Here is a 1153217-nt window from a genome sequence, read left to right as displayed (position 1 = left end):
CATTTCTAAAAGCCTGGAACAAAAGAGCCAGTTGAGATTTGCTGAGTAGTTTCAAGACAGCCATTAAATATAAATATTTTTTAAAACAATTTACTCTTCCTAATGCTTTTAGAGCAGCGTGTGGGAACAGAGTCTAAGTGCAGCATCTTACTGCATTGGAAAGGACATGATGAAGGTTACTGGGCTCCAGATTTAACTCTTCCATCTCTTAATTGTGCAGAACAGTTTCTAACCTATATAAACTACGTGAGTTTGTAAAAAACTTACCCACCTTTCCTGGTGGTGACAATTAAAGTTTGTATTTTTAAAGCAACTAGTGCCAAGGATACACATTTTTCACATTTCTATGGAAACAGTTTAATGGTGAATTTAAGTTTCCATTCTTAAAATTAAAACTTGCAGCAGAAATGAAAATTTCGTTCTTTTGAACCTGTAGATGGAAAAGGGACTTGCTTTGTGGGGCTGTGTATGTATAAATGATACTTCTACATTTGGAGTTTTAGTAGCCATAGGTAGGATTAATTTGATCTAACTTAAGACATTTGAGTCTGCATCAAGCACTTTAGGCTGCTTCTACTGTCAACAAAGAAAAAAGGCCCATCCATACTGTGATTCACATGGTCTGGCTTAGGTGTCTATTTAAGGATGAGATGGATGAGCCCTCATGATTTGGCTATGTGGAACTTCAGAAAAAATGTGTTTGCTGGGAGGTCATCCCATGTTGATCACCATGGATTGATACTAAGGCTCCTTTCATCCAGTATTGTCATCAATAACACATCCTCAGCAAATCTGCAGGTTCTGCAAAACTGGGGCAATGGCTGGCACCCCAAATGGCCTGGCTTCAATCCAAACCAGCCATGATCTAAGGAGAAATGCAAGTTTCTTCACCTGGGAAGAATAACCAGTACAAGATACCAGTACAGGGAGGAGTGGACTGGCAGGGCACATTCCTGCTGGAAATGGGCTCACAGGGGATGCCTGGCTGAATCCAAACCAGCAGTGCACTCTTGTCACAGAGCAGACCAAACACACACTGAGCACTACTCACAGACCAGCACATGGAAGGCTATTTTGCTCTTCTCTGCTCAGCTCTGGTGAGGCCATATTTAGGATACAGTCCAGTTTTGGCACAACCAGTACAAAAGGGATGTGGATAAACTGGAATTGGTCCACTGGAGGGGTGCCAAACTGGTTACCCAGAGAACATGACCTACAGGGAGGGTGGAGGAAGCAGGGCCTGTGCAGTTTGGCACAGAGAAGTCTAAGTATGGTCAAACTGTAGCCTGTGACTGCTTGAATAGAGTTACAGAGATAATGGAGCTAAACTTTCTCAATAATGCCAAATAATGTAACAAGGGGTAATGGCCAGAAAGTGCTGCTTCAAGGCTCAGATTGGACATTAATAAAAAATTAACCTGGAGGGTTGTAACTGATTACCCAGGGGAGCAGCTGAATCCCTTTTGTTGGAGGTTGTCAAGTCTGTAAATCCGTGGCTGAATTGCTCCAGTGCTGGTAAAAGCCCAGCTATGAGAACAAGGATGGACTTCCCAACTAACACATCCATTATGATACGTACTACCATCATCTCTGGAATGTGTCCAAGCCCTTCAATTCTCTATTAATAACAATACATAGCAATTCCCATCCAGAACTACAGGGGGGAGGTTCTGAACAGGGTGATCTGAGCTCTCTCTCAGTCCCTGTGACTCCCTATGCAACCTGAGACACCTTAAACTGATTTTTGCAGCACAGTTACTTCTAAAACCACAGATTAAATTCACTGCTCAGAAAAACCATTGTCTTTGAATTTTCTTAACATTTATTACATACTTAGAGTAAATTTATTGTGTCTGGCATATGTAAGAAGAGAAATTTAACTTTCAGTAAGAACAAAAATATGGTTCCCAAAGGCAACTGTGTGAAGAATCATAAAGCATAGCTAAGGTTTGTTTAGAGACAGGGCTCATTTCTTCTCCTGAGAGTGTGACCAGACAGGCTTACGCTTCTGAACAAAGGCTTCGATACCTTCCTGCCCATCTCTCAAAGTCAAATTATCTACCATGACCTTAGTAGTCATTTTGTAGGCAGTGTCGAGGTCCTGGGTTATCTGTCTGTAAAAGGTGGCTTTCCCCAAGGCCAGGACAGATTTGCTGCTTTCACATATCTTCTGAGAGATTTTCATGGTCTCCTCTTCCAGCTTGTCTTCTGGTACCACCTTGCTGACAAGCCCGTGCATTAATGCTTCTTGGGCAGAGAGAGGTTCACCAGTGAAAAGCATCTCCAGTGCCACCTGAACAAGAAAGAATACTGTGTTAAATCAACCTAACTGCCTTAGTGCTTTGCTTTGTTTGGGGTATTTCAGCCTCCTCCTTCAAGTCAGTCTTTTCACAAATGATTTAAATCTTTTGGTCTTTTGAACTGCCAAGGACCTGTTAAGAGGTCTCAGCAAAGAGAAGGACTGGTCTAAAGCTGATCTCTTCCAGCCTGCCTGCTGATTCCAGCTGTCCTAGGCTGACACCTCTGGGTTTCTCTTCAAAAGCCCACAATCTCTGGTGATTGCTGTACAAATTAAGAGAGAGGTGGATCATCTACAATGTCAAATGACTGAACTTGGTATTTTAAGCTGGGCGTATGTGCGGTTTTTGAAAACACCTGTCCTAGTTTTAAGTTTAGTATGAGTGGTTTTAAATATGGACTTTTTATAGCCACATTATTTCAGTCTCCTGCTGCTTTCAGCATCTGGTGCTTGAGGTTTGAAACTAAAAAATCCCCCAAATACTCAGTGACTATTCAATGTTATGTATCAATAAAGATGGTTTTCTAAGACTCATGATGCAATTGACCAATGCTTGAATCATAAGAGCTGATTATCCTCATTAGCATCTTTGCTCTGCTACAAACAATGGCAGCACTCCTTTTGTTAAAAGGTAAAAATCATCAATCCTGGGAACTGTAGGGAATGTTCTTACTGCTTTGAAAAGTGGCACAGAGAAAAGTATATCCCACACATTTTAGAAAGGTGATCCTACAGCCCAGAAATACTAATTCAGAAGCAGCTACAACTGCACACAAGAGCACACTTGGAGAAATCCCCCATGGGCTCTATTTGAACAGGATGTCCTTGCAGATGGGAAATTTCAAGCTGAAGCTCTTATCCAGCAGTGGGATGTGGGCAGTTCAGTCACTGCATCTCAGCAAAGCCCTGCTGGGCTTGGGCTGTCTGTCTGCATGAATCCAATTGGATCAGAACTTAAAATTTCTTTTCTCAGTTACGGAAGCTTTACAGATTGTACTGTTTTTTATGTACAGAGAGATGTGCAGCCACAATCAGTAGGACATAAAACAGGAAGACAGTATAGGAGGGTTTTAGGTGCTATTTAAAGCATCTTGATCTACAGCCAGGCAGATCCTGCTGGCAGTGAAATGTCACTGCCTGGCAAGAATTGATGCCTCGGTGGGACTGTTATCCTGAACTTGCAGGGGTTTCCTCCTCAGGGGAGAACATCATTGGCTAAAGCCCCGAGCTGTCTGTTGGAAAGGAAAGGGACTGCTGAGCTGGTGGGCAGCTGGGACGAGCTCGTGCTGCTTGGAATCACATCAGTAGGAAGCTGCCTTTCCTAAACAGAGTTCACCCTTTATTATTTTTCCCAGTCCCAAGAGTTATGGAGATGCCTTTTGAAATAAAGTACTTTGAATGTTGTACCGCAGGAAAATAAAGTTCAGGAAATGGAACTAAAACTTCCAACAAGGGAATCTACTTCTTGCAAAATTACAAAGAGTATCTGGGAAGGAAGCCTACCTTCCTTGGAAGAGATCTGCCCAAGGCCACAGCTGGTGTGGAGCAGAACAGCCCAATGTTTACTCCAGGAGTAGCAAACTGAGATTTCTCACTTGCCACCGCGATGTCACAGCTTGCCACGAGCTGGCAGCCTGCTGCTGTAGCCAAGCCGTTTACTTTGGCAATCACTGGCACTGGAAGTTTCTGGATTAAAGTCATAACCTGCATGCACAAAAGACAGTGGTCAGTATGGAAATTCAGGAAGACCCGATCCTGTTTGGGAAGCCATCAGAAGTACCTTCCTCTCTATTCATCAAAAACCCCCCAAACTGTTGGATCTTGGCTCCTTTCTGATGAACAGATGACGAAGGGCCCTTCAGCTGTAGCTTTCACACATGGCATTTACAGCATTCCTTAAATATGGGCTTGGCAATGTCTTAGAGATCATTAGTACTGGAGGAACTAGAACTAAAGGTTTCAAAGGACTTTCTGTTGTCACACTGAGCAGGATCAGGGGTCAAATTCTAGCACCACCACAATCAAAAGGGATTTTGCCATTCTCTCCAAATGCTCCAGGGTTCACTTTAACTTCCCCACCTCCCTGACCTGGGTCTTTAACAAGAACTTGGACAACCAGTGAATCAGATCTTACTTTCACATTGTCTACTTGATGTATAGGCTGATCCTGAGCTTTTAACTAAATGCTGGGAAGGAACATTTGATCACAAGTGATTTGAAGGTGGTTATCCCTAGACTTCTAGGAAAGACATTGCCCAAATACTCAGCTGCAAGGAACACTGACTCAATTAGGAACATACCCTGACTCTGCACATTGTTGGAGATATGCACATTTGTGTTCTAGCCCTTCTATTTACATGTAAAGAAATCCAGGGAAAACATTAATTTCACCAGAATCAGGCACTAAAATAGCAGGGCAGTAAAAATCAAGGAATCTGAAGGAATCTGTAGGAACAGTCTCTGCTTTAGCAAGCGGAGGACCAATGCTGTCCCTCCTTAAACCAATGCTTGCTCTTAACACCAGCCAAAGGCAGAGGCACTCAAAAAGAACTGCTTACCTCTGCACATAATTCAAATACTTGGGCATGATGCTTCACATCATCTTCACTTGACAGTTCCTTTAAATCATGGCCCGAACAAAATACAGGTCCTTCAGCTGCAAAGAATTTCAGGAAAAGTCAGTCTGAATTAATGAAGAAACCAGGGGTAGCAGTGTATCAACATCCCAGCTAAAGGGATGTCAATGACATGTCAATGTTCAAAAAGAAGTTTGGGGAGGGAGTTGTAAACAAAATTCCAAAAGATTACCTTCTGGGTTTTCTGGTAACTTTAAATTGCTGCAGTGCAACATTTAAGCACAATAACACCCATTATCACTTTTCAAGATCTCATTTTACTTCCATTCCACTTAACTCAGTTAGAAATAATGCACTTCACACCTTTGAGCCCAGTTTTGTGTAAGGACATTCAAAACAGCTCCTCGCTACAACGATAACTTGTCAGCTGGAGCAAGGTTGGAGGGCTCTGCTCTCAGACTGATAAATACACTTAGTCCCTATTTATTGTACCCAGAATTAATTATTAACTTTTGCTAAATAAGCATCAATATTTTTTCTGCCATGGTGTTGTAGGTCACAATGGAAAAAGAAAGAAAAAAGGCTATTTTGCTACAGGAGAACCAGAAGGGTTGTTGGGTGTTTTCTCCACTGCTAAACTGACATCCAGAGAACCCCCAAAAGTATGTCTAGGGTTTGGGCAGCAAAAGAGGAGGTTTCTGTGGAACTAAGCTTTGGATTTGCTAAGATCAGAACACTCTATACAGGTACACAATCTTTACAACAGTTTTCCTTTGTCCTGAGAATAGCTGCCATTAGAATGAACCAATGTGATGCTTTTCAATCCCTCAGAACTTCTCAGATATTTGTATGGATGTGACATTTCCAGCTACACCTATGCAGACCAAACCTCACCTATGGATTTCTTATGGATCAGATTATTGAGACACAACCTATCCAGAAATAACCACACAATTAACATCAGTCAGCTCATGGGGTTGGCAATATATATCTGGAGATTAACTACATCTGCATTTGAACCTCATTGAAGAATCCAGGGCAAAGTCTGTGTTAAAGGCCCAAAGTGTTCGCTGAGGAATCTTTTATTTTCTTGAAATTTCTTCTTTTGCACTTTATTCAGCAGGGGAATTAGAAATAAACAAGAACATGCAATTTCTAAAAAACCAAACACAATTGTGCTCACAAACTCCCAGAGCACTGTCTTCCCAAAGGAGAACCTTCAGTGTTTCGCAAAATTTGTCACTGCTGTTTGAAATGAGGAATATGTATATTTAAACTCACCCCTGTGAAATCAGCTCACTTCCACTCTTGTGTGTGTGCCCTTACACACACAGTTTTCCCCTATGTATAGGAAACAGCATCATCCTAAATTAACAAACCAATTCCTCTGAGATGTTTGGGAGGGAGGCAGAGGAAGATTATCTTAAAATAGCAGATGAAAAAAAGATGGTTTAAGTACAGCTCAAGTTTCATGATCTTTAAGGACTCTACGGGTTAATACATAAATGGAAGGAAACTAACAGGCTCTGAGAGAGGCTGTTTTACATCCGTGGGTTATGGGTGTCTGTGGTATTGATACTACGGTCTCTCCTTCACTGGAGTGTTTTAAAAATAGTTCTGACAAACCATTGGCAACGACAACGAGGCTGATCCTGGCTCAGAGTAGGGAAACAGAGCACCCGACTGGCAGAAACCCTGGTTTTTACTACAGCCTATACCTGTGAACGAAGGCAACAAATGTCATCCTAGCTCTGCCCGTTCCTGCACAAAACCCCTTTCTGGGAATGTTAAATGCTTTACTTCGCTAACTTTTAGAACTTTTGTTTGACTTTTGTTCTGTTTAAAGTATTCTTTACGTACAGTTTTAAACCACTCAACCCTAACCTGCCGATTGTTTTTACAAAGGGAAGCAACTCACCGAGTGTAAACACCCCCATAGCCCAACTGAAATGCTGACATTTTGAAACGTGTTAATACTTAGACATGTCGGCCCAAATCAAAAGCATAACAAACCCCAAGTCAGTCGCTAATGCTGTGTTAGGAATGAGGAACTAAGTACAGGAGCGGGGAAGCTGGGGTGAGTACACAGGATCAGCGTGACAGGGAGGTCTGCCGGGGGCCGGCAGCCCCAGGAGACCACGGGAGCATTAGGGAAACACGCAGCTCCCTTTCCGCCCCGTTTCCTGTAATTCGGACCGAGGCTGGGGGTTTCAGCTCCGCGTTCCCCGGTGTGTGCCCCGCGCCCGCCCGGCCGGGTGCCGCCGTACCCGCGATGACGATGACGCGGAGCTCCCGGCTCTTGACGTCGTGCAGCAGGTCCCGCCGCAGGCTCTGCAGCATGGGCAGCGACAGCGCGTTTCCGCCGCCGCGGGTTGTTCAGGACGATGGTGCTGCAAAACCCGTGAGACACAGCGGGGTTACGGTCACCGAGCTCCGAACGCGGCCGCGTCCCGGAGCCCCCGGCGCCCCCGCTCACCGCACGCCCCCCGCCTGCCGCAGCTCCGTCAGCGGCTCCTGCCCGGCTCCCGCGGTCGCGGCGCTGCTGAAGGCGGCCGTGAGGTGCCTCCGCAGCCGGCACAGCCCCGCCGCCATCGCTGCGGGGTCGGGACGCGCCGGGCGGGGGCGGAGCTCCGCGGCACCGGGGCTGGCGACGCGGCCCGGGCCTGACCCTGAGCCGCCGGTGCTGCCGGCTCACAGAATGGATTTGGTCGGAAAAGACCGCTGAGATCGTCGAGTCTGATTTATGACCGAACACCAGTTTGTCAACCAGACCATGGCACTGAGTGCCACGTCCAGACTTTCCTTAAATACCTCCAAGGACAGTGACTCCACCACCTCCCCGGGCAGCCCATTCCAATGTCTAATCACACTTTCTGTGAAGAAATTCTTCCCAATGTGCGACCCAAACCTCTTCTGTCACAGCTTAAGACCGTATTCTCTCTGTCGCTGGTTGTCTGGGAGCAGAGCCCGACCCCCACCTGGCTGCACCCTCCTGTCAGGGAGTTGTAGAGAGTGAAAAGGTCCATCTGAGCCTCCTTTTCTCCAGGCTGAGCCCCCCCAGCTCCCTCAGCTGCTCCTCATCAGACTTGTGCTCCAAACCCTTCCCCAGCTCCATTTCCCTTCTCTGGACACACTCCAGTACCTCAATGTCCTTCCTGAACTGAGGGGCCAGAACTGGACACAGCACTCGAGGTGTGGCCTCAGCAGTGCCCAGTACAGGGGAAGAATCACTTCCCTGGTGCTGCTGGACACACTGTTCCTGGTCCAGACCATCCACACAGAGCCTCCCTCGGTCCCGCTCTCAGACCTGACTCCTGTGCTGGAAGGCCTGGGTGGGCAGTGGTATCATTAATGAGTAGCTGGGGTGTTGGAGAGCACTCGAAAATGTTGACTTTTGTGATATTTCTTCAGATTCCACCAAGCATTTTCATCTATGACCATAGGATGGAGATTAGGACTGTGCTGAGTGAACTTGTCAGTGGCACTGGGGTGGGATCTATCATGACAGGACAGCAGTGTCATGCAGAGAAAATGACATCACTTTCAGGCTGAGAGTAACTAGCATGAGATGAAATTCAGTTCTACAGGGCTTGGAGTCTACTTGGGAACTAATAAATTGATAGTTTATTCACTGGGAGCTCATAATATGGAAATTGTTATGGGAAAGGCCTTCTTTGTTCTAATTGGTTCTGCAGAGTCAGTCTGTAGTCCATATGATGCATTCAAAAAGAAAAAAAAAAGGCAAATGTGATTTTAGGAGGTGATTTGGTGATTTTAAACTTCAAATGTGATTTTAGAATTCAGAGTATTTTAGGGGCATACAGGTACATTCACAGCTCATCTTGAATTATTGCTTATGCTTCTGGTCACCTGTGTTCCAAAAATCAAGCTAGAAGAGGGGCAGCCATGTGGATGAGGCAGCTGATGAACAATCTCATCTGCCAGGAGATGCTCACAAGCCCAAGGACCAAGCAGCCTTGTTCCACAAGATACAGGTGCCCTAAAGTGGAATAGATTTAAATCCAGCATACACTCTTGTAAATGTAAATCTGTGCTCTTGCTTCCTGATCCCCCTGTTCTTGTGAGTTGTTGCAAAGTACTTGTAGGTTCCCAGATGTGTCTCCAGTTTTCATCAGTGTCTGTTGAACCCCTACAGCTTTTTTGACTGTAGTGACAATTGAGGCTTTTCAGTTGTGATCATCAGCCTCATGAACCACTTGAGTTTTGTGATTAATAACATATTTACTTACACAGATAGTGCATTCCCACACCAAGCTGTTACTTTCTGTTTACCGATTTGATGTTGCCTAGCACAATGACCCCTCAGATTCCTGGGCTTTGTGGCTCTGCTGTAAGAGCAACTGTGGATTTCTGTACATTTATGTACACTTTCCAGTGTTGAAGGTCACTGTTAGACCTGAGAGCTAATTCTGCTCTGGGCTTTCCCCACCTGACCATTTTCTTTTTCTCATGGTTGTTTGTACCTCATGGTCAATTCACTAAAAAATTCTTCCAAAATTTAGTAAGTGGTAGGAATCTGTAGCAAGGAAAAAAAGAAACATTTAGAAGCAAATGAGATCATCTTATATAGATCTCAGCAGTTTTCAAAGTCCCTGGTTGGTGTGGCAAAGGCCAGCACACCAAGAACACAACTTGTGTGCTTGCTCTGGGAGGAGTTCCCAATCCCCTGAAACTTTGACCACTTACCTCTTTCAAACTTGTGAATACAACCTGATTATTTTTCTTCCAGCTCCTTCTCCTTCTCCATCTGCTTGTCCTTTTTCTGTCCATCTCAGAGGAAAGAATTTTTTTGTGGTTTTCTCCAAAAAGCTTATTTTTTATATAGTGTTTCCAGCTCCCTGGAAATTCAGCTCTTTTTAACTTTGATTGACAACCTCATGTTTCCTTTCACACCCACCCCCATTACAGATTGTTTTTTGGCTGCAGCTTCCCCAATGCATTTAGCAGACCTGCTGCTGCCTTCTCTGAAAAAGTATGGAACAAACTTTCCGATTTCAGGCAGATTTCCTTTTTATAGCATTTGCCAGCAGCAGCATTGTGGTTACGGCTGAGCTCACACTTTCAACTGGAGCCAGCCAGAAGCCAGGATTGCAGGTACCAGACAGGGCTTTTCTAATCCTTAGCTGTATTGATCCTCATAAAATATAAAAAGGGAAGTGACAAAGAACATGACGCAACTTCATCCTTAGATCATTCCAGAAACTATCAGGGTATCACACTGTGCAGGAAAGGATGTTTTGAGATTCAGGTGTGCTTAGGTGCTGTAAAGCCCTCTGTGCTCTCCATTGTGATGTTGCTAGGTACCATGCATGGACAATAAAGATACAGGATCCCTTCCTTTATGAAGCACAGGTATTTATTTGGGTCTTTATTTCCTTGGCTTTCAGCAAGCCCAGATGGGATATGCATCTTCCAGGAGCACCTGCTGCTATAAATAGCAGGTCAGCCCAGGGCAAAGGCAGACCTTGTTGGGATGCAGCTGAAAACACATCCACATCCACACATGTAAATTAGTAAATATATCCATAAAGACATTTCTATTAATTGGAATGCTATGATGAAAACTTGGGACTATTTTATGGAACATGAGGTAAACATATCCTTAGCAGAGTTTCATGCAAATTATCTCTTGTCAAACGTTGGCATTCCCAGAGGATCTTGTGACCTGATTTTCAACACCGCTGAAGGCATTCAAATCCCACAGGGAGCCAGGGGGCTTTGGCACCTTTAGAACTCAAAGACTGCTTAATTCTGGTCAGGTGTGTAGTAGTTCCAGGCTAACAGGGAGAGCAGGGTCCTGTTCTTGCACCCAGGCCAAGGAAAATAATTTATTTCCCTGCTTTGTAAATTCTGCTAGCAAAGAGATAGCCTAGTGCATCATGGTTTCTCTGATGTGGAACCCTCCAGGACTGACTAAAGAAAAGATGAGAAAAGATTTTGCATTTTTGTCCCCATTTAGCCAGGATTCTGAGCTGAGTTCCAGCACCACAGGATGGGTGCTGTCTGTGTAACATTTTTTCTGTGTCCTTAGACAATTTATGTTTTCTATATTGCTATTAAGATAGAAATAGCAAAGAAACTTCAGGACAATGTGTTATTGTGCTGGGATTTTCTAAGGGCATGAAGCCTCTCTACTCTGTCCAAACCTGGAATTCCCATGACTTTGCAACCAAACCTCCTTTGAGTCCTAGCCCTGGGGTTTTTTTCTTTGAAAAGTCAGAGAAAAGTAAGTTATATATGTCTTCTCTTTATAGAGGCTCTAATTACTTGAAGTAGTAATTAAAAATCAGTTACAGAATTAATGTATAGGAGACTATCAGAATTTTTAGCATGTACTTTAAGAGAACGTTACATTTTTTAAAAAAATATTGATTATTCTGCTAAGAGAAAGGATTTGAATCCAGTTTTCACTCCATGATTACTACTGAGAATTTTCATCAGCCTGTGAACCAGGCTAGTCCCCTGCCAGTCAGGCCCAGATCAGGTCCTTACCTGGCAGTACTGCTGCCTCCTGCCTTTACATTTAGCATTCCTTCAGCAAACAATCCAGTGTCCTGTTTGCTCTTGACATTAAACAGAAAGCTCCCGTGTCACTTCTGCTGCAATGTTTTGCAGTTACTGCTCAGAGCTGTTTCCCAGACACTGTGTGGCAGCACTGCTCCGTGTAATGGGTGCTGTTTATTTTCCCTTCTGCTTGTGAACCAGGTGATTGACCAAAGCCCTTTTGTCACTACACCCATTCCTGCTCCTCTTCATTTGCTTTCTCTTACCCTCCCCACACTCATCTTTTGTCTTGCACTGTCCTCACTTTTAAAGTGATTTCTATTTCCCCAGCGTTAACATTAGATTTTTTTTGTATGTGAGATTCTTAAGATGTGAACAATGACCAGAATTATAAAATATGTGAGACTATAACAGGCTTGGAAACAAGGTGATATTCTTTCCTTCCCTCAGAGGATCTAACCTTAGGTCCCCAGTTTAGATACTTAAGTCTGCAAGGCTCCCTACACAATCAATAGAGACCCTGTATCCCCTGCAGGGCTGGTCAGTATCTAAATTAGCTGCCTGCTCCCAGTGTCTCTCCAGGCTCCTCCTGCCCTCCATTCATTGCACCAGTGTTGGGGTTTAACCCCAACTGGCGACTCAGCCCCGCTCATTCACTTCCCCCAGCAGGATCAGGGAGAGAGTCAGAAGAGTAAAAGTGAGGAAACTCATGGGTTGACATAAAGACACTTCATCTGGTAAAGCAAAAATGGTGCACACAGGCAAAGGAATTCATTCCCTACTTCCCATGGACAGTTGGGTGTTCAGCCATCCCCAGGACTGCAGAGCTCTGTCAAATGTAACAGTGAGTTGGGAAGACAAAAGCCACCACCCAAAATGTCCCCCCCTTCCTTCCCCCAGATTTATATGCTGATCATGGCTCGGAATGGTCTGGGGTATCTCTGGGGTCACTTGGGGTCAGCTGTCCTGGCTGTGTCCCCTCCCAACTTCTTGTGCACCCCAGCCTCCTCACTGGTGGGGTGGGGCGAAGAGCATGAAAGGCCTTGACTGTGTGTAAGCCCTGCCCAGCAATAACTAAAACATTCCTGATCTATCAACACTGATTCCAATACAAATCCAGACCAGCCCCATGCAGGATACTGTGAAGAAAACCAACTCTGTCCCAGCCCAAATGATCTCAGTAGGGAACCAAGGCAAACTGGTCTGATGCCTCTTGCAGGGGATGTGAACTTTGCCCTCACTCACATGGAAAGGTACAATACTGACCTCAGCCCAAGGACCTCATTGGAAGAAGGGAGTACCAGAATGTTCTCACCCTGATGATTCTCTAACTGCATCTTAGGATGCACTTCCAGATGTCAGTGTCTCTCTGCTATGGTTGCAGACAAAATCGTTGCTGCGAATGGTGAGGTAACTTGTGTCTGCTGTTTGGGGCCAAGAGCAAAAGTTTGCCTAAAGTTGTCCATACTTGGCAACAGACACTATTGTGGCCTGGCTTTGCTCCAAGTCCCTTCTGCAAATGACCACACCACAAAATTGCACCCTCTACCCAGCTTGTCCCTGCCTCTGCCAGTTACTACTTTACTGTAGCAAAATACACTGAATTTTCTGGACTCTTCTGCTTCACCTGTTTCCTGCCCCCTGACCAAGTTTCAGCTTGTTTCATTTTCTTTTAATCCTTTTCATCTCATTACAACCACCATATTAGAACCAGGGAAAATGCTCATTTTCCAGTTAAACTGGATTTTTATCCAATAAGAAAACCAGAATCTTACAAATGAGCACAAGAATGACAGAATCCTAATAGTTGTTCCTTGGCACCACCAACATCAGAGGTGCACAGGGATGACACAGACAATAACATCCACCTTGGGAAGAAAAGTTTACAAAGTCCCAGAAAAAATTAGTTCAGTCAGAAGCTGAAGCCAGTCATGTCCACACCAGACTGGCGCAGGAGGAAGAGGAGGAGGAGGAGGCTTTTATGCGTCCTTGCAACATTTCTTGCAAGGGGCTTGGCACAGAATGCTGCTCATTACCAGGTTGGTGGTGACTTACATATCTTAATGGTGTATATTTTACCTTATCTTACATCTTGTCTCCCCTGTGCTGTGTCAGACATGGCAGCCAGGAGGCAGGACAAGGAGTCATCAGGAAAGCTGCCAACTGCTCATGTGCATTTTCTTTATGGAAGGAAATGCCAGGCAGCAGGTTGGGCTCAGACCATCCAGCTGGCCCCGATACTCTCACCATGCACTTTCATCTTATCAAGGCCACACATGTTAAATTCACAGTGTGTTGGCACAAAGGAAAGGGCGATGGCCTGATCCAACACAGCTGTCTGATACAGTGGAGAAACATCCTGTAACTCTCTGTGTCAAAGTGCTCGTGGTTCCTGTTTCCAAGCAGAGGAAGCAGTAATACATAATGAGCACAGAAAATTATTCTGTGTTTAGGAAATACGCACAAATTGAAAGGGGCATTTTTATAATAAAGAATTATTTTAGTTTTGAAGGAAAAAGAAAAAGCTTCAGGAAATTATGTCTGCCAGTCCCCTGGATCTGTCAAAGAGATTGGAAGAGATGTTAAAAGTTGCAGGAAAATTATTGCTGAGCAGAACAAAAAGACAGAAATGAGTGCTTGCCCTGAGGAAGAGGCTGCAGCACAGGCTCAGTGATGCTCTCTCTGGTGTGACCTCCTGACCAATCCGTGGGCACGCGTGTGCCAATGGATACACGGCGCTCAGAGCCAGCCCTGTTCTCACCCAGCCAGGAGCTATGGGCTGTGGAAGGGAGCTGAGACATGGGGTGTTTGTGCCACACAGAGACACTGAGAGACAGGATTTACATATGTGGGGAACTTCAGGTTACTGTGACAGTACATGACAGAATTAAAATTAGCTGTCAACAGTGTTTACTAGTCCTGTAGTTGAAGAAAGAACCGAGTTGACTGGATAAAAATCCCTAACACTCCATGTTGCCTGCCCTCCCACTTTGCCTCTGTTCCTTTAGTCCTCTTGACCGTTCCCTAAGCAGATGTACTGCCGTGGGAAGAGTGCGGGCTTTTGGCAGTCTTGGCACAGACAAAGCAGTGCCCAGTGAACTCTGTGCCTCTTCTCTAATTTGAGGTGGTAATTTGTGTCTCCAGTCGCTGTCCAGCCATCGGTGAGTTTAGGAGAGGTGGATACTTAAGATCACTGAGAACCCCAGCCTGCTGTTAAATGTAGCAGGAGACAGACAGTCTGATCACATTTCCACAGGAAACCAGGCTAAAATAACCTTCACGATCATGTTAAACTCCTACATTTAAAATTACACCATTGTTTTCATGAACAGCCTCCTGCACAACGGCAACACTACAGTGAACTAGAGATTTTCATCATTATCCATCTGTTTTATTGAGAGCTGAACCAATTAGTACTGGAAAGGTTCTTAATATGGCAACGGACTTACCAATTATCAATGAATATTTCAATGAACTAATCCCATTAGTGAATTTTTAGAGTTTCATTTATTTTAAACAGCTGACTGACTTGATTATCTTTGTTTTTATTTTCAGTTTTTCACTCCACTTGTACGAGAAATTTAGGCTTGGGCTTCACAAGACAGCAGGAGAGACATGCATGCTGATTTTCCCCTCTCTTCTCATCAGAGGCAAGGAAATCAAATGCTTCCTCAATTTACATCCTGCTTAATCCCTCTGACATTAATTTACTTAAATCTGGGTACATGATTTGTTCAATTAGATCTGAACAGTATGCAAAATACGAGGGTTTGGTTAGGTCTCTTTGAAATAATGTAGTTTAATTTATCACTTATTTTTAAACATGACCACCTGCATTTCTCCTTCATCAGTGTTTATATGTGTAGTTTTGGAGGAGGCAAAAGAAGGCCATTCCTAAGTAGTAAATTCATTTAAATTTGGACTTCGGTGGTCCTTGTGGGTCCCTTTGAACTCAGGATATGCTACGATTTTTTTTTAAATTTCTTCTTGTTTCAGGAGTACCTTTTGTGCTTGGCATGTTAAGCTCTAGGAACCTGGGTGCCTCAGCTGGCACTACTATTCCCAGCAGGAAACCTTCAGGGAGATGAACAGCATGTATTTGGACATCTGAGACAAATGAAATATGATTATATGAATTAATTGTGGCTGTGAAGTTTTTCAAGTTCTTCACGTTTTTCATGAACATACAGATTTGGTTGTTGACAGTGGCACAATGTTTCATTTGAATTGCTGAGGATGGAAGAGTTTCTGACTTTGCAAGGCACCCCAAGACACAGCTGAATCCCAGTTCTATTTGAAGCTGGTGGCTGGGTTCTTATGGATTTCACTGTCATCAGGATTCCATCTGCCGGTTTGCTGGACCTGGCACAGCAATTCACCAGCACTGACGCTAGTGGCAACTCATGACAGTTCATGAAGACCTACTTTCAGCTTTGGGATATGCAGTGCCATCCAAACTGGGTTGGAACTAGATGATCTTTAAGGTCCTTTCCAACCAACTCATTCTGTGATTCTGTGATAATATCATCTGTGCAATCTCAGAGCCATGGAAGTACAAAAAGGAATTCAGACAGCATGTTGGATCCCCAATGCTCCCAAAATTACAGAGGTACATAATTGCACAGCTTTTTGATACTGGAAGACCAACTACTTTTCTTCAGTGCACATTAGCACTAATCAGTTGTCTACATCTGGACCAATCTATAGAAGTGAAATTACAGAGACATTAAGAAGGTAAATCATGTTTATTACACCAGCGCCTAAGGCTGAGAAAGTACAAGGCTATCCCCAGAAGACACTGTACTCCCTGCTCCAAAAAAAGCTCAGAGCTGGAGAAAAGCAGCTGAATGTGTTTGTAAAGTGCAGGTTGCAATTTGAGAGCAAGCACGTAGGCTATGCAGTACCTTGGTCATGTAAGAGTCAGTTTGAGAACAAAAACAGAAAGAAGAGAGAAATGAGAAGAGACACTGAAAAGAGGATTGTTGGAGTAACAGTCCCAGGAGTGGAATGAAGCTGATGTAAGAGATTCTGAGCACAGGGGCTGGAACAACCAACCAGTGAACATGGGTGACTGTTGAGCCAGCACTGCAGAGTGGGGGTGGCTGTCACTCCTGCCTTGGCAGCTGCTTTCATGGCTTGCTTCTTCCCCATCTGAGACCTGGTTCCCCAAGAAATGGGGATTGCTCTCAGTATAGGTGTGAGCCAGAGCATCTATAGTTAATTTCTTTTTTCTGAACTTCCTTTTAAAGCAGATTTAAGGAGTAAAACAGACAGAGTACACAGAGGGACATTTGCAATATTATGTTGAAAATATTGCCCCAGATCTCAAGTTTAGGAACTAAAGGTGGGTATCCACATGCTAAACTGGAGCAAGTCTAATGCTGGTTTTAATGCTGCTCACAGCCTCATTGATGAGATGTTTTGATGCCCTCTTGTTTCTTCACTATATCAGCTCTAGGCCACCTCAGGATCTGACCTGTGCTGAGGGAGTTCTCCTGTAACACACTGAGCTCTCTGTCAGTTTCTTCCATCTGCTCGAGCAGGGATTAGAATTTGTCTCGAGGAAACCCCATTTTCTTTTTATAGCTTCACACTGATTCACCATGGGAAGGGGTTCAGTTATGAGGAATGTTGCAGGCTCTGAAGTACATCCTGCTCAGCTGCACACCTACAGCTTCCACTCATTTGTAAAAAAAGACTAACATGCATCCAAGGGGGTAATTTGGTTCTGTTCCTGTTATTAGACCTGCATGACTTGACATTACTCTGTCAAGTCATAGAAATAGATTCAGGCTTTTGGACACCTGTTATTATCATTAGAAGACTTTATTACTCTTTGTAGGAAGAGGCAGGCTTTAGATGAAGAATAATTCTCCTCTCCATATCCTCAAGTTCTACTGTTCCCTTTCCAGTTATGTTCAAACATGACAGCTGGAACAAAAAAACCAGTCTCCTTTCTTTGTATATGCAGGTAATTTGTAGCTGCATTCTGTCCAAGATTACAACTATACCAAAAAATGTGGAGGTTTTTTTGACCTATTTCTTTGATCCAATTCCCATCCCCCAAAAGGAAATCAAGCAATGTCCAATCCTGCAACAAAACCCATAAAGAACAAGGTATTATTTTGATACAGTTTTAAAAAGTGTACTAACTTAAAAACTTTAGGTGCAGCTGATCCAGCTGAGGGTAGGAGAATGCATAGGTAGGAGTGGATGAGCCCATCTCAGTGTCCCTTCCAGTTATGTTTCCTATGATAATATGATTGGGAAGAGGATATTATCAGCAATATCTAGTGTGAACACAGGAGCAGATTTGGAGTGCTGCCTGATTGCAAGGTATTTGTCTGACACGCATTGTCATTGTATGACAATGCTTTAATAAGCATTGAAAACATGCAGTTACATGGCCCATCTCTGGCAAAAATAGACTGTCTAATGTTTTGTGCTCTGTATAAATGCCAAGTGTTTAACACATGGACACACACTGCTACCACCTGAAAACACTACAATCTGTAAATCCTCGATGCTTATTTGCAACAGAAATACCAAGAATCTCTCAGTTTAAAGATTCTTTAAGAATCTTTAATCTAAACACTTTCTTATGAGTATGGATGAACAAAGTGTGTTTTTTCTACTCAAAAATAGATAACAACTTTATAATCCTGAAAAGGACTAATAAGTCTGATCTTTTTCTACAAATGCAGATCCTGTTCTGGCATCTGATCAGCTGAGTAGGAGGTAAGTATATATTTAAAGACTCAATACCACACAGACAGAGCAGATTCCTGTTTGGTTTTTGTACTGGTTTATATTCAGTTCTCAGTGCACTTGAGATTATATTTTCCAAACACTTCTCTCCATTTACTTCATCAAAGTCATTCAAATCTGGATTTTAAACCTGTGTTTCTAGCAAGTTGTCTGGAAGCAGATTCATTTACCTAATGTAAAGGTTAGACTCAGCACGCAGATTAAGACACCTAAATTTAGGTGTCTGCACGTAGGTGCTGACCTGTGAGGTGGCTGTGGAAGCTCCGGCGCGGCCAGGAGGCACCGGGGCTTGTTAGCTTGAGAGGGCTCCAGACTAACTCACTGGTGATCAGATCTGAGCAAGGACTTATGGAGCAATTTTCCAGTGTAATCAATGAAAGTCTGGACAGTGGGGCTTAGGGTGGCATCAATCCAGTCACCTTTAAGTATTGTATAATGAGCTGTCTTGTGCCCTCCAGCCCTTTGAGTGCCCTCCAGCCCCCAGAATGGGAGCCCTGACACCTGGTTTACACACAGGCACATACACTGTTGACACAGGGACCTTAACCTAAGGTTAAGTGAGATCCATCCCACCCAAAGGGGATGCCAGAGGAAGGGATCCTCTCTGCTGACTTCTTGCAGGAGTTGGGCCGTAGAACAGAGCTCAGAGCTCTGGATAAGCAGTCTCACAAAACCAGTGGTTAGATTACACCTGTGGCCCCGTTCATCTAAGGCTTGCCTGGAGCCTCTGCACATACCAGGCTTTTCCCAGCTCTCCCAGAAAATCTAGACAAGAATTAAAAATGATTTCTTTATGGACAATAAGGGTATGGGGCAGGGGGGTGACCAATGATTCCTTCTTCCCATGGAAAAGAGCTGGGGGTGACTGATGCAGGACACAACATGACTGTGCTTCTCTATCTCATTGCAGATGTTCCAGAACAAAGTTATCAAGAAAAGGCTGATGCAGGTTGTGTGACACATTTTCTTGACTACATGGGAAGTCCAGGATGTATTTCAGGTGATGCATTTTGTGTCATTTAATTAACTGATACTGTAGCTATGTTTGCCCTGCCAGAGGACTTCTAAACTCTTTGTACCAACTAACTTTAGTTGAGATACAATACAATGGACTTACTCCTTTTTCTGCATTTTCCCAAATTCAGATTTCACCCTTTATCTTAACTGAGGCAGCAGCAGCACCATGTATTTTCCATTACCTCCTCCCCTGCTTCTAATAAAAATTCAACTATGGGTCAAATCCTTGGCTGGAAAGAGCCTATACAGACCAGGATCTGCTGTGTATAAAAAAGTTACAAAAACAGGATGTGTTTTATTTGACTGGAGTGTACTTAATGGTCAGGGGTCGTTTTCATTTAAGACACATTTTTTCTCATGGTTTTCAAATGTATTTTGTTTCTTAAATGACAGCAAGAATAAAATGCATTTTTCCCAGCATTTTTTCTTAAGGATCTCAAGGCACTTTGCTGGCAGTAAGTTGCTACATATTGCAGCTTCCCTACAGAGTGAATATGTCACTGCTGGCCTTATCTGCTTTCTCAGCTTTCAGGCTTATTTCCCTCCAGTGGGAGGGAAGACCCTGGGTGCTTTCCAATCTAGAATTATTAAGAGGACAGAAACAGCATATATTTTTATGTACTTTTTTTTCCCCTTTCTTTTTGTTACTTGTATTTTTCTTCATTTGTCTTCCCAAACTGAAAACTTGGTAATGAATTCTTCTTTTATTTCACTGGCATACTATTCTTCTCCCTTGTATTTAACTACTCCCCAGCAAGTCTCCGGTTTGCCCTGTTCCATTCATTCCCTCTGGAAGGGTTTTCAAGTTTTGAAAGTTCACTTCAGGAAGATTTCATAATAAGAACTTAAGGAAAAGAATATAATCTTGCTTTAAAACACTTCCTTCCTCTGTTTTGCTGATAGATTATAACAATTCACAATATCATCTGGCCAGCAACTGCTACAGAACTTATTTCATTTTTTAAACTGTATTTGTTTCTTTTGGTTGTGGAGCCCATAACACAAGGTTTCCCCTTCTGCTGTTCTGTGATCAGACCCAGAGTACAACATGAGATCAAGACGTGCCCAAATGTCTGGAATTGGGCAAGAAATACCCTTGGCAAATGATCTATAGACTTACATGGAATTAGAACGTGAATCCTGTGGTGGAGGGCAAAATGCAGGCCTGCATTTTCCAGGTTGATACATTTTCTAAAATCACAGGAAAATCTGAAGAGAAATCTGACCTTCCCCTTCTTAGGGGGATTTCGTAGAAAATTCTTAAACTCATAGATTGAATTCAAAAGGAGAAAAAAACCTGTTTTATGAATCCAGTTTACACATAACTCAGAATAACGGAAATAGAACTGGACAAGACATTTTGAAGAACTTTCTACAATCCCAGTTTTGAGGAATCTCACAGAACAGTTTATGAAGTTGGGTAGTGCTCAAGTTCAAGTTTAGGAAGGACAGCCTCCATCCCAAAACCTAACTGACAAATGAAACATATTTCAGCTCTAAATTTGATCACACATGGGTTGGGAGCATTAGTGGTGATACAGAGGGGAAGTAGAGCCTGCCCCCAGATCACCTGCAAGCACTCAGTGAATGAGGGGAGTGAGACCTCAGGGTTTCTTGGTCCTCCCTCCAAGCACATTTGGAGCACTTGTGAGAGTATTAGACTTTCAATACATAATTTGAGGCTTGATTCAGTGTGGATCACAAGGTGGTGCAATTTCCGTGAAACTACTGCTTCTTATCCGACAGCTGCTCATTTAATTCACTTGTGTAATTTTGAAAGAATGTGAAAATGAATTACTCAAAGCAATCTCTAGTGACTATGAATGTTCTTACAGCCCTTACCAGAAGGTGATTATGGTGTAAATGTACAGAGCACTCAGCAGACAGATTCACTGTCTGTCCCATGAGCAGCTGCCAATCTTCAGGGTCAGTGCTGCCCCAGGCACAACCTTGCTAACCAGCATCATGATTGATATTGCCTTTTTGATACAGATCTCTTGATCACCAGCTTTTTCATATAAGCTGTGGCCAGACAATAAAAGGCAAAGGCCAGTGTCACATTAATGACAGAGGGCATAAAGTTCTTAGAATTTATTTTTAGTTCACCAAACCATTCTAGTCCTGAGGTTTAGATTATTTAAAGCAAACACTACTGTATACCCAACACATGATATTTTCTCACATGTTGCCTCAGTTCCACATGCTCATGTCACTTCCATGTGAACTACAGCATATTGCAAAGCTGTGCCGTATTCTTTTAATTTTTAGACTGAAGGATTTCAAATGGAACCTAACATAATTAGATTACATGTAATCTCTTCCCATTTTGATCCTATTCTCAAGAGTGTTTGCAAAGGAGCTTACTTGAGTCTTAAATGCACAACTTGAAATCACTCTGACGGAGATGAATGAGAGCAGCATGCTCTTAGGAAAACATCCTGATGTGCAGGACAAAGCCTTGTGGCTTTATTCAGTGAAGTAGGTGTCTCCATTGGCAGTGTCTGCTTCAAAATCCTCAACACACAATTTTTTAAACTTCTTCACAAAACCTGTAACAAGTTGATTCAGAGTCTCCCCTTATCCATTTGTCTCCCGAATCAACACAGACTCCTATTAATACCTGCTTGTCTTGGGGCTTCCACAGAGCTGTGTAGCTTCTATTCAGGTGTCAGCCATCGAGATAAACTGCAGTTCAGAAGGGTTTTCAAACAGCCATCACCTTCCTGGGAGTACATTAAAAGAGATTATGCATTGCCAGACAGCAAGGCTTGTCAGGTCAGGGCAAAACAACATTTTAAGCCGACTGGCTCATATATCTCAAGGTATGTGTGTCCTTGCACAAATTCACTTTCCCCTCAACCCAGTATTTAAGAAAATCCACCTTTCATGATGTTGATCGAGATGAAGTGTGGTCAGATTGAATCCTGCTTATTATCTTGAGGTTACAAAAGGAGAAATATCTCTGGATGTGATAGTAAATTACTGGACTGTAAGGAAACTTTGAGGAAAACAGCCTGTTATTTGGTAGTTGGTGCCTCACCTTTCAGAAAGCTCTTCCTTGCATAAAAAGGATAAAGCATGTTTACACTTCAAAGGTGTTTGCTGAAAGTTTGGGAAGCTTCATCCTGCTTTACAGCCTCAAGCTGGCTTTCTTTGCCAAAGCTGAGGGGTGCCTTTATTAGTGCTGGTGGCTGTGTACAGGGACCTTGGCTTCCCTACAGGATGAAACGGGGCACCTGGTGTAAACACCAGCCTCAGCAGGATCTATGAGCACACCTTCTTCACCGGCCAGGAATGTGAGTAACCTCGTGTCCCTGTGTTTGGGGAGCCTGGCCCTGGGAAACGCAGCAATGGCCCTTCCCTGAGAAATGAACTCTGTTCCTTATGGGTGTGAAACAGCTTGAGGGAGCCTGGCCACCCTCTCGTTGTCTTGTTTCACTCTACGGTTGCCATATGGGCTTGGTTAGGGAAAAGATAAGCACGATAGGACTACCATGTCCCTGGCAAGCTATTCCTGCAGTTAAGGCTTCATAGGAAACCTTCACGCTGCTTTACCCTGAACAGGAGGCTGACCGAACACAGATGGCTCAAGGCAGAGGGGGAAGAACGTGCTTGAATGCAAAGTCCAAGTTGCATCCCCCACTTCACGTTGTGCTACATAAATTCTACATGAAGCGGAGCTGGGAAAAGACCCTAAATATCACATTGCTGAAAAAAAATTATTTTGTTCTTTCACAAGCAGCTTTACCTGAACGAACTGAATATATTTCTGCTCCATCAGTCATTCACACTTCTCTTTCTGCTGGTTTCAGCAGCAAATGGAAAAGGTCATAAAGATTTAACTTTTGCACTACATTAGACAAGTAATTACACCTTTTGCAGGATATACTATCACAGCACAGAGTATCGACACATTTTATTACAGGCTTCCATTTTCATTCGCTTGTAACTTCATGAAAATAATTCCCTTTGAGGCTTTTAGATTTGTTTGTGTCTAAAAAATTATTCTATTTCTGTTAACTCTGAGCTGCTTTTGACATTCTGGTGGTTATGAGTGAGTGATAATAAACTTTAATTGTGACTGTGCTCTGAGCGCTGACTCTAAATACTGTCATGAGATTCCTGGTTCCTTGTCTTACTGTAACTCTACATCAGATCTGCACTTTACAAAAATGTATCTTTCAGCTGCTCTCCTGGAAAATCACAATAAGGCGCACAAAAGATGAAGCTGATGTTTTGTTTTGTTGAGCATCATTGCCAATAAGACCTAATAGTCTGTCTTATATCTTCTTTTTCTTCTCCTGTTTTATGTTCTACTTTTCCTTGATTTGAAAGCTGTATGATTTGATTATAGCTTTTCCCTCTCTTTCACCAAATCCCTTTGCATCCTCCTGCGGGAGCAGGATGAAATCCTGTTAACAAGAATCTAAAACTCAGGTTCAGAAAAATATCCCGATTCATGTTCTAAAGCCCATCCCGTGCTTCAGTTTAGATACAGCCACACGTGCCTTCTTCAGCCAGGCTTTCTGGATTTTGCATTTGCTGTGGACAGCCAATCGTGCATTGTTTGTGTACTCAACATAGAAAAGGATATCTGGAAAGTTCTATGACATGGGATATACAGGTAAGTGACACATTTTTGGTGTTGTGATATTTTTCAGTTCACTGAAAAACTACTTGGTATTAAGACCTTTAAAAAAAGAAGTTTTGTACTGTGTAAGTGTATTAAATGTTGCTCTGTGTGTAGTTTTCATAGATAAAGAATACTGAAAGATAAATCAACATATAAAAGGAGAGAGAGAAAGAAATGAGAGAATATTGAAATAACAGAATAAGACAGAAGGAGGTGAATGGGAAAAGGCAAGAAAATGCTAGAGGAGACAGAAAATTTGGGAAAAAAGGAAGGAGAATTAAGAAAATCTGTCTTGACAGACAGAGGGGACAGAAATAGCCCCTTTCATCAGGCAGCAAGCACTGCACACATTCAAGTCTGATTCCCATGGCAGGAGCCACCAAAAGCAGGAAGAGAGGCCTGAATGGGTGAAACCTGAACCTCAACAAACCAACAGAGCTTGTGGACAATGGGACTGGCTGAGGGCAAGCGAACAATCCCAACCGAAAGGAAAACAGTCCTTTAGGCAGCCAGAAATAGTGAAGCAAAGGGCAAACCCTCCTGCTCCAAGTCCCACCCGACTCCTGCTTTTAACACAGCCCTTCCTATGTAATGCAGTGTCTCCATGGGGCTGATGTTCCCACGTAAGTGCAGGCAAACCTCTGCCTAAATCATCAGTTCTGCAAAGCTCCTGGAAATGTCGATGACACTATCAGGGCAAGGGATGGGCTGGAAGTAACACCTGAAACCCACCACTTTCATTTTGGGGAAAATAAACGAAAGCAAACCCAGCAGGTGGTATAGCAGATAAGTGCATTCAAGCTTATAAAATACTGAAGTTTTGGAGCAGCTTTTTTGGGAATAAAGAAGTCGCAGAGCTGCTCTGGTCTATTAAAATAAAGGCTTGTGGTCTTCCTAGAGACTGATAAAGGATTTAATCACTCTGGATCAGCTGTAAATTGTGCTATCTGATCTGTGTTTAATGAATGAAAATGGGAGGAATTTACTACTCATATTGCAAATTTACTCCTGGTTGTAATGTTGATCCCTTGTTCTGCACCTTTTGTACAGCTCCAGGGCCTGGAGTTGTTACTCAGAGGCACATGGCACTAAGTGGGTGTCTTATCCAGCTTGTGGGACACCACCTCAGAGCTCCTGGTGCCCCTTGGAGCTCTCTGTTCCCCACAGGCACCAGGGACTCTCCTCCTCTCACTTGGCTGCGGGTGTTGCCCTGGAGTTGTGTGCAGCTCTACATGTTCAAGTCATGAAGTTGTCCTGCTGTGTTGTCCCAAGGACTCCAAAAATAACTTTTCTTGTAGAAAGAAGGAACAATTAAATGTTTTACTTTACTTCCCTTGGCTGGGGCACGGAGGGAATTTGGAGCATAGGGAAAGGGCCTGTCTGGGACCATGCTGCTGGGAAGCATTTGGGCAGCCTCTCTCTTGCCTTGGGGAGCACAGAGAGAGTTTGGGATCATCATCCTGTCCTCATTCAGGACTGGGATGTCCCGTACTCCAGGAGGAACAGGGGAGGTTCTCCATTTCCATTCTGTGATGTGAAGCTGTGTTCTGTTCAACTCCATTTCTAAATCCTGCTTGTTTTCCAGGTTCCTGATGTTCTTAGACAACGGCTACATGTTGGACATTGAGGACAATCTGTTGGCTACGTGAATGATCCCTGTCCCTCCTGGCCTGGAGAGGTTTGGACATAACATCATCCCTTCTCTTGTGCCTGGGGGCTTGCTCACAGGAAACTGGAGTGGCATTTATCCTCTAAGAGCTTCCTGTGGTAGTCATTCCTCCTCTCAACTCACATACCCATGCAGCTAGGCCAGAGGTGAGTTTTCTGTCCCAGCTCCTCATGTCTTCTCCATGCAGGTAAAACCACAGGTTACCTCACAGAGTGTCCCCTCTCTCTCGAGCAGGAGCCTGCTCCTAATAGCAGAGACTCTGGTCTGTACCGGATAGGGCAAGGAAAATTTCCTTTTTAAGCTCTTCTAAAAGTTTCTGGTGGCCCTCTTTAATTTCCTTTTTTAAATTCCAGAAATCCTCTTTCAGTCTTTCCATGGATGAGATGTAGGCCCACAATGGGGCGGAGATAGTTTCTTCGTATATCTGGAGTCTGCCAAACCAGAATGCCCACTTTTTTTTCTCCCTTCTTCCATGCCAACATTCCTAATGACTTGGCACATGACCACATGTTTTGTCTGCACTGGACGCTGTCTGGATTATTAGGGAATCACTTGTTATCTGAAAAGATTATCTCCAGCACAGCTAATTCTCTCAGGCACTGGGTACATTCCTCCATAGTGTTCCACTTGTCTTGGTGCACTGAAAAGTCTTCCTTGCAAAGGTATCTTTCCCTCACACTTGACAAGAATTGCCTCCAGAGGCTGAGAGTTCCTGTTCTTTTCCTGATCCTCTGGCCAATATCTGCATCCCAGGACAGGGATCCCAGTTACTTGGCTTCATTACCATCCAGTGCCACACTGTCGACCGCGATAAGTCTTGCCAAATACTCAAGGATTTAAGTGGAAATAATCTTGAAAGAAATAATTAAAATCCCTTCCAAAGGGAGGAAGTTTTGGAAATTATATCACTTTCTTAATTAATTTTTTCTAAGTAATTGTTTTAATCAATCAAAAGCAGTGTATTAGTCTTAAGCAGTGTCATTTTCCGCTTTAGCCAGCACGTCACTAAGTTTCTTTTGACAGACTTATTGTTAGATCGCCAAAACTTTACGTTTTGCTAAACTAACCCTGATAACCTTCAATGAACAAAGGAAAGGATCCAAAGGACACCCAGGATCCAAAATTTATGGCCGTCCAAGGACATACTGGAGTAACCAGAAGACACTAACAAAGACATGACAGTCTGAGCACTGTTGACTCTACTGGGGAAAAACTGGTAAAAGGGCTGAAAAATGTGGACTGATTAGCACAAGAAGCAAGAAACCAATAACTAATAGAGTAGCAATTAATGGAGAGAATTATGCAATTTAGAACCAGCAAATGTTAACTTGTTTGCTAAAAATGTGTGAGTGAAAAGTTTTGGAGTTATCTGGAGTTATCTGGAGTTATTTGCTATGCACTCCAGCTGGGAATAAAGTAATGCCTGCCCCCCAGTGCTACAAAGTAAAAGTTTGCGAGTTTGATTGCTCCCGATGTTTTTGGTGTCATACTGAGGAGCCCAGAACTGGACACAGGAGAATGGGTGCCCATACTGAGGACCTTGGTGGCTCATGCAGCACAGCCAAGGAGTTTCTCAGCGACACGAGGCCTGTTTGGTGTTTTCCCCCCGTTTTTCCCCACAGGAGCTCGCAGCCCCGGCCAGCCACCTCGTCCCGAGCCCAAGATGGCGGCCGCGATGGGTCAGCCCTGTGGGAGGGGCGGGGACGGGGAGGGTTTCCATAGCGGCGGTGTCACATCGGGGCACTTCCTGGTCGGAGGCCGCCAGTCCCGGGGCAGCGAGTAGGGACGCGCCGCTGGGGAAGGCGGCGGAGGGAGGGAGGGAGGGAGGCCCCGGCAAGAGGAGGAAGCCGAGCAAAGGTAGGGGCACGCCGGGACTTTGCTCCGGCCATTGTGTGGCCCCGGGGTGGCCGGCTGGACCCGTCCATTGCGGGGGTGCGCGGGGGCCGCGGGTGTGTGTGGAGGTGCCGTGCCGGAGCCTCCATTGAAGCGGGCGGGTGCCTCCGGGCTGCGGGGAGGCGGGCACTACCATCCTCCCCCGGGGGGGGGTGCGCACCCCTCGCTGGGCCGGGGAGGTGGAAGTGGCGGGAGCCGGCTCCCGCAGGGTGCTGGGGTGCTTGGATTGTTCCATTCCCAGCGGAGGGGTGTGTGCGTTTTTGGAGGTCCCCTGCTCTTTCTGCTGGGGAGGGGTCGGCGCGTGGGGGCTGCGGAGGGTGCGGGACGCGGCGGAGCCGGGAGTGCTGGGGGACCCCGGGGGAAGCCCTGTGGAGATGCCCTTGGTGCCATTGTATGGTTGCAGTGAGGTCTGGCGGCGTGAGGGGCCGCAGTCAGAGTGGGGCTGGGGGGGCCTGTGTGTGTGGGTGTGTGCTTGAGGGAGTCACGGCTGTAGGTCGGACACTTGGGGCCTCCTTGAGGCCCCCCTTTTCTGTCCACGTGGGAGGCGGCAGTGCCGCCCTAGTCGGGAGTAGGGAGGATTTCGATGGCTGAACCCTTTAATGTGACTTTTTGGCATCGCTGCTCCCTCTGTACCTGCTCCCTCCTCTGTTTTTGGTAATACTTCAGGTATGTGGTGGGAAGTGCCAGGCTGGCAGCGGTGGGCTGGGGCAGAGGGCGTCCTCCAGGCTGTACTCAGCCCTGGGTCTCCATGACCCTCTCCCAGTCCTCCGTCTCCGCTGGGACTGCCAGTAAAGAGCCAGTTATTATCAGGTGTTTCAGGTTCTTTCTGTGGCGTGGATGGCTGCCTGTAGAGAATCACAGAAGCCACTGAACTGCCAGCTGAACGAGAGTCAAGTGGTGACTTAAAAGTCACTGTCTCCAAACTCCTTTACCAGTTGTTCACCCGCATATGCTCTAGAATAACTTTCTTTGTGCCATTTGCTGCTTGGAGGAGGCAGCTGCACTGAAAGCTGGCTGTGAGGGGAGCTGGTTCTCAGCTTTCACTGAATTACAGTGGAGTGAAAACAAATCCACATCTGCCCTGTTCACAACAAATGTATCTTGTGGAGGATCATTTCAGTTAGGATAATTATATTAAATAATTGTTTTCTATGGTTTTCTAGCTTGCTGCGTGCCGTGCCAATCTAGAGCTGCTGTGTAACAGTCGAAACTCCAACTCTGCCAGGCGTGTGTGTATTAAACGCAGCGGCCAATCAGCAATGCCTGAAACTAAAGGCGATTTGCCTCAACGCTTTGTAGTGTAAATATTCCTGCTATGAACAAAGGAGGGTGTGTCGTTGAGCTTGTTTCATTTGTACTTCCATGTGCTTCCTCATCTGTGGCCAGTCAGTGATTCTGTGTAGGTTCTGAAACAGTGGCAATTTCACTTTGTTGTGAATTGTGCATTTGTGCTGTCTTGGGCCTTTTGCTGAGCTGGGATGCTCAGAAGCTTGGTGCTATATTAGGGGGTCTTGTTATGTTCTTTTTAATAGCTGTGCTCTGAAGTGACTTAGTTTTGCTCCTTTTTAACTTTTGTTGTTTCTGATTATAACTTTAAAGTTAATTCAGCTGAGATGCAGTGTAAAATAAGTATTTAGTAGAACTGCCTTTTAACCAGCTGTTCCTCTGCCCTCTGATTATACAGCACAGAAACCACCAATTTCGGACTTAGTGTTTTGCCAGCCAGCTATCTGTGCAACTCTAAAACACAGTGCTTCTGAAATCTCTGTTTTCTGTGAGGGGCCGTAACGTTTGGTTTAAAGAAGACGGTAAATGGCACTAAAATACTGATTTGTGCAAGGCAGGCTGTCTTTAGACTGTTTTATCTTTGTGTATTTAAGCAGTGCAGTTGCATGCTGCTCCTGTGATTCCTGGTTCTTGGGAACTGAGGGTATAAATTCTTAATGTTAACTCCTTAGCATCTAAGTTAAACAGATACTACAATAACACACACAGAGGCTAGACGTGAACCTTTAATTGCCAACTTAAAGGAAAATCTTTTCTGCGGGTAGAGTCATACTGCATAGAGTTACAATATGCTGTAATTTGCTTGCAATCTGGCTCCTGCTCATTACCCTGAAACAGAGTATTGGGTAAAAAAAGAGACCTGGCACCAGCTATGGAAACAGGTAATTGAATATATTATGAGTGTGTGTGAATTTGGAGTTGCAAAGAGCTTCACTCGCTGCAGGTATTCCTTTCAAGTCTCAGCTAAAATGCCAGTAGTTTCACAGCTACTGAAGGTGATACACCCAAGAGTGAGTAGATGTGTGTCAGTAGAGGAAACATGGGATGGAATACAAGGGTTAGCTCTTCATGAAAAGACAAAGATCAAAGGTATGTGCGGGTGGGTTGGTGGTTGGGGTTTTTTTTTATTATAGCCTTGTTGATTGCAAGGGAAAGCAGAGAGGGTGTCAGGCACTGTTTTGAATTAAAAGTTTTTCCAAGATGGTGTCTTTCAGAAAGACACTCAACAAGTAATTTACTCTTTCTGTTTTGTAGTAGTTGGTAGCGTTTCTGTACAGGAGAGAACCCTGCAAGCATTGAAATAAACCAGGCTGGCTGAGAAAACAAAGTGGAAACAGTTTGGTTCCTAACACACGTCCCTAGGAAAAAGTGTTGGTATTGCAATGCAATAGAACGCAGGGACTGTCTGGTATTTGGTAGTGTTGAGTTTCAATACTGCTTGCTATTGCTATAATCAAAATTACAGATGAAAGACAAAACTTTGCGCTTTTTAAAAAAGTTATTTACAAGGGAAATGACATAAAACACACACGTAGTGTTATTTCAAAGAACAACCGACTGAATTTACCAGAAGTCTGCACTGTTTGGTAAAAGATGCTAGCAATGGCTAAACAAAATATTTGGACACTGAAGGCAATACAGGAGTAGCACTTTATGGCTGGGAGTTGGAGGGCAGGTTGCTGTGGTGCGCTGGAACATTCACTTTTCACACGTTTAGGTGGAACAGAGCCTCTGTATCATCCCCATCTCATTTCCTCAGTGTTACGTGACAAGGTTTTTATAAGCGATGAGGGTGCATAATTAAGCTATTATTAGCCTTAAGTGGTTTTCAGAGCTGCTGTTTTGTTTTTTCCTAATGAACAGCCTTTTCCTGTACATAGACACAAAATGTCATGTAACACGATGTCTCAGGGGTAAAGTATTGTTAGTTCATATTTACAAAACTAAGGTGAGATAATGCCTTTGGAAAATCAAGTTGAATGGGAGACTCTGGTCTTCCAGTTGATGATGCATAAGATTCCAGAAGAATTTGGGCCCAAAGGTAGTGTGAAGCTGTGGTCAAAAGTGCTTTGGACCTGGTTTGAGGTCTCTCTGATCCAGTTGATATTCTTAACATAATAGGTGTTATTAGCCCAGTAAATAATTAAATATCATGAAAGTTATACGTGCTAATTTTGACACCAGTAATCAAGAGGAAGCTGACAAGACTGCAGTTCTAATGATATGTTTTAACAGACACTTCATTTTTGATTTGGCTGTGTGTGCTTAAATATTTAATTTAGCAGACGTTCCTGGAAAGTTGACAGGACCTGCAGTTAAACTGTTCTTCTTCACTGATTATTGCAGCTCATGGCTTTGTGTTCATCTCTGCTCATTTAGAATGTTTGTGTGTGGATTTTTTCAGCTGTTTTCTTCCTCTACTGAGTCGCTTCCCTGTTTTACTTTTTCAGTGCAAAAAAGTTGGTTGTAATTTTCAGTCCACAGCTTTACCAAAGGCTTCCTTTTGGCAGCTGGATTTCTTTTTTTTTGTGGTGTGTGTGGTTTTGATGTTTATTTTATGTTTTTTTAAAATTGTTTTAGCAGTTGATAAAGGAACCTTTTTGGGCTGTCCTGTGGTTGTTCCTGTACTACTTTGCTGTGTGCTGTAGATCTGTGAATGTTATGTGAAGTAATAATTTAGGAAAAGTTGCATCTCTTCTCATGTGTTTTTGCATTTTGCTTTGCTTTTTTTTAAGCATGAAGAGATCAGGAGAGTTGAGACTTGAAATCTGAGTCAGCACAAGATATTATCTGGCTGGATTAGCACAGGTGGTGTGGTTCAGCAGGTTCTAATTGGTTTTGAAAAATGGAAATTTATCACATAATATTCCTTAATTTACAGATAGTCTCTATTTGTGCAGGTATTAGATGAAAACTGTTCATAGCTTAGTAGATATGTTGGATTTCTTCTTTTCATCTCAGCTGTGAGATGAAGTTGCTTTTGCTTAACTGTTCTATCAGACTTGTATAAACTTGCTTTTAGCAGCAGGAGGGAGATTATATAATAAATTTTTCAAAATGTACTTGCTGTGCTGTCATTGTTGGAGATTAAGTCCTCTGTATTTGTCTTTAGGGAGGGCCAGGCATATTGTTAGTGAATCCATATCTGCCCTAGTTGGGTATCCTTTTTTGAAATCTATGAGGAACTGATGGAACTGTAGGTTTATAGTTGCTGGAAAGGGTAACTTTTTCAAGTTTTTTTTCTGAGGAGGAAGTGTTGGATGTCCATGCCAACCTGTGCTTGTTTAGTAATCTCAATTGCATTTCAAAGAGTGTTTTTCTGCATCCTCTTGCTAGCTGAGATTGCTGAAGGAAAATACTACTTTGGAATTTTCAGTTACTATACCCATATTATAGTCTTGTACTTACTAAGTTTTTAACTGTTCCCAAGAGATAACAAACATTATTTTTTATTGCACATTTTTTGTGGCACATAAACACACAAGTTTATAATGTGATCGTTAGAAGAAGATGCACATTTTGAGTCAATAAACTGCAAAATATATCCATAAGCAGTAAAGCTCCTCAGTCATAGCAAACATATCTTTGTGTTCCTTCTTTTTTTAACAAAGAGGATGAAAAAACAGTAGGAAAGACTGTTTATATGTGAACATATATTCCAGTGATTTGAAGTTGAAAAAATTATTTGTATTTTTATTTTTCTCCCACCTTCAGGACATGTATACCTCTGAGAAACCTTCTCCAACAAAATACCTTGCTTCAAGACCTGTCTTGGATTATATACAAAGAAGTTTCCAGTCATGAGTAAGTAGATATCTTTCTTTCAGAAGCCCCCCCTCTCCCCCCCTTAGTTTGCAGTTTAAAAGAACTGTTCTTCTGTAGAAGGTTTTGGGAGGTGGTTTTTCCTCAAAAACATTCATACTGAGTTTTATGTCTTCAGTCCTGTAAAAATAAGCGAATAAAACTGAGATTTGGCAGATGCCATTTGTAATCTGCAATCTTTCGATCGATGTGTGCTCTGTAAGACTTCTCTGTTTGTAGTCTGGTCTCATTTTCAAGAAGTTGAGTTCTGTAACAAGCTGATGTTTGTTTTATTCAGTATAAATAAAACATGTAACTCTGAGGGGAAAATGCCTTGGGTTTGCTAAGAACTCCAAAATTTGTGACTGCCTGGTGAATTAAAATAACTGGTAAAAATCCAACATAAAATGAATGGACTTCATTTTATAGGAAAAAAATAAATATCTTACTCAAATTCCAGTATAGAGATTTGATCCCAAAGGAATTTTGGCATGTATTGGAATGATCTGAGCCATAGAAAACTGTGACTTAGTATCTGTTACGGTGGAAAAAACCAGATGAAAGACACCGGAAGTTTTGATTTAGGTCATATCTGATGAGTAAGATAACCTCTTTTTAGTGAGCTCTTTTGAGTATTTAAAGGTCTCATAAGTTTTGCAAATGTGAGACTTCCTAATGCACCTTTTGTCAGCAATGTTACTTGGCCTTGCCTCATGTAGAAATAAGGATAAAACTTCATTTGCACAGGAACTGTATTTATAATGTACTCAACTTCAACACAATTGTACTGAATGTGCTGAAGAAAAAGCATCTTGTTTGCAGGATAATTATATCCTGTGTTAGTAAAATAAGACCATTTGAGTTTCTGGGAGGAAGTGAGTAAAGAAAATTGTTGGTTAAATTTCTTGTCAAACTAAATGAAAAATGATTGTTCTTGACAGCTGGAAATAAAAAAGAATGATGAAGGACATGCTTGCTAAATGCCGCAGAGGAAAAATTACACCAAAAAAAGGACTGAAAGAATTGCTGAACTATAGGGTTCATGCTAGTGTAGATAGAACTATTTTAGTTTTTATACAGATGTGTCTCTACGTTCTTTCATATTGCTGCTCACACTTGTTTACTTTCTGATGTTTAAACCTATTCGCTGTATTGCGTAGAGGACAATTTTCCAGGCAGTTATTCAAATACCGGAATATCCTGATTTGTCAAACACTGTTTATGAATCTTCATTTGTTTTACAGAGTTTTTCATGTGATGTCATTACTTTATGTAGAGTCTTAAACATAACAAATAACTGACTCATAGTTGCTTTGTTAGGTGTGACTTCAGGATGCTGCTGTGGTGATGTTGGTTTTACAGGCAGAGCAAAACACTCTGGGTTTTGGTCAGATTTTGAGCTGATTCCAGACTGGAGGGCTCAGCTGTTCATTAGGAAGAATGAAGACCCTTATTCAAATGCAAGACAAAGTTTTGGCAGTACTTTTTGTGGTGGTGAGAAACGATGTTCTTCAATGCAGGATGCTGCATTCCTGTGGTAGAGTGGATGCTTAAGGCTGTGCTAAGTGATGGGCTTCAAGGGCACAACACAAAGTGCCACTTAAAAAAAAATATGGTTTAGAGAAGATTAGATGTTTTATATTTGGCTGATGTTGAATTTCTTAGTTTATGGTTTACTTGAGAGAAACTTGAACTATAAGCACAGTCCTTAGTTTTATGCTTCTCTTTTCTAAATAGCTCAGTCAATAAGGTATGTATCATGTCTTACAAAGCTGCATTTATTTGCATAGTTCTGTACATGTGAGCTTATCCATAAAATCTGTGGGCACCTGGAATAGCTAGATGTATTAAAAATGGTGGGAGTCTCTAGTATTCCTAACTTGTGCATCACCTAGTATTATTCAAACCAAAAACCTATCTAATATGAGGTAATCTCAGCCTTCAGAAGGCCAGTAAAAACTCCAGAATGCTGTTATGTGCAGGCTACATTATCAAATCCTACTCATTATTTTCTTGTGATGTACTTGATGCAATATATATTTCATTGCTCTTTGTGAAGGGCTGTGCTAGACTCTTAAGTCTTAAAATGATTAAAAATGTGTTTTCTAATATTGGTCCTAAATTTATTCACAGGCAGATCATATCTATTTGGGCTTTTTGCCAACTTTATTCACTAGCTTAAGTAATTTTTACCATATAATATTTGTCGTTTACCATATAAATTCAGTTACATAAAGCTTATTATTTTATTGATATAGCTCGTAGAAGTAAGTCTGTTAATATCCTAATACTTATGAAGCACACACATGCTTATTTTTAAGCCAATGATCAGTTTTGGTTTGGTTTTTTTTGAAAGTGAATGAAAGAACTACTTTTTTTGTTTAACTTTTTAAATAGTTACCAGGTGTGTAAGTGCATGGTTTGGACCTTGTTGTACTGGATCTTCCCCTGTGTTGGGGAAGAGCATTGACAGAATTTCAGAGTTCACTGTTCGTGGTGATAGTTTGTTGTAGGCCAGTACAAAAAATCTGTTAAAACGGAGGCTTTTATTTCTGTGGAATGGCTTTATAAATGTCTGTTTTCATAAATAAGTGTAAGACAGATTTGTATTTGAAATTGTGCTTTTTGATTGTGTGTCTTACAGGACACTGAGGTAATATCCTTAAAGGGTTTGTAATAGTATTAAGTGTAGCTAAGTGAAGTTGATTATTGATTTGTTTTGTATTTAAAGATAACTTTTCAGAGAAATCCTGGTGGATTGCAACCTGCCTAGAATGTCCCACCACAGAAAGAGTTGGTTTAATTTGCATTTTCTCCAGATACTAACATTTAGTGGCCAGAAAATGTATAGTGTCGTGATAAGTTCTTAATATTATAAACTCAGCTCTTTATTTTTGGGAATTTTCCTGTGCTTTTCTCCTTTGAGGAGAGGTCAGTACAGTGAAATCATTTGAACTGCTGCAGTGAAACTAAATGTTAGTGCACACTATTGCAACAAGCTGCTGACATCTTAATTTTTTTCCCCTTAAATGTATAAGATGCAGTGCCAACTTATAATACAGAATATTTTTTCCCTGACTTTGTCTTTCTGCTTTTGTTGTGTTTCATACACACAAAAAACGTAATGCTGGCTGCAGTTGGAAGCTCACCTGCTTCTCTGTGCTTCACTCTCATCAATTCAGATTTGCTTTCTGTTTGACTTGAGTGTAGGAACTCATTTTGTGTGTTTTGAGAGATGCTGTGCAATGTAATCTTACATTCTGCAAATGGTTGGTGTGGCTTGGTAATGATGGGGGAAGTTTTTGCTTCACCAGTTCAAATCAAGCCCACAATGGTGTGATTAAAGGCTGCTTCTCTTTTATGGTTGGTTACATACCTTGACCTCTCATTACAGCTCTGACTTTCTAGTTCGTGTTCACAGAGGAACCTTATGGCTTTGAGATTTCTAAAAAAATAGATTTTTTTTTTCTTTCCTTCTGTGTTCTTGTAGTGTATGTAAAGAAATATTTTTGGCTGTCGATTTCCCTGTTCATGAACCATGAACTTGGGAATTAGAACAAATGTTAAGGTCAGCCATAACAGATAAAGATGCAGTGCTGTAGTGACTGCCTCAAGGCCAGGTTGGATGGGGCTTGGAGCAACCTGGTCTATTGAAAGGTGTCCCTGCCCATGGCAGGGAGTTGGAACTGGATGATCTTAAGGTCCCTTCCAACCCAAACCATTCTACATATTATTATTTCTGTGCTTGCAGCTGAGGAAAGTGTTCTAGGCATCTGTAAAGCTTCCTGTGCTAAGGAAAGTCTGAGAGTTAAAGCTGGCTCAGTTTTCCCCCCTCAACCCTGATCTCCCCTCCTGGTGTGTCAGAAGGAATCTGTAGTGAACTGAGGACCAAGTCAAACTGTTCATAAATACTGGGAAATAGACTTTTTGTTTGTTTTACCTGAAGTGTAGGTGACTGTGCACTTTATGTGTTGTGGGTGAAGTGTTGCAAATCATTTTAAAGCTGAATGATTTGGTTTAAGAGGCTTTGTAGTCATCACTTCTTTGCAGTGAGCTGAGATTGAAGGAAAGAAAGGAAGAAGTCTAGATTCTGGTTCACTGAGACAACTGCATGCTGGGGAAGGAAAGCTTAGAAGTAACCAAAATACTTCTACAATATATAATAATGAGTAGGTAAAGGGTGTCAGATTATGTTACACGCTAAGTTTTTGTTTTATTTTTGAATCATGAACCCTGAAAGCCATTCATAAAATGCAAGTTTGAAGCTACAGTTTGTGAAGTGTTTTCACAATTGTTGTTGTGATTTCACAGCACAATTGTCTTCTAATCCTTATAAATACTGTGACTTGAGAAATAGAGAAGAAGCTATTGTGTCTCCTGGGTTATCTTTCCTGAAACTTGAAGTAGTAATTCTCTATGAAAAACTGAAGCTCTGAATAATAAAGAATTGTAGAATACAGGGGATAAAGAGCCATAATACATATTTGAAAAAGGTTGCTTTGAAGACTTCTGATATGTTCATAAAAATTTTTAACAGATAAATAATAGTAACCCCCCTGCAACTCAGCTGTGTGAAAAAGAAGGAAACCCACAAGGCTCTTAAATAGTAAAACTACTGTATATTAGTGACCCCCTAAAAATTGCTTCATTGATAATATCAGTATTTATTTAATGTTTTCTCCTTTTTTATTGAAGCTGTCAAGGGAATTTACCACTGTAACTGTAGTGACAGATGAGAATTTGGATCAGTAGTAGTACACTATTAACTTTTTTTACAGTGGGATGTTGAAACATGAAAAATACATGTTGTTGTTTGGCTCTGGAATCTTGTAGTAGAACTTGCCACTCAGTCTTGTTTCACTGTTCCTCCTCTGTGTTTTCTTAACTTTTCAGATCTGTTTTCTTGGGGTACTGCCCCTTTGCTGCTCTATCTCTTCTTTATGTAGTGCAGCTTGTACAGGGTGAGACTGTCAGCAACTGAGCTGGAGATAATTTTCTGACTCAAAATACAGATTCAGAGGTTAGAATTAATGGGTTACAGAAACTTGTATGGTTCGACAAGGAAGTTTTGAATGAAGTCTCATTAGAAAGATCTGGGCTGTAGGAGCCAAGGCTGAACTCAGGGTCTTAAAACTTCATGACCTCTTTAAAATGTTGCCCATGCCGGTAATGGGGGCGGTGTCCTTTGCCTGCCTGAATTCCTGCATTCTTCCTTGCTACAGGAGCATTCATGGGGCTGATTGGAATTAGGTGGGGTCCCTAAGCTCTTGCCTAGGTAGCTGTGTCCATGGGTGCACTGCTGCCATGCAGGGAGAGCAGTGCAAGGGTGGGGGTCAGTGATCCGTGGGTGAGACTCTGGTAAATGCTGTTTTTCCCTTGCTGGAAGTGTGTATGGAACTATAGCTTAAGTTGTTCAGGAATGTAGTAATCTTGGGCTTCCTCTACGCTAAGCAAGGAGAGGCATCTCCAGAGGACTAATCAGATCTTGGATGACCCAGTTTCTCACCAATACTGTAATTAAACTGCTCCTCTGAATACACAGGGTGCATGAATAGCAATAAAATCTAAACCCAAATACTTTGCACAGAACTGATGCATCACATGGGGGAAATGCAGGCATGTTAGTAGAAACTTACTTGTTGTTTTAATATTCACATTTTATTATGTCGGATTTCTTATTTATTCAATTGACGTAATGATGCAGCTTCTCAGACCCTGTGGATTTTTTTTTTTGCTCATAGTACAGCTATTTAAATATATCAGAACACAAATGAAAGGTTCTTGAAATTCATCTGTATTTAAACAGATTTTAAATTAATTTTCAAATTTGTTTTCTAATCCTTCCTTTATTTTTGGTCACTTTTTAGGATATTTAGGGCTGGTAAGTTGTTGCTTCCCGTGCACTTAAAATTTATTTTTTGATCAAAGAGGCAGATAAGCAGTTTTTGAATTTTATTCTGTCATGTATTTACTTGAATGAAGTAAGTCTTCAATTTTTATAGTCAGAAGTAAAGCTGCATCTTTGCAGGAGGTTGCATTTACCAAAAAATACATTAATCACATCCAGAAGCTGTGTTTGCAGGTTTTAGAGTCAAGTTCAGTAGTGTCCCTTTTTATAGGGCCTTGCTAACAAAGAGGTATTGTATAATATTTACTGTTTAAATTAGTTAATGTATAGTAGAGCTAAATTTGTAAAATTCTTTGCATACATTTCAGATACATTTACTGAACGTTTTTTAAAAGGTGTTATTTTTAAATTTATTTTTCCATAAAGGGAACTTCAAATCTATCTTCTTTCATTTGGGCTTTTTCCTGGCAGGTTGATGTGGCTTCTCTAAATAAGTTAGTGCAACATGACACCTACTTTTAAAGAGATGTAATTTCTGTTTGTAGACCAAGATGTTGGCACTGGCCAGAAACTATTGTTAATTTTGAGCTGACAGGAGAACTGTGGCAGGAAAATTGCTATCATTAATGTTGTTGGAATTCCAGTCTTTTTGTATACACACACAGTTTCCCAAATGTGTCCTTTTTAGGCACTTCACGTTTATTCTGCCACGTTTGTACTGGAAATTAAGGTTGGATTATTTACTTTATGATATGCTAGCTGTGTGTGTCCAGAACAACAAGGATGATAGAAAGATGGTTATGATAATAATTTATGTATATTTAAACATGCATTACATGTTTTGTTTGTGATATATATTTTATGTAATTATTTTCTCTTTATATTATAAATTATATATCTACATAAAATATATTAAAAATTCTTTTATTTATGTGTTTATAAATAAAAGAGAGTCATCTTTTAACATTTGTCTGCCTCAGTGTTTTGATTGATGGCCAGTAAGGAGTGCTGAATTATTATGACTAATTGGCATACACAGGAGTACATGCCTTTGGCATGATAATATTCTCCCATTAAATAGTTTTTTATTTAAACCTTAGTCTTTGGGCCTCTCTCTGTGCTCCCTTATTAGAACATTGCACAATGATGCCTTTATCGTGGGTCTTTGGTGCTCCTGCAGCAGAAGGAGTGAGTAGCACAAGAACACTGTAACCTTGTTCTCTGGAGTGAGTATCAAGTATCTGCCACTATGTAAGCAATTCATATTTCTGGGATCCTATTCATCCTCTGATAAGTTGAGGGTGGTATTCAAGTACATTTCAAACGGGGAAGGATGCAGAAATTCCCAACTAAAACAGAGATGAAAAGCACCAGTTACAAATGTAGATGTTTGGGTGGGCACCCCCTTCTCTGCATAAGGCGCTGAGTAGTCACAGAACAATGTTGCAGTTACTGCAGGAGGACTTAGAGAGGCTGCAGCTTTAAGCTCCCTAATGGTGGTGTTATTTCCTGTTGAATCAAAGAATTCACAAAACAGCTGAATCAGAGGAAGGATTAGAAATGGACTACAAGAAGAACTTTCCCAACAGCAGTGTTAGGTGAGGTGTTCACAGGACTTTCCTTGCCTGTCGTGAGTAACGTTGATTCTCACTTTCCATACAAATGATTGAATAATATGCACCACTGCAGAGGAAAAGTGGAGCACTGCTGCTCATTGGTGTAACTTTATCACAGATAAGAAAAATAATTGAGCTGTAGTCTCATTTTATGTTGTTATTCATGTTTATATTCAAGAAACAAAACATCTGATTTAGAAGATGTGTGGTTATTTTAAGCTAAATTGACTGGGTTTCTAGAAAAACTATTCTGACATGCTTTACCCAACTTCTGATAGGAAACAACTTCTTTGTTTTGTAACACAGTTGGAAAATATTTGGGGTTGTTGCCAGAAGTGGGGTTATGCAAATAATGTCAGCAAGATTATTGGCTCCATATTTGTTTAAGTTTATGATCTTTTCTTTACTTAAACTATCCAGCCTGTTATCCTTTCTCTGTTTACAAGGATGGTTGCAGATGTTTGTGGTAACAAAGCAGCTGCACTTAGGTGATACCCTATCAATCAGCTGATTTCAAGGCTTGTGTTAGCTCTCATTGCAAAGGACCCTCTCCCCTATAATTAAGATACTTTAATTCCTAAAATTATGCGGGGGACTGGCAAGATAGCACTGGAATTTTTTCAAGGCTGTTGGTAAACCTGGACGTATCCTGCTCAAAATTTCTGAAGCAAGCACAAAGCTGTGTAGTACTCCCAAGTTCTTCTGGTTTGGGAATTTGGTGTGATATGTTGTTTTCTTTATTTTTCTTCCTTTGTTTCCCAGTTTTATTTTGTGTAAAATAATGGTCTCCAGAACGGAAGGCATACCAACACGCTGTAGAACCTCAGTGCTTTTGGCCAGGGCAGTCATTAATCTAACAGATCACTAATGTAAAAGGGCACTTTGTTTTAATAAAGCACTTTGGTTTGCCATAGGAGAGGATTCTTGAATGTGGTCTTTCTGTTTTAGCCTTGAAAAGCTCTTTGAAAACCTGCCTAATTCTGTGGTGGAGTGCTGAAAGCCTTACTCAGAGCTCTTTTGAGCCCAAGTCAGACTTGCCAGAATTTTTAGGGACATAGGGAAGTAAGTCTCTCACCAGAATGTTCTCTTGGGTTCAACATAAAGCTTTTTACTTCTCTTTTTTTCTTTTTTTTTAGTAGACTTTTGTACAGCATTATACGAGGAGTTTTATTTTGTGATGCTACTGTGTCCAAGTTGTACCAACAGTACAATGGCATAACCTTCCTTCCCTGCACTCCCCCAAATTTAGGTTTGGAGGTGACACTTGAGGGCTGCAGGTCTGAGTTCTTGAAATGATGCTGTGCTACAGCTGTGCTTGTGTTCAGGCTGTTTGACAGACCCTGCTTGCCTTGTGAGCTTCAGAGCAGTTACAGTTCATATTATTTTATATTTGGTTGCAAAATAGACCAGCTTTTAGCTTCCTCTCCTCCCCAGTTGCAGCAAATTACTGTAAGAATGTTTGAAGGATGTCAGGGTTGGTCTTGGAGGACAGGAGAAAAGAAAGCTGGTCTATTGCTAGATGTAAAAAGATGAGGCACAAATTGAAAAGTGACAATTCTGCTTTTTATTTCCTCTTCCTCCCCTGCGCCCCCCCCCCCCTTTCCTATGTCAGAAGCAGTGACAAAAATATTTGTAGGTATTGCTTTAAGTATGTAGTAGGAAAGTTTTCTTTTTAGAGCAAAGGCTAATGAGTCACTTTTAGTGACATTTCAATATTTATTTATTCCTCATGCATTAACACAAATTGAAAGAAATAATATTTATGTGAAACTCACTATAAGGCTCTTGAGTGGTTTTTTCCCCTCTTCTTAATGCAATCAATCATTAAGTGGAACATCCATTTAGGAGAACTAACACAATCTGTATTTTTGTTTAACACTGTACATTCACTGGACTTACAGGATGATTTAGCAAGGCCAGGTTACCTGGGTGTCATTATGTGACACTTAACTGGTCAAGTTCAAGGATAAATCCACTGCAAGGGGGGGATGATGGCACTACTTCTGTTCCTTTAGCATTGGTGTAGTGCCAGTGGGAGTTAAAATGCTGGGCTACAGTGCCTGAATGTAATACTGGGTAGAGTGATGACCCTTCTTCTCTGGACCACGGCAGTTGTTGGCTGAAACTTTGCATGATTTTAAATTCTCTACAGCTACAGAGAACATAGAGAACAGTTAATACACTACAGTTTTCCATCTGCCAAAACTGGTACAATGTTCATAGGTTCCTCTGTTCTTGCTCATGGAATAAGTAGGTAAGGCATTCTTCATTTGGATAAAGTGATTGTCTTAAAGTGAAGCTGACAAAAGAAGTCTCAGATGCCCAGGTGTTTCCACCATTTTTTCATTGATGAGGAAATAGGAGAACTCTTCAATAGTGGAAACGTGTATGTTTTTATGGGAAATAGGATTGCATATGAAGGAAGTGGGACCTGCTTGTTACAAATTTGCACTAAATAAATCCAGTTGTAAGAACAGAGGCAAAACAGAGATAAAGGTAGCCACAACCAGCCACTTAGTCAGAAAACATCTCAAATACAGCTCTAGCATTAACCTTAAGTAGTCACAGTTAGCATGATTGTCGTGTTCAAGTGCTAAGCTTGAATTTTTAAAGTACGTTATTTAAAATCTGCTTTGAAAGACTGCATTTTCTGAGTGAATGTAGAAGGAGAGCAGGAGGCAGAAGTCTAAAAGTGAACAGCTAATGGTGTTTCCCATTAGAACACAATTGCATGAAGCAAACAGACCCAGGTACGCTTCCTTTTAAAGGAGGGTGGGTCCCTTCTGCTCTGTGTGACCTTTGGGTTAATGTCCATTGGCTACTTTCGAAATGTTGAATTTGTTCTTCCTTTGAATGTGTCTCTTCATAATAGTTTTTTCATTACTAAGGCAGGCTGCATTTGTGGGATTAGATGCTACCTTAGTGTTAGATTAGCCTATTACAGAGTATTCAAGAACTTGTTTTAAAAGTGTTGATTTTTCTTGCAGTGACAGAAAGCCACACCACTTACTCTTTGCTGCACAAACTATGCCTGCAAATACATGGGCTTAGTAAAAGTAGTGTGTATTTTTTGCAGTGGACTAATAAGGTTTGATGTTCTTCCTGGTGCCTCTGTACAGCTGCATTTTATTACTTAGATTAAATATCAGTGTAGAAGTATACATGCAGTGAAGGATTTAATCACACTAACAAATAGCAGTGCATACAATTTTCTAGTTTTTCTTTGCCTCAGGGAGGTACAAGATTATTAGTCCCATTTATATCCTCTTCAAAAGGAAGCCAAGTAAGGATTTAAATTAAAAGCAAAGTTTTTATTTTTCTTCTTTCTTTGAATTGAACACACATTCACTTTTATCAGTCTTTGCCTGATTAAACTAATGAATGTACTTTGACTTCAGTATTAGCACATGTAGGATAGTAATAGTTTTGATTTTTGTTTAATATTGCAAATCTGAAAAAAAGTCTTTAATGACTAGTGTGGCTTCTTTCTGTGTGCTTAGGTTTGACAGAACATTTAATAATATCCTTTATCTTAAGATAAATTAGTTGATTAGCACTACAGCCATGACCCAAATCCAGGCAGTGTAAAATTGCTGCATATTCTGTTTGAAATGCTGCAAGTGCAGGAAATCCTGCATATTGTTGATGAATATATATTTAAAGTAGTTTTTGTTATGTAATTGCAACTTCATTAATGTCTGATTTCTTTTTGAGACTTCTAGTATGGAACTTTTTTTTTGCAGAAAAATCTTCATTTGTACCTAAAGCTGTATGAAAACTTGTCATCTAATATGAGGAAGACGAAGAAATTCTGTGGGGTGTGTGCATTCACTGAGATGAGATCTTGTACTACCATCCTCTTTCTTCCTCCTGTTTAAAAAAACCCGACCAAACCTTATTTTATCAATTATTTGAAATTGACTACTTAGCTACAACCTTTTTTGGTTGGTGGTGGAATTCCATATGCTTTGTTGGTGCTTTCTTGACTGGTTCATGAGCCTTAAGTGACCATTTGGCCTTTGAAGGGCATGGTGTGAGGGGGAGGAGAAAGCAATGGAATTACTTTGAAGATTCATAATAAGAATCTGTGATTCTATTCTTACTCATTTTCATAACACTTTGTAGCTTGCTTAACACAATCCTAATCACATAGACCCAAAAGACATGAGTCTGTTCCTCTGTATGTAAGGAATTCTGCACTGCAGCCTGAGCTATTCCTTTTGCCACATCTTTATGGGTTAAATATCTAAGAGCTTCTGGAACCCTTTGAACTGTTGCTAAGCTGTGTAGTTTAGATGCACTTGTATGTCTAAATCTGGTGGTACAGTTCTACAGAAAATATGTGAGCAAAGACAAAGCAGTACCCTTACTTTTCTCATGGAGGTGACAGGTATAAAACACATTTATTGGGAAGAAAAAACCAAATTGTACATCTATACATGCTTTTTTCCTTTTTGTAGATTTTTTTTTTGGTGGGGGGGGAGAGTGCATCAAGACTTATGTGAACACAAATTTCTGATACTGATCTCCATTAGTGTCTGGTGTCTGTTATCAGGGTGATAAAAGTGATCTACATGGGCAGTTCCCTTGCCTTCATTGTGGCTCTCTGGGAAACTTGCTGTCTATCTTGTTACAGTCTAGATCTGCTTGCAGAATGTGTTGTAGCAAGAGCTGAGGGGATGAAAACTGATGCAAGAAGGGTAACTGAGAGCAATTGAGCAGGGATGGGATTGTGCAATGTGTAGTTTTCCTTCACTGTGTGCAGTAAGGTCTGTAGAATGTGGCCCTGTGTTTTTCTGTCTTCTCTATTTCCCAGTTACAGAATTTGTTTTTCTATTTTGGGTTTATAGGTTTTTTTTCCTGGAATAGGTAGAATTAATTTCATTGACCATTTATTGAAGTTTTCCATCATCTGAATTTAATGAACAGCTTTCTTGTATGTTTAAAGTGTAAAGAAAAACAGACTTCAAAAATAAAACTTTACTTTTCCAGCCTTTAGATCAAGCTACTTTCTGCTCCCAAGAAGATGCCTTCTAAATAAAGCTCATAAATCTGCATCAGTTTCTTTTAAAAACTGCAGCCATAGTTTCATGCTTTAAAATTGGTAGCAAACCTGCTAGAAATGAAGAAAAAAATATTCCTAAGTGGATGCAAATTCTGTTGGATTAAGCAGTTACTGACTCTGAAGGACCATTGAGAAGATGGTGAGGATGTTTATTTATTTTTATGGATGCTTTGCAAAATGCATAGCCAAAAGCAGTTATTTTTGAAAAATGAACCCCTGAACAATAAATGGAGTTGTATCACTGGTGCAAACATTTTTACAAGAGAGGCTATCACAATTTCACATAGGAATTGTTAAGAGTTGTTGAGAATTTTTAGATTTTCTTTTTTTTTTTTTTTTGCCTGTTTCGTGCTTCAATGAATGATCTGTAGAAAATAATGAAGATTAAGAATTTAAAGTTTCAGAGATTTATGGGGACAGTTAATTATTGATCTGGAACTCTAGAAGTCTCTTCCAACTACAATAGATTATTTAAAACTTAATGAAAACTGTAGGCTTCAGTTCAGAGATTGGAAAATTAATTCAAAATATTAGTGAGAAACAATAGATATCCTACTTTATAGCAGCTGTAGTAATAATTTGTATTATGATATATTGCCTGTCTTAGAGCTCAATACCTAATTGTTTTCAGAAAATAATTTGAAGACCTGTTGTGACAGGAAAAGTTAGAGTATTATAAAACAATGTTTCTGTGGATAGTTGAGGTATTTGCCTTAGCTACTGGATAGACTTTATCTGAATTTATTGTTTTTGCAAAAAATAAGCTGGTTTTTTTGTAAGGGACTATATAAATGTTCTTATAATATACTCTTCCTTCTATTCGATATTTAAAGAATCTTTTCCCAGCTAATATGCTTGATGTGTATCTCCTTAATCCTTTTGTCTATTCTTGAAAACTTTTGTCCTGCATGTGAGGTAGTTAATCCTGATGGGAAAGTCATCTTCATTTTCTGAGCCCCTTTGCTAAGATGGGAGGGACGATGAAGCAGTTGTGCCATGTGTGATTTCTGAAACTGCAGCTTTTAAAGCAAACATTCCAATGAGTCATTAAGAGCAGCTGCCCTCCCTTTGGATGGCACTGGAGTTTTTACAGCCCGTTACAGACAGCCCGGCTGGGACAGCCCTGCTGACTCCTACCGTGCTGGAACACCTTCCGGGTGTTACAGCCTAGAAAGGAGGGTCCAAAGTGCAAATGCACCCTGCTCTTTTGTGAATCCTTTTCTTCTTCCTCTAATGTCTTTGCTCTATCGCAGAACTGGAGACACCAGAAGAAGTGTTTCGTGTATTTATTTGCTTTCTAGAGGACTTACGGCTTGATCCTGCTCCCATTGAAACATTAGTGACAGCACTGCCCTGGGCTGGGACCTTCCTGGCCATTTTGTTGTGGGCTCTCCATTCCCTGGGGTGTCAGGCCTGAAAGCTTGGCATCTTAACCACGTGTGGAGTCTAGCAGATAGGGAAAAGGACATAGTTCTGGCTATGGGGAACACAGGGTAGAGTAATGAAGCCAGACCTGCACAGGTTTCTGCAGAGATGTGGGCAATAATCTGTGTGCGGAATTCTGGACAGTTCAGGTTGGTATGAGATGGAAAAAGAACAGTGACAGTAACTATATTTCAGCTCAAATGTGTGTGGGGCTATTGTTCCTATGAATGAAAGCCCTCAAGCCATTGCAGTGGGTTGGGGTTTTTTTCTGTTAGTAGCTTGTAAATCTTTCTGTAAATGAGGACGCAACAAGCAGGCGCTTTTTGGGGTAGCTGCAGTGCTGCCTGGGAAAACCCCGAGGGTTCTTGATGGTTTTTTAATAGCCTAGACAGAATGCTGTGAATGTATAAACATTACAGATTAGAAGAAGAGAGTGAAAGAGAAAATATTAAGTCTTCCTCAGACTTAAATTCTGATCTTCCCCACCTCCTGTCAAATACCTTTGACAAATACCCACTGAGCCATCCTTCTGCAGCATCATTTGTGCTGTAAATGTGTTATCTCTTGGCAATATGGTTCATGAAAAAGAACTGCTTCCAAAGATCAGTTAATTATAATTATGTTAACAGAAGCATTTTTATTCTGAATTATGATAGCTGACTAACCAGGATGCAGGTCATTTTTTTATTATGCTTAGGAGAGATCAAGGGCTGTACACAGTGATCCATCCCATCCTGTTAACTGCTCCTTCCAATACCAGTGTATTTCATCAGGTTGATAACATGTGCATGATTTCTGTATTCCCTACAATTTTGAAGTCAAGGAAGAAAAGCAAAATCCAAGAACATCATCAAGCACATATTGCTTAGCAAGCTTGCTGTTGAAGAGGAAAAACGCTTGGCAGAGATCCATGTTGTATGCATTGAATATGTAGCATTACTTTTTTTTTTCCTCAAACAGAATCTTCTCAAATTGTTACACTAAATTTATGACATGGTTTCTTTGTGGTTCACCTTGTGTATCTGTGTCAGAATTGCAGTGAACTTCCATCTGGTGTATCCTTGCCCACAGTGGGTGTTGTGTCAGGATGTGTGGTCTGAGAGGTGGCAGTTGCAGAGACAGATTGTATGGAAGTATCAGTTGGTTCAGTATCAGTCAAAGATAAGAGTGAACTATAACCAAGTTCTGACTCATGAATAAGATATGAAATTACACAATTTAACTAGTTAGTGTGGTTTATTTCTAGAAGTCTTTTTGGTATTGCCTCTATCCTAAAGCACGTTTAGTGTTACTGTCTGGGTGTATGAATTGATTTGAGGAAAGACAAATAGCAGCCACCAAGCTTATTGTTAATTCTTCAAGGTTTCAGTGATTTGTTGAAATTTCTTGTTTATCATGCCTGCTTCAGACTTGCACCATTTTCTTTACATTCCATGTGGAATTTTGTTTACATTTTCCTGAATTAATTTTAAGGCTTTACTTGTTTTTTCAGTTTTTTTTTCTACATGCCAATTGTCACAACAAAGAAGAGAGGGGAAACTACTGTGCATACCAACTTTGGAAACTGTTTCATGTTGAGGAAGGCAGGTGTGGGTGAAAATGACTTTCCATCCTGAAGTTCTTCTGTGTCTCTCTTTAAAAGGGAGGACAGGGACCTGTACCAGCAGGATAAGGGACAGTTGGGAAGAAAAAGGAATGACTTCCTTTTTGCAGTAGGGAATAGGTACTGAAGTGCTTAATTTCTTAATTTTAAAATAATTTTTGACAAAAGTAAGTGCAAGTCATGCCTTCTAGTCCTTTCTTCTTTGCTGCCTCTGCTCAACTGTTAATCTTTGTCAGTCCACCATCCTCTCTTTGTTCCAGCACTTGAGAATGTTGCTGTAGAAATTAGATAATCAAGTTCATTTAAAAATCTGTTGTAGGATCTGCAAGGTATATTCTGGCTTTGGAAGGCCAAGTGGATGTCATTAGTGAATATGTTATTCAACCTTACTCTCTTTTTTTTCCTTCCTTTTTCCTCCTGCCCATAATATGTTTATATAAGGACCATTGAAAGTTTAGTAGTTCTGTAGTAGTTGTGTTTTGTTCACCATGATTTTAGAAGTCAGTTTTTTAGAGAAAATTTGCAATGTAGTATAGTTGCAAGTAATGATACTCCTTTAGTTTTATACCTCTGACTTGAAAGTTGTTTGATTACCCAACTAAATAAAGAACAAACACATCATGGTAAGATAATCACGGAAAAAGTTCTTCCAACAGCAGTTTTGAGCACTGGATTATTAAATAACGGACCTCCAGGTAAACCTTACTGCACAACCCTGCATTTTACATCTTATTTAAATGTTCTGAAATTATAGTTGTTCTGGAAGGGGCTGCTTGTAGTAATCGTCTCCAAACCTCTCTAGGTATAAAGTTATTGGTCTTAAACCTGGAATTTAACTTTAGGTCCAGGAGTTAGAAATTACTCTTAATATAGAAAAGTTGAGGATTCTGTCTGTAGCATTTTGAAGAATCCTTTTTCAGGGAGGGGTCAGTCATAGTTGCACAGTGTGTCTACAAGCTTCCTCTTGGGTGGACGCTTGAATGTTTGCAGAATGGGAGAAGAAATTGGACAGCTTGGCAGGGAGAAGAATTTTACTTGTCTTTGTTTTGCCTAACCAACTATGATAGAACTTTGAGTTGCTCTTCCTTCTGGCAGAGATTAATGGGCAGGCTGTGAATGAGACTGACATAACAGACATAGTTTGTCTTTCCTGTGCTCTGTGTGAGTCAAGAGACTGACATGGATGTGGATAAATATGCCAGTTAACCTTAAAATCTGAAATGCTTGTGATGAGCAGCTGGAAATGGAAGAATGGAAAGAGATGACCTCTTCCCCCCCTCCCAATCTAGCACTTAAGCAATGGGAACAGAAGGTCTAAAGGCCGGAACATGTGGCCTGTGGTTTGTTTTAATGTTATGGTTTTCAGAACATGTAGTTGGCTTCCTAAATTGATCTTGGTGTGTGCAAGGCCTCGCAGGGCTGTGTAGGAATTTGGTTTTCTGAAGTGTTCACTGAGCCTCTTCAGGCCTGACAGTTATTTAAAGTGATCACATAAAACATGATTCCTCATGTTTATTTTTTTGGGGGTTAGCTCTGCAGAGGCTTTGACAAAAGGCACTTCTGAAGGGCCTTTGTACATTTTCCAAATACCATTAAAAATTTTGCAGGGCACATAAAGCAATCTGTCTGCCTAAAATTACCTGACAGAAGTAATGACAATACCTTTGCTGAAATAGTTCTCTGGGCCTCTGGTGGTGGGTGAGAGAATGCCTGAAATACTCCCAGGATTTTCGGCGTGCCTCCCAGTGTGTGAGAATTCCTGTCACGTACAAGGGTGTCAGAGGTTTCTGTTCGAGGGGGGGGAAAGGAACCCAGTGACTGTCTTTAGCAGGAGCTTGCTTGTGCCTGATGGAGTTTTTGCAGGGTGGGTTTAATTTTAGTTCTGTCGGTGGGTCTGACGCTGGCTCTGCACTGCACCGGAGTCTTTCTTTAAGCATTATGTGAAATTTCATGAATTGAAACCGACTTGAAAAGAGGATGCAAGCCACACTTCTTAGTTACTGAGCCGAGGGGAGCATGCTGCATCTGTCAGCAGTCATTTCAAGGGGAATTTTTTTTCTTTAGCTACTTTGTGAACATTTCCTTTAAACTTTATTTAGAGAAATCGGTATGCGTTCTCTGCAGTAAATAACTCTAAAATGTTCTGCAGAAATACATTTAGGACTGCTTGTGGTTTTTTGCCTCCTTGTGCTGAAGTCACTTTAAATCCATCACCTCAGCCTGTAGAGTCATCAGGCAGAAATCTTCCTGTGAAGGTAGATGAGTTCTTCCTGCATCAGTTTTGCTTGAGCATACTGAAGACAGCAATGTAATAAGGTGTAGTAATGAAACCTGTTGGAATTTTAGAGGAGCACCTTGTTCCTTTGATCTTGCTAACGAGCAATGATTCAAGTGCTACAGATTGTAAAGGATCTGGTGTCGCCAGCAAGACGGAGAACAGATGCTGCCAGGAAAGGTAAGAGCAGCTCTGGGGTATATTCAGTGTTCTCAGTAACTTGCTGTGAATCAGAAATATTTTGGAGTTTGGTTGTACTTAAATTGCATACTTGATACTTAAAAATGTTCTTTGTTGTAGCATGTACAGCTGCCATAATTTGGCGTAGAACTATATTAAGCCTAATTATTATCGTTTTTGCAACTGCAGCTTTCCCAAAGAGAGCCCCAGTGACGTTTATGGTGATAACTGAGTTTGTCGGCATCTGTGACTGTTACTGTTGTACTAAAGATTGCCCCTTTTTTCTGTTTTTGTGGTAAAAGCATTTTTGTTGTCAGGAGAGCTCAGGTTGTGAAAGTAGCAGCTGTATTCTGTGTAATCCCATCAAAATAGTTTTTAGAGTCTTAATGCTCTAAATGAGAATAAGAGCAAAAATAGGCTTGTGGAAATAACGAGACTGGAAGTACACAGCTGCACTGCTGGTTAGGTTTTACAATTAGATTATTTCTAGATTACAATTAACTTCAAAATCCAAAATGCCTCTTGCAAGTTTACAAAAAACGGCTTGAGATAATCAATGATTGTTTGAAATTATTGATGTTAAATGCTGTTCTTGTTTACTTCAGTGTGTTGAACATTTGTTTTTTCTTTGCTAAAGTAGTGCCATCCTTTGTGGTATCTGGCACATGTATCTAATTAGGAACTGATTAAACACTTATTTTGTCTTTCACATCTTAATTATTTGCAACTGCTAAATACTGGGTTTGTAGAAGAACTAAATAATTTGTGGGGATAACTTAAAAATTTAATTCCTTTCTTATTAGAAGTAATTTTCTAGGACCAGTTTATTTTGTATTGAATAGGTTATGAATAATTTAAGATTTACGGCATTTGCCTGTTACTGTGTCATTTTTCTGCCCTTATGTGTAATGTGTGGCTATAGGCAAGTACCTTTATTTCCAACCACTCATCAATAACACGAGGCTGCTCTAATTGTAACAAGTCAGTTAATGAAACACCTCTGTAAGTAAACAAAAGGAGTGAAGGTAGAACTGGGCTCAGCTGTTACCCTTTTATACTGAAAGAAAAAAAGGCAAGCTTCCTAATTACTTCCTTAGATTCTGCAGTGATTGGTTGAACATCCTCTCCAAGAGTTGTATAATTTCATCCCAGTGAATTACTTGACCTCAGCACTGCTCACTGTTCATTTTTGATTTGTGCTGCTCCCAGAGAAGGACGAAGGGGCAGAAGTTCTGCTTGTCTGTTTTGCACGTACCTCACTAGCCAGGCAGGACTTTTATAGAACTGCTGTAAGAACTGTTCAAAAAGATGTAACACCAAAACCCTTAAAAATACTTATTTTTAGGAACAGATTCAATGGAATTGAAAGGGAAAGCTTTGAAAAACATGAGGAAATACTCTTTCTCAGTTCTAAAGCTTTGAGGGTTTTTTTCCTGTTTTTTTTTACTCCCTTGTTAAAAAGCATTAATTTTGGTCATTGTTTGGGTGGTATCTCAAGCTGCTACTAACTGAGCTAATTAGCTGCTAGCTCTTCTAGAAGCTGGTATTGCATTTTGACAAGCAATATTAAGATCTTAACATTAAAAACCATTCAAGTATTCTGAAGAAAACATTTACAAAAGCTGCAAAATGCTGACAGTTTTTGGTGATAAATACAGTAATTTGAGTAGACATTAGGTTTTTTTCTTCACACCATGCAACATTAGGCATCTGGTGTACGTGAAGGGCTGTATTCTGCAGAAATGACTAATTCTCAGTATTGTTTTCAGTAAAGAGAAAAATGGACTGTAAAAGACTAGGAAGCCCACTGTGAATGTGAGGTGAATCCACTGAGACTTGGGGGATGATGTGTGAAGTGTTTATGTTTACCAAAGTGTTTTCAAATTGGTGTTACTAAACTGTAAAGATTTTAAATCCCACTCCTCAAGTGCATCCTCCTCTTTCCCTTGAAAAAGTGTTTTAGTTAGAATATAATTTCTTGGGGGGTAAATGTTACAAAGGAGCACAGTGTATTAATTGCATATTTCATATATAGTATCAAGTTAAAAACTTCTTTAAGACTGAAGGTCCTAACCATGTAACTTTTTATAAGTAGTACATAAGGTTGGGGGGGAAAGGATTCTTCTACCCTCCAATTTTCCCAAGATTTATTTTCAGACTGAGGCTTAGAAGCACAGTTAATAGCCAAGAGAGTGTCTTTTTGCATCCATCATTCTACATCAGAAGCTTGTTATAAGGCCTGCAGTAAGCACAGCTACTATGGAGATGAAAATTCAATCCCTGCAGAAGAAATTCCTGCAGAATGCCATTTAAAAGAACCCCATTACCAATGCTTCATGGGTTGAAATGTGGATTTAATGGGGTAGCTCAACAGTCTGACAGAATTGTGGAATTTAATTTTGCTTTTTCATGGGCTAGTCTGTTTTCATTGTGGCTGTGACCTATGCCACAAGTTAAATTAAATTTAATTTTCTGTATCATAAGAGGTTGATAAATAGGTGGTTTACAAGACTAAATCCTTCAAAGAGTTAGGCAGTGTGAGCATGGGTATCCACCTTGTCTCCCAGTGCAAGACCTGCGATTCTGGTTTTGTCTTCAGTCTGACTGTTGAGGCTAACATCAGAAAATCCTCCAGTAGGCCTGGGAGGCTTGCTTAGTGACCACATGAAGTGAGCTGAACAGTGTGTTTTGATTTATAATGTCTCACATTTCCATACTTTTTTAAATCTTGTGCTGTTTAAAAATTGAATTACTCAATTTTTTTAGGAAAAACGTTCTATGATTGTTTTCCATAGTCTTCTAATTGCAGTGAAGCTGAGTGTGTAGAGTTTATTGTTTGAATTTTTGGGAAACTAAAGGAAACTCCAGACCCTTACCATATTTAGATAATATCCGATTCGTTAGAGGAAAAAATTACCATTAGTCATTTATTGTCAGAGGGTAACACTTTACGTGCTCTGTAAGTTTGAAGGTGAATGTGAAGTTGTGAAGAAATTTTAAAAGTTGCCATTATTTTATTTGTGAAATTGAAAGTCTGTGTTGAATAAAATGATAAATCATGCCAGTATAAAATTCTCTTGACAGGCATTCTAATTCGAAGCCAAACATTTAATGAGATGTGAAACCTTCCTGAATTTTAAAAATAGTTCAAATGTTACTTTTCCTAGAGAAATCCATGTAGAATATAAATGTACTAATTATTTTCTTTTTTTCCATCACTAAAATCGTGGTTGAAATCCAAGTTGTTTAAAATTAATGAAGAAATACTCATGTTTACTTCTTTCCTCCCTTCTTCCTCTTACAGATGGCTACAGCAGAACTTAATTGGCAACATCACCTTGATGTTAGGGTATAAAAAGAGATGTTGTATTAAAACACTTCTAGCAGATGGGACAACTAAATTGAAATCACAGAATTAAAAAGGAATGCAGTATTTCAGTGTGAGAGAGAAATCTGAGAGAAAACTTTGGTTTGATACTAGCTTTTTTTTTTTTTATGGAATGCAAGAGGAGGCATATGTTTGGTCACTGCACTGTTTGGGCCTACGAGATGTGTAAATTTTGGACCAGTCAAGGATAACTACATTTAAATTCTCCAGCAGTAAATGACACTTGGGAAGTTACTGCCTGGATTCACTGCAGACAGTACTGTGGTGGTACCTTGTATTTCAGACTTAGACTTGACAAAAAATGGGCAGTGTTTTTTCGGTTTGTTTCTCTGGGCATGGACTAAGATGATTAGTTGCAAGATGGAGAAAATAGAATAAAGGTCCCACATAAAGTAGTTGTGGTGTTTTCTCTTTACCTTTGGTGATAGTAGGGGAAAAGTGTGCTCAAATCAAATGCATTCCCTTGAGGCATCTAGGGAAATATGGGAAACTTTCTTCAATCCCTTGGTTTTTCTGTTTGTTGTAACAACTTTGCATGGAAGGCTGAGAGTTTTACCCCTTACGGGAGGCTCCAGGGTTACCCGAATTTCTTATTTTATTTCTTCATATAATACTGTTATAATCCAGGTTGAGTATTTTAACTGGTAAGTGCTGGATTCGAAGTAAAGGTTTCTCTAGACTCATAGACCTGTCCTTGAATTACTTCAGTTTTTAAAGGAGACTGGCTGGAAGAGCCAAGTTAATAAAAGTTAACGAGCTCTTCAGTGAGCTGCAAGCAGGGAGTTAAATGTCTTTTTTTTTTTTTTTTTGGTCATTAAATATGAAATTCTGCCCGCAGCAGTCAAGATAATGTATTGTAGTCTGCAGCTCATCAGTACATGTACACAGCTTCAATTCATAATTTACCGTGGCTAAGTTTCTACCAGTGTGACAAAATGTAACTGTATTTCAGCAGTTCTTCTCACATTATTTGTGTTAAAGTTTCAGCCGTGGTTTCACAAATAATTAGTGCCAACACAAATGACTGCTCCTGCCTTGTCTCTGCTGCTCACTTCTCGTCTTCATCCCAGTTCAAATCCCCACAGTGCTTCACCTGCATTTGTGTAGCCATGCAGTGGTTTGGAGTGGGAAATGGTACTTTTTGTTCTTGTTGAGTTCCTGTAACCTTGATCAGTTTAACTAATCCAGCTGCTGGTGCAGTTGCATAGAGGTGCTTGTGAGCTCCAAGGAGGAGCCAGCAGTGGGGTGTGACTGAATCCATGGGGACAACCTTCTTTCAGTGTTCCCACTGGGTGAGGCTAGTGCAAAATGCTGGTGGGACTTCCTTCTGCTGGAATGTGAGGAATTCACCTCAGGATGATACAGACACAAGCAAATAATAATACAGTTGGATCACTGCACAGCTGGACACAGTGACTCATCTAGAGTGTTTTTACCTAAAAGACTCTCTTTCTGTGGCTGGCATTTGCTATGTCTCACTTTAAGTAGTCGTAACTTGCATGGGATACACATACATTGTGGCTTTTTCTGTTGAATTCATTATCCTGACATTTTATTGCCTTTGTACTTTGTTTGAAATTTTATTTTTCTCCTTTGTGTGATGCCCATTGCAGTGATTAAGAAAGGTCCTGGTACTGCTTCGCCATATGTAGCTGTTAATGGCTTACTTTAGTGTCTGTGTGGTTATTAGGTAGGTAGCATCATTAAACAAAGTCTGTAGATGTTGGATCTTGGGAATTGGTCTGTGGCATAACAAAATTAATACAGATAGCTAGAATTCATTTACCTATGGAGGAACTACAGAGATAAGAAGCACTACTTGTTCTCTATTTGTGCAGTAATGTTAGTCACCTGAAGTGAGCTAATTTACAAGCAGGTAAGCACAGAAGAGGCAACTCATCTTCAGCTTCCTACCATGATTTGTTATTCCACTGTGTCTTGGGGTTATTTTTGGGAAGGTGTGTCCCTAAACCCATGAATTCTCAACCGTAATATTCTCAATATTCCTGAAGTAAATTTTAGCGTTCTTATTTGTAGCACATGGGAAATGTGGGAGCTTAACATAAAATATTCCTATACAAGTAGGTTTGAAAAAGGAGGAAAAGTAGGGAACAGTGCAGTTAGAGCAATAGGGAAGAGCACAACAGGTTTGCAGTGATGTTTCTGCTAGATGGGACAGAAATTCAGTTCTGTGTACATCAGCACAGCTGTTCTGGCATCACTGAAACTGATCTGACTTGCTGTGTGTGGTGTGCGGGGATCTGCAAACTCTGGCCTGGTTTCACTGCAGCAGGAGGGACCTGGCAGCTGGGTGGAAGGGGCAACTGTAAACAAAGTGAATCTGTTAGGTTCCTTGAAAGAAGAGGACAGTTAATGATTCATTCAAGTTTTTGCTTAACGTTTGGGAAGATTAATGGGTTCCATGGTTTTGAGCTCGAGCTGGTAGGGTGAGTATATTTGGCTTTCTGGTTTCAGTGATACTCCAGCTGTGACAATGATTCTGTGTTGCCTGAGGCGTTTGTCCACTATGTTTGCAGTAGAGCCAAGATCTCAAGCCTGGATCTGAACATGGCAAAAAGGTGTTTGTGTCCTGTGCCTTTCCTTCTCTACTGGCTCTTGTGCTTCTATCAATGTGTGAATTTTACAAATAAGACATTTTAGTTTTCGTTTGGAGACTTCTGAGAGAAGGTTGGGAAGTTCTGCCTGAAGGATCTAGAAAAACAAGCTTCATTCTCTGTTTTCCATTTTCATAATTCAGGCAAACGTATTTTTCTGATCTTGATTTTTGGTAGGATGGCAATTGTGCATATGCTGTTTCAAGCATGTACAACTTTTTTCTTATTATTGACTGTCAAAGGGTAATGCTGATGTTATTTTACATGAGCAAGTAGTAACATCATGTGCTGTTGAGATGTGCACACTTCAAGCAATGAGGGATCATCTAATTTTTTTTAATGCATTAAATTCTTAAGTTTTCAGTTTTTTATCCTCATGCTTATGGAATTTGGAATCCAATCTTAAATATGAATGCTAATGTCCATGTTTGTTAGTTAGGAAGCTTGCACAGAATTTATTTAAAAAGCTTAAAAAGGTTACAGTTTTGTTTGTTAAATTGCAGTGGATACGATTAAGCAATGGTGCAGAGATAAATGCTAATAACTTTGCCCGTTTGTTTTCAGTAACTTAAAATGTGGTGAATATTTCAAAGTGACGGGGTCCCAGCTGGACATTTTCTACAACAGATAATTATAGCAGTTGGGTGGCTTAGACAGTGCTTTGGTGTATATTGACATTTCACAACTTCCCTGGACATCTTATCTGGCTTCTTCAAAGTATTTTTGTCCTGTTGAGCTTTTAGATCTTTTGGTACAGCTTGTAGGGAAAGCATCCAGCTTTCTCTAATAAGCTATCAAAGCAATTTTTTTTTTAGTTAATCTTGTCTAACAGCAAATAAAAATATTGGTTTTTCAGTGGATTAGTTTCCACTATTTCGTCCTTCTGGTTGTAAGTCCAAGCAGTTTCTTCTAAAGGAAATTATCTTTCAGCATTAGTATTAAACTATCCATAAAAATGTTAATTTGAACTGAATTTCCAGATCAAACAGAAAACTTAATTCATGTCAGTTAATTAAATTCTTGGTGGAAATGAGAAAATAAGTACACAGATGCCCAAGACTGCTGCTGTCTCCTTGCTAATAAAGAAGCTAACAAAGCATTTTTAGCAGTACCTGGAGGGGGCAGGTCCTTGGTGAAAATTACTTCCTCAAGGAACAGAGTCTACTCCCTTCTGTATCATGTCCCAGGTGATGCAGGTTTTTCCCCCTGCTGTTATTTTCTATAGCATTATTACATATCAACACACTCAAACAAATGAAAGGAAGTAGATGTGCAGGCACTTGATTGTGCACACTTCTCTCCAGGAGAAGGGCATGACCCCTGTGTCAGGTGTCATGGTCACTTTACTCTGCCCCCCAAAAATAAATCTTGGGACCTGCCAGCCATGAGGGCTCCATGTGTGCAAGTGGGCTTTGGCGTAAAATGAGTCTGGGCTGACTGGCCACAGCTCCTGTGAGCAGGTTCTGTCCATGTGGGAAATCTCATCGGTATTCAGCTCGTGGACTTTGGATACTCTTGTTTGCCTGATACCACTGCTGCATTGAAGGTGTTCTCTACCGCCACTGGGAACAGCTCAAGTGCACACTTAACATGGAATTTCCAGTTTGAGCAATAACTCTGCAAGATAGGATTTAACTGTTCCTTTAGTCTCAGGGTGTTCGGAAGACCTTGAGGGGTTTGTAGCTTTTACGCCAGGTATCATCCTGACGCACACGGTTGAAACCGTACATCCTTGGGGAGTGAAAGGTGTGTGCTGCAGTTGATATTTTTCCCTCCCTTCCCACTGTGTGTGTGTGGTAATTGGTTTTGTTGTTTGTTTGGTGTGTTGTTTTTTCTTTTTTTAACAGTGATTTTTTTGTCTGGCACTGTTGTGCTTTCTGAACAGCACATTATCACAATCTGGATGCTCCACTCCTATGGCACATTAGCCATAGGACTATTACAGTCTAATGCAGATAGTAATGAAATGTAAGTGGAATACTAGGAAAAGCAATCTCCTTATTTCCCTGTGCTTTAATTCATCATTGAAAAATAGGTTTCTATTAAAGGATTTAAAAATCAAATATCTCTTTCTTAGCATTCATGTTATAGTGGTGTGATGGCTGCAGGCACCAGTTATATCTGAACATGAAGCGTTCAAATGTAACCTTTCTGCTTATTATTTTTCTAAAAGCAAATAGCAGAGTCCTGTAAATCTTGTGGGCAAATCAGATTGCACAAAACTTTCTGCATTTATTGACTGGAAAATATTTTTATTACCTGGAAACTGAAGGGGAAATCAGTTGTTTTTTCTTTGCCTAGTTTTTCGATGAGACTGTTTTGTTTTTTTGAGATTTACCTAATATACCAAGCAAGATGAATATGTAAGCATTTGGAGGGGAATATGAATGTGAATAGGCAAGTTTCACCATATCACTATGTGTGAATTTTTTCCCCACAGTATTTTGACTACGGGGGACTCGCCAAGCCCTTTTTTATCTGCAGTTAGTCAGAAGTATCTTACAGAGGTTAAGGCTGAGTTTCAGGCTTATTTTTTAGAAATAGATCCTTCAGAGTTTTAATTAGTAATTTTGGTTTACTGATTCCTGTCACATTTAGAATGGAAGTGAAGCTTTTGTTGCTAAACCTCATTTTTGAGTGGGAAAGGTTATAGTGCAATTCATAGGTCTCAACTGGAATGTGAGAAATTGCCTTGATCTGAGACTTCCTCTTGCTGACAGAAAAGGAAATACTGTTTGTGCTAATGAAGGGACTTTGGTAACTTGAATATGCTGTGATCTCGCCTGGAGAAATATTTTCTGTTTCATTTAAAGTCACATTGTTTGGATTGGTGGAACAATTCTTCATCACTTTCAAGTGTTGGGTGTTTCTGGGATGCTTCCAGGGCTCCCCAGTGTGCAATATACTGTTGATTTCAGGCGTTGCACTTTGCTGTATGATATATAAATGGCTGCACCATTGCTCTGTGTCCTAATTTTTCTCCTTCTATAAAGGAAAAACCTGACTAATCCTTTCCTTTTTCTGATGACAGCTGTACATTGAAAAGACTTTTAAATGTTTTGAAAAATTTTCCCATCTATGCTGCAGCTGCATCAAGTCTTGAAGCCACCGTGTCACATCACTGGGTAAAAGAAAATGTTGTGTTCGCAGACTGTAGTGTGGATCACACATTGCACAAATCAAAGATATGTTTTTGTCAATTCTGTGCTGTGAATTAGTACCCTGGCTAGGTTTTGAAGTACGTGGGATGAATGCTAGTCTGGAGCTTGCCAAATCTATAGGTGAAAAAAAATAAGCTATGCAGACTCCAATTCCCACTTACTGTTTAGTTTATAGGCGTTGGAATGACCTTCTAATCTGTGCAGTGATAATTGCCTGTTTTACATAATGTGTAAAACTTTGCAGAGGAGTATTTGTAGTGATGGAACACGTATTAAAAATCATTGTCTGGCAACTAATAAGAATGTAAAGCCATTCTATAAATAGTGCAGATAAGCTCTTATAGGAGGAATGAGCAAATATACTTAGGCAAATCAAAGGACAATTGTGCTGAGGCCCGGGCTGGGCATTTAACATAGCAGTGGCTCATGGACTATGTCCATGCTGGCAGGGAGCGTGGCATTGGAGGCAGAGATGGAGAGAGGAAAGCTGGGAATTCAGCATTCCTCTGCATTTGGCAGTTTTTTCCAAAGTAGATCAAACCTTGACCTTATCCTTTGGGTAGACTGTAACTTGGAGGTAGGAGTGCATCTCCCAGATAGTTGAACCTGGAAGGAATCCAGCTTTGCATACTTCTAAGTTGCTTCCCAGCACAAACTGGAGAACAGTAAATAGAGATGATCTGGAGCTTTGCGGCAAAGCGCTCTTCCAATTTAGACTAAAATGCTATTTATAGGATTGCGTGGAACATCAGGAGTCTTTTATCCCAGATTTATGATCTTGGCATTGGATAGAATAGCCTAATGAGGTTTTTCTTGGAAATAACTGGAATTTCTGGTAGGCTTGGTATTTCAGGGGCAGAAAGGGGATCAAGAGATTGTGTACCAAAGCATTGAAGACTGACATTTATGACTTGGGTTTTTATATGCTCTGCATCTTGAGATTAAGTGCTAAGTTAAAGGCAGAGTTTCTGTATTGGGCTTACAGGGCAAGGTTTTGGTAGCTGGGGCTGCAGAGGTGGCCTGTGTGAGAAGAGGCCAGGGACTGCCCCCTGAGTTGGACACAGCCAGACCCAGCTTGCTCCAAAACAGCCCCATCCTTGGCCAAAGCTGAGCTCATCAGTGAAGCTGCTGGCACCTCTGAGATAGGATAGTTAAGAGATGCTAAAAACCACAGTGCAGCAGTTGTGAGAGAGGAGAGAGAGAAAAATATGTGGGGAATCAACTCTGCAGACCCCAAGGTCAGTGGAGGAGCAGGAGGAGGTGTTTAAGCACCAGAGCAGAGATTTCATTGGCAGCTTCTGGAGAACACCATGGTGAGGCAGCTGTGCCCCTGCAGCCCATGGAGGTCCACGGAGGGAGCAGAGACCTACCTGCAGCCCCTGGAGTCCCCACACTGAGCATGAGGATGTGCCCTGAAGGAAGTTGCAGCCTGTGGAGAGCCCATGCTGGAGCAGAAACTACAGCCCTGGAAGAAGAGCCCACGCCAGGAGCAGGTTTTCTGGCAGGAACAGCAGCTCATGGGAAAGGCCCACCCTGGAACAGTTTGTGAAGGACTGTATCCCTTCAGAGGGGGACCCCATGCTGGAGAATGAGAACAAGTGTCAGGATTAAGGAGCAGCAAAAAACAAGTGTTACGGACTGACCTATACTATTTTTAATTGCCAGTAAATTAGTTTCCCCACGCCAAGTAGGTTTTTCTCATGAGGGTAATTTGTGAGTGACCTCCCTGTTTATCTTGATCCATCAGCTTTTTCTTCTTTTCTTCTCCCCCTCTCCTGTTGAGTAGGAGGAGTGAGAGCTGGTCAGTGGGCACCCGGCAGCCAGCCAAGGGTCAATCCACTACAGCAACATGGAAGATGTGGACAGACTTAAACTTTACAGGCCTCAGTTCCTGCAAGTTCTCCCCAGTCCAGGTTCCCTGAAGCTGCTGGTGATGGCAGCCTGAGCAAACTCAGCAGCTGGGCTTTTCTGCCGTGGGGTGCAGTGCACTCACATGATGTTGTTTATCAGCTCTGCCCAGAGCAGTAACTTCCAGCAGGGCTGGAGACAAAGAGCAAAGTTGTGGTCAACAAGCACTGTAAATCCAGGACTGGATGTCTGATTGATGTCCTCCTGCATTTTCCTTTATGCCCCCTTAATGCACTCCTAGGTAAAATCTGTCCGTGTTAAAAAAAATTTAAAAAATTAATAAGCTTTGTAACATTTCCAGATACTGGTGTGTAGCAATTGGTTTTGAAACAGTATTTATTGGTATGCCAGTGGACTTTTTTTGAGCAATTTTGGCTTGTGTTAGAAATTCTAAAGTAATTGCTACCATTAGGAAACCTCAACAAATAATCCCTTGCATCCTAGCTATAATATAATTTCAAGATCTAAGGAGCTTGGAGAAGAGATAATCGAATTAGAACTAATAATACACTTGAATGTGAGGTGATTGCAGGGGGCAGGTGGACAAGGGGAAACAACATTTATTTGACGTATCTGAATCATTCCTGCTTCTGTAGAATTGTCATTTAATAGTTTGGTCTGGGCTTTGTTTATTTGACTAAGCTGCCCTGGAAATTTCTGATTCCTTTTTAACTTAAAGCAACTTTTCTGCAATATCTTTTATTTTTCCTCTCAAACCTATTTTTACCAGCCTTTTATCTCTTATGCAGCTTTTATTAGTTGAGCTCAGATTTCTGATTAGTAGGAAAACATTTGTTTCCAATTAAAAACTAAAAAAAAAAAAGACGTCTTAGAGCTTCATAGTTGGGAATAATTTATATTAATACAAAGACATTACAGAATTGCTGAACACTATTTCAGGCCTTTTATAACTTTAAATTATTTTTTTCCTCCACAATTAAAAATCCTGCAGATGAGCTTTTTTCCCAAGCATTCTTCATTCTGAGCCAAATGTGAAAAGTCCTTCAATTAAAATTTGGGCTAAATCCTTCAGTCTTACGTGAAAGGCTGTAAATATTTGATATTGTATTTATATGAGCTAAGAAGCTTGAACTTAAAATACTGATGGCTGAATGATTTATCAGGGAACTGCCTGATATTGGACTAGTAATGACATACCATTTCACTGAGTTTGTGGTGTAAGAAGTAAGAAATTTGCCTTGCTTGCCCTGAAGGGGCCGTGTAGCAGCTGTATCAGGCAGTCACACCGTCCCAGTAGCTTATAAATATGGCAGTTCCCTGTGTCATGTCCTCATATCCTTATAACTTGGAACTACCTAAAAGGGGACTATGAAGTTTTTAAAAATAAGCTAATTTATACTGTATTTGTATTCCTTTTGTGCTGATAAGTTTTTCACAACTCTCAGTTCTGTGTTGGAGAATAACTGTGCTGTTCAAAGTTACTTGGAGTTCATAGACCCTTCACACTAACTTGTGCCATAGCCTGTTCCTCTCCAACTTCTTCTGTTTCTTCTTTGTCTTTCCAAGAATGTGCAGTTGCTTTACATCCATATTCTGCCTCCATGAATTTTCCTTTAGGTTTTTCTTTTTAAACTTTTTTTTTTTCTTTCATTTCAGCATTGCTTGTGTAAGCAGAGAGATACCAAATAGTGCTGATGTAATATACAGGTGTGAAGGAGGAAAACAGGTGCAAGATGGTGGGAAAATTGGTACTCAGATTTGATGGAATGTTGTAATCCCATACCCTTTACTGATGATCATCCCTGCATGCTTTAACTTGACAGCTAGATGTATTCTAGCAATTTTATACATCACCCTCTTAGAATGTCATTCCTTACCTAAAACATCACACTTCCTCCCCACCTCCACCCCTGCTTTCTGTATCCTCTTTTCTTGTTGTTTGCATTTGTACTGTCATTAGGTGTGACTTCTGAATTGTCGCTGCTCTGCTTCTCAGGTCTCAGAAGGTGTTACATTACCGGAAAACAATTACACAGGTCACTGCCTCGCTGTGTGTCAGGGTGAAGGTTGCAGTGTCCAAGCAGTGCTTGGGCTGTACTTCTATCAGCCCTGGAGCTCTGAGTGCTGCAGCCTTCACCTGCATCCATAGCATCGGAATAGATTTGGACTTCTCAAGCAGGGGGAGCCTCTCACTGTATTTCACTCAAAGGTTTTTTTTATTTATTTAGCAAAGCCTGATCAGCTGAGTTGCAAATCTGTGTTTTTGTCTTGTGCCTTTGCTTAAAATCCTGTTTGCTTATCTGAAAAAAAAGTGACGTAGTCTGGGTTGGAGCTGGTGATTCAGTGAAACATCACCTGGGCTCAATAGCACCTGAAGAATAATGACTGTTTGTGGTACTGTTTTAATTGAGAGAGAACTTCCCCAGGGCATGCAGCTGACTCATTTTTCAGGGAAACCTGTCAACAACGTGTCTGAGGTGGCCTGACTGTTACCCTGGGATTAAGCAGCCTCTTGTACCTCACGAACAAAGTACTCTTTGATGCTTTTGTTTTTCTACATTTATGGCACATGTTACCACAGTAATGTGAACCACTGTTCCTGTTGTCAATGCTTAGGTTTTGTGAGCTCTTCCAAGGAAAACAGTGGGTGTTGGAAATAGAGTATGCGTGAGTAATTATATAGTGTTCAATAGTTACACCCCTGGAGTTTTCTCTGCCAGGGAATAAAGTGAGCTAGAGAAGAAGAAATTGTAGAAATTCTGCTCACTGTTTACGTGGAGTAAAGTTTGTACTGATGACTAATGCACCCTAAAAGCTGCTGTCTTTAGTGTGGATTATAGTAAAACAAACTTAAGTTGAAAATGATACTTCTTTTTTTTCCCCAGCCTTAAGGGAGACTGAGTTGTTTGTAAATTCTTTCAAGAACTTGCTGTCATAACAAGTTTGTCGTTAAACAGTTGCAGAAAACTCTTAAAACAGGAGAAATATTTGGTACTTTCATTCACTTTCAGACTTGTGTGACAGCAGATGACAGCTTTACTTCTGCTGATGAGGTAAGCGTTGATGAGAGGCTGTTGAATTTTCATCCAGTTTGAAGCCCTTGGAGTGATAGCTCCTTATCCTTCCAAAGTTCTGTAATTGAAGGAACATTCATTATGTTCATCCTCTTCATTTCCCATCCCATTGCTAGACCTTTTGGGAATACCTTTGCAGAGGTGGTTTTGGTTTACTGCATAACAGTTCCTTGCTTCAGGAAGAGGCTTTGTCTGTGTTTGTAGTAACATCAGAAATGCAAAGTTGTCATTTTAACATGTGCTGAAGAAATGTCTTCAGTGGTAAGAGGGAACCACAATTCATAACCAAAATGTTTTCTCCCTTGCAAGTAATTTTGGGTTTAACTTCACTGATTAAAATTTCACTGATGAATTTGCTGAACTTTCATGTGAGGTCAACGGATTTCAGAATGAGCATTACACCTCATGGGAAGGTTTCCTGCCTGACCACTGTGTCTATCTCTCCCAAGTCAAAAAGAGGATTTAAAGGCCATGTAAGCATATGTAGAGCTTTGACCTCTACGTTTTCTCTCTGCAGCTGCTGGTTTTAGTTAGAGCTCCAAGCTGTTGGCTTGTGAAGGTTGTGATGTTTGGTTCATGCCTGGGTAACCAGTCAGCCTGGTTGCTCCTGGTCTGTCCAAGCTGCACAAAAGGAGAACTCGAACCCTCCCCAAAGTGCTGAATATCTTCATTGCTTGTCTACAGGCACAGCAGACAGTGGGTGGATCTGTGTTTAAATCCCAGCTGGTGCTGTTCCTCCTTCTCTCTGATGGAGGGGACAGCTCATGTCTGCGCTAGGGGAGGGTTCTGCAGTGGGTCTGCTTTTCCCAGGGAACAGGACCCTGTTTGCCAGATGCAGCTCTACAAGCTCAACCAAGTCGTGACTCTTCCTGTGGATTTTGATTCTGTGAGGGATATGAAATTCGCAGAGGTTGAAAGTGATCTACTGGGAGTGAAATAGGTTATATGGGCTGACTGGAATCCATAAAAGGCTTTATTTGTGTATTGTCCTAGAGCTAATGCTTGTAACCTGGAATAGGGATTTCCAAAGTATTGCGTCAGTGTAGATGAAGTAGATTTTCTCAGTGTACTTCGTTTAAAACTGCTTTTTTAAATTTCAGGTAATTTTCTGCTGAGATATGAGAATCTGTGACAAATAGATTTTTCTGGGTTACGGGTGGTTTTCGTTTGGTTTGGCTTTTTTCTTTAACAGAGTGTAGTGGTTATAAAGCAGATCTTCATTAGTAGGTTCAGTGCATTATTGACTTCAGCATAAACAAATGGATTTTTTTGCTTGATGCCTGTGTATAAGGCTTAGACTAGAATTAACCTCATGTTTGTTTTGCAGTAGGAACTTGTTAAGGCATTCACAGCATGTGTCTGTAGTTCTTCCTTTTGCATTGGTACTGAAATAAAAGTACTGACTTTGAGAGAAGTAGCATTGAAAACTTGATGGTGGGTTTGTGTCACTGAAGTACCTCAGTGTTCATCTTCCTCTAAGCCAATAAAAAGAAAGTGTTACTGATAGGCCTGTTAATGCACTGATTATTAAAGTTACTGTTTCTGTGCAACAGCAGTATAAATTAATAACTGTCATGTCAACACTGGATATTTGTAAAACGTTTTCAGAGTATCCACAGAATGAGCCAAATGGTGTCTCTTGCTGTGCTCTCTTACTTGAAGGACATTTATAATCTCTTTGGAAAATTCTGATTAGCCTGTACTGTCCTTTAAAATCAACTATTCAAACAAATGCCTTTTCATTTTTCTTTTGTGGTCCTTTTCTGCTATGGGTTTGTGCCTGCCTCTCAGTGGTGCTGACATCTCAGTGTTGTCTGTACTTAACTGGTGTCAGAGGTTGGGGAAAAAGAAAACCCTGACCTTTCTTGTCACAATGCCCTAAGTTTTAGGGATAGATTACATCTAAAATCTACTTCAGTGTTTCCTCTAGCAAAAAAAATAAAGGTGATGGATATAACGAAGGCAGAAGGTTTTTCTGACTGGTGCAGTGTTCTGTAGATAAACAGCCAGAAAGTTTCTGATCTTTTTTCTTCCCTCCTTTTCCTCTGCTTTGGGGTGGTTTATCCAATCTCTGAAGTTGTTTTATATTGACAAAGGTTTTAACTGATGCAAACTAGATGGAAGCAAACAAATTCATACTGGTATTGCTAATTAGCAGTATGAACGTGACCTGATTGTGATTTGGTGGGTATGGCACTGGGATTTACTGCAGCCACTCTGCTGGGTTTTCCCTCAGCTTGGGGCTGGGACCAGGCACACAGGACAGCCTTGGAAGCCCTAATTCCTGTTTTGCATGGGAAATGCCATGGCTGTTTACTTTGTTTTGTTTACCAGCCCTCAATCAGCGAAACTGAAAACAACAGAACCTTTTTGTCTACCACTAACTTCCTTTTCTCGAAGCAAAGATGAAGAAACTTCCCCTGTTTCTGCTGCCCTTCGACAAACTTGTTTACCCTTCATCTGGTTGTCTCTTACTCTTCCAGCCTTTCCTATTACTGCTTTACAAATATAAAAAACATGGATCTATTGCTGCCTGACACTTAAGATGATTTCAAATGTTCAGAGGGGATTTCAGCATTTTTCCCCTCTTAAATGTCATTTTCGTTTTTAATTAAATGAATGACAGATATTGTAACTAGTCAGTTATTCAGGTTTTTTTTTCAAAGCAGCTCTGTGCTGTGTAGACATGACTGATACAAGCAGGCAGGTATCTGAATTTGCCTTGATGTCTTTCTGTGGACTTACTCAAACTTACCACAGAGCCACCAAGAGAAGGTTTAGTGTCATATGAGCTTCTTGGTGCCATTCAGGCTTTTCAGAGGATTCCTTTAGAGGATCCTCTTTGTACTTAAGGTATTACTGCAGTTAAAATCTTATTTTCTTAAAGATGAATAGCTCAGAGACAGAGTAATTGAAGAAAGCTATTCAGCTATGGTGAACTGAGCTGTAGTGTGTAACTCAGTTTTTTTTTTTTTTTTTTTTGTGAAATGCTTTAAGTATGTTAAGATGATAATTAAAGTCAAACAGAGAAAGGCCTTGCAGCTCCTCTCACTGTTACTGTGAATTTTGATGGTTCCTTCAGTGTATCCCAGTGGTAGATGGAGGGATGCCTGAGATCCACACTCTTAGGTATGGATCACAACAGTCTGTCCAACAGCCTGTAGTAAGTAGTGTAACTCATGTAACATGCTGTTGCTGGAATAAAGCAATAAATGCTTTTTCATCCTGCCACAACTTCCACAATATCCAAGGTTCTATTTTCTTGCTGTGTATGGGGGTGAAACTGAACTTAAAGTATGAAAATGAATCCCGAGGTCTCCCCGTGCAGAGGCTGTGCCCAGAAAGGCAGAGCAGTAGCTCAGCACCTGGGAGGCTCAGGTTCAGGTGTGAACAGAGGCAGCAGGGAGGTTTTCTCACGCTTGTGGGCAAGGACTCATCCCTGTGTGCTTCATGCTGTGTCTTCCAGGAGAAGGCAGAAAAGTAGACTGGTAGTACATGTGCAGCTGGGGAGTAGAAGCTGGTGGTTTCAGCAGCTGCTCATCAGTTGCTTGTTTGTGAACGCTTCCTTTTCCATCTCATGCATGGGCCAGCGAGGTTTGGGTAGTGCCTGTTCAGCTGAGCAACAACTCGGTGCCAGCCCTGAGGCTGTGGGCACTGGGCAGGTCGGGGGAGCTGCTGCTCCCGTCCCCATGATGCTGTTCAAGTTCTACTCCTGCCACCTTGAGTCAGAGCTGGTGTTTTTCTGAGCTGGCTTGGAGCTCTTGAGTCTTGTTAAGTGGCAGAATAGCATCTATTACAAAAACAAACCCTCCTTTTCTTCCTGTTGTAATCAGTTAAATCGGCTGTGTAATTAAATGATGAGCTGGACTGTGGGTATGTCAGTGTATTCAAAGGTCATCTGTGTAGAAGAACAAACCTTTTTATTTTAGCCGGTATAAAATGATACCAATATAGATGAAATTTTATAACTAGAGAACTGTTGTAGCTTCTCTAGCCCTACAGAAGAAATGAACTGGTTCCTCAAAAACTAAAAGAGCTGCCTCCTTTTAAAAAACTTTATCTGGAGTCTGTATGAGTGTTGTCTTGGTGATGTTTTAAACTGGGAATAGACTTCACATCATTAATGCTGAATTTTAAAATATAAGTATTGTTTGCTTCATTAGTTTTGACTAATGCAGAGAGAAAAATGATTAATCAGGAGACTTAACATAATTAGTGCAGTGTGGCAACTGACTATTTAAATATAAGCCTGTTAACGTGGGAAGAATAGCTCTTGTTATGAAATGTTCTGCTTTGTGTCAGAATCTAAAATATTAGAACCATTTTACTCTTCAAATTGATACTGCAAATCTTACTGCTGTGAAAACATTCATATTCTAGCGCTACTTATGATGTTCAAAACAGGAAATCTGAAATTATGTTGGAAATAATGTCAGAATTTCAGAGAATTTTTTAGTGGTCTTTTGATTTATGTTGCTGGGGAAAAAAAAAGATTTTTATATGTCATCCTGATATACGGCATTGGGAAAACGAAGAAGAAATTTATTGCAGAGAACTGCTATGTTCAATTTTACTGAAGGATCGTTTTGCTTGTTGTGTTTAGTAGCCTGTCATGGTTAAAAGAAGTATGAGCAGCGTCAGTGCACAGAAGGGATATTTTGGTTTTCAAAAGCCTCTGGGAACTGCAAGCATAATATACTTTTAAAGTACCAGGGATCAAAAAAAAGACATTTCCAGCTAAATTTGCTTATAAAATCATAACCAGTACCTGAAAAGCCATTGATGTGAAAGGATGCCTTGACTTAATGTTAGGTTGAGGGTCAAATTCCTGAAATACTCCTGCTTTTTATCTGTCAATACTGCTTCTGAGGTCAAGTGTCTGATCTTACCATTCAATGCAGCAGCTGATTTGCAGCATATTTTATTAAGACATAATTGTAAAGGCTAGGGCTGGTGCTGGGAAAGGTCATGGATTTCAGGAGAAGTGTGGGAGTAATACTCATGAGCCATAGAAGAAACAGATTATATGTTACAGCGGGATCAGTTCTAGCCACAGTAGGAGTTCTGAGAAATGTAATCTTTTGGTGGAAGACCATAAAATGATTTCCATGTAGTAGAAAACCTCCTGTGTTTTTCCATGAAGGCTGTGTCTCTGCTGTTCCATGGCTGCTGGCTTATAACGTGTTACAGACACAAGGCTTGCTGTGTCCCCTGGAACAGCAGGATGCAGATCTGCTCCCATCACCCATGGAACAGCTGCTTGGAGGGCTGACATGACTGAGCTCAGTGCAGTGTTTGCATCTCCTGAAAGACAAACGTGTAGGTGAGCGACCACTTCATTGTGGCCACAATGCTGCTTTTTCATAACAGGGAGAAAACAGAAAAGTTGTAATGAAAAGGCCAGACACCAGCTACACCCTTGGGAAGAGGAGAACAAAGGATGACTTAAGCTTAGACATAAGACATTAGCTAGTTGTGGCACAAGTCAGACCAGTCTTTACATACTGGCAAGCCACGAATTATACCCAGCCTGAGTTTTTACATTTAAGTCTACTAAGAGCTGCCATAAATGTTTCAGGTTGTGTTGACAGAGTTCTGGCCAGGAGGGTGGGTTGTGCGTTGGTTTTGTCCTCTTTTCCTTTCAAGAAAGGAGTATTGTTCAAAATTGGGCATACCCTTTTCAGTGTAGCTTGCTGCAAATTGGCAATTATGGTTTCTTCTGGCTTTGCAGCTGATTATGTTAACCTTCATTAAATTAATTATCTTCTGGCCCATGACTGCACACACAACACTTAGTAAAATGGAATTACAGTAGAACCCTGCCAGCTCTTGTCACTCCACTTTGTAACCCTTGTGGGAGCTTGCATAAGGCTCAGTAGTGAGGTGATGACATGAGCATTCCAACTGCAGCTTCCAGCTGGTTAGGTGTAGGCATTGCTGATGGAGTGATCTAATTTTAAGGTGTACTTACTTATATGAAACACACAGAAAAACAAATTGCAAATTAGGACTAAGTAAATGGCCAAGCTGTATTTTATTGGAATATGTTCTTCTTCTGTTTTATTGCTGGTTTGTTCTGAGTTTTCTGCTTTCATTGCTCCATTGATTAAAGGTGTTAGTAAGGCTATGTTATTAAAAATAAAATGATAGACATATTGCAATAACTGATTAATATTGGTAGACTTTCTGTAAGTCCTTTAGTCCATCATTGCTTAAAAGCAAGACAGAGTATTTGATTTAAATTCTATGCAATACATAGACTCCTAAATTCCCATTTCATGTTTTGACACAGGCTTCCTCTGTGGAATATCGCTTAGCAGGGCTGCCTGGTTTTCCCTGCTCTTGCTTTGAGTCCTTTGGGGATCACTTTAAAATTGATTTGAGTGGGGTTTTAGTAGCAGTTAATTATACTAATTTCTGAAGTGACCATTTTCCATTGGTGACTGTGCAGTGTCTCATAGGGGATGTTGCAAAACTGCAAGAGTTCTGCCATAGTGAAACTTGATTTTTCATTAAGATGAGAGTTCCGTCACATTTCTTCAGGGAAGTTAAATCTTTACTTTCCTATTTTTTACCCATTTCTCATGTAAAACTACAATTGGGTCTACTTTGAATGCTAGTATTAGGGGGAGAGTGCATGTGTGTTGCTGTTGCAATGGGCTTTTTTGGTGCAATATATCGATTTTCATATGCATAGTGCAATATATTGTTTTTCAAAGAGTTTTACTCTATCTTTTGGCTTTTTTCTTTTCTTTGAAATGGAGAGAAATTTCAGTTAAGCCAAAACAGCTTTTCTCTGTGTAAGTCTATTTGAAAACACTCGCAAAACCAGACATGCTAAACTTGAGAGCTATAAGAGAAATACCAGTATAGATATCTCTAGTATAGCTATAGTGTGTCTATCTATCTATCTATCTATCTATCTATCTATCTATCTATCTATCTATCTATCTACACCTGTCAGTAATATGGCTTATTGCTGCCTGGGTGTAGTGTGTGGTAGAAGAGCAGCAGTGATACTAAAAAGCAGGTTGTTTTCAAGTGGTGAAGGGGTGAGAGAGTTAACCTGTAAAAAGTGCTTGTGTTCACTCTGTGTGAGTTCTTTTCATCCTCACCACAAATACGCTCACAGATAAGGAAACAGAAAGTAGTTGGTTTTACAAAACCAGTTCAGTAGTTCTGTTATGAGCAAAGTGGAAGATTATTTCTGTGTAGCAAGAGGATTGCTGTTGTGTGTGTCAGCAGTCAGAAAATGCTGCCTTTGAGGGAAATGTACCTGGTGGTGGACATGGCACTGGCTTAGTCTAAACTCATACTGATTCCAGAGACCAAACTATTGACACCTGGGCTTGGGTGGGATCCATGAGCAGTAATCAGTGGTAAAGACAAAGGAGCTGCTGCTCATTTCCAGGCTTGGTGCTTTGCCGGACGATATGGGGAGGAAGGATAAAACAATTGAAGGAACTGTTCCTTTTTCAGTCTCTGGGGGAAAAAAGAATTGTCTGACACACTTGATCAGATCTCCTGTTCCTGGCATTTTAACACTTCTCTGAGTGCAAGAAAACCACAAAAGGGTTGAGGCTGGAAGAGACCTCTGAAGTCATCTGGTCCAACCCCCTGCTCAAGCAGGGCTGTGCAGAGCTGGTTGCCCAAGACCACGCCCAGCTTATGAATATCTCCAAGGATGGAGATTCCACAGCTTCCCTGGGTAACCTGTGCCAGTGCCACTGGTCGTCTTTCAGCTGGCTTCACAAAGTGTCTGGTAGTGTATGTGCCCTGACTTGCTTAGGTTAGGATATGGAGCTGGCTGGTTCTGGCTGCAGGCATCATCAGCAGAATGTCTGTGTGAGAGAGCATGTGTGAGGGCTAAAGTCTGTTCAGGAGAATGGCTTCGTGTGTTTGTCCTGGAATATTTGGTATGGGGATCTGGTTTTCAGGATGCAGATGATTTCTACCAATTTTACTCCTGAATTTTTGCACTTTTACCGTCAAAAGCATTCTTGCCAATTCCTGATGTCCTGGATGTTTCAGGTCCCCAATATATCTTGAGCAATAAAGGAGTTTTGATAAGAAAATAATGTAAAATCTCCATCCTGCATGTAGGGAATGCCAGTTACAGAAATCTAAACTGTATTTTTAGAGTTACCTAATTTCATGGTTTCTTAGGTAATAAGTCAGAAAGAGGGTACTTCAAGCCCCATTTCAAGTAAGTCCTTTCAGTAAGATGCTTTTCCTGCAGCACTTGGAAAACACCATTAAGAATTCTTGCCCAAGAGTATAACAGTGATGTGTTACAGGAGCCCTGGCCTCTGAGGCTGTTTGTTCAAATCCTTTTGTTTATTATGAGCTGGAATGCAGGGCTGTGGGCTGGGCTGGAGAACACCAGCGTGGTGCCTTCGTGACACTTGGCATTAACAAATGGCATCTTTGTTTGAGTCCCTGCAGCTCATGGAGCTGTAGAGGGGCTGTGTCTGGAGAAAGGAGCACGTGTCAAGTGGCTCAGTTGTGTGGAACAAATGCAGCAAGTGGAGGAGGAGAACTTTTCCCCTGGTCATTTTTGATAAACTGATTTAGAATATGGTCTAGAAGCAAAGAAACCATATTTAGTCTTCATGAAGACTAAAACAGAGCTCTACAAGGACTGGGAAGAAAATGACAGTCTAAAGACTGGTAAAGTGTTGTGTAAAATTTTATGTACTGGTCTTTAATTGTTTATATTGTGCTGTTTTACTTCTGTCTTATTTCAAATTAGTGATAACTGAGTTTTAAATACTTCATACTGTTTAAAGTATGTAGTTATGTGTAATGGGGAAGAAATGTAGCTCGGTTAACTTCTGGAAATACGTACTTCTGAGGAAGTGTTGCTGTGTAAAAGGGATTGCTTTTCTAACTAACTAGTTCACTTGTTGTTAGAAGTTCTCTGTTTTAGAAGTTCTCTGCATGAAGAGAAAGAGAAAGTATAATAAATGATGCTTAATGCCTTTTGTTCAGAGCAGGTTTAGTATCGATGGGCAGGCATTTACCAAGATTCTTCCTTTTGAACATCGTGTACCCAGAACAAAATACAATTAGGTGTACGTCATGGCTTTTATTTCGTTGTTTATGGGAATGAACTGGAAGGAAAATAAACAGCCTGAGTATTTAAGGGACTTTCTGCTATGACCAGAGACTTTGTTTATTGCTCTGATGTGTGCTTTGAATGTGTAGATGCGTAGCAGCTGGTGGTAGTGCCTGCAGACAGGAGTTTGTGCCAGTGCATTTCTTTGTGCAATGGAACGTGTAATGTGCAAACAAGCAAGAATTTTAGTAAAGTAATGGGAAACAAATTAACATCTTTAAATTTTTGGGTGGTTTTTAGAGTGCTCTGCAGTTGGAGAGACAGCGATGGTGGGTGAAAGGAGAAAAACAGGGAGAAATCTCTTTTCAGAATTTGGGATAAGGTTGCACAGGATGCTCTTAGTATATTGAGCCTCAGCCCCATGGAAAGAGGCATTGCTTCTGGGGGTGCTGGTCCACAGTGTCTGAACACGAGCCAGTGTGGGCCCAGTCGGCCAGGAAGGCCGATGGCATCCTGGGCTGTACCAGCAATAGTGTGGCCAACAGGACCAGGGCTGTGATAGCCCCTCTGTACTCAACACTGATGAGGCCACACTTTGAATCCTGGAATCAGTTTTGGCCCCTTTATGACAAGAAGGACATTTTGGTGTTGGAGCATGTCCAGAGAAGGGAATGGAGCTGTGACACGGGCTGGAGCTCAAGTCCTATGAAGAGTGACTGAGGGAGCTGGGGATGTTTATCCTGGGAAAAAGGAGGCTCAAGGGGTAAACTTACTGCTCTCTACAAGTCCCTGACAGGAGGCTGTAGCCAGGTGGGGGTCAGGCTCCTCTCCCAGGTAACAAATGACAGAATGAGATGAAATAACTTCAGATTGCATCGGGTTGGTTTAGACTGGACATTAGGAAAGATTTATTTCCCAAAAGGGTTGTCAAGCACTGGAACAGGCTGCACAGGGAAGTGGTGGATTCACCATCCCTGGAGGTATTTAAAAGATAGGTAGATGTGGCACTTGGGGGCATTGTTTTGTGGTCGGCTTGGCAGCGATGGGGTAATGGTTGGACTCAATGATCTTAAAAGTCTTTTCCAACCTAAACAAATCTATGATTCTTCTTAAATTTATGGCACATCTGTAAGAGGCAGTTTATTATGCTGCTGCTGATACATGAGCACTGCAGTGTATCTCGTACCTTCCTCGAGCGTAGGGAACTCTCTGAGGCTCTTGGTGGTACTCATTTCATACTACCTCGATGAGGGAGCTAGTCCTTGGCTGTTGTTACCTTTTCCAGGTGAGATACTGTCTAGTCATTTTTTAGACTGTTTTGGAGAGATTATCTCTAGTGAGTGTGAGTAACCCCAAAGACCATTTCTGTAAGACATATGACAACTTTTGCAGGGACTGGAGATAATGTGCTCAGTGGATTGCACATGGTGATCACTTTAAAAAAAGCTGTGCCTTACTGGTTTGCAGTTCTGTATCTGAACAGGATTAGGAGCCATGTAGGATTAGACAAACAATTCAAAATACAGATACTTAGTAAACCTTGTAGAGCAGCGGCTTTTCTTTCTGTGGGAAAGACCAGTGTTTTACTGTCTTCTGGCTGTTTCTCCCTTGGCAGCAGCTCAGTTCTGCCAGGCTGTGATAAAAGCCAGGTGTAACTATGGGCTCTGTGTTAGCCACCCCAGCCAGGAGTAGCCAAGGTGCTGCCAGGCTGTCACAGGCTGTTCAGCTCCTCTTTGACTGCTGGAAACACAAGGGATAGTGCTGCCGGTTTGTGCTCCTTTTTTTGGAAAACTGAATTACTGCAGGGACTGCAAGAGGGATCCTCAGTGTTTAGCTCAGTGATTTAAGTGAATACTAAATTACATTATTGTCAATTTTTTTCCCCTTACTTTCTCCCTACCCCGACCTACAGATTTTAGGTGGATTATAGGGGGTCTTTGGGTCGAGATTCTCTGGTGTCTGTGGGTGCCTACATAGACACCTGCTGTTCCTCCCTGGGGAACAGGAGGGAGAAGATGGCACGAAAGCAAGAGTAAGGGGCAGGATCCTTCAGAAGTTTTGCTAATAGTCAGAATTTAACTTTTACATCTATTTGTAGGCCACAACCTTGTTTTTTTTTCACTAGTGTTTATTTTTACTTGAATCCGTTGTTTTGCTGTTAAATGTCACTTATAGCAGTTGGTCTCTTCCAGGTAGTCTAGCATTAACAGAGCATAGTGTTACGTGTTTTTAGTTTGCATTATGTCTGTTGTTCCTGAGGAGATTCAGGACACTTGGAAATCTTCACGATGAGAGCAGCCATTGGAATAATCTCCCCAGGGAAGTGGTGAATCCCCAAAGATTGGACACTTTAAATTCAGCTGAATAGGGTGCCTGGACCATTTTGTCTAGACTCTGCTTTTGCCAAGAAAGCTTGGACTTAGATGGTCCTTGAGGTCCCTTCCAACTTGTCATTCTATGATTGCTGCTGGGCAGAGTTTTAACCATACTGCTTATGCCTTGTAAGCCTGACTGATTTTTGGGGGGACTTGAAAGTGCTGTTCAGCATCCCATCATTGAGAGATTTTATCATCAGGTCATTGCTAATATATTTCCCTATTTTTTAGTTCAAATCAGTTCTCCATACTACTTAATTGACTATATATTAATGTCAACTTCAACTTAGATGGCATTGTTTCCTGTATAATCTGTAATGCTAACTTTTAATTAGTAAATTTAATCATACTTGTGTTGTATCTTTAACTGCTTTCACTGAGATAACACAGAATAGAACTGATAAGACTTTAGGATAGCAGTTACTTGTCTTCAATTTCATAGTGATGTATTTTCGTGCCGAAGACTTTTTCTTGTTCCCATATTTAGCTTTTACTTTATCAGGAATCACTGTGTAATTTCTAAGTTGGAGATATTTAAATATTTCCTCTTATAAGAAAAATCATGTTTAATGCTTATCTCCCAAAATATAACCTCTTGTCCCTATCTCAGGCTGTTTTCTGGGGTTTCAGTATTGATGGATTAGTGAAGTATTGAACTATCTCAGTGCAGCTGGAAGGTTAAGATGATTCTGGCAGAAAGCAAAGAGGATTACTTTAAAGGCAATGAATATGATAATTTACACACTAAATGTAATTGAATTGTCATGAGACACAGAACATGCCAAATTTTGATTCACACATTGCTTATGCAGAGGAAGGGATGGTAAGCCATGGCCACGTTTTCAGCATAAATCAGGAACTTGCTTTCTGGTGCAAATACAGTTTGGCATTCTTTTAAGCAAAAGTTCAAACTGTTTTTGAGCTTACACTGTTATTCTATCTGCGTTGTTGAAGATCTGTGCATGTCCTTTTGAGCACATTTTAAAATAAAAATATAAGCCATTTTTAGTTAAAAAAATGTATTGACTACATACTATGTGAATGTACTGACTATTGTGTATTACAGTATTGTCCACTTATGTTCAGCCACTCTTTCACTCTTTCTCAAATTAAATCTAATCTCTCTTTGCCTGAAAGTTAGTGATAGGACTTTTTCCCTATTTCTTGAAGCTCAGCAGCAGGTGTACTTCAAACAAGGGAGCTTTTCCCCCACATCTGTCCATTGGAGAAGTGGAGATTAGGGTCAAGTAGTACTTAAATTTGCTGAAGGAATGTCAGGTTTCTAAGGAAGTTAAAAGTTTACTTTTTAAAAACCCGTAATTGGTCTTCTGTAAAGACTTGTTATAAGCACAGATCTGTCTTACAAAAGAAAACACAATTTAATTTTGGTTACAGTTCCTTTATCTTCTCACTTTGAAAGTAAAACCAGGGTTCATCCACTGCTTTTTGTCACTGTTGATTTGGTAGCTTTAGTGGACATTGTCAGTTTAGTAGACATGCTATGCCAGCTAGTAAAGATTAGGAGCCAGATTGTTGTAGTTGTGCTGGAGGAGGAGATAGTGCTGAAATGTCCTGGCAGTGGTGTGAAGTTGTGTCTGTGCCCTTTCGTGTGACGAGGCTGGGGAGGGGCTCTGGAGGGCTGCGGGGGGGTGTGGGAGCTGTGCCTTGATCAGAGCTCCCGTGGGCAGCCGGGGTCACAGAGCCCTGCAGTGGCTGTAAAGCTGGGTCAGGGAAAGCACACCTGTGACCAAACTGCTTTGTGTCTTGAGTCCTCTTCAGGCTTAGGAATAAATGTGGATTTGGCACCTGAAAGCAGGGGAGGAGGAGCAGTGTTCTGCTTGGACAAACCAAAATATGAGCAATGTGAAATGATTCTACTTACCTTACAGGGAGGAAATTATTTATCCGTGTGGTGGCTCAGAGATGTAAAGCTTCCAAATATAGCAGATTGAATTATTTATTTATTTTTTTTCCCCCTCCCTCAAATAACTGTGTAAGTACATGTGTGCTGGTTCTGCCACACACTGGAAGAAATGACAGAGCTCTGTGTCCTTGCTAATAAACAGGGGTAATATGATTGGGAAATGATGCTGGCCAGGAAAAGGGGACCAGGTGAGGGTAACAAAGTGTGACTTCTGGGGATCATAAATGAAAGATTTATAGAAGCAGCCAGATTTTCCCCTAGGGGAAGCTTGGGACAAGCAGTGCTGTTGTCTGAATGCTGGTGCTTGTCTGTGGTGGGTCTTGTGTCTGTGGTGGGTCACACTGAGGTTCTCTTTGCGTTCCCCTGGAGAAACTTGGAGTGAAAGCAAGCAGAGACCATGCTAAATCTCTAACAGATGTCTTAGAAGGCCACCTTGGCACAACTTCTTGTCTAAATGTTGAGAAATATGTAGGCAAACTTTATTAAAGGAACACTAGGTTTGAACAAATAATTGTGTTAATGTCATACGGTAGAAAACTGTAATATCTGATCTGTTTTTCTATTTCATGGCCCAGATGGTTGGTATGTACAATTCTTGAAGTTCGTTATGTTGCCATGAACTAGACAGTGAAGAAAAACACATGCTTGGAGTTATTTTTGTAACAGTGTTAGGTTGAAATATATTTTAAACCTTTTAAAATCCTTGCTTTATCTGAAGTTCATTGCTTTTTAATAATCAAAAGAAATCAACTCTTGAATCTTTCACAAACTTACTAATTAAGGCTGATTTACCTCATTGGTTTGATATAATTACATTTGGGATACTGAAGTACATTCTGTTGTTGGGTATTCAAACAAACAACTTTTCCTTTCTTGGTGCTCTCTGGTCCTGTCCATTTTCTAGAGATAGTCTCTGCTCAGGGAACAGGACTTACCAAAACTTGAACTCCACTCATGTACTAAGTGCTGCATCTGCAGTGTCCTCATGTTTAATGCTTACTCACACATTGTTTTTCTTCTTGCCTGTCAGCCTTCCTGTTGTCATATCCTTACACTTCTTCCAGCTCGGGGTTGCCCAAGGTACAGTTCTGACACTGTAACACCCCCCTTCCCTGTTTTCTGAGAAATAAGTTTTAGGCAATTTCTAAGAAGAAGCCATGCAGTATTTCTTCAGTATTCTAATACCTCTACAAATCCTGTAAATAGTTCACACATTTGTTTTAAGCCAGCAGTGAATGTTTCAGCTTTCTCTGACTATTAGAATGTGGAATTCCCAGTTCTAGTGGCTTTCAGTACTTTCTTCAGTCCTTCATTTAGTGGGTTGTGCAGAATTATTTTTTTACTGTATTTAATATCTGCATTGGTGGAAAATCAGAAATATTCTCAACCAGCAATTAAGATGCTGTGCAGTAACTGTACTTTGCTTTGAGCAGTATTCAAGACATGCACCAAGGTCATATTTTGCTTTGACACAATAGTTTTGGCATTTCTCCATTGAAGTAGTCTCCCTGAAGTTGAAGTTTATTTTCCAAGTATTTGGCTGCAGTTCTTTGTTCACAAGGGAGAAAATCTGAACAGCATTATTTTAATTCCTCTACAGGTGCAGATGCTGAGCAGGATGCTGCTATCAAACTTGCCCAGGAACGAGCAGAAATAGTTGCCAAGTATGACAGAGTAAGTGAACTTGTTAATAATTTAAAAGACATTTTGTAATGAATTTTAGTAATATGTCTGTTTAAAAACTGAATCATTATTCCAGCTAGCTGTTGTTCAAAATACTCTGTTGGGTACTAATCTGATGTTTAATGACACACTGGCCTCTGGGTGAATTAAATTCTCCCTCCATGGGGGATATTCTGGGTAATGACTCAATCAACTAATTTTTCAGGTGCATAGCAAGTTACTTTGGGACTATTTCAGGGAGTGTATTGTATGAGAAATAGTGAAAGTGGGGTGTTTGAGGATGCTCAGTGTATCTATTAGATCAGAAAGACTCTCATTTTACTTTTTATTTATTTAGTATTTGGTTATAGTAGTAGAAACACTGAAATCATTGCAGAAAAAGTAAAAGATGAGTGAGTTGTATGGCTTCTAATATTGTTATGGAGAACTAATGAAATGCCCTGGTCATGTTATGTTTGTTCTTGGACCCCTTGTCAGGACAAGCCTGGCACAGAGTATACCTAGATTGCTTACACTGTAGTCAGGTATTTTTGTACCACTTACAGACTTTTAAGTGTCATTGGAGAACTGAGCAATACTTGTGTTTGTAGAGATCATGAAATGTTTTATTTGCCAGACTTGGTGGTGTTTGCACAGTGTGTGCAGGTGAGTGAGTGGATCACCTTGGAATAAAGAAAACACGCTCCTGTCTGGCTAGCTGACACCACACGCCCCTCAAAGCTGCTCTGTCACTGCCATCCTCAGCTGGGCAGGGGAGAGAAAATAGAACAAAAGGCTTGTGAGTTGGGATAAGGTTAGGGGAGAGATCCTTCACCAATGACTGTCATGGGCAAAGCAGACCTGACCTGAGGAAATCTGTTTAATTTATTACCAATCAAATCAGAGTAGGATAATAAGAAAACAAAAACTGAGTCTAAAACATTTTATCTCTTCCCCTCCCTTCTTCCTGGGCTTAACTTTGTTCCCAATTTTCTCTACCTCCTCCACCCGAGCAGCGCAGGAGGATGGGGAACGGGGGCTGTGGTCAGTTCATCCCACGTTGTTTCTGTGGCTCCTTCCTGCTTGGGGGTTTGTCTCCTTAAACTCTTGCCTTTTTCCAGTGTGGGGTCCTTCCCACAGGCTGAAGTTCTCCATGAACTTCTCCAGTGTGGGTCCTTCCCATGGGTTGCAGTTCCTCATGAGCTGTTCCAGCACTGGTCCCTCTCACAAGGTCAGGCCTTCAGGCACAGGTGCTCCAGTGCGAGTTCCCCATGGGGTCACAAGTCCTGCCACCAAACCTGCTCCAGTGATGGGCTGGGCTGTGAGCAGCAGCAGGTCCATTTTGGAGCTGGCTGACTTTGTCTCTGTTGGATGTGGGGGAGGTGTCCAGCGGCTTCTCAGAGAAACCCCTGGAGCCCCCTGCTACTAAAACCTGGCCCCACAAACCCAATACACTTTGTGTTCTGAGTGGTGGCCTGATTTTGTACCCAGTAACCTGTGTGTATAGCCCATACCAGATGTAGATAGGGCTGAAATGGAGTTAAACTTCTGCAAACCTTTTGCAAGATTGGCAATTGGAATAGAAGAGTGGGACATGAATGAAGGCATCACTGAGAGAAAACTCAGTGCTGCATTGTTTGACTGCTGCTGCAAGTCAGCATGGACGTTAATTCAGGACTGTCTGCAGGATGTGCTCTTGCAAGTGATTGTTCAGGAAAGATGGACTTTGAAAATGGAATGAGTAGAAGGCACTCTGTGGGGACCTTGATGGATTATTGTGGAGTTTAACAACAGGTGTGGGATTACTATGACTCTGGTTGAAATGTATTCTGTGTACAGCAGTGACCAAAAGAGATTTCCTGTGATGAAAATACTGTTCATAAGGGCTGGGAGAGGTGTGCCGCTCTCCTTTTTCCTGGCTGGTCAGTTTAGGACTGGTGTTCTCCTCCCCCTCCTCTAACTTCCTGCCACCATGTCCCAAAGGTTATGCTTTGAGTGGTTAAATGCTGTCTTAATTGTATTAATTTATTGTGTCATAAAACATCATTTGGCTTTTTATTTTTTCCTTTCCCTTTAGGGACGTGAGGGTGCTCAGATTGAACCGTGGGAAGATGCTGACTACCGTCTTTACAAAGTCACAGACAGATTTGGGTTTCTACAGTAAGTAGCAAGCTTGGAAAGAAAATAAGATTAAAAGTTTGCTACTATTAATATTCAGGCTCTTTATTGTATTACCTATTTGGTTAAAGTATTATTATGCCTTTTAATAGATATTTTGGCAATTGCTGTGTAAGTGTTACTGCTGGCTAATCTTTCACTGTGCTTTTCAGTTCAGTTTCTATCTGTTTTTTTATTTCTGTAATTTGATCCTGCATAGGGAACGGAATTCCTATTTTTAAAACAGGAATAGTTTAGTTTTAAAATACTCGGGAATGAAAATTGATAGTCTACAAAAAAGATATTTCAAGCTGAATTGCAGATAAATTTTGGTTGTAAATAACTTAGTTGGATGTAAACAAACTTGAAGTTCTTGGGTTTATAAAACTTTTGTTAAAATTTTTATTTTTAAAAAGATCCTAACATATTACGGTTACTCAGTGGTTGTATACAAGCAACAGTTTATCTCAGTCCTTCAAAGATCTTTTAGCTGTATATATTTTTTAACCTTACTGAAATATCTGCTGATTTGGGACCTAATGTTGAATCTCAACTTTAAGTCAGAAAATGCCAGAGTCCAGATGCAGTTCCCCTATAGGTGCCTCCATTGTAACATAATCTGTGCCTTTTTGGCAAATAGAAGATTAGAGCATTAAATTGTATTAGGGTTTTTGTGTTTGGCAAATGTAAATATCCAGCTTGCACAAACTGAACACAAGCTGACTTGCTGCTTTTGATAATATTAGGGCTCTCTGATGTTCTTGATGTTTGACATTTTGTTTGAATACATGAAATGCAGTTTAAATCCAGAAAAATCAGTGATAAGTGGAAAACTCAGTAATACCCATGTAATTTATAGTACTGGGAAGGGGGGATGTGTATGTTCTGGTTTTTGCGGCTTTTTCCCCCTCTCTTCTTTCCTTTTTGCAATGTTAGTGTTTTTACAAGCTGTCAGTTAAAAAGTCATCTTTACCTGCTTGTGCATCATTGGGGTGAGTTAATCTGATGTGTGACATTCAGAGAGATGTGTTTTACACACAGAGGTCCTTGTGTTGGTAAACCACAGCTGCAGCACAACTGCCTGGTGGTGTAGCTGCAGTTGTAGCACTCCTAATGGAGAATGGATGTCAGAGTTACTTTTATTTCTTGGGCAGAAGTAATGGAAGCCACTGCAGGGTTCACCTCAGACTTTGGTATCCTTGAGAACTCCTGAACTTTCCCTGTTACTTGTATTGTGATACTTGAATTTTTATGTGTAAGCTATAGAAGATTGTTACTCAAGTCCTCTCCAGTTGCTGCTGCTGTCAGTCATTACCCCAGACCTCTTCCCCAGGAACATCTTTATGCACCAACACAGAATTAATTCTCTGTATAATAGTCAACTTCAAGGGATGAAAGCCAAAATATTTAAATTACATAAAGACTGCACATGTTAGCAGCGTATGCAGATAATCTGTTCACTAATTGTGCCTATTTGTAGCTTGTCCATGTCTTGTTACAGGGCAGATTTCACCTGGGAGTGTTCTCAAGGCTGCTTTATGATTAAGATAAATTCATTGCAAATGATATTTTTATTTTCCTGAGAAGCAAAGTCTCTCCTAATAGAAGAAATATCATTAGAATAAACATACCAACTGTTTTGCCCTGAAATGACAATTTATACTGCACTATAGATTTTAACTATGGTCTGGGTCATCTGTGCTGTCATACTGGGCCTGCTGTGTCTGAAAGAAACGTCTGTTCTATGAGAGTTTGACATGCAGCAGGACGTACCAAAAGCCTCAAAAGGTTATCATCCCTGAGAGCCACAATTCCTTATGACCTATCAGGTGTTTACAGTATAAATTAGCAAACAGGCTGATGCACATTGAAAACAAAAAATCTGGGGGCAGTACCAAATTTACAGTGCCATAGTTAATGTCTGCAGGGATTTGTAATCTTGCTTGTATTGACATCTTAAAATAAGATAACTAAGTAGCTGAGAGATGTCTTTTGTATCAGAAGGGTGCTGGGTGTGAGGAACCAGACAGAAAATTAGGGCTTGTTTTCTCAAGTACAGTAGGCTTTGATTACTCTCAGTAGTTTTCTCTTTCTCCTTGTCTGTGTCCTGTTTGCAGCTTTCCTTGGCTTTGTGAAGGGGCATTCAAAGTTCAGTTGATTGCTGATAGGGCAGAAAAGATAATTTTGAGGGAATGAAACACTCAGGCTGCCTGTGTAACTTGCTACTGGGTAGAAGATGGGAGAATGTAAAGACTAGAGACATTAAAAGAGTAGTTTTGGTCTAGATCTGCAATTTTTCTGGTGTCCCAGTGTCCTTGTTTGTGTGTTAAAGTGGGAATTTGTAAACTTGAGGAACCTGAAGACACAACACTTCTATTGTCTTCCTGCCATACCTGTAGAAGTGGGCTCAGGTTCTCTTCAGAGAACAGACTGAGAAGTGGAGGGAAAGTACCTTTTTATTTAACAGTGGAGAAATGGGATTGTGATTGGAAACAGATTTGACATTTGCCTTCAAGTAAAATAGGTCACTTTAACCTTCTTATAAGACTCTCCGTTGATGTATCTGGCATCATTGAGTGGTTCTAAGTGTTGTAGTATTTATTGTTTACAATAGTTAGAATCATCTTTACCCAATACTGTCTTAAATTTATAGTAGCTGCTGCCTTCAGAACACAATTTGTTGCAGTACTTTATTTTGCAGTTCTGCAAATGAATGTGAATGTTGTAGTTAACTTTGGATATTAAAAAGAAATTGGTGTGGACAAGTTATTAAGACAGCTATTTAAAACAACAACAAAAAATAGCTGAGTTAATACCTAATGAATTTAGGGAACAAGAAAGTATGTTCAGTGAGAAGTACCAGAGCATTATAATAACGAGACATTTGAAATGAGTTAAGGGAAGTTTTAGGGGGAAGTTGGATGTGGGACAAAGGTTTTCAGCAAAGCTAAGCTGTGAAATAACCTGTGGGGAGCCCAAGGGGACTGTCTCCTGAAATGTTTAACACCAAAGTGTACAAAAAAAAATACAGTCATGAGGAGTTTGTTCAGTGGCATTGACTAAATTGTAGGAGCTATGAGCTACTCTGCTGAAAACATAAATTGTACAGTAGAGGCATGCAGGAACCAGGAAGAGTGAAACTCTCGTTACTGGCTAAAACGTAGAAAATTTGGCCTTTACCAACTACTGTTGTTGCAAGGCTATAAGGAACTGGTGGGTTGTTGTTTATTTAAGCCATGTGGTGTTGCAGGCAAAGCAGACTCAACTTGGGGATTTTTTTTTCATAACTTACTGCCAAATAACATGACATTCTGCTTGCTGATTTGGATGCTGGGTAGGAACACTCCAAACCATAACACTCTAACAGGCACCTGGAGGAAACACCTGTCTCCCCTCTGCCTCCAGGACAAATTTCCCTTGCTTTTTGTCATGGTTACCCTTGGATCACCCCAGTTCCTTTGGTGACGTGGCAGGCAGTGCAGGAGCTCCTGCACACAATTTCTTTCTGCTGCTCCTGGCTTCTTACTTATTTTCACCTACTGCTCCTTGTCTTACATGTCTTGCCCCACCCGGGCATGGTGTGCCTCCCCACTGGGAGTACGTCTCCAGTCATGCTCTCAGCATCCCCTTCCACATGTCTCTTCTGTCTCTCCAGTTAGTATTGTTCCTCTTAATTAATACAGACTTTTTTCTGCCAAGTGCTGTTGGTCTTCCTCAGTGACACCTGGTATACATGGAATAGTATATTGAATTAATACATCAATTAAGTAAATTAAATATTCCTATTACATGGAATAGCCTATTAAAACTTCACTCTTCACTTTTGTAATATTTCTTTCAGAGAATCCCATGTCAGGGAGCTTGTCTTAGTCATGACCACAAGTATTGACAGAGCAGACCAGCATATTTTATACAAGTGCAGTGTGGTTACCAATAAACCTAAAAATGTTTAAAGGGAAAAAAAAGTCACTAATATCCCTTCCCCAGAAAACCTCAGTCATGGTCCTTATTCAGTGCAATTTATTTTGCAGTAAAAATCCTGCTGCTGATTTCATGTGACAGTGCAGGAATGCTGAGTAGTCAGGCTGATATGAAAAGTGCCATTCAGTTTTAAAAGGAACATTTTTTCCTCTGAAGTCTAGCACCAGTGTCTGTATATACAATCTGCCACTGTTTTGATAAGATTAGATATTCTTTTCTAGAAAGTGCAGGAGATGGGTGCTTCGTGCTGTGCCTGTAGCTGATGGAAGTCTAGCAAACCATCTCGGGGGACTCCTGGCAGGCTCAGATAAGCCTTAGCCTGTAATAGATGACTTTTGCAATCAAGCATTTTAGGAATGGGAGAAATGCCGAAGATCTCTTCACAGATAGTCATAAAAAACCCCTGTTTTGGCTGTTTTTGGAAATGAAAAAGGCAGAATGTGTTTGATATTCATAAAAAACAAGGGGTTTGTTTGCTCAGTTTTTTATTGTTTCTTTTTTTTCTTCTTCTTGGATATGTTGTATCTTTTTGGTCAGCATTATGTGAATTTTGACCCTGCACCCCCCAAAAAAGCAGTTCCTCTCTGTCCTATCTTGGAACCTGGCTAAATTTTAAAGCAAATGTCGTCAGTATTTTTACTGTGGACTCTTCTCTTGTCAGCCCTTTTCTTTACCTTGTGGATACTTCTACTTGCATTTTTTCTAGCAGTCATTGATAAGGGAATAATTTCAGGGAAAAAAAGCTAAAGGAGTTTCTGAGTGTCTTGAAGCTCATAGCAGGCATTCCAGTAATGCCTCGGGATCTGGGATTTCCCCCTTCTCCTTCCTTGAATTCTTTAGTTGATTTTGGTGCTACTTTGGAATGGTTAAAAAAGCTACTAGAATAAATACCTTATTCCTTGGGTGGTGACAAGTTCCCTACTACACAACTAAGAATGTTTTAAAAGGTATTTTATTTTTTCAAACTGACAGTTTATGTAATATCTATATTGATTTGTCTATTTAGAAGTGACAATTTTATGAGTTATTTTTATAGCTAAAAAGTTATTAAAGGTCTTAAGACAGTAAAAGAAAGCAAGAAATTCAAATGACAGTCAATATTTTTATAAGTAAATAAGAATTTAAGCTTTAACTGACTGTCATCAAAGCACGTACTTAAAGATGTATTTTTCTTGAATATATCCTTGTATTTATTTTTTGTGAAACTCTCCAGTTATCTACAAGGGCAAAACAGCTTTATTCCCTCCCCTTCCTCCCTGCCCCACATAATGTTAAGGTTGAGCATTGTCTGATTGAAGTTTGCAAAACAGCCCAAACTTTGTGCGTGATCCTGAAGTAGGGTAGAAGCTGAGAACAGCATTTTGCAATTGTGAAGGTCAACACCAGTTTAAAGAGCTGATCCTCTTTGGAGCCTTTCAACACCAGGCCAAAAGTCAGAGCAGGATAAGCCAGACGGCCTCGGTGTCTTCCTAGGATGGCACAGAAAGCTAACATTTGAGCCAATCTGAACAGCATCTTCCTGCACTTAGGTCACCACACTAGTGGTCAATGCACTCCAGGTCCTGAGAGGCTTTGTACTGAAATCCGTAACGCATTAAACAACATCCCCCCTGAGGAAGAAACATCAGCAAGGTTCATTTGTTTGGTACCTGTTGGAACTACTGATTTCAGCCCTTCAATCAGATGGTGGCCACGCAGAAGTATTTAAAAAAAATAAAATGTCCCACACTTTTCATTTTTAGCTGGCAATTAGAATTTACATTATGTGGTCTTATATAAGCATCTTTGTGTGTGTATATTCTTGGTGATTCTTTTATATTTCTCTCTCTGTACAATCACCCATCTGTGAGGGAGGTGTTCAGTTTTCTTTTATAACAGAACTGTTCAAGGCCACAGTTTTGTTTTTCTAAGTAAAATAAAAATAATACTGGTTTTTGGAATTTGGGGCAGGTACAGCTCAAGTCCTCATTGGGAAATCTGGATTCTGACTTAAATACTCTGAATAATATATTGTGGAAAGTGTTTTAAGTGTTCACACCTTAACAGTTATGAAATAGAAAGGGCAGAAGAAACTGCAATTTATTTACTGCAACTTTACAAGAACTTTTTCCTTTCCATTGTTCCCTGATGAATGCCAGTCACGGAATTGTTCTTGTAACTTTGTTGATGAGCTGTGAAAATCAATGCAGCCATGACATGATTCAAAAAATTAAAAAATACTTTTATTTCTTCAGCCTGCACTGTAGGAGTTCTTTTCAGACTTTGTTATTATCAAGGTTTGTGTTAACTTCCAGTAATAATTGTTATCTTATAGCAGTAACCAGTATTGTCAGATTTTGTGTTCTGACTTGGGTGATTCAGTTTAAACATGTTTTTCCTTTTACTGCCTGCTCAGTAAATGGAAACTGGGGATGTATATTTACTGTGGCAGATGCTCTTACGGTGATAAATATTCCAGGATCAGCATAGTGAGATTGGGCAGACTGGAGGTTTATTTTGCAAGGTTGTTTATGTGGGTTTTTATCCCCTAGGGAATAAAGAGTGGTACAATAGAAGTACTAGTGGTAGAAAATACAGATGTGTTCTGCCTCTCACCCCATTCATGAGGCTCTCTCCAAAATTTAGGTTAGATTCTTGTGCTACTCTTGCAGTGTAGCTCTGTTCTGATTCTGATGGAATTGTACCAGTTCACAGCAGCTGAGAATGTGACTCATACCCTTAGTCTTTATCCCATGAGCCTGTTAAAGCAGTGAACATGTTTTGAGAATAGTTTGCTAATGATGGAGATTATCACATTGCCAGAGGCGCTTTTCAAATACCAGAATTTATTATTTCTTTTGCTGAGATAGAGACCTACCTGCTCTTCTCCATCAAACTTCACTCTTTAAAAAAACCTGCATTTTTATTAGCTCTAATGCATTTCTACAGCATGCTCCAGAAACGAATTAGGGGAGCAAGAAAAGGGAGAGCTCAGTCAAGGATTGAGCTACTCCCATTAAATGCCTCCAAATAAAACTATTGATTACTTTTTTCCTCCAGTGTTATTATTTTACCCTGAACTTTTTGATAGGGAGCAATATGATGAGCAACCGCTTATCCCCTCTTGGATTCTATTTCTTGGTAATTTGTATGTAGCCTTGCTGGAAAATAGTCTTTATCTCTGAAGTATTCTGTGTGCATTCCTTAATATTTTTTTCCATGTGCCTGTTGAACCACATGTCCATAAGCAATAACTCTTGCACAGCACTCCCTGCTGATTTGGGTGGGTACACGAGTGAGTTCTCTCCAGATAAGAGCTGTAAGGACAGGTCTCTGAGGGTTCTTGGCAGCAGCAGAAGTTATGCTGAGATTTTTGGGTAATAGCAGTTAAAAAAAGAAGCATGGTTAATGTAATTTGGTAATAATCAAAGTAGCATTCAAAAAATAGGGATTTTATATAATTTTAGTTTCAAGTTTTTAGTAGGAGAGACATAGAATCATCAGGGTTGGAAGAAACAAGCTCATTAAGTCCATCAGTACACCCAGCACCATCACTGTAACCCCATAACCACTAAACCACATCAGCCAGTGCCAGATCCAGAAGCCTCTTAAACACCTCCAGGGATGGTGACTCCACCGCCTCCCTGGGCAACCTTTTCCAATGCCTGACCACCCTAAGAGTGAAAAATTTTTTTCTAATACCTGATCTGATCTCCTCTGTCTCAGCTTAAGGCCATTTCCTTTTAAGGCCATTAAGTCTGCATCGGAGTTTAAGGAAGGAGCTCCAAGGCTGCTGGAAGAGTTGCAAAGTTACTGTTCACAGTGACATGGAGCCACAATTTGTAATTTTCTAGGCACAGTAAATATTGCCAAACATGTTAAGTGATGTGGTGATGTGCTAAAATGGCAATGAAATGTTTATTCTTAAGAGTTCAATTATAAATGTGAATCTTACTGCATTTTATTTATCCTGGTCATTCAGCAGGGACTTGCTGTCATTTTCCTCTTCTCAGCTTTGTGAGACAGGGTCAGACCCTCTTGTCGGGAGAGTGGCTAAACTCTTCCCTCCCTCGGGAAGAAGTGTGCCAAATTCAGCCTCTTTCAGCTGCCAAAGTCAAATACTTATTAAAAAAAAAAGTTCAGATCTCTCTTTTTAAAGAAAAGTTGTGTTTCTCTTCTCTTTCTCCTAAATATATGAATCTGCCTCATTTTGACTGTCTAGAAATTTTATGTGGCATTATAAAGATTTACCATGGGAACTCCACTGAATTCTCTTCTCTTCACTGGAGTTTTGCTTTATGTGTCATGGATTCTGCCTTCAAATATGTGATAACACTTGCCTTGACTGATTTTGCTGTGAAATATTCATTGCTAATCATACTGAGGAACTGCTGTTAAAAAAAACCCCAACCACAAATCTCAGCTCTATTTAACATTCTTTCCTTTTGCCCTAATATACCCTGAGGATATTATCTTTATTTAAGGAGAGAAGTGGTAGTTTTCTTGGGTTAGTAATTGAGATTCAGAATGCTTTTTTTAGGTCCATCTTCCTAGCATTAGACAAATCCTTTCTTTTTTTTTTTTTTTTTTCCTTTGCATGCTTCCACAGGAACTACTTGTAAAATAATATTTTAATTGTATTTCTGTCTGACAAAACCTGTTTTGAAAACACAGCAAACCCACTGTTTTCCAGTTATGGAATTCCTGATAAGTTGAAATGAATCCCTGCTTGCTATGCCGTTGTGAAGTGGTGAGGCTGTGTCAGAGACCAGGGTAGATGGGTAATTGTATTTAAACATCCCTGACAGTGGAAGAGTACATTGGACCTGCTGTAAAATTTCCTTAGTCCTGTCCATTCTGACTGAGTTAACAGCTCTGCTTCCTTGATGGACAATGAACATTTTTCTCTGAATCTGTCTGCGCTCGTGGTAGTGGTTGTGTTGTGACTCTTCTCTTTGCATTAATGCATTTGAACTTGTGTTCAAAAGCATGAGCTGTCCGTGGCAATTTGCAGTATTTTCTTCCTTAAAGCGAGGTCTTATTTTGCAAGAGTATGTGGTCAGAAGTGTTGCTTTAGAAGGTGTTTTGGTTACCACCAGGAACTCTTCAGTGCCTTTGTTGTTCACTTTTTCTCAGGCTTGCTACTTTCACAAGTATTCTTTGTCAGCCTGATGGTGAAGATCGGCTGTTTATTCAAAGCTGTTTCAGGAAAATTGTCTAAACCAGACCTAGCAAAGGGAGAGGAATCAGCTTCTCTCAGCTAGTCACCTGTGAGCTTTACAGCTGTATATATTTGCGCATCACTTGTGTATTTAGTGGTAGGACTTCACCAGGAGGAGGAAGTGCCTTGAAGTTACGTGTCTAGAAGTTACCAATGAATTTTTCTGTGACTTGGACTGTGAATTTAATTTTTTTTGCAACTGTATTTAAGATGATGTTCTCTTTTATTTTTTGTCTTCCCTTTCCCCTTGTCTTATCGTGGTGATCTAGTGTGTGGTTCTTCTCTTATATTCCCTTCATGCAGGTCCTTCCTGTGGAAGGAAGAAGTGTTCTGTTGTTATTTTCTGTAACTCAGAATGGTATGGTCTTGTTTTTCCTTCCTTAAACTGTATCACAGTGTTAACCCGTTTCTTTGGCTTGGCTTTATTCTAAGCTTATTCTTAGGACTAGAGTTGAAATTTGAATTTTATATCCATTCTTTCAGCTGAGGTAGTCCAGGCTGTCAGTTCAGCAATCCTCTGCAGATACAGAAGGAAATGAGGTGAATGCAATCCTGCAGATTTGATGGCAAACACAAAAATAAGCTGCAGGATAGTTCTGCCAACTGAGGACAAATAATGTGTTTTTTTGTTAACAGCTGCTGCTACTTGATTTGAGTAAAAGATCACCCACTGTGTACTAGGAATTCATAAAGTACTTCCTTTTATGAAAAGAGCTATTAGGTAGCAGAACTGAAAAAAATGATTGAGTACGTTAATATAGTTTAATTTATACAACGTTCATAAAGCGATATGCAGTGGTTTTGAGTTACTGCTTAAGCTTTAAAACATACATATTTAGCATAATCATTATTACCTCATATATTTCCTACTAAATTTTGCATTTATAGAAGATTAAAGTAACTGAATGTAGGAAATGGCCGGAGTGTGTTTCATTGGCACAGATTAAGGATGCTAAAAGGGGGGACAGTTTGTAGAAGTGCAAAGATGCTGCTACTCTAGACCCAGTGAAGGACCCACCAAAATGGGATTCGAGACCACTGACGTTTATTTCCTGAAAGAAGCAAGTGTAGGTACATAATGCTGTGAGCTTCAGCAGTGAGCAAGTATGTATTGCTGGAACAATACCATCTTAGTTAATTTATGTTGGAATAAGCTTTGCATAGTGCAGGAATTTTAATGCAGATGAAGCTGCCAACATGCAAACCATGGATCGCTGTTAATTTATGGTGTAAGTGATCTGCACGGGAAGTAACCTTCAAGCAGTACTTCAAAGCAGGAGATATGTGTTTAAGGAGAAAATCCTAGGTGTTTTAGACATTTATCAAATGTAAATTAGAAGCAAGGCATTCTCTTTCATTTTGCCTTTTAGACTCTAGAGAATTTTAAGGTAGCTTAGACTAATTTTTTTCTTTATAAAAACGAGATTCTGAGAAGACATTTTTAACCTCAGTGTTCATTTATGTACAATTAAAGTGATACCAAAAAATCACTAGAAATGCTGATGTGCTCAATTAAGCATATTATAGATTTCTCAAAGGTTTTCTAATTCCAAGCTGGGGAAACTTTCAAGTTTGCGTATAGAACATACCTTTTCACTAAAAACACAGGAAAACACATATTTTTAGCATTTGGCAGTGAAAACACAGTTCTATGTTTTTTTTCTATGAATTTCTTGATAATTTTTCATAGTGGCAGTAAAAATTTTACAGCAAAGTCATCTTCTCCCATGCAGCAGAGTACTTTACTAAAAAGTCACCATTTTGAGATTTAGTTGATTTTGATAAAACTTTTGATTTTATTTTATCTCATCTCTCAGAGTGTGCATTGCTTGAGACTTTCTGGACAGGAGCTACATGTTCATAGCACTGTGCTGTGCAAATTGGCAGCGACATCCACAGAATCCACAAATAACAATTGCAAATAAAACCTAGTCACAAAATCACATGTGGTCCAACCTTTTGCCAGCATTAAATTCTTTCTTGCAGCATGTTTCCTGGTAATTATATTGTGGAATATCACATTGGCTTATCCCATATGTTAATTAATTGCTTTGGCTTGCTTATGAATTTTAATAAAACTTCTGAAAGCTGTTTTTTAATCTGCTGTAGTCACTACCCCCATACTGTGCAGAGGTTGTTTGGTGAAAATTCCAAGTGGATGATTACAGTAGCAGAGCTCCAATTATTTTGAGAGAGAGACTCAATGAAATTTGTGAGTTTGTAAGTAAATTGTGAAATACAAAGAAGGAAGCGAGCCACAGAATTTTGTATGTGAAAAACAACAGCTTTCTTACCTTCTCCTTAATATTTTCAGAAATCTTTCCCATATATTATTGGCTTTGAAAATAACACTTTTGCTTTAATTTCCTTTCAAAAGCTGGAAGATTAAAGCAATATTCATAGTCAGGATTCCTCTGAAAATTATGTTGAAGGTGTGATTCTGTTGCAAAGCATTGTTGTACACATCCATAATACCACATATTGCCCAGACAGCTTTATGTGCCGTGTATCAGACACTGAGGGGGAGGCAGACCTAATACAACACCTTGTTGTGTGTTTATTGCTGTAGAATTGGTTTCCCAGTGTGAATATACTCATTTTTTTGTGTCTAGTAAAGCCATAGATTCCTACAACTCACTCCTGACAAATCACACAATTTAAAACTGTACCTATTTGGGAAGATTTTACTTTTTCCTAATACATCTGAATACTGTAATGGTGGAAGTTGTTACTCAGCAACCTGAGTTTCTTGAGTTTCATGTTGTACAGCAAGACAACTCCATTTTTACTAAAGCTCTTTGTGTTCAGACCTGTCAAGTGAATTCTTCCCCTCATACCTTACCTGTGCATGATCACTCTTAAGAATTTATTTCACATCAGTTTTGGTTTTGACTTTTATACCTTACTAATGTCTGTGGATGTTTCACTCAAAAATTTCTTGATCATGAAAGCTTCAAAATGATACAAATGACTGGTTCTTAATTTTTTTTTTTATATTGCCTTTAAAGTAAGTCTCCTGGGTAATAGCAAGTATGTTTTCCTCATGGATTAAAAAACAGTGCATCACAAATGATAAGCTGAATGCACAGCATTTGTTTCTTTATGGTTAACTCAGTGAGACCATGAAGATCAGTGTTCTGCAAAAAACTTATCCTATGTTATATTTAAAATGTGACACCAGATATGATTTCAAAATACTTTTCATTTAAAATGAAACTCTGTGCGGTGGTACAAGGTGATGCTATTGCACTTAGAGTACTTTGAGGAGAGCATGAGAAAATTACTGAGGATAGTGTGAGAAAACTTTTTGTATAGGCACTGCTTTACAGGTTTTATGAAGATTAAACTTTTTTAGTGGTTGTTTTACACTGAGTTCAGTAATACAGAAATATTGAATGTAATTGACTTTTTTATTAGATGACTTGTGTATATCACAGTTATTCCCACAAATGTTTCCTAATAATGAGCCTCAAAGTTCTTCACAGTGCCCTGGCCAGTTGTGTCTGGGTTAGACAGACTAGAGCCAAGTAGAGAGGGTTTTTAAGCAAGTGCTGTGTTCTGAAATAGAAATTGAGAAATAAAAGTACTGTGTAGCAAAAGATTTTGAACATTACAATTCTTTGGGTAATTAAGCTTTGTAGTATTTCTGGTCTTCTTGTGGTCAATTTTTGTCACTTATTTTTTTCCCAGTGAAAATTTGGTTGTCAGGCCTTGTCCAGCTTGTGACTATGAAGAAATTAATCGATCCTCTGGAATTCAGAATTCTGGGGTGATTGGTATACCAAGGTTACTGATCATTGCACTAAATACCTTCCACCCTCAACTGAAGCTGCAAAGGACAGAGGAGGCTTTACATTTCTTAAACTTAAGCCGAACTAGAAACAGGAAAATTCGGTGATTTGAATCAGCAGGGAACATACTTGGGATTTAAATACAAATGTAGGAAAGGAATAAATCTGTTGAGTGTCTAATACAAGAAAGTCTTTCCTTGTGTTTGTATTGAAAAAATACATCGAAGTGCTGTTTAAAGATGACTGATTTAAACAGCAGCAGTGGGTAGGGGACTGTAAGCTTGTTAAGTCTTAGACTTTTCAATTTATTTCAACTACCACTGTTACTCTGGGAGGCTAATTACAACACATACTGTAATGGTCAAAGCCATAGATCTGCATATTTAATGTTCTGAAGTGACAGATATTTATGCATTTGACATAGTTTCTTTTTTTAAGTTTTCTTGAAACATTCACAAAAACCTGTGTTAGTCATTGTAGTAGGTTTAAAGATGTGAGATCCATTCATCCCTTACAATGCAATAAAAAAAAGGCATTTTCAATCAAGTCCAATAAATGAACTCTTGTGTCTTTGAACTTAGAGACCTTTTCACCAGAAAGTGGAAGTAGTTCAGCCTGAAAGATGGGAAGATGGCTTTGGGCTGGTGCTGCAGATCACCACCAGTGAGGACCAAGGGTGGATATCAAGTTCCAGTCAAACCTTGGAATCCAGTATTCACTTTCTTCTAGTGAGAGGTCTTTGAGGAGCCTCCTAGTAGAATGACTATCAGGCAGCTTACCGCAGTTGTGATTTGATCTTGCAGTGTTTTGCAGCTCCTAGACGTGTGGACAGTATCTTCAGTCCTCTCTCTTAGTGCTCGATCTCCAGAGCCGCTTGGCAGTGACAGGCAGAGCCCTGAGCTGCTGTTGGGATCCTGTATGGCTGCAGCTGGGAGCTCTTGTCTTGATGGCAAGGCACAGGCCAGGTGTGGTGATTCTTAATTCCTGTCTCGTTCAACAGCTGACTTTACCTAGTTCAGATTTTACTTTAGTGTGGACAGGAGAGTGTTAAGATCTTTTTTCTGCTAAGTGAGACCTTATATTCATGACTTCAGTTAAAAGCATCCCTGTGACTCCTCTTTTGGATATCCAGGATTGTATGGTTCCAAGATAATGATGTTAATCACTTCTGTTCTCTCTGTATCCCCTAAATGCATATTACTTGAGCTATTAAAGGAAAACAGTCATCTTAGGGCAGGATATGGCTATCTTATGTTAATATTGTTTACTACTTCCCATTTTTATTTGGTGAAGTATGCAGATAAACACCATGGAGAAATGCAAGTTTACATAGACTGCGAATGGTTGGAGAAGATTAATTTTTAAAAGAAATAATTAAGGTGTAACAATATTAGATTGGCTGGGCTGGGAAAGGAAGGGGAAGATGCATCATTATAAAGAAAAAATAGAAGGTACAATAAAGTAACAGATTCGTAGACATCAATTGATTTTGTGTCTGTTCCTACCTAATAATAAAAAAACCTCTTAAGATTCTTCTGCATAGAAAACACGTACACTAAATGGAACTGTATTTATTTAAAATACCTTAGGGGCTTGAGAGAGTTTGTGTGCCTGCTCTTCCTCTTCTTCAATCCTTGCAGGGTAGATTTTAATATTTACACATATGAGTATATGGGCATAGTTGGTGCCATCTCGTTAGTGGAGAGGGAGATCTCCAGGAACAACTGCGTGTCCAGCGAGTTACTGAGCAGCCCAGGGCCATTCATTTGGCTTCTGCGCTGTTTGCCTGGTGCTCAGCATCATCTTGGGGAATAAAAACATGGGGCTGCCTTAATGTGCTGCTGTGGAATTTCAGTGTAGCTCTGTCGTATTAGAGCAGAGCTGTACAGCTCAAAAAATAACGAGCAATGTGGGCATAAATTTGATGTTGGATTAATTTAGTGTCTGCTTCCCAGGACGTGAGGGCTGCCTTTTCCTGCTCAGGAGGTTCAGCCTGCCTTTTCGTTGTGCATTGATGGTAACTCCCAAAATTAGCAGTGAGCAATTGCTAAATTGCTAAATAAATCACTAAAACTCCTTCTCCCTTTGTGAAAAATAGGATTTGATTAATCTTTCATGTGATCAGCTTCCATGCCAGTGTGCAGATAAGCTGTCAAGTGGTACCAGTTCAGCAGAGGAGCTGCTGTGGCCAGTGTGAGTCTGCGGGGATGCGGAGCTGTCAGATCCTTGCCTTTCACGCTGCAGGCAGCACTGGAGGAAAAAGGGTTTGTTGTGTGCACAGCCAGCTGCTGGTGTGACCTCGTAGGGCTGTGAAGAATGAGGCTGCTGTGGGAGGCTCGTGGAGGGTAGGCAGGGCCTGCAACTGTCACTAAAGAATTGGAAATTTTAAGTGATGTGAGAAGGCCTAGCAGTCTTTGTACATCAAACCAGACAACAACCACCCCAAGCAGATTGTATTAAACTGAATTTTTTCTTCCTCTTTGCTTTTTCTTTCCGCTTCAAATAAGCTGAATTTCTAGGTGATATTTGGCATACAAAGAGCCTTCTTTCAGTTACTTGATTTAGTTATATGAGACTGTGCACAATACTGTATAATTTTGTTAACATTTACAAATAGCACTGACTAGAGGTTATTTCTAGTGTGTTAGATGTTGATCAGGAGTTTTTTTGATTTTGATGTTCACCAAGAGAACTTTCAGGTATTAGTTAAGTGCTTCTAAATGAAGGAATTATGGTTTTTGCAATGCTGCTCAAAAGCAACAGTCTTTTGGTTTTAAAATTAATTTCTGGGCTGTGGGCTGGAAACTTTGACTTGTGTTTGGTCTCTGTGAAGGTGTTGATGGGAGCAAGTTTTTCCATTGGATTAGGTGGTTCAAATGTATTTCTTTATTCTGTATTTTTTATTCAAATATACCTTCTGAATCTGAAACAGCATCTTATAAATGAAATGAGATTGAATACAATTCAAGCACTTTGCATCAGAGTGTTGTTACACTGACTGAAGCATTAACTTCTGTAGCCTTCCCCAAGGTCACCCTTGCACAGAGTGGATGCAGGTCTAAAATACTGGGGTTTAATGGCCTCGCTATAAAAAGCTGTAATGATGTAGGTATGAGGGTTTTTTTCATAATACCAAGACTCAGTAGGAATTTTAAAAAGTATTTCCAGTGTTTCCTGTGTTGTAGTCCCTTTTAAACATGGTTTTATTGGGTGTGTTATTTTATCAGACCTCTATAGCAGAAGGGAGTTGCTTCTCACAGTCGAGCTGCTGTGTTTTCAGAAGCTGCAGGGGAAGGCAGGCTCACTTGGCATAAAGATGGTCCAGTTACTTTTGAGAGGAAAAACACAAATTTCTTTGATAAGAAAAACAGAGGTCGCAGAATGAAACGAAGGTAATGGAAAGTCTGATGATCTATCTGGTCAAAGGTTGCTTTTCAAGCTTTCAATTCCTAAACTGCCTTTTAGGCTTAGGGTAAGAAGTAAAAAGACTTTAAATTTTAGTATTAATTAGGTACCTAGTAACAAAACAGATTTTTTTTTTTTCTGCTACTTCTTCCTGGTTACTTAGAGTGAGTTCTCTAGTTTTGAGAAAATGTGAGTTAGCTCTCCTAAGTCAAGCAAAGTCTCAGAGCCTTTCCTTGAGCACAGTGGTAAAGGAGGAAGTACTTTTTTTTTTTTTAAATTTGTAAATCAGCTAACAATAGTATGGTCAAATAAAACAAAAATCGTTTGGATTTCAGTTCAGTAATACAGCAGAGGTGCTTTTACAGAAGAAAAAAAAAGTTTTCTTAAGCTATGCAATGTTTTTTGTAAGTTATGCAACTACTTTGATTTAAAATCCTAGTTCTGTACTTAAAAATATTAGTTCTTCTTTACAGTTCAAAATTCTTGTTCACTTGTTAGTACAAATTGCTGCTGTAAATGGTGACTTGTAAGAACCTATGCAGAAATGATTTTGTGCCAAGATTAATCAAGACTAATATAAACTTTATCTTTGTTTTCAGTCCAGAGGAGCTTCCTGTCCATGATGCGGTGATAGAAAAGGTAAGTCCACTGTCCTCCAGCTTTTGTTACTAGGAAGTAAACATTTACAGATTTACAGCTTTTAACAATATAAATCATTGTGAAATGATTTGGTGAATCGTTTTAGTGATTTGCATTTCCAAAGAAGCACATTCTAAGTCCCCTAAGAGCTGTATCCTTGAGGCCACATTAACTCGCCCACAGATCCCTTGGGGCCCACTCATTCTTACATTTGCTCCTGTCAATGAGATGTGAATATTCCTTGCCCATCATATGACCTAGTGAAGGAAATGGAGCTACTTAAGAGCTCACAGCCGGCTCTGCCCTGAAAGAGTGAGAGCTGTGGTCCTGTGCCAGGAGCTGCCATCAGCTGTGCTGGGGGATGGATGATGTGAGCGAGGTGGTGGCACTGGCACTGAGGTGTGCACTGCTGTCCTGAGGAGCGTGGGGTGCTTTGCTGCTTTGGGAAATGGTGACGAGTATCCTGCTGCCACTACAGTGTGGTGACCTCCCTTGTAATGCTGAATTGCTGAGCAGGGTGTGTTCTGGACATGCAGGTCCTGCTGGCAGCTGGAGCATGTCCTAGTCCAAAAATCCTGCTGCTGCTGGAGGGTACTGGAGAAGTAGTTTGACAACTGATGTGTTGGGAATGTGGAAAGCAATAAAAATAATGGGGAACTGAATTTCTGCCTGTCTGGGCCTAGTTACTGTTGGTATTTCCCCTTGGTCAGTTGGGTCTGTTGCTTTCTCCAAGACCAAATCAGATCAGAAAACTCAAGATAAAATATTTAAAGCTGTAAGTTTAAGTTAGCCCTCTTGGGTGCATAAATCAGTAGAATACATGGAAAAAGGATGGAATGACTTATTCCAAGGCAGCTCAGCTCCTTGAGTGTTAAGAGCAGCAGTGCTTTGGAAAATTAATTATTTTGAGCTTCATTTATATACTGAAGCTAGTAAGAGATGCTTACTCTAAAAGAATAGAACTTGTAAGTCTCTTTTGTTTTGCCTTGGTTTATGTGTGGTTTTGCATACACAGCCTGAAATAGTTGCATTTTCCTGCCATGTTTCATTACATTTAATAACACAGTGAGTGTATGTATAATTTCATTTCCATCAGAAGGACACAGCAGGGGGGTGAGTCTCTCAGCAGAAATATTAGGCAGCTTGCAGCTACTATGGTAAATGTATTTTGAAGCTCTGATTCACTGTGGCTTTGTAGTTAGCCTTAAATTATTGGTGGAAATAGTGTCTCAGTTCTCTGTCCCAAATTTTGTTTGTGCTGTCTTAAAGTGTCAGCACAGAAACTGTATTTATGGAGTCAGTTTTAAATTGCAAGTCTAGTGTGTTTTTATAATCATCCAGTGATGCTCCTGCATGAGACTCCTGGTTACACTCCTGATGGTATCCTGACCTCTGCTGGTCTGGGCTTTATCTGGCTTCTGTCAGCAGGGTTTGAATCTTTGCAGTTTTCGAGATTACCATTCATAAGGATTACTGTGTTATGTTAATGCAGGCTAAGATTATGAGCTTTTGGTACAATGGCTTTTGAAGTCGCTTACTTGGCAGAAGTATTTATGCTTTCCTTTTTCCTTGTGAATTTTAAAAAATATTCCTAACTCAAGTTTTCATTTCATTTGCAACTTATGTAGAAGGTTGATATCCTTGTGAATTTGGAGTCTGGTCTTCAGATAAAAACAAACTTATGCTGGAATTGGCTGGGATTTCTGTGTGTTTTTGTGTGTGTGTATTTTTGGTCATAATACCTTTACTGTGCATTAATAGTTATAATTAAGGATTTTGGTGCTTCATTACTTTGCTGCACATTTGATGCCTTAAATGTATCAAATCAGTGTCCTTCGTTATGAACTACTTAACCTTGAGATGAATCATACAGCACATCTCAGCTAAAACAAGGGGAGGAAAGATTTTCTGGAGGAAAGGAGTCAGAGAACTGACCTCAGGAAATCTGGAGTCTGTGTCTGACTCTGATTTTGAAGGTCTATGAAATGTCTCTAAGTCATTTTCAGTTTGTTAAGTTTTGTAATTTGATTTGATTTGGTTTACTTGATCATAAATTCTCTGGGGGACAGTGTAGCATGTTCTGGTTTTTTCTGAAGCTTCTGCTGAAGCACGCTTTAAGCCTCAGCCCCTGGCACACGTGCTCTCTGGGAAGGTGGAGTGCTGCGCACGAGAGGGATGCTTGCCAACTATTTTTGCTTTCACTAGTGCATTGTTTACTGACATGAGTAGGAAACCAACTCTGCTTCAATTAGGGATTCTGTTACTCTCAATGGCAAAAATGCTTCAAAGTGTAAAATGTACTCAGAAGACAGATAAATAGGTTTTTTTTTTTTTTTTTGGTGACATCTACATGGAACTTGTCTGAAGGAGCAGCAGCAGCGTCCATCTGCTCTGCAATGAGCTGCCTCAGATCTGTCTGTGTTTTCAGTGTTGTACCTGTTAGACATGAAAGTGAACATAATTCAGGCAGGGAAAGAAGTAGCTAAAAGTTTTCAACAACTGAACACAGAAATAATTGCTATTTTGACTACAGTAGCATCACTTGAGAACGGGGATAAATTGACACAAAGACATAAAAGCTTGAACAAACATACAATTGAAGTGAGCTTCTGACTCAAAAGACCAAAAATCTTGAAAGCAGATCAAACATACAAACAAAAAGACTATGGAAACAGAAAGGGTTTTATTTTTCTTACCAATTATCTGAAGAACTTGTTGAGGGCAGAGACCTTTCCTGACTTCCTGTTATTCCTGCAGTCTAAACTGTGCCTAGAGAACAGCTGCTTTAAGAGATGTTGAAAATGCTGATTCCTTAAAGGGGTTGCAAGTGTGAAGGAGAATCAGAAACAGTGTTGTGATATCTGGGAAGCAATAGTTTTTCTAGCCTTCCCCTCTAACATAACTCTTAAGAGACGTCTTTTAAATTTTTTTTTAAAAGGCAAGTATTTGAGATAATACCTCAGTACAGCCAGAACCTGAACAGGAATGTGGGCAGTTGATTGCAACATGAGTAGTTAGATAAGGTTGAAAGAGTAGAGGCACTTCTTTTCCCCGTAACATTTTTATACTTGTGTCAGGCTTATATCATTTGAATTTAAACAAAAATAACTTGAAAGCCCAAACCAACTTATTTCCTGGATGTTTTGTGGACCTATCATATAGTTGGGGTGGACCTAAACATCATGAAGTTATACTTCTGCTAATGCAAGGCTTTGGGATCCTGGATTAAAGAGGTTCAGGAAGTTAAAGAAGCCCACTTTATTACATTGATAGCTGAGAAAGAATGAACAAATTCTGATGGGGAAAAGCTAGAACTAAAATTAGGATTCTGTTGGGACAGTAAGTAGTAATTTTCTTTTATATTTTCCCCCAACATTTTGGATGCAATTGACTTTATAAATAGTTAATGAAAGTATTAATAACTTTTCAGTATCCTGCGGAGCTTTAAAATTAAACTTTTACATTGTTACGAGATTGAATCACTAGCCATGTGAATATCCTTCCTGTCTTTATTAATCCCTGGATTTGAAGTTGGAGGTAAGGGGGCTGTCCTTTACAATAAAACTAAATTCTTCCTTGTATTCAGCTTTGAAGAGAAAGCAATAGCCACGCACGTACATTTTTCTGCTTTAACCTTTCCAGTCTGGATCTTCCACTCCAAAGCTTTATGAGAGAGTTGAAGTAGTCTCATTAAAAAATTTAAAAACACACAGCTAACTATTAACTTTGCAGTATAATCAGAGACACTTTCCAAAATGTAAAACTGAGCTGTAAAAATAATTGCAAAAAGTCATCATTGGAGCTAACAAAATACAGATTTTTTACCATGTCGTGCCAAAGCACCTTGAAATTCTGTGGACTAAGATGGCTGATTCCAAGTTGTTGTTTGGTTCCCAAATTTGAGAAGTTGATAGCAACTGTTGCATATTTTTATAGACAGAAGGGCAATCTCTAAGGTAGTAGCTGTACATGCTAGACTACTTAATGTAACTTCTTATTTTGAGAAGATGGGGTTTGTTTTGGTTTGATTCTCATTCTGTCACCTTGTTACTGAAATATTCTTGTCAGTAATAAAATTTGAGCAAATAGATCTTCAGAAGAAATCCTGATGTTAAGTTACCTGGTAATTCAGGTGAAAATATGCCAAGGAGGAGAATTGTGGCAAGGATTTCTAGCTTTTAATGTCTAGAATTAAAGCTTATTCCCATTTCTGCTCCTGCAGTGTCACTCTTGCATGCACTTCTTTTTGTTCCTTTTTAACTTTGTGCCTTTTAAGAAGGGATGGTTTGTGTGATCATCAGCAAACAGAAGCTAATTATGTTTAGGGCAAGTCTGGGTAAAGAAGATAATTTCAGAGACAAGTAACTTTTAAGTAGCTTGCAGCAGAAATTATTTGCCCGATTACTGAGTCTGAAAACAAATTGAAGTTTTTTTTTTTTTTTTAACTTGCCCAATGTATAAAGAAGAAACTTCTAGAAATCTTGTCCTCTTAACTTCCTCCTACGAAATACATTTCTTCCATAGTGCTGAAAATAAGAGTTTCTGCTTGGTTTTTGGTTGGCTGGTTTTGTGGATGTCTTAAATGAACTGGTGTTACTCTTTGCTGTTCTCAGATGACTGAATAAAAAGTTCATAATGCTCTGTTAAACTTTTTCTTGTTATTTTGAGAAAAACATAAATAACTTTAAATGCATTCATTTTGGAGATACTAAAATTCTCTAATTCCTTTTCAGCAAAAGCACCTTGAAATTGAAAGGACTACAAAATGGCTTAAGATGTTGAAAAGCTGGGAAAAATACAAGAATAGTGAAAAGGTAAAATTCTGCATGCCTTTGTCATTGGCTGTCACTTCTGAAAGAATGTATACCCTGAAATTAGATTGCCTGTGTTTGATAGCTGAAAGAAACCCAAACCCCACACTGAAAGAATAAGGTTTTTTGTTCTTCCAAAATGCAATAATACCTAATAACCCAAGAGGAATTACCCAAAAAAATTGGTGCTCAAAAGAGAGGAATTTTGTTCAGTGTGTTCATGTGTGCAAAATAATCTGTAGACAGAGTGGGTTATGTCAGATGTGCCATTAAGTGCTAAGTACTTTTACTTGTCTTAAAAGCAAGGTAGGGGCTTCCATGTGAACAGTTTATTTGCTGGAATTGTAGTCTTGGTCATCTTAAAATTACGGAAGAATTTTGGCTGGAAAAACCTTTCTGGAGAGGCTGTATTCCCAGCACTGGGTTCTGGGGGGGGTTTCATAGCTGGTCTTGTGGCTGTTCGGTGGATAATGCACAGAATCCCAAATTCAGATTCCTTCTTCTCTTCAACACAGCTTAAGACTTGCATTTTCTTTTGGGGGTACTTTTGATGCAGCTGATCCACCTGCACTGTGCAGAGGAGCAAGGACAGCTGTTACACATCCCAGGTTCCTGCCTGGATGACTGGCCTGGAATGTCACCTTACTGGCCTTCTGCTTAAGTAAATTATCTGTGTAAAGTTGAGACCTTTGAAGAGAGATATTGAGACCAGAATACTTGTTAGCCTGATGAGCAGAGAGCTGAGATGCTACAAGGAAAGTAGAGGGAGAAATTTACTTGGCATGTCCCCTGCTCATCCTGTCTGCTCACTACCTGCATTTTTTAGACTGGTGGCTGTATCTTGCACTTTGCTTTTGTTAAAAACCAAAGCCAGTGGTTGATCTCTTTCAGGGTATAGCTCAGAATCTAGAAAGTCCACTTCCTCGAAATATGATATGAATGCATGAAAAATAATTATTTGTTCTCAAAGTTTTTCTTACTATCCTACTTTCTGTCCTGCCATTTTCTCTGGGAGGAGAAACTAGGGGTCTTAACACTTGTGACTTTGTTTTCTTAATGTGGCAGTAAGGAGATTTTAAGATGAAATATGTTCCCACGTCAAAGGGACAATAAAAAAACCTCTGTAACAGCTACTTTGCAAAGAGAGTGTTAAATATGACCTTTGAGGTAACACAATAACCACGTGTCATCTAAGCAGCAGTGGTTGTACTCTTCAGCCATTGGTGACATCAGTCCAGGAGACACTGACTTAAATAAATAAGCCTCCCTTCACCGGGCATGCAGAAGATATAGCAGATCAGCTGAGCAGAAAGAGTTTCAGTTCATGTAACAAATTATACACTGAACTATAAATAGTGGCTGAAATAATTCAATATGTTCATAAAGGGATGAACTTTGCTTGAGGCTAGGAAAAATTTTCACTCATTGTTGAACTCTGGTGGAGCACATGAGATTTAAAAAACAAGGGTGTTTTCCTTATTCTCTCTCACATCTTATGTGGTAAGTGAACCAGAACATACAGAATAAAGAATCAGCTGCCTCCTCCTCCTGAGCATCCAGTGGAATGCAGACATTATTTGTCACTTCTCTTTATGGAAAACCTGCCCATGTTCTTAAAGACAGTTTTTATCTGGAAGTGTGTTGGAAGAATGCACCAGCTTTCCATGCTCACATTCTTGAAGCATGGAAGGAGTAGTTGCAGGAACAGTTCATGACTCTTGTGTTCTGTCTTCACTTGACTGCATAAAGTGGTTAATGCTAGAAGAACAAATGGCTAAAGAAAATGAACAGTCTGTGTGTTACAAGACTCACTTCACCTGACACTGCCGTGATTTCTGTGCAGTCAGGCTGCTCCTGAAATCAGTATTCTTTAGAAACAGCACTGAAGGGAACATTGCAGCAACAACAACAGTAATAATGTTGTAGGATTATAGATTATAATTGTAGTGATGGCTTGGTTTTGGAAAATGGCATATTTGAGATACGCTTGTGCTCTTAGATAGGAAGGGAGACTCAGACAAAGTGATGGTCTCAGGTATACAACAGGTATGTACAAAATACAGGGTTTTGGACAGGCTGTTTGTGTGAGCCTTCATAATATACAGCTAAGGGAATTTTTCCTTGAAGGAATCTGTTCATACTGTACACATACTGTAAATGAATCCATATATTTGATTCCATTATCCCAAACTGTCAAATGTTTAATTGAAAACTACAGTTTTCATTCAGTACTCTTGCAGGCCTGCCTATAGGCTGCTTCTCAACTTTTTTCTTCTGTCATAACTTCACAAAGAGAATTAATGAGAAAACATTAACACACTGGTGGTGTGTGTGTGCATTTGAGATGCTTCAGTTTACATCTTCCCCTGATCTTCACTGTTGAAGAATATCTCAAGAAAGAGATGAAGCCTCTGGGAACTTCGCACTGTTTTCCGGTTAGAATGCTTGTGCTTAAACCTTCTAAAAAAGAGGGGGTGGGGAATAGAGATTAGGAATGTATACCATGAGGAACTGGGAAAAGATGGAAGAATTGTCATATTGAGACCAGAAATATGCCAGGCTCTGCCATGTTTGAGTAATAGTTTAGAGGTAATGAAACACGCCATAATAAAGTGAGCCCATGTACAGCTCTATAACAATGTAGAATCACAGAATGATAGGATGGTCTGAGGTGGAAGGGACCTTAATGATCATTGAGTTCCAGCCACCTGCCATACACAAAGGACACCTTCCACTAGACTCTGTTCCTCAGAGCCCCATCCAGCCCGGCCTTGAACACTTCCAGGGATGGGGCAGCCACAGCTTCTCTGGGCAACCTGTGCCAGGGTCTCACCACCCTCACAGGGAAGAATTTTTTCCTTACATAGGATGCCCTTGATGTCCCTGGCCAGATTTAGTCTCACCAGGGTTTTAGCTCTCTAACCTGCTTCCTGGCGGCTTGAACGGTCTCTCTGTATTCCTCCAAACTGCCTGTCCTTGCTTCCCCCCCCGTAGGCTTCCTTTTTCTGTTTGAGATTGTCCAGGAGCTCCTGTTCATTCACAAAGGCCTCCTGATGCTTTTGTCTGACTTGCTCTTTGTGTATAAAACTCCTTGATTCCTGTGTGGTTATTTAGGCGTCTCTTTCAGTGGAGTTGTCATGGTTCTTATAGATACCACTCTGAAGTGTGTAACTGCCCTTGTGTCTTTGCATGATTGATATTTGTCAAAACAAAGCTTTCATCTCCCCATCAGTTATTTCTTATGCAGGAAGTGGCACAGAGCAGCAAAGTTTGTGTTTCAGTGTGGTCCTTCTCTAGTTTATGCTTTTATTTCCTATTTGTATTCTACTGCTTAGTGGTTCAGGGTACAATCAACCATCCACAGATAGTAAATCTTTCCTGGCTTAGTATGATCATAACTTTCAGGAAAGATTAAATAAAACTGTTACATGCTGTATTCCCATTTGAGTATTTCCACCAAAGTATTTCTGTCTTTCCCTGTTTGCCTTCATCTATCTGTGATTGAAGTTGCCTAAATTGAAGGGGAAAGGAAGAAGAGAAACAATCAGGGTGGCTGCCATTTCCAGCTGTTCTGGCTGTGTTCACACACAGTATAATAATCAAGTCTCCAGGTCGTTTGGAATCTGAACACAGAGCCTTAATGAAGAACCCTCTTTGCATTCCTGAGATTTTTGAATGAGATGGAACAACTCCTCTATTTGCACTTTTTCTTGTTTTATGCAACCGACAGAAGCTGAAGAACCTCTAAAGGCAGCAGGCTTTATAAATATATTTTCTTTTCATTATAAATATACTTTCTTGTGAGACTTCAGATTTTAATTCTTACGCTTCTCATCACTGATGCTTTTTGAGGTGGCAGAGTCCCTCTGCTGCTTGTGCAGCTCTTCCTGACGCAGCTGAGAAAGTTTTATTTTCAAGAAAACCAGCTTTATATCTTGCAGGAGCAATGATGCCAGTTGCCACTCTTCAGGCCAGTGCTGTGTGACAGTGGCCTCATTTCTTGTCCAGAAACCAGTTGGGTTATGAGGTGGAGATATTGGGGCTGGACAAAGGGAGGGGAGGCTGTATGTTTTCCAGGTGTTTTTTGCATGTTGGACATTATGGACCTCATTGAGACTATACTAATTTTTTTTTTTGTCTTCTTGCTTTACAAGGGTTTTAGTTAATTCTGTATATTCAGTGTATTTAGAGGTCCAATTTGTTTTTGCATGAGAAGCTCCTTTGAATTCCTGGGTGATAGGGCCTCATTTAGTGTCAGTTTCTCCTACCTACTTCAGGATCAACAATATTACTAATAATTGCAAGAGTTTGACTGCTGTCCTTGGCTGAATATCAGCTTAGATGTGATACAGAACTTAAACCTGTATTTTTATGTATATTTATATATTTTGTTTTGAGCTGTTACCTTAAGGAAGCTTTAATTTTAAATAATTTGTTAAAAATTAACTCAATATTTCATCTTCCCTGAAGCAGATGAAAAAAGTAACCTCCTGAATTTTCTATTTTCTGTTTTAATTATTAATTCAGAGATAGCAGAAAAGTAGATGAGAGCTCTGCAAGTGTATAGACCCAACCAGCATTTCTCAGCAGATTTTTAACCTGGTATTACATAAGGATATAAAAGACAGCAGAGGGCACTAGAATGGTACTTATGGTAAAGACATTCAGCTAGCTAATAATCAGTTTGTTCATTTATCTTTTCTTTAACTGTTTGGTGACTGAATGATTATCAGAAATTAATTTTGCAGTGAAGTGTGTGTGGGTTCCCTCCCACAGTCCCCAAGATGCAGCACAGCCGTGTCATTTTCGCAAAGCTGCAGCATTGCACAGGGTCACTGAAAGGTTGGGGTTGGAAGGGGCCTCTGAGGTCACCTGGTCCAGCCTCCTGCTCGAGCAGGGCCACCTCCAGCTGCCCAGGACCATGTCCTGATGGCCTTTGAGTATGTCCAAGGTTGGAGACACCACAGCCTGACGGGATGACCTGTGCCAGTGCTCCATCACCCTCAGAGTGAAAAAATCTTTCCTGAAGTTCAGAGGGAATCTCCAGTGTTTCAGTTTATGCCCGTTCCCTCTGGTTGTCACTGGGTACCACTGAACAGAGCCTGGCTCTGTCCTTTTTGCACCCTTCCTTCATCGTTATGCAAAAGACAAATTGATAAGATCCCCCTGAGCCTTCTCTGCTCCTGGCTGAACAGTCCCAGCCCTCTCAGCCTCTCCTCATGGCAGAGATGGTCTCATCATCTCTGTAGCCCTTTGCAATGTGTCCATGTCCGTCTCGTGTTGAGGAGCCCACAACTGGACTCACCAGTGCTGAGTACAGGGAAAGGATCACCTCCCTCAACATGCTGGGAATACTTTTGTCTGATGCAGCCCAGGATATCATTGGTCATCTGCTTCAAGGGCACTGCACTGGCTGCTGCTCAACTTGGTGTCCACCAGGACTCCCAGGTCCTCTTCTTCTGAGCTGCTTTCCAGCTGGTGACCCCTAGAATGTTCTGGTGTCTGGGGCTGTTCCTTCCCAGGTGCAGGACTTTGAACCTCTCCTTGTTGAACTCTGAGAGGCTCCTGGCAGCCCATTTCTTCAGCTTGTTGACATCACTCTGGATGGCAGCACAACCCTCTTGGTGTATCAGCCACTCCTCTTAGTTTTCCATTGTGTATGAAATTTTTCACACTTGTTTCCATGTTCTTCTTTGTGCAGTGGAACCTGTGCCATGACTGAGTGACATTTCTCTCCTCTGTATCAGCTAGTGAAAGTTTTCGGTCTAGTGTTCTGCTGAGTCTGTAGGCAGGATCTAGTAATGACTTGGGATGACTGAGAGCTTTCCTCTGCCTCAATAAAAGAATAGTTGGAACAGCAGAGTCAGCTGAACACAGATGTAAAATGGTTTGCAAGAAGCTGTGAATGTTATTTGGGTTTATTCTGTCAGGTGGTGCCTCTCTGTCCTTTCTGCTCTTTTAAAAGTTATATTTGCAACTCATTTTTCAAACTTTTCTGTGAAAAGCACTTCCACAGTTCTGTGTCTCAGTTTTTACTTCCTCCTTTAAGGGCTCTTCTAGCATTTGGCTGTTTCAATCTAGGCAGTGCAGGAGATGGGAAAATTGTAAATGCCAAGGACTCCTCTGAAACTGGAGGTTCTTCTCCTTCAGTTTTATTTTCCAAAAAGCCCCTGAACATCTTCACACTTTGGATGGATGGTTTGAATTGTTTTAATTCTGTTTGAATAAGAAGCTATTATTATAAAAGCTTATTTCTGGCCTTTTGTATCCACCTGACCTTCTCTCAAAATACTAATTTATTCAACAGTAGTCTTGAGAGTTTATTCTTCAACCAGTTGTCTTCATTAATAATCTTTTGCTCTTGGAGACATTTGCAAATGAGTTAAAAAATTATAATTAGCTGAAAAAAGTGTTTGTTGTGAAGGTGCTCTGTTGCTGTACATGGGTCTGAGGAATAAATAGTACTACCGATCACTGAGGACATAGATCACTGCGTTTTTTTCCCCTAGTTTTCCTCCAGATTTCCAGAAAAGATCCTGCAAATTTGGCTCATTTTGCTTTCCAGTAGACAGGCTAATCTCTTCCTAGGATGACTCCACTGCAGTTGGGGATGTCTGGCTTTCAAAAGACTTGAATTATTTCCCACAAACAGTTACCCTTGTGTCTGGGTTGACACACACTGGAATTCTGTGACCTGAGCTCAGGGTATCCATCTGTAGAGAAGGCTGCTTTGGAGCTCTGTATGTTCTTCTTCACCTTCACAGAAGAAACTGCACTGGCCCAGCTGTGCTCGCACTACAAGTGTTGCTGCTTTAGCATTCTTAGTATTAAGGCAGCAAATTTTTCTTTATGAAGCACAACATTTTTTTTGTGGACAGTCTTCAGGATGGCTGCTGTATTTTATACAAGTTTATAATTTTCATTTGAAAAAGGAGCAAGGGAAGAAACTCATAACCTTACTTGTGCAAGAGTTACAGATTCTGCAATCCAGACACAAATCCTTGCTGGAATTAAAGACACCTTTAAAGAGCCAATATATTCCAAATGGCAGGAGGTTTGGAAATATACTGCAAAGAGGGGTTCATTAATTTTCCAAAACTGGAGATGTGAAATAACGTGAAAAGAAGAAAAATCCTGTCTTTGAGGAGGACATTGCTTTTGAAATATTTCTTACTGCAAGCATAACTTTTTTATAAAAATGTTTAAAGGAAGTGGTAGCTTTTTCAACTGAGATTTTTAAGGTCTGACTTTCATTGTAGGATAAACACTAAGGAAGAATTGGAGAGCAATTGTGTGTGGTTTGTTCTCTTTTGAATCTAATTGTCTCCCTGTGTAATCATTAAAATAATGGTAAAAACATAACTTCAGAAGGATTCATTTTCTTTGCCAGGGTTGCCTTTTTTATTTCCCTTGTCTTAGGTATGTCTCCAAAAGATGGTAACACCTTTTTGTGTTTTTTGTTGGTTTTTTTTGGAAATGTTTTAATATGCATGTAGGAGACTGATTATTAGTTTAGAAATAGAGTCTGAGATCTGTTAGCTTTAGAAATGGCACATTCTGATTTTTTGTGATCTCAACAGTTTGTCTCCTTGCATAACATACATTTCAGCACTCTGTTGCAGTTTTACAAGTATTCAAAAATCAGTTCTGCATTTGGTTTTTTACTGATAATTTTTAAAGCTTTGTGATTTTGCTGCTTGCCTTTTGCTATTTCTATTTATAGACCATAATTACAGTGAGTTATTTGTGGCTTACCCTGAAATAGTGTTGCTAGGAATCTGATTTTTGGGATCTAAATCACAAAATTTGCTCGGCAAAGGTGATACAATTTTGACAGACCTTCCTACATGCAAAAGTCCTGACTTGAAAACGCCACCTGGGAAGGTTTGGCCTGTGTATCCATTTAGTCCCTGTGCCTCTGGATTCCGTCAAGAGGTCCCAAATGGCATTGCTGGACATGTTCCTCAAAACACATTGGAACACTTCGTCACCAGCAGGTCATCCCTTTCTTAGGGCAGTTGGTGTAATTGCATTTTTCTCTTTAGCATGTTGTGCATCACTATTCCTTTTATTCAGAGCATTGTGAATTGTGCTGCATTTTTATCTTCTTTTCTCTTTTTGCAGTTTCATAGGAGAATTTATAAAGGGATCCCACTGCAGTTCAGAGGGCAAGTCTGGTCTTTGCTGCTTGATGTTCCTAAGATGAAAGAAGAAATGAAAGACTTCTATAATGTGAGTTTGTAGAATTTCTACTTAATTAAAAAATACCAGATACTAAAACTACAGGCTTTATTAAGCCTTTGCTGTTATGCAGTGTTAAAAAAATAAATTAGAAATTACATTGCACTCTATTGCTTGTTTCAGCTAGGAGAAAGGCTGTGTATTCAAAAGCTGAGCTGAGACTGAGTGTGAATAGATGAGGAATCTTATGGAAGAAGATTGGTGTTGGGATTGGTGTTATCTAAATTTTGGTGTCTGTTACCTTCCTCATATTTCTCACTCTTTAGTCTAACAGGCTGCTCTTTCAGACTATTATATTTTTTGTAAATTCCTCGGTAAGAGTAGTGGGAGATCCAAAGTAAAACAGAGTTAATGCTGATTAATGTCGTTGCAGGGAAGAATGCAAAGTAAAACTAGAAGCATTTAAAAATAGGTGAAATAATCTTCAGAAATTATTAGTGTCATCTAATGCTCAATACAAAACAAAGACGTGTTTGTAGTTCAGATACAGAAGTAGAAAGAGTTTCTTCCATCACTATCTGATTTATTTGCGATATACTCATCTTGCTGCTCTCTATTTTCCTGTTTCCTGAAATTATATTAACACTGCTCACTGCAAATGTCACAAACTGCACACCCTAAATTTAGAAGAATAATACACATTTGTTGTAGGTCAAATACCTTCTTTCAGTTCTCTTTGCAGGGGAAAGACCAGTTCTTAACCTTCTGTCCTTCCTGTTTCTCAAATTTTTGGTACCTTTCTGTTCTCTCACACGTGAAGCTGCCACGACTGCAAGGGCTCAGGGTGCTTCTTTTCCTATATTCCATCAAACCATAGGTGTTTAAAAAACAGAAATTTTCCTTTTGCTGCCTTTCTGGTCTGTCTGGGGGGGACAGATCATTCTGGGTGTTTAGTTTAAATTATATTGAAAGGTGCACATAGCTGAGATGTGGTTAGTGTTATGTTGGTTCAGTGACTTACAAGTTATTCCTCATGTGCCTAAAGCTTCTGGTTGTGTTCAAACAGACTTGATGCATGTTACTGTTCCCTGTTTGATCCCTTTGTTATTATTCTTTTTGTCTTTACTCTTCTTTTTTTGCAACCAGAGTCTGTAGAGTTTTGCCTTTTGTGGTATTCTCTGATAGACAGAAGTAATGTTCTGAAAATACCATATTGAATCCAGAGGCTTGCAAACTCAACTTTTACGGACAGAAGTGAGAGTAAATGAATGAGTGTCAAGAGAAAATCATTTTAAGTGCAAAAAATAAGGTGTCAGTCTAAACCTGTGCAGGCTTCATAAGTATTCAGTTACAAAAATGGATTTAATTATAAAACACTAAAGCAAGTGCTAAAGTAGACGTACTCTACAGCTAAATTAGATTAGAACAGAAAAACAGAGGAAATTACTATAGAAATGTCCATTATCTGTACTTAGGTAATAAATGGCAGCTATGTAGCTGTTACTTCTGCTAGAGAAAACGACAGGAAAAGTATGAAAACCACACTAAATCACTTGCTTAAAGTCTAGTCTAGAGCACTTGGCATCTCAGGTTCTTGTTCCTGAGTAGCAAAATTAATTTTCTGTCTTTCTCTAGTGCTGTGCCTGCTTGAGAAATGGCAATAAGAAATTCGAAATGCTGAAACAACCTTAAATATGGGCAGTGAAAAATTGTGTTATGGGATTGGTCTTTCTACATCTTTTCTCTGTGGCTGCTTCTGAGTCACAGAATTTGTACATGTATAAGCTTATTTTGGGAGTTAAAACCGTTAATCTCATGAGTTGCTATTCTGTATTGTTTTAAATCGCGTGATGGCAATTACTTTAATATAGCTGTACAGTCAAGCAGATTTCTGCTATTTTAGAGTTCACAACTTTAAACTTAAATTCTGTTCTTTACCGTGTTCCCAGAAATTGAAGTGTCAAGCACGAGGGTCGTCGCCAGATATCCGGCAAATTGACCTTGATGTAAACCGGACGTACAGAGACCACATCATGTTTCGGGACAGATACGGTGTAAAGTAAGTAAACTTTCACCTTCCCAGAGATTTTAGACTTTCTTTGGATTTCGTGTTCTTCTTCTCCCAGTGTCTGATTCAGAACCAAATAAAGCAGTATTTTTGTATGTGAGCATTTAATTATTTAGAACTGTAGGCCGTAATGCTTTTGAATTTCTTCAGAATGTTTTGTTATTTTTTGCTGCCACTAGATGAGGAATATTAGGCAGCTGTCATCTTTAAAAATGCTTAATAGTGAAAAAAGTGAGGATACAAACATCAGTATTGTTGCTTGTTTGCAGCATCAGCACCCTGCTGAGAAGAAGAGGGTATTTTTCCCCTTCTGTTTCTGTATTAGTTCAGGTTTTAATCTCCTTTTCTTGCCAAGGCAGATTTTATGGTAGTCTGCTGTTCTCAAAAAGCAGTACTCAGAGCTGTGGACTTCGATGTGATAATAAAAGTAACATTTTCTTTCATTGTTATTCTAGATGTTTTGTGGAAAAGTTCTAAATCGGGGAATTTCTGTGATGGCTGTAAGGAAAGAGCACAGAGCGGAGATTCCCAAGCTGAGACTATTCATGCAGCCAGTGCAGTTCAGATCCATTTGTGCAGGGCTGTCAGTGCCTGTGCTGCTCGGGCCTCTCTTTGTTCTGTGCACACATTTTAGATGTCAGCAGAAGCTCGTTGCCTCATCAGTTTGGGGTTAACACAAACAGAGCCATCTCCAGTCCCTGTGGCTGTTGTAACCATGCCCTCAGAGTCCACAGGAAAGCCTTTGGCTGCCTAAAGCAATTTCACACTTGGAATAGATCTCAGAATTACTGTACATATATTATGCATTTCCAGCAATGCCTCAATGAAAAATTCAGAAATCATTTCACATAGCAGTGAAATAAAGTCCCCTGGGTAAGTCAATAGCTTGTTTGACTTTTAAGCAGACTGTATGTCTTTGAAGGGTCATTCTTTTACAGGTCTTTAGTGCTACCATCAAGTGTAAATAATACTAAAATCACCATTATTCTGTGTATGTAACTGTGAATGAGATAGAGCTCCTATGCTCAGTTTCATATGGTCATCTGAGGGTACAGGAGGTTCCTATGTACATTGGGGGCCTGTTTGTTTGTCCTTGTAAAATGAGGCTCAGCTTAATGGCTAGTACCTTCTTTGGTTACTGAAGAATGGCTAAACTTCAATTCTGCAAGAGGGTAAACCAAAATGCCATAATGTAGATGTTTGGTAAAATTCTCCAAGTATAAATCCTCTTCCCAAAAGAAAATAAGCAGCTTCTGGTTTATGCTGTTTTTTAGCCTGCTAGTACATCTTTCCATTCATTGATTAGTAACAGGAAGAAAATTTCTCTGGATAGAAAAAGGACAATGTGAAAAACTCAGCTTGTAGATGAAAGTAGGTGTTCAGGTATCCAGATTCTCTCCTGAACAGGTGACAAAAAGTAGCTGTGAGTTTAAAAGTTGATTATGAGAGCTCTCCACCATTACTTTCATATACCACTTGGAAAGATCAGAGTTGTGCTGGTTGGTTTGTTGTTGTTTGGGGTTTTTTGTCTGGCTACCTTCACAGGTTAGACTGTTTTACAGAAAGCGAAGGACCTCTACAAAGCTCTTGGTAATTCTGAAGTATCCAGAGATCAACAGAGGGCTGAGCACAAGATGCTGAGCCAGAGTTAATATTGTCTTCAGTTTGACAGTAGCAGTCACTAGAGCAGACTCTAATTTTGGTGCCAAGATTAAGACACCTTTGTGGCTGCTTTGTGTATTTCACATCTTCACTTCTACATCTCTGTTTGGAATCAGTAACAGCTGTTAGTGTTCTGCAAGCACAGAAATCAGGTTTAGGGCGTTTAAATTTTGGCATTCACAATAAATCAGTGTTTGAAATGTCACCCATGCAATGATTCACTTTACCTGTCTGTAAAAATGATGATGTGCCATCACTCTCTTCTAAAGTATTATTGATACTTTTTGAAACATTTCAACATGTAAAACATCTTAAAGGTGCTAATTATGAAATTGGCTTGAAATCAGAAGCACTTATCATTGTGAAGTGTGGTTTATCCTGGTCTTTAGTGCTAGACAGGTTAAATTGGGAAAACGTGTTTCCAAAATCCAGTTCACTACTTCTATGTTTTTCTGTTTTTACAAAAGATAATACTATAATTTTTTTCATTTTCTGCTCTTATTTCTTCAGGCAACAATCTTTGTTCCATGTTTTAGCTGCATATTCCATATATAATACGGTAAGTTGTGTTCCTTCACAGTTAAATCTGGTTCTCTGAATGTGCTGTAAGATAACTTGTATTGCTTTTTCCCTAAAAAACCAACAGACGTTTCAGAGACCTTTGGAGGTACACAGAAATAAATGATTTGTTGATGTGTTTTGAGCTGAAGTTAAAATGAAGCATCTCAGGAGTTTTATTGGACAGACTGAACTGTGCTTACAATTTGGCTGAAGCCAAGGATTGTGTCTAATTAAAATAATGAATTTGTGTTGTGCTGGAGTGTTATGTGACTGATGTTTCCCCCCATTATTTTATCTGCCTCCCTTTCATTTGAATGATGGGGAGGAAAATACTGCAGAAAGATGCATGTTGGAGTCCACAGGTGTGTTTCATAACCTGAAAGGTTCTAAAAATTTGAAATTAGTTTAAAAGGTTGCATCTTCTTTACATAAGCCCTTTGTCTTGGCTGCAGTCCTGGATGGGGATTTATTAGAGTGGGCTTTCCAGACTATTTCATAAGGGTTAGAAGCTTATGTATTTTGCAATGTCTTTTGGCTGTATGCTAAAAATAGAAGAAAAAGAAACGCCATCGTGTCCACGTTTAACTGTGGTTTTAATGCACTGTCCCCTCATTCCTTGGGCCCATTTTGAGCATTTCTGTATATCTTCCATTTTGTATCCATCAGCAACTCTCTAGAAGTCAATATAAAATATATTAGCTTTAGAAGAGGAAAGAGAAATTAAGCAGTTATTTGAATTAAATACTGGTTTGTTTGGATTTTTTCAAAATCTAAACCTTTCTGTCTGGCCTTTTATGCCTTCTATAAAACACTGGACTTGTATTTTCAAGTTGCATGAATAATTATGTTTCAAATCAATCATTAAACTGTAATGATGAGAATATTATAGTGAAGTTTTTATTTCGCACTTCTGTTGTTGTATTTTTCCTCTTAATGTGTAGCAGTTCTAATGCTTTGGTTTTATCCCTAGAGCAAAGTTGTGCTAAGAATTTGGAAACCTGAAAAAACTTACTCAACAATTAAGTAATTTTCCATACATATACTTTATTGATGGGGTTATCTGAACAGCTGAATGATAGTGACAGCTGGTTCCTGCCATAAAATTCAAAATTAATAGCAGAGGAAGTACTCAAGTTCAGTTTTGGAACAATAAATTTTTTCTTTGGGTTTATTAGAGTTGCTTGCTATTGGGCTGCTAAACTTGAGCAAGTTTATAGTTACAGGTCACTCTTGAAAAATCCTGCGGTTATCAGATGGTGCCCTGACTGTAAACCAGAACAAAGCCAGATACTCTCACCCTCCACAGAACCCCCCAAATCACAGCTAAATGAGAAACGCATCCATTGGACAATAAGATGATACAGTAACTTGAAAATATTAGTATTGACAAAGGATTTTGTTCATCAGTAGTGAGTTCTAATGAGCAATCAATACTTCCAAGTTATTTTTCAGTTGGAGGGTTGTGCATCATCCCTTCTACCTGCCAATAGTTTTAATGTTTAAATATGAAGTGTGTTTGGTGGGAAGCTTTGCCATCAGGACAGGCATCATCTTTCCTCCAGTACCCCAAGGAAAAGCTAAAAGCTTATGGCTATGAGGCTTTTGTTTCCAGCATTTTAATATTTCCACTGTATGGTTTTCAGGAAGTTGGATACTGTCAGGGAATGAGCCAGATCACAGCTTTGCTCCTGATGTACATGAATGAAGAAGATGCCTTCTGGGCCTTGGTGAAACTTCTCTCTGGTCCAAAGCACGCTATGCATGGTATGGAGTTTCATGTCAGTATATTTAGGTTTCAGCCTGTCCTATTTAAGCTGTAAATTATTTGAAAATGGAACTATGCTGTTCTGATTGGTCAAAAATAAGACATAATGGGAGTTTTATACTTGAGGGAGGTATTGCATGTTACTGGAGCTCTCATCCGTAAGAGTAAGTAATGGTTTTTATATGTGATATCTTTCAAATAGTTCTTAATGAAAATCAGATGGTTTCCTCTTCTCTTATTCTCTCAGGGAATGTAACCAATTGAAAGCTGGTTATGTAGACATCTATATAGTAATAAAATAGTAGTGGAAACCTAATAGAGAATGTGTTAAATAATATTGCAGCTGTGCTATCATTTGGCAGGACAGGAATCTGCAGTAAAAAATGGACTTGTGTCTAGGCATGAACTTCAGGCTTCTCAGTTTTATCTCTGCCTCACACAGAATTTCCTGCTCTCTTGGTAATGTTGTTCTTATGTTATTGGTAGTTCTCTCTTTCCATGCCAGATTTATTATGATCTATGCATATTACATGGCTGTTGGTATGGAGCAAGCCCAGGAATTCCAAAACCTTTGTGATGTTACAGTTGTGGTGATTCACAAAAGCTGTGGTTCTTGGAAGGCTGCAAAAGTAAATGCCATCCAGAACTTGGGGTTTTAGCAAATTTCCAGCAAGCTCTAGCTGCTTTTCCCTGCTGAAGAATTTCTCATTCTGTGATATCTTCCTTCCCAGGCTTTTCAGTGTTCCTGAATGTTCTCCACCCCCAAAACAAAGGGATGGTTTGTTAGTTTGCTGTTTACAGTTCTGCAAAGCTATCAGCACTGGGGAAGGAAAAAAAGTGTTATCTGATGTCAGTGTCATAAATGAAATTTTGAATTCGTCAAATGTCAAAATATTTTCTTAGAGCTTTACACAATAAACACAGACTAAAAGCATCTTGCAAAAAATCTATAGATTTCAGAATAATCCAAACCTGTGCAACTGCAACAGTGTAGAATACTGAGCTTCTCAAAGCTCACAGAAAATTCTAGGTGTTTTGGGGGAAGTAAGTCAAAATCAGCTCCCTATTTACCAAATCGTGTGCATGGTAAACAAAGATGTGATGAACAAGAGGGTGAACACAGGCAGATTTGTTGCTTGAGATATTGCAAACCTCTCTCTTCCCCTCCTTCATTCCTATCACACACCTGCCAAGTGACTTGAGAGGGAAGGAGGGAGCTTTGAGTTAGCCCAAGGCTTGATGAGCTCCTCCACAGGGCATATGAACCATCATGCCACAGCTTTATTATACACATTGAAACTGTCTTGGCAGCTCCTGTTAGGCAAGTTTGCATTTATAAATATGCTGATAAAACTTTAATTATAACTCATGTGTTGCCAATTTATCATTTATTAAATGTTGCCAACTAGTCTAAGGTTCTTCCTTCAACATGTTGGACCAGATAATCTCCAGAAGTCCCATGCAACCTGGATTTCCTGTGATTCTTAGAATGTATCTGTTTTAAATCAGTTTATGTCACTGTGCAGCTGTAAATATCACTGCAGATTGTGGAAAGAAAACTTTAAAACTGAGTTAACTGATGTCATATTACAGTTTGCGCTTTCTGTGTTCTTTGGAGAAACTAGCTTAAAGCACTGTTGGTCAACTCTTTAAAGCTTAAGTAATTTCAATTCCAATTTGCCAATATCTGTGAAGAAAAACTTTTCTAATTGCACTTGATGCCACAGACCATCAGATGGTTCTTTGAAATGGGCATCTCCCTATGGAAATCATGGGAGTGGGCTGAGTAATTCAATTAGAATCATATTGGCAAGATTAGGATGGTTGAAAGCTCCTCCCCACAGACAAGGTTTTTCATGTGTTTTTCACTTTTACCTGTGATATGGCAACCTGGAATACTTTCTGGGTGCAGCCCATTAGCCAGACTAATTTCTAATATAACACCACTTGAAATCAAGAGATGAATTTGGTCTCTGGGGTATTTCATATTGTATGTGAAGTCTCTAAATGATAAAAATACAGACACCTGACCCTGAAAATTACCTGTTTTTTTTGGAAGCTCTTTCCATTGATCTTTTCTACAGTCTTAGAAATTCAGCATAACGAGTTGGTGTATATAAACGTGAAAGAGCAACCTTCCATGGAAAAAGAACCTTTATTGTTACTGTTGATGGCTAATTAGCTTTGATGTAGTCATTCACTGTTTACAGTAAGAAAGAAACCAAATGCCTTGCCTGTGTTATTGAAATTTCCTAATATGCAACCTGACATTTAAGTATTGTAGAATTTGCATTTGTATCTATAAAATACTAAACCTGTGTGATTCTGAGGTAGTAAATCTTGTGTTTTAGTGACTGTGCACTGAGTTACACAATTGGTAACTAGAAAGACTTTGCTTTTGGGTTTGGAACTTCTTTAGTCATTTTTTTTTTTTAAGTGGCATGGCTGCTATGGGTCTATACTTGTTCTTCCAGTTTTCATACTGCTTAAAAGATATTTGGGGTTTTTTAATAACCTTTTTCATCCTAAGAATAGGGAACTGCCGTACTAGATCTATATAACCCAGTGTCTGTCTGTGATTCTTGCCTTGTGTTATGTGTTTGCTCTGGGCCATTTTTTAACTCTGCTGATACCTCAGTTGGAAGGGGATCTTAGAGCTTTCCTTTTCCATGTATGATCACTAAACCTATTAGATAGGGTTTTTTATGCCCATTGTTTCAGTTGTATGAGTTTACAGTCTTTACTTATATAATAATGATGTCTTGCTGGAATATCCCTCTTGTCTTTTTTTTATGGTCTTTTCTTCAATGCAGACAGTTCTACTAGATACCTATGCTGTTTGCCCTTCTATCATGAATTTTCTGGCCTATAATTTCAATTTTAGTGGGTGTGGGTTGTGATTCTTTGTTTTGTTTTCTTTTAAAGAATAATTATAAATACGGTTTTCACATGATCTTACATTGGGTTGGCTAATGTAGCACTGATGGATCTGCTGTCACTTGTCATTCTGATCTGATAATAGTCACTAAGTCACACATCTAGTAATAGTCACTACTATTGATTGTAGCTATTTAGGCAGGAGGATGTGCATATCTGTATGGAAACATCAAAATATTGTTATGAATATCTGTTCAGATTCAGTGGTCTTATAGAAGGATAATGTTCTTGGAGTCTTAATGCCTTTTTTAATGTAATTTTTATAGTACAAATGCTTGTTAAATGGTCAACTTCTTTTCTTAGGTTTTTTTATTCCTGGTTTTCCAAAACTGTTGAGGTTTCAGGAACATCATGACAAAATACTGAAGAAGTTTTTGTCCAAACTTAAGCAGCATTTGGTAAGTATTTATTTCACTATACAAGCAACGCTGCTTTACAGCTTTCTGCCTTGTTTCAGTTCAGGTGAACCCACTAGATCAAGAATACTCAAACCTCAGGAAAAAATGAAAAGCTTTAAGAAGCAGATATGCTGTTGTTTTCATTATAGACAAAGTTATGGTGCACCTTGGCAGACTTACGGTAAAACTGGATCCTAAGAGTGAGTAGTTTGGATGTCTGTCTCACTCTGGACCTCTGAGTTAAGGACAATGTGTGGTTCTTCTATTTGGCCTTGTGTGAGCTGCTGTAAGCGAGCTGATGCTAGAACATTTTATCAAGGGCTTTTTGTGTGTTTAGCTTTGTGGTTCATCTCTGGACAGAGGTGACTTTTATGAACAACCAGTTTTAATCTCTGTTTAAAAAAGAGCCTTTATAAGAGGGGTTAGTGGTTCTTTTAAAATACTTCTATTTTCATGAAGCTAAATGCAGAGTTTTATCTTTTCTAATACTCTTAAATAGAAAATAATATGCCTTTTTTTTTTTTTTCCTAATATTGGCTATATTTATTCTAAGATGTAAATTATTTTTCTTATGGGAGAAAAATGTCCTTCCAGTAGTCATTAAGAATTTCCTTTCACACTACATTGGTACTGCCAGAATTCATCTCCAGTTCTTAAAAGGTAGTGTTAGAGATGCTCACTTGCAACATCTTTTTCCTCATCTCTTTGTGTGTCACTAAAATGAGTCAATGTTAACTCCTGAAAGACAAAAGTAAAGCCTGCACATAAACCAAAGGGATTTGGCCCGTTGCTTATTCAGTGTTTGTATAACTAAGTTCTTAAATTTGGTCCATAATTTTTGGAAAAGCTGAATCTGGCAAGCATAGAATATGATGTTATCCCACAGTTAAATTCAGGATTTCTTAATTTCTCAGCTTTTCCTTCAACTTTTCCTCTAACTGTGCAAAGGACTTTGAAGAGCTCCATGAAGCTGCAGAGAAGCTTTACCAATCTTTGAATGGGTGTCATACCACGTGGATTATCAGTGCTCTAGGGGAAATTAGGCCCCTTAATTCAGAAATAAAATTCCATATCAGCCTACATCCTGTTTTTGAGGCCCAGTGGTCAAAGAATTTGGTTGTTTTACAATCATTTCTGGTGCATATATATTTTTGTAACAAAGTCCTTTCAGCCTTTGGCATAAATTGGCAGCCTTGCTACAGAGAGATGAAAGACTTAATGGACCTAGTGCCTGAACTTGGGTTGCTCCAGAATATTGATTTATTTTCTTGAGAGAGGATTTTATCCTCTGCTACCTCTGTCCCAAGAACATGATAAAAGTCTAGGATGTATTAATACTTCTGCATTTCCAAGTGCATGTTCTTCAGGTGGTGAAATTGATGAAGAAAAGCTATAAAAACCAGAATTGCATCTATTGGATTGAAGTAACAATGTCTTATATAGTTTAATTAATTCTTTATTGACCATTGCCTACATTGGCCTCACGGGGAAAATGTTTTTTCATGGTCAGTTCAATTCATTACTTGAATTTTTGAAAATATTTTTCAACTTCTTTGTTGTGTTGTTTGCAGGACTCCCAGGATATGCCCACCAGCTTTTACACAACCAAGTGGTTTTTCCAGTGTTTTCTTGATCGTGTGAGTGTGTTTTTCTTTCTGTTGCAGTTTTTAATTGTGACTTGGGGCAGACTGTTTTCACAGCATTGCCTGATTCTGTCATTGCAGACTCCCTTTACATTAAGCCTCAGGATATGGGATATCTACATACTTGAAGGAGAGAGGATTCTCACTGCTATGTCTTACACAATTCTGAAACTGCACAGAAGTAAGAAATTCCTCAAACATTTGAAACCTAAACAGACGTTCAGCTAGTTTTGATCTGATTTTGTGTAGTTTGACCTTAATGTGTGAACATCTTAGTTTCCCATTTGCCTTATGCTGCTTCTGAGGGATATTTTTCATTCCTTACGCACAAAAAGTTAAAAATCTTTGCTTTATTAATGTATGTATGTTGTGGATCGGCCTTGGCTGGATCCAGGTGCCCACCAAGCTGCTCTATCCCTCCCCTCCTCCAGCAGGATTGGGGGAAGGAGAAAGCAAGATGGACCTTTCTAGACACCAGTGTGCAGCACAGTACTGTGAGGGCAGCTGTGGGGAAAATTAATTCCATCTCAGCTGGGTCCAATGCAGTGTGATTGTCAAAGAAAAGTATTTATTAGTGTCAAAAAGTTATTTGGACCTGAAATGAGTTGTACTGCTGACTAAACAGTGGCGTGAAGTGTGGTAGTTCCATGGTCTGGAAATGGCTTGTTAGCCCTCACAGGATTTAAATTAATTAAAAAAGCACACAAAGAATCCAGAGTGTGCCACTAAATGCTGAAAATCTACCAGCAAATACCTCAGCAACGAGGAATCACCAGTCTATGTGGTGATACCATTGTTCGTCCAAGAATGTAATTAAAATCCAGAATTTCTCTAGTCTGCCTGTGTGACCTTCTCCTTCATCTCTTGACTTCAGGTGAGGTAAAAATCGAGATTTTGGATAGAACTGTCTAAAGCATCTATGCTTGGTTCACCAAAGTGACTTAGCATCCTAAGTTCCAAAGGACCCAAAAAGCTTTTGAAGGTGGATGTTGGCTTCTAAATAGACTTGAGCATTTCTATGGATGATAACTTATAGCTCGAGTTTGAGACACTCTTCCTGTGGGATTTTGGTTTTCTGAGTGAAGTCATTTGACTCTCTGTAAATGCAGAGAGGTCTTCATGGGGCCTGCAGAATCAATGTTGTAATTTCCTTGCTAGTTTATCCTTCTTGAACTGTGGTGATGCTACCTCACTGTCTCACTGGGGTGTTCCCATGAGCTTGTTTACAAACTGCTTTGAAAAATGGAAAAGGTTACTTTTTACATTACTGCACTTGAGAAAGCTAAACATTAGCTTAAACATAAAGCTTAGCATTTTGGTTTTTCTTTATTTGCAAATAGACGTCTACCTGGAAGTTTTTTGTTATTCTCCACTCTTTTAATGGGAAGGCCTGAGGAAAAAGTCTGAGTGTGGATTTGCTTGCTTAGCAAGTACACAGCAACTTCCTCCATGATCAAACACAGAGAACCTCACAGCAACAGAGGAGATGAGAAGCTGGCAGAAGACAGATTCTGATTTGTTTTCCAGTTTCTTGTCTACCCTCAAAAATGTGGATGGTATAGCTATCCAGTCAAAGTGTCATTGTGGAATACATGCCAAGAGCATTTTTATTACAGCACCAAAACATTTTTTTGTGATTTCCATATTAAAATTATACATTCTGAAACTTTGGATGACATACAAATGATGAAAAAAGTGACATAGGTATGCAGTTACAGCCTTGCAATCCACATGACCTTACTGCTGTAAGAGAAAGAAAAATAGTCTGATAACTGTAAAATGACTTTCAAAATGTGACCTGAATTTTCAGAGAGCCTGAAGCAACAGTTCTGAAGTGAGCTGCCATCATCATTTCATTGGGAGTTAATTCAGTTCTGAATGAGGGTACTGTAAACAGTGATTTTTAAAATGTTCTTCTGCTTTTCAGAGCTCCTAATAAGAGAGATGATGTATATTGTACTGATCTACAGCAGTGTTTGTAAGTTGAGGATGCAGGCTGACAAATAAAGACCTGAAGCTGCTGGAGATGAGAAGGCTGAAGGAGGATGACTTGTAGTTAGTTTTCTGCAGATGCCCCGTTTTGGAAAGCACTGTTCTAAGTAGAGAATAACGTGTAGAAAGGATTTCCATGGTGACTTGCAAGTGAATTTTTAATGTATTTTTAGATCTCTGGTTGTTGAAATCTGTTATCTGCCTAATTAACAAGTGTTTTTCATTCTGCTTTGAAAACAAAAGCACCTAATGACTAAAGTACATTTTTGAGTGTTCATTATCAAGATATCTTAATGTATTATGTACTATTTTCTCCTTATATAGAGCATCTGATGAAATTACAAATGGAAGAGCTTGTAGAATTTCTGCAGGAGTCTTTAGCCAAGGATTTCTTCTATGAAGATGACTTTGTAATAGAGCAGCTCCAAAATTCTATATCAGAATTGAAACGAGCAAAGCTGGATTTACCAGTAGCTGGTAAGAAACTTGCACATATGCAGAGTTAGATATTTGCAACTCTTCACACATTGTTAGTTTTTTAAATGTTAATTCATGCTGTTGAAAACTGCGCAAATATTTTCCTCTCCATCACTGCATAAATTTGGGGAGTTTTTACCCAAAAATATTTTACAGTGTAAAATCAGCACTTTTCCTTTCATGAATTTCCTCTTCTTTTGGTGTTTTGTTTACTGGTTTTAAGCTAATAGCAAAGCACTTTGAAAAATACCATGTACTGGTAATTTTATTAACTTGAATTTATAAAACCTTTCAGATACAGGATTAAATACCAAGGTTTCAAAGTGTCTGAAACACTACATTGCCTGAGAATCCAGACTGTTTTGTAGATTGATTAGATATGGACCAAACTTCAGGTCAAATAGCTTCTTCTGTTAGTCAAATCCTGATTTTTAATTTCTTGTAAGAGATAGACCTTCTGGGTGTTTAATTGAATAGTTTTCTTTGTTTCTTCTTAGTGTTTGTACTTTTTGGTTACAGATAAGAGATGGTTGTTTCATGTGGCCCTACTTATGAAATGTATGGGATCTCTTCTTCCTCTTAAGATTCTATTCTCTTTTCTATCCCTATCTCCATAGTCTTTAATTAGAATTTTTCTTGTGATTACTCAGAGCCCTTTTACTTTATCCTTGCTAACTGTAGGAAAGTATGTGACAAAATGTTTTTTTAAAAATTACAAACATGGCAGAATTTACCTTGAATTAACTTAATAAAGCTGCTATGGTTAGCTTTCAGAAGTTAAGAAGTGTCAGAATAAAGATTGCCTGTGTAGCATTGTTGTGATAATTTATTCTTTCATTAATGAACTTAATTTTTCTGTTTCTGTAGATATTATTTATTGCACACAGTATTGGGCTGTGTCAGAACTACTCATCACAAGTAAATACCTGTTTCATCTGGTTCTTAGCAGATCTGTTCCTATGGAGTACAAACACTTTCCGTATATTTGTTTCTTCTTTTGGTTCTTGTCAGCGTTTCCATTTCTCTTGCTCCATATTCCTGTGTTTTACCCTCTTCCTGAATTTCTGTACAATCTGTCCAGCAGAATTTCTTCCAGCCACAGTAGGTGTAAGTCTTTCACCTTTTAATCAGTTGCTTCCCCTTTCTCACCACAGCATTCCTGTTCTACCTTCTCTCCATCTTTTTTTCCCCAAGTTAAGTTTCAATCTTGACTTTCTCTTCAGAAGAAGTTGCTCTTTGTCACTGCTCTTCAGCCACGTGCTGTCTCAGGCATCTTGTCACAGTGGTGACAAATATGAGCAGCTGTGTCCTTTAACATCAGCTCCACACCACCACGTTACATAGATCACAGGAGTCCTGTCTCTTAAATCTTAAATACAGAGGTCTCCATGGTTGTGTTTCAGCAGTGAGGGGGTTATCCCAACAACTTCAGTTGTTTGTAGATGCGTAGACTTTTTTATGGATGTTTTAAAGTACATTTCATCAGTGAAAAGTTCCACTTGAAACTGTGGTAGGGGAAGAATTGGGAAAGATTTCTGTAGTTTGCTACTTGATAGAGTTAGTTTATCTTCCAGCCTAGAAAATCATGTGCATGTAGGTTGTGTTGAGCTTCTCTGTGGAAAATACAGAATTTACTGGAAATTTTCTTGATTCAGAAGGCAGAAAGTGTGTTCCTAACTTATTTATGTTTTAAGGCCTTTGTTTTGGTAGAACATAAAATGCCTTCAGATGGAAGTTTGTTTGAGAATACTGTGGATTATCACAGAAAATTCAAGGACGATTGAGGTGACGTAAGTTACCCACCTTGTGACAGAAAATGTGAGACTCAAGGAGTCTTCTTGTGGCTACCAACAGCAAGGAATGGTGACTGTGTCTTCTTGCTGAGACACTTTGGCAGTGGGATACAGTTGTTTGATTTCATACTGTGCACACTTAGGTGTAACTTCTGATATGGTGAGCTGACAGGATGCTAATTGTTTTGAGCCACATTGGTTCTTAATTTTGGTAGCTAAAGCAACATTGGTAACAAAATGTCTTTGTGTGTTGGTTTTTTTTCCCCTCAGCATGAATGAGGGAAGTTTAATTTTAAAAAACAGGAAGACGAAAGCCAAAGTAAAGTGTATTTTGATGCTGGAATTGAGCTTTTTCCTTTTTGATTTCAAACTAGCCTGGACAAGCCTTTCTGTGTGGTATGTTTTTGCTAGGGGTAGAAGGGAACATTACTTAACCTTACACAGAATAAAAATAAAATGCCTTCATCCTAATCCTTGGGAATCTAGCTGATTTGTCTGCTCTTATCTCTGCTTGAGTGAGGCTGCCTCATTCGTTCTTCATAGGAACTTCATAAGCCTTTGGTTTTATTTTATTTTTTAGAATTTTCTGCACTCTCTTAATCTTGGTTTTATTAATCACTGTCTTCAAGCAATATTCTTTTACAGGTTCTGAACATTCTCTAGACATTCAGCTTTGCTCATGTGTTGTGGCAGGTTGATCCTGGTAGGATACTGTGTGCTGTCCTCAGCTGGGCAGAGGAGACAAAACAAAACAAGACTTCTGGATCAAGATAAGAATAGGGAGGGATCGATCACTCAGCACTTACCATCCTGGGCAGAACAGACTTGACTTGAGGAAATGAATTGAATTTATCATGAATTAAATCAAAGTAGGATAGTGAGAAATAAAATCTTTAAAAAAACCTTCCCCCACTCTTCCCTTCTTCATGGGTTCAACTTCACTCTCATTTTTTTTTCTACCTCCTCCTCCCCAGCAGCACAGGGAGGGGCAGGGAATTAGAGTTGTGATCAGTTCATCGTTTCTGCTGCTTCTTTCTCCCGAGGTGAGGACTCCCTCACACTTCCCTTTCTCCAGCTTGGGGTCCCTCCCACAGGCTGCCAAAACCTGGCCATGTAAACTCCATAGAGATGTCTGGCTCTACTGTCTTTACTACCTCGAGTCTTACTGTTTTTCTCCTAATTTAATCTAAAACATATGAAACTATTATATGTGGTACAGACACAAAAAACACTAGCCTGCTCATTTAAGTATTCACTGTAGCCTGAGAAAATAATGTTTATTTTGGTTTTCTCAGCTGAAATCAAAGCACTGCTTCCTGTCTTGTACGTTTTTTATTTTTTTCACTGAGCAAGAATTATACCTTTAAGAACTAAAGTAAAAATGCATGTTAGGAAAAAAGAAAAAAAATCTTCATCTTGCAATTGCATCAGTATCAGTCATCCAGGAATAGCAGTGAGCTAATTAAGCTCAGTGGAATTTTCCATCTGGCATCCTTTGTTAGGCTGTATAGATTTTCCTGCCCTAGTAGGGTAAGCTGCAGTAGGATATTAAAAGAGGTAATAACTTTCGTGTTACTTTAAAGTGGATGTCTGTTTATGTCTGATGTAGCTTTCTCTGGCTCACTTCCTCCATGGCTTCTCTCACTGAATTAAGGAGCTCCTTGTTCCCTTCAGAGCAGAGAAGGAAGGGACTTGTTTAACATTTTCTCACTGATAAAGCCCCTAAAATGCTCAGCCAGAAAACATGGGTGTTAAGGGGATCTTGCTAATTTTGGATGTCAGTAAGCTGCTTTTGTCAATACCAGGGCTGTTTAGCATAAAGAAAACCATGGATTTTTCCTGCTTTCTGTGCTGATTTCTAGTTGAGCGCTGACCAGCGTAGGGTAGCCCATACTTTGCAACTGTAGCCTCCAGAGGATGGCTTGGAACTCCAGTGCTTTTCCTACAGGAACCCAAGGTGGGTTTCCTCTCTTCCTGTGATTCTGGAGATGGGGGGCTGTGTGATAAGCACACCTCTTACTGGGAAGCTGTGGTTGTTGAGACCTTGGAGAAGGGAGGCTGTGACAGCTGTACATAGAAACTGTCCTTGAAGGTACTTCTCTGACACACCCTCAAAAAGAAGAAAAGGCATTTGGTATTTTCTGGGTTGTTGCCTGGAACATGATGAAAGGTGTCCACATCATGGCTGGTTCTTGAACAGCTCTCTCACCTACATCTGTGTGACTTTACATATTCTTCTGGAGCCAGATCCAGTGTAGATTCAACAGTCTCTTCCTTAATTCAAGGATGATGTTAAGACCATAATGAGAAGAACTTTCTTGGTATACACCACTGATTTCCAAAATTCCTCGATGCAAATTCTTTCCTTGTCTGTTATTTAAAACAGCAGCTAAATTCTATAAATGCTCACAAGATATGGATAGAATTTCCAGCTTTGCTGTAATTTTTTCCTGTAGGACTACATGAATAATGCAATGCTTAATAAACAATATTTATATATGGATAGATTTTTATAGTGTCTGACTTTAATAAACAGAAGTGCTTACCAGTGAAAGTTCCATATTAAAAATATGTTGCTGAAAACAGTTTATTAATCCAGTGCTTTGTAAACAAGACAGCCAGGGCCACCTTCAAGTCTTGAAGCCCCTCAGGTATGTTCTTGAGACAATTTCTCACCTGTGTTTTAATATAAGGTGTCCTGAAAAGGGAAGGGCAGAGGGGTCCTGAGTTGGATTTTTAGCACTGGAAGTTTAATAGACTTTACAGCAGCTGAAAGCCTTAAATCAGAGATAAAGGTCTTGTACCTTAATTTTAAAGCAATATTGGCAAATTTGGAATCTGCGTGTGTCTTTGTGATTAACACCAGCTTTAAACTGCAGTTCTTGTAGTTTTCCCAATCTTTTCTGTATTCAGGGAAAACTAGTAAAGTTTGAATCTTGCATTTGCCATAAATTTTTAAATGTTTATCTGATATTTATCTTTGAAGTTAAATGTTATTAAATTTATTATCAGTATCTTTTATTTACTTACCTATTTTACATAGTCTTCGGTGATAGTGGAGAAATGTATTATACTACCTTAGTAATCTATTAAATATCGTCTGGTCTCTCCTGTTAATGAGCCTTTTGACAGCCAAAACAATAGAAATACGTAGTTCAGCTTGACTTTCCTGTTTCTGATGGTGTCTTTCTTTTGGTTGTGTTTTGTTTCAGAGGAATTTTGGATTTTTCTCTTGTACTTCAAGAATACACAAGTAGCTATTTCAGACAATGCACTTCATGTTTTAATCAACTAAACTATTTTTTCTGCCTTGTTTCTTGTGTGATGCAGCTATTTTACAAGACTGTGAACTAAAATAATATGTGGAATTATACTAATATAGTTTGTATGTATCCTCAGCAGTTTTAGATGTTGGCTTTGCATCATTTAAAAATCTTTACTGTTTAAAACGTGCATGATCTTTAAACACGTGATCCAGATGGTTGTGTTGGTGGTCATTTCTAGTATTGCTGTTTAAAACTGACTTTTCAAGGAAGTATATTTTCTGGAAGAAATGTGGAATTAGGAATGTAAAGCACAGTGGCTAATTTTACAAATTTCTTTTTTTGCAAGGGCACCTTACAGACATGCAGCTGATCACCTGTATCTTCTGGCTGATGACTAAATCTGTTGAAATTTCTGTTGTTTATCTGAATGCAGATGTTCATAAAATAAGTTCTCCTTACTGTCAGTACTACTAAAGTGACACAGCATCAGAGAGGCAAAGAGTGCTTTTTGTTCTCCCTTCAAGTTGTCCAGCAGTATTTCATTTAGCAACTCCTTTGCCAGTGATAGAGGAGGACCAGAGGTTGACTTTCAGACAGCAGCTTGAGCTTCTAGTGCAGGCACTTAAATTTCTTTAAAATTCTCCTGGACTTGTAAACCGAAGAAGATGGGATGTCACTGGTGGAAAATAAACACAAAATTTCAAGATGTCATTTTAAGAGTTGTTTTTATGACCATTACCATCCTTGAAAATTGTGTTAGAACAGTCAAAGTGCATGTATTCTGGTGCTGAAATTAAGGACTAGACTGTTATTCACCGGAGAGAGCACTTAAAGCACTTTACTCCAATTACATGTCTGCTACTCGATGCATGAGGCTGTTAGTGCCTCCTGAAGCAATTATATGTAAAAGTCTTGTAGTGGAGTTCGACTTCCACTGGGTGGTGGCCAAGGCTTGTTTGAGCAGGAGGAAGTCAGGAGGCAAACTTTCTTTTATATGACTTGTATTTCTTACCTTTTGGGGAACAGTCAGATCTGCTCATATTTGCTTTGCTCCTTTTCATGTCAGGGAATATGTTTGCCAACAACAAGCATTTGATTGTTCTTGTTTTGCTTAAATTGTCTTTCTCCACTTCCATTACTCTCCTTCCTCATCCATTTTTCACCCTATTTCCTTTGTTGTTTGCTTATTTTATGCTATACTGCATAGAAGCCAACTAAACCACTGCCTTTCTTTTAAAGGAAAAATAGAAAATCTATAGTTCCTGCTCTGTAAATTCTGATACAAGCTATTATATTGCTTATCTTTGGGAAAAGCCAGTAACTAAACTGTCTAGAAACCTACTCTGTTGAAGGAAGGAAGGAGAGAAGATGAGAGTAGAGATATCCATATCTCACAGGAATACTGGCAACTTGGGAAAAATCTCATTGCCCAGATCACTTCAGAGGACAAAGGGACATTTGGATGATTGTAGAGGTCAAAACAGTCACAGCTGAACTAGACAGCTGTGTCTTAACAACTAGTTTTAAAAAGCTTTCAATTCTTGTATGTAAACATCACAGATCGTATAGAAAAGCACTTGTCCCAAAAGTACTTCTTGTAGAAATCAGCAGTTTCTCCATTTCTGTGTCAGACAGATATATCCAGACAGTGAATTAACTCAGATCTTGGATCAACAACACAAACAGGTATTCAATTGAATTTCCTTGAAAACACCCAAATAAAATTTCTCCGTGTTCAGATCTGAGGAGTTGGAACAGTGAGTTTAGTTGAAGTAGTAAAGGAGATGGTTGAGAATTGTATGTGAGGCTTTAGGCAGATTTGGAGTGGAAAAATGGTAGATAAAAGAAATGTGGCTTGAAGGAATTGGTGCTTTTGCATGCTTGTCTGGCAAGCTGTTTGTGCACCTCTTCAGGTAGAGATGTTTGTTGTGACTTGGTTTCTTTTGTTTGCATTTGCATTATGGTTTCTTTTCCTCAGCTTTTTGCTTTTACCACCTTTTTTTCTTTCTTTCTTGCCAGCATGCAGCATCATGGGTTTCTTGCTGTTACTGCTGATAGTGGATGGCTTAAAGTATTCCCAACACAGTTGGCATGCTATTTGTGCATTGGAAGAGTGTCCCATTGTAGTCATGTGCATCGTGGTAATTTTGGTTATCCTCTACTTGTTTATTTTGTGAACTTTTTTGAACTTCTTATTTTTTTTTTTTAAGTATTTATTAGTTTCACTGGAATTGGCAACTGTTTGCATGTGTGTGTGTATGGGCATTTAGGTATGATTTGTACATTTAAATTAGAATTAAGTAGCCATTTTTCAGTTTCAAAAAAATTTCCTTTAAAAGGCGACTGGTTTGCAGGATGTCTTTTTGGTGGAGCGTAATAGATCCTTACACAATTCTTTCCCTCCCAGCACTTTTTATGGCAGAAGGTGATCAGTGCTGGAGCACCTTTGAACCAGAACAAGGCCTGTTCTGGTAGCCTTAATTCCTAAGTTGATACCTCCAGCAGTGTGGCCTTGCTTAGTTCCACAAGCAGATGTGGGTGACTGAGCAACCAGTGCCACTTGTTTGTGTCCAAGGTCAAGTTAAACCGAGTTCTGTGGTAGCCCTGTGGTTAAGGTTCAACCTGTATTTCTTCTTTTCCCCACTGAGCCTCCTTCCACACATTCTCATTGTTCTGTATTTTGTTTTCCCTGAAAGCACTAAGCTCTGGTGTTACCAGCCTATAAACATGGTATCATGCTGTTAAAATGCAGAGGCTTTCTTCTAAATGAGCTGTTGCCTTGCACCACTTTCCTTGTTGCTCAGGATTTGAATTAGTGTTGAATTCTAACAATTTCACTACAGACATGGCAAGATTTCTCTGGTAATTTTACGGCTGTAATTTGTGTTACAGGATACATCATCTGGACCATGCAGCCCACATATGCCTGCTTGTAGGGTGTTCCTTTACCCTGAAATGAGAAGGAAAGGTGGTGCAAAGCAGCCTTGGTAGAATTCAATAAAAATGGCTGCAGTATTCTCACTTGGGTTTATTAGAGCTTAATTGTAATTAGGAAACCTTAAGTGTGTGAAATTAAAAACCAAAAACTCACACAAACCCCACCTTTATTGTGCAACCAAGTGTATTTAAAGGATCTCCTATTGCTCTGTAGGCATTTCTTAGAGTAAAAGCTGGGAGAAAAGAAATCAGTTCATGCTTTTGATGACCCTGGGCAAATGAAGGAAGCATTGCAGCTACCAGAGGAACTGGTCTTCAGATTTTTATATATATGATTAGAATATTTTAACTTCAAGTGTGGAAGAAAGTAAACACTTTTTCTAAAACATGTCTTGCATACAAGGACAGAAATTAAATAATTTAGAGATGTTGCAGAGCCATTTTCTTGTGCTGTTGCATAACTGCTTTGGATCTCCTGGAGGCTATAAACGGATTAGCAGCCTATAAAGATTAGTTTTGTATGATTTAGGTGGCAGGTTTTTGGTATATATTTTGTACATACCAGAGTATTTTTTCTTAATTCAGACTTCATGCTATTTTCACATTCAAGATTAGTAAGACTGAAAGCACTGCAATCTATGGTTTGAATATCAGGAATATTTATTATGTGCAAAATGCACTTTTATTTAGGAGACAAGATCTTCAGCTTTGCCTAACCCTGTATTTGAGGATGCAGATGGAATTAAGTGATACAAATGCCTCTTGCCAAACAGAATCAAGTTCAGAAAGTGAACTCCTATTCATAAAGACTAAAGGACAATTTTGGAGAGGCTGGTGCAGCAGTCAGTGTATTGAGGAGCTGTTAAATCACCCTTTTATACAGCATCCATGCAACTCTTTCCTTTGTCCCCTCATCTGTTCTTCCAGTGGTGGAACACTCCCTTGCTGGGGAGTGCGGATCTGAGAGCCCTGTTCCAGATTTTAGCCTCATCTGGGAATAGTGGGGGGGCCCATATGGAAAGAGGCCAAACATCAGACTTAAAATTTCAGAGCTGCTCATTGGAGCCTAATGCTGAGGTTAGGCCCCACCATGTGCTATATGTGAAGTGAGGTTTCTGAAGTTATTTCTGAAGCAAAGGGTAGGTTTCCATATGATCTTTGGCTCTTAGGCAGAAAAATCAAGAAAAGACTAGTTTAGTTGTTTGGCAAAGCCAGGCTATTTCTATTAAGTGCTTTTATTTAGTTACCTTGTTGTGACACACAGCACTGTTGTGTTCCTCTCTGCTGTCTTCCTGCTATGGCCTGGCTGGCTCAAACTCTGAGTTTTCATTTAGTTTATACAGCAACTGATCTGTGCTGGTAGTTTGTTATGCTGTTATAATAAATAACAGTGACCTTGGCTGCTGGCTTTCCTCAGTGTATCTGTATCATGAGCCACTCATCAAAGATTGAGCTCCTGCTCATGCCTGTATAAATGAACATAGCTCACTTGTAACCACAGCACTTGTCAGGGAGAGACATTTGTGTGTATTCACTCCTGTGAACCCTTGTAGACAAACAAAAAGAATTTAAATTACAAATAGCTACAAAGTGAGGTGCTAACTCTGATTATTTTACCAACAGCCATTTTATGTAATTTATTTTGCATAGCACTTAAGTAAGGGTAGCCATTCTGTTTTCCTCCTTACAGCAGAGCTTCTGCTGTACAAATAGGTACACAGTGAGTAGGATTTGTTTGGTAATGCTGACTTTAAAACTTTTTTTTTTTTTTTAAATGCTGAACATCAAATGAATTAAATCTAGATTAATACATTTAATGGGAAGTGCATGACCTTTTCTTCTTATAATGGGAAAGTAATGGATTACACAATTAAATAAGTTATATGCAAGTAGATATGACAAAAGACTTTGGCTGCAATTATGAAGGGCGTTGACTGCTAAGGAGAAGGACTGCAGTAGAAGATTTGATGGGAGTTGTTCTGTGAGCAGCATCGAGTGCCATGAAACGCTTCTTTATTGTTTCTGTATGTCAGTGTGGGTTGCTATGGGTCCCCACACAGTTGATGTTTACCACTGGCTGTTACAATGTATTGAGCTCCAGTCTGGGAGAACTTTCCATTCATGTCCTTGTCCTGTAAATGATGTCCTTGTGTTTGGCAAAACCTGGTCACGGAACACTCAATTGAAACCATGACGTAGCTGGTATTGGTGTCAGCTGCTTCAGTTGTTCTGTATTGATAAAAAGCTGAACTGAAAAAAAAATTCTGTGTCTAGAGCCTTTTACTGGAGGTTTTTAATACTGAGGATGAAATTTTTAGGCAGGGAGGGTTTTAGGAGGAATAAGGTCTTAATTGTGCAGATGTTAATGAGGAGCTCCACCTAAAAACTGAAGTGAGAGACAGTTCAAAGATGTCATCTGGGAACTTTGTGCATGTGAGGGAGGAGCTGATAGTGTAGCTTGCTAGAGGTGAACATGAAAAGGTGAATGAATGGAGAACAGTCAGTTGGGAGAGGGATATTGGGAAGGATTTTTAAAGTGGACAAAGTAGTTTGCTTAATGTGACAGTGTGAGGAGGCTTCCATACAGAGTAGGTATTGTAACCAGCATGTCATCTAGAAAAATGGGGGTTTTTTCAGCAGTGTCATGACAGAGCAAAAGCTTGGTAAGATTGCATGAGCTGTAGGAAGGAAAAACTGGTTGGGATAAGAGGTTAAAGAAAATCTCTGTTTGATGTCAGTGTACAGAAGAACCTTTGAGGTGTCCAGCAGAATGGTGACCCAGAGAGAGGCCCAGTTAAGTTGTAGTTATTTTTGCTTACATGACCAAAAGGTCAAAGAAGGTTTCTGCGCAAAGGTGAATTTATGTTATTATTGTTCTTGTTTTAGGTAAAGAAGATGAATTTCCAAAGAAGCCATTGGGGCAGATTCCATCAGGACCTCAGCCTTCTGTGCTTAACTCCACTCCAGTGCTTAATGGACAGAACAGTACTGGTACACAAGCAGCAAGAAGGACAGAGAGAAGACCATCCACAGAAGAAGAACCAGAAAGTTCACCAAATGACCGAAAAAGAAACATTTCTGTGGAAAAGAAACCTTCCTTAAAACAGCAAAAGATTCAACCAATAGAGACACAAAACAGTTTGCCTAAGAGTGAGGTAGATACCAGAAAAAAGCCTCCACCAACAGAGCCAGACAATTCGAGTCTATACAATAATGCAGCTGCTAATCAAAATTCTAATGCTACTTCCAATACAAGAAGGGAATTTGTACCTAAGTGGAATAAACCGTCTGATATCAAAATAATGGAAAAGACAATGCAACTTACTGCAGAGGTGAAAGGGAAGCCAGTAAACCATTTGGTTTTGGGCCCACCACCAAGTCCTGGAGAAATGCAGCCTTTGAATGTAAAGCAAAAGGTGAGGGTTTTGGATGCTGATGAAGGTAAGCGAGGGTCTAATGCATCTCAGTACGACAATGTTTCAGATGATGAAACTGAGAATGAGAATGTTGTTGAAGAGATGCTTGAGAGAGTTCATCCACAGAGTCCTAGGCAGGTAGCATTTTCTAACAGTCCAAGAAAGCAAATAGAAAAAATACCAGCTCCTTTAAAAATACCCAATAATTACACCTTCACTTCACAACCCAGATCTCCAAAATACGCATCTCAGTCTGATGGCCCACCTCATGGACTGAATGTAAAACAGCCACTGCCAGGTTATAGTAATCCCCCTACTTACTATGGGAATTCTCCAAAGCATGTTTCCAATATAGGCAGTACAAGTTCTGCACCTCTGCATTACCACGGGAATCGACCCAGCCCCTCTGGAAGGCCATACCCTCCTTTTATATCAGTCGATTATTCCCCAAATAAACTGCAAATGAATTCCTATCCTGCCAGTCGCCAAAATCCTCTTTCACCAGCCCCTGCTCAGACAGAAGTTGCTCCTGTCGATGCTTATACCAGCAACTCGAGGTCCTCCCCAGGTGTCAAGTTCATAATCCCTCCAGCAGATTATTTACCAGAGGAGAGAAAGTGGCCAGACGCCACCTTCATCTACAGACACGAACTCTACAGGCAGCCCTGGAGCCAAGACCTTAACAAAGGCCACTTGGATAATTTCCAGAAATACCAGCATTTTCAGTCAACACCTTTACAAGACCACAGTCTTCCTGCTGTTTCTGTGGATAGTCCAGTAAGATACAGGACTTCCCCAGCCTTTGAAGAGAATGGTTCCCCACAGTACCAATATTCCAGCCCGTCAGCTCAAGCCCAACACTATCGGAACAGAACTGATGGATTGTCTATGCATGAATCTGTGCTTCTCTGAGAATCTGGCTGAGCTTAGTAAAATGGCAAGAACCAAAACCAGTTGAACAGTACTGTGTTACCACCTCAGTTCTCTGAAATGTGGATGGTTCATGTCAGTTCAAAAATAATGACACTATTTCAGAGATGTTTCAGACTTCGGTTGAAGGCTGGTGGAGTTCTTGGACTTGCATGGAAGCTACTGGAAGTGATCTAATGCACATAGACATAGCAATAAGCTCATATATGTCATGTGGTTCATGCTGTCATCGCTCCTTACATTTAAATAACTTGTGTTACAATCCTTCTGCCTAAAATCTGTAACACGCTGAAAAGTTTTATTTTGACTGACATTGTTAATGCACTGTATGGATTGTGTGTGTGCGCCTGTGTGAGTGTGCACTTACAGTACACAAACTCATATGGAAAAGAGCTAAAGAGTTTAAATGTAAATGCATTTAACTTTGGGCAAAGCTCGTGAAGTACTTTTATTTCATATTAATTTTTCTTTGTAATTTATTTGAGAAGCCATTCATTTTGAATGGGAATTTCTGTCATTTTTATACAGCTGCCTCAGCATCCCAGTATCTGTTCTGGGCAGGAGAGATGCTTTGGGATTATTAATTTAATCATATGTGAGAGTTAATTTCCTCTCCTTTGACTACTGTTTGTCATTTTCCTCAGCAGGAAGGAGCAGGCAGGCAAAAGCAAAAAGCCAAAAATGTCTCTCTAATCTGGCTAAGAAATGGTGCTTAAATTCAGGGCAGTGTTTAGGGGTTTTTAAGGTGCATCGAAAGTGGAGAACTTGTACCTTCTCACCCAAATCTACCTTCAGAATGTCATTCTATATGCAAAATACTGGAGCACAGTGAGACTAATGCCAGGTACAGAAATGGTGCTGCGCCCTTCACTTTTTGCCATGCTGTGCTGTCAGACTAAAACTGGTTGCAGGGCCAAATCTCACAGGTATCAGAGAATTGCACAGCTCCTTGACACCTCTGTGAAGTGCATGCAGGAGTCTGAGCTTTGCTCCAGGCTTGATATTCCCCAAGCTGTGTGAGTATGCAATGTCCCCTCTCTTAAGCTTTGTCGAGTGGATTCTGTTGTGTTTTTGCCCTTTTCCCCCCCAAATTGCCGGCGGGTTCGTGTCTGTGCTGGGCCCTGTGCTGCTGTGGTGTCGGGCTGCTCGCACTGCGCGGTGTTTTACACTAAAATGACGCTGACTGTTGTTAACAGGAACCTTAAACTCCTGCTAATATAAGTAATTCTAATTAGTGTTTGCAGCCTTTTCTACTTTGTGTTGTCCTTTCTTTGACTGTGAATTGGGGGTGGAATTAAAAGCAGGTGAAGTGGCACATGTAGGATGTAGTCCTGTGAGCTGCAGGACGCGCTGACCTCTCACGGGGAGCTGAGGCAGAGGAGGGTCTCTCCAGAAGAGGTCCTTGGAGTGCTGAACTGAGAGATTTCTCTAATACTGAAGTACTAAACATTGGTATCAACGCCAGTTTGGTATGGTTTGGAAGGTTGTCCTGTTCCCTTTTGTTTTGTAAGGTTTGTTAACTGAAAACATAGAAATGGATATTTTTTTTTTTTTTCCTTTAAAGAATGAGCTTTAGTGCCTATTATTGCTGCAGGTTGGCTCTGTAAGTTTTAAGGTACAGAAGTAAAACAATTTTTACAAGTGGAAGTAACATTTACTTAGTTTGTTTCAAAACTTTATTTTTTGTGTATATAACGTGTCTGATGTAATTTTTAATAACTGGGCAATTTTATGGTTTAAAAATTGCAAATGGCAGTGAAGTAACTGTAGCCAAGCACTACACTGAAATCCTGAACTAAAATTGTGAAGATAAATATGACTTGGGCTTACTTTAGTTCTGATTGCTTACAGCAGCTTAGAAATGTATGTATATAATATTGTGGCTAAGTGTAATAATCTCAGTGTTTAATGATGGTTCTGTAATTCATAACGAGGCTGTACAATTTATTTGTGCAAACAACATGAGGCTCCAAAATATGTATCAGCATTAGTAAATACTGTAGATTTTTATATATAAAATATATACACACTATTTTCTTATTTCATCTGCAACAGTTTTATAACTGTGTACCCTATTTTGATGTGACTGTATTTTTAACATGTTAAAATAATAATAATTAAGCTTATGTTGTTTTGTCTTTATTCTTAATTATTTGATTAGCTCCAAACTGGACTTTTTCTATTCTCAGCACAAATAATTGCTTTTCATAAATGAATCATGTATATATATGATGTAGCCTATTTAATTTGTACATGTTTATTTTTATACTGAGCAGTCTGGATACAATCTATATAGTGCTTTTGCATTATTGCAGAAGTGGCAAGATCATTGATTGTAGTTTATTACACTGCTAAACCTTAGCCTATCATTTGCAAAAGCTAGGAGCATAAACTATGATCATAATTTACTGGGTTTTTTTGTTCTAATAATCTCACCCAATATCAGTTTGAAAGAGAATTATTGGCATGAGGAATTTGCAAAGTTGCATTGATCAAGGTGCAAAATAATAGTCTGACTGTGGCTTCCATCTCTCACTTGTTTGGAGGATGTTGTTGAGTTTTTTTTTTAAAAAAAGACAACCCGACCATGTGTCATCTGTTCGTAGTACAAAATACATTTTTATTTTTATTTTCATTTAACTGGACAAACCAGGCTCAAGGTACAGCCAGACTTGAGTCTGTCATTCATACCAGTAACAAAACCCACTTGATGGAGAGTGAAGTGAGACACAGCTGTGCCAGTGCCTTGCTGATGGAGGGAATCATCTCAGTGTCATGGATTAGATATCCTCATAAGAGCTTTGCTGTCACTGTTTTCTTTGATCTGAAGACAGTGGAGTGGTAAGTATCAACATAAAATACTTGAGACCTTTTTTTTCTTCATATGGTTTCATAATTTTCCAAGATCTCTGCTTTGAGGTGTATAAACTGTAGGTTTCTTGTCCAAGTTAGTTGTCACGGCTTTCCTTGTGGTTGGTGAGACAAATTCAGCATAGGGATTTGGAGAATTAACACAGAAGAACACAGAAGACTAAGTAAGGAGACATGTCTAACTTCTGTATGGCAAAAATTTAGTGAAATTAAGCTAATTAGGATTTAAGAGGAAAAGAAAGGACCTTGAGTATATGTTGTGGTCTTCTGTGGTTGTTTTTCCTTTCACTCAGATGCTGTGCTAGATTGGATCTAATGACCTCAGTGCTGGACTGAAGTGTTTCAGTCTTGTGCAGTGCAAATTGTTGTGGCCATGGAAGAAGGACAGGAAGGATCAAGGTGCTCTTAACCGTTTTGGTGAGTGGGATGTGATTGCATGATCCAGCTGCTTGCTTACCTGTATAACCAGGACATGTTCATGCACTGCAAGTGAAGACAGAAGCCATCCCTGCTCCTTCTTCCTCAGCTGATGCAGAGGAAGATTCTGGCATCAGATTTGGTGATGAATCGGAATCTAAACACCCACTTGCTTGGGGACCTAAGGAAGAGAATCTGACCTCAGGAAAATTACCTTTCCTTCTCCCCAGATCCATCTGTGGCCAGTCTGTAATGCTTTAGGGAAGGCAGCACTGAGGAAAGAGAAAACCTGTTTAGCCAGAAGTCTATTAAGGAGAATATTCCCTCCTAATCCTGTTGACGACTTCCTAAAGCCTTAAAGCTTCAAAATGATCAGACTTGTGTGGACATGCCTGTTTTTCTCAGGGCCAAGATGGCCAGTTACCTCTGTTATATCTGTCAGCAGGATGAATCCCTTGTTGTAAAAGTAACTGTTCTGTTCTCACTACCAGTAGAAGTTTCAAGACAAATAGTGAGAGATTTTTAGAAATCATGGAGGATGCAGAAGAGAAGTATCTTATTGCTAGTCAAAGATACACCATTGTAATAAACCACAGAATAATTCCAAAATTAGATGCAAACAGTAAACAACATTGAAATGTCAAAAGACAGAACAGCCTTCCAGTGTGGGGAAGCAAATCCAAAGCTTCCCTGAGGTACATACACATTTTCCAGGGAGATTTTTCTCAAGAATCCTATCCTGAATTTCACATCATCCTCAATATGACTTTGAAATGGACTTGCAAATTGCAGACTTTTTTTTTAATCTCCCCCTTGGGTAGCATTACACTGCATGCACAAAGAAGAATACTATTTAAAATATGCCATCAAACGCCCACCACTTCATTTCCAACAGAGAACATTCCACTTTCAATACTTCAGTGAGAGGAAAATATAATCTTTTTTGTAGTCCTTTAAATACTGCATTTTTGTAAAGTTCTGTACACGTAGCATAGTTACAGTTTAACAGCTGCTTAACCAAGTATCATTCAGGCTCCTCTTTAGATGGCATGAAGCTACTGCATAATTTTCTGCAGTTTCTTTTTTCTTTTGGGTAATATTAAGACAGTCCAAATGCTTTTAGTGGCAGAGTTGCAATGAGGAGATGCCTAGGCCAACAATTGAAATTGGAAATACAATTGCAGTCATTTCAGACTAGCCTGTAAGTGGTTGCCAGATCTGGAGGAAGACACCATTTTCTGGGTTCTTCATGCCAAGAGAACTTCTTACTACAGCAGGGAACACGTAGGCCCCTCTCCTGAGCGATTTGATTCTCTCTGCTCACACCAACTGCTTTTCTTCGTGCTTATGGAGTTAATATGTTAGTAGAAAATCAATGGTACCTTTAGAGTGAATAATCAGAAAACAAAGATATCTTGTTCTGACTTTTCCTCCTTTTTTTTGTTTGTTTTGCTGATTTTATTGTCAGCCTTGTCAAGGTGAGCTGTGCATGATGTGATTCTTCTGTCTTCTTTCTCTGATAGTGTGCCAACATGTGTTTTTCAGAGCCTTTGTGATGCCTTTTTGCTGCTGTTTCTGCTGTTTATATCAGAGGTTATTGCTTGCCTCTTCAGCTTTTCCTTTGTAGATTATATGTGCAAATTAAGGGGGAAAAAAAATTATATTCTCAGTATTGCAGTTGGTCAGAAATTCTCCAGTAAGGTTTATTCCTGACAGAAAGCAATTTAATTTGGCCATTGGTGGAGGATGCTGTAGGGTGGAGGCTCTTCTACAAGCCTCTACAATCTGAAGGCTGAGGTTGCTTCTGCTTGGAGTCAAGCACCAAAAGCCATATTACACACAGGCCAAGGAAGCGTTTTTTTGCAAAATGCTGTGTTCTGCCACAGAAACATGCCAGCTTAGACTGGCAGGAGGTCAGCTGTAGCTCCAAAATGTTTGATTTGGTTAAGTAAATAACCCCTTGTTTCCTGGCAATACATTGCTTTTGTCAGATTTTTCTGCTGGAAATGAGGCAAAGAATTGAAGCCTGGCCTGAGAACGGGGGGTGCCTGAGCACCTCTCCTTAATTAGGAGAACTTAAGTTGGCTTTTGGTTCAAACCATCCACTTTAATTGTATTTGCAAGTTCAACAGTATCTTTTAGAATAATTTGTGCTATTGTCCCTTAGGAAAAAACAGATCTCACTTGGGTTTTTTCAGTAATAAAAGGTCTGTTAGATTACTTCATCTGATCTTTGCTTTCATTTTAAGCTTCCCTGTTCCCATATTTCCCCAAGGAAAACTCAGATCTGGGAATGACACCTTAGGTAGTCATCTCCAGTGCTACCTACCATCAGGTGGATTGGATTGTATTTTCAGGCATGTTGGCACCCAGCTATGAAAACTGGGGTTTTGCAGCCCAGGTAGGTGGAAGAGTTTTACTGGCGGAAGGCCCCCCTTGAACCCAGCAGCAGTGTGTGTTTTATAGTAAAACTCACACAACTCTGCAGCAGAAGGGCTAGTTCAAACATGGTGATGCTTAACTGCCTTAAACCTTTGGGAGTGGAGTTCAGTACAAAGCCTGTTTCTAGCAACACCTGGGTTTTCTTCTGAAGTTTCACAGGATCATGGAAGGAAATTCGTTACTCAAGCAAACTGGGTACTGTGTTTATATTAAAGTGGTTTTAAAACAGCCCTCTTGGCCTCAGTATTCCTTAGAACCAACTCACCCTATCAACCTTTCAGTCTCCAGAGTGACTGCATTAGAAGATCTTTCTTTGATGTCAAATAATGCTCAAGATGTTGAATATCCTTCATTTGTTCATTTGTTCACAGTGCTGTCCCTTTTTGTTCCCTAGGTTTTACAGTGTCAGATTTTTCCATCAGAGTTTTTTCAGTTCCAGTAGAGATGTCCACTTGTTTGCTTCTCCAGTGAATGAGTTTTCTTTCAGTTCTCATGTCAGCCTGTCACGAGCTTCATGCTCTGTGTCAATTCATTGCATTCTCCAGTCCATCTCAAAGGCTGGCTGCAAGTTGCAGTGCTGTCACTTTGCTTTGGAGAAAACACTGAAAAAGGGACAAGTACATGATTTGGAGATCATAAAACAGAAATTACGAGTGTAAAAGCCAATCACAAGCACTTTAGAAAGGCCTATCTGGTGGTTGTGCTGTGAGCAGCACCTGTATCATCATAAGTGATAGAGGTGCTTTTTTATTACCCCGTTAATTGGAAGGGCTGGGATGATCAGTGGCTGTGCTGAGCTCTTTCCCCCAGTGATACCTGGCTTGTGTGGGAGGTTGTGTCCATGATTTGACAATTTGATGCTGGTCAGCACAAAGGAGCAAGCCAGCCTTTATTGGATGGCTGAGCACAGAACTTTGTAAATATTTCACCACATACAGTGACTACAGAAGGAACAGTCTCTCCTTGCCATAGAATGAGTACACTGACAGCTATAGAAAGTAATTTGTGGCTGCTGGAGTTGTGCAGAGCTATACCTCCACTTTTTTGATGCTGCACATTGTGATTTTGCTGTGTAATTTGTAAAACTGCAGCATTTACCTCTGTTGTGGTCTTTGCCATGCCGGTGCATCCAGGTGGGGAGCATCCATTCTGCCTGCTCCCATTGCTTTCCTGGTGTGCTCAGTTTCTGTTGGGCATACGAAGTCTGACAGGGGAAGAAATGAACCCCTTGTCTGCTCTTAAGTATTCGTGGCCCCTCCTGGGTGATGGTTGCAGGGTTTATTTGGTTTGAGACCAAGCTTAGGAATATATTCAGTTTTCACATCTCCTGGTCCTCCCTGCTCTGTCCAAATTATGCCAAATGCTAAAGGAGAGGCAAAAATCATGAATTCTGGACTTAAACATCTGTGGACTTGACCTGCTGGAAGTTCTGCAGCTCTGTCTGCCTCACACAGAGAAAAGTTCTGGTAGCGAACTTCAGGCAAGGAACAAAATAGTTCTGCTCTTTAAATGCCATTATAAAACCCCATGATTTCCATGACTGGGTGGGGTGTCATGCTGGGCACACATTTATCATTGTAAATGTTATGTCTGAAAGGCTTTGAAATGCTTTCAGAACGTGTGATTTTGGGCACATAAGCAGATCACTTTTATTACAACCTTCATGTAACACTCAATAGGGTTGGTCAGGTGATGTTTTTCCCTGTTCATTTAAGTGGTTTCTTACAGAGGGCTTTGAGTTCCAGAATAAGGTTCTCTGCAACCCTGATAATTACTTTATTATTAACTGGAAGGCCAGACTCCCTTGTCTACCTCCCCTTTTAGAAGTGAATCATGTTCTGATATTAAAATGACCCTAAGCTGAGATCTCAAATTTCCTTTCCAGCTGGACTAATGGGGCTTGTAGGAGGGAAGCCAAACTTCATGACTGCTAATTATCCTCGGATCGGATTAATAAAGGAAAATTACTTAACTACCCATCCAAAGATGGAGAGTTAGCTGTACCTTTGAAAAGACTTGTCAGCTGCTAACAAGGGAGTTGAACTGGATTTGCCTTTTTAAAAGATAACTTGGGTATATCCACTGAGTACTGTATGCAGAAGGATTCACCCTTGTGTGAACTGTCTGCTGGAAGGGCTCAGCAAAATCTTAGCTGACAAGTTGACCACCTCAGTAGGTGTCTCTGGAGCTAAACCAAGGACTGTGTTTCCATCTGTGAGCCTAACCCATAACCTGTGGAGGTCATTTGGGGTTTATCAGTAATTTTTAAGGGGTTTATCTTCAGAAAAGGAAGGTGAGCTGGCTGAACTTCTGTCTTGCAATTCTTTAAGCAATAGAGTAGGAGTCAAGTGCTGTGGGGTTGGAATTGTTTCTGGCCATAAAAAAACCCACAATGCTCATGCAGTGCTGAAGGAGCACTCTCCATGATGGTGCTCCTGTGAGGGAATTGCATTTAATTATTTTAAATTACTGGAGCAGGCCAAAGAGTTGTGTCCAACCTCTCAAGTGACTTAGTACTCACTATTCTTCACAGAATTTGAGGAGCCAATGTCCATGTCACTTAGAAAGGAAAAGAACTCTCTTTATATCCTTGGCATCTAACAGATGCTTAGTTTTACTGTTAGCATAGCTGAGCTACTTTATAAAACCTTCTCAGCCTGCATCTTCTGTCTGACACTTCATTGATAGTGGTGTTTATACGAAAAACCTGCAGCCCTTTTATTTTTATCTCCTGTGTTAATGATGGGGATGCTTAGGGAGAAATTCCTCCTGCTTTTTCGCCTTTGCTGTGAAAAAATAATAAATGCTTGTCAGCCTAATAAGATTTAAAGTGCCTCCCCTGCTCTGCAACATTTAATTCCTGAGGTGTCTTTGTAACTGCACTTTGTTGTGCTGAACAGAATTTCTCAAATATTTTCCATCTGATCATTTTGTGATAAGTGTAGTCTGACCTTTCGGACTTATTTTTGGCTCAAGGCATTGTTTTTTCAGTCACTGTCTGCTTCCTTTCTCTCCTAACTAGGAGCTGAATAGACCTGGAGGATGCTGGTGGTGCTTTGAGGTGGGTACACCTGAACCTCTCACTGCAGAGAGCTAACAAAAGAAAATGAGAATGGCTCTTTGAATTCAAAAAGCTTTATTAGAATGTCAGCTAGAATACTTAATTATCTTAATTAGAATTCAAAGCGATGAAGAGCATTCTTAAATATTTAAGCGCTCTCTGCCCTTGTCCATTAAGTCTCTTCCTGTGTGCAGATCTTTTCTTTCAATTCTTAAGTCAACCCAGCCATGTTTTTGGGGGGAGTATTGCAAGCTCTGAGCTGCCCCTCTCATCCACAGTGTTGTCCCCATGGGATGTTCACTCCCTGCCCCTCTCAGCAGGTTTTTAATCTCTGACGAGTCTTTCATTGCCGAGTTTCTGCTCTTGGCCCCTTCTGCTGCCAGCCTACCCTCTGCCCGTGGAGCTCTGTCCTGTGCAGGCTTGGGCACAGCCAGGCCAGGAACCTTCACCCTCTGCTGACTGAGCCCTGCCCACCCCAGTTTTTCTCTCCTTGACCATGGGAACTGAGAAACCATCTGGCACAGAACCACAGCAAAGGCTGGGGCAGATTAGGATGGGTCTTGCCTGGTACCTGCCCAGCCTTCCCTGCTTCTTGCTTGCAGCTGGAGAGTTCCTTCTATCCTGGGGAAGAAATCCTTCCACAGCAGATCAGCCCTATAAGACTGTAAATACAGAGTGCACAAGCCCACTGAGCTCAGCAGAACTGGGATGTTTATATGTGAGAGAATTTTCCATAAGCAAAGTGAAAAACCCGTCAGTCTTTGCATGTTTGGTGCCTGAGATTAAAAATTTTGGGCAGGTCTTCATAACTGTTACTGATACATTTCATGCTGGCTTGGCACTGTACAAACAGCTCTTCCTGTGTCTGATTTCCATTTTTCTTTTAAATTACATTTCTTTAATCTTTAATTTCACTCAGAGGTTTGTTTGCTTTGTTGCATACACAGATGTGGGATGATGCTTTTATGTCTTCTCAGAAGTATTGAACTAAGTTGGTTCTTTCTGAGTTCCTGTGTAGGATACCAAATATTTTCCTCTCTTCAATATAGATGAACCTGTCGCTCTGCAATACATTTATTAATTCACAATGAAAACCTATTTTTTTGTTATTATTTTTATGGGAGTCTTTTCTGTAAAGATGTTGTTTAAAAGTATGTATTTGAAATGAGGCTTTTATTGTAGCTGCTCCAAGAGGACCCTCACAGCCTTGACATCTGAAGTCTTCCAGAAGAAGCTAAGTGCGCTGTGTTTGAAGTGGCAGCATAATGCAAAGATGTAGCAGGAGGGAAGTCTATTGTATTAATTCTAACAAACTTCAAGGAACTTATTATATCTATGAAAGTTATTCATATCTTTGGTTCAGAGGTCTCAGATATAAAGGAGCACTGAAATCAAGGACAAAGATGCCAACAAAGGCTTGTGGAAGATGGAGGACCCAGACCTCCTATGAAAGTGAGACAACTTCTCCTGGGATTCTTTCAGAGAAATAACAATAATAACAATAATAAAAAGCCACTCAGCAGCATCTCTGAACACAAAGGCTGAACAAGTCTCTGTCCTGTGAGACTGAAAGGATTATTCAATAGGTAATTAAACATAGTCAAGGACAGTTGTCATATGAGGTAGAATCTGTGTTTGTGGCTTTGGTTGCTGGCTCAGGTCATCACTTGTCCCTAGACAGGCAGGATCAGGCTGTGAATGCCCATTATATATAGAGAGACATTATTGACCTGCCTTGCCTGTGAGTTTGGGGTTTTTTAGCAGTATTTGATGTGGGTTTTATGAGTGACAGAAACTTTCAAGAATACATCTATTATTTGACTGTAAAAATGGGAACAAATAAAGGGAGCTTAGCCATCTTCCTGTTCTCTACTTCTAGATTAATCTTAAAACTTACAGCTGAAGAGCCTAAATATTGTTTAGAAGAATAAATTTCCAGTGTAGAGTGGATTTACAAAGGCACTGGCTTCCAAAGAGCATTTGCTGTCTTGTCTTTGCAAACTATTGAAAATTTAACTGATGCTGTTTGACTGGTCACTATGCTTCATATCACATGTCTTTACAGGTTTTTAAATTATTTTTTAATGCCATATTCAAATACTTTGGCTCAATAAGTGTGTTAATATGAAGCACCCATGAAACTAAGCTTTTGCTCCCAAGCAAAGATCAGTGGAATCGAGACCTCTATGACAGACAAGAATTTGTAATGCTTTGGTTTCCAATTCTTTGTTGAAGTCTTCTTGGTTCCCAGAAGGATTTCTTTGTGTTTAGTTATGCTTGAATCAATTTGTCTGTATTGTGATCTTTCAAAAAAACCCAAATCCAAAAGCCAAAGCAACAACAAAAAAACCCCATCCCCAAACCCAGCTTCTTATGTAAAACTAATTTCTGATCATGTACTGCTATCCCATCTGTTTGTCATCTACAGAAATTTTCACATGAGCATCTAGAACATAGATAAAATATTAAATAATATTGAGCTAAGAGTTAGTCCCTGGGGAAATCTGCTGGGAAAAGCCCCACCAGTTCCTATCTCCCACTAATGTGATTACATGAAGTTGCCTTTTGATATCAGTGTTTACAATTTTAACATTAATGTCCAACAATAAAGCTGTGCCTGACACTTGGGATTTCTTTGTTTCAAGTTGCCTTCTTTATTATGCTGAATTCTTGAAGTTTATAAAGTTTTCATTGAATTTTGTACTCTCCATTATTATTTGTCTGTATTTTCAACCCGACTGAAACTCTTTGCCATTTCCTGCTCTGCTTTTAATCTTTTTTATTTTTACTGAAGTATTTGTACTTTTAACTATATGGATTTTTTGCAGATCACAACTTTTCATATGCCTGCTGGGTTTGGGTTTTTTTTTTTTTTTTTTTTGCTGTCAGGTGAAAGACCTTAATTTTTTTCCCCAGAAACTCTGTATTCTGTTAGGTAGCCACAGGCTATGTCCACAGTGCTGGCTCATGATAGATTAACTTTCCTTTCTCTACATCATACAGTGATTTTTGTAGAGTACTTCACTCTGTTGTCTCATCATATCTGGTTGTGTGCTCAGATGTCAGTGTTTTACTGATTATAACCCTGAGTATTCAAAGACCTCAGAGTCTGAGTCAGAATGTCCTGGAGGACTGAGCCATGGGGTGGGCACTTGCCCCTGAGGAGCTGAATTAAAACCTGATCATGATTTTGAGAGGAAAACAGCATTAAATACATTTCCTGTGCACCTGGGTAGAAGGTGTCTTTTCTGGCTGGTAGAGATATATAGAGATGTTATAGATGAGATACATGAAAAAATTGTCTATTTCTTTACCTATTACAGGTGTAAATATTTTAAAGACAATATTCAGGTGTATGGCTCAGCTAGCATTTGTCTGGAAGGAATGTCTTGCATAACATTTTGCATAATAATTATTTACACCCTCCTTCAGAGCTGGGAATCCACCTGCACTTGCCATTTGAGTGCACAGACAGTGCTAACAATAGTTGTGCCAGGAAGCTTTTCCTACCCTCATCATATTGCCAAAGGATTTATTATCCTTTACAGCCAATACTTCATGGACTTGTGTTATGAATGTTTGTTGTTTAGAATTTGTCACTGAGGAAAGGCCAATTCCAGATGTGACACTCTGGATTTGTGATGTCGTGCAAAGCTCAAGTTATTTTTCATAATTATTAATATTGCTTTGGTGACAGTCCAAAGGGGAGTTGTATCTGCTCATCTCCAGATGACCCTGTGGAGATGAGCAACATTCGTAATGATTTTGGTCAGTGGCTTCTTAGCTGCTCTGAGTAATTTCAGAGCCCAGCCAAGGGATTTACCTTTCCAGAAACAGATCCCACCCGCAGAAACTGTCTGAGCATGAGGGATCTGGAAGGACTGGCTGTTCCATCAGTGTGTCCAGAGTTTCCACCACAGGAATCAGTACAGCCTGTCTGTGAACTGGGAAGACACCCCGGGTGGTGACATATAAAAAGGACGCAGAGCATTCCCTTTCTTTCAGAACATCTCTCTCTCCTGCTGGCATTGGGTGATGCATTATAAAGAGGTTGTGGGGTTTGGGTCAGAAGTTTTTCTGAAATATTATTGAATATATTTCACTGGATGAATTCAAATCAAAACAAGAGCCCAAAAAAACAACTGAAAAAAACAAACCAGATGCTTTTCTCTTTTTTTTTAATATGAACTTTAAAAATTTCTTTTGTTCTGAGTCACTGAAGGCTTTGGATTTGCTATTTTTTGGGCAAGGGAGGGTCAGAGGACATGGACACAGACACGCAGCTGGAGGATTTTAATTTTTAGCACTAACCTTAAATATTACCAAGTTCAATAAAACCTTTTCAGTGGGAATTGCAGAATTTAAATGGGGCTTGTAGACCTGCAGCTGAGCAGGCTTCACCTTTGCTGATGGAAACAGCTGTGGTTTGCTCCTGCTCCTAAATGAACTCTGAAAAGTAAATATTTCCATGGGGCAATCCAAAAAAAAGGCTTCTTGAGGGGGGAGAGAAATTGTCTAGATGCTCTTTTAGGAAGACTGGGTGATGTTTTAGCTACTGGGATACAAAACCTTTAGGATCAGATAGCACCCACCTCTGGAGAACAGACTTGTTTGCCTGACTTGACCTCTGCACACATATCACCTGCTGACCATTGCACTCCTTTGGAAGTACCTGACAGACAGCCCCTTTCCCAGAGGCCCTGAAGATTGGAGCAGATGGAGAATCTGTGGTATTTGTGGCATAAGAAGAAAAGCAGGTGTTGCTGCAGGTCTTAGAGTGGGAAACATACCTGGAGTACTCCAGTATCCCAGGGAAACCCTGTATAAATTAATGGGGGGTTGAAGAATACCATGTGGGTGAGGAAGAATTGTTTGCTTTGGAGGTTACAGAACATTTAAAGCTTCCTCCTACCCCAAGCTCCTGGTATTTGTTGTCTTGCAGGAGAAAGTCCTGGGAAGAATATGCTTTAATACTGCCAAGGTAGGGTGATGCCTTTTCCTGGTCTTAAAATCAAGAGTCATACACGGTTAGAAGAGGAAAAAGGATTTTACCTTGGTATTTATTTTAAGGATCCTTAGGTGCACACGGCCAGGTCATGTGTATCGAAATGCACCCCGCTGAATATGCCCCCAAAGATCGGGTATAACATTATAGGTTTTACTAATTAGCAGATCTATCAAAGATTCTCCAATGAGAGGCTCAAGTGAGCCCCCCTCCCCAAGGAACCTTCCCCTGGATGGTTCTATCTTGGTTTACGGAATATGTTCTGGAGAGGACCTTGGGGTCTGGGGCACGCTGATCCCTAGCTACGAAGCTTCTAAAATGTTTAATTTCTCAGCTTGACAAACAAGTCCAAGAATGAAGGCAAAAAGCACTAAGAATACAGGAGCTGTAAAAAGGTATAACAGGGGTATAAAAGAAAAGGCAAAAACTCTTCATGGCATCAAGGGGAAGACACCTGGATGGTTTCTTCAGGCTCTGTCCCTGAGGACAAGCCACAGAGTCAGGACAGCAATGTGAGTCCTCTCCTGTGCCAGCAGAATGATGGAGGAGGAGGAAAAAGGCTGTTCTGGCTTGCCAGTGGGGAGGAGGAGTAGGAGTATTTGCAGTGTGTGTGTGCTTAGGCATGCAGCAAACCTGGAGTGGCTCAGTGGAGCCGTGTTGGGAGCCACAGGCTTGTCCCAAGGCAGGCTGCTTTGGGAAAACATCTTCCCTGCAAGCACAACCACTCCACCAGGAGCTGGAGGAAAGCTGGAGGACACGCAGCAGTCAAACCACCTGCCCAACAAACAGAAGGAAGAATCTGGCACTGGATGTGATGGACAGCCCAGGAAAGGGAGAACCTGTGATTCCCCTGACCCATTTGATCTTCAGATCTTTGAGAGGATTTTCCTTTGAAGACATTCACCCTAATGTTTATATTTGCTGTCACCTCATGTTTCTGCTTATGATTATTCACAGCAGCTCAAGGGTGACTCCAGCGAGACCCCTGGGTCTGTGGTCACTTCCCTCAGGAGATGTTCCTGCTCTTGGAGGCAGCTTTATGGTTCTTGGGGAGCTCAGCTATCTCTAGAGCAGCTCACTGGGGGCCCAGGTGCTTTCTGCTCCTGCTCTGTCAGCAGGGATTTGAGGAGATGGGTTTTTTCCCTGGTGAAATAGATTGACTATGTTTGACATTTAAATTGTCATCCAGAATTAACTTGCCACTGAGATAACAGGAGGATGGAGCAGCTTTCTCTTCCAACTATTCCCCCCTCCCTGGATTTTCCTCCAGAGATTTCACTGTCTCCTCTCTATCCTTCTCCCTCTCCAACTTTGCATCGAGCCAGACCAAAAGAGCAGCAATTCCTATATGAACATTCAATTAGTCCCATATTTAAATCTTGTCACTGTGACCTAGTGAATTATGCAAGGGGCTGCATACCAGAAATCAATTGAGCTCTAATTCCCAGCCCTGGCACCAGATCTCTCAGCATATTGCTATAGGCAAGTTATTTCAGCACATTTTCTCTCTCCATTTCTTCCCTATAAATTGCACATGCTAACATTAGGTGATGCAGTGGCATCATAGATGTGCTGAGATATTTGGGTAGAGGAATTACAGCAGCACATCCCCCTCTTACATTGTGTGCCCAGGTCTTTGAATCAGATGTTTATTTAAAAATGCATCCATAGCAAAACATTTGCCAAACACAGGATGATTCAGGCTTTGTCTAACTTCTATTAAAGATAGAAGGTCTGGGGAAAATCTTTCGAATTATCACATGAAAGACAGTTTAAGATGAAGAGAAGGTTACAAGAGAGTAAAATGCACAGTATTTTCTATCCCAAAATGCTAAGTTATCACTTACATGCAGTCCGGCACAATGGCAATTCAGAACCACAGGGGTCCTTATCTCCCATGGCTCATGCAGAAATTATTGCATATGTTGTCATCACGAACAGACTGATTCCAGTGTGAGAGGATGCATCAGCAAGAAGGGTGGCATCACATGCAGGGCCTTAGGATTTTTGTGAAGTTTTTTTCCACCTTGATTGAAATGTTTTTAAGAATGGCTTTGTAAAAAGCCAGCGCCAAGTCTGCAGTGCTCTTCAGTGATGAATTCGTAATGCGAAGGAAATTTAAGTATGATAGAGAAAAAAAAGGTATGATAGCAGTTTACAAGCCTTTCACGTTGGTTTCGTAGAAACATTACCGGAGTACTTTGTCTCCTATTGCTCCTCTTGCTACCAACCTGGTTCTTCCCATCACACTGCACTCACAAGTTAATCGCTGCACTTTGGAGTTGTTATCCACTAATGGAGGAACACAAGTGATATGTGGCAGAAACTTAAATGTTATTTATATAAAAAAGTACTGGAAAAAAATCTGCTTGTGATCAGTGTTTCCTGAATGGTTTAAAATGTCATCTGAGACAAAGTTCTGTTCAGCTGTTCTCCAGTGTGGTATTTTCGTGGTGCAGCATTTGTAAGGCGTGGGAGAGCCAAAAAGTGAACTCATGAAAGGCAAAGTCTTTAAGCTGCTTAGGTGGCTGTATGAAGTGTCTTGAAAAAAACACAGGGCAAGGAGGGAAGAATAAATTATGTGGTTTAAATGTCCTTAATTTTAATTAAAGATGGTAGCAGTGAAATTGGAAATGTATTTAGCCTGATAACTTCCCTTTAAAGAAGCATCCTTGGTGTGGCTTCCGGGGATCCAAGTTCACTGTCCACATTGCTGAAACCTCTTTGTGTCACACAGACCTTGTCTGAAATCAGCAGTTTATTCTTGGCTTCTACAGCTTTTGGCCTCTTTATGCCATCTTAATGCTACCTTGGTGAAGTCAAGCTGTTTGCACATCCTTTTCCTCCAGCCCTTAGTGGAAACTTTCATATGAATGTAAAATCATTTGCTGTGAGGTGATTCATTGGTAGGATATGTAATGCTCTCATTGGTCTCTGAATGTTTCAGCCAACTGATAAATAATCAAGAACCTTGAATGTTCTTTTCTGTCTGTCTGTCTCCTCAGAGTGCTTTGTTTGACCCTCAGTAATTTATGGTGAGTGCATTAAAGCCAATCACTGTAATGTCACAGACATGAATTACCACAGTATATTTTGTCATTTGGTGGCTTTTTCAATGCCAGATGACAGGCTTATCCCAGTGCAGGGTGTGTTTGGGCTTGTTGTTGTTTTGATCCTCTGCATTTTTAAGTGTCCTGATTAAATAGTGAGACTGAACAAAAAAATCAAAGTTTTAAACGTTCTTCCAAAGTCCAAGTGCCATTCACAATGAGGGCTTTTTGGGTTATTGCTGGGTGGCTATAACCCCTTTATCATTTCCAACCTTGTAATTTTAAATCCAAACGTTTTGACCTTGATACCTTTGTTATTGTTTTCTGATTGCCCAGGTGAATGCAATGTATGTCTGTGGAGCCAGGTCCTTGAGGAATAGTTCTGCAAATGGTGATTTTCTCCTGGAAGGTCAATCACAGAGTCTCAGCCTAGGTTGGCCTCTCCTCCTTTTGCCTCCTGGCAGTGCTTGCATGCCAAATGATTGCACTCTTGAACCGTGAACTCCAAGGCCTGTGCTCCCACTGCTGCTTGGCAGGAAGAAGTGATTTTCTGTATGGAATTAAAGAGCCTCCTCTCTTCCTCTGATTTAAAAAATCATTTTAAAAAGACTTTTCCACCCCACATCTTCTGAGGTTAGTGCTACACCCTGCAAGGCTGGCAGCTTCTGAAAACAATTAGAAAGAGACCCTTGAAGGCAGAATCTGGACAATCTTGCAAGAGACATAATTTTAATCTCATAGAAAGTCTTGGCACACTGGGTGAAAACAGGCTTTGTCCCTGGGATGAGAAATGATTAAAGCCAAATTCTATCTTGCAGCGATTATGGAACAGGCTAAAATACAACGCAAGGCATGGCTAAATTGGTTGTCTTAATCCATGGTCTATTAGACTCTAAAATATCTCTCTGAATGGGGGAAGGAGAAATCATCCTTTTGGGTGTCATCTGCACACATGTCATGAGCACCCTGACCTGACTTTTATCCCCAGGATTCTCTTCTTCCTCCGGCTTGACTTTGGCCCACTGCCCTTCCTGGCATCTGTGGCTGTCCAGCACCTGCTCCTGCCTCCACACACACACACACTTTTCACTTCCCACTTGCTTCTCTTGTGCAGCCTCTCCCTTTGCAGGCAGATGGCTTTGGGCAGGACATCCCACCCTCCTGTCTCCCCACGGGATGCTGCCTTATAATCTGGCTACACACCTACACGCTGCTGCCTCTTTTGGCAACCTTTCACAAAGCTCTTCAAGGACAAAACCCCCAAAATACAAGAGATAATCCTAAACAGGGAAGTCCCCCTTCCTCTCATTTAATCTCATCCTCACTATACATCAGAGCGAATACAAACCATTGTACAGTAATTTTAACCTCTGTTCAATTTCTGCCAAGCCTCATTGGTTTGAGCTGGCCAGCCCCCAAAGAGGGGGCACTGTGAAGAGCAGGGCGTTTCACACAGGGATCACACTTTATTTCTGAAGCAGCAGCAAATCATGTTGCTCCTGGTTTTCATCAGTATCATTAGCCAAAACTATGGAATTTTGCAAAGCTGACTCAGGAGAGAAAGCACTGGAGATTGCTGGCACAGTATGTATTTACATATTAAGTGTACAGGGTCAGTTCCTAGGTGCCCAAGCAGAACCAAACACAAGAAATGTTCCTGATTAAAACTCCAGACCTCTCTTGTCAGCACTGCAACCCCAACCTCATACACTAGGTTCCTTTCCACACCTGAGAGTTGAGTGATGAAGGATTTGGGCTCCCTTAGCTGCCAGGCTCAGGTTTTATCCACCTCGTCCTGCAAAAATACTTCCTAGACACCCAGAAAACACCTTCATCTGCTGTTCTTCATCCTCAAGAAGACTCAAACATGCCTTGGTTTCAGGTGAGGACATGCCTTTGTGTTGGCTGCAGGTTTGTTTGGACGGCAGTAATGAGTGCATGCAAATCTGGGCAGTGCGGGGCATTTAATGTGCTTTATAAAACCATAAATCACTTAAAATGGGAACAAGGGAGCTGTTTTTCTAGCAGAGGACTTGACTGGCCCTTCTAAGTGGTAGTCTGTGCTTCAGTCTGTCGTTCAGCCCAAAGCCATCTCTGCTTCACAGCTCACTCTGCAGAAGTGGAGGTGAAATAAGGAGCAGAGGTACCAAAGGGCATTTGATCTGATGCAAGTCTGTGTCCAAATTTTGAATGTGTTGGGTGGTTTTTTTGTGGTTGTTGGAGTTTTTGTTTTGTTTTCATTTTTGTGTTTGTGGTTTGTTTAGGTTTTGTTTTTTCTAAGACAAGCCCACATACAGATCTTGGTCACTGAGATCTGTAGCAGTAACTACATGGGGACAAGCACGATCTGGAGCTTTGCTGTTGTGGCTGTACCAGTTTAATGTGGTCTGGCGCCCTGATTCAGGAGCTGTGGTGTTTAGAAGTCACTTGGCAATCAGTGGGTTAGTTTTCGTCATCTTTGTGCCCGACAAGGGTGTGAGTGAGGAGGAGATGTGGCAATGAGATAAGAAGAAGCTTTTAATTCATTTCATAGGTGACCTAAACTCAGCCCCTGTGGCCATCATGTCAATCCCACAGTCTTGTCTGATAGATTACTGATGTAAGTGATGGTGACACATGTATTTATCGAATGTCCTTCTCTGTGGCTTCAGGAAGGACATCTCAGGGGGAGAAAAAAGTTACTTGGAGATTTAGTGATACTTGTCATCAGTTCTGTTTTCCATGAACTCTGGTTTATCCTAGCACTGGCAGAGCATCTGACAGCACGTGCCACAGAAACACAACGTATTTATTCTGTGAGGATCAGACATCTCTTCTGCTGCTGAGGCAGCAAATGTGCAGAATTGGTACATGCCTTACTGAAAATAATGAAAAATGTAGACGTGGTGCCTGTACAGAGATTGGAAATCCCAAGCCTTTGTGCAGGGGCAGAGCTTTTATCAGGGCTGCACAATCGTGTGCTCACGCTCTCTCTCTCCAGCTTTAGATTTCCTCCTGTGCTGCAGCAGTTTTGGGAGGGGAGGTGATGTGTCCCATCTCCTGCTCTGAAAGAGGTGTCTGAGCTCCTGGGTCATGACAGAAAATCTGTGCAAAGCATCCTCCCCTGTGCTTCATACCTAAGGAAAAGCTGAGATTGATCAGGGAACTTAAGCACAGAAAGACCTAATTTGCAGATCCCAACAGGCATGTACATGACATAGATGCAAACCTGTGCAGTCCTGCTGAGATGACAACATTTCTGAGTGCAGCAGCAAAACTCCCGATAGCTGGGTAATTACAGTGGCAAAAATTATATGTTAGTGGCCCTTTAGGAGCCTCAGGTGATAAATGTTCTGTGGATTGCACTCCCACATTTGAGTGCCCACACTTTGTCCAGGCATCCTGGGGTTCCTCGTGCTGTCAGTGACACCTTGGGCATGGTGCGTGCAGGCTGCTTTAGTTCTGAATTAACTTCTCCAAAGTAATCCCAGTTTTCCTGTCTCCTTTCCACAGGTCGGCCCAAGCTCAGCAGTGACTCAGCAGCACACCTGCCCTCACACACGTGACTGAACAGCTCCTGCTGTTTCATCTCCAGCACTGCTACTTCCTAAAGTTAGAAGCAAATAAAAGTCATGCTTCACGAAAAATAAACCTTTATAATTTAGGTCTCCAGCACCACCTGGTCTTCCATCCTCTCCCCTAACCTCTTCCTGGATAACATTTCCCATGCTGATTGTATTAGTGTAGCATGGAGTGAAGTACAGTCAAAGGCTAATCTTTTCGTGATTGAATATTAGATTCCTCATTTCAAGAGGCTCTTACAAACAGCTTTTTTGTCAGACTGATGGAAGATGGCAAGGATGGAACAGGACTTGAGGGAAAAGTACATGTCTCTTCCCAAGAGTTTTATTCTCTTTTCCTTCATAGCTTTTACATTATGGCAAATAGTATAATTTAGAGTTGTAATTTCAAGAAAGATGTTCATTACTGAGAAGGCAGCTTGACCAAATCTTCCTCAGAAGGCACTTAATTGACAGTGTTTAGGTCTGACAACACACCTGAGGTGGGCTGCCAGCAATTCATCTTTGAAGCAAAAGAAAAGGAACAGAAGGACAAAACGGACAAAAAGAAAAAACCTGGAGGTGCAGGACCTAAAATGGAGTAAACATGCAACTGAATAATACTGATCCTGTGCTTCCTGAACCATCTTTGGAAGTGCATAAAATTACATATTAAAATCCATTAATTGCTAATTTTTGCAGGGTGAAAATCCAGGACAAACACTGCTTCTCCCCAGGCAAAGCCAGTCCTTTACCCCTTATGCAGAAGATGGGATCTTTCCAAGGGACTGGTCCTTCCCATTCCGATCTTAAAACAACCCTCTGCTGTTTTTTCTTTTAATCACTTTTAATAGCTCTACAAATTTCTCTCCTCTTCCTACTCCCAAAAGAAAATGTTTGCATGCAGGGTAGAAAGGGTGGTGTCCAGAAGGGATCTGGCAGTTAAAACTTACACTGATTCAAGTAAATATAACAACACATAATACCTTTCTCCAACCACCACCCAGTTCTGGAAGGTCTGACTCTGATTATGTCTCTCCTTGCACTTTGTGAATCCTCTATATCAACATGTTTGCTGCTGCTCAGCTTCAGCAGTTGTGCTTTTTATGTTAGATAAAAGCAGAAAAAGATACACTCTGAATCCTGGTTATTTTTGTTTATCATGGGAGGGAGGATTAAAGATAAAGGTTCAGAACTGCCCTCTCCCAGAAAAGTGACTTGGTTTTGCTTGTGCTGCTGTCTAGAAAATAATGTGGGACTTGGGGTGTTCATGGGAATATTGGGCCAAATAGTTGGCAGAGCAAAGGGTCTCTGCTTTGTCACCTCACAGTTAAAGCCCTTGCTGTGGATTTGGCAGGTGAAGGGGGGAGGGACCAAAATGTCTTCTGTTGTTGGTGTGCCAGTTGTGTTTGTGTTTAACATAGGTTTTAACACTGACATCCAGGAGAAAAGGAGGTTTCTGTCCAAAGGCCCTGAGGAGATGGAGCTGCTTCCCTGCAAGCCTGGGTGAGGAGCCTCCAGGAGAGGTGAGCTCGCAGATGTGTCCCAGTGTGCAGCATCCTCTGTGAGCTTGCACTGACCTGCCTTTCTGCTCTGCGTGTGTGCTTTTTTGTGGGGGTGCCCTGATCCCTCCCTGTCAGCTGGAGGCAAGGCAGCTTCTGGATTTGCTCCCTGAAGTACAAAAGTCTCAAAACAAAACACGATGTCACCTAATTGCGAGAGCTGAAATTATTTATGGACCTGGCCTTTGGAGTCAGAGCCTCAAACTTCTTTAATTACCTTTGGGGATCTGTGCACAGGATACCATGGTGATGAGAATAATATTTGGAATTCAAGTCTTGTCTAGTGTGCTTTAGCAGCTGGAATGGGCAAGCAGCTGATTATGACCATAACAGCAATAATGCCAAAACCCTGCATGCACAGAGTTTGGAGCATTGGCTTTTTAATCAGATGCATAAAACTCTGGTTATCTTTCTTAAGCTCTTCTGGAAACAAAATTTGGAAGGAAATCTCCTGTTCAATATTCAATGTCCCTATGTAATGTAAATCTTTACCTATAAAGCTCTTCACCAAAGGAGGAAAGACTAGAATGTAAATTGTTGTCCTGATATTGCTATCTGGAGCATTAATATACATCCACTAAAAACCAAAAACTGAGCATGCAAATTATTCCCACTACAGATCCATACCAACATTGCTGAAATTTGTCTGAATCTACCACTGCTTGATTCAAACTTTCTAAAATCTCTGGGGACAACTTAAATGTTTAAGGTGATTTGTTTCTCCAGGGAAGCCATCCAGATTCATTAGCAGACCATGGCAATTGTCAGAACTGATGATATCTGGAGGCAGTTGCTGTGTTCCCACTCACCTCTAAGGATCCACTGAGGCACAGCTACACAGGGCTCTCCATAGGATGATGTAAGACTTGGAACCACAGACAGCCCACATTCAGCCAGATCATAACAAAAATCTATCAGTCCCAGCCACGTGGGATTCATCTGAGCAAACAAACTGGTTGTCTAGTCTTGCTTTGGCACCACAGGGAAATTGGCACATTCAAGGCATGATTCATCCTGCCCTGAAGCTGATATCTAAAATAAGTCAGCTGAGCACGCTGTAAAAGTGCCTGTTTCCCTTCATGGTTACAAAGGATGGGAGGCTCAGTGAGGCACAGATGTCTCCAGTGTGGATGTTTTGAATTAGGCAAGATGAATCCTGTCTTATGCTGTATTTTTAAAAAATGCCTTGTGTGATGGATGCTCAGGTCTCAAATTGGAAGTACAAGTTCAATTAAAAAGCATAGTGTCCTCTAGGGCCCTCGAAGAAATGCCTTTGCTCTGAGTTCAACCCTGACCCAAAGCCCTGATATATCTTTTCCCAGTATTTAGTGACTATAACTTGACAGACAGTTCACTGTTTAGTCCTCTCTATCACTTTCCTTTAGCAGCTGAATTCAAAGATTTAATGGATATTTTTGGAGTTTACTCACATAACTCTAAAATTGTTCGGACCAGGTAGCACAGACATTTCCCCCTTCTTCCACAAAGAGTTGTAGGACTTGTAACAATGAAAACATGACTTTGCCCCAGGTTGCTGTTTTCTTCCTTTTATTTTTTCCTTTGTCTTGTATCATCCATAACACTGTGATTGTGCCACAGCTCAGAGGAGAAGTTTTTTTGAGTAGTTTGGAACATCTTGAACTTTGATTTCTAATCAATTTGCACTAACAGCTATGGAAACCAGTATAACAAGCCAGGCCTTTTCTGTCTCTTTCTCCTTCTTACATTTGGAAAAATAAATCTGAGCAGCAATGTGAGCCTTGTATAATTACTCTTCCATTTGTATTTCTAGACTTGTCAATCTGGCAAGCGTCACAGAGCAGGATTAAAAGCTTTCTCCTTCTCTCTCAATCAGAGATTTCATTTGCTTCCATGTTTTGCAGTAAATATAATCAGTTCAGCAGGAGATGGTTTTGTTCTCTTCAGTGATGTCTTCCTTGTCGAGGGAATTCTTATTAGCAGCCCAGCTGGGAAGTCATTTGACAGGAGCCCCCAACACCGAGTGCCATTGCAGCTGTAGGCAGAGTGATCGGGGCTGGAGTCCCTGTGGGGCACCTGCAAGTGTGTCTCCCCAGCAGGAAACCCAAAGATTTCTACTCCTCCATTTCTGGTTGGGGTTTAGGGGCTCCAAACGAGGGTTGGAGTCAGACCTCCAGGTGGGAGCAGGGTGATGCCATATATCAGTTGCTGCCAAGAGCAAACTGTGCAGATTAACCTTAACTCCTGCTTAGTCCCAAACATGGGGTCTCTGGGAAGCTCCTCCAACCAGACACAGTCCACAGCCAGGGACACGGGGAGTTTTGCTCTTTTCCCCTGGGATTGGTCCCAGTTTGGTGGGAGGGGAGGTGCTGGAGCATGGCAAGGCTTGGCTGTGGGATGGGGGGGCCTGGACTGAGGGCTGTCAGTGTGGATAGCGAATTATTTAACTCACTGTAGAGGAGAGAAATAAAGGAATTTTTGATTAGTGAAGAATTGTACTGTGGGCATTTAGATATCTCTAAGTTTAGACAGCAGCAGAGCAGAGAATTTAAATATTGCTTTCTGTGCATTTAAGCACCTGAATTCCACTGGCACCCCACTTAGTTTGTCTTTGTCCTTTTTTTCACCCTGACTTGCAAGCTCTGTGCCTTGATTTCCAACACATAAACATAACACAAAATACAATAAAAAGAAATTGGAAACACTTTGGTTAAGCCTTGATGACAGCTGGTATGTAAATGCAAAGACTTCAGACGGTTTCTCAGTACAGAGCAACCCTTAGCACTTTGTTGTTTATAACTTTTGCATGGTCAGACCCATGGATATGCCAGTGGTTCGGTGCTTTCACTGATTGCTTCATTTCTCAGCATCTGAATTCGAGAACAATATCTGGTTTCATGTAGTGTAAGTCCTTTGCCAATTAAGCAAAAAAAGCAAATCTACCCCTAAACCCCAAGGATTTGTTTTTTCCCCTTATATCTTTTCCAACAAGTTTAATCCCTTTATAAGGACAAGGTTGTGTATTTTTTACTTACTGACTTTGCAAAAGTCAACCTAAGAGTTGATATTTCTATTCTTTCCTGTTGTCATGACTAATAAATATTCTGTGGTGGGGCCTGAGCTGACAGTTGTGATGAAGAGATGGGGTGGCACAGAAATACTTGATCCTCTGTGGCTGTGCTGACAGCTGGTGTGGGCTGGCACGGCTCCAGTGGAGATCTGGCCCCTGGTCCTGGATTCGTACAGGGAATCCATCTGCAAAGGCAGAAGCCATTTTACAAACTGCATTTTCCCTTCAGCCTGACAGGTTTTAATAGCTGATATCAGGGTGCTGTTGCACCATAGAAGGTATTGTAGAAACTCATAATTAAGAGCAGCCTCGCTTCATAAAGCTCTTAATTTAAGCCAAGAACAAATGGACATCAGAGGATGCAAGGGAAAAGCAGTCTGGTTTTGCAAGCAGGTGAGGTTTTCAGCGCTGTGCTGCTGGTATCCGAAGGAGAACGGTCGAAGCGAGGAGCTCGGGAGCGCTCCTCTCCTGACAAGCGAGGAGCGGCTGCTGATGCAGCCGGGCAGCCAGCATCCATCCCGCCCAGCGAGGCCGCAAAGCTGTTGCACAGCCCCTCGCCAGCCAAGAGCAGAGCGAGCCAAGCGCCAGCCCGGGAGCCAAGCGTGGCGATCCAGCTGCCGCTTTCGGGGAGGGGACGCGGGGCTGGGCGCCTTGGCCGGGTTGGCAGCGGAGCCGGCAGCCTTGGCCAAGCTGTGCCCCCCGGAGTGCGCGGCCGCCGGCAGCGCTTCTGAGGCTCGGAGATAAAGAGGTTGTGCCGGGACCGCTTTCCACACAGCAATTAACAGGAAGAGACCGCACCGAGCAAATATTCCAATTGCCGATCCAGGAGGTGCCAATATATTTTGCCGTTCCGCGATTGTGTTCTGGAGGCGGCAGCAGGGCTGCTACACTGAAGGGTCTGTTCAGTTGGCATTTCTACTATAAACCTAATTTTTTAGGGGTTATAATTCGGCCGTTTTTAATTAACGAGGGGATTAAAGTTGGCACACGGGCACTCAAGCACTGTTTGTTGCTGGTTTAATTTATTTTTTTCTAATCCAATCTGTTAGGCCCATCTCAAATAATATTCTTTGTTTCCACTTGCTGGGATTGACTTTAAAGACCTTTAAAGATCTCTGTGCATATGTGTGTGCCTATATGTATGCATAAGAGAAAAGAGATTTATCAAGGTGAAGAACCACATCAGAGAGGGTGAGCAGGTTGCTGAAAGATCCCACATTCCCAAAGCTACCATAACTCATAGCAGTGATGGGCTGGAACAGGGAATGCAGAAGCAGTTGCAAATTTTTTTGCTGAATTTTGCAGAATGTTGTCCACTTGGGACATGCAAAAACTTTTTTCCAAACTTGGGCATCATTTTTATTCACTATACTTTGATAAATAAGTATCAGTATTGCACAGCTTCAAAAAGAACCAGGCAGCTTGCTGGTAAGTCACTACTAGAATACATAAAGCCATGTAAATACAATGATACTGTAAGTAATGTAAATAGATGATGTTATTCTAAATCCAAAAAGTTATAGGGCCATAAACCTCTCAACATTAGAAAAATTTATTCCAGTTCTCTATTATCCCAGCCACTGGAAATTTTTTTCCTCATATTTAAACTGAATCTCCCTCTTACCTTAATCCTATTAATTGTCCTATATCCCCTGGACCTGGAAAACAGTCTGTCCCTTGCCTTTTTGCAGCATGCTTTTCATGTGCCAGAAGGCCATCGCCTCTTGCTCGTCCTTGCTTCTTGGGGCTTTCCAGCTTTCCCAACACAGCCTCTGAAAATCTGTCTATCTTTTAAAAAAACTGTGTCTCACTTCTTTATACCTGGTCCAGCCTTCCTGGGAGTGATGAAGATTTTGTGTGAAGTTTCAGCAGAGCCCTTGCTGCTGTCCCTTCAAGCTCAGCAACACTACGCCTGTCTGTCCTTCTGCTCTTTCACAGATGTTTTCTCAAGCATCATCCACAGATGACCACGACACATGGAGTATGCTATTGGACTTTCCAGGAGGAATGGCACTATCTCTGCTTTTGTTCAAGTGCTTCACACAAAGACCCAGTGGGAAGGGTCTGCAGCTGGCTGCATTTGAACCCTCGAGCTGGTGCCTGGTAGGTCCTTTGTTGCTCATGAGACCAGAGCTCTGTGGTGAGTAGAGGGATAAGAGTGAAGTTTAAATCCCTTGCACTCTACACTGCTCTAGCAAAAAGCCTGCTGGCCATGTGAACAACACTTGCATGGTTGATAGAGCCCGTTCTTCACAACACAGACATCCTTTGCTCTTACCAAAAGTCATATTCTAGATCAGCAAGTCTGCAGGTTTGTCCCAGCTTTGGCCACAGTGTCTGGGCAGGCCCAGGAGTCACTGAGCTGGTTTGGTAATCACCATGAACTACTTCCATCTGTCTGTGATGCCTGTCAGTTTGTTGGCCAGGGGCCATCCCAGCTGATGTCCATCTTCATCCTGTGGCTGCTCTCCCATCTTGGTAGATGGACCAAATGAAAATCCTTCATACAAATCAGATGGGTAACAAAGGATGGGTTGTCCTTTTAGTTCAGGAACTTAGGGTGGGTTTCAGCTTGGAGTGACACCTACATTAGGTCTCTCTGTATATGCTGAAGTCTTTAGTTCTCATTATTTTCAGTGGAGATGAAGCTGATCTAGAGAGCAGCACAGTCACGGTGTGACTCCATTCAGAGGTGACACAACACCCAGAAGTCCAGAGCACTGTCCAATAAATGTTGCTGCCTTCTGCTCTCTGAATGGGAAAATTCCTTGTGAAGCTTTGGTTCCTCTCTCCAATTCTTCTCTCCTGGTGGCAACTGGGTGGGAGGTGAAGGGCAAGAGTGGGGTGTTCCTTTCCTGTGAGGGCTATTTCTGATTTGGGGATTTGAGGAAGGGTGTTTTTGGAGGAAGTGTGGCAGTTTGCACAGCCTGGGGGTTGTTTGTCTCCTATGAATGCTCTGGCCCGGAGCAGTGAGGCCACAGTTTGAAGGGGTGCAGCAATCACTGCTCCCCAGTGTGATGGGTTTGTCACGCAGGGTAGTGCTGCTCCTGGGGTGTGTGTGTTTGTCAGTTGAAATTTTTCTGCAATTTTCTTGACAGGAGTGTTGAGTGACATGTATTCCCTCAGGAGATATTTCCATGTTTTTATTATTCTTCAGGCTTCTGTGACATTTCCCAAGTCCAGTTGTTGGAGCCTCAGGTTTGATAATCTGCACAAGGTGCCAGCAGGGATAATTTGGTCCTTCAGCAGCAATTATGTTGACTTCTGCAGCTCATGGTATGCACAGTTTGGGAGTGGGTTTCTCATGTAAAACCTTAAAACCCACAGTGGAAACCTGTGCTACTGGGTGCTCAGTGACACCAGGTCTGGCACAACTTTTCATTCCTGTGAATCCCAACAATGGCTTGAAAATGAAGATTAAAAAGAAAATGAAAACTGCTTTTGCCTTCATTTTGGGTAGAGGTACATACAGGACTGAAATTTTCAAGCTTTCAGTGATACACAAAGTACAAAAACAATTCCAGGAATGCTGGCCAGTGGGAAAAGCACCACTTACTGTGAGTTTCTTGGTAAAATCATGACAGTTGACAACACCAAGCAGCAAACAAAAGCTAGATAAAACAAACTGCTCTTCTGAGTAAGTTATCACTGCTTGCACTTCTCTGGACTGAATATTGACATGTTTTAGAAATATCTGGTTGGCTGTGAAAGTTTACTTGTCCCTGGACTTTAGATGTCTCTGATGACCCTGGTTTATAGTGAAGGGTTGTCGATGGATAGTTCATGGAGTTGTTCCATCTTTATCACGGTGAAAAGAGGGGATGTCATGGTTTATCCCCAGCTTCTTGGGGTTTAGCCCCAGCTAAGTACCTCACAGTTGCTCATCCACTCCCACCCCCTGCCCCAATGGGGAGAAAAATCGGAAAAAAAGTAAAACTCATGGATTGCAATAAGAAGAGTTTAATAATTGAAACAAAGTAAAACATAATAATAACAACATTTATAATGACAGTGATAATGACAGTAATGAAGAGGAGAGAGAGAGAGGAATAAAATATAAAAAAGTGATGCAAAACACAATTGCTCACCACTCACTGGCTGATGTCCAGCCTGTCCCCAAACAGCTGTTGGACACCCCTGGCCAACTCTCCCCCAGTTTATATAATGAGCATGGTGTCCTGTGGTATGGAATATCCCTTTGGCCAGCCTGGGCCAGCTGTCCTGGCCGTGCACCTCCTCACTGGCAGAGCCTGGGAAACTGAAAAGTCCTTGACTTAGAGTAAATTCTACTTAGCAACAACTGGAGCATCAGTGTCTTACCAACATTATTCTCATCCTAAATCCCAAACACAGCACTGTACCAGATACTAGGAAGAAAATTAACTCTATCCCAGATGAAACCAGGAGAAGCCACCTTTTTTTTTTTTGTTGGTTTGTTTTTGGTTTTTTTTTCAGCCTGAAAGTGCATCTACACCAATGGTTTGATTTTCAAGTTGCCCTGGGCCATCTGTGCTGTGCCCATGGGTGCAGCTGCATTTGTGTAGGTTCATTCCCCAGCTTGTTTCCCCCTACATACAGCTCTGAGGGTAGTTTGCTCCAGGAACTGCTTCTCACTTCTTCTCTTGACTCCACCGAGATTGGTCCTCTCTGCCCTTGCATCCCTCTATAACGCACCCTGAGGTAATTTTGAATATTTTCAGTAAATTGGGGTGGGATTAAATTAAGTTCTTCCTATTTCTGGCCAGAGGAAGAATGACTGATACAGGTACCTGAGATGTGCCACCAACCACTTTGGAAAAAGATAAAACCTACCTTATCTGTTATTGTTGCTTTTGTTATTATTATTATACTGAGAACCCACTGAGGCCGTCTTATTATGTTGTTAAAGTCAACGTTTCCCCTCTGCGCTTCATTCTCCAACTTGGAAAAAATACAGAATTTTTTGATAAAGTTATGCTGATAATACTGCTAATTAGTTTCTCATCTTTAAAAAATATGACTGCAGGCAATTGGAGCAATCTCTTTGTTGCAGGACACTATAGGCTGAAATGTCTGGATGCTTGATATCCTCTGCAGGGCTCTCACAACATGCTAATTTGTCCTTGCAGCAGAGTTCATTTTTATAGGTCTTTGCCACTCTATTTTGCAAATCCATTATGTCAAAATAGGATCAGTCATATGTGCACAAGATGCAGGCCTCCACCAACACATATAGAGATGTTTGTGTGCATGTTCACCCACAAAATATGTTAAAAAAATAAATCCACAGATATGTGTGTATGCAGATATTTATGTACACACACTGATCTATTTATATTTCATATTATTTAGTGAAATAAAATGTTTAATGAAATTAAATATGAATTTTTTATAATTATCTATAATATGTGCATACACATGAAATTTGACATCTATTTAAGAACTCAGCATGTGAAAGGCTAATTTAACTTGTAGGGCTCAGCTCTTCTAGGGAACATTTCACTCTCATTTCACTTAAAATATATAGTTTACAGCCTCCATTCAACACATACAGACTGCAAGCTTAAGTTGTATGCTTGCCTATGCATTTCCTAGCACTTCCATCTGAACACTCATTATCATTTACTTTCAATAACTATCATCTGTCATTTTTAAAAGTTGCATAATAATGTGGTTGGTTCATATGAAAAGTGATGTTTGCTCTAAATTTGGCTATGATTTTGACATTGCTGTTAATATTTTTTTGTAAGCTTGACACCCACAAGCTGAAAAGACAGGTGGTAAGTTTATTTTTTTAAACTTCCATTTCAACACCTCCCCCCACAATTAAAAAAACAAAAAGTCACATGGAACATTTCCAACACATTCACTGGAATTTCTATATTCCTTCTCAGAAAAATTTCACTGAGAAAAAGGAGAAAGGCTGAGTTTTTTACCCCTTTGGATTAAAAAATTGTACTTTTCAGTTGCTGAGAATTAAAAATATTCCTTATCCAATGAAAACCATCAGCTGAAAGATTATTTCTTCCCTGGTCCTGATGTATGTCCTGGCTTCTCCTTTTTGCTGAGCCTGTGCATCATTATACAAAATCAGTTTTTTTTCCTCTCTCCTTCTCCAGATGCTGGAGCACAGTAACAGAAGGGGCTCATGGTGTTGCATCTTCACACAGCTGAGAAATGGGAATATCTTGTTCTGAGCAGCACCTTGTGGCTCCCAGAGCTGCCAGGAGCTACAAGTGAAATGTTCCAAACACAGAGTCATGTGGCAAATATCCCAAACATGAAGTTCTGTGCCAAAAAATAAAAAAAAATTCATTTTGAAATGGCTGAACTGGGTGGTTTTTGCCTCCATCTTTTTGAATTTTGAAAATAGTACATGGAAAGTAATTTCCAGTGTTTGAATACGTGGCTTTAGAGCATTTTCAAGAACACGCTTTGGAAAAGGAGCCATGACATCTTCCATTAAGAACAACTCCAACAGGGATTTTGAAAACTTTTTTAAAATTCAGTTTGTTTAAAGTTTTCTTTCTCTCTCCTGCCTTTGTCTTGGTTACTCTCCTGAAGAGCCAGCTGTGGCAGAAGGAAAAGTTTTGCATATCTTTTCCTTCTTGTTTTCCAAGAAACTTACAAGCTGGTTGTGAATCACACTGAAAATGATTCTGTTTTCATTAATGGAGCCAAAGCTAACAATCCTAAATGATGTTCCTTCTAGGACTGTCCTGGCCAAGAACAAACAAGCTTTCCTATTTAGTTCAGTCCCTGCTCAAAAGTAGTTTCTGATCACATGGGAGCTTTTTTATCATTCTGATGGTATTGCTTCTATTTGGAATCTTCAAATTTTTTATGACAGCTGAAAATTAGTAAATCTCAGAGAAGGAAACATTAAACACTTGTGAGCTTTGGGGGTGCTCTTTTTCTTATTTTTTTTTTCCCCCTCCTTCTTCTGATTCCAAAATCTTTACTGGATTCTACTCAAAACTGTTATATCTTGTTTGCCCTTTTGAGGGTGCAAACTGTTCCCTTCTCCAAGCCCATGGTCTTGTGGTAGGTGTGAGGATGTGTGGGCAGGAATCTGGGGCTGGAGGGGGTTAATTTCTGTGGGGCCATGGTGAGTTCAGCAAAGGTTGGTTGTGACCTGGAGCAGTTGCCAGCTCTTCTGTCACAGATGTACAGAGAGTTGGTTGTGACATTTTTCAACTGTCAGGGAGTACATTATCCCAAATACCACAGGTAATTGCTCTTAGGCTTTGTTGGTTTTTTTTTTTTTTTTTTGCCACCAGTTTTCTGTTGTAAGGATAAGGATAGGGATAAGGAAGAGCTGGTGCTGTACCCACATTGCCCTGGACCCAAGATGAGCTGTGAGGGTTGGGCATGTTTTTCCCAAAGCCTGAGACTGCCTGAACACATGGGAGCTGCAGGAATGTGTCCCTTATTCAGGGGCACATTTGCACAGCTTGTTGGTGATGTGATGAGTGGTGTCCCGGTTGCCCAGCAGTGGAAAACATGGGAGCATGTTGAGTTTCAGGATCACTGGGCTGGCTTTGGATGAGAAAGGACATGAACATTTGAATGCAGGGCACGCTGGAGAGGCTGTGAGTGGATAGTGATGGGAAGGATGACTTTAGGGAGGGCTGGGTTGGATAATAAACGGTGAGGCTGCCAGTAGCAGAGACAAAAGGGGTTTTTGGATGAAAAGGCAATTATTTAATCAAAGGGGAAGTGGAGGGGAATAAATACGAGGGGAATGACAGACTGGTGCTCTGGAGTTGCCTCCCTCTGACTGGTTGGACTCTGACCGCCTGCCCTACCTGTCAGCTACTGTCTCACACTGGCTGCCCTGCTGCCTCCACTGCTCCTGCCTTTATTTCACCCAGTGGATTCTTGTCTTTAGATTGACTGGTTGGTTGGCTGTTCTTCAGATCACCTTCTCCATCAGTTCCCCCTCTCCAGCTTGTCATCACATTCATTATTTTCAGCCCCCACCGCCTCTGCTGCTTTTCTCCTGAGATGTTTCACTGGCCCTGGTTAGCCCTGAATTGCCAAATCCTGACTCAGCTTTCACCAGACAACCATGTTTTATATCTTTACTGGCTAATCATGTCCCATCCTTACATCCATTGTGGCTGGGGATGGGTGGGCAGGCACTGAAGGCCACCCTGGTTCCCCACAGGCACGGGAGGCTGGTTTGTGCTGAAACCCATCCCAGCTGTTCATCTTGGCCTTTCATTTTCACTCTGATACAGCTACAAGGACAAACCAACATCTCCTGGCCTCCATCAGTTGGGATGGCCTCTCCTCTGAGATCCTTAAAGGCCGCTCTTTGTACCTCAAGGCCAGCCTGGTATAAAAGCCTTAGCCAACTAAATCCATGATTTGACTTTAACTAAGCCCCCCTCTGTCCTCCTCTCCCAGTCTTGCTGAACTGGGGGCCGAGCCCACCTCTCTTCTGAAACAAAGGAAATGGGCAACATCACAACGAGGGGAAGTCTACTGCAAATGATGGAAAACCTCTTCTAACAATCATTTGCATTTTTTCCAGGCATGAACCCCCCACCTTGGGCTCACAGGCAGCCCAGCACCCTGTGCCTTGTCTCACTCACCATGGCCCTTGCACCACTGTGGGGCTGATTCCTGTGCCAGGCTGGGTGTCCCAACGTGCCTGCAGACCTTCTTGGGCTCAGCTGGAGAGGGAGATGGGAATGTTATTTTTCCCTTATGTTGAGGAGTCTCTTTCACCTCTGACTAGTTCCCTTTTGCAGCAGATTCTGTACATGAGGCTTCATCAGAGGATAAAAATTGATGCCTCCCAGCATATCTCCCACTCATGTACTCTGTAGCTGAGAGCTTCCTTGCTGGGTGATGTGGCAGAGAGCCTGGGCAAGACAGAGCATCCTTTCCCAGTGATGGGGGCCACCCTGGGCAGCCCACAGCCACCACCAGCGTCTTGGGGTCTCGTCTTGGACCTGTCCTCCAAACAACTGCTACTTGTTGGTTATGCAGAGCAGGTAATTTTTGCATATCTATTAACAGCTAGAGGAAGGGCAGGAGATGCTTTCATCACTGAAGAGTGATGTGCTGTTTCTCCAGAGGGTTCCCTTGTGCAACACACAGAGGCTCAGGATTGGCTGACCTCCTTGTGAGCCCAGAGCAGGATGTTCAAAGGTCCAGGAAATCCTGGCCGAAGGGCTCAAGCTGTGATGTTTGATTATGTTCAGAGGGAACTTAACATATTTAAACTGATCCTGCCATGCACTTTCTCACAGATAAGAGGCCTCTTCCCTGGGCAATGGGTGCATGGGGTGGTTGGGTATTGCCTGGACCACTAAAGGTGTTTTTGCCCAACTGCTTTCAGGCAGCAGGAGCTCTGCTGTGCTGGCTGAAAGCTGCCTAGCAAAGGATGTCTTTAATCTGTGCCACGTTAACCATGGCCACGGAGCTTTGTTTTGTCAGGGCATGAATGGATGATATCAGGGCAGCCCACAGAACCATGCACTCAGTGGAGTCAGGTCTATCTGCAAGGCTGAGGGAGAAACAAGTCCTCCAGCTCCCAGACTTGCATAATGGCTTTTACTTCTCTAAAGAAAATAGGCTGTATTTGCCAGGAAACTCACCTGAGCTACCTTTTAGGTGAAGGAATGAATGCCAAACACATTAAATACAAATCATTTGCTCATCTCTGGAAGTGTTCAAATCCAGGTTGGATGAGGCTTTGAGCAGCCTGGTCTAGTGGAAGGTGTCTCTGCCCATGGCAGGGGGTTGGAACTGGAGGATCTTTAAGGTCCCTTCCAACCCAAACCATTCTGTGATTCTATTTTCATTCTAAGTCTGAGCCAATTATAATCATACAAAAGAATGAAGCATCAGGAATTAGAGCCTTACCTTCATGCCTGGCCATGCAAGGTACCAGCTGAGAGTCCTTTGCAACTGAAAGCAAGGAAAAAACATCATAAGGTGGGATTCCGTAAGAGACACACCAGAGTGGGATTTGTGAGACCTGGACTAGCTGGTTGGTCTTTGCCATCTGTTTCCACTCTTTGCCTGACTCATCTCTTTGGGCTTCAGGTTCTTTGGCACATGGGATATCTCTTCCCATCCATCTTCAGAGAGTCTTGGGGCTCATCTCTGGGCTGTTGGTGTTATAAGCAGCATTTCCACTACACTGAAAATACTGCAAGTCCAAGAGTATTTTCAGAAATTGATTGAATCTAGAAACAAACTACATTTCCCAATATTTAATCTGAACTTGGTGAAAACATTTTGCTTTGAACTGTTCCTAACTGGAAGAGGTCAGTCCTTTTAAAACGTCTATTTTTTATTTTACTTAAAAATTTCATGTAAAAATAATTTTCACGTTAGGGAAGCTGCTTCTCTTTAATGTAAACTTCCATTTCTGTTGCACTGTGACCCTGGCACAGCCAAGCTGCTTTTCTCTGTGGCTGCAGATGGCTGGGTGGCAGATGTGCTCTCATCTGACAAGTGGCTGGATTTTAGTAAGGGAGTGAGAGATCCCCAGTAGCCATTAAAGTCAACGTTCATCACCAGTTACTTTATTCTAGTGGCTTAGAGAGTGCAATTTTAATTTCTTGAAGAAGAAACTGCTGTAATTCTGTGTCTCCTCTGTCATATGAGAGTGCGCTGGAGCTTTCATTAATCGCTGTAAGCTGCTGAGAGATCATAAGCAGGAAAGTGCTTGAAAGAGCAAAACAATCTAAACATCACAAATTTCAACAAGAAAAACTTAAAATCACTGTAAAAATCAACTTCAGAATTGAAAGTTATAATTATTTTATACTTCTTGTAACTGAGAACTTATGGATGGAAAGAAGAGCAGATTCAGCCTCTGAGGGCTCATGGCATTTGCTTGATTGCTCTCTCAGCTCAAGCCAATGTCATCTAAAATGTACCATCAAGAAGACATCAAAAGGGGCATTCTAATCAAAAGTGACCAAATCCAAGTTCAAAAATTACATCTGAATTCACATTTCAGCTCTGGGCAGCAATACTGTAAAACATCACGGTGATGGGACTTGGAAGATCCCTCCTGATGCTCAGTTTTTGTCTGGAAAAGACCTTTTAGAGGTTTCACTTCCATATTGAAGACAAAATGGGGGTGGAAATCTGAGTTTGCTTAAATTACCTAAGAATCCTTTCTTGGTCTTACTTCTCCTTCAGGATGTGGTTTCTAGTTCCAGAACAGCAACAGATGGTGAGGAAAACAGACCAGCCATAGGAGAATGGGAAACAGCACTACAGGAACTATACCCTTTATAACACCCATAAAGAGAGCCTTTATGCTGCAAGGCCCCTAGGAGAGGGACATGTCATGCCTGTTATTTATCTACTTGACCAGGACATTGACTTTTTTTACTACAGGAGTCATTTTCAGATTGTTCCTAAGAAATCAGGAGGCTGTAGGCAGCACTGGATCTCCTGATCTGAAGGGTCTTTTTCCAGAAGAAAACTGAGGATAATATCTGGAGGCTCTCCTTTCAAGACCCCATGGCCAAAATCCCAATGGGAGAAGTTGGGCAATGTTTGTGGTTTTTTGGTGGCCTTTTCTTTTTTTTTTTTTTTTTTAATTTCCTGCCCCTTGCTTAAATATGTTGTTATTTGGAAGAATCTGCTAAATGGGCCTGTGCAAAACCCCCCCTTGGATTCAGCTCCCGTGGTGTTGCTGAGTGCCAGGCACCAAGCACAAAGTGCACCATTTGTGCTGTGTCATCAGCTTCCTCTGTTGCTGGGGATTATTGCTTCTCCATGGCTGGATGCTTCTATCTTTTAAAGCAGAACAATCAGGAATAAAGAATGTCAAATGAGAAATGAACTATGAAGGACAAATATTTCAATTCCTGCGCAAACAACCTGTCCTTGCTAGCCCTAGATGATGGTCTGTGAGCAAAAAAAGAAAAAAAAAGAAGAAAAACACATTATCCAAGTACCTGGATAAGCACACCGATTTCATGTTTATTTATGAAAAAGAAAGGCAACTCCTGGCCTGCAATCCTCAAAAGGATCATTGTCTTATCTAATTTGGTCTCCTCTGTAGGAAGCCTATTGTTTCCACCCTGTTTCCTGCTTGAAGTTTTGTCAGGTTTCCACTTCCCATCATGGCTGGTTCAACCATGCAAATGAATTCCTACAACTCTGCATGACATATCAGTTATTAAAGATTATGCTGGCAGGTCAGAAGAACTTAGAAGATCATGTGTGGCAGGGTGTAAGCCTGAGCACAGGATCTGTGCCATCCGCTTGGTGGAGGTGGCCTGTCCTGTAAAGACTGAAGCCTTTTCAAAGGCTGCAGGTCAGTCAGCCCTGATCACCAAAAACTTTGAAAGTCTTTGTCTCCTTGCTTTGGAGTGCCTGATGACAAGTCAATAGAGGAGATAAAAAGATCTGTCTGGGTCTCTGCCTAATTAAGAATTTACTGCTGCATCATATGCACTAAGTGCCAATGAGGGCGAACACAACATGTGTTTAGTTTATGACATTGGTTTTCTTTGTCATATATGAATACCCAGAAAATAGCTTAAAAAAAGATGAAGCAGTGATGCTATGAATAATTAAATCACACTGAACTAGAGGCTGGTAGCTATGTGGCACTGCTTCTGTTGAACTGGGTTTGGTCATTTGTGATTTGTAAATGCAAATATTGCTGACTCTGGGAGTCCTTTGTAAAGAGACCTGTTGCTTTTTTTGTGACTGAAAGAATAATACAGATAGATTTTGAACAGCTGGACTAAAACAGTTTTACCTGGCTCCCACGCACAGAACGATGCTTCTGAAAGTTGCACTGCAGGCTCACATTTGAATGAGACTCTATTCTGGGAACAGAACAAACTAATTTCTCATTTTGCCATTTATTAGCCAATTGTGTGAAACCATTTTTCATATTTTAATTCACTCTGCATTAGCAGGGTGTTCATCTTTCTGACCCTCAGGCCACATTTTGCCTTACTACTTTCACCTCTTCAAAGAAAGGAGTTACTAGTAAAATCTACCTCTCCTCTGAAAATGGGGGACACAGAGAAGGCAAGTTCCCACCTCGGTGAGCCTGGATGCTTTGTGTGTCTGGGGAAGCACATGCTGTTTTTCCTGCCCTCAGCCCTGGTGTACTAACAGAACTCAGCAACTGGAGCCTTTTCTCTCTTCTGCATTATCTGAAAGGAGTGATCATTAATTTCTAATTGTAGTACACACGGTGTAATCCCACTGCTGTCAGGCTGTGCTCTTGCTTACCCATGTGTAACCTCCAGGAGACACTTTATCACTCTTGATGGATGACCCTGGAATAGCTCATCTTGACTTTCAGATCCTAAGCTGCATTTACAGCCCTGGAAGATGAGAATCTGGAGGAGAAACATTTTGCTAGTAAACAGAGCAAATGAACATACAATAAACCTCTGAGACACAGTAATCCCAGAAACCCATGACATTGTTAGTAATGGGTCCCTTTCAAAGTGAAGCCACACTTCATGCCCCAAAGCCTCCAGAATTATGTTTGGGTAAACCGTAGACATCACATTCCTTGGAGGGCAATAGCTTGTATCTTCCATTTCTCTGATGCAACCTATTTTTTTTCCCTTTATCAGAGATGGATGTGGTTCCCTTAAGAATCCTCATTTAAGTAGCTTCAATCTTTTTTCCGCTTTACACCTATTGATCTTCTGGGCAGGATGGGCACTCTGGTTAGTGGAAAATTTTAGGGTTTTGCAGTCAGTTTTTACTCTCAGGAAGGATCGTAGAATGACAGAATGGTTTGGGTTGGAGCGGACTTTAAAGATCACCGAGTTCTAACCCCCCTGCCACGGGCAGGGACACCTGCTGCTGGACCAGGTTGCTCCAAGCCCTGATGGAGCTTTGTGTGCTTGGGTTCCTGGCTTTAATGGCCAGTGTAAGGTTTTGAGCTGTTTTATGGCATCCCTGGTAAGCGCTCCAACAGCACTGGGGAGCTGCTGATCTGCAGTGAGTTCTCTCACACTCAGTTTGATCTTAGAAACCAAATCCCAGCTCAACCACCATGGCTCAGGTTCACAAAGCATGTGGGATGCCCCCTCCCTGCATGCCGCAGGGCACGCACCCAGGAGCTGCCTAGTCCTTCCTTGGGAGGAGGCACATCAGCATTGCAGAATCCATCCAATGTTTGGGGCTGCAGGGCCCACATCCCATTTGAGGGAGTGGGGTGGGATCTACTGCTGCTGCTGAGTCTTGTGCCTGGAGTTTACAGTTGTGATATCAGGACACTGTTGTAATTTTCAGTTTAGCAGTTTTCAGTGCTTTAATAGACTGTATTTCTGAAAATTTGCCTTCCTGATCTACAAGTGTTATTGATTATAATGTGTTGGATTGCAGCTGGAACAGTAATATACTCATAATGGATTTAAATTTTTTTTATTTTTTATTTTTTAACCAGACTTGGGGGTTAAGTGGATACTACATTATTCCATTGTTATAGCTACAATATTATTTTTCTTTAACCAGGATTGTTTATTATGCAGGCACTGAAGCACATATGTGGAACAAATGAATCTGATATCAAATTAATGCTCCGATCAGGTTCCCCCCCCTTCCCTCTTTAGTTGCCATAACAATCTGTGATCTTGAAGCAACAATAAAATTAGAATTGCATTAAAGGTGTTTACATCATGTACACTCTGTATCCCATTATTGTTTTTCACTGTAATAAAAGCATTGAGTGTTTGCTTTGGAATAGAACACCATTACATCTCTTGCCTTGCCACGTCTCACACTGCTTTTTGCAGCCAAAACTTGTTTGTTTTTTTTTGTTTTGAGAACAGAGAAGGTTATTCTGGGCTGGAACTTCTGGGGGAGGGATGATTATGTTTTTTAAGATAATGTTCATCTTTTACTTGTAGGATGTAATTTTGGGTGTGCTACCTTGGGATTTCAGAACTTCAAAGAATTGCATCTCTGCTTTTAAATGTGTGGCAAATCTCCACCCTGATGGTTGTGGAAAGTACATCTTCTAGTGGAAAGTATGTCTTCTAGCTCTTCACCTTACTGACAAAAAGCAAATTAAAGGAAGAAGATTTTGTCAGCCTGTGTGTGTGTGTGGGTCACATGCGTGAGTACCGATGTATGTATGAATTAACTTCCCGTCCTCACGACTGCACAAGCTTCTGCCCCTGGGGACAGAATGAAAGGAAAAACATGACAGATGTTAGTCATATTGCCTGGTGCATGTCTTGAAAGTGCTCTGGTAGTTCAGCTATGAGCATTATGGAAAAACATTTATGGAATAAAGAGGCTGTTATCTCCAGATCTCGGCTGTACTGGGCATCACGGAGCTCCTTTACTGCTGCTCCTATCCAGTTTGGCACATTATTCCTTGCTGTGACACCTTTCTGTGTAGCCTTTGTAGATAATCCTTGTGATAAAGCTTCCTTCAGAAAAATGGAAGTTTTTAATTTTTAAATACATAACGTGATCACCTTATGCTAAGGCTGGACTTGAATAGAAATACCATGAGAAGATTTTCCTTCTCCACCTGCTAAGCCTGCTGTTCTCAGATGAAAACCACCCTTTGACTTTTTTTTTTTTTGCACGTTTATCCTCTGTTAGGAACACAGGATCCATCTATTTATGAACATTGTATGTGATTATTTCCCTGATTAATCTGAATATAAGATGTACAGCAACCAGCTAATTCTAAAGCCTTTCCTGGTGGCCCTAACACACCTTTGAATCCTTTATTTCAGATTCTATACGACACAGAGGAGAATTCCTACACTGGGCACAGGGATTTGGGGGGGGGGGGGGGTGGGCAGGATAAAAGAAAATAAAATGACATGTAGAATGAGAGAGGAATGTAGTTAGCTGTCATAAATCTCTGGAGACAAGATCTCTCCAGAGCTGGATTCATCTGGTGATCCCCTCACTGACTTCAGTCCTAAAGATCAAAGAGTGGTGGATTAAGTAGCATGTATTCTGCACTGATGTGCTGCTGTTTGCAGTGATGTGCTGCTGGGGATTAGCGAGGCAGGAATCACCTAAATAAAAGATCACAGCACCACAGTGCAATTCTGACTGGAAAGGACCTTGTGAGGTCCTAGTTCAACCTGCTGCTCAAGGCTGGGCCAGCTTCCCTGTTAGCTCAGCTTGCTTCAGGGCCATGCGTACTTGAATTTTGAAAGTCTCCAAGGACAAGGATCTCACCTCCTCTCATGACTCCTGTTCCAGAGCTTAACTCCTTTCATAGTGAACTTTTCCTTCCTTGTATCTAATTGGAACTGTCCTTCCTGCAAATTCTCATGCCTGTCCTGTCCATGTAGCTTTCTGTCCTTTTGTTGTAGGCTCCTGAGAAACATCTGTCTCTATCTACTTTAGGCTGTTGAATGAAGCTGTAAGATCCCACCTTCCCCTGCTTCCCCTGAAGCTGTCTCTCCTCCAGGATGAACAAACTCTCTGTCCCAGTATCACCACACACATCATGTGCTCTGGCTCCCTCAGCATCTCGGACAATAACCAAACTGGACTCACTCCAACCAGCTGATCACTCTCTTGGTGGCCCACAATTGTCCCCAGGGCTCCAGATGTGATCTCACAAGCACCAAATAAAAGTGAATAATCAATTCCCCTGACCCGCTAATGTTGCAAAGGAGATACTCCGGGCTACTGATACTGCAGAGCCTTTTGAAGCTGCTGCCAGCTGTCAGTGCCAGTGACCTGTATAAATGATGGCCTTAGGCCTGTTCTCACTTTATAAAGTTCATGCTGATGCGGAAAAAAAGTCATTAATTGTTTCAAAAGAATCCAAAGACTAAGTGATACCATCTGGGGGCTTTTACTCTTTACTGTGAACTGTCAGGATGAGGGCTAAGGTTTCTCCCAGCAGCTGGGAGTTTCCAGCTGCCAGTGACACTTCTTGGTCTGCTATGGTGACAGTCACTATGACCATACTCGTTGGCTGCAGGGGCTGCTGCCAGGGTAACTCAACAGAGTCACTTGGCTTTTGGGCAATGGTGACTCACTGTAGGTTCTGGAAATAGTATTGGACCAGCTCTCCCACATGTTCCTACCAGGCTTTGCACCCTCAGGCATCTTCTTATCCCTTGGTCTGGGGCTCTGACCTCACCCTCAGCATCATGTTGTAAAGAGAGAATAGGAACAGTCTGAAATAGGAATGGGGGGCCCTTGCCCCACTAATGTTTGAGGGCTATGAGGCATCCCATAGGAAACCTGAATCAAGTTGCTGACCAATGCTCACACTGGCCTCTGTGCTCAGGCAGTTGGGATATGGAGCAGTCTGCATCAGCTGCTCTTGGCAAGGGGAAGGGAAATGGATGGGCTTTGCTGTGGGCACTGGTGTAGTAGAGTGGCCAAGAGAGGTACTTTTAATTTTCATTAATGTGGCTGCTCAAATGTTTTTACAAATGTTGTCCTCAAGCTTTTCTTGGTATTGGTACTGGTGACTAGGAAGAGCCAGCTGGGGCTAGGAAAGGAGACAGGAGAGCAGAGGATGCCTTGTGCTGGCTCTTGGTTTGTGACCACACAGGGAACGTGCTCATGCTGTGTTGCACAGCAGAGGTGCCTCCACGGTACCTCCAATGTGACAGGGTGTAGCCCTGTCAGTGTCGCTCTGTGCCCAAGAAAAATCTTATCGGCCTTGCTTTGGAGAATGGAGATCCTTGTAGATGTGCCTATATTGTCTCCAAGACCTCAAATTTTGTTCTTGTGTGACAGATCCAGCTCCTCGGAGGTGGTGTGCTGGGTCACCTTGCCATCTCTCAGGGCATGGCAGACACATGTGACTATCAAACCTGTGAGCTTCCACATTTTAGAGCAATCCACGTCATGAGCATTTATTGTTTTGAGAAATCACAGTAAGCCCACACTGACTACTTGATTACTTTGTTCTTCTGATGACCCAAACCACAAGGTTTGATGCAACATTTTGACATACTGAGAGCTGTACTTGTGCCTTCCTTTGGGTGACCTCGAGCAGCTCTGAGGGTACTCCAGTGATTTGTAACATGCCTTCTAGTTGAGGGCATGTATTTATTATGTTACAACAAATGAATGATTAATAGTTGCCATAGTGATAATGAGACCTTGAAGTCTTTGAGCACTACAGAGTCAAATGCAAGCCTTGGCACATCTTTGCTGCAAAGCATTCGTGGTGGGGTCTTGCAAATAGAGGCTCAGGAACCACCATCACTTAACACTAACACCCTACGGAGAAAAACATTAAAAAAAAAAATCATATGCTTATTGAGAAATGCAAAAAAAAAAATATGGGAAAGACTCAGTTTAAGTTTCTCACTGTAAAAAGACATTAAATATTTTCACAGAATCTACTTTTTCTGTTTTTTTTAAAAATTCAATTGAAACCCACTGCTTTTTACTGTTAATCTTCCCCTTCTTCTTTCCCCTGGCACAACTTTGCTCACCGAAATGTTACATGGACAAAATATCTGCATTCCAAGATCCTGCCAAAGCTTCTCTTTAATTCTGGGTACATAAAAATTTCTCCAGAAATTTACTCACCAGCCACCAATAAGAAGTTTTTCAGGGATAAAGAATTTCTCCCACTGTTATTTCTTGATATTCTGTGAAGGAAAATGGCATTCAGACATCCGTGGGACACTGAGGTATATAAGCAGCTGCTGAAGATTACAGCTGTTTGTTCAAGCCCAGGTTGGCCACAAGCCCCTCTGTATTGAACAGCTTGTGCTGCACAGTGCAATGGCCAAAGAGGAGCTTGTTAGTGACGGCAGCTTGTGAAGTTAACCTGGGTGATGTGTTCTGGCAGTCTCAAACTGCTTCTCTAAAAATGGCAGTGTGCAGGAAGAACTTTGGCTCGGTTATCCCCTACTGGATCCTGTCACTTTGCTGCAACATTTAGCCTGGAAGTGAAGGATCAGCAGAAGTATAAATAAAATTTTGAGGGTCAGTGTGGCAAAGCCTTCTGCTTCTACAGGATGCCTCCTGAAATAATTTCCAAATAAGACTTTCATAACACACAGGGAAAAACAGAGACCAGACTTGGTGGCCATTAACTACTAGAAGAACAAATTAAATGAGAGGGAAGGATTCTGAAACTACTGGGATGCACAGAAGTTTTGTGTGGCTTGCTGGTACACTGAGAAATTCCAGCTGAGGATCTGGAAGAGGAGTCAACTGATTTATCCAGGAGACAAAGAGCAAGGCAGGAGGTGTTGTGCCAAACTAAAGAACATACACAATATTGTTTGGCATCAATATGCAGCCATTACCCTCTGAGACAAAGTAGAAGTGGTGAGAAACCTTCTCCCTGTGTCACTTCTGCATCCCCCTGGTCTCTTTGGGGCTTTTCCAGCTCTGAAGCATCAGGATTCTGTACTGTAAAATTGATGTAAAATTGTCTTCCTTGCTTCCTTGGCCTGTGGTTGTGGGAATCTGAAGTTGTTGTCAGCTATTTGGAGCACTGGAGTTTTAAAGACACAATCTGTGCCTGGGGATACCAGGAAGTCCTCACCTCAATATTGGAACGGGTTTTCCAGGGAAGTGATGGAGTCACCATTCCTGGAAGTGTTAAAAAACTGGGTAGTTGTGCCCTTCACAATATGTTTTAGTGGGCAAGGTGGTATTCAGTTGAAGGTTGGACTTGACCTTGGAGGTCTTTTCCCACCTTAATGATTCTATGATTCTATGAAAATAATCCTGGCACACATAAACAATAAGTTTGCATGCTATTCCTGAGCTGTAAAATTTTCCAAGAAAAGGGCAAAACGACCACTTCAGTGAGAAGGTTTTTGTACAAGTTTTTGTTCAATTAGCACAACTTGATTTATTGCTAGCTGAACCCTCAAACAGCCTGTAATTACAGACCCACAACTGCATAGTAGGAAGATTATGAAGGTTAAACATATCAAGTCTTTGCATGAGAAGGAAGTGATCAATGAGAAAAAAAAATAGGAGAGTTAATGAGAGATAAAAGGATTCAGGAGTGTGGCAGATCAGTTTGTGCCAGGACACTCTGTAATGAAAGGAGACAGCCCAGCAAATGAAAGCAGAAAACCTTGATTTTGCTCAGAGTGCCATTAGAAACTTAGATGTAGTCTTCACAAATAAATCTCATTTTAAGGGCTAGTGCTCTTTCTTTTCTGTCCCAAATTTACCTGCTGTGTTAATGCAGTGTCCTCTCACATTCGTTGTTGAAAATTAATTACTCAAGTAATAAGGAGATATAAAAAAATCTCTTCAAACAGGTCATAAAAGGAGTTGTTTGTGCTAAAGGAAGTTGCCCACTGCATTTTAAGTTTGCAGCATGAATAAATCTCTTTGTGTTCTCGTTTCAGTGCTTTTGCACACACTGTGTCCAACCATTGTGCCTAGAAGGGATAGGCAAATGTAGTCTTTTGGGTTGGCTAACCTTGTCCCAGAGGGATTCCTCTTAAAGACCATTTTCTGCTCCTTGCAATCTTAAATCCCATGGGAGGAGAAACTTCCTGTGCTGCCTCAGAGGCAGGCTTGCCCTCTATTACATTTCACTTTAAGGAAATATTTTCCTGATCTTCAGCCTTTATGTCTCACTTGCTTAATTCCTTCCCACTGCACCTAGTTATATTCCCTTGTACAATCCTAAATAATTAATCACCTCCTTCATTCATTTCAAACACTTGTTGAATACAGAGCAGAGACCAGGAATTACTCGTAGGAAGAAAAGGAATGGGAACTAGATGAGAGAGGACAAGTTGAGAGGCAAGGAATGGAGAAAGAACAATGCTCCAAGCATAAAATCCAAGCTGCTGGTAAAAGGGATACAGGAGAGCTGCAGTGCCCCATGGCTGATTCATGCTGCTTACTTTTGCATATTAATTTGGAAAGGCATAACACAGTTCCTCCTGGGGTCTTGAAGTGCTGTGCTCAGAAGAAGGTACCCTTTGATGCCTGTCAGTTTGAAACAGCAGCAGTGCACAGGCAGTTCCCCAGGCATGGCTGGGCAACTGAATGTGAAACAGTGGTGAATGCACCATGAACATAAACCCTGCAGCCATCTGGGTGCCTGAAAAGCCTTCAGCAGTGAAAACTGCCCAGGTTAATGCAGTCCTACATTTATGCTGAAGCAGAATTCAGGAGAACTTCCAGCACTGATGGTAATGCTCCTCACAAACTTGCTTTCCCAAGGACATAAGCAGATTTTGCTGCCCAAAATCCAGATTGAAGGGTTGTGTTTTGATTTTTTAATTTATTTATTTCCTTATACCTTGAAAGCTGAAGATCACAAATTTCTAGGCAAGCGCTGGAGTGCGTTCCTAGGGCACAAGGGCCCCTTATCTGCAGAAGGCATGGCCCAGAGCACTGTGTCTATCCCAGTCAGGATGCTAAAGCCATGTCTCTGCACCAGGATCCCTTCCTCATCCTCCTTCAGCAGAGAACAGCAGTTTCTTCCAGTGCATAATCGGTCAGGCTGAGGTCTGCCCTACATGTGGTGATACCTCTCCAACATTCCCAGTGTACAGGGATGCTCAAACAACCAAGAACTTCAGTTAACTGATCCGGAGGGCTGGCCATGCTAGGGCTCTTATGTTGCAGTAGGCATTTTGGCACCAATTACCCCAGGCTGAACTCCACAGCCCTGGGACTGTAGGTAGGAACATGTCTGTACTTTGACAAGGACGTGAAGAGCAGTCAGCAAACAGGGAGATGGCCAACTGTTAACAGAACACAGTAAGGCTAAAGGAGCTGAAGAAAATGAGTCTGGAGGAGAAGGGGGCACTCTGAACCCTCCTGCTAATCCTGTTTGCTCTCCATGCAAAGCCACGATCCAGCTGGTTGATGATGTTTCTATGAGTTGTGAACTTTTTATTTATTCACACCTGGGAACATGACCTCTCATCCAGGAGCTCTGTTCCACCAAGAGCGAATTTATGGCTGGCATCTGTTCCTGCAGGAGGCGCAGGAGGTGATTCATGGCAAAGAAATTACATTCTGACCCAGTGACAAGCCATTTTGCTGAGATGTTGAAGATATAAACAGTCAGGCTGTGGCACAATCACGGATACAATTTCAGTAGTTGTGGTAGCACTTACACTGCCCAGCCCACCCCCCAGCCCCACTGCTGATGTTCAGAATTTGGCTGCAGCTGTAACTGGAAGCAGGAACAATAAAAGGGAGACACATGGGCTGGGATGGGACTGTGCTAGAGTTTTCTTTTTATTGGAAAGTATATTTTGGCATAAAGGAAAGATGTCTAGTAAGCAAGCATTCCCAGTCATGAAGAAGGTGCTTGGAACGGGATAGAGAAGTGGGACATCTCACATGGGAATTTGTGATAGTATTTACTGTGTAAGGCCCATGAAGATGACCATGGGCAGGCTGGGAAGATGGTGTTTGCAAAAAAAAAAAAAAAAGAAAAAAATTAACTATCAGCAGATTTGCCTATGCCACCTAATTTTCTAGGCTTGTATGGCCACTGTTTGGGACAGGAACCTGGGATGTGGGAACGGGAGGAGAAAGAGTCCTCCATGACCTCTCTGTCTCCTTGCACATACACTGGTCAAGGTCTTTGCACCTTTCTAGCCAGCAGGATCTCAGTCCCTGACTGAGTGGTGCTGTTATTCCCCCTTTCCCCACCCACAAGTTTGCTGGAAACCCGAGGTTTGCTGAGAGTGTGTGGGGGAAAGGTGAACTGCAAGAAAAGCCAGGTTCAGGACAGGAGAGCAGGAGGCCCAAAACCTTGTGCCACATGTTGTGCTCATGCCTGTGGAAAAGAAGAATGTTTTTAGCTGCCTGCAGCAGACTGACAGTGGCTGACAAGGAAATGGATGGTTGTGTGGATTCCTGTTACTTGAAAGCACAAGGATCTTGGCCATCCTGGCAGAGCTGCAGCAACAGCTTTGTCATTATTGTGGACATACACAAGCACTGGTAGGTCTTTGGAGCAGTGAAGCATTGCCTGAGAGTGTTTCACAGCAGGGTGGTGAGCAGATATCACAGTTCTGATGCACAGGTACTCAGAATGGCCTGTGTGACTAGTTACATGTGCCTGCTAGAGAATAACCAGTTTCCTTTATTAGCACCTTGTGGAGTTTGTTGTTTATTTTATTTTCATTTTAAAGTGAAGGGAGAGGGGAGTGGGTGAGCTACCATAGTGTGCTCTCCTCAGCCTCGACTGGCCTTAGATTCACCCACATGTAGAAAGAGAAGTGCACCGAGGGTAAGTGCAACATTCACATTTCACACCACTCCATGTCCCATCCTAGGAATTTTGCAGAGGACCCAAAATTGATGAGGGATGACCAAGGATGGGGCTGTCACTCAGAGCAAGCTCAGCAGGCTGGAGGAGAGGGCCAGCAGGAAATGTGTGAAATTCAAGGACAAATGCAGAGACCTGCACCCAGGAACGAAGAGGGGCTTGCAGTGGTAAAGGCTGTGAATGGGGCAGGCTGGGGCTGTGAATGGGCAGGCTGGGGAGGAGCTCTGCTGGAAGGGACGAGGTGTCAGTGTGTGTCCTCGTGGGAGGTCACCACAAGCCAGCAGTGAGCCCTGGCAGCAAACCAAGCCAACATCCTGGGCTGCATGGAGAGCAGCAGAACCAGGACAGTGAGGGAAGTGATGATCACCCTCCCACCCCACAAAAAACCTACCTACTAAGTCATGTGCTATACCACATCTAGATACTGCATCTAATTTCTGGTGCCTCCAGTGCATACAAATAATGGACAAGCTGGAGGGAGTTCAAGGGAGGGCCACCAGCATGGCTGGGCAGGCTCAAGCTGTCACCTGCCAGCAGAGGCTGAGGGAGCTGGGCTTGTTCAGCCTGGAGCAGAGACAGCTTGGGGGCACCTAAGAGCAGCACACTACCCTGGTATCTTTGGGGAACTTCTCAAGAAGTTTTAGGAGGGCTTTTTGCAGTGGCATCTGGCAGGGGTGAGAGGCAAGCGGCATGAGTTGCAACAAGAGAGGTTCAGGCTGGATATCAGGTAAGACATGTTCACCATGAGGACAGTCAAATAGTGCAACAGCTTGCCCAGTGAGTCTGTGAAGTTTCCTGCTTTTTATTTTGTTATTCGTTTGAACAGAAGGATCCATGGTCTGGGGGTATGGGATGCTAAAGTGTGTGGCACGGTTACACCAGGATCAGAGACCCAAGTATCACTAATTACGTGATACTTTTGCCACATCCAAAAGAAATGTAAGCGATCACTTCCTAGGGATCCTCAAGGCCAAAAGCTGAATAGGATGAAACTAATGCCAGAGGTGCTCTATGGATCACGTAAGAACAAGTCCTCAGGGGTCTGGCTTTCCTGTCAGAGGGATATTCTGCATACATCTATCCCCTAAAAAGCAGTTCCAGTGCAGCTGGTGTTTTTATTGGTGTGGTACAATTCCCACTTAGGGCCTATGGGACATCACCTGGGGCTCATTTGTTAATAATAGGATTCACTGAATTTCACCTTCAGCTGTCTACAAATTAGACCCCTAGAGCTCAATTTTTCTTTAATAAATGCAGGAATCAATGCCATTTGAGTTCCCCTGGAGTATCCAACATGGCCCAGGTTTAGGAAAGTGAATATAGGCCTTAAAGTGGGATTCAGCTCACAGACTCATCCCTCTAAGCTTAGGGATCCTTAGCTGAGTATCTGGATGCACCAGACTCCTATGCCTGTACTATTTAGAGCCCTTGAAATGGCCTAGGAGAGCTGGAGATCACAAATGCCCTATTCATCCTGCATCATGTCTGCAAGCCCTTGGAATCATAGAATTGTTTAGGTTTGAAAAGACCCTTAAGATCATCGAGTCCAGCCATCAATCCACCACCGCCCTTCTTTGCAGTGGCTGCAGCTAAGCAGTCAGCAGGGTATCCTTGGGTACTGGGGGCAATACTTGAAATCTCTACTGAGAAAACTCCATTTTGCTCCTCGTCCTCTTATAGCCACTGGAATGTCAGCAACACCTCCAGACAGCTCCCTCACTGCCTGGTCTTTAGCACACTACTTCAGGTGGGAATAATTCTCTGCAGGATGCATTTTGTTACCCTGAGTAGTGGAGATGGCTACAGGGTAAAGCAGCAGCTCTTGTCTCCTGGACTGAGGTTGAGGTTCCTGAGCAGATGCATTGGTATCTCAACAGCTCTGTGGCCTGTGTCAAAGACACCTATGTGGCATCACCATGGGCTGAAACATGTAGCACGTTTCAGCACAGCACCTTCCTCTGTTATTGCTGCTGCAGCATCAGGTCTGTTTGATTAAGGTTTATTCTGATTTCCAAATGACCTGTCTTCTCTAATAGGCCCCAGGTATCCCCCACTCCTCAGGTGCCACTGACTCTTCTCTGCTGTCTCCTTCAAAGCCACAAGGCTTGAACTCACATGTGCAACAACGAAAGCAGCTGTATCTATTCAGAGGAGGATGGTAATGAAAGGGTATTTTACCTTCACGCATGCTTCCTATTGACCTTTAAATAATATATCACATGTAAACAAACATGCACTGCCTTGTGGTTCCACACTAAATAGGCAGCTCTACCTGAGTGAGAAGGACAGGACAACTGCAAAAATTTCTTTAGGTATGTTTATTTTATCATTGAACTTAGGCTTTTGGAGATGGGAAAACTTCTAGTCATGCTGCAGAAAGAGAGGTGATATCTAAAATTCTCCTTTTTCACATACCTACATGCCAAGAGAAGGATAAAAGGGTTTCTGGTAATCCAACTCTGTAACAGTCTACTTAGCTACCATTTTATAAAGCTGGGGCTGAGAAGAGGACAGAGAGCTCTCATCCACTGACATGGACCTTCAGGAATATTTAAGCACACCAGCAGAATCCCAGATGGGCTGGGAAATGTGACATTCTCATGCACTGATAAAAGACAAGAAGCATGGCCCAGCCCATGGTTGGCTAGTTTGACATTACTCTGGCAAAATAATGGACATATTCATATGGGTGTAAAGACATTAAAAATGAGGTAAACAATTAATGCCAATCAACATGTTTTTTAAGGGAGAAAGGGTTGTCAAACTGGATTTCATTATTTGATGTGATTGTAGGTTTTGGCTGATAAAAGTAATTGCAAAGATGGAATATATTCTGACTTTTGTATATTTGACAGCACAACACATTCTGATTAAAAAATTAGCATTCTACCCTATCAATACAAGGCACATAAAATGGATTGAGAATGGGTTGACATGTCAACAAAGAAGCTGTCAAAGGAGACTCACTGTAGGAGAGTGTTTTTTTTTGGAGGAGGTCTGAATGCTATTGAGTATTTTCACTAATGACTTGGAAGTAAATATCAAAACTGCTGATGGCATTGGAAAATGTTGGAGAGGACTAGAAGTTGCACAGAAGTGCTCTCAGTGTGATTGTAAGGGAGCTTTTGAGTGGAAGAACAGGCAAGCAGGCCACACACACAGGAACCTGGAGTGCAATGCATCCCAGAGGGATTTCAGCATCCTAAAGGAGCAGCCCCAAATAATTCTGCCAATATGGTGTTTTGTGGCTTTTGCATGTTATTTTTGCAGGGACTGATGCAATCCCTGACTGTGTCATTCAGAGGAGTGGAGTAGGGATGAAATTTTTAATTTCTGCATGTTGCACCTCTTGATGTCGAAATAATGTTATCTGGCTCTGGTAACCAACCCAAATTTATAAAGACTGTTGGAAAAAAAAAGAAAAAGTTGCAGAAATAGAGCACACGAATTATTCAGGGAGTGAAAAACCACAATTGTGTGTAGATGCTTCCAGAGCATGATATGTTTATTTTATGAACGAGGGATGAAAAGCAACTTGAGACCTGCTTATGAGTGCCTCATAATGGCAGATGCAGAAGGGCTCTTTAATGTAGCAGAACTGAGCAGAGTCAAAACCTGCTGCGGTGGTTAAGTCCGCTTTACACCCCCCAAGTTACCCTAAGAGTGATCTCTCCCTACAACACTGTGCTAGAAAGTTCTCCCTTTGTCTAGATTCTGTTGGTCACTGGCCCTCTCCCCCCTCCCATCCCTTTTCCCATTGGCCCCTGTTATGTCTCTCATCCTTGCTTCTGCCCCTGAGCCCTCAGACCATTGGTTTTGGATGCTCTGCCCGCCTTTGGGAACTCTCAGGATAAAACCACGTGTGGGTTCTGTTCTTGGTTCTTTGTCCCTGCTCCCTTCGGGTGTGTTGGTTCCATTGAGCGCCTCGGCAGTGCAGGCAGAGAACCCCTCTCACCTCTGTGTCTCCGGTTCGTGCCCAGGCTGTGTGTGGGTGTGAGCGGCTGTTCGTGACCACCTGTGAAGGTGAGATCGTGTGCTCGCGTGGGTGCTGGCAGCGCCGCCTGAGCGCTCCACGAGGGACCCCATAGGAATAAATGCAGCACTGATCTGCTGGAGCCCTCATTCAATAAATACCTACAGAGAAAACATCTGCAGAAGCACCTGCAGGGATTCAGCAGATCGTGCACCTCTGGGAGGTGGTGGACTTCTGCCCAAGGTCCCAGTGCCTTCAGATTAAAACTGAAATATTTTGGTTGTGTATTTGTTGATCAAACATGGGGTGAGGGAGGAACTTTGACCTACATGTGTAAGGTGAGATTTGGTGATTCACTGGTCCCTTCTATCTCTCTACTGAAAGCCATGGAGCTGTGAGGCTGATAGTTGAAGGAGATGACAGACCCACCAGTTTCTTTCCTACAGGGCTTCATCTCTGTTCTTCCTCCTGCCTCTTTCCAAATTCCCTCCCTCCGTCCCCTCTGTGGCCTCCAACCTGAGGCACTATGCAACGCTGAGTGAAATTTCTCAAGTTGTTGGTCGGAGGGACAGGAGATAATGCTGAAAATTTTGCCTGATGTGTTCTCAGGCAGGTTTTCAGAAAGGAAAATGCCAGAAAAACTTTGTGCCAGAAGTCAGCCCACTTTTCAAACTGACACTGTCTCCTTTTGCTGGCAACTCAGGAATTTATGCATGTCCTGTGAGTGAGATGTCCCCAGAGCAGCCGGGGAGGCTGGGACATCACTCCCTGAAGTGCCGTCTTGAGGAAACAAATCTCTAAGATTCAAATGCTCCTTTGTTTATGAAATAAAGTCCACCAGACCTATTGCCAATTGTTTATGCTAAAGAGCACACTCCCATTAATGCTAATGGTGCTTTGGAGCATAAATCCTTGCTAATTGATATAGGAATGTATCCCAGAAGAGTTTACTTTACTGCTGATTTAGCTGATAGATATAAATGTGTGAGAGGGAAATATTAGCATTCATGTAAAACAATTAGGTTATCAACAGGGGCAAATGATTCAGAAAATGACTGCAACTTTCCAGTTCCCTTTAATGGAAAAAAAAAGGAAGTCTGCTAATGAGGAAAATCAGAGGGAATACAAATATGAGCTAATCACTGTGGTTACTTAATATTTGTGTTACATCAGCAGCCCTCGAAAACCAGGGCAGGGTTCTCACCTGAGCTCTGTGCTGATGTGGGATGGACAAGACCATCCTGCTGCCCACCAAGGCCAATCTTCCCTGTGACCTCTCTGGTGGAGCAGTATTTTTGGCTTACAAGGCTGACGCACCCGGCCACTAGATGTTGACCTCAGTAACATTTACTAAATATGCATGAATAGAATGATACAAGCAGCAGATAGATTTCCACAATTTAATTTTTTTTTCAGATAATATAATGGCATATGAAAAGTGAGGCAGTAATGCAGTTCAAAAGAAAAAAAAGAAAGCAACCCCTCTCCCTCCCCTCCCCTCATTCTCCTGGATCTTTCTGCCAAAGGCTGACATTATTGAAAGTTTGATAAATACAAGAATTATGGGCATTTCCACAAAAATCAGATTGTTTAAAATCTACAATTTTGTGGCAAATGTACAGCCATTGAAGGAATAATTTTTTTCAGCATACTCAACAGTTTTACCTATTCGATTCCCATTTAGTTCATGGGTTTTGATGTGAGAACGATTTTTTTAAGAGAAGGCTCAGATACAGGAAATGTACAGTAAGCCACACATCTTCCCCAAAAAGATGCTTTGACCTCCAGTGTGGAATCTGTGGCATTTTGAGCATATGGGTTTTAATTTTTTACTCTAAACCTATCTCGAATCAGGAGGAAAAAAAGTCATATACCAAAAAGTACAGTATTGTATTGTTTTATGGCATTTTCTGATTCACATAGCTATTTTTTGATTTTAGTGCAAAACGAAACTCATCTGCTTATGCAATACAGAAAGAGATAAAAATTTCTGCATTTTAGAATCTTTTGTTGCAAGTCACTGAATGGCAAGACTTTTTCTCCCCACAGATTTCAGAAAGCCTAATTTTCAAAGTCTCCATTATTAATTAAATATCAAGCGAATTAGTTAACATTTGCCTGGGCATGGTTAAAGACCATGCACCCAGGAAGATTTCATATAACAAAAAGTGCCCAACCCTAGAAACATTTCTTTTTTCCATTTAATGCTCATAAAATTTTACAGACAACAGAATCCTTTCTTAAGCTTTATTTAAGAAATCGAATACTATTATAGTTCAATATATATAAGACACATCCAGTATTGTGTTCCTGATAGCAAGTGCATAGATTTTGTTAAGATATCATTTTTATATTTAATTTTTTTTATTTGTTACTCAGTAGCACGTTTCATGATCACACGAAGGGATATTCCCAGTGATTTTGCTAAGAGCATGAGAGAAAAAACAGAACACAGCAAAGTAGTGAAACTACAACAGAGATGAGGAACAAAAACGATCAGGCAAACTATCAGTACAGTCGATTCCTGATAAGTGAATAATCTGATTGCTTGGTCACAATGCTTTATTCACTTATCAGGAATGATTCACACTACATTTTGTTAAAATGTTTTCCTTAGCCTAATACCTAAGAGTCACACTGGGCAAAGGCACACACACTCTGGCAGGCTATTCTTTAATCAGCAAGTCTTGTGACAGTTTGGTAATTTCCCATGGCGATACACATACAGCTAACAAAGAGACATTTTGCTAACACTGCAAGGTGCCTTACATAATTGAAATTAAAAGCATGTGTTTAAGCAGGACAAACTGTTCAGCTGCATTGCTTTAAGGAACTCATTTTTCCCCCACTGTTGAAATTAAAAAAAAAAAAAAGAAAGAAAGAAAACCCTGTATCTTTCAGCCCTGAGTATTTAAAAGAAACCTAACTGCAGTATAAGTCTTTTTTTTTCAGCTGTATTTTTGGAAGAAAAGACCCTTCACAAAGCTCTAGTTTCTTTCCTAAGACCAAGTTTGGAGGAAAAAAAAGAGAAAAGTAAAAAAGAAAATATCCACAGCAAGCTAAAAAAACCCAAAGAGCAATTCTGATTCATCCATCATGCAAGTCAAGACTTACTTAATTGAATCCACTGGTGTCAAAATTATCCAAATCGAGATGATAAAATCTAGAGGTGTCAAAGACCCAGGATATAGTCTGACCATCAGGTTCTGCTTTCCTGCCTTGGCTTTCTGCTACAGGCTCCCGTGGTTTTAGATTAAACCTAGAGCTGTTTGGACCCCTGACAACAGACCCTGTGGGACGGCACTGGAGCTTGCTGGGGGCTCCAGACTCATCACTTGTTTGCTTCTCATGGAAACGGAAAAGTGAAAAAAAGAAAAAAAAAAAATTTAGAAAAATAGATCGAGCAGTAACAACCAGGCCAACTCACAAGCCACCAGAAAATTTCAAAACTCTTCCAAACGCAGGAACCAACATTGCTGCTGACACCACACGGATACACCCAGTGCGCCAGGACCTTGTCGGACGGTATTGATGGGGCTGTGTGTGTGTGTGTGTGAGCCAAAGCCAGAGCGCCAGAAAGACCAGGGGAGAGGAGACAAAAGGGAGGAGTGTCGTTTGGGTCTCATAAGAGCACTTTTAAGTGGTCTTTGATTCCTGAGCATTACAGAAAGTGGGACAAAGGAAAGGGATGGGGGCGTATGGCTTGAATTCCAGAGAGCACTTGCCAGTGCTTCTCTCTCCTCCTTAGGTTTGGTTTGCTTGGTTTTGTTTTTTTTTTTTTCCCCCTCTCCAAATTGTAGGCTTAGTATCTGCAATCAGAGGAGAGAAGAGACTTTCTGTAAACCAGAACAACATAGATTTTTCTTTTGCAGCTTTTATTTCATCGTGGTAGACACCGGTTGGGGGAGAGCAGAGAGATTCTTGTGAGGAGGAAAAAATTATAGGAAATGAAAGAATAAAAAAGTGAAGAGCCAACTGTAAAAAATAATGAGAAAAAAAGTGCTATGGTATTTCTTTAGTCCCTTTTGAGATTTGTGTAATACTATCAGCCAATGCTGAGAATGATCTGCTTTGTAAGCCCACAGCAAAAATATCACCCATTGGAACAACGGGGGATCTTTTTCCATCATTTATTTCTCCTTCTTTTTATTTTTATCTTTTTTTTTTTTTTTTTACTTCCACTGGCTTTAGTAGAAAGTTTTCCTGTGCTCACTTGGATTTTGTTATATTTTTAAAAGAATTATATGTATAACTGCACATAACAAGCTTGATCACCTGGTAGGATTTTGCAGGCTCTCCCAGCCCTAGTTAAGACGTGATTAGTTTCTAGGGAGAGTTTGAGTAACGCCATATGCCATCAGATTACTGTGCAGTTTGGAAGAAATCCCAAGGCTATATCCTCCTCTTCTTGAATGTTTCATATGCTTCTGTGAAGTAGTGGCAGAGTATTATTTTTTTTTTTTAACAACTAGGAAGAAATGATCTCCATAATCCACACTTTCCAGACTGACTGAAATGTCACAGCAAAAAAAAAAAATCTTTTCCGGTGGCTTCTGTGTGTTTGTGTGCAGAAGGTTTTGCAGTTTGAAGGCTAACAAAAACTACCTTTAATAGGACTTTGCAGGAAACTCATTTAAAATGCTTCCTGCTCCAAGAGATTATCCAAGTGATAAGGCATGACTAGGGGGAGGAAGAGAGGAAAAAAAAAAAAAATCAAAGAAACCAGAACATGTCTAAAATGTACAAATCCTCTTTTGCCCCCCAATCAGCTATTCACTTAGGTGGAATCGACTGTATCTTTTGTACACAACCAACAAATAGAGAAAAAAAAAAACAGGCACGTGAAACAGTGAGGTGTGCAGATGTATTACCAACACAGAATGACCACCAACAATACAACACACAAAGTAGAGAGACAAGTATTAGGAAAATGGTTTAATATTGGAGACAGAAGCAAAAAACTGCATCACACAATAACATACGTTACAAAAATAAGTCTGACTGTTTCAACTACACGGTTATGTTCACAATGAGGACAGAAGAATCAGAAAAAACTCTGATCTAAACAGCAAAAAAGCAAACCCCTAACGTTTTAACTAATACATTTATCCACGCAAAGTGACCGAGTACTCCTAATTCTAATTACCTTATTGTGTAACTGCACGATACAGAATAAAAAGTGAAACTTACCGCTTTTGTTAAGACAAAATTCTAAACACTAGATATAAGCAAAGGGAAAAAAAGAAATCAAGCCAAAGTTTTGAATTCTCGAAACAAAACCAACTCTCTTTCTACCATCCAGAAATCAAACTTGAAAATCAGTCATGATCGAGGGGGCCCACGAGAGTAAGCCACAAAAATTTCCATTTGTTTTTTAATCTCCAGTATAAAAAGTTCCACTGGTACAAAATGCATAAGTACAATCAAGTTGTAGAAATAGGAAAGCCTGCTTTTTTTTTTTGCTTTTTTTTGTTCTTTTTTTTTTTTTGGCTCAAATTCCATCAAACAACAAAATCCAAATGCATCAATAAAACAGAAACAATACTCAAATGGTCTTACAGTTTCCACTAGATTGCATTAACTTTGGCTTTTCTCAGACAATAGTTAAAAACTAGTTTGTAATTCTAAACAAAATGATAGTATTATTAATCTACAAACAACAATTCCCACAGCACGAAAAAAACACAAATACATAGGTTTGTTTTTTTTTTTTTTTGTATGACATTATCCAAAAAGGTAATGAAACTACAGGATATTTTTTTCCTTTTGTTAATTAGCACTTAAGATAATAAAAACAGAAACAGTAAAATGATTTCAGAGTAGCACAAGCCAAGGAACTGTAACCCCTATGGTGAAAGAAAGATGAACTTGTTACTCCTTTGAGGACTGCCATTTCATTGCAATTAGCTAATTTGTTTGAAAAAACAACTAGTCTAGTCTTTTGATTAGAATTTTGTAAAGCAATTTCCCTTGTTTTACTTCCTCTCTTATTAGGCCCTTGCACCCTTGCAGCTTTTTCCTTTCATTATTTTGAAAGAGAACTGGTAGATAATTTGCCTCCCAGAAGGCATATGTTTGGGTATTTGGTTTTGTATTTGAATTTTATTTATTTATTTATTTATTTATTTATTTTCCCAGAGATGGACACTTTTTCTAAGCAATGACTCATCTCAGTTGACTGGAAGTACAGAAACATTGCTCCTCTCCCACTGCTAAGCCAATGTCCCGTGGAGTAATTCAGGGCAGCCTGGTGCCGAGTTACACTGCCCAAGGACCAGAGGCATCACCGCTCTAACTGGACTGGAAAACCCACAGGACACATCAGGGCATCTACAAAAGCTTTGGAAATTTAGACGGTGGGTACAATGAGAAAAATTAGTGAAACAGTCTCTAAACAATCCAAATGATGATCTCATATTATATATATATATGTACATATATATAATATAACGTACGTGAGATGATACTTTGAATACGCACAATTGCTGCAAGTAGTACAAAATAGCCCTCAAAGGGTGTAGGAAGGCCCCAGCAGTAGTAAAAACATGAGAAAAGTATAGATCATTTATTTATAAGTGCATGTGCTATAAGAAGGAAACTTTTTTTGCATCACTAGAGGCTAGTCCTTTCCATCCCAGGGCTCTACATAAAGAAGCATTTAAGTTGGGGATGAGAGACAAGAGTGCACCAGCTGATGTTGCTTATATAGGGCTTAATTTTTAATTTTAGGTGGCTTCAGATATAACCAGATAGAACTAGGAAGTGGAAGAAGGTATGGCACTTTATGACCTGTAGCAGTTACTGCTGCTCACACACATTGGATTGGCAATGAATTCTCTAAACCGGTGGCAAAGAACCGAATTGGGTTGTTGGTCACTGTTTGTGTGGTAGAAACGCAACCTAATCAGACTTACAAGGCAGTGAAAAGGGCTACCAGCATTTCTTTTCTGGTTCCTTACAAAGAGCTTCCTCCAGCAAACACCCACATCAGTCACACAGATATTCCCATGGACCACTGGTACGAGTAAAGTTACTCCTCTCTGTACGAGTGTCTGCAGGAGTAAGCCAATATATTGCCGTGACAAATAATGGCAAATAACACCAAACATTACAGTGTATGTAAACTTTATCCATAAAAAGTAGTTTAACTGCAGTGCACACTGAATTTTCACCCAGGAAGATCTAGTGCATCTGATTTAAGCAAAAGTTCATTTATTTAAATTACAAAAATATTATTAATCTTTTTTATTTTTTTTCTCCTCAAGATTTTCAAATGGTGGATTGACCGCTCCTGGCTGGGAGTGGCTCACACAATAGATAATTAAAGAATTGTTTTCTTTTTCTTTTATTAATACTGAATAGCATATTCCAGCAGCATATTAAAAGCTCTTTAAGAAAAGACAAAATCCCCAAAATCTAAAAAGGAAAACCACAAGTTAATTACGGTTTTAAATAATTTTAGTTATAGATACAGAAGAAATTTAGACAGCAGTAAAATATTTTTGTCCTTCAGATCTGCCCTGTGCATTGTTCTGATTTCAACCATGTATTAAATAAACCACAAAAAACTAAGTATATATATATTTATAGATATAGATATATATATAAAAATAAACAGCAAAATGGTGAATGTATAAAAGGTATTAACACTCAAGACAGCTCTGGGTGGAAAGGGTTAAAAGTTCAAAACTTTCTCACCTTAGAGGTTTCCATACAATATGAAGAAAATACATAGTGAGGTTTGCTTTCACAGCATTGATGTGTGCAGAGTGGTTAAAAAAGTGAAACATGGGCACTTATACAATGTTTTACAAAAAACATCAAAGAGAAATAACAAACAATAACAATTTCAGGCAACAAGACCACAGGATAGCAAGTTAACAAACTTTTTAACCTCTTTTTTTCTTTAAATATTAGGGATTTATACAAAACACATAATAAAATACCCATGTTATCAAATTACTTCACACAAGAAACACACTGAAGCTCTAGGAAGAAAGTACCTTTGGAATTTGGCACTATAGTTTCACTGATTTTTTTTTCTTTAAAAGAAAAACCGATCACATTTTGCTGAACACAAACACACCTAAATTGTTCACAATAAAAAAATGACATCAATGCGTCACAAGCCAACACAAACTTATTCTGGAATATTTTTTCATTTTCACATGAAATTTTTTTTTTTTAAGCAAACAACTTTTTTTTGTGTTTTTTTTTTTGAATCTTCTTTTTGTTCTTGTTGTTCAAGTAAACCAATTTTAAACTTGTCTTTTTATAAACATAGAACACTTAAGACCATAAGACTCATGATGAAACCACAACTTAATTCACAGAAGCACCAACGTAACACATTTTACAGTAACCTTTCTTCTGTACATTGAAACAGTATAAAATATAGGTAATTTCATGTGCATTAAACCATGGATTGTCTAACTGTGAGTCAGTTCAGCAAAAGGTGACACAAGTAGGTAGCATTTGCCCTAAAACAGGGTAAATATTTTCTTATACTAATCTACAAAAAGTGGTTCTATATATATACTTTAATGAGAAAGTGAGCCACCTAAAATGGCCTTATCAAAAAACTTTACACTGCCTGAAAAATGTAAAAACTATTACAGACCTCTAGAGACTTAAAATCAGACAGTTTTATTTCTCAAACTGTTTTGGAAGTAGTCTGTTAGAAACCAACATTCTGTGCCTCTGGACACATATTGCTATTGTCACCAGTGACCAGGCAGAATGCCAATCCCTGTATAATACTTTCAAGTCTGTTTTTTTTTTTTATTTTTTTTTTACGAAATGAAAAAAAACCAACCAAGAAAAAAAAACCCAAAACAAAAAAAACCCAAACAAAACAAAAACTCCAAGGAAAGAAGAAAACCAAAAACCAAAACTAAAAAAACAAAAAAGGAAAGAAAGAAAAAACATTTTGCCACAGGTTGTTTTTAAATCCTATCATTAATTTATCTAATAATAAATTTCAGTCTTGCATGAATGCAGCAATGTTTTTTCACATTGACTTCCCAGAATTCATAGCTAGATGAGGTCACATGCAAATTTCAAAGGTCAAACTAGGTCAGTAGGAGAACCAAATATGATGTGAGGTCAGAAAGACATCAGAAACAATGACGGGACGATGAAACTTTTTTTTTTTGAGACGCCACAGGGACATGCTAGGCAAACGATGGGCTAACGGGCATGGAGATGTCTAGGGAAAAAACAAGGAAGAGGAAAAAAAGTTACACAGAATCTATGCAGCACAAACAAAATCACTTTTATGGGTGCAGGAGAAAACTAATGCAAATCTTTTATCAGTAGAGCCTATGAGCCGTTCACATAATTTGCATTAACTTACAATACTTGTCAACAAGAACACAATGGAAACCCAAAAGAATCCATCTGAAAGGAGTCAGAGAGAATGGATTCCTCTTTGGGAAGAAAAGAGAGGAAAGAACCAGTTTCTACAAATGTAACAGAAAGGTACAGGGAGAGGGGGGGAAACAGGGTCAGACAACTGAACTTTAAACTAGGTAATGGAAACTACGAACAAAATAACCAGACAAATACAAACAAGAGGATAAAAGCATGAACTGTAAAGGGTGGAGGGTTCAACAGTGAAAAAGCGCCCATTCTTGGCACAATTACTCTAGAGACTACTTCAAAGGATCTAGCTAGCATAGAGAGCTGCTCTTTAGGTATCCAATAAGTTAACAATAGGCAATAAATAAATTCCATTATTTCTGAGGCAGTAAAAATTTTGTATAAAAATAGAAATGCTTTTTACAAATAAAATTTACAGGCCTGTGGCTTTCTTTTTTTTTATTATTATTAAATTTATCTCTCAAGAAACATCAAGTATTGTCACTCATTTTATTTTATTTTTTTTTATTTTAAACCCTGTAGCTTTAGAAACAGATCTCTAAATCTTTTTTACATTAATCCTTTCCAAAAAAACAAGAACTTAAAAAAAAAATGAAATATAAAGACGACCAGTGTAAAATCAGACTAATATATAACAATACGTTGATTTGAACCGAAAAAAAATCAGATCTTCTCAAAAAACAAGTTGATGTAGTGGAAAGACTTGTTTCAATTTTTGTTGCAAAATAAGTGCTTCAACTGGCATGAGGCCATTTTGTTTAACCTATAAACTGCTGGTGCCACCCTGGTAAAATACGATCCATCCATAGAAAACAACTTTTATTGTGTGCTAATGGCACCAGGGTTCACAGAGTTAAATTGCACATTTTTTTGTGTGTGTGTGTGCTGTTTGGAATTTCAAGACATTTGTTTTTGTTTCAAAAAGGAGATAAATTATGCTGCAAAACAAAATACAGTAACACAACTCAGTAATTACTTGGCAAGGAAATGGGAGCCAAGTGTAATAAGGACAAGTGGGGAGATGGAAGTGGTAACTGTAAAAATAACTGTCTCTTGGTGAAGGTTGGCTCTATGTTCTTTCTTAACCCCCCTGCAGAGGACAGGTTTGCTCATGGGACTTACCCTAAGAAAGCTAAAATAAGAGCAGTAAGCATCTGGGGTTAAGATCAGTAAGGTTTGCTGTCATTTTTGGAGCGTTTCAGCTGAACCTTCAAGCGTTTCATGCCAATCTGAAAGCCGTTCATAGCCTGGATAGCAGCTTGTGCAGAGACTGGATTGTCATAGCTAACAAAACCTGCAAGACACAGAACAGAGGCGGGAAAGAAAGTCAGCTCTAGGTTAGAACAAATGTCAGAAGGCATTTTGTTAGAATTTTATGATTGCTATTTATTCGACACATTTACCTCGCTTTCAATTAGTTCTTTGATCACATTTCATATCCCATTTCCTCTCCTGTTTCCTTTTGCCTTCCTCTTTACCTTCATAATATTTCTTTACTAGCTGGGATGCAGTTGGCCAGTTTTGGTGCAATGCAGTTTCCATTCTGTTATTTATCTACCTACCTTCGAGACTGAAGATATTTATTACTGTGACACTTTTCAGTGTAGTTTCTACATACCTCCCACTCTATTAGGAAGTGCTATTTAGGCCAGTCTGCAAAAGGGAAGTGAAAACAGCAAGCCTGGTTACAGAATCAACCCCCAAACTGCTTAAACCCACTGGCAGACCTGGGTGTGAGTTCATGTGTGTTATGGAACACTCATCTCCTTGAACTTGGCCTAGGATAGTTTCAACATTAATATTTTGTAATTTTACAGCTCCTTCCAGTTCAAGATCTCAGGGTACCCTAGTGTTAGTTAATTCAGTCTCTTGGTCCTAAAGGGGTACGCAAACATCAAAATTAAGCAGTATCAAAGAGACAATGGCAGGGCTTGATGAGAACTCCAGATCTTCTGCTCCTCGGTTGTGAGCACTAACTAGGAGGATGATGCTTGCTTGGGTAATTCAGAATGGCTGGCCTGGCTCAGATTTCTTTTCCCTGGGAGACTGAAAATGTTCTGTTCATAATATACTCGAATCTCCCTGATTCTGGAAGCTCAGAGTTCATTTTCATATCTGGGCCTCCCACTTGTAATTGCAAAGCTTGCCTAACTGCTGCTCTGCCTCAGCTCGGGCTAATTATTACTGTACTCAGCCTGCTGTTACGCATCTGCTTTGAAATGCTCCCTCTTCTTTCCACTTGAATTTGCCTTAACACGTATCCCTTCACTCTCCTAAAGCATGGATGCCACACACTTTGTCTTCAGTCATAACACACAGGCTTCTTAGTGCTTCTCTTTCACCAACCAGCTTTATTCATTTGTGCTTAGTGTCTGTATACTTTTTGGACTCATAACCTCTTTTTACCATTACTTTAACCTATCCTTTTCTGGTTCTTGCACTGCTACCCTCTTCCAGTTGCAGTTTCAGAGTGTTATTACACCTTCCCCACTGAAAAAAATCCTCCCCCCTTATCAAGGTATCCTTGTCCAGCTGCTCTCCTTCATAGACCATCCCTGTGGCTTCACCTTAAATCAACTTCACCAAACTATTTAAGTTAAGACTCTTCTCTGACAACTCAGGCTAAGTTCTGTTCCTTCCACTCAAAACCACCTCTCACTTAAATCTCAGCAGACCTTCTCCTGGCCAAAGCCAATATGCTCTCTCCATTTTGTTCTGTGGTTGGTTATTTGTTACCACCTTAAGGGATAATAAATGTTCCTCCATACCTTCCTTGGTTTTAGTAACTTGTCACTTCCTCACTTTCTCCCCTAGATCATTCCCTCTTAGTTATTGCCAAATCCTTCCTTCCTTCCTTCCTTCCTTCCTTCCTTCCTTCCTTCCTTCCTTCCTTCCTTCCTTCCTTCCTTCCTTCCTTCCTTCCTTCCTTCCTTCCTTCCTTCCTTCCTTTCCTTCCTTTCCTTCCTTTCCTTCCTTCCGAATTCCTTCCGAATTCCTTCCTTCCGAATTCCTTCCGAATTCCTTCCTTCCGAATTCCTTCCTTCCTCTCTTCCTCTCTTCCTCCCTTCCTCCCATTGTTTGCTAGGAGATCCTGTCTGTTCACATGACTCCAATCATTATCTTAGGTCTACTTCTTGTAGATCTTGTAGACAAGATCATTATCTTGTGTCTCCTTCTATCAGGTCTAGGATTCCCTCAGGGATAGAAAAGGGAGCTACCACGAACTGGAAGGCAGCTGTAGCACTGTCCAGGCAAATGCTCCGCAGCTGAGATGTAGTTACTCCTACCTACCTTGACAATTCAGCATTTCCCTCTACAGCTTCCCTGAGCTTCACTTTATTGTCCTAAGTGCATTCAGAACAGTCTACTGCTATGAACTGCTCATCACTGTAGTTCCTTTCCTTCTTACCTAATTTTACCCACCTGGAAGTTAAGCAAGTGATCTAAACTGGTCACTTAGATGGCACCTGTGGATGGTGAATGAAGAGAAGGAAGCACACCCAGAGGTGGCTTTTCCACCCATCATCCATGTCACCAAATTAGACACCTCCAATGATGGTAGAAGGACAATTAGCTCAGGCTATGCTTACCTTACCTTCCAGGGAGGTGAGACCAGTTACCTCATTCTGTATCTCTTTAACAGCTTCCTTGACTCAGACAGCAATTCAAAGATATAACCTCTGTGCTGCATCGCTGGAATCAGCCCCTATCATTCAATTGTTATTCTGATTCACAATTTGTCTCTTTACACTGAATGCAATACCTACATTAGCTTGTTACGCTCTCATCTTCTTCCTTATTGATAACCTTCATTTATAAAGCTTACTGAGGAATCTGGCATTTCTTCTCTTTATTTGTATTTTTCTGATTGGACCCATTCATCACTTTTTGTCTGAATTTTAAACCACAGGTTGCATGAGGTTGGGATGATGTTTCTTATCAATTCTCAACCCTGTCAAGACAATTCTGATTTTTGTTTTAGATCTTTGGGTATCTCTATAATCAGGATAAATATTTTTAATCATTTGAGTAGCAATTTTGCTGTAAGGCCAGCTGCATTTCTGCACTGATGTAACTGGGTCCCCCCTCCTCTGCCTTACTTTTACATACCTAATTTTTCTTATTCTAAGGTTTATGAAAGGCAAGAGATAAGCTTGAAGACTGAAACCCTTTGTCTGCTGAATCAACTAAATCTCATGGAGCCCATGAGAACTCATGGAAGAGCACTTCCAGATGTAAACAGACTGTCCTGTCATCCTCATCACCCTTTAATACTTCGAGCATTCATTTTGGGTTGGACAAGAAATGAAAACATGCCAAAGTCCTTTTTTTTGCAAAGAAAAGGAATTTTTCATTTTGAGAAGCAGTTTTACATAGAGATTCATCACTGTATATCACTGCCTTGTGACTCACTCAGAATGAACTTTCCCTTCCTATGTCTGCCAGTGGACAGACTTGGACAATTTTTATACTTTTTGGATGTTCAACCTGTTCTCCTCTGTAATTTGACTTCCTCCTCCTTTGGGCAGGAGATTGGAAACTCCAGAGTGGGAAGCCCTAAGCATGCGCAAACTATTACTATTACTATGACTATTAATATTACTATTACTATTGGCAAAAAGACCAAACCAAACCAACAACTAAAAAACCCAAACCCAAACTGTACCATTAATGATTAACTGACCATTAATGATTCAGCAGAGAAATGGGTTCTTCAGCAGCACTATTGTCCTAGGTTTTGGGTGGGAGGACAGAGAAAATAATAAAGCTTTTTGAAACACAAATATGGCACCAAAACAACAAATAGACGATTCTTGCTAATAAAGCTGAGGAGGTACATACAGAGTATGCCAGTACATTAAGCTAGCAGGACTAATTCTGGCTTTGCCTGTGATTTGCAACATCATGAAGTAGTCATCCACCGAATCAGAAAACTCAGCTTCATCTGCCACTTCTACTTTTTATTTTTAAAGCAGAGCTCCCTCCCTGGATGCAGTGTATCTGGGAAGGAAGAATGAGAAATGGAAATAGCTGCCTAAAACTAAAAATACAGAGGATTCCTCCATCGATTGGGTGTTGACACCTCCATTTTCCCTCAAAGAAGATAACCTTGGTGTATCACTCTAAGTTAGGCAATGGTGTCCCACAAACCCAGGCAAATGTGTAAGAAGGTAATCAAAGAGTAAAAGAAAATGCACAAAATGCAAGTGAGGGAAATGAGCTGATTTGAATTGAGCCACCTGCCCAAACTAATTTACATTCTTTCAGCAGTCACCACAATTGCTGCATTTCGATTAATGTAGCTTGATTTGACATTTCATCAAGATTCCTGGAGACCTCAACAACGATTTTGTAACCCCAACATACTAACAGAACTGGCTCCAGATCAATGGGGAGTCCATTTCAACTCCACTTTTCAAATTTGCAGGAGCCTCAGGGACTGCTTTAACCCATTGTAGAAACAGGCTGGACTATACAGGTCTAGATATGAATAATTTTTTGTTAAGCCCAAAGAGGTGAATGCTTCAAAAATGAACTGAAAGACTGTGGGAAAATGCAGAAAGAATGTCACATTCTTTCTATGAACGGAATCAACTTTCTAAGTGTACTATCCAATCCTCTTTTGTCATATATACAGTTGCATTCCTTTACTCTGGGAAAGAATTGCCACTTTTAAGGAAGCGCCAATATTTTATGTCAACCCTTATAAAACTCATGCTTAAGAGATTCTTTCCTCCTCCTAGAACCAACCCGTGTCTTGTATAAGACCATAATTATTAGAACAACGTTTTAAAAGTTTGCCACTCGCTTACATTCTCTGCTCCATTTCATCAAAGCACTGAACTGGTGCATCTCTGCTATTCCAAAGACATCAGCCTTCTTAATCAACCCGAAAACTATTTTTATACCAACATGTCATCTCCTCCTCTGCTGTGATCTAATTTTCTGACAGCTCAAAGTATTCTCTGGGAAACTTGACACCGATCTTGTGAGGCTCCCTTCATCTCTGCCCTAAGGTAAGGGAGATGCCACCTTCCATAACACACTGGAACCCATCCACAACAGCTGGAGCTGCATATCTAGACATCAACTGTCTGCAAAATATTCTGAACTACGTGTACACACCATTCAGTCACTAATTGCAAAATCTTGTACTTAATTCAGAAGAAAGAAATTCCTGTAATGTAGAAGTAATGGGTTAAACATAGAGCTTTTTAAAGTGGCTCAGCTATACAATAGAGAATAATTAGGTATCCATAATAAGGCAATTTAATAGTATACTAAATGACATTCCCCCACATAGGGCATAATTAGTTTCATGTACTTGACACATTCATGCGAGATGTCAGACTGGAAGATTATTATTGTTTTTTTTTCATATCCAATTTTTAGTTAGAAGTAGTTTGTCTGTGTATCTTCCTGCTCATTTGAGGATTAACCGTCCATTATTTTTGGAATGAGTTTCCAGTATGACATTTCTCACATTGCTGTTAATTTTCTTTCCTGGCCCCTTTTCAGTACAGTGCATGTGGTTTTTACTATTTGATTTATTAAATTTGACATACCAAAGCACTTGCTCAAATTGGTCTGTTTGTCAATGAAGACTTTAGCAGAGATAACATTTCCAAAAGGCATGAACATCTGCAGAATGTCCTGGTCTCCAAACTCCTGGGGGAGGTGGTAAATAAAGAGGTTTGCCCCTTCTGGACCTTTAGGAAAATAAAATAAATAAATAAAAAAAAGGAAGTATGAAAACAGCTATTACAAGTGCTACATTTAATCTGTTTTTCCATAATACTTACTGAAGCTGATGGTCAGAAAGCATTTCACTTTCCCACTTTGAAGGAACAAAAGCAAGTGGATCATCAAAGCAGCACAGCTGAAATGCAGCTCTTTAGAGCATCCCATCTTGAAAAGTATTTACTTTGAGAAGTGTTTATTTCATAACTCTACTACAGAAGTAATTAAATTCATTCTATTTCTTCAATTTACATGAGTGTCTTTCAGTATAATTAGGGGTAGGAAAGCAGGTACAAAATGTATTGGCTCTCAAAATACTCCAAGAACTCCACAAGGAGTCCTCTGCTGCTTCCAACACCTGCATGAGTTTGTCAGTTTAATTCCAGTTGCAGGAACTTATGGAAATGGATTGAGGTGAGCTCAGATTTGAGTACCACAGATTTAAACTCAAAGGGCAAAAAAATGATGGAGATAGGAATAAAAATAATAAGACAAAGCACACCTTGTGACTTGGAAGTCAGTGAAGTCAGCGAGAAAAAGACATTCAGAATTAAATTTGTACTGACTCATTTCAAAACGAGCTTTTTTTTTTTTTTTTTTAAATATGAACTCCCCACAGAAAGCTCTGTCTCCTGGAAGAAGCTTTGTAAAGTAAGTCTTTTAAAATAGATCAAAATTAAGTAGTTGGGTTGAAATTAAAGTGGCTTTACACTAAGTTCAGTTTGCAAAGAAAGGTGTAAACTCAAAGGTGCTTTGAATATTTTTCTTACAGACAAAATTTGAGATATGTATTATTAAATTTGTAGGTTAAAACATGCATCCTAGCACTAATAGGTTAATTTTTTCCCCTAGCTCAATTCCGCCTTTACAGCAACACACTGGAAATGAACAATGGATGCCAGGAAGAGTGTGAGATATGATGGAGCCAGACATGGCCTTCCCATGCCGGCTCCAGCAGCATAAGTGGTACACAAATGGAACAAGCATTTCTGCTAAAAACACACCTAGAATAGCCTGATTAAGTACTCCCTTGCTTAATGGAACATAAGCGTGCCTCAGATGTGATGTCCTTGGTTTTCTGGACAGGAAGAGGAAAGCGCTCATCAGATTTACAGAGTTCCTTCTGCAACAGAGCCTCACCTCTCCCACACAGAATCAGGCTGGCTGCTCTGAAGCAAAAGGTAGCAAAGTTTGCCCAAAAGGAGGGGATAAATGAATTAGGTAAAAAAAAAAAAAAAAAAAAAAAATTGGGGAGGAGGGGGAAAAAAAAGATGAAAAAAACTTGTGACCTGGAACTTTTTTCTCCTTGTCACAAGTAAACTATCATTTTCAGCAAATAATATTCTTTAAAAGTAGGGAAAAAATACTAAATAATATTTAAGAACATATGCACAAGGCAGTTCATTGTGCTTCAGAATTTAATATTTATACAGCATTTTTCTCTGGTACTTGTTTGTCCTCAACCACTCCAGACTCTTCACCATTCCATCAGAAATCATGGTAAGAGACAAAACATTGCTGTTGGTATTCAGTAGTGGAATTCACTCAATTGAACTTAACTGCTTACTAACAGATACAAATGTAACAAAAATACTGTATTTTAAAAAGGATGATGCCAATTCATAAAAATAAAAAATAAACCTAAAGCTGATTTGAATGCTTCTGAACAGGAAAAAAATTAAATAGTTAGAAAAAAAATCAAACTCTCCTTCACTATGTATTTTGCAATGACACCAAAACAACAATTTTTTTCTGGTGTCAAATAGTCTATTGTCACTGAGCAAAAGGCCTGAGGTGAACGATAAATGCAGAAAACAAAAAAATATAGAAAAAAGATTTAAAAAAAATCCCCCTTTCATTTTAAATAATCCAAGCTGTTAGCAGCAAATGAAGAAAAGACTTCAGAGAAAATATACATTTTAACTCCAGTGTTCCTATACAATAACCAATTGGAGGAATGCCAAATTTGTCTTCCTAGGAAACACATCCCATAACAGTACCAGATACCATTTCAAAAGAGGATAAAAAAGATTTCTCTTGAGGATATTATACTAGGTTTATTTCCAAAGCTGATCCTTGGCAAGAACAGTAGTGACAACATAGATACAGTCTTAGAAAGCATGCAGTATTTTCCTGTCTTTGTAGAATTAGCTGGAAATTAGGATGAGAGAAAGCAATGAAAAGAGAAGCAACCCCCCAAAAATGCCTGGGAAGTATGAAGGGGAACGGAAGAGGGGAAAAGGGTAACCTCCTTTTTCCTAAACACCTTGTAATTAGTATTCATTTATTCTTAGCAATAACTTCCTGATGTTTATTTGCTGTTGGTGTGGGGAGAGGGGGGGCAATCATTCACTTAGCTGCTTCCCCACAAGACCCACAATTAAGCAAAGAACCACTCAAAGTGAAAACGGATCTTGTCATTAGCTCAAAACCTTAAACTTAATCAGATTAACTCCACTATGACAGAAAATGGAAATCAGAAGACAAAATTGCATCCACAGAGGGATGATTTTTGTTAGCAGCACCTTTTTATATGGGAGTTGGTAAATGCTTTTCTATAAGGAAGGATGGGTGGCAAAGTATAACTTGAAGGACAGACGGTTGAAAAGTGAAACACATTAGAGGTTAAAGAAGGTGACAGTGCTAAGCAGGAGAAAACTGGAGGAAAAAGAAATCACAGATTAGACTGCTCGAGGCCTTCCACGAAGCCTCCATGAGGAAGCGGACGCGTGGCACCGCTTGGCCTGGGCTTGCTGGCGAGGGCGCTTACCTTCCTTCTGGCTGCCCGCGGCGCTCTGCTGCTGCAGCAAGCTCTGGCTGTAGAGGGTGGGCAGCGCAGCGGCCGCGTACTGCTGGATTCCTGAGTAGGCCTGGGTGAGCGCGTCCATCGTGCCGGCCGTGCCGTTCGTCAGGCCTGTTGCGCCGAGTCCTCCGTTCAGGGCCGCCATACCTGAGAGCATTTGAGCAACTTTACAAAAAACCCAACAATAGAGAAAAGAAATTGCACTTGTTCATTAGTGCTTTCCGAAAGTTGTTGGTATTATACGACACTGACAACGACAGCAGTGCATGCAGCTCGGCACTTCACCAAATGGGACTGAGGACAAAGAAACACGACTTTGGCATCAGGATCACTTCAGCACAAGGGTTGCACAGTCAAATGGACTCGCATGCAGCCTGCTACTGGCAAGTACTACAGCTCCGCGCTCCTGAGAGCCTCTGTGCTCATCCTCCTTGACACCTGTGCTTCTGCTGTGAGTGTCTGAGGCTGGCAGTGTGGGACCTATTTGACCAGTATCCTTGCGAGCTGGCCACTGGCAAAAGCAGTCTGCGAGGAAACCCACTCTCTCTGACCAGGGTCTTCAGCATGACCACACCATATCAGAAGTGTTTTGCTTATACAGAGTGAGCAGAGAACCCTGATTAACTGCATTTTAAAACAGGTCTTTTTCAACCTAAATGATTCTATAATAACCCTCTGTACAATTACAGGCTTTGTCCCTTAGGCTGTGGTAGAAAGATGGACTGCGATGCTCCTTGCTTCCACCCTCCTCCTCTAGTCACTCCAGTCACTCCACAAGAGATGAACAGCAGCACATCCAGAGTGACTAAAAATACTTCATCCAGACATCTTTCATGAAGAAACAAAAGCATTTGTTCCTAGCAACGTTTTTCTTCACACAGGAAGCAGAGTCACTTTTTTTTAAGTTACAGCAATTCTACATCCTGATAAGTAACAGAGTAATTTAACTGGGATGGCTGTTAAAGAGGAAATTTCAGATGGGATTGCTAGCTGTGCAGAAAATGGCATCCCTCATCCATGCAAAGAGTGTTGTCTGCATAAGAAGTTGTACTACTCTGATTCGATCGTGGACAAACTCCTGAGTTACAGCTTCCCTCCATTGCTTCTATTTCTCAGCATGGCTCTTACATGAGTTATGTTGAAGTTAACAGTGCTAGCATATCTTTCAGACATTCCAAAAAAGTAAATTTTCTGCTGGAAGTTGAAAGCATGGCAGGGTTCAGAGCCCTGTTCATCTTCCACATGCCCAGCTTGTGTCAACCTGAGCAGTGACAGCCCATCAGGACTGAGAGTCAGGCCATGTTTTCTGCACAATTAGCTATCCCAGTTCCCCAGTTTCCAGGTGAACAGCTCACAAACAACTTAAAGGGCTTAATCAGGCCCCTCAAGGTACAGAAGACAAGTCACTAGAAAAATGGGGGGGGGCACCCGGAATCACCAGCAATAATTTCTTAGACATTGTGTAATGTTTTGATTGGTAAAATGGTGGATGAAGATGTGACTGGTGGTGTCATATTAACACCCCAAAGCAACAGTAAAGAGGAGAGGGCTTAATTTCGGAGCAATAATAAGGGTTGGTATGTAAATTGTGGAAAAGTGGGAAATTTAAGCAGAGTACACTTTATAGTAAATTAATAATGAAATCTATTAGACTGGGAAACAATCTTCAAGGAAGATGGCAGAAACCTTATCACATGAGTAATTTAGAAATAGGAAGAATACTGCAGGGAATTATCCAGCATTGACAGAGGAGGATAAAGATGATGACCCCAGTATCCTTCCACCTCTTATGTAGATTTGAAAAGCCTATTCCTATGAGTCTCCAATAATCAGGACAATCGTTCAAGTGGCACCTTTTAGGCTCCACCAGGGTCTGTGCCAATTAAGAGAATTGTACTGCATAAATTATACCTTTTGATCTTACTATAATTTGTGTGACTAAACACTTGACAGAGATGTGATATTCTTAGCCTTTCCTTAATAAAATGTCTCACTCTGAAGACTTCTCTTTCGCCTCCACCCCACTTCAGAGCATTGCTGTACCCTGATGGGAGGTACTGGCTGCCACTGCTTTGAACAAAAATCTCTGTCAGAGCTCAACAGACCTGGGTATTTCTTGTATAATGGTTCCATTATAAAACTATATTGGGTTTGTGTGGTAGTGGGGGCGATACAGGGGTGGTTTCTGTGAGAAGCTGCTGGAAGCCTCCCCTGTGTCCTACGGAGCCAATGCCAGATGGACCCATCACTGCCCAAGGCTGAGCCCATCAGTGACAGTGGTAGCACCTCTGGGGTAACATGGTTAAGAAGGAGAAAAAACCCTGTGCAATGGCAACTGCAGCTAGAGAAGAGAGGAGTGAGAATGTGTGAGAGAAACAGCTCTGCAGACACCAAAGTCAGTGGAGAAGGAGGGGCAGGAGCTGCTCCAGGCACCGGAGATGAGATTCCCCTGCAGCCCCTGGTGCAGCCCACGATGAGGCAGCTGTGCCCTGCAGCACATGGGGGTCCATGGGGAGCAGAGATCCACCTGCAGCCCCTGGAGGAGCCCACACCAGAGCATGTGGATGCCCAAAGAAGGCTGTGACCCCATGGGAAAGCAGTGCTCCTGGCAGGACCTGTGGAGACATGACTGCACTGGAGTAGGTTTGCTGTCAATACTTGTTACCCTGTGGGGGACCCACTCTGGAGCAGCCTGCTCCTGAAGGAAACACTATGGAACAGACCCACACTGGAGCAATTTGTGCAGTGCTGCAGCCTGTGGAAAGGGATCCACATTGAAGGACCTGGTGAAGAACTCCCTCCTGTGGGAGGGACCCCATGATGGAGCAGAGGAACAGCGTGAGGAGTTCAACCCTGAGGAGGAAGGAGCTGCAGGAACAATGTGTGATGAACTGACTGCAACCCCCATTCCCCTCCTCCTGCACCAGTGGGGAACAGGAGGTGGAGAATTCAGGAATAAAGTGAAGCCTGGAGGAAGGTAGGAGTGGGGAGAAGGTGTTTCTAAGATTTGGTTTCATTTCTCATTATTCTACTCTGATTTGATTGGTAATGAATTAATTTGCTCAAGTCAGGAATGTTCTGTCTGTGATGGTAGCTGGTAAGTGATCTCTCTCTGCCCTTATCTCAACTCACAAGCCTTTAGTTATATTTTCTCTCCCCTGCCCAGTTCAGGAGGGGGAGTGATAGAGTGGCATTCAAAATATTATAATAACATGAATAATAATAACAACAACAACAATATCAATAATAATTTTTATAATAAAGGGTGTATAATATACAATATATTATATATTAGATATTACTACGACTAATTTGATCCTGAGGCTGACCTTAGTCTCCTCTGATGTTTTTGAACTTAGGTTTGTCACTGCTTGCATGGGTGTACACACAGGACTGGTTAAAGTAAAGGCTCCTGATAAAGCAGCTTGTATCTCTCTTTTTATTAGAGTGTTGAAATAACTTGATCACAGAGGTAGCATTCGGATACCATGTTGTGTTTCGTGAGTCATCGGCCTATTAGATAAACATGCTTTGTGTTGCAGTGGGCAGCATCCTCCCCCTCCTTTCCCCTGGAATCAATAGCACCTTCCCACCAAGTGATTCCAGATCAGCCATCAGCCACACAAGCCAGCCCACGGCACTGCTCCTGGGAAGGGCACAGCTACTGCTGCCACAGCCCACGTGTGGCATACACCTCCCTCCCGAGCAAAACAGAGCTTCAGAAAGCACCCGACGCTTTCTCTGTTCTTACATTTTTATGAAATCTGCAAGGCCCAGCTGCTGTTACACATCTTTGCCATCTCTTTATTATCTCTAGCAGTGCACCTCAGTCTCACACTGAACTCTGGTCCCTTCCTCCCTTCTGTGAAATAACCTTTTGGAGCCTCTCATCTATGGCCTTCTACTTTTCTGAGTGTCTCTACATAATACAGAAGCAACAAAGCTTGGCAAGTCTAAAGGTCTCTCAAAGTGCTTTTCAAGCACCTTCAAATCTGTCATGAATAGTTTTATCTCTGTTTTACAGATGTAAATAAGGGGACAGAAAGGCTAAGTGACTGCCCTGGGGTCACACACAAATATTGTGTCATAGTTGTCCAGTATCCTGAAATTATGGTCTTCCTTCATAATTGCAAATAATAGCTTCCTTCCTCTTCAGTAATTTTTCCTCATAATTCATTTCTTTTTGTTACTTAGAATTCTTAAATTTACATGCTCAAAGCAGACAGTCTAATGTTTTAGCATTTAAAGTTTTAGGTGCTTCAAGAACAACCAAGAGAAGACTGAATCCCCACCCTTAGGTACAATTGCTGCCAAAACCTTGGAGACAGTTAAACTTACCATGCTCCACTTTATTTAAGGCCTCCAGACATCTTTTTAAAATGCTTCTCTCTACAATGACGGCACTATCAGCCTCCATAGTCCAGCTTCTTTTCACAGACCCAGACAAGATGGAGAAAACAGATGAAAGTCTTCTACTGAGCTCAGCATGGAAGACATTCTCCATGTGATTCTCACATGCAGAGACATGGCTTAGGCAAAAGAGCATCTCTTTGAACCTCTATTTAAATCAATGCCCAAGCCCAGTTCCACCTTCTGATTAATTTTTGGGTAAAGCTCTGCTTGACTTGTGCTTTGGATTTTCTAATTCCCCAATTAGAAGGATGTCCCTCAATTCCCAGTTTGCTGCACAGTTACTTCAGGAATGTCCATGTCTGGTGAATACTTTTTACTAGCCTGCTTATGACCATGGCATAAGCCATGTCAGCATGAAACATCAGACTTATTAAATGTGAGGTTTCCCAAAGGCAATCTCCCAGGTGGGTTTGAGTGTGAATAACTGAATCAGACATGGTCATCATGAAAAACCTCAGTCTGTCATTAAAATAGACAGGGGAAATTATTGTAATTTGAGCAATGCTGCACTATCATCAGTATCGTGAATACCAGAAAGTGATGATCAGTATCACCCTTTTGAGAGAAACAAGTGTCCTAATGCTGAGCTGTGTCATGGGGAAGCAGTTTCCCCTCTTTAGCTCTCTCTCATGTATGCATATACATAGACAGACATACCCACGCACATTTTGTAAGCACTATACACATATCCATAAAAACATCCATGAAGAAGATTTGGGATTGCAGTCACTGTCAGTACAAGTCCATGGAAGCAATGGTGACTTAAAGCAAACTGAAATTTGGTACCAGATTGTGAATACATCATTAATAGTTCAAATGACACATGCAGATAAGTTTCCACACACATCACCTCAAAATACTTGCTGAGAAAATGTAAACTCTTTGCTTGCAGCCTAGAAAGGAGTGCTAAAAGGAGTGCAACAGAAGGGCTCCCACGCAAAGAGCTCACAGGATTCACTCTTGCTTGGTCTTGATGAAGGGGTACATTATGTTGGAGTGCTCCAGTGTGTCTGGGTTCTTAGTACTTGTGGGAGAGGAGGAGTGGGATGCCATATTTTGCTCTTGATAATATGACCTTTTATAAACCAACTGAAGCACGATGACTGTTAATCAGAAAGGACATTTAATGATGTCTTACTCATGACAGGGTTGATCTCTTACTACAAGAGCTCATGAGAGGAGAGGAGGTAAGTTAGCTTTCCATGCATGCCATGTCCAGTGGCTTGCTTTGACACTAATGGAATAATAAGAAAGGAAACTAACATTTGCCATTTTGGGACCTAATACTCACTTTTCCGCAGCTGTCCTTGAGCTGTATTTACAAAGAGGTTGTTTTGTGTGAAATGCACGTCCTTGCCAGAAGCAAGTCCTGTTTTACACGAGACCCCATGCAACCATTCAACATTCTACATGGACATCCATAAGCCCCCTTCCTTCCCAGCTCCCAACAATGCCAACCAGAGATCACAGAACAAAAAGATTGTGTGAGCAGCCAAGTAACAGTGACAGAAAGGACATCATGCAGAGCATCAGAGTGAGCAAGAGATACTGAGGAGGACATCCATTCCTGAGGGTGCATTATGATGGGTCATGGACTGGCAATGACCAAATAGATTCCTTGCATTGCAAAAGGAAATGCAAGGAGCAACAGCAGCTAAAGAAAAAAAAGAAGAAGGGGGGAAAAATGCAGCTGGGCAAATCTTTTCGATTACAGGCAAAGGTGAAGTCATCATAGCAGAAACAATTAAAAAAAAAAATCCTCCTTCTTCAAGAAAATCTTCACCAAGGCTAAGAGCAAGGAAGAATATTCTAACAACTACTGGCATCTACTTAGCTGGAGATGTCAGGGTTTGTTAAGATGTCATAGGATAAGTGTGTGTGCTCTGACTTTACAGGTGACTGACTGCATGTTCTCCTATACTTGCCAATTAAAAGCCAAAGACTTGCCTTCATTTTTAAAGCATGTTGCTCTCAAGTCAATTAGATAATTCTTACAGACGTTTTAAAGGACTGCCTCCATGGCAAACATCTTTCTTAGCACTACTTTTCTGAGTGAGGTTTTGTACAATGGGGTGATACACCTGTTGTCAGACTCCCTCAATGAAAATGGAGCCTCTCCTATAACCTAGACAACCCAAAGCCCTGGTGACAATTCTTTTACCTTCTATATGTATTGCAAGAAGAGGAGTCTTTATGCAGGGACCCAAGGAAATTCACTTTGCAGAGCAAACTGTGTGAAACTAAAAGACTCCAGGACTACGTATGTACCATGAATGGAACTGGATCAACGTGACCCCCTTATTTGGGGTAGAGATTAAAAATCATATTATCACTTTACAATTGATAGTTTTTGTGGCATGATTATTGGGGAAGGCTGTCCACCACAGCAATAAATACTCACTGTTTACGGTACCTGCTAGTGCATTAATATTATTCAGTCCAACAGTGGCTCCAGCCAGTCCTTGGAGAGTACCCAGAGAAGTCAAAGAATTCATGGCCGCACCAGCTGTGGAATTAGCAGTTGATGCAGCCACTGAAAGGAAAAAGAAAACAAAGCAAAATTGAGGCCATAGTTTGTTTATTTTACTTAATCACAGAACAGCTTACAATAATGCAGAGCACAACAACAGGGCTACTTGCAAGGAGAAGGAAAAAAGAAAATGAGACCAACAAGACCAACCTTGCTCAAGGCATTAATAGTGTGATTGTTCATGGAAAGTGTTGATGAGTCTAGAACTATAAATACTAGATCACAAAATTCAGTATTGTACTATTATTTGCAAATATAATGCCAAACCAGTATGTGTGGGATCAGACACTTTCTCAAAAGTTTGTCAATCAACCTAGCAACCCAGGCCAATCAGCTAACCAGGCTTTTGGGATTTTGCCACACACCTCAAAGTCCATCATTGAACAAACAAGAATTCCTCAGTAATTTTGTCATACAACAGCTTACTGTTTTGGGCCCCAAATGTTCTAAGAGTAAGCTTAATTATTCTAAGTGAAGACACTAAGCTCTAGGACATTGTATGAATTTCATTTAAAGACCTGAAGATCAGAATGACCAGGCAAATACAAAATGTAACTACCATCCATTTTATTGGAGGCTTTTATCCTGGCCTTTGTACATAGCTAGTCATGTATATGCACCCCCATGACACTGCATGTATCCCCAAAAGCTCTGCCAGAGGGGCAAAGGTAGAGAAAATGTCCTTGATGCTACAATGTCAAGGGAATGAGGAAGGTGGGTGAGATGAATCCATCTAAATTATGTGTTTAGGGAGAGAAAGAGACTCACTCTCTTGTCATAAGAAAGTAATAAAGAGTCATAATTTGGGATAGGTTGGGTGAACTAGAAATACCTGTCTGTCTCAAAGAGAGCCTTGAATAACCAGTGTAGATTAAACACTTAACTCACAGGTAGGTAAAGTTATACCAGATGAATCACACTCATAAAAGCTGCAGAAGCAATTAAGTTTTTAGCTTGTCTCCTGAGCCCTACTTTCGTGTATCAGTCATAAAGCCTTCTTTTTTTTTTTCTGTTATAAAGTTGCATTATCTTATGAAAAGCGAACATTTAAAGTCAGAGTTTTGTTGATGATGTACTGGAGGCACATCACATCTACACCATGCTTTTTTTGCTCCTATTCATTACCTAGCTATAAAATGGTTAAGACCACTTTTATCTTGATGTTTTTTTGGGCTGTCAAACACATCAGATTACTCAGTGAACCCTCAAGAAAGTGAAGTCTCTTGAGCTGACAGGATCCAGTAAGGAAAGTATGAGGTAACTTTTTCACTCTGTGGGTAAATCTTGAAGCTCTAACCTACAAATAACCTGCCTTTGCAACATTAAGACCCACCAAAGGCAAATTTTCAGACTCTTGGGGCCTCAAAGTACAAAGAACACTCTTGCTGTGGGGGAAGAGAGATTTCCAGACTCTGTTATACATTCCTTGTGTCTTAGCATCTGTGATGTTCACTTGAATAATTTTATATGTTGCAAATAGAAGCAGCTTTGATTATTCAATCTGTGCCCACAAAGCAATAAGAATCCAATAATGTCTTTGATTAAAAAAAGTAATAAAAGACAAGTAAAAAACCCCACTTTTGTCAGATAATATGGGCACCAACAGAAAGATATGAAAAAAATAAAGTGAATTCCCTTTGACCAACACTGGTCTGTGTTTCTGTCAACGTTCATTAGCAAATAATTTAAATGACGTATATAAAACTCAAATCTGAAGGATCTGATTGGTTTTGACTGGACTAAATTCCATCAATTTTCTGTTTCAGAGGATCATTACCATTTTCTCTTGAGGAAACATATATTTAAGAAATGAGAGAAATGGGGACTAGGAAACTGCCTGTAAATTACATTAATGCTGGGGGCAAGTAACTGCTGTGAACAAGAGCCATATGCTTATGGATTGCCAACACATCTGTTGGAGAAGGCAAAAAAAATCTGCTTAAAACCTTCCCTCTTGTGCAGCCCACAGTGAATTGTGGGGACTCTCACCATTGGCTGCTCAAACACATGCTCCAGGGATGGTCAGTATCTGGGGCCAACATCTCTTTTCTTCTTTTTTCTCTATTCCCTCAGACAAATAAAGAGCAGGTGCCTCAGTGCTTCTCCCATTTCAAGCTGCAATGCAGATTATCTAGTTTGCCTGAATAAAGACTTGGCACTTACTCCCTGTACAATACTAGTTGCAGCCCTAAAGCACCTAAGGAACCAGTATTATGTTGTTGTGGTATTCCTTCTGCTTAGCAATGATCTGCCTCACAGATGCAGCGGGACAATGCTCTTTCCTCTTTGGCTTAATATTTCTTCAAGGAGAAAGAGACAGAACACATTGTGTGGTTTCCACTATCTTATTGAACAGGGGGTGAACAGAAATGAAGGGACCTCCTTTTTTTAGGGTGCTTGGAGAGATCAAGCACCTTCTGCATGAAGTTTCCTGAGACACTCCACACTGATTGACTGAGACCTGCATCTCTGAAATGAAGACAAAGGCAGTGATGAGCTAAAATATTACCGTAAAAGGGCTACAAAAGGTCCAAGATATTAAGAGGTGAAAATTTCTAACAAAATTCTATATAAAACCAACAGATGAAACAATGGTATGCCTTGTCCCCAAAACTGAAGGAAGATGAAACAAAAGTTAAAAGATCCTACAAGACAAGTGTGAAGGCTTAGACCAGCTGAAAGTTTTACTTGATGTACTCCCAGAATACATGGAAATCCATCTAGAGACAAGGACTATGCTTCTCCTGTCCTTTGCCATTTTCTAGTTCCTTTCAACTAAAAAACTGTAACATATATTAAACTGAAGGGAAAGAAGAAAAATCACATGCCTTGTGGTAACAGCAAATGACTGCACTACTTTGGGGGAACCTGTATAACTCTCTTGTGTCAGCAAAACTCTCAGGCTCCACAAATACTCAGAGTAATGGCAAAGGAAGAATAATTCACTGTCGGAATACTTTCTATATTTATGTCTTTTAGTTGTCCAGAAGACAAAAATAGATTGGCTACCTACATAATTTATAAATTGGGTTTTACAGGTTCCTCTGACAACAAATAAATGAAAAAAAAAAAAAAAAAAATCACAACTCTCTCTAGCCTCCACACCAGAAAATTCACAGAATCACAGAATATACTGAGTTGGAAGGGATCCACAATGATCATCGAGTCTAACTCCTGGCCCTGCACAGGACCATCCCCAAGCATCCCACCATGTGCCTGGGACCATTGTTCAAATGCTTCTTGAACTCTTGCTTCTTGAATGCTGTGACCACTTCCTTGGGGAGCCTGTTCCAGTGCCCAACCACCCTCTGGGTGAAGAACCTTTCTCTAATATCAAACCTAAGCCTCCCCTGGCACAACTTCAGGCCATTCCTTCGGGTCCTGTCACTGGGCACCACAGAGAACAGATCAGTGCCTGCCCCTCCTCTTACTGTGCTTCCTATGTTTAACTGATGAAATTTTTGCTATCAGCTTCAAGCTTCAAGCCAAGAAACTTCGCTTCTGGTTAATATATTCTTTGACAGAGTTGTTTTTCATACAAAGAAGACATTTTTATTTGGAGTGGTTGCTCTACACAATACAGATATTTGTGTTTAACTAGAAATGTTGCACTCATGGAGATTTTTAAGGCTGGAAGGAGCTGGCATTTTCAAATGTTCTCAAAACATTTAATTCTGCCTGTAAATGATTATAACACCTTTTAGGTCAGTGAAATTTTTTTTTTTTTAAACAGAAATATGAACTAGCAATGAGCCATTTCTCTTTTAAATTTTAATTTAAATAACACTTCAACACAATTCTTAAAACTATGCCAACCTAGAAAAACAACAGGAATCAGCATAGAAACTTTTGGCCATTCTTTTGGCTAGCTTATGTCAATAGAGTCATAATGATTTACATCACCTGGATTTGCTTCAGCTGGAAAACTAGATTCAGGGTAACAGCATCTAGGAAAGGCAATGATGTGTAAATATTTCTTTGGCTTTGCTACACACACTGTGGATGGAATTAATTTCCCCACCTTTGGCAGCCTTGTTGTTAGTTTAAGCTAGTCTAGTAAAAACTAGACTGTCTCTGAGATTTAAAGACCTCCAATTCAGACACCCTACATTTAGATTTCTATTTCAGGTTGGACTGAATTGCCCTAAAGAGCATGCAGCTGAGCTCAACTACCAGATGCTACTGATGCCTTTCCCAGTTTTCCCTCAAACTTCTTGTGCTGCCCTGGATAAAGCAATCGCTATGATTTTTGTTGCAAGACTTTCTGCTTCTTCACAGTTGCTGCCTTGTCTCATAGAAGGGTGTATCTTGGAGGCACAGGCACATTTTTGTCAGGCCTATTCACTTCCTGCACCTCAGACCAAGGAGTGCCCTTGGTAGAGCTCCTTGGTATACTGAAACCACAGACCTGTGTTTGTCTGTGGTACAGCCTTGGGCAAATCCCACCCCTCTCATGTCTCAGGGGAAATTTATAAAATGAGTAATTGAATCAGAGAATGGTTTAAATTGGAAGGCATCTTTAAAGATGAGCAGTGAGTGATCTTCAACTAGAGCAGGTTGCTCAAAGCCCCGTCCAACCTGACTATGACTGTTCACAGGGATATGGCATCCACCACCTCTCTGGGCAACCTGTGCCAGTGGCTCACCACCCTCAAAACAAAAACTTCTTCCTTGTATATAGTCTAAATCTACCCTCTTTTAGTTTAAAAGCATCGCTCCTTGTCCTATTTCTACAGACTCTGCTAAAAGGTTTGTCATGATCTTTCTTGCAGGCCCACTTTAAGTACTGAAAGGCTGCAATAGTCTCCCCAGAGCCTTCTCTTCTCCAGGCTGAACAACCCTAATTCCCTCAGCCTTTCCTCATAGGAGAGGTGCTGCAGCCCTCTGATCATCTTCAGGAATCCTCTTCCCTCAGTGGAGGTCAGGGTCTGGTAGGGCTGCCTGAGGATGAAGTACTAGATAAGCCACCCTCTCACTGTTGCACAATCACACATGTGCCACTATGATTTAGGAGAGACATGGTTTGCAGTGTGTAGTCAACCTCATTCTTTCCTTAATTTTTTTGGTAAATATCTAAGTAAAAAAAGAATTCCAATGACTTCTCAGCAAAGTCCTATACCACAAAAAACCCCCAAATCTCTTGTAAGGAAACTCCCTGCTATATGTGCTAGCTTGGCACTATTTATGGGCAGTGTAAACTGTGCACTTCTCCATTCCTCTCCACCTTGTCCTGTTCCCTTCCTCCTCTTCCAACATGGGCATACTGTCTGGAAATGATAAACAAACTGCAAGTCTTGGAGTAAGATATTAAGCACATGAGGCATTACAAACATTTTAAGTGAAGTTTCTTATTGGAAACATTATTTTGGTTTCAGGGCAGGACTAACAGAGAGAATGGGCAAAGAAAAGCAAGGGCAGCTTCAGGTCTTTGCAGGCATGGAGAGTTGCTGTACACCTTGCCAACCCCATCCATGTGAAGAACAGCTATAATGTTTCTGGAGGACAACCAGACTTCTGGTGCTGCAGGGCTTCAGGGCAGCTCCAAGACTGGCTTAACTACGCTAGGACTTTGCACACAGAGATCCACAATTGTAACTGTGTCAGCCCTGCTGACAGCTTTGCTTTAGGCAGCCCTTGGTTACACTTCACAATTGCCTGTCACTACAAATGCATGGCACAACAGGAAGCTCAGTGTTTACTCTGATATCAGCCACTTTCTTATCACCACTCACCTGTGAGGCTCAACTTTGTTCTTGTTGTTTTACTTAATGGAGAGTTTAAATAACTTGGTGTTCAAAGTACTTCTTTTGCTCCAGTTAAGACGAAGTAGTAGTGCAGCAGGGATCAATACTGCCCACAAATTTTAGGTTCAGCATCTCTGTGACTTTAAGCATGAGAAGTTGAAGAGAAAACATGTTCTCTTTTGGGAGACACTCATGTCAGATCTTCATTGGCAGTTGTCTAAGTCCAGAATCCTCTTCCTCGTACCAAATTTGGGTGTATTTTTGGTTTTCTGCTGCCTTCCTAAGCTCACTGACTCCAAGGGCCAGATAAAATGGATCTGACTTACACTGGTGCTGACTAAATAGCTGCCATTCAGAGGGATTCAGATGGGCAGAACTGGGCAACATGAACCTTATGAAATTTAATAAGGATAGATGCAAAGTCCTGCACCTGGGGAGGAATAATTCCTTTCAATAACACAGCAGGGGATGGATGGGCTGGGTAGAAGCTGTACTGAAAAGGACCTGTGGGAGTCTTGGTGGGAGGTGACATGAGCCAACAGCATGCACTGGCAGCAAAGAAAGCAAACAGCATCCTGGACTGTGGAATATGAGATGAGCCAGGAGATCCAAGTTTCCTCTTTACTCAGAGCTTGTTAAATCACATCTAAATACTACATGCAGATTTGGGCTCCTTATTGCAAGGAGAACATTGATCAGGTGGAGGAAGTTCAGTGGAAGGCCAGCAAGGTGGTCAGGGGCTCCAGCACTCATCCTGTAATGAGCTGGGCTTGTTCAGGCTGGAGAAGACATGGCTCCAGGTGAAGCTAAAGCAGCCTCCCAGTGCTTAAAAGGAGGTCTACCATCTACTAGATAGAGCAATAGTACATGGTGGGAAGAGGAGAAGTACATTGAAACAAGGGAGGTTCAGTTCAGATAGAATTAAAAACATTTATACTGTGAGGATTGTCAAGCACTGAAACAGATTACCCAGACTGCTCCGTCCATGTCCTTGGACATTTTTAAGATTGCTTTGGATCAAGCCCTGAGCAACCTGATCTCACAGGAGCAGGGAGTTGGGCTACAGACATCCCGACTGACCTTCCAACCTCAATTATTCTATGGGAATTAGAGCATTGTAGGAGAAAAGTAGAGAAAGTCAGCTCACACTGAGACAGAATGAAAGAAGGCTGAAGAATGAAGATGTGTTGAAAACTGAACAGTAGAACTGGCTTCTGTTCTTGGGTCTGTTTACAGAAACAGAGGTTGACATTGAATATTCCACTTAATTCTCATCTGGGGTTTTGATTCTAGGCTGCCACAACTACACTGTGTGGCCAAGGTTTCCAGGGCCCAATCTGCATCTAACAAAAGGAAGTTCTGACCTTGGGTTTTGCCTTGAGGTCTTAGATTCCTCTTAGATTCAGCAGTGTGCAACAGAAAATAAAATCACAGTAGAAGAACGTAAAGAAAGGATATAAAGAAATTATATGAAGACAGTAAAGGCAGTAAAAAAAAGAAAAGACAAAACAATATTTCTAACAGCTCCTCAGTCAGTGACAGAAAAAAATTGTAAGTTTATAAGAGAATTATAAGGACAAAAGAAAAAGAAATATTAAACCCAAAGTAGAAATCTTTATTTCTTAATTTTAGCCAGCTGAATTTAAAATCTTTGTTTAGTAGACAAAATCTCTTGGGTAAACAAAATATGCCTTTGTCCCTTTCTTAGTCCAAGAGGGATAATAAAGCTAAGAGACAACACTGGATTTAAGGATAATCAGATTAAGGCTGCGTTCTCTGTTTTCTTTCTAATCTTTTGTTGCAAAAACCAATGATGTTTGGAACTGTGTCTTGAGAACTGTATCTAAACATGAGGAACACCTGCTGGCCTGACTGAAAGACTAAAGATATTGGGCAAAGTTTAGTTGTGTTGGACAAAGTCTGTGCAAAGCTCCCGAATTTGGTTTATAATATCTTAGTTTGGGGGTGGTACTCTCTCAAACAGAGATGAATGGCACGTAGCTGGGAGTCCAACCTGGAATTAGGAGGGATTCTGGACAGATCTGATCTTATACATTTAAGGTCAATTGATTAAGGTGTGTTCTCTTTATGTAGCACTGACACCAACTGGTTGTTTTGAAGAGATGGAGGCCCCAGAGTTTTCTCCTAAACACACAAATGAAATGTCTTATAGAAAAGGGGAATGATTCAAATATAGTAATGCTGGAGCTTATGAAATGAGAATTATAAACATGGTGTGGGGGAGAAGTAGGCAAGTCAATCATGGTGTCCATGTGACATTGCTCTCAGGAAATTGCAGTGGTGTTTCTGGCTAAAATGAGCACATTCTATGGGCTCTGACTGCAGAAGGAACACTTTAAAGGGGAAGAATAATTAAGCAATGATAGAGGCATCATCATTATTAGATAATCACAACCCAGAGGCATTAGAAAACGTTGAGTGTCTCTAATCCCATGGGGTCTAATTATTCTGTGATAATAACCACACCTCCAAGTTTTAATTTATTCTTATGGAGAATCTAGAGGGGGAGGGGGAAAAACAGGGACATTTTAATATTTTTGCTAGAAGAAGATGTAGTTGGCCTTTCACTAAGGCTCATAAGTATTCTAATTTAACTAGCATGTGTGACTGGCATTAAATTGTCTGCCCTTTGCAGTGATCTCCAGCCAATCGAAGTATTCACCCTCGCACAAAGTGGTGTTGTCCCTGTTGCTAGCAGGCGCTATTCCTCAGGGCAAATTTTGGCAAAGGTGAGATAGATTTTCCTGGTCTGGAGAGGTGTATTTTCCATCTGACAAACGCATTGCCATTGGTATGGAGAAAGAAGTAAAAACTTGCACATTTACTGGTATCTTGGAAGTGCTGTCTGACATGTCAAAAAGGAAGATTCTAGTAAGTTTAAGTGCTCTGCTTTTAAGTGCTCTGCTCTTGGATAGGATAAAATAAAAGTGACAGATGCACTCCAGGGAAAGAGCACCAGAAAAGCAAGAGAGCAGGAAAGAGTCAGGGGAAACAAGAATGACAATATAGAAAGACATATACCAATATTACAGCCTTTCTCTAATAAGTCAGTGTCCCTCTGCTTCTTCATTACTCACAGGTGAACTGTGCCCATGAAAGATTGTCCGTATCTTCTCAAGGAACAGGGAAAGAAAAGCAGCAGTGAGCAAAGGAGGAAGGGAGAGAGCCATGCACTCAACACCTGGTCTTTTTTTAAAACTGTGTGCATGCATGTGCAAATGAGAGCAAACATGACAGAGAAGCGAGAGGAAGAGGAGAGGAAGGAGTCTTTCCCCATGGTGATCCTTCTGGTTCTGGCTTGCTGCAAACAGCTTTATATTTTACAAAGTCCTTTGTGAACATTGACTTATACAAGAATGAAAAAACCAGAAAATATGAAGAGGTGAACCAATTAATTCAAATTCTTTGCAAATTCAGAAGCCAAGGTCTTCAACAATGGAAGAATAACTTTAGGCTCATAAATCCATACTATTCAGCACTGCATGGGTTTTTGAGAGCTAAGAAAGCTTGGGAGAAGTGAAAATCAGGGACACTCACTTTAATCACTTATTTATGTTAACACCTAACTTGACATTTATGATTGTCATGAAATCACAGTATCTACACCACAGACCTTCCACAGCAGTGCAAAGAAGGAGGAGAAAACAGAGCATATGAAAGTACTATAGGTATGGCAGACAAACTTATTAGCTGGTTATTTTTGTAGTTTTCTAGTCCTCTGTTCCCTAACTTTCCTCCAAACCTATCTATCTAGCAGAAGGGATTTTAACAAACAAGGGTTTATTGATTGTGAATCTAGGCTGGTTTTGTGAATCTTGGTGTTTAAGGGCACATTTTCCTATGAGATTTTGAAGATGGAGAGAGAGAGAGAGTAAAAAGCAAGTTAATATTCTGGGCCAATTCCACACTGATGCTTCTGTTTTGTTGAAATGCATTGCTCAATGAAGACCATCCACCTCTAGAGTAAACTACAAATTGTACCTCAATACTGTGCCTGCAACGTTGTGCATTCTCCCCAGCACACCACAATGATGAATCGCCTTTGGTTTTGGGTGGGAAGTACTTTAGGGAGGCTCGGGAATATAATAATAATGCACAGTGGACTGGCTTGAGTTAAACTTCATAGCTGACCATCAGATATTTGCAACTCTAACTGAAATCGAACCAAAATGAATCACCACAATATGAAGGAAACAAAGAAGAATTACTGAGCACTTACGACTCTGTTTTACTCGGTGGGGCCAAGGGCTGTGGCTGTGCTCATTGAAGCACCACTGAGTTCGCATCAAAGCCATTTCTACAGGGAACTTCCAGCTGTGCTCTCATGTTTATTACAGCTATCTCACACAATTTGGAGCAGGCTATTGTTCCGAGACGCATGCCCTGATGCTGAAATGACCTCCATGTGGAGCCACTTCAGAATACAGCCACTTATAAATCACTTTCCAAAGAATTTCTGACCTAAAATCAAGAAGGCTCTACTTGAGGCCAGGGTCTCCCGCCTGGAGTACAGGTTCCTTCACACTGCTCCCGGTGTGCCTACAACATATTTGACACACTTTCAGCACTAAGCATTGACAAACAACACGCAGTAGCATCTCTCCATTAAACAAAAAGGAAAAAAACGAGTGTCAGCAGAGTCCAAGGCTATCATTCAAAGTAAGCAATGTTTTTGTTCTGCAAGTGCTTACCACATGCATATATGCCAATTCAGATTCTAGTACACAGGAGAGGATGGTCTGATTCATCTTCTTTTTCAACTCTCTCATATATCTGTCTTAAGATCAGGTAAACAGTCCTTGGGAAGTGTTTGTCTTTCCATTGCAAGAAGATATTTCTGAAAGACTTGTTTCCTTCAGACAGTTAGGAGTCCTATCCATGGTATTTTAGAATAGAGATGAGCTAAACTATATATTGAAAATTTGAGTTGCAAAGGAGTTATGAATCCTGAAGGTGCAATTATTTCCATGGCAGATGTGTTTCTAAGTGGGGTGTGCAAGCACAGCCTTATTGCAATAGCACATCCACAAAATGCAGTTGTTCACCCCTGGGAGCTGCAGAACTCAAGGATTATCTTGCCTCATGTAAAATTACTCAGCCAGGTCCTTTCCAGAACATTTGTAAAGTCATATTTAGTTCACTGTGACACTAGTTCTTTTCATCCATATTGCACATTTTTGTTCTGCAAACAGCAAAGGCAGTTGAGGATTTACTTTACTTGGTTTTAAACACATGCAGTTGTTGGAGATATTTTTGTTTGGCCATTGCATAAAATAATTCAGTAGCCACATATTTGAGCAACTAATTCTTTTGAGAGAATGTTGAAACAATTAGGTTAAGACATTAATAAATAGACTAAAAATAAGGGTTTTTTATATTATTATTTTTTTACTATTAATTCTAATTATTCTGCCTTAGGGAAACAGACCAGGAGTATCCATGGACACATGCACAATCCAGTACAATTGAAGGAACAGTGTTGGCAGTATCGAAAGCTCCTTCAAATGCATGAGTTTTTCTAAGATTTACATTATTTCCAGGGTATTATGAACTGCAGCATTATCTGGGTTTGTAACTTCTTGTAGGATATATTACATGTAAGCTCACATATCCACCTGTGTAGGCAAGCTGATACTATCATCTTTCTTTAGTAGAAAGCAACCCTGAATGAACTTCGAATAGTGCTTCCAACAGAAAGAAAAACAGCTCCTTTTTACAAACTGGGATTCTTGTAGCTTGAAATAGAGATTAAGAGTGGGGTAGAGAGACGCTTACAAAATATAATGTATTATACGTGTTATTTGTATACTGCAAGGAAAGTAAATCCTGAAATGTGCTAAGGCAATGGATTTAATACTTTAGGAAGATGATAATGTAATAATGTTTAAAAAACAAACATGTCTCCTGTTGAATTAGATCCTACTAATCCATGGTTTAGTACTGTCTGCTGCTTCCTAAAAGAAAAAAACAAACCTAAAAGAATTAACTAGCACAATGCTTGACTGAAAATATCCACATGTTTCTGTCCTTTGGTATTTATGGAATTCTGAGGAAACACCTGGAGATTTCTGTGACAAAAATTCATAAATTGATAATGTTGATTCTAAAAAAGATAAGAAGCTGTGCCAAAATGACTTCTGCAGTTGTCAGGCAGCCTCACACTGCTTCACAAAGCAGTTCTGCCCACCCTGAGCCCATTCAGTGCCTGAACCTCCCTGAGATCCTTCAGGCTGCACTGATGCACCTACTCAGAAACCCTTCTGAGAGGAGAATGTACAAAGACCTGTTACATTTTAAGGGACCAATGTGCAACCAGGTCGTCCCAGCAAACTGATGGCCTGTCTGCTGCCATCAGCATCCTTCAGGTTATCACTGGCTCATTTTTCCAATGAGGAGACCAGGGAGAGACAATGCTGTTCCAGGGGAGCTCCATATGAATCCATCACCTCTTCTTTTACTGTACTGGGACTCTGGGAGATTCTTAGCCACAATTCCCACTCTATTCGTCTTTAATTATTTAAGACATCTTGAAGCATTATTAAAAATACAAATATAGGTCAAAATACATATTTTTGGCTCCAACTTGTGCTTGCATGCCTGCTTAATGGTGACCTAATTATCAGATGGGCTTAGTACCAATATATCTCTCCAGGAAGCAGCATAATCTCTGGGCACTAAGAGTGGTCAAAATCAATTCACTTATTTAGGAGCCTAACCACAGACTCAGAAACTTAACACCATGTGGGTAAGATCAGCTGACACACAACAGTTCAGAAATATACTTGTCCTGTCACAAATCTCCTTGAACTATGCAGTCCAATAACAGGCACAGGGAAGTGGGTGTGCTAAGGCAAGATTTTCTTCCATAGCTTCCTTGAAAACATATTCTTTTAAAATATTGGTGCTGAGATCAGGGTTAAGGCATTGAAATTCTCTGTCCTCCAAGCACTAAGGCAACAATGCTAATTATATAACTAGACTTAAATACAAAATTTAAAACCACACGCTTGTGTTGTTTAAGTGTGTGTACTGTACATACACTGTATTTTAAAATATTTATTTAAGCTATATCTTATTTTTATCAACTGTATCTTTATCCTAAAAACAGTGAAAATGATACTAGGGAAGTTTTCTATGTTCTTCAAAACTAATAAAGCTTATTTTAAATGATTTTACAATAATGGAACATGCATTAATTCCACATGAAATAGCACAAAAATAATCAATTTGTACTGCAGAACGACAAGTGCCATTCTGCATTTTAAACCGATCTTTTCCTACATGAAACATTACTTCAATTCAGTCTTTAGCAAACTGTCAGACCTTCCTACACACCTACTGGTAGGGTTATTTTTGGATCATCCTGGAAGCAAATCACAACTATCTCAGTGGGTGTACTGGCCTCTAACAAAATGTCACAGTGGCAGCCTTGCGCCACTGATTGGAGAAAAATGTATTGTACTGAAGCGAACAAAAAGCAAATCTTCTAAGAATGGATATTTGAACATTCTTCACTGCTTCTCAGCTGAAGCATCTTGTATATTCTGTAAAAACTCTACCTTTTCAACAATTGTGCTCACAACATGAACACCTTCACCTAACAAAGACAATCTTCATACTAGATTAGGGGGCAGAGAAAATAATGAGCCACGGATGATAGCTATAAGTTATAATTCTCTGCTTTGAGCAGAGGGAAAGAATGAATTAATTCTTACAGGAAAGGCAGAGTAATCTTTTTTCTTTTTCAGTTTATTCTATACTTCACAGTCTTCCTTTTTTAGGGACTGTTATTCTTCAATGTCAGCATCTGTCTGAAAATGAGTATTTTTAGACCTTTGTGCCTAGGAGAAATTCTTTTCTTAAACATTAAGAGTTAATGGCTGAATACTGATATACTATGACAAAAGCGGTGCTGGATTTTAAGAGGTCATTAAAGGAAAAAAGTCTCACTTTCTCACTTTCTACCCTATCAGTATTTTTTTTTCCAAAATATTTCCTCTCAGGTTTACATAGCAGATAAACCTAAAGAGTTTTTTACTGAAGCATGAATAGCTAGTTCAGCTGTGTGAATAAATAATAGTTTAGAGAATCAAATAATCATGAAAATTTCATGGAAAATGAAGGCTCCTAAGTCTGAAACTGAATTAGCTTCTGGTTTAGCAATTCTATCCCCCCACAGCTCAGAAACTATATTGTGTATGTTCATGCAGATAAATTTGTATATATAATTAGATGTTTCGTCTCTTCATTTACACATAGTAGGGCTTTCCTAGTGGTTACTGAAAAAAACATTTATGTGTGAATTTGAAGAAACAAAATTGAAATGAGCTCACAGTAGCTGTGGAATCTCCATCCTTGGAGATACTCAGACCTTCACTGGGCATGGCTTTCACCAACCTGCTCTGAGTGGTCCACATTTTACAGTGCTGTATTAGCCTTGTACCACCCAGGACAGTCAGAATACACATTATTACCCTAGGGAAAATAAGGGTAGTGGGTCAACTGAGGGAAATTAAATGTCAGACAGTGTTAGAGACAGATACTTTGATCTTGAGCTTATATGTCCCTCCTTCACACTCACCTCCAGGCATTCCCACCACCCACTGAACGAACCCTGAATGAATCTCTAATCTCTCCAGGCCCTGGAATAGCAGCCTCCCTGTGAGCTCTTTGCTCGGTGATCCATTTACAGGATGTGTCACGGATAGTCTCTGGAGGAGAGAATAAGGTTCCTGACACTAGCTGGGATTCATCCTGCCCAAATTGGGATATTTACAGTGATTACAGCTGAGGTAGTCCCTCCAGAATCCCCTCCCAGTTAACAAGAAATGCAAACATCCAGGTCCCCACCCAAGGGAACTGAGACAAACTGGATGAGACAAACCTAGAGTCAGGTAAAAGCTACCCCAGCCCAAATCCTTGTGTTATGGAATACTACAGGTACCTGCCTTTAAAACAGTATGAAATGCTACTGGTACCTGTCTTTAAAACAGAAAAAAGTATCCTAAGCAAGTGAAATGGAAATAAAGTGAAGAATTAATTAACTAAATAGAGGTGATTAAAGTAAATAAAGGAAACAATTATCATATCAAAATAAAAGACAAGAAAGATGATTAAATGAGTCTTCAAAAGACCCATGAGAAACTTGTGAAAGACAAATATGCATTTACCTGGTTTTTAGTCTTTCATGATTTCATTTTAATTTTTATTCACTACCATCTGATAATTGCAAGAAACAGTTACTTTAACCATAGGCAATTTAAACCATTTTAATTTTTTTTCCAGGGCCAAGAGACAAAAGAACCTATTTATTGCCTGAGGGGATTTTCACTAAAATGAAAGCTTAATCTTTCATGTTTTTTTAAGCAAAGGCTTTTAAAAAATCATTTCTAACAATGCTGTAGGGAGACACTTCCATGGGTATGCAAAATTGAAATTATAAATTTACAATTATAAAAAAATTAATAGTTTGGGGGATTGCATTGTCTCTGTTCTTTCTGAATGAATACTCTTTCAAGCTTAAGAGAAACTATTTAGCACATGGAGGAGAATGAGTGTCCTTAGACTCTCTTGTGGTCAAAGCTATTTAGTCAGAATGTATGAGAGAAAGATCATTGGAGTTTAATTTGTTTGGAAAGCCTCAAATATCAGCTGTCCTGCTGGCTCCTCACTTCATGGCCTATTTTTCTGTGTGGCCAATGCACTGAAGTTGGCCTGACCACTGTCTCCTCTGTACTAGCATGGTGCACTGACGGTTCCTAAACCTTATCTATGTAAATTAACCTTCATGTTGAATTTTAACTGAAACAACCATCTTTTGGGCCCTTATGACACATGTTTACAAAGGACAGAACAAGAGCTCTTGGTCAAAGATTGATTCAGGGAAGATCTTCAGGGGAGAGATATCTGGGTAGAAACATGGATATGATTTACGTGGCTGCCATGGTTCAAGGCATACTGGAAGTACACACTTATGCCCATCTCCATTCTGTTAAAGGCAGTATTTTGCCTTTAACAACAGCAAGAAAAGGATTAAGCATCTACCTTTGCACTGCCCCAAATTTGGGCTGTTTTTCTCAACTAAGAAATATTAATTTAATGCATTATCTGGAGAGACACAAACATTTCTTCCTGGGCTTAGCACAGGCTTTGAAATCAGACAAAATAATTTACACTTATGAAACACAACAACTGAAGTGTTTTTTTAAAGGAAAACTAGACCAAAAAAATACCCTTAAGGCCTCCAAACATCCACACATTGAAAGGCAGACTTAAATGTTTTCTGCCAACATATTTCAAGTTTTAGTGGAAACACTTTGAGCTACTATGAAAAGCTTTATCAAACTAAATTCATTTTCCATGGAGCAGAGAAGAATCATTGAAGATATTATTCAGGTTTACAAAATCTGTAATAGGGTGGAGAATGTGGAACCAGATAAGGAAGGTTAAACTGAAGAACATTTTAACAAGGCTGGATTTTAGGTTGGTTGTGCAACATAAATAGGTCAGTGGACCTACTAGAGATTTTTCAAGCTGTCTAATATTAGAAACACTTGTGTACAGATGCCATCTATAAGACTTTCAAAGACAACTGGCATTCTGAACACACTATTTGAAAGGGTAAAGGTCCAGAATTTTTTGAAAATAACACAAGTTCAATGTGCTAGCCAAAATCATTAATCTCTTTGGAAAAACCCTTGGTATCTGCTCTACCATACCACCTGAGCAATAGGAAGCTCTAGTTACCCCAAAGATATATCTGCCCAGCCCAGTGGAAGCAGCTGTCTACCACGGGCCTCTGCAGACCTGGACATCAGATAAAACAACCTTCTAGGTACTCAAGGAGCCTCAAGATCAGGTTAAAGGGGAACAGCAGGTCAGACAGGCTGGATAAGAAGACTGTGTTGGAGAGGGAAAGAGAGAAATGTGGGCCTTAAGGTTGAATCCAAGTTCTGTGTGTACATGGCAAAACAAAGTGCATGACAGGAACATTCTGGTGCCACTTTGCAGCAGAGCAGCAAAGAAAAAAGGGAGTTAATTTCCAGCCCCCCTGCACCACAGTGCAGTGCACTGAGTTGCCCTGAGAAATCTTGTCAGTATGGGTCAAGATATGTTTTGTGTGTCTTGGAAGAACAAGGCTGCTCAAACATTTATCAGCTAAACTGCAGAGATATCACAGAGCATGCATGAAATGCAACATTTCTGCTTCTATAGATGGGTGGCATTTAGACAGGTGTAACATGGAAACACTGACACTGGGAATAGCCTTTTGCAAAGTGTTAAGTCCCAGCACCAGGACAGAGGGAAGAGATTGTTCAAGTTTGAAAGAAATACATCAGCAAGTCAAAATTATTTTCACCCAATCTGCTTCTCAGAGATGTTGCTAATGAACATTATTTTTAGGTAGAGATGAGGCTCATGCCACAAACCAGGAAATTCTGCGCAAACTTAGTATTAGCCAAGCTTCTTTCCATTTAACCTCCGTCGCAAACAAACAATAAAACTGTAATATAATGGGAGCCCTGGACAGCGCTAACACCCAGCACCACACGGTCCCAGTTCTACTGTGCAGTGAAGACTGTTTTCCTTACTGATGAGCTCAAACCATTTGCCATGAATTACTTTTTCATGGGGGATAAATACACACTTAAACAAGATTAAACACAAATGTTCTTTAGTGGTGTCTAAAAATAATATGAATGTTTTTTAGAACAGCAATAAACACACTTTATGATGCAAATAATTACACCCTACAGCCTTTATGTAACAATAAGTGGCCGGATTCACTACTCAGCTACATCACTGTAAACCCAGAGTAACTACACTGAATCAATATTTCTCTCTGTGGATTCTGGTGATCCTGAAGTGTTACCTAAGTCTGAATTTGCCCCAGTTTGTCTCTAAGGTTTTGCAGACATCAGACATGCATGGCTGGAAGTCCACATGGTGGTGATGGAGGTACCTCCACCTCTTATCCTGTCCCTTTTCCCCCCATAAATCTTGCTTCTATTTAGTGTAATGAAGCCAGAATCTGGCTGTGTATTCCTTGTGCATCTGATATCACTTCTGTAACTGTGTACTCAGGACCAGAAGAAAGCTCAACTGAGATCCAGGAAGAGAAGGAAAAAATAAAAAGGACTTTACAAAAATTCATGAAGGGTAAAGGCAATACGTGCATGTGCTGGGAACCAAGCGTCAGTATCTTGGGGATTAAAAAGAACCACCTCAGCTGATTTTCCTTTGGATGGGAAGAATTTGGTCATGTTCTGAATTTTTTGTGAAAAGTTAATTTTATCTTCAGTTTCCCATGCAAGTGTAATTTTCATGCAGAGTTCTGTAAGATGGGTCTGTTAGGCTTTAATGGCCCCTGAAATGAATCTGGAATGGTGAACATGTCCACATTGGACCACTTAAAAAAGCAGTTATTTGCTTAAAAATAACACCAACAAAAATGTATTCAGCTTTTAAAGGTTCTTCACGATTTACATGAGCACGGAACATAAGACATAACATGGAATCAGCATTTTAACAACCATCTTCCCCTTGACTCCCATGTTTGTGAGTTGGAAGCAGGCACTCTGCTCTTACCGGGACTTGTGAGGGCTCCCAGAGCACCAGTCGTTGTGGAGAGAGGGTTTGCATTGGTGGTGGTAGCTGAGGTCTGGGCGGCAGCTGCTGCGGCTGCTAAAGTTGCCAAGTTCTGTAACTGTAAAGCGTTCATGCCTATGCGGAGAAGCAATAGGATTAATTAAGACAGGTAATCATCATCATCATAATCATAATCATCAAAAAGTGCTGTTATCAATGATCATGGAGCTTGGGGTGTACCTTGCCAATAAACTCAATTCTTTTCACTCCCAAGACATCTGTAATCTGGAACCACCTCTTACAGTTCCTGAAGAGTATCTCTCATCTCTCTACCTTGGAGTTGAGAGAATTTACCAAAGACACCAGCCTATACTTCAGGAAAATTAAACCTGGTTTGTGCCTCTTCTAAGGGAAGAGTAGAATTAAAAGTCATTTAAACTCTGTGTGAAGCCCAGGCACAATATTATTTCCTGACACAATGGGGGATGTAAAGAAGATAGCTAGCATTTAAAACACATTCAGGACAGGGTCATATAATTGGGATGAATAAAATTTGTTTCCCATGTCTCCTCTGAATATAACTACTAAGGTTACACTGTGCAGTAGCCAGTAATTGTGCTCAATTTCCTTTTGATGGTTAATTTCTAAAAACATGTATGAACTAAGTACATCAAATTAGTATCAGCCTGACCACAGAGCCATCATTGAGATAGGGATTTTCAGGCTGTAGCTCTGGACTATGATATCAAGTCTACTGAGTCATCTGTCACTTCATTATTTTACAAGATGTGGGGGAGATACACTGTCATTTTAGTGAGAGCCTTAAAGAAATGGAGGCATTTAAATAGCAAAGGTTTAATTTAGATGGCAAGCAAAAAAGGACAAACAATAAAGAGGCTTTTGTGAAGTGAAAAAAAGATGATTAAGGAACAGCCAATGGCATAGATTTGCTTAAATCAGAGGGACAGAACTTGGTCTCTCCAGAGGAATTCAAAAGAACATTCCTTTTACCTTGGACTAGATAAAGTACTTGGGAACTGACTCTAAGGTGAAATAGTGCAGTAACAGCTAAAGTGCAGATATAAGATGGGTGCTAGCATTAACCAGACTGGATCCTTCTCAGGATCTCCTGAGTAAGACCAGCTATCCCCAGGAGTGATGTTCAGACTGGGCATTTACACAAGGACGTGAGAAACATGGTTTGGAAGGCAGTGAGAGATCATACTTCAGGTTTGGACATATGAAGGAGCTCTGTGAGGGCTTGAGCCCTCAATAGAGTTGAAAAAGTGCAAAAATGCAAAAGACTAAAAGAGTTTTATTATGTTCTTGTAGTCCTGAAAGTACAAGTACACTCACAAAAGGTTAGGTAGGAAGAGCAATACCTTTTCTAGACTTAATGATAGAGCTGGGAAGACTGCATGAGTGTTGGGGAATACTCAAGAAGAGCTTGAATGCCTAGAAACTTGTCTGATTTTCTCTGAATGTTAGTTTGCTAACAAGAGATATTACTTCTCCCTGCACACTTTGTATCTCAAACAGGGGAGCTTAACAACAACTTAGAGAAAATGAAAACAAGAGAGTTTAAATAAAATACTTGGTAAGTATGTTTAAGAAGAAAAAAATTGCAATGAATGAGATGGTATTTTCTTGGAATTCAGAACTCCTTCAGCAATGGAGAGTGATATTACTTTCAAACACATGCATTGCAGACTCGGGTTAGTACAATCAACAATCTCCATAAAGAGGAATTCATACTGTCACAGCATTAGGCACTGTGAAATGAACCTTGATATAAGCATCTATTTGTGAAAAAAGCCCCAAATTTAAACACGGCATGTTCCAACAGGCAGGTCAGGCCTCAGGTGAGCACTGAATCTGACTGAGGTTCTAATGTTGATGTCTTGGTCAATGCCCAGATTCAGTTCAGATGCTGGCGTTTTTGAAAATGTGACGCAATTACAGTGGTGGGTATTAAGATTTTAGTTGATCCAAGATACACCAATTCATAGCCTGGAGCCAGAACAACACACTTGGAGAAATTACGTGACCAAGAAAGCTCTTTAAGGTTTCTTTTGGAGGCTAAAGACCATCTTAAGGGATAAGGGTTTTCTCAAACACTACCAATCCAAACTATTTTGCAAGACACAGTTCAGGTAGAAATTCAGGTATGCAAACAACATTGTTTTATTTTTTTAAACTACTCATCTGACTTAATTGTTTGCCTTGAGTGTATTTCAAGATTTTGGGGATGAAGAAGACTTAAGCTGGGACCCAACTCTTTGAGAACAAAGCAGTCAGTAGTTCTCAAACTGAAATAGGGAATTAATTTTCATCCTGGCCTGATATTGGTCCTCAATTATCATTTACCTTTGTGTTTCATAAGGAGCATAAGCAATTCAGCAAAGAATATCCAGAAAACATTGCTGGTCTTCACTGAGGCTGTATTTCATGCCGTCTGTAACAAGGACTTGGGAAAGCAGTGGGTTGCTCTCCTCCAGAGGATTGGCTTTCTATCACCCACTCTTTAGTTACTCATCAAAAGGATCAGTCATAACCAGCTTATATTTCCTCTGTGTGGAGGTTTCTTTGGACTTTTAAATGGAATACATGGTAGGATTAAATACTTGTGGTGAATACAGAAGGGTTCTAGAGGAGAGCCTAGGCCAGACAAGGTCAACAGGCAGCAGAGCAAACAACTGCTCTCTGTACTTATGAATCGCCCTTGCACCTCTGTGGATGCAAAACAAATACTATCATTGCCTCATCCCACAAAAACTTTTTTTTTTTTAATAGTGGGACATTTTCTATATAAGCACAGGAGGAACCCATCAATTTGGCAAATGAGTTTCAATGCCCAAAGAAGATGAACGAACAAGAACTTGGTGGTGATGAAGTTGTCTCCCCATTCAGTTTGTTTTACGGTAGAGGTGACTGTAAGACACTGGCCACAAAACAGCCTGCAGATTTTACAGGGTGTCAGCTTGGGTCTCTGCAGGACAAAAAACTGCTGACTGTTGTCACACTTGAGTAAGAGAAGGACAGCAAAGACCCCCACTGAATTGAGCACTCAAATGTGACTGTCAGCAAGAGCTCATGGGACACACTGTCACCCAGCATGCTCTAGAGCCCATTTTGTCAACAGTTTTATCACTTAATATGCATCCTCTTTAGGATCCTCTGTCTGCTCAAATATCTGAAAAATAAGTCCTGTAATCACTGTTTCACGTTCCCCAGGCATTTTACCATTTCTGCTCTTCCCAGAAGATGGTTTCTCCCATCAATTTGTCAGGAGTGTCAACATCCCACTCGCTTGGACAAACTTGGAGGAAGGAAACCAAATGCTCTGAAGTCCAGACCCCAAAAGTACTTTGCTTTCAAATGGGGATTTTTGGTTCAATTGAACCTCAGCTGAGGTACAGTTCTGCAGTTCTGTGGGATGAATCTGCCCTCTCATTCTCTCCCCTTTCACACACTCTCTTCACACATTTCACATCCTACAGTTTTTTCAAAACTCCCAAATCCCGCAACAGAGCTGGACGGCAAATGAATAGATGGATTTTATTTGAAAGTGCTGCTCACTCAGCAAATGCACCTCTCTCTGAAGAAAAATGCAAATTGCTTAACGCTGAGGAACAGCCTCATAGGCAGAGCTGCACATGAAAAATGAAAATCCTCCTGTAGGGAAAAAAACCCCCCTTGTGGGTAAGGAATAACTCTTGATCTTCATGATGGAGACAATGTTGGGAATTAAAGGGAAATGATTAAAAACTTCAGAATCACAATACAGTTTGATTCCATTTTTAATAACATGTATTTACCAATGTGCTATCAGCTTGGCAAATATTCAAGATCGCAAGGAAATTCAACTTTCATTTTGTTATTTGGCAGATTAAAAAAACAATTAAATTATGTACAAAACAGATGCACAGTATGCCTTGCTTGAAACTTAAGATTTAAAAAAAAATTATTTATAAGGATAGGGGCATGAAAATTTAATTTAATGTTCACCTTAGGTAATTTTGTGTCTTATTGTTCACAGCAATTACCATAAATCTACATATCAATAAGCGAGAACAGATGTCAGTTGTTACAAGTGCTTGCCAATCAGGCCTGTTAAAAAGTGACAGATGGATGGTGATAGAACATTCTCATAAGGCCTATTAGCACATTCACAGGAAATTTTTGTAGTGCTGCACAGTCACAGATGCAGTTCTGTGAAAACACGGGGAAATTTGAGAGCACGAGATTTACATTTTACAACTTCTTGTGCTGCCTCTGACACAAACTTTCATACAATGAAGTAATTTGCCTCGTTTCAGTCACTTCAGCTTTTCTCCTGTGATAACTGTAAATTTGGAATTATTGGATATTTGTAGAGGAGGGAACGGAGTCACAAGCCGTTCCTGAAGACTTCTTAGGCCTCATCAGCTCTTGGGTTTCTAAAACCATAATATAATCATATTAGGAAATAGCTGAGATTTGCTCACTGAACAAATTCCTAAAAAAGGAAGGCACCAGCTACATTTAGAGGCACCGTATGCATGGAGAGTTTCAAAGTCAGTGGTGATTATCAGAGCCAAATCTGATAGCTCATAAGCAGTTCCCACTGACTTGACTTCCTTTGCTTTGGAAATTTTATCCTTCTCAATTATTACGATTTATTCCATCTGAATTAAATCCTGGCTGCAGCTTAAAAAATGTGGATGAAGGTAAAATTTATCATCCCCAAGCTAAAAAGCAACTATTTGCTAACACTGACATCAGCCATTTTGGATGCTGATGGTAAAATGTGTGGAAAGGTGTGGAGGGTGAGGCTATTCCAGCAATATTCTAAGAATTAAAATAGACAGGAGAGCTAAGTGCTACCTCCATCAATCCATACATATTCTGTGTATACTTTTAGAAAGCTGCTTAGCTGAATGGTGCTTGAGGTACCCTGACCAGTTACTGTTTGATTGAGCAAAGCCCTTAAAACAACTTTTAAGTCCACAGTTGATTCTGCTCTGTTTTTTAAGAGTATGTGCTTAAATCTGACCAGAGGTTCACAGAATCATAGAATGGTTTGAGTTGGAAGGGACCTTAAAGATCACCTAATTCCAATCCCCCTCAAGTCATGTTTTGACTTATGTAGGATTTCAGCCCATTTTCAGGTTATACATGCTCTAAACACATCCTGGCAAGAAGGATGCTTTTGTTAATGGAAACTTCTTCAGTCCTAGTTGGAAGGATTCATCTGATCAAACTTCGTCCAAAAAAAAGTTACTCACTCAGGCTCGTGCTATAGTCAAAGAAGAGAGAGGGGATAACGAAATCATCTGATCCTAAAAGAGAATCATAGAACCATTGACTCATAGAACATTTGAGTTGGAAAGGACCATAAAGACCATCTAGTTCCAACCCCCCTGCTATGGGCAGGGACACTTTCCATTAGTCCAGGTTGCTCCAAGCCCTGTCCAACCTGGCCTTGAACATTTCCAGGGATGGAGCATTCACAGCTCTCTGGGTCAGGGCCTCACCAACCTCACAGGGAAGGACTTCTTCCTAATATACATAATATTTTCCTAATATCCATAAAATAGATTAACCTCAGCCTTGGCAGGATGCATCGTTACCTGGGAGTGACTCCCTCTTCACTGACATTGCAGGGAGATGGGATGCCTGCTTTCCAAACTGCTGGGGTTCAGTTGGATGAATTCCATCCACACAGGGGCCAAGGCAAAAAAAAGCCCCCTCGCCCTCCATTTACTGGTTATGGAAAGCCCACACAGAACTACAGATCTTGTGCCCTGACTTGGCCAAACATCCATGTCATGCACTTTTACCACCTGAATAAGCACGTCTCCCCAACTGCTTAGCACTGCTTTTTCCTCTCAAGGTGCCTCTCCTTCTCTGAGAAGGAGCAACGTGTGGATTGTGAACAGGCTCACTTGCTGCAAACTCTGTCTCTCCAAAAATGCTAGAGTTGTTTAATTTATTAGTTAAAAGAAGAAGAAAAAAAACTAATTTTGTGTGTTAAAATAACTAGGACTTTCAATGGAATTAGTGTTACAAAAGCTGAATGTTTTTGGTCCCTGAGGTCAGCATTTTCAAAACTAGTAGTTATCTTTAAGAAACAGCTATCTCCCTTGAGCTGGAAACAGTTTCTCAGTGACCTTTACTTTTAATATGATATCCCTAAAGAGGTCATAGCAGGAGAAATCCTCCTTCTGTATGGCTTTGCTGGAATGAAGCCATCCAAGAGTCAGAGGATATAAAGGATCCTTTGGCCAATGCAAAAGTATAGAGCTTTTGTGCAGATGGTCCCGGCTTCCAACTGGTCCCTCCAGATCCAACGAGCCAATCCAACAATTAGACGAAAATATTCAGAAAGCAGAACCTCACAGACTTTCTCTCATCCATCTGCTCCTACAGACTCTGCAACAGGAGGAAATATGGCTTGGGTAGCCGAAGAAGGGTGGAATGGATTGAACAGGGCTCAGAAAAGGCCAGAAGTTCAACCCCAAACACAACCAAACTGTGAGAGAACTTGGACAGGACTGCAAAAAATATATACATTGGAAAAATATTGAAAGTCCCAGCTGCAGAGGGCTTAGGGATCTGAAAGACAAAGAAGAAAAGCCAGACCCATGGCTTCTCCTCCTGTTTAACTTCAGAAAGCAAGGTACACTGTCTATTCAATGAAATTAAGAGAAACCCTTTGTGTCTTTTATAAGTACTGTACATTTTTTTATGTCTTGAATGGTTACACATATGGAAACATTGTTGTATGAACCAATATTTGTTCCTGCCAAAACATTTGACATTAATGGACAATAGAAAATCTTCCTTGACCGTATATTGTTTAAATATTGAAAACATTGAAATATTTTCTACAATCATCCTAGCAATAGTAAATCTCCTGTTTACACCATCTGTGTAGTAATTCCTGAGCTCTTAAACAGGCAGGTTGGCTCAAATAACTGCAGCCTTTAGGACCTGCTCCAGCACCAGCCAAATTCAATGCAAACATTCAAGCAACATCAATCTCCTTTGAACTAAGCTTCCCAAGCAATTTGTATATATTTGAAGAAGGAAATTTTGTTTGCTTGAAAGGTTGCTAGTGTTTAATGTAGCTTGCATTGTCTTTTACAGTAAGACAACCAAATAACATAATGTAATTCATCTACATTATTGGCCTTCCCCAAAGACAAAGTGCAGGCTGGACACTGAGGCTCGTGAGAGGCATGTGAGAGGAAACATTGCCTTTAAATTAGCATTAGCAGGTATCAGAGGAGGGGAGGAAAAGTGAGGAAGTGCTCACTATGAAATATACCCATAAGGATGGCATGTCCTTGCATGTTTTACACAGGACAATGAAGCAGACTTTGGCAAGGTAGAATTAGTGCCTGTAATCAAGACCAGGGGATTACTGTAATACCAAAGGCACCACTGCCAGCTCTCCCAGCTTTATTACCAGTCTCAACATATTACATTGTTTTCTTTGGCTTGACTCATGAAGTAGAATGATTTCATGAAAATCTCATTTTTCAATAGAAATGAGATAAAACTGAACTGGAGAATTAAGCATGGAACCTTAAATCTTGGAAAGCTAAATGGCAAGCTACAGCTTTTTGTCTCCCAAATTTTAGGATCTCAAATTTTCATTAAACCAGTTTCATGATTTGCTTGGACTTCACACAATGCTGAATATATAGCAGGGCCAGTGGGCTGCTACAGCAAGAACAGTGTTCACTTTTAGACCTGGTGTTGTGTGTTTAACATCTGTATGTTAGAGAGTTCTTGAGAAAAATTCCCGTTTTTCTTTGGACTGTATTCCCAGCTTACAAAAAACAAACACACAAATGAAGAAACTACAATATTTTTCAATCACAAACGCCTAAAAATCCCACTCCTTTCACCAAAATCCAAGAGCCACTGCTTTTGCAACATAAGAACTACTTTAGCCAGACTGAGGCATGGCATTAGGGAAAGGGAATTTAAAACTCCACACTGAAGAGCAGTGTCTTTGCTCTGCTAGCAAAGAAAATTGCTTTGATTTAAGAAATAATATCACTGAGCATAGGAAATAACTCTTCACATGTGCAGCGGGATGTGTGCTGTGCCTCTTCTGTTCTGTACAGAGACAACACAAGCTTTAGCAGTACAAATAAACACTTGCAGATCCAAAGGGCCCTAATTTTGTTCAAGGGGGTGGCTGTATCAGAAGTCCTAATGTAGCAAACCGTGACTTCATCAAGATTTAAGCACAAAAGAGGTGATAGAGCCCTGACATGGAAGTAAGGGTGGAATTTCAATGGCTCATGCGGCTTTTGATCAAACTTTTAGTGTCTGAATTACATGGTAAGCACACCCATCGACTTCAAGGATAAAAGTTGCACCCCTCAAACACGAAGTTCAAAGAACTTGAAAGCTGCAATGACGGACCTTCTTTAGCACCTCACTCAATTGTGTCTGGATTTTATTCCTCACTTTGAAATGTTATATTAGTAGGCAAACGATATGCAACATGGAATTACATATTAGATTCTTTTTTGTGAAATGAACCTGTACAGCTTAAGTCAAAAAACTTTAGGCCTTTATAAATGTTCAAAGATAGCTTCAGCTGGTAATGCAAGCTCTTGCTGCAGACACAGGAATACTTTCTATTCCTTCCATAAAACATAATATACAAATTGTTAATATCAGATGCACTGCATGACATAGTACTGCCTGATTTCCAAGGAGAGGATGTGAACTCTCAGTTCTAACAATGAAATAGTGCTTAGTCTTTGGCACTTTCATGTAGAGATGCAGCTTGGAGAACAATTTAGTATCACTAATTTTACCTTGAACATAAAGATTTAAGAGTCACATGTTTTGGGGAAAGATGTAAACTTCAAGCTGTTTTGATAACATGAATGTGAGATATAAAATACATTTTTTTCCAAGAGAGACAGTCAGTCATCAAATTATCCCACAGATGAGTGCATTAGCAATCAAATTTGCAGTTGAAAAAGTATGTCCCTTAAGTAACAATGATGTGCCGCTATGATTTCTTGAGATGACTTTCTTTTCGTCTCAAGACCCTATGATTTTCAGAGAATAAATCACATCCTGGATTGAAAGCCCATCCTGGAAATACTTGACTAAAATCCTTACTTTCAACAGAGTTATTGAAGACAAAGCTGAAACTACACTAACAGCGAGAAATAGGCAACAAAAACGTCTAAGGTGCACATAAGGCGATGAATACCACATTATTTTTCCTCAGTGTCCCAATTCTTTCATTTTGTAGACCTAACCAAATATCAAAACATTAAAACACAATCTTTGAGCTCAAAACCACTTCCAAAACTGCCAAGTATAAAACTGTGCTGAACTACTCTGTTCTGTTTATCATATTAAGATACATTATTTTGATGAAAAAAATGCTAGATTGCAAGTGTAACATAATAGAACCAGCAAGCACTGCCAGCAGGAAGGAAGAAGAGAGAATAATTCAGAGATATTGTCATCTGTAGGCCAATTTATATTGTCAGACAGTAGGTTCACATTATTCTCTGATGTCACTGCAATAATGGCATAATATAATGATTGAGCAAAGAATACCTGTGGGGTATAGCTATACAGTGTGGTATATATATACTTGTTAAAGTGTTTCAGGCTTTATTCAAAGCAGAACCAGAAGCAGCAAAAGACCAAGATTAAAAAAAGAATGAGAAATGGTGCTCATAAAGACTTCTGAATATTTTAGCCCTTGTTTTGTGATGATGAAGCAAGCGTAATGTTGTATTTCATTGATTCAGTGGGCTCATGATTAAAATAAACTAATGTAGCAATTTAGGGGTTTTGTGATTCTTTCTTTTTTTTTTCCTGTAAAAAGAAAAAAAAACCGCTTTTTAACAGTTCCTCACGGCAGGCATAATGTGCATCTGTGCTCTGATTTACTGCACATGCTGCCTTCTCTAGCATCATGTTAAGTTAGGATATCAGCATGGTAGGTCACACAGTGGGAATGACCTTTTGCTAATCACTACACATCAGTTACTACTGGCACACAGCTCATTACTAAGAAACCCTCCAACTAGCTGGCTTTCAAATCCGCTCACACTTTGATTCTCTTTCCCCCTTTTCTTTCTTTCTTTTTTTCCTCCAGACTAAAGATTATACTTTTACATAAAATCTCTGTTGTGCAATTTTGCCAACTAGGGTTCCAAAGTCAAAAAGGCACCCAGTTAATTTTCCGTGATTATAAAAGGAGCCTGAAAATTCATACTGAAGGTAGGCCTGTAATCTTGGGTTTCATTAAAAAGGTCAGAACATTTTTCCTCACCACATATTATTAAAATGTTTGAGGGCTGCCATTAATTTGATTTTTCAGGACACAGAAATCTCACTGGAAATTAGAATGTAATCCTGCTGTTGCTTTCCTGACACTTTTCATAGGGCAGGATACGGCTGCAGGGACTAAGAGCTCTCCTGCAATTTACAATTGGTTACTTTGGCCAAATGGCAGGTGACTAATGCAAGACAAACTGTTTGCACAACCTGGGAGCACTGGGTTTAATTTCAGTTCTGAAAGAGGGGTGAAAGTGTTTCTATTGACGCTGAACCGTGAGCTGTTCCCTGCCAATACATCTGCCACATTTAATACGCAACATGCCCCCCACCCCCTGACAATGCGATTATTAGAGGTACAGAATTCAATAGCTTAAGAATACAAGACATAGCTGGAGCAAAATGAAAGGGCTTTTAACTCACCGGCCATTTGCTGAATGCCGCTGAAGGCACCCAAGTTACTGGAGGAAGTTGCTTGCTGCAGAAGCTGCAAATGAACAACACAACACAGCAATCTATCTAACAGTAATGTAACAAATGAAGATAAAACTAAAATGAGCTATCATTTCACATTTGGAATATTTCTGCTTTCCTTTACATTTATATAGTCTCTTGCTTCTGTCTGCTGTTGGAATGAACATCCCTAGAGTCAATGCTGTAAATCCATATTAATGTCTAATCTCTATTAAGAAACACAGAGACACAAGGGAAACTCAATAACATGGCTGCTTTAAAACAATTAATCAATTTATTCTTTTTAACAACCAGGTGTTAAATCTATTTAAACCAACATAGTGTGACTAATTACAACCCTCTGTTGTCTAGTAGTTACCATAACTCATCTCTGTCAATCATGGTCCATTCCTCCCCACCCCTGTGAATTCAGTTTTTTCTTTATTATCTTTATGAATCAAGCACACAGATATTCATTAGACTGGTATTTATATATATATAGCAATTTAGCCTATCTCAGTATTAATTAGCCTACCTCAGTACTAACATATATTTTTAATTGCTGGGTAAATTGCTGTTTATATCACTATACCAAAGCATTGTATGCACGCAAATGATGTTATTTATACATACACAATACATATATATGGGCACATGTATTTCATAGACTCCTAGAATGGTTTGGGTTGGAAGAGATCTTAAGGATCATCCACTTCCAACTCCCAGGTCACAGCAAGGACACCTTCCACTAGACCAGGTTGCTCAAAGCCCCATCCAGCTTGGCCTTGAACAGTTCCAGGGATGGAGCAGCCTCAGCTTCTCTGGATGACCTGTACCACCCTCATAGGAAACAATTTCTTCTGAGCATCTAATCTAAACCTGCCGTCTCTCAGTTTAAAATAATTATCCCTTGTCCTGTCACTAAATGCTCCTGTAAAAAGGCCCTCTCTAGCTTTCTCGGAGGCCCCCTTCAGGTATGGAAAACTCTAAGGTCCCAGAGGCTTCTCTTTTCCAGGCTGAACAGCTTCAACTCTTTCAGCTCTCTCTCCATAGTGGAGGTGCTTCAGCCCTCTGATCACCTTTGTGGCATCCTCTGGATTCACTCGAACATGTCCATGTTTTTCCTGTACTGGAGGCTCCAGAGCTGGATCCAGCACTGCAGGTGGGGTCTCACCAGAGCAGAGCAGAGGGACAGAACCTCCTCCCTTGACCTGCCGCCCACAGTGCTGGGGATGCAGCCCAGGACATGTTTGGCTTTCTGGGCTGGAAGTGCACAGTGACAAGTCATGTTAAGCTTCTCATCCACCAACACTTCCAAGTTCTCCTCAGGGCTGCTCTCGATTCATTCTCTTGTGCTTGGGATTGCCCTGATCCAGGGTCAGGACCTTGCACTTGGCCTTGCACTTCGTGAGGTTCTATTTGTCTTACTTGGAACCATGAGGAACCCCCAAGTTATCCAAAAGCTCCTCAACCAGACCTCTGAACTCCAGAGCCACAAAAGGCAGTGGCTCCCTCTCAGCTGCGATGAAGGGGAGCCTCTCTTGGCCATCCAGGGCCTAAGACACGTGGCTGTGGATTTCAGATTTTCCAGCAGGGACAGCAGCTACCAGCTTCTCATCTTACAAATGGACCAAGGAAAATACCGTTTTAAATTTATGGCTTTTCCTGGCCACCTTCACTTTCTGTGTGAGGGGATATGAACCATGCATGTTTAGCATTGACAGGACCACGTATTAAAGCAAAAGCCATTTCCAAATGAAAATGTGGAAATTTGCTGATTGAACCACAATATTCTAGCTTAGAGGCCGCACCATATGGATATAGCCCCCACAGTATTCAGTTGCCTATCTGTCCTCCCCTAAGGAAAAACTTAAATTTTATTCCAGCTGTAAAAACCAGACTAACATTCAAAACCCCCCATTAAAACTAATGGAATCAAATTTTATTTATGGCAGAGGGGTTGGAACTAGATGATCTTTAAGGTCCCTTCTAACCCAAGCCTTTCTATGAATCTATGATTTGTTTTGCAGCAAAAGAATACTTTAAATATTTGCCTTTGACAGCACGGGCACATCTTCAAAAGCTTATTCAGATTCTATTCTTTGTTATTTATTTTTAGGCCACATGATAAACACACCCAGAAGAAGACACACTGTGTTTCCTGGACAATTTAGCAGTGCAGGGAGTTTACTAGAACTGATTTACCATGGTCCTAAAATAACTACAGTATAATACAGCCACCGCCTCTGAAGTGAACTTACAGCTAGATATTGTGGTGTGAGTCCTCCAAGACCTGTGAGGTTTCCCCAAGTGGCAGTATTGAGCTGTTGCATCTGCTGAGCCAACTGCTGCTGCAAACGCCGCTGCTCCTTGTCCTTTTGGGTGTCAGCAAACTTCACCACGATTGGCGAAGAGCAGCCCTGTGGTTGGACAGATCGGGAAAGACAGAAGGGTTAAATCACACCAGGTCACCCTCACCTTGTGAGCTCAGCCATGTCCTGTAGGGCCACTGGCACTGGCACTGGCACAATGACATCGCTCACCCTCTCTTTGTGACTGGCATGTGTAGGACCACAAGGACTAAGATTTTCATGTTCTTAGGAAAAGAGGCTATGGAGAAATTATTGATTCCCCAGCTCTTTTTATAAAGCACCTTTCCTCAGGCTCTCTTTTCCTTCCAGCTATCAAAATTGCTGCCAGAGACAGCAAAGCGTACCAGTCCTCTTTAATTAAGCTTCACAGCTGATGAGATGGACGTGATGCTTTGTCTGCAGTCTGTTTTCGAGGCATCGCCAAAGGGAGAGGTGTCCAACCTCTGCGCTGCCAGGGACCACACAGCCAACACCGCCCTGCCACTGCGGTCTGGCTGTGCCGTCACGCTCGGTGCAGCTGGCGTGTGCCCCCTAAATAGACTGGGAGCAGCAGATTTACCTCAGCGCCCACCATCAGCGAGGCACCGGCCCTGTTCACACCAAGGACTCCCGGTCAATTCACCCACCTGCGGTCCGCTCCCAGGCACGCTTTGTATCAAGCACCCTTGAGATGTGAACAAAGGGCAGGATGCAGACCGAAAGGGACTAGTTCTGGCGATGGCAGCCCATTCCTGATTGCCACCATTTCTTCTATTGCTTCTATCAGCCTCTTGTTACATGGTATGGCAAGGCTGTAAGATGCCTTAGGAAATAGGGAAGCTGTAGAAAGAGCTAGAGGTCTGGTCTGCAGCCTACTCCTCACCCATGGCTGAGGGACCCTTGGGAAGAAGTTGAAGGTCACAGACCAATGGACTTTTGAGGTAAACTGGAATTTCCTTAGGACTTCAAATTGGCCATTCCTGGGCAAAGTCACTGAGAGAATGAGACGTGATTACGAAAGATGTCTCTGTTGATTTCTCTCTGTTTCTTTTCCCTGCTAAGAAATGTTTCATATTTTAACCTTTCAAGTCTTCATTTTTTTCAGATCAAGAAAGAAAACTATATACTGCAATGATGCAGTTCTTCAAATTAATTCAAGCATTTTGTGAGTCATTGGAACTGTCAATCCATTTCATACTGCTTTTCAACTTCACAGCATCCAATGAATAACTTCCCTTGCCATGCTTTGTTATACTAATTTCTTGTCTAACTTCAATCTGAACACAATGGCAGGAGTGATAAGTGACTCAAGTCCAAGAAACACAGCAGTGCTCTAGCCAGAGTGTATAGCGTGGGATGCAGAGCAGGGTTATACTTCACCTACTCTTCCCATGGCTGCTCTCACAACACTCTGAACATCTTCAGAAAAGTTCCTGTCCTCAATTATTTACAAAAAGCAGCCATGTACCTTTTCTCTGAAGAACCTCACACCAGGACAAGTGATAAAAATATTCACAATCATCAGATGAAATGATGAAATAAACCACAATAATAATAACAATAACAACAATAATAATAATATCTCATATAAAGATCTCCCATCAACACTGTTCCTTTAGAATTATCTTAGAAAATCATCACTTGTGGTTTATTATTCCACATCAAATTCTTTTCCTGTGTGTTTCATTGTAAAAATGTCTTTCAGTGTTTCAGTGAGGAAGAAAGAAGATACATAACACTCCAGCAATCAAATAAAGATTATGAAGGAGTCAGCTTGTTACACAATTACCTCTCTCTAGTGATTTTTATACTAATATTAAAAATAAGATCATTAAGAAAAAAAGAAGAAAGAGAAAGGAGCCAGGGGGTAGAGGATGTGAGAGAGATTTTTCTGGTTTTGCTAATAAAAAAAAAAGGAAGCTCTTTCTATCTAATATGGGGTTTGGTAACACTGGGCTAAGAACAACTGGAACTTACTGCCTTCTGCCTGGATGTACAAGAGAATCAAGTCTATTTCCAAAGAAACAGAAATGAGTATCAAAGGAAGAAATATTATATGGTTATTCCAGTTTTCAGTTCAGTAGTTCAGCATTCAACACTACAGCTGACATATTTATGAATGCTTAAATGTCAGTAAATTGTATAAAAACAATATCTCTGCAATTTATGAATCTATAATTCATTTTTTCACCGCCTGCTCTATATTTCATCACTTCATCATTTTCAAGAAAGCAAACATTCTGAAGACTGAGATTATATCTAGCAAGTGGCTCTATATGAGAAAAGGGTTGTTATTGCTGCGTCAAATTTACTCTATGATAACAAATTAGTATCTTCGACTGGTGCTGCATTTGATTGGCTTAAACAAACAAAAAAAAGAACTCCATAGAAAAGAAACGGAAGAGCAAACACTTTAGAGCAGCAATTATATTTTAAAAATCAGTTGATTTAACCAGGTCAGTAAGTCAGGTGGAAAGAGCAGTAAAAGAATGCATTATTCTAAGAGATGTGTTCATCTGGACTTAACATCCCCATTGCTCTTTCTTAGCCCTCTTTGAGAATTCATCTTGGTCAATGACACATGCTAAAGAACTGAAGATAATAAAATAGGAAAAAAAATCTGTAGTAATTGGGTTGCAATGCAATTGTGTACTACATATCTTCCCCTAAGCCCACTTTTGCTTGCAAAAGAGCAAGAAGCCAAAGTGTCCAAGGATGACTGTTTCAGGCTGAGGGTTGACATGTAACACTAGTCAACCCAATTTAACTTTTCTCTAGAAAAGTATTGGCAAACGTGAGCAAATGGGGTTTTTTTTGCCTACAGGGTGTTTTCTGTATTATGCACTTCCATTTTCTAGCTTGAGGGGAAGCTTCCAGCACACATACAAGGTGCATCTGCCTTCCTCATTCAATGGCTTCATATTTCCATGCCATTCAGTGCCATTTTCTCCCCAACAGCTGGTGCTGCCTTCATATTTTTCTGTGTGTTGTTGGGTTGAGTCCCTCCTCCATGGAGCGGGAGGTTGTATGGCTTCTTTCCAAGAAGGGACTCAGCCTGAGCTCAACTGACGCAAAGACCCAGATGTTCAAAGTGCGAAATATTTGGAATTGCTTTGCCACTTTGGGGATCTCATTGATGATGTCTGTAAAGGTGTTGAGAAGGATTCTGATCCAAGGGTAACTATTCTACAGAACTAATCTCATTAAGAGTATCCCGTCAAAATGCAGCCCCTTTTGGAGTGCCACATAAAACAGAAGAGTGGGAGAATTGTCTGGGAGGTGTTATGTCTTTATTTTACCATCTTAAAGGCATCATTCGGAAGTAGAGCTGTGTAAAATTCATTTTGCTAGACAGAAAAATACATTAAAACACATGGAAAATATAGGTAAAACACAGTATTACCAATAAACATTTCCTTTTTACTTGGAATCAAACCCAGCAAAACATACAGATCGGAATTAATGGAGCAGTGCATGGCAGACAAATTACTACAGGTATTATTCCAGAGACTCAAAGAGGCAGTTTTTTCACAATAAACTGTCAGACTGCATAGACTGTATAACAGCAGCTTTCTAGTAAAGATAATTTCATTTATTCTCATCTCATTGGCAGATTCTCAACTAAAACTGTATACCCAGGGTCTAAAAATGCATTGCACTGAAAAGAAAACACATTGATTATAAAAGAAGCTCAACCAAATTCAAACGTGATGTTTGGAAAGACAATAGCTTTGCAATGCTGATATCATTACTTGTACTATACAGGAAACAGTTAGTGACATTTTCATGCACTGGCTTGAATTTTATCTTCTCCTCCTCCTTGTTCTCTGTCCACCCTCCCACCCCTGGTCTCCCCCCTTGGCTCGTTACACAAAGCAGCTCAACGACATGACGCAATAATGATTGTTTAGCACCCAGCATGCTTTGGGAGACTAGAGCATTGCAAAGGAAAATCACTGAGAGAAAAAAAAAAAAAAAATTGAAAGGTCCTGGTGGAAAAAGAAATTAAAAAAAAAAAAAAAAAAGAAACAAGTGCACATAACATCAATGCCACCTCTGAGAAAAATCATCACTACACGAAGATACAGTATACATAATACAGTATAACATGCACTCTCCAATGATAAGCTAGAAGATCCAGAGTAAGTAAAGATTTCATACTTGTGCGGTTTTTTGTGCAAAATTCTGAAAGACCATGACAAAAATCACAGACTGAAAAAAGTTTTGAGATTGCCAGACAAGCTGTGGCATTCAATAACCACTCCAATGACCAGATCATTAACTAGCAGCTAAAGTCACATTAAGTGAACCAGTTTAAAGTTTTGAGTTGCTCATGATGATAAAATATGAGGCCATAGAGGCAGTTTGGAAGGGAATGAAGAGTGTTGCTTATGATGGGCCAGCCACGATGGTGCTCTGCAGGAAGTGCCACACTCCAATATGTTCTGTCATCATTAGCATTTTTATTGGCTACATGAAGAAGGCGAAATCATACTAACTTAAAAAGAGATTCTATTTGCAGAAAAACACATGCACTAGTAACTCAGTGTGGCCATGTTAAACCTCTTGAGCTTTTTCTCAGAGCAGTGCAAACCACAACACTTAGAAATCTATTTAAAAGAAGCTAAGATTTTTCTTTTGGGGGAACGTGTGTTAAATATAATAGAGGTAATTTACTCATCAGAGAGATACTCTGAGTACAAATGAGGAGTGGTATTCACAACATTTTTATTTTCAGCTGAATGCCACTGAAAACAGGATTGAGAGCTGTGTTTGGATACCACACAGCAGCCTTACTGTGCTCTTTCAGGTGATTGAGAAAAATCACGCTTCACGAAGACAGCTAGAGTGAACTGGTAAAAAATTTAAATCTGTGATTGTCATGTGTCTGATCTGATCCAGGAGAGCATGGCTTTACCATTCGCAATCATTTGCACAAAGAAAACAAAGAAAGGGCAAATGATACAGTACTGTACCTCCATGGTCTGAGACTGGTGCATGGCTTTGATTGCATTCTGTGCCATTGCCCTTGTAGAAAATGTGACAAACGCACAGCCTGTGGGAACAAGGGGACAGGGAGCAGGAAAGACAAAAAACAACAAGACAAAAGGGTTGGACGCTTGTTAAACCAACACAGTCTACGAGAACGGCCACAAGACGACACTGTTCTCAGTAGTACATAAAAATAAACAACTTCTCTAGTTTATTTATTGACAGTGCTGACTTGCTAATCTGACCATCGAAGAAAGAAAAAAAATTAGGTGGGGATGGGTGACAAGAAGGTTTTTATTTAATTTTTTGGTTTGTTTTGGTTTGTTTTTCTTTCTTTCTTTGTTTTGTTTTATTACTGTTTTTGTTCTTTAGCCACAGGGTTTGAAATAAATAAGGCTTTTATGTAGCCATAGTTAAATCTATTCAGAACATGCATTAACAATTGCTTGCTCTGGCTTTTGTGTAGGTAAACTGTGGATAGTGAATAAATGTCAGCATCACCGACAGCTGAACTGAGAATTTAATAAAGGGGTCCATAGCATCACAAATTACTGTGATGCACCAAGAATGATCATACAAATAAGAATGAGAAAAACTCCACCGTGTAGCCTGTGACTGTGTGTGAAAAGACTCAGACAAAATTCAGTAATGTAGGTGAAATCTCAACATTTAAGAAAATAACATATTAAAAATAAAAATCCTTATGGTTTTTGTTTCTCCTACATACAAGTATAATTCTTTGAGCTGTGAAAGCTACCACCAGCTTGAACAATTCTGAAGCTATGCATGAATAACTGAAAAATCACTCTTTTTTTCCCCTCTTCAGCCTTTAAAATCATAATGAAAAGCCAGTAGGCTAATTCCTGGGCTATTTTTCCACCCTTTTACTATTGTCAGCCATACCTACACTGGGCATGGTGCAGGTCAACGTTTTTAGTGCATGACTCACTGCCCTTTTGCCTAATAAAAACATTTCCTCCTGAGATTTACATTTTATTCTTCATGCACCCTTGGGCATCTTAAAGAAAAAGAGTGTGAAATTAATGCAGATTCAGGCTGATTTTGTAATAATACCATGGCACACTAAAAGCTTAGCTAAAGCAACACAGACTTATTTCACTTGTGATCTCTAATGACTTTAAAAGTGCATTGATTTTCAGCTCCCTTAGCCTTGCACAGTTTGAACTTAGGTTTCAGAGAATAATTTAGTGTTCCACTCAATTTCCTCAAAACATTATTATTATTACTACTTAAAAGATTTCCAAATGAAGCAGATCTAAGCACTGAGAGGCTAAAGCATATTGTCATTTTAGAGCTAATGCATGAAAGCTACATTCTGGCATCAAAAATACAATATTGTTGCCCCTGTGGCCAATGGGCAAAATAAACTATTTTGCAATCCAGCAAGCAACAGATTGTTTGGTTTACGCAAATCAATTTGAGGCATAGAATACCTTTTCTTTTTAGTTCTGTGTGTACCTGGTAAGATTATCAAGTCAAGACTGTATTCACATTTTAATCAAACAACAGTAAGAGAAAGCAATGCCTGATCATTACCCAAAAGCACTACATCTAGTCATGAAAATAAAGTCAATGCATTTTTGCATCATGTGGTATTTTTTTTTTTCTCTTTAATGTAAAGGCCCTTGATTCAAGAGAACCTAAGCTGGCTTATGTACCTCTGGCTGATAGATGAGCATCATAAAATCAGAAATCAGAATGCTTTCACCCGAACTTCACCGCAGCATTGTGACTCTCTGTATTTCTTAGGTAACAAAACAGCTGATGATGTCTCACTACTGTTTAGCCTCACTACATGTTGCTATACTAGTCTTGTTCAGCAACAAATTTCTGTCAAAGAATATGATGTAACAAACCAGCTTTCTGTACAGCAACCTAAACAAAATGTGCAGTAGAAGGGTAAATAAACTACAGTACTTCTGCTAGATTCCATCGTGCTGCATACACTAAAATTAAAGAGGCACAAATTTACCATCAGTCTCAAAGTAATCTCTCTTAATACCATTTCTGTTATTAACATTAACAGAGGAAATAACACCAAGGGTTTTCTTTTCTTGTTTTGCAAATGCAGTTGGGGATGAGCACAAATAGAGTTATAGTGGAGGGCAGGCAAGGAACCTCATGCAGAGCCTTGAATAATATTGTTGATAACGGTCAAGAAACTGCTTCATTCACTTCTTTGGCTCTCACTATCCAGGAGTGTGTATTATAGTGACAATTACTGAATGGAGGTTTCAAATGCATGAGAAGCATGTAAAATGTCAACAAAAATCAATAAGACACAGTTTATGCATTTATCACAATTTCTCCCCAGCAGTTCTGCTGTAAGTAACTTACTGAGAGATGTTGCAATTAGCAGGTCTCAAAAGCAATGTGAATCAGCAGAGAAATAAGGCTGCATTCCTCTCAAGATAAAGCAGACCCCCTTCCCTCCCTTAAGCTTTCTCTCTTTTTAACCACAGGGCTCAGCTGTTGGGTACTTTCAGCACCCAACACCACTGCAAAGCCTTCCTCCTCACTCCTCAGCCCAAAACCATTTGCATGGGTCTTGTTGCCTTTGTCATGGAGCAAAAAGACCTTTGTAGCAGATCTCTGTACCAATTTGAAAGAAACTTGTTCTTTGGGCAAGGGGAATGCCTGATGAATGAGGTTATGCAGCTTGAATATGAGCATTTGGAAGCAGCATTCCACAGAGAGGATAGGACTGCATTTTAATTAGGGTTTGCCAGCCAGAGGCTACAAGGTTAGGTCCCCTTGTTATCTCCATTCAGCAGGCCATTTCCCACCGATGGACAGTGGCCATTTGCACGGCAAATTTCCAATTTACCTCAATAACATAGCAAAAATTCAGTAGACAATGTTATTTCTAAATTATTTGAAAACCCAGACTTTAAGAGGTTGCCAATAAATGTCCCAATTAAACATTTGTTAATTTACCCATCTTTCCAGACATTGCTACATGTATTCACATTCAAGGGTTATTTTTCAGCTACCAAACCTGGACACTCACACACAACATCTGTATATTTATTATGAGTGCATATGTATTTTATTATGCGTGGAATATGGAATCCTATATATTTTGTGTGAACTGTGGAGTCCTTTCCTTCATGACCAGACTGCCACACCGGAGCGAAGCTAAGCCTATGTCATAAGATTTGGTCTATTTAACTCAATCACTTTGCATTTATAATTTAGGTGTTCAGAAAAGCTGTTCTTCTGAAATGCTTGTATTTATTGCCATGGCCAATGGCAGGACCTTGATTTTCCTCTGTGGGGCACAAATGCACTCGAAGAGGATGGTTTTGTTGGGCACCTAGAATTTAATCAAAAGTTGGTGTCCAAGGACACTGGATTTCATTTATTTATGATTCTGAAGGGTTGGGAAAACCCTTTCCAGCACACTCTCACTCACTGTATCACATGGGTGCAGGTGGTCTTTTGGGAACACACTGCCAGCTTTAGGACCGTAAATCACAATTATAAGAGGACAGGACTAATCAGATTTCATGCCTCATGGTGCAAGGAAACAAGAAAGATTTTTGTAGCCTCTTACCTCATCCTATGAAACATGGCATTGATTGGCATGCAATGGACCGAGGTCTTCTGGACCCATAGCTACAAGCAAACTATTCCTGTTCTACCCCACTGAATCCTGATATTCAATTATTCCCTTCTTACTGGAGCTATCGAGTTCTCTGGGAAGGAAAATATGGAGAGGGGGATATTTCTATAGCTAATGCCTTGAAATAACTTCATTTTGTACAACCAGCTACCTAGCTACACCAAAAAATAGATTGTTTTGTAAAAACAGCCAACCTGCAAGACACCTTGCACTTATTTATCAGCTCTGGTTTCAAAACGTCAGGGATCACTGACAGAAAGAAAAGCGGAGGGAGAAAGAAGATGTAAGAGTTTTAGCTGCTTCTCCAAGGCTGCCTTCTCACCCCCTACAGCAGATAAATGAGTGACTGGGGAAAGGCTGCTGGAAGTAATTTCCTCCAGCAGGCAGAACTGGAGTAAGGCACCCAGCCCTGGCATAGTAGAAATTTTGGAGCACATTATCACATCTGCCACGTTGGCTGAGAGAACATCTAAACTCACAGGCTTGCTCCTTACCCCTCTCCCACAACAAAATAAAAGAGAATTTTGAAAAAGCAGTGAAATGTGATAGGCCTCCTCCTTGATCCTGGCCATCCCAGAACTAGGGCTTGCTGCTTGAGCGACTGAATGTTTGAAATATTTAAAAAAGCTCAGCTCTGCCCCATTTCAGCTCCTGCTTCATGTGATTCTTCTCATCTCAGGTTTTCCTAGACTGTTGAGAAACATTCAGTCATCAGTTCTTGCACAGCCTAACCCAAGATCAATACCTGTAAGCTGCAAGTGAAGTAGAACATTTTTACATATGGAAGCCTCAGGTAAGGTTTATACCTACGCAGGAAAGCTCCCTCATGAAACCACCGTTGTCTACCAGAGGTTTTAAAGTGAGGCCAAAGGGAGATGCAAAATGCAGAGACATTGTTTGGAAGTCTAAAAACATGTTTTTTACACAGAAGAAGACTCAAGAGATTTTCAAAGCCACCCAAGCAACCGTAGTGCTGTGAGTGGTGGCTGCGCAGCTGGTGCTGTAATGGTTGCCCCAGAGCTTCCAAGTACACTGTAAACAAAGTTTTTCTTCAATTTCTGTGAAGAAACAAAAGTGAAAAGCTGCCAGATACTCCTGCAAGGAGTAGTTGGGATCCTCTGAGATGAAAGCTTCTATTTAAAGAGAAGATAAGGCTTGAATAAAAAGCTATGGAAATTGAAGTGTGATAAAAATAAGCTCTAGTTGGGTTAAAATGTTTCTAGCTGAGATTGCAAAGTAGACTTTTCCTTTTCTACACTGTGCTAATACAGCCCAGTCTGAAGGAAGGAACATCCTGGAAAACAGCCTTCTAATGAAGACGTCACACAAAAATCTGTCTTGGTGGTTAAAATACATTTCATCTACAAACTAAATTGCACATGAAATTGTTTACTGTAGTGATATTTGGTTGCTAAGTATTACCTAAGACACACAATGACATGTCTGAGACCATGTCCAACAATTCAGTCTAAAGAAAATAATTTGCAAAAAGCCACAGTGAAGCTCTTCAGTTTATGCATATCAGGCACATAAAGGTAACAAGAGGCATGTCCTGTAACCATGCCTCAGCTCTTCAGCTCTACTGACTTGACTATTGACTGGATGACACGTTGTAGATTTTAAATTTCCTGAAGTTCATGGTTCCCTCAAAGCATTTCTAATTGGACATTCAATTACCCACCCTGCAAAGTACAGATCTCAGTAGGTGGAATTTACGCAAACCCGGAATTAAATGGGTACCAAAGACCACATTCTCTAACTGTGCCTCGATGATCTTCTTGTTGGAATAAAGCCTCTTGCAAATTATTTCATTTCAGGCTTCCCTCTTGGGAGGGATTGCTGCAAAACTGCAGTAATGGAAATCTGAGATGTAGTTTCTGGCCAAAGGCCAGCAGAGACATTGGTCAGTTGGATGCGTTTCTTCCCTCCCAGCTGCAAAAGAGCTTCAGCAAGGGAAAACAAAATTAAATGTGCCATAGTGATTGGAAAAAATGAAAATGTTACCACATTGCAGCAAAGGGAATAAGGCACTGAGGTACTTCTGAAGAGCTATTAAAAATACAGCACTTCCACTGTCCTCGTTTCCCACCACTTACTGATACACAATTCAGAAGGTGACCCCTAATCTAGGGTGCTCCCATAGCTGGCACTTCATGTTAGTTTAGCTCAGAAGGGAGCAGTAAATATTCAGAGGAAAAAAAAAAACCCAGCATAAAAGTCTCCTCACCTATCCTTCCCTGCAATTAATTGGGATGCAAATACTAATTTTCTTTTACTAATTCATCAAGAAAACCCTTGAATCTCAAAGTTCTGAATGGATTTTCAAGAAATTAAATTGCCTGACCATGGTGTAACTTGCTATTCCATTTCTAACCTGCTCTTAAAGCAAAGAAAGAATGAAAAAAACAATCCTTGTAATCAATGTCTGCAGAAATGTTCACTCGTCCCATGTGCCTGGTGATGTTTTGTTAAAAAAATCATACAATTAGGAGCTTAGAAGATGTAGAAAAATGCATTTTGAGCTTTTTCACAATTTTTATGGTATAGCCAACTCTCTCTACATGTTATTAGCAGGTTTTTTCAGCGCATGCTATTAACCCAGTTGACTTCTTTCTGGTATCTGATATATAAATCTGCACTTAGCAATACAGCAGAATAATTTGCTATGTGGTGCTCCTGTGATAAGGATAAGAGGATTTTTTTTATCATCATTATGGATGGTAATAATTCCTAGAGTGATACAGAGATATTGATCCACTGATCTAAAAAAAAGCATTTTACAAAGGCAGAGGAGCATCACTACCCTTACTTTAAGCACCCAGAGAACAGAGATGATTGAGTGACCAACTCACCTATGGTCAATACAACACATCAGTGGTACAGCTACAAATCAAACTTGGGTATTTCTGGCTATTTTTGCACACTCAGCTCTCATTGCCTGGCTGTCTGTGTTGGCATCTGTGGTCATGCAGACATTACATAGTGCTGGGAGTCAGGAGGTCTGAAAGTTTCCTTAAGCTGTTTACAATAAGTGATTTAAAATCTTAATCATCTGCGTCAGTTCACTTCTGCTTTTTCATGATAATGAAGCTTAGCACATGATATCACAATCATGAATTTTTGTAAAGCATACTTAGCTCTTCAGAAAAAGTGCTGGATTAAACAACCCTGCAGGCTGAATTCTTCTCTCTGAATAATGAATATCGTACAGGCAGTGGCAAGCTTCTTTAGATAGTCCCATGAACCCTGCTCAAGAGGTGGCCAGCCTCCATGGCTGTTGGCTATCCCTGGTTTCTTTATCTCTGCTACCAACAGGGTATTTTTATTTTTTAATACTTTTCACAGCTAGGAATTACTCGCTGCCAGCCAGCTAATTTCACAGGGACTATCCCAGAGCCTTTGGAAGGCAATGCCTTTTGGTTGCTGCCTATTCTTGTAGCTGATCAAAATATAGCAAGTTACAGGTATAAACAATGGTTATTTTTTAGGTGCAGGAGTGAGTAACAATGGGAGAAAGCATGACTCAAGCTAAAAACCCCCTCAGTTTCTTTAAAAGTCTCTACCAATGGAGGTCTGTATCATTACTTTAGTCTCATCTTACAGCTGAGTTTCAAACAGCTGACAATAGGAATTTTGAGTGGAAAAGGTGATGGTCTGTAATCAATAGTGACAGCAATGGGTGCAACTTTATTAAAGTTCTGTCAACTCTTGGTTAGGAACTACAACAGAAAGAACGAGTTCTGTCTCTCTCCCCCTCTCCCTTTATCTTAGCACTTACATCACACTCATTACAAAGTGTTAAATTTCCCCTTGATGCCACAGGATGGGATTTCTCCTTGCTACTGGAGCCCATGTGATACAGTACAACCCTAATCCTGCCTATGAGTTGAGAGCAGATTGTTACCCTACCAGTGGTAAGGTTGCTGTTGTGGTGTAGACATGGGCTAAAACAAAAGTCAGCTGAAACCTTTTCAGTCTTTACTAAGTAAAAAAAAAAAAAAAACAAACCAAACCCAGTCCAAACCAAAACTGTTCTACTGAGCAGTGTAACCTGGAGCTATTCCTTGCAACTATCTGCTGGTAATGCAGATTATTTGCCTGAACCTTTTAAGAGAGCTCAAAAGCTGGCATAAATACCAAGGAAGATACTTTTCAAGCTCTTTTCATCTGAGATACCATGATGTGCACTTGTTATGCAATTGAAAAGAGATGCCAAACAGAGTTTACTGGACCACATTTCCATCTCACTGCTGTGAGCACTGAACTGAGCTCCCGAAGGCTCTGGCATGGAAAGGTCAGTGTTTTCCTCAGACAGTGACTATTTTTCATTTACCCCTCTGCCTCTAGGAGGAAAGTACATCCAGACAGGCGCTGAGAAAACAAATACTGTTTGTGGCAAAGGGAATTAACATCTTGGAAATGGTAACATGAATTAAAATTCATTAAGAATTGGAACTCTTTACAAAGATTTAACAGTGTAAGTCCTCCCTCCTGAAGCAGTTTTTCACCTTGTGCTTTTTCAGTCAAGCTCCCTCCTCTGCAGATGTCCCTCAGCACTTTTCATTTCAACTGCAATACCAACCATTTTCCCAAAGCTTTGCCTTATCTCATGGAGTGGTGGTTTTCTGAAGCTGATAAAAATCTGCCTGAAAACCTGGTTGGTGCAGCCAAACTCATTTTAAAGTGTGAACATGGGTGTGTAGAAAGCAATTCGAGTTTAACAAGGCATGAGGCATGAGGGCATGATAGAATATCAGTCGTGATTGTGACCAAAATGAACCCAAGTAGCACAGAGGATGCAGCTCTGCTGTGGTTACTGGTGTGTGACCTACCTGGACTGAGATCTTCAGTCTCCAGCAGGAGAGAACAGCACATTAACTCTACAGCTGTGCTGGCCAGCACACAACACTGCCCTGCCTGATACATTGGAGACGTGGCTTAGGAATCTCAGCTCCTGATTGTCGTGAGATTGCTGTTCGTAGCAGAACAAAACTACCCCACCAACCTCACTTACTCTGTTGGATTTCATAATTAGCTTTTCTATGCTCCTACTAAACCCAGTCTGTTGAATAAAAGCAAGCATGCAGTGGGATTTTTATGGATCCCAGGAAAGATCCATTTCTTTGTTGGGTGATGCTGACAAGTCAATTAAATCTTTTTTGGGGCTCAAAACATCTGATGCTCAGATCTTGTTATTTCAGCAGTTAATTAGCTCCTTTCCCACTTGTGTCTTCCATCATCCCTTCCCTGTGCTGCTTACACAATGAAATCAGTGAAAATCAGAAATACTTATTTTGCCTCAGTGTTGGGTCTAGAAAGATAATGGCAACACTCGACTCCATCAGTAAACATTCCTTACTGAGCTGCAGGAACCAACCTCAGACTCTGCCCTAATCTTCCCCAAGGCAAAAACCATGATCATGAGGCTCTTCTTGCCTGAAGGGCCTGCTGCATCCCAGCCCCAAAAGTTTGGGGATCACAAAGCATAAATATGCATAATTTTCTTGGGGCTCCCTATTTATTGTCAGAGCGGCTTTTCAACAAGTCATTATTCAGAAGTACTACAGTAAGTGCTTTCAAGAAGTGCCATGAAATATAGGAATACCTGCACTTCCTTTGCTGAAATGTATAGGTGTTTTATAGAAACTGGGCTGTCCACAAAACAAAAAACCCCATGCACAAATTGTTGCACAAATTCTGTGGATCCTATTGCCTACTAGAAACAAGTAGATCCAAAAGTAAAGAAAAAAAATTCTAAATCTATACCCATATCTATATGCAAAATGGGCACTATTACTTTTTTCTATGCCTTTTGAAAATGTAATAAAATGCATAAACTGTGCTTTCTATGTATTTGGTTTTTTCTGTAGATGTGATGTTTTTCACAGCTCCACAATGAAAATTACTTATTCCCTGTTCCATTAAATGTCTGTGGCAGGTACCACAGCATCATCCTGCACTGAGAGATGGGACTATCCCAATTTCCTTTTCCACTCAACAACCCCTGGCACTGATGTTTTGAGAAGGTTCATGCTCTGAGAATAAATTCAGGTCCATATACCATGGAGTTAATATGTAGTCTGGGTCATCAAGATACAATTATCTTTCTTTTCAATAGGTTTTCAGAAGGTCTTTCCCTAAAAGGTACTTTTGCACTCGAAAGGGATCACTGGCTATTGAAGTCTGCGCTGCTTTCATTTCCAAGTTCAGGCTGGCCACTTGACCACTCATGATGGTCATGTTTAACACCTCCGCCCTGGTTTTTGGGTTGTGGTAGAGGCACAAGATTTAAAAGCTCTTTTTACAAACTTTTGTCCAGGCAAAGTTCTCAGGTCCAAGCTAACCTCTTTGTTTCTCAGATAAAGCAGACCTATGTTTTGCATATAGTTACAGAAAACACAGGAATGGAGGAGATAGTGCTACAGCGAGGGCCAGTTCCCATCACCCTTTATGCCTTCGAGCAGTCATTTGCGGTCCTGTCCTTTTCTTTTTTTTTTTTGGCCTTTTGTGCTACAAAGCAGAAATGGGGTCAGGGGAGCAACTTTGATTTTGTGAGAGCAGAAAACTGAGGGTGTTTTCTCAGGGTGCAAAGGAACCTTTCCAGCTGACAAACAGGGTGATAACACAAGTTAATATGTTGGCACCAAGACCTTTCTGACATTGGAAATAAAAGGTGATAATTTCAGTCACTGTGAAAAGTTCATGTGGATACCTTCATCACGTGGGACGTTTTACAGCGTAACCTCTCGCTGCAGACAGCAGCTCTGCCTACCTTGGCTGTGACATAAAGCTCCCAATTAGCACTTAAGAAAAGAGACTTTACAGACTGCACACTCACCTCGGCTCAGCCCATCTGGTCCCCGAAGGATTCGGCATTCTTCTATCTGGCCGAACGGAGAAAACATCACCCTGATATCATTCTCATTACACTTCTTCGAAACCATTCCTATGAACAATTTTCTGTCTTCCACAGCTAGAAGATAAAAATAATGAATGAGCAAAGGCCATTTCATCTTTTTCCTGTGATCAATGCTTCATTACCACATCAAACCAAGCTCCAGTCATGTGAGTCTGGCTCTGTAACTGAAGACAAGTCCTAAGGCAAACACTTTATACTTACAACCTCCCTCTCCCCCTCCCTCCCCACCCCAAATACCTCGTTTTTCTCTCTTTCTCTCTCTCCTTTTTCTAGTGGTGCTCACTGTTTATATAACATATTAATTGGCTGTCTTAGTCACTCTGCATACACCTCTGCTACACGGCTTCTAAAAGAAAAGTATCCTCTGTTAAGGACACTTTTAAAGATATCTTTGCATAGATTCTAATTCAGATAAATTCCCTCACCCCCTCATGTGTGAAAGAAATCATGATGGGGTGAGGGTGAAGAAGGGATTGTGCACGTAATGATACAAGCTAATGAAAAATATTCCTGAGAAATGTTTTGAGAGCAGCTCCTATCTGAGCTTTCAATTTCAGCCAACTTAATGCACGGCACTGGAAAGGCAGATGTGTAATGACTGCTCTGGAAAAAGAATGCGTTAAATTTTTCTGCTGATTTTTTCAGTGCCACAGCCCTCTCCCCTTCAGGAGGACACAAGGCATATTCCAGGACATCACTTGAACACCCTTGGATGAGTGATGATGTTGAGTTTGCAAAAAAAAAAAAAAAAAAAAAAAAAAAAAAAAAAAAAAAGAAAAAGGTGCTTTACCTGAATTATTGGTAGAATATTTCCTGCCTGTACTGTCACCAACAAAAGCACAAGCTGGACTGCTGCAGCAGGATGCACACAGTCCTATTAATCAAACTCAAATTTACAGGTCTAAAGCTGAGGACTCTTGTCAAAATGAAAGAGGTCATCAAAACTTAATTCACTCTGGAAAGACTTAAAAATGTTAATGCACTGACCCATCTATATTAAACCAAAAATCTAAGTGCTTATTATACAGTACATACACCAGTGCTTTCTTCTTTGGAAATGGCATGTAAATCCAATTCCCTGTTAATGAGCAGACTGTCAGGGTTTGTGGGGAAGCAAAGAAGGAAGGAAAGCTTTACTCCAGAGAGTCTGCACTGCACTTACTTATTTCTATTATTGTGCAAATTATTTTTGTAATGAAGTATTTTCATTTCTGGGCTTACAAAAAAAAAAAAAAAAAAGGAATCCTCCCTTGCTCTCTAACTCTGTCTCCTGTATTAGTATGAGTTTGTCAAATGGAATAAATTGCAGCTGAGGAAGAAGGAACTGCGTCCATTTTTTCCTAGGATTTTATTTGTGTTATATTTCAACACTTCCAGTGCATTTAATAATTTCAAGAATAACAAGAAGAGGTTCATGTTTATTGATCATGAGAAGCATTTGAAGTAATTTTCTCCTTAAATCGCTGACTTTAAAAAGTATTGGTAGCTTTTATACAAGCAAGCACCAAACCCATGCATTTTTCAGAACCCAAAACAGAGACCAGCCCCTTCAATCCCAGCGTCTCACTCTACAAGCTTGCAAGAAAATTGGTGTGAATTTAACACCCAGGGGAAGATGTTTTCCTCAGCAGAGATTCCTCAAGACTGAACATTTTCATTTACACTTTATTTTGAGGTTCCACATGCAGGTGAACCCTTCAGAAAGGGTTAAGAAATGATGAATGCATGGGATGAGCCAGTTGTATACAGATCAGGAGCTGAAAATGCATGATTGCAAATAAGACCTACAAATTGGGATATTTATATATACATAAATATATATAAATATATATGGAATTTTACATCTGATTCATAATATATAGCTGACCTTGATGCTACTAATTAATATTTTAAGGGTGGGAAAGCTGAGTTGCCTTGCTCACAGCTACAAGAGGAGTGCAGGCAGCCACTTCTGCTGGTGAAAGGATGCCTGTAACTTAGCGGCAGACAATTCCTGTATTGCCTTGAGCAATCTTTTTGAGGAAGTTCCCTGGCCATCCTGTCCCCACGACAACAGCCACAGACTGTGGCCATGGTGCATGAAAAGTTTTGAGACAAGGGACCCAGCTGGGCTGCCAGGTCTGGATTTCTCCACACCACAGACTGAGGTCAGGCTGGGTGAAGCCTTGGTGCCAAGCACATTTCCAAGAATTGCCTTCTGCTCTGTGTTACAAACCTCTCATTTTGTGTCTCTGTGTCAGCTAGTACCAGCCAGTTTAAATTTGGGTTGATCTTAGGCTTGAAATACAGTGTGCAGGTCTACCCTAAGGGTGACTAGGTTCCAACCTTCTTTTAAAAATAGCTGTTGGCTAAGTTGGACAAATGCCTGCCACAGGAGGCCCCTTGGGTCCTGCTTCGGTGCCAGGACAAAGCCTCAAACCAAAGAGATTCACATGGACACTCAAAAGAAATGAGATGCAAACAGAAGGCTTTGTTTTATTTTTCCAAAAAGTAGCAGGCGACAAACTCCCCACCGGCCTCCTTCGGTTTCGCTAGTAAACCTATAAATATGCCATTTAACTAACATGATTTGCAGGTTTGCAGCTTGAGGGTGATTTTATAGTAAATTAAACATCCAGCTCCTGTGTACTGTACATCTTAAAAATGCAGATGTCATGAAGAATGCTCAGAGTACAGAAAACATATTGATACGATGACGTGCTCTGCATTCAGTGCCATTAGTCAGTGCTGATCAGTGTTGAAGCTTAAGAAAATTGCTATTCTTTTTCTGGCTAGGGGCCCAGCATAAAAAACATTTAAAGTGACAATTGTCAAGATCAAAATGCCATGTTTTCACTCCATCTGATAGAACATCTGATATTATTAGGCTGAAAGAGTTTTTAACAATATATTCCCACACAGAGAACAGAATACTTTTCCACCTCACTAAGACTGATTTTCAGGATTTATTTCTGCATTTTCGGTCAGCCACTTCTTTCTTTCTAAAATGAATTCTTACCTGCCACACAGGCAAGGTTTGAGAATCAAACAGACAACAGAGTACAAGAAGTGTTGGTCAAATGTATTTAGATGTCAGCAAACTTCCCTTTGGATCTGCCAAGCCTGAGGATTTTCCTGTGCGTGTTGGGTTTCTCCCACGGACTGCAAAATGAGGAGCCCAGCATTAAATACATGTGACCCAGCAAAGCACTGAGACTGGGACAGATGCTGCTGCTTAGAGAAAGGATGGCAGCCTAAACCCATCTGGCCTAACTTCAGTGACCTACAGTTTTAGTGTCAGCTCAACTGGCTGTTGGCAATGCCAAGAGATCAGCTCCTCCAAAGAGTGATGGATCTCACCTCTCCCAGCAAGGCGGATGCCTTAGGGCAGTCTCTCCCCTGCTACTGACAGAAGATTACAGATTTTTTACATTGACTGAGTAGACTGACAGACGCTGTTACCTTCCATCCAACTCCCAGATCTTGGGCATCATGATAACACCTAGATGTCCTGAGCTCCAGCTGCAGGGACAGAAGGAATAAATGAGCTCTGAGGGACCAGACAAAGCTTGGGAGCTGCAAGTGCTTTGGGCAACGAGAGCAGGCAAAGAAGAAGGATGGGAGAAGGGTAACAGTGTGCATGGGCCAGCACTTGTGTGCACATATCTCATAAGCATTTCACTGCTGCTTGATAACTCTCTCCCACCCTTGGGGCAGGTTTCAACAAGCCAAAATCCAGAAAAATCAAAACTTTTTTGGTGTGTGTTTGATATCATTATTTCTGAACCTCACTCATGGGATTAGTTGAAATTTCTGACTTTTTTGCACCACTCTGTGGGAATGAAGTAGATACAACAGTTTGGAAGTAGCAGGTAGGATGGGGTGGCTGAGTGCCCCTCCTTAATGGAGCAGAAGCAGGCAGAAGGTCACAGTAAACAAGGCGTGAAATTCTCTTTATAGGAAGGATGGCATGAAACTGCACAGTTTCTTGATTAACACATGATGGGGTTCACCTTTAATCCATCCTAACACATTACAAATGCAGGTGGGCTGTGCTGCCAGGGCAGTTTGAGTGACACATCCAGTGCTAAGCCTGCTGGATTTGGGGTGGGGTTTGCCAGAATGCAGGGACCCTGAGTGATGAAGTGCAGATACCTGTTTTAAAATGAGTTGCTCTTGTAACCCTGTCAAGGCTAGCTCTGCCATCACTGGCATGTGTGTCTGGGCATCATGTTTGAACCTAGAACTCTGCGTTAGCCATCAAAGGTTATCTGAGATTAAGTTTGTCTCTGCTGGGGGGGGGAACTTTTCAAACTGAACTTCCTGTCTTCTGACAGCATTACATCCAATGTGCAGAATAACATCCTGAAGGGTCTAATTTTTTAGCTTTACTCAGTTTGCTTCAGTAATGAGCATTTCTTGCAGGCTAAGCCAGGAGAATAAAGGAATAGAGATTATTTTCTGAATGCTACAAAAGAATTAAACCCTGTAATAATAATGGGAAATCTCCCTGAAGATCCAACAAACTTTTCTTTTCACTCTTCTAAATCTCCAAAATTCTGAAATATCAAAATTATAACTCTTTATTGTATTTCTGAGGAGTCCAGTCAGATAAAGAATGCATTTTCTCCCCAGAACATGCCTTCTCTTTTAAGAAAATAGATAAATAGCTAATTATGTATAAATGGTGTGGAGGGTTTTTTTGTTTTGGTTTGGTTTTGGTTTTTCACTCCCATATAGAAGGGAAGGGGTGAAGCCAGACTTTTCATCCCTAGCTGTAAGCCTGTGAAAACCCCTTGCATACAATCTGTCAAAGTCACACCTGAATCTGGAGCTGCCTGCATTAATTATCAACTTTTCTATGTGTTAGTGCTAACATATGGCATCTAATTACTACCTCCAAATCGGCAAAGTTGTGCCACTTAGAATTTCAAAATTATTTTTTAAATTTTCCACTAATAAAATAAATAAAAACAAATTATAAATTACTCATTTATCCTCCTCCCTACTTTAAAATTTTTTTAAAATAGAGGATTTTGTCATTTTCACTGAAGCAGTGATGCTTTGATCCATTTAAGAGCATATTGTCTGCAGGATTTGTGCCTGAAAGTATTGACTGTGTTCAAATCCAGATCCAAGACACATTTAAGCATTTGCAAATTGTAGCATGTTAATGGCCACAGACAACTTAGAGTCAAGCAGGTGTTTGCAAGTTTTTCAGCATTAGACTGGAGGAACCCCCTTTGTTTGAAAAAGGGAAAATGTCCTTAAAAGGATAAATACTGTGAGTGATGAATCTACTAATGGTGGAAAGTCAAAACCATGTGTTTTGGCAGAAAATCCTCAACCAAAACTTCGTAGATAGGTTAAAACAACTTCCACAAAGGTTATCAGACCAGACCTACTGGGTGATCAGACCAGGACACACTACAAAATTCATCATCTGCATATTTCAGAGATGTTACATTTGTCAGCAGTAAGAAGCTTTTCAGAATCCTCCTGGGTAGACAAATCAATTAAATCTGAGGGCAAGTCTTGCCCCATCAACTCGAGCTGCTAAAAGTTTTGTGGAAGAGATCGAGCTTTGCTTCATCTGCATGAGCAGAGAAATGACTTATACACATTGTAGGCAGGGAAGGAACTGCTGGAACAGGGTCCCCAGAGAAGCTGTGGAGCCCCATCCCTGGAAGTGTCCAAAGCCAGGTTGAATGGGCCTCTGAGCAACCTGGTGCAGGTAAGTAATGTGTGCAGGAGGTGTCCCTTCCATACCCATCTCCCAGTTTCCATGAGGTGAGTTTGGCCTTTGGCGCCAAGGGACAGTTATCTCAGATGATGTAGACATCTAAGGGCAGGAACAGTGACGGAAAAGGAGGAGCATTTCATCCTGGTACTCTCTGGCTTGGATGCTCATTCAAACCTTTTGCACAAGGGACACAATATGGGGAGGGGGCATTTTATCACACAGCAAATACTGTTCTTTAAAAACCTCTGTGAGTTGAATAAGAGGACCTCTCCTTCCTCCCTATGGAACCTGAACAGGTCTATCAATCCTTCACAAACATGTACAAGCTCAGAAGAATTGTAGTGTCCAACTTGTCCTACACATCTTTCCACAAGAAATTTTTGACCAAGAAAATTTCTTTAACCTCTCTGTAAACTGAGAAACACGACTTTACCTATAAAATCCACTGGGATCCTCCTGTGACTCAGAAATCAAAGAGATTCGAGTATTCCTCAAAAGCTCAACCACCAGGGATCATGAAAACCAAGATGCCTTGGCATGTCTTCTTTCTTTTCCCCTTTGAACTTACCAATCTGGTTGAAGAGGTACAGTTTACAATTTGCTGTTGGCATGGATAATATACCTCCTCAGATGGATAGCCTGGAGCATATGGGAAACATGTGCCAAACAAATCTCCACATCCCCCACGCTGCTGTTTTTTCTCTTTCTTGATCTCCAAGCTGCTGGAAAGCAGTCATCCACTCCACGAACCCCATGCCTACGCCCTGCCTTTCTGAGGAGCTGTACCATTATTACCATCATTGTGGTATTATTTTGCCTTCTGTTTCTCCAGTCAATTAAAAAAAAAAAGTAGTTCACAACCCCTTGAACATGCCTATCAAAAGTCCCCACACACTTCAGGAGTCTAAATTTTAAAAAATGTTTAATTTGACACCTGGAACCCCTGAACTGACAATTTGTTTTCCTCAAAAATACAAAGAATGGCAAGTTAAAAAAAAAAGAAAAAAAACCCAATCCCTCATGATTTTCATGCTTGGAATAGATGCCAGAAAATAAGAGAGTATTCCCACAGTGCAGGCAGGAGTTTCATGCAGATAACCCCAGACTAACAGCAGCAGCCAGGAGCCAACCTACCCTGCTTTCCAAGCAGGTGCTACTTGCAGAGAAAGACAGAATTTGCACAATTCCCCACAGTGTTTTTCCAATATGTTCAATCTCCTTTAGAAAGAAACACTTCAGGCAATGAAGAAGTAACTCACTGGGAGTCAATTTTGGCCCATTGCCTCTTATTTTTCTAATTTGCCAAGGAAATTGAGGTGAAATTTGTCTTTGAAAGAAGAACCCGTAGAGGCCATACTTAGTTCAGAGGGTTCAGGCCGGTGTTCCTGTGCCTAAGGGATAATTGTGCCCACTGCTAGCACTAAATATGAGGGACTGGAATTTGGATTCCAAAAGCAACGTTCTCCTTGACTGCAGTGGGGCCTGAAAAGTTCAGTCCTTCTGCCCGTCCAGGTGCCTTGGCTTCTATTCTGAGCGCTCAAAGACAGCAAGAAATTACTGCTAAAACTCTGGGAAAGTGCTCTTCACTCAGAGGGTATCTGGGCACTAGAACAGGCTCCCCAGAGCAGTGGTCACAGCACCAAGGCTGACAGAGCACAAGGAGCATTTCAACAATGCTCTTAAGTACGTGGTGGGATTTTTGGGATTGTCCTGTGCAGCGCCAGGAATCAGACTTTGAAAATCATTGTGGACAGATATCCATCCTCTCCAACTCAGAATATTCAATGATTCTATGACTCCAACCTGAGAGAGAGAACACCCCCTCCTGTACAAATGGGTAACAGCTCATATTTCCTGTGCTCATGGCCACTTTTGTTTGGAAAGCTATCATATTGGGAAACCTAGCATAATGTGAAGTTTTAATTTCCTTCCAAACTTCATAATCCTTGGAGAAGCCTGAAAAAGGGATGCACTACAATTAGCAAAAAAAGAAGCCTTAAAAAAGCCTTGCGGAGAGATTTAGAGCCCAATCATAATTTACATTTGCAGGTATGTAGATCTCTAAGTGCACGGCTTCTGCCCTGATTACTAATTAATGAGGTGCAAAGATGCCTGTTGGAGGAACCAGCTCTGATTATGTGGGCCTTATGGGAAAATGAAGCTCTTGCAATCTAAGAAGGCAGATGATATCTTTAACATATATTTTAGAAAATTACAGGAACAAATCAAGGGACAAAATATACACGTATATATTTTTAAAGAATCACACGCCGCCAAGTTGCGCTACCATTCGATTATCTTATTTCCCTGAATATATAAACCAGGCATGGTTAATAGACTTAGCCTGCCATCTATTTTGCATGTCATATACATCCACTTAAGCAGTACCCTAGTATTCCAAGTGGATATTACTGTCTTTATAGCATTCATTTTTCAATCGTTTTGAGGAATAAGTATACAGAGAGCTCCAAAGTGGGTTTCCCAGCTCATAATGAAGCACATGATTAAAACCTAAATTTGGCTCAGATTCAGAATGGCATCATTCTATAAAAATGTAGTTTTGGCAAATGTTTAAGGCTGATCATGTGCTTACATAGTTTCTTAACACAGGTATGCCTTTTTGTTTATTTTTAATTTTCAGCAATGACATTTTATCTCCATCTTATCGATCTCAGGTGCTCCCACATTAGCTCACTGTTAGGAGAACCCAAGGGAAGGATGTATGCAGTGAGGTGAGTCATGATGTACAGCAGGTACAAGGAAGACCTTTTTTGAGGACATTTCCTTCCTTCTTTAAAGCAGAAGCTAATAGGGAGTTCAGAGCAGCTCAACACCTTCCCAACATGTCAGGTGTAGGGAAACTGCCTATCATTTTCACCACAAAAGAAGTAAATCAATAACTCTCACAATGTTGTGCTTACTTTAGTTTAGAGAGAGACACAATTAAGTAAAAATAAATTAAACACATACCATTTGACTTTTCACTATCTGCGGGTTTCATCTGAATAGGATGATGCATCTAAAAACAAAAATGAGAGAGAGTAAGGCAGGTTGGATAATTATAAAAAATCAAGAGTCATGTTTTTAATGAAGGGCTAAAAAGAGACAATTTAATATTAAACATGTTGAAATTATATAAATTCAAAATAACACTGTATTATACGCTTATAAGAAAAAATAAAATGGTAAAGGAGTATTTTATAATGAGGAAGATTAAAAAAAAAAGTTCATTGGGCCCATAGGACTCATATAAATCTTTAATTTGCTGTATCTAGTTTCAGAAGACCTCTGAAGTTAGTTTATGGCATGCTTGGTTTCTGTTTTACCAACTTTTTTTCCTTGAGCTCAACCACTGCCAAAACCAAGATGGAATTTTCAAGTAATTTAAGAACTAGCAAGCATTGCAAACATACTCAGAGGAGTTGAGTTTGACAAATGAACTTTGCTTGTAATTAAAAAACTGTGCTGATTCTTCCAGGACTAAAGAAGAAGAGGTCTTGATTCCTAAAATAGCTTCCTATAATTATTTAGTATCTGATCTTTTTGTTTTAGACAACGTTATACATTCATTCATAAAGCTTCCACCACAACACGTAACAATTCCGGCTTCCATAAAAACTCCAAATCCTCTTTCCTTTTCAACCTCTTCCTCCATTCATGTCCCTCTTACTGCAAAGGAAACCAACCCCTGTGTGCAGCTTCCCATGCTGAACATTCCACCTTGGCACACTCGGTCTGGTGTGTCCTCAGCATTCTCTACTAAATAATTCAACACTGAACTGTTGATAGCTCCAATAAAATTTCTACAAATGGTCTTTTTGTTCTCTCAGGAATAATAACACCACAACAGTTGGGCTCCCTCATGATCAGAGTGTGTGAGTTTTCCACAGGACATTGGTGATAGCCAGCCCTGTGGCCACTGTGGTGTGTTCAGAGAAATTTTATTGCAGCTTCTCAAAAGCCTCCAGAACTGAACTCACGTTAAGATTCAATGTAGGAGACGTTTAAGCTTGCAAAAATCTCCCCATTTTTATTTTCTTTCGTGGGCTCTGCATAGTTGCTGGGATTTGACTGCACAAACCTTCCGGCAGCAGCAGAGCCACTGCCTTTTCTCTCCTCAACAATTCCTTACCAATTCATGTGAACAGGTGAAAAAATGTATGCTCTTTCTACTTTTGTATCATTTTTCAACACAGTGCAGCTGAGTATTGCCTGAAAATGTCAGAGGCAATTCCATTTTTTTAATAAAAGACTGTTATGACAAATTCTGGGAAACAAAAACAGCTGAGCAGGAGAGAACATCCATGCCCTCATATCAAATGTGCTTTCAAAGCTGCACAGAAATCCACATCTGCATTACTTTTGGTGAAATAACTTAACCACCAGGGAAAAAGTTGCTGGATTCTTTAGAAAATATAAAATATTGCTGTGAATGTTTCTGTCCAGAACGCTCCCTGGCCTTACAAATCAATGTATTCCCTGTGTTGCTTGCACAACTCCCCGTGTCCTCGGGAAAGACAAAGCCACAAGGTAGATGTGGTTGCTGGGATGCATAAATTTGCTTCAGTTTTAACAGTTCTGTTCTCTTTGAATCATTTGTTTCCTAAATGGACTTTAATAGCCCAGCACTTGTCTGCCACCACTCTTATTCAATCAGTTTTATAGAAAAAAGGGAACTTCTATTGTTCTCTGTCTTCTTTAGTGCTTAAGATTTTTCCTGACATCAACAATACACTGGGCACTGCAGGAGACTTAAAATTCATGGGAATGTGAGGCAGCATTTCCACTCAGCAAGCACAAACTGAAAGAAGAAAAAAGGTGTAACTTGTTCCACAAGGCCATTGCAGGTTACTGATGTCTCTGAGGAGCAATGGAGTGGTAAGAAAATAGAGGAAAGAAAGGCAAGTATTGAAAATTGAGGAATATGCAGAATATATGAGAAAAACCCAACCCAAATTCAGGCCTTTTGTAGGCAGAGGATCTATTGCTCTTTACAGCTGCATTTTTATGCCCCTAAGAGGAGATATTTTGAATAAAGGCTATTCTAACAATGTTAAAAACCTCTCCCTTTTCAAACTGCCTGAACCAGAGAAGCCAACTTTAGACCAAATTCATGTGAAGAAGTTAGTTTTGCAGCCCATGGTCACAACACAAAGATCAGTTACCTGACAAGCACATTCATTTCATATCCAAAATCATCCTCTTCTGTTACACATAATTACCCCAAGTTCATTAACTCAGTAATCTGGTACACTCACGAAGTAAAAGGCAAGATTGCACGTGATGCTTCCACTGGGTTTTGACTTGATTTCAAAAGTTCCTGCTAAAAACTCATGGTCCAAATTCTCTTCACACCATCAAGCTGAATTTGGGAGTGATGCCATTGCGCTTAAAATTAAATCAGTGCAAAACTAATAAAAGATCCAGCTCTGGCCTGGAGAGTTTAAACTGCAGAACACCCCCAGAAAAATGGACGTGATACACAAACCTGGCTTCAGCGAAGAGGAAAGTGGAAAAATACCTTAGTGACAGTTTCCTAACATGAGAGGGCTCATGTTGAAGCTTGTTTAACCCTGACCATCACCAATTGATACGTTAACAACCTTTAACACTAGATTCAATAAAACATGCCATTTATAACCTGAAATGGGTTTTACAGAGTCACTGGTTCGCATCTCATTATTAAACTCATTGCTGACCTCTAGAGACAGCTGCCGTGACAATACATATTATAAGCTCTCTACCCATAAAATATTTAAAAGTAGGTGAAGAGAAGAAAAGAAAAGAAAAGAGAAAAGAGAAGAAAAGAATGGCTCTCAAAGAAGTGTGCAGTGAATAAGAAAATTAAAGGGGCAGAGACAAAAGCTAAATAGGTACTATCCTTTCACTCTACAATAAGCAAAAGAGAAAATAATCTGTGCATTTTGTATCTTCCTCGTATAACTGCAGGCTATAAAATAATAAAATAGCTGTGCTTTCCCAGGCCCTCCAAAAGATTATAGATGATATAAAACTGTTTCAAATTAGATGCCACTGACTAGAATCATGTCATCTACCGAAATGAAGGATTTCCTGTCTTATCACAAAGCTGTTATTGTAGCTATACATCACTTATGGATCTCAAGGTAAGTGATTTCTCAGTATGTCATGTTGTCACGCAGAACAACAAGAAAAATTTTCTTCTTTTCTTGGAGGAATCTTTGCTTATGAAAACACAGTATTTATGAATGCACACTTACAATTAATAAAGAGGCAAGAATAAGAAAAATAACCTCAGCAAGTAATTTATAGACTTGAACATCATCCTGTGCTCAGAACACACAGTAAAAGAGAGCAACACAGCTCTCAGGCAAGTTCTGTCTAAGCGTGGGCAGCTTCCCCTGGCAAGCACGGTGCATGGGGATATCAAACCCAGGCTGGAGTCCGGGCTGTAAGGAACAACCTCTCCTCATCAATATTACAGTTCTACTGAACACACTTGTGCAGCAAGCAGGGCACAACCTGCCTTTCCTACAGGCGCTCTCTGTCCGTCGGTGTCAAAACACACCATGCCACTGTTTTACAACTGAGAGCAGGCAAATGCCTGTTGCCCAGGGTTTCCAGTGCCTTGTGGCAGTGCTGGAAGCAAAGTGGGGGGCTTCACTGCTGCCTGCACTGTCACAGAGGCCACCCAAAGCCCCGGGTCAAGCACATCACTGCCTCTCCTTGGATGCATCCCAAGCAGGGGTGCTGAGGCAGTCCATGGGAACCAAAAAGGCAAAGAAACAGTTGTCAAACATGCAACCCTGAAAATCCCCCTGAAATTAATGAGAATCTGTCTGCTGGCTATGTCCAGGGCAGCAGCAGGACCACACCATGGCCTAGAATTACAATTGAATAGTTACATCTTTTTCCCCCGTTTTCTTGAGTACATCTTGCTGTATGTAAACATAACTTCATTAGAGAAAAAAACCACAGCAAAGCAACCCAATGCATCTCAAAGGCATGAAACCTCTCCAGCTTTAGAGCCTCAAAGTCATCTTTTCAACAATAATAACAGTACCTATTTACATTCTTGTCAAAGCCATGTGACATCTGCATGGGAGAAAACAAGCCGGCTAAGAGTCTATTTCTGGCAAAAATATTGCAAGGAAATTAGATTAACCTGGGTGGAATTCTATCTGGGAATTTGGAGTCTGTCGTGGTGATTAAGTCATCATTTCTGTCAGATTACTCTAATCGGCTGTCAAATACGATTCCACAACCCCATCTGTAACTTGGCATCCTTGTTATTCAGTCGATGTTACCTTCTGTATACAAAACAAACACCAAACAAGGAGGTGTGTGCAGTCTAGCATTTAGCAGAGTCATTAGCTGTGATTACTATTGTGTGGTTGCACATTGCACGAGGCGATCAGCTCACGGTTTGTTTTGTTTAGTCAGGGGATGCTTCAAATCAGGTGTAATCTTAAGCCTGAGGTGCCAGGGGTGAATGGAAAAGAATGGTCTCCAGGCATGGATGAGCATGGGATTGGCACACTCCAAGATACCACTGCATCAACAGCAAGTGCTTAAATCACATTTCCGAGTTTTCAATGTATTTGCTGGGAAGGCTTTTGGGCACCTGCTTTCCACCAATTTTCAGAAGAGAAATGGGCATTCAGATATTCTGGGTAGACTAAAGACTTCCTGCGAGCAGCAATTTCTCTGAGGGAAGCAAGGTTTGTAGGAGGAGGCATTTGGCACTCTAAATGGTCTGTATTGGCTACTTTAGTAAGAGGTATTCTGTTAAACGTGAGTATGTCAGTCTTACATAGGACTTTGGTGATTAAAAGCAGGAGATGCCTTTCACTGGAGACGAAGGAGACGATGGGCTCATTTTGCTGCAGCTGTGTTGAGTCTGTGACATTTGGATACCCTCAGCACCTCTGAAACTCTTGCCACCTAGACTATGAAAAATCTTTTTTTTATGGTCCATTGCAAAAGTACCTTCATACGTGATTACTACATCCATTAGCAGCTTTTATTCTCCGTTCCTGCCACTGTGGATGCACATGCCTTGCTCCTGTCATTCCTCGTGCCCTGAGGAAGGAAAACCACTCCACAAGAAAGGACTCTGAATGCACACAAACCTGCCCCCACCTTCACCAAGCTCAGTATGGCAGTCAAAGACCACCTCCTGACAGTGCTCTAAAGTTAAGCAGAATGTGACTTTTCACCATCAGAGTTGAGGGATTGTGTGTGGAGAATGTTATCCATGGCTCCTCACTCCTTACCATTCCTGTCCTGTCATCATCTTTCTATAATCCTTTAAAGCCATCAGCAGATTTCTAGAGCTCTCAGCCCTTTTTTAGACCTGTCCCCTTCCTCCCTTCCCTGTTACCTGTCCTGGCAATAAGTTTCTAGCCATGACCCAGCTCAGTTTGTCCATTACCTGTCACCCTCACAGACCACATTGCAGAGAAACACCACACAAAATGGAGCTAAACCTTCCCCCAAGCAAAGGGTAAATTTGAAGAACATGGGTTACTTGGGTAAAATCCAAACCAAACAAAAAGCAATAGGATTAAATTATGACAGCTTGCATGTATCTTGTCATTTCTAGCACTTTGGGACTTGCTTCTTGCTAGCATTAATCATTGCTGAAGCCAAAGGGGATTTATTTCATATTTTCTACATCTCAGAATTGTAAAATGTCAAGAGAGAATGTTGGAGACAGAAGAAGAGACATTAGACTTTAATTAAACCCTAATATTCTTTTTGGGGGAAGGATTATAAATTCAGAGACTTTTTGGAATCAACAGGAAAACCAAAGACGAAGGAAATATTAAGGAGCAGCAGAGACAGGCAAAGAGATCAGAAGAAAAGCACCTAAAGAGGTACCAGCATGAAAAACAGTGGGAAAAAAATTATGCTCTTTGTCTAACTCTGGTCTGGAAATGAATTCAATGCTTTCTCCAAGCTCTTCATCCAATTAGTGAGTGGAGTTTAATTTGACCAGCAATCCAAGGAAAAAACAACACCAACCAGATTCCTGAGAACCTTTACTGAATCTGGAAGTCAGGAGGGAATGTATTGACCTACCAGAAGATTGGGGGAAGAAGAGAAAATACTTCATAAGAACCAGAGAATTAAACGATTTTCAGTGTCTTCAGAGACCACTGTTTTTCTGGACTACTATGTGCAGATACCTCTACACACACCCCCCAAGCCTCTCATTTCAGCTTTTAGCACCCCATTTTTCCATAGGATCTATCAGAAGAGCTCCTGAACACTCATTTCTCACATCATTTCATTGCCAACTGGTTTTGCTTTTTAAACCCCTGTGACTCACAAGTAATACAAGTTTCCCAGAAGTGAAAGAGGTGTATTTTCCTATTGAAAAGAACTGTTTAGAATGACTTCTCTAGGGTCAAACTAACTTGAATTACGCAGTCAATATCTGGCTAGTGCTTTGGGAACTTCTCTGGGAACTGGGGATAATCTCCAAGGCCAAATAAATACTAGTGAATAAAAGAGGCAAAGGACAGCTCTCTGGCTCTCAAAAGAAGTGGCGTGGCACAGGTTGCATTTACACAGCTATACTTCTCCTTCCACTTGAAACAGGATGTCCATGTCCATACTGCCCAGTGGGAATAGTGTCTAGCGCATGTTCTTCCCCCAAATATGCCCACACACCAGGCAGGAAAGTGCCAACCTGCACCATGCTCCTGTTGCTTCACCAGCACAGGCAGAGTTTTGGATTTCCAGCGTTGGTTGAAGTCATTCACCTTCGTTTTTTCACGGGTAAAAGGAGGACAAATGTGCATTCATCACTTAGAGTCTCACAAATAAATGTAAAGCAGTTGCTGTAACTGCCTGAGCAATGGCACAGCTAGAAGATTGTTTGCTGTCATCCTTTCATAAATCCCAATTTAAGGGATTTAAGCTGTGTTAGGCATTCATACAATTTTAGTAGTAGAAGAATGTGATCTGTTGCTTGGCCTCCTAGATTACTGTCAGACATATATACATGCTTTTTCTGGAGTGAGAGAGAGAGGGAGAGGGAGGGGGGGAGGGAGGGAAGGAGGAAGAGAGAGAAGCAAGAGAAAATGAATATTGCTGGTGGGTGCCAAATATAGTTCATGCGGTAATGCATAACATCATTATTTTCTATTTAGAACACAGAAACAAGCATATAGCTTGCTTAAAACACATTGTTTTACCAGAGAACACTAAACCCACTGAAATTCAATGGCTTTTGGAAGCTTTCCAACTCAGTCATTTGCAATCCACTACACTCTGTGGTTTAAATTCAAGTTAAATTAAACATTAGTTACAGAGACTACAAACAATGCTGTGCTTTAAAATAATAATAAAAAATAATAAAAACAATAATAGTAATAATAATAATAATAATAATTCATCTAGTGATCCCTTCCACAGTCACCCCCACATCCTGCTGTTCGTCCTGTACACTTGCTAATTAGGCTGTAGCACTCAGTCTCTTTTAAAAGTTGTACCCTGATATAGAAATTAAAAAGCTGGATATCTTAGAATTGACAACTTCACTTCCTAGTGAACAAATAACTACTGTTGCTCTTTTAGCAGTTCTCCTCCATTTATTTAATTCCTTAATTTCTTACCTCCCACACTAATGGCAACAACTCCAGGACACAGGCGAGCCAAACGGAGTGGAGATAAAGAAGGGGAGGTGTGGCCAAAAATTGTCTCTTCAAAATCACATGGAAAGCAAAGTTATTAACTATCTTTTCTTCAAACAAATGAGCCTTTACAGAACCTATTCAATCCTAAAAATAGACATTAAGTGGGATTCTGTAAATTGTTGGGAATAATGCCTTGGGGATATTTTGCATCATCCATGCTTAAAAAGCAAACCCATTAGACATCTGAGCAAAACATCAGATATTATTTTAACAGCAAGAGTTATCCATCTCATCGGCAGCAGCAATAACTTCTGTTGACATTTTGGCAATTGAAGTTTGCATGTCAATGGGGTGGGGCGGAGAGATAACAGAAGTCTCTCCGTGACATTAATTGACTGGGTTTTAACACCCATTCGAGCTAATTGCGAGGGGCAAAAATCGCTGCCCAGGTTTGTGAGCAGAAAGTGAAGCGCAGTGAGGCGGCGGCTTGCCCAGTGCCACGCAGGGAAGCGCTGCATGGCCCGGAAGGATGATCCGAAGGGAGGGAGCCAAGCTGTCCGCACTGCATCAGAGCCCAAGCTCCTCACGCTCTAATTGATTCCTGTCCTAACACCACTGCAAGGTACTCACTGCTGCTCTCCCTTTCAGCAGAAAGGAAGATGGGATAAAGGCATAGAGGCTCCATGGGATGCATCTGGAGTTATTCCACAACTGAAGCCAAGTTTATCAAGCCAAAATCTTGTCATTTTATCATCAGGTATAGGTAAGACATAAATTAGCGGGTGTACTCTACACAAGCAGGGTTTTTTTACAATACTACTCCCTAGATACCCTACTTGAGAGGTAACATAAGAACCTGAAGCAGTGATCCAGGACTGCTGGAGGAACCAAATGCCAGCCAAGCTGTTGTGGCTTTGGGATGTCAGCTAATAACTAATGTAGCCTTGTGCTGCATTGGGTGGATTTGCCCAGCATGACCTAAGATGCCAGGACTCAATTCCCAGCATGACACAAGCCTTCCAGTCAGTGTCCCACTGGACATGACTCAAGTGTTCTGAAGATGTACTTTCTTCCATCTCCCCAGTTGGGTGTTTGTTTCCAGAAGTCAACAGGAGACTGAGCCTTTAAAGGGAGTACTTTCCCTTCAAATCTAAGAGCATCCCCCCGCTCCCGTATTAGTATTTGGAAAACAGAGCCAGAGCAAAGCCAAAACATGCTACCTATTAAGTCATCTTCTACGTAAAGTCTTCACACGGGAATAAAAGAGAGGTCCCTCAACCATCTCAAAAGGGGAAGGCAGCAAAGCAGAGGCTTGTTCTTGCTTGAGTGATTTGCAAAGGGAGATTTCACATTCCTCCCAGAAAAAGCCAGATTCCCTGCTTAGGGAGCACTGACTCCTGAGGGCGTATTCAGGGAATTTTGCCCTTCTCAGAATCTGTGAAGGCTCAAGATGAAGTCCCCATTTTAAAAAAAGACCTTTCCTGCTGCCCAATGAAAATATTCAAGTAGCTCAGTCTGTGGTCACCATTTTAGGGTGCTAATGTTCAAGCCTGATCCACAGGAAACCCCTCCCTTTCTACATAAATCCCTCTGATTCCACATCAACTTCTAGGATAATTTTTGGTACCTTGTTAAGAAAACAAAGCAATGCTCTGCCCTATCCTTCCTCTTTCCCAAAAACACAGTCCCAACCAAAAATAAAAGAAATTTTCTTTCAGGCTACCAATGATTGTGAAGACATTTAGTTTAAATGAAAGGTTTTTAAAAACATGCAATGGCTTTTGTAATGCAAAACGTAAACTCGGTTCTGAAGAAGGCCAAAGCACCCAGGATATCAAATGCTTATTTTGCAGGAGTTTTATTTTAAGACTTATGCTGTTCTGTGCTTGCTTGTTCTCCTCTGTGAACTATGCTGTGGGAAAACACCATGTGATTATGCTCATCAATATCCTCTACCTTTGCCAAGCTGGAATTCAGGAGATAACCCTTTAAAAGGAATGACTAGCAACAGCAACATTTCAGAAAGACAAGAAACCATAGTCAGGTGATCCTCTGTTTCTTTCACAGTGTTATCTCATCTACACTTATCTTCTTAATTTTTTGCTTTCATTCAATAAGAGAAACCAGCCTCAGCCACTCCCCTAGTTTCCCATCACAGACTTTTCTGTTCATTTGCTAAGTGGATCTTCTGCCTGACTCTTTCTGCAGCATGGAAGGTCACCTTGATCCAACAATGCTCTTAGGCTCCTCGTCTGACAGAAACTAGAGTATTATTTGGTACAAAACTCAAATTCTAGGCTATGGGATTTTTTTTTCATGTAAAGCTTTTTTAAAGTTCTGTTGGAAAGCTCTCCTATTTGCATTACAATGTACCAGCAAGAACCTCTTATACCTAAAAAGTGTGATTGAGGCAAGTCTAAAATAAGCCCCCAAAGCATCAAAATTATAAAATCTATTGAAATTCTACCTTTTAAATTAGAGAAAAAGGGTACAATATATAGAAAAAGTTGGCACTGATGATGTGGGGCCACTGCTGTTTTCACTTTTCACTTAGCAAAGGTACGGAGATGTTCTGAGTCTGGAATACATGTCTCGATTCACAATTCCCTCCTCTCCAGAAGGCAGACAGGCAGTTAAATTCCTCCCTGTTACCAAACACAGACCAAATCCAGATTTCTTCAAAGGTCAGACGTGAGCCCCAAACTACTTGTCAACAGGCATGCCTCTAAATATTGCAGGGAATAGCCAAAGCATTCAGGTAGAAAACAGGTTTTAAATGAAGACATCAAAAATCCTACTCTCCTGACTGAGATCAGCTGGGCTAAGTAGTACAGTTTTATTGTTGTACCAGCAGAGCCATAATATTTTACGCCAAATGAGGATATGGCTCATAAATTCTATTTAAGCTCTCCATGAGCTGAAGTTACAGGAATTTTCCACGACTATCCAATATCAGCATCCAAATAAAAGCTCTCAGTGTTATGCCAATAGTTTGCAATGGCAAAATAATCTGGCTGTGGAGAGAGAATGAAAAAGATAGCTCAATATTTAGTCCATCTTTGAAAAGAGAAGGATACTGCCACAAGTCTCCAGCCGCAAGAACACACAAACACACACTGTCCACATGAAAATATGAATGTCTAGTTGTGTATACATACAGTTACAAACACCAGTAAGAGTCACGTTGAGCAACCATGTTATTTTTAACCACCCGTCGTATGAACTCATTCTCTTTAATTTTTTAGCATCTCTGTAGCTAATGTACTCTGCCAGTGCTTTCTTTGGGATAAGGAAAGTGGTTTGCATTCAAACTAAACATGCAGCATATATTTATAATGCTAATCTTTAGGAGTTCCAATGCATTTGAATATTTCTGCCAATAGGTGTTTTGAAAGTTAAACAAACAAAAAATAAATGGACAACATTAGCAGAAACATATATTTTTGAAGAATGAGTCAGTTCCAGCTGGCTGTGGTGTTTGGATCGAGCTGTGATTAAGATTTCATTAGTAAAAGGGACAGTGCTAGGAAGAGTAAGGCCAAAATCAACCTGCCTCCACCCATCTACAAAGCTCTAAACCAGCATCTGACCCCAAGCATGAATCTTAATGCTTGGGTCCAGAGACTGGGGCCCTTGATTCTCTTGAAAAAAAGCAACAACATGCTTCATTTAGTGACTATAAACGTCAGTATGTGAAAAGTTGTCTTCTCTTACTTATTCTTTACTGCTACTGTACTCAATTAGAAATTTTCTCTGTGCTGTGCCCCGTGAGTAACATCTTTATGTGCAACTTGCCTAAAGGTCAAAGAAATCTCTTTGCAGAGATGGCTTCAGGTGGAACAGCTGGAGGCCACGGAGAACTATCAGGAAGGTCCTCTGATAAAATCAACTGAGCTAAAAGCTCTTACATCATTCATCCTACCTGCTCCAAAGGTAGCATTTAGAGCTACTGGGAAGTCTTGAACTCCTGGTTTCTTGGCATATGCTGCTTTTTCTGAGAGAAGCTAATGCAGCCTGAGGGCTGTTGCAGTGTCAGTGAAGCTAGCAGAGGACAAGGAAAGCACAGGGGAGGAGGAATGGGTGCAGAAAAGAAATTTTCCCCATATCACACCCTCTATTTTTGGATTTTGTGTCAACAGGGAGGAAGACAAGTAGCAGACAACGAGGGCTGTCAGCTTTCAGGCCACTTTTAAAGTGGGATAGATCCATGTCATTCTTTGCAAAATGAACAGGGTCACAAGAGGCAAGGGACACGCCTGCCTGAGCAACCCCCAGAGCCCTCCAGACACAAGTGTATAAGCACAGCATTTAGACAGACTGTAGCTCTTACTTAGCAAGATCTTTCTTTTTGGTTAATCATATACTTTTGTACAAATAGGAGGAGTCTATATTTACCCAGCATAGCAATTTCTTTCACTTCTTAGCAGTCGGAGAAATCAGAGATGAAAAAATCCAGCAGCTCATCTTGAATGACTTAATGCCAACACAAGACTACTGCCTATCCCATATTTTCTAATACTTTCCTACCCCAAACACCCGCAAGGACTGGGATTGAACTTTGTTTCTTTTAGACGATTATTCTAATTGAACTGATACTGGGTATTTTTTCTTGATACTTGATCTAAGCTTTACTTCACCTCTTATGATGGTAAACCCTTGGTTCTGTGTACAACCAAAAATAATTCCCATTTGTCACTGGCATTTGGGCAATACTTGGCCCTGGAGGAAATAAATGCACCATCTTCATGGATGCTGCTGTGGATTCTGGGTGAGGTGCTCCCACAACAGCACTTATCCTTCTCTGTATTCTCTGCAATATTTGAAATGAATATACTGCATAATAACACAACACATTTTCCTCTAAGGTATTGTCAGGAATTTGCCACAAAGTAATATTAGTTGCTGTCTGGTGGATACTTGCTCAAGTGATGGTCTAGAAAACAAACTCCCTTCAATCATTTGAGCCATTCACAGCTGAATGGAAATATAAAGGTACCACATCCCTCACATCTCTGCACAAGGCTGGAATCCCTCTGAGAGATTCTGGCAGTGGTAAGGAACATTGAGTGTTGTATTCTTGCGCACTTCACTTGTGGAGGTACCAGATTTTCAGTTCATAGGATCGTAGAATGGTGTGGGTTGGAAGAGACCTTAAAGCTCTTCTCATTCCAACATCCCTGCCACAGGCAGGGTGACCTTCCACTACACCAGGTTGCTCAAAGTTCTTAGTTTAAAACTAATCTTATCCTCCGATTAGCGTCTTATTTTCCACAATCTTACTTTCTTCAACCCACAATCCTATGTTCTCTATCTTGAAATCAGTGATAAGCCTCTATTCATACTTTCTTAGAGACCATTACAGACTTCTAATTACTCCTTTCAGACATGAGCTTCTTTTTCAGTTTCTTTCTCTGCTTTCTCCCATTGTTTCTCCTTCAGAAGAGAAAATTTCCACTCACTGCAACTTGTAACAGTTGCAAGTGGGAATGGGTGAGCATTCCTAGGGTGAATGATTGAGGCAGTGTATTAATGAGATGCCCTGATACATTGCAAATTCCATTTGCAAAGAAGCAAGTTCCTTACTCTAAGCCCTGCTTGCATACCCAGCCCCCCACCCCATCTGAGTTACAATGGGGCAAGAGCTGGGATTGACTGCAGACTGCTTTAATGCCACTCTTAATGACAACTTGTGAAGATTAGGAAGTTGTCAGAATCAGATATCAGCAAAAGCTCCAGCTTGCTTTGTGAAGTCAGTCTGAATTAATTAACGGGTAGCTTTCCTTTGATATCGCTTTGATATTTGGCTGCAGCTGGATAAAAATCAACCACAAAGGAAGCTACATTTTGTTTACCACTGCTTAAGACTCTGTTTAGCTCAATGCGATTTTTTTTTCTTTTGCAGTTTTTGCTTTTTTAACTTCCCTGGCACAAGGCAGTAGATACAGGTTTTTGCTAATAAGTGGAGTTATGGTGGCATCTTTTTCAATGACTGTTTCCCTCTGCTCCTGCAGATAGTCAGGCTACTGTCCGGTAGCAAAGCCATTACTGATGTCAGCTAAGCTGAAGGGGAAAAGATGGGCCATTCCAAAAGTGAGACAAATATTAGCTTTTCCCCCTCTGTTACCTATTAAAAGGTATTTGACACTTTAATTGTAGAATCATACAAAGGTTTGGGTTGGAGATGACCTTAAGGACCATCTAGTTTCAAAGTACCCTGCCATGGGCACTTTCCACTATCCCAGGTTGCTCCAAGCTTTGTTCAGCTTGGCTTTGAACACTTTCAGGGATGGGGCATCTACAACTTCTCTGGGTAACCTGTGCCAGAGCCCCGCCACCCTCACAGTAAAGAATTTCTTCTTAATGTCTAATCTAAACCTACTTTCTTTCAGTTTAAACCCATTCCTCTGTGTCGTATCAATAATTGTATTTGCTCTCTGCTTTACAGGGTGCTGATCACTTGCTCCACACACTGACAGCCTAAAATATAAGCTCTGCAACTATGTGTCTTCCATGACTTTCCAGGGTGGGAATTCACAGCCCATTTGAGCATCTCTAAAGGTTTTGGATGTCTACCAAGACAATCACATTAATATGTCTCTACCCCAGATTGGTGCTTTCACCCAAATGAATCCCCGAGTATTTCTACCAGCCCCAGTGACCCTGCTGGCAAGAGGAGGAAGGATTTCTCTGCACACCACAGGGGAAGAGCAGACAAAGAAGTGGCTCTTCCAACTAAGCTAATGAAGATGATAATTTCTTCCAGAGAATGAGCAAAAAATCAATTATCTCTCTAGGTCTGCAAAGAGTGTTTTTAATTAGGCAGAATATGATTGTCCAAAGTGTGTTATTAGAGCAGGAGACTCAATCAGAGCACCCACTTTCACCTGGTTTTTGTAGTATTAGGGGGTTTTTGAGTACCACAGAGAAGACAGAACTTTTCCTCTCTTACCATGTACCCTGTCCTATTCAGCACCACAGTGCACCTGCCCAGTGTGGTTCATTACCCAACTGAGATGGGGGAAAGCTGGCTGGGGCTACCTCAGCTTCCTGCACCACCACAGGAGTGCAAACACACGATGAGCCAGCATTACATCTCTTCAACAGCAATGAGCCTCAGAGCAGAGGTGTTTGAAGGAAGCAGCACAGCTCACAGGGTGGGACATAATGGCAGGAGGATGCTGAACAAACAGTCTCTCTGTTATAAACATGCCATGAGGCCCAGGCTCCTCAGTCATAACATAACTCAGATCCACGGGTGCCAAACATTGCTATCAAGGCAGGTATATGGCATCCAAGGGCACCTCTAATGATGTTGCTTCCTGATGCCTGCAACACTGTTTATGATCTGCCTTTCTAATTTCACTATTGTAGGAATAGACAGACAGCTAGGAAGGCTCCCTGAACTAGTTTTTCATTATGAAGACAATTTTAATAGCTCGTGTTGTGGTGCTAATGAGGCTGACTGAAGCACCTGTACTTTCTGTTCCAGATAACAGAAAACAGCTAACACCAGCAGGAGGATAAATAGCTGTTTAAGAGAGTGCCTGGGCTATTATCCTTAGCTAAGCACCCCACCTAAATCTTGGTGAGCTCTGCAATACCCTGGAGTACTCCAGTGATGGCCTCTCGATTTTCTTCAGAGATTTCCGTTCTGAAGTGCACAGCAAAGAGTTCTCCAAGGCAGTGATTTTTGGGTACCCAGCCTAAAAGTGATATCCTGTGAACTGATCCTCCACCCTCACTGAGTAAGATGTTCTAAGTTGGACAAAAAAATCTGGAGGGATTTTGCAAAGTGATGACCTCAACTGGTCAGAGTTATGGAAACCAGAGGTCTCCCAGTGACACATGCCAGAACCATTTGGCCTTTAGGGGATGGGCTTCACATTAGTGAATTTTTCTGAGGTCAAGCCACTATTATGCATTACTTACTTTCCAACCCAATATTATTATACTGCAAAGCTGTGCAAAAAAAAAAAAAAAAAAATTCCTGAACTACTCCCAGAGTTCTCTAAAAAAGCTAGAGTGTATCTAACTGCTTTTGCAGCTGGGCCAATGTGCTCTTGCTTCCCAGCAGGAAAAGCAACAACCTGATATGGATGTTTAGGATCTAAACCACCTCACTGATGTCCATGCACTGTGCAGCTCTGCACCCTCCTGACACACCATAGGGACATCACTCCCCTGAGTAAGGCAGGTCGAGGTTTAGCCACCTTCTCTCAGTGCCTCAGCAATGAATCTTCCTGCACTTCCCTGTTCTTGAAGAGTCTCTTCCAAATCTTTGACGCTTTTCCAAAGAATAAAATACTTACCAGAGCATGGAGTCATTTCCAGATATCACAGTACTTGAGTCACTGCCCTCAGTAGCAGGCAACCAAGTGCTGTTCCTTGCTTTCTCTCACTCCCACAAGAATTTGACACTTTCATACAGCTGGAGCAGCTTCAAGAGGAGAAACAGTGACCCCTAATCTTAACTAAGTCCAGTGGTGAAGGCTCTGTTAGGTCGATCTAAGCTAAATCCTTTCAATATACAAGGCACAGAGGATATGAACTGCATTCTCCCTGCATGCCAGAAAGTTACCCTAATGATGAGGCTGTGAATTTGGTGATGGTGAATTTGACCCTCCATCCTTCAATGAGAAAAAGGGACAATGTAATTATGAACTAAATGTTTTGCTCAATTTAGAGAAGCTATTTTCACTTGGTCAATATTCTCTTCTCCCTATGCCTGCACAACATCCACATTCTCCCACTAAGCTCCAAATTCAGCTACTTACAGAGATTTCACTGGGTTTCTAAGTCACTTTTTTTCCATTTTATAAATCCAGGGCTGGTGATCCATTCTGTGTTTCGCAGCAATGGTAGGTCCAAACCCAACTTTTCTACTAAGGTACCTGAACTTAGTGCAAATATTGATTTTGACTGAAGTGGTGGAGTCAGTGCAACATTTTTTTTTTGAGGGGAAAGAGCAGGGGTAGAAGTGGTGTTTTTGAATAACCCCGCCTGCGCCCCCCCCCATTTTTTCTGAGCTGGGCAAAGTGTATCATTAAGTGGGTTTATTTGCACAGTATTTTAAAGGAAGGAATGGGCCAGATTCACTTTCTCAACATCATTCAGTGTATTATAGCTCCCTTCCTAGGAACAGATGCTCTCTGGGAATTCTCCTCTTTCCCATCTGGTTATTTTTATCATTTAAGCAGTTCTATACTCTTTGGATCCTTCATTAAACAGCATTTGGCCATACTATATGGGTACTGAATTAGTTTAATTTGTCATCATAAATCAATCACTGCAAAGCCTTAACTAAGTTAATTGCTCTTTGAATTCCCTTTCTGTTTGTCAAAATCTCTCAGAGTCACTGATATATCATATTCAGGCTATTATTCAAGTCATATTGGATGATTACCTTTTTATTACAGGTAATTTTTACATAATGTTCATATCGTACTGACAAACCATAAGGCTTAAAACAGAGAAGGGAACTGGATATTAAAAAACTGCTCCATAAAGGAGAGTGCCAGCATAGTCATCAGAAAGGGGCTCATGATGTTAAGTGAGAACCAGAAATATATTTGGGTTTTTTTGCTTCTTGTTGGACAAATGGTATTTTATCAGAAAGTGAATGAGGTTTCATAGTAAGTCATCATGGGTGCCTGCATTTTGAACCAGATTATTCTAAAGGTTAAATAACCTGCTAAGCCAATTCTGCACAGCCCTGAGATTTCTCTCCCACGTTGACCCTCAAGCCTCAGGTCCCCAGACGGTCTGTGGCGCTTCCTTGACCATACCAACACTGTGGCACTGAGCATGAACAAATGTGTTTTACCTGAGCTGGCCCAAAGGGACGAGGGAAGCCCCAGAGCAGACTGGCATCATGCCAGTGATTGCCAGCCTGGTGTAGGGTAGAACTGACCCTACTGTGAATGGGCACCAAAAGAGAAGAACAGCCCAAGTTCCTCTTCAAAGTTCAATTTTTTTCCTATTCTACACACCTAAATGGACTTTGAGGTTTCCTTACAGCCAGTACACAACCTTTGGGCAAAGTTCCCTCTAAGCCAGTCCTGTTTCCCTATGATGTCAAAAAAGTTTAATAAAACCAGTAGTGATTCTTACAATGTAAAAATTAAAAATGTTTCCCTTGACAACATCTGGCAAAAAAGGAAGCCATGAATATTTTACAAAAAGAAGTTCCTACGAACTCCACCTTGCTGTGAAAATATTGAGAGATTCCTCAGAATGGTATTTCTTCCTTGTTAAACCCTTAATCAAATAAATTCATGCAGCTAATGTCCTAATTTCATGCCAGAACTTCAATACAAAAGGTTTGCTGCTACTTGGAATATGTATATCCCACTTGAAATAAGAACCACGTAAACCATGACTCTGTTAAAAGCATGGGAGTGCAGAGTGTGGGCTGTTAATTATTGTTGTGATAACCTTAAGTAGGAGGATATATCAAAAAATGTACATAAAGACAACAAATAACCCTTATCATGTCCAATAAATCTAACTTCAAATACAGAACAAAGACACCAAAGAGTTTTAGGCGTAGATTTTACTAATGGATGCCCATTGATTTCTAACTTCAAATAACCTCTGCATGACATTAAAGGTGCATTTATTCAGCTACTTGGCTCCAAGAATCCAACCAACATATAGTGCTCTTGTGTTACTCTGCACTTAACCCTTGCCAGGAAATCCTACCAGATTCACTTGTCAGCAAAAGAGAGCACATTCTGTTTTTAAAACAAAGCATGTTAAAATTAAAACAAAAAACAAATGTCAGCGCCATGAAGGCAGTTAACGCAGTCCCTGAATACAGCTCTTTGAGGTTTGCCCTCTATACAGAAGCCAATTTTCACTAAGCAGCAAATTAGAGCATGGGGGAACCAAGATTATTACATCTAACTGATGGTACAGTATAAATTTAGATGGGTGGAATTTATTGGATTACTCTGTTTAGGGAATAAAAGTTAAACACCTCTAACGAAGCCATGAGATTCTTAATGAAGATGAGACTAGTTAAGGCCTCAGTTCTACATCTCATCCCAAAGAAGCCCATTTCTAAGATCATTATTACATTCAAATTGAGTTTTTCCCTCTTCTCCCTTCTGCCTTTTGAAACAAAATCCAAATGAACACTCCAAGAAAACCTGACTCAAAGCTGAATAATATAAACCACATCCCTATGAGCTGTGAGGGTATAAGCAACCTGGTCCCATGCTATGTTTGAAAAGACACATCTGAAAATTCATGTTGTTCATTTGCAAGACATAAAAGCTACTTGTGATGCCAGCACCAAGTAAACAGAAGAGAACTGTCCCTATTTCGTTGATCAGTATCATATATCATAACAATATGCCTGTATTTGTCAAACATTGCGTATCTTCTTCTCTGCCTAGTAGCAATCCTACATAACAAGTGACATCTAAATATTTATTTTGGGAAAGATAAAAGCTCCAATATATGACAAGGAATATTATGACTGACAGAGAGATTATATTAATCATGAGTAAAAAGATGATGTTTGATCCTACTTGTGCAGAAAGTTTTAAAATTAAAAAAAAAAAAATCTTTTAAATGAATTCTATCCTCAGGAAAATGATTAAAACCAGAAAAGCCTTGAAATGTCAGCTGGTGACATGTTTTTCTTCTTTATCTTTCTTTTTTGTTGTTGTTGCTGTGAAAAAAAAAAATCTGAGAAAATACAGCAAAGTGCATCATTAACTTCTTATTAATTTTATAATACAAAGGCAATTCAGTTAAAATAGTAGTGCTGCAACTTTAAATTACAGAACTAGCTTGGTATTTAATGAGAGATTTAGCACAGCGGGGTTTCTGTTAAATTAAGTTGTGCCTTCACATCACAGTGGGAAAACAGGTGTATATTGGTTTAGAATTATGGAAATGTTGACTAATTCCAAGGCTTGTAATCAAACAGCAAGGCACCCTGCAATATTTTCTTCCAAGATTCTGCATTAATCATTTATGTCTGGTCTCATTTTCTTCATGTCCACTAAAAGGGTGCAGCTCAAAGGAGCAGATCAAGCGCTGGTGTTTTCATGTCTCTGTTAAGGATGAGGTCCAGGCAAAAAGCAGAGATAGAGACATAGCACTACAGGCTCTGCTCAAAAACCTACTTAAATTAAACTGAACATGCAGCCTTGGAAGGGGCATAAATTTCACACTAAACCCCCACTTTTTTGGCTTCACTGGTGCTGATCCAAAACCTGCTTACGAAGCCACATGGAGCAAGTCTGCATTTAAGAAATGAAAAGACTAAACCCAGAAATAATCTAGGCTCTATCATTAATGAACACAGAGCTATTCTCCTCCATGCTTCTGCAGCAGCACGGGTTACACCTGAGTGCAGGTAAAACACAGACAAGTTCCAACAGCCACAGCATCCCTGCAGTGCCCTGCTCCTGCCTCTGCCAGCTTTCCTTACCTTACACTAATAAATCACCTGCCTTTCCCTCAGATTTTCTCCCTGGGCTCTTTAAGGATGCCTTATCTGATGCACGGTGGTATTACAGCAAAAGGGGAAGGCATAGATTCTTTTGTTTCCAGGAGACACCTTATTACTGAACCTCCTACTGATCATACCTCGCTTACTGGAAGCAAGCTGACATTGATGCCCAAATGAACCTGATCCAAACTCATCCCTTGTTGTAGTTCTGCCAGAATATTGCTTCCATTTGCTCTGAGACTATTTCACATGCAGACCTATCCACTACCTATTCCTGCTCATTCGGTAAAAGCTACTTAGCAGGCAAGAGGAACAATACAGAAATTGCTAAAATTCACATAAGGAGAATCCTGCTAACGTGAAGCATTTCCAGCACGTGTGCTACAACTTTAAAGTGTGCTTAAATGAAGTTATTTTGGGAATACACAGATGCAGCATAACAGTATCCCCATATACACTGAATGTCAAGCATAGTGCATGTGCGAAATATAGAATCTGTTACATTATATATGCTGAATCATTGTGAAAGACAAGCAGTAGAAATGTATTCAAGTTGCTTCTTTTTATTAGAGGCTTCCCTTTAAAAAAGTAAGTATAAAAACTTATCTCATAGTAAAATCTAAACACCTCTGGCCATATCAGGAATATTTTTAAAGCCGAGGCCCCAGAGTCATGGGAAACCAATTTCCATATTTCCCTAAAAGAAAACTTGGTAACATTACAGTCAGGACAGGAAAAAACAGCTTGGAAAGATAAATTTTAAATGACAAAGAGCTAGAGAGGGCTTTAGGAAAAAAAAATTTTTTTTGAACGTTATTTTAAAAACATCAGAAGGTACATTGGTGTCTTCAACTGTGGCCTGCTCATTAGCTCTGCAGAAGTGGAGGAGTGCTCAAGTAAGATGTAATGCAGAGATGAGCCAGCTTTGCCACCTGTTTGTGAGGAAGTCAGAGAAGGAATGTGCCCCTCTGAGTTGCCCACTGGGATAAATAAGATCTCTCAAAACATAACAACCAGCTTGGGGGACTCAGGGAAGAACAGAAAACAAAAGCAGCTGAGGGAGCTGGGTTTGTTTAGCCTAGAGAAAAGGAGGCTCGAGGGGACCTTATCACTCTCAGCAAGTCCCTTACAGGAGGGTGTAGCCAGGTGGGGGTCGGGCTCTGCTCCCAGGAAACACAACAGGACGAAAGGACATGGCCTCAAGCTGCACAGGGGAGGTTTAGGTTGGATAACAGAATGAACTTCTTCACTGAAAGGGTGGTCAGGCATTGGAACAGGCTTCCCAGGGAAGTGGTGGAGACATCATCCCTAGAAGTGTTCAAAACACAACTGGATATGGCACTTTGTGCTATGATTTAGTTGACATCATGGTTTTTGGTCAAAGGTTGGACTCGATCTTGGAGGTCTTTTCCAACCTTAATGATTCTGTGATTCTAAATGGACTGTCTATTTCTTAAGGGGGTAATGTGCAGATATTGTGGTAGAGCTTCAGAGATGCTATCTGGGCAGGGTGCTGCTCCAGCAGCTTGGAATCACCTCCATCCTACCCAGCCAGTCCACACAGCCATTTGACTCAGCATGATGGAGACCAATTACTCAGTGAGTTGGTTTAGGAGCAGCACTGAATGGGATTAGAGAGCATTTGTCCAAGGGCTCGGCCTTTTCTGGCGGTGGGGATGGGAACCAACAACTGGGGTTGCAGAGCCAGGGGATGCTGAGATTCAGCCTGAGCTCCAAAGGGGTCTCAAAGGGAATCGTCCCTCAGAGCCTTCCTTTCTCTCTCGAGGATGGCACAAGTGCCAAGACTCCCACTGGGAGGCTTGCAAGGTCTTGACACTGTCCCTTGCAAGGGCCAGTTGCTGGAAAACACCACTTGAAGCACCACAACTTTTCTCCTGCTTTCCTGTGGCTGGCCTACCTTTGCAAATGTCCTACCACCATTCCCAGCATTTCCATTACAAATGACAGAGGAAGCCCGTTTTACCTTGGTGGCTTAGCAGGGCTCATGGGTAACTGTCCAACACACCTCTCGACACTGGTCATTTCCATGACACAAGAGTTGGCTTTCCTAGCAGAAAATCACTTGTGTAAAGTGAACTGGCCAGATATAATTTTTCAAACACAGTGTCCAGTTTCACACACAGCACATAGGAAGTAAAGGAGATATTGGCCATATAACTGTCAGTCCAGTCAATGCTCTCTTTATTTACACAGTGTGTTTATTTATTTTCATGTCTGTAACCAGACACTACAAATATATACTTGAACACTTCTCCTACATCAAGAGGAAATATACCTCCATCCTTTACATTTTTTCTCTTCCATCCTCAAAGTATTCAGCAGAGAAAATGAAAACAGTGGTACAAGAATATTTCAGTGTTAAGACATGCAATTACCAGTGATATACTTCTCTGTAGCCCTGTAATTTAAATATAAAATACCATAGAAAAACACCAAAGATATGGTTTGTACAACACAACCACAACTGTTCTGAATGCTGGTGCCAGTGGGAGTAGGTGGTGAGGAGAGGTGATGTCAGGGGACAGGATGACACCATGCAAACAGCTATGTGGTAACACACCCCACAACATCCCGAGATATGCAGCCACTGCATTCAGGTTGTTTAGAAACCATGTGGATAAGGGCTGCATTTAACAACGTTGGCTGTGTTTTGTCTTTTTGTCTTCTCTCCCTTTTCAAATGTGAAGCCCCAGTGGTGCAGTGTTTTCCTGCTGTATGTTTTGTCTCCTTCCTCCTTACCCCTTAAATAAATTTAAAAAAAGGATCCAAACTGCTCTTTGGCCACTGTCTCTAGTCAGCAGGAATCAGCACGCTTTCCAGCCAAGGGACTTTCTAGAGAACAGCAACTGCCTTTGAACATGATGCCATTGCTACAGGATTGGCACCAATACAGGACAGACCATCAGCTTAGCCACTTTCCTTGCAGAGATCAAGGTCATTTGGGGCACCCAGCAGCATTGAGAGCAAAAGGGCTATTTTTCTGGCAATAAAATAATTAGGATCAAAAAGTAAATGTACTCACCCCAGGTAAAGTTTTAATATTGTGCAGTGCATTCTGTGCCTCAAGAGCAGCTTTTCTTGTATAAAATGTTACGAAACAACAACCTATAGAGAGAAATGAAAAGCTTTCAGAAATTAGTGAGTATGATTTGTGAGAGTACAATAGGGAGGGAGAAAAAACAGTGGTTGAACAACACATTATGAAAGCTAGAAAAGTGAATTATCCTGAGGCGCCTCAATGACATGAATAAAAGATAGCTTGCATAGTTTAAAATAAAAAGTCCCCCCCTGTGCATTGCATCTATAGCACACCTGCATTGTTAGTGAACTGTAATCACTTAGAAATTGTTAACCAAAATCCAATTGGCTTTGTACATTGTAAATAAGGTTATATTTTTCTGAAGGCTCCTCATTCTACTTTGAATATAAGTAACATGGCAGGCTCAAGCAGCAGGAATTCATTGTTACATCCCAAGCAGAAAATCAGGTTAAAGCAGGACCCTATTTAAAGGGCCTTATACAAAAGAGCTAAGGTTGGTTCCCCCCTTTCTTTGAAACCAGGCAGTACTGGAGGCAGGACACTCATCTCAGTTTCAAGAATGAAAAACAACCTACAGGTGAATTTGCCACTGCTGGGATAGTGGAGGCTGCTGATGGTTGACAGAATTAACTCCCTGCATCTGCAGAATTTTCAGTAAAGCAGGTGGTTTTAGTTGTCTTAATTCTGTGGTTTCCCTTTTGACAGCATGGTCCAGCCAGGTGGTCTGTGGGACCAAACATGGGTTGCTGTCACTTTCTCCACTGGAAACATGTGAAGTAGCTTTTGCTGCAGCACACACATGCCAGGCAGCTCAACACCAGCCCCAGGGTCAGGTCAGGGCTCACAGGCAGATCCTCAGGGAAGAACTATAATGTCACAGGCATGGGACAAAAAGCAAGGGCCAGGGTTTGCCTGTAATGCCCCATGGCAATGAAATCTGCTCCTTGACTTCGAAGATGAGATGTTTTCTGCAAATGGGGTGTTTGGTGACCCAGCTGCTATGGGGAGAGGGGAAAACATTCTGAGCAATGCTGGTAGGGGGGCAGAAGTGGCTACTGAAGTAAAACCTACTTCACATGAAACAGGATGATGCAGGTCTTACTGATGAAACAGAAAACAATCCTGTTCTCTTAATCACAGTCAGAGGTTTGTTACAACTCCAGAGAAATGTCAAAACCAATCAGTAAATAAAAGAAACCCTGGCTCATGAGCCTTGGTTCTCCCTTGGAGCGTGACACAGATAAAATAATCTGTGCTTCAGGCGGTGAGCAAAGATGATGCTTGTATCAGCTGCCTAATGTTGACCAAAGTGAAACATCCCAGCCCACCTGACATGCTTGCTTGTGTTCAACCCTGCAGCATCCCTGTAATGGCAAAAGACACAAGGAGAAGGTGTGCACAGCAGCACACAGCAAACACTGGAAGTAACTGTGTGGAGGTGGCCCATACCACACTTTGGAAGGAAGGGCTGAATCCAGAACAGCCCCTTCATTGCCCCTTGCTTGGCTCAAGCTGTGCATGGTACTGTGAATGCTCCCTCTGGCTCTGCAGCCAGGCCAGTGACAACCATTACCTCTGTAACAAGAAAAAGTGACCATGTATTCCCAGATGGAACACACAAGTTTATCCCTAATGCAGAAAATCACTTGCAGGCATAGAAAAACATGGGCAGGCAGGTAATGCAGACTTAACACAGCTGAGAGGAATATTTTTCATACTGCCAACAAGTTCTTCAAAATTTCACACTTTACGATGGAGATGGTTTAATAATTATTTCAGTAAGCAGAACATTGTTCGCAGGGATGTGTGCTAGAGACAGGCACAGCCTGTTAGGGTTTGTGTTTGCTTTAAGTGTTTCTAAATCTTCTGTTTCACTGGAAAATTCTGAAAATTTGTATTATTTTACCCCAGATGAAAATGAGAAAATAATCCAAGTTTGTGACATTTAATAGTTCAACTTTGAGACAACACTGCAATATTTTTCTATCCTGCCAGCCAGCTCCAAGTCTATCTCCTATTGTTTCTTTGTTTAGTTTATGAGCTTTTTAATATAAAGTTTTTTAACCAGGAGAGAAGATTCAAGGGGAAAATATCAAGCTGTAATCACAAATTTGCAATTGCCATGTCCTTTTCCATGGGCCCGAAGAGTTTCATTTTAGATTTCAGCTCTGTGGGTTCATTCTGATAAGACAAAATTTGAAATCTATTGGTTTATCATTCTTGGCACTACTTGAAAGAACTGCACTTGAAAGATGAATATGCTGTGAAATACCCTTTAACTGGTCATTTTTGGGAAGTAATAGCTCAGGAGAGAAAAATGTTCCTGTGAATGAGGGTCGGAAGAAACAGTAGCTTAATGGGAAACGTGCAGATGTTTCAGGCAGGTCATCGGACCCTGACAAAAACAGAGACTTCTAAGCTCACAGACTTATACATCTGAAAATACACATGGATAAAATTTTTCTCAGGATACATTTGGCTTATATCTTCTTAAATAAAACAAACCCCACAACAAGAGCTGGTTTGCTGTGGTTTGAGTAGAGTATGGACACTTACTTGTGGAAACCTGAATTTGAAAGTATTTGCTACAGAGGTCAGAGCTGGACTCAAAAAAGAAAATAAGAGAGCAGAGAGTAACAGAAAAGGGAATAGTCCATGTTTACCCAAGGAAATACTGTAGCTTAGCCTGTGAATTTTCCAGAGGTGCTGCATCCATGTTACACAAACTGCACTGAAGATGTCTCCACTGTAAAATCGCTTTAGGTCAGTACATAGAAAAAAGTACCTAATTCAGTTTTTTCTGCAGGAATACTGGAGGGGAAGATGCCTATGTAAAAGGACAGGGCTAGTCTGTGTTTTAGGACTGGTAGCTGTCCCCTGCTTAAAGGCAAAGAGGCAATGATCTTCCTTCCTCCATTTTACTAAAGAAAATTTGATATTCAAAGACAAACAAGTGGCCCAGCTGGAAAAGAAAGAGTGTTTCCTAGTGAAAGAAAATAAAAAAATACAGCCCTCCCCTTCAGGCCCCATGCACACAGTCATTGCTTCATCACCAACAAATTCGACGGCAGTTTGAATCACAACTAGACTTTTCTGACACGCAAATAGCTCAAAGCCTGGCAGTGATAACCTTCTCCCCTCCTAGTCAGGACAACTTAAAAGGTGAATTGGTTAGTGGACATGGTTCTGCTGCTCCTCAGCAGCCCGAAATACAGCCCAGTTTAACTCCACATGGGTTAGTGTATTCTTGCCCACAGGCAGAGGAGCTCGTGCTGCCTGTCAGTACCTCCAGAGCAAATCTCCCACGCTCTGCTGAGCTGGTTGTGCTCTACTTGGAACAGTATTTACTACAGCGTAAGGCATTTCTTCTTTGTACCTTAAAAAAAATGCTGAATGAATCATGCAGATCCCTACAGTCCCTTAAGGACATCGGCAACAACTTCATGGCTATCCCGCCAGATGCTTGAGCAGACTGAATAAAACCTGCCACTCCGTGCTGCTCGGCGTTTAATGGCAACAAATGGGATGCCTGAGAAACAGCAGCAGAAAACAGCCCCACTTCTCAAGGCATCTGACGAGCAAACGCTGCAGTGTGGACACTACAATGCTCAACTTCAACACCTCATTAAAAAAAGGGAAAAGATCTCTTACTTCAGCTTGTTTTCACTCTCCCCCCTCCTTCCCTCCCCCCTTCCCCTTTTTTTCTTTTTTCAAAGGAAATTTAGTGCCAGAGAAAGACCTCAAGGTCCCAGCCATTGGGAGAGAGTTGACACATTCAATTCTCCATGACACATTCAATTCACAAGCCCTTGCTCGGGCTGCCAAAGGCACCAATTAGCACCAGTGGTGGAGATTTTATTTATTTAATTTCTACAGAAACCTGTTTAGCAAGACAGTGACAGGGACAAACAGCCTCGTGTATAGCTAGAAACAGCTTTACGTGAGTCACTGTCAAAGATGGCAGCAATGGATTACAGGGGAATCAAGCCATAGGTTCACTGAAGTCCTCATTTAGAAGTGAGGAAGGGGAAAAAGAAGATCAAGTGGTGAAGACTTTCAGACTACTGTAGCCATGATTTTCTGCTGACAGTGAACTTGGGTTTCTGGAGGACATTGTGGAATTATGACAAATTTCAGTTTTCACCATGAAACTTCAAGAAATGCCATTCCTCCGGTAAGCAAGAGGATTTTTTCAAAGAGCTGTTAGTGACCCCTTGTAATGGGGCTTCTCCTCCCGTGTGACTTCTGCTCTATGACCCAAGTTTACCTCCCAGGAGAGCAGCCACAGCATTAATAGGCTGCAAGATCCAGCTCTATGACATCTCCAGGAGCTCTGCCATACCATTATTTCCTTCACTTTCTCCCAGTTCAAACACAGACTAATTATGCCGTGAGAGCTGTTTACATTCCTAATTTTGAACAACTAACAAAGGGAAGCTCTCCTCCACTTGAAGATGTGGCTTACACAGTCCTCGTTGGCATTTAACGGCAGTGGGATCTGTGTAAGAGGCTTAATCTCTCAGCCAGGATTTCATGCCTGAATGAATACGCCAACCTCCATCTTGCTTCGGGTGAGAAAAAGTCTTTTACAGCTCCCTAAACTGAATAGACAATTCCTGTGTTAAAGTTACCAAGAATTACACATGTGCATCAATATGAGAAAATAACCCTTGGATGTGGACAGGAATTAAAACACGCTCCACAGGATGCTCTGAGGTTTTGATTTGCTTGAAGAAAAACATTCTGGAATTTCCCAGGCCTGAAAATTTAACTCTTGGGAATTAAAAGAGAAAAGATACAGGAGGAAAAAAAACAACCTGTATTTGTTGGTCTGATTTATTAGTTTCTTTAGTTTTCAACTGTCAAAATTTGTCAGTTTGGATCTCTCCTGTGTTGTGCATATTATCACCTGCTGCCAGTATCTGAACCCTAACCATGGGGCATAGAAATACAAGAGCTTATCAGGGTGCCTGCAAAGCATGCAACAACTTAAAAATGAAATTTGCTTTACCTTTTAGACTAATAAAATAAACACTTCAAAACAGCTATAATGATTATCTGATGATTGAACTCTGTATTCTTTTAGCAAGTAATGGAATCCTGGCAGACAAATTCAATTCAAAACACATTCACATTCAGGACATCAACAAAGTCATCATGTTGTGAATTGAAAATTCCTTTAACGGCCGCGTTTGAATTCTAAGGGGCTGACAGATCAAGGGACTGAAGGCCCTGGAAGGCTAAATGAGTGAAGTCCTGCTATGTTTCTTTCTTTCTGTGAATGAAGCTCACTTTTGTGTATGCATTTGCAAGCAGAACAGGTGCTGGCTTCATACAAGCCTGGAATCTCAATGGGGACAGTAGCTTCTTGTCAATCCAGCAGAGTTCAAGCTAGTTTAAGTTAAGGAGGATTTCTTTTTCTTGTTTTTTTTCCCCACTCCAAATGTTTCTCTCCTGATTTCCACATTCACTCACCCACTACGAAAATTTAAACACTACACTAATACAGGGCAGGCTTTAACAAGCTCTCTTGCATTCCAGCCATCCACCCAAACTCTGGAATATGTGCTCTGTAAATCACAAGCAGCTGCCTGAACAGTGTGATTTGCAACCAAACACACCATGACCTGTAATGTCATTTTCCAAAAGCCAATGAAGACATTAAAAGCTCTTTTCCACTAAAGCCACTGAGAAGACCTGTTGCTACAAGGAGTTCAGGTGTGTGGTTGGGCAATGAGAATTTTCACTTTTGTTACATTTGGTGCAGTGCAATGGGAGCCTTGCCTGGCATTTATTCTGTGCTACAGATGTTAGTGCAATTAGCTAACCTGCACTGGAGATGCTGGTCTAGTATTAGGAGAGGTATTTCAAGTCTTAGAGATTTTGATTGGGTCATTCCAGACAAAACCAGAGAAAACCATGAACTGTCTGAATAGCAAATACAGCCATTTCTGACCAAGGAACCCAGAAATAAAAATCCAACTCTTTTTGAAACTCTGCTTATCAGAAGAAGGTGGCTAAGGCAGGGATGTATTTTGAATCCTACCTGCACCATCCTTATGCTCTATTGTTTATGGAGTCATGGGAGAGTAAGATGGAAAGGATTCACTCCTGAAGCAATCCCTGATAGAATTGCCGAATACAGCAGAAATCAACTTTTAATGATGCCACCTCCCAATTAGCTCAGGTTTGCTAATAGTTTGATATAATTGGCACCCTGATGGAAACCGTATTACCAGTCCTGTCACCAGCCAGGAAACCACATTGCCACTCTAATGACAGCACATATTATAGCGATGCCACTTCTAATATTAATACATTAGCTGAATGTAGGAAAGGGCTCACATGTGAGAAGGATTCACAACTGGGACGTGCCAAATTCCACCCTGTGCTCTAATTTTCCTCCTGGTTATAGCATTCAGGGTGGCAGTGCCCCAGCCCCAGAGTGCCCCGCATTGCATTGCTTGCATTAAAGCACAAATGCTCCAGGCCGGTAACAGCCCCGTAAATGGCCAGTGAAAAATGATCCCATGGAGCTCAATTTTTTCTCTCCATGCCTTGCAAGTTATGACGGCCTTTCTGTTAATTGGCCACAAGTCCTAGTTTGCTGTCAGCCTTCAGCTGCACCGGGGAGCTCTTTTGGAGGAGTCGCACTCTGTCATTCCCATACCCTTGTGAATACAAATGCTCTCTATAAATGTCCTCTGCCTACAAAATGGAAGTGTTTTTTTTTCTTCTTCTTCTTTTTTCTTTTTTTTTTTTCCTTTTTTTGACCTAGATTAAATTTGCTGCATTTTCAAGCCTTTTGGGAAAGCAACTAAGAACTAATATGCACCAGTTCATGTGCCACAACACTTCCCTACCCATTATTATGTAAATTTTGACTAAAGTGTGACACAGATAGAAAAGATATCAAGGGCAAAATTGCCAGAATCTACTTTTCTTGCTCTCTGAAATAAGCCAGTTATATTAAACAGTTTTAAATGGCTAATAGCTGTACAAGTATCTGAAGAATTTCAATGTACAATTTTTCATATAGGACAATGACAGCTTTTGCAAATTCCCAAACTCTCCTGCTGCCTGTGTAATGACTGAGAAGTGAATGGCCAGCATCCTGGAACCGTCTGTTTTACTTCTGAAGGATGGGGCCAACTTCCACACCTGCAGCTTGGCAACACTCGTATGATATCTGCACTAGGTGGTGATGAAGGAGTAAAAAAAAAGCAGATGCAGAATTAGATTCTATACATGGTGGCAGGGTAAATAAATAACACAAATCAGGTTTATAGCATCAAGGCAATTTTATGTCATTACAAACTAATCTGTCCCTAAAGAAACCATCCTTGCGTGCTGGGATGGAAGCGGAGCTTTATTAGTCTGGGCTGAGTAGTGGACGAGAGACATTGCAACACAAACTCAGGAAGTTCTGTGAAGACAGAGCTGAGCAGTCAGGGGCACTGAGCCTGCACATCAGCACTGCACCAACACCCTGATCTGCAGGTGGCCTGGCCTGGAATGCTCCTCCTTTGCCAGCCCGTCCAAGTACCCACCCAGTGCAAATCCCTAGGGAGAGCCATTGAGATGGACAGCTGTCGCTCAACCAACATCAGTGGGAAAATCAAAGCAGCAGCTCAGTGACTCCTGTTGAGTTCATGTTTGGTCTGTTCGCATTTCTAGATCTCAGGGGTGGAGAATAATTGGGATCTTATACATCAGTCCATATGGGTTACAATAAAGACTGCTTGTCAGAGCTTTTGGACAAGAAATTCTCAAATAAATAGGACAGCAGGGGGAGATGGCATTCCAGCCTCTACGTCTATCAGGGGTGTCCCATGGGAACTCACTGCACTTCCCACTTGTAAAATACAGAAAAGAATACACACAAAATACGAGAATTTTTTTTAAACTGGAAATAGTTTTAAATAAGTCCTGTCACTATGTATATATATTGTATCAAGAAAGAAATCTTGAAATTGGGGGGACATCAAAATGAAACTACAAAAAATGAAAAGTACAAATAATTAATTATTTCTTATGCTGCCTTCTTGTCATTTCCCTTTACCTTTTCTTCCTTCTTTTCCTTCTTATTCTTGTACTAATGCTCCTTAATCTTTAATTCACTTTCTTCTTCCCTCAAATAAATTCTTTTTCTTTTCTTCCTAGCTGATGGTTATTGTTTCCCTTTTCTTTGGCCAGGTAACAATTGACTGGAATTTACTGGCTTGAATTTACTGGCTTTAAAATGAATTAACATGTCCTCTGTGCAAGTTAACCCCTAAGTTTGACCATCTGCTAAATACATCTTTGGATGCAGTAGAGAAAGAGGGTTCAGAGAACAGATGCTGAAAAAAAACGGAAATACAAAATTAAGATGTCCCTTATGAATCCATTCTTGCAGCAGAAAACTGCTGTAACACTGTATTTCAGTTCAAAAAGACTCTAAAAAGATCATGTTTACATAAATTAACATAGGCAGGGACACATCTTTCCCTGATGTCACTTCAAACGCCCTATTGTCTCCAACCCTGGCACTCACTAGTAGCAAATCAAACTTCCCAGCATATACATCTTACAGTCCTGGATTTCCTTTTGTTTTTTCTTTCACTTGAATGCTTGAGAAAGATCACTGAAGACTGGCTTTTCCTGATAAGACTTCCAGATCACTGCTCTAATGAAACCTGTAATTGCACTGTGACTCCTGAGAAGCCATTCAAGTCCTAGTTCAACTAGGAGGCAACTCTGTAGTGAAAAATACTTGGAATAGAAGAGCTTTACTATAAACTTATCCCTTCAAAATAATCAAATCTTTGAGAGTTATTTGCAATTTATAAACTTTCTCTGTCACTATGAAAAACCTATGTCTTGTACTGGAAATTATCTTCACTGGTTAAATGCCAAAGGCATCCTGGGCTGCATCAGGCAGAGCAGGACAGTGGAGTTGATCCTTGCCCTCTTCTCAGCCCTGTTGAGACTTGTATGGGTTTCTGGATCTCCTTTTTTTCCCCAGTAAAGACATCTGGACATACTGGAGCCTGTCCAGTGAAGGACCATGAAGATGAGGAAGGGTCTGGAGCACCTCTCATATGGAAAGCAACTGAGAGAGCTGGGACTGTTCAGACTGGAGAAGAAAACATTGGAAGGAGTAAAGAAGGTAGAGCATTCTCACTGGTCCAGTGACAGGGCAAGAGGCTGTGGCCACAAATTAAAAGAGAGGAAATTCCATTTAAAAATAAGGAAGGACATTTTTATACTACAGGTCATCAAACACTGGCATAGTTTGCCCAAACAAGTTGTGGACTCTCCTTCTCTGGAGATAATTAAAATCCTGCTTGGACAGAGCTCTGACAAACCTGCTGTAGATGACCCTGCTTTTAGCTGGGATTGGACGAGATGAATCCCAGAGGTTCTTTCTGACCTCAGCCAGCTTGTGATTCTGTGAAATGGCAATGAAGGAATTTAACCGGCTTCTGACAACATCCCCCCTAACACAGCTCAACTTCCCCAGAAATACATTGCAAGCTTATTTAACTCTAGCAGACAATATCAGTTAAATTACTGTTTTATTGCTGTACCCATCAGATGGGAACCAGCTCTCATTCACTAGCAGATTTCACACACAAGATGAGTTTTTTCATAGCAAGAACACGGGAATTAATGCTTTTTTCTTTTTTTAAAGAAACAGAATCTGAAACCTTTTAGCACCTTCTAGTACCTAAAGGGGACCGGGATATGCCTGGAGAGGAACTTTGCCAGGGCATGTAGTGGCAGGACAAGGGAGAATGGCTTCAAACAGAAAGAGGGCAGGTTTCAGTTGGGTATTAGGAAGAAATTCTTTACTGTGAGAGCAGTGAAACAGAGGAACAGGTTGCTCAGAGAAGCTGTGGATCACTGGAAGTGTTCAAGGCCAGGCTGGATGGAATTTTGAGCAACCTGGTCTAGTGGAACATGTCCCTGCCCAGGGCAGGGTGGTGGAACAAGGTGACCTTTAAGGCCCCTTTCAACCCAAACCATTCTATGATTCTAGGATGATTCTATGAACATCCCAGCATGGCAGATATTGCCATAGACACACAAGACAATAAAATGTCTTGTGTCCTACCTTGTTTTAGAAATATATCAATACATTTATGAATTCATGATAACACAATGCATTTTTTTAAGTTGCGGTTTATCCAGTCCTGTTGTATCTGACATGAAGTTTTGTTTAAACCTCACTGACAGCTCTAAACCTCTGAGCTTGTATCTTCTAAAGACAGCATAGGAAAAGCCAGAACTATCAGTACGAAGAGAAAAAAGAGGAAGAGGTCCAGAGAGAAGGAGTCATAAAAGAAGGTACACAGAGGAAAGACTGCTATTGCTGACACTTCACTCATTTACAAAACAACAAAACCTCAACCCTACCCAGAAACTTGGCAAGAATATCGTGCATGGGGTATTTTCGACATTTAACTGGATTTGGAAGAGTTGGATACCATTTCTACAAGAGAATCTAAAATCTGACCTTGAATAACTCATTTCTAGGAATAGGGTGTTGAAGTTCTTCTGAAAATAATGTTCAATGCCCATCTGAATCTTTCGATGCCTAAATGCTTTTGAACAATCTGGCCTTTCATCTCCCTATGCTCTAGCTTTTCCTTGTAAAATAGAAAGAATAAAATGTTCTGAGCTCAAAGGAGTACTCTGAAGAAACCATGAAAAGATAAAAATTGAGGTAAAAAGACACAGCCATTGTAGTGACAATGAGTAACAGCAGAGCAGTATGTGCCAGCGCTGCTTCCATCTGACTCACTGCAGTCTGTCACACTTCCTCCAAAAGGTACCTTATAGGAAATGGAAGAAATCAATACAAGACATTTGAGATGGCTTAAAGGATGCTTGAGTAGCATGGGAAGAAATTCTATGATAAATGTTGCCTCTAAGTGCCCTGAACTTGAATCAACAAATAACTGTTTCCACCAACATCCCCCCTGCCCTGATTTTTCTGCTTTTGGCCAAGCCACGGAATTGGGGGCTCCATTCTCTGCTGGTGGAAGAACTGGCAAAGCCTGCACTCTGTGTCATGATTTGCTTCAATATACACACTATTTTAACGGAGATAATTTTCAACTTTTATACTTTTTTTCCCCCTGATAAATATGTTTCCCCATCTCTAAAATTCAGGTCTAAATCCATTGTCTGAATCCATCACACTCCCTGCTCCCTTCGCCCAAGATGCAGTCAAACACTTTCAACTCTGTCTCGACTTCAACATCATGAACCCTTGCACATCTTGTATTGATTTCTAGGCATTCACAGCTTCACTCTCACAGGGTCACAGCACATGTCAAATCTTTCCTGCATTGCACCTTCAAGCAGTGTTTCATCTAAGGAGCTTCGCTTTGCCTGAACTTGTTAGCAGTGACACATTTGTTCCCCAATTAAGCTTTCTTTATAATAATAATAAAAAAGAAATAGAAGTGATTCCTGGCAACTTTTCTATCTTTCTAGTCAGTTGAAACAATTTTATGCAGATGAAGATGCAGCTCCACCAAGCCTTTGAACTTTAAGCATCATCTTTACTTGGCTTTGAACTCTCAACAGGGCCCATGATCTTTCAAAGCAATGTACTCTGCTGTGGAAACTTCAAAAAAAGAGAGAAAAAGGCATGGTTAGAAAAAAAAATGCAAAAGATAGGGTTTTTTTAAATGCTTGATGCTCCTGGAAATAAATAAAAAACCCAACTGAGTGGTATCTGAAGAAGTGTATTCGGCACTCAAGTGTTTCCCTAATTAATTGTTTAGATGAGTGCTAAAATAAATGCAGCAGCAGCAAAGATAAACAAACCACTTTAGTAATAAAGCCATATATTTGTGCAGGCACACAAAAATAAATGGCAGCACTTAATGAGCACAAGCAATGAGAACGAAGAACACACTTCATGTGGGGGACCTATGCTCAGAAAGCTCAAGCTCAAAGATATTTGAGAGGTATCTCACAACCACTTCCCAACCTGCCTCTTGTTTGCCTCTTGCACAGAACCTTGTTTGGCACAGACTAACATTGTAAAAAATGCAGTGTCCTGATGAAGAATCATAGGTCACGTTTCACCTTGCCCGGGCAGCCTCACCAGGGCAAGGAAAACACTTCTGGGGAGAGACTGCTAGCCTAGTTAATTATTATTCCTCTTTATTTTTGTCTGATGATTAACTAATGTAAAATCAATGAAGGGAGATACAGAATAGATGTGTAACATGTACTTCCAAAATGAGAGAGAAAAGCTAAGATGATTCATACAGTCTTTTCCTTCTGACTAGAAAATGAGCTAGCAAAGTATAAATACTGGGGGAAAGTGTTATTTTGTATATGTACGAAAGCAGTTTTAATAGAATTATAAGACCGTTAGAGGCAGGAAAATTCATCTAAGCTACTCTCCCAGAGAGGACAGCATTACACTTCCACACATAATTCTTCCAAAGTTTTATCATGTTCTATCTGTAGATTTCCCAGAATCAGATTTCCCATCATTTCCTGAAAAAAACTATTTTGAAATCTCACAAAAAATATTTTAAATATGCTTTTCACAGTAAACACTTTCAGTTTTGCTTAATTTCCTATTGCTATTTATGGCTTGAAGACCTTATGAAATAGTGCTATTACTTATCTTAGTGTAAATGATTTGACAAGCAGACAAAAACATAAAACCCCACATGCCATACAAATAAATATGTTATTCTCCTCAGAAGCCTTCATAGAACTGACTATTTATTTCTTGCAACTATCACCACGTATGTCCCAGAAAACTGATGAAAAAATCTATTCATGAATATTTAACATCTGTTAAAGGTAGGGAATATTGAGACCATGTTGGATGATGCATAGGACATGTTGTAAGTCTGTTAGTTAATACCAGCTCAGAGAAGTCCAAACAGGAGTATCATGATCTATTGGTCCTATGGCTCCCCAAAGATCAAGATGTGGCATTTAATCAGACCAAGATTTAAAATAAACCTCCAGCAGCCTATTTTCAAGTTATGACAAGAGAAATACTTGGCTCTAGAGGTATAGGCTGTATGACATTATTGGCAACTTATCAGGACAAGAAGAGAAAGAACCTGGATGATTGGCAACTTAATCAGAGGGAGAAAGAAAAATAGAGAAAAGGAACAAAATGAGTGCCTAAACAGTGGTGTGTTGGCTCCTGCGGCTGTCAAAGGTGGCCTTGAGCAGGCAATGGCAGGAGGGCTTACACTGAAGCTTGTCTGCAAAGTAGATGAAACTATTCAGTGCTCCTTGGCATCAATAGCATGCGGCTCCTGAATGTATCTAATCACATTTGGAGAAGCAGGATTCTGCACGGTGTTTTCTGGAGGTCACCATGGCAGCCACAGGAACATGTCCAACAAAATATCACGGATGCGCAGCTTCGATACCAAAAAACTCAGAGAGCTTTAGAACAAAGTCCCCAGTCTTAACTGCAAGCTAAAAAAAAATACAAAATAAAATCTCTGAGCGATCATATTTTGGTACCAGAGGTTGTTTAGTTAACTTGACAGTGTGACCTCATATTTTATTCAACATGTTGTTATTGTGTAAAATATCTCTGCTGAGCATAAACAATGCAAAGTTTTCCTGGATGGGAGCTGAGAAATGGTGGGTTACAGGTTAGATTGTCAAACAAGCCTTGCAAACACCAGTTCTTACTGGGAACAAGCATCGCTTGCTGTTTTCACACAAAGCCCTACTCATAGGTTACTTGTATTTATCCACAGAGTACAGTGGATCAACAGAGGAACTGCAAAATAACGCCCTAAAAATGTGAAGTCTCTTTTCCCACATGAAATGGGATATGGGCAAATAAGGATGTGCTTGGAGGGCAGTCCTGTTAATATTGGGGCCCCTATCTTTTACAATGTTTTGGCTCCTGCTAAGACTTATTAGGAGAAACTTAAAGATAATTCCAAGCAATTTGAAATCCTCTATCAGACTCCAGAATTACTCACTCTTGCATTCTGTATGCCAGAAAGAGAAACCATAATGTAGAGCAAAATTATTTCTGGAACTGCACATTGCACATTTTCACTATAAAGCATATCACAAGCTTTGACACAGAGATAACTAAGCGATTACTTGTCAACCTCCTCTCATTCCATCAGTCTTAAAAATTAGGATAAAAAAAGCTTTTCATGTGCAACAACGGGCTACATATTAGTCCTGCAGAATTGTAAAAAATGTGGAACTAAATATCAGACAAGCCCAATTTAAAATGATGAAACACTTCTGAATTCTAAAACAATTAGGCTAATTTACAACACATGGCCTGATACACTGGAAGTTTTAATCCTTTTATTTTCATTTTTAAAAGAGGGGACATTTTCCATGCTAGTCATAAATTACTACAATCAAGACTTATTTATTTTTTTCTCTGAATACTGTTCAGGAGCAATTCTAACATCCCCTAAAGAGGTTTGTGGAAGATTTATATTTTACCTGGGAAGATATACACGGAAGTAAATTACAGAGTTAGGAAAGGCAAACCATGACTCTAACTAAAGAAGAGCACCACCTCCTTTTTCTGTGCCTTTTCAGTGATGCTGTGATGCAAATTTACTCAGTTTTCATTGCTAGGTTCCTCATTTCTGCTTGTAAATCAGGCATCCTGGGATGCTCTGAGGATTAATCAGATGAGGGTTGCAGTTTTCTCCTCTACTCTTTGTAATGGCTCCTCCCAGAAAACACATGCATCTTAAATATTTCTGATCCCTCTGGGGGTGAGATTTAAACAAACACTGACATTGGCAATGCAGCCCTGCTTGATCACGGTACTAAAAAGTCATTATGTGTGTTTCAATATCCACTCAGTTATTACCAGTCTTTTAAAACAAAGAGAAAACTGGAGAAACTATTTTTTCCTTACCACAAGGCAATGTTAGTGATGGCAGCAACATTGCTCAAAACCTACTCGGAAGAATATTTTGGCTCCTTTGTTACAGAATACTGACATTTAAATGATAAAACATAAAACAAAAGATACAGGGCATCCACAACACTTTCAAGGCTTTCCCTTTTGCAACACACATGGACAATGGATCTTAAACGAAAGTTCTGTTTCTCTACACTTAAGGGTATTAATATTTTAGTATGACTGCATCTGTGAATGAAGACATTCAAAAAGCCATTATGTTTTCAACTTAGGTTAATAATAAGGCTATTTTTCCACCCACTCTCTGGCACAGCTGTAATGTTCTTGGCCTCAAGTGGGAGGCAATGTGGAACAAGGATTAGCAAGATGGATGATATACAACATACAGTGCCAGTTCATATAAAATATTACTAGATTGGAAATGACTGTTTACTGTCTCAGTGATTATATGATCACTTTTTTTCCTTCCAAAGAACATACAGGATGTGACGCTCCTCTATGCCAATAAAGCTTAGTGCATAGCACCTGGGTAACGACAAATTAATTTTTGAGCTAAGCCTGATGAAGGGGTCAGCCAAAATCCTAGGCAGAGTTTATCCCCAGTACTATTTTACATGATGGAAAATGCATCCCTCCAATTCATCAATATTAGCACAGAAGAGAGATTATACAACAGAAAATAAATAAAATGGGGGGACTGAAACACCAAAAAAATGTTATGACTGTGTGTGTTTACAGTACAATAATAAAACATTTAATCTTGGGGGTTTGGGGGGGAGTTGGAAAGAGCGTCTCATAGCCCACTTCCAAATAAAATCAGTCAAAACATTTAGGCATGTACAGAACAAGCGTAGATTTGGCAGACAACAGGCTGGACGAACCAGCAGGGTTTTTTTCATTCAAGTTAGGTTTCCAAACTTGAGACCTTTGCGTCCTGGAACTCAAAATCTCTCGCCTCATCTAGTAGACCCACCCCTCTTAACAAAGGCCACAGTGGCTCTACCATGAGCAGCCAGGGATACTGAGCCCTGGATTCTGGCATGTTCATGTACAGTCTTACCTCAAACCAGAAACCACGTGGGTCAAGTGTTATGTCTGATCCAGCCATAAAACTTCTTTAACCACAAAGTCAACATGAGTTGCTTAAATACCAAGTGCTCAGCAGTTCCCATCCCTTGGACTACTGGCCACAGCCACTGCCAAAATATCAGCAATACTTCAGAATTGAAAAATGTTTTCTTTAATAATTTTAGTGAGAGAGCACTTTCACATGAAAGAGAAACAAAAGTGTTTCTAAATGGCAAAATCATTTCTCGTCCCTAAGCAAAGATCCTCTGAAAGCTGTGTGCACAACCCAAAGCACCTCCATTTTCATGTGGTTTACTGATTTAATAAAACACATAAACAGGCTTATATCATTATTCTGCCAGCTGCAGATGATCTAGATTCACTGAGCAAACTATTCCCACAAAAATATTTTAATTGAAATTAATCTTAATGTTCACTCCTCCTTCCCCCACAAGCCAACATCGAGGCACTTTGAAATGCACATTAGCTACTTCAATAAATAAGTGAGCAATTCTTGGTTTTCTTAACCACACAGGGCATAAGTGGATGATCTCTTTGCATGCCGTGGATGATGAAAAAGACATTAAGTATTAGGATTTTTCCTGTTTGGGTAGCCCTGTGAGAGCAAGCCAAGTTTGCAAGCTTGCTCTCCCTATCATTTCCAAAGCATCACAGTTTCCATGAGCAGTGCCTCTCCCAGTCAGGTCACCAAAACCTCAGCCCTGCATGCCCCAGCCTTTTCTTTTGCAGGGCTTTGTTCCAACACTCGGAGCAACTACCCAAAGTTTGAAAGTCTGCTCCTTTGACACACTCGATTTGGCAAGTGTAGAAAAAATGCTGTTAGATGAGAAAAAAGAAAAAAGAAGTGAGAAGTAGGCACATTCCCTTCTCCTACTCGCTCTCTAATGATCTTTGTGCTATTTTCTTTTAATTCTTGTTTAAAATTTCAGCCCTTTACAGTAAGATCAGCAAGAACAGACCTTTGCTTCACCAAAGATGCACAAAGCCCTTTTGTTGAGAACATGGGCCCAAAACTGGCGTCTGGGCCATGCAACTCTCAGTGCAGGCACACTGTCAATCCTTCTTGTTCAGCTCTGCTGTCAGTGTTTCAGGACAAAGATCATTCTACCAATCTGTTTGTACAGCATATTGTACAATCTGTTATGTGCATCTGCAATACAAACAGTAAATGATAATAAGGAGCATGTGGACAAGGCTGGAGCCCCAGATTTAGGGTCCCTTTGTTATCTGTGGCTCATGGACCCTGGTCTGCATCTGCACTTTTGACTTGCTGCATGCACACAATGTACCATGGGCACTCGCCATGAAATCTAAAGACTGCCTATTCCCAATTAAAAATACCCAAATGGTGGTTTTTTTCCCCTTCCTCCTATTTCAAGGGAGTAATTCAAAAGTTAAAACCATACCAATGGGAATGAGACACCAAATTACCTTTTGTAATATCCTTCTCAAATACAAAACAAAGCCATGAAACTTAGGGAGAAAGAGGAACAGCTCATGCCAGATGTTACCTAACGAATGTTCAATCATGAACACTACATACAAATGTATGAGAAAAAAATGCCTACTCTTAAACAGATTGTTCCCCAAAATCACATCTGACTGCAACAGTAATAATGTTTCTTATCCTTACTAAATATCTGTCTTTTTTTTTTGAAGACAGCAAACTCAGCTGACATTTCTGCACAGAACGTGGCGCTCTGCTCCTTGCAGCGCAGATTGCCAGGCTGCTGCTTTACATGCTGATTTCTCTTTTGTGAACTGAGACCTTGAGTACTTTCACGGGGGAAAAGCGGATCAATGATTTTTTAAGAGAGCTAAACAATTCTGTGTAATGAACATCAGTTAACACGGGCAATTACTCTTTCTTTTTCTCCCCCAAAACAACACCACAAAAAGAAAGAGGAGATTGTAACTCCTTTGAATGGCCTCACTGACTGTACCAGAATGCCACCCGCACACAGAAATACGGGTGGGTGAAGCTCAGGAGTGACATGTGGCTTGTTAAAATATAAGATGCGTAGGTGAATAAAAACTTTTGCCATTTGATTCAGCCAACAATAAAGAGACTTGTTGTAGAAACTATTTTACTGTTTCCCAATTTTCATGAAAGATTGGTTCAAACCCTCTTTCTTTGTTGCTTTTTTTGCTGAATGAATGGAGAATAAAAGAGTTTTTTTCCGCTAGATTTCATGTATTCGCTTTTTAGAAAATGCATGTGAAAGGAAAACAAAATAATATCAAACATAAAGGAGATGCAGGCTTCAATGGGATTTTTTTTTTGACATTCAAAAATATTCTGCAAAAACATCCAATATATCACATTTTCTCCTTAATGGTTAAAACATAAGAGTCGGAAAACTATGGATATCTTTATCCATGGTTTGAAGCATGTCTCTGCCTATGTCCCTGTGTTTCCACGCGTCTGAGTTTTCTGTTTATATCATGTGAATATGTAAATGCAGTTCATTTGCATTTCTGCTTTTATGTAGGAAGTCACACAAAATACCCCTCTGTATCTCATTGTGGCACATCTGTATAATGCAAGAGTGAGAGTCCTGCATTAACAACAGCATTGAAAATACCACCAGGATTATTCAATTAAATCCCTCTGCCATCACTGCTGTTATTTGTGGTGGGCTTCCAAGCCCCAGCCTGGATCACCCCGGGTCTCTCTTGAACACCCAGACAATGCTTGGTTCCATCACTGGTACAGCCATTACCCAAACCCACTGCACTCAAGCTGGAAAGGACACTCATGCCAAAACCACACCTCCATGAGACACTTGGGAGAGGAATCTCCATAAAGAGCCTTGTTAAAAGGCTTGGTGATTCCATGCTCTGTACACACACCAGTGCCTGTTCCCAGCTCCTAGCCTGTTTCTGTTCAGCAAAGCAGTAAAGGAAATGCTTTAATTTTAATCACTTGCTGAAGTCATCAGGACTGTGTGCTTAGTTGAGCAGGGGTCTTTATGAGCCAAATATTATTCTTAGTAATAAGGAGACCTGGCAATACACTAGATGGAGCTTTTGATAGTAAGTAACATTAATTCAATTAAATCCTCTTACAGCACACACTCTCCAGCTAATGCAGTTTACAGTGAAATTTTCTCTGGCACTCATTTAAATATAATTGCTGCACTTATCTTGTCATGAGGAAATTTCTGAAGGTTACTTCTACTGTGCATGTGTAAACCTACAAGCTACACTGACCTTTAGTTTTGAGATTTTTTTTGAACTACTTAAACTGCAGAATCTAAATAATGATGATGATAATAATAATAATAGTAATGATTCCCTACTTTCACACAGCACCTTTTAACTCAATATATACCCAAGCGAGAACTAGCAAGTAACAAAGCACAGAAAGGCATCACATGCTAACTGGAAAGCTAAAACTGTTGGAAGTGAAAAGGTTGGAAGATGACACATTTGGAAACCTGAATTTTCATAGAGTGTTTTGCACAGTTCTTCTGAAAAACATGAAGGCGTTCTCCATGGAGACAATTTCATATTTACCTTTCATACACAAGCTGACATTATTTATAGCTATGGGGCATCATCTTCTGTCTGAATCAGAAAAGAGGTTCACATCCATTGACCCAATAGACTGGTTTTGGTGACAGTCCCAGCTGTTCTCCTATAGGTAGCCCAGTGATATACTGGAAAGCAGTCTCAATCACTTGCAAAACTGGAAAATGGGAGGTATCAGCCAAAAAACCCCAGTACACAAACCAAAACCCACCCAAACACAAAGTAAAACTTCAGTGTGTGTGCACAACTACCCATCAAGCCAAAGTCTTGAGAATTTAATGAAATATGGGAAGAACAAGTGTATAGATAGGAAGAGAAAACTGCTGAACATGATGGAAAAGAGCATTTTGGAAAGCCCTAAATATACACAGCAGACATTTCAGGCCCTTGTCCAGGGTAAACCTTCCCCAACAGCTCTTTTTCTTGTCTTCTCCTTCTCACAATGAGAAGCATCCTCAAATTAGAGATCTACTCGATTTTACCCTTTGAAATAGAGAAGAAATAATAATTTTGGGTTACTCTGCACCAAGCAGAGCATAACCAAGCAATGCACACCAAAGTGCTGAGAGCCATGGGAAGTGGGAAATACAAAATCTAAAGGGGAAAAAACAACTTCTGTGGCCACTCAACCTCTGTCCTGAGCTCAGCACTGCAAAAGGAAACCCTGCTGCCTAGTTTTTACTTCTCTTTATGCATGGGCAGGTGTTTGGAAGGGTGGGAAAGATTCAAAATATTTTTTTTGGCCGCCAAGTCTCACAAAGACTTTTTAATTTTTTTTTAGTATTAAATAAAAAGAAGGACCAAGGACCCTGCTTTCCCCATTTCCATCCTCCTGCTCAGACTCAGATGCCTGTCACATTAAGAAACATCAAGCGATTTTGTTCAGCTCTTATGGCACACAATAGCAGACGTTCAAGGGAGAATGTGGGACTGCAAAGCATTTTAAAACTCTTAAATAAAATGTGGGCTACAGTAGGCTCTCATTCAGAAGCAACATTTTCCCTTCCACTGAGAGTTCCCCCACGCTCTGGTGAAGTGAATTAAAATTGACACCGAGAAAAATCTAATTGAGCCAGAGACAACACAACACTTTTCACTATAGAAACTCAAGTCCTGGTGGAATTACTTGGGTTAATATAGTCCATTTTAAATCTACAATGATTTTTATATCCCATGATCTGCAAATAATAAAGGAAGATTGTTGTTTAAGACTCATTGTATTAATTAGGGGGAGCATAGGAAGAGTTAGAGCTGGTGCCTTTGGGTCTGCTCCACACTTGTTTTCTAACTGCAGTTCTCATCAGATCCGATTAATATGTAAATAAACTAATGCAGATCTCACCTGGGCAGTGTTAACATAACAAAATTTTTGTGTCAACCAGCTCAGAGATTCATGCTCTGAAAACGAAGGGAGCAGATTTGATGTAGGCAAAATGACACCAGCACAGACATGACATTATTTTCTGCCTGCTCAAAGTGACTCAAAAAATTTGGGAAAAGTCCCCCCAGGCCTCTGTATCTCAATTCTTCCAGCTGGTAAAAATGGAGTGATGCTATTTGTCTCCCTTTGCAAAACACTTGGAGATGTCTGGCTGAAGCAGCAGCGCTGCTCCTTACGGTGCCACACTCATCCTTGCAGCAAAAAGTTTCATGCAGTATATTAAATTAATCTACTCCCTATTGTGGTACAGCTCCCTAAAATTGCAGTTGAAGGCATGACATCTTGAGCTACGAGGAGATTTTAATTATTGTTTGAAACATAAATTTTCCCAATTCAGTTGGGTGAATAAGAGACACGGTTTATTAGAAAACATCTTCCACCTCTTTACAGCTCTGCTTAGTCCTCTAAAAGAATGCCTGACTCGGATGCAGTAGTTATTTTAAATTAAAACCACAAGGTAGTAGACACTGAAGTTTTCTCTTCCACAAATAATAATGAATTTATGCACCACAGAGTTTAATCTGCAGAGTGAAAGTCTAATGTCCCACTTAAAACTGCATACTCATGGGCATAGATTAGACAGTAATTAAGTTCAGTGAGAAACTGAAAAGATCCACTGGAAACATTCAAATTTAATTTATTCACTGGCTTGTCTCAGAGTGTTTTTATAAGCAATTAGAAAGACACAGATTCCTGAAAATGCATTCTTTCCCAAAACAGATGGACCAGGAGATTTATATGGCATACGCAGCCTTCCACCCACAGCTCACTGGCTTGAGTTAAGCTCAAACCAGGCTTAGAAGCCACTACCAGACTTTATCCTTGGGGAATTATTTGCTATCCTTTTGAAATATGCTGATGGTTACAGTGCACTATGAAACTGATATCTAAAAAAAAAGTAATACTACAACTGGCACAGCACATCCTTTTATAGCATCTGTATCACTGAAGTCTGACACTGAGCAGGTTGTGGATCCTGCCAGACCCAAAACATGCCCAAATCTGCCCTCTTGCTACCCTGCTCCCACAAAAAAATATACAGGGTGACAAGGTCTGGTGCAGGGAAGATGGAAGTAATGAAATAGTAATTAATTTACACTGCTATACCTATCTGCTTTTAATGCATTTCAAAATTATAAAGAATAGCAGACATCCTTTCAAGGCCCTCCTGGGGTTTAAATTTCATGTTAAGGACTAGGAAAATTGATGACATATTTATGCTAAAACTTTTAATGTGGTCTTTAGCTTTTTATTGTGACCCATCATTGTAATATTTATGTCTCTCACATCATCTCAGCAGTGACAGAGAAATTCTTACTGCCTTGGAGTCTCTCCCTCTATCTTTTAATAAGGAAATCTTCCTTCATTGTGGGTTTTAATTTTAGGCTATTATTTATTTGTGCATATATGTGCACAGGCACTTGTGACTGATTTTTGTGGGGTGACAGGAGCAGAAGATAAAAGCAATAAAATGCTGTTTTTGCAGTGGAAATGAGAGATTTGGAAGATGCAGTACAGCTGAAATCCATGCTCATAAGACTACTCTCCAATTGCACTTCATTTTTGACACTTCTCAGTTGTCAAATATTTTCTTACTTTGAGCTCCTTGACAAAGTGTGTGAAGATTTCAGACCAGTCCTCAAAACCTTTGCAAAACCTCCTCTTGTGTTAGAACCAAATGATTTTGATATTAGAACTGAATAGAATCAGGAACACTACATAACAAGAGAAGGGTTGTGTGGTTTGTTTTGAAGCCATTGTCCTTTAACAAAAACTCACATAACTTTTTATGTGACGAGCAGACTAATACTGTATGTTTATTCATGTAATAGAAAATTGGAAGAGGAAAGAATTTCAGTGCCACAATGTCATAAAATGGTTGAATCTCATTGATGTGAGAGTTAATATGCAACTAAAGAAACTGGATACCATGAATATCAAACTGACAGTATCTGGCACTTTTATAGATGTATATATTTTAAACGTAGGCAGCAATCTTGAAAATACTTAAACATGCCTGTGTTTTATGTCTGAGTATTATATCTATTGATTAATTCCTGCGTGCAAGTGTGTGCATGACTTGACTTAGATTTTTTCATGCATTACGATTTTCGCCTTTGAGATTATATATTTGAGAAACTGAGGTTTGGCATATTATTCACATTCAACAAAGCAATTTGATTAGTTGGTTTTTTTCAATTTTGCTGAAAGCTCAGGCTGTTTTAACTGCCTGCCTACGTGGTTTTTTTCCCCAATGAAGTGATGTCATTACAAACAACAGATTACACATTTATATTTTAAGAACATTTGGGACTCTCTTTTAAAGATGTTCTAAAATATTCTATAAGTAAATGCTGAATGATGTGCTGAAGTTGCCAACATTATAGCATGCCCAAAGTGAAGTTTAAAAAGTCCTTTTCAAACACTGCTTTATTCAATTTGCCTTTTCCCCAAGTGTTTATCAGACATGTACATTAGAGAGAACCACAATTGGAATATGAAATCCTGCTCTTCTCATGGCTGGTCTGCACATGGGTTTTCTACCAATTTAACTAAAAAAATCCATGTAGTTAAAGTTTATGCATTTTTTTCAGCATAGATGTAATTAATAATGTGCTTACACAGTCTTAGCTTAATTTTTAAAATTAATATGCAGTTGTAAATCATAGTTAAGCTGCTATGAAACTGCAGCCAATGAGCCCCAAAGTGATCTACTTTAATCCCTTCGAGATGTATTGTTTTTATTAACTTCTTACAGCAATACCTAGAGTCCTCATTTCTGGACCAAGCTCCCACTGCGATAAATACCATAAAAATAGGGATGGAAAAGATACCCAAAAAAAAAGCTTCATTCTGCTACAGCTCCAGTCATTCATATGCTGTATACAGGAACTTCAGAAACAAGGCTAAGGAAAGGTTTGTGTGCTGCCTCTATATTTAAATACTACAGCCGAAAAATCCTCTACCCAACTCCCCCCACGACCCTCTACCCTTTTCAATCTGCAACCACAGCCCCCTACTCCTGTTACAGTGTCTTCACAAATATCTTCCACTACTTCTGCTCTGTCTGGCTGGGTTGGGTTTGCTGTGATAATTTTTGCTATCAAAGGGGCTGACTTTCTTGCCATTGTCAATGAAGGGAGTATTACAGTGAGACTGATTTATGTGGGCAAGAGGTTTGCAGTCAAGTACACAATGGGATGTTATCCTCATCTGCTTCCTCTCTTCAAATCAATGCAGAAAATATCAGGGGACACCAATCTCAGCCCCTCTTCATGCTGGACATAGCTAAGCCACTGATGGCTGTGTCCATTGCAGCCTTGACACCTTGTCCTGTTTATGGGGTGAAATGGCACTTGGACACAGGGAGCGGTCGTGTCACATCCTGTTCCAGTTGCATTATTTCAAAACAATAAATGGAAGCAAGCAAAAGAAAAGTTTCTTTTGGAACTCTTCTCACTGCTTCTTCTGGAAGCCATTCTCTGCTCTGAAAGCGGAGGAAGAAAGTTTGACTTGAGAAGTTGAATTTTTTTTCTGTTGGCATGCTGTTCCTCAGTCTTAAGTCTATGCTGGGCAGTCCCTGGGTTTAATATTAATTGAAAGAGCTTATCTATTCCTGCCTTTGGTATGCACTTCAACATACTGCAGAAACTTCAATTGCATCCCCTTATAACTTTTTCTTTCCAAACCAAGGTACAATCCTGTATTCTTCCTCAGCTTTTCTCCTTTTAGTTTTCTTGTAAGTCAATGTTTGAAGCCCTTTACAAGTTAACCTTCTTAGACCTTTCACCATGGCTCAACCCTTCCTGACTTCATACAAAATCATGCTGCTCTTCTCTGGACCTCTGCCCTTTTCTATAGAATGGTACTAAATATTGCTAACTGTAGTTTAAGCATGATTAAAAAAACCCTTCTTTAAGTGGTGCAGTATTTCCTTGAAAGCTCTATTCAATGCTTCCATTCAAACAGCTTCGCATTTTCTGTGCCTTTTTGACCACACAGACACAAAACATCATCTCAGTCCTTTTATGAAATGTGCACTCTTTGAATCCTCTCCTGCTCTCAAATCTTTGAAAAACACAATCATTCAACACATGTGTTCGCTCAAAATAAAATTTACTCTTGCTCATGGTTCATTTTACCCAGCAGAATCTCTTTGTATTGGATTGTTCTCTCCAGGTTATCAGGTGGCTTCTCCCCCATCTAGTCCCTTCTGCATGATCCAAAAAGTTGGATAACAAGTTGGTGGTTCATTCTGTCAAAGCCATTTACATAGAGAGTGAAAAAGTATTGATCTCCAATAACAGTCCCTGTTGCTCTCCAATCATCATCCCCTCTCTTCCCCTGGCCCACAACCTTTCCCCATTCTAATCTGCCCTCGATCATCTACCCAGCTCCTTTCTCCATTTTGAAATGGGCCCTTCTCTGCTTCACCAGCAACTGCATGGATTAGTCTTCCGTGTGACACTGTGTGAAATGCCCCCGGGAAATCCAGCTTGATTATATAGATGATTTCACACCTGTCCACTTTCACAGAAACTTCTTGAAAAACTCCATCAGATTTGTCGAGTAGGAATTACCTTTTATAAAAATTAGCTGACATCTGGAATATATTCCATTATGTTATTTACAACCCATTTAAAATTATAGATTTAAGATTCCTTAAGGTTTAAATTTAAACACCCTACAGTAAGAAACTTTAAGTTAAAAATTCAACTTTATCATTCACACTTCTTTCCCATTGTACTTGTATTTAATGACAACATCTGGATTTTGCCAGTCTTTGTCGCGTGAAGTTTCTTATAGTGCACAACGCACCAGCTAAAAAAATAACATACAAGGCACTTTTTAATGCAGTGCAGTAAGAGATTTCAAGTCTGCATAGTAAAAAAATATCTGTCAGCCACCATCACCGAAATTTAGTCTAACACACAGATGCACAATGGCTGTGGTCACACGTTGTGCCATTTCAACAGCAAATGTGCTCATGGTGCAACTCATCTGATCTCAAAAGCTAAACACTGTTCACGTGGGCCAGTGAGAGCATTCAAAACACAGAATAAGACACAATGTGTAAAGAAACCCTGGCCCCTGGTGCGCTGGCTGAAGGGAGCTTTTAGAGAGCATCTAAAACAATTTTGCCAAACACAAATATTGAAATTGCCTGAAGGAGAGGAGGGTGCAATCGGCTGGCTGGTGTCGCAGGGGCAGGCAAGGAACAAGGAGCAGCAGGTCTTTGCTGCAGGTTAGGACACTCAGGATGGGCCCGTGTGACAAACCAAGTGCCACAGCTCTGCTGCTGTGCAGGACTGCCCAAGTTCCCTTTTCTCCTGCTGTACTGGGCACTGCGAGAGGGACCTGCTGGAGGAAAGGAATTGTCCCCCCCTGCCTGCACCAGACTGTTTTGGAAGGGCTAAACTGAGGCTGAAATGGTGCCCCAAGCAAGCAAGGTAACTTCTGCCTCCTGTATGCATATCACTCTCTCTCTCTACATACACATAACTATATATACCTGTATGCCTCCTTGCCCACCCACTCTCTCCTGTATGCAGCAGATGAATGCCTCATTATCAGATTCCTCTGCTCGCTTCCTGGTAGACTTAAATTACCATGTTAAATAGGATAATAATAAACACTGGCCTTTAACTACAGTACATCCTTGTTCACTCAGCAGCCTCCCTCTAATCTGATAAAGGGTCTGTGAAAGGCTACAAGCAAATAAGGAGTCAGTTGTTACATGGGTGCTTCTCCCTGCTTTCCTATGATTCCTATGGCAGCAGAAAGAGATTCAGGCTCACAAAGCTGGTTTAGAGGATCTTGATCCCTGCAAGAATTATCAGGTATTGAAACAGAGGCAATGTGCCAAAAGGACATAGTGGATCTGGCCCAAGACTCTTCTGCTGCATTTCAAAAGGCAAAAGTAGCCCTGTGCCATCTGCTTGCTTCAGCACTTGGACTCTGAAACCAAGGTACCCAAGGAAATCTTTCCGGCTTAGGAAAACAGTGGGAAGAAGAGAGATCTCGGTGGCAGTGTGTGCTGCCTGCACACAGAGCTCGCTACATTTGAGGCATTAGAGCAGCTCTTTTTAACAACTACCCTGGAAAAAGTCATCTACCCACCCAGAATAAATTATATAAAGGGAGCAAGCTGGATTGGGAACAGAGAGGGCTGATCTGCCCAGACTTTGAATCCCCTTAGCCCCCAGAAGCCAGAAGTGCCATTTATTTCAGTGGTACAGAATTTTCGGCCCTTTTTTTTTTTTTTTTTTTTTTTAACTTCTTTAGTTTACCTAATCCCCCAGATTTCTCTTGTTGCAGAAAGAGGAAGAAGCCTTACAAAACAACAGGGGATAAAAACAAAGTCAAATTACTTTGCTGAGGTCTTTCACACATCCAAAAGAAGCAGAGAAATGCAAACTCTGGAAAGCATGAGGAATTTCCTAGAATGCAGCCATTCCTGAAGCTCCCAATTAATAAAGCCAAGCTTCAATGTTTGCATTAGTATCAATACATCTGTGGAATTAAGATGGCTTTCCTCTGGTTTTCCAGAGTGAGGTAAACTTGGCTTTCTACCTGTCTTCCTCCAGCCTCAGCTTTGCAGAGCTGGCAAGCAATACAAAAAAGGAGGAAAGACATGAACTAGGCCGTCTGTCGTTGGAGGGTATGAAAGACAGTCTGAATAACAGCAGGAGAGAGAGAAGCAGCCTATGGTTATTTTTGACAGAATTGGGAGAGACTCAGATTGCAGCTTCATAACCAGTTCATCAGAGAAAAACTCTGTCCAAATTAGAGGATCCCCTTTGGCCAAGCTCACAGAAATACACAACCCTTGCCTGAGAGGAGAGAAATCTTTCGAAAATCAAAATGCCTTTCTTTAAAGAGCAAAACTGAACTGCTCCCCGCCCCGTGTGGTGTAGTAACACCAACTTGCATTCCTGTCATTGCAACTCGTGGCTTGCAGCATAATCAGAGAAAATATCTGTGTGACACCAGGCTGTGAATGTTCTGCCTGGCACACAGTCCCAACCATGCAATGAAATGAAAAATGCACTTTTTTCTACCTTACCCAACCACATGGTCCCCTTGATGGACTGTTCTACACAACTGGAGGTGATAAAAAGGCTGAGCAGGCAGAAAAATGCCTGGAACAACCCAAATCCACCCAGCTCAAATTAAATAAAAAGGGTTGTTTTGTGTGGGTATTTACACATAAGAGGAGCATGGAATTTGACTCCACCTCAGACATGTGATTTTTGGTGTTGTCCTGTACAGGGACAGGAGTTAGACTCCGTGATCCTTGCAGTTCAGGATTTTCTATAATTCTGTTATCTCCAAACAAAAAATGAAAACTCAGTTTCATTATTAAATGCCAATTAGATAGTATACATGAAGTATTTCTCATGCATTGTGATGAAAAGAAGACTGTAAGATGTTCCTCAGGGCAATTTTTTGGTTTGTTTCTAGCATTCTTAACAATCTTTCACACAGAATCCTTTGTGCTACTGGATTAAGAAAATAAAGATCATTCCTAGTCAAGAGATATCCACAAGAAACTCAAGAGGTTTCTAGAAACCTTGCTGGCAGATTCAGCCAGGAGGAAGGATAGAGCCAGCATGGAGATACACTCTTCCAAGGCTTCCAAGGGAAAAGCTGACCACCAGAGGAGCTTGCTGCTGGTACCAGAGAAAAGCAAGTCTGAAGGTTATTCTGCCTGTCTTCAGGATTAATTTCATTTACTCATTAATTAACACATAATGCCTGAAGTGACAAGCATAATCTCTGCGTGGCTGAAAAAGAGTCCAAGCAATAAGCATCCCCAAAATCCAGCCACCTTTCAAAAAGGATATTGTGTATGGAGACTACAAACATTGATAATTACTATACAATGATTTGCATGACCTATGCTTCATACTTATGCCTTTCAGCTGCCTAATGGACAGGTACACTGATTCCCAGAAATGGGAATCAATGGGTTTCGTCTGACCACAATATCAGTCTCACTTCATTTACTGCTTAGTGGGAAGGCATTGCTGTGACCCAGGAATCAGCTCTGTCCAAATGGATGAGTCTCAAAGTTCAGCATTTTACTGGTTTAAACTAAGGAGGAGTTTGCTCATCCATAGCAGCCTGGACTGCAGAAAATCCTGTTGTTTGACCTCTTAAAGCATTACAAGAAAAAGACATTTGGTGAGGGCTCTGTACTAACACAGCAGGGGAGTACAAGCTACAATACATCAATCCTGGGCTGGAAGCAGAACTACACTGAAACACTCCAACCAGACATACCTTCTGCTTCTGAATCACAGAATCATGGAATGGTTTGGGTTAGAATGGACCTTAAAAACCAACCAGTTCCAGCCCTCTTGCCATGGACAGGAACACCTTCCACTAGAGCAGGCTGTTAACACAACATAGCCTTGAACGCTTCCAGGGATGGGGAAGGGAAAGAGTGATCTAGTACAGACACTTGATTAGCAGGAAGGTACAGTGAGCAGGACTCCCTCCCTGACACTTTTTTGAGACCAATGCACCAAGTCTTTTAACCAGAAGTGAGAGATGCAAGGAACCCAAAATGGACCACGGTCACTCAAAGTACCCAACTGCTTAAACTGGGCAGCAAAAAGAAGGCACTGAGAGGATCCTCTGCCTGGTACCAGGGCAAGGGAGATATGCTGAGCCATGGCAGTGCTTTACCCAAAAGCACAGGAGCGCCCGAGGTTGTGCTGTGTGCCTCCCACAATGGCAGCCACCTCTCATCTCCAGTGAGGGCTGTTTTGCACTGTTAACTTTGCTGCGAGCCCACAAAATCATTCTGTGATATTCTCCATAACATGTGCTCTGAAGGTTTTTAGAGTCAGTGGCAGGAGTGCAGTATGAAGGAGCAACTGTCTAGCAACCTTACAGCCAGGCACACACATGCACATCCAGGTCTGCCTCTGAGCTATGCTAATCATTTTTAACGGTAGCAATGCTCTCATGTACCAAACCTGAATGAAAACACACAGCTAGGTAGGGAGAAAAATGCATTCTGTGAAACAAAACACTCACTTTCAGTTTACATGTAAGCACGTATCACACTTAAACAGCTATAATACACAAAACTCTCCCATACTTAAATAAGCACAGATATACGTAGTGAAAGGAAGCAATATAGTTAGGGACAAATACTTTAGATGTGTATAGAGGAAATGCAGGTAGGAAAACTAACCCTTTCATTTAGAACAGTATCAGTGCCAAAAACCAATCCTTTAATATGACTGCAGAAAAAATTTTGGAAAAAGAGCAGGGTGACTGTAATTTTTATTGCTGCTGGAGCAATGATGTGGCAAGAACCCACCACTATCACTTTTCCCCTTTTTACCCTTAAAATAATTCCCACCTGGGGTGCAAAGAGAGGAAACGAAAGGAAATAGAAAATTATATTTTTCATGAGCTAATCCTGGGAAGAAACTGCTCAGATTTCCACATTTCTTGGCAATGATAATTTAAACAAGGAGAGCGATATTTTGTTATTTTTTGCACAGTTGGAATGCACGCTTCCAGAAAACAGACAATTAAACTTCAATTTAAGAAGAGGAGCAAGGCAATATCCGATAGGATTCAGGAGTCCTTTCCTCTTAGGACTGCTGCATAACTAAGCACAGCATACTACAAAACAGAGAGCCCAGATGCAAACCTCTTTGGAAATGCTGAAGGCAAGCAAGATAATCGGGAAAACAAACAAACTGAAAGCAAAGAGAGCATAACTACTGTACCTTTACTTTGGGGAGGGTTCTGACTTCTGTCTCGGAGAACATTAATCTGGTAGACAGCTCCATAAGGCTCAAAAAGTTCTTTTAACTCTTTTTCTGACCACGAACGGGGAATCTGTCCAACAAACATCTTAATGGCATCTGGGTCTGGTTGGTCTGAATGATCCAAAGCTCCATTCATCTTGTTAGCTGTGCCGTTACTAGAAAGTGGAAAAGAAGATTAAAAAGAGAAGGCAAGTTAGGAGACTACGCAGTTTTCATGTGCACTAGATGCAGAAGATGATGTCAATTGGCACAAAGCAGAAAAAAAAAAATCAGTATTTAATTAATAGCATAAGTATTACGAACAAAAAACAATGCTATTACATTTTTCATTGAGTCTGGTTTTCTCTGCAGGCTGCTGCTTAATGTCATTATATAAGATGAGAGCGGCACAACACAACCCGGGACTTCTGCATTTTAAAGCAGAGGATAGTGGCAAATAAGTGCAGATTTCTCTCCATGGCTGTTGTAAACAGAACTGCAGTGAATTCTCACTAAACTGGCTACTGGCAGAAACAAGGCAGTGCGTGTGTCTATGTGTGTGTGTTTTGTAATAAAGTCACATGAAAGGAGTATGAAACACTTGGCAATCTGTCAGATGACTAAAGCAAGATGCCAGCGATGAATCTGCAGATTGTGTGAAGCATCCATGTGTGCATCAAATTAGTATGATATTGCCTAGAATGGAAAACACTCCAGCTATGTGGCTGGTTGCTGCCGATTAGTTGCCTACGCTCTTTAAAAAGGAAAAGCAGTCTGGAGAGACCCAGTTTAAAGCACATTGTTTATTGCTGCCATAAAAAAAGCAAAATTCAAAAAGAGATGGCAGTGGCAAAACTGCCTACTTCGTGGTGGAAATGAAAATGCTGCTTCAGAAAGTTTTTTCCCCTTCAAAAGGAGATCAAATTTTTGAACACTTTCACCCCCTGTAAATTCTTAGTCTATCTGATCTCCAGATGTACATCCTACATCCAAGTTCAAAACAACCACACTTTTCCAGGGGAAAAGAACTTTGGAACAAAAAATAATCTGATCTGGGAGACAAATGATAGATCACAGTTTAGGAGGATTTGTACTCTTACACAGAAAATAAATAATTTTAAATACTGAACAAAAGTGAAAATACATCACTCCCTTTGCCCCCCTGCTCCCCTCCTTGCATTATTGATAATTAAGGACAGTAGTTCCAACTAATTACTTCGCTAGAAATTCCATAAATGCTGATGATTTTTGGATGCTTCAGTTTCAAGAAAGAACACTAATGATGCATGAATTTTCCAGCATCCCCCCACCTTTCCACCAGGGAGAGGGGGCAAATGGCCTGTATGCAGAAATGTCAGAAGCTGATCATGGCAGAATTCAGGCATTTCAGAGCCACCTGCCACTTTCAAAAAACTTGGCTTTAATTAGAATTTCTCCGTTTGATGATTGTTCAGGAGTGAATGCCCACCGGAGGACTTGGAAGAGCTCAGAATCTGCACAACCAGATGAAAATCATATTTTACATGTGAAAAAAAAAATCTAAGAGTGGCGAGAAGAAAACAACCCTGTGCAATTCCCCTGTCTCACAGCTATAACCTGTGTGAGGACAAATTATTTAGTTTCATGTGTTTCATCTCCTTGAAAGCATAATTCACCTAAACACATTAATTTGCCCATATTAACTTTAGCACTTTCCCTGCTTACAGGCAGGAAGGAGGAAGTTATATTAAAGGCACATTTTACACCCCCAGCAAGAAGTTTGATCATCCCTTGTGAAGTGCTTTCAACACAGATCAGCAGACAACAGCATTTATCACACTCATAAATAGCTAAAATTCCTGTCTATTCTAGCGGGAATCTTGCCTGAGGAAGAGACTCTAAGATTTGGTCCAAACTTTTATATTACATTTCATGTACAAATATCTTGTCTTGCAAATGCTCTTCATTATGAATAAGTTCTACAGGTCACAAGTACAACTGCAGAAATTGTGACTTAGAAACTGCAGTTCCATACAAAGACAACACTTAAGCCAAACCAAGCCAACCTTCCAAACAACCACCTCCTTAAAATTGCCAAGAAACAGAAAAACCATGACTGACTCGAGTGATACTCCATGGGAACAACTCTCAAGACTTTCACGGAGCAGTAGGCACCTACGTGACACTTAAACCTCTCGAAAATCACTCCATTATTTCTTTGCAATTCCTATTCCTTTACCTAAAACCCAATCTGTCAAACAACCTCCCTAGTAGGGAGGTTGAAAAATCCCTGACCCATAGCTTAAAATAACTGGGGAAAAAGCTTACACATTATTTTGAAAGAAAAGGTATTAGTTTAGTTAAGCTCCCAGCTCTGCCCTGGGCTTGGTCAACTTTTTTCTTTCAGAAACTGGCTTGACTTTTCACTTCATTTGTTCTCTGTGTTGTTTGCATTGAGAAAATGTATTGAGTTCAGTTTTAAATTATACCCTTCATCTGTTCTCTCTGTTGGAGCCCTTCTTTAAGAAATCCATACACAATTGCTACTTTAGCCCAAAATTACAGCTAGGGTCATGCTTAATAAAGATTAACAAGTTTATTCCTTTGTTTTTTCCTTTACCAAAATCACCTTTACCACCAAGAGCCCCACAATTTCCATTGCTAATCAGCCAATTTTTTAGGAAACCACAAAGCCAAACACTAATACCTGTTTTCTCAGGTTAATGGCCCCATTAACATCAAGTTCTTTGAGCTAAAGGTTTAGGCACAGGCCAAGCTCTCTTCTAAATTCAGAAAATGTTTAAGCCCTTTCTTTACTTTGTTTGGGACCAAAGTTGAATTACATTGATCATATTCTTTAAATGCTTTATTGGCTGAAGTTGGTTGAAGGCTCTAACTCAAGGCATAGGTACCATAAACTATGATGCAAAGCTCCAGGGGACAGGTTTTGTCACTCACTGCCTGCATTAACTTGAGTAAGTCATTAAAACTTCTCCAGACTAAATTCCACCGTCCATTGACAGCTCTATCAATCCACTAACTCCTGCAGAGTTAGGGAAAAACCAGGCATAATTTAGGCTTTTCTTTATAATACTTTTCTACCACATAGTAGGGACTTGACTGAGCTGCCAACATTTTGGGGGTTTGACAGACAAGTTCAGGCTACAGAGAGGGCACTCATTTCTGCAAACACCGCTGGGCTCCTTCCTAAATTGTATTTCCTTTGATTTCAGTGCAAACTAAGGCTCTCAGACACCTCATAGGGGGAATCCAAATCTCACTTGTTGGGATTTTGAGGAGCCCATGAACACTGTTGCAGCAGTGACACTTGCAGTAGTATCCTCACCCAGCTTTGGCAGCTGGAGTAGGACTAGAGCCGGTGCAGACAAAATGAACAAGTGAATAAAACAGTAGAGAGAGATAACAATGGGAAAAAACCACCTATTGTATAGATTTTATGCATCTGATCCCTGCAGTGTACTTGAAGGCTCCACTGAGGAACAAAACTATACACCATACCTGCCTGATGGTTCAGTTGTCACAGAGCTTGCTGGTTCCATACAAAATTAAGCCAAATATTCTTGATCCCTTGTAAATGATCTCTGCTAAAGATGAATTCTGTTATCTTCTCCCAGCTTTCATCTTCACCCAGTGGACATTACTGCTCTGCACTAAGACCTTTTGGCTGCTAACAGCTGTAGGGTTTTTACTAATTTCTCTTTGCCAACACAGTAGCTCTCAGAGGAAGTGGCTTCTTCCTTCCCTCATCTCCCCTTCTCCTGTACCCAAGAAGTTATAAGACAAAAGAGAAACTACATGTAAAAATTTCCAGAAAGAAGAAAAGCAATTCTTGTGAAAGCTTAGGACTATTTCTTGAAAGCACAAGTGTACAGAGATAGCTGTGTCTAGGGGACACTAATGAGAATGGGATCCCTTGGCACTTACTATCAGTACCCAAATGATGACATACATTTAAAAAAAAAAAAAAGAGAGAAAAAATTAGATTATTTGGCTTGCTGGCTCTACACTGTAGCAATCCTTCCCTCCATGGCCAATTTAGCCCACTGGACTCAGGGGTGACCCAGCACATCATCTTCACTGACAAGGTGTCATCTGTATCACAGAGAGCAGCCTGAGGGCAGAGATTAAGACACTGAGTTGCTGGCTGCTTGTGGTTGCTGCCAGAGCATTCTCTCTCTCAATTTGTGCCAATTTTTCTTCTAATAACCTAACTACCATTCCATCATTTCAGCAAGCTGACAGGGCCACTCTTGAGAAGCCAGAGATTGTTTTAATATCCCTGCTGCTTCAGCAGGAGCACCGGAAAAACGTAGTAGATGCCCTCTCGGTCTCTCCCATTCATATCTTTAATTATTTCAGGACTGCTAAAAGTGAACTGACCACTGAGGACAGAGAGGTAGCCTTCCAAAATAGCATCTGAATCAAAACAGACTCTCTTAAATTCATCCCCATTAAGAGCTTTGGCATTAATCCACGTTCATTTCCATTAATGATCCCAGTGTCAAGTCAGGTGCTGAAAAACAGCTGTTAATGGGGACCAAACGGAGTTACATGAGACCTGTTTTCAAATCTATTTTTAACCCTACCCAGAACCTTCATACTGTTCTTTTTTGGTTAATTTATATTGCAATCCTCACCCTATTATTGTGGTTTTACCATTTTGCTGGGGATTTGCCTTTTTCATGTTCCATAGTATAAGACATTTGAGTTCCCTCTGAGAGCCAACAGAACAAGAACATGATAACAAACGAGTTCCAAATGTAATGACAACTAAATCCAACCCAGTGCAGAGGTATCTACAGGCACCAAGGTTTTATAGTAATGAAGTATTTACATCTGAGCCGTGGCATCACTGCCAGGATATCACACAAGCTGACAAAAGGGACAACACCCGTTTGAAGGCTTCTGACTGCTGTCAAGAGAGACAGCCAAGCATCATCTTACTGTACTCCAAAGATCATAATTGCTGGTTTATGAGCAAATTTTATCTGGAAGGACCCAAAAGGGCTTTATAAACTCATTGTTTAGAGAGGAATGACTTCATCGTAAGGTGACAGACGGTAGCTGTTTAATGACATGGAGCATTATCACACAACAATTTCAGCCAGGAAGGATAGAACAATACCGTACACAATTGAAAACTGCAGGGGGTTGCAATTTATAGACACAGAAGGTAATTACCTACATTGGATTTTGGCCAGCAAAATAAGGGCCAGAACCTCTGACAAATAGAAAAAGAAGCTGTGCCACATTTTTAAGCCGTAAATGACCAGGTCTCTGTGTTTTGGGGGAAAAAAAGTCATCTCCAGATGCTTTCTGGCCCATCAGCATTTTCGCAGCACACTTGCTCAAAAGCAGCTCAAAGCAAAGATGATGTTTCAAAAATCATTAACTGCTTCTGCTGTAGTGTGTTGTCGACAACAGTTTTTGGCAGAACTATTAGACTCTAATAACACTTATAATTATTATTAAGTAACACATATCCTAAACAGCAATTGTTAAATGACCCTGAAATCATGCCCAATGAAAAAAAACTCGGGATGTTCAGTCCTATGTAGGCAGTAAAGTCTACAAAATAATTATCACCAGGCTTCCCTGCACCCATCAGCAGGGCTAACAACTGAGCAGCTGTAAGACTTGCAATCCATCTCACAGCCTCATAAAGACTTTAACAAAGAGATGAGCAATTCTTCATCCACCCAGCAGAGAGCAACCGCACTTGCACTCACACACACATGAACGACATGAAAATCCTGATGGCTTTAATACCTGACATGCAATGCTCAGATTTCATTCTTCTCGGTAGTTAATAATACTCAAGTGCTTGTGTAAGCACTCAGTGGTAAATGTAAAGATGTTTTTCCCTGTGTTGCCTCCACATTGACAGAAATTATCTCTAAACATGTAATTTTTCTTAAGACAATGAGCTACTTTTTACTGCCTTGCTAATTCAAAATTTACAGTCATTTTTCTGGTGAAATCAGTGATTTCTTGTAGCTCAGCTTTGCTAACTATCGCCATGTAGTAGGTCATACAAACCATAGTAAACCACTGCTAGTATAGGGAATACTTGTTTTCTGATTAATTCCAAATTTAGTACATGTGATCACTTTAACACCTCAAATGCAAATCTTAGGTAAGGTAAGGAGGCATCATTTTACTCCAGAGGAAAAAAGGTCTGAGAATCCGAGGGAAAAAGAAAATTCCTACCTTGAAAACATTTTGATGGGTAATAAATTTGGGCTGGGAGAAGGAGCAGCAGAGGGAAGTTGCCTTTCAAGCATATAGGTCAGACTGCATGATACTAAGGGCAATATGAATTGGAAAAAGTACTGAACAAAATACAGACTAGAGAAACATCAGAAGGGAGCTGAACCCACCTGAGATAAAACATGTTATTTCTTAGAGGTATAGATGCAGATTCCTCACCAGTATCACAGAAAGAAATCAAGGATACAAAAGGAAATCATAGTAAGAGCTGCATTAAAATGCAGTTCCCTTTTCAGCTGGAGGTGCACATACACTCCTTTGTGCTTAAAGGCTTCTAGACTTCCTAAAATTAGCCCACAGAGTTCTTCTCACCAAAGTTAAATATTCACCTCCAGAGGTGGGTGGCTCTTCAGGTGTTCAGCCTGTGTTCCTGCACTGCCTCTATTACAAACCAGTTTGATTTAAGGCAAGGGTTTCAGCCTAAACCCTGGATACTCCTTGTGTACATGTTTAAACCTACCAAAAGAAGTTATTCTAATCTCGTGCTGTTAGTAATTCTTCCTGAAACCATAGAGTCAAGCAACTTTGCAAAAGCTTTGTACATCTGTTATATCACACCTTCAAAAAAATCGCCCTTACATGCAAACACACCTTAAGAAAAAAAAGAGTCCTGCATGCTTCAGACTATCTCAACTCTTACTGCTGCTGTATGGACCTATTTTTTATTTTTTATCATGCATATTATTTTTTAGAACATGCAGTAGTGCTTAATGATGTGTGTGTGCTGTGAGTGGAGCAACTCATACGAGTTAAAATATATGTAAACAAGAGTGAACGAGCACAGAAGTGAAAGCAAACAGGGAAGGGGAAGAGGTTTGTTTTTTAGAGTCTTCTATTTTGGAAACCAATTAAATACCACTGCTAGTTCATCTAATAGCGGAAGCAAACAATTAAACACACCATCTGTACACGTCTGAACTGGGCAGCATCTTTTTGTTTATGCTGATAAAACTTACAGTTGCCTATTTTCAGTACCTTTAAGGATTTGCCTACAGTGGCCTATAGATTTTACTAAACTGAAACTAGTAGAAGCTCAACAGCCAGTGAAAGATGTCTGCCCTTCAATGGCTGAAGAAAGTCAAAGCCACCCCACCCTAACTGCTTTGAATTTGTTTCCCCTCTTATTCAAGTACAGACAAGAATCACAAATTTCTGGGACACATGATAAGAATGACTAAAAGTAAGTACTTGAAGATATAAAATAAGAGCCTGTGTAAGCCCCAGCCTTTGTTCTTCCAGGCTGCTGTAGGCTTTGGGATATAATTAATTCAAGGTATGATGAGGTCTGCTAAAAAATAATGTTCTGCAACATAAAGCTCAGCTTAGGCAATCACCCAATAATTCATTTTTGCTTTCTGGGCAGAATTTTTTCTGTACATTAAATGCTTAAACAAGATTGGGTCTATCTTCATCAGGCGAAAGGTAAGTGCATTTCTAAGGAAAGTCCCATGAAAGTTAGGACAGAAAATCACAGAATGGTTTTGGTTGGAAAAGACCTTAAAGACCATCTACTCCAACTCCCCTGCCACGGGCAGGGGCACCTTCCACTAGACCAGGTTGCTCTAAGCCCCATCCTGCCTTTTCTTGAACACCTCCAGTGATGGGGCATCCACAGCTTCACTGGGCAACCTCTGCCAGTGCCTCAACACCCTCACAATGAAGAATTTTTTCCTTATACCTAACTAAACCGGCCCTCTCTCACTTTAACCCCACTGCCCCTTGTTCTATCACCATATGCCCAGTGAAAAGTCCAACAAATACCTAAGTCATGACTTTTAAATATCTGCTTTCTGTTGACCAACTCCCAGATGGGCACCTGCACATCTGGTTTTGACCTGGAGAGTTTAGGATTAACAAAGGCTTCTAATTTATAATTTGTCTGTGTCTAAACTAACCTCTCTTATGGTGACTACTGCAACTTACTGTTCCACTCATCTTGTGCTCCTCAGCAACTTTCTCATTTGTAATCTCTTTGAGGCATTAATATTTGTGCTCTGTCTAAAAGGGGCTCTAATTGAAAAGGGTTTTTTTCTCTCTGCATCACTGTAAGCTGGACAGTAACATGAGAGCGAGCTTATGCACCTGAACAATTCCATTATAGTTTTGGAGCATGGATTGATGCACTTTTTCACATGAAGTTGAGCCTGGAGTAGCTGACTACTCAGTATTAATGGTGTGGATTATTAATGCCTTGCCTTGCTGATTACACACATTTGCAACGAAGCACTCTTCTTCTTTCTGTGTGGCAGGAAACATTTATCAGTATTATTTTTTTAAAAATCACAACGGTATTTGATTACACCCAAATGCTTATGTATTGGTGACATGTCAACAAGTGAATTAGAATAGTACCAGGCTTTTAAAATTCAGGACATGTAGGACCATCTGTTTTCTTGTCAACAACCTCAGTCTCTCTCTCCCCATTCCAAACACTTACTGCTCCAAATTTACAAAGTTGTTACTCAATTCCCTTCTTTCTTTGCCCTCCAAAAAACTTCAAAGATAGCAATGAAGGTTTCAAAGTCTTTTTTTTCTTTTACTTCATAATTACTGACATGACTATTTCACCAAGTTTTGTAGCCAGGCTGGCAATTTTCTGCAAGTTCTTCTGAAATTTGCAAGGTCTTATCTAGTTCATGACAAACTCTGTCCTGGAGTCGAGATGGAGGGCATAGGAAACATGTTCTCCAAATATTTGTTTTGAAATGAAGCCACTTCTGTGTGCTAAAATCAACTGATTATTGCAAGAAGTCATTTACAGTCCAGTGTTTTTCAAGACTGGCACTCGTGTGTACGTACACACATGCTCAGGCCTGGTTCCAGCTGAGCTCTACAAAGTGCAGGGAATGATTTTCATGGGCCCAAGAGCCCTGTCCAAAGAGATGGAGGCCCGTGGCTGCTTTACCTGAATAGTTTCCTTAAAAAGGGAATGGAAGATCACAGCCCTGCTTGTGTTAAGGGCACAGCCAATATTGTTTAGCCAGTTTTGCTTAGATCTCAAATAGACCATTAGAGCAAGCTGTGACATTCAATTTTCTTCCTTAAAACAAAAAATTCTATCAAGCTCAGCCATGCTCTCCCCTTTTACAAATCTGAATATAAGAAAAGATCATTGTCCAAAGTGTGATGCAATTGTGATTTCAACAAGTTGAGCATCATTATAGCAAAATCCCCCTCAGCTGATTCTTTTTTTTTAAATCATTTCTTCATTTTTTTGATGCCACATCTGGCATATAGAATACAGATGATCATTTGTTTATATATCTGTCTAAATGCCTCTTCCAAACACAGCCAGATGGAGCCTTTCAAAATCAAATTAATTTCAGATTAATTCACTCTGGACCCACTCCAGTTTCATGACTCTTTGCTTTGAGGCACCATCTAAATTGATTTAAAGTCACGAACTTAAGAGAGCTCAAGTCCTTAGGTACAGAAAAAAAGAGATCCTTCTTGCATATTGCAAGAGTCAGCAAATCAAAAGAGTCCATGATCCCAAGTTTTGGCTCCTTAAAAAAACCCCAGCAAATCAACATAAGAATGCCTTAGACTATACAGTGCCAAATTCATATATAATAAACTTCATATTTCATTCCAGAAAAATCACTTCAGAATTTACATCTTCAGTGCCTTCCTTGCTGAGCCCAATAAAATTTATTGCTCTAATTAAAAAGCAAAATAAAAAAAAGAGTTACTCTAAACCTTGCAATAAGCAGTAGTCATGGAAAGATAGGAAACAGGTAATAAAAATCTTCACTGCAAGGGATTTATCTAAGGAACTATAAACAAATGTAGCCTGCAAACACTGTGGACTTGCATACTGTCAATCCTCTGTGGATGCCTTTATTATCGCACTTGTTTCAATTGCAATTTGGGTTTCCATGGAGATGTAACAGTCAACTCTGGAAAATTATAAGATAAATGTCAGGCAGTGATAACAGTGTTAATGAAGCTTCATTGACAAGCAGAACTATGCTTCAAATAATAGGCATATTTCTATTAGCATATGTATAACCTGTCCAGAAAAAGAGAGAAAAAAGAATCCCAACAACAGGGAAAGACAATATTAAAAAATTAAAATGAAATTGTGTATATAGATGATACAAGACACACAATGGAACGTCGCATCTATGTGAAAAGATGAATCCCTAACAAACAGAAGAGATGTGTATTCGAAATTTAATTTCCTGATTCCTCTTGAAATTTTTGCACTCAGCTATCAGGCTGAAAAGGCACTTTGCTGACACACGCAGACATATTACTGCATGGTGTGACTCTTGTTTCCTTACAGCGAGGGGCTGCAAGGATCTGCTTCACCAGGCACTTTGAAGCTGCGATTTCATAATGCGCAAATACAGCTGCAGTGGGCTGTTAGAAAGATGCCGACCTCAGTGGAAACACGAATAGCGCACAGACCAGCACGGCCTCCAGAGCTCTCGGGTGTCGCTCGTGCTCAGAGCGGGGTGGCTGCTCCACCACATCTTGATGCATGATGAGTTTAACTGGGGCAACAGCCGTGAGCACTTCAGATGACAGTGTGGTGTGGTCTTGATCTGCTTCTGTGTTAACCAAGCCTGTAAAAGCTGGAGAAGCTGCCAGTCATCTCTGAAGGGCTGTAGCCAACTTTTTTCTTCTGACAGATGGAAAGGTTTTGGTGAACTGGAGGTCAAAGAGGATTTCTGCAGAACAGAAGGAAATGCAGCTCATGCTGCTTTATTTCAACGAGTCAAGCTCTTCATTTGGCCAGGGTGGACTTCCACCCTGCCAAGGGAAGGCAAAAGAGTTTGGCTACTCCTGTACTTGAGGGTTCATTTTGGCAGTCTATCAGAGGCCAGGAGTAGGGCAGGAGTGGGGCAATCCTACCCCAGAGAACGACACAGAAATTTTTGCAGGTGGATAAAATGTGCTAAGATATTCACTGCCTATTCATGAGGCAGTATTGCCTCTGTCTGGACAACCAAGAGGTGCTAGAGGTTGGTCCTCTCTCTTCTCATCCCACTATTTGGCCTTGGGAATTGTAGTCCCTTGCCTGCCTGTGTAACTCTTTCAGGTAGTGTCAATCCTCCCATCTCCTCCTCCTCCATCTTTGAAAACAAGGTTCTGGTATTAGAACAGTGTTAGAGGGGCTACAGATTAAATGGTGAAACCGAAAATCAGGATCAGGCTTGGTTCAGCAGCAGAGGAAGGTGAAATCTTAAACATACAAGCAAAGAAGAAAATCTGTATCCCTCCAAAGGCTTGATGTTAAAGCATGTGGGCAGGAAAAACTTCAGGAACTGTGGGGAAACTCTCAAATGTAACTGGGAAGTATAACCTGATGAAGCTGTAGCTCAACCAAAAATCTGTATGTAGGACAGGAAACAAGCTGACTTTGCCATTTCAATGAAAAATATAGCAAGGGAAGCGGGACTGCAGGCAGAGTTGTTTTGCTCTTTTTCCCTTCCTCTCCTCAAAACACCTCTGCTCCTCCTACCTCATCTAAATTCTGCTTATTTAGTAAAGGAAAACATGAATGTTGTCTGGAAAACACTTTCCAGGTCTTCAGGGAGAAGTCATGTTTATCCAGACAAGTTTTAGGGGGCAGAAAAGGGAGTTGTAGAAGTGCCCAGTCTTTCTGCAGAGCAGATCTCAGCTCTGATCAGATTGCAGGATAAATACAAAATCAATAGAGGGGTTTTTTTCTAAGTTGTATTACAAGGAAACTTAAAAAAATCCAAAAGTTTCCCTTTTTCTGACTCTTTTCTAACTGCTCCTCAATATAACAAATGAGAAAAATCTAAGTACCTCATTAGATTGCTACTAAAATGTCAATAGTTAGAAAGTGATTTTCCCTGGTGAGTTTTCAATATACTTATAACTCACTCTAGTGCTTTCTGGGGGAGGGAGAAAACATCTAAAACATCTAGTGGTAGTTGATTCTATGTAGCAGCACAAATATCCCTGCCAGCTTCGTGGAAGACAGAATAATAAGTAAAACTTGAGTCTGGCTTCAACTTCAGATGGGCAAGACTTACACGCTCCTGCCAGGGTCAAATGGTGGCAGAACCAGCTCCCACCAGACATGCAACCACAATATGTAAATTAAAGAAAAGAAACTGGATGTGAAGGCAGAATACTGAGCAATTTTTAATGAAGAAAACCAAACGTGTGCCGTGTGGAACGCATTGTATGCACTGCAAAACAGGCCAATTTGTCTTAATTTCTCACTTATTGAAATTTCTAAATTCCATTGCAATGTGTTTTCTAGCATCTTCAAAGGATTCATTTTCCTTTGTATTTTGGGTTACAAACAGTTTTACTTTTACATCCAAAGAGAGACCTGCTATACAAGAGGTCAGTAGCACCAGCAGACAAGTAGTCAACAACAAATCTGAGCTTTTAAAGTAAACCCTCATTATAGTTTAAGATTTAATTTAGTCCCTTATTTTTTCTCTATTATTGCAAATAAGATGTTTTGCTCTGCCGGTTGTGCTGTTCTTTTGAAGCTCACAAGAAAATAAACAACTACACATAATTAGGAAAGGAGCAACTCCCCCCCTTAAAGGCATCATTCAAACAAACAAAATGAGAAAAACTGGTTTAAATTTTCCTAATAAACATACCCTGAAAAATCCTAACAAAAATACACCCTAGCACACACATGTACACAGACTTCCCAAGTCATATGGCAGTCATTTATGGGGACACATCTGACTTCAAAGACCTTTTAATTGTGAGTTTGAAGGGCACTCCATGCAAATGCAGCATTGGGAAAACATGGAAAAAAACGAGAGCTGCCATTCTGAACTGTTTTGCCAAATGGAAAGGAGAATACAGCTTGAAAAGTTGCCAAAAGTCCATGTTTTTAAGGTCATCATAAATAATTGCAGTCGGAAAAAATTAAAAGGTTGAGATAACTTCTAAAATGTAGTCTTTGGACAAAATCTAATCCTAGTGGATATTTATTTGCTCTGGAGGTTTTATTCACAAGTAAAAATGAACCCAGGTCTTAGGGATTTGCTGGCACTTTTACAGAAGAAATGGGAAAAGAGGAGATGGGGAAAAAAAACCCAGAAATACCATCCACATAATTTTGACTACCCCATAATATACAAAGACTCTTAACTCCAATACCCTTGTCCAAGAGAGAAGGTAGTTAAACAGTTGTGGATATATTTTTAAGCTCCTTGTAACATGCTCGACCTGTGGAAACTTGGCCAGCTCAGGTTTGGCTGGCTGTCAGCAGCAGTGTGAAACACAGTGTGATTTATAGAAATCTCTGTCATCACACCACAGGGTTAATTTCTTTCCTTCTTTTTTCTCCTTCCCTCCTGCCCCTGAAAGTGGAAAACTCTTATTTGTGATGACAAGTCTTTGGAAAGCTGGAGGATTAGTAACACCATGTGGCTCCCTAAGATCTCTAGCCCTTTTCCAACTGTTTTTTCGTATAACCCTTCTCTGTATGGTCATCGGCACCTTCTCTCAACAGATGGAAAAAGGGAAGAACCTGCCCCAGGGCAGTTGGAGGGACCAGGATGCTGGCAATGGAAGAATACAGACTTGAAGCTCACAGGTCTCAGCTGCCTGATACAAGAAACCAAGGGGAATCCAAGCATCAAATATGGGATTTTAATAATATGAGCATTTATTTTAATGATTTGAAGGCTGAACCTGCTGGGCTTGTCACTGTAAGTAAGAGATATGGAGAAAGAAACGATGAAGCCTGAATTTTCATTCTGACTGCCACCACTGGAGAGCTGTGGATTTGTGCTCATTCTGGTCTAAGGCAGGGAAGGATATCTGTGCCCTGTGCCCACACAATAACTTAGGATAGGCAGCCACCAGCTGGGCAGCAGGTCAGCTCTCAACACCGAGCACAGAGCTTCACTCGAACAATTTCAAACTCATTGAGAGGGGTATTACTCACAGATTATTTTAAGGCACGTCAGTTTTCTTGCTATAACCATCCTTCAGAGGAGACAAAATCTAACAGAAGAACAAAGCTGGGAAGTGTGTCTAATGGCACAGAGCAGAGAACTATGCAACAAAAAAACCTGTTTCTCAGCCACACTCTTTCGTAAGTCTCTTCCCTTTGCTGTGTTTATCTCCCTCACCTTTGAATTATGATCCCATCCCAACAAAGAATTCTAAAACACTCAGAGGAAACCACTACATAAATGCCAAACCATTATGTTATTAAAGGAAAAAAACAACAACCCTTTCATGATATTTTTTTTTTAACTTGATGCAATTCTAATTTTTCTTTTAAAGGCAGTGTTTGAATATTATGAAATACAGCAGAAGTAAAGTACTTTCCAAAGCCACTACTACTATTTGCATTGCAAGAGCATCTCTGAGGCCCCAAACAATGCTGCCTGCTTTCTAAGTAGCAGACCCAGTTTTATTTTTAAGCCCAGATTTTTTCCTAATATTTTCATATGTTAGGAAACATGACAGGAATTCTCAGACTATCTTAATAGACAGTCAAGAAATAAAGGGGAGAAGGGGACTGTCAGAGACTGAAATTATATTTTACAACTTAAGTATTTTCTTAAAGGACTTTTAAAACTGTATTGCAGAAGCTGCAGAGAAGACTCCCACACCCTGAATGGGGCCCTGACTGAGGCCTGACACGGATCGCTGATGAAGATAAGATAAAGTAACAACTCAGGACTGGGGACATTGACAAAGCACAAGCTTAACACCTCCAAGATGAGGACCACAGCCCCAGGGCTATCAGCTGCCAGGCTCACACAGACCCTTCACCAAAGGGTGGGAGGGAGGAGAGGCTTTGGGTGTGTGTTGGAAACGCCTCTGGTCAGAGGTGCAGTGACTGCCCATCCTCCACTGTGCAGAGGAGCCCAGCTGAGGGGTCCTCACCGGGGGGAAGGAAGCTTATCCACAGCAGAAGGGGGTGACATGGCCCATCACAGGGGCCCCCCCCAAAGGGGTCCCCAGACCCTGCACCAGAGATGATGCAACAGACCCTCAGTGTTGCAAGGGACAGTGTGTCAAGCTAGCCCCTGTAAGAAAGACACGTGGGCATTCCCACCTGGCCCAAAGTGTATATTAATCCACGGAGTTCTGTACTCTTCAGCGTGTGGCAGTGTGTGGTGGCGTGTGGCGGCGTGTGGTGGCATGTGGTGTGGCAGCGTGGCATGGCGTGTGGCATGGCGTGTGGCACCATGTAGTGGCGTGGCCATGGCGGTGATGGGGGACCCTCACCACCAGCAGACCAGATGGAGGGGAGCAACGAGACATCGTTGGGACCCTCGGATGGGTGATCTGCTTCCACCTAACCCCTGTCACCTCTCCCTGGTCCCCCACCCCCCACGCACACTTCTTTTTTCCATTTCTTTCTCTCTTTCCCCTTATCTTTGCCTCTCTACTATTAAATAAAATACATCAATTTTTTGGCATCAACATCTAACCTTGTTTGGTTTTAATCTCGTTTCTGGAGATATTTTGAACCTTCTAAGTTCTTTCCGGTTTATGTGCAGAGACTTAGCTTGCTTTGCTTTTCTGGGTTTAAGCCGGATCGTAACAGGGACACAGCAGGTCTGAGTTCACTTAGCCTATAATGTCTGGAATTTTTAATTTACTGGTTTCTACCAAGCACCTTCATTAATGAGCCCAAGATCTTTAATGCTTCTTTAATTGTCTGTGCTTCCATCTTTCCATGATTGGACTGAATATCAATACAGTTGGCTGAAACAGTTGCTGCTCTACTAGAAGGTCAGACAGTCTTGGGGGGTTTCCTGGGCAGAATGGGAATGTATTCCCTGAAATTTCAAGGTAGAAGGGAATGCAACTCTAATGTGCCGGCTCACATCTCGCATTACTCTGTATTTTCTAGGCATTTATCCAGTAGATGCCTTGCTATCCTTTCTTATTTAATTCAATGATGCATTCTTCTATAGACTTGCGCTAGGGCTGAGACGTTAATTAAAACTACCTTGAAATATTAGCAGCTACATAGCATTTGATTGGTAGGAGAAAAATAGTTGGGTATGAAAATTAGTATTAGCTGTTAAATTAATTATTATAAAAATTAAAATAAATTCTTATTCAATAAATTTTAATTGCCTGGGGCATTTTTATTAACAACAGGGATTAGCAAATATAATATATACAATACATTGTATAAGTAACAGAGAGAATAATCAGGGCTGACAGAGTACTTTTGCTTGTTTCAGAACACATACACTGCTCACATGGAGAAGGAACAGATTACAAGGAGCTTCCCCGTAGCCACATGCAGCTGTAAAAGCTCGGAGTCAGCAATGGCAGCGCACTGACAGCTAAATCAAAACTATACATCCTTGAGGAGCCATTTCGTCTAAATCACAGCTTCTGATTCCTCATCTTATGTGGTCAATGGGCCTGCATTTCTTAAAAATGGGAGCACTGGTGGAGGTAGGAATGAGGCTTCAGGAGAGCTGTTTTTGTGAGCTCTGTTCCACAAGTGCTGCAGAAATGTACACAAAGCTTTACAAATGACCTCATTTTTACTAGGAAAGGACAGCTCAGCTCTGTTCTACATTTTCCTGAACTGAAAGGAAGGCCCCACAGCCAAACTGTCATGTCTAATCATTGTGTGGCCAGAGAGTGTTTAAAACAAACAACTTTTTTCTGGTTTTTTCCCTCTCTCTTAATACAAAGCCACAGAGCAATTGTTGTGTTTTCAGAGAGTGGGAGCTGTTTTTTTTATCACATAGCCAAGACACCAGAACAGCAATTTTTCCCAGTGCAATGAATGAGCTTTATAAGGATAAATTTTCACCTCATTAATGATCTGAGCTGATTATTCCCTTCCCCCACTTTTCCTTTTAGGTCATGGATCAAATGTGACCCACTTTTCTTGAATGCTTTCCCACCATCTATTTTTCCCATTAGAGTAGAAAGCCAGTTGCTAAGGACACATTACAAAGCAGCCATGCAACCACTAAATATCTGCCCCCAAACACACACACACACACATATACTTTTCTTCTCCCCTGCCTTTATGATATTTCCCCCCTCTCATCATCTACAAGATCCCGCTTTACATTCAGGAAAGCCAACAACAGAACTGCTTATAAGGACTGGCTTAGCACGAGAATAGGATTTTCTAATGACTACAGAGACTCCCGGGGCCCTTCATATTTAAAAAAATATAAAGACAGCAGCCTTGGTTTTTAATTACTCCTAATTCTAAATCTCATGGCCTTAAACACAATAGCTCTTTCAACTCGGAAAAAAAATGACACTAATCAGTAACAGAGTCCCCTGCGCAATCTGCTAGTCCTCTGCTGGCATTGCAATGCTTGCACTGCTTTGATTTTTCAAGGTTGACCAATGAGTCAGCAAAGCCAAGACAACTTAAAAGCATTAAATCATGCAACTAAAATGTTTCTTTCCAATACAGCACTGGATGGATTGCAATTAGCAAGGGGAATCAGTACAAGGCAAATATTGTAAGAGCAGAGAGAGAGAGAGAAATAGGGAATTAAAGGAGATGGTGTTCATTTTGCAACAAATGAGCCCCAGAGTTAAGGTATTTGTGGTTTAATATAGCCCCTCTTACCAAGCAGGTAAGGAATGTAATTAAAACGCATTAAAGTTCAGTTGCTGAAGCTCAACAGAAACAAAATGAAGATTTAACTCATCTGCTCTACTTCCGTCTGAGTAGCCAACTAATATTCCTACTTGGTGCAAAGTCCTGTGAAATGGAAGACTTGTGTTGTTCTGTAGTGCTTTCTAAGAAAATCCTTCTCCTTGGCATTTATAAAAGAAAAGGTGTCATTCCAAGTGTCGCATTGAAAAATTAAACAGAACTATGTAACACTGCAGCTACTTGGATTTGTCTGACTGTTTCAGCTTTCCATGTCATTTATTACACTTCCCAGTAGGATTGTGCAACACCTTGGAGTTTCTATAACCAGTACCTCATTCCTTTAGCAAACAGAGGTACACTATATGATTAAATGTTTAATGTATATAGATTCACATCTAAATTACAGTTACACAGTGGACAAGATTGAGGATTTGGTCACAGCTGTAATTCTACTTCATGCCACCCACTCTTTTTCCACAGAACATCCACAACATCCTTTCTCCTAACTTTCACAGAGATGACAGAAATCATAACTGCAATGGGATTTTCCATTTAGCAGGACGATGAACACGTACATCAGACCTGAATTGCACCACTGACACTGTGGAAAGATTAGAGTCACGAGCATCCAAGCAAAATGAACCGTAAATACAATTACTGTTGAACTATCAATGAGCAAACTAAGCATGGATTTCAAGCAGTGGCAGTCTAACAGCCTCCTGAAAAGAAGAATAAAATTCTGTTGATTGCAGGAGTCCCTGAATTCAGACAAAAATCTCCAGTTTTGGATTGAAGGAATAATAGTCTGAATAACAGACTTTTACTCTCAATACCAAGTGAGCTGCCCACAAGAAAGACAACCCCGACCTATGGCTGAGGCTTCCAGACACCTCAAAGAGAAAGTCCATCAAGCTGTGATTTGATGGACTTTAGATGTGTATTGAAAGCATGGAAGGCTTCCATTCCCTGGAGGAAATTGAAGGGAAAAGCCATCATTTTTCCATCTGAAGAAAGCAACCAAAGCTATTTTTCTGGACATTGGGATAACTTTCTGTAAGTTTGACCAAATTTTCTTCTTTATACTAACCCCTATTCCTCCACTTCCGTTTGTATTCACAGGGTTTTTTTCCTATCACTTCTCTCTTGAATTGTCCTTAATACACCTTTTATTTGCATTTAATGCATTTGTTCATCATTAAACTGATGATTCCACTAAAAATACACCAATAAGAAAGGCAACCATGGCAACTGGCCCTTATTACTGCATCATTTCTGGGCAGGATTCCGAAACCAGATTAAGTGACAGCAACTTCAAAGTGTTTGAACATCAGGTTCCTAGCACCATGTTTAATCATTTTTGAACACTGCTTGAATTCCCAACAGCTCCCTTCCAGTCTGATAACTGTTACCCAAAAATAAATGTGTTGTAAACTGTTGATCTCTTTTCTCTTGACTGTTTTTGTCAAATTGCTTTCAAGCACCTGTGATATTCTCCAGCTGCCACTGCATGTTGCTCGTTTGCTTAACTTCGTAAGAAGAAACACATGAGTCACATGCAGGAAAAAGTCATCTTATCATTCAATCCTTCCAGTAGCCAAGGCAGAGCTGTCCTCTGGAGTGAACTGGTTATCTGTTTACTTGATGAATTCTGAAAGACACTCCACTTCCATATCCCCCAGTCGCCAACAGTGGCTGAGCTCCCACCAGAGTTCCTGTGCAAATCAAAGTAAGGACAGCGAGGCATCAATTTTGCCACTCAGTTCTTTTCTGGAAGAGATGCCAGGCAGCAGCATTCAACTGCTCTATTTTGTTGTTTAGTGCCTTGCATCATCATTCCACTGGTATATGCAAGCAGTGACTGTTTTCCAAAGGGAGACATGGGGAGCCAGGTTACAATGCAGAGAAGAACACTCATTACTGTAAATTAAAATCCTTAAACAAATCACCAACAGTGAAACAATCTCTGCTTCGATTACACTGTTAGCTAGCACATCCAGGCTTTTCTTGCTTTGGCCAGAAATACTGAAGCCATGATTGATCTAATCTGTAATCATGTTGTTTATTTCAAATTAGACATAATATAAAAAGCGTAACAGTGAGTATATGTATATTCATAGCACCACTGCAGACATCCAAAAGGAACTCTATTTTATCCCTGCTGCTTTGCATTTTAGCCTCATTTCCTCCCTTTTACTGTCTATGGTAAATACAATATTTGCTTTTAGAGTTCTGACTCTCCAGGGATTATAAAGGAAAAGTACTTAACAGAGAGATTATCTTTCTGGTGTTGCAATGTACAAATGAAAATTGTTACATTAATGGCACTATACAGTCACGTTCAAACACCATTAAGTACCTCTCCAGAAAACCAAAGGAAAGGGAATGATGAACTCCAGCATAGTTCTGCCTCGACTTGCAAGTATATTTGTGTTTCTCCCTCCTCTCCATGCAAATGACTCTCTGGAAAGGAATTTCCAGACTTTCTTTTCCTTTCATTAACACTTTATAGCCTGCAATAAGAGTAACAGGAAATATTAATACTTAGGAAGCACAGACAGCAAATTCTCTGAAGAATGCAAGGTCTGTAAAACTGAAATCGAAATTCTGCACAAATATGGATTTACATCATCAGCTCAAATTAAGGCCCACTTTCACACCTACAAACCCCAACCCTGGGTGTCTGCTTTCAGTTTAAAAGCATGCAACAAACTGCCTTCAAACACATCAAGATGCACTACTTTGTTCTGTTGTAAATTTCTCTTCCTCCATGGGTTTAAGGCTTATTTTTAGCTGCTTTAAATCCGAATAGGTCAGATGTATATCTGCTAATGAGTATTGGTAATTAAGGTTTCAAACCACACAGCAGCAATCCAACACTTTCATGTTGCTGATATCTCTCTATATTTGTGTATATTTTCAGAGCAATGTCTGAGAGTCCTATTTGATTGAATTTCATTAAGTTCTTCAAGGCTAAAGTTACTTGTGAAAGCTCAAAATATATCTAAGCATAGATTTTTGTCCTTTTATTCTTTGCAAACCTTTGCAATTGTTCTATATATTAGTCTTTCACTTAGCATAAAAATTTAGAAATTTATATTCCAAGACTATAAATTCCAGTTATAATTTTTGTTATATTTTGCCATGCATTAAAATGGAAAACATAAAAGATTATTATTGAGATCATTATTAATATTATTTTTGTATTTGAGTGCTTAGAAATACTACAGCAAGAACATTTACATGTGCTGAAGAAGCTTGATTATAAAGCTTGGCTAAACTTATTGGAAAAGCTGCAATCATAGCTCAGTTACTTCCGAGAAAACATTTTGGGAAAACTCAGCATATTTCATTTTTCCCTCTTATAATTTGGAGATATGTGTCTAGCTTTGTCAAGTGCTTTGAAAGAGCATGTGAGAAAACTGGGAGTTTTACAGGTGCGAAATATGTCAAGGAATGCAAAAAGAAATGCTCCCCTTTCCCACAGATTTCAATTTCAGTCATTCACAAGAACTGGCCAGGCCTCTGTGAGGTCTGCTCAAACATAATTTCATTTGTATGTGTCTGCTACCCCCTGCACAGTGTAGGAAATAAAGAAGAAACGAAAGAAAGCCTCAGCATGTTCCTGAAATTAATTTTCATGATAGGAGGTACTTATAATTACATTACATCGCTACTTGGAAGAAAAATGGCCAGCTATATTCTAAGAAAATATTAACCCCATCAGCCCAATCACAAATCACTACATTTAATGTATTCTTCCTTTTATTAAGACCCACAAGGTGCCCATTAGAGGCACCTTCACTGCCATCCTAAATCACTTCTAATTATCAGACGAGCAAAAACACGACGGAAATGTTATTTCACATCTTCGAATGAAAGGCTCTTTGCTCCAAAAGACATGTCAGCACTGGATGATTTACTCCATGATTTTGTTTACTGCCTTCAACTTTCATTAGTGTTAAAAGAGCTAAGATTGTTTTTCTGACTGCTGAGATTTCCTAGGAGATAAGAACCACACGAACACTGAACTCTCCACCTCCTGCAGTGGGCCAGGGAAGATAAAAGGTGAAAGGCAGGGTGCAACCTCCCATGGCTTTGCTGTTTTGGGTTGTTTTGTCACAGTTCTGGCTTTCTAGGGAATGGAGATGGAAAAGGGCAGGAGCTGTGCCATGGTTTCCCATGCCTCATCCTACTCCCGCCTTGCCCTCTTGCCCCTCTCCTGCGTCAGGTTTGCTTCAGACTTGAGGCTTTTCGTTTGTCCCACATTCCTGCCGTCCCACAACAAAATAAGCAGGAATTTTGAACACATTAAGTGTCTGAACTTGTTCTTTTATTCCTGGTTAAGCCTCTCATTGAGGTTTTTGTGTTCTTCTAAAGAGATTGAAATTAATGCTTGATAGATTTTTAGCAAAATATGTATTGCTACCTAATTTTCACTCTAAGGTTTTGACTAAGCTTTCAGGAGCATTTTTCAGGAGTAAAACCTTCTAGCTGAAGAAAACAGCTATTTCCTAAAGCATCAGTCACTGCAAGATTTATACATGTTTAATCCCATTCAGACACATTAATACCCTCTCAAGCTAAAACAAAGAAGCAAAGTATGACAACAACATATTACTAACAAGAGGGAATTAAAAGAATTAATCTGGTGTTTCTCTCCTGGAATTTTTGTGTGCGATGGCATGACAAGTCCCTGAGCATCCTAATCTCATTGGATCTGCTTTGATTTAGGGTTTGGAGCAGATGATCCCAGAGGTCCAAACTTACATTACTCAGTGGTCTAGATATCAGCACCCTGCAGAAAATTTGCTGACAAAGGAGAAAATGATTTAGGAATTAAAGTGTATTTCCTTGGAGGAAAGGGATTTTTTTTTTTTTTAAATCAGACTTGATATAATTTTTTCTTTGTAATATTGTTTATTCCCTATGGGTTTATTCGCTATGCCATTATGCATAAGTGAAGCCTGATTCTCCCACATAGAAAAGGTGGTACAGACATTGATCCCTCCAAGCCCAAAAATGCTACAAACTTCCAATACTTTGCATTTCAGCTCTGTGCCTGCTGCTTGCTCAGTACACACATATTGCAATATGTGATCAGGAAGCCCATGATACCCATTCGATCATGGGAAGCAAGAGCTGGAATTTCTGGGGATGGCACTCATTTTCTCTGGCATTGGATGAATCATAACTCTTCAATATCTAGAAGAGCTATGATCCTATCTATCCATATCAGAGACGTAACATACACCTTCTATTTAGAAGCTCTGTACATGATTCATTACCATGACACAGATAGATAAGAGAATCTATGGCTTTATTATCCAGGAATTGTACTATGGTATGATATTTTACTAGAGGAAATGCAAACATTATTCTGCTAAACCTTCTCTGTGCCATTCTGCAATGTTGTTATTAACATTCACACACAACAATAAAAACTTATGGGCATTCACAAGCAGTTGTTATATCATTTATAATACAATGATAAAGCTGAACACTATAATTGTAATTTGTCAAAATAGAAAAAAGGGTACAAATAGAAACCAAAATAAATTTTTTAAACCATGATGAGGTACCAGAAAAAGAAGTAGTTTGCCATTAAAATGATGCAAGTGGTGTGCATAGAAATCCTGAAATCAAAAAGCCAAACACTGAAGCCAAGACCGTTGATCTGCATCTCCTCAGCCTGTGTTGGAGTGAATGATTAAAAGCTTCTATTTGAGGTGACTTGTTACAAAACAAAGTACATGAAAAAATACTTTAGTGCTTCCCACTGTGACCGCCCTCATATTGGTGGGTCAGGAAGAGAAGGAAACCAGATTGCCCAAAGCTTCTCATTTTGATTGCAAGCTAAAAACTACTTCCACAACTTCCTTCTAGCTTTCGGCCACTTGTCAATACTTTGCATTTATCATTTTTGCAAGAAATGATAAATGATTTCTAGGCTGAAATCATCCACTGAAAACAGTAAATAACAAGCTATGAAATTTCGTTAACTCTCTTTCACCTCTCTTTCTCCAGGGCTGGCCTAGAGCAGGAAAAAAAGCAGGTTGCCAAAGAATCAGCTCTTCTGGAGCCTGTGTACTACATGCAATTCAAGCATCAGTCCAGAAAGGGAAATGCCTCAGTCCAGAAAGCACCATAAGGGAATACATTTCCTGGCCTGATCTTCTATTTCAGCAGCTTGGGAGCCAGAAAAACCATCATACTGGATGTCCTCCTTCTGCACACAAACAGAATGGACACCTCTTATGTATATATAAACAAAAGAAGGGTCTATAAATCATGTTTTCTAAATATCATTTTGTAATCGGCTTCCACTTAGAATACACAGTACAGTCCAAAAGTGAAAAGATATACCTCATTTTTCAAAAATGAAAGGCAGTGATAACTTATTTGTATTTAATCTGTTGCTTACATTTTAAAAACATTGTGAGCATTATATCCAAATAAATATTTATCACTGTAGTACACCTTCCTCTTGTTGTTGGTTAGCCTGTAAACCCAAACCATACCTTAGAAAGATCTTAACTACAAACAAGCATCTCAGCAGTTCACTACACATGGAAGCAAGTCAAGCAAAAACCAAATCAAGCGTCTCCCATCTGAACAAAAATCTGGTGCAATTCACTTCAAACACGCTTCTCTCTTGGCTTCCGAAACACCACTTTGCTGCTCTCTTCTTGGTCCCCAGTTGCCTCTTTGCCAAATGTTACACATATTTATAAGAGGTTAAAATAGAAACAAAACACTACCAACAACCAACCAAGAAACCCAACACCGCATAAGGGGGAGGACAAACAGTGGAGCCAGATGCAGCAGCTTGCTTTTACTGTCTCTTTGCTCTTGGGAAAATGCAATAGTGGCTTCTGAATATTAATTGAATAAGGAGCTGTGCAAATTCCAGCTGTTGCCCTTGCACTGGGGTCTGGAAGACGGGTGTTTTCTCAGCCCCCCGTTTCATTCCCGGACTCCCAGAAACGCTGCACATATGTAGCCCTGCAAGTTGCACAGTTTAACTCTGTAATCCGTCTGCGAAACTCCAGCTTCTCTGACTCAGTGGCACATCAACATTGAGGAAACTATAACTGGGATAAGAACCATATTTAGGGAGGCTCTCCCCTACAAGCTGTGGGTACATAAGGCAATAAAGGGACCAGGTTGTTACAGAAGAATATATGATGCAACCCCCATTTTTGGGGGAATGTGTTTAACCAAGCTGAAAGGCATCAGGGAAGTTTGCTGGACAAGCATTGGCTCCCCTGATTTTCATGGGCTTGCTACTGAGTTACTCAAACACAGGGTGCTCCAACACAAGTCATCACTGCAGATGATGTCCATCATACAGGATCACCTGGAAGGACAGGGACATCACAACTGGGACCATGTACATCCAGACTCAGGATCTGGATGAGGCGTCAAACGAATCTCTTAGAAGTGCTCACCACCTGCTTTATGGAAAGAAGGAAAGGGGAAAAAAAAGACAAAAGGGGGGTTCTTTTAGGTGTCCCACGGTGAGTCTTTGCATCACTGACCAGGTTGAACTTTAAAGGACATGTGGAAGTACCAGTAAGTGAAATCAGGAAAGTCTTTAAAAAGATTTTTTAAATGGTCGGGGTCTTTATCATGTCACATTTTCTGGGCACTAGTACAATTTAATTTGATTTTAAACTGTACTGCTTGATGAAATGTCCTGTTCTTTAGTTCAGTGAAGTCAAGACACAATAAATGGATTTTTAATGGACGAAAGTTCAATTTCTCTGGCAGCAGAGACACATGAGGAAAAGGGACACAATGTACAAATGATGCACTCTGTGCTGACTTCCGACCCTGACCATTTCATGACAGGTATAAAAATGAAATACTGGGGGTGAGAGGAGAGGGAAGAAAAAGGAGAGAGCTTTAAAAGGCAGCAATGCTAATAGCCAAACAGCATATAAATTGTTTAGGAACAGAGGTTGATTTTCGGTTACAAAAATAGTGCAGCCGAAACAAAGCTAAGAATGTTATTTTTCTTTTTCTTTTCTTAATCTTCATTTTATATGTTAGCTACTATTTCTGTTCAGTGTTTGGCTTTCTATTTCAGAGTGTGTGATTTAGTAAAGTCAAGAAAGGTGTTCGGAAGGGGGAGAAATGTAATGATATTATTAATCCCTGTATTATGTGGTAGAATCATTGGTAGAATATATGCAGATAATTCTCTTCCTTGTTTTTATTCAGCAGGAAATTAGTTCACCATTAGAAACATGGTTCAAGGCCATGTTTCCTCAGTCCTGTTGGAGAAATGAATCAGGACACAAAAATAGCTCTGATGGTGCTCGTATTTATCAGGACTTGACTGAGCTGTAGTAATTAAATAATGAATCTTTAACTGGAAATATGATGCTCTATATCTAAAGCTCTGAAAGACCATTACAAATTATTTGAAAGCTGCAAAAATACTTCAAAAATCAATTAAATGTTATTAAAACTGAATACAAATTAAAGACCAAAGCACCAACTCCTGCCTATTTACCTCAGCTAGTTCAACTCCAACTTCAAAACCTCCACTCACTTGCCAGATACAGATTGTGGCTTTTAACATACAATGTCAGCAGATCGCATCTGCTTACTCCTGCTCAGTGGCTCTGGGCTAGAAAATGCTATTTTCAATGCTTTCCCAGAGAGGAGGAAACCATCAGCATTTAAAGGTATCCCCACAAATGTTTATGTTTGAAGCACTGTCACTAGATCTGCCTGCCATCAGAGGACTTCCCACAACCTCACTTACTCATCATGAAGCAATATTTATCTTCCAGCTTCTCCTGGGAGGAGATACTCTCCTGTTCCTGTCGTTGAACACCACTTGTCTCGATAATTAATGAATTTCCTATCACCCACTGCTCCTGCCTGCTGCTCTGCCAGATGCCCCCAGCCCCGCTGCTCCTCCTGATTCCAGCAGTTGTGGGGCTTTGGGGTTGGGTTTTTCCATCTCTGCATGCAGCCAGTGCCATTTTTGTCCCTCAAACACTGCTAATTTATTTCAGCAGACAAGACATTGGGCACACCCACTCCTGGGAAGGCTGACCTGGGGCTGGCATTGGCATTTCATTGGCCACACAAGAGGCAGTGGTGTCTCTTGCCCTCTTCCATGAATGCTGATGGCTTTTAAGGCACCTTCTCATCAAAACTTGGTGATGAGGGAGAAAATTTGGTGCTCTGAGAGTGCTGAGCATGGAATGAACTGGGACTTTCCACAGCGAACATCAGTAGCACAAAACCAATTTTGGGGAGTTTCTTCTCATTGCCTTAGGACCCCTGATTACTCAAGATCTTGTGGTCTCACATGCCCGCAAAGAATACCCCGAGGTTCCTATTTGTTTAAGGACCTGTTTTCTCTATTTGATTAAAACATTTTTGAGCTTTTCAGCAGAATAGTCATATTTAGCCTTAAACCTTCATTTCCCTAACAACTCCTTCAAATACATACTGTGCTCAATTACAGTAAACCCACAAACATGAAGTTCCCTTTTCAGATGCATTCATTTGCATCTTGCATTAAATGGTTTATAATAGAGCCACATCATTCAAATGTTAACTGAAAATTATCATTCTTAATTCTCTCCCACCTTTATAAATTTTTCAGCTCACCTGTCTTCTATTATGAAATGTAGTCTGGGTACCTTTATTTTGTTTATAACCAACAAAGTGCAGAAAAGCTATGCATAAGCTCTGTCAATATTTTTATGAGTTTTGGTGTCTCCCCTTAGAGAACTTACTGAAGTTTTTTCGTGTTCACAGATAACTTCTTCACAGAAACAGTAATGTCTTTTCCCCTGCAGTCAGAGCCAACAGCAACCTTTAAATTGCTGAGGGAAAGACATTTTGAGGTTTGAGAAACACTGTGCAGAAGGCACAAATCACTGCCATCCTTAGAATATCTTTGTATATCCTAACCACAGGGAGTTCAATCCTGAATTACTGCAAAAATATTGTGCCAGGGGCTCCCTGTGGACCTCTAGTCCAAAAATAAGTATTGATGTAATGTGCACCTAAGAGTTCACAAAATGCAGGAGCTAGAAGTGTCTGGAGCAGTGGTGATTCTTAGAGATGCTCTGGCAGTGTTGCAATATCTCTGTTTCCAGGTAGAAAGAGAGAACTGCACAAAATGAAATAAAATTAATCATTAGGCTAAGTTATGCAGCAAGTTCTAAGCCTGTTGTAGACAGTATTGTGCAGACATTATTGCGGTGTTTTATATTAGTAAGAAGTGTGGACAGAGTCAATGAATCCACACTCATCAGCAAATGCTAAAGTAATGCAGAGACTGAGCACTCTGGTGTGTTGCTACACCAATGAAAGAGGAATTGCCCATTTTTGCTGCAGTGCAGCACTACTGGAATCCTGATATCCTTTAATTCTAGACAGATGAAACCCACGGACATCAGAGGAGACCACAGTTTTACAGACGACCGCCAGTCTTTGCCGTCACCCTTGATGAGAGAATCAGCTGGGAGAAACATCAAGTAGCTCCCCAAGATCCAAACTATCACACATTTTTGGTTTAGAAATAGCTTATAGTGGAGACTTGCTCCATTATTAGTCTCCTGTGCCATTTCAGTTTAAAGATGATGGGTCTCCAGAACACTTAATCTAGAAAAGGAAAGTGTAACACAGTGTACTAAATATTTCACCACCTTTAAAAAATAAACAGATTAAAGAAAACCTTCACATCAATACTTTGGACCTAAATGAAAACCAATTCCTTAAGAGCTCCAAACATCCTTTGTAATGGTATGTTCTGCTTTACATCTTAAACTTTCCAACTCTGAGATGAAGGTGGGAATTGCATATCCAGGAAAAAGCAAAAGGGATAATATACACACATTCCACAAATGGATTCAGTTATTCCCTTTTCTTTCAAGTGGGCAAGTGTTACTCTTAACATTAGCAAAGCCAGCAATTTCTACAGAAATTCAGCCAATCAGTACATTCCCCACTCCAAGAAAAAAAGGAAATATTGATGAATTTAAAGTGCATTTTTCTCCTAGTTAAAGGCTGCACGTGCTCAGATCTTTAACATCTGCATTTCCCAAAAGGACTCATTTTCTCTGGACCATCAGATTTTGGTCATATGTTGTGCCATCTAAAACATTCAGAGCACAGCACTGCGTGTATTCCACGACTGGGTTCTCCAGGCAATCAGGTGTAGTTCTGACTCATATTCTCCCAATTTTAAATGAGTTTGCTTAACCAAACAGTACTGATGTGGTTAACTGCTGGAAACATAAGCTCAGATCCCAATCCCACTAGTCTTTAGATCAAATAAGAAACAGGTTAAACTGGCATCCTTGCCATGGACCAGACAGTGATAAAAATTAGTCTTAGGATTTCTGTCCAGATACATTCTAAACCCTGCCAGACATAGCTGTCTACTGAAATACATATCCAAGAAAGTAAATTAAACAGAGTATTCTGCTTCCAAGCTGATGTGCAATGCCTATCCTAAATCACATCTCTATCTTAATTTTGCCCACTTGTCTTACTCCTGACTCTCACACTTAATCCCTGAAAGTAGCTGAGTTGGTCCCCTCCCTGCCCAAATACCACGTCTCAGAACACATGCTGACATGCATAAAAAATACTAAACTTTTTAGCTCAGAAGATGATGTATGGAGCTTCTCAGAGGCAGTAAGAACTGGCTTTGGGGCTGCTACTAGGAAGATGATGGAATTTTGACAAAGCCATACAAACCAAACCCATTAAATCTGGGAGGCTATGAATCCCAGACTCCCTCTCTTCCTTCTGCAATGCAAGGTAGGACTGAGTAGTTTAAAGTCAGCACCTAACACATGGTACACCCACATGAAAAACCCTTTAAACCTTCAAAAATCCAAGTGTCTGTAGGCAAGAGCCTCTTGGAATTACAATAATGAAGACTGTGACTGTGGACATATTCTCCCAGCATAACTTGTGCCAAGAATTTACTGATATTAGAACCTTGTTGGAAAGAAATTTATGGAGGAATTGCTTTTTGGAGTAATCTTGAATTAATAAATAATAGGTACCTTTCTGAGATAGCTGTTTTAGAGCTGCATACAGCTGGATGAAAACTAGCACTATGGTCCAATTTATTTACCATTAGTTCTTTTCTCTCTCTCTCTCTCTCTCTCTTTAAAGTCTAACACACAATTTCAGAATACTGTGAAAGCCTCCTTAATTTGCTTCTGTATTGTGTAAAGCAGATGTCCTGCCTTTGCAAACTGATTAGTAAGTGGTTTATATTATTCCAGTGGTTGTCATCGTTATTGCAGAAATGTTGAGCGAGGCTGCTGTCTGCTGCTTTTAAAAACATCTAGAAAGACAGACTGCCTCTTTCAGCAGGGATACAGGTGTGCAAAACACACTCTTCTGGAGAAAACAGACCAAATAAAATTCTACAAATCAGCCCATCATGTTTCAGGTAGAGGGGTATCTTCAGGATCACAGTAGATAGAGTATAAAACCAGCACAGGCTCTGGACCATGACTCAAGACCTGGGTCTTATTCCAGGTCCTTGTACACTACTAGAAATTTGGTCTTTGACAAATCCTTTTCCTGGCAAAAAATCTCAGATGTGTTATCCTAGTAGCACCTAAAACATTTGAGGCACCCTTCTGTAGTGCCAACTCTTCTTCCATCAGCTGTGAAAGGCTGCTGATGGATGAACATTTATGACGGCTACAATTGTCTACAAGGTCCAACGGGGGTGGGTCTTGTCAGGAGTTGCTCAGGCAGCTTAACAATCAAATTAATTGTTTTTGTTGGAGAGGGTGGAACAAAGTCTGGGTCTCTTATATGTGGACTGAAGTTGATTGAGCTCTCTGAATACTACTGCACTAGAAATTGATGCTAATTATAGCTTTAAAAGGTTAGATATGTTAAATATGCTTCTAGATGTCATGACAGTTTGAAAAGCAAAAAGAAAGGTGGGCATTTAGTTCTTCTGAAGACATACTTCACTGCTGGCTCATCCCATAAGAACCAACGAGTTCTTCCTTTTCCATGTCCAAACTTAGAGTGCAATGGACGTGGCAACAAATACTTATATCCTGCAAGAACCACAAATTACTACTTCAGTCGTTGCAAAATACAGCCATGCGGTTTTTGCTTCTGCATGATGTGACGAAAAATTCTAACTTGCTCACTTTGGGTCCCAAGTTATGCAAACCTCAAAACAAGGGCATTTCATTTGGGGCTTTTTGGTTTAACTTCACACAAATGGTTCTTAAAGCAGGAAGAACTGACCTCGGCCCTTTTGTCAGCATTCAAATTTCCTGACTGCATTGTTAAACAGAGAGCGCCTGTGTCAGCACACATTCACAGGGTAATTTTGGTTGGAAGGGACATCTTGAGGTCACCTGGTCAAGTCAGCCTCACAGCAGGACCAACTAGATCAGGTTGCTCAGGGCTGTCCAGATATTTCAGTATCTCCAAGGGCAGTCAGTCCCTCTGGGTTCCTGTTACAGTGTTTGACCACACCATGGTGAAAATGTTTTCTTGTATCAAAATTTGCCTCTCCATGCTAACACCTTGTGCTTGTTGCCTCCAGTCCTATGTACTCTGTGCACCTCTGGGAAAAAAAGTGTCTTGCTCTGTTGCATTTGTAACCTGTCAGTAAGTAGTTCAGAACACTTTTAGGACTTTCCTTTCCCCTTCTCTGCCAGGATAAGGCAGCTCCTCTTTGAGGTTCTCCTTCTACATCATATATTCCAGATCCCTAATTATCTTGGTGTCCCTCCACCAAACTCCCCCCAGCAGGCCTTGTACAGTGTCCTGGGGAACTCAAAACTGGACACAGTGTATAGATGTGGACTCACAGGTATCAAATGGAGAAACAATCCCTTTTCCTAACGTGTTGGCTACCCTTTTAAGACACCCTAATATTGTCCTTCTGTGCTGCAAGGGTGCAAAACTAACTCCTGTGCAACTTTCTGTCCAGTCAGACCCTCCCACAGGGCTTTTCCTGCAAGGTTAATGATATTTAAGTCCTGTGGAAAGACAGACATGCACAAAAGGTTGGACTGCTTGCAATCATTGTTAGAATCAAAATAAACCCATAAGCACAACACCTAAATGTCTGTATGATGAGATCAAGGGCAGAAGATCATGGAATCATTTAGTTTGGAAGGGACCTTTGAAGACCATCTTGTTCCAACACCCCTGCCATGGACAGGGACACTTTCCACTAGACCAGGTTGCTCAGAGCCCCATCCAAGCTGGCCTTGGACACTTCCAGAGAATGGGTTGTCAACAACTTGTTTGGGCAACAAGACGCCAAACCAAACCGAAGTGTCACAAGTACACAGCACTAGATAATTATATATTATAAAATCTGGGCAATTTTTTTCCACCAAATACCTCACAAAAGATACAATTCAATTATCTTGTCTTAGCCTGTAATTTGACTCAGAAATACAGACTCTATTATTTCAAAGTCACTTTAGGACAATAACATTAAGACAAATTATTCATCTCAAGACAAAGCAGAAGACACTCTACGTCCCTTATGCAGATGTGAATCAAAGGCCCAGATTCTGATACACTCTCCATCTCTGCAGATTTTCAAAGTACAAGCACAGAGCCAAACTCGGATTTTAAAATGAGTCACTCATAACCAGCAGTTCACAGAATTTTCATCTTGAAGCCTTTCAGAAGTATCTTTAAAAAAAGAAAAAGCATTTTCTAAAATACTTTGACAGAATTTTTATCTTGGGACTCCAAGAAAGCATTAGGAGGTAAAATCTCAATTTTTCTACCACTACAAATGTTCTCCCAATTTTAAAGACAAACAAGCTTTCCAGTTACATACAAACACAAGAATAACTCTAGCTGCTAAATCAAATTTCTGATACAGAAGAAAATAATCTTCAAAATGTATCGGAGCAAGCCAAATGAATGCAGTCCTGCCTGCAGAGAACTAGAAAAATTCAAGAGCATTGTTGTTTACCTCAGATTACCAATTTTCTTTAGAAAACCGATTTCTCAGTGAGACTGCAAACTTGTCCATCTACTGGGATAGACTCAATAAGGGGAAATATAAATTTTCAATCATTCTTTAATCAATTAAATTTTTGGTGGTTTTTTTTGTTTTTTTTTGTACTTTGATGCATGTTACAAAATTATACCCATGAATTACTTTTGCTCTTCCCTTCTGTTGTTAGCAGCTAACCTGAGCTAAATCACAGGACTGACACCAAAATCTGCCTCCTAATATTTTCCTAATCTAACTTGTTCCAAAATCAGCCTCTCTGCAGATGCATGTACACATGTGCGTGTATGTGGTATAAAATACACTCAAACAACCACTTCCACAAAGAGCATACACCTTCTTGGCTGCCAAAATTCTGACCCTTTTTATTTCGGACTAGGAGAAAGAAGCTTTTCTCTAGACATTCTTCTACTTGTAAACAGCACACCTTTAATAAAAAAAGCCCTGAAATTTAAAGGCTACTATAAAAAATGTCAACATTTTAACTACCCTTTTGTTTCAAACAGCGCAAGTAGCCAGCCTAGACATTTCCGTGCAGCCATTAAAGCTGAATGCCTTTTGAGGCAGAATTCTATGAATGTGCTCTGGCTTATAAAAAATGTATTAGATGATAGCTCTGAAAAAGGCTCTGAGGCGTAACATGGTCTATCATGTTGTGCATGCATGAGTTAGCTTTTACAAGATCAGAACCAGAAGCGAAGATGAATGCTATTCATGTAAGCCCAAAGCTTTGGAAGTTCAGTATCGCAGCGCTCGGGGGTGAGTACTAGAGCTATTAAAAAAAAAGGACATTCTTTAAATGTTTGGCACATTTGCCCACCCTCAGTTCTTGATGGCGTGGAGCTGGGCTGCAGCAGAACAGGCGGAAGGCCACTGCCTGCTGACCACTTCTCCCCGCTCCCCACAGCCCCACTGAGCTGAATTTGATACAAGAAGGTCAGCAGTGTTCTTGTTAGTAGGTTTTAAAAAGCCAAATATCACTTGACAGAAGAAAAGCAATGACTTCACACCGGGTGTAAAGAGGAACAATTCTGGCAAGGACTCATCCACTTACTGTCAAAGAAAATTACATACAATTTACTATTTTGACATTCTGGAGTGTATTCCACACATTATTAGGATTTGGAGGTCTTAAAGAGAAGCAAGTCAAATAAGCATTAAACTAAATGGATTTTCTTTGATAAATAATGATAAATAATAATACAGATAACTTTGGTTGTTTGCAAAATAGCTTGTTCATAGTCAGCTGCCCGCATTATTTTGAAAATATCCTGAAGCTCAGGACAAACCTTTTTTCAGCTGCTGGATGCTTTAAGGAGCTAACAATGAGTTATTATTCTTATTATTCAAACTATTACATGTATTATGTGACAACATACCTGGAAAAAATTGCACAGAATCCTGAGAAAATGTACCTTTCAAAAATTATCTTTGCATTTTGCTGCTGACTCCAAGTAACACAGGACTTCAGCTGACGAAAGTCTCAGTGTGGCAATGTCCCCACAAATATACCCTCCTTAGACGTCTCCTCTGTGTTTTCCCTTGTGAGCCAATCGCTCTTCTTTGCCACCAAGCTGATGTGTCAGCTGTGACTTTCTGAGTAGCTCTGAGTAATGGGATCAGCTAATGTGCGGCACATGGAGAAATTCCATATCATTCTCCTCTCTAAAAATACCACCGGCTGCCGCTAGAGCTACTCAGCAGTGATGAATAGCTGAAGGGACAAGCAGGTCTCTAAATTTGCTTCATATCTGACAGCCCTTCATCAGATATGGGTAATGGATCCTACTTACTCCAAACTACTGTATACTGCAAGGCACTTTCCCACCGCGTGAATACATACACTCAGTATGGGCTTCCTAATGATCGCGATTTTTTTCTTCCCCATTAAGTCAAGATGATTACACATTAAAAAGCTGTTAGTAAATTTTGAAACGTTACTAATTCAGGCAAAAAAGGCATGTTTGGTCTTCAAATGCACCTCCACGCCTCTGTCAGAGAAGGTTTCAATTGACTTCTAGGGATTTGCCTCGAGTGTTGAAAGTGTGCACATCTTATAAATGCACACAGCTAATTATCTTCAATGACTTTAGCAGATTCACTCACTTAATACACGGGTATGTCTTTCCTGGGTATACAGCATTACAGAATTTTATTTCCTGAAGGTCATTTGATGACTTTATGTGATTTTTTTTTGGTGTTTGTGTGTGTGCATTTGTAATAAGGTCCTATTTCTGAATCAAGAAAAAGAGCATTCAGTGAGACAAAGCGTATTTACTGCATATCTAGGGATCTCCAGATTGGCAATTATATCATAATTGTTTTTAAATTCTAAAAAAGGGGGTGGAGTGGGGAGGTAAGAGATAATTAAGTCACATGAACAGGACCCAAATTGCATTTGCTCTCATTTTTGTTGTGAACAATATCAGTTTAATTGAATCATCTGTAATTTTTCTTACTTATTTTTTTTTTTTTTCAGCCTGCAGGAATGTACACGAGACATTATGAGAGGCTGGCTGGCAAATGTCTTGAGAGCAGAGATTGGAAGTATCCATAGGATTTGCCAGAAATCAGCAGACAAGATATGTCCGTGTGTGTGAGTGCACAAATGTGCCAGGGAGGCTGGAGAGGAGGGATGGCCTCTGGCAAATTGATGTCTGTCAGCTAGCAAACCTTGATTTCACTATTATGTTACGGTTCACCACACAAAAGCTTTCAGCGAGCATCAGCTGTGCTACACACACACACACACACATACTCTCATACACATATTTTTATATATATATACACATTGGCTGCCTTCAGTCAAGCTGGCCTGTCATATTCAATGCATCACTGAAACAATGGAATGGGCAGAGTCTCTCCTAACTTGATTAGCAAAGCATTTTTTCGGTAATAATTGATTGAGTAACATTCATTTCTGTGTTTTTAATAAAGAGAAAATCTTCATGATTTAAATGGCTTTGGTTAATGGAAGGGACCCCTGATGATCTGAAATCTGAAATGGAGCTTGCAGTTAACGCTAGAACTACAGAAAAAGCTAAGGAAATAATAATAGCACCTAATCTGCAATCTTTCTAGAGCAAAATGAAGGATTCCAGCATATTTGGGGGCTTCATGAACCAAAACACCATCCTTAAAAAACTGCACTGCTGAATAAGAGTGGTGCAACTGATGTTATCTACCTGGAGTTGTGTAAAGCATTTGACACTGTCCCACACAACCTCGTCTCTAAACTGGATTAGATGGATGGGCCCCTCAGTAGATAAGAAATGGGCTGGATGGTGGCACTCCGAGTTGCAGTCAATACCCCGACATCTGAATGGGGACCAGTGACGAGTGGCATTTCTCAGGTATTGGAATTGTAACAACCATCTTGTTTGGTGACAGGGACAGTGGATTGAGTGCAACCTCAGCAAGTTTGCTGCGGACACAGAACTGTGCGGTTGACATGCTGGAGGGAAGGGAGAACATCCAGATGGACCTGGACAGGTTGGCCCATCTAAACCTCATGGAGTTCAACAAAGCTGAGTACAAGGTCCTGCATGTGAGTCAGGGAAATCCCAATCCCAAGCACAGGCTGGGCAGAGAATGGATCAAAAGCAGTCCTGGAGAGAAGATGTGGGGGTGTTGGTGCACAAGAAGCTCAACACAATCCATCAATGTGAACTCACAGCCTTGAAAGCCAAACATGCCATGGGCTGCACTGTAAGGACAGGGACGTGCTTGAGCAAGTCAAGAGGAGGCCATGAAGATGCTTAGAGGGCTGGAGCACCTCTGCTATGGAGAAAGGCTGAGAGAGTCTGGATTCTACAGATTGGAGAAGAGAAGGCTCTGGGGAGACCTTAGACTGCCTTCCAGCACTTAAAGGGAGCCCACAATAAAGCTAGAGAGGGGCTTTTGACAAAGCCTTCCAGTGACAGAACAAGGGGTAATGGCTTTAAACTGAATGAAGTAGGTTTGGATTGGACATCAGGAAAAAATTTTTTACTGTGAGGGTGGTGAGGCACTGGAATATATTGCCCAGACAACCTAGGGGTTCCCCATCCCCAGGGGTGTTCAAGGCCAGGTTGGACGGGGCTTGGATCAACCTGGTATAGTGGAAGGTGTCCCTTTATGGTTGAAACGAGAGCATCTTTAAGGTCTCTTTTAACCCAAATCATTCTATGACACCCTTACAGATAGCCATGCATAATTCTCTCTTTACAAACTGAGTAACCTGGCCAAGGTAATAATGTAGGTCTGAGGCAAAGGAATGAAATTAATCTGGGTCTGCTGAGTCTCTTAATAGCCCCGTAACCACCAAACACTCTGTCCCTCTATCTTTTCATTACAACTCACTTAAAGTGCAAATATTCGACATTGGGCTGTGGCATTCTTGGTTCCCCAGATAGTAAGCAGCAACCCAGTGAAATCTTTAAAATAAAAAGAGCATTTCCTTCCTTTCCCTTGAAGAGCATTAAAGATTATGGGAGTATTTTTACTTCCCTAAAACACTTTTATGAAAATTTTGCTGGTCATTGGATAGTTTTGTTTCTTATTCAGTTATAAAATATGAGGCCAGATTTTGCTCTCCTTTACACCAAAATGAATTTATTATAATGCAAAGGAGAAGAGGAAATTGCTACCAGCTCTGCCAGCCTCACTGCTCAGGTAGATTAACATTGCTTCTGGCAGTCCTAGAAAACTGTGCAGAGCCAAAGTCCACACCATAAATAGCTTCTGTGACAAAGGCGTTTTGTAAGCGACACCTTTAATGATCTGGCTATTTATAGGTTTCAAACCAGGACAAATGATGGACTCCTTGGCAGCTGCTTATCCTTACCCTTGCTTAGCGTATGGGGAGGGAGTAGGAGAAGGTCTAAGCATATTTTTTCACTTTTAGCCTCTGCTATCAGCTACTGAGCAAGGACTACCTGCAGAGTGGACTGATGGTGAGCAGGATGATGTTCAAAGCCTAGGAGCCTGCTGGGAGCACTGACATGCGTACCAACAGGCTGCATTGGCAAAACAAGAGATCCTGGAATGGGTTTTCAGTGGTGTTAAGCACACCCAGCCCAAGCTAGAGCCAACATGGTCAGCTCCCAATTAGCTACCTGGAAGATGCAGTCAGGTATCAGAACTGTTCAACATAAACAATCCTGACAAAATCGATGGAGTCTGCTGGATGTCGAATGGCTTGCAACACTAGGTTGCTCATTTAGGTGTCTAAATGCAAACCAACAGATGACAGGCTCTTTTGAAGCTGAGTCCTTTGAGTCTCATTCCCCAAACCCTTGAAGAAATGATTTGACATCTCTTTAGTTGCAACAAGGGAGCTCGAGATGCAAGGAGTAAACTCATGAATGCTTCTGTGCTCTGAACACCTTGAGGGCTGATTTGTACAGATACTCCAGCCTATCAAACCCCAACACAGAACTGCTGCCAGAAAATATTCCTTGGCTTTCTACACTAGCAACTATCCAGTTGTTTCATTAGACTGGTGACAGGCTAGAAAAACCTCAAAGGCCATTGCTGTAAACACTCCTGAACAAACCTGTAGGATGGACAAAAGTGGTTCTTGTAGAAGAAATACTGGAGTGCATAGTAGTTAGAGAACAGCTGCAGCACAGGGCATTAAGTCAGCTCTACTGCAGTCAGAATGAACAAAGGCTTTTTGCTACACTCTAATACGCACACATAATATGACTTGCTGTATTAGAGTCTTTAGAAATCACGATCCTTCTTATATGAGCCAGTGTTGCTCGGTAAGCAACGTGGACAAGAGCCCAAAAATCAAACAAGCATGCTTCTATATACTCCAGTAATTTGCCATTTTACTTAGCTTAATGAATTTTACAGTGCCTAGGAGAATAGAACTGATGGGTTACGAACTCAATGATATATCCTCAGATGCCACTTAGAAAGGCAGACATGGAGCACTCTGTGCTGTTCTATGTTTATGGACATGCATAAATGTGGTGTATATATATACACAAACACATACATGTTACAAATGTAGGTATGTGCATATATACTTACGTAAGAAGCCAGGTTCTAAATTATGAAATAAAACGTCATTAGACATGATTACAGTACAAGCTTGATCTCCCTAAGATACCGCAAACAACCCTCAAATCACTCCCAACTCTGAATAGCATTGCTCTTTTCAGTGCAATATTTAATGCAGTTTAAGTGGAGCTGGTAAGATGATGGTGCTACAGTGAACAGTAATAGTGGACAGGATACATAGAATATCAAAACAAAGTGAAATCAGAAAAGAAGTCAGCCTGTAACAAGCTATGTTAATATTTGCTTCTGCCTTTTTTCTGTAGGCAGATGAAGATGCTGATACAGATCATTAACGCTCTTAAATTGTCATCATGTTAAGGTCAGTAGTAGTGCATTAGGTTGTTTGATCATATCATCATAAAATGCTCCTGAAGTGTGCTGTACCTTTTTTCTTTTTTAATGTCTGGTTTCATTCACCCCTGACTACCTTTGTTCTATTCCAAATTATGACAGAGATGGATTGAGGGAAAATGAAACAAAGTCCAAGGCACACCTGCTGCACCAAGTCCTTTAAAAGTGTTGAAGAGAACATTTGCAGAGGGCCCTTAAATACAAAACCCAACAAATATACCAAAGCCCCATATATTCCCCCTTATTCCCCTTTTTTGTCTCTGAAAACAGAAATTGCTTCCCGAGAAAACCTTTTTCATCTGTGGTAATGGGGTTCCAATGATTTATGGGCTTTGCAGACTGCTGCAAACCCCCCAGATCTCACCCAAGAAGAAAGAGAAAGGAGCCAAGTCCAAAGGTGATCATTGGCTACAGAGAACCTGGGTGTTGCACTGGGTGGGGCTGGAACAGAAGCCCCTGACATGTTCAGGGAACCAAGGAGGCCAATTCCCAGCACATGAGAGTGGCAATGTCTAAAACAGGCTATATGTGTGCTCTGAGGCTGCTCCTGTGCAAACAGGGAGACATGGCTCCCTTGGGAAAGGGCACGCTCAGGAGAGATGCTTCTAGCCATGGCGGCAAGAGCAGTCACAACAAGGGACCAGAGGGACAGCAGAGGACCACTGGTAAGAGCAGGCTGCAGATGTGATAGAAGGACACTGAGAACCCAGAGGGTTTCTTGTCAGTTTTCCAGGAACCCAGAAAGCTGTTGCCTGAAAGAACTCAGCCCTCAAAACTCATAGCAAGAAATGGAAAAGATGTTTTTTGAACATAAAATTCAGATTTTTTGGAAGGCTTGCTTTAAACAGACAACCATCAGATCCTGATTGACTTGGGCTCACAGCAGAGCAGCATTAGCTCAGTACTGAACTCACTATGTGTTGCTGGCTGCCATCAGCAGATGTATTTCACAGGTGTTTAGATTTGCTCACCCACATCTAAGCAATTTCATGATTTAAAAATCAAAGCCGATTGACTGAAACAAAAAGTTTGAAAAAGTCTCATTTTTCAAGCTTATTGCAGAAAAATACCTTGTCTGCTAGGAAGCAACTAACAATATGCAGAAATGATTTCCCCATTTCAGAAAAAAGGTGAAATCTCAAAGTGCTAAGAACTGCTTCTGATGGTCCAGACGGCATCCCTTCTAACCCCATATTCACTTTCAGCTGTAAAAGCCTTAATGAGTAAAGCATCATAATTTCCAATTTTAACCTTCTTACCCTCTTCCCTGAGGTAAGAATGCAAAAATAACATCAGCTGGCTTCATCCAATGTCTGAAATTTCTGCTTCTCTACATAATGCTGTATTACCTTCCTGACAATATTAATTAATATTAATTAATATTAATATTTGAACCGAAAGGGGGTCACAGTACCCTCAGGAACCCTAGGAAAATCCACAGTAAGATGAAGCACCACTACAATCCAATCTGAGAAGGATCTGTCCAGTAATATTGTACATCTGTATCTCAGCTGTGGTTCCTCACTGCTTAATTAAAATGCTCATTACCTATTCTTTTAGAACTTTCAGCATCTCTAGACTGGCTCTGTACAGTATAACCTTGGGTTTGAGAGAAGATGAAGGACTGTCATAACTTCAAATATCCCATCAGAGAAACATCCAGTTGTAACCCAAACCACAGGTAGTCTTTGCATCCAGTGCAGTGGACAGACAGCTTCAGCATAAAATGCACCACCAGTGATGGCCCTATCTGGTATTCAGCACACAATTTTATGGGGTGTATAAAACAAAATCTGAAGCAAAGAGGTAAAAACAATATTGAATTTGTGTTTTCAAATAAAAGGTTCTTTCTAATTTGATACAGGGAAACAAGTGATTCTGGCTGGCTGGCAGCTCCCAGTGGTTTAACCACAGCTTCATTACTACGATTGGGATGCAGCATTGTTGGATTAAGCTATTTCCAGTATTATTCACTTCTGCTACAGAACTTCGCATGCAAATACACTGTCTTGACTGTTATGTTCTTAAACTACTGTTGTGATAAGCTCTAATTCTTAAAACTTGATGCAATTTTCCAGTTTGCTCCTGACATTGCTCTCATGTCTCCAGCCTCTAAGTTCATTACTCATTCTTGTGATGTTTCTTTTGCTGGCTAGGATTATCCCAGAGTTATTTGGCTATAAGAAAGCAAATAAACTTGAATAAGAGGTCAAAGGCTAAGACTGACATAAGCTGTCTTGGGTAAATGACATAACCTTACCTAACTGATTCTCCACAAAAACGCAGTAACAGCACAGGCAGAGCCACCTCTTCCCCTCCAGTGTAGCTTAGAACAGGCACACCAGACCCTCTCAGCAGTCAGGGAATTCATTGCTTGGGCTCTACTTTCTTTCCTTGACTTTCCTTCTCTTGAGGTTCAAGGTTTGCCAGGCTACAATAAAAACCATCCTGGGTCTGCTCCCTATGATAACTATAAGGAATCCTGCAGGTATGACCAAACATAAGAAAAATGAATCAAAGTTACAAACCTGTGGATGATGCTCTGAGAAAGGCTGAAAAACTGTTTGGTTTGGGTTGTGCTTCTCTTTGCTAGATAAACCCTCTTCTCTCTTTGAAGCAGCCAGCAAGTAACTCATAACACGCAAAAGTGTCTGATTGCAGCGGAGGAAGAACTCAACCCTTGGTCCAGCCAAGGTGGCTCAGCTTTGCTTGAGCCACATTGGAAACACGCACAGAATTCTCTCAGCCTTTCTGACTCAAGCTCAAACTGTTAATTTTAAAAGACCAGAACCAAAGATCTTGTTCACAGATGATTTTCAGATGGAGCCAGCAGAAAAAGGTAAAGGAAAAGAAAATGTCAAAACTTTTGATTCATGTCTCTCAGTAAACATGTTTTGCTGTAATATCACTATTATATTCAAAAATCCTGAATTTAACTCTTCCAGCTCCCCCAAACTGACGCAAGAAATAATGATTTTCCTCCTAAAGATTTGTTCTTTAATCACTTTAGTTGCTATCTTTTGCACACTCAGGAACGGTGTTCCCAGCATTGACATCAAAGAACAATGTAATTGTTGTTTACAGAATATTGTTTCTCAGCAGAGAAATCTCTGGATTTAAAGAATCTGTGTGGATTGCAGCATTTTATATGTCTTCTGACTGATTGGCAAAAGTTTATAATGGCTTGTAGTATTGTGAAAAAACAAATCAAATGGAAGAGAGTGGGTGCTCGAATTAACTCCTTAGACACCTTGCTTTTAGAAATCATTCAAAAAACACTGAACACAACATTATCTGAACTTAAATACAGCCTCAGTATACTTTGTTGGCAGTGACAGCCAAGATCAATATTGGAGACCAAATGCCAACAATAAAAGGGTATGTCAGTCAGTATTTCACTGACTAACTGCCCTTATCTGAAGCTCTCATGCTTCACTGGGTGAAAATACAGCCATTGATCTTAGTGTCACAACTCAAATTCTTAATATATCAACTAGTTTCCCACCCTCTCCCCCCTTCATCTCAGCTGAATTTCTGGACCACTACTTATTTTTATGATCAATATTTCTATCACTCTCACATGAACTAAACTTCTATTATATTAACCTTTAAGCACAATTTTTAACATATCTGTTTGGCATAATGTCACGTGTTTTTAACTCAACATCTCTTTTACAATTGCCAGAGATACAGACGAAGTTCAGGTTTCTTAAAGCATTTGTGGCAAAACTACTCTGATTAGTAGATAAATCTACCCCGTGCAATGCCCGAGGAGCTCTCTGTGGCTGCAGAGGGGTGCGCTTTCAAGGATTCAGCTTCCCTTTCCAGGAATTCACAGCTCAGCTGTAAGAATTTTCCTCTGAAGAGTTTTTCTTAGCAATTGATCTGACTGCTTTACCTTAAAGCATTTAAATGCTGGAAATTAGCATGACAAAAATCCAGCCATGCAAACAGTCCTATGTCTGAAAGAGATTGACTGTTCTGCTAAACAATCCCGAGTACTAGGAGAGATGTTAATGTATGTAGTGCATATGGATCAGGTCTCTGGCTTGCTTTGTGGTCTCTGAATTTCACTTTTCCTGTTTGCAAATTGCAAATATGAAGTACAGCCTACTTTGGTTAATTACTTTGGATTTACAAATCAATGAAACCATATTCCAGAAGAAGAAAATGTAATTCTCTGATCTACATTAAATGCTCTGTGAGATTACTCATTAATAAAGTAACTGAAGTTAAATGCTCCAAGATCTTTAAATAAAAAAGCATTAGATGGACAATAAAAAATATATAGACATTGTAAGATATATTACTGTCTTAGGGAATAAGTTTTAAACAAAAAAATTGAGGGAAATTATTAAAAACCACAATAAAACTCTCTCCTTGTCTGTTACCGTAACATAACACTCCTCACTAGCTCATTTACTCAACTTAGTGAAAATTACAGCAAACAATTACTCCTGTCTATCTTGGAACTGTTACAAACAGGGTAATTCCTTGATTATTTGATTATCAGAGACAGAATCCTTGAGCTATCTGGGTTTTACTGCTCCACAGACCTTTTCAATCTTACTTTAAGAACTAACAGAAACTAAAATCAGTGAGAGACACTAAGCAATGCAGTCAAAGACTATTTTATTTATTTTTTAATTATTATTATTTAAAGGTTCAGTGTATTATGTTAGGACTACAATTTTAATGCAGAAGTTGATGTCTCCCAAAGGAAATCATTCTACCCCAAAATGTTTCATCAATTATTGCATTGTTCCATCATTATCCAAATTGTCAAGGCAATTTCATTATAAATCCCACATAAAGTAGCACTAAGGGGTAATGGCAAAATGGCTTTGGTCCCTGTAGGACCATCTCAAGAAAAATAATTTCAGGCAGAGTGGAAACAGCGCTTTGTTCTTGTGCTGTGGGAGGGAAGTTTTTCTTTCTTGGCTATGCCTCCACAACACAAAAAATCCACACAAACAGGGAGTGCTTTAGCAAGAAACAGGGAAAACTGCATGCTATACACAAGTTAGTTCATTTAGGGATCCCACAGCAATGGTTTAATAATAACGGTGCTGATTGGAGATGGATATGTAAAGAGGCTTAATTTCTCAGCTGCAGAGAGCTCTTCAAGGAAAGAATGTGGTGGGAGGATGGGAGGGGAGAAGAGCGTGTGCCCACGGGCCAGCGTGCACAGACGGGTAGGATGGAGACGCCTGTGTGCACACAAAAAAACTCTCAGTTAGAGTCAAAAATTTCCTTTATCTGTCCAAAGCTGTGCATTTAGCATTAGCACACAGACTTCAGAAAGTAAGATATCTGGGTGGCTTTCTCCAATGGAAGATAAAAAGGTGTAACGAGAGGATTTCCTTCATAGCAGGGAGAAGTAATGAAAATACTTATGTTTCTTAATTAATTCTGAAAAATTAAAATATTAATTGCACACCATTCTTGTACATAGGTCAGGAGGAAAAAACACATTGACCTTGTTTATGGTTAGAAACATCTTTTGGGTTAAGGAGTTGCAGAAAAGGTGCACAGTCAAAAGGAAATATAAATAAATGAAAGTGTGAGGAGAACTCTACAGACCATGAAATACCCACTCATGCACCAGATAAAATAACCCATCTCTAGACTGCAAACAGTTCAGAAGAAACTCAAAACATAAATATACAAATAAAGTGATCCTGTTTTAACTGATGAATGCAAAGAGAGGCAATAAAGTGGTTGCTGGTTGGGGGAATTTTTGTTCTATTTCTGGCTCTTGTAGAAGGAAATTTACTTCGCTTCTCTGTGCCACAACAGAAGAATATGAAAAATGACTACAGGACTGCACAAGGGAATTTTTGAGGCTTACTTAACATTTAATGAAGGGTTTGAGGTTTTTGTGTGAACACCATCACAACAGCAACTAATATTAATTAAAGGCCAATTTTTATATGGCTGAAATATGACCTTCATCCAGCTATACTTACTATAGTTTATTCCAAAGATATCTGCTGCCAAGTTTACAAGTCACTCAAGTTCACTCCTTTAAAATATTTTTTTACTAAAATTCACTAATTAAATTTGCCAGATTTTTAGGCCTTTATTACTAGTTATAAATAAAAATTCCTTTTATTTCAATGTTCCATGCTGCAGAAAGCCTCATGACATTTTAAGTGACTGGATCAATGAACACTAGATTCTTAAATGATTTCTGCAGTTCTGAAATTTCTTATCCCATGATATGAGTAGGAGACACAGGACTTAAACCTCGTATTAGGGACAGCACTATATTCTGGATATAAAATACATCATCAGTGGCCACATCAGTATATCAGGCCATCTCATCAGCAAATACTAAAATAAATAGTAAAAATTAAACATGTAAATGGAGTAGTGATAAAAATTAGTCAGCTTGCTTTTCTTCCCTTTCTAGATAAAAAATTCCTAATATGGAGAAAACCAAAAAAATGTTGTATCTGAGAAGAAAACTCTTACATTTGCTTTTCTATCCTGTTCATCTTTAAATGCCAGTAGAGGAAACATCAGTGCCTCAGTCATGCTGTCCCTTAGCCTGTTGTCTCTGCCAAAGGCAGTGCCACCCCAACCAAGAGAATTACACAAAAGCTCCTGTGGTGTTAAGTCCAGCATGGCTGGACCTTCAAGAGGACTGATAGAAACTTTTCTGCCTTCCACCTTACAAGACAGGCACTTCATTTTGGCATACAGATGTAGATTTAAATGGGAAAAAATGAAAAAGAAAAAGAAAAAAAGGAAACAAAAAGACCAAACCCTTTCTTTGCCCCAGTTAAGTACAAGTCCTACGTGCCACTGTGCACACACACCAACGTCCTCGCAGCCTCCCTTTGCTTTCAAGTTACTCTTCCTGTTTACAGAGAGAGCACAAGTATGAAACCAAACCTCAGAGTAGGATGTTAGAACCACACTCAACATTTTGCAAATCAGCTTCAGGTCAGCTCTTGTTTTTTTGAGTCATTAGGGTTTTCCCTTACTGTCCTCAAGGCCTTGGAGCTTGTTATCATTTACTGCCATAAAGAAAAATACTTAAAAATAAAATATACATATTATAGCTACAGGTTCCATAGTCAGGGAGCAGATTCCTTGTTGGTGATAAAGGTTCATCATGGACCTGGTACCACACTCTCAGTTGGGCCACTCTGAAACACCACGACTTCTATGTGTATGTGGATGCATTTCCAAATCTCTCCAAAATGTCCACTGCTCTGGAGCACCTGAAAGCATCAACCTGTTGGTGATTTTTCAGCATTTACAGCAGCTAAAGAGCACCCTGATGAATACAGCTTAAATATGGGATCACTGAGGGAGAGAGAGAGGAGAAAATAATTTATATTGAAACAATTGGCACTGCTCATCAAGATGCTTCACGTGATCCCTTAAAAGCACTTTTAAAATTTTAATTTGAATCCAATTTTAAATGAAAAAAGTAATACATGCAGCAATTAGATACCGGTAGTGTGTGACAGGTCACTAATCAAGAGCAGATTGCAGTGAACCAGGGAGAGAAAGGAAAGACAGATTACAAAATACCAAAAAAACTAATGTGACTGTCATTGATGGGATTAACTCTCTCAGATCAGAAGCTGAAGCAAAAGGCAAAGTTGATATTTATTGTCAACTTCCCATTTGTACTTGTCACATGAAATGGTTGTTTTGCCAATCTTTTTTTTCTGGAAAAAGTATTTTGAATAACTAAGAAACAATACTTCAAAGGGATAAAATCAATTCTGACATGGCGAGACAGGCCTCTGTCACAGGTGATAAGAAAAAGGACATTAAAAAATGTAGATATTTACATCACATGACACAAAGCACTTTTCTACAGACATGTCCAATTTGAGTTACTTTACTGCACAGTTAAGGTCGATGGCATATGTTATCATTTTTCCCCAAGAGCAGAAAGAGATACTTACATTTCAGCATGTGAAATATGCTATCACCAAGCAGGTTGGAAGGAACTGTATTCAATTTCTACAACCACATTTTCATGAGCTGGCATTTCAAGCACCCTAAGCAAAGGGTGAGCACACTGAAATTGAAGGATTTAAATTCTCTGGTTACAGGTTTTCATATTTGTTTTAAAGAAGTGCATAATGCTTGTGATAACTTTTGGTCAAGTGGGGCATTGAATTTATTAAATTTCTTTTTTTAAAAATAAATGAGTTTAAAACCTACTCTCATGCTTATATCTAGGAATACCAGAATGCTGGAATGTGGAGAATATACTCTATTTCTAAATGCAAAGCATTCAGAGCAAAACAGAAATCCCTTTAATTAGTTCTTAACTTGCTTTTTGAGTAACACATATGCACGGGTTTCAATTGTATTTTCTCTTATTGTTAGCACTTGTGAACACTTGTGGTTCATTGACTGAGCCTCATTACCCCTGGAGATTGTTTGTTCATCTGTTTGTCAGAATTTAATTACTGGAGCACAACCACTGGTATAAGGATGTTCACGGAAGAGCCCCTAATATTTTTCTCTTCTCCATCTAATGTAGTCTATTTTCTCTCTAAAAAATTGCTCTTAATCAGCTTGTCACTGTGCAGAACAACACATTTCTTATGAGAAGGAGGGGGTCTATCAGAGGCACAAATGCTGTTCTGCAGCCGTCTCTGAAAATCTACTTTCTCAATCAGATGGACGAAAAACTCACCAACTCCTGACTTTTTTATTACGAAAGTCAATGGCTCTGCTGTACTCTCTGATCACAAACTCTGCTTTCCAGCTGCATTGCTGAAGCAGAACTCCCCTGAAAATTGTAAGGGCAACACTACAGGTGACAGAAAGGAATCACAGCTGATTTCTTGGAGGCAGCACTGTACTGCCCACTTGCGCTTCACCAGTAGTCTCTGCCCACAGCCCCCAAAAAAGACTCCTTACAAATTTAGTTTGCAAGACACTTTTTGTGCAATTCTCACATATCTTTACAGACACAAAGATGGCCCTACTGTATCTCTGAATGATACACGTGCATCTGTATATTCAAACAAACAAGAAACCAAAGCTCGCAGCTTCACCATTTTTCACCTAGGAAGAAAACCACAGGTTCACATTTGTTCACCACAAGACAACATTTCACTGGGCTGTCACCCAGCTTGAGTTATTACCTGTAAATATGTACCACAAAAATGAGGGCAAAATAAGTAAGAACCTGCATAACATATTTCACTAATGGAATGGCTTAAGGCCTGAATTTCCAAAATCTAGACAAAGTATGAAGTTTTGTCAAATCCCTTGAAAAACTATTTTCAAATAGTTTCAAAGCCTTTATTCATAAGCATTCAATAAAAATATTGTATTAACTTTTTCCTCTTGGACATCCTCAACTAATGAAACACACTAAATCTTAAAAGAAATCAACCTGTAGAAAATAATTGGTATTTCAGTAAGACATAACTATTCTTTCACCACAGTTTTGACTGTCTTCTAGGTAGGAAGATCCATTTTTACCATTTGCTATCATACATTCAAGCTTAACAAAAAAAAGTCAGAGACAGTATTAACACACATCAACAAGTCAAAGTGAACCATTTTATATCCACAGAGAGTATAGTTTAATTCTTCATTTTCTTTAGCATTTATTGTGGAAACATACCTCTCAAACAGAATCCGAACCAGTGTCTTGCCCCTATTTTACAATCACCATAAATGAGAATGGTCTCCTAGCATTGCTGTTTTAATGGCACTACTTAGCAGCATTCAAGGGTGTAGAGTAGGACTCAAGAGGCTGAGAATCCTATTTGAATGCATAATAAAGAAGCATCTGAAGTTTTACTAGGTTTATTAAATTGTTTATGGCTATTTTGATAGTAGCTGTTAAATTAATCATCCTAAAAAAAATAAAAAGGAGAGAGAAAAGAGTAGGTAACCCTGGCTATTTCCACAATTTTAATATGAGTCTAATAACAATGCTACACTTTATTTTAAAAGCCCTGATTCTTGGAGTCTTATTTATATGAGTATCTTGGCTTTCATTTTCATATAAAACAGCCATTGAATAAAGCTCAGAGTGATATGAATTGTTAAGGTTCAGATATCAATCGGCAACTAAAAAGGATGCAACTATTTAAAAAATTTCTCAGTTTTTAAGCCTCTGAAAGTCTTGCGATGTCTGATTCATGAATTTCAGAGTGGCTACACTGACATCTCCACTTCAAAGCTTTCTTTTTTCACCATATATCTAGACTGCAAAAATTAATTTCCTGAATCTTCTGAGTCATTTAATTTAACAATTCAAGAAGATAAACAATGCAGGCGGCCCTTCCACTGCCCGCTGCGGCGAGTCAAATTGTGCAGATAAACAAAATGATTACCAGGGCATGCAGGAGGGAGAGAGTCAAAGAGTTGCCTTTACTGGTTGGTTAAAAACACAATCAAATTATTGCCAAGTAGCATTCTGCACTGTCTGGTCTCAGGGCAATTTGGAAATACAAGGATACCTGGTGCACAGGACACACACACACCTGTATGGGCATGGGAGGAGATGGAGAAAGACAGGGATAGCTCAGGTTTACCTCAGGCTTATTTTCCATCCCAGAGCCAGAAAAGCCATGGACCTGCAAAGGTTTATTGCAACAGCACAGATACACCCATCCACTCCTTAAGAGGTTTGGGTTTTTTGTTGTTTTTTTCAGGCTCATTTGTTTTCTTAATAATTCAACCCACATATTTGTGTTTCTTCCAAAACAAAATGATATAAACTGGAAACATTTTTAAAAATTCTCCTCCACAGCTAATTACTGATGCTGAGGATTAACATTCTGTGGCACTTCAGCTTTAGTTACTTTCCCTAATTAATGTCATATTTGCAAAGATCTATAAAAACACTGTTTAGGTAAATGATGTGCATTCATTAACTATTTAGAGCCTGTGTGTATTTTATTTAAAGTATTTGGAATGCCTCTTGAAATTTCTACTAACCTTTAAAACCTCAAGGGATCTGTAAGGGCTTTAAGTAAATGCCAAAATTTCATTAACTGTTCAGACAAAAGGTGCTTCTGTCAGGCATGTTGACAGCCCTTCAAAAATGCAAAAAATGCACACATGCATTTATTTCTAAATATTTACACGTGAAAAATTTGATCTTCGCGTGCAAAATAAAAACTGCTGTGACAGTGTCTAAAGAGTCACCACACAGTAACAACATCTAAGCTGTTATTAATAGGAGCATTTGGGTAAGGGTGGTTTCCTTGCTTTGGGTGGGCAGATAAACCATCCCTGGTATTCTTTTCCTGCACAGCCACAAGGTGAAGGCATCTTTTCTGTGTATCTTTGTGTAAACTGTGAAACATGGAGCAGCTTATTTGGTGACAGAGGATTGTCTGAAAGCTGAGACATATACAGATATTGCCACTGCAACAGAGTAAGATGTTTTTTTGAAGGCTACCTGCCTATTTACAGCCCTTGTGTGGGCTTGGCTGTTACAGTTTGAGCACTTGTCAGTAGGCCAGCTGAACCACAGGAAACCCTCAGTACTTGTCCTGGCCTGTTCAGCTTAAAATAATTGTTGACATTTCAGTAAATGCTTTTCTTGAGAGGGTTAGCAACCGGCATCACTATGGTCCCGTCAAGGCTAAGGCATCCTTGGGATTTTTATGGCAAATGTATCTTTTTGACCCTGTTTTATTTTCAAAATGCATTTTTACCATTGTGACAAAAGACAGTGCTGAAAAGGGAGAAACTGCGCTAGGCATGAGGAAGGAGATAACAAACCCCATCCAGACCAGATGGTGTCAAGCAGGCTGGTTTTTGAAGGCTGTGATGATGCCTTTGGGTCATGGAGCTAGACAATGACCACAGGTCCTGATGCACATGTGAGCATTGCAATCCTTTGTGATGGTTGTGTGGGGCATGTGCTCAACACCGCACAAGTGAAATACCAAACTGTACAACAAACTTCTGATTTTTAGGTTTTCTGGAGGAAAAGCTGTGTGCAGGCCTGACTTCTTCCTGGAACAGGGGACATACACAGAGGGAGGAAAGTCACTGTAGACAGGTCCCTCTGTCTTCTCTAACTTCTGCCTCCTTGCAATGGTAAACAAAACCTGTTACTGTTTGGCAAAGAAGAAGCTGTTTTAAAGACAAATTTTAGGACCAAGTTCTCAGTGGAGATAGCCTGTAACTGAGAGTAAACCCACGTGCCAGTGCTACCACCAAAGATAAGAAGACCACCATGAGATTAAAGAACATCACAGTCCATCTCCTACAGATTAGAAATATGTTTTGTGATAACGTGTAAAATAAGCATCATAGCAGGTCAGCTGTGGAAACAGGAGTCGTGTCCCCCTGCTGTCTTGCCCTCCAACTTAGTGCAACTCATTTCGTTCATCTGAGGCCCCACTACCACAGCTGGTTTCTGTGGGGGAACTCAGCCAGTACAAACCAGTTACAAACCAGTCCACATCCCTAAGACCCTATTCTGACTGTACACCACGCTTTGTCCCATGTGTGCATGCTGCTGTATGTTGTATATGTTGCAAAGCAGGTCCTCTGGAGATTGCAAAAAGCAATGGCAACAAAATCAGTTCTGGTGAGAAAAATTAATCACATGCATATTTGTAGGACTGAGTCTCACACAGTACAAGCTGTAGCTAAAAATGAAAGAAAGTTAGTGAAAAATATTAATTTATATAAGCGTGCGTAATTAAAAACAAGCACACTCCTAATTTTCAACCTTTGGAATATGTGGAAAATATTCTGTAAAGAATGGGAAAATATAGCACATCATTTACCATCTTAAATGCTTTCCTCAACAGAAACAAAGGACCTGTAATCACACTGAAAGGTATTTTAAAAGACAGCAGAGCTTGTGTCTGACCCAAGAAAGTAGGTAGACCTCAACTGCCTGTTAATCAAAGAGAACTAAATGAGAAAAGAGATAACTGTAGGAATAAGGGATAGATAAAATGAAGAGCCTGAAAGATTAAAAGCAGATCGAATTCAGTTATTACTTTTGCAGAAATATCAAAGCTTAATTATGCTGTTTTCACACAAAGTTATTTGACTTACTGTGGAATTAAAATGAATGCAATTAATAAATACAAAGTATTCAGTTAAAACTGAAGCATGGGGAACCTTTCTACAACTGCAGCTAAATTGTTGCAGTGCTTTTCCGCCCTCCTATATAATTTGTATCTTGAATATATTAGCTTTGAGTTGGGCATAAAGAATTTCATTATTATCAGTCACATTATAAAAGCAGGCTCTGTATAAACATGTTGGTTCACTCTGGCAGATACATGTAAGATAGGCTGCAAAAATTCAAGTGTAGGATATAGAACAGCACTGAGCACTCTCCATAAAACATTCCTCTCTTGATCACCCTTTAATCATAGTGTCTACTTGGTTTCCTTCTCAATTTCTTTCCTTCTTCCATCTCTTCTACTAAAACCCCCAGTGCAACACATGGCTGTGATGGTTTTAGTGGCACATTACTTGGCTGGGACCCATTTCTAAGTACTCAACACTCCAAGGGACAGCCTCATCATGCCCAGGAGCTGATTTTCACCTTCTTCAGCAAACTGACACCATCACCACAGCATCATACCATCTTCACAGCACTATAAATAATGAACTGCACAGAAATGATCACTCTGTTCTTCTGTTGTACTCTCTCCTTCCACTGGAAAAAGCAAACATCACACTTGACTGCTAAGCAAGACAGTTGCAAACCAAAACCAGCCTTTAAAAATATCTAAAAATTAAATTTTACTACAGTCACTTGAAGCACATATGATCCAAAGGCATCTTCCAGTTCTATAATTGCTGTCTTATTTAAAATCATTGAGAGGTCAATCTGACAACTGCAAATCTACTTTTGTTTTTCAAAATGAGTCACAGAGAGGGGGGGGAAAGGTTAAGGAAGAGAAAAAAGTTAAACCAACTCTACCTAAACTCCTTGCAAATCTCTAAATACATTTTCCTCTGCTCTACTTTAAAAAATCTCATTCTACTTTCTACATTACAATAATACTTTCTTCTTGCCCTTAATATTGTGTTCAGTGAAATGCTAATATTTTTCAGTTCACTGTCAGAGAGAACTAAATCTACAGCAAGCTAATCTGCCATAAAGTCATGTTTTATACACATGACTACAAATTGAGTTTTACACTCCATGGAAAGCAATCTTCCATCTTTAAGGGTATCATGAGACAGAGAATTAGATCTATTCTTCTGGCATTACTAAATCATAAGATGAAATATAATTTGACGTGCAAATGATATTGTAAACCCAAGGCAATGAAGCACGGAGAATGTTTTTAGTACTAAACTTACTTGTTTGCTCAGTATTAAGAGTCTTTTTGAGAAAATTAGCATCCATTTATAATGGAAATAGCATTACATAAACTTTTTTTTTCGTAACACAGGTCCTAGTCTAGAGACTGAGAGCTTGTATAAATTTATTTCTAAATTGGGCATCTGAGTTTAAACATGTGTTTCTCATCTTTTAAGCTCCTGAGATGTGAGCACTGGGAGTCTGTCACAACTACAACTTCTATTTCAGACACTCAGGGTAACGTGTTTTGAATCTGGATGTATTTAGAGCTGCTTTCACTTGTCAAGTTTCCAAACAACTTAAAAATAACCATCTAATGTATTTTTCGGTTTACACTGGCAACAGGGTTTTGGTCACTTAATCCCACTGAAGAAAGCACAGGAACACTGACAAAGTGCTTATGGAGATGATTTTTCAGGTAAAAGGAGATACCACTGGAAGGGCTGTTAAGTGCTGCCTCCCTACAATAGTAGATATTATCTTGAAAGATGGAAATGATCCCTCCAGCAGCAACCTTGCCACTAACTTAGTTGTATTTATAATCCCATTTTAGCAAGATCTGGAGGGGGACCAGTTTCTCCTTGTAACCCTTTGGGTACTTGAACTCAAAATGCCTTAATACAGTGCTGTCCTCTTCATCATGAGTTAAAGAGATGCAAAGATGTCCCAATATTCATATTCTGGCCTTGCTTAACTCTATTCATTGCCAGTTTAAACCCAGTAATCCTAGTTTAAACCAAATGGGTCAGTATCCCCTTTTGTACCACCATATCTGCATAAAAAAGAAAGGAAAAGGCTTTCTAATGCTTTTTCATGAAAAAAGACAATAGTATCAGACTGAGACTGTTAAAACAACACAAATGCTGTCCTTCAGGAACTATGTTATCCATGGTTACTGGTTACTTGTGGTGTTCATTCCTTTTCAACCCAGACAAGGGAAAATTACATCAAGTCCACCTTCTATTCTACTGTGGTGACGTCCTTACGTGTTGGTGTTCTCTTCCATACCTCCAGAAGAAGCAAGTGGTCAACAAGTGTCAATTCTCACCTGAAAAAGTGGCCTTTTGCATTAACTTCTAAAGAAACAATCCCCATATTTTGATGATCTCCTTCAACAAAAGACAAAGACTCTCCCACTTTTGGAGGTGATTGCAAGCAGCACAACCTGAACTGCAAAACTCCAGCTGGCCTCCAGCACTGACTCCTGGCTCTTTGGGGAAATCAGCCAGGCAGGGCAGTGGAAGGAGAACTATTATAAGTGGCTCCATATCACTGCATCCATTGCTATGCTAATTTGTATACAGAATAGGAAATTATGGCCAATGTCAAACACTGCATTTAGTTTGCTGCACATATTGACATTGATGGAATTGTATCACATGGCATCCACATCACCAAACACATTCCTTTTCCTGGAGAAATGAATGAGAAAATATTCCTAATTGAGACACACGAGCACCTTATGGCATATTAAACACTTGGTACAAACAGCTCTTTGATGTTTATATAAAGTGTTTTTTCAAGAATAAACAAGATCATTCTTTCACTAAGAGTAACACTTTGAACTTAAAATAATTTCTTTCATCAGAAGACTGTGGAACATTTTATAAAGATGGTGGAGCATTATAAGTATAGTTTTATACAGGCAGAAACCGAGGCCAAGAGAGATTAAGGGAGTTATTTGAATTTTTCTCAGACAGTTAAGAATACAACCCATTTATCCTGATTCAAAACTGTATTTCAAACAACAAGACTGTGCTGATATAAAAGAAAAAACTTAAGCCAAAATGCACTTCTCTTTGACATTGTCTTAGAAAGTTCTTTGCAGAAGTCTGAAGAAAGGTCTAAACACAAAAGTCAAACATACAGGATCCTTTGTCTACTTGAACTTAGATGATTGTGAACATTTTTTTTTTCCTCCACTTTCTAAAACTTCTTAGAGGCAACACCCATTCTTCACCTCTTTGCCAGAAGGTATTTTGCCTGTGGATATGATTAACACGTATGTATTTAGGAACAGGGACACAACACGCAGTGTAGGCTATTAAAAGACTGTGATACTTTACAGATGGGTATTATGCATTCACATGCAAAAAAATTACAGAAAGAGAATTGCTCAAATAACAAGCACAGCAGATCTTGAAAAAAGAAATAGATCCAAATTTCAAGTTTTTCTTTTTTCAGTTCTGAAAGATGATGCATATGTTCTCTTCTAATAAATTTTAAGGAAAGGAATCCCGAATGCTTGGTACAAAGGGTGGAGGAGGGACAGTGAACAAGAAGAAGAAACACACCCTAAAGCTGTTCAGTTGTTACTCTGAAAAATCCTTTCCACTCACACAAAACTGCTATTTTGGTGCCCCAGGTCACAGAACAAAATCCTGGGGTTTTGAGAACATTTGGACACATGGAGGGAGGGAAGCAGGGAGAAGAAAGGTGGCCAAATGGGTATGTGGGCAAAGATGAGGGCAATCAAATCTTACGCTTTATACTATATAAGAGGAAGGCTCAGCTGTGAATAGAGCTTTACACTTCTGAAAATTCAACCAGCAGAACTCACTCTTAAGCATCAGGTTAAGGTCACTACAATTACAAAGATATAAAAAGTACTGGCCCACTTCTGGGAAAAAAAAAAAAAATCTTATTTTCCTCCTCCCTCCACTTGCTTCTCCTGTATTTTATCCTTTATCCTTTAAAACTGATTGCATTTAAACCGTAATATTTTGTGTATTTTTAAAAAAACTTACTATGTCTCCTATATTTGCTGTTGTTTGAACAATCAATTTTAAGGTAATCATGGTATTTTTGAGCTGAAGCACAGCCTGCAACTCTGAGTATTAGAGCACCTCTGCTATTCTTACTGAAAGGATCATATACAGTCTTACTGTAAATACGATGATTTTCACAGATTCTTATGCTGGCATATTTAAGTTGTAGTTGAGAAAAGTTGATAAACAGGTGAAGACCATGTCAAATCAGAACTAGGGTTTTCTTTGATAACTCTGGTTTCAAAGGAAGGCTTTGGGAAGATACAAGAAAAAGAAGGCATCAGTAGTATAAATTATAAATATTAAATTGTTTGGAATTCAGGGTATTTCTTAGCTGCTCCTATTTTTCCCCTGTCTACATTCCTTAAGGAGCATGCATGAAGGCTGCAGCTGCAGACTGCTTTATGTCTCAGGCCAAAACTCTCAAGAAGAAAATCCCATCTACTTCAGGCTATAAATAAATGACTTTCTCGATTCAAATAGAGACATCATAAAGTAAAGGGTAAACCCCCCACAAACCAACAAACCCAAACCCCATCTCTTTACAACAGTCACTGCCCAACTTGTTTCAGTCCAGTTCATTGTTATTCACACCCATCCTTTTCTATAAATATTTGTCTTGCATTTGTCAAGACTTATATTTAAAAAATGAAATTCTATTTGGGGTTTTACAGTACGGGAGGCAATTACATATACATTATCCTTATGTGCATGATTGGGGAGAATAGATGATTTGTGAAGTTATCTATTATGGGGAATAATCAAGATTAATGAGCCCTATGGCACTTGCTGAATGCCTCCAGAGATTTATTACTCAGGTCGTTCGTTTTTCTTGTTATGTTGGTGCTGTCAAGAGTCCTATAACAAATGCAAACACAGACGTGTATTAATTGCAAATGTGAAACAAGGATACTGTGATGTTGCTAAATACTCACAGCTCTGCTGTTTGTACAGCATCTTCACTGGCTGTAGGATTTCTTATCTGCCAGGTTTCTGATTAACTTTCTATTATGGTATAAAATGCATTATTTTTAAATGCCTAAAAAGATAGTGGGAGGGAATTAAAGAGGAAAGGGAATTCTGTTTCCATCTTGCTCTTAATAATGCAAACTTTGGGCAAAACTGAGTGACAGAGACCTGGGCTTTTCCTGAAAGGCTCTGCAGACAAATGTGGAAGACCTGATTTAGGTACCTTTCAAGACAAGACTTATCAAACTCAAGTTATTGTGGCAGAAAATAACTTTCTTAAGGGGCATGTGAGCTCGCCATTATAACATGCATCTGTCAGGATGTTAATGCTGCTTTCATCTGCTGACATTCCTGTTTTTCCGTGGAGGTGTCAGCTGCCAGAAAACTCCATAGTATCAACAGGAGGATCACTGTGACCCCTGAGCCTATTAAGATATTTAGTAAAAGCTCAGTGTGTTCTGGGAAATTTAAGTAGATGCACTTCTCTGAATATAAAAAAGCTCAAGAACTGCTCCTCATTTATTTTAAACAGTCTTTTTCCTGTACTGTATCTCCTCATCAATGCCATGGAGCTGCACAGCCATCAGGAGTTGCCACGCTTAACAGACCCCATCCATCCTGAATGGACAAAATTACAATATTTAAAAAAAAAAAATAAAAAGGCCACTGGGGAAAATACAATAAATGGGAAGGATCAACATTACCTTAAATATTCCCAGCACTGCATTTAAGTTCAAGCAATGCAACACAGACTTAAATGAATGACAAAGTAGTTCATGAATGCTGAGGAAATAACAGCATGTGTATCCCGGTGTCACAACATCCATAGCTTTACTCCCAGCGGAAGCAGTCGCTCTGCCAGTTTTCTTCTTCATTAACACTGATGTGGACAGACACCTTATCCCTTCCAGCCTCCTCCCACAGGATTTGCACAAGGGCCAGTTCCCAACTGCAGAAATTCACAGGTCTCTCCTGTGCTCTCTGGTGTGAGTTCAAATCAGAAGGTGCAGAATTTTCATGTTTATGCATTCATATACAAAAACACGTTTCTACCTCCCAGGCAGATGTTTTTCTTATTCACCCTGCTGGCATCAACACAGAATGTGTGGGATGATGCTAATAACTCAGCACTATTAATGTACAGGAGGGTATAATAATGTAGCAGCAAACAGTGATATCATGAAAATATATCTAGTTCTCTCTCAAAATAGCCCAGTACATGAGGACCTAAAAAGACCTGCCAAATTCTTCCTGGTGGAAAAGAAATTCAAAAAAATCTATTTAAAACAAACATGTAGATGCAACTTCAGGTTTGGAAGTCACCATGTTACAATTTGAAAACATCTGGGAAAGGCTACAAGACAAAAGAATAAAATCTTTGAACACTCACTATTATTGTTTTGTTTATTTTCACTTACACATTTTCTCTAGGTTTTGTGGAATCAGGCTACTAGGCTAGGTCAACATTCATTTTGGCACTGTAAAGCTGTTCACATACTTTTACACAGCTAGTGCTGCAATTTAAGTAGCTGTTAAAAAAAGATTTAATCCTCTTTTTTAGTCATATCTTAAGTTAAAATGCATCATAGTCTAGCTACTAAGCATTGCTCCAGGAAGAGAAGCCCTCTGTCTGTCCCTTGGAAAATAATTTGCCATAAAATCTCAAATCCTTCTCTTTCTGTGCTCCCTACTCCTTACTTTCACAACCCTCCAGATTCAGAAGACAAATGTTTTTGGTGAAGAGGTTGTTACGCTTTTGTGAAACCTGCAGGGGTGCTTTGGATGCAGCACAAGAGGCATTAGCAGTAGAAACAAACACCTAAAAATGAGAAATGTAGCAAGTCCTTTAAAAGGACTGGAATATTCTTTTCATTAAATATCTACAAGGACTAGTTTTAATTTGGATCAGAAGCAAAATACAGCAAGGGTTTGTTTAATTTAGGTCTGAAGTTGGTACCTAAGTAATTTGCCATGCTAGGGGAACAGGGTCATGTAAGATTTAGAAATGCAAATTAGAGAGTCAGCCCTGATTTTTAATCTGCTTTCATTTCTCTTTTAATATTATGAAAAAAATGCAAAAGCCTAGTGATATACAACAAGGAAATAACAGCATAGTCCCAAATGATTTTTTAAAAAAATTAGCTCAAATAGATGTGCATTTATTGGCAGATTAAAAACAAACAAGAAACAAAAACAAAATGCAAACAAACAAACCCCATGTTATTAAACAGCTCAGGAACACCAATGCAGTTCTTTGCCTTTGGGTGCTACTCTGCCTCACAATGAAACAAATTTTTGTGTACTTGCTCCCCAGACTGATAGGTACTGTCTGAACAGCAATTTCCCCATCTCCTTAAGTGTTAACCATTTGCAGCAGTAATTTGTATAACTTCAGGCAGTAAGTTAACATGAGACAGGTCTTGCAGAGAAAATTCAGGTATATGGAAAAATGGAGACAACCATTCCTACTTTTGTGTACTCAGCGTTAGGGGAAAACCTGTTCTATCTGTTTAGAAATCCTGGAGCAGAACTGCATCTATTAGCAGGCTGCCAGTGGACTGTGGATGCCCAAAGGACTAAGACAGTGGCAGGCAGATTTTGTCATGAGCCAGGCAAGATATCATGCAGTGCAGATAGGATTCCTGAGTCAAAGATGAGAAGGGACAGAATCATTCCTAAAATTCACACTCATTGCCAACTGGCAGAAACGAGATCGTTTCTCTTTAAAGCATCTTCTTTTAAAGACTTCTCAAAGTGTGAACAACTCCAGACCAACCTTCACTGATAAATTGTTATGGGAATATCTACCAATTTAAGATCTTGTCCCTATCTTCTCCATATCATCCCATAAGTACATGGAGGTTCCTCTGAAGCCTTCTCCTCTCCAGGCTGAACAAGACCAGGTCACTTGCATGGCACAACAGGAAGACAAAAAGCAACATATACAAGTTTAAAAGGAGAGTATCTTACTGGACAGAAGGAAAGATATTTTCCCCATGAGGACAGTCACCCATTGGAACAGGCTGCCCAGAAACACTGCGCAGTCTCCATCTTGGGAGGTTTTCAAGACACAGCCATATCAGAGGCTGGAAACATGGTCTGATTTCACAGCTGACCAAGCTCTGAGCAGGAGGCTGGACTGGAGATCTCCTGAGTGACCTTCAAACCTCAGCTACCACGTGATCCAACTACTACCAACAGCAGGAGCAATGCCTTATGAAAATGAGAAGTGACAACAGAAAGCCATCAGATCATGAGGGGATGAAACCGAAATATCAGAGAGTATGAAACAAGTGAATTCTTCTTCCAGGGGCAGCACAACCTTATCTCATGCACCTCAGCAGCAGCCAGGTCTTATGTGACAGGATAGGAAGTATCAAAGTTTTTTGATTTTAATAAATTATACACTACTAGCAAAGAGCAGTTGTCTTTAAGAGGCTAAAGGTCATCAGAACATCTTAGATTTAATTCAAAAAAACCTGTCCCACTTTACTACAAATGGTGATTTGCAGCAATTAGGAATTGAGATTTTTTTTTGTCTGAAAATGCCATACCAGATGCAGGAATGAGTGATGGATATTTTATAGTGCCTGATAACCTAGGCACCCTAAGAAGATACAAAATTTCCCTGTACCTAGAAACAGAGGAGAGGCCTCAATGTAGGTTACATCAAATTGCAAACTCAGCTCACACTTTAAATATGGTAAAGTTATTCTGGAAGAGCTGATATTACATATGCATGACAAAACCATAAAAGAGAAAACTAAAACAAGCTAACATACATTTGAAGGGAAAAGTTCTTCCACAGTAGCACCCTCCACTCTTTAAGATATGCAATTAAATATGCAGTTATAAAAGTAGGAGTCATCCCAAACATCACATCACAGTAGTTGAAGCCACAGAAATATTGTAGCAGCCCCCAAGGAAGCGCAGTTAGAGTAATTTCACATTCACAGTAGCATCTGTGAGCACCAATGAGGTCAAATTTTTGCAGACCCTTTAGTTCTGCTTCCATAGGAGAAGTTACTGCAGACAGAGAAAGGAAAGCCCCACGAGTGAATGCTAAATGTGTACTTTGGAACCTCTTCCCATTCAAATGACTTGCAAGACAGAAAGTAAATTATAAGCAGCCTGAGATAATAGCTTTTAACTTGTAGCTGTCGGCCAGTTTGATTCCAAGGTTCAACTCCACGTTTTAAACACCTTAAAACCCAGATAAGCCGGTCAGACACCACCAGAGTATCTTTACTCTGATGTGCTTAAAAGTCCAAGGGCCATCGCTAAATAGCTCAAACTTACGAATCATCTCCAATCTACATAAGTCAGAGTAAAAAAAGTAATTTTTTTTTATATCCTCAAACTATTCCCAAAATCTAATCACCGTGTTACTCTCAATCATTTTAACTATGTCAACACTTTCACTACAATTCAAACCCCATGATGGGGCCACACAGCTGGCAAGACTGACCATGGAAAACATGAACCATGTGGCACTGGAAGTGCAGAAGGCTCAAATATGCCAGAAGGGAGCTTTGTGTGATTCCAGAGATAGACAAATCGATGACAAGAAGACATGGCTTATTCAGCCAGGCTTCATTTCATAAAAAAGCTTGGAAATTCAGAAATTTTATAACATTTGTTATAATGTTTGTAACAACATCTCTGCAGGCTGGCTGACTGCTGTCTCTGACTCTTTAACAATGCATAATAAAGCCGTATTTAATATATGTGTATTTTTCAATTGAGAAGTTGATGCAATTAGCAAAAGTGAGCAACTAAAGATAAAGAATAGCAAGCCAGCAGATGCAGAGGGACTGTGCACACAGCCCTGACTGCTTGCAAGTATTCAAATCATAAACACAGGTCCCTCCACCTTTGCTGTGCACATTAAAATGGCTATTTCCAAGACTGACTGGAAATATTCAACTCCTTTCCTGAGATACCTAATGACACCACCTAAAAGCACTACTGCACAAAGAAATAAGGCTTATAAGCCATCTAATGCTAATTTATTTTTCAGTGCTATCCTTTCCATTCTGTGTATGTCCACACCTGTGCTATACTTTCAGGATGTGTATTGCAGTTTTCAGAGCAAACACCACCCTGATCAGAATATACCACCTAATCTTTTAACTTTGCCTTCTTTCTCCAGGCATCCTGAGCACAGAAGCAGCAAGGATCACGATTCCACTGCAAGACATAACCTATGTTTCACAGATGGGAAAATTAAGGCGCTAATGCTCAGATGGGTTTCACCGCACTACAGAAGCCTCAGTAAATGCCACATTAGAAAACCAGACACTTTCCCTTCTTTCTACAGTCAATAACAAGAAACAAGGGGACCAGACATCCCTGCCAAAGATTTTTAGGTAAATGGACTTCTCTTTCAGGTTCTGTGAGGTGTGGAGAGTATTAACCCCGTTTTACATACCTTCTGCACAGAAATGCCTCCAGGGAGAGTGGTAGCATCAACCAGACACTTCTTTAACCTACCTAAAAATGTGACTTAGCCCCTGCAGGACTTTCCCCACTGCCGTGCAGTAGGACAAAAAAACCTATTAAATCTGTAAACACACCCCATCAGAGAAGAAGTGCTAGGTCACCAGCAGATAAAGGAATAAAAGCAGGATTCAACTCCCAGACTTCAGTTTCAAATGCCAGATCATGTATTTTTTAAATCCTCTTTAGCTTCTATATTCATCTTCATGCCAAATGGTACAGTCTGACTGACATTGACCTTTCATGTATAGGAAGCAACAGAGAGAAATGATGTGGTCATTAAATTCCTAGTTTCTAAAATTTTGGCTGGAATTAAGATCCAATATTAAGTCAGTTAAATAAGATTGTCAAAAAGAATGAAAAACTGACTAATATATATTAAATATCTGGCCTTTTCTTCCACTTTTTTCCCCCCAAGTTTTCCCATCTATTCTTGGCCATTAGAAAAAGGTGGTAAACATAATTCACGATTTTCTCAGCCAAACCTATGTTCTCTGTCACATTGTTAAGAAAGAACATTTTTTTCCTTCTTTCAGGTAGTTTGATGGAATAAAGAAGAAAAAGTCTTAGAAAATGTCTGCCTAGAACTGACAGAGGTAAAAAAAGCTGTGGGCAATCCAAAGAAAAAGAATATAGTGAAAGTGCTGCAGAGCCTGTAAATGGGAGCAAGAGCTTTGAGCCTGGTGCACACAGGTCAGTCAGCACTTTCAGAACTTAAGAAAAGTATTTTGAGAGAGATGAAATAACTGTACAATGATGCTGTGGCAGGCACTATCTGTTTCATTAGAAAAAGAGATGAGAAATGTTTTGATCAAAGTTGTTTCATCTTTCTATACTTGCTATAGCAAGTATAGAAACACAGAACAGAAGGGGATGTAGCCCCAGCTTGCAGCACTACAAAACTGACTGGAAGCATCAGTAAATTTGGATGATTTGGGGTGCTTTTCTGTTATTTTGTTTTTCTGCCTTTAAGTATCAAATACTACCTATGGCCACAGACTGTGTTCATCTTGAATACAATTCTGCTAAATCTTATGGCATATATAACATTGGGATCTTACACGGTCTTAAAAGTACCACAAGCCATGCAAAACCCCCCCACAAACAACAACAAAATAATTCTCAGAGGACCCTTGGGGCTTTTACCACTTCCTGTAAGTAAATTGAGGCACAGACACACAAAAAAAGTCCTCTCTAAAGGATTGCGAACTCTGCAGGTGGAGCTGCAGCTACAACTCACCAGGCACTTCTCTCCTGTTCATTATCCTGGAGGCTTCACCTTACAGGTTGGTTCCCAAAAAGTAATCCTTCAAACCACAGATTTTCATAGCTTTTATTAATTTTTAGGGCTGGATTCTTTATAAACAACAACTGAGGCAAAAGATAGATTGGCAGCCTACCATACTGAGCATTCACTGAAGCAATGGTTAGAGTGTCTAACCATTAGGGGTTAGGGTGTGGGGCCACTGGGAGATGCAGACCTGGGATGCAGTATCCACCCCAGAGCAGAATAGACCCAAAGTGATGGAGATGCTGGGTCTGGTTTCAGTGCTGCACAAGGAAGGGTTATCATATAATAGAATCACAGAACGGTTTGGGCTGGAAGGAACCTTAAAAATCATCTTGTTCCAAACCCCCTGCCATGGGCAGGGACACCTTTCACGAGACCAGGTTGCTCCACGCCTGGTCTAACCTGGCCTTGAACACTTCCAGGATGGGGCATCCACAACTTCACTGAGTAACCTGTTCCTATGTCTCACTGCCCTTACGGAAAAAAAATTCTTCCTAATATCTAACCTAAACCTGTCCTCTTTGAGCTTAAAACCATTTCCTTTTTTCTTATCACTGCATGTTCCTGTCAAAAGTCCCTCCCCAGCTCTCTCCAGGCCCCCTTTAGGAAGTAGAAGGTTCAATAAGGTCTCCCCAGAGCCTTCTCTTCTCTAGGATGAAAACGCCCCAACTCTCTCAGCCCTTCCTCATAGAGAGATGTTCCACTCTTCTAATCATCTTAGTAGTCCGCCTCTGGAATCACTCCAAGAGGTCTGTGTATCATGGTACTTCCCCTCATCCCATCCTTTAAATACATGTAGTTCTATTTATTTACTACCCCAAACCCCATGACTTAATTCATTTTGTCTGTGCTGCCTAATACAACAAGATCTTGATCCCTTGTTGGAGCCCAAGAGGTGTCGTAAAACAACAGCTTTAATCTGTTTTATCCAGTCCTAGTGAATGAAGTTTTAGCAGGTATTTTTTGCCTGCTCTGCCAACTAGATACTTCATAAAGTGAAACAGAATCTCTGATTCCTTCAGGGCACCTGCTTTCAATTACAGGAAACATACGGCACCTTCAGATTTTTCAGCTTTCAACATCTGTGCTTCGCAGGTACGATTTGTTGCATTCAAATTACTGCTAAAGCTGTAGAATGCTGTCGAGCTTTCAGGGACATGCTTGAGAAACACTAGAGATGGACAGAAAGTAATGGTTATTTGCAATTGCTTTTTAATGACTGATTAATGCCTGTTCTGAACCAAATCCTTTAAATTGTTTAGAAATCTCACCTTGTTCCTCTTGGAAAGTCCATTCAGCCTCAGCTTGATTAGAAACATCGCCTCTACCCTGTAGCAGACAAGCATACTGGCATTGCTATCCAGCCAAATGCACCAGTCTCACACCTCACTCTGAAAGATAACGCTATAAATAATACCCCTAAAAGGGAAAACAGCCTGTTCTATCAGTCAGGCACAGCTGGTCACCACGCTGGGATGAGACAGTGACAGCTACAGGTTTAATTCAGCACTAGGTTAAATATGTCAGTCAGGGACACACACATGCACACAGATTTATACTCTCCCACCTTTTCCAAACAGCACTGGTGTGTACAAACCAAACCAGCTCATCTGAGCAACCCCTCAAGACTTCTCCAGGCTGGTGCGGTATGACATAAACCTGAGTGTCTGTTCCTAGACCCATCCAGGTGCACTGATGGCAAGAATCTCATATTAACCATCACCATGATGCTCCCTGCTCCTGCTGCCAGCCCAGCCTGCTGGCTCCTTATTTCGCTTATTATCACATCATAGCCAGTGCTTGCCAAATCACACAAGCTAAAATAGAACCTCACTACTGCTTCTACTGGGTCTAGCTCAGGAAAAACTTGCTGGTTCTATGGAACATCAGCCAGCAGCCCCAAGGTCTAACCAGGAGACAGGAGGAGGTAAGGAGAAGCAGCAGAGTGAGTGATGAACACTACTGTTATGAGGAAAAAACAGGGGGAAGCATTTTCTAATCTAGACCTGAAGGAATAGATTTTCATGGATGGATGGATGACAGATCTGTGGCAGAGCAGGACTCATGGGAATACAGTGTGGAATATACTCTCCAGGACCAAATCCAGTTGCTTTACTATATAGTAAAGGCTACTGGAGTATTTAGGTATTTATACTCTTTATGTTGGTATTCTTTTATGAATTATAACTACATTATATGATTTCATGTTTATTTACAAGGACAATCCTTCTGCTTAAGGTGAATTTAGATCCAGTGGAATTTCACTGAGCATAAAAACACAGGAGATTACTATGGAGGTATCTGTGCTGAAGGAGTGCCCCTCCTTCACCTGTTCACTGTGTAAGCAGCTCGTAGGGCTGTGTATGTGAGAGAAACTAGGAACAGAGAAGAAATCAATTATTATGCTTAGAGAAATCATGTCTTACGAGGATGCTTTTTAGACTTGAAAAAACTTAGAAAAGGAAACTAGAAAACAACTTGGGTTTAGTTAATGTAAGGCAAATCTCCCAAATTAATGCACACCAAATTTCCAGTCCATCAGTCTTTCCTCTTAGATCAGTTAATTTTGTGTAAGTTTGTACACAATAATAAGCAGAACAATGTGGCACTAGTTTGTTTTACACCTTTTAACTTGGATTCAGCTCTGGACTCCTGTTTCCTCCAGTTCTACTTCAGGAGACTGAAGCAGTAGGATGGGATCCAGGCTCCTCTTTGCATTCCAGGCAGGTTACACCTCCTATATTTGGTTCAGGACTTTTTCCTAATTATGTTTGCACTTGGATGTAAGTTAAGTCACAGCTCAGCCATTAACTGTGCTCTGCTATGGCACCCACCCTCTATATTTGACTTCAGTAACTGCCTAATGTTTTGCAGTGAGTTTCTGGTAAGTATGTGTTTGCAGATTTTCATGACAGACTAATAACACCAAAGGAGACTCCAGGAACGTTTTAAGTAAATATTTTGTGTATATTTTCTCAACAGTGTCTGCCTACCAGCACCTTCAGAGCTACATAATCTTATCTAGAACACATTTGCATTCTGTTTGCACTAACCAATGTGGTCCATTGCTACTAAGCAAACTATTACTTGATTAAAATATTATGCAGAATGTAGTTCCACGACAGACAGTCATGTGGTTCTGAAGAGGCAGCAGTTTCTATTTCTGTCTTGCAAAATTCTGCTTGCCATCATTAGGTATTTCTTCATTAATCATAATGAATAATGAGTAGACGAAGGCCTTTACCTGGGCCAGGAACTTCTTAAGGTATTTTGAGAAGCTATTTGTTCTCCTGCCTTTGTCTTCTCCCTTCTCTATTGTTATTCCCTATTTAGGCCTAGGATAGATGCCTGGAATGTAGGTCCAGCTGCAAATGATTTGAATTTGCAACAGTTTCAGAGCAGGCATCTTCTCTTACTGTGTCAAGAGATGACAGAACATCAATTCAGGGAAGATGCTCGAGCTTGGTGGAGAGCAGATGTTAGGCATCTTTACTTTTTCTAGTAATTTATTATATTGTCATCTTTTCGGCTGCTATCAGCAGATGGTTTAACAGTTTGGAGTGGTAGCCAAACTGAAAAGAATTGAGTAGTGCCACTGAGCACATTAGATAGACGAGACCTGATCAGGGCATTATCTTCTCATCCGAAATATGAAAATAGAATTCCACACAGCCATTTGGACATGTCTAATTTGGTGTATAACAATGGTACAATCTAAACTATAGCAGTCACCTATATATTCCATATATGAAATAAATTTAAGCTAAGCTAGTTACTAGTAACAGCTGTGAAAGCACAGGCTCTGAAACTCATCTGCTGCAGACAAATCTCTAATCTCTTTGGCTCAGATTTATTAAATTTATGTGTGTGGGATTTCCTGTTTAGCCCGTGAAGAGAAATAATCATTTTAGAGGGCAATTCAGACTTCAGGTGGACTAAAATGGAGGTAGAAATGTCTTTCCATTGACTATAGAGGCATCCTAGGGCAACTGTAGATAAATACTCTCTATCTGTAAAAGAGGATAACAGCTTTGTCACAGCAATATCATGAAGATGAATAGAATACATATGGCTTAGAATAATGATAGCAATTATCTACCTCAGTTAGATAAAATTTCTTGTATTCTGTTCAACTTGCCTGCTAATACTATACCAGTATGCACCTGCTCTGTAAAGAAAAAGCACTCCCTTTCTATTCCAACAGTTTAACGTGTTTCTACAAACCTAGCACCAGAAAGGACATCCTGTGTCACCCAGCCAATAAGGGTAAACCCAAATAGTGATCTCATTCATGTCCTGTAGCCCAGTGATGCCAGTAATAGGACACAGACTTTGTGCTGAGCCTGCACACCCCCAGCCCCACGCATGTCAGGTTTGCCTACACTTGTATTGCCCAACCTGGAGCTTCATTTTAGCTGCTTTAGCTGTGGCAGCAATTTCCTTAATGGTCAGGTGGCTATTGCCCAGTATATTTTGCTTTTGCTTGTCTTCGTATAATGATGTGGTTTATGTAGTAACTCGCAGTTACTCTGCACAGGATGAAATATTTATGATCCCAACAGGTAACAACAAAGTGCAGAGGAACACAGACCTGGTATCATAACGGAGAACTCGGAAAAAGCAACACAAGGTACAGTGCAGAGGAGTGGAGGCACGAGCAGGTATCAGACAGGGCACAGACTGACATTCAAGACCCCAGGGCTACAAAAATTCACCTGGAGCTGCCTAACAAAATGAGAATCTGTGGTTTTAGGGTAAGACAGAAAAAGCATCCAACATATGTAAGACAACACATATTGCAATCCAAGGGAGAAAGAGTAAGGTATAAAAGAATGTTAGGAAACATAAAAAACCCCATTAAAATGGCCAGAAGTAGAACTCAGAATGGGTATTAGGAAACCATCAACATCATGCTCATCATGGCAAAGAGGAAAAAGAAACCCCCACTATCAAGGTACCTCTCCCAGTGAAGCCCTTGGTATCTGCCTACTTGCCCTATCCACTTCCCAGCTCCAGAAATTAAAGCTCATTGAGTAAGGGTGAGCAAAACACTTTGGATAGGAGTAGACACTCAGAAATGTGTCTATATTCATTTCAAATGTATTATTGAAGCTTTCCTCCCCCATAACAGTGTTCTTTCTTTTCTCTTAATAAGTAGATCTGGATTAATAATAATAATAATAATCATCTTTGATAAGACCATTAAGATTTCAATTACACTAACAACAAGTTTTGGCCTCTTACACAGGGAGCACATTTCACTTGACTGTAAGAAGATTTTGAGTCCAAAAATGTTCAATATTAAAGCTAGCCTCTTGCCTTCATTCTTCTTCAAAGACAGCCAGACTAGAAACTCACAGTTCTGACCAAGAAAAGAAAAAAGCAAAAAACCTACTAATTTTTTAACATGAATGTGACCAGTTTCTATCCATTACTGTCTTGTGCTCCACTGTAATTATTTACTCTTTCCATATGTACTTGCACAGTGATCACACTCCTGTTAGGCATTGCAGAGCCTAATCAAGACAAAATCTTTCTAGCCTCAACTTGTAGGAGAGTCATGGCCTCTCACATATTTTTTTTTTTTCCACAGAGGAAAACCCAGCACAGAAACAGAGCTTATTCAGGAAGTTTACAGCGAGACCTGATGTGACAGTTAGGAGGAAAAGCACAGCCACAACAATTTTATGCTGATTTCAAACATTTGGGTTTGCTGGAGTAGTTGTTGAGTAGTAACAAAACAAATTGAAAATACTATAACAATCATGATAATATGTTAATAGTTTTAATTGAAGTAATTTCTGCAGACAATAAGAATTATACCCTAATGTGTTAATTAATATGATTAGGAAATGTTGAGAAAATGAGTATGTAAAATGATATCACACAGTATCTGGAAAGGCCTGTACAGGGGCTGGCTCCTCCGAGCTCTCCTCGAGGTGAGATTTATGGACATTAACACACAAGGCTTCAGCAAGGTAAACAGCTGTTTCGATTTTAGTTATAATGAACATTAACTCCACATCCCCATTTCTGCTTAATTAAACCTCTGCCTCTGCAACCGATCAAGAGCAAACAGCAAAGGTAACAGGCACTAATTGGGCCCTGTGCAATTTCAGCCTCAGCTTCGAGCCCAAGTGGTCTGTCTGAACCAAAAAACTCGTGCAAAATATAAAAGTTTCTCTGCTGCTCCTCTCTCCAGCATTTCCAGCGATTTATTCACTCAAAGCCAAACAATGTATATGCATCATAAAAAAAAAAACAAAACACAAAAAACCAAACAAAAAACCTGCAAAATGTACAATGTGAAAGAATAAATTAAATGCCTTTTTACTGCTGTGGAGGTTGTCACTTCCTTATTATTTCTTATACAACGTAAATTAAAAAAAAACCCCAAATCCCTAAGAAACTCACAAAAAGGCTCTCAGGAAACCTTCTGCTGGACATCTGACAGCCAGCTTCTTGACATTTTGATTAATCTTCACCCTCCCCAAGAGATGATCACCACTGCGTCAGCACAGAGTTAACCACAGACCCAGCTCATGGAAGAGACAGAGAAGGAGGCAGCAAGTAACCTGCTCTTTAAATGCACATAAAGCCCCCACGGGATGCATCTACTAACAGAGAAAGCCTCAGGAACCGTGGTGCTGTGCCCCAAATATGTTTTGAAGAGCCCACAACCTCCCTGTACAAAATGTCCCCCTGTCCTCCTCACAACGTGTGTCAGTCAGCACCGAAGCGGCTCCATCTGAGAGGAACTGGACATGACAGAGCATAGACTGCTCCTACCACACTTACTGAGGGAAAAAATAAAAATAGAAGAACTTATGCCCCAGAGAACACCAGATAATTTCACATTATTCTGGTAATGAATCTTTAAGACAAGATAGAATAAGAAAATGGTTGAAATACCTCAGCCCCTCAGATGTGGAAGTGACAGCTGCAGCTTTTCTTGAAGTGCCTCACTTCACGAGCATGCTCCTCAAGGTTTCTTTTTGACCTACAACCTTTATCTGAGCTTCCTTTGTGGCTTAGCAATACAAAAACTGTCGCTTAATCGTTACGCTGAAACCATTCGCTCCCTGGTTAACTTTTATTTTTTTCCACAGCTGAAAGCTGCGAGTTCACAAATGTAGTAGGCAAAAGCTAGGGAAAATACCCTGTGGTTCTCTAGAAACACATAATAACCTTTAATACAAAATACATTTTAACTTGCGGTGCAGTAATAGGCAATTGGGATTTACATGCACAACGAGGTTCCTCTTCAAAAAGCACCATTTTGTAGCTCTCTGAAGGAAGTGGTAAATACTGTGCATGCTCTCGCCCCTACATGGGAGGCTGGCTACCTACGCCCTGAACTGAAAGCAGACCTTAAGCATAAATCCCTTAATTGCTCATTTCATTCGATACCCAAGTACCTCATGCTAATAAAGTTAAGCATTAAAGAATTACAATGTGACAAATTATACGCCCATCTCATAAAAAAAAATCTCTGAAACAGAGCCGGGTCTGAAAGGCTCTCGACAACGTACAGCATATGGCTAATTTTAGATGATTCCTCAATCACTGGAGAGTTTGCAGTGTACACAGCCAAGCCAGCTCAATCAACTGGCTTCTATCTCCATGACTCCAGGTCACATTATCTCATGAATGAACTGTTATGTAGGTCAGTCAAGAGTCATCTAATTGAATGCACGTTTCAGCCTTGGCATTTATGCTCTAGATATCAAAGCTGTACACAATTGGGTAAGTCAAAAGAAAATATGAAAGAAGGGGCTGTGGTAATTAGGCTTTGTTTCAGACAACAGGCATGGGAACAGATGCTAGCAGAAACTTGTATTTAGCCATTTTCATTTTAACTGGATATAATGCAGGTGGAAAGTGCAGGAGCAACAGGCTCAGTGGTGAGGAGCTTTGCTGGGTCACAGGTTGGAATTTAGTCACAAATCAAGCGCTGTCCTGCAAATGTCCCTCAGCTTGGCTGGGAGGTACATTGGTCTCAGCTGAGGCATGTGCCAAATACGTGTCTGCTTACTTGCAGTAACTGAAACCTCTGAGTCTCTTCACAGAGGCCCCTGAGTGGTCATCAGGAAGGAATATTTTTGGTTGTTCCCAAATCAAGGTGGATTCTAGACAACAACAGAACTGAAAGTTTCCATTCTCCATCACCAATCTGAGTCATGCTTGCACTTACACGTTTTAAAGAGCAAGGTCTTCGGGGAAACTTCCCAGCATGGCTCATGAACTGTTTATTTAGCTTTGCAAGCAGAAAGCTGATGTAAAATACACTAGAGTAATAATCCTGGTAATATTTGGGTAAAATGAAGAATATCAGACTGAAGATGCATGATGAAACTAAAGTGAGAGTTCTTGCTTTATAGAAATGCTTTGACAGACATTTCTTTTCACTTCCCCTTCAATCCAAGCTATTCTAATTTAGACGCAAAAACAAAATTGCAACTGATTAAAATTGGGTTGGCGGTAGTTCCCGTATGAGGAAGTACACAGCTCACAAACAGATAAAAGCCAAGCTGTCTAAATGCAGCCCTGCCTGTACTTTATAACAGTGACCCAGCAGCTATTTACTAGTTATTTGTGTATTTTCAATTTTCAGAAACAGCTCACAAAGGATTTTCTCCTCCTTTGTGCTCCCTCAACTTTAAAAATAATTTCTGGAGTACAAAGGGTTAAAACTACTGAAGTGAAAGCAATATGCCCAAGGCCAAGTTTTCCTGCAGCCTGTGTACTTGGTTGCATTTTCATCTCCTGTGTCCTGACAGCTGTTATCTTCAAGTGTGCTTCGACATGCCCACTGCTGTTCCAGCAGTCTTTTTGTTCAACTCAGAGCTTGCTTTTAAGAGCTTTAAAACCTTGATGCATGCAGGATGTAGAAGGGGAATGCAAGAAATAACACCTGTTATATGGGAGGTATCTTTTCCTATGCCCCACCTGCTTCAAAATGGGTTTTTTTTTAAAGATTCCAAAGTATCTTAAAAAAAATAAAGTAACCCCCCATGTAGCCCTTTGTAACCTGTTCTCCGTCTCCAAAAAAGCCTTTGCTCCAATGTTCTCATGTCCCAGCAACAACTGCTTTGCACTCACACAGGGTGACTCCTAGGAGGGTGTGAAAGTAGCTACAAACATCTGTTAATTAAGTTTCAGTTTGCACAAGAGATGGGTAACACACGAATTTTACAAATGGATATGTTGAAGCACACAGCACTGGATAAAGCTGGCCAACTTCAGTACGAGATAGAAGGAGATTGAGTTTCCTTGTTCTGGCTACTATTCTTGCAAATAAAATAAAAATAAAATAAAGGCTATATAAGTGCACCTGAGATGTTGCTTTCTGCTTTGCAAAAGACAAAGTCAGAATAATTTTTCAGAAAATAAACACAGCTATCCATACAAACAAAACCCCCCAGAAACTGTTTATTGATGAATAAAATTGCATCAGGTCCAATTTGCAAGACAAAGTATTAATGTATTTTTAATAGCTGAACCAAGGGAAGGTCATTATACAAGGTTTTAATTCTAGTACATTAGTGTTGCATTTATACATTAGCAGTTAATGTGATAATGTCAAACTCTCCACTAGTTGTGACATCATAAAAAAATACAGGCTGGTTTACATTATTTTGGTTAAAAAATAATCAGAGATATTATTAAGCTTTCCTTCTCCAGCCATTGGGAGATTGTTTATCTTGCTGTATCAATTTTACATGCAAGATGAAAACTATAATGGGAGGGCAACAGATGTGAAAAATGTAAATCTTTGGTAAAACTGCACAATCAAGAAAGGCAGAGAGGATTTTGCTGTTGTTTTTCAGTTGCGGTTGTTGTTTTGTTAGTTTTTTTTTTTTTTTGCAAATGAAATAATTTTAATGCTCCTTGACCTGTAAATGCCATTTTTAATGGAATGAAGGAAATAAATTAATAGCAGTGAAATGAAAATGAATGTGAAAGTCAGCTTGAGGAAACAGCCTCTTCAGCAGAGATGTTTTTTGGATTCTTGAAAAGTCACATGCAAAGTTCTGACACTCAGCACTGTTGCAGTAGGCTGATACTGCTCAATGCTAATTTTGGGTAGTTCAGGATCAAAATTCAATGTGTTGAGTCCAGTATGCAGACATTGTGTATATCCACCAAAGGCAAAGTATCCTCCTAGGATTAGCACTTACAGAACAGACTATTTCCCTGAAGATCACACCTAGATCTTCCTAGACATAGCTTTCTAAATCAAGATGGTTGTTTATTATACTATAAAATTTTTAGCTTCCCCCCTTCAGCCTGTCTTCCTCATTCACTTTCTATAGATTATCATTTAGCAACATGATAATTTCCTGAAGGTAATTACCTGGCTGCAATTCAAGACATATATAAAAACTGCAGTTTCCTTTGGCAAGTGGCTGTGCTTGTGAGGGGTGGAGGCACAAACACAGGGCAGAAGAACCTGTGCAGGCTCTTCCTCTTCTTTTGGTTTGCTTCTTGCTTCCTACAAGTGCTGTTGCCCCACACAGGGGTTTGGCAGAGGCCCTGTGTTTCTCAGGAGTTACCTGCTGCCTCTGGGACTGATTTTTTTTGCCCCCAGAGCTATGGCAGATGATCTGTACTGCAGATGATGCAGGGCTCTGCACAGCTCAGCTGTTGGGAAGCCCTATGGTGTGGTTGGGGCTCATCACCTCTGCAGGCACATGGTGGCAATTTTGCTAAACCACATCCTAATGAAAAAAGGGAAGCTAGGTCACAGTCTTTGCTTTCACTAGTAAGCAGCTGGGGGTTTTGTTCCTTTCCTAACATTTTGTCTTCCCTGTAACTGTCACCTCTTCTCAGGGGTTGGCCTGATTGCAACTATCCCAACTGAAGGCAGGTTTAGCTTTGCTGTAGTCAGACTGAGAATAGTAGAGAACTTTGATCACTGTGCTCTGGGCAGCATGAAGCTGATTAGAGCAGAAATCCTCAAACATTCCTGAGAACAGTCACTGGTGACAAAGATGCCACCAAAAATGGGACCAAAGCAATGCTGGATCACACCTGGGTTTCTTCATCTTCAGATGGCTGCATCTGTGCCCTGACTACCACTGACCACTGCCTTTATTATTTTATTATGAAATGGCTTTTCCCCCAAACCCCCTAAAAGCTATTCATGGAAACCATGTAAGTTTTCATTAAAGTTTACATTATCTTTCTTATGATTTTCCTGCCCCATTTCTTTTACCCACACTGTTAAAAAACTGCCATACCTTCAGTACAGTAACTGTTTATAGTTGCTTTATCTTTCAGATACTTTCTCTTTTCTCACAGTTTGGTTTTTTGTTTGTTTTGGAAGCAGGTGCTTATAGACTTACAGATACAGTAAAGTTGCATCAATGTTTTGAGGAGTGTTTGAATGTCTAGTCACTTTAACTGCATAGGTGAATGGAATATTTGAAAGAATTCTTCCTTTTTAACAGACATCCAATGTTATCATCCCTTCTTGTAGGCACTGAACTCATGTCGCTATCACTCTGGAAGAGATTACACTAATTCTCTTGTCTGAAAAAGTATGTAGGCTTATGCAAAATAAAATAAAATTTATCAGTAAAGAAGCAGCTAACATATTCATGGTGACCACTAAACTATTAACTAAGCATGCAAATGGACAGCATATAATGAAAGACCTTCTTTTGGGACAATTTATGCAACTATGAATATGTAAGTTGTATTCTCATGTTCTGGTTTGACCTCTGCTTACTGAAATGTTGACAAGGACACATATTCTGACTGCAAGTCATGGTTTTGATGCATACAAAAATACTCAGTACAAATCAAAATCAAAAATGGAAGGACACAACCAATTAGATTGCAGGGGATCCTTGGGTTTCCCTTTTAAAAATGGGCAAAGTAAGTTTTCAGTCTATGTGGCTTCAAATAAAAAAAAAATTAAAACATGGAAGAAAGTTCCTAGGACAACAAAATATATATGGTCAGATTTTAAAGTTCTTTTGTGTCACAGAAATCTTGCATTTCTCCATCAATTTTAAGACTTCTAAAGCCATGATATTATTTTTAATCACCTGAACTTTGTAGTACCTTCCAATTTTGCAGCTTGTTTTAGGTTTCTCTAAGATCTCTGATTGTTTTAATTTGCAGGGACACATGAATGAAAGTTTTCTTTGCTAAACACAATAAGCATGATCCAACCCAAAGATCAGTGCTAAGAGCTGTTTTATGTCAAAGTCTGACGAGGAAGGTGCCCTGGTGGGACTTATTATGGAAGAATTGTGCATATTTTAGTTTATATAGCTTTTAAATACACAGCTTCATGGAAATGCAAAATTGCCCCCTGCATCCCTCCAGAAGGCAGCCTGAGGTGGCTGCAGCTGGGCTCCCAAGGCACTTGCAGGCAGCTGAAGAAAACATGTAGACAACAGTGTATGCCACAGAATGATGCATCTCACAGCTCCTATCTCCAGTACTCCAGTACTGAGACAAGCAAGGTGATTAATATAATGAAAAGAAATCAGAGAGCAAGAGGCTAAAAGGGAATAGAATAAAATAAAAAAATTAAAAAAACCCCAAGCTACATTTACCTGTCAAGTCCCATCCAAACCCAAGCTGCACAAACTTAGTCCTGGCTCCTTTTACCCTGAAAGTTTTACATCAGAGCTATTTGTTGCACTGGGGAAAATGCAGCTGGAAAAGAGATAAGAAAGGCATGAAAATGGAAGGCCTATGACAACCAAGCTTGGCTTTGTATAAGGATCACGTTACACTGGATAAATCAAGTGTAATGGTATGTGATTGGAGCAGGTAAAGACAGGAGCACTAAGGAGTACAGCTGTGGTTTAATGCTTTCCTTGGCACGATGGCAGCGGGGTTTCCTTATCAGCCCAGGCTCACTGACTATCACAAACCTGAGCCAACCGGGAAAAATTTCCATTAACGAATATTTATAGGGCAAAAGGTTAACTAATACAGAAAAGCAGGGCTTAACTTGCTGCAGAACACAGTCAGGAAAAGAAATCTGGAAAAGTGGAAAAGGCTGAATTTTGGTACAGAGCAAATGCTATAAAAGTTTACAAAAAAAAATAAATCACTTGGACTCAAAATTGAAACTGAAAGCAGGAGGTTGCATGATGACTTCTAGAAAAAACCCAACATTTCTAGTGAAAATTGAGATTATTGAATATCCAACAATGGCCAGCAGAACTAGGTATTTTAAAAGGCCCTGAGATGAGTCTGAGCACTGGTTACTTGCTGTATGAAACCTGAAAAAAAATATGTATCTTTTAAAGATTATATATTTAAGCTCCGCATTATTTTGGGAAGGACTGAGATAATAATGGTGATTGTAGAGAATTATATTGGTAATTCCTCCCCATAACTAACAACTTAGATATAGGACACAATGATCAACTATCATAAAAGGAAAAGATTCACAAAACTTTACAAAACTAGGATACCTGGGATTGGAAACCTTTTGGAAATTAGTAAATTGATAAAAAAAATTTCTTACTTTAAGCTTTTAAAAGCACAACTTGAATACAGTGCATTGAAGGCTATAAAATTTTCCAATTTTTAGCCCAAGACTTTTGACAAGTTAATAAAGAAGGGGGAAATATCACATTTCTTTTTTTCATTAAGGTGCTTATGCAGTTGAAATAAATACACAGCACATATCAAACTTCCTTTTCACTTGAGTGTCTCAATAGTTACTTTTTTTAATAAAGCCTATGATCTTGCAGTGAAATTAGAAAGCAGAAACTCATTACCGCATTTACCAAAAGAAAAGTTCTAACTGATGAGGCCCAGATGGGGAGCTTGATATTCATACTGTATGCTAAAAACAGGAAATCAACTGAAAACTCAGTTTGGTTGCGTTTTTAACACCTTCTTGCTAAGCCTAATAGTTTTGCATTGTGCAACACGAATTACTGGGCAACAACTGCTCCGCCACTGCCTGAATTCTGACAGATGGATTGAAGTTCCAACAGCAGTATTTAAAATTCTGAATTTTCAAATAGTTTACATATTGCTACATTGTCTCGAAGCTACTATGGTAAACTGAGAATTAGGTTCTGTGGGATATGCCCAGCCACTGCCCTGGAGGGATGTCTGCTGAGATGAGAGATTTCGCAATCGCCCAGCAGGACTCCCTGGAAAGGACTTTGAGTCATGGTGAGGAAAAGTAGACCCACAATCCTTTGGGAGACCCTATGCAGATCGTTCTGTAACCCATTGGTCTATCCCAGACCCTCTGTAATCCATCGGTCCCCTTGCTGATCCCCTGTATCCCTATAAAAGACCAGTTCGCCTCTGTAGAGAGAGAGAGAACTCGTCCCTGGCCTTCCCTTCGCCGGAGGGAACCCACAATAAAGCTCCCTTCGTGCGGAACCAGCCACACGGGTCCTCTCGTCTCTCTCTCCGGTCTGGTTTGGCCTAGAGGCAGCCCTGCAGAGCTGAGCTGGAATCACGAGCTGATAATCACTAAAGAGCTGACAGCTTCTGCAAGGGCTCCTCTGCCAGCAGCTGAGAGGAAGACACCGGACCCAGGGAAGGCCATTCCTTTCGGGACCATCTCCCCGGACCGGTCACCTCTTCCTGGGTCACAGCCTCAGACCCCACCACCAGCTGTAATAAGGTTCATGTGTGAGTGAAAAAATCCTAGAACTGTAATTGGAGATAGCTGTATTCATAGGAAAGAGGTAGAATTTATGTGAAAATACAATACTTTTGGGAAGTTGGAGAAGGATAAGCTGTTTACAAATTATTAGATTCCTGAGGCTTTGACACAAAAATTGTCATTTTGCAGGGGTTCTGCAAGGCCTTCCCACCACACCAGTGCAGTAACAACCTCTTGTCCTTTTCACCCAGCTCTGCAGACCTTAAAGTTCAAAACAAGCACAGATACCAAGGAAGGCACATGCCACCTGTGCTGTGGTGCATTCTGTCTTCATGCTGGAACAGAGCTTCACATGTGAAGGTGAAGCACACAGCAGCACGAGACTCTTGTGAGTCACCACCACAGTAGCACTCTCCTTTTTTTGACCCCAAAACATTTGGATTATGGGAAAAAGCAGTTCCCAGTGTATTGCACCCAACAGAACTGCTCTGTAAGCTGATCCAACATACTTTGAACAAGATTTTATGCAGGAAAATGCCCAAGAGCTGAAACCTAAATCTTCTTGGAGGCATGCACCAGGTCTTCCCTTCATCTGCCAAAAAGCCAGGAAGGTTTTGAAAGAAGGGATAATGCAGGTGTTTTCTAGTTCTTGATATTTACCTGTTCCTTCAGCAAGCTTTTGAAAAAGACTGAGCCTTTTGCTAGCTGCAAGAGCAAGAAAGTCTCTGGACAGGTCTTTAGGAAAGAGAAGGTATTCCATTCACCAAAGTCTCAGCAAGAGCAAGACTGTCTCTCTCAGCCACGCTGCTGCCTCTCCCTGGACTTTCTCCTGTATAATTCTCACACACAGAAGAGCAGAAAACTTTCATCTCTCCCATTGCACAGCACCATCAGCCCTGAAAGACCCCAAAAAACATGAAGGAAAAAAAAGAACCTGAAAGTGCAGAAATATAAAATGAATTATTTATTTCAAAACTTGAGTATTTAAAGCATCACTCACTTTTTCACCCTCCAGTTAATGAAGGGACAGGCAAGGTGAGCTGCCTCTGCCAGAAGATGGAAACCTGGCAGGTCCCCTGGACTGTCCCTTCACCTGCAGGGTCAGAGACAGCAGAGACAACCCTGAGCTCAGGGCCTGATCCAGCAGCTAATATTGCCTCATCTTAACAAAAACACCCAACAACCGACGGACATGAACTTTTTTCTGACATGTATCCCTCCCACAAACACCAGCCTCACCAGCCTACTATGACTCCAGTTATCTGCTCTGAGCAGTGAGTTTTGTAAAAGTCCAGTCTAATGCATCATGAAGCAACAATTTTTAGCACAAGAACAAAACTCTTCACCCAATCTGGTCCTTCTTAAGATTATTTCCTCCTACAACCAAACCAACTCATACACCCTCATGTGGCTACAACCTCCTGACACAACTTGAATGCTACTGCAAAAAGTTTGGCTGCCTCCACAGATCACCTACGACACTTGTGGTGGTTGATAAATAAGAACGTGCTGCACATGGCCCAACAACAAACCCAGGGACCCTGAGGAAGAACAGGAGGTGCAGTGTGAAAAGCAGAAAAAATAAAGTAGCAAGTTTTATATTGAGGTTAAAATTTAAAATGTCTATTTCAGAGAGACTGCATTAGGTTTATGCTGCAAAGCAAGTGCCTGATGTTAGTACACTGGCTTTTCAAGAACTATATGTAAAAATAAATTATGTGATTCAGTTTAACTGAAAAAGAAACAAGCACAGAGCCACAAAGAGACACAATCAACCAGCAAATAAAATATTCCTTGGTGAGGTAAACACAGAATATAAAACACAGCCACCACCCCAAACAAGCCCAAGGAACCCTTATCTCAGTGAACCTAGACAGCAGCATCCATCCTCGTCAGGAGCTATCAGGAAATCTGGCTCACCCTGGTCCCTACCTGGTGGCAGCAGAGCAGACACATGCAAGGCATGGCAGACAAGAGTTCAAGAAATCATACTCAATACTACTCACATCCAGCCTTCCATAACCTCCCACTCCTTCCCCATAGGAAACCAGAAGTATGACACTCACTCCTCGATTTTTTTTCCCCCCAATTACGAAGTTTAGCACTTCTGAGAAACACCCAGAATAATGTTGTTGAAGAAAGTGCAAGTAAATAACAAGCAGTATCTTCCAGCCCGCAGGGTAGTAAGTTACACCCAGAATCCTATTTAGCACTTTACATAATTCACAGTTTCTCTGGTTACATACTTTGTCAAATATGACATCCAGCTGGGAAAGTTGGTCCACTTCGTTGTCATATGGCAGTTGCTTGCTTTATATCATCCAAATATCAATTAAAAAGCAAAAACAGAATTATAAGGCTGCTATCTTCGTACTTTCATGTCACAATTGCATACATGCACACAAATACTCGCTGTCATTCAAAGAGGAAAAATAACCCTGCCTGAAATGTAAACCAACTTTACAATGTTAGGCAGCAAGTGTAATTTCCAAAAACCTTGAAAAAGAGAACAATGAACAGACATGCTTAAACCCTGTGTCAGCTATTTTAATGGTGTGGTTTTTTAGATAACAGAAATTAAATCATAATATGCTGTCAAACAACAGATCTAGATCTCAGAAGTCAACATGTTGGCATTTTAAAAATACAGCATATGGATATAAAGCCTTGGTGGATACATATGCGCTTAGCAAATATTAGAAAAATCAATCAGAATCAAAATGCAAACTTGCTGAAATGACTAGATGCATTGTGTTATTATTTTCTAATTCTAATTGCTTGATTTCATTCATCAGCATTTATATATGCACCAGTACACTACTGAGGCGGTTAAAATTAAACAAATCCCATTCTTTTCCTCAGAAAAGTAATGGACTTTAACAGTTGTTTTATTGCAATGAGAGATATTAATATGTAATTCTGCTCCTAACTCCAGGTTATAATCTAAGTGGATCCATTGATCACTTGCGAAAGGCAACAAAAAGAAAGTTTTGTTTGATGCTGAGGGCAAATAAAATCCTGACCAGACTGTCCATTAGTGTCAGTGGAAATCCATCCAGTATCCAAGTACTACACAAATATTTTGCCAATGGCTAAGTCAGAATCGTGGCATACAAAAAGTAAAAATATACCAGGAAAGGCCACGTAATGAATGTACAACAAACCCATGTTGCTCTACATGAATGCAGCAAATTCACTACGAAGGATTTCACCAAATAAAACAAGCATTAAAAAATCCAGATGAAAAGATATGTATCAGAGGAGTTACCTGAGGTTTCTATACTATTTTTCATGCCTAGGTCTCACAGCAGGTTACAAGTGTAAGTGGAATCATCTGTAACCTACAGATGGATGGAATAAGGTTAACTAGGGCAGCAGAGAAAGTCAGTGATGTATTCCACTGTAAAAAACTGCCTCTAACATGCACTGTATTAACAAACAGCCTTTGGAAAAAGTAAATTTGACACCCATGGGGGAAAGAAAAAGTTTAGTTAATTAGGGGGGTGTACCACTATCCATTTAACGCATGCAGATCCCCATGGTTTAAATTTGAAGTTACATACGTGTATTGTATACACACAGAGTGAGGCAGTTTAGAGGGGAAAAATGGAAATCAGATGATGAAAAAAAAATGTGCTCCTTAACTCAAGCACTAAAATGACTACAAAAGAGTAACAGCTATGAAGTATTTAAGAGTCAACATTAATATCATTAGACTTCAAAGGATATCACCTTCTCAGTGCCAGCTTCTTGCATTGATCATCTGCAGAATGAGCAGCTTCACATCAGTTTGTTTGCAGAAGCTTCTTCCCAACCACATCAGCCAGAAATGAAACACTGGAATCCTCTAAAAGCCATAAAATGCCCTTGCAGAGATCAGCTCTGCACCTTTTCAAGTCCACCCCTGTATTTCTCAGGAACTTTGTAAATAATTTAATATTTCCATGGGGAGAATAGGAATGCTCTTTAAGATCAAGAAGATATTAAACACTAACAAGGAGGTAAGAGGCTTTTGAACATGAAAATCATATTTGTAAAGCCTTCTTCCAGTTTTCACATACTCTTTTCTCCATCTGTAACTGCAGTTGGTAGAAGAGCAGTAAACATTTAAACTGCATTGCATTATTGTGCATAATAAGAGCTTGACATTTTTATTTTCTCCAAGGAGAAGCACTGCCTATATGCTCTCTAGTGGATGAACAGGGTTTTTACAAGGTCCCTCCTTCCCCCTCCTTTAAATGTGATCAAATATGAATTGAAAGGCTTTTATTCTGCCAGAATCCCAGTCCAAGGTTTTGTGTTTCTCTAGCAACGATGACACACTAACAACTGAAGCAGGGCAGAGAGCAGCTTCTCCTCCATCTCTCTACTGCATCAGGTGCCATTTGTGTCAGGGGAGTGGGAACACCACACAACTTTTGACCTGCACATTGTCAAGGATCAAGGGTAAATGTATTAGTATGAAATTCTTTTAAGACATGTTTTGAAGTGTATGTTTGCCATGGGTATCCATACAGAGGCAATTCCAGAATAGCACAAGTAACTGCATTCATCCAGAAATCAAATATCAAGTTACTATGGTATGAATTCACCCAGGAGGACTTCTTTCCATGCTCCCTGCCTTGCATCCCTTCTGCGCCACACTTCTCCAGGGCTCAGAAGTCCCAGCTGGAAGGAAGGAGGCTGTCAACAAATTGTTTCCTAGAAAGAGTTTGTTTTCCACTCTGAAAGCCTGTTGGGGAGGGATGCAAGGAGAAGGGAGTCAACTGTGACCTAAATAAAGGCCACCACGGTTTCACAAAAAGCTGCTCCCTCACAAAGTAGCCAGCAGTTGGGAAGTTCATATGATGGTTCAAGACTAAGCACTGCTGCAAAAATAGGTATCTTTGCTTTAACCATTTCTGGGTAAGCTGAAGGCTTTAGGCTCCAGGAGCAATGGCCTCTCCTCAACAGTCTGTTAAAACAAGCTACCCTAAAGATAATCAGAGTTTTTCCCATTTTAGCAGAGGAATTCTGCAAGAAATCCTCTCCCCTCCCAGACAGCAGGTGCACAGCCTGCAAGAGCCCATTTTCCTTTAGATTGGCTGTATGCATCACTTCTTAAAAATTTATAAATCACTTAGCTTTCCAAGAGCCAAATTCCCAACAGAGTAACTGGAATTACAGCCACGCTAGCAGTAAAGGAGGAGAGAGTTTGTTAGAGTTGGCATAATACAGTGAACTATACTATAAATTACTTTAGGAAATGGCTGCTAATGCCCTTTCTGTGCAAGCTTGGGGGATACAACTCTCTCCGCAGTCCACTTCTGTGGAAATTAAGGAATTTTAGTCATCTGAATGGAGAATATAGGCTTCTGCTCATCTGAAAGCATTTTTTCCCACCTAGAGGGCATAATCACCAATTACATCTAGAGAATATAAATTTAATTATTTTTATTAGCTAATATGGTTTCTATCAGCAAGGAAAGAAAATGCACTCTCAGAACTACCATCAGAAATTAGCATGTTCACAACAAACAGCTAATCCTTGCTAGAGGGGGCACTTCTTGGGACAGGCCCTTAGAGCTCACTGATGGAGAGGTCCTGAAGAAGGCTTTGATGAGCAGTGAAGAAACCAAAACTGCAACAACAAAGAAAACCCTGAAACCCTTCTTCGTTCCTTCTCATCTCACCTCTTCTTTTCTTCTTGACTCTGATTTCTGAATTTTAAAAGTCTTCAAAAAAATATTTTTATATATTGTGCATTCTGCACACTGAAAGCCATGTATCTCCTTCTTTTTGGCTTTTGAAGTCTGGCATTTTTGTAGACTGCCTTACTCCAGGATTTCAATTTTGTTTTGCTTTGAAAATATTCATTAAAACAGCACATTTTAAAAACGCCTCCCTTTCTTGATTTCTACCCACATCCCTAGGTCTTTCCACAAGTCATCTTGCCCCATCTCAGATGCCTGAGGCTATGTAAATCACACTGTTGGCTCCTCTAATCAGTGGACAGAAACTGGTCCTTCAAGGCCATTTTTCCATCTGCTGTACACCAGTGGCTCAGGAAGAGATTAACATCTAGCCCTGGGGTGCCCTTTCTCCTCGACCAAGGGGCACAGAAGAACCCAAGATTACAGACTCAGATTTCTGAGTTGGCTGCTTGAGCCAGGGCCAGTAATTCCTATTTTAAGCCCTAAGTGTCTATGAGCCACTGTAATACAGGGATCCATATGCAGGAAACCAAGCACAGCATTGGGTGAATACCTACAGAGCTGTGGGGAGATGGTGCTGCAGCTGGGCAAGATGGAGTTCTGCTAATTACCACCACAGTATCACCCAGGACAGCAAAGAGACATCAGTGCTGGTATTCTGCATTAGGCATGGCTCTGCTGGGGCCAGGCATGTGGGTGGTTCACTCTGTAGCCCCTGCCATTGTGTCTTTTGTCAGCATGACCCATGGCAGCCAGGATTAAAGCCTGCTGAAGGTGAACCTCTGAAAGCAGCACAGACACAACCCTGGGTCTATTAAGTGCCAGGAACCACTTGCTTTGCATTGCATTCTCTAGAAAATACAGCCATCCATCAGGTTTGTCTTTTCCTTGCAAGCATCCCTAGGGGAGAGGTAGAAACACGAGTGCTGCAGTGTGACCTTCCTGCAGCTCCAACTTTTTCCCCTCTCTTTACTTCTCCCTAGCTCTGCTCCGGAGAGGTGCTGCCCAACCCAAGAGCTGCAACCAAAGCTGTGCTGCAGCACCTGTGTGCAGGGTGAATCAGCACCTTTCCCCCCAAGAAAAGGCTGCTGGGAGAGCTGGGGCAGTTACATAAGGCTGCAGTAGCTGAGGAAAGTTGATGTCAGAGAGATGAGGCAAGAGCAGCACTGGCAAAGCTCATCAGGAGACATAGATGCCTCTCGCAGAGGCCTTGCCAGGTAACCCTTTCTGGTGAAGCGCACAGGCCACGCTGTCCTCATCTCTTTACAGCAAAGCCCAAATGACTTCCAGCCCTGTGTGAGGCAGTGGAGTTGGAGCCCCTTTTCCACTCCTGGCCATGTGCAGGAAGCAGCCGCTAATTGTTGAACAGCTCTGGGGTGATAAGGGGGGCTGACAACCCCTCCGAGGCATGTCCTGGCTCCTCCACACACCACTGAAACTGAGATGAAGGGAACCAGGCTGCACCTTGCCATAGGAGTTGTGTTACTCCTTAAGCATCCCTGAAGGCATCATTATATCCACCGTCATTAGGGCTCTCTCTGCTCTATGGGAAGGGAAAGGTGACTAACGACTGCCATAGGAGAACATCCAACTAAGTGCTGCACCTTACCCACCGCACTCCAAGCTAGAGCTGGATCATTTGAAAACACCCAAACTGTCAACCCTCTATCACATATTATTTTAATTGACTGCCATTTCGGAAACATCTTCCAACATGGGAGTTTGCATCCTACTTCCAGTCTGCAAAGTCATCACAAATCCTCCTGAGCGTTTTCCATTTTTCATATTCCTTCTCGGTTTTTAGGTTTTGCATTTATATTTATTTCCAAAACCTCTCTCAAAGCTCCCCTCAAAGGGGGCTGGAATTTGCTACTCAGAAGCATGGCATGCATATTTGTATAGAAATGCTGACCCCATTCACAAGGGACTGCTTGTGATCACTAAGACAAGAGACAAGAGGATTTTCCATGTGACTTCTTTTTTGGCTTGTATTGGTTTTGAGTGGTTTTGTATTTCGTTGGGATTTTTTTAATCACATCGTAGTAATCACAAACCCTGGGAGGAGATTTACTATCTGCATTACTGTCTCTGAGGCTGCCCTTTTTTACACCTTTAAACACATCCAGAAAACCTGTTCTTCACTCCCTGACAGGATCTTTCTGCTTCACCACTCCCAACATGTTCCTTTTTTATCACTCCCTCCCCCTTCCTGCTCATTTATTTTAGTACTGCTTCCCCAGGACTCTGCAATTCTTCAAACTGTTCCTTTTGGAGGGCAGCACCTCCTTGACTACACTAAAATCCCTCTTGAAAACACATCTGCAGAACTGCTTGTAAGAAATTAGTCCTGAAAATTGTGTCTCTCTTTACATGCATCTGTGTGCCAGTTTTGCAAGCCCAGATTCACCTACCCAGGTGCACCCTAGACTTCAGCTGGAACAACTGATTGAGAGTGGGGGGAGAAGCACCTCTGGTGGAGCATTCTGAACACCTAAGGTTTAACGTAATAGAACTATTAATAATACATAAGAAAAGAATTATCCAGAGCTTCTTAGAAAAATCTACAGCTCAAGTCCCATTTGAATCAAAGAAAGATTTTTTTTCCCTGTTCACTGGGACATGAATTAATACCAAGTACATAACCTACATTTCCAGTTGAACGTGCAGCGTAGCATACAGCCCTCGCTTTATATTTTAGTTCCATCTTCCAAGTATAATCGTCTTAAACTTGCACTGAAATGCACTTGTCATTTGCTGCCCATTGTGACAACCGTCGAGGCTTTTTTTTTTTTTTTTAAATCCTGTTCCCTGTTCTGTTGTTCTGAGTCATTAACCCCATCTCCAATTTTAGTATTTACAGCCCTAAATTGGATGGATGGCTTGTTTTCAGTGCAGGAGCCCAGATCGCAATTGCTGGTGTCTCTCTTTCTCATCATTTTCAGCATGATGTGCACAGGGTTGAATTCTCCAAGTGGTGGGAGGCAAAGTGCTTAATGTACAAACTGGACCACATCCTCAGCCCTGGACTCAGCGGGGCCCTACATCATTAATATCAGGCACTTAGTTAAATGCTTTGCTGAATCAGCGCCAACAGCCCAGAGCCTAAAAGCCCTGAGCACCTTCTTTAAAAGCAGATCTTCTCCCCACTCCACTCCAGTGCAACCGAAAAGTTTCCAGCACACATGAACTTATCTTCGCTCTCTCAAATGGTGTCTAATTCAAGCTTCTAATCTTGCAGCTTTTTATCTTATTCATTGCTCCCTGAATGTGGAATTCACTGTTTTCAAAAGGGAAGTAAGTACAACCACTGTTTCCTAGACAACAGAAGAGCAAAATTAACTCTTCCCCCACCCCTCCCAAAAGAGAGACAGAAATGTTAAGTTTTGCTATTAACCACACGAAAGAGAAGCTACATCTGAAATAACTGAGGTTATAAAGCAGTGCATGGGGGGAAAAGAGAGTGCTGTGATGCTATGTCACAAAAACATACCTTGCCTTTCACTCCACAGATTTTCCCAAGCAAAACACAATTAGCCTCAGCTACAGAATCTACAGACTCATTTTGACATGTGGTAACCAGAGCAGAGAAAAGAAATTCCAAAAATTTTCCTCATCTAGCGTGGGTAAAAATTCCTGTTTTTTCAGCAGGGTGCACAAATAGAAAATTACAGTTGATTGCCTTTGAATGACATTTCTGTAGACACCAGCAGTGATCTCTTCTCTGAGTTCACCTGTGACACCCACCAAGGGAATGGCCTGAAGTTCTGTCAGGGGACGTTTAGGTTGGATATCAGGAAAAGGTTCTTCACCCACGGGGTGGTTGGGCTCTGGAACAGCTCCCCAGGGCAGTGGTCACAGCACTGAGCCTGACAGAGTTCAAGAAGCGTTTGGACAATGCTCTCAGGCACCAGGTGTGACTCCTGGGGTGCCCTAGGCAGGGCGAGAAGTTGGACTCAGTGTTCCTTAAGGGGCCCTTCCAACTCAGCATATTCTGTGATTCTGAGGTGTAAACCACAGAGTTGCAAAGAAACAAAGTGCAAATTAAGCTGAATCTACCATGTTGGTAACTCTGATGGGTATTCATCCAGCAGGATTACTGGTCTGGCTAAACTTCTCTACCTTTATAACCTGGAATCCAGCAATGCCTCATGCTGGGGAACCTGTGCCTGCTTTTATATTACTACCTCATGAAACTGCTGGTCTGCACGGCTCTGAGGTGACAGTAAAGGGGAATAAGCATTTTTAGACGCCAATAAAACAAAACTGTTTCAACTTGTTTTATATTATAGTGCTTTGCAGTTAGTGTTATGGAGCCTTGAGAATCCTGAAGTCTTTTCATTCAGGTTGTGTTCTGTAGCCATTTGCTTGGGTTGTGCCTTACAGCCCAGACCTGAGTGATCCTTGAGACAAGCCACAATCAAATAAAAGCGATTTGGGGGAATGTTTATAAGAGACATGAAGAAGAGATTAATTTTCTGTGTCAGGGAAAACTCTGGAGGCACCATACAAGTCCTCTGCAGGTATGCATTGTGCAATAGCACAGTCTGCAAGCGTGGTTCATGTAGCTCATGGATGTTTTAGAGGAAAACATCTACAAGATAAAGAGCATATGCAGAATGACTGGAACAGGAAACATGAGAATGCTCTATAGACTTGTCTAGTTGAGAACTTGGTGATATCAGCATCTCTTGAGTTTCCCAGGAGTCAGTACCACACGGTGTCTGGTGTGAAGGGAGATAACATCTCTTCCTCTAATACAGACATATTTGGGGTTTTTTGCTCCCTTCCTCCAGCCCCAGTGTACAGCAAAGAAAGCCATCATGCTTCCCAGCCTGTTTCCTTTTACCAAAAAGGTTCTTGCTTGTGTAGAGCTGCATTGGTAAAGGAGGAGACAAAAAAAACAATAAAGGAAAAAGAAAAAAACAAGTGTATGTTGTGAAGGAGGGAAGAAACAGGTTTCTTAATAGTTACCTACTCATGTAGTGCTTAAACACATGCTTGAACACAGCACATTCACTCATATAAACTGTATTATAGCACTTGTACCTGTGTATGTTCAGGCACATTTTCGTCCTTTCCAGGCCATGCAGATCTGCAAGCTGCCCTGAATGTCAGAGACATCCATGGAGGGCTGCAGGTAAGAATTTTAGACTTAAAAGTACAACTCACAAAATGCATTATTTGGCTGTCAAACCAGGACTTGCTAAATTAATGAAGCATTTTAATTCCCAGATCAACAGAAGCAAAGTTAATTTTGTGAAAGTGTGCTAGATTCCAAACCTATTACTACTAAGACTAACTTAAACCTCATCTACATTCTTCAGGGAACAGGAGAGGAGAATAAACAGAGGTGAAATTAAGCACAAATGTGAACTGGTATTTTTTTTTGACTGCAGTAATTTTGAAGAAAGAAACTTAGAGGCCTGTTAGCACTAATTCCTAATAGACTGGTCCATTTTCCTGCAGCCTACCAGATGCCATTTTCTTTATGCACATTTCTCTTTTTTTCCCCTTTCACCCTACAACAATGAACAAATGCATTTGGTTTTGCAGAAGTTAAGCCTATATTTGCCAAATTATTATTTGTCTTGTAGGAGCTGTTCAGACCTTTCATGGATCAGGGTCCCCAGAATTAGGTTTTGTACAAACACAGTACAAGGAAATGGTCTTTTTTCTACAGAACTTGCACAGTCTCAGGTCTCAAATGAGTCTGAAATGAGAAACAAATCTACTGAGTAGAAGGAAGAAATGCAGAACTGGATGTATAGCTTTCCTTTAAAGGAACAATACTTTATAGGTAGAAAAGGTATGAAGAATTTGGTGTTCTGACAGTCTTGGGAAAGGGGGGCAGTGATGAGATGAGGTGAGACATATGATCTCAACAGGCCAGGAAAGATTTAATTCTGAAGATTTGCCTTGCACTGTCCTTGTGAGTCCTGAGCTCATTGGCTTGGAGAGGGAGGGATGGAAAGGCCCTGCTCTTTCCAACACTGCACAGGAAATCATCAGACAACTTGGCAGACTTGGTTGACATGAAGACAATGAGGTTCAAGTTTCTCACTCAAACAGGCCAGTCCAGACAGTGACCCACTTGGTAGCTTGCAAGCTCACCTAGATCCACCTCTTTTTCCACCCCTGAGCAAAGCACTGTTCCTTGACAGAAAGCTGGTGGACTTCTACAAAACCAACTGGGTAACACAGACTTGACATTTTGCATTGAGAATATTTTCACCAGAAGTTCCCAAACCACATAAACTCTAAGTCTCCATCCTTGCTTCCAGCATTTGATAAAAAGCTTCTGAGACAAGCCTGCATTTGGGATGCTCCTTTTGCTGTTCCTGAGCCTTCAGCTTTGTAGGTGGCTCTGGGGCTCAGCCTGGACAAATGGGTCAAATGGGACCAGCCAATTAACACTACATTTTTCACCTAGCTTGACTCCAATCAAGATGGATTACCTAAAGACAAACCTTACACAAAAATCTGGTCTCATTTCTGTGCAACACACAGGTGTCCCACCAGGCCCTTCAAAGGGAAAAGCCTGAGTAAATATTTGACAAAGCCAAGATTTATAAGCCCCACTCAAGCATTTTGATCAATGGATGTCTCTAGATAAGAAAAAGTGGGACCTGAAGAGACAAATGCTCTTCATGTGGCAACCATGGGAGAATCGTTATTCTTTTTACACTGCACTAATCCCACAAAAGAAGGTACTCACAAAGATACTTTTAGGCATAGAAATCAAGATCTGGATTCCCTCTACAGACACCAGACAAAAAGCTTCTCAGATGGAATGCAGAGCACCAACATTTTGCTCCAGTAAGACATTTCAGAACTGGAGCCTCTCATTCTCCAGTGATTATGGAGGATGCCAAGAAAGATAATCCTCCCTGCAAATACCTCCAAAAGCTCCAGGCTGGGTTGAAAGGACAGTTTTATATTAAGATGAGAGCACAGATTCAACTTTGCTGTGCTTCAATATCAAATTTTCTTTACCAAGACATTGACATACTTCATAAAACCGTTCAGAGCTCCTCAGAGAAAAAGCACTAAGTTAAAACTAAACCATCACTACTCTCATAGAAAATGAATATGAGACTTAACAATGTATTTCTGTGCTTGCAAAAATGGGTAGGAAGACTAAAATAATTGTCCTGATTTTCAGTGTCTAACTTTAGACACCCAAATTTGAAAATATAGGTCATGTGACAGTCTATACTATTTAAATCTCATCCTCTGGATTACTGCAACATGAAGCCACCTTTTACTGTTCCTGTAGTTGTGATTTTAAAATGAAACCTGTTCATGGTAAGAAGTAGATTTTGCCTGCATTAAAATGTTCTGCAAACTCATCATCGTATTCATCAGCAGTAGGAACGACAGCAACTTCAAACTTGGTGCATTTTATTTTGGAGAATTAACCATTAAGAAAGGCCTCTGTGTGCCTGGAAATGCAGAACCTTTGCCAAGTTTATCAATAGACAGAGGCAAAATTGCTGTCAACCTGACCTGGACAATTGCAAAGGGTTCATTATTCATGCTCATTCAATTTCTGGCCGTTTTGCTGAGACAAGGATGATACTCGGTGCCAGTTGAGATGGTGGTTTGGTGATGGACACTTTCCCACTATAAACTGGACCACATCCACTGGCTTATTTCATGCACTGAACAGCTGTTGCAAGAAAAAAAAATATCCTGATCCAAACCAGTGTCCCAGAGGTAAGGGATCCTGTAAAATAAAATGGCATGCAGATGTAATGTTCATAAAATTACGTTTCAATTTAAATAGTGGCTTGGGAATAGAGAAATACAAAGACTCCTTTTAACCACTTGCTTTCTAGCTTTGAAAATAGCCAAGCTCATACAACCTTGACCCCAAAAGCCCAAAAACCTGTGCTCTCACGCGGTTTGCTACAGGAAGTTTCAAAGGAGAGACAGACTTTCCTAAGTGTGTAACTAAGATGCAAAGGTAAGCAGGAAAAGCTGCTAAAAACACCCCTTATAAGTAGGTTTGAATGGTACTCTTAAAATTGCATTTATGGTGAACCATAATATTTTAAGGGTGTGCCACTACAATGTGACCATAATCCCAACTCTTTTGTATTGATTACATAATAAAGATATATGACAGCTTCTTGCAAACATTTGCACTCATTATTTCCCACTATTATTCAGGTCAAGTGTCTTTATCACTAAAGCTGTAGAATAAACCTCATTTATTTTGGTTCATCTGTTTGCTCCCTAGAGAGAAAGCGGCACACACAATTAGAAATTTAGAAAAACCTATTTTGCTTGCATTTTCTATGCATATTTAAAGAACTTTTCAAGAATACAACAGCCGGAAAATGGGAGAAATCACATTTCCTTTGAATCATTCATGTAGTTCTACGCCTTGAACATAAACAATTTCTTCTTTAGTCATTCTTATTTATATAATAGACCACCTGTCATACTGCAGCAGCATCACAGTAGTTTCCAGAAGTCCAGTAATGTCAGAAGCACAGGAATACAAGATTCCTCACCTTGCCTATTTACCTTGATTTCAGAAAGCTGAGTACATATGACAGAAGTGGAAAACACCCGAAGTGAGTATTGTCATGCTGGAAAATGCCTACCCTGTTGTGTACATCCTTCTTACCACTCTGGTTTTCATACACTTGCCTGGTCACTCACGTACAGCTGCTGTGGTACAATCTGCTCTAAAGTTACACCTAAGGTTTTGCCTTTTTCTGTGAATTTTTAGGGATAAAGAACTCTTGAGCAGCTGAACTGCAGATGGACTTTCTTTGAAAATATCTTAGTGATGTCCTTGCAGATATCCTGGAACTCAGAAGCCATCAAGTGCCTTCTGAAGATGGGGTTGGGTCTCCCACGTGGTTTCTGAGCTCCAGAAAGCACAACCTTTATATAAGTGCAGTCACATATGGTTGTAACTGTTTGTACCACTTTGCAAGGAAAAACTACGCAAGAATGCTTTAATTACCCATGCAGCATATTGCATGCTTATATTAATGATGCCTTTACATCTGCAACACAGAAATAGGAGGCGCAAAGAGGTTTAGAAATGCTGTAGGATTTCATATCACAGCATCAGCCACAATGTGGTTTCTGAACGGACCAGTCTCCAGCTCCTCAAAAAACCCCACTCTGTGGGGTTTCATGTAGTGGCAGCCAAAAGTCAACGGAAAGGTTCTTATTCCTTCTGAATCCAAAGACCCGTATAGGACATAATTTTGAAATAGACAGGGAAAAAACCCTGAACTCAAAAGACATTCCCTCCCCCAGCATCTGCCAGTTTGTTTATCTGCCTCTGCTTGAGCTGCTTGGCAAAATACAAGGCATATAATCCTGTCAAAAAGCAAACCAAAGTCCAAGTCCATTGAGATGGCAAAGGACCAAGAGGCTGGGAACCAGCCCTCTCCTGGCTTCTGCCAGTGCCATCCAATGAGTCTGGATGCATCTCCTGTCATTCAGGTGTGCTTTATACATAATTTTTCACATTCCAACAATTTTTTTTTTGCTTGTTGTTTAGACTGTATGCTTGCTAAGACAGGGATTTGTGGGTCTTTGTAGTATGATTAGATAGGGTGAAGAGGAAAAGCAGCCCATAGGCATCCTGTGGCCATCAACGTGCAAAAAAAATAATAGTTTTCAATAATCCAGTTCACCTTCACCAAGTAAACATCAGAAAATTAAGAGAAAAAGAAAACTTCTGCTCTTGGTTGCTCTAAAGCAGTCACTGAAGACAAAATCAAACATATAAGGTCCTGGTTTTGCTAAGATAGGGTTAAGTTTCCTCCCAGTAGCTGGTACAGTGCTGTGTTTTGACTTTAGAATGAGAATAATGTTGATAACTCTCTGCTGTTTCACTTGTGGCTAAGCAGGGTTTACACCAACTCACAAAGACTTTTCAGTTTCTCACACCTCCCCACCTGCCATGAGGCTGGGGGGGCACAGGGAGCTGGGAGGGGACACAGCAGGGACAGCCAAGTGGCCAAAGGGATATTGCACCCTGGATGGTGTCATGCTTGGTGTATAAACTGGGGACAAAGCTGGTTGTGGGCTGCAGTTCAGGAACTGGCTGGGCATCGGTCAGGTGGTGGTGAGCAATTGCACTGTGCATCACTTGTTTGCTATATTCTTTCATTATTGTAATTTGTTTTGCCCTGTTAAACTATCTTCACCTATGAATTTTACTTCCACGTCCTCATTCTCTCCCCCATTCCACTGGGGGCAGAGGGGGAATGAGCAAGTGGGTTAAACCACACTCTCTAAGTTGTTCCCTCTTCGATTTGCAAAGTGTATGGATCTTCTTAAGCTTGGGGAGAGAGAAGAGAAGCCAACACACCCCAGAAGTAAAAGATGCACAGGAGCAGTTGCAATGCACATGATATTGGCTGGACTATCTTTAGGTCTCATATACAGTCAACACAAAAGGAATACATCTTCCACAAATGCAAACATTCTCTTCCAGGGTTGTACTTGTTTAACATCCACTGCTGAATATTAGTTGTTCTCCACATATTGCAATGACACAGTGCAGTTAAGCAAACACCACTACTGCACAAGAGGGTCAGTTTTAATACAAGCAAATGAATTAAACTAGACATAAGCAGGTTATGAAATAATGAGATAGTTGCCAAGAATCAAAGGAGAGATTGAATTTAACCATTATTAAAATGACAAAACTTGGGATCACCAACTGTAAACAATTTTCACCACCTAATTAAACAGCCCATTAGTGTTTTCAAAAGAGATGGCTGGCGGTGGCCACTCAGAAAAACTGTTGACTTTGCAATGGTTTGTGCTCTGAGTTAATGGAGTTGATTTCAAACAAGCACTTCCCCTATGCAATTCATTACAATCGCATCAAATCCTCTGTGTAATGCTGTTCACTCTGGAATCCAACCTGAGCCCATAGCGCCCAGCACTGGGGCTGCACCTGACTGCTGTGTAGCATCAACCACCCGGGGCATGCACAGAGCACAGGAGGAGGTGAGAGCACTGCCCATCACCTCAACAGCCCTGCTGAATTAAGATTACTTAGTGTGCAAAGTAATTTTATATATATATATATATGCATATTTAAGAAGCTGGGCTTAGGGGCAAGGAAGAAACAAGGCGCCACCACTACGCATGTGATTTTGATTTCATTCTTACACTGAGTTAAATAATACTAAATGACAAAGCAGAATCTAAAGCGTGTGTTGTAAAGTTACACTGCCAATGAAAATGAAAATCCCTAGAGAAAAATTAAATTCCCACTGACAGGGCACTTTGCAGTTGTGAAGAATGCTCCTGTCCAAAGTTTCTCAGAAGTCTCTAACCACCCACTGGCATCAATTTAGAATCAAACATAGAATAATTTTGGTGTGAAAGGACCTTAAAGATCATCAAGTCCAACCCTACTGCCACAGGGCAGGGACACTTTCCACTTGCCCAGGCTGCTCAGAGCCCCATCCACCCTGGCCTTGAAAACTTCCAGGGATAGGACATCCATGGCTTCTCTGGGCAGCTTGTTCCAGTGCCTCACCACCCTCTCAGTACAGAATTTCTTCCCAATACCTGCACTCCCTTAAAGCCATTCCCCCTTGTAGTCCTGTTCAAAGTCCCTTGTTCAAAGTCCCCCTCCAGCACTCTTGTAGCCCCTTTTGGTACTGGAAGGTGCTAGAAGGCCTCCCAAAAGCTTTCCCTTCTCCAGGGTGAAGAACTTTCTCCACTTGTCTTCTAGTGAAGGGCTTAACCAAGACACCACGAGTATGTGTGCAGTCCCAGTCGCCGAATGCTTCAGTGTGATCTGTGGCAGAAAACTCAAACAACACAATTCCCTTCTGTGCCACCACCCATGCCAGGAAAGATGAGTAGAGCAAGATCTGCCTGTGGCTTGAACAAGGTATTGTAAAAGTTCCCTGGCTATCCATAGAGAACAAAAAATTAAAGAGGGTGAAGATCTGTTGAACTGTTCTAAATTATTGCGAGTCATTGTTTAGAACAAGCTTTTTCCTGTCTTTATCTCTCTTAAATAGAACTGTATCTGAAAATATATTTGTTTATGCAAATTGGACATCCTTCTCCTATTTGAATTAGCACCATAAGTACATTCTGTATCAGTGCAGACATACTCAGTGTATTTAATGTCAACACTACTAGCAATGATGGAGATCGGAAATATTGCTCTGCTTGTTGGCCATGGAATAAATTTGCCAAACAGAATCACTGTAGCTCTAGAGTTTAAATTAATGCAAGCAACACTGTTATCAGTCGTCTTTAGCCTGCTGCTCTTAGCTTCTAACAGAAACATTTAGGAATAGGAAGCATTACATCTGGCTACAGCTGCATATTACATGGTCCATTGAGACTTAGATGCTGATGGCTGAACTGAATAACAAACAGCTGGGTATAAATGCAAAGATCAGGGAATCATAAGAAAATGCTTGTATAGTATCTTTGAAGCCTCAAACACAATGATACTGTATTAATGCTATTAGCATCACAGAATGGAATAGCCTGAGGAAGTGTGGGGAAGCACCAACTTTCAGGCAGGTAGTGGCAGACTCCTTTCTGACTACTGTAGTATTTATATTCAAACAGTGTATTTTATTAAAAATTTGGTTGTGAAACTAACATCAGTCCTGTCTGCAGTGCCTGGCAAAAGTCAGCCTTCCTCAGGAGTTATGGGACATAATTCCTCTCCATCCTTGGGAAAGTCATGAGAATCTTTTAAAATTAGCAAATTTCAGTGCCATTGGAAATTTACGATACAGATATCTTAAATGGGACAAGCTTGATTCAATGCAGGCACAAGCCAATTTATTGAAAATTAAGTTTCACTTCCCCATAGGTCTAAAAATTGCTAAGAAGGAAAACCAAGTAGAAGAGTTTTGGTGTGGCCACAGTGATGGGTCTTCCCAACTGTCCTTCAGGTGCTCCCAGAAGCACAAGCTGCCGTGCAATCCTTGCAACTCAGCAGCTTCCACTGGAAGAGGATTTTATTTTTGAGATAAAGAACAAATGAGCGTTATTCTATTAAATTTACTATACAGACTGCACGTTGTCAGGAGTGACACGAGACACGACTGCCTGGCCTACAAAGCAACAGTACAGAAAGCATAAAAAGACCTCTCGAAGGCAACTGAAGAACAAAGACAAAAGAAACTGAGTGTTGCAGAAGAGAAGACCTAAAAATTGTCACTAATTGGCATAAGGGAAGAAAAAATAGCTTGTAGGCTCTTTTATAAATAGACTGCTTGTTCAGTAAGTGAATGTGAGTAGTCTGGACTTGTAAAACCTAGAAACCTGTTTTCCTGCCTAATGGGACATCCTACAGCTCAAAGGGCACTTTGCTAACTCTTGTCCATCTCTACCAGAATTAGGAGGGAGGGGAATATCTGGGGAAGGGGATAAGTACACAAGAGGAGTGAATATAGGTGTATAATAAGAAAAAATGAAGAGCACCTTTCCTTGTAGCTTCTCTCATAGAACATGTCTCCCTGTACTGGAGGTCTTTAGTGAATGTTCCCATCTCAGGACAACTGCCACTCACATTTCTGAAGTAGTTTAAATGTCAAAGAGATCTCCCCAAAGACTTCCTGAAAGCCCAAGGAGACATAGTTTTGATTCCTCAGACAAGACTGAACAGGCTTGAAACTGCTTTTTGGATTCCAATGGAGAAACAAATATTCAGGAGGATGCTGGAGATGATTTGTTGAGCAAATGTAATGCTGGGTGGTGTTGCAAACAGAGAAAGAAAATACCTTTCTAGTCCGCTAGAGTTAAGATGGCAGACTTACAATGAAGAAGAAAGAAAGAAAAAATGATTCTTTAAAGGGAAATGGATAGTTATACAAACAAATCATAGTTCTTGAGCCCCAGCAGATGACAGAAAAGGTGTGAGGTGACATGGCATAGAAGAACACCACACATAAGAAGCAGGCAGAAACACAGAACTTTACATCTTGATAGAAATCCATCATAAAAATAAAAGCAAAGTGGGTTATTTTCACTAATTGGAATACCAGCACCCTTTGATCTGTCTGGGTCTTGGTATTATTATGTAAGAAGAAATTCCCACCACGATGCCAAAGTGGGTTTAACTTCAGCAAAGAAAGTTGCTTCAGCTTCTCTACTGGAAACAGCCTCTGCCAATGTTGAAGACAGCTCTGAGAATTCAGAGCATTAAAGAGGCTAATGTACTTGAGCTTTGTTCTAATTACTTTTCTTAATAAGTTTTGCTGGACCACTAAGAATAGATGCTGTCCTGGGAACTCCAGCACTCAATCACCACCGTGTTCTGTGCATAACTTGCAGCAATCAGGGAGCAGAACTTGGAGGCAGAATTACCAATTTGGGCAGCAACTGCATAAAGTACATGGCTCTAGCTGCCCTTATTGTCACCTGACTGCAATATGATGTTGCCCAGAGCCCTTTCCACATAAAGTTAGATGGTCATAAACAGATATCTAATAAGACTCATACTATTTCACCCAAATTATTTTTAAAATTGATTTTAACAATAACTGTGAACCTAGGAAGAGCAACCAAATTATAACTTCCTTTAGAATAATAAAAAACAACCAGTTTGAAAGGAAAGCAGTGAATATACACTAATTTTAGTCCAGACTATTTCTGCTTCTAACAATAAATTCCTACATTCCTGCATTTATTCTCATGGATTTACAGGCATTCGAGAGCATCCCTATTTATCTATTTATTAGCACTGATGTGATCATTCAAGACCTCTATGCACACTCCTCAATGCAGTAAATAATAGAGCCAATAAGTGCATGTGCCTTTCTATCAAAAGGCATTTATCTCCCTAGTATCGGAGAGAAACTCCACTTTCAGAGAACATTCAAATGCCCCACTTGTTGGAGGGAAAACCCCACTCAGAACTGAAGTTCATAAGTGGGAAATGAATGCATGGGCGTTATGAACACAGGTGATTGATGCACTATGATTTCATTAATTTCTACTCTAAAAAACATACTACAGGAGATCAGGATTAGCTGTCTCCACCTGGAAACTTTTGTATAAGTTTCCGGCTTGTTTTACACAAAAAGTCAAGGATGTGTATTCTCCTCTCTACTTCCAGTTCTTCAGCTACTGGAATGAAGATGGTAACGCTGATGTAGGCAAGAGGTGCTTTAGTGAGATGTGCAGTTTGAGCAGCAGCACTAAAACTCCTCGGTGTCCAGGAGAACATCATGAAAACAGAATTTTCAGTACTGTTGTTTTCCTCCTGAAAAACATGGCTGCTCCACAGCATGGTGTGGTAGGATGTTTCAACACCCCCCTGTTATGATCTGTCTAATAAATCTTTTAATGTTGCCACCAATTGTGAATAAAATCTCAAATCCATGAAAATATTGTAAATAAGCAAACAGAGTAATTACTCCAACTTTATTTATACTGATCTGAATTACAAATTTTAGTTTGACTAGTTTCAGTGGCAAACCAGTAGAAATAACAGCACTAGCTTGATTATCAAAAGGCCTTAATTTTCAGTGAAAAATGCTTTACTGCAGACTAACAGTGCTGGTTTCCTGTATCTGAAAGCTATGGTACTGGGCCTTATAGTTTGATTTTTATAAGCCTTATAATGAGGGTGGAGAGGATATACATTCCATTCTTCAGCTGCATTTTTGTTCCACAAAGACTGCAATTTTCAGTCTCTTGAAAATGTAATTATAGATAATGTTTGCATCAGTGGGAAGAACACAATGAGCACATGGGGCATGAAAACTCCACTCCAATCACATCCTCTTAGGTTACGAAGCTTGTCTTCTGCCAAGAGTGGAGGCATTTCAACAAGCTGATGTTCAGTATGAAAAGGATTGTGGTTTATACTAACCCACACATTCTGCTTTTACTTTTCCCATTATTCTACTCTTTGCATGGGGAACCTAAATAAACCAGAACAAAGATTAATTGGAGCTACTTTGAAAATTTGAGGTCTATAAAAAAATTTGAAATACAGTAGCTGAAAATCTAGAGGTGTACACCTCAGTACACCTTGTTCAAATGATCATGCCTTTTGCAATTGCAAAAGTGAATCTAGATCAGAACAGATAGAAAGTGAAAAGGTTGCATGAGGGGAAGTCACTTTGAGACAAACTGACCAGCTTCAGCTTAGAAATGAGACTGAAGGCTGCTTCAAAGCTAACATGATCATGAATTTCAGAAAGAGAAATCAAGTATTTGATTTGTTCAGAAGATCCAGAAGAGTAAACTATTTTAGGGTAAAATATGTATCTGATATTAAAAAAATAAATCTGTATCAGAGTGCTGCTTCATGTAAGTTAATCACATCGTAAGCAAAAGTGATTTGTCTTTCTCCATTCAGCATCTACCTCAGTAGTAAACCAGAATAAGTCTGAGATGCAAGTGACCTTGATGCTACTGTGGTGTTACTTTGAACATATCCATCCCTTGGAGTGCATTGAGCTCCTTGACTAAGAAAATAAACCCGCTTTCTAAACAAGGTTTTACACAGAGGAAGAACCTACACAGTGTTCCCAAATCCCAGAGGTGTGAGGGCAGGCGGACCCAGAGCTTGATCCCACAGAATATTCCACCCAGCACAAGGGATAAGAACTGAGGGCATTCAGCCAGCAGAAAACCTCCTCTCTCTAAAGCCCACAAGTTAACTACAAGTGTTTTGATGTCATTAAACTTACCATCGTAACAGATCAAGATGACTATTTAAAAAGAATTAAGAAAAATAAAAATAGGAGGATAAATTAACACCTTTAAAGCCCTGAATGCAAATCAGGATAACCCCAAAACACATTGTTATCAGCCATAACTTTCTCTCCCTTTCCATAACTTTCTCTCCATTTCATAGAGCACTGTGATTCTTAGTGCTAGGAGCCAGTGCTTGCACTAATTGTGAGTCCTAGCATGCAGCTACCAAAATACTTGTCTTCCAGCAACCCCGGGGAGAAGCACACAGTTGTGTTTCATAAGCAAAGAGGAGAATCAGACTTAAGCTCTTGTCACACTGAATATGTCCAATCAACATAAATTCTTTGTCTTTATTTGTTCACGGTGCGTTTGGATCACAGATACAGAGTGCTTTGAAATCAAAGGGAGTCTGCCCATTGACTCAACAAGCTTTGGATTCAGTCCTTAATTTATTTATAACAACCAGTCTTTCTGGAACCTGAATATTTGAGCTGATTCTAAACCACTCGTTTTCATTGAGTTTTACCACCAGTTTCATTGTATAAAAAGTCAAGTGCTTAGAGAAAAAGTTGTAATCTACTGAGGTCTTTGTGTCTTCCTGCTGCATATATTTATATACACCTTGGTGCTGTATATATTTACTGTAAAGGGGAATGCTGTTAATAGAAGTCTCACCTAAACACCTCAATGTTGAAGAAATTGCTCACACACAAAGTCTGTCAAAGCTATAATTTAGGAGGATTGCTTAAAATTTGATTAAATTTAAGTCCTACTGAGCCTAACCAGGTCTTCTTTCAGCACTCAATATTCCTGGCTAAAACTCCCCAGCTTGTCACACAGAATTAACAGATGCCCTTGAGAAAGGCATGTTACGTTGATCCACAGTGATTTGCATTGGGTAAGTAGGGCAAATTGTGGTTGTGGGAAAAAAGAAAACAACATGATAGTATCGTATTTAGTTCACAACTGTAGTACAAAACTGTTTAAAAAACAGAGCTGAGAGAACCTACTAAAACATCCACTACAAAAATGTAAGAAAAAACTACTATACTTTGTCAAGCAACAGATCCCCAGAAGACCTAGAAAATCACAGTCAGGGCTGATAATTCCAGTCTGCTGGGTCAGTGAACACAGACCAAAAAGGTTGGTCATGCTTTCTGGGACTTTCAAAATTTGAATCACTATCTGGATAGTAGGAATATAAAATCATTAAGCACTTCAGATCTAAGTTCTAGGTGGTTCTCCAGGTTCAATAGGTTTCTCTTACTTATCAAAGAAGGAAGAAAACAAAGTAAATGTTTTGCAGATATTTGTAGGAACTTCTTCCACCAGAGAAGCAGGGAAGGAATTGCAGTGCTGTTTTGGTGGCTATTGAAAGGATGATGATAAAGCAGAGCAGAGCAGGGTGTTCTTAACTTGCACGGTAGGAAAGGGCAGGGAAAGCTTCTTGCTTGCAACATGGATGATCAGAGCATGCTGAAGGCTCCCAGCATTTTAAACATACATAAGCAGGGAAAATTGCATATTTCAGGGACAGAGAAAAATATGGCATGAAGTAGTAAGTGACTGGAAAAAGAGTCTTAGCTATACTGATGGATTTTTAAAGTGCTACATGCTAAGCTTCTCCACTGATAAAAAAAATTCAGCTAGATCTATGAGGGTTTTCATTATTTACAGCATATTATAGAATTGAATAAAAAGGCTTTGTTTGCTGTTCTTGGCAATGTGATTATTTGCTGTTAAATATTTACACCTTTTTTTTGCCCAAAGAGTTTTGGGAAAGGAGAGGGAAGTTGATTTATTTCTAAGTTTCCTTGAAGCCTTCCAGGTTCATGTCCAGAAACTATCAGCAGAAATTTTGCATTTTCTGGGATTTGGGGCTTTGCTAAGCTTAAAAATAAAACCTTCATTCCTGTTAACACAAATGATGCTCCACTTTTTAAATACAACATTAATTTTAAACGATTATTTTCTCTGCTAAGTAATCCTGAATGTGCATCTTATATGAAAGCCTTGCCTAAATACATACCTTTTTCTGCTCCACAATATTCATTTTACCCAGAGGCCTGGCATCTCTCAACTCCAAATTCACTCTGTATATGTGGCTTCAAACCAAACAGGAAAATCAGAGGCCCGACTGGCTGAAGTCAGCAGCAGTCCTCTCCACTGCCTGTCCCACTTGAGAAGAAATGGAGAGCCTAGGGGTGCTCAGAGAGTTTCAAATCCTCTGAAGGCCAGCAAAGTAAAGAAGTCTAAGCATCCCCTGATGTGGAGGTGAGGACAGAGAGAGCAAAGAGGCACAGAATCAGCCAAATAGTCTCTAGCTCCTGCAGAGATTCCAGGTAGCAATATGGGCATCTTAGCAAGCTGAAAATTGTTCCTTTCTGAATTCCAGCGTGTGTCTCTTGATAGGATTGGCCTGCTGTTCATCAACACAGACACACAAGCAGCAATGAGGCTGCTGCAGGACCTTTTCCCAAATCCGATAAACTGCATGCGGGGGAAGAAGTGACCTGAAAGAGCCTGGAATAATACTTGGAAAACACAGAGATCAGACAATGTTTTTGGAGACTCTTTGGGCCACATTAAGCCCTGTAAGCAATATTTCTTGCTGGAATACAGGTCTCACTCCTCTGCGAGTGTTGGTTTCAAAGGAAGGGTTTGCACAAGACATTGAAGAGTTGCTGCTGTCTAACATTCCAATGACAATTAGAACTCTATGTCAACACCTATATGGCTACATTGAAACAGTCACTGCAGAAAGAAAAAAGTCTCAGAAATACCCAGAATCTGACCCTAAATCATTTTGTTCTACAATACATACTAAAGCATATATAAAGCTTCATCCTATTCCAGTGAAATACCCCAGGAACAGCACAGACATGAAAATGGCAAAAAGAAGATACTGAAACTTTGAGCTTTTCTTATTCTACACAGCCTTGTCTTGAAGATAAATATATGTGGTCTACCAAGCGAGATACTAGGCTGCATTTAGGGGACAATGAAATCAGGCAAACCCAATTGTTTTAAAAAACTGTAATATAGTGCTAGTCTTTCTTCGACTATATCTGAGCACAGTTATGAAGCTGCTGCATTTACTCTCTGCTCCACAGACAACAAACCAACTTAAAAGGGGAAGTTGTACTCTATCTTCTGCAGCCAAACAATAGAGATATCTGTGAAAGCTGAGAGCCCTCAGGCGTTGAGATGAATCCTTCTCTCTGGCAAAGGGGAACAGATTTGAGAAGAACAGTAGAACCCCCCTGCCCCAATCTGAGATGTGTGAACATGCCTCAAAAGAATACTTGTCAAACTAAAACTGACTTACCTTCCACTTCATCATCAAGACAGAAACTCTGCTAGCAAGGTAGAAGAGTATCTGAAAAGTTATTTGCCTCGTGTTTCCATGTTGAAGTTCACTCTGAGGCGAGCAATGAGAAAAAGGCTGCTAAAACCACGTCCACGACTGCAATTCATCGTTCAGAGCTGGACAGCCTGGCACGGGATGCAAAGCCCAGAATTATGCATTCCTCATTCAAGCCAAGCTCCTGGAAACCCATCGGAAGTTTGGCTTGAACACGGACTGCAGGCTATAGCTGGTAATAAAACATCAGATAATAGTGCTTTACGTGTCCAGAGAGGTTCTCTTTTTCTAAGAATTGCTTCACTTGTCATTGATTTTTCCACATCCTGCAAAATTAAATGCTAATTTTATTCCTTTCTCTTCCCCCTGGTGCCCTCCCACTCAATACTGATCTCTAGGAGGAGCTGGCAACACTGAACCTGCTGGAAAAAGCCAGTGCTCACCTGGCAATCCTAAAAATTCAGTGCTTCAAGGAAGAAGTTGAATGACGTGGGTCAGTTTAGGACAAGGGGAATGAGTGCTGCATTTTTTTCCTGGAGAGATCATCTAGATTATCTGTGGTTATTCCTTAATTTGGCATTTCTGATTTTGTTGTCAAGTCTCAGAATATCACCCCAGTCAAGATATTTACTGAAATCAATTTTAAAGACTAAATGCATACCTAAAGTAATAGTCACTGGGATTTCCTGAACTCTTTTTTTGTCTTTCTCTGTTTTTTTTTTCCCTTGTTTGTTTGCTTGGTTTTTGTTTTGGGCAGCAGCAGTTAAATGTAGTTTGGAGGGCCATTAGAATATGAGAAACTGGTTTCTAAATAATAAGATCTTGGAAAAAGAAATTCAACTGAATTAAGAAAAAAACTGAAAGTTCATTTACTGACTAATGAAATTATCAGCTTTTCTATATGTTAATAGAGAGACATTGCAGATAAAATAAAAGATTATTTTTATTCCTGTGGAAGACACAACAAGGAGATAAAATTCATGGTGAAATCAAGACAAACCACAGCCATCTGACTTGCAATTTCTACAGCATCTTGTACGAAAACCAGGTATAGAACAGGGTTTTCTTTAAGCGATAGCCACTGGGCATGGAGTGTGTTTGACAACATTTCAAACTCCTAATGCTTGTTCTACTTTCCATCTGTGGTGAAATATAAAAAAAAAAATATTAAAGCATTTATTGATAAAGGGCAGAACCAGATGTCTCTCTCACTAGCAATGAATTGCAGGCAAAGGCTGACAGAGCCAAGCAATTGAATGAGCCAGGAAAAAAGAAAAAAAAGAGAAGAAGGGAATAGATCACTTGATTTTGTAGATTTTCAAATGCAGTTATCCTCTCCCAGAAGCTAATAATTTTCAACTACTGGGTCTGTTTCAGGCAAATGAAGTGCACTTATCTCCCACTGGGCCAGGCACCATCACTGGACCAAGTGCCCCTGGAGTCAACAACACAAGTGGTGCATCAAGCGAGCTGTAGATGTTTGGGGTTTTTTGCATCTCTGAGCAGTTTAGTGGTGCAAAGCTTTTGAGGAGCAAGAAATGGGAAGAGTGCTTACATATTAAGCAAGAAGACATTGTCACACCTTTGGATAAAGACGACGATAGATTTTCATTATTTTTCAGGGTTATGAAATAAAAGCTATCTCTTGTAAGCTGTGACTTGCAATCAGACTGGAACTGCTTCAAAGCATATAGGAGGTAGGAAAGCACAGCATAACCTGGGACTGAAAGGGTTGTAGCCCTCCTGTCATGGAGATACCCAGCTACACACACCAGCTGAAAGGTGTTTGTATCTGGATATCCCTCTCAAAATCTCCACTGTTGTCTAGGAGTGAGTACATTTAAGTGGAAAGACACTGAAAAAGCTGTAAATTAATGTTGCAATGAATTGCTACCTTTGACTGCTGGGTCAGGGTTAGGCTTTTCTGGCAGGACTACATTTTCTTTGTCATAATAACCCACAGGGAAAAAAGAAAACAATAGTAATAATAATAATAATGATAAAAAAGTAAAAATCAGTAGATCACTAACACCATTTTCCTGAAAGAGCAATAGCTACATCTCTGGAATAACCATGATTGTAAACTCTGCAACTCCAGGGTAAGATCCACACAACAACTGAAGAAATGAACAGGGATGTGAGAAACATAAACTAAAATACTCAGGTTGCTATTATTGTTTCCCTGGCAAACCTGAAGTGGCTCAGTATGCATAGGCTAAGGGGAAATCAAGGCCATAATTCCCTGCATGCTCCTTTGCAGGGGATGAGTCCATCCTTGATGCAGTGGGGAGCAGGCTGAGCTGGACACAGATCTCTGCTTCCAGACTAAGCTGAGCAGAAGTGGGCAGGAGCACATCCCTTCGAGCCTAACTAAAGGCTGGAGCACTCACAGGCATGGACTAAGTCTCTCCACAGTACTAAGCCCTAAGTCCTGCCCTCAGCTATGACAATATGATGCCCCTGATAGTAAGTGATGGGTAAACTCACAAAATATGACTCAGGAGGCCAGTGCAGGGTCTTTCCCACAGCTCTTACACCAATGTTTGTTTTGGAGCATCACTTTTGAACTTGGCTTTAAGTATTGCCACCATTTGGCAGGCGAGGGAGAAGCTGTCCCAGGGCAGAGAACACACTCAAGATACACAGCCTTCTTCAGCTGAGTCGTAAGAGGCAAGAGAACGCAGCTGTTCTCATCCATATAAACTATTTTTTTATATTTGTGTAAATTAAAAGAAAAAAAAAATCACCAAACAGGCACTATTGGTACAGTAGGCAATTCCTTCGTGAATTGGCTCATTTAGGCATTCATTTAAATACAGTAATTAAGATTTAACACAAAACAGAAGCTGCTTTCAGATGTCATTTTGAAGGCCAGATGATCTCCTCTTTATTAATATTATAATTTTAAACTATTGTCAGCTGAATTTTCAAGAATCAAGCTGTGAGCAAAGAGAATACACTACTGAAGTGTGTCCTATTTACGTAACCCAGTCTCAATGAGAATGCGAGATTGATTATAAATCTGTGATAGAGAGGATGGAGAAACTGCAGAACTAAATCTCAAGGTGCTTTATCTGGACATTAGGAGGGAATTTATACCTTCAGCATCTGCCATTCACCTTTTCTATTTAACACTGTATGGAAGAACACAACAGCGTTTAAGGCAACGTATTTCTGAAAACCTTTATGAGAAAGCCAGCAGCTTACTGCAAATGAAAAATGAAATCCTGAAGGGAACACAAGCGCTTCTCCTCCTTTCCACAGCCACGGAGAATGCAGGAACATGTTGGAAAGCAATTAAAGTATGATGATTCTAAAGGGGAATAATTATTTCACAATTACTTGAGAACATTACATTTATTGCTCCAATTAGTTTTTATTTTCCAAATAGGCATTCTTGTTCCTGCATTTTTCTTGTACCTATGAAGGTTTTTCTTGTTCTCCCATTTCTTTGCTCAGCCTTGCTTTCTACGTGTATTCCCTATTTTGTGACTTAGCCTCTGGTTAACCTTGCCCTGCCACCAGTTTGTTTTAATCAAAGGAAATCATGTTAGGAGATGCAATATACTTTGCAACTATATGAACATACAAGAAATAATCCACTATAGGAAACACAGTGTGTGGAAACGGAGAAAAAGAAAACCAAAACATCACCTCTCCACTTTAGAAGAAAAGTTGTTTTTATACACTTAAACCATAAAACAATGATTTCTCTGTAGAGTGTTGTCTTGCCAAAGTGTACTTTTTGTATTCCAGGTGCTTTTAAAAATGAAAAGATTTTGTACACCTTTCCCCTGTATCGGTTTGGTCAAATGTTTTTATATTAATCCATGAATTAATCATGAAATTTGAACAGTCCAAATGCTCATAAGATATCAAACATCCTAAAATGCCAATGAAATATTTAGAGTTATCAAAGTTGTTAGAGCAATCATAACTGATGATTAATTTGGATGATGAATACGTGTGGGGGAGGCTTAAAACTTGTGAGATCGTATCATAGGAAGTGAAAGATATATTTAAATATTGATGTGCTGAGAGTTATCGTAGGTTAACTTCTGAATGAGGTTCTAGAAAAGATGATGGGGAGAAGGACACCATGAAATTGTAATTACTTAATAGACATCCAAAGATTTATTTTCCATTCCAAAGCTTTCTGAAGCTCCTTGGCAACAGCCAAAAATTTTCCTCTTTTTTTTGCTTTCCTTTTCCTCAGTAGTGGCCCAAGGAATCTGTCATGCAAGCAACTTAAGTAAAAGTCATAATACTTAAAATAAAGCTATTACTGAATCAAAGTTAGAATAAAATACTAGTATAAGGATGAGACTATGGTCTTAAAAATACCCAACTATCAATTTTCAGTTAGCAAACCATGGTTTGATATTATAGATACAAAAAAGACCAGATAGTGGAAAAATTATTTTTGACAGGATGTTGAGTTTCCCTGCAATGAAGTTTAAAAACATAAATTTGTTATCTTCAGTTTTTTGCTAAAAAAAGTCCTATATTGCAGGTTTTGTGCAGAAAAGGAAGTTCTGGATTTTAAAGTGCAAGCATGCCCTGTGAATGATGACATTTCTTATTTACTAAAGAGCACGTACAAACAAAAAGTATCAAAAATTGATCTTCACTGGCTTTTTAATCAGAATACTGCATGTATATCTGATTTTTTTCATCTTGGATTAGAAGAGAAAGAAATTCAAAGGCTAAATATTTTTTTACATTATTGCCTTGTAACCCATGCAGTTGCATGAGCACTGTTGAAGCACGATGTATTTTATTGGCATTATGTCCAGCTACCAAAAATTAAAGTAAAATTTGAGTTTGTTTCATTAGTAACAAACACTTATACTCATTTACATTAAAGATAATACCAGACACTGAAATGTGGAACATGGAATGGAAAAACCTTCATTGGTACTGCAGAAATCGACATGGGGGGGTTACAACGATGAGTATTTAATCCTCAAAGCAACCACTTCACAATCATCCAGTTGGCATGTACATGTAAGCCAGTGAAATCAGCAAATTACACTGAACTCAGATTTTATAACCTCACTTAGTAACCATTAACCCTCTCCTACCCTCTCCAAATACACACACACACATTACATCTATATGTTTCACCTACATACATCTATGTATTTTCCTCAGAACTGCCTCTTCCCCGCAGAGCACAACAGCAGTCAAACAATTCCTGATCCTTCCCAGAGCACTAACCAAGCAGGGCTCTTTGCAGGCATTTACCATAGTTAGAGCATCCAGCTTGCCATCTGCCCTCAAGAACAGAAGTTCATGCATCTTTATGCTTCATATCCTAGAGTATCTATTTTCCAATGCCATGTCACTAATTAATTTTTTCTAGTAAATTGCCATTCAGTAACTAGCCAGGTACACTGATACCATGCATACCTTTTAATTATACAGTCATGCTCAATGTATCTGATGTTCTATTTTATTTCCGTTTAGCAGTATAGTAACAGCAGGAAAATTTGAAAGGAAGCAACATTTAAGAGCCATTAACGTTCTCACAGAGGTAAAAGCATTTTAACTTTGCAATTATCAAGCTCGTAGTTAACTTCCACACTAGGTATGCACTGAAAGTTATTCCTGGAAAAATTCCCTTTTTCTCTCTTGTTGAAAGAATGGATGATTCTGAAAATAAATCCCTTTCCAAAGAATTTTTAAATGTGCAGAGAAGAAGTGCAAGTGGTATTGTATGCTACCAATTTCCCAAAACATCTGATATGCCACCGGCATATAAAAAAAAAAAAATCTAGTTTTGCCAATTTGTGCTGTGAAAGAGAAGTGTTATACATATATTTTGCTAATTGCCTCACCCTAAAATAGGAAATTCCTTTCTGCTAAAGACTGAACTGAGCTACATGGAATGGCTGGAGCAGATGGCAAGGTTAAAAGTTTTGTGCAGCATGGTAACTCAGAGCGTGCTCTCGGATGCTCCGCACCACCCTGCTAAACTGCTGGCGGCTCGCCGCTCGCCTGGGGGGGCAGCTAAAGGGGAAGGTGCTCGTGTGCCCCTGACCCCTGATGCGTAATCAAACTGCATCCTCGTCAGCACTGATTAGTTCAGAGAGCTAGGGACTTGCAAATAAATGTATGTCACCACTTGGCTAAGAAGGACAAGATAAAAGATGGTTTTAAACAGTGAATGACAGAGTTTTAGAAAGGCAGTGCAGCAAAGCTCCCACACACAGCATTTAGTTTCAAGACTATTTTTGTTAGGAATAGAAGCTCCCTGAGTTATTGGCAATTTAGCCTCAATATTAATTTGCATGCATGACACATGATCCCTTCATACCATCTCCACAATTACTGAGATCAGCAGCAAAGCAAGGTTTGGTTAATACGAGGAAGCACATCACATCACAACCACTGATGATACAGGAGGTAAAGTTTTTTTCCTTCAAGAGATTACTTAGTCACCCCTCCCCTGAAAAATGCATGAGCAACCAGCACTAACCCTACAAGGATGTGTGTGTTGAACAACTCCATTATCAAACTTCTGTATTTTGAGATCCACTTAGGAGCTGACATTTCTCTAGACTAATTTTTGTATCTTTGGACACACATTAGGATCTGCATCTAATGAACACTGACTGTGTTTCAAGCTGTGTTAAAATATATTATAGGTGCTTCGCAGAGAAGTGGAATATGAAGAGAGTGATGCAGAAGAAAGAGTTTGACGTGGTACTCCCCCACCTCGAGGGGCAAGTTGGAGATAAAGTTATATAAGCTTAAGTGACAGCAGGGCATCATCAGCCATAGTTAATAGCGCCTTTAAGCTTGGAGATGTTTGTTAGCAGGATCTTTTCTGACTGTCTGGAAGGACAGCAGGTAGAAAGTCTAATCAAAGCTGAGATGATGAAGACAAGACAATGCTCTGTTGTGGCAGGTCCCTACAGAGGGCTGCAGAGCAAGAGATACCAAGACTCAGCTGCTACTTTGTACCCTAATGGTCAAACCGCTGCAATTTTTCTGCAAAACGGGAGAAATTGACAATACTTTTACCAAAACTGACTAATGCCAATAAAACCCGGGATTTTACAATGGGAAGAGCAAAACACAGCACAGAACTCTTTCGAATTTAAGATGACAAATTTAAGACAAGAGGCAGCATTTACACGCTTCACTGTCCTTCAAGGACTGTAAAAATAGTGTAAGTCATCTGCACCAAGTAGCTTCCCCCCCGACTCCTGCTCCTCTCCCACACACTCGCCAAATCTCAGCTGTCTGAACAACTGGCCACGACTGAATGTCTCCATGCAGAACACTGCTGGTGCAAGGGAAAGCATTCCACCTTAGAGAAAGTTTGGTTGCCAGTAAAAAAGGCAATAAAAGTCTGAATAGTCTCAGATGGGGGCACAGTATGCAACTTGATTTGTGCGAATTGCAGGTGACACTCTCTGCTGCACACACGGGTTTATTTACACTTGTAACTTAAGCGCTGCCTCAACCAGAACAGCTTCAGTACAGAGTCAATGCCAAAGCCTCTCGCTTCATTCTAATGTAACTTAAACCACGTTTGTTATCCTGATGAAAGAAGAAAAAGCAACAAAATAAAAGATATTTTGGATACTGTAAAAAAATGCAGCACAGTCCTCACACTTCGCATCTTTCAGCAGATGTCTATTTCATAATTTCTAGCTTTTACTTTTTCATACGAGGCTTAGATTACCTGAAAATACCTGTCAATTGGCAATGCCCAAGAGGATGATAACAGAAACTTTCAGATCGAGATTAACAGAGCAGAGCCGGGCTAGGGGAATACTTCTCCTCCTGAAATTCCAGCATTCAGCGCCTTCCAATACATCTCATCCCCACTTCAACTGCACGTAAAACAACCATCCTCACCCTAATTAACACTCGCTGTACCAGGCAGCTGTCGGGGACGGTATGAAAAAAAAAAAAAAGCCAAATCCTTGCGTTCTGCCTGGTACTCCCAGTGGATGCTTAGTATTTCATCTGAATTTGAAAACTGATGAAGCTTTTGCAGGGGCATTTTTATTCTTCCGGGAAGGGGTGAGGAGACACGGATGGGTCCGGGCTGGGTGCAGGGGACAGGTGTCTATGGAGGGCTTCGCTGGGCACGGAGGGGAGAGCGCTCAGCTACGCGCGACCGATGCGCGTTTCTCTACGTTGCATCATCATCAGCGGCAGCCGATAACCCCCCGCTCTCGCCCCGCGCCCGCCGGCACCGACCTGCGGGACACCCCGGGAGGGGGCACGACACGGGGACCACCAAGTGACCTGGGAAGGGGGGGCTGGGAGTACGAGTCCCCATTCCCCTCCCGCGCAAGGGCGGGCGGCGCGGGAGGGACCCGGCCGGAGCCCCGCGCCCCGCGGCGGGGGCTCGGTGCCGGGCGGTACCCGGAGCCGGGGCGGGGGGGACCCGGCGGCAGCCCCGCCGCCACTTACATTCTGTCAGAGACCAGCAAGCGGCCGTCGACCATCATCTCCGGAAGGAAATCCAGCTTGAACGAAGAAGTCATGCTGGGCTCCGGGGGCGCCGCGGCGGTCGGCGGGAGGATGCGGCGGGGCGCGGCGGATCCCACAACTGCGCCGGGCGGCGGAGCGGCAGGCACAGGTGCGGAGGCCTCCCCGCGGCAGCCGCCAGCCCCGGCAGTTGTCACATTTCTCTCCCCCTCTCGGTTTTTTCCGCCAATCCCCTCCGAAATCGACTGCTGAGGCAACTGTCGGTGGAGCGCCAGGTGCTGAGCGGGGAGGCGGAGCCATCTCCCCGCTGCGGCTCCCCGTTAACCCCTGCGCCCCCGCCGCCCCGGGAGAGGCCTATTACCGCCGCCGGGCCGCGGGCTGCCGCCGGGCTCCGCGGCTCCGCCCGGCCCGGCTCCGGGGCGGCGGGACCGCCCGGCGCCTCCGCAGCGCTGCCCGGCCCCGCGCCCCGCGGCCGTGCGGGGTGAGCCGAGCCCCGCCGGGCAGCGGCCCCGCGCCGCGGACAGCCCTGGGCGGCACTGCCGGCGGCACACGCGAGCGGTTCGCACGGGCACGGCGCTTCCCAGTGCGGCCGGAGCCAAACTGGGAACACTGGGAAGGTTTGGTCAGGTTCTGGGTGCACGTTGTCTCCACTCAAACTCCTGCCATTCAGACCTTGGCAGTCTTTTAAACGCTCAGAGTGATGTTACTGGCTGGCGAGAGGCTGGTAGTAACTCTGTCCTCACTGATCAGAAGGAAGGATTTAAATAACTAATGACGGCAAATCCTTTCTCATGGCTGTAACCTCCCAAAAACCCATTCCCAACCTCGCTGCTCTAAGAGTTGGCCGCACTCAGAAGTGTCACCACCAAGACGCACACAAAATTCCACACATACAAATAGCTGGAGCCCCCCCCTCCCCCGACACCACCGCCCCCTGAAAATCTGTATAAATTTTCCTTTCCATCTTCAAGACCTACTTGCTTCAATACAAAGCCGCTCCAGGCAAAAGAATATTAACATATTTACGAAGATTACTGGATGATCTGAGCAGTCTAGACAGACAGAACGTTCCTCTCCATTGTGTGTGCTTCTCCATCTGAATCTCTCTCTAGGTTTTATAATTTGATTTGTTATGGATAACACTTGCAAAAAGTAAAAAATGCAAATTTAAACCTACTATGCTTAAACTTTTCAAAGAGCATGCTAATATAAAAATTAAATTGACCCATAAAAACTGTGTTATCAGTCAGGCCAAGTTTTATTTAAATTTTGACCAATGTTGATTTCATAGGAAAAAAATACAGAATGGGCAAATGTTTAGAGTCCAGTTTATTGCACGAAGAGATTTTTCAATTTTAAACAGTTAAAAGGAAGAAAAACCCCTCAGGCTGCTAAAATTTTTGCCTACTTTGCAAGTCTAAAGAAAGAAAAGGTTCAATTGGCCCTCAGCATAATCCCCGTAGGACAGCTGCAATCCTGAACAGATATCTATAGTGTTATTAATCTGCTCTGCTCTATATGTTCGCATACTGTCCTCATCACCATGGCACCTAAACATCCACGTAGAAAGGCACAAGGCAAAGCTATGGCTCCTCTTTTCTAAATTCATGGTGATTCCTTTATGCCACCCATCCATCACAGTGTAGGACTGACTATACAGTGGATAAAAAAATTGAGTGCAAAGTCCAAATGAAAGGAAAAACCAGCACAACTTTCTCCAGCTGGATGTAGCCACCTGGTTTTTGATCTGAGGCCTCCATGGTGGTTAATCCGGCCCAGAGCAGAGTTGGATTAACTTTCAATTTCAAAATCTTGCCACTGCAGAAGGGACAGGTTTCAGCTCAGGAGAAATACAGGCAGCTCAGTGAGGATGAAGATATTCTTTTAACTAAGAAGTCTCCACCCCCACTTCACCCTGTGCGGCTGGATCTGCACCTCTTCATCATGAGTTTTTTTGGTACATGCTAAATCTAAGGGACTTCAGTCTCACCAGCCTGTCGCTTCTAAGGACCACAGTCCCACTGCTGCTGACTGAAAAGTAAATCCATGCTTCACACAGGATGCAAAGAGGGAGGAGGAGAGGATCACAAATAATTTTGCTTAAAATCTGCATACGGAATAGAGAGATCCTTATAAATTTGCCCCATTTTGCAAGGTGTAAGTGCTTAAAAATGCTTCATTAAAACGTATGTTCTTTTGAAATATTTATTTTCCTTTTAATTACATGTGAATTAGCTGGAAGAAGCTGTAGGGAAGCCCTCTTACTGACTTAAGCCTTCTCAGCAGTTTGTTAAATTCTAGCCTCAAATCCCTTGAGGGAATAGTGGATTCAAAGCAGCTTTTAATCATACTATAAGGAGGGTGAAGTAGTATGTAAGTAGGTCATAGAGAAAGCATTACAAGTGCATAGGTTATTGCTTTATTTAACAACTACAGTGTAACACACTTTTCAGAGCACATTTGCTTTTGCCATTTAAAAGTTAGAAGCAGGAACAGGGTCAAATGCAAAAAGAAACCCTCTCCATGAAAGATACCGAGATACGGAGAGCTTAGAGGGAAAAAGTTCATTCGAATAATTTGGTTCTCAAACATAAATTATGTAGTGTCTACGTATGAATTAACTCTCGATGGCAGAGGGTAAGTGGTAAGAAACAAAAAACCCTGAATGTTTCACACAGTTACAGGCTCAGCTCTGTTATTTGTTACATTAATGCCAGCTTCTTGACCAGCACATGTGTGCAAATAGCAACTTTTATTAAAAATTAAGGGAAAAATGGAATCTCTGATGTGTTGCTACAGTATGGAGGGAAATGGGGAGCGAGAGTAGCAAGTGGAGCTGCATTAATTTTCACAGCATAAATCAGACAATGGCTCTAAACACTGGCCTAGAGGAGCTGCATTATTGCTACCCGCCAATATTAAGCTTTTTCAACTGGTGGAGCATATGGCAGTTTGAGGGAGGAACCAAGAATTTGGAATCATCAATTCTTGAGCTTTAATCCTATTCCAGCTACAAATGCTGCCTCCTATCCCTCCTCCCCTCATTTGAGAGGCCCAGACCCTGTTTGGCTTGTTTACCCTTTGTCCCTCAGTTTCTCCATCCGTCTGAGTGGGGCAGATGAAGCAGTTCCACCTCACCTTTGCAGATTAGTCACTGTTCAAGCGGCTTTTCAAACACAGAGCTACACGCAGTTTCTCCAAACAACTCAACCTTTGAAAATCACACATCTCTTCAGAGAAAAAAGAAAACAAACCAAAAAATCCCCACAAAAATTTCATCTGCAGAAGGCCACTGAGCAGTGACTTGTTGTGTGTATGAGCTCACTCTGACATCACTGCCTGTGGCTTCATACAGCAAGTGACAAAGAGAGCAGACACCCCATTCCCTTCCAGATCCTTCCAGAGCCAGATCCAGTGTGGAGTTCACATCACGTCCCCTCTCCAGAACCCCTCCTCACCCATTAATTGCCATTCTTCTAATCAACTTGCCCCCCAGTTTTGGGCCAAGGAAATGCTACTGTTGGAAGCACTTCAAGGGAAAGTTTCTGAATGACTTCACTCTCTCCCAAGCCTGCAAGGCAGTATGAAGAGAGTTCAAATGCTCTGCTTTATTCCCCCCTAAGCCAATGAACATGCTCGGGATTCAGCTTATCTCTGGCATCAAAGCAAGTTTCTAACAGAGGCAGCAGAAGCAGAGCTCAGCGATGGCGGTGTAAATTTGGAGCGGGCTCAAATGACTCCAGTGGAATCACTCAGGATCTTCCACTAATGCGAGGGGGAACAGGAATCTGGTCCAGCTAGGGTTAGTGAATGCAAACGAGGTGTTTGTTATCTTTCACAAAGAAATAACCTTCTAGGCAAGCCATGAACCTGGAAGTAGTGGTGTGACTAAGAGCAGACAGTACAGCACTTTGGTTTGTGTAATGGGATGTGAGCCTACCTGCCTATAAGGGAGGGAGCCCATCAGCTTAACTCTTAGTAGCAGACTTCTGGAAGGGCAAGAAGGGGAGGGGGCCTGAAGAAAAAGCAAAGCAAAGCACAAGTGACAAGTGACTTCGTCAACACAAGCACAAGTGGCACAAACACTTAGGCAGAATTATAGAATGGTGTAAAAATCATTAACAACTAAAGCAAAAAGTGGTGCATTTCTTTGAGTCAAAAAAAAAGTAATGGACCCAAATTCTATGCAAACTTACCATTTGTGAAGGTTTTGATTAGCTGGAGTAAAACTGTCTTTGTCAGTTATGTCTAACATTGGAATAAAATTTTGCATTATGAAGCCTTAACCTTTCAGTAGGGATTTTGTAAAATCCAAACACACAACAGTGTTCCACTCATTCTGAGAAATAAAATAGCTTGCATATAACTGAAACCCTTTTAAAAAGAAAATTAAAATATTGGGTAAAGCTGATCAATGAATTTTAAGTATTGAAATATTAGCTTCTTGTGAGGCCCCCTCTGCTTCCGTAGGCTACTGTAGCTCATTGGTAATCTTCAGAAATAAACGTCATTTAAAATTATCCCTGTGAAAAGGTACCTCAAATTAAGCATTTCTAGAGCTTTCACTTGAAGCACATTGATATTATGTAAACTTGGTTGCTATAGTAAAACTTCCCACTCACTTCTCTTTTTTTTTCCCCTTCCTATTTTAAACCAGTGATGAAGTGATTTCATCCCACTGTGGGTAAAGGGCCTTTGTTCGATTTTGTGGGTAATAACTCAATCTTTCCGAAAACAATTAGGCAACACATCACGGCACAAAGCAGATGCTACAGGGAATGGAGGGGTTTTTGGAAAGGCCTTTAATTTGGAGGAACACCCTCCTTTGTGAACAGCACCAAGGCACATGGGATGGTCAGTCATCATCCTCAGATCCAATCCTGCACAGGTGTAGTGCTGAGCAGAAGCTGCCCAGTACCTTGTGCTCCAGTTGGACTGTTCATGAGCTCAGCACTACATTTAGAGAATAGTGAAGTAAAGCAGTAACAAGAAAAGTTTTGCAAGACCAAGTCTTACCATCCTGTTATTTATTTGCAGTCCTGTTGAAGAGCATTGCTACTGATCCACAGGTGTTACCTTTGTGTTAGTGCCTTGTGCATATAGACACAAGACCAAAGCTTTTGTCAGCCCAGTCTTATCTTGACTTGGCAACATTGACTGTTTTTTTCATTTTTCTTCTTTTTTTTTATGAACTACCTTATCTTCTCACCTGCTGACTATCAACAACCACTACCCAAAAACGAGAGAAACTGCGGTACTGCAAGCCCTGGGCAGACCCGATTTCCTGCTAGAGAGCAGACATGTTAGTTATGGTAAAAAAAGACACCTTTCCAAACAACTCTGGAAGAGGGAACTGAATATTCTTGGATTTGACTATTATATTATCTTCATGTGAAAACCCATAAACTTGTATGATTTAGGATAGGGGAAATCACACATCTCGTGCTCTTGTCTGTGTTGCTCCATCCACACAATATGCAAATGCCCTACCTATGCCTTCAAAGAGCAGAGGAAAAATCCCATTGTAACAAAAAACCTTCCTCCCTGCCACCTACACCCACAGTAAGAACTAATGGAGACTCAAAAAGCTCTCTCATTTTATATAAATTTGAGTTTTCTGGAGATTTTTGCCCATCTGGAGAGGCTGGCTTTTGGGAGAGATGCAGGACTAGGGAAGCGGATGGTGAGGATGTCCTGGATCAGGAGGTGATGCTGGAGGGCATCTCCAACTCCAAAAGCCATGGGCAAAGGTAAGTGTGAAGTTCTAATGTGGCATCAGCAAAGAAAAAATGTGGGTAAAGCACATCAAAAGAGACAAGAATCCGAAAGAAGACTTATTTTTAAAAACAAAATGTAAAGACATCTGAGGGGTTTATTACAATATCTGCATTAACCTATTGCACTCCTTTTCCAGCAGCAGGATCTTTATGAGCTTAACCTTCATCCTCCCTTCTCATTCACTTCTACCACGTTTTTCTCTCTTTTGCACTGCAAATGATTGGATTTCACCTTAAACTCAAATTGTGGCATCTTTAAGGTAGGAAATTTCACAGGACTTCTTTTTTAATTTGTTCATGAAGTACCTATCTTACATGTCAATCCTCAAAAACAACAATCGCCTTGAAAATATGCAAAGTAGCTATCTTTGTTTCCCAGACAGAAACCATTAAATATCAGACATGAAGGACATAACGAGAAGGCTCCTGCAGTAATTGTAAGGTATTTGGATGTGCAGAAAATTGCACCATGCCTGGTTTTGCTGGTTTGGGGTTTTTCCCCCTTAAATGAACAGTGTAAGAACTGCCACATAAGCCAGATCAAAAGGTCCACCTAGTCCATGACCCTGCCTCTGATAATGGGTGGAAAGAGAAAGAGCATGAGTATGGCAAGTGCACTGTGATCCTTCACACCTTCCAGCAACTGGTGGCTGAGGGACTTCCTGGACTCAAGAATGGAATCTGAACCGCGATGTTTAACAAGCTCAAGTCACTGATTCAGTTTTTCCACAAATGTCTGAAAGGAACATTGATGAAGTCACATGTTTATTTCTCCCAGAGATACCTGTTAAATGTGGTGTTCTTAACAATTTCAGGGATTTGGGGCTCAGTACAACAAGCAGGAACACTAATTTTGTTTTCTGAACCAAAACATTTAACCCAACTTAGTGTTTAACATAAAATGTTTCACTTTGAAAGATCACAATAATTCATCTGCAGCTTCTAAAGAAAAACTCAACCCCTTGATCCAAAAACTTTGTGCGGGAAAAATGCTGGAACCATGAAGTTCCTGGGACAGGCATCTAATTTGGCATTGTTTTGTTAGAAGGGCTCTTTAGGAAAAATTTTTGTCACTTTGGATTGCTTTATTCAGGGGTGGGGGTTAACTGAGTTTAATGTATGTTCATCAGCCGTGCACAGACAAATCTCCATATGATTCATTGGAGCAGCACTGCAGAACACCTGGTGTTGCCAATGCAGTTCTGTTAGTGTTTTGTTATTTTTAAAGGGGGTTATATAACTCTCTCATTAAAATTAAATGTGGGCTGAAATGATGCAGGCAAATTCTCAAGCTTCAGAGTGAGCTTCTTCCTCACAGTTTAGCAGAAGATAGATCTTTTTTAGGCAGAAGGAAAATGAAATCAAGAGGTTGTACTGTTGAATTTAGAGTCTCTAAAGTTTTAAGTTTTCTGATAATTCTTTGTTTCTTCTCTAGAGGCCCTCAACTCCTCAGATGCTGACCTGCAGCTTCCAGGGAGGGCAGATGCAGGATATGAATTTTAAATTCTCTCTGTAGCACAGCTATGCTATCATCCACAGGTATCTACTCGTGGAAGGCTCAATTTCCAGATGATCTGTGTTTGAATACCCTTACTTTTCACTCCTCTATTTGTAATTTCCCTATCCTCTCTCTGATTTTCCAGAATTTTTCCCCCTTCCTCAAACTCTCTGCTCTCTCTTCCTTCTGGTGACAGACTGTTGTCTGGCATCCTCAAAGGCTGCTCTTGAGGCTGACCTGCTGATTTGCTGCCATGGGAACTCAGGAGCAAGGACAGCATTTACCCCTCACACACCGAAGGGCACAAGCAACAGTTCCCTGTGCTGCCCTTCTTGCTGGTTAAAGTTTGCCCTCCTCTCTTTCACAAGGGACATTGGAAGGCTGTGCCTTAAATATCAATAGTGTTGCAGCCTCTGCAGTGTCCAGCAGCAGCTGAATTATTCGGAGGAAGGTGGAAAAGTCTAATAGCTGACGTGAGCATGCAAATTGCTTTTCAAAACTAGTGGAGAAAAAGCTTGGGCAGCAAAGCATCGGAGTTGAGAAAAACCCTCTCTCATGTAATGGCAAAAAGCGTTATATTCATATAAGTGCTGTATTTAAAACTTCCTGAGCAATTTTATTGGTAATCTTATTCCTTTGAATCAGAGAGTGTTAACTTAAAAATAGGTTGTTTTAACCCAAATAATGGATGCAGGGTAACACATCAGCACACTGAGTATGCTACAGGGAGAGACAAGCAAGTAGTTCTCTCCATCCCCCACCCCCAAACAAAATTTTGGGTGTTTTAATTGAAATAGAAGGATGATTTTTACTTGGCTGCATTTTACAGGGCAGCTTGTGATCCACGCTGTGTCAGCCTTGTCAGTGCACTGGCAGATTTACAGCCCCATGGTCCTTTCCTACAAGCAGAGGCTCATAACAGCCTAATCCAGTAATGTGGGTTTAATGCACAATATAATTTCACGAACAACCTAGAAAGTGAGTGCAAATCTGGAAGTCGGTGCTTTCCAGAAATGTCATTTTAGTCATTAGTTTAGAAATGCTGAAGATGGATCTGATTGATATTAGCCCACAGAATGGTCACTGATCCTTACACTATCAGAGAAAATAAAGTTGTGCATGAGAACAGCTGAAATCCTTTTTCACATCCTGCTTGAGCTGATTACTAGTTATGCTATCTCAGTCTAAAGACTGGAGTGAGAGATGAGAAAATTAGAGTCCAGATCAAGATTTACACAAAATTTGGGAGAATTCCTGCCCACTTCCATCCAATAAAGATAGTTAACCTTCAGTGCATCATTAGCTTGCCAAGAACAGTACTAAAGCGGCTTTAATTGACACATTTACTTCTGCTGCAGGGTGAAATAACACAGAAGCAAGAAGCAAAACAAAACATTAAAAAAAAAAAAAAAGATTTTTACCACAGCAAGACTCTTAGAGGGGGAAAAAACAAAAAATCCCATTTTTATTTCCTCTGTGAGGATGCCAGCAGTCTTGTTTCATAAACTCCAGTGATTCATCACCATCCCAGGCAGCCAATCATTCCGCAGGTCAAGTAGAAATGGGCTGTAGAGCCAGCAACTCCTGCTGCCCCGATAATGCATGTCATTCCAGGCATGGCGACATGCTTTCTCAACAGCTGCCATTTTCAGTTACCTTTTCTATGGCTGACATACAAGTAAATGTGTTGGAAGCAGTAAAACAGTCATAGGAAAGCAGTTGCAAAGATAAATAGCACCTGCACGTGATAATCTCTAATGTCATTAGAAAAGAAAGAGGGATGTGTTTTGAAATAGAATTTCTCTCCTCTGAAAGCATCCCTTGACTTGGGGGGGTTATGTGTGTGCGTGACTGAGAGGGGCGGTTTTGTAGGTTTGTTTTTTTTTCTTGAATTAACATCCAGACATTTGTCTTGGTTATAATCTTAATAGATACAACTAGGGGAAAAGGAAAAAAAAACCCCAAAACCTAAAAACAACAAAAAAGCAAAGCAAAACCCAAACACCCAGCATTAAATATAAAATCTTTTTGCAAGTCACTTGTGAGAAAGATTTTGTACAGCTGGATTTTTTAATTCAGTAATGCTCACTTTAAGAAACACAACTGCTCTAATTGAGGGAAGAGAAAAGGATTTTCTTCAGTCATTTCTTTTCAGTCTTTATTCCTTACCATCTTACTTAAATTTCCTGAACTGCTTCTTCAGTAACTGTCCTCTGAATCATATGTAGTTGAATACTGTTTTGCAGATGGAAACCGAGTGGGAGTTTTGAGGGCACAGGATTATAGAAAAACACACCCTCAATGAAAAATGTTTAAACTTAAGTGCACACGTGTATGCGTGCACACAGATATATGTGTGTATTAGAAACAGAGCACGTGTAATTTATGTACATGTACCATGTAAAGTGCCTGTGCCTGGACAAAAATGGAGAAAAAAAAACCCAACTGATCCAAATAACAGTGCTGGAACCAGATTTCAAATGCATAAGATTATCCATATTAATTTATGGTAATCTACAAATGAATGCAGCAGAAACAGTACAGGTTATCCAAAATGGTACTTGCACTTATTGAGAGACTACCACAAAATATCTTCATGACAGATTTAGTTGCATCTTCTAATACCCTCTGAATTAATATCATGCAAAATACAAAGTACAAGCTATGTTTCCCCTTTGAAATGACTGGCTCTTGAAATGCCAAAGGAAAGCCAAACGTTTCTCTCCGCACAAAGTCCTCTTAGACATATTGCTTTCAGATTTCATCAACTTAGGTGTTTTCAGGGCTGTAAGCAGTGAACTTTCCATCAGCAGCATCTTCAGCTAATTAACCCTCCTGATTACAATAATTAGTATTGATTCACTCCTGAATGACTTCTTAAGTATTCAAGCACAATCTACACTTGCAGTAAAACTTCTAGATATGAATATTAATTGAACACTCGCTTTGTTTTTCAGCCCCAAAGGTATAGTTTGCAATCTTATATAGAATAGAATCATAGAATGGTTTGGGTTGAAAGGGACCTTTAAAGGTCATCTAGTTCCAACCCCCATGCCATGAACAGAGACAGCTTGAAGTAGATCAGGCTGCTCAGAGCCGTGTCCAGCTTGACTGTGAATGTTCCCAGGGATGGGGCAGCCACCACCTCTCAGTACAACCTGTTCCAGTGATTCACCAGCCTCATTGTGAAGAATTTCCTCCTTATATTTAGTCTGAATCAGCCCTGTTCTAGTTTAAAGCTCCAATCCCGTGTCCCATTGCAACAGGCTCTGCTAAAAAATCTTTCCTATAAGCCCCCTTCAGGTACTGAACGGCTGCTCTAACATCTCCCTGGATCCTTCACTTCTCCAGGCTGGACAACCCCAAGTCTTTCAGCCTGTCTCCTTAGGGGACGTGTTCCAGACTGACCATTTTTGTGGGCCATTTTTCCTCTGGATCCAATCCAACAGTTCCATGTTGAAGATTTGTTGAGGACTCCACATGTGGAAAAAGTACCACAGGTGGAATCTCATGAGGGCGTGGTGACCTCCCTTGACCTGCTGGCCACCCTTCTCCTGATGCAGCCCAGAATATAATTGGCTTCCTGGGCTGTAAGTGCACATTTCCAGCTCACCTCCAGCTTTTCACCCCCAAGTCTTTATCTGCAGGGCGGGTCTCAATCCCTTCATACTTAAATTTGATAACAGAAACACGTCAGTCTCATTCTATTTTAACAAAGAAAATATTAGCATGTTGATGATCGTGGTTCATGAATATTAAAGTAAGTAAATAAATAAAGAAATACACACAAAGACTCCGGGCTAATAAATGAATATAATTCAATTCCATTTCCCTATGGAAGCATGGAAAGCCAGGTCCCAGGCTAAGACTTATCTTGCTGTTTCTCTAACAGGTAGGACTGAGGGTGTTCGTTTTGACATCACACCTGGTCATTGCAAGAGCAAATAACAACTCATGTAGAGCCTGAATTACCTCTCTTAGCTCTGTTGTGGAAACAGATGTTGCCAAGTTTGACAACTGTGAGGCACCACATTGCTTTGTGAATGGGTGAGATTCAAAACAGGCAGCACTGAGGACACCTCCGATGTTCAGGCATAAGATCTCTAAACCTACACAGTCTTTCAAAAGCCAATACTTTTGTTAAACAAGCTAAGAAATTACTTGTGTTACTGCTTTGCTTCACCTTTGATGTTAATAATAATTTTTATGGCTCAAAAAGCAATATTTCAGTAAATATGCATAGAGTTTTTTTTTTTTTTAGCAGGATTCGCACAAACTAATTCAGAAATCAGTCTTTGATGTGAATGCAATGTCAGAAAATACCCTTAGAAAAGAACAAAGTAATTTTCAATCCAAGACAAAAAAAAATCATAGTATATGTATTTTACGTAACATTTTATCTGAAAACATAGAAACTACGGTAAGTTTGGTAGGAACTCACCTGTGAGCAGAGTGCTTAAGGAACAATTTTAGTATTGAATAGTCCTTAAAAGTGGTGGTTAGTTTTGCTGCCCAGGTGCCTGTTGGTGGCTGCTACAGACATGGCATTCATGCTTCTCTGGGCTATCACTAAAGGGGCATTTCCACGTAACTGAGAGTGAGGGACTCACTTTGTTGTCACTCACAAAGGGCAGCAGCTCAGGCTGCTGCAACATGACATGATAAAAAAATAACTTTATAAAAACATGCCACTGTTTCCCCCCTCCAGTTCTGGTGGAGCAGAGCAGTTATGAATGAGTTAATGCTTGTCTCAAAAGAAGTTCTCCCAAGGAAGTGAATTATGTCATGGTCCCATTATATTAAACACCATCCTTGCTTTCTTCATGTTTATGTGCAACACACAGCATGCAAGTACTACCTGATAATCCATAACCTCTTGGCTTCTCAAGTATTTTATGTGATATTACCTTTTTGTTCACATAAACTCTTTGCTATTGATTTACACCATCTCAAGACTCAAGGGAAGAAGATACAATGACAAAAAAAAAAAGCAAAACAGCATAGAAGTATTTAGTCTCCCCACAAAACATTTTTGTGCTGAAATACATGCTTTAGAGGGCTCTGACTGCTACCAATATATCCTTAATGTCTTTTTGGTTTAAGTAAGGGGTCCAAGAGACCCCTCAACCCATATAAATCATGCTCTAGAGTCCAGTTTTTAAAAAAGCACAAAATCTCTGCTATTAATTGATCAAAGCAAAAACCAGAAGCCACTGATAAATATATCTTTTCTCTCACAAAATCATTAAACTTATTACTAAAAGCAGTACATTTGCTTAACATGTAAAGTATTTGAAGACTTTAAACAGTTTAAGAAACTCCACAGAGTGATGACAATTCATTTTATTTAAGACACAAGCTGCTGTCCAAGTAGTAACTCAAAATTTTTCAAAAGCTTTGTAACAATTTCTTCTCACAATGTATAAGGTTCATGAGCATTTTGCCAAATTCAAACCCAAAACTCTTAACTGTTTTAGTGCTAAACTATGGTTCTCTAAACAGAAAGATAACTTAAGAAATGTCATATGAATAATTTGTTAGATTTGGGGGTAGGAATCATTCAGGTAAATTATTCTGTCTGACCTTAAAAATTCTAACGTATGCTAATAGCTGGATTATAAAAATGGAAAGTAGCATGGGCTCCCACTTTGAGATCTGATTTATCATTTTTATTGCATTTTCATTACCTAAACAGAATTCGAAACAGTATCTTCAAAACAGCACTTAAAGTTGATACGATCGGGCATAAAATCAAGCAAGGGCACATTTGGCAAGTATGTATTTGCCAGATTGACAGCAGTATTGTAAGCTTTCAGAATCAATAAGTTTTCTCACCACAGTTAAAGGAGAGATTAGTAATAAATCTGCAACTTAATGCAATAGCCATAATTGTAAGATGCAAACCTCCCCCTCCCTGCTCTATTAGCAGCAGATATCAACTGAAACAACCACCACAAAACAGGCAACGCACTTTATATTCTACTGTACACACAAAAACATTAAGGGAAATGAAAAAGGGTCTGAGAAAAGGAAAGGAAAAAACCCCCGAAACAGCCCAAACCACCCCATCGCCAGACACACATTAAGCTAGTTTGACAACACCATTGTTCAGCTGTCCCATTGTCAGACCAAAAGATGTATTCAATGCTACAATGTCTGCTAGCAAATAAACAAAAGACTACATTTTTCAAAGCGGGGTGCCAATTCCAGCGTAATTCTGTGTGTGTGTGTGTGTGCGTGTGTGCGTGTCTGCGTGTTGTGTGTCTCTGAAAAGAGTAGTGGATGCTGGCCCCCCGCTAAACCTGGGAGCATTATTAGAGAATAGATGTGTAATCCCACATTATAGGAGTATTTAGGTATTTTTAAAACATCTTCAAGCGGTACAGACTAGGTAAAGCATTAGTAACTATTTACATAGGCTAAGTGAAAATTAAAGTGGTATTTAGGGCACTAGCTCTAATATGGAGTCTCCCTGAGCTTTTTCCATGCTTATTCCATGCCCAGTGCATAATAATGAAGCAGGCAGAAATATTGCAAAGGAGGTGATAAAAGAAATACCAGCTCTCTTTTAAGGGGAAAAACAACAACAAAAAGAGAAAAGATAAATATATTTATTTTTCCCCTCCTTGCCCTCTCCGTACATTTGTCGTTATACAGAAATGTGCGACCTGAACTAGTGAAAAATGCTACTTGCACCCAGCAATGCCTGTCTTTTCCTTTAAATAGGGAAACTACTTAATACACAGCACGGTTATAGTTGCAGCGGGCCCAGGCAACTCGAATGCACGCGTTAAAACAAAGGAGACAACATACCTTAAAAGCAGCTCCTCATTTCTCATAGTAACAGCGGATTTGGGACAGCGCATGCTTTCTGCACCGATATTCTCAACAAAAGCCAGTTCAGAAGTGCGCTCAAACATCAATGCCACAGTAGCTACTCACTAATGGCTACTCTTTCTCTCTTTCTCTCTCTAGTCAGACGCTGAGTGGTGGAGCAAAGGGGCCCCTGCAGATTCACTAAGCAGAAATAATCCTCTCTGACAAGTTATGTTGTCTGGGCATATTTTACATTAATGCACTGTGCTGCCTATAGGGGTCTTGTTTGCATTCACTCTAGCCTAGCTGGTGTTAGCTCTCTTAATTACCATCCAAAAAAAAAAATTAGCAACATTCCCCCCTCCCCCATGAAAACAAAAATAATAATGTGTATGTATGTGTGTATATATATGTATATGCACATACATATCTCTATGTATAAAACTGAAAGAAAAAGGGGGGGAAATCTATGGGCAAATGAGGAAAAGCTTTCCCCCTCTGGAAAGATGCATGCTTGGTATGGATCTTTTGTTTGCCCTGCGAACTCAGTGAATACAGTGGCAAAGAGATGCTGTGGCTCGTGAGGCTTGTGCACTTTAAGGGAATTGGGTTAGAGGCTCTTTCTGGGGCTCTGGAGTCGCAGCTGGAGCTTTTGCTGTCTCCCTCCTTCCTTTCCCTGTTCAAGGCTGAGTGGCTTTATGGGACCTGCCAGCTCACATCAGAGGGACTGGGGAGTATTAATGCAGGCACCTGGGAATCCTCCTCAAGTTTTCAGTTTTCCTTGGCAATTTTAACCCCCCCAGAAAACAAGTCAAAAATCCCTCCAATTTTAACCCCTCCGAAACACAACTCGGTTACCAAGTAACTGAGTTTGCTTTAACCCAGACCCTTACGCTTGGCTTTGGCACAGTTCTCGCAGACAGGGAAGGATGTTGCATTATTCAATGATTTACTCACTTCCTATGTATGAAAGGAGCTATAGTGTGACACAGATTTCAGGGAAAGAGCCTCTTTGGCCCTATTTGGGAGATCTGCCATGTGATTTGTAGGAGCAGGTTGTGGTCTTCCCAGTTGCCAAGGTAGTCAAAGAGAGGTTTCTTTTCACATCTTGGTTTCAGCTTCTGCTGGGTAAATCTTTAAACTGTGCAGCTACTTTTGAGGAAGGAGAATGGTTGGCTTATTTTTTAAATTATTTTAATTTTTTTTAAATGTACATCAGATACTTGAGCAGGCACTTATTTAGTAGACTGAAAAAGTCAACAAGTCCTTGATGCTCTTTTCAGTCAAAAGCTTTTCTGCACCACTGTGGCAGTAAAATGCATCTTAAAAATGACTGTAATTTCCTCTTGGGTCAGGTTAATTTAAGGAGATGCAAAACTCAATAAACACGAATTGTCCAAAATTGACAACTTGTCAAAAAGTCCAGTCAGGCTAAAAATTGAGCTGGACTCCAAAATTTGAATTCAGCTTTCATGGACTTTTGGCTATGTATGTGGCTGGTCTGATGCTCTTTTTCTACGCTATATACTACTGCCTTAAAATAGACTGCTACGATATCCTGATGCAGTGCAACTGCTGTTAATTCCTTAACAGAAGTTGGTATTTAGGGGCTTGATCTTTAAACTTGAGTCTGGGAATGAAGGCAAAGAGAGAGCAATCACCAGTATAAATACACTGGTAGCAAGATCTTGCCTTTCTGATGGCAGCTGTTAACTTCTATTAAGGTCATAAATTGTTTGCGGCAGAAACAATCCTTTTGTTCTACACTTCTCATTGAGCACTGTGAAACCTTGGGATTAGTTTCAGTCACTCTGATATAATATTTGTCAAATGACTAAAAGACAAATTAAAAAACAAACCTGGACATAATCTACTTTTAGTGGTGTAGAGAGAAAGACGGCAGCTTGGGAAACATGGGTATCATGAAGGACTGCAAGTCAAGGGAAGACAGGTTTCAATTTGCTTCCCTTTTCATCTGCAAAACATGACCGGGATTCTAGTTGCTCTTGCAATAAAAAATAATAAATCATTTTAATGATTAGCAAGTCAAACCAATTCCATGTTAAAATGTCATGCTCCAAGGTCAACTGAGACAACATAGCTTGTACTTCATGCTAAAAATATCTGAACAGTCATGGAAGGCGGCCAGGAAAATACTCAACCAACATGACAAATCCCATACCTCCTGCCCCAAATACTAAATCCATTACTACCATTTCAGGCATGGCCACCAGCACTCCAGATTTCAGCTCCTTTACTGTTCACCTCCAAATGACTTGTGCCCAGCAAAAGTCACCGTGGTGCCCGGGCTGCTCCAGAGCAGTCTCGGGCTGGTGAGGCTGATGTACGAGCAGCAGCAGCAAATACCAGGGTATGCTACAGAGTACACAGCTGAACGGGAAGTGTCAAACAGTCTGATGAACTGCTACAGTTTTCAAAAAATATGGCAAGGATCAGCATCTTAAGACACTACCAGCTGAGGGAACAAAGCTTTCTTTTCAGGCTGGAGCAGAATGGCTCACACAGAGCCCTTTGGTAGGGAATCAATGGGCTTCTGTTGGGCGGCTCCGCGCAGTTGCAAGTTCTTGATCATTTCTGCACTTAGAAAGAAGGAGGAGAAGCAGCAGCAGTAGGAGATAAAGTGAAGTATTATGGAAGGACTCATCTACAGCCAAAGGAATAAATAAAAAAAAAAGAAAAGAAAATCTACAAAGCAGTAACACAGACAGACAAAAAGAACCTATGCTTTCTATCACATGTAATGAAACGTCTGACAGAACAACATCTGCAGAGGGATCACAGCTGCTGAGGATGAGAGGGAATATGAGTATTATTTTTCAATTGTAAGATGTACTAAGCAGGAGTGCCTTTAAAATAATATGGCTGAAGGGAAGATTAAACCAGATGCACAGGGCTATCTGGCTTCATTCAGGATGAAAGTCCAGCTGTGGAGTTTAAATCCAACATTTAATATGAACATTGATTGTAGATTCATAACTGATATGCATATATTGCAGAATGCTCTGCACAAATTACATACAGTGGAAATTTAATAATTTCATTGCCCTGTATTTAATGGAAACCCAAGCCTTCCATGTATGGCCAATGAGTTTGCTAAACTAATTATGTGATGCTGCAAATCCTTGAAAGGCCACAGGAATAACAATCATTTACACAGGAAAATGATCAAAACTTCAGAGGTAAGCCAGTAACAACAACTAATTATACCAATTAAAAATATGCCTTCTGCTCTCTACTTCTAGTTCAAATTATTCCTTGACCATTCCATTTGCTTACAGCATTTAAAAAGTATTGAGAAGCCCAAAACATAGTGATGTTTTGCTACACTAAAAAAGTGTTTCTACCAGCCAAGCGGCGGACTACATTTTGTGGCAAAGAAATGGTGGACAAGTGTCCAGGACAATGGACCAAAAATCTTGAGTGCAATCATGAGAGGAATAGAAAACCTTGATTCATGTCCCCATTTTACCAAGTGTCCCTGTGTCAGATCTCATGCAAACCAATTAACCTCTTGCTCACATCTCCATCTTTAAAATGAAAAAATCCAATAAACTCCAGAGCAGTGTGACCATAATACAGAACACTGCAAGATGCATAAATCAGTGCATTATTGTGGGTTGCACAAACATTTAAAATACGTCTTCTCCTCACAAGAGGCACTTGCAGTCTAAGTTGGTTATCTGCTGTTCTGTGCAGTTATTTAGGCTCAAATCACATTTTTTTTGTATAGGTGTGAAAAGCTACACTTTAATCTGATAGCATTTTACTGTTTTAGGTGGTTAAATCCCACCTTTGAAGCTGAGCAATTAGTCTAAGCTAGTCATCTAGGGTTTCTCTATTGTCACTGAGGGGAGATTAGTTATACTAAAGAGCATTACCACGTCTCTCCATTGACTACAAAGGGATTAGATCCCTAACTTTTAAATGCATATATTAGGCAAGACGAATCCCACCTAAGTGCCTAAAGCAAAGGTGAGAATTCCCATGTTCCTGTTTCAGCTTCACCAGCGTATATCTGTCCCTGTGCTCCACAGCACTGCCATTGCCCTGGGCACCCTGTGGCCGCTGTGAAAGTGCAGCTCAGACACCTTGAGCCTGCCTGGCACTTCCAGGTAGCTGCAACCTGCCTGCAGGATGTCTGTAACAATCAAGTTGTACATGGGCAAGACTGCCAGGTCTGAAACAGACTGGTCCAGAGGAGGGGCATGAAGATACTCAGAGGGCTGGAGCACTTCTCCTATGAGGACAGGCTGAGAGATCTGGAATTATTTCCTCCTGGAGAAGAGAAGGTTGAAGGAAGATCTTACAGAACCTTCCAGTGCCTGAGGGGGCCCACAAGAAATCTGGAGAGGGATTTTGAACAAGGGCATGTTGTGATGGGACAAGAGGGAATAGCTTTACACTGAGAGAGGGCAGGTTTAGATTAGCTATTAGGATGATATTCTTTCCTGTGAGGGTGGTGAGACACTGGAACAGGTTCCGCAGAGAAGCTGTGGCTGTCCCATCCCTTGAATTGTTGAGCTTGGATGAGGAAGAACCTGGTCTAGTGGAAGGTGTCCTTGCACATGGCAGAGTAGGATAATGATTTTTAAGGTCCTTTCCAACCCAAACCATTCTGTGATTCTGTGACCTATAATATGTTACACCTGTGCAAAATTTGAAGTAGAAAGGAAATTGGCCTCAGCTTCAGAAGTGGAGTCTTTCCAGCACGCTTTCAGAAAGCAGACAGTTCATTTAGGTATCTTCTCCTAAAATCTAGAAAAATGAGTAACTCATTGCCTGCAGCTTTTGTGTTATTGGAAACACAAACCCAGGTATTGTTAGAATAATTTTACTCTAGACCACTTAATTGGTGAATGTGACTAGCAAGGAATTGGCTGTAACTCAAAAGGCTGTATCTCATCAGGCTTTACCTCTGCTCTAATTGAAATTTTTGTTCATTTTTACCTAGAACAAATTATCACACTTTTGTCTCTGCTTCCTCTGTTGATTTTGGTTTTTGATTATACAGCCTTTAACATAGTTGCAGATGGGAGATCAGTTGTTGTCCTCAGCTCCAGCAATCTGACATCCAGGATACTATTTTTATCAGGAGAACAGAAACACTGTGACATTTGCTATTTGTATTATGCACATACATACAGGTGGAGAAGTTTCTTTGCTGTTCCAGGCTGTGAAAACACAAGTCACAGAGACTCAGTTTCTCACATCTAAGTATCTAAATACAATTTCATGGTGAAACCATATTGATCAGCTTTAGAGCCATTCATGCAGATGTGGACAGGTACTACCTCTGTATGCCTTGTGTGTTTTAAACATACTCACAGTATCTTTGTGCTCAGGATAAGGAAGGTTAGTTTCAAACTCTTGCAGTAGAGATACAACAAATCACTTTTTTTTTTTGGCAACAAAACCAGTCTAAAATTTGCCCCATCTCCTTTTGTCTGTTTTGGTAGATATTTTAGATTATATGCCTAGATTTTTTGTCTGAGTCATAGGGGTGGCAATTACTTACAGACTGTTGGTCTGCATGATGCAAAAGGTCTTTTCTAACCTTTTTCACTTGGGAGTATCCAAAGAGTATAATCAAAATTAAATAGCACAGACAGAAAACACAGGAGTACAAAATGTTGCATAAATGCTGAAGATTAGTACTTGGACATCAGGGGAATAAAAAGTTTTGCATTTAAAGTATATAGCAGGACCGGTACCCACTGCTTCTCTGTGATAGAAAAGGTGTGTGCTGCCTCCCTTGAGCATTCAGCAGCGCTGACTCTGCATCTCAGCATCTGGGAGACAGAAGGAACAATCCTTTCCTTTTTACCTAAAAGATGTGCTCCAGTGCTACTCCCACCCTTAACAAGGAAGGGGGCAAAACTCACAGCTTGTGCAGTTCAGAAATTCTAACAGAGAAATGCACTTCAGTGTATTTTTAAAAGACAATAAATCACTTGAAACAACTTACAACTGGCCAGGCTGTGGTTGCAGACATGGCTACTCTACAAAGGAAATAAAATATTTGGAAAGATCTACATGTCGTAAGAACATCTGGCCTGCAACTAAAGGGGAGGAGGAGAAAGCTGATCAAAAGAGTGAAGAGTAGCAGAAGAGGCAACAGAGCACCAGATCTGAGAGAAAGAGAGAGAAAAGGCAGAGAGAGAACAAACACAGCTGGTTACAGAACCATTTATTTTCTACTTTAATTTAAAATCTATTTAAAGCATAAGCAGAACCTGCTCTGTCTAAACAGGAATATCTTTATTTTGCACTTTTATTAATGCCAAGATCATGACTTTAATGATGTGGGATATCAAGGACCTTGTGTTCTTGGGAGCATAATGTAAAGAAAGTGAACTTGCACAATATATACAAATGTATAAGCTGTTTGTGTTAACACATATCAATGAACATGAAAAATGTTAATAATTACAGATGAGAATTTAATGGCTACTCATCCTCTTAAGCAAAAATTAGAAATAGAACCACATTTAACAGTTCTATTGAACCTATTTTAAAATGATCTTATGGTGCTCTACACAGAAGGTTCATTTCACACATCCATGAAATGCATCCAACAAGGAGGGATGAAAGTGGATATTTAAAAACAAGCTCTCACCAGAGAGAGTGATGCTGACCAGAAACTCACATGCAACTGAAAAAAGAGAAAGGAGTTTAATTTCTGGGATTCAGAATCTAGATGAGTGGATGCATCTACCAAGAGAACATTTGGCAATGAATGGGATGTAATAAGTGGACCTTACTCCTACCCTATCCAAGATGAAATATAGGCTTATGGGAAAAATCCTTCAACCCCCAAGTTTCCTGAAAAGGTAGGTAATATGGCATTGTCCTATATGGAAGGGAAACAAACTGAAAGTTGGATAATTCAAATCAGATTAATTGATCTTTGATTATAAATACTGGTTGAAAACTCTTGATTCATTATCTGATAATAGATTTTCTATTTAAAAATGCTCTGAAGGGAAGGAAATGTATCAGTTCTATAGAGTTGCCATAAAAATAAAACTAATAGCTACAAAATAATTTTTACTATTTTAAAAATGAATTAGCACAGACACTTGTTTCCTCAGCTCTTATCCTCACTAATTAGCTTTATGTCAAAGTTGAAAAATAAAATCACCACACTTTTTTAATACTTTAAACTCTCTACCTAACATCTTTTGTTCAAAGGATACTCTTCCTTCCTTTCTTTCTTTTTTGTCTTTAAAAATCTATTAGCATTGATTAAAATGAAAGAGCTGGGATATAAATCTTCAGTTAGATTTACAACACATTTGTCTTTGACCTTTCTCATGTCATCTGACACTTGACAGTTTTGTGCATGATGTTAAAAAATGACTAGTGATTTTTCGTGATTCTAAATGCCCAAACTCACAGAGTTTCGTAGGGCCTGTAATTCAGCGTCAAGATCTTGGTTTGTGGGAAGGAAGAAATAAATCAGATCCCCTGAAAACACCTAGGAGATGGATGCATTTCAAAACCTTTGGTGAAAATTCTCCACAAACTGAGAATCTAGGCTCAGGAGTTCCTTAAAATGTCAGAGCACAAATTTTTGAAGAAAGAGGTATCTTTAAAAAAAAAGTGTCTTTAGCAAAGATCTTTACGAGGAGATCGAGTGCACCCTCAGTAAGTTTGCAGATGACACTGTCAGATGGGAGTGTTGATCTGCTGGAGAGTAGAAAGGCAGAGCCTGGACAGGCTGGATCAGTGGGCTGAGGCCAATTGTTTGAGATTTGACCAGGCAAAGTGTGGGATTGTGCCCTTGGGTCACAACAACCCCACACAGTGCTACAGACTTGGGGAAGAGTGTCTGGAAAGCTGCCCAGTGGAAAAGGACCTGGGTTTGCTGGTTGAGAGTGGCTGAACATGAGCTGGAATGTGCCCAGGTGTCCAAGAAGACCAAGGGCATCCTGGCATGTGCCAGCAATAATGTGGCCAGCAGGACCAGGGCAGATTGTCCCCCTGTACTGGGCACTGGTGAGGCCACACCTTGAATCCTGGGTTCAGTTTTGGGCCCCTCATACAAGAAGGACGTTGAGGGAGTGGAGTGTGTCCAGAGAAGGGAACAGAGCTGGGGAAGGGTCTGGAGCACAAGTCCTATGGGGAGCAGCTGAGGGAGCTGGTGGTATTTACTATAGAGAAAAAGAGGTTCAGGGGTGACTTTCTCACTCTACAACTCCCTGACAGGAGGGTGAAGCCAGGTGGGGATGGGCTCTGCTCCCACGTAACAAGCAATAGGACAAGACAAAACAGTTTGTACCGGGGAGGTTTAGACTGGATATAGGAAAAACTTCTTCATGGGAAGGGTTATCAAGCATTGGAACTGGCTCCCCAGGGAAGTGGTAGAGTCACCATCCCTGGAGAGATTTAAAGGACATATAGATATGAGATTTGGGGACATGGTTTGGTAGTGGGCTTGGCAGTGCTGGCTTAATGCTTGGATTCAATGAACTTTTCCAACCTATATAATTCTATGATTCTAAAGTCAAATTTGCTTTATTAGTCTGCCATGCAACTAAAAAATTAAACATACATTTTTTTAATAGTGAGCTAACTAGGGAGTATTGCTTAAGAATATCTTGCCAAGATGGAGTGTCGAGATACCAAAACCTCGCTGAAGCAATGGGAGCAACACAAGGAGTCAGGTAAGTCCACTCACAGACACCTTTTTGCCATGGCAGGTAGGCTGTGCACAGTAGCTCGAATCTTTCAGTGGATGATGTAAATGTATCCTCAGCACAGAGGGAGAAAAGCTCAAGCAAAACTAAACTATCTCATAAAGATACGATCCCAGTTTGTGATCAAACTGGATCTTCATTCTGAGTCCCAAAGTGATGTGCTTTGCATTCCAAAACTCCTTGCATATCCAGTTCCTTCAGACATGCTTTGGCCATTTAAGATTGGGAACTTAACAAAAAAGCCCAAAAGTATAATCAATCTCCTTTGACTTCCAGTTCAATTCCAATTCAACCCACCATGGATCTCCCTCTGAGGAGGCAAGAAGCATAGGTGAACTAGGGTCAACCTCAGCATCTCAGCTGAGCATAAATAACTGGATGTGAGGCCTCTGTGTCTACTTTGTCAAAAAATTATTTTTCCAGAATAATATTTATGCAATGGCCACAGATATGGCAATGGCATCCTGTCTTAAAATGGGCTGTGCAATGCTGCCCTTGGTTCTTTCTAACCCTGCTGCAGAAAAGATGTGTGTGAACTACAGATGGACAAGTTGCAGCTCCAAAGAGCCTTGAGAATGCCGTCTGTGAAATAACAGGAATTGCAAGAAACATACTCTCAGACACCTTCCACACCACACAAGTGATAAATGCTTTTCATTCAAAGAAAAAGGCCTAAGATCAGCCATGAACATTTTATGTACCACTTCAGCATAGCCAAACACCACCAGACTTCTTACCATCTCGTTTCCCATAACCAGATGCTCAGACAACATTTGTCAAAAACAATTTCTGTACCATCAGCAGTGGGTTTCTCACAACACTTACCATGTTGCTCACATGACAGGCTCATGGAGCCTCAGGAGGATTTCTGAAATGAAATGGCGGCGGAGGGAATGGCTGGAGGTCTGAAGAGGCACACAATAAAATGAGTAATTTGACTGATCTCCATCCAGTAAGGAAATACTGAAAAGCTGCAGGGAGATCTGTGCTTTTGGGATACCTGGCTGTGTTCTTGAATTATTTGGCACAACCCATGGTCAGTGCATGCAGCCCTGTGGGGCCCTGTCCACGCTCTGCCAGACAGGGCCCTTCAGTGCTAGCAGAGTGCTTGGTGCTTCAGCAAAACCTGTGCTCTGATCTTTACAAGTGCCAAGAAGTCTGTTAAAGTGTTTATGTATTGCAACATTAAATGCTTGGTAAATTGCCACATCATTTTGTGCTTTCAATGCTCCCAAATCCACATCATTCATCTTTCTCCTGCAAGGCCAAGCCACGCCAAACTTGCTGAATGCACTTAGCTCCAAATTAACACCCTGTAAAAACAGTTCCTCCCTTCTTCTCAAATGCTGTTATATGTAAAATCTACACCCAAAGTTAATTTCTTGCTGACCTTGTGCTGATTAATGCAAATTAAATTACATGCTAATTGCCCCAAATGGTTTGCATGCAGCCCAGAAATCAGTTCTTTTTGATGGTGGTAAAACATATTTGTGATTTTTTACACAATGGTTACATTAAGTCATTGTTAGTCTTACAGCATCTTAAAAAGTCAGATAGTTTTCTGGCATCTTTTAGAAAGCAAGAAAAAAAAAAAAAACCTAGAAAAAAACATTATTAAGTTCTGATCCAGTCTTGTAGAAACCTCACTTGTACCTCATGGGAGGAATTTTATGGCTCGTTCAGAGCTCAGACTCCAAGATGCATTTTACAAAACCTTGAGCCAGTTTTGTTAAACCCGTCATCCCTAATCCCCTTGTGCTTGTCAGCAGAGCACACAGGCACTTGATTTTGGACGTATGATTTGATAAGGGGTAGGGGAAAAAGGGAGGAAAACAGGGACTGCTATTTTAGATAGACCTCACAATATTCTTGCAATTTAAGAGAGAACAAGGAATATTTCAGTGACGCTGGTGATGCTGGGCAGAGAAGCTCTTAGAAAGGGTTTGTGTGTTGTGTTCCAGGGTATCAAGGTTGTTTTGGTACCAAGTCGAAATCCCAGTCATCAGATCTGATGTTTGATGGTTTTCTGGGGCTCTGGTTGGCATTTGGCAGGGGGATCAAATGCAACAGCTTAGACCCTCAGCAGTCCCAGGAGTGGCTGACAGCTACACTACAAATACATTTTGCATTTACATCCAGCAGTGGGGATAAAAAGTAAAATTTGATTGATGTCATGAGGAAGCTAGGGAAAAAAAGAACCCCAGTTATGGTGTTCTCCAAGAGAACAGTGTCCTCTTCACAGGCTCTGATATGAGTTGTCACATTCCACTCCATAATTTATCCCAAAGTAGGTATACAAGGTTATGCCCATTTTATAGAAGAAATGTGAAAATAGATTGCCCACATGCAGAATGAGGCAGGGCTGAAAACTGATTTTGCTGAGAGAAGATGAAAGCACTCACCTGAACACTCAAGTCTAAGGAGGATTTAAGCCCTCTCTGTCCTATCCATGGGCAATGCATGCCCAGACCATAAAAGCACAGACCAGCTACTCCACATGCTCCCAGCCACAAAGAACATCCTTAGCTTGACAACAGAACATGAGACGTGGCAGTAAACAGCCCAACTTCCACAATATCGAGGCTATGAACATTAGATCATAGCAAGGACAAGGGAGGCTAAAGACACACACCATGGTTATTCCTATTCTACTCATCCAAGGAATGATCAAGTAGGACAAACTGATAAAAGATGACATATATGTGGCAAACCTTAATGGATCTGACATCTAAGAATATTCACTCACTTTTTTTGGTAGTCTTTTCCATTATTATTCCAATTTTGATACAATTTCTCCCTTCCTTCCCTAATACCCGTGTCCCTGTTTGACGTAATTTTGGTAGCAAGTCTCCTCCTTTCTTAGATGTTCTTGACTTTGTCTTCTATTAGAAGCTGAGGCTGCCAAAATCCCTGCCCCCTGCACTAAAGAGAGTACAATTCACTTGATTTAAACTATGAGTTCAAAGAAGCTTAATATGCAATACCTGTGCAATTCTCCTCAATTCAGAGATGAAAGTGTGGCCACCACCACCAAGAGCTCTGCTCCACAGCACCAACCCTAAGGGGTCTGTACTGTTGAGTAATAAAAGTATTCCCTCTCCAAAGTGTCTCCTGAGCAGAGATTGTCTTGTCACACTCTGTTAAATTATGTGTGATGGGTCTGTCTCTAGGATTACTCTGTAGAAGAGACAGCTTGGAGGCTGCCAGATTCATTAAACATCTTCAGTGGGACTTCATGGGGGCCTTTCACTTACCCTGAACAAACAACAAACACACCCTTTGTGCTCAAGAACAAAGGGAGTTTTTGCACTTTTGTTTGATGTCAGTCACAACTGGAGATTAAAGCTTCTGCTCTGTGGATTTCAAAGTTGTCTCCCCCCTCCAAAGCTGCTCCTCTCGCTTTTTGCTAGGCACTTCAAAAAGGTTTACAGCTATAAAAACCCAAACGGAACAATATTAATAACAATCAGCTTCAGAAACGCTACGTATTTTTGGCATTTGAGTGCATTTCACTCATAGATACGACTGAGAAAACAAAGTGCAGGAATAATATATGCAGGAACTCTGTTATTCTTAATCACATTGAATCAGGGACTGGAAAACTGTATTTGTAAAAAGGAATTTCTGTGTTAAGATTGAAGCATGGTAGGCTCTGACCCACTGAAAAAAGATCCATCCCTTCTGAATCGGGATTTGAGGAATAACTGTTTTTGTTTTCCTAGCAAAGGATGCAAATGGGGAAATGTATTAAGACCCCACAAAACCCAAGTCATGGCTTCTGTTAATGCCTCCAAGCTCTGATGAGAGTCAGAGATGGATGATCACTAGCATATCCTACAGATGGCTTAATTTTGGATGCCATTTCTGATCTGTGCAGTATGTACCTGTCGCTGAACATCCATCTTTCACAAAAAGTATCCTAAACTAAGCAGGAAGATGTTTAGGGAAAGCTTACACCTCTTGTCATCTCAGGGACAGCCCAACAAACATTCCCATCTAACAGAGGAACTTCAGCAACAGTCCACCACCCTCATGTGTCATATCTAAAGGGATACAAGGAGATATCTAAAAGGAAACAAGGAGAGCTGCTATGAAAGGTGAAAAAACAAGAATAGGTATTGTCCAATCTGGGAAAGAAACAAATCACATCAGGAAACCAAAAGAACTCTTTGGAATGAACACCCAAAATTAATCCTTTGACTGTATAGGAACCTCTTTCTCACCTCTGGTCTTTAATGCTTAATAATTTTTAGAAGTAGCCACAGGAGCGAGTGACTGATGGAAAATGCCTTTCAAAGCAAAGGACTAAGTGTTTCTAAAGTTTATCTGGGCAAGAAAGTGCACATTTTACCTCTCCTGGATCTAAAGCCTCTTTAAGGACTGCATGAGTATTATTTTATGGTTCTTATAATTTTACCATCATCCATCAGTAAGGAAAAAAGCCTCTGCTTCCCACCTAAAACAACAGATTTTATGAAACATGGTTTGTTGTTTTTTTACCCCTCAAGTCATCTTTCTATACTGCCTTTGAACTAGGTGCCTGTTCAATCTTCTAGATCTTTCTCACATTGACACCACACCTCCTTTATATTTATTTCTTAGAGAAGTTGAGCCATATGACTTGTTACACACTTTTAACCAGATGCCAGAGTATGGCGGATCAGAAAACATATAAAGATGTGTGCAGTGATTTAAAATATGCCAAACAAGAGGTTAATAGAAGCACCTGTGGATTTGATTTCCCATTTGAAGCCCTTTCTGTTCCAGTCACGTTTAGAAGTGTTGAAACTGTAAAAAAATTTTGATATTTAGAACTTCTTCTGGGGCCTTACTCTTTCAAGAAATGCCATAGGAAACTTTATAAAGCTGAGCGATTAGGGAATGATTGGGAAAATCCTATGAGGGCATGATTTTTGCTTGCCTGTTCTTGCACTGGTCCATCTGATGGCACCCAAGTATCTTATGTACAGCATATGGATTTTCTGATTATGCTTTATAAAAATAAGGCTACAAAACATATTTAAAGTTCTTCATTTTTGATTATTTAAGATAATAATAAATATAAAATTATTAAATATATTAATTTACTAAATAGGAAGAATTAATTTATTATATATATTAATTTATTTATTTAAATATAAATTTAACAATTAATCAGAGGCCCACCTTAGTTCAGTTGTTTAGTAGTTCCAGTATGAAATGATCTAATTATCACAAGCAGCAGTAAACATGGATAAATCCTCGATTTTGTGTCAGCATACTCTCCTTTGGACATAAATTATGCAGAAAGCCTCACCAAAAGTTATGAGCTGATGTGTATTGGTAGCACAGTGCTGTAATGCGCAGCAGCCCCATCATTAATATTAGGCTTGCTTTAAATAATGAAACAAAAATAAAAATGTTTCCCAGAGGACACAAACCATAAAGATGTAAAGTCAGAGTGTAGGCAAGAAAACAAGTTGTGTAGTTCAGAGCATCTTCATAAGCATTAAGCAAGCAGCCAGGGGATGTACTCGAGGGGTTTCTATTCCACAGGAGCTTTCCCATTCACTTCTGTGTAGTTTAATATTGGAGTTGATCATATTGAAGTTCAGTTCATTGGTACAATCTAAGGCAATTTTACAGTATGCAGGTCACTCTCATGCTGCAGAATTCTTACTGTACCAGAGTGTCTTAATCTCCTTTCTCCAGCTCATAAAACTACAGTGGGAGGGAGAGAGGGAAAGATTCTGCTTAGAAATGGGGACAGCTGTTATAGGTATGGGGTTAGGAAATGTCCCTGGACCCAAGCTGCCCACTGACGGCAATTCAGGGAAGGGAGACAGCAAGTGGAAGGAAAAAATGGGAACACACACAGAGTGAGGGTCATATCCTGACCAGTCAGGATGAAGCCAGGGAGGGTACACATATCTGGTAGGACAGAAATGCTCAGAGACCCCACCATTTAAATGCTTGCTGAGGTGGAAGTACAGGAGTGCCAGTAGAGATATTTTGCAAGAAGTTTTCCGAGATCATGTATGACTTCTCTCATCAGCTTCGTCAGCTCTCATTGTTTCTACCCCACTGCACTGCTAACCCATGAGCACAAGATACTCACACAGAATAGATGAGAGCTGGCACCCCAAGTTCTGTGTATCACCAATGCTTGGGTGGCCTTCAAGGTTGGCCAGGTGACTGTCCCCCTAGGCTGAAGTGCCTGTGGCTAGAGGGTGTCCAACTGCTCTCTGTTTTATCAGGTCTCAGGGCTGGAAAGAAAACCTTGCCAAGTTTATGTGCTTGGATTGAGGCACACTGCAAGGAAATAGGGAGACAACAGCACAGCATGGAAAATCCAATCCTTGGCCTTAGTGCCAGGCAGAATAAAAGGCATCCTATGCTTTTCCAGAGTCTGAAATTCATACACCAGAGATCACTTCAAGAAGTCAAAGGGTTGTGGGCTCAAGGAAAGGGTTATCTAACATTTCATAATAGTAAAAGAATCTATTCCATATTCTGCCTAGCACAGTTCAACTTTGCTTCATTGCAAAATTCTTTGAAGCCCTTGACCTCTGCTTTCTGAAACAGAAGAAGAGTAGGCAAACATACATTCAAAACAGATTATGATATTCAGCTGCTCCTAGAAAATTCTCTATGCAGCAGCAGTTGATCAAATTATTTTCATTATATCATTTGGTCACAAAGAATAGTGACATAATTAGGGAGCTAAATAGCAACAGTTTCCTTCTGGTAAATTTGCTGTAGCTAATTTTGTTAATAGGACTGATAATTGTTTTACGCTTGTTCGATATGTTAAGTTTACCTAATACTAAAACCAATCAGAAACTTTAAATTAATTTTTGTTTCATTTCCAAAGGAACCAATGTCATTATTAATCATGAAAGGAGTGCCGAGTCAGAGGATGATAAATCTCCTTTGGGCTTATTTGACTTTCATATTTATGGTTTGGATAAGGTTATTATGAAGGAATTTTCAAGAAATGATTGAGGAGGAGAGTGAGCTAGGAAATACTATGCTTGGAAGCTGTGCTACTATCAGCTCCAGGAAAATGCACGCAACCAGTCTGATTTCTTTAAGTTCTGCAGACTTAAGCGTGGCGAAAGTGTTCAAAACAAAACAAACTGCTCAGACTGCCAGGCTGCAGAGCTCTAAGATGTGCAATTTTCAAACCAATATGCTCAAGAGTGTATTTACAAGAAAGCAGGAGAGGAGATCTGGGCCACAGAACTGATGGGATTTTGCGTGCCTGGCACTGGTAAGTTTGCTTTTAGAGCATTTTGAAAAACATTCGCTCACACTACTGTTGCTTTTGTTGCATTTCTAGCTTCACTGCAAAAAATTTACCAGGCAGCAGCTATTTTAGCTACACTTCTACAAGTGACTCTGTGGTAATGCAGTGAAATCTCCTGGATAAATGTGTCCAGTTTTCACAAAGCCAGTGCTGCCCACATCGCTTTTTACATGCTTTGACAGGATAAGGTCAATGCCCATCGGCTCTGCGAGGAGTGGAGGATGTCACTGGCATTGCTGCTGTCACCCTAACATTCCCACTCGGCTTTGGGAGTGGCAGTCCTTGGTCCCTGTGCCGAGGAGCCGCACGCTCACCCACTCACCATTAACTTCATTCTTTAAGAGACAGCACAAGCAGTGCTCTCAGTTTAAGTGCACTACTGGATTTTACTATTGCCTTGAAAGGGAAAACACATGGCATGTTATACTGGGATGTCGATAATTGGATTTTTTTCCTAGAACTCATCATGCTTTCTGCTGAAAAAAGGTTTTTAATAAAACTTGAAAGCAAATCATGCTTGAATGTGGATCTGAATTCTGCCTGTATCTTTCTTTGGTTATTGAAGTAATCTCCCAACTTTAAGATCCATGAAGTGTGTAGCAAGTTCTCTTCTCCATCCGTCCCACTTGAACACTGTACGCACAGAAACAAAGCAACAAAACCCAGACACCCCCTCAACAGAGTCTGTTACAACTGCCTGCCATCAAACCAGCTTTCAGCAACCTGGTTGGTGGGTGGTGTCCTTGCCCATGGCAGGAGGGTTGGAACTAAATGATCTTTAAGGTCCCTTACAACAACAAACCATTCTGTGATTCCACCTTTCTATGAAGCACCAAATAAATGTTTTCTGAACATATATAATGGAACACATTTCACTGATAAAATAACAGAACGTAAATTATATTAAAATAGAAAAAAAAAATCATCAGGAGTCTTACAAAACCATCCTTTGTCTTTTCTCGTATCTTTTAAGAGACAAACCTATCAAAGAAAAATGTTATGATAATGTATTACCATGCTGAGTTAATTGTCAGTTGCAAGTTACTTAAGTGTACCTTAATGATATGTTTAAAGCCTTATTTTCAACTCTAATAGCTATTAATGGTAGCAAGAGAAAATGAAACCAATTTTCCCTAACTTAAAGTGGAGCTCTATTAAGCATAAGTGAACAAAATTCTAAATATAACAAATTCTTTAGGTATTTCAGCTAATGGGAACACACACTGTCCATATTTCAGTCTAGCTACATACTACTTCCCAGCAGCACTTACATAGAATCATGCAGTATCAAGCACGTCAATGTCACAGAAGTTGGATTCGTTTCTTCAAATGCTATGAAATCATTCCCAAAGACCAAAATGGCTGAAGGGAGAATGAAATTCCCAGAGGATTAGTTCAAAAATGAAAACCCAAGGAGACATTAAACCTGGTTTTGAAGGATTCCTTTCTCCACAGACAGAGAACAGAGTTTTACAGGTAGTTGACTTTATAGACACAAAGACAAATATAGCTTAAAATTCCTAATAGCATTCAGAACATCCAGAGTCTAGGAACTCATTAAAGAAATATTTTTGGGTGCCACAAAGTCCATCCCCAAATAATTTCTATTTATTTCAATTGCTCTGCTACACTCTTCTATCTGCTTCCAGACAAATGAGTGGGTTTTGCTTGTCTTGTGTGATTTAAAAGAATATTACAGTCTTGAATCATTTTTTATTCCATAAGTTGAGCAATATGACAAATTTAAGACAGAAAAATCATCAACCTAGCTGGACCTTCTGTCCTGAAAAAGCCATGGGTGTGAACAACTAATTGCAAGGTGCTTGCACATTTTTCTACAAAAGATGTTCTTTCCTAACTCATAAATCAAAATAATTAAGATGGAACCTTTTCAATGGGAAATGGCACAGATGACAGCATGACATCTTCTGCACTATCCCATGCTGGTCTTTCAAACCTGATAATTTTATTAAAGTATTTAAGTGTCCAATAATTTCATAATAAAACACACAGAGAAAATTGTTAGTAATGTGAAAATCGGCCCTTGCCAGTCATTACAGGTTCAGCAACTTTCCTTTACATGACAAAAAAAAAATTTTGTACTTTCATTACTGATTTTCTTCTTGCATTAGCACTTCTGAAACAGGCCTGTGAAACCTAATTCCCCCTATTCCATTTTCATTAAGAAAAAAAATTGCAAGTCATCTTCTGTACCTTGGGAGCAAGGTACTCGTTAGGAAAAGCTGTTTCACTCAATCATCAGGTTTCAATATTCTTAAATTAAGCTACTCCTAAATCTTACCTCTATATACTTCACTTCAGTAAAATCACTCAAAAGAGGGAGATTTTTAATGCCAGAGATGCTGCAATGTTAAATCTTTGTGACTATTCTGTTGTGCAAGATCCCAGAAATGGGGTACAAACCTCCCAGATGACAGCACATGCTTTTGTTTATGGATTATTAAGGCTCAATTAGGTTTTTTTTTTCCCTTTTATGGCATTTAAAATCAACCATCATATAGAAACAGATAAGCTTGATAACCAGATGTCTCTACATGTACACATCTGGAAGAACATACGTGTAGTTGTTTGTTGCTGCCCTCTAAACAAATAACACAAATAGAAACCCATGGTAGAGTCCCTCTCTTACTTTTCCAAAAAACCTCCAAAGAGAAGGTGAACTCCCCTGAAACTGAACAATCCTACCATGTGCATATGGTAGGAGGCAACACATGCTGGAGGCAATGGTGACTGGATGAAAGAATAAATAATGAATGTGATTCCTAGAAGTAGGGCCATACCCATAGTTTGTTTTTTTTTATTGGGAATAGAACTCTGTTATTTTTCCCATGTAAAAGAGGGAAACATTCTTGATATATATGCTCCCAGTATTCATTAAGATTAATGAAGTAGATAGTAGTCAAGCAAGACTTCCAGCATTAGCTGCCAAATTGCCCTCCTTTTTGTAAGGAAGGTCTCACCTGAGCAAGGATTTGAAACTTGGATGTTCACATTAAAAAATCTGATGGTTTTTCTAACCAAGTTTTTCAGGTCCATTTGGACTCTTGCTGGTGTGAGGCTACAAAAAAAATGGATCAAAGTTCAAATATTCTTTCCTATGGAAGCCTTTAGTAAAAGGAGTGTGATTTATACAATTTCAAGACAAAGCAGCGTTCACACTCACTACTGCTATTATTTAAACCCTTGCCAAAAAAGCTGCAGATTTTCACTCGTGAAGTGAAAGAACAGAAGAGAGGAAGGAGGAAATGTTATGCTATGTAAACAAATACTCTACCTGAAGGGGAATAAAAAAAGCACCAAAACTGCAGTCAAATATTTACACTTGTGAAGATTCAGGCAAAACATCAAATCAAGCTGTACTGTTAAGTGCCCTGTTCTCTTCCTTTCTTTTTTTTTTTTTTCTTTTTTTGTTTCCTTTTGTATGTCCTTTCTTGCTGCTCCTCTTTGCAGTGAGAGCTGCAAAGAAAGATCATCTACAAAGTCACAGAGATCGAGCTGATGACTGGCTGTGGACTCACACCAAAGTGTTTGGCATCCTAGGTCTTTGTTTTCTTTCTTGTGTGTTTTATAAACTGATTTAATTATTTGGGAAGCCTCATCCTTCCTTTAAAGTAAATAGTTTGTAAGATCTAATTTTTTTCATTGATTTTTGTTTTGTGTGGAAAACTAAGTCCCAAGCCTTTGGAGGTATGTCAGGTTGTATTTCAAGTAGACATTTAGTGCAGAAAAGGTCTGGAGTGAAGGTCCCCAAAATACTACAGAGTGTTCTTAAGTTCATTCTGTAAAGTGTCTGTGTGTCTGATAATCACAGTAACACAAACACTCTCCTGCTGGAGTCTGTGTCTACCACCTAACTTCAGAGTAATTGCTCCTCAGCTGGGGGGAAAAAAATGAAGCAAACAACACGGTATTATTATTATTATTATTTTAACACAGAGGCATTAAAATCAATATTTCATAATGATATCAAACAGTTCTTGACAGAGGGTTATACTCCTCTTGACCAAACCAGCAGCAGTATTTTAAAATGGCCAAAAGAATTTGTTTTAAATATGTTTTGGGGAAATAAAAGAATAAACAAGTATTTCCAATTGTTTTCCATCACAATCTATTTATTTTCCTTATCACTTCTATTTTTAAAAACATCACCAAATAATTAAAACAGTCAAAAGCATATATTTAGAAGACTGTCACATAGAGGACGACATCTTACAGAAAAGAACTTCTCTGTATATACAGATAATTGAGAGTTTCCATACCACCACATCTGTCTGTGTGTTTTACTCTGAAACAAAAACTAATTTCATAATAAGCAACTAGAAACAAGTTTCAGTGGGTCACACTTAAACCCCTTTCATCTCTCACCAAATCAGTCACTTGCTTCAAAAAATACTTAATTGCCAAAACAAAACCATTAGTAATGTCAAACAAAGCATTGTCTGTCCACACTCTCCTTCTGGTGCATCAGCATTCATCTGCCTGTCTCACAGATTTTCAGATGCTCTGACTGTCCCCTCCTGTTAAAGATCAATGAAAGCATCAATCCCTCAGAAGATCTGAAAAATCTGAAAAATTAGGGCTTCAATTGGGCAGCCCTAATTAGTGGATACTTCTTAAATATTGGGCATTTCAAAAGTTTCACAGGAGCTGTGTCCACAGTTGCCACACTTGAGTATTTTTTTTTTTTTTTTTACTTTTTATGTTTTAGTATAGGAGAACTAGCAGCTTTACCAGCACTAGAGAACTTAAGGATGAAATGGCTATCAGTGCTGCTCTGCATAGAAGAGCTGCAGACATAGACTGATCTATTTTTTTTGCAACATAATAGATGGGATTTTCCATAGAGCCCCAAGAGGCACGAAAGCAAACCAGGAGCAGTGACACCAGCTGCCCTACACAGCGCACACAAGTGCTCACAGCAGACATCTTGCGCCATGCACATTGTCTGGCCTAAAATCTGAATCCTTGCCCCGCACCATCGTCAGATATACCTATGGCAGAAGCTCAACACCCCAGATTCCTCTTTGCAGAGAAAGGGAGGCCACTATCCCTCTTCTGTCTGCAGTAAGGAAAAGGTTAGTAGATTTTATTTCATGTTGCCTTGAATAAACCCACTCCTAGAAAGGGCACCAGCACAATTTGAAAGTCACATGGGCAAAGTCCTGTGAGCTTCCCTATGAGCCCTGCAAAGTAGAAAACCCTATTTGGCACTGAAATATATATGGGCATTGTTCCCACTCACACACATATCACCTCTGTGTTCCAGACATCATGTGCAGGGAGCTGAATATAGGTGTAAATTCTTTCCTACAGCTGCTTTATATTCCAGAGAGACATAAAAAAGACTTTAATGTAGAAGATAATCACCCTTCTCATTCCCACACTTGTGTGCATGTTATGTGAACAAACTCCTGAGAAAAACGTGTTATGGATGCTTTAAGTGTTGAGCAGCTTTACTGTTACCCATAAAGCAGCTTTACACCAGTGTCAGTGATTTTCTTTGGTATATTAGTTTTATTATTGTAGCCCCCATTGTCCTCATGCACAAGGATCACCTTAAGGACCAAAGAGGCTACAGTCTTCCTTAATTATATCAGTATAAATAAGATCAGAATTTTGTTCTGTTGCTTCATTTCCCAGTGCACTCTTAGTGTTGGTTTAGGTAACTTTTCAAGTGATTCTTCCACAATGAAATTCCATGGATTTATTTAAGTTCAGTATGTTTTAATATTATACTTTCAAGAAAGGAGCAAGCCTGTTTCCTCTGGTGGGGTTTATTTTGTAGTGAATGGGCACTCTTTAACACCTTTTTTGGGAACACAGACAGTGGGTTCAGTGCAGCCTCAGCAAGTTTGCTCACAACACAGAGCTGTGTGGTGGAATTGACACACTGAAGGGAAGAGATATCATCCAGAGGGACCTGGATGGGCTTGAGGGATGGAACTGTGCAAACCTCATGATGTTCAACAAGGCCAGTGCACCTGGGTCAGGGCAATCCCAAGTACAACCACAGGCTGGTCAGAGAATGGATTGAGAGCAGCCCTGAGGAGAAATTGGGGGTGTTGGGGGACAAGAAGCTCAACATGACCCAGCGAGGTGTGCTCACAGCCCAGAAAGCCAAATGTGTCCTGGGCTGAATAAAGAGAAATATGGCCAGCAGGTCGAGGGAGGTGATTCTTCCCCTCTACTCTGGAAGGGTCCGGCCCTGGAAGAACGACACATCTCATGTTCCCAAAAAGGACAAGTCCAGAGGAGGCCATGAAGATGATCATGATGCTGGAGCACCTCTCCTATGAAGAAAGGCTCAAAGAATTGGCATTCTTGAGTCTGGAGAAGAGAAGGCTCCGCGGAGACTTTACAGCACCTTCCAGAACTTAAAGGGAGTCTATAAGAGAGCTGGAGAAGGATTTTTTACAAGGGCGTGAAGTGACAGGACATGGGTCAATGGCTTCAAACTAACAGAGGACAGATTTAGATTAGATATTAGGAAGAAATTCTTTACTGTGAGGGTATTGAGGCACCGGCACAGGTTGCTCCAAGAAGTTGTAAATGTGCTATCCTTGGAAGTGTTCAAGGCCAGGTTGGATGGGACTTGGAGCAACCTGGGATAGTGGAAGGTGTCCCTGGCCATGGCAGGGGTTGGGAACTAAATGATCTCAAAGGTTCCTTCCAACTCAAAATATTCAGTGGTTCTATGAATTACAACAATGTAATAAATGCAAAACTTTCACTTTCTGTGGAAAAAGCCCCAAACAAATAAACCAAACAAACATTCCTTCCCTGAAAGCTCAGTTCCTCATCTCAAACCCCAGAATTTATATTCCCCCAACTATTCAAATTTTATCCAGGTATCCAGATACTTCACTACCCATGAAACCTAAGGGAAATTATACAGTGATTGGCTTCACAGTTATTGCAATTTGACATTGTGCTTTTCAACCTCCAGGGTCTCAATTCTTATTTGAATTACACAGATTAGGTATAGTGGCACTAGTGAAATCACTGTCAATTTATAGAGATGTCAAACTGTGAACAGATTCTGCCTCAAACCCAACTAGTACAGAGACATGACCGCGTCAGTGGAGGCTGAACCTCTACTTGTACACTATTGTTATTTGGTGGACTAAATTGCTTTCAAATTGCAAAAACTCTGTTTTTAATTTTATTAATTTAGATGGATGTAAACATTTAGGCAGTAAAGAGACATTTGAATCATTAATATTCTCCATTTGCTTATAATCGTATTAAGAAGGAGCATTAGATCTTTTGAAGCTGCTCTGAAGTGAAAGAAGAGTTATATATGTAATGCATCATCAAACCTGATGGTTTATATAATGCAGCTACTCATTTCTTCAAATTATCATGAAGTTAAAAAAAAAAAAAAAACAGTCCGTCTCCACTTTTTACTACCTGTCTTAACTGCTTAATACTTTCAATAGTCATTCGCTAGATCTTCTCATTCCTACCTGCAGCAGTGAGGAGCAAAGCAGCCTATATTAATCTCATTCAGGCATCTCTTACTGCCACTTATGTAACTGCATTCTAGACAAGCAAAAGGGTTTTGGAGTCTGAAAGTCATCAATATCTCATTTTTATCTGTGCTCCAGACATGAGGAGCATCACTATGTAGGGCTAAGAATAAAACCAGCATGAGAAATAACAATCTGGCCTTTGATCTGTTGCAAACTCTTCTCTGCTGCAAGGCCTGATTTTTGCTGTAATTCTAAAAATAGGTCTAGGAAGCATGAACCCCAATTAGATAGCTAAAATAAAACCCAACAAAAAACCTAAAAAAAAAACAACCCCAAAAAACCACCAACGGAAAAAGCCTTAACAACAACCCAAAACCAAACCAAACCAAAACCAAACCTAGCTTGCTATAGAACAGCTACTGCAGATTATTGCAGGTAGTTCAGGAGTAAATCCAGCACCAAGAGAGTGCAATTCTGGCATAATCACAGCAGGATTTGTTTACTACATCCCTCTCTGCATTCTGATAAAAGTAACATGGTAAAGTTCATAGAACTATCAAAAAACTTTATACCTTGAAAACTGGAAAGTGAGGGAGCAGTCGCAGGGATTGTCACTGACTTAGTAAAGCCTTCCTTTCCCCTGAAGCGTGTTGACTTCACTCACTGTGTCTCACTCCTCAGGCTTTGATCCTGACAGCATCTCTCCAAACCAGGCTCCCTAATTTTACCGGGTGTGTGCATACATTCATCTTCAAACTGTTGATAAAGTACATGACTGTTGTCTGGATGTGATCTTAGATCTGCAACTTCTTTGTAGGGCAGGTTCATATTATAATCATGCAAAGCAGCTTAGAAACAGTGTTTTGAAGAAAGAGATCTTAATAATTAATTCTGTCTACATAAGTCCCTTACATCACTTGTAAAATCAGTATATTAATTAGCGCTGTTTGTGGCAGTTTTACAGGAACAACAGCTTTCTCTCCCTGGTGCACTTGTAGGAAAGCCTTGTGTCTCTGCACATCCTTCTTTCCTGTGATTGCACCCCCAGAACAGCTAATAATTTTGTTTTAGAAAACCACAGCATTTGAAAAGCATTTCAATGAAGTTTCAATGCTCAGTAATTGGTAAAGACTCACCAGGGTTTTGTTATATTCTTATGCCTACACCTGCATCTCTGCCCAAGACAGTAAGAGTCACCTGAAAGACACTTGTTACAGTACAAACTGGTTAGCAGCTAAATCAAAAATAGCTTTTATTAACTGTCATTTCAGAAGGATTCCATTTCATCTGCAAGGACTCTCATGTTTATGAACGTACCACAAAACCCTGAAACATTTTATGTATATTTATGTCCATAAGTTGCTATAAATAAAAGAATTGGTTCTTAGACATAACACTGCAATGGCTCTTCTCCAGCAGCCTTCAAAAATCCCCATCATTTTAATTGAAGATGCCTTTTTTTTTTGTTTGAGTTTTCTTAAAGCTGTATAATGCAAGAGAAAGAAGTTGAAGGAAAAATGTTTGCTCAGTTCAAACAGCATCACATGATGGTACGTTCAGGATGGCATGCCTTTGAAAAGGCACAGTCAAAAGTCTGAAGGCTTCAGTATATTCTTCATCTAATATCTGTTTTGGATGGGACTTACAGGAGACACTCTGAGCTTTGATCAGGGAGTTATATTTAGAAGAACTACACGAGCCAAATTATTTTTCCAACAGATTCATGCCTTGTTTTCTGTCCACTGACTACCCCAATAGGTCCCTGGATGGTGATAAATGAAGGCAGTTGCTTTAAAAAGCAGGGAAAAAAAAGAAAGCATGGCCCATCACTAATCAGATAAAGCAAGAGATATTATTTATACTGAGGATGTACTGTTTTCACACAGCTTCAGAGGCCTCAGTTTCTCAAAACACTGCGCTCATCTCTAAAGGCAGTGAGACGAACAAATGCTGACATGCTTTGCTGAAACATGGCCTTGAACCAACAGTCAAATTAAAAAAGTGCAGAAGACACCAGGCATCCTTTGAATTTTATTCCTACTTAATGGACAGACAGGCAGAGGAATAGAGAAGATACGTGACTGGAATGTGTGAGGAGCTGGGAATATGAAACAGAATCTGGTTCCAACATCTTTTGCAATACTGCTGGGATGCACCTTTTTTTTTTTTTTTTTTAAGATAATATATAAATCTATTATGGTAAGTCATGAATTTTGTCACATTGCAATGACTAGCAGGTGATTCTCATGGAAATGAAAGAAGTATGTCTTACATTTTTAATCCAATGGTAAATGGCCAAGCTACCATTTTACCCTGTTCTCCATGGCCTGAAAGTTTTGCAGAATGTCAGGACTGCTGGAGTTTTTACAGTCAGTTGTCACATTGCTGACTGTTACAGCATAGAAGGACAAATTCTGACATGACAGGGAGTCATCTCAGATAGGGTCTTCAGAGAGCTCATTGCTGGCTTCTAATAAACAGAATGTTAAAATTTCCTATCTACCTCTACGCGAACAGAACCTTGTCTTAAGACAAGGGACCTCTTTCAGCCTGTGAATCCTTGGATATACTTTTACTTTGTTGTCCCTCTTTAGTCTCCTAATTCCATGGATTCCTAAAAAGACAGTTTTAAAAGATCTGGGGATTTTTTTTTTTTAATATAATTATTTTTATAACCATATTTAGTAAAATGAACGAGCCCCTAGAAACTTGTCTGAACCACACATTTAACCACAGGTCAGAAATGTAGAAGTGCAAATAACACACGTACACACAAATTTTTCAAAGTCTGAGTTGCAAGAAAAATTGACAGCAATTTCATACTATAGCTGACGCTGAAATATGGTAGTGATTAATAAATATAAAAAAACCCCCTTCAGTAACTCTGAAAATCAAATTATTTTTAAAATTATCTCGAACATTTACTTGAATTTCTTGGCACAGAGAAATCACCTGAACTATTTATTTTATTGGAGCAACAACACTTTAGAGCAGCCTGAGGATGTGACAGGTACAAGGTCTATTATTACACTTGGATTTAACCAGATAGAACAGCTTTCAAAGTACATTACTGATAAGGGATGGTTTGATATGAACAGCCTAACTTTATTAGAAGCTCAGCTGATTCTGAGTTCCAGAAATAAGGTAGCTGAAAATCCCCCCCTGTTATCTTTGATAACTTCAGTGCTATATAAAAACAGGAGACTGATGAGATTCTGATAAATAACAACCAGCATTAGAGGAAGGAAATCAGTTATGTACATTGTCATGAACAGATTTCCCAGTTTTTGAGTATGAGGATATTAACTTCCTAAACATAAGCAGATTTGAAATCCCAAAGCAAGGAAAACTTAAATATTTAGAAGCACTGTAATCCCAATATGATATTAAAAAAGGAAAAGAACCCCCTCTCTTTGTCTCAAGCCTTTCCAAGCTTCTATGACAGACCAGCTGAGGAGTTTCTTACCTTGCTGTCTTCACAGCACGTACTTGGAAGCTCAGTTGGATATGGTTATTAAATGGTTCCCACCTTTAACAATCAAAACTCCAAAGATCCATTAAACAGATGAAGTTAAAGACAACAACTTTAAGTGTGAAACATTAAAAAAAAAAGAAAAAGTTGCACTCTTGACTAAAGCAGGCAGAGTTACTTACAAGGAAGGCTAATCCATTCGACCTGCTAAAGCTATATTTCACATTTGATTAAAAACATGCCACTCTAAGTACACAGAAAAGGCTGGAGCATGACGGAGTCGGGCCACTCCTGCTCTAGCCAATATTTTCTGTGAACTTGCGGGGAACTGGCAGAAACATTAATCTTCTTTCCATCCCCTCTCTCCCCCCGTTAAATCTGCTGCTAGGAAAACACTCTCTTGTGAAGCCCATGGGGAAGATGTCCCCGCTGAGACAGGATAAAAGACTCTTACATGACTCTTACTAGCCTGTATTGGTCCATCAGTGGCTCATATCCAGGAAAACAATCTTATAGTCTGTTGATCTGTGAAAGAGCCCTCCACAGATTGCAAGCAAGGAGCCAGCCCCATCTAGTTCCCACTATAAACACACCTTTGCAAAATAAACATGTGACTGGCTCTTTGTGGCAGTGGTTTACTGGATTCTGTTATCGCTGTGATCACAGAGAGGTAAAAAGATAAAAAGGATTGTTGAAAAATATATATATATTTTTTAATGCCCTGTACATTCTTAATTCTCTTTTAAATTCCCTGGTGTTGTAGGATGCTAAATGCACTGAAAATTCAAATTGGCATCTAGCATCCAAATCACTGAAAGAAGAAGTGCAGCAGACTAGAAAATGAAAGAAGAAGCCAAAAGGCAAAAAATTCTAAGCGCAGCTGCTGGCATACTTCTCCCTTCTCTCCCCTGTTTTGCAAGTCACACTATTTTCTAATTTGCAAGGAAAGAAATTAACCTGTAACAGAATGTCACAGTCTCTGCCACACAACAGGGGTTTATTGCATTTAAGCTTCAGAAAAAATTAATTGTAACTTGCAAATAAGAACTGTATTCTCTTAATGATTTAATGGCACCAACTCCTTTTCTTGTATTGTTTCTGTTGAAAAATGGAACTTATTTTACAACTAAATAAAATTTTCCCAACACTTGAAATACATGTTTTTTCTTTTATTAATGGAGTGTATCTGGGCCACTCCATAATTTAATCTCTTCTTGCATTGCCAAAGTTTCACATCCTTTAATCTGGTGTAGTAATAAATGAATTTATTACTGGATAGTACTGTCTTGAATAGAAAATGACAGACATTGGAGCATTTTGGGGATCATAGAATCACAGAAAATTTTGGATTGTAAGGGACCTTAAAGATCATATTGTTCCAGTCCCCTGCCATGGGCAGGGACAGCTTCCACTAGACCAGATAGTTCAACACCACATCCTACCTGGCTTTGAACACAAAGTTGAAGGGATGTATCTCAAAATCAAGTTTTACATTTATTTGGCCTGCATTGTCAATTAAAAAAAAAAAAAAAGTGAAGATCTCAGCAGGCTGTTGAGATTGCCTAAGAGAGAATACACCTGTTTTGAAATGGAGCTGGTAAGACTTTAAAAACATGAATAGCCTATAGACACCTAATTACCCCCAATGCCTTTGGTCAGATGCATCTTTGAAAGGGTAAGATTCTACTATTAGATGTGTGTTCACTTCTTAATAATGATTCTGGGAATTTGTAAGAGTACATACAAACCCCAAAGCAACAAAAAACACCAAATCCTGGCACAAGAGGACAAGATTCGATTGAAAGGAACTCATGGTCATCCTGTACTACTTCAGGACTACACTAAGTTTTTGCAGATTCTTAGAGCTGGAATAATCTAGATTAAGGCAGAATAATCCTCAATTTCAGCCCATTATATAATTATGCAAACATTAACAGTGGAACCAAGGAAAGCAGTGTATGAGGAATCTCAAATATGCAAACCATATCAGAACTGCAAAGATCTCTGTTCTAGGCCTCCACACTATAAGCAGAAAAATAACACGTCCCCATGACCCATCCTGAACAAAATCAGCCTATGAGAACTTCTTTTTTGTGTGTCTGATGTTTCATAGTTATTTGAGGTAAATTTTTCATCTGTCAAAGGGATCAGTGATAGAGAAATGGGGCAAAACTAATTTATGAAACAGATAAGACATCTATTTCTTTTGGGTTTGTATGCTTTTGTCTCTATTATCCACTATAAAGGGTAGTCTTGATTCCAGAATGTAACCCCCCAATAAAGTTAAGACCTCCCCTCTCTTCTATAAAAGAATTAAATTGTTTTGATTCAGCTATGAGTTCCTGTGAACAAAAGATAGATTTTTCAGAAGTACTTGAGTTGCTAAATCCTCTGGGAGCCAGAAATTTATTGGTAGTGAGTAGGATATGAGCCCCTAAATGCTTAAATGTTTTTCTGCTATAAACACAAGTTGTTTTGAAAACTGTACTAAATCCAGTGCTTCCCTTTCTGTCTGTGAAATGTAATTGCTACAGGCTCACTGGAGAGAGGATATTTACTGGGCCACAGTTTAGTAAAGCTTATCTGCACAAACACACAGGTAAATTAAGGTGGTTTGACTTGGGAAAGAAACACCACGTTTCGGTTTTGTCGTTACACTTTCAAATAGAAGGTGCAGTAACACTGTGGGATGAAGCCAGTACGGGGCTTATTTTGAAGGTATAGAACACTAACAAAAAAAAACACAAAGAGGAAATAAGGAGCAAAATGGTGGAGGGGGAAATTATGCATTTTAATTTGTGGCTGTTTTTCTAACGGAATAAATTCAGTCCACCACATCCTACTCTTATAGATTTTAATTTTACAAAGATGAGTAAAGAGTGAAGTTTTCCATCAGGGCATGCTGTCAGACAAATGATAACCCTGTGTATCCCCTGCCCTACTTTAACTGCATTTCCAAAATCCTGGTGTCATCACTTACACAAACAGAATATATTGCAATACCTGAGATATTGCTGGGTCTTTTTATAGCTTTAGTTGCTCAACGATCATTTTCCTCCAGCTTGTAAAGATTATCTATGCATTCATATTCCATAATTCTACCTTTCAGAGCTATAAAGAGTTTAATTTTGATTTCTTTGAAGCCAACTTCATGAAAACTGTTTGACCATAAAAACTAATTAGCAAAGACTCTCGGTGTTAATCTTGTGCAATAGACTATAGCTGGAGGATGCAAAAAGACCATTTCTTCCATAATAACTGCAGCATTTCATCATCTTAAGCTACACAGCAATGCAAAGGTAATGACATTTTTATTTTATCTTTTTATGATGGGACTCATCAATACCACTATCCATTTTCATTTTTTTCCCTAACATCTGCTTGCAATATCCAAACAAAGTCTCTAGAGGATCATACAATAATTTTCAGATGCTAGTACACTGAAAATGAGGATTTTGAGATCCCAAGAAGCATTGATGCCGTGTAGTCTAATAGTATAAACATTAGCTCTGCCTTTGAATTACTTGCATTGCAGGCAGTTAGACCTCCTAAGAATGGTGCAAGACAAAGGAGTCGGCTCTGTTCTCAGAGGCAAGAGAATTTCTGTATTTAACAATGAGGGTGGTCTTTCAGCTGAAAACAAACATAGAATGCCTTGGGTTGGAAGGGACTTAAAAGATCATCTAGTTCCAGCCTCCCTTCTGAGGGGGGTTTGTTCCATTTATGCCAAGTTGATGACCCAACTTTCAAGGAACTTTCAAGAAAGAAAATCTTGAGTGGAGATTCTGATACAACACACATCCTGGGTGACAAACAATTTTCAGCAAATAATAGCAACGTCATTCCTGGCTGACTTATCCTCTAAGAGAAACCAAAGAATAATGCTGTATCAATCACAATCCTTCTGTGGCTTGTATCACCCTTGGAGACTTAAGGAACTAAAATTGTTTAACAGCAGTTACCTGAAACTGCCTTCCTTGTTCATAAAGATCAGAGCAGTTCAAATCTGCAAGCTTTGGTGGCTGCACCAGTACTTCTTAGGGAAAATCTTGAGAAGCTTCACTAGCTATCATGCAAGTCCTACGTTGTTTGCAATCAATTCTTTTTATTGTTTGATATTTGCAAAGTACCAACAGTGTTCTGCACCAACAGGTAAAGGCATGAAGAGAAATTCCTTGTCACAAAGAGATTGCCATTTAGATACAGTGTACTGACAAAGGAGAGAGTAATGGGAAGCAAAGAATGAGTAGAGTAATCGAATGATGCATTTAAGCATACATTTTGTTATCTCTGTGGGATTTTATGTTTGTTTTCTTTTTGACTTATTGAATTCGGTGCTCATACTTTTCAATCATTCATTAGTTAAACAGTTCTCTTGTGGTTTGAGTAGATTACGAAATGAGGACTGGGACAAGCTAAAACTAGGAAAAAGGTGGGTATTTTGTTAAGCAGAGGCAGCTCACATCACTTCTGAAATACCTTTTGCTACTTACCCATCAGCATTTACCAGGGATCTGCCTGATGAAGGCTCTGCTCTCCAGAATTGCTTTGTTCTTAATGCCAGTCGGTGCAGCCTTTACAGACAACATCACATCCTGCAGACACTGCAAGTTGCCCAGCCAAAAGCCAGCCAACCAAATCAATGGGATTTGGAACATAAAATGAACATAGGCAGAATCTGTCTAATTAACTTGACAGATCATGGAAAATGGGTGATTTTTTTTAGCATCTGTCAGTCTATTAGATATTATTCTGTGAGACAGCGTAATGGAAAGGATTTATGGACTCGTTTATTTTTTTTCTTCTCATAAAGAGTCAAGGGGAAAGTTGGCTTCATATGATTTTAGACCTCTTCAGAGAAGGTGTCCACTGACCACTAGCTCAGACTCCATATGTCTCAAAGCTTATTTTTCCCCATTGAGTAAGAAACAATCCATACAACCTATTTTAAATATTTTCCTTGGGAAGATATTGCTTATTTTCTCTAATGAGCATTAAAAAAGCACTGAACAGCCATTCCAGATGAGGACATCTGCAGAACTGATGTCAATATGCAGGTACAACATAGTGCTCAGATTCATCTAATGTCTGAATCAATACTCCATAGCAATCGTGGGTCAGCAAAAGTTTCAAGTACAAAATAATGCCAAATCTACATTGATCCCTTCAAGTGGAGGTACCTGTCATGTATTTAATAATTTTTCACTAGTAATCTAGAGATGAGGAGGTATTTGAAATATGCAGTGTTAAGAAAAAAGGTAAAATTAAACATACATAAAACATTTAGAAAATTCCAAGTATTTAAGGTGGATAAACTTACAGGTAGACTTTTCATCATGCTGCCCTAATTTAAAGAAAGTTAGCAGTAAAATGAAGAGGTTAAGTATGCAGAGCTAAGGTGACCTGACAGTCTCACAGCTGGGACAAGAAAATATTTAAAAGAGTGATTTTATCCCATTTTTTAGCAATTATGGAAGTAAAACTTCTCCCGGGCAAGGCAAGTAAATTTGGCCCTTTTCTTCAGTATGAAATGCAGAAAAAAATCTATTTGGAAATTTAACATGGACAACCTTAATTAGCCAATCAAGTTGTACTTGTAACTATATTGTATATTATAATCTCTTGGGACAAAAATCACATTTCTCTGTGTGCTTGTCCCTTACTGGGAAAAAAAAAACTATGCCAACCCACCAACCTGACTCTTGCTAGTTTTCACCATCCCACTATAGAATATTGCAATGAAAATGAAATCTTCATTCTAAAAATATAAGCACAGTGTACATTCGGAGTCTCCAAAAGCAGGCTGAAATATTTAGTCAGTATTATTCCTTCCTGTTGGGGCAAAATTCTGTGTAAGTCTTACGACCTCAGAATGTCAGCTCAGGTTCAGTTCTGACTTTTAAATGCCAGTGATGCCTGATCACCTTTCCACATTGCATTCACGAAGAGAAAAAGTTTTCAGGACAGTACAGGTGATTTAGATACAGCTTAAAATGGAAGACACTGAAGTCACCTACATTTATATTCAATGCTGATGTAAACTACAGCATGTAATATTTCCAGTTGCTACACACAAATCTGTCTGGACATTTGGTGGACTCTCCTGTCCATACCTTGTTTCAGGGGCCAATTATCCACAGCAAGATGATTGTCATTATATGCCAAGAGGTCCTCAACAAGTGCATTAGACTGCATAACTGGGAAAGCATCCTTATATTTAGGGTAACAGTGTCCTTTCAACTATTTTTGTAACATTTTATTTCAGATGGACTCAGAAGTAAATCAGTAACCTCAGAACATGCTTATCCAACAGGTTTGGAACTTCTTCTCAAAGGATCAGTTTAATTAAGTGTGGGGGATTTTTTTAATCTCATTTCATAACACTGTATTTTTTTTATGAAGTACAAAAAAATAACTTCCAAAACAAGTGTCTCACATTCTGAAAGCTCTTTTTGGAACATATGGTCTTATCCTTCAGAAATTATGAGTTCTCTTGACACAGGCTGTGACAATCAAGTTGCACATGAAGTACTGCTATATTATAATTACTCAGTTATGCCAGGCTTTTCAACAAAACTTTCCCAGAAGTTCCTGTCACTCAATTTTTAAAGTGCATTCAGAGATTTGAAGCTTTAATGAGCCTTGATAGAGTTAAGTAAAGGTCCCACCCAGCCTGTGAAGGCAATCTCTGCTCCATGCTGAGCATCTTGGCAACAGTGAGCCCCAGGCGACAAATACAAAGTCTCAGGCAACTTCCAGAGAATTCAGAAAGCTTCAAGCTAGAAACAAAGTAGCCCATGAAAATGGCATCAATGCACACCCATCTCCTGGGAACAGATGGATCCATGACATAAAGCTTTGTGAACTGAGAATCGAGCCAGGCTGGAAGCGTGGTACCATGTTACAAACTCTGCTTGCATTTCCTCAACACCTTCCTATAAAAAGACTCATTATTGACATTATGTTAATACATTTCATGAGGGTCACCTCGTAGCCTCTTAACTTAATAATGGAGTGAATTTGGCTGGTGTATTAGCTGGTGCCCATGTGAGTAGCATTTTAATTCTCAATCTGAATTTAGTCCATATGGAGTTTGCATCTTTTCCAGATCAATTTTGTACAACCTCAAACCCTGTGTTTTAAAGAGCTGTGCCCAGTCACTTCTCAGTAAGGTGCAGGGTTTCTGATTTTCTCAGCTCTCTCTTTGCCATTCTCTTTCCGAAATCCAATGACTCCTCTCCCAAGGCTGCGTAGGAAAAACCGAAAATGCTAAACTCTGACAACTTACTTCAGCACAGCAAACAAAGCTACATTAAGCATATACATCACCCTAATAAAAAGTAAATACAGTTCAGGGCAGGGCATATTCTGAATAAGCCTCTGATCAGAGGTTCTGCCCTGGCCCATGGACTGAAGCTGCAGCAAACAGTCAATCTTCAGCCACCACCTGGCATCGCTGCAAACTGGATCCACAGATGGGAGCTCTTCATGGGTCAGCAGCCTCCAAACCTCCCACTTCGCAAGATGCAAATAGATCCTCTGAACACACCAAGGAGATTAGCAGAGAAATAATTCCAGCCTGTGGCCAGATATTCATCCTGGGGACCTGCCAGACTTCCTACTTAGCCAATCCATTTTTAAAGACAGTGTCTTATTAGTGCCTTACAGTTCTTGAATTACTTTGTCGAGCCTTTTTAATGAGACAGCAATCTGTCCAAGGGTATTAAGAGAAGTAAATGATAGACCTTTACTTTCTGATTTGATTACACAGGTGTAGTCAAAGGTTAGAGGAATGACAGCAGACTGGAACACAGGAAATCTTACTCTGCGCACTTGTTGGCTACATTATTTGAGGGAAAAGTCTTGCAAATACCAGCATTTTGGCTTTGAAGAGAATGATGATCTTTTCTTCTACCTCCCCTAACAGGGAATAGCTACAGTATATTCACCTTCCTCTTCCAGTGAACCCCAGTACAACCTTCAGTCTTACATTATAGAATGTATATTTTCTATATTCATGTGCAATCTAAACAAATTCAAACCATCTGCATCAGCTCTTCTTCTCCCATTTGCATTTTACTGACCTCTAATTAAACCAGTTCAGCAAGGTGCAACTCTTACATGCATTTTTCTAGTTCTGCTTCCTAATACACAAGCAATATCAAGAAATAACAAATACCCCAAGAAAGGTAATTATCTTATTATTAACAACTAATAGGTATAGGTATTAACAACTAATGCTCAAAACCTCATGACACATCCTCACTTTGCCATAGTCTTCAATTCATATGCCTTACTTTTGCCAGATGGTTCACCAAATGTTACCACACAGTGGGTCATGTACATCACTACAGTGTATTGTATTATTTCATGAAAATGAAAATTATAATCCCAGTCTCACTGAAACAATGGGAAAGACAAAACTGAAACTTTTCTCCCTTAACTCCACTTGTCGCCAACATGGACTTATCCATGGGAAACCTGATCCATAAGTTCCCTTTGAGTCAGCAGTGAAAACAGACAGGAATGATTCATATCACTCCAATATGGAACTGTGGGATGAATCCCTTCACCTGAGAAGGTGGAGAGCTCGAGTTTGGCTGGCTTCAAAACCAAGTAGGCATAACATAAACACCAGCTATGAATCATGCAAGTAGGGAACCACACGGAAACTCAACATGTTTCCAATGGAACTGAGGCTGTTTGCATTTTCACTTCCAGACCAGAAAGTTTAGAATTTATATTTAAAATTTTTATTGCATGCATTTCCCCTCTTCTTTTTGAGTTGTTTTTTTTTTTTTCCTGTGTATACTTCTCATAGAAAAAACCAGTCAGAAACCTCCATTCATAGATGAATTGCAAAGCAAAAAACATCTTCAAAGGAACCATTTTATGTAAAGCACAACAGAAAGGATACACTGGAAATGAGAAGCTTCTACCAGAAGAGCGTGAACAGGACCTTAATTTTCACTCCTCATGTATTATGTGGGTCCTGACCTTCAAGAAGAGGGTCCTGTTTGCATGAATTTTGCATTTGGGTCATAGCCACAAGGCATCATGGTTAAAGCAGCACACCCTGTCCAAGCTGCTGCTGCAGGAGCATCGTCCAACAGCCTCCCCAAGACACAGCATGTGGCTGGGTTCCTTCGGTCTGTGAATGTAGGGATTTGTGAAAAAAGACTGTAAAAATCATTCCTAGCTGGCAATTTTCCTCTTGCATCAGAAGTGCATCCAACATGCGAGAATTAGATGTGCTTTATTTCTGTTTATTATCTTTCAGTGTGGAACTCTGTGCTTCCTGAACCCAAGCTCTTCCCCAGCAAACTCCCATCAGCTGAGCAGTACCATGTGGCTGCCCTTCTCCCCAGCTCCCTGGTCATGGGAGCACAAGTCACAGGTTATAGCATTAATCTGTGCAACCTCTGCCCAAACCTACAAGATTCACACAAGCTCTGGAAGAAAGAAACCATGCCAAAGCAGAGAAATTTCTCTGTGCCACATTCCTTTGATGCCCTCCATCAATCCAGCAACATTTCAATAATGACATATTGTGTGCAGACGCAAAAATCCACACTTTAAATAATAGTCTTGTTACAAATTTGTAAACATAGCTAAAGAGCAATAATACCTCCCTTCGCTGCTTGTTTTTGGAACAGCTGCTGTCACTGTTGCAGACCATCTGCAGACTGGAAGGTAACTTAGCAAATACCTCCCAAATCCTTCTGCTTAATGAGCAGGTAAGGAGTGACAATCAAAAGCAGAGCTGCAGCAAGAGATGCTCATTCTTCTGTGTTCCCACACTTCTAGCTCATATGGCTAATTTAAAGCTTTTGTTGATGAATTTGACCTGGGCTGGTTAAAGCCAATACTGCTCAGCTGCCCTGTTGCTTGTGGAAGCATTTCCATGAGCACCAGAGGGATGCAGCCTAACTCAATCACTCTCTCTTCAGCCTTTAAAATAAGTGTGGTTTTATTTGTAATTATGAAGATCAGTCATTTGCTCCATCTGATGATTGCTCTCAGAAGTTCTAAATTCACTGCTTGGCTTACTACTGAGCTCTCCTGAGTTCACCCTCCGGATTCTGATGCAGGGCAAGACATGCTGATGGCTTTGCAAGGAATTAGACACAGGCGAGCTCAAGGAAAGGAAAAGGGCTGGGATGTGTAGAAAAGTGCTTGTTGTATGGGCAGCAGGAGGCAGCTCCAGGCGTGGGAGGTGAGAGAAGGCAGCACACTGGGAGTGGGAGAAGGCTACAAAGAAAGTCAGCTTTGAGAGAGGAGAGTGAGGAACATAAGGAATATCACAGTGTGTGGGATGAGATGAGAACAGAGATGTAGGTTTTTGGAGAACTTTAAAACAATTATAGGTTTTTACCATGGGAGGTTCTGTTTGACTAGATCAGAGCGCTTGCTTCCTTGTTACGTGCCTTGAATTGAAGTTTTCTTTGAAAGAGCTTGCTAACACTATTCCATACATTCAATTAACATTTTATTTAAATGCTTTAAGATAGTTTCTATATATATATTAAAGGCTTAGTGATGAAATCTTGAATATAATTTACATATCTAAGTCACATTTGCATTCAATAACAAGACAACTTTCCAGTATAGAGCATGCCATCAATAGTCCCCTTTACTAGCATCTTGCTGAATTTCCCTAGCTGCAGCATTCATTTCAAATTCAAAAGGCTACAGATTTAACTGGGGAAGAAAAAAAGGAGACAGTGATATCATCAATGATAGTCATCCTTTCCAAATTTTAGGGGAATGCATTGCAGAGTACCATTTTAACATGTACATAGTTCATCCACCACTTGGACACATCCTCAAGAGTTTCACAAGTGACACAAGCTTATTTTTTATTTTAGTATTCTTTGCCATTAAAAAGAAGAGGAGAAAATGTTCATACATTTCCTACAAATAAAGCACAGAGTGTCAGTATATTTCCACAGTACATCTGCATACTTCCTTAGGGGATTTTTCATTATAAAATCATATCTCAGCTATCAAGTCTCAGCACCATAAAGCACATATGGGATATGTGATAAAAGCCCTTTTTTCTTTTCTTTCTAGATTTTTTTTTTCCAGTCAGGAAACACCAGTAAAAGAGACTGGTGGTTGAAGCAGATTTTTTTAGGAAAGCACATTCTGAGAATTTCTACATGTAATGAAGTCTAAAAAACCTGGCGTGAAAAGTAAATGATGACTGATGCATTGATGCCTGAGAGCAGCAGCCCACTGGTGAGTGTTGCACAGGCAGTGTTGGACAGAGGAAAATCGTGTGCAACTGTCTCTAGTTACTCTGAGATGTTCTCACATTGCAGAATAATCTTAAAGATGGGTTTGATGGAGGTTTTGGGATTTTTGTTTTGCTTTGTGTGTCTTTTTCTCATATTAGTGTGATTTTTCTCATCTTAGACTTGATGCTTCACCATAAGATTTATAGAGACCATAAATCCTATAAGCCTCTAGAAGGTCAGAAGAGACCAGCTTTGATAAATACAGAATATGGGGCAGGGGAGAGAGAATCTGTGGCCTTTCCTTATTTATTGGTAGTCATTGTTTCCTTATTTATTGTTTTTGTAAACTCTGTACACAGTTCTTTAAATCTGTGCTTTGTCTTACAGAATGAAGTTAACACAAAGCTAAATTTATGAAAGGAAACATTTTTGTTTTTGGTTAATCCAAAGAAAGCATTGCAGCTGAAAGTCAGAAGAAAACTGGACATTCCTATCTCTTGAAAAGGTAGAATAGTAGGAGTTATAAAAGTCATAAAAGCACAGAAAACAAGGATGGAAACATTGCCTTATTCTCTGAAAAGAGAGCTGGGGCTGAGAATATTTTCTCCAGATATTTCTTTCCAAGACTGCTTTTCTCAACTTTGCCAGCCTGTTTTACACTGCAGATGCCAGATAATTCCAGATGAAGAGACAAACCACTGGCTTTCTCCTGAACAACATCTCTTATGCTGCTGTGAAGATAAACAGCTCCAGCCCCATGTTTTCTATTATCCAGAACTATTAACAAAGCCCCACAGCACTCTACAAGCTAATAAAATATCACCTACTTCAGATAAAAAATTGAAAAACTCCTAGAGAACAGCAACAAAACTCACATGCCAGACTTTCAAAATCTGCCTGAGCTTCAAATTCTTTCTGAAATGGGTGAATAACTAAAAATGTCTGCTAGGTCCCTGGCACAGTAAGATGAATTCATGATGGGAATTTTTTTCCCATTTATGTCACATTACCTGATAGAGCTGCTGAAGGAAGTCAATCACTCACAAGACAAAATGGAAGGCAGAAGAAATGAGGTTGAGTCTCTGGCTGCCTTGCTCTAACTATACAGCACTAAAAGGAAGTACAGCTGACAAAGGTTTTCTCAGGCCTTTAAAGAAACTTCTAATTTATTTATTTTTTTTTTAAATCTCCTCAAGTCCTTGCCATTCATCAGACATGCTTTTTTTTACAGAAAGACTTCAAGCAATCAGTCTAAAACCCCTGCATTAATTCTGAGAGGTTCAGGGACTGGAGAAGTACTGGGGTTGTGGCATGAGTTCATGCGTAGCTCCACCAAATCAATATCCCCTTTAAACCACATTGCTCTTTTTCACCTTGCAAGTTTTGAAAGAGAAGATATAAGTTGCTGCTTTAACTGAATGTTTTTCTCATATGATTTCTTTTCCTATTTCTCCATGTGCTGCATTATCCCAAGGGATTCTGTGGGGTCTTTTTTTCCTGCTCCAGCTACAGAACTGTTATTTCCAGAGGCATTCTCCATAATACAGAGGGAAAGCATCAGCACTACATCATTTCTGTAGAAGGATAAAAAGAAATGTCAATTAAAAGTTTCTGCTACTGTAGATTCAATTCATAGTGGAATGAACACTGTCTTTGGAAGTAGGAGGCAGCTGTCAAACACAGCTCTGGACACAAAAGTGCAGCTCCTCTGAAGAATAGGTCATAGGGGGAAATCAATAAATGAAGTACCTTCATCATTAATCATTTTCTGAATTTTTAAATCAGCCAAAATATTTACAAGTTGTCCGTCAGGTTTCTTTTATTTTCCAGTGCTCAGCTTGCAGCCCATGCTTTGGTTGCAAAAGTTTCTGCTGATGCCCAGACCGGCTGTACCATGCCTGGAGCTCCTCTGGGGTCAGAGGGGCAATATCTGTTCTGTTATTAGAGAAATTACTCAGGGCAATTTCACAGTTCAGCAAAACAGACTTATTGCCTGTATGCACTGTGTGTGCATGCCTTAACGAGCACTTAAAGCTTTTCTACTTCTGTTCCTTCGTGCAAACATTCATCTTTAGCAGCATTAGAAATGTTAGTGAGTGTGGCTTCTTTTCCTACTTAACTTTAACGAGGAATATAATAACCTTGCATATAATAAGATTTCTAAGGAGTTGGACTTCCCATCTCTGCTATAAATTCAGAGACAAAAAAGTAAACTCTATGCTTTAGAGAAAAAAAACAACAAAAAAGTAACAGGTGGCTTTTTAGTAACCTGATTACTTTTATTGTCACATTCTGAATATTCAGTGTTAGCAGCAACCATCTTCTATTGCAGACTTCTTTCCAAATTCAATTGCTCTATCCCAGTTATCTTTGCAGAAATAAACAGGGGCAGGACCAGGGAAAAGCAATGCTATTTCTGTGATATTTTATTTTACTTATTCTCAATGAAAATGAGAAGGTCTTTTTTACAGCTGCACAGCCTGTAATGTCAGATCCAAGCAATCAGCTAAAAAAATCCCCCACAGTCACTTTGCAGGTTTGAAATAAAAAAAAAAAGAAAAAAGAAAAAAGAGAAAGAAATCAATTCATGTTGTCACAGCCTATCTTGAGTCATATTGTCTCCAACCATTGATAGAAAATGAGAACATCTGGGGATTCAATTACTCATGACATGAATAATAATATTTCATTTTTGTTAAATGAAACTTTATAGTTGCAGGAACTTCTGCTTACTGCTCCATGCAATCCTGGAATGAAAGCTACCAGCGACTGCAACAAGCCACAGTTCCTTTGGCATCCATGAGCACATCAGTGCAGGTGCATCAGTCTCCCCCAACAGAAAAGCTTAAAAAAAGAAACTAAATTTTGAACAGCTATTTAAAAGATGGGCTCCTGAGCTCCAAGCATTGAAGGTTTCCTAAATGTCACAGACACCTTTTAAGAACTTGAATTAATAGCCTGGTTCAGAAAAGCACAGTTATTCTTTGAACCAAAGTCAGTGGCACCTGCAGTTGTCCAGCACTTTCAATTAACAAAATCCCTGCCTCTAAATAGTATTGGAGCCATTTAGGGCCTTCTTTTAAGCTTCCAGTTTATGAGTCTCAGTTCACATTTCAAGAGGGTGCTACCAAAACTGAGTTGCTCTGTGTTTATTCTTCTTTCTTGATCAAGTAGAGCTGTCTGCAGTCTTAGTGGCAACGTTGGGATCAAATCAGAGGACATTCATCTCACAGCAATGAGTAAGCAGCAATACTCATGCTAAAATTGCACTGACTTGTGCAATCACTTTGATATCAGCAGGACTGTTCTCCAAAATTAAGCATATGAGCCATTGTGGCATTTATATCTAAAAGTTTAGAAGCAAAATATACAGAAAAGGCTGAAATTTCTCTGCTTGTAGGGTTGGCTTTTATTAGTGTCAGGTGAAGCCTAGCCTCTTTCTTTCTCCACGGGCATTCATTAAGGTTAGATTACAGCAAAAAGCCATGATTTGCAGCTGCTTTACATCACAGCTTTGCAGAGCCTTAAACATTCCCTGCACGAAATGGTGTGGAAGCTCTAAAAGTTCCAAAGGGTCTGGATGAAAAATATTTTCCATTATAGCCCAGCAATGAGAAGAACCACAGAAGCACTTTGCTGCTGTAGAAGTGCTGTGTAGGGCACAACTTGCAAAATGCACTGGGAGAATGTACACAGAAAGTGGGGTAGGTCCTCTGTGGCTCCAAACTGGCAAAACCTCCCCACCATTAAGAGAATTACTGCTATGAGACACAGCTCCCAACATGGGAGTTTGGGGCTCAGAGCCTACTGCTGACCACAGAAGAAACCTTAGGGGCTGCCTGCTTCCAATGGCAAGACATAGGCAGAAAAATGGGCATCATCTCACAGAGGCAATCTCAAGTCAGCAACCTCAAAAAATAAAAAAAACAGGCAGCAATTACTGCTTGCAGGTCTCGTGTCTGGTTTTATGCAACATTTCTAGTCCCACTGTGCTCGTTGCCTTTTAAAAATGTGTAACATTTATGGACTCCAGTAAAAATGTTTTTAATATAATGTAGATGAAGTATAAAGTGTTAACCTTGAACACCAGGGAATGTGTTAGGGTTTTTTTTTTAAAACCTCTTTCAATAATTTACTGAGAATTGTCTAAGATTTGCTTTCAGTTTATAGCAAATCTTTTGGAAACATTCAAATAGTCACAATTTTTGTAAATGCTACAATAGCAGTGATTTCATAAATAAAAGCAATACTCAGGAGGCAGAGAATGTTGAAGAGAGCATTAGACCAGAGTCTGCTGTCTTAGGAACAGCAGTGTGGGTTTCCTGACATTGCTCCATGCACATCTCTTGCTACTGCTTTTCTGGGACCAATGGCAAGGATGATGCTAAGAATTCTGTATATGAGCAGTTCACTTCTAACTATTTATAATACATATGATATAATACTCTATCTTATATAATATATGACACATGCCTTGTTCATGCTACACCAGAGGTACTAAGATAAAGCTCCTCTGCCATGTTAACAAATCTCCCCTTGACTGAAGTTGCTGGTTTGCTTCTCCAGAAGCTGATATGTGTACATTTCTCTTTCCCCCCAAAATGTATATTTACATCTGGAGTTATTCCCACAAGTTTCATCCTTTGCACTGACTTTCTAAATAAAATTATTCTTATAGTTTTAAGGGCTAAATCCACACTTAAGTAAAGGATAAGTACAAAGCACTAACTTGGAGCACAAGTATTTCAGCTGCGCTGGGAAATAAAGTGAGGAGGGGGAAACAGGCTTAGCATTTTAAGTTGGTTTCATTTGCTGCTTCTTACATTGGAATGGCATCTCAAAATCCACGTGTAATGGTCCCTTTCTCTACCTTCATTCAAACCCCTTTTCAAAGGCTCATTTTTTGATCAAACCCAAGAAATACCATTCTTGTGTCAGTCAAATGTTCTCCACAGGCCAATGTAAATTTAACTTAAACCAGCAAGATATTGCAGTGTTATTAAGTGGGACAGATAATGAACCTAAATAACTGCTCAATCTCGTTAGTGTGGCCCTCACACACCTTCTGTGTTTCTTCAAGCCCTGCTGCTTAGCATTCATACTGCCTGATTTGAGACTAAAATTAGATTATAGGAATGCGTGCTTTTTACAAGAGGTCTTGTATTTGTTCCATAAAGTATTTAGTACTCTTTAGGCACTGTGTAAATAAAAATAATTGCGATCTTGGAATTCACCTTCAGCAATGGAAATGGAGAGATCTAAGTCCTTTCATTTCTACTGCACATTGTCCTCTTTGGGCACGTTTAGCAATGCTTTGTAAAACAAGTTGAAAAGATGCTTGGAAGTCTGGTTAAGGTGAATAACAGAAAAAAAAAAAAAGAGAGAAGGGAATATGTCTCTAGTTTTAGAGCTTCACAATAGGGAATAAAAACAAAAGCTCTACCAGACTTTTAAGATAAAAATCTGCTGTCAAATTCATTAACGTTTGTGGGAGATGCCTACACTTGCTGGGTAAAAAGGGTTGTGGGTTCCAAAACCAGGACTGAGTAAAATCACTTACACTCAGTTTTAAGATTCAAAGTCTCCATATAATTAGGAACCATTTCAGGACTGCTGTGATTTCTGAGGGCTCTACACTGTGAGAAGAGTTTTTGCATTCTGGGTCAGAGCTGTATCATGTCCAACAATGATTTCTGTCTGACTTTTCCCCTCCTTCCCAGGATCTATATTTAGGACTTAAGTACGAAATATTGAAAGTTTTTTTGAGGTTAAGCATGCCAATGTCCTCAAAACTCCAGCAGGCATCAGCTTACGTCACTTGGCACTTTAACACTTGTAAAAGTCAGGCTGAAATTAAAGCTATCATCAGGTGTGACATCTAGACTGTGCTATTCCCCCAGGCTCCATTTTCAGGCAATGGAGGAAGAAAAACAATTCCCAAGGTTATTCACCTTGTCCTGAGGTGAGGCCCCTATTTCTCTCCATTTCTCCCTGGTTCTTTTGACAGAGGACTTCTGTGAGAGCTAAATTTAGGCAACGTGAATCCTGCCACTGGTATCTTAGTAATTTTTGAATGCAAGTCATCAGTAAGCACATATGGATAATCACCTCTATGCTCCTTAGGCTCCTCTTAAAATTTTAAAAATATCTCTTTAGAAAGGGATCAGATTGCACATAAGTGTGTTTTAAGATTATCATTAGCTGTAAAAAACATATTTCAAAATAGCTGTAAAACAACAACAAAAAAAGACATATTGACAGCTACTACAAGGAATAGCTCCATGTTGCATTTTAAGGATCTTGACGCTTTACTTCAGAAAAATAAAAATTAGAATAGTGAAGAGACCTTGTGTATTATTTCCTCAAAACCTCCAGATATGCTTACAATAACACCAAACCTGTTACCATCCCAAATAATTAATTTATATTCCAGTGCCTCAAAGACCAAACACCATCAGGGCATTCCTCTACAGCAGATATAGTGGGCTACAGGCAGTCCTGCTTGCAGTACAGAAAAGCAGCTCAAAGGTTAGATGAAAGAAGTAATGCTTTGAAATGAGGCAAAGAGAAAGGTCAAACATCAGATTTTTTTTTACTTTTTTTTTTTTTTTTGATAAGGGAGTGATTAGTTAAATTCTCATCTCATTTCAAAATAATTACTTTCTTTAGAAAATAGAAGGCATCCAGATTTCCAAATTATGGAAAATCTGCTCTTTAAGACAGTTGACTTGAGAACATTTAAATATCGAGGACTGGAATCTTTTTCTTTTCTTTTTAATGGTGTGGTTTAGGAAAAGATAGAAGATGATATCATTTCCAAAGACTAGCTCTGGATTACTGCATATAGTTTGACATTCAAGATATTTTAATGTTAGCAGCACTGCCTGCCATCCGGGATGAGCAATGTTTTCTTGACCAATTATTTATAAGCCTCTAAAACAAGAGTGAGTTTTGAGAAGGAATTTATTTGAAGGTGGAAAGCAAAAGTTCTCCATTAGAAGAGAGGGTCACAAATGGACTATGCCAAATACCTGCTTTATATAAGGGAGAATAAAGCTTCAGTAAATATTTGGTGGAGGTATGGAAAATTCTGTCATAGTTTGGCAGAGACATGCCTGGTGTAGGCAGGTGGGCGTTCAAGCCTGACATAACTGGCAAAGCAGCACCGGTGACATGAGAGGACATGAAAACATGAGGGTTGAAAGGTATGACCTGTTGTTCTCGAGGGAGAGAAATTGCTTGCCAGAAGATCTCAGCTGGGAGGGAGCCAAAAGAGCAAACATGGAAGGTAACCCCAACTCCCACGGTCCGTGCAAACCCAGTGAAAACAGCAATTGAGATGTGAGGTTGGTCTTTAGACCATGCCCCTATTACTGTCAGGAAAAAAATCTTTTTCATTTCATAGTAATTAAAATGCTCATAGATGTTTTATTAACTCACTCTTCAGAGCCACATAGATTTTATAATTCATCCAAGCACTTACAAGTAGTTACTTGTGTTAGGCTGTCAAGACAGAAATGATTCAAAACCTTGTGTACTGAGCTTCTTGGAAGACATATCATTCCCTAACACAATGGTATTAGAAAGACTGCTGACAGATAGTGATCAAGAGATTTCATTTTGCTTGTCATATGGTGGGCTGTCAATTCTTCTTTTTGCTTTAGATAAAAGCTTAGTTGCATTAGGTTTCAATAATGGTGAAGTTGCAGGTTAACATTTTTCAAAAGCACCAAAGTGACTTCAGTACTTAAATTCTATTTTCAAAATGCTGTAGACACTCGAGAACAGAACTCTCTACAGCAAATGGAACTTAGACATTAGTAAAGAAATTTATGGAATGGTGGAGAATAAAACCCCAGCTCAAGAGGGCCAAAGTTTGCACCCTACTCCAGACCACAGGTATAAAATATATTAAGTTTGTAGATTACTAAAATTAAAGGACAAGTCAAAGATTTCCATTTTCATTCTGAACACACTTGCTTGTTTTCACATTAATGTATCCACTGCAGATTTCCTCCCATGCTTCTAAAAAAATTTCAAAATGACAATTTTAAGGTGGCCTTCACCTCAAAATACAAGTTTCCTTGAGTTTTGCTCAAGATTTAAGCAGGTGATTCAGTGATATTTCTACAAAATTTTCCATGAAAAATATATATGCAAATAATTAGCTTGATTTTTTTTTCTTATTTTAACAGGTTAGAGAAGGAAGTGACCATTTAAACTTTACACCCCTTGAGTCAAATGAAAAATTGAGCCAGTACACTAAAGTGGAAAAGTAGCCCAGATTTTCCTTCTGTTAATACTAACCTAGTATTAAGCAAATAAATAATCCATGCGGTTAGTCTATATTTAAAATATTTGTTCTTCTTTAAATATAAAGTAACTTTCACAGAAACAAACAGAAGTGGCTAGAGACTGAAATAATTCCTTTGAAATTGAAGCTGAGTATTTTCTCCTTTAAGCTCCAAACATCATCTCCCTCATGCCCACAGGGCTTCACACTGTGCTCCAGGACTTCAGCGTGTTCATTCACTGCTCCCCTCCACTGCTGAGCTCAGAGGCAGGTCCAGGAAAGGCTTACCAGCTTACAAGCTTAGCTTCCCCAAGATTTTGAAGTTTATCTCCATTCATTAATTGTCATTTTTTAATGGTGACTTTCTCAAGTTAAACTGTATTTCTTCTAATACTTTAAGTTTGCTCTGTCATTGCAGGTACTGACTATGAAGTGTTGAGAGCAAACACAGTTTGAAACAGAACTGCCATAGCAGCTACAGAACATCTAAAAGGAAAAAAAAAAATAGGCCAGACCTTTATTAAATTTTAAAAGTATGCCTTCGCTACACTCTTGTAAAGATCCAAATAGGGTATTCAAATCTCTAGGGATCACCAGTATAATTTCTTTATCATGTTCCATTTAAAATTTAATTACGTAGTCTACAACAAGAAGTATCTGAGTACTCTAAATAGGTCATGCAATGAACAACTTAATATTATTGTAAAGTTTTCCTTGTGAAGATCTCTTCTTTGATGTGCTGTTGCTCACAGAAAGCCTTTCTTCAAAAAAACAATATACATTCATAGTTATAATAATGTCATTTAATATAAAAATTGTAAAGCTTCTTTATCACATTTTAAGTTTGAATTTTCAATTCATTCTCAAGCCTGAGCTTCCCGAAATCATCAGAAATAACTGGTAAATTAGAACTGACACAATATAATTGTACCGAATATTTTTATATCTTTCTACAGGCAAAGTTAATCTATTATCTTTCCTACTAAATTATGTCCACCAACTCACATTTTTCTATTTTTGCCTATCAGTGATACATATACTTCAGTGGCAAGAAGAAGGGTGATTTCTTCTTCCTCTTAAATATAATCATTAGAGAACCATCAGCACTATTTAATGAAAAATGAATATATTAAAATGCCACCATTTACCAAGACACTTTGTTATATTTGCTTTTTTCAAAAAAATCCACATATGTAACCTCTTTTGGTTACTACTGAAGATGGGAAAATATTCAAAATATACTCCTGACTCCTATACTTCTGACTAATTACAGGACTTTATGTGAGCAAATCCCTAATTCCACCTCTTTAATTGAACTATGAAAAAATCAGAAGGACTTTTTGAGGATTTTTTTTTAATGACAGCAACAACGACAATAAAAAATTAATGCCACCAGCGCCTAAACTTTCTTGACAGCCAGACAAAATATTCCAAGTACAGACACATCTGTTCACACTTACGTCCTTTGCAGTGAAAACCCTTTCACCAGATTTGCAAGTGCATGAAAAGGATTTGAGCAATCCTGGCCACAAATATATTCAAGAGTCATTACTGCTCTGGGAAAAGGCATCATGCTTGCCTGGGCAAAGGAGAGTTGGATTTCCAGTGTTACAGGGGGCTTGCTCTGCCCTACTGGACAAAATACAGTGATGGGAATCCCAGCAATGATGGGAAAGTGGTTATTAACTTTGTCATTTCAAGGTGCAACACCTAAAATTTTATAAGCTGTAAAGTGGTTTCAGGGTGAAGGTGTCAGAAGATGTGGTGTTGGTGGGGAAATTAGACTATTTCGCTGTTATGAATTAATAATAGCAAAACAATTCACTTGACATTTGAAAGGAGAACAAAAAATATTAGATTAATACATCACAACATAAGATTAAAAACCCCAAGGAGCTGTTTGCTTAGAGGAATGCAGGAACAGGTGAATCCTGGAGAAGGCTGGAGGACAAGCCAACCTGTGCCTAGCTGGAAACATTTGTTTTAAATCATGACAAGATCATTTGGTTTAATATTTATAACACAGTTACGATGCCATGTGCACATTGCTGGTATAATCTGATTTTACTTGTGACATCTTGCTGCAGTTGAAATTAAAGCCTTGTGGTAATAATTCAAAAAGCACATTTAGACAATCATTAATGGCAAGTACGAAACGGGATGTTTATTCAAACACTTATGTGTCTCATTTTGACTTCAAATTAAAGTGGAATTCATTTCTGCAGTGTAAGGACTCCATGTTTCCAGTATATTAGTCCTATAATACCTCACCAAGTGCAGTGAAACGGGAAATATTTTAGCACTAAAACTATTAAAAGATACAGCTAAGCATCAATACTGAGATTCCTGACCAAGGAGGTGGCTACTCTGTTGAATCCCAATTCTTTTTTTTTTTGTGTGTGTATGAAGAAATGCAATTATTTTGCAAGGAAGATGAACAAAATCTTTGGGGCCAGGTAGGCCTGATCACTGGTCAGCACTTCAAACACATGGCAAAATTTCACCAGAATATTTGCTTGCACAACCACAGAGACCAAGTGACAGTAAACCATAAAAAAAAAGTATCTTTTAAATGAACAAATCATATAAAACACACAAATTTGTACAAACAGAACAAAGAGGTACATTGCAGAGGGTGAAGTGATCATATATAGTGAAAATATACATTTTTACAGCTTATCAATATAAAAAAATCGACTAATATACACCACACACCCCCTAAAGAAAGGCAGATATTTTTTTCTGCCTTAGAATCAGAAACAACTTGCATGTATTGCCATGCTTAAAGAAAACTGTCCTTCCTGTTGAAATATTCTTTTAAAATTATATATTGTTTGAACTACAATGCTGCTTTAATCAGAGGATAGCAGAAGCCCCCAAAACCATAACCCCACTAAAACCTCCTGCACCTCAGAGTGCAAAACCAGTGGCAGAAAATACAAGTGGACTGAGAGCATCTTTTTTAACTCACCAGGCATCTCTGCTAAGTGACAGATTACCATATCAGATTTTTTTGTTTCCCTTCTCTCCACCCTTTTCTCTGTCTGCATGATTACAGCATTTTATTGCCTCCTCTGACAATATGTAGGCAGGTCTCTCTTCAAAAACCTCTCTCTCAGCCTGGGAGTCTTGTCTAGTTCTATTATTTTATGAAAAGCCTTCTCAGCACAGAAGAATTTGGTCTAAGCTGCTTTCCTGCCTTCCAGATGAAAATGCCTTAAGATCACAGCGTTTCTTTCCTCCTACCTCCAAGTTTCCCTCCTCTCATCCCTCAGGTGAAATGTAAAGCAAAAGCCAAACCACCTGCCATGGGTATAATTGCACAGCTGGAAGGAAGCCACAGCTGGGATTTTTCTCATCAGGTGCACAACTGTGCTGAGCCTCAAAGCAACTTCAACCCGTCGCTTTAAGCTGTGTGGGCTTGGCTGTGCCAGTATTTCGGTGTAATTTGTCTGTCTGTGGCATGCAGGGAGTGTTCTCCTCTCTGCACCCCAGTTTTCAGTATCCCAGCAGTTTTCCTCAGGAAAAGGATCATGTTCTGGCTCCAAAGGTTGTGCTTCTTTCAGCACCTTCTAGACACTGACACACAGATGCAGTTTAGAGGAACTTGCTTACCTTGGTAACGTTCCAGATAACTCTGTGGCAGTCTCTCTGAAAGACACAAAGGGAGGAAAACTTAGTTTGTGTTTTAAACAGCTATAAAATTTTAAAGACGCCTTTATACCGCTTGTATTTTATAGGACTGCAGACACACATCCACAGCTCCGTACGCAAACGCGTCACTGGCGGATGCGATTCCCCCGATCGTATACAAAAGAATGTGAAAAAGCAGATGATGGAGTGTGATCTAAGGATCTCATCAGAATCAAGTTCTCTGTGGTACAATTACTCATTTTTTTAGGCATAAAATTATCACTATTTCAAATGCCAGCACTGCATGATCTTACATAGACAAAACGTAGCACTGGGCCAATTTTCCGGTGGAAAATGTTCCCTTTTATTTCAGTGCTGCAGCAAAAGCAAGGCATTAGACAGTTCTACAATCAGGTTGTGCACTGAGAAACTACCATGCTAATGTTAAATCTTCTTATGCTGGTCTGCAACAATAGTTATTTTCTGAATTTGTGACTTTTCATCCAGTTTACTTGTCTAAAAACCTTTTGTGGGTGTGCAATTTATTTGAAGGAAGCTGAGTGCCAGATAGTGGAAGTGGGCTAATGTAGTGGTTTGTCACATTAAAGCACAATTAAATACATTACCATTACCTATGTACACAGTCCTTAAAATACATCTCAGATCTACCACCACTGTGTGTCCTTGTTTCCCTCCCAGCACATTTGCCTAGACCTTATCCAAGCATCAGGAAAATAGCTGGATAGCTCTGTTTCTCATTTCTCTCCCATACATAGGACCATAAAAACCAGCAACAAGGCATAAGGGGGCTCATTGTCTTAGATTTGACTGGATTCCCATCTCATTCCGCAGTTTTCTTGTGCAGTTATGAAATTTATGTCCAATATATAAATTTGCTGCATGAAAGGCAGCTGGTGGGTTCATACCCTGTTTGCCTCAGCTGAGATGCAAACTGCAAAATTTCACCTCTGTCGATGGAACTTATGGTATGGGACAATTCTCAGCATAATATTTTATTATTATTATTTACAGCTGAGGAAGAGAAAATCCTTTCATCCTCTTTTACAGTTGGGGGGGAACCTTTTTTGTAAGGGCAGGTGGTAGTAGTTAAGACAGGTCCCAAAATCTTTCTTGCCGTAACAATTTCCAAAACTATGGGCCTAGTGATCTCTTTGTTTGGAACCAAACCTATACATTTTTGTTGCAAGAGTATGAACCTTTTCCCATATTCTGAAGTCACTTTTCTTGATGGGGGCAACTACAGAGTTAATATATTTAAACCACAATAATTCAGAGCTCCTCTTCGGGAGATCTTTCTAGATCCCCCATAGTTTTTGGCACTATATGAACTATGAGCAGCTATGAGGGTATAATTTTTTTAATTATAAATTATTATTTTTATATTGGACATCACACAGTGACACCGAGGCTTTTTCCTTAATGGTTACTGGCAATTGTAGTCTCCATTACAGTGTCAGAGGAAATGAAATGGTCCCTCTAAACATGCCTGGCTTTGCATTTTCAGAGTGTCTATCTCCAAGCTGTGCAGTTTGCTGGGCACAGAAGGTTGCCTTAAACCTCCCAGTGCTTTGCTTCAAAAGGCACAGATCAGAACTGTGTTTGGTGGTTGCAAAGAAGATTAAACAAGAAATAAAAAATGGCTCATGCTCTTTTCTGGCATGCAATACTCAGCAACAGTCCAGCAGATATTTAAGCTCCCTCAGAAAAAACTAGTTCCCACCCCAGCTAAGGCAGACAGGTAAATATTTAGCAGGTGTCTGTGATGAACAAAGTCCATGATATAAATGACATCAAAGGTGACAGCCAGGAGCAAGAGGAAGTGAATATAAAGAGATAAGAAAATGAAATTAGAGTGGATCAATACAGACTTGGTTTCTATGGGGTTATTTGATACATCTGTACATTTTATATATTTTATTTTCATTAAACTCCTCACATTGGTATCACACCGCCTTATTTTCCAAGCCCTACTCATGATTTATACAGTTCAAAGAATTAATATGATATTTTTTGTAACCTATCAAAGAACCGAATCACTAAATGGTTCCAACAGTCAGGACTTTTTCCCTTTCCACCGTTAATCCCAGACATCATCTCTTTTCATTGAAATGCATATTTTTTGAAGGAAAGAACCTGGATCTGGGTATCTCTTTGTTTCTTCTTCTAAAGGGGCTCCGTAGCCTTTAGCTACCCATTACTGTTCTAATAACAGAATGGCACAAACCTTATTGCTTTAGGGTATGGCAGCACATTTTATAAAATAGCAGTTGCTCATCCAGCTTAAAGAGACAACCTGGCAAATCATGGGTGGGTACTGCAGGAAGCGTCAAGAAGCAGAATCATGTAGGTTTAAAAGTGGATGTTAGACTGGAACCACACTCTCAGCCTCTGAGCAGAGCAGTGAGTGATTGGTGCATCCAAATTTCTAAAGATTTTCATTCTTGTTAAATAACCCTCTCTACAAGAGATTGTGGAAACAATTATTAAATAGTCGATGCAGTGGTAAAAAAATCTGAATGTGATCAGAATGTTAAACAAAGACACTGCAGATCTTTAACATATACATTTTTAATGTAATTAATTGTGTTGCCAATTTCACATTTAGTCAGATCAAATTCAATTTTTGAGCAAAAATATGTAAGGTAACACTTTTTGAAATACAGATCCAACTCAAATAAAACTCAAACTCACAAGTAAATGAAGTCTGATTACTTCCCAACTGTCTGAAGATTTCATTGCTTCTCATCAGCTCAGTAAACACTTTTACCATAAAAACACATTAGCCCCCCTTTAGATTGTGAAACCAAAAATATTATTTTCCCAGAAAACAAACACAATTATCCCCCCTATGCCACTGGAAGTAAATGGTACATGGGCTGCTGAAGAGGGTTAATGTCCACTGTAAGTGTTCCTATAAATATCAGGAATTGAAACACCACTCTATAAATATATTTCATGACAGTTTAAAAAAGAAAATCTTTTGGAGCAAATTGCTCATCAAGAAAACCCTTAAAGTTTATTTAAAGATAAAAGATACTCATTCTGTAGTCATTCAAGAAATCGAAACTAGACTTGTATAACCAGTTTTCAGACCCCTAGTACTCCCCAATGGCACACACAATAAATATAACTCTGAATTTACTGTATGTAGAGGAAAAAAAAATTTCTTGGATGAAAACAAGAGGATAATACTCAAAGGGAGAATGAATATAAGATCATGTATTTTTACATCCTGTCTGTGATATGAAAGGATGACCTTGAAAAAGAGTGAGGATGGAAACTTGAATGCTTTGTCAGAGCTGCCCTGAATTCCACTGAAATCAGCTCCAATGCAAATGGGATGAGCTAATGCACAGCAGTCCTAAGGCCGGGAGAGGACCAGGCTGAAGACCCTGGAAAAGCTGTTACAAGGAAGGTGACATTAGGGAAGAGCAGGGCAGTATTTACAGGGAGGTCATTTACAATTTCCAAACATTTTGTGTTCAGCTGCAAAGGACAGATTTGGGACAACGTCATCTGTACATATGGAAGATGTAGGTGCTGTTGAAACCAGGACAGTGCTGGGTGGGAGGTCTGCACCCCAAAATATTACACCCTCCCATGGGGTCTTCCAAAGAAGCAAAACACAGGTTTACCAATTGTTTCTGAGACCTGTGAGGAGATTTGACCTACTGCAGAGGCTCTGCACTATCGAGAGGACCACGTAGCTCTTATCAAAGCCCAGAGAGCCAGTGTGGGTGAACCAAGCACCACACACGCAGTTTGTCATTTCTCTCTACAGGCTGAGAAATCCTTCCCGTAGGATTGGAGTAGGATGTATACCAAAGCAGAAAAGTATAAATATTTTAGTCAAAACCTTACAGTGAAGTGGAAGTGGGAAGATCTGCATAAAGATCAGCAAACAGACTTTATTGCCTAATAGTTCTGTTTAAAAAGAGTTGTTCAGGAAAAGCTCTTCATAATATCTGGAAAGTGTTGTGTTTATATTAAATGTTTTGTTCACTGAGAAATCATATGGTGTTCTTCTCTCAGAGGCTGACTGGCAGCTGTTGTTACCCACCTACATGCAGGATTTGGCACAACACAGCTCTGAAGTTTGACTCTGCAACATTTTGCAGGTTGCCCAGAGAAGCTGTGGCTGCCCCATCCCTGGAAGTGTTCAAGGCCATGTTGGAAAGGGCTTGGAGCAACCTGGGATAGCGGAAGGTGTCCCTGCCCACAGCATGGAGCTTGGAATGAGATGATCTTTAAGGTCCCTTCCAACCCAAACCATTTGATGATTTTTGCTGTGTTTCTGCAGAGATGTAAACTGAGGCACAAGAAACAGGGCAGGTTTTAAAGGGCACCCAAGGTCATCTGATATATACTGGGCTAAATGCACACCAGTAACCTGAGCAAGTACTGAGTTCAAACCATACAAGTCAAGACTACACTTAGAAATCATCTCTTAATTCTGCAGGATCATGACCCTTCATGATTTGGAAGCTTTAGGTCTCCACCAAGAACAATTTTTGTTCTGAAAAGGAAAGCATATGGATTCTAGCTAAGCAATCTGTCAGGGCGCTGGGGAAGATGCAAAAAAAGGCAGCAACACATTCCCGCAATCGTGTTACCGTTCTTCCTTTTCCCATCTCACACTTTGGGGAGAGGATAAAGCCCGCCTACGGCACACAAGGCACATGAGGATAAGGGCGAAGCTGGAGAAGGGATATGTATGGTGTGCTAATAAGAATGCAGATCAAATGCAAGAAGAGAAGCCCCAGGATGCAGAACAGGGGATTCTTCCAGTTTGGAAAGAGGTGAGTTCTAACCCTGAGTCCTAATCCTGAGGTCTTGGTTTTAGGCATCAGAGCCAGCAGTCAACATTTCAACAAGGAGGGTTAAAAGGTCCTGTCTTCTCCAGGACAGGTGAACATGATGCCTTTGATTCCCTGGGATGTACAGAAGCAGAAACTTCTGTTACTTGTGCTCATTTTTCTTAAAGCAAAAAAAAACCCCAATAGGTTAAGCTGGTATTTCTGATTTGGGTAAAACATTCAACCCTTCACTAAAGAGAGTCCCACAACTGACACAAGCATTGATCTTACTGGAAGGGATATATTTGTAAACAGAAAAAAGTACATGTTGAAGAGAAATGAGTTATTTTGGATGATGACTTGAAAAGTTATGAGTTTTTTTCCAGGAACATCCATTGGGCATAACTGGATAATGCCAAGGGTGCGGATGTGTGTGACAAATTGCAATAATGTTGATAACTAGGAAGTTCTACCTTGAAATATTTCCATAACCACGAGTTTTTCTTTGCCCCAGGGGCAAATCTGACTTGCCAGAACAAACAACTCACCTGATTTTTTGACCACTCTTTCCTGGCTCTGCCTACACACAGGCACTGCACCACTGACTGAGCAACACAAGAAAATCGGGGTAGAGAAGGTTCCAAAATTTGTTGTTGAACAACACCCCTCAACCAGACCACCAATAAAGCTTTTCTAATTGTAGGGTCCACAATTGCAGACATGTTCTCTGCTCCTAGACATGCATCAGTAATGTGGCAAGACAGCCACTAATTGTCAGTATAAAGCAGAACTAAAGAAAAGTTTACAAAAGGATAAGAAGGATTTTCCACTCGAAGCAGGGGAGAACAGATGAAGAGGAACTTTAAATTAGCTTTAAAAGGAAGGTCGTATCAGGAGGAATATAATTACTTTGTCGGAGCTTCACCAAGACTTGGGAGTCAATGCCTCTACTTTTTCAGAATGGTGCAGTGGGATTTTTAATGACCACAAATGGTCAGGATATTGATTTCACATTCCAGGTGAAAAATGGAACCTCCAAAGACACATTGTTGTCTCTGCTCTTCCTAAAATCACATTGGGGACTGCGTCTGCCTTGACTTGGAAGAATTAATAGTGTGTATTGAAATACCGTTGTGAGACACAAGATATTTCACTGGTCTTAAATTGGATAGTTTCTCAGATTTGTTAGCGTGAAGCAACATAAACTGGCTACATTTGGATAAAATATAGGGTTTAAATTCTGGATTCAGTTTTGCTGTGATTAATTTGATAGATTTCAGAGAAGGTTTTGTTTTCTCCATATCACATGCTTTTTACATATCTTTTTGGTAGAATTGTTCCCTATGCCAACTAGAGATGAAAATGGTCAAAACCAATTTCATCTTTCAAAACCCTTAAACTATTGAAAACTATCAAGCCTTCAAACTGATACTTCTGTAAGTATTCTTTCACACAGTAAGTAGCAAATAAATACAATGCCATTTTAAAGCTTCACACCGAGCTTAGCTACCTAACAAGGATCACACATTTGCAGCAGAAATTCTGCATAAACAGTCTCTGAATGTGCTATTTAAGTACAAGCTAAATAGTCTTTTTTTAGGAAGTGATGTAACAAGTTCATATGTAAAAATCTATTTCTATGCAATGTGACATTCTGGAAGATTAGCTGACTGAGATAAAGGACATGAGCAAACATGCTTGTTGTTTTCTCCCACAATTATTTTTAAAAGCCACATTTTTCAGTATTCTAAATTTGCTACTTCTGAATTTTTAATTCCTCCCTAGGTATGAGGAAGGAAATCTCTATGTATTCAGTGATTTACCTGCCACCAAAACTGTTCAAGTCCAGTGTACATCCTGTGTACAAATAATACCCCAAATAAAAGCTGCCTTCATCACTGTGACTAGTTCATATTTTATAAAAATTAAGTTTTTATTTAACCTTCACCCCAACGTCTCTGAAGACAGCAATATTATGACTTGCAAGTCAAAACATAATTCAGGCCAAATTCTCACTCCTTGCAATTTAACTACAACTCCCAGCTCAGATTTTGGCCCCTAGTCTAACTATCCACCAGACATCGGATGAAACTTCTCTTTCATACATCTTTTGCTCTGGTATTAAAGAACAAGATAGAAATTATGGAAGAAACACAGCAGTGTCGATTTTAGCGACTGGTAATGGGGGCATGGATGGGATGCAATTCCAGGGTCATCAGGGAGAAATGCCAGGGCATGGAGAAGAAATGAAGGAAGATCCCATTCTGGTGCTTTGCTCCAAGGTCAGACCCTGCCTTCATGGATGTGGCTGTTGCCATGTTTTCTCAGGCAAGTGTTGCATTTTGAAAGCTAACAGCTTGGAAATGAAGAAAAAAAGCATATGGGTACAGGACTTGGCTCTCTAGGACACAGCAAGCAGCAGGAAGAACATGGGGGAGAATCCACCATGGTACCAACTCCAACACCCTCACCCTGTTAGTACAGGAAGAGAAAGAAGTGGTGCACAGGCAACTGCCTCAGGGAGCTCAGTAGGAGGCAAATACCCTCTGTCTCTCTCCAAAATGAGAAGAAAGATCATCCAAAACAGAGCAGATGTTCCTCCCCATATGCTCATTGAACCTGCTGTAATCTCCCAGGGTAGAAAATCTTACACATTTGGTATTTGACTGACCTGTAGCTCATGCTACAGTGCCACTGGTGCAGTGTTACTTTGCCACCACCTCTTCTCCCTGTGCCAAGGAAAGGAGGGGAATCATACCCAAAGTCTCAGTGGCAACTTCGGGTCAAATTTAGTTGAACAAATATAGAACTGCGGGAGAATTCTGGGCCACGTGCTAATTCTCCAGAAGAATTATGGAGTCATAAAACAGTTTGGGCTGTAAGATCATCCCATGGGCAGGGAACCTTCTACTAGACCGGTTTGCTCAAAGCCCCATCCAGCCTGGCCTTGAAGACTTCCAGAGATGGGGCAGCCACAGCTTCTCTGGGCAACCTGTGCCAGGGCCTCACCACCCTCACAATGAAGATTTTCTTCCTAATACCTGATATAAGTCTACCCTCCTCAGTTTAAATCTGTTACCCCTTCTATCACAACACTCCCCAATAAAGAGTCCCTCCTCTTTCTTTTAAATCTTCTCGGGTACTGGAAGGTGCTATAGGTGCATGGAGCCTTCTTTTCTCCAGGCTGAGCAACCCCAAGAAGTCATACATTCACAAGGTTGCATGAGATATATGCAAAAAGACACAGAAATTATTCAAGTTCTATAGATGGTGATAGCCTAGATTATTTCCTTAGTTTCTGACATGTTGTACAGGGCTTCAGTTAGTATCTTCTGATATTCAAAACTTTATCTGACTTGTGTAGGGTGAGAGGCCCAGTTATGTGTACAATTTACACAAGTGTCTTTGTGGTGAGCCATTGATTGGGTCAAACGTTGATGTCTTCAGTGATGAATGCTAAAAAGAAAAAGCCACCCTAACAACTGTTTTCTGTTGAATACCCACACCTCACTCTTCCTGCCCATATTTCCCTCACAAATCTCACAATGCCAACAGTTCAAAACTCTGGTGTTCCCTGGTGGTAGATGCTTTCACTAGTATACACAAACTTCAAGCCACTCAAAAAGTTTGGAGGCTTTATTTAAACTTATTTCAGAGAAGTAACTCTTGATTCTTTGCCAAGAAATGCCAAGCTTGGAAATGGCATCTCATCCCAGTCCCAAAATACTTTACTGAAGCTAAACAACTTGGATACTTCAGCTATTATGTATTCAAATAGTTACTATTTTCTTAGCCGATGCAGACTGGGCTGAGACAGCCATTTGGGGATCTCTGAAGTTTTGTGAAGCTCAGGTACTTCTAGAACAAAGTGAGATGCTAAGTATAAGTACTTTGGGAGAACTAATATAAGTTAGGAAGGGGATGGTCTTGTTTGCCCAGTTCAGTATGCAGAAATACAGGCATTGGCAACTACCAGGGAAAAAACCCACTAGTAAAACCAAACCAACTAAAAAAACCTCAAACCAACAAAAACACCCCCCAAAACAACAACCCCCCTGAGAATTCCACAAATCTCCAGGCTTTGGGTGAGCGCAGGCTCTTCCCACTTTCAGTTTTGAGAGCGGTGCACTCTCGCTGTATCTTTCCACTCAGAAGGAGCAAATTCCAGAAATTCCACAAGGTCAACTCCTGCTGAAGTTCCACACTGTAGGAGGGATGCTGAGCATGGCCACACACTGTACCATGGGCAGATGCAAACTCCTCTGCCTACACTGCCAGCTATGGAAACAGAAACCAGCTCTGAAAAATGCTGCTGCTACCTTAACCCTGACTCTGGAGAAGCATTCAATGGCTTTGGAAAAGCCCCTGCTCTTCTACAGCAGAGTTTTTATCGGATGGATACAGGAACTACTGAAAACAGCTTGTCTACCTGGAACACGAGTATAGCCAACATTTCCTTTACACATCTGTCCATATTGTCTTTTCATCCCCCTGCTGGAATAGTTACTTCCTTTTTCTGGTTGTTAGTCAAGGTAAGTTTACTTCTTAGCTCCTTTCTGTCCTGACATCTCCTCCTCATAATCTAAAATACAACGATACCAGGTTGAAATATGGAACAGGAAAAATGTAGAAAGGACTCTGAACAAGCCTGCCAGCCAGCAGTCTGTGTCCCATTAGCTGCAGTTCAAAACAGTCCTCATATTATTTCCATAAATACTGCGGTATCTTCTGGAGTATCGCAGCACAAACTGCAACAGATGTTGGATGCTATTATTTCTTCATTCTTGCTCATTTGTTTTTCATCTGTTATTTTTTTGCCCTCTTTTTTTTCCCTCTCGCCACCTGTCCTCCCACAAATCAGAAATGTTAAAAACAACACAGTCAAGTTCTATTCTTATTGGTCCATCTACCACTGACCAAAATTAATGGGACAGAAGAAGAAGAGAGATTAAGATCTAACTCCCTGTCTTATTTCTGACCTTAAAAGGATGGGTTGAGTTTATTTTTGACAACCCTAACCAGAGAGAATAAATCTGCTGAGCTGTCCACCTCAGGAAATTGAAGTACACAAGTACCATTGCTCTTTAACAAGTTCATAAATGTTACTGAACAATACATCGATGGTGTTGTGAAATTACGATATAAAGTGTTTTACAGTGTAAGTTACCAGTGATATAAATCTACAAGCAAGCCCTTTTCTCCCCAGCCACATCCAAACCCAAAGATGTTCAGATAGTACTTTAATGGCAAAAACTATTAGGCTGCAATATGTAGCAGGTTCATCTATTAATCATCAGACCATTTATGTTCTGTAATTCTACCAGAGTTAAATAACATGGACTACTAAGTACCTGAATCGGCTATTAGCAACCATTCCTGCTCATTAAAACTCACTTATTTAGACTTTAGCAATGGTAAATGTAACCAGCCCCGGAGGAGTGTCACAGTGCTTGGAAATGGCACATTAAGCTTCATTTACCCAGCTACACTTGAAGGCAGAGGGGGAAGGGAAAAATACAGTGACAGTCCATAACAAAGCTCAGAAGCTTTTTGAAGCTGCATTAAGAAAATGACAAATCTTACAAAGAGAGCCATAAAGCTTCCTCAAGTACAACAGTTCGGCAAGGAGCTATTTATCATAGTTTGTTGAAAAGACTCCTACGTTTGATACTATTGGACTGTGAGAGATGATTATTAAATGTAATTACAGAAATAGCACAGAAATAATAGTTTATTGCAGAGCATAAGCAACACTGTATTAACAAAGAGGAGTGGGGAACATGTTCAGCATTTGCAATGGTATCATTAACTTTTCTGGGAACACATACACAAATGTATACACATTTGATTCCATGTTGGCTTCTGCTAACCAGAATTATCCTTCAAGAATTTCTGATCCGGGTCAATGCATCTGTCTATACTTGGAGTGAGAAAACAGGAGCCAAAGTGGATTGCTATTTGGGTGTCAGCTTTTATTCCTTTCCTGCTTAACACAGATTTATTAAAAAACAATCACATCCTGCTGTCAAGAAATACTGCTCACATTTGCTTATTAACAGCCCTGTAATAGATACATTTTTTGCTACAGTGCTGCCATTTGAAGTGAATGATTTATTTAGAACATTCCAGTTATCATGAGATTCTCCACGCAGTAAAACAACAAGTTTTGATTTCTTATTGCTACCTGCAGGAATAAGTTTAATTTCTATTATACCTACACCTCACCATGTTTGCTTGTGTACCCAGCCATCAATTTTACCTTTTCTTTTTGCCGAGTGATTCCACCCAATTTCTTTTCACTCTTGAACATATCTGCCAGTCACTTCTTGTGCACTATTGTCCCTCTTGGTGAAACCCCTTTTTTTAAAACCATACGGTCCTTTCAGAGAGCCTTCTCTACTGATTTGGGGTAGGCATCCACACTTTTCCCAAACTACAAAGACAAAAAATCATAGAAGCACAGCTTCTTACAACTGAGGCTATAGTTTGTGCCAACAAGCAGGGCAAAAAACCAACCCTATCTCAGCAGTTCAAAAGATCCCTTCTGGTCCACCAGGTTCTAGGCTAAATTAACTCTGCTGCTGGCCCAAGACTGAAACATTTTGAAAAACTCTGTTTTGGAAAGAAGACATTCAGTGACAGATGGGCTTTATTTATTTTTGGGTAAAAGGAACAGCTTAAAACAAGTTGGGAACATGGGAGAGTATCCTGGCACATCAAGACAAAGGCTGAAAACATCTGACGTACTAAAGAGATGCAGAAATTACCATCACAAGACCGTGCACACGTTCAATGGTAACGTGGTGCACACTGAGCCCTGCTCTTTCAGTAATGACCTGTTTTGGAGCAGGAAATGCAGCCAGTAGTTTTGAAGCTCAGCAGCCTCCTTTAAGCATCTGTACTCCCTCTTTAGTTCACTGTGTAATGACAGCTTAATGTATTACAGGCAACGCTGCACTCAAAAACAGGAGCTGCGTGCACTCAGCTGAAAGAAAAAAGTGAGGCTGTGAATCAGGTGCAAGAGAAGAAATCAAACTCTACCTTTAGGTATTCACATTTCTGGATTTTGTTCAAAGCAGCATTTTCACATTGTCTAAAGACTCATGGGTTACATTTTCGAGGAGTTTGAATCTAAAAAAAACTTGTGGATAGATTTCTAACTAAGATTTCCAACCATGCTGAAGAATCCTCGGGAATTCGGTACTGATTATATTGAGATGCTAAAGAAAAAAATCCGGCTAGCCATCTATCTGCATCAGGAGACAGACAGGGGCATTCGGGAAAATCTCCCCTGGTCACACCACATCACTGGTGTAAAAGAAAACAAGTTTTCCTTTTGAAGGTTTTTGACTTGTTTGTAACAGACAAATCATTGCAGCAGCACTTTCCAACTGACAATTATCTTGCCATAATAGCTGTAAAAATAAAACAAAATCAACATGGATGGAATTTGAAGTAGGAGACCTAAATGATATGTAACTATATTCATAAAACTGCACCTCTGCTCAAAGTTGCTCTGCACACTACACATATGCCAGGATCTCTTAATCTGCTGCTGATGTGCTGCATATTGCGGTCATGTGCAATTACAGTTAGCTATAATTAAGAACAATTACTACTTTTATTTCTACACTTGTTCTTTAAAAAGCACAGTTGTAATAAAACTCCCCCCCCCCCCTTTTTTTTTAAGGTGAATATAATTATACATCCCTATAAAATCTCAAATAATTAGTTTCTTCTGGAAAAAATTTCATTTTAACTGTCAGATCTGCCATCTATAGTCAATAGAACACATTGTAAAAAAAATTCTATTATTAACCTTTTTTCACCCTGTAAATCTGCAAAAGAACTTGAAGAAATTGAGGAATTCATTGCTTGAACATCGAAAGACCAAATCCAGCTAACATCCCTTCCCCAGCAATAACTTCTTAATCATTCTGAAAAATTATTATTGTTATTGTGCTAGCCAACTATAACAATAATAAATTAAAGCTAGATATAAAAGGTATTTGGCGTCTCTCTATATTTTATAGGCTACTTTCCAGTCCTATTCTCATAAAAGAATCTCTCTACTGTATCTTTGTTTAGAATCTTCCCGTGATTACTAACCATGCAGACTGCAGGGAAAAGTAATTAAGTTTAATAGAAGCCACCCTCATTTTTGAAGCTGCCCTCAATTTAAGCCATAGAAGGAGAGTAATTAAATTTCATGCGTGCCACAGCTTTTAAATGAAGATATGGCATGTAAAATTCTCTCACTCTGTAACGTGTCTTTTCTGAACACTGCAAAATAAGTGTTGTGATGCAAAAAGATAACAAACTACAACCACCAAGTCATGTTAAGCTTTCCTTTTCTACTGGCCATCTCTTCCAAAGGGGGAAGGCCTTTTTGTAGATTAAGAACAACGTAATCTAAATCACTGGAATTGGGAAGCCTGCAGTGGCTTGTCCATCCTTTGCCCACGTTATCTGCTTTGATTAACTTTAGGTGAAAGTCTTGCAGCAGGGCCCACCTTTTACACGTTTTTAACAGATGTAACAGGTTTCCAGCTGCAGCAGAGACTTCTGGCGCAGACATCGTTTACCAAGAAGTTCCTCCTGCAAAGTAGCTGCAGTACAAGCAGGGACTAATGACCTTAATTTCCAGACACAGCCACAGATGTCCCATGTACGACTTCAGTATTAAGTCACCAGAGGAAAAAAATGAGATTAGAAAAGGCTCCGTTATTTTCCCAAACAATAGTCTTACTACTTTTACATAAAAATTCAAATTACAAACCAGGACTAATGAAAATATTTCACCCTTGCAAAGAGGAACTTACTGAATGGGGAGCTCTGACACCGAGAGTCATTTCCCTTCCCCAGCCCTGCAGGCTCTCTCTATATAAACAAATGTTTCCTTGCAGAGAATCACAGAAGTTTTGTCAACTGCTTTAATATAAATAGGGAATTTGAAGGCTTGAATTACTGTGAAAAAGGGAATATAGATGCCTGAAAGTCTTTGTTCAGAAGGTTAGACCGAGATCCTACATTTATAATTAGTTCACAAAAGGGCTCCCAAACTTCTTCCACACAGCCTCCTCTCCTGAACACACTACTACCAGGCTTGAACAAAACTCCTCTGCTGAAAATGAGATCAGATCTGAAAAAACAAAACTTGAGACAGATTTTCAAAGGTCTTTGGGTCCAAAGACTCCCCCAAAAGATGAGGCAGTGGGAAAAAGGAGAAAGAAAGAAAAAGGAGGGGAAGTAAATGTAGAGAGAATAAATAGATCCTCTGTTTCGGTTTTAAAACCCACCACAAATCTGCCATGTACTTTCTCAAGAGACGGGTTGAATACTCTATTTTAGCAGAGCAGAGAACTGACACCTGATGCACACCCAGCATTGCAGGAACCTGTCTGTACACAGGTGAGACTCACTCGCATTTCCTCTGCAATCATTTCTTTACCAGATTATCAAAAATGAACTCCCATAATAGTAAACAAGAGGCAACCAGGGTTTCATGTCTGTCTCCCTGACAAAGCCCATGATCCCATATCCATTAATCCACAGACTGTTCAATAAGCAGATCTGCACTTCAAATCTTGAAGCCATTGCTACTATAAATTGCGAGCAATTTGAGGAAAAGAGACTGAATTTGTAGCTATTTTTAGTTTGAAAGAAAGAAGATATTTGTTTATCCATACCATGACTAAAAAAAACTTGATTTTTTTGGTTTTAAAGTAACAAAATAGTGACAAAATTGCTGTTTAAATTATAATTTTTACTCAATTATATATTAAAGTGATCTTACCAGATGCTGGAACTAAAGCGATATGATTTTGCTATATTTACATCTAAGCTACAAAACATTTCAACATTTACAAAGAGAAGAAAGTTCTCTGCTAATGCCAGGAGAAGAATAAACTCAAATGCCATTGCACATGATGGCTCTTAATAGCTGGCATGAGGAGAGGAGAAATGTCTCTATAACAACAGCATCGAGGAAACGCATGTTGCAAATATCACATCACAACAAGAAAATTTTAATAAACGGTTTGTGGAGAGTGCTAACACGAGGACATAACATCCACATGCTCTCAAATGCTCAGGATGGATGTAAACCAAGTCAAGCAGTGGTCTATTTCCTCCTCTCCCCTAATCTGAAATGCCTCTTCCCATCCAAACCACCTGCTGTTCATGCCTTCTGCTTTTCTCACACATTTCCCGATCAATACTTAGGCCCTTCTGCTGCTGGCTACCAAAAAGACAACTCCCACTTTCCTCTAATATGCCCTCAGGAGCTTCGGCAGAAATGTAGGTTGTGGACTGGCTGGCCAGAACATTAGGGAGAAAAAATTAAACCAAACAAAATCAAATCTTCAGGAGCCTCTCTCCTCAATTCCCACCCACAGTGACTGCTAGGCTTAAAATACAACACCCATTCCTCATCTCATCCTCTCTTTGAAGGCTCTGGGTATCATGGGGTCCTGCTGCAATTGGCAAGTGCTCCAAATGTTGGTGGGATGCAGCTCAGCCTGTGATGCCAGAGCAGCAAGGCTACCCCAGGGCACCGGCATGCACCACTCAACTGGTTAAAAATTGAAACAGAGCAAACGGGAAATTTTCTAACAAATGCTTTGAGATTATGGAGCACACGTTACAGCTGTAACCACCCACAGCTCCCTCCCACAGAACAGAAACACTGACAGCAAAAACCATTCACTGCAGAAGCTGAAAAATAACAAAAAATGCAGCAGTAAGGATGAAATTGAAGGCTGTAGGTATTTTCTGCAAGAACTTCTGCAAAGAAAGAGAGGAAGTTTGAAAGACACAACAGAAGAGAAAGCACAGTCTTGGTTTGCAAGTTCATAAGATGTGCCAGGACTGGTGCGCAGACCTGCACTAGTTATGGTGTTCATCACCCATTTCTCGCTCAAAAAGGAAATTATATGTTACTGTAAAATGCTACAATAGTGGGTGGGAACAGAAGGACAGCCTCTTCTTTTTGTTATTAAAAATAACTAAACTAGACAAAACCTCAGATAACCTTAGTTAAAAAATTTTTCAGGTCTCTGAGGACAGCAGAGCAAAGAGCAGGGATTCAATGTGCCATTCAGCAGGGAGAAGGGCTGAGCCTTCTGAAATGCTCTTGAAAAAGGAAAAATAAAAGATAAAAAAAAGCAAAAGTACATGCTTTCCACCATGGAACTAATTTTTTATGTTCACTACTTGCAGCGATCATTCAGCTCTATGGATCAAAAAAATCCTACTTCTACCAATGTGCATGGTCAATCAGCAGGATATTCTGTTTCAAATATGAGATCTAAAGTTGTTTCTTTGATTTTTTTTCAGAAGTGTGACATAATTTTCCCCTTCTCCCAGTGCCAACCATGTTCAGGTAAATGTTACAGCTTCTGCAAGTGCAAATTAAAGACAATTATAACCTGGCTAACCTACTCCGTCGTTAAAATGCCTGGCACAGCTCATTTGCCCGTGGAGTGGAGATTTGCTGCTATGATATTCACTTGTGCAGGGAAATGCTCGTCTTTAGATGCCGTGGACATGCTGATTGCTCTGGTCGAAGAAGGCAAAAATGGAAGTGCTTTATTTGCCCCTGTGGGAAGGAGCACTGCAGTGTAAGAATTTATTGTCATGTTAGGCACTAATACCATTTGAGGAAATAGCTTCCATCTGTTCCAAAAATAGCACCACAACGCATGTGTATTGAGGAAAATTAAAGATCTATCTTTCTGGTATCAAGTGCTTGCAGTGACCATACCACCTGCATGAGGGAAAAAATAGGACCAGTGAGTTAAGGGTCTTAATAGACACACCTCAGGGGCTACTTCCAACCAATATTAGGGGCTCCTTATGCATGGGATCCAACTTAAGTCATTGCACCTCCATGGCAGTGGAAACTGGGTGCAACTCACAGAGCTGTAAACAAATCAATGCCAAAGAAAAAAGTACTGAGAAGAAGGAAAAATAATAATCAGCAGAAGTCCTTTAAAAGCAGTCTCAAATGCAGAGAACAGAAACCTCCAGCCCAACCCTCCTGTCCACAGCAGACTGCTCAACAACAGCTTATTTCCAGATGGGGAGTCTGTATTAGTGAGAACTCCCTACAGTTGCTTTATATTATATATAAATTATAGTCTCTTTTTGCCAGAAGCAACTCTTTTTGTTGCATTTATAGACAGCACAGAGCACAGCTACAGCTTTGAGGTGATGCTGTAAGTGTTTCAACAAGGAAAAAAAAAAACCAGAACCAAACAAAGAATGTTTCAATAGGAGTAAAAATTTCCTTATTGAAGTTTTACCCTATTTAAAGTCTTTACTTGTTTAGGTTTAAAATTTTATAGTAGGGACAAAAGGAGAGGGACATTTTCCCCCAGCTCAATTCTTCAGGAAGGAGGGGAATCAGAGCAGCTCTGCCATGCTGCTGAAAGGTGCAAAGCTTTCTTAGATATTATTAGTTTATGAAGCCATGGGCCAAGCTCCTCATATACAGAGGGTGTAGGAGGTGTGGAGTGCACTGGCCTATTTGAACAACTGGGCCATATCAGATGAATGAGTTGCAACCAGCTGAAATCCTTAATAAAGCCCTGATATCCAAGCATTCACTTATGTTTGTGCACCAGATTGCCATCAGTGAAATTCGAGCCAGAAGACAAATCCCACAAACAAAATCCCCACTCCTTTCTCATTGAAACATGACCTTTTCATTTCACAAAATGTGTGTCAACTTAAATCTTGTCAGCCCGACCCCAATCTGTCCTATTCCCCTATTCTGTGGAGCTCTTTGCAGAAGCCATTCCCACCCCAGGCTATGATCTTGTCAGATCTCACAAGTGAAACGGGGCCAGGTCTTTCCAGGACTGCAGGAGACACCTCTGGGGGAACCCCAGATGCTTCAGGAAGTTCTTGGTGGTGACACTACACGTAATATCGCCTTGAGTTCACACCAAATCCATGCCCACAGCAATGCTAAGGCCATAAGGCTTCTAAAACCCTTGAATTTTAAATAGGGAGGACTAGAAATTAAAATCACTTTTATAAACTCCAGAGACATGCCCCCATATGCATGACAGTGACAGTTACATTATCATGTCAGCTACTGAAGTTCTCAGCTCATACTCTGATACTATCAACATACATGAGATTTTCCCATCTTTCTTAAAAAAAAAGAAAGAAAAACCCCAAACACAGGATAAACACCCCCAGAACCCAGCAAGTTGAGTGTTGTTCTTGCTTTTTCCCTACCAGTGCTGAGGTTTATCTCCATACTTCCACATCTTTTCCTGACAGAAGTCTCCCTGGCCCTTCTTTGTTTTACTTCCAATAATGAAGAAGAAAAAAAATTTCTTCTATGTTTAGATGTCTTCTGCTCTGGTTTACTCCTCGTACTCGGTTCACAGTCACCTCCTCTTGCTTTTTTACTTGCCTTTTACATCATATTCCTCTTCCCCAGCTTGCTTTATTCTGGCAATTCTGGTCTGTCTTCATACACTTGCCTCCAGAAATACAGTTTCCTATTTCACCTCCCCTACTATCAATCAATAAAATTCAAACACAAGTATTTTATCCATTTCACAAAACTTTTTTAGTACATCAGGGCTGTCTCATAAAGCCCAGTTTCCCCCCAACCCATGTCAGCAGTGAACCTTGAATATACATAACAACCTAGTGCACAAAGTACCAATATATTGTAATATTCTGCTAAAACAAATTGGCACTTCAATTACTTCTTAGTTCATGTCTACATGCCACAGACTACTCAGATAGAAGTTGTTTTGACATAGACTGCACCCTCCCTCTTATTCAGCAAGAGACAAGAACACAATGTCCCAGAAAATAAGGCCAAGCATGAAGTTGGTACATAAGGAACAGTCAGTAATTTTATGTGTGACTCTCTGATAAGGACTTAGGACAGGTATTAGCTATACTGTTAATGGTTTTAATCTTTCAGCGCTGTTTATCTGAAAGGTTCCCACATCACTGACTTGGGGTGGAGAAAAAGATTAAACTAGCAAGTATAACAGAACTTGATCCTTCAAAAAAGAACTTTCAGCAGAAAAACACTGGGAAAAGATTGATTTTCAAAGTGAGTAATGGAAATCATAAATTCCTGTACTCTGTTTTAAAGTGTTTTCTACACCAACAAAAGCCCAGATCTGTCTTGTTGAGCTGTATAAAGCAAGCCAGCACATGTGAATTGTAGCATTTTTAGCTATCACTAAATAAGCTCTACTTGTTAGGTTTCTAATCACAGGTTTTCCACTGTTTTCTTTGGTTATTATGTCAGATGCATTCACAGGGATCTCAAAGAACAGTTGGAGCACTGCAGATATAGTACGTGTGCTCTCTGAAATTTCATTATGTATAGATTAACACCTCCAAACAGGCACCATCCCACACAATGGCAGCCAGAAGTAGAGAACAACAACAAAAAAAGCAAAGCCATAGACTTCAGACTGAAATATTTCCTTGTCTTAGGTTTGTTTTTTGAGTTGAGTTTACATACATGAAGAATTAATACTTTTATACTTCTTGTTTTTTTAACAAGCTGTAGATCTTTCTTTTCCCTATTATTTCCCTGAAAAAAACAAAGATTTTTATCCAATAATTAGGAATTGAAGAGATAAACAAAAACAGATCATGCCTTCACCAGCCTCCTGTGTTTTCACCAGGGAAAAATCACTAAGAACTTCACAAAACTTCCACTCTGATGGGTGGCTTCAAGAGCTGAGAAATAACTTGTCCAATCACAATATTAGCATTCACAGGAAGCTCCAGAAATTACATATACACACAGAGGGTTATTTAACTGCACGTTCTTTCATTTCCCCTGGATGAAATCACTACCACACTACAAAGAGATGTAATTAATTGGCACAGCAAACACACACAGACACACACAGGCAGCACCAGCCTGTCTGACTCTCTCCCGCGCTCAACCACTTTAAGCGCACAGACCATTTAGGTGGGGGCATCTCCTTGCCTTCCCCATCTCCGAAGTCCATCCAGAAATAATAAGTGACTCTGAATTTAGTTTTCCAGCTGCATTTTGTGTTCAAGGTAGCACTGCTCCAGCTCACACTCATTTTGTATTGCAGAATTGTTGATGTTGGAAAAGAACGTTAAGATTATTAAGTCCAGCCATTAACCCAGCACTGCCAAGCCCACCACTAATCTATGTCCCCAAGTACCACATGTCTTTTAAATCCCTCCAGGGATGGTGATTCCACCACTGCCCTGGGCAGCCGGTTCCAGTGCTTGACAACCCTTTCAGAGAAGAAATTTTTCCTAACATTGAAGCTAAAACTCCCCTGGTGCAAGTTAAGGCCATTTTCTCTTGTTCTATTGCTTGTTACTTGTGAGAAGAGACCAGCTCCCATCTGGCTACACCCTCCTGTCAGGGAGTTGTGGAGAGTGATTGTTGGGGTCCCTCCCCTGCCGTGTAGCCCTGGGAGAGGGGCCCTGAGGGCACAGACACGGGGCTTCCCTGCCCCTGCTCAGCCTCGTTCCCATGGGTTGGTTTGTGTTCCCTGCGCGGGCAGAAGGACCCTTGGTCCGGGGACTGGAACAGTTCCTCGGCAGAGCTCCGGCCATGTGGCTGGAGAAATAAACATCTCTGAAACATCTATCAAGAATCTGTCTGTCCGTATATATTTCCTTTCCATGGGACTCCTGGTTTGATATATGCGTGTTGCAGTATCCCCACTGCAACATAATGGTAGAGAATGCGGGCACCAGCAGCCCCGACAATTCCAACACGGGAGCGACCAAAGGAGAGAGCAAAGACGCAGCGAGACAGAAAACAGCAGCCACTCGGAAAAAGGAAAAGATCATAGTAACTAAGATCTTAGGGATAGTAAAATGGTATAATGTTAAGCAAAATTATGGTTTTATAACAAGGTGTGACAACCAGCAAGACATATTCGTGCATAGAACTGCTATTAAAAAGAATAACCCTGAAAAATGCATCCCAAGCTTGGCAGATGGAGAAGTCGTGGAATTCAAAATTATACGAGGTAGAAAAGGGTTACAAGCATCGCAGGTCACTGGGCCTGATGGTGTTCCTGTAAAAGGCAGTATATATGCAAAAAATCGTAGTCATGTTAGACAATATCTCCATTGTAAGCCCCCCCTACAGTCTCCCTTTCCTAATCCCACCTTTCCCTTTCACCCTATGTCCTATTACCCCCAGTGTATTCCCAATCCGTTTTTTCATCCATGGTTTCCCTCACAAAACCATGCTTTTGCCAACTGTTTCCCCAAAAATCCCTTTCCAATGCTGAGTGGGGGATGAAAAGGGGAAGGGAAGAAGTTAAACCCTCTCCTGCCTCAGTTTCCCCACAAAGCATGCTCAGAGAGTTCTGTCTCCCTTCTGTCAGCCCTAAGATGTTCCACAGAATCTGTTTGGACATTTAAAGACTCAGGAGGGTGGCTTGTTTTGTTTTGAAACTGTTCTTGTTACGTTTATCCAGTTGTTTTCATTCTCCTTTTATTAAAATAAAACGGGTGAGGTGTTGGGGTCCCTCCCCTGCCGTGTAGCCCTGGCAGAGGGGCCCTGAGGGCACAGACACGGGGTTTCCCTGCCCCTGCTCAGCCTCGTTCCCGTTGGTTGGTTTGTGTTCCCTGCGCGGGCAGAAGGACCCTTGGTCCCGTGACTGGAACAGTTCCTGGGCAGAGCTCCGGCCATGCGGCTGGAGAAATAAACATCTCTGAAACATCTAGCAAGAATCTGTCTGTCCATATATATTTCCTTTCCACGGGACTCCTGGTTTGATATATGCGTGTTGCAGTATCCCCACTGCAACAAGTGATAATGTCACCCCCAAGCCTCTTTTTCTCCAGGCTGAGCCTGCCCAGCTCCCTCAGCTGCTCCCCATAGGACTTGTGCTCCAGACCCTTCCCCAGCTCTGTTCCCTTCTCTGGACATGCTCCAGCCCCTCAGTGTCTTTCTTGACATGAGGGGCCCAGAACTGAACTCAGGGTTTGAGGTGTGGCCTCACCAGTGCCGAGTACAGGGGGATGATCTTATTATTAAAGACTGAGGCAAAGAAGGCATTAAATACCTCAGTATTTTCCTCATCCTTCACCACTGTATTTTCCCCTGCATCCAATAAAGGATGGAGATTCTCCTCAGCCCTTTTGTTGTTGCTGATGTACTTATAGAAACATTTTATTGTCCATTATGGCAGTAGCCAGATAAATTTCTAACTGGGTTTTGGCCATTCAGATTTTCTCCCTGTATAACCTCACAACAACCTTTTAGTCTTCCTGCATTGCTTGTCCCTTACTCCAAAGGTCACATACTCTCCTTTTTTATCTCTGAGTTCCTGCTAAAGCTCTCTGTTCAGCCAGGCCAGTCTTCCCCACCAGCTCATCTTTTGACACAGGGAAATCCTGTTCCAGGGTATTTAGGATTTCCTTCTTGAAGAATGTCCAGCCTTCCTGGTCAACTTTGCCTCTCAGGACTGCCTCCCAAGGGACTCTCTCAACCAGTATCCTAAACAGGCCAAAGCTTGCCCTCCAGAACAGTTCTGCTCATGCCCCTCCTTACTCCAAGAATCAAAAAGTATCATTTTGTGATCACTGTGCCCAAGATGGCCTCAGACTATCACACGATCCACAAGTCTTCCTCTGTTCACAAACAGCAGGTCCAGAGGGGCACCTTTCCTAGCTGGCTTCCTCACCAGCTATGTCAGGAAGTTCTTCCACACACTCCAGGGACCTCCTAGACTGCTTCCTCTCTGCTGTACTTTATTTCTGGTGTACACCTGGGTAAGTTGTAGTGCCCCATGAGAACATGGGCTAGTAATTGTGAGACCTTGTAATTGTGAGACCTTGTAATTTTCCCAGCTGCTTATTAAATGCTTTGTCTGTCTCTTCACCCCGGTTGGGTGGCCTAGAACAGAAACACACTAGGACGCCTGCCTTATTGACCTTTCCCCTGAGTCTTACCCATAAACGCTCATCCTGTCATCGCCAAGATCCAGACAATCAAAACACTCCCTAACCTATCCCATCACCTCTCTTTGCCTGTCCCTTCTGAACACTTTATTGCCATGCATTGCAGTGCTCCAGTTGTGTGTGTCATCCCACCACATTCCTGTGACGGCAATTATGTCATTGTTTTCCTGCTGCTCCTGGTTTCCAGCTCCTCCTGTGTGCTGCCCATGCTGCAGATGTCGGTGTAGATGCTGTTCCTTTGGGCTACTGATCCCACCATCTTTGTGGAGAGAAGCTCAAACTCCTCTGTGACCATTCTCAGGCACTTCCACGGTTTCTAAAACATCAGTTGTGTTTTTGCTACCACATAGATTTCCATGCCTGAGAAGGCAGAACAGAGGACCTCACTAACACACCTCAATCATTGGTGTGCTACTCCCGGCTTATTTCTTGTGAGCCTGGTTTTATCTCCCTCCCTCTTCAAATCTAGTTTAAACTTCTCTTAGTGAGCCTTGCTAACTCCTGTGCAAAGTTCCTTTCCCCGCTGGGAGACAGGTGTAACCACACTGTTTCCAGCAGGCCTTGCCTAATGTAAACAGATCCATGATCAAAACCCCCAAATTCTGCCAGAAATACCAGGCTCAGAGCCAGGTATTGATCTGCTGGCTCTTCCTGTTTCTTCCTGCATCATTCCCTGGGGTTGGAAGGATAGGGGAGAATGCTACTTGTGCTCCTAGTGCCTTACCCATTTGTTCCAAGGCCCTGAAATCTCTTTCAACCACCCTCAGACTTCTTGTTCAATTTTTTTTTATTGTTGCCTACCTGAAAAATCAATACTGAATAGTAATCACATCCTGGCTTGTACCAGACTAGGGAATTGTTCATCCCCCTGTGCTTGGACCCCACAGAGTGCTCAGACAGAGAACTGTCATATCTGCTCCTATGATCCAGCTAAACACAAAGGTGGGAGAAAGACAAGGGATTTGGTGAGTGGCAGAACCAAAGGGGCCTCTTTACCCTTTGATTTATGTGTCGAAGTTGCCCTCCCATGCAAATTTTTGAATACCAATACAGGTTGAAATCCTGACTTTACCTTGTACAGGCCACTTTTTCTCCTTTGCAATGCCCACTATTTTCATGGAAGTGGCAGAAATTAAATATACCTGAGACCTCTCTGCCTGTCAAATTTGGTTAAACTGTGTTAACTGGTGTAAAAAACCATAGAGACAAGAGATAGAAAAATAGGGGCTGACAGATAATTCAACTATATAATCCCTGCATCTTCAGTGAATGGGAGGGAGAGAAAAAAAGAAAAGAAAGGAAAAGGGAAAGAAAATAATATGAAAGAAAAGAGGGGCACTAAAAAAGCCCTGGCTACCACAACGTGTCAGGAATAACCACATACCAGGTTTTTCCTGTGGTCAGTCATTTAGATACAAACCCTTCATTGCAACATCAAAGGATGAAGCGTAGTTTGCACTGAAGGAAGGCAATAAAACCACCCCAAATATGAGAAGAAGGGTCAAAACAAACAAAAGCCAGATCTCAAATACCACAGGAAACCCCAAAACTCTTCCATAACTGACAGCTGACAAGCTTTGGATCAAGCTGACAACCAGTCAGCCTATGATCAATGCTTTGGGCTGACTATGATGAGTATAGCATCAAATAAAAAAAAAATTTAAAGCAGTTACTGCAGCTTAAGTGTGAATTCTGCACACCCAATACACCCCAGCAATTTTACCTGGGGACCCCTGAGCCCTAAAAAATAGTGGCTACTAAAACTCCACACCTGTGCTTAATTTCTCTTTGCTTGTGCTACAAGATTTCACCTCTGATACAACAAAGCTCTTAAGCACGTGGTTAACTTTAGGCACTCAGCAACTGCAAATGAAGGGGAAAAAATAAAAAATGCTTGTGCACTTAAGAGCTCATGATTTGTTAATCTTGCTGCTGCCTCTGGGCCTTTGTGAAGAGAAAAAACATCTGAAAGGAAAAAAAACCCCACCAATTTTAATTCTGAGCTTCTCTATGAATATAAAGTTGGTTGCTTTGAATTCTGTCATAAACCATTACATTTAAGTGTATAAAATTGTACACCAGGCAAACAGGCCTCTTTATTCCCTCCACTTGCTGTGGATGCAAGCAGAGGATCCAGCCTGTGCACAGAGCTTCTGTGTGAAACCTCCCACCAGCAGCAAGACACCAGCACCATTTTTTGATCACAGTGAATCAGCAGGATGGCTAAAAATCTTTGCTGATGCTATAGAATAAAAGAAAAAAAGGGGAAAAAAATCCTAGTATTTGAAATCCAGGCCTGATCACAGAAAGCTGCAAGAATTTACCCCAATTTCAAAAGGATTTGCCAAACAGGAGGCTCATGCCTTGGTTCAGCCTCTCACGCCTTGGCTGGGCCAAGACATGCCATCTGCTTCCCAGCAGCACTTGCTGAAAGTCTGTGGGAGTTCTGCATCCAAAGTGACAACGTGATGTGGCCCATTGTCCTCCACAAAGCGAGCGCCTACACTTTTAATGGATGTCACTTCAGGCAGGCATTTTGGGTGAAACAGAAAAGAAAAAAAATTAAAAATACAGCTAAGTGAATTTGGAGCTGAGGATTTGATCTGCATTCATTAGTCATCAGCATTCTCAGAGATAAAAGGTGATCCTGATTAACCTGCAGGAATTTTGACCTATCCCCACATGCACCTTGCATTACTGTCTCTTATTTCTGCTTCATCTTAGTGGGTGCTACTCTCTCCTCCATTCACTGAGAGAGGAGAAAGGTCCATTCAGGTACATTAGTAGAGACAGAGATTTAAGATGTGCAGCTATATCACCATGCTTCAAACTTAATAAATAATCTACAAATACTTTACCTGGCTGGAAAATTTCCAGACATGGAAAATTTCCAGACAATGTGTTTTATACTTCATTATTTCCAGGTAAGTCTCTCAGAAAGAGAAGGTTAGCCCATACAAACATATATCATGCTGATACAAATACATATTCTGTTCTCCTATTAGATTGATTTCTAAGTCAATTTGAGCAGTGTAAATTATTTTGGTGAAGTATACATCATTGCAAAACACATTATGGGATTTCCTGTGCACCTAAAGTCAGACAAAATGCCCTAAAGGATCTTGCTTACACAGTTTGGAGTTAAACTCTCTCTTTAATTATTTTTTCTTTTTTTTTGTTTGGGTTTTTTTTTTAAATTTATGCTTTGCCATATTCATCATTGCTTCCCATCAATGCAGCTGACATGGGTTATTGCATTACATATGCCAGCAGACTCCTACCTCTTATAGACTGCTGCCTACATACTACAAATGTTTATTATTCTCAATGCACCAAGTGCCAGCTAAATCAATAGTTCAAAAGCCTTGTTCAAGTCAAATGGACTTTACAAAGTACTGCACTGTAATAAACACACAGAGGCAGAATGTTTCCCCAATTGCTTACATGACACAACACTTATCGCATAAAGTAATACAACCACCAGGTTTTTCTGACTATGCAGAGTCCCAGTTAAGTCAAGAATGAAATTATCCTATTAATCACAGATGAATGGGGTGTATTGACAATGACATACAGTAAGTAAAGTGATAAAAGTGAAATACTGTGACAAAAATCCTCACAGAGATCACTCCTAAGGTGTTGGGCACTGTAGTGATTTTCACTGGTCTCCATTTCCTACTCAGCCAAATTTCCTCGCATTAAGGGTTTTATAGGTTCCAGAGAGTTTAAAGAACCATCAAGACAAAAAATGTCTACTAAATTGCAATGAAAGCAATAAACTTTCTTCTCCTGTGCCTAGATCCCCTCCACATCCCCACTAATCGTCCTGCTTCACAAACCATGTTGTTGGTTTGCGTGAAGTTTTACTGAACCAAGACCAGGATCAAGAGGTATTCAGCACCAGGATAGGCACTCTCATGGACTGAAGGAGCCAGGCAAAAGGGTGAGACTTCCAACACGACCTGCAATTAAGTCAATCTGGCTTATTTATATAGAGATGATGGAAGATCTTAAACTTTTGCCCTAAATTGTTTTGCATCATTGAGCTCAATCCAGGTTCAAGCCCAGCTGAATGTTTAAAGTAAAATGGATCACAAACATCCTTAAAACTCAAGGGTTTTCTCAAACTTATTCAGGCTTTATTAAAATCCCATGCAAAATAAGAATAATAATTACCACAGGGCAATTCATCCTTTCTTTTTCCTGTTCTATTAGCAGATTTCAGTCAAAACAGAGCAGTGACTCCAGCTCTCTTTAAATAGTTGGCAAAAGAGTTATCATCGTTATCTGCCAGGGATGGCATTGTAAGTACCAGCCTGCCCACTTCCTATCAATCAGATAGTACTGGCAGAGCAATAAAGAAAGAGTGAGATAAGAAGGAAACATCTGTCAAGCAACATCCCAGACAAGCGAGAAAGAAGGAAAGCAGTCTGGAAAAAGAAGAGTATAACAACAAAAAATTACCAGCAAGTAATTTTCCCAGTGTGGTACATTCCTTTTTCTCCCACTCTATGAATAGAAATTGGTCAGATAGCCCCAGTAGTGAGTTTGCTATTTGAGGCAACTTCTGGCTGAAAGGATTTTTTAGTGACAGATCATGTCTGAGGAGCCACACTTTGGCTGGTTTGACAGCTTTCAAGGCAGTTTCCCAGCACTCAAGCCACTTGAAGGAGTCATGACACTTCACATTTACAATGTACATGTTAGATAGCAGCAGCCAAGCTGATGTGCACAAAACACAGCAGTCCTTCCCTCCAAGGAAAAAAAAAACGACCTCAAGACTTCGGTCACTTCTATGGGCACTTGAAGCACTAGAATGATTGCACCCTTTATACAAAACTAAAGGCAGAAAAGGTGATGTCTAGAGGCATCTCTAACAGCTGCATGGAAAAAAAAAATCTTATTTTCTTGAGGCTGTTTTGAGTAGCCACAGGATGAGCAGGCTGTTGAGTGCCTTGTGGTTATCACAAAACATTTTGGGTGGTAGTGAGAGAAGAGCTTGAGTTGTCTAACAATAGAGATTAAATGTTGAGAGATCAAGAAAAAGAGGCAAATTTCATTCTGATGTATGTGAAAAAGATAAATGTGACAGAGATGTACACAATATTCTTTGAATTCTCAAGCTCATTTTATTCAAGTTTATTTATTTGCATAAGAAGCCTTTTAGGGCTGAACTCGCTATAGCACAGGAAAGGTGGGTCTGATAAGTACAGGGAACTGTGTTGCCTTTTTTTCTTTCTTTTTATAATAGTTCTTGACATATTTATTTTAAAACTAAATATTCTAAATACTAATAAACTGAATAATTCCTAAATAAAGTAAAAAGAAAAAAATGCAGTAATTGTCTGCTAAACTGGTGATAACATTAAATTCATGTCCCTTGCATTGTCTTCCTTCTATCACTGGCCCTGCCTTATAATATAATTAATATATTATGGAAATAATATAATTTAATAAGAAAAAAATTCCACCCCAAATTAAATAAAACACTACCCTCTACATTGCTGAGTTTTCTCCAAATTTGCTTTTGATTAGGACATACTTAGACAGGAATCTCTTATGAGTGTCACTGGCTGCTTACACATATAAATAGACTAAATGGGAATGAACAAGAGAGGGTTTTTTCTCCCTTTCAGTTTATAAGGAAACAGTTCGTAAATACTAGAATACAAGGCATTTTAATTTAAAGATGATAAAAACAAGGCATGAAGTAAACCTAAATTTGAACTGTCAGCTCACCCACACTGCAAGACAGAAACCACAAGAATTTCAGGCTGGGGTTGAATAAGATTTCATGCTTACCCAGGTCAAAGTCATAAAATTTTTAAATGTATGTTTTGGAAAGACAGAATACAGGATTATCAGCTCCTTCACTTTTATTGCAAGTCCCATGGTAGCACTTAGGAGGATGCTTTTTTATTTTTGTTTTGTTTGCTTTACAAATAAGTTTCTAAGATTCCCTTTAACTGAGAGGAAAAAAACCAACCCCCAAACGAAATTAGCAACTTAACATCCCTGTATACCTTCAAGGATTTGAAAAACCTTCTTCCCAGTTTCTTCTGAGGACCCATGCTGTAATGTTTTTGTGACACTCTCCTAACAACCTCGTTACCTATGCTGGAATGGGTGGATTGCAGTCTTCATCCAGATAATGCCTGCTTTTCTCAGCACGTTTTCGGCTTTGCCATCACTTGGGAAGAAGGAGGTATTTTTCTTGGACACTGGAGGAAGACAGCAGCTGGTTTTCAGAGTGACAGTATTCCAGGGTGCACCCATGGCTGTGACCCTGGATCTGAGTCATGAGAGACCTGGACCCTGGCTCGCTGCAGAATGGGTGCTGCTTGCAGGAGTTCAACAACTTCCAGCATCTATTTACTCCTTGTTTAAGAGTCTGGGACTGCAGTAGACCATGAGTGTCCCTTAAGACACTCATTCCTCAGAGTTTACTGGGTTTGGATTGCTCCAGTGTTTTCTACCTCAGGGATTTTCATGTTTTTAAATGTTTGCCACAAAAGGCCTCAGCTGGGAGGTAAAATATCCATTTTGGGTTCCTCCCTGCCTCACTTCAACTCTTTCCTCTTCCCTCTTGAGGGGGAAGTAAAAGCAACATGGTAGCTGAAAAAGTCCTGCATCCATGGGTCCTTCTTCGGGTGTGTTATGGGAAGTGACAGTGTTTATTTTCCATTAGGAGGAAGTGCATTGTTGTGCATGGAAGGAATTAATTGCTTTCCTTTGATTACCTAAAGGCTGACCACCTGTGGGTACAATCAGCATTGTTTTCCTCTCTTGATGTAAACAAGAAAGTAATTGAAAGCCTGATATGCACCCAGCAGTAAAAAAAACAAGTAGGAAGGAGCAGGTCTGTAGCAGTGCTTTGGCCTGTCTTACTCTTTCCAGTTGCTATAGATAAAAGATTTAGCATTTAAAAAAAGGGAGAAATTTTCTTACAAATTGGGGTGATCTCAGTTACCAAACTGACATTATGTTCTTGAAACAGTCTGAAAAAGCCTATTGTTCTCCAAGCCACAGAGTCACATTCAACCATAGGTAGGTTGCAAAAAAATACTTCAAAGCTCAACCCAGGATCTTGCTCACTTGCAGCTCAGCCAACATGGGACTTGCAGCTACATGGGACCCTCGCCTGCACCTGACAAAAGGTGAGTTCTCAAGCTTTTCAAAAGTTTTCACAAGTTTTTACAAAGTAAATTACACAAGGGTGCTGAAGAATTGTAATTTATACAGAGGTTGCTGTGGAGAATTAGCCCTGGAAACCCTGAATAAACCCTGACACTGAAACATGTTCACAGCAATAAAAACAGCAAGATGGATGGGTGGTAAGAAACCCAGCTCTGTTTCTTTCCTGGCTCCAGTCACGTATCCTATAGTCCAATCAAGTTAAATGGCAAATTCAAGTGGCTGCTTCACATCATAATCTAAGAGAAAGAAACTAAATTATTTTAAAAATACAGATTTTGCACAAAGAATTATTTACTGATGAGTGTTATTTACTCAGTCAAGGATCTTATCATCTCCAGGTACAGTATCAGTACTGCCATCCCATCTGCTGGACAGTACATTTTCAGTGCAATGAGAGAACTGTGAAAAAACCCTCACATGGAGATTTCTTGGGACAAAGTCAATATGTTTGGATATGCAGATAATGTCCAAGCACAGACTGGGTAACAGCAAAAAACCAAACCACTCTTCTTTTATTGTCTCATCAGCCAGCCAGATGGATGGGATCTTTCAACATATTCCATGCTGGATGCTTTCTTTGAGCCTTTCCTGCATCAGCAGGGGAGGTTTCCAAAACATAGGCTACAGGCACATGACTCAAAGTTTTGCAATACAACAAATTCAATGAGAAAACATGGAAGATAAACTATCATCCAAGTGGACAGTATCTATTTGTTTTCATTACAGCTCAGAGTAGCCAGGCTGAAAGAGTTCTTTCTGCAGGCAAGTCCTAATACACCACTTCAGTGTGGACATGGTGGGAAGACGCTGTTTAGTCTTGAAAGACACATTCAGCTGTGGGAAGGGGAAGGCGGGGAGACCACTTGGATCACAGGAAACATAAACACAGGGTCACCATATTTACAAAGCCCAATGAGAAATGGGATGTTTTGTTCCACAAAAGGAATTTTTAGCACAACATTGTTTACCCAGAACTGGTGAAGTTTCAGGCACCAAGTTACCACAAAGTTATGAGACAATTAGAGAGAGCCCAGAAGACAACAAGAGAAATGGTCCAAGTTCCAAATGCTATGACCTACAGGTAGCAAAAAATGGAAGAGCTGGGTTTGCTGTGATGATCTGGAGAGTAGATGGGCAAGGGAAGCTTCAACATCTTCAAAAGCTGCAGACCTGCTTCTGTGTCTTTCAAATACAGGAAAGGCTTCTACAAAAAGATAAGAAAAATATGTTCTCTGTGCCCAGAGTGACAGGAATGCAGAATTCACTTAACATTTAGTAGCAAATGTCTGACTTGCGTATTACCAGTGTCATAGGTAGGCATAAAGTTTAGATCCCAGTAAACATTGACTTTCCTTATGGTTTGTGTCCCCTGGAGCTTTATTTCACATGCATGAAGTCAAATCCTACAGTCCAAAGAAAGGCTGCTATCCTATAAAAGAAGACTAACAGCATCAGAAATGTTTAGGTTTGGCAGCTTAGCAGATGTAGGGAGGCATCTACGATGCAGGCAGTGGAAGGGAGGAAGTAATTAATCAGCTGCAGCTCAAAGATTTTCTTGTTATATATAGGACAAGATTCACAAGGAGGTGAAAAGTTACATGATGGCAGGGACATTTTTTTTTACATTGGAAAACTAAGATACATGGAAGATGAATTTCTACAGAGCTGCAAAAAAACCCTCTCTGCAAATCTCATAGAATAAAATACAGAGTTAGAGGAGTAGTTAGAAGAATGCACAGTACCCAAAGATGAAAATGATATTAACATGCTGCCACATACACAAGACAAAAAAATCAAAGGTCAACAGTAAATAAATTTTTAATCTTTCACAATTATTAAACTGGTCTGGATATCAATTTGTAACACAGATTAATATAGATTTTGATCTGAAATTCTTTTCATGGTTGCTGAAGCAGTAACCATGGACAGGAAAGCTGAGTTATTGCTCATGCAATGGCAAGTACATACATCATATTTCACCTAGCATGATTGTTCACTGTTCTGTCCAATACTGCTCTCCTGCCAACACTGAATTTTTGCCAGTTATTTTTCCTCAGCTGATTTATTCACCCCAAAGCCAGATCTTTTAGCTAAAACAAAATCAAAGTGAAATCATCTGCTTCTCCAATTTCAACAGCTGTACATTCCAGTTTTGCAGAGAAGGAGAAGAGAAAAAAGTATCCTGCTGGATACTTTTTTATCTACTAAAGGCAAGACACCTTACAGCAAAGAAGCACCTTCAACACGCATGGGTAAGTCCCTTACACTTTTTAGAAAACAATCAAGTTACAGGTCAGTGAATCAATGTTTTCCTCACTGAGGTCAATACTGAGCAGTGTAGGATTTGTATAGGCAATCAGGTAGTTGATTAGATGCAGGGGTGATCACTAATGCTTAAGCTATTTATGTTTGAGTGACTGTTCAGGGAATGTGGCAAATGCTGTCTTGTTGGAAGGAATCACAGGGTGAACTTTTTATAAAATGCCCTTCTGACACCTTGTGCTTAGAGCTTCGACTAAAAATATTTTATGTATTTTGTGTTTGAAATACCAAGATGAAACAGACTTTAATTCCTTTCTGGACCAGGAATTCAGAGAGAGGTCATAATAGATGGATGTGATTAGAAAAAGAGATGGGAAAATTTTGAAGCAAAATCTTTATGAATATATTATAAGTTTACCTCGTTTATATCCCTATAAAGCAGCAAGATTTTAGGCATCTCAGTTCAACAAGCGAAGCAACTACTTAGGTGCAAGTAGCACCCTCTGAAACAGGTCTGTGTTGCAGCTGCATTCAAAAAATGGACAAGTTGAGGCACAGGAAATTAAATTATTCTACATAGATCACAGACACCATTTGTGACATTTGACATGGAAACCTGACCCTGAGCACCAGCCTAGGAACACAAGCCAAGAACTTAAGAAGGGTTTGGTAAGACTCTCAGCATGCAGGCGCTTACACGCAGGGACCTCTTCACCTTCGGAGGAGAATTACGCTTTTAGGTAATGCCTGTGTCCAATTTCTGCTGAAGTCAGTTACACACAAATAAATGACCCCTTTAGTTCCACACAGAGGCTGGAAAGAGTTTAAAAAAAAAATAAGAAAAGAAAAAAGCGTGTGGATGGAAGGAAGAAGAGGAGACAAAGGCCATCTTGCAGCACAAGGAAACAGAACAATTAAGTTTTACAAACTCCCTTTTCCCCTGCACCCCCCATGATTAATGACCATGCTTTACTTGCCTTAAGGAGTGGGCCCAAGGCTTGTGTATCAGTTTTTACAATCTGTTTTTAATGTGGAAAGATAATAACTGTGCAAAATGGAGCAGGCTGTATAAAAATTCTCTCTGCAAATGTGATTACACATAAAACCCATAAAAATTGTACAAAGCGATAGATGAACCAAAACTGAACAGCTGTAGTTTTTCATTATTTTGGAACTGAGCAGAAAGAGTGTATGTATGGAGAATGACTTCAATTTTTTTAATCTTCTGGACTTAATTGAATTATACATCTGCTGGGAATTTAAAATTTCAGGAGGAATATCACATTTCTGCTAAATTGAATTCTATATTGCTGAAATGAAGAACTGTCTGTGAAATATTAGCAATAACATTGATATATTTCAATAAACCCCTAGCAGTATAGTTCAAAATAATGTGGCACAGTTATACAGAGATACACATACATAAAACTTATTACAACTAAGATCACTGGTAACCTCAAGACATTTTTAGCCCAGAGGACAAATTGAATACAGTGTCATGGCTTTTATGTTTATATTAGGCATTAGACAAATAAATTAATGATTTGACCACTTCATGGCTGCTGCAGAAACAATTCTTGCACGGCTCTGCTCTGTTTCGTAAAATGTTTTTATTTCTGAAGAAGAGAAAAAAAAAACCCAATACCAAAACCCAAACCATTAAGTGTTCCAATTCTAATACAGCTGGAGAGTTCAATATTGTCTAGGGGAAAAACATTGAAAGAAAATGTGCTTGGACAGTTCTCAATCAGTGCAGCACATAGACGAAAGTGAACGGATGGACTTTGCAGACAACACAAAATTTTGGACGTGGCATTAAGCACTACCACAAAAGCATTTCTTGAAAGATATATCAGGCTATTTTATAGTGTGAAGAAGTCATCTTAAAACTGTTTAGTTTTATTTAAGAGAGAAATAATATGGAGGAAAACAGAGAAGACCGGTAAAAACCACAGTGAAGATTGGCCATGTACCTCAGGTGACAGAAATAACTTCCTGGATTCACTTGAATGCTATACCTGCTGCTGAAGCAGGCCCTGGCCCTTGTAGGTTCTCCATCACAACCAGCTCCTTTAGTACTACAAAGGCAAATGGTTTCCACACAACCTTGGTGAATCAGAACAATCTCGGCTGTGGCAGGATTACTCAAAATCCTGCTGCTGACCAGTTCAGCCCTGCAAGAACTTTGGGTTGGGGCATTCCCTCCCTTCTGTGATTTCAAAGAAAACAGTCTAAGGTGTTATAAGCTCCAAGAGGAACATCACCAACATGGGAACATCTGTGGCTGGAGCCAAAATGCTGCATTTTGGGGCGATTCAGTACATGGTCTGATTGAGCAGGTGCAGTTAGACCTGACCTTGTCGGTCCCAGGTGAATAAATTCCACTTCTACCCTGCATGCTGCTGTCTGCACGCCCCATAAACATTGCAGAGTTAAAACAAAGAAAACCACCCCTCAAATGCTGGATTATCTGCAGTGCGTCAATATGGCTGCTACAAAGAGCCCAAATTGTAACACATCTTATTAAATACCCTGGCCAAAACCCAGTTCTCTTATCACGTAGTGTAGTTTAAATAGAAGGTGTCATTAGAAGAGCTGCGTTTACTCGCTGAAGAAAAAGCAAACGAGTAATGTAAGACATTGCCAGCACTATTGTTAAACATGCCAAGCTTTTTTTTTTTGGAAAGGGTCAAGAAAGCTTGCTAAATTCTCCCTGAAGACGCACATATACCAAAAAAAAAAAAAAAAAAAGAAATTGCTATTGCAACAGAACAACTTAATTAATAAACATTGATTGTGTCATTGACTGCTGCAAATTGTATTAAATATTAACAACAACATTTTGTATATTTTATATTACTCATGAAAGTTTTATACCTTTGCCCTACAGCAGCCGTAGATTTTACATAAGCTTGCAAAGCAAGTGACAAACTCTTAAGTAGTTCTGGGCACTTCTATAAATATTAGCTGCACATTATTATAAACAGATATAATGCCTTAACTTATATCTGTCTATATTGTGAGGGTGGTGAGTCCCTGGCACAGGTTGCCCAGAGAAGTGTGGATGTCCCATCCCTGGAAGTGTCCAAAACCAGGGAAGATGGAGCTTTCAGAAACCTGGTCTAGTGGAAGGTGCCCCCATGGCAGGGAGGTTGGAACTAGTTGGCCTTTAAGGTCCTTTCCAATCCAAACTCTCCCATGACTGATGATAAGAAGGTTATTTTCAAAACCAACAGACTTCAAGCCTGGAACTGCTGCCTTGGAACTTGACAGCAACGCCTGAAAGTCCCAGGCTGTGCAGTGGTGGAGCCACTGGGCACTGAGACTGCTACCAGGCACATCATTTCTGTGATACCAGCTCTGGCTTCACTTTGTCTTGTCTGGGGCTATTATGTCTTCATTGATCAGGGTTGTGGAAAACCACGAGTGTTGGCTGCAGATCTGGGGACACACTGGGGACAGTGACCATGCTGTCACTTTTCAGCAAGGCGCCACACTGTCCTTGGATGGAGGGCAACCACAAATGGGACAGACAAGCTGTTCAAAGACTATGGATGAAGGGGCATCTTCACTGACCTACAAAGAAGGAAATTCCTAAGAAAATAGCATTGCTTTTCACAGTGGCTCACCACCTCTATGCTTTTCATTAAAAATCACTTAAAGCACTCCTGCAAACAGCCCAGCTTAAAGCATCCATCCCTGCAGAGGACAGGAACAGCTGTTAAACAGCACACAGCCATGCAATACAGAAAGATTTTACCACAGCAACAAAAATACTGTATCTAATCCAAACTGTGAGGGAACTGAGATAGGGAAATCATTATCCTTTCTGGAACGCTGCCAGAACACGGCCAGCATGTGTGAGTGTGTTAGACACCCACAATCTTACCAAAATAAAGAGGAATTCTACTGATTATGTGTGACCAGGCCTTAAAGCATTCATATCTTGGAGAATGATAGCGGAATGGAGTGTTCGTTTTTCTATTATCTTAGCCTTTTTTTAATGGCAGCAATTGGAAAAATTGTGCTGCTAACATGTTTTTTCCAAAGGGATAGTGTTAATGGAGAAATAGTGGCATCCAGGTTTTATTAATTAGTCTGGAAAAGCAATTTAGATGATGAGACATCTGCAGATGACAGTACCTCATTTCAGTCTGTTTTCATAAATGGAAGGTTTCTCTTCTTTCTTGCCTCCAATACATCTCACCTTTAAATTATTGTTCTTTTTGTCTGTCTTTTTATTTTTTTTTAAATAAAATAGAGACCAAAGAATTAAAAAACACACTAACCTCAGGTGGAAATTATATCAATTAAAGTTTTTTTTTGTAACGAGTACAGATCAGAGTCAAAATAATTTTCTTTTTCTTTAACCAATGTAAAAACTTTGAAAATCAGACATGAAAGATTTTGAAAGGCTCGGGTAACCAGGCAAGGGATGTCACTGACTTTGGATTTCAGCTTTAAGCAAAATACAAGTTAGTCTCTCTTTTGAGGCACATTCCTGTTCATGGCACTAATTCTACAAAAAAGCATTTTTAAGGTGACCTCCTCAAAAGAGACGGGACAAACCTACACCTTGGTGATGGGGGATTTTTGTATAGTCTAGTTTGCTTTTTGATTTTCCTGTGCTTCATTTCACAACCTAAACATTCCATTAGGGAGTATTTCAGCCCTATCATCTAATACTGTCCAAAATTAGGCAGAGACAATTACACATCACTTTTATAATTAATGTATATAATTTCTGAGGAGCATAGAGACAAAAAAATATTATACCATGCTTCCCCCTGAAAAATCCTCAAGCAATAAACCACCAAATAACCCCAGAAAGTCAAACACTGTGTCCATTCCTGCTACTATGTGATTCATTATGTCTTTTACCTACTTCCACAAAAATATTGGAAAATATATTACTCCCTACTGCTCGAGAACTGAAGGGGAAGTGTTTCATATAAGCACATGTAGCAGACCAGAGGGCATGCTCATTCCTGCCAGAGAATTTGACAGGTTCAGTAAACTATTTATGTACCTGTACGCAACACCTCCAGACACAGACAGTGAACCGAGTGGATTCAACCATCTTTCCTACTGGCCTGTAAGTAAATTAAATCTGCATCTTGACCATGTTGCCTGGAAGAGGTTATTAAATTATTTACAGGGCAATAACAGGTAACTGCACTTTACAGCAGTTTGTAGACAGCTACTGTACCATTTTGAACTAAGAAAATATGGACTGTAGCAGCCAGGATTCATTCAAAAAGAGTAAAAAAATACCATGCAAACCCAGAAGTATTTCTCCCCATGTTTTTCTCCAAGTCTCCTCAAGTCCCTGTGTCACAGCTATTCTTGTCATATAGTCAGCAGAACATGCAGCATCTGAAAACAGGATATTGCTGGAATACCATCTGATCTCGGAATTTGAAGGTTGCCCTGTTTTATCCTTAGAGCCCATTTTCAGGGACTCAGGTTACCTCTGTCTCCCCTTTGCCTAACACTGGTCTCCTTTTTAAGCTTTTGAGTACGTTCTCAGTTTTAAGTGTCAAGAAGAATTGGAATATGAGTAGCAAGAAACTGAAATCCTGACCAGGTCAGGAATTTAAGAGTCTAAAATAATTTGTCAGGAATGTCACTTTAAATAGACTTTTAGCCACCTGGACAAATGTCCTTGGATGCTCTTGCTTTCTAAAGTTGCCATCTTCCTTAGAGAACAGTAGAAAAAACACCAAAGTTATTTTCTTGTGTCTTCACTCTACCACACCTGCTTTGCTCCAGACAAGCATTTACCATTGGAAGATACTTTGGGACACTTTTTGCATGAGAAATTTCAAGTCAAGCTGTGCTGTAGCATTGCATAGGCAGGTAGGTGTCCACATGTCTGCATGCAAATCCACGTGCTCCACAGCAGCCAGCTGGAATGGGCCACGCAGGGATTTACAGAGTTCTTGGAGAATTAACACGCTGGTACAGGATGCAAGAATTATCAGGGCGATGGAAACTGCGAGTGCCCAGAGCCACAGGAGGAGCCGAAGGTCCCTGCTGGCTTTCTGCCCAGGATTCAGGGCAGGGAATGGATCACAATAAACACAGCTAGCACAGCTCTGGCTGACAAGCAGGGGCTCCTTTTACTTACTGAGGGTTGCTGTTGAACAGCAAGTTGCAAACAAATTAGGGTTTCAGATTTGGATTCTGTTAATTAGATATATCCCTTGCTGTATGTGACCACAACACTGGACACCCCAGCTCAGAGCTTATCCATTCTTGGCTTCCACCAGCTCGCTCGGTAGTGAGCCATTGTGGGTTTGGCTTTCTTACCTTCAGTTTTGCAGCTTTATATTCCTAAAAGTGTCACTGGCAGGCATGAACTGTGGTTCTCATTCTGATCACAGCAGAATCCCAACCCTGCATGTCAAGTCACCTGCCATCTCTGTATAGTGCGTTTAATTAAGGAGCATTGTGTGAAAGTAGGAGCTGGGAGAAAAAAAGTTGAATTTGCCCTAATTGCACATCAAAATAAAAAATTATGCTTATTGAGAGAAATCAATGTAAAAGCCCTTTCTCTGAAGAGTGAACATAGGGCTAAATCCTTGGGCTCATTTATTTCAATCAGGAAGAGAAATGATTGTTAAACAAAGTTCCCAAAGTTCAATTTTTTCACTTCCAGATAATAACATTTTCCCACAGCGATGCAGAGGGCTTGTGCTTTTCCATAGTACATTTCCTGGAAAGTTTATTTGCTTTTAAGAGAAATTTTTTTCTGGCAAGAAACTATTAGTTTACTTTTTGAGAAAATATTTCAAGAGTTTCCAGGGTGGGATAGATCCTCTACTCTGGCTGACCACAGAGGAAGCATCATCTTTTTTGCAGCACATGTTTACATACCTAAATTCTCCTGTGCTTTGTTTTTTTAGATATATTGGTGACATACTAGGTGTTTGGGTTTTTTTTTTCAGGATTTGAAGAAGTATTTGAAGGACTATAAATAGTACATGTTTCCCTCTCCTGTAGAAGATAAGCACCATCCCCTTAGATCATATAAACCTTCCCCTCCCATCAGTAAAAAAAGCTCCCACCACGACCAATGGATTGCCACTTTGCCCAACAGCAGCTGTTCCAGTTTGAAGCAACATTCTTTGTTTTTAATACTCCTTGCTCTTTTCAGAGCAAGCCAGAGAGTTATAAATCCAAATTTTGAAGTTCTGGAAAAGGAAAATGGAAGAAGTTTTATGTGATGTGCTATGCACACTAATCACAAAGACAGACAAGGCTAAAAGATGTGGTGAAGGCTTCAGTGCAAAACACACACTTCTGCTCTTTTACCTTCTCCAAAACTTAAAGTATCTAATGCCCTTGAAGGGTTATATTTGGAAGAATCAGAAAAATCATACAACAGTTAGTGAAATCATTAATTAAAAGCAGGTATCATTATACCTTTTCATTGGTATATAAGCACAGCTATCTAAGAAACACTCTACAATGATAAAAATTGTGTTTTAGTTAATTAGATATTCCTACTTCTCAGGCAAGGTCCTCTATAGTGAGACACATCTCAATTCTCAATTTAAACTATTTGAGTATGATATTGGAAATGAGTGCTGAAAACACAGTAATGGATGAGTGTGGAAGACAAAAGACTATGAACAGCTATGAGAATTGAATTTACTCTCTTTGCAATAAGATTGTTTTATCTGCCTGGATTCACAGGACTTGGTTGAGAGCCGGGTGGCTTACAGGTGTTAAACTAGCCATTGCCAGGCTATCAAGGCTTCTCCAAATGCAGAGGAAATATTTTTCTACTTCACAGCAGGAGCTGCATGCATGAAAAATCTCAGGCAAATTGGATTTATCTGACTTTACTTTTCTTCTTCAGTGAAGATGTGGAAAGATGATGATTAAGCAAACAGTTTCCTCCTACATTTTCATTCCAAATTGTTTCCACAGGCTCAAGTCTCAAATGACATGTGCCTTTTTTGGCTTGTCTAATGCTGGAGTAAGTAGATCTGTGCATCCCTCTCCACTCCCTGAAAGACTAAAATTAGTTTTCAGGGCTTGAGATTGCCTGGATGACTTAGATTCCACTTCAGCTTCTCTTTTGCATAGCTAACTGCAGTAATGTTCTTTTCTAGGACAGACTTGCTACTTGAAATTTCTAAGATTCATCACAGGACTGAAAACAAACCTTTACATTGGGTCCAAGACAGAGAAGCTCATAGGAAAGAATAAAACAACATTTGCCTTCAGATTGTTTGGGACTGACTGCTACAACTCCATTTTAGAGAGAGGACAAAAAAGAAGTAGCCTCTCAAATTGCAACACATTTTAAACTATTTGCCCTTTGGCCTGTTGGTGGATGCTGGATGTTATAAATGCAGCTACACAGGAGAGCCCTGATAAACACAGGCTGCAAGCCTGCTGATATCTGTCTCTGCAAGCCACTTAAATAGCTCTGACTTTGCTTTTCCAAAGCATTAGCATTGATGAAAACAGATCTAAAAAGTTAAAAAAAAAACAACTAAAAACCCCAACCAAACAAAACAACAAAAACTCCCCTGACAGTCCACTCCCCCCCAGTCCCAATCCAACAGGGAATTTAATTTTCCTCTCTTAAATATAAATAGCTTTGAATCCCTCTCTGAAAGGAAAACAAGCTGTAGGTAAAAAGTAAGAAAAAAGATTCACCATTAATGAATACTTCATGAATATACTCTCCTTTTTAAAATCCTCTCCTCCTGCCATGAGCAAGATTTTATACTAAAAACACCCTTATCCTGAAAAACACAAACAACACAATATTATGAACTAGTGGATTTTTACAACTGAACTGTGAGCACTTCAGCTCAGGAAATTAAAACAAATATTATTTAATATTAAGACTCCTGTGCTGCTTAATGACTTAAGCCCAGACCTACACATTAAAGCACCATGTAGAGTCTCCACTCTGTCAGAAGTTGTGTACATCACTCACTCATCTGCTTCAGGTATAGGTATTGGACTATCTTGCTTCTTCAAAACTGAGTATCTGCCTCAAATTAGCTCACCAGGAAGGGACAAGACCACCTGTAGAAGGCTAACTGGACTCCTTCATATACCCACCTCACATTCCCAGGAAACATCTTCCAGCTACAAAAAATCCCTTCTGAAGCACATCTTCTGATATAGAACCTATCACTTCTTAATAGGAAGATGTTAGCAGCTTCATAACCTACATATATTATCTTATTTTAAAGACATGAAACCCCCTACTTGTGCTGAAATTGCTTCTAAGTGACAAACATGAATAATCTCCGAGGACTTTTGCCTTTTGCTTTTCAGTGATTTCCTTATACTCATTGCAATTTATTTTAATTAAATTGTAATACGCACTGAATTTAGGTGCTTTTGTACAGAGGCCAGCACAGTAGCAGACAGGTCTGTCTGGGTTTTCTGAGCCTAGCAGTTTACATGAGAATTTATAGAAGGAGACACCCCGTTTATATATCTATCCACTATTTTTCTGAAGAACCCTTGAGCAAAAAAAGAAGAAAATTACAAAGTAAAGATCTAATTTTAAAGAAGGTTTGGCAGAAGACGCAACAACCAAATCAGCCTCTTTGTTTTAAGCTGTCTTCAGGGAGTGGATTTTTTTTTTTGTGACTGTGAATTACTGTTTTTAATATAAAACTGTAATCATGTTAGTTGTTTGCACAAAGTAATGTAGCTGGCAGGAGAGACTGTTCTGTCCAATCCAAGGACAGTGTCCCTCATGTCCAGAAGTCTTTTGTTCCTACCTTGCCATTGGAACTGGCATAAACAATCATGGAAAAAAACCCCAAAACATAACATGCCTGTTCTGTTCTTATTCTTAAAGCACAAGGAGAACTGTATTCATTCATATTTTGGAGGATAAATTGGATTTTGACTGAATCTACCCTGCCCATGAAGGTAAGAGCACATCAGGAGATCACTTTTATAACCCCTTGCAAGTGCTAATGAGTTATGTCTTCATAATACTTCATTGCTATCATCCTGTTTTTCTAATACTGAACAGAGGCCCCCAAGATACTAAATAATTTCTCCAGGGTCACACAAGATGCCTATTGCCAACTTGGAATGGGAACCCTGATTCATATGGATTCCAAGTCCTATGCCTTGACCTAGTTTGATCTATTGATTAACCATATAGCTTTGTCTCTTTATCAGTCAATGAGCAATTAAACTCTGGTCCTTGCAATGAAAGGAGCTGAATAGAGTTTAAAGGCAATCAAATAATCCAGACCTATTTGGTTATTGCTTCTGATATTTGTTCTAGAGGAGTAATGAAAGTTGGAAACTCTAAAAGGAAGGTTTGAGACTTCCACTCCCTCTCACTTTAAACACTGTGTCAGGCCACACATTAGCCCATACAGGACTCCCGGGTAGTTATACAGAAAACAGTTGTATGGCATTGCCAGATTTTCACTAAGAAGAAAAAAACAACAACAAAAAGATCACAAAGTATGCTGCATGACAGAAATTTGGAAAAACAGGCTTGATCTTTTCTTGATTAGGGCATTTGGGAGAGCTCTCTGTCATGAACAGGTTTCTTTTGTTTATCTGTGCTTGTTCTGCAACAAATAAAATACTAAAGCTAAACACTATTGGCAGTGATTAATATTAATTTTATTCTGATAGCCTTGCAGTTTCAGTGGCTAAAGAAGGTCTTTCCTGTGTACTTGGTTTCCTCTGTATTGTTTCATAAAGCTATATAATCTTTCTATAGCATGGACTTTAGACTGAATATTTCAGTTGTTGTGGGGTCTTTTGTTTATTTATTAAACTTAAGAGCCGTTGCTGCCAGCAATCTAAAGAAAGAGAAAACCTCTCAGATTTTGGAAGCCCCAGGTCAGACCTGGAGAAAGGCTAATAGTTTCTACAGAAGAAGAAGCAGCAGACAAGTTCAAAGCCTGTACTTGAACCAGATACTTCCTTTAGATTAAAGAAATTTGATTTCGTTTTTGTTCAGGCCTCAGCTAGGTACTGCAAAGGGAGCCTTTCTTTCAGTTTTCTTTCAGTTTCATCCAAAGTCAGAAAAAAACCCCTGTATTCATGTTGGGAGAGAAATCTCCAAAGCAAGAAGACACAGACCCCTGTCCAGAGATGTCTCATTGTACCTCTGCTTGTCTCTCTTCAGACTGCTTTACTTGGCTTTCACTGTGCAAAAATTAGATACATCTTTCTAATTATTTTTCTCTGGATTTTCACACATGATACAGAACAGAGCAAAGCCGTTGCAGAGAACAGGTTGAGTTCACCTTGGACTTCCATGTCTAACTTAGGGCAATAAAAGGCATCCAAGAAAGAGTTATTGATTTACTCAGATTTTTAAATTCTTTCCCAAGTAGCACAGACTACTCCCTGCTTTTGGTTGCCCTCTAACAATAACCAAAGTGACATGTTAGCCACAAGGCTAAGCAAATGTGAAGCGATGTGAATAGCTTTTCAATTGTTCATTGTCTGAATAACTGCTTGATACAGCAGAACTGCAATTACAGTTGGAATTTTGCTCCATGTCCTTTGCCTACATTTTTGTCACCATGCCTCATTTGATCTGAACACTTTGAGCTCTCACGCTCTGGGATTTCTGGATTCCTACCCTTAATCACTTACAACTTCATGGAAGTCAGAAAGAATTGTGTTCGGTGGAGGGAGGGAAACTTCTGAAAGGGGATAGGGAAGTCCAGTAAAATGCGATCTGGTTGTGACCCCTCTTTGTTTTCTACTTCCATATCACTCGCAAAGCTTTGTCCCAACCACTGAAAACCAGCACAGACACATGCCTACTTCTCAGCCATTCTCAAAGCCATCAAAAATAGCCTGCATAGCTGTGGAGAATCCCTGTCTTTATTTTAAAGTTGAATTTGAACTGCTGGAAGACTGACAGCTCTACAGCTGGAAATTACTGATGGAGTCCACCACTGACACAGGCAGCAGTGAAACGCAGCTAGAAGCTCTGACTTTTGGAGTAACCAAAAGTCCCTCTTCTGAGGCAGGGAAACTATTTTTTGTGAAATATCAGCCTCTGGGACAGGACTGAGATGGGCCCCATCCCTGAAAGTATTCAAGGCCTGACAAACCTGATCTAGTGGGTGGCATTCCTCCCATGGCAGGGGGATTAGAACTAGATGATTTTTAGGGTCACTTCCAACCCAAACAAAATACGATTCTAGGAGACATCATGTTTTTCACAAGGCCATTACAGCCAGCCTGAGTTCTCACCACCTGGCCTCTGGGAAATTGTCTCAGATCCATCAGCTTGTGAAACCTCTGATGGGTAAACCTCTCCAGCTGGTTTGGCTTCTGCAAAGGAAGATGGTTGAATTAAAACATCTTCTGCTACCAAACATCAAAATAGCACTGTAACTATTTTTCAAGACATTACTGTTGGACTGTTAGTGGTTTGAAGCCAAATATTTTATAGTTCCTGCTGACCAAATCATGTTTTCATACATCTCTGATAATTTCTTCCACCTGAATTTAGCACTGGTGCTGCTTTCTCCCCTGCTGAGAAGGCCAGCACAACATACAGTACTTGTTGCAGTTAAGTTGCCCAGCATTCTGTGAAGTCCTTCTATAACCAAGACTTGCCTTCAGTGGAGTCTCCAAGCATCCTGAAATGCAGCAGTCCCATCAAATTTCTTTCAGGATCTGTTCTACCAGGATGATTTCCTGGCAGTGACCAATAAAGCAGCAATGTCTTGTTGGCTGCAGATTTTAATGCTGACAACTGGAATCAAGTCACCTTCCTTGGTGAAGTGGTTGGGCTCACTTCCAAACCACTCCGAAATACGAGCGGGATGAGCGGCAGTGTACGCCCACACGGGGAAGAGGGAAAGCGAAGAAATCACTGAGCAGTGGCAGCACCAGGGTCAGAACACAGACGTTAACCCAAAGTCACGAACGCTCCCTCCCTGTCAGAGAGAGGGCTCTCCACGGGCCGCGTGCGGGCAGCCGGCGCCGTGCCACATGCGGGGCCATCGCGACGGTGGGAAGCCCATCCTGTGTGACAGCCACGTCACTTCTGTGCCACATGCCTCTTTACACCTGATCACACTTGTTGACACACGTGCCAAGGCAGAGGATTTGAACAGGTGAGGAAAGGGAAGGGACCGAGAGCTGGTATAAACAAGGCTGCCAAGTTGACATGCTGCATTACAGCAGGGGCTTGAGGAGTCTTTCACTCTGTGTGTCCCAAGGATAAATGAAAAAACATACATGCAGTGCAACTGCTGACATGGACTGCACTCACATGCCTGACTGAGGCTGGCACTGGCTGTCAAGGGTAGAGGTCATCTGGCACCAAAATAGAAATGAGGAGCCAAAAGCAGCTAGACCTTAGGAAGCCTATTTGCTTTCATACCGATGTCTAAAGAAAAGTGCCCAAAAATGGATAACAATTCCCTCAAGACATCCTTCTCTGTGTATTACCTGCAGTGGGTGACAGACAACTCTGCTACAGCTGGTAATTGGATCTCAGAAAGTGTCCTGCGTATTTTCCCTGCTATTTACTAATATTCATTGTTTGCAGGAGAGTAGCTTCCTACGCTTCTTATTCTTTGTTAACAGTGAACACAAAGCAGCAATGCCATTTAGACAGAGGTCATTACTATGGATTCACCAGTTCTGCCCATTTGGGCAAACTTGCAGAAACATGACTGTCTGCAAAGTTTTCCCCAAAATATATCATATTGGCCAAACTTGCAGAAACGAGACTGTCTGCAAAGTTTTCACCTAAATACATAATACTGGTGTGCTTTTTGTTTTTTTTTAAAATTTATTCTTCAAGCCCTAGAAGTATGTGTCCCTTTAAAATGGACAAGACAGCTGTGGGGTTGGTATTAACAAATACATTCAACTTGCTTTTCACTGGGTGGTAAATTCCTCAATTTCTTCATGTATCAAATTTCTCCATAAAAATGGAAACAAAAGGAAGAATTAAAAAAATTATCTAAAAATCTGTGGGCCTAGCATACTCAAGTTGTAACAGACAAGTATTAGAACCAACAATAAGTCATTTACTCTCTTTTCCCTCTGAGCCTGGCAAAAGACCTTCTTACTGTGCCATCCAAAGGACTGGAAACATTAAACTAAATTAAAGCAACTTTTCTTCCTTTCTCCCCCTGGATAAACATGTTTTCATAAACTGAGCTTTTAAACATTGCTAGTCCTCACCTAATAGTAGTCTTACAGATAGGATTTAATCTGTAGATAGATTTTACTAACATTAGAAAAAAAAAGCACAAACAAAACAAAACCCAAAGCCACAGCCTTTCAGTTCACAAGCAAAAATCATACTTCCATGCCACAGATTTTGTTATTATATAGAATTTTGTCATATATGATACTCTCACTCTCTCTAGTTATATAATATGCTATTAAATAGAATCATCACTCAATGATTAAAGCAGAAGTTTTGGACTAGAAAGCCCACCTGACCAAAGAAGTGTATTCTGCACAGTAGATCTATGTTATTCACCCTTGTGGGTGAAGGGAGTCTGGGACTGAGCTATAAAAATCCACATATTAAAAAAATAATAGTAGCAGTAAATAAGAATATGTTTGAGATGCCAACATCTACCGGCCTAAAATGAGAACCAGGTCTGATTGTGTTGAGTACTGCCTAAAACACATTGCAAGAGAAACTCCATCTTTTGCAATTTTAATGGAAAAGAAGAAAAAACCTGGAAGGGAAACAGCCAGGCAAAAAAAAAAAAAAAGGTTGAAGACAGTCACTACGTGACACATACCAGGCAGAGGCTAAACCATGACTAGATGGAATAAAGGCAGCTGGGATTTTAAATCATCTATATTTATTAGATCATATATTGCTAAGATTACTGTCTCGTGGGAAAAAGAGGTGAGAGACGTAATAACGCCAGTGATGATTAAAAAAAAATCCAACTTGACATTCAGAGTCCAGGCTGAACATGCAGTTAAAATAAGAAGCTGGTGTTCCCTTACATACTCAAATTCCTGCAACAGCACACTAAGAAGTTTGAGCCATCTACTCCACAGCTTAAAAAGCCTCAAGTAACTTTATTTTCCAGACACTAATACTGTACCATCACAGAAATTTTAGTGCCCGTGCAAACTACAAGGTGTTCCTGCAGTGCAGCTCATCTTAAAACACTAAAGCAAGATATGTAATTTGACCATCCTTTAAGAGGCAATCCTTTCCCATCCTGGAGCACAAATAGTCTAATTAAGCCTGTAATTTAGGAGACCACTCTGTTATTCAGAAATGCATCCCTTCTACAAATCAAAACTGTAAATTTGGAAGGAAAACTACGCTTCCTATGAGATCCCCTTTCAGCAAAATGAAAACTGTAGACAGAAAGAAAATTCACAATTTTACTAATTTTCTGGTAGTTGTCCTTCCTGTGGTGCAGGTATTAATTAGAGCCAACCCCAGGGATTTAACTTTTAAACAGATATAATTTAAACCTCTCCCTCTTGAAAAAAATCTAAACCTTCCAAGCTTATTTCCAGACCAACAAAATAGGTGAAGAGATCAAGTAAAAAAGGCTTTTTACCTGAGATGTACTTAATGGTGTGATTTTATATAGAAAGAAAATCAGTTTTACTTGCCAGGATCTAATCCAAACATACATGCACAATGTATAGCAGGAAACTTTACTCTTCAGATATATGATAGCAAATGCGTGTACTATGATGTAACAATGTGTCCAGAAAGCTCAGAATATTTACTTTAAAATACTCACAATTGGCTATAAAGTCCGTCTTTAAAAGATGCCACCAAAAAGCCACAAAGATAACAACACAGCTTGGTATTACTTTAATTTTGATTTAACAGTGTGCAGCTCAGCACAAAATCTCATTCTGATTTCACTTCAATAGTGCAGAACTTGTCATTTAATCTTACTTCAATAAAATATGCCTGACATCAAGATCCATATACATTGCTTTCAATACTGCCTATAAACACATCTCTCTGCTTTGTTTTAAATGGAACCTCGGGGTACAAAGCAATACAACACAGAAATAATTGTGCCATTTTATGGTTGTGAAAGCCATGCAACGTTAAAAGCACAGCTCAACAAATTGGAATGATACAAACATCTTTATTACATACAACTTTAAGAGATATATATATTTTTAAATTCATGTCCTTATGATGAAAGAGCTAATGAAGAGATGAAAGGAAAACAGAGGTTATTTTCAGAGAATTAAAATGCTCAGCACGGCCCAGAGACAGCAATAATATAAAAATGTATGTCTAGGGACTTAGTAAATTCACCTAAACAGGCTGGCATCTGCATGAATGGAAACACAATTGCTTTTAATATCAAGCCGTCAGCCTGTTGTGTTTCATAACGACAAAGGAAATTCAAACAAGACACGAGAATCGCTCCGTAATTGCAGTGGAAGCACAGGCAAATGCTGCCTCCATTTTATTCAGTGCAAAATTGCTGGAGTTTACGTTGCACAGGAGCCTTTTCCATTCTGACAAAGTTCAAATAATAATTAAAAAATTAATAGTAAAACCACCAAAAAACCCCCTCACAACCTGAGACGGACCTTTGAACTGTCGGTAAGAGGCATTTGTTCTACACACTGCCCATGGTCGGAAGCTTAGAGTTACTAATCCTTTTTGCCTGAGCACCTTTTCTTTGAATCATTATGTTCCTAGAGGTAGCACCAATGCCCACAGCCCTGGAGGAAAGGGCTTAGCTGGAAAGCTGCAGCTAGAAGAGGGAGGATAACTTTGTGTGTATTGCAGCGGGCTTTTCTCCACAAGACCTGGATTACCATTTTCATTTTTGACAGAGGATTTCCACGTCACCTTGGGCAAGGTACCTAATTATACCCATTCATAACACGGTAACAACCATTCCCTTTCTCTTTTGCCTCTCCCAGCCATACTCTCACACAGAGGAGCACATGTTGGATAATGCACATCAGCTGCCAAGGACCACAAATCCCTTTGTCTACTTCCAACCCTAAGCATCATGTTTTCAGTCATCAACTCACTTGTGTGTGCACTTAGGGCCCATCAGGACAACTCCTAAAATATATGCTAGAGCAACTTTTTCACTTCTTCCTCTCTTTCTGTTGTTTTCGTCAGATCTATTTTTTGTTTTGTTCTTTTTATAATTTTAATTTTTTAAAAAACTAGTCTGGTGGAATGAAGAACAATTTTTAAAAAAACCCACCCAAAAAGAACCCCAAAAGACAAAATTACAAAGAACAAACTCTTGTGAAAATTTCTGGTGGAAATTGGCCCCTCACCACAAGACAGGCATTGAGGTGCTGGAGCATGTGCAGAGAAGGGCAACGGAACTGGGAAAGGGTGTGGAGTACACAGCTGATAAGGAGCAGCTGAGGGTATGAGATTTGTTTATCCTGGAGAAAAGGAGGCTCAGGGGGGACCTTATCACTCTCCACAACTTCCTGAAAGGAGGTTGGAGCCAGGATGGGGTTGAGCTCTTCTCTGAGGCCACCTGTGACAAGGAGAAAGGGCCTCAAGTTGCCCCAGGAGAGGTTCAGGTTGGATATTAAGAAAAATTTCTTCACTGAAAGTGTGGTTAAGCCCTGGAACAGGATGTCTAGGGAAGTGGTGGATTCACCACTCCTGGAAGCGTTTGAAATAATGACTGGACGTGGCACTTTGCAGTATGGTTTAAGGGGCATGGTGGTATTAAGTCACAGGTATTTTTGTTCACACTTGGAGTCCTTTTCCAACCTGAATGATTCTGTGATTCAGCCTCAGTGTCCAGTCCCCAGTCTCAGTTCTGGACTCCATTTATTAGGTAGAAAATGACAGTCCTCCCTATATCTCCTGGGGGTGATATGGACATATACTGGCCCAGAGCCACGGAACACTGTGGGACCTTGCTTTTCTCAATACCCTGCTGTACCCATCACACGCCTTTCAAGGGGGATGTTTTCCTCTCAGTGAGAAATGTTTTCCCTCATTCACTTTCTCCAGAGTATGAACATCGTATGTATATAGTCAATTCCACTATAAAAGATAACTACAACTTTGAAAAAATGAATCAGAAACTGGTTTGATGTAAGATGACGTGGAGTCCCTCTCTGCCTTGGACTATACTTTTCTCAGACATAAGCAAACTCTAGACTCTATCATCTTTCCTTTTCACAGCCCACTCAAGTCCAACAGATATAATTATGTGCAAAGTGTCTGTGATTTTTAAGTTTCTGACTATGCCATCATTCTTTGAAGCAAAACTGAGCTGCGTTTGCATCCAGCATCCCCCACAGCTCTCATGAGTCAGTGGAACAACTCTCCCTGCATCCTCACAAATCCTACCCCATTTATCAATAATTTGTAGCCAGTTACAGAGAAGATCCCTTTTTCCATTATACCACTTAGGAAAAAACTGTTCAAGAGACATTGATCAAATGTAGATGTGATAAAAGAAGTGACACTGTCTCTTTTACCACAATCCTCCATACTGTTAAAATTGAAATAACTCAGATTTTCCATCTTAGATTTTTTTTTTCCAAGAGAAAGCAGCAAGAGAATCATTGTTTTGGCCTCAAGGCATTCATCAAACCCTCTCATTTCTTTCTGGAGTTCAGCAGAGTAGCCGCTTTATCTGCTGTGTGATTGGATAGATTTTTTTCCCCAGGAAGATACTTCATTTTAGTGTATATGGAAGGTATATTGCACATAGAAACCAGGGGAATAGAGTAGCAAGGCACTAAATCTATCTGCTAAAGAACATTTATTCAAAGACAACCACAAGGCTCAATCTAATTGACAATTTCTGCTTGGGGCCCATGATTAAAATACGAAGGCTGCTGCAGGTAGGAACAGGAAAGAACTAGTGCTGCCATTGTGAAGAGCTTGCACAAGAGCTGTCATGACCAGCAGTTATCACCAATTTGCTTTTAGCACCTAGTATTAATCAAGATGTGATGAAAAAAGGCTTCAACTCAACAGCAGGGTGGAATCCAGGGGACGAAGGTGTTAGGGAGAGCAGGAACAAGGGTTTTGTTACAAGAATTATCTAGAATGTATCTTGGATATCCTAAATATGCTTGTGTAAATTGTTGGGTTTTACAAAATGCTTTAGGAACACTAAGCCATACATTGCCTCTTACTGCTCTGTATGACCTCACCAATTCAATGAGATTCTGCATAAAGATTTTCTTCCTTTTGTGTCATCTCTGTGAAAAGAAGAAAAAGTAGGCAGAAGACTTAAGAGTCTGTTTCTGTTTTTGAAGGGTTCTCTGTCAATTAACCCCAACAGATGCTAACTATGCCATGTATTTGCTGTGACTCACCGAGTGAAGCATTTTCTGAACCCAATGGTTGAGACAGCAAATATTTAATACGTCTTAAAGCCAGCAATCAGTGGAAAGGAGATGTGGTTCACTGACCACATTCATCCAAGAAAATTCAAACACTTCACACTTGCACCAATTTCTTACACTGCTGGAAAAGGTCCTTGTGTTCTCACACGTTCCTCTCTGAATGGTGCATCTCAGTGCGAATGGCGGTGCCCCCTCCCAGTTTAATGATGTATGTGCCTGGACATTAGTCCTGTCAAACTCCTTTGACAGGTAAATACCTGCAGCACAAGCACTAAAAATACAGCCAATCCTTCATGAGTTGAAGGGCTTGCTTAGATATTGATGTCCAACCAAACTTAAAATGAATAACAGTATATATGCTTGCCTTTTTTTTTAAAAAAAAAAAGTGAAAAACTGAGCCTTCACCAACTGCTAAAATATATTTGCCAGAGTTTCTGGCAGATTTTGAAAATCACACTGAGCTTAATGGGGCCACTGTCTGCTCAGGCAGCCCTCTAAAAATCACTGTAAATCACACAAAACACACACAAATGAGCCATGTAAATGAAACTCTTCTTGTGTTCATGTCTTCATTTGACAGAAAGAAATTGCAGTCAGGCATTTGACCAATAATTACATGAGTACAAATATCTAATATAGAGACTCTCATAAAGAAAAAACAACCTGAACTAATATTGCATTGGAGCCACGACTGCGGTTACAGAGTAGCTTCACTTGACCTAATTTAAAAGGTTTTTGTTGTTAGACAGACATATTTATGTGTTTTTCAAAGTCTAACCTAGTTTAGTGAGCTCAGAGCTGATGCTGGCCTGCTTTTAATGAAAGTTTTACTTTGAAAGTTCGGTGTCTCAGTCACCACTGAAATTTAACTACAGATGATCTGAAGCTGTAACGATTTTTGACTTTCCCTTTTATATTTTAGCTTGCGAGCTCCACATGTATGACTTGAGATTAACTGGTTCTTCTCAGGGCCTAAACTGTCTATACAAGGTTATTTTCCCCTGCTTGATGGGCTAATACAGCTACTACACAACCAAGCCACCCTACAGGACCATACTTAGGGGTCTGCCATATGCATCCTGCCCAGATTTGTGATTTAACATAAATTTAAATTAATGTTTGGAGAAGAAGATGGACTAAGGGTGGTGAAGAGGTGAGGGCAGGAGAAGAGAGACTTCCAGTCTAGCTTCCCAAATGATCAATGATAAAGGCTATAAGGAGAACCTGCTGGAGGAGAAGGACCTATGCTAGGAGGAGTTTCAAAGCCCTGAAAAATCAGGTGGAAAATGATTTATTACCTTTATGTAGAAACTTCCTTGCACCCGTCATCCTTTATTCCAGCTTCAAGATACTGACCAGGGTTTTACAGCTACTTTTCTAAGTCTTTCATGTGCAAAGTTAAGCGATTTAAAAAAGTTTATAATTTCCTTTACTTTTAATAAGAGTTCACTTTTTAGGAAGTAGAGATATGCAATTTATTGGGTTTTTTTTTCCTTAAAATGGGTTAACTGCAAAATGCACACACAAATACTTATCAAAAGACTTAAAGCATGGAAAGTTTGTCTCTGTACTCGCTAACAGCTGCAACTATCTTCATTCATACACATTTTTGAGGGGAAACCAATTATGTCACTGACTTGCTTCTCTGAGGACTCTCTTCCCTCAGTTAACAACCCTTGATAGATTATTTGAGGAAAAGAGAAGGGTTTAGTTTGTACCCAAGAGTACCCAAGAAAGCTGGAAGGTGATTAGAGTGAGGTTTGAGAGTTCAAAGCAAAATATGTTATTTAATACCATATAAAATCATTTCTGTTCTAAGACCTAATTAGAAATGTGTGTAATGAATCCTACCTACTCTTCACAGAGTACCATTTAATTCCAAGTGTTTCAAGCTTATTTGTGCTTTTTAGATGTGGGCTGGCATTGAAAAGACAGCCATCTCCTCTGGAAAATACATATAATTACATTGCTGCTTTCAGTCCCACAGCCTACTGTAAATAGCATTTATGGAAGTACTGTAATCCCACATCATCTTTGAGCCTGTACATCAGGTGCATGCATGTGTATCCATGACATGTTTAAATCTAGGAGCCAGAATTTATTTGTGCTTTGGCAAGTGCTGCATACCCCCACCTAAGGAGTGTCCTTACATTTATTTATGTATGTGTGCTTGAATATCTGCTCATGTTTCAGCAGACCATTCACAGAGGTGCAAGGAGTTATTTAGACAGGAAGGAAATTCAGTTTTACCTTCCTTTACACCTCACATACTACACTCAGGCTGCATTCACAAGATCTTCGCACCCCTGGCATGAGTCAGAGGTTGTGCTGGTCCATTCTGCGCCAGCACTCACTGTTACTCATCTTGGGCATCACCAGCTGAGGTCTCCAGGCATTCCCCAACATTTACCTCTGCTTATTGTCCTCAGGAAGTCCTCCAGGACTTGTTTCAATTCTCAGATCTTTCCTCTTTGCCTTCTTCTTTCTAAGCCTTCTTTTTCTCCTCCTCTTCTTCAAGATCATTTCTTTCTAGAAACACATCTTTTCAGCCTCCCTTCTGGAGGCCACAAATGTCTCATTTTCAGTGGGTCTCTGAGAAACCTGGTCCAGTGGAAGGTGTCCCTGCTTATGGCAGGGGGGCTGGAACTGGTTGAGTTTTAAGGTCCCTTCCAACCCAAACCATTCTGTGATTCTGTGAAAACAGTTTATGTGCAGAAGGACAAGAAGTGATCAGCTTGCTAATTGATGCATCAGAGCCATCTCTATTAATTGGAAGATTTAGCACATTCCACTTTTTCCTTAAGTCTGGGTGTTCACAAAAATTTACAGCCAGCCTGTAGCAGTTGCTGAGAGAAAGCAACAGACTTTAATGCTTGGCAGTTCAAAAGTTCAAATCTGGACATTCACTCCCCCACATATCCCAATTATCTTGCTCATGTTAGCATTAATGATTTTTTTTTTTTGGCTGCAACTGTTGTTAGACATGTATTAACTCATCTCCTGCAAATACTTCACTGCAAAGTCACACGGTTTGGAGCAGGATAATGATAAAAATCTGTTTGTATTTGACTATAACACTTGTTTACAGATCACTCGTGTGTTGATAAGATTGTTGTTCTCCGATGTTTTTATTAAGAGGTGTAAGGCAGGCATTAATCTCCTGATTTATGAGCATCAGCACTATGTATTAACTCTCCCTCTGCTAGATAACCTGTTGAGCTGCTGCTACATTTCATAAGAATCCCCACAAGGCAGCAAGCATAACTCATAAGCTAGATACATCCCTCCCCTCCAAAATACAAAACACATTTAATCATGCCCACAAATATTAGCTTTAGCTTTATGTAAGCCTCAAATGAGCAGACAAATCTTACTATCAGTATTTGAAGTCTAAAACACTGGCAAGATTCCCAAGTAAGTCACTGTGGTTTTGGAGAACACTATGAAATTCAAGCAAAGCAGTAAAACACAGCCTGCCCCAAACAAGCAAATATATTCCTCTGCCAAACCAAAGTTCGCAAGAAAGTTAAACACAAGATTAGAAACAACAGAGATTCACAGAGAAGAAATGTCAGGAGAGGTTCATAACCTAATGAAAGTGTACCTCCCCAGGCTGAAGGCTGTTTCTGGTATGATATGCCTATGTGAAACTCAATCATCAACATTCTTTGAAGTCAAAAACAGTTAAAGGTGGCCAATGTCTCGAAGGAGATGCCTTAGCAGAAAAAGTCTTAAAAATGTCCCAAACAATGTTGTAAGTTTGGACTGCGCAGATCATAAAAAAAACCCCACTAAACCAGTACTTCGGCTAATCTCAGGATGCAGGAAAAAGACCAGACTCTCTTAGGAGCTCAAATGCCAAAACTGAGAGCATGAAGTATTTTTGAATCACTAGCCATCACTTTTCCTGTCTCAGTGAGTGCCAGTGAGCAAGAGGATCATTCGAAAACTTGGCTACAGACCCTCATTTTCATTTTGTTTCTTTTAAACAAATACTTCAGCCCAACAATCTCCAGGACAAACACAGCTAAACAAAAAAAATCCCCACCCAAGCACTGCCTGATTATTAAGACCTTGGTTTGGCATAGAGCTTTCTTTGACAAATAAAAGCATAAATATGTTGTCTTCATACATAATCTGGAGACATGCAGCTAAGATTGATTAACACTGGTATGGAGTCTTAAAAATAACAGGTCTTTAAAACAGCAAACCATGAACATAAGAATACAAAGGAACTAGAGTTAAACTATTTTAAATGATTTCAAATCTTTGCCTGGAGGACACTGTCAGAAACCTTTGCAGGCTGATTTCTTCTGTGGGTGTTGGGCAGGAGTTTTATTTGGTTTCTATAGTACACATTTGAAAGGATCATGAAAATTTGGCCCAGAAACAGGACTGATACTTCCCATTCGGAATCAGGAAACATTAATATTACAGGTAGCCCAGAGTGAGGAAAAGACATCACAGCTGAAGCAGAAGTGAAAGTTTGGTCAGAAGCTGACGTGGATTTTAGAAGAGTAGTTTCTCTATCCCTGCAAAGTCAGAAATATTTGTGTCATTCCTGTTTCAAAAACTCATGGACTGACAACCACAAAAAAAAAAAAAAAGGCCTCAACGCAGGTTTTAAGGTTGTGCAATAATCTTAGAGGTAAAGAAAGCTCCATAATATGATTTTATATATATTTTAAAGGAACATATTAGCAAATTTCTGCATTTTTGCCTTTTGATTGAAAAAAAGCTTGTTGACTTTATGTGTCTTTGTGTGCACATGAGCATCTGTGCCTTTTCCTTGTGTATTTACAGACCACAGATCCCCAATCACTTAATCATTTTTCTTAGAGCCACAGAAAGTTTTAATGATGAAAACTGACAGCACAGGATTCATTATCTGTACTCCTAAAGATTTCCCAACACCAGGATAATGGGTAACACCATATTGCTCTGTGACACAAGTATCAAACATATAATGTAGGACCTTAGGCTGTTACTGCTGTTTCCCACCTCCTCCTACCACAGACAACACTGCACAGAAAATTGAATTTCACCATTTATATTATTGCTCTCTCAAACAAACAAGAATCATAATAATGAATGAAGATTTGAGGGGAAGAAGAAAAATAGTAAGCCCCAATTTTTTCTAAACTTTACCAACCATATTTATGTAAAAAAAGTTTTGATTCTGTTTGAAGTTAAAAGATGTACTTTTTCCACAGGAGGGAAAGGGGGAAATCAGCTATTTTCGAAGAAGGAAGGGAAAGCTGCAAACAGCAGGAGTTTAAAGGAGCAATTGAGTTAAGAATCATTCCTGCAATTTGATTCAGTTCACCACAAGCTTAAGAGCCACTCAAGGGTTCAACTCAGGTTTTGATTTGACCCCTCAAATTTGACATTTACGGATTTAGGTTGACTATTCTGATTTCAAAATAAAATGAACACCATAGTCCCTTTCCACCCTGTTTAGAAATCAGATGTGTAAATATAGTCACATATGAATGTCAGCTTAATCCCTCTCATGTTTTTTGAACTTCTTGTTCAGCTTCTGAGATGCCTGGCAAGGAGATGGTAATCTCAAAAGTACTAAATTGTCTTAAGCCTCCTGAAAATAGGCAGTCAAGTAAAGACAGAAAACCTCTCAGGCACACTGCTTCAACAAGGACACTTTTAACCCTCTATAATATCAACAAGTTATCCCCCAGTTCTCCAAAAAACACCCAAAATCAGAGCCACTCCCCTCCCCCTGAAAAACCCCAAAATAAAACCCATGCTAAAGCAAATGAAATAATCAAAAAGATAAAGAAAATAAAAATAATGGAAAGGGGGAAAAAAAAAAAAAAAAAGCACCACAAAACAACCCTAACACTGCGACCACCAGAAATAGCAAAAAATCCCAAAGCAGAACCCCCCCCTGGCCCCACCAAATATAAATCTGCATCTGATTCAGCATGACAGGATCCAACCAAGATACACTCACTATCCCCAGAAAAAGAAAACAATTTCAAGGGCTTCAGCTCTTCCAGAATAAATGTTTCATCCCTAATGTGTAAAAATAATGTAGAGAAAAAATAACTTGCAATATTAAATGAATAAACCTTGGTTGCACATACAGGTCCTTCCACACAAAAATGGAACAAAATTAAAACCAAAACTATATCCAAATTATATCAAGGCTCTCTGTGCACATAATGCACAATATTTTAAGTCCACTATCCAACTTCAAAAAATTTGAATTACAACCTACCAAAGATTTTGTGATCTTGAAATCTTCAGGACCCTGTATTTTCTGGTCAGCCTAATGTAATCCTTTACCTCAGAGAGAGGTCTGCATTTAACTTTGATCACCATTGCATCAAGCTTCCAGGAATTAAATGAGAATCTTGTTACATTAAAATAAAGTTGTTTATAATCAGTCATGCACAAGCTGTTGGTATGGCTAGCTGCCACACAAATCAAGGTTAAAACAGACCAGGCTTACAGCTGAAATATAACTAATATGACATTATTCCTTCAGACATTTGGTTAGGCTGACAAATTTGTAACTCTGTAATTTACACAATGTCCCCATGACATGTGGCAGTACAGCTATTGTGTATGGAAATTTTTATCATGGGAAGGGGGAGGGAGGGAAGTCCACACTTTCCTTATGCAAATCCTTCCCACAGCAATGTCAGAATACATGCTGACCTGCTAAAGTGTACAATTTACCTATCTGAGAGTACAAAAAGTTCAAATGGTGATGGATAGTTGTTTTAATTCAATGCAAAATTACCCCTTGCAACAAATTGGTCCAAAAAGTGGTTAAGATACTGTATACAATGCTGCTATAAAAAACCTGCATTCTTTAGTAACATAAGGCTTGAAAGGTTTGCTCTTTCTTTTTTTCACGCATTGCATCAATAAAGTAAATGTTGTTAGAATTCAGTAGTAGGAAGGAAAATTCAATGAGTAGGATTTTAACGCTCTTGTATAACACAGCAATTGTCTCATTGGATCAGACAGGAGTTTGTTTTATGTGACCTTCCATCCCTAAGAGGTACAAGAACCTCCACGGATAGTGATATGTTGCCAAATAAGGAAAGATTCTCCTTGACCTCAGACAGTAGTTGGCCAAAACATGAGGACTCGTATCCTTCCCCATTTTAATCCTATCTGATTGTAGATGTTCTCATCACCCTTAAAAATACATGTTTTTCCAATTCTAAGGATTTGGCCTTCAGAGTATCTACTGGCACAGTCACCTGTGAGCTAATTGCCATGTGGGTTATTGGTTTTAAATCTTTCACAGGATTTTTGTTTCTCCTTTGTGTTATGAAAAAGTTCAGAAGCCTTAAGTCACCATTTCTGAGAAGTGCCGTCTATTCTGTGCAACTCTTTGCTTCTGTAATTAAACACTCCCCAGAAGAGAGCCCTCCTGGCTCTGAAAGTGTTTGCTAACTCCTGCTTGAACCCCTTGGTTCAAGCACATTTTTTACCATCTTCCTGAAACAATTCAAAATTGGCAGCGCCTACCAAGGCGATACAAAGATACCATATATAGGTAACTGCTCTGTTCCAGATCATCACATCTTAAGGGCCTGTCATACATACTGATTATACAGCTTCCTCCCTGCAAAGCTGATTTTATTCCATAGTGCCACACTAAGCTTCCAGCTGCTGGAGAAATAAAACATGCACAACCCTTTGCTGCAGATCTCGTTCTGCTTCCCCATCCCACTTTCACCACATAGATTTGTGCAAACTTCCTGTGTGGTCTGGCTGCTGGTGTATATTACAAGAAAAAATGGGGGGAAGACAAGAATAAATGCAGAACTTGTTCTTTCCTCCAGACTGTCATGTTTTGTGATGTTGCAGCCTGGACCCCAACAGCCTGGACCCCATTCACGTTCGAATCCCAAGCTCATGGTATACATGGCTCATCTGCATCAACACAGTTTATTTTCCCCCTGTTGTTACAGACTGTATTTTCATAATAACTGCTTAAATTTAATCCACCACGTGAATTGCCCATAAAGGATGTACAATCAACCTTGTAATAACTTGCAGAGACATTAATGGGAAAACAAAGCAAAAATTTGTACAGTCAGATTAATACAGGTACACAGTACATTCAAGCTGGGTTTCGGTACGTTAAAGGGCATTTTGTTTTAAGGCACTTTATTTCTCTTGAACAGTGGCTATTATGTTTTGGGGTTTTTTTGGATTTTTTTTGTTTGCTTGATTGATTTGGTTTTTTGTTTTTTTTCCCCCCTCTGGAAATTAACCGAGGTCTTTTCCTAGCACTTTTCTGCTACGATGAATGCCCAGTAAATATCTGTAATTGCAGCAAACATAATTCTAGCCAAGGTAATTTCTCATGTGCCTGTGAATAGGACAGAGTTATGCCTCCTGGAATGGGACCTGTGGCTTCATCCATGCTCATTCTTCTTTTTACCTGTATTCAACCACACAAATGTGAACAACAAAATTTTCTTTGAGGCAGATCAGATTTTTTTTTGGGCTATTTTGTCATGGCAAGAATAGTTTCCTATTTCTGTTCCTGGACACTCTGCTGCGCCTGGTTGAACAGTACCCGCAGATACGATGAAGAAGAAAGGATGTAAACTACAATAACTGCATCCCAGACTCAGGTAGAAAAATTCAGATTGTTGTTTACTATAGAAACTACTGCTAAAGAAGGTACTTTTAAGTTAGGGGACATCTTGTGAGTAACTTGCTTTTTCTCTTGGGTGTGAAGAACTGAAACTGCTTTTAAATTCTTCTTATGAAAACATTTGAGAGCAAAGATGTAAGAGGAGACCACAAAGTCCACATGAAATAGTGATCTAGCCAGTTTTGAGGCATCTTGCACCAGGACTCTGCAATTACACTTATTATAACTGCATGCCCTATGTAAGCTCTCACTAACCACAGATTTTAATGAATCTCATGCTAACCAGAGCAACTTGCTGCCCATAGATGTAGCTGTGACTCTCAGTGAACATCAGGGAGATCTAAACTCAGTTAGGAAAAGTCCCAGAGCTAGATGTATGAATCGCGTCGTTCTGGGTTAAAAATGCAAACAGCTTGTGCTGGAATGAGAAAAAAAAACCCCAAAAACCAGCAACCAAAAAACCCCCAAAACCAAACCCAAACCCTCCCATCCCCACCACATTTACAAAAATCAGGAAACATTCAGCTCAAATAGGTAGCAAAGAAAATACAATACAGCAAACCTGGTTTCTCCTATCACTGCTTCCCAATGATTTAAAGTTCATATGCAACTTATGTAGTTAGTTTATTCAGCTTCTCTGCAGCCTATGATGTCACAGGTCTAAGTTTGTTAATAGATTATGGTAAGTTTATTAGTCTACTTGAAGGCTAACTAAAGAGCAAAGAGTTGGGTAATCTGTTTCTTTTAAACACAGGAAAAAATAACTAGAAAATTAAAACTTAATGTAACCTTTTTCCCAAGAGCTTATTAGAGTCCAGGCTTCTGATAGAGTAAAACTGGGCATCAAAAACACAGGCTGGAATTAATCAATACAGTAAGTACTTTGACCAAGACTTTTTTTGATTCTATTAGATTCAGAAACGTTATGTATAAAAAGAAAGATTTTAGGTCTCCTGAAAAACACATGGGCTCCAACTCCCAGTTACTCTGTCAGTAGATCTTGCTCAATGGAGCTTTGTCAGTTTGAGTCAGCTGGAAATCTAACCCCAAAAGTCTCATAAAAGACCCTGCCAGTTAATTCCTCTTGGAGTCAATGAAAGTTTACATCAGCATTTAAACGCTTTTCTCCCCATCACCCTGTTGAGACCTTTAATATCTACCTCCCCCTTCCAAGCCTGTAATTCTTCCCAGGCTACATAAATCCTTTATTTTGGCATCTCCAGCCGAAACCTGACCCCAGTCAACAACATTTCGCAACTCTTGGAAGATCAGTTCTTCCAACAAGGAGGAAGTCCAAGGGCTACAGAGACCTCCACCAGTCTCTGCAGTGCCAGAAGCACTGAAGTTCTTCCCCAAGACCAAACCAGGGCAGAAAGGATGTCCAGCTGATGTGCCAAGTTAGCCAACAGTCCCAGCACCTCTAATGACAGGGCACATAAAAATTAAGGTTGAAATACCTAACAGGGATCATGGACCCAGTACTTCAAATAAGTTGCATGGAAATTTTTGCAAATCTCACAGTAAGTAGAAACCACCTCTGATTAATATGCAGTAACCCCTCGCTTGCTTAAAACAAAGATTAATTACAGCCTAAGAGATCAAGTTATCAAATTCATCCCCAAATGCTTGAAGGTGATTTTAGTTACTATTTGCAAAATTAGGTAGTCTCAGCTTGAGATCTGCCGGTGCCTCCTAGTTCAGGATTAGTGGAACGGGTAGTAGTGCTCGGGTGACACGTGGAGATTAATTAAATTGTGGATTTATAGCCTATTCTTTGTGGGGAAAAGTTATTAACTCCACATATTTTTCAGAACTGAAATGTCCACAGCTTCAAAGGCTCATTTAAGTCCTTTCTATAACGTTACTCTTGTCTTTGGGACCCAGAAACCAAGAATCCAATACAAAACTCAGAATCTTAAAACTAAAGGAAAAAATCCTAACCTCTCCCCCCTTTAAATCTTTCCATAGTATCTTACAAATCCTTGGGTGGAATATGTTTAATCACTCAAAAGTCATACCAAAATTTTCAACCCCAACTAAATCCTGGTTCCATTAATCTACTAATTTAATACATAAATGTACTCAGCCATTCACGTATGTTAAACTGAAAATCAGTCTTCTACTACCGAAGAGTATTGCAAAATTACCCGAACAAGTACATTAATTCTTTAACAGATAAAAATTATCTATACACCATGTTTCTAGGAGATAACTGGCTACAGGCAATTTAACTTGATATCTGAAGAAGAAGGAAAAAAATCCAGCACGACTGACATGAAAAATTTTCCAATAATCTGAAATCCATCCATTCCACAAAAGAGAGAGTACAACTGTGATAATCACTGGAGCCTCCCAATATTTCTACCTTTAGAAAAATCTTAACTTTTAAAACTCAGTTGTAAAAAACAAATGAACTGCAACAGAAAACTCAGTGTCTGCAAGTCAACAGGTGTTCAGTAACAAAGTGGTCCACTAATACCAGTTTGGGATTGATTCAAGAACAAGTGTCCTACAATGAATAATCACATCATTCTTCTATCCTCAAGGAATGCACGGGCTTATGCAGATGAAGAAAAAAAAAGAAGAATTTCTTTCACTTGTGATGAAACATGAGGAAACACACACAAAAAAAATCTGACAAAATGATATAAAAATGTGATTAATATGAGATTAAGTTTGGAGTTTTTTTAATTAAGGAAAATTAGAGTATAATCAGTAGAAGCACGTTCAGCTGCTCATATAAAAAAGGTTGGATGGTAACACTTAGGTTATGATAAGGGGCTTTTTAGTGCCACAGAGCATTTTTCAGGAGTATTAGAGCACCTGAAGTCTGAACAAGTTTGTTGGGAGACACTGATACCCACCAGACAACACCCAAAGGGAATAGTTAGAGTATTTTCCTAAGAGATAAGAAATTAATCTCTTACACAGGTCAAGCAATGGAAAATCTTAGTAACAAAGACTACAAATCTCTCTGGTTTCACTTTCTTTTTCTCCCTCCTCGGTACAGCATCTTGAGACCATCAGGAGTACAAGAGATCTTTAATGAATCTCTCTTCAAAAAACCAAAGCCTAACAACTCCCTGGAAAAAAAGCTGATGAGCACAAGGAATTTGTGCGGCTCTTCCTTGGTGCTGTCTTGCAAAGGCAGAAATAATGAAGAAAGGGTTTTAGTAAACAAGCAAGGAATTAGGCACCCTCAAAAGAATTAAATTCTATTTTCTGTTAAATAAATTATTGTTATGAGGGCAGGTGATGAAATGCCCAGCCCCAAGGCTGAGCCCCCAGTGCTGTGAGTTTTATAGGACAGAGCTGTACATCTCTATAGCCGTGAAAATCTTACAGCCAAAGTAAATAAGACAGATATTAACAGGTCCATTTTACCTCTGGGAACTGGGGCACACAGAAATTAACTAACACTTCCAAACTAACACAGAAAGCCTGGAAAAAGAATGAAATTATAACCTCATCTCTCAAGGACAGTGTAAGGCTGCCGCTGCCCGGTTACCTTTCCTGTGTACAGGCAACTTCCTCCTTATATCGGTTCCACCAAGTGCAGAACTAGACAAAGCTTGAAATTTGAATGGGTGGTTTAGGAAAGATCTGGAGGAGTACATTAGGACTGCCACTGATTTAAGAGATGAAGATGATGAAATTGTAGATGAAAGTCAGCATCATTAAGTACTGTGTGCAGGAAAGGATGATTCTGCTTTTACCTGCATCCTGCAACATGTGCACCCATGTAATTGGATGTGAGTAATCACCAGTCAGGAACAAAATTCTTGGGTATAATAGGTGAATAAACAACAAAACCTCCATCTCCTGTCACAAGGAGGGAACCTGAAGTCAGTGGCTCAAGGTCTTAGCAGGGAATCCACTCCAAACACTTTCCATGTGTCCCAAAACACATATGCAAGACAAATTTACGTGCAAAAGAGCCCTTCCAGTGCATTTCTTTGTTAGCAGCTGTAATTGGTGAGCCAAACCACAGAATTTCTTTGTTGTAAGATGTCTGGACTCAAAGTTAAAACTGTAAAGCCAGTCAGATCAATTCATGGAGGAAGAAACCATCAAGGAAAAGCCATAACTGCTGGCACAAGTCCCTGAACTGCAGATCACTGGTGGCTGGTAGAGTGTTACTACACCTCACTGTCACAGATGCTGGCTAGACAGCTGTGCTGCTGGTTCAGGTTCTAGGGGTTAGGGCAATTCAAATAATTAGGCAAAGGAATGTGGCAGCAGTAGTAAGTAAACCTTTTTGTGAGAGATCATTCACTTGAATTGGATGTTTAAATCCCCCATAAAGCACCTGGAAGATTTAACAACTCATGTCCAAATGAACAAGATGTAATGAGCTTGTACACAGGCTTGATATGAAAAGTGGATTGTTTTTAGCAAAACGGTGGAGAATAACCTCTTATTGAAAGGAGTGATAGTGAATTTTAATCAGGGGAAAATAAAGATGAAAGAATAAATCTGCACAGGCTTAGAGGAGGACTGCATGACTTTCTCAGCCATCAGCAATGGATGCAGGAATGTGTTACATCCTAATCTGCTGGTTTCTGTTTTCTTTACTTGCATCATCCCATAGATCCTGCCTTTTTAAGAGAAAAAAAAAAACAAACCTAACAAAAAACCAAAGAAAAGCTGCCCATATTGTCCTCTACAAAGTGCAATGGAAGCACAAATAAAAAAAACATGAAAAAAAATTTAAAAATTCATACTTCAATACAGCTGGCCCTAATTTTTCATCCCCGTATTATTCACTTGAATGATTGTAGAGTTACACATTCAAACTGAAAGCAGAAGAATCCACACTATGTTTTGCTGCTCATATTTAGCTTATCAGAGCTTGGCAACAGCCAGCATCCCCCTGGTGATTCTCATCTGTGTCATGACTTGGGACGTGTGTAACCCGCACTAACACTCCTTTCAATGCCATCTCTGACACCATCTGCATTTTTGGATTAGTAAACTGGAAAACCATTTCTCAAATGTGTTTTTAGTTATTACAAGATACACACACCCTCCTTCCACGCTTTTTTTTTTTTTTTAAACCAAGCATATTGTGGCAATTAGGAGGGAATTTGTATTCTCCACTGACATCTGAGATTCCATTTTCTGTATTTCATGGTGGCGATGGAGTCCAGCATTGTATCCCAGGGCCAAACTTTCGGGGCTTGTTTCCTTTTGTTTTTTGAGTACTGGCTGAAGAGAATATTGTCCAGGTCCTCAGCATAAAGCTCAAGTGAAATATTTTCTTTTTTTCTTTTTAGTCCTTTTTTTGAGCAGTTATGTGTTGGGGGTCCATGCATGAACTGGTCTGTTCAGATACTGAATACAGAATGCCTTATCTTAAGCTTTCCTCAATTTATTGTTCTGTGCCCACGGCCAAATTTGAGCTGTTGTGCCTACTTTCCTCCCCCCTTTCCCAGTTTGAACATTTTGAAGCTATTTAACCCACCTCAATTCCCAGGCAATCACAGGGGTGGATGTAGGGATAGGACTATTTGCCCAAAACAGCTCATAATGCACACACCAACACAGCTGAAATTGCTCCTTCTGGGCTGATTTGCCAAGCATGAAAAACAATTTTTTTTTTTTTTTCCTGAAAAGCCCAACCATTAACAGGCTGTTTGGATGGTGTGTGTGGTGGAAAAAGACATTTTGGAGAGAACATTTGAATTGGTACATCCGCCTGACACAATGACGTGTTGCAAACAAGATGTTCCCAACTCCACCAGCCAAGTTGGACGGGCTGGTTCAATAGGACTTGTGAAATTCCAGTCATCTGCATGCAGAGCAGACACTAAGGTTCCCTGTTTCCCAGTCTGGGGGCTGACCACTCCTCTGAGTAAAAACTCCTACTCTTTCCTTGGATTTCACCTTGAGGTTGCAAAGTCAAGTTAAAACTGACTTTTAATTTTTTTTCCTAGCGATGTGCCATAGAAAGGTCACATATTTCTTCAGACAGGAATGCAAAAGGGGCACAAGGTCTTCCCTGCATAGGTAACTTATGTGATTTATAGTGCTGACTTTAGCCTTGTTGGAGCCAAATTAAGGCAGAAAAGCAACAGAGGACATGTGGCCTTGAGGAATTAATTTTTTTTCCTCCTTTCTGTGGCTGTCCTTGCCAGGCTACTGCTCTGCTTTTGCTGCTGTAGGGGCCCAGAGCACAGGATGCTCCAGAAACCATTGTCCCTGTCACATATAGGAACAAAACCACATCCCAGAAATTCTAAACAGGGATTAGAGATTTTCTGGAATCAAGGCAGCTGATTTTGGTCTCTCTTATGCTCTAGGAGGTCTTGATCCCAACTCCCATCTCATTTTAAAGATGGTAAAAAAAAAAAATCCATGTGTTCACTTTCCAGTAACTTTGGTACTCAGACCACTCTGAATAAATCCAGTGAAAAAAAATGCACATTAAACTGTGTTTAGGGCTCTTGCACCCAGAGGAAGCGGAGACTTACCAGAAACTATTGCAGCTCTCACTGTCCTGCTCCAGACAGACACAACCAATGAGGGAGGCCTGATGTAATATTATATATACACACATCATATTGGCATTTATTTAATACCTCTGCTAGCTCTCCCAGCTCAGCTGGGTGAAGTCCAGCAAAATCCCCTGTCATGCTCCAAAACCACCCCTCCCTCCTTTTAGGCTTCACCACCAGCCACAACCTTGTCTGTTGTTATATTGGACCTTTCCCTTCATTATTACCTTTATTCACAGGTCAAGGGATGTGCTCCCTGAGGGTTTGGGGAGCAGGGCAGAGGAGCCAGAGCTCAGCTGACATAGGGTTAACCAGCACCAAGGCTGCTCTGAGCCCCAGGAATTATTAAGTCCCAATGTAAATATTCCCACCTGCTGCCTCCACAGGATCTTCATCCCTCAGTCTTTTCCCAGCTAATCAGGCCTCAAACTGTGATGGAGTCACAGAATAAATTATGAGGGTGCAGAAAGTAAACAAAAATGAGGATTTACCAGTATAGGACACTAGTTTAGAGCTAGTGGTGGCATTTGCTGCATCAATTCATTTGAGTCTGAAAAAATTGGTTTGTGACCTAAAAGAAACACACAGAAACATTCCTCTATTTCTTATAAATATTAGCTCCAGGATTCTTTGGGGACACACTAAAACCAGGAGCTTCAGAGGCGTCAAACAGGTTGGAAATTGGCCCACAGAAGAGGAACTAAAATTTATAAGAAAAGGTAGAAGTGGCATTGCAGTTTAATAAGTCACAAGCCGTAAGAGCTGTGTGATGACTTCTACCTCTTTTTTTTTTTTGTTCAGTGATCATTCTGCTCATATTACATATTGCCTTTTCCCACCTCTTAACCTTCTGCATCTTGCAGTGGAGCTGCACAATGTCACATCTGTGCAGAGCTGCTGTTCTAATCATACACAGAAACTACACAGAAATGTCCAGACTTAATCACATCTTTGACCGACTCTGTGTCCATACAGCTGCAATCTCCACATTCACACTCAAAGTTGGGAAACTTCAGGCATGCTGTAGGGAAGAAGTGCCAGGGAGATATTTCTTTTACAGGCATGTAAAAAATGGATTTTTAAAGAAAACAGGATTCTTCGAGAGGGCAACATTGTCTCCTCCTTAAATCTTCTTGACTTTCATGTCCTCTGTGTCATCTTTCAACTCAGCACATACCTGGCATCACCTGATCTGTCTTGCAGAGCAATCAGAAATAGTCTCACAGAGCTAGATAAAACTTAAAATAATTCCTAGAATAGCTCTTCTGGAGCACACACGCTGTAAGGCAACACAAATGGGACTCTGCAAAAGCACTTCAGTGGCATTCGTTGGTGGTGAGTCACAAAAGCCACCCTGGCTCTGGTCCAGTGCAGGGTGAGCACCCAGCCCAGATGCCCCTCCCAGCCCTGCTCTCCTCCATCCCTCACAGCCCTGCGTTTGAGCAAACATCCACACGGGATTTTGGAGTTAAATAGGAACTCATCATTCTGTGCTGACAGTCCCAAACGACTTGAAGAATAAAATAAAATAAACTTGCAATAAGCCTGCTGTGCCAAGTCTCATACCACCGGCAAGGAGAGAGAGTCTCAGTCCACAGACCTACACAGAGGCTCAGAAAATGGTCAGAGAATTTTAAACTCCTAAAATAGAAAGTTCAGTGAGGAAAAAAGCCTTAGTCATGTAAGTAGACTTTATATTTTGACTCTGAAATGTTGTTTTTCCTCTTTCAGTTCAGAACAAAATAAGTTCTTTAAAAAATTGTATCAATAAGCTAAAGCATACTTTAAAATATTATTATTACATATATAGCATAATAATATCACAATTCATAGCCCCCAGTCCTTGTAATTTGCTCAAAAAAATTATTAGGTGCAGCTTCATGTTTTGCAAAAAAGCTGAGGGGTATCTACACAACTTTATATTTAAGTGATTTTATAATTTTGCCATCTACACTCCCAGATGTTTCCAATGTCTTGGTGAAGTTTCTGCAAACCATCTGCAAACTTTTATATGTCTGGATTCTCAATAAAGCAAAACCAGGCACTGACAGCAGCATTAAACACAGACATTTAACACCGTGGATCTTCAATATCTGTAGCAAGAATTAATGGGGATATTTTTTCCCCCCCTTATAATTTTTTAGCAGTTCAAATTACTGTTTATCACTATGCAAATTAAAGAAACCCAAACATTGGTGCTGAAGATAAAAAAGTTGCAGCTTTTAAGTGCCAAACACATGCCTTAAGAAAGGCAACAAAGTGTGGAAGTTTCAGCAACAACCTGAAACAAGCACTTTAGTCCCCCTTCCTTCCCCCAAGACTATTTTCCACTTCTTGATCAACTTTCATGCTGTTGGTTTTTGCTTCTCTGGAGTTTCCCATTCATTTCCATGCAGAGCACAGCAAGATAAGCAGAGAGTTAATGCTGCAGTTGCAACTGGTGTGAGCCTTTACTATTAGCTTGAATTTACAGAGCAGTCTCTCCTTAAAAAGAAATTTAAAAACAAAGAATTGCTCACTGCACTGTAACACTGAGAAGTATATTTAAAAATTCTCTCTCGGGTCTCTCTAAACATCTGTTCAAAGGTTTTGCTGTATCTTAAATGGGTCTAATTACCAGAAACTCCTTTCTTACTTAAGCCCAAGTCTCACATTACGAGTACAACTCAAGCTCCAGTTAATTTAGGGCTAAACCCAAAATGCCTGCACCAAACAGAAGAAAATATAGGCCTACCTTAAAACTTTCCAGCTCTTCAGAGGATCCAAGTCAGAGATTATAGACACCATTGTAGTAATAACAATAATAAAATACGTATATTAAAAACAAAAAAAAAAAATAAAAAACAAGAAAAACCACAGCAGGGAAGGCTAACCACAAAAGCAGCAAGTACTCTACTCAGTGTGGGAATGACAACAAACCCAGCACAGCTCTTCCTCCTTCTCAAGCTGATAAGCACTTGTCCCAGCTTCTCTCCACCCCCAAAATCAATCTTGTGCTATATTGCTTCACAGTCCCAGTTTCATTTCTTCACCACTACCTTTTAAAGCCCTTGTAATCTGCTCCAACTGATCAAATTTGACCTTTTTGTAGTCCACTTTATTCCAAGCACAGCCCTCAGTTAAATCTCTCTTTATTAACACCGTCCTTCTTGGCTTTCTTTTGGAACAAACACAGCTCAAGCTCGAAGCCTCCAGTCTTTGCCAGCAATCATTTACAGATTACTGCAAGCTGCAGTCTTCTCCTTTTGGGTATTTTCTTCTACCTCTGAGGTTTGTTTTTATATTATTTTCTGAGGGTTGTTGGTGGTCTCCCTTTCCCTGTTCTGTGCAGGTTGGAGTTTGACACTTTTAAAGGAGGGACTTTCTAATGCAACTCCTCTCCCACCCTTCCCTCCTCCCCTTGTCCCTCACCCCCATATGGAGAAACAGACACATGCATTAAAAACAGTTCACAACCTTTAGAATACAGAATAATTTTTTTCCCCCCCTCTGTTCTTTAAATCTATTAGAGTTGATAGACTTAAACACAGAAGCTGTGCCTGAAATACACTGATCTAAAGCAAGACTGCTATTATGGTGGAATAATAAAAAGTCTAATCATGCAAAGCCAGATGTAACCCTTTGGATGTTTGAAAGGGGAGAAGGTGCCTCTATAGTTCCATTAAACAAATTTCTTTTTTTTGCTACTTAAAAAATAAATGATAAAGCATCTTTCTGATTACTATGGTGATTTGAAAAGTTGTGTAACTGCTGATAGTGTGTATTTGCTTAGGAAAATTGAGTTTATTGGCTTCTTTTGTGTTTCTGTAACACTTTTGACATTGATTTCCCTCTATTTAAATATTTCTCTTGCATTTGTTTCCCTTCTAAATCTTTTCCATTCATCCTGCAAATGACTGTACCTCTCCTTGAGCTCCACCAATTCATTAGGATTTCTGGAAATTCCCGAATTAAAATTCTTTGGGGGAAAAAGAAAAACAGTACCTTATGAAGTGTTCAGTCAGAACCGAACTACCCCAGTTGGCAGATACTTCCACTTTGATATTTATATCACAGGCATATGCTCCTAGTTTCCCTCTGCCACCAGTTCTCTCTCTCTCAAAAAAAAAAAAAAAAAAAAAAAAAAAAAAAAAAAAAAAAAAGAAAAAAAAAACGTTAAGATCAGCCCTTGTTTGTTAAAAGCAGTAATAGGTGGTCACATAGAGATTTGGGAGACTGGTCATGTGGGACATGCTCACGGAAAGATCATAAAGAGTATTAGAAGACATAATAAAGTTTAAAATCTTCAACTGCCTCCTTCTTTGGTGAGATAAAAGTGAAGTTGCGCCTAAACCATTTCAGGCTCCCTGGTATGCTGTAGGCTGGGTTTGAACCCCCCCCTTGCTGGCTTCACAAAGGCCCCACAGTCTTGCCCTGGCCAGAAGGTGACACTGAGGCTTCCCACCACCCAAAAAAAGAGAATGTGACCATTTTGCCTGCCAGACAGCAGCCAGCTGATAGTGGTCAGACAGAAGCAACCAGTTTTAAATTACCCAGACACAAAATGCCTTCTTTACTCAAAGGCCAGAGCATCACTGACCCCTCATTTAGGAGAAACACTGAGTCATCTCCTGCCTCCCTCCCTGCCTCAGCCAGGTGAAGCTCCTGGTTCAGCATGAGAGGCCCTATCAGTTGATCAGTTTATCAAGTCAGGCCTCAAGTTCAGACTTCGGAATTTTACATCCCCCCCTAGGCAATGCTTCCAGCAGTTTTACTTTGTCTCAGAGGGGTGTATCGAGGACAAACACATCAGAGTCAGCTGATGGTGAGATTGCAGGTGCAGATCTGGGGCAGGAAGGTGGAGGACAGCTGGGGGTTACAGATGTTCCACCTCCCTCTTAATACCAGTGGGGCACAGGGTGTTTCTCACCTGATACACACATGTCTCCGAGCAATTCTGCAGAGATAAGGCTTGTATCCTACTCTGGAAACTTTGGGCCCTCTATTTATTTAAGTACAGGAGGTGGGCAAGATGTTTGTAATGGAAAATTAAATCCAGTTGTTTCTTTGTGGAACTGAGGAAACTTTCATGTTTTTTAGCATGGAAAGAAAATAAGAAGAGATTTTTTTTTTTTTTCCCCTCCCAAAAGTTTGTAAACCACTGTTACAGATGTTAATCCCTCATTTGAGGCTGGGGAGGGCATCAGTGCTTGCAGCACACTGCCTTTTCTCTTTCCTCTCTACCCCATCGCCATTTGCTGGTTTTAGAGCTACATTCACCTATTTTCCCACATAAACTTCTCATTGAATATTTCATATTGTGCAAACATACTGATGACCAGGCACTAATTAAGAAAGGCTTCAAGCTTAGCCTGCAAGGAAAACAAAAATCAAAACACCCTGACCTCTCCTGTCACACTGACAAGCCAAGTTTGTGTCCTTGTCACATCCTGTCCCTCCACTGTTGCAGGTCAAGGTGAGAAAGAGGCAGATGCTCTGTCTTTATACCTCACTCTTTATACGCAAGATGCTCAGTGTCTCTTACTCTGTTCATCCCAAAATTCCACAAACTATGTCTATTTCGAGAATTTAATCTCTAACAAGTACAACTTATACTTTCCATAGATACATTTTTCACTGTCTTCCCACAGAAAGTGCTCCATTATTTCCACCAACACAGCCACATGAAAACTATCCTGTCGGAGTAAATATACTTATTCCTTTCCCTTTTGCACTTATCGTGTTTGTTAATATTTTTTCATCTTAAATTTTTGTGACTGGAACGAAAGCCATGTCTCCATTTTGCAGGACCTTGCTGGCATTTTGTCAGCTTTTCCTACAACACTGAGGACAGCAACTATAAGCCTTCCAAAAATAAAACTACAAGATCAAGTTTAGCACAGAGGAACTTGCGACAGGCAATGGATTTTCCAAAACAGCCTCACGTGTTTCATACAGCATGTAGCTATAGTAGGAGAAAACAAATAAAACAGAAACAGAAACTCACTGTAAACTTTAAGTCTTGTGCTTGGATAGCAGACTCCAGCCCAGATTTTAGCTAAATGTTTTTTCTGTTAGGGCTGAGGGCTTTATCTTCAAAACTTTTATTTTTATGCCTTAAGAGATTTCCTATGATCTTCAGCTTATTTGCCAGGAAACCGCCAGCACATCTGTGAAATATTACTTAAGCAAATTTATTACAGTTAGCCAGAAGCCAACAACTCCAAAAATTTTCTCTACCTGCTGAAATCCAGCCTATTCTGTAATTTGGGTCTTTCATGCCATAACACATTCCCCCAGAGAGGACTTATCAGTTCTCAGTTAATATGATAAAGAAGTACAAGCTTTCCAAGATTTTGAGTCATGTTAAAGTAAATATATATATATACTTTTGAAAACAGCATTCCTGTATACACACATACACAAAAGGATCTCTAAGCAATGTCATCATCCTTAGTTTAGACAGCTGTGGAGTCAAAAAAGTTCCAGATCAGCTAGCTACAAACATTTGAAGGTCAAATACAGGACAAAGCATTTAAGAAAGCAAAAGCAGTTATGGCTACTGAGCATTAGAAAGATGATTTTATGTCATGAGATTTTTTTTTCCTCCCAGCTCTTTCTTTAACAGAATCCTATTGGACCGAGAACTTCATGGTGTTGGGCAGGATAATAAACCAAGTATAGTAAGCAGTTTGGGTTTGTTATTTAATCTTCTTTCAAGGGTGTTATCTCACTCAAAATATTTTGGGAGCCAAGGAAGGTCTGCCAGAGCACAACCTTTTAGTCAAGGTGCCCAGCAGCCTGGTTATCAGACAATAGAGAAATAAATAACCTCCTAGCATCTTCCCAATATATATTTTCCATTGCTCTTTCATACAAAGCAATATTAAGTTATTTGAAAGAAATCTTGGTCTTTTACCAGGAAAACCTTACTCTGCCTGGGGAGCCTGCTGTTAAACAAAAGCTGAGCTGTTAAAGAGTGGCCTCCAACTTCAGGGCTGCTGTTGGGGGCTGATAAAGGCTCTTCTCCAGACTGTCTCATGCTGTCCCTCCCCATCAGCCTTGCCATCCCCCCTGCCTCTCCTCCTAGTCCCTGATGCCTCGCCTTTTAAGCAATGGAGTGACTAATTGAAAATGCATTCCAGTGCTTTACAAGCAGCTTTTTCTTTCCTGCTGACCAGCCAAATGTTTTAGAGTTGGCAAGATGCTGCTTTAACTTGGGAACTTGAGCACTTGTTCATGGCCTGGATGTGTGAAAAAATTCTGGCTGAATTCAATAATTCTGATGAAAAAAAATAATTAAAATCTTACTCCTAGAACTGGTATAAGTGAGTCCAAGTATTATTATGAATATTTAAACCTAGTCCATTTTCTCTTTGTGAAATACATAATTTGGGAGACAAGAAATTTTAAGTCCCAAGTCTAAGAAATTCCCAAAGTCATGCACTGGTGCTTATTCAGAACCAGAGGAAAAGCAGTCACAAACAGGCATAAATCCAGCTGATAATTACCCTTTGGGAACTGGGAACTGTAACCAAAACACCCTGGAGACAGCAGTCACTGATTCACGGCAGGTCAATGGCCAACTGGGCTGGGATTCAGCATGTCTTATCACACACTGTAACTTAGAAGTTGGCTTCATGCAGCAGCTGCAGAGATTGAAGGGTTTTGTTTCCTCGCTGATTGTACAAAGCCTGCACTTTAACAGTTAATCATTAATCTTAAATTGCATAAATGTGTCTCATACTTATCGACTTCTCACTTTTACAGTCTGCAGAGACAAACTTTCAAGAGATGGTATTTTTTTTTAAATCCTGATTGTGTTTTTAATGGATTTTCAAGTACTTTCAGGTTTTGCTCATGACAACTGCTGCAATAAAAGGCCTCACGAACAAAGATGTGTTTTGTGTCTATTCACCTAGCAGAAAATCACTATTACGACATACTTCATTATGAGAGAAATGCTTTCCAGCCTCTCTGAAGAGACAGTCATCCCCAAACTCCCATCAGCCTAATTGTTTTTAAGGTGTTTGTAGTTCACTTTAAGCAGGATATGAGCCAAACATTTATGTCCTCTGCTGAATTTCTCTTTACTGGCCAGCGGGAAGGTTTCTTCGCTCTGCAGCGCTGGTGGAGTGAGAACACTTCTGTAGTCTGAGGCAGGGCTTGCCCTTCCTCACCCAACAGAAAGAATGAAAGAGAAGAAAAGCTCCTTGTATTTGCCAGACATGTTCAAAAAGAGCTCCTTGCACACCCCAATCTGCTTCTTTCATTCCATTTGGCAGAGTCAGGGGTCAGATTTGGTGGAGAGGAGAAAAGCAGCCGTTAACTGTTCCAGCACCACAGCAGACTGAGGAGCCAAAGCTGACACTGACTGTCTTTTCATTTCCATTCTTTTGGTGTCAGGTCATACAGTGAACACCAAGAGGTCATTATGAAGCCTTATGAAAAGGTTATTGTTCAGGCTGCCTTCATAACACAGCCCAGAAAATAAAAACTTTGGTAATGACCTTAATAAGCTCTTTGTTGTGAAGACCATGTTTTCACATGGACCACAGCTGCATTTGTACAGCCCCAATGCCATCTCATGCAGCATTGAAGAATAAATCTAAGAGTAATTAATTTATGCTAAATGCCCACTGTAAAATGTTTAGGAAACCATTTCCAAAGAGACAAAAGAAAATTAGTGGCTCCATATCCATATCTGTCTTTTAATAGGCTCTTCAAGTATTTGCCTCTGGTTTTCTATCCATCACAGAAGCTCAAGGAATAGGAATGATTATTGGTAAGAGACTAGGTGGAGATACTCAGTTAATTCCCCTAAATGTCTTTCTTCTTGACATTGAGAAAACTATTTTTTTATCTGTGCCCTACTTTCCCATCTGGGAGGGACAGACACCACCCTAGCAATCTACAGAGCAGAACACTAGGAACTTAATAGAAGACACAAAAATTGGCAGCTTTATAAAATTCCCTCCTTTCCAAGACTGTTTTAAGTATAAATCAACTGAAACACTGGTTCGTCATTCAGTGTAAAAGAACATGATCTGTTGAGACAGATGGCTTCTACCACTTCAAAAATTAAAGAGTTGCTGTAGCAAAGTAAGGAACCCCTGAAGCTTTAAAAAAATCATCTATACCATACCCCTTAGAATGAAAATAATTTAAAATCTCCAAAGTCCTAGAGGGAAATAAGGGAAAAAGTTAGCAAAAGGGAATAATTATTCAATTAAGAAAGTGGTGAAATAAATCTTCCATTTCTGATATTCATAATTATTAAAGTATATTCAGCACATGATTTTGAAGGTGTCAACCACAAACACCTATTTTATGCACTGAGCTTATATCTTTTAAACAGAGAGACACAAGGTCCCTTGTGACAGTGTGCTTTGCTATTGACCTAAGATGATGACATGCAAGTAGGGAAGGAGAAAATGCTTCAGATGCCAGAGCAATCTCATACATACATCCCAAAGGCATTGAGGAACACTCTTTTAGCCTGTGTATGCACCAGCACAGGCTGAGTTTACGCCTGATGCTGGTCAGGATTTAGGATTTGCTGTACTCACTACAGATAAAACTGTTTCATTTTCCCTTCCTATTACAAAGGCTGGCAGAGCTGACAAAACAGGAAGGCAACATTTTTGCCATAACAGCTGGCAGGAGATTTTTATGGAGACAAAAACCAATTAAGTGTCCTGATTCTGGGCATGTAACTCCCCTGGAGCCTTTGTTTAGAAGCGCTTATCTGCTTGCATAGGCACAAGCATCTACAAATCCATGTACAGGTGTGTGTGTATCCAAAGGAAGCGCCACAGAGTGCACTGAAATGAGCTGTTGCTCTCCTGAGAAAAAACCCAACATGTTATTCCTGTGAAAACAGTACAGAAGAGAGTTCCATAACAGTATTACTTCATCAATAGAAGGCTGGAATTAAATTCAGTTCTAAAGGACAGCTTATCCATAAAAAATGTTCACTCTAAAGGTCCTAATTCAGGGAAAGTCAGAGAAAGCTGGTTTTTTTTACATATGCATGGAATGCAGTTTACATTTATTATCTAAAGAAACTTCTTTAGTTTTTGGAAAAGCAGAGACACATTTTTTTCTCTTTCTGAGGACTACTAATTTTAAAAAAGACCATCACCTAAACATTCATTCATTCTCACGTTGACAATTGCATTACTTCCTACATCCGTTCATAAAACTTTTGTATCTTTCAAAGCATTAATAGCTATTACCCCAGATTAAATTATTTATGTACAACAGGTCATAGTCACACACATAATTTGTTTACAGGAGATACTTTCTTTCCATTCAAAAATATTCAAAGTCTCATGCCACACTTTTCTCGCTTGCTGACCTCATTTACACAAGCCCAAGCACGTTAGTGATTTTTCTCCCAGACAAGGCCTAGGCTGTGATTCCAATAAAGACAAGCACAGGTCCCCATGTTGAAAATAAAACATTTTTATTGCTTTCTAAACCTCAGGCATAAACATTCATTGCTTCATCTGACAAAATCCAACCAATAAAGACTGCAAAAAGAGTGAGATTAATAGAAGCAGCTTTCTAGAACATTGCACTACCCTCTAGACGCTGGAAGTCCTGAAAATTAAGCACATCTTAAAGTTTGGCCTGTAGAATAGCAAGGAAAATACCCTTCTTTCCTCTTTTGGGTGTTCAACCTAAGCAAATCCACACTTCTCTGGAAGCTGCAGGAGCTAATACAGGCTGAGTCCCCCCAGTCTGAATTGGATTCATTGCTAATAATTCATGGAGTGTCCTTGGGAAACATCCTTCATTTCACAATTGTCAGGCAAGAAGAGATCAGTAGATCATAAAGTCATAGAATGTCTTGGGTTGGAAGAGACCTTAAAGACCCCCCCCCCCCCGTCCTTGTTCCAACCCCCCCTGCCATGGGCAGGGAGCCTTCCACCAGAACAGGTTTCTCAGAGCCCCATCCAACCTGGCCTTGAGTATTTTCAGGGATGGGGCAGCAACAGCTTCTCTGGGCAACCTGTGCCAGGGCCTCACCACCCTTTATAGTAAAGAATTTCTTCCTAATATACAGTTTAAATCCACCTCTTTCAGATTCCTACCTTACATTTCACTGCTCCCCCATCTGACAGAAGTTTAGAGGACTGAATTACAAATTGTCTCTGTTGCTCAACAGCTGGGAAGGAGTTCAGTCTCTGCCTGAGGTAACCAGGAGGGGAAGATAGTGCTGCTTTTCATGGTGGGTTCTTCAGATAATTTATATTTCTATTTTAGTTTGTAGCTTGTCTGCAAATGAGAAGTTCCAGCTGCTGCTAATAATTCCTTACCCAGTAGTTTGAGAAAGCTTTTTCCTCTTGCAGAAAAAGCTGTCTAGTCACTAACCAGGCTGCTTTTAGATATTTCCAAGCCTTTTTTTTTTTTTTCTTTTTCTTTTAGTTACCATCTCCTTAAGAAGTAAGTAATCTTCTTTTCAGATTATAGATGCTACATCTAAAATTCATTTTCATTTCATGGTGCCAGTTGTGAGTTCAGGTTTCATGTTGACATTATTGATGTCACAACCTGGCACAACACTGGGCCTAACACTTCTCCCAAATCACAATCATCCAGCTGAGCCCCGTTTGGGATATTAATGAAACTGTTAACCTGTGCTCTGCTGGTCATGAATAGCAACAGTCTTCCCTAGACTGCCAATGGATGCAAAGTACAAAGCCTTGAGTGCCACTTTTCCATTGTAATGCCAGAAGGGAATTTTTAAAGGAACTCCTAGCTTACATTTGTTACATTCTCATTAGTTAAATATTTTTTTACCAAGTATTTTGTATCTTTTCTCATATTTCCCCTTTTGCTGGCAGACTGAGCAGCCTGTGCATATGTGGGGAAGTCCAGCTGCCTTTTTTGAACTGACATAACCTTAACCATGGCCACAGTAGGGCAAATAAAAATTCCTCTTCAGTGCAGATTAACCAAATCTACATATTTAAGATGATCCATTCCCAAGAGATGTTTCTAGATATCTAAACTTCTATGAATTTGAAACAAATTTCATTATTCTAAGGTGATATGAGCAAATAATTCTGCTATGTTTCAAATACAGAACCAAAATATTTGTCACCCAGGATCTAGATAAAAAACATTGCCCACCCCTGTCTTTCCTGCTGAGCTATTGAAAACTTTATCTCTGGATACTAATGACCTATACCAAGAGTTCATATCCAGAAGGAAGTATGAAACTACTTTAGAAGAAACCGTTCTAAAAGAGTACTCAGCCCAGCATGGAGAAGCAGTGTCATTTTTTATCCTCACCTGTACCTGCTGAATGTTTGCCAGCTCTTGCAGAAGGAAAAGCCTACTTCCCAGCTCCCACCTGGCCCCTCTTCCTCACCATCAGAGGTGATTTTAGTGAAACCACCTGAACTGATATTCCAAACTCTTGTCTGAGCAAAATTGCCATGGGAAGCTGTCCTGACCTGGATGTCAGGACAGCTTTTGGACACCTGGAAAGGAAAAACAACACTTAAATATTAATATAGCACAGAATCTTTACTTTCTGCTATAAAATCTGGCACAAGACTGGAGGAATAGTAGCTGCAACTTTATCAGCCATCGAATTTGGCAGAAAGGAGAGCTTTACCAAGATCAGTAAAGTGTTTCAGATCATGATTTATTCTGGAGACCTGCTTGGAGGAGGAGGAAAGGGAAGGTGCTCTCCCCTCTGTAAGCACTGCATGTGTATTTATTGAGAGCTATCATCTAAAGCTGAGGGACTAAATTCAGTGTGTATGGACACTCTTTGAAAGACTGCCAAAGGCTTCCAAAATAGGAACATAAATTGAAGGTGCACAAAACTGCAATTGAATCTATCTCAAGCAAATACAATTAAGAAAATAACCTAGTGGATGAAAAATATATTGAACTTTTAGAAATCATGTCATTTTCAATAATACAAGAAAAGGGTTCCTAAAGGCAGGAATTCCCAAATTAAAGAGCGATAGAAGAAGCACTTTGAAGTAAATAGGCTATCCCAGAGCCAAAGACTGTTACTGCCTTACCAGCAACAATACCAGTATGTGGCAATAAATGTTCACAGTCCCCTGAGCTATAGCACTGCTGTTTGCTCCTGGCACACCTTCAGCTTCTCCCACTTGGTTGTAGTCCTGACAGCCACCCCCTGCTCTGCCTCTGGCTTCTCTATTACAACCTGATATATTTCATAAATTTTCATTTTCCCCTATTCCTCCTTTTTCCCCCTCATTTTCTCTTGCTGTATCTCTACCTATCTAAAATTGCTGTCCATATTACTGAGATGGCATGAGCTTTCAGCCAAAGGTATCCTCTTCCCTCACTGTGGAATTATGATAATCTAATAAACCATGAATAAAGAGCTGTCTATTTTCCAATCAGTTTCATTCAGAATTCTTCTCCTTTGGAAAATTATCTCTTTGAAAGCACCAGTATGTGAATGACTAGCAGGTATGTACTCAGTTTGCTGTACTGAATGTAACCGTGTCATGATCATTCATCCTTAGGCAACACTAACTTCCAGTCTAGGGACAAATTCATCTTTATCCAACATAATGAAGTCCAGGAGAGACGTTGTTTGCATCGAGCACAATATCATTTATGTTTGAAACTTAAAATCCCCAAACAAATCATCATCGATTATTTGCTACCAAGTGCATGGATATGGTAGCCTTGAGTCAGAAAATGAAATTATTGAATCCTAGAATGAGCTGGGCTGCAAGGGACCTTAAAGACCAACCCTGCCACCCTGGACAGGGACACCTTTCACCAGATTGCTCAGTCTCCTCTCCCACCTGCCTTGAACATTTCCAAGGATGGGGCCATCTCCCATCACACCTCGATTCTCCTCCATGTATTACTGACTGGTGCTTATGGAATAACACATCCTGGGGATTTGTTATCTTGCTTGAAATAGCTGAGTGGAGTGTGCTGGTTTTGGCCCAAACCAGCACAGGGGAGACACCTTTGCATCACCACGTCATATCCCTGAAGGATGTGCGCTCTCAGTCCTGCCACTGAAGATGCAGGCTGTGGGTTTAGTGCTTTTCTGACCATCCATGGTCTTATCGACCTGCACAGATCTTCACAGCACCCAGCCTCTGGGCACTTCCTATTCCACTCATTAATTCCACAAATGAGCTCCATTTCAAGTGCTTTTATTATGGCAAGTATATTTTATATTTTACAGAGACCCATTTTTCAGATTACTCTTTTTGAGCAACCTGGTGTGACCTCATGGCTGTCCCAACTTTGACTAGAGACCTTCTGAGGTCCCTTCCAAACCCAGTTATGCTATGGTCCAAAAATTTTCTCCAGTACTTTTATTTTTTTTTCCCACTCCAACCTTTTTAGACTGTTATGGGTAGAGATACTAAAACTGTTTATTCAAACCAGCAATCTTTCAGCAAGATAACTGCACCAGATTTTTTTAGTATAAATTCCCAGTTCCTTTGATTTTAATTCACGGTACAGAAAGGAATTAACTCATGTAAGCTATAAGAAAATATATGTCATTGATGAACAGGTAAAATTTTGAGTTTGAACTGCCTGGACCTTTACATATCCTACTAAAATATCTAGTCTAAAATCCTCTTGGCTGTTCCAGCTATGATTTGACTGAAACATGAGCACTGTGTGTATGGTCTACCAGCTGAGGGTCAGGCTGTCAGTGGGGAATGGGGGGAGACTGATCTCCAATACATCTCAGCCAGGTTATGTCTTTCACAAACCTGTACATTGGGCCTTGTCCCAACATTCCTCAGTCACTGAAATGTCTGCTGTGCTGTGACTGTAGCCTGCCAGAGCCATCCTGATGTGTCTTGCCTGTCACTCTCCAGCTTACCACACTACTGAGATAATAGGGGGGATGACATCTGCTCCCCTGCATCCTTCTGGGGCTCAGGGAACAAGATGTGGTGATGAGATTATTTAAAAAAGGGAAGAAAAAAGGACAACAATGGTGTAAGGCGCATGTTGGGATCTTTTGAGGATTGTGCAGCAGCTGAGGCCCAGGGATCTGGGGGATGAGTCATTTCAGGCAGACACAAACTTTCCTCACCACTTCCCCACCTTACATGAAAGGAAAGGCGGCCGGAGCCAGACCATCTGGACAACTCTGTGGGAGCAGAGCCTGCAGAGAGGATTGGGCCGCCTGCGATGCTGAGCTGGAAACAAAGCAAAACATCTTGCTCTGCAGACCTTCCTGAGCTCACTCATCAGCAGCCATCAGCTGACTTTATATCAACGAGCACTTGCAGCAATTAACCCTTATTATCACTCTCCAAATGGGAAAGAAGGTTAAACCAGAGAAGAACAAAATATTACAAGAAGGGTGACATGAAATTAAATCTGTGATAGTGTTTCAGAGCCACTGCCATTGAAGCCAAGAGAAATTTGCCACAGAACACACAGCATAGGTTGGAAGGTGCTGTAAGGATTTATAGTGTCCTACTGTTGTCACAGTACTATACTATATTCACAAAGGGTTTAGAAGTTAAATGTGAAATGGAAATTCATAGGAGAGGCGACTAAACAAGCAGGATAATATGTCACCAGAAAAAGTAGATGTGCAGAGCTTGTCAATTTGTATGAAAATCCCAAGACATCTTCTTCATTGATCAGACTTCTATTGCTACACAAATCTTCTGTGCAGATTACTGTGAAGTAGTCAAAATTAACATTTGTTCCTTTACTATTAGACTACAAAATTTCAGCTTTCACAGCTTCCCCAGTTATCATTTTAAATTAGCCCCATTACCCAATCTAAATATTTCTTTTTCCTAGGATGATTTCACCATTTTTTTTCAGTTTTGAATTACCCAGCAGTAAAACATACAATGGAGACAAACTGGCAGATTTTGTTTAGAGTTATGCTATTTATTCAGGAAAGTGTGAAACTATCTCATACTATACACAGCCTAAAAAGAAAAAATTGGCTTAAAATTTCTGTAAATGTTACCAAATATTTTACCACACCTGTTTCCGCATGAAACATGTTCTCTCACACACCCCAATATTTATTGCCTATGAAAGCTGTTAAGGAAAGATTTATTCTAATTGAAACTAGACAGTGGTTAAGATAAAAATTGTTGGCTAAAACTACAAACTACTCTGTTTCTAAAAGGAAAAAGGACTTTTCCACAGAGCTAATAAATTACAGAATTTCTAATGTAAAATTCCTGTACTCAGTTATTTCAAGCAGCTGTATGTAAGTAATGTTGTAAGATGTTGGTTTCATCAAAATCATGATGTGTACTTGATGAGACCAGGTCTGTTAATTTTAACTTTTTGACATTCAGGCTTTATAAATTATATCTGTATAATTTTGGGAAATTGCAATGGAATATGACAATCATCACAATTTCCCTCTCCTGGATTGCTGCAGAAAGTGGCTGTGTCCACCCATACACATCCAAGTAGATTTGGAATCTCTTAAGTTAAAAAATTAGTGGTGGGAAAATTGCTATATAAATAAAAAAGTATTTTAATTACCTCTGGAATGATCAGTACGAAAAGGGTTTTAAGGTACTAGAAAGCTTTGGAGTTTTAAAACAAAGAGAACACAAGGGTCAGAAAAATATTAGAAATAATATTTAGTTTTAATGAATACCATAAGAATGTATCTCTCAGAGAAAACATTCATTCCTTCATATAAAGTATCTTTCCTTCTAACAGACATGTTAAGTTATGATGTAGAGAGGGTCCCTGCTGTTCAATATAACAAGAAATAAAAGTTCAGGTATGTGCCATGAGAGAGGCAATTTTCTGTTGTCTCTAATTTGGCAGAAATATAGGAAATGTAGAAGAGATGTAGATAGAACATAAAAGCCTCACCATGAAGCTGGGCACTGGTACACCTCAAATCTTAATTAGTATATTGATTAAGTCTATAAAGATGGTGTCCTGTTAACAGAAGGATATGTTATCCATCCTTTGCCTATTATAGTGCTGTAGCAATTCCAGCAAGCTTAGCATATAGATTTATACACTTGTGTCTACAGTCCATTTATAAACGAGTAGCTCAGAGGATTTAGCTAACCCCCATCTGGTTACTTGAAAAGCAGAAGTGCAAAAATATCAGAGTAACAGAAATAAAAATCATTTTAACTGGTCTCCATCTGGCAATTTTAATAATGGAAATGCAAAGTTGTAAAATGTGCCAGCTATCCAGGCTTTGTGAAATAAAGAAAAATTGTGCTTAAAAACATTTTAAAAGTCAAGACAGGTTAGATAAGAGTTTAACTGAGGGTCGACTAACTTCAAAATCACAGAAATCTAGGTCACAGTTTACCCTAACACAGAAAAAGCATATTTCCTCCTAAGTATTGCGGCTTTCAGCATTTCTTCTGGGCTGGAGACAGAGGCTGAACAAGGAGATTTCTAAAATATCTCCTTCTGCAACCAAGGATGTGACATTAATCTAAAATTCTAAAACTCTTTTTGCATTCTGAAAAAGGTTTTCTTCTAGTTTTAATATTTGGCAACTGAAAGGGTTAAGATGATTCAGGAAGGGCCAGATCTTGCACTTATTTGAAAGAATAAAAGAGAACAAACACTCATTGACTACTTTTAGTTGAATCCTACAAACCAGATTTGCATACTCCATTAGGAAACTTGGATGCTGGAATCATCAGTGCTACAACATTTAATGCAATATATTTTCAAAGTTAATCTAAAACCTTTGCACAGCAGGTTTGGAATGATCATGGTTTGCATTTTTCTTCTTATTTTTTTTGGTTCTTCTCACTTCTCACTTTTGTTTTGTTTCACTTTGAACACTTCACAGTGTTTGTATTTTGAAAGCTGGCCTATTTTCCCTCACAAAGCAGATTCAGTTTGTGGTATAAATGCTAAATCAGCATGTGTCAAACTTGTTAAACCTTTTTTATCCCAGGCCTTGAAGGACCTGATAAAATAAAGCTGTAAAGATATACATTTTAATAAAACATTATTCATGCACTGTTAGTCCACAAAATATTCTCATGTAATATATAGAAATGAAAAGCAACATTTCTCTGGCCTAAAGCTAACTTTTTATGACTCCCTTGGTAATTTTTCCTTCTTTAATACTACTTTATTTATTTATTTTACAATAAGCCTTCAGAAAAGGGGTGGCATTTTTCTCAACAATTTTGCATGTGGTTTTTTTTCCCCTGACCTTTTACATCATCTATAGAATAATTTAATAGGGATGTGGAAATCAGACACAGTAACTGCTGGAAGCAATATATGCTGATCAAAACCCAGAGAGAGCAGCTCTGTTGAGAACACAACTGTGGTTGTGTGGTTCAGACGCTGGCTTGGGAGTCACGAGATCGGGGTTTTCTTCCTTAATCTGCCTGACCTCTCTGAGTGATACCAGCGCTCTGTTTGCTCAGCAGGAATGACAATATTTACATTCTCCTATTCTTTTGTCTATTTAAATGATAGGTGACTTGAGAATCCTGCTGTCTTTTGTAGTGCTGGTACATGGTGCAGTTGTTTCAGCTGATGTTTTCAGGTGTTACCATAAGGTGAAAATGTACATGTGGGACCCCAGCATCCTGACCTCATGTGTGACTGCACTCCTGGAAGTCTGAGAAAAAAACCCTGAGACAAGGAGGACCCCAGTGCTGGCTTGTAGGCAAAGCTAAGCCTTTGTGTGCTTTGTGTGCATGTGGTCTGGTTTTACATTTCATTGGATCATAGAATTATTTGGGTTGAAAGGGATCTTAAATAACACCAGGTTTCAACCTTCCACTAGACCACGCTGCTCAAAGCCCCATCCGAGCTGGCCTTGAACATTTCCAGGGATAAGAAATCCACAACATTTCACAATCTGCAAGCCCTTTAATGCACTGGAGTGTCCCAGGTGTCCAATACTGGCAGCGTCCTGTAGGCTTTCCGAAGATGCTGAAAGGCTCACTGTGTTCAATGACGTAAAATTATCTCTTGCTCTCATTCAATGCATCTCTTTTGTTGGTCTGGTTTTCATCTTTTTGGGCCCTTTTCAGTTGTGACTCACATCTGTCTGCCAGCCATTTATTCAACTGTATCAGTGAACATGAACTCTGTGATGCTCTCAAAGACATCATCAGATTTCCAGGCTTTGGGAATGAATACACCTACAGGACCTCCAAAATTTGATCCCTTGGGTGTCTCTTTTAGTGACTGGTTTTCCTACAAAAGGCCCTCTGTTAGAAGAGCAGCTACCATAGAGAATTCCAGCCCCACTAGACCTAAACTTCTTTCCGCACCCACTGCTTTGTGGAAATCAGTACAACTTTCATGGATATTTCCTTCCTTTTGTCCTTGCTGACCATGCTGTTGCTGACTGAATGACCAATAGTCCAGATTAACATCTGGATTGATAAAGACTTCTTCAGGAACAAGCAAAGAATTTTTCTTCTGAGGCAGTAACAACCAGTCGCTGTGCAAATATCAAGGACTGTAACTGGGTTACCTACAGATCCATAGAAAACCACAAGGACTGCGGGAGATAATTATCTTTAATACAACATGACAAAGTATAATTTTCTCTTATTATGCAAAAAATGAAGTGCATGGAGCAAGAGGCAGAACTGCTGTTGGTAATGTAGTTCATCTCCTCCACAGTAGGCAGAGCACAGAGCAGCTTATTCTTTCTTTTTCTCCCCATGCCTGAGAGTATTTTTTCCTGTCTTGAAGGAGTCCCACTGTTCTTCCCTGCCTTCCACACCTGCTCTCTTCTTCTTTGCTGAGCTACAAAGTAAAACAATAAACATTCAAGGCACAAAAATTCACACTGTTTGGCTCCCAGTACTCAGAAACTGACGAACTGAGAAGGAAGAACTTTTTCTAACTGAGCCTTGAGTTCCTCCTTCAGCAGATGAACTGCTCAAATATAAAAGGTTTAATCTGTATTCTGCCATATTTAGAGGTATTTTGGGCTGAGGATTTCAGTGGGATTCTTTCCAAAAGAGCGGGCAAGCAAGGAGTGCTGGCTGGATGTGCAAAAGTGTGTAGAAAACAGTGCTAGGGTTTGGGAGGTGGGTTTTGCTGCACTGGCATGCTGGGAGATTAATGCAAGCCACTTAGCATCTCCTTCCTCCCCCCTTGCTGTGCCGTAGGTTCAGGAGGAACAATGACATTTTTCTCCTTTGTGCTGATTTGAAAGCTACTGATGAAAACTGCTACTTAAGGATTAGTTAGTAATGTACAGAGGAAATTCTTGGAGGGGAAAAAAAAGAACAGTAAATATGCCTTTCAGTCCAAATGTATATTGCTTTTTTTAGGGCAGGAAAAAAGGTGCCTTTCTCACAAAAATGGCAATTCCAGGAAAAAAAAAAAATCATTTTCACTGCACTATTTTTTTCCCCCTTCCTACTGTAAGAACATGTATTGAAAATTTCTGGCAAGTTCTGAAAACAAATTAATTCCTTGTTTTGATAAACATATATTTATACAATAGTTATAAAATTCACAAGCAAAGATATTCTTAAAAGGAAAGATGGGTTGATTTACCATATCCCTGGTAGTGAATCTGTTATTACCTTTGCTGCTTCTCAGAGAAATCTCAACAGGTCATACTGTTCCACTGTGTGTCTTAGACCTGAAGGAGCGAGGGAATCCTCATTCATTTAAAGACACTGCAGTGCTGCCTCCATAAATCCACTCAATGGGACAAGATGTAGGCCTAGCTCGATGAGGCAAAGATAGTGTTTTATACCAAGTTTTCAAGCTTCATTCTAAATAGTCATTGATTTTGTGGGTATACATCAGATTTTTATGTTCTTCTGGATATCATTGTCTACAATTTCATCCTTTACTTTACAAAGTGCACCGATTGAGTGGCACCCAGATTACATCCTACGACATCCATCTACTGTGGTTTAGGATCTCGCTGTAATGCAATAAAGCACTTTTATTTCATCTAAAGAATGATTTATACTGAAGTTAATGCCTTAAGTGTAGCACATCCATACCGGGTAATGTTATCACAGCATATATTTCTTCTCTAAGAGTTAACCTACAATCCAGCTTGCTTTTGCAATGAATGTTTGCATAATGTAAAACAGCCACTTTGATACTAATAGAAATAAATGGCTGAAAGAACACAAAAAATGGAGGGCTTTTGCTTACTATTTAAATTCTTTCAAATAGCAGTGCTGTGTGAAATTCTAATACATTCTCTGCAATAGTCAGACAGTAAAATGGTTCAAAGATTAGAAAATCCCTTAAAAATGTAATTAATACAGGAGCACAATTCTCAGTGGTTTGTAAGATATGATGCATTTGGTGTAGCAAATAAAACATAGCATAGGACAGTCATCCACGTGTATTATACTTCTAATCCATTAAAATATGTACATAGAGTTACTGTATTTGCCTTACAAACTTTGTAGTTTCTGGTCTGGATTTTGAAGAGTGATGTTTAATTTAATTTTCTTTGCTGTTATTGAGTTTTTTTAGTTAATTTCTTCAGAAAATTCATAGTTTTAAGCTGACAGTAATAAACCTGGAAATTAAACATGCAAGAATATGTCCTAAAAAAATGTTATCTTCATGATTCCTAGTATAACAGGTGAAAAGGGACAAGAGGGTGTTGTCTAGTTCAACCTTCTACTCAGTCAAGGTAAAGTTTACTTTTCCATGGGCAGTGTCTTCGTTTTGGTGCCTAAATTTTCATACTGATATTTGGTTAAAGGTTCAAGACTAGAAAGATGCTCTTGCTTTCAGCACTCAGCTGCATCCTGAGCAAATCTGTGCATTGTTGCTTTGAAATGATGGTGTGTTTCCTGAGGGATCTCAGCTTCTGAAGCCATTATTATGTTTCTGTCTGCTACATGAAAGTTTTGTCATGAGACAGTGTTGTTTTGCTCATTTCAGAGGAACTCAATTTTTAAGGATTTCAAAATTGTCAGCACTTCTGAAAGTTTTACAGTTGCCTGAAGTTACTTTGCATAGACACTGAGATGCAGTGATACACACTTAATACACACTTAAATAGTTAATACACTAAAAACTTCAGGTCAGGGCAAAAAATCTTTTGTGAGAAGTCTAGAGCCATCTGGAACACACTTTATAAACCTTGTATTTCTACTTTTCAGTTCTATGCAGTGGTCTTAATATTTTCCATACCTTTATGTCCTATAATCCAGTTTCTGAGTCCAGTAAGGAAAAGAAGAATCAAAATTCTGAAAAGGTAGTTTCTACAGTTCTCCTAACTCTTGGACAGGAGTATTGTTATGAGACCAAGGAAGCTACTATGCCACTAATTAAAAAAAAAAATCACACTGCAGATTTTCACAACATCAATAAAGACGAAAGCCTCCATAAACTTTATAGAATCTGAGTCTTCAGACTTTGAAGATATTTATTCAGGCCAAATAATTCTCATAAAGAGAGTGCCTGGCCAGAGTGATGAACAATATGAAGCAGATAATTGCAAGATTAAGTCTGAAAGCACACTCAGAAGCCTAATTCCTTTTCATTGGACACCACGGAGACTTAAAAGGATAATATTTAAGATAACTGGTAAGTCAGCAAAGAGGAGGAAAATTAATGATGGAAAAGAAATTAGAAAATAGATGGTGTTTGGGAAACCACAAATATAATTATCTGTTTAGAACTGCATTTGGGACTTATTATGTCAGTGTTACGAGCATGGTGACAAAGTGCTGGGGTATTAGTAAGGAGTAGAGTTAAAAGGAGGCAGACACAGACTCTACATGTCAGTCAGTCCTTCGCAGGGAAGAGGTGGCTGTGGCACTCAGTGATCAGCAGGACCAATCCAGCTGAGCGACAGAGCGTTGTGCTCACAGCTCTGCGCTGCTTCTGCTGCCCAGCACTGTAAAAACCCTAAGGAGCCTGGTCAGGCTTCATTGCTGAACCTGCTGTGAGAAGGAGCTTGGATGGATAAGGTCCCTTCTAGCCTGAATTAACACAGGAACCTATCCATGGTCTTAGGATGCCAAGGGAAATCTGCCTTGGACATCACTGTTTGACACAAGGTTGGAACACACATATGTGGACTGAAAGCCTACTTAGACTTGCACCTGAGAGAGGAACAGGAGAGAGGGGGTAAGACAGACCAAAAGTGGCCTCTTTTCTTCTTTCTTAAGTGCTTTCAGACCTTAATTATAATATGTTCAATCTGACGCTAATTCTGTGTGAGCTGCTGTGGAGTGGGTGAACAATACTTTCCATTAAAGTGTCAGGGTCAATGATATGGATAATTAGCTAGCTCTGTGGTTCAATACATTAATTTTCTCTGAAGTAGTAGTAAAACATATGTTGACTCTTGGTAACCTCAGTGTAGGTGTTGCAACCTTGTAATGGATGTGGATGCAATAACCTGCTTGAGCTTTTCTACTTGAGACGAGGTGTTTTCTTAAGTGATGATGATGAATGCTGCTCTTCTAGGGAGTCAGGGAATGTCATTAAACCAGCTAATATTTTGCTGCCCTCCCATGCAGAGCTAGTATTGCTAAAGGGCAGCAGTGTTGTCAAGTCCTTATAGGCTTGAGCAGGGAATAAAGCAGAGAGAAAACAGGATGAAAAATGTAGATAAAGGGCCTAAGGTGAATTCAAGCCTAATACACAGTACGTTGAGTTGTTTTGTTTGCTTGCTTTTTTCCCTTTCTCAGTAAAAGTAGTTCAATAGTTATGGGGTTTTTTTATCAGTAGAACCCCCCTCAACTCTCTCCACACTCCCCAGTCACTAACAGAGTTCATAGTCTATCAATAAAAGCTCTCTAGACCTGGAGACACCAGGCAGTGTTATTAGTTCTCCAGCTTATTCCAAGGTGCCAGCTTCAAAATGAAAATGTACAGATTGCTGATAGCCATGCCAGAAACAGGGAACTGCACAGATCTATCCCTGCACCAGTGTCTGCAACAACATAAACACAAACCAGCACATCCAAGGATATCAAATTGAGAATAAATGCCTGTGCAAAGCATTTTTGTCTGTGACAGGCCCTTAGAAACTAGAGGGCAAATTCTCTGCTGATGTAATTAGCACAGTGTTGTTAAACTCCATGGACCTGTACCAGTTTAGAGACACATGAGATTTGACCCCATTACTTTATTTAGTGACACTTATAGTAATTTCAAATTGTCAAGTCTGCACTGCTGTATTTCAACAAGTAACACCTTTAAACTCTGCTAATAATTTTTCCTCATCTAAAAGTTGTGCAAGCAATTGTCTTTCTTTTGTGACAAAACTTAAACCTTGAAAGCAGATGATTTTTGAGTTTTCTGTGCAGCAGTTTATATCCCAAAGAACTCCAACACAGTTTAGAGACTCTGAGGCACAATTATCCACTTTGAGAGGATGACTGCTGGTGGGAGAAATACAACAATCATTTTATTGAGCTATGAGCCAAAATCATTTAGATAGGAAATACAAACAGCGAGGTTTCTCTCCTTGACACTCTTGGCAGGTGGAAAGATCTTATTTCTTCCTCTCACAAATTCAACAAAACCCAGCAATGTCGTGTTACGTTTTGTGACTTTTGGAGAATGGATTTGTTCTTTGATGACTTGGAAGATAACATCTGTTATGAGGAATCACAGGGTGTCTTGGCTCATAGAAGTGTCTTTTTGGCTCGTCCTCATGGTAAAGGCTCCAGGTAACACCTTGGCTATTTCAAAAGATGTGGTAAATTCATATCTGATGCTGCACAGGCTCATTTGTAGACTTATCTCTCTGGGCTGCATCAAAAGAAGTGTGACCAGCAGGTTGAGGGAGGGAATTCTCCCCCTCTGCTCTGCTCTCGTGAGACCCCACCTGCAGTGCTGCATCCAGCTCTCGGACTTCCAACATAGGAAGGACATGGACCTGTTTGAATGAGACCAGAGAAGGCCACGAGGATGATCATAAGGATGGAGCACCTCTCCTATGAGGACTGGCTGAGAGAGTTGGGGCTGTTCAGCCTGGAGAAGAAAAGTCTGCATGGAGACCTCACTGAGGCAACTTTGTGCCATGGGCAGATAGTGACAGGACAAGGGTTTAAACTGAAAGGGGGAGGTATAGTTTAGGTGTTAGGAGGGAATTTTTTCATGTGAGGGTGGGGAGGCAGAGGTTATCCAGAGAAGCTATGTCTGCCCCATTCCTGGAAGCATCCAAGGCCAGGTTGGATTGGGCTTGGAACAATCTGGTTTAGTGGAAGGCGTCCCTGCCCACGGCAGGGGTTTTTAAGGTGATTTTTGAGGTCTCTTCCAGCCCAAACCATTCTGTGATTCTGTGATTCTATGCGTTTCCCTGCGAAGTGGAATGTGCTGCTGTTAGGTGAAATCTCTTTCTCCAAAAGAGAGTTGCTAATTTCAAAGAAGCAAATTGGAACGGATCACATGTCAGCAAGGGAAGAATGGCCCAGTGTGGACTCTGGTGGCTAATAATGGTACTGAGGAGAAGAAAACCTTTAACAGAATACAAACCTCTATTATACAGAGATCTGAAGCAATCTTATGGAGTTAAAAATATACTGCCTATTTGTGAGTGCTGCTGTATTGCTCTTCTGATGAACACAGTCCTTTCTCCAAGCCAAACTTCTCTAAATGGCAGGTAACATACAAAAATTCCAATTAGAGATATTCTAGGGTTTAATTTCCCTCATTGCTTTGAATGGAACAGATGATGTTCTGTGCTCATGTGATCTTGAATTGCAAGATGAAATACACTCCAGTGTATCATTATTTTTGCAAGCTTTTTAATATTCCCCTCTCATCTCCAACCAGTCTGGTCATTCAGTTCCTCTGTAATAAGGAAACAATACAAATTTGGGCTTCTGTACTTCTGCTAAAGCATGACCCAAATTCATATAATAATACTAGTTAAAACCCAATAAAATCCTCTGACTTTACCTAAAAGCATTGTAAAGTGTTAATGTGGGCTCCTTTTTTCATGCTCAGTTTCACCACTGGGCAAGGCTGAAGAAGCCCTTCCTGTGTCCTCTGCGCAGTCACCTAGAATTCAGAATCAGAAAATCTTAGAATTTGTTGAGTTGGAAGGAACTCATCAGGATAATCAAGTCCAACTCCTGACCCTGTGCGGGACACCCCAAGAATCACACCCTTATTAAACTTCATGTGGTTGGTGATTGCTCACCTCTCTAATTTGTCAAGGTCTCCTATTTTGCTAGCCAGCCTAGCCAGCAGTATGAATAAATATTTCAAGATATCCTTGCTATCATTTTTCTCACATAATACTGTCAGATATTCCTCTGAATAAACTTTAACTGGAGAAAACTGTTGTGTCATCTGCCAATGTCCTGCTTATCCACTGTGCACTGAATGCTTTCAGTTCATGACTCTGAATGGTGAACCTTTGTGCTCCATCGTGTTAATGTATTGGAGAAAAAAGGAAAAAATGTACAGAAGGAACATCAAAGGGTCATTCTTTCACCCTAGGCAGGATTAGCTCTCTCTGAACTATTCTTAATACGTGTTTATCTAAACTGGCCTTAAGGTCTTTCGTGGACGAGATTCAGAAGCTTTTCAGGCAACCTGTTTAAGTCGTTAATGGTTTTTACCACTAAAAATTCTTCCAATGTCTTACATAAATATCCCTTACTGCAATTTAGAGCACATTATTTCTTGTCACATAGAAAATGGGTACCCGTAACAATTCAATCTTCCCCCTTTCTAGCCACTTTTAATGTATTTGAAGACTACTAATCTTGTCTCTGCTTGGTCTTTTCTCTTGAGGAAGCCATCCCAACTCTTTGATTTCTAATAGGTCAAGTTTCTACACCCCTAAACACTCTGCTCTTCCTTTACCTGATGCAAATATTTCTTGAAATGCAAACTGCAGAGGGAACACCACGCTTCAGCTACGACTTCATTCATAAAAAATAGAGCAGAAAGATTATGTCATGTATCTTACAGAGATTATTTCTGTTTGCACATCCTGTAATAGTATTTGGTTTTTCTGCAAAAGTGCCACTTTGCTGATAGTATTAATTTCAGAGATCCTCTCTTATCTTATTCTCCATCACTGCTCTTTTTCTGCAGAGCTGCTGATTAGCCAGTTGTTCCCTGAAGTCATCTTAGGTGTTTCAGACTGAATGTGCAAATTGTTGAACTCATTTGGAATTCTCACCCTCCCAAGTGGCTGGGCCTCTTTTCAGTGACTTGGCATCCTCTGTCCTAACAAACATCCCTTATTTTCTTCCATATGGCTTGAGTACAAATTTCCAGCCATTTCCTTGTCCATTTCATAGTAGTTTAATCCAGCCAATGTTTTCCTTCTTATTATGATAGCGTCAGGTGAAACATTGTCAGATACATCACTGAAATGGAGACATACAACATCTACTGCTTCTGCCCTATCTACAAACCTTTTATCCTCTCAAAGAAGGAAGTTGGTTTGACAAGATTTGTTTCTGACTGTGTTGGGCCTGGAATTCATTTCCCCACAGCTGCCCTCACATTGCTCTGCTGTGCACTGAAGTGTAGAAAGGTGCTGATAAGACAGCAGTGTTTGGGAACTGCTGGGCAGAGCTGGCACAGCACCAGTGCTGCCTCTCCCACTTTTCCCCTTCACCAGCAGGCTGGGGGTGAGCAATATCCTGTGAGGGGACACAGCCAGGACCCTGACCCAAACTGTCCAAAGGGACATTCCATATGACATCCGCTTAGCAGTAAAATCTAAGACAAAAGGAGAAGGTGGGACATATATTCATTATTATGATATTTGCTTCCCAGAACTGCTTCCCAGGAAGTGGCTGATTTGAAGTGGAGAATATATCTTTTGTTTTCTTTGCTTCCATGCATGGCCTTTGATTTTGCTTTATTAAATTATCTTTATTTGAGGGGTATTTTTCCATCTTATTCCCCCTTTCCCCTTTCATCTTGCTGAGGAGGGGGGTGATAGGGAAGTTTGGTGGGCACCTGCATCCAGCCAAGGTCAACCCACCACACTGACAAATCCATGTTGGCTGTCACTCATTTTTAGTTATCTCCTAGAGGCTTACAAATTGTTTGCTTGGTTATTTGCTCCAGGATTTTTCTAGGAATTGAAGTTAAGCTGACAAATCCATCCTCTTTTCCCCTTTTATAAGATAGTCTCAATAATTTCACTTTTCCAGTATTGTGGACACCCCTTCCCATAAGCTCTCTCAGATAACCAGTGACAGCTCTGGGATTGGCCCAACAGCTCTTTTTCTCTGGGGTGTATTTCAGACAGCTCACCTTGGGGTGTATTTCCTCTGGCTCAGTGGCCATGAAAATACATAACTAATACAAGCACTTATCTTACTTAGTATCAGTTTTTCTCATTTGTTCATGCCTTTAATTGCTTTGCACATTTCATAACATCAATCTCTTTAATGAAAGCAGTAGCAAAAGTGTCAGTAGACATGGTAGCTTCTTTGGATGTTTCTGTCCATAGATTTCCCACTCTGATTGGCAGCAGAAAAAATCTGATTTTACTCTTCTTGAGTTCTCCAAATTTTGAACAGTTTACTGTCATACTGTATTCTGTCTTTGACCTGGATATTTCTGATTTAGCCCATGATTTCTTTGTGTTGTTTTTTTAATAGCCTCCCATGAGGTCTCTGACAAAAGCTTTTGAAAAAACCAAATGAGTTCTATCAGTTGTGTTTTTTAGTAATCCGTCACAATGATGATATAAACACTCATTTTAATAAAGAGTTAAGGCATTTCAGGCACTGATATATTTCCATCTGATATCAAAAGGCATTTCTGATCACACGGATCTTCAAACATTTATTTATATTTACTTTTAATAAGCACCATAAAACCTGTTTCAACAAGAAGCAATTTAATTGCATCATTGCATTTGATCAGATGAGCATCCTGTTCATTATAAAGCCTTCCCTATAAATAAACATAGAAAATACAAATTAAACTTCCTCGTTAAAATGCACCCAACTTAACGTCTCAATTCTTTCTTTACATGTTGTGAACTGAATTTTTCTCTGGAATAATGTACATGCTGAAATGTTGAGATGCATATTTATATACAAATCTTGCTAATACACGGCCTGATTTGGGATGTGCCCCCATTTCAGTCATCAGCATCACTACACTGATGTAAACCACTTGCACTCCAGCAAAGCTGATGAGATAGCTGAAAACTGGAAGAGAACATAAAACAAGAGTTCCATTTTGCTTATGAAATAGACATTTTTATTCAGTCCAAATTTTCCAGGAATATGTCAGTCCAAATTTCCAAATTTTTAGTTATTGACATTTCTATCCCCAAAGGACTAAATAACTTGTAGCATTCTGGTGCACTTAGACCTTATCAATTGCAGGAGTTAATATTAAAACATTTTGCATTTTCTACTCTCTAAATTGCATGGATTGTGTAGAAAAGCCCCAAACCCACAAATCTACCATTTCCAATAGTTGCTAATGATGTGGAGTGAATACAGGAGTGGGACACTAAACTAATCAGTGATATTGGACATTGGTGAGTAGAAACCACTATATTAGTGTCTAAACTGTGCAGTGATCCATGTCTTCTAATTCTGGGAGATAGTTATGTTAAATTGATTTGAAAATAAGTGGATAGAATCATTATGCCTACATTTATAGCTAAGCTGATGGAAATCAGATGGATTTTAGTTTTGCAATGCACCTCATAAATTGATGCTGAAAATCCCAATAGAGATTTCACTGCCTGCTTTCTGTCCACCCAATAAACTGTGATTATTGGATCCTGGTGACATTTGTTCTGAGATATATTAAAATGAATTGACATAAACCTACACAAAAAAGCATGCTGAAGTGACTTGGAGATGCAGGAAGATGCAGAGTTTGTAATCCCTGACATATGTGATCCAAGGAAGGATTGTCATGGAGCAATGGATATATACTGAAAAGCACAGGTTCTCAAAAAGCAAACTCAAACCCATGCAAGATTGCCTAGGATTGCTTCTGGAAAATACATTCTTTTCATAAAAATAACTTTCAGGACAGAATAAAGCACTGAGAGAGTTCATAAGACAAGCAACAAAATGGGACACAGCCATAAAGGTGTGCCCTTGTGGCAAACACAAGGTGGGTTTATTTCTGAAACATCAAGAGGCACTCCTCACCGAATGGAAGCACTGGGAATACCTTACTACAGACTCCTAGGCAATGAAGAAATGGGTTTATTAGGTAATTTCACCCAAATTTCTTGTCGTTGAAAAGCCCTCATGGTAAAAATAATGACAATAGGTGTAAATAATAAGAGATAATTCATTGCAACATATAAGTTTTTCCTTAAGAGTCAATGCTAAATTTTTACTGCTTGTATCAACTTCCAATTCAGGCCTATGCAATATGCAATATTCAACTCTCACTGTTGAAGAAAGAGTGATTTAATAAATATTAGAAGTGAGGTTACAGATCCACAGAAGTGCAAGGCATCCTTAAACCCCTGAAATAATAAATATCCTCCTGGCATCAATGTGACTTAGGAACTCAGCGCCTTTGGGAAAAGGAGTGTCTTTAATGGAATTTTCTTTTTCTCTCAGGAAATATTTTCCCAAATAATACTTTTCAGCTTGTCCTCAATATGTATGGCCAGCCAAGAACAATTTATTGAATTTTAGAACTTCTAAATTAAGCTTTGATTTATTTTAATATAAGCAATAATTAAAAATAAAGTTCTCTCATGCAAACAGTTTTTCTGTTTCTTCTAAGAAGTCAACATTCAAAGAATGTGATTGTCAGAGCAGGATAGAAATCAATCTATACCTCTGATAGAGATTTATTTTAAGAGAAGTGGCTATTAAAATTGTCTGCACTTCCTGCCCCTATATCCATCTCCTTCTTCTGGAACCTGTACTTCCTGTGGATGTTTTAGCAGGTGTACTCTTGTCAAAATTCCTGCATTTTCTTGGGCTGGCACCTGGCAATTCTTGGGTTCATGAAAAGAGCAGCTTCTTGGCCCAGACATCTTCCTTCTATTCCATATCTTCAGAAACTGTTGGTATACCTTGGACACCATTCATATTGAAATTGTTGGGATTCTGTAATTTTGATTCCTGTGACATCTACAGTGCTAGTGCTACATCATATATGTCAACTCATTGGCCTGGCAAGACAATAAGTTTCCAGCTCTAGACCTGCTGAATGACAGCAAGGATTTCCTGCTGTTTACCCTGAAGTGGGTGCATATCAGAAGCAGCATCGGTATGAGCCAACTGTTTTCCAAATTAGCTGAAGTGCTGAGCTAATCTGTTCTCTAATCCAATAAAAATATGTATTTTCAATAAGAGGACACTGAGAAACTCTTATTAGTTTATCCACATGCATCAGACAGCATCTCCCTCATTAACAGTTTGGTATAACAGACGTAAAGTCACTGGAACAGAACATGTTTACAGGGTAAATATCTCCCACTTTGAAATTAAATATCTTGGCTTTGGCTCAGCATTTATTTAGCAGTGGGAAACTGCTGTCCTGTGACAGTGTTCCATTTCATTGACATTATCTCCTAATGATGTTATAAGTGGGGACAAGTGAACCTCAGAAGGTTCAGAGGTTCAATTTTCATTAGGATAAGCATCTAGAAACATTGAAAACTTATGGACTGTTATTCTAACTATGATTGTTTCTCCTATTTTCTGATAAGTGCTTGCCTCTCCTGGTCCTAACCTCCTAAAAATCTACCCCAGGTAATCTCCCTGTTTCCCACCAGAAGATGTAGCTGGTGTGGCTCTGTGAGATTCTGTGCAGGTTCTGTCTGCTGAGGGCACTACATTTCCTTGAGTTTTTCAGTGAAATAAATAAGATCACAAAAGTACTTTCTCTCAATAACCTTCAGTCCGAGGCCGCAGCACAGCCATTTCCTGCAGCACACATGGCTGGTGACACACACAGATGGCCCAGGGTTGATGCCTTGGTTTCAGGCATTCAGCATAAACACGTCATTAATGTTCCCTTTGCAACCACAGGAGGAGTCAGCTGATGCTGGAAGGGACTTGAATTTACCTGACCTTGATGGAGTTTGTCTGGAAAGGTTTTGTCCTTATTCTCACATTTTCTTTACAGTTCAGTTCATCTGCCCCTGGTGTTCTCCAAGAATCATTTCATTTCCTGTGAGCCTACCTAAGTAGAACCACTTTTTTTTTCTTTCTTTTTTTGGTTTGTGTTTTTTACTGTTATAGTCAAGGAAGATGACAGCCTTGAAACTACCTACTAGTCTGATACCTATAGACAGTGAATTTCCCTGTAACTAATGCCTTAACCTGTGTTTTTCCCTCATCATGATACCCTTGCAGGGTGTGCATAACTTTGTTTCAGAGCAAATTTCAGGAGTTGCTTCCCAGCTTCTGCTTTTGCTCTCTTATTTCAAATCTTATTCTTTCAAACTGCCCATTTCAAGTCTCTGCATCCTAACTAATTTACTCACTATTATTTTTGTTACAAATTGGAAGTAAATTATGTTTAAGCATGACTGGAAATTTAGAGTGTCTCAATTCTTAAGGTCCCAACTTGTGAAATCTTACAGTAGATCAGCACTTCTCATCCTGAGCAGCAAATCTACCAAAGAGTCTCAAACTGGCTACCCCAGCCAGGGGGAAAAGCATTAAAAATACACAGATCTCTTGGGAAAATTAGTCTACAAAACTGTTCATTTATTTCTCCTGAAACTTTCTGTCTCACACAGACGTTTCACTCATCGGGATGCATGCATTAATCAAAATAAACAGCTTGTGGACAGGGCACACCGACATAATAGATGTACTTAACTCCAATTAAACCAAGCAGTGGGCACTGCAACCTCTCTCTGCTGGTGCTGCAGCAGTGCATACAAATTATGTGAGGCAGGTTTGCTGCTGACCATTCAGCACAGTCTGGGCACTTAACATCAGTTCAGAGACCAGGATCCCTGAGCTTTATGGTTTGATAGGGAAAATCTTAAAGAAAAAAAAGGAAAAGTGCTAAAACTTAATGTTTTAGATCCCCAAATAAGAGAATGTACCTTGAAAGTCAAGGAAAACAAGTACTGCCTTCTAATCTTTCTGATGCATGCCTATAGATTTATAACAATACTGCCAGGTCCTGTGATTTAACATGAGTCATGCAAAAACAGAAAAAAAATTGTCTGTTATTAAAACTATGAATTTTCAGGGTCATAAAACCTTGAAGAAAAGCATGAAAATGTGACTTGAGTGTGTGCTATAAACTCAAAAAACAATGAAAATTGAATATTATGTTTTGTTTTTAAGTCTTTTGTTCAATAAGATGCAGCAAAAAGAATAGTATTATGTCTGTATATAATATATATTTATAATATAATATATGTCCATAAAAATAAGACATTTTTGGTCTGGTGTATGATTTGAGCTTTGTCAAACACTGAGGCCATGCCACAGACTGATAACATCCTATTATTTTTATGGAAACAGTTATTTTTTCTATCACCTCACTTCACAAGTAAACCTCTTGTGTTTACTGTGAAATGTGGTCTTCCTCAGTAATAAAGATTCATATACCTGTGGTTATTTTGTCATTTATATGCAGTTCTATCATTGCTTGTTTTAATCTCTGTTTTAGGGGCTGTTCTGTTTATTACATGGCATTGATTTTTGAATTAAGCTCAGCAAAAAGTGTTACTGCATCAACTATATCTTCGAATATTTGAATATATTTGTTTGCTTAAACATTTGCTTAGTCAGACAGCTCTGAGGATTTGTTTTTAAGTACAATGTTTGCAATTGACAGATGACTTTTCTCTTGGTGGATTCTAATTTCTTCTATCCCAGTGGGAAAATGTTATTGTATATATTGATTTTTTTTTTTAAACTGAGAAATCAGTATTTTTAAAAATAAAACAGGAATTAATACTTCATAAATCAGTGCTCAAGCTGCAAAACCAGTTGGAAATGAAGGAACTATAAATTTAAAATGATGCCTGTAAGACTCAGAATTGTTTTATGTGGTGTAACTCTTACCTGTAATGCTTCAGATCCAGTGTTAGAGATATAATGAAATTCTTAGTTGCAATGCCCTGAAGAGCATATTGAGATAGAAATGAAAACAATAAGAACAGTAACAATATGGAATATGCTCCTCTCAATATGGAAAGAATACCAAAGGATTTCCTGTGTCTGCAGGTTTAAACCTGTCTTGTTGGTCCCATCTCACTCTCCAAATGATCTTTAACAATTTGAGTGTGGTGATTGTGAAGCATATTCAAAAATTATCATTGCACAGGACAAATTATAGCGTGAAAATAAGGTGATAAGGTGCTTGCAACAGCATGCAGCTCTTTACTGAGAAACCTTTGCTATTCCTCATGTTGATATTGCCTTTACAGAGGTCAGCATAACAATAGTTGCTTTGATTTTTTAATACACACACACTGTTCTGTGTAGTTCATATTGATTTCAATAATACTTGAAAATTCTGATCTTAATCAAGAGCATGCAACAGAAACACTACAAATGACCCAGCAGTCACTAAATAAATAAGCTTTATTGCTCTTTGCTATCTAAAAATCTACATATGCGTTTCACCCCTCAATTTCAGAAACACAGAAAATAGAGAAAGTTCCAAACAAAAATTTGCATCGAATAACAAGACAGAACACATTTAGATTCTATGTGGAAACATGCTGGAGAAAACAAACACTGTTGTCTCTGCTTCAAAAACCAACAGCTTGATTTTCCTATAAACATTAATCACACACGTATTAGGTTATTATATTGGAAGCAGAGACTCCTGGAATAGTTTACCTTGGTTGCACATTTCCTTACTTAAATAAAAACCATTCCTTTTAGGCTTATCAGAGTTGGAAATGTCAGATTCCTTTTGAGTTTTGAGAGCTGTTATGGGGTAGTGGGAAGGTAGGAGAGACGTACCAAAAGCTCACAGTCCCTAGCAAGTCTTGGGAGCTATATCACACAAACAAACCATATTCTTAATCCTTCTATGTTCCATAAAAAGAAGGACAAATATTTAGTTCTTCCTGAGTTTTTTTAGCTACTGCATAAAATATGCTTAAGATTGCTACAGGTATTCAGAGGAAGCATGTCTGTCATTTCTGGAGGTTTCAGTGCCAGCCTGCAGTTTTTAACAAAGGGATATGGCACCTTTCATAGACCCTGAGTCTAAATAGGAATAAAAAGGGATTTAGTGACTCTGGGACCCATAGCAACCGATGCTGAACAGCCTCCTGCTATATCAGGCAGCACATGTGACACCTTCACCAATTCTAGCCTAACTAATGATGGATGAAGAGACAGGCAGGTGACAATGCCATCCTCTTTCACTCTATCTCAGGGGCTACAAAGCAACTGTCAGGCACAGTCAAACCATCTGATTAATGCTCCCATTGCCTATTTCCATTTAGGAAAATACATGTTCCACATAGGTCAGATTGGTTTTACTGCATCAAAGTTACTCTGATTGCATGTTCTGCTGAAAAAACAGCAGCTGTTTCAGACCTGAAATAATTAAAGGTGCAAAGACTTAAAGTGGAAATGTCCACTGGAGGAATGAAAACTGAACATCACTCAAATCAGTGAGACTGAAGGTGTTGGAGAGAAATTTTTAGAGGGCATGTAGTGACAGAAAAAGGGAGAATGGCTTCAAACTGAAAGAGGGTAGGTTTCTATTAGATTAGGAAGGAATTATTCATCATGAAGGTGGTGAAGCACTGGAACAGGTTGCTCAGAGAAGTGGTGGATGCTCCATCCCTGGAAGTGTCTAAGGCCAGGCTGGATGGGGCTCTGAGAATCCTGCTTTAGTGGAAGGTGTCCCTGCCCATCGCAGGGGAGTTGGAACTAGAGGATCTGAAGGTCCCTTCCAAACCAAACCATTAGAGAAGTTATTAACTTCCTGCAGGATCAGCTCTTAAGGCTGAGATAATAGCAAAGGAAAAATGCTTTTAGCTTTATCACATTGCTGACACTGTACAGGAGGTGCAGATACCATTAATTTCTCCCTGAAATACGTTTCCTCCTCTAGGGATTTTCCATCTTTATCTGAGCCATATTTAGTGAGAGGCAAGATTCATCCTGGATCACTGTAGTACAAGTCATAATCACCTGTGATTCCTTGAGCAGAACATTTTGCATTTGAAGGTGAGTCATTACTGCATTATGTTCAGATCCAAAAGTGTTGCCCATGATGGGAAATCCCTTGTGCCAAACACACACACTAAAATAGAGCCCTTTCATTTAAATTTACAACTTGTGTGGGTAAGACAGATCAGACCTAGCAGAAAAATATGTAAATTTAATATTGGATGAATGTTACTTTGTGCTGATGGCAGATTTTTGGATGGGGATTGTCCTCTTCAATCCAGCAAGGCCATCCTTTGTTCCTTATCTTAATGTGGCTTGAGAAAAACTTGAACATTATCTTAGGTAACTAAACTACACAGAAGGAAAATGTGTTGCTCTTGCAGTGACAATTAAACTCTTTCTGCAAATATATTTTTCCCTGTCCAATGTTAAGCCAGTTTTAAGCTTCTTGAAATCCACAGTCCCCTTTTTCATTGACTTTTTCCTACATTTTAATGCCAGTATATTCAAAGTCTACTGTATCAAACCAGCTTCACTTAACATATCATAAAGGAGATGAATAGCTTAGGTTTTTGTTCCAGAACCAACAGACATATTTTAATGTAAAGCTGCCTTCATTAAATACCTTTATAAACTTATGGAAAATAGAGTTGCTAAATCTCCAAGCCTGTCTCTAAAATCTCACTGTCAGATGCATTAACTGAAACAAACCCAGCAATAGCAACTTTTATATTTTCTTTCCATTTCCAAATCAACTTTCAGAAATTAAAGCTTCTACGCTTTGACAGTTCATTTAAAGACCTTTAAAACAGGTCTCTAAAAATGACTTCCAGTTGACCTGAACAGAGACACTGGGATTTAGAGAGTGCAATTGATACGATTAGTACTTCTCTCTAGCTATCCATGTTAAGACAATTAAAACAGGAAATAGTGAAAATGGAGTAAGGTAGAAGATCCAGGGAATAACCTCTTAGGCTCAGCTATAAATTAGCTAACATTTTCTCTGCCATATGCTTTTCTATCCACATCTTTTCTGAACAAAAGGCTAGACATAACCAACAGGCAGTTCAGTCACTTGTACCCTAAGCTATAACACATCACAGAGTGCAAATGGCACTCTTAGGGTACAAGAAGTGTGTGCAGGTAACAGGCAAACAAAATTAAACGAGAATCTTGCTGACTGGAAGGTGAGATCTGTTAGAGTCTCAAGAGCTTCCTCAGGGAGCAGGTGGGAGCTCTGTAGCTTTGGTCATTTAAATCAGAATGAACATTTTAACAGAGAATGTACTTCAGGGAGCCATCAGTGATATTTAAGGCATCATTTGCAATACATCTAATACACCAGGATTTTGTAAAGCCAATATAAAGTAGTGTGTGAGAGAAACTAAGAAAAAAACACCTGGAAACAAGATAATACAGGTCCCATTTCAGCACTGGAGAAGCATGCTCCCCTCTTCCCTCCAATAAATTTATAAGACTGTCCTATAACTATAAGGCTACTTTAGCCCTTGGGGATGTGCCTGCAAGTTTGCTGTCTTTGTGCTGTCCTAGAACTCACCAGTGAAGGGCCCTGGTACAGCAGCAGCAAAGCTTCCGCCTACTTTGGCAAAAATATAAACAAGTCACATATTTGACTGTGAAGGCTGGTCATGGGGTAATACAGAGAGTTGTAAATCTCATAATTTCTTTCATGCCTTCCTTCTCATTGTAGTAAAAGTATGCTGAATTGTGTTCACTGCCTTATGCCTTTGGAGACGCTCTGATATTCCTTTGGGATGAAAAAGGACCTAAATTTTGGAGGTAACCAAAACTGAGTGACTCCTGCAATGCCTTGACGAATCACATCAGAGCCCACAGGGTTTGGTTTTTTTCACTGAAAGCTGAATTTTGCTGCAAAGTTTTTTTTTCCCAAACAAATAGTCCTCTCTAAAAGAGTACAAGAGAAGCTCCAAAGCCTGGGAAGGATGTAATTGAGGTAAATTTGTGTACAGTTTAATTTGTTTTTAAAACAACCCAATCAGGCATATTCCACCTACAGAAGTTCACGTCAGGAACAATCCTACTGGAGGCAGCAGCATGACTCCCAGCATCCTGTGCCATGGGCAACTCCTGTAGGAAGGGGACTGGTAATAGGATCTCAGTTCCCTTGGAGATCACAAGCTTTGAAACTGCTCAAGAAGTATCAGACTCTTCTGCCTGTAATACCTTAATCGTTTTCATAGAAAACACTTAATATACATTAAGGTAGCACACGAAGGATGAAGCCTTTAGATAACCAATAAATAACAGGGAGTTAATAGCTCCTGCCATTCTGGTTTCAAGGGACTAAGGCTGAAGGAGAGAAAAATGGACCAAGAAGCTATTATCAGATTTTGCATATTTTATGCTTGAAAACATTTTAATTTCCGATTTCAAAATAGTATAGCGTTTATAAATACAATCAGCAGAATATGCAGGAGATACACAATTCAAAAGAAGAAATAAAATAAGTTCCTTTGAGAAACATGTCGTTATTACTCTAAGGCAAATTCAGTAATATCAGATGAGAGCAAGGTTAAAATTTCTTGGTTTTCTTTGGGCACGGTCATGTTATTAAAACACCATAGAAAAATCTCCGGTGTGGAAGAAGCTTATTTTGGCTTTCCAGACTCGCATCCCTGACAGAAGTTAGGTGACTCAGAGATTAATCAATCAGTGTGAGCTTTCTCACGGTTCCCATGGTTGTGGGATATGGGAACCACTACGGAGTGCTTCCTATTCATGAGAATTCCGACTCAGGCATGGCTACAAACCCAACAGCTGCCCAAGGACTGTCTGCGAAATCCAAACGCCCTCTCACAGAAGGCAGCAGATGTAATTGGAGCCCAGTGTGAAAAGGGTGACTTATTCACCGCTGCCTTTTGTCTGCAGTGTTTGGAGTCAAAGGCATGACCAAGGAAGATGTCCCACGGAGGCCAGCTGCCTGGATTCATGCCAAAAATTTACATTTGCTTGTGTTGCTTATGGGAGAAAAGGCCGATATAACCTGTTATGCAAAATGCGCAGCACAAAGAGAGCTCGTCAGAAAACAATTTATCTTGTCTTGAGGGAAAAAAAATAATAGCAATTATTATTTATGAAGAATTAATAAATAGTTTTGAAAGGTTTCTATATTTTCCAGGTTATGATTGCAAAGCTAAAGATCTATTGTCTGACTTTTTTCCTTCCAGCCCAAACCTGCAAATTTTTCCTAATAGGGACATTCCATTTCACAAGAAGGAGCTTTCCATCAAAAGAGAGTTTGAAAAAAATTTTAACTGCTCTAATTATACTCCACCAGGAATTATTCTGAATGTCTTATAGCTACAGAAAATTACATTAATGAACACTTGGATGCTGTAGTCCTTCTCAAACACCCTCATATGCCCTCAGTAAAATAAGAGGAAGTTTTTATTCTGTCACTTATGCCTATGAACGTCTACAAAACTAATTCTCTGATGGTGAAAAATGCCATGAAAATGCAATTAAAAATTTTTGCTAGTTGCTGGACTTCTTTGGCCAGAGATTGAAAACATTCTGAATCCAACTAAACATCAGAATGGTCTCCAGCATCCAGTGGCCAGTAGCTGGAGATGAAAATGGGATACAATACTAGAACAGCACCCAGACTCCAACGTTTAGTGTTTCAGTGAGCCAGATGTGATGTCTTGTATTTTATACATCTTGAAAACTCTATTTTGTTTCTAACTGGATGGAATGATAGCAGATATAGAATCATGGAATGGCTGAAGCTGGAACAGACATCTGGAGGTCACATTGCCCTCCCTCCCTGCTTAAGCAGGGATACCTGGAGATGTTTGGGTCCACCCTCTATTTGCTTCCATCTTGAGTATGAGTTTGGCCAGGAACAGCTTGTTCATCCAGGCAGGGCTCCTGGCATTTTTGCCTCCCTTTGTATTTGATGGCATGGAACTCCCTTTAACTTGGATGATGTGATCCTTCAAAATGAACCAGATTTCTGGGGCCCTCTTTCCCTCCAAGGCCTCATCTCATGTGACTCTTTTGAGCAGATCTCTGAAGATGCCGAAATCTGCTCTCACGAAATCCATGACTGTGAGCTTGCTTTTCACCCTCCTTTCTGCTCCCAGGTTCCTGAAGTCCAGCCAAGGCTGCCTTTGACTTTCAGATGCCCAACAAGCCCCTCATTGTTTGTGCTTATGAGGTCCAGCAGAACTCATCTCCTCAGCTTCTTGCATGGAGAAAGATGTTATCATCAGTGTAATCCAGGAACTTCCTGGATTGCTTATGCCTGTTGTGTTGTCCTTCCAGGAAATAACTTCTCAATTTATATTTTCTCTAAATTAGGACTGTCAGACTCTGTCAATTTTGAGGGTATTTCCCTGCTAGGCAGAATCTTTCTGTAGGAGAGCTGTCAGAATGGGAGTCACGGCCCTTGCAGAAGTTTTTTGTCTCAGTTTTGTAAAAGCAGCATACTGACGGTTTGGGAAAGTGCACAGCAGAACCAACTTCAATTAACATGTACAAAAAGTAGCCTAACCTGGGTAACACAGGAGGGATGTTACCTTTGATCAGTTCAGTAAACAAGGTAATTTTACCATCGTCAAAGAACTGTAGATAATTTTCTGTTTGTACAGATAAATGGAACAATTGGAAAGTTCAAGGTAAATACCAAATGCTTTCTTGCTTTTGAGACATCCTAGAGAAAAAACAAACGTCCTTCTAATTATGTTCAGAGAAGAGCAAGAGCAATTAAATATAACTCCAACACAATTCTGGGTATGGAGTTATGTCAAACTCACAAATAGCCCAGCTAGAAGTGAGCAGGGACCCCTCGGCAAGCCAGGTTAAATCAGAGCGTGATTCAGATTCAGAAAACTTGTCACCTCTACTGCAATTCTCTAGTTGTTCAAAAAATTAATTAGGAAGGGGAAAGAAGACTAATGATTTTCAGAAAGTAGGTGTTTCTCAGCAGTCCTGATTTCCAGCCTGTTGGACTTGCATGTGGAAAACAAGACATTCAGTCAAGCACTGTTATGTAAGTGCAGCTCCTTGAGAGCACTCCATATACAGTATAAATTCCAAGTGTTTTAAGCACTTGGAAACTGCAGAAGATGGATAGGGACTCTTTCTAAATCCATATACCTTTAGAAACAGAAATAAAAAGAAGTATCAGTGTAAGTAACATTAAGAGGTGAGAGGCAAGTTTTATAGGGAGAGGTAATATCTTTTATTAGAATAACTGATAGTGTTCGGAAAAAACAATCTTTCCAGAACAAAAGCCTCTTAAAGCTTGTCTGTTTCTTTTCACTTCTATTAGTTTGTTTCAGAAAGGACATTACTTGTTCCTACAAGTCCCATCTCTCTTCTGTACTCAGGCAATCACTTAAAAGAAGGTATTTCACTTTGTTTAAATGTTTCTGAATACTCAAAGCTGTTTCCTGTTGGTGAGTAAGTGTTTACACTTAGAGTAGTAGGTACATGGAGGGTTGTCATTTGAATAAGGTTGAGATCTGCCCTTTAAATGGCAATGGGGAAAGGAGGAAAATTAAAAAACTTATTTTTTTAGCACTAGTTTTTCTGCCTCCAGGCAAGAAATGATTTTCACATAGCTTTACTCATCTTTGGAATTTCTTTTGAATTATGGAATTTTTGGATTGTTAAGGTTAGAAAAGACCTCTAAGATCACCAAGTCCAACCCTTGATACAGCTCTGACAAGCCCATCACTAAACCATGGCCAAGTGCCACATCTACATGTTTTATAAAGGTCTTCAGGGATGATGATGCCACCACTTCACTGGGCAGCCTGTGCCAGGGCTTGGCAACCCTTGTGGTGAAGAAATTTGTCCTAATATTCAATTTAAACCTCCCCTGGCACAGCTTGAAGCCATTTCTTCTTGTACTTTTGCTGGCTACTTGAGAGCAGAGCTTGTTCCCCACCTGGCTGCGCCCTCCATTCAGGGAGTTCTAGAGTGCAATAAGGTCCCCCCTGAGCCTCCTTTTCTCCAGGCTGAGCCTCCCCAGCTCCCTCAGCTGCTCCCTGTAGGAGTTGGGCTCTAGACCCTTCACCAGCTCTGTTGCCCTTCTTGGACACGCTCCAGCACCTCAGTGTTGTTCTTGTAGTGAGGGGCCAAAACTGAACATGGGATTTGAGGCTCCCCAAAACTGAGGACAGGGACTCAATCACTGCCCTCGCCTGCTGGCCACACTTTTTTTTGATACAAGGCAAGTACAGGAAGGTACTGCTCCTCATGAGAGAAGGCCTAAGAAACTAATGCTGAGTATCTTTCACTCAGTGAAACTCAAAGCATTTTGTAGAGATTAATTAATCAAATTCTGATGCCTGTTCCAGGTTTACAAGTGTTTTGCAAGTGACACCATGGTAACAGAGGTGCTGAAACCCATATTTCAGAGAACGTTATGCAAGAGCAACAAAGTACATGAGAGCATATTCTCCTACTCATATGGATGGATTCATTTTCCTAAGTTGTGGGGAACATAAACTCAAGTTTCTCATAAGAAACGGGAAGTTTTCATGTCAGTATTCTTCATGCAATTATTTCCTTTAACTTTTTAACTGACTAATGTTCTTAAGGTTGGGTTACAGTGTCAAGGCAGGCTGAAAAGCTACCAATTGATGGTCACTGTGGTTGGCACACATTTCATTTGCCTTTTCATATTTTTCTAGCAGATATCCACAGCTGAGCTATCATCATGGACTCTCTCCAGAGCTAATGACAAAGAACAGGTATTTTGGACCTGTAGCTAAAATGAATCTATTTTAAAGATTTATTTTTGGAAGAGTTAAACCGTGGCTGAGGAGCATATTTTTCTTTGTATTCTATAAGGGTGGTAAAGAGTGGGGGTGAATAGCTGAGATGCCTTCTATACACTGTAGATGTCTACACTGATCAGATGAAATCCATCTTCTACTGCCAAACTACATCAGCCCATCAAGGAATGATTTCTTCTTTACAGCTCAATCCCTTTTCATCTGCTCTGTCTGTGGTATTCAAATGTTTTATGCACACTGTGTCATCCCTCTGAAACCCTCATGAATGTTATCTTTTATTTATGCCTTCAGAATTGCTGTTGATTATATTATGGCAATGTCTTGAAGGCTTAAACAAGATCAGGGCCATCTCTGCTAGTGCTGTCCAAGCAGAGTTGTTGCATGTAAGGCAGGCACACATTATTTCTGGGCTTGACATATGTCCCCATTTCGCACTCTGGCAAGATCTAAATTTGTATGGAAACCCCTCCCCACAGCTGCTGCCATGGGTTCTGTAGAAAGGAGAGTTTGTGGCATAGCATGGCCTGGCCAGGACCCCAAGGTATGAGACTGCAGATAAAAACCTTGGTCTGCCACAACAAAGTTGTGCACAGCAGCTCTGATGTGGCTGGGAATGAGAATCTGCCCAAGACAGAAAATGAGTTGAAAGATCGGAGTATGTCACTCTGCTGCTTACGAATAGGAGGAGATGAGGCACAGAGAGATTGATCACCCTACAAAGTTGTTAGAAGGGTCTAAAACAGAAGTCATCTTTTAACATGCAAGACATTCTTCTTTGATCATACATACATTTTATTGTTTAAACTCCCTGCCTACAACCACAGAGCAGCTGCGAGACAAAGTTATAACCCAGGAATTATGACACAGAGTTTTAGCTGAGACTCGAGTTATAAAATCTGCAAACCTGTGGGAAAACGATCTAAAACATATCGAATGCTTTCAATTCCTGCATTTGCTTTGAGAACTGTAAGTGGGAAAAAATACTGCAGTAAGTTTTTCTAAAAAATAGTGGGAAAAGCCTATTCCTTTAAAGCGTGTGCTGGTCTATTAAAATGCGGAGTTCAGAACTGTAGCATGATGTATAGTGCACAGACATGAATGACTCTTGATATTGGATTGTTTTATTACTTCCATCTGAGCTAACCTTCATTACTTGGATTTTACAAATTTAAGGACTTGCCAGTATGCTTGCCAGTTAAATAAAGGGCACATCTAAGGTCTCCGAACATCTGGTCCAAATACTTAATCATCTTGTTGCATGAAGGCTGGTATTTTTATCTTGTAACCTGATTGGGTCTGCATAATTTTTTTTCACAAATTGGTATTTAAACCTCAAAACCTTTAGCTAACTACATCTGTCATTGATATTTTATTGTTTAATTTCTTTTTATAGAGCCAAATTACATCTCTCCCACATACAGCTTGCACTTTACATGTCTAATTTGTCGACATGTTCTATAATGATAATTTCATTGATTTAGAAAGTGACATTATGAGCAACATATGTTCAGTTTAGCAGTAAACCTTGTTAAAGCAATAATGTTCCATTCTTCCCCCTACTCTCCCCAAATTCAAATATAACCCTCATTAGGAGGCAGCTGAGTCATTTAACTGCTTTGATTCTTGTAAATATAGAAACCTGCTAGCTGTTTAGCTTTACACTTTGGCTGCATATATTTCCTACTTTGGGTTGCTAGGAAAGGACAGTGCAGAGATTAATTGTGCTACAGTACTTGGTCTAAAAGCATGATACGCGTTCATTTCCTCTGGAAAAGACACTTGGAAGGAAAAATTGCTCTCTTGGAAAAGAACAAAACCAAAACCAAAAAAACCCACAAACAGCCAGGACGTGCACATAAAAAGGATATAATTGAGGAACATCAATTCATAGACAATAATGAGAAGATGCCCTATTACTTTCTCCCAATTATCCTTAATATAATCATCAAGAAGCAGACCTATATTCATATTACTTGTGAAACAGCTAAGTAATAAAAAGGAATTATTTTTATAGACTCTAGAGCTAGTTAAATGCTTTGCCATCTGTACTGGTATAGGGTCTTTCCCCAAAGTGTTTAAAAACTGACTACATTTTGATCTGTTAAAGCAGAGTTTAGTGATTTCGGGATTAGTCTGAAACTTCACACTGGAATCTCTGCTCAGTTTTTGCAAAGACATTTTACAAATACTTTACAGATCACTACAAAACCCACTGAAGCCTGTAATGCAATTAGCTAAAAAAGACACAGATCTTTTCTGAAGAATGTAAAGAAAGGCAATAATAATACATAGGAAGTTACATCTTGTTTCAATTTTGAAAGGGAATCCACATTAAAAATAGCCAGAGAAAACAATTATCGCAGTGTAGTGGCCCGAGGAGAGGTCTGAGTCAGGAGACTCATCAACAGAGATGTTATCTCCATGTTGTGAACACACTTGACTTCAACAGATCACTTTTACCCACAAGTCAAGTGTCAAGAATGGATGACAAGAGCCCTTTTCCTCTCTCAACTGTCCCACTTTCTCTGTCTCAGGTGCAAAAAAAAAGTCACAACAAAAATTGTCTGTTCGTTTCCTATACACAAATTCCCTTCAAGGGATTTTGTAAGGATCAATTTCAGAATATGCTTTAGAGGTGAAAATCTCTTTATTTATTTATGAAAGCTTTTGCTGTGTGACTGTGTTTTTCACCCTAAGTGGGTTGTTATTAAGTGAAACAGGCATGACTATGCTTCATTCACCATCTGGACTAACATTCTAAGTTCTCTTCTAAGATTTTCAAATCTTTTCACATCCTATTTGAACAGACTAATAACACATATACTGGGGGGAATATTTCTCTAGATGTGGTTTTTGAAACCTTATTCTTGCTACTGAATTTTCAAATACACGAGATCATTGCGCCTTGAAGTTACTTTTTTTCCTTTTTTATTCACCATCTTTCTGTTTTTCTGTCTTTTTGCTTGTCTTTTTTCCCCCCATTAATTAAATAGAAGGTTTCTAAAGAAATGTGGCAGTTTTTTCCCTCTAGAGGAAAGAGTGCCAACTGATATATATGCAATACCTGTTTCTATAAAGAGCAATCTACAAATTCTAGAATAAATCACACATTTCTTTTCACATTTCTCTAAATTTCTCTAAAAAGAAGGATTTTGTCAGAATGAAGATAATAAAACATTTCTCCACAATGAAAAGAAGTGACTTTCATTATTTTAATATTAGGGGAGAAAAAGTGTTTTTACTTTATGGTAGTTAAAACAAAGCAAAAATCTCAGAGGAGATAAGGCAGCCAGTGATTTTGACACTGAATGTGTCAGGTTGCTAACTTGCGTGGAGATGGATGAACAGCCTTGCCCTTCATAAATATATCTCAAATTAGTTGCCACATGCTAGCAGCCTTGGGTAAAGCATCTCTCCTTTACCTGAGTAAAAGTGATGCCTTTGAGAGCAGAACATTTTCCTCTCAGTTTACTTAATTCAGGAAAGAAGAATAAAGTGACTTATTTGAAAGAGAAAACAGTTTCTATCTTTCTGAATTCCTGTGTGTTTTAAATATTAGTCCCCAATAAGCAGGGTTAAGTCTTGCTCTGAGGCACAGTATGCTACAGGATTAGCAGCACGTTTACATCTGAAATGCTTGTAACTTTTTGGATGCATTGTTCTTTTTTTTAGTGCTCTTGGCATTTTTCTCACACCCTATCACACAAGATACTGAAGTAATATTGGCTTCTTTATATTAGCGTTTATATTCTCCCGTTAATGTAGAACCACTACTTCTTTATTAATAAAGTGCTAGAATACAAATTTCTACCTGGTTAAAACCTGATGATTTAATTAATCAGATGTATCTGAAGAGTCAAAGTTAAACACAAGAAAGACAAATACTTATTTGTTATCATACATGATGATGGATAGAGTGATGGCACTGTGATTTCATAGATGTGTAGAATAACCTGAGCTGGAAATGACCCACAAGGATCATAGTCCAACTCCTGGCCCTGCACAGGGCAGCCCCAAGAATCACACCATGTGCCTGTGAGTGTTCAAATGTTTTTTTAACTTTGTCAGGCTCGGTGCTGTGACCACTTCCCTGGAGAGCCTGTTCCAGTGCCCAACCCCCCAATTAGGTGAAGAACCTTTTTCTGACATCCAACCTAAACCTCCCCCGACACAACTTCAGGCCATTCCCTGTCACTGGAGACCTCACAGCAGAGATCAGTGTCTGCCCCTCCTCTTCCCTACACAAGGAAGTTGTAACTGCAGTGAGGTGTCTCCTCAGTCTGCTCTTCTCCAAGCTGAATAAACCAAGTAGCCTCAGCCCCTCGTCCTGTGGCTTCTCCTCAAGGCCCTTCACCACCTTCATGGCCTTTCTTTGGACACTTTCTGGTACCCTTATATCCTATTCGTATTGGTTAATGGACAGCAATCTACAGTGATGCAGAAAAGCGAACTTATGAAACCACAGTGGGAAAATTGCTTCAATTTTTTGTTTTGAATTCTGCATGGTACCATTTAACAATGCTTTGGGATTTGTGGGCATTCCTCTGCAGGACTGTTTAACCGGAGTTCTGTAAGTCTCCCACATAATCTCACTTGCTGGCTTGTATTGCTTGTTTAAGGCAAATGAAAAATCCTTTCTTCTGGTTTCAGCTTGAAGAGCAAAAAAACTGTGAAAGCATGTTATTTTAAGAGCATGTCATTTTTTGAAGGCATTGTGTCAAGCACTGTAATCCATCTGGGGTGCACAAAACCCTTCTGGAAAATCTCAGGGTTGTACAGCAAACCAAACACTGCAGTGGGAGACAGATTAACACTGGCTGTAGCAAAGTCTTTCACCCTGAGAAACCGATTAAAACCTTGTCTTGATAATGAACAGGGTACATTTTCACCTGAAACCTGTCAATGGGTTCTGTGTAAAATAAATTGAATGCATTCAACAGGATTTTTAGCAGACAGTTTGCCCCATTTCAAAAATGTCACAGTCTAAAGAGAAGAGCAAATGGATCTAGATTCAGACTTGTTTTTCATGCAAAGATATGATCTGATATTTCAGGCTTGAAGAAAACAGTTTGAGACAACAGTCCAGCACCCAGCTCTAAATGTGTGTGGGCACTTTGTGAATTATCAGTAATTTTTTGCAGCCATGAGGATGTGGAGACATAAATGAGACAAGGTACATGGAGAGTGGCAGTCGTTGTTTTGGTTAACTGATGCACTTCTGCTCAACTTTGGCTTTAGCAGCTCTCTTGAGTAACCTTATAATTGTAAATATACTGAATCTTCTCACAGTTTTATATTTTATCAAGCATAAGGGCAGCTTAATACATAAATGTTCACATTCAAATAAAACATCTGAAGGCTTCCTGTCTTACAGTTTGGGTTTTTTTGATGGGGTTTGTTACTGAACGTTCAACCTTCTCTGGAATATTATGGTCACTGATTCTCTTATAGTCAGGAGATAACAGCACTTCCTCTTCTTCAAGTGGTAGATTTCAAACTCACAAACCCCATCTTCACTCAGTGGAACCTCTTGTTTAAACTCTTCCATGAAATACAGGAAAAATATTTAACTGGCTTACTCTTTATTTGCTGAAGTTGTCTAATAACAACAAAATCTCTAGTCATTACCCTTTGAAGAATATGGCTCCAGCTCTCCATCACAGATCTTCAAAGTGCTCATATGATGGAGTGCTAGAGGGGGCTCTTGGGAGCCCTATCTTAAGAAATCCTCCTCCACCTCAAGAGTAGGTGTGATTTTTTCTGTCTCTGATGGAGTCCACCCCCTCTTTGTCTGCAGCTAACTCTTTGCCAGAAAAGACTTATGCTTGGGGCTTTGAAAAGTACTTCTGAAAAGCAAATTGTTTTTGCCTTTGGAATAGCCACACCACAAAGAAGGTTTTTGCTTCTTACCTTGTTTCAAAGAGCATAAGTGATTTAAGCAACATGTTTTATTATTAGGCAAAATAGTCCTAGTTGACGTGCATGGATTTCATCTGTTTGGCAAGTGGTGTGTTTGAATCATGGGTCTATCTCAGTTGTGAGGCATTCTCTGTGTGTCTGTGTAGAAGACCTTTAAAAGCCTTGGCAGGACACTGGCCATAAATCTGCACTGCCTGGCACTGTCCAAAATTTTTCTGTGATAGAATTGCAGTTCTAGTTTAGAGATTCTTCCAGGTCCAAGAACTTTGCCAAATTTTCATATGGTGTATAATGAAAAAACGAAAGGCTAATATCTGTAAAGATAACTTACATCCAGAGGTCTTGTGTCAGGTAAGTTACACCATCAGCAAAATGTGTGTTGGTCAGGATTTTTTGAAGACACTCAGCATCCATGAAATATTTCAGACAAAGCATGTTTTTATTAAAAATGTTACTAAGCAAATAGAACTTTTCCTTGTGATTTTAGCCAAATTCTTGTGTAGTGGTTAGCTCCAATCATCTAATCTGAATGCTTTTAACTGAACATCTGCAGTCAGATCAACTTGAAATTTGATTTACCAAGTCTTTCCATCTGCATTCATTTGAGAGCAGACCATGTTTAGATGAGAGACTACTAAGAAAAAAAATGAAGTAATTGAAGAAATGTGTAGATGTTTGAGTGTTTGCTATTATTACTTTCACTCCTTACCCACCTCTGGCTGGTGTGAAGAAGTACAATATAAAATGAGGACGTGTGAGTCCTTCTGTTGCAGAACTGAGTCTACCATCCAAATGTGGAATTTTTCCATAGGTCACTTAAAGCAACAAATGGAATTTCAACACGCAGCTAATGTTTCAGTATCATAACTAAATGCAGTGCCTGGTCCTGCCTGTAGTTAGGGGCATGTATTGAGTTGCAGGCTCTTAACAAAGGAGCTTTTATTTAAAAATCCAAAAGGATCATTTGATGTAAAGCACCTGCTTTCTTTTCAGCAGTGCATAACTCCAGAAAAGGACAGAAAAATAGTTTTTCACTTGTCAAATCCTTTGGTGCCTTCATCCTCTTGTGTCATTTGGAGCAGTTTCTCAGCTACTCTAACCTGTGTCTGGCTGCAACAGGACCCTCATGGTACCAGAAAACCTCCATTAATTTATCTACACACCCCATTTCCATGTAAATGTCCTCCTAAGATGGGAAAGTTTCTTTCTCAGCCATCAAAAAAGCCCTGAATAACAAGAAAATTGTCTAATATGTGTGCTTAAAAGAAGAAGAAAAAAATCTTTATGAGGTATGGGTTTAGTTTCAAAAGTTTGGCACAAAAACGTTGGTCAAAGCCTACAAATAGCAGCTCAGAGATATATTTATCTATATATATATATACAGACATATATTTTTGTCTCTAAACAGTTACTGAGTATTTAATGGTTGAGTATAGAGTATTTTCAACTTCTCAGTTATTTTGCTGTCAATTAACACAGATAAATTATATCAACTACAAGAAAACACATAATTAATATTTTAACAGTTGTCTACATTTGAGACTGGCCTAGGCCTGCCTCAGTCCTTCTGAATGGAAGTTTTATTTTACATCATTTTCAAGTGAAATGTCAGTTTTCAAATGAAATGGGTTATTTATCAGATTTTCCCTTTGCTCTCTGAGAAACTACAAAAGGCTTAAAATTCAGATCCAGCAGTGTGCCCTTAACAGATTAATGTCCAGCTATTCCACTGGAATTGTTCAAGGCCAGGCTGGATGGGGCTTGGAGCAACCTGGTCTAGTGGAAGGTGTCCCTGCCCAGGGCAGGGCAGTTGGAACTGAATGAATATTAAGGTCTCTCTCAACAAAAACATTCTCTGATTCTGTGATTCCATGAACTGTCCCATCTCCCACTTTAACAGTAGCATAAGTGGTTTTTTTGTCTTGCATTAATTGGTGCATTATCTGCACTTAAATCCAGTTTCTAGGAAAACAATCCTTATAGATGTCTCAATTCCTTACCCAATCATTACACAACCATTACCTCTTCCTCATGCAGTGAAAGGCTATTTCACCCTGGAGTTGTGGAAGCATGGCTCTGCAGCTTGATTTTATCAGCTAGGGAAGAAATAGTGATGAAGAAATCTGCTGCCTCTTATGGGAAGGAAACTTTGTCAGCAGACAAGCCACAGTGAAAGGAACTGCAGAAGTCAACACTCAGATGAAAAGGGAGTTGTCTATGTCAGCCTCTGGACTCACCACACCACTGTCAGTCTAAAGGTGCTTTGCTGATGTGCAGAGCAGAGCACAATGCCCACAGCAGAGTGTGAACAGAAACCGCAGCACACATCCACACCTACTCCTGCAGGGAAAATCATCCTGGTATTTGTGTCTTTCCAGCTGCACTATTCCTCAGGGAGGAATGAGCAGAAGGTCCCCATCCTAGCAGTGCAAAGGGGGGAAGCTGCATATGGGCTGTGTAGGGGTTCACCGAATTCATCCAATGCAAGTGGGTTTCCCTTAATATGACTGCAGAGCCATCCCCCTGGTAGTCAGTAATACGTAGCCTTCCATTCCATGGAGATTGCTGTCAGATTTGGGGGAGGATGTTGCTGTGCAAGGAGCATCTCATAGAATCACAGAATCATAGAACAGTTTGGGTTGGAAGTGACCTTAATGATCATCCTGTTCCAATCCCCTGCCATGGGCAGGGAAACCTTCCATTAAATCAGGTTGCTCCAAGCCCTGTCCAACCTGGCCTGGAGCACTTCCAGGGATGGGGCAGACACAGCTTCTTGGGGCAGCCTGTGCCAGGGCCTCACCACCCTCACAGGGAAGAATGTATTTCTAGTATCTCAGTTAAATCTACCATCTTTCCATTCCATTATTACCTACCCGTCTCCTGACCTGGGCTTGTCCACCCAGCTGCCTCCGAGGCTGAATCCATGTGGAAGAGCTGAAGAAGGTGTGAGGACAGATTGTTCTGCTTTCATCAGCTTTTGCTTAGATGCTACCTAATGCTTTTTCATCTTGTTTTCCTCCTGTTTACTGTCCATTGAAACACTCAGTTAATTTATTTCCTGCAGACAAAAGTACCCATTTATTATATGAATTGAATTCCTGAATTTTAAAGTAAACTGAAATGATGTCTTGAACATCAAGATGGATTTGTACTCGTAGGAGATGCTAAGAAACCTAGTGTAACTTTTTGTAATACTGAAATCCCTGTAGACATCAGGTCCTCCTGCTCAAAATATGGATATACGTATATTCCTCATACATATTGTATGTATCTGCAACCATCTAAATCCTTGGATGTCTCTTGAATTAAACAGTCGTTTTGCATTATAATTCATGTACATTATACTTCTTATTTGCTGTGCAAATTAAACTCTCAAACCACTGTGAGGTTCCTGCCTTCCAAGATATCAATGTTTTCTACATATCCCGGTGGAATGTGTTGCAAAATATTCTGTCATCTTCCAAAAGAATAGGAAGAAGCACGTGATAAATGATATATGCATATCCATAAGATAGAAAGACAACATGGTGTGAATTTTATCTGTGGGTACCATACAACCCATAATGAAAATTGGTGACAAGACTGCTGAAAACAGACACAGACTTAAAAGTGATTCTCTAAACCAATTTATTCTTAAGTTGTAGACACTCTTTCATCAAAACTAGTCCGATACATTTTTACATTCTTCCATCTTCAGTTCTTCCTCTAATAATTCCTGTTGATTTTCTGAAGATCTTCCCAGTATTTCCCTGGTATTGTGAAGCCAGGGAGAGAAAGAACTTCTCCACACTGCAGTGTTTGCACAGCACACTTGCTGCAATCCAATCTAGTTTATATATTCAACATGAAGTTTAGCACACAACCAGTCTGAAATACAGTGGCAAGACTCTATGCAGATCACCCAGGATCCTGCAAATACTTAGACATGAGGAAGCTTTGAAGATTCACTTTGATCAGCACTTTAATACTAATGCTCATTAAAAAAAAATACTTCTAGCATCTGGATTAAGTAACTTCATGAATCAGAGGAGGGAGTGGTTACAACATTTACAGATTATGCTCTATGAAGCTAATGTAGATATTAAGAAGTATTTATGGATTATATTTTCATAGATGGTAGATAATATTGAGTTATGACTTGGCAGGCACAGCCTGATTTTGGCATTTTTATTTTCTGTACTGCAATTTACATTTCCAGAGTGCCTAAGGTCTGAGACTGAGACCTTAATAAGTCAGGGAAAAATCAATGGGAAATGAACAGAAGCCATAAAAAGTAATGTATGAACAAGATAGATCATTAATGATATAAAATCCTGTCTAAGTAGCGAAAGATAACTTCAAAGCACTGCAGAAACATATTTTGAAAGGCAATGTTTTGTATGTTTGAATACAACTTTCAGGAGTGATGTGCTTTTGATAAATTTCTGGACCATAATTTGATTATGTCCCCTCCTTCTGTCCCTCCAGCATGGATAAAGAATGATTGGGCTTTTCATCCCTCAAACTTAATGGAGTTGTAACACCCAGAGAGGAACAGCAGCCTGTTATGCTATTTGCACCATCCAGTTACAGAGTCCAGAGTAGAGAATTTATTTTCAGGGGGGTGAAACTTCATCAGTGCCCACTTCTGAATAATAAAGGATAAGAATAAATAAATACAAAATATTTCATTGCTCTTAGGATGTAAAGCAAAGCATGATTATCTGAATATTGTATTTGTGCTTACATTTCTATTTACATCTTGCATATGAGTTCCAAACCATGCAGTGTTGTTTAGGATGTGATTTGCCATTTATCTAGAAATACTGAAGGCTGCAAATGGGGACAGTCTATCTCCTCCTCTCATCGCCAGCCACTGCTGAGCAAGGCCAGTGGATGAATTTTAAACAAAACTGATCTTGAAAACAGGGGTTTGCATTGAATCCCCTCTCAATGCAAGCTTTAGTCAACGAAGAGTTAGGGAATTTACTAATGACAGGACAAGAGGACGTGGCCTCAAGCTACACCAGGGGAGGTTCAGGTTGGACATCAGGAAAACTTTATTCACTGAAAGGGTTGTCAAACTTTGGAAAGAGTTGCCTTGGGAAGTGGTGGAGTCACCATCCCTAGAAGCATTCAAGAAGCAACTCAATATGGAATTTAGTGTTATAGTTTAGTAGATATGGTGGTGTTCAGTCAAAGGTTGGACTGAATGATCTTTGAGGTCTTTCCCAACCTAAATGAATCTCTGATTCTGTGACTCTATGAATGCATGGGGAAAGAGGAATGATCCTTTTTGCTGACTAACTCAGCTTAGTTATTATATCAAGTCACCCCAAAAGTTAGCACGGGACAAATACGTCAATTGTCTCTTAGCTCTGTAGCAGAGCAGTTGTAGTTAATACAGAAATACAGTGAGTTTCCAGTGATGTGCATGAATGTCACGGGACATAATTTCCATTACTGTTAATTTAAGAATATGAGCCAAAATAGTTTTCAATTTTGACTCTGCTATTTAATTCATAACCATGATACCCTGTTAAAAAAAAAGAAACCTGTCCTTCCTTCTCCTGTAACTCAACTGCTTAAACAAAACAGAAGGCAAAGAAATTTGTCTCATCATTTTAGCTGTTAAAATATTTGGTATTTCTTTAGAGGTTATTGCCTCGGCTTCCTCTGTAGTCAGTGGAGAGAGATAAACAACTTCAAAGGAAAATAATTCCGTGTATATCAGACGTGTGTCCTAGTGAGGGATCAGCTGTCCCTGCAGAAAGCTCATTTACTCCCCATAGTAACTTCTGGATGGTTGAAGTTACAGTAAATGAATCCAAACTGAGTGACTGTACAGGGGAGTTAATGAAAGTGTGTAAGCACAAAGTTCTGACAAATGCTCAGAGAAATACTGAAAGATTAAAGAGGCAGGTTTAAAAAATACATAAATCTTTCAGTTATGGGAGGCTTAGGTGCTATTCGTAGCAAAAGCTGCGAGAAATGTAAGAAATGTTTTATAAAGTTGATGGTGCATTTTAACAAGCTGATATCATCTGCAGATCATCAGTGTTGACAAGGTTCCTAAAAAGTGTTTTCAGCTCTGTATTTTTTTTTTGCACTAAACAATTTTGTTTTGTTGTTTTTTTTTGGTTTTTTTTTTTTTAATGGCTATAAAATGTTAGAAAATATCGGGTAAGGAATTAGACACCAGCTGTTTTTAGTAAGAAAGTTTAACCAATTGTTAACTAAGGTAAAGGGAATTATACTGGAAATAGGGTACTTAAATTCTAATCAGGCTTCTTACAAACATCATGTTTTCTATATCTTTGCTTTCTGACAGATGGAAACACCATTATCCTTTGAGGGCTGATGCAGAACAAGAATTTTATTATGCACTATATTTAAGCAAAGAAATATAATTATTTAGAGTTCATATAGATATAGTGCACAAGTGGCATTAATGTTATCTCACCTAGATTTTTTTTAAAAATCCATTTTTTCATCTCAACTAGCAGGAATTACTCATTTTAATAATCTCTAGACAGTTTGATGCAAATAAGACTGGTTATCTTGCTGATATAGTAGATGCCAAGAAAAGAAACCATCTATGATACAAAACATAGATATTCAGCAAGTTTAAACAGTTTCAATGAAATAAGGGCATTGCCATGAGAAGCAAAGACTGAGGCTGAGAAAATGTTGTTCCTTGCTTAGGAACAACTGCCTACAACTACAAAGAAGCACAAAGGTTTTTGGTATCCACTCTGACATGCTCAGTTAGATAGAAAGTGATCAAAGGCATGACAATAACTGAATCAAACACAGCGACTAACTAATGAACTGTGCAGGTCTAGAAGCCAAAATATCCTTAAGGGGAAAAAAGTCAACATTTAATTATAAAATAATACATCATGTGGGTTGGATGTGGAGGTGATTCGCAGCAAAGATTCTGACGCTCAGATTTCTCTTCTCATTTACACTCAACAGCATCCCACCACCTGCGACCACTCAAGCTCAGGACTTATCTCCTCAGATCTTCCAGGATTAGCAGGATATGTGGGATATAGAGCTTGGTGAGTATGTGCACAGCAGCCCTCTCTGTGAGACAAAGCACCAGAGTGGATAAATTCACTCGGCAGTCTGATACTCTGTGTCAAGGCTGAGTTAATGTCTATGTTACCAGAACACAAGAGGCTGCCAAAAATGCCTTTAATAAGGAAGTGCAAAGGGAAGTTGGCAACATGTGACTCTTAAAAATCTGCATCATTTAATATGGAATACTATATCTGTGTTAGATATGGGATCTTGGCTGCTTTCCAAATGGATAATTAGATTCCTGCTACTGAGACAGAAGTTGCCTTCACTTCCCATCCTAAAAGGTGTGGTTTAAGCAGCTCCCACAGTTTATTCTAAGTCAGTGGATGGAAAAAATTTGTAAAATATATAACCCTTTCTGACACATGGGTTCTGTGAAGATGCTTCACAGTTTCTTGATCCTGTCCAATTTTAAGGCACTTTTGCTTGTCTCAGTGTCAAATAGGTATGAAAATCTTACCTGCATGTGCCCCTGGATCTACCTATACATAAACAGTGTGCAGATAGTTATAGATAATGCTTTGGCACTGTGGTTCTGTAACACAATGTCCATTAATAATGGTGACAGGTTTTTCTGTGAATGTAGCACTTAGTAAGGCAAATGATTCAGAAAGAAAAGCTGTTAAAGTCTAAGTAACCAAGGAATACATGGCAATTTTACACCATTACAGAAGTGGCTTTCACTTACTATGGGAATGATGGATCCTTCCAGACATATGTGGGTTAGTATAACTCTGGCCTCAGTGAAGTCCTCTCGAAACTAGACAAGTGAACTACTTTTTAAGCTTAGTTCCTATCAATTAGAAAAAGAAGCAAGAGTAATAAAAAGGCTATCTGGAGTGTTAGGGCCTTCTTAGCAGAAGAATACAGGAACAGCAGTGGACAAGTGGAAAGTGCCCTATTTAAAAATTTGAATGGATAAATTGAGGAACAATGTTTGTAAAAGCACATGGATCAACTCTGTTCCTGTTTCAAAGCTCAGAAAAGTACTGTGCTGCTCCCTTTATGAACAGAGGGCATGCCTTGCCCTGGGGAGGGTGGCTTCTGTGTAGCGACGCTGACTATCACAGAAGATATTTCTTCTTCACTGTGTCTATTTATTGCACCAAACATACATCAGCAGAGATGACTACATGTGGAGTCACCTGAAGAAACAGCAGAGAGGGAAGCTTCCATAAGGGGTTTTAGTGCTTTGGGCTTTGCTAGGCTCTTTTCTAGGCTTTTTCATAGATAGCTGCTACTTGCTGCCTGTCACCTCCTCATTGTGCCTCATGACAAGCAGCAAACAGAAAAGTTTGTTCAAAGCTCTACCTTACATCTGCTCTGGTGTCCGACAAAGGGCAGCTCAGGGGAAGGGACAGCACTCTTGCTGATATCTGTCCAAACACTTGGCCTACCTGTGGCAGTCCCATTGCATCCCATCGGCTGCATTTTCCTACACTGAAAGGTCATTGATAATTACAGAGCAGGGCCCTATAATTTTTCATCAGGAATTAAGTAACAATAATTGCTAAATATCACTTGGGAGCAAAAAGGGGTACATTGAGTTCATAAAGGCCATACTCAAGAAACAGAGCATATCTATCAAAGGAGAAAATTCTTTGAAGTCATAACTGTATACAGTGAAAACTTGAATGCTAGGTCTGACATGAAGTGGTTTCCATCAGAAATGCAGAAAGAAGAAAATACACGTGAAATGTCCTATCTTCTGCTAAATACAACTTTTAGAGCTGGGTTTTAGAGAGAGCTTTTTTAACAACATCCATATGAGTCCTTTAAGAGCTGGTGGCTTCCTGTGAGTCAAAGGTAATTGAGCATCTGCAACCATCTGGAATGTCCATTTTTAGACAATTTAAGCATCCTATTGGAATTACTGGATTCCTGATATGTACAATATCTTCATGACAGAGTCACATTTTCAGACTCAAGTTTCACTGAAGTTTTCTAGGCTGCTTTTGGACACCACTTTTTTTCCCCTGAAACATGAAATTTTAACTTGCTTGTGACCAATTGAAATGGCACCACAAACTTTGCTTTCTGTTTTTGTCATTTTGTTACTATTTTGTTTTCCTTGCTTGCTGCATTCCCATGCATTCAGTGGGAACCATTCCCTTCAATTTCATGGCTCCATACCACTGGCAGCTTTGCTGTCTATCACCTCTCTCTCTTTACACCTTCATCTTCTCTGCCCCCCATGCATGCACCTTCTTCTGCCCTCCCACTTTCTCTGCCATACGAGCTTTAAAGCAAAGTCACGTAAATACCATCACCCCATTTTCCTCCTCAAAACTCACCTTTAACATATTTGAAAAAAGCTTGCCACCTGCTAACACAGTTAGTCAACATATTGACCAAAGAGCCTCATTATATCTTCATATTTCCCTATCTAACTGCTGACTATTTTTATTTGCAAAATGCACATTTTCTTGGGGGCATCAAGTGTCTTTTTGTTCTCTTTGTGTTTTGCTTTGTACAGCAAGCAGCCTGCTTTAAGCATTCTATTTGTTTTCATTTTCTGATGTCTTTTACCTTCAGGTTCACATAAAATACACCAGAAAAGTAAATTATTAGGTCTGGTTTAAGGCTGTCAGGCAGGACTCCTCCATTTGTATCACTATCCACTCAAACAGTATCCATGAGTAAAGAGTTGGATATAATGCATTGGAATCTGTCTGACTGGAATATCTGCTCATAAAATAAGAAACAGTCCACTGGGCCACTAAATCCAATCTGCTCATCACAGGCACCCACACCATATAATCCCTTTCAAAAACTACTTAATGCCTCTTCTTAAAACCTACTAGATTCCCCATTTCCTTTATTATTCTTTCTGGAAGACTGTTTCAGAACCTTACTCACCAGAGGATTAGAAAACTTTATCTAATTTCCAGCCTAAATTTATTCATGGGCAATTTATAACTCTTTGTTCTTGGACCAACATTGTTCTTTAGTTTAAGCAGTTTTTCTCCCTGGTGTTTACCCACCTGATAAGTTTATAGAGAGCAATCACATCCTGTCTTCATCTGTGTTTTGCAAGGCTAAACAAGCCAAACTCTCTTTGTGTCCTTCTGCAAGGAAATGCTCTGTTCCTGTGCTCATCCTGACAGCCTGCTGGTGTCTGTCCATGTCTGGAAGCATGTTCCTCACACAGGAGTGATCAGAGCTGTGTTTTGATTTCTTTGAGAGGCCTAAACAGCATGGAAAATGGCAAGAATAGCAGAAATACTTCTCCTCACACTGTTTTCCACGCTTGTATCCAGCCACACCAAAAATCTTGGGATCCCTCTATAATCTCTTTCCAATCCCATAATTCCTTCACTATTTTATCCACTTAGTCTCTTTTTAGCTGACCTTCCTTACAATTTCTGTATTAATTCCACCTTTTTCCAACAGAATAATGATTTTCCATATATTACCAGAGGAAACAATTTAGTGTATTCCAGATTCCTCTTAACTACACTTCACTTGCCATTGATACTACTATACTTGTATAATATTTTTCATTTTCCTTTTCCCTTCAGAAATTTTTGCTGTTTTCTACCAAATAGTTTCTCAACTATGATGCCATTTAAAATGTATGCTTTTCCAAAACCCATTTCTTAATTAAGAATTAACTATAGCTATTTTCTACATATATTGTACTTACCTGGCTTAACAGGTTCCTCATGTGTGATTGTATATGTTTCTACTATTAGAGTTGTATGTTTGTAATTGTAACAAAATGGCTTCTCAGCTGGGGATTTGTTTCTCACCTTTTCCAGATGCAACTATTAATTTTCAGATCATAATTTTCATTAATCAGTCTTTCTTTGCTTCTGTGTTCTGTGTCTGTGATCCAAACCGATCTGAAGGTCTTGGGTATTTTGTGCTGAGTAGGAGCTTTTATGAGGAGTTTTGTCAGATTTTTTGTCAGTTGCTCAAAATCGACAGTTCAAATCCAGCATGTAATTTCAACACTTCTTTTCCCTTTTTAACCTTTACAATGGACAGTGTCAAAATTTGACAAATATTTCATCTGATTCAGTCATAGAAAGTGTATCTGGCACAGTCAGAATGAGGGAAGGACCCGCAGGTGATTAAAATTTGTAAAAATATATCTGCTTTTTATTTATTTTATAGTTCTGCATTACTAAGTCAATACAAGAGGGACCTAATTTCTCCACTAACCGCATCTAATGAAGATTGAAATTTTATAAACATGTAAGAAAGCTGCATCACCATGAACTAAGAGACTTCAAAATATGACATTTAGTTCATTATTTATTAACCTATCCCCCAGGAACATGACAGAGGGAATGCAGACTATCCATATTAGAAGCTGTTTCATCTCTAAGAGATAATGGAGGCCCTATTTTCTTTGCACAAGATTTATATACTAAAGAGGAAACGAGATGCAAAATTTATACCATTTGTGATTTCTTTTTTCCCGTGGAAGGTAGAAAGAACATTCCCTTACAGACTGAATGTGGTTAGAATTGGAGGCTTTAAAAGTACATGTTTACAAAAATCAGAATTTCCTATCCAGGAAAAAATTAATGAATGTTCATGTGGTAAAACAAAAGCAATTGATTAATATCCCTTGAGACATTAAAATACTTTGGAAAGCACACAGTTAAAAGAATGGAGAATAGACACCTAAATGTACCAAACCAGCTCTATTTACCAAAATTTGGAGAATAACTGAGCTATAAAAATCACCTCTAGCCGGACATAGAAATTACACTTCTGATTCAGTATGGCTACTCCTATTTCTCTTCAAAGTATTTAATTTTCACTTCTGGGTTTAAAAGTCATTCAAGACTCACTCTGATGAGAATCACAGCTTACTGAGAGTAACCATAAAACAGAATAATTCCTACTCATTCTGGAATGACTCTGAATTTCAGTAATGTGACCAGGGTCAGAGTCTGGCACACCCTATTAACTTCCACATCTGTAACACTCTTCTCCAAATTACTGACTCTGTCCTGCAAACTGAGCCCAACTGGCAACCTTTGTGCCTAATGGCAGACCCCCCAAAATCTGCAGAGTTTCAGCAAAGAGGAGAAAAACATTTGCTGTTGTGCATTAGCCACAGAGAGCAGCTCACTCTGCTTAACATTTTTGGAAGCAATTCTGTGCTAAGTTGTTGCTAAGTAGACCTGGCATCTCAAACAAAATGTGTTTTGAGTCATTAAAATACAACTTCTAAAACATGAATTTGAACCATTAGAAATGAGTTCATATGTCCATGTGTGCTAGACTTCCTTCCTGTTATGGGGAATGATCTACAAAATAAAAACTCATTCCACTAAACTGCTTTGATTCTAAGGTCCATGAATGTCCTTGGCTTACTTTTTCTCATTGTCAATGAAAATGAGACAGCAAATTAAAGGTACAATTGTAAGAAAAAGTTACAAAGGCAGGACACAAATTACTTTAATACCTTACCAACTGAGCCACTGGTACTTCACAATTCATGAACAAATTTTCTATTACTACAGAGTCATGCTTTTATTGACTGGTATAAGTACACCATTTGTATCTTTTTTCATCCTGCTGTGTTTCTATTTTATTGGAAGTGTCCTGTAACAGGTATAACATCAGCTCAGATTACCAAGAAATCTATAAAATAGCTTCCTGCTACTACCTTTGGTGCAGATTGAAAGAATACATTATGATCCCACTGAGTAAATGATAAAAACTCTTATTCACAGGCAAACATGATTTATCCTCACCTGTTCAAAATTCGGAATGTACCCACTTTATTATTAAAGTATGAAAACATTTCACTCACATTGATTAGGAACACAGATACATTATTAAAGAGAGGCTATTAGGAAGCATGTGTTTCAAATTTAAGTTCTGAGGTTTGTGACTAATGGTAGGACCACAAATATTTCATGCAAATGTGAGTGGACAGATACAGCTTCATAAATGTCCCATTGTGGCACCAGAAATACATGATAACATTTTTTTATTATTGATTATAAATTTTAAAATGACATTGCCGGGTTCAAATTAAGTTTTCACTCAGCGCAGCTTGTACATTAAATACAGGGAAAATTGTAAAAGAAAATTGGATTTTAAAAAATGATGATTTCTATTTCTTTAATAGAGAAGAGCCTTTTTTTTTTCTCCTTTGGTACACTCTTAGGTTATAAGACATGCCTTTTAAGACATCTTTCTCTTATGACTAGTTACCAGCTGCAGAAATAATTTCTCTGTAAAGTTGCTGAGTATTTTTTCAACATCTAGGATAATTAATTAGAACCATGAAAGGTGTGAACATAAATGGGGTCTATTGATCTTAGTACAATATATGATGGCTAAAATTGTGAAAAGCATTTAATTTTAAACAAATCATGTTCTTAACGAAAACAAAAGGTCAAAACTTGAGAGGTCTGAAAACCTCACCAAGGGTACCTCTTAGTCAACCCCAGGCTTAGCATATTTGTCCCTCTACTCACCAAATACAAAAGATACAAAAATGCCATTGTGAAGAGAATTGGACTAAGCATTTGGATTAAATCTGTGTGATATTATCTCAAAGAGGCTTGGAATAGAAGGGTCCATAGAAAACATTTGTAACTGCGGCTGTGTGTATATGTGCGCACATTTATTTTTTATATTAAAAAGGGAAGCATATGGAAAAATGTTATGCTGAATGCTGAGGCCCTGTGTGCTGAATAATTTATGTCCTCCCTGTCTCCTTGTGGTTCCCTTCACACTAATGACTGGTTTAACGCTGATGTACATCAATTTACAACATAACAATGTAGCTTTGCATTGCTTTCAAGTCCAGATTGCTTTAAAAAGCAATAAGAACACATGGAGGCATAAGAGCTTTGCATCTAGCAGTGACAGGCCTTGGACAAACTCTGCATTATTAGTTGTGAATTCTTTCTGGTTTTCTTGAAGCTATTTTTTTAATATTGCATTAGTTTTGAAGGATAAAATGTGAAAAATATTTTTTGTCTTTTCTTTTGCAGAAGTGTTGCTCAGAAGCTGTCTTTTGTATTCACCTTAACTCCTTGCCTCCTACCTGGTTTGTATCTAATATCATCAACATTTTGTGTTCTTTAATCTAAATGCTGACTATTAAAATCCTTGCAGGGCACTTAATGTAGATAAAATTATGATGTTTGCAACACCCAATGGTGAAACTTTACAAATACCCAAGATACCTCTTTGTAATTTTTGCATTTACCTGATGAACTCTGGTGGCCATTAGCTTCTTTTGCTTTTTTGATGTGGAAGCCTCTAAATCCATTTGATGAGAACCCTGGAAGTTATATCTTAACTGTCTCTTCACAAATGCAAGATAAAAACATTCTCTAGTTCAACTAATAAAAGACTGAAATATTGCTCATCATTTAAAGGCTCATCTTTGTTATATAAAATCCTAACAAAGTTGATTTGTATCAACTGAAATGTGTTATATTTACAATGATTTTATGGACAGTAGTAACAATTTATTGTTCCTTTGGTACTGTATGAAGAGAACACTAAAAGTCACACATAATGCTTGGAGCTAACCTTAATCTCTGAAAGTGTCTGGAAATATAATCTTGTTCATTTCAATCATGATAGGGTAAAGTATATGGTTTATTGCCTTTAGGTTCATTTAATTCACCTGGCTTTCAGTAAAGAGGTCTGGCAAGGTGTCACAGCAAAACCATGAAAATGTGCGTTACTTCCTACTTGGTGATGTGAGTGCCGCAGCAATCCTGCACAAGACTGCTACAAAACAGGTGGTGTAATGGATGCAAGTCTCTGCAACTTTAGCAGAGTAGCATTTTTTACTCCTTTCAACCTATTTTATTCTCATTCAGAAAGATGAATGTCAGATTATGAATCTGCCACTGAAAGAAAAAAAAGTGTACACAGGCTTGGACAAGGCACCATGTGTTGGTTTAAAAAGCATTCAATTCATTAAGCACATCCTACAGCCGAAAACAAGGTGGAATGTCCTCCCCTTTCACCCCCTTCTTCTGGGTCCATTGTGGTTGTGTGATGCACATCTCACTTCATCACATCCCATCCCCTGAGGACCCAGGGCAAGAGTCATTAGCGTCACTTGAGTTTTTGTTATGCTCTGCATCGCTGGTGGACTGTGATGGAGGACTGGTAAAGACACAAGGTGTCTGAATTATTTCATGTAAAGAAAGGTTAAGTGGAAGAGAAGACAGGTAACTGTCTCCTCAAAATAGTGAACTGGCAATTTGCACCTCAGGTCAATACTAAGCAGGGTGCAGAACTACAGTATCGCCTTGTTGTCATTCAGATAGTTTTATATGACAGGAAAATGACACTATTTAGTCTGGGGCAGTGCAGGAGAAAATCAAGCTATCATTACCAGTTGCAAGTTTTTTTATTACCTTTGGACTTTGTGGGAGAGCAAAAAAGCTCCTTCTTTGGGCTGAAAATTATTTACTGTATGATCATTCTTTTATCATTATTTTCCCTCATGCTAGAGCAGTAGTTTAAATTGTATAGTTTAAAAAACTATAATACCCTCTTGGTAAGGAAAATTCTTGGCTCTGTTATATCTAAAAAATTACATCAGGAGTACAATATTCACATTCCACAGGGATGGCAATAAGAACTTCACTGACTTCAAAAGGAGCTTTTAGAGATAAATATTAAGCCAGTGCAAGTCTGGCAGGACACACTTAATGAAATATGGTGGTTTATCCTAGCCAAGGATCTTGCCTTTCTCAGAAGTGAATCTTTCTAGGGTTATGTAACTTGGTAAATCCAGTTATGTTTATTGTCAATGGCAAAACCAAAGTATCTCTACATTATTGTATCTAAAGTTCTGAACAGAAAAAGTTGACCAAGAGCAGATTTGTATACTTGAAACTGAAAGAAATCAGGATAAATGTAGGATAAGTAGAAAAGATAAGTGGAGCATCCCAGGGATTAATACTGGGGACAGTGATGTGAAGCAGATCAATTAATGACCTGGTTAATGGGACAAAGTTCCCACTTAACAAATTTACAGGTGTTATAGAACTGGGAGGAGTGATGGATGAACCAGTTGGTTGTGGTACCGTTCAGAAAAACCTCAGCAGGCCTGAGAAATGGGACAACATGGACCTCACGAAGACACCAAAGGGAAACAGAGCCCTGCACACAGGGAGGAACAATTCCACATACCAATACATGCTGGGGTCCAAACACTTGGGAAGCAGTTTGGAAAGGAAGGACCTGTGGATCCTATGGAACTCCAAGCTGAGCATGAACCGGTGGTGGACCCTCGTGGCAAACCAGGCCATTGGCTTCTCCAGCTGCAGTGGGCAGAGCATGACCAGCCCCATCCAACCTGCTGGTCCAGGGAGGTGATCCTGCCCCTCTGCTCAGCAGTGGTGACACCTCTGGAGTTTTGTACACTGCTCTGTGATTCCCAGCAGAAGACAGATATTGAGGTACTGGAGCAAGTCCAACAAAAGGCCACTGAGATGTTTAAGGAATTGGAGCACTTTCTAAACAGGGAGAGACTGAGAGAGTTGGGATCGTTCAGCCTGGAGAGAAGAAGGTTTAGGTGACAGAATGAGAAGCCACACAACCGAATAGAAGGACAGGAGATTCCATTTAAACTCTTTTATTGTGAGTGTCATGAAATTGGAACAGGTTGCCCAGAAAGGTTATGGAGTCTCCATCTTTAGGGAAAGTCAAAACATTTCTGGGCATATTCTTGGACCACCTGCAATAATTGAGTCTCTTTTGAGCAGGGGGTTCAATAGAATAGAATAGAATCATAACATGGTTTTGGACGGAAGGGACCTTGAAGATTATCTTGTTCCAACACTTCTGCCATGGGCAGAGGCACCTTCCACTAGACTAGGTTGCTCAGAGCCCCATCCAACCTGGCCTTGAACAATTCCAGGTGAATTAAAGGTCTCCAGATCTCTTTCAACTTCAACTATCAAGTGATTCTGCAACACAAAATCTTTAATGTGAGGAAAACATGACTTAATTTTATCATCTCAGGTTTGTATCCTTCCTGCTAATGTTTTATTATGTCAAAGACATTTGTACTGTAGAATGTCCAAAGCAAAACCTGCATGAGTAATTCCAGGTTTCAAAATCCCATATGCTAAAATATGGCAACATTCCTCTTTAAAAGGGGGCAGAACACACAGACCTGTACAAATCTACTTCTCTGATAGAAAACATCAATGACAATTTTAAGGAATTTAATGAAGTTTAGGATGACAATATCAGTTAATGTATAATTACAAACTGTAGAAAGCAGAAGACTTGATACAAGCTCAATTTGTTAGAACATATTTTGCAGCCATAGCAAATTTACTAGATCTATAGTCAAATTTGGTTGAAGTTAAATTAGGCATGCATCTTGATTCTTGGTTAAATTTTTTCAGCTGCATCCTCTTAAATGGGTATAAGTAATAATAATAAAAAAGCCAGTACAAGCTGAAGCCTGCAGCTTATATCCCATTATAAATTGCACTTCAGATTTTCTAAACTAATTGTTAAATTTAGAACTAGCAATTAGCACTGCACAACATTTACCAACAGAATTAACTGTATCACTTGCTATCAAGCTCAATTACATTTTCAAATGTCCCAGACTGGTAGCTCTGATGCATTCTAAGAAAATAAAACCTAGAAATGGGCCAAAGGCAAATTGTTGTGACAAGATTCACAATAGGAAATGGCCTCTTTTTCTGTTTCTGCTTTGGGTAAAAGTACAATCTTATTGGTTAAAAATGCAGTCTTACCTGAGCAGTGTGGAATTGTATCGCATGTTGGTGGAAATAAAATGCAAATAGTTACTTTATAAGAGTTCCACCAGTTGAGAATTGTATACAGCAACTTAGTTTTGAGGAGTCCTTATTAGCAAGTACACGAGCATTGCCAGGAGATGCTACCTGGTGTTGCTTTTTAGCGTGATAGGGTATGAATCTGAGAACTTCAAAAGATATTTTCAACAAACAGCTAAACCTACAGAGCAACTCACAGCTGGATTTCCTGCTGTGTTTACTCAGTAGAGCCAACCCTTAGGAAGTTTCTGCTCTGAAACTGTATCAAGACTGAAATTCAAAGCCACTTATTCCTGAAAAACCATTCAGAAGCACAGAGTTGAACTAAATTCACTTGCTTCCAAGGCAGAAGGAGTGAAAGGCCTTAAAGTTGCAATAAGATGAGCCAATCATACTTTGATGCAATTATATCTGCTTGATTAATAGGTTTTCAGTGGGAAAAGAGCTCTGTACAGATGTTGCTGGGGTATGGATCTCAATAGTCATCATAGATATGATACCGCCCTCACCTGCCAGCTCATGGTCAACTTGTCACCTACCAAGACTTCCAGGTCCTTCTCTGCAGAGCTGCTCTCTGGTATGTCAGCCTTCAACCTATACTGGTACTTGGGGTTATTCCTCCCCAGGTGCACGACCTTGCCCTTGCTGAACATCACTATGTTTTCCTACGTGCAATTCTCCAACCTATCAAGGTCCTGCTGAATGGCACCACAGCCTTCAGGTGTATCAGGCACTCCCCCCAGTTTTGTGTCATCAGCAAACTTGCTGAGGGTAATTTCTTTCCGTCCAGGTCACTGGTAAACAAGTTAAATAAGACTGGACCCAGTATTGATTCCTGGGGAAATCCACTGACTGCAGGTCTCCAACTGGATTCTGCCCTGCTGATCACAAGCTTCTGAATGCTGCCATTCAGCCAAGTCCTCACTGTCCGTTGATCCAGCCCTCATTTCCTGAGCTTACCTATGAGGACGCTATGGCAGACAGTGTCAAAATCTCGCCAAAATGGAGGTAGACAACATCCACTGCACTCCATTCACCCTCCCATGCCATGCCTCCCATGCTTCCCTCCAATCCTCCCATGCCGTCATAGAAGGCTGTCAGATTGGTCAAGCATGGTTTCCACTTGGTGAATCCATGCTGACTAGCTCTGATGACCTTCCTTTCTTCTACACGCTTGGTGATTATCTCCAGAACAACCTGTTCTATCACCTTTCCAGGGATGGAGGTGAGGCAGGCTGGCTGGCTGGTTGTTTCCTGGGTTCTCCGGTGTTGGGGTCCCTCCCCCGCCATGGAGCCCTGGGAGAGGGGCCCTGAGGGGAGACACGGGGTTTCCCTGCCCCTGCTCAGCCTCATTCCCATTGGTTGGTTTGTGTTCCCTGCGCGGGCAGAAGGACCCTTGGTCCCGTGACTGGAACAGTTCCTCGGCAGAGCTCCGGCCATGCGGCTGGAGGAATAAACATCTCTGAAACATCTACCAAGAATCTGTCTGTCCGTATATATTTCCTTTCCACAGGACTCCTGGTTTGATATATGCGTGTTGCAGGATCCCCACTGCAACACTCCTTGTTGTTTTTGAAGATGGGAGTAGCATTGCCCTTCCTCCAGGCATCAGGTACTCCTCCTGTTTGCCATGATTCTTCAGTGATGTTGGCAAGTGGCTTAGAAACATCATCTGCCAGCTCCTTCAGCACCCATGGGTGCATCCCATTAGGGCCTACTGATTTACGGGTGTTAAACCTGTCTAGCTGACCTCTAAGCCAACCCTCTATGACCAAGGGGAAATCTTCCTTTCTCCAAACTTCTTCCTTTATCTCTGAGGTCTGAGATTACCAAGGGATGACCTCATTTTCATTCTAAAGTCTTTCAATGTAAAGGACCAACCTTGTCCTAGGACTTGTTTATGTTTTCTTTTCATCCTCTACCAACCTTCCCCTTCTCTTTATTCTATCGGGCTAGTCCCAATGCCTGTGCCTCTAAACCTGGCACACTTCAATACCTCCATTTTCCTCAACTACAGATCCCTATTAAAAATGAAATCTCTGCCTTCAAAGCTTTGATATTCTCTTCCAAATCCTCTTCTTACTTTAAAAACCTATTCTCTCAAAATGAAAAGAAGCCGTATGACCTTATGGATAACGTCTTTTCCCTTTCTCCTCATCTCTTTGTTCTTACACCTATGACCCAGGACTTTTCCAAGATATGAACTCTGGGAGCACATTTGCAGAAAGAGGGATGGGATGTGGTTTCTTAACAGTCAATCACTTAAAAGTACCCAAATGTCATGTGTACACTCCAAAGCATAATAATCCTGTTCTGAGTCCCAACTTCATATATCATGTGCCGTTTTCATATTAAGGGTTTATTCAGGAAAAACATTCTCTACATTGTGTTCAAAATTTATTTCCATTTTTTTGCCTTTGTGTAACACAGGATTTCTCTCCTGTATTAAAATAGTCAATGAATGATGCATGCAATGCAGTAAAAAACTCATTTACTGTTATTTCAAGATGTGTTGATTTACATGTGGTTCTGTTCAACCCCTTATAATTTAACCAGATGAAGAAGCTTGGCATGGCAACCTTTGGAAGATCATGTGATCTAACTTCAGATATTTGCAGTGTCAATATCTAAACCCTAAAGAATTTCCTTAACCCAACTTAGTGGTTATAGGGAAAAATAGACATCATTAGAATGCAGTTCATACCTAGCAGTGCATTACAGGATGTGAATCATGCTCTGAAAACAATTATATATATATTTTTTTTATTTGATGTAAAGTGAATTGAGCATAATTGTCCCAAGAAGCCTACAATTAGCCTGACAAATCCCTCCAAAAATTTTTAAAAGAACGAGCTTACTTAAGAGGAATGACATTTCAAAGACAAAAAGAGAAGGTCTGTCAAGTATTGTATCTAGACAGCACTCCCAATTACTTAGGGAGCAAAACGCAAATGGGACGTTGCAATTTTTGAAGGTCATCAGAGATCTACTTTATGTGTTTTCCTGAAATCCTAAGTAGTTACTGAAGTTAGAAGTTTAATCTCTTAGAACCATTACACAGCTGAACAAGAGAAATAGGCTGTTTCAGAAAGTGTTTTTGGCCCAGGGCTTTGATATAAAACCTAAACTTAGATAGGCAGGACATGTCTCTGGAAGCTCTCCTCTGTTGACTTTATGAAGGATATTTTGGCATAGCTTGACAATTGGCTCAAATTAGATGTCTAAGCTGTAGACCTGAATCCCACTTCTAACGTGTGTGGGGTGAACACATGTTTTTTTCATGAGTAGAGGCTGATATTAATAGGGTATTTCCACCCAGAAATCAAATACACATTCATAGTGTTATTTTAATCTCTTGGAATATGTACCATGCTTTGTCAAAGTCAGGCTGTTTAGAATAAGGCACCTGTGTCTCCATAGTGCACAGTAATATAACTGCCTTTACATTCTAGGCTATTCTATATTTAAAATTATTATTTAATAAATTATTAAATAATTTTATTGTTATCATTATTATTATTACTATTATAGTATTATAATATATAATATATAATATATTTTCACCAGTAAAATTTTCACCAGAAACCAGAACTTCAGTGGAGGATTCTGCTATAAATGTGGGTGAAACCCAATAAGGCTTATAAAGCTACTTTCCTACACTTCTACAAAATATACATCAGGAATTTCAGCTTGTCATCATCACAACCAGGGAGTAAATTCTATTTGAATACTGAGATTTTGTCAGAATACTTTTAAGACTTAAAAACTGCAGGCAGCAAAGAGTCTAGCACATCTGTAGGGAAGATGTGACGGTTAATTACACTCTGAGTATCTTATTTCTACCTCTGAATTTGTCAAGCTTCATCTTCCATTGCCTGGATCTTGTTATATACTTTTCTGCTAAATTAAAGAGTCAATGAATATCAGAAATTCTTCCCTCTGCAAGTATTAGACTCTGATCAAGTCAGTTAACTTCCCCTTATTAAGTTAAATAGCTTGAGATTCTCTCACTTTAATTACTGTACAAGCTCAGACTTTGCACTAAGTACCTGTTACAGCAATTCAAATCAATGAAAGCCCCTGAAAAAATACGAACTTGTATGCTACAAAAATAAAGCAGAATAAGAATAAAAGAAATCTTTCTTGACCGTCCATCTTCTCTTTTCTGGATAGATGAAAGACAAAGTGTGTGTCACACATGAAAAATGACAATGGTGACAACAAATGACACGGGGAAGTTTACTGTGTACTCAAACTAAGGAAAGGATAGTCAAAAACTAAGGCAAGAAAAGAAAAACACTAAGGAAAAGAAGGTCAAAATTACCAGAAAACAATGTAGAAAAAATAATACTCCCTTCTATTTGTGAATATTCTCTTCCAATTTACGACACAATTCTACACCAATGAGTAAAATTTCCTGCAAAGTGTGTGTTTCTTAGGAGTAAAACTACAAGATACTAGTGTGCAAAAAGGAAAAATGCAACACTGAGAGATATTTTAATAAATGAGATCTTTTTTCAATCTATCTAATAAACGCATTTAAAAACCTGAAAATAGTGGGATGATTTAATGAAACACAAGTTTGGTATGCCTTCAAGATCTTCTGATGTATACATAGATGAGGCTTAGGTCAACAAACCTAAAATCAGTGGCCTAATTGTAGTGAAATGGAACATGTCTCTGAGTTATTCAAGCTAGAACAGATAGATAGGATTATGTAGCTACTGTTGTCTTGGTATCATTAGTCATATTTTTCATAGCTTTGGTTTACACAGAGGCAATATATTTCCATAAAATCCTAAAATCAGTCCAAATAGTTCTAATTTATAATCAGTCAAACCTTACTATGGGATAAATATTTGAGTTTCATGAGTCCTTTTTTTTCAATTTGAGCCCATTGTTGTTGGAATGGATAAAAAAGGAGAGTGCTGGGGTTACCAGGACATACTGCAAATCAGAGACAAACAAGTATGCCCGAAGAGCACATCATCACAGGGTGACAACATTGGCTAGAATCTCAGTAGATTGCACTGTCAAGTGCAGGTTTTCCAATACCTGCACTCAGAGTCCATGAAAATTAGTGGGAATCTTTGAAAAGTGCTGGTTTGGCGGTTTAGCTATCGGAAATGGCCAAACAAGCCCAAACATCTAGATTCATTTAATGTCTGATATCTCAAAACCAGAATTTACAACACGGCGAGTTAGGACATAGCAAATGGCTCAAAATCCCTCAAAATTCTGAGCCAGTTGAATTTTGGCATCCGTGAGCAGCATAGCACTCCTTGATGGAGTTTTTCAATGGCTTTAGTGTATGTTTGGATCAACAGCAAACCCCACATTTGAACCTGGAGAACATGTTGGCATTACGGTAATGAGACTCTACGAGCATCTGGGCAGTGATTTGGCTCATGGAAAAGGAAGGTTGCTAGTGAGAAGCCTCAAATGGCTGACCTCGTTTTGACAAACATATTATGAGCCATCGTCAAATTTGACTGTAGCTAAGTGCCAGGGGCTTCCAACAAGCTGTTCTGAGGTTGTTCAGTTGGAGTCCAAAATGAATAACTTCAATATGGCTCATTCCTACAGTACCACATGTTTTCAAAGCACTAACATGATTTGTAGGAAATTTAAAACTGTACACAGTTGATCACACAGACTGGACTTCCTCCACTTTGTCAAGTAGAGTGATTTGTCCAGAGAGAAGATGTTGGACAAGGTTTGGAAGGAAGCTGCTGGTGCTCAGAAGACAGACTTACAGGGTTTCATGGGTTCATTCTGTGTCAGTATTTGATTTAAGACTTTTCTACATCAAACATTGATCAGCAAAAATTGTTACATCTGGATTTAATAGCTAAGAATATTTTCAAGACTGTTCTCTTTTTTCTGTCCCTGAGACTCTTTGGTATTGTCCCTAGGTGGGAAGAACAGCAAGATTAACACATAACATGACACTTGAAACTGCTATTGGAAAACAATAGGAATAATCTAGATAATGCACCAAGAAGCTATTTCTAGATGTTTTGTGACTGAAGAAAACACACAGATGTGTGGTTTTACTTCTACAGAAAAACAAGAGTGTGTTTTTACACAAACTTCAAAGAAGATTGGAGGATATTTGAGGCACAATAAACTGGCTTTAAAAAAAATCAGTATTCACCTCATTGCATTGCATTTAGAAAAGCAAGGTAAATTATGTTCAGCTTAAACTTCATGAAGCTGCTTCTTCATTTTGAACTGGGATAGAAGAGACTAATTCCAGGGGCTGCTGTAGGAAGATGGCATAAATTCTTTTATCATGTGAGTACATGACACTAGGCTTCTTAAAAAACACTAGATGTGAATACATGGGCAAATGAATCAAACTCAAAGATCAGATTTGGCCTCAGATTTAGGATTTCAATGTTGAAAATACAGGATTAATTCCATTAAGTGTGTTCCCATCCCAGCCAGGGGAGAAACAGTCGGTAGAGTTATTTCATCTTATGTGGGCTTTTTAAATACCCATACTGGGGTGAGAAGTGTATACCTAAGAGTGGAATCTTCACCTCAAATTGAATCCTAATCAAAAGTTTGCCACAAACCAGGTTGCATCATTTGCATTAGTGTTTTCACTGTACAGAGACAGGAGTAATAATAATAATAATAATAATAACAGCAGCAACAACAACAATAAAAATTCTTATGCACATTGTTAAATTGCGGGACAGATTTGTCTACCATGTAAAAATTATTTGTTGGCTGTTGTCAAACAAGTTTAGCCCTGACACAGAGCTAAGTTCAGTTTTTCTGCACAAAATACTGTCTGGACTGGCATGTTTTCTTAGCAGCCATTATGCTAAGCCCAAAGGATGCAGATATTAAATCTATCTTTGCATCTAATTTGGTTTTCAGGTTTGGGTCCATCCTGCATGTGTTTCTTATGTTTACCATATGTCTGTGACCCTGAGTGAAAAAGAGCCACAGTAATAAAAATTATTATTAATAACAGTGGGCAGAAGAGAGGTTAACATCAAGAGATATTTTGGTCAGAAACTGTGCTGCACTGGTTTCAGCTTAAAAGAGAATAAATCTCCCATATAATAAGCTACATTAGCAACAACAAAAAAAATAAACATTCATAGATCATGGCTGAACTATGATAATGTAGAGTTGAGAAAATATGGTATAGTCTGCTTAAAAATCTGGCCATGCTGCTGTGCACTTGCAAGTATCTCAAGCAGGAAATGATGGAAAGCTCCACTGATCTCAAATAACTCAATGGTTTTTCCTTCTCTAATCACATATCTTCATAGTGAGGGACCAAAAAATGCGTCATTCAGCGTGCAATATGGTTGTGAAAGCATGAAATATGGCACTTCACTGTTAATGTAATATTAAAGATTAAAAATGTTTATTACCTGTTATTCTTCTCTTAATTGTTTTGTGTAGAGAAAAATAGAAGTTGCTGCTTTAATGCATAAAAACCCCACAATGTGCATTCATAGCAGAGAGCAAAGTGTTGGGGCTATGAAAATTATGTAAATGATGAATTCCAGTGAAAGAACTTTCAAACCCTTAGGGTCTTCAAACAGCATTAATTCAAGAAATTAGATACAAAATTTAACTTTTTCATGCTAATAATGATTTCATAAGGAAAAACTCGTTAGTAAAGGTGACAAATATGAAGTTCTATTGAACATTTAAATTCAGGAATCTTAGTATGCGCCCCTGGGATATATTTACTCAGCCAATGACTCTGATGTTATTAAGTAATTTATTTGAGAAAGTCTCCATTCATGAGTTTACATAAGAACAATATCAGGTTTACAAAGGCTCGTGTTGTCAGTTTAGCAAATACCTAATTCACAATGACTTTTGCTTAAGATTTTCATTAGGTTGTTCAATATTGTTTGATCATTTAATGTCAGCTTCATAAGATCATAATTTTCCCTATATGAAAAGAGGAAATTAAAAGGAGAAATAAATTAAAAAGTGTGAACTAAACTTAAATTTAAATCAGCTTTGCCACAAAAGAAAGGACAAGAGTGTCAGCAGTTGCGATTATACTACGCTTGGGTATGGACTACCTGCATTTAGCAATTTAATTTTTTGCTGTGGTTTATTTCTATGCCAGCAATACCAAAAAATATATTGAAACATATGAAAACTTGCATTATGGTTCAATTGTTTGGGGCTGATCAGTCAAGTGACAATTTCTGGCAGCATTAGTTAGGGGTTTCATTAAATAGATAGGAAACAAAACCATCCTAAATCTCTCAATTTCTACGCCTATTCAGGCTGTAATCCATGGCCTCTAGCCAGTGTTGCAGGCAATGTGCAAATGTAGCTAAAAATGACAATTCCTGAAAGTCAAGGAGCAGAGTGGATATGACAGAGAGAAATAGCACAAGATCTGAAAAGAACGATGGTTAAAGTTGTCAACAGAATATTTGTCTTCCTACAGAAAATGCTGGATCCTCAACACAGAACTATTTCCCAGGAAATGAGCTGATTTTACTCAACTTCCTAATGAAATGCAGGCAAGCCTTGAAATCTTCATTGTCACCCGGCTAGATCATTCACCATCATTCCTCAAAGAGCTTCCTGGTCCCCAGGCTCCATCACAGGGTTATGCTGGAGGAGGTTTGATTTAATAAGTGCTTGAAATCACCACTGGCTCCTGTTACAACCTGCCTCCAGCACTTTTTCTCCTCCTCAGGATGGTTCTTGCTCTCTCATCACCATGGTTCCTGCATTCTGGTGTCTCTCCACCCCGTCTCTCCAACTCATTCAGGCTAAAATGACATTACCCTTTTTGTTTCCATGTGAGAGATCCAATCTGTGCTCCAAGGCTTGTCTCTGTCCCATCATTGCGCATCCTGAGACAGCCGAATCCTAAAGGACAACCTGCCTATGTGCTAAATCTTTTGCCTTGCACAGCACAAAACCCTGGCCTACACCTGACACTAGACCAAAAAGAAAATAATATTCAAATAAAAGTCCATATTACAGCAATTAGTAAATTATGTCATATTTGACTGGAATATGATCTGTCTGGAGGGTCCGATTCAGATACCAGAAGGCATAAGTCTTTTTCTGGCAACAGATCCCATGAGAAATGAAAATACACCGTACAAATGAAACATGCAGAATTATGCAATGACTATATTGACTGTAAACCACGTTTCTACTAACCTAGAAGACTCTTTAATCTTTAACTTCTGTTCTTAACTGAATACATATATCATGAGAGGGAAGAGGAGCAGGCAGGCAAGGTGAGATTTGGTCATACTTATTAACACGTGTCACTCGTGTTCTCTGGCAGAGTGGTTCTCTTTTGTTTTAAGGACTTCTGAAATGAAGAAGGGCTCTAATCTATATAAAAATAATCTCCATAAGTAAGTAAGATAGTCACAGGATGGGAGTGGGTACTCTAAGAGAAATCACAAGGCCCGAAATGTAATGATCTTGGAAAGGACTTTCTTGCAAGGTAGAGACTCTCAAGAGGAAATCAAGGGTCCTTATTGGAAAACTGAGAATAGAGGAGATGAGAAATGATACAGAATTATGCAAGGATTCATAAGTAAAATAAGATGTTGAAACTATGAAGTTGTTTTACTGGATCAGTATTAAGGTGCAATTTATCTGAGTAAGGGAAAGAAGGCAGCTAGAGATGATTTCCAGATACAGAGAGGAGAGACAAGAGGGATTTGGCAGCAAAATCTCTGAAAGAAAGTTAATAAAGGGAAGTGTCTGGAAGTAAGTAAAAAAAATTAGTATATGTGGTGCTTACAAATATGTTACCATTTCCCAAGAAATATTACCATCCATGTGATTAGAAAAATAAAAGCAGGAAGCAGGAAACTCAGATGAAATGGGTTAATGCTTTTGTAATAAGGGCCATCCACACGTCTAGGAGGATTGGTTTTATTTCTCCAGAAATACTACTGAAGTTTCTCTTATTAAAGCATTAGGTAAAACTGAAGTTTGCAGCACAAACAGAAGTAGAAGGACTGGTGTCATACAAACTAGAAGAACACAGGAGAACAGTTGAATCTGCATAATGTAGGTCCCTACAGAGATTGAAGAAAGAGGTAAAAACTCATGACAGCCTTTCTTCAAGGCTAAAGGCTGACTGTTTATGGTACTGGTAGTTTTTGCTACCTTCGTACTGATGTTTTTTAAAGTACACATGTAAAACGAAGTCTTTTTGATGACTCTTAAACTTGAGTTGGATGCAATGCTAGTGGGGGAAGATGTTTTCTCATATTTATAAGTGATCTCATGCTGTTCCAACTAGACTGTAAAGAGATGCTCCTCAGACTTGAGATGGTAGGATTGATTCAAGTGCAGGACATTGAGGCACCAGGCCTGACACAGCTCTGTTCACAACAAGCCTGATAAAAAGTGCTACTTTAGCGTAAGACTTGAAACAGAATCAAGCCCAGCAATTAATGACCCCTCAGTCAGTAATTCATTTGTAAATCCAAAGTAGAAGAAATAATATTTATCCATTGGACCAAATTACCAAGTATTGTCCAGCAAAATTAATCCTAAATGTCGTTAGACCAATTTCCCTTACTGGATCAATCAATTGATTGACCTGTCTACATTTGTATCCATCTATGTATAAATAAATATATACATGTCCTCCTACAAAGGGTGCTGGGGTTTCCAGTAAAGAACACAGCACATATTTACAGAACTGTGATGTAATCTGGGTGTAATCTTAGATGACTAGCCATGATTTATAGCAGCAAATAAATAAGACAAAATTTGTTTAACACACCTCAGCATTAAGTATCTCCTGCATTAATTGTCTCCAAAGTCTGTTCCATTTGTTATCTAACAAGGTATGCTCCATTATTATTTTTATCCAGTTCATTGCTTGATTCTATCTGTTCTTTCAAAATTAGCTTGTGTAATCAGAAACTGCTTTGGCTGGTAGCTCATTTCATATAAAAAGGAGGAATTCTTGTTTACTGAGAAAGTAATTGGATAATAATTTTGAAAAGAAAGAAATATGAATTGTAATAAATTATTTCATAAAAAATACACAGGAGCATGAAAACTAGCATACCCAAGACAAATTAAAAGCTCTAATGAATGAAAAGGCTATAAATAGAACATGAAACTGGAAAGAATAATTCATCATTTTAACTTACCTACTCCTTGTTATTCTGTTGAAAAGAGCCGAATACCTAAGGAAAGAAGAAATAAAATATATTTACCAAATGATGGTCAAGCAAATATTTATATTAGCTGTCACTTCTAGCTCTTCAGCTCTTGTAAAAATAATTAAACCTTTATTACAGAAAGAAAATGTAAAATTCAACCATGTTTGGAGGTTCACAATTCCATTCAGTTATTTATCAAATTCTGTTGTTAAGCTTGCATGACCAGAGGTAGACTATACTAAAGCTGCATGCACGACTTTGTTGCCTGCATCTGTATATATTTAAGTGAAGGCAAGAGAATACAGAAATCATATTCCAAACACTGACCAATAAACTGGGGATATTTACAGAGCTGAGCCATCATGTATATTTTATTGCTTCTCAACATTCAGTTCACATCAAACTGTAGGACTTTTTTTCTTTTTTTTCTTTCTTACTACCTAAAAATATTTGCTAATCCTGTTTTTTTTCTGTGTGTGTTTTTTAATTATTTTTTTACCTAAACAAGTAAAACACTGAGTAATAAACATATGAGAAGTAATGAACTATGAAAATTGTCTAAAGGAAAATAAAACACACAGAAAAGAATGTGCAAAGTTGTAAATAAGATTTTAGAAGCTAGAATAAATATTATATTATATTATATTTTTATTTTATTATTATTATTACTATTATATAGAGTAGAAAAATCAAGTAATTGTTAAGAAATTCTGAAGTACTAGGGAAAACTTGGCTCTCACCTCTTCAGCTAACACCTTGAGGTCTTCCTGTTTGTAGACCTAACAAAGGAAAATACAAAATTAAATTCAATACACTGAATTATGTGAGCAAAACTTTTATAAATTTACATTGATTTATTCTGATTTTATTTATCTGAAAATCATTTTTTCCTTGTTGAATTGCATTTATGATACCAATTCAAGCTTTGATCTTAAATGACACTTTTGGGGCCTGAAGTAATAACAATTTGGGATTACAAAGATCCAGTTCTTATCTACATACCAAACAGGTTGTCTATAGTGCAGTTTGTTCATTGAATATACTCAAATTTAGCACAGGGGTATTGATAAAGGTAATCAGCAAACACAGTATTGGCTTAGAATAAAATGAAAGCAAAATGCACCTGACTCAGTAAAGATAGGAGTTAAATGCCAGATTATCCACATAAGTGTGTCAGTAAGAGGAATTTCATGCATGACAGATGCTGGAATGGGCATTAAAATGGTCAGGACAAAAATCATTAAGTGTCCCAATAATGCACATTGGGCTAAAGCATATGTAGGGTGTCACATTCAAATTCCCTCCAACTTCAAAAGGTCTTTTTGCATGCTCAAAGTCAGGCTTATAAGCGAATGAGATAAAAACATTTGACAGTTTCTTAATACTCACTTGCAGTGTCTACTCTACATTTAGAAAGCAAAACCTTATCATACTACCAACACCATGAAACTCAAAAGGTGTCATGAAATGACTAGATGGAATTTTATTTCATTCAAAGAAATAAGTAGCTACAGAGAATGATATCTATAACCCAGGTCCTACACAGCCCGTGCCCATAAAAGCTTCAAGGAAAGAAAATTATTGATGCGCAGAGAGGTAGGTACTGTTACGATCCCTATGGTGACTGACGTGGTGCTTCAATGCAGAAAATGATATCATAGAATCACAGAATGGTTTGGGTTGGAAAGGACTATTGAAGTTCATCCTTTGCAATGAGCAGGGACACCTTCAGCTGGATCAGGTTGCTCAGAGCCCAGTCCAACCTGGCCTTTAATGTTTCCAGGGTTGGCATTATCCCTCTTGAGAAATGAAGTTTTGATAAAACCTGAGCCTATGGTTATGTAGGAAGATATTTAACGTAGGGAATGAATAGCATTTGGATATGAGCAACACAGAAAAATCATTGTTGTTCAGACAATAAAAAATATTTAAAGCTAATTTCCATTCATTAATCTAAATACAAAGTATTCTTATACCTGCTCTTCAGCTTCAGATCATATGAAAAAGAAGTTTGACAGTGATGTAGAAACTCTCAGGATGCCCCAGTCATAGGCTTTAGGTTTCTGACTAAGGACAGGGAAAGCATAATCCAACTTGAATATGCAGTCCATGAAAATCTTCAGCTAAACCTTCGTGATAGGAAGTCCCAAAATGGAGGCAATTAAACTGTGACAGTGTCACAAATGTTTGGAATTTTGCTGTTGGTGTTAAAATGATCCTACCTGAACATGCTAAAAGCAAGGGTGAAACTACCAAGGATTTTTTAGTGAAAAGGTAATATTAACCTCAGAATTATTGGCATATTTTTTGTAGGCAGTAGGTGTTTTTTTATGTTTTTGCGTTTAGGTATGCTTCGTTCTGGCTTGAAAAGCTCCCAAAATGAAATCTTCTGGTGTGGGGCCTATGAGTTATTTATTAATTAATGAGCCACTAGCCAAAAGTCTTTTTTCCTCCCCTACTGGCTGTTCACTTCATGTGTATCCATTTCTTGTCTTTCCCATTTGCCTCCTTGCTGTCTGCTGTGCCCTTTCAACTCATGCAGGGTACATCCCCTTCCTTGCCTGCCCACACAGAACCAGGCTCTCAAAAGGCCTCTTCAATACCACCATAATGAAGGTTAAACCAAGATAAATAAAACCTCCACAAACCAACTGTGAACTGATTCCTGTGGCACAGTCCCAGTCTTTGGCCAACTCACATCAGAAATCAGATGAGAGCATAATTTACATATTTAAAAAATTTAAATTAGATCAATTTTCTTTTAAACTTGGATAATATGAGACCCTGAGGATTCCTTGAAAAACAGCTCTACAACAAATTGATCTTTCTGCCTACTACATTCAAAAAATTGACTTTCTTATCCTGAATGGAAACCTTTCTTTGAAAAGAATGAATTCAATTTGTGACACACTCTGTGAGTGTTCTGCATGTGATTCTGAGGTTTTAGGATCTTTTAAATCAATAATAAAACCATTTTAATTTGGCTTAACTTTGTAGGGCATGTGTACTTGTAATTTTCAATGAATATGAGATAAGGAAGTGGTCCAGGACTAAGTCCTCTGAGTCACCTGATTTCTAGTTTGTCTGTTTTGGGCTTCCCAATCTATCTGAACAGAGAATTCCTGGGTTTGAATCAGCCTTCATAGTTCAGACAAACAGAGTCAGACTTTTGTTCAGAACTGTCTGAGGGCACCAGTCTGTGAAGAAAAATCATCATGTTATTATGAAACAGATACAGTCCCATAACAAATCCAGAGATTTAAACTTGTAAAGCTTGGGGCTATAACCACTACCTCACCAGTGAGTTCTGTAATATCCCCATTCCCACATCTCCTTCCTCAACAATCTATTCTTGCTCCAGGTAAGTTTTAAGAGATTCTTCAGCAGCACTAAAAGCTTCATGCAGTTCAGGGACATAACAGGTTAGCTAGTCTAGGCTACAGATATTCCAGTATAACTCCTTTGTGTTGGCACCTTATTTATTTATTGGTGCCTGAAATCCCTTTCCTTTCAGGTAAGAGTTCCTTCACAACAACCTTATGCAGCACTAGTGATAGGACAAGAGGACATGGCCTCAAGCTTCCACCAGGGGTGGTTCAGGTTGGACATCAGGAAGAATTTCTTCACTGAAAGGGTCATCAAGCACTGGAAAGGGTTGCCCAGGGAAGTTGTCTGTTCACTATCTCCCTGGAAGTGTTCAAGAAATGCCTAAATGTGGCACTTAGTGTCATGTTTTAGTTGACATGGTGGTATTTATTCAACGGTTGGGCTCGATGATCTCAGAGATCTTTTCCAACCTTGATTCTATGATTCTAAGATGCACTGTAACATCAGCATAGTGATGATAACTCCGACTGAGATGGTCTGGTTACTTTTGGCTATCAGAGTTCACTGTTTGATAATCTTTGATTCAATTTAGTTACTACATTATGTAATTGTTATGATTGCAGGGAAAAAATTAGGGTGGAGGGAACCTCTTGAAATCATCTTGTCCAGTGTTCACATGTTGCTCCCAGTAAATGAAGGTTCTTTGATAAACTTCCACAGAATTTGACTCTAAGTGCATTTGTCACCTCTTGTAAATGCAAATTAAAATGTGGTAAATTATCCTGATAGTGATTTAAGAGTATTTGCCTTGTTTTACAAGAGTGCAGAGTGCAGAAGGTCAGATTACACGGGTCAGCTGGCCAGAAGTGTGTCAGCCACGTGCAGTCACTCGGGCACAGGCAGTCACATCAGCATGTACACAGACAGCACCCAGGGAGCCTGGGGATGAGTTCTCAGGCTGCACACAAGCCGTTTTGTACTGCTAATAATCCATAGCTAACGGTAAAGGTTAAATGCTGAGCATTATCGTGATACAGTCCTTTATACTTCACTTAACAAATTGAATTTGGTTAATTAACAATTTACACACCTGGAGGGAAATATAAAATCTATTGTGCTGTTTTGCATTGTGCTTAAACTGGAAATGGCCTATACATCCTCTAGTCCATATTAAATGGGATTTACTTTGAACAAAATTGCTGTTAACAGTTATATAGGGGTTATTTGTTTTTTTTTTGAGAGCTCCATTTTCTAGACTGGCACTTTGGTAAATTTTTTTATCCTTACACCTGAAAAGAAATGAAATCCAGAAAAGTAAGTTAAAGGTATTTTTATTATTGATTTAAAACTGGGCTTCTCTCTGCATAACGTAAATTGTCACCCAGATACAAAAGTGAGAGACAGAAACGTGCCAGCCTATTTCACATTCGAAGCAGACACACCAGAGTCACAAAACCAGATTGTTTTGCCCATAACTGGAAGGCTGAAGAGCAAAATCTCATTAAGATTGGTATATGGAAGGAGGTTTACAAGCCATGCATATCCATGAACAGGTTAGTTTAAATGCCTCAGAAATAGATGGCTTTTCAAATATGTGGCTGACAGTCATGGGTTCAGAAATACAAACTAAGATGAACTCAAAACTTGGTACTCAGAAATAGATCTGTCTGGGAAATGGTGTTATGGAGAAATGAATCTGCATTCCAGGAAGACTGCTGCTTAAAACCAGTTCTGATCTTCCTATGATTCGGCAACACGAATGCCATTTATCCCCGGCATTCCGGTGGATTTGGGTCTGATGCATGTGTTCTCACATGGCACCTCTGAAAATCTGATTTGCTTGAAGTAATGCTTGCCTAAGGTATTTAAAAGATTTGTCAACAGGAGGAATATTACTGCTGAAGGAATATTCAAAAGGCTTAGGCTTTCATGCAGTGCACTCCGTAAAATCACACTTACATGAAAGTAAAGCACATCTTTCCAGTGGTTATTTGCAGCAGAAACTAGTTGGTGCTATTTTATAATTTTGTTTGGTTATAATTATCTGCTATATATATTATTTATCTCCTCTTGCTTTCTAAACCTTTTCAATGCCAGGTAACTGCATACATGTGGAGGAGAGGAAGGAACCGGAAATTACCCTTGATGTTTGTTACCAACCCGTAGGCTTCTTCTGAAACCTAGGAGGAAAAAACCCCAAGACTAGTTTCTAAAGGTGTTGGTTTTTTATTTTAGACAGGTATCTCATGGATATTTACTCGATAATTCATCTGAAAAATGAAGAATTGCCCTATTGAGTGAATCTCTAAGCAGTTAATTGTTGGCCAACATCCTCTGGTAAGATCACATTGGCCTTGACTGGATACTGAAAACAGCATAGATGTATGAATTCATTTATTTAGTTATTAATTCAAGGTTAGAACACTAGTACAAAAGTCAACACAAGCTATTGTTATGAAAACATTAAGCAATCAAAATATTCTGGTTTTATACTGAATCAGGTCCTAATACACAGTACACGAATGAAATACAGAAGAACAAAAGACACAAAATCGTTGCGAATTAAGTCCATTTTCCGTTAACTTTGTCACGTATGAACTCAGGTAGGTTTGAACTTTGCAGTCATTGTAGTGCATTCAAAAAATAATAACGCAAAAATTTCCATGCCTTCAAAAGAGTCTCTGTTGTATTAGTAAGTAAACTCTCCAGTGGCCAAAATAATATCTGTAAATGCCCATGGATTTTGACCCAAAATGTGGCAGCCTGGCATGATTAAAAGCTTTAGATTCTCAAAGAGCAACATGACTAAAGCTGGACTGTAGCCTTGAGTGGCACCTCACTGGTTTCATTTGCCAGTATTGTTATTTTCCAAGGTAATATTTGATTTAGAAGAAAAATGCTTTTAAGTCCCACAGTAAGTCCTACAATATATCCACAAGTATAAAACCCTCAAATTACCTTCATTTGTCAAATGCTAAAGCCCTACCTGAGACTATTCAGTGGCAAAGTAGGAATCTAATGATGTCAGCAGGAAGGAGGGGAGGTTAGATTTATAGAGGTTTTAGAGGTGATACCTCTTGTCTCTCCTCCCTTGTCCCCCTCCTGACTCTCTTTAATTCAGCACTTCAACCAAAGTAATGCAGTTAAACTTCAGTTTATGACACAGATGCCTCATAAGTCCAGTCACCATGATTTCATTGAAAGCTCTCTCATGTTAGTTGTTTGAATAGATTTTAAATTCCAAATTATTAGTGAAGGTGTTAAAATAGAGAGCTTTACTGTTAACCCAACTTTCTCCTTATGTTACACTTTCCCTCCCAAGCTGCCATGTTTTGTCCCTTGCTTACACTATAGTTGCCTCAATTTTGTTTTTGTTCCTGGCAATACCTAAGGTTCAAACACAGAATGAAGGCATTTTTGGATGGAAATAGTAACTAATGCAACCTGGATTTGAAATAAATTAGAAGCGAATGTGAACAACATTTTATGTATAGGTGATAACCCAAACTAATGTTTTCTATTTTTGTTTACCTAATATAAATCCAAGTTATCAAATATTATCTGTGAAAAAACCTTAGGTGGTCATCCACAGACTGTGGTTATGGTAGTATTCTAGCACAGGACTATTTTAGTCAGTGTTGTCCAAGAGCTATGGACTGCCAGGTGCAAAAATCTGATTGTCCTAAATAAGCCAAGTGTTGTTTTCAGTAGTTAACTTCATTTTGTAAAGAGCCTAGCTCAAGTACAGTCAAGGTTTTGTCTACCATTTGTTTCAAGAATCTGGATCAGATCCTTAAATCAGAGCCAAATATGAATAAAAGCAGTAAATTCTTTGGCAATAAATCCTCATTTGCATTACTCAAAGACGGGACCCGCTGGAACATCTTTATAACATTCTTTTCCTTTCCTTCTCCTCATGTGCAGCATATTGCAGTAATCAATTAGCATGATGGAATATTCCTGTTCTGAGACCTTCTAGTAACTCCTATATGGTCCAAATTTAATCTTAATAGCTCTGATTTTTAGTTTTTTTAAGAAGCTGAACTCATCCTGTGCATTAGTGAGGATGGAAAAATAAGCTTTCAGAGTAATTTAGTGATTTTCAGCCTGTTGGTGTTGGGTTTGAACATTTTGGAGAAGTTAGGTACTAGGAGAGGAATGAGCATTTTTTATCTGTGTATAAACCACCAAAATGGCCAAGCACAAATGGAGGTGCTCAGTTCTATCTCTTGCATCTGAAAAGGGCTTACTGTACTTCTTTAGAGCAAAAATATAAGAAAAATTGTTGATGTCTTGACCTTGTTTAAATAATTTACTCTTGCCCATCTCAATGCATCCTTTGTTTGCCTTTGTAACTCAAAAGACTGATTCCACTGCAACAAAGTAGGAAACTCTGGTTTATAACCTGAGTAATACCAAATAGACCTTGGTTCATACAAAGAAAGGACAGTAGTTGATCTTGTGTCTCTTTCTGATTTTAAGGGTTCTCTAGAAGGGTTTAAAAGTGTTGCTGAAAGTCATAACTGGAAGCTTGTTTGAGTGCATTCATATTGATTATAAAGTTGAATCCCTAGAGGACCACAGCTCTGCAACCAGTAACATCAAAACTCCCCTACAAAATTCCAAGAAAATTCTTGCCATTACTTCCTCTGGAAAAGTTGTAGAAATTGAATTTAATGTACTTAGGATAAAATAGTCTCGTAATAAAATTTATTACAAACACATTCAGATTTTTTTTGATAAGCAAATTGGCCTTCCACATTATTTAGGTTTTTACTATATTGAACAAGAAAATACAATAGAATCCATACTGTTCTTTCGGAATAGACATGGGGAGGTGGAGAAATTGCTTGGTCCATGTATATTCCAGCAGAGGGTGGCAGTACACTACCACACTCCCACAGTAAAGCAAAAGTTGTGCAGTAATATTTATGCCTTCTGTCTTTAAGGGAAGAATACATCCTGCAGATGAATATATTTTGGGAGTAAAATGGGAATTGGACTGGGAAAGTAATCCCCAAATCTCTTCAGTGACCTTGCTCAATCTACTCAATCTCCATCTCTCTTTCATCTGAAATATTTTTCTTCCGTAATTACCATCAGCTGGTGACTATGAACCATTTAAAACTCCCGAGGATAATCGTCTACGAGAATGAATATGGATATCTGCAAATGGGAATCTCTCCTGATTAACTAATGATACCAGAACAATTAACTTCATCACTAACCGCAGTGATGTCACCAACAGTGTTAAGCAGGATAAACTCTAGAAGGCAAAAAGGGACAATGTGGCAGGAAGAATTTCCATGGCACTATGGACATGCTAAAGGTCTCCTGCCTTTCCTAAATCCAGTTTTGCTACTTTGGTACCAGGGTATTCCTCAAAATTTGAAATACTTTGTAATCTCTTCCGTAGAATGTGGATTTCTCTGATACTTTCTTAGACTTCCATTCAGTTTTCATTTTCTTACATCCCTCGCTTTTTTTTTTTTAATAGAAAGTAGTTGGGAAATTGTTCATAGGCCAGCAAAAGAAGCAAGGTATATTTTTTGCCCTTTGGAAAAATCTTCTGGTTGACAGAAAAAGTAGGAACTGGTGCAGCCGTCTTTAAATTAATACAGTAAAAATACTTTAACACCCTGTCAAACTTCAGACCTTGGTGACTCAAGTCTCTATATTTTTTGGATGTGAAGAAATATTTCAGTGTAAGAAGAAAGCAGTGCATAATAGGAAAGAATACTCCTTCGTTATGCAAATAATGAAAAATTATTTGTATACAGAGCATGATTTCTTTAATGCACTTTTATTTCCCCTCAAGAATTCAAACCAAAGGATTATACAGGTCAAGTAGAACTTGAAGAACAAAAGCCATTCATGATCAAGCTCTCAATATGGACTTACATTGGTAAGAACATTTGAATAACATATTTATAATAGTAATCTAAGTAGCTTATGTTAACTTCTCTAGTAACCAAAGCCAAGAATAATTTTAATGCATTCTTTCAGTAGACATTCATTATTTAAATATGTAAAATATGGAGGCAGTGTTCTGGAACTTCTTTTTATGAAGAGGAAGAAGTTGGAAATTATGCCAGGAACTTTAGGTGAGGAATGACATTCCCCTTCTCAAAAATAAGAGATTTTTTTTAAGAATTAAGGGGATTAAATATTTTCAGTCAAAACTGTTGTCAATAATAATTCCTTACCTTGATCTAGCTTAGTAGATTTCAAAGCATTTGAGACACTTAAGAGTAACCTTTTCACCTTTGAGTAGCTTCCTCTATAACTTCTTGTAACATCCCCAGCTATTCCTGCAGGAGGTGACATGATTTTCAGCAGGGTTTTTAACTAGCAATTAACCAGCATAAAGTGATGAAATAAGAAAAAAAAAAACAAAAAACAAATAGCCAGGGTGATCAGAAGCTCCAAAACATTGCCTGGTTATCATTAAGATTATTTTATATATCAGTTTAGGGGTCTTTGAGGGAGGGGGGAACAGGGTGTATAGTGCTGGTGTGCTGGAGTCCTGAATGGCCCCTCTACACTATTGAATCCTTCCTGGTTAATAGAAAACCTTGTAACAAAATTTTATTTAAGAATTAACTGGTCCATAGCAGAAAAAGGAATTTTTTAGAAAATTCATTTTAATGAAATAAAAATAACTGGGAAAGACTGAGAGTTTCTTGAGAAGAACCAGCTTGTCTCACAGCAGAATAGATTAAAAATCTGGTTCACTGATACAACTCAGAAAATCCATGATTGAAAAGTCTAGCCTTAAGGAGTTACAATACATCATGAGAAAAAGGTGAGTCAACATGTAATGTTTCAGTTCCAGGGTTCTCAAGAGTACACAGGTGGTATAATAAGTAAGGTCATGGTCTTTCCATCAGCAGTATCCCTGGTATTTCTGCAGTGGCTATGAATGAGAAATATTATAAACAATAATATTTATGATTGTTAAAAGTCCAAAGTTCAGAGGAGATCAATCTAATATCCTGAGATGTAAATAGAGAAAGATTTGTTATGTAACGAGTGCTTATGGTATTTATACTGTCAGGTCTGGGGGGTGGTTGTCCAGACCATGGGGATGATCAATATATGCAATACTGGTTAGCAGTGACATTTAAAATATCCCTCCCCCATGCAATGGCATTATTACTTCAAACAAGTGATTTTAAACTCATAAATTCTTTTTTTTTTCCTTTTCCATTTTGTGACCTTGTGGTAGATCAACAAATTGAATGGGTTCCCAGTATGACCACCCATCAAACCTGCTAGATTATGCCCTGAACTGGGAGTTTGTGGAGCTGATTCTATTCCCGGCTTTGTCATCATCTTTACTTTTAGGCTATTCCCCTCGTATTTCCACATCTGTAGTCCATCTTCACAGCTTTTGTACCCCACTTTGCTTTGTCTGTTTAGACTAGAGCTCCTACAGGCTTGAACTAGCTCTTGTCTTTTGCTGCTGTTGTTGCTTTGGCCTGTTGAGAGTCCTGACAGCAGATTTCCATTGGAAATTAAAAATGATTGTAAGTTCAGGTGATTCCTTGATTCCTTCAGCTCATGTGCATCCGTTACTAACGACATGCTGACCAGCACAATGTAGTAAAAAATGTGAAATGTGTTACTGATGTGACAGAGCATTTTCTGGCACAAAATGTTTTCAAGAGTGGACTGTAGTCCAATGGAATAGGAACATGACTTTTAAGGGCCCTACAATAAAGTAATCACCTAGAGAAAACATCTGCTTTACCAGAAAGGTGGGACTAAACTGAGAAAGGAAGTGTTGGGGAATCTTCCATTTTCCATTCCTATCTCAGATTTCTTTATTTCCTAGGCACTGAGGAAATTCCAAAAGGAAAATCACCAATAGCAGGGGAGCAGCAAAACTGTCATTGAAGGAGCACAAGATCACTTCAGGCATAAGCATCCTGACAAGGAGCTCTGCTCTAGTGGTTCAGTCAATGAGTTAGGAGCTCCCTTGTCCAAGGGATTCCAAGCAGGAGGGGCTCAGATTGTCCATGACTATCCATCCACCATGGTGATCTATTTTATCTTCCTTTTCTGGGGTCTTCTGCTTCTGTTAACTGATATTAAACTGAAAAATTCTTTGAAGTATCACTGTCTATTGTCTTATTGGTATTTCTGTTGCAAACTTCTGGAACGTGACTGCTCCAGCTCTATAGTGGGCATTACACATCGATAAACTACTCCCAAAGGCTTTGTAGTAGGACATACAACAACTTCAAGGAAAAACCACAATGTCATTTCAATTCTTTAATTTTCAAAATCATAAATACAAGACAGATAGGATTTTCAAACTTTCCATACCTAATGCACTCCTCGCAAATATAGTTGGCACATTATTTTGAGGATATTTTCAATGTATTCAGATACATTTATGACTCAGGTTACTCATTGAATATACACGGCTGAAATGGATTATTTCTGAAGGAGCCTTATCTTTTTTGTTTCCTGATCTTGTGCCTTAAAATTTCTAATCTTAATATTGTATTAATGCAATTATTTTTTGCATTTTAAAATTTAATCTTAATTTAAAATGCAGTTAAATAAGTCTTTGGGACTTATAGAGTAAGCTGATAGCATTGACAGATCCAGTGTCCTTTTACCTCTAAGGCTCTTGGCTACTGAGTTAGCAAATCAGAGGATGCTTTTAATCACCTGTTTAAAGCTAGGAGAGTATTCTGAGAGTTAAATGCTATTATATCATCATTCAGGACAAAGAAAAAAACAACATTATTTTGTAATCATTGATCTTCTATATCATTAAATCCAAAACATTCTTAATTAGGCAGAAAACTAGACATGCTTAATACAACCATGCAGCACTATCAGATTTTGCAGCTACTCTTCCCCTGCCTTGCCTGCTGCAGAAAGGGAGCAAGCTCTTTTGTTCAATGAAAAATGCCCATCAGAACTCAGAGAAAGCCAATAGAGATAGTGTTGTCCAACTTTATCTACCTGTCATTAAGATTTTTGAAAAGAGACAAAAATGTTGAATTCCCTTTGACATATTCTAAATCATTACTGATTTGTTGACACTCACACGGTTGCTTTGGTGGCAATAGAGGAAAATTTTCAAAGTGGTTGTCAGACAAGAGGAAGATGTATTTGTGAGTGGAAAAGACAAAAGGGAAAATAGATTTACAGAATATACAGAAAGTTGCTTTCATTTATTTTTTCCCCTTTGTGTGTTTTTTTTTTTTAAACTAAAGAAATGCCACATGCTCTAAAGAAAAATGCATGAGACAAATACAAGCGAACTGCTCATAAAATTCCATTTTTTCTATTTCTGTTCCAGGAACACCTTCCTCATCACAGGAGTGTTAATTTCATCTGGTTGACAGCTGTGGAAATAACCTATGTATTTAAACAGAGAAAACAGAGATAGGAACATTCACACAATGAAATCTATTTTCTATTTGAATCTAAAATCTAAGTGCTGTCCCTTTAAAAGAGACCTTGCTATCTTGATAAAGAAAACTAATGAGGTGGCCTTTCTAGGGCTAGTCACATAATAGCCATGGTGACAAGGACCTCTATCACAGAATAAAGCAGAAGATAAATGAGATTTTTCTAATATCCATTTCACCCATTGTTCACAAGTGTCATGCGATACAGCTTCTATTTATCATGAGATAGTAGATACTGGGCACTATTTTGTAAAGGAAGCCTAAATTGCAACATTGTGTTATTAAAAGCCTGTAAATACTCTTTACTCCTTCCTGTTCATTTTGTAACTGTGCCAAAACAAGTGGGTTTTGTTTTATTATTCTTATTTTTTACTTATTTAAAGGACCTAAAGGACATTACTTGTATTTATACTAGATGTCCACACAGTTTTAGCAATAAAATGAGAATACATGTTTCAGTCAGCTAGCCTGAAAACTAGTCCCATCTGCCCCAAGATGAAGGGTATTTAACGTAGATCTTCTTCTCTCAGCTCTCTAGATCTCTTTACAGAATCATAGAGTCAGAGAATGGGTCAGGTTGGAGGGGACCACAGTGGCTCATCTGGTCCAACCTTCTTGCTAATGAAAGCTTATCCCAGAGCACATGGCACAGGGTTGTGTCCAGCCAGTTTTGGAATATCTCCAGCGAGGGAGACTCCACACCCTCTCTGGACAATCTGTTCCTATGCTTGGTCTGCACAGGACTGAAGTTCTTCTTCATGTACATGTGGAACTTCCTGTGCACCAGTTTTTTCCCATTGGATCTTGTCCTATTGCTCAGAGCCACTGATCAGAGCCTGGATCCATCCTCTGACAGGTCACCACAGATACTGACAGACATGGATGAGGTCCCCTCTCAGTTGCCTCTTCTTGAGTTTGAGCAGTCCCAGCTCCTTCAGCCTCTCCTCATGAGAGGGATGCTCCAGTCCCTTCATCATCTTTGTCACTCTCCACTGGACATGTTCCTGGAGCTCCATGTCTCCCTTGTCCTGAGAAGCCCAGAACTGGACAGAGCACTCCAGATGTACCTCACCAGGGCTGAGTAGAGGGGCAGGATCACCTCCCTCAGCCTGCTGGCAACGCTATTCCTAATGCACCTCAGGATACCATTGGCCTTCTTGGCCACAAGGTCTCCTGAACTGCTTGTTGCCACCAGGACCCCCAGGTCACACCCCAGCCTGTACTGGTGCCCACCTGGAATTCCTGGCTGAGATCCAGTTACCTACTATATTTTTATGACCTCCAAGATCTAAGCATTCAAAGATAATGTAAACTTCCATGAAAATCAATCATATGATCAGATTCAATCTGTTGGAATTCAGACACATCAACAGCCTGAAACAGTGAGTCAGAAATCTGAGCCCCCCAGTCTTAGCTTAATCTGTGGAAGTGAAGGAGCTATACTGATACTTCAGTATCAATGGTATTATTCAGGAATTGATTATTCTGGTGAATAGAAGGGGGCTTGGCCCTCTATAGCTCAAAGGGAAAACAGCACCACGGAATGAAATGTGGAGGAAAAGAAGTTCAAAAACAAAGGATGTAGGGAGAAAGAGATGGTGAGGTGAAAGAGCAGCTGAGAGGAAAGGTGTGTAAAGTGGTTATAACAGCAGTTAAATCACAATTACTACGCTGTGCCAGATTTGCCCCTTGGTCAGAGTGACAATGAAAGGAAGCTTCTGTGTGAAACAGGGATGATTTATACCCCAGTCTATTGACACAGTTTCAAAATTCGATCCTCCCTCTCATCTGAATGGCCATGTTTTGTCCTTGGGATTTTTTCAAACCCCTGACACCTTGCAACAGATGCTGAATTTCTTTCTTGTGCACTTTCCATTCAAATAAACAGTTGCAAAAGCTGTGTAAGACTTTGATTGCTGTTTCAAAGGATGAAAGGGTCGTTATAATTTACAACCTGTGCAGCTTTATTCTTTATGGTCACCTCTGGGATGTCAGGCAGGCCAGCAAACTATCAGCAAACAGTTTTCTGCATAACTTGAGAGGAAGCGAAAAATTCTAGCTATGGATATTGGCACAAATCAATTCTCGTGAAAACGCCCACTAAATCTTTAATGTCCAGGGAGAACACCTGAAAAATCCTATGCTTAAAACACTGACTCACAAATTGGATCCTTGATTTAGCTACAAATTTCCATTGTGACCAAAGGAATTGTGCTTGATTTGTGTGTCTCTGCTTCTCTAGAAAGAGGATAAAGCTTTCTGTTTCCTGTTTGAAGCTGCAAGCTCTTGGCAGTTAGGGGTGGAAAATATTTTTCCCAAATAAAACACCTATAAAGATAATAGCAGTAGCTGTCTCTCAGGCAATGCTTTTCATCTGCAGATATGAATGTAGTCTGCAAAGTATCATTATCTTAATTTATAAAAGCAGAAACTGAGGCACAGGAAGGGAAAATTACATGTCCAAGGTCATGACAGGAACATCAGTCTGATCTGCCCAAGTCCCTCATTTCTGTGCTTTACTATGTCCCACAATGATTCCTTTCTGGGACACATGGAGTAATAGTGATGATAATGAGCACACAGGTATCTCCTTTGAAAGGTCTCATCATATATCTGCCTGCATGTGACTCAATTTATACACCTTGGAAGGATGAAGGGCTGAGTCAATATAGCATTAATGCAATACCCTAATGGCTGTTAGCTTCAAAGACATCTTTTTCATGAGAAACAAGACTTTGAAAGGAGAGCAGTCATGATACACATAAGTGCCACCTTTTAAATGATGATCAAAGTCGAAAAGTGGTGTAAAGTTGTCAAGAGACCTATATATTGGTTTACAGACTGTATTTACTAGATCCATTGTTTCATGCATGGTGTTTCTAGCCTGCACACTTGTGTGATAGGTTAGCAGAAGAGGAATTGTCTGTTCTTACTCTTGGGACATGAAATGGAACAAAGGACAGTGATGCAGTTCAGATGCTATAATGAACAGAAGAGACTGAAGTAAGTTCCTAGTACTGATCTAGACTTACGGGGGGGCACCAGCCTGTCAGCTGTGTGAGATTCCTGGCTACCATTTGCATCTGGGCCATAATATTGTAAGTCTGGGGTGCCTTGTTCTGTCCACTGCATCAGCTTCTGTCTCTAATAACCTTTCATATCTTTAACACTTCCCATATCCCCTTAAAATTCTTTGGTTTAGGTTAAATAAACCTGAAAATATTTATATACTGCCATCATTACTCTTTCGGATCTTCCCAGAAGAACTAAAACCAGCCAAAGAACTGCAACTGAGACTTTTGTAGGTATTATATTGTCCTTTGGAGTGGTTTCTGTCCCTCTGGGAGTTGTGCCATCTGTGGTTTTAGTAGACATTTTTACTCCTTTGCTGAGGTTTTAATGGACACTCCCAATACAACCTAAAGCAGAGCAGAACTCTCTGAAAACTCTGCTTGTTATGTCCCTCTAATTTGATAACAAGATGCTGTTGATGAATAAATCAAATGATTTTGCCCCTTCCCTCTCCTAATTTTCCTTGTGAGAACCTCACATAAAGCAATATCAAAAACAGTACAAAAAGTCAAAAGATCTGCTTTTAACTACTTCCCCTCTGTCCCCAAACCTTCCCATTCCAGTGGGTGACATCTAGATTGTTTTGACGCAATTTCTGCTTGGTGAATTTATGCTGACATTTGTAAGTACCTAGACGAGTGTGTTTCCACTAAATAGTTCCTGGAGAATAACAATGTGAGAGATGTTGTAGGTGTTGTCTTCAACAGCTGAGCCTTGGAGCTCCTTAAGATTGTTCAGAAGGAGAAACAAATAAGAAGGGTGAGGTCAGATCATTCAGAGTGACAGGGAAAAGCAGGATTTGCCACCGGGCAAATCATAAGCTGGGTAAGGAAAAAGGATGATGGAAAGCACATCTGGGGCTGCCTTAGGAGAAGAAATTAGGAGCTGTTTAGCTTTCTTGAAGATCATTGTTTAAAAGACAGTGACCAACAGAAGGTGCTACAAGAAAAACTGTGATTACTAATGATGGAGTAAGTCTGAAAAGCTACAGCTGGGGAATGCATCAATTAGATGGAGGTTCATTACTGTTTAATATCTGAATCATAATCCCTCAGGAGCAAGAAACACTGTATGTTTCTTTGAACTTGCCCTAATAACAAATATACCATATAAATCATGTTTTCTGTGCATGCACACTGCAAAGCATTCTACTGCATATATCTGTAATTCTGAGGGGGGGCTGAACACAAAACATAGAAAAAGTTAATTGTACTACTGTATTTGGGGCTGCAAGGCTCTCAGATACTGTGTTAGATGTGGGGTAACAGATGGATGGAACTGGAGTTTTCCAAGTAAAACTTCCTTGGGAAAAAATCACAACTAAAATTTTCTGCAACTTTATCTAAGACAGTTCTGAAGACCTTGCCGTAGTCAAAAATACAATGTCATGAATTGAAAATTATATTAGCCCTTAAAAGCAAATCAAGATGTTTTGGTGTTATATTTTGTTACCCAGTGAGACTTTCATAACTTTCATGCTAATCATCAAGAGACAATACAAAGAAAGTAATATTTGCTTCTAGACAATACATATTTTAGTGGTTTATGACTAATTATAAATCCAGAAAGGTGTTGTATGTGACACTGTTGAAGTTTATTCATCATAACAATATTAGACAAAGCAATTTCTGGAAATGTAGTTTGTTATTTGGTCTTGAGTTATAAAGTGGAATAGAGAACTACTTCAGACCCCCTTCAGTTTGCACAGATTTCTGCTAAAAACAGAAGAAATATCATTATGATTAGCATGTGCAATACGGCCTGAAGAAGTTTCTTGGCAGGGCAAATGAGCTCCAGGCTACTCATTTGGGGCTGTTATGGCATCCAAATGAACCATTTTAAAGCTACTTCTTGTATTCTAAGTAGGAGAGCATTGTGGAGTTTCCTCTGTGGTCACAAGGTAGACAGGAGTTATTGGCCTTTAAGAGTGCACTACTGGTGTTCTAAAACATTGTACATTGATATTTCAAGGCAAAGAAACACTTCTAGAAGGCTGCCTGGAGACTATTTAGTGTTATCTGCATGTGATATTTGTCTCCATAGGTGACTTACTGGGATCTGAACACAGGATGATCAGAACTGAGAGCACAAACTGCCCTGACAGGAGGTGCCAAGGCACAGCTCTGTGTGTGCTGCAGCCACAGAATCACAGAGTGGCTGGGGTTGGAAGGGACCTTAAAAAACATCTGATTTCAACTTCCCTGCTGTGGACACTCCTGTCTTTCCACAGGGCACGGTGCAGGGCTTATTTACACACACAGTAAGTTAAAGAAATATGCACAGGAGGGGGAAAGAAATGAAACCGGCATTCAGATGGAATTTTTTTTTTGAGATCATCACAGGAAAATTCAAAGACACATTGAAAGATGCTTATTAGAGTGCAGCAGGAGAGAAAAAACTCTTTCTGTGCAGGGTTTGAGCCTGAGTGTTTTTTCAGAAATGACAAGAGAAAATAATGTTGTGTTAAAGAGGTGAACAAACAACTCTGCTAACTCTCATGGTTTTATATCAGGTCTTGCAAAATTTTGGTTTTTTTTTTTTTCCTAGCTTAATGACTCCAGTGACTTGGAAATAATATCTGTTTTCATTTCTTTATAGTTGTGGGAAAAGTCTTTCCACACCTCAAGAAACTTTAAAACTGTAATATCTCAAGAACTGGGAAGGGACCAAAAAGCCTGCAGACAAAAAGACTATTAAAAGAACTTTTTGGAGTGAACCCATGATTTTTTTATTGCTTGGAGTCAGCAGCATGGGGAGGTGTTGTGTGCTTTTTCAGTGCTAAGGAAAGATTTCTCTCCGCACTGACCCGAGTGTTTTTTCAAGCTGCTGTGTCTGAAGCTGCTAATGAAACATTATCCTCAAAAAACAAGTTAACATGTTTTAAAACTCTGCCGCAATTACAGTCTTGGGTTTCAGCTTCTCTGAAAAATTCCACTAGCTTTGTTTTGAATGAGTTAGGTGGAAACCACAGTGGTTGGCATAGCAGTGGCTGAGATGGAACTCGTGTCTGTGGTGCAAAAGGGTCTGAAGCCTCCCAGAGCAGCAGAGTCAGTGAAGCCGCTGTGGTCACAGGGAGAGCCCAGCAACCTGGAGTCTGCTATGCATGGCTACATGGATGTTGTGAGGATTTAATTAACACTTGGAAAGCGTTCTGAGGTCCTCAGATGACAAGGTTTGCAGAACTCCAAATGACTGTTATTATATCCCCTCTGTGTTTGTGGTGGCAGATAGCCAGCAAGAAGAAACATTCAACCAATACCAGGCATTTTTCCCGAAACCTTTGTTATTCTAGGCTACTGTTGGAAAAAAAGGTGGATCTGTATCCAATTTAGTGAGTGTAAATTACAAGTGGCTTTGTTGGGATTCCTCTGTACTTTTGAGCATGATACATGTAGCCAACAGCAAGCTGTCTTGCTGCCTGAGTATATACTTATTACCCAGCTAAATCAGAGAACTGGGTGCAAACTCTAATATTTGAGTAAAACCCATCTATCTGTGACACTTCTTTGATAGAGAATACCACAAACAAATAATTTCCTCCATCTGCAACTTGGCTATTTTTGAAAACAGTGTTCATCTTGTCAGACCCCAGCATATAAGCTGAAAACAAAACCCAAACAAAATAAAACCCTCTGAAAAAAATGCCACACTCGATTCTTCCCTAGGAGAAGTTGAACAGTAAATAGTAGATCTTAACCAGGGCCTTAAGGTTTGGTATGAAACTATCCAGATATTGTGATAATAATATTAGAACACATCTATAATAGACTCTTCTATTCCAGATGCATCTTCATGTATAAAATCCATGTAGGTCTCTTGCAACTCAGGATATTCTGTGGTCCTTTGAGTCTATTATATCTACACAAAGAATTGACACAAAGACTTTTCTAGTGAAAGAGTCAGCAATAAAACTAACTTCATGCACTTAGGCCTTCTTTTCGAGTGGCACAACTGCATTCACTAACCCCTGAGTTCCATAGGTAGCAGTTATTTTCACTCCTGCCTTTTTGCAGAGTCTCAGAAGGACTCAGTTAATGCATAAATGTATGCCATCAGTACACATATGTGGAGAGTATTAAATCCTCCTTTCCAGCAAACTTCCTCTCACAGTTTATCCATCTTAAGTGGTATTGATGTGACTCATACATTTCTATTGTGTTTTTATGTTAAAAACATTTCTACAGTGTAAATACATACAATTATAGTGCAGATGACTGATTCATTGCTTTTTTCCAAATTGATCTATACCACCATGTGAGGCTATGAACATAACCAAACTCTGGACCTGATTTTATTGCAGAGCTCAAAGCTGCTTAAAAAAAGTAGATGCAGAAATGTTAATCTATTCAGCAGAAGGTATTTTAAATAAATATCTGTCAGATAGTTAAATCTGGTGTCTCTCTAGTGTTAATTATGGAGCAATCAGAAGAGGACAGGGAAAAGAATATTTATTACAGGTTGAAAAGCCGGTTAATAGGTCTGTATCACAGCAAGCCATGTGCACTTACCTTTAGTAACTGTCTTTCTGATGATGGATTGAGTTCTTGATAAATATTTTTCGACCCATATTTGAATTAAGGATAGTGGTAACTGCCAGGGAGCAATTCAAAAGCAATTAAAAGCCATGGAGAGACGAAATACTCATCTAGGGCAAAGAATGGAACCATTTGCTCACTTTAAAGACAAAAATAAAGTCTTTCACAGTCAATGAGAACCAAATAACCTGAAATACTTCCATACAGCCCAAACACATGAGGCATTTTGACAGCTAGTTCCCGTTGACTTCCATGGAACTTATGATTCCAAAGACGTGTGTGGATCCTGCCTTGACACATTGCAGGATCTAAAGTTACAAATGTGTTTGTTGGAATTGAAATTTTCATCTGTGCCTATGGAATTCTGGAGCAAATATATCTGACTCATCTCATTTTAGACCTACAGCTCAAATCTGCATGACCGGAAGCAGAATTTGGAAATTAGCAAAATTAGAAAAATTAACAAAGAGGCAAAGCCGTGATTCTTGCGTAGGGTTTGTGATGAACAAAATGGATAAAACCTCTCACTTGCTCAAACAGAACTGAATTGTTACTTATCAGAAGGAAGTTGTGTGCAAAGAAATTTGTTGTGCCCATAAGTCCTGTATGCTGCCTACTTCTCCTTGTGTAAGCTTGTTACCAATAGTCCTGAACTCACAGAACATAAACATTTCTGGCAGAAATTGCAGAAAAAAAATACCAACGTACCATTTCATTTTTGGAGGTTCTGTGATTTGTAAGAAATCAAATATTAAAAATGAAGTTATTAAAATTGCTGTCTTCCCAGTGCAGTCCTGGTTACAGTGAAAAGCAAAGTGCCATATTCCTGCATGGTTGGAAAACCCACTGATACTTACAGGAAATGAAGCTCTATCTTTGCATCCCAGTTCTCACCAGAAAGAAAGATGTGGCTACAGTGACAAATGCACCCTCCCACTCCTGCACATACATGTTTTTAAGACCAAAGGCATGCAGTGAAAAAGACCTCTTTTTGCTTTCCCATTTCCATTACAGAAAAGTGTCATTCTTGAGTATTCTGCAGCATAAAAGTCACAAAATTCAAAAGTACTGTATCCAAAACCATGAATATAATGCATAGTGATTTCACAGTGCATCCACACTCCAAAATGCAGTCTACTGATGCTGACAGAAAATACTAGAGATATAGAAATGGACCAGACTGTAGGGTGCCTGATAGCACCAACATTTGATGATTTTGGTCTTTCTGAGCACAACTTATCCCAGCTGATACATTGGTAAGAGCTTTTTACGTTGGTAATGGCAGTGTCTCTGTATTTCCTGCATAATTCCCTCTTCCCCAAGGTAGAGGTCTCATTAAAATAGACATATAGATTACTATCCAGGCTTACTGTTCTTTTCATGTGATTTTTCTCCATCATATGTATCACAAGCCACTGTTCACCCATCAGGAGCTGGTGCTGAAGTTGGTTGCTGATGGACTTTAGAAGTCAAGGGCTAGCAAAGCTCATTGTTAGCTCATTGTTTTAAAGACTCTTTTAAATATGATTTTCCAGGGTTCCATTAGACAACTGGCATGAGCATGCTCCTATGAAAGGTTTAATTCTCTCTCTTGGACAGAAAAGCAACTGCTAAGAAGATGCTTAGACACTTGGATTTTAAAGGACATCTCATCTGATGTGTAATTCTTCTGTGCTTAGTTGAGACTGTTATTCTTTTTGTCCCATTGAAGACTCTTAGGAAATTCAGTTTTACATGAGCATATCTTACCTATTGCTTGAAATTAATACATTTGTGGATTTTCAAACCATAGGAGACCATTATGATTAAGTAGTTCAAACTCTGCCTAGTCTGAGTTCTTGCATAACACAGGCCATACAACATTCAGGGATTTCTGTCTGAAGCCCAGCTATATGTTGTTAAACTAAGATATGTGTTTTATAAGCACATCTGATCTTGATTTAAGGACTACAATAACACTTAGTAATTTGCCCCAGTAACATATCTCATTTTACAGTTAAAAAATAAATGAGTTCCCCTTTATTTCTAGTTTGAACTTTTTGATTTCAGTATGCAATTACTAGACCTTTTCCTGCCTCAGTCTGCTAGATTAAAGGCCCCTTCAAACTCAGCATAAGTACTTCTACAAATAGAGACTGTGGTTTAAGTTACTTGGAAATCTGTTCATTTGAGCAGCTAAACAGAAAATTCCTTTGCTGCCAGTATTTAACTGGTTTCTTTAGTGCTGTGGGGTTTTTTTTCTGAGGTGTTTTGCAGGGAAAACCTTGTTTTAGGTGACACAATATTACTAATTTATGAATTTTTTTAAGCACAATCAGATGAGTCCAGCAGCTTTCAGCAGAAGTGTCACAGTCACAGACAACCAAAAGAGGACTCCTTATGTTGTCTTATTCTCCCTTTTAACACTGATAATGAATGATGGTTCCAGCCATAGGCAGGGACACCTGTCACTAGGCCACGTTGCTCCAAGTCCCATCCAGCCTGTCCCTGAACACTGATAACTTAAAAGATCTGGGGCCTGCTGTAGGCTCTGCACCATCTCTGCCACCCCAAGGATGCCAAAGGGCGTCTCAAGTGACCCTGAGTGTCTGTTCTAAGCAACAGAATCCTACTGGGTGTATCTTAGAAGTGAATTGTAGAGATCTGAGCTGGACAATGTGGGTTCTTTCTGGAGTCACTAGAGAGAAATGGGCCCTTTCACAGGATAATCCCTTTGAGCTAAAAAATTCGAGAGTTTTGGAGAAAATTACTGACTCTTAAGAAGCCATCCTTTCTTTCTTTAGACTGTGTGGGGGACATGCATGATTTAGAGAAGCAATTGTTAAATATCTAATTTAAGGAACATGAACTTTGTCCTCTGTGACCCTGACTTGTGCCCTTTGAGGTAAAATGTCTTGTTTTACTTGGGAGTAGCCCTAAGCCATTTAAGGAAGGTTTCTGTCCTTTCATGAAGGAAGTGGTCATGACATTAAAAGAGAAACACCAGAACTGATTACCATCCATATTTGACATGCATTAAAAACTAACTGAATATTAATTTACAAGACAAAGCAGGCTATAATGGGCTGTCAATATATTCAATTTAACAGGTACAACATATAACCAAAGAAAGCCACCCAGGGGAATATGTTGCCTGAATACCTCAATAAAATGGCAACCTTTAGATGTATTAAATATGCATTCTGGGGGGGGAAAAAAAAGTAAGAATGAAAATCTATAGCTGAGAGAAACACAAGCCCAGAGGGAAAATTCAAGATCTGTTTATGTGTAATTGGGTTTTTCTTTGTGAAAATCCTGACAGCTAGAGGAGCTGCCTCACTTGCATGAGGCTGTTAATCACATTCAGGGATCTACATGCTGCTAACTGCATACAAAATTCCTGAAGATTTACAGCCTTTGCTCTGGTTTTACCTCATTTACACCACACATCACCCTATAGAAGTAGCTCACCACATATGTGAGATTTAAATTTGAGAATCATCTCAGTATCTTCATGACTAATCCTGAATGATGAAACTGTGAGTCCAAGCACTGTTGCACACCCTGAAGTAATTTAAGTTGTGATGGTCTGTAATTCATATTGTAAATCAATGAAACTAGAGATATATTTTATAATTTGGCTTAGGCACACGTGTGTGCTGGATTAATAAAAATCAGTACAAACAGAAAAAAATTTGCATTAACATGTTAGTCATAGCATAGCATAGTTTCATAATCAGCAGTTAACAAGTTTCAGCACATTTGTAAAGAGTAGTCTGCAGCTTGAGCAGAAAATCAGCAGCACTCTGAGATATCAGCATATTATGATCCTTCTGACTTAAGCAGCAAAAAAAAAAAGAGAACATCAATGAGATGTGGATTGGATACCAGTGAGCTTCGTCCTTTCAGAGTCTCTCTGAGCTTCAAATTCTGTGCTGTTTGCATCTCTGTTGTCCCTTCTTATTAGCATTTCCTTGCTCTGCTGAACAGACCTTGCTCTCTCATCACTGCCCAATCTGATACTTTGTTCCTTAGAATACTCTAAACCTGAATAATTAGGGAGTTATGTGGTGTAGGTTTGAACTCCCTCAGGCTGAGGATGTTTGACCATATTCTCCCCTTCAAAATTTCTACCCAAGGCTCATCCTTAAAATCAGCTATTCCAAATCATTAAATTAAGAGGTATCAGCAGAAAAACTCAAAAAATAACAGATGACAGGACATGAGATTTGAGGGATAATTATTGCAAGTATTTCAATGTCAAATATTAGTATTGCCTTATGGAATGGTTGAGAATGTAAACCTTGGGAGAAAGGAAAGTGGAGAAGAGAGGAAAGCAAATTTGTACCTCAGTTTGTACCCAATACGTATGATTAATGGGGATAGATTGATGACTCTTAAAATGTAGAGCCAAGTTCAACTTTAAATGCAAAATTCTTAGAGTTTGGATGTTCTGAGTGAAAATATCTTGAAGATGAAGCACTTTTTGCCTATTAGTGCCAGTCATGGGTCAGAAATTAGAGTTTATGAGGAAAGCCAGTGGAAAGTGGTCAGCCAAGGGATTTCCACCTTTCCTTGGGAGCTTTTATTCTTGTCTTTTGTTCTTACAGTAACGTAAATGGAGCAATGGAAAAGCATTCTCATCTGAAATGCTTCATACCTGACATAATACAAAGCTGTGCAGCACAGAAGTTATCCATTCCCAGCCTTAGAAATCAGGACAGTGCACATAATGAACAAAACCAGAATTTACAGCAAGAGACCCTGCACAGCAAGCCTTTCTGAGCATATTTGGGTAATTAAAGTCATGTACTGAGTAAGGAGACATCTGATGAATGTGGTCTTCTTTTCTGGTAGACTCCCTGGAAATGAGGAAGACTGGATCATTGAGTGGGATTTAGGTTTTTGAAGCTTAGTTCCAATTTAGGTGGAACAGGGATTCAGGCATTCCATTTCACACTGTCTACTTAGACAATAAGCTCCTCACAACAAGAATGATCTTCAGATCTGAAGACATCTGTCAACATTTAACAATTAAGTAGGAAGGTCTTGATTAATAAAGAAGGGTAAGAATTAATCAGGATTCCACTCTAGATGAGAAGGAGACTTTTAGGATGCTAGATGTGTATTCTGCCACACATCATCCGGCCAGCTTTAGAAATGTCACTTTTCTTTCTTATTTCTCAGCTTCCCTGTATAGATTGAAGGAAAAATTTCATTCTTGTGAGTGTTGTGTGTAAAATATATGTATTATTCTTTAGAAATACCAACACACTAGAGAGAAGCAGCTAATATAAAACCTTGGATGAGAAGCTTTTATGCTAAACAGAACTTCAGATTAGCCTCTATGCTTAAATTTCCAAGTGTAAAATATGGAGATAATACTCTTGCTTATAGTCTACAAGGGATTTTGAGGCCTGGAGTGGATGCCAGCTTATATAAGTATGATATATGTACCATAAAGAGAGCCTACGTAAGACTTCATGAAACACTTAGACCTACACACTGTAGATAGACAGTGCCTTAATTTCCTTTTTTTGAATTTCACACCAAACTTTACAACTGGTACTAGTGCAGAATAAATTACTGTTTTCCTGAAGGCCATTAAAAAATAATTAAAACCTGGAAAATACTTAGGTTGGACAATTCTTTAATGCAATCAGTTACTAAAATAAATTAAAAAAAGCTGTCATTGTAGTCACGGTTTTCAGCAATTCCTTAGCTGTGTCTGACTTCATACAGTATTTGCTTTTTATCTCTGTTTAAGAAGTGGACACTGGCATTAAAGCCTGTTGCAAGCAAGGTGGGCAGAGTGAAGGAGAATCCGGTCTACTGCCTAACCCAAGACTAAGAAGTAAAACAGTGTTGATTTAACATTTGCAAGATAATATAAAAAACAAACAAACCAACAGAGCAAAAAAAAACCAACAAAAAAAATACCACCCCACCTCCCCCAACCAACCAAACTAAATTTTTATAAAATTCAGTGCTTTGAGCTCATGAAAGTAGTAAATCAAAGAAAGAAGTCATAACATCTTGTCTGTATCATGAAATAAGAGCAGCAGTTTCTACCTGAATTAGTATAGCGGGAGGAAAAACAACTCTGGTTTGGGGGATTTTGTCAGTTATAGAGAGAATGGTGGGATGCAAATATCTAATGAATGTATAAATAGTGCACATTTGTTGTTAGCTCTTTAACTCAATATACACTTAACATTCAAGATGTTTATATGTAGCTTTTTCTCCAAGTGACTACATCGTAATTGTATTGAAAAATACCCCCAAATATAAACAGCTATGAAAACATGAAAAAACCAGAAGAAATGCTTGTGATGGGTTAAGAATTCTGCAGATATTTTAGGATAGCGTTAAGGAAGATTGACTTCAAAAGGTATCTCCAAAAATTAATCCCATCTCCATACAAGAGTTTAAATGAGTTATTTTGTTGAGGTGCTTGTTGCTGTCCATTGAATTCAAAGGGAACCCTACAGTAACAATCCCTGTAAGTTTAAAGTTTATGTGAACACCTGAAAGCCCCACAGTCCATGCTCTGTTGTGTTAGATGTTTGATAAAGACACACAGGACACTGAGCACATCTTGGCTTCACAACCGAGCTTGCAGGATGAAGCCACAGTAACTTGGGAGACGTCCAACTTCAAAACTGAAAGCTGCAGAGTTGGTCAAGAATCTACCAAAAATAAGTTTCCCAAGAAAACAGGAATTCTTGAAACACACAACAGATTTGATAGGAAATATGCTCTCACAAAGCAAGTAAAAGCAAATGTCACTCCAGAACTGTTCATAATTGGGTGGCTAAGGAATGAATCTGAGTTATGAAAATTGAAGTTCGGATTCCTGATTTGAATTATGTAAAGGGAAAAATTCCATTTAGCACCCTACTGGAATACCCTATTACTGTCCTATGAGGACTGCCTTTATGTCTTTGAAAATCTTTACAGTCTTAGTTTAATTTTTGTTTGGAACACATAAATTTCTGGAATCTCATAACTTTTTTTCCCCAAGCACAATTCCTGCTTGCTGTAACCATAACTTATCAGGCAGCCAACAAGGAAAAAAAAACCCAAACCAGTATTAAATTCTTCTGCATCTAGACAAGAAATATATACTGAGACTGATCCAAAAGCCACTTAAAAGCATGAAACATTTTATGGGGTTTGATTGTGCACAGATAAATTTCACATATATGCATACAGTGTTTATAGATACAGTATGCAAGCTACACCAATTTTTCCTGAATATTGAGGTATGTATCACTCTAACAGAACAGTTCAGAATAGAAATAATGTCTTTTTTTAAATATTTAAATATCTCTGGACACCTAAATGCCATTCCAACTAGCAGAGATGACATGTTTATGTACAACTATTTATGAAAAGTAGATGCTATTTGTTTATGACAATGAAAGACAGGGAGAAGTACATATATGAACAGGTATATAAATTCATTAAATTGCTTTTTATGTGCATATCCTCAAACATAAATTTGCAATTTGCCAATCCATCTTCTTCCAGACTCCCTCCAATACTGCAGCAGTGGTGAGAAATCCAGAAATCATTATCCAGCCTTCAATCAGTAGCTTCCAGGCTGGGGTAACTTGCTTTATCTTAATAGTAAGATAGTGACTGGCAAGAGCAATAACACTGAGATAAGACTGGATTCATATCGCTCCTTGTCAACATTCTTGGCATGCTACTCGTTTTTTATTCTTGCATAGAGACCCAATCAATCCTAACTTATAAAATTACTGGTGGAAATGTCTGGAATGTTGTAGTAGCTTTAATGATATCTCAGTTTTAGAGACATTTGGCTCTCATAACTTTTTATAGAACAGTTTGCTAAAGGATAAGCTTATTTAATTCAGACAGAGAAACATATTTCATGAGGTGTTCTCACATCACTGAAGAAATGTGTGAAAGGCTGTTTGTCACTGCTGTCTTTGCTTAGTCCATAGCTAGGGTAGCACATCTGCCCTCTGTGAGATTCTGGTCTGGGGGGGAGTAAAATAATTGTTAATAAAAGTTAAAGGTGGGTCTAAGTAGATGAGAACATTTGGTTCTTATCCTTCCAGCACCCAGATCTGTAAGGATATAAAACCTCTTCAGTAAACTATTCTGAAGTCTTGCAGCATTCCAGAGCTCTACCAAAAGCCACAGCAAGTCCCCAGCTCTGCCATGTTCCCTGCACCAGGCTCTGCTGCAGCTGGTTCTGGATGTCCAAGGATGGTATTTACACTCTTGGAGAGGTCATGCAACAAGCCCAGTTCGCAGGTGCTGGCTGTGAACTTCATCCACAGGTACGCTGTTTTTTGGTTTTCTTTATCTGAGGCAGGCACCGCAGTCAACGTGGTAGTGAACATATTAACATGCCACTCATTAAAGGTGGTGGACACTTATTTGGCAAAATGCAAGGAAAGGAATAATTTCACTTATTAAATAAATGACTCAAGGGGTGTCAAAATAGGAAAGGGAAATTACTCCCCTAAACCACAGCATTAAACATACATATCACAGTCATCATGCCTGGCTTTGTTTTTGCTAAAAATAAAAGGTAAACCCAGTTCAATTTACTTCAACATCTTACACTGGTTTGGGATGTAGGAAATACATTCTACTAACCCCTAAAAACAAACACACTTCTCATACTTCTTACAAGGGATTTTAGGATGGTAGACTGCCCTGGAAATTTTTAGGATGATGTTTTGTTTTATAAATTCACCCTGTATCTATTAATTAAACTTATTTTTTGTTTTTGAAAGAAAAAGTCTTCATGACTCTTTGGTAGAAACTAGTATAAGTCTTTCATCATTTGAAAGGATGGTAAAAGTATCTAGAAAAAAAAATGGACACAAGAGTATCTTCCTAATTAAACACTACGACTGCAGTATAAAGTCTCGCACTACATTGTAAATATGAAATTAAGGATCCTAGATGAAATGTCAGAAGCTTTTTCTTATGAGTTTATATCAGCAACTTGATTATCATATTGATTCTGCATATCAATGAGATAACATCCCACAGTGTTTATTCTTCACCCAATTGCTTTCTTGAACATAATAAAATTAAATCCAATATGATATTAAATGTAAACATACACTGATATTATATGTAAATATCCATTTAAATATCTCTCTGCTTATTGATATTCAAATTCTCTCTGCAAGGGTAGCATTGCTAACTACAATAATATATTTTTCAACCTTCATCCAGGGACCGGAACTAAAAAGAGGATAATCTATTTCTATTCCTTTCCATAATAACATTGCATTATTTATATAGAAGAAAATGAAAATAGTAAGTCTATTCTGCCTGAACTTCGCTTCTTAGTTGATCCCTCCTGATTGGTCTTGGAAAGCAGAATGGAAAAAAAGAATGTGATGCACATGCTAAACTGGTGCTGGCCAGACTGAGCAGACAATTTTTACCCTGCCCTCCACAAATCAAGAGCTATATTTAGACTGTAAACTCCTGACCCAGGCAACCTCTTTGTTCTGTGTTTGTACTGAGACCAGTACTGTGGGGCCCTGTCCTTGTCACTGGCCTCTTGTGTAACACAGTAAAACAACTAAAAACAACTTATTTTCTGTCTTGGAGAACTGGAGGCCTTGATGTTGTGGGTTTCTTTTGTGCAGTGACATTGTGTGTTCTCGATATGTTCAGCAGTGACTCAGAATATGATCCTGTGCTGTTACAACACCATCATTACTGGTACTACTTGTACCCACAGGTGGGAGCCTGGATCCCTTTTTTTTTTTTTAACTGGTGCATTTGTCCTCTTATTTCTCTGTGATGTTAAGTATTTGCAGTCACCAGGCTATGCCAGCTCCCTACACAACCTTGTCCTTTTTCCTTCCATGCTGCTTTGATTCAAATATCTACCCAGATCTTCCATTACTAAAATAAAGGTAAAACCTTCATAGAATGACAGAATGGTTTCAGTTGGAAGGGACCTTAAAGATCACTTGTTTCCAACCCTCTGCCACAGACAGGGACACCTTCCACTAGATCAGGTTGCTCCATCCTGGCCTTGAACACTTCCAGGGATGGGGCAGCCATAATTTAATGTTTTTAATAAAATATATGTAAGCCAATTACAATTACCAAAATGTTAATTTTTCCAGGTAGTCAATAAAGGATAGATTTGATGTAGTATTACTCCAGTACAAAGTAAACAGGTTTCAGACAATTTTTATTTTGGAGCTTTCTTATTCAACAAAGTGAGCAGAATAAGGAACATTAAAATCTCTAACAAACTTTCACTTAATTAAAAATAACAGGTGTGTAACTATTTAGTCAAAATACTCAAAAGCTCAGTGGAAAATTGTTCCAAATAAAGCAACTTGTATCCCACTTGAAAGGATGGAATCTTCCTTTAATTTCTTTCTGTGTTTTTTCACATGTTGCACGAAATAGGGAAAAGCTGAATCAATCCATCAAAACCTTCCAGGTCAAAACTAAGGAACTGAACTGTTGAGAAAATTTTACTTGCATTCAGAATTGAACCTGAAGAAAACTGGTGATTTAACAAGAACTAATCACAGAGCTGGAAAAAAAGTAGTTTCTTTTTCTGTGTTGTTTTACAACTTCATGTAATTACACATCTGAAATAAAAATTATGGCTGTGGACTCATGTTTGGTATTTTGCCTCTTAATACATGATATTACACTTGACTTCTCCTTTTGCAACTGTCAGTAGATAAGAACATAATTGCTTTCTTTGTCTAATCTTGCCTTTGTGCTCCTAGCTCTCCATTTTACATAAGACTATTTTCCATGTTGTAGTGGTCGATGTGCTGTAACTTTAACAGTCCACACAGTTTACTGTCACTTTCTACTTCATAATTACTGAAAATAATTTCTCTCAAATGATTTATTTGATCGGTTATCTTAATTAAATTCTGTGAAAATTATATGTAATACGGATGTTGTTAACCCTGACACAGAGATTTTTTAGCCTGAGAGCAGTTCTTTTCTAAGAAAAATTTCCCTATTAGAGGCACTTCCTTTTTTATAAACTGCTCCTTGAAAATACTTGATATTTTGTTTTAAGAGATACCAACCTATTTGTAAGTTCATGGGAAATTATAATGGGAACTTACTTACAGGTAATTGCCCAGCTTATATATTGTAAAATAAAGAAACTTCTATAGAGAATCATTATTTGATGTTGCAGATTATGTAGTAAATGTTTGGTTGCTTTTTGATGTTTATCAGAAGAATTGGAGTGGTAGAGGTAAATTTATTTTCCCAACATATAATTAATGAAATGGGTGATATTTGTTAAACACACATCTCTGAAACTTAAAAAAAAAAAAAAAAGATGCTTCCAAATAGTATTTACTTTTTTTTTTTACTACTTTCCTATATAATTATGGGCCATTCAAGATTACCCAGATGAGAATGTATAATCCCTTAGGGTGATGAGTATACCTTAAACGACTGAGGGCAGCAAGAAAAAAGTATATCAGTAATGCATTGTGAACCATACAAGTTTAAAATTAAAAAGTCTAATCTTCTTGTGCTAAATTTATGATCTTGTATACCTATCAAAGGGAATTTATAAAAAAAGAATTGATCCTAAATACTTTGGCTATACAGAAGAAGTGGAAAAGGATTTAGTTCATGGAAAGGTTTGGTTTCACATTTTGATTTCAGCAAACCAAATAACCTCACCTGATCCCTCCGCTTTCTCTGAAGAAGTCCTGACTTCCCACGAAATTGTGAGCATTATTGAGGGATTGAAACTTGATAAGGTGTGGGGGCTGGGGGCCTGGAGTGTTTGTCTGAAGAATATTGTGTGCTTAGAGATTCAGCTCAGGGTTCCTGTGAGATGAGGGTTGCTCTAGAAAACAGCCAGAAGTTTTGTCTTCAAATCTTAACTCTTTGGACTTCTGAAAGGTTGTGAACTTTTATTTTCTCCAATCCAGTCTCCACAGCAAAATATTTCCTGTTTTTCGAGCAGACATGAATAGGCTGCTAGAACTGGCTAACCATTGATTGTTAAGGCTGTACCAAAAATTAAAACGGTTTTCAATTGAACCCTTTTCAGTTTTAGGAGTAGTGATTAAAAATGTATTGAACTGTTTGAGATCCAACAGGCACAATTCTAAAAAACAAAAACTTGTGAATGTAGTAAGACCATTGAGGTCCTTAGGAATGTACAGCTGAAAGAAAAATATGAGAGATAACTTGTTGATAAGTTGAAATCCTGTTCCATATTATAAGCTGGGAATCCAGATCACAGTAATTCCAGCACAGTGCAGGAACGTTAGCAATGGTTATTGATTATTGATAATTCCTTCTGTTCCCAGTGCCTCTCTGGTGACTTCTCTACTGGTAGCTCAAGACAGCCTGAAAACAGATAGCACTGCATGGCTCATTTCCATACAGATGAACTCTACTACCTTCCAAAAACATCGTGGTTGCACCTCAGGGCACCTCAGCAGAATTGGGTGCCACATTTGTGTGGAAGAAGTGGGGTTGAGCAGCATAAAACTGTTTCAAAGCCATCCTGTATCTGAACTCAGGTGCTCTTGTGCTCCACTGGCACCTGGAAGGAGCTATTTCAAGGACAAATCCTCTCTGACTCTGAACGTCCAGGCTTAGCTCTCCATCTCACAGTTCCTGCTGCATGGGTACTGTCTTGCCTGGAAAACAGAGGGGTCACCTGAGGAAAGATACTTGTGGCACCTCAGAAAACTTGGCATCTAGAGACACAGGAAGTGTGATATCCTCATGATGCCTTTGCTTGGAACTGGACTGAAAAACCTCCTGAGCAGAGAAATTAAACCCAAGGTCCATATTTGAAAGCTAATACAGGTGATCATTAGGCACAGCTTAGTGGCACAAGGCACAAGTTTCACTCACTGACCTGTGTGATATGAAACACCACCAGGGAGCTCTTGCACTGCGGTTTTCATCAAGGAAAACCCAGGTAGTTTAAGAAGGAGGTCAACCAGATTTAATAGATGGGAAAGCTGAGGTTGGGACTTGAGCTGTGTGGTACTAACTGAAGTGGTCATTTAAATGAAACCCTTTGCTAAGATTAAAAAAAAATACCCAACCACATGGAAAATAATTCTACCTGCACTTTGTTGTCCTCTTTGTTCATTTTTCACCTTTTGAAGCTGTACAAAAGCATCTTGGCATTTTCAATATGATTAACACAGCCACAGAATGGATTTGAAGTCAGAGGGTAGCTTGGCCTAAGATTGCTTTTAAAGAATAACATGTATTGTTTTAAGGTGTCAGCAGTGTTGTGCATCGCTCACTAAGCTCTCCCCTGTCTTCCTGTGTTTAAGGGGATTTCAGAACAGATATTTTAACTCCAGCTGCACAAGTCAGAGTTCACATGTACAGCAAAGCAATAACTTGTTGCAGGCTGGAAGAAGACAAAATTTACAGGTAGATACTGTCAAAGAGGTTTTACTGGATCTTAACAGATTCAGTGGCTTTAATAGGTGAGTGTAGAGCAGTCACATTCAGCAGGGCTGGTTTAGGACTGCTTGGATTTGGACTCTGTTTATACTCTATAGCCCAGACCACAGTCACCTTGCCTTTATGCACATTCTCACCCCATGCCAAAACATCACCAGAGTGTCTGAGTGTTTTTCCTTACGATACATTGAGAAAGATGATAAAATACTTGCTATTACATGCATTTCAGAGTGAAATTCCTGCCCAGTTCTGCAGAATGATTTTGGATTATGCCATTTTTATGCCTTCCTTGAATTTTATGGTAGATCTCAGATCAAAGCCCTAGAAGTAATGATTTCTATTGTTGCATCTTTATTATAAGTAGCATTGATAACTCCACTTTAAGACTGAGCAAACACAAATAAAAACTGAGAGAGGAAAAGGATATGTGGTTTTGCCCTACGGACCATACAACACCAATAAATTAACAATTTTACATGTGATCTGTAGCACCTGCTTCACTCACCAGTAATAAAGGTTATAGATTTGTTTTCATATTTCTAAAAATTGATTTGGTAAACATTTTATACAGAATTTCTTGGACATTAAGAGGTATGAAATTCCACATCATCTGAAAAAACCCAAGAAAAACTATTTTATTGACATTAGAGTCAATCAAGAAACCAAACAAATTTATCTGAACATTTACAAATATATTTCCTTTCAGTTGGTTTTTTTGAAATAACCTTTTATGACTATTAATAGCTTTCATGTAACATCAGTTTCAGCAGCCTGACCTGACTCTAGACACAAAGCTAAATGTAAACTAATGAGCACTTAACTTTCCATTACATAAATGGACATTTATCAGATGACAAATTAAAACCAATAAGACACCAAGACAAATGTGCTGTCAACAGCATTAAGATGGGTCATTTTCACTACTCCCCTCAACTGCACATTAATAAGCATTCCCTATTGCAGCTTATTCAGGCTTTGATATTGATTTTTACAGCAGTCCAACACAAGTCAAAGTTTCTCCACACAGCACAGTGTTAAGTCCCACAAGAAATATGGTAAATGTGAGTGTGGTATTGAAGCCATGATGACTAGAGAAAAATATGTATGAAATTTATTTCAGGAGAGCATACAAAAAATACAAGGTGGGTTTTTTTTTTGTACATATGCTCAGTTTTAGAAATATGTCTCCAGATATTTTAACATTGTGAATACACTAAATATTCAGACAGCTCAGAAATGCAAAGGTTAATCTTTGTGCTCTATTTAAAAAAAAAAAGAATAAAGATAGTTTAAGGTAGTTTGCTTTAGTTGGCTTTACAGCTAACTGATTTAATGCACGCAGTTTAACTGCAAACTTAGGAAGTTTTCATTTTTATTTGACAAAGCCTTTAATTTCTTCAAGAAGCAAATTTCTAACAGGAGATGATTGGTTTAGTCATGCCTCTGAACAACATTTTCACAGAATAAGGATGCAACTCCTACTGATGTTAACCCTTGCCTGAATCCTGGGAATAACATCTCAGTCTTAATGAGCAAATGCCACATGTGATAAGAAGCCTCTGATGATGAGCTGCAAAATATAAGTGACTAGGTTATAATTGAGCAATGAGATCTAGCCAAGTGAAAGACATTTGTGGAGTGGATTGTGGATGCAGTTAATGATTCTTAGTGCTCACTGCCTGTGTTCATCATGCCATGAAGAGGCAGAGTTCACTGGCTGTCAGAAGCAGAGGATGCAGAATGGAGAGATGTGGGATTTCTGCCACTGACTCACTAAGTGAACATGTGAAATCACTTAACCTATGATTAACAAGGCACCTGTATGAACAGCCATTGAAATCTGGTGAATTAGTGTCATAATTTAATGCAGGGAATTACATATAAATCTACATATTGGGGCTGGAAAAAATTGGAGAGAAGAAGGCTGAAATCAGCCTATGTGATACTGAGGGATGGGGGCAATTTTGGTGTGTGGATGAAACCCAGGCACATTGAATAGATGAGACCTGAAAACGCACAAGGACTGGTGTATCCATAACCAACTACTTTTGGCCCTGTTAAGGTGGGCAGATTGAACTGTGGTTTTCCTTAGGACTAGAAAACTAACCATGGGAAAACAGCATAAATTATAATTTCTACAAGAGGGAAAAAAATAATGCTTTTTTTAATTTTAAAGATTAGAAATGTGTTAATTTGTAGAGTCAGAAACTCAAAGTAAGATTGATCTGACAAAAGGTGAGTGTTTGTCTGAGCTTGTGCTTTGGAGTATTGAGAATCTGGGCTCCATGAGAGTCAGGGAAGATTAGGGGCAAGGCTTATCTAATGAAATGTAGCTCTCTAAAATAGGATGAGACACTTGGATGTATTGACTGTCTCTCTCTACTAAGGGAGTTCAGAGTTACTTGGTGAAATGCTGAAACCAATTTGTCTGTGTATATCCAGAAACCCCTGTGTGGTTGGATGAATTCCACCTTGTGCAATACACACATAGTAAAAAAAAAGCCCAATGTTTTACATTTCTTTTGTCTTATAGATAACCCTGAAAACACTTGCAGGAGCAGCTTGTACTTTTCAATTAGTATTTATTGTATTCAATCTGAGATGCTTCAGTGGGGTCCAATCACCAGTGGGTGGAGACCCATTGTCTGCCAATAAAACAAGTTCATTTAAGGCAGATAGATGAAGACAGTCCAGATTCTACAAGTGCATTGTAGTTTTGCACATAAACCCAGTTAAGAGCAAAAAAAAAACCCCAGAATGAGTTGCTGGAGTTTGAAACTGCTCCCAGCTTTGTGCAGGTATCTGTGTGAAAGTCTTCCCTGTAATTTCAGTTTCACAAAACCAAAAAAAGCCTTCTTTCTATTTGAACTTTCATAGCAAGAGATTGGTTTAATCTTAAAAATAACTGGATGGTCATTCATAGAAAATAATTCCATCCCTTGCAATGCATTTTTAGGGACTCAGGGTCTGTGTTTGACATGTGTGGATAGTGAGAAGTTTTGACCTTTTCTCTCTTAACCACCTGATGATAGATAGGGAATGTAGGAAATATTTCCTGCTATCACCTCAATTCCTGTCAAACTTAACCTCTCTCTGGAACTAATTAAGAAAGTTTATGTAACTGGCCCTTGCTTGATGACATGTTTTCAGAGGAGATGCTCAGGTGTCTGTTTTTGATGGTACAACGTGACACAGCAAGTACCTGCGTGGCTGTAGAGGAGTAGAAGCAGTGAGCAGAGTTTTCAGCTTCAGGACTTGGTGTCTGCTATTGTAACTCACTTTACACTTTTATGTCAGGTAGTTCTTTAAGTGAAAAGATTTAAAAGGAACATTAGACTGAAATCTGGGGTTTTTCCCCAGGTTTTCTTATTTGTAAAGATGTAAGAACTTGCTGATTGATGCCTTCTGTGGTTGGTCACTCCAGAAAGAAAATACGTGAGGATGCTGACAGACTGAAATGTAAAACATTAAAGTGAGTACTTTTTTCTTTTACTTTATTTTGGAAATTTGCACAGCCTGCCTAAGTGTTCTGTTCGGAAAAGGAGTCAAATGTTTCTTTAAGGAAAACCTCATGGTAAGGAAATTCTTGTCTCTGTTTTACATTAGAGGCTAATAAAGCTTTCTATCATTTAACTATTCTTTAACTGTTTAGTTCCATCCTTTAAAGCAGGCTGCCTGTGTCCTGCCTATTGGGACTCACCAGACAGGCTAAATGTGCTGCTGAGTGTTCCTGGAAAGAACTTGTAATATATCTGTTTTTCAGCCAAACCAAAACCAGTGCTAGTGGCCTTGCTAGGGATGACATTCAACACTGGGAAACATGAAAAACCTTTCTGAGGAGCAAATATTTACCTTCCAGATAGTCTAGACAGTACTAGGAATCCAGTATTTTTAAAGCTCCCCTGAGGGAAGTTTTTTGGGTGTTGTGACTTTGCAGAGCATTTCCATTTCAATGGACACACTGCATTCACATTTGTGACCAGGAGAAACATAGAAATATCTCTGGGGAAGGCTGTGATCTCATGAAGGGTTGTCTCAGAGAGGACTTCTGCATCCATGCAGAGAAGGTCAAAAGCATCGAGGTTCTGCATGGCTCTGCACATTCCCAGGAATGGCTGGCATGTCCCTCTTTGCCTGTGGGGAGGCCTGGGGAAAACAAATACTTCTTCCTTTGCCAGGATAAGCAAACCATGGATCTCATTGGAGGTCAAAGGAAATTGGGCAGCTTTTTGCTACAGTTATGGCAGAGCACTAGTGAGGGCAAGGATTTGCTGTCATGAAGTGAGAAAATTCCCCAGGTCCCAGGTCCTGCACTGGGCTCTGTACAAGCTGGCAATGCTTGGGATGTGCTGTACAAGGAGCTCAAAACCTCCACTGTTTGCTCTTGAAGTACCTGCTTTCAGTAGCTTTTTCCTGAACTGTTTGCAAATGTGCACAAGCTTTTCTTTGAAGGACACTTCAATTACTCAGTTGGCTCAGACAGACTTTGGAATGAGTAGATGACCTTGCAGTCCTCTCAGCTTTCAGGGTTTTCTGCTCCTCTCTTCCTTCAGCCCCCTTTTGCCCTCAGTGAGATGTATCTGCTTTTTCCTAAGCTGTGTCACAGTCAAAAGGATCACCCTTTTGAAAAAAAAACCCTTTTTCTAGTAACATCTTTATTACTGCAGAAATGTGGTGTTACATTTTAGATCTCCACAGGCACATACCCAGGGGTTATCTTGAGAGGTGATGGTGGCAATGCCTTGTCTCACCTTCACCATGAGTCCTCTCAGCACAGGATAATTGACCCTTCCCTCCTGGCCATAACTGAGCAGGATTTGAGATTGTGGACTAGCCGCTGTCCTTCTTTGGCTGTCTGTCTCACTGACCAATTCTCCTGGATGGCTGTTTTAGCTGAAAAATTGATTTTGGTGATCTGAAGATCATCTGCATTCAGACACCAGTGATTCCTCAAACCACTCTAACAGGCAGCACAACATCTTAATGAGCCAGTAAATATTAGCATGAATCATCATGAATTCTCATTAACCACAAACTGTGAGCTGTGACCTCTATGTGGCACATGTACAATTATCTCTTTTCCAAACCTCTCTCCTAATAGTCACAGAATCGTAGGATCACAGAATGGTTTGGGTTGAAAGGTCCCTTAAAGTTCATTGAGTTCCAATCCCCCTGACATTGGCAGGGACACCTTCCACTAGACCAGGTTACTCAGAGCCCCATCCAACCTGGCCTTGAGCACTTCCAGGGATGGGGCAGCCACAGCTTCTCTGGACAACTTGTTCTCTAAACTTCCAGTGTCTCACCACCCTCTGAGTAAAGAATTTCTTCCTGATATCTAATCTAAATTTCTCCTCTTTTGATGTAAATCCATTCCCCCTTGTTCTATCACTGTATGTCCTGCTGATATTGCTTTTTGATGGAGCACCATTGATTTGTTGGGTGCCCAAATCTCTCCAGGTTGGCAACGAACAATGCATGAAAACCAGAAGGAAAACTTCCCATAACCATATATTTATATGACCCCAAGCCTTTGCTGATTATCTGGCTGTTTGTTTCTATTCTCCAAGAAAACTTCCTAAGGTAGGTGTGTCTGAAGGCAAGGCAGCAGAAGGGAGGAAAACCTTCATGGTCTGGGCTTAAATCTGTATAATTTCATGGATGTTTTGAACTGGTCACCAAAATGATGTCATCTAGTATCTTGTCTTACCAAGATTGGCCCTTGACAGCTTCTGGCAGCACAGGAACAACCTCAGAGAGAAATGGAAAATGGGAGGTAATTTGGTTTCTCCCATTCTCATTAATTTGCAAACAGATCTCCATTAGAGAAGCCCAAAGCTTAAGATCTCCTCAGCTCTCCCAAATATTGCTTACATTTATTATTAGTACCCTAGTTATTCTTGTTAGTTTAACACCATATCCAAACATCCCAAGTTAATTTTGAAGAGAGTGTGGATGGAAATGTGAGGGGTTTATTTATTTTTAATAAGGATAAGCTCAGGCATTAGAAACCGACTCTGTTTTCCCAGTTTTCGTATCAGTCCCCAAGCATCCTTCTACCACCATCTTACAAACTCAGACTGACACCGAGCTGATAAATTGACAGAAAGTATCAAATGTCAGCTAGGGCTCTGATTCCCTCTTGAGGCTCTTGGGAACAAAGTATGAACAGATTGTTCATGCCAGGATACCTCATTATTTTAAGCAAATTAACTTTCTTATTGACTACATTGAAAGGTTGTACACTACTTATAATTACCAGTTCTACTTAATTTTCTTTTATAAAAAGGTCTGTACTCTCTACTTGACAGTATTATTTTGATTAACCTACTTTTTGCCCCAAGAGGCCATTTAATATTTAAAAAAGAATGGCTTGATTGTACAGATGTACAGCACATGCACAAGATTATTGTTATAATCACCCATATCTAATCTGAATGGTGAAGTGCATTACACTACATTTTGCAATGAACGATGAGATTTTCTAGTGCTGGTGAGGTTAACAGCAGCATACGCATTAAAAATAAATAAAAAAAAAGTCCTGCAACAGCAGGAGCACAAAGAGCATTTTGTGCAATCTACCAGAAAATACAGCTGTGTGATGTGAAGCAAGAAGATTAGAGGATTTGTTTCACACCCCTTGATTTTAGTTTGTGACTATTTTATGATCACTATATTTGGCTGATGTTTTATTGCTAATAATAATATGATATATTAATTTTTGCATTCTCTCCACTACTGCTCTCAAATCCAACTTTCTCCCAGCTCTAGTTTCAAAATGACAGAGTAATATGAACTGATTACGGTTTGTCCTGGTCAGATATGGTCAAGGTAATTGCTGGAAACAGCTTCTTGGCTTTTTGAGATATGAGAGAGGCATTGAAAAGAACCTGCTGATGCAGAAACATCTACCTGGAATGAGGGCCAGTGAAATGTCACTTGCAATCCCATTAGAGTGATCCTGGTTGACTACCCCACACTGCCCTAAAGGAAGCATTTGCTCTCCACACTAGTTCATTGAAAAATAGGGGAAAAAATTATGACTGGTTCAATAAAAATGGTGCTGTCAAGGGTCTAAAGCCAAAAATTGTACTCCCTTGTGTTCACAATTTTTTTTCTTCTAGATTTTTCTCTCTTGGTATTCTCACAAAGCAATGTGACTCCCTGCTGGCATTGGAGTCCAGTTCTGATGCTATTTCAAATTGATATTTCAAGCCAAGGAAATCAAACCCAAACTTTAATAATCTTCCACATATCAGTTTTCTCTTGACACATTAAGAAGTCGCTGTGAAATGTTGTTATACTACGACACACAGCCTCATAAAAGTGACCTCTTCCTATTCAGATATTGGCCCTTACTATGTTTATCCTGTTGACAGGAAAAATTCTTGATATGATTAGACAAATAAAGTGAAAAGTGAAGACCAAATTAGAATGCATTTTCATCATTAGAAAGGTAAAACTCTGCTTGCAGGATCTTTATTACTGGTAATGAGGCAAGAAGAACGAAGAACCCTGCTTGGTTTTCAGATTGCAGGCTGTATTTGCAAGAGGGGGAAGAGAAAATAAGCCTCTTTTCACTCATGAACTGAGAAAATTGGATCTGGAATCCATCGGGAAAAGATATATAGGAGCCTACAATGTCATTTTACTGTCACTTTTCAGACAACAAGCACTTTTGGGGAGCTCCAGTCAGAGTTTGAAGGAATGATCCAATAAACCACATGCACTCCTAGGGCTGTTGTGCTAGGGAGTGAGTGACCGCAATTAAAATGACCCTCAGATGCTTCAGAATAAGATTTCAGAGGTTTATCGTGAGAACACTTAAAAATGGAGGCTGCTTTTCCTGCTGCAGAATGATTAGCTACCTCTAAAGAAGCGAAACAAGAGATGGGTATGCCCTGTTAAGAAAAGTATCAGCTGAAGACACAGGGCTGTTGTTGAGGAGCCAGAGATCTGTAGCCATTGCACTGGCACAGATTTAAGAAACTCATTATTTATCTGTAACTATTTTTCCACAAATTTCTAAGCAAAATTTAGGGAAATAATTGGTTCCTAGTAATTTTTCAAGAAAATGACACAAGATGATAAGTATTGTACTTTCACACACTGTATGTATTTGGTTTAACTTATGCAGTCAGCAAATAGAAAATCTGTGGAGATGATGCAAATCTTCTGGTATTTAGTTATAACACCAGAAACATGGAGATTACATGGGCATGTTGGGCAAGATTCAAAGCAATCTGTAGAAAATGAAATTGGGTTGTGGGTAAAATTTATGTTCTCGGATGTTGTACTTCAGTGACTGTCTAAATGCCATTCTTTGCAGAAAGCTATTTTTCTGAGATGATTTCTGAATAGCATGTAATTCTCCTTTTCAACCAGACCAGAAATACCATGCACAGTTATTTGTGGGCTATCTGCTGTCTAAATTCCATGTAAACTAATGGGACAATTTCTCAGCTCCTTGAGTTGCCCAGGTTGGTAGGTCCAAGAAGAGTATATTTAACTCACTTTGACATAAGGGAATTCCTCATTAAAAAAACATTGCTATATATAGATAATTTTTTTAAACTTGTTGAGGTTATTTTGCAACTTGTTTTACAATTTATTGTCAATACAGTTGAAAGAATCTGGGGATAAATTCAGCTCACCTGAAAGTAGACAAAGACTAAGTTCCTTAAAAATAGGTTTCTAGTGCCACCTGATGCATCCTTGAGGATCTGAGTTGCACCAGGAGACTGGAATAAATAACACAAAATATATGATCCCTGCAGCTTTCTGGAAGAGTGCCTGGAGGACAGGCTGGATGCCTGAGTCCTCCCGACATAGCACCACAAAAGTGCCTTATTTGAGGGCACTGAGGTTGGATCCCACATCTCCAAAGACTACAGTGGAAGCTGAGGCTACCAGCTACAGTCCTACTTGTAGATCTTGACATTTAGGAGTCTTGATCTGAGCTGAATTCTGCTTGCCTTCCCAGGGTTGTGAAGCTCTGCAATTCCAAATGAAATGACATGCTTTTCTGGATCTTTTAAATATTTTTGTTTGCGGGGGGAAGAGTTCAGTCACATCCATTTGGCTATGGCAGCTCTGGTAGGAGCCTGGCATGTACTTGGTGGGGATGTTAAGCCTGGGAACAGGCAGAAACATGCAGTGCATAGAAAAGTCTGTGCTGAAAATGTCCAAAATCCTACCTGTTACTCTGAATTTTACAGTGTGTCTATGAAATGGCTCTTTACTAATGCTAAAATACATTCTACAGTTGCAGTTATGGTCTAAAAATATATATAAGTATATAAAGTAAGTATATAAAAGCAAGTGTTCCTTATTGAATGTGCAAGAATTTATTGTCATCTAGAGTGCCATACCACTTAGATCTTGTATATATCTCTATACTGACCTATATATGAATATACAGGGGTGTGATTATGTATCTAAAACCAGAGAGGTGCATGTGCAGTAGGTATAACTGTACACAGGAATTATTGTGAGTTACGAAAAACTAATGTAGAAAGAAGCATCTCTGCAGAATCAAAATGGAGCAGTAATAAATCAGCTCACTGCAACTCACTGTGCTTGTAGGTTGCTTTTTCAGTGAGGCAGCTCTGCTCTTTGAGCTTAAAATGTTAACAGGGGAGCAAGGGTTTTACTACATCTATGCTCCAAAAACGTGTGCACAGAGAGGCAGTTACGTAACTCAGCAGCTCCAGGAGGGTCTGTGCATTCAAGCTCTAACAGATCTATCCTTGCTTTCCTATCCTTGTGCCTGTGTTATGCCCACACCCGTTACTTTCAGAGAGGTGAAGCCAACATTAGAAAACAGAGAGGAAGAAACCTCAAGTTTGTAAAAAAAAAGAGTTACTAACCTAATTTAATGTGCAAGAAAGATGGGGAGACTTTTTGTGAGGACATGTAGGGATAGGACAAGGGGGGATGAGTTTAAACAGAAAGAGAGCAGGTTTAGGTTAAGTATCATGAAGGAATACTTTAATGTGATGGTGGTGAGGCCCTGGAACAGATTTCCTAGAGAAGCTGTTGGTGCCCCATCCCTGGAAGTGTTTAGGGCCAGGCTGGTTTGGGCTTTGAGCAGCCTGGTCCAGTGGAAAGTGTCCCTCCCCATGACAGGAGGGTTGGAAGTAGACGATCTTTAAGGTCCCTTCCAACCCAAACCATTCTAGGATTCTGTGAGTCCATAATTCATATGAAATTTATATGGAACCTCTTTCATGAAAATACAGATGTACATAAATGCACTGTGCATCCAGAAAATGGGATTCTTTTTTGCATTTGTGTCTGACATTACTGATGGTAGAAGCAGGCACGCTGCTGGCTTTTGGTGTGTCAAATCCTTGCTGTGCTCTGCAAGCCACATGCGTCTCTCCAAGTGCAGTTACCCACGCTGGCTTGTCAAAGCAGCTCAGCCTGCATAGAAAGACATGGCCTCAATGGGAGAAAATTAAGGTCATTTCCATCATTGAGCATTGAGAGTGGTAGCAGGAATAAGAGAAGAGAATATACCTTGGTTCCTGGGATGTTCTGCCTACAGGGATGTGGACTATTTAACTTTCTGAAATGGCCAATAGACAGTAACAACTTCTGACTGACTCTTGAGGTCCAAGTATCAATTTATTGAGTAGTCTGGTTCCTCATGCATTTATAAAGATGGTATCTTATAAGTGACTGAAAAATACCTTAAATATATTTTAATTTTTTTTGTTTCTTTTCACTGGCAATAGTGTCTTTTCAGAGACAGAAAATCTGGGGGCATTCCAGAATTTGGAAATGTAGCAATTCTCTTTGCATTCAAAGCATTTCACAGTACACAAAGAACCTAATATGCCATAATGGCATTTTATTATGTTTACTTTACCCATGGTACAAAAATTGTCTTGAGGATTACCCTTGTACACCTATTTTTGTCAAGTGCAACATCGTGATCTTGCTTTCTGGAATCATCTCAGGAAGTGATTCAACTATCACCTTCAGCTCAGCTGGGATAGTTGAATAAACTGTAGTCCACCAAAAGGAAAGTATATGGTGGAAAAATTCTCTTCCAGAACTGTGTAACTGGGAGGTCCGTGAACTGGTCAGAGATAATTAGGCTCAGAAATGGTGTTTCTGGTAGCAAACAAGATGTACTTCCACACTCTAATAAACATTTCCAGCTTAGGTTTTATGGGCTCCTTCTTTCCAGCTCAGTTACTGAGGCATCCAATTTTCACTTTGAAAGCAAAAATTCCTAGATTCAAATTGCAGATGAGCTGGTTCCATCACTGCTGCCTAGGAGGCCTTTAAATACCACATAGAAAAGTGCACTTTAAAATCCAGATGCTCCCTCTGCGTATTTTCAGGAGGTACCTATGGACCTCATGATTTCCAGAGCAAGGTTCCCCCAGAGCCACACAGTATCTGACCAGGTCTACTCCTGTCCTACACACCAAATATCTGTAATTAAGAGCCAGTCATATTTTCTGCCCCAGCCATTCCCAGCCTCTGCTTCAATTCTTGGGATTGAGAAATATCCAGTATGGATTCTGAACTTGTTGTTTCACTCCTTTTTTTTTGTCATTTTATGCAATTCATCTGCTGGCTCAATCACAGATAAACTAACACAAATCAATGAAAAAGATTTCAATCTTAATTGCCACTAATTCGTAATGGACTAATTAACTGAACATACTGTATCCTGCAAAGCTTCTGTCCTTTGTTCTGCAGTTTTACTGTGCCATGTTTAATTGATTCGGGTAGCAGCTTATAATGGACTGCAAGAGCTCTCTTCATAAAATAATAAAATAAAAAGAAATTGTAAAAAGGATCGACTGAATTGAATATGAAAAAAGGCACGTTTGCAGCAGCTGGATGGAAATGTAACTTGTAAATTTTATCTTGGCTCGTAAAGCAAACACCTTTTACAACAATCTGCTCTACCACCCCCTCCTCCACAAAGCCAACAGATAAGATTTATTGGAGAGATGTAAGAAGGAGATAAGGATACATTTAAATTGCTCTGAACTAAACGGTGATCCTAATAGCAGTGGTATAAAAGGAGACAATTGCCTGAAAGATGTCCCGGCATCATCAAAGGTGTATAATGTTGCTGCCTGAGCACATGCCTGCTCCTGTTACAGAAAAATCTGAGGAATTATTCATTCTTCTGAATTCATTCATTCATCAGTAGAGGGATAAATGATGATATTTTATTAGGGCACTGTGATTTATTAGGGCATTCAGACTCTTTCACTGCTTTTTTTTACAGATTTTAGACAGCTCACTAAACTCTGCCTATAACTGGGTAAAGTTAGTTGTCACTCAACACTGTTTTTTCTTTTGCTATTTGGCTGATACTTCACTGTCCTTGGCTGAGATTTCACAAGATCTTGAAGATATTTTTGTTTTTTTTTCACCAGTTTATATGAAATGCTGTGCTCCAAGCTCTTTATTCCTTCCCATGTGTCACATTTCTCTTTACACAACTGCAGAACTGTGATGTGGAATTTTTTTAAAAATTATTTTATTTTTTAAAACTCAGCTCACTTCAGAAATCTGAGGTACGGTGCAGAAGCAGCACTGGTAGAACTGAAGTATTGAATTATTCTGGTGAGACGTGGGCTGGAGGTGCCCATGGAATGGGCATGATGGGGTAAAAAAGTCTTATACAGGTTTTTCAGCTGGAGAAAATGTACCATGGAAAGACACAAATGAATCAGACAGAAAAAAAGACTATGAGCTATTAGGGCTGTTGAAAGGGAAATTTGATTGACTGTCATCTTTATACAAATTGTGAGAGTCAGGCTTGAAGTTACAGTGAAGAGGTCTGAGAGAGCAGAGATAATACTGCTAAAGTGCAGGGGTTTTGGCTGCTTTTTAGCATAGCCTTGTCCATGTGTTAAATTACAGCCCTGTCCTACTTTCCCATTGAACAGCACCACAGAGATGCATTTCCATTTACTTGTTCTTTTGTAGCATGTCACATCCACTTTGTACAGAGATGCAAATAAATATAAAAAGTGCAGGGCAATAGTGAACCTGAATCTTTGTGCCTTGTTTTGAGCTAAGACCATCTCCTTTCATGCTCTGCTCCCTTTCTCTGCATGCCTTCTACCTTGTCATATTCAGATCATGCCTCATTTAGCTGAATTACTCAGGTCGCCTTAGATTAATTGGGCAATTTGGCACTGATGTTGATGATCTACCCCTATCTGGGTGCTCTGTAAAAGAAGTCATAATATAAGCAGGATTTAAGAAGATATCTGCTAACAAACTAGAATGCAGACTAGGAGATCTGGTATTTGCTATCACCTTGTTTTCATGACGAATTAGTGGATGTATTGAAGTAATAATCCTGTGCATGTGCAATTTTGCTCTGCCCCATCCCTTCAATTCAAACTCCCATCCTCATTAATTTTCCGTGTGTTGTGCTGAGATTCAACTGAAAAGAGATCCCAAATATTTGCATAGAAACCTATGCTGTCATAAAAAGGCTTTGAATAAGAAAAAATTGATGTTATTTAAAATATTATCTCCTTTTGTAGGCATTGCAAGTTAACCTGTCCCCAGAAACCCTAATCCAGCAACACATTTAAGCATCTACTTGCTTTAATCAGCTGCAGCAGTGAATGGGATCCTTGAAATGCTTAAATTTCAGCATATGCTTAAGTTTCATGCTCAGTTAAATTCCTGGTGTATTATGTCAATGCTAAAGAGTGTCACAGCTTAGAAAATCACAATCACATTAAAGCTAGATTCTTTCCTTTGCTTGCCTTTTTATTGTATGTTTAATATGTACCATTAATATTTATAAGCATATGGAAGGCATATTTACAAGCACTTCCCTGTAAATAAGATACTTGGAATTATTATAGCATTTCTTGGTTTTATTTTTCTTCATCTTTTTATGGTGTCTTTTTCTGCTTTCATTATTTTTTTTTCCTGAACTTTTCCACTTTAGGTTTGCCATTCCTTTAATACACTAAAGAAGCAGCATCATTATTTCCTTTCTCATTTTGAGCTGTTTCTCTGTTTCCATTGACTTATTTCACTTTTTTTCTTTAGTCTTTTTAATTCAGTGTTTTCTACACCTTTGGCCTTTATTCAGGTTTTCTTTTACTTTCTCTTTTTCATATCTTTTCCATTTTGTTTCTAGCTCTGTTTCTTTGCCTGGATTCTGATGTGCATCAATAGTGACAAATAATTGGCAAACAATGTGGCATTTTCTTTGCTGGGGACCACCAGGAGAAAGTCCATTCCTTCAGCATTTTTGACAGGGAGGGCTTAGAAAGTGGAATGCAAATAACAGTGTACCCAAAAGATGCTTTTCAATGTCAGACCTGTAACCATCTGCTTATCTAGAGGAATAAGGATTTTAATTCCAAAGCAGACTCTTCACCCAAAAAGAAGCACAAAAATTACCTAGCAGTATATTTAATTTCTGTGGAATTTTTTGGCATCATTAGAAACCTGCATCTATTGGTTTTATCCTTTGCTGCTTGGAACTGAAACTAGGAATGTTAAAAGTCTTAGCGTACCAATTATCCAAAAAGAGCCTAAAAATCCCCCAGTGTGGTGAAATTTATTGCCTCATTTAAAGCTCTAACACCTGAAGGCTATTTTATTAGTCTCTCAGGGAACAAGGACCTTTGTAATGTTGTTTAATAGATGTTTTTGATGCTTATTCAGTTGTCCTCTTAAAACTGAGAAGAGGAAGAGGATTTTTACTATGCTCCATGCTAGTAGTGATTGGAAATATTTTGGACGAAGTTACAAAAAGGAATTAGATGTGTCAGTCCAGATGCAGCCCCCTGTGAGACGCCTCTGGTGCTGGCTTAGCTGTGAGGCAGGATAGCACTTAAAGCCAGACACCATGGAGATATGAGGCCCTCACTCCTGGGTGACTCTTCCTGGGTGATTTGCCCTGAAACCAGGGACTTTATGAAATCTTTGCTGCAGTTCTGTAAATCCGATATCCTTGTAGAAATACATGTAGCCAGGCTGCCAATTTCAATGCCTCTTGAGAGCTTCTACTCTGCAGAAAATTCTGGCATAAAACATTTTCAGACAGATTCAGTCTTCTTTCAAAAGAACAAGGATTTTCCCACAAATTGGAAGCATTGACTTTTGTCTAAATTGTCCTTAATACCACCCATTTGGAATAATATTAAAAAAATAATAGGAGCAGCAGATTGTTCTCATGCTATTCTTAAGTATGAGATGATAATTATGTATATTCCCAGGATAAAAAAAAGCAAACCTCTTATGTTCCAATCCTGACCCTCCCTTTAATATGTCACATTACCTAGATTAAATTGTGTAACCTCTCTGTCCCTCAGATTAGCCTTCTGCAAGAGTATAGAATACCATGCTTTGAAATATTTTTCACTAGAACTTGATGATGAAAGTATGATTTTAATGTTTAAAACTTGCTTTATTTTTTTTTTTTAACAAGGAAATGTGAGGAAGGTGGGGGAGGAATTTTTTAAAATTGGCATGGCAAGTCTTTCAGTGGAATCCTAACCTGAAATGCTGGCTCTCTAAAGGGATCACTAGCTGCTGCAGCAAGCCTAATTAGAGCAAATATTGAATCAGACAAGTTTTACATGGACATATAGTATATTGGTTTTTGATTATTCAACAAGAAGTTCGACTAACCTTGTTTTCACTGACCTGTAAGAAAAAAAATGTATTCCCTTTAGGCTTACTATAGTGAAATCTCATAATGGCTCATTTCTACACACGAATACCCTCCTCTTCCCTGCAAAATCCTTGTAATTTGTGAAGAAAAAGGTGCCTTTCAAAGTTTGGGTTTAAATATACAAGAAATAAAAAAAACCAAAAACCCCCTCTTACTTGAAAAATATCTTGGGTTCTAGTTATGAATCTGCCTATGCCCAGGACAGCTAAAAATGTTTGGACCACAAATTAAATGTAAACTATGTCTTGAGTTGAAAGTCTGTCTTGTGATGATACCCAGGGCTTAGTCTGCCTGGCAGCTGAGGGTAATCGAAGCCTTGCTTTGTATAGAATCAGAGAAACAATCTATATTTTGTCACTGATGTTTCAGTGCAAATAAGCAAGTAGGACATGGAGGCAATGCTATCTTTTAATTTTAGAGGGTCTGCTTTAGAGCTGCCTGACACATCATTTAACATCCATTCCAGAATACAGCACTCTTTGCTTAACACTGAACATTCATTTCTGCCTGAACCTATCTGAATTCTTCCTTCAGCCAGAGACTAACCTGTATCCCATTGTACTGGGCAAATGCAGAGTGCAGATGTCTCTCCCAAATGGACTCTTTCCTTCAGAGCCTTATGCACCACCAAACAAAATAATCAGTGTCAGAGGTACAAGGCAATCATTTTATCTAAAGCCACCCACTCCTCTTTTGTTTTCCTAAGAACACTGTGTGCTTTTTATTTTACATCCTCCTCTTCAGATCTGCAGATGTGAAACTTTAAATGCAGGGTATTAAAAAAAAACAACATGAAAATTACAGAGCTTTGCAGTCAAGCACTATGTGTCTGCAATTCTACAAGAGCAGAGCAGAGATAATTTTACATGTTACTTACAGACATCCATGTGATAAAAAGAAAAATAATAACCTTTTCAATAAAAAAAAAAATGCAAAGATTGCTAACCAAATACTAGAAAATGAAAAGTGCATTAGTTTCTATGAAATAGATAAGCCTTTAAAATGAAGCTCTAAAGGGACATTTCTATGAATAAAGCAAACTGTAAACAGTATATCAGAAAATGCTTCCAAGCTGTTAGATCCAGCACAGGTAGACACAAGAAATGACACAATGTGAACTCTACACTTGTGAGAAATCAGTACTTTATTGGAAAACCAGCCAGAGGAACAATCCATAAGAAAATCCTCTAAAACCTAAGAAGAGTCCCCTCCGTCTCTAATTCTACACTTATCTGATAAAAAACCTGGTACATTGCACCCTGCTGTCACACTTTGCTCTTTTTGGGTTTAATAATAGATTGCAGTTAAAATTGTGCCTGCAAAACTCACTTTTTCTTCAATGGGCCAGAAATTCTTCCTCTGGTACAAAAGTCTTCCTTGTATAGGATATATTTGGCCTTATATCTAACATACTCAGAAATAAAAATGAGTAGCTTTTCTTTCTGTAAATGTCAGGTTTATTATAAGCTTAATATATTATTATTATTAATTGGTTTCCAGTAGCACTCAGAAGTCCCAGCAGAGACTGAAACACAAAGAAAGAGATATTCTTTGTCCCAGAGATCTGAAAGGGTAGAGATAAAAGGGAAACAAAGAAAGAGGTTTGTCTAAGACTGAAATCAGTGAATGGTCTTGGCTGGGGCCTTAGGTGTCCTGATCCCCATGGATTTTCTGCAAACCACCACTTTTTTGTAGAAGTGTTTTATGCCGCCAAACTGTGAAGCACAGACACTGGAGTGAGGCCTGGAGTTCTGGAGAATGAATTTGTTCAGAGTTCAGGGAAGATAAGAATTACACTTATATGCATTCAAGGGCAGATGGACCACAAGTACATTGATTTAGACTCCCACATTAATTTAGATTGACATAAGAGGTGGAATATACAACACCTTAGGAACAATTGACATCTTTACATGTAGGTTTAGCATGAAGAACAACTCCTTGTGTAGCTTGCCCATGGAAAATAAACTGATTTAGGGTCTCTCAATATGGGCCAGTGATACACTGGGTGGTGAGGCCCTGGCACAAGCTGCCCAGAGAAACTGTGGATACCCCATCCCTGGAAGTGTTCAAGGCCAGGTTGGATGGGGCTCTGAAACCATTTGTGCCCAGAGTGCTGCTGATTTTAAGGAGGTGATGAGCTCTCTGGTGGGTATAGAAGGAGCCCATGGTGACTTTGCTGTAGACAGACACATCACAGAGACTGGAATTAAATTCCACTGAAGATGAAATATCACATTTTGCACACAGGACTGAGTCAAGATAGAGAACCTTCAGAAGAACAAGGAAATATGGTTTATGAGGAACAAATGAAGGTAATTAATACCCTGTTGTGGGAGCAGTAGTGGTCTTCAGATACCAAAATAACTGCTCCAGTGTGAAGGTGAGGAATCTATTCCTCGTGCCAGTGCTGCAAAGGATTAGAAATGAGTTTCAACCAAAGCAAAGACATTAGGGGATAAAAATCCTAAACAAACCCTATTTTGAGCTGTGGGTAGAGAAACACTGAGCAGACCGTCTGAGACACTGTAATGACTCCATCTCTGGAAATCTATGAGAAGACCTTAAACCAGCATCTGTCAGGATTAATACATCTGCTGTTGATGCCTCTTAGGGCAGGGGATAGATGAGATAGCCCCTGAGATCCCTCCCAACCATATTAGGCTATGACACAGAAATGAATAATTCACTTTTTATATTTCCAGAGATGTGGAAATAAATAACAACTGAACGTCTAATCTAAGCAAAACTCAGAAGACTAGGAAAAACACATATAAATCATTGGTAATAAAATAATTTATACTGCATTGCAAAGGTGCTCAGCACCTAGACAGTTAGGCAGCTTTTCATAATACCTCAACTACAATTCAAATGTCAAGTGAAAACAGACTTGCCAATTCTACCAACCAAAAATTTTGAGATTTTCTAGGTGAATTGCCATATGAATTTTGAAAAATAGAGCAAGTGGGGAGGAGAAATAGTCCCTTCTTACTTGTAAGGTGTCAGATCTTTGACTGTACATGATCCATCATTGGGACAAAGACAACATTCAGTTAATTTACAGTCAGTTTTATTGCTGAATCTACTTACTGCATGGTCTGTGCTACAATTAGCAGAGCCAGGCACCCGCACATAGGGAAGAAATGGATTTTTGAAGTATCTCTCCCCCAAAATAGCCCATGTTAGTTACCAGCATCAGTACTATTTACTCTGGGAGCGTGCACTTGAACAAAACAGAGGCTGCCTACAACAGATTAAAAACAGATTAAAAACATTTGTTTTAAAAATGTTAAACTGCGTATGAATAATTTATTCAAAATGCTCCATGTAATTAGCAATACAGGAATTATTTGGTAATAACTAAACCATTACTGTGCACTTTCTGCATGAGCATTACAGCCTCTACTGCCTGTCTGTGAAAGTGCTATAAGAACTCAGCAGCAGTTTCTCAGATAACTGCTTTTCCTTAAGCACTTTTGGTGCTACTGAAACTATTTCGGCTCGATTAACAGCACCAGGTGCCCTATATAAGAATATTATTTTTAATTGGTTTTAATATTTCTTTCACTGATTGGTTCCAGTTCAAACCCTGTCCTGAAGGGTTTGAACCACAATACTTGTGCCTAAAGCTTTACAGCTACCTTTCTTGGAGTGATGCCTGAATAATGCATTCCTTTTGCCGGCATATCCACATTTATCTCAGGTTCTGAAATGGTTTTAGTCACCGTTTTAAAGCTTCTTTCTGTGATGGCCATCACCCTTAGGTTTATAAGGCTTTTATTTAGGCACCCCGTTAGAGGTATTGTTTGTTCTTTTATTTGCCTTCATTCAGTGCATATGTGGGTGAAGGGGCTGACACAGACATTTGGCTTGTTTTGAGTGCTCCCATCTGTGCTTCACAGAGTGTACAGAAGATCAGGGAGGTAGAGGAAGGATAAGGATGAAGAACTGGTCTGAAATCTTGGACAGAAATTTCTCAAGAAACAGCAAGCAGCAAAAGCTGAACTAAAGTACAAGACAAATTCTTCCTTAAACATTTTCAAATAAAGCTTCTAATTTCAGAAGAACAGACCATTTTTGGTTCCTCAAATGTCACTGGATGATGAATACAGAAATTTCCAGATTTTTTCATCTCCAGTTTAGGTTTCACCAAACTTCACTGTTTGTCTCAACACCACCACCACCATCCTTTGTTATTTGGGTGCATAAGGTGGGCCCTCGGGGAACATTTCCAGGATTCTAAATCGCAGATCTGTGGACATACATCAATGCCTAACTCAGGATCTTGTACTTCAAAGGAACCTTGTTTGGTGTAGACTGCAGTTTGGAGATGTTGGAACAGTGTCCAGCAAGGCATTTAAATCTCTCTGCTCTTTGGTGGAGAGGTCTAGAGCCTAACATTGACCTGCCAAAGAGAGAAATCTGTTTTAAGGCAGAGTGTGGGTGAAAGGGGAAGGCAGGAAGGGGATGATACAACATGCAGCATAAAAAGATGTGAGAGGTCCAGGGCAAACCCCAGCCAGCTGAACACTGGACTTATGGCTGGAAATGAGCACAGGACAGAGAAGATACAGACAATAGGGTTTTACTGTCTAACTGTGGTAAAGCTAGCAAAAGGCAGGTTCTTTCTAGAGCTGGCAAAGGCCAGGTTCTTAACAGCTTCTCTGATTTTGATATCGTGTAGCATAGAGGATTAGGCACTGGTATGAGATGCAGAAAAAAACCCCTTCCAAATCAGTCCAAATGGAGACCAAAATTTGACTTTTCAATTTAGAATCATGGAATGGCCTGGACTGGAAAAGACCTTCAAGATTGTCTTGTTCCTGGTGTCGTGGGCAGGGACACCTTCGCCAGACCAGGTTGATCCAAGTCCCATTCAACCAGGCCTTGGACACTTCCAGGGATGGGGAAGCCACAGCTTCTCTGGGCAACCTGTGCCAGGGACTCACCACCCTCACAGGGAAGAATTTTTTCATAATATCCAATCTAAACCTAATCTCTTCGAGTTTATATTAATTTCCCCTTTTCCTGTCACACCATGCACTTGCAAATAGTCTTTCTCCATCCTTCTTGCAGGTTCCCTTCAGGTCACTGTTAGTCCTCTTTCCTAGGCTCAACAATCTTTCCAGCCCTTTAACAAAGATGTGATGAGAGCAACACAGGGACCAGTTGTCTACTAAGCTGCCATAAACTAAAAGTGTCCATATAGACACTTCTTAGCATCTTTGAACTGGACTTTACTCTTCCAGTGTCTGTAAACTGAACATTTTTAGTCCTTGCTGCTTGCTTTTTTTTTTTTTTTTATTTTACTCCTCCTAAAACTTACTTAAGGAAAACTTAATGGGTGCATCTCTGCTAAGATTCAGGACCAATTGGACTGTGCATTTTGCCAAGCATTGTCAAAAAAAATCTAAGCAAACTTATGTATGATCTTATTTGCTATCACCCATTACTCACTGGCAAGAAAGCCTGAAGAACACTTTGCAAATATCTGAGTTTTGTTGTTTGCATGCTAAGCTGAAACTACGGACCTAATTTTCCAAAGTTATGAGTACACAAGGCCTGCTGATTCCAGACGGTGGAAGAACTTTGTTGGTCTATGAAAGTGCAGGATATAATAACCCAGAGAACCCCCCAAAAAGAGACACTGATGAACATCACTGAAATTGTCTTTGTTTTTCTCCTTCTTTCTAAAATTCATACCCATGCTGCTCCTCTTGAAGGGACATGTATTGATGAGCCTTAATTTGGAAAAGTAAAGAACTGCAGCAACTATAATAAAGGAGGACCAAGGAAGATGGAGCAGACTTCTCCCTTGGAAATGTGCAGTGTTGTTGGGCATTGTATCTTGCTGTCAGGTTTACATTTCAGAACCGAGCATGACACCTCAAGCATGCCTGCTAAACCAAATTTGAATAAAAATTCATATTACAGCAGTCCTGCTCCCAGGAAACCTCTACTAAGGATGTCTAATTTTGCTCCAGTGTACATCCCCACGCCAAAGTGTGTTGCAGTAAGTGTTATTTCCCTGAGTGTCTGTAGGCCTGCTAAGATTTATAGTATATAAGCATTCCATAGACACCCCATTGGAAAAGAAAGCTCTGCAAACACAATGAATGTACGTGAAAATCTCTCCTGTAAGAAAGCAGAGGAAACATCTTTTTTGCAATATATTGTAAGTAAAGCAGATCCTGATGCTGCTTTGAATGTTTCATGGGGTTTTTGATAGCATCTAATTTGCCTGTATTATTTAAAGCATGAATAAAAAATGTTCTTCATTTTACAATGAAAAAATAACAGGAAACTAAGTTTGAGATAGTGATGAATTCTGTGAGTTCAATCCCTTTGGTACTTCCAGAGACATGCAATGAGACAAAAAACTTTAGAATAAACAAATATTGTGTTCACAGACTACTTGTAATCACCTCTTCAGATCATCTTATTTTTTGGCTTGTGAGGTACATAAATTTAATTTATTATGTGAGAGCGAGACTTTTGGAAAGAACTTAGGCCTCATTTCCTCCTTATGGCCACTGCTGTCCAGGCTCTTGAGCATTTTTTCTATCTTGAGGGACTTCTGTCATCTGCTGAGCATCCTGTTGAGTTTAGTGGGAATAAAAAGCACATTCATAGCTCTTTGTAAAATTAGGTTCTTTACACTAGTTGCATCTGCATTAGAGATAGATTTCAGGGCCATGTCATAAACATAGTGGTGTATGTGTACGTAACCCCCTCAAAATGCCTCATTACATGTCTCACCTCAGCACACCTCAGCTGGAATGGGTTTCTGCATTCTGTTTTGAAAAGAGTTTTTTTCAGATCATATATTCATTGTTACATGAATAAAAATTATAAGAGTGGATTTTAGAGAATTACCAGGTGTAGTCTGTGGTTAAAATATTAGCTATTAAGTAATTTAAGAGTCCAGAAAAAAAAAAAAAAAAAGAATCCTTCCTGCTAAATGGTCAGCATAAGAAAAATGAAAATTTGTCTAATATAAATCACATATGAGTGATGTTAAAAGTCTCTCTACTGAGAAGCTGATCAGAAATACTAAGTGAAACTGTAATTTCTTCCACTTTAATTAACTTATTCACCGAGATGTCCTCGTATGTTCAGCAACCCTTCTGTTGTACTTTATTGAAGAAACTTACGTTTCTCAACTTTTGTCATGCTTTATTGATATGAGAGCACATTATATAAGTTTTTCTGTTTAAGAAGCAGCATGTTTGTCCAATATAAAATTAATAAAATAATCTCCAGTTCAAGACTTGTAGCAAGATTTCAATGCCTAAGATCCAGCTTCTCAGAGCACAGAACTTCAAACCTAAGTGATAATGGATTGATTTCTGACAAGCATCCATTACCATGTCCTAAATATTAAAGCACATACAGTGACAAACCCCCCAGATTACAATGCTTCATCATGCAAGAGCATCTCACTCTTTGCTTACAACTTCCCCTTTTCTAACTAACTTTGTTAGTTTCCCTACTGTTCAACCAGAAACTCTGTTTTTGTATCAGCTTGTTGAGAGAACTCCTCGTTTTCCCAGTATGTACTTGAAGAAGATCAATGAGTCTTACTAACATGCCAAGTCAATCTGCTCCCTGCTGTCAATCACCTCCCATAGAACAAGTATGTCTGTCCCACTGGCTATATTTTTATGCAGATGCCCTGCAAAAGTTTAATTAAAACACTAACCACAACTGTTCATGAAATACACTCCAGAACACTATTTAGGAAATAATTGGATATGTATTAGATAAGCCTTCTTATGAAGAATTTTCCTCTTAAGGGTCACTGAAGACAAAGGGATGAATAAACAATATGAACAGTCTGACAGCTATTCTTATGATTTAATTTTGATTTCTGCTGTTCAGTGGTTAAACCTGTTTTAAAAAGTGGTATCTACTTGTGACATCCTACTTGACGACTGTCCAAGAATAAATAATTTACATTTAGAAAGAAGTACAATATTGCTCTTAGCTTGGCAGCTGGAAGAGCAGGCTGGAGGAGAAGAAATTTTGTAAATAGGAAAAGCAGATGACTAGTTTTACAAGACTGACTTTTCATGGCAGCAAGCAATAAAGTATCAGCCTATACTACTACATCCATTTTCAAGGAAGAAAATTAAGCAGTGTGGGAATTTCTCATTCTCGTATTCCGTGGAGTTCCTGTGTGTGCTATCACTGGTGCAAGTTAAAAATTGTGGGCTGGTATATTGCTACCTACCCAACATTACCTAAAATCTGACAAAGTGTAGCCTTCAGGTCTGAAACAGCCAAATTTGCCATATTCCAGGTTAACTATGAGTGATGCAGAGCACAGATGAATTAACCAGCACAGTCAGAGCTGACACAGTGGAGGGAGCTGTACTTTGAGAAGCCAGTAATGAGAGCCAGGAGAACCCCAAGGGGAAGTCAGTAATATTTGGGGGAAAAGTGAAGCAGTGGAGCAGAAACAAAGAGAAAGAAGATGAAAGTTCACTTGTGGAAGACTGAGGACCACTTACAGATGACAAACTCCTGAAAGTCTGAAATCCCTTTTTACTTTCATTACTCAAGTTTTGCAGTGATTAAGTGCCATCCTCATAACATTATATTTTAAAAAAAATCTGTAAGATGTAAAAATACGTAGAGATATAGGTATATATTTCTAGAATAGATTGTTAACAACAGTAATTTCTCTTGTCTACTGGAGTAGGTCATCTTCTAATCTATTTTGTAGTTAGCAAAGTGGTTCAAATGGTATGAAAATTCAGTAGGGTCCAGAAAAACATGAAGAGTTAAGGAGCTGCAGACACTTTTAACACTGAAACACATTTCTTTTTTTCAGAAACAGTAAATGTTGATGAATTGGCCTAATATGAGAACATTAGGAACAAGGAATGATTATAATTGCAGATGTATTACATCACTGAGAGAAAAAAGCAGCAGTCATGTGGCCTGTTGCAGAGAACGTACATGTTGTCCCCACACATCACAGTCATTGGAAGCAGCGATGGACTATCCCCATCTTTTGTAGAGGTTGGAAGCACAGCCCAAAATATTGAAAAAGGTTTCAGAGGACAAAATTCCTGCAGGGTCATGGAGCTTTGTCCCCTACCACAATGGCTGCTGGTAGTATCTGTGGGACTGTCCAGCACTTAAAAGTTTCTTTTCTTGCTTTTTTTTGTCCTACATCTGTAAGCCAAGAACTTCTGATAGATCCAGCCTGTTGTCAGGTGACTTTATTAGGTTGATTCTCACAGTTCTTTTGGACACAGGGTCTCACTTCAGTCCTCAATTTGTCTCGCAGTTTCTCTGCTAGATCATCTGTTTTTGGTCTACTTGAGCAAGTCGAAGTCTTTGGAATTTGCATGATGAAAGTGTCCTGGATCAATGTCTCTCCTTTCCATAGATCTGTGAGAAAAAGAAAAAAACAACCATGCAATTTATTTGCATGATTAGGAGGACAAAAGATAATACACCACATCAATATGCAAACAGGGACTACTGAGCTTTTAAGTAGTTAATGGTCCTGAGCAAGCTGGGTGGGGGCATCACCAAACTGAGGGGATCATGGGAAGTTTTAAGACGAAAGGGAACATGCTGTTGCTGCAGTTGTCATGCCCAGAGTACCACATACATCATATGATCCCTGGGCAGGTTGCATGTGCCCCTCACTCATATGCCCCCCTCTTCTTGTCCCCTTCACCAGATTATACTCACCAAAGCCATCTCTTAGGCTTTGGAGGAGGTCTGGCTGTGCCTGGAGAGGTCTGGGAGGATCATGTCTTGGATGATGCCATCAGGTCTTTGGGAGTGGGATGAGCCAGAGGTGTGTTGATAATCCCTTGATGAGGTGGCCCTGGGACTTCTGTTGGACACTCAGCTCTTCCCTGCTGACAGGAGTCTGTGAAAACTGAAGCATTCCGTGGTCATCAGCCCTAGGTGGCTCAATCCTTTCTCTAAGAGTAAATCTTCACCTTCTGTTTTCAGACTGAGCACTGTTCTGTTGATAGAAGACTCAGCCTCAGTCTGGCTTCTCAAAGTTATGTTTAGTTTTCCAGAGAGTTTTTCCATTGGTCTTCTCAGACAGAAACCCTCTCCATGGCTCCATCTAAGGCCAGCCTCATTCCTTCCCCATGACTGCTGTTGCTGCAGCAGTGAGTGCAGAGTTCCTTCGCAAGGGGTCTGCTGAAAGTAGATATTCTTGGCAGTGACAGAGCAAGAGAAGTTATGACAATGCTGTTACATCTACAGGACATGTAAAGTCAGAACCTGAGTGTAACGATACCATCATGAAGAACTTTTCCTTCCAACTTGCCTACCCAGGACACTGTGGGCCCAAGATGGAAATTAAGAAACTTGGGAGTCCAGACTGCAGCACAAACTAAAACCTAAGTGTGTGTGATGGCTTTGACATGATTTATGTTACTTGAGAGCCTGGTGGCATGTGAACATGGGGAATAACTGAGGGGGGGTCGTGTCCATGGGGAATAAGAAAGATCTGTCTCTTCAGATGTTCCATGCATCAGGGATGCAGGGCAGGGGGGCACTGAGGGAAACCTTAGAAGAAGCTGCAGAGTCCACAGAGCTCTGCTGAATCCAGAAAGGGAGCAGTTTGTCTCCTAGGAGACAGGACTTATTGGACTTCTCTCCAAAGTTATAGTTCCCTTTTTCCCTTTAATAGTAGCAGTAAAAAGTTCTCTTGTTGAGTGCAGAATGAAATTTCAAGAGTTTATTGAGTAAATCTATGTATGCATTTCTTCCCTGAAATTTCAAGTGGGACATCCTGAGAGAAGATTTATAAATCACAGATTCACAAATTCACAGAATATTCTGAGTTGGTCTTTTTTTAGCATTTTTGATGCTTTGAGACGCGGTTTTTACTGTCAAAACCAGAAAATGTTCTTATTGATAACAGTGCCCAAGGCACAGATGACTGGAAATACCATATACATTAATAAGGCATTTGATAATTTAATCTTAGTATTGCATAACTGCAGATGCCCAACACATACCTATATATGCTACACGTTTATGTTGCACAGTGTGGTTAGGATATGTCTGGATACCTGGAACGCAAGTTCAATGTCTAAACTGCTCTTTAAATTGTTGATTATATCCTTAAGCAGGTGCTAATGAATTAATAGGACTCATTGATTGGTAAAAAATAATCGTGAATCCAAATTTGAACAGTGCTGTGAAGAATAAAGATTTGTCTTACAGGTGGTAAGTTTTAAGTGAGCAAGTTAAAACACATAAAATATAAAGTATAATATGAAAAAACCAGCAAATCTAAATTATCATTAAAGCACTCCTCAGAAAATTAGCCCACATTTGTGGTCACACTATTCAACAACAACAAGGGAAGGCCAGATGTTTCCCAGCCATACAAGAGGTTGCAAGAAGAAATATCCACCTCTCATTCCCAAACTGGTTCTCATTCTTCCTGGGAGATGCTTATTTTATAATCAAGAGAGATCAATACCTTGATTTATCTGAATAACACATTTAAGCAAGTCACAAACTTCTGCGATAGAAGTTAATGAGGACTGACCAGGGGATTTTTAACAATTCATTTTTTTTTAGTGAGATGAGAGAGGTTTTGCCTAATTCCAGTTTTTCCCTCTCTGTTTTGTACAGATCAAGTATATTAAATTGACCCAGAATTACTTGTTTTACTTAAAAAAAAAGAAAAGGGCAGGAAAAAAGCCAGATATGTTCTCTACTTGCCTTCCTGCCTGACAAACAAGACAAAAACAACTCAGATGTGCCAGGTGCAAACTTACTGTTGCTTTTCTGTGAAATTTAAAGACAAGACTTCAGTAAAGGCCATTCAATAAATACCTGCTGTAGCTAATCAGAGCAATCTGAATGCTGGAACTAGCTTTGCATGTCTGCAATGGGACAAATCAGATACCTGCTTAGAGCACTCCAGAGTTTCCAACACTTGGGCTCTAAAAGACATAATCAAAATGTTTCATGAGGTGTAACTTGCACAACTCTACTTCCTTAATAATTAAAGAAACGCCTCAGACTCTGTGCACGTGCTCCAGCAGGAATGGTGCCACTCAGAGATAAATTGCATGTCTGCTTAAGATTCTTCCCCAGCAGTATTAGAATCTGTCCAGTAAAATGATACGAACTTAATTTGCCATAGTACTAATTTACATTGCCATTAATGAGAACACAAGTTTTAAATCACAGACATGGAAGTACTGTTGTGCATCCAGCTTATTCCGACTCCACTCAGGGTGATAAGGCATTCTCTAGACAATTGTAATTATGAGTAATTTGTAAAAGTAATAAGAACTGCTTTTTATTACAGGCAATAAAAATCAATTCTTCATTCAATTATCTTTCCTAGCTATGATATGATAGCTGCCCTGAGTGAGTGCAACAGGAAAAAAAGCTGGGCTAAGTCCTAAGGAAAATAACTATTAAAGAAAAAGGCAATAGCACTGTTAAAAAAAACCCCTAACAATATTTCATCTCCATTTCAACTTCTTGTCATAAAGACATGATAATAAATACCTAAAAATATTGGTACAATCCTTTTTCTTTAAGACACTGAATTCCCATATATTGACATTATTTTAAGCATAGGACCAATTTCATTGATTCAGTAGGATAATTCTCATAGTTAAGATGCAGCAAAAATATAAATCTTTGTAGAATCAGGGTAATGGCAAAGAAAAGCATTTTAGATATAATTAGTTTTCATGCACTAAATCTTGTTGAATTAGAAGTTAAACATTAGCTCCAATTTTAGCAGGAATTAGAGCTTAAATCACAAATACCTTCTATTTAATAATACACAGGTTTTTAGGCAGGAATGTTTTTCACACCGGAATGTATCTGGGGAAAAGTCCATGTTTCTGACTTGTATTTTTCTCTTTCATTTCAAACTTTTCTATTCAATTTGAGGGGTCTGGAAACAAAATCAAACAAGTGCATCTGCATAAAAAGCCCATTTAATAAAATAATTTTGTATATTTTGAATAATTTTTTCATATATTTTTTGTTTCAGGGAAATTGAAACTGAGGAAAAAGAGTGTTGCATTTCCATTTGAAGGTGGGACTTGATTTTTGTTTATTATGATTTCATCTGCCAGAAGTGTGAGAGTTTCATGGAAGTAATAAATTGAGCCTCCAGTGCAGGAGGATTTGAGGATGGGTCGCTTTACCCCAGTAACTTTGCTCTCCTTAATAAGGAAAAGACAAGGTACATTTTTTTGAATTTTTATCCAGAATATTAGAAATGAACAAAGACTCTTTAATGGGCAAGCTGTTCAAGGATTAGATGAATCAAAAAGGTTTTTGGGGAGCCCATTTTTACAACCTCTCTAGCATAAAACATCTCTGCTAAGGCAGCAGTGGATGTCACCTTTAGTCAGGAACTGTTTCTGGAGCACTTTATTAAAACAAATCCATATAAAATATATGCTCTGGGTCATCTTTTCCTCAGCCTTTCTCAAATCTTCAACTGCTTACTTGCAGAGTATCTCCTTCTTCTTTTAAATTGTATTTAAAAATTTACCTCCTTCTCTTGAGTTCTCTATGTCACTGATAGAGAAAGGATCAGTAAGAAGTTTTCTGATTAATATTTGTAATAAGATTTCTTTTTCTGAATATTTATGAGAGTGAGTTTTATGATGTCATGGTAACCTCAAGTTTGTAGTCAAGTTTTCAGATCCTTCTCTGAAAAGAGCTCTGTTAATTGGCAACCTGTACCTATAGCAACAGAAATGCAGATCCTTCAGTTACATTTTCCAGCCAAGCTTTTTCTTGGGAAAAAGCTTCTCAAAGCACTGCTTTTAGAGGAACATTCAGTTCACAAGTATATGAGGAAATAAGCTGGACTATAAATTTGCTGCAGTCAATAGATTGATCTTGCTTCCCTTTAATCCTTCACAAAATTCTGACTTTAATTGGATAAATTTGGAATAAGACACTCACAAGGCATCAACATGGAATATTTAGGCTTTTAGAAAAAAATCAGGATGAAATTCTATAGTGAATATGCTATTTTCACAGTATAATGTGTCCAGCTCTGGTGTCAACAGCAGGCCATGCTCTCCTGCCTTCAGAAGTGATTCTGAAGAGGACTCACATAACCTAACCCCAAAAACTCTTCAGCGCAAATTTACTGCCGTAAAAATGGGTGCTCATTATACTGGCAAGATCCAGTTTTAATATCGGCAGGTGTAATGAAATCTTCCTCTGCATCATAGTTCCTGAGCTATGCCATCCTTGTTATGGCACTCCTGAAACTCTCTTAAGTAGAGGACTCAGCATTTGCATAAATTCCCTGAGGACCTATGAAGAAAACGTTCCAAGGCCCCCCGGGGCTAAGTGTGTCTGGTGAAGTATATGAATAAATCTGTCAGTTTTGAATCATTAGGAATGGATGGCTTTAGGGCTGATTTTAAATGGGTGCCAGTATATCTCAGGGTTTTACTAAAGACAGAGGATGGGCAGGAGAAGCTTATATTATTCTCCTTGTTTGGAGAGGGTTAATGAGAGTGTTACCAGGAATTGTGTGAGAGTTATAGAATCAGAGAATCACAGAATCATTTAGGCTGAAAAAGACCTTTAAGATCATCAAGTCCAACCATTAACCCAGCAATGCCAACTCGCTACTAAACCATATCCCTAAGCACCAGATCTACAAAGTAAGTAATTTGTAAATACAAGTTAATCATATTAACACAGAAAAATAGACACTCAAGCAGTGTCTGCTGAATGTCATACCATTTTTTCCTATTTTATTGCAAGTAGTCTAGGTGGCATAAATCAGTCCTTGCTCTGTTTGCATTTCTATTTTTTCCTTATGAATTAAAAGCAAATCATATAGATGGATAGAAGGCAGCATATTAAAGCACTGAATTTATAGGTGTATGTTATCTCTAGTGGATATGTTTTGGTGTTGTTATTGGCAATATGGACTATTGGTAAAATTCTCATGAAAGTAAATACTTTACCTCCTATTAGAAGCCTGAACTTTCAGACTGAATTACATAGATTGTGACCAAAATACCTCTCAGTCCCTAAGGTAAGGAAGGATAGCACCAGACTATCCCGCTATCAGTCCTAGCTTTGAATGTGCTGTGCCTGTCTCTTCCTAAGATTCTGTGTGTGATCTCATGTACATTTAGGTGAACAGCCTCAAAAAAGTCCACAAGACCCATTCATTAACACTTTAGGTCTTATAGGTTGACACACTGAGCATTTCAGTCTACACATTGTTTGACCTGGAGTTAAAGTGAAAAACATTTCTGAGAGTCAAAGTTTCTTGACTGCTGCAGGGTTCACAAAACAAAAGTAGCAAAAGGTCCCTCATGTGTGCTAACTTAGCTGCCCCAAAATGCTTAAACCAGCAGAGCTAAACACAGAAATACAATTACAGTGTGACCTGAAAGACAAAAGACTGGGGGCAAGGAAAAATTCTTTGTCTTCCCTGGATCTCACCAGCACTGAGGAAGACAAGTGACATATACTGTCTGACCCTTGCCATCAGAATCTTTGTCTTAGACTCAATATATTGGAGCAGTGATACTTAAATGAGGCTTTCCAGGAAGTCATCTCCAGGATGTCCTCTCCAGGCTGCCCCAGAAGGACTGGTTTGCCACTGAGCTTTGCAGGGAGGTGAGGAAGGCCCCAGTGTGTCTAGCAATCCAGGGCACGTATTGTGAAGCTGCATTTTGTAATGGTGGGTGACTCCTTGGATATGATATCAAATACATATATAATTTAAAAAAAAGGTCTGAGCTTTAGACACAAGGGAGAGCACATAGATTGCTTGTGAAACTGTGTAATTAGTATTTTGTATCAGCAAATAACACTGAGACCTTGTCCAAGCATAAGTGTGCAGATCCTCTGTTGTGTAACAAAATGGTCAGACATTCCAGATTTTCAAGAATATTCCCCACCTGCTTACATGCAGCAGTCAGACTCATCGACATGACCCACCTTGGCTTCTAAGACAAATCCCATCCTGCTGCACACAATCAGCTGTTACAGTGATGTGTCCATTAAAATTGCTTCAGGGTGCTAATCCAGAGCAACCTTTTCCCTTTCGACAATTGTTAAGAAAGAAAAAGTACAATTCCTTGGTAACTACACAGATCTGCTGAAATCAGATATTTCCCTTTCCTATTACTGCCACACTGAAGATTCCATTTTCTTTAGGGAAACCTCAAGAGGCAGTAATCTAGTTTTGAACTATTGCCATCACCTCTCCTAGCTGTCTAGCTAACACTGCAAACTGTGATATTTTTGTTGTTTAAAATACTTTAAAATTATCAAAAACCACGGGTGCAGGAAAACCAAAAACAATTTAGAGATGACTGCAGTAACATTAAATACTCTGAACTTATCCATTCTGGACTTTTCTTGAGGAACACAAATAGACACACTGTGATAAGAAATTTTACAAGATTATTTTACGTAGTTCTTTAATCTGTTTATTAGAGCTGTCTATTTTAATAAAGATAACTTATTATAAACTAATAATTTAATACAAACAAAATATCTGTCAGTTCTTGTGCCTATTTTTATTGTTTTGCTATCCTATTAAATGGAGATTTCTATTAGGCAGATAGACTGCTAATTGTGTCCTGACATTTTGGTTTCATCCAGTTTTTCAAGTCGTTTATTGCAGCTGTGATTTTCCAGGCAAAGCATGCTCTAGTGGAAAAATACCAATTCTTCTTAAATATGGAATACTGAGGAAATATCTCCTTTTCTTTCTTTTCCTTGAAATTATACTAATGCAGGTTTCCATCAGAAATGAGCCTGGCCTCCTGCCAGATTATCTGAGAGAAGCTCAGATCCTCTGTGCTTCTGGGAAACCTCAACGCATCGACGTGTTCGGACTTTTGGCATCCTCTGCTTCAGCACAGTTCGGGCACGTGGGCTGCTTTAGCAACAGAGAATGTGGAGTAACTCAAGGTTTTAAAAGGTTCTGCACTTCCCAGGAAATGGGAGACAACTTAGAAATACTCCCCAGGCAGCATAAGGACTGTGTGGGGTAGGAGATGAGAAGAAGAAAGGTAGTAAAGGACTGAGGAAGGTCAGAGATTTCATCTGACCCAGACAAGACAGGATTCATGGACTTGTCTCAGCTCTGAAAGCTCTGAATTTTCCCTATTTTTTTACCTATTACAACACTGAGCGGTATCTTTCAGCTTTTCTGGAGTCCTGAAAACACCAAATTGAGCCTCAAGGCCCACAGCTCTGGGGCATCTCAGGCTCACAGAATCCCTCAGATTCACCATATGGTTTTGCAAGAAGAAGACCTGGACACCCTTATTTCTAGTCCATTGTTTGATTTTAGGCAAATATATGCAGAGCTTACCTTTAGTTTTTAAGGATATTTCTCCTTACAGTAATGCAAAAAAAAAAAAAAAAAAACCAACAAAAAAAGGAAAAAGAAAAAGAAAAGGGAAATGGAAATGGAAAGGGAAAAACAAGCCAGGCACTGGTGACTGATTAATTTTCTTTTGACACATTGTTTTCCTAATGCTTTATTGGACTAGGATAACATTTGCACGAACAAGAAATCCATGAACCTGGGATTTTAATAATCAAACTGCTAACTTAAGTGTCATAGCAGTGTTTGGGTGATTAATGAAAGGTGTTTATAGCACCACTTATTCTGTTTCATTTTAGCAACTGTGCAAAACTCCTTACAGGGTGTATGACATGTTGCTCCCTTTATAGAGCAGTCTCCGTATGTTCATTAAGGTGGAAAAACAATAAGGAACCTAAATGCAGGTGTCAGCTGAAACCTGCAGAGGATCACTGCTTCATTGGTTTGTGCTTTCTTCTTTGATTTGCAATTAACATATTTCAGGACTTCAGACATGTTTTGCCTGTTGTCCCTGGGGTACCATCGCTCCGTTTGTGTGGTTTGATTTCTTTCTTCCTTTTATTTTTGCTTTTTAAGTATTACATTTTTACTGACTCAAAGAAAGATAACTGAGGGCAGAAAATATTCTGCTGCATCCAGCTGCCACGGGATGGCACATTAGGATATTTGCTTCTTCCTTACTTTCTTTTAAATCACATCGTTGTCTTAATGCTGAGGGCCTTGAAATCTCTTGGGAAGACCATCTTAAATAAGGAATCAAAACAATTCGGGCTCCTCATCACAACTGTGAATTGAAAAATAAGCACACACCATATTCACTCCCCTAACAGAGAGACTTTCTGGGGCCTGTACTTAATGATGAAATGCAGCAAGTTTTTATATTTGTATGGCAAGTAATGAGGTGCATTACATGGGACTGAACTACTGCAGCCATCCCAAGAGAATCCAGTATGGCAAAGTTTCAGAAAATCTCTGACTGCACCTCCTCCCTCTTGCCTCCTGCCTTCTGTTGCCTCCTCCTCCTCTCTTGGTCACCTCTGCTGTGTTGCAACAAAAAAGTGAGCAATATTAATTTGGTGGAGCTTCTGCCCTGACTTGCAAGGTTAAGAACCAGAGAAAAGCAGCTTAAAAAAACATCTTCTGTGGAAGACTCCAATCTCTTATCCTCATGAGAGTAGGTGGTGAGAGAAGCTGATGTCTGGGCAGAGATACCATAGGTCATTCTGTCTGTCCTCAAGCTGGCCAGAAATCCAGATGAGAAACTCCTTTTGCATATTGGCAATTTGAGGTGGTATTTGAAAGGAGATAGTTGTCATGCTTAGCATTTGCATGTTCAGAAGCTAGTGCTCCTACTCAGAGGGGGAAGTTAGTCATCCAAAATCCTGGGGAGAAGGGGGAAGCTAGTTTCATTTACAGGAGCCAATGTGTTAACCAAAAAAAATGGAAACAGAGAGATACGGATGGGTGCCATGGGTGAGTGAAAACATTTTTTCAGGATTCAGTGTTATCTCACAGACTTTCTACATCCTATGCTGTTTATGCCAGTAGAAATGTCAGTACAGTAAAAGGATGCATCATCCATTTCTTGGACATGATAATATCAGCAGGGCTCATTTCTGTGTGCTTCACATGGCTTCCTTTTGAAGGTGCCTGCCTCAGATTTTTAATATCAGCTTCATCTATAAATGTGGGACTGTATTTCACACTCTCATGTGTGTGTAAATGTCTTTTAAATCTTTTACCATTCAGCTGAATTAATTGTTATGACCAAGGAAGGGAATCATAAAATTTTTCCTCCTGTTTTCAGTCTCAGGCCATTTCCTTATCCAGTATAATCCTAGATCTTCCTTAAAATATTAAAGAAACTGAGACTTGTTGGAGAAAGTACGAGCTACCCCTTTCTGAAACACATTAGTCCTTTTCTGTCTCCTTCCTAACTGTAAGCTGATTTAAGTGCTGAAGCTTCTAAAGTGTAAAATTTGTTTAGATCCTTACTGTTATTGCTGAGGAGGTAAGTAGGTGAAAACATTTAAACAGAGGAAAAATTTAAAACCTTTTGTTTAAATAGAGAAACTTGGTTTGTTTTATGTTGCACACAAATTGAACAAGGCATGGATGAGCCATAGATGTTAGAATTCAGTATTCTCATGTTGAACCTGATTTGTGTTTATACAGGGCAACATTTTGCAGAAGTCTCATACTGTAAAAAAATGCTGTGGCTGCCATGACATGGACATATAAATGTGAGGATACTCATTATTCCAGCTGCTTTTTATACCTGATGTATAAGAGCCTCCCCAATAAAATTATTAGTCTCCTTATTGTAGTTCAGGTAAGAGATCTGCATGTTAAACAGCTGAGATTGCATTGGACTGGTGTATCTGTGCAGTTGCTTGTTGTCAAAAAGGCCTAGGTATTAATTTTGGGAATTTTTCTTCATCCAGAAAGAGTTCACCCCATGAAACAAAAGATATTTGAGCCTGGGTATTCTCTTCTTCTCAGCTTACCAGCAACAAACTTTGGAAATGATAGATGCATATATGACATAAAATGCTAAAGAATGAACAGAGCTCATTTTCCTCTTGAGGATCTTTCAAACCAGGAACTTTGAGGACAGCATGATGAAAATTTATATATTCTTTATTGCATCTTTAACGAGTTGTTGTCCCTCTAATTGTTGTTTATGCTTATTTTCATCTAATATCCCATTTGACTGATTCTGTGCTCAAATCTTTCCATTTTCTTCTTGTCTGGTTTGGTAAGGAAAGTGGGAATGGAAATGGAGATAAAATACCCTGCAAGTTTGTTTTTAGGCTATCTTTCCTTTGGGGCAGAAGATGTTGGTGAATGACAGGTGCTGTTACAACAGCTCAAAAATACAGAACATCTCTTTACATTACAACACCTTAAACAGATTTCAGAAATGCTATTTGCAGGGAATAGTGTAAGCCTGGGTGCACTCAGCTGTCTGTAATACACTTTTCCTCTTTAAAACCAGTATTTGAACACACAGTGGCCACAGTAATTTATGGAGCAAACCCTGAAAAATTCTAAATCAGGATTAGTGTCTATTAACTCTATTAAGTTCTATTTGGCAGTCAACCAAAGTGTCAACTGAGCTCACATTCCTCTTTATCCAGTAACTCATACTGGAGAAGGCACATGTACAATATCAAGGGGAAAAAGATGTCCAGGGTAATGCTGTGTCTATCAGGCCAAATTCTCTGCTGGCATACCTCACAGTATTTCCAAGCCAGATCTTTCAGAATAGCCTGTCTGTCTCAAATTAATTTTTCATATTCACTTTTTAATAAGCAACTTTCCAAGCAATAAGGGTTTTTTAGCTGCATGACTCCTATTAAAGTCAATAGGAGTCATGTGGCTAAAACCCTATGTGATGCTTGAATTTATTGGAAATTGACATCTGCCGCTGAGAGCACTTCTATTGTTTGGTCTTCCTGCCCAATCATCACTTTCTGTCTGGCCACGTAGCCCCTTGTACTCCTGCTTGCTGGAATCTCCATGCCTAACCTTTCTATTCCTTCCCCAATATCCTTTCACACTAAAAATAAAAGAGCCTCCTCTGTAGAATCATTACTGCCTCATGCCCTTTTGTTTGGATTTTCTGTGTGCAGCCTCTTTGTTCAGCCTCAGCTGTTGCTGAACTTTGCTGTTGGCTGCACTGAATCGTTGCATTGTTCGTGCAATCACTTACGTTTGCACAATACTGCAGGATCTGGGGAGATGAAAGGTGCTCTGCACACAAAAGCCTGGCTCCTTACAATTTCATTTTGAAATGATAGGGGTTAAAATACCATTAAGTGGGTCTGATGTCATTGCTTTACTAAAAAATGAGCTTCTAGCAGGTGTTATCAATTATTACCTGGGAATTTCTTGCTTCTCCAAAATGTTACTCAACTGGAAATATGTTCCATTGCAATTTCTCTGAGAAGTTTTAATCAGTGGGAGCGTGGGCTGCAAAACCAATCCTTAGAGCATTGTTGTAGAATTTACTCACCAATAACTGAGATTATATTTTGTTAAAAATTCCAAAAGAACTTTTTGCTTGATTCCCTATACATTTTATATGGGCATGTATATGGACAGTTTTCTAATTTGTATATTTATCATAGAATCATAGAATGATTTGTGTTGGAAGGGACCCTAGAAATCATCCAGTTCCAACCTCTCTGTCACAGGCAGGGACACCTTCTACTAGACTGAAACCCAAGCCATTCTGTGATTCTGTTCTGTGATTCAGTGATGAAGATTTATTCTTCTCCCAAAAGTGGCTGTGAACATCTGAATTTCAAAAATAGTTTTTATTTAATAGCAATCTACTGGAGTCTATACACACACAGTTTTAAGAACACCGTATAGGAAAATTGCTAATGGTTGAGTCTAAGTATTGCACAACTGTATAATAAAGGGTAGAGGCTGTCCAGTATTCTGAAGAGAAAGTGTAATTCAGATTCCTTCAGGTACTATGTATTTTTTAAAATAATCTTAGATTTGATCTATCAGGCAGCACTAGCCAAGCAACTTGCCAGTCAGCCTGGCTAAAGTAAAATGAAGATAATCTTCAAGGAAGATCTTGAAGAGCAACAGAGCACTGAATGAATACAGAACTCTTTCTGGTACAGTTATTGTTGAAAACCTCATGTTTTAACATGGATGCACTGCTAAAGAAAACCCTCAGTGGTTCCCTGTAAGAAAATTTTACATTTATTCAGGCTATCATAGACTGAAAAATCTTTAAAAAGATCTTTTTTTTTTTTTTTATTCACTGAGTGGATTTAATGCTTATCTAGGGATGCCAGATCTTCAGAAGCTTATTTGTCTATCAGAGGTGCAGCAGAAGTGTGGTGAAAATGTCAGTCCTTGAACATTCCTCTTTGCCCTCATTATTTGGGACTGTGCTAAAATAAAAGGAGTCCTTTTTTCTTATGCCTCTTTCTTCCCCAATCTTGCTTCTCTTACAACCAGAATAATGTGAGTTATTGGCAAGTGCTGTGACCATCTTTCAGGGTTTACCCCGAAAAAACCAGATTAATGTTCTTACTACATTTTCTTGGTAGGGCTGCTGCTGGCCAAGCAAAATTGCAAGTCTGTTTCCATTTGACAGGGTTCGGAATGACCTTTGCTCATTTTCCACAGGATTTTCTGTGGAACATTTATTGTAGCCATGTTTACCAAAGTAGTATTTTTCAGATTTTCCACTTTTTTGAAGTCCTTTTGATGTGTTTGTCCTTAGAAGTAGTTTGTTAGTAAACAAAAGATTCCAGAAACTATCAAAGGTAAAATGTGTAAGATGAGCACATGCAACAAAAACGCTGACAGTAATATTAACATTTTGGAAAGGGACAGTAGATAAGAGATGTGTTTTTGAAGAAAAATTAAGAAACTTTTCATTAAAAAAATAGTCTATCTGGCGTAAATCTGACCTGAGCTAAATTTGAACTGCCCTGGAGAAAGCAAAAAACTGTGCCACAGTGTGGAACATCCAAACTAAGCAATCCCCCAGATAAAAGATTTAGCACAAAGTTAGTCTTAAACTAAAGAAGACCAGCACTTTAATCTTTTTGCTTGATTTCCCTTTCAAACACAGTCATCCATTTAGTTCCCTGCTGTCCTCATGAAGAATTTCCTTACGATGAAATCAGGGTTCAGAGATTTATTATGCAATGAGCAGAGCAGGTTCAAGCTGATAAAGGCTTCCTGGGTGAGTGAAGGATGCTTAATGCCAGAAAAGATACTCTTTTAATGTGAGGTTCTTGACCATTTATTACATAAAAATGTTAATCTGATAGTGTTTTTAATCTGCTTGTTATCAGCGGTGGCTGCTTGGTGTTAAAGACAAGATAAAAGGCAGAGCTGAAGAAGCAGATTTGGGGAGCACTCACTCAGTTAACATGCCAGATGCAACACACCTGCTTCCCATTTATCTGCTCTTCCAGAGTGAGGAGCAGAGGGATTACCGCTGCGATAAGGCACAGCTTGGTGGGCTGATTGGTCAGCCGAGTGCGCGCGCTGAAAGGACACCGCGCCAGAGATAAGCCGCGATAAAGGTTGGGACAGCCATTTCCCAGGAAGATCTGCAAAGCGGAGGATTTGCTTTACATGCCATTTCAAGGGGTTGTCCGAAAGCAGAATATTTAATCCCTTCTCACCTGTCCACATCCCCCTCCTGCCCCGCAAGCTGCTGAGTGACCTGTAGAATTCATGGAGCCAAACTTCCTGCAGATTTTGCGTCCGTGTTGTGCCCTGGGCTTGCTCCTGCTAATGTATGGGCTGGTCCTTCCTGTGAAATCTTGGCAGCAAGACACACTGTGATTAGTCCTGCCTTTTGTGCGTGCAAAACCAATTGCTGGTGTAAAATATAGAGTGGCTGTCAAACTGGGCTGAAGTCTCTCATGGACTCAGGAGTTACTGGTGGCCTGGAGGACAAGCACAGTTATCATATAAGCCTTTTTTTCTGAGAAGACCAAGATAAAGGTTATCTCTATCTGCAAGACAAAAAATACAAACTTTTTCTTGTGGGATTTGGCTCAGTAGTAAAGTTTTCAGATTTGAGTTGACACAAATATCTGTAATCAGTCAAGTAGCTGGATAGCAAACAGCTTGGCCATTTCAGAAAATGTTGGGAATAAAAATCATTGACCCTAGGATGAAACCATGGCAGTCCAAGCTTTTCTTGCCTAAGGAGACATGAACTCATTTCCTGCACTGAATCCCCCATATTTCCCACAATCTAGTAGACTACCATAGCAACCGGTCACATTTTTCTTTGGGATGATCTGCTTTTTACCCAAAAGAGACATTTACAGTTATCATTTCTGCTGAAATCAATAAAAAAGGCTTCTTTGGCAATGTAAACTTACACTGCTGAGAAACTTCCAGCAATGTTGTGGGCTGACGGTAAATTCACACAGCACTTGGTCTGAATGGGTACAGCCTGTGCAGGCACAAGCACACTGTGTTATTGTGACTTCAGGAGGAGCCATGGATGCACAAGCTGAGTGCATCTAGAAGCAAGCTACACATTAGGCAAATAAAACATTTGAAATGACTCTGAAAGCCACTTTGAAGAGAACGGGCTGAAGTCTGCACATGCTTTGGTGTAGTGTGGATGTGAATTGGTCAGTCACAGACAAATGGGTAGAGCTGGATGGGTGCTATGCAGGTGCTGCCCAGCATCTCCTATTCAGTGAAACCAGTGGATTACCAGAAATACTGAATCACACCTTGAAGTCAAGAAGGATTTCTCTATCTTCAAGCAATCTTGTCTAGTGGAAGTTGTCCCTGCCCATGGCAGGTGGGTTGGAACTAGATGACATTTGAGGTCCCTTCCAAACCAAACTGTTCTAGGATTCTATCTGCTAAATCCAAGGGAGACACATATTAGCAATCCTACATCATAGGTGTGTTTGTTTATGAGGGAAACAATGATTAGAGTGAACAAAACTCCCAAAGGCAGAGCAAAATAAATGAAAAATCCAGTGCTTGCTGCTTAGTCGGACATTCACCTGGTGATCCATTTAACTGCATTTAGAAATGAGTGTGTGGTGGGGAGGTGTGTAACTAATATCCAGAACACTCAAAGTCCTACATTTCCCCCAAAAGCAATATTAGCAAAAGGGTTCATCAAAGGAACTGGGCAATATCTTGGTGTAAAGACTGTTTAAATTAGGTTTTTCTCTTGAATTCATACCTGGAAGCTCCTTGCTCAAGCACCAGGATAGAGAAGCCTCCACTGATGCTGCTTTTAGGTAGAGAACTTCAATCTTTTCACCACACCAACTGGGGAACCATGTGTCTAGACAGGATGTGGTCACTGCTAAACTGAGTTCTAGTTGATTTGAAGACCTAAAGTCCTGTCATATTAATTTAATCTTGGAAAACAAAAAAATCTATCTAGTGGTTACAGCACCAAGATTCCCAGAGTGCAAGGAGTGTTTGGACAATGCTCTCAGGCACATGGGATGATTCTTGGGCTTGTCTTGTGCAGGGTCAGAAGCTGGAATGATGATCCCTGTGTGTCCCTTCCAACTCAGGATATTCTATGGTTCTTTCATTCTACCATGGATATAAGTCTCTGGTCTTAGGGAGAGGAATAACAAGATTGATGATTGCAAAAAACCTGAAAAATGTCCAATAATGAAATCCTGTAGATGATCTCAGCTAAGCCTATATTCACTCCCCAGGCAATCATCTGAATAAATAGACTCAACCAGGCACTAAATGGGTTAAAATTGCTGGGGCAGCAGAAGTACTTTGTATGACAGAAAGTTTGGTCTCTCTGAATTAATGGAGACTGTCAGCAGCTGGATCCCAACTGATCTCTGGTGGTAGGACACAGGGAGGAGCAAAGAAGCAGAAAAGCAGTCACAGGCACGTGTATAAAACCCATGGCTTTATACATCAAATCCTACATCCAAAAGCAGACTGGAAGTCAGTGCAAGCTGCAGCAAATTGGTGTAACGTGAGTTGTTCACCAGTTCTGCTAAGTAAGCAATCAATATATTTACTCCCTGGACAGAATAAAATTTTGCTGTTGTGACAGTGCTACTTCTACTACTCTGTGAAGAAAAATGACTCCATGGAGTCTGTGACCCCTATCTGGTCAGAGCCTCCACTCTTCAGAAGATATTTTTAAAAATAACCACAAATCATAAAGAACATTTGCAGTGCACCAAAGCCAAGAAATCCAGACGCACAGTAGAATTCAATGGTGAGTGATTAGCACAATCTATTTTACCGAGATACTGCCAAGTTATCTGGATGGTTTCAGCAGCATGCATCACTTCTGCAACACTTACATGTAGCAGACAGAGTTTCCGGTGGATTCAAACGAAATTCAGCTTTTTGCTGAATTTTGCTTCATGTGCTTTTTAAAGGAAAATTTTATCTTGTCAGAGGGTTGTTTATTTGTTTGTTTTTATTTTTGCTGTTCATGCTTATTCAGTTATCTGGCTTTATTTGAATACTCTGAATGCAAATTTGTCTACTCTCAGAGCTCAGGCTCAGGCTAATTAGCAGATAGTCACAAGATAGTCTTCTATCTCATTAGCAATGGAGAAGGGAAGGAGGAAAGGAAAGTGGGACTCATGAGGAATGGACACTGACTTACAGCTAGAAGTGAAAAGAAATCATGGTGATGAGACATGTTTTTGCCAACCTATATCTTGGATAGGATTCTTCTGCATCCCCTAGAGGATACTATGAGAAGACGAGAGAAAGAGAAACAGAATCTCTTTGCTGGTAATCTCTTTAAGGACTTTGTAAAGTCATGGCAAAACCAGCCTAAAGGGATAGTCTACTTTTTTTGACCATTACAGTTTGTTATTGGGAGATTAATGAGAAGAGTTTGGAGCAGAAGATTAATGTGGTCTATTCTTTTAACCTGCTCCCCATAAATCTCCCTTTATTACATATGCACAAAGCAGCATGTTGCTTCACCTTCTCTGAGACACAAGTCCACCAACAAGTCTCTTTCATTTGTTTCCCTGTACTTCCCAGAGGTCAATACTCTACTTAAATAATACCTACACCTCTCCCAATGGAAATCCTCTTCTCCTCTGGCAATGCCTCATCATCACTAATGAACAAAGAGACCAAGAAAGGAAAAAAAAATTAGACTCATGGAAATATCCTTTTTGGATCAACTCTTGATCTGAGAGTACAGATATTTAAACACAGTGTGGAAATCAACTGAAATTGTGCAAAATTAATGAGTTTGGTTTTTGCTTCTCTCTCACTGGTAAGTTGTATACTTTGTTGTCTCCTTTTTTTCTTGGGAGGGATAGATACACTGTTCTTTCATTCTCAATCTCTTGCTCTAAAAAAGTCCATGAGTTAATGTCACAGATGGCCACCACCACCTCAGCTGTCAAATGGAAAGATCTCATGAGCAGAAGAGCTGACAGCCCAGGTGGACTCTGGTGCTTCAACTTCAGGCAGCATTGCAATTATAGCCCTAATACAGAGGAGAGGAGACACAGCTCTAAACAGCAGACGCTAAACACCTCATCGCTGCGTTCCCACAGCATGCCTGGGAGAAGAAGAAATCATAGCTGCATTTTGATGTTATACAAAGATAAAGAACCAGCTAGATGAAGTGATTTATTTAGGGTCACTCAGAACATCTCTAGTTGAATCAGAAACAGAGCTTCAGTACCTGGAGCCCTGTTCCAGTTAGCAGTCGTATCTGCCCAGGTGACAGACTACACTTTCACTCCACAGAATAACAAAATCAACTCTCCTGAATACACCCTGTTAGAAATGTTGTCCCCTGTAGCAAGATTGCAAGAGATTCACAAGCCTCCTACGTGCACAGAGACTAGAACAACCCTTCCAAATGCTGTCCTAAATTATTCTTGTGTAAAATTCATTGGGTACAAAACAGGAATAGTAGAAAAGGTGGAAGGAGATGAGCTGCTCTTGAAAGTTTTTTCTTATTATGCAAACACAGAGTCCAAAGATTTTCCAGGGAATTGTTGTGTTAAATAGCCACAGTTGTAAATGATGAATTCATAGATGAATACAAATGTGTAGCTGTCATAACTGGCAGATGACACTTCCTGAAGGATAAGCTTGTACTCTTCCCCAGCGAAGGCGGCGTGCAAGAGTTTCATCTCCTGAGACTTCTAATGTACAAATTCTTTGGCAATTCTTCCTAAGGCGGAACTGTTTTTAATTTAGAAGACGTCAACCTACTTGTACTAGTGGGAGAAATTAATAAGCCAAGGATGCAGGTTGGCTGTACTGTAATGCTGAGTAGATATGTCTCCATTAATTGAGGATTGCCTGTGTTCACTTAAAAGCTGTTCTGTCTCAGTGCTTGATCGTGTTGCCTGTGCTCAGATAAAATTCCCTTGAGCTTCTAACACCTTTTCTGCTGCTGACCCCTCAGGGGCGGGTTTGTTTCATGTCTGCATGCTTCACATGCTGAACCATATACTTCTTGTCTCTGTATGGCACAGATATGAATATAGATAACCATATGTCCTCTAATACTAAGCTGTGTTTGCTCTAATCTGTCCTAGACATTTAGAAAGGCAATTAAAGCAAAGACAATCGAAAAGCTGTATTCAAGTGGCTTGGGTTATAAACAGGTCTTTGGATCTATATTTTCATCTGGTTGCTATAACCAGTCCCTACATGGGGCATCATTAAAACCAAGTTTCTCCCCTGACCACACATGGGCACTTCAGGACTTCAGGTTGCCTGAATACAGCCTTGATAAATGGGGCAGAGACAGTCTGTGACCAAAAAAAAAAAAAAGGGAAAGAAAGAGATACTTAAATTCACATTTCAACTCTCAGACTGGTACTTTTCTACTAACTTTATCACCTTTCTCCACCTGAACTCATTCAAAGGCCCTGTGCAAGAGAGGGGGCATTTACTGGAGTTATCAACTCGTCCTCCAAGCTGCAGGAAAACCCTGGCCTAAAGGACTGGATGCAGTGTTTAAGCTTGCAGATATTCTGGCAGATTTACAATGTGTGCGTGTACATGAGGATAACCAATGTCCTTCAGTTTCCCTATCCACTTCTCTACATGATTATTCCACCCCAGTAAGCAATCTATTATCTCCTGGACTGACTTATTCCCCACATTTAGTAACTCTATTCATGCTATTAAGTGAATGATGCTCTCTAAATACCAGACATATATTATGTACAATTAACTTCTGTTAGGGTAACAAAAACTTGCCAAAATTAATGTTGTGCTCTCCATACATAACCTATGTAAATGTTTCTAAATGACATCAAATTAAAAATAAAAAAACAGAAAAGAAAAAAAGCAGACGCTTTCATTCTTCAGTGAAATTCTGTACAGTTTAACACACTCCCAGGCAGTGGGTATTTTTTGCATTGATTGCTTTTTTTCACTGAATAGGGATGAAGTTGTCCTTTGTGTACGAAAGGAGAAGATATTAAATTTTGGATGGTGCTGTATTTAGGAACAGAATTCAGAAGGTGCACTAGCATCAGAAATTCACCAAGAGGTTTTGTTTAGGAGGTGAGCTTCTACTAACCTAAGTATTCTTAAGAATAGCTTAAGCAAATGGAAAACATGTTATATTAAGTTTAAGTCAGTTCATTTAGTATTATTTGAATATTTGTTTTATCTGAAGTTAATTTGAGATTTCTAGTCAGGTTTTAATCTTAAGTAGCTTAAAATGAAGTCAGTGAAACTACCCCAGATTGCCACTGACATCAATAAAATAAATTTTGACTTGTTTAGTTGTTTTTTCTTCTGGCCATGGGAAAGATCTGCATAAATGCTGGCAGCTTTTTATGGGGAACAATGTTATAATGTAAACTTCCACATATTACTAAAAAAAAACCCCTTTATAGAACTTTTTTCTTTAAGCTACAAGTTTTCTAAAGGATGTGCAATTGATACTTTGCAAAAATGATCCCTAGTCTCTTTAAAAAAAAGGACCAGCCTTTCAGGTCTGCAATTATTTGAGTAACAGAGGGAATTTCACATTCCTAAGCAGCAGCTTGCCATTGACTCACAATTATATCCTTTTATAAGCCAAAAGCATAGTGTGGTCTGGTGTTTGAGATGACACCAGACCAAGACTCAGATGTTTCACTGAATTATTTATGACCTGGGACAGATATACCTACTCTCCCTGCCTTTCTTACTTCTCGCTCTTGTATGTTGCTCTTTTTCAATGGGACCTGTTTAGGTAGAAATTTCTTTCTTTATGTGTAACACCAAGCAGCAAGAAGTCCTGGCTTTAAGCAGAAACTCTAAAAAAGGAATATCAACAATAAACAACATCCACTACACAGCAAAAATGGCTGCAAAAGGGTACATAGAAAAACAATGTGGAAAAAATTAATTTGAGATATTTAAGGTTCAGAAAATTTGATGATTCAGTCTAATTGGGTGCATTAAACAAACTATATTCAAGGGATATGCTCCTGGCATGTCGTAAAAGCCTTCTTTTCCCCTTTTTAAAATGAGAAATCTGGTTAATTAAATTTACTTACTAAACAGCTTGTATTACAACAGTAGAAAATGACAGATGTCTTTCATAAAATTAGTCATATTGTGGTAATTTTCCCCTCTCCCCCAAACATTGTGCGATTATGGGCATATTTTCTCCTGTTAAAAAGCTATCTGTCATAATTGGTAACGAGTTCCATGAAAAAATGTTCTGAAAGAAAAGGTGTTCTGCGTGAAATGCAGAAAAGTTTTCCCGTGACAGATTTTCTCATTGCCACTTTATTCTGCAGGCTGCTAGCTGCTTGCAGAAAACGGCATAATTTTAAAGGCTTATACTTATAAAGGCCAATCATGTATTAATTCATTTGGTATTCATTGAGAGACCTTTAATCATGATGGATTAATTTATTATAAATGCAGATATAATATGTTATTTCATAATATCACTACTGTAATTTAGCAATTAAACAGTCTGTTATTATTTCAATCACTGCCCAGATCTGTATCATGATACAATGTTTTGCTCCATGGTGAATTATTTTATATTACGTATAGGACAATGGATTTTTTTTGAGACTAAACCTTTGGGGAAGCAGGAATATATAAGATAATACTTGTCTCTGATATTCTGCTTTGTCTCTGAGATGATTCATCCTAAATACTTAGAGCCAGCAAGTCAGAAGCTGGCAGTGATTACAGGTCTGATCCAAAGCTGGCTGAAGTCAAGGATGCACTCAGCACCTTGGACTCTTTTGTGAGTGAGAGGGGTATAAATACTTGTCAGGAAAAGGATGTGGAGAGGGCAAAAATCAGGCAGGTGCACCAATTAAATGCAATCTGAGATAACAAGCAGAAATGGTCAGATACTAGAAAATTTAACCTGTTTGAAAATTTAACCTGTTGTTTTTTGAAAGCTGAGCAAGTGCTGTCCTGTATTCCCATTCCACTAGGCAGACAGAGCTTCCCAAAGGACCTGGGATGAGGTCATTTTACCTCCATTCTTAAACTGCATTCTTTCACAGTTCTTATGTCTTCTGATACTTTTAACTCAGAAGAAGAATCGGTGCACACTAATGCTGATCCAATTTTACCAATGTCAGAGGTTCAAATGTTACTGTGACCCACATGGAAAGGCCCTAGGGAGAATCTGCATCAGAAGAATAATTTCCTTATTACAGATGTGCAAACTGTGGTGCTTGGAAAAGAGATACCTTACTTTGGTACCCACAGTAGGTGTAGAAACATAAGAGGTAGAATCTCTGGCAAATTATACTCAGCCGTTTCCCTTTGTTCTAACCATTTGGCCTCATTTCTTTGTCCAGCATGTGCTGTTGCCATGTTGGAATTGACATCATAGCAGCATACAACTGCACCAACTGCCGCAAATTCAAAGGCTTGTGGCTTTTTTTGGAGAGGGTGGAAAAGGTGGTGGAAGTTGCCAAGTCTGTGTCTCTGACTGGACACTGGAAAAAATTGATCTGTTACTTAGAGCTCATTTTTAAACTTCCCTTTATTGACATTTAAGTAACTGATTCTTCTCCATCATTGTTAGCTGTCTTTTTTCCTGCCTGTCAAGAGCTTGCTAAATTAAGATTCACAGCCCAGGATAGTTTTCATATGAACCCAAAAGAAGTCAATATGTTTACTTAGATAAATGGTTATTTTACAAGGTAGTGTAAAATGCATAATTTTCTGTGGTACATAAAGCCATGAACCATAATCCATCATGACTGACTCATTTAATCTCTGATGTATCAATGGATGCCTTCTTCAAAGAGCAATCTGGAATAAGTGGTTCACATTAGGAGATCTGGAAAAAAGCTGCACAGGGAGCAAGTGAAGAGACCAGAATCAAAATGATGCTAATGTATCCTCGATCATATGACAGAGATCACAAAATCCTGTTAAACCCTCCAGTGTATCACCCTCCTTTCCAGGATTCACACCCTCAAAAGCATTTTCTGCTGCTTTTCCTTCTCACATTTGGACTGGATAACAGAGCTATCTGCAACCGGAGATGAGGAGCATTTTTACAGGCTAACAAATCTACTAGAACCAATGGTTTTAATCTCTCCTTGGCTACAGAATCAAAGCCAAGTTCTCTGCAGGTGCAAATGGGATCTGCTCCACTGCCTTAGGTGGAGTTTCACTCATTTACACCATTAAAGAATTTGGCACTGAGGATGTTGAGATCAAAAGGTTCCAGTTGGCAAGGAGATGTGCAGAAGAGAATCTGTCTGGGGAAATATTCTGAGAAGACTTATTTATCCTGTGAAAAGAGAACTCACCTCTCCCCAGAGGAGATTGGTACTGACAAATCCAAATTATACTAAATTTTGGGACATCTCCTCTGACCCTGCTAATTCTAAACCAGACAGTTTGGAAAGGCTGCCAAAAACCTGCAGAAGGAAACCACATTGATGTGCTCCTGTATGTGCATTTTCACATCATCATATCATATCATATCATAGCATACGCATATTTTATGCTTTTATTTTCCCCATGCATAACAATTACTGGTGGTCTGTATTGTTCATTTAATAAAACCAGGTTTGGAACATATCCTGCCATAGCTGCTTGCACAACGCACACCAAAAGAAGTATCATTATCAGTAAATGTGTCTGCATGATTTCACTACTCCATTCCAGAAGCAATTTCACCTAATTTGGAGTTCCTGCATATGCAACAAAGCCTTTGCCATTATTGTTTCAGAGACAACTAAGAAAGACCTGTTTATTCGTTAACAATAATGTTGGGAAATACAGGAAGCAGTGAAACATCAAGACTAATTTAGAAAAATTATCAAAACTAACGTTTTAAGTGAGTAGAATAACACAACCCCCAGTCCCTCACCCCCTCTTTCTCTGGTAAATGTATGCAGATGACTCTTCTAAAAGGACAGCATCAGTATATTTACACTTTTATATCTTTGGATGCTTGTTCAGAATCCAATTTGCTCCTGGACAAGGGCATATCAATGAGTACCTGGAGTGTTTATTTGGATGGACGTGCTTGGTCTGAAAGCCAGCTCCACTCCAGCAGCCCTTATCCATTCTCAACAGCTCTGTACCAGCAGTCAGCCTTCTTTCCTCTAAGGAAGGCATAATTCTTGCCTGTGCCCACATTCTTTCAGGTAGCAGGAGGATTCTGCACGAGGTTGGATGCGGTGTTTGTCCAAGTCACTGTCCTGTGTCCATCAGCGGAACTTAGTGGGTGCCTAGAGCAGTTTGTAAGAGCAAACCAAGCTTATAGTAATTTCCCATCTTCCAAAACTTCCTGGTTCAGGGATACTCTCTAGATATATCAACACCCTGCGTTTTTATTACACGGGTTAGGATATACTTTTATATTTGAAAACATCTTACTTAATCTGTACAGACACAGATTACCTGCCAGCAATTATTCCTTCCCATCTCTTCTTTTCAGGTCCCCTCTAACAGGGTTGGTAATATCTGAAACTGCACCTGGCTGAAGTTCAAATCAGAGTCTGTGAGTACTCTGGGGAGGACTTGCCCTTTGATCTGTGTTTCTACTAGTTATGTCTACACTAATATAAAGATCCAGACGAGGGACATGGCTTAAGTACCATTGCCTGACCATTCATAGACATTTAGTCAATAGCCTGCTCCCTTGCAGAGCTTTGGGTTGGGCATGCCAAATGACACTCCCCAAAATATTCCAGGTTTTGGGCTGGGGGACAGCAGGTACCATAGACAGGCTGGATAATGGCAGTTCTGCCTGGGGCTGGAGGAGTGTGTGTGGATGGACAGGAACTGCACCAGCTCAACAGCACGTGGGGCTACAGGGTGGTCCTTGGCTGTTTTATTCCCAAGACTGACAGAACCCTAGAGATTTCTCCACAACATATTCACCACCAGCAGCATGAACCACTACCATCACCAGGACTTTCACAAACAGTTTTATCACCTTCCTAAGAACAAGTTTTCTCACTCTGGAAAATTAATTTTAAGACAATAAATGAAGCTGCATAAAGAAGTGGAGGCATGGAGAATCTTTCAAGATGGTCCCCAAACTAGTTTTGCAGCATGTGAAAATTAGTTCCTTTTGAAGTGTTTCCTGTACTGCTTCAATGTCATTTATTCTGTCCTAATGTATTTTGTGAAAGTTAAGCAGAGAAATACATTTATATAAGACAAACCACTAGTAAGGGTCATAGACTTCCATTTTTATTTTAATAAAACCTTTGAAGACTAACTCATACAATTTGTGAATCACACTTCATGAGAAAGACTTGCTAGAGGTTTTTAATAATTTGAGGTATGGAGCTGATTGGAAATAACAGAAAAAAGAACTGCTTCTGTCTGCTCACTCTTGTATTCAACTGAAGATAAGTAGCTACATCATAAAAGTATACAAAAGTATATTCTTATACTGATGAGAGAGAACATAAAGAAAATAAACTGTGACAATGTTTTTCTGGTTTATGGTGCTCAGATTGTCTTCATATACAGAATGGGTTGATTATCCTTGTCTAAATTATAGAGATTTTTCTTCGATAAACACATCAGCTGATGATATTTCTATCTTTGTGCAAAAGGAGGTATCTGTGCAGCAAATTAGGAGATGTCCTGAAAGGAAAGAAAAATGTATCTGAAGAAAAGGAGTAGAAGGACAGAGTATTGCCTTCCAGAAAATCACTTTATTGGCTTATTTGAAATCAGAACTTTCAATTCTGCTGCAAAGAAGCAGCAGCTGGATCACTGGATGTCAGCAGTTAGAACTGGGGAATGTCTCATACAAAAGCACAGTATAGAACACTATAGATGTCTAAATGCTCATATTCATTACAGCCTTACAGAATATGGTTATCCCTAGTGTGGGAATTCCTGCCTGAAATTATTTTATCTGTGTGGTTTTAGAAAGTTGGACATGCTGGATCAGTAACTTCTATCATCCTTAAAGATTAGTGGGACTCTAGAGGCTGTTATTTGCCATTCTGGGGCAGATGCTCAGCAGACTTCAAGGGATCGCTCTGATTTATATCAGCAGAAGGTCTGGCATGCTTATGTGAGTGGAACTGAAGTTTTTCCCAAGAAAACTGAAAATGGGCACTAATGTAAAAAATCCCTACGTTTTTATGTAGTTTGGTTGTGGGTATAAACACACTTGTGTGCCCAAAACAAGATAGTTGCTGGGTTTATTAAAATGTGCCTATTTTTCCTGTGTTTATTCATAATTAATTTACCAATAAAGATTTCGGCTGTGGTGGAGCCTTTATCCTACCATAACAAGACCTCCTGGCTTCATAACTTCACTGGAGCAACCCACATGATGAATATGAGCTGAAGAATAGAAGCCAAATCCTTCTAGGCTCTGTATATTTGTGCTTGCCAGAAAAATTATGGCCAGTGGAAGGAGCAGGAGATGGAAAGTAGCCACCTCTGCTTTGGCGCTTCTCAGAGTCCACTGAGACCACTGTGCAAGCCTTTACACTTGGACCTACATAAGTATCTTCTGAAGTTGGATACTGGAATTGGGGGGCAGCAGGGACTGCTTATTTATGAGTTACTTAGCAGTCCTTGACGCAACAGTCGCCATAAAGCATAGCCTCAATGCAGCTTATTCATACTCCTGGCAAAAGTTATCCTCCTGGGAAGCCGTGTTGCTGGCCAGAAAACAAGAATACTTTACTGCTTCTCTCACAGAGTGTGCGTATATTCACTCTGGGGGCAGTTTTAGCGTTTGGCCCTATGCCTGGACATCATTACTATTGGGCACTTGAACTGCACACAGCCATGCTGACCAGAGCCTGTGCTGAAAAGATTACATTCTCCCAAACCAATATTTTCAATTTGGCCCTCATGCTTCTGACAGCAGGAAACTTTTGGAAACACCATAGACTGTGTTTGCTGTAAACAGCATTACCTGAAAAAATCCTGGTGAATATCAAGAGGTTTCATGAAAACAAGAGGATGCAGAAATGCAGTCCCCTCTAGTGAGGTGGAATGTGCTGAAGTGAAGCAGTTAAACAATACGTGCTCCACGTGGCACAAAAGCTCAAACTACATTGAAGCAGCTTTTCTGAAAAACCACCTGGTCAAAGTGTTTGGGGTAAACCACCAGAACTCACTTTAAATATAGGGAAGAATATTTTCCTACTTATCCTGAAGCTTTACTTTTTTATAAATTTGAAAACATTATCTTACCTAGAAACGGGACTGACAACAGACAGCAGCACCACGTGTGAGCCTACCCTGAATCTAAAAGGGGAAGGAGCTTTGAGTTTCAAGATGTAAGTGTTCCTATTCATGTCACAACTGCAGTAAAGTGTTTTGCTATATCAGGGCATAAAGAAATATAAAGCAGCTAAAAAAAAAAAGGGTACAAATCTGAATATCACTGCATTTATGGCATCTCATGGTGTCGGATTTCTAGAAACTGTATTTGTTATTTTTCTTGGCAGAGGCAACTGACTGGAAAAAAATGTGATGATGCTCCAGCAACAAAACATTTTCTTACTTGCTGAGCTTAAAACATTTCTGTGGTTGCAGAGGCTTCTATGGGACTATTCCCATACCATAATCTTAAGCACATAATTAAAGGCTTTACTGGATCAGTGCCTGAAAAACCAATGCTGATTTCTATTGAATGCACATTATGTTAGGGACAATTTGTAAGCTCATTAAAATGAACAGAAAGGATCCAGCAGATGCTGAGCCAAGCCTCATCTCAGGACTTTCATCAGAGAAACAGCGTTGTCACTTGTTTACACTTTCACAGGTCACTGAGTTCCCAGACTTTGAGACATTGATTACATCGTATTATCAATTAAGTTAGAGATTTCCCATCAACTTAAATGGGTACGGGATAAGACATGAGGAAATAAACAGCAGAATCATGTTCAATTTGTGATTCTGGGTATGGGGTACTTAAAAACAAACAAAAAAAGCAGGCATGCTCATGAATTCATGAACACAGAATAGCCTCTGCTTTAGTGCACTGTGTGTGCCATGCAATGTGTTTGGGAATGGACATTGCATTTCTTTGGAACAACATTGGACTTTCACCCTTCCTCCCCTTCCCTCAATGCCCAGACTAATAAATCCTCCATTTGTCTCACCTGTAGCTACAATAAAGCTGTTCTCAATGGTATTAACATCTGCCATGGTCATTCTTCTGGGGTGAGAAAGGCAGAACATTTTCACTGCTTGCTCATTTGTGAACACTACTTAAGTAAAGCTGTCACTTGTGTCCAGTTATGGGTGAGTATTTTATAGCACTGTCTCCTTCCTGAAGCTAAACTGACACGGCCGAGCCCCATTTTATAGGCATTCTTAAATTCTTCCAAGCCATATTTAAAATCCTTATTCTCAGGCATGGCAGGTGCCATGTGTTTTCTCAGCTACATTAACAAATGCAATTTTGTGGCAACTTGACCACGCCAGTGAAGCAGTAAATTTCTGTAATCTCTGTGGTTAAGAATTTCACACAGGACTTTGCTGGGAATGTGTAAGGCCCATTAGTACAGGAGCACAATGAAGATAAAATTAAAATACCTTTACAGTAAAAGCGAAAAAAAAGAGTGAAGTCTGGGGATTTTTTTCTTCTGCTAGAGCAATGAAACGTGTCAGAAAAAAATGCTGAAAGAGAAAAAAGTAGCTTCACTGAGCTCACCCAGCCCACTCTCCTTCTCAAATGACTGCCACCAATTTAGGTGAGAAGATGTAATTTGGTTTCCACAAATGCTAACACAGGCTTATCCTAAAGCATAACTGGGATGCAAAACTTTATAAATATCTTTTCCAAACCCTTGTTCCCTGTTACAGTACACATATTGTCCTCACAAATGCTTTTGCAGGCTCAGGAAGATGATAGCCAAAACCTCCCTAGTCCCTAGCACGTGCAGGGTGCAATGGTGCATCTGCACACCAGGACAGCTGCTTCACTCATAGGATCTGCATTTTCCAGTATGAGCTCTGCTATTGGAGCTGCGACACCTTGGTGCTACTTAGGGCAGCCCAAGACCCCCCCAGCTCCAGCACCTCAGCTGTTGTGAGGGTTGGGAGCCTAATTTACCACTCCCAGAACCAGAGAGTCTGTGCAGCATCATTGGATCTTTGACTTAACCTGCTTTGGAAAGGGATCTATGCTAAAAAATGGGGCTAATAACACTTTCCATCCTCCTGAAATCTTCACCAAACTCCTCAGGACTCCACAGTAAGTCTGAGGGATACCACTGCCAGAGCAGAGTTTTATACACCGAGACAGAGCCAGGATTCAGTTTCTGGTCTCCAAGAGATCCTGAGACAGATTTTGAAAGAAGGTATCTCAATTACCAGTAGAAAGCAGATAAAAACCCAGCAGTTGAGTCCTGCAAAAATTCATATACTATTTTTTTTCTGAACTGTAAGTCATTTCAGCAGATATTTCCCAGATTTCCTATAAAATCATGTGAGCTATAGATTTTTTTTCTTTAAAAAAAAAAAAGTGATTCCAGCATAATCACCTCACTCCAGGGATCGGATCTCTTGGAAAGTAAAGAAAACAAACTGCTGAGAATGAAATACTAGCCAGGGAGGGAATTGCATTATGGATTGCTCACAGACTTCTTCAGCAGGTTTTACCACAGGGTTTGGGCAAAACTCGTGAAGATCACAGATCAAACAAGAAAACATCTTTGAACGCTTATAGTTTGTAGTGAGACAGAAGTGCTCTGAAAGATACACTTAGCAGCTCACTCAATCTCTTAAGGCTTCACACAAGCACGCAGCATTGGGGAGATCAGCTCACACACTTCTGCACACTCTGTGGCTGCACTGAAACCAAAAAGGCTGTTCACAGAGTGGCCCTTTGAAGTCAGTGGACTTTTGTCATTGATTTTGAGAGGCCCAGGATTTCATTTGCAGTATGTAAGGTTAAGCATGTGTGTAAGTCCTTGCAGGATCAAGGCTTAAATGTGTAAACCTGTTCAGCAAGAGTACCCAGCCTTTAATGTCCTGTGAATGTGGTCTCTCTTACTTTGTGACTGGATAGGCAGCCTTTGCTCTTCACTTGAGTGCAAAAGCTTCGTTTAGAATACACATATCCTTCATAATTCAGGGACTTAGGGTGCAGAAAAAGAAAGGTGTTGGTAGAGCTGCGAGCTGCTTGTTAATGAAGTGCCTATGGAAAACTTTGACCGCATCAGATTGATTAAGAGCCACTATTAATCTATAGTTCTGTCCCTTGTTATCCAAAATGCAGTCCACGGGCCTTCTGGATTGCTCACTGTGTTAGTGGCTGGTATAGAGTTTATGCATTAATCACTGGAAACAGCAAATGTGTAAGAGATCCAATCCTGTGTTCAGGGCTCTGTTATTTCACGAGCAGTTTGAGTGCATGGTAACACATTTTCTGCTGGCTTCAAAATCTGGCCTCTCCCTTTGTCTGTATAAAGACTATTTCTGCAAAATATTGCAGAGCTCAGGTTCAGAATAGAGCTACGTCAACCATGTGTGATGACTGTCGAATCATTAAGGTTGGAAAGGACTTCCATGATCATCAAGTTCAATCTACCTTGACTACTGAATACACCATACTGAGAAGTGGATCAGCAACTGAGTGAATGGTGATGAATGCTAAAATCCAGTTTCTCTGACTTAAACCAAACCTATACTTAATCCTTAAGATGCTGAAGGTTACCTAAGTGAAGAGAGGAATGAATCCTAAGCGAGACCATGCTTGCCTGATGGCAGAATGTGTTCCTATTGCTGAATGTCTCACCTGTTTAGTGGGGTTTTATGTGTCCAACAGCCATTAGTGTGTGCTTATATAAATATTAATATATATTTATATGCTGACACGTTTGTCTTTTAAATTAATCAGATTTTCCTTGATATAAACCTGACTGTGATGCTGGCTATGTTCATTCTTAGGTATCACTTCCTCTAGACCTAACAAGCAAGGCTGCTCTGAGGCTGCCTTCCTCAGACCCCTTCCACCCTCTGTTCAGGTGGGCTGTGAACCATCAGCATCACCCACAGACCTTCATGCCAAATACCAGGGACTTGGGCCTGAAAACAACTACCTGGGGCCAAACACAGTGCCAAGAGGACACAAAAAACCCCTCCACAGATGGCAGGGTGAGATGCAGGTGTGAGGGACCTTTGGGAGATGGGGATTGCTCTGCAGAATACACTTTTTGCACTCTTAATGAGGCTTTAGCTATAAAAATCTAAGCCAAATTATCAGTCTGAAAGCTTTCAGATGCATGAAGCTTCCTCTGGATAAGGGAATTTACATCAGGAGCATCGACTCATTATAATACTGGTGCCTAAATTAGGTAGACTTTGCACTCATGGAGTTTCCTGAGTTTGAGATTTTTTAATAGCATTGCAGCATGACTTTTAAATGCCACTGATCTACTAAGTAGACCAAATAAACCAATCACACCACCTCCTTTCACTAGATCAGTTCAGCCTAATAAAATTAACCACAAGGAACAAGATTAATTGGACGTTAAACACATTGCCTGGAATGCACTTGTGACAGCTCCCCTCCAGCAGCCCTGGAGGACTAATGATATATATGAGTGACATTATGTCAGTGATATATGGGTGTGCCTGTGCAATCCAGTCCTAACTTCACTAGGATTAGCCTTATTTTAAGCCAACTGCCAGGTATATGAGGCTTGGTAAGTCAATATCAAGGTATTTTACGGAGTTTTAAGTCCTCTGTCTTCATGAAGTAGTTACAAGAGATGTCTAAATAAAGCAAGGCAACAGTTGAGAAAATTTGAGCAGGAGAGGAGGTTAAATGGTCTGAGTTTTGAAAATGATGTTCTTCCGTGGGATTGTAAGAAAACAGATGTTTAAAAAGCACCTGGTGGTTTTCCCTGACTGTAAGGAGAGCCAAAGGTGGCTCACTCACATATAGGTGTCTACATTATCTGGATGAGATGAATGCCACCTCTGGTGCCCAAATGCCATGGACAGAGAACCATCACCTCTATGGGTAACACAGAGGCAGTTGGAGGTTCCAGACTGAGAAGGCAAATTATAAAAAAATATATATGCAGGACTTTTGGGTTGCCAAAAGTTGGGTTATTACCATCCCCAAGGAAATTGACAATACTTGTCTTTAACAATGTGAGTAGGAAAGATGCAGCTTCAAGAGCTCTCAGAGCACATCAGGGCAGGAATTGAGTTATCAGTATCCACAGGCCATGGGACATGCAAAACAACCAAAGGAAGACTCTGGGTGATGATAATTGTAGTCTAGAAATGAGCTCTCTGGGCATCTAGTTCTCTTTTCATATCACGGTGTCCCACAGTGGTAGGGAGAAGAAGAGAGATCCAGCAGGCAGGCATTGTGCAGCAAGATTCCTTTATTTAATTATTTTACAACTCTTTTATAGACTTTTTTCTTCATAGTCTAATTTTCCAGAGGATCAGCCACCCCTTGGGGTGATTGGCTAAAATCCTAAAATATCCATTGTCAAAACATTTTTCTACCGTACTATAAACAAAGCCTTGCAAGGTCGCAGGTGTTCATGGCTTATAGAACTCTACTAACATCTTCTGTGAGAGAGAAAAATATCTCATGGGACTGGAAAGAAGCAAGAGAAATTCTTGCTAGCAGCATATTTGGATCCACATTTTTACTTTGTTTTCTTCTTTATAATATTTTCTTGTTTCCCTTAATAGTTAAAATATTTATTTATATTCTCAGTTCATATCTGGTGATCTGATAAATATTGTGACCTCTCTTACCTTTGGGGTGATGAGAGTCATTAGGAAGCTTTAGATTATTTTTAGGGTTCTCTGTACCCTAAACAGGGTTAGGATCCTAAACAGGATCATGCAGTGATCCATGTGCACATCACAAGGAGATGGACATGTGACTGGCTGCCAGACTTGAGGGAGAAGTGTGTTTTGGCAAGTGTTAGCCCAATATATCACTAATCAGGTAGTGGGGGAGGATCAGAGACTTAGGGTCATTCTGAGCCCCTGTATAGTGTTCTTGCAAGAGTTGTTCTTGCTGAAAGAAGACCATGGCTAACATGTTAAATCAAATGGAAACACAGCAAGCCCCTTACAATGACATAAATCATTTGCAGTTAGAAGAGAAATGTAAGAGTCTTTCACTGCTACAATGAAATGAAATAATCTGCAGTGGTTAAAATCCAAGAATTTTGCCGAGATTCTATCATACTTGAATTGAGTGGACCAGAAATGCAATGCTAATAAAGAATCCTGTTCAGAGAAGGAGGTGCTATGAGATATTCTTTAGTAATTGTTCAGAGTCCTGAGAAAAATCTGGGAATCTGGCTTCTTCCAGGAGAAAGCAACTGATGAAATCCCATCATTATTGCCCATGGCAAGTCTGTGATTTACCTTAATTTTACCTGCTGCGTGCAACTCAGACTTGCAGTGACTTTATACGGAACGTTAGAGATGTGGAAGAAATGCAGAATTATGTCAGCTTTTTTCTCTAAAGGAAATTCATAGTTATGTTATTGAAGTTTCTAATTATAAAATTTCTTTAATTTTTTATTAGTAGGAGGGGAGGGAAGATGCCAAAACTTATGGCATTTCACAAGTAAGATTATGGGTTGATTTCTGATTGGTTGACAGAACCCTAATAATAAACCTCATAATTTTATACTACATTCCTCCAGTGATGATAGAAATTCTTTGTGCATAATAGCACCATTTCTATTCAGAAATCTTGTTAACAGTTGTAAACTCAGATTATCATTTTTATTAGCCTAGTGTTTTCTTATTTCTCTGTTACTGACAGGAAATTACAGCAAGTTTTCTGGCTTGTTTTTCATTTTTTTGTTATAATGAAAGCAGTTGCATTCAACTAGAAATTTCCAAGCACTGAATAGAGGACAGTATTGCTAGAAGCCAACAGCAATTTAAAGTGCACAGATTAATTAAAAATAAGTATATTTAAAGATGAAATTCAAAGAGGATATAGACTGGTAGATTGGGTTAGGGTGGTTGTTTTTTTAGTTAAATGTACAGATATCAGCTTTTTTGTAATTTAAGAATTTAGGAATCAATTCTTGCCACAAAACTCAGCATCTGAACTCAGCTGTGTTATGTTTTCATATTGCCCCATAACAGTAATTTTGACATCAGCTCTGTAACCAGAGTCCCCTGGCTAAACTCAGGCTCTCCTCCATGCAGCCTCACCCATAGCTGGGATGCCCACCATGGACAGTGGGAACCAACCACCATGGACTTCTCATGACTTTGGTGATTAGGAAGCTCAGATGAGAGTATTGGTAGTTTCACCCCATTAGGCCACTTGAGCATTGTAAAAGCACTGTTTCTAGAAGAATGTGAGACTATAAATGCATAATTTACTGACAACAGCCTATAGTTTATTCATATTACATCAGATACGCTTCTAACTGTCAGTTGATACTGGGTGAATAAAAACTTATTTCCATAACAAGAACACTGAGTTCAACCCTTTTCTTCTCTGTTTATAAATGGATGGGAGTTTAGGATTACAAGGGACAAAGCCTAATTTTCTGGGCCTTGCAGACCTTGATGTTGGTGTGGGGGAAGGCATGTTTTCAGGGTAAAAGCAAGATGTGGGAGCTCCAACGACCTCATTTCACGAGACACCAGCATTTTCTGCACAAGCAAAGTAAACCTCCAGAAAAGTATTGCAGTGCTTGAAACTGAGACTGAAATAGGGAGTGATGAACTTCTGCAAGTGCAGCATCCTATACCCTCTGCCCTAACAAAGTTGCTGTGAAAGGATGTGATTTTCTATGGCACTGGCACGTCCTCTCCTCCTCTCCAGGGACGCAGAAAGGACTCTGTGATCAATCCCACTGCTCCTCATCTCCACTCTCCTTGCACAACTTCTCTCATGATATCACATTATTCACATAGCATAACAGACCTTTGAGTCTGGAAAGTCTGATGTATCAATATGCAAATTATTAGTTTCAGGACACCTCTTTAAAAGAAAATTAAGGAAAAGAGCTTTCAAGGAGATAGACGACTAAATCATACTGGTTTTCTAACTCTATCCAATTTCTTCTAAAAACCCCACCCTATGTTCAAAAAGTTTCCGTCAGCATGACCACAAACTAGCAACTAAGTGTAAGAATAGTGTTTATTCTGAATACTACAGTAAAAGCTACAGGATCCAGCCTAAAGTGCAACAAGAATTAATTGCAGTTCGGAAAGGAAAGATACTTCAGCAATTATAAGATCCAGTCCTTTCAGTACTCAGCATTTGCCTCTCAAATACAGGACAAGCTCAGCCTTCCTGTTGATTTCATTAAGTGTTGTAGCATTTAATACTTGGCAGAACTACATTCAGAAAGCCTGAGAAAAACACATCTCCTTATAAATTTTGTAAGCTTAAATGCAAAGCAAAAACCAAACACATCTCATTTGCTGAAAAAACAGAACAATAATGTGCTAGTATCAGAAAAAGACTAGAAAGGAGACCTTGGAAATCAGGGGACTTTTAAGTCAGGAACACAACATGTATAATACAGATCTGATTGTATCTGGCAGGCTGGTATTCATGAGAGGTGATCCATAGCATCAAACTCATGCTTTACAAAAGCAACGCCTGGTATTTCATCTCAAAGTTTGTCAGCTTCTTGCAATTAGCTACTACAATGGTATGACAAGCTATGGAGTGGAACATCCCTTCCCCCCTGCTCCAGAGGAAAATGCAAGGGACAGTAAGAACTTTATCCAGCACTGGACAACAATAAATCCTGGATTCACTGACCCCACTTGATGCAAGCAGAAAAGTATTTATTTATTTTTTTAAAAAGTTTCAGTGCTGCACTTCCCTACCTAGTAAACAGCTGAACAGGCAGGATGATATCCAAGACCATCTCCTCCACCCCCATCTCCACCCCCCTGTCGTATCAGTGCTTCAGGCAACGTTCAGAGGGAAAAAAAATCACAAACACAAACCCCCCAACTCAAGTATGTGTTCTGATAGGAGCATGGAACAGTAACCAAAAACAATCAAGTCCTCATTGTCATAGTGCGACAATCACAGCATCTCTTCTGTTGAGCAAATAGTCAATTCATAGAGAGAAAAGCATCATGAGGACAGGCACGAAAGCTGTTATTACCCATTTTAAGTAATAGGAGAAGGTCACATATCAAGCCGTTACACCTTTTCATTACATCCTAACCCTCCACAGCAGGAGAACCACACTTATGACTGCGTTAGATATACAAAAGCTTTCAGCTCCAAAAAAGGAAAAGAAAAGATGAGGAAAGGAAAAGAAATAAATTAAATTCATCTTACCAGCACGTTACAGCACCAACTTGCTTGAAGGAACGTTGCCTTTACAGGTTTCTCTTTTAATTATCCTGGAAGCAGAAGGGGATAAAAAAAAGAAGACGACGAAGCAGGGTTGTTAAATTAGTGTGTGCTCGAATCTTTTCAGTTTGTCGCAGAGTAGAAAAATACCAAAAAAACAGAGAGAAAAAAAAGAAAGGGCACTCAAAGAAAGAAAAAAAGCAAAAGAAAGCTCAGTAATTTAAATTTGCTGTCAGTTCAGTCAGCATCGCTCTGTCCCGCCCCTCTTCCCACTGGGTTCTACTACCTGCAGGGCTGCAACTGACAGCTACTGTGCAAACAAAAAAAAAGGCAAAAAGCATGCTGGGACCATGCTGTCTGCTGTCTGAGTCTCTCTCCACTTCTGATGACTGCAAATCATTAGTGAAAATGTTCTGTTGTTGTTTGCTGAGATTTTTAAGTTAGGTTCTTTGCATGAAATTTAATTTATTTTTAATTGATGTGATGTAGCACGTGACAGAAACTGGTGGTTGTATTTCTCAGCTCTCCTCAGAATGGAAACTAACCTGAACAGATTGATTTTAACAGTATGTTATACGGAGAATATACCCACACATTTACTGTGTTGCATTTTGCAGGGTTGCAGTCAACCCTCCCCACAACACCTTGCACAGAAATTCTTATTTGAATGGAAAGCCAGGAAAATATTTCAACAGAAAGCAGATAAAACTACGGCACTCAAAAAAGTTGCCAGTATTGTTTTTGCTCTGCTTTCAAGTTTTCCTTCTAAACTTTTTCAAATCATTTTTGAGAACAAAAAGTAACAGAAGTCAGAGGCATAATGAGCAACCGGCACAACACTTGTGTGAAAAGGACGAACTAATAATCCCAGTACATAAAAAGCTGGTTTTAACCAGATGTTTGAAATGAGTTTTGACAGTCTGTGCTAGTGACAATTAGCAGACTGCATACATCATATGAGTGTGAAATATTTGATGAAAACTAACAAGAAAAACAAGTACAAAAGCTATAAATGCCATTTTTTCCTAGCTATTTTAATTGTTGCTAACAGGCTTGTAGCAACAGGGCTAAAATTGTGCTCTCAAAACAAAGAAAAGCATAATATATAACTTCTAAATATAAATGTATTCACCAAAATATGGTTCCTGCCTAATTATAAAATAAAATTAAAAGAATGAAATGATGCTTTTCCTTAATACTTTAATAGTAATTGCTTGGATCATGCCACAGTAAATATGCAACATTTGTATTCAGTTATTGTTCTACTTATGTGTGTAACCATAAAATAAAAAAGCTGAAATGTTTAAACTTAATTGAATTACTCTCAGTTTGTACTGCAAGAGACGCATGCTGAACATGCCTACCATAGACAATTGGCTTCTAAATAGATTTTTAAAAACCTGCAGAAACATCCCTTCTGCAGCCTTTACTCATCAAAGTAGATCCAATAACGTGATTCCTATGACCAGGAGTTGCACAACTGTGCTCAAGGTGTAGGGTCCTCCCTACAGCACTCTAAGGCTCCTGCTCATGAACATCCAGCCACAATAAACTGGTACCACAGTCAAATTTAAAGTTGTTTTTCTTCTCTTTTAAAGCCTCCAGACCCTTTTAACAGGGAATGACCTGAAGCCATTTCTGTGGTTGGCAGAAATCTCCTGCCATTCCAGACATGAGGAATAAATTGTCATGGCCAAGGACCATCTATTTACAAAGTTCACCAAGATCTCGTAGGAGATTTGGGTTGTCTGCAAAAACTTTTGCCATCCCCTGTGGATTCAGTACCAGCATAGAGGAAAAAGACAACATAGACAGTTATCTTCAAAATTTAAATAAAAATACATGAGGACAGTGAATTCAATTCAGAAGAGGGGCAACAGTAGATTTCCCAAGTAGTAACAGCAAAAATGCAGCTTTTTTTCCACTATACTTTGATCTCATTTTACACTTGTGTGGCTTTAAAGCCTTATTTTTGTGCTTGTAAACTATTTTAGTACAAGTTTTCATCCAAGATCAGTGTCTCCTGGCTCCCTGTCCTTTGTTTCAACCGCAAAGCATTCCTTCTTTTTGTTCCTTGTTAAGATATAAAAATGGCAAAAAACCCCAAGTGTTCTTGATGATTTGACAGCATTTAATCCTTATTTTGGTATTGTCATGCACATGTACACACACACGATCAATTTCAAAATTCCGTTAAATCCAACTAACTTATTATCCTTCTCTATCTCGCAAAAGTCAAGGGAGGACTGTTTTTAATGCACTTGGCATTTTAAACAAGGCACTCAGACCTTCAAAAGATAAATAATTGAACTTTGCCTTTAAAGGAATACAGTAGTGCACTAAATAACAAAAACCAAAAAAGCTGGATTTAGCAAGGAGATGCCTTCAAGGAAGAAATTTGACTAATTCATTGAGAAAACCAACAAAAGCTCATAATTCAGACATTTATAGAAACGCCTCACTTGTGATATTAAGTTGAAATAAAAATAGTGGTAAAATAAGCCATTATTATCAACCTTTTCTCCTATAATGTAGGACGTGAGAAAACACAGGAACAAATGCTGAGGTGTTTAGAAGTTGGTGGAAGTTTCATTCATTTTAGGGTTTTAGCCATGCTGTATGTTAAAATTAACAATCCAATGTCTCTGTTAATATCTAATTTTGATTAAGGGTCATAGGCTTCAGACTATAGAAGTAAATTAGGTATTATGCAGAAAAGCAGGCACCCAGAGAGCACAATTCTTAGAACCTGGAATAGTATGTGTTGGAATGGGAAACATAATTTTTTTTTTTTGTTATTTGTGGTTCTATAGTCAGTTTTTAACTAATCAGTCATGTTAGAGAAGCAGTAATTAACAGAGGTTTGCTGCTATATAATGCAATAGAAAGTATCTAATTAACCTTTCTATCCTCTACAAAATGCCATCAAATGAAGCATTTTCTTGTGTTGTTTTAGTAAGGGACATTTTTGCCTTTAACTTCAGTGGAGTTATTGATGGTTTGCTTTTTTGTTTTGTTGTTTGGTTCTTTTTTCTTTTTTTCCACAAGTTTTGATGTCATTGATCATCAAAGATTTGCTCCTAAAACCACAGAAACCATTTTGTAAATTTCAATTACTTCTAAAAACCCAACATCCCAAACCAAACTACACACCAAACCTTCAAACCTCTTTTTGCACTATGGCTAAAATGACTGTGCTATACAGTGATGTTAAAAGGGTTGAAGAAGAGGTTTTAGTATGAGATTAGTCCCAGTATTAAAAACAAGACTTGTAAATTAAACATACCAAACAAGACCAAAAAGATCCCTTTCCTCCTCCCGTAATGTCTCTCTTTGTAGCCAGATCTATGCAAGTGGCCTCACTTAAATGAATAAGCCCCTGTGTCTTCCTGCTCACTCAGCCCTCCTGAAACCCTTCACCTCTGTAAAGGGAATTTAGAGAAGGTGTGAATTATACAGCCAAGAGAGACAAATGCAATTTTTTGTAAACTCCATTGTTAGAGGGAGACGTGGGAATAAGCATGGGCCATACAGCCAGCTATGACTTTCAGCTTGGGGTAGGTGCACATCTAAGATTTATGACAGGTATTAATTATGTCAAAGTAATACCCAGCCCCCATTGACTTCACATACCGTATTTCTTTGTGTACAAGCTAAGCCTTCTTTCACACTAATTGCTTTCTCCTGCAGCTTTAAATTGAGGGTGGTTTTCTCATATATTTAATTGCTTTCCTCTGCAACTCGCAGGGAAAAGGTAGTTGAAGGTGGCTTCTAAACAAAGATATACTGTAATTAAAAGCTCTTTTAAAGACAGCTTTTTTGTACAGCACCTGCTGGTAATGGAGTACTTTGTGTACAGTTCTGTGGGGTCTTTGAATCCAGTGCATTATTTCAGAAGTAGTGTGTTGGAGGATTTCTACATCTGATGTGATGACCTATATATGTTAATCACTGGTGCTGGGGAAAGAAAAAAAGGAGACTTCTCCCTTCCCCCAGATAAACCCAGCTCATAAAAATTGTTTGGTAAAGTGGAAACTATGGTTTTAAACTTCTGATTGCCCTGTGGATAACAATCACTCAATTTTATATTTTTCCCCAGCTGAAAAAAACCAGCTTGCTACAATTTCCATTAAAAGATCATGATTTTAAAGCATGAAGTTTTGCTTACCAAAATTTCTTCTCAAGGAAGAAAAATTTCTGCAGTTTATGTGATTTAATAAATGACAGTTACACATCTTAGTCCTTCCCTGTTGCCTTCCCTGTGGTTGAATTCATTTTTCATAGCTGTGTTTCTGTCCCCTCGGTACATCCTGTTGTCTTGCAATCAATGGCGGCTGACTTAAAAAAAAAAATCTCTATGGAATTTAACGCTTTGATAAATTAATCCATCCTTGTGTGTTAGCCTTCCAAATGCCCATTTCTTTAGAACAGTTTGTGGTGTGAAAGCAAAACCCTACGATAAGAAAGACAGACAGATGCTGTGTATAAATTCCTGCTTTTTTCACAGAAGACATAATGTGGAAAATAAGGGTGCCAACTTACTCATAATGTGTTTTGGGGTTTGCTTTGATGTTTGGTTTCATTCAATGGGTGGTAACTGATGATTCAATGGAAATAATAGCTAAGCAGAGAAAGAAAATTGCTCAGCAATTTTGTAATGTTGCAATAAAAGCCTTGGCTCCAAGGTGAAAGGGGATGTTTTCCACAGTGGTGTAAATAGGAAAAGGAGAGGAGATAACCACACTCGCATTACTAACATTAATTTCAGGTGTTCATAACTGACTCCTGTATTTTTTTCTTTACAGCTTCTGAACAGAAAGGGACTCATTAAAGGATTTATTTGGATATTTCTCATTGCTATAGACTGGGTAAAAACAATGAAAAAGTCATCTGCTATGGCCATACTGAGATGGCCAACACCAAAATGTTACAGGAGCTGCTTATCTTGTGTTTAGGAAATGCCACAATAAGTCACACGGCAATGGGCCTTAAATATTTTAACGGAGGTCACCACAAATACATATTTTAATTTTTTTTTTTGATACGTATCTCCATATACCTCCAGCATGTTGTCCCCAGAAGAAAAGCTTCCAGACTCATTCAAGTGTATTTTCACAATACACACTGATTAATAATTCATTCTTGCACCAGCACTGACCTACTGTTATTTACTGGGACTGCATAAAATGGCTCCCCAATGTTCAGAGTCTGATGCCTTCTGATGCCAATCTATTCATAGCTCCTCCAATTGAAAGAACTTGTCAGTTTGGAGACTACATGTTGCCTAAATACACTTTTCTCCAAGGTTCAAATAACCTGTTAACAAAGAAGTAGCACATGCTTTAACCACACCTTTACTAGGCTGTAATCTCGGAGTCTCTAACCCTTTAGGATTATGCAGCTTATTCCCTGGCAAGCATCACTCCATCCTCTCAGACACTAAATTAATGTCCAAGAATGTGATCACTTTGATGGGACCAGCTGTTTCTTCTGCTGCCAAAGCACTCCAAATGCTTTGGCAGCTTCCTTAAATGTGTTCAGCAAATCCTGACATGAGCTGTAGGAGTGCCTGCTCCACAGAAAGACACCCATGTGTGCAGCGCTGACCCTCTTGTCTGACTTGTGTGTCTGCACCTTATTGCACAGATCTGGGAGCAATCCAAGAGGAATTCAGGAAGTGGAAGTTGCCAGCTCCTGAATGAACACCTTTTAGCTTTTGAGCTTAAAATTTAAGAGGTGAGAAATATGCAAATATGCAGACAAAGACAAGCTTTAGTATTTGTTGAGCTTGCCTGTAAAATCTTCTTTATATTTTGCAATCTTTACAAGAGGATCAAGGAATATCAGACCAGTCAAAGAGGTATTATTAGCAGGGCTAGGAGCAATGCTTGTCAAAGTTTCATGATGTTTCCTTTTACACAGCCCTGTTTTCAGCTGCTTATGACTTTTTATCACACTACATTCCTGGATTAAATTTTTCTCTGCTTTGGGTCTGCCTTTGATTGCTGGAAATCTTCGCTCAAATCAGCAGAATTTTAGTGGAGAGCCAGGCTGGGGCAAAAGCATCCTGAGATGACAATTGCTTTTTCTTTCAGGAGGTCTGTAAAGATTGTGTTTCTGACAGGATTCAAGCAGGGACTTGAAATTTGTCCATGGGGTGACAATTAAGTCAGGGAAAGCAAAAAAATACATCCATAAAATTATACAAATGAAGTCACTTCTGGAGAAGTTAGCAATAAACAGAAGATGTACAGGCTATATCCCACATGGTTTAGGTGATGGTGCAGCATGAAAGGAATGACAGGATATCCCCTAATTTTGGGAGTTCAGGAAAGAAGGTTTAGGCCCAGAGAAGCTGCGGATGGCCCATCCCTGGAAGTGTTCAAGGCCAGGTTGGATGAGGCTTGGAGCAACCTGGGATAGTGGAAGGTGTCCCTGCCTGTAGCAGCAGGGTTGGAACTGGATAATCTTTAAGGTGCCTTCCAAGCCAAACTGTCCTGTGGTTCTCTGATACGGATTTTTGCAATGCCCCTTGGTCTCAGGACTGACACCCACTTCATTCACCACCTTGCATATGGCCATGAGCACTTGAACTGGGGCTGGAAAGGCTCTGAAACTAAAGACAAGACAAGTAAGAATGGAATGGAAGCAATACATTAGAAAAGAAAATCTGGACATGTATTCAGGTGGGCAGAAGGAGATAGGAGAAAAAAATGCCTAAAAAAGTAGAACTAAAACTGAGATGCTTCTGGAGAGGAGAATAGGTTGATTATGTAGGACTTCTTGCCTGGAAGTAAGGAATGAGCAGTCAGTCAGAGGGATTGGTTCAGACATGGAGCTGCACTGTCAGAAATAGGCTGGAATCTTAAAGAGAAATTGTGTAATGAAGGACACATGATTATGTAGCACTGGACACCACAGTTTTGGAGGAAGGAATGAATTACTACAGTGATCTTAACTGTAGTTTCTCCTAACTTTTTGAAGTGCTCAGTTTCTATAAACAGTTATGATCTTGGACAGCATTTTTCTTTGCTAGGAACTTTATAGATTCCTAATGTAGCCCCTTTTTTGAGGTCCTTGGTGTTATTGAAAATAGGAGTTAATTATAATGAAAGAAAACATAATAATCCAGCCAAATCCCATTAAACTCTTAACTAGTTTCTGTGCCTGCTACTTACTTGGTCCTCTGTGTCTCTTCTGACAGCAGAGTTTTGCCTTGAAGGGCAAGAACATTCCATCTGTTGAGCACTGAGGGTATAAATACTCTTAAAAAGGAAAATATTTGTCTCTTTGGTGTGTATGAGAGGCTGGAAGACCCAGCGTTGCCTGCACTAGAAATGGATAATCTCCATCTCCCTCATGGCTAACTGTGCACAAATTGTGTCATCTCGTACACAAAGGGCAGATCCGATTGGGGCATATGTTATCATATAGCTGCAGTCACACAGAGGCCCTCAACATGAATACTATTAAAATGTGAAATGCTCATAGATTATTTTAGGCTTCACAGAGAGCCATAACAGCTACTGCAATAAATTAGAGCAGTTGCCAGGCACTTGTGTATCAGTGCACCCTAGCTGTCACTTTCCAGGCTGCAGCGTGTCTCTGCTGTGCTGCTGTGCCGTGTCGTGTGCCACCGGCACGTTCCCAGGGCCAGCGCTCACATGTGGGGCTCTGTGCAGGAATTGCCTTCCAGAGATATTCCCATGGTCTCCTGCACAGAGTTTGAGAGACACAGAGGGGGCAAAATATGTGCCAAATCCCAACTGCCTGTCTGAACAACTCGTCTTTTTAAACCTCACAAGATTCCAGGCTAACTCCTTTCCCAGATCCCTTCGTTGTCTAATGAGGCAGGGGCAGAATGGGATTTTCTTGACGGCAAATGTGAGAACCAGGGATCAGTCTGCCTCATGCCTGCACCATCAGAAACCCCAGCCCCTTTTATGCAACGTTAAATGACCGTTTGCCATGAAGCAGAAAGATAAAAGACCTTCAGCACAGACATTTCCAGGTACAACTGCACTACTGCTCTATAGTTCATTTTTTATGTTACCCGTGCAAGGTTAGGGATTTCTATGTTGCATTTAACATAAGTAATGAAGCAGCAAGTAATTTTGATTTTAACTGTATTTGTTTCAATTCAATTGGGTTTAGATAACTCAATGGAACTAGTTATTAGTTATTACAGCACTGAGGATAGATTTTCAAAAGATTTGGCCTTACAAATGCCGGTAATCATTCTTATGTGTCGTACATAAAATAGGAACCTCTCACTGAAATGTTAGAACCTGGATTTGTCAGAGGGGAAAAAACCCCACTACATAAATTAGGTGTAAATTTTGATCGACCTGAAAATCGTTATTTACTGGGAAAGTCTTCTGGAGTATGAAATATTTAATTTAAAAAATTATCAATTCAGAATTAAGATCATTTGGAAACCAATATCACATTAACAAAACAAAATTCTATATAAAAGTTAAAATGCAATGTCAGTATGTATATACTATTTCATGGTATCAAATCTCCCTCTCTGATACAGATTTCACATATTAACAGCAGTTCTTGTAAATGTGTAGTACTATGTCCATGTCATCAATGTGTAAGGAAAGTCTTAAAGATACTAAGTAACTTTTCTATGGAGGCAAAGAAAGTCAGGGACAGGAAAAAGGATCTCTGAACACAAAGCACATTCCTTTGGAATGCACTACTACTGTTTTATTTCCAAAGCTGTAAAAGTGAAGCTGTAAATAACAAATTACTAGGCCTGATTTTCTGTCGTATTATTTAGACAAATGTGACCTGACCAAAAAAACTCCCTATCCTAATGGAAACATTAGAGGGATTCTTTTCAGGAGACTGGATAAGTTTGAAACAAAACTTTCCTAGAAATCATGTTTTATCAAATGGGAAAGCTCAAGTCAGTAGGAAATAGCAGAAGAGATAGGTGTGGAAGATCTGCTGTACTGTCTAGTTTTCTTTCCAATTTTACCAAAGTTTCTTACTGCACAGCTCTAAAATTCCCTGCTCCTTCCTTCAGGTGCTTGAAGTGCTAAAGATTATGTTTTCTCTACATGTGGCTGCTACACTGGCTACTAGATCTTGATTCTGATCTTTCTAAATTCATCTTATTCTCTTTGGCCAACTACAATGGTAGTATTAGTAAAAGAGGAAAATATTTGTTTCTGCAGGGATGTGCCCATTTTCACATCACTTATTCAAGCTCTCTTTTACAAGACTTATTCAACAACTTCTTTATTGTGTCCTTAGAAAACAATTATCCCTGAAGGGAAGACAGAAAATGCCTTCTCTCCTTGTACTTTGCCCTCTGGTACTCAGTTGCTTTCATTTAGAGATGCTCTGCCAGATATTGCCACGAACAAAGCTCCAGCGTTTCATCTTGTTTGATGACACCTGTGAATTTTGCCTAAGTCTTTAACTCAACAATATATTTTCTTTCTGCTTCACACTGCAAATTTATCTCTAGCTTAAAAGTTTTCTCTCACCTCAGATCTCTTTCAATAACTCTGCATTTCAGGCTCTTTTTACCTTTCTCCCTTTGCTACTCAACATTAATTATTTTTTCTCTGGTGGGATTAGCTTGCAGTTTTCTAGGCTAAACACAATTTTGCTTTAAGCCCACATTCCTAACCTATTCAGGTCTCTTGCATCATTTCACTGAGGTTGATAACCTTTACTGATTCTAGTGCTATCTGCAACTTTCATTAGCATTCTGTTTACTCTTTTCCCCTGGACCAAAATGAAGACATTAAGGCCTGACCTGACTCCTGCAGTATCTGCTAGATACCTCCCAGCAACTTCCAACTCTGTTTTTCACTACCCATCATTTAGAAACCTGTAGACAGATTTTGATGTGAGTGACCAGAAAAAGATGGGTGGGCAGATAAACAGTAAAGGCCCCTTTACTCCGTGTAAGCCCTGCCCAGCAATAAAAAAAAACATCCCTGAATTATCAACACTGTTTTCAGAACAAATCCAAATCATATCCCTATGCCAGCTACTATGAAGAAAACAAATTCTACCACAGCTAAACTCAGCACAGTTCTCATTAAATTGTTCTGAAAAGTCTTACACTCCTGCTTATTTACAGTATCTGTAAATATTATTTCAGTGGCTAAAAATAGTTGAAGGCTCATTTGTCTTTTTCTGTTGTAGAATGAGTTCTGGTAGTGCCTGGACCTCCATCTTTGAAAGAACTTAAATTAGAAGGGAGCTGGTGAATGCTCCTTGAGGAGCTGGGCCTTTTTCCAGGAGGCAGGGTAAGAAATTCCCAGTGGTCCATGTTTTATTACCCTTTGGCTGCACATGCAATGTCTCGATTGCCCTGACAGGACAATGAGTGAGGCATGTAGGGAGCGCCTGAGCTGTGGTGCCTTGCAATCGAAAATCCTCAAAGGAATCCCCAACATTTTCCATAAGTCTTTTCAGCAGTCCTGTGCCCCTGTGGATCTGGATATTCCCCAAAATTACTGGAAGGCCCAACTCTTCCATTTTAGGAAGTTTTTCTATGCTCACACATGAGGACTGAGGGTATACACACATTTCCCTTATGCCAGGGACAAATCCCAGGCAAAGTGGTTTACCTACAGCTCTAGATCACACCAGCATGTTCTGGAAGCTTGCTGTTGCTGCTAAATGTTACCTTCCAGCTTTCCAGACATCTCTTGCTTCTCAGCACACCCTCATGTTGCACTGTCAGGACACTGGAGCAAGATAAAATGGCTCAGGAATCCTTTCAGTCCATGCCTCCCACACAGAAACCTACTTTGGAAGTGGTACAAAGCCATCTGCATTGGCTTGTGCTGGAATGTTCAGGTTCCTGTCATGGAGAAGATGAAAGGTTAGCCTCAGTCTCTACCACAGCCTAGGCTGGCTTAACATTTTAGATGTTTAAGTCAGTGTGAAACAAGAAATTTCCCTCTCAAAACAGAACTTTGATGTGAAAGGTATTTTGGTGGTTTAGCTGGGTACAGGGAAGGGCTAATAGACCATGGCATCATCCTCCTGCTGAGAATTCCTCTTCATGCTCCCCATAATACTAGACCAGCTGGACCGTGCTGCTGACTCTGTCAAGAGCAGCTTTAGTGGAAAGGGGATATTAAATGCTAAACTCACTGTCTAATGGATGTTATCTCACTGATCCCTGTGCAGGAATACAAGTTTAGAATCACTGTGGCATCAACTTCAGTCCAGCCTTGTTATTTGTAAAAATTCAGAGGGCAGGTGGCTCTTGCAGAGATGGAGAAAGAAGTTAATCTACTTAGAAACTTCCCTGTGTTACTGGCTGCTTGGCTAATAGTCAGAATTGCTTTTTAATGTCACATTGGGATGTGTATCTGGTGGCTGTACAGAGTAAAGAAATAGAGTAGTCTCTACATTGCTGTAGGTGTTGCAGTAGGAGAGGCTTCTTCTGTCTCATACAGGAACACCACTGATCTGTGACTTGATGAACCTGTGAGGCACCTGCCCATTAAGCCACCTGGAGTATTTCCGTACCATGGAATCCTAAACTTGGGTGTCCATATTTCAGAGCCATCCCGGATGGCTGAGGAAACTGTCTTTGCAGCTAGCAGAGCCTTGGGAGGCTTCTAGGTGACCCAAGGCCACCAAGTGTGGAGTTGCTGCCCTCTGAGAGCTGGCTGAGAACAGAGCAAGTTCACTGTTCACAATCTCTCTGAGTGAGGGGAGCAATGGTGCTCCTCCTAGAAAATGGAAATATCTTCCTATATGTGTCAGAAATTGTGTATGGGATACACAATGAAGCACATCCTTTCTCCTGCTCAGAACAGACTTACATCCTAAATCCCAACTGTCCCCTTTCAAAGGAGAGAGTCAGAAGGGATTTCCCTACTCATTCTAGGAATTTTGCACTATGCACCCTTGCTGTTTCCTTGGCTACAACTGAACTCCAAGCCAAAGTCTTCTAGGGTATGCTTGTCTTGAGCTGACCCTTTTAGCAACTGTCATCCAAAATGAAGTCAAATCAAGCTTGATAGCTTAGAGACTTTGTACCAAGGGGAAAACCCAAACAAATTCAACCAATAAAACCCCTTCTGCAATGTAAATTAACAATAGCATTGACTGATCTGTCTCAGAAAAATATAGAATTGCTGTACTACCTCTAGGTTTACAAACATTTATTAGAAAAAGGTGATGAAGTCCACAAGCAAAATTTCCTTAAATAATAAAAGTGAGTGGTTTGTTTAACTTATTAGAACTTATTAAAAGATGTTCTGATCTGAACAATCTGTCGCTAATACACCTGTTAACCTATTTATTATTTTACCTATTTCCTAAACTAAATTAAAACACCTTCACAATTTCCATTTTTAAATTACTTCCTTTAAACACTCACTTTGACTTATTTCTGGATGTACAACTAAGTATCTTCTGAAGACTCAAGGAAACTGAGAACAAATGTGACATAATGTCTTAGCAATAGCTTCTTCACCAGCAAAAAGCAATACAAGAACCTGCAACATTTGTGGTAAGAGTAGCTTGGTTGGTGCAGGACCAGAGGAGGGACACAGCAAACATCAGATGGCTGGACCATCTCTCCTATGAGGAAAAGCTGAAAGAGCTGGAGTTGTTCAGCCTGGAGAGGAAAAAGTTCCAGAAGACTTTGTTGCAGCCTTACAGTATTTCAAGGGGGCTTGAAAGAGAGATGGTGACAAACATTTTAGCAAGGCCTGTAGCGAAAGGACAAGGGATAATGGTATTAAACTAAAAGAGACTAGATATAAGGAAGAAATTGGTTACAATGATGATGACAACACTTTGGCACAGGTCACCCAGGGAGGTGGTAACTGCCCTATCCCTGGAAATATCCAAGGACAGGTTGGACAGGGCTTGGAGCAACCTGGGATAGTGGAAGGTATCCCTTTAATGGTCACTTCCAACCCCAGCTATTCTGTGATTCTATGATAATATAGTCGATTACCTCAAAAAAGGAGCTCTTAACAGTAATGATGAAGTTTTCTTTTGAAAATAACCATTTTGATCAGTTTCTGAAAATCAACAGTTTTAAGAGACTCTACTAGTTCTTTTTCCAGGAATCTATCCCTAAACATGCCAAAGCTAAATTCATCACCGTTGTAACCCAATGTAATTGGGAGAATTACACTGGAGAATGATCAGGGTCCTGTGCATTTAACAGCATTTCAAGAAACCACTTCGGAGAGGCAGCCCCAGGTTTTTTTTATGTGTGCCTTTTTTTTTAATTCTCTCTCTTCTTTGCATTGTGGAAATGATGAGGAAATTGCTTCTGTGCTATTATGCAAAACCTTATTTGTCAATCTCTTCAAAAAATCAGGAAATATTTGAGAAAGCTGGGGAGGAAGTTCATACCAGCTTTAGCTAATCTGCAGAAAATCCGGCCTACATGACTCCCATGTCACTGCTGCTCCTTTCATCTATTCTTTATAAAGAATCTATTGAACTTTAATTAATATGAAAAATTCAGGTTTTCATCTGATTTAAATGTGACTGACTTCATGCTGCTACTAAAAGTGGAACAAAGTCCAAGTGTGGTGAAAACAATGCTGAATATCTGGATTCAAGCGAGAATTTCGGAGCCCACAGAAAGTGTAATCTTGCAGATCTGTAATGCTGTGTAACAGATAAGTAGGGGAATGCCAGAAAGTCATTTATATAGATCTCTGTGATAAGGATAAGAGAGTGACACATGAAATATCTATATTATCCTTAGCCTGGAAAGTTTTCTGAAAGCTAATCTCACTTTTTCTAGTCAGACTGCAGCTTGTTGGAGGCCAGGATATGAATTAATGCTGTCTGAGTTCAAAACAGAGAAGAGACATTCCATGGAATACAATGAAATACCTCTATCCGCCTTTGAGGATGAGCAGCATGGGGACTCTTTAGGGTCTGAGGTGTAGGAAGAATAAAATATTGGTGCCTATGTTTCAAAGTGCTGCAGAATCTATATTTTGATTTAACCCGTTTGCAAAGCGAACCCCAAAATTTGGAGTTAGATACATAAGCCATGTAACAATCAGACTGATCCACAGGGAAACACTGAACAATAGAACGATCTCTTTAGACATTAGATATTTTAATCAGGCCTGCAGTCATGTGTCTGTGTCTCCACAGAGACCCTGCTTGAAAATCAGAACTGATAAATGCTGTCCTGTTCTTTTTTTTTCTGCAGATGGATAAGCACCTCAGATTTTATTCCCTCTCCAGTCTGTAAAGATTTGAATCCTCATCTAAAAGTGACCTCTTTCAGAAATGTTCAACAATAGAAAAATACACCCAAAACTCTCATGTGATGGCATTTTACACAGACATCTCCAAGTGAGAGACTGTGGAACTCAGGAGGCACAGCTCTCCCAGTCTACACACTCCGTGTCTGGAGGGAATGTGCACTTCACAGGAAGTCCTTGCTGCCACAGACACACAGCTGGAATGATGTTAATTTGAATATATCTACTCAGGATAGCCACCCACATTCGGATTGCAACGGGGAGAGAAACGTGTATCAAAAGGCAGAATTATTTGCTTGGATACCTGTTGGTTTCTTCCTGTATTAAGTTCTATATATCTGTTTCTACAAGGCCAGCTGCTGTTATGGTTGGCTGAAGCCAGGAAGAAATGTGTGGAAAAATAAGTGTGAAAGTAATAAATAAAGACTGGTGCTTACAGTGAGTAACTGAAATCTACATCTAAGCATTCCTTGAACTCCACAGCTGTGTATAATTTTGGTGGAAAGAGAACAGTGCTAAGATCAGATGAACTGAATCCTCAAAGTGTATTTCTCTCTACTGACTGTATGAACCTCTAGAGTGATTTACACAGTTTAGTGGTGGATTTGGCAGTGCTGGGTTCATGGTTAAACTTAATGACTTTAAATTTTTATCCAACTTAAATGATTCTATAATTCTAATTGGTCTTGTGATATTAGTTGTGGCTGCTGTAGCATTATGATATTTCCTTCTTGAGCTGCAGAACTTTTTTCCCTCAAATGAAGCCTGTAAAAACAAAAGGAAAAAAGGTTTGTTTCCTTGATCTTCTTTAATTGCTAAATTCTTTAGTCATATTAGGAGCCATTAAAGCAGCATATTCAGCCTATTTACAATAAAAAAGTGCTAATTCAGGTCCATCATTATGTTTTCTAGACAAATGCCACCACTTCAGTGGGGTCTGAGCATATTTTAAACAAAATACCTTCTGGCATGTGCAAAGTGCTTTCCTAGATTGTGCAAATTGCTTTCCTTTACAGATTGAGACAAGGATGAAACCTTCTCCCATAGCCCTCAGACTTCAGCAGGGAGGGAAAGGTTATTAATGCTTATGTAGATCTAATGGTCAGCTTTAGTCCAGTTTCATGCTAAAGCCAAGAGGTTTTTGGGCTCAGAAATTTATCCTGTGATTGCCCACTTGGAGAAACATGTTAAAAGGCATTGGCCTTTCTTTTTGTAGTAAAGTCAACACTAAAGCTCCCTCATATTTGAACTTGAGCTGAGTTTGACCAATAATTCTAAAAAAATCTCATACTGAATTAAAAATACAGAAATATATAAATATTGTAATTCCAGAACCTTGATACAGGATGGCAAGCAGAATAATGAAAGCCTTGGTCATTTACTGAGCAGTTTTGGAAAAAGTTTTGTGCACAGAATGGTCTTAAGTCTAAAAATTTGATGAGAAAATATCAGTGTCTCAGGGTTTATCACACTTGATTAATCCCTGCTTTTTTTTTTTTTCAAATATTACTTTACATGCTTTAAATATTGTTCTGTCTATATTTTTAAATAATTCTGAATTTTTTGCTCTACTTTTATTTGTGCCTCAAACTCTGCCTATAGGACAAGAACCATCCTAACAAAGAAAGTCTTTCTCTCCAATGCCTGACACAAAGAAATGTGTTTGCATAGTGGCTGACATGGTGGAAATAGATTTAGCTTTCGACAGTTTTTTCCACAACAAAAAGGGAAATTTCAAGGTGAAGCTACTGACAAATTAATCTGCAATACTTATTATATACATTCCCAAAATTGAGCAAAGCTATCATTTTGTTACTCTCAGGTAGGCATTAAAGAAACCTTTAAAACTATTATTGGAATTAAATAAGACATTCATGCATAAAATATTTGTTTCAAGTGTCCCACAAAAACTCTCAGCATAAAGAAAATTCAAATAAGCATACACACACACGTCCAAGTCCTAACTAAGATCTTTCCTCTAAGCCTTTCCATTGTGGATGGGAAGTATCTATTCCAGTTAGAACTATTTTAAAAATCTGTAGTGCAGACACTTCTCTCTTTTAGTGTCATGGAGCAAAATTTTTCTTTTCTACAGCAGTTTAAATGCAGCATCATAAAATATTTTACAACCAATGGAACTACATTGAATTTAACTAGACTAAAGAAAATCACTGTTCTGCTTGAAATTGAAACCATGCAGGCAAAATCCGACAAAGATTTTCTCATACAGGCGTTGCTTTCAGGTGATTTTGGTGGAATTAGGATTTTATACATGCTGCTTTTTTAAGAGGAGATTCAGGAAACTTCTTTCCATATTTTCCTGCTGGAGGAAAAGGAATAGGTATTTTGAAATTATATTAGTGTAAAGGGGAAGGCAGAATGTTCAACTGCTACCAGCTGAAATTCTGGGAGAGGTGAAATGGTTGTTGGTGTTACGACAGAAGGTGACAGTGGCGGATATGTAGGATTTGCAGACTTTTAAATTATGTACTTATAGATTCAGGATGCTCTATGGAAAAGCTTTCCTGGGTAAATGACCTACAGGTTGTCTGTGGTGTTTGTCAGGTTTGGGTATAGAACAACCCAAAGGCATCCTATGGATAACGTAAGAAGGCAGATCCAGTTCTTCCGTGCACCATCGTGGTCCTCCTGAAAAACAGTGCAAAGAGAGATAAGTGATCCTGTTAGCCTCCACTTATGAAGTTATAAAATTGTCCTTCTCTCTGCTTGTTCAGAATTTCAGGGAGCTGCAGGTCTCCTTAAAGAATCACAGGTTATGTGTGACAAACCCTACAGTGCAGGGAGGGTGGTGGACAACTGGCAAGAGCAGGATGCCTCCACATGGTATGAGAACCATAGGTAGGAAATAAGTGCTAACTGAGGAATTTGAAAGTATTTGAGACAAAACTTCATTGCATTTGCATTGCATTGCTCCTAGGTATCATCTTATTTCCATGCTGCATGTTGCTGGTCACACAGCACTCAATAATGTGCCTCCAGTTTTAACAAGAGTGTGAAAAACTGTGTATGAGTTTCTGGTGTCAGGTTATTGTCTACCTCAGTATTACACTGAAAGGCCCTTGCTAAAGGTGATGCCCCACGCAGTAAGCAAAGAGAGATCTCAGCATAAATTCACAAGATGGATTGGAAGGTGCAATACTGCCTCCCAGGCCAGCAGGAGAGCAAGGACTATAACCAGCAGATCTGTTCCCCCACTTATGAGTGTATTTTTCCCTGTGTGTGTAACAGAATGAGATATCCAGCAAGTACAGCACAAGGCTGGCTGTTGTCTTGGCAAGTCCTTTAGGATTGTTTCTCTTATTTGATAGCTATGCCTACATACATTGCAAGTGATGATGGATGCCCATGTACGCTATGTTTTGTAAATTTATTTAATTCACCTCTTGTTGTTACTGAAGCAGGGCTTCAGCAAAAATAAAACATCTGTGGTCCTTGACAGAGTGACTTAAAGAGAAAGACGAAAGCTTTCAAGGCATGAAACGTGTAAGAGAATTAATTGAAACAGGTGGTTGCAGCTAAATGGTGCTGTTTAAACTTTAGCATTTCATGGATCAGTAGGAAATTTTACCTGACTACGGTTTTAGACATGCTTCAGAAGGCACAACCAGGGGCTTTAGTTCTAAGTCTTTGCTGGAATTTAGAAACGTGTTCATACACTGCTGATATTTGAGCTGGCAATAAAGGAAATAGTCAGACCACACTGTTTAGAATCAAAAATTATACAAAACCTCCTTGCATTATGTAATTGTGTTCAGTGCCATATACTTTAGCTAGTTTCTCTCTGTAGTTGTTCTGAATTTAGACTTTCTTCATCCATCTTGCTGCCTAAAAAATGAGATATTTCTTTTCATGCTCTAAAGGCACACAGCAAGGCCTGATTTTTGTTGTTTATACCAACGAGTTTGAAAATGGAGTTTAATAGATTTATGAATGGCATCATTTTACAGGGTCACCTAAACCCATAAGGGACTGTTTTCAATGATGAACTTTTCTGTCTCTTTCTATTACTGCAAGGACAGTGCACAGGATAAGGCTCCTGTTCATTTGGCTTCCAGCATCACTCAATGTCTGAGCACTTGAGCAATCAGAAGGGACACATTAAACAAGTTGCAAGTTATAAAGTCATCAATTACAATATATAAAGTAGATTTTAAAAATAGCACGAGACAAGCTATTTAAAAATGTTTAATGTTGATGGTTACTGTGACGTGTATCTTCCTTTTGTGTTACCTTTGTTACCTTAATTTACTAGGAGCAAATATTTATTATCACAAATCCCTCCAGGGCTGGACAATTAAGATCAAGCAATCAAAAATGAGTGGTCACTTTTGTAGTCTTCCCTGGAGCTCCAGGTGTCCATAGAATTATAGAAGGGCTTGGGTTGGAAGGGACCTGAAAGATCCTCCAGTTCCAACCCCCTGCTATGGGCAAGGACACCTTCCACTAGACCAGGTTGCTCAGAGTTCCATCCAACCTGGACTTGAACACTTCCAGGGATGGGGCATCCACAGCTTCTCTGGGCAACCTGTGCCAGGGCCTCACCACCCTTTGAGTAAAAAGTTTTCTCCTAATGTTCAATCTAAATCTCCCCTCTTTTGGTTTCAACACATTTCCCCTTGTCCTATCACTATCTATTTTTGTAAAATTACTGCTACTAAGGAGACACATCCAATCCTGCAAACATAACTGTGTATGACAAACTATTAATGGCAACAAGAAGAGGAAAAAACAAATATTCAACCTTAAAAGCCCTCTTCCAAGCCAAGCCTCCCATCCTGGATACCTTTGAACATAGATGAGCTTTGCAACTGCCTCAGTTATCCCCAAGCTGGGCTGAGGGCCAGAACTCAGGCACCAAGGGAGGTTCTCAGGCTGTAGAAGCTTGATCAGATCCCTCATTTCAGGTGGGGAGGAGCAGTGCTTGGGACTAGGCTTTAAAAGGTCAAGCCAGCAGCAAAGGTTAAGTCCAGTGTGTTTCTGACAATCTGAGAAGCAAATGCCTGTGTGAGCAATAGGCCTTCAGCATTCCCTGGAAAGCTGGCTCCTTAGCTGATATAAATCTGCTGAGCTGTGCTGATGTCAGTGGGGTTATTTGTAAGCTGAGCGTTGGTCCCGTATGAGCACCAAACTGCTTTGCTGGGCAGGAGGAAGAAAAAAGTTCACTATCTGAATTGTGCTAAAAATCTACCAGATTTAACTCCTTCCCATCAAAATCCAGAGGCAGTTGGATCAGGCAGAGCAAATCTCCAGCAAGTACAATGCACACAGAGAGGCACTGAAAGGAGAATTAGGATCCAAGCCGCAACGATACTCACACAGCTGTGCAAAACTTGAACCAGATTAGAAAGGAACTGGAAGCAGCTGTGAGGAGCAGCTGAAAAGGCTCCCTGAAGATATATGTATGTGTCAGTGGGCAGGATTGGCTAACAGATGTGGTTTGTGAGGCACTCTGCTGCAATGCTAATCAGGCCCACACAAGTAGGACAAGAGCAGCTGAGTGGGGCAGGTCTTTGGAGTCAACCTGAAAAGGAGCTGCTGCCGAGCGGAGGCTGCTGTGTCAGACAGGTGCTGAACAAGGAGACTTTGTGTGGTTTGCCAACAGGCATGAGGAGAGGGTTTATCCTGGAATCACAGCACTCATTCGCAGGAGGGCGAAGTTCAAATTCAATTGCGGCACTTTCTGAATTTTAAATACGCCGACACGGATCTTATGCTGTTTCAGCACCAATAATGATATAAGAATTATTTATAAGGTAACAGGATGGACTATAACACCACAAAATCTAGTGGAAAACATAAACTAGGCCAAGGGTTTTGACTTTCTCAGTGGTCATACTGATAAATAAACCTTTATAAATAACTGAACTGGCAGCTGTCTTCCCAGTTATTAATTGGCACCCATAAAGATCTTTTTTTGAAAGAGAATGCAAAATTCAATCGAAAATGATCTTTTGGGTGCACTTAGGGTGTTCTTTCATGGCGTATAAGGTTGTTTTAATCCATTTGAGGATCTGGCTAACTTTAAAAGTACTATTGAAGGAGGACCAACAGATAATACAATGGTTCAATTTCAAAATTCAGCCAAACTCTATTGTTACTAGAACTAGAAAAGGTAAATTAATCTAAGGAAAGAAGACTATACTTAATCTGGCTCTGTATTTTTTGGAGCCAGTTCAGGGACATGCTCCAAGCTTGTAAGGAAATTCTCAACATGCCATTTTAGAAAAGCCAGCTGTGTAATTGAATAATATAGAATGTGTTCATCATGCTTGTGCACGTGGAGACGCTGAGGAAAGCATGTGCTCCCTACGTACTGAACAGAAATACATTAGTTTTTTTTAAAAAAAACTCAAAGGTTGACAGCAAAACTTTTGCGGTGCCAACTACACAACGTACATTACTGGCCCCATGAGATATAAAAGTGTAAGTTACCACTGGAATTACACTCAATATCTCCAGCTGGTCTTATTCTGCTCTGAATACTACAGTTCAAGGCTTTCACAGTGACAGCAACACAAAAAGTATTTTTGGATAATGTCTTTTGTTATTTTAATAAAATACTCGGAAGTACACTTGATTCTTCTAAAATATTTTAAATTCAGTGATCGTCACCTGCAAACAAATGAAACATCATAAAAATAGATAGCTTAATTTTTGTATTGGGTGCAACAAGGTCATGCAGTGGTTCTAGAGCCCCACCCAACAAAAAAGGAGATATCTCTATTTGCAAGGGAAGCTGGGTCATGTCATTATCAATTGTCATTTCTCGCCAGTGCACTGTGACACAGATAAAGGTGGCCCAGTCCTGCAAAGTGCTTGTGAGACTGAATGTCAAGTGATTATATTTTTGGTAGGTGGTTTTCAAAAATGAATTGTCTGCTTTTGCCTAGGTGAGTTGTGTTCAAGATTAAAGTAGAGAAGAACAAAACAAAACCAACACGAAAGACAGGCAGTGGAGATATAAGACATAAAAGTACATAAGCTTGAGATCTTCCATGGACTATAACACCACAAGTCTATAGATAGTGGCTCCTGTAAAAATAAGGTATCAATGAATCTTTCAAAACTTCTGTCCTTTTCTTTTTTTTTTTTTTGTTCCCGCTAAGGTTCTGTGTTCCCAGTTTGGGAAATACCTAACACAGGGCGCTTAGAAGCCAGAATTCAAAAATTTTCTTACCTCACCTGAGAACACACCTCAGAGCTGGCAACTGAGATGTGAAAATAAATTACTACCTGTCTCCTCTCAATGGCGGGAGCAACAAAGACTGTCCAGTCTCTCCTAGGAGATTTTTGGTGGACTTCTGAGCTCCATGCTAACATGAATTGTCACCTCTGCTCATAATCCTAATTAATTCCAATGGAATGCTTGGTTGTTGGCGAGATTAAGACTTCTTCCTCAAATCCAACATGGATGAATTGCATGCAAGAGAGAGTTCTCATCCTGCACAGATACCTCTATTTGAATTGACACTGAACTGCTTCCTCAGGCAGGAATTCCTGGAATTAAGGTTCAATATGTGCATGCACCATCGCATTCATCCACAGAAATATGTGGTTACACCTTGCTTGACACCAACTTACATTTCCAAGCTTTATGATTGCAAGCCTTGTTCAGGAATGAAGTTTTTTATGGTTATCCAGATTGCAACATATGTTAACAAGAATATAGAGTAATAATTATAAAGTTCATTCTACCTTTATGTCTTTCATTTCAAAGCAACAAAGAAATATGTGATTCAAAGTGCTGCATTTAAGGGATGTCTGTTAGTATTACCTATTCCTTGTGCTTTCTTTATGTTGTAATTATTACACTGGTGTGGTAATCAGGGTCATTAGTGTAGAATTCACCCTAATTAGGGTGAAATTCATCTTGCATGATATTTGCTCTCAAAATTAACATCACTCTTAGCAAGTTTCTTGGTTATCCCCACTGCTGGTGGAGAGAGGCACCTTCAGGAGAGATCTCTTCCTAGTGTCTTGGATTGTGATAGGATTCAAAAATAAATTCTCTGTGTTCTCTGAGCAGAATTAGAAGGTGTTAGAGATAAGAGAATGTCTTTGCTTCCTCCAAGCAGGAGTCTCTGCACTGTCTGACCTGTGATTTGCTTGGCATTATAAAGGCCAAAATAATCAAGTCCTTGCATCAAAGACCTTTTGAGTCAGAAACTCTGTGCTTATGAGTCATTAGAGCCCTAGGATCCATGGCAAGCGTGGTTTTATGGAACATACGGTATCAAAGTAAGCAGATTTAGGGTCTTATTCTTAACATTAGGCATCCTGTTTTGAAAATGTTAGTTTTAGCCTCTAGTTTCCAGTTTAATCACCTATTTAATACTTCACATGCCTACGTCGAAGAAGTGCTGTGAGATTTAATTAATTTTTGTAAGGATCTTTGAGATCTTCAGATAAGAGGTACTATACTACATAAGTGCCAAGTATTACTACATTACTACAGAGACTTATCGCAGAAAAGGTTAAGGTCAATTAACATTTTCTTGCCATTTATGCATATATTTTCAGATCACAAAAAGAAACTGGTGTCAATTTAGTTAATTTCACTTGTATCCATTTTCAGATGAGTTATTTATAATTGATATAAGTTGAAGGCTTAGAGATCATCAAAATGGCAATAAATTATACCCTCCTTATATGCTTCTAACACCCTATGGCTTTAGACTGCTTTGTTTTAATTGAAATGTGAGTGTTTCAATTAGACATTATAATTAAAAAGTTTCAGGATCGAATGATACATCTTTTAAAAATGGCTCAGGCAAGTACCAAAAAGCCCAACACAAAACCTCTCTATGAGTCCTTGGAAATATCTGTATAGGCAATGCCTCTCTGGGGTTTTGAGTATCAAATCTACCGTTTAATTGAAGCAGCACAAAGGGTTTTTGTTCCACAAAAACTGTTGCTTTACTAGATATCTGAAAAAAGGGATATTTAATTGACTAACTCTAAAGGAACCTCTTCTGAAAATCACATTTATGCACTTTGTTAAGCACACAAATATACTCACATTTATTACTGCAACCTTAAAGGAGTCACACTAAAATTTTTCAGAGAATGTCAAGACCCCCAAATCCTAAAAAATTTGTTAGGATTTGGGTAATTTTTAGAGAAAAAAGCTGTGAGATTCAAGTTGAGAGACATCTAGATCAAATTAACCACACTGTAAATCACTTCCATTACACTTGGAATATTACCCTTCTCTAATTAAAACTATTCCATCTTGCCATCATGTTGTAGTTAAGATCTCGCTTTACATTCTGGCCATTAAAGCTGCTTGAGTTAAAAACTAGAAAAAAGGGATAAAGCTTAGCCAAGAACATTTTAATAAATAAAAAATAAACACAGTTAATCACTGTGCTGCTTCTAGAGGGGTCATGTTATTGGAGTATTCAATAAGCCAGGTGTTTTTCAAAAATGCTTTTGAATCCTGAAAGTATTGAGCATAAATGTTTAAACAGATATATATTTGCTGTTCTCTTATTTATTACTTACTATTCATTCACCCCATTTGTAAAAATGTTTTGGGAAATTCTCATATGAATTAGGTGACTAGTCACACCTGGATTTTCTTTAAATCACTCACTCTCTCCTTAAATTGGATTATAATCTCAGAGGGTGCAAATATTGGTTTTGTTACTGATTTTGTGAGAGCAGGTGCTAATATTTTGTTTCTATTAGAAAAAACGATTGAAGTTGTGATTTACTTCTGCAAGCCACAGAATCACAGAATCACAAAATAAGCTGGGTTGGAAGGGACCCACAAAGATCACTGAGTCCTGCACAGGACACCCCAAGAGTCACACCCTGTGCCTGAGAGCATTGTCCAAACACTTCTTGAACTCTGTCAGGCTGGTGCTGTGACCACTGCCCTGGGGAGCTGTTCCAGTGTCCAACCACTCTGTGGGAGAAGAACCTTTTTCCAACTTAAACCTCCCCTGGCACAATATCTGGCCATTCCCTTTGGTCCTGTCACTGGTCACCAGAGAGAAGAGATCAGTGCCTGCCCCTCCTCTTCTCCACACAAGGAAGTTGTAAGTGCAGTGAGATCTCCCATCAGTCTCCTCTTTTCCAGGCTGAGCAGAGCAAGTGCTCTCAGCCCGCTTCTCCTATGACTTGTCCTCAAGGCCCTTCACCATCTTTGGTGCCCTCCTTTGGCTGCTCTCTAATAGTTACATATCTTTCTTTTATCATTGTGATCAGAACTGCACACAAGACTTGAGATGAGGCCTCCCCAGCACAGAGTAGTTTGGGAGAGTAGAGCTAGGCTTAAGCAAGTGGGGTTGACTCACAGAGTAGAGGAGCTAGAAGAAAAAAATCTTTAACTATCTTTAAAAAGCTGAGGAGGAATTTCGAGAAGGAAGAGATAAATCACAAAGAGCAGGAAAAGTCATTTAGTCCTGTGAAATGCTGAGATTCCCATATCTTCATTAGTCTCACTGGAGAAAAAAGTGGACCTTCAAGTAAAAAACCATGGATTTTATATACTAGTACTTAATCAGCTCCAGAATAACTAATGTAATGCTCCTGGAAGTACTTAACAATGTTGAAATTACCTGTATAATAATTCCTTAATGTTCTTTCGCTGATGGCCATGCAGATGGAGGCAGATAAAACCTTCAGCTCATGGACACTGACCCTCTGTACATCAGAAAACATTTAATTGTGCCTAAATTGAACTTGATTGCAATTTGTTTGACTGCCACAAAGACATCTATGCTTGACATGAAGACACCAGGAGACAGAGGAACCAATACTTCCACTGGTAATTTTTTCTGATGATTAATCCCTTTCTCTGTTTACAACAGGTACCCTCTTTCCCCTTTGAATTTGGCTTGGTTCAGCATTGCTCTGTTACAGCTCTCTCTGCTAGATTAAATAGACATTTAAAACCTCTGGTTTTCTGCTCCTGGATGTACTTTATCACATCACCTCTCAACCTCCCTTCAAGCCAGGGCTGTGCATGTGGAGTTACTCCAAGGGAAGAGCATGGAGTTGATTGAGAAAGTACAGCCGTGCACAAAAGAACCTGGGAAGCTGTCCTAGGAAAAAAGCTATCTCACCTCCAGAAAAAATTACCTTCAATGAGAAATGTAATATTGTACAGGTAAGAGCAGATTTCCTGGGGTTTGAGGAGTTGTGTTCTGCAGCCACAACCTTTTTCTCAGGGCAAGCAAATTCATACAGACTGCATATATGTGTGGCCTTAAAAGAAATCCTGTAACCTCTTTAATTAGGGAAATGAAAGCTGTTGCTTTCTAGCATTTAAATAATTTTTGTAGATTCACCTTCTGACAAAAAAAAAAAAAAGATAAACCTAACAAGACCAAGAAAGAGTCTTTGGCTACTAATGCCACATAAATATTTAGTAGCAATATTTTCCTTCTTCCCAAAGATTTGCAATTGTCCTTCTGGCCCAATAACTTACTGTGACTTTATATTGAGTTCCTGTTACACTGCAGTACTATATAATTTTAGGTTTAGTGGTTTACCAGGATAAAATCCCCAGTTCTGTAGTGTTCCTCACATTAATGTGTTCAGCTAAATATACAGATGAAAATATCTGTTTTTCTTTGAATGGACCCTTCTTGTCAGATTTTTCTGCAGGAAATCCTTGTCACTATCGTTATCTATCATTCTGCCAATAATTACCTGTTTTTTGGCAACTGTATCATGTTTACTTCTCCATCACTATGGAAACACTGAATTTTATCAGCCCTAATATAGATTCCTGCAGAATCCTACTAGAAATATTTTCACAGAGTGAAATGATTTCTGTAAGGATTTTTTCTGATGTCCATTTAATCTTCTGTGTTTAACTGATTTTCTGTGAAGCTATTCTTTTATCACAATACTACTTGGTACTTTTCAAAAGAATAAGCCTGTGGGTATTTATATGTCCATATACTATGGACTTTGTCAGAGTTTGGGCACCAGAGTGAAAAAGAGCTACTCAGAATCTTATTCAGGATTGTGGCATCACAAACCAACACCTTCCTTTTTTTTTCCTCTGGGAAATTTTTTTCTTTTCTAAAATAAAGTGTAGACTTTAAATGCCTCTTTTCTTAATCATGACAGAGAACCAATCTGCTCAAACTGAGATCTTGCATTGGAGACATTTCTGTTGATGCTCCAAATCCCAGAACCCTTCAAACTCAGGGTATTCTTTGAAATATCCTTCAGCTCAGGTGCCTCTTTGGAGATGTTTCAGTTTAAGCACCAAATGAGCTTTCTGCTCCAAATGGATGGCCAGAGCTGACTCAGCAGCTCACATTTTTCCAAAGAAAGCAATTCTGACTCTTCTCATCTTTCCACCACTCCATGCTAGCTCCCAGCCACATGCTCCAGCTGTTTGCCACACACCATCTCTGACATTTGTCTAAGCTCTTGATGAGTCACTTCACCATTAAAGCAGAAGAAAATGAGCCCAGCAAAACAGTGAGTAAATTCAAGTTACGTGTTTGCAAGCTGAATTAGCTCACCAAAGGGTCCGATAAGCTCTGCAGATAGAAGGAAATGGCTTGAAATGGAAGACATTGAGAAAGAGGAGGACAAGGGAAGGGAGGGAGGATCAGCACTGTCATTTTGGGCAACAGAAAGATATTGGGTTGACGTAGAAGACCTGTCTGCCTGCAGCCTTCAACAGCAACTTACACAACTCTCTTGGACCAAGGACTTACACACTGCCTAAGCCCATCTGAAGAATTATATGAGGCAGGTGTTGTAAATCCCCATGTGAGGTCATTTTAGGCATTGTAAAACCTAATTTGCATACCCAAAGTGATATGTTTCATCTCTTAATTATCCACACCAAACTCATAGTCTCATCAAAGATGACATTCAAATTAGTAAAAGATATTTATTTGCATTAATTAGTGCTGGCTGATATTTCATTCTTTGAATTTACAGCAACTTAATTCCTATTTCTTTTTTACATATTTTCCATAACTTCATGTCATTCTGACAACCCTGATGTTTACCAGATGATTCCTTGCATCCTATCTGAATATTATCACATTGGTATGTTTTTCAGTTCTCAGGTTTCTTCTGATATTCCAGGATCTATTAAGAATATGTTATTAACAGAAATACAATGTAATTAATATTTCATTGAATAAATGAGTTATCTGTTGATATAAAAAGTAATATATATTAGGTGGGGGTTTTTTTGTACTCTTCAGTTATTAATGAATTAAAAAATGTTTAATCTTCCTCAAACTGAATCTCCTATTCCATCATAATATATCTAATTTCCCTAAATGACTGCCTATTCTTCTGAATAAATTCCAGCCTGTTTTTAAGACCTTGAAAACTTTATCCTGGGGGAGAACATAAACAAACCTTCAAAACATTCTCACAGCTGAGAGGGAATGGCATTTCTCTTGGGTTTCCATGGGATGAAAAGAGTAGTGATGGGAAATCAGAATATTTCTGATTATTACTGTATACTGTATTCTGTAATATATATTACAGAAATGGTTGTACTTTGAAGGAAGAGTTATGCTGTCTCAGGTCTGTAAAGGATTAAGAAAACTGTTACAACAAGGAAAAAACTGAGGTAGGATTAACCATGAGTATTACTCTATTGCACAATATTTCCAAATTAAGTCATATTACAGTGCGATGAACTTTTCAGGTCATTGATTTCCTGTACATTCTTGTTAGGATAGTGTAATAGGTGGTCAGAAAGACTCAAAAGAGAAAAAAAAAAAGAAAAATGAAAGAAAGCTACAGAAATAACTGGAAAGTGTTTTAATAATTACAGCAAACATTGGCCCAATGAGCTACAGAACACTTTCATCTCCCTGCTTCTTTCAGAGATTCATTGCTTCAGATTATTAGTAAAAGTTGGGTGCAAACAAGAGTGCCATTAAAAAAAAAAAAAAAAAAAAAGATCATACAGCAGAATTTTGAATGACCAGCAGCAGGACAGCTGGTTATCATAATTTGCAAACCATAATTCTCTGCAAAAGAACAGCTATATTTAAATACGGTGACTTAAACAAGAATATCAGTTTCAAAGGCAAGAAAGTAGAAAGAGTATCCTTATATCCTTGGAGAACTTCAAGCATCACTTCTAAGCCTGCTCTCCCTTTCTACATTCTATCATAGTATAGGAATTCCACTATGATTTATAAAAGGCAGATTTTCAAAGGCACAAATGGGAGTCAGATGTCCGATTTCCATTGACTCAGGCACCCAACTCCCATTTGTATTTCCAGAAAAGCCTCCCTTAGAGACATGAAATATAAAGTAGTAAAGTAACTTGTATTCTAAGGCCAGGAACATTTGCCTTAATTTTTTACATGCAGTTCCATTTTGGTTTCTTTTGATTTGATATCAAAGCAAATAGAATTCTGCATTTTAAAAAGAAAGACTGGATGATCTAATATCTTTGACATTGCTGGTTTCTGTGGTTCTGTCATGCACACAGTGGGATGCTAAATATGAAACTAAGTAATTTAAAGACAATTCCCCCCTTTCAGTCTGTCCTGTTATTTTTGCTTTCTAAAACAAATGTATAATTTAAAAGGAATGTAAAACAAGCCAACTGATACACTTTGGAGTCAAATGAAGGAAAGGATGTAGAGTAGGGGAATTGACAACTTGGCCAAAAATTTAAGCAAGTGTAAATGACACTCTTATCTAACACATTTTTAAAATTGGGATTATCTTTGTTGTTGTTCTTATTGGATTCTTATTTTCATAAGAAAGAAAAAATGCTAAAATTATCTTGGTTTGAATTAAATACCAAATTTTTAATTAAAAAATTCTAATTTGTATCAACTATTTTTAACAAAATGCATTTCAGGATTTTTTAAAAAAATAGAAAAGAAAAAAATTCCAATAAAGTACTTTTACCAGTTCCCTTCCTCTTTTTGAGGAATTCTGCTAAATAGAGTCAACTGCAGTATGTCTAGGTCCAGAGATGGATTTCAGCAGTTCTCCCACACAGTCAAAGAAGGTGCAACAACCACACTTTTTGTCTGAGATGTGTCTTCGTTAACAAGTAGCACATTAAAAATCCACTAAAAATACTAAGTTCAGGCTAGGTCTCCTCTTCACCTTCGGGTTTTTTATTTTTCCTGCAGAACTATCCAACAGGATGACAAAACAGAAAGTATGCAAAACTTGGCAGAGAGATTTTACACAGTTTCTCTCTGGTCTTGGTTCCTCAATCATTCTGCATCCACTCATAGGATCAGGGTGGAAGGGACTTCTGGAGGATGTCTAGTTCGCCCCTGTGATTCAAGCAGGGTCACCAAGACTGTTGCCTGGGACAACATCAAGATTCCTCTGAAATATCTCCAAGGACGGAGATTTCACAATGTCTCTGGTCACCCTAACTGAAAAGTTTTGCCTGATTAGATTCATTCACGTCCCCCACCAGACACCTCTTTGTTAGGTGACACCAGGACACAATTCAGATGATAAGTCTTTCCAAAGATCATGCCATGCAGGAAATATGCACGAAATCACACCTTGTTCTGTCCTTTCCCTAAACAGTCCTTCCACAGTACTTCAGCAAGTTTATACATCCCTCATGGCTCTTGTGCGTGTTCAAGGCTTAGAGCTCATACCATAACACTCTCTGGTGCACTGTCACACATTTGTTTCCTTATTTCATTTCCTTATTTCAACCCCAAACATCCCAAACCTTTCACAAATGAATGAAAAATAAATCTTAAGGCCACAGATATGCCAGACTTTCCCCAGAATGACAGCCAGACAAAGAAGGTTGTGGATGTGGAGAGGATTGGCATGTGGCTGTGGGACACTGGGGTGAGGGCCAGAAGTTGCTGCCAGGACAAGATTACTTGACCATGTCCATGTGGCCTGGGAGGAAGAGGCAGAAAACAACAGGTTGCTGATCCAACTGAACTCACTGGCAGGTATAATTCTCTACCCTAAAAATGCCTGATGTTTTCTTGCCCAACTTCCTGTATAATCCTTCATTCTATTTTCTTTTCTTTTCTTTTCCTTCTGTCAAAAAGTGCAGAAAGGACACTTTTCTCTTGGAAATACAGCAACCTGAGTCATCCCCACAATGAAGGAAACTCAAGTGGAGGAAGTGCGTGCAAGAAGTTTTTGCTCGGTGAATCAATCGTATCTTCAGTTCAAATAACTGTGATTAATTTGTGTGGGTCTGAAAAAGGAAGGGAACCCACTCAGGGAGTGAGGGACTGTCAAGATAATGCACATATCTGCCTTCAGAGTACTCTTGATGCTTAGAAATGCTACATATACATGCAGTTATCTCTTCTCCTCCTTGGTTTCTCTAAGGGATGCAGAGTCTACATTTAATCAATATTAGGAAATTTCCATAAAAGAAGACTAAACAAAATGCAGCTGTTGTGTTTGACAAAGGTGTGTTTTACCTTTGAAATATTAGAGAAACAATTTTATTTGTCACCCAGAAGTCGACTGAGTTTGAAAGGAGGCAAAGCGCCAAATCGTATCTCTTACCACCTCTTTTGTATGGAATAAAAGTGCCAATGGGATAGAAACTTGCTTAAATTCAGGGAGAGAGAGGCATCAACAAGAACAAGATCAAGACAAGAAATCCCAGTGCAAAGGTCGAAAGTCCTGAATACGAGGGAATAAACCATTACATTCAGAAGTACATTTTAAAAGGAGAAAAGATGCAAACAATCTGCCTCAAAACAATTTGAAATCAATAAGTGTGTCAGACAAAGGATGGAAAGGAAGTCATGCTGTTTTATATATTACATTAAAACAGCAACAAAATCTGAAATTTTGATCCTTTTATAAAACAATACAGAAATCGATTTTTTTTTTTGTAAGGAAAGAAATGAAAGAGAAAAAGAAAAAAATAAAAAAACAACAAAAAAAAGGAAAAAAACCCACCAGCTGTTTCCTGGCCAAGGAAACCACAGGGGCTCCTACTCTGTACTAAAGTAAATGGCCAACTTCCCAGGGTAGTTTAAGTCCCCTGCAGCCTGCAGTGTCAGCAGAGTTGGTCATTTAAGAATCAGTGGGGTTTTGTTAGAAGTTTGTTTGTCTTTCAGTGAAACCACCCGCCTTGCGGCTGGATTGTTTGAGCTATAAATAGAGGAGCAGTGAATGAAGATCTTTTAGAATGAAACACAAAAATATGGGTAGCAGGAAGGGTGAGGAAGAAGGTGCGGGTCAGCTTTTTGACACTGAGATGAAGGTCGGGAAATACTCTGTTTTTTTATGCTGTAGAATGTGGAGTAAGCAAACCTCCAAATAAGCATTTGTCACCCACCCTCTGCAAGGCCATGTTCAGATGATGGGAGCACTACAGAACCTGACCTCCTTCCTTTGCTGCCCTTCTTCCTTCTGTAATAATGAGTTGGCCTGAAACCTAAAGGGCAATTTTGTTGAGTCTGATGAAAATATTGGTATATGAACTCTTACTGAGTATGCTGCCATCTATATAAAGTGCCCGAGAGTGTTTTAAACTCTACCAAAATAATTCTTTGTTTTTTACCAAGGCAATGAGTCCTCCTGGTCAATCCTGCTCTTTCTGCTTATTTATTTAAACCAGAATGCTGCTTTCCATTCATTTCACACTACTTGCCTTTCAATTTCACAGTGCCTTCTAGATGAGTTTGTAAAGTTGCCACTAAGGAGCCCTGCTCTAAGTCTTTCCATGGAAAGACAACAGGAAATGTTCACAGAATTCACACTCTTTTCCCACTGCAACATATCCTGGCAGATGTGTTAGTTACCATAGCAACAATTAAGACCAGCTTTTTCCCTTTTTTTTTTTAATAATAAGAACAATCAGTAGTGCCTGAAATGTTTTCAGATACATTTGTGTCTCAGATTTAAATTATGCAATGTAAAGATCTTCTTGATGATATGCTTTTGCTAATATTTCAAAGGGTATGAGATAAGGAACTGGATGATTTGGATGAGCTGTACCTTTTTGTTCTCTCTCAGATTGGGGCTTACATGACAGTGGCTTGTTTCTGCTGATGTAACGTAAGAGAGCTGGAAAGCGAGAAGGCTGGTCCTATATCCAGAAATAAGAAAAAAAAATGTAGCCCTTCAGTGTCATTACTCAGAGAATTTAAATGAGAGTCAGAAACTCAAGAGCTGTTCTCTGGGTTGGAGAGGTGAGTATAACAATATAGGGAATATGAAATGTATCTCAAACTTCATCTCTCCCCACAACCATCTTTAGAAGTCTTCATGCTGTAAAGCTCTTGAACCACAGAGCAGTGACAGCACATGCAAATTTGGATCATTGTGATGGTCTCCATGAAGTGTCTATACCACTGCACATAGAAGAAGAATTGAAAGGTAGTTGTACTAAAAGTTATTGTTCTGGAAAGAAACAATGTTGATCAATTAAGAAAGAGTAATTGAAAAAGGAAACACTATGAGCTGAGTCAAGAAATCAGGCATGGATGAATGCCTTCTACAGGAATGCAAATACTGAGTAACTCTACTCAGGTCACAGATCACGAACTCAAGTTTTCAAAAAATGTGCTTCAAGTGTTCAAAGTGGTGCTTAGGGACATGGTTTAATGCTGGATCTGGCAGTGTTTGGCTAACGGTTGGACTTGATCTTAGAGGTCTTTTCCAACCCTAATGGTTACATAACTCAAGCTGGGTGTAAGGGAAGCAGGGAGGACTCCAGTCCTACCATGTCCCAATTAACTCCAGCAGTTCTTGTAGCCATATCTGCAGCCTGGTTCCACCTGACTGTTTCCCTGGTTGCTTTATACTATGTACAGGCACTCAGGGTGTCCCCTTTTGACAGGGTTTACCTCATTATTAGCCAAGATTTAAGTTTATGACCATCCCTCCCATCCCCAGCAGTTTGGCAAAGCATTGGACAGAAATGCCCGAATAGGTCCTGTTTTCGATGGCACTCCTCGTTCCTCAAAGAAGTAGTCCAGGCACTGCGCCTAAAGAAAACTTGTTTTCAATTCCTCATTCTGCTGTTTTGCTTAGAAGGAAAGAGAATGACTTGGTAAAACTCTTTCTTGCCTTGCAGCAACCACCACTGAGTAATTGTACATAGATAATCCTGTGAGTGCCTGCACAAATGGAAATATGAATCTGTACTGGGATTGTGATGGAGAAGTATAGTCATTAATTAGATGCCACAATTCTTTAGTGCCAGGAAGAACAAGCCATTACTGAATTTGAAGTGATCCTTGTATTTCCTACAATAACACCGTGTGGCTGAAAAACTCCACTTGTATCCAACTAATAGCTCCTGGAAAAAGAGACGACATATTTTTTAACCTTTCCAAAACACACTTGCTAACATACTCTAATGCTTGAGAGTATATAAGGTCACCTGAAACAGCAGCCTTTACATTTAAAACAGATGTGGCTATATACAGCAGTGAAGGAACATACTGCTTTGGGTTTTGTGTAACAAGCACCGGTGCTTTCCAGCTCTTTGCCATTTTGACACTTACAGCTTACACACAGGACTGCTTTGGAGTGGGATATTCAGCATGTATTCATAGAGATGACTAAGAAAATTACTTTATGCACAGCTGTCTGCAAAGGCTGGTGCATAAAGATAACTACCCTTGATGCCATGATGATTTTTTGCCTTTTCTTTTATACCTCTGTTATACCTTTATACAACTTCTGTATTCTTAGTGCTTTTTGCCTTCATTCTTGGACTTTTTTGTTCAGCCAGGAGACCAAACATTTTAGAAGCTTCGTAGGTAGGGATCAGTGTGCCCCACACCCCAAGGTCCTCTCCAGAACGCATTTTGTAAACTAAGATAGAACCATCAGGGGAAGGTTCCTTGGGGAGGAGGGGGCTCATTCGAGCCTCTCATTGGGGAATTTTTGATAGATATACTAATTAATAAGACCTATAATGATATACCAGATCTTTTGGGATAGGCATTGTGGTGTGCATTGATGTGCATTTGACCTGTACGTAGTGCACCTAAGGATCCTTAAAATAAATACCAAGGTAAAATCCCTTTTTCCCTTCTAACCGTGTTTGACTCTTTATTTTAAGACCAAGAAAAGGCATCACCAAACTAAACATATTATTCTTTGCAGTCTCAGTTTGATGCCTTAAGAAGCCTCCTAGAAACAGAGACTAGACAGGAGTAAGGGAATAAAAGTAGGTATTTATTTGAAAGGCCTTCAAAGGTACACCCTGGGGAGTCAGAGGCTATTGCCAAGATGGACCCCAAGATGGAGGACAGGTCACAAGTTCTTCACACTTTTATAGGTTTGGTTCATTTTCATCGCAGGGTTAATTCTCCAATTAAAGCTTCAGTTTTCCCCTCAGCTTACCCCCCCCTTAGTGGCTCTTTGGTTTATACTTTTGGGCCTAGGACAGCCTAAGTGTCCTTGAAGAGCAGACCCAGAGAGGCTTTGTTATGTCGACCTAGCACGAGAGCAGAAATTAACAGGCTACAAGAAACTTTCAGAGTTACACACTAAGCAGTACAGAATTTGAAAAATATAAAAGTTAAAACCTAAGACATCAAGTTCCTCCCATTTCCTTGCTTAGTTGCACTGGAGGAAGGTAGACTGAAGTTACCAACACACCAATGGCACCCCTTGGCTTGCCAGTTCATCACTACTGGGTCAGCTGTGCTCTGCAGTGAGAGGTGGAGAAGAATTACTCCACAGCCTCTTCTTGCTCATGTGCTTGTGCTAAGCTGAGGTTAAGTATGCACCTGGCTTCTTTTATTGTGTGTGCCTGAACCCAGTTTTTGAGTAGCCACAGCAGAGACATACAGAGGAAAACCAGCTTATAATCAAGCCTTCACAGAATCATAGAATCCTGGAATATTCTGAGTTGGAAGGGACCCACAAGGATCATCAAAGTCCAACTCTGGGCCCTGCACAGGACAATCCCAAGAGTCACACTGTGTCCCTGAGAGTATTGTCCAAACACTCCTTAAACTCTGTCAGGCTGATGCTGTGGGCACTGCCCTGGAGAGCCTGTTTCAGTGTCCAAACACCCTCTGGGGAAAGAACCTCTTTCTAATATCCAGCTTAAACCTCCCCTGACACAGTTTCATGCCATTGCATCAGGTCCTGTCACTGGTCACAAGAGTGAAGAGATCAGTGTCTGCCCCTCTTTTTCCCCCACACGAGGAAGCCTTTTGGAATTATAATCCACCATGTACTGAAATTTCCCAACCACAGTAAAGATTCCCGGTCTTCTGCTTCTTTGACATCACAAGAGAACATTTTAAAATCTTTCCAAAATCAGGCTCACATCACAATTTTATATAGTGTTGATGAAAGATCAATCCTGCCCATTCCAGGTGTGTTTTGTGGAGGAAAGGAGAAATATGTGAGCCTTGGGAGGCACGAGCTTGGTAGAGCTGCATTGCCATGAAGGCAGTCTCTGAATAGGCACAGATTCCCCTTCCTCTTCTGGTTAAAACTGACATCATAAATCAGAGAAGAAGAACCTCAGAAAAGAGCTGTAGTACAGTGCTGGTGGCATGGGCAGTACGTTGGTTTTCTCTTATCTGCCTGTGGTACAAAACAGTTTGGTCTCTTGAAGAACAAGATGATTTAAAATCTGATTGATGAATTAGGCTCATCTCCATGTGCTGGTGAAGTGCACACCCCTAACCAATGCAGAAGGTCAGAGTGGTTTCTTAAAACATTCTCCTGGCCATAAGAACCACACACCCATTGACCAATGGAGTAATTTCCGCATGTGGTGGATGTTAGAGAGGCTTCTTCTCCCACGTGAACATCTGTGAGTCCATCCAGCTCCTAGGGGTGTGGGTGTGTGTCATGATACCAACCCATGATACCCACACTGGTGCTCAGAGGGATGGAATCTTCTCTGGAAACAAATAGAATAGTTCAGGATGGCCCTTTGCAGACTCAAAGGGAAAGAAGATATCGACACTAAAAACTTAGGAGGAATTATTTTTCAAGGCACTTTACGCTGGAAAATAAAGCTATGTAAGCCCTGTGAGATTCGCCTGGGGTGCCAAGTCTGCCGAAGACAAAAGGTCGATCATGAAAACCAGAAAGTTCATGACTTGTATACAACCTCTAGCAGGCAATTAAGCTATATATCCAAAATCTACAGTCTGAATAGAACTTTAATATGTTAGATAGGATATTCTGGCTCTTTGGACCTCAATCAGTTCTCTGGGTGGCCTGCAAATAGCTGCTAAAATTTGCAACATCAAAACTTGGGTTTGGTTGCTTTATAAATGCCACAGGAACTAATGTTTCATTTAAAGTTAACTAAGTCTGTTTGGACTTCTGTGTGCACAGATTTTGGGCTTAACCCATGGAAATGAAGATAAGAAGAGTAGCAGAAAAAAGAAGTAAAATTAAATAGCCTGGGATAAATGAGGATGAAAATGTAATTAAATATTTGTTAACTGGTTCTTAAAAGTTTTAAGGGAAGTTAGGTGAAATCCTAAGAAAAACAACAAAGGCAGGAAAGCAAAGCAAGGAAGGCAAAGCATCAGGAGAAATAGAGGCTAGGCATCACTTTGTCAAGCTATTACTGTCTCTCTGTGGCAGAAGGACTGGAAGTATAAAAGTAAATGTCAGATCAGTTATGCTGATTTCTGTCTATTGCAGGTATTTTTCTGGTCTTCATTACCATAGTATCATAACACTTTCCCATCTAACGATTTATCCTCGCGACACCTCTCTGAGGTAGGGTACTGCTATTATTTCTATTATACAGCTGGAGTGAGCTTGGGTAATGGAGCAGATTCTTAGCTGGCATAAATTGTCACAGCTCCATTAACTCCAGCGTGAGAGGACTTCACGGCGTTTAGGATCCGCCACTAAATGAATCTCCCTTCCCCCTGGAAGCTGGGGAAAGAGAGGGGCAGCAAGCCCTCAGGTTTTCCAAGCTCTTAACTACCTCTCTGCCCAGAAGACCATCCTGCCTCTATTTAGATAATGTGTGATATCTGGGCCAAGCCTTGCTGGCTTTATTCTTGCAAGAAAAGTCAGTGAAGTCTACATGGCATTATTCACATAAAGCCTGCAGGACAGAGCTCGTTAGGTGGCACAGATTGTGCAACACAGAAAGGCTGAAGCTATAGGAACACACCACACCCCCGCACATATCTGACACTGGACAATTACAGGAATGAAGCACAGAGTTGTCAAGTGACAGTCGGTGCAGGGTGGAAAAAGAAAGGGCACAGAGAAGTGTCCAAACACACAGGGATTCTGATGTGGAATTAAACCACAATGTACCCAGAAAGTTTGAATAAAAGCCACACAAATTATTTCCTCAAGCCTAATTCAAACAAATCAACAAGACAAGAAAATTGAAAAGAGAAAAGGCAGTAGGTTGTGTTTCTCAGAATACAGGCGTCTCAACTCTAATGAATGTACAAGATTCGAGCTGGTATCATGAACATCACCAGGAGTGATTATAGCTTGTAAAAGTAGACCAGAGAGATGTGCCTGTGTGTGTCTTGGGCTGCAATTAAAGCCATAAGCCATCAGCAGCAAAGAGGCCAGCTGCAGCATTTCAAACCTTTCCTACCCTAGCATTAAAAATAGATTGTGGCACAATAATAATAAAAAAATGTCTACCCAAAATAATTCCAATAAAAAAAATTTGTTCATCTGATTACTATAATTGATTTCTCTTCTAGATATGAATAAATGACCTAGGCTAAATGCCAGCTCCTTGCAAAGAATTTGATTTAAGCTTCAGTGAATTGAAAGGCTCAACCAGACTCAACATTTCCAACTTCCTAGCAAGTAGCAGAAAATCTACCTGACAGTTGCCATGGAAACACGAACAGGAAGAGCTAACCACCAGCCTATAAATCCACAGAGAAACCTTTCTTAATTGGAAGGCCTTTAACCCACACATTTTTCTCATAGCTGCAGAGCTTATTTCTAAAGAGATTATTAAATTCCTCAATTGACTTATGAAGGATGCTGCCCACTATATTACTGTGCTCTGGGTTGCTCATTCTTTATATCTGTTTCCAAAATTACAAAGCAGAGCAAGGATGATAAAAGTTAACACAGATGTTTCAATGAAAAATCCATATGATGTTCTGAAAATAACTTTAGTGGTAATGTTCTACTAAAAAAAAAAAAAAAAAAAACTAACCAACCAAAAAAAACCCACAAACAATACACCAGAAAACCTACCATAAAAATAATAAGTTCAAGAACTGACATGGTATTAAAGAGATGAGATATCCCAACATTCTCTGCTTTGGGTTGTAGGAAAGATTTTTTTAATGGAAAAATTTCAGTGGGAAATATAACTGAACCTATGTTAGGAGCCATTGCTTAAGTCTATGAATGTTAATTATACTAATGTCCACAAATGTGAACACACATTCTCATACTAGCAAGTATATGTGCAAATAATCTAATTTTAAAGAAAATAAGAACTGAGTTGCTCATGCTTATGTCATTTCCTTCAGCGTTTTGAAGATTTTATCAATGTTTTGGCAGAGAAACCACACATTAGTTAGTTTGTGTGCCTCGGCTTTCTGCAACGCCATTCTCCTATCCAGGGGTGGCTGAACTTTTTGAAAAGCTAGCAGCTACTTTGGGGCTGAGGCTGTTGCCTCATTTCTAAGAAATTCAGCAGCCCCCTGTTAAATGCATTTCTCTTCTCCCATCCTCTCCTAAGCAGAGAGAGAATAATCAGGTACAGGCTCAGAAAGTACTATTTGGTAGGGTGTTTTTAGGTAGTCAAATATTTGTTTTATTTGGTTAAGTGGGAAGATTCCTCTTTTTTCCCTGCATTATGCCACATTTCAATATTTTTATTCCTTATCTCCAAATTCTAAGGACAATAGGAAAAAGATGTGCTATGCACCAAGAACTTATTCCTAATGCAGTCAATTGGAGCACAATTGATTCCTGCTGATTTCAATGGAATTAGGATTCTGCTCAGTTTGTGCTTGGAAACAGATAGAGAGAAGGGAGAGCAGAGATGGAGAAAAGGCTTTTTTGCCTTTTTTTTTTTTAAAGCCTGCCTAGAATTTGGATTAAATATTTAGCCCTTGTTCCTCCAGTATCATGCATCTCTTTGAGAAACTGAAGCACTATGGGGCAAGAACAGAGGAACATTGATGCTAAAAATACTGGTGTAGCAGTGTGGAATGGGATCCAGCACCGTGTCAGAGTGAGAATCACATGTTCATCACCTCCACCATGCTCTGGCTCCTTCTGCAAACAGAACTACACTTTGAAGCCTAAAATTCTGGAAGGTCCCACTGCCAGAAGCACCAGAAGAAGAAGGAAGTGAGGTCAGTCCTGGAGTAAACCTATTGCCACTTACCAACTGGGTGGAACCAACTTTCAGTGGGATTTAGTCACTCTGGAGTGACTTTATGATGTGTATCCCCTATCGCTGCTCTATGCCCAGAAATTAATTTTGTGCCTTTTTGTGCCTTTAAACTGAGCCCGAGAGGGGAGAGAGAAAAACGGAGCGAACTTTTCAAAGCAGTTGTTCAAGGGCACAGACACACACTCCTCTGCTTCTGCAGCAGCAAGAGCGGAGGAAGCACCCTGGTTGCTTTTCAGCCAGCTTTCGGCTCCTCTTCTCCAGAGGGACACAGAGAGTTGAACTTTGTTTTCCTGGGACTTCGGTTTTTCCCTTCTTCTTTTCTGGACTGTTTCAACATCAGAACACATCGGGAGAATTTTCCACCGAGGCCCCGGAGGTGGGCCCACACCGACCCAGCTCTGAGGAGGAGGAGAGAGACCACATCTGCAGAAGGACTCTGAAATCTTCCCAGGTTTCTTTCCACAGCAAGAGGTTTTATTATTTAGCATTATTATTCTTTTCCTGTGCATTTCTTAAATAAATAATTTTTTTATCTTTTTCACTTTCCTCCAAGGAAAATCTTTTTTTTCCTGAACCTGGTGGGGGAGAGGTGGTTGTAACCTGCCTTCTATCAGAGGATATTTTCCTCCAAATTTGTCCAAACCGGCACAGTGACCCTCATGTCACTCCCACATTCCACACTCAACATCCTTGTGCAAACACCCTGTTTTGAGGAGAGTCCCTTTATCCAAGGTATGTTTATACCCTTGTACTATTGCACCTTTACATGACATGTCAGCAGCTATCTAGGGGAGAAACCTGGGTGCTTTCAATGAGTTTAAAACACCAGTGGACTCTCCCTTCCCTAAGCTTTCTGTGGTAGTTTTAGAAGAAAATCTGAGTTATCCAGAAATCATCCAGGGAACTCAGAGGCTGGTGGTGATTGGGCAGAGAAGATTCTCCAGCAATGAGGATCAGATAATGTGGCAGTCTATTTACCCATTGCTTTTCTTATTCCACATTGTTCCCCCCACGTTACCTTGCCCCTAGCCCTGGCCACTCCCTCGGGCTCTCCCTGTTGGTTCCTGTACCCCAACCCCGCCCATGTACCACCCTTGCGATCTGACAAAATTCCCCTGCGCCCAGATCATGAGGTCTGTGTGCCTCTGGGGATTGCGGGGACAAGATATAATCAATAAAAGTCCTCTGAAACCCCTGATGGAGAGACCCTTCTCGCCTCCTTCACCATCACTGTGTTGTAGAGCTGACAGCTGCCGGAGCAAGAGTGTAGAGCTGTCCAAAAAGGACTGTGGGAGGACAGAATGGCTGCCCTGCCCTAAGCAGCCCCGCTGAGCTCCCAGGGAAAGCTGCAGCTTGCAAAACTAAACCTAGCACCACAAGATAAGAAATACACAAATTATTTAACAGTCAGAGGGCAAAACACTACCACTAAAGAGTTTCCACTCCTCCCTGTCAAACCACCTCAGTTTTAACTTGCCTTGTCTTCCTCCTTCTGTTTTCTAACCCTGAGCCTCTCTTGAATGAGTACAGCCACAATATTTGCCAGTGATGTGTATAGTACGCAAATGGCCAAATGTCTCTGCTTCATGAAAAAAAAAAGCCTCGTATTTTCAGGCATGCAAAGTTTTGAATGAGTTTTTATGTGGTAAAGGATTAAAACATGACTCTGTTTCCCTACCTGCCCTAAATGAAACTGAACATTTACATGATATTACCTCACTCCTTGTATGAATGGGACTGACTGAGTTTCATTTCTTAGTGCCAAGTAACACTGTGTAAATACTTTGGAGTAAATTAACATAATGAACACTATATTCTGTTGCCTGAATGATTGTTTTCCTCCCCTCCCCATATCGTTGTTATTATTAGAATTGTTGTATGACTGAGAGAATCTCTCTAGGGACAAGCTAGCTTTGCTTAACAACCACTTCTCCAAGTCCATCAGGCTGGCAACTGCAAGCCTATGATTAGCTTAATAAAAGTTAAGGGAAAATTATAAAGTGAATGGAAAATACTAAAGGTGCTGTGAAACAAAACCGTAATTGGGTAGCAATACTACAGTGATGACAGCTAGAAAGCATCTGCTCCCTGCAGCATCCCAAAATGTTTGCAAAGTCTGCAGAATTCTACAGAAAAATCCACAGCCATGTAGTCTCCATGCCTACAGGGATTGGCAATACCCTGGAGAGTTTTTAAGGGATTTTTTTAAGTGACTTAACTTTTATTTTTATCCCCCTTTTTTTTCCCCTAGCTGTCTGTCTTGTTCTCAAATCTGGGTGGTGTGTTCAGCAGATTGCTGTTTTCTATTGCTCTCTGTATACCTGTTTTCTACCACAGAGGATACAGGGACTTCCTAAACCTTAAAGAAGACAAGATTTCTGTTCCAAAGAGCTTGTTTTCAAAGGGCCAGACTCTCAGGCTATCTGACTCCCTGGAAGTATTCATTCCTATCTATGAAAGCAATGGGACCTGAGGGAACAACATGAAGCTCTGTCAGCAGAGGTTTAGGTTGGATATCAGGAAAAGATTCTTCACTTAGAGGGTATTTGGGCACTGGAATAGGCTTCCCAGAGGAGTGGTCACAGCACCAAGCCTGACAGAGTTCAAGGAGTGTTTGGCCAACACTCTCCGGTGCATGGTGTGATATTTGGGGTTGTCCTTTCAGGCCCAGGAGTTGGACTTTGATGATCCTTATGGGTCCCTTCCAACTCAGGATATTCTACGATTCTATTCTATTTCCTAGGCTATATCCCAGCCAGAAACTCCAATTAATTCCTTATCTTGCAGATGATAAAGAAAATTATGTCCATACACTCCTTTTGACCACATATGGTTACTTGGCTTATATCCACGTCTGCAGCACTTGTGTTGTCAAGATCTCTAGATTGTTTTAAGAACTTTTAGCTCACCAGCCAACATATGGTGGTAATCTTCATTTTGGCCCAGATTAGTAAGGAAGTCCAGGCAGCTTCATGTTTTCTGTGTTAATCTGAGAAATAAAAATCCTGTGTTGGATGCTGTTTCATGGCAGGGAATGAAATTTCAGTGTTTGCTTTCCTTTTCTTCCTCGCCACTGAGCTGCTAGCAGAAATCCTGTCAAAGCAAAGAAACATGATGTGTATACTAAATACAGGAAACCATAGCCTTGGAGGTCTCTAAACTTATCTCAGAACCCATCACTGAATTCTTTGAGAGGAATTCCTCCCATTTTCAGGATTAGGCAGTTTTTGAATTCTGGATTGTCGGTGCATTGGCCATTAGCACTCAGGAAGGGATGGAAATGGGTCAGGCTACAAAAGCTGAGCATGTAAGTGGATTACTCACTCTCCTTAAACCTTCACCTGGCAGAAATTATTTCAGTCTGACAATACTTCTGCTGGAAAGAGAAGCAGAGGAGCACCTCCTGCCCCTCTTTCTTCACTGCCCTGGGTGTCTGCAGAGTTGTTCCTCTCACATATTGTTACTCCGCTCTGCTGATGGGCTGCTGAAGTGCTGAGCAGGTTTTTTCCTCTCTCTGTTTTATCAGAGTCACTGCCACTGTCACTGATGGGCTCAGCCTTGGCCAGTGTTGAGTCCAACTGACATTGGCTTTATCAGACATGAGGTAAACTTCTAGCAGCTTCTCAAAACCCACCCATTTAATCCCCTGTAAACTCTCTGCTACCAAAGCTTTGCCAAACAAACCTAATACAACTGTCTAGACTTTCATCCTGCCCTCCAGGAAAAAGCTTCAATGGGAAGGTAATTTCCACCAGTTATTTCAAGCTTAAATCCAGCCATGTTGGTGTATTTCAAAAGCACCAAGTAGATGGACTAGAATTTATAATTTTTCCTATAAATAGGAACATGAGAAAGATTTACAGTGGCAATTGTTAAAAAAAAATTCAGAAATAAGAAGCTGAAAGAATAATCTGATATACATAGAGGCAGTTGTTTATGATACTTATTTTTGGTTTCCTGCTATTAAATATTTGGCTGGATCTCTATCACTTCTTGCACAGAAGTTGTTATCTAGTGGCACTAATTATAATAGTTTTTTTCCAGGCTACTGTTTGAATTGGAGTCCAAGATATTCACTTTTTTCTTACCTGACAGGTGAATTCCACAATAAGTTTGCACTTCTCTCTCTTGTCCTCAAATACAGTTCATCTGTGTTTGATATTTTCAATGCCATTTAATACATTCTGCTGCGAATTCCAACAAACTGTGGAAAAACTTCCAGACTCAGTCTTTAAATATTTTTCTTCCATCAACAAGGTCAGGCACAAGGCTCAGGGAAAGAAGGAGCAAGGAGGTAGAACAATTTTTTCAAGACTGAATTTTTTATAATCATAGAATAGCTGGGGTTGAAAGGGACATGAAAGGTCACCCAGTCCAACCCCCCGAGCAATAAGCAGGGACATCTTCAACTGGATCATGTTGGCCATAATCCCATCCAAGCTGACCTTGACTGTTTCCAGAGAAGGGGAATCTACCACCTCTCTGGGCAGCCTATGCCAGTGTTCCACCATTGTTACAGTAAAAAAACTTCTTCCTTATGTCTAGTCTGGATTGACCCTTTTTTAGTTTAAAACCATTACCCCTTGTCCTGTCACTACAGACTCTGCTTAGAGTTTTGTCCCAGTCTTTCTTATTTGTCCCTTGAAGCCCTGAAAAGCTTCCCTGGGGTCTCACTCGAAGTTTCTCTTCTCCAGGCTGGAAAACCGCAGTTATCCCAGCTTTTCCTCATAGGAGAGGTGTTCCAGCCCTCTGATCACTGTTGTGTCCCTCCTCTGGACCTGCTTCAACAGGTTCAGGGTTGAGTAAACAATAGGATAGTTTGGTTCACAATAGGATAGTTTAAGAGCTGATACCATAAAGAAACTTTAGATATTAATGAAAATATAGTCAGTTAAGGGAGGACAGATGGACTATGAGAAGATAAATTTTGGAGATTAGTAATCATTTCATGTGAGAACATTTAGTCAGTCTTTTAAAGTTTACTGAAATGCACTAAAGCCAGCATGTAAAGCAGAATAAGAGGAATGCTGAACATTTTTCTCAAATATACAAAAGATTCTCCTGGCCTGTAAGATGCTGCAATGTGTAAATATATAACTTGGAGGAAAAGATGGAAAACTGTAATTTGCTCCTGTTGGAGCTCTGTAGCATTCTTCCATTTTACTCCCAGCTTTCTGAATGCTTTCAAGTGATCCATCTAAGGAAATCAATGGCTATTGACAGGTTCTGTAATTACATTTACAAGCCAGGATTCCTAGCCCTCTGACACTTATTCAAGCGATTACATACCTTCTAACCTGTTTTGCTAATGATCACCAATGTATGGATCTGAGCTAAAAATCAAATCACGTCCCAAAACACCCACTTGGCTTTCTGCAGAACAGTGCTGTGACTTGGGATCCTTGCACTGTCACAGTAACAGAAGATCTGATGAGTACCACTGGGTGGTAAATGCAGCTGATTGTCACAAACCTTTCTTCCAAATTCATGCTGAGTTTGCCATGCGGGTTTGGCTGGGATGGGGGAGTTTGAACTGGGTTCACAGGTCAGTCCTAAATAGGGGTGGTCAGTCTTTTTGTCTGATAGATCTCTCTGTGTCTGGAATAAATACCAATGAGGAGGGAAAACAATATACACATTAAACTTTTTCACAGATTTCCTGCCACTTAGAATGTTGCCCGAAGCACCAGAGCTGGGTTGCTTTGGCATTATTATCACAGCTGCCCTCACTGGAGAATTTTTGTGTTGTATGAAACACTTGAAAAAATTTCTTAAACAATGAAAAATAACACATTAGCTGTGTAATTAGGGCTCTGAACCAGGACTTGGGACAAAGTTTTTGTTTCATTGAATGTTTACGTTTTGGAGATGAAATGAAACCTTTCAGTAGGCCTTTTAGTACCTGAAGGGACCCTACAAGAGAACTGTAGAGGAACTTTTTATAAGGACTTGTAATATTGAGAGGACAATGGGGAATGACTTTCAATGGAAAGAGGGAAGGTTTAGATGAGATATTGGGAAGGATTCTTCCCTGTGAGGATGGTGAGGCCCTGGCACACGTATCCCAGAGAAGCTGTGGCTGTGTCATCCCTGCAAGTGTTCAAGGCCAGTCTGGATGGGGCTTGGAGCAACCTGGGATAGTGGAAGGTGTCCCTGCCCACGATTGGAGGACTGGAACAGGATTACTTTTAAGGTCTGTTCCAACACAAACCATTCTATGATTCTATAAATCTACGTTTCTATGAAAACTCTCAGCAGATACATGCCCAGTACATAGAGTCAATGGCTGGGTTACACTCTGATGGCCATATTGGAGTGAAATCCTGTAAGGAGAATTGGGAGTTGATACCTCTGAGAGCTGCCAAGAGCTTTGGTCACTCTGCCTTTGGGTAGAAGAATCATTGTACAGAAGCTGTCTGCTTTGTCAATCTAGTTTGTCAAATTATATGATCTTTGCTGGGAAGAAAAGTCTGACAAAAGAATTTGGGGCCCCATTAAGTTTAAAAAACTATCTGTATTTCTGGTAAGCATTATATTTGTTCATAGAAAAAAAAAAATGCTCACAATATCATTCCATGTTTTATTGATAAATCTTCCAAAAACTCTTTCAAACTATGTGCATGAAAGCTCTATTCCTGCATGGTCCTCAGGTAAGGTGGCATTTCTACTGATCACTGTCCTTTTGAAACTCAGTAACTTCACCTAAATCTAACAGAAATACACTAAACTCCAGATGCCTCAGCTCTGAGTCAGTGGAAAGAGCGAAGCCTGCGCAACAGATGAGCAGAGAAGCACAAATATCCTGAGTACCTGGTAGCATCTGCTACCAGAAACAGTTCCTGCACCACCTAGAAACTGCTGCTAAAGCCCTTTCTGCTTAGTAACTCCTACTTCTTGACAGCATCTCTTGCTCATCTCTTGCAGACTGCTGAGTCCACTTGCCATAAGTGAAGATATTCTGTGGGAGGAAAGGTAGTTACATGCTTTTGGGTTTCGTTAGGTTTTCTTTGCTCTCCTACATGAAGGCTTTTTTAAAATTCCAAAGGAAGTGCTATTATTATTATTATTATTATTATTTTAAACATAAACAATTGACTCAAACAGATACTAAATATTCAAAATAGAATCCAAAATGGTTTCATGAAGCTGGAGGATCACTAAACTAATTCCCGTATTAGAAACTTCCTCCACAGCAACCAGTATGTGCTGCCAATAAATCACAGGTGTTCACAGTCCACAAACAGGTGAAAGAAATAAAATGTGACACGTTTGATAGCTTTGAGGTGTGCAAACCTAAGTGTGTGTGCCTATACATTTGGCAAGGCTACTTGTCTTTTCAGAGATCTACAAGACTCAAAAAAAATCCACCCCTGCCATAAAGCTGTAAAAAATCTCAGTGTTATAAAGGGGACTCTACAATCTCTCAGTCTTTCACAAACAGGTATTTTGTGCTCTCTTTTCCTTCAGATGGTGAGTGTAATAAGAGAAATATGATAAAGAGATAAGGGGCATTAGCAGCCTGCTCTGAGACTTGCCAACACACTGAGTGGAGGGAGATGCAAAAGGGGATGGTAAGGAGAGAGACTCGAGGAAGAAAAATAGAGGAGACCAAGGGTGTTACTGGATCCATTCTGAAGTGAGTGGACAGCTCAATACTCATTACAGAGAGTGCAGCATTTAACCCCAAATTTGCTGGTGGAATAAGACCCTCCTTTTCAACATCATCAAAGTTGCTATGGCAAGGTATAGCTTTGTTTCTTGCTTTTAAGCCGTGTTCTTGTCCTTTGTGTCCTTATTTTTCCCCTCTCAGCATTACTGAACTCATATGAGCACATTGTGGGGGCTGGTTTGCCTGGTTTACTTTCAGTTTGGAAAGCTGGGCAAAGACTTCTTGATGAACTCATTTGAGATGGGGTGCTCCCACTGGATGTCTGTATGAGAGAGAAGATGAGTGCTCTGCTTGCTGACATCACAGAGCACTGAACTTCTTTAGTACATTCTGCTTCATTAAATGCTTCACAGTTGCTGATGGGATCCTGTGTGCTCTGGAAGGCAGCCTTCAGCTTTGCCTGGAGCCAGGCTTGCATACCTGCCTCCTAAATGGAGACTAAAGCTGATCTTAAATGTAGCCTTGGAGGCTGTGGGTCTTATAGGAAATTAATGATCATGGGGCAATTCTGGTGCATTAAGCTGAACTTATCCTTTCTGTCCATAACTGGATGGACATGTGCAAGCTGCCTCTTAAAAAATATTCCTCACTAAGATAAGCCCTGCACCAATCTTGGCCACTGACTGGGAGTGAGTAATTTGGGCCAGGTAAAATTCATGCCAGACCCTGTGCTGAGAATTTCAAGGAAGTGCAGTCTTTGGAATGTGGGTGCTTGTGTCTTGCACACTGCCACATTGACTTTATTGGTGTAGATTTAGCCAGAGCATCCCTCTCTCTCTCTGTCATTAGAATTATCTTGAAGAAATGATATCCTATTGCCTTGCATTGCTTATAACTCTATAAGCAGTCTTTTTCCCCAGGTCATCAGCCACTGCCACTGAGTGGCAAAAAGCCCAAAAGGAGTAAATTAAATTGTGAAAAACCCCACTTCATGTGAAATACTTAACTACAGCACTTCATATAAAACACAGTATTTGCTCTAACCTAAAATGTGCTTTGTTTCAGACTGAGGAAAAATTAAGGCTTTGAATTAATGCATCTTATAAAAAAGCCTCACAGAATTTTGAACAAGTAAACCAAATTATTATTTTATGTAATGTCTTTAAATTTTTTTTGTTAGAATTAAGTTGGGTAAGTTGAGCTGAATTTATAAACTACATGGACTGTACTAAAACTGCATTTTTTTAGTACAAAAAAATTGGGCCAAACTATTCTCCATTTTATGTGAAAAAGTATATTGCCTGAATATTGGAAATGTCACTATTTCAATAATTTTCTTTTCATATTATGCTGTCTGATCAAAGGTGAAGACCACTTCAAGTGCACGTTAAATGTTAATGCTTTTTCTTTTCATACATTGGCTTCTGAACATTTACAGAGCGGCTGTGTTTCTTTGAATTTCAATAATAAGTTGAGCCATTTCAAAAGACAACAAGATCAATTAAGAACTTCACATTCTGGTTTAGATTGGTTTATTTTAAATGTTGCACACTGTGGCCAGGATGAAGAGGAGATGGGTCACAATCCCTGTGAGCCTGTAATTTGCTGTCTTCTCCATAGCAGGGCATATACTTTTTCCCTTGAAAACTCCAGTTTGTTGTGGTAGAAATCCTTTCTTGCAGATTGGATATGAGACTTTGTGTCATTCTATGGCTTGTTCTCCTTTACATGTATTACCTCTAATTGAAAATTTCAATCCTGTTCACCTCTTGCATTTACTTCTTTCACATCTTCCTGTTGCATCCCCATTTTAAGAGTCAGTTTGGACCATCCCACTAAAGTGTTAGCTCAGAGTTAACCTCTCAGGTTTCCCTTGAAATGTTTCAGATTCTCTCCCAGCTCCTCAGAGTTGATTTTCTCATGCACTAGACTCACCACCTCCAGCTTCTCCAGCCTGAGTGGCTTTTTTACTTACTAACATATCCTCCTGGTCAAATATATTCTACCCCCATGGCAATACCAAACAAAGTCTTTGAGGCAGGTGAAAGAGGCTGGTTTTTTTCACCAGTTCTCAAAGGCTGTTTCACCTCCCCTGTGAATAATTTTGGCTCATGACTCTGCTGGATTTAACACAGGTGCACAGACTAGCTGAAAATGGGATGTTAACACTCAGCTTGGGGAAAACTCTGACACAGTTCTGAGTTCCTAAGTCTTCTATTTCCTCACTGAACACCCTCCTGTTTCAGTGCAGGTGGAGATCTGGATAACCAACACCACATGCTGGCCCTTCTCTGTTAGAAACAAGTCACACCATGTGACTTGTTTTATCTTTCTGGACCCTACTGGGTCCAGAGTCTTTCAAGAAGTTTATACAAATTAAACAGCTGAACATAGGCATTTTACTTCCCTTCCCTCCCCCCCCCCCCCCCCGTTTTTGTGCTACATTATTTGATTTTGTCTATTTATTCCCATTATATTGTATACTATTTTCCATCACTCTTGCTACAAGACTGAGTAATGACCCAACATACAGCACACTGAGAGAGGTGTTTGCCAGATTTCCAAGATATATCTGTTGGGAACTGGTTTTTTTTGCTGTGTACATGGACAGTAAATATGCCTGCTCCTTTGGTATGGAAATAATCTTCAGGCTGTACCATCAATATTCATTCCATATCACACCAATTAACAAACTGTGAATAATTGGGAACTAAGCATGAATGCATGTAGGACCATGATCACCCAGGTAATGACTAATAAGGACTTGTTTGAAGTAATCACACACAAATTTAATTTTAATATGCTTGATTTTTTTTTTTTTTTATTTTCCAGAAATGTGTCTTAATGTTTATTAAACAATTTAGCTCACACTCAACTTTTTAGGAAATTTTAATTGTTTTAAAAACCTGCCTTTAACTTTAATCATCAGAACAGATTATTCAATGGATAACAAAATGCTTGATTTTGCTAGCATCATACTCTGTATGTAAAATAATGTTTTAAATACCTTTTATACTTTTCAATATAATCAAAATGATCCTTTGCATTTCAGAGTTACTCTTCTGCTTGGATAACATTGTAAAAAGAAAAAAACATGAAAATTGCTAAACATACCTAAAACCCTCCAAAAATTGCTTAATTGTAGTATTTCTTTGTATTTTAATTTCACAACAGCAGGTTCTTTGAAATTACAAAGTGAAAGAAAGTAAAGAACATGAAAAGCTGTTTCTTGTGGCTTTTTTAGAACTTTGAGGAGAGTCCAGATCTAAGTTGGACCCAAGAATCATTGATTTTGATACAAGAAAGTCAACCAACCTCAAATGTTGTCACAATTTTCCAGGGTCCCAGCTCAGCATAGTTTATAATGTAACCAGGTTAAAGGAGGCAGTTTTGTTCTTTTTTTTCTATTACTTCCCACAGCATTACCTGAAAAGAATGATAACTGATATGCTGGGAATCTTTCTCTTAATAACTATTCAGCTGTAGAAATGATTTATTATATTTATTTAACTAATCAGTATTTCCCACTTTTATTGGTTTCACATTTAAGCAAAGGACATGTCCCAGTTCTGGCCTTAAAGGATCACTATGTCTCACATTTTTACCATGAGTCATGCAAATTATTTTAATGGCACAAGAGTTTGAGTAAAGAAACTGTGAGAGCTGCAATCTATGGGGGCTTTTTTCCTCTTTTGTAGTGATTGTTTCTAACTTACAACTTGAGAGTGGAAGGTTTTTCATTTTTTTGTTTATATTTTTCTATCTTATAACTTAGATGCTATATTGTATATCATATATTGCATTTTCAATATTTTTATGCTTTTATTTTTATTTTAATACTATATTCTATATTCTAGATCTCATTTAATTTCAATCTCTCATGTAATTTAATTTCATTATCTTAGTTTGGGTTTTGGGGTTTTTGTTTTTGTTTTGTTTTTTTCCAGCTGTACTGATTTAAAGAAGTTCCCTTGAAAAGACAGAATTCTTCCAGTCCTAATGTGGTCAAATAATGAAATTTTCTCTATTACACTTTTGGAAAGAAGGAATATGGAGGTGCCTGCTTTTCCAAAATATCATAATATTTGATTTCTTTCAAATGAGCTTTGAAAGAGCTCACAACAGTAATTTTTCAACAGTATCAGTTGTTAAGACTTTGAGGTCAGAGATATGCAGTTGATACTGAAATAAATCCAGAGCAGTGACCTGGAGCTTATAATACATCTCCCTATGAGTGTTGGCTTTAGTAGTACATAATTAAGCCAGAACAAATGGGCAAGCTTCATAAATTTGGGGAATATTGCCTTCCCAAGAAAAAGGAAAGAGAACGGAAACTGAAAGGAGGAGAATCCTTCTGAAGTTTTTGTTGACTTCTCCTAAACTAATGAGTCAGATGTGTAGCTGTACTTCATCAGGGCTCATTTGAATTATCAGGTAGTGACCAGCAGCACAGTGCCAGAGCTGCAAGGAAGGACTGCTGGAGGATGTAGATCCAGACCTAGGGAAGATGCTACCAGGATGTGCCAAGCTGCAGAAATATTCAAGGCAGGATGAAAATGTTGAATGGGACACAAGTTGCAGCTGCTCTTGACAGATTCACCAGCAGGAGAGGATGCTGGGAGGCAGGAGGTCACTGCAAAGTGAGGGATTTGGAAGAGGTGATGTAGAATAAACAGCAAGAAAATGTGAAAGAAAAGCAGCTGCTTGAGGAATGGGAGCATTTACAGACCTGGACAACAGGCAGCATTTGGAAATGAATGCTGTTTTGCAAGAGTTCTCAGCCCTGAGTAGCAGGGACGAAAAGAACATCTCACGACTCAGTGCTCAGGAGAGCAGAAAGTGACAGGGTTTGCAGGGACAGGCAGCACCTTTCAACAGGCCAGCACAGACAGTCAGAAAAACAGACAAGTCTTGTACACCCAGACCTTCTTCCAGGGGACAGAGCTGGCAGTGACATGGAGGAGTTCTGCATGGGGCTTGGCTGAAAAATGCTGAAGCAAAGAAATTATTTTTTCATTAAAAAATAATGAAATGCTTATAAATTATAGACGAAACATAGATCACTTAGGAAAAAAAAAGTGAATGGGAAGTGTAAATACATAGAGGAAAGACAAATATAATTGTGAATGCATAGCATGAAACTAATTCTGAGTAAAGAATTACGTGATCTGAAGTTTATCTTTAACTGGAACTGATCAAGTCTGTTATAGTTACAGGAATAAAAAGGCAATATTTGGTTTAAAAACATTTTTAGCCTAGGTTTGATTCAGAGAGTGTATAGACTGAAGAAACCTAGAAAATATAATAATGCAAATATAAGAAACAATTATCCAGTCTCAGAAATAATACAGAATAAATTTGCAGGGACTGCAGCAAAGGATGAGGCATTGCAGGAAACCTTCAAGGCTATCAGTGTAAGATGGGATGGGAATTACAAAATATATCCACTGCATCTTTCTCATTTAAATGAGAATTTTCTGTAGCTGATGATGTAGTGCTTAGAGGTACTGGTTCCCAGACTGCAAATTATGATAACCTGACATGATTCATGATTGCAGAGAAGTGTAGAAGACAAAATAATATGTTGAGCTATGGGTTGCTGGGGTTAGTGATTGATGGCTCATTCCTACAAACATGAAGGAATCCAGGGGCAACAGGGCAGGGGAAGGAAAGACAGTGCTTCACTCAGAGAAAGGATCCCCTGCCCTGGCTCCTTCCTGTCTCCAGAGAAAATCACCCCCATGGACTGGAGAGGACGCCCACCATGGGCCAACAGCTTCTGGATCACCTTGCACACTGGAAGGGTCATGGAACTCACTATCCAAGTCAAGGGGAGGGACTCTTGGGCTCATGCAGGGCTTATTCTAGGATGGAAAACAACACTTAAACACTCAATTATTATTCCCCTTAAGATGAGATTGTATTATTGAGAAGTTTAATATGAAATTAAGTCAGAGGCAGAATTAAAGACATATTTAACCAACAAGGTATTACAGAACTCTCTATAATCAGGATGGTCTGCAACTTCATAGAACTTGAAAGCGTAAGAGAATTATATATTCCAAAGTGAAATGAGCCACCCAAATATACTTATTAAGTTGTCTGGCAAAAAATAAAATTATATTTAGAGTGTTTCTAATTAAATTTTTGATATCTCAAGGAGAACCATAATTTGTCCTTACAAACTTAGCCTTTAAAAACTGCAGTGAAAAGTTATTTTGCTTAAAAAAACCCAACATAGTTTTTCCTGGTTTCTCTCCCCCTGCAGCAGAAAGCAAAGCAGATCTTTCAAATACACTCAAATCACTGCTAAAAGGGCACACTGAACCCGTATTGTTGCCAGCTTTGATGCCCTGGGGATGCAGCTGATGTGCAGAGTGGTGTTCCCAGGTTTGGGGAGGGCAATTTCTCCTTACTCTCACGAAATACTTGAGCCGTCAGCCCTCCCTCTCCTCTCCTGAAGGGAAGTACCAGGACATAAGCCAAGTCCAGGTTACATAGGAGGAACCTGCAGAGAAAAAAAAAAAAAGATTGTGAAGAGCCACTAAATATCAATGAGCAATGATGGAGAGCGAGGCAGAATTGATTCCCAGGAGCCCAGCCAGAACCAGTCCTGACAGACTTAGTGGCAACTGCTTGGTCTGTGCTGTAATAAACTGGAACCCTCAATTATCTGCTGTAAAACAAGAAGTTGCCCCAAGAAGTTGTGGATTTCCCATTCCTGGAAGTGTTCAAGGCCAGGTTCGATGGGGCTCGGAGCAACCTGTTCTAGTGGAAGGTGTCCCTGCAAGGCAAGGGGGAGCTGGAAAGAGATGATCTTTAAGGTCACTTCCAATCCAAACCATTCTATGATTCCATAAAAAACAAAGAAGAGAGGACTGTAGTGAAATTTATATTGTCCCTCAGAGCTGAACTGTGAGAACTGTGCTGTAAGTTGCTTCTTGCTAGGAGTACTGGGGTTTAATATAATTTTGAAAACAGACCTCCTAAATGGGAAAAAAATTATAATCTAAGTCCCTTGGAAAACAGGCCCTGGTCACCAGTTTGGCAAGTTGGCTGCTGTCCTGAGCCAGAATTCATTTTGGCATTTTCAAAGGAAAAAGAATGTGAAGAAAAACTATGACAAAAACGTCGTAAGGGCAGCACCATGAGGGTGGTGGAAAATGTTTTAACAGTGGGGTAAGAAATGGCAATATTTAAAGGAAGGGACTTGTGAGCAGATGGGGGATGGGAGAGAACTCTGAAACAATAAATGAGCAAAGATATGTACTAAAATGGACAAAATTAGTGCTCTGTTCATTTTTTAAGTGTGAAGGTGAAACAAAGCTGCTCTAAAGAAGTTGAACAGGCCATTGGCCTTTGGCTGCTCTGTGCTTCACATAAAATAGAGAGAAAACAGTGACAGGGCCTGGCATATTCAATATTGTAATAGCTCAGAATTTTCCAAGCTGCAGAAGACCAAACATCAGTCTTATTTTCATTCCTTCAAGTCCTTCCTTTGGTGTCTTTTCCCCCTTGCAGAGATTAAATAGACCAGAAACCAGAACAGCCATCCAAGCCCTCCTCTCACCCCACTCTTAAGTGGCACATACAGTCAAACCACAACTACTCTGGATCTTCACCTGAGGTGAAACCTTTGCAGACCTAAATTGTCACATCAAGACTATAACTATTTCCTCTTTCTGGCCACCCTCTCATGCTACTGCCACTCAGCCCCACCCTCTGTGCCTGAAATACTCAAAAAAAGGGGTGGAAGGATCTGTCATTTCTAGAAAACCTGGCAGAAGTGTTAAAAGGGGAGAGATTCTGGCAGCTCTGGTGCCTCCCATTTCCATCCCTCCCACTTTTGTGTTGCTCTCCCAGCCTGACAGATCACACAGAAGACAACAATAAAGAAGAAGGAGTTTTCCACCCTCCATGGCACCTTCCCTGTCACCATTGCAGGAAGAGGTTATTAGAGTGATAAATCATGCAAACTTAAATCAGCCAAACAAAGCTATAAAAAGACAGCAGAGACAACAGAATGGGGAGGGGAAGGGGTAGGGAGAAGTTAAATAGCCTATTGTCCAGAGGAGAAAAGAAAACAGATAAAATCACAACATAGATTAAAAAAGACTCAAGCAGGGAGGTGCTTACAAACCAGAGACTTCATGAACAAAGAAATCTATAAAGGAATATAAAAATACACTCTCTGCATTTCTAGTCCTGTTTTATTTCACCCTGCTTTGAGGACTGCAACTAATTTAGTAAGTTACTGAGCACCTCTGCCTTCACTTTTTTCCACTGCAAAGTAAGAATTAGTGGTGGAGGGAGGAAAGATAATGAACTCATCTAAATGGATATTGTGATACTGTGCCTTGATTTCAATGGATACAGATATGCTAATGAATAAAATGACCTAAAATCTTGCATGTGGGTGGATCACATAGAATCATAGAATCATTAGGGTTGGAAAAGACTTCTAGGATAATCAAGTCCAAGCATTAACCCAGCACTGCCAAGTCCAGCACTAAACTATGTCCCCAGGTGCCACATCTACACACCTTTTAAATGCCTCTGTTATGGTTTCTCCACCACCTCCCTGGGCAACCTGTTTCACTGCTTAACAACCCTTGTGGTGAACACAGTTTTCCTAATACCCAATCTAAACCTACCCTGGCACAAACTGAGAGCATTTCCTCTTGTCCTGCCAATTGTTACCTGTGAGAAGAGGCCGACCCGCACCCCACTACAACCTTCTTTCAGGGAGTTGTAGAGAGCAATTAAGTTCCCTCCTGAGCTTGTTTTCTCCTTTTCTCTCCAGGTTGCAATCCCCCAGCTCCCTCAGCTTCTCCTCATCAGACTTGTTCTCCTAATCGTTGGTATAATTAAACTTTCTACACCCTGCAATGCAGGAAGGTCACATCCAGATTTTGTACTTGGACCTGTCCCTGTGCTGGGCACGGCCATCATGTCAAGGCTACTTTGCATGACTCAAAAACTGGTTAATTGTATCTGTACAGCGGCAGGGATGGTTATTCATCAGTCTTTGAGCTTGTGCCATGGCCTTGCTTTATTTACTAGTGCTGAGGTGGCTGATAAGAACAACAATGAGAACATAGTAGCAAAGGTGGGATGACTAATACACGCCAAGATATGAAATAGGAATTAGGAAGAAAAAAAAAACTCAGAGGGTTTAAGAGAAGTCACAGTGACCTGATGTGTCTGAATTACAAAACAATAAGAAGTTGCAGAGCCAGTAGTAAAATATCTTTAATCATAGGTAGTTGAAGATGTAGGGATTCTTTTCAGAAAGTAGCAATAAAAATGATCCAACTTACTACAGACTTGTAAGTTCTGTCTGAACAGTATAAAAAATTGAAACAAATCTCAATGGAAAAAGAAAAATTAAAAATATTCAGAAAAAAAGGATATAGAGTACAGTTAAATTTTGGATGCCAAAGGTAGTTCTTGCTGGAGTAACCTGATTGTTTTACATTTATTAAAAAATCTCAAACTACACTGATTCCCTCAGCAAAGGAGCATGAACCATATAAAACTTAATGCTGAAGGATAAACAAGGAAGTTGCTAGTGAAAAAGGAGGAGAATGTGGGCTTGCTCAGAGACCATTCAGCAACAAGAACTGCTGAGACTGGAAATTTTCAGCTTCAAGGAGGGCTGAGAGAGGAGCCTTAAGAGCAATAGTAATTAATACTTTCACTAGCAATCCTGGCATAGAAAGTGAGTACATCAATAAAGTGAACCTCACTGATGACACAGAGAGGTTCAGAGCATCTGCAAGGAGCAACTGGATGAGTCTGAAAACTGGAGTAATTGCAATTCAATGAAGTTCAGTACTACAGAAGGCAAGGATAAGCATATGGGGATCAGTAAGAAAAATTCTTCCAGAAATACCACGTTCAGTTGGAAATGACCAATGGCAGTTGATATGGCCATGAAAACAAATATTACTGAAATGTAAAGCCATGGAACAAGGCTCTGCTGACATCAGAGGCACTGCTCTCATATCTCAAAAGGCAGAAATATATCTCCCTGTTGGAGGAGCAGTGTGGACATCTGAGGAACACTGGTCTGGGAAAATCTTCCTGGGTAACCATAACCTGTCACTAATCATCCTGGGACTTGCTAGTTCATCCTAAAACTCTTTTAATTGGAGTCAATATTGTAAAAATGCTTCAGAAACAATAAAATCTAACCATGGTTTGGTTTGGGAAGCTCTGTTTCCTATGGCACAGAACACCAACAGTTCTTGAGAGGCTTTCCCACTTATAGGTGTGCTGGGTTTTTTTTAATTTCTGAAGAGGAGGTGATGGTATTTATTACCTGTATATTTAGAGACTCGCTGCTAAAGAGTAGCCTCTTAGGTATTACTTTCGTCAGAACTGCAAGTATCTCAGTTAGCTGTAGAGAATGTGCTGTAACATTTAAAATTATTTATTTCTTAAGCTTATTCCTCACCTGACAGAGTACTTCCCTGGAACACATCCATATCTATCCAGGCAAATAAAATGGGGTTAAAAATGGCTCTCAGTTCTCATGTAACCCACAGAATTCTCCCTCTTGTGATTTTGGTCCTGTGCTAATTAACCCCAGTCATTGAACTTTCCCAGCAGTAGAAGGGACACTTTATGAAAGGAACCCGTCCCCATGGGAAGTTTGGATATAATCACTCCATTTGGTGGGGTGAAAAATATGAGTGGTAAGAGTGTGCATATACAAGGTCTTGGCAGCAAAAAATAGTCCAGGGGCTGTTTTATTGAGTTATATAGATACCACTGCAGTGCCCAGGGGCTGGCATTGCAGATGTCCTGGTTGTCCTGGCAAGGTCCTGAGGATGAACCTGAAATCCTCACCTGTGTTCCCTCAAAGCTCCCTGAGATGGAGGAGTGGCAGATGCAAGCATGTGTTGCTCGAGTGTTACATCCATAGGAACCGAAACTTATGGATTGCCTTGCCACATGCAAGAGATGTCAAAAGAAACCTTTAAAAACTATTGAAAACCAGGAAAAATGAGCGTGACAGATATCAGAAGACTCCACTATCCTTTAAGCAGGAGGGGTAGCTTTTAATGCCAGGCCTCAAGCAAGAGATTGCTTGCCTAATTAACAAAGAAAGTGAAAGCAGCTGCTGCTAAAGACTCCAAGTTAGAGGCAAATGGTGAACTGAGGCATGGAGAAGTTAAGTGGTTTGCCTTAGGCCACAGAGGGAAGTGGTGTCAGACCCAAGATAAAAAATCACAAGTTCTTCTCATCCATCTCCAAGCTCAGATCACTAAAATGTACCATCTGGACATGTGTAGATAACTATTTGAGTCTATCATTCCTATCCATCTTTAAAACAAACTCAGATCCTCTTACATTTTCATATAATTTACAGGAAAATGCTATTTTCTTTAAATGTAGTTTCTTGTACAGCTAATATTTCAGAAAAATAATTCAGGATTAATGTGGTGCCACAGCCACTGGAAAAATTATGTTCCAGCAAGTGAGGATTTTCTTTTTTTTGAACCATAAACCAGAAGCTGTTTAGTGCAAAATGACAGAGAAATAGACACAGAAAGTCTCCTTCAAGTCTCCTTCAACTTCCCCAGCAAGTTACCTTCAGCTTGTTACTGAAATAGTATCTTTTGAAAGATGGGGAGGAAGTGAAGTGAGATGGGAAAATTTTGTACTGCAATAATTTAGCACAGAGCAACAAGAAAAAACACCCTCTACAAACACAGTACAGAACTGCAGCACAAAATAAACTCCAAATAATGCTACCTCAAAACACTCTCCATAGTAACATAACATTTTTACCTCTATTACCACTGTCAAGGGCTTTGTGGTTCCAAACGAACATAAACTCACATGAAAAAGATCTAAAGCAAACTTTGGACCCAGCTTCTCAACCTCTTTGTTTTAGTTTTACTTGAGAGTGACATGTGCTGGCCTCTTTGACCCCTTGGCAGCCTTTTGTCTTTCAACATTTATGAGAACTCTTTCTTTGCCAAAACCTACTGATATGATTTCTCCCTTATATTTAAAGTCCTCTCTTTATGACTTACATTGTATCAGGGCATGGCAAAAACCTTTAAGCACGAATCAAATTCTATGTTTAGATACTCCATTTGAATTAGCAAGGGATAAGATCTGTTCACATTCTCCATGAAACTTAGGGGTGTGAAGCAAACCCAAGAAGGCTTTAAAATTAGCAAGTTAACATCAAAATACTTCAATTCTTGTAATTCAGGTGTTTTCATGATGTAAATGTGCTACAGACTTACTCTCATCTAAAGCTTTTGTGCTGGTTTTGGCTGGGGTAATTTTCTTCACAGTGGCTGGTATGGGGCTACATTTTGCATTTGTGCTGAGCACAGGGTTGATACTACAGAGATGTTTTTGTTATTGCTGAGCAGGGCTTTCAAGTGGCTGCATGGGGCTTGGCTGCTGGCTGGGGTTAAGCCACGGCAGGTTATTATGCAGAACACACAACTATAGAGCTTGAAAATCTTATGTGAGTGTTGAACACAACATCACTTAGATGTGACATATTGATGGCTGGTGTCAGGATCTCCCCATGCTGGAGAAATAGCCCATGACAGCCTGGCAAATGCAACAACAAAACCATCTCCCTGAAAAAGAGGGGAGGATGCACCTGGCGAAACCAGTGAGTTTTGCAGTTCCCTATTATTTTATGTGACAGATGGATTTTTGGCTATCTGCTCTGGGTAATAAAGGCACAGCAGCTCTACGTCGATTGCTCATTTGGGCACACGTGCACACACCTGCAAGCACACAGACACACAACCTTTGATAAATACAGGTACATAAACCCTGGTTCCAGGATGAAATCTCAGTGCAGGAAAACGCTTCAGCATTTATTCAAATCCCATTGCACTATAAAGCTGTTGCTTAAGAAATTTCCAAAATTGTGGCTAGTACCATTATACTGCAGTCAGTCTTCCTATTGATTTCAATAAGCTTTAGGTCAGTCCCTTGATATCAATATTCTGGATCTACTTCCAAAGATGGCATTGCAAAAACAAAGCCTAAGAATTTCTTCTCTTCCACAGTCCTCAAGAGAAAAGTTCAACTAATCACTGGATCAGAAACAGCAACACACAATTTTTCTCTTAATAAATTCAATGAACTGAAGCATTTTGTAAGTCAGAAAGGTGGTGGGAAAAAAACCAAAGTGCCATCCCCATATATATATATATATATACACAAACACATGTACATACATGTATATTCTTCATCCTCCAAGCAGAACATTCTTCAAACTGTTAAAATGTTTTATAAAATTGCCCTTATTGTTCCAGCATTTTAAAGCCTTGCAATTTATTATTTTTCTGTGTTGGGAAAAATACGAAAAGGCAAAAACAAGACAAACATTCTACTGTTTATACTTTAACTGGCTTGGTTTAAAATGGATTTACTTCACACATTGTTTGAGCACTTAGAATATTTGTAATGCTGTAAAGGTGCTCAGTGACAGAAAAATGATACATAGCTGCCTGCCTGTGACAACATTTTAATAATTCTTTGAGGCATCGGAACAGGTTTTAATGTTACATGCTGCAGCAACAGTCCCTGAGAGGGTATTTACAGTGTAGATACCTAAGTTAGGAGATTTGTATACTGTGGCTCTCTTTGTACTGACTGGGGTGAGAAAACCTCCTACAGAGAGCTGTTGGGAGGAGAAGCAGAGTTTAAGTGCCCTGACTGTGCTAGCAAAATCATTCCCAGCAAAAGCATTAGGGAATATTCCGAATTGCAGCACTTATTTAAAGGTTTGTAGTTTGGAATGGAAGCACACAAAGGTGAGAAGAAACTTTGTTCTTATTTCTTCACTCAATCTCTTCTTCTCTTGAGAATGTCATGTAGTCTTTAATGATTGTGTGGAATACTGACATTCTTAGTTTTTGAGCAAGTTCTTTTAAAGGGCTAAATATTTTCTGTGAAGTGTTTTGTAAAGTTAAAGTGCTGAAGCATAGTTAGGTTGAAAAGCTTTGTGATTCAAGTAAAATGTCTCAGTCTTAGAGCATCCACTCCAAAATGACAAAGAACAGAACTGAAGTTGCCGGAATCTCATTTGAACCTCTGGCTCCAACGTGATGTGAAGCTGTTGCTTTGTCTGATGCTTCATCTTTCCTCAGAGAAAATACTTGTCCTTCGCCTACTGCCAACTGCCAACCAATACACTTTGAGGATCATGGTCCATTTTTTACAAGGAAAAAAATATGCTTTTGTCCAACAGCATGTGTTTGGGGGCAGTAGAAATGTTATTAGCTTGGAAATTCAGAAAATCTTGCTGCAGCGCACACAGAAATCAAGACATTTCCTAAAATTTCATCTCAGGACTGTGAGCTCTTTGTCATCTTATATGGAGTTCTATAAATAAAAAATAAACCTAGCACAATTTTTTTTCTTCTTATATAGACATAAAGAAAATTAGAAAGTTATGAATGACACGAAGAAAAGTAGTGAGCATGTGAAGCAGGTTATGAATCAATGTTACTTGAGCAATGTCCTAAGATCTCACAAAAATCAGAGTCCCAAAGTTATAAGCATCTTGCAATGTTTAGTTCATATCTCTACAAATTGACTAATTTTGCTTTGTACGTGGAGGTTTACATGTGGTAATAATTTACATGTGTAAATATTTCTGATATATAAGCAAGCAAACCAGAGTGGGATAAAAGTTTTAAGCACACGCTAAGTAAAGAGAAACATCCATAAATCACACATCTAAATAAAAAAAACCCCAATCAACCAAATACAAAAAAACCCACCTGACGAACATACACAATAGAAGGAATGACTGAATATATTACTAAATGAAAAGCGTGTCAAAATGCATTAAAATATATTGCAAAATCAAGTACATGTCCCTTTGAACCATATTTCAACATCTGCAACTGTTTAATGTAGTAAATGACATATATCACCTGCTGATTGAAACACATCACCTGGTGAAATAACAGTCAATCTGTGCATGTGAAACACATCTCTTCTTCTAATAAATTAAATGCAGAGCAAGCTAAAGCTGACGCAGCAGTTACCGAATTATGCATGGTGAGAACTGAACTCATTTTACCAGCTACTGAATCCAAAACCTAAAGAACTGAAACTGATACAGCCCATCAAACACATCAGCTTTCTGGGAAGTGTCAATCAGAGGGGCAGGTTGAAGCCGCTGTCAGAAAATGTTTAGGTCAACAACACTCTCAGTAACAGCCATTTGCTTCACCTGATGGCAAAGGTTCAGGAGCAGGGCATGACTGCCAAGATCCCAAACATCTGGAGTTTGATATTCAAGCCTGTGTGAGTGTTCACTGTAGAGGGAGAGGTGCTGAAAGGCTCATTTAAACATACTTTAGTTTAATGGAGCAGGAGAGAGCAGCCTATTGTGTTGTTTAACTCGCTGAAGATGTGTGGGATGAAAAGTGGTGGGATGGACAACTGTGTGGTTTTCATTTTTTGAAAAAATAGAGGATCATTCAGCAGTACAAAAAACATTTGTGTCACTCACATGAAAACATCTTTCCACATCTCGTGAAATGGATACATATATATATATACATATATATACATGAATATGTATATGTATAGATATATACATGTCTATAAGGTAAAGCAAAAAGCCTCATATTTGGCTTCGTCTTCCCCAAATATAATGGAAAACGGTGATCTTTCATACCATCAAAATGAATGCAAACCAGCTTTCCACTTGGGTTTCTGGAAAGGAACCAGCAGTTTTGTAGCTGCTGCCAAGCAGGAAGTCACAAGCCTGAGCTGCATAACAGCAAAGGCGGCTGTCGAGCAGACCCGTCCTGCCTCTTCTCATGCAATATACTCAGAGAAGACAGAAGATTAAAATCATGGAATGGTTTGGGATGGAAGGGACCTTGAAGATCATCTGTTTACAACATCACTGCCATGGGCAGAGACTCCTGCCACTAGATCATGTTTCTCCAAACCCCATCCAACCTGGCCTTGAACATGTTCAGGGGGATTCACAACTTCTCTGAACAGCCTGGTCCAGCTTCACTCTCACAGTGAAGAATTTTTTCTTAATATCCAATCTAAAGTTGCCCTATCTCAGTTTAGATACATTTTCCCTTGTCTTATCACCATATGCTCTTGCAAACAGTCCCTCTCCAGCTTTCTTGCAAACCCCCTTCAGGTACTGAAAAGTTGCAATGAGGTCACCCCAGAGACTTCTCTTCTCCAGGCTGAACAATCCAGATTCAGCCCTTCCTGATGAAAAATTCTGTGGAGAATTTTGTTCTTGCTGTCACTCAATGGCCAGTTTTGTTGAACTTTTAGTTAATTGATCAATTTTACTTGTCAAAATGCAACATGTGTGCAAAATAAGTTGGTTATATGAGCCAACTGACTCAGGCTGTTTTTCCTTTCTCTGACAAGAAATGCTGATTTAGGGAGTGAGTTAAGAGTAAGTCAGAGTCTATCAGGAAAATTCTCTGAAGTCATTGACTACTTAGCTGATCAATAGGGCTGAAAAATATCAGATCTATCATTTGCTGAAAGACAAATTCCTGGATCCCAAATGACATAGAAGAGAGGCTCCAACAAAAGTGCAAGGTGTCTGTGTCATGAGTCTACACAGGTCTGTCCCCAAGGCTTTTAATGAAGATTAATATTGTACATTTCATTAAAGTATATTAAGACTAATTCCAGTGAAGTGCGGGATGCTGAAGGGAAGTGATAATCTTGAATTAATTTACCTTTAAGAAAAGACCTGAGGAGGAAAACAAAGTTGCTTGGTTCCATTGAGCAAGAATGGCATGTTTTAAAGGACTTTTGTTTTTCTGGAATTCACATAAGAGTCTAATCAGACTTCTGGTTTCTGTCACATTGACCTAAAATTCACAGGATAAAAGCCACCTTGCCATGTCTATACTTCTGACAAAATACAACTGAGAAAGAAGTTGATCTTTTTAGAAGCACAGAGAAGATTCCTTTATGGCTCATGGCTGCAGCTGTGGATAATGGCACAGTGTTTCCTCCTTCCCAAATCCTCAGCACCAGCTTGGGAAAGTTCAGGATTGGCAAAACCTCCATGAGGCTCTGTGTGACAGCAGGAGGCCTTCATCGTTTCCAACAGCTTGGCAAATAAAACATGAGTCACATTCCCCTTGTGACTTTGCTCTGGTTTAATTATTTCTCTATTTCTGCAGCAAAAATTTGAAGGGACAAATAATGGGAGATTCCAGATGCTACCAATTTTCAGGCAGGGCTTTGCGTTTTGAAGTAGTTAGGCATCAAAGTCCCACAGTGATAGACAGCTGATAGAATATCTCTGAAAATCTGGACTTCAGGCTCATTTTAGGCACACTCCACCCACTGGCCTGGTGGCTGGAGAGAAGAAGCTGTGAAAGAGACTGTGATCCTCCAAGTTCCAACTTGCCTCGTGGTCTTCTTCTCACCCACAGAAAATGCACCGTGCACACCACACTCAGCTTCTCCCACAGCTTCAGCTCTGCTGCTCTGGGGGTGGATGGAGGTGGGAGAATGGGAAACAGGTCTGACCCATTTCTCTGTTCCAAGGATGTAGAAAATGGGCAGGAGGAGAGAAGGAATGGCTTTTGTTTAGGAAAGTGAAATACCACCCAGGCAAGGAGGAAGGTCTGATTTTTGTTCTGTTTTCCTGATTGGGGAGTATCCAGCACCTTCCAGGACTGTGCCCAGAGAGAGAACCACGATTTAAGAAAATGAAATGAGTGAGAGGGATTATACATTTCCATTTAACTGGGAACTAGACACATCCTCGGCAACACAGAAAGGGATTTACAACTTTTAACGAGCAGCACTCTGTAAAAATAAAATTACTTCAAGCACAGCATTAAAGCTTTTCTCAGAAAATCTCTAATGTAAATTTTATATGGAGCACACTACTGTACTTGCATTTGTTATTTGAATTTGTTATTTTATTAAAAAGTAGAGCCTAATCAGGATTGCCTAGTTTCAGGGAGAAAGGGAATGGGATTAAATATGAAATAACAGTTGGTTCAGGATTCCTACCCACTCAGGAGGGTTCAGAAATGTTCTGTCATTTTCTAGAGATTTATATATTAAAAGCGTCTGCCCCGTCATAATCACTTAACATGCTTTAAAAAGCACATAAACACATGGGGGGGTTTCATTATGGCATATGGGAGAGAGATTTTTCTCAGCATTGGTCCAATTTTACTCACATTATTGTCAAATGCTAAATGTCCCATGGACATCAAGGGGAGCTGAGCCTTTTGAAGAAAAGCTGTGCTGTATAAAAAGCATAAAGCAGGCAATCTGCAGCAAATATAGATTTCCAGTAAGCTGGGGACCAGGTCTAGACTCAAACAAATAATATCATAAGGTATCTCCCATCAGGAGAATTTTTTTCAGTGGCAAAACAGAGACAAAGTTCAGATGGAGAATTCACCATCCCAAGATTGATGCGGGAAAATTTTTCCTTTCAGTGGCCATAATTTTGAAGAGATTGTGCCTGTTCTTTATCACCCCTCTTATTCTTCCTTCAATTTCTCTCTTCTCACACCCACAAGGAGGACTTCTAAATCTCAGCACGAGGCTGATAATACCTTCTTCTCTTGAATGTATGTTTCTTCGAAAGGGAGAATCAGCAGCTATTAGCAGCTTGTGACTGAATGCTGCATGAGCCTCTCTTTGTAGTATCCACTTGCACAGGAAAACACAGTTTAACAGACAATCACTGCAGAAGCCATGCTGAATGTATGGAAGAGGCATCATCCCAATTAGCCGTGGGTGAGGGCATCAGGTTCCAGGCTCAAGGTTTCCTCACTGGCAGAGGTATTTGGGAGCAGAGCCAAACACTGGGTCCATGGCTTAGGTATGTTAAATCATTTTTTTTGCTGAAGTTAGATTTCACTCCCGTGTCACATCCATTGCCTTAAACATAAGGGTTTAATGTGTTTCATCAGGCTTTTGTCACCAACATAATGAAATTCCATTTTATGGCTCAAAAAACCCATTGTCTCCTATAACCTCCTGCATTAGCATCCCATGACGGTCTGGAGCATGAGTCCTATGAGGAGCAGCTGAGGGAGCTGAGGGTGTTCAGCCTGGAGAAAAAGAGGCTCAGGGGTGACCTTACTGTCCCCTACAACTCCCTAACAGGAGGCTGTAGCCAGGTGGGGATTGGTCTCTTTTCCCAGGTAACAAAGGACAGGGCAAGAGGAAATGGACTCAAATTGCATGAGGGGAAGTTTAGGTTGGATATAAGGAAAAATTTCTTAATGGAAAGGGTTGTCAGGCACTGCAACAGACTGCCCAGGGAGGTGATGGAGTCACCATCCCCGGAGGTATTTAAGAGATCTGTAGGTGTGGCACTTGGGGACATTTTTTAGTGGTGGGTTTGGTAGTGCTGGGATAATGGTTGCACTCTTAGGGGTCTTTTCCAACCTAAATGGTTTTATGATTCTATAGCACAAAATGATGTACAGTAATTCCTGTGTTAAGCCTCACCAGAGATTTCTGCCTGAGTTAGAGAAGATCTATCAGAAAGATAGTGATGTTTGATTTCAAAGTCTTCAAAGGGAGGGAAAAAAAGCACTTTTCATATGAAGTAATTCTGATGGTTTACAGATATTATTGTTAACATCCTACCCTGTCTTTGAATTTTCCTTGTTTCCATTCATAGCCTTCAAATTTTGTTGTGCCTTTAGTATTAGATTAAGCCTGCACTTACAGAAAGCCACGCAGTCAGAGCTCTCACTACAGCACTAGTGCTTGAATAAGTTTTTGTTGCCAACTCTGCAATTACAAAACTTTTTTTCAGGAGCTTGGACATCACTTACTTCTGCCATTGTAACCAAAACCTACCTGTCAATAGGAAACCTTTAAAAAATGAGGTGTTTGGTCTTTTCTGTCCCTCACTTGATGCCAAAAACCAGATAAAGCATGAGGGGTGTTCTGCTTAAGCTCACACACAGCAGAGTCAGGACCAGCTGGCTCAGAAAGGAAACCCACAGTTGCATACAAATAGACTGTAAATTATGTTTGGAATCTGAACTCTGATTAGACAAGGAACTAAAGGAAAATGCCTGGTTCCTTTATTTTTCTAAAAGTGACTAAAAGCAATTAAAAATATGCCCTGGTTGTGCATTTAGCATTTGGACTTTATGTTAATTGTCTTTTCCTGAGCAAGCCAGAAGAGAATGCATTCACATGGCAAGTTTAACAGCCTGTACTGAAAAAAAGTAAATGCAATTATTTCATTCCTGCTTCTTACAATGAGTGTGAAATAAGACAATGAACTTACTGGAGGTAAGCACAGTAGTGAAAAGATGGTCATTACCCTGGTGCAGATCAGTTGGGTGGTTCTGGGTTTAGGTACAGATGGAGGGAAATAAGGATGATGCCAGTATTTGGTTTCATCTGTAAAACATTTCAAAGTGAAATCCAGCCCATCAAGAGTTAGATTATAAATTTACTGACAGAAATGAGCTATTTCAGTTTGAATCAAGGGGTTTTACACTTAACCTATAATGTGTAATAAAATGGTGAATGTTCCTCGTTCCCAACTTATTTTGAAATGGTCTACTTTTCTTCAGTACAACAGTTCCACAAATGATGTTATTCAGAACTGCTATATTTAAAAATAATGAAAGTGGCTTGTTTGCATTTGGTGATATTTCCAGATATAAGAACCTGGAAATTCACTCACAACTTTTTGAGTGCCTTTCTCATTTGTAGAAAAATAAGATACATTTCTTCCTCATGCAGGTACTAGATGGATGCTTTTGATATGGTATTACAGCGGCCCCCAGTCTTGGAAGTGAAAGAGAATATGGAGTCATCCAGCACAGCAATCCTTAGAAATGAAATAAATTCTGTCATTTATTATTTTTTGGCTATAACATCTGGACATGGTGATAAGGGATCCACTATGCAATGTAGGCAGCATAATGAAAAACCTGCCCACCTCTCTATGAGGTTTGTTTCCTGGATTTAGAGATGAAAGACAACTGATGGATTTGGAAAATATGGAAAAGTATAAAAACAACAAAACATTCATGTAAACATGGTAAGTAAGGATCACAGCCAAAGCTGCAGAAAGCTATTTTGGAGCTCATTTGGAACACCTGTTACACTCAGTCCCTCCCACACCTCTGTGGTCCTTTTGGTGCACTGCCTACAACAGAGACAGGAGCATGATGGCCATGTGAGGTGTGTGTGGGCCTGGTTTGCTGTGCTAAATGACTTGCAGGATTGGGCAGGTGTTTGCAGAGGGGTTTGCAGACAGACCACACATTTACAAGTCTGGAGGTGCTGCTGTGCTGATTTGATGTGTCCCGCGAGATGTGCCACAGACCTGGTGTGCTAACAACGTTGAGATTTTATATGAAACCTTTGTTATCTGCCTGTGGGCCATGGAGCAACAGCGGGTGTGTTAGCAAAAGAATGTGTGGCCTTACCATGTCAGCAAATATTCTTTGTAGATATGAGTTTATTCATGCCAGCTCATAAAGCAAAACCTCATGGAAAAAGAAAAAAAAGTTGAGAGTCATAAAGGCAAGTGCTGTTACTTGTGGAATATAGATGACTTGAAAAGTTTTGGTCTGTTGGGAAAAAAATAAGAAAAATAACAAAAAAACCCACAATATCAATATCAAACAGAGCTTATTTTCATCTAATTTTCAAGTGGTTTTTGTTTTATGTTCAGTAGAGCTATAGATGGAGAGGCTTTGACATCCAATTGAAGTGCACCATGTGCAAAGGTTAGGGGACCTTTCCTGGTGAAATGCTCAAGAGCCCTTCAACTGCTGCTTCCTTGACTTGTATTTCCTACTTAATATACCCTGTCTTACTACTGCTTACTCTGTATTCATCTGAACTTAGCATCATTCACGTCCTATTTCTGCCCTTTTACGTGGCTCTACTTGATAAATCTACGGAACCAGCAAGCTGGGAGAGTGAAAGTGCAACCACGAGCTGTTGAGAGTAAATGGCAGTGGATAGCACTTTGGGCTGGGGCAGTGAGAGTTCACTGTAACAGAGCATAAATTGACAGAAAGGTGTTGGCAGTTTACCATTGCTATGATAGCTGCTATAAAAGTATGTTTCAAGGTGCAAGAAACACTTAATGAAATGCCCTGACCTGTGTTATGTGGGAGGTTGGATAAGATAAATGTAACAATGCTCTAAGAATTAGTCTATGAACTATGAATATTGCCATGAAAAAGCCTTATGAGCATAAATGGAGAATGTTAACGTCCTCCAGAATGAGCAATAAAAAGCAGATTATAAATCTCTTTAGCAGGATACTCTGTTCTATTATCTAACTTAACCACCATCTGTTGCATTCAATATATTTCCCAGCTTTAGGTTTCTGCAAACAGTCTTGGATTTGTGATGCATTTTCCAAATAGGTGAAATAAAAATGGATTGGCCCAAATGAGAAACAGTGTATAAGAATACTAATTATCAACAATCTATATTTCAGCATCAGATTTGCTGGGGCAATTTCTTCTCTCTACTGCTCTCATTCATGGCAGCAATGCAGAGAGAAATTATATTTAAAGAGATTATCTTTACCAGTAACAAAATTTTCCTGATTGTAATGAAGATACTTGTTGAATATTAATATAACATAACACTTTATTTTTCTTCACTACAATTATGGAAATGACTAAATTTAGGGAGAAACTAGAGTCTATCTGAAGGTTTCATTAATGTCTGAATATTACACAAAAAGTTTCTATCTGTTATAAAAGAAACCTTCAATACCTGGAATACAGAGGATGGTGGTGAAATTAAATTAATTCCTCTCCTAACCCAGCAAGTATATTGATAATGTACTGCATGATTATTTAAAATGTCATTATTGGAATGAATTTTATTAAGGTTTTATACTGCCATCTAGTATCTAAGCACCTCCCTCATATATTTAAGTTTAATAGAGAAATGCCTTCTTGGGATTTTTGGAGTATCAGTCTCTTGGTTTATGGAGAGAGGAATAACTAGATTTAATTCAAGTGGGTAAGATAGAATATAAGAACTTTTCTTATAATTTTCTTAAGACTGCAATCTGCATTGACACTGTTTTGTTATAAGGCTTTTAAAACCAGGGACTTCATCCTTCCATGTCCTGTGCAAGAGAATTTTTTGCATCTTTCAGGATCAAGCCCTAATATGATTGGATTAAAGTGCTGGTTATTCTGATGGGATGTGAAAGAATCCTTGGTATCACCAGCCTGGGAAAAGCTAAATGACAAATGGCATTTTTCCAAGAAATAGGTGTTAAAGTGGGTAAAATCAGTAAAGTGAAGGGACTGGACTCTTCAAACAGTGCAATTTCTTAATCCTTCACTGCCATAATAAGAAACAAAAGTCTCCATTTTATTCCTAGTTTACATTCAGACCTCTGAACTTAAAGCAAATAGTGAGTAGTGAAACTTTTCTGGCCATATTACATGGCTGGCTAATCAGTGCCTATTATATTGTAAAAGGCTCTGCTGATGTGCCTCTTAGATTTTTACCCAGTAACACACCTACCATCTGACACTGTGCAATTAGCCTGCTCTTCTAGAGCCTGCCAGAAACAGCAATAATACTGCATCAGAGGAAGATCATTATCCAAGGCACCTCGCAGACACTAAATATGCACAGTTCTGCTGCATTTGCAGCCCACAAAGGATGAAGGCACCAATAACTGTGTGGTGTTCAGCCATTCATTTGCATTGTTTCAGGGAAAGCCTGGTCTGTCAGGACTTACCACTCGCAGGCATAAAAGAAAGAATAAAAATTAAAATCTGCCAATGTTTTAGGCCTTTTTTTTTTTTTTTTCTGTCCTCACAGAAGTAGTGAATCAGTTCATTCGTTTGGGGCGAGCGATACATTCAGTATTTGGGGTGAGCGATATATTCAGTATCAGCAGAGCGTGGCTGGGTTCCCTCAGTGTGAGTCAGTGTTATTCCGACCCCGGGCTGTGTTTTTAATTGCTTCCCTCACATAAAAGACACAAACTTTAATGCTCACTTTGCCAGGAATACTGCAGGTGAGAGACAGGAACTCTGGGAGGACAGTGTGCCCTTGGATTCTGCAGGATGAGTGAGGCTGGTGCCCAGCTCCCAAACCTGTTTATAGGAGGCTCCTGTAGTGGCTCAGAGGGCTTTACCCCCACTTTCAGTGCAGTGCAAATAGCAGCCTGAAGATTCATTCCCCAGTTTATACAACATTCCTTTGCCAGACTCCTCGGACTCAAAGACTACCAGCTTGAGGATCTCAACACTGCAAAAAAAATCCTCTTTGTGCTTCCAGACCCTTGTGTAGTCTGCAGTGGTATTACCTTTGATTTCTGTGATCGTAGAACACAAAACAAGGACAAAAAAATCCCTGCCAAAATTGCTGCAGACTAAAATATCAACACAATTTCCCACTTGTTTAGCAAGAGCCATGGGCTGCTTTACCTGAGAAAATCCTTGCTGCAGTCAGCCTTGGGATATTCCCTGGGGGTCCTTGTTACCCCTGTGATAGAAACTGGAGTCTCTTATGATCATTTCTTTGCTGTGCTGGGAATAAAAAAAAGCCAAAAGCTGAGAATTATAGATCCATCTTAACAGCAGTTGTTAATCTAACTTTCATTAACAGTTAAAAATCTTGCAGGGGGAATATATGAAAATTACTGCTTTCCAAGTAGATCTGTTAATTATTATTAGTCAGTATACTTATTAGGCACGGACTGAAACTTGGCACTCAATAGGTACCTATTAAACTATGTTAGAGAACATCATATTACTGTTTAATATAAAAACTGCATGAATCATCTGTTCTTTTAGCACTGGGCCGTATCTTCAGCTGGTGTGGATTAGTCCAACACCACCAAGAGAGCTGGTCAGTTTATATAGACCAGGGTCTGGTTTAACATTTGCTACCTGAAAAACAGGATGACCTTTTTTTTCTCTTAACTTTTTACAGAAATTTGGAGTTTGTTCCCTTTTCTGTCACCCATCTGGCAGAATTGTAATTAACAGAATTTAGAGCCACAACACTGAATCTGTTAGACAGTCACACAATCAGGCGAATTTGCAGTGTAATTAATAGATGCAGGGGACAAGATCTGTTTAAGATCACAGGGACTTGGATGCAGTAGCAACTCAGATAATTCAGGCCGTGCTGCCTTGTTTCTAAATAATGTCCTATTTAAAATAGGATATCCTCCCATGGGTTCATTATACTTAAATCCATAGCTGTGTCAGAATAGAAGATATAGTGATAAGATCAGCATCCTGATTTATGACCAAATTTTTAGCATCCTGGTTCATGACAAGGTAGACAAGCCCTTTCAGATCAAACAGGAACAGACTGAGAAGTTATTGCCTCTGAGTTCCCACCCTTCAGCTGGAATGTGCTCTTGCACATCCAGTTTGCTCAGTGTATAAATAACATGTATGAGGCACTGGCACAAATTACCCAGAAAAGCTGTGGCTGCCACATTCCTGAAAGTGTTCAAAGCCAGTTTGGATGGGGCTCTGAGCAACCTCGTCTAGTGGAAGGTGTCCCTGCCTGTGGCAGGAGATTGGAATTAGATGGTCTTTAAGGTCCCATCCTGTCCAAGCCATTCTGTGATAAATCATCCTCCATTCCTGCACTTCACTCGGACGTGAAGTAATTACCACGTGCTGTGTGGTACTTTATTTAATAGGAACAATGTTGCCATAAACCACTTCAGATCAACTTTAAGAGCCTGCCTTCCTGCCCTAAACTATCCCGACATTCTCACTCTAAAAGCAAGCTGTTTTCCTTTAAGAATTTAGGCCGTATTAACTCAATGAGAGGTAAATACCCATCATTTTGCAGCTCAGCTCAGGTTTTGTGACCTTGCCAGCTCTGAGCTGAAGATATTTGTCAGAATTCTAGGGCTATGTATTTTTCATCAGTTGCAGTAATTTAAAAATTGCACAAATCAGTTCAGTATTTTATCCCTAGTTCATTTATTTATGACAATTCTGAAGGGAAAATATTAGGTACTGTCCCTGAGATCTCAAATACAATCACATGGAGATTAAGCTGTGCACAAATACATTCATCCAAATGCAAATGTATGCCTTTGTTCATAGGGCCCAATCCTAATTTGTGCATAATATATTGCTTTAAATAATAACTTGCATTAGGACAAAAGTTGCAGAGCCCAGCTTGTAATGAGGAATGGTGTATAGGCTTTGTGAGAAAAGCAAACAAAACTAAAATCTTGAGCTACTTGTTCTGGAGGACACTACTGGGGAAAAAAAAAAAAAAAGAAGTCTATCTGATTTATTCAGTTTAATTTAAGGACTACAACTGAGGGATCTCATTTAAGGGTTTAGCAGGTTTAGGCTCCCTGTACAGTTCATGTACAGAAAAGCTCTTCCAAAGTCTGATTTGGGCCCTATGAAGTCTGAATAATTTTCTTATGAAGAACATGTCCTGACTTTGAAAAAAAGAGGAATGTGTAATGGCTAAATTCATGACATATGTATACCTCCATTTAATACTTAAAGTTAACATTAGGTGAACTCACAATCACAGATCACAATCACAATCACAGAGCAAAGCTTAGGAGAGATTTTTCTGAGAACATCAGTGAATCTTGGTTTACATCTATAGAATACAATAAGCTCCAGGTGTGACACCATCAGTGCTGAGGAGAAGGGAAGGATCACCTCCCTCAACCTGCTGGCAACAGTTTGTCTAATGCAGCCCGGGATATCATTAATCTTTGGGACAAGGGCACCTTTCTGGCTCCTATTCAACTTGGTTTCCACCAGGATCCACATGTCCTTTTCTGTCAATCTGCTTCCCAGCTGGGCAGCCCCCAACATGTAGTGGTGCCTGGGGTTATTCCTTCCCACCTGCAGGATTTTGTACTTGTTGAACTCCGTGAGGTTCCTGTCATCTAATTTATCCAGCCTTCAAGGTCTCTGGATGGCAGCACATTCCTCTGGAATATCAGCATATCCTCCTGGTTCTTTATCACCTGCAAGCTTGCTCACTGGAAATTCTCTCTCTTCATGTAGATCAGTGATGAAAATTACAGGACTGGACCCTGTGTTGACCCCAGGGTACACTGGGAGTTACTGGCCTTCAAATTGACTTTGTGCCAGTGATCCCCACTCCCTGGACCTGCCTTTCAGCCAGTTTTAAACCCACCTCACAGTCTCACTGTCTTCAACCCACCTCATCCAGCCACACATTAACAGCTTAGAAACATAGAATTGTTTAGGCTGGAAAAGACCTTCAAAATCTTTGTGCATGTATAAATGAGGAGTTCTAGTATCAAAATAGGGAGAAGGAAAATGAAATAAAATGGCTTTTAACAGAAATATTGACTTTGGGAAATAATCAAATATGCATTGCCAGCCTCTCTGATTGGCGGTGAATGTTATGGAACTGCCTTGTTTATATATTTCATGTGATGAATTTCTAAATGATTAGCTACAGAGACACAGATATGCAATGAACAGATGTGTAAGAGGATTCTGTGAGCATAATTACAGAAAACCTCTCAACCCTCTTAAAAATAATCATCGTATAAGTGGTTTCCTCTTAAAATCAAATGTTTTGAGAATATATACATGTACTAGATATATGAATATATATATATATGAAAATGCCATAAAAACCCCAAAGATTTAATCTACCCAGAGTCTCAGCTTCAATTTTGAATGCCTTCTTCCTCAAGTGTTCACTTTTTGCTTTACTAGTAGCTGAATGTCAGTTTGGGTTGGTCAAATAGCAGGTGCAAAACAGGAAGAAAATTGTTTTAGAAAGGCTGGGTTTGAATCCTGCTCTCTGCTGAGCTTCCCATCTCCATGAGTCTGGAAGCAGAGTGCTTCCTGCTCAGGATGGCACAGCACCAGGCTTAAGCCTAACACAGGGAGCTTGAACAGTGATCTGTAAGAAAATCAGGTACTTGACAGACGCATTTTGACACCACTGTGGCAAAAATGGTGCAAGCAAGGAAGGTTCATTCTTAGACGTAAATAAAACAGCTTTCAAAATATTTCTTCTGTAAAAGTAGATAATTGTTTACATATTATGCTGGTGTGCTAAATGTAAATTACCTTTGGCTTCTTTAAACCATTTTAACACTTTTAGATCAACTCAGGATGTTTCCAGGATGATGCTCAGTTTGACAGTTGTGTTTTGGGAGTTCCAGCCTTCCTTGTCCCTTCAGTGGGCAACTGTTATTATATACTGAACTCTTGTTGCCTGTACTTTTGTCCTCAGGAGGGTGTAATTCCACTGAGAAGGAAATTCAGTTCATGTTCTAATAGGAAAAATTCAGAAGAGCAAGAAGGCAAAGCAGCCGTGTGGCAACTCTTAACATCACCAATTTAGCACTATTAAAAGCAACTGTGCTTTGGAAAGACCAAGCATTTATTTCTGGAAAGAAAGGGATGATTTCCTCTAAATAAGTAAATTAAAGAGTCACCATGAATGATTCCATCAGTTAAAAGCTGCACACAGAAAAACCAAATCCAGTGTAAAACTGTATGGAAGACCCTTTTATGAGCAACAATAAAACATTCAGTTTTCACCAAAGAAAAGCTTATGGGCTCTTTGAGGAACAGCCTCCCTTATCTCAGCCTCCCAAGATGGACTGGACTAGCAGAATTAAGAGTCACTTTGTTGCCAAGCATGATGGATGGTGTCTGGGTTCCACGTCTGCTTGCAGCCTGTTGGGCATGAGATGTTACGCTCTTATAAATGGCTGAGGCAAAGCAGAAAGAGGAAAGCTGCCTCTTGTCTTTGTTCTGGCTCCAAAAAGGACCTCAGTGGGGAAAGCTGGGCTCTTCAAGGAAAAGAAGAGTTCAGAAGATAGGGAGAAAGGCTTATTAATACAGGAAGAAGGCACAGAGTGGCTTTGACTCTGGACTACTGGGAGAAAGAAGGTGCCGCACCATCAAGAGTTTTATAGGGAAGGGAGAAAAGACTTCTTGGGAACCCAGAAGGGATAGGCTGGGATCTGCTGCAGCTCAGCTGCTAAAGAGCCTGAAACCAAGAACCTCTTCCATAGGGAGAGTTTTCTTTACAGGAGAGAGAAAAAAAATCACGCAGCTTAGTTTCTGTTGTAATAAAAACTTGTTCCAGAGCTTACAGAGCCTTCTGGTACTTGTGGGAAAGCACCCTTAGGGAAAGAGTCAAACCTCAAACTTCTGTCTGAATCAATGCCCCAGCGCAGTGAAAATTCTTTCCCACTTTTTTGCCTTAGCACTTCCATCTGCAGAATGGGAATTTATCAGCGTGCATAAGGCTGCTGCAAATAGAATTAATTGATGTTTGTACAGTGTTTTGCAAGGGCAGCGCTTTATTGTTGCTTGTTTGTTTATCCATCAACCCATGTTACTCTTTCATCCCAGTAATAATACTCTGCAAATAGTAGATCTCTTCAAAGGGAATAAAATCAGGGCATTGAGGGTAAAAACAGACTGCTAACAAGTATTGACCATGGGAGGACTGTTTCCAGACATTTCCATAAAATTTTAGAGAAAATAAAAAAAAAACCACTACGAAACACAGTTCAAATCTTAAACAAAAAGTCATATTGACATATTTTATTTTCACTTAAATCCTCTTCATTAAAAAAAAAGGGACAAGAAGTTAATACAGATTAAAATTGTGGGAAAGAACAGAATAGTGACCTCCTGAAGGCAAATGAAATTGCCCTGCCCACAGTCAGTGGGGTTTATTTCCCCTAACTATGCTGTCTGCAGGTTCAGTGTCCAACCTCCATTAACTGTCTACACCAATGGAAGCCCCACTTCAAGAGGCCATTGAGCCCCTTTCCTTTAGGAATACTGTGTTTTAGGAGGTCCTTGAGTCAGAGATTTAGATCAAAATGATAAATAGTTCTTAGTATTTAGTAATAAGATTGCATTTGAGCCACACAGATCTGAATCTGCAGACAAACTCAAAGAAGAAATGTCGCTCCCTCTCCCAGGGTTGTGTTGGAATGGCTGCAGCAGCGTTCCGAGGTCGATGTCAATCAGATGGATCATCCTGCAATCACACAGGAACAGGAAGTGTTTGTGAGCAACCTGAGTTCAACCCAAATTGCCAACATGTTTAATAACACATATAATCATGTCTCAGCAGCACAGCAACCTTCAGGCTGCTTCTGGAGTCAGCCAGCTCAGAAGCCATGCAGGAGTCAATACAGGAATTTGATTTCTCATTATTTTCCATTCTTTTCTTTATACCTTTAGATTTTTTTTAAACTTTCTACAAGTTTTAAAGGGTTTTTGTTGCTGTTTGTTTGCCCGTTGGTCTTGGTTTTGTTTTGTTGGTTTGGGGTTTTTTTTTCTGTGTGGTTTCTAGAACTGATCAGTATGTTCTAGTGGTGTTTGCAACCCTCCAGCAGAAGAAATGCCTCTATACCTATTCTGTATTTCATAGAAGCATGTAATCCATGGATTGTACTAATATTTAACTGCAATAAAACAACCAGGGTTTCTACATAGACGACAGTCTGCTGTGCTCCCAGCTTCTCACTACTGGATTCAATAGTTATGTAGAAGCTTTATATTCTTTGTCACACATCTGTGTACTTGTTGCCTGCACTGTTTCCTTCTGACTGATCAATCAAGCAATCAAGGTCACTTTGTTTTCTGTGTACCCCTGCCCAACCATTAAATGTCTTGCAATTCAATTATTGTGTATTAAAACTTGCAATATATTGTATTAATAAGTGTAATACAATTACAGTTCTGAGTCAAAGTCAATTAACGCCTATGTGACTGTCAGTGGTCCTGCACCATGAGTGTACGAACTGACATCTAGATCCTTAAAGGGTCTGGTAAGAAGAAAAGGCCTTTTATGGGTTTATATTGGTTTAGTTTTGCTGCTTATAACAAAGAAGTTGCTTATAGCAGCCTTCTAGTACCTAAAATGGGCCTTCAAGAAGGCTGGAGAGGGACTTTTTGCAGGATATTGTAGTAATATGACAAGGGGAATGGCTTTAAACTGAAAGAAAGTAGACTAAGTTTAGATATTAAGAATAAATTCTTTACTGTGAGGGTGGTGAGGCCCTGGCACAGGTTCCCCAGAGAAGTTGTGGGTGCCCCAACCCTGGAATTGTTCAAGTTGGATGGCACCTGGAGAAGTGCCACCTGCTCCAGTGGAAGGTGTCCCTGCCCATGACTGGAGGTTGGAACTAGCTGACTTTTAAGAACCCTTCCAACCCAAGCCATTCTGTGCTTTTATGGTCAATGGGATTAAGACTGTGTATATATATATATCCCTGAATTAGACATTTCAGCTTGTTCACTTAAATGTCAGTTCATAGTCCCCAAATAGATTTAAAATATTTCATGGTTTTAAGAACTGGAATTTCATTTTAGACTCAACCTCTTCTGATGGCTCATGGAAACTTATAAGCACTACCAGTTTGTAAGTCATAATGGGAATGTGGCTGCTATTAGATTGTGGAGCTGTTTATTATTTCTAATCATTAGCATGGCATCTAATCCTGTGTCACTGTCAAACCATACTTCTTTCCAGTGATGTCAGGTGCTTGAGGCTGTTTCATAACCCACAGTTCCAGGAGCACCAGAAACTGGGCATAATTCTTTTCCCTCAGGAACAGCTGAAAAACATCTGCAGGTAATCTTTGGCAGTGGATTCTTGTTTCCCACTGATAATACAGGATCAAAATCAACATCACCTGTTACTTGTAAAATTGACTTCACACACAGTACTTACACTTGAAAACCAACATTGCTCCTTCCTTACTGTTGTGTTGGGAATTTCCCTCTGAAACACCAAACCCTTTTTGTTTGGAAAATATAGCCACAAGATCTGACAGAAGCACTACTGCGAATGATATAGGGGCTTGTTTGCTTTTAAATTTGATCTTAAGAAAACAATGCACATTACAACAATGCAAAAATATCATTCTTCTGAGAACATTATTGGGGTTTTTTTCCTGAAAATGCAGACGGGTACCAGGAATTTCTAGGTTTTCACATTTCAGCATATAGGTCATAATGTATACAGCAAAGATAAAAAATGCAGGAAGAAATCAGTTCTGTTATCATTTTAAATGTATGGTTCACTACACGCAAACATATGTTTCTCTTTCTCCTTTTTTGTGCACTGTAATGAAGTTTTAGGTAATAAAATGTGTTGCCTGAAGATAGGAAGTACTATCTAAAACACATTTCTGTCAATTAAATTGTCTTCTATTACTTCCATTGAAGTGCTAGCGGACTTCTGATTCGACTGATTTTTAAGAATACTGAAGAACACAAGTCATTTGAATTGGAGTGCTCACTGCTAATTTATGGTGTTTAACCATAACGGAGATAGAACATAATACTTGGGAAATTGCTTTTTATTATGAATGAGTTCTTAGCATTTAACTTTTGCTTTTTTATAAAACTGTATCTGCCAGGAAACCTTGCATTTTAACTTGTACTGTTTGTCTTCTTATTTAGTGTTTTGTCCCAGTAATTAACTATAAACTTTGCAATGAAATAAGGCTGAGGAACTATTCTCCCATAAATTCAACTCTCTTTAATGATGTAATTGAGATAAAGCTCAATCCAATACTTAAATGCCAGTGAAGTTGAGATGCTTTAAATGTTATGATGAACTAGCACTTATTTCAATGCACACTGTGATGAACAAGTGTCCTTGTAAATGTGTAGCTCATATAATATTTTTGCCATAAGAGAAACAGCCTAGGAAAATTAAGTGCCACAGGCATTTGAACATTGTGCCATATGAACATTCCCAGGCAGTTCAAGTAACACACACACGTTTTTCCTCTGGTTTTAAATTCTCTTCTGTTGTCTTTCAATAACTCAGAAGCCTCAAAGGATTTGTTGTGTCTTTACATTGGTGTGATAGAGGAAGAAATTATTTCAGTCTTTGGCTCTCTACATGCTGCTCTGGAGAGCACATGAAAACCTTCACATCCTAAAACCTGAAAGTGATAGTGTTGGGCAATGGCTGTCTGGCAAAGAGGACTAATCTTTTGAAGGTGGTGGCACTGCTCACATGATTTCTAGTTGTGTGGGACAGTTGGTAAAACCCAGATTAATCTCCCAAAATTTTAGCCGTCTGGAAGTTAGAAACATAACTCACCTCTTCTAACCCTATAAATCTGTTAAAAAAGAGTCTAGATACAAGTTAATCATTGCCATCAGTAAAGAGAAATATTTCAATCTTTCTGTCTCTGAGAGAGGCTGTTGACTCCCCATCCCTGGAAGTCCTCAAGGCCAGGTTGGAGGGGACTCTGAATAACCTGGTCTAGAGGAAGGTGTCCCTTCCCATGGCAGGAGATTGGAACTGGATGACCTTTAAGGTCCCTTCCAACCCAAGCCACTCTATGACTCCCTGATCTACATTAGGAAGAGAGGAATCAAAAGTTCCTGTTTTTTCTATTGGCTGCGAAGGAAATCTGCACAGTCACCTCAGGTAAGGACACCTGCACTGGAGCTGTGTGTGTGTGTTTCCTCAGGCAAAGTCCATCCTTAATGTCTGCTCCAAATTGGAGCCTGAACTTTTTTGTATCAGACAGAATTAATTTTGCACAGCACTTGTTTGGGGATTAATACCAATTGAAGTTTAGGATGAATCACCTTTGGAGCTGCCTTTTTTTTAATCATCTAAAGGAGGAGCCTAGATAGTTGCCTTAGACTGGGTACTTTTTAGATAACTGTAATTAAATGAAATGAATCTCAGCCTAGAGGACATCGCCTACAGACTCAGAATACAATGTGTGTTTCATGTTTCTGTTGGTGGCAGCAGGTTGCCTAAAGATCAGAAACATACAATCCCTTCCCTGCCCTGATTTTGCCTATTACAGTAAAAAAATGGGCAGAGGAGGAAGGAAGAGAGGTGGCAGCAGGCAGGGAAATAAGCAGTAAAGATATAAAATTGCTCAGGTCTACTGTGACCACCCTCAGTTGCAGTACAATTGCAGCCTGAGGACTGCAGCAAAAGCTGTGAATAGTTGCTCTGTCTCTGTGGTAGCAGATGGTGGGGATTATACTTCTCTCAAGTGCTGATGGCTTCCCTTGAGCAACACCTTTTGAATTTCTTTTTTTTGTGTTACAGAAATCAGACATTTATTTTAAGTGTGCAAAAATGTAACCTTCCTTTCAGCTTTAAAGGAAAGGGGCAGTGGGATCACCTCATTATCTTGTGTGAATATGACTGGAGGAGATATTTGCTAAGTGTGTATATATATATATATATATATATGTATATGTAACAAGTGAATACTTGTTCACATGTTCTTTCTCCCTTCTGCTCTCCCTCATTATTTTCCCTGTGCTTTAATTTTTAAAGAAGAATACAGAAAGATAATTTCTCATGTGTTACTCAGGTTCTCATCATAGATACACAGAAAAAATGTTAAATTAAGCTTATTTGAGATGTGATATTAAAGCTGAAGTCTTTACAAATCCTTACTGGTACATATAGAAGAAGAGAGATTTTTTTAAAACCTGATTAAAAAATAGAATATTGCATGCTTAGATTTTATGCATCTCCCAATAAACAGACATCTTAGAGATGTCTAGTTTTCATAAGACAGAGGACTGTCTGTTTTCCATTGGAAAATGAGACTGCTTAAGGCATCTCAGTTTAGCCCCCTTAGGGCTTCTCTGTTTGTCTAAGTAAAAATCAAAACAGTGGAACTCACTAGGAAAATCAGGAATGTCTACAGAAAATGTTAATATTAGAGATTCAACTAATCTAAAATGTTATCAGCCCACAGGATGTGACAGCTTATGTAAGCTGGGAGTCTTTCCTTTAATCTTTGTGAAACCAACACTTTGAAGGCAGTTTAATCAAGATACTGCAAGAGCACTGTTCCAGGAGTGAGTATAAAATTAAAATTTTCCAAAAAGAAAAATTTGAAAAGAACTTGTTGCAAGCTTAGATTGTAGACAACTATTAAAAAATTATCACTCAAGATATGAAAGTTTATATTTATTTTTTCCAGAAGTCATTAACTGCAGAGTAGTAAGATTGAATTTTAAAAAATCGCTGAAGGCAACATCAAGGAATAAAGTAGGATGCAAAAAAGAAATTTACTACTGACAGAGTTATATAACAGATGACATAATATTATTTAACTTCCACAAGTTCATGCACTTTTCCCTGTGAATGACACCCACAGGGCTGAGAGGTGATATAACATTGAGACACTGGGTGATCACATCTGCTTCCTCTTCTTGCCCCTCAGTGTCTGTTTCCTTCCTTTTTTTTTCCCCCTGAAATTCTCAAGGAACCGGTTGCCGAGGCATGGTCCCAAAAGATAATGGCCGTGCCATAATGGATAATTCTTTTTAGCTGAAAATAATGTAAACTGGTTGATTCCTTCCATTGCAAGCCCCATCTTTCTAACAGCACTAAGAGCTCTGGAGTAGCTACGTGGCTCTGAGAGAGCCACTCCAGAGGGAGCGAGACGCTGATGCATCCAAACTGGTGGTGACTTCAGGCTCTTCCTCTCTGTTGGCTTTTCAATGCTATACCTGAAATGAGAGTCTAAGTAAAGGTGGCAAGGAATCCAAAAAACTGCTAGGCTAGTCTCCCAAGGGCTGACAAAATCCTGAAAGGTGTGGCAGGAAGAGTGGACCTTGATTTTGGCAGTGCAACTGTGACTCCTGCAGCATTCAAACTTCTGTCTGTGCTTCAATTCACGGGGAACAGAGAGTCTAGAAACCTGCAGGATAGAAAGCTTGGAATCACAGCTTTCTAGAATAAATTGTGGGAGAGGGATATTTTCACAGCAAGCTAGTAAATCAACATTTTCTGGAGAAAAGTTGCTACTTTCAGCCATCTACATTAATGAGTAGGAATAAGGAAAGAAACAATGGAGACCTACTGGATGCAGTTATTTAGAAGACTCCTTGAGGCCTTCTTGGAGCTCAAAAGATTTTCACACACTTTTGCCCTAAAAGTTTGAGTTCTACTATGTGTGTGGAGTAAAGATAAAAGTTTTCACTGTTTTTAGGTTAACTGTACCAAAAATGATGGTAAATGTAGGTTAGCATGAAACATGAATGCCGGACAGGCTTCTATCACCCTTTCTTTGTGTACCTACAACATTTCCTGTTTCCTTCTGAAATTTTAAATACTCAAATAATCTGAAACTGTCTTCCTACTCCTTACCTCAAGTACGCAACAAGGAGTTTTCACTGGCTTAAACTACATTACCATTCTGAGATGCTCTTTATCTCTTCCTCCCTCTGTGTTACTCTGTTTACTCTTGGTGTGTTGAGATACTTTAAATTAATTATATTGAATCCAGAAGTAATCTTATAGTTTGGTGAAAATGCAATCATAAAACAAATCTCATTGTACTTGTTCTATTTTATTCAGAATTTAGTCAATAAATAACCATGTGCCCTTTGGGTCATAAAGTTATATGCGATCATGGTAGTTTACTCCCAGAGTTTCTACAGCTCACAACAGACTCCAAATTCTTAATTTAAAACAAAATCATGCTTATATAGCTTTGGGAAATATCATTTCTAGCAGAGAATGAGGTTATTAAAATATTGATTAGATTAGCTCAAAGACATATATAGCATAAACTTTCCACAGGGTGTCTGTGTAGAAACTGAAACATCAGTCACCACTGTAAACTCAGGATGTCAAGCTCATCTCAGTGTGTGTAGCTATCCAGCTGTGTATATGTCTAGATCCAAACTGTATGGTCCAGTGTGCACCTGAACTTTTATAGTCATAGAGAGAACAGGTACTTAAAACACATGTTTCATCTGTCTTATTATGGATGGCTACCTCAGGATGAGTTAAGTGCCCATTTCTCTCCCGGGTCTCTGAGAGTCAAAAAAACCTCCACCTAGTTCAGGTACAGACAATTACTTTGTAGACATGTAAAATTAGGTGAGTGAAAACCTGCCTGAGGTGCCTAAAAGCATGAATGAATTTTTCTTTACAGCCTCTGTTCTTCAGGAGAAAAATTGTTATCTCTGGCATGGAATAATATTAAGTTTCATACATGGAGAACACAGATATAAAGAATTAAAGGTTCAGTTCCAGAGGTACTATGGTTCTGATACTCTAGTTTCTGTAAAAGAAAATCACATGGGAAAGTGCTTCACAGAGATCTCTGGAATATCTGAGATCTGAATGCCCAGACACAGGTAACAACTAAACTAAAGCCTTGCCTTGACCTCTTGCTCTACGACTCAGTACATTTCAGCAATATGATGTACAAGGTGTGATGATCAGCAGGCAATGAGCTGGGAACTAAAAGTGTGTGGAAGTAAATGTTAAAGGAAAACATGAAAAACTAGTCTCAAGTTTTCCATATTCAGTGCTAAAGTTAGTTGTGGCCACTGAGGAATGTGATCTTGAAATTGCAATGAATAGTTGTGTGAAAAAATTAGTGGTTAAGGATAGACAAAAATTTAATTGCAAAAGTAATTAAGAATTATTAGGAAAATAATTTAAAAAGCAATAAAAAAGCAATAAAATAAAATTCCACCATGAAGCACAGTGGAGTCACCCTTCATACAACATGTAGTAAATGGTTTCACTGTGTGTGCTCGATTCATAAATTTGAAATGGTTCACAAATTTTGATTGGATACCTCAGGGACAGAGTATTGTTTCTTTCTTTGATAGAAAAAGCTTAAAGGATGAAGATTGCCACATGAAAATGCATGATGTTACATAGAAAATTAATTTGCATACCAATGTAATCTAAAAATGCTTTCTAGTCCTACTCTAAATTTCTCCTAGAACATTGAGAAAATAATGGTGAAAATAATAATTAATATTAGCAGACACTGTTCAGTGTTGCATTTAACCAGTATTCTGAAGACCTTTTTCTAGTCAACTGCATGTGTATAAATACTTGGTATAATTTTTGAAGTTCTTCTAGTGCTAAGGTACATTATTCTCTTTCCTTTAATTTTAAGTATTTTTTGATTTTGGATTATTCTAAGGAAAGGGTGCAAGACTTTCAGGTATTGTAAACTTATACAGCTTTGAAGGATCCATTTGTCATGTGACTACTGGCACTACTGAGAACCTGGCTAGACATTTGTATTAATTTCTCTTATTTTTTCAAACTTTTTTTTGTCCTTGCCTGTAAACAGTGCATTCTTGCAAAGAAAATGGTGTAACCTTGTTCCTTGTCCAGTTGCAAAGGACTGTTTTATCTTACAGTGCTATTTTACTAAGATGAGAGAATCATGCATCAGATCACAGGGATCGTCTATGTAGCTTTTATGTCAACCACAGCTGCAGTTTACTGTGCTGTTATTTGGGTACCCCAAATGAGAGCATGAAGAGCACAGTCTCCAAAACCAATGAAGAGGAGCAGTCACTTCTGGTTACTGACACTTCAAACCCCATGATTTATCTGTTGGACTCTGAAGGTTTCCTCTCAGCTGGGAATGAGATACCAGATCTAGACACTGCTTTGGTGGGTCTTCTCTTTTCTGCAGGCTGAAAATATTTCAGATGTTTTTTATTTTGGTGCCTCCTTCCTGTTGGTCAATGCTTTCATGGCCCCAAGGCTGTGTCAGACTGTGGGATTTCCTCCAAAGCAGACGCATATCTGGATTTCCTCCACCAAAAACCAAGCTGAAGGGGCAGGATGGAAGCTGCAATATGGGCTAAAATATACTCATATGGAGTCAGCTGTAAACCCAAATATGAGTTACTACAGTGGTGCATGTCCTCGTCTCAACAAGACGCTCTTGTTTTGCACAGCACATGAAACTGTGGAGTGCTCGCTGCACTCATGTCACACCCTGACAGAGGAATAGCATAGCACTGAATCCTTTTATTTCTATTAAGTGTTCAGAGTTAAACCTCATAATTTTGGTACCATTTCATTTTATGCAGTAGCCATAAAAATTTCATCATTTCATACTTACGTGCTAATGGTTGGTAATACTGCATATAGCTGTAAAAATAAAATGAAATAACACCTAATCCACAAATTAGATGAACGGAAATCACACTTTAATATTACAAAATACCTCAGCACAGGAAAGATGTTAGGTATTTGTCCAGCTTTAAGTAGGTTTTTACAATATATTAAAAATATATAGATGTGTGAGTGCATTAGAGAGATCAGAATAAAAAAAAGATGTAAATATCTATATTTATTAAAAAACCTACAATGAATAGGAAAAAACTCAAACATAAGTGTGAGTTTAAGTGCTTTGCTGAGCTGGGTTTTAATAATTTTGTCTTCTTGACATCCTCATTGTAGTTATGGGCAGGATGCTGTTACCTCCTCCTGAAGCTCTTTCTTCTCCAGGCCAAACAAACCCAGGTCCCCCAGCACCTTCTGAAGATCAGTTACCCCAGTTCCTTCTCTCCCCCACTCAGTGGTAACCTACCATTGAGTTCATGTCAATTTTTACTGATACCTTTCTTTTTTGATGTCCCAGGAGTAGATGCAGAATTGTAGCGGCTGATTAGGGAGGAATATCACTGTTCTCCAGCTCCTGGCTCTGCTCCTGCACCAGCAATCAAGAGCAGTTTGCTGGCAAGGTGTGCTGATGTTTATTATTTAGCTATTTGCCCACCAGGACCTCCAAGTCCTTTTCAGCCAAGCTGCTCCCCAGGTGTCCAGTGATGATTCTTATAATGTGCAGAATTTTACTTTTTTTTTCGCTGTGAAATTTCATGAAGTTCCTGTTGGCCCTGTCCTACAACCTCTCTAGATCCCTCTGAGTGGCAGCTGTGCCCTTGAGCCCAATGACTGGTCCTTAGAACGTTTGTGAAATAGATTCAACAAAAATAAAAATAGCTACATAGTATTTCGCATCTTTCCTCACAAAGTGGCATTATTTTACCATAATAAAAAGTCCTTAGGTAAGGTGTTATAGATTCCTGGGGTTTGAGAAGTCTTGCATTTTGGTTCAAGCCCTCTCAGCTCACTAGTTGAGCTTATCTCAAAAGCAGTATGTAGTGACTATTGCTCAGTGTAACTCAAGAAATACATCTTTAACTGCACCAAAAAAAGAAAAAAAGTTCCAAGAAAAAACACTTGGATCCTCTCCTGCAGCCACTGCTGAAGCGAACACTGAATAAAAAAGAAAACAAAGCATCACAAAGGAAAAATCAGCCCCTCTTATGTCTTCATCATAGCTGACTAAAGTTGGATTTCAAAGTATTTTTCAAGCTGTTTGGATACACATCAACTTGTAAGGGTAAAGGGAAGAAAAAAGGAAAGGAAAGAAGCTCACTAGCTTTTCAGCCCTGAGCGCCAATGAATTATATTTTTTCCCCATGTTTCCTTGCAAGGTTGCTCTCTCTTTTTTGTGCAGTTTTATTTATGTGGCAAAGTATTAGCTCAGCAGTAAGCTAACAGCCACATGGAGTTATGAGAGGACACATTTGACTTTTCTGCTGAAACATGATATTCTTTATGAAACAATAGTTTGTACAGACAAAATAATGGTTCCTGGGAGACCGAATGTCTCAGGGGGCTGGGATGTGCAATTGGGCTTTCATTTTCTACCTCAGCACTTTGCATGTCAACCAGATTACTAATGACCTGAAAGTCCCATCTCACACTGCAGCAGTTCCTTGTGCTTTGCCATTTTTAAGGGAGTGCTGGGAATGGGCTGCTGCTTCTCATTTACGGAACAGAAGGAGAAATCAAACTATTTCCGCTCTTGTTATAGAATCATAGAATTGTTTAGGTGGTAAAAGATCTCTAAGATGACTGAGTCCACCACTCCCTGAACTAGGCTATCCAGCCATTTTTTCACCATGTGAAGAATACACTCATCCAAGTGGTTCTGCTACAGCACAAGTAAAAGCTTTGCTTTCACTGTAGTTTAAACCCTTGAGCCCCTGAGGAGAATCCCTGAATGCTCTCATGAGGCCATTTGGGCTGTTCTCCTGCAGAACCATGTCCTGACCATGGCATTCTCAGATGCTTCACCCTCCAGTTTCTTAATTCCCTGTCAGGTGCTGGACGAGGCCATGAAATAACAGTATGAAAAAGCAGCCCAAAGTCATTCAGTGAAACTATTAGAATAGTCAAAATAGGCCTGTTGCTAGCAGAACCTGAGGTTTGTTATCACCAGAGTTGGCTGAAGTGATAACTCCTGAGTCTTGCGAAGAGCTTTTACAAAAATTCCTGTATAAATTTAACAGCAATTGAAACATTCAAAACCATCCATCTGAACTATCTGTGTGTGGCTTGTGGTAGTTTCAGCTGTTTTACAGAGGATATGAAGACCAGTGCTTTAAAAAAATGTTAAGAGGAAGTGTCTGTAACCTGTGTGTAACCTCGCTGTCAGGTGGCCTGTTTACCAGCTGTAGTACAGAAAGGGATTTTAGGCTTAGTCTCATACTGTTCTTGTTATATTTAGCTGCAACAGGAGCTTAAATTTAGTTATCCAATGGGGAAACATTTGGTCTAAGCGCCTTTTGTAATCCATGGAGAGACAGAGAGGTATTCCAGAACATGTCTTAAATAAATATTCACAATGAGAAGGTTCATTTGCCCTTTGGAAGCAGTTATTCCTTTCCATTTCCTAAAGAAAGAGTGCAGACAATTGGCACTGACAAAACAAAAAACATTTTAGATAGTTTATATGGGATGAAATTAGATGAAAATCACCCATATCTTCTCAAAACGTGTGTTGTGTTCTTGAGGTCCCTTCTGCCTTACAGAGCCACCTCAAAGGGAATTCAAGGCACACCAGTGTTTCACAGACAATGTTAACCTGTCTCAATGGTAGCATTTTTCACCTATGTGATGGAAAAGAAACCCACTAAACAAATGGAACTAATAGGAGGAAAAAAATGATCAAAGATTTGTGAAGCAGAATGGAATAATTTCAGGGAAGGGTGATGAAACCTAAGGTGGTTTTCAGTACCTTTGAATATCCAGAACTCAGTGCTAGAGCACTGTTTTTCTCAGTGTAAGACACACCTCCCTGCTACACATCTTTCTGCATAACAAGTATTATGCAGTTGGTTGCTCCAAGACCTGTGTGTCTAAGTCACATAATAGACAGTTGTATTTTTGGTTGAGGAGTCCAAGCCTTATTGAAAGTGTCTTGAGTTTCCCAAACTATTGGGAAAAAAAGCGACACCAGTAACAATGTGGGAATATGGAATATCCCTACGGTCAGCCTGGAGCAGTTTCTAAGTAGGTGTTTATTCCCCTGTGCTATGGGAAAACCACAGTCTTTGTAGAGGTAAGGTGGCCCCACGTAACAATGTTTCAGTTCAATTTTGCTAAGCAAATATTGAACTTTCTGATAGCCTCCTCAAGACCTTTCTAAACTTTTATGCTCACAGGTTTTCTTTTCATGCCATCCACTTCTTCCTCTAACCTTGGTATAAATTTTTCTCAATATAAAACTTGCCTGGTAGATACAGAGGAAAGAAAAGGATTTTGATCCTTTTAGAAAAGGATTTTGAAATGGGTGAGAAGAAGAGTTGTAAAGATTTTATGCTCTTCCCATCTCTCTGTACCTTTTCCTGTGTCACCTCTCAGAGAGAACCACCCCTCAGCCTGATGGAGAAATATCTCCTTAGCATCCAGATGATGTCCTCTGATAAACAGTCAGGGAGTTGGATAAGAGAACAGCTTAAAGCAAGCATGGCAGCAAAAGCAGCAGACAGATTCAATTTCTCTGAGAATGCTTGAATTTGTGGTTATAATAGAGCTAAATTTCATCTGTTGTAATGTCCTGATGTGTGTATTGACTTGTTTTCCTTTGTGCCAAAAACTTTCATGGTGTCTTCATTATCAGAGCTTGTGGAACAGGGTAACAGTTGTTTGAACTCAATCTGTGGCTTTGAATTCGTCAGGCACAAGAGAACAATTGCACGATGCTGTTCTTCAATTTAAGTGACAGTAGGTATGTTCAGACTCTCTGTGTGATCTGGATCAGAACCAAGAGCTTTGTGATTTTCTGTCCAAAGTCATCACTACATTTAGAGAAATCTAAATGTGTCGCAAAGACATTCAAAGTGATTAACAATACCCACAAGAAAGTGATAAAAGTCATTACACTTGTGCTTCCTACCTGCTCCTGAGGTAATAGCTGCAGGAGCAGACTGCTGACTGAGTTGAAAAGGCAGCAGATTCTCAGTTTGGTCTGGCAGTGAGGGAAAATTCCTCACTCCTTGTCTCCTTGTTCCTCGATTTTCTACCATTATAAAGAGTCATTTTCAGCAGGATCACAGAGTCCTCCTTCCTGATGGTGTCCCACATAATATTGTGGTCTTTTTGATGTGGGAAATAAGAACTCTTCACCCTCTAGGCTGACATATATCTTCCAATTTTTGGTTATTTACCTTTGCTGGGGACACAGGTCTTGTTGTTGCTACTGTTTTCTTCCTCATTGAGATTCACATCTGCTCTTTTTGGTACTTTTCCTTAGAAAGGGTGTATCCAGCCTGTATCCCAGCTGGATGCAAAACCCTGTGTATTCAGTACACCAGTAAAGAAAAACAGATTTAACCTAGATGGTTTGAATGGTCCTTTTGCAATACTTGCCTTCCTGGAGCAATCACTAGAGATAGATATTTGACATAATCAATCCCATGTCCACCTGTTTCTCCTCCTAGACCATCCACAGGGCATCCATAGACCTGAGAAAGAAGGTCTTGGACTGCTGCCTTCAGGACTACGCACCTAAAATTCCACTGCCTGTCAATCCTAGGTAGCTGACAGCACAAATGTTAGATCTTACTCTAAGTCATATCCTACAGCCCTAGATTTTGAGGCTGGAGGGACAGCCATGAACTTCATTCCAAACCAACAGGAAGCTTGTCATAATAATCCACAATTCCACAGGTTGCGGTGATAACTTGTCTCCTTCAAAAAGTTGTAATTTTATTATTTCCTGTAAAAAAGAGGGTGCTGGAGGTTTTCAACATTTAAGATTCCCCTGCCTCCCCAATTTGTCTTGTCATTGTTAAGTTTTATCTCCACTTCTTTGTTTCTACCATTCTTTTTAAAGAATCATAATTGGTACGATTATCCTTGCTATGAGAATAATTAGCTAAAGCTTTTTGACACATTAAATGGGGAACATTACATTTTAAACAGCAGGCACTGAAACACTAAACAATACTGCTTTGAATAGGACCGTGGAGAAGAGGCTCAGGTGAAACAATTGCTAATTTTAGCAACTTGAACTTTGTACCTTTATAGAAGAAAATTAATCTCACAGTAGTTTTTGGCTGTGAAATAGACAAAGCACTTTGGCCTCTTTTTAAAATAGACCTTTGATATTTTCGGTGATGGAAGACGGTTGCAGAGTGAATCATACCCTGATGTGTCCAAAAGAACCTTGCTCTTACAAGAGAAAAGTCTTTGATTCCTCTCTTGTGTGGCTGGATAACTCAAATACTACCTAATGCAAACAGCATTTTCCAGCAACTATTGCATTTTAGATATGAAATCTCTCAACAGAGAACTGGGCAAAGTCACACCCCAAAAAAAAAAAAGAAGGTGAGTGAATTTGAAGTGCTCTAGCATTGAAAACTCTGTTCCATGTTTAGCAAAACTGATTGTAGGGAACAGGTACACAAAGGTACGTTTATGATATTTGAGTGGTATCAGGGACATCTTGGTACCTGCTTAAACATCTCTCTCCTACTGAATATAGTAAAAATTCACATTACCTTTGATAAGACTGTTTTGAGACAGTCACTTGTTAACCTTACAGTGGTATTTCAGTTGTTCAGAAAGGCCAGCAGAAAATCTGTAGGCCTAAGAAGGTTGCTTGGGATAAGTGGATTACGGTGGTGAATTGGCCTAGTAATCATCCTGTCAACAGCATGGCTGTGATGAAACTTTTTGCTTAGTTAAAGAAGAGAATGAAGATATGATAATTCTATTTAAAAAGGAGGTTTTACCTGTTTGTTGAAACTGATTTTGGTCAGCAGTGAACTGCAGTGTTGTAATAATGTAACTCAGTGTACAACCTTAGTGAATAAATGATGATGTAAGTTTGATGGAACTAATTGCTATTAACTAACATAACTGTCACCTTAATAAATTGTAAAATAACATTAAGAAATTCTTTAAAAAACAGCATTGTTACACCAAAAAATAAACTAAAAGTGGCTTAATTAATGGAGTTATATCCTTTGCAGCTTTTCCTATATTTTTGTTTCTTCTAGGAAATGTTAAGCTAAAGAAAACAGAAAAACCCCTTTGATTTCAGCAATAAAGAACAGTGACTTCATTTCTACTTAAATAATTCTCTGACTTCTATACTGACATGTGAAGCAAACCAAGTAAAGCTGAGATGTGTTATTCAGACCCTCATTAAACTGAAAGTTAATATGGGCTTAAATATAGACCTTGGGATTTAAATTCCCAAAATATGCTTTAAACAGCTTCAGCCATGGGTTTAGGTCTTAAAAAAAATGAATTCACTTCTTACTATCCTGGTTTATTCAGCTATGCATTGTGGTACCTCAGTAGTCCAGGTAGAAAACATCTCCTCAGGGAATAAGAATCTCAGGGCTGCTTTTATCATCTAAATGTTTAGCAGAAAAGAAATCCAGCTTCTTGCCCTGCACTATTCACATAGTTATTAAAAGAAGAAATAGGAAATGACAATCAGTTTGAAGCACATTATAGGACTGAGAAATATTTGATCAGTTCCTGGAACTGCTGCATCTGTTCTGCAAACTCGAGCAGATTATTTGATTCTTTGTGTCTTAATGACTGTAAGTGTAACTGGGGGCAAATCTTGTTTTAGTCCCAAGTAAGATTACATATCCCCAAAGCAAGTCTTCAATTCTTCGCTCATCACAGCTAATTGTGTTGCAAATTCTGTAGTGCAAGGATTAATTATTATTATGTGCTTTTCATCTGGCATGTTGGGCCATAACTGTGCTACCAGAGTATAAACAAAGTACAGCAAAATCGTAGATACTTTAGATTCCCAGAAGAAGACTAAAATTTTAGCAATGTTCTTGGTTTGTGATTCTTAATTCTACTTCATTCTGCCAGATACTTTATTGTTTAGTTCTGCCAGAATATTTGCTACTTCCATAACTCTCTTCCATTTTGCTTAAATTATATAATTGTTAATTATCTCAGCTATTTTGCATCCACTGATGATTTGTCCGCAAAGAAATGTGCAGTTTACACCTGACTGCATGCCCAGTTGATTGCCCTTCTAGACTAGAGATTACCAGAACCTGTGCTTTATCGTTAAGAGGACACTCAGTTTCAGAATACAACTGCAACTGCCTTGCTTTTTTCTTCCTTTGGAAGGTGTGTTCAAGGTTCTCCCCTGTTAGAGATGCTTTTCAACTTCTGTCACTATTTTGACATTTTGATGCATCGCTGGGGAATGCTGGAATAGTTGGTTTGACACTGGTGTCACAACCTTCCATCTTTGCGTGAAAGCATCTATTACTGTATTTCCACATCTAACCACAATCTAGACACTCATGACAAACCACAATAGTCATGTTAGCCCAAGTGAAGGAGAGGAAAAGAAAACCTTCACAGCTCACTGGAAAATCACCTTCACTCTGCTAAAGCAAGATGTGAGTGCTGATATTTCACAGAGTCCCTTGGAACAGAAGCAACTCTCCATGCTAAAGGACAGTGGCATATAATGTGACAAAAAAAAAGTGACATTTTTGGGTACATGGGGAAAAAGAATTGCAGGAAGAATGGCTATGCACTAGAACAGGTTGGATGGTTTATGGAATCTCTATTCTTGGAAATTTTCATAACTCATCTGGAAAATATTCCAGGCAACTCTACCTACTGTCAAGATTAATGCTTCACTGGACATAGGGGTTGGATTGGATGAGGCACAGTGATTCTCTCGGCCTCAAATATTGTATGATTTCAGGATTTGTTCTGCCTGCCTCTCTCTTTGAGGACAGAGGGTGCTTCCATGACTGTGTGTCTAACTTTTAGATTATTACACTGGGATACATCCCATTCTAAGTCTGAAGTGGGATACCTCCCATTCTAAGTCTGAACTTAGAAGAATGCAAGAGAAATGTGAGAGTGGATACTAGAAAACAGACAAAATTCAACTATCATGACAGGAACCTACGTGCTCACAAATGGCAGAGGCCACCAGGAAAGACAAAATTCAGAAATTATGTGTGGAGAATATGCACTGTGATCTCTGGCACCCTTACCACTGGAATTAAGTAACAGGAAAAAGTGTGATGAAAAATTATTGTCTTCGGTACCAGAAGGCTTGTATCAAAGGCAGCTTCTGTAGCAGGTGAGATGCAACCCACCCTCTTGGCACAATTGAGTCTTCCTGGTGAAAAAAATAATTTATTCCTATTTTAAGGAATGTACGTTTCTTTGAAGTCAGTTCAGTTTTGTTTCTCCCTGTAAAAGCAGCAGAGATAAAACCATTTCAACAGCATAGTACAGTCCATTTCACATTGGCCTCTCCTTCTGGACATGCTTCTTTCTACCCATTCACCACATGGGGAAATTAAGACAGCCATGATTTTAATTTAATTCCCTTAAGAACATAGAGCGAGATGTAGCAAATGCCACTGTCTGCATTAAGAATTGGTGCAGAGTACCTACTTCAATATAACTTCATAGCCTTACTTAGTGAGCACTGATTTCTCCATGTAGATCCCCCCTGAGCTTTCCATGTTTCAACATTTTGTGGATACCTTTGTGTGTTATCTTGAAGAGAAATTCATTGCATTTACAAGATAAAATGTAAAGGAAAGCCGCTAAAAATGTGGTATACCACTATTACTTTAAATTGCTCCTTAATTTTTAAATCATCTAAAAGATTCAGATTCTTTTTTTCCTTCACAGTAGTTAATTATGGACTTTTATTTGACTGTTATACACTCAGCAATGTTTCTATGGTTTCCTTCTGGTAGTTTTTTCGGAATATATTTTGAAAACTTGGCAGCCATACAGCATTTCTTTATATTGTGCATGCTTACTATCAGATTTTTAATGAGGTAGCTATGAAAATCTCAGTAGCAAAGGCATAGAAAAACTACTATTCAGAATTCTGCCTTGTCTCATAAAAAGCAAAAAGAGTACACATCTTGCACATCACTCAGTTTATAAGCTCAGACTGGGTAATCACAGCATATTTTTAAGACCCAAACTCAGCCCTCTCTTTCTCTACTACTGTATCTTGCTGTCACTCATTTCATCACCCATAAAATTATTAGGCAAGATCCTTGGGCCAAGAATTATTTATTTTTTGTGCAAAATGCCCAGATCATTAAATCAGCTAAATTGAATAATAATGTTGGTGAGACAGTGGGTGGCTTTGATAGAGCCAGTTTGCTGTCAGAGGGAATTGTTTGCAAAACATATTAGATTTAGAGTTACATCATGGAAGATCTTACTGTCCTGCGTTTCAGAAAGGAGCGAGATAGATTTGTGATATTGAGCACCATTCTATATATGGTTATTTTCCAGCTCTTAAAAATCCCATTTAATTTAGGATTTTCCTATGCTGGCATTTTAAGTCCAGTCTATACCTCCACTTCAGGTATAGACAGAAATGGGACAGTCTCTGAAACTCATATAGGCATAGCTGCTCTAGCTTTACTTTAGATTATCTTGCTAAAAATGTAACTCTGTGTACTACAGTTATTCCTTCATTTTGCTATGTGTAGAATGCATGTAGCTTATTGCTTTTCGATATGGTTGCAATCCACTACTGCAGGTTCATCTTTATTACTGATTTTGCTTGAATTCAGTGCTGATATTTTTTTAAAATTTAGCATATTTTAGTCAATACATTGCAAGATCCTGCCTCTTTTCCTGAGTCACAGTAGTGTTTACCATTGCCTGTTCCATCTAAGTGTGACTCCAACCAGGCATCAGCCCAAAAGTGGGAAAGATTTTGATTCATACCTCACTAGCATTTTTGAATTTTCTATACCTGGTTCTTTCGGAATAACCTCTCCTAGTGGAATTCACGAGAATATGAGGTTTCTTGGGTACTAGTTCAGTATCTTTGGCACTTAGCTACAGTGATTCTGTATTCAGATGCACAGATCTGCAATTATATTCATTGTAGGAGATCAAATATCGATCTTTCTGAATGTTGGTGTGTTGGGGCCCTCCCCCTGCCATGTGGTCCTGGGAGAGGGGCCCTGAAGGGAGGCATGGGATTTCCCTGCTCCTGCTCAGCCTCGTTCCCCATTGGTTGTTTTGTGTTCCCCTGCGTGGGCAAGGACCCTCGGGTCCCGTGATTGAGCAGTTCCTTGGCAGAGCCCCGGCCATGGGCTGGAGAAATAAACATCTCTGAAACACCTATCGAGAATCCGTCTTTATAGTTCTTTTCCATGGGCCTCGTTGATTGATACACGTGTTGCAGTATCCACACTGTAACACTGGTGTGCCTGCTGGTACTTGATTTTGGGAATATGTTAATGTGAAAGATCTCAAAATGATGCAGTCAATTGCAGAGGTAACCATTGGTGTCTTCAGTTTCCTAATTTTGTGTTTCTTTGTGAATAGTCTGTGATTACAAAGGAAGATATCAATTCTTTTCTTTCAGTTGTAACTCTTTATGTTTCTTAAAACAGCTGTCAATATTAAAAAGAGATGTTTAATGCATTCCTTGCTGTGCATTTCAATATCTACTCACCATTAAATTCCTACTGGTCAAATTTCCCTTTGGTGTATTGGCTAAAACATTTGTTAGACTGACAGATATGGATATAATTTATAGATTTCTAAGTAAGAAAACAGGGAACATGCATAAATATAGATTTCTACAGTAAGAGTCAGGAGTATGAGCCAATGAATGGATACACTTGGATGTACTCTGCAGAATTCTGAGGTCTTAGAATTATTTGACAAAGGTTTTTAGCTTTTTAAACCAATATTTCTCATTGAGTGCAAAACCAACAGCAGCTTGGGGAAGGAAGGCAAAGTAATAAACAGCACCTGTTTTACTGAACAATTTTCTGGAATTAAACTCAATGTATCAAACAATCAGCTGGAAATTTATCCAACAATAACAACAAAAAAGTGTTCAAAGATGATTAATCATACAAGTCTGTTGCACTAGCACTGGATCTCAAGGGAAAAAAGCTTCATATTAACATTTGACAAAGCTAATTTTAGTAACTGATAATTGATGGATATTTTTCTAGTCAAATCTGGTTTCTTGATCTCTCGATCTCTGCTCTGTCTCCAAATAAGGTCCATTCATTTAATTTTACCCAGCAGCCTGATTATGTAGCATAAGCGTATTTCCATTAATTAAAATTTGGAATGTCTAATGCTTTCTGTGTCCTTTTGCTAGAGATATAAATGCAAAAGAATCACAGATAGGCACAGTACCAAAGGGTTCAGAAAAACACCCAGAAATACAGAGATAAAGTAAGGCACCTGAATTCTCCCACTGACTAGAATTCTCTGGGTGGAACCTTTATATCTGAGAACACCAGTGGTAGTCTAGTGAACAGGACTGGACCCAATCTCAAGAGATATACAGTATAAACCCAGAGAAGGTTTTTTCAAATGAAAGAGGGAAGAATTAGCAGACAGTGAAATTGGGAGAAAGTGGGACAGGCAATGAAACATAAAATACATGTAGGTGTGGCACTTAGCAACATGGTTTAGTGGTGGCCTTGTCAGTGCTGAGTTTATGGTTTGAATTAATGATTTTAAAGGTCTTTTCCAACCTAAATCATTCCAGATCCTCCTTACTGGTACCTGCCCCAACCCTTGGCAGTCAGAGCCTTTAGGAGCTCTACAAACCCAAGTAGATTTCAGGTTTTCATGTTCTCAGTGAGGCAGTTTTCTGGACAGGACCACTCTGAGATGTGGAACGAAGGGGCATCACTCCTGCCCTGCCCCACATCTTCCTTGGATCCTGGTTGTTTCTGTTCCACAACCAAACCACAGGTTTTGCATTTCAGCCACCCAAGTGGGAGATGTACATCGTGTCCCGCTCTTTCTGTGAAGTTATCAAAAGGCTTTATGCAGGAGCTCGCTTGACTCTATTAAAGCAGAGAGATTTTCTTTAATCAGAGCTAAGTACTCCTTTTTTTCTGCTGGTTTGAAGTGGGAGCTCTTTGGAAGATGATTTTTGCTGTGTTGTTATCATTGCTTAAGTAGGGGCACAGCCATTAGTAGTAGAAAGTAAACACTATTAAAAGGGGGGGGGGGGCAGCCGCTGTAAGCAGGCCAACCTTCAAGTAGCAATTTTAATGAAAAAATTGTGAATAATAATGGACTAAAAATCTTAACCCATACAAATAACAGAAAATATTTGCAATGACGGATAGGAGAAGGAATTTTAATGTGTGAGAAAGCCATTCTGCTAACATCAAACTAGAGCTGGTTGGTGTTTTTCCACTGACAGAGAAATTAAATGAACAAAATTTGTTTACTGCAGGGACTGCTCAATTTTCTAGTTTCCACTGAAACGACCCTTTTCCCCTATATGCTATGGCTGTTTAAATGCCATTTTGAATGAAACCTTATGATATGACTCAAGGATTGTTTCACACTTCTGTTAATGTGTGTTTATAAATTGCCCCCACAGTACTGATGAGGTAAAAAGCCCGAAAACATGTTGGGGATTGCAATGCAGGGGTCTCTCAAAAATCTGTTTTCTTGTGTCTATGCAAGCTCCTGGTCCCACACAGGTAAAATAACATCACCTGAATACCTGTGTCCCAGCCAGGGCCCTGAGCATTTTAGCCAAAATTTAAAGGTAGTCAAATTTTTAATTGAAAAATCATTGGAAACATTGGAAATAACATTCTGGTTGTATCCAGAAATTATTTTAAAAAACCATAGAAATAATTTTAATTTTCTGAATATAATTTTGGACTTTAGCATTTTTCTTATTGCTTTTCATCTTTGTTTTTTCCCTTCTCCTTTCTCTGTCTTTTCCCCTCTTTCTGTTATTTCCTCTGGGGGGAAAAAAAATTCTAAAAAAGAGTTCTTTAAAATTCTTTGACTTTTACCAAGGATTTCCTGTAAAGAAAGTATTTACAAAACATAAATAAATGGGGAAAAATGACATCCATAATCTGAAAATTCCAGGCAGCCAAAATATTGCTGTTTCAGCTTTAAGCAGAATGACATTTGAGATGGTGTTGAAATCTTTTAGAGAAAGCAGTAGGTTTTGAATTTTTCAGTTCCAACACAGAAGAAACTAACTTTTGTTGTGGGAATATTAATTTCAATTTGAAGCAATTTTTTTAGACTAAAACATTGGATTTTTATCGAGATGCCAGCATAGAATTATTTTTTTAATGGAAACTGGAATTAAAAAAGAAAATAGTAACTGAAAATATTGACTTATTTTTCTGAGTGCAACAGCTTCTTTTTATTTTTATAATTGTGTTTATTTTGAATTTTTGGATGCTTTTCTGAATCTATCATTTTACTATTAAAAAGACATTGAGAAAATTAATAAAGACATTTACAGAAACTGAATAATATATATATAAAGGAATTAATTCTGTTTTAGAAAGTATACAAAAAGTTAACCTCTTGAATGATAAAGGACATCTTATAAGGGTCAACATTTGAGGTGGTTTGGTTGCTAGGAAACTCTCACTTAAGTGTTCAGGGTTTTGTAGCATTTTGTAGCAAATGTTTTATTTCAAATAAAACCATTAATTAGTGTGCAGATACTATAAAATACATTAGGTATCTGTTGATATAAGAGTATATATGGAAAAGACCAGGATTAAATTAAAATTTTTTTGTGGAAATCAAATAGCTTCAATAGTTACAGGGAGTTCTTTTCATTGGTTAAAATGTATCTAAAAATGCGAAAAAAAATATTAATAAGGAGTCTAACTGATGAAAAATTCATTTTGCTTGTTGTTACATTCATTAATTGTATTGCATAAAGAACACAAAAGACGTCAGTTCATAAAAATCACAGCTGCTGATTTTGCCATCAGTGTGAAGACTAGAACTGTTCAAAATGACTTTGGAAATAAAAGAAAATATATTAATCTAAAAAAAAATAAAGGATGAAATCTCATGTAGGGTGACTGCACGGTGAGAGAAATTTGGCCAGCTACAATGAAAACTGATCAGGGTCACAAAACTAATCCAGGGCTTGGACTTCTTTATGGGTTGGGGATACAACCCCACACTAAGATCACAATTTCTCCTTTGTCAAAATACAAAACCTCACGAAAATCTTCAGTGCAGCCTCGTTGCTCAGTTGTTTACACCACCAGCACTTGCAGAAGGTAATTCGGATGTCACCAAACACTGGGGAGGGATCGTCACCCTGGAAATGACACCCCGGGGTGATGGGGGCTCTCACGGAGCCACTGCTGCTCAGTCAGGGGGCTGGGAGAAAGTGACACCTGAAGCACATCTCATGTTCCAGTTGGGAGAGAAGGCAGAACAGGGAGAGGAATCCAAGTACACATCTTTCAAAGCTGACACTGATGAATGATTTAAATCGCTACTTGTCCTTCAAAAATTAAATGCTTATGGTGAATTTTTAAAAGTGCTTCCTGCCAAATCAGAGTAGGGTCTGTGGCTTCTAGCAGCCTTCACAAATGACATTCAAGGTTTACTCAATTATAATATTTCCATGTTTATTTACTAGATATAATGTTGCATGTTCATTGTTAAAATCAGAAAAAATGTGATTTATAAATATTTTGTGGGGTAGAATTGCTTAATATTTAATCCTTATTGCTGACAACACCCTTTCCAGGGTATGAAATATACTGTTTGCAAATCTCAACACAACTCTAACAAAAACTAGTAAAATAAAAAACTTCCCAAATCTGCACAGTTTAAGGCATTTATTTTTTAATAAAAATACTTTTCAAAAGATTCCCCTGTTTTCTTCCAAATTCTAAAGACTACAGGCTTTATTAAAATCTTCTTAAGGTTTTAAAAATCTGCATAGAATTTAATCGTACAAATGAATGGAAGTTTGCAATATTTGTATCACAAAGATTTCTGTCAAAAACCCACAGTTGGAAATAACATGCTGTTTGTCGTGTAATTGTTACTATTCACTAAAGCAGAAAAAGCAAGTGCAGAGAGCTAAAGAACTGACAGCCTAGTCATTTAAAACTACAGGTTGTCTCCTGGATGACAATAGTTTTCCAAGTAGAGCCTAACCCATGCCGAGAAGTTGCTTGCTGGAAGTATATATGTAGGATAATATTTTAACACTTTAGTTGAAGAGAGATTTTTTCCTTAAAAAATAAGGAAATGTTACTCAGGAAATGTGGGGCATGCATGAATGGCATATTATCTTCTTTGTCTTTTACTTCGCAATATTTGTTTATGATCAAGTTCTAGATACTAGACTAATTAGTTTGATTATGGAAGTTGATTTAAATCTGAGCTGTGAAGCAGTATAGAGGAATTTAAGAGTGACCAGTTTTCTGTACTGGAAAACCTCTTTAGCTTAATTTTTCTGGGCAATAATCTTCCACCTATAAAATGAGGATAATAGTTCCTGCTTGTCTGCTAGGCAAAATTGGAATTGGGGGAAAAATTAATTTTATAAGATTGTGGAAATGGTTAAATGCCAGATGATGTGACTTTTTTAAACATAGGTAAGAAGAAATACGTGTATGTTTTCATTAAAATGCTGAGCAGATGGCCCTTATTTTTTCATTTGATAATATTGAAATATCAATACTCTGTAAAATCAGATCCTTTGGCTGGCAATATTATGACCTATGGCTTTTTATTAGCCTAAGCATACCCTCAAACTGAATTTGCAGGCAAGTGTTCTTGTCTGATTCACAGTGATTTTATTAAAATTGTTAAGGATTAGATCTAGTTGATCAGCAGTGACTGAGTGGAATTAACATTTTTTATTGTAATTGGTTAATTAATAGTTGAAGCTGGGATCTACACAAAGACAGGCAGATCCCCCTACTGAAACCCAAACAAAGAAAGGACCCGCAAGGGTGACTTCATGTAGCTCAAAGAGAGTTTGAAGAGGTTTAACAAAACCTCAAACAATAGACCAGAGCTTTGGAAAATACTATTCCTAGCATTGCAGTGAAATAAAAAAACCCAAAACCAACAAACCACCTTCTTTGAATAGATGGGTTTTCTTTGCTTTGTGCTAACAAAGCACTTTTTATTAACAAATCTCTGGAGACGCTGTAGTAACTCCGGCTCGATTTGAAGGTAAGAAATAAGGCACATTAGATTTCAAGAGGATTTGCAAAGCCCTCAGCAGTTTTGTCCCAACTGCTACTACTATTTATTTTCTGTATTTGCTCTTCCTGGTTCATCCCATCTAGCTTTAGGCACTTAAATTAAACTCCTGGTCATGAGGCAGGTTTGTGTCTCAGGTGCATTAAATTGTCCTCTGAAGTTGCTGATCTTTTTCTATTGACCAGAGAGAAAGCTGGAGCTCCTACCTCAGGTACGTCATTTTAAGTGACAGATCCAATCTTTGGTGGTTTGCTCATGGTTATGCAGGTCATAGGTTCTTGGAGAACCTCTGTTTTATTCATGCATCACCTGTCTATATTTTTCATTAAGTGTTGCAGTAAATGTAATTCTTGCTTCAAGTTCTGTTGGTCATCTGTATTAATTTCAGTATTTTACATGTCTTTGAATTTGGACCTCTGAAATTAATAGGTATTTTGGCATTGACTTCAAGGGCAGCAGAGTAACATCCTATCCATCCTTTGAACTTTCAAGCCCTTTGAAAATGAAACAAATAATTAACAGCATAAGAATATTGAAGGATAATTTTTTCTGACCATGAGCAAGAGATTTTAACAAAGCTGGATTAGATGATAACTGCATTTTCCTGTCTGCATTTGTATAAATATTGTCATACCAGACACAGAGAATTTAGTGGGTACACGAGCAATTTTAGACTTGGGTCTGCTTGGGACGATCTTGTCTTTCTTGGCCAGGTATTATTCAGAGACTTAAATTTGGATTTCATCAATAAATAAATGAACTACATAATATATCCCTGTGCTGTGTGAATAGTGCAAACAAAATACTGTTTGTCACTTAGTTATGAAATATTTCAAAAGCAAAGACTGTTTTTAAGAGCTCTTTAAGCCTATACATGTGTATGTCTATCTGACCAAAGAATACAGAGATACTGGTTAGCAAATATCTTTTTCTGTATGACATCAGACCTTACAGCAAATCAAAAAAAAAAATTGACTGACATGTCTTCACTTATTACAAGTACAGAAAAAGTATTTCTATATACTATAATTAATTCTGAAAGTAAGGTTTGTATGTGTTACTAAAGACAAGACGTTCGTTCCCTGCTTTTTTCTATATATTTCTTTGCTTTCAGCTAGTAATCTTTCTTTGAAATACCATGGAAACAAGCAAATATGCCTCATTAAATTTTCCTTTCAGGGGAAGAACAGGGAAAAAGAAAACAAAACAGAAAAAGCAGAGAATAACAAGAATAACATAGAAAGGGTGATTAGATTGCTCTTCTTAATTCTTTCAGGCATAGTAGGATAATTTTCTGGGGAAAAGCCACTGCAACCACTTAGTTCTTGAATCCCCTCACTTCTAGTTGGACTGCTTTCCGGCTAAATACTGCAGTATTACTTCACGTTTTACAGTCTTGCTCATCACTGCGAGATATGAGTCATAGCTGATACCAAGCAGTCCCTTACTATAGCTAAAATAATGCTTTTTAAATTAATTTTAAAGGACTTTAAAAATATTCCTATAAAATCATATTTTAAAATGCAAACTTTGCATAAATTAATATCTAACTGACATTTTATGCATAGACATGTTTAGAACTATTTCCTTGCCATCAAAAAGAGGGCCAGATTTCCAATGAGACAACATTAAATTCAGTAAAGCTATGCTGATATACAGCAGTTGAGGACTCAGATAAGGAAAAGTTATTAAACCAGAATTTGCAAGTCTACTCTTTAATAAGGGTTTTAAAATTCCTTTTTACTTAGAAGCAATTTTAACTTTCAGCAATATACCTTGTTCTGCCTTCACATGTCATTGAGATCCCAATGAATAAGTTGTGGAAGATCCATGCACCACTGTTAGAATCCCCCTCCCAGTTTGCCCAAAACTTGTCCTGTAGCTTTAACTAAGGCAATGTCTGAGGGAGATGTCTTGAAATTAAACTCCACTCTTCAGAATAACCCCACAATCTTAAAGTCAGCTTGGTAGTGAAAGGGATATTGATTTAGCTGAGTTAGTATTTTGCACCCTGAAATCTACTTTAACAGAAGAAAGATCAATAAATTACTTTCTCAGATCAGTCTGTGTTTTTATTTAGCTGGCGGGAGGTGTAATTCATTTCCCAGCGTGTTACTTTCTAACAGTGCAAAGGCCCTCAAGACCCTTTTACACTGAGACAACTCAAAGCTACAGGGAGAAATAAAGCCAGCTGCCAACCAGTGGGAGCCTGGAGGCAGCCAGGGAACATCCAGAGGTGGAGAATGCCTGAACACCATAAGGCCTGTGGGAACAAGCACATCCTACTGCTGCTTGAACTCTTGTATCTGGGCTGGGTCCCCATTTAGGAGAGTTCTGGAGCACCCACAACCCGGAGGTGGTTTCACCACCCCTTGGAAACAAGCTGAGAAGGCCAAAGTTGGTGAATTAGCTGGATGAGGAAGAGCCAGACTTCATCCATGCATGGACTTCCTCAGAATGGTGTCCACCTTCCCACCTCCAGAGAGCTGCCAGTTAAACACCATCCAAAGGGTTCTTCCCACTGAATGCACCAATTTTTATCTATTCAAAGCAGATTCATGCAAGCAGCTCTGTGATCCAGTTCCTGTATTAATCCCAGGCCATTTTCAGAGGAATACGATGTGTGAGGGGTAGGTAACAGATTCAGCAAAAACGTACTGATGAACTAAATCTAGAAATTGATTTCCAATGAAAGGCTTAAAAAAACCTGACAAAAATTCCCTCCAGAGGATCAGAAATGTAACAGAATTAACCCTGTGCCAAGAAAAGTGATAGATCCTAAGCTGATTGTCTATTCAAGCAAAGAAATGTCATGTCAAAAAAATATCCACATTTTGAAAATAATTTGGTAAAGCATCTCTAGCTGTTCAGCCCTGCTGCAGCCACGTTGCTAAAGGGTGGTAAAGGCAATAATTGTCTAGGATTTACTGGTATGTTACTGCCTTTTTGCTGATCCACAAAATCCAAAATTCCATTGTCTCTAGGAGGGAAACAAGTGCCTATAACAATATTCTCAGGTGATTGTACAGGAGAACACTGTGGGTACACCACAGCCCAACAGTTCATTAAATAATTAAATTAATAAAATATTTTGTGGGATTTTTTTTTTACTCAGAAAATTATTCAGGTTTTATGACTCTATTCCTATGATTGAGAATTAAAGTTCTCTGAGGCAGAGAGAAAACTCATCTGTACCTTCAATGAAGGTTGTTCTTTCTGAAAGACAAAGGTGTTAGTCTGAAGATTTTAGTGACAAAATGTGTTATTCTAGTTATCCGACTTCCTACATGACAAATACCCCTTTATAACCCATGCATTTAAGCCTGATGTTTTTGGTTGAACTAGAGAACATCCTAGTGCTAAGGAGAGACTCGTGGAGAGACCTTCATTCTTGATGGGAAAATTTGAAGTGATGGAAATGAAGAGAGGGTGAGAGGGCTTCAGCTGGAAAGAGAAGGTTTAGTGGTGTTTTACCAGTGTATGGAAATACCTGATGTGAGAGTAGGGAAGACAGAGATGGACCTTTCTCAGTGGTGCTCAGTGACAGAAAAACAGGCAGAGAGCACAAATTAAAATACAGAAAATTCCATGTGAATTTGTGAGAATCAGGTTTCTTGTATGGGTGGTCAAATATTCAACAGATTGCCCATGTTGCAAGCCCTTGTCCTTGGGGATATTCAAGTCCCATCTGGATTCAGCCCGGAACAAGCTGCTGCAGAACACTCTTTGAGCAGTGGTGTCTCCAAAGGCCATTTTCAACTTCAACAGTCTTGTGTTTCTGTATCAAACACTTCTTCCTGTAATCTAATAACCAACAGCAAATAAAAGCTAATTACCCTCCAGAATAAAAATCGGCATTTATTTCCCATTTAATTTTATCTTCAATTTCTAGCTGTTGGATCTTGGCTCGTGTCTGGCCACTTGATTAAAGAGCTCTCTTCTAGCCTCTCTTTAGGTACTCTCAGATCAAGCCACCTGTTAACCTTCTTTCTGACAAGCCAAAGGGTATTTCTACAAATAAATACTCCATGTTCTTGGTTAAAATGGAAATTGAGCCCTTAATCTAGTCAATTTGCAGAAACAGGTACTTTACTGTCCAAGTGCAATCTGAACAGATTCTGACTGTTGAGCTCACATCCCTCATTGTCTCTTACAGCTTGTAATGACTCAAGATAATAAAATGCAAAAAAAATCCCCAAAGCCACAAAACCACCTCTCCCACCTAAAAATGACCCCTATTTCAAACACCAGCAAGAGATAATGAGTATTATATTAGGTATATTATATTAGGTATATTAGATTCTGGCATGATGTACAGATGACCTGGAAAACAGTCAGCACTGAAAAAGGTCAAATTTAGGTGCTAAGTTGCAGAATCTACCTGACCCATCTTTTGCCTTTTTTTTTTTTTAAATTTTGGTAAGAAATATATTTGCATTGTTACTGGCTATCTAAAATACTATAAACAGAGAGTAATAATAGAAGATATATCCAGTTTAATGGGTACAGAAGAATATGAAATTTTAGGCAAATTGATTTGCCATTTTACACTAGAAACATACTGCAGTAAAGCTACTGAAATCAGTGGTGCTATGCAGCTTAAATAGCTGAAAAAGTAGCAATGTTTCAAGCCCAGTATGACTACATACAATGATGACTACAACAAACATCCAGAAACAGGGAGATTCCTTTAGACTGTATACTGAGTTTTTTATTTCCATCAGATATATTCTTTTGTTTAACGGGCTCTGGGTGCTAGAGAAAAAAAAAAAATTGGTTTGAAAATATATTTAATATTAGCTGGAAACTGTGTTCAATTAAAGTTCATAATAATGGACTTTGTGGCAAATCTTGAGTGTGCTGTTGATTTATGTCAGCTATGAGATGGTGCAGGAGCTTGAGTGCCAGAGCTTCTCTCTGAGTTCATCCCCAACTTCCACAGTCTCATTACTCAAAGAGCATCTTAAATTTGGACTGAAATTTGAGGACTCCTGCCATGAACAATAAATACTACTTACCAAGGCAGAATTTAATCACTCTCCTCCATCAAATATTCTATATTGATTGTATTCTACTTTTTATTTCTTCTACTTTTACTTAACCTTCACATAATCTCTGACATAACAAGAGTAACAATGAATAATTCAATGGTTAATCACAACCTTGCTCTTTATGCCAGGATCAGTGGTGTTTTTTTTCTCTTTATATTCCAATATGGTAGGAGGAAGTTTTGTTTATGTGCTTGCTGTTGTCTGTTGTTCCTGCACCTGTCTACTCCTCACTGAAAATGGAGTTTATTGTTTTCTTAGTTTCTTTGTGTAAAAATCCCAGTTCAATTAGATTACCTTTTTAGAAAGGATGGAAGATATAAATGTACAGCTGCTTAAGCAATTAGCAGAGCAGCATGATGTGAAAAGCCTAGAGCTATTGGAAACTCACCTGGCTTCAGATGCCATTATAAACTCAGAGTTTGGTTAGGGTCACTGGGAGGGACAGGACATGTTGAAGCAGAATCAAACTTGCTGGTGAGCTCCTCTCTATGACAGGAGCCACTTTTAAGCCCTTCATACTTAAAATACATCTATTCCAACATTTGAGGTAAAATCCATCTCCAGCCTAAGAAATGTAAATGCAAGTATCTACATGTTGCTCTCTAAATGTTACTAAGGTGGGTCTGTTTGCATCGCTTTTGGAACAGATCAAGCCAATATGACAGCCTAGAAAATTAAATGTTCAGCTGACCTGCCTTTGTGGGTCTAGTTTTAGGTGAGCTGAACTGCACACTTTATTTAGGAGGTGACAGCTGGAGACTAAACTAAATGACCTTAGGGCATTTTAAATGGCATCAAACCTTCATATAAGGGGAGCTGAACACCCTTTTTTTGTTTGTTTCCTGGAGTCAGTCTTTCTCTGTTCCACTTGTATGGAACCTTCCCACATACTTGGCATTAGCCTTAATCCAATTTTACGTTACACATCAGCAAGATCAGAACTATTCAATGCTGAGAATCATGGATAATCTAATACAAATTTTGCTGTAGTTGATTCCCAAACCCTCCTCTGGTTAAATAAGCACATTCACATGATTAAGATTATGATCTGCCCCAGCTACTTTGTTTCCTTTACAGGGGACTTTAACTTGCCTATCTAATTCCAGGAGAGATAATAAACAATGTCCACAACTAAAAAGATAACAAATCTCATCATAAATCAATAAAGAAACTTTAGGGAGGAAAGACATTCCCCTCTTTTCATTTTACAGGGAGCGCAAAAGGATGGAGAACAATTAATGAGCAGCGACACTTAGGAGATTTCCAGTTAGCCAGAAACTCAACTGAGTCCCTGGAACCTGTTTTCCTGCCTCAGCCACCAGCCCACATATTTCCTCAGACCTCTGCTCAGTTTCTCAGTGATAACAACAATTAGAAAAGCACAGAAATCACTTAATTAATCTCCATAGAATTTTTTGTTGTTCAGTAGGATGTGGGAGAGGAGACATGAGAAAAGAGCAAGCAGAAGTGAAGGAAGGAAAAACACAGTAACTGAGTGTTTCAGGCAGTGGTCTAAGCTCTGGGGAACAGAGGTTAAGTCACTTCTTGGCATAATTTGCGGTAACTTGAGGTGAAAAGCTCCTCAGGCAAAGTGAATATCCATGAATCTGACCTCCTCTGCTTTTGGGATAGACAGACTTGTATTTAAGGATAATCTTCTGAAAAAATGTAGTTCTTATCACAGTGCAGAGGAAAAAGAAAAAAAAAAAGAGGTGACAGGGGACTCAAAATAGTTTCTATAACATGAAATTGGTATCTTCCATTCTCATCCTCAGTGCTGAGCTCTGCTTCCAGAGAAAGGATGAGTTTGCAGCAGCCCCCACATGTGCTTGTTCTGAAGCTGTACTAGGTCATCTGCCGCTCTCAGTTGCAGATATATTTTGCAGTGGCAGCCAAATAAAGGTCATTTGTCAGAGCACAGTGAGAGTGGGGTGATTACTGGGCCTTGATTACTACTGTAATACAAATAAAGAATATTAATAAGCTAAATTACATTCTGAATCCTTTTACTGTAGCTTTGCAAGAAGAAAAAAAAAGCCGACTAGATTGTGAAGGCATTTCACTAATGGTTAATGAATATTTATTACTCTTGAAGAAGAGGAAAACTATGTCAGGGTTCTGCACAGCCCTCTGTATAAATGGTTTATCCTTGCATTTTTCTCCCCGTCAACTGCCTTCATCAAGGTCTGAAGGAAATATTTCTTCTTTTCATTTCAGGCTGCACAGATAGTACACATTCTGTTTGGAAAGTCTTGGGAGAAAGCACAGCATTTCCAAACCCTGTGATAAAGCTGGTGAAAAATCCCAAAGGTCCCACTCTGTATTTGGACCATTACAGACTGAGGACACTGGAAGGGAAAGTGGCATTCCCAGTGATTCATTAGATCTAGGGGTAGGTAGGGGCTGTGCTGGTTTTGGCTGATGCAGAGTTAATTTTCTTCACAGCAGCAAGTCCCAGGCTGGGATTTGGATATGTGCTGAAATGCTGTTGATAATTCATTGGTGTTTTTATTATTACTGGGCAGAGCTTACAGAGTCAAGGCCTTTCCTGCTCCTCACCCCATTCCACCAGTGAGGGGGTTGGGGTACATTAGGAGTTGGGAGGGGACACAGCTGGAACAGCTGACCCCAACAGATCCCAGGGATATCCCAGACCATACAGGGTCATGTGCAGTTCATAAATCTTGGGAGAAAAGAAAGAAAGGGGAGGGGAGGAAGAAAGGCAGGGGGGCATTTGGATAGATGGCATTTGCCATCCCAAGTCACTGTTACATTTGATGGAGCCCTATTTTCCTGATGATGGCTGAATACCCATTGCCCATGGGAAGTGGGCAATGAATTCCTTGGGGTTTTTTGCTTATGCACAGGTTATGCTTTACCTATTGAATTGTCTATACCTCAAACCATGGGTTTTCTCAGTTTTACCCTTGAAATTCTTTCCCCCATCTCAGTGTTGATGGATTTGAGTGAGCAGCTTTGTGGGGCTGAACCAGCTGGGGTTAAACCACAACAGGGCAAAAAGGTCCTTTGCCATAGGCACCTTCAGGAATAATCCAAAAAGTTATCAAATGAGCACATCTCCCCAGAACTCTCTCTTATAAATATTTTAGCAGAACAGGAGGAGTTGGTGACCCTTGATACATTTTCATGGAACTAATAAACAGTCAAAGGGCTTTTTTCCCCCCCTTCAGTAGGAATTAGGTTTCAACTTCCAGTGACTCAATCTTTCTGGAGAGCAGTCTTTTCTTACTGTGTCTGGATTTTCTCCTTGCATTCAATGTAAGATCTGATGATTTGGGAAGAAAAAAAAAGTCAAAAATTAACAATAAAAAGGAGGGGTTGTACTGGTGGTGACAGAAGCACTTTTTAAACTTCCATTTTCAGGTTTAGAAGGAACTAACTTGAAGTCAGATGCTTTGTTTTAATTTTCCATGGCCTAAGTTGAAGGCAAATACAGCCCATAATATTTTTGTTCATGCTTGTGTAGTCATTAATGTGCCTTTGTGTTAAAGGCAGAAGAGATACAAGGCTTGAAGAAGACCCTTTTTGTTATTGGTCACATATTTGTTAATCTTCCCCTTTTTTAAGACTTCACAAAAGGTTAGTGTTTTTTTCCCAGTTTACTTTAAAGTTGTTTGTAGAAAAGGTTAATTTTTTTTTTTTTTTTGCTTGGGATTTCCAGGGACAGATTGAGATTTCTTTAATTAAAATACTAAGGGAAAGAAACAGAATTAGATTTTTTGAGTTTTAACTTTAATAAACACCCATTTATTAGATACTTCAGAACAACTACTCTGTGGTGCCTATTTCAACATTTTACTTTTCTGCATTAACTGTATGGGGAAGTTGTGTCTAAACAGCAGCAATTTCCGTTTGCACATAACCTTTTGTATAAATGAGATCGCTCAACATTATAAACTCAAGCAATGAAAAAAGCAAGGTTCAAAGCCCAAAGAACTTAAATTCGTGTAGTGAATAAGTGAAGTGATCACTGGAATATCATACAAAGATGAAAATGTGGATCTGCCATATGCACAGGTTCCAGGGAAGGTTGAAAGTTCTCTTCAGCAGAAGTTATGTAGTAGAACCACAATTTAGCATCACTGTTTTCCACTGGGAAGCCCACATGAGCACCTAGTTCTGATGTGTTGGATAGTCAGAAAGGACATCCAAATTGTCCAGGGACTGAGTGTACCCAGTTTCCACTCTGATGTTGCATCTGTGGGTCTTGAGGAGCTACAATTTTGGCCCCGACGCCTACTATGCAGTAATTATTCATGCATATTTCCTGATTTTTCTACAAAGAGATACTTACATGACCAGGTAAGTGCTGGCTGCAAAAAAAACCTGTGACATCTCAGATCACCACAAAAGAGATTTTAAGGATTATACCTTTACCATCTAGTTAGATGGTTTTTACTGCACTTAAAGCAATTTTATTTATTTTCAGTCTTACACGTCTGCTTAGGTTGTATTGTACATAACAGCATCCAACTCCTAATGTTCTATTACACATTTACCCTGTAAGGTCCTTTTCCAGATTTACTGAGGCTGACATTTTGTATTCTGCACTCTTAAGATCCCTGGGCATCTTATCTGGGCACAGAACAAAATATCAGTTCCAGAATATTCCAATGTGATTTTTTTTTAAGAGAAACAGGTCTTATGCAAAAATTAGAACTTTCTGCAGTTTAGAAACTTTTCTACTGGCCCACTTATGTCTGTGACCTTCTCAGTTTTTGTGAACACTGTAAGAAACTTGCTAGTTTTTAATTAAAAGTTTTTATGATACTGTATCAGCTTCAATTATCCTCTACTTCTTGCCTTCATCCTTCCTTCCCAAAACCACCAAACAAATGCTCTCTTCCCACGACAGCTGGATATTGAAGGCATTTGTTGAGAGTATGTCTAAAGCCTCTCTGTAGTCCACAGAACTTTAGCACATGTTTCACTGCTGTACTAAATTGCATTGTATGGATCTGATCCAAAGCCTATTGATGTCAAAGGAAGAAAAGCTCCCATTGACTTCAGTTAGATTTCGATTTCGATTGGGCTTTTTTTTAAGGGAAAATGATTATGTACTTTTACTTTTAAACATTTATGATGAAAAGCGTCAGCAAATAAAAATTTATGAATAGGCTCCCACAAAACAAAAGTGTCAGGAGCTGAAATACTGGGGCAGATTGGCTTTCAAGATCTGTCACTCCACCAGCATTGTACAGTTTAAAGGCACTGCATGTACTCGGTCTTCTGAGAGGGTGTGTGGACAAGAAACCGCTCTCATTCATTACTTTTTTTGCGAGAGAGGTTTGATCTTGGAGCCAGATGATGAGTGGGAACTTTTGCACAATGTTTTGTGTTCATCATTCATTGCATTGATATAATCCTGGTAAACTTTCTGAAAGAAGATTTTATGCCTTTAATGTACCATGCATTTCTGCTTAAAACCAAGAAATTCCTAGTTAAGATTCCACCACATTTGAAGTTTAAAATAACATATATGCTAATAATGTTTCTTCCTCATATACAGCTTTAGGTTTTTATATAATTAAATGAATTTAAAGTAGTTTTAAGACAGAAATTCTCATTTGTATGAATGCATTAATGGCATATAACTGTGTAATGGCATGGAGCTCTATCAGAAGAGAGGCAGATTAGATATTAAGAAAAGGTTCTTCACCCACAGGGTGGCTGGGCACTGGAACAGGCTTCCCAGGGAGGTGGTCACAGCACTGAGCCTGACAAATTTCAAGAAGCATTTGGACAACACTCTCAGGTACATGGTGTGGCTCTCAGGGTTGTCCTGTGCAGGGCCAGGAGTTGGATTTCAATGATCATTGTGGGTCCCTTCCAGCTCGTGATATTCTGTAAGAATTTATTAAAGTGATGACATTTATAGCCACAATTATTGCAGATGAAGTTGAAAGAAATGAATAATGCTTGAAAACAATATTTAAGTCTTTTAAGTAATTTTACATAGCTAAAAATTGGAAAACCATGTTGATCAGAGTTAAGGTTTCTATAGAATTTTTGATACTCATCTGAATTTAGTAGTAGAGAGCATATGAACTACTATAATATCCTCATCTCCTCATCATTTTAATGCTATTTTTTTTCAAATTTATTTAATTCAAATTTTTTGGTATTTCCCCCTAATTTTCTGTGCCATGTTATTTAATTTACTGTTCTTTAAATTAATCAAAGGAGCTGTTTCTGTCTAAATACACACATATATGGATAGCTTCCCTCTTTATAAGACAAGGTAATTTTTTAAATTCACTACAATACAAAATGTTATTTTCACTACATATTATAAAACACTCCCTGGAATATAACGTAATCTTGAATTCCCTTTAGCAGTTTCCAACATCCACATCAATCTTGTATCAGAGAAAATATGACAGAATCAATATTGTGATGATAAACTGTAAAAAATTGCTTTTGTCTGGATTCAGAAGAAATCACAAGTGGTCTGATTCAGCATGGGAACATTGGAACCAACTTCCTAAAATGAACAGACTGTTCCAAAGTAAAACTGAATTCGTGTGAGTTTATTTTATTCTTTGTTATTAACCAACCTTTTTATTCTCTTGCCTTTATGCATTCTCCCTTACTGGATTATGATAATTTTTCCTGTTATTTGGTTTAATTTGGGATTGGAACTGATACACTGCAGCTAATCTCCAGCATAACCAAAAATATCCTAGCAGTATTCCATATGGAAATCCTCTACATGGGCTTTGGAATGTGTTCTGACAAATATTGACATTCACTCAGTCTAAAATACGAGTGGGTGGTTCTCCTCTCTAAAACTAATAAAAACTACTAGATTTGGAATATGGGATATGACTCTTCCATTGCCGATCTACTGGAAAATTGTTACTAACCAAGATTTACCTGTTATCCATACAAAAAAGAGAGAAATAAATAGCAGGTTCAGGAACTTCCTCAGCTCCGTTGCCTTTCTCTGGACAGGCTCCAGCCCCTCAATGTCTTTGTTGTCATGAGGGGCCCAAAACTGACCCCAGGATTTGAGGTACAACACAGTGCTGAAGGTCCTGCTCTCTCACACATCAAATGGTGGCAGTGCAGATGGATTATCCAGAACAGATTAAAGGCAGAAGATACTTTTTGTGCTTAGATATTTACTTTTTTCTAATTCAAAACTCTCTGAAATTAAAATCCTTTCATCCTACCAATGGAATCAATCAAAACATTTGGTTGAAAAAGTGAAAATGCAGTATCCAGAGCTCAATTTAAGGAAAGCCAAAGCTGAGAAATGATATTGCTGAGCACAACTCCCTGTGCTGGTGTCTCCAGATCACTCTCTCAGACGATACTGAAGTGGCTTTGATCCCCAGCTCTGTGCTGAGCTGTCAGGATGAAGACAATGTGCAGAATTAGGGCTGTTCTAACGATCCAGTCACTTGCATTTGCAGGGGAACCTGGGCCTTTTGAACACTCTGTTGTCCACATGCTCTTAAAAGTGTCAGTCAGCAGTATAGATCTAGCCAGACTACACACTGCTTGACAGCACAAGCCTGATTTGGGGAAAAAATAAATCCACAGAGCAAACAGATAGGGTAGAATTAATCTCTTTTACTTCTAGCTTTCAAAAAGTGATCTGTCTAGTGTAAACTAGTCCTCTAATTGCCTTCTAAAGTTAATGGAGAGAGAAAACATATTGACATTTCCTATGTGACTCGGGATACATTATGCAATATGAGCTTGTTAAAAATGCTAGTTCAGGTATTTTCTGTTCAAATGACATTAGGTTATCTCCATTCAAACAGAGATGATATGTAGCAAAGCCTTCTGTTTATTCTCTGAATGATTTACAAGACTTGATTTGTGCTGTCCATGTTTTGCTTCTAAGTTACTTAAGGTGAATTAATCTTCCCTAATTTAGATGCCTCGTACCTACAACTGAACTAGAAACCCAGACTTCATTTAATATTCTCACACAAATCTGCATTTTTGGGACACATTTATATGGCTTATTACAAAACATGTTTTAGGATTAAAATAAACTTCAAAAAAACCAGCAATTTCTCCTCACTTGTTAGAAATGAGAATAAATATAGAGCTCAGGTCAATATAAGTGTCTGAAACCAGATGAGACTAAACCATCCCTTTAAGTTTGCCCTTTGCAATGGTCTAACCATTGTATTTCATGAACTGCTGACTTGGCTCATAACTTGTGTGACCAGAAGTTGAAAAGAAGGGAAAATGAAAACGTCACTGAAGTCACTAAAGGATGGCAGAAGGAAATTATATTACTTGCCTTTTAATAAAGAGTGACATTACATGCTGGCTCTTACCAGCTCTTTTTTAGGAATCAGTACAGCATAATTTTTTCTTCTCTTCTTTCGTATCACAGTTAACCTATGTGCAAATAGGGAATAATCTAAAACTCTACAGAGACCTTGTGGTTATTTCACTGCTTGCATAGTCATGACAGCTTGTGCTCTGGGACTGGTGTATTAGCAAGGTTAAGACAGTCTTTTCTTCCAAGGGTAAATGTGGATGCCAGAAGCATGAAATCTCAGAAGATTCAAAGGAAGTCTTCAATGATGACAAAATGAAGGCACCTTGGACTAATATACTCCAAAACATTAACACTGTTTAGAGACCTGAGGAAATTACTTTATTGTGCAGATCTTAGATGGACCGGTGGAGCTACAAATCTTGGAAAAAATAGAGAAGGCTTGAGAATGGGATTAAAATGTGAACAGGGAGTATTTAACCTACAATTCTGAGTTAAGTTTATTATGAAATGGAAGTGGGCATGAGAAAATCCCTCCAGAGGTACAAAAAATATTTTCCCATACTCAAGAATTTGCTTCAATTAGAATCATAGAATATTGTGAATTGGAAGGGATCCATAAGGATCAGTGAAGTCCAGCTCCTGGCCCTGCGCCGGACAGATCCCAAATTAGATTGGATTAATAGATTAATTGACTGTAGAAGGATCCTAGATAATTAAATGTGATGCCAAACTCCTAGAAGGGTATGTCTGACAATTCAGTAACACTCATGTTTTTGATGAAGATATATGAGAAGGTTTTATCAGTAATTCTTGGAGACCACAGTTGCTAAATAGACACAACCCAGTGGAAATTCATGTTCTGACACTGGTTTATTGATCTTCACAATCCTACACACAGCCTTAGGAGCCACCAGGAAACCAAGTGTGCTAATCCAGTTGGGGAATATTCACAATGCAACTAAACACCTAGAGACAGCTTTATAACAGGTCAGAATTTGGAACTGTGATTCCTTATTCATGTGCATAGCATGACTGGGGTGATCCATGACAGCTGACAGCGTTTTGTCAGGCAAGGGAATATGTGGTCCCTACTTCCTTTTAGGTCAAGTGGATCCCATAGATCCCATATCAATCTCCCACTTCTTTTTAGCTGCCTTTGAGAGAGCTACATACCATAGAGGTTCTCCCTAAGGATTTAAATTCCAGCCCTGGGGAAGAAAGACTAATGAGCCAACAACGAGGTGAAAAAGAACATTTCCTGTGGAAATGTACAGCTCCTCCAACAGGACATGCACACATCTCTGTGCTCAGTAATCTAAAAAGTACAAGCTCAGTTTTATGAAAGTGTTGAGGTGACTTCAATTTGCTTTTGGGTGTGAAAGAATGGATTAATTCCACAAGGTTTATATGCTGCGCCAGTTAATGAAATAGTTCTCGCAAACATGGATGGTCAGCAAAGAAAAAGCTTACAACAAAAAAAAAATCCTTTCAAATCCAGAGAGCATGAAAAATAAAGACTTGTGACAAAAAGAGAAAAACATAAAGTTTATCTGTAAGTGAAATACATGCAGGCGCTACTGCAAAGGAATTTAAATGGGTATATAATGAGCAGCTACACATGCACAAAAGTAGCTGTCACACACTATATAGTATGCATAAAAGCTCCAACAAGTTGCACAGTGTGAGGAATGGTTGCTTCTGGATCAGCGCACAGTCATTTAGTAGTTCTATCAAGCTGACAGCGAGCGTACCGGGCCCGATACACATGACTGCCCAAGAAGAGTGTCTCTGGATGTCAGCCTGGTGTACGTCAATGAAACAAGAGTAGAGCAGAATCAAAACAAGTTAACAAACCAGCAGTGAGCTTGTTTCTGCTGCAATAACAGAACCATAGGCTAACTGGGGCTTTCTTTATAAAACTTGTCAGGCTATGTCAGTGACCTCGGAACCACTGACCCACAGATGCTGGATACAGTGAGGATGAAAGGGTTGGTTCTCTTTATCTAAACTCTTTTTTTTTTTCCTTCTGAATTTCTAGGTGTCTTGCACTCTGTTCTGAGGCGATTGAAATGCTGGGTATTGTTCTCGCTCAACCTTCACAATAAATCCTCCTTTGTTTGATTATGTTGGTTAAACACCATTCAAGATCTGGGCTAACAAGCATTGTTGGGTAGTCACTTCTTATAATTTTAATAGCCTTTTTGAAGGCTTGGATTCATTTTGTGGTTGTAATGTTCTGTGTCTATGAGAAGATCAATTGTCTGCAATGGTTGTTTGATATGTATCAGGAGCTCTCACTGTAACCAGAAATCTTGACTGGACCATTTTCATGGAGAGTGAGGATATAGTTTAGTTTGATTAGGAGATAAAATTATTTTAGAAAAGGAATATGAACATGTCACTTTAGGGAAAATGGAATATGAGTTTCTTTTTTTGATTGTTACCACTATGCACATCCTACTACCAGAGCAAGGTAGGAATCAGCTGGAACCTGGTAGGCCCACTTGGCTGGAAGGAACTTTCTTCCACGAATTGATATTTGGGAATTAAATTTTTCCTGTACCATTTTCTAAACAAAAAATTTAATTTTCAGGGTGGAAAACTATAATTAATTGTAATTTATTGGAGTAAAGGCACCTGAACCAGCTGTAAATGAAAACTGGTTTAATACCAAGTTCAGCATGGACTAAGAGAGCTCTGGACTCCATAGAAATTGCAGCCAGCCCATGATGAGTTCTCCAGCTGCAGAACTGGTGTAAACATCAGTTTGGCCACTTTAAAACTGTGTCAAGGATTGAATTACGGTACCACAATGACTTCTAATTCAACTGATATGTATTTCTAATATTTTCCTCTCCTGAGAATGTGAATTCCCTCTTCTCACTGCCAAAATGCTCCCTGGCCTGCCAGAAGCTCATTGCAAAAGTCACAACTGTTCAAATCAAGCTCTGATTTTGAATTTGAATTACTTAAATGTTTGAAAACTTACAGTGAATAGTCCCCAAGTCCCAAAGTTCTAACAATACAGTCAGCAGAGCATCCTCTTATATCCGGCTTCAATGAATTTTAGAAGGGACAAACTAATTAAAAAATAATGTGCTGTGCACGTATAATTTTAATGTTGAAAACAGAAAATGCACAGGGCATCTCGATCATATAGGAAACACTTTGTTTTAAGGTCTATTAAAACGTTTAAGGTTAAAAGGATTCTTATAAGTTCAGACTGATAGACACAATCACAAATACATCTTCACATCTGCTCATTTTCACAACTGAATTAAGGAACATTTTCCCCCCAATGAGTTTAATTAACTTTAAGAACAAGCTAAATTAGTTTAAAAGGCAATTAAAATGCAGGCGTATAAATTGTAATTAAAACTGCATGCTGTTTATAGATATTTTTTTCTAAATATTTAAAGAAGATGTTTTCCAAATGAAAAAACAGAAGTTCTACAGTCAGTAAATAATTCAGTTCAGAAAAATAACAAAAAGATTTTCTTGCACATGTAGATTTTAAAAAATCCAATTTGTTAGACATTAATATTGCAGAATATTGTATCAGCGTCCCACTGGAAAATAATGATAATTTGCTTTTCAGATGCATTTTTTCTTATGATGAGATGAAATGAGATTGGTTCGCCATTTAATTGGGTTTGGGTATATCAGATTTATTGGGATGTGTTAAGTATTTCTGAGTCAGTTTTCCCTGAACTTTTCTTCTGGCAGTGCTGGGTTAATGGTTGGACTTGATGACCTTAGAGGCTTTTAATAACCTCAGTGATTCTCTGATTCTTGCTACATTTGATGTGGTCAGTGTTTCGCACTGGGCACCACTCTTTTTCCTTTATATCTTCTTTCCCTCCTTCTATGTTCATTATCTTGAGGACATCCCCTTATTGGTGTCCTCAAAACTGTATAGTTAAGCCAACCAACTTTTAAGAGGTGTTTTTTCCTCTCTTCAATTCCCTTTGAGCAATGCAGCTGATGTGCACACATTGGCCCTGGACTCCAAAAAGGGTATCACAGTTCCCTTCCCAGCTCTTCACCTCACATGGTGCAGTCGCACATCCTGTGCCCATAGGAAAATCACTTCACCTCTCTGTGTTCATCCTGTCTGCTGGCCAAACATATTTTGGTGGATTGGCAACTGCCTCTCAGTTTGGAGCATTCCTGGGAAAATCAAGGTCTTGGCTCAGTCAGTCACGTCAGGTACCACAGACAGAAATTACTGCAAGTGGCAAAAATACTGTGAGTGAGAATACATCTGACAGAACATGAATAATTGCATGAATATCCATTATAAAAATATGACGCTCTGGGGATTTCTAAACATGTTCCTCAGACATCACATAACCTGGGGGGTTGTCTTTGAGTGAGTAATGGTGATCACAGACTGTTGCAAACTGAAACGCTGTGTTATTTGTTCCCTCACAGCATAATGTTGTCAAAAGGAAAATTCCTACTGAATGTATGGCAGACAGGATCCAAACATCACAGAAAAGGACTCACAAGTTGTTGATCTTTAGCTGTAGAACTAAGAAATAAAATACATGTTTAATAATGACTATATAAAAATCTGAGTTTGAATTTCAATAATTAATGTGAATAACTGAGGCCTTGGTTTGGTTTTGATTTTTTTTCATGTTTCAAAATTAAAAATCTGCTTAAGTAATCTCATCCAAACTTTGTGAAACTACTGAGATAGATTTCTGACTACAATAAACTATATTCAGCCAAAGCCATTTTCATCTGAGAATAAGGATTTTTACTGAAAATTAGAAATTCAAGTTGCAGGAGTACACTTAAAATATCTATCACAGTTCCCAATTTTTACAGCTTTAAGTGAGTAAAGTTCTTGAAAGTGTAGGAGTTCTAAAGGATTTGAGACAGTTTAAAAATCTGTCATTTGTTAGCTTTCTAAAAGAAAGATACATGAATATAAAGAATAAGATAACAGCACAAAAAGGCTTTGTAACCGCCAATGAAACAAACCTGCATATTTTACTAGAGATATAAATGTTACAGATTTAAATAAAAAATGGATAGAAAATGAATGACTTGTTCTCTCACTCTTCAAATTGGTGGATTTGAAGGGGTTAGTCTTGTTTCTAAATCCAGAGAATCTTTCTTGTTTGTCTTATATGATCAAAATAGATAAGAGCATTCAGGTGGAAAGATGTCTACTGTGTATAATAGGAATAGTTTGATTTTTCAGCACAACCCTTATTCATAGCAGGGATACTTCATAAGAAGCTTATGAATTTCTATTTTAATCCACCAGCCAATTTCCATTTTCAACTGTTTGCAAAACAACACAAGAATTTCACTCGAGAGCTGGTTCACAAAAAACCCCTAAATACACCAAACTAATTGTGACTGGGCTCTGATTTGAATTGACCTGCAGTTTGTGGCACTCATGTCCAGGAAGAATGTTAAATCTGGTCCATCTTTAAATAAAACCAATCACTCAGGACATGCATACAGACCACCAGGAAGCAAAAGTTCTAATTACATCAGCTTGCTGACAAGTTGCAGGACACATAAAGAGAATCAAGCATGTCTGAGCTGCTGTGCCCCAGGGAAAACCCAATGTAGATTCAAGAAATAATGATGCAGTGCCAATAATACCATTTATGCCACCACAAAAGAGGAAAGAGGTCTCATGCTTTTATCTACTATAGGGACAGAATTATGTTCCTGCTTTATATCCAATTTATTTTTGTTACCTGGATATTTGGACAGAAGTATTATTGATGACATAATTGGCATTTTTTGAAGCATCAGATACTGTCCAGCATAACTAAACTGATAGCCTGAATCACTGGCAACATTTTTCCTATCAATGACGTATCTTAGATTATTAATTACTGTAATTAAATTAACAATAACATATTGCTTTTGTCTATCATTATATCTCAGATATAATGGATATATCAGATATAAGTGGCCTTGGGGAAGGCCTTTGGAATATCTGGTAAATCTCATATCAGAAAGTTTGCTACCACTGAAGTGCTGTTTCCCTGTGTGATGTACTGAAATAGGTATTTTTTGTTTTAAAATAAAGTTGTGAATTCTAGGGAATAAAACAAAAAGGAAAAACAGTGAGAAGAATTTTTCAGAAAATTAGATTAAGTTTGTATCTGCAATTGAACACAAAAAAGCCGTCTTTTTTTTCTTTTTCTTTTTTTTTTTTTACAGCTGCAGCTCTATTCTTTTCTTTTTCCCATTAATTTCTTGTCTCCTGTGGTATCTGTATTAACTTCATCCATTTATTTAAGATCTGTTAGGCAACTAAGGATGGAATAATGGTTCTATATTTCCAAGAAGGTGAAAATGTCAAATGTTCTAAAGTTGTCTCCTCTAGTTGCTGGAATATCTTTGCTTAGGGATTGGATTTTTTATTAGGGACATTTTTTTCACAGTGAGCTTGTAATTGTGAAAATAAAAATGTCCCCTCGACCTTCATCTGACAAAGTGAAAGTTTTGACAAAGACCTCAGAAAAGTGACATGAGAACACCTCTATAATAGTAAGCATGTATCCATTCATAATTGAGAGAAAACCTTCATTTATTCAGAGCCTTATTTAGAATCTCATTATCTTCTTCTAGCCTTTGATAATAGGGTCATGGGTTTCTAGAATACACTTTGAGTTTTAAAGTAAAATGCAAATTAACTGTGTGCTTTCTTTCACCATTTATGTGAACTTTATTCCTACAAGCACACCACAGCTTCCTAATGACTGCTGCTCAATGCCCATACGAGTTTTCATCCTGTGTGAGTACAGAGAATTGAACCAAAAGACCTAAATGAAAGTCATTTAGTGGAAACAATCCCATTGATTCTCGCCAGCTTCAGGAGTGTGATCTCAAATCATCACATTTATGTACAGAATTTGCTGAGTACACACTGGAAAGAGACTCCTGGTAATAGAAGACAAATTGGCTCACTATTGTGGTGCCTTTTGTAGAATTAAAACCTTAGAGTGCCAATTATGTGTAAGAAGTACTTCTTCCCTTGCAAAGCTTTAATTTGTCAAGTTAAATGGTTTTTCAAAAATGAAAATAAATTTGCTTTTCATAGAGAAGCTTTGAACTCAGTGAGACCTAAAGAAGAGCTTATGTGCCCAGAAACCTGTCTATTTTTTTCCAGCTGTGTCAGTTGGGGTGATAAGAAATATTATCTCTCAAGACTTATTTGAAGAGCGATCCCAATGCCATACAGTGGGGAACTAGGAATCTCCATCTATTCAGTTCTTTGAAGAGTAGATTATTTGCACTCTTAATGCGCAGAGAGAAGATATTTTTTACAGTAAATAACTCCATAATCTCGCATGTCAGGATCCAGTAGCTGGGAGCTGAAACTAGACAGATTCAGATTGGAAATAAGACATTTAACAGTTAGGAAAAATTGCATCAGCTTCCAGAGTGAGATCGGTGTTTAAGATAGGAGGGATGAATCATGCTCTCGTGATGTGTCTCTCTCCTTTTGTTGTTGAGAGACCCCAGATAACCAGGGCAGATGTCTAACTTTCAGATGGATAAAACTAGGTGAGATAAATCTGACTTTCTTAAATTGAGATCATATTCTGTGTGTTTCCTTATTGTGTAACAGCCACAGCAAACAGCAGTTTAGCTGTAGAACTTTGGAAAATTGTTCTGGAATATTGCAGTGCTTTTAATAACTGAGATAAATTTAGGAAGAATTGAATGTCCCAAAGTATTTGACTACATCTGTATAATGAAATGCATTCAGTTAGAAATGGGGATTACAGTCCTTATGATTTTTAAATCACTCTTCAGCTTACCTCTAGAGCAGACCAGATCAGATTTGCTAAATCAAATCATCTAAATGGTTTTTGCATGACTGATTTCTAAAAACATTAAATAGACAGAGAATGGAGCATGAGTTATGCATTTAATACAGATTTGCTAATGATAATTACAGTCACATGACTTTCAGATTATGTACCACAGAGATTGTTCATGATCTCACCATACTGATTGTTCGTTTTTTTTCTTTCAAAGTTTCTTTTTTTCAAAGCATGAAGATGGAGAACATCACTGAGGCTCAGCAAATGTATGAATATGAATTATTTTGTAAGACTGAAGGAAAGTTCTCTCAGGGTTTGGATGACTTCTGGCAAGGAATTTTGGGTGAGACCTAAGAAGTTCCCTGTTTGGTTTCTAAAACAGGAGGAAAATGCATACACTTGCATCTGCTTCATGATTGTTCTCTACATAAGGAACCTAAACCACAAAGGTTCAAAAACATTTTCACCTCGGTCTTACATGAAAGTCTTCCACATGAGAAGGTTCTTGGTTATAACACAGAAATTGTTTCATTATCAAGGGGTACAGTTGAGTTCCCTCTCTTCCAGAAGAGGTTTCTTAACAACCATGTTAAAAAATCAGGCTCCACACTATGGGCTGACTTCATGAATCTTGTTTCTTTGGTCAGCTGTATCCCAAATTTACGGCCTTGTGGTTGGAAAAGTGCCTCAGGAAATTGAAAATGTGTGTAGGAGATTTTCTAAGTTTAAGAGAACTGAAACTCCCAATTTTGGCAGGTAAAAAGCCGGGCTGCATATGTTTAACACCACTAAGAAAAATCTTTCCCTTTCTATTGTGCCAAGTGCCTAAATTCCAGAAAGGAATGGGAAGTTAGGTAAATATGCTATTAAGTGATTGCAAACAGCCTTTTCTCTAGGCTTATCTGGCTCCTTATAGACAACAAATTTTCTGTATTTATTGTATCAGCACATCCTGGATGATTGCACAAACTAAGATTTTATTCACACATAACTATTACTATATATGAAACATCCATATATTTATTTATTTATTTATTTATTTAACTACATGACTTTTGATATTCTTTACTTTGGCATCACTTTTTGTGTCTGGTTCCCTGATGCTACAAGTTGCAAACCCAAGGCAGACTATGAACCTTCCCTTGTCTCCATTCTGCAGTCATGGAATAAAAGTGTCAATCTGGTCATTTGAGGCTAGGTATTATTCTAACAGGAATTGTCTCACAAGTTGTTTAGAAAATATGTCTCTAAGGTGGTTCTGGTTGCAGTTGTCTATAATGTAATTATAGACAAGATTGTTTTAAAATTATTGTCAATTTGCATTCTCTGAACAAAGACGCTTGAACATATCCTGCTTTTTGGATCATGGGACTTCATGGCTGTCTAAAAAATGTAAACACCTAAAATCAACAGTCTGCTTTTAATATTTAGGCTTGCATTACCAAGAAAAAAACCTTTATGAGCAATAATGTGCTCTAAAATAAAACTTCAAAGCCTGCTTGAAGATAAGATGCTAAGAATAAGATATTAAGATACTTGGAATACTTCATCTTTGAGCCACTCGATGCAGCCAAAGCCACAGCAGTCAGCTGATGCAAGATTTGGAATAGTTTACTTCTCTATGATTTTGCAAGCAGCCCTTACATTGACATTGAAGGTCTGATTGTTAAAGCTTTGCAAGATGTGGAAGGGTCCTTGTAGGGGACTTCTACTGTCTCTGTGTTGAGAACATGGGATGGATATGGAGATTCTTCCACAGTCAGTCACTTGCAGAAATGACAAGTCCCTTCTTCTTGAAGTAATTATCAGGATAGGAATGATTACAGCTTCCCTCTGATGTAAATGCTCTTTGGAACCTCTTTTATGTATTTAAAGTACTAATGTATAAGAAAACAGTACCCCCACAGTGTCACATGGAAAAAAACCCCATATTTTTCTAACAAAATAAAAATTTTATGGAAGTGTGTTAAAATTGACTTTCAATGGGCTGAACAAGGTACAAATCACAGAGAACATCAGGATGTAATTACACACTTATAGAGAAGTCTACCATGAAAAGGAGAGGTTTTGTTGTAGTTTTTCCCCCCTGAAAAATGAAAATGACAAGCTCAAATTATGAAGTCTACTGTGCACAATCAAGTGTGAGGAAGTATCAGCTTACGAATCATTAACAGCCCCAGTTTCATGAACAGAGCATTATCAGCTCTGTGAGTCTGAACAAAGCAATTGTCAGCTGCCACCCTCTCTCAACCAGACAATTAAAAATTTCTTGTAGTGCAAAGTGAAAAAGTGAGATCAAACTCAGCAATGCCCTTGCCCAGCAGATGCAGAAAGATCTGTCACCGTGCCCAAGTGCAGCCTCTTCCAGGGAACATGAAAGAAGATCAGCATTTAACATTCAGGGGAGGGTCTGGGTAGAGATCTGAGCATGGCCATGAGGACACCTGGGTGCTCTCCACAGGCTTGAGGAAGGTTATTCTGGGCAAACCCTGCCCTGCTGGTGAGGTGAGGGTGAAAGGAGTGGAGCAGAGGCAACATCTGCCTTGAACTCATGCCAGCTTGGAGAATAAGGACGTGTTTTGAGGCAGATGGGACTCATTTTATTGCTGTTTAAAAAAAAGTAACCAGTTTGTTGGGAAAATATTCATTGGTATCCTTGTTACCTGTGCAGCTCAGCAGAGAAGAGGAGCCCTGCAGCTGGTGAGCCACATTCTTCCTTGAGCTTGTTGTGTGTGTAAATGTATTTGCAGTTGCACTGCTAATCTATTTCCTTGTATGGATTGTCTTTCAGCTTTCCTGCTAGGGAAAAAAAGGCTCTCTTGCTGCTTAATCCCGTAAAATATCAAAGCACAGCACCAAACAGGATCTAGGCCTTACCTTACTGCGTTCAAGTTTACCCATCTGTGAAATTAGTATAATAGCATTGTTCTGTCTCACAGGGATATTGTGCGTCTGCTTGTTTCTAAAGTCATGCTCCAGGCATGTTTTGAAATGCTTTCAGTTTCCAAAGTGCTTTGTTGGTCTTGGACAATAAGAAGAATGTGTTAACTTTGAGTGGCAAAGACAATAGATTTCTGCACTGGGCTGTGAGTCAAGGGCTGAGTGGGACCTGTGAAAGCTTTTGGCTGCTGCAGGGGACCACAGACATAGAATCAAAGAATGGTTTGGATTGAAAGAGGCCTCAGAGATCATCTCATTCCACTCCTGCCATGGGCAGGGACATATTCTACTATCCCAGGTTGCTCCAAGCCCAATCCAACCTGGCCTTGAACTCTTCCAGGGATGGGGCATCCACAGCTTCTCTGGACAAACTGTTGCAGTGCTTCATCACCCTCACCACAAAGAATTTCGTGCTAATATCTAATCTAACCCTGCCCTATGACATTTTAAAGCCATTTCAGCCCCACTGCTGTTCCGATCTCACATTTTGTGCAGCATCATGGGCCTTTGCAGGGGAAGTCACAAGGATTTGTATACCTTCTCTTCTCTTCGAAGACCCTTAGGAAACAAGACCATTGAGCTGAATGCTGAATGGAGAATTACAAGTAATTTGGCAGACATCACTGCAGGAGGGTGTGTTAAAAAACAACCAGCATTTGAGAGACCCAAGATCAACACAAATAACATTTTTTTTTCAATTGAATAAAAAGGTTGGAACCTACCTGTCACACAGTGAGTTCACTCTGAGTCAGCCTCATTTCCTTATAAGTGTTTTTTGTTACTAACATTCAATTACACTGGAAGTTACTTAGAGCAGAATAGATGTTTATGCCTGTGAAAGTTTAGTGCAGCGAGACATTTGTTCTGAAGCTACTGGAAGATGAATGGTGCTAATAACAATAACATATTTAAATCAGAAAGTGCATTTGTTCATTTGTATTCTTAGATCTCTGATCATTGCTTCTCAAGAGCTTCTTGCTCCGTATTTTTACTTAATGGAACTGCATTCCTCAGACAAACTGCTCTGAACGCTGTTTCCTTAATAAGTGAGTTGCCTGACTGAGTCAGAGAAGAGAGAGAAAAGCAGAGAGAGAAAACACCAGCCAGCTGAAAAGCCAGGAGAAAGCAGCAGAGAAAGATGGTTTTGTAACCCATATCTCCCTTCAGGCTATTCATACAAAATTGTTTATTTCAATTCTGCAAAACTGGGTCTCCCTTTTTTGGAACGACATTTCTGCTGATTTCAAGGTATTTATAGCATGCAGACATGCTGTTTGATTCACTCTGTATTCCTTATTGACACGATAATGCTGATCTCCCTGGTTTTCTGTGTAAGAACAACCTGTGGGTTTCTCTTTGAACATTGGGGAGCTCAGTATCAATAACCTCAGCCTCTGACAACTGATGGGTCTCTGCCTTTCTTGAATGCTAGGTCTAGTGTAAAAAAAAAATCAGATTTTCAGAACTACAGAAATAATTAGATTTGTTTTCCATCTTGCTTTAAGTGTTGTTTTGTATTTTCATACTTTTTTTATGGATGGCAAGAAGCAGAAGCTAATCTTTTACTAAATAAAAATTGATGCTTGCATAACAGGATTCCTGGAGCTAGGCGTGTTGGAATAAAAAGAAAAGCAAATTTTGAGCCTCATGAACAACAGTAGCATCATATCATTAAATTCATGTCAGCTGAGAGTTTGAAGTAATATTTCAAAGGAACCGAACGTTTCTAAGAGATCAAGTTCTATTAATGAAAACAATTAGATGTTTATGTATCACTTGTGTCTAGGAGAAAATTAGGGACACAAGTAATTTCCTAGGAGATATGAGCTGTGGGGTTTTTAAAGATTTTAGCTAACAGTAATATACTGCTGTAGCAGTATAAGCATCTCTGAAAACCAGACCCTGTGTCATTTTAAAAATGGAAGTATAATGGTTTTGATGATTTATCCTTCAAACCTTGGATTCTCAGCTTGATCATAATTTTATGTTTAATTCTAATCAGTTCCAAAGACTGCAAGTGAACCCTCATCCTGGAGAGTCAGTCCCACCAGTTAGTACCCACTGAGTACCCAGAATTTAATTGGTTAAAACAATTTTTGGAGTGGCTTGCATTGGTTTTCCAAGCCTGTTTTTCCCTATATACTTTTGGGGGGGGGGTTTTGGTACAAAGCTAAACAAAAAAATTAGAATTTTAGATTGTGCTTTCATCTTGAGAGTCATTCTCTTTATGTGGGGTGGCTTATTAAATTAGGGATTAAGACTTAAATACAATTCAGAGCAAGTACTGCTTACAGCGCAAATCTAACACTGTGTACAGGAAGTAAAAGAAAAATGTGGTATGAATAGTTAGAACAATTTTAACTATTCAAATGACTAATAATTGTCCTTTTGTTGCAGGGTCATGTGAATTTTCCATTCTTCACTTTAGGCTTCATTGACATTACATCTGTTCTGTGTGAATTTTTCCATATTCTTTTTTATCCTCAAAAATCTGAGGACAACCATCTTAGGCTGTAGATTAATCATTTAATATATTGCTTTTATTTTACCTGGATTAGTGGTAAAGCCATATTTGCTGAACTGAAGTGTATTAATCAGATCTCTGAGAAATTTTTTTTTTGCCTGTAGGATCTGCATATCTAAATTTCATTTGCTCTCTGAGAAACCTGTCAAAGTCTTTTATTATATCTTTAACATTCTTTCACTCAAATTAAATATATTCCATTATATCTTCAGTGAAGTAGAAATACTCTGAGACTTGAAAAAGTTTTAATTGAACATTTTTAACAGTATATCTAATGCCCCAAAAATGATTTAAGTAACAGATTTTTTCTTTTTTTTTTGTAGTAAAAATAGCTTCTGGATTGATAAATTCTTGATTGTCCAATAGGATTAATTTAAAAGTTTTCTTCTCATGAGGCATGAGTCCTAGATCTCTGAAAATAATTTCTAACTCTTATCCCAAATTCCTAAACATTTGGACAGAGTAGCAGATGATGAAAATTAAAACTCTGATGTTTAAATGATTTGTTTAAGTTAGGTCCTAAATATGCTACTACTGCACTTAAAAATGAGCATCTGGAGAATGCACCAGGCTTTCTTTTAATGCTCACATCTTTCAGTTTTTATAACCTGATGTTTGTCTCTCACAGCCGATCAGAAATATTAGGGAAAGGGATCAAAACCAGGGATTTTAAAAAAGCTGAAGCCCCTCTTGTTCTTCTCTATCTCATCTCTTTTGTGAAATTCTTTAATTAAAATATTTACCAGCAAAGCTACCAAAATCAATATGAAATTATAAATATTTCATACACTCCACACAGGCTTTCAAAAATGCTCTTTTCCTTAATATTCTGGGAATATTCATTAGGTTTGTGATAAATATTAATTTCCTATGAAATTCTTAATATAAGAAAGAGAAAGTTATCCAGATAACTGACATATTTCCTATGTAAAGAAAACAATCATCTCAAGATGTGTATTTGTTTCAGCACTATGTTTGTCATTTGGTACCCAGTGACAGGACCAGAGGCAACTGGTACAAAACTGAAACACAGGATGTTCCCTCTGGAGATTAAGGAAATACTTTTTTACTCAGAGGGTGACCAAACACTGGCAGAGGTTGCCCAGAGAGGTCATCTCCTACCCTGCAGATATTCAAAATCCTCTTGGCATGGTCCTGGGCCACTGGCTCAAGGTGGCCCTGCTTGAGCAGGGGATTGGACCACTCGTCCTCCTGAGGTCCCTTCCAAACAGAGCCTCTCTGTGAGTCCTTTGGTATGGTATCATGTAACAAAACAGTCATATTTTATGCCTCCCCTCAAATAGTGCAAAGTATAACAAAATTATCAGAAGAGTCCATTGATCTTAGATCTAATCACAGAATCAGAAAATTGAAGAATTATGGAAGGGTTTGGGTTGGAAGGGACTTTAAAAATTACCTAGTTCCAAGACAATTGCCGTGGGAAGGGATGCCACTCACTAGACCAGATTGCTCCAAGCCCCATCCAGCCTGGCCTTAAACACTTCCAGGGATGGGGCAGCCACAGCTTCTCTGGGCAACCTGTGCCAGGGCCTCACCACCCTCACAGTAAAGATTTCTTACTAATTTCTCACTGATATCCAATCTAAGCATACTGTCTTTCAGTTCAAAATCAAAGCTTTTTGCCTTTTGGAAGCTTTCTCTGTGTCTTTGGTGTTAAAGAGGCTAAATAAAAATTTCATTATATGAAGGCTCTATTCTGGCTAATGCTCTATAAACAGAGTGCCTGACTTTCTCAAAAGCTTTTCTGTGCCCTGCCGATGATCACACAGATATTTTGTGGCAGAGACAACACAAACCTGTTTCAGAATTCACCCTATGCCTAAACTGCACTTTATTCTGGTAATTTTTTAATGCTGCTGCTTCAACTTTGCTTTCTCCTTCAATGAACTCCTCAACATTTTACACTGTGTCATTTTATTTATGACCTCTGCCTTCACACCTTCAAGCACACCTGCAAGCAACTTCCATATGTTAATCCTTTTAGCGAAATTAGACAGTCCTACCCCAAGAACTGGGACACAGGGAGCTGTGGGCTGGAGGCACAATGATGTCTCCTGAGCTGCCAGAATTATGAACATTTAGGGACCTTTCTGTGGTGCATCGAGAGGTGTGTCCAAGAGACACAGCATCAGTATGTTATCCACCTACCCGAGGCAGGTAGGAGAAAAAGAAACAGGACAGTTGTAATGTAAATTTTCAGCCCTGCTGGTCTCTAGACCTTTGTCAGCTAAAGTGTCTGGCAGGAAGGAATTCATCGGGATTTTATATATCCTGAGTGGGATTCATCTCACCTAAGTTTAGACATGGAAGTGTGAGTTATCAAAGCCTGTTAGTCACTCAGGAATAACAGGCTGAGTTTTTCTTAAAATAAAGAAATAAAAGGCAACTCCAGAAGGCAATTTAGACAAGTGCTTGGGATAGCTGGAATGAATCACACACTGGAAATGCCCATTTCTCTCCATTCACAAGAGGAGGCAGCTGAATGACTGCTCCAGAAGTCTCCATGTGAGCTGGGCACCCTTCACTCCCTTCAAAGACAATGGAGCAAAATAGGCCCCTTTTAAATGCAATTCATCCAGCCAAACGCACACAGATGATTCACAGTGTACATGTGCTTTTCCTCAATGACTATTCAGGAGCCTGGGGAGACTTGCTCAAAGATCTCTGTGCTGCAATGTTTCATTCACTTAATGAATCCCACCAGGACTCTTGCTATGAATTGGGCCCAGAGTTATCCTACTTTTCTCTCTTTTTTCTTCCTTTTTCAATCACAGAGGAAGATCGTGCTTCAGCTGAATATGACATCCAGAGTTCCTGGATTCTAAAGGAATGTGTCCAAAAATTCCGTGTTGTCTTCACTTTGCTTTACTCTTCCTCAGGTCCTGCTGCTGCCATCTCACAGAATTCCTTCCTTCCTACTCTGTGACCTTAGGGATCAGTCATACCCATTTCCTCCCTAATCCTGACTCTTCTTTCAGCTCCATTGTTCAACCACTCTACATCAGAATACCCTATCTCATGGATATCATATCACTCTATATCAGAATACCTCATCTCACTGGTTTGCATTCACTCAGATTTTCTGGTCTATTCCACTTTGACCCTGTTGCTGATTTAAGCAAATTCTTATTTGTGTTTCTCTCCTATTTCCTCCTCTCTTCTTGCATCATTTGCCATTAAATCACTACCTATATCTAAGAGTTCATAGTCTGGAAATAATATGTAGATACAGAAGGTTGAGACTACCCCTGTTTCTATATGGTAGGCACCATCCAAATCAGAAGGGTCTTTTTCTTGGGCCACAGAACACCCAAATTTTGGCTTCACTTAGGACAGGACAGTAGAAGTACTGAAATAAATCCTAAAATGCATGATATGAATAAAACTAAATAAATTAGTAAACCATAAATATGCTGAAAATTGTCTTATTTCCAACAGGAACAAATGATTGTAGTTGGTTTTGCCTCAGACATAAAAGATATGTCTGGAAATATTCAAACTACAACAGTCACATCTCTTTCCTCTAATATGCAAGAAGAATAATTTGCAGTTCTACATTTTCACTCATAGGTGGCGATAGAAAATTGATATATTATTTACCATGCTTTTGCTTAAAGATGCTCCAGAGAGGCTAGAAAAAGCATAATGTACTTTTTCAGACATTTAGAGTGATGGAATTTTCTTGTTTTGTGCCCTAGGACATTTGTAGAAGGTCATTTTAAATTGTGTCTGCACATCAAACGAACCTGTGTGTACCTCTCCAGACAAATATGTAGGAAGAAGTCAGCCTTTGTCTCCTTAGCTTGCTCTTTTTCTTCCTTTATTTTCCTTCCTTCCTTCCTTCCTTCCTTCCTTCCTTCCTTCCTTCCTTCCTTCCTTCCTTCCTTCCTTCCTTCCTTCCTTCCTTCCTTCCTTCCTTCCTTCCTTCCTTCCTTCCTTCCTCCTCCCTCCCTCTCTCCCTCCCTCCCTCCCTCCCTTGTTTCTATGCTTTTTATTTCCTTTTTTTCCATTTTTCTTTCACCCTTTCTTTCATTTTCTTTATTTTTCTTTTTATATTATTTTCCTTGTTTGTGTCTCCTTTCTGCATACTCACCTGCCAGCTTGCCTATTTCCTTCCCTTCCTCTCTCTCTCTCTCACCATGAATTCCTCCTTTTCTTCTCCCAGCTTCATTCCCTCCTTCTTTTCCCTATTAGAAAAAAAAACAAACCAGCAGTTGTTTTAATTCTTTTGTCCCTCTTGAATTCCAAATGAAATTGATCCAAGGGAGCTCTCTGGATCTATGTCCTCTGTGTTTGCACACAGATGCTGGTACCTTTACCTCTCCCTCACGTATCCAAAGATGTAAATGGTAGTTCCCAGTGACAATACCAATATGTTCACTTTCCTATTCACAGCTGTCAGAATGATGCAATAAAAAACCACCCTGAACTTTATGGTAAGTGCCTCAGGGTAAATGTAGCTCACATATGCCATTACAGTATCTTTGTTTTGTTCCTTGGAATATAAATGCCTTCATCTTGAAATACCTTCACATTATCTTCAGCTCAGAAAAGAAAAGGTAAAAAAATATCTGTTAAAACAAAATACCTAAAGTCTACATGTTCTGCCTAACAGGTGGTCACACTGGAAGGTACTCAGGGTGCTAAAATTAGAACATTTCACCCAGGCTGGAAACCACACCATAAACTTCCTTATGGTCAGTGACCTATTTAGTGACAGAACTTTCCCTCTGGAATAGTCATGTAGCCCACTGTGAAAAATCTGCCTATATCACATCAAGGCAATTAAAATTACTTATTTGGATATATATCTGTCTTCATCATTTCAGAATACTAGTTAGACTATTAGATGGATACAGATCTCTTGGCACCTAACTAAGAATTGAGGATAGGGCAATAGTCGTACAAATCTCCTTTATACAGATGATGGATAGAGATTTTAAGAGAGCAAGTCAGACTCGAGCTGGGCTAATTCAAGTTTCCATCTGATCCAGCAATTACATACGTCCAAATGAAGCAAAAATACATCAAGATTTACATTTCACAAGCATAAACTTGTAATAGGCAAAGCAGCTTTCAGCCATTCTCCCTGTTCTACTTCCTTTACTAATTTAAAGATTCAATCTTCCTGTTGTTAAACCAGGAAAAATCTGACAGAAAAGTTTCTTTGGAATCATATTTCCCATTGTGAAAAACACTGGAAGTTTTTTAATGAAGAGGCCCTAATAGACTCCATCAAAACCTTGAAGACAATTTTCTTCTTTCACTTGGCACTGAAGACTGAGTTGGTCTTATTAAATTTGTCCTCAAATGTACACTAAAACTCTTTTGTGGAAGTTTTTGTTTTGGTTTTATTTCTTTCTTCCTGTAAAAAATATCGTGTGATTCAATTTTCAGATCATGAATGAGATGATAAGAAAATATTCCTAGGGTGGACTTCACTCTCCTGTGTCTCCTGGAAACAAACAATCCCAGGCTCCAGTAAGGGAGTTCTCTCTGCCCTTGGTGGCCACCACTTGCCCACTCCAGCTGTTCTTTGATCCTCAACTAGTTCTCAGACCAATTTTAGGGTGGATTAGTAATTTTGTGACTGTTTAGATATGTGCTGCAATCACTTTTTTTTGCAAGAGCTCATGGGGAGACTATTTACATGTATCATGGTGTGGAGTATCAACTCCAAGACAAAACAAAACTCTGCTGGAGAAGCAGACAATACACAAATGCCTACCTACAAAAAAAATGTGCATAAACTCTGCTCTCACTGGAGCTCATCAGCACAGTCCAGCTGCTTCTTGTTTACAGTGAGGGCAACGTTTTCCCTTACTGGAATAAATATGGCCAGTCTTTTGTAACAAACATGACAGTTCCCAAGAGCTCTTTCAACAAATATTTATAAAGTTATGGCATGATAAGAGGTAGAACTAGAACTAAGAAATATTTTAGGTGGGGTTTCAGCTCCACTCTTAAGTCCAAGGCTGATATTTTGATTTCTGGTTTTAGTGCATCTCTAGGAAAAGCTGTGCTGTTCTGGTGATCGAGCTGAGACCATAATTAGCAACATTTTTTTTTCTCAGCTATCATATTCATCTTTCAAACTTATGAATGTACAGATAATGAAAGTCTTAAGTGAACTCATTATTCACTTATTAATATTAATGTATTTCTTCAGCAAACAACTTTTATCAGTGGTTTGTCAAAATAAGGAATGGTGAATATTAATACAATATAAATGATCTATAATTTGGGCCACGCTACTCTCCAGCTATGACTAGAAAGAAAAAAAATCTGAAAAAGATAGAATGAAATGAATTCAGTGTAGAAATTATGAAATTTTTAGCACTGTTTTCTAATTCCTCCCCCACTTCCAATCCTTTGTTCTTTCTCTTTTATGTTTCCTCAATTCTCTAGTTTAGAATTTATCTGGATAAAGAAAAGTTCACTTTTCTCAGAACTCTTATGATTTTTCATAAATTCTTAGGAAAAGCAACATTTTTTAGCAACAAGTAAAAATAAACTATCCTCGAAAAATGTAAATTCTTGACTGCAGAATATCACTTGGTAAAGAAATTTCAGCTTCCTTTCTCACTCATGGGCTTCAGATCACTGGAATATCTAAGCAAAACAAGTATGTAACAGATATGAAGATCTAAAAATTCAAATTTTCATTCATATATTGCCTAGTATTGAGGAAGTCATTGGGGGACTTTTTAACTTTTTAGTTAGTTCTGAAGAAATCAACTGTTTTTGTTAAAATTACATGTTTTCTTCAGAATCTCCTTCACTGCAGTATTTTTTTAAGATATAGTTATAAAGGAACAGCACAAATGTCACCTTTCCAGGTGTGCAGAAGTTTCAATGAGGTGAAAGAATTATATTTGTAAGCTTCTTTCAGGTTTTTTTTGTGACACTATCTTCTCTCACAGATCTTCAGTCCTTGTTCTGAGATAAAGGAGATGAGGCCATTCCTCTGCAGCTGTAATCACAAAGGTCCAGATCACAATATTGTCATATCTCAAGATTTCATCCTCAGTACCATAATATTTGTCTGTTTTGGTTTGTTTGTTTTTTTTTTTTTTTACATAAGGTCTGGGCATCAGTCTTCATTTCAAGAAAACTAAGTTTCTTGTCTCTTTGGAATACAATTTCCTCTTGGAAAATATGAGTTATTGGAGTCCCAACAAGCTAAAAGACAAGCTAAAATGTCCCACACAAGTTATGTTTAAATTATTTTTAATCTTTAGGCAATCTTTCAGTGATCCTGAGCTTCTGACCTTCCTTTAGTTTTGAACAGGTGCTCAAGGAGGTTACATTATTAATATCAATAAGTCCAACATTTTTCTTCAATAAAAACCCTTTAATAGAATTTTGATAACATGAATAATCTTCTGTTAAGATAAGAGGAGAAAAATAAAGAGCTAGCCCAAAGATCTGTTTAGCTCATGTTCAATTAGAACACGTCCTTTCAAGGAAGGGTTTTCTTCCTTCAGCTGTAAAACAGGCCCAGATTTACCACTACGAAAGAACCCTTTGGGGATTTTCTTAGCTTCATTTTTGCCCTGCAAATTGTTTTCAGATTTTTTCCCTTGGCTTTGAAAAAGATGTATGTCCAAAAACCTATGGGCTTTAAGATGTGGACTGTTAAAAAAAAAAAAAAAAAAAAAAAAAAAAAAAAAAAAAAAGAGGGTTGGTCTGTGAAAATTACTCATGGAAATGTTTTGATGCTAAGTTAGCTTCCTGGTATTGTGGGAAACCAGACAACTAAATGATAATGCATTTATATTGAGTTTCTAAAGAATCAGCTCTTAATTAGATGTCAGTAAGTTGATGTTCTTGTGAACTCAAACCCACAGCAGCTTATTCTGGTTTTTAAAATCCCTGCCAGGATTCACTGTTTAATGGAATTTGATGAAAGCCAATGGAAAAACCATCAGAGGGCTTTTTAAGCCAAACATGGGTACCTTTACCCTGCTCAAAGGTCAAGCATCTTGATTGTATCCCACTCGCACAATGTAAAGTGACCATAAGTCATGTAAAAAGAAATCTCAAGCTGTGCCTGCTCCTGAAGACAGATTCCCTGCTTCTGCTTTAGGAATTGGTCAATGATTGAATTTATCATGAAGCATTAGAGGAAGGGCTCCTGTGATGAAAGGCAGAAATTAAGCAACAATCTCGAGGTCTGCATCTTGTTTTTCCCTTGGTAACACATTTATTGAAACACAAAACTCTTCAGGGTGGAGAGTGCACTTTTGAAAATGTGCTGGCCTTTCTAAATTGAGTAAAAGTGTGCAAATTTTAGAAGTGATAAAGCACCTGCAATAAGCAGGAAAACCAAAGGAACCCGTGGGTGTTCAGCATTTGTTTTACAATTTCACTTCCATTTAAGTTTCAATGGTGTAAGAGCTATTTGAGGCCCCAAGAGGGAGATTTTCAAATGCACCTTTACAATATGTAGGAACAGAACACCACAGAAGTTGGTGGGATCTGTGTTTCTAAATCTCTGTCTAGATTACACTAAAACTTAAAAAAATCTCTGTTTAAACCAATCCCCCAAAACACCTGCAAGTTTTACTTACAGTTAATCAAAGAAAGGTGATGATTAGATGCAGAAAATGCAGAGAATGAGGAGGCTGCTAAAAAGATTATGGCAAAAATGCAGAAAAAGAGAAGATTTTGTGTCTTCAGCAAGAAGTCAGTGCACCATATTGCTAAAGGGGCAGAGACACAAAGGGAGCTTAAAGTGTGGCCAGCATGAGGAAAAGACAAACTGGAAACCTTCCTGAAAGGTGTCAAAATTAGAGATCAGCAAATGTAAATGATAACTTTATTTCTGGGTTGCAGCAGAGATTTCACCTAATCATGTTCAGTGTTGCTCCCAGTCCTGTGTACGTCTAATTAAAAGACATTAATTTAAATACATCATAGTTGATTTATACCAGATAGGGTCAATTGCAGCTTCTAAAGCATTTTTTTACAATTTAGCCTACGGCAAGATGTTAGAATTCATGCCCCCAGCATTTCTGCTGTCAGGGATATCTTGGGTTGCTATTATGTCAACATGATGAAAGTGTTACAGGTTTGTCTTTAGTACTACAAAGTTGCCCTAAAAAGACAATGATTTAACTGGAGGGGGTTACATTCATGTTGGCAGTACAGTGACAAAATGGTTAAGAATCAGGAAATCAATGTAGAGAGCAAACGTTGCATTTTCTTAAAGAAAACAAGTACAAAAGTGAAGTTCCAAGCTCTGGAGCCCAGTCAAGCTGAATTAGAGTCAATAGACCTTACTTTCCTAGGCAAAAGAATATGGAAGAAAACAGAAATTGTGACAATAGTTTTAAAATTAAAGGTTTGTAGCTGGAGCTAGAAAAGTGTAAAAGTAACTGAAAAGCTGCTCTGAGGAATGGAGTTGGGTATGGCAAGGTGTCAAAGACACACTGGGAAGACACCACAAGAAACCAATGCATGGTAATGCCAGGAGACTGTAGCTGTCACCCAAATTGTTAAAATGAGAAGGGATTTAGGCACAGATATTCTGCTGAAATTCAATTTCCTCTGAGTTTACCTTCTTTTCATTAGGGGTCTGCTAGTTATTGCTTTTTCTGTTTACATCTTTAGTTATTGCTTTTTCTGTTTACATCTTTTCAGGAAAACCCACAATGTTTGAGTTGATCTGAATTGAGATACTTTTTTTTCCTTGTTAAAAGTCAAACAAAAGGTTTGCCTCATCTAGAAACACAGCATTTTCCTTTTAAAATGAAGTCCTGAGTCAGAAATGCCAGAGTATTTGAGTCTTGTCTTTCACTTGCAAGCACAAGGTATTAGATGCTAATATTCACTTTTCTTCTTCCCTAACCTGAATCGTCCTTTCCATCCAGTTAGGGGCAGGTCTGTCCATGTGGCTGAGCTGCTGGAATCCCCTCTTCTCAAGCACTTATTGCTTTCCTCCACTTGCATGAATGGCATTTTCAATGGGCTACAGAAAAAAACCTGAGACTTCCAATGCTACTGATTGGGCTGTCCAAGGGGAAGTCAAATCTGTGTCAGGCATCTCATGCTAATTCATATTTAATTATTTTGTACAGAGATAATCAATATCAATATTGAAATATCAGCCCCCATGGTCAGAGTAAGTGGTCATTCCAAGAAATCCTATTAATCTGAGGAGGATTTCAGAGTCACTAATCCTCTGGGTCAACACCCTCCATCAAGATGAGGTGAAACTGCACCCTGCATTGTGCAATTTCCTAAGGTAACCAATTTTGAGATTTAGAAGGGAGCAGAGAATTAGGAAGTAGAAATGAAAAGGAGAGTCTTAGCCACCTCAGAAGAAAGCAGAAGATCATCTGAGTTGTGGGGAACTTGATTTGAAGGCCAGTATAGTCTTGTGGATCCATAACTTGTGGATCATAAAGTTGCACCAGGAAAGGTTTAAGTGGCACATTAGGAAGAATATCTTCACTGAAAGGGTGATTAGACATTGGAATGGGCTACCCAAGGGGAGGTGGAGTCACCATCCCTGGAAGTGTTTAAGGAAAGCCTGAACATGGCACTCAGTGCCATGATCAGTCATAGGTTGGACTCGATGATCTCAGAGGTCTTTTCCAATCTAATTGATTCTGTGTGATAAAACAACTTCTTATTGCCAATCTGATCCTGAGGTACATCAGATGGGGTATTCTGAGCAATCTCATATATTGATATGATGAACCATGGAAGCCTTAAATAGTTCTCCTGCAGGTGTCTACGTATCTAAGCTCCTGGTATAGTCAAAGAACATGCAGTGAAAATTCAGTGGGTTTTATAACTTAGTTATTTTGCCTAAATGAAAGTGTCAATTGCCATTTGAGGTTCCTTTGTGGACCCCACTTGGCTCTCACCTGCATTTTCAGTATGGCTTATGTCTTCTACAAGGACCGTGTCATGTTTGTCCAAGCTATGTACAGGTTGCAACTCCTCTAGGATGTCTCTGTGACTGGAATCAGTGATATTTGTGGTGCTCAGATTATCAGCTCACCCTGAGGTTGTTATCTAGGACAGCACCCAGTTGCCTACATACAGTCTTGTATAATTTTAGATTCTGAGAAGTATCTTGCTTGGCCTCTAGCTTCTGCTTCACAGTGATGTCACCTCCCATAAATCCTATGTTATATTTGTCAGTCCAGTAGGAATGCCTTAGGCATTTCAAAAGGCCACAGATATTTAAGTTTCAGAAAGTTTTAACAGTTAGTTCTACTCCTCAAGACTGGTCAGCTAAATAGCTTTCTGGATACGATGATTGTCAGCTGTTCCTATCAGGAGATTAAATCCTCAGCTCATATATGGATACCTAAATATATGTTATTTAATCTTAAATGGGATCCCACCCTAGGAATCACTCATGGATCATTAAAATTTTACATGTTAATCTCAAGCATGCTGGCTACCAGAAAAAAATCCCTCTCGTTTCCATTTCCAGCAAAGCACTTGTTAGAGACATCTTGTTCTCAGTGAAGAATGCGGAATTTGAAGTATAATGTCTAAAACAAAGGTTTATACAGACCATAATTAAATTCTTACCAACAGAACTGGGTGTATATTGCAGAACAAGAGAAACTTGTAGATGAAGTTTCACTGAAGCTCATTCCTAGAGATGGGATACCAATCTTTGGTTGTTAGCTGTTTATCAGGACTGCATGTTTGCCACTTATCTCAGTGCAAAACTTCTTGTAAATAACATAAAAATAAATTAAAACATACTTGAAGGAGAAAATGTGCATTTTCTGTGGAATGTCAAATAGTGGGATTTTGCTCATCACCCATTTTTGATGGGAAATCCCTTTGCCTTTTTCAATGTCCATTACCTTTAGGTTGTTAGAAATGTTCAATTAAACCGATGGACCTGATCTCTCCTGAGCTAGTACCACTGACATCTAAAATATCCACTGCATCATTCTCAGGTGGGTGTTTTCCCTCTTCTTTCAATATACTCAGCAAAAACTGAAGAAAATATTTTTGAATCTGTTGGTGGTTCTATCCAGCCATCCATCAGTGTCAAATGTCCCACTACAATTTGAGCTGGTGGAGAAACCAGCCAAAGTCTACTCTAAAATTGTAAATCAAAGCCATCATTTTGAGGTCACGTCAGGTCAGGGCACTGGAAGCATTTACTAGCTCAGATACCTGTGTCTCCCTCCTTGTTATAGAACTAAGGGCAAACAACTATACTCCTTATTCAGAAATTTTAAACTTGAATCAATAGCACATGAAAGATCAGGGCCAGCAATTGTACATTGATTTTTTTGGCCTAAAGACTATTGTTATAGTCAATCTAAAATTAGATCCTGGTCACTCAAAGAACAAGACATCTTTCTTTAAAAGAACCTTTTTGAAATCAGATATTTAACATTTAATAGCAGGAGCAAAACTGGAACCTTAAAAAAAATGAAACATTTCCCTTCATATTCTTTCTTTTCTCTGTAGGAGATAAGAAGACAAAAGTACCCTGATCCTGAAAAAAAAAGAAAATCAGATGTAGACTTGGATGAAATAGAATATATTCTATTTGGACTTGGATTGAAATAAGTAAGAAAGTTTGAATTTGAAGGAAAGTTGCAGTCTTGGAACAAATTAAGAAAGAGAACATTATTGGAAGAAAGATGTAAGTATCTTTCAAAGGGAGCTTTGTAATATTTGGAAGAATAAAAGAATCATTCAATACTTAACTAAAATGGATTGAGATTCCAGTCCTTTTGGGGCTTGTCTATCTCTAGCCTTAGTTACTGTGAAATTCCTTGACAACAGTAATAAAGCATTTACACTGAGAGTCTTGACTTTTGCCCACCTGAAACATTCTTCTTCTATTGACTTAGAAAGCTTTGGGGGCAAAAATTGTGTGAAGCAATGAGGCCATTCAATATTAGACAAAGGGATAAAGCATACAATACTGGAGACATATTTTCCCTTTGCCTATGAAATGTTTCATGTGAAAACTGCTTCTTTCAACACGGCAGACCTTGTGGGAAATGACCTGTACACTGGATAAGTTGACAGGCACAGTAGGGGATTTCATTACACCTCACAATTTGACTGGCACAACCAGCTCTCTCTGGCTCTCTGTAACCCTTGGCAAGTGCTTGGAATTGAATCTGTAAATGTTAATCAATATTTCAGGCCTATTAAATAACGAAAGGCATTGTGGAAATCAAAGCGCTAATGGTTGGCATGGTGCTCTACACTGACTTCCAGGCCATCAAAAACCTTGTAGGGAGCAAAAGAGCAAATATTTTAATAAAACAATTACCTCTACAATTTCAAACCTGCAGAAGAATGTTACATCTCCAGCTCTATCACACTAAATTAATTTTCATTTCAAACAGGTTAGTGAACAGTAGCAACTCAATACAGATATTTAATGAGTCTTTAAGGTGCTGTCCTAAATCTTGGGAAAGTAAAAGCCCACCATGTGTTTAAAACATCTGCAAGCACACCCATTTCTTCTCAAAGATGAAATAGAGCAGAACTGTACCCAAAGCCTAAGGGAGTTTCACCTTGGATTTCAGTGGATAGAGGCCCTGAGTGAAATTCATGGGTGGGACTGATTTAACACAGCTGTAGACAGCCACGCCACAGGCATCCGGAGTTGTGCTGGTCACCTGAGGCTCACTTTGGAGAGAAATGAGAACTTCTGGAGTGCAATTTATTTCATGCTAAAGCCAAAGTCTAAAATAGGTCAAATGAATTGTACCTTAAAGCCCTCTGGTCTCTGAAGTGATTACGAAGAGAGCCACAGGTAGCCAAAACAACTGAGCAATAGGATCCAAAGTCAAAGGAAATGAATCACCACATTCCTGTGTATCTTGTGGTGCATGGACAAAACCAGACTGCAAAAGGCAAGTGAAATTGTGCTACCCTCAGGCAAGGGTGTAAAAGGATAACATAGAAAAAAAAAATATTCAAGATTTTAAAGTACTTCCCTGTGGTGAACTTTGAAATGGGTCGATAGGAGTACATGTATGTATAAGAAACACCCACTGAGTGAAAAATTATCTCTAATTTCTTCTTCCCTCCAGAAAATAAAACAAAAATCCAGGCACAAAGTGGTAACTTGCTGCAGAATGAAGCAGCAAGTCTTGGTTTCTTCAGAGTCCTGGTATATGTGGGAGATGGATGATGATATGGACCAGACTAAATAATGCTTGTCAACTTTGTAATCCTATCCTGCCTCTGAGATGGGAAGCAGTCTCCAGTTTCTTTAATTTGCCTTCAAAAATTTCAGAAGAACCAGGTACTATGACCAAATAGCAAGGCCAGATATAACTAATTGCAAGTCTTCCAGTTGTTACTGAGCAAAGTGTCTCCTGCCAGAGTGAATTCCCACTTCTTGGCAAGGCAATCACCATGCAGTGTCAAAAAACAAGTGGAGAAACTTTGAAATTCTTTCATATTTAGCTTAAAATTAAAAAAAAAAAATTCCATTGGCAAATTTAAGATTGTGATGCATCCATCTCATTCTGACCAGTGAAGACAAGAGAACATCAGCATTTCTTTACTACTATTGTATTGAAAGGAAATATGAGGTAAAAAAAAGAAAAAAAGAAAAAAAAAAAAGAAAAAGAAAAGAAGACTGCTACTCATTTATTAAGATGCCATGAGAAAAGTAAAGAAACTGGTGATGGATGGACGTCTTGTGTAATTGCTGGGTACCTGTGTTATGCTATGTCTGTAAAGAATCCCATTGGAAACTGGATAAGGATTTTCTTGGTTAATTACACAGAACTAATATCCTCATAGGCAGGTCCTACTTTTCGAAAAACAAATTTTTGAAATTGAATTTTCTGGTAGATTGTGTTCTGTTCCTGGGAGTGGTATAACTAGTTATTTTGGTAAATGAGTTTTGAGGATGTTTTTGGAAGGTGAAGAAGAAATATCAAGATTTCCTCGGAGGAGTCACAAAAACTCTACAGCTGTGGAAAACTTAGTTCCTTGAAAGGATGGGCAGAACTCTGCAGGGTGGAGAAGACTGGTGTTCACAGGAGACCTTCTAGCCTCCTGCCCATGAGCCTACAGACATCCAAAGGGAAAAAAAGAGGCAGAGCACCATTCCTCCCTGTCATAGCCTCAGCCTCTGACACTCCTGGTGAAACTTTAGCCCTAATAAATTTTTTTCATTTAATTTTCATATTCTCTCTCCCTTGTTAAATAAAGCACCTGTTATTTAGGGCTCTCATCATCCTGCTCCCAACCTAGTGAGACAGCAGAAAGTTTGCCTGCAAACTCCCACTCCTTCTGTCAACTTGATTGTCTGGGGATGCCTTGTGAACTATTCGTGCTCTATCACCACCTCCTGCTTCCTCACCTTCTTTCCCCTCTCCTTAGCTGAGGCATTTACTTGCCTGTCATCTTTCCTCATGTCATTCCTGCTGGGTTGTGTAAGATACAAAAGCTGCAAAAGTACACTTAATTTACTAGTGTTGTAACATGGGCCTTCCCCCACCGTGCTTCAACTATCTACACTGTAATTTGAGGATCTGTCATATTTTCACAATGACAGAGCAAGTTGTCCCAGAGGTGCTCTGGTTTTCCTTTCTCTTCAGGTCTGGCTGAAAAATAGGAAGTCTGGAAAAGGTAGCTTTAAACCCCAATAAACAAGGAAAGATTTTGAGGCCATTCAACCAGAGCACATCATGCAGCTTAGAGAATTAAGAGAATATTCCTTCAAGAGGACTGAGCCACTGATAGTCCCATATGTGAAACTGCTTCATGGGGATCAACATAAAATGTTCTCTCAGGAAAGCTGTTGCTGAAAGTACCATGACAATAGTTACTAAAAAGTTATCTCTGTGAAAGATGGCTGATGCAATGACAAGCACGTAGCAAGTCATAGAATCATAGGATGATTTGTGTTGGAAGGAACCTTAAAGATCACCTTGTTCCAACCCCCTTCCATTGGAAACCTTCCACTAGACCAGGTTGCTCAGAGCTCTCTCCTCGCTGGACTTGAGCATTTCCAGGAATGGAGCATCCACAATTTCTCTGGGCAACATGTTCAGTGTCATGGATCTTGGGGACAAGCTTGGAACCTGGGGATGGTGTCTGTGAATTACCAGAGACAGATCCTTTTTGTGGAGTCCAGCACTGACATGCTGGCTATGGTGAAGATCTTACTGAACCTCCCTCAAACCCACAAACCCTGCACACTGTCATTAGTACACTGCTCCTCATGGAATTTGGCAAGATCTGTCATGTGAATGCAAGCACCTTTACAAATGAGAGGAGGCAGCAAAGTTGTCATGGATCTGAAATACCTGAGATGGACATTTTTAGAGGAAACTTAGTAATGACTGGTAATGTTGGCATCAAGGTGGTAAGGCTCAAAGAACCCACTGTTTAAGCCATAATAATGACAATTAGCTCATGTTATTAACCCATCAAAAGCTGTTGCAGCCCAACAAAGCCATTCTTTCAGCATGCTGCACAAAACATAAACCTCTATAAACCAGTCTTAGCTCTGATCACTCAGTTCGCCCTGCCTGCCTACAATCCTGTTCCTACTTTCTTCCACCTATCTCTTCTTGCACTTAGGCCTTCTTGCTTGTCCCAGGCTTGCCTGCAACCTGGTGCCTGACCTGAATTAAGACACTGGCATCCAAATCTGTCTTTCTTCTCTCTCCTCCTTTTGCTGTCTATTGCAAAACTGAGAATGCGTAAAGTCAGTACTTTTATGTCTCTTAAGTTGTAAGTTCACAAATCTCTATTTTGAGTTACTCAGGGAGGTCTGACACAGTTCAAGAGTTCCTACAGGAGCAGAATTGCCTGGCCAAGTGAGGTAGAAGTACCTAACCTGAGGCTCATGGGCTGCACAGCAGACTGGATGGAGAACTACTATTTACAGAATGTAGGTTTTACTCTTCTTGAATCATTTGTCTTCAAGCACACGGAAAGATAAGCAGTTGTAAAATGGATGAAGTGGTAAATAGTGCAGAAATACTGCCAAATTTCATGGGATATACTGGGCCTGGAAATCCCCACCCCTCCTGAGTTTCACTTGTGCACAAGAACCTCCTCGTCTTTTCATGACTCAGAACTGTTGAAAGAACTTTATAATACAGATAGCACCCTCATTGGTGGCATTGATTGTAAGATTAAAATGTGCCTGCAGCACTTAATTGGAGATCTGCTTATACAAACACTTGGCTTTAAATTCTGATTCATTCATATAAAAAAGGAATAAGACCCCCAGAGTGAGAGTAACAGCTAAGTGACACTGAGATGAGTTTAGGCGAAGAGCAGGTTTGTGTGAAGGCTGGGGTTATGCCTGAAAAAAAATCTGTTTTTTTTTGTAGTTGTGGAATGTTTATATCATGACATGTTGATGGAGAAAGTCTAATGTTGTGTCCGTCCCTGATTTCTCCATAACTCTGTCATGTTTGATCTTTGGATGGATCTTGGTGCAAAGTCAGTGTTACCTGTCCAATAGCATGACTGCATAAAAGGCCTTCTCTATATTTAGAATTTATGAAACTTTCTGTTGTTTTCAGAACGATGGTCTATAAAAAGGAAGGCTGGAAGGGAGAGGGAGGCAAATTAGGCAGCACTATTCATGTTTCAGCAAGGAATATGGAGACATGGCGAAAGGAACTCTCTGAACTGGTTTCACGTGACACATTCCAAGAATATTCCCAAGGATTCAGTGGTCAGATTTGTCCTGTATTTGATTCTACATTAGCATATATGACTCTAAAGGATAGTTCTTTTTGTATTTACATATCTAGTATCATTTGCGTTTGTTGATCAATTGTTCTTTTCTTGTCTTCTCCTCATAGGTCTCAAGTGGACCCCCCCCCCAAACAAACAAACAAACAAACAGAAAATCTTCCTACCTTTTTTAGCAGTTTGAATCCTAACATCTGCAGATCAACTAAATCTCATGTTGGTGACCGAAATTTCAGCAGGAAATGAATGATCTAATTGATACTCAGAGTACCTCCTGTTCCCAGACTCTCCAAAAATTGCTCCAAAGTTTGTTCACAGCTGTCCCCAGGCCTTTCTCTGTTATTTGGCTTGATTTTCAAAAAAACTTTGTAAAAGTGGTAATTGGGACAGGACCCCATCCTATTGATACTCACTGAGAGGCAACGAGATTTAAAGTGTCAAGTAAGTTGTAAAATATTTCCCTATCTATAATTGAATTCTAATATAAGGGAGAGTATATAACCACAGAATACAATCCTACTTCTATAAAAGATCCATTTTAAAAATAATACCAGAAATGTGAGAGTCAGAATGGTTACACCTAATCCACTTTAAAATGTTGAATATTGGGACATGAACGAGGACTTTATGGATTAGAGGAGGTTATTAAGAAGTTATTTCATCATTAAAACCATAAGCTTCCTTTCCTTAGGAAAACAGATTTTTTAATTATTTTTGCTTCAGAAGGCTGCTGAGTGAAACTCATATAATGACACCAACTGTCAAACTTATCATGTCTCAATTATATTAACACCTTCTTTTGAAGTTTCTAACATGTAAAATGCAATTTACTATAAAAGATTTCAACACCTACTGAAAAGAATTCAAGAGTAGAGAAACTCTGCATTTCAGCATGAGCTTCAGAGATTTCAGGCAGTTTCTGTGCTGCTGCTTAAAAGTCTTGTATGCTGGGGAAATTGGTAGTGTTCTTCAAGATTAATAACAGAAAAAGTGGGGGAAACTATCTCTGTTTATTCAAGATGTTTGGAAATGTTCAAATGTAACATGGACGATGATCTGAGGGATCAGTAAAGCAGGTCATTTAGCACAAAACCAGGCTCAAATAAATTTAATAAAAAAACCTTCTTTATGTGTGGTTCTAATTCAATTCCACTTTATGAATGATGATCCTTCTCTTCCTAAACACCAAAAAGTTCTGCTGAAATTAAATGGAAACATGTCTTTGCAAATCCTGCACATGCTGGGGAGAACTGGATTGAGGGTTTCTCCTGGCTTTTGAAAATTAAGTCCTTTTGAATAGTTACTTCACTGTTTCAACTATGATGTTACTGCATCACTGAACATTGTAATTGTAATGGTTACTCTCATGGGATGTGTGGCTGCCTCATTCCTGGAAGTGTTCAAGGCCAGGTTGGATGGGACTTGGAGTAACCTAATCTGGTGGAAGGTGTCCCTGCCCATGGCAGAGGGTTTCAAGTCCCTTCCAACACAAACATTATGACTCTATGTAGCTATGTGGGTATAGCTTATTCATATATCTAGGAAAAGCTTTATCAGTGTTTCAGTTTCATACCAATATAACTGATATCAAACACAGTCATAACTGAATCGTCACAAACATGGCATAGTTTCTGATTTCCATGTTTCAGTAGTTAGGCCCTTATCTGAAATCAGCTTCTGAGCACAAAATCAACAGTGACAATAGGTCAAAAATTGTTACTTGAGTAGTTCAAAAGATACTTATCAAGATTTCTTTTCTTTACCTCCATTGTATTTCAAAGGCTTAAATTATCCCACATGAATATGCTTCTCCATCTGCAGCTGCCACTCATTTTCTCTTAGGCAAGAATTTTGTGTTCTTCCATTTCTAGATGGTTGACAGGGATGTCTGGTTTTCAGGGAGCTGGAAATGCTTAGTATTTCAGATTAATTCCAAGTGGGACACCTAAAAACCCACAAAGGTATTCAAATCCCAGAGCAATTTTTGAAATCTTAGCAAAGTGCTTTCAACAACAAATGGCACGAATCTTGTTTTAGAGCGCCTTCTTCCAATTGCTTCTACCTGGAAGTCATGATTCGGCAATTGAAGTGAAAGCTCTTTGAAAGCTATTCTTCTCCTCCGTAGGTACAAACGAGCTATTTATTTATGACTGAAGAAGTGTTTTCTTGTTCAGCCATCAATTTTTTTATAGTTAAGTTATAAATAACTATTGTAACAAAGCCTTAGGCTTCTGAGCTCCAGATAAGGCTGAATGCACTTTATGAGAAGCAGAACATCTTTGGACAAAATGCCTAGAACGGAAACAACAAAGATGAGTGGATTATGTAATGTGAACACACAAACAAGCCTCTTCTCCCCTTCAAATCGCTGTCCACTGAATTTTGCATCACACACAAAGCACAGTGTGCATTCAAACGAAGCTCTAATGTGTCATTGTCATTACCTTGTGCTGCATTATTCACTACTGCTATGGAAGATTTCTGTGGGGAGAATTTCACAGCTGAGCAAGATCTTGCTTTATGGTGGGTAAATATAAAGTAATTTTTGTTTCCAAAGACCAAGGAGGATAAAATCAAGAGATGAACATTCTCCTGTCTAATTATGCTCATGTTTTCCCCACACACATACTTTTCCACAGCTCTTCAAATTAGGAGATCAAGATTAAGACTGCTGAGCTGATAAAGTTTGCCTTTATATAAAGCCATGATTTTACTCTTCTAAAGAAGCATCCAGTTCTTTATAAATATTTGATAAACTTGAGCTCTCAATGTAATCCTATGGTCTGGGGACGTGAAGTAATTGATACTGAAAAACAAATCAACCCTCCACCTTTATAATATCTTTTATTGTTAATGTATTTCCTCAGATTGGAAGAGTTTCTCTAAATAACAAATTCTAACCATATTATATATTCTGTATATTTCCCTCCAAGTTTATCAAATAAGTGTGTATTTAGACCTTAAATAAATGATAGACCATCTCAGAAGTTGTGTGAGTACCCTGGCTGGTAGAAAGAAGCATGAAACACCATCTGTTACTTTGAAATCAGCAGAAAAGGATAAATTATTTTGCCTTTGTTTTCACTGAGCCTTGACACAAAGAGTTTTTGATAATTGATGAATTAAACAGTTGCAAGAGCTTTTACCACCCTCAGATGACCACATAACTCATGAAATGCAATAGATACAGTTATCATTGTGAATAGATAATAAACAGGAAAGCCAGGAATTAATGTCATTTCTCATAGAGACTTTCTCTGTTATGATCCCTCCTAGCTTTGTTGCCTCTTGTAATCTGCCTCGCAGTGGTATTTTAGTTGGGAAACACCTTTTTCTCTGCATGACTGTGCCTGATTTTTGGCATCCAGAAAGATTTCAATAGAAAATGCATAGTGGATTTAAAAGCATGCAGTTCTGCAAAGGAGATATGATGAATTTGGGTTACAGGCAGATAATTTCTTACACAATATCATTAAAAGAGACCTGATCATTTTGTATAGAGGTGCCGTTTAGTCTGCATGAAAAACTAGTAATTTACAAAGATAAGAAGAATGCAAGTACAATGGATACCCTTAACAACAGTTGTAATGGAGCTGGTGAACCCCCAAAGTGTCTGCAATGTGTGGCTGACTCATTCAGAGCTCAGGAAGATGGTCAGGAGAGGGGACATTTAGCGGCATGGTCAGAGCTGAGAGAAGTATACCACAAACTCCAGCTACCAGTAGAATGTTCTGGGATGTGATCCAGGCAAAATTACAATTTTGTGGAGGGAAAGTAAGATTTTCAGGTATGTAACTTTAGCTCAAAAGTTCAATAACTTGATCATTACCTTCCCATGCTTTGGGGTTGGCTTTACACTGGCTGCTGAGCCCTGTATTGTTGCACTTTTGCTAAACCTGAGCTGGCTAGATGACAAAAATCTCTTTAACCTAAAATCACAAGAGCAATAACCTGTATTGGTATGATAATATTACGATAAATGCACTTTTGAAAAGGTTGTAGTCTCGGGTGATTTAATCTCTGGCTTTTCTTTTTCCCATCTAGGACAGTTTGTAGGCCATCCACGATTGTGTTTTCTAGGCTTTTTCACCAGGGAAATAAAAGACAGAATTCTGACAGCACATACTCAAGGCACTGTGCAGACGTTAATTAACAAGCGAGAGATGATGAACAAGTGGTGAAAAGTTTCAATGCTTCTGTCTCGCCTTGAAAACCTGAGCAGAATGGCCCAAGCTTCTATGGAGTAGCCAACTATAAATGCCAACCAGGAACAGCATGACAGTGCTCAGACTCAAAGACTGCAGTCAAACTGTCAGTGGCATCTAATTAGCAGAGTTCTAGATCAAGAATAAAATGTGTTTGACTCTTTATAAATATGATGTGTAAAAATGTTACATAATGACATGCTGCTGCTCTACATCCCCCTTAATGTTTTGACAAGGGGCGTCAAGTAGTGAAAAACTGCAAAGTGCCAAAGTATTTCAGCTACTGCATGTTAGCGGCTGAATTCTGCATTTCAATTTCTTGTGTGCCAGGGTCCAGAAATGGGCCAGGCTCTGGGGATAAGTGAAGGTTGTTCAGTTTAATGAGCTGTTCGATTTTTTTATTTTTTTAACAGAAATTGGAATATGTATAACATGTTAGAGAGTAGACTTCAACTGACAGAGGCAGTCGAAATGTATCTGCGGGGGACCCAAGCCCAGAGCTACTCCTGCAGAATGCTTTCTATATTCCTAGGCACATTGTTTAAACAAAAATTCCTACTGTTGGCTGTTAAATATGTGTTTTACACTTTGTGGGTTCTTGGCATAGGATCTTCAGGTCCTCTGCCTTGAAGAAATCAAAGACCTCACAGGCAAGGTTGATTATCAGAACCATTCCTCTTAGAAAACAAGAAAGTTATGGAAACAGACGCACTTTATAAGTGTCTTTTTTTTTATTCCCAGGAAAAATAAAGCCTTACATATCTCACTGGTAAATGAGAGTTTCAATCTACCCCAATCTACAGTGAATTTTTGGTACTGTGATAGTTAGAATCATAGTTCTGTTATTCTCCTTTAGTAGCTGACACAAAGAGACACCAAGTAAAAATCTGTGCTGTTCTGCAAAGATCTTTCTTCTTTAACAATAGATCAAATCTGAAATTATTAAACTGTTGACTTAGGTACCAGAGTTATGCAACTAAAATAAGTGAGGCAAAACCAGGTCAACCTTTGCCTCCCCTTCTCCTTCTCTAAATATTATAATCTCTTTGTCTAACAGAAATGCTATGCAGAAAAATTCAATAATAATTGCGAAACCCATGGATGTTACAAAGAAGAAGCAATGTGGAAATGCTGGGGAGAAATCAATCATTCTGTCTTTGGAGCAAAGTCTGAATATTGTACAGTGAACAAAGTTTGAGAAAATGGAATGAAATCAAACCCCCAAACTATTGTCTTGCTGTTCATCAGTAACTGACTTTCCAGTCTGTTCTCTAAACAAACCTGGGACCTTGTAGAAAAAAAGTTGTGTGGTTAAAATAAAAGAGAGAGGATGGGCAAGTAGATGTTTTGAGGCTTTCTTCCTAAGGTTTAAAGAATTGGGTTTTTAAGTGTGAATTTAGTTGAAAGAATTTTTTTTACAACTATTCAATATATGCAATATATAAATTTATTTTTCCTATGATTATATTTATTCATCATGAAATACTTTGTGGTGAATTGCTGGAATATGTAACCGATGCAAGACTATTAATATGTTAGTAATTTAGGTATTGAAGAGGCTGAGATGCAGGTGGCTATGTCTGTGGAATATAAATGCCAGCTAATGCAGCACAAAAGTGCAGAGTGACTAACTAAAATTACCTAACTGTTACACACTGGTCTCCACAGCTATAAAGCAAAGATCTGGATCTTTGCTCATTTGTGTGAGTTTTATGCTTTGGGAGCTGCTAATTTACACAGATGTCAGGGAAAAGAGAATCAGCCCAATTATAGCCTGAATTTATTGTGCCATCACATTAGCCAATTTAGCTATTTCAGTGATGACCACATCATTAACATCTTTTCAGGACAGCAATAACGGAGTCATTTTTATTGCTGTAATTAATATTGATGGCAATGAAACAAACGATATAGGTACTTGACTCATATATATTGCAGAAAAGTATTGCAAATGTAAGTAACTTCCTGGTAATTTTTTCTTGTTATTGTTAGTTGTACAAACTCATACTTGTCAAAGTTATTTCAGGTAATTCTGTATAATTTATGCTGAAATATAAAAATAAATCCTCAAAATAAATTTCAGCCATAGTACAAAAATCTTTCATGAGTCACAGAGAAGTAACCCTGTCATCTGTCTTAGATAAAACATCTAACTATTAGAGTTTCAGGGTTCCCTAAGGAACCTTATGATAGAATAATAAAATATAAAGAAGGGAATCTATCCCAAACATTCATTTTGGGGTAATCCCCAATGAAAAAAAGTCCTTCACTTGCAAAATGTTATCTAGCAGGAAAACAGAGTGAGTGAAGGCTTTGTTTTTGTATTACTCTAAAAAATAAAGGAAGTTGGGAGAAGACTTTGGTCATAATTTACTTTTATAACATAGAATCATAGATCATCTGTACCTTACTACTTTTGTCTCTCACAAAAAAAAAAAAAAAGACAGAGACTTTTTAGGATTGATTTTAAATTTTACAATTTTTCTCATAAACTTGAAGCAAATTTGCAGTTGAGTGATTTAAAATATGATAAAAAAGTCCATGATTTAGAGACAAAGAGATTTTTTTTTCAATAGTCTCACTATGCATTTCCATGGCACTACAAAATTGCCCAATACAGGCTATAAGACTGACTTTCTCCAAGTCAGAATTACAAATGCCAAATGTTAACTTCCCAACACATTTATAAAACTATAGATATTGTCAGTTTGTAACCCATTCAAACTACTTTCCATTTGGATTCATTAGTTTCTGTCCTTAATACAATTGCTATTTCTCTCCCTCTAAGAGCTTCTTTTAGGTCTTTGTACTGGTACTTGGCATGTGTTTTCCATGGCAAAACATTGTCAAAAATTTCAGGGCATATTTAAAAATATTTTTTAAAATGGTCCTGATTCACAGCTGATGGTGCTCATGCCTACATGAAAATACAGCTTGTTCTACCATTTTATATCAGTCAAGGCTCAGAAACTAAACCTGAGTTTTTGCAAGAGGCTTTGAGAGAGGAAGATCTTTTTAACCACAAGAGGCCATGGCCTAACTTGTTGAAACAGAGGAATCAATTTTTATAGGGAGCTAACTCCCCTATAAATCCTGAAAGCTGCTTATAAGATGGTTTCCTTGTATGTGTTTATTTCTCTTTTCAAATACAGTGGCAACTGGTTATTTTGAAGTGGAAATTCAAGCATTTTGAAAAGAAAATTTGCAAATGCCTCTATATTTTCTGCTGTACTTTCTTTTTGAATAAAAACAAAGTGAAAAAAATAAAAATATTTGGAACTGCAATTCTCTAGGAAAAGAGCAGGTATTATCAATGATTTAACCAGCACTGAGCTATTAAACTGGATTTTGTAAGGAAGGAAGCAAATCCACCTTCTTTATTTACAGGAAAATTCCAGAATAAATGTCTTTTACACTTTAAAATAATTTCTGTATTTTTCAGCCTTTTACTATCCTGGACTAACTTTTGCAACACAGAAGAATTTATTAATGTAATTTCCAGTGGAACAGAAAGCATCTGGGTATGGTTTAAAATTTGTTAGGATGCCCACAAAGTGGATAGGAATTGCAACTCCATCTTAATGTAAAAACTTTCCCCTGGTCTGGACTGAATTAGCTGTCTTGCTCTCAGATGATCTATGCTGTCTAAAAATCTTTTCTTGACTTCCCCAGGCCCCCATATTTCTTATTGGCTTTGTTTTCTTCAGTTTTAAATTGTGAGACAAATAAAACTGGTGGGAAAAGAATCAGATAGAGCAAGGCCTTATTACAAGGCCAATGACAAAATCAGTACCAAAACTTTTAGACTAAACTGGAATAAAGTAGATAATACCAGAGAGATTATTAAAATTAGTTTAAAAATTGCGTTAAAAAAGGCTAAAAAAGATATTAAAGTTTTAGGTGCCAAGTTCCAGAATTCATGTATTTTTCAGCTAAGTTTATTCTTACTGCTTGCTTTATTTCCATCCTACAAGAGTGCCTCCCCAAGTGTTTCAGAATGGTAAAATGCTTTAAAATGTACATAATGTTTTATCTATATATGATTTAAATAAAATTATGACCATTACAAATGATCCAGCTGCTATAACAGGGTTTTATGTTTGTCATAAATTTTTAACATGTAAGAAAATGAATCAAAATGTATCTCCCCTATGGTCATTAAATAATAACTCTGCATTGCCTATCATACTTAGGTATCCTATTTTAAAACCTTGTGAAGAAAAGGGATGTAATTAGGCTGATGGATATTTTTGATAAGGGAATAGTAATGTCTTTTTCAATGATAATGCAAAAGGGTGAAATTCCATCTAGTCATTCTGCTGACTTTTATTACTCAGGCATTACACAAATGCAATTTGGGGAAATGAACTGAAGGAGACTCAAGTGAATATTTGGAGAAAATTGAGTGATCAATGTGGTGACAAGAGGTAAAGACATGTTTGATGCTTTAGATGCTTACCCATGCTGAGGTGAAGAGAATGCAAACAGAGCCTGAAAAAATGGGATGGAGGACTATATGGTCTCTCTCTTTCCTCACAAACCACACAGAAGACCTCTTTACCTGCAAATTTTAAGAAATTATTTGAGTGCAGTATGAGTTTCACCACTCTCTTAATATCTTTTAAGTTCCATAAAAATCCTTGGAACAAGGTGGAATTTATTTAAGCCAGTGTTGACACCTATATGTTTCAGTGAGATGGATGGATGGACACAGTTCACTACATCTCTTTGAAGACCCTTGTAACCCCCATGGCTCTTAAATCCAACTTTTTCAAAAGGAAAATACCCATCTATTTGCAATAGGATATCTTCACAGATGATTCAAATGTCATTCAAATGTGGCATTGTGGGACCTCACCTGAAAATGCACCTTGACTTTTGGTGCTGTCAGGATTGGATTAAGTGAGGCAAGTGCAGTGCCACTAGCTTTAGAGACTGTGGATTTTCCAAAATATTTCGGGTGGAACATCCTCATCTGAAAAATGTCAAAAGAATTCATAGAGTTATAGAATCACAGAATAGTTTGATTTAGAAAGGAGAATAAAAATATCATCTGCTCCAACCCACCTGCCACAAGCAGGGACACCTTTCCACCTTTCACTGGATCAGGTTGCTCAAAGTCCCATCCAGTTGGACCTTGACCAATGAGGAATAATCCACAACTGAGCAACCTATTCTATTGTTTTGTTACCCTCATTTTGAAATACTCCCTCTTTGTACTTCATTTAAATTACCTTCTTTAATGCAGTCGTTCTGTTAGAGAGAATTTTATACGTGGGCTCAGTTACAAAAATGGCAGCTCAGTTCACTGAGAAATGGAGGATCCAGCCAGGTAGGTGTTCACTGAGTTTCTGATAAAACCTAAGCTCTTGCTCAGGCTTGTTTTCAGCTGTAGAGGATGGAGTGAAAAATTGAATCAAAATACCAACAGTGAGTTTTATAATGTTTTTATGCTTTAAGTAACTCAATTAGTTTTCACAAACTGTTCCAAATTAAATAGAAAGAAAAAACCCGCATCAGTTGTGTGCAGACAATTGCATAAATTGCTTAGTTTCAAAAATAATCTCATCCTGACATTTCTCTGCTGAAATTAACAGGAAATTTTCTACCTCCATCACTGTGAAGTCAGCCAGAACTTTCAAAATTCCCACACTGAAAGCTGGAGAAACTGGGCCAGGGAGGTAATTTTTTAAATACATACATAGGAGATGAGACATGGGAGTAATCTAGTGTTTAAAAGAATGAGTTCTCCTTGAGTTGGTGGAGAGAAACAGTCATTCAAGAGACATTTCAGCCTAAACCAGGTAACTCAGATCAGATGAATCACCCTTGGAAGCATCTTTTTCTTTAATTGACTACGAATGAACATCCTGCCTACGCTGAGTACTTCAGAAGTCAGTGTCTAATTTTTAAATGCCTAAAACTTTGTGCAATCAATTCCACCCTCAAGGCCAAAGTTTGATTAAAAATACCCAACCAAAAACTCTTAATGTCTTCTTATTGTAGCTGTATCTCTTTTAAAGTGTAACAAAGATGGATTTGAAAATTGCTCTTGGTTTCTCAGAATCAAAATAACTGAAAAGGTTCACTCAAAGCCATCAGTCTTTTTTGGTGCTTTATTCATTTAGATAACAGAAAGAAATTATTCTAAAGCGGCATCAAATGAAATTTAAGAAAATAGTGTCCTAAAATGCAATGAGACTCTGGGCAAGCTTTTACTCTCAGAGGCAGAAAAAAGTAAAATAGGTAAACATGTGTCTTCAATAAGCACTTATGCAGCCAGTGGATACCCTGAAATTACTAAATTAGGAGATATGTGCTGGAATAAGATAGAGGATACCAAACCTTACAGCAGTGTTACTATTCTAGCTTTGAAAAACAAGGCTAATTTATATTCTGTAGATTTGTAAAGGTCAGGTTGTTTGTTATACAAATCAAGGAGGTGTTTTGCAGAGATTCCTTATTCTAGGTTAACACACAGTTAAAGAAAAATTTTAACACATTGAAAGGTCTTGTGAAAATAACTACTAGAAAATAATACTCAATAATTTCTATAGCGGTTTCTAGTAAGAGAAAATTTAATACTCAATAATTACAATTTTTTCTCAGAAAAACCTTAGAACTTCTTAGTAGCTGTACAGAGATTTTTATCAAACTTGATTTTTCTAAATTTCAAATATTTTTTGTGATTCTCAGTGAATGAATGGTTGAGTGAATAATGAGGGATGGGACAGTAGCACCCTTAGCATGAGTGCTCCTTTTTTGGAGGGGTGGTGGAGGATGTGGGGTCCGTGGGGACCTTGCTGGTACTGCAGGAAAGAAGTTATAGTTCAATGGCTCCACACCATATTTTGAAGTGGATAAGCAGAGGGAGGCAGGATCTCAAATTGCAGGGAAGCAACTTTCATTAGTCCCCCTGTGAAGAGAACAGCAGGTTTTACATCCAGAGGTATTAGGAAAAGACCTTGGGCTCTGTAGTGTGGGGTTACTAGCAGTGGACTAACATGTAGGACCAATTTTATTTTCATTTCCACTCATGTGCTTAGAGTGCTTCTAATTTGCAGCAGAATAACTAATATTTGAGTCTGAGCTTCTTTGGGATCATAAGAAAAAGGACAGTAATTTTTTTCTGCATTTTTCTTATTCAGTAGATTCTAATTATGACTCTTGGATACCTTGTAATGAAGTCCATGCAATTCTGTAGAACAAACCCACCAGTGGAATAATAGAGCTTTAATTTGTGTATACTTTCTTCGAGATTTAGAGTTACTTTGGGATTCTTTTACTCTTTCCCATTAAGTCTTTATACATAGAACCTACATTAGGAATTTGAATGCATTTTGGAATTCATCTTTTTTATGACAAACAGCTGAAAATGAGGGGAACTATAATGATTTAGTTTGGACACATTTCTGACACTGGTTTTAGACAAAATTTTCTCTAGTCTTAATATCTCAAACAGGAATAGTGGGTATACAAAAGAAGACATTTTCCATTTAAATGATTGTATTAAAAAAAAAGGAAGCTAATATCAGAAGTGCTCTTCCTCTCATTGCCCCACTTTCAGTACCAATTTCAGCATTTAAAATATTTCCTTTAAACCCAAAGGATGTTAAAAAGTAACCAGAGAAATATAATATTGTTTTATCATTTCATGAAATTATTTTTCATTTATTTCTTCAAGACAGAGATATTTGGTCAGTTTGATTGTTTTTTAGAATTTTAACTGATTTTTCTTTACTTGGTGATCCCAAATGTTCCTCTCTTCTTTCAGCTGTACTTTCTCTCCTGACACTGTGTGTGACAATAGAGGGATGACTGTAACCAGAAACATTTTTATTCCCAACATCCAATGAAACAAATTAGAATGAAACTGAAAATTAACATCAATGAAAAGAACGCACACTCAAGATGAGCATCACTCTGATTCCTCACATGCAATTTTTTATAAGACGTGTCAAGTTAAAAAAGTGGAGACTTGCAATTTGGCAATGCAAGTGCAAGCCTGAAGTCCCACTTGATCTGTGAAAGTACTTGTGATTAAGCATTAAACTGGATGCTCAGAATACCCAGGTGTGACTACAGGTCATTAGTTTTCAGTCATTCACTGTATCACTTTGTTCTCAGGTCACCTGCATGGAACAAGTCTATAAATATTTAGGTTTTTTTTGAAAATCTGCTGGTGCCTGTGTCTCCACTAAATAATTCCCAGCATGCCTGGCAGTCTCTGAGCTGTCTCCAAAGCTGCCACCACTTTGGCAGGGCTCAGTGTTTGACTGCCAGGTCTGCCCAGGACACATCAGCAAAGCTTTCCTCCATCGTGCATCCCTTGGGGGGCAATGTGATGAGCACATTCAGAATGAGAACACTAATTTTTTTTCAGTGTAAAGCAGAGCTCATGATAGGCATTTTCCTGCAAAATATCAGGAGAAGAAGGAGGAGGAGGAGGAGGAGGAGGAGGAAGAAGAGGAGCGGGAGGAAGCAGAAGAGGAGGAGGAGGTGACACCTGCATTTATAGAGGGTGCAGAAAGATGTGCAAGACTTTTGAAAGCAGAAGGCTGGGGTGAGTCAGAATTTCTTGGGGTACCATCCTGGAGTTGGGATCCCTCTGTTTCTGCTTCAGGGGCTGTTAATACAATCTATCTGGTGCTTACTGTAAAATGAGTAGACAGGGAAATTACAGAATCATAGAATCTCAGAATATTCTGAGTTGGAAGGGGCCCATCAGGATCATCAACTCCAACTCCTGGCCCTGCACAGGATACCCCAAGGCTCACACCACATGCCTGAAGGTATTGTCCAAATGCTCCTTGAGCTCTGTCAGGCTTGGGGCTGTGACCACTTTCCTGGGGAGCCTGTTCCAGTGCCCAGCCACCCTCTGGGTGAAAAATCTCTTCATGATATTCCACCTAAATCTCCCCTGACTCAGCTTCAGGCCATACCCTCGTGTCCTGTCGCTGGTCACGAGACTGCAGGGATCAGTACCTGCCAGGGATCCTGTAGGAAACCACTGTGCTGAAGGCACTAGGACAGCCTAGGAGTATTATGTCACGTTTTGCTCTTGCATCTGTGGGTCTAGGATGGGATTTCCATTTGCTTTAACTTTGCTTTACCTTTATGCAGCAGTTTTGCATAGGTTAGGGTACTCTGAAGTTGCAGAAAGTTTTACCCCGTCAAGGAAAAATTTTCAATATCCTGACATCATTATCTAAAATAATTAAGAGAAGAAAAAAAGCTTGTCTTACTCCCGGTTCACAACAACTTTGATGCTGAAGAAGGGATTTCTTGAGAATATCTAATTAAAAAAGCAGAAAAGGGCAATGAATGAATTATCCCTGTAGTTTTGTGGAGTCAAAAAATAACCAGTGCCAAATTAGGAAGTTATCTTTTGTATAATTTCATAATTATAGGGGAGACTTACACCAGCTTGCCCTTGGCATCAACTTTGTCTGCCATTTCATCACTTAGGCTTTAATGCTCTCTTTCCTTTCTATGCTAAACAGTCAGGGATATTTCTCATTTGGAAGACAATCGCAAAATCTGGTAAGAGGGCAGCTGCAAAATTTCCAGAAATAATGATTAGAGAATTTATGCATTATTTAGGTCCTACAGTGCCTGAATAAAGCTTTCAATCTCCTTGCTTTTTCATGATGTTTTTTGGTTGGTTTACTAAACAACTTAACCCAAATGACGAAGATTACTCCAGAGGAGACACTATGCTCTCCTGCATGTGCAAGAACATGGACCCACAAGAAAAGCATAAGTGTGAGATTTTAAAGCTTCTTTTCTCACCTCTGGCCAGCTTTAGTCCCTCTGCTATGGAGATCTCATCCTTGGATCCTTGTCTTCTGATCATAGTCTCCAGCATTTGGACTCCACATGCACCTTCCACTCACATCTCTGTTCACACTCCGTGCACTAATTGCTGCTTTTCTCCATCACCAGTGCCAAGCTCATCACGTCTTGGATGTGTTTCTTCATCTGGAAGAGGAAGCTTAAATTTTGTCTCTGTCTGGGCTGTTGTGAGCAGTGCTGGCTGCAGAAGTGAGATCTGATGTTAAAAGCAGAGGCAAGTCAATGAGGGCTGGTGTTTTGGTGCTCACTGCACGAAGGCTTAACATGAGATGAGGGAAGGAAGTTGCCAGAGAAAGCCTGGAGTTGTTTTCTGCATGACACTTTGAAGTGTTTTATACACCATTTGTCTTTGCTTGGAAATTTTTGAGTTCTATCCAAGTGATTTATGAGATCTTACTAATATGCAGAGCCAAAAACCATTATGGTAAAATCAAACATTTAACTTTTCATCAGTTTACCAAGATATTATACATTAAACTCTAGAAATGCCTTTTGAAAAGGTATAGTTTGTTGTGTTGCCAGTATCACTATGTCAAATCTTTTTATGGATCTCTTGAATTTTTACAGTCCTATGGACAAAATGTTGATCCACACTACATTGGCCACACCAGCCTGTTCCACTGAAGCACACTATAAATATTTTGGAAATTAACACCAGATGCATAAGTCCACCTTCAAAACAATTATGTTCTGTAAATGAAGCTCACTTTTTATCATTAGGTGATCATAAAATGGATTGAAATCAGCAGCTGAAAGCAATTCAGAAGACAGCTCTCAATTTCAAAATGTGCTCACCAAATTAGATGCTTTGCCCATACTCAAAACCAGGTTAAACAGGGACAAAGATGTACGAGATTAATGTTATGTGAATTTTTGACTTAAGGCATATCATGGAGTTCCTTTGAGATCAAGACCCCTTTCTGTGCATAACAAGACATTCTCCATCCTGGGGAATTTACAAATTAAGCAGACAAAACTTCCAAACGAAAAAGAAAGGGAGAAATTGTTTTGGACTTAGGAAAACAGCTGGAGCAACCTTTGAAGGGTTCACAGTTATCTGGCAGGAGACCTTGGAAGTCAATTCCAATGCTCCTAAACTTCCAAACCACTGTCCTGTCATCCAGAACATAAATATTAATATTATTACTACACCAGTCATGTACCACTGCCATTTGTTGGCTGCACATAGTGACATAGGACTTCTCAGAGAAATTAATGGACTGACATTTTTGTGCCAGAGGTAAAAATCTGTATCTGCCTGATCCCCTTCAGTTTTTCTCCATAGATGTTACATGAGTAGATGGAAAGAGAGTAAAGTTGCTTATCAAAAAACTCAAATAATTATCCAGTCTGCCAGTCCAAATGTTAAAAAATTTCTAATTAGATATTTGCTTTTAAAATTGCTGGGTCTGGGGTTTTGCATTGTTTGGTTTTTGTTTTTTGTTTTTGTTGTTGTTGTTTTGGGTTTTTTGTTTGTTTGCTTTTTTGTTTGGGTTTTTTGTTTTGTTTTGGTTTTTGTTGTTGTTTTTGGTTTTTGTGGGTTTTTTGGTTTTTTTTTTAATTTGTTTTTGTGTCTGTTTTTTCATTTGTTTTTTTTTTGTTTGGATGGTTTTTTTTGTTTGGGTTTTTTTGTGGTTTTTTTTTTGGTTTTGTGGGGGTTTTTTTGGTTGTTGTTTTCTATTTTGTTTTGTTTTGTTTTGTTTTTGTTTAGGGTTTTTCTTTCCTTTTTCCTGGACATATCTAAATTCTTTAATTTATCCTGATGTGCATGCTCAGAAATGAATTTTTTGCGGTTTCATGCTTTTCATCCTTCAAGCACAGAAAAGAATTATAAGAACAGAAGCTAAATTCAGATACAAGAAACTAAGGATTTATAAAAGACAAGAAATTACTCCTGATGTTACCATGTAACTGGGAGGAAAAAAAATTTGAGGATGATAAAGCACCAGAACTGGTTGCCCAGAGACATTGTGGATGTTCCATCCCCAGAAGTGTTCAAGTCCAGGCTGGATGGGGCTCTGAGCAACCTGGTCTAGTGGAAGGTGTCTCTGTCCATGGCAGGGGGTTGGAAGAAGATGATCAGGGGTGAAGCTGAGTTCTAGACTTTAAGTTAATTTCTAGACTTCATCCAATGTATTGGGTAGACCTCTGTTGGAGTAGGAGGTGGGACTCCTAGCAAATACACAGACATATCAATAAATTAACATATAAAATAAATATATAAATTCTCACTTGCACAAGAATGAGAAATGATAAACTGATAACAATGGTTAGTTGAGGTTATCAGAGGTGATCACAACATCCTAAATCCTTTGTAATATCAAAGCACGAGTAGTTTGTACCTGTAAGCAACAACTGGTTCCCCTTCTGGTTCCTGACGTCACTGAGGAATGACTGTAGCAAGGAAGAATGTGTTGTGTTCAGTCTGGTTTGAGCTTTAACAGTAGGCTTAATTAAGATCCGGTGGCAGAACCTCTCACTGGAAGCAATTCAGCAGTCAGGGTGAACACAGATTGGCACTCCTGAATGGATGTGTCAGTCTGGCATCTCCCTGTGCATAACACAAACACATTTATCCTAGAGATAACTCAGTGGTAATAAAAATGGATCCCAATATGCTTTTAAGGTTATTTTCCAGTGTCAAAACATATTTGTTTTATTAGTATTTGTAAAGAATTATGAAAGATCTGCAGAAATGGTGCTCAGATATATGCAATTTTGTGTGGATTGATGATTAATTTTGAACTTCTTGGCTCTTCTCTGTCAAGCGTCACTTTAAACATACATTTAGGTGATTAATTAATTACCATAATCTCATCATTCGTGCATCATTTTGATATGCACTGATCTGATCAATTTTATGCTACGAAGTAAATGACACCTGTTCCTAAATTACACTTCTAATACATATTAAGACCAAGGGGCTGACACAATTCTAGTTTTTAGTTCTATGCACTAATTAAATTTGTTCAGCTCAAACTTAAACATCTGTGTCTGACTAGAAGACTATTTCTTTCCAGGTAATTTTTAAGGGGGAAGGAGTTGGAATGGGAATGAAGGGGAAGTTATGAAAAGGGAATCTGATGATTAAAAGTAACAAAATTTGCCGTGTTTTTTCTGTAGGCTTAACCCAGGAGGTGTCATGCTGGACTAAACAAGCTGAACTGGTGCGATTTATTCCTGTATGTTGCAGGAGGAAAGGAAGAAGGTTTGATCTGGTGCTGCTGTGGGGATAGAAGGAGCAGCACGAGCCACAGAGTAATGACACCAGCAGATGAATTCAACAAGCAGAGAAAATGTGTCTGCTTATGAGTGACAGGGCAGACGCAGCTCCTTTCTCACAGTTAATGTTGCTGTTACCCAGCATTTCCATCTCTGCAGCTGACTGAGCAGAGATGTGACTGAATTTCCTGCCCGGTGCCTGAGTGCTTTCCTTACGAGCTGTGTGTGTGAATATCCTCTGACAAACACTGGCTCTGCAAAGCTGCCTGGTGGCTCTCTGCTGACAGAGGGTCCTGAGGCTGCCCCTGACCCCTCTTATTTCTGCACCCTTTTCAATTTATTATACCCAGCATTCCCAGGAATGAGCCTCCAACAGAGTTTTGAACTCAGAGTAGTAGAAAGATTTCTGAATACAGCAGGACAAAAGACAAAATCAAAAACCACGGGTTAGTCTTGACCCTACATTTGATGTCAAGAGCGTCCTGAAACACGGGAGACTTTGAGACTGTGTCTCAGCCAGGGAACTAAAATAGTGGCTGATTTTATATGGGTTGCAGCTCCAGCACTGGTTTTCTATAAATAACTCACAGATGTCATTTGAATTACAGTCTTCTGCAAATAAGGGGGCTGCAGGCATACCCAGGAGCCTGTTAACAAGGAGATGACAAGCTTCAGGCATCTAATTGCTTTAGCTCATCTCCAGTAAGACACTTGCAGTCCTACAGCTAATCTGACCAGCAACTGACTGAAAATTGAATCTAAACCAGAAGAGTTATTTCACTGACTTCAAAGGCCTGTCCACTTCCAAAAAGAAACCTCAACCCTCTATCTGTTCAGCCAGCTGCTATGCAAGAGAGCCAAAAGCTTTTGTAAATTTTCTTAGCACCTTTTCCTTAGCACTTGATGACTGCACAGAACAGTCCAAATATATGAAGTCAATTGCATTTCCAAATGCAGTGTGGACAGATTACTAAAATATCTTCCAAAAAAACAAAGCAAACCTCCACCAGACCTTGTCCTCCTCCAGTTTTGAGAAGCAGAATAAGGGAACAGAACCAAACATGTATAATCTAACTTTGTGTTATATTATAGTGACTCTAGCAACTTACACTGACATAGGATCCTTAACTGTATCAAGCAGGATTGACATTTCAGGAGTCTGTGTTCTTTTCTCTGGAAAATATCACTAAAAGATTATCCTGAAACCATGAATCTTAAGAACCAAGTAAATCTTTCTTCTTGCACAGATGTGACAGGGATGCTTTGAAGCCAAAACCATGTATATATGGGGCAGTGAGAGAAGAAAAATAGCTTTTGTTTTTCCATATACTACTGGAGAAGGCTCAAGTCTGCAACTTCAGGCCTGTCCTATTACCACTAACTTCATGGGATTTTCTCCCCATCAGTGGGATCACCGAGGGAAGAGGAAGCCACCCAAATCTTTTCCAGTGTTTTTAAATGATAATAAACTGATGCTCACATAATTTGCTGCTGAAAATACGATATGTTTTAAAAGGATGTTTTCAAGGATAAATGTTGCAATTTAGTTTTTCCACACAAGAGTAGGAATTTCCTGCAGTCTAATCCCTTTGTCCTGGGAATTGCTTCTCTTCATGATAATCAAATGCATTCCTCATTTCCACTGCAAGCATCAGGTTGGGCATGCCAGCCCAGCAGAACACCAAGCACGTGTCCAATTTAAACACATAAGTGGTCCAACTGAAGTGAATTGGACTTTCCAAACACCTCATGCTTATATGTTAGGAGCATAAGAGCTACTTACAAGTATTTGCAGGATCCTTCTCTTAGTCCACATCTTCCTAAGTCCAGCTTTCTCACAAAAAGCAACTTATTAGATGTGCTATTTTCTTAAAGCTGCACTATCTTGAAAGCTTGAGAAAATTATCCTACAAATTCATTGAAATCCTTTGTTGCTTTCAGTGACCATGAAAAACCAGTTCTCTATTCACAGTGAGGAGCTAAAATGGTAAATATTCTTCCTCAAAGAAATTAAGATATGTAAATACTTTCATTCCCCATCAACAGTTTACCCTGTGAACCTAGAGAACACTTCTATATCAACAGAATTGCACAATTGTATGCTTTCCTTTCCAGCAGTGCAAACTTAGGTTCTCTCATTTTCATCATTCTCAAATACACACAGATATTCAGTACAATGCCTTTGGTACACTGCAGTGCTCTGAGCCTCATTGTCACCTTCCACACTGAGCAGCTGAGGCTCTTTAGAAAAAGGAAAGGACACAGAAGAAGCTGGAAAATGTATATAAAGAATGGGTATGGTCAAAACCCTTTGATATAAAAAATAAACCATTATATTTAGCAAATGTTTCTCTTGCTGGTAGATAAGTCTCTCTCAGGGCAAGAAGAAAGCAAGAGCTTTTCTCTCTTTCTTGTAGACTTCAATGGAAAAAAAGGAAAGAAAGCTTCCTTCAGGTTTTTAAAGTTCCTAATAAGAAGTGTTTGAATGTCTATTGTAATTTGAACAAATGTCTTATTGTCTAAATAAAACAGACTCCACAAGAAACACTTCCTCTATTATGGATTTTTCAAACACTGAAGGTGATTTTTTCCCCCTCTTGGCTATGTCTGTTGTTCTTCCTTCAATATTAATACTGACACTTCTCTATTAACTCATTTAGCACTTGTGACACTGGATACAAAGATTCCATAATTACTATCCTTGCAATTCCACTTGAAGATTTCCACCAAGGCTGAAGCGTCTTGTTTTAGACACTGTATGGACAAAGGAAAAAACAGTCCTTGTCCCAGAGAGCATTGTATTTGAAAGGACAAAGCTGACAAAGCCAACTAAGCTAACAAAGAAAGAAAAAAAAGACTTAAATAGATTTGTCCAAGATCATACAACAGGGTTTGGTTTTTTGTTTGGGGTTTTCTGGGAGTTTCTTTGGCTGGTTTTTCTTTTCAGATCAGAGGTCAAAACCAGGTCTGTTGACTTTCCATTAGCTTCTCATTTGCCTCTTCTTAATCCTATATAATTAATCTCCATCTATTTCAGCGTGTTTGCACTCTCAGGTCACATTCTTCCAAATGGCTCTTAACAGTCAGGTGACACCTCATGGAACTGTTACCTGCAAGGGCTGGAAAAAAATATTGAAGAAAAACAAAGTCAGGGAAGTATTGAACTATGGCAATGTCCAGCCCAAACTAGTACACTGTTGTCTTATTATTTTACAGGAAAGAGAGAATCCGTTTCTTAAAGAATAAAAAACCCTAAACTTCTATATATTTAGCAAAGTGTTCTGCTGCTGTGCTGCTCATCAATATCATGCTTCATTGCCATGGGCTGGGGCACATAGAGAGCTCCATCCTTCGAGGATGTGAAGTCAACCCCAAAAAAATTTGGAGGTTTTGGGGCTAATATGTTAGGACTAGGAATTTGGTTTTGTTTAGCTGTATGTAAAATACAATTTAAAATATTTATTTGCCTGTGCCCACTGTTTCCAAGGAGATGAGCTGCAGGCAGTAGGTGGGTTTGTGGAGATCCCTGTATTTCTGACTTTCTATCCACCATCATTTATAAAAGAAACTCAGGATAACACTTGTCAAGCAAACATCTCTCAGCAATTGGGCAATTAACATTCTTTCCTTACAGCCAGGATCTTGTAGCTTGAGATGCTCATGACCTCACTTTCTCCCAACCTGTGAGGTCAGAGGTACCTAAAATGTGCAGTCAAGCCCTGGGGAATGACTGGCCATGAGGGAAACAGCAGGATGCTTACCTAGTGCCAGGGCATTCAGAGTTAGACTTTCCCTATGTAATTGCAAAATAGGAAAACCAAACTTAATAATAATTTATTAATAATAGCAATAATCATCATCATCATAAAATTTTGTTTACAATAACAGTCCTCTTTCAACATGAAAGGCTGAGGGCTGAGGTCTCTGCCCCTGATCTGACAAAGTTTTTGAGCATGAGCTCCTCATCAGCATTTCATAAAGCCACGAGTTGATGTGATTTGCTGAGTGGTGGTGCCCAACACCTGAAAGTACTGAGTTGGTTGTTTCTTGGGCCTTTCTCTTTGAGCTAATTCTACTGTTTGGACTCCTTTTTACCAATAGTGGCTCTCCCTTAACATCATCATGATTCAAAGAAACAAAGAAGAAAGAAAGAAAAAAAACCCCCAAAAAACCAAAAAAATCCAAAAATCAATTGGATTAATGAGACTGGTTGGTTTCCATTTGTTTCCTAAAAGAAGGAAAAGAAAAGAGTATAATTTTGTCTTGGCATCTGTCTTTCCTATTTTCTTCAGGCTTTTGTGACAACATGATACCTATTGCATAGGTTACCATCTGGGGAATGGTAAATCCCTGCTTTATGAGGTCCAAAAATGTTATTATTCAACTTTAGAAAATAAAATTATAAAATAAAATAAAAATCCTTCCAAAGCAAAAGAGCTCTGGAATGTTTTCTAGAAGTGTAAGTAATACAAGACTTCATTTTGATACACACGGAAGTGATATTTATAACAGCCTGGCCAGATTGCAAACAGATGTTGGTAGAAACTCAATCTATTATTAAATTAATTTGCCTCTGCACCCCCAAGAGACTGTAGAACACAAAACATACATTCAATAAAAATAAAGTTTTCCAAAAATGTTCAGCACTGGAGCACATGCAATATGACAGTGCCAGAACCATCTTCTTCTCACAGCTCTGGACATAAATATCCCAGTCCTAAGAGATTCTGGTCACAGATGGTTTTAGTGGCAAGTGATTGCCCAGGGTGCAACTACGGGAACTTTGTAAGGAGAAAGCAGATGAAACAGCAGAGCTGATGCTACCCTATCCATGTCAATCTCCCAGTTGATGGACAAGTGCAATGACTAACCAGTATGGATTGTGATATCCAGGATTAAAAAAGAGGTTTCAAAGGGGTGAGTTGCCTGTTAGCACAGGAAAAGATTTGTCTTTGATCATGGAGAGGGAATGGTGCATGATCCTGTTGAGCATTTCCGCGTGTTTGGGAAGAAATCACTTCTGGTGAGAAACTAAGCTGCAATTTGCCACTTTTACTGTTCCTTAGAATAAAGTGGAAGAAACTAGGGAAAATTCACAGGTGCTTAAGAATTGATTTTATGTCTACCAGAATGTGATTGTCAGGCTATAGCAACATTCTTATTGCAGGTGTTCAAGCAATGTTAAAAGAAAATGTAAATATAATGTTTAGTGAACACCCAGCTTAGAGAGTTAGACAAGAAACTAGGAAATAATGGTGCATAAGCCTGTTTGCTCAGCTGGCACAAGCCTGGTGTGAGATGGGCAGCAGAATAAAGCACAGAATGTAGGATCATTTGGGTTGGAAAAGACCTATAAGATCATCGAGACCAGCCATGAAAGAGACCCCTAACTTAGCAGTAGGGACAGAAATATCTGCTACTGTATTACAGCTACTGGTGCCCTGTCTGGGTCATTATGCAACTTAATAAAAGACCCACTAAAATAGAGGTTTCCCTGAACACTGTGCATTTCCTGACATTCTGAGGGAGCCAGTACAGAGCGGGGTTTACACTTTGGGCTCTGCTTGAAGTCCACATAAACTAAAAAGACTGGGATGGGTTGACCTTTGCTGGATGCCAGGTGCCCACCAAGCCTCTCTATCACTCCACTCTCCCTTCTGAGCTGGACAGGGCAGAGAAAATAAGATGGGATGCAACTCATAGGTTAAGTTTACTAAAATTGAGATAAATGTACTAAACCAAAAGCAAAAGGTTGTGTGGGTACAAGAAAAGAGGGGGTGAAAAAAAGCATCAGCAAGTGACGTTTGGCCACATCCTGGAAAGCAGGACTTCATCTCATGGAGAGGGTGCTCCAGAAGGCAAACATTGTAAATAATGAATGCCTCACCCTTCCTCCTTCTTTTCTTAGCTTTTATATTGGAGCAGATGTTGTACGGAATGTCCCTTCGGTCATTTTGAATCCATGTCCTGGCTGTGTCCCCTCCCAGGATCTTGTCCATTTCCAGCCTGCTGGTGAAGGGGGAATGTTGGAGAGGCAGTGCTGGTGCTGTGCCAGCTCTGCCCAGCAGTTCCCAAACACTGGGGTGTTATCAGCACTTTTCTAGACACCAGTGCACAGCACAGCAATGTGGGGGCAGCTGTGGGGAAATGAAGTCCAGCTCAGCCAGGCCCAAAGCAGTTCTGATAAGAAAATCTCAGGTTGGAGTGATTCTTGCACTTGGGAGTGCTGCTTCCTAAGCAGATGCCTAATGGGAGTGCATGCTTGCCCTCAAAATGCCAGTGGGATAGGAACTCATTTACAATTTCACTCAGTCAGATCTTTCAAAACTATTTTATTGATCTCTTGGATTGTGTTAGTTTACATGAATGTAATCATGAATCATGAATGTAAATACAATAATTGGGGTATCCATGCTGCCCTCTCTGGTTTTTTATTTGTAATCTCTTTTGCCAGGAGTCCCTTTAAGATCTGGAAATTAAATTTGAACTGAATTCTTGAAGAGTGATACAATGTTTCTGAGGGGCTGTATATGGCAATGCTGCAGGGATGAATAAAATAAAATAAATCGTTTAAAATTTTCTTAGCTAGGAATAGGACAAAAGTGTATTCTGCCAAGTAATAAGATTTTAAAGATAACATTTGGGCTGTCAGGAAGGATTTTTATTTTAATAAAGTGATGACTGGGGGCCAATCTCATTATTCCTATCCTTCTTACAACTCTGAGCAAAATCCGTAAGGAAGATAGAAGTGGGAAACTCTTTCCCCTTTTTTCTTCCTGCCAAGGAGGGAAGGATGAGAACTCAGCCTTGAACCAGCTCTCTCCAACCTCTGAGTTTGCTCCAAGAGCTCAGGCAATCAGCATTATGAAAATCTGTGAGCTGGAAGCAACTCTGGAACTAAAACCTGCTGCTCTCATCCCCTCCTGCCTAGCCAGAGCACAGAGGGCTTGGAGCCCTATGGAAGCAGCCTTTTTCCCAGGGAGCCATCACCATCCCTGGTTGCATTCAGGCTGGATTAATGTGACATCAGCCACCTGGTGTGACTTACACCTCTCTCTTTGTCCCAGCATCTTTCCAGTAGCTGTTGTTGAGTTGCTGATGTCTTTGTTCTTATTTATTTATTTCTTTATTTACTTTTAGATTTCTGTGTGCCTGAATTCTGTGAAAAAACTTGCAGCTTCCAGCGTTGACTGGATTCAGGCATTTCTCATTCCAGCCTCGTGCTCCTGGGAATGGTAAGCAGAGCCTGTAGGAAGTTGCAGTTTGACTTGCACTCATCTGGAGCGAGTCGCTGCTGCCTCAGAGCTGCTTCTTGCACAGATGCCATCCTGGCAGCCCAGAAACATTTTAGACAGCATTGGTTGTGATAATAAGGAGCAACAATGGGCAGTTCACAGGACTGGGAATGATCATTGTATTTTGAAAGCGCAAATTTTTTCTCGCTGCCATTGATTACTGCTGTTTATCAACTCACTAAGACCTAAAATCTGAATAATCCTCATAAATTTTAGGAGAGGAAGCAATAATAAAAGCTTCCTTTTTTCTTCATAATTGTGGGGTTTTAGTTTAATAATGTAATGAGCCCAGATAGACTTATGTTCCTAGTAGAATATAAAATAAACCAAATGGAACCATTTGTAATCAGGATTTTATCTGAGCAATGTTCTGTCTGTATCACCCACTGCCTATAAGACTGTGTTCCATTATATTGCAGCAGTAATAGGAAAGAAACTAAACTATTTGCATCAACAATAATGCAACCAATTTTCAAGACTTGCATGTCAAAAATCCATTATTCCAGACATGATTTCCTGGAACTGCCGATAACAATTGTCACCAATTACACTTTTTTACAATGTAGCAAGATTTTAATTTCTTTTTCCTCACCCCATCTTTTCTTCCTCTTTCTTTTTGTCCTTTTTTTTTTTTCATCTCCATCACTTAGATTAGAACATCGCATTTAGTACAGGAGCAGATGTTAATATGGAAAGACAGAACATCTCAATTTTCGCACTGTTAATTCATCTTACTGAGCCAATTTCACAATTCTCACATTCCTCTAGTCCTAAGAGAAAATGCTAATTTAGATTGTTAAAACTGACACAGGTTATGGCATAAAGGATAATTAGCATAAGATCCTACACAAAGTGTTTTTAGCACCATTAATCAACTCCCACCTATGCATACACATTTTTAGACAGAAGTGGTGTTGAATAGTTCCGAAAATATTCTGTAATACTTAAAAAAAACCCCAAAACCCCCCTGTAAAATTTGGTTGGAAGCAGTTTCCACTGAAAGTACCTAACGTGCAGCTAAAACAGATCTTCTATTTTACACATGAGAATTATTGAAAGCTCATAAAAACATTCTAGAAAAAATACCTGTAGGATTTTTAAGATTGTAGGGGATGTGCTAAAATGCAGAAATATGTCAAAATGCTTTAGCTAGTTTGGAGTTATTCCACTTTCTCATCCCAGAAAACTTAGTCAGAATTACATAAAAGAATATAATTCTGCATTTCACTCCATTTCGTTTATACATGTAGATTTCAAATAAATTAGGTTTTCATTAGTACAAACTGGTTTTATCTTCCTTGAAAATACTACTTTGGGTGGGAAAATCAAAAAAAATTTTAGAAAGATTCATCTAGAAGTATTTTGTACATAAAATGTATGTTGCAGCTGCAGCTCATATGAATTCTTTTAAATTCTTTTAAATTATGTACTTTATTATATAATCACCAAAGTGATTATTTGAATGACACTGGAAAGAATTCCTAAAATTAATAAATGAAATAAAGATATTAGGAATATCAATTTAGGGCAGTGAAGTTCTACAATTTAGATGACTGTCTTGTTGATCATTGTAGCAAATTCCACAAAAAAAAATAAAAGTGTCTTTCCTAAGTCAGAAAAGCACAGAAGTAAAAATTCCAGCTGCCAAGGACAGACAGTTTTAGGCATTTTTAATGCTAAAGCAGACAAGTCAAGTAATTACTGTCTCTAATTGGCATTTCCACAAGATGTAACAATTTTTACAGTACCCACAGAAAAGTGGCACTTAAAAAGGTGAGAAATTATTTCCTGCCTTGGGAAAAAGGAATAAAAAAAAAAAAAAGAAAAAGAAGGAAAATCACATGCTTTTCTAATCTGAGCTTTGCAGAGGGAAAGACTGGCCAAGCACTTCAAGGTCTGAATCAGCAAATCACTTAAGCACATACTCCATTTTAAGCATGAGCATATTAACACTTGACTAAAAGGCTATTTTTATTCTCTGACTGGCATCCTTAACTGCTTTATTGGTGCTGCATGTGCCCAGTTTAGATGAACACCCTGTTCTGGATGGGATTCAGATTCAGATTTTGACAATTAGTTTTGATTCTGCTGGGGCTTCTGTGAGAGCAAGAAGGATTTACTGTTGTTGCACCATCCAGCACGGACACAGGGCTGATTCAGCTGCCTAACACACATCTAATCTTTTATGCACTGCACAAGGTCATCTTGACATCTATATCCTACTAAAGAGGGGCCTGAGTCTTCTTGAGGTCTTTGTCACGTCTGCCAGCCCTACAGATCTCAAGGGGTTGTCGTGTTAAGTGTTGGTAGATACCTAACTTAGCAATTCTAAGAAGTTATTTTCCACTACAGTCAGAAGTGTTGGAATCAGTTTGTCCTTATTCTTACATGTTGAGAGACCACTGAGAATCCCACTTGGAGCTGCTCCTCCAGGAGGCAAAGGTCCCTGTATGTCATGTGTCATTTTTGTAAGCACCATGAGAACATCTTAAAGACACTCGAGCCTCTCAAGTAATACTAAATGCCTGTGTGGTCAACGAAATTAAGCTCACTGGAGATGAGAGTTATTCAGCTGGTCCCTCATTTGACAAGCTGAAGAACTTCAAAGGCTCTGTGGACAAAAATGAACCTATTCAGTTGTGAGCATACATCCCAGACACCTCATTTGAAGCTGGAACCGCATCCAGTCCTCAGAGATGCATCCACTCACCTATGAACAGACATCTGGTGCCATTTCAGGTGCCGGGGGCTATACACGACAGCTGTACAGACCTGGCAAATGTGATGCAGAACCTGAGGGAGACCTGTGACCTTTAGGAATGGTAACTGAAGGCCAGCACACAAGTTCAAGTAAAGAATTGAATTTAATGCCATATTAACAGGCCTACACAGAAGTATTCATTAATGCACCTTGTTAAATCAGACCTGAGCAATCAATAGCATTACTTCAACCAGTGGTGCAAAATCAGAGTAATCAGAGAAGGGCTTCTGGAGTGGAAAATATACAAACCAGAGTTCACAAAGTACAATCCACATCTTCTGCTCTTTGTAAGCTAAGCTACATTTTCATTAGACAAAAGTTTCTGGGGAAATAAACATAGATATTGTAGAAATGATTGAAGGAGTTTTTCACTCGTTGTTATGGCTCACCCAAAGAAACAGATTTCCTCACCCAAACCCAGAAAGCTTTTTTTATCAGAAATAATCTATGCTCCAAGAGACTTTTTAACTGCCATGCATCTCCTTTGTTCATTATAAAGAAGCTCTTATTGACCAGAGCAAACTCTGCTTCACAATGGACAGTGCACAATACCCAGATACTTTATACTGGAACCACTAATAAATATCATTATGAAGTCTGGGCTGAAAGAAAGAACAAACCATCAAACTAATTTACACATTGAAGTTGTTAGTACGGCAAGTAAAGCCAAAGGACGAAATTCTCAGTATCCAATGGACACCAGTCTAGCTGGCCCACAAAGAGATTAAACCTATATTTATTTTGGTTACCATGTACATTGGTCCATGATGGAATTAAAAATGAGTGCCGTCCAATATGTTAGTTTGGTTTTTTTTCCTAATGAACAGTGAATTAATTGATTTACTGAAACATAAATCTTTAAAGAAGAAAAAGAAAATCTCTGGAAATGGAGGCAAAATCACTAATTATTTTCATCCATGAAGATAATGGAAAAGAAAAGGGACCCTTTGAGAAAGTAATATTATTTTATTTCACTATTTTAAAATGCATGGTTTTACTTTCACCAGAACCAACTGACTTCACGTTTTGGAAGAGTATCTTGTACTTAAGCAAATCACCTCCACTGACAGAAAAAGGATCAAGGAATGACATCAACTAACCTTAGAAAGAAAATAAGTAAATTTATGTGTTTTTATTGATGAAACACTTGAGCAGATATAATTGTGCAATTTTTTTTGGTTTTGCTGAAAAATTTTGCTGTAGCTAATTTCCCCACTTTTTTGTGTGGCTACCAAACCGAAAAGAAACTGAATTATTCACCCAGATCTAGTGCCAAGAAGTATGTCGATTAGTGTTAAGTATTGTAGTTTTTTTTATTCAGCCATATGTCCACTTTGGCTAGGATTGAGGTCAACTGCTAATTTTATACAAGATATAAACAGATGCTGGGTAGCAAATCTTGATGTTTCCTTGCCTAAGATTAAAACTACACATTTACAAGGAAAATTCTTTCTGTAGTGATTGTTGCAGGTCAACCACGTCTGTGGTAATGACCATTTCAGATGAAACCACTTTTCCTGACCTGCTTTCATGGAAGTTTTTCTTTTCACTTCCTTCTACATGGCTCATGGAGGAGGTAAATACCCACAGGCACATACCTGAGAAACAAGTATGTTTTTCTTAGACTCTTCACAAGCAACTCCCTGCATTCCGTTTCCAGATGGAATATGAAGGCACTCAGATGCCTTGAATAGATTTTCATATATGCTGGTCCTTTGCCAACAGAAAGACCTGAAAACAGAAGAGTTCCTAAGTGGATGCAGCATCCAGAAATATTAAGCCATTAGGTAGATCAATTTCCTTCTCCGCCACCTGCTTGGGGATCTTGTACAAACATTGCCCCCTGCACACTGTGGTACACAGACCATTTGTTGGCTTGAAAAACTCATCAAAAACTATTTATCCTTGTTTATGTAGTCTATAAAACTTTCAAAGTCTACTTGTTCCTAGTGCAGGACTATCCTGGGGCTAATTTCCCATTCTCTCTGTTTAAAAGCACCTTGTAAAAATGTCCTTTTTTTTTCTTGCAAAAGCTTCATGCTCAAGCTTCCAGAAGAAGCTAGCTATATAATGGTGTTTGACTTGCATGTCTCATAACTAAATGCTAATTTAAACAAATGTAAAATATCCCTTGAGCGTTTTTGATTTTTTTTTTTTTTTTTTTGGTAAACAAGAACTACTCTCCTCCAGAGTTGAAACTTTTAGGACTACACTGATGTGCTAATTTCTCATAAGTATGGATTTGGTGCTTATCTCTGTAAAGAATATATAGAATGATAACCTGGTTGTACTTCACTGTATGTTCAGCCTCATGCAAAAGTCAAATCCACAGCCTTTTTCTAAATTACTTCCTCTCTTGATATATGGACCTTATTTACAGCCTCCCTTTGTGCAACCATAATGCCATCACACAGGGCTTAGGTTCTGAAAACCGTAGCAATTGCCTGAAAATTGATTTGATGTCTTTTGCCCATCCCTCCCTCAGGTCCCTCAAGACATTTTAATATGAGCCATGACATTATGATGGATGAAATCTGGCATTTTACTGTAGCAATGCTACTCCCATGTGGAAAATAACAGCTTGTTCAAAGCCCATCTTCCAGCCAGATTTAGGATATACACTAAGCCACATCTTCAGCCTCTCCTTTCTCTCTACTCTTTCACAATATCCTTTGCAAATAGCTTCATTTTGTACATCAACCTGTCTCAGTACCAGATTTTTGCTAATCCTTGCCACTCTGTGTAGCTACCTTGGAGCACACAGGCTACAGCTACACCCTTTCCCTCCCCAAACTCTCTTGGACAAGCGACACACACAAGTAATTCAGCTAATTCACTGGTAATTACCTGAACAGAAAAGGAATCTGGTTAATATGTGGAATTAATTCACTGTAAATCATCTCTGACAATGTGAAGCTCCTGGTGAACTGTAAGTTCAGTGATAACATGTTACACAGAGGCTGAAGCAATGAGCCAGCTCTTGTAGATGTTCGTGTGCTTAATTTACCCAGCTGAAGTCCAGGCAAAGCAAAGAGGATTTTGGCTTTCTGGGTTCTGGAGAAAAGTGAACTCATTTTAGATAACTAGGACATTTAGGAATATCTAGTGTTCATCTGAGAAAACTTGTTCTGTCATCAACTGTTGTAATTGTTTATTTTGTTCATAAATAAAGTTGAAATCACACTGGGAAGCATTTTGCTTCTTATTTAACCTTAAATTCCTGAAAGTCTGAAGTGGCCATCTATTTTTGTTCATTAAAAGCCCATATAGTCATAGGATAAGCTGAACCCTGAATTTTCTTCACTGACAGTGATGGGAATGCAGCCTGACTAATTCAGATGTGGACATCTCTAATGAAAACTAAACCAGGGGAAGCAGCAATACCAACCAGAGCTGCCTTCCAAAGCCAGCTAGGAAACCTCAGCAGGAAACAACATTTTTGCTGCAACACAAGAATATCCTAGGAGGCATAGTTCCATTTCATTTCCACTGGACTTAATATGGTTTGTGTTGATTTGAGCTGTTCAAACTCACTACTGTCTACGGGGGAATGCCATTAATTTTTAAATAGGAGAAGTGCACTGCAAATCCATTAAACTACATTTTAAACTGTTGATGCATAAGATGCAGGTAAGTATCAAGGAAATTTTGCAAATGTTTATGTGTAGATCAGTGCTTATTTGGCCATGGGATTTTGGCACCTAAAATGTCAGGATCCACCTTCTCTCAGTAATCACACAGGTGGTCATTAGAGGAAAAATGGGTTCTGTCAGGATTCTGAGGGCAGTAAAAGGCCTTAGCACCCCTGTCTATATCCTGTGACCATCAGGCCCTGTCCCAGCAATGTGGTTGGATAACACAGTCCTACCCCACACACCAAATTCCTGGTTTCATTTCACTTCCAGCAAGGATTTGTATGCCCTGCCTTGTGTGTAAACCCCAAATCTCATGCTGCAGAAAATGTGGGGAAAAAATGGAGTACAGAGTGGCTGAGGGCTCAGAGTTGAATAACCCCTTAATTATGAAGAGGAGCAGAATTGCACCCACTTTTCCATTTCTGCTGCACATTGCACTCTGAGTCAGCAGCTTCCCCAAGCAATCTTTTTGAACTCTAAACACTTGCACATAGCTTTAAAGTGCAAATGAATGCATTTGTATGTGAAGCAGATATTTACTACTCCAGCTCTGAAAAAATAGGGTTTTCTTGTCTCTTCTTGTCTTTTCTGTCTCTTGTCTGTAACAATGTACACACACTGTGAGGCCAAATATTTCGTCATCATATGTTACCTTAACTGACAATAGAAAAGTGTCTGTATAGTTCATGGAACATTATTGAACTATGTGTTGACAGTTGATTTGATATAGAAAAATAATAACAATAAAAATGTCTGAAAGGCTTTTGCCATTTATTTCAGTCCATTTTTTTTTCCTGTTGACCTTTAGCAAATTTTTGATTTAGTTTAGCTATTTCATGTTCTGCTTTTTTCTCTCCTTTCCTTTCCTTTCCTTTCCCTTTCCCTTTCCCTTTCCCTTTCCCTTTCCCTTTCCCTTTCCCTTTCCCTTTCCCTTTCCCTTCCCTTTCCCTTTCCCTTTCCCTTTCCCTTTCCCTTTCCCTTTCCCTTTCCCTTTCCCTTTCCCTTTCCCTTTCCCTTTCCTTTCCTCTCCTCTCCTCTCCTCTCCTCTCCTCTCCTCTTCTCTTCTCTTCTCTTCTCTTCTCTTCTCTTCTCTTCTCTTCTCTTCTCTTCTCTTCTCTTCTCTTCCTCAAATTCCTTTGACAACCTGAGAAAGTCTTGCAGCTGAATACAGTATTAATTATATTTCGAAGCAAACCTTTTATTCATTTGGGGACAATCTGTGAAACCGAAATCTGTGACTGAAGCTGCTGCCAAGCCAATTACTGCAAAATAACTCAAATATGTCTCGACAGATTGCAAATTTTCCTATTGTTAGATTTTTTATTTTTTAGATCAAAAGGTTATGTTCACTTAAATTAGACTTGCATTTAAATATTCCATAACTTTTGTGCATGATGGATCTGTAGGTGCATGTAGAGAATATATAGTGAGGCAAACAAATTACATTAAACTAACAATGAAGATTATTGATCTATTTCCACTTCTTTTTTAGAAATCATCTGCAAATATACTCTAAGTATCAGAGATTCATAAATTCTAGGACGAGAAAGGAAAATTACAGTCTAACTTCTTTCATAAGCAGAGGAAATCAAAAAGAGCTTCTTGCTCAGTCATTTTCGCACCAAACATCTCTTTTACCATATATAAAACCGTGATTTAATATCTTTCAGTGGTGGAAAATCCATTGCTTTCCTAGGTAATTTTTTCTGGCAGTTAAGGTTGTATTATTATCAAAGGAAATTTCTACTGTATTTATTTATGTCATTCCCTACTCTTAAAAAGGAACAAAATCCTCCCAGGCCAGACTGTGAATCTTTGCTCAAATGTGAGAATTCCCAAGCATGCCAATGGAACTAATACTTCCAGCAGTGCTTGGTGTAAGCAAAGCTGATACAACATGCTTTATGAATTTGTTCAGTTTCGAGTTATCTGATGAATATTTTAGAGAAATAGATGACAACCTATTGATTGCTCATGACATATTTGCTGCCACAGTTATTCTATTCATAAACATAAAGCAAAGTAAGAGAGCTAAAACACACAGCTATTTTTGTTTCCAGAGGAAATAAATCTTCTGAAGTGGGAAAAGACATACATATATGCAATTACACACACATTTTTGATCTGTCTCCTATGTTAAATATGAATCTGCGTTATTACTTGTAAGATCTTTCTTCATACTAAAATTCATCCCTAAAAAAGTCCTGAGTCAGATTAAAATTTGTTGACTTTGCAGAGCATTGCCTGAATTCTCTTATTCTTTCTGGTTACAGCTTTATCTGAATTTTGGACTTGCTCTTTGACACCACTTCAACCCTTAACAAGCTGAGAAATTTCTGGTCAGTAGAGCAGAAAACAAAGAGATTGCTTCATGCACAGATTGTAACACTACTCCAAATAATCATCCTGATTAAGCTTTCAGATGTGCCTGTTGATTATTGAACACCTACTTGTGTTAATTGCATATGGACCTTCCAAAAGTATAGAACGTTCCACACCTACCTCAAAATTCCCTGAGTAGAAATGGAAGAATTCTGACATTTTTCTCTTTAGCCAACTCACAAAAACAAATAATATGGAGATTGGCTTGTTTTGTATTCCGGCAAAAAACTAAACACTATTCCAGCTCCTGCATAAATTCATTTAGAGCTGAAGGCAAACATTTCAGAACTGGTGGACATCCCTAAATCCCTCTGACTTCACTGGATTCAGAGCTGAAAATTTCATCTCTGTGGCTCTGCAGAGTCAAAATGGAAATGACAATTAGTTCTGCCAGTAATAAAGCAAACCTCCCGCCCCCCAAAAATATGGGGTTTTTTATAGTTTTTTCCCTATTGAAAAACCTTATAGATACTCATCTGTCAAAAAGAGAGAAAGAAGAATGAATTGCAAAGAAGAAATTAAAATGAGTGGAGGTTCCTACTTTTTCCAACTGTGTATTTTCACATTTTGTTCTTTTGGATGAGCTCGAGCAATGCACAACATCTAAACCAGATCTCATCTTGCACGGCCTCAGCTCTTTTAGAGGCTGATGAATTCACCTTTGTTTTTCTTTGAGATATTCTTTTTAAAACCTCATCTCACTGAATTTGGTCTCAACACTGAGCTCTCACATCTTTCGTGGTAAAACCCCTTTACTCTCCAGTTCACGACCTGAAGGAGAACATTCACCAGGGACTCTGGCACTGTTTCAAGGAACAACCACAGTTTGTTTTATTTTGTTCTGTTTTGGTTTTGTTTGGTTTTTTTTATTTTATTTTATTGGGTTTTTTTGTTGTTTGGTTTTTTTGGTTTTGGTTTATTTGTTGGTGTTTTGGGGTTTTTTTCCCCCAAAAGGCAAGAAGCAGTACCTAGTTTGTTCTTACCCTGGAACAACTCATTTATAGTGGATCTTGTTCAAGGGAGCTCTCAGAAAGTATGATAGGGTAGACTATGACTACATTTGTTTGCGTTTTGTGGGCTGTGATTACTGCCTTTGACTGGTGGAAAAATTGACAGCTTTACACCATTCTGTTAGCCCCACTTCCCACTTCAGCCACCTGGCATGTTTTTTTTCTTTTACACTTTGGATTATTTGTAGTAGGATGCAGAAATGGTAATCTGTCTCAATGACTGAAGAGGGGCTTTTAGGTGGGTGGTCTTCAAGGCACTCTATCATCTTAAAAAAAGTTACATAAAATAGTCCATCATCAACTCATCGTGGTAAGAATGCTTGGAAAACATGATTCTGAAGGTGAGAGAACCGAGTTCTCTCCTGATAAAAATAAAGCAGGAAAAACTGGAGGTCTGCAAAACGGACTTAACTCATCAACAGGTTAACTCACCATATTTAAAAGCAATTTTCTAATTGCTGCATGGTCCAAGTGACTGACCCACTCAGAGAACTTGGTATAAAAACTCTTGCAAGCCCTTGAACGTTGCAATCCAGCATCTGTGTTCTAAACCTGCCAAGTATAACCTCTGAATGGTCACCAGGCTATTGGCTCCAATACTAAAACATATTGAGGAGGAGTGGAAGAGGGGAAGGCAATCCAGGAATGGGAGAAGCTCGTGCCAAGAAAGTGTCACACAGATATATAGGAGCCAATTACCTTTGTAACTGTGTTTTACCAATAAACGCCAACATTGTGTCCAGATTCCTGTAAGATCTGCTTGCTTCAGTGACAGTTTACAAGTGTAGTTAATGAGTTAATGGGAAGATACAAACTCTCATTGAAGGAGAATGACTATATTACACACAGAGGAAAAAAAAGGTTGAGGATGTAAGAAGTCACTAAACTTCACCAGAAGTCCTGTTAACCCTCTTAAAGACAATCAGATACAGAGCACCTACCAGGATAAGTCCTTTATTAACATCTGTCTATAGAATAAGCGTTAGGTGGAAATGAAGCTTGCCATGGAAAGGTGGACCTGTTTCAAGGTGGTTTTTTATTAATGATATCCTTGATACCCACAGGCCAGTCTTTGCAAATATAATTCCAGAGTTCTTATCAGCAAAACAAATAAACTCAAATAAAACTCTGATAGAAATAGTTCAGATCTGTTGGTTTAAAGAGCCACTGTCACACATATAACTTCAAACTAAAATGTCATGCCTATAGTAAAAATGTTCACATGCATGCAAGCTGCTGGAACAAAAAGAGGGATCTAAGGTTATTAAAGACAATAATAGCAGTAGTGGAAAGATTAACCATTTCTGATCTTAAAAGGCAAACCCAGGGGCAAAGATTTCCAGTAAACTGCATTTGAGTACATTATTGGTCCAAGCTACTTTTGTAACCTGCATTATCATACTACCCAGATACCTCCATCTTGTCGTGCAGCTACCTCCAAAGCAAAGATTGTACTACTATTATAACTATTATTATTCCCTTTCAAGACAGGGAATGGGGGATTGAGTCTTACCTATTTTTCTCAAGGTTATATCGAAAAACACAAAATTAAAATAGAATATTAAGTCTGATTTTGTGACATAAAGATTGAACAAGGCACATTCTTTTATTCTGAATTGCCCTAGTGGTCTGACTTCGAGCTGTTCCAGAGTCCAGCCCTTCTTCCCTCTCCAGGCTCTTCCTTCCTCAGCATTTCAAATGGACAGCCAGAAAGGGAGTCAGCAAAAAATCAAAAAGCATTTCTGAAGTAATGCAGTAAGATTATTTCCCCTAAGTTATGTAATTTACTGATTGTTACATGCAGAAGGCTGAAAAGGTACTGTGAAAAAAAAAAAAAGATGAAGAATTTGGGAAGTTGGGAGTTTTGTCCACATGAAAAGCAATTATAACAAATTTTCACTAGGCAGATGCCTTACAGTCCTGATCTGGGTATGCACAAGGAGCTGGGGACACACCCATGGCAAATGACCCAAACTGGCCAAAGGGATACACCATACCCTATGAGGTCATGTTTTTATATATATATATATATATATATATATATATATATATGTATATATTTATATAAACATATATAAACTAGGGGGAAATCTGAGTGGTGAGCAATTGCATTGTGCATCACTCATTTTGTATATTCTAGTTCTATTATTATTATTATTATTATTAATTATTCACTTCATTTTATATTTTGTTAAACCGTCTTTATGTGAACTCACAAATTTTACCTTATTTTGCCCCATCCTCTCTCCCATCCCAGTGCAGTTTGGGAAGTGAGCAAGAGGCTGTGTGGTGTCTAGCTGCCATAACACTTACTAAATGTAAATCATCTTTAATTATGCTTATATGTTCAGTCAGGGAAGAGAGACAACTCTATTTGAAACATCACATGGAGCTAATATTTTAAAATTATTTTCAGCATATTTCTAATAGCCTTTCAGTCAAAACCCCTTTGAACTACAGTCCCAGAGACTTCGCCTGTAAGAGTTTTAGATTTCAGGTGTATATTTGCTTTCATTAGATAAGGGTTTGCAGAGAGAAACTGCCTTTGATCTTGTCAACATCAAAACACTGAATGTGCAAATTTTCAGGCATGCAGGCCCATGCAAGGATAACCTCATCCCCTGAGTTCCTATTTATGATGACCAAGCCGGATGCGGCAAAAGAAGAAAACTTTCACGAAAATAAGCATATGCAGGAGAATAATGACTTGGAAATCCAGAGATCAGATTTTGTTTTGCTGTGTATCTGTGTGGCCCTGGGAAGAGCTTTCAAGTCCCAATAGTTGATTCTTGCAAGGGTTTTTTGGAGAAAGGATTTTCCCTGGCTTTGTACATGTGACCTCAGCCTCAGTACAGGCCTTCATACTGTTTTTTTCCAGTCTTGTCCATCCTGAGGTCCAGTTGTGCATTTATTTTGCATGCAGGGATGGAAACCCCTAACAGAACACTGCATCACCTGCTTGTGTGGGAAGAAACATCTTGTACAGCCAACCTAGAAAAGAGATGTGATATTCTACATATCATCTAGATCAAGGGCCACAAGTGTGGCATCTATCTTAAACTACATCTTCTCCAGGAGATATTTCATTACTGAAAGTCAAGGATTAATAAAACAATATCTCTAGAGGTTGTGTTCTGGATTTTATAAATATATAGATATAAAAATATAAGTGGCAAGTTACCTTGTGTATTGAAGAGCTTCAACGTGTTCTTTGCATCAGGACCAACACTTATGAAAATTTTCAGAGAAGAAAGAGAATAAAGACTGAGAATAGTTTAAAACAAGTCTGATCAGGGAAAAAAATGATTATATTCATGATCTGTTTAACTTTAGTTTTCCACTGCACGATACCACACTTCACTGGGAGACATGAGAAAATATAAAAAAACTTTCTTAAATTAATAATAAATCTATAAATATATAAATAAATGTTATGTGTGTATATATACAGAACTAAGATAATTGTTAGGTGAAGTAACTGAGAAATATACTTAAAAGGATTTTGTTCAAACTGCATTAGATTCTTGCCCTAAATATTGAAACTTTCCAAATTTAAAAAGCAATTTCTTCAACCATTCTGCCAAAAAGTCTGTAGTCACCATCAGCTGAGACAGTCACAGTACCTGTCTGTACTTGGAGTTAAATTTGCATACATAAGCTTATTGAAGCAGTGTCGAGAATATTTCTGAGCCAGTGACTTGCAGGTGTTCTCTCAGACAGGATTTACTTCGTTTGCTGGATTGACTCTCAGGCATTAAATTCCTTGAAAATTAGTTTTAGTGTGTGCACTTAGCAAATATGGGGAGACACTGGTCAAGTGGCCCTAAAGCTTCTTCCTCTTTTATTATCCTATGAAATGGGATTGCCTGGGAGAAATTCTGGTGCTTGGACTTTAATGAAGCCAAGTATGTGAGGTTTAATACGTGATGCTTAATTTCCACCACTCCCATTGACTTAACATTATCCTGTATTTTATGGTCTGCAATTTCATAGGTTTAATAATTTGATAGGGCTTATGGCCAGAAGGTACCTTTAGATCATCTAGCCTGGCCGCTTGCATATCATAACCCATTATATTTCACATGCATGAAACATTTTAAGCCCAAAGACTACATTTAAATGGAAACTTTCCAGTCTTCAGAAGACTGAATCCTGTGCTGCAGAGGGAGAACAGGAGAGGAGACAGGTAACAGCTATGTCCAGATGGCTACAAACATAGAGAATGGATTATTGGATACTTCAGAAAAGAAGATCTATAAACACTGTGCATGAGAACCAAACTTTCTGAGTCATGAGGGACTTGCTGGATGAATGTGGGTTAATTTTTCCCAGTTGCCTGACTTTAGATTGACAGCCTGTAAATAAGTCCTGGACAAATTCATGGCTGTGTTGCCACCAAGTAGCTGTAGAAAGGGAGCAAATACAGCAATCCCAACACTCAGCTCCCTTCAACTTGCCAGGCTGGAAAATGGGGATAAAGCAACAGAATTCCTGACTAAGTAAGAGCTAAAGATTTTGAATATTGATATTGTCATTCAAAACTGCTCAAAAGCTATGACATCTTATCTTGACACAGCTGATATTCTGTCCTTTGTAGGCAGCTTCAGTAAAGGCTGTTCAATGAACATTTTGCCATAGCATTCGAAGTTTCAACATAAGCTCTAATTAAAAGACATAAAAATGCTCTTGCCTATCCAAAGTTTCATTTTCATGGTTCCACAGGAGTGGTTTAGAATAATTCTACTTTATAGACTGTGTAATAAATAAGGCCAATCTCAAAACAAACTGAAGTGAGGTAAGTAGGTTATAAATCTGAAGAATCTAGTCTGCAAAAGAGATGGAATTTTCGTGACTTTAATGTGTGATTAAATTATTTTTAGCTGAAGGAAAAAATAATCGTACAAGACAAATATTGAGATGCATAATTAATATACTGAGGAGTGTACCATTCCAGATGTATGTCATAAACCACAAAATCTGCAGCCTCTGCTGCTACAGTGAATGACACAAGCAGGGGAGAGGGTTGCTGTAATGATTGACATCCTTGGAAGTTTTAATCCCTCCATCTTCCACCAATAAAATTTAAAATTATCACTGGAGGGGTATTAACACTGGAGTGCCAAGGATAATTTTGAATGTATAAACCTATTCCCAAATAAAATGGCATCTTCCAATGTGGTTTTCATTTAGTGAATGAAATCTTCCAGGCTTGAATATGACAGTGATAAAGGATAATAATGTGCAGCCATATCTTGAAATTCAATCCATTTCAGTATTCAACAAGCTGTTGCCACCTGCTAGAAGAGGAAAATTCATCATTTTTCCTTATCCAATAAAATAAAATCAGTAATTGTGGTGTGTTTCTTGCTCACCAGTGTTTGTTCTAAGGTATTCTAAACTGCATCTGCAATACTTTCTTCTCTGTATATATAATTTTTATAATTATTTCTACTCTCATATACACACATGCAAAAGTAGATAATTTGAGAAGCTCGACTACCCTCCTCTTGCCTTTACAAATGTCTGACTGAATGCACAGGGAATTTGGGGACAGCAAAGAACTAAGAAATGCAACTTTACCAAGAATAAAAAGACCTGAAACTTTACACCTGCCCGCAGTAATTGCACATTGTACAAGAGCTCTGATTTCCAGCAAGACAGCATGTGATCTTTCAACACAACAGGTAAGTGTTAGCTGTGGAATGGATGATGTTGTGATTAAGGGCACAGCCCTGCCCTCCCAGGTCCAGCATGGGTCATGCAGATTTTGAGCCAAAGATGAACAGGTTGAGTGCAGGTGTTTGGGGAGCGGGGAGGCAGCAGATGGAATGGCTGGCTTTTGCTAGTACTCCTAGTAAAATTTAGCAAAGTAATTTTGGTGACTCCTATATTTATTGAAAACTTTGCAAATATGCATATTTACATTGAACGGAGTGAAGGGGTTTTTCTTGGGGAAATTTTTTTATAGGCATTCAGGTGGTTTTCTCCAGAGTTTCTGAAACTTAATAAAGTGGGAGATGGTGTCATCTTTGTGAAGGAGAAGGTGCTTGTGAAAAGGCACAAGCCTTTTCACTGGAATCTGTGTGGTAAGCTGGAATGGAGACCATGTCAACAAGGGCTTCTCAGCAGTATTTTTACAGGGTTTCTGAGATTATTTTCTCTCCATTGCTGATGCGGAAATCATAGAATAATGGAATCATTAAGAACTAAAAAGACCTATAAGATCACTGAGTCCCCTCATTAATGCACACTACATAGTCCATTGTTAAACCATGTCTCCAAGTGCCACACTGATATGTTTTTTTAATATTTCCAGGGATGGTGATTGCACCACTTCCCTGGGCAGCCTATTCCAATGCTTGGATGCCTTTTCAGTGAAGAAATTATCCTCTTGTGAAAATGGTCTAGAGGACATGAATCAGAGAGTGAAACCAAAATGTGCTATCAAACTGCAGGTGGGTGACCTCTCTAGAAGGACTGAAGACTTACTCCTAAATAACTTACAGTTTCCAGAAAGGACTGGGATTTTAATATTAGCTATGCTATCATTTGACCCAAATGCAGCAACACACATCTTTTTCAAGCAAGCGACTCAATTTCCTATTGCTGCTCCGTTTCAGGCAGAAATGGGCAAGAATTGGAGTTAGAAGTAACTGCAGATGGTACGTGAGTGATTAGACTGTTCAACAATGCATCCACTTGCTTAGAGATATCTTTTAAGGCTTTAGCCTTGATTGGCACATTTGCTACTGAAAAATAGCTTAGAAAAGCTATTTCTTACAAAAATATTTCATATGATCCAAAACAAAGTGTGATCATAAGCAAAAGAGCAACAGCAACAATTTGATCAATCTGAAACAATTTGCTATGATCAGAATTAATATGATGCATGTGACTCTAAATTTGAAGCTCCAGCATTTTACATTTATCTGCTGGTAACAAAATTTGTACACACACAAATTGCCAGATCTTTTCTTAAAGTCACAGCCAAGATCAATCTTTTCGTATCCACTTGTTAATGGCACATACACTGTGGGTAAATATCACTCACAGTTCAGAGACCTTTGATATTTAGTCTCTGCACAGTATGTGGAAATTCTGGGTATGGAATCTCATGCAATCAGTCTCTGTTAGGAAATTTGGATTTAGAAATTGAAAGCTTATCAACAAGGAGATACCTAATCTAAGCATTGCTGGGTCTTCCTATGGTGTCTCTAGCTCATTTTCTATCCAGCTTCCTTACTCCAACAGAGATATATTGACAGCTGGGTTGATCTCAGCTAAGAATCCAACACATCTGAAAATACTCAGGGTCAGAGCGGGAGTCATCTTGACAAATATTGAATTGTCCACACTGCAATGCTGTTGGGTAAAGAAGGTGATAGGAACCATGGTGAAGTAAAACATCCCTTCTCTTGATCATCGCCTTTAATTACATATCACCCACTGACCTTTCTGGACATCATTAGATAATTACTTTAAGGAATCCTGCAGATCCTGAAATTTTCCATAAGTGCTTTAGAAAAAATATACATTCCTTCTCCAAAAAATGGATTTTGGTTAAAGTTTCTTTCTAAGATTTTCTTTCTGAATGAAAAACTACAGAAAGATGTGGACTTTCAGGTGAATCTGAAAAAAAACATAGACAGAATTAGGGGTTTCGGCAAGTGGTTTTTTTAACTTTTTTTCAATGAACTACTTTACTAAAAAAATGTTAATGCATCAAAAGGATAAAAAAATGAATCAGAAGAACTATTAACATTTTTTAAAAAGTAGAATATATACAAAATTTTTAATTGTAGAGTTATAAGATAGCAACATTTTATTCGACTAATGTAGACAAAAAGGTAAGCATGTTTTTGAACACCAAGAAGTGGGTTCTAAAGCTGAATTAAAACTAAAACCAAATTATTAGCTTAATTAAATAAGTATCAGGTCATAACTCTGGAAAAGGTGATTGGTACCAAGGAATGGAAGGAATGTTGTTGAGGAACACATAGATATTGATGGCCAATGGCAGAAATATTATAATGTATCACAAAGTCATGGCTGATTTAATCCAGGTTTTTGGTAATCAATCAGGACATGAGTTTTAGTTCTCAGACTGAGGTTCAGAAGGCTTTGTACGTATTTTTTGCTTTTCATGATTAAAATAGTAGTGAGCAACTGTTTTGTAGGAGAGAGAATCTCTCTGACTGGAGGTGGTTTTGTCCACTATTTATTGTTTACATGGCTCATTCTTGTGTTTTCATTTCACAAATAAGACATTTGGTGAAATTCATGAAGTATAATATGTTCTGCAAAAAGACAAATGAAAGATCAAAGGCTTTATGAGCCCACTGTGGAATTATTTACTGTGATTGTACTGGAGATGCTTTACTACAGTTTAAACTTTTTCCTTGCTATGATCTAAATCCCTTTGTCATGTTTGTGGCCTACAGGGAGGTTTTTCTGATGAGTTTAGAGATTTGCATACTATGAATGGTTGGAAGAGCTCTGAGCAGATACGATTTACCCATATAAGTCTAATGTATAATTAAACAAGTCATTTAATCATACTGGTCATCAATTTCACCCCCAATTTCCAGTGTAGGATGGTCTGTAACACACTGAGCCTGTGACGTATGGAAGTAATTCTGCTGATATATTTGAATGTTCCTTTCACAAGAATCTGTTCCCCTGGAAAAGTGCCTTGTTGGATAAAATTCCCCTTTTAATTATTTAGGTAGGTATCATGAGTGTTCTTCTCAAAGTAAAAATATTGGTGTCCAAGCATATGGCTGGATAACACAATTTTTCATGATGTGCTTTGGATGTGTTCATGGAAACAGATGTGTTGGTTTACAGGTCTTTCATAGATTTCAGTTGATAGGTTGTTGATTTTGGTTCTGTTTTTAGTGTCTAAAAAAATAAATATCATAATCAAGGATTCCTGACAAAGTATAATGGAATGGTGTTTGTTGCTGAAAAAACAATGGAAGTCAGTAAAAAATTCCATATTTGTATAAAAGATGATAAACTTGTAATCTTTTTCTCTTAGATACAACACAAACTTCATGTTATCATAGCTAAAAAAACCCAAACCTATCTGCATGAACTTCTATATAAACAACTTCTTTCAGATTATGGATATAAACTATAAATAGAGACTGATATGATGATCCTTATTAAAAAAAAAAAAAGAAAAAAGCTCTAGCGAGCCATCAAGTATAGAATTTAAAGAAATATTCCATGATTGCTCAGAATAGAATTTATCACTTCAACATATTTCTATGCAACACAGAGCAGTGTAATTTTTTTTCTCAGTTCATAATGACAAAAGGGATGATCTTGCACAGATTTAAATGTTCCACCCTAGTGGGGCAGATTCATTTCAGATGGTGGAAAACCAGTACAAGCAGCACCTGGTAAACCGTGACAAAGCCCTTAATGTGAATTTGTGTAAAATGCTTTCACTGATGCTTTACCCTCTTCTCAGGATGGGGCTTTCCCTGGGATCATTTCTGTGCTTTTATATCTATTTAAATAGTATGACATCCCAACAGGAGTATCTAAACACCAGGCAGAGACATTCATCAGTCAGGGATATGAACAGAGGGGACAGGATTATCAGAGCCTGGGTTCTGCAAGCAGGCTGGCTGCAACAATTAATATTCTTCTATGCAGTTTGGAAAATTTCGCTTCCAATCAAGTTCACCACTCCAGACATACGGATAAATCCTGTTCGGATGAAATGAAAAAATAAAGGGGGGAAAAAAGGCAGCAAAAGAAAAACTGAATGCTTAAAGAGAAGAATTAATTTATTTCCTTTCCTGTCCTCTCTAGTTGAAAACTAGCCCTAGATAAACAGTTTATGATAACTCCTACATTTGATTTCTGTTTTATTTGATTGTTTTAGCTACCTTAGCAAATTTGGCTTGTGTAGTCTTTTGGTGGAACAATATATTCAGGGATATTGTGAGGATCACACAGAACCATGTGAGTTCAGCAGCATTGCCAAAGGTACAAATGGGTTCAGACCTGCTCAGACACAGAGAAGTCTGGCATCCAGGGTTAAATGTGCTAAATTCTGAAGGTACTGAGGAAACAATGGCTGATGGTGTTGCCCTGGTGATTTTTTTTTCTTTTTTTTCTCTTCACAAGTGCCTGTAAGAGAATTTTTAATTTTGGGTTGAGCAAAATTACACATCTTATTTCAGAAATAAACCCTTCCCTCTCTCCTCCATCCCCTCCCTACCTCCCGCCCCCCCACCAAGTTTTACACTTAGCTCAAATTTTGTAGTTGTTTTTGTTGTTCTGTCACTACCATCACTGTTTTTCCCAACTTGGCAGCTGACTCTAAAAAAAAAAAAAAAAAAATCAATTTTTCATACAGCTTGACTCAGGAATATAAGTTGGTGATGGGCTCTAACCAAACACGGGGCTCTCAGCATGCCCTCCTTGGTGTGTGCCCTGGAAGGATCTCTCCGCCAGCCTGTGCATCCTTTATTGCTGCTGCAACAGGGGTGACAACATGTGTCAGGCCTGGTGGGAGCTGATCCTGGTGGTTGCCACACACTCAGCTATAGCCTGCTGTCAGTTTTACCTGCCCACAACTCCTCCTGGAGGCCTGAGCCTGCCAGAGTTCACAAAAACCAGGACAGACAGTGCTGATTCCTTTTTTTATTATTACTTTTTCATAAGGCAGTTCAGGTGCTCACAAAACAGGCTGAGCTCGGAGAGGAGACAAACGACAAGTGATAAAGGGCCACCTGTGAAAAGAGATTTTTGTCTTGCTATTTGCACATACAAGTGAAATTCACAGTTAAATGGAAATGGACAAGGAGAAAATAAATTCTCCCTGATTTATACTTTGCATAAGACAATTTTGGGATCTCAGATGTTAAACTGGGTTTGCAAGCTACTAGGAAGACAACATTCATACACATCCTTGTGCCTGTGGGAGTGGCACACCTAGAGATTGTGAAATGCAAAGATTTTTCCTGCATTTCACAACCCTGCCCAGCAGGGAGATATTGGCTATAATAAATCAGGCATTTAATTGAACCTGATGAATGTTATGTCCCTCTTGAAGACAACAGGCAGGATGTCTCTGCACAAAATGTCTTTTGCCATTAGTAACTTTCTGTGCCTTTGACTCTGCAGCGTGTTGATGAGAAGTTTGACATCATTTCTAGGGAAGAAATTCTAACTGATGTCCTGTTCCAAGAAGCCTTAAAAAAAAAAAAAACAAACAAGGAAGAAAAAAAAGATTATTTTCTGTACGAAACATGCCTTAGCACCTTAGGCACTGCAGGATCCCCAGCCAATGTGCTGAGGAATAGCATAGCAACCGTCACCAGGGAAAATGTCAAAACTCAGACATGCAAAAAAAGAAAAGAAGGCAGGCAACTGGGGAAAGTTCCAGTTTCCCTTACATCTCTGAGAAATTATTTAATTCCCACCTCTGGCATATAAAATGCAGTTAAACAGCATTGAATTTAACAACATCACAAAAATAGAGGAAAAAAGTCTCGTGTTTGAAAATATATGAAGTAATTGAAAACATTTGTAGAGGGGGATGCAAACTTTGAAACAGCAAAAAAAGTGAAAACCCATATTTTGGTAGTATAATGTAAAAAAATATGTGGGTTGTCTTCAATAATACATTTTTTCCCTAAATAATAAGTCTTCTTTTTGCACCTCAGGTGTCCAAAGAGCAAGAACCACTTGTTCTTCTTTAATGGCTACAAAGCTTAAGGCATGTATTGTTTAAAACAGATATTGGAGAGTAATTTTGTCAGACTTACAATATTTGGTGCTCTTCTTTCAGCCCTTGCTTAGGGGATGATGTGAAAAATCTCATATTTTCCTTTTAAGATTGTTTCTAAACAAGGACATATCCTGACAGAATCCCAGGGCAGAAAATAGCCTATATGCACATCACATTCAAATATATGAAGACATGCATCAACTGCTTAACTATGTGAGCAGTTTTCTTCTGATTTTTTTTTCTTTCTTTTACCCATGATCAAGGAATCTGGCTCCACGGAAGCCTTTCTTTTGATTGAGAGGCATCACTTAATCTCAAATGAAAGGAATGAATGAAATCTTTATGCCACTGCCTAAAGAGGGCCTACAGGAAAGCTGAAGAGGGACTTTTTACAAAGGCATGGACAGATAGGAAAAGGGTGAATGGCTTTAAAGTTAAAGAATGTAAGTTTAGATTAGATATTATGAAAAATTTCTTTAATGTAAGGATGGCTAGGCATGGGTACAGTTTGCTTAGAGATCTTGTGGATGCTCCATCCCTGGAAGTGTTCAAGGCCAGGTTGTATGGGGTTTGGATCAACGTGGTCTACTTGCAGGTGTCCCTGCCCATGGCAGGGAGGTTGAAACTAGATGAATTTTAATGTTCCTTCCAATGCAAACCATTCTGTGACTCAGTGATGTTTCTTCTTGGCAGACCCAGTTTATTTATCCTGTAGGAGACTTGTATTATTATATTCCAAGCAGTAATTAACAATATGACAAGATGAGGCCAAGAGCTTCTTACTTAGGCATTAGGGAACCCAAAACAGATGTTTTGATTCTTTCCATTGCTCCAGAATGAAAAGATTTAAAATCGGGGAGCAATTTTTACTTTTCAACCTGGAGAATATTTTCCATTAACGCTGCCAAAGAAAATTGTGGACCTATTGAAACTCTGCTTTGTGTTTTTTTTCTTCATTTAGTGCTTATCTTATAATTATTTACTTTCCTCTTGAGTTATTGTCTACAGAACTTTGACATCATTATTTAGTTTTATTAAAAAACTTGAGGTAAAGTACTCAGAACAGGGAAGAAAACTTACTGGGCAATTTTAAACTCTAATTTTGAAAACAAGATTGATCTGATGGAAAAAAAAGTATAAGGAAAATCTCACCTTTTAAAAAATGTAAATCTAGACTATAATTAGTTAAATAGAATGAGAAAAGAGATGGTTGTCAGAAGAGTATCTCAACTATAGAATTAAAATAATAAATGTCACATCCCTTTTTAATATACCTCTTCTTTAATAAAAAAACCCTACTATTACTCCTAATACTTTTTTTTAACCTTTGCACACTCCAGACTGGCAGGAGACATGGTATAAAATAGTTATATTTACCAAAGTTTATCTTCTGTATGGGTGTACAGTCATTCATATTTTATAAGATTTTGTCCAATTCAGAATTGAGAAAACCTGTAAAATGCATCTTAAGTTACAGTTCTCATCAATCTCTAAATGTGAGAGGGTTTTAAAATAAACATACAGATTACAGTAGAGAAAAGATAAGTAAACAAACAATTCTGCCATGTTTGAGTTGTTCAAAATTATTCATGTTAGAGTAAATTTTCTCTCTTCTTGTTGCAGTCCTGATGAATGAATGGTCCTGGAAAGGCAAAAGAGAGCAAGTTTGGAACACACCAAGAAGCATATCTGGATAATTCCCTGCAACTGAAAATCATTGAGACAAATTCTGCGACTGCATCTAATAAGAAACTCAATAATTTTAAGGCTATTAGCACCACAAACTAAATCTGTAAGGAATGGTAATCAAATATCACACTTCAGGGCATAAACTAATTGTCCAGCAGGTCAGGAAATTATGTGTTGCTCCTATGTTGCACAAATGCTTAGATCTCCTGTGAGTTTTCATCTCTTTTCCTGTAAATAAAAGGGAAAACCGAATGAACATCTATTGTTGGATGGAAGAAAGGAGAAATCCAGCATATAAGGGATGAGTAAGTCTCCTATTTAACAAGTAACACCTTTCCACTGTATCCTATTCCTAAATAGCTTAAATTAGAACTGTGTTTGAGAGAAATTGAAAGAGATGTGAAGAGCCAAGAAGTATCATTTCAGGATTGCTGCCTGATGGAAGTTTACCTATGCAAGAGACTCTTTTTCTATTCATTTCCCTTGGTGGGTAAAATCAGAGATGATGATGTGACCCCAGCTTTCCAGGGTGAAACTGTTATGACAATTAATGGGGAAAAGTGAAGGACATTTCAGGACAGATCCCATCTCTATACAGAAACATATATTAGAGGCTGTATCAAATTTTTCTTTCTTAAAAGGCACAGAATGAACAAAAGAGAGGAGAAAGCATCTTGCCTTAAAGCTAGGATGCCTCTGTTTCATTGTTTGCCTACAGGGCTGCCCTGAATCCTTGATCCCATTCCACCATAATACAAACAGCAATCATTTTTTCTTCAAAGGACAAAATGTGGCCACTTATGGGGGGGAAAAAAAAGGAAAGGATATGCCTCTCCTAGCTCAGAAGGTCTTTACTAGGAAAAAACACCATTTGGGGAAGATTTGCAAGGACACATCTAAGTAGTGGTTATCAGGAGCTGGGAGGGTCTGCGAGAGAAAGGTCAAGTCTATACATATCCTAAGCATCTGCTACTTGCTGTTGCCAGGCAAAGGTTAGCAGGCTAAATGAACCTTATGTCTAACCCCATGTGGTATTTTTTGTGTTCTTATCTGAACTCCTGTCATGCTGAGCAGAGCAGCTCATACCTGACATTTTTCCCTTTATGGCCTTTTAAGCTACTAAGTCTGATTGGTACAGCATCCTTAGGGAGTGGGAAGACGTGGGGCAGGGGGGAGAAGGGGGCAGGCACTTGTAAGTCAGGAAAAGGATATCTCTCCCTCATAGGCTTTCAGTCATCTGCACAGCTGTTTCTCTCCATCCCTTCCATCAGTGACTAAAATCTGAGGTGGCAATCTGATCCTCAGTCTTCAGGATCAGTGATTTTGGTGGATGCCCATGAAAAGGAAAAAAAATTTACAAGAATCTCTCTTAGTTAACGAAACATTTAAATCTTAAATTTTAATCACATGTCAGGATGTTCAAAGTTAGGGTTGCCACAGCAACACTACAACAAAGCTCTTTGTGCAGAGCAGTTAGTGAAATGCACAGTTTAATTAAAAATTGTCTCAATCAACTGACAGTTTTCATCCCCCCAAATCCTGCTCTCTCCTTCTCCCTCTCTGAAATACCATTGAAGTGAGAGGAAGGACAGGAGCCATGGTGGCAGAGCCAGGCAGGCAGGGCCTGAGTTTGGGTCATGGTGTCAGAGGCCAGTGCAATGCACATAAAGTTTGCTTTCCATCTGTGCAGGTCTCTAAATTCGTCATGAGTTGGCAGAAACAAAAGATTTGCTTGGGTCTAGGTGGAAAAAAAAAAACCTAAATTCTGTCCTGCTTCCTGTCTCTGTGAAGGGTCTTCTGCTAAGACAGAGGCTGGGGTGTTTTGGGGACCCAGAATATAGAAAGGTGCAAAGAGAAAGTGGGAACAACTTCTGGGTTGGCAGCATTGTCCAGTGCTAAGATGATCATAAGTGGTAAGCACTCACTGACCAACAGTGACATCAAAAAGCTCAAAAGAAAAAAGAAATTGGGATGATACTGATACTTCCTGCAAAGTGATACCACGGTGCTCAATTTTCTCTCAACAGGAGAAGCGCCTTGGGATCCTCAAAGGGCAATTAATAGAGAAATGTCTCATTAGCATGACAAGGTGGTTTTGCCTTGTGCTTTGTGCAAGGCAGGTGTCACTTCATGTCCTCCCTCATGTCCCTGTTCGGTACCTGCTGTGCTTTCCTGCCCCTTGGTGAATCACTAGTGTCCCATGTCAGGAGCAGCAGGTTACATCTGGCTCAATCCTGATGCTGTTGGAGCAGCAAGACTCTGTAAGTGCTGGGCCATTCAGCACTCGCTTTCCCCCTTCCACTTCACAGTCTGAGGTCAGAGCCTCCTGCTCCGTAGGCAGCAGCAATGGCAGAGCAGCCCTTTAAAAGACTGCAAGAGAAGCAGATTTGACGTGGACTCATGGGGAAGGAGCCAACAGAAATGAGAAGAGGCAGCCAAAGGTCACTCTGGCCTGCCAGCTGTAAAAACAATCCAAGTGACATGGCAATAAAATCCAGGCTTCGGAGCAACCTCCTCCAGCTCCTAATGGCGCACTCGCTTACCCCTCTGCGCTCCCGCCCGCTGCCTGCAGAATGCCAACGCGGAGACGTAAGGAAACCAGCGGGAGGTGTAAGGCAGGGAGCAAGGGTTGCACAGAGGGAGAGGAAGCTCTGTCTGGCAAAAGCCAGGGATGATGGGAGGGCAGCCACTGCAGGACGCTGAGATCGAGCTTTTTAAGTACCTTTCAGCAGAGCGCATTTGCTCCTAAGAAATCTAATATCCTTTGGGTCAGTGCAGGCCAACTGTTAGATATAAAGAATTCATAGCACTTGCAATCCCCAGATGAACCATTTTCAATTCTTCATGTTTCTGAAAAGCCGTTGTGTCGATCTATCAGCAGCGTCTGTGCTCCATAACGAGGGCCGTCTCCTGCCTTAATGCCAAAGTGTAAATATTGCATTGCAGCAAGCAGCAGTAGATAATGCATAATAATGAGCTGGGTTTGTTACATGATGTGCTACCTAGAGCTCTTAAAAACAATGCATCAAGTTAAAAAAAAACCAAAAACCAAAAACAGAGACAGACAGCAAAAAAAAAATTTTCTCCAGAAAAATAAAATAGCCTTTGTGTTGGATGTAGAAGTGAAGTAATCATTTACAATTCTGGAAAATAGATAACATGGTCAGAAACATGAAGACAAGGATAAAAAGCCAATTCTGATCTGATAAGCCATTGGAGTCATCAGTATAAATTCACTTAGACACCAGCAGAGCTCTAAGCAGAGTTGAATTTCCATGCTGGATAAATGTATGTTTTTATATAGCCTTGCTTATTTAATGGGGCAGGAATTCTAATACATTATTATGCATGATGAAAAGAAATATTGTTTGAGCCAATAGTAATCAAGTGTGAGTTTCATGATTTTCATAGATAATTTTTCCAATTCTCATCAGTAACACATTTTTTCTCCCTCAAAAGGCAAGGTATAGCACTGTAATGGCTGTCAATCTTCTCGCTTTGTAAGCCACAAGCACTTTAGAAATTACTGAACCAGTGTTTGGCATAGGCCAGGAAATTCACATGAATGCAGTGTGAGTTATCCGATCCGCGTATCTCCATCCAAGAATTTTAACAATGTGGGCCAAAACAAAGGGCAGTTTGCTCTTTTTCATGCATGATATGCTAAAGTGTCTGTGGCAGGAAACGAGCCAGTGGCCGGCGTTCAAGTTTCTCACTGCTGAGGGGATGTGATGTTTGCATGCGCCCACATGGATCCCACCTGGCTCCCTGATGCTCCCTTGCCTGTGCAGCTCTCAGCAACTCAGATGGGATCAAGGACTGACAAGTTGCTAAATATCATCAGCTTTCATCACAAGCAGTGGGAACTGGTGGAGCTCTGCATCTCTCAGGATTCAGTTCCGAAGGTGCCAGTAGTTTTACAATTCCATCCGCTAAGAAACAGGCTGAGAAAACATTTTGTACAGATCAACGCACAAACTAGGCAGCAACATCTCTTACTCATAGCAGGGCAGGGATCTATATGCCAAAGGCTCTGCAGGATGCATTTTTTCCACAAGCTGTGATAGTACTGTTTCCAGGTGTTTATTCCTTTCTGAGGTGTCCAGGAGAACAAGTATTTGGTTGGTAGTCCATTATTCAAAGATTTTTCATAATTAACTTTGCACTGAAGAAAATGGTTTGTACAAACCCAGTTCAATCCTGGGAAAACCCAGAAAGCCCAATAGTGCCTAAATCTTTGAAACATCTGTACTATGTCTGGGATTTGTCTCATCCAAATTTGACCATCTAAGATTTAAACACCTTTATTTCCTCACTAGTGCTTACAGGAATAATATATCAAAGGAAAAGTGTCTAACTCTTTCTTTTGAACCTACATATCTTCTTTAGACCAATAATAAATCACCTAATCACACTACAAAATTCTTCTGCACTTCCATTTAAAATCTACATACATCTTTTATTTTCCAGCACAAGTTAAATAGGAATACAATGGAGTAAGAACACCTAAGGGGTTATTTAGCATTAGGAATGAGACAAGCCCCAGCGGTGGATTGTACTCCCCAGGAATTCAGTTGAGACAAAGAAGTTTGTTTCAGAAAACAATACAGTTCAAGCCGCAACTTCAAAAGCATAACAACAAACGTGCAACATTTAATGTGAGATTATTTAAATGGATTAAACCAGGAAATAAAGTGATAGCGTGTTATCAGGAAGCTTGACAATAGAATCTAGGGGCTTCCTGGATATATGAAATAAATTTTATCTAGACAAAGCAGTAAAGAAACAGGAGTGATTAAAAAAAGAATAAAAACCAAACTCTAAAAAATAAAAAAATAAATACATGAGTAACTGAACACTGCATTTCCTGTTTCTCATTGTAAGGGAAATTTCTTTTAAGCACATCTGATGGGAAAAAGAAAAGACTCCTTGAGCTTGGATACTATCACTAACAACTATGCAAGAACACTAAAGCTTATCAGATACATCTTAAAATGGATTTCTTTTTCTTATTATACTTTTCTTATGTATTAAGGACAGACAGCTAAAAACCAAGCAGAACATTGCAAGTCAAGACTAGATGCAATTTGTAGCTGGTAGTATGGACATTAAATACAGCAACATGCCACAATTTCTATTTCCACATGAAACTGGCGGATGTTGCATACTGGACTGGAAACTAACTGGTTACTTTTATCCTGCCCATTTCTATTTGCTAGTATGACATACTGGCAGAGGAAAAAAAAAAAACTCAACTAATTCTATTCAATGTCTTCAGCTGTAAGAGTGTATAAACACTTGAATATAGGATATCTTTTACCCAAGAATTATTCTGTCACTGCTTTTGTCATTCTGTTTATTTTTTATCATGTGAATCTTCAAGTAACAGAGAACAACAGCTTATAGGTTATATCCTTACCTGTGCACTCCTTTGAGCTAAAACAGAACGGAGTTCACCCATTCTCCTGCATCCTAAGTCAGCAGTTCACCAGCTTTGAGAATTTGCTCACAGTATCCAAATATAGTTACCATCTTTGGTTTGCTGAGCAAGACGCACTTTAGAAACAGAACCATTTTTGTTGCAGAAGCCTTCTCAAAGAGCTTCATCAGCTAAAAACACAGAGAGATTTCAGATATAATGTGATTATGGAAAACAGTTCTTCAACTCTACTAAGAGTAATCAGACATTTGTTTTCCATTGCTCTTTCCATATAGGTCGTGTCAAATACCAAACCTCCCTGGAGTCTAAGAGTGCTTTATTTGATAGAAAAACTAGGTTTTTATCTTAATCATTGTGTCTGAAACAAAGAGAGATATTTGATGTCACAAATATAGATTTTTAAATAATCCACTAGTACTTTTAAGTATTTCCAAATTATTAGTGTGCCTTAACAGCATTTAACTGTCAACTTTAGTGCCAGAAAAAAGCTTATATAAAATATAAGTGATTTCCACTGGTCAAAATGCAGATGCTAGTAAATTTGTAGCATTTTCAACTTGTCTAAAAACTTATTTAGGCATTTAGTTTTGTATTTAAAGTACTCTGGATTCTGTCCAGTGACTGTTGCTGTGAGTAGAAGGCTTACATAAATTCACATATGCCTTTAAAGAAAAAAATAGGCTTTGGGAATGCTAAACATCCATAGAAATTAATGAGTTCTGTTTAAAATACCGTCAAAGGTTCATCTGGGAAAATACACATCACTTGGATAACTTAAGATCAGATTCTGTATTAAAACAGAAGAAATTTCACTGCTGGATTCTAAGAAAATACTGAAGCTTTGTGCTCAAAACGTGTGAAGAAGCCAAGAAATTTTCAGTTTTATTATCAGATCAGCTAATGACTCCCAAGGTGGCCACAGGAGCTTAACACATCTCTCTCTGTCTTTGTTTGTATATATGATATTTTTTGTACTACATTGCTATCATGAAAAAGAATTAAAATGCACAGTACATTTGCTTTCTCTTCAAATTTCTCAGGGAAAAAATAAAAACCCAAACCAAAACAAAAAGTACTCTTTCGTCAAAACCAAAATAAAAAGATTAAAAAAAAAAAACCAGTAAAATGTTTTATTTGAGGAATAGCTTAACTTAGATTTTGAGCTTATCAGAAAAATGTCCATTACATCTGCATTTGAAGGATAAAAATATCAGAATGAACCCTTTCTTGAGAAAAATTATTCAATTAAAGCAAGAACTTTTCAGTTAATTGGTATTAGTATTTAAATCCCAGAACCACTTCTAGCAGGTATCCATTTCTGAATTTCACCAAATTATTTTGTTACTGCAAATTGGTTTTATCATTCATTATTGCTCTGCCTGGGAGGAATGAAAGAAAAATTACTGCACAAATAATCAATAAAAAAGTTATGTTTACCTGGTCATGAAATATAGACTAAACTGTGCCTGTTAGTTAAAAGTTTTGGGTGGCAATGTTGTTTAATGTTTGGCATCTCCAGACACAAAACTTGTTGCTGACAGTATAACACATATTAAATTAAATGTATTTATAAAATAAGTGGAGAAACTATTGTTCTAAGAATACCTTCTGTCAGAAAACACCCAGGTGTATAACTGAGACAACCATTAATATTGAGTCTGAACTTATATTTCTAGAGAAACTGAGCACAACTCTGTATCAAGCTGCTTTTGTTGTCAATAGACCCAGGAAGCATCATGTGTCTTCCAGCCTCTGCAAAAGGAAGGCTAATAGAGAAAGAAAAAGATGTTACTTTTCTGTCAGAGTACATCATGCTTCTTTTCCATCCTGCAAAGTGGAACCTGTGGCTTGAGGAGCTCTGATTGTCACATTGGGCAATTGGGCAATTGTTGGTGGTTTCAAAAGGCATTTGTATGAATGTCTCCAGTGAGCTGTGAGATAGCAGGAGTTCATCTGTGGGCTGCTAGAGCAATTCTAGGCATCAATCGAGGGCAGAGAGTATAAAATATTTAAATTGCCTTTTTCATCTCTAGAATATCAAGGAAAGTAGCTGCACACTCTGGAGAATGAGTACTGGTATCTACTGCTACCACCTGATGAGCCTGTGGGTATCACCAGGTCTTTTACATTTAGTGAAATTGCTGCTCACACAGCATGATTTCCTTTCCCACCCTCTAACACGGAGTATTTTATTAACAGTTTGTGCATTTTCCAGTATACCAGGATCTCAATATTTCAGAACCATGTTTTATGATATCATGTCTTGCATAAGAAAAGTTCCCGAGGTGAATATTAAAATATGCAATCATACATGGGAAAAGTAAAGAAAGCTGCATGCCAGTGCACTCTTCTTATTCATTTCAATATTCAGACAACCTGCTTCTGTCTCCTAAAGATAATGCAGAACAAATTTGAATGTTGGTCAGGCCTTTGGAAGACAATATTGGACATTTTGTTCAGAAGTGTCCAGCTTGGCATTCAGAATTCCAGCTGAAGGGTTCACAGTTTCTTCAGAGTCACACAAGATATCCAAGTAGTGTCAGACTCACTAAAGTATATGTTGATACCAGCACAAATATTTTGAAAATCAAGGTGTTTTACTGATGATGTAGAAACTTCTGTCAATGACATTCTTTCCTCTTTGTGACCTGTAGATTGGTTAGGTCTCTAGCTGAATGATAATTGTTTTGACTTTCACAAATGAAGTTGTTTGTAGATCTGACCTGATCTGGAATAATTTTTCTAGGAGGAAACAGCTGATGGTGTGATTTTCTTGTGTTAGCTGAAGTATAGAAACAACTTTACCTAAACTGTCCATTACTGAGAAAGGACCAAAGCAGAAGAAAACATTCATAGGTGAGCAACATCAAAGCTATGACTTAATCAGAGTGCCTTATTGTTGTGGATTAATTCCACCTGGCAACTCAGTCCCACACAGACACTTGCCCTGGTGAGATGGGGGAGAGAATCTGAAGGACAAAAGTGAGAAACTCCATGGGTGTAAATAGAGACAGCTCAGTAGGTAAAACAAAAGCCACACAGAAGCAAAGCAAAAAAAAACCTGGAGAGTTGCTGTAGGTTCCCTGTACCCTGTTCTGAGTCTCTGATCACAAAATTCTAGTACTTCTCAAAAACATAGATTTCATTGGTATTTCTAGAGCAAGTGGATTGGACAACACGGAAGAAGCAGCAGTAAGCAATCTGAGCAAGTCCTGGGTAAAATGTGGGGGAAGAAAGGATATTGCTCAATGATTTAGAAATCATGTATTATGATAGAACAACATGATCACTCAACATGCCAAGAAAAAACGTATTTTTATGGCCAAAACAACACTGCCCATAAAATTCTGACATGTTAATTTAACATTGTTATTTTCTTCTGTTCTGGATTTTGGGTCTGATGCTGTTTATGCATTTCTAAAACCATCTTGAATTAATATTCAGTGTTTACTGAGCCCATTGGATTTCCTGATGTAATTTTCATTAGTTCATAGCAACATGGGCCTTGGGAGAGCCAGTACTAAGGAATTAAGAAGTAAAACAAATGCTTTGATCTGTTAAAAAATAAGGTCTCCTTCACCTTTAATATATGATCATCTGTGGAAAGAAGCAAAAACAAGTTAGTCAAATCGTTTCTTTATTCCATTAATAAATAAAACAATGTAACTCCAGTTAAGAGGATATGTTAATGACAGCATATTTGAATACCAGTGCTTACTGATTATTTGACAATTTTCCATGAAGAAATCTTCAGCCTCACCATGCTCATTACTAAGGGCTTTTGATCTCTTTCAGCTAGGCCAAATCTTCAGCAAAAAAGGATGCATTTGTAACATTAAAACGTACATTGGGAGATCTGAGATCCAAACCTATCCCAGAAAGAAACCTTTTTTGGTAACCTTTTTTATAACTTTGAGAACTCATTTTATCAGCTTGTGCCTGTTTTTTGTCTAGTAAATGTCTTGTTTGTTTACAGACAAGATTGTAGCAGGAAAGATTGGGAGCTGTTATATAAATTCTTATCTGTACAGCAGATGTTAGAATTGGCCAACTCTCTCTGTTAGGGTCTTTTTCTTTTACAAATAAATAGCAAACCTTGACCTATCAGGCTTCACCCTAAAATTCCAACAGAAAAAAAATTCATAAACATTTATATATAACACTTCACATTGCCCTTGCATGTGCTGCCTTTCATCTGAGAGTAGGACCAGTGCTACAAACCTTACATGGTCAGAGCGAGGTTGCAGAAGTCCTCACACAATGAAGCTGTATGCTAACATCTCATGCCAAATTGTTTCTGTATGATGGACCAGAGTGAATTTTCAACATCAGCTCTGAATATCTGAGTATTAACGAGGTCAGGTCTTCAATTCATGGTGTGTACTGAAGTTATTGAAAGCCACAACCTGATTAGGATATATTGAGAGCTGCCTTGTTGTAAGACCACAGTTTCCATCACCAGAATGATGGAGATACCTCATTCTTCTATTTTGGAATCTCTGAATTACATCCTGGGCTAGGTCTTGGACTAAAGTCTTCACCAAGAAAACTTGGCAAAATACCTATAATAGTTTGTATCCCTTAATGTAAAGTTCGAATAAGTGTTTCACATTCTCTGAACACCTTTCCTAGTAAAGTGAAAGCTGTTCACTGGTGGTGATATTAGATGGGATTGCAAAGCAACTTCTTATTTTTCTTCAATGAAAATAAACTCTTTGTAAAGTAAACAAGTTTTGCATCCATGAAACAATAGTTTAACAGTGGTGCACAAGTTAGGTGAATAATGAAAGACATTGTCAAATGTATTCAAAAATATAGAGAAATTCATCAAATGAATTATTCAGTCAATGTTATGGTACCTACCTCTGTAGGTATTTTTACCATGGAAGTATCTGACAGCGTCTAGAGTAACCATATTTTTAGTGTTAAATTATTAATGGTGCTTTTATGCCTGAGGCCTTCTGGAATACTACATTTTACCTTTTATCTAAGGATCTCCTCATGATTCATGAAAGTTAAACATCAAAATATCCTACAAAGAAACAGCCTGTACAGTGTCATTGCACTGTATACAATTATAAACATCAACCCAGCACTCACTCAAATTTACTTGATTTTTTACTCTTCAGGTTTTGGCTTAAATCTCAAACTGTCAGTTCCTGTAATTTGTGGAGAAACCTCTAGGAAAAAAACAGTCTCAAAATCTGAGTCCAAATAATTTCCAATTGACTGTTCAGTCACCTGACATCTTTTCTCTAGGAGCTGAGAAGTTAATCAACCACTCTCCTTTTCCAACTCTGTACCAAGCTGGAAAATCATTGAAGCAGGGCTTCTCCTGAGATAGCTTTGTGGTAGGTGTTAAAGCATGTGGATAGTGCCTTTGGCATAAACTACTAAATAGATGTGGAACCTGTGCTATGTTTTAAAACATGATGCAGGTTTTGATTACTAGGTCAGTGGTATCAGAAACTTAAAGTAGCATTCATATGAGATTTATGAGTCTCCCTTAATCTCTATTAAAAATGGGGTGCATAATATGTCCCAGAATGAGGCAGAACCACCAAATTTTAGCTTACAGTGGTGAGCCTGACCATCCCACTGTTTACAGATGGATGAAACCACCCTTTCTCTCAAGTCTTCAATAAATTTCTGTCAACTTTTGGGAGCAGCTCATGTCACTTGCATATAGCAACCCTCCTGGTGATTACAGTGAGACTTTCTGGTTTGGAGATTAGCAGATGTCCATTGTATTAAAGGCTTAAACTGAAGTAGGGACTCTAAATAACTTGTCTGAGCTAGTAGGAGTCTATAGGAGAAATGTTCCCAACAATATGTTTGAGCTACCAGGTAGGTTTTGTTGTTCCCCTTTCTTTTTTTGTTTTAGAATTATAAATGGAAGTGTCACCAGCCTGCCAATGCTCTCTGAACAGACCTAGGGAAGCAGAATATCCATTTCATACACATATATTCCAGGCTCACCAGCATCTTGCCCTCAGCTTTTTCTCTTGTACGACAAGCACAATCAAAAACACAGAAACCAACCAAAACAAAAACCCACAAAGCCTTCCCACACAGCCTTGTGGAAGAAACCTGTCTGAACAGAAGAAAGTGGAGATGCAGCATCTCTGCTGCTTTTCAACAGAGAGACTTCACTTCTGATGTGGACAGTTGTGTTGGGAATTGCATCTGTGATAATAAGAGCATCAGGCAGAGTGGAGCTATTTTTAAAAGAACTGCATGCAGGCCAAAGGGCAGCCCCCAAGGGGAAAAATAATCAGCTCTGCCTTCTTTATATTTACGCCTATAGGACTGTCAGGGCCTGATAGTACCAGCCAGCACTCATTTAACATAAGCAAAGAGAAATGAAAAATAAATACAAGACCAAGATAGAAATGCATCAGAAGGACAAATGCCCCTGATTCTAGAGTTAAACTTGGCATGGTTTAACAGAAGCTCAGCATAAAAAAGGATGGATGTAAACTTCTCTCCATTATCATACCTGCAACGTTAGAAAACATGAATTGCAGGGACAAAGGTTTCTGTGAAGGATTCAGTTTAAATGATACCTAATAAAGAGTATGCTGCCTAATTTTTAAGCTTACAACACAGTCCCCAAAAATATTTCTTTTCCGTGGTGGAAGTATCTGTGCTTGCCCAAAGGCACAGGAGCACAGTAGAGAGCTCCAGGACATTTTAGGGAAAAGACAAAGTTGCTTGATATGATCTGTGATCACAATTAATAAGTAAAAAAAAAGATACAGGAATATTCCTTAACTTTGAAATCATCCCAAACTTTGAAACACCTCAAAGTTTATGTGTAAGCACAGCACAGACACACTTTTAATATAAGTTTTATTAAAAACTTGCAGTTTGAATTGTACTTCTTTAAAGGCTGATTTGAGATGCTTACAAAGCTCAGCCTGGCTAGATTAAATAGATTTTTTAAAGATATGTGGAAATCCTGAACCCACTCCCAATGGCAATCTCTGATGACAATAAAGCAATTTCTATTTCTAAGTGGTCCATTACAGTTGTATGCTTAATATAAAATTCTAGTCATTGTACTGCTACATTGCTTTATTTTCACAGCTTGGCATTTTTCATTGGTTAACTGCTACAAAGGAAGGAAAGAGTGTTTTGAATAGACATAAAGAACTAACACGTTTGCTTCCAAACTGTTTTCTACAGATACAAAATAATATTGACTGCAGACTCACAATTACTCATAATTGCTCTGAACTTACTAGTCGAAGTGATATTTAATATACTGATAATTTACAGAGATTGGCCTAGAAAGGGACAGAGTAGACTCCTGATGTTGAATATTGACGCTTTTACTCTTCTACTGCCTTTAAAATGGCTGCAGGCACTGATATATTTCTCAAAGAAAATTTATCATTTAAATAGTTAAAGGAAAAAATGCAACCTCAAAGAATTACTGAGGTAGCAATCCAAAAGTGAGTTCCGAAACACCAGCTGTAAGGAGAAGAAAAAGGAGATCATTTCTTAGCCAATTAATATCTACTTAGCAGCTTATGCCCTGGTGTGCACATGTAACTCTATTTAATGTTAATGTAAGTTATGTGCATGCTACAGAGAAGGTTGAACTCCTTAAAAGGAGTTGTTCAAATGCTTCCAACAGATACAGGTCAAAGATTAATCATTCAATTTGGCTTCCTCTGCATTACAAAAAAAGGAAAAAAAATGATATTCACAATAATACACAGTACTTGACTGCAAAAGCTAGCTACAAGTATTGTTCTTACTATATTTTTTTCAAGTTTTCAAGCTGTCAATGCCATTTCATTTCCCAAATAAGAGGAAAAAATGCCAGATTACTGTAATGAAGTGTTTGAGGTTACTTGCACAAGTGTAAAGAGAGCTCAGAGTCAGACATTCAGCTGTCATTATACATGATTTTGATTTTTGCACTGGTTAAGTAAACAGAAAAAAAGTGAAGCTGCAACAGAGGGTCCAAAGACTTCAGTGATGCATAAGCAATAACAGATTTGTTCTGTTTTGCTGGATTTGAGTAGCTCTACTAGGCTGATACAGAGTTAAATAAATGGAAATAGTGCTTATATTTGAACATCAATGGCCTAATCACCACAACAGGTACCAACATAAACGCATTAAAGCCCTCTTCATTAGATTTTATTTCCACTCATAAACGTAAATCTTATTTTCCACACTCAGATGTAACCAGAAACTGTACCTAAGTGACAGGAGTGAAGGACTCACTTTTCTGGTGGCCTTTGTCTTACATGGCCTTATGTGGACTTGATGTTGAAATGACACCCAATTGTGGATCACCAAGGCAGAAATCAGTCAAGGCCTTGTATTTTTACTTTCACTAGACATAAATGTCTTCAGCAAAACTCAAGGAAGAAAAAATAACATTTATTAATCTTATTATAATGGAAATTCCTTCTTTTGGTCAGATGAGTTGTACTTTGAAATTATTGTGTTGAGGATAAGGAAAGTCCAGCTAGGTAGTTGAAATTATAGGGAAACATACAGACTTCACCTAAGATTTGATTTAGTTGCCTAAAACCAGGCATTCAATGCCATTTGAAATGCTCTGGGGTATCCAAAACATCTGTTCAGGCCTGGAAGGTGTAATGTTAGGCCTATGGGAGAACCATACACGTCCAGACAGATGTCATAGTCTAGGAAAGCTGAAATGTCACCAGGTATCTGTATTTGAGTAACCAAAGAGAACTCCCAGACACCTGCATTTTGGAGTGGGCACTTGCTATACACGGCTGTCTACACAGCTGTTGTAAGTCTAAGAACTTTTATAGTCACTGAAGATCTATGGCCTGACCTGTTTACTCACACATGGGCACAGAGTGAGGTTTGAAATGCCCCAAACTATTCTTGTGTATCTCCAGCTGGACACGGGTCTTCCTTATGTTCTATGGCATAGCTGCCCAGACTAAACTAATGTTCTGGAGTCCATAACAAATTCCCTTAGTTCATCTCAAATGGCAGTGGGAGTTTGGAGTATCTCTGTGGGTGGAATCTGTAGTCAACACAACTAAGGATGGCTTTGAAAACCAGTAATTTCAGTTGACCTATATTTGGTTATTTATGACCAACCCTCCCCTGCCTTCCAAAACCCTGCAACAAAACAAACAAAGACAAAAATTCCCCATTAAACTGACACCCTCAAAATACCCAAAACACTAGAATGCCTTTAAGCACACAATATAACATTTTTATCCTTTCACTCAAATTGAATTAAGTGCATCCCTCTCCTGGTCACACAAGGAATGCCTCCCTAAGGACCCACAAGTCTTCATTTGCTGCTTCTGGATTTCTGTGACTTACTTTTGCCAGTTACTCACCCATCAAAAACATTTTGTCAGAATCCAGATTACATTATCTGAGGACCTCAAAAACCAGCCCTAAATCAAGAATAACACTGGCTTGTTATTTTACAGCACTGTAGGAATTACTCTTGCACACTTACTGTGATCTATAAAACAGTTAGAGCTGGAATGAACCTGGAGGGAAAAATTGGGGTTTTGGTTGGTTGGATGCATGGTTGGTTTGGAGTTTTTGTTTCCCTGGGAGGAATAATGGCAATCTTAACAAGTAACTTTTGGGATAGATTTCCTAATGATTAAATGATAGGGTTTAGGAGGTCTTTAATTTCAGAAATTTTTTACAAATGTTACCTAAATTAAAATGTTTTGCCAAGCATCAAGGTTTGATATTGTAATTATTCTGCTATTAACAAAAAGACACCTATTTGTCAGCCAAATCTTTAAGGACAGTATTGTACTGTATTTTGTCTCCATACAAACTCATATTTACAATTAGGAATTACAGATTTGCTCTTAATGAAAAACAATTATACTGAAAAAAAGGAAAATGTTAGGATAGAATAAGAAAAGCAGTCAAAAAAACTACCATATCATCTCAGTGGTTTTCTTAAAGTCATTTGGTATTTAGATGCAAAGTATTTTTATTCCCATGATTCCTTAAAACCTGCATCACATTTTTATGTCTTTACTTTGCTCTTCGCTCTTAATGTAAAATTAACTCCAGCTAGACCACCGAGCTACTGACTAATACTCTCAGATCAGCTCCAGTTTTACTTTTCAGAATATCTATCAGCTCTGCAAAAAACTGTCTCCTGAGGGAAGGCAACAGTTGGCATTTTTAAAACTCAGAAGCAAGTGTTTGAGTTTGATGAGGCTATAAACTCCCTGACTGATTTTCCGTGCTCAGCAGGAGAACGGGGATGAGGAACAAAAGCGTCTCCAAGGAAAAGGTTTGCTCTGTGTCCAGACCCACTAAATCCTTTGCTGCTTCCTGAGGTTGCAAACCGGGCTGCTGATTATGGGCAGTTTTATCCCAAGGTCTTTATTACTCTTCCTGACAGTTTGAGATTATTTATCAGCAAGATCTAATACCTTAAACATTTTTGGGAAGTTCTGTTCTTGAAAACCCAGCAAGAAAGAGTTGAGGCAGACAACACAGTATTCCACAAAGGCAAGGAGCCCTTTAATAAATCTAATATTTCTCTATAGAATATCCCATCAATGATATTTCAGTAATGAAGCATTATTTGGCAGATTCAAACGACTGCAGGATAACATAGCACGGCTCTGGAAACAAGCTTTCAAGCCTCAGGAGGTCAAAATGACTACATCTTTTTAATGGGTAGGCATGGAGCAAGGCAATGACCTAAGTGCTGTGTGAAATAAAGAAACATTCTGTCATTGCTGCCTTTCTGATTAACTCCCTGGCTTTCTCCTGTGATTACTGGAGATTTTCCAGTCAAGGAACACCTTCTGCCTGACACTGTTACATGCTGCTTATGTGACATGAGAGAATGTAGGAAGTTGTCATCTGCTCTCCAAGTGTAAAAAAAGTGAGGAATGCTTTTTTCTTCAAATCCATAACACAAGTGTTGCTATAAAGGACTAGGTTTATGCTTTTGGCCAAGCAAGAGGAGAAGAATAGAGAAAAATATATTTTGCTGCTGTTTGAAGTGGTTAAGAATTTAACGTGTAGAGGAGTTTAATATAAGTATTTGTATTTTCTTACAATTTGGAAGTTTTTGTGTGTCTACAGAAAAATGAACTCTTTCTGTGAGACTTTCAGGTGCACAATTGTATAATATGACAGAAATGTCTCCAGGGTGCTCATTCCCAGAGACTCCAGCTATCCTCTCCAAAGCCACCTGATGCTTTCCAACTACAGCAGTATAAAGTATTATTCAGCTTGTTAAAATTAGTGGGCTATTTCACTAGAGCTGTGTCACATTTGTTTCCTTAAATGTGCTCTTTTAAATAAGCCAAAATTAATTGACACTCTGTGAGAGGGTTCACACCTGGGTTGTGCTCAGGTCACTTGGAAACAGATTTTGAGAAAGGAGGGTTAAATATTCTATTTCTTTTGAAATGTTGGTTGGCATCTTTTTGGCAGAAGTGTCAGACAGTGGAGATTTTCATATAACCTCTGGTGAGTGAGTGCTCGAGGTTTCCTCTGTGCTTGTCTGTGGTGAGTGTGATTCATTAGTGTACAGTGGAGTTACTCAGACTTTTAGCTCAGGATGTTTTGGGTCAGGCATCAGGTTGGTGTGTCAGGCATCAGAACTGCTGAGCTCACAGATAGCCCTGGTTTTGGAATCAGGAAAGGTGACAACTGGCAAAAATACAGCAGGTCTTATTCAGACAGTGTAGAATCACAGAAGAATTGGATCTCTTTCTCTCTTCCCTTTCACACTACCCCTTTATCCAAAACCCACTCCTGTGTGCATATAGAGTAGGTCAGGGACTAACATAACAATTTCCATGCCAAGTGTGTAATTTGCTAATAAAACTTGGTGAATTTTTGTGAACCCTCTGACTTTTTAAATTTTTTTTTACCTTAAGAATTTCTGAATCTTGGATACTACCTTCCCCTTAAGGGTGAGGTATCACAGACAGACACAGGTTGCAGTCATGGACAATTCTCTAGTCTGGTCTGTACAGCCAGCCCCTCAGTTTTCTTGTTTGGCATAAGCTGGAAGTGGGTTAGAAATGTCTTCAACAAATCTGTTCTGGGCAGGCTAATATTCACAGCAAAAATCCAGGATGTGTTTTCTCCTTAGGCATGATGAAACAGAGGGCAGAGCTATTTCTGTTCCACGACCAGGAGGGAGTAGAATGTTGATATTGGAATCATCCAATTTAACACACAACCAAGCCCAAATAATCACCCATCTCCTGAAGGATATGAGCCTTGTGACAGAGGGATATAGAGCATGGAAGGAGATGGACAAACACATCACTGCAATATTATATATATTTTTTTTTACCTCACAGGGGCAGCAGTTTCAAAGTCTGACTAAGCTGGTGTAACAATTATTAAAATGTAATGGTGAGAACATAAGAACAGCCACACAGAAACAGAAGGACCATATGACCCACTGAATCCTGTCTCTGACAACATCACAGAGGACGTGTTTAGGGAGGAATATGCATAGAAGTCAAGATGCAGTGACACATGCATGGAAACTTCAGATCAGGGACTGCTGGGGAAAAGAGGGTATTTTTGTAGTCAACAGATTCAGTGGATTTTTATTCTACAGATTTATAGGTTAGTATTTGAATCTTTGCATATTCTTTTAACATCTCCAGGACCCAGAAGCATGGAGTTCACAGATATGCTCAAAAACAGCTCACAAACTGTATAAAGATCTGTTTCTGCTTTGTGTGACTGCTTCACAGTGTCACTATGATCACTGCTTCACTGGAGGAGACACCTAACAGTCAATCCCTATTTACATTTGACAGTCCATACCCTGATACAAAGGGTAGATTTCGATAATACCACGTTCAGTCTTTCGCTATTTTTTTTCAACATTCAGTCCTTTATTTTATTTTCCAGCATTAAAAGATCTTAGTCCATTTAGCTATTCTTCACACAGAAACAATACCACATCTTTGATTCACCCTTTTTCAATTTTTTCTGGTCCCATTTTACTTGTGGTATGTCTTATCTGAAAAGGAGAATTGTGCTCTTCAAGGTAAGGACATATGATAGTTTAATAAAGAATAACAAATTGTCTACATTGTCTTCTACATTTTTCCTAACAATTTCCCAAAATGGCTTTTCTTTTTAACCTCTCCTAAGCAGTGATCAGATGTTTTCAGCTAAGTATTGATTATAAGGTCAGAATCTGAATTCTGTGAGGGCAAGTCAGTTTTGTAAAGTTCACTGTTTTGTCTCTCTGGTGCATTTCTTTGTGCTTATCAAGTCTGAATTTGATTTTCATTCATAATTTTTCCTTGGTTATTCTGTAGTTTCCCATCATCCTGATTAACCTGAACATCTTGAATAACACAGGTGACCAACCACCTCCACTGTAACTCGCAGTCTTATAAAGAACACATCTGTCGTATAGAGGCAGTCCTGGCGCAGCCTGAGTGAGATATTTCTAATTCTTTTCTTACCTTTTCTGAAAGAACAAAACATGAGAAACAATGCTGTCTGTCAAGCAGCTCTTCATGTTTCCTATAACCAAATCAGCATAGATTTGTTTTGTAAACTCTATGACACACTTGGAAAGTTCTATTGACATTTGAAGGTCCAAACAATTTCTTTTGCTATTAAATGGTTTAGATTTCTTTTGAGGTATCCAGACAGTGCTGACTAAACACTAGTCAATAGTCTGGGAACAAGATTACTTGCTTCATGTCTTTGTCTGACCATTTTATGGCAAAAAATTGAATGTGTCCAGATAACAGGAACAACACAATTAGAGGTAATTTGCCCAGCAGGAAAATCATTGCCATAAAGGTGTCTGAGAAGTTGGCAGTCTGAGAAAGATCAAGATGGTCTCTAGAAATGGATATATAATTTGCCTGTTTAGATCACAGGCTCTTCTGGGCTCACAGAAAGTCAAGTACAATGACCTCTTTGGGGGACTTGGAGTGCTGAAGTGAAAAAAATACAAACATATTTAATGATAAATATAATGACAAGGTGATCCCCAGAGGAGAATCTGAGCTAGGCGAGGAGGATATTTTTTTCAGGGACCATAAACTTAGTATAGGTGCAATAGACTAAGTTTCAGGAGCTCATATCACTTAAAAGGAATGTTTGATTGTGAATTATAAGGCTTGTCCTTGTTTAAAAACATCAGCAGCCTTCATCCCTTGGGCACAATGTGTAGGTATATACTTGCATTTACTCCTAAACTGTTGGTTTATTAGGTTAATTGGACAGCAGAAGGCATGAAAGTTCTTCTGTTTTATATTCCAAGTTTGTCATCTTGACCTTGGGTGTTGAACTTGGCTTTTTCCTGTCTCATGACAGTGTGTAGAAGCAGTGTGAGCATGAACCCACTGGAAATAACCATCCTCAAATTGTGGGAAGAGGAGCAGTTAATCATGGAGAGAAAGCCCACATTACAATGCACCTTTGCACACACACAGCTCTGTCCCCTGGAACTGCTTGGAACTCCTCAAATTGGGCATCTTTTTGCTTGGTAGTCAACAGGATTATTGGTGTGAGAACCACTGGTTTGGAAACAATGACCTGACCCAAGTCCTGTGGCAGCACTGACTTCCCACATCAGCTCTTGCCCTCAGCAGATTCAGTGTGAAAAAAAGGCTGCTGAAAGCTGTGTCTCCTTCAAAACTCTACACCTGCAATGAAGACAAGCAGCTCTGCACCAAGCTAATAGCGATAACCTCAGGGAATAGTTATGCTCTCATTTCAAACACTTGAAAGAGGAACAAAAAAGCTGTGAGGTTGCTGTTGAAGTACAATTAAGACGGTGTTTTTCAAGTGCAGTGTAACCTTAAACTGGAGAAGCAAGAGAGTTAAAATGGAAGCGCTTATAAAGCAGTAAAAGCTCCTCTGCATGAGGCACTCTGCGTGCACAAAATTATAGGATTAGAAACCTTTCAACCAGTCCAGTGGTTCTGCAGACAGAGGTTTGTAAAGGACTTTTAAATGCTTTTCTGTGAAAAAGGAGAATGTGTGTAAGTGGCCAGAAGGGTCGTTTGGCTCAAGGAGGCAGAAATCCAGACCATGATCTTTTGAAGCTTTTCTTGAACTTGTTTAAACTTACATAAAAATCGTTGAAGCTTGTGGCTCCAGTAAATACTGAACTTTTTCTTAGACCAGATAAGTCTTGGGAACTGCTTACAAGCAATGTATATCTTCAACCCATTTGTTGCCATCAGAAAAATGGGGAAAAAAGGCCTTTTTTGGTGAAAAAGTAAATTCCAAAACAGAAACCTCCTGTGTTCCCACTTTCAACCCCTGAGCTCCACTGATGGAAACCAGACTTCAGTGAAGCTTTCAGGATCATGTGTTAAATTCCTGTAAAGTGCTCAGGGAGGAATACATTTCTATGCAGATATAAACTACAATGGAGTTTGACTTTAGGAGAGAGTTTGGAAACATAGTACATATTTTGAGTCCAAACCTGAAAATACCAGGTTATTTTTGGTGAATGATTTAAGAAATACAATGCTCTTCCCATAGGTTTAATTCATTACATTAAACAGAGCTGTCCATTACCCTTCGTTAATTAATAAGGATTCCTTGAATGACTACCTTTGTTTGAAATAGCTAAATTTTAAACAATTGTGGTTAGGTCAGATTAGTCCCTCTGGAAATAATACATGTCATTTTATGAATATATAGCACATCTAAATTTTAAAGAAAAAAATCTCATTTTATTATTTTAATATTTTGAGTATAGAAAATAAAGCAAAGTTTTTTGGTGTTGGGCTTTGGTTTTTTGTTGTTTCTTTTTTTTTTTTTTCCCCTGCAAGACATAACAAATGCACATACCAAGCAGGATTAAAATACAGAAGTGGTTTGGGTCAATTACTAGATGGATTTAGGAAAACTGTAAATAACACTGTAAAGAAATCAGTAATACTTCTTACATATAACTATTTTCCTTTCTGAGGAGTTCTCAGTCCAGTAATGTCTAAGGAAGATATGAAATAACATCCACTTGTATCTGAACATTTTTAGATGTACAGAATCATACACAAGTTTTTTCTAATGTAACCTGTGACCCAGCAGTGGACGTTTAAAATAATTACTAGAAATATATAAAAATTCCAGGTGTTTTGAAAGATTTTAATTGCTTAAGTATCTAATCTATCAATTCCTACCCAAAAGTACAGCAATGTCAGATTTGATAGAATTATGGTTAATTCAAATTAAGACATAACTGTGAAAAACATTTTACCAAAACGGTATGAATTCATGCACTTATGACTATAGATATGAAGTTATAAATAATATACATAACAACAGATAAAATGTGGGAATCTAATAAATCTTGTGAAGCGTATTCAGTGGGGAATCATCATCACATTTGAGAATGCAGTGCTGTGTTCTGCATGCTGACACTGAAAAATTAAACTGCTAGAGCCACTGTAGAATCCTGGAGGAAGTTCTGGAAAAGGAGACTCGTTTTATCTCATGAGCTACAGGAATGGCAAGTGACTTCATGACAGTATTTCTGTGTGATCAGGAAACAAAAGGCTGGATAGTGTTAACATAGGAAACTCAAAACACAGCAGCAACAATTAACTAGTCAAATGCATTATTTCATCTTGGAGCTCTGTGTTCAGATATTGCAAATCTCTTTGCAGATGCTATAATTTGCACAAATTCAATTTACTATCCTCAGTATGGAAGTAAAATGGTGAAATGTGATGGTATATGGTACAAAGATATGAGACCAAATGATCCAATAGAATCTGAGAATCATAGAATATGCTGAGTTGGAAGGGAACCATCAGGACCAACTCCTGGACACCCCAAGAATCACTCCACGTGCCTGGGAGCATTGTCCAAAACGTTCTTGAACTCTGTCAGGCTCGGTGTTGTGACCACTTCCCTGGGGAGCCTGTTCCCACTCATTCCAGACATGGTGAATCTGTGAATGAATTGTGTCTAATGGCTGATTAAAGCCATATTCATAAAGCCATACTCAATGGGGAACCCAGACTTGAACAGCAGAGGAAACCCTGCAGAGATTCTCAGTGTGATACAAATGTTTCTCTGAGATGTGAAGAGTCAAACATTTCCACCCAGGCTGCTTCTCGTTTGTGGAGGAGTTTGTGAGGATGGATACAGCAGAGAAAAAAAAAAAAAAATCAAAATTGTAAATTAAACTTATCAGTGATGTTGGATCTCAAAAGCTCAGAGCCTTCCAGAGAGTTTCATAGATCACCTCTCATTTATCTTGCTGTTTTCAATGTCCTCCACAAAGCTTGAGTTCTGGGAATGCTGAGATTTTTGAAGCTGGCCTCAGAAGTGAGACTTTGGTGTTGGGGCTAGAGAAAATCCACAAAAATCTGTCAGGCCAGAAAACCTGGAGGTTAGATAGGTTGACATGTTATTTGGACAGGAAACATCTTGCAGTAAGGAGCTCCTGGTTGCTTTATATTTTCAGAGTTGTCATCAGAATCAAAACAGCTTGAAGCAGCACTTATGACTCATTTTCAGTGTGGAACATAGCCATAAGTTAAGCACCACACGCTATGAATGTAACACATAACAGGCCCCTGAACTACACAGAAAAGTTTTATCCAGTTTTCAAGCATCAATCTAGTTTTCCTTGTGCCTAAGGCTCAGTGACATCTTGACACCTGTAATCAGGTTCATATCTACCCTTACCAACCATTACAAGCTGTCACTCTTCAGTTTCTCCACTTCCTATTCCACTACTATGAATTTAACCTGCAGTTTTCTATGCTCTAAATGCAAGGCCCAGCAGTTTTCATGTATTATTCACTTCCATTTGCTATACTTGTTAAACAGTATATGTTCATTTGAGTTAATAAATCACCATTCGCTTTCCTCCTTGCATTTACCAGAACAGAGTTATTACTCTACCTCTGCCGACAGCAGCTTCAGAGCTTCCACAGATTTCTCTGTATTCATGAACCTATTTATCATGTACCTGTCTTAAATATTAGCAAAGTAAGCTTGCTGGAATGTCTTAAGCTGTAATCTGTCGGAGGTGTATGTGAAGGCCTACAAATATCTGAATCAAAACCAGGTGAAATCTCTACCTACTGGTTGTGTGACACCCACCCCACTCTGGATAATCTGGAAGTTATTAATATGCTCATCAAAGAAGAATAGAAAGTAAATTATCTTTCTTGTGTGTCTCTTACAGATAAAGGAGGGACCAAAGTCTGAAGTCCTTATTAATGTTGAATATCTGGTTTTGCTCTCATGCCCTCAGGAATACATTGCCGGAGTTGGTGACTGGGCTTTTTGCCCTTTCTGTGCCTCTAAAAGGATGTGCTTGACTCCTTCAATTTCACTTCTTTAGCACGGCATGAGTCTGTAGGTTGGTGCTAGAAGGTCAGGGCTGCCTGCACAGGCAGGTGCAAGCAGGTCCCAGTGCCTGCTGCCCGTGGCTTCAGTCAGAAAAAAGCTGCTATTGCTCTAATCAAAGCTGAGCTGCCAGTACCAAAGTGAACAAATCCGCTCCATCAGAGTTTTGCTGTGTGATTCGCTTCTTCAGGTCTGACCTTCATTCCTATTTCCCATGTCAAGTATTTTCCTTTTGGCTCTATTAGAACATGTCATGTCCTGTTGCAACCATTTAACTACATCACACAGTTTATTTGGCATAATGAGACTTTTTAAAATTTAGTAGTGCAATCAGTTTTGTGTCAGCAAAAAAATACTATCAATCTCACATGAATCTTTGCAGAAAGCCATTGGGCACAACCCCATTCATGAATGTTTCCTCATTATCCTGATCAAACTGAGGCTTTGAAAAACCAAAGAACTAATCAGAAAGTTTCAACTCCTTCTTTAGAACATAAGGAATTTATTTTTTTTATTATATTATTACCTTGGAATTTTATAATATTTTTTTCAAAGCAGAACACTGGCTTTTGACAGATTTAAAGAATGACAAATTCAGTTGATTGACAATTCAAACAGTTGACCTTTCATTCCTAAAAATCTGTTTCATTAGTATGACAAAACCTCCTGAATAGAACCCTTTTAAGCAACAGGAAGAAAATAATTCTTCTAATCCTCAGTTTGAAAAGAAATGCAGCCAACTATATGGACAGTGACACTAATATGAGAACGTATTTTTAAGCACAGCTTGTGGGAACAATCAAATTATTTAGGTCCAGTTCATCAAAGTGCCTCATGTGCACCCTAGATTGGAGACATTCAGATAACTAAATTGTTTGAGAAACAGGTAAGCATTCTCTCAGAGGGGGAAATTCATAATAGTTATCTTTTTCTAAAGAAGGACATCATCTAGACAACTTTTGTGACTATGTTCCAAACCTTTCGGGCCTTTTGGGACTATTCCTTCAGGAAATATGAGTCAGGTAGTTTTGCTAAGGCAGTTGTTTTGCATAAGCCCTCAGAGCCCCCATTTTACATCCATGAAGTGGGGATAATATAAGATTGTACTCCTTCAAAATGGCACCATGATAAATACTGTCAGACTGTGAGATCTGCGCCACTGATATCTGAGGTATTTGGGACCTAAGCCGGATATGCAGCTTCATTAACTTCCAAAATAATGATAAAAGCAGAAGCACATTTTGAATGAATCTGATGCAGAGCACTTGAGAAATCCTGTTCTGTCATGGTACTGCAACATTGGAGTTTAGAGCATTGGAATGTGTGCAGTCCATCCATCATGGGGCAATGTAGCAGCTATTAACATTAGCTAGTGATAGGAAAACACAGTATTTTCCTTCTGTTAAAAAATTCAGTGAGATTTCAGAAATTTAGAAATGGCATTTTCCCACTTCAAAGAATCAGTATAAGCCTTTTGATTTGAAGAGCACAGCTTTTGGAATATCCAGCATTAATGTGCCAGTACTTTGTGCAGTGATGGCCAAGAAATTAAAATTTTTCTTTTTTACCCTTCCAAATGCCAAAACTTGCAAAGAGATAAAACTTTTCAAAGTAGATATTAATTTATGACTTCATATGTGCTAATGCATAGGTATGTAACTACAGGGAAAGGAGGACTAATTACCCTATTTTCACCATCTAAATTGAAGACACATATTTTAGGTTTCATGTAGCTACCGGAAAAAGGGAACACCTTCACAGTACAGTCCATCTAATCCTAAAACAGGTATTCAAAGTAGTTGGGACAGTTGCATCATCCTTTCACAGCTCAAATAGGGCAGACAAGTCCCATCAGAGGCGGTGATACAGAAATAAGGTGCGTCTACAGATAGGAAGCAGTATTACCAACCATGACACTCTAAAGGTGTCATCAACCAGAAATTGCTATTATTAAAAGATGCTTTTTCCTCTTTCTAAGGACTGGTAATAACTGCTGACCAAAGACTGAAGCAAATTCCTTTTTTCTTTTAGCATTAATTCTGTTAATCAAGAACGGCAGGACCAAGACCCCACCACCAATATGTGTTCAATGCAAATCCTCTGTGTTCACACTCAAAGCCTAAGGAACCCACACAGAGCTGCAGAACCAAATTGTTGTGTCTGAGTTCTAGCACAAAACTGAGAACAAGATGTAGGTGTTTACTTGCAATAGATTGACAAAGCTTCAAGAAAATTCTTTTCTTTGCATTACTGCTACAAAACATGTATATGTATGTGTATATGTATATGTATATGTATATGTATATGTATATGTATATGTATTCAATTAGAGGTAGTTTGAAACTACTCTTTGACCAGCCTGGGTTATTTTCAACTTTCAATTGCAATCCTGCAAGTAAAAGTTTAAGCACAACCTAAATGAATTCTCTAGGGAATGGTGATCTGGTGTGTCCAAGCATGGGAGGGTTCTCAGCTGTCCAAACCAGACTTGTCAATGGAAAGAAAAGAGAAAGTGGAATAAAATGGAATGTGCCATGTGTAAGGACTCAGCAGAACCACTCTTTCAAGGCCTACCAGCACTGCTGGCATTTGCAATGAAGCTCCCTGCTATGTTCTGGTACATTTCTAACTGAGTGGTGACAGAATTTGACATCTGTGCCTATTTATTACCTGCAGTTTCTTTGTGTTCAACTTCAGTCCTCGAAGTAAGATGACATTTTGGAACCAGTGTTTCCATTAACTCAAATCAAGTAGGACCTTATTTCTGAAGCAGCCATATCTATTTTAATAGAGATATTTAATGGCACAGCACCCTCCACAGTAAAAATGACAGTGACAGAGTAAAATCTTCCTTCTGCACTATATAACTTGGAAAAAGAAGACAAGAATAGGCCATAAAAGCAGGATTCATGGGAAGCTTTGTCTAGTTTATCACCAAGGAAGGTGGCAGGAATGAGCCGTCATCTGTTTCTAAATAATACTTTAAAACAGGAATAAAATAGCACTTATTGGTAAAAAACAGGTAAGCCTTTCAGCCTTGATAAATAGTGAACCATAAATATTAATACTTAACAAAATGTCTAAGAAGACAATTAAGAGTTCCATTAAAGAAAGAAAAAAAAGGAAGCTGTTTGCTTTTTTAACCAATCCTTATAACACAAGTAAATAATAGAGAGTTTGCTGAGGCCTTAATAGACTGAACTGTAATGTTTCATTTTTCAGGGAATAAAACAAATCATGGCTCAATGTTAGGACACAAAAGCCCAAACCAGCAGAACACACAAAATTTTTGGATGAATTTCTGAAACCTGCATTAAAACTACAACTTGTGGGTGGATATTCTACTATCTCATAAACTTTGTTTAAAATTGGTTGTGTGGTTGGAGCTTCTGTGATTTGTTTTACCCTTTCCCACGTGAATTCTCCAGTGTCTAATTAGAAGTAATATTGCTGTCTTCTCACCAGTAAGTGCTCCTCTGTCAGACACTGATTTCCCTATGTCAGACCTTCATTACCTGGTGACCTCTATCCCCCTGAAATGGGTCAAAAAATTAAAAAATAGGCAGGGTGGGTTGGGGGGGGGGGAAGAGAGACAGAAAAATACAGAATTTTACATACACGCTGAGCACAGTTCTCGTTTTCTTCAGAGTCTAAGTGAGTTATGTGCTTGAGAAAAAGATTTAGAGCACTCATGCTGAACAGTGATTAGCTCCCTTATTTGCTTGGTGATCCTAGAAGCCTGAACATCTTCTAGAGATAACAGACAGAAGTAGGATGCCACCAAACAGAAATTCAGAGTATTTACATCAATTATCCAGAATAAGCAGGGAAAATACTATCCCTTCTGTACTTATTCTTCCTCATATGTGGCATTCACTGTCACAAAGGTTTCAAACCTCATCATCTCTATATCTTTCAGCCTCTTTATCAAATAAAACATGGGTCTTAAACTACACACGGTTTAGTACACATTCATAATTAATTTCTTGATTAACATCCAAAATTTTCAGTATTTCAAGGAGAGTTACTTCAAAAAAAACCAGCATCTGATTAAGTAGGTAGCACAAATTCACCATTCTGGAAGAAATTGATCTTTAATTGTCTGGAGGCTGAAGTGTGCATTTCTTTGTAGGTTAATCTAGAAACATTAAAACTAGCATTGCTTCATTTCCCCCTGTATTTTTTTAGCATAAGTTAAAATAAATATAATAACCAAGACCTTTGATATGAACTCTAAGGTTTTAAACCCAGCACCTCTACAAATTTACCTTTAAAAATGAAGAAGACTGATGAAAAGGTATCAGGGGGAAATGAAAATCTGGCTGATATAGATCAGACCAGCTTGATTTGACACATTGAATCAAGATAGATTTATATCAGGAGATTTTTTAAAAATAGTTTTTTCTTTTCCTGACCTCTTGTGATTTTAATCTTTTCTTAATCCATAAATTATTAGATTAAGCAAGAGAAGTAGTAGCTCTTTGAAGAGATAAAAAAAAAAATATTCAAATATGCCCAGTGAAAACCAATAGTTAAAAATCAGGTACTGATTATCTAAAGAAAAACTCGCTATGCAAGGGGTACCTGTACCTTGCATACAAATCGTGTATGAGCCCTTAGAGTTGTGAAAAAATCTTGACAGACAATTGCTCATTAAAATCTGATAATTGTAATCAGGGTTCTTTGACTCCCTTAATTGGTAACAACAGAACTAAAATAATCTGTGCTTTTGGCATTCTGTCTGTCTAATGCATCTAATAAGAATCAGAAAGCAGTGTCTAGAAAAAAATTCTACTTTATTAGTTATAGGATTCAAAAGACATCAATTAACTTCTTTACTCCCCCCTTCTTTCCTATAAAAGACAAGGCAATTTGTTTCCTTGATGTGTGAGCCATCATCAAATCTAAATTCACAGCAAGAACACTTCTGAGATAGCCCAAACTTATCATAAGGTTAATGAACCATTGCACCAGTCCGATCTAAGCCATTTGTCAATGAATAAAATTGCTCATCTGCTATTGTGCAACACAATTTGTAATAAAACTGCCAAAATAAGAACTTATTTATGTTTCTCTTTAGCACAGATTGCTCCTTCAGATTGTAAAATGTGTGTATAATAGGTCAGTAATGTAAGGAGGGTTTATTATTTTCCAGTAAAAGTCATATATTCTGGGTGAACCAGTTGCTGATTTTTGGAACATAGGTGTTCTATGAGAGCAGACTTGGATCTACCATATTTCCTATAATTTCTGCTGTGAGGTCTATCAAGACAGTTTAATACGGGACTGTGTATGGATTATGCTACCCAGCACATTTCAGGGAAAATCAGGGCTGAAAAATTAAGCATAGCAGGTCACTACCACCATGTTATCATGTTAGTCTGTTATTTTTGCCTTTATTTAGTTAGCTTTATACACCATAACCACAAATTAAGCTGGATGCAATGCATCAAAACCTGAAGGTACCATTCAACAAAGTCAACAAAGGAAAACTGCTGATAAATAACCACAGAGAAGCAATGAAATAACCAGAGAGAAGAGGGGAGCGATGAAAGTAACTTTCTTTCTGTTACTCAGAAAGAAATGATACAGCAGTTGAGCCTTTGATGCTGAGGGTGTAGGTGTAAGCAAGCAGACTGGGAAACAAGTGGTTCAGAAGATGGGTAATGATCATTTCATCTGCAGAAATTGCTGCCCCCTTCAGTCACAGGTGAACAACTCCTGGAAGTTTGGACAGAGGATAGAAGCAAACCAAAGAATTTGTCTTAGACCTCTGGGTCAGTAAAGGTGAAAAGTGAGGAAATGAAGTGTAAGATACTTGCTGTGGAGTTCACTTTCAGATTAGCTCACCTGAATTTGGAGTAAGCCTTAGGAAATTCTGCAAAAACCTTCCTGTCTCCTACAGAGTTTTGTTGCACACAGAACAGCACCCACAGGGCTGCTTAATTCTCCCCGTGTGACCAGAGCTGCAATATGAGCCCCTTTAGATGCCAAGTGTGTGAGGTGGCCAATCCTGTGTGCAGGACAGTCAGTGTTGTCTATGGAACTCCAAAGTTAAATTATATTTGCCCATGTGTTGTGAAAAGCTTTCTGTGCCATAATGTCCACAGAATAAATATCCATAAAAAGAATATTTTGTATTATTTTTGTCTATCTCTGTAACAACAAACACTGTGAAGACGAAATAGAAGATCTTTAACAGATTAGAAATAGCCTTGTACTGTTCCAAGAAAGACCATTATATGCAGGACAGTGTTTCCACTTACTCTCTACATACAATTGTTTGTTTCCATGGCTCACCATCAAATTCTCAGTCATGGGTGGAATTTGTAGGAGAAAAAGGGATGTAGAAACTTCCCAAAAAAAGAGTTATCCTTTAGGCTTGCAACATTCCCTTGTACTGCTTGCTTGAACTTTTTGCTTAAAATATCACTTTCCAGTTCTAAAGATTATCAGTGATATTTTTCAGTTAAAGACAAGTTAAATGCATTGGGTGCTTCTGTTCCTAAAACCTACAACAACCTTATAGTTCTCCTGACAAGCAAGAAGACAAGAACTGAGTATTAGCACAATGTTTTTTTTGTTTTTCTTCCACAAAAAATTTCTATTCCTTCATAGTACCCAAACACTGTTTTGATGTATTTCTTTCCTCTGGGGTCAAAATCAGTCAGTTATAAAAATAGGATATATCACCTAAAACTTCTTCAAATATGTTGCTGACTGTATATTTGCCAGAGGAGAAAAAAAAGGACAAAATTAAAGATATAGAGGCAGTAAAGATATAAAGAAATGATGCTCAACACAAACAAAGTAATTCAGCAGTAAAAAAATTAAAAAGGGCTGGTGTGTTCACTTCTGACTGCTTACAGCACAGATACATGCAGTTTTAAAAACCTAAATTTCTTGATTGAAATGTAGCATAACTTGTGGAAAAATATGACTTTTATTGTTGACCATGGAGAATCTAGCAACTGACGTTAAATTACTGTGTTAATCAGCCTTACTATTAAATTAAAAAAATTTCTCATTTTCATCTTGACACTTATCAGTGGACCCCGTAGTATCTGATTTTAAGAAGAATCTCTAAACAAAGACATTACTTGTGCTTCCTTGTCCTTAATGACTGGGGTCAAGTTCATCCTCTGAAAAATCTTATTTATAACATAAAGACAGTGATCAGCTGGGATCTTTCAATCGAAAGTTTGCAAAGAAAAATGGATAGGGTAAGGAAGTATTTTCTATTCTGAGGAACAGAGCTGTGCTTAAAATAGTCAAGGATAGGATCTTTTAAAGCAGTCTTCAGGAGTTGCCCAGGCAATTCAACTGTGGATGAGGGGCTCACTTTTAAACCTCTTTGAAAATTCCAGAGTTAATTATCAGTGCTTGTAAAACTCTTTGAACCTTCAAGATGTTCTTAAAAAAAAAAAGGATAAGTGGGTTGGTAGGCTGTATTAAACACAGCTTGTAAATTATATAAATCACACTTAAAATCCCTGAATAGATTGATCATGTTCTGGGAGTTTTCCCTGTAGGACACGTATAAACAGATTCAGTTACAACTCTGGGCTGCATAACATCGTCTTGCTGAGCAGATCTTTGAGAACTACAAAGCAAGAGAGACTCTGAACTGACCCTGAGGTAAACATCTGAGGGTTTCACCTCATGTTCAGCATCATGTTTAAAACACACAAATTATATGTTGTATTTAAGTTTTCCTGGTAAAGCTAACTGATTGTACTTAGAGGTAGTTTAGGTACTAATAATTCATGATCTACCTAATACAAGATTGAGGAGGAAAGGACTGTCCCACATTGCTCCTCTTCCTGAAGGCAGAAATACCGTAGGTAGCTGATAATTGGCATCTCTCTTAAGGTCTACAAGAGTCTAACAAATAACTTATAGAGTTAAAACTCACATGATGAGGACAAAGAGAAAAGAGTTTACAGAAATAGATTATTTTCAGGTATTGTTGTCCTATAGCTTAGTTTAAAAATTATTACTTTAAAATACCACATAAGTGAGCAATTTTCCAGTCCTTCTCTGACACCTTGGTTGCTGTAAGGGGCATTCATTTGGTAGTGTTTTGAAGGTGTTGGGATGCTTAAACAGCATTAGCTTTTTTGGCTTTATCAGTGCTACAAGGATGCCAACATTGTCATTTGTGTGGAGTGCCATAAAAATCACTACAGATGAATCTGGCTATATAGGTGAGGAAAAATATCGTTATAATCGGTGGTGCAAAAACACTAGAAGGCTTTAAAGGTTCCAGTTATGCTAGATAAGTTCTAGCCACCATGTTCTCAAACTTAGTTTTCAAGCAGATCATGCAGCCAAAAGGAGAGAGGCAGAGGAAGATGGTTACAAAGAAGGTAGCTGGTAGAAGCAATCCGTCTTCACACCCTATCCAAGACCTCAACCAGCATTACTCCTCTGGAACTATATTTACTTTGAATCAAAATACGGAACAAAATTCTCACTGTAAAAGGTGAAAAGAAGCAAAGAATCTTTCACTTTGGAGGTGTTTTCTTTGAGGACAAACTTACTTGATTTAAACACTTTTTCTGTTTTCTTCATAAACCAGACGAGGCTGAGAAAAACCAATCTATTTGAGATAAAAAGCAATAATGGACCTTTGATCATCACTTAAATTAAAATATGTTATTTAACAAATAATGTCTCTTTCCTATGCAAAGGCAACATTTATTTAGTATCTTTTAGCACCATTTAAGGTATTTTATTTCTGAAACCTATAGAGCTCGTGTGCTGAATTCCATCCTGAGGGCTTCTAACACAGCAATCACTCTTTATTTTACATATGCTCCCCTCGATATTCTCATGGTACAATTTCCATACTGCCTGCAGTTATATCCTAGAAACCACACCGCAGATTTTCATGTCTGGCAGCCAAAAGGCTTTTGGATGGTGGCTCGTTCTTGCATATGTATATACACTATGCACATAGTGAAAGGGCCATTTGAGCTTCTGTGACTTGTCATTTGTAGCAGTACTGGCTTCTGGGTATAAAAGACTCAGAATTACAGAGGTTTGCAGTAGGATGTTACTTAGCAAGTACCTTCACTTTAACATCCAGCACTAACTATAGTGAACACTAGCAGTAAAGTAATATCTTCCTCCCCAGAGAGATTGCTGCTAAAAAATGTATTAACATGTCATGGTTAAGCATTTCTTAGAAAGGTATTATTTTTTGCCGACTGCCTAATTGTAGTTCCTTGTGGCTCAGCTTGTAGATGTTCAAATTTCCCATGCATTCACACACGTGGTATAACATAGCCCCTGACCAGCCTTTCCTGCAGAAATTTCATTTTAAATACAGGTGACCAGTGACCAGTGTGTTCTTGTGGCCAAGAAAGCCAATGGGATTCTGGGGTGCATTAGAAAAAACATTACAAGCAGGTCCAAGGAGGTGATCCTGCCCCTCTACTCAGCCCTGGTGAGGCCACATGTGGAGTTCTGTGTCCAGGCCTGGACACAGAGACATGGAGCACCTGGAGAGGGTTCAGTGTAAGGCAGCAAAGATGAGGAAAGGTGGAAAGTCTGAGCAACATGAGACTATTCAGCAAGAGATGTCTGAGAGGGGACCTCACCAGTGTCTGACAGAGTCTGCAAGGAGGTATCAGAGGATGGGCCAAGCTCTGCTCAGTTTTGCTAAGGATTAGGACAGGAAGCAATGGGCAGAAACTGATGCCCAGGAAGTTCCACTTGAATGTGAGGAAAAACTTTACTCTGTGTGTGACTGAGCACTAGAACAGATTGTCCAGAGGGGTGTGCAGCCTCCCTCACTGGAGACATTCCAGAAGTGTCTGGACAAAATCCTGTGCCATATGCTTTAGGACAAATCTACATGAGCAGGGAGCTTGGACCAGATGACCCATTGTGGTCCCTTTCACCCTTGCCCATTCTGCAATCCTGCAAGCTACCTACCACAAGTGTACTACCTGAATTATTTTTTTCTTGAATTTTAGTTACTTAATTGCAGACATATATTAAAATGATGATAATTAGTTGAAGGATTATACTTTTCCAATCCCTTTTTGGTCCTAAAATTGGGTGATACCATAATGACAGATAGAGTTTTTCCTTCCTATTACTTAAATCTGGAGAAAAGTTTGACTTGAAGAAAAATTGTCAGTGTTCTGGTCATGAATGGACAGAAATTCTTCTCAAGGGAACTGTGCCCAAATCACCAGTTCTTATCCATATGTTTGTCATTTAGGTTTGTTGGAGAAGATTTCAATGGACATCTAATACATTTAGTGTCCCTTCAGAACTTTGTGTCACTACAAAGACACACCTAGATAAGTGTAAATTGGATAAATTGATTCAGCATCATAATAATACATCGTAAATTAAATAGTGACAAACAAAAATGGAAATAGTGTGTTTACATTAAAATAAGCCTCACTTCTTTTTATTTACAAATAATGTACCACTTCTCTCTTAAGCCTTAGTTACTTCCTCCTTTAATATGAAATTCTTGGAGTTTTGTTACAGAAACATTTACAAAGTGGCAAATCGTTTATAGGCTCTAACTCCATTCCACTCAGCATAAACACAACAGGGGAGAAATCCTGGCTCTGTAGCAGTCAAGGAAGAGGATGTGGGAGTTTCAGCACCCTGCAGTTCAGAGTCATTTTGCTGACTTCACTGTAGCAATATTTCACGCAGTAATGTTTGCAAATGAAGGTAAGTCTTTTGAGTGATGCCGGAAAATGTGGCGACTAAAATGTTTTAAATCACTTTGGTAAAAATTCTTGGTGTTGAAAATAAGTGTTTACTTTAAAAATACATTATCACATCCTAGTTAGCAGGGGAAGTAAGTACAAAGTTACAGAGAAAGTAGAAAATATTCTGGTAAAAACAATAACTAGAAATGATAATACATTTCTAAGTTAGGTATCTTTGACTATACTGATGATTTAATAGTGTACAACACAGTGGTGTTAATTTTTTTCCCCAACAGCATTTATAATCCATATATAGAAACAGGGTAATACTTGACCGCTAACTGAGGAACTTTGCTTGTGTATTTCTGGGTCAGCCTGGTCACTGTTTTGCTTGGCTCAATTATCTCCTATGGACTGCCTGTCTTGTTTAAGTGAAACTTGTGAAAGAAAGGGAACAAAGAAGTTCATAAATGTCTGAGTTATTTCCCCACTTTGTAAATATTTTGTGGCCAGATCATTCTGTTTTCAAAGTCTTTGAAAATTTCAATCTGGAAAGTACTTTTCCAAGAGGCTGAGTTTTCAAGATGTTCTACAAGACCAAATTACACTTTGCTCTCCGATATGTTGCACTGGCCAAGACTTGATTTATTTATCTTTTCTTTATGACTACCAGTACCAAGCAGCTTTGTTATATATGATTGCTTCTAACAGCTGTGGGCAAGTATTTCTTCAACTTGAAGAGAGAACAATTATAACCAGATTCTTAATCTCAACTGTAGTGCTGCTGTAATACTGCAATATTGGTGCCTGTTATGTTGGAGTAGCAAAAAATCCAGCCTGAGCAGAGCCTGTCTGGTTTTCTGTTCCAGTTACAGGACTACAGATGTTATTTTTTTAACTTGGAAGTCAGTTCTCAACTGTTGAGCTTAGATGGATTACCCTTCCTTCTCAGACCAGGGTAAGAGAGCAGAGGAGGCTGCTGTTCTGCTAAGTTCTTTATTTCATAGTCTCATAGCTTTCTTGAAGGCAGAGTTCAAGGGGGTTACATGATAAAGACAAGCAGCAACAGCAACAGCAGGCAGAAAACAGCTTCTTCTTCTTCTATATGCTCTATATGCTCTATATATTTTTCCTTACAGAAGTGTGGATTATATTTGCTAACTGACCAATAAGATTAACACACGATTCTAGTTTTTCTTAACCTATCCTGGTCTAATTCTAACAGTTGTAAGCCTTACACAAGTGTTACATAGGTATTACACAGATTTGTGTATACAGTTTCTATCAGCTCTTATTGTTTATGTGAACACTCTATCTAAAAAATGTGAACAGTATAATTCTATCTATATTTTGTCTAAAGTAAAGAATTTTGTGAAAAGGTAACACTGCTGCAGCAAGAACTGTGTTTAAAGTCTCTGCTACAGCTTTTTAATGTTTAAGGCACTTAGCATATATTTCTACTAAAAGTTAAAAAATCTATATTTATATTTCATTTTGGTGTGACTTCATGTATCTCAGCTTCTCCAAAGGTTTTAATTCAACCCCTGTGCTTTGGCTTTCCTCTGGGCCTGAGTCCAGAGGAGCTTTCACTCCGTCATTCAACCATTTCCAGATTTCTCCTGGAGGAACTAGCAGGCAATACTGGGCACTGGTGGAGCAAAACAGCAGTGGTGAGAGCAGTAAAATAACATAATTTGTGACCTGTCTTATGAATTAGATAGAAAAGGCTTGTACAGCCCAACATCTTCCTGCCTCTTTATACATTTCCTTCATGTTTAAGAGACATTCCTAGTAGTCAGGTAGCCGCCAGAAAATAAGGCCAGCAGATAGTAGTGATTATTATCCATTCATTATGAATTTGACCCATTTAAGAACAGCTACACAATCTATAATACGATCAACCCCTGGAGTCATCTAGTCCCTCTCACACTTCTGATGCTCTCTGAAAGAGAAAATACAAAATGAAACAAGGTACCAAATTGTGAAACTTATGATGGACAGTGGGCTAACGAAATAATTTTCTTTTACAGCAGCATGAGAACTACAGCACAGTAAAATAATGATACAAGTACTGTGTAATATCACAGATGCAAGCAGCATCATTTAGACTTATGACTGTAATTTATTCTGATATGAGAATAATGCTGTCCAGCCTTGGTTAATCTGGATTCAAACTAGGCACCCACAGAAAACATCTTCTGCTATAAACAATTATTAATTCTCTTAGCCATCTAATCTCACTCTAGAAGATTTTTCTAAATAGAGAACAGCCTCACTTAAGGCAACATCATGTTTTAGGTAAAATGGAGGTATTACAAAACTATGCTCTTTTTGAAGAATACAAAGCACTTTTTATCCAAGTCTGAGTTTTCATAGAATCACTGAACAGTTTGGCCTGGAAGGGACCTTAAAGAACATCTCAATGCAACCAACTCCTTGAGTGCAGCTGTCCAGCAACTCCTTATCTACTGAGTTGGATGATGGTCCACCCATCAAATTCATATCTCTCCAGTTTAGAGATGAGGACATTGTGCAGGATGTGTCAAATGCTTTGCACAAGTCCAGGTAGATGATGTTAGATGCTCTTCCCTTATCCACCAACATTGTAACCCCATCACAGAAGACCTTGGTGAAGCCATGTTGGCAGTGACCAACCACCTCCTTGGGTTCAATGGGACTTAGCAAGATTTCTGGGGGGGATCTGCTCCATGACTGTTGCAGTGGGGATCCTGCAACACGCATATATCAAACCAGGAGTCCCGTGGAAAGGAAATATATACGGACAGACAGATTCTTGCTAGATGTTTCAGAGATGTTTATTTCTCCAGACGCATGGCCGGAGCTCTGCCGAGGAACTGTTCCAGTCACGGGACATGACCTTACAAGGCATTAACTGAATTGTAGTTCCCCAGGTCTTCCTTTTTTTTACCTTTTTAAGAAAGGGAATTTTGTTTCCAGTGAGTGGGAACTTCACTGGTGTCTTGGGGTGACCTTATGATGTGTATCCCATATCGCTGCCTATGCCCAGAAATTAATTTTTGTGCCTTTCTATGCCTCTAAACTGAGCCTGAAAGGGGGAAGGAAAAAAAAAACTGAGCAAAACTTTCTCAAAGCAGTTTGCAGCTCGTTCAAGGTTACAAAAAGATAGCAGGTTTTTTTTTCCCCCAGCTGGGGCAGGGGAGGGAGGAAGCACCTGGCTTGCTGCTTTCCAGTCAGTTTTTTGGCCAGTTTTTTTCAGTTTCTTGTTCTCCGGAGAGAGACTGAGAGTTGGACTTTGGATTTCCTTCTCTGGAATTCTGGATTTTTCCCCTTTTCTACTGGACTGCTTGATTGCTGTAACATCAGAGCACATCAGGAGGACTTTCCACCGGGCACAGAGGGCCTGGCCCTGGGCCAAGCCCCAGCTCTGAGGAGACCAAAGGGAGGACTCGAACACTTTCCCAGGTTTTTTTTTCCTCTACAGTGAAAGATTTTACCATCTAACATTATTTTCCTTCCCATGTGTTTGTTAAATAAATAGTTTTATCTTCTTCACTTTCCTTCGAGGAAAATTTATTTTTTTTCCCCGAACCTGGTGGGGGAGGGGTGGTTGTGCCTTCTCTCAGAGGATATATTTCTAAATTTGCCCAAACTGGAACAACTGGACTGCCATGACTTCTTGAAAGGGATGGACAGTGACCAAATCACTTCATCTGCCAGTTCCCTCAGGACCCATGGATATGTCATCAGATCCCATGGACTTGTTCACCTTCAGGTTCCTTAGATGTTGTCAAATCTGATCTTCTACAGCAGATACTTTGTTCTCCCAGTTCCTGTTTCTGCCTTCTGTGAGTTGGGTGGTGTGGTTAGTAAGACCAGGGCAAGAAAAAAATTGGTGAGTCCCTCAAGTTTCTCCATGGCCCAGGGAAGATCTTGTATTCCTTTCTGAAGAGGATCCACATTTACTCTAGTCTTCCTTTTATCGCCACCATGTCTAAAGAAGCTTTTATTTTTTTTCCTTTGACATCCCTGGCCAGATTTAATTTTATACAGGCTTTAGCTTTCCTAACCTGATCCCTCCCTGCCTGGACAATTTCAAGTTTTGACAGAAAGCCAAAGTATTTTGAAATGCAAGTGGTTCATTTGTGAACATCTAATGGATATTTTGTATAGGCAAATTCTAATTTGTTGTGGCCTTTAGGTTTTATACAGTTCTCCTGATTATTTCTTATGAAACTAACTTCAGAGTTGTGGAGATTTCATGCTGAGACGTAAAAAGAATAGCCACTGATTAAGGGTATACTGCAAACAATACTTTTGCCTTATTGGTATTTTATTGCTCACCTGTGTTTATAGAGATTTTTCTGCTTTCCTTCTGAAGTAGTTTGCAAAAGGTCTTACTGTAGTGCTCGTTGAGTTAATGGGCTTGCTTAATCATCATGGTTTGGAGAACAACAAAAGAAACTGCATGTGTCCCAATTTATACTGCAAATGGAACAAATGTCTTCTCTAAGTATAAAAGGATCATTTCTTTTAAAGAATAAAGCCCTTTGAAACCAATTAATAGTTGACCTACATAGTAATGCACATATCTCCATGTTTTCTCTCTTTTTTTTGTGGAAGTGATTTTTCAGTAACAGAGAGAGAGTAAGTATGTGTGATCATCCACTTCTACAACAAAGATTTTGAGGTTAAATATTCAAACATTTTTTGCACCATTTCTATAAAATTAAGTGCATTTTATCTTTTTAACCTGCTACAACAGTAGCTGAAGAAAATAGGCTGCAACAAATCTTTCCCTACCTAACATCTTCCTACCTAACATGCTTCTTTGTGCAGCATACAATGGCCAGTGAGAACTTGAAAACACACAGACTGATTCTTTCATTCTAAAGAACCAAATCCCCAAAACATTTGTCTAGCTGGAAGCATTTTCAGTCTGTGATTCTTCAACACACAGGCAGGGGAGATAGATGGAGGCTCATGGGGAGCAGCATTGCACTTGCACAACATTTTGTTTGTTGCAACATCCTTATATCATTACCATCCTTGCTTATAACTGCTGATGTGTGTCATTACTATTCTTGCTTACAACTCCTGATGTGAGAAAAGAAACTTGGAAATATGAATTATGGATTTAATAAAAACATAGTATGTATACTGGGACAGAAGCAGTGTGTTAAAGGGACAGCAACTGTGCTGGCTGGTTTTGTGGCTGCAAAATTAAGGAAACAAAACCAAAAGGGGCCTAACACTTTATTGTACATGGACCATGGAAGAAGAGTAAACAGTGAGATTCTGGCAAACAGGTGTTCTCTGTATGGCTGCTTAAAAGAAAGCTCTCTCAGCCTAACCCAAAATGTGAAGGGCTTGTGTTGATCTCATCCTGTAAACAACTGCAGCTCCTGACTTGATCATAACAGACTGTACTCATGCTAGAAGAAGTCTAATGTTAATCTCTTCCTGGAGGCTTTTTTTTTTTTTTAATTAGAAACATAGATATGTGTTAAAATGTTGAAACCAGGCTTTAGCACTCACATGACAAGGAAAGAAGGTTGATCAAGAAAAGTATCTATACTCTACCACCGAGACTAAAAGTCTCAAGCATAATGAGGAAAATTAAAGGCTGAACCAAATGTCAGTCCTCAAAAAACTACAAAGGAGAAAGAGTACATAATAATAGTGTCACATTCCTGTGTTGGTCAGGAATATAGACTGGAAACTGAAAGTAAAATGCTAATCAGAGTCATGAAGTTTGTCCAATATGAGAAGAGGAGGACAACATTTTAATTACTCTCAAAACTGAGGTTATTGCATTTACAGATGAGATTACATACTTGCCAGGACTGTCAGGTAACTGAGCCCAGTGATCTAGTCCTATAGACCAGTGAGAAAAAAAGTGCTTCTGTTTTCCACCAACAGTCCTTTGACACAAAATTTATCTCCCTCTGCCTGTTGCACCCTGATTTGGTCTGACTGAATGCTTTTGGTACTAAATCCTATCACCATTTTCACAGTATCTTTGTATTGCTTTCAAGCACCTGTGAAATGAGTGACTCAAAAATAAACCTGTTACACAGACCAGAGATGTACAGATGAATGCAATTAAGAAGGCACCTCCATCAGAAGGAAAAGGAAATTTATGTGTTGGCATTATAGGCTGAACAACCAAATCATTATTTTCAGCATTGTATGTACAGATATGAATAATGATACGGCCCTTGTACAAGATAATCCCTAAGTATTTAAATGGGACTGTACAAATCCATGCTCTTTGTTCTGCCCATTTGTAGAGGGGTGACTACCTGCAGTATAAACCAGTGCTTTCTTCTCAGCTTTCCTCTTGTCTTGCTGATAACATTATTTGTTCAGTAAATGGAGCCATATTTTACAATTAGGCTGCAGACTTCCCTCTATTTCAAAGGGATGCAGCACTTCCAGCTTTGTATTTGCATTACATCACCTTCAAATACAATTTTTGGATCACTGCACCCTGAGCTTATTTTCACTTTGAACCACTGTCTCCTCATTTACCCTTCCTAATATTATCTGTAAATTATTCTTTTGACATTTTGTCTTATATGAAACCATTACTCACTGTCAATGATCTCTACCTGACTCAACTGCTTTGTCAGACATTTACTGCTCTGTCTCTATATGACTGTCTTCTTCACTGGATTGCTATTAAAATTAAATAATAGTATTTTCTATTGATATATCGACTATAGGATGCCTACACCTGACTTCATCTGTATCAGCTGCTGAGGTAAAATGTAGTAATTATTACAGAGGTCATAGCAATGCTTTTTAACAGTTCAGGGCATCTGTTTTCAGCCTGAAAATTGTGTGATGCTTTTGAGACCCTCACAAAAGTTAACTGAGAAAACCTATCACATTTTCTGGGCGGATATTCCCTACACAGATGTGTACATCAACAGTCATGTTTTCTCAGATATCCACAAAAAGATCCAGCACCACTGGTTTAACATGAAAAGTAAAAAGGAAAGACTCATCAAGTAGTAACTGAAGGAAAGTGCTTATGTAGCCAGCGGAAATAAAATAAAATTTCAGTGAATGCTAAACCTGCTCTGTAGGAAGAAGTAAGGGATCTCTGAAGGCTGAACTGTTCTAAAAATAGCATTTAAATTTCTTCCAGAAGACTGTGCCATCAGTAGAAATATGCTTCATAACACCCTTCTTTGCCAGCTGGAATTCCTGTATGCAAAGACAAAGTCATTTTGGGTTATCTCCCTAAAATTTGTTCCAAAAGTAAGGGTTAGCTGGAAGGTTTTTTAAAAGACAACAGACAGAAGTTTTTACACTCTTGTCCTGTGCAATATCTGGTTTATAATTATAGTTTATGACACATAAACCATTGAAACATATGTGTAAATCATTAACTGCTGCAAATTTATTACTGCAAGCTCCTACGTTATTCTAAAATAAGGTGATAACCCATGTCACATACTCTCCATTCTTCCATTCTGAGATGGTTAATGGGAAAGTAGGGAAGTGACAGGATAAACACAGAAATTCTTCATCCAAGACAGTCCAGGACTTTACCCACACAACTGCTGTTACTTGTTTTACAATCACCACTCTGGAGCAAAGGAGTATGACACAATGTTTATTTGATTTTGGAAATATGACCTCCTTTATACAGCTTCTCATTTCCCTACTCTGAAAACATAGGAAGACATGAAATTATGTCTTTCCAGCAGCAAGTGACAAAAAACCTGTATAGGTCCTATGTTTAAACTATTAATGCTCTTGAAGCTTGGCCTTCTTCAAAATTGCTCAGCAGAAATAGCTGCTGCTGAACACACCAAACCTGGTGCATTTTAATAAAAACCACCAAGGCCTTCAAGTGCAGATGAGATATTTTGATGCATGTCTCCTTAAAAATGTGAGGGACTTTAAAATCTCAGAGGGAAAAAATCAGCATCATGTGTTGTGGCTGTTGCTATGGTAACTATACTTTTTGCTTTTATTCAATAACAGTGTGAACTAGCTCTTGAGCCTGTGCAGCAACATGACCTACTGAAGACTAAATTACTAGGGTACTACATACTTATACACACTTTCTTTTTTCTTACATTTTGCCCAAGAATAGATGGATTTTAGCATAAAGATTCTGACCAGCTGAATTCTTTGCACTACTTGCTGTGCCTCTCACTTTGTAGTTCATAAAAATAAGAGGCAGGCAGTTATGGAAAAGTATGGGGGTCTTCACCAATCCAAAATTTCCCTTTTTTTTTTTTTTAGTAACAGTAGGGAAAGCTTGATTGTCCAGCATAGCAAAATTCCCTTGCATTCAGTTGTATTTTTCTTTATGATTGAAAAAATTATCCAGACTGAAGCACTGCAAGATGCATAAAGACATTTTCTCAAATGTTGACTAGCAAACAATTTTTTATTAATATATTATTTGTCTCACAGTAACACATATAATCTCCACTCGATATTGGCTCCTATGAAGACTGGGCACCACACAGAGAAAAGAAGACCTTGTAGAAAAAACCTGCATTGCATGACTTGGAAATTTTTTTCACCTGCTTATCTTTCAGAGCCCAGAGGAAGGAAGGAGAATGGCAGTGCAGCAACTGAGATACAGGTGTTCACATAAACATAAAACTTTAAAACCTAAATATCATTTGTATTCTAGGTAAAAGGATAAGTAGCTCAAGTTTTATCAGCAAGGACTTTCCAGGGATTCCAAGAACTTTGTTTCCATTTCTCTAGCACACTTTTGAAAGGACAAATGAGTACAGATGGGTAATCAAATCTCTGTCTGGGGGAGGAATTAAGCAGGAAGCAGCTTCTGATGCTAACATGGTTAGTGAGACACGTTTGAATCTCAAATTCCTGTAATATGTATTTTCATCCCAGAGCTGAGGAAAAAAAAGCCCACTCAGAAGGGGTTTTCATTTCCTGCCTGGAAACCATTCCTTGAGCTTTACCTTCTCTCACACTTCTGAAACATTTGATGTGCATCTGTTGAGCTGGTCCAGTCAAGCCAAGACTTCAGCCAATTTTCCCATACAGACCATGATCATAATACAGAATCTTGGTTTACTGAACATTATTTATGACAATATCATCAAGAACTCAGTTGATCAAAAGGATTCTAATACTCAAATCCTCCTCAGACATCAGTGTTCCAGTTGTCTAGTAGATTTCTAAATACTTTTAAGGGTCTTGCTCAAAATGGCTTCTAAAAGAAAATCTGGAGAAAGCGTGTACTGAAGGAAGAGCAGACATTCAATTTAGAAGAGAGCACAGAATCATCTTGGTTGCCTGTAGATTTCCCAACTAGAAAATCACAGCCCTTCAAAGGCAATTTGAACATGGATGTATATACAAGGTACTGTCACAGTAATTCACATTACTGCATTTCCTTCTCTTTAAACAATTGTATTGTGTTTTGCATTAAGGAAATACACTTTTCCTTACTGTCTTCCAATAATTCCTTAATTTAAGGCTCTCATTGCTTCTGCTTCTTGTGATTTGAATTCAGATGAAGTGTTTGGAGCAGTGGGGTCCTGTAGCTGGTTTGTGCAGGAGGCACAGTCAAGAAGGAAGGTGTAGAATGTAAAGCTGTGTCCCAGTGGTTTTCCTACATTGATGCAACAGGATATATGATGATTTTTTAGAGTCAGAATGTTTTACATAAACTATTTTCCCTCCTCAGAACACTGTTATAGTTTCCCTTCTCTCTATTTTCCACATGCTATTTTCACCACTGAACACCTTCCCATAGTGCATGAGAGAATATGAGCAACATCTCTCGTAGGTGGTTTGCTCTTTATCTCATCTTCTCCTCAGAGAGAGAGCTCTATGTGTAGTGGATAGGAATATAAATAATAGATTATTCCTCACTTAGTCAAGCCAGGGGAAAGAAAAAAATAAAAAAGGAAAGGTTTTATAGACACTGAAATTTGTTTTGTTGTTTTTCCTAAGTGAATTGTTAAAAGGAAAGTCAGTGGCATATGAAACTTTCTATTCAGCTTCAGGTAAAACGTTTTGGTTTTGAGGAAGAGACAAAAGAAATGGGAAATGAAAGATTAGATGCATAAAACTTTGTGGAGAAGACGCAGGCAAAGCAAAAACCTATTCATGCTTAGCAACTTAATGATTATAATAGCCCAGAACATGCATCCTCAAGTCACTGCACATCTGGGTTCCAGATGATACTCATTCACTAATTCACTGTTTAGGGTAAAATGAAGCAATCCTAATGGGAGGAAGTGAAAGGTCTTCTCCTTGGAGTTTATGGCATTTTCTTAGGAGAGGATATTCCTTGTGATTTTACAAGGAATGTCTCTTTTGCTTTCCATCCAAAATACTGAATAATGCATTACAAATTTCAAGATGACAAGAATCACAGTTATTCTTTGCATATTTTATGTTGTTCCAGAATTCATATTTAGAAGGAATTATTATGATTTTAGGTAAATCCTATTTACCTCCTACGTTTTTGGCTTATTCTTCAAGAGTCCTTGCATTATTGTAATTTTTTTTTTAAAGCATTTGCGTACTAGTAAATAGTAACTTGTGCTATTTTTCAAGTTGTATTGTTACATTATGGTTATTATTATTTCCCAGGCTCTAAATCAAAGAATCTCTCACAGGATGAATTCTTCCTAGGAGGGATTTTAATGCCAGAGGGGATCAGGGATGATATAATTAGCACATCTTGGTGTTCCCATAAGCTGCACTGATTTACACCTCCAGCCAAGTGACACTCTGAAGTGCAGGAAATTGCTTCTTACTATGAAAACCAAGTAGTTCCCTGGGCAGTGAAGCTAATGAAGCCTTCTTTCTGATGAACCGCCCTGTACCTTTTCTTTATTTCTTCTTTGACTCCAACACCAACATCTCCAGCTCTGCCCTGTATCCCTTGGATATCTCCATGAGCAGCAGGCCAAAGTCAACGTGAGAGGAAGGCTAAGGCTGGTTGGGAGCTCTTCATGTGCTCATTGCTGTGGCCAAACAGAATATTTACCAGCTGAGCCCTTTCTGCTTTTTCCTTATTAATTGGAACCTTTGCATTCTCTTTTAAATAATGGTGTCCCTGTCAAATTTTGGTTGAAAGCAACCAGTGTGCTCAAAGCTTGTTGGGGTGAGGCAACCTAACAGATGGATAAATTCAATTGAATTGTTTATTCTTGCTTTGGATAGTAGTCTATAAAAGGAAATGATTTCAATTAAACCACTTGCAAGCTAATGTACATTTAAAAAATAAATGTCAGGGTGTCAGGTGCATATTTGTGGCAGTGGAGGTTATAAATTTTGGGTTCTATTTTTGAAACATTAATGTCCCTTAAGCACTCAAAAATATTTATTAAACTCAGCTTAGATTCTAGCTGGTTTTAAATGACAGGTATGAAATGACACCACCTTGATATAGTGGAAAAATAAAACCAAACACCACCACAATGTGCTTCCGAGTATTAACGTTCAGTTTTCAGTTCTTCTGGTCATTTTCTCTCTTACCCCAAACAAGTCATGAGAAGATCTGAAGCAGGTTGACATTCTGTTAAAAAAATCAGAAAAGAGTGAAAAAGTAAAAAGAGAAAAAAAAAAAGCAGAAGCTATATCAATATATATATATTCATGAGTATCTTTTAAATTAAACACAACTCAAATTCTGGCAACTGGATGAATATAGCATTTCTCTTGAATTGGGAAGCAAGCCTACATCACTGTAGATGTACTTCTCTTCTGAAAGAATTCCATTCTCCCCTTCCTGATGTGAATTTAGTGGAACTGTGTCACTTCAGGCTGCTCCCTCAGTCATAAGTCTCTCAGGTCACATCTGATTTCTGTTCTCCATTTTTTAGTTCTATATTTTTCTGCAGTTGAATAGTAAAATGTTTTCTTACTTTGCTAAGAACAAGGATATTTATTTACCAGGAAAAATGTCTGTTATTGCTGTTTTGCAATCATTAGTAATGCATAGACTTTTGCTCCTCTGACTAGGATGTCTGGAAAGAGAAGCGGTGATGCAGGATGTATCCTGACTATGTCAATCAAAATATATGTTGATCTCCCTTTTCTCTCTCTGTACTTCCTCACATCTGCATTGCCTCAAAAAAATGAGGAGCTGATTTTATTGTTTTTTCTAACTTTTCCCTTATGATTATTGCATATTTTTCATGGCAGAGAGATTGTTGCTCTAAAACAATAATGTCACCGAAAAAATTTGACAAAGCAGAATTTTCCTAAAATATTTTTAGACTTTTTAGCAGCGTGTGTATTCCCCCCATAGAGATATTGTAATTACATACTAAGTTCTAAAATGTAGAAACAAGGATTATATTCACTGTGGATAACAGAGAGGTTTCTGCTGTTAATAAATCTTATTTTAAAATACAGAACTCCCTAAATCTTTGTGGGTCCAGCATTTGGGTATGGCCCTGTCTGCTCTTGGATCAACACCTTTGAACTGCTGTGCTAAACCAAATACAAAGGACAATTCCACACTCACAAATACAAGGAGTCTCAAGTGTACCTTTTTTTCCCCCCATTTACATTCTGATTACAGAAAAACATAATTTCCAGTGTTAACATCAAATATCCTCAAGCAACATAAATCTTAATTACTGTATGCTAGAAGTAGTACTAACAAACACACGAGGCACTTTACAAGGACCAAGTGTGTCCCTATGTACACGTAAAGAATTCCAGCAATTCCTTTCCGGCAGTTAACAAGACCTAAATCTATTTAATGGTGAGTTATCTGTAGGAAGCTATATAACATGGATAATTATTCAGAACTCTTCTTTTAACAGTGTTTTTCCTGAAAACATTCACACTAGATCTGACTTCTAGCGAACTAATGATCTATGAGTGACACTCATCATTTAAAATTATTCATAGAACAACTTGGGCTGAAGTTGTGAGTCTGAATGATCCCGGATGCTGGGAAGTCAGGTGCACAGATGCTTCAAAACTGTTCCACAGAAATCCATCACCAGCTCATTTATGCAGGAGAAAGCTTTAAGGGAAAGACACTTAAAATATTTTAATCAGTTCGTGTTTCCACAGGCAGAGAAAGCAGATAAAATGGCACTGGAAATGAGAGTTGCCAGTCCTCATCTTAACAGCAAAAGTGGCTGAAACATGACTTGGTTTGACTAAATTTACTCGAGCCCATCAACTAGAAATAAATGATAAAAGAAGAGTTTCAAATTCCCTTCTAATTGTTTTGCATTTCTTATGGTTGGGAGGGCAATATTTGCATCTTTCTGGATTTGCAGGCAGTAGGACAAGACAGTAACAGCAGAAGGACAAACAGTCAAGACAGTATATAAATTTTATTTGTTTAAGTTTCTAATATTTATTTTATTATTTTTAATTTTACATTGATATAGACAAGTAGTGAACAGTAATATTTTTGTCTTAAGTTGACCTCTTTGGGTCAATAGTATCTGGTTGCAAGGAATGACAAACACTGTTTTATTTTAAGTAATTTCTGTGCAGTCTGTGCCAGTTTGGACAAATTTGGAGGAAAATGTCCTCTGATAGAAGACAAGTTACAATCAGCGCTCCCCCACCAGGTCTGGGGAAAAAAAAGTTTTCCTCGGAGGAAAGTGATAAAGATAAAAAACTATTTAACAAACACACAGGAACAGAATAATAACACTAAATAATAAAACCTCTCACTGTGGAGAGACACCTGGGAAGATTTCAGAGTCCTTCTGCAGATGTGGTCTCTCTCCTCCTCCTCAGAGCTGGGTTGGTGTGGGCCCACCTCCGGGGCCTCGGTGGAAAATTCTCCCGATGTGTTCTGATGTTGAAACAGTCCAGAAAAGAAGAAGGGAAAAACCGAAGTCCCAGGAAAACAAAGTTCAACTCTCTGTGTCCCTCTGGAGAAGAGGAGCCGAAAGCTGGCTGAAAAGCAACCAGGGTGCTTCCTCCGCTCTTGCTTCTGCAGAAGCAGAGGAGTGTGTGTCTGTGCCCTTGAACAACTGCTTTGAAAAGTTTGCTCAGTTTTTTTCTCCCCCCTCTCGGGCTCACTTTAAAGGCACAGAAAGGCACAAAATTAATTTCTGGGCATAGAGCAGCAATAGGGGATACACATCATAAAGTCATCCCAAGACACAGGCCAATGGATGTTGATTAATCACCGTAAAAGATTTGTTCTGAGTGTTTTTCAAAACCTTGAAAAGAACTAAAGTTCATAAGAACTTTCATGAGAATTCATAAGAATTTTTAGCCATTTTAACCTCTATTGGCAGCAGACAGAACATGCTTCTCTGCTCCAGAGCTTTTCAGCACCTCACTTAAAATAACAAATTGTCCTCTTCTGCTCTGGGATTGCCCAGGCTGATATAGGGATAAATTGCTCCTTACAACCTGCGGACATTTCTTTTGTGTCTTTGGCCTAATCCACTACCAATCCTGTCATTATTATTCACTGAAGAAAATGTCACAGCTAATGTACTGTAAGACCATGATTTTAATTCAAAATCACTGTATGGACACTCCTTCTTTACTACAGGCTATATATCCATACACATAAAGTCTTTATCCACACATATAAAAAAATGAGATCACTGAAGCTGCTTGGGTACTAACGGAAGAACATCTTTTCAGGATGAAGTACTCAGAAATATGCTAAATTCTTCCAAATTCCCCTCCAGCACAACAGTGTATCCCAGCCACATAGACAATCATGGTGCGGCTCCAAGAACAAAAACAGTTTTGCACAGACAAAGATTTGGTATCGAGGCCTCTAGACTGTGCTCATCTAATGCAAACCAGATTTTATATTTTATTTAATTCTTTAAAACTTCTAATCATTTTAGTGAATCATCATCACTGCATCATTATCAGCAGGCAGTCAAAATCAGCAGTGGCTAATACTTAAGGAAATGTTGGCATTTTGGGAATGAAATTTATGAAAACAGTTGGAAGAAAGCTTCTGAAATGTTTCTTTCAGATTTTGTCCATCCCTATTTGAAATTTGGAACTCGAAAAGCTAAAATTAGATTTCTATACTAAAAATCTCAACCAATCAGACAGATTTAAGGAAGATCCTTAATTTTTTTTTCCCTATTCTCAGCTCCCACTAGTCTGAGGGGGAGTTGCCTGCTTAGCAATTCTCAGGGTCAAGTGCTAAGACAAGAAGGTTTTCATTTGGTGAGCAAGCTTAATACCCTGGTAATCATATGCATTGGGTCCATCTATCTTGCCCACGAGAGATACGAGCCTGCAGAAATCTTCGTCTTTAGCGCTTCCTGCAGTGGCTCATAGGCTAATCCTTAATGGCTTGTAATTTAATACCTGCTCTGCTGGGGGATTTAATGGCCATTACCGCAGCTCTTTGGTTGGTTGCCTTGTGGCTCAGCCTGAGCTTTGCGTAGCTTGGCAGCTCCATCCCTGCCCAGGAGAGAACCAAGCTCTGCCTCACCATGGTCAGGCCTGAGGTAACTCAATAACGGAGTGAAACAGTCCGGTGCACCAGGCTGGATAACCATATGGCTGGGTTTGTATCTCAGCGAGGGGAATCACAATTTCCTCTGTATCATTTCTACCAGAAGATATAATAAATTGGCTTGGGATTGCTCACCTTGAGAAAGCGATCCAAGCTCTCACTTTGTGAGGAAGTGCAAAACTAAGCAAAACTGCAGCTCTGTTCCCTTACCAACATTTTGCTCAGCTCTAATATTAAAACCTTTCCTTTCTACTTTTATCTTTCAGTTGTCACCTTCCCTAGCAAGGCACCATTTTCTTTCATCAGGGCTTTAGAAACAGTGCCAATTTGTTTCCACCTCCTCTCTGTACAGCTGTGATCTTTAATCCCTGGTATCAATCTCTTTTTCTGTGGTTCCTGCCTCACTCTGAAACCCTCGAAACCTTGGAGCCAATGAGTCTATTTTTGTCTCTGGAGATTTGATGGCAGATAACACAGTTATTAGAGACATCTTCTTCTTGCTCTGATAATGATGATCTGCCTTCAGTAATTTCTCCATGCCTAAACTGCCAGGATGGCTGGAGGGACACTGACATGTTTTTCCTAGGTGTGTAGATTGCTACTTCCCCCTTTTCCCCCCCCATCCCTTATTTCTTTTTTTCCCCACTTCTCTCTGATATATCTATTTATTTCAATTTTTGTTTCATCCAATCCCCTGGTATGACTTATCCATTCATGTGTAATTTATAGCTGTCAACATTTATACTAGGCTGCTGAAATTTATTGCTGACCACTGATATGGCTATAATTTCATTTTGGTCAAATACCTTAAGCTCTCCCACATTCCCACAGTGTATTTCTTATACCAGTGCCCCAGGAAAGAAATCCCCACTGCAGCATTTGTGCAGCTTTCCTGGATTGTGGCACAGAAATATAGAATGAGTTTGTGCACACTGGGAATGACCTATTAGCATTTTCTCTCTCACAGGATCACAGCTGAGTACAAGCTGAGGAAAGAGAAGGTGTCTCAGGTAACGACGACTTCAAAATTTATAATGCCAGAGAAGGAAAGTCACATTTGCAAAACCCCACAGGCAGCTCATGCAATCTGAAGGACATGAGGTATGTGATGTGATGTTACGTATGGAATGCAAGTGATCCATGAGATCCAAGTGGAAAGCTTCATTTAATATTCAAACTGCAGCACCATGAGTTATCTTCAGCTTCTGAGGCAAGCTTCGGTTACAGTCTCTTGCCCACTGATGACAGGGGTTTTATTATGAAAAGATAGAAAAAACCCCCAGAAAATAAGAACTCTTGTGTGATGTAGTTTCCAATACCCGGCTACCAAAAACCTGCCATGTTTCTAATCAAATTGACGGCTTAAATACGTTTTTCAGGACTGTGCTTGGTTTGTTTTTAATTTTTTTAATTTTAATTTTTACATTTTCACAATCTTTTGTAAATCTAAATCTGCTTGGCTGAAAAGAAAAACTCTTGAAGAACACTTCTCTTCTGAAAAACATGTTCTCAGTTTTCACTCCAAATATGGTTAATTTGAAATTCACTTTGTACTTTGAAAAAGTAACATTGTTTAGGATCATATCCTTTAATACCTTTTATTTCTAAGTGTGTAAAATTAGCACTCACTGGAACAAGAACTTAATGAAATGTTAAGAGTAAATGGTAAATGGGGAAACTGAGTTTGGTTGAAAAGGCAACCTTCAAACAGTCAAAAACTATTCATAAGAATGAATAAGATATTGGAAGAACCCAGACAAGAACATTTATGGAGAAAAAGGCCCAGTCAGTGCCTCAGGGCCGTTGCTGGCTAGCACGCTGCCCCGAGCACAGGCCATCTTCTGCCTGCCTCGAAAGGGAGCATGGGGGCCAATCCCAGCACAGGAGGGCAGGTGAAGCTCCTGGTTGGGTTCACCTTGCCATCCGATGGCAAAGGTGCACGAAGGAGGCAGGAAAGAAGCAGAGGAACTTCTTTGTGGGGGAGAGGGTTTATTGAGAAACAGGAAAACCACGGAGAAGTTGAGAAAATGGGACTGACATGGGGTTTTATACCCCTACAGAGTGGGCGTGGAAAACACGGTAACCAATAACACCTCAGTTAGGGGGCACTACAAAGGTGGGGAAAAGCAATTGTAGCAAATGGGAGAAGGAGTAGGTGGGGGGGAGTAGCAAGGACCAATCAACTACCGAGGAACATGGAACTCTCTGGAAAGACAACCAAATATGAGAAATAAGGGGAGAGGAGAAGCACCCAATGGTAAGGCACAGATCTACATATTTTTCACAGCCTTTTGGGTGCTGCCTGTGACTTCAAGGCTTTTGGGCTGTGGAAGCACCAAACCAATGGACCTTTTGGTCCACTTGATTCGGCTGACCCTGGGGTTGGCCATGGTTCACCGCAACAAGTCAGTGCTAACATCTGAAACTCCTGCCTAGTCCTTCAGTTCCAGAAACAGAAACAGGTTTCTCATAGATTTCACTCTAAGAGAATTAAAGAAGACAAAGCATCCTAATATTTTCACAGTGAAGTCATTAAAAATAATTTTACCCTTTGATGAGGTACTTTTTGATTTTGAATACCTTTTGTCAGAAGTCAAACTTTGGATATTTTAATTTTTTTTTTCTAACTCTCTAAGTCAGAGAAAATTAAATTTTTTTTTCTTCTTTTCTTTTGCTTACATCCAATAACTCTTGCAACAGTGATTCTTCCCTCAACATTTGGCTGGGAGTGGAATTTTAATTTCCTAATCAGCTGAAGTGAGCCGTGCTATTCAGACTTCATTTTAGTCATCTGAGGAATTTAGTGGGTTAAGATCATTTGTGTCTCAGTGGGATGCACAGCTCCTGACTCACATTTTGTAGCACCACAGTTGGATCACTGCCACTTTATGTTTGCAGCCTTCCTTGACCACGCATTGTGTAAGTCCCTGGTTTGCACAAAATTCAGCATCTAGATTGGCCACTTGCATACATTGGCTGATCACATGGAGATGGAGGATGCTGCACAGGCTTCCTGTCAAATGCATTAATTGCTTTTACAGTACTTGTATACTCTTCACATCTTGTTTTCATCTCCACTTACCTCCCTGAACAGCTGATCAGTCACTCTCCTTGTAACTGAGATTTGTTCTTGCCCTTAAAAATTTGATTTTTTAAAAAGTAAGCTGCCTCCCATCAGAGCTATGAGAGACTTAATTTTTTTGAGCTTTTTGAGTGGTTTATTTTGGACGCCTTGTCTTGACTTCTCTAGCAGAATTTCTGTTTAATTGTAATGTAGTTTAAGTGTATAATGCCATGTGTTGCTTCTGCATGAAGTGTGCTATATAAATGTAAATCAGCTAATTAATTCATAACAACAAGTATTATAGCAATACATTGACTGTCATGCTCTGCAGTTTTCCAGTTTAACACTGTGTATATGCTTTGTTAGTAGAGGAATTGCAAGCAGGAGGGTTAATAATTTTAAATCTAAGTAGTCTTGGCTGTTTATACAGCCAATACAATTGTCTATCTGGAGCTTGTACAGATTAAGAGGCCAAAGTTTCTATTCTCAGCCTTAGTTCATACAACCATAGAATGGTTTGGGTTGAAAGGGACCTTAAAGATCTTCTCTTTGCAACCCCCCCTGCCATGGGCAGGGACAAAGTTGATGACATTCTGTGTAAATGTGGGAGAAATCACCTGTTTGGATGCTTTCAAATATTAACTGTTTGTGAAATGTGAAAAACAACTCATTTTCTTCTCTGAAAGGTACCCAGAAAGACCTATGGATAAATTGACTTTTGTAAGTGAAAATACTAAACATGATCTAAATTCTCCATGAATCACTCTGAGTTCAGCTTTATCATTCTTTGTAACAGAATGTTACAAAAACTGGCAAAATTACACTAAAATTACTCCTCTATTTCTCAGCTGTTTCTATATCCAGTTTATCTACAAGATCTAAAATTCTCTGGAGTTGCATCAATCTTTGTATAAGCCGGTATCTGACAGATAGAAAACATGCTCCCTTCCCAGACAGGCTGCATGTTGATAGCCAACAGCGTGGATTACCAGTTTTTCTCTTTGCTCAAAAATGCAAAAATTTTTTAAAAAATATTTAACTTTAAGCTACTCGCTTTAGAAGCAAAAGATTCGTCTGAGCACATGTAATTCCTTTCATATGCTTCCAGTGTACCATGAAATCCATGGGAACACTGCTGTGTGTGCATTGATAATCATAGAATCACCAAATGGTTTGGGTTGGAAGGGATCATAAAGCCCATCCAGTTCCAACCCCTGCCATGGGCGGGGACGCCTTCCACTATCCCAGGCTGCTCCAAGCCCCATCCAACCTGGCCTTGGACACTTCCAGGAATGGGGCAGCCACAGCTTCTCTGGGCACCCTGTGCCAGGGCCTCACCACCCTCACAGTGAAGCATTTCTTCCATCTAAACCTACTCTCTTTAGTTTGAAGCCATTTCCCCTTGTCTTGTCACTTTATACTCTAGTAAAGTCCGCCTCCACCTTTCCTGTTAGGCTACCTTCAGGCACTGGAAGACTGCAATTAGGTCACCCAAAAGCTTCTCCTTTCCAGGCTGACCAATCCCAATTCTCTCAGCCTTTTCTCATAGCAGAGGTGCTCCATCCCTCTGATCATCTTGGTGGCCTCCTCTGGATTTGCTCTAACAGGTCTCTGTCCTTCCTGTGCTGGGGATCCCCAGGACCCTGCATGGGGTCTCACCAGAGCGTTATTAAGGGTATAAGTCTGACTGCTCTGAGAAGGGCTTCACAGAAGGAGTTTGGTCACTGTCAGAACAGTTTCCTAAAGAGGAAAGTGAGAAACAATTTCTCTTCAACTTCTCAATGGAGCGTGTTGGTTAGTTCTTGAAAAAGAAACAGAGAATAACTGAAGATTTTAAAACCTTGATGATACTCAGGTTTTAGAGAGTTTACAAGGACAAAACGTGCAGACACTACACAAAATAAAATAAAACCTCCAAAACATTATTCTTTTAGAAAATGTGGGTGGAAATATTACCCCTGATTTGTATACACTACATCAGGTTGTCTGATACAGAAGCAGAATAGTTGGTGCTCAAACATTTTGTCTAATGCAGGGACAACTACAGCTTTGTGTAGCAATTTCACAAGGTTTCCTCTCTCCATTTCACGTCTCTGAGCAAGTATGCAAAGGCTGAGACCAAAAACTCCCTTCCCTAAAACAGTGAGTATAACCTGAGCGCAGAAACATCCTTCCTCTCTGTAGCTGAATGCTGGCAGCTGAGTGATGCATGTTGGCCCTTGCACAGCGGCCAAGTCAGATTTGTCCTGTATCAGCTTCTCACAAACAGCACTGAGCAACCACAGTGGATTAAGGTACACGAGGGGCACCAGGATCTAGAGGAAAACATTTGAGAGACAAAAGCAGCAATTTAATTTGGAGTTGTTTCTGTCATTTTTCCTCTCTTTCACCAATAAAATGTGTCTTAAACTGAGCATTGTCCCTTGCAATTCTTTCTAAATAATATCAGGAGTGACACACAGCCCCCCCCAAATGGTTTATTCTCTACCACTGTTCCGAAACTCAACAGAAAAAAACCCTTCCACTTCCTTTATGCTATCAAAGCTTTCCTCAATTTATCAAAGTTATTAATAACCACTCTCCAGTGTAACTTCAAAATAAATGACTTTTTAATATGATTATACTTTCAAAGTCTAACAGTTGATTAAATACTTCTTGTACGTGCAAATGTGCTGTGTATTCACACACAAAAATCCATTTGCATGCATGTTATACAGAGAAAACACAGCAAATGCACAGCTATGCATATTTTTCTGTGCCTCACTGTTTCCATATACCTTTATACACCAAAAGCAAATGCTTCCTTCTTAGACACAGACACTTAATGCAGCTATGAGGAAAGGAAAGGAAAGATCTGAAAAGGCTCAATAATGGAGAAAATTTCCAAGTGAAAGACTGAAAGACTCAAGAATATAATGTTGAAGTAGCTGTGTAATTATGCAAACCATTGTATTTCTTTCTCTTCTTTTGTTCCACAGTTAAATTAAATATAGGAAGGGTTAAAAAAAAAAATAGATTTACATTGTATGAAAGTGGTTACACACTTCAGATTGCTAAAAACATTATCTTAATTATCTGCGTATTATGCTCAGAAGAAAATCATTAGCTTTTCCTTTATGAGAATTGTCAATGCCAAAAATACTTCATTCCAGAAAACTGGATTTAAGGAAAAATATTCAAAACAACTCATAGTTAAGTCATGAATAGTTTGCTTTGGATTTGTTGTTTTTAAGCACCTGCAAATTAAGTTATCCAGAGATAGGAGAACTTTGCTAGCAACATCTGTGAATCTCTGGAAAAAGAAGATTGACCCCTTTGGCTCTTTTTTAGCAATGAGACCTTGTCCTTAGGACAGGAATAATTTGGAGCACGAAAACAGCAATCTCTGTCCTGAAACCAAGGAGTTATCCATTCACAAAAGTTATGAGGAGATAAGATAAAATAAGATAATCACAGAACTTGGTATTAAATATTGAAATGAACAAAGGAAAGGCTTTTAAATCAGTACACTAGAGGAATGATGACCCTGCAAAACATGTCTTGGACAAGGGCAAATAATGCAAAAATTAGGAAATCACAATCTGATGGTAGACATAAAAGTTTAAACAAGCCAAAAAAAAATCTCCTCTTTGTGAATTCATAATCTTTAAATATAAGAAATTTTGTGTTAAGATGAGATTTGGCTACTGGAAGAACATGGGCATTTTTTTGGGTGTATCACTAGCAGTTTGGCTTAAGGTGTATTATCTAGTGTCACTCTTCCTTGTGTGCAAAAGGTGGTGGAAATATTCCCCTCCACTTGTCTTCTCTATTTATTTCATCCTTTGAAAATCTTTCTTAACTCTTTTCTTATCTAAGGTAGATAAGAAAAATCTCCTCCTGTATGTTTGCACAGCTTCTGGCGCACCCGAATCCCAATTTCCAGAAGTAACTTCTCAGTATTTCTACAATAAACCTGGATGCAATAAGATACTTGGTCTTAAATGATTCAGAGATTAATAAACAAGAACAACAAAAATAAGCCTGAGGCTATGAAGATTTTGGCCTCCTCTACTAAGTGAGATTAAGCTTAAAGATCACCCATCCCATGTATTAAAGACTGTGGTTTTTTTTAAAACAAATTCTGAGTGAAGCATTTGGGTGTGAAGTTCAAACCACTTATTTTCCAAGCTGCTGTTGTGGAACGTGACCTTCTACAGGGTCATATGAGGCAGGAGGAGTGTGAAGATTTGGCAATAACCAAAAAACCTCATCAAACTACAGGATCACAGCCTCAGAGCAGGGGAAGGGCTCAGGATGCAGTTTAACAGATGTGCTGTTATTAGCAGTGGGGATGGTGTCTAGAAATTGTAATGACTGACTAAAAACATATAAACTGAATGTAAAAGGTTTATGAGCTGCCTCTTGAGAAAGCAGATTTAGCTAATAAATTCATAGACTGAGGTGTGTCCTGTTCAGCAGTTTCCTATGAGGAAGGCTCTCCTGGTTTCTGATTCCTTTTTACAGCCCTGTCACGTCACTTCAGACAGGAGTACCAAAAGTTGCCTATAATTTGGAGTAGTTACATGATGCTACATAAATTCTGAGACACCTAAGACCTTTTTTCAGCTGTGGTGAGAACTCAAAACCAAAAATGACCTCCCAAAACTTTGGTTTTGACCTGTCTTTCAGGGGCCCACCACATCTTCATTTCCACAACAATTCTAAGGGTTAGATGAAATTTCAAAGCATTGTCCTAATGGTAAGTATGCATGATAGTAATGAGAAATACATTTTCTCCAGATTTTAATTTAAAAAAAAGTCCACATAAAAAAAGATGATAACATAGTTTGTGGTACAAGGAAATTTGTGATCACTGGCAGGCAATACTTGATTTATTCATTCATGGAGAAAAATTACAACACAACATACACTGTATGAAATTAAGATAGGATCCTAAACAATTTTATCCTTTAATATTTCTAGCTTTTCTGTGTGTGTGTGTCATAGAAAAACATGTTATTTACCCAATGGACCAGAGCATTTTCTCTGAAAAAGATGAGCTTGTAATGGAAATGCTGACACAACCTCAACTATAACAGCATGAACAAAGACACTTTAATAACATTTTTATTGCAGTAACATCTTTTAAAAATGAAACACCTGGGACTTGTGCTTAAAAAAAATAAAAACAAGAGCAGAATTGTAAGCTCTGCTCTCTTCATATGACGGGAAATTAACACAAGTCAAAGACTGGGATGTTAACTTACCCTACCCACATTTAAGATCATTCAAAGAGAAAATAATTAATAGATATATTCATGTATTTCCCTGCAAATATATTGCTATATGAGCTAACATGTAGAAATTTCTAGATTTTAAAGAGCTGCTATAACTTCACAGATATAGAAGTCACCGTGACAACGGAAGTGTTTACAGTACAATTTAACTTGGAAGTTACAAAACAAGAGTGATGAGGATTTTGTGACACTAAGGATGATATTCAGGGACATATTGCTACATAAGATATATCTTGAGAATGTTGTGTTAATACTAAAGCTATAAGAAGTTAGTAATATCTTTATAAGGACCATGTTGCACTGTGTGTGAAGAGTGTTTCCAGGAACTGGTTCAAGTATCACTTGGATCTCTTTCCTGGAAAATCTCAACTTTTGGGATTATAGAGGGAGGAGATGAAGAAAACAGAACTCAGGTATCAGAAGGTCAGAAAGGAGTCTGTAGGATTATAGCATGCAGTATTCCTATACCTTGGGGGTAGCACTTCCAAACAAATTATCAGAGCATTGTTGAGAGGGACAAAATTGAACAAGTCATGTTAAGTAATGTTATACTCAGAAGTTCAACAAACATCCAAGCTCAAGTCTCCAAGCTCTGGTTGGCAGGGCCAATGTTGGCAGGGCCCACCTAAGAGGTTCTCTGAGTCTTGGACTTTACCCTTAAGGTTTATCATAGCTTCCCTCTTCTGCTGACATTGTCCAAAAGATGAGAGATGGTATGAAAAGGAGCAACCAAGCTGTTGTGATTTTTAAAGATTTCGCATCTATAAGCTCAATGAAGAGTCCAGGAAGCTTGGGGTTGTTCAGCCTGGAGAAAAGAAAGCTCTTGGGAGACATTAGAGCTGGAGCAGCCTTTGGTACTTGTGGAAGGTATCTTTTCAGCTTTATACCGGCTAGGCTAGTAGTTTAATGCCTTAGAAAGCCTCGAGCAGCCTTGAGAGGTAGCACGGGCTATCTAGCACTTTAGTAGCTCTAAAATCGGTACCTGAATCAGCTGCAGAGCAAATACCATCAGCCGAAGCAAAGAGGGAGAAATATAGCTCCCTGCTCGCTCAATTCCCTGCAGTTAGAAGCTTTCAAATGAGATAGACAACAAGAGGTGTTCGCAGGAAGATAGCTGAGCCAAGAGAGGGCGGGCCCTCCCTCGACCATCTCTTTTATTAGGAGAAGGGGAAAGGGGAGGACTGGGGGCAGACCCGGGGTGAGCGGCCAATCAGACACTGCCAAAAAGTCTGAGTTACATTTGGTTTTGCCTGCGCTTAGAACAAAGGAGCTTGGAGCACATGGGCAGGAGCACGTGTCTTTGGGAGGGGAAGCTCAGAACAGGCAGCAACAGGTACTAAAAGAGACTTAAAAAGGGACTTTTGACAAAGTCATTAGTGACAGGACAAGGGAAAATGACTTCAAACTGAATGAGGGTAGGTTTAGATTAGATATTAGGAAGAAATTCTTTCCTGTGAGGGTGGTGAAGCCCTGGCACAGGTTGCCCAGAGAATCTCTGGATGCCCCATCCCTGGAAGTGTCCAAGGCCAGGTTGGGTGTGGGTCTGAGCAACCTGGTCTAGGGGTTATGGTCCCTGCCCATAACAGGGGCGTTGGAACTGGATGGTCTTACAGGTGCCTTCCAACCAAAGCCATTCTATCAGTCTGGCATCCTTCTGTATCTTGAAGTTTCTCATGAATTTAACAGCAAATGAATTTGAAACCTGGTGAAGATTTATTTGGAAACCCCTATTGCTATTAGGGGCTGCTTTCACCTCATCTAAATTTAGTTGTGCAATAGTCAGTGTTTAGTTCAAGATTCAGTCCTGTTCTGGCCAATGGACTTTGGTGATTCACATCATCCTACAATAATGTTCAAGACAAGCAGAAGGCTAGTTGCCATGTACAACATTCCGAGGGAGTCTATACAACCATTGTAGAGAATGTCTGTGTATAACATACCTCTATTTTGCCTAAAATAAACCCTTTTGTTTTTACAACTGCAAAACCAACTAAATTTTCTGATTAAGTTCCATATAAATCTCCTGTCTGTTTAAAACTTGAATCCCCAGTGGCCAGATTAAGGTCCTTATTATTGGTTTGAATAACCCACTGAAAAAGCAATATCAAGATCCTAATATTTACATGTGCTTGGACTCGTTCTTACCATTGATGTTGGTGAGATTTGAGTGCGATGTCATCTTATCTCTTTCTTACTCCTCTAGGTGCAAAATGAGGAAAAACTAACTTCCCTAGGACAGAAGATGTTGTGACAGCATGGTCAAATGTTGCACAGCCCTCAGTGTCCTGGGTTGCAGTGTATTCTATTACCATCCCCATCAGCCGTTGAAGTCAGGTGGGGCAGTGTTTCCTTGCCTCCTCGCCCCAGACTATCTTTCTGTTAATGGCCCATCATTGTCCTGCCGCCTGACTCAGAGGTAACTCCCTCCGGACCATCTTCTGTTAATGAGCCTAATCAACACTTGGCCTCGTGACTCATTACCCCATTGTGAGATGCTCCACCCAGAGGGAGGAACCAAGCATCCCATCGTGGATATAAGCTGGGACTCTGAACACCAGAGACAACCTTTCCACTGGATTTCCAGAGGACAGGAGCTACACAGCCACCACTGGACCTTCTGAGGAAGAGCAGACCCTTTTTTCTACAGGATCACTGCTTCAGAGGACTGCAACCACTATTCTACCAGACTGCTACCACCACCCTGCCTAACAGGGACTCAGGTTGTATCTTGACTCTGTCAGTTTGAACCAGTGTTCTCTTTTAGTTGCTTTTCTTTCCTTTTCTTTAACTTCCCCATTAAATTGTCATCTGACTTGGTGCCTCCTACTGGTTTGTTTTCAAACTAGTACATTTAGATAAGATGCTATAAGTTGACAAACCTGACTAGATATTATTTGAATTTTTAAGGTTACTTTTAGCGTGGTAAAGAGAAAGAGAGACAAAAAATGAATGATAGGTGTGTTATAGCTATTACTGTTATCAGCAAGAGTCACTACAAGAGCACAAGTATTGGATTCCAGTGTGTGGACCCAATTCCAGGCTCCTTTTCAGTGTGATGAATTCCAACTGAATGATGTCCTATTTACTTAAAGTCAGGATTCAAACTTTACTGAAATTCAAAATTGCTGGGGCAACACCTATAGCAGATGACTGGTTTGTTTTACTCTCATTTATTTGTCCTGGTTTTGAGACAGTATCAGATTATTGTGAGTCTTCATTAAATTCTATCTTAGCAATTGAGTTCCCTTACACTATGAGAGTAGTACAAAAGTACCCTTTATTGGACCATCTGTGTTCTCTCTGAAGTATATGTCTCAAAAGATAACCCAAAAATTAGTAGTTTTCTATTAATTCATACCTGATTATAAATGGGAGATTAAAGAAAGGAGACTTCATCAACATGGAAATCACAAATATAGTGATTTATATTTCTTGAAGAGCTGGTACTGTTAATTATGCAGAACTGGACATATGTTTATAGACTCCATGCTAAAGCATCCAAGTCAATAAATTCTAAGAATTTCAAGTGTGCCTTAAGAAACTCTTAATTTTGCTTTCTCCTCTGCAAAGCAGTCTTCTCAAACTTCCTCTCTAAATAGCATGTGAAAAGAATTAACTTTTTCAATAGCAATCTGCATTTTCACTCTTATTTGCTTACCAATTATGGATGTTTGAGAGAGATTTTAGGAAAAAGGAAAAAAAAATCACGTTCTATCAGAACCATCAATTTTCTGATCTTCTGGTACAACTGCTTTAGCTAACTACTAGAAAGGTGATTGTATCATTCATTTAAAGTGGAAGAGATCCAACACGACAAAATTAGTAAGATTTACCTGAACTGTCTCAATAGCCCAGTGATTTCTTAGGTAGTGGAGGAGTTTTGGGTTCAAGTTCCTGGTCTACATCAAGTGGGGTTAGTGTTGAGGCAGTACTGGGTTGAAAAAAACAGAAAAAAAAAGGTTCCATGAGTAAATTATTTCCTGTCTAATACTTCTCTTCAGAAAACGTATGTATTATCAAGGTTAATTTAGAAGTCATCTAAACAGTTCTTAAACCAGTTTGGATTTTTTTATACTTTTTGCTGAAATGCATATTTAATACCAGTATTTTCCTGTTCACTAAGAGTGAGAAGCAGAACTGAGAAACTGAGCTCTCCCATACCAAAATTTTTCCTCAGTAGAAGTTAAAGAACATAAAGTCAGAATTTTTAACCAGTGCCCAGAATTCTAAAGATAATTCCTAGATCTATAGATTTTGCAGTCTATATTTATGATTAAATAAAACAGTAAGGATGGAAAAGTGGGGTTCTGCAAAACGAAGAGGAAACAAACTGCTTTGAGTAAATTGAAGACAAAATGGTCAGGATGAGTGGTAGCCATAACTAGGAAGTTTTCTACTTGTGTCCAAAGATTAAATAAAGCACCATCATCACCTTATTTCCCTTTATTTAACAAAGACTATGGAAAAGTTGGCAAAAAAGCAGTCCCCAAAGCCACCTACCAGCTACCAGTATCCTGAATCCTTATCCATTGGTCTTCCAGTTACTGTGTTATATCTCCCAGCCACAGATAACACAATTCCATCCAGTCTCGTTGTCCTGTGATGTCTCTCATTAATCATCACCTGCTCCTGTCCCAGCCCAGGAGGGAGCAAATTGATCATAAATGCTTTGAAACACTTCAGGCGCTCCGTCTCAGGTTTATCTCTTGGTTCAGTGAAGTTGTGGCTGCCCCATCCCTGGGAGTGTCCAACTCAAGGTTGGAGGGGGCTTGGAGCAGCCTGATCCAGTGGAAAGTGTTTCTGCCAATGGCAGATGTGTCAGAACTGGATGATCTTTAAGGTCCCTTCCAACCCAAACCATTTTTTGATTCTATGATTCACTTTATGGACAACTAAGGAATTGTATGGGCTGCCTGTGTATATTTTCTTTTTCCACAATAAGCACATATACATTTTTGTGATTTGTTGCTATGGAGAAGACAGCTCAGTGAAAAATAAATGCACTGTGACTATATAAATCTTCTGGCAGAAGGTAAGATCTTCCGAGATACTTAGAAACAATTTAGTATATATTTTTCACAATACAGAACTTCTTTTCCTCAACACTACAATTACAGCAGCTGTTAGTGTCATGAACTGAAACGAAAGCACTTTAGTTAAGATTAGCTTTTAGTTTTCTTCCAAACATGAAATGGCTCAATTATAAAAATTTCCATTTTTTATTTTTTGATACTTCTATACTAAACCAAATAGCCTGTTCTCCTCCTTCATAAATTGCTCTAGAGGAACCATGGTTTCATATATTGTATTAGCAATGAAAATACAAAACAAACGCAACACCCATTTGGATGATTTAAAAGCACTTGGTCTAAAAACAAGTTGCTGAATAAATAAATGGGTTCTTCAGACATTGTGTGCTTGTTAAAGCAGAAATCTTGGCAACAGCTTCGATTGCTGTTCAAAAAGTGTGAATCTATCTTTAAATATACAGATAACTTTATTTAAATCCCTGGGAGTGTGCATGCATTGAAGTTAAACTCTGCTTAAGTATCATGCTGAATTGAGGCCACCCATAAGAAATGCAATTTTTAATTTAAAGTATCAGATAGATATAAAACTCGAGGTAGACACAAATCATTCAGTAGTCCTTGTTATCCCAGCCATTAAGGTAGATGTCTACTGCACCTGCTCAGTGCTGCACTGAGCAGCAAACAAAATTGCATTTACATGTGAGCTGAAACGAAGGGCTCCTTCTTGCTTGTATGAAAGGCAGTCAAACCTCTCACTGATTTAAATGAAGGGGAGATTGGGCACAGAATAGGCATTGTAAGTAGCTTCCTTTTTGTTCAGTGCTAAGTGGAATGCATTTACGAGTCAAATGAAAAATGGGTAAGTGACCATGTACATCCAATGTAACATCTGTGTGCTCGCTGTGAAATTAAGTGACCCTGTTGTTATTGTTCAGCCTTTTCAATGTATGACATATCAAACAAATTAAGTGTTTAAGATGCTCCTAAAGTCTAAGACTATCTAACAAAATGTAGAAGTACTACTTCTTTGTGATGTCCAGCTCTGACATAAACCTTAAGACACTCAGCCCTCATTTGGCTAAAAATGCAAAGGTTGTCTTGCATTTTGAAGGTATGAGTCTCACCAGTTTTTCCAAACATGTCTTGGCAAATAACATCTCTTCTATCATATCAAGAACTTCCTTTTTGGGGGTTTCTTAACTAGGACTGCAGAGGGAATAGTCAGGATTCCAGGATTTCAGCACTGCAAGTGCCACAAAGAATTTGGAAACCTGTAGAATTTTAGCAATGAAATGTGATGGACAAAAAAGTTAACAAATCATTTTGTAGTTTTTGAAAAAAAGAGTGGATTCCATTTTATATTTCATTATTAAAAAATACTCTTCCCCTAACCAATCTTTCATGAACTAGTTTAAAGACACTGACACTGTCCTGTTTATATAATGTGCATTTTTTAATCTGTTTTTGCAAATTCTAAATGTTTATACTAATCCTGAGGGCAAACTTGTGAGAATTTTAGATGCTTATGTGTGGAGAAAAAGAATTCTAGAATAAAAGAGTCCTGCTGCATTTATAGGGGTAATTAACAGCATCTAAACTATTCATAGAGGAAGAGCATCCCCTTTAAATATTTGCCTGGCCCTTGTTTCAACAGCAGCCTGAAAAAGATCCCTGAAGGTTAGGAGAGTAAAAGGCAGGAATAGCAGTCTCCCTACACTCCACTGAGGACAAAGATCCCAGCTCCCAGCCTTCAGACTGCTCTGCAGGATTAGAAATAATAGAGAGTCTAATACATACACATTGGAACATGTACAGTTGTCTCATTTATATGTTTTCATATACTTTAGAAATTGTAAAGCTAATATTCCCTAATTTTCTATTTATACATACCAAAAAACTTTTTGTTTATTGGAGTTCGTATACTAATGAGTGCAATGTCCAGCAAAAAGCAGAATATTGTATTACAGTTCATATCTTCTTTATGTGCCTAAAACTCGTGAGATTCTTTTTATTCAAATATTAATGATGACAGTAGGATTTTTTCAGTTAAAGTAATAATGAAATCTTATAAAGGATTTGATAATAATGGAAAATTTTCAGAATGATTGGTCTAAATAACCTATGCCAACAGCTCCCTCTATGTACCATATAAAGAATGCTAGCAAACGCATTGCATGGAATAGGTATGTCTCTTCCACTGAAAGATATTATTAAGGAAAAAGAATATTTTCTGTGTAATTTAATTTTGTCTACAGTGAGGATTAAAAAAGTTTCAACAAAAAACGTGAATTGGTGCTACCTGCATAATGATAGATGCATTTTCCTGTTTAAAATTTCATTGATTATTTACTGTATAACTCTGGCTAATTCATTCAATTTCCTTCCTAATCCCATTTGACATACATAGATTATCATAATGCAGATAGTTCTTTGAGTACACAAAATGGAACAATGCAATAAAAGGACAGTAACTAATGTTATCTGTCTAAAGCTGGGAAAGGGAAGATGTGGGAGCATGGGGGATTATCTCTAATGAGAGCTGTACATCTGCTTGAAAAAGAGTGATACACTCTTAAAAGAAGAGCAGCACTGTTAACTGGGAACAGCATTAGAGATAAAATCAAGAGGGGTTTATCCTCCTTTAACTTGTTGCTTCTTTTCTGTGTGACAGCAGACAGGTGCCTTCCTCTCCCTGTCTTGCTGCCCCTTTCCTGTTTAACTTCTGAAATGTCAAAGTAGCTCTTTCATCGTGGGCTGAAATGTGTCTGTCACTATGGGCTGTGCTTGTTAAATATAATTTAACTGATTACTGTGTGTCGGGTGAACTGAGATAATCTTTGCACAGCGCTGTAAATACAATGAAAAATGGGATTTTTTTCATCTATTTCATAGCAAGTTACATCACGTGACATTAACTTGCACTTTTCAATAGTCTGAAAGATGCATAGAGTCCCTGGTGCTCAGATGACACACAGGCAAGTTGTTAAACCACAGACGTTTGACTGTGACTCTAACCATGGGTGGTGCCTGCACAAATTTGTCTTGATAGATGCTTTTTGCCACCAGCTTCCTAAAACTAACAGCAGAATTAGCGAGTGCTCTTAGACTTGAATTCAGATCGATTCCACTAAGTACTTTTTACTTAATTAACGGAAAGTGATCTGCTTGCGAATCAGGGAGAAAAATAAATGAACTGCACATGTGGAAAACAAGCAACATCCTTTCTCTCTCTCTCTCTCTCTCTCTCTCTCTGTCTATCTCTTTTTTTAAATCTGTATATTCACAGCAGGTTATTGGGTATTGGGCATGTCTGCTTGCCAGAGAATTTATCAAGTACATTAAGGAGTAAGAACAGAACATAATTGCCATGTGGAAGTTTTTCAGGCAGAGTGGTTCAGAAGTGCAACAGTTGTGCTGTTGAAGTTTAAAATTAAACCTTACTTTATGTGGAGTTGAGGGAATGGAAGGGAAAGCAAGGCAAAGCAAAGCAAAGCCTTGAAAGACTGGGTTCATTCTGGATACTCTGTAATTCCGAAAAGATGTTTTAGAAATTTAACATGGGACTTGACCACCAAACTGTAAGTGACTGTGTTCACATACCAGCCCAGGAAGATTTGTGGTACACATGTACTTGCATGGGTGGAAAAGGGACGGAGCCAAAGCTCTGGGATCCCTTCTGAAGTGCTGTTCTCACCTTTCCTGCTTTCTTCTCAGTGTGTATGTTCTTTCTATGTGGTTTTACTGTACTTGGATTCATAAACTAAGCAGCTTCAGGGATGTCCTTTTTAGGCGATCCCCTCCTCTCCTCCCCAAAGTTTGCAGGGTACAAACCTGCTACTCTCTAATTGTCTTAATTTACTGGCTCCTAGACACTACAGTGGAAAACATCCTTTCTTCTTTTTCCCTCCTAATACTGTATTAAGATATATGTGTGCCTGAGAAAATTTGCAGTTGAATTGATAGAATCAAACAGGAAAAAAAGCATTCCAGTCCCAGTAACTGAGGGACTCCTGGTCCGGACCACCAGAGCACCCTACTGTCCGCTGCCCCTTCTGTGAGAGGCAAGACTATGGCAGTTTGCACTGCAGCCAAACTTCTCCACCCCAGCCATCCTGCCAACACCTCTCATTTGGCTCCTTTTTCACTCCTTGCTGTCTCCTGTTCTCTTCAAACCAGTGCCCTTGTGTCACACACGCCCCCAAATGCCATCTGTGTGGTTTCTTTCAGACCACTAATGCAAAGCCCTTGGATAGCCCCCTATTTACTTGCCTCGGTGCTGCACTTAGAGGTCCCACTGCCTGAAACACTGCAATCAAGCTGACAACACAACCAATCAAGGTCTGACCTGCAGCCGTTTCCAAGGAAACTCAAGCCACTGCCACAGAAACAGATTGTACATAGTGGAAGGAAACATATATTTTGGGTGAAGGAGGAAAAAAATAAAAAGGGGCATTTTGGATTTTTTTCCTAGTACTTCTGAGTTATTACAAACCACTTCTAAAATAATAGCAATGAAAAATGCTCTTGTTAAGAAAGATTGAGTGATGATGGTCATGTAAGTACTTAAAGCCAGGCAGAGAGCCTCCAAGAAAGATCATGAGCTTGAGCTGACAGAGCTTGTTCCTGCTTTGCTTCTGAGTCACTTCATAAACCTTGTCAAGTCTTTGCAGAAGATTTCTAAGTCATTAAGTCCATAGTTCAATGATCAATAAGGCCAGATCAAAACAGGATCTGCACCTGAAGAAGAAAACTTTGAAGAAAGCAACAAGATTATCACGGCCACACTGGAAACCCAGAGAAAATAACTTAACAGGCAAGGCCACCTCTCCTTGAGGGGACACCACCACAACATTTTAGGCTGATAAGTCTGCTTAGTGGGTGTATTTATCAATTGGGAGAGGTTTCAATACTATTTTTCCTTAGTGGAACATTTTATTATAGGTTGTGATTTACGATTTACTTGTAAATCAAGTAAATTCAAATTTGTTTGCGAATCAATATCCAGCTTTTTGAACACAGGGTGCTTAAAGGAATAATCATATTCTTTGTAGGATGACTAATGTGTGTATTGAAAGTTGCCTGCTGTAAACTGGGAGCTCTCAGTTTTAATACAATTATCAGTGCAATGAGGAAAAGGTCACAGGATGTTTTACACCAGAATAGAACCTTCCACTAGACCTGGTTGTTCAGAGACTTGTCCAACCTGGCCTTGAAGACTTCCAGGGATGGGGCATCTGCAACATGTCTGGGCAACCTGTGCCAGGGCTTTATCACCCTCACAGTAAAGAATTTCTGCCCAATATTCAATCTAAACCTTCTCTCTCTCAGTTTAAAGCCACTCCCCTTGTCCTATCACCACACACCCTTGCAAAAAAACCCTCTCCAGATTTCTTGTAGGCTCCCTTCAGGTACTGAAAGGCTTCAGTAAGGTCACCCCAGAGCCTTTTCTTCTCCAGGCAGAACAATATCAACTTTCTAATCCTATTCCTGGGTAGAGACACTTATTTCCAGGATATGGTTAGCTGCATCTCAAAGTAAACCAAATGGACCATGTTCTAAAGAGAGGTCTTGATTTCAACTGATCCTGGAGGGAGTCCAGAGTGTCTCACTCAGGGTTGGATGTTTAACTCGAGTTCTCCACATTTAGTTAGATAATTCTCCCATCACTGACTGGGAGAGTGGAGCTTGGAAGAGGGCTGCCAACATCAAGGAGTAAGTAAATAAAAAGTTCTTTCAGATATGTGTTGGGCAATTTGAGGGAAGGACTTTGGGAAAAAGGTGGGGTGGTTTTTTGGGGGGAATGAAAGTCTCCTTTTTTACTGTTGTTCTACTCTAAAATGAACTGCCATGAAGGACATAGGAAACTGACTTTTTTTCTGACTTTTGGTGATAACTATGAGGAAGGAATCTCAGGGGGACAGAAAATGTAGCTAAGGACTTCCTCCTGTGGTTTTACACTGACTCTGACAAATACACCTTCACTCTGGACATGCATGGCTAACTCGTGGAACCTGACCCATAAATCTGTGCAAGAAGTTGTGCCGGCTTGAGACAGATTCAGAGGAATATCCAAATTTGAATGCCCTCTGATAGAAAGCAGGTTACAGCCACCCCTCCTCCCACCACGTTGGGGAAAGAAATATTCCTTGGAGGAAAGTGAAAGAAAAAACCTATTTATTTAACAAACACACAGGAACAGAATAATAATGCTAAATAATAAAACCTCTCGCTGTAGAGAGATACCAGGGAAGATTTTAGAGTCCTTCCGTGGGTGTGGTCTCTCCTCTTCAGAGCTGGGTTGGCGTGGGCCCTCTGGGGCCTCGGTAGAAAGTTCTCCTGGTGTGTTCTGATACTGTTGAAACAATCCAGAAAAGAGGAAAGGAAAAGCCAAAGTCCCAGGAATAAAAGAGTTTAACTCTCCATCTCTCTTCAGAGAAACAGAGCCGAAAGCTGGCTGAAAAGCAACCAGGGTGCTTCCTCTGTTCTTGCTGCCACAGCAGGAGAACACAGAGGAGTAGTGACCTTGGAGCACAAAACTGCCTTGAAAAGTTAATCTGGCTTTTTTTTTCTTTCTCTTGCACCCAGTTTTAAAGACACAGAAAGGCACAGGCATCATGTCTGGGCATAGAGCGGCGATAGGGAATACAGCATCATAAAGTCACCCCAAGACAGAAGTATATCATAAGTAATTAAACATGAGCTCAACCTCAATGTAATCCTGGTTTGTGACCCTGGGCAGCTGTCTGTGATCTGCACCCTGAAAAAAACCCCAAATATCAACAAAAGTAATACGAAGAGAAATAGTTGTGTATGGGAAGGAAAACTGACCACAGCAAACAGTATTCAGACCAGTCAGAATTTGAACAACATCATGCTTCTGAAATGTGGTTTTTTTGCAAGGAAGCAGTATTTTTCTTCCTACCATGAGTGCCTATTGCTCCTCCTTAAGTTCAGTTCTCTGCCAGGCACTTTCTGCTTTCACAGTTCTCTTCTATCCTGTATTGTGGCTGTAGTGCAATATGTGACAATTAATAAGAACTGTGAATCAAAGCTTCCAGGTATGATGAGACAGCAGATAGATTAATTAAAAAAAGAGCTTTTGGGGAGGAAGAGTGAAAGGAATCTCAGTCAGACTTCTCATATTCTAGTGGTAATAAGCAGCTAGTTTTAACAAGAAGAGAACCGAGTTTCTCATAGGGGTCTTCCTAAACCTCTGAATGTGACAGTTACCTTTTACAGTGGCCATAAGATACATCAAATGGATCTAGGGAAATAAGAGAAATCTTTAGCTTTTAGCCACCCACTTTTATTTTCCTTCCTGGTGACAGCAGTACACTATCATACATTTCTCTGGAAGACTTCGTGTTGTGAATCTTTTACAAAGAAAGCTCTTTATTCTGCTTATGAAGAGTATGAAATGACTTAGAATACAATCTCTCCATGTCCACAATTTGAAGTCAAGCACGTTGTTCAGACAGAATCAAAGGCAATTTGGTTTTGGTCCCCAGTGGCTGAGGAATAAGGGAGGAATTCAACTGCATTGTAATTAGTGTAATCAAAAAATTATGGATTTGGTTTTAAATCAAGATGCAGACAGAAGTTGCTTTTTATGGATTGAAAACATTTATTTCAAATTATGAGAAATTTTGTAGTGGCCATTTAAGCATGGCTCTTTATTTGCTTCTCAGCAGAGTTTTCTCACTTCGCACAAACAATTTTTAGCAAATTTTTTGAAATGTCCATTGCCTTTTCACCATTGTACAACTGTATCGATGTCTCACTGCTCTGAATTTCCAGTGGTTCCTGTCAAGCCCTCTTAAGAAGAGGTTTCTTTTAGACAGTGGTATTAGTTTGTCTCTGAAAGGCAAGAGAGACCTACAGTCCTGGTTTCTGCCAAGGAAGCTGAATGCTGGGGTTCAATTTCCTCTTTCTCACAAGATTTCTCCCACTAACATTTATAAGATGTGTAAAAATGATGTTACCATGCACAATATGATTTAGGTGGATGCATTTATCACCCAAACTTTGTAGAGTTCAAAATTAACCAGACACCTTAGACCTGGTTATTTTCAAGGTCTCTCGGCTATAGAGAGACCTCGTTGTCACTGTATCTGAATGGCATTTGGACACTGGGCCATGCAATTCATCAGCTCCTCAACAGCATTACAACAGACAGGAAAAAACAAATATAGGCTAATAGGGCTGGGGGGCTGACAAAGAACCATCAGTGATTGCAGCTGCTTCATTTTTTAAAGGCAGACAGAAAAAAACCCAGCGATCTGGCTTCCATTCATCTGTGTGTGTGTGTTTTCTGAGTGTGAAAGCACTGTGTGCCTCTGCTTAGAAAAGAATGCAAAAAGTGAAGATCCAAAGAAGACACAAAATCCAGCCAGTCTGATTAAGATACTTACCCAGAAGGAAAGTCCCTAATTTTTGTCATGCCTTTGATAATCTATCTGTAGAGCCATTGGATGAAAATGGCAAGAGCTCAGAAGCAGGTAGTTCAAACCAGGACTCCCCACTTCTACGTGACCACAGCTCGAAGTTGTGCTGCTCCTCCATCTCCTGCCACCTCTTGGTTTCCTCTCCTTTATGGCTGCAGACTTAATCTCAGCTTGTTCCATCTTCTGGTGTTCCATCAAATGCAGGAGTGGTTGGGGAACATGAGGTCCTGCCCTCTTGGGGACAGTTTATTACCCAGGGCACACAGTAATACATAAAAGATAGAACTGTGTCTTTTTTTCTCCAGTTATGTTATAAGAAGCACCTATTCCAGATTGAATTCCGGGTTCATGGAGTGTCTCCTCTGGTGATATGACTGAGATGCTCTGCTTCACACAGAGCTGAAGTTCAGCTGCAACATGCAGATGTGATATTAACTTGTTCTACATAGCTTCTTACTTGATATCTTCTGTCTAAGGTATGTGGCTCTTACCCAGCACTAAACAAGGCACTCAGGTGTGTAGTTTTGATCTTGGATTCTGTTTTTTAATCTATATCCCTTAAAGTTAGTCAATACAAATTGAATGCTTTGTTGGACCTGCCTCTTCCTTTGTCAGGTGTTGTGAACTATAGAGCAGTGATAATTAGCATTTCCCAAAACCTGCAGAAAACTGTGAAGATAGTTACATTAAAGAGCAAGAACTGCTCAAAGTCTGAGGTGACAAATAGAGCAGCATGGAAAGTAATTATTTTCTGTCCTGTTAAAATTCTGTAGAATTCAATACTGTGTCTGCTCTGCACTGAAATGAAAACATGAGAGAGATCTGTCCCACACTGATCAGGTCAGGGCACTCACCAGGCTTTAGCTCTACTGTTACATCCATAATTTGAGCCAGTCAGAGATAGATCTTGCACTTTATTCATGTCTACAACTGCCTTGGTTGTGCTTGGTGGCTACTCCAGAACAAGTTTCTTTCCAGTTTACCACAGGCCTGTGATGTATTTCCTATGTAAAGTGATTCTTTGAGCATTTCTGGACAAAGCTGTGTTGTTCACAGCAGATCTTTAATTAACAGTCACTTAAATGAACATCTAATCAATGAGCTCTAGGAATCGGAGCCTGTCTGAAGATTTTTGCATTCATAAAGGTATTTCCACTTTGAGAAATATTTATTTTTCACAGGTAGAGGGCATTTTCTAGAATTTCTTTTCTCCTGAAAACCAGAATAAACTTTCTCAAGGCTACCACCAGATCTAGCAAGATAGGCATACCAAAGTGGACGACAAAGCCTGTCTTTAATTTCAGCTTTCTTCTTAACTCTCTCTTGGAGAAATACATTAACTGGATGTACAAAACATAGTTAAGAATTATTGATCTTTGCTGAAATTCAGCCTTTCAGTATGTTTAGGAAGATAAACAGGAACAGATTGCATCAAATTAACAGAAAAGAGAAGCAACAACACTCATTATGCCGCCAACTCATTTCACTCTGACACCAGGGGTCTACCCACTGGACACATTATATTTTCTTAAAACACATTGATTGAATACAGTGTGAGGTTTTGTTTGCTGGAATTCTTTGCTTAGAATTATTCCCAGGCTATTTGCTATTATTATGCCCTTACAATTTCTTTGGCTGTTTTGCTGTTTCTCTTGTTGATAACCCTGTCATTCCCTCATGCTTAATCCTCCCCTGGACTCTGGTGCTTGATTGTATGGGGGTGTTATCACCACTGATTGACTGGCCGTGTTTTTTAGTCCCTTTCTGTTTGTGTGGGTAGGGGGTTAAAGCGCTGAAAAGAGGGATTAGATGCAGGTTTACAGCCCTTAACTCTGCACTTAGGTGACTGACATCATGGTAATTAGACATTGGCAAGTTCCCTGTAATGCCATTGCATAATTATCATTACAATTTAAAATCCAAATGGGTTGTCTGCATCCTGTAGTTATTTCCAATATATACTTTTCTTTCTTTTCTTCTTTCCTCTCTGAGTTAAAAAATCTCTTTTACTTCTTGAAAGAGTTTATGCTGGTCTCTGCCTACACCAGATTTTGTCTCAGTAGTTACAAAATTCCTCTCCTGCTTTGCATAATCACAGGTTTATTCCTTTTTTCTTCCTTTTCATCATAAATTCTTATGTGTGGTGTCTGACCCGCTTGAAAGAAAATCACCAAATTACCTGCAAATGGGCTCGACTGCCTTTGACACCAGCCAACTCTCAGATTGATTTTCAGCAATAGTTATTCACACACAAACCTTAACAGCCTGGCACCTGCGTGTCTATCGACCCCTTTTGGTAGCCCTTGTTCCTGGCCATACCCCTGGGTCAGAGAACAAACTGCTGCTGTCGATTGTATCCATTTGCCAGCACCTCTGGGGAATAAAGAGGGAGCACAGCTACAGAACCAAAGGTTAGGAAAATTCATTAAACAAAAATAATGAATCCCTCAGTTCCTAAGCACCAGTTCAGCAAAGATATTTAATTACTTGCTGGTCTTTACTCATATCCTCTTAGTGAGGTATGTGTTTATGAACTTGTGGTAGATTGGAATCAAATAGAGTTTGAATTCAGCATTTAAGATTTAAAAAAAAAGGAAAAGGAAAATAAAAAGAAATTTAAAAATACTTTCCAGATTAAATTTCTGAAATTATTGTGACAATCTTGATGGAAAAAGATTACAACTCTTTTTGGCATAGCTATCTGATAATTTTGGTTTTCTTTTACAAAGGGACAATTCCAATTGGTATCTAGCAGTGAGTTATGAATGCTTATTTATCAGCTGGGATAAGATATCTGTGCACATAAATTTGTCCAAGTGCACACCTACTGAGTCCATCCTTCTGTCTACTCCTAAGCATTTTAAAGACAATTGCATTTTTATTTTGAGATTGCCTAGGAGGTACTTCCAAGGTTTGCAGCTCTGTTTATTTGTTTATCTCTACTAAATAATCCCTGTATGAAGCCCTGGAAAGGTGAGCCCAGCAAAATACAGCAACACTTAAAAAATTTCCTCAAGAGGCTTCTGCCCCCTTGTGACACTCTTTTATGTGTCTGTGACTTTCCTAAGTGTGAATCTGGATCCTTGTCAATCCACAGTTCCTTGCAAGCTTTGTCATAGAATCTTGGAATCACAGAATCCCAGAAGAGTTTGGGTTGGAAGAGACCTTAAAGATCATCCCATTCCAACCCCCCTGCCATGGGGGATTGCTCCAAGACCCTGTTGCTCCAAGCCCCATCCAATCTGGCCCTGAACACTTCCAGGAATGTGATATATGACATTTACAGAGAAGAAAGAACAAACAGAAGGAGAACAGAAGACACTGAAAACTTTTGGCCAATACCACCATTTAGTCAAACCTGGCTTATTGGTGAGTGTGGTGTGTAGATGTTTCATGAAATGTCTCAGCATTTTTAATCAAGGTTAAAACATCTAATCTTTTTTTGCTGATGCTCCTCAACTGAATGTCCCACACACTGTTGGTTGACTGCTTTGGGAAAGGGCAGGTGAAGATGAAGGACATAAAAGTCATAACACGTAATTTAAATGTTTTAACATTTATTTAAAGGTATTAAGATCTGAGAGATACTTGTGATCAGCTAGACTATGGTTAAATTTTTGGGGTTTGTTTTTTTTTCCCCTCTAGAATAAAATTTTTCTTATTAGTTTTTTCATAGAGTGTGAGTTATAACACAACTTATCTGCCAATATCTTTTCAATAGCACTGTGGGGGTTCAGTGGTTTATTGTACTATAGGTCCACTGGGATCCAGGAAATAGAAGGTTTATTTCTGTCACTTGCTAATTGCAAATTATCTCTATTTCTGCTTCTCAGTTTCTTTTTATTGTCTTTCTGTAAAATGGAGAGAAAGATGCTGCTTGCTGTGTAAGAGGTCTTCCACATTCCTGGCATCCTGATATTTTTGAGCATCTAAGTTTTTAAAGACTCTAGTTACTTTGTTGAAATAAAACCTTTCGAATTTAATCATACTTAAGAAATCTGAGTTCATTCTCTACTTGGTTGGTTGTTTCTGTGTTTTGGACAGTCCTGTGTTACTTCTGTCAGCATGAGAAAGCTCCCATGAAGCAGCTTTATTAATGCATCTAAGAAATAAAGCACTGCTGTTCTCACATTTGATAGCATAAATCTCTTCAACTTCTCCAAAACATCTGTGTCTACTCCAGTAGATGATTCTGACATTGTTGTGCATCCCATGATTGTTATTATGGATGTTTCCAGCTGGTCCCTGTTTGGAATATAATATGAATACAGACAGCAGAGTTGGTACACTTCCCTTATTGCCAATGTTTCCAGATTCTTGGAAGATAACTCTTTTATAATTTGCTTTTGACCCAAGGATTTTGTTTGATATTGAAATAAAAGGGTTGATGCTCCTAATAATGCAATGAATTTCCTGTAAAAAAATGCAAGAGTATTTTTTGTTCTTTTTCTCTTTTTTCTTCCAGTTAGGTCTGGGAAGAGGTTGTCTGACATCCATTGCCTGACACAGGACAGATTTATAGGATGTTAATGCCTTTTAAATTACTTTTCAGCTTGTCAGAGCTTAAACTTTGAGCCAAGTTCTCTTAAAAGGAGACCAAAAAGAAACAAAAGTAATGATGAAAATAAATATTATGGAAAGCCTCTTGAGATAGTTTGTTCTTTCTTTATTTTTTCCTATGTTTCAGTTTTTCACCAATAAAACACAAAGGATAAGAAATATATCTGAGAGTCATGGAGCTTAGGGGACTCCAGTGAGTAATATCTGCAAAATGAAGATATTTCAGAGGTGTATCCTTGCCACAAAAGCACAGGGTAGCCTCTGCCTATCCCAGTGCCTGCTATTGCAATAGCTGCTGGTTGGAATCATCCTTAGAAGGTTGTTTTGTGACCTGTATGAAATGAATTTAGCACCCACCAGCAATTACTGTGCTGACTGCTCTTTCCTTTATATAAAGCCATATTGGCAGTGTTTTGGATCACCTCTGATGCCTCAGAGACAATATGTGCATGATGAACTCCTTTACAACTCCGCTGCCAGTTTCTTTTCTGCCATACTACAGCAGAGTGATGAGCAACCAGAAGTAAACTTGTATTGTTCTTCCTTACTCACTGTCTGCTCTTGGGATGTCAAAACATTGGCTACATGAGGGCTTTATCTATTCTATTAAATTTTGATGTTGTCTGGCACCACGACCACCCTCTATGCAATGATTCACACTCATACTCTTAAACCCTTTTCCTTCAAAGACAGCACAGTTGCTTTCCAGTTGTCTATTGGAAATAGTCCCTGGTCTGTGTTAGATCTCAGGCTGTGTTTGGGAAATGCTTGGAGGATATTTGTTTCCTCTCATGGAAACGTTGCCAAGGATTGCTTTAACAATCTAGTAACTTGAGGAACATGTTCTGGAATAACCTAATTTAGTAGTGTTGATGGAGCCAGCCTCTCCTTGCAGCACTTCTGAATAGCAGTGAAACCCTTTTCTGAGAACATCACTGGATAATAATACACAAAGATATCTCAAGATGGTGCATAAAATGATTATAATACTTATACTATCCTGTTTGTGTAACACATGAAATTTTGGGGGTCACTGTTGAAAATGTTGATCTCAATTTTGAACTAAAACTTAAAAGGAGGGTTAGAGGAGAAAATTACTGTACAGTTTTGGCTGGGGTAGTGTTAGTTTTCTTCACAGTAGCTGTTTTGGGGCTGTGTTTTGAATTTGTGCTGAAAACTGCATTGATAACACAGGGATGTTTTTCTTTTTGCTGGGCAGTGTTTACACACAGTCCAGGCTGTTTCTGCTCCTCACCCCACCCCACAAGTGAGGAGGGATGCACAGGGAGCTGGCACAGGACACAAGCAGGACAACTGACCCCAACTGACCCCAGGGAAATACCATAATATGTGGCACCACTCACAGGAACAACAGCTGGGGGAAGAAGGCGGCAGTGAGGGATGTTCAGAGTGATGTTCATCCGCAGATCACTGTTATCCATGATGAAATCCTGCTGTCCTTGGTTTCCTGCCTCCCCAGGGAAAGCAGTGAATTCATTCCTTAATTTGTTTTGTTTGCGTGTGCAGCTTTTGCTTTACTTATTAAACAATTTTTCTCTCAACCCACAAGTTTTCTCTCTCCAAGCCTTCTGAGTCACTCCCCCATCAAAGTGGGTGGGAGTGAGTAAGCAGCTGTTTTGGGGCTGAGCTCCTGCCATGGGTAAACCACAACACTGATTGACTGGTATTAGGCTGGGATTTGTGAGATGCCCTACTAAGGCTCCTGGACCATGTCATGGTGTATGCTTCAAGCAGACAGAATTACATGGGATAGAATATCATGAAAGAGCAAGAAATATTCTTATAGGGACTAAAAAACCTTTATTCTGTAAGACATTAACCAATTTTACTGAGCACTGGTATAGAAGAATCTTCTGCAATGGAGAAGTTATGCCACAAACACTCCCTTGTTAGACTGATATTTCTTTATATTTGCACTTGGTTATGTCGCACCTATTTTCAACAGCAACAGCCAGGAGACTGTTTTCTCTTTTCTCTACAGGACAGATGACACTTTTGGGTGACATCTGAGGAGTGATCGAAGCCTACTTCAGGGAAGAACTGGGTACTTTGTAAAATTTGACTCTATTTGACTAAATCTCCCCAGTCCTAATTTGAAAAAACATATCCTGGAGTGACTCTACTAACAGCAAACTCTTTCCAGACCGGTAGCAAAAATCCACCTAATCAGAGAAAAGTATCAGATCAAACAATTAAAAAAAAAAAAAAAGTGAGTCATTTTCCTGTCTTGGAGATCCAAATTACCTAGTGAGATGGCTATTATCAGTAGTTAGAAAAGAAACAAAACAAGAAATGGCCAAATTAAATGGGGGGAAAAAAAAAGGTTAAAAAAAATCATTTATGAAGCAGACAGATAATTTCAAACAGCTTTCATACCAGGAATAGGGCACCATTACAATGAGAAAACCTTTAATTATGTTGTAAAGGTCTGATATTCCACTGAAATGTCATTTCAAAATAAACTTCTAACAGTTAATTATCAGTGATATTTAACTTGTGGGAAAATTAAATATCACCACATACTCCTGTGATCATTTTATTGCTTTTGTAGACATTTTAATATTTTAATGGTTTCCAAGTAACAATGAAAAAGGCATGCCACCAAGTATGTTTTCTTGGCTTTCTGTAGATAATCATATAACCTTTTCTTTGTCTTCTTCATACAAAACAGACCTCTGAGTCAGTGAGGGACAGGACTGAAAGGAAAAAACTTTGGGAATAATATGGGAATAAACATTGCTCTGATTCTCTTAGCCAGCACGATCCCTGGGAAATAAGTTTTATTAACTGTGATAACGAGAAATACAATGCTGAATGAACAAGTATTGAAGCCCTATTAGCATTCAGCTAGAAAATCAGATGAATGTGCAGTGTTCCAGTTAGTGACCTGTGTATTATCCAAAGCTTATAAAACGCGCCGAGCGATCAGACCCAAGGATGCAGCGACCCTGATCAGGCACAGACTGGAAGGCTGGAACAGGAAACCTCCTGTGCTCTTGTATAAATCAATATTATGCAAACTAAAGGACTGGGATTGTCAGGAAAAGGTATAAATTTTAAGGCCAGACGTGACTATTATGTGACTGACTATTCAATGAGAGGTTTTGATTGAGTTGGCTCTAGAAATGGATGGGTCCAACTCACCACAACTGGCTGGGTGTTATTAATCCTTCTGCTGCATGAGCCGATGCAACATGAATCATTAAAGGGGTTTGGCTCAAGAAGGTTGGTTTGTCCCTCACTGCAACATTTATTTGCCAACTCTTAGCCATTGCTTCCAGTTTCAAATACTGTGCCACCAAGAACTCCAAAATAAATACTATTATCTTAAGATATTCCAATCATCCTGAGATGAACATTACAAACAAGAGTGGGAAAAGGATAGAAGAGCAATTGTAAGATCCATATAGGTCTTACTATTGTGTTGGGCGTTAGCTGAGATGCTTATCCAAGTTCTGATCTCCAGGGGCTTTATGTAAAATTAACATCAATGGCAAAATATGACAAAAATCTTGGAAATGGAAGGTAATGGAATTTCTGACAAAGTCAACAATATCTTGCATGGAATCACAAAAAGAATAATTTTGCTCATACCTATCAACCTATCTTCAGAGACTGAATCTTTCCAAGGTAGTGGGAAATCCATCTAATATTACTTCAGCATGTGAAGAAAACAAAAAATGCCTCTAAGCTGAAACTTGCAGGACTGTTGTTGACTTTTTTAATGTGAACAGACCTCTGCACCTTTCATCAAGTTACCTAGTCTTCTAAGGTCATATTGCTTAAACACTCAAATGCTCTCCAAATTCTGTGCTTAGTTCTTGTTGTGCCTGAGAAATGCCCCTCAGCAGCAGTCTTACGGTAAAGGCAGCAAAAAAACAGTGGTGCTGTTAGACATAAGGTTGACTGTCAGACAGGAAGAGTAGCCAGTCCCTTAGAAATTATGCTACCAGTAGAATAACAGAACAGCTTGGCTTTTAAAGGACCTTAAATATCATCCAGCTCCAACCCTCCTGCCATGGTGGATTGGTACATCCGCACCCATAAAATGAAGTTTCTCAGAATACAAGAAAGACTGCTTTAGGAAGTGGTTTTTTTGCCTTGGAGCTTCCTGGTAGTAAACCTTTTATGTTCACACGTGCAAAGGTCTGTTTAAAATCTGCTTCCATAGAAGCAGTTGGAGGTCTGTCAGGTAATTCCACTTGTACGCAGGTGGCATCACAGATAGAATCACTGGCATTTTAAAGAGCTCTTTGAGAATCTGGCTATTAAAATGAAGAGCTAACTCTGAAGAGAGAGGCAAAAGAAATTGCTAGAGCACTTTTTCTTTCTCTGGTAAAGAGCTCATGGTAGTGTCCAGAGATCTGTTAGAACAATCATAACATTTTCTCTGTCTTTTTCTGAAATTCAGGTCTGCTTCCAGTGAAAGATTAAGAATCTGACAGCCTTAGGACTTTGCTGGTTTGGAAAGTTTCCAGCCCCAGCTCCATCTCCCTTCCCTCCCCAGAGGCAGCCATAATATCTCTTTTCCTCCAAAAATCCTTTTTGTCCTTAATTCTAAATGCCAGGTCTTAGCACTAAGCCAGATATTGAGGGGGGGTGTGAACTGGAGTCAATTGATCTATGTGGATTTATCTCTGCTAAAGATTTTTTTTACCATGATTTTTCAAACAGAGTCTCAGTGCTTTGTGGGGCAGAGGAGAAGCATAAACAATCTAGAGTGGAGGCAAAGATGGTATTACTACTTAAACCATCTCATCTTTGACGCTGGACTATGCTATTACTTCATAAAAAAATTGTACTTTACGTCCACCTCTGCAAAGATATGTATAACTATGCAAACTAATGATTATAGTGAATTGTACATTTACTTCTGCAGCCTTTTTGTTTACCTTTTTACCTCTGCAAAAGGTTGTAGTCTCCAATCACTCCAAATTATTACAAATTCATGTCTCATGTTTTTAATTCTTTGGGTCCCCAGATAAAATTCTGTTGCAAATACAATGAGTAGCAGAATTAGATTTGAAAGGCAAGGGAGAACCAGGCACTTGCTAATGCATGGAGATGGTTCAGAGTGTTTTGAACTACCTTGTTCCGTCAAGGTCAACCAATTTAAATTTCCAGAGAATGGATTTCCAAAGAAAATCAACAATTGCTTTCAATCCATTTTGAAACACTTTCATCCCAAGTCTTAAAACCCGCAGAGAAATGTTGCTTGTTAACTTTGTATTTTGAAAGGCATTAAACAAAGCTTGAACTTAGATAAACAATTGTCTGTCTTCTAAAGTAAACAATAAATTGTTGCATGGGGAACATTTTTGTTGCATTTGTAGGTTTTTTTTTAAAGTAGAAATAATATTGCTTGTTAGTTTATAAGTATATAAAAATGGTTACACAAACACTAAGAAAATTCCAAAATATTGAATATTATATGTTGGCTGAAACTCTGATCCTAGAGGTAGTGAAAAATAACAATATAATAAACTCAGTTTAACTTAAAATCCTTTTCCCTGACCTTCTTGGAGTTTGAGAGAGTGGCAGTGAATGAGTCAAAGCTTAATAGTTGGTAATAGATGAGCAGTTTTTGGGGGAGTGATTCTCAACTGGCTGAAGACTCTGAAAGTGCCATTGCCTCACTGAGAACACTTTAATTTAGAGCAACAAGATGCTTTATGTGCAGCATTACTGGCTTTTTCACAATTGTTGTCATCTCTAGAGTGGAGTTTGCAGGAAATAATAGAAAGAAAACATACACAGTGGCTCAGAACAGATACTATTAGGTGAAAGACTGGCATGAATTGCGCAGAAGAGAAAACACAATCAAAATGATCCATCCTAAAATCTCATGTCTAAATCAAGGTTTTATTACAGTTGCTTTATCTTCACTGCATTAATGGCCTTCAATCTTATACTTTCCTTTTTTTCCCTTTTTTAATGTGATATTAAGGAGCACAATAGAAGTTTTCCTGAGTTAAATAATGATCAGATTTTTTTTTCCCCACATTAGTAGAAGACAGACTATTCTGATGTTTGGTACAATAAACTTAGTCTCTCTTTTCCCCGGTCTCTCTGTCATGCCTCAGATCACCCAGTTATTTGGGAAACCACTGTAAAAGACGTAGTCAGAACAGTTACTCTTAGAGAGTAATGATTTAGAAACTAAAAATGAAGAAGAGAAATGGGTGTTACTACTGAAAATTCCTGAGTAATCCTTCTCTTGCTAAATTTTACATATCACTAAAGATAGTAAAGACACATATTGGAGAAGAGAAGGCTTCAGAAAGACGTATAGAAGACTTCCAGTACCTAAAGGGGCTACAAGAGAGATAGAGAAGGACTTTTGAGAAGTATATAGTGATAGGACAAGAGGAAATGATTTTAAGCTGAAGGAGGGTAGATATGGTTGAATCTTGGGAAGAAATTCATTACTGTGAGGGTGGTGAGGCCCTGGCACAGGTTGCCCAGAGAAGCTGTGGCTGCCCCATCCCTGGAAGTGTCCAAGGCCAGGCTGGATTCTGCTTGGAGCAACGTGGGATAGTGGAAGGTGTCCCTGCCCATGGCAGGGGTCAGAACTAAGGTCCTTTCCAAACCAAACCACTCTAGGGTTCCATAGTTCTATATACACAGGCAAGCCTGTGCATACACACACACAAACACACAGAACTGTGGTCAATGGACCTCCAGCCATTTGTGGCACTTGTGGATCTCTTCATTATATCAGAATGGAATTATGTTGTCCTACAGCAGCCTCATTAATTCTGTCAGCAGCATAGAGCATGATTTTAACTTGAGAAACAACTCCCATTGATACTGAAAAAATACTGAAAACAACACAGTGGATTGATTGGATGTGCTTTTTGTTCTAATCCTGTCAAGTGAAAGGCTGAAGTAAAAAAAGCAGCTGTTTGCTCAAGAAACTTGGGCAGCACTTTGGCCAGGCATGAATTGCATTGAAAAAAACCCCGTGGTTAACAGCAGAAAGAGCTAACACAAACAATATTGGGAAAGGGGTAGGAGGTACTCAGAAGTAGAAACATTGTGAGGTATAACTGCAGGATTCAGGACATGAAAGAACTGGTTTGACTTTCTGTCCTCCATCTGCCAGGATGAACTCCTATGTACAATATAGGTTGCCATTTCCAGCACAGGTTTTGTGATTCTAACCTTCTGGCAAACATAAAAAAATCCATTAAAGTGCGAGCCAAACTCCTGTCAACAGCCCAAGGAGAAGCATATAGCTCTGGCTTCTCTAATTTCGCATACAACCCAGATGGAAGTACAGGCGCTTCTATGTTGAAGTGCCAAATAACTCTCACAAGGCTTATATTATCTTTTCTTCGTCTTGCCTCAGACAAACTTCCCTGCTTCTGGGGACTCCGCAGCTGTGTGAACTCCAGCGAAAGGCTGTGTGTGGCAAGCCAAGTCCTGGGTATTTGCTTTCCAGCTTCTGTAACGAGGCTTCCCTTCCCTCCCGGTCCCATCAAGGACTGTTCAACCATGAAAAGCAGCTGCAGATTCTTCACAGATTCTTTAAAGCAGTATTTAAAGGCAAGGTCCCTCTTTTTCTTGGAGCAAGATTCTTTGCAAACAAGAACTACAGCAAAACAGTAACATAATAGCTGCCTAGGAGAAAAGTAAGGAAAATTATATGGGGAGGTTGTAAGAGGGGAACTGGAATTTAGCAGAGCTGATAGCTTTTAAACATGAACCTGTGCTTTAATTCCATTGTTTTAACCTTGCCTTTGGAAGAACATATAAGTTTGAGCTTAAAGTTCTGTAAATCTAAATCTAAAAAAGAAGATTAAGACACAAAAGTGGAGTATGGAATGATTGCTACACCGAAATCATTAACATCAAATACAGTCATGCCTATAAATAGCGTTTCATTAAATATACTTTGAGTAGTATTGGCAAATGTTATCCCTTACTTACTCATAAAGCCAAATGTTGATTTGAAAAAAGAAGTGACCTCCAAGTAAGGACTGTATCAACTAAATCCATCTTACTTTAGCACTGGATATGCTTTTTTCCCCTTCTGAATAAGAATAAAAGTATTCTTCATAATTTGACAGCATGATGACTGAGCTAGTATTATTCAAGGGATAAAGAAATAAGAAGGAGGTAATATAGATTTGCAGTTTGACCAGGAATGTGTAAGAGGAAGAGTCTTGTTTGTAACTCAGTCAATAATAGGAAGACATTTCTGATATATCAATCAATTCTATGTATTAGGCTGTATGGGCATTTTGCTTCCTGCATTCAAAATCAAATTCTGGAAATCTTGGCCTCCCTCAAATGGTTAACTTCTGGATAAAAATTCATTTGGCCTCAAATATCATGGATTTGGATGTGGGAGAGAATAGGGTGATCAATAATTTTTGTGAACTCTGTATTACTGTGCAGAATGTGCGTTTTCCCCCAGTGACTTCAAGACTAAAAGAGCCACCTTTGTGTTCTGGGGCATCGCTATAGCTTTTCCTAAAGAACACTTAGCTACAGGAAACTCTTCACACCACAGCCTAAATGGGCCTGGGATCTTTAGACATCTCTCCTTGCTCTCACTTGGGAGATCACTTGGGTTCTTCCTTGCAGAGAGGACTGTAGTTCTTCCTAAAAGAACACTGATATAATTTGTTGCATTGGAATTCACAGTCAGCCCTCAGCTCAGTCTGCACATAAGCTTTTGGAAAAAAGACGCCCAGCATTACAGCTGAGGCCATGGAGACTGCTGGAATTCAAGGAACAGCTAAGATAATTTTTCAGTGTTACACTGTAGTTCCAACAGTAGCAATCTTAAACATAAAATCAATAGCCCGTCCTACCATAAATTTCATCCATTCTCCTAAACAAGTTGCACAGAGTGTCTATATCTAGTGGTACATCCTAAACTAGGAATAAAAGAACACATCCTTTTTTTTTTTAGTCGGAGAGGTAGTAACAATAAATTCATGAAAACTGTAAAGATGTTAAAACAGGCAACCATATGGAAGATATCTCTGCTTCTGTGGGTAAAAGGGCAACTTGTTTTGATAATTTTTGATTGCCCTGAGTTGCATCGATGCCCATATGAGGGATCTAATTTTATGTCATTCTAGGTAGGCTGGGATACGCTGAAGAGTGGTTGATTTGAACTGTGATACATAAATCTAAATAACATTACCTTAATGACACATATAGTTTTTACAGTTAAAATATTTAGTTAACAGGGGAAAGAAAAAAAAAAACCACAATGGCAGGGAATTTTCTGCTTCATTCCACCCTGGCTGCAATAATTAAATCTCTGTTACTAGCACCTGTTTCTAGCAGCTGTAGCATCATTTTCAAAGCCACTAGATGTGTATAGCGGGGATGTTAAATGAGAATCAATGGGCCTGGGAAATTCTTATGCATCCTTTTGTCAAAAGTAAACTTTTGTTTAAAGAATTGAGTGTTAAATAGTTAATTTAGAATTTAGAATTTAGAGTGGAAATTGTATGGATTTCTATAGGCAGCCATTTTTTCTCACAAATAAAGTTTAATATTTCAATCTTAATTTGTATTTGGATGTTTTCTATTTGGTTCCTACATCTGGTGACTACTCTGAGAGGGGTCACTTCAGCATAGTCCATCATTTATGAAGAGCCTTCCTGAGAAATCTCATTTTTTCTGTTCTGTGCAAGCTGGCTGGCTACTATGACTTATTGCTAAGTGAGGACAGGGTTCATGAGTAGCTTCTGGGGTGACGTGAAGGAATAAACCTCAAACCTCCAAAAGAAATAAAGTCTTTTACTGCCTGACTGATGGATGATAATAATCACACACACTCACGCAGCACTATTATTTCAGCTGTTATTATTTCAGCATGTAAGATAGGGCTGAAATTTCAGGCAGGAATAAAAAAAATATATTTTTTTATAAATAACATCTAGGAATAAGTATCACCTAAAAGATAAAAAACATCACAGAATAGGAGTAACCAACATGCATGACGTTCCAGATCCCAACAACTATTAAATCATTGGATTCAATTAGATAAATTTCAGAGAAAAGCTATGGCAATGATCAGAAGGCTAAAGTCACACAGAAAAGAAGGAAAGACTGATTTAAAAGAGTCTAAGGGAAGAGCAGGAGATGGATACTTGATAAAAGTAAAAAGACGGGAAAATGCTACAAAGTGAAAGTGAATAACCAGTTCTTTTCGGCCATGGCAGTCAGGACATGCACAATGGATGTTTAATTGCTACAACAAAGATTAAAATAGAGGAAGTTTAATATTAAGAAAAGGTTTTTTTAATAAGGTTACTGAAGCAAAAATTATGTTTTCTCAGTTGCTTACAGAGTCTTCACCTCTTCTGTAAGAGGTTTTTGAAACAGGCCAGAAAAGGAACTGTGAGACATGAGATAAATATGGTTCATTTCATGTCAGGAAAATGAATTTTCTAGAAAGCCTTTTGAGACTGAAGAATCTCTGGCTGAGTAAGAAAAACAAATTTAAGAAAACTGGATTTCTTTCAGCATTTGGTGCCATTTCCGGTAGCTGACATTTGCTACCATTAGCATGGCCTCTGTCAAAAAACAAGCAAAAATTCAAGGAACGTGTTCAGTCTTTCACCTACTGTGCTTTTTATAAGATAGCACCAAGGTACCTCAGCAACCAAAAAATGATGAGCTTTTTGAGGGGAAAACAGTCGTTGAATGAGAGGGAGAGGGAGCTCATGGAGAGTACAGTTCACTGAGCTGTTAGACACATCATCTGTGACAGAAGGTGCACAGAGCAGATAATCAGTCAGCACATACTGTAGTCTGGAACAAACCCTTTGTTTCACATTAGTCCTAATACAAGGTCATATTACAGATAAGTGCTGTCTTCTCAAAGACAGCACATAATCACAATTTTCCTGGTTTCTACCACGGCTTGTTTTGTGCATCAAAGTCATCTTTGTTTTACTTTCTATTCACCAAAACTTGGGGCAAGAAATGTCACAGGCTATCTTGTAGCATGCAAATGAGAAACTAAGACATGTCCCAGATACTTGGTTCTGTGTGCAGGGATCTGTGACTTGCTTTTCCTCAGGACAGACAAGCAGTGGGTTCACTGCAATCTGATTTATGAGTGATAATGATTCAATGTTCCTAAACGTGCCAAATATCTCCTGGTTCTCTCTCCCATGTTGGTCACAAACTGCCAGTGTCATTTTCCTTTTCTTTTCTTTTCTTTTTTTTTTTCTTTTCTTTTCTTTTTTTTCTTTTCTTTTCTTTTTTCTTTTTTCTTTTTTCTTTTTTCTTTTTTCTTTTTTCTTTTTTCTTTTTTCTTTTTTCTTTTTTCTTTTCCTTTCCTTTCCTTTCCTTTCCTTGCCTTGCCTTGCCTTGCCTTGCCTTGCCTTGCCTTGCCTTGCCCTGCCTTGCCTTCCCTTCCCTTCCCTTCCCTTCCCTTCCCTTCCTTCCCTTCCCTTCCCTTCCTTCCCTTCCCTTCCCTTCCCTTCCCTTCCCTTCCCTTCCCTTCCTTCCCTTCCCTTCCCTTCTTTTTCTTTTTCTTTTTGTTTTCTTTTTCTTTTTCTTTTTTTTTTTTTTCTTTTTCTTTTTCTTTTTCTTTTTCTTTTTCTTTTTCTTTTTCTTTTTCTTTTTTTTTCTTTTCTTTTCTTTTTCTTTTCTTTTTCTTTTTCTTTTTCTTTTCTTTTTCTTTTTCTTTTTCTTTTCTTTTCTTTTTCTTTTTCTTTTTCTTTTTTCTTTTTCTTTTTCTTTTTTTCTTTTTTTTTTCTTTTTCTTCTTCTCTTCTCTTCTCTTCTCTTCTCTTCTCTTCTCTTCTCTTCTCTTCTCTTCTTTCTTTTTGCTCTTTTATGTTTTTTTTTTTCTTGTTTCTTCTCTTTTCTTTTTTTTTCTCTTTTCTTCCCTTTTCTCCTTCGTATTTGTCATGAAGTCTTCTGGAAGCTTTTAATCACTCCCAGCTGCTGTTCAGTGTTTGAAAGAGTAGACAAATGCTTTTTGTAAAGCATCACAAGAGACCTGTGGATAGTTTCTGGCAATACTCTGTGCTCTCAGAGGTGACAACTTAAATAGAAATGTATAGCTAAATTTTCAGCATTGCTACAGATGGACAGCATAACATTTCTGTTTTTCAAATTGCTTGAAAATTATTTAATTTCTAAAATCAAGCAAAAATTCTATCTTAGAAAGATTATCAGTTATTGGAAATGTCAAAAAGTCTTATCTAAATTTATATATGTGGACATGAGAGAAGGAGATGAGCAGATGCTCGCTGGGGAAGTGGTGGAGTCACCACCCCTGGAAGTGTTCAAAGAATGGGTAAACATGGCACTTCATGATTTGGTTTAGTGGACATGGTGATGTTTGGTGAAAGGTTGGACTTGGTGGTTTTGGAGGTCTTTTCCAACCTTAATAATTCTATGATTTTTTTATTCTATAAAGTGACCATATTTCACCACGATGGAACATATTATATTTTATCTGCATAAGACACACCCGGTTTGTGCATGGATCCCACAATGGGCGTGTCTGCATGGAACCCAGTCCAGTGAAGTAAATCCTGAGTTAGACTTTGATTCAGCAGGTCTGTGTCTGACTCAGCCAGGAGGAGGAGTCGTCCCTGCCCTGAGGCGGAAGGAGCAGGAGACAAGGTGTGATGAACTGACCCGGGTTCCCATTCCCTGTCCCCCTGTGCTGCTGGGGGAAAGAGATAGGCTTTGGTGGGCACCTGGTGTCCAACCAGGGTCAACCCACCATGGTAACAACACTTTGGTCTTGTCTGGAAAAGCAGCCTACAAAAAATACTCAGTATCATGTCCCATAGCACAAGAGATCAATTCTCAAACCAAGATGGTGCTCAGTTTATGTTTTAAAGCAAAAAACCATCAGGCCTTGTAATCTCTGCCTAACTAAGAAAACAAAACTGCAAAACTGCTGTTCTTGTTCGTACTGACCTAACTTTTTTTGGATCTTACTAAATGGCTCCTCAGTCACTTCCTGCAGCAGCAGGTTCCTTCCTGGAGAGTTAATCATGCACACTGTAAGTACACACACCCATTTAAACCTTGTTGCTTTTAATGTCATCTATGGTGGAGGTGGAGTGAGCTGTGTCTCCCAAAAACAGCCCATAAGTTATGAAAGTTTCATTTTAAAAAAATGAACTGAAACTTTTTCTTTTTTAAAATAATTTTCACTGTCATAACTACAAAAAGAACTAGTAATTGAAGCCTGTTGTGATATCGCCTTCTGAAGGCAGACAGACTCCATTTACAGCAAGGAAAAGGTTGCAGTTGACATTTTCTCTTTTCAGGGTGCTTTGTACCAAATCTGGTACAATTATCTGAGTTCAAAACTAATAGCAGCAAAACCTGACATACACTACATTCCTTTTTGGAGGTGGGAGCATGACTGGCAGGAAAATAGCTGATGTTGCTGACCTCTGGGTTTTCATCATTAACCTTGAGAATGTATGAGCCATTAAAAGGGAATAAAGGATTGCTGTTGCCGTTCAACAGTTTGCATGTCTATGTGCTCTAAAAAAAGTCCTGCTGTTGACACTAAAATCCACTTTCTCATCCTACACCCACACCAGATTCTCTTCCTGAGATGTAGCACTAGTCCTCCACCCACTGACCAACTGACTTCTCACTTTTTTGACATTCCTGAGACCAAGTTAATTTAGCTGATGGAGTTTTTACACACAGAGGATTCAATTCAAAGTTCATGAAGTCGATGAAGTCCTATTTATTTTACTGGTTGTTGTACCAGGTTAGCAAAGAACAAATGCTCCTACTTTAAGTTCAAGTTATTCCTCATTAGAAGGAAAAAGAACCAAGCAAAAATAAACTGGCAGTGATGTTAAGGAGAGGGCAATTTCAAGAGTGCTCACCTGATGAGATTGCACGAGTTTTCTCCTAACAAAATGACATTCCCACTACGCCAAAAGCAGTCAGACATGTGGGAGACACACATGACAGCCTGGTTTGGCACTTCTCAGCAGGGTGGGAAATACTGAATTGGACCAGCTCAAGGCTCAGGACAGAGCTAAAACACCAGAAATGGAGAAGCTGAAGAAAGTGGTAAACTAAAGCAGGTATCAATGAAACAAAAAACAGGGATATAGATTTTTCTGGTCCTCCTGTCACCAGAGCATGGGACGGGTGGAAACAGCAACATTTTTTGGTACAGGTTCATCCTATTCACCACAAAAGGAATTACTATCTTGTGTTTGCTAAATGTCCTCCTCCAGTACCATCAGTCACAGCATCTAACCTGATTTTCCTACACTCTTGCAAGGAAAGAGTCCAGAAAGATTTGCTGCTACCTCAGCAACTCTGTTGCTTATCCCTAGAGCTGCCCATGGTACCTGCTACATAAAATTACAGCAGTTTCAGGGAAGTACAATACCAACTGGTTTTGATTTCTTCAAGGAAACTGTTTCAGTGCTGTCTAACATACAGAGGTCACAGAGACGTCTCTAAAAATGCACATAAATTCTGGGGAATGCCACCTGAGACAAGAGGATTTTGAATTAACTTATTGAGAACATAAAAAACCACAGATTTTTCTAAAAAAAAAAAAATCGTCTCACCTTTGTATATTAAGAACCTGTCCTAGTTTTCATAATGGAATAAGGGAAAGCTTAGTCATTTCTTTGAATGAAATTTCTCAGGGAAAGATGTGGCTTGTGTGTTAAAATGAATGACTTTTACAGATCTTCATGATTTTTCTTTTAACATTCAAATATGTATATCTCAAAAAATATCACGATACAAATTTGTATGCCTAAGTACAGCTCTGATCTCTCTCTGCCTACTCCACCTGCCATTTCAGATTTCTGGAATGGAGCAAGAAAGAAAACACATAGAGAAGCTTCAGGTTTACCTCTCTGCTATTATATTTTTTATATTACTGTCTTCTTTCCTGTTACTTTTCTACCCAACTTAATCACGTGTGTTCTGTTAATTCTCTTTCACAGAAGCACTTCTCCCCACCATCTATGCTTCTTACCTTTTATGTTGTCCATTTCAGGACTTTTTTTATTTCTTTCTTTATTTCTTGTTTTTAGAACAAAGTGATCAAACTGAAGCACAGTACTCATGGTGAGTGAACGCAAGTCATTCCTGTAATAGCCCTAATATTTGGTAAGGGATTCTCCATTCAATTTTAATTTATTTTTCAGTCTCACCTTTTAAAAATCACTGCTAAGTTTTGAGCCTGTATCCTTTACTAAGCATCCTTGCAGCCTTTCCTCTCCCACACTGGGTTTTCTTGTGTTTCAGCAGCACGTGTTTCTGTCAGAACCCCCTGATTCATTAAATAAATATAATAAATATTTAAAATATTATAATATCGAAATAAAAATATTTAGAGAAAATATGTCAGGTTTGACAAGAACTAGCCTAAGCAGCATAAAAAGAGTGCCTTCCTTCCCAGCTCTAGAATGACCAAAAGTTTTACTGAGAAGTCTGCTTAGGCCATGGTAAATTGAGGTAAAGTCCTAATTCTGCCTAAAATCTAACCTGAGACTTGAATCACTGACACAAATCTGTTATTAACTCCTTGGTCACCAATCTGTGCTTTGCCTCTCTATCTGTTTAAATAAAGAAATCTTCCTAAATTGTTAATTAAGTCTACATGAGTGTTCATGTTTGCTGTTGGTGGAAAGAGATGAAAGGGTGAGATTAAAGACCGTCCCTATTTTCTGGCTTTCCATGAATTTTCTGGCTTTCCATGAATTTTCCTCTGGATCACATAAAGAATTTAGTAGGGTCCTGCAGTACTTCCAGCTTGTTGACCATTCAGAATAGCAGTCCCCTTAAAGGCACTGCTAAACTCTTCTTCATCCAATTATCCAATTGCTTTTTTAATGCCTATATTATGTAATCAAATACAATTAAAATTAACCAACCCACAAAAATATGAGAGGTACAAAGAACTAGATTTCTGCTTTGCTTCATCAAATTAGTCTCTTTATCCACTGGAAGCTAAGATTGTGTGTGTATTGTGAGTCACTGTGGCTTCATTGACTTACATGTGCTGAGAACTGACTACACAAACTCCTACAATAAAAACCTTTGCATCACTTGTACATTCACGGAGTTCTCTCTGCCTGTAGTCAGGGAAGGGAATATTGGCATGTGAAGCTCAGCACATTAGCAAACAATAATGAAATATTGTCATTCAGTTGGTTAACCACAGGATGGAACAAAGTCAAGGGCTTTATGAAGTTTTTGGAGTTCAGATGCTCAGCTGGAATAAATCAATATTACTATAATTAGCTCTGTTCAGTTTCATAAACTGCAAATCAGGTTCACTGTTAGGCTTTTCCCCCCCACGTATATCAAAACAAATTGCTCTTTACTCTGGTTTAACCCTGACTGATTTATTGATAATGATAAAATTTTAAATCCTGATTAAGAAAGTAAGATTTAAGATGGCATCTAGGTCCTTCATATTTTTGAGAATAGGAGGGTGGTGATTGTATGGTTCCTGATTTCTTGTCTGTTTCATCCTGGTTCCTCTTAGAGGGATAAGTTACTCTCCTTTTTGTATATATAAATGTCCTTTAAGGCTCTCTTTATTTCATTCTCCAACCATATAGAAAATAATGAGGTCCCCAGCGAAAGCCTTAAGGGTCTCCTAAACGATCAGGGAGGAACAACTGAATGTCTTATGAGCTCTTGTGAAAATAGCAATTTGTTCATTAATCATGGAACTAAAGCCTCATCACTGGAGAATTAAGTAAGTTTTACTTCATGGATAACCGCAAAACCACCTTCAACATGAGCGAAACGTTCATCATGCTAAGCCTGAAAATTCCATGTAAGGGCAGCGCATTAACCCTTTCACTTTCTATTTTATGAAGGTCTTTCTTGGTACAGAAATAATGACTGATCTAATACTTTCTTTTCACCCCATAAAAAAGAAGTGAATGAAAGTAATGACCCTGGAAAGTGTGTTTAATCTTTTTCTACTAACCTGGGGGTTTGAGCATTAAAATTTCCTCTCATTATTAGCAACAGCTGAAATTACTTTACAACACTGCAAGTTGTGTGAAATATAATGATTTGTGAGATGGAGCCAAACACTGATACTTATTTAGGAACATACATATTGCTGGAAATTCAGCCCACAGTTAGGAAAAGAGCCCCTGATGGCCTCAGTTATCAGTTTCTCCTCACCAGTTCCCAGTTAAACATTCATCTTTTGTAGGATATGATTTTTGCTAGGTTTGATCCTTTAACAAGCTCACCACCCCGTTACAGGGGAAGGAGGGTGGGCAGCTGAGATTCAGTTTACTTGGATTTAGGCTAGTGTAGAGTCATGTCCTGAAAGTAAATCACACAAGTCTGTGCAATAGATAACATAGTCTTATACCATTGAGTTGAAAATTGCCTTAGAATGTATGCTCTTGCACTTAAATATTACCTTCAACATTATTACATAATTAACTTGGATCTCATTATGATGGATAAATATGAAACCTGGGGCAAGACCTTGGATTTTGATTTGGAAGATACTGTGATAGCCTTCATTTCACAGCAGAAAATGCAGAAATGCACATGAGAAAATCCACAATAACTTGAATTCTCTCTGTCTCCACATGCATACATTATGTATAACTTGAAATAAAAAAAAAAAAAAAAACCAAACACCTAATTGTGCAGAAAAATATTTACAAAGTAGCAGTATGAAGTGAGTCTTTATCTTAAGTGGACACAAATGGAGAATAGAGAGGGGATGGGGTCAGGCTTACAGAGGGGATGGGGTTAGGCTTTTAATGGATGTGCACCACAAAAAAACCTAAAGGAGGCAGTTACAGGCTGTGAGAATGGAAATTCTCACTGTGTACAGGCAGATGACTTTGCAAAGAGGGCAAGCTGGAATACAGTCCCTGAGGGGTTGTGGGATGTCTCTCTTTGAAGAGTTTCTAAACTACAGCTGGACACATCTGGGCAAGGCACTGAGCAACCTGATTGAAGTTTGAAGTTAGTTTGTATTTTCGCCTTTTTTCTCCTTATTCATAGCAACAGTTTTGCAAAATTTGTTTCCCTCGATTTTTTTTTTAATTTTTGTTGCATTAAAACCTTCAGAGGGTTTTGTTATACAGAATCTGTCCCTCCTTGAGATGCAATTAAGTGAAAACTGTTGTAAACAGAACAGAAGCATCAAAACATCCCCTTCTACCAAATTTTAGTCCTATTCTGCTACAGTGTTCAGTCAAGAAAAGTACAAGGCTAAACAGATGGGAAACACAGGCAAAGGTTCAGTGGAACCTGTGGAAACCAAACCTGAATTGCCAAAAGTTGTTTTCCCTTTGCAGTGCTATTAATAGATTTGAAGGGACTGGCTGCACATAGTGAGGCTGACTGCATTCTCCTCTTCCCCTGCTTTGAATTATGGGACTATAATGACTGTTTGGAGGAAAGGGAGATGCTGGAGTGCTGTGCAGACTCTGCCTTCTTTTGTGTGCTCAGCCTTTCTTGTTCTCTTCAGGTCCTTTATCTTTTTCCCCCTTCCTTTTCTGGATGAGATGCTGAGTAATGAGGTTTTGTGTTGGCAAGTGACATATATATTACTGAAATTTTCATCTTGAATTATCTTCACAAGAATACAACTCAGAATATTTGGTTTTAATTTCCAATCTCAATTTCAATAGATACTTTTAGGGGTGTTGCTGAATTCACCTAGGAATAGCAAAATTGACTCACAGTCAACTGTTCCCTTCATTGTGTGCTTGGGGAGAAAAAAAGCACATACACAGACTTTTTTATTTCATATGAAGCAGTTTTATGGCACTGCATGTTATATGCATTCTTCTGAACAAGAGCAGAAACAAGACCTTGAGTTGAATCAGTCAGTATAGATGTTATCACCACCAACATAAAAACTTCTTTTACTAGTACTATGCAAAAATTTTTTTTGAAAGTGTTTTATTTTTCCTTTATGTGTTCAAATAAATCTGGTGTTAATTTTTTAAAAATGATATTACAAGAAGTCTTAGAAGAAATAAATCAAAATTTTTCCTCTATGAGGAAACCCTGACCCAGAACTTATTTTCCCAACAGATAACTCAGAGAATGATGCACTACAGAAAAAAGAATCACTGCCAGTCAAAGCACAGATATTTTTAGTGCAGTCTCTCACAGAAAAAGATGAAGTCAGGTTTCATTATGCAATATCACTTAAATACACTTACTTTAGGAAAGAGTGAAACTTTTATAGCTCCTTGACTTAACAAGAGACTTCCATAATGTTCAGGGGAACTCATTGATTGTACATAGATAATATCCCCTAAAAGCTACAAAATTCACATGTTGTTTAACTCTAGCTTTAATTAAAAATTAACAGTCCAAAATTTAATCCTTTGGCAAAGTGAAGTACTGAAAAAATGTATGTTTGTGATACAGTGGTAGGATTTAAAACAAAAATGTCCAGGAAATACTGGCATTACAGAACTTGACTTCTTTCTAAAACTGAATTAATCATTGCTTTTCAGTGATCTGTAGATTTATTAAAATAAAACAAAAAACAACAACAACAACAACAAAATAAAACCACAAAAAGCAAACAAAAACCCCTCAAAAGAACCAAAACCAAACAACCAACCTCCCCCCCCACAAAAACTCAAACAAACAAAGGAAAACCCCAACACCCCCCCATAAAAAGAAAAAACCCCAAAAGCAAAAAAAAAAAACCAAAAAAAACACCAAATAAAAAAGAAACAGGAATAATTTAAAACTATTTCCTTTTGTTCTAAGTATTCATTTTACATATTGAAGTTATCATTGTGCAGAATACCAGCTGAAAAAGCCAGATCAGAATCATGTAAGTCAAAATCCCGGCAGATCTCTGGGATCCAAAAATCCCAGCAGATCTCTTTTGGTACCCAAAGTACCACATTCCTGCAAAACATTTCAATTTCAACAAAGCCACTTTCTGTAGATTATATTTGTAAAAGGAAAATGTTTTCTTATCAGAGGAGACAGGCTGTGAGAGGCCAGAAAACATCTGCCCCTTAATGGGATCAGCTATGTTGTGTCACTTTAACTCCTGTTTTCTTCTAAGAATTTTTCAGAAGAGGTTAAATAGTCTATTCCAGTACTTCATCACCCTGACAGGAAATTTTTCCTATTGTATGAACCAGATATTTTCCTGATGAAATTTAACTTTTTGTTTATATGTTGCACCCATCATGAACACGGCAGACTGTTGTTTTCCAACACTCCTTGCAGAATTATTTTCCCTATATTTGAGATCAAATCTCAATCTCTCACATTACTTTGTTCACCTTAAATAACTACAGCTTCTTTCACTCTTTCTTCAGAGGTCATATTATCTAGATGACACAACCCTTCTTATTCAAAATGTTTACACCATTTCTGTTATCATGGTATTATCATGTTTTTAATCCCCTGGGCTATACTTTTAAAACACAGATAGATCAGAATGACCATCACCTGATTCATAGGGTTTTATTGTTTTCCAAATTCTTTTTTCTTTTTCCCTTTTTTTTTTGAGCACAAACTTGAATTTTTCTCTCAGAAAAAAACAACCTGAATTTCAGTTACCTCGAACACAATTTCTGCACTGCTGTGTCCTCCAGCATGAGAATATTTATTATCAGAAGAAAGTCATTTTTATGAAATATGCATTTTTATTTGAAATCAGAAATAAGAATTTAAAACCAGAACCTGCTCCTAGTTAACCCAGTGCTAAAAACTCCATGGGAATTCAGTAGAAGGGGAAACAAACCCTTAAAGGGCGGCAGGGCTGTAATTTTTTTGCTGCAATGGGCTCCAGGTAAGACCTATAGTCAAAGAGTTAGAGAAGAGTTTTGAATAAGTTAGAACATCAGTAGCAGCATAAAACATTTCATTTTAATAACTGTAATATCAAAAAACCCCCCAAAAAACAAATTGAAGATACATTTCTCCATGGGGAAGCAAAAACTGCTGTGCCACACAAGGTAAGAGTAGGAAGTTTACTTCTTCGCATGTAAGTTTCATGGCATATACATTTTATAGAGACTCTTTCTCTACAGGTTATTCCAATCTCTCTTGCCTGAATTCATCATTATATGTTTGTCCTCTTCCTCACTCCAATCCTCACCTATCCAAGTTTAATTAGTGGGGGCTTTCTCTCATGAGTACTGCAAACCTTGGAATACCTGATGTTTTACTCACATCCTTGACTGCAAAAGACAAGGAACTTCAGATTCCATATTCATATATATAAGACAGGAAAACTGCTTAAAATATCTGCCTTAAACGATTCTCAAAGTCTTCAAAGTAAAGTAAAAAGAATGGCTTATGGCATGGTTATAAAGGAACAATGCAAGATATCACAGCTTTTGGGAGAGTCTGAGTGATTTTTGTTTTTTAAAATAATTTTTTGAATTTACAGCATTGAATGATGCACAATTTGAGAAAAAGGTTTGCTTATGCTTCTAGTTCCTATGAAGGCCCAAATGAAGTCCTGATCCAGTAAAGGAAATGACAGCCTTGACACTGGTTTACTCAAGCTCCGGATTCTGCTCTGGTGTGTGCTCCTGTGCACTGCTAGCCTGAGATATCATTATACCTGCAGCCTCAATTTTTATGTTTTCTGGGGTTTGATGGATTTATTCCAGGACACAATAGTACAGTGAAATACTCAGCAAGATGCATAGAATGAGACAATAAAGGAAAAACAAACTTTTGCTCCTCTGCACAAAGAACTTGTTTGTTACTTACTGGAGCATTTCTTCTAAGTGACAAACAGGAAAGACTGGCAGACTCAAATTAGAGGTTAAGCAAAAGGTAGCTGAGAAGAACAAGAGTCAACTACCTTAGTTTAAAAATAGAAATAGAATGAAGCTAGCAACCTGAGGGAATTGACATGTAGCAGATTATGAGGAAATTGGAAAGGTTCTTTTATTACAGTTAAAACACAGAAGAAATGAAAAAAAGTGCCTGCTTTACCAGGTTTCAGTTCTGCCTTCAGCCAAGCAGAAAAGCTCATGGTATCAAACCAATCAAGATTAAAATGAAACTTGAAGGCAAATAGAGAGGGTCCATTCTCTGTTACCCCTTTTTGTGTGGTGCAACAGATGGGATGTATCCCTTCCTCACAAGATGGCCGATTAAAAGGCTAATGTGCACTAAATCTTTGGAATTAAAGCAAGGCTAAACAGCCTTTTCATTACAATTCACTTTAAAGGTTTGATTATTTTTCAAATTAGATTCCCTGGTTCAACCTTTTCATTTGCAAACCAATTCTGTTTGAATATTGACACAGGAAACAGAGAAAGTATTCCAGGCACTAGTAAGAGGGGAAAAAAGGGATGGATAGTGCAACAGGAGAAATGGGAGTCTTCACCTGGAGTTAGAAGATGCTAAGGTGTGTTGGACTTGTTCACTTCATGGCTTGCATGTACTCATCTGTTCTGCTCTTGGTAAACACTGCTCAGATTTCATAGAAATATTTATATTAATTGCAGTGCAGTTTAGCAAACTTCTAAAATTGGTAATTTCTAGATACAGTAAACAACAGAATTCCTTCCTGTGGAAAATTACCTTTTTGGTTAAAATCCTGAAGCTTTCGTTTTCTGACAAAAATTTAAAATTTGAGGAAAGCAGACACTGCAAGTATGTGTCTAATGAAAACATAAGTTCCTACACGAGAAATTTCACAGAAAATATTTCTTGGATCCTAATAATTTCTTTCTTTTCTTATTTCCTTCCTGTGACCTATTACTGAGAAAGATGTAAGCAGATAGAATCTGGATTATTTAGGTTCCCTTAATCCACCTAGGTCTATTCAGGACAAGGCATAGCATGTTGTTTTCAATAGTTCACAACTTCTAGAAACAGAACCATAGAATCACGGAATCATGGGAAGGTTTGGGTTGGAAGGGACCTTAAAGATCACCTCATCCCAAGCCCCCCAGCCATGGGCAGGGACAATTTGCACTAGATCAGGTTGTTTGATGCCCCATCCAACCTGGTCTTGAGCTCTTCCAGGGATGGGGCATAATATAAAAATACATAACAGCCAGAAGGGATTTTTTTTTGCTCAGATTCCTGGTGCTTTCAGAAAAAACAACTCCTTGTACTCTAAATTTAATTTAGATATAGAAGCAACATACTTCAGAGCTGCTTTCAGGAAGGCCCTGACTGGAAGGGCTCAAGATACAGTTACATGTTTTATATCTTTTCTCCTAATTAAAAAAATCTTCAATATGCAAATAGTCCATCCATATGATTGAGGCTGGTTTCTGAGAAGGAATATGGTGTCAATATCTGGTGTAATTTCAAGAAATTGACTCTTATTCCGTAATGATATTAATTTAAGGAAGATTATCTAAACCTTCAAGGCAGTTCTTTTTTATATGCCATTTGTCAGTGCAACTGAACAGGTGGCACACTAAGAGCCAGTAATGGCATATGTATAAGAACAAAGCCTAAGTGGCAATAATTCTATACCAAAAATGAAGTAAAACTGATAATGTGTTTAGGGGATAATGTCCAGTGTAAGTCCCCCAGCAGTCATCTTTTCCTTCACGATAGAGTCCTAAATCAATTCCTAGTGTATGAAATGCACAATCTGTTTAGTTTCCCTTAGTGCTGCTTTAATTGCTGTCATTCATGGGGGGAAAAGACACAAAACAACACAAGCAACCAAGAAAAATCAGTATTAAAGGAAGAATAGACAGTCAGAATTCCCATCTGAAATATAGATGGTGTTTAAGACCAAAACCTGACTTGAATTTTACACCTAAAATCAAGAGCTAGCACTTTTCTGTACTCCTACTTCATATATAGAGAGGAATGAATATAGACTAATCTAGATTGTAATTTCATAGGTTGTTTATACTGCATAAATCAGGTATAGCAGCTGTTTGAAAGGCAAATTGAACTAAAAGGTCTCTGGATTGAATCCTAAAGTATTTATATTCAGTTTTTCACATTGTGTTCTGTTTTCAAAACCATTGCTGAATTTGTTAAATCACTGGTGTGCTTGTTAAAGAAAATAATATTCCATGAATGCTGGCTACCCTTAGACTCCCTCCTTGAGTCTAAATGTTTGTAGCTAAATACGAAACCTTTGACATAGCTGTCTTTACTGAACCAAAACAATCTTCAGTGAGTTCTTGTTTAAACTCCATCAGCCATGATGATTATCCTGTATTTGTAATGAAGCAAGGCCTCCCAATAACACTACGAGGACGCATTTCATAGTGTGTAATGGGATTTACTGTATAGATGATTTCACATGTCATTAGCCAGACTTTTCAAATGTGTTCCAAGTAGCTTATAGAAAAAACACCAACATGCTGAAACTAGATTATTAGCAAAATCAATGTCACTGAATGGGCAATTTTTATTTTTTTCCTTCTCGCTGTTGGTAACTACTCTAGCAAGACCAGAAGACCAGCTTTAAACTGAAAGAGGGTAAATTTAGATTAGATATTAGGAAGAAATTCTTTCCTGTCTGGGTGATTAGACACTGGCACAGGTTTGCCAGAGAATCAGTGGCTGTCCCATTCCTGGAAGTGTTCAATGCCAGGTTGGATGGAGCTTTGAGCAATCTGGTTTAGTGGAAGATATCCCTGCCCATGGCAGGGGATTAGAATGAGATTATCTTTAAGGTCCCTTTTCACCCAAACCATTCTATGATTCTATGAATATAATTTTAATATATTGTAGTTCTGAACCAAAAAAATCACAGCTTTTTTCAGAAGCTATATAAGGACTTTATTGAAGTTTTATTCAAGTTTTTTCTCTTTCATGTAACAAGTTTCACATAAAAATTTCTTATTCTTATTAGCCTCAGGACCATAGACTTTAAGCAAGGAAGATAATTGATTAAGCTCATGCCAGCTTCCTCTTATCCTGCCTTCCTTCCACCCCATGACGTCCCTGGCTTCCTAGCAAATTCAAACAGGCCAGACTTGTAGCTACCTTGTGAACTGCTCACTTTTTTTGAGCTATTTCCTTCCTGTGCCCTAAATTTCCCAATCCCAGTTGCTCATCAGCATTACTTCAACAGTAGACACAGTGTCCAATTCTTCTGCCTTTCCTTCTTCTCTAGCTTCCCAGGAAAGACCCTGGAGTGGGAGTGATTGGAGGATCCAAAGTGTGAGGGTGATTTAACATCTAATAAGTGTGAGAGGATTCTATACAACAGAGTATGAGCCAATATGAGGACTGGGGTCCCTTGGAAAAAGTAGAGAGAGAGTGTACTCTGGAATCAGAACACAGAGCCATCTGGGGGTGGATTTCTGCAAGTTCTTATTCTCATGACAGAGAAAATACAGAAAGAAAATCAAATCGGGTGGACTTTTGATCAGAATTTCCTGCCCTAAGGAAGCATTTCTAGTTAGTATTTTCATCTGTCTGTCTTTGAGGAAAGCATAACTGAATTCTCAGAGGCTGTGGAGGTGCGAATTGGAGAAGGCAGGTAAGCAGGTAAGTAACACTTTCGGTGACAAGCAACTGGGTTAAGATGATTTAGGAGATCTGAGAAAAGGAGAGAAACAAAAGCTGTGTTTATTTTTTTTGATAACCATTGTAATACCACCAAAACCAGTGAAAATAAGTAAGGAATTTGACTGCCACTGCTCATAGAAATTTATCTGATTATGTGTAATCCTTATTATAAATGGTGACTTTAGACTCTTGTGGTAATTATCTATGAGCAACCATTCAATTTTATGACTGTATATGTGATATGATACAGTGCTGATGGATTGCCCCCTTGGGAGACTGAAATGCTATTATTTAGTGTTTGTTTATAAACATTCACTCTTTACAGGTGTAAATTTGTCATTAAGTCCCTTAAATAATCTAATTATTTCCAGAAGCTCTGGAACTTAAGTGTTTTTTTCCTCTCTCTCCATTTGGATAGATATTAGTAATTAACTTCAGTAGTACATGGATGACTTAAAAAGGGAGTTAGAAAAACTTTGACTGAAAAGGATGCTGGCATAGTTATATCCTTGTCTTGAAAGAATTTATGTTCTTGCTGATTTTCCTTCATATGAGCAGTCCCATTTTTATGCTCACAGCCAAGAAATGAAATTAAGGTAACGTTTTATTATTTAAAAATTAAGGGCTTGGAATTGTTTTTTAAAGTTTTCTCTGTGTGAGAACAGAAAAATATCTATGAGTAAAAGTTAAAAGTAGAGGGGAGGAGCATTTCATCTTTCCATCCACCTTATCTGCAGTAGCTGATTCAAAAATTGGAAAGTTTAAGAAAAAGGAAATAAGTTGTTTTTGCAGTTTTCAACAAGAATAATGGCGTGGACATCACTTGAGATAAAAACACTGTCTCACCAAGCAAAAGTTTGAACAGCTTTGCTCTGAAATATAGTGTGAGACTTTTCCATTTATCAGAATGATTATAAAAAGCAAAAGATATATAGGCTTGAGTTTGGACATTTTGTGGGAAGAAAAAATCCTTATGATTTTATACAAAATTAATTTAATTTTAGACTTGTATTGCTCATTTACACTTTGGGGGTCAATATGGAAAAATGTTGCAAAATGGTTTATTTTTCAGGAGTGGTCCTTGTTGCTCAGGGCAGGCATTTGCTCTGCTCTGACCTCTCTGTCCTCTATTAATATGAACATAAATAAAGCTTAATAACACACAATTCAATTTATTCTGAAAAAATCTACACCAGCAGTGGTGAGTTGCTCTCTGAGCTTTTCTATTTCTTTCCAAAGACTACAGAGAAAGTCCAGAAATGAACTGTGAACAGACAGGGTCTGCATGTGCTGATCAGCTCTTTGGATCTCGAGTGGTCAGATATTAATCAGAGTTCACACCTCTGTATTTCGAAGGACACAGTTCTTTTACTGGGCCTGTCCATGAGCTTGACACTTATAGCACCAGGGCATTTGTCTTGACCATCCTAAAATGCTCAATTTTTCTTGCCAGCACTAGAAATCTGTTGAGCTGTGTGATACTTGCTAAGTGTTTTACTCTGCTTTTTAAGCCATAGTATTAATAGCAGGCATCTTGCTCAGGTTCTATCCTTTTGCATGCTATTTTTGTCTCTTTGACAGGATTAAAAGAATGAATAAAACCTGTCTGTCTTCTAGCTGCTCAGACAAATGGTCACTGCTTGACTCAATTTTCAAATTCTTTATGGCATTTGAAACGCCTGAGGTTATTTTACCTTTCTGGCAGCTCTTCCTTATCTGTTTTTATTTGTCACCTCTGTGCCAATATATCAATATCCTAAGATGCCTCAAGTAGTTTTAGTTTTAGTTTTCAATTCTATACACTGAAACCAGTCAGGTTGAGAGTCATATACTTATATATATGTGTCTAGATGTTGCTGTTTTGATAAGGTTTTCATTATAATAGAATCACAGAATTATAGAATATCCTGAGTTGGCAGGGACCCACAGTTTTCAACACATGACAGCTGATTTACCCCTGCAGAACTGAAAGTTGCTCTATGGTATCTGTGACATCTGCAGTGGATCAGCAAACAGAACACAAGACCTTACATGTTTTCCTTACAGGAAAGTTGCCTCACTCCAGCTGAGTTAAAACTCTACCTGCAGACAAATCTCTAAATTCCAATCCAAATTTTTTGGGTTGAAGTATTTCAAGAAGACTCCAAGAGAAGAAACTTTGGTGGAAAAGCAATCTATTGGGTTTTATGTGACCCAATATAATCCTGACCAGTATCTTCCAGGAGGCTGAATCTTACCAATATTTGGATGTTTGACACTAAGGAAATATCCAGTCATCTTGATGGCAGGAACCAAGGATCTTTTGAAAAATATATGGCCAGTCTTTGGTGCAAATCAGTTCCTTGGACATGGGTGTCTATTTCCACCTAAGCCAAATACAAGCTCCCAAATATCCACCCCCATGCTGTGGCAGCTGGATACCAGCTGGGACCCCATAGGGCATCTCAAATGGAATGATGTGCCTGCACCCAGGAAAAGGGATCACCTCCTCTAAGTCTTCAGGTAAATAAAATTAACAGTGGAAGAATTTAGAGACAGGAGAATTTTTGATTCCCTCTGTTTATCACTTACGATTTAAATATAGCTTAACAAGGCAAATAAAAGAGAGTGCCTCTCTCCCATTATCTTTTTATATTCTGGGAAAAAACGACAATGCACAAAAAGTGTCTAAAATTGAGCAGCTTATGGTTATGTTGCTATAGTTACAGTATGATCAGAGGCTTTGCTAAGCCAGAAAAAGAAATGAGCAGTTTCCAATAGTTTTACACCAAGTCCCTGCAGACAGTGCTACAATTCCAAGTACACAGTTTTGATCTGCTTCGCATTGGTGAAATGCAAAGAAGCCATTTGTCTCCCAAAATTTTTTATGAATAAAAAAACTCTTTGCATTTTGAATCTGAGAAATTCTATGTATATCTCAAGGAGGAAAAAGAGTTTCTATTAATCAACATGGTCAGAAAATATTTGTGGGTTTTTTCCTCAGAATATTTCCTTTTATCCATTTTTCTTTACAAAATGAAGCACCTAACATTTTGCTTTTAAAAATAAAAAACTGCTGCTTTCAAGCAAAAACCTGTTATCTATATACATAAATCTAAAATATCCTTCAATTAAATATTTGGGTTACACAAGAATAAATACACCCATGTGAAATGGTCAGTTAAAAAATGAAAAACAGCACCACATTTGTTCCTAGAAAAAAAATCATAAAAATATTAACATTCTTCCTTTTGAAAAATAATTTCACTATCGGTTATGGGTAAAAATGCTCTCTCACAGATGTCATTGCTATAGATTACAGCAGAGTTTGGGAAGTTCCGCTGGTAATCTTTACATAAAAAGCTGAATTTGCACCACTCTGGGCCTAAAATTTTATTCTCTTTTTATAAAAATTTTGAAGTTTGCTTTTCCATTATGTTTTGGTGAATGAATGAAAAGCTTTTGTACCTGAATATGATCACTACAGAAGACTAAGCATTAGCAAATAATTTTCCTGATTTTCCCAGGCTCTGTTCAATGCATTTTCCTTCAGGAAATGAAGCACCTGCTTCTCCTAAACTTGTCCATCTTTCATAGTATATTGGAGAGTGTGGTGCAAATCTTTTATTATTTCTCCTTAATTTATTCTGTTGTAAGTGTATCCTACCACCCTCTAAAAAGACTCCACTGTAAAATGAAATTTGTGTGCTTTTATAATATGGCTGCTTCATACTGAAATCAGTAATGTGGCAAAGGGAGTCCATTCAGGCTTCGAAGGGCTTAGTTTTAAAATGAAGAAAAGACTTGAGATTTGTAGCAGGTTCAGTTCATAACCGGGAGGAAACACCAATTAGAGTGTAGTGGTTCAGGTCAAAATATCCATTACTTACTTATTTTGCTTATGTGAGATAAGAATTAGGAGAAAGAAAAGCAGGCACAAAACTTAAAAGAATATAAAGAAGTTTATTAACAGACCTAAAAGAAAGAAAGAAAAAATCAGACCAAACCTTCAGAACACTTCTCCTCCCCCCACCTTTCTCCCTTCTCCCACTGACAATGTAAAACGACAACCCTTGAGATTTTCAATCAGTTTACCACCTCTATAATAATCTTTTTCAGTTCACTTAGGGAGAGGAGTCTCTCTTGCTCATGCTATGGAGACATCTCCACAAGAAGTTCTCTCATGGCTTCAGTATCACAACGAGAAAGCCGCCCGGGTTGGTTCTCTGCTCACATGTGAAAGTCCCTTCCCTCGTCTTACAGCCTTCCCCACAACTGTTTTGAAGGGTCCAATCTTGAGCTACTGGGGTACCATTTTAAGGTTGAGCTGTTCAGAAACAAAGGTTCTCTTCACCCATCCGTGGGAGCATTTCATCTCTAGAAACAGAGGCCCTCCTCCTCCCCTGGGAGCAAAGGGTCCTCATCACTTTCATCTCTAGGAATAGAGGTCTTCTCCTTCCCTGGGAGCAAGGGTCCTCATCAAGTTACAGCTACCGTCATTTGCTTATTTCAGCACAAGTACTTTTGCTCACAGTTAGTTTGAATGCTCCAACCCCCCATGCTTCCATGAAATTATAACAGGTACTCTGATATATCATAGTCCATCACCACCATAGCTTTACAACAGAATTTCAACTTCAAAGCTTGAAGCATTGAAGCATGTCCTCTTTCTCCTCCATCAGAGTTTCAGCTCTTCCTTCTTCACTGACTTTGGTATCTTTATGGCATTGACTCAGGAGAGGATTGATTAATCTGTTCTGGAGGAAACTTACAGCACTAAAAAAGGTTAATCTCACCCGGGCCTTGCAGCTGGAGTTCACTTAGCTCTGTTGGTCACACGATCTTTGCTGGGCAGTGGGGCAGCGGTCTCAGACGAGCCCCGGCCGCACTAAGGGCTGCCTGCATGGAGCAGGGCTGTGGAGGGCCGCGGATGGAACAGGGCCGTGCCACGGTTGACCCGGCTGGGCTGAGCAAGGCCCAGCCCGGCCACGCAGGGCCACCTGCAGGCTCCCCCCCTGTCTGAAAGCCGGAAGACAAGAGAGCTTTCCTGGGCTCTGTTCGTTCTTAAATGTGGATCACAGAGGCGTGTCAGGCTTCTTAAGTGGCTTAAAAAGTTGCCAGTATTCAAACTAGCCAGTTGATAGGTTCTGTAAGGTCATAGAGGAAGCTGTAAGCACCTCTTTGCAAGAGAATCACTTCCGTGGCTGATGGACACCTCTAACAAAAAACCCAAACTATACTAAACCATGACAAGCTTAAATTAAGGAGATTAGCTACAGCTCATCTATCAGGATCCGACCATTTAAAGCACCCCAAAAGGGGTATTAGGGATGATTTTGATGCAGTTTTCTAGCCCTTTCCACTTGTCTCTTGTGCATGGGCCTTGTACGCTTCTGCAGGCTGATGTTTTGAGCAGGGGCTGGACCCAATGGCCTCCAGAGATCCCCTCTATTCAAATTATTCTGTGATGTATCCTGCTTCTCAGATATTCCAGATCTTGTGGGTCGGCACAAATCAGAATTCTTCCCTGTCTCTGAACTTCGAAGTTTTACTGACCTGTCCTACCTGCCACTGGTGGGACTTGTAGGAAGTCACTGATCATCTGAATCAGAACCAACTACTTTTGAGGGACCTGAACTGGACTTCAAATTTTCATTGACTAAAAAGAATCAAATTCTCATACAGAGAGCTTAGGCTCATTAATCACTTGTGAGAACTTAATTTATATGCATCTACCTGTAGATATCTCATCTGTAGACTGAAACACAGTTATAGTTTCAATGTCAGTAAGAAGTTAATTACTTGATCTTTCTTTAAAAGTTGATAAAGATCTAAGATAAGATTCATTCTAACTCAGTGTAGACATTTGAAGTAGTTCAGAAGAATCATTCCCTGGAAGTGATTCTGTTACTCTCGTAGAATACCTGGCTTCATTTGAGATATCTCAGGGAAAACTCTGGGGTCTCCTGATTCTTCTCTAGAAGGCCCCTGGTCCCCAGGGGGTCTAATGTCAGATTTACTGGCCTTAGAAGCCCTGGGGGGGGGTGATAACTGCATTTAGTACAATTTGTTGCATAAATATAGGTCACTTCCTCTCACAAGTTAGGAGTTCTACAAGATAAAGGACAGACATGCAAAATCAGGGCAAGACATGTTCAGTTTTAGCCCCCTGCATATCCCAAACTACTAAAGACAGGGACAGACAGAGACCAAAAGGAGAAGAGTAGCTGATGAGTTATCAAAGAAAACGCACAATGGTTTGCTGGTGTGATAATCACTTGCCCCACAGAGTTTCTAAAGACTTTTGAATGGAAAACTGATGTTATTCATTATGCATGCATTGCAGATTTACCATTAGCCCAGTAATTTTTCTAGCACAGAAAACTATCTCCAAGATAATTCATGTTTTAAAGGAGCTGCAAGAAACTCTGCAAGAATCATCAATGTGATAATGTGGCTTTGAGGTGGGGGAAGAGAAACACCTGTGTTCTTATGGGTAGAGGTTATTTGCTCCATGTAACTTAGATGTGTCAAGATATTTGTACTGATCTCTTAGCACAAAGAGAGTTAACGGCGATATTTGCAAAAATGTGATTTTGCCACACAAATGTTTTTCTGCATGAAAACCAATTCAATTTCTTTTGTGTAAGTTTTTTTTTTTATTAAATTGAGAAAAAATAGAGGTGAAAGAGAACTACATAGGGTTACACACTGCCACTGCTAAATCAGTTTGTACAGGACTGGGTTATAGTTATGGTAGTTCCTCTAAAGATAACTACTCAATTTAATCTAAGATTATATGAAAACACCACAATAATAATTTTGAAATAATAGACGTGTGTGTGTCATCCAAAATAATGCTCGAATTGCTCTGTTGGACTATAATTTCTTAGCAGCAGTTCTCCCATTTTGCAAACCTGCTATTTATAAGAGAATTAAACAGCATCATAGATGGCTTAACTGACTCTGAAATTGTAGTATGAGGAAAAAAGTGGGAGTGAAGTGTCAGACCATCAATTGAAACATTACTCTAGCAATGTCCGAGGTGATCAGAGAAGAAATAAAAGCCCATACTCCCACCCAAAACTACCAATTAGGGAAGAGCCACTCATCCATTATCATGAGCAAATTAGACTAGAAAACTCCACTGGAGATTATTTGAAATTGGATTTTGTTTGTTTGTTTGTTTGTTTGTTCTGGCTGGTGGAAGTTATTACATTGACAGAGTTATTTTTTCTTTCCTCAGTTCTTCTCTTTCTTCTTCTTCTTAAGTGAACTCCAAAATGCTGGAGTAAAAAGAGATTGAGTCACAAAGGTATTTAGGCTCCTGATTCTAGTTAGGTTTTTAGATAACAAAGACATCTAATGTCCCATAAAATTCATCCCCAAAAGCTCATGTTTCCTGATAGTTCTGCATAATGTTAATTACTGTGCAGAAGAACAGTTCAAACCCAAAAATTAGATGCATCAAAAATGAGAAATGAGCATCGTAACTGATGCTCTGAGTGAGACCACATTTTGTAATTAAGAGCAGATAGCAATAATCATACAACATGTGCTCTACGGGTGTGTTTTAAATTTATTTCAGATAAATTATACAACTACAAGAATTAGGTTCTGGTTCAATTATCTACACACTGGTACTGTGGGCTATCCAAAATACATTAAGGTAAGTCCAGTTCAACTGCCTCCCCTCATCCTGTCCTAATTTTGCTAGAAGTTACTCAGCCCTGCCCACACCTTTGTGTAAACAAACATTAAAAATAAAGCAAAACACCACAAAACCCCCGTCCATGTTTCTGAAAAAATTGTGAGCTGCCTCTGTGATACAGTACAATGACAAAATAACTCTGTTGGATTCTCTAACAAAATGCACCCTCACCAGCATAAAATTGACAGGCTAAGATACACTTATGGCAACTAATACTATAAAATCTGGACACTTCACATGCTTTATGATAGCCCACAGAGGCAAAGAAGGAAGAGTTATTTGACAGCTGGGAGTAAGTGGCACAGAAAGGCAAAATGACTTATCTAGGATGACATAAAACACCTGTGACAGAGAAAGAAGCTAAACCTGTGTCCCCTAATTTCCAGGCTTATACTCTAACCACTAGATAATCCTTCCTGCTCCAAGCCTGAAATTTTGGTGCTCTCATTGATTTTGCATATTATTTAAAGAAAAGATTTCAGAAATGCATAGTTTAGATGTTGGCTGAAGTGTCTGTTCGCTGAAATGAAAGAAAAAAGTACAAGCTCCCAGCATGTACTGATGAGTGGGCTCGTTCCTCCCTGTGTGCTGGACTTTTCATTCCCCTTTGCTGAACTTCATCACTTTCCTGCTGACCCATTTTTACAGCTTATTAAAAAGGTAGTATAATCATCTCATCTGTCAGCCACTCCTTCCAGGTTTATGCCATCTGCAAGCTGGCTAAGGATTCACTCTTGCCCATCATCAAGGTCATAAATGAAGGTATTAAAGAGTATTGGCCCAAATATTGAAATTAGGAGCACATCACCAGTGACTAATCTTCCTTTCATTTCAGTTCTCATGTTATTTTTTTTTAAATCCAGCCATCTAAAATGTAGTTATTTTATCAGGGAAGTGGTCCAAGTTTCCTGTAAAGCCCCAGGAGAGGCAGAAGCAGAGGAAGATTTGTGTCATACTAAAAGACAGGTCTCTGCCCTGTCCTATTTTTTTCATTGACTGTAGCTGATGCCTTGATTACTATGGTTAGACAGCTGGATTTTAGAAAATACTGCTGGGTTAGATGAATGTCACCCTTTTTTAAAGAACTAAATTGAGCTATCACTAGAAGAATAGATTGAGAAGGGTCCACATCAAAATACCTCAGGAGCAAAGCACTCATCAGCATTTAACTCTGATTTGAAGTATGCCATAATCAGTGTCCACTCTGGCTGGATTTCCACATGGAGTTTGGAAAGGCTTCCTAACAAAACTTCTTGTGAAATAAACTCATTTTTCTGACAATTTTACCAAAAATACCCCAAAAAACTCCCCGAAAAACCTTCATTGTCAAAAAGTCACCATCTCCTAGGAAAATGCATCCCAACGTATACTGCTACTCAGTATTTTCTTCAGGAAACGCATAGTGACTGCTCCAGGTATCTTGCTCTGGCTGTGCACTGGCTATATCACAAGCCAAGAATTCACATTTCAAAAGTGACTTAATCCCTGTGAACCCTCCCTCCATGGTTGCTAATAAGAATTGTGACCAGCAGCTCAAACAAAGGACCATCAGTTTGTTTGAAACACACAACTTGAGACATTGCAGCAGAAGGGGAAAGTACAACAAAACCCACGTGTACCTTGCACTCTGCACATTTTCATCTCTAAATAAACAAGCCAAAAATAAAACAAAATGAAAAACAAAGTCCAACCAAAATGGAATTTGAGAACATCCCAAAGAAATACGCTGTAGAAAGTTGGATATATTTGAGATAAACAGCATATGGGATTCTCAGGTGGTGCGAAAGATAAAAATGTGAATTTAGAAATTCTAAGAGTTTTGTAACTGAAGTAAAAGTGTTACTGTTGGAATTCAGCAACAGACAGTCCAAAAGCCTGTTTGCAGCTTTTGGGAGCACAGCTGCTTTACAACTTCTTGTACTGTTTCAGTAGAAATTTAGAAACTTTTCTTTGTCTTTAAAATAAATTCAAGCTTCTGCTGGTCAGAAAAGCTCTAAATATCCCTAGCTGTGCCTGGTTAAAGCACTGGTGAAGACTATATTGTTTCCATGCAAAAAAATAGCATTACATTGGGTTACCTGCATTTGAAATCTTAGTATAAGGGAAGGGAAAAGTCGAGGAATCTTTTAAGAGACCTATTTTGTGCTTATATCTGAAATTTTCTTATTTTTCTTACCAGGAAGGTCTTGGACGTTTAAAGGTGTGGTATAAAGGAAACCCAGCCATATGAGTTTCACAGCTGGAACTCAGTTTTGTTTCTAGTTTTAACCCTCTTGTGCTACCAAACTGCATAAATAAAGTCCATTATAATCTTACATAATGATTAGGAGTTTCAGTTTAATTTTTGGAAGTGTGTATCCTGATGCTTTCTGGCTATCTTCCCCTATGTTTTACTTCATCATGGTCAGATGGAGGAGAAAATTTGATCTCAGAGAGTTACCTATGAACAGAATTACACTAAGGACTAAAATCACCTGAATGTCCCTTCCTTGGGAAGAGCAAAAATCTGACAAATATTTTTTTAAATTGCATAAATAAATCTATTTCTACTATTTCTTTGCTCTGAAAAATGCCATAACAAAATAATAAGTTAATAGACTCCTATGGTTGGTTAGTAAGAGCAGAGCATCATGCTCAGAGATAAAGAAAGAAGAAAAGGAGAACAGAAGGACAAGAGAGTCTGGTTGTTTGTTTCTTTTTTCTAATTTTTTGGCCAGCTCAGGAAGCAAAAAAAAGTCTGCTGATGGGAGAACATGACTTCAGCTCACCCTCATAATTAGAAAGAAAAACCATATGCAGGAGAACAATAAGAGTCTTGATGAAAGTTCAAGGAAACATCAGAAAGAAAATGAGCCCGGAAGAAAAGCTTTAATTTTGTTGTTGTTGTTGTTGTGTTTTGCTTCACCTAATTTTGGATTTTTCTTCAGGTAAATAAAATAACCAGCGGGCTTTTGAGGCCCTTTGTGAAGACTGAGGGGTGTGGATGACATTTCCAGCTTAGCTGGTAAGTTGGAACCACTACACAGTGATAGGGAAGAAATGGGCATTTTAGGGCCTGATTCCCCTGTTCAGATCAGAAGAATGAGATAAATAATGCTCAAAAAATTGGAATTTTTTTTCCTATTGACTGTAAAAGAAATTCAGATATTTACCTCAGAAAAAAAGGTGCAGACTTTCATGTTGAGGCATAAAGAATCTCAAAGATTTTTATGTAGTTGGGATGCTGCGGCAGTGATGGCCTAACTGAGGTCTGTGAGGTCTGTTGCTGTGTTACATGAGAAACAGGAGAGCTGTGCCTGTGGAAGAAAAGGACTAGTAAAAAACAAAATATAAGCCTGAAGCCTCCTTTATGCAAGGGAACTGAAGATAAGCTAAATGTAAAGTGGGGATGGCTCAGACAAGGAGAAGAGGTGGTATTGTCACAATGCAGAAAGGTTTACACATAAATATATATTTTTCAATGTTTCTGTTATCATAGTGGTCCATATTTTGAAGAGGGAAAACAAAAACATGCTGCTTCAGAGTTCCAGCATTAGGTAAGGTAAAAATATGGACAGAACATCTAGTGTCCAAGACTAAAAAAACTTGATAACTCTCAAGTGTCTTTGAGGAAAAACAAATATGCAAAAAAACCCCACAAAGGATTCGTCTGTCTATGTGTGCTAATGTTTAACAGATGCTCGTACTTACAGGAGTGTTATGAGAATTAATTAATGACTGCTGGTAAAAGTAAGCCAAGGAAGCAGGTTTTTTCCATATGATGAACATATTGGGAAAGAAGCAATTTTCTCTTTGTTAACTTTATAGTAGATAAGTGAAACACATTCTTGGACATAAAGACTAACAAAAGGCTTTTAAATATATTCACAATAAAATCTGGAAATAATTTAGTCATAATTCATGAGTGATATAATATCCTGAGTTTGAAGGGACACACAGGGATCATCAAAGTCCAGCTCCTGGTCCTGTACAAGACAGCTCCAAGAAACAACAAAATAAAATTATCCCATGTATTTGTAAGGCATCTGTTGTTTAACACCACCATTACTTCACGTTTGAGAGCAGTGAGAATCTTCTGTTCTGTGCCTGGAACCCCCCTGTCTGATAGAAGTCTTGTACTTAGTGGGGGTCACTTTGTTCTACCACAATATGAAGAATTATTTGCAACGGGTCTAAATTCATTGCTTCGATACTTAGATAATTTTTGAAATATAAAATTCCCCTGAACCATGAAAAATCAGCTATGAGACAGAGACAGTTTAAGGTCGATGTGCACATCCTAATGTGTGTTGTGTTTGCACATACTCCCTGTTTTGGCCATCTGTGAGCTTTAGCCCTGCTGTCGATAACAGGAATAATAGTGACGTTTTTACAACTCTCCTTGTAACTTTCTCTCTACTCTAAAATCAGTGACACAATATAAAGAGACATCAATGATACTAATTCTGTGTTTATTCAGCATATAATACCTGTTTCCCATTCTTTTTCATTAAGGCTGGAAGAGACCTCTAAGAGGTCATCCATTTCATTGAGTTCAACCATTAACCCAAACCCAACACTAAGCCATGCCCTCAGGTGTCACATCTCTGCATTTTTTGAACACTTCCAGGGAGAGTGGTTCCATCACTCCCCTGCTCAGCCTGTTGCAATGTTTGACAAGCCCTTCAGTGAAGAAATTTTCCCTAATATCCAATCTGAATCTCTCCTGGTGCAACTTGAGGCTGTTTGCTCTTGTCCTGTCATTTGTTAGCTGGTAGGAGGCTGACCCTCACCTGGCCATACCCTCCTGTCAGGGAGTTGTAAAGAGCAAGAAGGTCCCCCCGAGCCTCCTTTTCTCCTGGCTGAGCCACCCCAGATCCTTCAGCTGCTCCTGGTGTTCCAGATCCTTCCCCAGCTCTGTTGCCGTTCTCTGGACACACTCCAGCCCCTCAACATCTGTCTTGTAGGGAGGGGCCCAGTTCCAGACCCCAGTGGAAACCAAGTGATCAAGAGTAACATGAAGCAGCACCCTTGATGTTTGCACCCAGGCAGGAACTGCACCAGTTTGCAGCAGAGTAAACTGGGCCTGACATCGATGCTTTGGACCCAATCCAAATTCAAAATGTCTGTTTTGTGGAGCAATTAGCACTAAATATATTTGCTGAATAAATGAATGTTTGGGCTCCAGAGAATAATTGATATAATTGCTTCTGAACATCCTCCACTTCCCTTTTGTATTCCCTTGGCAATTCAATGTGAAGTTTCATGGATGATATACTGATCTAAGAGAAGGAATAAATTATGGAATTCAGTCAAAGAATTTGCTAATTGTTAGGATTGCCGAGAGATTTATTTTTCCATGGAATGTGATAGATATTTATAAATACATAAAATTACTTTTCCCAGTAGTGTTATTGCATGACCTTTTAACTGTCTTTGCACAGGATAAATATTCTTTTTACTATTAATGAATAACAAGAGATGCTAAAGCGTTCCATGCAGTGACTTTTAATTCTCTTGCTGGCAAGAAAGTTTCCTCAGGAAACCCTCCTTTATTTAGATGCATGTAACACTTTGACCCTTTTTTGTGTCTTTAGGTCCCTAACAGCACCATTAGAAGTGGTTCAAAAACACGCTTTGATTCCACTTAAAATCAAAAGGACTGCAAAGGCTTGTGATGAGTGGTCATTGTCACATATGCATAGTAATAAAAAAAAATATATAAGGATGAAAGAAAATCGAGCAAAAAGAAAGATCTAGTATAAGTCTGGTTAATTCCTTTGTTCAAATGGAAGTTTAGTGTCTTCTGTCATTTCTCACATTCTGTTTTCCTGACCAAATTTTTAATGCAACCTGCAACTGAGATTGCACATCTATTGAAATAATAATTTATTTCAGTATTAGCCTTTCTAATGCTGAGGTTATTTCTTCACATTTAAACTGAACGACATTTAACCTTCTTGTCTTATTGTAAACTTTGTCCTTTTTGTGGTGTCTACAATAGAGTAGCCATTAAAAATCAAAACAAAAAGTATTGTATTCTCTTTCCCTTTTCAACAATCTTTCATACATCCAAAGACACCTCTGCTAAACAAATTCTGCTTCTTCAGTCTTTCCTCATAGGTTCTATTTCCTAGATTGCTAATTTTGGTTTTGGTTTTGTTGTTGTTTTTTGGTGGTTTTTAATCTGAATAGCTCCAGTAGATTTCTTTTTTAAGATTTAATGTTCATAATATTCTACCTGACAAATCGTAGGAACATAATTTCCCTTTTTGTATCAAAAAAAAAAGAAATTATATTTTGTGATTTAGTTAAGCAAAAATACAACTGTTAAAAGAAAAACACAATTCCATTTTGATGAGACTGAAAAGCACTGTTTCAGCTTTATGTCTAAGTTTCATATTTTTGAAGGTGGATTTTTTGGAAGATTGTGGGGATTTTGGCAACTCAGCACTTTGTCTTGTAAGAAAAAATTAAGTCAGAAAATTTACAGTAGCTCTGAGTAATTTCAGGAACTCAAGAAATTAATTGACTAAATATAAAGAGAAAAAGGACATAAGTCTCCTGAGAATGACCACAAAGGCAGTTGAACCCTGAAGGGACATTTTGTTGCCTCCATGGTGTACATTCTGATTTTAGTAGTGGGTTTGTGTTTCCAGGAGCAGAGTTCAGCAGCTGAATTGCTGGGCAGCAATTTGGAACACTGAGAGAAAAGTTTCTCATTGCAGTTTTCCCACCTCCACTGAGCTTATTTTCATTTTGCATCCCCACTTTCATCTGAAAACGTTAGAACTTACAGCAATTTACTATTATTTTCTGTCATATTCAGAACTTACTTTTCAAATTTCCTTCTGTCTTACAAGGGTGCACTTCTATTTATCTAAAAGCCCAAGCCAGGGGCCTTAATAACAATTAGGTTCCTTGAACATAAAGACAAATGTGGTGCCAGCCCCGAAGAGCTTACAGTACACTCAATACACCAGTCAATACTATTTTCAGTTGAGCTGATGTGCTCTAATAGCAATGTTACATGTGCTAAAAGTCTCCAAGGACAAAAAAAAAAAAAAAAAAAAGAAAAAAAGAAAAAAGGAAAAAAATCACAGAGGGCTTTGGATTTTGAGCTGTCCATATAATTGATCTTTCCTTCCATTAGTCAGCCAGCTGAATATTTCCTTTACCCTCTGCTACTGTTGTGTCTTGCATTGTTTGTTCTTTAGGGGGATATTTCTGCACAAGGTTTGCACACAATAAATGCAAAGTTGAATATCTGAAAGCCTACAGACTCCAGTAGAATGTTTAGAAACAAAGGAGAATGTTAACAGCCGTGACAATGCTGAGTTCCTGCTCCAGTGAAAGGACTATTCCTGAGTTTGTAATTGTCAATGAAGCAATTAGTAACAGGCTTTTTTTCTGGTAAAGCTCTTCTAAAGGGTGAATTCTGTGCCCAGCATAAAAATAAAGAACCAGGTAATCAGGGATGTGGAGAAAGTACAAGGATGCAGAACATCACTCCTATATAGGATGCTGCTTGTTTAGAGCCTTCCTCCCTACATTACTCAGAAAAAGCTCTTTAGTGGGTGTGGACTGTGTTTAAATAGCACCTAATCTTTCAGTAAATAGCTATCACTATAATAATATGTTAGAAAATAGAATAGGGTGCTCAAGTTAGAGGTTGGATAAAGTAGACACAGAAGTAAAAAGGGGAAAAAGCAGATTTTCTCCAGAATAAAGAAAAAAATGCCTTTTGGATCAATGTACAGTGCTGTATTTGATGTAAAACTACTTGTGTAAGTGTGCTTGAGATCTTATCCCCCTTTCTGCATAAGTTTTATTCAATAAAAATGTATTTTTATCCCATATGCATGCATTTCTTTCTTTCTCATCCGCAACCATATCCAGAATTTAACTGCACAGTTAGGTGATTTCAGTCATCTTAAACTTCATTTTCCACTGAAATTCCTATTAATTGAAAAAAACCCTTTTAAATTCAAATAACGAATAATAATAGTCACCTCTGTCTTTATTAAGTGTCATCCTCAGGGCCTCAGAGACTTGACCTCAGGTTCATGAGGCCCCTGGTCTTGACGGGCTTGAAAAGGGACACAGGAGAAAGTGGTCCATGGGAATGTCCCCTACACCTCTGGCATAGAGAACTATGAAAAGCGGGTTTAACTCCTTGTGCCAGTGGACATCTCTCATCTAAAGGCTTCTTCAGTGTACAAAGCCTACAAAATCTGAGCTTTCACTCTTCCGCCACCCCTAATTTCCAAGGACTACTGCTCTGAATAGCACACCCATGCCCAAAACTGCAGTTAAAGCCCCGTGTGAGTCTGCAGTCAGTCTCTGCCTGCAATGACACAAGAAAGTAATTCCAATTCACTAAAATCCATGCATTTTACACTTCCTATTGATCTTTTTGATTATTTTTCCTTTCAGCTAAAAGAAAAGAGCCTGTCAAAGTGCCAGAAGATTCTTTGTTTCTGGAGTGCAAAGGAGCTTTCTAGAATATAGAGCAGACTGACAGTTATAATTTCTTTTCCCTGCAGACAGAACTGATTATATTTCCCAGAATTTCTTGGTGCTAGAGTGCTAAGGGAAAAAGAAAATCACAGCCAACTCCTCATAGCGACAAAAAGGTGTAAGATTTAAGGAAGTTCTGATAATTTAAGTGGTGAACTGAACAGACAGGTTATCTTCAGAGACACAGCAAGGTGCATGGATATGATGGAGTTTAACTTGCTTCAGTGTTTGAATGCAGGATGATCAGCAAATCAAGGGAATGAGACCTAGAATTCATTGCAACCTGCCTTATCTAGATGCCACAGTGGAAAATAATAACAAATTCATTGCTTTTATGCTGCCTGCTCACAAACAATTATTAAGTACTGCTACTAGGTTGATTTCTGACCTTGACCTCTTTTTAATAAATCAAGATCTTTGCAGCACATCACCTTTCATCACAGTTTTGTTCTCAAACACACTGTATCACCTGCCACTGGAGACTAGCTCTACTAAGAGGGAACTTATCTGTCCATTAGCACTACCACGTGTAGCTTTTGACACTGTTTTCTAGCACAGAGAGCATGTAAACATCAGTCAGATTTCCTTTTTTTCTGTTTTGGATATATATTCTTATTAAAGCCAAATTCTGCCATTCTGGGGGGAAAAATAATCAAATAGTACAAAGGGGAATTGTTTTCAACTGAAAGAATTTAGATTCTGTTTCAGAATAGATATTAGGAAAATATGCTTTACTGCTAGGGTGGTGAGGCATAAAGAAAGGCTGACCAGCGAAGCTGTGGCTGCTCCATCCCTGGAAGTGTTCAAGTGTTGGATGGGGCTTGGAGCAGCCTGGGATAGTGGAAGGTGTCCCTGTCATCCTGTTGGAACAAGATGATCTTTAAAGTTCCTTCCGATCCAAACCATTCTAGGATTCTATGACTGCAGTTTTTAGTTTTCTCTGTGATCCTCTTCAGATTAACATCAGAGGCATTTCTGAATTAACTCATGTTTATTGTGCAGAATGGGGAGTATAGCAGAACATCTACTTTCACTCCCCATCTGGTAACTAATATACATTTGTATTTTGACAACTGAATGCCTGAGGGCCATTTCACAGTGGGAGTGAATGTACATTGCAAATAACTCCTGGTCATGGCCTGGGTTTTACACAGAAGCCATCGGATTGCATTTTCTCCCTGCTGTTCCTCCTAATTTCACCCAGATGTGAGACCCCAAGGTTCATCCTAAAAGGCTGAGACATTTAAATTAACACATCTCATCTTTCATAGAATTTCCTAACCAAAAGACCCTGTGTGGGCTGTCTGACTGCTGCTGGCTCTGAGGTACAATCAGTACAGTTTCCATACCAGGTCTTATCTGCAGACTGACAGAGGTTTGTGCCCTTGGAAAGAACTATCTCTGCCTGTGCTGCCCAAACTGATGAGTTTCCTGCATCTTCACTGCAAAGCCAGAAGTTGCACTGGCACTATCTCAAAGCTCTAGACTGAATGTGAAAGTGTGAGAAATTCATCCCACCCAGAACAGAAGTTCAGGGGAAAGTCAGTTTGCATGTGGGTGGTAAATCTAGCCACATGGAGAATTAGCAGGCATGTGGAATGTGTGCTGCAGGACTTTAATCTGCATGCTTGGTACCATCACCTGAGGTACAAGATAAGCAAGAGTCTAATGGGACTGACCTTCAGAAAAGTCCAGAGCTTCTGCAGCCTGTTCATGGTTTACCCCAGAAAAAGGTAGAAGGAGATGCCTGTGATCCAAGTTCCTTTTCCTGCTGGGCTGTCTGCAGTCTGTCCAACAGGACTTAAACACCCATAGCCCAAGATAAAACTTTTTCAGGAGAGAATTCAGCAGGACTTTGATGGGGTAAAGCAAATGGCAACACAGGCAGACATCAGCAAGGTGCAGTGTTTGCTGCAATTCACAGGTAGCCTTATTTTAGTATAAGACATGTCCCTCTTGGGAGAATATAGCTTTTCTGTGGATGGACCAAAATGAGCTTGCTGATCTTATAGACTTTTTCAATTTCAAAAAATTACTATTCTGTAATAACACTGGCAGCACTTACTGCCAACAAAATAATGCATCTCAGAACAGTCTTTATGGTTCAGCATGGAACAGAAGGGAGGAAAAATACACTGGAATAAAGAAACTCACTGTATTTGGGTTGTTGTGTATGTTAAGCTTTGCAATCATAACTATGATGGATACAAATTAGTGGTCTTTGCTTAATATTTATTATCATATTGTCTGCCTGTGAAGAGCAGAAATGAGTGGTTGAATAGATCTTGCTTGAAATGATGCCCAGGTACTCTGGAGCTTCCTTTAAGCACTACTTTATTTTTTGTAAAATCCTGTTTTGGGTAATGTCCCCTCAGCAACAGCACAGGAGTGAATCATAAAAGAATGAAGAAGTGACAGCTGATGCAATGCTAATGTTGAACCTTGATTTCCAGCTAAAGTTTCATTTTAGATACTAGTCTCCATCCAGAGGCTCTGTTGTTTTCTTTTAGGCAATTTGTTTCACGTCTCTCTGCTCCTTTTCCTCTATGTTGGTCAGGCTTGAAACTTCAGCAGTTGATCAGCATGTCTCACCGGACTCTGGTGAGAGAATCTCTGCAGTACTGGCAGGACACCAATAAATAAATGTGTGTTAAACCAGAGCCTTGTTATCCTTTTCAGTGTTGAGCTGAACGGTGGGTTTAACTGTTGAAACCGAAAAATGCAGAGGTTAAGAGTCCTGGGGAGACCAGAGTGGAAGGTTGCATTAAAAATTTGGAGAAACTGTTTGAATCTTGGTTCATGGGGAGTTTCAATACTAATAAAAACCAGCATAAGCTCCTACACTTCTGGATAGGAAATCAAATTCATATAACACAGAAGAAAATTGCTAGATAGTAGCATGAGAAAACAACACTGAAATCAAAATTTTTCTAGGATGAGGGTAAATGGTGAAACCCTGAAGCAGAAAAGGGCACATTCCTTTCTGGGCTGTTTTAATGGGATGGTTGTGTGTCAGTCTCAGGGGATAACTGCTCTCATATGCACAGCTGGAGCCTTGTTCACAGGACATTGAGTATAAAAGATGAAGATCAAGAGGACAATGAAAGATCTAGAAAGCTACTGTCGAGGAGCTAGCTTTGCTTTATCTGGAAAGGGAAACCTTGATTCAGTTGCCAAAATATGTCTATCTGAGAAAACTGGAGTTACCTTATGTCATTCCAAGCATCTGCAAAGGCCAGGCCAATGTGAGGGAATTGGAGACCAGGCAGGATCACTGAGGCATCTGAAATGGTGCCATATGTCTGTGTTTGGGCAACCAAATCACTGGCCAGAGGACAGAAAGGAAATATCAGAATCTTTTAATAGCTAGGATATAAGTATTATTATTTTTATTATTATTACTATTATTATTATTATATCTAGCCCTAGGCATCTGAGAGTGAGCTGAACTGTTCTCCAGGATTTGTTCACTACCTTGTCTAGAAGTCTCCTGAGTAAAGGGAAACCTCTAGATGTCCACACACAGACACCAAAACTTAGCTCCCTTGGTCTCAAGCTAATCTCCCTGCCGAGACCTCACTTCAGTTGCCTGAACCACTTGCTGTTCTGGTAGGGCATGGATCTCCCAGAGGTACAGTGTTATTTCTGTCAGCCCTATGAAGTGGTTCTGACTACCTCAAAGCTCTTCAGATGGCCCTGAATGCACATGTATGTGACATTTACGTAGAGAACCTTATCAGCTGGAGACTGAACTGCACATTTTGCTTCCTGCTAGGACTGCAGATGCTGAGGGTTTTGCACTCCAAAAGGAGCATGACACTCCTGGAAACAGAACCCCTAACAGCTTCTAAATTGCCCTGTAGATAGGCAGATCTCCAGCATACATGGGAAAATGTAATTGAATGTTTTTTTAAGATAAAAATGCCTTAGGAGGGTACCTCAAGAAGGATGTGTGGCTCTCTGATGTTGTGGATTTCTCTCCAGAGTGCAGATATGTTGCATAGAATACTGGAATCATCGAAAGCTTTGGGTTTGAAGGGATCTGAAGGATCTCCATGTTCCAACCCCCCTTCCATTGTCAGGGACACCTCCCACTGGACCAGATTGCTCATTTCTTTTAAGGACACTTTCCCAGGAAGAGAGTTTGTACCAAAGCCATGCTGAAAGCTGGGAATGATTTCTCTACCCAAACTGAGAAATGGAGCCAATCTATCACATTAGGCATTCACCTATCTTCAGAGTATGAGTTTTTGGAATGATTAATAATGAATCAAATCCACCTGATAATGAACAGCTCATTTACCCTTCACTGAGCCTATTTCTCCACCCCAGCACCACTGAACAGGTTTTCACTGCACCAGCTCACAGAGAATGGCTTTCAATCACCACTGGAGAGCAGCGTGGATTTTTATTGATCCAGGAGTTGCATGTGAAACTATATGTCATGTAAGAGTTTTGACGAAAATATCAGATCTGCTGTCACTCTGAACAGCACCAAAGGTTGGCCTGCTGATCTCTAATCAAAGTCTTTGGGTTTGCTTCTATGACAAAGGCAGTAATTCAGGCTGAAAGTTCTCCACAGGGGCCAGTGTCATATCAATCTTATTTAACATCTACTTAAATGTTATTCCTGCTATCTACAATCAGTACACAAGTTCAGCTGCTCAGACAGACTACATCTTGTACCCCTTAGCTCCTTGATCATGTCAGTGAATTTATTCCTGTCATTTTCCTCACCTTTTTTCTCTACCTTTTCTCTTGTCTGTCTTTAGATTTTGACTGTGTCATATTGAATTTAGCTTGAATTCCAGCTAAAGACAAAAAGAGTAAGTTTGCTTTGTGAAATGCCTCACACGATTTCAGGGCGTCAAAGGGGAAGATCGACATTTGCTTGCTGAGAATGAAATGTCTGCATGAAGACAACCCATCACTCCCCATCCTCCCCCTTATGCTTCTCAAGAAAAGTGATACTTCATGATAAATTTTGTCACCACAGAGTTTACTTGATGATTTCATTTTTGGAGAATGTTTTCCCAAGTGCAAAGATTAATATGGAGAGAAGGATGGAGTTGTTTGCTGGTGGAGATATGTTCATTGGCACTGCAAAGTGGAATGGAAAAAGAATGAGAATTGTGGTTTTCCTGCACAAGTAAAGGCAGTGGTGTGTGGCCCAAGAAAATTTTCAAAGTATCTCAATTTAACAATTCTGATTTAACAATTACTTGATTATCTGCACTGGTGGCTTTAACTCAGGAGGAGGCTTTATAAAACTGCTTTTAAAATTTGAGTTATTGCCTCCATTAATTTGGCTAAAAGGAAATAATTCATTACATTAGAGATTGTTAAATGTCACAACTGCACCAGTATCTTATTCAGCATGTACCAGACTAATATAAGGAGAGAATTTCAAGTAAACATTGAAAGTTAAATTATGACCCCAGAGCTAACACAGTCTGATCCACTAATTCAGTATAAATATAATTCCTCCTTTTTTTCCAAGAAGAGCTATTCTTAAAGAAGCACATTTAACATTTGTTTCAACCTCCATGTTTTCATAGTTTTACAGTCTGCCAAAAAAAAAAAAAAAGTATCAAACATGATAAAAAAGTCAACAAAATAACAACTTTTATTTTACTGTTTGTATGTAATGACTAATCAGCTCTATAAATTCCCACAACTCTGCTATTCTAGGTACTGACAGGTTTTGCATGGGATGTACTGATCCTTATCAAGAGTGTGAATTCAAGTGAATAACATTATTATCAGAGGTGTTGATTTTATTCAGACTCTGCAGTAACAAGTTTTCAGGAATTTTTTTAAGGCTGCACTTATATTCAAAACTCTTATTTTTAGAATCCTGTCAATCCAAAAAATGCTTAAAAATCCGTGTTGGCCATATAATGTGCAGCTCATCTCACCTCATATCTGAAATTCTAAAAAAACAAATAACTACATCCGAGCAGGTCACTCTGACCTCTCTTGATAGTCCGTAATGAAAACCAGGCATTTTCAGAGAATGATTAATAAAATCTGTCTCATCTCCAGTTTTAGAATACTAGGACACCCTTTATTATTCCTTTTTTCCATCCATTACATCCTTTGCTTGTGTAGGGTCAAACTCAGGTATATAACATACTGTTAAGATGTCTGAGCTGCAGCAGGTGGATCCTAATTCTCAACAATTTATGAGTTATTAGGAAGTTTTACACATATAAGACATAAACTGTGATCAGTAAGAACTTTAAGGTCTCCAAACTCTGTATTTAGACAGTAAAATCAACAAAAAAAAAGTGTCCAAGAAATAATGCTGCTTCCTTCAAACACAGATTTCTGATGGAATAATAAAGCTTAGCAGAAGGATTTTGATTTTCTTCATTGCAGAGGTACCCTGGCATAGAAAATAAAGATGACTCCATAGACTGAAGCTGTTGGTTTTACAGTATTTCTGTGTTTGAATTGTGATGAAGTTTACAAACTGAGGTAATCAACAAGTCTCAGAATCTACTTTATATGATTCAAGACATATTTAAACATTTCATACCAAATTAAAAAAAAAGGTAAATGAAAAAAAAAGCCAAACAAAAAGAAATAGAGAAAACAACTCCCTCTCTGCATTATATGAAATGCCAAGTAAATTAGAAAACTAATTTAAGAACAAAGCCATAAATATCTACTTTAGCAGCTAAAACTGAGACATAAATAAAAAATTAGCTAATGATTTATTTAAATTAGGCAAGTCAAAACTAAAGGTATGGTTTATTTTTAAACACTGATGTTTTCCTCACAAACAGCTCAATTTCAAATTCCCAATTAATTTCAACTGTTCATGAATATGAAGCCTCAGACTGAGCCTTAAAAATGTAGTAGTATTCATTAAAAATTCCCACAGGAATGCCATAAACCAACACGTGAGGAAAATTCCACTTGACTGTGAAAACAGTGCCTGTCACAGCCTTAAAAAGATGCTCTTGCTCCAATGGACTAAATGCTAATGCAGATCCACCTGGTAGGATCCCAGCTGATCCAAAAGATCTTGCTCTTTTCTCTAACTTTTGCTTTAGTTCAGTTTAACAGTACTTAAACAGACTGCACAGCATCAATAACACAGAATTCTGACAGATTTGGATGTTCTTTGTCACAGTACCTTTTTTTTGCTTTAAACTCTTCTTTAGCAGGACTTAGCAACCTCTTGGACTAAGAATTTGAAGGCCACCTGACACAAATCCCAATGGCAGTGACTCCTCCCAGTACGAAGAAATTAAAATGTAGTAAAGCTATTTTTGAAAGCCACCTTGTAATAATTATGCTGTGTCTCTGCCCTTGTAGCATAATTAGAGAAATATAACACATAGTAACACATCTTTTCTCAATTATTCTAATCACATTTGAGTTTTGCAGATAGTCCTGCAAAACGTTTTCAGTGATAAGTGCAGCTGCTCCAAAGAATTTGGCAATTACTAGTTTAAACCAGTCAAGCCAGGATATTGCATCATTTTTAATAAAAATAAAATATTTGATACTTTAAAAGTGAATTTTAATGTCCTAAGGATATTTTTATGAAGACAGGAATCTTTATTTCAAAAAATTTAGTGCATCATAGTAGATTCAGTTGACTGATAAAAACACACACAATTGAATTTTTCCTTCAGGATTTTTGGGTGGGTCATTGTAATTGAACATAAAGTTATTAAACATTTTGACCTTCTGCAACAGTTTTAGAGTTAATTCAGAGAAATACATTTGTTTTTGAGAACTTCTTTAAGAAAAAATGTTAAAAAGCATATATGCATATGTATTTGTGGTTTTATTTGCATATGTATCTATTTCCCTAATTTCTACCACTTCATGTTTAATTTGATAGTGACAGCTCTTGGTTTTCTCTCTCATGGAGATGCCAGAACATGTGTATATAATTTAATTCTATTCTGTCCTAGAAAATTCTAGCTTTAAATGATGAGATGTAATCACTGCGAAATCACTAAGAAATGCTGCTTATGTTTAAATGTTAGAAATATCTTTCTATATTTACTGTCCTCTGAATTTACCTGCAGGTGAGATTTTCTGATATTTTAAAGCTGTATAGTTGGGAATGTCTTTTTCACAAAATTCTGAGTTTCTTTCTTATATTCACAGTTATTTCTTCAGCCAAATATATCCTTCAATTAGGTGGATTCTACTGAGAGATAATCATGAGTGTCATCTATCATATGAAGTATATTTGAGGTCGAATTAAGGGCGAACAAACCTGAGCCAAAGCTTGCTGGATCTAATGGAAGGGCAAGCTAAAGGAAGAGCCACTTCAAAATATGAAGTGAAATCATGAGGGCATTCAGTTACTGAAGTTCAAAAGGGAAAAAAACTCGCACCTATGGAGACATTATTTTACTTATATAAAAACAAAGGTGTCTAAAATTCTTCTACTTTCTACTCTCACATGGTATGCATAGACATATTTTCTGCTTGAAATAATTTCTAATTCCTTGAGTGGGATTCAGGTGCCCAAACTTGGGCACTTAAACCCAGCAGAGATGCCATAAATTATCAGAAATCCTTGCATAATGAAACAGAGGACTTAGCAGGGACCCACAGCTTCCCAGAGTGGAGTTCTCACTGGACACCTGGCTTGTAGTTCAACCCCTGCTCGTGTATCCTGGGAAAGACTCAATCCAGCTTATTTGTGGCTTTGAAGATTAAACTCTATTGTTAAGTCCAGCTTGCAGCACTGGTTGATGGGATGCTACTACCCACTTTTTCTGCAATTGGAGTGGCAGGAAACTAATGACCCAGGAAAAGGGAGACCATTCTGTTAGAATCTGATTATTAAGAGATGCCTCTGCCAGAATTAAGGTGCAAACAAGACCATATCCATATGCCAAAGTCAATAGTACAGATTTTATTTAACAGCAAATGTGAGGTAGAGAGATAGAAATATGAAGAGAGAGGTGAGCAAAGAGAAAGAAAGTGAGAGGGAGACAGATTAAGTAAGGGTATTCCCACCACATGGATTCCAACAGCATCTCATTGGTCCTCTTTTTCTGGTCTTCCCAGTGGTGGAGGTCCCAGAGTGTTCTTCTGCAGGTACCACTTTTGTACAGCCCAGGTCCCAGATATTCACAGGGTGTAGGTGCCATTCCCAAAACTTGTTCTGGCATGTGTATAAGGACTTGCTTCCTTTCTCACAGTTTGCCATAGAGGGAATTTTTGTCTGGATGGGGTACCCAGATCTGACTCACCAGGCCTGGCTTCCTCTTGTTGCCATCTGCTCTCATCACAGGATCCCACAGTCTTCACAGGGGAATCTTCTCTGGTGTGCTAATTCCAAACCTTCAGATTTAACATCTTCCTGTTGTGGTGGCTTATCTTAGGGGAACTTCTATCTTTGACAGTGTTTTGAGACGTTTCACTGCATTCTCTAAGTGCTTCTACTTTCTATCTCAGGACCTTTGTCAGGTCCGCCAGCTTGAGAGAGAACAGGTAGATTGCACACTTTTCATGCTGAAAATGAGAACCTGTTTATGTTGGGAGGAGGAAATGACCTGTCCAAGGATCAGCAGCCTATGTGGGAGAAAGGGAGGAAGGAAAGGAAAAGAAAAAATTATGTAAGGGAGAGAGATAGGGAATGAGGGAAGGAAAAAAGGAAGGGAGGGAGGGAGGGAAGACGTCAACTCTAACTGGACAGTAGCATTTATAAAGCACAAGCTGATCAAGACTTGGACATTTGAACAACATTTCTAGCTCAGCTAAGCAAAATATGCCTCTACTCAATTTACTTCTAGTATTATTATTGTTATTTTTTCCACACATAATATTGCAAACTCCTTTTATACTTTTTAACCCTATTTTGTAGCTGTTACTCTATTGCAGGCAATTTTGTATTATTTCTTCTCTTCCTCTCCCAAGCCTGAAGATCATACCTTTTCCCATCATATCTTCATGTCCTTTTGGTCCCTTTCTACTGTGCCTCTGTTGTCGCCAGAGCTGACAGTAAATCTCAGTTTCACACAGGCAGTGATTATGTTTAACTCATTGCTTCTCTCTCCTCCAGATCATTAATGAAGAACTTAATATATATCCCAGCCAAAAGTCTTCCCAAACTTAAAATGTTTTCCTTTATCATTGACAATTTCATAACTTCTGTTATGAAAATAATAAATTACATATTGAAATAACATAAACCTCCTCTCTGTCTGCAACCCCTGTGACTGGTGAGTCATTTGGAATAGCCGCTCAATGTGGCTGTATAGATGTGGCTGTAATCAGCAGGGTAACCTCCACTGAGACCTTCCCAGAGCTGCCAAAAGAAATCTTGATGATGGAGTCACTCATAGATCCACCAGTTTGATCTGCATCACACAAGAGCCGTGGGGACCATTTCCCATTATGTTGGAAACAAACAGTACAGTGACATCCAAGACCAGACTGGTTTAATTTAAATGAGAAATCAGAGGCTTCTGAGATCAGAACTGCACGATCTCCACAGACGTAGAGGACAGTTTCATTTTTTCATCAGTCTGCTTCCATTAAATTGAAATAGCTGAAATTTGCAAGACTTTTATTCTCCTTGTATAATCATTCAGTAGGATTTAGCATAGTTCTGACCAGAATTTGTGTTTTTATTTATATTTCTCTTTTGCTGCCATGGTCAGTGTTCCAATATAGAGATGTATTCCATTACAGGACTTCTAGTAATAGGTCTCCCTGACAAAAACCCATGAAATGTAACCATTTATTTCTCTGTGAATCTATATTTTATATCATCATTTCCTGCAAAAGAATATGGATTTTTTTCAGATGTATTATTCACTTATTTAGGAACGTAGGAGATTCAGGCAAGGATTTGTGAATATTCTTTGGGTATGTGTTGTGGTTTTTTTTTTTTTTAACTCAGTCCCAGAAATACAGAAATACTGTGTGAGGGACTTACCCTGCATCACTGAACTCAGTGGGAATTGTAGTCTGTACTTAAAGCCTTTCTGCAAATATTCAGTGCTGTGTCAGTGAGCAAGAATCATAGAATTCTTGATAATTCCCATCTGGAATCTGCTTCAAATACTGTTAAATTCATGGTCTTCTCCCTAAGGAGCCAACAGTCCAAAGCCAGGTACCATTAAATGCATTTAATCAGGTTCAGGTTGAAAAGGATCATTCTGTTTTCCTTGAGAATAATTAATAGGAAATGTGAAGCACTTAAAAACCCCAAAACCGTAGACAGTACTTTTCATTGTGGTTTGTGACATCTGGGTAGATGTTTTTTTTTTCTATATTCAGAATAGTAAGTTCTATATCCGCTTTCATACATAAAGGATTTATTTAGGATTAAGGCTGTGTTACACTACAGTGCTGTAAGGACAGAAGAAGAGTGCCGGTGTTCTCCATCTCCATATTTTAAGTGATAAATTAAATAAATAGGACAAAAACTGGAGCAGCTCCGCTCTTCATGGAGTAAGGACATAAGGGACCCACCATGATTGTTCTGTTCATTCTTAAAGGATATTACATGCTCCAAATCCTTGCTGAAATGACATTTCTCTGACTTTTGTGTGGCTACACAAGCTCTGATGATTGAATCCAGCAGTCTGTAACTCTCAGCAGCTTCAGGATAGAAAGGGGGAGAGTTAAAACTTTGCTTAGCAGCACAAGGAAGGGTTGGTAGCAAAGCTGAGGCAGAAAGCTCAGCTCGTGGGCATCCAGCCCTGCTCTGTGCACTTTGCAGCCTCTCCTCACTGGGGCTGGTCCATCCTTTCACCTCTGCACTCTTCCTGGGGTGTGGATGTGAGCAGCCTGACTGAGTTTAATGACTGACCCTGCTCCTCCCTGAAGCACTGAGCCATCCTGGTGCTGACACTCCTACGCTTTATTTTCCTACACAGCAGTGCCAGCTTAGTGTTTAATTTTGTTTCATTAGAAGAAAATTATTTTTTAATTATAATTCATTATTTCGCTTAGTATTTTCAAGACTGATACTGACAGAGGCTTAATGGAATCCAATCCCTTTTTCATTAGAGAGCATTTCTTGCATTCACCTCACATCTCCATTACAGGCTGTCACAGGCTTCATGCACAGCAGTAATGGCCTGGGAAGGCACTTGTAACTATTCCGCTCATCTCAGGAGTGGTGTAATCGAGGGTAAACATAAATCAGTGGTGGTTGCCCACTCCTAATGTGGGTACTGCAGGTCTGTCCTGCTTCTCCCTGTGTAATCTGGGTGGCTTTTCCTGATTTTACACCAAATTCCTGCTCTGAGGGGCAGAAGAGACTTGCTGAAATCAAGGCAGTTTTCTGGCACTTCTGCTGTCTTCTGTCCATGCCCAAGTGCATTAGCAAGGACTGAGGGTTTGTCTGCTCAACAATCACATAACTCATGCTTTCTAAATTTCTGGAATTTACCTGGAATTTGTCATTCAGAAGATTTTCAGGCTTTTACGTGAGTATAATGATGCATTTTTCTGTGATACTGTGTTTTCTAAGGTTTCTGAAGTCATAGAAAAGGAACACATCTTTAGTTTCCTCTCAGCTTCTCTCCTGGCCATGTATGGTGTGTGGTGGGATAGTGGTGAGTTGACCTTGGCTGGACATCAAGTGCCTACCAAAACTACTCTGTCACCCCCCTCTTCAGCTGGAAAGGGGAGAGAAAATTTACTAAATGTCTTGTTGGTCGAGGTAAGGACAGGGAGAAATCACTCAGCAATTACTGTCACAGGCAAAACAGACTTGACTCAGGGAAAATAATTTAATGTATTACCAATCAAATCAGAGTCGGATAATGAAAACTAAAAGCTAATCTTAAAACACCTTCTCCTCACCGCTCCCTTCCTAATGGGTTTAACTTTATTCCTGAATTTTTTACCTCCTCTCTCCCACAGCAGCGCAGGGAGGTGGGGAATGGAGGCTGTGGGTCTGTCTTGGAGCTGACTAGCCTTGGATCTCTAAGACACAGGGGAGGCTTTCAGCAGCTTCTCAGAAGCCACCCTTGTAGCCCTGCCCTGCCATTGACAAAACTTTGACATGCCAACCCAATACAGTGATATTGCTGCTGAGACCAACATGTCACACATGCAACCCAACTTTTTCTCTCTCCGGGAATTTTCTACTCTTCCTTCCATTCTTTCTTCACCACATAATTTTGAATTATGAACTCCAGTTTGACGGCAGAGCCTGGACCCTCTTCATTCATTCTAGCATGCAGTGATAGAGTTTTCATTTTGCTCTTCAGGGTTGACATAGAAACTGTATTTACCAAATAAAATTGGTCCAGAAGATGTAAAAGAACCAAAATCATCAGTTCATAATTCATTGCACAGAGGTGGTCACTGGCTCAAAGGATAGTCTGCATGTGATAAACAGGGTGAATTAGTTTAATAAAGCACATGAGCTTTGAGTTGAGGACAATTTTAGTCCAATATGCTACAAATATTAGGGCCAATTCTTAAAAAATACCGTTTAGTAGAAAAGTTGTGCAGAAACAAATTTGCAAAAGGAAAAAATATATTTATCTTTTTTTTAAATGTCATTTATCCATGACTTCTCTCATTTTAGGATTTGTGTGTAGTAAAATTTAGAGAACAATTCTATCAACAAATTTAACTTTTTCAATATTTCATGATAAAACCTAGTGGATTTTTCAAATTGAAAAAAAGACAATGATCTTAGTCACAGGCGCTATTAAGGAACTGAGGGTAGTTTGGTAAGAACATCATAGAATTATTTTTTTAAATCAGGTTTGCTATAATACCTTTGTAAGGCATCTCTCTGCTTGCAGGAGTATAACAGGAATAATACATTTAGCAGGAGCTGCATCTTGACTTGTTGATTCCCACACTGAGAATACTGTATTGTGAAGTCATCTGTGCATAATAGCACAGATGACATCAGAGCCTCAAGTATTTCTTGGAACTAAGGAAAACGAAGAAGAGAATTGCACTTCCTGCCTATTTCCACCCTTCTCCTTCCCCTCTCCCTACTGAAAGTTAAAGGTTAGTGTCCAAACTCCTATGAAGACCTCTGTATCCAGCTGCAGCAAGGAAGGATTTTTAATTTTTTGACTGTTTAACTCTTTCACAACAGTGTTTCCTTATAATCTGTGAAGCCAAGACAAAAAAAATCTGTTTGTTATTAAATTTCCAGTGTGCCATTTCTTCCCTTAGGTCTCTAGGTAGCTTTAACTAGCATGGCAATGGTTAAACAACATGAACTCTCAAATTTGTTTTAAATAATTATACACTAGAAGGGTTGCATTGAGAAGTGAATGCCTATAATTTGTGCTGTGCCAGTAGCTTTCAATTAAATCTCAATTTGATCTCTTAGAGCATCCTGGCCCAAATTTGCAGCTAATTCTACCTTGATCTTCAAAATTTAATCAAGTATTTAGGATTGAAGAAAGTAATTTCTTAGGTGTTGCAATGACTTTGAAATCTTCTGCAATGAGATACTTCAATGATAAACATGAATAAAACCAAAAACCCTTTTGGGGTGGGATGGCTGAGGGCGAATTGTACATCATACACATGTTCATTCTGTACATGAGCTACAGCAGGTGAAGGGGAACACCTGCCCTATGAGGAAAGACTGACTGAATTGGAAATACGCTGATGTTTATGTAAAGCATTTAGTGAAGATCAATTACGGTGCAAAAAGGAACTTCTACAAGATTAAAAACTTTGTCAGAAAAATAGTAAAGATGAAATGGTAGAATGGCATTTCAAGGTTGCAGCAGATAATTCTGAATTTTTAATGCCTCACAGGATTGAAATTGGCCTTTTTTCCTCTTAACTGTGGGTCAATAGAAGTGTCAGCCACTGAGGATTGTGGGAATAATTAATTTAAAGTTATGAAACCATAATATGCAGTCTTGCTTAGAATCTAGCTTCCCTATGCAAAAGAAAATAGCATTTCTGTACACCTTATATTTCCTTTGTCCTGTGTAGCAAGATGCAACAAGACAATCTGAGGTGACAATGTGAAATCATAGCATTTGTACTTGTGTGGCCTGGACTTGTGCTGCTTGCTCCTGCTTGTGAAGTGTGCTTCACATCAACAGCAAGCACCACACAACCCTTTGGATTGCTGAGAATCTCAGTGTGTGATGAATGCACGAGTACTTCTGTGATTGTCTCTCTGTGAAATACATTGAAATATCACAATGAGACGAAGGGCATTTTCCCAGCCAATTTGCTGACAGCGTGAAACTTGGTGCTAACAAGAGTTTTGCAACTTGAATGAGTTTTAATCAACCCTTAATGGAGAGTTTTTCTGTGTGCTGCAGTTATTAGTCGTTCTCTTCGATTCCAATGATTTGGGGTCATGCTATAAAGGCGCTGTATTATTTCTGAAACAAAGAGAAATAAACAAGAAGTTCCCACTGCTGTCTACCAGGTCCCAGTTTACCACCCAGATTTGAATCCATTTCTTCTTATTAAACATATGTATGCACATAATTTTGAGCCTACAATGTTTTTCAGCTAATGGGATACTTCTCAAAAGGATTATAGCAGTGGCCAAGCTTTAAATTAAATTGAATTAAACATTGAACACACTTATATATTTGCTCTTGGGTGTCATTAATGCAGAGCTAGGAAGGATATTTTTCCCACTGGAAGCATATGTATTCCCTTACTCAACTCTTAAGGCAGGGAGGTTGTTTATCCAGCAATTATAACTCTCCCTTGTTATGTTTTCTTTTGGTTACTTTATTCACCTTCCATTATCCCTTGTTTTACTACAATTCAAGAAAGCAACAGTCTGTCTTCATCTGTTTCAGTTCAAGTTTCTATTCTGTGCCAGGTCTTGTTACACTGAACTTCAGGTATGTTGGGATATTGAGTAGATATCAGGCAAGGTGACCTTTGGTCAACAGCAGGAAACTGCTCAAAGTACCAGGAATCTGTTGGGACTGGACAGATCTCTAAAGTGTGTGTGTGTCCATTTCCAGCCAGTTTTGAGTGATTTTCCAGTCAGTTTTGAGTGATTCCTCATGGAAGGAAAGATGAATAAGACATTTGAATGAAACCCAGACGATGAAGTAGTGGCTGTGGGATTCATGAGTGTACATTTCCTACACAGTTTCATCTTCAATATCTAGTCGAAGAATACAAACTCTGAATAATCAAGGGAGATAGGCAATGAAACGCTTCGGTTCATATCACTGTGATTTGGAGAACTGAGAGGTCATCTGAGTCACAGAATCACAGGGTGGGTCAGGTTAGAAGGGACCTCAGTGGATCACCTGGTACCACCTGCCTGCTCAAGCAGAGTCATCCCAGAGCACACGGCACATGATTGAGTCCATTTGGTTCTTGAACCTTGCACTTGCCTTTGTTGAACTCCATTCTCTCCCTCTTTGCCCATCTCTCCAACCTGGTGAGGTCCTTCTGAAGGGCTGCAGAGCACTCTGGGCTGTTGGCCACTGCTCCCAGCTTTGTGTCACCAATGACGTTGCTGAGGAGGCATTTACCCCATCACCTGAGTCATTTATGAACAAGTTAAACTTTACTGGGCCCAAGATAAAGAAGTGCCTGTTTTTCTAAAATTAGATCTGAGACCAGGATTCCATTCCTCATGTCTCCGTGTACCAGCAAAGGGACTCTAAACAATACCTGCAATAACTGCAGCTCATGTTACAATCATTACATCCAGAGGGTTTGCTTTTCATTTAGCATCTTTCCTCTCCCCAGAAAAAGACTACTTTGAACATCCTGAAGCTCTTTTCAAATTCATGTCTGATAGGGAACTTTTTAAATGTGGAATTAACTGTCCCAGTGATATCTTGCAGTGCAGACATCCCCGCATCCAAAGACACTTCAATGAGCACATCCTACAGGTATTATGTAAAAGACTATTCTAAGGAGGGGTACGTTCATTGTCTCCTGCTGACATTATTCCATTTTATTAAAATCCTCATACTCCCCTGGAAAAATAGGTTAGAATGCAGGTATCTGGCTTCTTAGAAGAACGAACTTGACACAAGGATGCTCAGACGTCATTCTTCCTCAGTTCTTCCCACTAGTGCTGTTCTACTTTGCATTTAATGTTTAAAAGTCTTTGGAGACAAAAAGAATTGGTCCATATCAGGGTAATCAGGACGTGCTCTAGAAGTGGGGCACCTGTTTTTTACTTTCAATGCTAATGAACATTTAATTTCAGCATAGTAGGACACCAGCCATAGGTGAAACCAAAAGGATAAAATCTTCCCACACGTGCACAACACAGTAGACACACAGACAGGAGGTTTGAGATGTTTCCTTCATCTCCCTGATGGAAATTGGGACTCACTGTTTCTTTCAGCCAGGAGACTGCCTTTGCCAGCAGACCATGATGAATCAAGGCTACATTTAGCTTTCATTTTTGCAAGTAGATTAGTAGTCATTCTTTTTTTCAGAGCAGTTACATAGTTCAGATTTTTCTTCAATAGGAAACAACAACAAACTCAAACTAAACATAGGTTTTACTCTCCCTTCTCTCCCCTCCCCTTTCTCAGTTCAGCAGTTGCACCAAAAGCTCCCTACTTTGAGCAGGCTCTAACCCTCATGATTAAATTCCCAAAGAATGGCTAGAGAGTCCCTGGAAATCAGTCCTAAAGTCACCACTGCCGCTAAAGACTAATTCCATTTTCATAGCTCTACATACATCTTGAGCAGTGGAGTTTTGGTGTTTGTGTGTGAGCATTAATGCAGATCCCACCTATTTGTGATTTCCTCCGTGAACTGCAGGGAAGGGTTCCTTCACCTGAAAGTACACATAAGTAGGCATTCTTCATAAGCAAAATGTCAGTTTATGACTATTAGAGAGGCATATTTATTGTTTGCATGCATCTTCCTAACTTCCCTCCTCCCCATTCCTATCTGCAAGCAAAATCATTCAAAAGATATGAAAAAAATGTCAAATCTTCAATATATTTTTTTCAGAAGTGTTCATTGTTATCTGAAAATACAACTCCTGATGTACACATTGGAGTTAAGTGATGATAAAACCTGAGGCAAAATAAAAATAAAAATAAAAAAATTAAAAGGCTTGAAAAGAAAATAATCATACTGACATTTCCCTGAAAATTGAATGTTCTTTTTATACAAACATCGAAGACTGGTTTCATTACTGAGTGTCAAGGGGTCACTCAACAGCAAAAGCTCCTGCATGTCACTCAATCTGCACTTCGGCATTTTTCCAACAGGAACTTGCTTTCTATAGGGGAAAAAGTACTGGGGTAGGTGTAATGTTAAATGAATAATGAACATATGAGACAGTTGTTAAGGTACTGTAACACCTTTTTAATTACATGGGCAATAGGATCAGGGTATGCCTGGTGAAACTTCAAAAACACACTACCTCTTGCAGAATTCTAAAATTCTGCCAATCAAACACAGGACTGCAACACCCAAGTCTGCAAAAGCATCATGATCTTGTTGTTCTCCCCATCTGTGATGTTATCATCACTGTACGTCCGAAATGGGGCTGTCAGACAAGTTGACAGTCTGGCCTTATAGCCTCAATTCTGAGGTCTGAAAGAACAATCTCCAAGGCCCATTAACTTCAAATTCTAGGAAGACTATAATTACATGAGAGTGTTAGTTTTGCCTCAAAAGCCAGAATGGCAACCTCATGGCTCCAGTGGAGGAGAGGAAAACCTTACTCACATTTCTACTCTTGTTTCCTACATGACTTCAGTCAACTTACTGCTCTTGGAAGTTCTGTCCAAAAATCAGTTAATGCTACCTACAGTCTTCTGCAGCGAATCTTGAAATTTGTGTATGAAATGCATTTCATAAAACATCATCTTACCATCTCTATTATTTTTTACTTTTCCTCCTCACAACTTACAATCACCTTTGACATAACATTACTCACAATTGACTCAAAAGATTTGTAAACAATTTCTCAAGTTATTATGTTCATTAAGTCTTCTCTGTCACAGACTTATATGCAATGAGAAGTGGTTTTGTCATGGCATAGGTATATATCTGATTAAAATACAGCCTAACTATTTTGCAGTTCCACCTGTGGTCATTACTCAATCATCTTTTTTATTACTTTCAGTGCCCTGAGTTTCAGAAGAGTAAATAGATTATTGGGAGGTGAATTAAAATGCCCTGAAAATTGAGGATTGAAGATAATTTCCAAACAGACTAGGAATTAGCCAACACATGAAATTATTTGCCAAAAAATAAAGGTCAACATGAATGTCTTCCATATTTGAATTGATGTGGGAAAATAATTTCAACCAAAAAAACCCAAAACAAAGTATTTTGTGTTGAATGAGATGTTTCTATTAGCAGAAATAACCTGTTCTTCACAATTTTCTGCTCACTGTTGTCTATAACAGATCTGTGCTCTTCACTAGAAGACACGTTTCAAGCAAGCCAAGAGTAGGAGCAGTCTTACCAATGTACTACTTAGAGCCACAAAAAATTTGAAACATGAGTCTGATATAAAGCAGGGTGCCATAAGGATTTTTAAAATATTATTGAATTAATAATAAATAGGTTCCTTGCATAAAGGCTTGAGCTTTACAATCAATTCTGGTCTGAGTTCACTTGAGTCTTGTTACCAGAGCTTCAACATTATTTTTCTGTACCAGTCAGGTTTTGAAGCACATCCAGTGTTTGGTAGCAGATGGAGATGCTTGGGTGGTTCCCACTCTCCTGCGTGAGGTGTTTGTTCACACAGGCGATCTCAGGTGAGTCAGCAAGAGCTGGAATTGTTTAGCATTTTCAAATATTCCAGATTTTTCAGTTATGTGATTTATGATATCCAATTTGGGGCCCTCAAGTTAGAGAATATCAGTGTGAAAACACTGACGCTACCAAAGACAGAGAGAATGTTTTTCCTACAAACATTTATGTCATCCTTTTAAAGGAGAAATTAATGGTGGCATTTCAAACACAGTCATAATACCTTTAAAGCACCTGTTCCAAACCTGTCAGAACATGAGTTTAAAAATGTGTCCATTGGCTTGCATGAAACTGGGAAATTATCTGATATTTTTACAAGCCTGTTATACTAATGAGCTTTTATTTTACTCTTTAAAAGTCATTATGAACAAGAATTGAACCTATAACTGTTTGCCTCCCCCCATAAAATACACTGCTGTTGTTTTATATATAATCTTTCCTTTTCCACTATGAACCACTTTGAAATATCAGTGGCTGTTCTGGCTGCTCCACAAACATGCAGAAAGTAGCAGGGTGGGCAAACATAATGGCTAACAGAGGAATGAGTAATTAAAACAAAACCTTGTGTGTTATGTTAGCCTAACATTGTTACTTTGTCTTTTTATTCTATTGGCATTTAAAAGGAAAAAGGAAATTCTAAGCAGTACTAAACTAAACATAGTTCATGAATACAAAGTGTTTCTGCCAACAAAGCAAAGATTGCAGTTTATACTATGCAAAAGAAAAATTGTTACAAAATTCCATTGTTCATGAATCTGGAAGGCTTTAGCATATCTGTGGGGATTATCTAAGTCTGTGTTGTGTTTACATGGGCTTTTCTTCTCTCCTAACCATTTTTTATTTTCTGAGATATGTAAGTATGAGATTTACCTGGTTCAAAATCTGGGTGAAAACAGGAGTGTACAGACCTTAGCTGTAACCCATAAACTCAAGCATTGGATTATGACAAGGTAAACAAAGAAACAACAGAAAAACAAATAAACAAGAAAACAAAAAAGACACTATTAGGGCATAATTTGAATTTCAGATGCTCCATTGCCAGGGGTTCATGGAGGATTCTTTGAATTTGGTTTGGTTCCTTTTGAGGTTAAGTTCAATTTTCACTGTTTTATGGTCTAATTTTAAATGGAGGATAATTTAAATTAATTACTTTAGAGGTTTAGTCTTCCTCTTATATAATATGCGATACTTTTTAAGTTGAGTTCTAATTCAGTTTATTTGTGTTTTGAAAAGTGTAAAGTAAGGACATTTCTACAGAATTTCAGGGTATTATCAAGACTTGGAAGAGTTTACAAAGAGAGTTACTGTAATTAGTCTTAATCTAAATTGTTTTAAATGGAGTTCAAAAGATATAAAAATAGCTACAACTTAAGAGTTAATTTTTTTTCCTTTTAATCTTTCTAGTTTTCTATAAATTTTCAGCTATTGAAGGATATCACCTTTGTTCTTTACAGAAACTGGAATGCAAAGTATTTCAGGAATAGCTGAAAATAACTTATCTTTTTTATTAATGGTTGCTTTTTATAGGAAAAAAAAATCTTTTATTTCTTTGATATATTTATTTGCTGAAAATGAAATTTGTAATCAGGGAAATAAAATGAGTGGTCCACCCTAACAGAATTGTATTTATATATATCAATATTCTTCATTCATATCTCAATATAGGACCATGTGTTTCTCCACACAGTTATACAGAATACACAGAATTAGAGAGTACAGTATGCACTGGAGCTGGGAATTCTATTGAGGATGAGTCATGAGTCAAGTGTTTTCATACCTGTTGGAAGAGTTGTACAATTTTTTTGATCACATAAAAGAAAAAAAGTTGGAAAGTTCATTAAAACTAAAATTTCCTTCATGAGAATTTCAATTACTAAAAAAGACTTGGGTACATAATGGATTTATTTTGGTCCAAAAATAGCCAATATCCCACTGTAGCTCCAAGGTTAGGTCACTCGTGTGGAATTAATCTCATGGCACATCAGCTGTTTGTTATGCAGGTTTTGGGTTTGAGACAACCAAACCTTGCTGTTAACAGAGGTGGACAAAAAGGAAATGTAAGAGTCTGATTCAACTCCTCTGCTGGAAAAGTCTGCTGTGCGATAAGATCAGTCACACCCAGAAATCCTTTCTTTTGTCTATTCACATCTATTCTGTGATGGTGTCAGGAATTTAACCAAATGCCTCTGTTACATAGATACAGACCATAATGGAGGGATAGGAAGCTCTTCTTATGTGCTGCTTTATCCATGAAGGTAGTTAAAGTTATCAGAAACCAGACTTGGACAGTGGTTGGCGGTGGCCGGTGAACACACACTACAAGGGACAGAGAGCTCTCAGTAAGACAAGTCCCCACCCAGTACCACAAGAACCACTTTATGTTAGGGTGATGAAAAAGGCTTCTCCCGGGATGCTTGTTCTGTTACGTTAATCTATCCCAGTTCGGATTCCCCGGTTGCTGTCAGCCTCTACCCCTCATCACTCCCCAGAGTTCCCCATTGGTCCCCGTTCCCTGCTCCCACCTTTACCCCAGATAAAACTGTGAGATTTGGGATCATGTTGGTATCTGCCTCTGCACCCTTTGACGGTGTAGCAGCAATAAATGCTCCTGGTGGGACGCACACAAACGCCCTTCTGGACTCTTTGGTACTGACTGTAACACTGAACCCACCCGTGCGTCTGTGGGGGCACGCGGGACCCCGCAGAGCCGGGCAGGGACAGTATTAGTGGTTTGGGTGTAGGAAAGGGAAATTAATTTCTCCTCTTTGCTCCTTGAGGACTTTTTAACGTGCAAAATTTAGACAAGAATGCTATTTATTTTTTTGCACGATTCCTACAGCAAGCTTAAATCAGAAATCTAAAACAAAAATAAAATTAACACCATAAAAATAAGTGTAGCTCAGAAAATCTCTCATCTTCATGGGACAGTAAAGCCACATGTGAAAGAAGATTGAATTTCTATTTTAACTGATCTTCTTTAAACTATTGTTCAGTCAGCACAAAAATAGTGTTGCTGCACAGCCTATTTACACCTTGCTTTTATGTTTTCTGATCCCCTATTCTATTGTCCAGTTCTCCTCTATGCTCACGTTGACCTAATTGCCATATCACTGACCAAGATTTTCCCCTTCTCAGCTTCCCTTATTATTTACTTATATGCCTAAAATCACATGAAAGGATTGCTCCACTAAAATTAGATGTTGTTTTAAGTGTAATCCAGGAAGTTCAGTCATTTGAAAAGCTGACTCTCCTCGAAAGAGGCTTACCTTTATTTTCACATTCAGCAGGTACTCTGAGAATACTTTATTTCAGAGCTCTTTGTATCCATGGCAAAATATTCTAAAGTGCAATTTGTATCAACCATTGCAGAGCACTGGAACATGAAAAATACATGAAACTATTCGATAACCTAGTAAGGAGGAGAATAACACAAAAAAGAAAAAAAAAACAAACCAAAGAAAATTCAGAAAACCACAGAGTTGCTGCAATACCATGAATTTCTTTGAGAAGTTAAAAAACCACCCTGTTTGAAAAATGTGCAGTACTGGAGCTGAAGTTGGCAAGGATGAAAAGAATAATAAGAGGGGCTTCTCCAGGTATGTCAGCCAGAACAGGAAGGCCAAAGAAAGTGTTTCTCCCTGAAGAACAAGCCTGGCAAACTGGCAGCAGCAGACATGGAGAAGGTTGAGGTACTCAACAACCTTTTTGCCTCAGTCTTCACTGGAAACATTCAAGGTCAGGTTGGAAAAAACTCTGAGCAGCCTGAACTTGTTGAAGATCTCCAAGCTTATTGCAGGGCGCTTGGACCAGATGAACTTTAAACCTCCCTTCCGTTTTACACTTCTGGGATGCAGTTGGATTTGGGTTTCTTTATCCAGATTTACACTGTGCTTTGTAACATCACAATTTGCCCCATACAAATTTTTTATTGGTCCACTAACAAGAAAAAATAATAAATTCCCAGAAAAAAAAAAAAAATTTCCAATAATATTGTATTTTCTTTGGTAGCCAAGGTAAATTGGTTGTGTCAAAAGACATTGTGGTCTAGCAGACAGTACTGGGCTGTAATTCCAATGGTCTTGGTTTTACTTTTGTCTCTAATGGAGGTCTACAAGGACACATTTCTGAAGTAACTTAATCTTTCCTGTGCCTGTTTTTGCTCACTGTACAGTAGAAATAATGATAGAAGTCTGTTTTGTAAAGCCCTGTGAGACTTACTGAGGTCTACATCGGAGATATTGACATTAAATTCTAATACAACAATAATAAAACACACTTTTTTTGCCAAATATAGGTAAACCATCATTTTTTTTTTTAAGTGAACCAAGCCCATTGTGATAAATTTGCAATCTTTTTTTGTAATCTTTTACTTGTGCAGTCATGTCTGTGCTATGAGTATTGAGCCTGGTCCAAAGGACAAACTTTGAACACATCAGGTGTGAGGTGGAGCTCATTCTCCACTTGAGTTTCATCCATGAAGTGTCCAGGTCATACAGTTGGACACCACTCCACAGTTAAACCTGTGCATGATGAGATTCACTTTAAAACCTTACCCCTGATTTGCATTCGTTCCCTGCCCATGGCAGGGGATTGGAACTAGACAATCTTTAAGGTCTTTTCAAACCCAAACCATTTCATGATTCCATGGCTGCACAAAGCATTGAGTTGCTAACAGGTGGTGACAATCTGACACCTACTTCCTCTAGACCTATAAATATGACCTCTGTAGTCACATCACAAAGCTGTATTCCAGCTGATAGCATTTTCTAGAAATGCTATTCTGCAGGAAATTCATGTGAATGAAAAATATGGAAAAGAAATGAATGATCCACACACCAAGCTTTAATTACATCAAAGAATGGGCAGAGCAGATGAACATCTCTACTGCCAGTCCTGAACACACTGTATGTACAAGCAAATTCCAGAATCCAAGCTTGACAGTCCACCAGTTTTCAAAATCCCTATTGCAAGGGCACCAGCCAAGAAAAGACATCCAGGTCCAGAAAACATATGTGATGACCAGATGTTAAAGACATTGGCAGCAGCTCTGATTGGAGGAACCTACACACACAGAAATGCAGTGTGAGGCTGCCTTTGCTTTCTTCATCTATATTCTGAACATCCTTTTGTTCTGTGATAGGACTGGGGGCTATGAACAACTTTGAAGAAAATAATTTCAAAGGAAATAATCAGTTCCTATGGGCAGATGCAATACAACAGGTATTGATGTGGCTTTCTAAGGGGCTGTAGCAGAAAAGGCCTTTCTGAAGGCCTTAAAAGAATATCTGGCAAAGATATTCTTAAAAAAATATCTTTGCAAAAGTAAAGAAAATGAGAGAAAAGTCCATGAAAAGTACCTACAGACATTTACTCAAACAACAATACCAATAATAATAATAATAATAATAATAATAATAATAATAATATATCCTTATTATTCTCAAGAATATTTTTTCAGTGTGCCTGAAGATTTCTCTTCTAATGTTTCCTTTTGTGCTATTCAGACCCGAGCTTTATTATTGTGACAGATGACAGAAGTTATGGGATCTAAACCCATTTAAAAAGGGATGCCAAATACAACTGCAGAAGCAGCTTTTAACCCAGCATACCATTTCTCTGAAGTTTGGCACATTGGATGTTCATTGTACAACACATCCAAGACTGCCATCTAATGCTGCTCAGTGAAATTTTTAGTTCAGTCATATATTTTTGGCATAATATAACACCAGTAGGAACACTGCGGCAACATGAAAACATTCTTAGAAAATAATTTTCTTTAATCAAATAACATTTTGTTTTGCTACTGCTGTTTAATTCCCTGCCGGTTTGGATATTAGGCAGTAAGTAAAAGCATTTTTTAAATGGTATAGCTGTGATGAAAAATCTATTAACAGAAAATTCTACAAAGTTGCTTTATGTAACACAATAAACATTGACCTATAAATGTTTATTTATGCATTGTCTGTACACTTAAATTTATCAGTAGGCTGACCATTTGTGGCACTTGCAAATTCTTATCTGAACTTGTTTCTAAATGCCTTTCAAATAAAAGCTCCTGTAAATACTGTAGTTTGATCCAAAGCCATTGAACTAGATAAGATCAATAAGCTGATGGGCTTCAAATGGCTGTAGACCATGTACTTGAATAATACATCAGTTACCTTGATTTTTGCCATGTTAGTCATTCATTATTAAAAATAAAATTTATTTAATCTTGCTAAGAATGTCTGAAGATTATTGTGTAATACCAGGAAAGAAACGCTTTTACAAGATGAAATTACTCTCTTCCCTAAAGGAATATTTTCAGATTTATCAAATTGGTAGGTGATGGAGCATAAGGATATAAAATTGATTTCTTTTGAACGTTTATGCTTCAATCCTGACCCATTAATTAGTCTTAGTGAGGCTGTATCTGGAGTGCTGTGTCCAGTTCAGGGCTCCTCAGGACAGGAGAGACATGGAACTCCTGGAGAAGGTCCAGCAGAGGGTGAGAAAGAGGATGAAGGGACAGGAGCATCTCTCTTATGAGGAAGGACTGATGGAGCTGGGTCTGTTCAGCCCTAAGAGGTGACTGAGAAGGGATCTCATCTGTGTCTATCAGTATCTAAAGGGAGGTGTCAGAGGATGGATCCAGGCTCTGCTCAATGGTGACAAGGAATAGGATGAGACACAAAGGGCAGAAACCGATGCACAGGAAGCTCCACTTGAACGTGAGGAAAAACTTCCATTCTGTGCAGTGACCAGACACTGGAACAGATTGTCCAGAGAGGGTGGAATCTCCCTCACTGGAGATACTCAAGAACTGACTGAATTCAGTCCTGTGCCATGTGCACTGGAATGACCCTGCTTGAGTAACTAACGTTAAGACCTATCCCTCTGCCCCACCAGTGTGAAACACTGCCGCCTAATAGCATACAGAATTTGATGTATGATAACAAATATTCTCTGAGTTGCTACAAAGTCCTTAAAGTTAACCAGCAGTGCTGCACCCCACTGGCTTGGCTTTCTGGAATGGTTCATCCTGTATGTTATCTCAACATGGTAGAGTGATTCACTTCACAATATTAACAATAAAATCATCATTACCTGGCATCTCCACTATGAGGATGGGAAAGAGACTTCATGTCTCTCAGGGATCTAGGATTTTTGGTAGAATTCTCGCTACGCCACTCAAACTTTGTGTGCATTGATAAGGGTCCAGTGCTATGGCTATAACAAAAGGAAAATGTGAAAATTTCAATTCTGGAGAATGAAGTATAGATTCCATGTAAAGAATCCATAGCATGTCAGAACCCACTGGCTTAAGAACTGGAGTTTTCAAAATTATGTGAAAAGCATTTGATGAATAATTTGAGGGTGTATTTTTGACCAAATAAATTTCTTCAACACTTGGTAATATTCTGGCCTTTAAAACCTGCCATTGAAATCCATCATTCAAGCTGTGCTGGTTGATTGGGTGTGGTCAGAATAAGTCATACTGAAGGTCTTCTGTTTTAAGAATTTTAATTCTTAAATTCCAGTTAATTCTTAATTCCAATTAAATTACAGTTAAATTCAATTTATGATGGACTTATCTAATTAAATGTAAACATATAAGGTCAGCTGGGTTTCTGATTGAACACATTGATTAAATCATCTGAACATGGTCTATGGAATCTGTGGCGTCATTATTACACAACTTAAAATGAGTCCTACATGTCTGTACTGAACATACATCAAATCATATGGATAGCTGCACTTTAAACTCATAAAATTAGCCAGACATAAAATCTTTCCATGGTTTTTAGGCAGATCCAAGAGAACAGATATAAAATTTTCTTCACTTTTTATGAACTAGTTACTAACTAAAAGCTCAGAAATTTTTCTAGAAATTAAGTAATAAAAAGGTTTGAAATGGGCCAAGAATTGAGAGTATGGACAATTAAATACATATTTACTGAAATACATAGCAATAATCATCAAGGCTTAAAGTGAACTGAATGCTGCATACTAATGTCATTCAAATTAGTGATAACTTGGGGACCTTGGGGAAAATAAATTTTCTGAAATTCAAGATTCATGTTTAGAGATTCTTTGAGTCTACGTTTCAGTGATTCAGGACAAACACACCCCAAGGTATGGCGTTTAACAACCCTTGTGATAATTTTGAGAGGCATTTGGACACTGCCCTTAAACAATAAAAAGTTTAAACTATTGGTCAACCCTCAATTGGTCAGGCAGTACTACATGACTGTTCCAGATCCCTTCCAACTGCAACTATTCTATTCTATTCTATTCTATCCATTCCATTCCATTCCATTCCATTCCATTCCATTCCATTCCATTCCATTCCATTCTATACTTTTCTAATCTGTTCTAATATATTTTTCTCTTTTTTTAAATTTCTAATTTAGTTTGTGGGGAAAAAGTGTCAGTTTTAACAACTTTAAGGATCTCTCTACATTATTCTTTGATCTGGACCTAACCAAGGAGAGGACATCATTGTGAGGAAAAATCCTCATGGGCAGTATTTAGCTTCCTTCTCTGTTTCTTTTCCCTTCAGCTGGAAAAACTTTATTCTTTGGATTTTTGACATCATGTCAGCAAATTTTTGCTTGCTCATTCTTTCAAACATAGCCACAAGGCATATTGAGAATCAAAATTGCTTCAGTACTTGACAGTACAGGTTTTGTAAATCCCTTCTTATCCTTGATTTGTAGAAAGAAAGTCAGGATTTGCAAGTGAAAGTATTTGAGTTTTTCATTTGGGATTCATTGACTTAATTGGTGAAACTGTTTTGAGATTTGTAAGCATACTGTGGGAGTCAGAAATACTTTGTGAGATTTGCAAAATGCAGTGACCTTCCAACGTCAATAACACACTCCTCAAAGCAGCTGAATATCAAAATAGCAATTTAAAACTATTTTGGTTAGTTTTTAACAATGCCTGTTCAGCTTTTCAGCGATCACAGACTCTTAGACATCTGAGTTACTGAGATTTAGGGCTTTGTGAGACAGGTGCTGCTGTGAGTTGTTATTTTTCTCCTGATAAGTTACCTGGTGCCAAAGAAACAGACAGGCAGGTATCAGGTATTGGACAGCTGGAGAACAGATAGGAAGAGAGCTCCTGGCATGGTTGGGAGATGTAGGGTCAGACCCTGTGCAGAGACCACTACAGCACTTTGTTCTCAAGGTCACATCGTGGAGAGATTAAAAGTCGAAATGGCATTTCTGTCACCTCTGCAGAGAAATCTGAAAAGGTCTCTGATGGCTGTTAGGTGTTTTTTCTTTTACTTTGGCCCTTCTAATGGAAAAAAGCTTGCATTAAACAAGTGCCTGGAGGAAAAGGACCCACAGTGGACAAGCACTGCCATTTGTTAATACTGTCATTTAGAGTATTCCTACAGGACTTGATCCAAATCTTGCTGAAATCAGTAGCAGATTTAGGATTCACCATTTTAAGAAAACAGAGACTAATCCACCCATATAATGGATGTCCAAATATAGCTTTGATATATATTTAGAATATAATAGAATAGAATAGATTGAATAATTCAGTTGGAGAGTATCTGTAAAATCATCTAATCTGACTGCCTGACTAATTCAGAGCTAACCAAGTTAAAGTATATTGTTATGGGCATTGTCCAAATGCCTCACACACAGACAGACTTAGGACATCAACCACCTCTCCTGGAAGCAGTGTTTTACCACCCTCTCAGTAAAGAAATGCTTCTTGTCCAACCTAAACCTCCCCAGGGGCAGCTTTGAACCATTCCCATGCATCCTGTCACGGGATAATGGGGAGAAGAAATCAGCATGTCCCTCTCCACTTCTTTCCTCATGAAGCTGTAGAAAATAATGATGTTGCCCCTCAGCCTCCTTTTGAAGGCCTTCAGCAACATCTGTGATCCCAACAGCAAGGGATCCTGCTGTTATTTATGCAGCATGTCAGGATCATGGTCCCTGTCACTGCAGGTGCTTTACAAACACACAGGAAGATAAACCCCCTATTCTAACAAGCTAATAAGATAGTAGCTGACCATAAATAACAATAGCAGGAATGTAAGAAAGAAGGATGACAGCAGCAAATATAGGAAGATTACACCGGTAGCTACTGAACAAGTTGATGCTCCACTGAAGGCAATGACATTCCTATTTACAAGCAAAAAAAATGAAATCGATGGTCCATGGCTGATTGAGAGCCAAACCATCATATGATGGCCAATTCCTCATAGACATCACAGCACACACACCTCATCTAATTCTTACAAGGAGCAGGTAAGTGGGTAATGCACTGCTTCTATGCTCAGTGCAAGACAAATCCTCTGTTGAAAATTAATGTGGTAAGTCTCAGGTAGCCAGGAATAAAACATAGATGATTTTGAACCGTAATAGATTTTTTTAACAGTAAAAAAAAAGTTAAATCCATGCTCAGAAGTTTCAGGGGTAAGAAATTTTGACTTATTTCTATGGAAAATGAGGTGTAAGAAATTTTGACTTATTTCTATGGAAAATGAGGGAATTAATCAGTGTACTGAAAGTTGTTTGCTGCCTTATGAAATAAGGCTATACATTCTGTGAACTGGTTTAAACAACCAAAAAAACCAAATTAATTTTTTGAATCTAATCTAAGTACAAGAGCCTCACAGCCACACCACATTTCATGATCAGAGCTGTGGGTACCTCAACAGGCCTATTCTAGATAAAAGAGAGAGGATCTTCCCTCAAACCACACTGTTTACTCTGTAGATCCATTTGCACATTTTTCCACGGAGTGGTGTAAACACTCCATCATTGACACCTGAAATACAGGTCAGTGTACAGGCAGACAAGGAATACACAGGTCAGTGTCACCTCTTCCCCATCCACGCATATTTCATCAGTCAAAACAGGTATATAAACCTGATTTCCCTGATCAGAGAAAAAAAATAATAAAGAAGGGAAATATATAAAAAGTGTTTAAAAAAACCCCATGTGAAATCTGGGAGCTCTTTAAATATAACTATCTAAAATCTCATAAATACACATCAAAAAGAGAGGACAGCATTAGTTATGACGCTTCCAGACTCAACAAAAGACTGGAAGAAGAACTTAGAAATTAAAAGGTAATATTTAGCAAACAGAAAAGGGAAGCAACAGCTATCATCCAGGAGGGGAAGTTATAGGTTTTAGAAAATTAAAGCAGTAAAAGAGCAAAATCTGACTGTCTGGAAGAAGGTAGGTTCTGAATAATAGCTATAATAAAATTCTGGTTCTTAGAGGGGTGGCAGAACTTTTAATGAGGTATATGTTTATTCAGTATTTCCGTTTTGTATCTTGAAAGAAGCAGGAGGATGTATCTGAATCATATGAACATGATAAAGTATTTTCCAGTCCATTAGTAGCTGTGGAGGGTGTTAAACATCTCTCAGACATAAATAATTTTAAATCAGCAGGCCAGGATACTTGCTCGGATGGATTCTGTGTGAGTTGATGGAGGACATTTCTAGTTCATGCTCTGAATTTTGAGTAGACTGGATGAATAGACAGGGATACAGGCAAAACAGCAGCAGGCTGGACAAATCCTAGCACTGTATGAGAAGAATCAGAGAAAGCAAGGTGGTGTAGGATACTATGGACACAATTAACCTGATATCTGTCACAGACATAATTCAAGAAAAAGCTGATTCTGGCATAAATTCATAAATTATTAGCCTGAGAAGGTGATTAATGTCAGTCAATACTACTTTTTATTCACAGGAAAATCAGCACAATCAAACCAAAAACTCCACGTTTTTTGAAATGACAGGCTTGATAACTGCAAACATACTAAGACTTCAGAAGAGTGTGAGATTTAGTATTTCACTACCTTCTGGTTAAAAGTTGTCAAGAAAGCACATTAGGTGGGTTGAGAACTCGATGACTGTCTATTCTCAGAAAGAGATTCAGTGGAAAATTGTCAGCCTAGGGAGGAAGAATAGACAAAAAGGATTTGCAAGGACTTGCCTAATGCCACTCAGTATTTTCAGGAGAAAATCAGAAGAAAAAAAAAGAAGAGGTGACATCAGGACTGAAAGCAAGGAAAATTGTGAGGAGCTCAAATCAGTTCGCAAGTGAAATTGCGTGTCCTTGTGAAAAGCCCTTCTCCAGCCTTCATGTAAGTTCCCTTTAGGTACTGAAGGGCTGCTATAAGGTCTCTCTGGAGCCTTCTCTTCTCCAGGCTGAACAGCCTGAACTCTCTCAGCCTGTCTCTACAGCAGAGCTGCTCCACTCCTATGATCAATTCAGTGGTTCTCTGGACTTGTTCCAATGGGTCAACACCTTTCTTGTATTGGGTGTCCCAGGCCTGGATGCAGGAGTCTGGGTGGGGTCTCACAGGAGCAGATCAAAGGGGGAGAATCATGGCCCTCGACCTGCTGGTCACATCTCCTTTGATGCAGCCCAGGATGCAGTTGGCATATTGAGTTTTTAAGCACAAATACCCCCAAGTCCTTCTCCACAGGCCTGCTCTCAATCCATTCTCTGCCCAGCCTGTGGCTGTGCTTGGGATTGCCCTGGCCCACGTGCCAGATGTTGCAATTGGCCTTGTTGAACTTCATGAAGTTCACTGGGCCCATCTCTCAAGCGTGTCCAGATCCCTCTGGATGACATCCCTTCTCTCCAGTGTGTAAGCCACCACCACACAGCTCAGTGTCATCAGCAGACTTGCTGAGGCTGCACTCAATCCACTTCCATGTTTCTGAGAAAGATGTTAAACAGTGCCAGTGCCAACACTGACCCCTAAGGAGCACGTCTTGTCACTGGTCTCCACTTGGGCATCAAGGTGTTGATCACAACTCTTTAAGTGCAGTTGCCAAGCCAATTCCTTATCCACCAAGAGGTCCATCAATCAAACCCATCTCTCCAGTTTAGAAAAAAGGGTGCCATGTGGGACAATGTCAAATGCTTTGTGCAAGTCCAGATAGGTGGCATTGGTTGCTTTTTCCTCATCCCCCAAAACTGTAACCCTGTCATAGAAGGCCATCAAATTTGTCAGGCACAATTTTCCCTAAGTGAAGCCCTGTTGGCTGTCACCGATCACCTCCTCCTTTTCCATTTGCCTTAGAACAGTTTCCAGGATGATCTGCTCCATGATCTTGCTAGATGCTGAAATGTGACTGAGCAGTTTGTAGGTCCCCAGGTTTCCCTCTTATCCCTTTTTAAAATTGTGCTTCCCCATTTCCAGTCAGTGGGATCTTCATGGGACAGCCATGACTTTCAAACAGGATGGACCGTGGTTTAACCACTTTATCCACCAACTCCCTCAGGACCTGCAGTTGCATCTCACCAGGTCCCATGGATATGTGCACCTTGTGGTTCCTTAGATTTTCTCAAATCTGATCTTCTTCAGTGGACAGTTCTTCCTTCTCCCAGTCCCTGCCTTTGTCTTCTGTGATGTGGGCAGGGTCACTGGGGCATGTGTCAGTAAAAAAACCTTTTTTTTTTTGAGTACTTCAGCCTTTTCTGTATTGCAGCTGGAGTTCAATTCTTTCCACTTGGCCAGTGGAATGCCCCTTCCTCAAGGAAGTGCCTTCCTAAGTGCCCTTCCATGCAAACACTAAAACCGCTACGTTTAGTTTCAAACAGATGAAACTGAATAAAAGTTAGACTTTTTTTTTTTTTCCAAGACTGAGGATGTTTAAGTACTGGAAAATAGTGGCAGGGGAAATTCTCTATCTCCTGATCAAGAGCAGATGTCTTGTTGGAAGATAGACTCTGAACCAACAAAATCACAGTCAGGTGGTAAGGCATACTGGTATAGTAACAAGGACATAAAATAAAAGATATTATTTGTTTTAAATTTTAAAATCCTAATATATTATATAGTAGTGAACCAGTCAGGAAAGGTTTATAATCCAGACAGCGCTTACACAATTCATAGGCTGGTCTTGATCTTGGTGGCCACAAAGGCAAAACTCCTATCGATTTTGATGGAATATACAATTAGCCAAGTCTGGTAAAATGTCAGGCCAGATGCTGATCTGTGAGAACAAATCTGAAATGATTTCTTCATATTTTCATTCCAGTCAATAATTTTTGGCTCCTTTGAAGTCCAGCTCAGCTGCTGTCATTCATCACCAGAGCTACCATTATCTCACAGATCTGCCAAGCCCCCAACACAACAAGTAGAATCTGCTTAGTTTTGCAAGACAAAGGATTTTGCAGCAAAACCAGAAATTAATTAATAGCATATAAAGAGCACAGTTAATTTTTTTGCATATCTGATTTCTGAAATCTCCTCTTTCATGTATTTTCAGGCAGTCAAAATTATACCACAGCACAGATTTCTGTGTCAGTCCCAGGAAGAGATTTCTAATCTGTGAGGAAGCAAATCAAGCAGGCAACCATGAACTGATAATGAATGAAAGAGAGAATGCAAATTCAGACTGTAAGCAGTTAATACAATAATTAGTCAGGCAATTTATTCAGCATAGGGGTAACATTTGCACAAGCTACTTAGCATATGGTGACAGCAAGTGCAAATATGGTTGTCTGAGAGAACTTCCACTGTGCTATCTCCAGTGATCAACCCAACACAAAAGACAGCAAAGAATATCTGTAGAGCAGATCTTTTTGTACTTGCAAATTTGTATTCTCTTTCCAATTAGGTACAGGCTAGTATATTGACACAGATTGTTAATATCTGTGTCAAAGTTCAGGCATTATCTAGTGTAGCTCACAAATGGGTGGCCAATTTGATGAGCACAAAGATCTTACCACTCTACAAGATTATCTGCTAAGATCACGTTGACAGGATATGTCTGAAAAGTACAAAAATTCATTAGCAAAAATGTTCCAAAGCATCATGCTACAGCTAGTGGATTAAAAATATAATCAAATATCTCTTCAAAAATGCAACAGCTCTGTCAGTAATCAGCAGGAGTAGAGCAAAAATGTAGAATATCAGAACAACTTCCTGTTATTGTCTTTGTGTGTCCTTTTTTTTTAGGCATACCTGGCAGCTGAATATTTTTACTCTGTCTGCAATAACCAGTCAAACAGCTCAGAAAGTGCAATGACAACTTGATAAGAAAAATTATATGTTCAGAGATATAAATAGTTCGAGCGCACACTGCTATTTCCATAGATTCAGAGAGGTTAGGAATACATCTTACATAACAGAAAAAAAAAGGTTGAAAATTATTGAGCATTCTGCAATATGCATCTTAACCACAATTTTTTAAAATGAGGAAAGAGAAAGGTTTTATGTGGGTTGTTTTTTTTTCTATAGGATACTCAGAAGCACTGCAAATTGTACATCCCTGAGTGATGTGAATCAGAAGCGCAAATAAAAGCTTAAGACTTGACAGATGCAAAAGTGCTATAAATTGCTGTTAACATTGAATTTGATTGTGGCTTTGTCCCTGTCTCAAACAAGGACCAAATGCATCAAAATCACAGAAGGATTTCCCCTGGCTCACTCTTCACTGTGTTTCAATTTCAATCTCCAGGCCAGGCTTGGGGCAGAACTGGCTAAACTGTTTATCTGGATCCTTGTTTTGCAGATTCTTGTTTGGATTTGGTCTTGTCTTGAACCTACCAGGACGCTGAGAGCATTGCACAAAGCAGGATAAGGGAGGCCTCCATGGACAAAGTTTTATTCATGGGATGTCTTGCTAATGGCATACATTGACTCAAATGGTGAGATCACTTTTAGGGGATAAACAGAGCAAGAGAAAGGGAGAATGGAATAGTGAAAACTGTCCCCAGTGGCCAGCCAGGAAGAAAAACAATCTTCCAGTTGATGGTTTCCGCCTGTGATCCTACTAACACTCACTTGAACAAGCTTTAATTACATGTTGCACACTGATTAACTACTAAAGTTTGTGCACATATACATATTTTTGGATTATAATTATTGGCTGTTGAAATGGGTTTTGTGTATTGAAGTCATTCATTAAGTCTTCCTCTTGTCTACTTTATTGTTATACACTTAAAAAAACAAGGCAGGAAAAGGATGGAGAAAATTATTCTCACATCTGTGACAATTTCTTACAGGAAAAAATTGACTAAATAAATATATCTCAGGATTTGCAAGTGTGAGATCATGAGAACAACACATGAGAACAGCACACAAAAACAACAGCATGAGATATGCAGGTGTAAAACTGCCACAGCAACTCCAGGGTGCACAGGTGAAGGTGGCAGAGCAGGAGAGTGGGGTCCCAAGTGAAATGGAAAGTTCTCCAAATGAGAAAGGCTAAGGCGCTCTGTAAGGTAAAGGATACTCCATGAAAAATTAAAAGTGTATGTCTGTCTTCATTGGTACATCACACTTCATAATAAATAATAAACCTCTCCTAGTGTATGTTTTGAATCTCACCCAGCATCTGGACGTTTGTGGTAAGGAGCAATGTTAGGCTATAGGAGAGCTCCTAGAAGGATGAGGGGAAGATCAGATGGAAATAACAGCAGGGAAGTGTTCAGTTCTTGTCAAACAAAAGTACTCTTTGTCAACAAATAATAAAATATAACAATGTTGTGTTATATATTATTAGCAGGCTCCTAGGGGACATTATAATTTTCTCATTCAATTTTTAGAAAGGAGAAAGAATAATACATCTTGGAAGGAAACTTTGGTTTCTTTTTATGAAACCCAACAAGCATAAAACTTTTTGAATTATGTTTTTCACTTGTCCAATCATGGACAGTCATGCCATTGCTCAGCCTATTTTAAAACTTGACCCTGATGAGGCAATGAAAACCAGGGTGGTAAAAATACAGTTCCAAACTGAGATTAACCTACTTCTTTTAGCCACAGACACGAGGACTGAAAACTTTAAAGAGCTCAGCTCATGTGTCAGACATTGTCCTTATTTTACATCTACTACAAAGAATATCTGAGGGATAAAACAGAAGCCTGCCAAGAGGAAGCAAACCAACTACTGAAATAAAGAAAATATTTTCCAAAAATATTAAAAGTCCATTAAAGGAAATTAACATATGCAATGTATCTTATGAAGAGAAAACACACATCTTTAGCACCTTGACTATTTTATACTATTTTATGCTATTAAAAATAAGGATTTATAACAGAGCAATTTTCCAGTAGTACTAATGGAAAAATTATTTGAAAGATTCTGTCCAAATATTGAAAAATCACAATTTTCCCATAGTAAGCCTTTTGTCACATGGGCAATGGCATGCTCAAAAAACATATTCAAGGTCAAGGGCACAGGGATAAATCCCATTTACCAAAAATGAACCATGTGCTACACTTTAGAAAATTCATAGTTCTGGTCTAAGCTCCTTCCCATGGATGTGATTAGACACAGAGTCAGACCACAGACTGTACTTGGAAAGTCTACCTATAGATACAACTACAACACTGCAAGAGGTATTCCTGACGTACAAAGAATGAGAATTTTTTGGCTTTCTACTGAAGGTCATATTATGTTATAGGGAGTGGAAGTGCACATCTCACTGTGTGTCTAATTCCCGCTGAGGATTTCTCTGAATGACCTACAGAACACTTTGGCAAAAATAGCAATGCAGATTCAGTGACCAAAAGCATCATTTTCCTTTCTTGCAATTAATTGTTTGTAGCTATCTTTTATGGAAAAAATACTGCATCCCTGTTTTTAGGTGAACACCACTGATTATCCACATAGTCCAACAGAGGCTGAAGAAAGTCTTTGCTGTGCGGAACCCAGGACAGGTTTGAGTTCCTGAAACAATGCCATAACCTTGGATCTCAGATGTGTTTCTTCACAGAGTCTGGAAAGGTTCAGTCCAGAAGTGTCTACTGTCAATGTCAATTGGTCACTGGTACGAGGTTAAGGAAACAAAGCTCCAATGGTGACTGTGCCGAAGACGCAGAGACAATGTGGAAGGCACAAGGTGCTCAGCTGAAAAGATGAAGAAAGACTATGGGTAATACTTCACAACTTAATGTTGTGGATACTTGTGCACAAGCTGCTTGTGATTGTGAAAATGTGAAAGGAGAAATTCATATAATAATAATTCCAGCATGAAAGGGAAGAAGGAGAAATGGAAGAAATATTTTCTTATTAATAATCATTTCAGCATATAACACAACAGTCCTTCCCTGTTTCTTCTCTGGGACAAAATAAAAGGCCAGAATGACAGGTTTAACCCATCTGGAATCTTTAGCTAATTTTTTCAGTAGAGAAACATCAAATTAACGTATCTTCACATTGTTCAGCATTCAACAGTTACCATTCTTTCCTATTAATTTTCCCGTGTTTTGATTTTCTCTTTTTTGCTTTTTCTTTTCTTCTGTTTTGTGAGTTCTTTTACTCAGAGTTTGAATTAAAATGCAGGAGACTGAGAATTCTTGTTCAGACTTAGTTGTTTATTATATCTTATCAGTAATACAGCTGCATGGGATGTGCCTCCAAGGTAACAGGGTGGAAAATGGCTGTGAGTTCTAACTTGCAAGGCTTTTTAATGTCTAAATTAACCAATTATGAAATACCGAGTAATTTGTTTTTATTTATAAACCAGTTACTAACTTTTCATGTCCAGCAGTGTGGGACTTTTGACTCAATAACATAACCCCTAGATTTGTGAAGAAGGAGAAAGGAGAAAGGAAGAAGAAGAAGAAGATCCACACCCAAATTCCTCCATATTGTAACCTATATCCCCTAAACCTAATTTTCTACATCTATACATATTCCATGCAGTGATATAAGTTTTAATTACACAGCAACAACCTCAGTATTATCACACAATTTAGGGAGCTTTTCTCAAGGTTTTGGGTCGAATGCAGTGTATTTCTGAGGATCACTTCTTGTCAGCACTGAAAGGCTGAAATTCTCAGAACTCAGGGTTCCAGCACTTTCCCAGAAGCAAGTTGGCCTAGCAGGTGGCAGAGCAGAACACAATTTATCCGCAGTCATTTGCTTCCCTTTCCAAGTCAGATTCTGAATTTTTTCTAAACCAGAAAAACCTTGTTGGTTTTTTTTATATATCCTTAATATAATAGAGAATTTGAGAAGGGAGATGAGGAGGAGAGAGGAGATTTAAACCACATTGCTTAGAAAGTATCACACAGTTTTAAAGTCACCACATAATATGAAGATGAAAAATTAGCCATCTTGAAGTATCATCACCTTTGGTGCTCCATGAAATATTGCAACTTTTTTTCTCTTAAACATATAATTTATTTTTTCTCCTCTTTATTATCACTTAAGTGAACGAATAGAGAAAACTCATCTCAACTGAAGCAAACGGGAAAAATGTAATTTGACTTCATTGGAGTCAGGATGCCACCTAAAGAGCCAGGTCCTGAGTAAACAAAACGTTTGTGCTGCTTTCCTCCAGAAGTTGAATAGACAGCAAACTCCACTGCCATGGTCTGCAGGCACCACAGAATGAAATACAGCAACATTTTCATAAAGGACAGACACAACTGAAAAACATCTCCAAATATAAGCTGGAATGAATGGTATTCAAAGCAGAATTTAACAACATGGCAGGAACACCATGGGAAACAGTGTGAATATTAACAAATGAACTTTAAACACACAGCCCACTCATGCACTGGAAGGGCCTGGAGTGACTTATGAAAGATTTCTAAGATGGGTGAGAGAGGGCATGTGAAAGAAATCTAATGACAGGAAGAGTAAGTTCTAAAAAGGAAGTGATTCCTGTGACCAAGAAGACAACAGGGAGAAGTATTTCCATTTTTTTATGGGTGGAAATTAGAGAATTTCCATCAAGTCCACAGAAATTACTCCATTACAAGTTGAAAGAGTGCATGTGCACTGTCAAACTGTATGTTGGCCTGAGGATATGCTTTTCTCCAAGACAGTTTAAGATATGGCATTTTTCATTGCAGCTATGTGATTGTTTAATCATATTAAGATCTTAATTTAATCTTTTGTTCCTCCACACTTTTGTAAAAATGAACCAAATAATTCCAAAGAAGAAATAGATACATCAGATCTTTATTACTTTGATAATTGAGACAGAATCCTTTGGGAGAATAAAGCAAACATTGAATAAAATTGAGAGAAAAAAATGCTTTGTCCAAACCTAACCAGAAACTTTTTCATGGCTATTTCTTGTTCCTTTTTAGGATATGCAAACCAGTAGGAAAGCACTATATCTTGGCTTAAAAATACAAAATACTTTCTCAGTTATTTGTCAGGAAAACCTGTGAAAGATAAAAGCAAACAATCATTTGGCAGACAGTTTGCCTGTTAGGATCAGCGTTGTGCTGGCAAGTGGGTAAGCAAGGTCCTGTCAAAATCTAACCCTCCCTCCTGCCTGATTTTGTGATCCCCTAAGGGTAGAAGACAAAACTTGCATTTTTTCACAATGACACATGATGATGGCTTCAGGCACATGCAGCTTGGCTGCCTGAGCTCATCACATGAACCCTTTTTAAACTGGTTTACTGAGGATCTGCATCAGCCCATAGGTGGTGCAAGATCAAGACTTCTATTCTTATACTCAGCCATGCTCCTATTTATTCTTCATAACAAGGGCTACTTTTGAAAGCAGAAGAGACATAGTCTGAGTTTTTAAGTCTTGTCAACTTTCAAAGTCAGAAAAACCTCTTCCTGTCTTTGTAGTGCATAATGAAAGTTTCTAGCAATCCCTGTCTCCTTCTGGTTGGGAGGACACAGAATCTCACTAGGAAGTTTTCCTGATGAATGGAAAACTCCAATACTGCTTAAATCAGAACAAAGGTTTGGAAGTGTTTTCTGTCCAGAAAACACTTTGGCTTTGGTGCTGGGGTCTGTTAAATCTGGGATTTCACAGCAGAAAACATTCCCCTTGCATAGTTTGCAGTCTCACTTTTTGTAACGGGGTTGCCTGTGGGGTTTGTTTTTCCCTGAAAATGTTTTCTGATTGGAGTTCTGCATTCTGTAAAGCAAAGAGATAGTATGTGGATTGATTTTTTTAGCCCATAGAATTATCTCTCTTTCTGCAATATATTAAGTCTGAAGTATCTTATCCCGCATCCCATTCCTATTCCTTTTTCTTCCCACTGTTTCAATTCATCTGCTATTTCAAAAGCACTCCCTGTTGTATTTGTTACATTTAATATCTGCGAGAAGCACTTACAGAAAGGCATTTGCTACTATTAGAAGGAGAAAAAAAAGCACCCCATCCCATTTCTATTAAGAGGTTTAAAGCAACCTACTTAACTTTTCTGTCTTCAATTTTTTTTTCCATATTCAGTTTGCCTGACATAACCTTTTCATTAGTGTATTAGCTGCAGCAGCTCAGCCTGGAGAGGCATATGAGATTCACGTGTCTGAGGGCTTTTATACCCTCCAGGATGGAAATTCACTATGGTAATTTCAGCCTAATCAATTGAAATACAAGATTGAAGCTACTGCTAATTGACTGAACAAAATTGAAATTTGGCAAATGTGATAATGTCAGTTTACTCATTCAAAAGTTTCTCATTGACTGATGAGGGAGGTTGTTGGAGGAGGGTGCCAGAATGAGAGGTTACTCAGGAGTTGTGGTCAGGTGTGCCTGGGGAATCACAGGATAAAGGCAATGCATTCTCTTGCATCAAGCTGGTTCACACCCTGGGGTGAAGTATGTTGGTTACTTAGTTCTCAGAAAAAAACCCACATTTGTGGTTGACAGAGTTGCCTGGAAACATAAAGAAAGTCAGTGGCAGTCGGGAGAACAGAATATAACTTCATTCCTACCCATTCCTTTCCTGTTCCATTTGTATCTTTTATAAGAAAGTGAAAAGTTTGATCCTATGGCAGGAAAGCCTTGACTACTCTCTTCAAAGAAAAGGGCTGAGGATGAGAACATTACTTGTTGAAAAAGGTTTTCCAGCTTCTTCCTTTTGTTAATGACTATTTCAGCATCTAATAAATCTACCTTCATCAACAGTCATCAAAGAACCCTAAATTTCTCAGATTCTGATGCTCTTGATCAATCAAAATTTTACTGAAAGTCCTCAGGTTTGTTTATGGGTGAGAATTAACTAACAAGCAGATATTTAACACCAGCTAAACCCCAGCTAAATGCTCAGAGTATGTGAGGTGGGATATTAACTCTTGCAGTGGCTTTTTAGTGTGGTCAGAGGCAACTTTCACCTAAACTTTGCTGTTTAAGACCAATTTATGTAATGAACATTTATGCAATGAAAAGACATTTATGTAATGAAATATGCTGAAATTACCTGGACTGATACCACTCTACCACCCAAGTTTTAGTATCTCTGGATTAAATTAATAGTTGATCTCCTCGCAGCAACTTTATGATGCAAATTTTATAGGGAGAAGCTTGTAACCTGTAGGGATATAGGTCATAAACATTTCTTATAGTTTATCCATCTAACATGCTCACAGAAGATAGAATAACTTTTGAGCACATGTTATTCTTCAGATCATTTAAGTTCAAAGAACCATCTGCTTTTCCCAAATATATCAATAGATGTAGTAAGAGTGAGTATTTCTTCCTACCAATTTTGTTTTGTAAATATCTTAGACAACACTGGATATTACTGCAATCCTCAATGAAAATAAATGCAGAATTTTAAGCTATTTGTCATTGTTTTATATCTACCCAGGAAGATGTTTCCTGTCTGCAGTTTTACCATTACCATTGATGATGATAACCGTTGTAGATACCACCCTCCCTCTGCTAGAGACAGCTGAATCAGGGTCAGTGAAGCTTAATTTGGGCATCTAAATATAATAGAGGCACACTACAATTAATACACTTATAAAAAGCCATTGGAAAGCCATTTTTCTTGAAAGCTTTTTTTCTAATCTCCCTATGGTACAAGCTTGCTTTTAATCTTTACCTACAGAGAAAGACGTGAAATTCTCTTTTTCTTCAATTCAGCCTCATAAATGTATCCCCCCTGTCAATTAGTTCACATGACATGAATGATGCTGCAGGCATGGCATCCACAGCCTGCTGTGCACCTGCATTACTCATTCTCTGGGATGAGCAATTAAAAGGCTCGAATACCGCTGCTTACATTTCTGGGAAAATTCCTGGTTAAGGTTTTTATTGGAATCATAGAATCACAGAATTGTTTAGGTGGGAAGCGACCTCTAAATCCATCAAGTCCCACTGTTAACCCAGCATTGCCAAGACTACCACTAAACTGTGTCCCCAAGTGCCACATTGAAATCCCTCCAGGGATGGTGACTCCACCTGAGCAGCTGTGCCAGGGCTGGACAACCCTTGTGGTGAGGAGATTTTGTCCAAATATCCATTCTAAACCTGCCCTGGTGCAACTTGAGGCTGTTTCCTCTTGCCCTGTCACTTGTTACTTGGGAGAAGAGACCAATTCCCCCTAGCTGCACCCTCCTGTCAAGGAGTTGTAAAGAGCAAGAAACCCCTGAGCTTCCTTTTCTCCAGGCTGAGGCCCCCCAGCTCTCTAAGCTGCTCCTCGTCAGACTTGTGCTCCAGTCTCTTCAACAGCTTTTTTGCACTTTGTTCGTAATTAATTTTGCTAAAGATAAGAATTCTGGCTCCAGAATAGTGCCACTAAATATACTTTACTTACAGTTTTCTAAATGAGGACAGGATTTTAAACAGAATGAGAGAAGTTTATGGGGCATAAACAGCCTTATGGGTTTTCTTAGCTCAGACTTCACCCTGTCTACATATTCCAGCCGGTAAATAAGGAATATACACATAATGGGATTGAAACTAGACATATTGCATGTTCAGACCCAAGTATAGACCCTCACATAACTGTAGACTTCTAATACAGCTAGAGGTGTGATGGCAAAAATTTTCTTAGCAGTCAGTGAAACACAACCAGGATATTTATTTGGGTCTTGGACCTGAGTGTAACCAAACAATTTCACATTTTTTTAAACAATTTCATATCTTTTTTTTTTTTTTTTTAAACTTCAAACAGGACATGTTTCCTTTAATATGCATAATTTTTGTCAAATCTGTCAAGAGAATACATAAAAATGAAGGTCTGCAATAGGGGTAACGCAGAAACTGATTGAAATGGGGTTGGCAATGCAGCTTCCAGGCAGGAAGCTGTGTGATGAATTTAATTTTAAGTATAAATATGATTTCCATCATGGTAGAGCTCTGATTTGCATGGAAGGCAAAGCAGGGGATTCAATTTGTTTACACAAACAATTTAATTACTTTGTAAGAAAGAAAATAGCCACAGAAATTGAAAGGGCTGAGCCATCCAGTAGAGACTCAGATGCTGCTATAGATGATATAGATAGATATAGATGATATAGATATAGATATAGATATATAGATATAGTAAAGATATAGAGATGAAACACCTCCGATCCACGTCCTTCACAGGAAAGAAAGGTGGGGTGTGATGGGAGGCTGCAACAGAGTGGAGGGAACAGAACCAGAACCAAACAATGGAAGCTGAAGCTTCACATTTTGTGGCAGTGATGCGAGTAGAGCTAAATGGATGTGGGATCCTCACAGCTTCCAGTGCTGCCTTAATGCCTTAGGGAGAGAGCTGTCCCCATGGGAGCAGTGTAAGATCTGCAGGTAGAACTTGCTGGCCTGTGATTCAGAGGAAGAGAGAGCAGATGATCTAAAGGTTTCTTCTCCTAAAACCAGTGAATCTGTCACTGAATGCCTCGTACTCTCAAGCATCACAGCCAGTGGGAGCAGAAGATCATAAATTTTACAGGAGTAGAACACATTCTCATACCAGGCCATCCACATGCATTCATGAAGGAGTAGGAACAAGATCTGTGATTTTCGTCCACTTAGAACAGAGACATAAAATTGAACAGTGTATTTTTTTGGTAGATTCTTATGTAAAACAAAGGAATGCAGTTCATGGCTGATGGAGAGCAACATCTCACTCTGGATGTCAGTTTGTGGACACCCCTTGAAGCACACATTAGCAGGATGCTCTACTTTGTTGTTCATTGAGGAAAATCCCTTTCTATGCACTTCCTATGACAGTTCATGTGCTGGGATGAGTCTTTTTCCATCACACACCCCAATGTATAAGATCACGGTAAAGACAGAAATTAGTGTCCAGGCAAAACTACTCCTAGACTGCAGATAAACACCTTTTATTGGTTTAAAAGTAGATTTACTGACCTATATTTGCCCAGACTACATTTCCTCTGCTAAAACATATTCTGTTTTTTCCCTGGTAATGTGTCCTCACAACAGCCCTGTGATGATTCTTGTACTGCTGCTTAGTCATTTTAGCATTTAATTCTGATCCCTGGCTGTGTTAGCAGATGAAGAGAAATACACAGACTGAAGACATTTGTTTAGCAATGACTTGAAAAGGGTTTTTATTAGCTGGAATTTTGAAAATACCCCTTTTGTGCAGTATTTTGGGTGTTAACTAGGAACTCTGGGACCAAGAGCAGCTGTTGGCTGATTAGCTGCTCTGCATCAAGCCCATCTTGATTCGTGCTTTTTTCCTATGAACTGCCTAATAGTCCTATAGATAGGTGTGTGTGTAATTACTATAATTAATATGAGATAACTAATTAGCAGCGGTGTAGGAAGTACACAATCAAATTAATGTTCCTATGGTAATTTGGAAGAGAATGAAGATGTTCAGAGCAGGAAGATCATAATATTTTTCACCCCCAGTAGTGTTCTCCTATCACTTGGGCAGCTTGCAAGATGCGTTTCCCTGGACAGACCTGGCATTTGGGCTGGGTTTTTATCAGAACAAATATGAAGTTACTAATTCAGGGTGGAAATCTGCTCAGGTATGCAAAATAGATTTTATTTTTTTTTATGTGCAGGTTTTGCTTATGAAAGTTTTTTAATTGGTTTAGCCTGGCTTTTAATACTCACTTCAAAATGATGCTAAAGCATCTCCTGGCAGCTTTCTGCCTGCTTTGGAGTCATGGTAGGTGTATTTTCTCACCCTAATACAACCCCAGTGTCCAAACTATGGGATGGAAACAAGATTAAAAAGTCTTCTTTAAAAAAATATCCAAAAAATATATGTCAGGAGAATGAGGGGTCAATATTTTCCCATTAAACATTTTTTCTTCCATCATACTCTGATGGTGTCCTCAGGGACAGAAGTAGAGCAGCAACTAGGAGATATAATTTTGTAAGTCTACCCAATAATACAGAAGTGAAGGCCAGGGCAATGAAAAATAGTTCCCATAATCCTAAAAGGTTAGCTCAGGCACAGTGAGATTAGTGTTAGATTGACCTTAAGGAAAACATTTCTGCCTGGCTGGTAAACTAAGACATTTTATTTTGATCTTATTTTGATCTTATCGTTGTTTTGAAGCATTCCCATAATCTTTTCCTAATCACAGTGAATTGGGGTAAGATTACTGAAGTTCCTTCAGGGGAAGTAAAACAATCTAGGTTTCCAAGGAAGATCTTCACAAACATGAAATAGCTTTCACTTGTTTTTTTAGTGGTTTGTTAGGGCTTTTTTTCTTCAGAAAGGCAAGATAAAAACACATCATGTTCCTCAGTTCATTCCATTACAGTGAACAACAGTAATTTACATCCTTCTTTCACAGCAATGATTTTATGCAAGTTCAGGAAAAGACTTTGGAAAGTTTATGACAACCTTATACCTTCCCATTTGTTCAACAACAAATGGAAGACACATAATCATTTCCAAGTGAGAACAACACCAGATACCACATTGATGGTTTGGTGCCAATGTCCCCTCCTTGCAGTCAGCTCTGTCTTGCTCTGGTTTGGCTTCAAGACATGAGTGACACTAAGTTTTTCAGGTTCAGTCTCTGTTTTCCACCATCCTCATCAATTGCTATGTACTTTAGAGAATGTCACTGGGACCTGCATGTCACCTACAACCACGTAACATCTGGCAGACAGTATCCAAGATATCCAGTCAAGTATCTAAGAGATGACCTTCAATGCATTTACAAAATTTAAAGAAAACCTGAATTGTTTCTCTTAAGCTTATAAAACTATTTGCTTTTTTTTTCCTTATAAATTCTAAGGACATGACTGAAATAGCAAAACCCAGTTCCGTCCTATATGTAAATATATTTTCATAATTGACATTTTTCCCTACAAATCATTAGTGGTTCATTTGACTACAGAATTTTGCATAACAAAATCTATGTCCCTTATTCTCACACATTTGAAACTTCTAAATGTTTATTTCTGTTAATAAATGCATGCTACATGAAGACTTGGATTAAGAGCAAAAATAACTGTTGTGTAACACAGGATTCAAACTGAAATGAGATGGGGAATTTGCTGACCTTCAGCATCCAGCCAGCTCAGAGGGAAAATAGGAGAGGAGGGTGAAATGTTTCCCAAAACCAAAGTTGAGGATGTAGGACAAAAATTTTTCAGCATAATAACAATTACAGCTTCATATTTCATTCCAGATCATGTAGCAAAAAAATGTATTTCAAGGGAACAAAACCAGAAAGGAGAAAATATGAAATAGAGAAAAGATAAAATAGATAAATTACAATAAACTTTCCCGTCATGAGATCACTAAAAAATATTCTGTTTGTTTTGAGGCTGATTTGGGGTCAGATTCCACAAAAACAAGGGAAGGGAAGTCCACAGTAGTCAATTGCCTTTTTTTTTTTTTTTTATTTTTGGGAAGTTCTCTATCACCATCTACTGGAAGGAAAATCTCATTGCCCTGGCAAGATGTAAGCAAAATAAATATATTGGCTATTTTGAAGACATAATGAGTTTCTGAACACTCCACTGTCTGAATTGAAGTAGATCTTCTCATCATGATTTTTCTTTAAAGTGGTGTTACTATTCTGTTGCCACCAGAAAGGTTTAAAAAAATTAATTATTTTTCATTAATTCTTATTCACAATATATTATGATATATAATATTGCATACACAGGGTATAAAATATAATATAAAATGTATTATAGTTGTAATATCAAACTATAAGTATTAAATGATTAATACGACTTCTTTTATTGTGACCAAAATTAATTCCGTACTTGAGTATACAGAACTTTACTTAATATTCAGAGATAATTTTTTGTCTGCTCTCATTCACACTTGGTTAATTATTAATCTAATATAGATGGTGCTCCCCAAAAATACTACCCAGAGTGGGTGAGTATTTTGGAAAACCCAAACCAAGAGAAATTCTAATTTTTTTTCCCTAACTGGGAAGAAAGGCAAGATAAAGTTATTTTTGTGGAATAAGAGTTGCTTCAAGATATGACTAAAAATGCTTCAAAGCCAAAAAAAGTAATTTGTGCTCTGTGGCCCTTAGGAATAGAAGAAGAAACAAGGAAGGTCTAACTGACATCAGGAGAAAGTTTCTGATGAGAAGTTAACTGCAATAGGTTGTTGACAATTGCTGTGAAATCTCCTTCACAGAAGGCTTTTAGATCTTGTCAAACAATTCTCTGTGAAGAACTAGACAGTTGCTGTTGATGCTGCTTTGAAGCTGGCAATATCTCATATTATTACCAGTCCTCCTTATGGGATATTACCCATATTGAAATGTGTCATGTCTAACGGAACTGGTCGGATCAAAGTCTCAAGGCACCACTCATCTCATAAACTGACTTCCCAAATTAAAATGCAGCCATTAAATTCAATATGTATGTCTGCCAAAGTCAGTACTATCATGAGAACCCTGCAAGGACCTGCACCCCAGGAGTAGATGGAAATAACAGGTGTTATTTAGAGACAGGAAGTTTACTTGAAAAGATTGTTTAATGTAAGACAAGGAATGGAAACTAAAGTTTCAATTACTCCAGCTCTAGATGCCACAAAATCAACCACATCTATCCTGAGGGAAGAAGAGCTTCTCCCTCCCTAATTCAGGAGAAAAATCTAGAACCTTGGGCTCTTAATTCCAGAACACACAAACTGTTGAATTGGGAGGTATATAAGGAGTAGTAGGATATGTGCAGCGACAGGATGGCAATAGAAAGGGCTGGATACTTTTTCTCTAGAAAAGAAGTTAAATATGTATACCCAAAGTTGTTTCAGCACCACAACAGATCTTTTCCCCATAGTTAACAATTTTCGTGGCTGAAGTTATGTGAAAAATCTGATAAAAATTGATAGAGTATCAGCTGCCTCCAAACATATTTTTCAATAAGAAACAGCAATAGTAAAGTCAAACAAACAAAACCTGCCAATACCAAAATCCAAACCACACACAGAGACACAACTCCTCCTGCACTTAGGAACTCTTCCATGTTTCCAAGTTTATTTTTAATTCATTGCCTAAAGAGCACTTCAGTGTGAAAGTATTTTAACTATTGACTGAAGTTTGTTACACTAACAACATTCAGCTATGCCAAAAGCATTGCTGGGGTAGTTTAAAACTGTGCATAAACTGTGCATAATCAACTGACAGAGAAAAGGTCCATTAAAGAGTAATACAACAGTAGTACATCAACATCTTTTATTCAACATCAGAATAAACTGCTGTCTTTACACGGAATCCATTCCTTTTAGAGAAGGGGTGACTAATGTATTTAAGAAAGAGTTACTTGAAAAAAATTTTCTTCTTAAAATTTTGTGGAAGCAGGGATGCTAACTCCCATGTATGATTTCTTTGAAGTCTTCCCCCTCAAAGTGACATAGAAATCCCAACTGTCGACAATCAAAAATCTCTGTTCCTCACACTAACTGTTATTGTATCTTTCGGGAACATTAGCACTGTCTAAATTTAAGCATCTAATTGAAATGCTGCCCTGGTTTTAGTTGGGATGGAGTTAATTTTGTCCCTAGTGGCTGTTTTCAGATTTAATATGAGAATAATGTTTGTAACAGATTGATGTTTTAGTTGTTGCTAAGTAGTGCTTACCCTGAATCAAGGATTTTGCCTGAGTGTAGCTGTTCAGTACCACATGTGGAGGGTGTCTGAGATTGTGCTGCCTCCAGCTTCTGCTCCAGGATGGTTCCTGCATGCAAAGAGCCTCTGGCATCTGCCAAGTTGCAGTTCTGAATTCCATAGGTTGTTCAATATGTTTCCATTTCGACACCTTGGGGTCTTGGTCTCTGCACACAGGTGTTCATACAAGAGTAGTACACACAGTGGGGTAAACTGCATCATTCCCTAGGCTTCTTTGATGGTATTGATCAAATCTCCATCATCTATAGTGGACATTGGACTCACAGCAAACCTCCACACACAGATTCTAAAAGCAGCTGTCTAAACAACTTGATTCCAATACCTACACAAGGGCCAGGTGAAATATCCCAGGTGCTTTGCCTGGTCTGGTACTGGTGAATTGGTGAGCACTTGTCTCTCGAAGCTGAGCTGTCACTTTGGTCATGTTTCTGTGGCTCTCACTGACTGTGGCTTCTCAGATGGCACTTAGGCACAAGTCTGTAATTTTGTCTTAAATTCCACTTAGTTGACTCCAAGGTTAATTCGTGTGTGTCAACAGCCTATGTTCCTGTTGGACTCAACTCTAAAGGTCAAATCTGAGCAGTTCCAATGGGCAATATATCCTAAAAATCCTGAACACCTTAAATAATCTCCTAAAACACATCATATTGTTGGGATATTTATTTCCCTCCTTTGATTAGAGGGGAAGGGGTCCCAGGAATTTCTTTACAGGCTTAGACAATAGGTATTTCTCCAATATCTCATGTGGTACCCTGAATTCTACAAAAAACCTAATTTTCACTCCTGCAAAAGATGTATTTAACTTTTTCCTGATAACTTAAGGGGTACATGATCCTCCTCCTTCTTTTCTTCCACATGCATACAAGCATTTGTTGCGATCCCACTCCAAAAATGGGATAATTATCACGTACTTGGGCGTCCTGGGATTTTCTAGTTGGTGTCTACATGAAAACTGATCTCCAACAGGTTTGTGTTCTGCTTGCAAACCCAAGCATACATGCTGGCACCCCTACATTATTTCAAATGGTGATAGAACCTGTGCTCAGGCAACTGAGTCAAATCCACACCTTTATTTTGTTGTTGTATTTACCAATATCTTTAAGAGTGAGAATTTAAATGCTACAGAACCTTTCTGAATTACTTCTGTGAAGACAGAAAGATGAAAATAAGGGAAAGATCCTGGACACAAAATGTGCCATGATTATGGGAAAAGGTGAGGTGAAGAAAAAAAAATTACAATTTAATTTTTTTCCAAAATTTCATCCACAAAGGCATATGCATCCCATATGAGAAAAAAATATGTTAATTAAATCACTTTGGGAAGAGGAATGATAACAGCACCTTCCTTTACCTGTAAGTTTGTTCCCAAGGGGAAAACCTAAATAATGTGTACTTAGATAAAACTAGACAAAAATTTGGGAACTTACTGATATCTCCTGTTTGGGCTTCCTGAATAGGCAGTTAAGATTGTGTATTTTATGTAAGGCATGGTTTCTGATGACTTCTAGACATTATCATATTAAATATTTCTGTTTGATTTATTGTTGTAAACAACCCATGCTGTTTCCTTTGTGGAAGGTGCTGATTTAGAACAATACAAACCACCTTGGTGTCTAACAAAGATTTATACAACCAAGTTTTAGGCATCTAATATTGTGGGAATATAAATCACACCAAGGATCAGTGTGTTGTCTGTGCAGGAAAGCAGAAGGGAATTTTCTGAGTTCAGGGGATTTCTGCTTTTGACGTCAATTTTCTCTTTTCCTTTGGATTAGCAGAGGCCATGTAACAGCTCTGTTGACTCACAAGCTGTTCCCTGCAATGGGTTATTATCTGTTGCTCATCTCTCCTCCGATTTTCCTTGTCTGTCTGGCCCAACAAGGTGACTGGAATGGTTGAAGGATATTCATGGTACAAAGGTTTGTTTTAAAACAGAAATTAACTCTTTGATATGAACTAAACCCAAGCAGAAATTATTTGGTGGGATGGGGAGATGGATGATGGATAAACCTGGGTTCATCAGCAAATACCCTTGTTTGCATGTGAGTGCAGCTGTTTCCCATAATATTCTCCAATTTCTTCACATGACCAACAATGCAAAGAGGAATGAAAACCTCAGGGCACCTGTGTGAAATCTGAATGCAAGTTTTCCAGAAATGTTTTTTTAGTATTTACCCAATTCTACCCTGAGTGAACAAACACCAACGAAATAATGTTGGGGGGTTGTTGGTTGGGGGTTTTATTTTTTTCCATGAGTTCAAATATCAACTGGAAAATTTAAAGGATGAAGTAATTCCATTTTTTAGAGTTTTGGTGTTGGATATTTTTTTTGGTTTGTTTGTTTCTTTTCATGCATGAAATTATGTCCTATGGCTCAGAGTACTGGAGCCTGGGAGAATTTTCTGGGAAAATATCCCTTTATGATCTGCCATCCTGGATACACTCACGACACAAGGTGTGGTACTGTGTGGGTGTTATAAACAACCCAGTCCAACCCCTGTGTGTCAGGAGTGGCTGCTCTCTACCTTTGGCCACTGCTGGAGACAGGATGGCTGGCTGTGAGGATCTCTGGTCTGAGACATTATTACTCATTTTGCTCAGGCATTTATATTTCTTCAATATTTAACAAATGAAAAATAAAAATCTGCCTGGCATCCAAATTCTTTTGTTATTAATTGACATGGGACTCAGTCCCTCAGTCTCTTGGTGTGTAAACCTGAGCAACAGACATAGATCTTTTATATCAGACTGAGTCATCCTATGTGCCAAATTTCTGAGCTCCAAAAGCACATCTACATTGACTATTGAAGTATTATAAGGGCTTCATTCAATTAACTGTGCACAAACAGTGATTGTCTCTGAAGACACTTCAATCTCTCTGTGGAAGTTACACATTGCTGCAGGACACAGCCCGTGAGCTAACCAAGGAACTGTATCCTCCCAGAACAAGATACACCTAGTATCAAGACATGGTTTAGGTTGGAAGGGATCTCAAAGATCATCTGGTATCAAATACCTCATTGCTGAATCAAGGCTTAAATGACAAGCACGAACCCAACACCCAAAATTAGACACATTTCACCAAAGGTAGACAACTCCAATGTAAATATCTACATGGAAACTAAATACCTAGGCTATTTTCCAGCCAAAATAGTTAAATCAATATTTTTGCCCACATCAGGAAGCAGGTATCAAAAATATTGGGAGAACTGAACTCAGTTATATTTAGTAGAAACTAGTTTCTTTCCAGAAACTTTGTAAAGAAAAGTGTCTTTCACACAAAGGCACCTTTTGAAGTGCCCCACCATTAAACACCAAGAAACATTTTCAAATTTTCTCACATTCTTACCTAACATTGAGAAATCAACTTTTTATTAATTCCAGGTTGCATGGCAAGAGTTTGGAGACTATGAGGCCCATAGCAAACCTCCCCAGGCTGCTGGTTTAAATGACCCTCGGATTTCCAACAATTGCAAATACACTGGGGACCTGGTTCATTACAATTTTGTTGGGTTTTGCTGGCGGCTTGAGGAACCCTCAAGAAAATAAAAATTCCCATAATAGGAGTTTATTTCTTAGGAATTATCTGAAATTCAATGGGTTGTGGACTACTGTCCTCATCTGGAGAGCAGGTACTTGGTGGACTTGGTGAATCCAAAAATTAAGTCCATTTTGCCATCATTTTTATGTCCTTCAGTGAAACTCTACAGTTGCAAAAAAAGTAAATTCTGAGCATTAGCCACAGAGCAAAAAAAGAAAAAAGGGAAAAATTTCAGGCCTGTATCTTTAAACACTTTGTATTTTTGCCACTACATTTGACAGCACATGGTTTGCCCAGATGGACTTATCCCCACATCACCAGAACATTCCTTAAATAGGCTTCTTCAGGAACCACGGTTTTTTCATCTTTGTGCATTTACAGGAAGGTGGGAGGTATTAAAGCCAGCTTGGAGGAGATTTAAAAATAGGGAAGTTTTAGCAGCCAGGGGATGATTGTGGCCAGCAGATGCCACTGCTGCTCCACACCATCAGTGAATTGCTGCATGTGCTAGACCAAATAATTTATGACTGAAAGACAAGGTGTAGAGATAAATATTGAATAGGCTGAGAACTACATTCTTAGTGGTGCTTTTTAAAACCTAATGCATTTTTTTGTATCCTATGTATTCAACGCAGTGGCTCCTTCAGTTGTATAATTCTGCTCTTTTGCTCAATACTATGCTTTTTTATATACTTTCTGAGAGGAAAGTGCATGTCAGATCTTCATGTTAGGCATAAAAATAAAGAAAAGAGAATAAAAAAGAAGGAATTTTGGAATTAGTCCCGCTGAGAATCACAGACACTGACTATATGCTGTGTCCATAAACTTAGCAGAAATGTAGTCACAAGCTGCAGTAAAAACTGTTGAAAGCAACTACAGAGAAATACATATTAGAAGCACTGGATTTCCTCTGTTTGTGCATGTATCTGTATACATGTGTATGTGTATACTTTTATAGGTACATTTTTATTTGTATATTCACACTCCAGCTTTAGCCTACGGTGTCCCTGACTATGGCACGGGGTTGGAACTGGATGGTCTTTAATGTTCCTTCCAACCCAAACTATTCTGTGATTCTATGATTCTATTATTCTATGATTCTATGAGATGAGGTACTTATTGGTAACTTAATGTATATATGGAATTATCTGCTTTCTGGATTCTGTAGATGTACTGAATTTCTGACTAAAGCAGTCTGTCCTCCCTACTTTCTTTTCCCACAAGGTGTCAGTGTATCCTACCATTTACACCATGGTAAGTTTGCTGGCAATGATTATCCACGGTATCTTAAGAGGAATTTAGTTAATTAAAATGAGACGTTGTCAAACATGCAACTCAAAGCATTCCATAATTAAAGAGTTTGCTTTAATTGGGGAAATGGAGCTATTGACTCTGCTTTTATAGAGAAAACTTGAAAGATTAACACTGTAAACCCCAAATTTTATCCTCTTACTTTCTCCAATCGGACAAAAAGATACAAGAGAAATAGGGTACTACAAACAGTGAAAAATGAAAGTGCTGCATGGAAAGTTTCTGAGATTCCTACCCAAGAGCAAACATTTAGATACATAATATTTTAAAATATTATGTATATATGTATAAATATTTGTTTAAACACTACTTACCCTGCTAACTATGACAGCAAGCATTTTTTAAAATACAGTAGATAAATAATGTCATTTTCCTTGTGCCCACAGGATGTCAGAGTTCACTGTAGAATTCAGTCATGCAAAATTCAGAGTGAAAAATTCAGTCTTTGTCATCAGGGTTTGAAATATTTATAAATGCATGTTTTGACCAAAATCAGTGAAAATGAGCAGAGTGTCTGGTGCTCAATGTAATAAACATATCAACATCCAGATTTGCAATCCAAGCAGGCATATTGACTCAATTTTTCTACATGGAAGAACATATTTTTCCTTGATTCAGTTTCCCTTTCCTTCAGTGAGTTTTCACCACTGGAATGACTGACTTCAGTAGAGTTCATGGCTCTCTCTCAGTTGGGTCCTCAGATATCCAAGGTGCAGCACTGTATTACTTTCATTGTCTGGATAGTTCCGGAGAGTTTTTACTTTTTATCACCAAAATATTGCAGATCAAACAGTACTGTAACCATCTGCCTTTTAGCCTGGAGTAAGTGACTGCACAATCAATACTCCTGGCTTTCTGTATCTAATCACAGCCATTCTTTTGTAATGATAAAATCAAAAATGTAATTTTTGAAGACAAAGTTTTATTGATTTCTTATTGGATCTCATTATTTAATATCATATCTGGATTTGTCAGACCAAGAAGCGCATTGTACGTTTACTACCCAGCTGACTTTAAGAGGGATCTGTGATCCATCACGTGTGCAAGCCAATATCTCTTGGAATAATCCTTTCCTCCTTACACCACCAGACACAACCTCAGACATTGCTTCAGGCAGTGAAAGCTTTGTTTTCCTTAAGGCTACAGAATCCAAATTGTGATGAGAATGTGTCAGGTACTTGTAGCAATTAATCCACTGGAGGACATGAGCTCTGTTTTGTTTGCAAGTTATCTGTGCTCAAGTCTTGTTTGGAGGGTCTGTTTGTTCTTTCAGATGGTTTGAACCTTTCATTTCAATACAGGGATTATATGGCAGCCTTTGGCTACCATTAAACAGCTGGCAATTGGTAATGCAGGTTCACCAACTTGAGATTTTATCATTTATTTGATGGTATTTAGTGCATTTTGTCAAGCCTCTGCTTCTGATGAGGGTCCCAGACTCAGGTGAAAACTCTGAGTGTCAGCTGAAAAATAATTAAAAAAACACCTCTTCTCTTGTTTTCAGAAAATGTGGGGCTTTACCAATGTTTTTTTCCTAAACCAGCTCCTCCAAATGTCAACAGGGATGGCACCTCAGCGAGGTAACTCAGGCCATTCTACCTGTGTTAAATATCTATGGTGCTGTCTATTAGTGCAGGTTGAACCATCATTTTCCCTGGTAAATCTAAAGGAATTTCTATTTAACTCATTTCCTACTGCTAACTCCAGGTCAAATCATTCTCAAAATAAATACAAATGTGGGATTTCTTGTTCTTTTAATTAAAAAAAAAAAAAAAAGAAACTTGAGAGAAGCAATGGAGTATTTCTACAATGTTTTGCTGAAGGACCAAGGCTCGTATTAAACCTCTCCTGGTTTTTGTTATTTGTTCATTTTATTGAGTGAGCCAAGAGCCCTAACTTTCCTCTTAGCAATTCCATGAAATGAATAACAGCCTGGAGATGCACCTAGATAAACACTGATGAGCTACATATAAACATGGGACTCTCTCTCTCCTTTAAAATGTCTTTCAATGCATTGTTTACCAGTGTGCTTATAGCCCACACCACCCTCTGATTTACAGTCTGCAGTGCTTGCTTCCTTGCAGCAGCTTCTCTGGAAGGTTCATCAAAGCTGAAAGATGAAGAAAGGTATTTTGAAATATGGTTGTAAATACATGAGACCCAATACCTGAAAATGCAGAGCAGAATTTCACTATCCACAACAGACACAGTTTGCAACAGGGTACTCAGATATCCTGGCACTCCACAGCAGAGGCTGCAGATGACTTTGATTTAAATGACTGCTGCCAAATTCAATAACCTTTTCTTGAACAAAACCACAGCTGATTTTAACTGTGTTATAATTTAAACAAAAAAAAAAAAAAATCAGAACATGGTTCATAATTCTTTGCCTTACATTTCTCATTCACCTGCTAGTTCCTTTTAGGAACTTATTTTATATATGACTCATGGGGAACCTGACAAATGAGTGGAGATGTCTCTCCTGTCTCAAAAGTCCTAATCTCTGTGGAACTATAGCAGTTTTCACTACCTGGATATATGGCATAAAGTACTTAGGGAGAAAAAAAAGACGATCCAACTATTCATTTCGGGCAGTTATCCTAAAGCTGTAACTTCTGACCCTGTTTCCATTGGGACTCAGCTCTCTGTAAGTAAAATGCCATTTTCAGATGACAAAAACAATTGTAGGAATAAACACCCCAAAATTTCTGAGAAGATCAGATACAGTGATAATTTATATAATTGCTCCCTCCCTTACTGTTGGCAGCGCAGCCCAGAGCTGTGGTCTTCTAGTTCTCATCTGGCACATCTCTCACACTTCTGATTTATAATTCAAAACAATTAGATGTTTACAATTACTTAAATAGGTATCAGGCAAGGCATCATTAAATTCAAGAAGTAGAATATGTAAACTTAAGCAGTTGAACCTATTCTTGTTGAGCACCTTGTAGAACTTTTTGCTTATGAATGAGAACAGAGGACGAGAATCAAGTCGTACCCCCCCCCCCCCCCCCGCGCCCTTCCCATTTTGGCCCACTTTCAAAAGCTGGAGATAAAATGGAAGTAAATTCTCTTCACAAGCACACTCCTTTTCTCTTTGCTCACCTCCCAGTAATATCGAACACTCCCTAAGAATGAGTAAACAACTAATTTGGGTTGAGTAAAGTAGGAGCCTTAGAGGTGATCAAAGTCACAGTTTGGGTTTTTTTTAATTCACCATTTCTTTGTGAGAACACATCATGTCAACCCTGCTAGCTCATTTGTCTGCCGCAGTTCTACTTTATCAGCCTGGAGTAAAAAGAATTGATAAGTCTGGTTAGATAAAGTAAATGGAAACTCAGGACTCATTCCAATTTGCTGTACTTTGATATATTTCACGAACCTGAGAGTGCTATGTGTAACACTAGTTGGTATTTGTATATAAATATTGCACATTAGAAGATCTCTTAAAATAATATTTATGTTTGTTTCTCCCCTTCCTGACTCCCCTAGTTGTGTGCTTATTGGGATTCTGATTGGAAGACAAATGTCAGGCTTTGTCACTACATTCTTTTTCAGTCCAGGATGCTGCTCCCAACAAGAATTCATCTTCATTGGGAGCTTGCTAGGCTGATAAAGCAGAAGGAGATATTTTTCCAGGAGCACTGGATACTAATGCAGCTGAAGCTTATAACTGCAATAAGTTATTCTATGCTGTGCAAGATGAGTTCCTAAAGATATTTGATCATTGCTACCAGCCAAATCTGTCTTTGTTGTAATTTTGTTGGCTAGACTAGAAATGCACAGTGGATGCCTTCTAAATCAGGTCTTATTTATTAAGGGGTTTGCAGAATGTTCAAGTGTGAGGGTCCAGAATAACAACAAAGTTAATTAAATCTACTTTGCTTCTAGGTGATTTAAATCTGTATTTTCCCACTTTCTGTGTACACAGATTTTTAGGCAAAAAAGTACTTTGAAATGAAATTTCAGGAGATTTAGTTTTTAATATCAGAGAAGTTAGATTTTTAAAAAGGAAAGAATTAATTTAGAAAATATGACAGCATATACTGCACAAATTCAGAGTATTTTTTTTTTTCAGTGAAAACCACTCACAAAATTTAATCTAAGTTTACAAATATTTTCTTGTACTCCAGAAGGAAAGCTTGATCTCTTACCAGTTTGCCTTTGGTTGAGGAAGAGCTTGAATTCAGACTCTTATCCACTGGGCAAGTTAAAGATCCTTTGGCAAGAAGGAAGCCCCCATTTTGGCACCTAACAATGCATGGGCTGCTCTTTCTTAAATTGGTATTTTGCCTAAATAAGAGCATTTACTAGAAAGTCTGAAACTGTAACCATGAATCACTTGTATTCGACTATATTAGAGGCAGCGCGGAGGCCCATGAATCCAAAATATTGGCCATTAACATTAAGCCCATATAACTGTGCTGCCAACCCACAGCGATGTTCATCTCTGGGAGGGGGACAGCCCTGGAGGAAGGGTCAGGCGCAGGGGATGCTACACATGGCAACAAGAATGTTGGAGAGGGACTTTTTACAAGGACATGAAGTCACAGGACAAGGGAGAATGGCTTTAAACCAGCAGAGGGTAGATTTAGATCAGGTATCAGGAAAAAATGTGAGGATGGTAAGACACTGGAATAGGTTGCCCAGGGAAGTTGTGGATGCCCTATCCCTGGAAATGTTTGAGGTCAGGTTGGATGGGGCTCTGAGCAGCCTGGTCTAGTGGAAGGTGTCCCTCTCTATGGCAGGGGGTTGTAAAGAGATCTTTAAGGTCCCTTCCAACGCAAACCATTCTCTGATTCTATAAAATATCTTTGGAAGTGACTCTGTTACAATACACAAACATGTCCCAAGGCAAGCTGAAAGAATTATTTGTGTTTGCAGTATATCCACCCTGAGACAAATTCGACTTCCCAGTAACAGCTGAGGAACCTTTTTGCACTCATTGGAACTGTAAACACAGAACCAAGAAGATGCCTGGAAAGCAGAGTAATTTCAAACAGAAAGTGCCAGGTTGTTGTTTTATACCAGATTGTCTTGAGTGAAAATGACAACCATGGCTGCCTCGTTCTGTGAGGAGCCTGACCTGATTCATGGTCTCAGAACACATCCTGGGAAATGCTCTAGAAGGCAGAGAGGTATAGAACACATCTATGATTCTGCCACAAATATGAAGGTTGCAGTAAAAAAAAAAAATAAGGTTTCAGGTGAAATCTCAGAAGCTTAGCTAAAATTCCAGGACCACTAGAAGAGCAGAGGTATTAGCACAGGATCTCTATTGACATTTTTGATCCTCTGGATCTCTCAGAGGCTTTTTTTTATCTCTGAGTTTTTGAAGTCGTGAGAATGACTAATATTTTTTCAAAAAGCCAAACATAAAAAAGAATAAAATCATTCTCTTGGGTGAAATTCCAGTAAATTTCAGAACAAAAGCATTGGAAGTTCTGAGATGTGCATTTTTGGTGTTTTTAGGGGCATTTTTGGAGGTGGGAGTTTGGACAAAACTAATCAATACAATTTAAAAAAAGAATTAATGTAAAAGTTTCAGTGGTGTGAAATGAGTTTCATTATATATAAAAAATTTAAAAATTAGCCAGTCCTGCAAACAGCCCTGTTTAACAGACAGGAAAACTGCAATACATAAGGCGTGCAAGGTACCATATCAGAGTGATTTTTCAACTCCACTAGAGAGCCCAAATAACAGGACTTTGATTGAGATATCAATCCTCATATAAAGTCTAAATTGTCTACCAAAAAGACATCAGATTTCTTCAGTTTGTATAATATTAACCCAGTTTGATTTTACAGAATCAGAGGAAAAAATTACTTGCAAGACTTTTACCTGCTTTCAATTTTATTTTCTTTTAGTGAAAGAGCACTAGAAATTTACTTCAACTTCTTGGGGACACACACCAAAAAGTCCTCAATCTTCTTAAAGAGAGACTAAGGGAAATTGGAACTTCTGAGTCAGTGGGAGAGGGGTCAGTAAGGAACTGGGAAAGGAGGCTCCTACAGGAGTCTGTTTAAGGTTTTCTGTAATATTTTCATCTCTTTCTCACTGTCCTGGTTTTATCCTAGGCCGTGTTTCACTTACCTTTGTAGTAAAGGAACACAGAACAGAGATAGCCCAGCCCTCTGCATACAGGTTTCACAACAGGGGAATCTTCAAACTTCTTCAGCCATTCCACTAATTACCTGAGTTGATCATCTGCTCAATCTGATTCAGTCTCCACAGCAGTGAGTGATGAAAACACAATAAAAGCTTGCTAATAATTATGCTTTTCTTTTTCTCATGGTCAGTATGAACTAACCTAAACACAGCCTTGGAAAATACAGATCCACATTTCTCTATGTAATAGACAAGAAAATTTCACCAGCAAAATCTTTTTACTTGAGACTATCCATGAGGAAATTAAAAACTTTGGGAATACTTCCAGTATTGATAGACGGGCTTGTGCCAAAATTATTTAACAACCATTGTAATTCCCATTGGTGTTTTCCAGCCAGTGAAATTCTGCAAGGACTTTGCAGCTTCTTCATATTTTTACTAACGGCCTTTAAGGACACTCTTAATTACTTTTTTTTTTAAAAGGCTGTTAAACAAGAGAAGAAAGGTAGAACATGCAGTCTGATACTTCATTTATCCAGCCATTTATCCCCAACAGAACAAATCCCTGGGACACCTTCTCAAGGAGGGAGTACATGTGCTGTGAGCACATGCTCATGAGGGTCTGGGTGGCGTGTCAAGAGAACAAGTGGGCAGATACTGCAAAATCAAGTGTTTTATCTCTATCTGAGATTTTATATAACAATAATGGCTGAAAAAATAGAATAGAGATGAAAATACATCTTACCTCAGCTTTTATTTTTATATAAAGAGAGCCACACTTAGAAAATGACATAGAAAACTCAGTCAGAAGAGGCAGGCTCTTGCTCTATGTTTAAGAGTTTTCAGTCTTTTTTTACGTGGTTGGAATGGATGAAGTGGATAATGGAAGTTACTGAAACATTCCCAGTTTCAGCAATCAGTCTCTCGAAAAGATAAGTGGTTTGAGGAACAGTATGGATTTCAACATTTTTGCAGACTGCAGCTGTTGAATTTTCCATCTTTTTTTTCTCTAATTAAGGCTCCTTATGTGGAACATCATATAGAGCCTCTCCTACATGCTGCCAGCTTCCATAAACCCCTGAGCCTTACCTACTGAATTTGGCTGACATTTTAAGGCTAAAATTTTTTGAAAGAAACACATGAGGAGGAGTGGAAAAAGAGACAGGTGTTTGATGAAATAGCTCACTTCTTGAGGAACACAAGAAAAACAACCAGGGATTAATTATTTTTATCTGCAGGTCTCTACACAAAGGTTTTTCCTTCAGTGTGAAGAAGTCTTTGCTACATGAGAAGCTCCTCAAATTCTCCTGATGCCAGCAAGGCTGGTACTGCCCCATTTCACTGGCAGCTGTGAGAGCAATTCTACACCTCCTTGGAGATGCGTCCTAGCTCCTTTCTGCACAGGAAAGAGCTTCCTTCTATCTCACCAGTCAGCTGAAGGAGCTGTGCTTCTCTGTGGTTCCTCGATCATGGAGCTGAGCCTTCATGACCCAGCATGTTCTGTGCATTTCCTTCACTGCTTTTTGCCAGTGCATTGCCCTAGCAATAGATTAATCACAGAATCACAGAATGACCTAGGTTGAAAAAGACCTTTGAGATCAAGTCCAACCTATGACTTAACACCACTTCATCAACTAAACCATGGCACTGAGTGCCAGGTTCAGTCTCTTTTTAAATATGTCCAGGGACAGTGACTCCACCACCTCCCTGGGCAGATGATTCCAGTGCCCAATCACTCTTTCAGTGAAGAATTTTAATGTTGCTACTTAAGGAAAACAGAACATTTCCCACTGCCTAGGTAGCAGTTATTGTGAAATTCAGTCAGGGATATTAAAATATTTTGAGGCATATATGCTATCGGACCTGAATATTGTCCTTAACATTTTCTTTGTATGGTCCCTCCAAGTCTCACTGACAAAACTGTGAGTCCTGGCTCCTGACAGATGACCAGCAATTTTGGGGCCACCCAGCCTGACTCCTGTCTAGCCCTTCGATGAATTTTCCCAATAACCACCACACTCTGTGGATGTGTAATGACCTTGGTGTTCCAGGAGCAACTTAAGGTTTGTTGAAAGGTCATATGTTGGAAAATTGCCCTCTCATTGCTTCGGAAAACGAAATCAGATGAGAAGATCTAACAGAATCAGATCACACCAAATTAAACTGGCACAATCTGTTAATCTTCCTTTAGGTTCTTCCAGCCTCCTGGTAAACAATAGCCAATGCTACACTTCTTGGCTAATAAGGTACCTTTATTAAGTCAGGAATGCATGAGAACATAAAACTGGCATTTTAGCAATTTATTATCATCTTGGGAAACAGGAGGGAGAACCGTCAACCTCAAAACGATTCACCAGCTTCAGTTAGCAGGAAAAGAAACCAACCCCCTGTCTTAGAACACACATGTTTTTGAGATGCCTGCAGATACACGAGGGGACTCAGCCAGAAAGGGCTGTGTAGGTCTGTTCAGAGCAAGAGAGAGGCAGCGGAAAATGTGTCAGGCAGAGCATCCAAGCAAGCACACTGTTCTCATCTTCGGCTTGCCTTTCAGCCCTTGGTGTTGCAACTTCCATTCTGCACCACAACCTCATCACCACCAGTGAGATTGGAACCAGTTCCACAGGTCTGTGTGCCCTCTCTCCCACATGTGCAAGACGGAGTTCAGTGCCATGATCACAGTGGTCGGTTGTGCTGGATTTGTTGTTTTTCTGAGAAAGAAGGAAGAAAAACAGAAAAAGTTTGCTCTGAAAATCTAAAACTTTGTGCTTGAACTGACACTTGGTACTCAGTAAATATCAGTTTAATTTTTTATTTATTTTATATAATTAATTTGATACCTGAGCTAAAGTAAAGACAACCTATCATGGTTCAACCTAAGAATGATATATGCATGTATATTATAAATTATATATGTTATATATTATTCGTATAATCTATGTATTATATGCATATTCTATTTATTATATTAATTTGGTTGTATTATTAAATGCAAATGAAAAAAATCTCTTTTCAGCTCTCATGATCTTCTTTAAAATATCACAAATTGAGCTCAATTTCCAAAAGCAAGTGTTGCTTTTATGTGCTTGAAGGTTGAAATCATTCATTTAGGAAAAAAAAATTTTACATTTCCTTCACGCATGTTTCCTAATTTTGGAGAATGAAAGTGACTGTTGGATTACATTCTGCCCTTAAATTATACAATTCAAATCCAAATTATAATTTTCAAATTTTCATGAAAACTAAGTTTTACTCTTTCATAACAACATATGTCTCTTGTAGTTTTATGCATTTTTATACATTTATGTATTCTGTAAGCAGAAAATGCTTTGTTGACTTAAGGCTGATGATTGTTTATATGTAGGATCCTAAATAGAAATTAATTATCTTTCCTTATATTTGCAACATTTGAATACTGGCCTTAATCCGAAATCCCCTAAGTGATCTCAGTAATGATCCTAAAATGGCAAAGGGATGTTTGCAGAGATCCATAATTGGGTTTTTTTTAACTTTTGTTGTTTTACTTCTCTGAACAATATACTGGATTTCCAAGGAACTGAGAGGCACTCCAGAGAAGCAGAATAATCTTGCCAGTATAGATCCAGCCATAAAGGTATATATTATTTCTTAGCTCTATAAACTGTGAGTAGGTTGGGTTTTTTCCAAGCTCGTATATACCTATTTCTATGCTTTACTGCTCTGGTGGCAAATTTTAATTTATTTTTATTTCCAATGTTTTATTATGTTTGCACTCAACTGAGTTAGAGACCAGAATGGGTGATTGTTATACAGTAGTTTACTTTTAAAAGAAATAGGGCTTCTCAAGCAGCTAATACAGGAAGATGTATCACCAGCTTGAATAATTGTGACAACCATAGACGGTATCAGTGCCTGTTTGTTTGCACAATACCCTACTGCATTAAGAAAGCCATCCCAGCTGTCTTGGGCTCTGGAGTCACCCATTTCATCACTTGACACTGCAGCAGATGTTATGGATTGATAACAGACTTCACTTCATTCACTCCACATCTAAGATTACCTCTAGAAAAAAAAAAAATCAAATACATTATAACACTCCCAGCCATTTGTAAAAAAAAAAAAAAAAAGAAAAAAAAATCTCAGCAATTTATTCTCTCTCCTACAGCAATAAATGGCTCCTTTTGGCCTTTGAAAATATATTTAACTATTAATTTTGTGGCTTTTTTCTTTGCTTAACACATTCAGTGGTGGGTATACATCTTATGACCTCCTGAAAGAGAGAAAAAAATGGAGATAGATTTAATGATTTAAATATTTTAAGACTCGGACAGGGTTTAGGATTATGAGTTCCATTCCCATTATATCAGATGCCTTATGTTTTTAGTGATAGTATGTTAATGCAGCTCATTTATTGTGTTGGTGGCAGAAATACCAGACAAAACTAGCACTGCAGTTTTGGGTCTAGTAGATGAATGGTGATATTTGGATGTGTTCTTCCTTCCTTCTGGTGGTGCTGGGCATTTTGTTGGTTTGTTTTTTTGGTTTTTTGTTTTTTTGAGATGCAGTAGGTGAATGTGTAATTCACTAGTGTAGTGTCATACAGATAAATGACCAGAAAATGTGTCTTTTTGGCAGGGCAGGACGTACCCACTCACCTTTTAAAAGCACAGCTAATGGAAGAATTGAATAAAATACACAGGTGGAATGAAAAACATGGTGGTATCCTGACATAATCTGCAGCCTGAATGATGAAGATGACAATGGTCATGAGATTCTCTCTGCCTTTGAAGGCGCTGGGGCAGTGGGTGTCTTCAGTGGGACTGAGGTGTGCACCTAATGCTGTGTCCTGTGAAAGTCCAAGGGGTGCAAATGAAAGCACCAAGGTTTGTTTTCACTTCGCTGTCTGGGCAATGACATGGATCACCTGGAATGGGAGCAGAGCTGTCCTGTGCTCTTCATGCAGCTGCCCAGCAGGCTGGATCACACCCTGCAGAAGACCCCAGCTCTGTCTCTCAGCATCTGTAGGGCAAGCAGGGTCTAGCCTGGCTCAGCCAGTGATGTGGCTGGACATACATGAGAGAGAGGTAAGGTCAAAGAGGGGATTTCAGTGAATCCTAAGGTAATGTGGTGGGCATGACCTTGACTGACAATCTTGTCATCTTTATCATTCAGATCACTGCCCCTTCTCAATAGGACAGGGAGAGAAAAAACAATGAAAAGTTTATGGTTCAGGGTAAGAAGAGTGAGATCACTCAGAAATTACTGTCACAGACAAAACAGGTTTGACTTAGGGACATTAGTTTATTGCCAATGAAATAGAGTGGGTTAATGAGAAATGAGAACAAAGATAAAAATACCTTCCCCTCATCCCTCTGTTCTCTCCAGGCTCAACTTCACTCCCGTCTATTCTACCCCTGAGCAGCACAGGGCAATGGGAATGGGGGTTGTTTTCAGTTCATGCTTCACCTCTGCTGCACAGGCCTCCTCATACTCTTCACCTGCTTCAGAGTGGGTTTCCTCCCATGAAATATTGTCCATGAGTTTCTCCATTGTGGGTCTTCCCCATGGGCTGCAGATCTTCATAAAGTTCTCCAGCATGGCTTGGTTTCATGGGTCCTTTCCTATTTCAACATGGGTCCCCCACAACAAAAGTCCTGCTGGAAAACCTGCTCCTGTGTGGGCTCTTCTCCAGATGTTGCAGTTCCTGCCAGGATTCTGCTAAAATGTGACCTGCAGCTTCCTTCAGGGCACATCCACCTGCTCTGATGTGGGTTCCTCCATGGGCTGCAGGTGGGTCTCTGCTCCCCATGGACCCCCATGTGTTGTAGGGGCACAGCTGCCTCACCATGGGCTGCAGCAGGGGCTGCAGGGGAATCTGCTCCAACCCCTGGAGCAGCTCCTGCCCCTCTTTCCTCACCAACATGGGCGTCTGCAGGGCTGTGACTCTCATATTTTGTCGTTCTTATCTCCCCCTTAAATATGTTACCACAGAGGTGTTACCATGGCTGCTGAAGGGCTTAGCTTTGGACAGCTCTGGGTCTGTCCTGGAGATGGTTGGAACTGACTTTGTCCAACATTCAGGCAGTTTCTGGTGTCATCTCACAGGTGCCACTCCTGCAGCCACATCCTGTACTGAAGCCTTGCCACATAAACCCCATGCAGAGAAACATTTTCAGAGTTTGCACTGATATTTGGTGTTATTTGGATGCTGAATTTCCCTGGATGCTGATAGAAAGTCCTATACAAAAAAACCTTTTTAAAACTGCATTGAAATATCCAACTTTTGGGTGCACAAAGGGTATTGGCTTATCTAGGTGAGCTGATAAAAGTTACTGATTTCAAGGTGTCCAACACTTCTGTGGAGGCTGATCTTGTTGTAAAGCAGTTTCTGACTCCTTATCATTTACAGCTTAGCAAACCAAATCAGGTGTTTTGAAGACAACAAGGAAGCCTAAACCAAGTGTATGCTTGCTGGAGAACAAAAAACATATCTTTTACATAAAAGCAATTTTTATGACAATTTTCAAATCACACTAAAAAAGTAACAACATCTTGAAAAACTGTGTGTGGCAATGACTTTAGCATAAACAATTTCTTCCACCCCATTATTTATTTATTAATAAAGTCCCCTATCAGCTATTACTTCTGAACTATACAAATAGATAATAGACACAAGCTGTATAGATGCAGTTGATTGTTTATACTTGAGAGAAATTTACTATTAAAGCTTGTAATTTGCAGAATTTGAAGATATTTAGATCTTTTTTCCTGAGAAGAAAATGGTACATTTCTCAATGTGAGGAGCCAGTAATATTTCTTAATATGAATAAAACCACACAGAATTTGCCAGGTATAAATGAGGTTTCATTTACCATATTTTTATTCAACACTTGGTTCTTATTCTCTTCAAAATCCTCAGAGCATGACTCTGCAGTGATGGAAATTTAAGCAGAACCGTTTTTGTTTGGTTTGGTTTTGTTGTCTTTTTTTTTTTTTCTGAACTGAAGCAACACATTATCACCCTGACATGTCCTAACGTGTCCCTGCTAGCACTAAAATAGCTGCTGATAGATATGATAGAAATTCGTGCTGGGTCCTCAAGAAAAGGGTGACTTCTGGATACAGGCTCTGAACATCTGCAATTCTGTTTCACACGACTGCAGAAATACATGTTCTCGTCTGATAAAAGACTTGGCAGAGAAAAGCAGGTAGATTTCTCTCCCATCTCACATATAATGAAACACTAATATAAAGTCTCAATGAAGCTTCTCAACTGAGGAAAATACAGAAAATTTTCATTATATTAAGTCAAAGCCTCCCATTCATTTTGCCTGCAGTAGAATGACACGCAACAGTAACTTATTGTAGGCAACATTTCATAAGTTAATATCTAGATCATTATTCTTGTGTATGTTTCCTGGAAAGAATGTTAGATGTGTGGGGTTTTTGTATGAAATACATATTCAATTAGCTTATGAACTTTCTATTGTTGTTGCTTGTATTCTGCCTATTGGACTGTTCTGACACAGAAGTCTAACTCCCAAAGCTCACTAGAATTATTCTCACTTACTCCAGTACTGTGGAAATTGGAATTAGCCTCTCTCTTAGGCTACTTGTCTGCTTCTTTTTAGGTATGAGATCATCCAAAGCTCTGCCTATTCGCAGCAAACCCTTATACTCTTATAGCAAATCCTCACTTTACTGCCCAAAGCTGTCCATCCTGCTGTTGGTACCCTGAGCATTACAAACCATTCACCTCCCACCCTGTTTCTCTGCAGGGTTAACAATGTTTGCTGAGTAATCAACCACAAAGACCTTGCATGAGAAAGCCTGGTAGCATTAACACCCCTTACTCAAACTTTCTCTTTTCTGGCTACTTATATGTCAATTCTATTTCACATCTATAGGTAGGGGAAGTGGGAAGTGAACAGGCAAGCTGTCCTCAGACTGATTATTGAAATGAAGGCTCTTCACTTTTATGACAGAAAATCCTAAAATTTGTGTCCAAGCATTTCTGGGGCCCGTAATAATGTTTGCAATAAAAAAAAATTTAATTCTTCATTGAAGAAGTCAGAAGGGGGTCAAAAAGCATTCCCTGCTGAAAAAGAAAGTATTTATTCCCCTATTTGGAAAGCCGTTTTAAGATTTTTAGAAGATGATTAATGTATTTTTCTCTCTAAGTTTTTAATATTTTTCATGGAAAGAAACTTTAGTTTTATATTGGATCATCTCAAATGGAAAATAACCCAGCTGTTATTAATTAATGACATGTATTTGTCCAAGCATACTGAACATGTGAATCCTGTTTTGCTTCTTATAATTGTAATACATATAACTGGCATTTTTTCAGTGAAAAATATTTTGCAAGAAAAGGTATTTTCTTTATGTCTTTATGTTCTACTGTATTGAGGTTTTTTTTACTGAGATACTTGCTGGGTACCTCTCACTCTTACCATGTGTAAGTTCCCAATGATGATAAAAACATTGTTTTTGCTGTTTCACAGACATGTGGGTATTTTGCTGCTGGCAAATCTTTGAGAAACTCTTTCTCAGGCTATGCAAGAAATCTGTGGAAAGACCAGAAGGTGAAGAAAGTTATTCTAATGTCCGTGTTAGCACCTACATATGGAAATCTTTAATAACTTGACCCCATCTTTCTTTTGTTTTTAAAATCCTACCTGGACTTTGGTAGTAAACATACAATATCTGTATTGTATTTCAGCACTCTTTCCTGTAGATGGTAGATAACTCATGCTTTAAGATTGCCATCCATTCTTTTATCTCTCTTAAAGTAACTATTTCCAGAAAATTTATAGACTTTTGCCTTCCATTTTTTCTCTTGAGTTCCGCAGAACAGCTGATGCAGCCCAGCACGTCAGAAAAGAAGCTGAAGATAAAAAGTGTCAGATGAAGTTAAACCTGATTAAAAGATGTGAAGCATAGCTTTCAAAGCTCGACAAAAAACCTGTGTAAACCTCTAATTTTATTGCTTTGCTACCTTGTTAGGGAGCTGAGAAAACCCTGGTGTTTCTGCACAAAGTTTTGGGGTTTTTAGCAGCAGAATATGACATCCTCATCTCAGAATATTCAGAAATGTTGATACAGTACTATAATGCAATAGAAATTTCAACAGTAGCATATGGTGTGAGGTTACACAGAAGAAGGGGATCACATCACCCATCTCCACAGTCTCTCTGATGCAAATTTCATGAAAATTAGATGATTTAGCACCAGTGGCGCGGTGCGCAGTTGTTTTTTTCAGCTATATAACCGGAAACGCATGAAGACACTGAAAATAATGCTGAGCAACACCAGCCATCAGGACACTGTAGGCATGGTGAGAACAGGACCCAGCTCCTCCTCATCTTCCCTACTTGCCCCAGTTATGTTTCTGTCCTTCCAGTACGAGCAGTTCACTTAGACACTTTTCAATCTGAATACTAAAAAATTATTCTTTGAAAAATTGTAATATGTTCTATGAAATATGAATCATTTGACCAGTTTCTGAGGTGTTTTCACTCACCTTTGCATGAGTAAAAGAAGGAGAGAACAGAGATCATGCACTGACTGGGGATGATCTTTATCTCATTTGAGGCAATACAATTTCTGCTGGGTGATCAGGGCTTTCTGGGAAAATTACCTCAAGCCCACATATAAACAATGCATGGGGAGCTTCAGAAACAAGTTAAAGAAGAAACTGAAAATAAGTTCTCTCCAGTACTGAGAACTTGAACAGTAAAGAATGATTCTCTGCCTGATAGACTGGAAGAACTTCCCACTATGCAGACACTGTGCAGAACAGTCACATTACTTACTGTTTCCAAGTATTTTTCTGTTTCCATTTGTCCTCCACAGAGATTGGAAGGTCTGTAGAACCTTCCCATTTGAGTTTTCATAATCCCTCGTTTATGCCAACTTCATATGCCACTACTCAATCATGACTGAAATGACATATGCAAAATAAATGTGAGACTTTTCTTGCTTATGTAAATTAAAATTGCTATAATTGTACTTAACCCTGAGAGCTCTTGAGAAGCTCAGCTAATTGCTGTGATAGAAACTCCTTTGGAAATCTTTTGGGCAAAAGCTGGGGAAAAGGAGAGATGGGAAATACCTTCAGATAACCCTTCTCTCCAGGCATTCGGGTTCACAGTTACAGCCCAAGGCACTACGAAGAGGAGTTCAAGTCAGCACTGTTTGACAATTTACATTTCAGAAAGGAAGCCAGTGCAGAACTTTAGCAAACTAAATGGGTATTACCAAATTTTGATTTTTCCAGGAACAGCACTTTGATAAAAATGAAGATAAGATATATTCCTTTCATAAAAAGAAACCAAAATAAAGAGGTTTGTCCAAAGACTGGCTTAGTCCCTTTATTTGTATATAATCTAATGGTTCTAATGAGGCAAAAACATATTCATATTTAGCTGAGTGATATCACTATTAGGATTCAAAGAGTTAGCTGATTTTGTTTTTCCTCAGTGGATTACTCTCCAGAGAGTGAATTTTCTGCATGCTCCTCTATCAAGTAATGGCCATACACAGTAGAGTCATCCTCCTTCAGAAAATGCTTTCATACAGTGACAAATCGCAGAACATGAAAAAGAATAAATGAAAAAAAATCACTTAGCTTGGGCCAACATCTCTAAAAAGTAGAGATAATCACAGCTAATGCTGATCACATCAGTAAATTCCTTTGCTCTGTGGGCTGAAGTTCTAATGAAAAGTGATTGCTCCCATATAATTTGCTTTGCAGCCTGCAGCACTGAAATCCCAAAGAGTAAATAAGGGCAGCACTCAAAGAACACTCTGTAGGTGTGAGAAGGACAGTGGCTATCTGATAGTCATGACTGGGATCCTGAATCATGGGAAAATGTAGGTAGGCTGTTTGAGATAAATGGACAAGAAAAACAGAATGCGTGGACTAAGGAAGATGATTCTTTCTGTCCACACACTTAAACCCTGAGTTAGTATGAGAAAGAAGAACTCTGACCACACAGAAGTTTGCTTTAACTCTTCTACAGCAAATAACACTTCTGATATTTATCACATGCTCAGTTGTTTTTCATTATTATCATTGCTACTGTAAGTGAAGAATTCCTCCTCTAACATGTGGCAGAAAAAACATTGAGAGGGATGGAAATAAAGACAAGTATACAAATAGAAACAGGGGAAAAAATTAAAATATTTAAAATATTTTTCTATAGTTTTCTCCCAAACATCTAGTGCCTGATATTTCATAAGCTTCCAGGTGCACGAGTGCATAAATTTTACCATTGTAACTGTGTACTACTTATCTAGTTACATGGCTAGTTCTTCATGTATTGCAATAAAAAGTCTGTTTTCTCTCGTACCAGTGTGTCCCAAGGGGAAATCCAATTGCAAATGTAACTGTGCTTCCTCAGTATCCTTACCAGAAATCAGAATGACTTTGGAATCTCTGGTCTTGCATACACCTTTGTGTGTCAGGCTCTGCACGTGTAGGAGCAGCCTTCTTATCACATAACAAAGCATTTCTAGGATTTAGGATCTCCTGACAGAAGGGACTTTTTACTACATATTGTTTTTAAATGCTTTCAGATAAGCTGCTGTTTAAAAAGATCAGAAACAACCCAATGAATTCTTTTCATTTTCATTGTGGATTCACTAAGACATGCAAAGAGAAGAGTGACAAAAATCATTAAATAAAGTCTTTTTTTTATAATTAACTCTTCCCTTTTTAGAAAGCAAGTGATTAAAGAGAACATTTTTAGTAATATAGTTCATTTAAATTAGATTGAAAAGCTTTTGAAAATACTTTTTGCAGAATCCACTCATGTGTACACATGTTCTTATTTGTTTAATCATTCTAAAATTGCATCAGATCTTTTTCCACAACAGTGGACATACAGTATCTTTAACAAATAATTCTCATTTTATTCTATGATTATATCCAAAAATACACAGCAACTAACAGGGATCTAATGACTTTGTACATTTCTCTAACCTCTCTTGGGGGTGAGAGAAGATGAATATTATTGACACTGAGTTTTTCTGTTTGAAACTAATACAGTACATCTGGATTGGCAAATGCTAAATAATCAGTCTCAAGAATCTGACATACTGAAAAGTCTGGTCAGACTGCTCAGTTAATGGATAAAGGTGTCATATGTGCCCTCTATCTGAAGCATTTACACATGACACAAGATCCCCTAACATGAAACAAAATCCCTGACCCTCATTTCTGACAGTAACAGTAGCTGCAAGTACTTAATATGATGTGGAGCTGTAGTTGTGAAATCTCTCTTTCCTTATAAATATTCAGGAAGTGCTGTAAAGAGTTTAACTTCATGTCCCTCAAGTCTCAAGTCGCAGTTTGAGATGTGCTCTCAAAATTTCAGGGAGTCTTCACATTATGAAACATTTCAAAAGTTCTCAGGATCTCGAATATTAAACTTGGAAAATGTTCTTTGAGAAAATCCTGCCACAGATTAAACCAGAGATCCCATCCTCCGTTGATATAGATCAGATTAGTTGATTTTCCCCACTTGAGGATTTGACCAAGGAACTGTATATTATTTGCATTTGATTTGTAGGAACACATTGAAGCTCATATATTTTGGATGATTAAAGTTTCATATTAATGCTGCAAGCATATCCAATAATCTTTGCTGGCTTTAATTTTCTGAGCTGAACTGAAATATCCCCATCCATGGAGTTAGTCAGATGAAGGAAGATTGTGTTACCTGGGTGTAGAAAATTGTAGGGTACCAGTGGGCCTGTTCTGCCCAGTCCTTCCCCTCACTGCACAGTTTTCAAAGTGATAAATAAGAATGACCCTGAAAAAATAATAGAATTATGTTAGAATAAAAAGGACTGCTCAAATTATGTACATTGTTTCATATCTGCATGAGTACATGCAGAAATCTGTGATTTTCCCATATTAACCCTTTACTACATTGTCTTGTGTTTATAATGCTCGAATCAATACACACTAATAGGGTTTTACCAAGTATAAAGAATTGTTTGGATTGGAAGGGACCTTAAATATCATCTAAATCCAACACCCCTGCCATGGGTAGAGTGTAAGTTCCCCACACATATATATATTTATATACATATATGTATATGTGATTCTTTCATAAATTTTCTAGATTGGACCGACACCCCCAGACACCCTGTAAAATGTTCTATAGTACCCAATCCAGTATTATGGCATAAATCTTGGAATATACAATTCATTTCAGAGCTCTATAGATAGAACATTTACTGCAAAAGTGTTTTGCTTGGCAAGAAAGTAGCACATATACATACTTCTTATGCCACTGGCAACCACAAATTAAACATCTAATTTTTTTAAAATATTCATTTGAGTTTGATTCAAATGAACTTCAGTGGGGACTCAAAAAGGACACGAGCATCAGCTGCATTGGGAATGCTCTTTAAACATGGCTTGCCCACCAAAGCTGGATGCAGCTTAATATGCATCTGCATAGGTATCCTCCTGTTTGAAAATATATGCATTTACATGGGGATTTCGACTTTTCTTCAGATCCCTTTTCAAACAACTAATATGAAAGAAAAAGGACTTGAAAAAGCTGGCTTTTCAAGTAGAATAAAACTTGGCTTGTCATGCTGCTTCTAATATGTTTTTCCTCCGTCTGACCTTTGCTCTGAATTTCTATGATGGAAGTTTTAGGGTTGTAGGACCCAGAGGTAAATGTTTGTCAGCTTCATAAGCTTTTTTGGAGAGTACCCAGCTTCAGATCCAGCTTTATAAGGGGGGGAAAAAAAAAAGTAAAGAAGTAAAGAAAGAAATATTTTTCATGCTGCTTCAATTAGGCCCCCGGGTGAAGATCATACAGCTTTGAAACTGTTCCGTTTTGACAAAGTTCCAAAGTGCTATGCACATTAGGGAAAACTAGAGTTTGCTGTAATGTAAACTGTTTAACATGCCCACAGAGGTCAAATCTAAATTTTCCCAAGCATTCGGGTTTGTTTAAACATTAGAACATGGTTTGGTGTCAGTGAATAGGAAAACTTTAATGTTGTGGGTGGGAATCTACCCATCTTTCTTTGTTAAAGTTCCAAAGGCTACTGCAATAAAAATATTCATTTACCAAGGGGGCTATTGTGATAAGCATCCAAAGACATTATGCATTGGTGTGAAAGAAGCAAGCAGGAATAGACATCAGCATTGTGGGTGAAAAGAAACAAGTCTTCCTTTCTATTTTTCTTTTTTTTTTTTCCTTTGTAGGAGTTCCAAAGTCCAGTTTTAAATGAGCTTTTTCAGGGTGGTCTGGTTATCTGCACACCCATATTTTTCTGTGTGAATATGAGAGAGCTTGAATAGCTGTGAGAGTTACTAAATTGAAGAATAACTGCATATTTTATTTCTGTTTTTCAATCACGGCCTTAAAATCATTGTGGATTGTATTTACCTGTAGAGCCTGAACCACACACAGGAGATTCCCTGATGTAAATCAATACAGTATTTTTTAGGGCAGCATCACAAATGCTGAAAATCAGAAGTGGTTCTGAAGATTTCTTTTTTGTCAGTTCAAACAGAACCTCAGACATTTAGCACTAGACCAATATTATTAATTAATCATTATGTTTTGCAGTACCAGAGAGTAGAGAAGTATCATCAGTAGTACACCCTATTGATTTGGTTGTAAGGTCCTAGCCAGTGTATTATACATTTAATAGTTTTAGCAGATACTTTTGTACTTTAGAAGATAAACCTTGTGTTTATTCCTTTTTCACTCTTTTCTGTTATTTAACTAAGAATTAAAATTAGTTGTGTTTTTTAGTTTACTATACCAAAAGTAAATTAAATCTTTTTGTCCGTAAATTTATCAAAATTCATATGTCTAGCACTTACTGATTAGAGAATGAGAAAATGAGAAAATCCCAATCTTGTGTGGAATGCCAGTCTGTGTTTAAATACACACAAAAGAAGGCTCTGTTAATCTGGTACATGGAATAGCTGGGGTTGGAAGGGATCTTTGGAGATCATCCAGTCCAATGCCTCTGCCCAGGCAGGGTCACCTGGAGCAGGTGACACAGGAATGTGTCCAGGTGGGTTTGGAATGTCTCAGAGGGAGACTCCAAGGTTAAGCAGCCTACTGGAGGTATGCAAGCTCACCTGGCCAAATTTACTTGTCTACCTTTCCTTATGGTTCTCCATGCAGTGGGTGTAGAAAACTGAGGTTCTTCAGAAACAGCTCAGAACATTTAGGAAAACTCCTTAAAGAAATTATGTTTCTTACCAATGTGAAAATAACCTAGATTTAAAAGCACAGTGGACAGTTACAGTTTTATAAGAATTCTGATTTCTTACCCCAGTAGCCATTACATGCAAATGGTGAGCTTACTAGGTCCATGTTTTCAGGTGATAACCACTGCCATTAAAAAAAAAAACACCCAGAAAAGCAGCCAAAAAGCCCACCCAAAATTCCCTAAGAAAGCCACCCCAGCAGAGGGGGAAAATCCCAATCCAAGCTTGTTTTTGGTATCTGCAGAGGCATTCTGGGATGATACTCAGGAAGGCAGACTAGGTTTCATGCGCTCCCATAAGTCTGTGCATAAATGTGGCTCACTGTTGACAGGTTTGGGAAATACAAAAAGCTGGAATGTGAAAAATTAGTAGCCTTTTTTTGTTTTATTACATTACCCAGTTGTTAGATTGCTGTCACAAGTGTAGTGAACTTTTTAGTCTTTTCCTCCACAAAGGTCTGGCCATGTCAGATAGCTGGAGGTGCATTCCTGTACTGACCAATTCACCTGCCTGCGCTCTTAAAGCTCTCCCTGTAACCTGAGCTGCAAGATCCCAGCTCAGTACTTGACAGAGAAATTGTAACCTAAATAAAACTTGCAATATCCTTTATCTTACTACATTTCTTAGTGGAAGAACAGGGCCAGATTCAGAACTAATTTCCATGACCTGTTTTGACACGAGCAGTGTGTTTCCTACATTGTTCTGACCGAATTATTAGCACCTGAAATTCACCACCATCCAAAAAGCAGCACAGAGGTCTCCAGGAGAAAACCTTCTGTATTCTTAGGTCTTTTGAATATGATTTCGACATTGAACATTGAATGTTTTGCCTCCCAGGTAAATGTTGGTTTTCCACATTTGTATGCATATATGAAATCTTTCCTCCAAAACATCTTTTATATTACTGTCCCTGAAATTTTCTTGAAATGCAATTTGGAGGTTAGAGGTTCCCTATGAAATATGATAGTTGTTCATATGAATACAGGCTTTTAACTGATGGAGAGGGAGCATAAATACTCTGCTTATAACTGGAGAATCAGGAAAACAGCTGGGGCAGGTTTTGGTACATGTAAACAGAGCTCGGATGCACCTTGTGTAGCTTCAATTATAAAACAGTTTTTCCCAGAAATGTAATGGTTACATTGGAATGTGTCGGACTTCCCAGAAGTAATGGGTTGATGCTCTTTTGGTCTCCTCCTCCAGATAAGAAATGGGGCATCTGTTTCTTCAGTGTAAAAGGAAATAATTTAAGCATTTATTAGGAAATAGAAATATAAAGATGATCATCTCTGGAGAGCTCCACGGACATTCTTTGTTCTGCAGCCATGTATCTGCTCTGTGATTCATAGGCAGAGTAGATTCAGATCTTGGTCCCCATGGAAAAAGAGAGCTCTTAGATACTATACCCTGACACTATCAAAATGCAAAAACCAGCTGATGATGGGAATGGGATCCAGACTGGAACTCTGAGGTTTAGCCCTGAATAAAGAGAATAGCTTTGACCTAGTTCCAAAATGTCTTCTGTGTCTCTGCTCACTTACACATAAAATAAGCATGATATAACACTGTCTTTCAAAAGTGACAAATGGCATTTGCTAACCGATTTTTAGTAGGAGAAGGTAAAAAAGGATACTTTGGCATTTTTACACATATAAAAAGACAGATTCATCAGTGAAATGTTGACAAATGCAAACCCTAACTGCCAGCTTCTGCCCTGTGTTTTGAGGTATAAGTTGAACTCCAATGACCATGTCTTCACAAACATATATTTGAGAGGTGGGGGAGAATTCCAAAGACAACACGCGTTCAAAATTAAGAACTCCTGTAGACTGAGGTTTGTTATCAGTAGGATGATGTAATGAATTCATGAGCTGCAGACACGTGCAGATTTGTTTTGTTACGCAAACATCGGCTTCCAAAACCTGAGATTAAAGAAGCTTTGTCTCAGGGCTTGAAATTAGGGGTCTTATTTCCTCTGTGAGGTAAATACCAGGCAGCCAACTTGTCACAATGCACTTATTGCAGAGAAGGACTATTGCAGCTTTCTGCCCCTCCAGGTTGCCATCCATTTTTCTCAGACAAGCAATTGCCTCTTACCCAGTAAGTGGGAGTACACTGTAGTGACTCACACAAGCAACTGCAGACTGACTCAAGAACACTTTGTAGAGCCCTGTTCAAGGCTGACTTATTGCTTACCTTTAGGCACATGTCCCTGAGTCCCAAACCTGTGTGTGATTGCATAAACATATCAACTTTTGTTCAAGAAAGAAAGAAATAAATATATTTCTTGTTCTGCTGGTTGGGAAAAGACAGAAAGCTTGACCACATGAGTTATTTAGAACCAGTGCATGGAAACTACCTGGATTTACAGGGAGGTTGGAGGCTTGGAGAAGAGAGTTGCTTCAGGCATGATGAGTACAGTGTAGTTTGTTTGAGGTAGCTGGATTAGAACCTGTATTACCACGGAATTCCAGAGGACATGGTACTTTGATTCGTAAAGGTCCCAGTTTTCTACAGAATGAAGTGTTTATGTATAAAAAACATGTGTTTGGAGAATCAGAAAATTCAGAATGAAGAAAAATTTGGCATCTCATGGGTTAAAAGGGATGATGTATTTTAAGAGAGAAACATCAACCCCTCACTTATTTCACATGAAAGGGAGCTCTTTTCCATTAAATTCACAAGCACTATAAGCAGTTCTGTAAATATATTTTCATTAAAATCATAGTTAAGAAGCCAAAATTATTTAGAATGTGAATTATTTAGCATATTATACCTCAACCAGAGCTCAGCTCCATCGCAGGAGTTGGAAGCTCCCCCACACAATGCTGCAACACTGAGTTAAACAGCAATGGTGACTTTCACCAGTCTGCATAGTCTATGGGATTTTCCATGTCTAGAAGAATGTTAAACAGTGTCATAACTCTACCAGGAAGAAATACTAGAAAGTCTGGTTGAAGAAAAGTATGTCTTATCTGGGAAGCTCCAACTGACCTCAGGAATATCTAGGAAGATTAAATCTTGTTCTCACTAAGTCTGATGATGAACAGTATCTAGTATCTAGTCACTCCACACCTTTACAATGTTACTTTTATATTTCGAGATCTCTGGTCCATTCTCATTCTGCCCAATGTACTGAAACAGTAGTGAACAAAGAGCATTTGTTTCCCAATTTCTCTTTTCAAGCTCACACATAATCAAGTATCTCCAGGGTGTGACTGATCCAGTTGAGATTTAGCTCCATTGTCTCTACATGAGGCTCCATTTTACAGCAGCTCCAATCAGCTGGATGGGCTGAATTAGTCAATGAACAAGTTTAATCTTCTTTAACAGAAGTCACCATGTTTTCAGCTCTCCTTGCTCCTTTAAATGTGTATCATCTGTAAAAAACACTTCATTAATGCATAGGTTTTCCTTTTCAACCTCCAGATGGGACACAAATAGAAGTTGTAATGATATTCCTCATTTTCTGCTGTTGACGTTGCAAAGCAGATGTTTTTCTCTTGGTCAGATTAGCACAACTTGCATATAAATGAGGAACTGAGGAAGATTTTCATGTTACAACTAAAAGTGAACCCTGCTATTCTTATCACCCTCATCTTCCTCCCAGCTACCCTCTTGTGATACCATGGCCTCCTACATTGATGAATACTGCAGGAGCAGAGAGGTGGGTATTAAGGGTGTATGCTTGGCTTTTCTGAGGTCAAGGGCTGTTTTCACAACAACTTCAGTAGATCCAGAGTCATTTTGTGGAATAATTTGGCATCAGTCCTGCATATGGTTACAAACTAATATATCATGCCTCCCACTCAAATCCAATTAAGGTCGGTTCTGTATGACACTACAATCCCTTCCTCTGAACATCATCAAGGCCCTATAAGCTTAGATGTTACTCTGGGTGGCAAGGACATGGGGAGGACTTTGCAAAGATCAAAGGGGAAATGAAACAAACTCCTAGAAATTCACGGCCCTGTTTGAATAAAGGGAAAGAATTATTGAATCATCATCTTATCTTTTATCCATGACAACATGAATAAAGCCAATAGAATTATTATTATTATTATTAATCATCATCATCATCATCACTGTCATTATTATTATATGTACAAAGTAGTAACTCCAATATAAAAAAACACTGAAAGGAGAGTTGAAGCTACTTTCTTCTGCATTTTTGACCCAAAAATCAAAGCCCTCAAGATTTCATCTTGCTTCCATCATTAAAAATGAAGGAACACCTCTGGGTTTTTTCTTTGTTTGTTTTTTGATTTGTTTTTCATTTCAGTTAAAGCTCTGCTTAATTAAGGGCCATAGACTTTAGCCCATCACTTATAATGTGCAAAGCCAATGTGTGTTTACTGTGTGATGTTGGTAACATTCATTAGAGAACAAAGGAGCCTCATTCTGTAGAGATATGGTGATATTGCCATGAGTAAAACCCTGCATGGAAATTACCAAATCTGGATATTAACAAAATAACAGCTCTCAAAAGAAGGGAAATTAATTTCTGCTATTTTTCACAAGATGGAGAAAAATCATCCTAAAATGTGAGCAAAGTTGATCTCACAAGGCATGTTTTCCTCTGTCTGTAGTGACAGTTCCCTCTGATATATATTTTTTCTCCAGTTACCAGATTCAACAGCAACAGAGGCAGCAGATGCCACCCTGACAACAGCAACTCTGAGAACAAAAATGTACATCATTAAAACTACTCACAGCAAAGTACAAAGCCATATATACAATCATGTCCCAAAAAACATAAGGAAGGCAGAATTTTAAAATTCCAATTCATCATGCCATGAAAAATAAAAAACAATTGGTTTTTTTCCTTTTCAGTGCAGTTTTCTGATTAAGATGGAACAATGTGTAGTGTTTCCCAAAAAAGTAGTATCAGAGATAATGTCTCCATGTAAAAAGGACGCACAGGAAAATAATCTGTTTCAATTACATGAATCTGCACCTCTAAATTTCAAAATTATTCACTGTGTTAATTTTCAGAAACATGTCCAATTATGTTATATGGATATCAGATTTTTTATTCTTAATAAAAACTCATAAACTGTGGTCATGCATTATCATTGAGGCACTGGATAAACAGAGATTGGTCTAGGAATCATACTTAAACTAATAACAGAACCCCTCTATCTGAAATCTTTATCCTGACTTTTTTTCTCCTCCAGTGGAGACTACAGGATCATCATCATTCCTGTTAACTAAATAAATAAATAAATAAATAAATTTTTGTTTATGCTGTTGCCTGTTGTTTTACCCAGGAGAACTTGGAAGTGTTGAAAACTGCTTCAGGAAACTCATGCCATCTGACCTTATTCCGTGTGTTCCCTCATGTGAGCTGGAACAAAGGAATGGGCTGGGTGGAATTAAAGAGGGGAGAGTGTGTGTGTGTGCATGTGTGTGGTGCATGTGTGCCTGTGTGCCTGTGTGTATAAAGAAGTGGTGATCAGACGTTACTGATAAGAGAAGCCAGTGGTGCTTCTGGGTGATGTGTGTATTCAACTCCAGGCTGACTCCTCTTATGCTAATACAGCCAATTTCCTCTTTTATTTCATTTCTGGAGCCTGAATCTGTGATCTCTGATAAGGTTCCCAAGGATACCGCCTTCACTCACAAATGGGCAAGCAAAGGGGGGGTAGGTGACGGAGACGTGTAACTCGCAGAGAGCACCAGTGGATGAATAATTTAAAACTCCACCCGGAGATTTGAGGCAAAACTGAGAGATAAGAGACACCACAGGGTCTTCTCTGTTTATTCAGAGCTTCATCTTCCAATGACAGGTGACCTCCGAGGTCAAGGGCATTATGGGAAATGGAGCCAACAGTGGGAAAAGGTACCACATCCCACAAGGAAGTCATGATTCACTTGGTGTCAAATGAAAAATTGATCCTTTCCCCCCTCTTTGCGATTTTTCTCTCTGCTGGTTTTCACAGGGAAACTTATGGCCCAGGGCTGGCACAAGTCTGAGCAGCAAAAGTAGATCCAGAGCGAAATGGCTGGTAGCAATGGGATTGCACCAGTGTGAAACTGGTGCAAGATAAGGATCAGGACCTTTGTCTGAGCAGCCTGCTGTCTGTCTGTACACAGGGAGTCTGCTTTGCTAGCAGTTCTATCAAATCAGATATGTATAAAGGCAATACCTCAGAAACATCACAGGCTCAATCCAGACCATGTAAATTGTTGTTTTTCACTGGACCGACCTGAATTTGTATCCACTCAGAAGCTGCCTCCATGTTTTTAAACAAAACACTCCCTCCCAACAGTTTTAAACCTTAATTTCATTTATTTTATGTTGGCCTCAAAGTATTTACTGACATGGTTTTACCTGGTCTTTGGTAAAGATGCTGAAACAGCTGAAAAATTCTCAAGAAACACCTGGTCTTTCTTGGGCATTATGCAAAACACAAGGCACATTCACAAGCTCTGGCTCTTGTTTTAGCCTCTTTCATTTGAGAAATCCTGAACTGAATGCCTCCTTTACAATTAGAAAAATCTGAAACTGTTCACTCTGGTCATATTTATATTGTTACCTTTAGGATCTTACAAATTCTGACAGTAAGAAGTATCCCTAGAAGAGCTCTGCTCTACATTATCAAAACCTTCTGCTCAGTCATTCCTATCTGCTTCAATGCAATGCAGCCATGACCTCTACAGTGAAAAAAAAAGGGCAAAGTCAAACGTTTCTCCATGCTGGTTTACATTTCCCTGCCTCTTAAACTGCTGTTTCTGCTTTCCTCTGTTTGAATGTTACCCATGTTTTCATTCCTGAGCAAGCACATACCTTTTATCTTTTTAGATAAACATGAAAACATACTAAGGTCACTGCCCGGTGAGAAGTTAAGGTTTTGCGTGACTGCCACCCGCGTGTACCACGTACATGCTTCCCTTCCAACTCCCCCACTCCCACTGCGAGTCAGTCCCACCTCAGAAATGTTTCTTGTAGGCTTTTGGAAATGTTTGGACAAGTCCTGGGGTTGACTCACATCACACCTCTCTCCGAAGTTAGCCCAAGCCAAGCAGAGCAATGTGCTGGGCGGCACAACCTGCCTGGACTTCTGGGGTGGCTCACACCCAGCCATCTTGCCCATTCCTTTTCATGTCCTTGTTTTCAGACTCATACCCTGATGAAACAAATGTGCTCATGAGCCTAAAGCTGAACATCTCACCCACAAAACCCACACCACTGGGAGGGCTTGAAAGAGTTGGGTGAGCCATACAAGTCTGCTGCTATTTATGCTCACAACAGATGTTTGCCATGGGGGTCCTCTGGGGTTCCTCCAGCTCAGTCAAAGACAGCTTTCGCCTCCCATGTACCAGTTTGACTGGGTGCAGTCCTCCCAGTCTGAAATGGAGCTGAACTGGGGCAAGTGAGATGGGAATCAGCCCTCCTGGTCTCACAAGGGTGTTTCTCCCTAACTATGAGTAATGGTGGTGGGTAAACAAAATATTCTCCTTCATGTTGCAAGTGAGAATAGGGAGGTGAGAGATGCAGATACAGACTTCATCTTAAATCGTTGCACCCCTTCAGCAACTGGGTTTTGCTCTGGGTGGCTCTAGACTAAATAGTCAAATATAATGATGACCATCTAAGTGTACAATTTCATGTCTCAAATGCAGAGTATGTGTTTGTACACGTGCGTACTTGTATATTGTCAAAGTTCAGAGTATTCCAAGACATTACACCAAATTAAGGTAGAAATGTGTACATATCCACATCATGTCCAAAGCAAATGTGTCCTGCTTCGAGGTGGGAGTCATAGCCATAAAACCTGTGTTGGTCTTTACTACTTAAATTATTTCTCTCAAAGGCAGAGTGGGGTTTGAACTTTTGTTTTGAGATGCAGTTATAGTTTATGCTCAAAAAATCACTCATCTTTCCACAGAAGAAAGCAATTAAAGAAAATGCACATACACAATATGGGTGGTACTGGTCCAGTTCCTTCTTCTCTGTCAGAGGCTTCAAACACACACATACAGACTGTTTTTGGCTTGGTTAAATGTTTGGAAAAATGTTAAATATTTCCTTCAAAGAAAAGAGGAAATGCATTTTTACCCCATTAGTTAGTTACCAAAAAAAGGATCTTTAGCTGCTGAAGCAGGACTCAAAATTTGATCCACTTCCTCAAAAAAGTGTCCTGATGACTCTGAAGCTCCTCAGATATTTCTTGTGTGGGGGAGCCACCTCAAAAGGAGCCTGAATTGATGGAACCTGTTATCTGGGAGTTAAATAATTTTTGAGAGAGGTATCATATGAATAATCTATTATGCGAAGTCAAGCATTTCCTGATATGAGGTTAATTTCTAAGATGTTTTATGAGGGCAAAATATGATGCCATCATATTTTTTAAGCAATGTGATGGGCAGTGCTATATTTTGTAGGTTTGTTCCAATGATGGTAAAAGAACACTTAAAATACTGCATTCCCTGGAGAACAGACAGGGAGAGGTTTAGATGACAAATGCTAACAGGACCAGGGCATGAGCTAGAGAGGTGTTTAGCAGTGATATGAATAAAAATTTTCTTTGGGGGACAGAAAACACAATTCTGTGTTTGATGAAACAAAAGTTAGACTTGATACGTCATAGTATGAACATTTTTTCAGCCTCTTTATTTTTTTCTAGTTTTGATGATAAAATGCTCTCTTAGTAATGGTGCTTCAGTTTTGAAGCTGTGATTTGCTAGATATTAAGTAGTAACAGCTCTTCAAAATGAAAGATAGTGTCTATCAGTTTTGGGCAGAGGAACGCAGTGTGATGTTACAGAATCTTGAATCAAATCTGAAATGATGCATTCAGACTAGCATTCTTTGTAGTTTTGGGGAAATAAAGAAGCGTTTATGATAATGCTCTTTCTTAGTTGTTCACAAATCAGAAAGAAAAAGAAAAAAAGTTGAATGGAAAATCTAGCAGTTTTCACACTAATCTGAGTTTTTTTCCAATGAACTGCTTTACTCCATTCCAACCTGATACTGATTGAATTACCTTATTAAAATTTTAAAAAAGAAAAAAATATAATCATGCTGTTTAGAATCTGTCATTTACAATTTCCTCATTATCCACACACTCTAAACTTTAGAAAAATGTATTCTGACTTTGTTCTGAGCAACTGCCAATGGGGAAAAAAATGTTCCAGATGTTATTCAGTCCTGTTTGTTTTACCACACTGCAGTGGAGATTGATGTGGGACTTCCATTGCTGAATGAAAGGATGGATCAACCTGATAACATGAAAAATGGAACTGAAGGAAATACAGAGAGTCTGGGTAATTTTTTTTTTTTTTTTTTAATCTCTGCCTTTCTTTTAAATACCACCAAATATCCCCTCTTCCAGATTATGGCTAGTACAGGAAATTAAAGTGTGAAGAGACTGGATACAAACTGGACCTGGTTCAATGAGGTGATTCGTAGTTCTGTAATAAGTGTTGATGGTTAAATCTTGGACCCATTAAAATCAATGTCAGGCTCAGTGACTTACTCAAGCGCTACAGTTTTCTGTCTCTGGCAATCATATTCTGCGTTTCACAAAAATGGAAAGAGGAAGGACTGTAGACATTAAATCATAAAAAGATGACTGTGCATCAACTTCACTATGCAGCAGGTACGAGTATGGCTCCTGAAACCCACAGGCATACTCCAGTCAGAAGACAGACTCAGCTTTTACTGCTGAACAGACCTTTCAGTCATTCAAAATTGGTTCACTGAGGGGTGGAGACAATTTATAAAATGATGGGCCCCAAAAGGAGCATAAAAGTGAAATTAAAGGTTATACCACATAATAGCAGTTCCTTTTGAGTTCCTCTCCCACAGAAGAACAGTAGCTGGAAATAATGTTAAATTCTTTTCTTTTCTTTACATCAGTTTTACACTGACCTAATACCATTCAGTTTGGTACAGCTACTCCTGATTTATGAGGAGGTAAAGGAAAGCAGAGTCAGACCCCAAAGGAACATAATATATACCACCTGTTTTGAGAGAACAACTGGGTTAAGAAGTGACTTATAGAGTGTACATATAAGAAGCATGTGAAAAGGGTATGGTGGGAGTAACAAAAGCCTACAATTATCCAGGCCTAGACTGGATTACATTAAGTGGAGGAAATAAGGTTGGCAGTATGTTTGTGGATCTGGGACAGGATTGCTTCCTAATTCAATATGTGCCACGACCAACCAGGAAGGAAACCATATTAAAGTTGTGATTAAGCACTGAAGGGGCATGATTGAATACCTTCCCTCCCCTTCAGAGGTAGGGGACACGCAAAGATCATAAGCTCGAAAGCTCAAGAACAAACTAAACTGAGAAGCTGGAGTTAGGAAAAATGACCCAGTTGCTGAATTTGAGGAGATTAATATAGGAAATACTTGCTGCATACTGGTTTGTTAAACATGTGTGTTTGGCTTCTGTTGTCAAGGTGATTACACGCCTTGATACCACTAAAAACAACCCATTGCAAACTCCTAGACTGTAGCAACATCTCCCGTTTGTTTATAATAAAAGTAAAATCCATAAAGAAGCCTCAACACCAAAATAAAACAAAGTCTCATCTACACTCAACAACTTTATAGGGAGAGCTGTACTAACAACACGTTCTTTATGAGGACACTGCTTATACTGGCAAAATTGACTTTTTTCTGGAATGGCTTACACTGGCTCAGCAAATGCAATGAACCAGGAAAGAAAAAAAACAGTGTTTTTCTGCTTTATTATCTACCCTGGAATAGGGACTCACCTCCCTTAACTTTATCTAACTACTGTTTGGTCTCAGATAGTTATCTTGGACACCCTACAGTCAACAGAAAGAGATAGGTGTTTCTAGAATAGGACAATTCCCTGTTATTTTTAATACTGACTTCATGATGGGTTCACTTTCCTCTAGGGCTTCTGGTTTTCTTCAATGACCTCAGAAATATCAGTGGCCAGCATTAAGTGTACTGTCTCCTGCCATCAAGATTTCAGGTAACTGTGCTCTGCAGGACTTTTAAAGGTACCCAAATTACTTGTGAAGAAGCAGGTGTGACAACATAGATTGGGCCCTACAAGTAGCAGGATTGCATGACCGTGGCTAGTTCCTGGGCTAGTTAACCTGTTCCTCTGGTGGTATTTCATGGCAATGTGGATCCACTGCTTTGGGGTCCTGAGTTGATCCTAGTGTTAGGAAATCTCTGCACGGTGCTGGTTATCATAGTCAGATCCTTCCAGCAGATAAACACCTAAACAACAGCAGTAGAAAACATCTCTGTGGACAACATGTTGTGGGTTTGTTTTTTTTTTTTTTTGTGAGGACCTGGCTTAAGTGGCTGATCGAGTCCTCATTTGAATTCAGCTGCCATCAAGAGCAGGTTCAGAGATCAGGCCTCCATTCAGGATCAGTCCTACCACATGAGGTGGGGATCAGCCTTATGGATACTAAAAATCAGATAGAAACTCTCAACTCACCTCCTCCCTTCTTACAGACAGTTACTGCTTGAATTGGTGGAAAAGTAAATGGCGTGAGTTGAAAGAACTGGACTGTGGACATCAACTTGTGGTTTTGACAGGACTGTACTTTTGGATAAATAAACAAGGAATATAGCTTTTTCAGTGGTTGTGTTTTATGAGTAATTGTATCCTAGCCAAAATTTAATTTGAAAAGCTGCTAATTTCCTTTCAAACTAGAATTTAAATAGGATAAGGTGACAAAGTTTCCAAGGGTTCTTAGAGGATTAAGAGGCACAGTTTCTTTTAAACTCAAGTCCAGGAGGAGAGTACACCTCAGTTTCCAACATGCTTTTGAACCCTTCTCCCAGTATCCATCCTTTCCTGTGTTATCGAGGGTTTTACACCACTGTTTTTCATATCACAGTGGCTTCATTTGTGAAGTTTTTTTCTAATCATCATAATTCTCTGAGAACCACTGCACATTCTTATAGTCACAGTAGGCCTTTAGATTTGGACTATGGACTCAAAAACAGGCAAGTGTTGAGATGGTTAAGCTTCTCCCAAGGCAAGCCAGCATCATTACAATAACTTTGCTTTCAAAGTGAGATAATGATTTTTGTCCCATCTGCAGCCCACACATTAGTACTGATTTCCTCCTTTTCCTTTGGTTCCCAGATTTCACAAGGAAAATAAAGTGGCAGATTGGGACTATGAAAGATAGATGGGGGTGAACTGGGGGTAGTGAAGAGAAGAAGGATTAATAAAATGTCACTACACAGAAATGGATAGTCATAAAAAAACTGACCAAAGAAGGCCAGAAGTAGTAGAGGGAATTGAAAAACTAAATAAAGAAAAAAAAAAATACATAAAAGAGGCAGATAATTTGAAAATGAGTCAGCAAGACTGCTAATGGACGACTGTGGGAGAATCTGTGACAAATGAGCTTGACTTTTGGCAAGAGTTTCAATTAATTATCCACAGCAGAAAAAAAGATGTTAAAAATCAGATATCTGAGAATATCACACAACTCTTTAAAGGGTAGTAGTAGTCATTTGCCCCCTTACTCAGTACTTGTTAATCGAACATTTGGGTTTGGTACACAAGCAACTAGACGCAATGTGATAGTTTGTGTTTTAAAGGAAGTTAAACTACATCATCCTATGGTCCTTTCTGCTCTAAAGTATTTGTTCCTATCAACCTGAGGTTTTCAGTGGCAGATACATTCATTAAGCATCAGTTCATTAACCTGTTTAATAGGTCTCTATCTTCAGTGTGGAAAACTGTATTGCTAACAACATCTTTAAATAAGTGCTTGACCAGCTTTCTGAATTAGGTTATGGAGAGCATGCTTTAAAACTAAGGTGAGATCAAAGGCTTCAAAAAAAAAACATTGCACAGGCAGAAATTGCTGTGTAGATTCAGACTTGGTGGCATTTTAAGTAATCTCTCGTGTCAGGAAAAGCTTTAGCCAGAGTGTAGTTATGTGTAACATAAAATACCAGTTACTGGAAGCTCTATGTTCCCTTCCCACTGGGGAATTCAAGAAGAAAAAAATTAATGAACAATAGATTTTTCATTCCTTTTTTTTCCTTGAACTTAAAGAAATAAACATTCTTTACATGTTCTAGAAAACTGTCACATGGTTCCACAAGGGCATTACCAACAAAAATAGTCCTCTGTAAAAGCTTATGATAAAGCCAGAAAAATGGATAGAATCATAGAATCATTAAAGCTTTAAAATACCTCTTAGATCATCAAGTCCAAGGGTTAACACAACACTGCCAGGTCCACCACTGAACCATGTCCCTAAGCACCAGATCCATTTGGGTTTTGAACACTTCCAGGGACAGTGATTCTACCACTTCCCTATGCACAAGGAGTTCTACCTGTCCCAATGCACAAAGGAGTTGCATTGCTTCTCCAGGAATGTTGTTATCTGTGGTGTATCCCAAGTAGAAAGTGAAGCCTCTGATGCTTGGTCTATTACCATAAAATGCATACAACACTTCCCATCCAACACATATATTCATACATGGCTCCATATGTATAAATACTTTAGGTCAAACAATCTTGAAATTATGCAAGAACAGTTATGTGGGACATTTCATATATCCCACCAATATTTCCAAATAGAATCATAGCCAAGCCAAAAACAAGGACATTCATTCCCATGTTTATTCACTTTTTATTGTCCTTGGCCACATTTTATAATCAGAATATCAGGCATTGCAGAAAGCAATATGTATAAACATAAATTAGATCCTAAAACCCTAAGATTGGCTGATGAATCAGGAGTTGGGCATATGTTTGTATGCTCAATTTTATTTCATTTTACATGCCTTACTCCTTCTCTACAGCTATATTTTTCAACTGATTAAAATGTAGCTCACAATGAACTGTCTTTTTTTTCAAACTTCACCATATCTGAAGTCATCAACAGCTAATACAGGATTATATTATCTGTCACATACTTTTAAACTTGCAACAAGAACCACAAGGATGAGAGACTTGTGATTTTTTTTTTTATTTATTTTAATGGAAATTGAAATTTCCACCTCCTTGTGTACTTCTGCAAACCAGGATTCACAAAAGTAAAGAATCTGATAAGGTTAGCAAGATTGGAATAGAGTTATGCTGAGGTCTACTGCTTTGTCTTCATGTGTGTTCATTTCCATTGCAATTATGGTGCATAGATTTTTAAGTCTCAATTTTCCTTTGAAGGGCAAAAAGAATTATTCCAAAATTTAAGCCCAAATGTAATCTATGCATAAAAATACACAGACATTCAAAGTGAAAATTGCTAAATTCCCCTCTTCTCAGTCTTTACTGTTGTGAATTACAGAAAACTAATCACACCTGTCTGATTGATCTAGGACCCAAATTACTCAGATGAAGATGTCCTATACCTGGCATTAACACAAAACTCTTTGATGAAGTATTTTAAAACCTGGCGACAAACCAAGACCTCATCATTGTCTTTTCTAAGGGAAAAAAAAAGGCAAAAACCAGCTCTGGGTGCTACATCAATGTGGGATGTGCATAACATTAAAATATTTTAAAATGTCTTGCAAAATGGCGTTTTTGTTCCTCCCATCCATGATACAAATTTGATATTGATTTCATTACATTAACACGATTTAAAATTGATTGTCTACTTGAACTATGGCAATGTTAGCAGACATGACAAAATATAGATCATACTTATATCTTCCTAATTGCACAGAGCCCTGTCAAAATTCCTCTAGGGAATTTTGGTAATGGTATTAGTCATAAGCAGAAACTATCCCAGAGGTTATTCAAAATACTTGGTTCACCATGTTGCAGCTAGTATTGACCTGGTATTTTTAAAGTCTGTAGTTTATCAGCCCAATCTCCCTTTCTATCTGTTGATCTATAGAACACTTTTAGGCTATTTCTCACATTCAGTGTAGTTTCTTAAATTTCTTTCACTTCCAATTGTGCAATGTATGTGTAATTAATGTGTTGCCTGTAATTCATTCTCAATCTCACCCTTTGCCTACAGGGAGGCAAATAATTGCCATACGACATTCTGTTTTCATATGGACAGATGGGCACACGCAACTTTTTATTAGAGAAATCAAATTGAGATGCACCTGGTCTGAACAGAAAAGAGAGGAATATCTGGGATAGTCTGTTGAACACCCCGGAGTCTATAACTTTTTTCCAAAGGAACTCTGTGTCTTGTACAAACAAGCTTCTCTCATAATTCTGCAAAATTTTGCTAGAGGACAAGCCTTATTGACCACAGCAAACAGGGGTGGGGGGTAGTGTTGGACTCAAAGATTTTCAGCTTTTCTCCTATTCAACGGAATAATTTTTATCATTTCTTGACAATGTTTAATATCTTTTTGGGGGGACATTAAATGTCTGATTTTTTTTCTCAAGAACAAACCAAAGCAAACATACCTGGCTTTGAATGCCGCAGGGGGTGGACTGGATGTGCATCCAAACCAAGCCTCTCAAAACAGGAATAGCTGAGAACTAAAATGTTTTCAAAATATTTAAAGTACCATAACTTCTCACACAGATAAGTGTTTATAAAACCATCATAAAGGCCTTGAAATATTTGTCCAACAACATGCTCATCCTGATTATTATATCTAGTATATAGAGTGTTTGTCTGGCAAGCATGGAGTGTATCGTCAAGCTGGAGGTGCTCTCACTCATCAGAGTTGATGTCAGAGTCTCTCAGATCACCAGAAGCTCAGACCAAGAATCAGACTTAACTTAAGGCATTTAGTGCCTGAATTAGCAGACGTGACAAAATATAGATCATACTTATATCTGAATTAGCAGATGGCACACCAAATTCCCTAATAGTCTCTGGGGAAAATGGACACACCTTAAGAAGATTGTTCAGATTTTAATGAGATTCAGCTTTCTTCCGCAGGTGTTTACGGTTGTTGTTCATTTGTTTTTTCTCAGGCAACTGCAAAACTAGGTAGCTCTACCAGGAATGGAAACTGAACCCTGGCTATAATTTATATTTTGATGACTTTCCATGCTATGAAAACCTCAGTCATCCCAAATACATGATTAGGAGATAAATGCAGCTCCTAAACATCTGAAGCTGCATCATTCAGGAAGACATTATGACAGCAGCACTGCTAAAATCAAATGAGCTTCCCCGTCCATATGGCATCCAGGGTCAAATTCATGAGCAAAACAATTCCATCTTAACTGATCTGGATGTTTCACAGCTGCTCTGCCTCCTTGTCACAAAGCAAGTAGAGTGCACCAGCGAATCTGATGCCGACTGTAAATCTTATAAATATGACATAGCCCAGAGGGTCAAATTCATCCCTGATTGAGACACATTAACCTTATTCATTGCCTCATGTCACTTGTTTTATAACTTTGAAGTGGAGTCAGCTTTGTTTAGGATGTATAATGGTAGGAAAATGGCATGAAATATGCTGATCAATCAGATTTACAGAGGGTTTATGCTCACACGACTAGTAAGCAAGAGGGAAATCAAACTGCTAAATGACTGTCCTAAATGACTAAATGTTTTCTCCACAAAGCAACTTCCAGCTCACAATTTGATCACTTACACTATGCAAAACACTTCACAGCCAGCTACTTTATCCAGCATCCTCCTGATTTAGTCATAACTTTTAATTGTCACATTGTGGGCTACTCCCCCTTTACTTCATATTCAGCTTTTTCTGTCCCTACAATGGGAAATAATTTTTTTTCCCTGTGTCTATTTGTGTTCCTTTTCCTAAGTGGAGATTTGTTTAATAATGGGCAAGGACTTGGATTCTTCATAAATGCACTAAAATATATTAATCACTTCACTTTTGTCTGTGGAAGGAGAGGCAGGAAAGGGAGAAAGCTCTGTATGAAAATGATTAAATTGGGATTGTTCAAACTCATTATTGGAATTATTGAGCTTTCTGTTAACTTGAAAGAAAAGTTCAGATCAATTATATGCACTCACTACGTGTTCTTATTTTTCTAATAGCCTAAAGATAGAAGTGGGATTTCTTGCATACAATTGCAGTGGAGGCATAAAAGACACATTTATTTCTACAGCAGAAGAGAGCAGAAGGAACAAGTCTGATTGCCATATCTTAGTTTTTCCATAGACAAGAAAAAAGTCAAAATCTTCTACCCAGCCCTGTGTAGATGCCCCATTCAAGTCCTGAGCAGTACTTCAGCTCTCTTAGACCTTTGAGATGATGCGTCCGTGCTGTGGAAGTCTTGTACCGGGGTGAAACACGTTTTCTGTGATATGGTGCAAGGAAGGTTTTTCCATCCATATGCAGTAGCCTATGGTACCACTGGATGGCAATGGTTACATTTGTCACTGGCACTTTTAACTCTACTCCAGTCACTGTGATCTTCTGTACAAAGAATTACAGCATTTAGGACCTGGTTTTCTTCCAGAAAAGCTATTGAGAACTTTTCCATTGTTGTCTGCCAGAGCAAGATTAGACTTAATATCTTTTAAAGAATGGATAAGTACTGCCCAGCTTTCTCCCATGTTCTTGCTCTTTGCAGTGTAGGCAGAGACCCTCACAGAATGGATTTTAGGTTTCTGAGCCTTGGCAACTTATATCCTATATACGAGGTAGAACAGACTTTGGGCTGCTCAAACATTTTGAGAGGGCAGGAGATGAGAGCTTGCATGTCACTGTCACCTCCTCACATGTCTCACCTGCCACAGGTTCAGACTTTGTATCAGAGAATCATAGAGTCATGGAATGGTTTGGGTTGGAGAGAACATTAAAGGTCATTCCAAAACCCACTGCCGCGGGGAGGGACACTTTTCACTAGACCAGACTTTGAGGGATCTGCCTGTGCTGGTCTATGTCAGCAGCAGCAGCCTTTCCTCCCCACAACAGGAATTTGCCAGTGTCTGCTGCTCATCCCACATGAGTAACACAAGAGGGAACAGCTGTATTCAACAGCATATACACAAAAATCTACCAATGTCTTCCTTTTCCTTAATCTTTTCTTGCTGTTCAAATGAATGGACTCACCAATTAAACATGAGTTCTGCACAAAGATTTTCCATGGCTTATTCATTTTTCTTCTGATCTGTGCAGTGATACAGCCAATATGTTTGCAAACCTATCTGCTCAGTTTTGCACCAAGAAGGAAAACAGTGCAACCTCTGTGATGCACCTGAAATTTATTGAGTTTTTATCTTCATGCAGCTGGAAAGCAGCAGATCTGCAGACTCCAACTGCAGAGACAGAGATGCTCATAACAGTTTCATGTAGCAGTGGTAGGAGCTCAACCAACAACTACTCTTGCAAACCTCAGCGTACCACGTTTATGGCTGAGGTTTTTATTGTTTGCTACTGATGTCTCAGTTGTCTAGTCACAAACAGGTATTTGTATTTCTAATCAGGAAAGTTCGGTGTTGTCACTCCAAAATTCAGACAGAATTGTCCATGTATAAACATTAAACATCTTATTTTGCTGTGATGGTGTTTTAGCTCTTCTGTTGTTAATTAGGGAGAATATCATCTGTGAATTTCAACAAATCTGTTGAGAAATTTTGCAAATCTAAAAGTGTAATACCCACCTCCCTCAGCGTATCCTCACAGGGCAAGAGCACAGCTCACAACCATCCTGAAGGCCTTCTAACAAATTGCTCCAATCTATCAATATCTGGCTTTATTTGGAGGCTCAAAATGATACATGGGAAATATTTTTCATGATGGAAACATATTTCAGTTTTGACCTACGTACCACTGTGAAGAACCAAGATTCTTTCCTTGGTTCTTCGTGTTTGGGGCTGAGCCTAAATCTGGGCTGAAGGCACAGACACTGGGTTGTTTTGTTTTGTGTCCTGTGTGGAAATGCAAAACACTCAGAGCTGAGGAAGCAGAGTTATGAGGTAGCCATTAAAATGACAGTTGTAAAAAGGGTAGGGAAAGATGATGTAATTCACCATTTCTTGAAATCAGCAGGAATCACCTTCCCCTACCACTCAAAATGATCCTCAAAGAAAATTTTGGATACCATTCTGGAAACTGCAGATAAAACACTTCCCTAATGTGGAAATTATCTCATCTCAGAAGTGGAAATGGTCACTGAAAGAAAATTGCTCACAGCTTTCACCTCTCACTCTCAGACAGAACGCTAATTTGTAACTGGGGAAAAGGTTAGATCTTCCATAGCTCACTGGGGAAGTCATGTCTTCTAACTTTAGGAGACTGTCTCATGAACTTCTGCATGTAAGTGACTTATCTAAAACCCCCTGACTGTTAATGGAGAGAGAAAGGCCTTTAGGGGTGCAGTTCACTTCATCTTAAGGTGGGTATTAGGCATCATACTGGTAACCACACACTGTAAAAGCTTACACTTTTATTGTAGGGAGAGCAGTCAATGACTGATTTAGGTGAGTACCTTTAGTATCTAAGAGGTTTTAGGGACTTTTAACAGATATAAAGTTTAGTGTTAATTCATCTGTTCCATAAAATCAAGAAATGCATCATACAGAAAAACAGAACAGTGTGGAATCTGGGTGGGCATGAGAACTCAAGAGGAATAAAAAGAGATGTGAGAAGACAGGAGGAAAAGCTTGATGATGGGAAGAATGAATGGAAAAGATATATGAGAAAGAGACAAAAGTTGTACTTGACTACATCAGTGTCCTCTATTATTTCTATGTTTTGGGAAGTTTTGTGTTTTGCTTTGTTGTTTCATTTTTTTTCCCAACTGGTTTCCTCTTAATCTAGATTTTTTAATGTTTTCCTTAAGTTCCATGAGCAGTTGAATGCAACCTTCCAGTTGCAAACTCCTCCACACACTCACTTTTCCCTCCTCCCACACCCAGGATGCTTGACCTTTCACTGATATCAACCATAAATTAGCTGACCCAGGGCACAGCTTAATCATGAGAGCAGGCTTTAAGGAAATGCATAGCTAGGCAGAATTGTGCAAGTTTAAATGTACCTTTTTTTAGTTCACCCAAAAATGATGAAAATGCAGCTTTATTTGAGGAAAAGGTTGTTTGCCACAATGTGAAAGAGGGACTGAGGAATTCTTTCCAGTTGGAGGAAGGACCATCCTATAGACTTTGCAGGCAGATTTTACTCAGCCTCCAGCATCAGGCGAAGATACACTTGTGATAAGTAATTTAACTCCAGCAGATTAGCCATGTAGGTGACCACTTTCAGGATTGAGTCTATTGAAGGTTTGGAAGTATAGAGATGAACAAATAATGTAGTTTAGGTACTCATCTGCAATAATTTTGAATGTTATCCATTCAGTGTTGTCCTCACAAGGATCCATCAGCACTCATATGACTCTGCCATCGTTTCTAGCAGATTGTGTTCTGTTTAGGTGAAATCTGGGCCCTCACTGTTGTGACTCTAACACAATAAGATAGGGAAAGTTTTTCTTTTATTTGTAAGAAAACATTAGAACTCAATTACAACAACTGCCCTAAGGTGATTTAGGAGAAAAATTTTTGCAGATGGTTTCTCAAGAGAGCTCAGTCCATTCCAGGGGGGATTCCATGACAGAACATAGTACGTACACCTGGATAACAGCATCTGCCTAATTAACCTGCGAGATTCTGGTGACAAACTACACTGCGTTCTTCCAGTTCTCTCTGCTAGAGACGGATATGCTCTGTCCCCAGAAGTGTCCAAGGCCAGGTTGGATGGGGTTGTCAGCAACCTGGTCTAGGGGAAGGTGTCCCTGTTCATGGCAGGGGTGTTGGGATGGTCTTGAAAGTCCCTTCCAAGCCAAACCATTCTATGATTTTATGATACAGGGTCTGGACTACTATGTCATTAGCATGAAACTCAGCCTGGTCTTCTTGTCTGCACATTATCCCTTTTCCCAGTTCCAGCATCCCCTTTCTTTCTCCTGGGAGCTGGGTTGCGTGTGCTGGAGATCTACCAGCGAGGATGTTAAATAAATGAGCGCTGCTCTGGAAATGAGGCCATGTTCCTTTCCCAAAGTACTGACTATCTGTTATGAAATCCTACAGAGATTAGTCAGATCTTCTCAGTGCAGAAAATGTTGTCATCTTGGACATCCCTTAAAGGGAAGATGGTCACTTATCTTTTTAGGTATCTCTACTCATTTTAAAGTAATCTGACAAGGGCTGGGATTCATGTTTAGAGACAAGGAGTGGGTGAGGAATGAAAAGTAGGTTGCTTCGCTTTCAAAAAAACCCAAAACTTGAGCTAGAGAAAGCTGAGGAAATATACTGTCTTTGCTCCCATGGAGATCATGTGTGGGATAGAAGTAGAGATTTAGTTAAGAGTTGGTGTGCAGATACAATATAACAGGGTTGGGTTAAACACAGTGTTTGTGGTATTACTTTTTGAAGTGAAAGAAAAATGAATACATTTTACAGAGCATTCCTTCTGCTTAACACCTTCCATCCATGATGATAAAAATAATAGTATACAGAATGTATTAGAAAGCAAAGGCCAATAGGTCTTTTTTTTAACCCTAATCTTTTCAAAGAAGCCTCTCCACAGCCAATTCTAGTGAGAATTTCTAAGTCCAAAAGTGAATACACCTCTTATTTCTATTTATGATTATATCAGTGTAAGTGTGCAATGACTTTAGAGTTTCTGGGCACACATGTAAATTAAGTACTGAAGGAAAAACCCTGGTGGGCTACCAGAGTTAACCAAAATTGAAGATGCACCCTTTTGCATCAAGTTAATAAACTAGTACCACCTAAAACAAAGGGAAAGACTTTATAATTGAGACTTGTGTTCCAGCTATATGTGTTCTGTTGCTTAGACATAGCAAATGCTGTATAATAGAGAATAGGCATATATTTCAGTCATCAAAGCAACCCCTAGACCCTGTCCAGCGGACCTGGCGTCAGAGGGCTTGTTGAATCTCTCCCCCTGATGGACTTTTTAGTGGTTATATTTAATGCTTGCACTTCTCAAAGAAAGAAAAAAAATAAGATGCAGACTAAAATCTCTCACATGCCTTCAATTACATCAACATTCACTACAGAAACACTCCTTATTCTCCATGCTTCTGAGTGATTGTTTGAATTCAGTCGGTGGAGTCTGGCCTTAACTTTGATGTTTCAAAAGCTTGCGGAGAAACTATGCAATCAGAAAAAAAAATCTAATTAAAAGGAAAAATGATGAGATCTGAAAAAAAGTTGCAAGAGTCAGAAGAGAGGGGGAGGGAGGTGCATTTTAAGAGCTTGCTTTTAACTTCAGGAGAAGTTCCCCTTTAATGTAAAAATAAATAAACTAAAAGACTTTGTTTTTAAATTCATTTTTTAAATGATAGTGAAGCAAAATTTGTGCAACTACATAGAAAAATAGAAAAATTCCAATTTAGAATTCCATCATGAAACGACACCATTCTAATTTCTCCAGGCCACGGTTTGTTAATATTCCACAAAGTCCCAGGATGCAACTATAAGACAGCATTCAAATCTATGAACATGAGGCAATCATGCTCAGCAGAGTATAACAATAATTATAATAGAGATTAAATAAAAATAATTAGAAAAAGTTCATCTAGTTTTGATGTATTAATTATTCTGACCCTGTTCTATTCAGAGTCTAATTATCTGGTTCAGTGAAAATGCCAAGATTTCTACGACTCATAAAAATTACATTCCAGTAATTATGTCAGCAAACTAAACAGTATTCATTTACCATGCCTTTTTATGCACACATTTGAATATGCTTTTTTAACTGTTTTTGCTCTTTGTTCCTATTCATGGGAAATAATACCTGTAGAGAAATTTGAAAGTCAGTAGCACTCTAAACGTAATGTGCAATTCTTGCTGATATTTTTCCTTTGTGAGGCTTCTGTAAGTCTCATATAACCTTTGTTTAAAAAACATGAATTAAAGTTCACTCTTCAGTTGTTTCAAAGAAGCATTTTGAAGTCTGTGCAGTAAAAAAAAAAAAAAGAAAAAAAAGAAGAAAGTTTAAAGTGGCAACACAAAGCAGAATTTCCTTTCAAATATGTTGGCCATAATAAAAGACTACAAACCAGCCCACCCCCGTGATGACCAGGGTTATTGTGTTTTTAGAGGGACAGATTCTCATCCTTGTATGTCCTCTTTTTCTGCTTTATGGGAATGCTAATAAAATGTGTATCACCAGCTACACTACATAAAAGGATATAAATCACTGAACCTCAACAGGATGTGAAAAATTTGCAGTCGGGTGGGGATGTGGCCCTGATTTTCATGAGACAGAAGGTGACACTAAGGCTGCCTTTTTACACAGAAAAGAACTTTATCAGAGGGCTATTAAGATCTAATTGGTATTATTTAATTTTCAACTATATAATGTTGCTTCAGGCTTCAGCCTTTTCCCAATGCTTCTTAAACTGTTGACCTCTATCCAAAAGAAATGATGAAGTAAATCAGTGTCACCTACCCAAGAGGCAAGTAAAATCACCCCTAGGTTAAGAAAAGGATGTAAATGTGTCCCAGTAATTTACTATAGATAGTAGTATGGTTACTCTGTGAAGGGAAATAAAACAGGGACTAAAGCTTTCAGCAATAAGGAAAACCTTCATTATGTGAGATTTATATTTACCCGAGGGAACAGTATAATAATCAACAGACCTGACTGAAAGTTAGACAACAAAAACAAAATGTCCCAAAACAAAATGTTGTAAATAC

The 1153217-nt window shown here is 39.3% G+C and overlaps 3 protein-coding genes and 2 long non-coding RNA genes across 21 annotated transcripts; 3 read left to right on the top strand and 2 right to left on the bottom strand.

Annotated features, from left to right (window-relative positions):
• Positions 1-1799: 1799 nt before the first annotated feature.
• ECHDC3 (enoyl-CoA hydratase domain containing 3) lies at positions 1800-7497 on the bottom strand. Its single transcript, XM_039571631.1, is given in 6 exon segments — positions 1800-2293; positions 3803-4003; positions 4858-4955; positions 7143-7233; positions 7235-7265; positions 7352-7497. Coding segments are annotated over 6 exon segments (864 nt in total). The 5' UTR covers positions 7468-7497; the 3' UTR covers positions 1800-1966.
• Positions 7498-27235: 19738 nt separating this feature from the next.
• Positions 27236-139742, top strand: USP6NL (USP6 N-terminal like). Of its 4 annotated transcripts, none has more exons than XM_039570735.1 (15): positions 27236-27344; positions 32382-32471; positions 79545-79618; positions 81684-81766; positions 98740-98779; positions 103513-103593; positions 111715-111822; positions 113721-113830; positions 116012-116060; positions 117706-117826; positions 121068-121162; positions 122734-122799; positions 122887-122986; positions 125122-125274; positions 136157-139742. In XM_039570735.1, the coding sequence occupies exons 2-15, from the start codon at positions 32468-32470 to the stop codon at positions 137596-137598; spliced, it is 2526 nt and encodes an 841-aa protein (XP_039426669.1). In that variant the 5' UTR covers positions 27236-27344; positions 32382-32467; the 3' UTR covers positions 137599-139742. The 4 variants fall into 4 exon arrangements, with proteins under 4 accessions (XP_039426669.1, XP_010406096.1, XP_010406094.1 ...); XM_010407794.3 differs by lacking the exon at positions 27236-27344 and adding an exon at positions 29243-29548; XM_010407792.3 differs by lacking the exons at positions 27236-27344; positions 32382-32471 and adding an exon at positions 49906-50480.
• A 23518-nt stretch (positions 139743-163260) lies between these two features.
• On the top strand, positions 163261-168832 carry LOC104694510. The gene is made up of 3 exons (XR_752734.3): positions 163261-163508; positions 164551-164715; positions 168711-168832. It is a non-coding gene; the product is annotated as an uncharacterized LOC104694510 (long non-coding RNA).
• A 23162-nt stretch (positions 168833-191994) lies between these two features.
• CELF2 (CUGBP Elav-like family member 2) lies at positions 191995-742091 on the bottom strand. Of its 14 annotated transcripts, XM_010407804.3 has the most exons (16): positions 741806-742091; positions 647475-647513; positions 646723-646758; positions 502362-502397; positions 325253-325449; positions 294517-294599; positions 271353-271401; positions 262580-262714; positions 252080-252159; positions 247014-247172; positions 244723-244786; positions 233983-234117; positions 215513-215632; positions 208654-208851; positions 205709-205852; positions 191995-200436 (listed from the first exon to the last, which is right to left on the bottom strand). In XM_010407804.3, exons 5-16 carry the CDS (start codon positions 325428-325430, stop codon positions 200309-200311), a joined length of 1473 nt encoding a protein of 490 aa, XP_010406106.1. In that variant the 5' UTR covers positions 325431-325449; positions 502362-502397; positions 646723-646758; positions 647475-647513; positions 741806-742091; the 3' UTR covers positions 191995-200308. The 14 variants fall into 14 exon arrangements, with proteins under 14 accessions (XP_010406106.1, XP_010406104.1, XP_039427506.1 ...); XM_010407802.3 differs by lacking the exons at positions 646723-646758; positions 647475-647513; positions 741806-742091 and adding an exon at positions 571812-572318; XM_039571572.1 differs by lacking the exons at positions 502362-502397; positions 646723-646758; positions 647475-647513; positions 741806-742091 and adding an exon at positions 345472-345557 and having other exon boundaries at positions 191995-198969; positions 200265-200436; positions 208654-208833; positions 215501-215632.
• Positions 742092-869233: 127142 nt separating this feature from the next.
• LOC104694513 lies at positions 869234-889491 on the top strand. The gene is made up of 4 exons (XR_752735.4): positions 869234-869389; positions 882533-882622; positions 883146-883323; positions 888488-889491. It is a non-coding gene; the product is annotated as an uncharacterized LOC104694513 (long non-coding RNA).
• Positions 889492-1153217: the final 263726 nt, after the last annotated feature.

Source organism: Corvus cornix, chromosome 1A (genome assembly GCF_000738735.6).
Source record: "Corvus cornix cornix isolate S_Up_H32 chromosome 1A, ASM73873v5, whole genome shotgun sequence".
Taxonomy (NCBI): domain Eukaryota; kingdom Metazoa; phylum Chordata; class Aves; order Passeriformes; family Corvidae; genus Corvus; species Corvus cornix.
This window is presented reverse-complemented; position numbering and strand designations above follow the sequence as displayed.

Excerpts from the sequence above, each read along its gene's own strand:
- USP6NL (XM_010407792.3), top strand. The coding sequence starts at position 50,408 with ATGATTCAAGTGCTACAGATTGTAAAGGATCTGGTGTCGCCAGCAAGA. Across the intron at positions 81,767-98,739 it reads GACAGATTTGGGTTTCTACA|TCCAGAGGAGCTTCCTGTCC; the intron begins GTAAGTAGCAAG and ends CTTTGTTTTCAG. Across the intron at positions 117,827-121,067 it reads TCCAAAGCACGCTATGCATG|GTTTTTTTATTCCTGGTTTT; the intron begins GTATGGAGTTTC and ends TTCTTTTCTTAG.
- CELF2 (XM_010407800.3), bottom strand. The coding sequence starts at position 452,344 with ATGTTTGAGCGCACTTCTGAACTGGCTTTTGTTGAGAATATCGGTGCA. Across the intron at positions 262,715-271,352 it reads AGATAGTGAAAAGTCAAATG|CTGTGGAAGACAGAAAATTG; the intron begins GTATGTGTTTAA and ends TTTATCTTCTAG. Across the intron at positions 244,787-247,013 it reads TCACACCACAATATCTAGCT|CTTCTGCAGCAAGCAACTTC; the intron begins GTAAGTTCACTT and ends GTTCATTTGCAG.